The 1,024,335-nt window shown below is 37.2% G+C and overlaps 1 protein-coding gene and 1 pseudogene across 4 annotated transcripts in view; both read right to left on the bottom strand.

Moving 5' to 3' along the window:
- LOC307110181 (large ribosomal subunit protein uL11-like) overlaps nt 1-26,230 on the bottom strand; it is an 85,417-nt pseudogene extending 59,187 nt beyond the window's left edge. The window contains exon 1 of the transcript in view: nt 26,118-26,230. The product of the transcript in view is annotated as a large ribosomal subunit protein uL11-like (transcript). The remainder of the gene's footprint in view (nt 1-26,117) is intronic.
- A 26,371-nt stretch (nt 26,231-52,601) lies between these two features.
- Nucleotides 52,602-699,941, bottom strand: CNTN5 (contactin 5; the record flags this gene model as incomplete). Of its 3 annotated transcripts, XM_079788975.1 has the most annotated exons (23): nt 52,602-52,705; nt 57,288-57,456; nt 63,907-64,019; nt 64,451-64,637; nt 95,050-95,159; nt 105,412-105,646; nt 107,948-108,018; nt 119,476-119,625; nt 128,520-128,678; nt 157,971-158,091; nt 180,931-181,106; nt 183,109-183,236; nt 294,880-295,030; nt 297,070-297,199; nt 299,708-299,844; nt 310,910-311,091; nt 343,324-343,426; nt 376,213-376,416; nt 414,397-414,492; nt 486,281-486,456; nt 486,584-486,707; nt 514,108-514,329; nt 699,887-699,941. In XM_079788975.1, 23 exons carry the CDS (start codon nt 699,939-699,941, stop codon nt 52,602-52,604), a joined length of 3,303 nt encoding a protein of 1,100 aa, XP_079645101.1. The 3 variants fall into 3 exon arrangements, with proteins under 3 accessions (XP_079645101.1, XP_079645102.1, XP_079645103.1); XM_079788976.1 differs by lacking the exon at nt 514,108-514,329; XM_079788977.1 differs by lacking the exons at nt 414,397-414,492; nt 486,281-486,456; nt 486,584-486,707; nt 514,108-514,329.
- Nucleotides 699,942-1,024,335: the final 324,394 nt, after the last annotated feature.

Here is a 1,024,335-nt window from a genome sequence, read left to right as displayed (position 1 = left end):
AATAATAATAATAATAATAATAACATAGAGATCAGAAAAATAATAGAGAAGATCAACAGAACTAATAGCTAGTTTTTTAAAATAATAAAAAAATGACAAATATTTAGCTAGACTAAATAAGAAAAGGGAGACATCTCAAATAAATAAAATTAAAAAATGAAAGCTGAAACATTACAACTGATACCACAGAAATACGAAGGATCACGAGGATTATACTATGAATTATACACCAACAAATTGTTTAAACTAGAAGATAGATACATTTCTAGAAACATCTAACCTAATAAGACTAAATAAGGAAAAAATAAAAAATATAAACACCCAATAAATAATGTGCAAGAAGAATGAATCAGTAATCAAAAACCACCCAACAAAATAAAGCCCAAGACCAGATGGTTTCATTGGTGAGTTCTACCAAACATTTAAGAAAAAGAAAAGTCAATCTTTCTCAAACTTTTCCAAAAATTGAAGAGGAAGGAACACTCTGAAACTCATTTTGGGAGGCCAGCATTACCCTGACACCAAAGCCAAATAAGGACACTAAAGAAAACTATAGGTAATATTCCTGATGAACATAGACTTAAAAATTCTCAACAAAAGACTAGCAAACTGAATTCAAAAGCACATTCAAAGGATGAAACACCATGATCAAGTGGGATTTATCCCGGGAATGCAAGAAAGTTACAACATACACAAATTATTTTTAAAAAAATATATTTTTATTGATTTCAGAGAGGAAGGGAGAGAGATATATATATAGAAATATCAATGATGATAGAGAATCACTGATCAGCCACCTCCTGCACACCCGCTACTGAGGATCTAGCCTGCAACCCAGGCATGTGCCCTTGACCAGAATCAAACCTGGTACCTTTCAGTCCACAGGCTGATGCTCTATCCACTGAGCCAAAACGGCCAGGGCCACAAACTAATAAATGTGGTATACCATATTAATAGAATAAGAGATTAAAATTATATAATTATTTCAACAAATGCAGAAAAAACTATGACAAAATATATCTTTTCATGATAAAAACTCTCAAAAAATCAGGTGCAGAAGGAACATAAGCCAACATGATAAAACCATATATGATGAAGTGTCCAAAACATTGGTTATAAGAATGCTTAGTGATCTCAGTGAGAATTTTAACAAAAGCATAAGAAACATAAAAATGGAGATAGAAAACAAAAAGAACCAGTTAGAAATGAAGAATAAAATAACTGAAATGAGGAATACATTAGAGGGAATCAATAGTAGATTAGATGAAGCAGAGGATTGATTTAGTGATTCGGAAGATAAGGCAACAGAAAACAACCAATCAGAACAGAAAAAGTAAAAAAAAAGAATCTACCCAAATTAAGATAGTTTAAGGGACTCCTTAGATAACATCATGCATATCAACATTCACATTAAGGGTGTGCTGGAAGGAGAAGAGAGAGAACAAGGAATTGAAAACCTATTTGAAAAAATAACGAGAAAAAACTTCCCTAACTTTGTGAAGGAAATAGATGGATAGCACAGAGCATCCCAAATAAGATGAATCCAAATAGGCACACACCAAAACACATCATTGTGAAATGGCAAAGGTTAAAGACAAAGAGAGAATCTTAAAAGCATCAAGAGTAAAACAGTTAGTTATCTACAAGAGAGGTCCCATAAAACTATCAGTTGATTTCTCAACAGAAACTTTGCAGGCCAGAAGGGATTGGCACAAAATATTCAGAATGATGAAAAGCAAGGACCTAAAGCCGAGATTACTCTACCAAACAAAGATATTGTTTAGAACTGAAGGACAGATCAAGAGCTTCCCAGACAAGAAAAAACTGAAGGAGTTCATCACCACTGAACCAATATTACAAGCAATGTTAGAGGATCTTCGTTAAGAAGAAAAAGAAAAAGAAATAAAACTATAAATAATAAAATGGCAATAAATACATGTCTATTATCTTTAAATGAAAATGGATTAAATGCTCTAATCAAAAGACATAGGGTGGCTGAGTGAATAAGAAAACAGGAGCCTTATATATGCTATCTACAAGAGAATCAATTCAGATCTAAAGACACACACAAACTGAAAGTAAAGGGGTGGAAAAAGGTATTTTGTAAAAATGAAAATGAAAACAAAGCAGGAGTAGCAATATTTATACCAGACAGAATGGCCTTAAAACAAAAGCTGTAACAAGAGACAAAGAAGGACCTAGCAATTTTACTTCTGGGGATTTATTTGAAGAAATCCATTTTTACAAAAGGCAAGATATGGAAGCAACCTAGGTGCTCATTGAGAGATGAATGGTTAAATAAGTGGTGTATATATACAATAAAATATGACTTATCCATAAAAAAGTAAAATCTTGCCATTTGCAACATGAATGGTCTAGAGGGTATTGTGTGTAAAATAAGTCAGCCAAAGAAAGAGAATTCTGAGTGAAATAAGTCAGACAGAGAAAGACAAATGCCATATGATTTCACTTATATGTAGAATCTAAAAAATAAAATAAATGAACAAGCATAATAAAAACAGACTCATAGATACTGAGAGCATTTTAATGGTTGCCAGATGGTAGGGGACTTGGGGAGATGGGTGAAAAAGGTGAAGGGATTAAGAAGTATAAGTTGGTAGGTACAGAAGAGTAAATGTAGTATAGGGAATATAGTCAATAATATTGTAAAAACTATGTATGGTATCAGATGGATACTAGATCTATCAGGGTGATCACTTTGTAAGTTGTATAAATGTTAATCACTGAGTTGTACATCTGAAACAAATATAATATTGTACACCAACTGTAACTGAAAAATCAAAGTTAATTTAAAAGGACCATATAGCTAACATCATTTGAAAGAGTAAAAGGTTGAAAACTTCCTTTATGATTAGAAGAAGACAAGGGTATCCACTCTCACAAGCTCTATCTAGCATAGTACTGAAAGTCCTAGCCAGAGCAATCAAGCAAGCAAAAGAAATAAAAAGCATCCAAATTGGAAATAAATAAAAGTGTCTGTATTGGCAGGTGATATGAACTTATAAACAGAAAATTTTCACAACTCCACTAAAAATGGTTAGGACTAACTAATAAGTTTAGTAAAGTGTCAGGATACAACATCAATATGCAGAGTTATAGCACTCTGCAATAGCAATGAATTGTCTGAAAAAGAAAACAATCTATTCACAGTTTATAGAGTTTATAGTCTTATTGGAGTGGCAAAACCCCAACACACATGAAAGTTGACCAGTATCACTATCTTAGCAGCCATCCTTATAATCAAAGCAATGCAGTGGGCTTCAACCCCCTCTAGGAGAAGCCACTTAAATAATATACAAAGTCACTCTAGCTGGTTTGGCTCAGTGGAAAGAACATTGGCTCTAGAACTGAAGGGTCCTGGGTTCAATTCCAGTTGCAGGCTTGATCCCTGGCTCTGGTGGAGGTGTGTGCAGGAGGTAACCAATTGATGTGTCTCTCTCACATTGATGTTTCTCTCTCTCTGTATCTCCCTCCCCACACTTCTACTCTCTCTAAAAATCAATGAAAAAATATCCTCTGGTGAGGATTAACAACAACAAAAATAAAAAATACAAATTAAGCTCTGGCCTGTGTTGCTCAGTGGTTAGAGCATTGGCCTGCACACTGGAGGGTCAGGGGTTCAATTCCTGGTCAGGGGCATGTGCCTGGATTCCAGGTTCAATCCCTGGCCCTCATCAGGGCCCATGTGGGAGGAAACCAATAAATGTGTCTCTCTCATTTTGATGTTTCTCTCTCTTTTACTGTCTCTCTCTCCCCTTCTCCCTTCCCTTCCACTCATTCTAAAAATCAATGGACAAAAAATACCCTCACTCTTTGGGTGAGGAATAAAAAATAAAAAAAGTAAAAGTCTGTGATCACGAGTGAATGGGATTCCTTCCTCCAATTTTCTTCTCCCTCATTTCTGGTTTCATTCGGCCACCACTGTTTCTAATGTCTTTCCCTAGACTATCACCTTTCAGTAGCTTCCACTTACTACAGGACAAAATTTAGGTTTCACAGGGTGGCCATAAAGGCTTCGGCATTTATTCCAGCTCGGCTACCAGCTGAATGTCACCTCACTCAACACCATATGAAGCAAAGCAGGAGAATCAACCAGCTGAGTCTGGCCCAGTTGGTGACTCGCAGATTGTGAGCATTATGAAATGACTTTGGATTGGAGCCATCAAGTTTGGAGTGGTTGGTTATACAGAAATAGATGGTCATAAAATAGCTTATAAATTTCTTATATATTACCACCGTTCTCTTTCTTCATCATATTTTCCTCTACTTTTGACAAATCAATAGGCTTTATTAATGTTGAGCCGTTTTCAGTTAACAGGAAAAAAACACAAAACTGAGCTAAAAATACAGAGAACTCCGATATAACTCTTATTCTTCCAACAATTTCTCCTATTTTAACACCTTGTATTAGGGTAGTACATTTCTTAGAGTTGATGAGCCAACATTGATACAGGGTTATTAACTAAATTTCATAGTTTACATTAGGGTTCACTCTGTTTGTTGTATATTGTATAGGTTTTGACAAATGTATAATGACATGCATCCACCTTTACGGTGTTATACAGAATAGTTTCATTGCCCTAAAAAATCCCCTGTGATTTTCCTCCCCACAACCTTCACACAACACCTTGCTGCAAAAATATTAATGTGTTTAATTATGGGGCTCCCAGACTCTGTGGGGATGTTACATAATTACAGTAAAAGCATCACATTATTTATGCCTCTGATAAATGAAAAAAACAACGAGTTCTGAAAAACATCTAGTCTTAAGTTTTTGGACACGGGGTTATAAACCTCTGTTGGCTTCTATGGGATATCATCTCAGCTTAAAGTGCAAGGCGGAGATCTAGAATCGCAAGAAGACAGGAAGATCCAACTTTAAGGAATAGAAAAGGCTTATTTGCTCTCCCACTCTAATTTGTCACTGTCATTCTCAAAATATAGCCATTCTGAGTTGCCCATGATGGTGATAGGACTTTTAGGACATACGTTGTGGGTGGTATTAGCTCTCTCTGAACTAAGCGGTGCTTGACATCAGGTGGAGCTGGGGAAAGTGAGGTTAGGTGTAGGGCATCAGTCAGAAATAATTCTGTTACTGAAGCAAAATACTGCATCCCTGAAGTCTGGCCAAGACTGCTTTTATATTGTCTTTTCCTTCTCTGACTAATTCCAGAAGCAGGGGTGTGCTGCTTGCTAGTTCATCACCCCAAGGTTAATTCATTATAACTCAAGGAAAATTCCTTGCTTTTATTTACTTCTGTGGCACAGGCATGAGAAATGTAGACTCACTCCTGATTGGCTGAACTACTAACCCAGCTCTTGAAACATTAAATCTGAAATTAATATCTGGACAATCTTGAATCAGAGGCTCAAAATCATGCATGAGAAGCACTATCAGCTTAATACCTGGCTTTTCAGAGGGATCAGAGCAAACTTCCTTAGAAAGTTATTTTAGCTTTTGAACCTCAGTTTCCCCATCTGTAAAATGGTAGAAATAATAATAATTGTCCAGTTGTTGAAGAGATTAAATGAATTAACATACATAAGAGAATTTGAGTAATGCCTGGCACATATCACTGATGATGAATTGCCTTTCTTATACCTTTCAAACTTGTCAGATTTGTCCTTAGCCTAAATTTACTTCCTTATACCACGGGATGGCCCTTCATCATTGCTATTTCAGTTCTGTTATTAGTTCAGTGCTTCTTGTCTTTTCCAGGGGTCTGGAATTCAACTTTATTACCCCAAACATTTCCATTTTGAATCTTACCTCTAATTCTAAAATAAAGGCTTTTTATTCCTATTTTAAAACAAAGGACTTCATATGATTAGTAAGCAGCTATTTATTGATAATATTTTGGTGGTAAAAAAACGTTTTTGATGTCCCCGAAGTTATATCTTACTGTGCCAATGGGTAAGGTTAGCTGTGACTAGGCCCGCAGTGATGGCGAACCTATGACACGCGTGTCAGCACTGACACGCGTAGCCATTTCTGATGACACGCGGCCGCATGCCGAGGATGAAACATTTGCTGCTCCTGAGGATGAAACATTTGCGACTAGAGTCTTGGAGTTAGTTTTTTCCTCAAAGTGACACACTACCCGAGTTATGCTTAGTTATTTGGCGAAGTTTGACACACCAAGCTCAAAAGGTTGCCCATCACTGGACTAGGGAATTACACTGGGCTTGACAATTTAATTTATATGGTTGCTCCTCATACATGTGTACTGATATTCTGTTCATAGGGTTTCACATGTGGTCCTTACAACATGTAAGACAGATATCACCATCATCTCTACTCCTCAGATGAAGGAACCGAAGACTGGACAGTGGACAAATAAGCCACTAAGACATAGAATCAGGAGCCCCTGCCCCACCCCTAGCCTTCTGACTCCAAGCCCTGAGTTGTACATCTCTTTGTCAAATCTCTCTTTCCAAAAAAGGATGAATGTTGATAAATGCCAATTACCTAAAGCATAAGGAGATAGTGGTATACTGTATACTTTGAAATAAAGTTCTAAATACTTTCCCAATAATCATTTAGTAAATTCCTATATTAAAAAGTTATAGTAATTCCCATCCCATGAAAACCATCATGGGAGGGAAAGGATTTTTTGGTTATAAAACAATGACACCCACCCCCCTCCCACCAGACAATGTAAAACAAGTCAGAAAGCAGAGATCTGATAGCTCCACTCATCATTCTGTCTTTTGGTAAACATTTTTTCAACCTGAGGGATTGAAGAGTTTTATTTTCCTTAAAGAACCATATTTTGGAATTTATAGACCTTTTTTTAGTTACAAAACGAGTCTAAGAAACATCTCATAAAACGGAATTTGTGTATGCATATAAACTGTGGGATTTTGCCTCCTGAACCTCTGCCCAGAAGCAGAAGTATCTTAACCTTGTTAACAGGAATTTACAGACCTCCTGCTCTGAGCAGCTCCATCAAATGGCCTAGCCCAGCAGTGCATGGCCTGGTGAAATAAGGTAGCTGGCTAGTGGAGGGCTTTGCTTTATATTCAGCTAGTGTTTTCCTGAGGATGGCTCAAATACTAGTAGACTGTTTTTATCTGTCCCTCTGTATAAAATCTTTACTGAAGGACACTCAAAATTCTAGTTGGGTTGTAGCTTTGGAAACAGAGAATGAAAGTTTTACCAATGTCCAGAGACTTAATACTGTGGATGTCACATCAAAATTAACTAGTAGAAATGCTCAAAACTCACATATTATTTGGGGTCGCTCTGCTGTAATTTTTGATAACCAAGCTATTTCCCCAGCTCAATGATTAATTCTTTGAGGATGGATACTGTGTCTTAGGATCTCCCTAATCACAGATCCCAGCACAGAATGTGGCACAGAGCCAATACCTAGGAACCATTTGTTGAATGGATCTAGTCCAAAGGAACTACAGGATTTGATAAAGCTTCATATTTTTATTTTATTACTAGAAATAATAAAATAAATTACTTCTTTATACAGCAAAGAAAGCAAAGTAAGGGTCTGAGGAGGGCCAGGTGTGAGAGAGAAATGCTGATCCAAGGTATATACAGGATTCTGTTGGGTGACACCTAAGTATTTAACCCAGCTTGGGCAGAAAAGGGTGTGTGTGTGTGTGTGTGTGTGTGTGTGTGTGTGTGTGTGTGTGTATGTTGCCTCCTGAAGGAAGTGATATTTGAGGTGGGTCATTAATCAGGTAGGGAAGGTAGAAAGGTACTTCTCATGGTAGGGACAGCAAAACAAAGAGGCATGAGACAGCTGAGTGAATGGAGAGCCCTCTGTTTCTGTGCATGCTTCCTTGTGGTTTCTCGCCCTCCCAATACCTTTATATTATGTTCTAATATACTCATCTTTTGAAGCATTTTGAGTGTACTTTATCTCAAACATTTTTCCAATCTTCCTTATCCTTATAGTTTTATTTTTATTATAATTCATATTTTTAATCTTTAATTTCCTCTATCACATTTTACTTTTTAGTTTTTGGGTTTCAGTTTTTAACAATAACCTTTTGTGTCCTTTACTTTTATGGCTTTTGATCCACTAATCCTGTTAACCTTTATCTCTAATTTCACCTATTTTATCTCATTATTTTAAAAATCTTAATCTCTTTATTTTCTTTCAGGTGCTCATTCTTACTTTCTACCTTCTGTTTTTCTCTTAGCCCACTCTCAGTCTTTCCTAAGTTTTGAATCACTTTTTATTATTATTTTAATATTAATTTTAATATTGTTTTTTCTCTTTATCTCCTACTGTCCTCCTTTTGTTCTGTTTGCATTCATAATGGCAGCAGGAAGCGTGGCCACAAGGCTGGCAGTGAGGACGTACTGGGAGGCTGGCCGCTTTCTCTCCAGCTGTGGTGACACCATCCCAGACTCCTGCGCTTTCTCTCACTCCCACTTCCCTTCATCCTAAGCATCTTCTTCATATATCCACACAGCTCACCTTTCAACAAACACCAGACTGAAGTTGAAAACCCACTCATGTTCATTCATTGATTACTTCACTTGCAGTGATCATTTTTCAATGAACGAAAATGTCTATGAACATTGCTCAGTTTAACATCTTTAAGTGCAAAATTATCTTTCAGCTGGCCCGCAGTAAAACTCCCACCTCCTGAGGGTTGAAGTATCACCCCAGGGCTGGTGTGAGAATTGAAGCCCTGTGTTTAGTTGGTGCTCTAGGGGTGTGCTCTTTGGGCTTCAAAGCGCAAATGGAGGTCACCCATAGCAAAACACAGCTGTGTTATCCCAGCAGTTGCAGAATGAAGTCTTCCACCCCGCTCCTCCAGGGCCCTGCATTCGCTCACACTCTAATGTGTTGTCCCTTGGTGTGTTGGGGGCTGGAGAAGAGAGAAAAATGGAATAAGAGAAGAAACAAATGGGCTCCTGGCTATGTGAGTCTAACGTCCTATGCCTCTCTTGGCTTTGCCATTTTTGCGTTATATAAGGCTTTCTCTTTGTAAATTCAATTTTCTTTGGATTCCTTGAGTTTTAAGAGGTTCCAGATTGATAAACAAAGTTCAGATTGTGACCAATACTTTGCACCAGAAATCATCTAAAAATGTGGTCTAAGCCTGGTTACTTGTACAAATTCATATCATAATTACATGATGCTTTTATATTTGTCTAAAAATTCATAATATAATACTGTTTATACTAATTTCTGATATAAATATTATAAAATGAATAAAGAACAGATATGTCAAATTACTAATCACTATTGAAAATACTATTTGTCCAATTAAAAAATGGGCAAAGGACCTAAATGGACACTTTTGAAAGAGGACATACAGAAGGCCAGGAGACATGAAAACATGCTCAAAGTCACTCATCATCAGAGAGATGCAAATCAAAACAACAATGAGGTACCATCTCACACCTGTCAGAATGACTATCATTAACAAATCAACAAATGACAAGTGCTGGCGAGGATGTGGAGAAAAAGGAACCCTCCTGCACTGCTGGAACCCTGGTGCAGCCACTGTGGAGAACAGTATAGAGATTCATCAAAAAATTAAAAATGGAACTCCCATTCAACCCAGTCATGCCACTTCTGGGAATACTATATCCCAAGAAACCAGAAACACCAATCAGAAAGGACATATGCACCCCTATGTTCATAGCAGCACAATTTACAATAGCTAAGATTTGGAAACAGCCTAAGTGCCCATCAGCAGATGAGTGGATTAAAAAACTGTGGTACATCTACACAATGGAATACTACGCTGCTATAAAAAAGAAGGGACTTTTACCATTTGCAGCAGCATGGATTGACCTGGAGAGCATTATGCTGAGCAAAATAAGCCAGTTGGAGAAAGATAAATATCATATAATCTCACTCATATGTGGTATATAATGAACAACATAAACTGATGAACACAAATAGATCCAGAGACAAAGAAACACTGAACAGACCATCCAACCTCAGAGAGAAGGCAGGGGAGGGGCGGCGGGTAAGAGATCAACCAAAGGACTTGTATGCATGTATATTAACATAACCAATGGACACAGACACTGGGGCAGTGGGGGCTTGTTCTGGGGGGTTGGAGGGGGGTTCAATGGGGGGAAAAAGGAGACATATGTGATACTTCAAACAATAAAAAAAGAAAATACTATTTGTATTTGTTTCCCAGGTCTGTTGTAACAAATTGTCACAAACTGGGTGGTTTAATTTATTTGTTCTCTCACAGCTCAGGGGGCCAGAAGTGTGAAATCAAGTGGTGGCAGGTCTGGTTCCTTGTGGGGGCTCTGAGAAAGAATCCTTTCCATGCCTCTCTCCAAGCTTCTGGTGACTTCCAATGTTCCTTGGTTTGTTCAGCACAACTCTCAGCTCTGCTCTGTCTTCACATGGCCTTACTGTCTGTGTGTCTCTGTGTCCCAAATCTCCATCTTCTCTCTATTATAAGGACACTACCCATTGGGGTTAGGGCTCACCAGGATGATTTCATTTCAAGATCCTTAATTATAGCTACAAAGACCTTTTCCCAAATAATGTCACCTTCACAGGTCCCGGGGCTTAGGTCTTGGGGATATCTTCTAGGGAAGCAGTAGTCAACTCACTACACTGTCAGTCATGATGTTCTTAATTTTTTTCTCTTTGCTGGTGTTGCTAAGCAGGGGTGAATAAATGATGCACTGGGTATGCTGTCAAATAATATTTCTTATTAATGGTCTAAACAAGGTTTTTTTATTTTAAGGAAGTAAAACCCAAACAAGCAGGACTAAAAAAAAAAGATTTATCGTAATAAATGGAGAGGCTTTTTGATAACTAATGAAGGGAAGGAAAGAACATTGGCCTCAAAAGTCCTAGAACAGAGAATAGAAAGGAAGCAACTGAGGTGCTGCCTTCTTTTCCCTGTGGCTGAATGGCCATTCTTGTTCTATTCCTCCCTGCTCCTCCCTGGATGTGCCATGGTCAACGTGGGCTGACATACCAAAATGCCACATTCACGGTGGCTTAAACAACAGACATTTGTTTCTCTCTGTCCTGAAGGCTGGAAGTCCAAGATCAAGGTGACGGCAGATTTGGCTCTTTCGGAAAGGGGCCCTCTTTCTGGCCACCTTCTCATTGTATCCTTACACTAGGGGAGAGGGAGGGCTCTGGGCCTTCTTTCTCTTCTTGTAAGGTCACTAATTGCATTATGGGGACCCCACTTTCAGGACCTCATCTAAACCTAATTACTTGCTAATGGCCCTACCTCCAAATACCATCACGTTGGAGTTAGGGCTTCAACACACACTGAGTGGCCAGATTATTATGATCTCTGAACGCATAATAATCTGGCCACTCAGTGTATCACTCAGTGTATATCCTATATAATAAAAGGCTAATATGCAAATTGTCCCCTCAACCAGGAGTTCGACCAGCAGGCAGGCCGGCCATCCGCCCATGTCCCCTCCCCCTGGCCAGGCTGGCCAGACCCCTCCTATGCATGAATTCATGCACCGGGCCTCTAATACACACACACACACACACACACACACACACACACACACACACTGAGTGTCCCGATTATTATGCGTTCCGAGATCATAATAATCTGGCCACTCAGTGTATGTATCTGGAGCAACACAAACATTCAGTCCATAACAATGTGGCGATTGCATTCCCTTGTCTCTTCTCCTTGGCCTTTTCTGATTGCTCACAGTTTCTCGACCATGGTAACTTCTTGCATTTGGCTTTGGCCTTCCTTAGTGAGGAAGCACGACCTAGTTCTTCTTAGCCTCATTAACTACAACTATGCCTTCTGTGTATCAATATTTTTAAACAAGAATTTGAGTGCCTTTATGCATTTTTTTTCAAAATTATATAAACTAAGGATGTTGCCCTAACTATAGTTGGGCCGTGTTCATATGAAATGTTCAATCATGCACCATCAGCAATGGCTGGGGGCATAGGGCGAGGGCAGCATCATGTATCATGTGGTCGACTGGACACTCGCAGGGAATTTGGGTAGGATTAGGTTCCCTGAGAAGGTGACCTTGGCGTGGACATCCAATATAGTCAGTTAATGGTTTGAAATCATATCAAGCTCAGAGCAGAAAACTTGGAAAATATAAACAAATGCAAAGAAGAAATTCAAATTGCCAGAGCTTCACTTTTAGTGGTAACTGCTATTACCTGTTTAATCATGTACTTTTCATGTTTTTCTAGTCATGCACATCTATATGTATTTTAAATATTTTATTTTGAAATATACTACATACAGAAGAGTATCCTATATAATAAAAGGGTAATATGCAAATCTACTGAACGGCAGAACGACTGGTCACTATTATGCGCACTGACCATCAGGGGGCAGACGCTCAAATCAGGAGCTGCCCCCTGGTGGTCAGTGCGCTCCCACAGGGGGAGCACTACTCAGCCAGAAGCCAGGCTCATGGCTTGTGAGCACAGCGGCAGTGGCAGGAGCCTCTCCCACCTCTGCTTTAGGCAGGCAGTAAGGAGTGAGGGGTCCCAGACTGCGAGAGCCCTGGACTGTGAAAGGGATGTCTGACTGCTGGCTTAGGCCCGATCCCCCAGGGGATCGGGACTAAGTCGGCAGGCGGACGTCCCCTGAGGGGTCACGGACTGTGATAGGGCACAGGCCAGGCTGGGGGACCCCCTGCCCCCACCCCACCTGCCCCCGTCTCAGTGCATGATTTTCGTGCACTGGGCCTCTAGTATAACATACATGTATTAAAGAAAAACAATTTAAAGAAATACCTGTACACCTACTAACTTGCATAAGAAAATAGAATGTTAGCAATATCTTTGAAATTTTTAATTCACTTTTATTAAATTATATTCCTTCTTCAACTTTGTGTCAATCACTTCCTTATTTTTTCAGCTTTTTTGAGATTATTGACATATAACATGTGATGATTTGATACATGTATATATTCCCTTATTTTCTTTATAGTCTCAGCACATTTTTGTGATTACTCAAAGAAAATATTATTATGCCTGTTTTTTAACTTTATATAATGGAATGTACTCTATGTAATTTTCTGAAAATTTTCTCACTCAGTACAATTTAAGTTTTTTTTTTTATTTTGAGATTCAATAAGACATTTAAAATATTATTCATTTGATAAGTATAGCTATAGTTTATTTCTGTTCACTGCTATATAGTATTCCATTTTCTTAATAAATCACAATTTATTTTTCCAGTCTCTTGCACATGGTCACTTAAGTATTCCCACTATTTTGCTATTATAAGCAATACTGCTAGAATCATCTTAGTGCATAGTCAACCATTGGTGACTATGATCCACAGTAGAAAAAACATGTTGCATATTGACTCAGTACATACACTCACACTTCAAATGCTCCTCCAAAGTCCTCAGCAGCTCCTCAGGGGGGCCCAAGGATTAAGCTCCCATCCAGGTGATGTCAATAAAGGCTCTGCTTAATCCAAAGAAATAAAAAAGGGATGAATGGTCAATCATGACTCCTTGACCAATTTCCAGGCACGAGCCAGTTTTCACACTCAGAACCATAAAGTAAGAGAGTGACCATATCCCATGAAGAAGATCCCTGCAAAGTCTACATAGTTGTGATTCTCCCAGCCTTTCCCAAATGGATCTAGTCATCTACTCAGTAACATCATCGAAGAAAAAGAAGTAGTTTTTTAAAAATATATTTTATTGATTTTTTACAGAGAGGAAGGTAGAGGGATAGAGAGTTAGAAACATCGATGAGAGTGAAACATTGATCAGCTGCCTCCTGCACACTCCCTACTGGGTATGTGCCTGCAACCAAGGTACATGCCCTTGACCGGAATAGAACCTGGGACCCTTGAGTCCGCAGGCCGACGCTCTATCTACTGAGCCAAACCGGTTAGGGCAAAAGAAGTAGTTCTGAGAGCTGTTCGACATGGGGTCTTAGTTGATGCTGAGACCTGGGACTCAAATCACCCTCATGCATTCTTGTAAGCATATGACACCATGTTTTGTTTCTTATATGTGGGTTTTAGCTAGAGTTTAAGCATATTCAGTCTCACAGTTTTGTCTTTTAACTACTACATTTATATTTATTACAGTTATTATGTATTTGTATTCATTTTTATCATTTTATTTTGTACTTTCTATTTAGTTCTACTGTTTTCTGATTTTCTATATTTTTTCTTTTCTTGCTTTTTTTCTCAATCGAGTAGTTGTTTCTATCCCATTGTATTTTTTTCTGAACGACTTCAGAAGCAATAAACTCTATATATGATTCCATCAGTTAGCCTAGGCATTTTGCACGTATTAAAACCTTTAAATAATTTTACCTTCTTCTCAAAGGGACTTAGGACATTTTAACTTGTCTTTCCCTCCAAAACTGTACATTTTCCCCTCTAGAATTTTAGTTTTATTTTAAAGCCCATTATTAATATTTATTTAGACTTATCCACATATGTATAATTTTTCTTTCTTCACCATGGCTTTTCTATCTTAGACTCCCTTTCTAGAATTATTTTCTCTCTTTTGGAAGTACACATATAAAAAGTTGGTTTATGCCCTAACCGGTTTGGCTCAGTGGATAGAGCGTCGGCCTGCGGACTGAAGGGTCCCAGGTTCTATTCCGGTCAAGGGCATGTACCTTGGTTGCGGGCACATCCCCAGTAGGGGGTGTGCAGGAGGCAGCTGATCGATGTTTCTAACTTGCTCTCCCTCTCTGTAAAAAATCAATAAAATATATTTTTTTAAAAAGTTAGTTTAGGGAGGACCTTTTGATAGTAAATGATCAGTGTTGTACAGTAATAATGGTTTTTGAAGCATATATTTGCTAGATAGCCAATCCTGCACATGTGTGTGCACACATGCATGTGACACACTTTTTTCATCCTGTATTTTTGTTTAGGATAATCATGTGATATGAATATTATATCAGCTCCCAAATAATCTCAAATATGAGTTAGTGGCTGTTTAATATTCTATTGTATAGATAAACTATAATTTATTTAAACAATCCCCAAATATTTATTATGTAGGCCATTTCCAACCTTTTACTGTTATAATTAATACTGTAGCAAACATTCATATATATAAATCTTTGTCCTCATTTCTGAATGTTTCTTTAGGGAGTATAACCAGAAGTAGAATTTCTGGGTCAGAATATCTTAGTCTTATAAATTTAATTTAATTTTATTCCTCTCCCCCTCCCCATCACACATCTGCAACTAAAGCTTGGGAATCGCTTTTTAAATTAAAATTTTTACTTACATCAAAGTAAAACCTGCACATGATTAAAAAAGTCAAACAGTGAGGGAGGATTTAAAATGAGAAGAAACAGATTCCTGTTCTATACATGCCCCTTCTGTGTGCATGGGAAAAGCTATTAATTTTGTCAGTTACAGTTTTGTTAATTACATCAACACTTCAAAATAGTTTGTGTTACTTTTTGGCACCATTTCATTTCTTTCCACTTTGTAAATGAGATTTTAGCACCCTCACACTTTCTCCCTTTCTTCTTTTCCTGGCTGTGGGGACCATGCCAGGTCCCCGGATAGTCAAGGCCGGTGGGAGCACAGAGGCCTCGTTGTCAATACACCAGAATGGCCAAAGGCCGCTCTGGGCATGTGCCTACACGGGATGTTCAAGGACTCAGAGCCTGGGAATCCCAATCAGGCCAAGAGACCAGGAGCGGGTGCAAGGACACATGACACACTGTGCTCTTCAGTAGCCAATATGATTGATGTAACTATTGGCAAGAAGCCTTCCTTTCTAAATAGTGTTAAAGTAGGTTACTGACCAGCTAGTAGGCTGGAGTATGGAGAGAGAGAGCAGCTAGGATGGAGTGTGTGAAGAAGTCTGCTAGAGAGAGCAGCTGGGCAGGAGAGACAGGAGAGGCTGCTGAGCCGGAGAGCTCAGGTACCCCTATGATGTGAGGCAGTGAGTCTAGGAGGCAGCGTGTGGCTACTCAGATAATAGCTGTGGGTACAGAGCCTGATGCTGCTCTATGGGAAGATATGTATTCACCAGCCAGTGTCCGGCTGCCTGCCTGTATGGACTTTGCTGTGAGGACTGTTCTTGTCTGATGGCTATGTGACCACTGGCTTCAGGAATAAAGACTCATTCTAATACACCTACAACCTCTCATGGCTTCTCTGTCTAAGAGCCGGTGTCCTGGTCCAGCCCCAGGAAGAAGGGCTCAGACCCAATACCTGTTACTACTGAGCAGAGGATAAAGGAGGAACTTGGACTAAATTCCCAACAGTTAGTACAGTGGGCAGGGTCCAAGCAGGAACGAGCCCTGGTGTAGTCGAATGGAGAATTTAGAAGAATACATGGACTCAGAGCCAGCCAGTCAGACCAGCAGAGCTGTGCGGTGCTCTTGCTGCTGGCTCGGACACTGGCCATCTCCCACTTTTGCTTTCTACTGCATAAACCTACTTTCAAGATGAATAAGCTATGCATTCTGTTTAACAACCATAGCCAAAATATTCTAGAAGCTGATTGTAAATATTGAAAACAGTAAGATTTACATGGTTACCGCTATGTACATGTGGCTCAAGGTAGAGCTTAGCAGTGTGCTGATCACACTGCTTCCTCTTGGTTCCCCCCTCTTCCACTGCCCTTTCCTTCTCAGGTTTTTCACTCTCTCTAAATACCGGGGGAACCCAGAGTTTGTTCCTGAGTCTTCCATCCATATTCCTCTTCACCTGACTTTCACCTTAGGCAACTCCATCCAGTGCTATAGATTTAATCCTGTCCAAGTGCGAATGAATCCCAAGTGTATTCATTAGCCTTTACTTCTTTCTGAGCTCTCGGCTTGAGATATTGACCTATTGGATTTCTACTAGGATTTTTCTACTTAATGTGTCTAAATGCAGTTTTTATTTTATTCTCTAACTATTCCTCACCTGCTCATTCCCTCTTTATTAAATGGTATCACCCTCTACTTAGCTGATCAATATGAAACTGATAGTTATCTTGGACGTCTCCTTTTTCCTCACCTCCATATTTACTGCACCAACAGAAGACACACTGTCTGTCAATATCTCTCACCTTCTATTGCTACCACCATCATTTATTGCCTGGACTATTTATTGCATTAGCCTTTTTGCTGATAGAGACTTTTAAAATCCAATTTCCATACAGCAGTTTTCTCCTTACAATGTAAATTAGATCATGTAACATTTATGAATTAGAACCTCCACTGGCTTCTTAGACTAGTACCCAAACTCCTTATGATGGTATACAGAATCTTCCCCCTGCTCTCCCTGCCTGCCTATCTCTCTGGCCTCATCTCTTACTACTTTCCCTAAACTATATTCCTATTTGAATCTTTTTCTGAACAAATGTCAATTGAAAATCTAAGAAAGGCTACTTGAGATATTTTTTTTCTAAAAAGGCAAATGGATGATAGGAAATTGTTAATAGTCAACTAGTCAACTCAACCATTTACTTGAAAATATTTACTCTTTACTTGCTATGTTAGGTAAATTGGGCAGAACCTCAGGGAGTTCATCCTTTGGTATGGAAAAACTGACATTTAACAAGTTTATAGAATATTGTGAAAATTGCTAGAACTAGGTGTGAACCTCTAAAAAGGTGAAAAAATTATTTTTTCCTGCATATTAGTTTCAAAGAAAACTTAAAAAAAGAAAAAAGAAAAAAAAGGGGGAAATTAACATGCATATTTTAAGGAATGAAGGAATGTTGACGTTATCTATGAGATGTTCTGTTAGAGCAAAGGAAAATTTGAGGTGGGCCCTGAAGCATACGTTCACTGGCAGGACAAAGAAGAAAATCCCATTTCATAGAGGAGACATAGCAGGTGTCAGTGGTATCAAAGCAAAGAAATTTGAATATTTATAGAGTACTGAAAGTTGGTGGTAATGCAGAGTTAGTTTAGAAAGACTCAAAGTTTTGTTCCTTAAATAACTGGCTAGGGAGCAAAGTCATGAAATGGGATAAGGAAGGCAAGATATAAGTTAGGTTTGCTGGGAAAGATAGTTTTTGATATATAGAGTTTGATACATAGAGTTTTGATATATAGAGTTTGAGTTTTGATATATAGAGTTTGAGGTTCCATGCACATATCCCAATGTGTCCAGAGCTTAAGAGAGAGTTCTCAATGGGAGAAACAGATTTGTAAAATTTTAGCATATTTTAATGCTTTGCTGTTATTCAGAATTGGAATATAATCACCTTGCATAAAAAGATTTTCTAATGTGTAAGTATTTTTTAAAAGTTATATTTTCATTTTTCACATTTCATTATATTTTGATTTATGGAGAGAGAGAGAGAGAGAGAGAGAGAGAGAGAGAGAGAGAGAGAGAAGACGATAGATTTTTCTTGGTTAGGCAATCATGCCTTTGGCTAAGGGGATTTCTGCAATAATTGAAAAATACCTTCAAATTTCTGCTGAGAAGTTACTTTTCCCTTCAGAATTTTATTCTAAAATAAGATAATCACAGGAGGAACACTTTTTAGTCTAACTATAAAGGTTAATCACTATGTAAATGATTAGAAAATATAGTGGAGCACTTGTACTTTCCTTGGACCTTCATTCCTTAAAAAACATTACAGAAATCATGACACTACAAAACTCTAGATCAGTGGTTGGCAAACTCATTAGTCAACAGAGCCAAATATCAACAGTACAACGATTAAAATTTCTTTTGAGAGCCAAATTTTTTAAACTTAAACTTCTTCTAACACCACTTCTTCAAAATAAACTCACCCAGGCTGGGGTATTTTGTGGAAGAGCCACACTCAAGGGGACAAAGAGCCGCATGTGGCTTGCGAGCCACAGTTTGCCGACCAGGGTTCTAGACCATCCAAGTATCTTAGAAATAAATCCTTCCAAAGGTTTCTAATTACACCTAGAATTAAATTCAAAATTTCTTACTACATCTTCATAATCATACATGATCTAAATCCCACTTAACTTTTTGATCTCATCTCCTGCCATGGTTATCATACTTCAGGATGCTATCCCCCTGCTCGAAAATATACGAAGCTTGTTCCTGCACAGAACCTTTGTATTTGCTGTTCCCCTTTTTTTGCAAAGCCATCCCTTCACTCTTTACCTATATCCTTACTATCTCAGCTCAGATGTCACATCCTCAGAGCTGCTTTCCTTCACCCCGTATCTAAAGCATATCTCCCCCATTTTGCTCTCTCACAACACTGTAGTTCATTACACTCATTACTCTCCAAAAATTATCTTATTTATTTAATTATATACTTGTTTACTTTAGTGTTGTCCAAGCACCAAGATGTTTCCCTAGTTAATGCTCAATAAATATATGTGGATTTACTGAATGGATGAAAAAAAATGAATAAATCAAAGGGATGCTATCTTACCTGAAAAAAAATATTGGTTGACCTAAACCTGTCTCATGATCTGGAGTATGAGGCCAACTAGACAGGGTTCAAAGGATCTATTGTAATGACAGAGAACTTAGAACACAAGCCTCTCTCTTTATCCATGCAAATTGGGACCACAGAGTTGCTCAAGGAAATAAATGAAAACTGAAACAACTAAAGGAAATACCAGTACAATTTATAGGCAACCTTTGCTGAGCACCCACCATGCACCTGGCTCTGTGCTGAGAGCTTCACCTGTAATGCATTATTTCATTTCAACCTCACATCACCAGGTGAGACAAGGACTGTTAAATCTACTTTACTGTAACAAAACATCAACAAACCAACAGGCTTAAGGAGGTTCAGTAATTTGCCAAATGCTACACATTGCTAACTGAGGTAGAACTGGGGATTCAACCCAGGTGAGTTTCACTCCAGAGCTTAAATTTATATCACTAGAGTATTCTGCATTTAACTTACTGAGAAAACCTAAGACAGAAATTGCATTAATTAGGCTTATAGAAATAAAATTCCATTTAATTCCATCTTTTAGAAAATAAATGAATCAATAAAAACTGCTGCCTATATAGTTGGTTAGTCAAAAATTACCCCCATCCTCATATTAGGGTGCCAACAAACTTATCCTGCTTAAATCTGAACATTTCTACAAAATAGTTTCAGGTACTGCAATAGAAGAAGCCTGTGTTATTGTCTCTGCTCCCCTAGTAATTCCTAATATGACGCCTTCCTCCGGCACTGGTTACAACTGGCCCTTTGCTGCAGGCTTGGAAGACTCTTCAGATAGTTTTTAGTAGGTTTCTACAGCTCCTTTCCCCCAATAGATGTAGAAACTTCAAGACTAGATGAATCTTTGACATTTCAGATATAGAAAAGACCACAAAAGGTGATAGACAACATTTTTAACTGTCATGACAGGCCCAAGTTTTCTCTATTGCAAAGTGAGAAAATTAGAATAGATCTTTGGATTAGACCCAGAGTTTTTTTAAATTAATATCCTAGCTAATAAAGACAGAATATGCAAATTGACCACCACTCCACGACAAAGGTGGAGGCACCCACAGCCAATAAGGAGGGAATATGCAAATTGATGCAACAAAGGTGGCGGTGGCCTAGCTGGGACGCTTGTGTCATCGCCATGGCAATGACGCAGGCATTCCGCCCCACCCTGGCCGCTCCGGGCCTCTGGGCAGCACGCATACAGGCACCAAGTGGCCGGGGTGGGACAGGATGCCTGCTTTAAGGGGGGGTACAGGGGATGGAGGGAGCTACAGGAGGGCAGCAGGGCCAGAGTGAAAGGTGGAAGGCGGTGGTCAGAGCAAAGGCCCGGGTACCAGGTGCCGGAGGGAAGCCGGTGCCAGCAGCCAGGGGAAGGAAGGCCTATTCTTGCATGAATCTTCATGCATCAGGCCTCTAGTTTTTATAAAATGTTGGTGGGTAAGAAAATATGGATTTGAAAAATTATGGGAGTTGAAGTTTTGTGATATTTGATTTGAGTGTCATTACTTTCCCTCATTTTACATTTGACTTGTGAGCCTACCCATGACACATGCAATGTGGAAGTTATACCATCGTAATTAACCTAGTTATTAATAACAGGAAAGGAGCAAAGGGAAGGCCAGATAGTATAGGAATGTCATTTGGGCAACTTCACCAGGAAGCTACAACTTTACACTCCTCAGGGGTCCAACAAAGGGAAGATGGATGCATGCCCAGTAAAGTTGAGGTGGCATAGGGAAGGTGCTTTCTGTCAGTCACACCTGAGAACAAAGGTCATTGGCCAGAATGGGTGTGGCCACGGCAAGGGCGAGAGTTTTGGGATAACCACCTGAACAAAGGAGTTCACTCTCTTGGTTCCTCTTGTGCTCTTTCTGTTCTTGGGACTCTTGGGACTTGTGTGACTCTGGGCTTGTGGGGCTCCTTTGCATTCACCCACGTGGTCCACAGCCATGTGGACCTCACACACAATGGACTAGTGAACTGCAACTAGCCTGATGCTGTACTGAACATGGTTCCAACATGGAGGGGAAACGCTGGACATTGGCTTTGTTTCTAGCTTTACTGAAACCCCAGCTACACTTCTTCTATGATGGGACTTTAGGGATGTAATTTCATAGAAATAAAGCTTTCTACCATATCTCATCCTCCTGTGGGGACCTCTAGAAATGCTTATTCCAGTGGTACCCCAAGAACCCCACTCCCACTGGGAATGGAGAATGACCATCCATGCTTTTCTCCAATAACAGAAGTACTGCTACTATGCATTGTGGGTTAATGAAGAATATCATTTTTGACAAAGCTGGATTTAAAACCAGGCTGTACTATTTAGAACTTTAAGTCTTTGGGCAAGATATTTAATGTCTTTGACCCTTAGTTTCCTTATCTACAAAGTGTAAATACTAATTTTTATGGTATAAAACACCTAGCACATAAGTATAATCTTAATATATTTTATTTTCCTTTTCTTCTTCTTCTGAGTTCTAAATTGACACCCCGCCCCCCCCTGCAATTGCTGTTTAGTTAGTACTAGGGAATAACAGAAGCTATTAATTGTCCTCAGATACCAATTTTCTCTTCTTTCTACTAATAGAACCATCTGAGTTTTTCCTGGCACGTATCCACCCAGATAGAACTTAACCATTTCCAGCATTGCTTACAACTAGGTGTTGCATGTGACTAAATTTTGGGTCAGTAGATCATGAGAGAGGAACTGAACAACTTCCTGGTCCTGTCCTGAAAATAAAGCTGCTAACCCTCCACTTCCTCTTTCCCCTCCCCGCAGGCTGGAATTCAGACATGGTGATGGTGAGTCAGCTTTGACCTGCAGTGTTGGGGATAGCAGAGAACAAGATAGAAGGAACCAGAGTTGTTGGATGACCATGTGAAGACTGTCTATTCCCTGAACTGCCCATCATCTTAGAGTTTGATGTGAGAAAATTATAACTTCTTACTTATTACAGTCCTAGTGCAGCCTGGCAATCTCTCCCAACATGGACACCCTATGCGCCAAGCCTCCTGCCCATAGTGCACCTTGACCCCCTTGTTCATATGCATGCCAGCCCCCTGACTAGAGCTCTTCTGTGCCCCAGAAGGTTACTTCCTATTTTGCCAGTTACTGTGGACCAGATCTGGTTTAGCAGCACAGAAAACTTTCCTGCCACCCTGTGAGTTGCAACCACACTTTCTCCAACAAAGTCTGAATTCTTGGGGAGAGTACATTCTATCCACATTTGTCTTTCTTTGGGTATTTTCTATCACTCCTAGGGTAGCCTATTGTATTACATTTTATGGTGTCTCTTTTATCATTGCTAAATAATTCTTTATAATAAAATTCTCTATATCTTGTTATGATCTCTATATCCTGTTTGGACTCACATTGAAACAGTTGGAAAACAAAATTTGCAGGGTGCTACAGAGAGTATACACTCATTAGATTCTTTTGGGAATGAGTTGATTTGAATAATCATTTCTTAAACTAAGACTATGTGGTTGTTGTATTTTATTTTATTTTATTTTATTTTATTTTATTTTATTATTTTATTTTATTTTATTTTATTTTATTTTATTTTATTTTATTTTATTTTATTTTATTTTATTTTTGTCTTCCTTTAAAAATAATGGAACCAAATCTTGCTTTGAGAGAAGCATGGCTGGGAGTTGATAATAGCTTTATTTACTGTGGCCACAGCAATCATCTGCACTAATGATAATTAATTTGAGAGAATTAGAAGATTTATTTATTTAATGAAACTACAAGTAATTGTGCATTTCTTTACTAATGACATAAGGGAAATGAGACCTGTTAACATTTAAAATAGTTTGTAATGGACATGAACAATATTTAAAGAGTAAAACCTTATATTATCATTGATTCCCTTACAGTTGCAATAAATGTTTTAGTTTATCACTTTCTTCTAATTACTAGAGCTTTGTCTACACATATGATGGGAGTAAATTGGCATATAATTTATTTCTTCCCTTCAGCCTCCTTTAAAGCATAAACAATTTCATTAATTTAAATTAATTGAGCTGCTACTATATTCCAGGTGACTGTATATTTTAGCAAGTACTTATTGCTATAATAACGCTGTATAATGTGCTCCCCTCAAAACAATGGTTTAAAACAATAATCAATATTTCCGTCACAGGTCTACTAGTTGGTGGTTTTGACTGGACTCAGTAGGGTGTGATATTGACTGATCTTACTCATATATCTGGAAGTTGACTAGTTGTTGGATGACCTACAATAGACTCAGCTATGGTTACACAGCTGTGTTCCATTTGTTTTGTTTTCAACATCTAGACTTATTATTTTTTAAAATCTTTATTGTTGAGAGTATTACAGATGTCCCCCTTATTTTTACTACATTGCCCCGTTCTGCCCAGCTCCTGGGCCACCCCTGCCTTCACCACATTATTGTCTGTGTCCAGGGGCAATGCATATAGGTTCTTTGGTTAATCTTTTCCCGCTCCCCTCCTCCCTCCCTCTGAGATGCGTCAGTCTGTTGCATGTGTCCATGCCTCTGGATCTGTTTTGTTCATCAGTTTATGTTGTTCATTAGATTCCACATATAAGTGAGATCATGTGATATTTGTCTTTCTCTGTCTGGCTTATTTTGCTTAGCATAATAATATCCAGGTCTCTCCATGCTGGCTCAAAGTGTAAGAGATCCTAGCTGCATAGTATTCCATTCCATTTGGTTTTCCTTCTTTTAGGAGGTACTGAGTGGTGTTTTTTTTTAAGGTGATGATAGAGAACAAAAGTGAGAGGAAGTGGAAAGATGTAAGTGTTTTTATTGGCTCTGTTTGTGTTACATATACTAACACCTTGTTGGTCAAAGTAAGTTACATGGTGCTGTATTAGTTTGCTAGGGCTGCCATAACAAGATACCACCAGTGGATGCCTTAAAAACCAGAAAATAATTTTTTCACACTTCTGGAGAAAAGAAGTCCAAGATCAAGGTACTGGCAGGTCTGGTTTCTTCTTGGGCCTCCCTCATTGATTTGGAGATGGCTGGCTGCCTTCTTGCTGCATCCTCACATGATCTTACCTCTATGCACTTGTGAATCTAGTGTCTTTGAAATCCCAGATTTCCTCTTCTTATAAGGACACCAGACAGGATGGATGAGGCCCACTCTAATGGCCTCATTGAACCTACTCACCACTTTTAAGGCACTATCTGCAAGTACAGTCACATTCTGAGATACTGGGGGTTAAGGTTTCAATATATGAAATTTTGGTGGTGGAGGAAGGATACAATTCATCCCTTAATACACGAACAAGCCCAGAGTCAGAGTGGGAAGTCATGTATACAAAGAGATGCAAAGCATTGGGACTAATATCTCCCTCAGTCTCCACAATACTAAATAAAAATCCCCTCAATGATATGGTTATTTTTGTCCCTTTACAGAGGAGGCCAAATGAGGCTCGGTTGGATGTGAGTCCCCACATGTTTATGTTTTTTTTCTTATATGAAAACATTGATTAACTGAAATAAGAGGTCAAGAGAAATCTTTTTACTTTTAATTTTTTCTATTTTGTATTAGAGGCAACCTAGTGCAGTGGCTATGAGTGTGAGCTCTTGGCAATAGCCTACCTGAACCCAAATCTCACCTACAACATTTACTGGCTATTATACCTTGGGCGAAGTATTTCATTCTTGTCTATCTTATTTTCCTGTAACATGAGAATAAGTGTACTACCTACCACACTGCATTATTAAGGGATTACATCCTTTATTATATGTAAAGCTTAGAACATACCCTGGTGTATAGAAAGTACTATACACTATTTGCTATAACAATAACAAAAACAATTATTATAACTCTCATTTAATGTGTGATACCTATTAAACATCACATAATTCTTTTTTGATCAGGGTGACATTTCCTAATGATCGGAGGGATGAGCAAGCTAAATAGTTTGGCTAACAGCATATCACTTATTAACTGGTACTCTGTTGCAGAATACCAAATACTTTATTAAGAAATTCTTGAGTTGATTAATTTATATTTTTAAATAAAGTTGTAGTATTTCAAGTTTCAGTTCTCTATAACTATAAATTCATTAGGGAACAGGCCTCTAGTGCCAATCAATTACTTAGATTATTTTCATAGCTTCAAATGGATTTATCAACTTTTAGTTCCTCTTCTTTCCAAACTATTTAATATACTGAGGTCAGACTCAGATTCTGAGAAACATGGTTTCATCATGTTACTGCTCTACTCACGCCTTTAGTGGCTCTCAAGGGCCGAAAAGATAATGTTCCAACTCCTTATGCTAGTATGCAAAACAGTCCATAGAATGGATGCCTAATTTCCCACAGTTCCCCATCATGACTTGCATATTCCTGCAACTGTTATTTTACTCACACCCATTTCCCAACTTGCATTTCTCCTTTCATGTTCTCCACTTAAGGAGTCTTTCCCCTAGGTTGGGATTTGATGTCTGGGGGGTATGTGTCTAACTTTATCAGTTTTTATATTGTCTATTGTTATTTATTAAGGAGGATAAAAATTTGTTTTCCAATGTAGTTTTTCCTTCATTATTGCTTAAATTAATAATCAGTTATCGATACTATGCGTATACAGATGCTACTCACATTTGAGTGTTACAGTGTACGATGGTTATGCTTTCTTTCCCTGAAGGTAATACTAACAAAGACTCATATATACATATACACACACACAGCCTGGCTACACATATATAGGAATATATACAACCACCCTCATCTAAAACCTGGTTACTCATTTACATTGTTTTCTTTGTAACCGTCACTAAATTTTCTCATACCTTTCAAGAGCTTCTTGGTATAATTTTTCACAGTCAATCACTTCCAATCCTTGATCACTTTCAATGTGTTTTGCACTCTGAGACAAGTCCTCAGTTCTCTGGTCTGGGAGCATTGTTTCCCATGCCTGCTGCACAGTTTTCAACTCAGGACCTCTGTTCTCATTCTTGACATTCCTTTTGTTAGTCTCACAGAGATTCTAATTTGTTTGTTTTTCTATGCTTCTTTAGCATGAAGGCTGAGGGTGAACAAAATTTCCTGTAACATTGATGATGCTTGGTTGCTAAATTATAGTAAAGGAAGGTATTACTGCATCAAATTTTAATGCTTTAAAAATTATGACCACAACCTTCATTTAACAAAGGGACATTAGCTGACACTGAGTTTTAAACATTTCATTAAAAAAGGAATTTGGAACTTGTAATTCTTCAGAGTTTTTAGATGAAGGATAACTTCTATTTCCTATAACCCTTTGTCCTCATATTATATAACTTTCCTCATGGTAGAAGACGAGATAGATTCTGTATTTACTTTAATGACTGGTGTCTAAAAGAAGCAATCATAAAATCTAACGAGCAAGGGAAAGATTATTGTGAGACAATTTCCTCTCCAGATCATTTAAACAGATTAATAAAAAGAATATTTACTACCTATAGTTATATCACCTTAGTCACGGATGGGCTGACTTTAACTTTTTGTGATAGTATAAAATTCATTTTTTACCTTTAAGTCCCCTTAAGTTGTCCCCATTGTACGATGAAATAGCTGAGGGATGAAATGTGTTCAGAATCAGTACTTGTGTGTGTGTATGCTATGTGAGGAAAGAGGAAATAAGTGTGATGCTTCTAAATGGTTTAAGTGCCTGGCCATTATTTCTCACCTTTTGTCATTTTCAACAGTACACCTCTGAGGGTAATATGTGTTTGGGGAAAAAGTATGGAAAACAAATGAGTTTCTGTTTCTGAGTTGGTCAGTGTTGTTTTATCTTTTGTGTGATGTTGCCAGAGATACTTTTATCCTATTAAGAGATCTTTAAAGCAAATCTTGGAAGAAGCAATTCTTATTTTTTCTATCTCATGTTCTGTTGCAAATCAGTAGCATTTTGGAAAATTTACCCCTTCCTCTGTGTACAACTCCTTCTTGCCAAAGATAAATAAATGTGGGAATTGGGAATTTGTTTAAAATAAAGAAAATTGCAATCAAATTGTTAGGGAACATCTCAGGCCTACACACATTTGGTTAAGTATTTTGCATTCTCTACATCCATACCCAGGATAAACCATGTTTCGAATATAATGCTAAGCTCCGAAAGAGCTATATCATCAGAGAGGATGCATTTTCAATTATCACAGGCTTTACTCTTAAGAATATTGTTTAAATCCTTAGAACATTGGTGACCCATAAATGACTAATTTTAATTAAGTATATATCCTAACTTAATTCCTAAGATATAGGGGAAAGAGCACTAAATCTGAAATCAGAAGATGAAGGGCTGATGCTAATTTTATCGCTTTCTAGTCATGTGGCTTTAAGTAAATCATTTAACATCTTCATTTGTGAAGTAAAATGAATAAATACCTTATAGGATTGATGAGGGATATTATATTCAAACACTTTTATTAAAGTTGCTGCAACATAATAAATGTTAACCATATTTTAGATGAGGGTTGTTGTATATTCTAGAATTCCTATGTATGTGTAGCCAGCTGTGTGTATATATGTATATAGGAGCCTTTGTTATCTTTAGCTGACTGCACAGGGGATTTGAGAGTACTGTTTTCTTTGATATGTCACAAACCTTTCTACACAATTTTCTGGATGTTATCTATCAGTGGGCGCTCTGTTTATCTTATTCTTCACGACTTAAGTTACAGAGAAAACCATACTCACATGTATTCAGTGACTACACTATAAATTCATAAAGGGCATGAATTCTGGGGTACAGTGAGGTGTCCGGCATCTGGGAAGTTCCAGGGGTTTCTAAATAACTCATCTAGCTAGATATTAATATCCTCCAGCTTCTTGGAGGTCAGTCATCTATTGCAACAATGACCATGGGGTATTCCTTCATCTCTATGTTATGCAAGCTTACTTAATACCCTGGCAACAGCAAATTGTCATGTGACATGCTCTAAAAGAGGCTGGATATCAATTTGTCAAGCATGATTTAGGAATAATAAATCCATTTGCCCAAGATGAGGTGGTGGGGATGGTGAGCGACAGATGAGGTGTTACGCTAGGGGTTCCTTCCAGCTGCACTGATTCTTTGACTTACTAAACAAGGACATAACCTCTGTGAATTATATTGAAGGCTGGCTCTTCCCTTAGCGGCTGTAAGACTCCCATCAAAATAATTTAATGATGAAAATGAAGCTGGTCTAATTGAATTCAGTATGAACTAAGAGTCATCACCTTAGGGTGGGCTTAGCCCTTGGCACTTAATATTCTGCTCAGCAGTTCAGCTTTGTGGCAAAGCCAGAGCTGTTGTCATTGTGAACTTTAAGCTGAGGAAGATTTTTCTTTTCTCTTAATACAGAGAATGGGAAGCCGGGCATGTGCCTGGAATGGAGATAAATGTAGGCACCAGCCTTGACCACTTAGGAGCTTTGAAAGCCTGACACATCAGCAAGGAAAAATCAACTTAGAAAGTCTCAATAAAGCTGATTTCAAAAGATAAAAGTCAATTTTGGGCTTTTCTTTCAAAGGTTCATGTGCTTTATTTAAGGAACGAAATCAAATTCTCAGTCTATTCTCCTTAGGAAGTAGCTTTAATGAGTACCAGTTGGTTTCCCAAGTCTCTGACATGGAATTTACTTCACATTGATTTTAAAAATTGGGTTGGATGCTCTAAAGACAGGATTCCCTAACTCAACCTGCTGTGAGATACTTTGTACACCTCCCCTTTGCCTGCTCCTGCTTCATTTAACCAATGATGTTTTAAGGGCTAAGATTCAGCCTTCCATTTCACTTCACTGGGTCCCTGAAAGACAATCTAATGTTAAAATTGGCCCATTATCTTGACTGGTTTAATTTGTGCCTTAAGATGACTTTGGAAATAAGTTTTGATTAAAAAGTTACACCAGTGATGCATTTTCAGTATCACGAAGCTAAGTCTATTTGAAGAAGTTATTCCTGCATGCCAGATTGAGCAGAAGCCTTAATTCCCTTCAGTAACTGTGTAGGCAAAAAGAAATTAGGAGCTTTGGCGAATAAACAGGAAGCCATAAAAATCACAGACATCCTTGCTTTCTGTCTTGTTTTTCCAGTGAATGGATCGTGCAGTCAAAAATTACAACCACAATCAAATGTACTTTAAGAATGAATACACACATCTATCGTTTTCTGAAATAACTATTAACAACTAAGAAACATATGCTTCAGTGAGTATTTTTAGTTGAGTCATAAACTACATTTCCAACTGTCTTTTCGAAGTCAGTTGAGACAGCTACACAAGAGGATGTGAAAGCAAATCAAGCTCTCACAGAGCCCATCTGTGCCCTCCAGTGAGTCTTCTTTTCTCCAAAGATATTGCCGGCTGTACAGGTGCTGCCTTGTTAAGGGATGCCCTGTTCTTGTCTTCCAAATGTGTGACTTAGTCCTCTACAAATGAGGGAGAAAATTACAACCCTTTATTCTTTTGAAACTGGATGTAAGGAATGTGGCTCATCACGGAGGAGTCCCTGAGGATACTGAATTTTGCAAAAGCCTAACTTCTCATATCATTGGATGTTTGCTATTTGCAGATCTGTCCTATGTTAGGAGGTGACGGGGGTGTGTGTGAAGCTCCTCCAGCTGCCAATGACAAGAGGGAAATAATAAAACTGAAAAAGGGGGTGGAGCTGGTGTTGGATGCTGGGGTGAACAGAGAGGAAATAAGGGGCTTCTGCCGCGTGCCAACACCTAGTGGCCAAAGTTAAAGCAGAGGCAGCTGTGACAAGGTATCAATTCAGGACAGCCTGAGCAAAGGGCCAGGCCCCAAAGAAAGTCAAGGTTAAAATCTGTCAGGATGGGAAATACTCATTCACTTTAAATTCATTCACTTATGCTGTTATGATGAGGCATCTTCTGAAGATCCAGCCCTGCCTTTGAGAGTCTTCTTGCCATATTGGACGCCTAAGATTCTTTTTTTTTTTTAAATATATTTTATTGATTTTTTACAGAGAGGAAGAGAGAGGGATAGAGAGTTAGAAACATCGATGAGAGAGAAACATCGGATCAGCTGCCTCTTGCACCCCCCGCACTGGGGATGTGCCCACAACCAAGGTACATGCCCTTGACCGGAATCGAACCTGGGACCCTTGAGTCCGCAGGCCGATGCTCTATCCACTGAGCCAAACTGGTTTCGGCCCTAAGATTCTTACTTATAAAATTTTAAAGACAGAAGGACCACTTTCTTAAAAGTGCACAGGAGGTCATTAATTTAATTCAGCATGAAAAACAATTTAAAAAATAACCAGATTTTAATTTTAGTGCAAATAGCTATGCTAATTCATACATGGGAGTCAAATAGTCCTTACAGTTAAAAAAACACACATGTCAAACGTTAAAAGTTGAGACCTCCTTACAAGCTTGCCCCTGACATTTGCATAGATGGGTAAAGGTACAAATAGAGGCCATGCCTGTGACCTGAAACTCCCTTAAACTCTTCCTGCTTCAAATCCCAGCTCTGCTCCAAACATGGATGTGTGCGCTTTATCCACAACCTTCCCCTTGGCCAAAAGCAGCCCTCTGGCATTCCCCTCATGCCTAGAGGTGCACATGCCAGCACTGTGGTTAGTGCTTTGGAGAATGGAGCTGGGGAAGGAACTGTGTAGATCCCAGAAGTGTATTTGAGGGCATTTGAGCAAGCAGTCCCTGGTTAGGAGTACCTGGAGTACAGTTTAGAATGGAAGAATAGGAGAGGGTTATAGGGGTTGGAAGTATGAGGAAGTGGGGGCAAGTCTGGGAGTAGGGTTCCAGGTAGGCATGTTCACTTGGCCCTACAGACTTCTTGTTCCACAGGGAGGGAGACAGCCTGACCAGGGCTGGAATGAGACTTTCTGAAGCCTGGAGCCTAGAACAGGGGTTGTGATCGCCTTGGTCTATGGGTGGAACTGCCTCCTAATGAATTTATCATTGTTAACAGATAACTTGGCAAAGGAAATCTTTCACCATCTGGCTGCCTCTCCAGTGTCATCTTTTTAATTTTCATTTCATCTCAATCTCCAGTGATTTTTAAAATTATTGTTTTTCCACAAAAACATATGGCCTTTTATTCTTTATATTATTTCCTGTGCTGTTCCTTCTCAGGGGAAAACCTTTTTATGCCAAAAAAAAAAAAAAAAAAAAAAAAAAAAAAAAAGCTTCTAACAACTCTTGAAAACCCAGCTCACATGTCACAAAATCTGTGAAAGCTTACCCGGCTTCCTCAGAAGGATTAATTACAGCCTCCCTTTGGTGCCATAGGCCTTTGTTTGTGTCCTTATTATAGCACATACACATTTTATTTTAATTATTTGTTTGTTTTTTGCCCCTCTTTTCTGACTTCTTGAGTCCTCTGTATCCAGCAAATACCTGGCATGTAGTAAGTTCTCAATAATATTGTTTGATTAGTTCATAGGATTGACCCTTCTTCTACCCCAACAGAAAGCATACTTAAGATTTCCTGCCTAAATTTCTTGCCTTAATTTAGACCTCCCCCCACAATGACATTTTGTGTCCTAACTTCCATACCTCTTCTAGACTTTTTCTAATATCTATTTTCTGCACTCATTTTTATGTTCCCAGACAAGTTTTTACTTGTTGACTCCTATGACTTTTATATTTGTGTTTTCATAAAAACTGAGAGAGAGAATTGAATTGATAAAGTTAAGCCAGCTAATGAAAGAAATTTGAATGGCCTTGATAATCAACACATTATAATAGGCACTTAACATGGTGAAGAGATGTTTTAGAAAGGAAGTCTTGACTGGTGGTCTTGACATTAATTGAGACGCAAAAGGATCCACAGGTAGACACCTTTTAAGTTGTCTTTGGTGACTGAGAGGAACAGTACCCTTTCATAGCCTAAAAATTTCAGAGGTGATGATGCTCTAATATCCAGCCATTCCTGTCCCCTTATTTAATTGCTGAGAGAATTAAAGTACCACCCTGACAATAGTAGGTAGTGATTGAGTCACAAGTAGGACCCAGACCAATTGATTCCCAATTATTTATCTTTCAGTTCTTCAGGGCTGTCTAGTATCTTTCAACTATATTTCTATGCTATCTCATTTAATACAATGATTTGAGTATTTTTGACCAAGCTTGAAACTACATGGATAGTTCATTTATTTATTTATTTATCATTTTATTAACATTAACTAGAGGCCTGGTGCATGAAATTTGTGCATGGGGGTGTGTGTGTCCCTAAGCCCAGCCTGCACCCTCTCCAATCTGGGACCCTTCGAGGGATGTCCAACTGCCCGTTTAGGCTCCCAACTGCTTGCCTGCCTGCCTTCCTGATTGCCCCTAACTGCTTCTGCCTGCCAGCCTGATTACCCCCTAACCACTCCCCTGCCAGCCTGATTGATGCCTAACTGCTCTGCTGCCAGCCTTATTGCCCCTAACTGCCCTCCTTGCAGGCCTGGTCCCCCCAACTGCCCTTTCCTGCAGGCCCGGTCGCCCCCAACTTCCCTCCTCTGCCAGCCTGGTCACCCCTAACTGCCCTCCCCTGCAGGCTTGATCGCCCTCAACTGCCCTTCCTTGTAGGCCTGGTCCCTCCCAATTGCCTTCCCCTGCTGGTCATCTTGTGGTGGCCATCTTGTGTCCACATGGGGACAGCCATCTTGACCACATGAGGGCAGTGATCTTGTGTGTTGGTGTGATGGTCAATTTGCATATTACTCTTTTATTAGATAGGATAGAGGCCTAGTGCATGGGTGGGGACCAGCTGGTTTGCCCTGAAGGGTGTCCCGGATCAGAGTGGGGGTTCCCTTGGGGCATGGGGCAGCCTGGGCGAGGGGCCTGTGGTCGTTTGCAGGCTGACCACACCCCCTGGCAACCCAAGCGGAGGCCCTGGGATCTGGGATTTATTTATCTTCTATAATTGAAACTTTGTAGCCTTGAGTGGAGGCCAGGGCCAGCCAGGGCGGGTGGAAAGCTTGGCTTCCTCCATCACCAGGGGCAACACAAGCCTCGGGCTGGCTCCAGCTCCATGACTGCCACCATCTTTTTTGGGATTTATTTATCTTCTATAATTGAAACTTCATAGCCTTGAGCGGAGGCCAGGGCCTGCCAGGGTGGGCAGGAAGCTTTGCTTCCTCCATTGCTGGGGGCAACCCAAGCCTCCTTCTTGCTCCAGCTCCATGGCCGCCGCCATATTTGTTGGGTTAATTTGCATACTTGCTCCTGATTGGCTGGTGGGTGTGGCTTGTGGGCATAGCGGAGGTACGGTCAATTTGCATGTTTCTCTTTTATTAGATAGGATATTAATTTGGAGACCAATAACATGCATTGTGCTAGGCCCGGGGGATACAAAGATAAATAAGAACTCTCTTGACCTGAAGAAGCTCGTAGTCTGGTAGGGAGATAATCAATCACATAAAGGTGGGAGGGATGGTGCTTAACTCAGCTTGGAAGCTCGACAATGAGGTGGGTGTCTGTGAGAATATGACATCAACTCTGGGTCTTAAAGGATGCTTATACTTTTGGCACTAAAGCAAACAGACAGGTAGGTAGCTGACAGGGCATAGGTTTAAATCCCTGCTCTGACTTAGGTTATCTGAGTTTCAGTTTTATCACCTGTTAAATGACAATAATAATACTTACTCGACACGCTTCTCGAAGGATTAAATGGGATAAAATGTGTGAAATCCTCTTCTTGCAAACACCTTTCCTTTCCAGTGAAAGTCATTCTCTGATCAGAAGGCACTGTGAACGGAACTGTCATGTAGACATTGGGCCTCTGGCTATCCTCAGTCACCCTCCTCTCTCTCCCAAGTTTTGGTCCATATAAGAAACAGGAAGTAGACATGGAAGTTAGGAACAAATTAAAGTAGTAGCTTTATTACTGGTAAACTAGATTGGAAAACTGTGTTGAAGAACATCTGGAAAACTGAAATTTCTCTTCAGATTCAGAGCCTGAAAAGTGATATATTTTAATTTTAATAAAAATCAGCTAAATATAATAAAATGGAAACAATTGGGCAGGGCAGAAAAATGTATATGCACTTTTCGGAATTAATTTGCTACTTGGTAGTGTGGTAACTTGGAGTGCTGTAAGCAAATTCTTTGTTTTATCTCCCTTTTGTATCCCTTTGAGGGGATTTATATACCTCTGTCCTACTAACCATAAGACTGAGGACATGAATAGTATTGACAAAGAAATGTGGTGGAAGTGGCACGCATTACTTACTGGGGGAAGCTTTAAAAGCCTGTGTGTGGTTTTCTATGTCTCTCTTTCCTCTGCCACTGGATAAAGGCTTGGGTCTTAGAGTCAAGATCATCTGGAGCAGAGTAGTGGCTGCCCCGGATACATATGCACCTTGACTAGAAATAAGACTGTGTGTTATAAACGACTGAGATTACTGTGCATGGGATTCATGCACTGGCGGGGGGCGTGGCCTGCGGGGATTGGCTTGCTGTGGGAGCGCTGCTCATCCCAGTCAGCCAAGTGGCTGTGGACCTGCCCTCAGAGTGGCGCTCCCACTGTAGGAGCGCACTGACCACCAGGGGGCAGTTCCTGCATTGAGTGTCTGCCCCCTGGTGGTCAGTGTGCGTCACAGCGACTGGTTGACTGGTTTGTTCTGGTTATTCTGCTGTTCAGTCATTGGGCTTTTATTATATAGGATTTGTTACTGCAGTAAAACTTAGTCTGGTCTGACTGATCTATAGTTATTAAATCATATCATATAAAATTATTATTTAACCCAATTGGTAAAGTATCTTTGTTAAATCCTTACTTGTCTAGATTTTTTGGTTTTAAAAATAGTTTCATATAGAGAAGTTCAGTTCCTTTTTGACTTGTTTAGAAATTTTGCCTATCAGGAATTTCACATGGCCACTTCCTATCCTTCAAAACAAGTCATGATGAAAATGTATGTCTATTTTGTCCACTTCATCTATTTTTTTGCAATATATTTTTATACATTTCTATATTTGACTTTTCTACTCTAATATGCAACATGTAAATCTGTGATATTTATCTTACAGGTTAGTCTTTTCCTGTGGTCTATCACTGACCAAAGGCAAGGATCACATCTACTATATATTGTGTTTCTGCCTATGTTACACAAAAATAACTGCTAAGAAGTCAAATGACAAATTCTGTATCCCGTGAGTTTTTTAAATCCTCACCCAAGGATATGCTTATTAATTTTAGAGAGATAGTAAGAGGGAGAGAGAGACACACACATCTATCTGCTGCCTTCCTACGCTTGCCTAGACTGATGATTGAACCTGCCCTGACCAGGAATTGAACCTATGACCTTTCAGTGTATTGGAGGATGCTTCGACCAACTGAGCTACACTGGTCAGGGCAGCATCTAGTAAGTTTTATAAAAAGTTCTGACTTTACAATTTTGGATAGTATAGCTGTTTAATATAAATTGATATAATTAATAAATAATGATCATACAGAATAGATCTTATAACCCAATTGGATTAGGAAAAAGAATAGAGACAGGATCAGCCTTATCATCCTCAAACACAAAAGAAACAAGATTTTTGCATCACTTCTGTACTTAATAATATTGCCAACCACAGAGCCTGACTCTTGGTAAATAAGTCCATCCTCCAACCAATAACAGCAGTTGAGCATCAAGTGTTCCAGAGGTCGTGAATAAATGAGAGAGAAACAGGAAAGGCATATTTTATTCTTGATAAAATTAAATCTGAGATAAGGTCTCTTATATGGAAGGATTGTGATTATTTGATTAGGGTAAGTACTGCAAACTATACATCAGAAATTGCTGACAGGGTTTAGAATTAATGGTAGGAAGTATTCAATGGGAAAAGGATTAATACAATATTATAAAATAAATTAAAAAATGATCTAAGCTGGCCTCTGCATTGTCACTACATTCAGATTATAGCTGAAGGACAGCATTACTATAATTAGGGAAAATCCCAATGGAAATTAGCAGACTAAGTATAATGTAAATGTTCTTTAATGACTATAGATATTCTGTAAGTGATATTCTCATTAATGATGCTAACTGTAGACTGACAATTCTTGTCACATTCAACAAGATCAGAGTTCTGCAAGGATTGTTTCAGTTAAATTTCAATCTATGAGGAATAAGAAAGCAATACAATTAAGGACCACACACCCAGATGTAGGCATAAGCGCCATTAGCTACTATACTTATAAATCATGCTTGAAAAAGAACATTCTATTACTTTGCAGTTTATATGATTTGGTATAGTGTTGTCTGATGGACTTTCTGTAATGATGGAGAAATGCCCTTTATCACAGTAGCCACTAGCCTTATGTGGCTGTTGAGCAACTGAAATGTAGCTAGTGCAATTGAGAAACTGATTTTATTTCATTTTAATGAATTAAAATCTCATTTTAAATAGCCACATGTAGTTCCAATCTACTGTATTGGGCATTGTGGTCTAGAAATACCTCATGTAAAAGTTTTAGATTAATATAATTGCCCACACATCCTATGTCATCTTTCCAAATTAGTTCTACCCAAAGCAGGTCGATTTAAAAGGAAACCAGACCCTATTTGTCTAAGTAAAAAATACTATCAGCCATGTTTTCAGGTGCAACCCATGTCCCAAAAGTGGTTAAATAATTTCCTTTAAATCTGACATTAATCCCTAAAGTAACCCTATTCTCTTGCAATTAGCTAGGTAGCATGATTTTCATTTATCCAAACATCTCCATTGCAGGCCTTAGGATCCTATCAAGGTTCTTGCTTTGGCATAGGAGACTTGCCTGGGCTGAAAAATCCAGCTTTTTCTGAAGCTTCTGCTTCTCTTTCAATTAAGTCCTGTGACTGACTTTTTATGTCTGTCCTCTGGCTGCAGAAGATGAGTGTCTCTTTAAATGCTGCCCTCTGACTCACACTTTTCTCTACATTGTTGATTAACAGATTTGAGCCTGTCCTGTTTTCTCTTCAGTGAATTAGTGGCACTTAAGTAAAGCCATCACATTCCATAGTCCTTACAATTGCTGTTTATTTGACTTGTCAAACCCAAAACATTGTACCAGCTAGCACTTCCCTTTTGCCTGTATTTCTTTCTAGCCCCAAAAGATGAAGTTATTTGCATTTGCACCTTCAGAGCAAGCCCTGAACTACAAATACAACACCTCCCACTGCTGAGAGGCCCTGGTTGCCATCCAGCCAGCGAGGGAGCCACTCCAGAACCCCAGCCACGGGGTCTGCTTCTTAGAACCACTTCCAGGACCAGCAGTGTTGGGCCTTGAAGTAGAAGCTGAGATGGAGACCCTTGTTCAAGTGACTCATTGGAGGAGGAGGGAAGTGAGCAAAACAGACTGTGCAGTCCCAGCTGGAGACTGGCTTTCCCAGGAAAGCTCTGGCAGTCAGATCGTCCCACCGAGTTTGTCCCCCCGTGAGGTAAGAGGGCTGGCCTTTTGTACAGGCGGGGCAAAAGTGGGTTTACAGTTGTTCATGTGAAAAAATCATACAATAATCAATAAGTAATAATACAAGAATAAACTCTGTGTTTCCTGTACTCACAACTGTAAACCTGCCTTGCCCCACCCTGTGTGTGTTCCCTTTGTTCCTGGCAGTGAGTCAGGTCTGCACTGTGGGGTAGGTGATTCTTCTCTCCTGAAGACATCAGCTGTGAGTTGTTTTCCGCCAACACTCACAGAAGCTGGGGTTGGGGTTGAGGTGTGTGCGTGCGTGTGTGTGTGTGTGTGTGTGTGTGTGTGTGCGCGCGCGCGTGTGCATGTGCATTTACACCAAATAGTAAAGTGTTCTGGGAAGGACGCCAGCAGCATCCACTACAGTAGAAATGGCACGAGTTCATATGCTTCCTCCATAGGATCCCCAGAAAAGTAAGTTGGAGGCTTAACCAGAGGCTGAGGAACAAGCGCTCCTTGCACACCTCACCACAAGGCAATGTTCATTCAGCCATTCATTCCAGAGATCATTCCAGAGGCCCATTATGTTGTAGAACTAACCGCTACTCTGGGAACAGAGTAATGATTAAGTTTACAGGTTGTGAGCAATAGACTTGTAAGTGGATGATTACAGGAAAATGAGAAGAGGTGCTATCAAAGTGATGTGCATCTGTGCAAACAGAGGAGGGAGAAACTAGGAGTCAGGAGTTAAAAAAAACGTTAACGGAGAAGTAATGAGAACTAGGATTGAGAGGTGATAAGGAGTTTGTCAAGAGACTTTCTCTGTTTACATAGCCATCGGGTACCTCAGTACTAATATACAAACAATTGGTTTTGATTCTTGTGAGATTTAGGGGAATGCTTGGATTAAGATCTTGCAAAGCCGAAAGGATGTGGTGCAATGTCTCATTCCGGTGATCTGTGTTTGACCTTCTGATCCTGCAATGCAGTGTGTGCCTTCATTGACGTGAACAGAGACGATGCAGCTTCTATTCACTCAGCATTAGTATTCAAAGGCACCTCAAATGAACCAAAAACCATTTCACACAAGAAATTCATCCTTATACCTCATCGAGGAGGGTGATGCCCCAGCTTTCCCATTACACAGAGGTAATTTGAACAACGGACATTTATTTTGTCATGAATCTGCTTCCATGGGCATAGCTGAGAGGTAATAAGATTCCAATGGGATGGATTTTCTCCTGAGTTTGAGCTGGAAGTTTGTTATAGGACAAAGAAAAACCATTACCAATCCATTAAAAAATATCCAGTGGTGAGATTGACTATAAAACAGCTTCTATGGTCGTACGCTTTTCAAGTTCCTTCTGCAATTAGTTAACATTCTCAAAGACGTCTGTTTTCCATTTTCTCTTAACAGGGTGGCTGATTGGATTTGCTCATTAAATGGGCAATGTCAAAGTCCATCTTCTGGAAGCACTGTTAGAGTTAATTGGGGAGTACGTCAAGGCCTGAATCTGGTAACTTTGAAAATTAACAACTTTGTGCATCAGATGTTCTGTGTAGAGAAAACAGATGAATGCAGATGGTAAGACAAATTTACATATTTTTCTTTCTATTTTGGTAGTACCTGAAAGTCTTTACCTCCTTTTCTTTTAATTATTATGTCATTTTTTAATTGAGACCCGTCTCCCAGTACTCACTCAGGGACAGATAGAAAAAGACATTTTAAACTTTATTATGATCTCAATGCTAACTGTTTCTTTCAACGATAGGATAATACGCTAACTGGCATAGTGAGGAATTTTTTCTAGCTTTATAAAATGCTAGATTGGTCCTTTCTAGTCTCAGCTAATGCATCACAGATGAGAAATCACTTTGCGAGAATAAGCTGCTGTTTTGCAAGGCAGGAAACTGTACTTTGAACCAAAAACTATGTGTGCTGCCTCCTTCTAATTGACATTCTTAGGTTTTTAAGATCTGAAAATGGGAGAGTACGTCTTTCACCATTTCACCTAATGACCCTCCCACAACATTTTGCTTTCCCCTTCAGAGCCCTTGGGATCTACCTACGTGGCCGTTCTTTCTAAGTCTTATTTGCTGGTTCCTCCTCATATTCCTAACATCGGAATTTCGTAGTGCCCGAAGGCTACTAAATCCTTTGCTCTTTTTTCTCCTTTTTTCTCTTAGATATACTTACTCCCAAGGTAATCTCATTTAGTCTCACAGTTTTTAATTATCTCTTAAATATTTTTCATCTACAAATACATATTTATGGCTCTGAGGTCTACATCTCTCTTGACTACTCGACTTTTATACCTAGCTTCTTCTTTGACATTCTTACTTGGCTATTTAATAGTCACTTCAGACTTAGCATGTCTAAAATGGAATTTTTTATGTTTTTATCCTTCTGGTTGCTCAGTGAAGCAGGAATTTTGGGGGAACATAGGCAGGCTTAGGGACTTTTTAGAATTGGGGTCCATGGAAAAGTGTGGGGCTGCAGACTGGGAGAAGGTACATTTCCATAACACAAGGAAGCCAGGTGCAGGTACATAAGACAAGGGAGCAGCAACAGGTATATTTCCATAAGACAAAGGAACTGGAAGTAGCCAAGAAAGGTCTATATTTACAAAATAAAGAGAAGGAAGCCCTTCATTCAGGAGGAGAAGAAGAAAGCCCAAAGGGAATAGGAAAACAATAAGGAAGCTGGGGGGAGAACCTCACACTTCCCTTGTGAGGTTCAACCTTTGAGTCCAGGAGTTACTATGGTAACCAATCTAAGGGAATAGTGACCAATCAGAGGGGATATCAAGGCACCAGGATCTGCAGCCTTTATAAGCCACAGGGAAAGGGAACTCAGTGGGATTCTTCCCCCTTCCTAGATGGGAGTCAGTTCTGTGAGACTCTTCCCCCTTCCTATGTGGAAGTCTGTACTTGTTCTTCAATAAATCTCCATCTTTGCTCTACCACTTTCTGTCCGTGGATTCATTCTTCGATTCCGGCGGACAAAGAATCCGGGTTCCAGCCCAAAAATTTGGTATCAGGATAAAAATCTAGGAGTTATACTTCATTCTTTTTCTCTCACACTTTTCATGTAATTCATGAGCATTCCTAGTTCTGGTGTACAATGCATATCAGGCATGTAACTTCTCTTCACAACTCAGTCTATGTCCCCATTCTATGCCTCCGCCATCTACAACCTATTTTTTACAGAACAACTAGAGTAATTCCTTGGAAGCATAACTCTGACTATTTTCACTCCTTTTCTCAAACCCTTTATAACAGATTGTTAAAAAGGATGTTTGGCTGCATTGGGCTTGCAGAGTTCAACAGAACTGTGATAAAGTTCTTGGATCAAAGATTTCTCATTTATGCAAGGCCACAACTGAGAATGAAGAATTTTAATTTTATTAGTCTAGCTTTATTGAGATATTATTGACATATAATATTGTATAAGTTTCAGGTGTACAATGTGAGGATTTGATACACTTAACCCCTCTATCCACTCACATAATTATCTTTTGCAAAGCTAATTTCAAGGAACTTTTTCCATATTTTTTTTTCTAGGAATTTTTTGGTTTTATGTTTTATGTTTAAGTCTTTGATAAATTTCAAATTAATTTTGTAGGTGGTATAATATAGGGATCCAGTTTTACACTTCTACATGTGATTATCTGGTTTTCCCCAGCATCCTTTTTTGAAGACACTGTATATTCCCCATTAAGCATTCTTTTCTCCTTTGTCAAATATTAATTGACCATATATGTTAGAGCTTATTTCTAGGCTGTTAATTTTGTTCCATTTGTCTGTGTTGTTTGTATGCCTCTACCATACTGTTTTGCTACTATAGCTTTGTAGTATAGAAAATGTGACACCTCTGAATTTAATCTTCTTTCTAAAAATTGCTTTAGCTATTTGGGGTCTTGTTTGGTTCCATATGAATTTTAGGATGGTCTTTTTCTATTCTTGTGAAAAAGTGCCATTGGAATTTTTATAGGGATTGCATTAAATCTGTAGACGGCTTTGGGTAATATAGATATTTTAATAGTATTAATTCTTCCAACCTAGGAACATGGAATATCTTTTGAGTGTGTGTGTGTGTGTGTGTGTGTGTGTGTGTGTGTGTGTGTATGTGTGTGTGTCTTCTTCAATTTCTTTTGTCAAAGCCTTTTAGTTAGTTTTCAGTGTACAGATCTTTCATGTTGGTGGTTAAATTTTTTCCAAACTATTTTATTGTTTTTCATGATACTAGAAATAAAATTGTTTTCTCTATTTTTGATTTGCATGTGTTTAAATTTTTTTTCTTGACTAGGACTTCCAGTACCATGTTGAATAAGAGTGGTGAGAGTGAGCCCTTGTTTAATTCCTGTTTTAGTTGAAAAGCTTTCACCTTTTGACTGGTACATATGATGTTAGCTGTGAGCTTTACATATTTGATCTTTTTCTTTTATATAGAGGTATGTCTTTCTATACCCAGTTTGTTTAGAGTTTTATCCTGAAAGGAGGCTATGTTTTGTCAAAAAGTTTGTATTTTCTCCATCTATTGAGATGATAATTGATCTCTATCTTTTATTTTATTAATGTGGTATATCACATTTACTTATTTGCCTATGTTAAATCATTTTTTTATTTCAAGGATAAATACCACTTGATCATAGGGTATGATCCTTTTAATGTACTCTTTTTATTTGGTTTGATAGTATTTTGTTGAGAATTTTTGCATCTATATTCATCAGGGATATTTTCCTGTAATTTTCTTTTCTTTAGTGTTCTCATTTGACTTTGGTATCAGAATAATACTGGCTTTGTAAGATGAGTTTGGAAGTGTTTCATTCCCTTAAGTTTTTCAAAGAATTGGTGTTAATTCTTCTTGAAATGTTTGGCTTGGTAAAATTTATCAGTGATAAATTTGGTCCTGGCATTTCTTTGTTGGGAGTTCTCTAAGTACTGATTTAATCTCCTTACTCAACATTGGTCTGATCAGATTTCCTATATTTTCATGATTCAGTTTGGCAAGTTGTTTATTTCTAGGAATTTATCTATTTCTTTTTGGTCATGCAATTTGTTGGTGTATAATTGTCAAAGTAGCCTTTTATATAATCTTTTGGATTTCAGTTTATTATTTTTGTCTTTTTTCATTTTTGATTTTATTTATTTGAGTCTTCTCCCTTTTTGTTTTTTACTTAGTCTACCTAAGTATTTGTCAATTTTGTTGCTTTTTTTTATTTAAAAGAAATACAAACCCAGCTCTTAGTTTTATTAATCTTTTCTATTGTTTTTCTGGTCTCTATTTTATTTCAACTCTGATTTTACTTATTTTTCTTCTGCTAACTTTGAGCTTAGTTTGTTCATTTATTTTTCTAGTTCCTTGAAGTGTAAAGTTAGGTTATTTATTTGAATCTTTCTTTTTTCCTTAATGTAGGCATTTGTTGCCATAAACTTCTTATTTAGAAATGCTTTGCAGCATCCTATATGTTTGGTATGCTGTGTTTCCATTTTTGTTTGTTTCAAGGTATTTTTAATTTCCCTTTTAATTTCTTCTTTGATACATTGATTATATGAAACATGTTATTTAATCTTCACACATTTGTGATTTTTTTCAGCTTTACTCCTGTTATTGTTTCTAGTTATACCATTGTGGCCAGAAAAGATACTTGAATTTGCTAATACTTTCTTTTTTCCTGACCAAACATGATATCCTGGCAAATGTTTCATGTGTGCTTGAGATAAATGTGTATTCTGCTATTGTTGGAATATTCTATATATGTCAGTTGGGTTCATTTGGACTAATTATTGTTCAAGTCCAATGTTTCCTTATTGATGGCAAGTCATTGTTGAAAATAGAGTATTGAAGTCTCCTTTTATTTTTGTATTTATTGTCTCTTTCTCTCTTCAGATCTATTAGTACTGGCTTAATATACTTAAGTGCTCCAATATTGGGTGAATATATGATGGTTATGTCATCTTAATGAATTGACCTCTTTACCATTATATAAGACCTTGTCTCTTGTTATAGTTTTTGAATTAGTCTATTTTGTGTGATATAATACAATTACCCCTGCTCCTTTGGTTTTCAACTTGCATGGAATATGTTTTTCTATACATTCAATTTGAACCTATGTTTGCCCTTAAAGCTTAAGTGAGCCTCTTGGAGGAAGCATGTAGTGGGGTCTTGTTATTTTATCTATCCAGCCATTCTATGCTTCTTGATTGGAGAATTTAATTCACTTATGTTCAGAGCAATTATAGATATAGATGTCCAGTTGTTTCAGCAGTATTTCTTGAAAAAACTCTCATTGCTCTATATTGTCTGTGTTCCTTTGTCAAAGAATATATTTATATGCATTTATTTCTGAGCTTTCTATTCTGTTTCATTTATCTATTTGTCTATTCTTACCTCAATACCATATTGTCTTGCTTAGTGTAGCTTTATGGTAATTCTTGAAGTCAGGTAGGGTCAGTCTTATAACTTTGTTCATTTTATTCAATACTAGAGGCCTGATGCCCAAAATTCGTGCAAGAGCCTTGGCTCCCGTCGCTGTGGCGGCTGCCTCTGCCTCAGCCCCTGCCCACTGCTGCTTTGTCCAGAAGGAAGGACGTCTGGAAGGATATCTGGTCTAATTAGCATATTATCCTTTATTATTATAGACTAGAGGCCCAATGCACAAAATCCGTGCAAGAGTAGGCCTTCCTTCCCCTGGCTGCTGGCACTAGCTTCCCTCTGGCACCCAGGACCCGGGCTTCCCTCGCAGCCCTGGCTTCATCTGGAAGGTCGTCTGGTCTAATTAGCATATTTTGCTTTTATTATTATAGATTGTATTGCCTAATATTGTTTTTTTGTTTCTTCATATAAACTTTAGAATCTGTTTGTCCGTATGTATAAAATAATTTGTTGCAATTTAGATTAAAATTGAATTGAATATATAAGTCAAGTTGGGATGAATGGACATCTTGATAATATTGAGTCTTCATGTCCATAAACATGGACTAGGTCTCCATTTATTGTTCATCAGAATTTTGTAGATTTTCTCATTTGGATACACATTTCATTTTATGATGTGCTAATGTAAATGGTACTGTGCTTTTAATATCAAATTCCTCATGTTTTTTTGCTGGTATATAAAAAAAACAATTGGTTTTGCATATTGACCCTTTATCCTGCAACCTTGCAATAATCCCTTATTAGTTTCTTTAATGATTATTTAAAATTTCTACATAGATGATCATGTCCTGTGTGAACAAGGACAATTTTATGTCTTCCTTCTCAATCTGTATGCCTTTCTTTTCTTGTCATATTGTATTAGTTAGGACTTCCAGTGTGATGGTAGAAAGGCGTAATGATAGGAGACATAGTTGCCTTGATCCCTAACTTAGGGGAAAGCTTCTCAGCATTAAGTATGATGACCACTATTGATTTTTTGTTGATATTCTTTATCAAGTTGAGAAAGTTACTCTCTAATTCTAAATTGCTGAGAGTTTTTAAAATTAATGGGTGCTGGATTTTGTCAAATGCTATTTCTGTATCTATTGATATAGTCATATAATTTTTTTTCTTTTTTAGCCTGTTGATGTAATAAATCTCAGTAATCTATATATATATAAAAGCCTAAGTGACTGAATGACTGAACGACCAGTCAACAGGTCGCTATGATGCAGCCTGACCACTAGAGGACAGATGCTCAACGCACAGGATTGGGCTTCCTCCTGTCTGGATTGGGCCTGTGGGGATCGGGCTGAAACTGGCTCTCTGACATCCCCCAAGGGGTCCCGGATTGCAAGAGGGTGCAGGCCAGGCCGAGGGACCCCACCAGTGCACAAACCCATGCACCAGGCCTCTTGTTGGGTTATAAGTGTTGAACCAGTCTTGCATATTTGTAATAATTCCCATTTGGTTGTGGTGTATAATTCTTTTTATAAATTGCTGTATTCTACTTAGTTTTCTTTTCTTGTCATATCTTTGTCTGGTTTTGGTATTAGGGTAATACTGGCCTCATAGAATAAATTCAGATATATCCCCTTGACTTTTATACTTTGAAAGATTGTAGAGAATTGAGAAGATATTTTCCTTAAATGTTTGATAAATTTCACCAATGGACCCATCTGGCCCTACTGCTCTCTGTTTTGGAATGTTATCAATTATTGATTCAATATCTTTTTAGATGTAGGCCTATTCAGATTGTCTTATTTTTTTCTTGTATGTACTAGTATTTTGGAAAATTGCGTTTTCATTTCATTTAGGTTGTCAAATTTGTGGGTATATATTACTTTAATATCTTTTTGATGTTCGTGTAATCTAAAATGATATCCCATATTTCATTTCTGATATTAATAATTGGTACTTTCTCTTTTTCCATTATTATCCTGACTAGGCTTATTTTATTGATCTTTACAAAGAACCAGCTTTTGGTTTTATTGATATTCTGTAATGATTTCCTGTTTTCAGTTTTATTGATTTCTTATTTATTTTCTTCAGCTTATTTTGAATTTACTTTGCTTTTTTTTTCTAGTTTCTTATGGCGAAAACTTAGATATTGATTTTAGATCTTCTTTTCTAGTATATGCATTCAATGCTATAAAATTTTAAGCATTACTTTTGCTGTATCCCACAATTTTTAACAGGTTGTGTCTCCATTTTCATTTAGCTAAAAATATTTTTAAATTTTTCTTGAGATATTTTCTTTGATGCATATGTTATTTAGAAGTGTATTATTTAATATCCATGTATTTTGGGATTTTTCTATTTTTTTCTAGTTTAATTTTATTATAGTCTGAGAAAAGATATTGTAGAACATCTATTCTTTTAAATTTGTTCGGGTGTATGGCCCAGAGTGTGGTCTATCTAAATGTTCCTTGTGAGCTTGAGAAGAATGTGCATTCCTCTGTTGCTGGATGAAGTAGTCTATAGTGTCAATTATGTCCAATTGATTGATGGTGTTGTTGGATTCAACTGTGTTCTTACTGGTTTACTACTTGCTGGATTTGTCTATTTCAGATAGAGGGGTGTTGAAGTCTCCAATTATGATAGTGGATTCATCTCTTTCTCCTTACAGTTCTATTAATTTTGCCTCATGTAGTTTGATATTGTATTCTTAGGTGCATATCTATCCCTTAAAATTTTCTTTCTTTCTCTTCATTTCTTCATTCTTTTCTCCCATTCTTCCTCTGTTACTTCCTTCCTTGCTCTTTTTGGTGATATTTTAAAGTAAATCTCTGCCATCATGTCATTGCACATCTTTTTCTTAAAAAAAAAATCTAAATAACTACATTATTTTAGCATATGATATTCTATGTAGCCCATTTCCATTTTTCTTGAACAATTTATTTTAATCAGAATTTGAACAAAGTGTTTGATTTTCATACATTTATTAAGTTTCATTTAAAGAGAAATTCTACTCCTTCCTTATCTCCTGACCCCATGCTATTGACTTATGAAAAAAACTGGATCATCATCCTGAGGAGTGTTCTACATTACTATTATTTTATTTTTATTATTCCTTTTGCATTTATTAGCTGTGATTCTTTTATAAAGTCAAGTTATCTTTAATCAGCTGTTTGATTATCCTAATACTTGGCCTTTACAAGAAAGTCAGGACACATACTTATTTCTTTCCCTTTTACATTTTTATAATAATTCTCAGAATGATGAATCTTGCATCCAACAAAGATAACCAAAGTTTTGTGTGAATATTAGTATGAAATCATGGATTTTTAGATGTTACTTTTGTTTCAGTCTACTGCTATCATTATTCTTTTTGAGCTCAATTTATCTCACGCAGATGGTAGTCTTTAAAGGCACAAAAAGAAAACCTGGATTCATCTTGTTCACTTCCTATCCAAGACCTTAAATCAACAATTTCTGCAGTAAATTTCCTTTTAAAGGTAAATGAAATTTGGAGGCAAAAATTTGTGCATTATTTAATCAGTACTTGTATTATTTATCTATTAAGAGTGTTCAATGTTCTTCTAGACCTTTGCAGTTCACAAAGCTAAATAATAGGTCATTTTTAAGAAAAATGTCAAACTACAAATTCATACTGATATTTCATACTGATAAATCAAAGATTACAAATTTTATTTAACTAAAAAAAATTTGTATATGTTATCTCTTTTCTCTTATCCCTAAAATGTACTTTTTAAATACTTTTAACATTCATATTTATATATTAGCTAGTTTAAAAATAATTCAACTAGTTGTGCTACTCACAAGAAGACCAATGAATGTAGTTTAAGATTTTATACTTTTTAAAAAATATATATTTTATTGACCTTTCACAGAAAGGAAGAGAGAGGGATAGAGAGCCAGAAACATCGATGAGAGAGAAACACCGATCAGCTGCCTCCTGCACACCCCCCACTGGAGACATGCCCACAACCAAGGCACATGCCCCTGACTGGAATCGAACCTGGGACCCTTCAGTCCACAGGCCAGCGCTCCATCCACTGAGCCAAACCGGCTACGGCAAGATTTTATACTTTTGATGTGTGTGTTGTTCTTGAAATGTATGCCTCATTAGGATGTACTGTCACCATATTGACAGGAAAGATGTATCCATGAAGTTAAATTCTATAAAAAAGCTTTAGCTTATTAACCAACAGTTGATATGGTTAGTTTCCTTTTTTTCCACTTATTTTTTGGAGGTTGCTTTTTTTCTTTTTGTTCGATTTTTAAATTAATATAAACATTTATGTACTTCCAAGGTCAAAACTAAGAAATAAATACATTGAGAAAGAGCTTGCTTGCATATTTGTTCCCATGTCCCATTCTTTCCTATCTTGGTAGGTAACAATTTTTATCAGTCTTTAGTTTATTCTTCCATTATATCTTTTAGCAAATATTAGCAAATATCTGTGTATTTTTCCCACTTACACAAAAGTGAGCATTATGTTTACCTTGTATATTCTATACTTTGTATATTCACATAAAATTGCATATTTTTGCTAGTATTTCTTAGAAATAGATTCCTAGACCTAGGATTGCCAAGTCAAATGGTAAATTTATAAAAATTTTACTACTTAGTGCTAAATTCTCTTCATTAGAAGATTTTGAAAATACAGATTCCCTAGTCTCTGATCTACTGAGTCAGAGCTCCAAGATTTCTAAAGGAAATGTTTAAGGCCAGCCTTAACTTAAATCCAATTAATTGCTAACTTGATATGTGCTGGACACTGGTGAGAGAAATCCTAAAATGAATATAATGTTGTCACCCTTGAAGGATCTCATAGACTAGTGAAGGGGAAACACTCATAAACAAATCATTGTAATGTCTTGTGATTGCTGGTATAATAGAGATGTACACACAGTGTTAAGGGAGCACAAAGGAGTGAATGACTGCCTGGAAGAATTGTACTTGGGATATACTGTTCCTAATAGAAGCAGAAGTACACATTTACCAAACTCTTTACAAAACTCATTTAATAAAGTCTCCATCCTGAGAAGAAATAAATCGTGAGTCTAACTATGAACTTATCCCATTTATACTGCTTTTTAAAAAATATATATATATTTTATTAATTTTTTTTTTTTTTTTTACAGAGAGGAAGGGAGAGGGATAGAGTTAGAAACATTGATGAGAAAGAAACATTGATCAGCTGCCTTTTGCACACCCCCTACTGGGGATGTGCCTGCAACCAAGGTACATGCCCATGACTGGAATCAAACCTGGACCTTTCAGTTCGCAGGCCAACGCTCTATCCACTGAGCCACACCAGTTAGGGCTATACTGCTTTTTTGCTTAGTTTATTCTTTGAGGTAGCTTCCAACTGTCAAGTTGAAACTACCATGGACATCTGTGGATAATGATATTTTCAGTGTGAAAACATTACCATAATTGTGAGTATACTGTGTTTTGCGTGACATAAATAATGGCATTCATATAGTTGACAGGAGAGAAGATAAAAGTCAATAAAAAGAGAATTATTTATTAAAAAGATCTAATGTTACAAGAACAGTACACAGAATTATTATCTGACTGTGCCTTCCACACGGTATATAACCTTATATATAGTACATATATACAGACTGTATACAATATATTTGACGGTTTGGCAGGGGGTCCACAATACCTTCATATAGGTATGGAAAACATTCACTTTCATGGAATTTTTAATTATGAGGAGTGTTTTTTTTTTCTTCATAGTTCAATTGACATTATACAAAAATACAGTCTCTTTAGTGATTTAAGACTGTGCGGTTATTATCCCATCCAAGAAAAAGCTCACTCAGTATTGCAGCTGGAAAATAATGTACCTTGATAAGGAATGTTGTTTTGTTTTCTTCAAAGTAAAAAGTATGCAATATATAAGTACATAAACATTTCAAACCTATTTTTAAATAGGTTTATGATGCAAAATACATATTCTGCGCATGTCGAGTGAAAACATCCCATATCTTTGATTTCTCTTAGAATACAACATCAGAATTCTATATTTAAATATTCTGTCAGATATGTACCATCCATCAGCTAGGTGAAAATATTGGTTAATTTAAATTTGCCATATGCTGACATTATATTTTTGTGGTGGGGGTTGTTTTATAAGAGTTCTAGTAATAACTTGATTTTTAAAGTCTGTCACTAAGTGAAAAATGAAGAAAATGGTTTAATTAATCAAAATGGTTTAATTAATCAAATATAAAGTAAAAATTATTGCCCATTTTTAAATATTCTTGTTGCATTCTTTTCAGATGCACATTTTGCTCCTGCAAGCTATACTATACTCAGGAAAGCTAATATTTTGCCTGCCTAATAGCATCCCTCTCTGCAAAGTCCAGCCTCTCCCAATACAAAGGAGGTGCTCAAGGAAGGCCATTTGGTCATTATTATTCACTGACTTCAATATTCACCATCTGTAGTAATTTATTAGAATAATCTGTTAACTAAAATAGTCTTTTAAGTCACTACTTGTTTGTTTAGGGTTTTTTTTGGACATAATTCCCTCAAAAACAGGAGTAACCAATATAAATAGTTGTACTGTGGCTCTGAAACTAATCTTTTAGGGTATTCAGAACAGAAATTCCAATCTTTCCTCTGATTCTAAAGGAATTAATCTCTAGAGCCACCAGTTTGAGCTCAATGTTGCTTCATTCGGCTTCCTGTTAAAGATGCAAATAGAATGAAAGTTATAAAATAAATTGCTTTTTATTCTCATACTAGAGGCCTGGTGCATGAAATTTGTGCATGGGAGGGGGGGGGCCTCAGCCCAACCCGCACCCTCTTGCACTCTGGGACCCCTCGGGGGATGTCCAACTGCCAGTTTAGGCCCGATCCCAACGGGCAGTCAGACAATCCGGGACTGCTGGCTCCTAACCACTCGCCTGCCTGCCTGCCTGAATGCCCCTAACCACTCGCCTGCCTGCCTTATTGCCCCTAACTGCCTCTGCCTGCCTGCCTGATCGCCCCTAACTGCCTCTGCCTTGGCCCCTGCATCCGGGACCCTGGCTTCCCTCCCTCTGGCTGGCTGCAGGCACCCGGGACTGGGACTGCGGGCAGCTTCCCTGCCTCTGGGTGGCTTCCCTCAGGCCGGGTCCCAGCTTTACCCGGAAAGATGTCAGACGTCCGGAAGACGTCTGGTTCATCTGGTCTAATTACCATATTACCCTTTCATTAGTATAGATTAACATCACCTGTTAACATGCAGGCTGTTTTTTTTTTTTTTTTTTGTGTGTATGACTTTGCAATAACTTTCCCTTCAGGCATCTTCTTGGGTGTGATGCAAACTCTGGCAAGTTCTCATGTTGGTTAGAACTTCTGTAAAAATATCACCAAGCAGAAAACTTTCACCTCACTTTCTAACAACTATCTAGGATCAAATAGGTCTTGGTTGACTCCTCCAAACAGCAAATGGGGCTCACTTTGTAGTGAGGCCATGTTTCCACAGTTTAATTTAAAAAATCAGTTTATCCTAGAGATCCTCTTAACAGTTGGTAACACTTTATAAGTGGTACGTGATGCACAGACCTGTTTAAAAATCAAAATTTATTTGTTATGCTTGAACTGTTTTAATTTACAGACTATATGTATGCATAATTATTTGCACAACAATTTTTCATTGTCCTTAAACTGATTTGCAATTAGAAGTAAACCTTGGACCTCACTCCACCTCTGTTTTGGCAGTAGGTGTGGAAACAGGAAGCTGTGTTTGTAGTCATTTCATTTACAAGTTAGCACCCTTCGCAACAAGTCAGTGTCTGCAGTTCTTAGTAACCACGTTTTTTGTGACTTTAAACTATCTTTTGTTATTGAAAATAAACATTTAATATATTTGCAGCTAGATAACATAGAACTGGATGAGAAACAACATCATTTAAATTCATTTGGACTCACTTTCTATTTATCTTGCACTAATATAAATGGCTTATTCCCTACCCTAATAACTTGCTCTAGGGATGCATATAGAATAGCATATTGACAAATTTTGCTATTTCACTATGCAGTCATACAATATTTTTCCAGAAAATTTTTGTATACTTATCCTATCATGGCCCACACAACTGAAGTATTTTTCATATCTCCTGTCATGTTGTCAATTGAAATATCAGCCAAAGGGAAAATGAAAAACAGTGGATTCAGAGTCTTAACCAAAGTTTTCATTCTCGGTTTTGTATTTGTGTTTGAAACAGATCTGCTAGAAACCACTTACTTAATAAATGGATGGCACACACTTAGAGTTATCAGATATAAAATCAAATTCCAACATACTAAAAAAGTAAAGAATGCATTAGACAGAAATTACCATTGCTTTAAAAAATCATTACATACAACCTGCATATTTTTATTGGACCAAGAACTGTCCTCTCCATTGACAAAAAACAAAGAAAAACCTGATGGTTAAGTAATATTTCCCCCAACCTCCTATAAGTGCATCATGTATAATCCCAAGTTTTTAAAGCTCATTCCAGTGTCCTGGGTCTCCACTTACAGTACACTCTTCACCACTATTATCAGAGTAAAGCAAGTTAAGTCTGCAGTTTTCACCAAGAGGTTGAAGGAATCATCAATGCCAAGAGCAACGTTACTGATGATGAAGATGTGGAGAGAGTATGGAGGGTTGACTGAGCACTAGTGATTTTTCCACCTGTGAGAAGAAAGAAGCAGTAATGGGGCAAATTATTTTGATTTTACTTGAGTTAGGAAAGCATTGTTTTTAGGTGTGTAAGACAAATGAATGCAACATCGGTCCTGTTTCTGATGAGAGTGTTCCTAGTATTTATGAAATGAGACATTGTCTGGGGTTCCCATAAGTTTTATGGAGGGCAGAAGTATATATGGAATACTGTATTTGTTAGTCAATGCCATGTCTAACAAACACATCTAATTAGAAGATTCAGGGTAAGTTTTACCAATGATGTAATAATGGAAAACATCCCACATTACAAGTATATAAAACAAAAGAATTTCTATAATATACAGTTGAGGGCATGGAGTAAAAGCAATTTGTAAAAGTTTGTGGCAATAAAAATGTATAATTTAATTACTTTAGCCTATTTTTCAATTTAATAATAGCATATTATTTCCTTTATTTAAAGGTTCTTGATTTGAGTTTCAGTTGAGTAGATTCTCATACCAAAGTTGCCAATGGAGAGTTCTATTTCATCACTCTTACTTTCAACCAGAAGTTCTTCCTTCTTGAGACCCAAAACACACGTATGCAGTTAATGTATAAGGTGGTTGTTTGATTGAACTGACTGATCTGAATTGATTAGTTTGAAGTAGTTCTTATAGCTCTACATAATCACAAACTAAGTGCTACTCTTAGATCTAACTTCAGAAATGGTTCTTCAAACCAAATGTCTTCTGAAGGATCATCATCATAATTTATATTTAATGAATGCATACTGCATGCCATGCACTGTACTATACATATTATCTTTTTTTTTAAAAAAATCCTCACTTGAGGATATTTTTTCCATTGATTTTTTTAAAGAGAGGGGAAGGGAGGGTGAGGGAGGAGAAGAGAGAAACATCATACTGAGAGAGATACATTGATTGGTTACCTCTCCCATGTGCCCCGACTGGGGTTGTACTTGGCCTTGGCCAGGAATGGAACCAGCGACCTTTCAGTGGGCATTCTAACCACTGAGCTAAACAGGCAAGGGCTATATATATTATCTTATTTGATCCTCACAACATTCTTAGGTAGCAAGTAATATTATTTACCCTTCTGTTGCCAATGAGGGAACCGGACTTAGAAATATTATAGAACTTGCTTAAAGTTACTGAGCTAGGGATTAGTGAAATCAGGTGCTCTTATTTGTATTGTCTTTCTTAAAACAATGAGTGGCCTGGGTTAAAACCTTAATGATAATGATGGATTAATAGTAAAATCTACCACTCAGTTTTGGAATCATTCTTCTGTCACATTATCTTCTCTGGCCAGATTAAACATTACAGCATTCTGGGTGTGATTTTCATTACAGAAATAGAGTCAAAGTTATTCTCACATGTTTACTTAAGCGCCGAAGAATCACTTGTTTGGTAAGCCACACACATACAAAAACAACTCACCTTTGAAAATTTTTACAGGTAAGGTACTACTAAAACCTATTAATCAACATATTGGAGAATATTACATATGTTTTGGCTTGTACAAAATGGGGTTATTGTGAAGTGCATGGCCACATTTGAGCTACAAACAGGCATGATGAAAAAGCCTCGCTAGAGTGGTGTGTGTATGCTTAATAAAAAGAAACTGAACACGTCCTTTCTATTTATTTTTAAATCAACCTGCACGACATTTCACAAAAACATCTCACTGGCAAATGCTAACTAAAGTCTATATCTCAAATTCCAAATAGAATCCACAAAGCAAAAACATATTTTGGCATAATAAAACAAAACAAAACACAAAACATCAACAACACTGCACTAAGTTCTAGTCCCAGCTGTAAAACTAGCTATTTCAACTTCTTAGGCTTTTAGTTTTTGGAAAATAAGGATGAAATCAATCATTGCTCATGTTTTATGTTGTAGGATAGTCAATAGTATGAGATTTCACTTTATAGAAACTGGGGAAAGGGTTGCACTGGACAAAATATTTTAACTTAAACATAAAAGTTGATGGTTTTTTTCCCCATGGGATAGAAGTTCCCAGTTAATTAATTGATTTATTTTTTTAAATATAGTTTTATTGATTTCAGAGAGAAAAGGAGAGGGAGAGAGAAAGATAGAAGCATCAATGATGAGAGAATCATTGATTGGCTGCCTCCTGCACACCCCCCACTGGGGATCCAGCCCTCAACCTGGGCATGTGCCCTTGACTGGAATCGAATCTGGGACCTTTCAGTCCGCAGGCCGACACTCTATCCACTGAGCCAAACCAGCTAGGGCTGTTCCCAGTTAATTTAAAATATAAATGGGAGAATCAAAATCTTTATAAGTTCCTCTGAGCTTGGGGTTGATCTTATTCAAATGATACTTCAGAATTTGATTGTGTTAGAGTATGAAAGGAATCTTGGAGAGTCAGAGAATAATAAAATACTTAACTCATGAGGTTGCTATAAGGAGAAAATAACATAATATATGAAAAACAACTAGCATAATGCCAAGAACATAAGTAGGGCACTGTATAGACTCTTTGTAGTATTGTTATTAGAAATCTGAGATTATGAAGCAAAGAGACTGTCATCTTTTTCACTTTTCAAAATAATTTTTAGTCTTTCAAGGTACTCTTCAAGATCTCACATTCACATTTAAACAGTTCTATTGTAAACTAATCAATGTCTCTACATTAATACTTTTCTTGAAATTATACTTTTATAAATGAATTATAAAGTATAATAACTTTTTGTGTGGCCACAACATATTTATATTCTTAAGTATTTTCATCTGAATTTCTGAAAAAGTCAGACTTCCTGCATCTTGTTTTTTACTTTTAATTTTTACTTTTAAAATAGTTTAAGATGTACCAAAAAGTTATAAGACTAGAACAAACAATTCATTTTGATTCCTTAAATGTTATGTTTTGTCATTCTTGCTTTATTATTCTCTCTATAAATATATATAAGATTTTCCCTGAATCACCTGAGAGTTTCAAATATGATGTGCCTTTACCCCTAAATATTTAGTGCATAGTTTCTAAAAATAATTTTCTCATATAACAAAGTGTAATTAAAAAAACACAGGAAGTTAATGTTGCCATAATATTACACTATAGACATTATTCACGTTTTATCAATTGTCCCAATAATATCCTTTATCTCATCTTGTATTTTTATGCAAGACTTTACTTATCAAAGATTATGTCAATAGCTTTTCCTCAAAGTTTCAGACTATCTTATTATTTTCTTTCCTACATTTTCTTCCTATCTCACTTTGTGGCATCAGAAATTCATATGCAATACTTTTCGTCTTAATCCAAATAAATAAATATTTGGGATATAATAGAGCCACATGCAGAGTCCTACAGGATATCAGTTGATTCTTCTCTTTAGGTTGACAGTTCTGCTTGGGAATAATTGCTCAATAAATAATGCTTATAATTATACATTAATTAAATGTTCATTAAACATTTTTTATATATTTTTATTGATTTCAGAGCGAGGAAGGGAGAGGGAGAGATAGAAACATCAATGATGAGAGAGAATCATTGATTGGCTGCCTCTTGCATGCCCCCCACTGGGGATCGAGCCCACACCTGGGCATGTGCCCTTGACCGGAATTGAACCTGGGACCCTTCAGTCCGCAGGCTGACACTCTATCTACGGAGCCAAACCGGCTAGGGCCATTAAACATTTTTTTATATAAGGCTTTACTGAAAATTGTTTAATACTTTCTTATTTGGACATTTACATATGTAATTAAATATTTTCTTTCTATTTTCACTACATCAATGAAAGGGTTACTTTTGTCCAAATTTGTGCAATCCAAAGGACTCAGTAAAAGCTAGAAATTATTAATATTGCTAACAACTACAATGCCTAAATAATTTCTGGAGCTCTAATGTACAGCATGGTGATTTTAGTTAATAATACTATGATATATACTTAAAAGTTTCTAAGAGAGCAGATTTTAAATGTTCTCACCACAAAAAAAGAAATGGCAGTTATATGATTTGATGGAGGTGTTAACTAACGCTATGGTGGTAATCATTTTGAAAAATGTAAGTATCAAATCAATACATTGTACACCTTAAATTTACACAATGTTACTTGTCAAAGCTAGAAAAAAACAGAACAAAATACTTATGCTCAATAACATTTATAATTTATGTTGAAATCAATAAACATGACCAAAATTTAATTAAAAAAAATATTCCTTTTGAACTTTCCTGTCCCTCCTGCTCCATTATGTAATGATAAAGGAAGTCAAGACAATAGAGAAATAGGTATGTCAAACTAGAGCTGTACCAGTTTAAAAGCAATATTTCAAAACCCAAATGACAAGGTATTGCTTGAAATCAGGAAAGGCAAGGGAGTTTCACAAATGAGGACATTTAAATGAAACTGTCATCTCCTTTTTTTGAATTTTCAGAAATTCTGCAATTTGGGGCAGACTACAATGATTTGCATTAATCAGAGTATGACATGGCAATCAGCGTGAGAAAAGAAACCCTTCAAAATCTCTGGACCATGCAATCCATCATATTAATTTTCATGAGGTTTACACCACCCTGATGTTTTGAGTGGTCATCAAATTAAGCCTAGTATGTCAAAACTTACCTGAATATGATGGTACCCTGATTTGGGAACTAGCCGTTCCATCCCCTCCTTCACTAGATGCTCGAACTTCAATGATATAGACTCCAGCACCGGGGAGTGGTACTACTGCTTGAGGTTTCTGTGTTTCAATAACTTGACTGTTGCTGTGGCCCTCTTGCCTATAAAAAACCTAGGAATGATAACAGGGTTTTAAACATAATGATACTCAAGTGAGGATTTCAAATGTTAACGGTCTACTGTATGTCACACTCTGAGCTAAGTACAAGGAGCTCATAGCTTAGGTACATACATGAACAATGTCATACATGTGCTATGTGACTCAGCTCGATGTATATACCATGTGCTGTTGAAAGCACAAAGGAATTTAATTCTGTCTGGAGGTTAGGGAAGGATTTTCAGAGGAGGTGATGCCCGAGCTAAACATTTAAAGATGAGTCAAGTTCACCAGTTGTTCCAGGGGAGGAGAAGAATTCTAGAAAAAGGTAAGAGAAGATGAAAACATACATCTAAGCACCGAGAAACCATATTATTGGGGTATGGAAGAGAGACAAATGTATGGGAAGACTCATGAGAAACGAGGCCAGAGAAGTCTGTAGTGAGGGGGCGGATCACTGGGCGTCTTTTATTCTTGGTCATTGAAAGAAACAGTATCCTGGAAGTAGTCAAAGCTGTCAACCTTTAATCATTTGGAAGAAGTAAAAATAAAATTTGATAAATATATCAATAGTAAACCCTTAATGTAGGAAATGGCTGAGAAGTTTAACATTTTATTAATTTTACTTTGGTGGTTTGCTTGTGTTTTTTTGGTGAACTGACATTTGGATACATTGGGTAGTGAAGTTAAGCCTTTTTCAGATATCTATCTATGGCACTAGAATTGAATATGTATTCATGGCAGAGTTTCAGAACAACAAATTAGGATACAGAATTATACTGTTTACAAATCAAAATATTAAGGTCATAGAGATTATGCGATTTATGCAAGCTGATGTGACTAGTTATGGTAGAAATTATATTAGTTTAGCATTCTCATGATCAGCTCAGAGCAATTTCACTGTATCGTATTGTTCCTACTCATTTACCCCCAATAAACATTTTTGTATGTGTGTGTCTAATAATCAAGTAGCAGCAGTGAAGATATGTTAAAATGCCCTCACCCCCCTGTTGTCTGTGTCCATTGGTTAGGCTTACACATATGCATGCATACAAGTCCTCTGGCATGAGTGGGGGAGAGAGTTGGGGGTAATGAGGGGATAAGGATACATGTAATATCTTAATCAATAAAGAAATTTTTAAAAAGATATGTTAAAATGCATTTTTATCCAATTTCATTATTTCTGTGCTTTTTCATAATTGTTGGTATTATAATATGATTGCTTTGCATAATGGAAAGATCAATAGCTTTGCAAATCATACAGATCTGGAATCAAAACAAATCTCCTTCAAAATAAAAATAATCTCCTGTGCATTCCTGTGCGGGCAAATGTGGGCAAGTTGCCAACCTTTCTAAACCTCAGGTACCTCTACTGTAGAGAATTAACATTTATTTTATAGTTCGGAGAATAAAATGAGAGGATGCATATGAAATATCTAGCACACGACCTGGTGCATGGGAAATGTAATAAGATCAAGCTACTTTTGCTTCATCATTGTTCATTGTCAACGGCCAGAATTCACATTTGCATAAAAAAATATGGACTGGCCTGGGAACCTAGACAAAAATCTATAATACTGTTTTCTTAAAAAATGTGATTTTAACTCGAACTAACCTACATACAAGAAAGAAAAAATACTTCTGTATAAATGTATATGACATGTGCAATAATTGTATCTACTGAAATTCTTATAAGGAAGGAAGCCATAGCCTCGATGTAGTTACAAAGTGGTAAGAGTGTTAGTGAATGTTTCTCATGTGGGCCAGGCATAGTGCTATATACTGGAGATTTGCCCGAGAACAAGACCATATGTTTTCAGCCCTTATGGCACTTATAGTCTAATGCATGGTGGATATAGGTAACGATGCAATGAAGTGTATTATGTACTGCAATAGGAAACATTTGATGGTAAAGCAATTCATGGAGTGGGTACTTAGTCAAGATATGAGGAATCAGCCCTGGCCAGTTTGGCTCAGTGGATAGAGTGTCAGCCTGCGGACTGAGGAGTCCCAGGTTCGATTCCGGTCAAGGGCATGTACCTTGGTTGCGGGCACATCCCCAGTGGGGAGTGTGCAGGAGGCAGCTGATCGATGTTTCTCTCTCATCGATGTTTCTAACTCTCTGACCCTCTCCCTTCCTCTCTGTAAAAAATCAATAAAATAAAATAAAAAAGATATGAGGAATCAGAAACACTTCTTAAATGATGCCTACAGCAGTTTCTTTTGGCTTAAAAATGACAATTGTATCAGAATATATGCTTCTCATTTTGAATGTACCAGAGTAATGAATCAGAATTCTGATCATCCACATGAGGTAATTAGAAAGCAAATACATGGCAATGGGAATGTATGTAAATTGGTGAGGATTGGCAGGGGGAGTGACTATATTAGAGGACACTGTTATTATGGTAGATAAATTACAATTCTTATGACAAAGAAAAATGCAACCAGTAATGCATATCTAATGTTGCTGTAAAATCCAGAGTTGAAGACAAATTTGTGGATCCGTTGAGATTTAGAAACAAAAGGTGAGAGCAGAAAAAATATCAATTGATGGTAACAAAGGGAGTTTGAGATTTAATGTGGTTTTTATCAATACATCCAGGGAGCTGTACTGCTGTGAGTCTGTAAGTAGGTATACTAAGTGAAAAGAGACATTGAATTCATTGTCAGTCTTAGGTGCTTTAGAGAATCTTGGCTCATTTTAAAATCCTAATTTAGAAAAGATGAATAAGAATGAGAAATATGAGCAGGTTAAGGAGTTATCAAGACATGTCTGAAATAGTTATTGACAGTAAAGAGTTCAGAGAGTGCTTTAAAAATCTGGAAGTGTATAGATCGGCAGTTGCGATGACAGCTATCTTTAGGCACAAAGGAAATTGTCTAATGTATTGTCAAGACTATTCTCAAATGTTATCTAAAAAACTGAGAGCCAGTGTATCATCCATAGAGAGTTTTTTAAGCAAAAAAAAATTAATACAGAACTGCTATTCTCCAAGGCACAGTTTGGAAATAGCTAGTGTGCATGCCTGATGGTAACAGAATAATAGGGTGTGTATGCTTAAAAATATAACTGAATACATTTTTTCTGGTTCTACCCACAAGTGTCCCTGAAAAGGATGGACCCTATTAAAGGCCTATTCACCAGCTGGGCATTTTGGGAATAGTTAATGGAGACAATTGCTCTTCATTATAGAGGGTGAGGATTCACAATCCCCAGTGGCAATGGGTGGATGATAAGGAATCAGTAAGATGAATAGAATCTGGATAAAAAGAAGTTGGAACCACAAGTACCAGTGAGAAGCCACTGGCTGTAGGGTGGCTGAAAAGCACTTTAAAGAACAGGATCTTGTTTGTCCATTCATAGATTGAAGGACACCAAGGTTGCATCTACATCTTGGCTATTGTAAATTTTCCTGCAATGGACATAGGGGTGCATTTATCTTTTCAAATTAAAATGTTTTAATATTCTTTAGATAAATACCCAAAAGTGGAATTGCTGGGTCATGGTAGATGTATTTTTTAGGTTTTTGAGACATTTCCATATTGTTTTCCATAGTGGCTGCATCGAATCTTGTCATTTGGAACAACATGGATGGACCTAGAGGGTATGATATTAAGTGAGACAAGTCAGACAGAGAAAGACAAATACCATATAGTTTCACTTATATGGGTAGTGTAATAAAATAAAACAAATCAATAAGCAAAACAAAATGGGACTCATAGACACAGAGGTCAAACTGATGGTGGCCAGAGAGGAAGGGAGTGGGGGATTGATGAAAAAGGTGAAAGTGAATATAGTCAATAATATTGTGATAAACTTGCATGGTAACAGGTGATTACTAGACTTGGTGTGGTGATAAAGTATATAAATGTCAAATCATTGTATTATACACCTGAAACTAATATTATATTGTATACCAATTACACTTAAGAAAAAAAGCACAGGATCTTGAATAAGTCCTGGAGAAATAATGTACAGCATAGTGATGGTAGTTAATAAAATAAAAAATAAAAAAGAACAAAACTTTCTGAAGTGCAATTTTCAGACGTGTGTCTGTGTTGTGTGTCTTTCACTCTACAATATCCCCCTACCAAATTTCCATGAAGCTGATGTATATGTAACATTATGTAAGCTACTTCTGTCTTAATTATTTTATGACAAAAAGTTTCAAGCATACTCAGATGTAGAGAGGAGAGTATAAGCCATTATACCTGAGTCATTCTAATTTATGGGAATCACAGGAAAGAGGCTGCGTCTGTATTTGGAATGAGTATAACCTGAAGGAAAGCGCTAAGATACAGGAAACCAATGAGACTAGAATAGCCATAGACTTTACACTCCCTGAGAAGCTGGATAAATATAAGAGTGGGCTTCAAAATTCCACAGGGTGTGGCATACAGCATCAATCCAAGTGGACAGGTATCTCAGGCGTCTAGAAGGCCCTAACTGATGTCTGAGTTGAATAAACAAACAAAAACATCTGTCTATATTGATGGATACCTCTTCCAGGATCAAAGTTAATTAGATTATTCATCCATTCTAGAAGCCCTGGGGATAAAGAGATGAGTAAGACAGAGTCCTTCTCTTCAATCATATATAGCCTGGTGGGGAGACAGTCACATATAAAAAGAGCAGTTCTAGCTGGTTTGGCTCAGTAGATAGTCAGCCTGCAGACCAGAGGGTCCCGGGTTTCATTCTTGGTTGCAGGCTCCTCCCCAGCCCACACTGTGGTCAGGACTCGTGTAGGAGGAAACCAATAGATGTGTTTCTCTCACATCAATGTTCCTCTTTGCCTTTCCCTCTCTATTCCACTCTCCCTAAAAAAAATCAATGGAAAAATATCCTTGGGTAAGGATTGACAAAAAATAAAATAAAAATAAAATAAAAAGGAAGAGCAATGACAGAGACAGAAATGGCAATTGTGAACAATGTGTAGGGTCCCCTCACCTGGGACACCCATGTTCAACCTCATGTATTCTCCAGGTTAAAGGGTGTTTCTCCTCTCACCTGAGAGGTGCCTGAAGCCATTTGCTTTCACCTAGCTTTTCCTTGTGTTCTATTTGCCACTCCTGTTTGGGAGATTGCTTGCCATAATGCTAATGAGGTTTTATATTGGCTCTTAGTCTATCACTTTCATTGTACTCCTACTCCTAATCATTGAAGGGTATATTTGCATTAGAGGACAAGTAGTGAGGACAGAGGGAAGGGAATGTAAAAAAGGGGACTGAGAAAAGGGTTCAGAAAATGGCTCCCCTGCCCACCCCCAAAAGGTCAAATTCAATATCCTTGGGGATTATGACAGATTGGAGAGTATTCATTTGAATGTGAGGGTGTCTGTGATCCATACCAATTACAGTCTGTAAGAAATGCTGCAGTTTGCATCTTAAAATATTCTTAATGGATATTATTTACCTTAAACTTATATTCAATTTATAACTTCTTGTTTTTAGCTTTAGAATTTTATCACTTTGTATACAAAATGTTACCATCTCTGATAGCTGAAAAGCCACCTAAATGAAGCTGTTCAGTCTAAATATTACCATTGAAATATTTTAAAATTCTGCTATAAATAATATTCAACAAATGATTCTGTCTAGAGTTTAAGATAATAAATCAAATCTGACGTATGGACTAAAATTTGAAGTTCAGCCAATTCAATACATAGGCCACATATATTTTAAAATCAGAGACAAAGTTGTTTTTCAAGAACAAACGATCTAAATGTTTTCTTATTTCCAGATCTCTTGCTGACATGAAGCAGGATGACCGTATGTGAAATGTTACATCTACTTTGGAGCGTTCGGTCTCTCTCCATGAACTCCTTCCAACGCTGTGTGCTGGCCTAGCATTTTTCTTCCTCTGTTTCTTTGCTAATAGAAAGTCTTTCTATCAGATAATCATCTAGTATTTTCCATCCGCCAGCACAGTTTGTCTGTGGAAAGAGAACGCCAAGATACTCTGCCTACATTCTGCAGATTCTGACACTGTGTTTCGTGGGACCCTCTACTCAAATTGCTGTTGCTTTCCCTACCCATTCCTTTCCTGTGCCTTGTGCAGTGGGAATGAATTCTGACTGCCTTGGCTTCCTTACTGCAGGAAATTCTTTCTAGGAATACAGGTGGAAAAATTCTGAGAAAAAACTGGTATGTGATGGTCTTTTAAAAAAATATTTTTATTGATTTCAGAGAGGGAGAGAGAGATAGAAACATCAATGATGAGAGAGAATCATTGATTGGCTGCCTCCTGCACCCTCCCCCTTACTGGAGATTGAGCCTGCAACCAGGGCATATGCTTTTAACCAGAATCGAACCCGGGACCTTCAGTCCGCAGTCCGACACTCTATCCACTGAGCCAAACCGGCTAGGGCTGTGATGGATCTTTTTATGGCTTATTAATTCTACATCCTCACAATAACAGTGTTCGAGACCAGCATCTACCCAAGGGAGTGAAGAAACACTGACCTTGTAGCCCATGACTTCAGATTCGTTGGCTAACGGTCTGACAGGTTCCCAGCCTAGAGAAAGCTCAGAGCCTTGCTGCTCCCACCTGAGGTTGCCAGGTGCTTGACTAGGGGCTGCAAAATAAAAAGTGAGAGAACTGGCAAGGGGGCTTACATACATTCACTTAAATCCCTGCACTTCAGTCTTTGCGCGTGCTTCATAGTTGGCTGGCACCATCGGTTCCTTCCAGCTAGAGTCAGAAAGGAGGGTTTTGCTCCAGAATTGTCATTTTTAATAGTTACTCTACTGAGCTTTTGAACCTGAATTCTTTTATCTCCCTTTCGTGTCAAAATCGCTTAGCCTTGTTTCACAGGAAAATAACCTTTATCCACTGTGACTGCAGACATTGCTGAGCTATTTTTGGAAGTCAGATCTAAGCAATGAACAAGACTATGGATCTAAACTCTCCTTCAACTCTGCTTATGATGTACTTCATGTGGCTTTCAGAAATGTTATCAGATGTTTCCTTTTAGTCTGAAACAAACAAAGAGCGCCGGTCACTTACGGGATTTCTTGGTGGTTGCGCTCACTTCGCCGCTCGGTGGCCCATATCCAGCTCCGTTATAGGCCCTCACGGTGAAGTGATATAATGTATTTCCTTCCAGTCCTGTCAGGGTGACGGATGACTCGTTGCCCTTCGTTTTGACTGTTTCTGCTGCATCTTCTTGTTCCAGGTCTTTCCGATAACTAACCTGTCAACACATTATCACATGACAGATTAATTTCAAGATTTCCCCTCTGCTTGCGAGTATCTGAACTTTAAAAAGTGGTTCTCACACGCATCTGTAGGAAATGACTCCTGTACCATTCTATTAACAGGTGCTATCAGTAAGGCTAAAATCACAGTCTTCGTCGCGGCCCAATCTGCATCTGTGTGCATTGCCCCATTTGCCCCTGTGCTGAGCAGCACTCAGCCAGGCAACGGGAGGTGCTACCTTGTAGCCGGGGAGCATGAAGAACATTAAGGAAGAATCACTGAAAGACTCGGAAGTGCTCTTCTCTCCTAGGTCATCAGAACCATTTATCCTTCAAAGCCCTGGCGCTTTGAATGAATTATCTGAGAAAGAAGAATGAAGGATATTTCCTCCTGGGCCTGGAATAAAGGTGAATCACACCAGCTGTATGGGTTTAATAGAAAAGAGGTGACAGAAACTCATGATAACGTGGAGTGGTCTAAATGTCGAGAATGCATATTGTTAGATTATGGGAAGGAGGGAGAGGGGAAGAGCTGTTTGTCAAAGCACATTTTGTGCATTGAGATGATCTGTTCTGGTTATGAACTCATGGGGCTCATCTCTGACCTAACTTGGTCCCTTCGTCAGATTCAGTAATTGCCTCTGTGTACCTAAAGCTTAACTTTTTCTGGCACTAAACCTTAACTGTGCATAAGTGCACAGGAGAACAGTTCCCTCCCCCCACAAGTATTTATTGTGGTGAAGGTAATGGAAAAGTAATCACCTTTCCCCAATTTAGTTACTGTGGTAAAAGAAGTGGACACGGCACCCATGTCCTCCTTCAAGTGCTTGGTCTACTGTACAGGCTAGAACGCCACACACCACATTTTTCAGATTCTCTTCCAGCGAAGGTTGCTGCTGTACACTGTGGGCAGTGAGTAGTTTGGTTGAAACTTGAACTATTCTGGAACATACCTAGGACTGCTATTTCCAGTTGTGGCTATAGGAAGTCATTATAAGATCTTACCTCTCAGAAAAAATAATATTGCATCAACACAGTATATTAAAGGCCTCTACTAGCCTTGATGCTGACTGAAGGAAATGGGAGTAGAAATGGGTAGAGAAGGAAGGACGTTATAAATGGTAACTGCAGTTTTAGAAAATGAAGACTGTAATAGCCATACTTTCTTCCTGGTACTGTTTTAGTATATAAGGATTAAATAACTCAGGCCCCTTCCTTTCTTCTAATATTTTTATATAGAGAGCTATTCCTCCTCTAATGAAGTAATAACGTACTTCATTAGAGGAGGAATAAACCTCCACCCTGAGATGGACAGATTGACTGGTGGAACTTTCTCTGGCTTTCCTTTCCAGGGAGATGGTGAGTACATTTTCACTTGTAGGAGATATTTGCACTATGTCGGTATGGAACGTCATCACTGCTAATTGTTGCTCTGGGGGAGTTGTTGAATTGGGAAAAGCACGTGCATGGATATTGAATAACCAAAGGGATATGGTACATTAGTGTTCAACATCCATTTTACCTTGATGCTAGTGTGTCTTCTTGGACTAAAGAAGATGAAGAAGCAAACAACATTTTTCTAAGAGTCCCTTGCAGTTAGGAATCTCATCATGTTTTAGGTTCAGCCAGTCAGATGCACATGCCTGAGATTTGAATGTAGAAGAGACATGGAGGCTAAACGTCCACGGCTTCTGCTTTTCTGCAGGCAAGCCTAGTAATGGGGTCATTAGTTTCCCTCTTTCCCCCGCTGGGGCAGCACTAATGAATGACTCGTTGTCTAACCATTAGCTTTATGGGAGCCAAGACGCAGGGCACAAGACATCCATTTTGTTGATGCAAATCGCAGCGAGCCTGGTGAGATTCTGGAGCTGACAAACACAGCGGAGGCCTCCAGGTGGCAGTAGCTTCCTGAGTGTGGTGCCATCCTGACCATGGTGGCTTCCAAACCGTGGCCGTGGCCTGAGTTTCTGGGGCTGGTGGCTTCCTGCTTTCAGAAGATGTCAGTGTCTTCCTCTATGGCCTGAACCCATAGCTTGACTTTAATAGTCATTCTTGAAATATCACCCTAGAGTGTGTTAATTGAACTCAGTAATGTAAACCATTCAATACCTATAATACAACATTTCTTACTTAAACTAGTTGAAGCAATTCAGTTCTTTGTAACTGAACCCTGATATATCTACACAGATCTCTAATACACACACACACACACACACACACACACACAGTTGATATGATAGCCCTGGCCGGTGTTGCTCAGTGGTTAGAGGAGTGTTGGCCCATGCACTGAGGAGTCTCAGGCACTTAACCCTGCCTGTTGACTCACTTAGAACCTGCCTCACACAACTTATGTACTGCCAGAGGCTCTCTTAGTGCCTAAGCCTAACAGAAAGCTGGTCACTGGAGGCAAATCTTAAGGTACATTGGGCCTTTTACTGACCTGCCCCAGGCTCAGTACTGATGGGAGCTGGCCTTAGTATGCAGTTAGGACCAACCCTCCCATGAGTTCCTGAGCCCAGCAGAGGCAGCCACCAACCATGGATTGCTTTGTAGCTCCTAACAGGTAGCCCAGGGCAAGTCACAGGAAGCATCTGGCATTAACCTACACCAGAATTCCTCCCAAGAGGCCCAGAAACAACACATACCCAGAACTTCAGATCACATCATAGTACAACCCAGTTAGCTTCCACAAATGACACACCAAAAAGGAGACCTTGGCAGGCACCAAACACCGCTCAGGCAAATTCTGCTTTGTAGGGTCAGCCCCTGTACAGCAGCTTGTACACTGTAGTTGGGGTCAATCTGACAGTCAGCCTGAGAATCAATCACACCCATAGATGGGCCAACAGCAATCAAGACTCAACTACAAGAAGGGGGCTTACAAAACCCACACAAGGGACAGTCACGGAGCACCTAATTCAGGTGATCAGAAAGAGTACCACTGAGCCCCACACAATACCTACTACATAAAGACCACGCTACCAGGACTGGGAGACTTAGCAGATCAACCTAATATACTGAAACAAATACAGAGAGGCATATACAATTGAAAGACAAAGAAAGAAACATGTCCCAAAGAAAGAACAGAGGAAAGCCCAAGCAAAAGAACTAAATAAAATGGAGGAAAGCAATCTACCAAATATGGAGCTCCAAGCAATGCTTGTAAGGATTCTCATGGAACTTAAGGGAAGAATGGATAAATTCAGTGAGAACTTCAACAAAGAGACAGTAAGTATAAAAAAAGAACATAGAGCCCTGGCTGGTGTGGCTTAGTTGGTTGGAGTGTTGTCCTATACACCTAAAAGTCATGGGTTTGATTCCTGGTCAGGGCACATACCCAAGTTACAGCTTTGATCCCAGGTTGGGGTGCATATGGGAGGCAACTGATAAATGTATCTCTCTTATATTGATGTTTCTCTCTCTCTCTCTGCCTCTCTCATTCTCTATCTCAAAAACAAACAAACAAACAAACAAACAAACCCCCAAAATCCACAGCAATAAACACATATCCTCTGTTTAGGATTTAAAAGAAAAGGACATAGAAACAAACAACAACAACAAAAAGAATGAGTCAGAAATGAAGAATACAGTATCTAAATGAAGAAAACTCTAGAAGAAATCCATAGCAGCTTAGATGAAGCAAAGAATCAATCAGATCACCAATTTGCAAGACACGGTAGCTGAAAACAGCCACTCAGATTAGCAAAAGGGAAAAAAGAATTAAAAAACGAGGATAGTTTAAGGAACCTCTGGGACAACATGAAGTGTAATAACATGCGCATTATAGAGATACCAGAAAGAAATTGAGAATCTATTTGAAGAAATAATCACTGGAAATATTCTAATCTGGTGAAGAAAAAAGACAAATAAGTCCAGGAAATGTAGAGAGCTCCAAACAAGATGAACCCCAAAAGACTCACACTTAGATAAGTCATAATTAAACTGACAAAAGTAAAAGATATAGTGAGACTCTTAAGTTAGTTAGTGACAAGAGAGCTCCCATAATACCATCAACTGATTTCTCAACAGAAACATTTCAGGCCAGTGGAATTTGTCAGGAGCCAAGAGTCAATCACAAATTAATTCTAACATTATTTCAGTAAGCTAATGAAACAGAACCTCATGGAAACTTGGTCCCCACCACAGACTTACTTCCTCATGCCTAAGGACAAAACATTCTTTGCATAGCTGCCCTTCAACCGCCACATCCTTTATCTATAGTCAGCACCCTTTACGACTTTAGCCAAATTATCTAAGCCCACATGACCCGCTCAGCCCCCACCCCTCCTAGGCATCTCCCCTTCTAGAAACCACATATAAGGAACACTGTAAGAATAAAATTTCGAGGCTTGAGCAGAAACCCGTTTGTCTTGCCTCCATTCTTTGCGTCCCTTGTCTGTCTCTCATTCCCTTAGGTGGGCCGCCTTGGTAGCCCCATTAGAAGACCCCGCTGGCCGGGGCAGGAATTGGCACAACATATTCAAAATCATGAAAAAGAAGGACCTACAGCTAAGACTATTCTACTCTCCAAAGTTATCATTTAAAATTGAAGGAGAAATAAAAATTTTCTAGACAAATAATGCTGAAGACATTCATCACCACCAAACCAGTATTACGAGAAATGTTAAGGGGGCTTCTTTAAAAGAGAAAGAAAAAAAGGAACATAAATATGAATAATAAAATAATAATAAATATGTATATATTAGTAATCACGTTAAAAGTAAATGAATTAAATGCTTCAGTCATAAAGACATAAGGTAGTTGAGTGGATAAGAAAACATGACCCATATATATGCTGTCTACAAGACTCATTTCAGTTTGAAAGGCACACATACATACTAAAAGTAAAGGGATAGAAATAGATATTTTATTCAAATGGATTAAAAAAAAGTTGTGGTAGCAATATTATATCAAACAATATAGACTTTTAAACAAAGGCCATAAAAGAGACAAAGAAGGTCACTATAAATTGATAAATGGATCACTCCAATAAGAGGATATAACCCTGGTAAATATTTATGCTCCCAACACAGGTGCACCTAAATATATAGAGCAAATATTGATGGAAATAAAGGGAGAGATCAGCAGTAATCCTATGTAATAAAAGCCTAATATGCTAAGTGTCTGGTTGTCCGGTCATCTGTTCAACCAATCAAAGTATAATATGCTAATGATATGTTAAGGTTGCTCAACTGCTCACTATGACATGCACTGACCACCAAGAAGCAGACAGTCGACCAGTCAATCAGCTGCTATGACATGCACTGACCACCAGGAGGCAGATGCTCTGACCGGTAGGTTAGCTTGCTGCTGGGGTCCAGCCAATGGGGACTGAGTGAGATGGGCCAGACATGCCCTCGAGCCCTCCCATGGTCCTACCCTGGCTGGCCAACCTCCTGCATCCCTCCCTGGCCCCAATAGTGTACCAGTGGGGTCCCTCAGCCTGGTCTGCACCCTCTTGCAATCTGGGTCCTTTGGGGGATGACAGAGCCAGTTTCGGCCCGATCCCTCAGGCCAGGCTGAGGGACCCCACTGGTGCACAAATTTGTGCACTGGGCCTCTAGTATAGATATCAATGAATAGAGCTTCTAGACAGAAAATCAACAAGGAAAGAGTGGCCTTAAATGACACATTAGACTAGACAGAAAATCAACAAGGAAACAGTGGCCTTAAATGACACATTAGACCAGATGGATTTAATTGATGTTTTCAGAGCATTTTATCCATAAAGCAGAATATATATTCTTTTCAAGTAAACAAGGAACATATTACAGAATAGACCACATGTTAGGCCACTAAACAAATCTGATTAAATTTAAGAAGATTGAAATCATATCAAGTGTCTTCTGCAACCACAATGGTATGAAATTCAAAATTAATTATAAGATAAAAACAGAAAAAAACATACACACACATGGAGGCTAAGCAACATGTAACTAAACAATAAATGGCTTAACAATGAGATCAAGGAAGAAATAAAAGAATACCTTGAGACAAATGAAAATGAAAACAAAACCATCCAAAATCTATGGGACACAGTGAAAGTATTCTCAAGAGGGGAATTCAGAGTGAATACAGGCCTACATCAAGAAAAAAACCTCAGTAAGCAATTTAACCTTACACCTAGATAAACTATTTTTTTTTAAAAAAAGCCAATAGTTAGTAGAAGGAAGGAAATAATAAAGATCAGAGTGGAAATAAATGAATAGAGTCTGAAAAAAATCAATACAAAAGATCAATAAAACCAAAGCTGGTTCTTTGAAAAGATAAAGAGGATTGATAAACCTTTAACCACCCATTAATAAAAAGAGAGAGGACCCAAATAAATAAAATCAGACATGAAAGCAAAGTGGCAACTGACACCACAGAAATACAATGGATTATAAGAAAATACTGTGAAAAATTATATGCCAACAAATTGGACTACCTAGAAGAAATAGATAGACTCCTAGAAATATAATCTTTCAAGACTGAATAAAAAAACCCCCACAAAACAGGAAATCTGATTACACCAATTATAAAGAACAAAATCAAGTAGTAATAAAAAATACTCCCAACAAATGAAAGTCCTGACTGGCTGGCTTCACAGGTCAATTTTATGGCACAAAGAACAACTCACATCCATCCTTCTCAAACTCCAAAAATTTAAATAGGAGAGAAGTCTCTTAAGCCCATTTAATGACACCAGCATTATCCTGATTCCAAAACCAGATAAAGACACTACAAAAAAAGAAAAATTTTTTAAAAATATATTTTATTGACTTTTTACAGAGAGGAAAGGAGAGGGACAGAGAGCCAGAAACATCGATGAGAGAGAAACATCGACCAGCTGCCTCTTGTACACCCCCTACCAGGGATGTGCCCGCAACCAACGTACATGCCCTTGACCGGAATCGAACCTGGGACCCTTCAGTCCGCAGACCGATGCTCTATCCACTGAGTCAAACCGGTTTCGGCCAAAAAGAGAAATTTAAATTCAATATCCCCGATGAACATAGATGCAAAAATACTCATAAGTAACACTCCTTCTAAAGTTGAAATCTGTCGAAACCGGTTTGCCTCAGTGGATAGAGCGTCGGCCTGCGGACTCAAGGGTCCCAGGTTCGATTCCGGACAAGGGCATGTACCTTGGTTGCGGGCACATCCCCAGTAGGGGGTGTGCAAGAGGCAGCTGATCGATGTTTCTCTCATCGATGTTTCTGGCTCTCTATCTCTCTCTCTTCCTTTCTGTAAAAAATCAATAAAATATATTTAAAAAAAATAAAAAATAAAGTTGAAATCTTTCATCCAAATTCCCCCCTAGTCAATTTCTATCCTAATGATAGATTTCATCAACCATATAAATTTTGAACTTTATCTGAGATCACTTGAATTGAGGTTAAAAACATTAAAAAAGATGTAAGTATCTAAAGCTAGAAGTATAGATAACCTACAGAATTGTGTGATTTTTGTTGTGTGTATCCCCTATTATATTTTTATTACATATGTTTAGTACTAGAGGCCTGGTGCATGGATTTGTGTACCAGTGGGGTCCTTCAGCCTGGCCTGTGCCCTCTCGCAATCCGGGACCCCTCAGAGGATGTTCGACTGCTGGTTTGGGCCAAAACCGGCAGTCCGACATCCCCCTAGGGATGTAGTAGTGCGTGAAGTGGCAGGCAGCAGGGGAGGAGCCTGAGCCCAGGCTGGGTGCTGTGCCGCTCCCACTCATGCCAACCCCGCTGCACCTGCTGCCACTGCTGCTCAGTAGGCGCGCTGCTGGTCCGCTGCGGTCTCTGCGCCCAACCTAGGGCGATGCCAGCGCACCCACGACTGAGAAGCGGCTGCATCGTCAGTCCCGATGCAGGTCCCGATCCTGGTCCCCGTCTGGATAGGGGAGGGGCGTGTCCGTGGGAGAGGCTCAAGGCGCCGCAGCTGCACTTGCCAGCCATGAGCCCAGCATCTGGTGCCCTCTGGTCAGCTGAGCGGCGCTCCTGCTGTGGGAGCACACTGACCACCAAGGGGCAGCTGCTGCGTTGAGCGTCTGTCCCCTGGTGGTCAGTGCGTGTCAGATGACCAGTTGAACAGTGGAACAGTTGAACGGTCAAATGGTTGCTTAGGCTTTGATATATATAAAATAAATATACACACACACACACACACATACATATACATGTATATATATAGATAGATAGATATAGATAGATAGATATAGATAGATATATAGATATATAGATATATAGATATATAGATATATAGATATAGATATGTACCTATAATTTTATGACCTCATTTTCCCTAACATTACAGATAAATATAAATATTTTCTCACTTTAAAACCATATTCTATCATATGTCTAGTGTACCATATATTATTTAACCATTGTTCTATTGTGCAACATTTGGGTAGCTTCCAACTTTTGCTCTTTTAATTAAAATGTTGGCATGAATATCTTTATGTATATAATTTTCCACATATTGGATTAATTCCCCTATGTAGAAACTCAGACAGGAGAATGTGGAATCCAAAGTTATGAAAAATTTTAAGCTTTTTTAATACAAAAATGCTGCACTGGTTTTCAAATAGTTTGTACTATTTGCAATTTTAATTTACTACAAAAGCATATGAGTCTGAGTTATCCTATACTATTTCAAACTCTAAGCATATCATGGGTTTAGAGCCAAAAGGCCTATATCTTAATCTTACTTTTGATATCTATAAGCCATATACACATACACACAGACACACACACACACACACACACACACACACACATATGTACTGTATATACATATATATAATAAAAGCATAATATGCTAATTAGACTGGAAGTCCTTCCAGATGAAGCCAGGGCTGTGAGGGAAGCCCAGGTCTCGGGTGCCAGAAGGAAGCTGGTGCTGGCAGCCAGGGGAAGGAAGGCCAACTCTTGCATGAATTTCGTGCATTGGGCCTCTGGTATATATAATGGGACAAGTTACTTAACCACTGAATCGCTCTATCCTTGTTTATAGAACAGATAAAATACTACTTTCCTACATTTTATGAAATACTTTTAGACAACTCCTCTATTATCCTTCAACTACTTGTACTATTCTATTTCTTGATGTTTTAATATTTCTGATTTTTATATTTTGTAAGTCTATTAGTTTCCCCTTTTTTGCTACCTTTCATAGTGTTATTTCTGATTTTGACTTTCAAAATTATTTTTTTTAATTATAAGATGCAATATTATTAGTGGCAAGCAAGAAGTATGAATTCTGAGTCAGTTAACACAGCCAAAAATGGAGATTTTAACCTAAATTTGCAGAATGGTCCTTCTTAGTACCGTATTTTCTGGCGTATAAGACGACTGGGCGTATAAGATTTTCCTGGGTTAAAAAGTTGTCTTATACGCCAGAAAATACGGTAGATTAAAATTCCAGCTTCTATACTTACTACTGGTTAAATCTGGACAAATTACCATATTTTCCAGCGTATAAGATGACTTTTTAACCCAGGAAAATCTTATATGCCCAGTCGTCTTATACGCTGGAAAGTACAGTAGTTATCAATTTTTTTCCCAAGTTGATTCTTCATAATAATAGTAATTTTAACTGTGCAGATAATGCATTTGATTGTCTGGTATGATGATTCTAAGACATTCATGCCACATACAATCCAATTCCCTTAAATAAGTTACAGAATCTAAAACCCATGACTGCTACAGTATGCCATTGATAGTTACTGGATGAGCTGTGAACTTTCCCCTACTTTTCAGTCTGCATTTATTCATATATACAACTACTAGGGGCTCAGTGCATGAATTTGTGCACCTTGAAAGAAACTGTTGGCCATGAGGCTGAGGTGGGCACAGGCTCGGGTCTCTACCCATCCTCCATGCCCCTGCCTGGCCCCTCCTGCCATGGCCCCTGGCCCCCTGTCTGCCGGCAGCCCCCCTCCAATGTGCTGATGGTGCTGGTCCCACTTGCACCCGCTGATGGCATGGAGTGATTGGGGCCGGCACCAGCAGCAGGTGTGAGCAAGGCCAGCGCCGTAAGTGTGTGTGAGCAGTAGCTGCTGCCCCGATTGCCCCTCAGGAGCAGGGGGAGGTGGAGAAGCCCTAAGGGTTGATCAGGGCCGGTGCTAGGTGAAGGCAGTGGGTGGGAGCAGAGCTGGCACCGACAGCAGGTGTGAGCGCAGGGCAGGACCGCCGCGCGTGGGAGCAAAGAATTTTCAGTAACCATCAGAGTCTCTCCCCTATGACAGCGACCAGCATCCCGCCTTGGTCTGGTGCCCCCACTCACCTGCTCCACCATCTGCTGAGGCCAACACCTGCCATGTTTCGCACATGCTCCCTGTTGGTCAGCGCATGTCACAGCGAACGGTTGTTTGGTTGTTCTGCCATTTGGTCTACTTGCATAGGGTTTTATATATAGATAACTATAACTATAACATATATAACTAAATATGTATATGACTAAATATATATGTACATGATTATATATATGACTATATATCACTATATACACAGTAGATCCTTGGGTTACGTCGGAGATCCTTTCCTACCACACGATGTAACGCGATTTTCGCCATAAGTCGGAACCACCTACATAAGCACCTACGTCACTCACATGGAACATATACACAGCAGTAATTAAGTGAAATAGTAAAAAAAAAATCTAAAAGAAAGAGAACAATTCCTGACCTTTACATGTAGTAAATAAATAATAAAAAACATAAAGCACATATGTACATACGTCGAAATGACAGAACTTTTTTTTTATGCATAAATGGGAGATGGCGATGTAATCACGAAATGATGTATGTCGAGTCTGATGTAACCCGAGGACTGTCTGTATATATATATATAAAGAATTATTTATATAACTATATAACTATCACTATATATATGTGTGTGTGTGTGTGTATATAAAATGACTATCACTATATATATATATGTATATATGTATATATATATATATATATATATATATATATATATATATAAAGAATTCTTTCTGATATTTCATCTTACATCCAATTTTTGTTACCAGTTAGATTTAAAGAATACAATAGCTCCTGTACTCACTTATTTCTATATCTTTAATTGCACTCAATGATCACTGCTCATTCAATATTGTACTCCTTGAGTTTAATAAGTACAGCTCTATTTTCTGCTGTTATTTATGTTGCAAAAGAGAAATCAATTTTTGCACCATTGAAAGTAACTTGTTTTTTTCTGCTAGGGAGCTTGGGATTTTTTTTTTAATAAATGGAAATGCATATTAAAATGTAAACATTTTACCAGGACTTGAGTTCTTAAAAAGTATTAATTGACTTATTCATTCCAAAAGATTTTTTTGAATATGTATTATTTATCCAGCCTGGTGCCTGTAGGCAATGGGGGATTAATGCTGAATAAAAGAAGACATAGTGCAGGCAGTAAACAGAGGAGTTCAGGGGCAGTGAACTATTCTGTACAAGACTACAATGGTCCTTACATTTCATTATACTAGTATGTTGGTCAAAACTCTTAAAATGTGCAACACTACAAGTGAACCCTTATTTAAACTTTGGACTTGAAGTGGTCAATGTAGGTCATCGAGTGCACCACTCTGGTGGGCTATGTTGATAGTGGGCCAGATGGTAATTATATGGGGATGGGGGAATGAGGGAACTCTAGCGATTGCTCAGTTTTTCTGTGTACCTAAAACTGCTCTTAAAATAGTTCATTAATTGAAAAATTCATAGCCAAAATAGCCACTGAATGAGTAACCTCACAAATGTGACAGTGTGGTTCTGACAAGCTACCTATTGCTAGATATCTACAAGGTAGGATAGGACCAGTGAGAGAGGCAGGCCAGGGATAGCTTCACTAAGACAGAGAAGTTGAACTTGGATGGAGAGAGGAGTAGGGGCTAAGCAGGCAGAGAGCGAGAGAGTGAATGATGGCCAAGGAGCAGCTTGTGTGGTCTGAAGAGGAGAATGGTGGATATGTGCACCTGAAGAAAGTCTATTTAGGCTAATGTGGAGGCTAAGGGTGAATGTGGCTCAATTTGATGCCAGAGACAAAGGATGGAACCAGATCTTTTGGTAGGAACATACATGGGGCATGATCAAATCTGAGTTTGAAAAGAATCATGCAACAGTCAAAAGTTGTGTGTTTGTTTTTTTTTTTGTCTTTTAAAGTATGTAGATCAGATAATTCCTTTGCACTTAGAATTAATTCCAAATTTTTCACCAGAGCTTACAAGGCCCGATCTGAGATGATCTCTATGCACTTTTCCGACCCCATATCTCACCTCACTTTGTTCACCATCTGCCAGCAAAGTGTCCTCAAACATTCAATCAGATTCCCAGTTTAGAGCCTTTGAATTCCTGATGCCTTCTGCCTGGAAGCTCTTTTTTCCAAATGGCTATTTCCCTTTCAGCCAAGTTTTAGCGACAGGAAGCTTCACTTGGCCACTTCCCTAAAGAAACGAACCCTCCCTTAGTCACCCTCTTTTACGTTATTCTGAGTTTTATGGTTATTATTACTTGTAATTATCGCTATATGCAACTATCCTAATTTATCTGTTTAATTGTTTATGTTGGCACCTAGAGGCACTTTACAATTTGTTTTCATGAATAAATGGTTACAATATGGAGAAGAGATTGGAAAGGGACTAGGGGAGATATGCAGAGCAATTGGGAGGCATTGCCACAGTGTAGGTAAGACAAAGGATGCCTGAGCGAGGGGTATAGTGGGGACATGGAGACAAGTATGGAGTCAAGTCTTCAGAAGATAAAACCCACAGACTTTGGTGATAGATTAGTCAAGGGCATGACAAAGAGGGAATTGTTAGAACTTTATTATTTCCTGAAATTCTGTGGATTCTTCTATTTTAAATGTAGGGATCTTTGTTGTTGTTACTTTTGTTTTTTACTTTGAATTTTTTTCGTTGTTGTTATTGCTTTTGCTCTAACCTTGGCAGATACCTATTGTGTATGGATCAAATTCTTTTTGTCCTTTTTGTCTGCCATCTTCTTTCTCACCTTAAAGTAAAATTTCCTTATTCATTTACTTTGCATATCAGATTTCTTCTCAAGTTTGTACACTGAAGCACTGGTTTAAATATTTAGTAGTAAAAAAATTTGCATTTTATTGCTTCTAATGAATATTTTATTTTAGTTACTTGGGTTTTGATGTTATTGCATTCTCTTCACATCCTAGATCGCTCTTTAAATGCAAAAGGAATATTCTATTTTCCTCATTGATATCTAGAACCATATGTTGAAAATTTTTCTTCTGATTTACAAGAAAATCTCTCATACTAGGGGAAGAGATGCACAGTGAGCTTTATTATTTGTTTCCTTCTTTTAAAGAGTTTTCTTCTGTTTAATCATTCTTGGATCTAACCCAACTGATTTTTAACAGTGTTCTAAAAAAGAATAGAAGGTTTACTGGAATGGTGAGACATCCACCCCTTAGACTATATTTCCTAGACCAGTGGCCTTTGCTGTGTAGGTAGAGGCCAGGTCGTCAGTAGAAGCCTCTGCTCTGTTCTCCAATCAACACAAAGAAATCAGCCCAGGCCTGAGCTGGGAGGCAAAGCTCCATATTGACTGCAGTTGGCTGGGGACTTGGAGCTGGCAAAAGAACAAAAGGTGCCACAGCCTAAAGGGAAAGGAAGACAACCATTCCCAGGAGATAAGGGGAGAGCCACAGGGAGTAGAAAAACAACAGGGAGAAAGAAAAAACAAACAGATTTTCACAGGGAATAGGGAATTCTACCACAGGAGTGTGAGGGGGGGGGGGGGGGGGCGGGTGGAGAGAGAGGAACCCCATGTGGGGTTTGAGCTTTGAAGCTGCTATAGTGACCAATCAGAGGAGAATACCAGGACACAAAGAGCTGCAGCCTATATAAACCTTGGGAAAGAGGGACTTAGTGGGTTATACCCCTTTGGGACCCCCCCCCCCCACGTGGGAGTCTGTGCTTGTTTCCCAATAAATCGCCACCTTTTCCTATACCACCTTTTGTCCGTGGCTTCATTCTTTGAATCCACGTGAACAAGAACCCAGGAAGGAAGTCACCTCTGCCAGAGGAAAACCAGGCATTTCAGTTTGATTTCCGTGTTTCAATGAGATGAAAGAAAAACGCAGAAAATACTACTAGTAAATTCATTTTCTACCCCTCATTGTGATTGCAAGAAGGATCCTTCTCCCCTTTCTCATGGTTTCATTGCCTCTTTAAGGGAAATTAAGAAAAGCTGTTTTTATGTGCTTCCATTCAACCCACTGGCATTCCTAAATTTGAAAGTTGTGACTAATGTAAACCGAGAGTTTGAAGGCAGACATTTCATTACTAGCCTGCTTTCTCTAGTAATTCCTCATCTTCATATAAAGTTGCAAACACTATGACCTTTTCCCTAATGATGCTTAAATTGCCTTTTACATTACTCTTTTCTTATGTACACCTGAATTTAGCCATGCCCTTCTGCTGAGAGTTTCAAAATCCTATGTATGGGGGGCACATTTCCCATGGAAGATAAATTTGTTTTGGTCAGGAAAGTCTCTGCTAGCCTCAATTAAGTTAATCTCCAGCTTCCCAATCTCCTGAGTTTAGCACTAGGTACAGTTATTAAATTGGCTATTCACAATCAATATTCTGAGATATACTGGCAGTCAGTATTATTAGGTTGCATGCATATTAGTTGTCTTGTGCCCAGAGGTAATTTTACTATAAAGAATGCAATTTAATGAATCAAATAAGATAAATAAACAATGCTTAGTTAAACTCTTGAATATTTATGAGGCAGTTCAATAGTGATTAGAGGATAGGAGGTGAGGAAGTTAAAATGCAGCAGGAACACAATAATGAGTATAACTTACTGAATGAATTTGTACCTATTTTTCTTAGAAGCTGTCATTACTATCTAAATAAAATATTCTAAAGAAGATTGAATATAGTTGAATTTGTTCTTAATCCATGTAGTTTAGTGTAGGTCTTTTTACAAATGTTAGTTCTTTTCCCTTCTTCACCCTTTTTACTTAAATCATCTAAAAAACAGCATACTGAATAGGGAACATTCTTGGAGTATTTTATCATAACTAATACTAAAGGCCTGATGCACGAAGATTTGTGCAATAATGGGCCTTCCTTCCCCTGGCTGCTGGCACCGTCTTTGCTCTGGCCAGAGCCGCCTTTCCGCCTTCCCACACTGCCCAGAGGCCCAGAGCAGCTGGGGCAGTTCAGACCGCCTGCATCATCGCCATGGTGTCCCGCCCCTGGCTGCTTGGCACCTGCTTATGCAAATTAATTCGCCATCTTTGTTGAGTTAATTTGCATACTCACTCCTGATTGGCTGGTGGGTGTCACGAAGGTATGGTCAATTTTCATCTTTCTCTTTTATTAGTGTAGATATTTAATGTTTTGTAAGATGAGCTATAAACATAGTAGTCTCTTAATACATACTAATTAAAGAATAAAAGGTTTTATAAGAAAGTTAACCTTAGGTAAGAGAATACTAATTTAAAAAAATAATTTTTAAAGTATATGTTTTAACTCTATCTAAGGTGTTTGGAATGCAGAGTTTTGAAGGTATATAGTTTTCATATACACATTAAAAAAAGATAAAAATTAGTGATATATTCATCTTAAAGAATTTGAAAAACAAAAACAACAGTACATTTTTAACCCAAATAAACTAGAAAGAAGCACACAATAAAGGTAGGAGTAATACATAAGTTTAAAAAAATGGACTAAAAAAAAGGAATAAAGCCAAAGTTAATTCTTTGAAAGACCAAAAACAAAATGTAAATCTCTTTTGATCAAGAGTGATAAAAAAGAGAGAGAATGGAGAGGAAGAAGAAGAGAATATACAAATTGTTGACAGAAACAAAATAATACCACAGATCTTAGAGACAGTACAAGGACAAGGATAGAAATGGTGGCTGGATGAAGTGGTCATGCAAATCCTGCCCAGGTGAGAATTAAAAAATCCTGGCAAGCCATCCAAAAGCAGATGCTGAGGGAGCATTGAGTATTGAAAAGCTGAAACAGCAACAGGTAAGTCTGCGGCTCTTTTGTTTGAGAATACGTCTCTGGTGCCAGAATCCTGCAGCTGCGCCAGCAGAAACAGCGAAGGATGGAGCGGAGTGCAAGAAAGAGCAGTTGGGAACCTCAGAGGGAAATTCAAGAAGAGAACTGTAAAAATGTTAAGACCCAGAACCCAAGTATAGACTCTGTTCAGATTTCTGGGTGAATGACCAAATACTATGCTTGCCCAGGGAGAACACTAGGACCCGGTAAAAGAAATCTCCCCTTAAAAGAGCTGCATTAAGTGGGGTTGCTGAGTTTGCTGCTTTAAAAACCAAGTGCATTCTTCAACATGTATCTTTTAAGAAAGCAGAAAAGTGGCAGTTTTTAAGAGCACATCTTTTAGAGATTTATTATGAAACATGTTGGGTGAAATGATATAATAGTGAGATTTGTTTCAAAAGAATACAGGAGAATCAATGCTTCTCTCTCATCATTGATGTTTCTATCTCTCTCTCCCTCTCCCTTCCTCTCTTAAATTTATATATATATATATTAAAAAACAAAAATTGCCCTAGATGATTTGGCTCAGATAGAGCATTGGCCTGTGGACTGAAGGGTTGAAGGATCCCGGGGTCGATTCCAGTCAAGGGCACATGCCTGAGTTGTGGGCTCAATCCCCAGGCTGAAGCAGCCAATCAATGATTCTCTCTCATCATTGATGTTTCTCTCTCCCTCTCCCTCCTCTCTGAAATTAATAAAAACATATTAAAAAAACACAAAAAAAGAATACAGGAGGATTAAGTAGAGTTGTATATAAAACAGATTATTTTTTATTGATTTCAGAGAGAAAGGGAGAGGGAGAGAGAGATAGAAATATCAATGATGAGAGAGAATCACTGATCGGCTGCCTCCTGTATGCCCCCTACTGAGGGTCAAGCTGCCGCAGCCCAGGTATGTGCCCTCACCAGGAATCGAATTGTGACCTCCTGGTTCATAGGTCAACACTCAACCACTGAGCCATGCTGGTGGGCTATTTGTTAGTTTTTAATTGTTGAAGGTGAGTGCTGAGTACATAGAAATTCAGTATACTTTTCTGTATATTTACCTGTTTAACTCTTTCATAATACGAAGTTAAAGAAACAATATGAATTAAAAACAAAGATTACATTTACAAAAGAATAAAACATAAAGTAAGGGTAAATAAAAGAAAAGATATGCAGCATCTGTATTGACAAAGTTCAAAGAAGACTGGAAAAAACAGAGGGCTGTACGATGATCATAGACTAAGAGATTTAATATTGTAAGTGTGTAATTCTCCCCAAATTGTTCTATAGAGTCAGGTCTATTCATACCATTCAAACTTGAAACAATCCTAATGTCCCTCATTGATAAAATGCCAAATAAACTGTGGGAAATGCATACAATACAGTATAGGAGAAAGCATGTAACAAAATGAATGAATATAATGTTTCGTGAAAAATGCAAGGCATAAAAAGCTCCACATGATTCCATAAGTAGCAAACCCAATCAGAAGTCAGGATACTTTCTTGCAGAGAGGTAAGAATAAGGATAGTGACTGTAGGAGACCCAAGTTGGGTCTCTAGTTTTTAGTAATGTTTTGTTTCATGACCTGGATTGTGGTTGCATGGGTATGTTTACTTTGTAGTAATTCATTGAGTTGTACATTTAGATTTGTGTATATGGAGATTTAAAAATGCCTTGCCCTGCCCTGGCCTGCACCACCAAAGGGTCTCCAGTTTGATTCCTGGTCAAGGGCATATACTTGGGTTTCAGGTTTGATTCCCTGCCAGGATCAGAACTTGTGCAGGAGGCAACCAATCAATGTGTCTCTCTCACATCAATTTCTCTCTCTCTCTCTCTCTCTCTCTCTCTCTCTCTCTCTCTCTCTCTTTCTCTCTCTCTCTCTTCCCCTCCCTCACTTCCACTCTCTCTGAAAACCAGTGGAAAAAATATTCTTGGGTGGATTATTAAAATAATAATAAAAAGAAGTCTTGCCTTTTGGAAATAAGGTCTCAGTCATTTAGTAATGAGCAATTAGTCAATTACAAGTAATAATTGGCATTTTTATAAAGTATGTCTTTTATAAAGCTTCCTTTTTCTTTTGGTCTTCAAGCACTTTTAGTATAGTAAGCAAGACCATATCTAAATCTGTCTGTTCAACACTCATTGAATTAGTATCTCTCTGCCCCAAGTACATTGTCAGTTGCTTAAGATATAAACCCAGCCCTCAAAAAAGGGAAAATATTTTGTTATAATTTGATAATTCTCAAATGGGTCAGTCTAACAGAATGCCAAAAAAATATTTCAAGTATTTGTAAAATTAAATGAGTTGAGGTCTACATTTGTGGTTTCACTTTTTGCATGGATGCTCTGAGTGTGCAAGTGTGTATTATGTGATAGAGAGTGAGACTGTGGATGGACATATGATATGAGCTCAGGATGACTGAGTTTAGAAGTGAGACAAGCCCTGTTTAGAGCTGGTCCAGTAAATTCACTTGTGTCAAAGTGTGAGGAAATAGAAAATGCTTCTGAATATGATAAAATATATCAATACTTCTTTGGTTCTTTATGTGAATGAAACAATGTATTCAGGCAAATATTCTAATATTCTTGAAGATAAAATGGTCCCTTTAAAATTTTAATAAGAAAATATTTGAGAAGTGGTTTGGGTTAGAAAATTTCCTCCATGAAGCAATGTGTCCAGAAGCAAATGAAACAAACACAATTAACTGAATAATTAATTGCTTTCTAAAAGAACTCTACAGAGTTGCCTTTCAATGGAACAGGGGAAGGAAGAAGTTAAGAAACTGAAATGTCACTTCTTGCTAATTTCCTGCTAATTTTTTTAAAAATATATTTTATTGATTTTTTACAGAGAGGAAGAGAGAGAGATAGAGAGTCAGAAACATGGATGAGAGAGAAACATCCATCAGTTGCCTCCTGCACAACCCCCCACTGGGGATGTGCCTGCAACCAAGGTACATGCCCTTGACCGGAATCGAACCCGGGACCCTTCCGTCCGCAGGCCAACGCTCTATCCACTGAGCCACACCGGTTAGGGCTCCTGCTAATTTTTGAAAAAACAGGTTTAGTTAGTCTCCCAGTCTAAGAAAATACTCCAAGAAGAAAATAAAATAATAGTGACATGAAAGCTATTTGATTTAGATCAGAGTCCACAGAATTTCAGAAAAGGAAGAGTAGAATCGGTGTCTTATTTTATTCTTATGGTTTATTTTTTATAGTCATACTAGAGGCCCGGTGCACGAAATTCATGCATGGAGGGGGGGTTGTCCCTCAGCCCAGCCTGGACCCTCTCAAATCTGGGATCCCTCTTACAATCCAGGTCTGCTAGCTCCCAACTGCTTGCCTGACTGCCTTCCTGATTGCCCCTAACCGCTTCTGCCTGCCAGCCTGATCACCCCCTAACCACTCCGCTGCCAACCTATTTGCCCCCAACTTCCCTCCTCTGCCAGCCTGGTCACCCCTAACTGCCCTCTCCTGCAGGGTTGATCACCTCCAACTGCCCTCCCTTGCAGGCCTGGTCCTTCTCAACTGCCCTCCCTTGCAGGCCGGGAGCCTCCCAACTGCCCTCCCCTGCTGGCCATCTTGTGTCCACATGGGGGCAGGATCTTTGACCACATGGGGCAGCTATATTGTGTGTTGCAGTGATTTTCAATCTGCATTTTACTCTTTTATTAGATAGGATAGAGGCCTGGTACAGGGGTGGAGGCCAGCTGGTTTGCCCTGAAGGGTGTCCCTGGTCAGGGTGGGGTTCCCTTGGGACATGGGGCGGCCTGAGCGAGGGGCCTGTGGTGGTTTGCAGGCCAGCCACACTCCCTGGCAACCCAAGTGGAGACCCTGGTATCTGGAATTTATTTTCCTTCTACAATTGAAACTTTGTAGCCTGGAGCGGCGCCAAGCCTGGGGCTCCCTCAGCAGCTGGCAGCCATTTCTGTTGGGGTTATAATTGAAACTTTGTAGCTTAAGCAGGTGGGCCTGGCCAGGGTGTGCGGAAAGCTTTGCTTCCCCTGTTGCCGGGGGCATCCCTGGCCTGCTCTCTCAAGCTCCATTCTGCCGCCATTTCTGTTTGAATTTGTTTACCTTCTATAATTGAAACTTTGTAGCTTGAGTGGAGGCTTAGGCCTGGCAAGGGCAGGCAGAAAGCTTGGCTTCCTCTATTACCTAGGAAACCTTGCTCTCTGTGGCTGTAGCCATCTTGGTTGGGTTAATTTGCATACTCGCTCTGATTGGATGGTGGGCATGGCTTGTGGGTGTGTCAGAGGTATGGCCAATTTGCATTTTTGTCTATTATTAGGTAGGATTTTTATATAGTCATAATAAAAAGCCCAAGAGAATCTGTAAAACAGCTGCTACCCACACACCATATGGAAAATAAAATAGCCTTTGCTTTAGCCTTTTGGATTTTTAAAAATATATTTTATTGAATTTTTACAGAGAGGAAGGGAGAGGGATAGAGAGTTAGAAACATCGATGAGAGAGAAACATTGATCAGCTGCCTCCTCCATACCCCCTACTGGGGATGTGCCCGCAACCAAGGTACATGCCCTTGACTGGAATTGAACCTGGGAGACCCTTCAGTCCGCAGGCCAACACTCTATCCACTGAGCCAAACCAGTCAGGGCTGCTTTAGCCTTTTGGTGACTGGCTTCATTTCAGCTTCTTTTCCTCCTTTAATGTGTATCTGAAATTCCATTTTTCACACACACACACACACACACACACACACACACACACACGCTCCCACCCCCGATATACAAATTAAGTGCAATCTGCCCAGTATGAGTTAGTTGTCAGACATCAGTGAGATCCATTTGTTTGTGTGTCTCCTGCTCTGATGATTAGAGTCAAATCATAAAAAAATTATAAGAAACAATCTTATCTCTTCTCCCCTTCAAAAATCCCACTGCAACTTATTTTGCAGAGCAAAACACAATTGGTGTATTTTCAGTGCAATCAACAAGTGGAAATAGCTCTAGGGACATGTCTGAGAAGAACTTCTGAGTTTCATTTCCTCTGGAAGGTCTAAAATAAACACGTGCAAGTTTTGAACATGGCCCAGGAAAAGGAGACGCTAGGGCTGCCTTTATTGAGGATTATAAAGTGGGATAAGTTATTTTGTCTTTTGTTCCTCTTAATAATAAGCACAAAAGTTTTGGAACTGAAACTAGGACACTGCATTTCTCCCCACTATAAAAACACATTGTTGCTTATTGTTGAAATTATTTCAGTCATTAAAAAATAATGTTAATAATACTCTTACACAAGGCCACAAAAAGTACAAGCACCATAAACATGGTAATCATGGGGAGGGGGTATTTTACAGGTAGAATAGACAACAATATTAAAAATAAATTAGTCTAGAAAAATTTTCTTTTTAATAACTAAATATTTTATTGATTTATTATTTTATTGAGAAAAATGGAGGGCATTTTAGGAACAGAAGCATATGCTCATGCAAACAGAAACTTATACCCATTTAGGGCATCGTTTATTCCCACTGGTGTTTCTTCAGAGGATCTGGATGGTAAGAAATCCTGGGGTAATTATGGTATGAGAATTGTATTGTCCCAATGCCTTTCTCTCTCTCTTTTATTAAAATTCCCCATAAATATCCTTTCTTATTAGATTGAAGGCAGGGTTAGATCTTATTAATATTTGTATTTCTACTGCCTAGCACAGTGCTTGATACTTAATAATTCTGCTAAGGGGGGGAGGAATGAAATCACGAATCATCTTACATCCCATTGTCACATAGTTACCTTCAGTATTCTTCCTGATCTGGGAAAATCATAAAGATGATGAAATTTGGCCTTATCTTTCTTTATTCCCCCTTCCTGCCAGACCAGCAAACCCACTGATTTTATATGCACATAAAACCACGGCATCATCAAAACACCTTGAGCGGCTCTGCTGTAGGATTCAGGAATTACCATTCACAGGACCCTTAATGCTGGTGGCTTCATAAATCCAAAACTGAACCTAATACTTTATGTACAGTGGCCAATGACATGAATGGCAATCCAGAAGGGACAGTCATGGTTATTCATGAGTCAGACATGCAATAAATACAGCTCATTTTCAATTTTCAATCATGCTGCTTGTCATAAGTTAGAAATTTCACATGTCTCAATGCCAGAGCTTTCTATATTTAGTCTCTGCAGCCATGAAATCTCAAGCTCCTCACATGTAATTCAAATTCTCAAATGGTGGTTCTAAGAGAATGTCAACAAAATTGTTCAAATGTTTGTAAAATACAATTAGATGGATTGGTGTCTCAATTTGTGATTTCATATTCTTTTTTATTTTCTCAGATGGCCATTTTTGTGAGGTAGTGCTGGACTTGTAGAAAGCAGCCTTAAAAGCTTACTGAAAAGACCATATTGTTTTCCTTTCATACCAAAGTCCTAATCTAGCCTAATTGTGACATTTAAAAATGCCCATGGGTGGAATCACTTAGCAATTAAAAGGGACGAGATTACTAAAATGTCCTGAAGCCCTTGCCATTAAAGTCCTGTTCTGGTGGGCTCGGCCTGTCATTCTTCCGACTCTATCTTTATGCACAGCATTCCTACCATCTGTACGAGGTAGAGCAATTAGCCATTTTAAGAACAAAAATTACCCAATTTGATTTGAATTAATTGGTTAATGTATTTGAAAGTGTTGTTAGTTGCAGATGAACATAGTTTAAATCAAAATGCTTGGTTCACTATTTCTTACATCAATTAAGACTTCCTTGTCAAAGATAAAAATGCCATTGTAGGTAGATTATTAACAAATGGCATCTGGAAGCCTCCTACTGAAAGCCTTACTGCTGCCCTACAGAGTAGTTCAAGGAAAAAAAAAGTCAAAACCAAGCAAAAGGAGCTACCAGGACTTAGATCAAGACCTCAAGTTAGGAATAAAAACTAAAAAAACAACAACAAAAATTGAAATAGAGTTTCCCTTGTTGGACTGTGAACTTCATAACGGCAGGGACTGTGTCATTTTTCCTGATTGTTTAACCCACACACTGCACCAAAACATAGCAGCCATTTCATAAATATTCTCTGATTAAGTAAATGAATGAATAATAAAGATAAATGAGATTCAGACAAAACACACAGAAAGTCAGATCAGGGACGTACGAGATCTGAATTTGACTGCAGATCCAGGTCACAGAGTCAGGCTGCGAGTCAATTGAGGAGCAGAGTGAGGACAGGTGAGAGATCAGTGACAGAGATTTGGGTGTGAGAGATCAGGTGAGCATATGAGAGTTTTAAGGACTTTCTGCCCTTGACAATGTTCATTTTCTCTGCAAATGGCACTTGTTGAAGGGCAACCTTCCATGACTAGCAGAACAGAAAACACAAAGATTTCAGAACCACGTGAACCACACGTAGCTTCAACTTTGATTATTTATTAAGGAGAATGCATTGAGGTGTTATCATTTGTTAATGCAACATGTTCCAGAGATACAGTTTACCAATATCAAAATGGCAGTTGAGTATGTACTTAACGGAAACCATATCCTAGAAGAAAATAAATCTGTGCACACAACTACAGAAATTTGTTCTTATTTTCCATTACCTCTCTTACTATTCTGGGTACATCAAGGGAAATTTCTCATATAGAAATCTCATTGTGATTTCTTTTAACGGCTTCTTTTAACTCTTGTCTGAGGCTAAAATAATTTCCTGCAGTTGGTCAATTAGACTCACTTATTGTAATCATTGACAGGTGCAAAAACATATTCAGATGTTAGGTCTGATTGTTCACCATCTCTGATACCAACATCGAAGAGTTGTGATTCTCGCAGATGTCTTTCAAAACACCTTGGGACCTGACAAAAGACTTAGAGGATTCTACAACAAATAAAACTGTTGCTGGCATGAGAGCTCTGATTTGAGGTTCTCTCTTCCTAAATTGTTGTCACTAATCACAATTTAGATAGCAGTAGTATTCTTTGGGGTATTAGATGCTTATTGCCTGAAGTAACTAAATAGATAACATAAAATATATTTATTTCTTATTTGATTATGGAAGCTATCCGAAAATCAATAGTAGCCTCTAAATCCAATAGACATCTATACTAATAAAAGGGTAATATGCTAATTAGACCAGATAGACCTGATGTCTTCCGGACATCATTCCAGACATCCTTCCTGACAAAGCCGGGGGTGTGGCTGGCCTGCAAACTGCCCATAGGCCCTCGCCCAAGCCAGCCCTGCCCCCCAGCAGGGACCCCTCACCCCGATCCGGGGCCCCCTTCAGGGCAGGCTAACTGGCCCCCACCCATGCACCAGGCTTCTATCCTATATAATCCTATATAATAAAAGGGTAATATGCAAATTGACCCTAACAGCAGAACAACCACTGGACCAGTCACTATGAGGCACACTGACCATCTCTTGGTTCCTTTCCCTGGCTGTCAGGCACTGATCACCCGATGGTGAATGGGGAACCGAGGGTGGATGGCAGTGGGGGGCGGGGCCGGCTACGGGCAGCTGGGGAAGATGGCCCTGATTGCAGGCCAGGCCTAGGGAATGTACCTGCACATGAATTTTATGCACTGGGCCTCTAGTCCATATATATAAAATGCCAGTGACCAGAACGCCAGAACAACCAGAATGACCAGTTTCTATGACACCCACTGAAGCCAGCCAACCAGCCCCATCAGGGGCAGGGCTGGCAGGCCAACCTCCTGTGTCCTCCACCCTCCCACCGGCCCAGCCTCAATCAGCCCCCATCGGGGCGGGCTGGCCAGACCCCACCTGTGCAAGCATTCGTGCACCAGGCCTCTAGTTTAAAATAAAATACAAACTCTTTCCCTAATCTCCCTATTAGTATATAATCTTATCTCTGCCCACCTAGCTGTCTGACTACTTTTATTTGTCTAGATCAGTGGTTGGCAAACTTCGGCTCGCGAGCCACATGCAGCTCACGAGCCACGATTTGCCGCTCTGTTGACTAATGAGTTTGCCGACCACTGTGTAAGGCATTACCCTTACCCAGAAGTTTTGACTGAAGGTTAAAAACATTAATACATTATTAAAATGTTTTTTAAGTGTTTTTCCCTAAGGCAGTGGTCGGCAAACTCATTAGTCAGCAGAGCGGCAAACCTCGGCTTTCGAGCCGCATGTGGCTCGTGAGCCGCAGTTTGCCGACCACTGGTCTAGATCTTGCTTAATCACTTAGCAGCTTTAAATATAGTAGGCCATTTCCTTTTTTATGATCAGCAATTTGAGTTTCTTTGATATCTCTCATACCTGGGCTCTCTATCTCCACGCCAATCTCATGCTGATTGCTCTTCTCTAGCTAAACATTGAAATGCTGAGTGCATTGAGACATAGCTTAGCACCACCCCTCCCCATTCCTCCTCCCATATTCTCCTTTCCTCTCCTCTCCTCTGGAAATTTGTCCTTAGGTGCTTTCAGCTAGTACAAAGGCCTTAAATACCACCTCTATGACTGCCACCTTTATGTCTTCAGCCCTGATCTCTTATTAGACTACAAGCTCACATATTTTATTGCTTACCTGACTTATTCTCATAGATTTCTAATAGGCAATTCAAATTGATTTTAGCCAAAATAGAATTATTTTTTACCTCGAAATCTGTTCAAGTCAGTAATGTAGGAACCATTTCCTTTCCGTCCACATTTGATCAGTCAGCAAATCCTGCTGATGTGCCTCTAAAATATGTCTATTTTTGTCCTGCTCCACTGTTAGGACCCAGTATAAATAACCATCATTTCTTGCTTGGGTTATTGTGATAACCTCCTCACTTCCACTCCTGAACTTTCTCCCCTTCTTGTATTCTTCACTAAGAACAACCACAGCGATGTTTTGAAAAAACAAAAAAACGAATCAGCTTTCCATTGCATTTGAAATAAAACACAAATTATTTCTATAACATATATATTCCTACATAATTTGTCTCTGTCCACTTAACTCTCCTACTACTTTTACTTCCATTCACACCAGTGCTTACCAAGGTGCAGTAGCTCCACTTCCTTCTGTTCCTTAAAGGAACCTGATGTGTCCTACCTTTGAACTTCTATATGTATTCTTATCTAAGTTTGTTTTACTCACTTGTTTGCTTGTTTATATTTTGTTTGTCTTTCCCATTAGAACACAATATTTATAAGAGTAGAACCTTTTCTAACTAATTCACGCATTTCAATTCAGGGAAATTAAAGAGAGATGGCCCTGAACACCACCTCCACTCCTTTCAAAAATGGCACCCAGTGCCTTTATAGTAACTAGCTCTTTCAGACATTATAGGTAAAGCTGCAATAACAACGAAACAAATGACTCATAGAAATATATATAATTTGTTTTTTTTTGTCACCATGCTTAGAATTCTACCATTGGTAAATACAGCTAGGAGCTAGGAAAGTGGCTGGGATAGAATAGAGGAGAAAGATAATGGTGAGATGAAATATTAAGCTTTAGGGCGTTACTACCTTTTAGTAATATTTAGTTGGGGAGATCATTTACTAAGAGAAAAGAAAACTGATAAGAGAAAAAAATAATAAAATGATGAAAGCCCTAAGTTCCAGGGTAGGCCAGGTGAAGAGCAGAGGTAGAGTTCTCCTTAAAGGGATGAAGAATGCAGAACATAGAGGACAGGGATGATGCTGATAAGCTTTACTCACCTCACTTATTTTTAAATCTACATGCAACTATACAGTTATGTGATAGTCGCAATAAAAAATCATCCCTGCTGGTTATATTCTACTTAAAATAATAGTTAATATCATAGTTGGCCACTGCAGTATATAAAATTTTAATTATTTTCTGATTATAAAAAGTATACATTTAATTCCCCCATTAACAAGATATTGATTTCTTTGGTAACAATATGCCATATTTTTAAAACTATAATTTATGATGCACTATAAAATTGCATAAATGTTCCTGTGCCTTTGGATTTTATGTTGTTTCCATATGTAAAAATAATTGTCAGAATTTGAGTTGATTTATTTTAACTTAAAAAAATGTGGTCATTGTGATGATGGTTCTAGAATTTGATTCATTTCCTATTAATGTTTGATCCTTAGAAATATTCCATTTTTCCCTTGATAATTTGTCATTTTGAATGAAATAGGCTTAGCACAAACATTGTGCTCTGACACTTCTGAGTGCTCCTTTTGAATGATCTTGATCCTGACCTCCAGTCAAGCCTTGATCATCAGCATTCCATGAAACCTCACAGAAAGCTGTTATTACAGGTAAGTCATGGTGAGACCACCAAGGTCAGCAGGGTCTCTGCGTTCCATACCCGCTGGGAATCTTAGAGGCATCATCTTTCTGAGTTTCCCAGCAGCATTTGACTCAGATCACTGCATCTTAAAATTCCTCTTTTGGCTTCTGAATTTCTTCAGTGTCTCCCTTAATTTCTTTGGCCAGATCCTTTTCTTTCCTGAGTTCCAAATGGTGAGGCACCAGAGGGTCAATTCTCAGACATTCCTATCAGCACCCGGCAATCTCAGCCAGCACATGCATAAAAACCATCTGTACACTGATGATTCCTCAGAGCTACAGCTCTAACTCTAACCTTTTTCTTAACACAAAACCCACTTGACAACTATTTTTGGAAATAAAAAGGCTTATAAAGTTTAACACATCTAAACAGAATCCTTGCTTTTTTTTTTTCCTCTGAAAAATGTGCTCTACTCTATTTCTCATATATGTAATTGATATGTCATTCACTCACTTTCTTGGGTTGAAAATCTCTGGAATTATCTTTGGTAATGCTCCCCCTCCAATTTATTATCAGATCCTGTTATACCTCCAATTCAAAATAGATTTCTCATTAACTCCACTGCTACGGTTCTAGTCAAAAGCAACCTCATTGTTACTTAGGTTCTACCAACTGTCTTCGCTGTTCCCCTGAGGTCCTCTCTGAAGTCTATTCTTTACCCTCTAGACCAAAAAAGGCTTTTAAATGTCATATCCTGACTTGACTCTTTAACATCCTTTAATGGCCTGTCCTCATAATTAGGATAAAATCTGAACTCCTTTTTTTGCAGTTCACAAGATCCTGTATAACCTGGTTTTGTCCTGGAGATTTCTCCATCACTATGCTACCAACCTCCCTATTGTTCACTGCTATCTCACTGGAATCTCTTCTTTCCTGTTCTTTGAACAAGGCCAGCATGCTCTGACTTCAGAGCCTTTGAGTTTGCTGCCCTCTCTGCTTCTTTCTCTCATTTGGTCATGTTTCTACTCAAATGTCAAAACCTCAGAAAGGGTGACTTCTCAAACCTCTAAAAATAGCTGACTCTTTCACTCTCTACCTTCGTGTCCAGTTTTATTTTCTATACAGAATTTATCATCACTTGATATTATGTCACAAACTTATTTGTTAGCTTGTTTATTGCTTGTCCTTCCTACTACAATATAAGCTCCACAAGAACAGAGACTTTATTTTTTTTGTTCATTGTTTTATTCCTAGCGTTTAGGTCATATTTGTTGAATTAATAAATGAATGGCTTATGTTTCAGGAAGAGAAGAATTGTGCACAAATCTAAATCATATGTGATCTTTGCAGGACCTCACAGAACGCTGTTATTGCAGGTAAATCATGGTGGGAATGTGAATGCCATGCTCTGAGGGCAGGCAGCAAAAAGGTTGAGGGGGACTGGCTGTGTGAGGGGACCACCCCTTTGACATAATGGAGACTGGATCCTCATTCTTCTGCACACCAGAATACACTCGGTGGCTTTCTAAAAGTGTGCACACCAGATGCTCCGACTGAGGGATCTCGGTGGATCTATATTTACAGAGTTGTTTTAGGTTGGTTTCCTTAGAAGCAGAGCTTGAGACAGAGATTTGAGTGCATTTGATTGATTGTGAGAGTGCCTACAGGTAGACTGTAAGGAAGGGAGTAAAGGAGAATGTGAAAGAAGAGGGAGCTGAGCAAGAGTGTGGTCCCAGGTAATCTAGCCCTGGTCGGATGCACACAACACTCTGAATTATTATAAACTGCATCATAAATTTGTTTCCTCCTTGAGGAAGGGACCAGCGTCAGTCAGAGTCAGCCATTGGCCTTGGGTTGGGTTGCCTTTTGTAGGGAAGGTGACTTTCCAGGTAAGACAGTGCCCCTCGGTAGAGGGCAATTCTCCAGAGAGAAGCTGAGAACCATTAGCCGGCACTCACAGCAGCTGGGGGATGGTGCAGTGGCCCAGTGAAGGGGAGCTGGGAAGAGCACCCCAATATCTTCTCTATTGGTATTAAAAGAGGATGATTGTGAAGCGCAGATATTCATTCACTCAACAAATATATATTGTAGGGGCCATGAACCAAGTACTACCGGTCCTGGTGATCAGACGTGGTCCCTGAAGCATGGATAGGGAAAAGGGTGATTTTAATAAAATAAATGTGCAATCATGATAAGATAAATGCTAAATTATCTATCACCAAATAATGAATTGAAGCAAGACCGAAGAGAAAAATCCATGATTTTTGTATAGGTAATGTGCCCTTATCCATGGTCCTTGCTGTAACCTAGAAATATTGTAAAAAAATTCTTTATCACAGTAATCATTTTCTAATGCTAGCTGTATATTAATCAAATAGTTCTCAGACATTATTTAAAAACTCAAATAGAATAAGGAAAAGGTTGTGTTGGTGTACAAGTTCTATACTTGATCATTTTTGAAAAATCAAGATGATTTTCTCTTAGTGGCATTAAAACAGCGAGAAAAATAAAAACTGTAAAGGCGACTGAGATCTTGGGTTGGATGCTAATTCTTTTTTTGTCTTTTCCTACCAATGACTGGTGAAGGCAAGAACAAGAGCTACGTGAGGAATAGGTATCTTGTTTTTGTGGAATATTCAAGTTCACAGACTGCCCACACTCCTGGAGGCTAACATTTCATTAAGTTGATGAATTGTTATAAAATGTTCACCATTATAAGGCTGACATAACTGTGTTTTAAAATAGAAAAATTTAAGGAATGAAAAGTCATTTCAGTAAAAAAGTACAGATCACAAAGCTCCAAGCAAATATGAGAAGTTAGCAGTAGGGGGTAAGATTTGCCAAGGACGATATAGTAGAAAGACTTGTTTTATACATTTAATTATTAGAGAAAAATACACAAAAAATTTTAACAACCAATAAATTGAATAACAGTAAGTAGCCACCTGTAGCTATTGAAATAGGTCTATTTTCATCTGTCTTTTTTTTTAAATCTTTGCATGGTGCTATGGAAACGTACTAAAAAATAAGCCAGCTAATGAGCAACATAATACATGTCCATAAAGTAGTATATTTCTTACTTTCTTTGCCACAAAGAAAAATTTCAAAGGAATATAATTCTGTTAAAATGTCACCAAACCACCTCTTTAGGAGAATACAATGCCAGCAGAAATAACAAGGCTTATTTTCAATAATTCTGTTCATACCTCAAATCCCTGTGGTCTTCCTAGACTCTCTTTCATATGTTTCCATGCAATAAGAATCTCTGACATGGACACACTTGTAGCTTTGACATCTGTGGGAGCGGCACTGGGTTCTGTATGAAGGAAAGTGGAAATAATAAACCACAATGGAAGCAAGTTATGTCTATCAAAGGTGTTACTTTTTCCACCATCTTTTTGCAATGAAGTACTGTGGTAGTTCCGAAAAACACAAGATAAAAAGACGATCTTTTTGGATTTCTATACTTTTGTCCGTTCTCATCAAACCTTACCAACAAAAAATGACAAATCTAGGAAGACGAGCAGAGAAGATCTTTATCCTTGGATTAACTAGGACATTTCTAGAGAAGTTAAATTGTTTGACTTAAATTGCCTGCCATCTACCATAATGATCAAAAGAAAGAACTAGGAGTCACGATTGGTTTTTTTTTCCTCTGTGCTGCTTGCATTCAAAAACATTATATATTTATTTCCCTTTAGGCAAGTAGCTTCACCTCTTCCTAAGCCCAGTTCCTTGGCAATGTGGGCATAATAAGCGTACTTAGCTGAGAGATTTTTTAGATTAGTTTTAATTGGAATAACACATACAAAATATTGAGCACAGTCCTTGGTACTTAAAATATTCATTCACAAAATACCACTTACTATTATTTTAGCTTTTTAGCCTTTGCAGGCACAAAGAGTCTAAATTACATGAGTTGTTTTTGTTGTTCCAACCACAAAACCACATTTCCATGATTGGATAAGGAATATGTTATGAATCATGGTATTTAAAAGGCATGCGTTGACTTTTAAGACAACTGAAGAACGAAAAGGAAAAGTCCCTGAACGTCTCCAGGCTGTGGCTATGCTCAGCGACCTTTCTCACTATTTTTTTTCAAATGCACCATGTCTGATTGGCATCCATCAAGAGCAGCACTTTGAGGTTGCACTTGATGTGAGGAAAAAAATATTTTCAGCTTTGACACTGCAGAATCATAAATACTATGTCACAAACACATATTCAACGAAATGACAGAGTAAAGGCTATACATTAGTTCAAACAGTTCTGTACAAATTTGATTTTTAAAAAAACTATCCCTTAAAATTGTAGAGACTTTAATATTAACTCCATATCACTGGGAAGAGCTCAGATTACTCTGTTGAAATGTTTTTGTTGTTGTTGTTTGTTTGTTGGTTTTAGATTTAGGTAACCATATGCCAAAGACAGAATTCTAAGTAAAAATTTTAAAAGTCATTATGAGAAATATAGAAAGAATTCCAACCATTTTTTTTTGAGATTTTCCCTTTGTTAATGGAAGGTGGTCACACATCTATTTGGAGAGCCCATGTATAGCATTCATTGAGAAACATCAATCAAACATCTGCCTTTGTTATTGTAAAAGGAGTCCACAGAAGATTTTCAAAGGTACATGTTTGCCCAGAAAATGATTTTCTTTTGGTAAAGCATTCATTAAGATGACATGCTATGGTTGTGTTAATTCAAAGCGCTGTGGTGAAGTCACATTCACCTTTACATGGAAGCTGAATTAAATTCCTGTCATGGTATACACTTTAATTTCTCATTCTGTCCCTCTTTGAATATATTTTATTATTTACTTTTGCTAGTGGTTTCCCTCATCTCACTTTGCAGCTGCCTGTTATTAGTGCATTTACCTGATTTTTAAAAAATTCTGGGGAAAGCTTCTACTATTTTATTCTAAAATTCAGGTAGGCAGGCTTGCAAACATCTTTTTCATTGCTATTTAACAGAAGTAAGATTCTTGATTTTGCAAGGAAAGGAAAGGAAAGGAAATGCTCATGTTCTTAAGATGTGTACACCCTGATCTCCAGGAGTTAGGATATGATCTACGGATTTCAAAGACAGCCACTCAGGGTAAATTGGCTATTTGGAAGCAGTTTTGCTTATCTTTTAAATGAATGCATTGCAGAGATTTGTATGCCAAATGCCTCATTTCAGCTTTTATATTATTGAAGCAATTACATCTTTGTCAAAGGAGATTGCAGGGGGATAAATAATTTCAGAAGTACAAAATATGTGGTTAGGTGGCAGCTTTTATATCTCTTTCCAAGTCTAGAAAAAGAAAGTATTTCTCTGTCAGCTTTCTGTATCACAATACAAATTTAAGTATTTCTCAGACATAGAAAGTTTTAAAAGAGTAAAAAATAAGAAAAGTTAAAAAAAGATAAATATTCAGAAACCTATTTCTCATACAAGCATCCTGATTTCTATTTATAAGCTCTGAGGATATTAAATCAGGGTCAAACCCAAGCTGACATTTCACATTTGCATTCTTGCAGGCTAAACATTATAGTTGCATCTAATTAAATAAGAGCAAATAAATCAAGAACTGAAGTCATTTTTTTCATTTGTTTCACCTTCTAGTTGTAAATAATATCAGAAGTAGATATGCATATTACACCAAAATAATACTAAACTTGAAATTTCAGCAAGTAAAATCATAATCTCAGTCAGTTTACTTCCAAGGGTTTCAGTATGTGTCATTTATAGCCAAGTGAATATTCTTGTCTGAATCAAAAAGTTTGTCTGTAATACTGCAGTGAAGGCCTGGGAGGGGCTGGAGCGGGCTGGAGGGAGTCAATGGGAAGAAAAAGGAGACATCTGTCATACCTTCAACAATAAAGATAAATTATAAATCAATCAATCAATCATTTCAAGCTCTAACAATAAAGTTTGTCTGTAGGCAGGAGTAAATGACTGGGTCACAGTATATCTGGGTTGGATTGGAACTAGCTATTTGGGTATCCCATTGTCCCTGAGTGATGGAAGGTAACAACTAGAAAGAATTTTCCGGAGACACTTGGATCAAAGCTCACAATGGATGGGCAGTTGGTCTCCAGTCATCTTTTGTTTGCCTAAATAATGTATTAAATTAATTTATTCTAACATTTCATATAAAAATAAAAACTGGCTTCTTTGGGGGAAAAAAAGGGTAATATCAATCCTGAATACTTGGGTGTTGGTAGATGAGAATTAGCAGCTGACCCCATTAGTCAGGGCACATTCTTTCCGTAGAGTCCCTACTAGTCCCTATTTTATCACACTGAGAATACTTCGTGTATTTCTATTTCTTACCTGGCCTCTATAGGCTTTGGGATTATAAACCTACGTTTTAAACCCATGTCCTCATTTTGCAGAGGGAAAATGTGACATGCCTAAATGCTGCTTCCAGCTCTGCACGCGTCCCAACTAGAACTCGTGTCTCAAGAGTTCTTTCCTCTGTTATAAAATGGGCACCAAGGAAGTGGCTGGCTCATTCTCCATCTCTAGTCAGTTTGGGGCATAGAGAGAGAGCGTATAGGAAACATATATAGTTCACTATCTTGTTGCCCAATTACCTCTAAATAACTGACAGAGTAATGAATGGAATAAAATTAAAAATAAAGCGTGGCTCAGTGGTTGAGTGGTTTGATTTCCAGTCGGGGCACATGCCCAGGTTGTGGGCTCGATCCCCAGTGTGGGGCATGCAGGAGGCAACAGGTCAATGATTTTCTCTCATCATTGATGTTTCTATCTCCCTCTCCCTCTCCCTCTCCCTCTCCCTCTCCCTCTCCTTCTCCCTCTCCCTCTCCCTCTCCCTCTCCCTCTCCCTCTCCCTCTCCCTCTCCCTCTCCCTCTCCCTCTCCCTCTCCCTCTCCCTCTCCCTCTCCCTCTCCCTCTCCCTCTCCTTCTCCCTCTCCCTCTCCCTCTCCCTCTCCCTCTCCCTTCCTCTCTGAAATCAATAAAAATATATTAAAAAAAGAACAAACAAAATAGATAAGGAGTAAAAACAAAGGTAATAATTGCCAATTTTTGAGCATTTGACATGTGTCAAGTCCTATTCATATTTCTCATATGTATTAATTGATCCTCTAACAACCCTACTGTCACTCTTTTCAGATGAGGAAATTGAGGGGCAGAGAGGATAAGCAACTTGCCCAAGGTCACACAGCTGCAAGAGTGGGGAGAGAGGTTTTGAACAAGGCAGTTAGGGCTAAGCACTATGCTATTCTGCTTCTGTGTATGTGTCTGTGTGATACACACCCTTTGTTATTGCTCTCTCTTCTCCTTGTCCTTCCACTGCTAACTTCCCTCAGGACTATTGATGTTGGGATCCCCACCTGGGCTCTATAAGTCTTGCCAGAAACTACCTAGACCCCCACATTTCCTATTTAACCTGCCACGAGCTTACTATAAATTTTTAAAATCTTTTATGGAATTTTTGATAAATTAGAATCATAGCTGCACTGCTCCTCATAGATCCTGTCACTTTCACACATCTCCAAAACTCTCCTGATCTGTAAACCACAGGATGTTTCCTGCCACTCTCACTTCTATTATACTCAGGTAATTTGATGAAAATTCAAGAATCTATTTCTGAGATCTTACTTGTGTTATATTTAATAGACTCAAAGACTTGAAAATCGCTCTCTCTCTCTCTCTCTCTCTCTCTCTCTCTCTCTCTCTCTCTCTCTCTCTGATATTATAATGAGGGGATGCTTAACTTCACTCCAATCTTGGCATAGGAAATGGACAGACTGATTGATAGATTTCAGTTTCTGTTAGATTGAAAATTTGCGACAGCATTACCATGTTCATGAATTTAGATGATACATTTGTATTAAGTGACCTAGCAGCAGGACTTCTCCAAGTAATATGAGGGGCTGTGCTTGTAATATCGATTATACATCTGACTTCCCAGGAGCAGTGGGTAACAGCATTAATCAAAGGAGGGTTTAATAAACTCCTTGGGAGAAGGGTTATGGTTTCATTATTTAAAAATTCAGTGAAGACAGCTGTAGTTGAACTTTTACAGGCACTAATCCAAATGGATCATCTGGCAAAGACAGGAAATTATTTCTTGTATTTTACAATGAATATGCCAATTTATTAATTTTCAAGTTCACATAAATCCCACTGAGCTCAGTTTCAGCTAAAAACTGATTGGGGGAATAACACCTCATGAATGTTGGGTTTTAATTTGAGCTGTGGTAGCTCCATTTGCAAGGAGATAATTGCATATGATTTTATGAAGACGAGGAGAGGGTTTTTGATTTTAATAAAAATAAAAGCAGCACATATTTTACAAACAAGACAAAAAGCAAAAAAACAAAAATACATCACAACAACAACCCCCCCCCCACACACACACAATACAACACAACAGTAGAAAAGGCTAAAGTTCATCACAAATAAACAAATATTTCAATCTATAATTAATCTATATTGATTTTTCCCCATATTTTTCTGTTAGATATAATTGAATGTTCAGGTTATCTCCATTTTCCAAAGCTATGATAATAAGAATTAAATGGAAAATGGGTGTAAGTTTGACAAATAAGTATGTCTAGAAATATAGAAATAAAAGTTAATCTGATTTTTTATCTAGGAAAAAAAATCACTTTTATCACTTCCACCATACTTTTTTAATATCACTTCTGTTGAAACTTTGCTCGTCTTTAAAAACATTTGAATTGTTTCCAAAATGAAGGTATTGTATAGGATTATGCCATACCCTTGTATCGGAAGTCAAGTCAGGATTAGCGTGCATGTAAGTCTTGCTTGATTTAAAGAGTATAGGTAATCGATAGATGTGCAGGGTGCATGGAAGTGATGTCAGATGCTGCTTGGCACTGATGGAGCAATTCAGGGTTACTTCTATTGCGGAAACCATGGAGCTTTCTGACAACTCTAGGGCAACAACTAACCTCAGTGTCATGAGTCAAGGCATTTCCCAAGGGATTTACCAAATATCAATATGTATAAATGATTAGTTCTTTTAATAACAGATCACATTCAAGGTTTTCACTGCAATAATTAATTCTTACTTGCATTTCAATAGGCTTTCTTGAGAGGAAAAGGAAAGGATGGGGGTATAGGGAATGCACATCAGCACCTGGGGAAGTGTGTTCTGCAGTGAGATGTCATCCTTGTGCCAGTGGGAAATGGGTAGATAACTAGTACTGTCTTGTAGTCCTTGTGTTCTGTGGTTCCCTCCCATAAACACTAATTCTGTTAGCTGCATCTGATTCAGCATCTAGGACATGTTTTCCTCCTGATTTGCTGTCAGCTCTAGGCAGGTGTCGGGTATTTCTGATATGAATAGGGAGAACTATGCCCACAAACAGAACTAGAGAGCCATCTCACTCCTCTTATCCTATATAATAAAGAGGCAATATGCAAATTGACCATCACTCCAACACACAAGATGGCCACCTTCATGTGGTCAAAGATGGCCGCCCCCATGTGGACATAAGGTGGCCACCACAAGATGGCCCACAGGGAGGGTAGTTGTGGGAGATCAGGTCAGCAGGAGAGGGCAGTTGGGAAGGACCAGGCGTGCAAGGGAGGGCAGTTGGGGGTGACCAGGCCTGCAGGGGAGGGCAGTTGGGGGGGACCAGGACAGCAGGAGAGGGCAGTTGGGGGTGACCAGGCCTGCAGGGGAGGACAGTTAGGGGCAATCGGGCCAGCAGGGGAGCAGTTAGGCGTCAATCAGGCTGGCAGGGGAGTGGTTAGGGGGTGATCAGGCTGGCAGGCAGAAGCAATTAGGGGCAGTCAGGCAGGCAGGCAGGCAGGTGAGCAGTTGGGAGCCAGGAGTCCTGGATTGTGAGAGGGATGTCCAACTGACCGTTTAGGCCCGAGCCCACTGGGATTGGGCCTAACGAGCAGTCAGATATCCTTTGAGGGGTCCCAGATTGGAGAGGTTGCAGGCTGGGCTCAGGGACATCCCCCCCACCTTGTGTGAATTTCATGCACCGGGCCTCTAGTTCTGTATATAAATACAGAGGGATTTTAGGGTGATAAACAGGTGAACTAGGTTAATGAAAGAACAAACATGCAGAATTTGTCTTATGGGGAAATACAGTCTCCATCAGATCAGTTGGGCTTTGGGCAAGACTATGAAGGTACGCTGTGAATCTGTATGAACGTCCATAGGTAGAGGGAGGCATCTGCACTGGCATAAGTCCAATATTATTTTATACGTTTATTACAGGCCTTGACTCTTTAAAAACGACTCAATCTGGAAACCCTTTTCGCCTCTTCAAGTAAAGCAATTTGCCAAGTGTTTTAAAAAGGGTGTTGATTTCCTTCTTTTTAGTATACAACAAAAGTGGGTCTATTGTTATCTGGGGAAAATTAAAATTGAAACGAGTATTTTAGGATGTAGAATAAGTTGACAAAATTTCAGTTTTAGATTTCTAATGGCTTCCAGAGATGTTCCAGTTCAAAACTTAGATTTTTAAAAAATATATTTTATTGATTTTTTTTACAGAGAAGAAGGGAGAGGGATAGAGAGTTAGAAACATTGATGACAGAGAAACATTGATCAGCTGCCTCCTGCATGCCCCCTACTGGGGATGTGCCCGCAACCAAGGTACATGCCCTTGATGGGAATCGAACCTGGGACCCTTCAGTCAGCAGGCTGATGCTCTATCCACTGAGCCAAACAGGTTAGGGCAAAACTTTGATATTTTACCTGGAGGAAGGTAAGGGTCAGAGAGATGGGTAAACTGCCCGGGACGCACAGTTAGTGTGAGCAGACTGAACCCAGGCTTTGCTGACTCTAGGCACCTGCTCTACCTTTCCATTGTACTGCCTTTCTTAGTTGACATGATTTAATGATGCTAAAAACTTTACTCATATTTACACACAAAGTTCCAAATTAGTAAATTTAATTAGTGAACAAGTGCCAAATACATGTTTGAATTTTGTTGTCAGAACAAAGGCAGACTCTATCCAGATTTAATTTGCTGATATTTTTCATATTTCAGTCTACCAAAATAAATGAAGTGTTACTATGAAATGTTACAGTAACAACCTCAGTGTCTTTGAAAGAAAGTATGCATATTTCCTATCTAGCTTGAAAGAGAAATCCCCAAAGGCAAACCATTCCAAGTGTAAGGAAACACAGTATTAACAACCCATGGTAGCTGCTATAATTTCATTTCAAAGCGAAAGTTGACCAGGAAAGTACAAATCTGGATTTCTTAAAGGCACCACTGGTGTTAACATACAAAACATGCGCACTAACGCCTCAAATTCATCTCATGTAACCTTTGGGGCTATGTGCTCGGTGATTAGGTTGAAGAAATTTTAAGGCAACAAGAGTAAGCGCTTCCTGAATAAAACATGTAGTTCAAAATAGATTTTTGGTGTAACATAATACAAAATGTTATTATATATAATAACATAATACATTAATAAAATATTATATACATTTCTGATGATATAGTATAGGGTAGTGGTTAAAAGTATGAGCTTTGGAGTTATACACACTTAGGTTCAAATCCCGGGTCTGCCACTTAACTACAGTCACTTACAACTCTGTCACTTCCTGGTATCAATTTGAGCATGTTACTTAACCTCTCTGAGCCTCAGTTTCCTGAACAGTAGATTGAGGCTTGAGATTTCTACCTCATATTTGGTTGTAAGAGTTAGTATAACTAATATGGTCCAACAGCTCTAGCTGAAACACATCAGACATTTGAGATGTTAAGTGCATGGGTACGTCATTGGAACATCTATAATTCCTTGTTATTACTTGGTTCTTCACTTTCCTGGTCATTCTTTTTTTTTAATATATTCTTTATTGATTAAGGTATTACATATGTGTCCTTATCCCCCCCATTGCCACACCCTCTCATGCCCTTACCCCTCTGGTGTCTGTGTCCATTGGTTATGCTTATATCCATGCATACAAGTCCTTACGTTGATCTCTTCCCCTTACTCCCACCCTCTCCTACCTTCCCTCTGAGGTTTGACGGTCTGATCGATGCTTCTCTGTCTCTGGATCTGTTTTTGTTCATCAGTTTATTTTGTTCATTATATTCCACAAATGAGTGATATCATGTGATATTTATCTTTCTCTAACTGACTTATTTTGCTTAGCATAATGCTCTCCAGGTCCATCCATGCTGTTGCAAATGGTAGGAGTTCCGTCCTTTCTACAGCAGCGTAGTATTCCATTGTGTAGATGTACCACAGTTTTTAAATCCACTCATCTGCTTATGGGCATTTAGGCTGTTTCCAAATCTCAGATATGGTAAATTGTGCTGCTATGAACATAGGGGTGCATATATCCTTTCTGATTGGTGTTTCTGGTTTCTTGGGATACATTCTTATGCTAGGATAAACTTTCTGCCTCTGCTTCAAAATCTGGCTGTATGTTAGACAAATATAAGGCAGCTTGTTTTGAAAAACTACATTTTACATAAATCAGAACTGACTTTTGTGCTTCAATATTTAAAGGGCCTTATTTATATCCTCCTATGAACTTCAGTACAAAAAGGTGAATAATTCTCTTCAGCTTTTTAAGTCACAAATGTGGGCACAAAGGAAGTAAAAAGGTCAGTTTAGAAAGACAATCATTATTTGGAAGGTCAAGTAAGTGTTGCCTTTGGTGGAACATTTTCTCAGCCATTTGTCACATTTAGGAAATGGAAGGCATTATTTTTACTCTCAGGGCCAATGGAAAATTTCCACCTTAATAGAAGGACTAAGAAGAAAAGATAATTTTAGGGTAAGATTTATCATGCTTTCTCTCACTCAGAAAATTGGATATTTGTTTTAAAACTTAACAAAGCCCAGGATTTTGATGAAGAAAGCTGAGTAATGGGTTTACTGCCTGCTAAGTCCTGCCTACCTCATAATTTTATATTAAGAATTACATGAGATTAAGCATAAGAAGGCAGTGTGCTACAGAAAAATCAAGAATTTAATGATCACACATACCTGAGCTTATTCTCAATTACAAGCTGTGTGACCTTTATCTTTTCTGAACTTGAATTTTCTTTTATCTCCAAAGGGGATAATAATGCCTATTAGGCAACATTGTCAAGGGGATTGAAAGATGTCACATGTGAAAACCTTCCAGCAGGAAACCCTGTCTGAAACTTCTTAGCACAATGTGGTGTGTATGACGTTAGTCATAAATACACGTATTTATTGTTCATATACATGGTTTATTCATTTAAATTTAGTTTATATAAATTTAATGGGTTAAAATATAAAATTATCTACATTTCAAACCATAGACGGTTGGTTAAATGTCCATCCAGAGAATAGAATACACTACAGCTATTAGTAATATTGTTATTATCATGGAAAGATATTTGCCATATATCATTAAAAGTGAAGAACATGAAGCAACAGATATGGAATGGTCAATTTTTAAAAATGAAATTATTTGGAAAAATATATCTAAAAAGTATAGTGAGACTATAGGTGAGTTTTATTTTCATTTTGGTGTATCTGTATTTTATAACATTTGTACAATAATATCTCACCCATATAGCAAAATAAAATATTAAAATATATTGAATAAAAATAAGGATAAAGAAACTGACCTCCTTCAGCGGAGCAGATGACCACAATTTGACTGAAAGGTCCATCCCCTTTATTGTTATAGACGCCAACTTTCACTTCAAAGGGAGTAAGAGGAGGGACACTTTCATCTCGATAAATGAACTTTGAAGCGTCAGAGGATGTCACCATTTTCTCTTTCCACCCGCGTGTTCCATTGGGCCTGAAAGCCACAATATAGCCAAAGCCTTCCCCATTCTGAAACTCTTCAGATACTGGCTGAAGAAAAGAAAAAAAAGCGATTAATTATAAGCAAAATAATGAATTAAAAAATCCACTTCTTCCAAAAGTTTAAATTTTTAAAAATTATGGATAACTAAAGAAAAGAAGACTCAAATCTTTATAGTACACTAGAGGCCCTGTGCACAAATATGTGTAGGGGGCGGTCCAGCTATCGGGATGAGGGGGCCGATCGGGGTGGGCTGGCTGGGGGAGGGGCCACGGGTGGTTGGTCAGCCCTGCCCCCTGGTCCAACTCGAGGTTGAACTCCCAGTCAAACTCCCAGTCGAGGGGACAATTGGCATATTAGCCTTTTATTATATAGGATTAAAAGCCAACATAGCATAATCACTTGGCAGTTGCTGGAAATTTGAAAGGCTTTTAAGGGTAAAGGATGAAAAATTAAATAACATTAGTTGGTATTTAAGGAAAGTACTAAGAGTACTGAAACCTCCTGAAGTGAAACAAATTTGCTCCAATTAGTCCTGTGTATGAAATGAAGGCCCTTGGATTGCACACTAGAATTTAACAAGTTGGGGAAAAGTGTCATATAATCTGAAGGTCAGGAAATCTTGTCACTGGTGATGCTTTGTCGAGCTGCTAGCTCAGAAAATCTAGGAGACATTAATGTAAAACCTTTCTTCTACTGTTTTTTTAATTGCTTTTGTGCTTTACTAACATATGAAAAAATTGGAATATAGTATTTGTTCAAGAAACTTTCTGTACTAAAAGGCTTATATTTAAATTTGTTCAGTGGGCATCAGTTATGCATCAAAAAAAGGAGTACTTGTGATTGACTAGTTAGTGAATGGAACAGTTACCAACCACTGCCTAGCACAATACTCAACACATTGCAGATACTCAATAAATAATAGCTAAATTTTTTTCTTTTGAATTTTGATTTGAGAAAAAAGCATATTGAGTCAAATAAAAGAGACAAAGATTATTAAATTAAAGTACTACAGATTGAATTTTATATCCCTCCCAAATTTATGTGATGAAATCCTAACCCCCAATGGGATACTATAAGAAGGAGGGCCTTTGGTGGGTGATTTGATTATAAGGGAAGAGCCTGCATGAGTGGGATTAGTACTAATACAAAAGAGACTGGAGAGCTCTCTTGCCTCTCTGCCATTGAGGACAGTGAGAAAATGACTGTCTATCAACCAGGAATCAGGCTTCACCAGGCCTCAACCTGCTGGTGCCTTAACTGTAGACTTCCAGCTTCCAGAACTGTGAGAAATAAATTCCTGTCATTTATAAGCCACCTGGTCTATACAACATTTGTTTTAGCAGCCTGAGCTGACTTTGACACAAAATGGGTACAGGGAAGGCAAATCCATTTAGAGAAATTTGATCTGGGTGAAGTTCAGGTATTGGGAAGTTAATCCCTCTGCAGAAATCAAAACAAGACAAAACATTTTATTAAAGAAGAGGGGAATGGACATAAGAGCAGGACAGAGAGCCTGCTCATGGAAAATTTCTTATTGGAAAAAGACATTTTTCTGTACATTTGATCATTGTCCCTAGAGTGTTAGGAATTTGTTTAGTTTTCTCCAGTAGACATTTTCATTTAAATTCCATTTTCATATTCTAAGGCATAGTTTTGTGAGCTACACAGCTATATTGAATAATAAGGTAATTTATCATCAAAAAAGGAATGTGGCTTCATGAAAAATAAATGCACCTCTCACACTTCTTTTTTTTTTATAAGAAACTGAGATCATATGGTGGGGGAGACAAAAGAACGTATGTTTTGTTATCCAAGTCCCCAATTCTACTACTTCTCAGAGAAAGTATCTAAACTCTGCCTCAGTTTCATGATTTTTAACACAAGGAAAATGAGCCCCACTAATAGGATTGTTGTATGGGATAAATGAGATAAGCAAGGCATTATGCCACAAAGTCAGTGGGGATCAGTTCCTTCCTCCCCAATAGTTTTAGACTCCAAATAAGTCAAGGGTGCTACTTAATCTTGAAATAATTAAATATTGAGCTAAGCCAAGCAGACATCTGCAGTAATATATGAGAGGATGTGTTTTAATCAAACTTTATAATGAGATAGCCTGTTCACAGGAAGGCATTCCACAGACGTGGGGAAAAGTCAACTGGGGCCTGGTATGAAAATGAGAAAGGATGATGTTGGCAATATCTATCTGAGCAATGCATGCGCAAAGTGTCCCTTCACCTAATTTAAACAGAAATTACTCATTCTCTCTGTACTAAGTACAGATCTTAGATATGTAGCCGTATTTCCTAAGGACTCAACTAGTTCTGACATCTGAGTACAGGCTCTCTTACCTCCCAGGCAATGACTAACTCGTGCCTTCTTCCGCTTCTTCCACTTACGTTGGTGGGTGCTGTCTTTGGAACTGTGGATAAAATGGGCAGAGAGCAAGTGATAAATACATGTGTAATTTAAGTGTCTTTATAATTAGAACACATCATTACTCAGGTTGGGTAAAATCCTGATATAAGTTACTGGTAACATTCAGTATTAAGACAAGATGTTTGTGACAGATACCCTACTTTCAAATCTATGAGTGATATGTATTTTTCTTGGTCACATACTGCATCCCCAAACTAGTCTTCTTGCACATGCGATGAGAGAGTAAGGTCTAAATTATAAATAACTTTATAGATAAGGATATCTACTAATGGTTAGTTAGTTTTTGTCCTACACATTTTCCCCTCCTTTCCAGGGATGTGACTCTTTTCTGTGGTTTCAGGGCTTGCAGACTCCCTGGAAAACCCACAGGTTGACATTAGCATTATCGCTTTACGAGAAGCCCCCAAAGAGCTCTAAAGAAATCTTAGCCACACTTCCAAGGATTGAAAACTTATTTAAAAAAATAAACATTAAAAAAAATAAAACTGAAAATGAATCTCTCTGCAAACTGCAAAATATATAAGCATCCGGTGAAACTTTTTCAAATAAATATTAAAAGAATAAATGTGTCAAAGGAATAAATTTCCCCTTCACCACACCAAACCACAAAATCTGCAGCTGAAAGGAAACATTTTCAAATGAAAAACTGTTAAATGAAGAGAACTATTAAAAGAAATCATTTTCCAGGCTATGAGCCTGCAGGAGCAATTTTACACTTCAACGTTGGATTTATATCTCAGAATATAGTTTTTAAACACCATTGATATACTCATAAACAATAAATTCACTCCCATATATTACCTGCCTCTATGAAAGGCAATTAATTACTGGTAGATACTCACACAGCATTTTATATACCAGAAAAACTTATGTAGAATTTATATTCTACTAGAAAAAAAATAAAAAATAAACATTCTCCTTGGCTAAGAGAGGTAGAAGAGAAAAGTCTGTGAATATATAATTGGCTCCACTGAAACAAATAAACTACATTTGCTAGGGTCCAAACTTCAGTGTCCTTGGACACTCTGCTCCATGAACTAGTTCTTCTCTTGCTCGTGCACATGCAGAAGTCTATACTCAACAGCAGCCACCTATCATTCTTTTCTCACAGTTACATGTATGCTAAAGATTATTCACCCTGGCCGGGTTGCTCAGTTGGTTGGAGTGTTGTCACATAAACCAAAAGGGCACATACCCAAATTGCTTGTTCGATCCCTAGGTGGGGTGCATATTGGAGGCAAATGATTGATGTTTCTTTCTCACATCGATGTTTCTGTCTCTATTCCTCTCTCTCTCTCAAATCAATTTAAAAAAGATATCCTCAGGTGAGAATTAAAAAAAAAATTACTCATATGTGGAGTTCACTCTCATAAATTTCCTCAGAATTACATGAAATTGGATACCTCTTTATATTTCATCAAGAAAGCACAAGGAATTCAACTGAGAAAAAAAGGATGGTGTTATAGCAATAACTGAATATGTCCTTTTTATAATAACAATGAGCAAATCATTTTATGTGAGTTTTTGGTAGTAGTCATGGTTATTGTTACATATAACAGCTATGACCTTAATACCATGTTCCAAAACCAGTGTTTTATAGGACTAATTCTAAATTTCCTTCCTAGTGTATAGTATGAGTAAGGCACACAGGAAGGGTGCTGGTTTAACTGTATGTGTAAAAGGTTACAGATATAAGGTTCCAAATATTTCCTCAGTGGCTAAAATCTCAGAGTTCTGAATATTGTGACTACCAATACATGGTCAAATAAATAGTGGAAGCAAGATAATTTGTTAATATTATGCCATTATGGCTTGTCTTAGTAGCATTTGATTTTTTTTTAATGTACTCTGCACCCCCATCATATGGTTCACATTAATCTTTGACAACTAACAGCCAAATAACATTACAGGTCATATCTACCAGAGCCACATACATTGTCTATTACATTGAAATAGTTAAGTTTATACCTCAAAGTTAGGACTTTATCCTCTTTGAGGACACCATCCTGAATTTTGGATCATAGATTTTGTGGAAAGACTAGGCATTGAAGATCCTTTCTTATTTTATTCTGACCTTAAACATCATATAAAAAGAGGATGCATGGAACCTCTAGATCAGAGTTGTAAAGTACCACAGTCAATTAATGCATTTATTTTAAAAAATTAGATTTCTCAAAAGTGTTAAAACTTTTTGAGTAAAAAAAAAAAATTGAAAAGAAACTGGTAAATTTGGTGAAAATTTTCACTTTGAGTAACCAAGAAAGGGAAGGAATACTTTCTATGATTTAATTCTTTGGTAATTTCTATGTTGATTATACATAAATAACCCAGATTGCATAAAATTTCTCTCATTATTTGAAATCAGTCTTTGAGGTTTTCTTACAGATGCTAATTTCTTTTCAAGAGAAGATAGCCCATATTTAACTTAATGTAAAAAAAAATAATAAGATCCTCTCTCACACTACCTCCAATTTTAATATCTAACACAAATAACACAAAAAGGCATAATAGGCCATTTGTGTTTTAGTGGTCTAGATGTATAAAAACCAACTATTTTTAAATAAAAAAAGTTTACTGGATATAATAGAAACTACTAATAGAAAACTTAAAGCTTTAAAGAAATGAAAATACCTTAAGTGTCCATCGATTGATGATTGGATAAACGCAATGTGGTATGTGTGTGCATATATACAGAGGTGGGCAAAGTAGGTTTAGCATTTACCATATGAAAAAATATACAATAATTAATAAATAATAATATAAGAATAAACTCTGTTTCGCATACTCACAACTGTAAAACTACTTTTGCCAAACCCTGTATAGTATGAAATATTACTCAGCCATAAAAAAGAAAATCCTGCCACTGGTGACAACATGGATGCACCTTGAGAGAATTATAATAAGTAAAATAAGTTAAACAGAGAAAGACAGACACTTATATGTGGAATATGAAGAAACCAAGAATGGTTTGATGGTGGCCAGAGGAGAGATATGGGAGGTACAAAATGGATGAAGATGGTCAGAAGGTACAAACTCCCAGCTGTAAGATAATTAAGTCATGGAGATGTAATGTACAACACGGTGACTGTAGTTAACAATATTTTATTGTATATTTAAAAGTTACTAAGAGAGTAGATCTTAAAATTTCTCATCTCAAGAAAAAACTTTTTTTACTATGTGAGGTGATGGACATTAACTAAACTTATTGTGGTAATAATGTCACAATATATACATATATCAAACCATGGTGTACACCTTAAATATGTTATAGGTCAATTACATATCAGTAAAACTGTAAAAACAAACAGAAAATGAAAACAAGGCTTTAATAGCTGCATCTCAGGAATTATATTTTCTTGTCAGGATCACATTGTGTGAAGTGGGTATTCTAGTTTTAATTGGCTTAAATTTCCTAATTACATGCACATGAACAGTGGAAACCAGGCTCATTCATTTTCAAGTCACTGGCACACAGCTATTTCTGCCGTCAATGTTTTGGAGTCCACTAATTTTAATTATATCCTTTTATTTATAAAACAACATATTCATGATATATACAAATTTGACTTAATCTTTTAGAGCCCTTCTGGTATAAAAGTTCTATAATTCTTGTTAGAAATAGAAAATGAATATAATCAAACATCGAATAAATGCTTTGATTGAGTTCAGAGAAATACATATATACTTGAAAACCAAATATATTTTAATGTACTTACTGAGAACCAGATTTAAAATTGAGCAGCTAAATGTGTTTGCCCCTCAGTTATCTATTGATAAATGTCCTGAGTTTATTGTCTTAGAGAATCAAGTTTATATGCTTGGATAACAGATTAAATTCTGATTCTCCTTAATTTTGTTCTGGGCAATTGATACTTTTCCCCCAAGCTGGAAATGCTTAGCTGTCTTAGTGCCTTCTCTGGCAAGCTGAAAATCATACTCTTGTTTCTTTTCACCATACACATTGGAAACATTGCAAATACTCAGAGTGATCAACATATAGTGTATTACCTTAGTTTAAGCATGCATGAATTTAAGCATGAGTCTCAAAGAACTTTAAGTATAATAATATTTTAGCAAAGTCAGTCACACTTAACAACATGCTTTAATTAACCTTCAATTTAATTAATTAATTAACTAAACAAAAGAAGGCAGGATGAAATAATTTGCCAATCTCTCTACTTTCCTTAAATAACTTGCAATATCTACTACAGTAGATGTTTACATGGCTTATTATACAAGGGTGGGCAATAGTAAGGACTATAGTTGTGAGTGACATTCTTTTGAGTTAATAAAGCTATTGTAATAATCCTAACCTGCATGTCTTTTGCCATATAAACAACTATAAACCTACTTTTGTCCATATAGCTTTATTGGAGACCTGAGGAGGCGACGAAATTTAGGAGCTTAATGCCAATCCAGCGAGTGACTTGGAAAGAAAGTTACAGACGAAAGAAAGGAGGTTGTTTATACAGTAAAGATGGGAGTCAAGAGGGAAACTTAAAAGCATTTTCCCTACATGAATTGAAATACATGGCACATCAATATTTCAGTTAACTGATTATCATTTAAGCTCACTTTATAGGAAGAGTTAAATTTAAAGTTTCCAAGATAAAAAATACCAGCATTGTTTCCTAAGGAGTTCAAATAAAGCTTTCATTCCTATCAATAGGCTAGATAAGGCGGTATGCACAAATCGTAAAGATGTTCTTGTGGAAATGAGAAAGCTCTGGGCCTGAATCCCACTTCCATTCTGGCAGGTTGGATGGAAATATTTCTTAGCCTCTGTTCTTTGGTTCCCTCATGGAGATAATGTTACCTACATTTCAAGTACTTTTTCATCATTATCACAATGTCTGGAACTATAATTGATACTGGTTACCTAATGCTATTATCCATTTAGATTTGAAAAAGAAAGTAGTGAAGTCTTCTATGGAAAGCACTAAAAGTTCAACATGAGTCTATTTACATGGGACCTTGAAATATTGTATCCTTTTGGTAATCTGCATAATATTGTTCTGATAGTTCCATGGAAATTTGCTTTCAATTTTGGCTAAGGTTGATTTAATTTGGAAATATAGGCAATATCCATTTTTGGTTTGCAAAAGAGATTGTTAGGATATTTTAAGAAATGTATGATTTCTCTCATTTCTGAACCTTATCATACCTGGCAGTAGTCAAGAGCCAAGAAGGCGAGAACATGCAATAAATGCTGTTTACCTCAACTCCTATTCTCAACTTTGTTTATATGGGTCCACAAGGAAGTAGAAGCAGAGGATGGGTAAAATAATCTTTGAATGAGATTTGTTGACCCATGTGGTCAGAAGAGGATGCTGAGAAGGAGGAGACAGAAGGGAGTGGAGAGGGAGGCAACTTGGAAGACACCATCTGGGTTAGAATTCCAGCTCTGTCACTTACTCAGTTTTTAAAACTCTAGAAATCTCTTTTCTGATCTGTAAAATACAGACAAACACTCATTGCTTTAGAGAGTTAATATGAGAATTAAATGACATAATGAAGGGCAAGTGCTTAGCACTGGGCCTGGAACATGGTTTGTGATTTAGAACTGGTGCATGGCATTATGGGGACTAGACCGTTAGAAAAAGTCTAACTTGGGTGTCTCACATTTACTCCTGGGTTGATAACCTCTCATTGTCCACTTATCTTTGTACTTTTATTCCATCATAGTGTTATTTGTCAGTAAGATACATGTCTGACAATTAGGTTTCTTTTAGAAAAGCGTCTGTTGAAGTGCCCATCTTTGCTTACAAAGTGCCTATGAAACTGAAGTTCTTTCTATTTCTTGTAAACATTTTGAAAAAAAGACTTGCCTGGACAAAAGTGGTTTCATGATTTAAACTATTCTCTGTTATATGAGCCATGCTGTTTTCTTCTTTTTTCCTAATTACTGAGATTTGGTCTTAGAGTTCTGTCGCTTGACATGATTTTTGCCTTCTCTTAATGTTACTAAGAACCATTTCTTTTATTTAATATAATTAAATTGCTCATCAGGTTGAAGAAAGTTGTAATGCTCATTAATAGTATTTTATTTTAGGATTTCCCAATTACTTCAGCTGCATGCTTGGTATTTTCTATATAATTTTTTCTTAGAAACATAGCTTGGAGAGACCTTTAAAAACCCCAAAGCCTTAGCCTCTTCTCTGTACACATCAGTGCCTGACAACTATAGTTTTAATTTCCCCCTATAAATAATTCTGCCTGAGTCCTATTTGGTCTGCCCTTCAAAGTCCAATTAAATGCCATTTACAAGGCAAATATACATACCCCCAGAGAAAAAGAATCTAACCCTATCTCATATTACAATAGTATTTTACTGTGTTTCTTCTATAATATTTGAGCTCAAATAAATTTCCTAAGTAATGATCATGGACAAGAATGGTAAATATACAAATATGAACAAAGCGAGGTCCTTGCAGAAGTAAGGAGATAATGTATAACACTGAAGAAATTATAGTAGGAAGTTAAATGAGTCTTTTCTGGACTTCGGATGAGTCACAGGTAAAGTGAAGTGGGCTGGATGAAACCATCGAATTCCTAAGAAATAGGGAAACAAAATTTCATGACCCTTTCCCATTACCCCCTCCAGATTTTAGCACAAGGAATGTTTTGGAAGAAGGTTGTCAGTACAGCAGATGGATGTGCTGTGGCATCTCCCTGCAGCCCCAGCTGTCAATAGAAGAGAAGTGGGAGTACCATTTCCCCCTCAAGCTAAGTAAGAAGAGGAGCAAAATAACTGCTGCAGGGTACAGATGCTCACTCCTCACACTGGCTGATGCCATGAGGTTCAGAATTTTGTAATGATGGCCCAGCCCCACACAATGTTACCAGAGCAGCGAGCAAATTAGTTCTCGAGAATACTGTGTGTTTCTAGAATTTGGCAGCGCAGGAATGGGAAATCCTTACTGTGGGCCAAGTGGACAACATGGACAGGGATTGAGTAGGCTTGTTGGGCTCACACACAATAGAAGTGCCTGGTAGGGGATGGGAGAGTCTCAAGAGGACCCAATGCACCTTCCAAGAGGGAAAAGCATCATGTGGACAAGTTCCATCACCTGGAGCACTCAACACCCATGTGAGAACCACAAATTTTACCACCTAAGTAGCTTTTCCTAGTCTTTTTTGTCTGATTTGAGAAGTGTGCAGAGCAGCGATTGGAAGGGGGGAGAAGGAAGTGGAAAGAAGGAAAGACAGACAAATAAATACCTTTGGGTCTAGCCTGTGCTGGGATGGAAGGAAGAAAACATGGAATTGGAAGTTAGTTTTTATTTCAATAAAAGTTAAAAATTTATAACCTGAGAATGAGACCACACTAGTACCCCAAAACACCTTAGATATAGTTGGGGCTGAAGCCAGAAATCAGAAGGAGCATACTGGAGAGCCGTGGGAGAGAAAAAAAGGAAACTATCTTATGTTTAAACTCTACAAAGTTCAGTCTGTTTAGTAAACCAGTTACTTAACAGTGATATAGTGCAGGAAGTGCTAAGGCTAGGAAAGATTTTCATCTGTCTGCCTACTTGATATTTCTTTTCATATGGTTGAGAAATTATCTCTTCAATAGAGAAAAATATTTTTTCCTTTTGTGCCCAGAAGTATGTGTGTGACATTTTCCATTTCAGTTTGAAAAGAGAATTTGCAGGGGAGAAAACAGTGTACTAAGCAACTTGGCAAACTATTTTAATGTGGAACAAACTTTTTAAGCATGGTGTTTCCATTTGACACTTCTTTTTCTCTGCTCCTTTCTTTTTTAAAAAATTATTTATTGCTGACAGTATTGCAGATGCCCCCTCCTGTCCCCCTATTGCCCCCCTCCTCTACCCGGTTCCCATCTTATCTTATCTCTGCTATCAGAACCAAAGAAAATGTCTTCATGTTGGGACAATATCACTCCTCCTTATGGACTGAGACCTGCCTAGATACTAGTAAGAGTCAGAGTATGCACCATACCCTGAAAGGTTCTGACTCTCAGCCATTCAGGTGGGTTGAGGAGCAGGGCCTGAGGGCACAAAGTCTGCAGCAGAGACTGCTCAAAGGGAGAACATTTTGGAGGAGCCATCTGCAAGCCAAGAGACTGGATGGCTCTAACCATATTGACCAACATATGTTTAACCTGAAAATGCTTCTTCAATATGAAAAAAAGCAGCTTATGCATGATTACTATAGTTTACATTTCCACATCATAAAGTAATAACACAATAAAAATCAATGATAATAGTAATAAGTGGCTAATAGTAAGCATTGTACCAGGTATTATGCTAAGCTCTTGACATGCATTATCTTATTCAATACAATGATCCAAAGAGGTAAGTAGTGCTATTATCCCTATTTTACAACTGAGAAAATTGAGCCTCAAAACAATTTGTGTATCTTACCAAGTTCACTGCTAGCAAGTGGATGAGAAAAACATTAATTTAGATGTGCCTAACTCAAAAACTCAAACTCTTAATTTCAGATATATAAAATTAGTCATAATTTGAAGTAAAGAAACTGCAAATATTGAGATATATACCAAGAGCATTGATAATAACAAGTTTACACTACTTTGTAAAATTACAGGTCACCTTGTTCCCTCTATCCTTTCACCTTTTCATTTATCGGTCAACAATTACGTTATAAATATATAACTTATAGAGTATTAGTTTAATTAAATGAGAGAATTGCTGTACTGTATTCACTTTTGCATATATTTTTTCATTTCTACCATAGCATATATTTCAAATTCATATCCTAAAATGTGTTTCCCTCCTGAGTGTCATCTTTTTAAATAATAGAAAAAGCATTTCCATTATGCAACCCAAATATATATACTGTTTTGATGATGTAACACATTTCCAAAATAAAATACAGGGGTATCTCTTTTTATCTAAAACTTGTAACAAAATTGTACTACAAATAAATATAAATGTACATTAAAGTAAAAAACATATTTTTATTACCATTTTGACATCTTAATAATAAAAAGTCAAACTAAATCATTTTACTTTACATTTAATGACTACTAACAGTATTTTGAGGACTAGAAAATTCAAAACATATCTTAGAGGAAACTGTAAAAAAAATAACTTTTTGGTGTGTGGGAAAGGAGCAATTCTAAGGCAAAAATGCTTTACTAAAGCTGCTTTGGTATTTAGAATATTCTAGTAAATAAGAGAATTTTAAAAGGACACAAAACTTTCAATTCCATATCCCTAATGCGAAACCTTTTCTCTTCCTAGCAGCTCCGCTGATTTTCAAAGTTTACTTGGTCTATTAGAACAGGATCATCTTTTGAAATATAGGACAATACAGGACATATACTGAATAGAGGCAGAGAGAGCGACTGGAGAGAACATCTCAGGATATTGGTGTCTCTTTTAATCTGTGCTGCCTGACGAAACAGGCATAAAACTCCACACTTGGTTCAACACCATTAGTAGCTCTAACCCTGTGTTGTACCAAAACACAGGAAACATAAAGTAGGCAGTACAAGCTTTCTTCAACTCTTTTTCAAAGGAGAGCATTTCATGCATTTTTCATGCTATTTCTCTTCTCTTCCATAAGATTTTAATGGACTAAAGTATGTCATGTATATAGAACTCAATAAAATGGAGAGACAGGAGCTGTATAATTGAGGTAGAGGCAGAAACAGTCGAGGGAGAAATCTTTTAAAATGCATCACCTGAATACATTTGAGCTGGAAAAGTAAGTGTTTTTTACTAAAATGCTTTTTAATAGCACAAGGAGATTTATGCTATAAAAAAATCTAAAAGGATTATTCATCCCAAACAGATTATTTATTTTCAAAATGAATATTTATAGAGAGCCTCTGAATTAGGCAGTAATCTTTGCCTTTGTTTAAACACAATTAACTATATGCAAAATAAGGCAAAGCTTTTTAGAAAATATGTATGCATAAGTACTAATATTGGCAGTTATTTCAATATCTGCACAGTGAGTACATAAAATGAGGAACGGCTAAACTGTTATACTCTTAATTAATGAGCACCTGTACACAATGAAAGCATGACTGATTTTATGAATGCATGAAAATCCAACCAGGCAATTAATGTTCAGTTAAACTCACACTATTGAAAAAGTAGCAAATAAAACAACTTGTAATAGGCAAATACAAAAGCAGAAACGTTGGATTTTCTGTGAATGAATCTTTTCCAACACATTTAGGCTATTTTATCTTTCACTTTCTTGGTTGTTTAAATTTTACATGGGAAGAATTGGAATATCTTTTGTATGGTTATTCACACTTAATGCAGTAAGTTGAAGATTTGGGATTTTTTCCTTAAAAACAACAACAAAAACAAGTGTGTTTTAGAGAAACACTTTTTTTAAAGGACCAGACCTAGTGTGTTTTAGAGAAAGAATCAACTCTTTTGATAGATTATATTAATTATTATAAACTTTATTAAATTTGTAAAAAGTCACAAATCACATTTTTTGGTTCAATTCTGTAACTATAATACAAAATAAACACAGTTAAATTCTTAGTTTTCTATGTAAATGTGTCTGACCCAGGTACTGGTGTAGTTAGGGACATATAAAAGAATAAAAAATACATTCCCTTTTAATCTTTCAGCAAAGACACAAAGACACATGAGCACTAGTGTCTGACACTACCTGGTGCTAGAGATAGAACAGTGAATAAATAAAACAAAAGCCCCATTCTCAGTGCACTTATATTCTTTCTTTTTTAAAAAAAGTGTTTTATTGATTTTAGAGAGAGAAGAAGGGAGAGGAAGAGGGAGATAGAAACATCAATGATGAGAGAGAATCATGGATCGGCTGCCTCCTGCATGCCCACGATTGGGGATTGAGCTGCAACCTGGGCATGTGTCCTGACTTGGAATTGAACTGTGAGCTGCTGATTCATGGGTTAACACTCAACCACTGAGCCATACCAACCAGATGACTTATATTCTAATGATTTTTGAGATTCATATGTTATCATTGAGTTCAAAGTCATTAAATTTTGTTTTTTCCCCTCTGTATATCTGCAATCTACCTCCTTCATTTATCTATTGTTTTCAGATTGTTCTCATCAATATTATTGACATTTGTGCTTACCTAAGCTAGTGCCTTACTAGATATTTTCATATCCAATTTTATAGGGACATAAGAGATAATCTTTTTATTAATGTAGTTTTATTGATTTCAGAAAAGAAGGGAGAGGGAGGGAGAGATAAAAACATCAATGATAAGAGAGACTCATTGATCAACTGCCTTCTGCACAGCCCCTACTGGGGGTCTAGCCTGCAAGCCGGGCATGTGCCCTAACCTGGAATCAAACTGTGACCTCCTATGTTAACCAAAATGGTTTTATGATGTCTAGGTAAATGAATCAGGAAAGATTATACTAAAGCAAGCAATTATGGTTAATTCAGCTTGCTGTCAAAGTGATTAGAGGCATACCAAATGGAATTCTCACTCTTACCTGCTTCATTGGTGCGGATCATTCGAGATGGGGTGCTTGGATCTCCAGTCCCAATTGGATTGGTGGCAACCACTCTAAATTCATATTCCACCCAGGGGTTCAAGTCCACTGCCATGGCTGACTCCATATCCCCTGTTATGATTTCTGGGACTATGGAGAGACAGAGATTTCATGTCATTAGGAGATTTCATGTCATTAGGAGGACTGGAAAATGGTCACAAGTAGCAATCAAGGGTACCACAGGCACTGACAGGATCTGCAGGCTGATGTCTACTTCCTCATCACACATGGCCACGGTGTCACCTCTGGTCTCATTAGTCAAATCAAAATCAATCTTCAGGAAGTAAGCACTTGTTGTAGTTATTTAGAATTCTTTCACCTCATCTTTATACATGAATTGCCATACTATAACTTGCCATTATCTGTACTAAAAATCATTGTGTCAACCCCTCAGCCCCAGAGAAGACACCCAGTGGTATAATTTAAGCAAACAGCTCTTCAATCTCTAGGGAAACTTCTTGAGCAGTTTGTCTCTTCCAGTTCTGGCAAACATGCTTAGCCACTTGGCAGTTCCAAGCAGCAGATTAACAACACACCTTTCCAATTTAAAAACTCCAGTTTGCAGGAGCTAAGCAGAATCTCTGAACTCTCCTTGGAGTGACTTTTGTACTAAATTTCAATTTTATTAAAGTACTAGAGGCCCACTGCACGATATTCATGCAAGAATAGGCCTTTCTTCCCCTGGCTTTGCTCCCGGCCACCCGGGAGCCACCAAGTCCCTGCTCTCGGGCTGCCTGGGAGCTGGCAAGTCCTCGATCCCGGCCGGAGCACCATTCCTGATGCTCCCTCTGCACCCCCCTCCCCCTCATAGCAGGTGTCCCACCCCGCCTGGCCGCTCCACGCCTGCATATGCAAATTAACCCACAATCTTTGTCAGGTTGATTTGCATACTCACTCCTGATTGGCTGTGGGCATAGCAGAGGTATGGTCAATTTACATGTTTGTCTATTATTAGGTAAGATAAGATTGTTTGTCAATAGTTACCACATAGTAAAAAAAGTCTTACATCATATGTATGCTCTATTTGAGACTGCCTTTCTTGTTCACACATCTCTGCTGTCTAGAAAATATTTCTGGAAGAACATTTGTTACAGGAGTGAAAATGGGGAAAGGAGAGGATCACCCTTAGGATTTGCAAAGATCCCCTGGATTTGTATCCCGTCCTGGGTTTCTGTTTAATCATGGATGGGAGGGGCTGGGGAGCTCTTGATTTGATGACTCAGTGCAGTTTTTGTTATGACAAGCTGGAATTAAATGCATTTGGATTTCTCATGAAAATCTCTTTTGAAATGTATCAAGAGCATTTTACCAAATAATCAGCTCTGTGAAAGGTGAAGGCTGGAGTATAGACAGTGGTTTGCCTGACAGATTTCACAGCCCTTGCACAGCTGATATTTTAAAGCAGTGAAATGAAGACCTGGAAAAAAGTCTGTCACCTCTGCACTGGCAACTGAACAATAAATATCCCTGGAGTCAAAGAGATGGGGGAGGTGGGGAAGGGAGCCACTGTTCAGTCCATAACTTGCTGAACTGCTGAGCTGGGCCTGCCAAACATACAGGTGGGAAGGAGAGATCCCCAGACACTCAGCCTTCCCCAACCCCTAACCTACACTGTATTGCCAATACTTGCCTTGGGTCCACAAGCACTCACCTCACTGTTTCATATATTTCAGTTTATGTCAGTCTCATCAAGCAACTCTAGACCTCTAGGTCATCTTTCATCTTTTTTACTCGAAACCCCATAGAATTCTGTCCATTTGCTTTTCTGTCCCAGTTCCCATCTTTCTGTACTCTTTGAAAATCCTTTTGGTTTGACCATTGGAATTCATAATCCATCATTAGCAAAATTCCTTGTATACTCATTCTTTTCTCTGAATATTCTTCCAACTGTTTAATAGTATCCCAAATCCCCTCTGAGGACACTTAATGCTTCTCAAGGGGTGGCCATCTTAAGTTACCATAAAGAAGTATAACCAGTTCATCCCAGTTGTGTCTCTCTCTCCTCCCTACCACCAACCAAATGTCTCTAATAGATTTTTTTCCCATCAACATAACAAGCATGCAGGTGTCTTTCTCACCAAACCAAACCAAACCAAACCAAACCAAACCCAAACAAACAAAATTCTCTCAAAATTTCTTATCCTTCCAGCCTTCACTCAGTTTCTATGTTTCTTTATAGCAAAACTTCTTGAGGGTTGTTTGTGCTATTACTTGCTGTCACTGATTATTTTTTTTCTATTCTCTCTTGAGCCCACTCAAATAAGTCTCTTATTCTTTGCATTCCATCTTAACTGATCCTGTCCAAATTACCAATGGTTTCTGTTACTAAAACCCTACTGTAAGATCTCTCTTCCTCATTTTCCTTGACCTAGCATCATCCTTGACACAGTTGATAATTCTGTTTGAAATATTTTTCAAAATTTAACTTGTTTTTCTTCTACGTGACATCTTTATCTGTCTCAGTTGCTGGCTTCTTTTCCTCTTCCAGATGCATTCCAGTTCTAGGAGCTCTTTCCCATTTCCTTACTCCATGGTGATCTAATCCAGTCTCAGGGTTTTAAATACCCTTTGTATGATGATGCCTCTAAAATTTTCAGCAATGAACCTCCTCCCTAAACTCCAGGCTGATATGTCCAATGGCTTATTAGATATTTCTATTTGGATAAGGCTTTCAACTAGGTAGTTCCCCTACCTCCGTGGTCGGCAAACTGCCGCATGAGAGCCACATGCGGCTCTTTGGCTCCTTGAGTGTGGCTCTTCCACAAAATACCACGGCCTGGGCGAGTCTATTTTGAAGAAGTGGCGTTAGAAGAAGTTTAAGTTTAAAAAATTTGGCTCTCAAAAGAAATTTCAATCGTTGTACTGTTGATATTTGGGTCTGTTGACTAATGAGTTTGCCGACCACTGCCCTACCTAGTTCTGGAGTATTTCTTATTTAGTGTATGCTGATTGCATTCTTATAGATTTGTAGCCAAAATATTGGGGTTGTACTGAATTCCTTTCTTTTTCTCCTGTTTCACTCTACCCATAAGCAAATTATGACTGTGAAATATATTGATTTTTCCTCTTCCTTTTGCAGAAAACTCCTTAAAAGAGTTGTCTATATTAACTTCTCTTCCATTATCTCTTGCATCCATTTTCGTGAGACTTGAGTCTTTACTATTGTACTAAAACTGCTATTGTTAAAGTCACCAATGATCTCCATGGTCAATCCTCAGTCCTCATCATATTGATATGTCATCAGCATTTGACATAGTTGATTACATTCCCCTACTTCATCCTTTTGTCTTCCAGTATATCACATGGTCTTGGTTTTCCTTTGAACTAAAATCGTTGCTTTCCCTCTGTATTCTTTGGTTGGTTGCTCTTCTCCACAACTTCTTACTATTGAAATGCTCTAGTCCTCCATTTTTATATTCTATTTTAAACTTATATCCTTGGAGATAACATGCATCCTCATGATTTTAAATATAATTTATATGCCAATAATTTCCCAATTTTTATCTTTATTTTAAGTCTCTCCCTTAAAATCCAGGCTCATATGTACAGGGTGGGGCAAAAATAGCTTTACAGTTGTTCGTATGGAAAACATAATTAACAAATAATAATAACACAAGAATAAACTCTGTGTTTCATCTACTCATAACTGTAAACCTACTTTTGCCCCATCCTGTACAATTACCTATTGATATTCTTAGGGCCCCCGTCTCCAAATATAGTCACAATGGGAAGTTAGGGCTTCAACATTTGAATTTTTGCGGGGAGGGGGACTCAATACAGTCCATAGCAGGCAGGTTGGAATTTATTTACTCATTTATTTTTAAATAATTTAAAAACTTTTCAATTATAGTTGACATTCAATATTATATTAGTTTCAGGTGTACAACATAGTAGTTAGACATTTATATAACTTACGAAGTGATCACTCTGATAAGTGTAGTACCGATCTGACACCATACATATTTATTACAATATTATTGACTATATATCCTATGCTGTACTTTACATCCTTGTGATTGTTTTTATAACTGACAATTTATACCTCTTAATCCCTTCCCCTTTTCACCTATTCCTCTAACCCCCCCATTCCACCTGGCAACCATCAAAATGTTCTCTGTATTTATGAGTTTATATCTGTTTTGTTTGTTCTTTTATTTTAATATTCTGCATATAGTTGAAATCATATGATATTTGTCTTTCTCTGTCTGACTTACTTCACTTAGCATAATGACCTCTAGGTCCATCCATGTAGTAACAAATGGCAAGAGTTAATTCTTTTTTGTGGTTGAGTAATATTCGATTACATATATGTACCACATCTTCTTTATCCACTCATCTATTGATAGACAGGTTGTTTTCATATCTTGGCTATTGTAAATAGTGATGCAATAAACATAGGAGTGCATATTTTTTTAAATTAGTATTTTAAGGTTTCAGAAGTGGAATTACTGAGTGATATGGTAGTTCTATTTTTTATTTTTTGAGGATCCCCATACCATATTGTTTTCCACAGTGGCTGCACTAATTTGAAATCCCACCAACAATGCATGAGGGCTCCCTCTTCTCCACAGCCAGGTTGAAATTTAAAATAGAGTGGTTGGGATAAGCCTCACCGAGAAGGTACATTTGAATAAACTTTTGAAGGAAGTATAGGTTTAGCTATGCCAATATCTGGGGGGAAACATCCCAGGTTGATGAAGTAAATAGTGCAAAGGCATTAGAAGCAGTAAATGCAGGAACATGAGAAGATCAATGAGTCAGAGTTTTAGGGCTACCATGGTACTTTTGATCCTCTTTACAATACTGTCTTTATTTTTTCTATTCATTAAGTTCTAAAATACTATATAATTTCCTTGTTTATTGGTTCTCTCTTTATTGTTTGTCTTCACCCATGAGAAGACAATCTTCACAAGGATAGGTATTTTTTGTTTTGTTTTGTTCACTCATATATCATAAGTGCCTTGAATACTAGCTGAAAACTGCTTGATAAATTTTTATCCAATGAATAAAAAGGGAGTTCAAATAGTTGTGATGAAAATTGGAACAGTTTCTGTTTTAATTTTGATGTCATTATTCAGGCTGTATGTTTAAAAGGAACTTTAATTTAAAATATAAAAATATCCTTCCTCCCAAAGCTACATATATTTATATTTTCTTACCATATCAATTTTAAAGTTTCCTTCCCTTATCCCACATCTTTTCCACCATCCTCAATTCTAATCTCTCTTTAAAATGGAAAACAAAAATTCAAAATTCATTGCTACTTGTAAGGGCTACAAAAAAGCATGAATTGAAGTTATTAATTTTTTTTGATGAAATAATGTGCAATATAAAATAAATTAAAAACAAACTTTTAAATAAAAATTAGGATTTTTGGTTTCAAAAGCAATATTGTGGAGATTAAAGCAAATGGAGAATGTATACCAAAGTAGGTATTTTTAAAGCCTGGCAGATATCTATAATAATAAAAGGGTAATATGCTAATTAGAATGAAAGTCCTTCCAGACAAAGCCAGGCTAGAGGGAAGGCAGCCTGGGTCCCGGATGCCAGAGGGAAGACGGTGCCGGCAGCCGGGAGAAGGAAGGCCTACTCTTGCACGAATTTTGTGCATCAGGCCTCTAGTTATATTATAGAGATGTTCTTTCTGGAACAATGGGGATAAGACTGTTTCAAAGAAAACATTCTGCTTCAGAGACAACACTAAAGACAGTGGAGGATCCCATATTGACTCAGGGAGAAATTTGTCAAAATGCCTTATAGTGAAATAATTTCATCCAAGGCTTTAATTAAATAATTATATGAAAACTAAATAAGCCTGTCTGGTTGACAAATGCAATCAACCAATCAATCAGTGGAAAACATCCAGCGACAGAAGATGTATCCACTGATAGAAGAACAGTAAATGACATATTTGAATGAACAATGACAAATCAATTCTATGATTATAAGTGATTTGTTATTTCTAAACAGTCATAGTAAAAAGTAAGTCAGCTGATACTGCTCAGTAATATGAAGAGAGTTAGGTTTCCAAATCAAAAGCAATTTGTTTGACCAGTATAGGGGTCTGCCAGTGAAATTATTTTCTATCATTGTTTTCATACTCTCTTCAAAATGAGTAAATTAGTCCCATTCCCAGTCACCTGATGGGAGTCTGATTTGGAGGTAGGCAGTATTAATAAGTTAATTCCAGATGTGCTCAGCTAGAAGGTCCAGGTGCAACTCATTACTTCATTTGTCAAAAATGAAGAACTCACTATTCTTTGTATTCATGTTGATGTATGAAGGAATCTTAAGTGCTTTTTAAATACTAGCTTATGAATTACATTAACTTTATCGGAGAGTTCAAACCCATTTTTTTTCTAATAGATATTTATGCCTTAGAGCTTATCTCTACTGAAATTGTTTTAGATAAGGGACCGACTATTAAAACAAAAGGCCTACTGCTGATGTGGCTCTAGCGGGATTTCTTTCCCTGTCAGGAGCATGGAAGAAGTGTGTCAGACTGTGCTAGGAGCTGGTAAAAGCAGAATACATTTAAAACAGCTACTTTAGAGCATACAAGCATTGAGGACTGATTCCTGGCAGTTTTGCCTGGAGGATGTCATGCCTCTACCAGTAGCTCTAAGAGATCCTGAGTTTTGATAAAAAGAGTGGCCTCATTAGGTTAAGAGACATCCTGCTAGAGCCCTATTACTATCAAGGGCAAATAAAATCGATCATTTATAGAAATATATTTCAAAAATGTCTCTTTTCTTATACATTGCAATCATCGATTTTTTAATAAGTACTTGCTGATCAGAATTTTAAAAACTCCCAACTTAAAGTGTTTCCAGCATTCAAATTATATTTGAAAGATAAAAATGTAACTTTATAGTAAAGACTTCTAAAACAAATAACCCCAAAACTAACATTTAGTTCAAATGCCTGAGCTCCCCACAACATACATCTCATTTGTCCATAGTTTATGCCAAAATATTCAAAGTTTATATAAGTAGACATGCATATATACATATACAAATATGTATATAAATACACACACATATTATCTATCTTTCATTCATCTATCAAACAACAAGAAGTAGAAACAGGTGAACCAAGATGTTAGAAATCAAGGAATAAGAATATCTAAGAAACTATGGGTGTAGTAGGAGGAAGAATTGATGTCCTGGATTGGCATACCATGAGTTAAGGTCAGAGGGACTAGAACATGGGCATATGATGAGCAAGTAAATGTGTATTGCAATGTACCCACAAGGAAACGTCCTCAAGTAGTAAGTTTTATGAGCAGTGAGGCAAGAGTGGGCAGGGAGCATAGCAGCAGACAGGGGAATGGATTTGTTGAGTGCATACATAACACCAGATCTGAAGGGGAATCCATTTCCTGGCTGCAGAACAAAAGACTTGGGCTGTCACACTGAGGATACTTTGGGAGCACTGGGGCAGAGGTTGTAAGTATTCTTGTGTAAACCTGTTCATGTGGCTCGAATTTGTGTCCTTTTCAGAGTTATCTACCAAACTGAGAGATTCCCCCAATTTCTTGGATCTGCCGAGGCATTATAGGGTTAAAATGGAGCCAGAAATGAGGCCAATACCCACAATTATGTATATTACAAAATAAATATGTATACATGTATTGAACACAATAATGACGATCAAACTGAATTCTATAAATTAATATAGACACCTAATATCAAGAAAAACTTGAATTATATTTTGCAGGTAAATATATTTCCTCCCCCTGCAAATTGTAAATTTTTACACAAACGTAAGTTTTTCTCAAATTTAATTTATTTAAGCAACAAAACGGACCACGTCACTCCTGTAACATTCCAGTTTGTTGAGTTTTATGGTTACTGCACTCAAATACTTTATTAATTTTATATTTTACTTCTAAACAGGCAAATTGATTTTATATTTAGGCAGTAAAACAAAATCACAAATCCCTACTCAGTAGGGACTACTGCATCTGAAGATTAGATTGTATAGACACTGCATACTTTTCAAACACCGATTTGTTAAATAAGTCCCTAATAACTATCTGGAGAGTATGATGCTACATATCTTTATAAAGAGACATATTTGGAGAGATAGTGGAAGTTTAGTTGTAACATGGAATGGAAACCATCTGGGAAGAAATGATTTTTGAAATAAGATATAATGCAAATATCTTAGAAGCAGGCATTAAAATTCTGCATTATTTTAAATAATGTAATTTGATGTTAGATTTTCTTTTTCTGTGTGATTATAAAGAGGTAGCACAAGGAACTGGAGTAATGATCAGTGCTGGTGACTTGAGTCTTTACAATAAAATTTCATGGAATTTTATAGAACTTACATTAAAAGTAGCACACAAAAAACTGGTGAAATAGGAATATAGTCTGTACTTTAGTTAATAGCTTTGCACCAATGCCATCTTTCCGATTTGATAATAGTGCTATCGTTATGTTATCCTGGGGGACTCTGAGGGCTGAGTCCACAGGAAATCTGTGTTATTTTGCAATTTTTATGTGAGTCTAAAGTTATTTCAATAAGTAAACAAACAAACAAATATAAATGATGTGGTTCCTCCCTGGGAATTGAGGAGAGAAAAAAATCAAGGGAGCTTTATTAAAAGAAGAAAACAATGGTTAATCTATAATAATGAAAGGGTAATATGCAAATCAACCAAACGGCAGAACAGCAGAAGGACTGTCAGGGGCTGCGAGGCCCTATCCTTGCACAAATTTTGTGCATTGGGCCTCTAGTATTCTAGTATTGTAATAAATATATATTTATAAATAAATATATACTGACAATTTCAGAGGAATCTTTTTGTATTCTTGAAACATTATCATTTATTACAATACTAGAATACTAGAGGCCCAATGCACAACATTTGTGCAAGGTTAGGCCCTCGCAGCCCCGGACAGTCGTTATATATGGCAAAATAGCTCATGATGGGAAGCTGCTCTGATTACATCTGATATTGCCTTCGAACCTCTTACCTGTTTTCACTGTTTGCCAGCCCAGGGAGAATGGGCTGCGAGCCTGCAGGTTGTAGGAGGAGATCGGGCTGTGGTTGTCAGCTGCTGGACTCCAGGAGAGTGTGGCTGTGTTTTCGGTGATCTCTTCAACGATCACTATCCCTGGTGGGCCTGGGGGACCTGCAGACAAAAGAGAATGGATAAAGTTGAGTACAGGTTGTGATAAAGAGCCATGAGAAATTGTATTTCCATGAAGACTTAATAAAACTATGTAATTGTCTTTAATGAAATACGTATTTAGCAATAAAAATTGGAAGTAAAAAGTGATGGGATGCAAGCTGGTTTTTATGATTTCTGGGGGTAAAATAATTATAGATTAGATTTTTTTCCAGCACTGTGTGCTTAGAGGCAACTACCAATTACCATTATATTTTATAGGAAAAGAAAAAAAAAAAAAACAGAAACAAGCCCAAGAATGTCGATATCAACTCTGGCTGTTGAAATCAATCACAGCTTATAGAGGCAGCAACAGGAAGTGATAGGCAATGCTATCAGGCACAAAAACTATCCCGTTATTACTAACAAAGTATAAGTGTACAGGCCTACTTTTCATGCTCAGGAAACCTAAAATGTACAAATATTCTAATGTGACTATCAAGTAGCCTAAGCTTTTACAGGGGAGATCTGAAAGTTCAGAGCAAGGAAGAGCAAATACTAAAAATGAGGTATAAAGAAATTGTGGGAAGTTAAAAGGATGGTGTGGTTATATTATTATTATTATTATTAATTTTTATATTATTCATTGTATGAGTCAGAGAAGGTTATTTCACTTTTTATTATGAAAAACTGATATAGAATAGTGATGATTAATCTATATACATGTATGTAGACTCTAGCTTGAAGAAACAACCATGATCTGATATGAGGAGAAATATACCTTTGTATTATAACGTCTGAAATAGTGATTTCTAAAATAGCATTTAAAAATATGTACTTACATTTTATAGGTTAAAAAGTAATTGGTTTTCTTATTGACATTTTTCTATTTCCTAACATGGTCAATTCAAGCTGCAAGGACACTTTTATTTTCAATTAAGTAAAACCTCACACTTAAGTACTTTATTTTCTGAATTAGTCCTTACGTAGGAGGTTGATGTTTGGATTTGGTGATTATGAAGCCTGAACAGTAAGGGCTGAATTGGACCGTAAGAAGCTGAGAAATGGGATGCTAAAGAGATGGGGGTGGTTAGAAAAGACCTCTTGGTAGAGAATTTTAAATTTAAAAGCCTCATTGGGCAAATGACATTTTTAGGAAATGAGGAGTTAACTTTTTTAAATCCTCACCTGAGGATATTTTTCCATTGATTTTTAAAGAGAGTGGAAGAGAGGAATATCGATGTGAGAGAAACTGATTGGTTGCCTCCTGCATATGCCCTGACCAGGGCACAGGCCAGGGAGAAACCTGTAACTGAGGTACTCATGTCTTCGACTGGAATCAAACCAGGGACCCTTCGGTCCACAGGCTGGCGCTCTCTGCACTGAGCTAAACCGGCTAGGGCAAAATTAACATTTTTTTATCAAGTCTGAGAAGAACCAGCAGCAGATAGCAGAGACCAAAGATTTAGAAGACAGGGACTATTCTATCAGGAAGGTGACAAAATATTAGGATTGTGCACAAAAGTACTGAAAATAATCATGAGAAGTAACAGTTTTTTCCTCTAGGAGAAAGGAAGAAAGAAACAAAAATATAGAGAGAAAGCTTTTGGGCAGCTGAGAGAGCTCATTTGGGAAGGTTCTCTTAATTTTTTCATTAAAGAATAAGTATAGGTAATTGGGTGATAATGGAACTGGGAGCTAGAGGAGAATGGGAAATGTCTGGAATAAGTACATGATAAGAGAGGAAAGATATGACTATAAATATTTTGGAAAAGTATTGGAGTTCAAATTTGGTTCAATAGCACCATTTTGAAGTAGAACTGACTGAATAAGCAAGGTTAGGCTGGAAAGCCAGGACTAGGGACAGAGAAAATAGTTAATTGGGTCCATTCAAGTTTAGGAGTTTGTAAATTTGGTATGACTTATTATCAAAGATGCCAATGTGTGAATGACCATGGCTTCAAGGTGGACTAGGGAGTCATGTAAAGACAGAATGGTGCTGATAGGCTAGAATAAAAAAAAAGGAGTAAAGGAAACCAGGTTATTATGAGGGGGGGTTATAAGAATCAAAACTTGTGTTGTGAGAAGAAAAATTGCACAATTTGTAGGATACTTTTAAATGAGAACCATGTTTATCTAGAATGAAGTGGAGAATATGATTACTAGGGCTGAAAAGGTCAAGGACTTATGAAAGAGTATGTTTGACATGTCACTCGTATGAATGTTCAAAGTATTAAAATAATGGCTACAGATAAAATGAGGAAAATAAATTAGATCCAGGTGCTGAAGAAGAAGTCTAACAAGTTATTAGACTGTGGTGACAGGGATATGGAGGAGAGACTATAATGATGATAATATAATGATAAGACTATTAACTGTAATAACGAACTAACAGCTACCATATCAAGGCACTGCTTTAAGTATTTTGCAAACATTAATTGGTTCACGTATTTCTATGTTCCTGGAGTGGGCTTTAGTATCCCTATTTCATAGAGAATGTAATAGAATCTAAAAGAGATTGTTTAGGCAATAAATGATAAATACATCACTTAGTCCATAACCTTATTGTATGTGAGGTCTTATGCCAGGCAGTGGGTGTTGGAGAGTCCATCCTAATGAGAAGTTATTTGTCCAAGTCCCTGTGCTAGTGGACAGCACAGTTGAGATTTAGCCCTTTGGTTCTGAGCTCCCTTTATTTTGTTAACGTAAGAGTTGCTTCAGTTGAAGGAAGAAAAGAACAAGTAAAGGCTCATGTTAAGGGAAAGGCACGTTTAAATCATGTGGGAGAGATAGAGATGGCTTTTAAAAATCCATTTCGGGCTCTGTGGCAGCTTGTGGCCACCATCTCTCCCTTCCCTGCCTGTACATGCAGGTCATTACCATATTGAAAAGTGAAGCCTTCTACACTTTCACTGTCTTCCATCTGGGCTGGCCTGGGACTATTTGACCCAAAAGATAATAGTAGCAGTGACACTGCTTGACTTTTGAGGAGAGGTTATAAGCAGTTGTGCAAGCTTCACCACAGGTCTCGTGGAATGTTCATGGGAAAATCCAGCTGCCTTAGTTAGAAGTCTGATTAAACAGAGGCTACCATTCTGTAAGCAAGTCTAAACTAACCAATTGGAAAGGCTCATAGACAGAGGGAGAGCCAACTGGCCCCCAGCTATTCCAGACATCCCAGCCCAGGCACCCGACATGTGAGTAATGAAGTCATTTACTCGAGCTTCAGCCACCACGAGACTCCTGTGCATGAGCAATCCCAGTAAGAACCTGGCTGTGCCCGTCAGCTGCCAACAGTATAAGAACAAATAATAGATTGATGTTTTAAACCACTGAGTTTTGGGGCAGCAATGGATAATTGGAACAGATTTCAAAATAGTTTAATTTGAGAATTTGTTCATAGATAGGAAATTTGTCAGGTGGATCTTTAAGATATGAAAACAGACTTGAAATTTAGTTAATGTGTTCAAACAGGGTTAATTATCAGCATAATTCAATTCTTGAGGTCTTCTGTATTGTTCCATTTATTCTGTTCCATTTCATACATTATATTTATTTACCTCTACAAAAAACATTTATTAACAACCACCTCTGTGTGATAGAAAATATTGTGGAAAATAGCTTTGTTATCTTAAATAAAATTATTTGTCTTCTGAGTGTTATAACTCTATGAAAATGTTTAAATTAGTTCTCTTAAAAGGTATATTTATTAATAGATAATAGGTAATTGCTCTAAATAATGTTTTAAAGACTTCAACTGGAACACAAAATAAAATTTACAATATAATTGATAAATCACCAAGTATTTTTCTCTATATGTGTCTGTTTTACAATATAGTCCATCACAAAATAATCAGTGACAGTGAACAAGGTTTATGCATCTTGGATATGATTGCGGCTGTGCAATTATTAATAATTACAAAGCATTATAAAGAACAAACTGTCCAATCATGTAATGCTCAAATCATAAAATCTTATGATAGAATATTAGGCATATTAGGCAGCTATTAAACTGCCTAATACAGCAAACTATTTAATGATATGGGAAATGTTCACAATATAAGTGAAAATAGTGGAATGCAACTTTATATGTAAACATAAATGTATAAATAGTAATTTGCCAAATACATAAATGAAAAGACTGGAAAAAGGGGCATTTAAGTATACATAATAGTTATTGCTTGGAGGTGAGGATATAGATGATTTAAATTGTATTCTTTATACTTGTTTGGATTTTCAAATTCTGTGCAATAAGCATGTATTCATTCTAAAGTTATTTTTAAAGTCATTATTTTAAAGAAAGCCTCCATATCGTGATACATATGTGCTAGCCTAAGTGTATCCTATTTAACTAAACATTTACTGAATTCCAAGTATGTGTAAAACCCTGTGCTGATGGTGGGAGATGGGGTCAGGTGGAGATGAATGGTTTACAGGAGGACAAAATAGGATTCCGGCCCCAGTTGTGTTAAAATCCAGTGGCTGACAGATTTTTTTTTTTTTTTTTACAAAGAAACAAATGTCAGGCATTGATAATGTTATGTTTAAGTGCTTTGGGAGTATATTTTATATCTCATTATAACACTTGTTACATTGAATATAATTATTTTCTATAATTTCTACTTGTCTGAATAGTCAACATGGTATTTGGCATCTATTAGACAATCAATAAATATTTGTAGAAGAAGAGATGAAAGGAAAAAGGGAGAAAAAAAATCCAGAGGAGTCATGTTTTGAGTTTGAAACATTGTGTAACAACAAGTAAAATATATTTTAAAATAATTATTGTTAAGACAAATATCCAATATGATAGCCTTTTTTTGTTAAATCAAAATATATTTGAATTAACATTTTTTTGGTCAAGCTGAGTGGGATAGTAATAAAAATGACAGAACAGCTCCATGATTTAAAAAGGTTCATTATTATTAGAAACTTACTATGGACAGATCATTTTTCTAAATTCTTTTTTTTTAAATCCTCACCTGAGGATATTTTTCCATAGATTTTCAAAGAGAGTGGAAGAGAGAGGAAAAGACAGAGAGAAATATTGATGTGATAGAAATACATCGATTGATTGCACATGTCCCAACCAGGACCCAGGCTGGGGAGGAGCCTGCAACTGAGGTACATGCCCATGACTGGAATCAAACCCACGACCCTTCAGTCCATAGGCCAATGCTCTATCCACTCAGCCAAACCGGCTAGGGCAATTTTTCTAAATTTTTATAAACCTGATAGATTTTTATTAATATGTTATTGTAAAAATATTCTGAAAAAGGGATGTGATTTACCTTTTAAGATAAATTAAGTACAATTTTCAACCAAAATGAAATTTATAGTTATCATATTAGTATTGGTTTATCGATGTCCTATTTACAGAGAAAAGTACTATATTTTTAAATATTTCATACTGAATGGCTGCAATTAGTTTCCTATATATATTTAGGAGTGAATTACATCAATAACATATTAATACAATCATTACCTTTGTCTGTTAATAATGGTCATATTTTTACCATCTTTTGCCATTTTTAAAAAAAATCATGAAGTAAATTTTTTCTTCAAAGGATTTTACTGCTAATTTACAGACGAAATCTTTGAAAATAGATTAATAGGTATATATCTCAGAGATGACAAATGTGTGACAGTAGCTATTGTCTGAATGTTATACAGATGCCACTAATTTAGCAGAAATCTCATTAATTTTATGCTTAGCTGTAATGAGTCAGTGTCAGGTGGGCAAGAATCTGGAAAGACCCCCTCCCTTTATCCCCTGACAGTGCTGCTATGTAGGACCACTAACATAAATGTATAATTTGAAAATACACAATTTATAAAAATGGATACAGTCCCTTTATTTCTTCCCGAAGATGTTTGAACAGATGCTGAGGCACAAAGGTCCAGAGCAGGAGCGGGTTCTCAACCCAGGGCTCCTCTGGTTTGCTGTTAGATTGCTATCACATTGACTCATTCCTTTGACCTAATGTTCAGCTACGAAATTTTTTTCTTTTGAGGAGCCATTGACTTTTGAAACTGAAAAAAACAAAAAAATAGCCCAGCCGGTGTGGCTTAATGGTTGAGCATTGACCTATGAACCAGGAGGTCACAGATTCTATTCCTGGTCAGGGCATATGCCTGGGTTGCGGGCTCCATCCCCAGTGTGGGGAGTGTAGGAGGCAGCCATATGATGATTCTCTCTCATCATTGATATTTCTATCTCTCTCTCCCTCTCCCTTCCTCTCTGAAATCAACAAAAATATATTTAAAAAAACCCACAAATATGATATAAAGATCTTGTTTTTTTCATGTCATTAGCATAACAAAGACAACGTTACATAATCATAACACTTGAAATTAACTGGAGTCATCTAGTTCAACCCTATTATTTTTCAGATGAGGAAGGAGTACTTGAGATAGAAAAATGCCTCCTCAAAAACAAAGAAACAAACAAAAAAAACAAACAAACAAAACAGTCCTCCTGCTTGGGAGGGAAAATTTGTTGAAGCAGGAGTCAGTTTTAGTCTTGACAACCAGTGGAATGATATTTCTTATTCAAAGCAAATTATGACGAGTCAATGTGATAACAAACAGGAAGTTGAATGCTGACTTCTTGTAAAATTACTTTTAGATAACACCTTGTGGTGGTGGGCTTTAGAGTTCTCGTGGTGTAACTGTCCACCTTCCTGAGGAATAGTTCTTACAAACCTTCCCAATGCTGAGACTGAACCCCTAGGGCAACCACTTTTCTGGCTCTTTCTCACCTAAATAAGATCACATTCACTTCCTGAGCTGATACTCACTGATTCAACAAGTATACCGATTGTTATATGCTATTTTTTTTCCCACTGAAAATCTATTCAGTTTGTTTTCATTTTTATTTGATTTTGGGAACTTTCATGTTATTTTTCTCACATGGAAGTTTTACATGGAAAATTACATGTGTTGGGATTCAAAACATTAAGTGGGCTTTTTCATTTAAACTGTTGAAAATGAAAATGAAAATTTTGATATCAAATATGCGATGGTATCTTAAATTCTATTTTCAAGCCCTTAAATATTGTTTGGGGGCAGACATCTCTTACTTCTAAACACACATAGGGATGGCAGGCATTCCTGGAAGCAAAGTCCTAAACATTTCTTCTAACACCAAGTGAAGAGGAGATTTAGCTCCTGTCTAGAGCATTAGATTGTAGATTATACATTGTAGAATAATAAGCTCAATAACTCAGGCCACAAAGAAATTTTTTATTTTTATCATGTACTTAAATTATATGCCATGAACCATCCAGTGCAAGAACCATTTTGCATAGACACAAATTAAAAAAAAGTATAAATAACACTAATGCATTTCATTAAAAAGTAATAATCAATGTTGTGAATAGATTTTCTATAGTTCATCATGCATTAATACCTATGAATAAGTTGTTGTTGAGCTTTTCACCTTTATAATAGAATTATGAGGAATTATGATAAAATCTTATTTAGGGTGTATTGATAATATTTTTATGCAAAAAATGTTTCCTGATGTACTCTTGACATACTAGGCTGGCAAAGTGCAACTTCATAAAGTATTGCATCTTTCCTTCTTTAAGTTATTAGATGCTTCCTTACCATCCTAAGTTCCTCATGAAGTCTAGAGGGTGTTCTTAGATTTCTTATTGTTTACTAACCTAATTTGTTATTATTTACTAACTTTTCTTACTGTTTCAATCCCATGAAAATAACCAACTCTTTTTTTTTTTTTGCCAGAAGCAGTTAAGGATTGGAATGAGAGATGAACATTTCAAATTATATTTTTTCAAAAGCAAGTTATTTTTAAATTAATTTGCTAATGCTTCCCATTTATCATATCAATCATAATCATATTTATTATTATTATTATTATTGCCTATATACCTATATACATGTCATCAATGTAACCTGGTTTCTCAGCATACAATTCTTGTCCCTCCTCACTTGTTTATTTAACATCTCTGCTTTAGTTTCACTTCCTTGCAGGAGACTTTCTCTGAATGCACTGCCTAGATACTGTCACTCCACTATTTATTCATAGCCATTACCTCTCATTCATAGTTGAAATCACAGCTGAAGCTTTCTAGTATTTATGTGATTATTTTATTAATGGTGGCTTTTCTCTTTGGATTTTAGGTACAGGAGAACTGGAATTGTGCTTATAATTTGCTCACTACTGTATTTCCAATGCCTAGTACAGTGCTCAGCATGTAGTCTGTTATAAATATAGATTTATAATATATGACTGAATGAATACTTTTAAAATTAACAACAGCCTAGCATAGCTGTTGAGTTATTTTTGAACACATTTTCACTTTGACCCATCAAAATATGAGAAAGAGTAATATACCTTTGCAAAATCATAGCACTGTTCTGAAAAAAATAGACTTTTAACATATATTAAAAGTAGGATTCTAATTATGTTAAATTATCTTCTTTGTTAAATGCTATTAATTAGCTACTCATCTGGACTTGGTGTGTTTCTAAACAACAAGAACAACAACAAAAAAACAGGCTATTAGTGTCTTTTCGACTTTGATGAGCAACAAAAATCTCTGGCATGTTTGTAAAAAATATGTAGATTCCCTAGCTGTTCTCAGTAGTAACTAAATTACAATTTCTGTGACTAGAGTTTCAGAGTTATATTTTGTACAAGATGCCTAGGAAGTTTTTATGCATCTTCTATTTCAAGAAAAACTGATCTAAAGAAAAGATTCTTTGGTAGAGTCAAAATAATCTTATTCCAGTTTTGACTTTTTATATAAGAGCTTTGTGCATGTTTCTGCACCTTATTAGTTTCAGTTTCTTGACATTTTATAATTGGAATTATATCATTATTGTGAGAATTACTTAGGTAACTGTACATAAAAAGTACTTTGTAAATAACTATACTAGCACTGATTATAGCTCTCACTGGATCAGTAATGTTAACAACATTACAGATCTCAAAATGCTTCATTTTTAAAATCAATATAAACAAGAACCTATGTACCACATTTGATTTTATCAAAACAAGTAAGAATAGATGTGAAAATGTTTTTAAAAGAAAAAATGTACTATTGTTAGCAGAGTCAACAATCTCTATTTTCTGAGGAGCTTATAATGTGAAAAAAAAAAGCTGAAATGATCATGACTTAATGCCCACCTATCACGTAGAAGGCACTATGCTAAATGATATGTACTTTCTCTCTAATCTTTACAGTAAATATGGTATTGATGTTTCCTTTCCACAAGTGATAAGACTGAATCTCAGAAAATTCAAATGACTCACCCAAGGCTATATAACATTCCAATAGTAAGTAGACCTGGGGTTAAATTCTTATTCTTAACAGCATATGTAACTCTATATTATTCATTCCTACTTCACATAGTTCAGCATAAGCAGGAAATGTAGATTTCAGAGGATTGAAAATCATTTATGAGGGGGACAAATAATTTTTTATCGATTGAAAATGGATTTAGAGGTAGAAAATGTATGATAGAGATTAAATAAAACTTGTGATTGACTCCCTAATATTCACTCCACTTGTTCCAAGGCAGTGTATGGAACTAAACCCTCATTATATGGATGGCCCTGATTAGTCTATGTCCATCTTGGCCATCTTTTTTTTAAAAAATATATTTTACTAGAGGCCTGGTGCACGAAAACTCGTGCACTGGGGGAGGGGGGGGTGTCCCTCAGCCTGGCCTGTGCCCTCCTGCAGTCCAGGACCCCTCAGGGGATGTCCGCCTGCCAGATATCCTTAGCACAGCCATCAGCCCAGCTTGTGGCTGAGCAGCACTCCCCCTGTGGAAGCACCATGACTACCAGGGGGCAGCTCCTGCATTGTGTCTGCCCCCTGGTGGTCAGTGCACATCATAGCAACCAGTCATTCCCGGTCGTTCTGCCATTAGGGTCATTTTACATATTATCCTTTTATTATATAGGATTGATTTTCCACAGAGAGGAAGGGAGAGGGATAGAGAGCTAGAAACATCGATGAGAGAGAAACATCGAGCAGCTGCCTTCTGCACACCCCCCACCGGGGATGTGCCCACAACCAAGGTACATGCCCTTGACCGGAATCGAACCTGGGACCTTTCAGTCCGCAGACCGACGTTCTATCCACTGAGCCAAACCGGTTTCAGCCATCTTGGCCATCTTGCCAGCCCCTGGCTAGTAATTGGTTCAGGAAGTTTGATCTAAGCCTATTAGATCATGGCAATCTTTTTATAATAATTTCTAGTTAAGGAATAACCATACGGTCTAAACTGGCAAAACCAGATGAAGGGATGGACATTTGTAGAGATGTGTTAGTTTTTTCTCCTGTTGTATGTGAACAAGAAAGCATTTAGCCTCTATTATTTGGGCAGATAGACAATGACTACTATGAGTTCTGTAGACAACAGAGTGAAGAGATGGAATCAACTTTGGTTCTTGAAAAATATTTGAGACACTGGATGAACCAATTTAAAAATCTACTTTCTGTCATGAGAGCCAATACATTTCCTATTGTTTAAACCCAGCTGAGTTGGGCTTTCTATTGCTTGCAACTGGAAGCATCCTAAAGATACAAAGGATAACTGAGAACTCCCTTGGTTTATGAAAGATTAAAACTGAAATAATTCCTTACCTGTTACATATTAGCATAAATAAACAGAAAAGAGCATATCCAATAATAAATTACTCCATATAAACCCCTTGGAATTGAAAAATGACAAGTTAATTCAGAAAATGGACAGAATAGCTGGCTGACTAGAAGCAAACAGCCAAATAGGTAAATACATAATGCAATAAAATTATTAAAATGATTTAATCATTTACCTATAGGATACTGGAATTATCATTTTGGATAGAAATTTTGGACTTATTAAATATGTACTATGATAATCAATATTTTTATGACAATAATGTTCAACAAAATATTGAAAATCAGAGAAAAAATTTTAGACCAAAATTAACAAAAGCTCATAATTAAATATTCTGTGTGTTTCACATTGCTACATTAATTAAAAAAAAGAGGCCTGAAAGGGTTGGAGAAATTACCATGTGACAGCATTGAATGATGAAAGCTCACTAGAGACCAGGAGAACTCAGTCTCATGCAGGCCTTGCCATTTTCCAGTAAAATAACTTAGAAGTTCACTTTGTATCTCTGGGACACAGAAAGTTTTTAGATACTGTGGTTGGAAAGATGGGTTTTTCAGTTAAGGTTCCAATAAAACAGTTTCTCTAGGCTGGTATTTAAATATGGAACAGGTGACACGTGTGTGTGTGTGTGTGTGTGTGTGTGTATGTGTGGCAAAAGGGGATAAATAAATATCCAAAAGACTGGAAATATCAAGGCAATTTTGAAGAGAGGGAAGGCAGGTAGATTATGTTTGGTCAGACTAGCAGCAATCTATAAAGGTTGGGAAAAGGAGGTTGAGGGAAGACCTTGAACAGCAGAACAATAAGTTTGAACTTTGTTATGAAAGAAGTGGAGAGCCTATAATGTTATTAAATGGGAGATGGATCAATACATTTGATATTTTATAGGAAGAGTTAAGAGTCGAAAAAAACCATTATTCCAGAATTTCGTGCTTGGATAAATTGGAAGAATAGTAGAATAAAGGAGTAATCTGGAGGAGAATCTCACAAAATAAATTATGGTGATAACACTGAAGTGCAGAGATGGGAAGATTCTATTTTGAAGAGAGTTGAAAGTGTCAGGAATAGTTATTGAGAGCAATGTTATAGGGAATCAATAATCATAGAACAGTAATATTGCTGAACAACATTGAGAGCTTATATGAAATGAAAAACATAATTTTATAGGGGCTGAGTCCACACAGTTCCATTAGATTCTTTATGCCCTATGCTTGCAACAGAGTTGATTGAGTTCACTAGATGGCGATAGGTATCAAGGAAGTCATGGATTTCAGGTAGGGATTAAATTAGGTATAGCTGTTGAGTGTATAAGTTAAGTGAAGTCCATGTTAAACTCAGGAGAAGACTCAATATGTGTGAGAAGGCACCTGTCGTAGGAGATTAAAGCTGTTGTCAAAGATTTAATCTCTCCAATTATAGGTTAAAATATACATGGCAGAGCTTCTAGGACATAAGTTAGGACCTCTACAGTTGTAAATAGGGCAATTGATAGTTCAAAAACTCCTCTTTTCAACACAAAATCTTTGGCCCAGCAAGCACACCCAAAATCTTATTGGGTACATAAGCCTTTTCTTTAGTTTCTTATATTCCATGTAGCCATAATCCAGCATATATGAATCATCTTTGCTATTTGCATTTACTTTTTTTTTTCTTTCCAATTTTTTTATTAGGGTATTATATGTGTACATATCTTACCATTGCCCCCCCCACCCCACTCCCGTATATGCCCTCACCCCCCAGAGTTTTGCGTCCATTGGTTATGCTTATATGCATGCATACAAGTCCTTTGATTGATCTCTTATCTCCCCCATCTCTCCCTAACCTTCCCCCTGTAATTTGACAGTCTGTTTGATGCTTTACTGTCTCTGTATCTATCTTTTTTTTTGTTTTGTTCAATTTTATAATGTTCTTTATTATCCATAAATGAGTGAGATCATGTGGTATTTTTCTTTCATTGACTGACTTATTTCACTTAACATAATGTTCTCCAATTCCATCCAGGTTGCTGCATGCATTTACTTTTTAATATTAGGTCAACACGTCTTATGAGAACAACTGTGTGTGTGTGTGTGTGTGTGTGTGTGTGTGTGTGTGTGTGTGCTGCAAACTATAGAGTGGAGTGGAAGGTGAGATGGAGTCATGAAAACATGCTGAGACTTGTAGAACATTATCTTGTTCAAGTTCTGTATTTCTTCTGTAGTCACAATTTTTGTTTTAATGTTCAAATGCAGTCATGCTTAAGTACTTCCCATTTCAAATCATTGCTACTTTCTGCCAGTAAGATTATTCTGTCTGCATTATCTTAAGTTATTGATATTTCTTCACTGATTTCACTCCTCCTTCCTCTGAGTCTATCTCAGTTTTTAGTATATGTTCTGCATAGAGATTAAACAAATAGGGAGACAAAATGTACCCTTGTCTGACACCTTTGCCTATAGGAAACCATTCTGTTTCCATATTATGTCCTAACAGTAGCTTCTTGTCCACAATATGCTAGCCATCAAGACAAACAAGTGCTGAGACAAGCCTGTTTTTTTTCCATAACAACCCATAGCTTTTCATGATTGATGCAGTTAAAGGCTTTATTTTAGTGTATAAAACATAGCTAACCTTCTTCTGAAATTCTTTGGAGCTCTCCAATATCCAAAGAATGCTCACAATTCGATTTCAAGTGCTTCTTCTTTTTCTGAATACAGCTTGGATACTTGGTATTTCTGCACCACTTTATTTGAGTGTGGAATTACAGATATGGTCCTACAATTACTGCACTCCTTGGCATTTCCTTTAATGAAGATTGGGATGTTTATTGAACATTTATAGTCTGTAGGCCATTGATTTGTTTTCCATATTTGTTGACATATTCTTGTTAAAATTTTGACAGATTCAGCCCCTGTAGCTTAAACTATCTTGCCCACTTACCCTTTCTACTACAGAAGAAATGAACAACTTTAGCATAGAAAAAGAAAACATTGAAATTGTTAAAGATTTTGCTTACCTTGGTTCAGTCATCAATTCAAATTGAGACTGCAGCCAAGAAATCAAGAGAATGCTGGGAATTGGAAGGGAAGCAATAGAATAATTGAAAAGATCACCAAGAACAAAGATACGTAATTAAAGACCAAGGCTAAGATCATCCATACCCTTGCATTCCCAATTACTATATACAAATGAAAAAGAAAGTGAAGAATGCTGATAGGAAAAAAAAGGTTCATTTGAAATATGGTATTGAAGGAGAGCCCTACAGTTACCCTGAACTGACAGAAGATGAACAAGTGAGTCCTAGAGCAAATTAAACTTGAATCATTGACAGAGCTAAAAATTACAAAACTAAAGATGCCCCACTCAGGGCACATTCTGGGAAGACAGGGTTCTTTGGAAAAGACAGTAATGCTGGGAAAATAGAAGGCAGCAAAAAAAAGAAGAGGACCACATATGAGATGGATTGACTCCATAAAAGCCATAGGGATGAGTCTTTAGGAGCTGAGTAGGGCTGTTGAGGACAGGACATTGTGGACATCACTCATTCATAGAGTTGCCAGGAGCTGGAACCCGCTCAATGGCATGTAACGTGGACACTTATAGAGACAGAAATGCCCATGCTACAAAGAATTGTTTTGTGATTGCAGCTGTAGGAAACTTCTGAAATCCCTTTCCCACCACACCATACCCAAATAGTTTCCCCTCATACTTCACTGTGCCTGCTCTCTGTCTTATTTACATGTTATATCACATGGCAATATATTTAATATTAAATGTCTATGATTATTATTTATTCAATTGCTACCCAATCTTCCCATTTACTTGATTTATAAAAATATAATTACTCTATTTGGGGGAAAGAATTATATATTCATTCATTCATACATTTAAATTTCTTCAACAATATTGAGGAAATAGCTACTGTGTGCAAGACTCTGGGATAGGCAGTAAACAAGATAAGGAAGGTACCTGTCCTTATGAGTTTTACGTTCTAGAAAGAAGACAGTCAATGAATGAGATAATTTCAGATAGTAATAAATGCAATAAAGAAAATAAAGTGGGGTGAAAATTGGTGGAGGAGAGGCAGGAAACATTAGAGAACTGAGAAATAAATAAGGAGGAGCCATCCAGCCAAATAAGTGTGATGCCTAAAACATCAATAAAAAAATTCCTAAGTGTTTGGCATATTTGTGGATTCTGGTGTGGTTGACAAAGTGAAGGAAGACCATAGAGGGTGATACTATTGGAAAGGCCAATAGGTGCCAGATAATAGAGGGATTTGACAGCAATGGTAATACATTGTGATTTTATTGTGGGTGTGATGGGAAGCCATTGGATGACTATGAGAAAGTCAAAAGAAAGAAGCCATTTAAAAACCATAAACCAAAAGTGTGATGGAAACCCTCAGGGGCTGTAGGAAGATTGTGGGGAAAAGCTATTTAAATTTAAAAATTTATGAGTATTTTTCATTGCAATAAGGTTTTGGTAGCAAAGGTAAATTGTAGTGATTTAGTGAATCACTATTCCAATGTAGTTTTATTGTCCTGTTGTTGGTTGATAGGTGTTGTCAGTGTAGTGTTAATGACAGCGATCATTTCAGAGGATGCTTGCATACCAGTCTTTTGCAATCTTATTGGAAGTATCATGATCTTCTACTTCTGTTGTAAGTGAAACCAAAAACTCTACCACCTCTAACCCACATGAGTGGTAGGTATAGTCTGTGAATATGTAGTTGTCATTGGAACTCTGACTCCTTTGGGTTAGATGGTGCAATGTGACCAGACCAGTGAGTTGTGAACTAAAATGACTGTGCTACTTTTGGCTGAAGTATTTAATTGCCAATTACATCACTGTGTTTAAGATGTTTATTTAAAAAATTCTTGTGTTCTTTGTTTAGGAAAATATAAACACTTCTAATCAATTATCACAAACTTCAGGTGAAAGATAAATTAACCAAAGATTCAAAGTAGTTTAATAGGCATAAATGTTTAATGTAATATTACAAAATGAGTTGAAGTTGTACATTCTGTATGTATTCCAATATGAAAGTAATACTTTCCATCCATCGAAGGTGATCTTTCTGAAATGGAAAACAGATATTTGAGGGTATATATTGTACAAACTGGCAAGAATAATTTAAAATAATCAGCTTGTTTATTTAAAAACTCAAGCAACACAGATGCTATCCTGAAATTAATTTATTAAGCTAGTATTACAAAAATTCTAAAAACAGATGAGTTAAAGAAATCCTGTAGGAAAATACCATATGGCGTCCTAAAATATGAAAGGTACCATGTTTCTACAAAGCTTTCTATAAATCCAATATTGGATTTATTGTGTATGACTAATTACAATTCTGCAATGCAAATTAAGATCAAGAAAATAATGACTACATGGACTTTTAAATTTGTTCAGTCTCACTATTCACTTATGAATAATTTATAGATATCTGTGACTTCTTTTCCCAAATACACCATGAAGTGAATTGTTAATTAGTATTTCCAATGACACATTAGGGCAACATATTTATAAAGCTATTCTCTTTAAGATAGGTACACTCTAGACAATACTATGGACTACACTGTAAGTAGAAAGTTTCTTTAATATGTCTTTTCTGAGGTATAAATTTGCACTTATTTTCATTTATTTAGATTTTCTTTTATGATTTTCCTTGTTACCAACAACATGTTCTACAAGATATCTATTTGAGACTAGGGACATATTTCATAGTTATAGAAATGAACAGAAATTGACAAACATGTATCTGGGGTCATTAATTTCATGTATTAAGTAACAGAGCAAGTCAATAGTCCCCTAAGGACTTAAAAATGAGTATTACTATGTGCTTAACTTTTTGGCCAGTGGCTGAGATATAATAGAAAAATAACTGTCTTAGTGTTTTCTTAATGGCTGCTGGCTTATACTCTGAGGATTTTGGCTTTAAAACTGTAAGACATTTACCATTATGCAATGTACCATTAGAGCTTAGCACAGACTGATAGATGACTGCTGTCACATGGTGACAGTGAACTTGGTACAATCCCGATGCCACCATCTAACTCATTTGGAGAAATGAAGACAGTAGGCTCTTGAAAAAGCACTTAAATGAGCAGTCCTGGAGGTTGGATAATTTGTAGCAGATGCTCCATATAATGGATGGATTACAGGGAGAGCGTCCGTAACGCAGACTATCTCGTTCATTGGGGTATGATCGATGCTGCTTATTAGCTTGACTTAACATTCAGTGAGCTGAGATTGTGAGACAAATATGTGAGCTTTGATGTACTGATACATATAGATCAGGTGATAAAAAAGTCTTTGAAACAGTGATTAAGTATTTCAAGTGAAGTTTACTAATAACAGTTGTATTTCTTGACTTAGCACAAAAGAAGTAATTATATGAACCAATAACCTCCTGAACAAAACATGTAATTCACACAGACTTGTCATGCCACAGTTTTCTGTGATTAATAAACACTTAAATTAACCAAATCAGAAGGCTGACAAATGAGAAAGCTGGCATTTTGATATAATTAATTTATGTGATTTATCAAAAATTCCCTTTGCTTGAAATTTTATACTTTTTGACCTAGAACGTTTTAAAATCTAAGACATAATTCTAGAGGAACTTGAAAACCATTCATCCTATTTAGTTTCAATTAAAAAATCAAAATATTTGTTTCATAAGTACTTCCCAATCCTTTAGAGTCTTTCGTGAGTTCTTAAAGCCTTTCTACTCTTTAATTTTTGCCTGACTTATTACCAGGTATGGCAAAGTCCTCTGTAAGCATTCATTGTAAGCATAAATAGTGCATATTTATGTGTTAAAAATAGTGAACACTATGATGTAAATCAACTAAGTATATATTTGGTGCTCATTTTATGTGATATTAAGCTGGTGACTATTAGATATGCAGTTAGTGATGATTATCATGGATATGAAAGCAGTACTCTCAGGACTCTGACCTCTCTATTATAGACTCATCTACACATCTTTTCTAGAATAAAATATAAATTGTGTAATTAACCTTTTTTACTCAGTCTTATCCTTTTGGTGAATTTGAAGCTCTTGAGTGTTATGTCAAATATGGGAAATTCCCTTGCACACTAAGTTAGTTCTTGCTCAAGGACAGATGCCTTTACAATGGAATGTTCAGTGCATATAAATACATGCTATTATAAGCAATCTGCTTCAGGAAAGTGATGCAAGATTTCATTGGCTCAGTTAACAGACTATACTGAGATGGCCGTGAGAGTGGTTTCATAGTTTATTGATCCTGATGACAGTACACTAGCAGAGAACCCAACGATGCCTACCAACAGGCCAATTTGACCCTGGGAAAGGAGAGGCAGTCATAACACTCCCAGTAATTTTAGGATGTATTGTCAAATTGTAATTGAATAAGATGAGCAAAATAATCAGAAAATTATTGACTATTTTAGCCAATGAATAATAAGATACAATCACCTTCTGGATAAATGTAGACCATTTTCCTGCCCTTACGTATCATGAAGAACACTGATTCATCTCCTTAATCTGAAAGACTAGGGAATCAAAAAGCCTTCCTCTACTTAAGAGTATCAACAACAATATCTACCACTTACTGAGAACCCTTCTTCCATTTGAAATCTCTTTTCATTCTCCTATTCAACCTGCAAATGACATATTTTTATCCCCATTTAAAAAAACGAAGAATCCAGAAGAGGTAATATGACTTGCCTATGGTTATTCAGCTGGTTTCAGAGTGAGATTCAAGTTCCGGCCTCGGTTATCTTTATAATGCCACGCTGTATGGACTGGGTGAAACGGTTACTATCGCAGCCGTTTTAACAACGTGGGTCATTTTTAAATTGGGCTTGAGATTCAACTAGCATTTACAGAGCACCAGCCATAAACTAGTTCCGATGCTGAGAGCTCTGGTTCCCTAAGACCTTCCTTTTCCATGTGCAGCACTAACACAGCCGGCCTTCCACAATGCTTTTCATGTTGTTTGAATTCTCTCAGTGTAATAAATAACCTTGCAGCTGTCACTTTTATAGCTCAGCTTTTCAATGCCCACCTACTTTGAATCTTGTACAGGATATTTTCTATTTTAAATAAACTGTTTTTATAAAGCTAAGAACTATTTTTTCCCATTTACCCTCACTTTTTAGGGACCTCAGCAATGATTCACAAAGTTTCCAAATGTAAAAATCTACTGGTATATTCAATCAATAACATAGGGTAGAGACCCATGTGCTCATGATTGCCCATCTTTACATTTAATGGGTCAAATTATATTTTTTCCATATATACCACACAATAAGTTCTACATACTTTACTTTTTTTTGGAAAAAAAAAGATTTAAATCATCAATCTGAGAGATTATTTTTCGCAAAGAATAAGTCACTTTTTTTCTTTTCTTGACATTAACAGACATCATCTGGTATTCAGTATTTTCCCTACTCTTTCACCCCAGATGCTCCAACTCATTAGAGAGCTAATTGCCTTTGTAATTCTAAATTAAGGAGTACTTAGTGAAACGGAGACATTACCTTTTGCCAGGTGTTTGGGAGGACAAAATTCAATCTGCCATAAAAGTCAGTAAAAGTTTCTTCCAATCAACGCTAGTTCTCTCTATGTTCAATCTGCATGGATTTTGTGTTGTTTGATGAAGAATCAGTCAGACACCAGGATACAGGTTGTTTGGTGTTACACAAAAGCAAGAAAATAATTAAGAATTGAGTATTTTGGAATATGGGTTGAAATGAAACAAGATTTTGGGATAGAGACTAAAGTGAACTTACCAATTTTCCACCATCTTTCTTGAAGATGTGATCAATCATTGGGTTGAGTTTCAGCAAATCTTTTGCTTAGAACTTGGGTTCTTTGTTACTTCATTTGGGTTATCAAAAAAAGGGCCATGTAGTACAAATGAGTCTACAAGGCTGTATTCTAGGCTCAACATGAAAACAAATTACTAAAAGACATGCTAAAACAATCTAGGTAGCAGTCATAGAAAACAGAATGTATTCAGGATTTTTTAAAAAGATCAGGTTTTAGAACGGATTGGTGGTTGGTTTCAGCTGTGTCAATATAAAACATAAGAAAAGTGAACACGGAAGGTGATTTTCCAAACAACTCAAACAAACAAATGAGCAGACAAAGTGCATTTTTAATATTCTGCCTAGGCAATATTGGTGAGTTTAAGGACATCCTTCTGAACATCAAAAACCTTTTTTTTTTTTTTTTTGGTTTGTTTTTGTTATTTTTTTGCTTTCATGACTCTTGGCATAATTCACCCATAAGCAGATAAGAAACAACAAATTATTAAAGATTTGAAAGAACAGCAAGAGCAAATGGAAAGAAGGTGGTTCACTTTTTAAAGCAATTAGGAGTTTTGTCCTTGTCTCATAATTGTGGCAACTGGAAGAAAAGTTTAAAATGAGAGAATGAGAAAAGATCATGGAGGAAGAGGTCTATTATTTGTTGATGCTTGATATTCCTGGGGGCCTTTTGTTCAGAGTGATTCCTTTTGATCAAAACTTATTGTCTGGATAAAAAGTGCCACAAGGTGTCCTGAGAAAATAGACATTAGACTTTGATATTTTATATAATTGGCAAAACATAGGGGTCAGCCGAAGTTCAGAGTTGTCAGTCAGGTTAGTGGTCATTTAGGACAAGGTATAAGATAAAAAGTGGTGATCAATAATGTTGAGTCTCTTGGTCATGGGGTCAAAGATTAGGTACTTTGAAGGATTCGAGAACATGAAGCCTATCCTTAGAGGCTGATGGGAGTGAAAGAGTGCTGTGTTTGCAAGCTGATGGAGAGTATCTTTTGTTCTCTTACGTGGCTTAGCAAATGAGTACATGTTCTTCCATCCCGCCCGTATATCATCTCCTTGATAACATTCTCTAACTCCTAGGCTGCCCTTACCACTCCATTCCCTTGTTTCTACTTTAAAATATATGTTTAATGATTTCAGAGAGGAAGGAAAAGGGAGAGATAGATAGAAACATTAATTATGAGAAATAATCATAAATTGGCTGCCTCTTGCATGCCCTCCACTGGGAATCGAGACCGCAATCCGAGCCTGTGCCCTGACCAGGAATCGAACTGTGACCTCCTGGTTCATAGGTTGATGCTCAACCACTGAGCCACACTGGCTTGACTCCCTTGTTTCTTATAAGATTCCTTCTTCTGTCACTCCCTCCTTCCCTCCACCCCTTCCTTTCTTTCTCTTTCTCTTCCCTTACCTTTCCTTTGTTTCTCTTTCTTCCCTCCTTCCTATCACAAATATTTATTAGTAGTTGTAAGGAACTATATTAGGTCAGGAGCTAAGTAGGTTCTGGAGATACAATGATGAATAAAATGGAAACAGTCTGGCAACTGGTGGAAGGCAGTATATTAATTTAAAATGCTCATTTTGAAATCAGTTTGCCTGGACTCTATTCACTTCTTACACTTACTAGGGTGACATTTGACAATTCCTAAACCTCCTGAGCCTTGGTTTACTTATCTTCATGTTGGAACTAAAAATAGTACTCCTCTCATATTGTTTTCATGTGATATGCTAAATGGACAAAGTGAAATAATTCATATGAAGCCTTTACCACAGAGCTTGGCATACAGAAAGAAATTAAATGTTTTTATTATTGTTAATGGAGCTTACAACCAGAAAGCAAAATGTGCTGCTCATATATCTGTAACAGCACTCCTGGTATTATATTTTAAAAAAAGGTATGCCCATGTCAAGGACATAAGTTTTTCATGGTTAGCTGGTTCTTAGCACAGTTCCTGTCATATATTATGTGCTCTATAAATCTTTGGTGAATAAATATTGAATGGAATGAATGAAAGTGAGAAAGGTTCAAGTTAAACAACCTGCCCAAAGTCACATAACTAGTAAGGGCTTGTGGAGATGTGAAATAGTTTATCTACCTTCAAAGCCCATGCTTTCCTTAAGCTGCTGCACCACCTGTCACACGTTATTGCTTGCCTTCCTCCACCTACAAGTAATTTGTTATTATATCCATCATTCCACTGAGTTTGCCCTTGTCAAGGTCATCAATTGCTTTCAAAGTACTAAATCCAATAGTATATATTGATTCTTATTTTACTTGTATTTGACACTGTTACCTATTCGCTTCTTTCTGAAATTCTCTTTTTTATTTGTCCTTATTACTTGATTTCCTTGGCTTTCTTCCTAATTTCTCTCCTCTCTCTCTCTCTCTCTCTCTCTCTCTCTCTCTCTTTATCACTCTCTCTCTTTCCGGCAGGTACTTCCTAATCTCCTTTGTAGGTTCATCCTCCTTTCCAACTTTAGTGTTTCTGGAAGTTCCATCTTGAGCCCTTTCCCCTTCTCATTTTCACATACTATCTCTGTCCTTTCATTTCCACCTGATCATGCTCAAATCCACATCTCAATTTCAATGTTTCTCTCCTGAGCTCCATAGCCATAATTCTATTTGTTTATTGGATATTTCTCTCTGGAGAGCTTTATCTTAAATAAATGCTGTTCCTTTAGTCCCAATCTATTTTTCTCCTTAGGGTGGCCACATCATTCATCATCTAAACCAGGACTATTTGGAAAGTAAAGGGCCTCATTAATAATTACTCTGGCATTCCAAGGTCTAACCAAAATGCATGGTCTCATTGCCATTGAACACACAATTAAACATTACAACTGGCATTCATCTTTACCCCCTATTTCTCATTTTTTGTAGTCAAGTTCTATAGATTCTCCTTCCTCCTATTTTTTTTTATGTACACTCATTTCAATCTTCATTACCATTGCTTTTTTTCAAAACCTTCTTATTACTTGCTAGGATTACTGCAAAAGCCTGCAAATTGGTCTACTAGCAGGCCACTGGGTTTCACTCTCCACTGAAACACCCTCTACAGTTTTAAGAATGATATTCTTAAAGTGCATATCTAATTATGTCCCTTTCCTGCTTTGGCCCTTTGATGGATATCCATAACTTCTAGCACAAAAGTTAAGCGCTTTTCCATGGCATTAGAAGGCACTTATTCCCAATCCTATCTCACCACTCCTTCCTCTTGCATATGAGACCTGTCCTCACCTACTGACAGTAGGCAATTACTGAACAATGAATAGATCAGCATTTAAAACATAACCACGCACACAAAAACCTTATTTCAACAAATTTACATAAATGTGAGGTATAGTAAATGTCATTATTATATGAGGATGGATACATAAGAAAACTAGGGTAAGTCTGTGTGACAAAGTACATAGTTAAAGGTGATCACCTTATAATTTGTGACTAAAAAATATGTATCATATATAAAACCCAGTTGACTAGAATTTTTCTCATAATGTAAGAGTGAGGTCAGAGTCTTTGGTTCAAAATAGCAAAACGCTCACATCAAGGAACCCAAAATGCCTAGGTTCAGTTAACTGAAATATTTGTGTCTAAAAGAGAACAGGCTTCTAGCCGTTGTTGAGCAAAGGAAACACAAGAAACTTCATCTCCATCAATTGGTTGTCTGTACCCAACAACATCATTTGTTTGTTTTTTACTTGCAGGTCTACCTGCCATCTATCTGTCCTCTCCAATCATTCCAGCCAGTCTGGTGGCTTCAGTCAACTGTCACTCAAGGATCCAAACTAAATGTGTTGCAGAGAATTCACACATAAACTCATGACTAAAAACCAGTACTTTTTAGTCAGTTATAAAAAAGTTCCATAGGTTAGCAAGCAGCTACATGAGAAGCATAAGGAAAAGAAACTGCTATTTAGTGTCTAAAATAAATTGTATAAGTGCCAGTTGAATTAACCTAGATGAATTATAAGCTAGAAAAGCAAGTGATTGGTATAAATTAATTCAAATAATTTTATCTAATACTAGTGACACCAGTTACCTAAAATTTCTATAATGATGCAAGGGAGTCCAGTAAGATATTGTTTAAATAAGATTTGATTTTCTTTAAGAGGGAGGATATTTTGGATCTGCATTTTAGTGGTTTTTTTAAAAAATACCATAAAAACAGATGTATTAACTAAAAAACTTTTATTCTGCTCTAAAGCATCGATTGTTTTGCAAATTCACTTACTATTAATACTAACTAAGATTAAAATTATCCTGAAAACATTTGTTATTGTCCACTGATCCCTAAATAACAGCATATTGGCAAACCCAGCTTTACGTTTTGTGACTACTGATCCTTTTTCACTAGAGACTGAGTTCAGGACATTACTTCATCATATGAAGGTTGTGCAAACTCCCAAGTATAAAGTGAATGCATATTAGATCAAAGGTGGGAAAGAAAAATTAAGCAAAAATCTATCTTCCAAAAGATACTTGTCTTATATATTTGTGCATTTTAAAGGTTGGAAACTTTCTGAAGTGGTGAGATGCTAAAGATATGTATTTATGTTAATTTGGAATCTACATGAGTCACAAGACTAGTGCTGTGAGAGATGTAAATATGGAGCACATTCATACCGCTTTCACTCTCAACTCAACGCATGTTAGAAATATGTTCAAGGTTTTTAATGAGCTTGAGTTTTCCTTTCTCTTTGTTTGGGAAAGTGACTGTACTTGCGTCCTTCAAGGGCAAAAGGCAGAGAGTTCTCAAAATTTTCTCTTTCCTTGCTTGCTAGTGAAAATTACTAAAAATTACAGCTTACAATCTGGAGTGTATTTAATCAAAGGTTCTAAAGTGGTTTCCATCAGGTGGTAATTGGTATCTTTAGGTTGTTTTCAGCTATTTGCAAACAAAACAAAACATAACATTTCACAACCAGCTAAAATGTAAAGTCTCTTTGCTGTTGGCTGGAATTAAATTATCTAGTTTGGTAACACCAGCTACCTCATGATGATGAGAGCTTTTGGTGAGAATTAAAATAGAATTGTTCAACACAATAAAAATTAAAAAAAAAAACCTTTCAAAACACACAGTTCATGGGGTAGAATAATAAAAAAAGATCCTTTCTGTAAAAAGTTGGCCAAACCTCTGAGGAGGCTCCAATATGCTAATTGTATAGATGAGTAAACTGAGATTTAGACAACTTTGCTATTATTGATCCCTTCTCTTTCCTAACATCCTTTCATTCTTGTATATTAATACACAATTTAATAGTGATGCAGGGCTGGTAGAAGGCACGACCATAGAAAGTCCCCATACTGGGATTGATGCTCTGGTGTCACGGTCTTGAAATTCTTATCAAGTTTTGAAGGAGGGCTCTGCATTTTCATTTTGCATCAGGCCTCACAAACTAGGTAGCTGCCCCTGTAGCTATGGTTATGTTTTCCTTAGTATTTCACTATTTCTGCTGCAAGACAAAGTTATCTAGGAGCTTTCCTTTTGGGGTTTCTCATCCCTTTTCCTAAGGTGTCTCTCACACCAGTGACTAGGGGATATAGAGCCCCAAGGAGGGCTGAGACCTTGGTCTGTTCCTCTTTTCAGGACAAGTGCAAAGCTCGGTGCTTGGTACAGCGTACGTGCCTAATGAACAGTTAACAAATACCTTTGACTTCTTTCATTGACAAAACATTCAAACTTTAATAGTTTTAGTTCTGCCGTGAAGAGCAACTCAGTGAATTGGGGGAGATTAAAGGTAAAATATTCAAGGGAAAAATCTTTCTTGGCAAGAATGAAATTGGATTGAGGGAAAGTTTAAAATAAGTAAGTTGGAAAGACAGGTTGAACTCCAGGTTGAATAGGAAGTAATGGGTGGGAGGAGGGATGAATGGTTAAAAGTAGTTAGATGTCTCTCAACAAAGTTACATCCTGAGATGGAGTCTTTCTTCTCAAATTCTATTTAATACATGTCTGATTTATCTTGGAAATTGTAATTCAAGAAATGATAATTGTTCAAGTTTGGGGGGAACAGGATATATAGGCTGTGCATTCAGAAGGAACCAAGAGATTACTGATTCTTCTTCAGCTATTCTAAGAGTTCCTTGATCTACTGTTTTGCATTAAGAAGCAGAGTAATTTGAATTAAAAAAATACTTGTAAGTAGAAGTAAAATTTTTAATGTTTTCTCTGCCTCTGGGCACAATTGACAGAGCTCATGTTCTGGTTCCCAGTTATCGTAGGTTGGCTAACCACATTTATTATTTAAACCATGATAGTTTCCTACACTATATTCATTTTGGGAAATATATTTCTAACATTAATTTTTGTAAAATAAAATAAACAAACACTCCTTTCTCTGGAGTCTTTTGTGTTTGATCACTTCTCATATTGTTTGGTAGTTCAGTTCTTTACTAATTGTATATCTCCCTCAGTAAGGTTATCTCTTAATGGTCTATTGCCTTTATCCTGGATAACATAGTACAGTTCTACCCATCTTTAAAGAGCTTCCCTATAGCATAGTCTTGTCTTATTTTCTCTATTGTTGCTACATCACACTCGAATAAGTGACTTAAATTGTGCACAGATGTTCAGGTGTGGCTTTAATTTCTTTTTATATTCCAGGATAATAAGTTCTTTTAACATATTCATTACTTCTATTATGGTTCTCCAAATTATGCATGGTGCTGTTATAATGCCGGTTCACTGAATATTAAAGATATGAGAGCAAGCAATTTTACGCTTCAGGTGGTTATTTATGGGAAAATTCAATTTCTGGAGTATGATGGTGGACCAGAGGGGGTGAATAATAGCACTGACATTCACAAGCAAAGTGAAGCAACAGTGGAAACAAGCATCTGGAGGAAAGATAGCAGTGAAGGAGTGAATGGGAGAAGGAGCGGAAGCATATCAGTTAGGAACACTCAGATTGTAGATAGGCAGTGGTGAGGTGTGAGGGGCACACATCTGAGCTCCAATCTGGTGTGCTTGCTGGGCCAGGGAAAGAATTACAGGATTTGGCGAGATGCACAACAGAATTTCATAGCCTATCTCTAATGGAAAAGGAGATGAAAAAAGGTAGCTTCAACAATGGAGAGGAATGTAGATTTTTAGCTCCCTAAATCTCTACTGGACTAGAATTACAGGGCTACAAAACATATTCTGTGTTAGGCAAGAATGTTCCTCACTCTCAACCTTGAGGAAAGTGATACGCAGACAATCCAATGATGGTATTGTACAAGAATGTGGATGGCAGAATCATCTTTATTGTTCCCATTTTTATGTGACTCACACTTGAATAAGAGTGCTTTAGGAATTTGGCTTCTGGAATTGTAGCTGGCATTAAAAAAACTCCACCTAGAATACTCGGCTTTGGTCCTGCGGGGCCTGTACTCTCAGAATGCCTCAACTTTACAAACAAATGAATGAAGGAATGGGAGAGAAGAAATGGCAGGGTAAAAAGTACTTTGAGTTTTATTTCACAAGCCAACATTAAAAACAGCAATATTCAAGCACCCAAGTTCCTTCGATTACCAGGAAGTCTTAACTTAAAAACAAGAGTAAAAATAAAAAGAACCAGAACCCTTAGTTCCGTTGTTATTGTCTAAGGCCAACCAAGCAGAGAGGCAAGCTATTTTTACTAATTTTAGAAAAGTAATGAAAATACAGAATAGGAAATTGGCAACTTGATCAAACTCACTTCAAATGAAAGTTTGAGCTGAACGTTACATGAATATTCAGACAATAGCCACGTGTTTGAAATTGCTCTTGAGTATAATTCCAAAATTTATGCATTTTTATCATCTCCCAGGCAAAAAGCCAAAGGCTAAAAGAGCAGAACACGAAAAAGCTGAACCTGAATTATGTTCTAAACCCCATTGAGTTTAATTTTACTCACAAAGCAGAATGTTAGTTTGCTGCTTAAATGTGCCCCTCACAGCCCTGTAAAAAGACCTAATTTCTCGTTATCAGCATCTAAACTGTGTGACTCATTTGGAAAGCTCCAATTTCAGGAACATCATTCTAAATTACTGAGCAAGTGCTACATAATAAACACAAATAATCTCAAACAGACTGTAGCATGAGAAGAAAGCAATTTTCTAGAAATTTGACTGCAGGGTGAGGTGAGCAGTTCCATGAGCCTTGTAACTTCGAAAGGCATAGAGGAAAAATTTTAGCTAAATGGAATATCATGAGAGGATGAGCCCTTAAAAAGTTGTTGCTTTATAATAGGCAATACAGATACACAGTCTTGATATAAACTTGTAAAAAAGTTCAAACAACCTTCTGAACAGAAACAAACACACACAAAAATGAACAAGCTGCTACACACCCAGATACACACTTGCTTCAAATCAACATTTTACTCGGACCAATGATGGATGCACTACCAACAATCAATAAGCCGTGGATGAAACATACAACTAAAACAAAGAGATGATGAATCTTACTATATACCTTACATTTTTTGCTCAAGATTTTTATAATATTGATAAATTCTTAAAAATTATAATTGGAAAACACTCCAAGTGAATAAGAAATAAGATAATCTAAGATATACGTTTCTGTCATGGATTGTGAAATTTTGATTTGCAGAGATCGTGCAAGGGGTCTTAGCATGCAATACGCATAGCACATAAAGTGTAATTAAGACCAAAAGGGAGAGGCACAAGGTGAGATTCTGGTATGTTCTAGTTTGTGTCTTGAATGGTAGTTTCATGGTGTGTTCACTTTGTAATTTCTCTCTGAGCTGTACATCTGTACACTTACAATTTGTAAAATTTTCTGTACTTTGTGTCTCAATAAAAAGTTAAAAGGTGGAAAGGAAGAAGAAGAAAGAGGAAGAAAAAGAGAGGAAGAAAGAAAAAAAGGAAACAAGGAAGGAAAGTTGGGAGAAAGAAGAAAGAAGAGAGAGAGAGAGAGAGAGAGAGAGAGAGAGAGAGAGAGACAGAGAGACAGAGAGAGAGAGAGAGAGAGAGAGAGAGAGAGAGAGAGAGAGAGAGAGAACGAGAGGGAGGGAGGAAGTGAAGAAAGGAAGAAAGAAAGAAAGAAAGAAAGAAAGAAAGAAAGAAAGGAAGGAAGGAAGGAAGGAAGGAAGGAAGGAAGGAAGGAAGGAAGGAAGGAAGGAAGGAAGGAAGGAAGGAAGGAAGAAAGAAAGAAAGAAAGAAAGAAAGAAAGAAAGAAAGAAAGAAAGAAAGAAAGAAAAGAGAGAGAGAGAATGCATGCTAGCAGCTACATTTCCCACACTGAGAAATAATGTGGTGAAAGAAATTGGTACTGTTATTTACTTAATTCAAATAATATGTAGCTTTATAGGGTCATAATAGTTGGCAGCCTGGTTCATAGTTAAAAACCACTTAACTGTCATTTCTGCACAGAAAATTGTATTGACATTTTCAGACTTTAAAAAAATCCCTATCACTTAACAGTTGTAAATGCCATTGTATTAGGCACGCTGTTAGTTTTCCTGTTTGGGGAAGCAGAATTTAGAAGTTAGTGGAGGAAACACATGCCTGGAGACTCCACTGACTTTGCATTTGAAAAAAACACATATAGACACAAACACATTTTATCTCTGTATTCCCAGGGTCTTTGCGGCTCAACTGTTTTACAATTTCTGCTTGGCATTAAATTGATTAAACACTTAGTGACCACTTATTAGTAAAGGTGTTTTGGACCCTGAAGCTGGATCTGTAGGTCTTGTCAGTTGCTAAGGAGCAGTTTTCCATGTAATATTTTCAAAGGCAAAAGGTTAAGCAAAAATGACATATATTGTAAAATTGAAAGTAAAATGCACAGCACTGATGTGCTCAAAGTCCATGCATTTAAATTCCTTTGTATGATAATTTATGGTGATCATGTCTTCAGACTGCACTATTAGCATACTCACCCCTAACAAGAAGTTCTGCCTCATCTGACACACTGTCTGCTGTGGTCTGTACCCTGCAGCCATATCTCCCAGCATGCATCAGAAGGATGTTCCTGATCATTAAATCTGCAGAGGATGCTTGCTGAAAGAGGGATGAAGTGCCAGTTTAAAATGTTGCAAATCTGCCTAGTTCAAGGTGGTTTAAGGGGAACTTTGCATATTTAGTCTAAGGGCCCGTTTTTGGCCTTACAATTTATCAGACAACAATTCAGAAATCAAACATGCCCTCGCTTAAGGAACACATGGAAGTTATGTTTTCAACAATTGCTGATACAGGGTTTGAACATTTAATATTGCATATAATAATTTAGCAGCTACAATCTCTAAGAAATATTTAAGTATGCACACAAATTCATATCTTTAAAAGTATAAGAAAAATAATCACTGAGCAAAAATTATTGCTTTGCTATTCAGAGACAGGCCTATTTTTGTGGCAAGGAAATAGTATTGAAAGAAATAGCAGCTTGTGAAAATTACTTATGAGAAGACAGCAGTGAAAAGATTATCTTGTATGGCTTTATTGAATGATTGTTTTTGTAAATACACCATGGGAACGAGATAGTGCTTAGGTAAAGACTGCTGATCCCAAAACCATGTATTCCTCCCAAGACCATGATTTCAACCTCCTACAACTGAATCCTGGGCTGCCATAACACGAATCCCCCATAACCATCGCGATGGGAGCAGGGTCAACCTAAGTCTTTGTTAATCTATGCAGATACAAAACCCCAAAGGGGCTCAAAACACCTGATTCTTGAGTTGAGCAAGATGTTTAGAACATGGCTGAAGAACAAATGCAGGTGGGAAGATCCACAGATCCAGGAAGAGTATCTTTTAGATGTATCAGTTCATGGGATCAGTGATGATCCTCCCTACACTCTAGAATGACTGGTTCAACTCTTCATTACCTAATCTTGTCTTTCCTTTCCATGAATATGTAAAGATCTGGCATTTACAATCACTCACTCATGAGGTAGTTTTGTTTTGTTGTGTTTTTTTTTTCCCCCCAGATAATGACACAGCAAAACTCCAATACACTTTTCATTTTCCACGTTGCAATAAAAAAAACAATTGACTGGAATGAGAGCAGATGCATGCAGCTTGAAATGACATATTCAGAGAACTCAACACTCTCCAGCAGCAGTTGAGCACATGAAAGAATGTTTAAAGCACATTATAGAGAAGCACCCCAGATAAGAGATCTTTCAATTTTTGATGGGATGGTGAATTACCTTTAAAAAGTAATGCATTTGTCCTTAGAGGGGAGTATTCTGATGATTATTTAAGAGATTAATTGTTTGCATTTATTTTGAAATAGACCAATGAGTTATATGAAAATGAGAGGGATTTCTAGAAATACGTTGTATGTTTTCTTCCTTGGCATTCATTCCTTAGCATCTAAATTAATTACTTAATTGTATACTATGTTTCCATTTCTTTCTGGTATTTCATTGCTGATGGTATATATATAATCTTTTTAACAGTCTTTTAAGAACTTCTAATGGTATTGAACTTTTCTCTCATGAAATAATTGTTAAGACATGATCTGGTTTAGTCATTTACAAGGAAATGCTTCATAGTGAGAATGCATTAAAACATCATAACAATTATTTCAAGGAATGTGATATTTTTTCAATAAATGTCCTATCCTGCTAATTTCTTTAGGATAAATTGTTACTCTTAAATTTCATTTTCTCATCTCTACTAGACTAAGAAAGTACTCACTTCTTTCAAGTCAGAACAGGAAATTTACACTTTAATGCCTCTTGCTTATTATGGGGTGACACAGCAAACTATAAACATTATAAGCCATAATTCAGTTTCAAATCAGCATCATTTAATAAGGTATAAATAGGCTTCAACATATTTACCACTATTGTAGTATGGGCCCATCTTAGATGTGAAAATCTCCTTTCCCTCCTGGATTCCTAAGAAGCTCTCCTTATGGGGTTCTCAATTAAATTAATCAGGAATCAAATTCAAAATCATGGGCACAGAATGGGGCTTATGTCTAATGGAAAAGCTTAGGAGAGGCCCAGAAAATCAGAAAGGACTTTATTGTTTCCTAAAAAGAGCTTCTGAAAGGCCGAGGTTGGTGTTTTTGGTTTGTTTTATTGTTATTTTTAACTTGTGTCTTTGTTTTTCACTATCACATGCTGGTGGTGATTTAATAGCTGAAAAAGTAATTATTATAAGTCATTATTGAGGCTCACATTTTTGAAAAATCATTTTGTAAAATCACATTCCTGTGATTAAAGAATTGTCTTATTTTTCAGACCCTTTTCTTCCAAATTTTCTTTTTGTCCTGGACAAAAGTCCCTAAACCTTTGTCCTTTATGTTGAAATATATTGAAATAAAAACTTAATGGGTTGAGAAGAGCCTTCATTAAAAATCTCCAAGGAGATCAGGAGGGAGAGGTGCATATTATCATTCCTATGTTGTCCTTCGCTCGGTTCCTGCAATTAATAGTGTGCAATGCCTTATAAACTGGCTGAAGCTCTATCACCATCTATCAGGAATAAAAAGTCTACCATCTATTGTATATCTATCAATACCAACACTATTTGAGGAGTTGAAATCTCACTCTGGGTCCATCCCTTCTCTTTTGGATTATATCTGTATTATAGTTTTAAATAGGGAAAATTAAAAATAAAATGAATGGATTGTGAACACTAAACCTACATTACCCTTTTAGTAGATTTACTGATCTTTCAAAAGAAGTAATGAGAAGAATTCATGTGGGAACCCATTACACTTAATCTCAGCCCACAGTATGCAGTTCCTGAGAGAGAACCTTCGCAATTTAGTGCACTGTTAATAAAATGGTTACTTAGAGCCGATGCTTGCTTCCTTAAGCTTAAACCTCATTTTCACTTTTTCTCTCTCAGGAGCTACTCTCTCTTGTTTTCTTTGACATTTGCTTTATATCCTCTATTTCCTTTGCTGCTTTCTTTGGCTTTATGAACAAATCATGTTGCTTTAAATAAATGTCCCCCACCAGTAATTAACGCAATGCTTTAAGCTTTGTGCATCTAACACAATGCACGCCACATAGTGAGAGCTCAGTATATATTTGTTGAATGAATGAATGTGCGAGGCTCTGTATGAAAGAGGTTGCATGTTCACTCTGTGAGACCAGCAACACGGCTACGTCATTTACTGTTCTTGGCCACAGAGTGTAACTTTTAGAGCAGTTGCTAAATTATCTAGGGAATGTCATCATTTCACAAGTCCAGTTCTTTATAGGCTTTTACTTTGACTAAGCGTCCTGCTCAGAGACTTCCTAAAAATGGAAAGCTCATTGAACTTTGCTATTCAAAGTGTCTGCTGGCTCTCATTGCCCTGAGGATAAAGTCCAATTTCCTTATTTCAATACAGAAGAACCCTCCAACCATGATTTCACCTCCCACGACTGAACCCTGGGCTGCCTCAACAGGAATCTCCAGTTTCCCTGTGCCTGGGGATCCTTCTGTAACTCCACCTACTCTGCTACTGCAGATGCTCTTTCTCCTTTGCCCGGAAAGACACTTTTAGCTGCAGCTCAAAAGACTTCTCCCTGGTTAAGCTTTTCCAGACATTCCCCAGGCTTCCTTAGTGCTGACACTGCTTAGTTATTTGTGCTTCAATAGCACTTCACTCCTGTCTCTGAACTAGCACTTGGCCTTCTTGAAAGTCTCCCCGAGTCCACCTGGAAGTCCTCCATGGGCATTCCCAGAGCTGGGCTAGGTAGCAATGCAGCCGATGGTTACTGGCTGAGCTAATGGATGCATGAGGGTTTCCTTCCTTCCTTCCTTCTTTGTGCCTGATATTACCTCCCCTCCCTCCCTTTCTCTCTCTCAAAGAAATTAGGGCAGGCAAGGGAAAAGACTATGGAGAAAGACAGTGGGAAAGAATACTTAAAACATACATAAAGGTTTTTGGAATGACAAAGAATTGTGTGAACCGCTCTACCACTTATTAAATTTTGAACTTGGGAAAATTACTCCACGCTTAGAGTTTGTCTCACAGATTCAATGTGATAATGCAAGTAAAGCCCATAGTAGGGTGTCTGGCACATAGGCGTGTTTGATAAATGTTATCTGTTAAAGGGCACTACACTTGCATTCTTAGCCAGGAGAAATGTTTCTTTAAGTGGTATTCACTCCTTCAACAAACTAGATATCAATGTTTTCCATAGCTGTAGTAAGTTTCCTAACTACCTGGCTTTATTTTAGACACATACATCCTCCTTTTCTCTCTTATAGAAAACCTGTGCACTCAGAACAAGCAGACACGAGGTCTAGCTTTAGCGTCAGCACTTTTGAAGCACTGAAACTACAGGAAAGTTCTTTTCTTTTTGGATAATAACAGCTGCTCTGTTTTTCTCAGGAATTGAGGAAAATCAAGTGAAGCAATGTATATATGTGAACTACTGGGAAGTGTAAATTACTCTTAAAGTCTCTTTCTTTTTGCCCCACCAAGATTGAGTAAGCACTCTGAGAATGTTTGGGGAATGTATCTCCAAACAAAAAGGTAAATGGAATGTTCTCAAAAATGGTGGACTCATTCTGAATGAGTCAGCCAAAAACCTGCTGGATATGGCAATTTACATGCCCTCATGTAGGGTTTACTTCACTTTCTCAAGGGGCTCACCAGCCCCCCAGCCATCCCCAGCCCCCAACAAACAGACATTTGAACCATTCCTCTATATAAATTCTATGAGAAACAATATAAAAAATATTTTCTAACATGAAACACTGGGTGTTAGCATGAGACGCTTATTATTAAACTTGTGTAGTTAAAAGATTTTCCTGGTCACAGTATTTTTCCAAGAGGATAATTTATTTAAAGTATCCTACAATATGGAAGTAATAAACATATATTTTCTTTTTACAACCTTTCTTAAACTTATGTAGAATGAGATTTACATTAGTGATGATGTGTGCTTTAATATATGTTTTTAAGAAAGTAGCTGATATTAATGGTGCTTAAGTAAGTGGACATATTATCAGAAATAGAAATACTAACTGCTACTATTGAAGAAAATACTAGATAAATTACTGGAAGACTTGTCTTGGCTAGCAGTGAAGAAAATAATAGACAAGATATTATTTGACAAAACAGTTATGTCTACTTTGGTGAAATATTAAATGCATCCAACAATGCACTGAAGACTAAAAATGGGTAAAAATGATTCTAACATACCATTACTGGGACCTTGGTATTTACTTTCCAATAAATATTCTAATAATGTATTTTTAAGTACTAAGAAAAGTGTAGAAACAGTGTTGTTTGGTGATATAGGTTAAAGAAGAAAAATGAGTTGATGACTCATTGATGAATTCAAGATGACTATATATCTAAACTGGATCATTTAGTTTTATAAGCACAAGTCATGAATAGAAATCAATCATGATATCACTCCACTATCTTGGTTAAAATGAAGATTAGGCATTGTAAAGCAGTTCAAAGCATGAATATAGAGGACCAATTACAATTATGTTTTCATACAACAAATTTATTTATTTATTTAAAAATTTTTAAATATGCTTTTATTGATTTCAGAGAGGGAGTGAGAAAGAGATAGAAACATCAATGATGAGAGACAATCATTGATTGGCTGCCTCCTGAATGAATGCCCCTACTGGGCCTTGAGCCCATAATGCATCGACACTCAACCACTGAGCCATACCAGCTGGGCTCATACAATAAATTTAAAAATACAAATGTTAAGTTATACTACTTCCTAGATGACAAAATTGGATATATGAAGAACACTGAATGAATGACAACATGCCATGTGTATCACCTTAGTGTCCTCCTTTCCCAAGTAGGACTAGAGGGTGTGGTATTTTACAGGTCAGTGGATGCCAGACCTGTAAAATACAGCATGTTTGTGGCATGTTTGTGCCCTGATTCTTGAAATAATGTATCTTATTTAATCTTATGCACATTGACTCTCTTTTCCCTAGTGGAGAGGTAAACGGGCATTCCTTTATCTAAGATTTAACTTAAGTGACCAAGGCAAAAGGACGCTGCTATAGACTGAAACCCTCCCTTCCTCTTATTCCCCTCCCCACCCCCAACCAGCCATGGTCCCTTGGCTGGAGCCCAAGGTGAGTGCCTGTGAGTGTCTCTCCCAAAACTCATATATTGATGGCACAATATTTGGAGGGGTGTGTTAGGAGGTAATCAGAGCCTTAGGGACTTTGCTGAGGGCCTGAGGCCATTCAGTAAAAGTCTCAGGGGATACAGAGGCCAGCCACCACCTGGCTGGGATCTGCAGACCTTTGTGGTGGGGCAGGTTCTCAAGGAGTCGATTTTGGAGTTAATTAGGTTCATGAAAATTCAGATTTGGCCATGTGGGGGGACAATGACAGTTGTCCCTTGGCTGGAGCCCAAGGTGAGTGCCTGTGAGTGAGTTTGTGTACTGGCCCTGTAAGAACATCTGTGTTTCCAGCAGCCTCTGTTTCACCCTAAAAGATGGAATTTCCACTGACTTTCATACCCAGGTGTTATTTTGGGCTCTTCTTCCCAACACTAGTGTTTTAGGCTCAGGAGCCTGGGTTGGGGCTGGGACTCCTGGCTTCTGAGGGGCACCTCTGTGGCTGAGATATCTCACCAGATTCCCAACAGCCACTGGTGGGTGTGGGGCCAGCCCATTTCAACATTTCTTCCAGTCTCCACATGGCTTCTTCTTTATTTCCTTAGATACAGGACTTCTGTTCTGCTAGTCTGTAGATGCTTATCTGGTTTGACTGTTCTATAATTTGGTTGCGATTTTGATGTCATGGGGGGAGGAGAGCACAGCACCTACTCTGCCATCCTGACTGGAACTCCAAGAAGACTATGGACAAGGGCTGGAGGAACAGTGAGAAAACTGCCATGGGAGACTTGAGGAAAGACGACCTGTTAGGCAGCGTAGGGAAGTTTGACAGTCCTGCCACCGAGGTGATGTGAACAACACATTATACACAGGGAATAAATTAAATTTGCCTCAGGATATTTTCAGCAAGAAAATTGAAAGTGCCAATAGGTTTCTTTTAGCGGTGTATACTAAGTATAAATACAGAGAGATGAGCTGTAAAGAGAGAATCACTCATTTCCCCAGCAGAGTGTAAAGGAAATGCAAAGAAGCCAGAACTCTAGATTTATAAACAAAAATCCTTCTCATCTCCAGTCTTGCCAAGCAGTCAAAGACTAGTTACCTAAGAAATGGCCGTGGCAAACGTTAAATCTAGGGTTCTACCAAATAAAGTATGTCCCCAGGATAAAGATCTCAAGTGTGTAGCCACTGACAACAACGTGGAAGAACCTCTGTTTACAACAGAGTTTTAAGGGCATTTTCTTGTAGCAACCAGGCCCTCAGTCCTAGGTAAGGAAGAAAGAACCCCAAGAAACTGTTACGAACGGCTGAAACAACATTGAGGAGATGATAATTGAAAGCTGGTGAACGGGGTAGCTGCTTTATGAAACAACAAAAATAAAATTAGGAAAACCCTTGTCTGTGGTAAGATGGAAGGTAGAAACGGATCCTAATGAATTTGTGTATCTGATGAAAAAGATTTATAGGGAGAATAAAAGTGTTGACTACTGACTTTTAGATTAAGGTGACCAGATTTTAACATTGGTAAAGCGGGACACCATTGACGGGGGGTTAAGGGGAGGGTTCTTGATTAAAAATTTGGTCTATATGGAGCAACAAAAATTTTCATAGAATACAAAAATAGTATTGTAATATATTTTTTAAAATTTCAACATAAGTACAATTTACAAATATAATAAATAAAAAATTATGTATAGTATTATTTTATTCTTTGGCATATTTCTCATTTGAGTGAAATCTTTTTAGTAGATTGCTGTTGTTGTTTAAAAGGTCATGAAATTTTTCACAAGAATTTGTTAAATTATATTTCACACATAAAATGGCTTTCAAAGTCTCAACACTTAATTGTGATTTTTCTGATGTCCACACTTTATTTACCGTAGAAAAAACGCGTTCAGTTGCAGCATTAGTTCCTGGTAAGGACAGCGCGTATTCCACAATTTTTAGTGCATTATTTATCCTGGCTAAATAGCCACATGGCCGAAAACCGTATATTCCCTTCCCATTCTCCCGCCGTTCCCTAGCTTGTTGTGTATTCTTTCCAAAAATCGGGACTTTTTTAAAACGCCGCGGGATGCAGGACAAATTGTTAAAAATCGTGACTGTCCCGCCAAAAGCGGGACTTCTGGTTACCTTATTTTAGATGTCTGTGACAGTATATGAGAGGAGTGACTTAGGCTAAAAAAAAAAGGCCTTCATTTTCAGGAAAAATTTAGAGAAAATACTTCCAACCCAAAACTTGCTGGTTGAAACAGAAAGAGTTTCTTATTTCATATTCTTGAGCTATAACAGAACTAAAAAAAAAACAAAAAAAACAAAAAAAACAAAACAAAAAAACACAAAGAAAGAAAGCAAGCTTTTGTATCTCCTGTATAAATATAACCTGTAGGCATTTTAACTATATCTTGATCTTGTGAATGTCGACCACATTTGCACTTTATTCTTATAAAGATGATATTCCCTTCACTGTTGTTAAAAAAGAGGCAAAGGCCCCAAACAAAGTCACTCGTGCTAAGTCCACATCATCAAAGTTAGACTTACTAGCTATCCCAGTTGCAGATTCAGCTTCTCCCAAGAATGTAATCTTCCAGGGAGCAGTAGTGAGCTAATTTGCCTCACAGCTCACTTGCCTCCCCATAGGCATGTGATGGAACACGGAAACAATGCACTCTTTCCCCACCTTTGCCTATGAAAGGCTTCCATTTTGTACAGCTCTTCAGATCTACTTTCTATCCGCTGCAGAAGATGCTGCCCAATTCAAAAATCATTCAGTAAGCCAATAAGATCTTTACATTTCACCCACTTGAAATTTTGTTATTTAACTCTCGCATACCCAGTCCCTAGCACAGTGCCTACCTAGCACATGAAAGCCTAGTCACATATATGGAAGAATATGGTTTGCCATGAAATAAGTGTTAAGAGACATTTTAAGAGAAAAATGTAACCAAGAAGGTAGAGATGTTTTTATGTCTAATCTTTTTGCAAAAACATACTATTTTAAATGAAATAATTAATTTTGTAAAGAATTTCTAAATGTTAATTTGCCACAAATATCTGGCTGTTTCAAGCTTTTTTCCTCAAAATTCAAAATCTATGTATTTACATTTCATGTGCAATATTAGTAAACTTTTAAACAAGTGCAATCTTCAACAAGTAGCTGCATTATTTCAACCAGGTGCTTCAAGACCAAATACTGAATATTCTTTTGTCAAGCCTAATTGGATAGTTACTAATGCTTAGGAACAAGTTTCTGGATGATAAAGAACCTTATTACAATAAAGAAGGAAATTTGGGTCACAGCATCCATTTAAGCACTGTCACTCAGTCATGAAGATTCTCATCAACATCAAAAACACTAAGAATTTAGGAAATTCAAACACATCAATGTCAAAAAAGACTACTCAAATTACTGCTTAGATTGTAGGCTACAACAGTAATCTTCCAATGAAGATTTAAACAGAAGAATAGTTCAGTTAAAACAAAAGGTCAAATTGAATAAATGTGTCAATCAAAAGCTGACTATGAAAAGTTCAAGGTCAAAGACGCTTAGTCAAATTCAAATGACATTTTGAAAGCCAGTCAAGACACTTTGCCAGAGTGAACTCATTAATAACAGGCTTTATAATTTCATAAAAGAATTTACCATGCTTAATTTATAAAAAATCAGTTTACTCAGACCGAGATTGAAAATCATCTATGATGCCATATACTACTACTGCTCCTCTCTCTTCTGTAACTATATAATACAGCTCTGATATTTCAAAATCATATTTACAAGACTCTCCAAAGCAGTGCATCTTTGAATTGAGACGAATATCAATAACTATATATGCACATATATTTTTTTCCTAAGGTTTCATATTGGTAGGTTTTAAACTATTCATTATTGTGAATCTTTTTGTGTGTGTGTTTGTTGGTTACATAAAATAAGGAATGCTGATCTCTCACCCATTTATAAGATTATTATTGCTTTTAAAGAGGAAATCTTTATTTAGCTGTAGAGGAACCTTTTATCATATATATCAAGATATTATATATACAACTATATTTTTAGTCATAGGGAAGAATTCTGATTTGAGACCATTTTTTTTTTTTTTTAGTTTGGAATTCCTTCTGCATTAAAATTTTTCCAATTCTAAGGCCATCATGAGACTTTGAATTATATTCCATGAATCAAGCAGGTATGCAATATTTAATAGAGAATAATATGATTTTGGAGCTATGAAAGATCCCTCCTGAAAAAAGGGTTAATGTTCATTAAAACATTAACCCTTTGCACTTGCTTGCTTTTTTCTCGATTCCTTTATTCTAATGCTAACGGTGTCGAGTCACACTCGACATCCGAGTGCAAATTAAAATGATTTCACTTAAGTTATCGAGTGCCACATTAGGAGAGTTTCTTGGCATTTAGTCTTTGAACATAACATTTAAAATCACAGAACTTTGAAATTAGATAGGGACATTAGGAATCATCTCCTCTATCCTCTTCAGTTTGTGGATAAGGGCTCAGGTGAAATGAATCATTGAAAGTCAAACAGCTAAGTAAGGACAAAGCTGAGCCCACACCAAAAACCCTTCATATCTCCTCCCCACCCAATCTATTAATCTTTTACTATATAATGAGGTCACCCAGTAAAATACTTTGATGTTGTATCATCTTCTGGAAGAAAATCTGGCAGTATCTATTTAAATTGCAAATAGTTTTTTTTTCTTTTACCCAGCAATCTATTCCCGGGAATTTATCCCATAGAAATAAAATCGTTGATACACAAGGGTGCAGATATTTAGAAATGTTTTCTGTAGCATTTTTTCATAAATCCCCCCCCGAAAAGGAAATCAAGTTAATCTTCTCAATGGGTACATGGCTAAATAGAGGTATAGTCATACCATGGACTAATTATGTACCCATTGAAAATACTGAATTAGAGATATAAAACAATTTCAAGGTTATTAAATGAGAGAAATGAGATGCAAAATATGTTCCAGTTTTTAAAAAATAATGACAGAAATTTCCCTGTACATATATAAATCTGCCTAGGCTTACAGCAGAACTGAGAAAATATAGAAGGACATACATTTGGATATTAACAAGCTTAAGAAGTTGTGGTAAATGTTGTTATAGGAGGGTAGAAGTAGGGGAAAGTCATTTCAGAAAGTGCGGCCTGCATGATATTGTAACTTGTATAATGTGTATCTATTGTGCTTAAAGAGATGCATGAAAATATGATTACAAAGCTTACTGGTGATTATTTTTAGGTAGTGTGACTCCAAGGGATTTTCATTCTTTTTCCAGTTTTAGTATGTTCAAATGATCTACAATAAGCTTGTATTATTTATATAAATAGAACAAAAATCTACCTACATAATGGTGAACAAATGAAAAGCTGACTTTGGTTTAGAACTCAAAAACATGGTTGCCATGGAGAAAAACCAAGGTAAGTTTTTATCATCAACTGCATATATTATAAACTAATCAGCTTGCATGGCTAAAAGAACCTATGAATTCATTTCAGTATGGAATATTCAGTATATTTCATGCTTGTTTTTAATATATCCAGAATCTCTTTTCATCAATTTATTAATAAGTATATCATATCTGCTCTTGTTTCTATAAAAATATAACTAAAGCACAGAAATCACTAGAACCAATTTTTGGAAGAGACATTTAACATGGATTATGTTAGATCAATAGATAAGCTAGAAAATATCATAATATGTCTTCAGAATGTGTTATTTTTCGGAAACCAATTAATTTATTCATTTTTAAGTAAATAATTTAATCTTTCTTTGTTAATATCTTTTTTCTAACTGTTCCCAATTATCTATTAACAAGTGATTAAAATATCTTAAGACTTTGGAAAAAAAGAACATAAACTTTATGAATGAAAAAAAAATATGACTATAATCAGATCAAGGGCTTTGACTATCTTCACCTAATTCAATTAAAAGGGGTCAATTCAGATAGTGACTAGTTAATTCAGTCCATGCAGTTCATATAATTTGTGTTGCTATTGACAGCCCATGTTGAATTTTAGTGTTATGCAAATGATTATTTTTCTCAATGCTCATTTTATCCCATACATATCACTACATGCATAATCTAGCTTTAGTTTGTCTTAAAAATAATACCATAACTGAAGTTAAGGATCATTTGACACTGATAATTGTTTAAATTGTGTGGTAGGGGTGTTTAAGTAAGTAATGGTCCCAAAGTTTTTTATGCCTTCCTGGATTCGCCTTTGGGTAAGCCCTTCCCACACTCACTGTGCCATAATAAGTGATTACATTGATCATTTAGACATTAGCAAACATAGAACAAATATATATTTTCAAAATTGGGTATGTACTGGAGATTGCTATTTTGGAACCCTGTGAAAACCACGTGGCACATAGCCTAGAGGAGCCTGCTGTTGGGTGAGAGACCACTTAGGGCAGAGACAGCATCCTAGCTGCCACCTCCCAAACAGTTCCTATTAACCTCAGATGCATTAATGAGTCCAACATAAGCCAGTAGAAAAAACAACCGAGTCCAGCTATAATTATTGGCTCATAGAATTGGGTCATACATTTTGTGGAGTTTGCTTTGCATTATAAGCTAACTCAAACAGCAATTAGAACCACGACTGATTGAGAAATTTGTGGATTCTGAAATGAAGGTTGCAAGTTAGAAAAATATAAAAAAAAATTGGACAGGAAATAGATAGTGGTAGATTACAACACTGGCCATAATACTTTGCAGTTCCTCCTAGGAGGAAGGTTCTCTACCCTTTGCATCTAGTATGGCCTTATGACTTGCTTTAACCAATAGAATCTGACAGAAGTGACATAAAGCAAGTTCGAGTCTTGGCCAAGGGATCATGATGCTTCTGCTCTTGGATCTTGGACTCCTGAGACATCCATGTGAACAAGTCTGACTAGCCTGATGGATGATGAGAAACACGTGGCCCATTTGCCCCTGTCGCCCCAGCCACTAGCCAGCCATTAGTGCCTCAAAGTTGGTTGGCAGCTGACTAAAGATGCATGAGTGAGTCTTGCTGAGACCAGCAGATAAACTCCAGAGGAGTTCAGCCTAAGTTGCCAACCCATGGAATTATAAACTAAACAAACGATAGTTTGAGGCAATAAGTTTTGGGGTGGTTTGTTTTATAGCAAAAACTGATACAGACTATGTTTAACAGTCAGCACTACATAGTAGTTAGAAAAACTGCTCCTCAGTTCCTTTCTTTTGGTTATTCATAGGAAAAAAGAGATGTGCAAAGGAAAGGGTATTCATTGGTTCTAAAATGTGAAACATCCTCCTCTCTCAAGATATTTATATCTCAACATCTTAAATATAAAAATAAAACAACAATGGATTATTCCAGTCAGAACTTTGTTATGAGACTAAATGTGGTTGGAAAGGGCAATGTAAAGTCCCCAAAACGTTAGCTAAAAAATGATGCTTTATATTCTGCCTGATTATTCTTAAAGGTAAATGGAAACATTCTTACTGAAAAGCCTGCATCTCTAACACTAGCTAAAGTTACTTTAAGTACCAGAGAACCGTTACTGTTCAGAATCCTCACTGATGTGATGGGCAAACAAAGCAAGTGTAGGTCCCTACGTCAGGAAAAGCCGATGGCCTCTCAGCATTTCTTACTACTTAAATGACAGGCAATGGCCATGAAGTGCAAGTTTCAGAAATGCTTTTAGGAAACACTGTTACTATATTTCATAAGTACTTTAAAACAAATTTTGTCAATATGCTATCTTTATTTGTGGGGCTATCAGTGTTAAACGGGATAAAATATAGTATTTTGTAGTTTCAGTTAAGCTTATTGATATGAAAGCCTCAAACTGTTTAGTACAACGTTGTATCTTCACAATTAATGCATTCTAAGTTATTTTAGCTAATTGGCTTCAAAATAGTTAATTATTTTGATTTTACAGATATCTAGGTGTATAATAAGAAATAGTTTTGATTTTTAGGGTATTTAAACAACTATCATAATTATCTTACCTTATACTAGTTGACTAATAACCTTTAGTAATTAACTTAGTTGAATTCAATTGAACATTAATTCCAAGAACATTAAGTCTAAGAACATTATTTCTGCCAAAGGCATACTTGGTTAATAATTGAAATTTTTCCTGCAGAGTTATTTTCTCTCAACAGTATAATGTCTCAATACTATAACACTTATCACATTAAACAGTTATTTAAAGGTCTGTCTAGATTAAGAGTTCTAGAAAGGAGAGATCATGCTTTACTCAACCATATATTTTTTGCCCTGATAAAGTACTATACACATTACAGGTGACCATTAACTTTTTGGAAAGTGATGTGTTAAAAAATTATCTGATATCAATATATTACATTTTTTTGTGTATGTGGTAGTTTAGCACCTGGGCAAGGAAATGAGAAAGTGTCAATATGTAATAGTATAGATTCCTACTTCTTTATATAATAATTAATTTAACAAATACTTTATTTAGCAAAAAATCTTCCAGGCATGGTGCTGGGTTCTAGCAATAGCTAGCAAAATAGGTGTGATTCTTATTCTTAAAAATATATAATGTAATAAAGGAATAAATATGGAAGAAGACAGAAATTTTTATTTTAGCCCATTTTCCTTAAATGGGTTGTATTCTTAGAACTGCTTCTAGAATAATAAGCAGTGTTCTGAAAAAAAATCACACACTGCTTCTCAGGGAATTATCTTAATGACCCTGGATATTGAATCTTAACATTGTAATATAAATTTCTCTTTTATGTACCCAATAGAAAGCTTTAAGCAACATGTAAATTTATGTAAAACACATATACTTATGCTTAGCAACATGTAATTTATCCCTGGATTTCGTTTTGAAAAATCTGTCAGGTTTACTTTTGCTAGAAATATGTAACTTGCTATAATTGGAGCCAAGCATAATCATGGTCATTTACTTAACTTTAATAGGTGATATGAGAAGATTTCTTTAAAATAGAATTACTATAACAAATAGATGAGTTTGCTTTCACTATAAGATCATCACTTGTTATTGGAATCAAATAGACAAAACCTCAGTATCTTTCATATTTTCCTCATGCCCAGTCTCTACTTAGAATGTCTTTCTCCCTTCTGCATCCTCTCTTTTTATTTATTTTTCTTTAAGAATAGGCTCAGGCATTATTTGGTTTAAGAAGTATTATTTGGTTTAGAAGCATACTGCTCCCACAGGTTGGATGATGCATAACTTGGACTGAGTTCCCTAAACATACTTCTTCCACTGATCTTGCCACATATCCGTTTCTAAGTCTGTTCCTCTGTGAGACGAGGCTTCTCAAAGGCAGCACTCTACCTCAGTTGTATTCATACACCCTTCACAGAGGGTGGCGTTGATTACTACAGAACCCTCAGGCCTGGGCAGCTGCCTCATGGGTAGGTGCTCAATGTGACATATTCAGAATTCCTCTATCTTAGATTGATAAATACTCTATGGAGACATTAATTATTCATTAAAGAAAACAGCGTCTTGTTTTCCAAATTCTCTAAATTGAGCTTTTCTACTTCTCTTCTATAACATGTATCAGATGAAGAAAGAAAGTGAATAATAATAGCCCAATAGTTATTTATGAAATTCCCTCTGCCTCCTTTTCTAAGAGAGAAAATATATCTGAGAGGCTACCTACTGAGTTATTAATTCCAGGCTCCTAGAGTCACTTTTCTATTAAAATGTGATAAAAATAGTACAGGAAAGAAACTAGAGGATTTTGAAAAGCAAAAGCGAAAGACATCATAACACTTAGGCACTCTTTAGAATTTAATATAAAACAGATGCAGAAGAGAAATTGCAAAATAAAGGTAGAATTTCAAAGGTTTCTTGAAAATAACAGCCTATCAAAAACCTTGCTCTTTGAAAATCACTTTCTGAAATAACATAGGAGTCAGTCTAAAACACAATGCTTACATATCAATAGTACTTCAAAATGTAAAACTGAAGCATGTTTGCTTATAAAAATCCTAACCTTATGTGGTATTAGAGAATAAGGACAGCCTTTTATACACCAAGGTTTTCTTTCAAACACTAAAAAAAAAAAATCTCCTTTTATATATTATTCCTACAAGGTAAAAAAATTCTAGTATTAAGGGCCTTATTATACTATGCATTTCATCACTCTGCAGGTTAAATTATATCCCCTGGATACATAGATATATGTATAGGGCATTCTTTTTAAATAAAAGGAAACCAATAAAACATATCAGCATTGCTTCAACATGATAACTAGAATCCATTTTACATTTTTTATTAAAGCTCCTATTAATATTTCCAGAGAAAATAATTATTTTAAGCACAACATCAAAAATATTTAAATTTATGTAAAGCAAAATGAATAAAACTCCTGGTCACTGGCATTCTATATTATTCAAATAGGTGTTGGAATCATTTCTGGATTTAAAAAGCTATTTAGTTATAATAGTCAACATTTTTTTCTAAGTGGCCTACTCTATATGGCTAGTTTTTAGTTCATATACTCTTACCTTCACTTATTCCTTTAGCAACTGTACAAATATTTATTTGATATTTAATGTGGACCAAATACTGTGTTGAGTTTAGAAAAATAAGCATATTCCTAATTTCTAAAAATGTAAAGGCTAGAAGGGAAAGCAATACTTTTGGTAGAATTTGATACTTGCTCTGGGAGAGGGAGGGAAAGGAATAAAGGAAGCACTGGGTGGGGAAAAGGACAGAATCTGAAACCCTACCTACCAGCTATTTAATTTGAAAACTGAATTTCATGGCCAAAAACTCAAATGGAACCAACAATGCTGTAAGTAACATACTCGGTAAGAAAAGATACAATTTTAAATGTCTCAAATGTGGAAACAGAATGTTTGCTTCAGAAGAAAGGTTGAGCCCTCTGTACTCTACATTCTTTGCTTTGTCTTCAGCAGTAAAAGCAATGTAACATTGCACCTCATGTCCACTTAGAGAAATTTTCCCCAAAGACTAAAATGGGAAGATGATAACAAGAGAATCAAACACTATAAAATGAAACCATTATAGCTGCCAGAAGAGTGAGCTTTAAATAATGGAAAACACACCCACAGAACATCTGAAGAGGCAAGTGTAGTAGATATTTTGAGATGTTTTTCAATTCATTCTCAGTAACTTTTATGGGAGCATTTTTAAAGACAATGTGTTGCCCTAGCTGGTTTGGCTCAGTGGATAGAGCATTGGCTTGCGGACTGAGGGGTCCCAGGTTTGAGTCCGGTCAAGGGCACATGCCCGGGTTGTGGGCTGGATCCCCACTGGGGGGCATGCAGGAGGCAGCCAATCAATGATTCTCTCTCATCATTAATGTTTCTATCTCTCTCTCCCTCCCTCTCTGAAATCAATAAAAATATATATTAGAAACAACAACAATTTGTAGACTTGAAGTTACAGAATATATAATTTTAGTGTTTTAATAATGATCAATGAAGTAAGGTAAAAATAAGTTGCACTTTCCAGCTAAGAGGTGAGGCTGCAGAGAAGAAGCAATCTCTTTATGTCTCCAATTTTCAAAATGGCATAGTGAAGAGTTACAGCTAGTTTTAATCTGTCTTTGCTTTGAAACATCAAACCAGATTTGGAATATCATTCATGGCTGTGAAATTTTAAGCTCAATGAAGCTTCAATAATGGCTGTGTGGTCATTGTGTCTGTGCTGCTCGGAACCCCAACAGTGGGACCCTTCACCCATCTTCCTTCCTGGGACTCAGTTTCTTCATTTATATATAATTTGCCTGGCTTACAATGTTATTGTGGAAATCAAATGAAACAATAGATATGAGAGACAAAGGGCAAAAGTTCTCTTCATGATGTAAAATTCTATTAATATTATTTTAGCCTAGGTCTTAATTGAATAATGAAACTTTCAAATTCATTCTGAATTGATTAACTAAATGTTGAAGAGTCTGATTTGTAGGGTTGATTTTAAAAATACATATAACAGAAACATATTTTTGGCAAAGGAGATTGTTCGTAATAGTCTCTTATAAATATTAGCAGAAAAGAAGTTATATAATGTAAATGCAACCACATAATCATAGTATAAACTTTATAGGTGCAAGTGATTTTGATGAATATATGAAAATATTTCCAGCAATGAAAATAATAACCTACAAATTCTACAATGGAGAAAAGATATTTACCTAAGGTGTTCACAAGATGATATAATTTAATGTTAAACTTATTGAGAAAGTAGGAAATTTAAAATGTCACCTTCCTAAATAGTTCTATATATGCTCTATGTTTGATAAAAGATATTGAGAGACAACTCTCACTGGCTGAGAACCTAGAGAGGGACTCTGCTGAGACCTGTCTTAGTGGTTTGGATGGGGGAAGGGGTGCCTTAGTTTTAAAAGGGGATTATGGGTAACACACGGTGGAATCTGCTACAATGGCCTATGGTGTCCCCAGTTAAAACTGACATAACCATTATTCTTCCTAATTTAATTCATTTGAATGGATCCACAAATCAATATGAATAATAAAATGGAGAAGAGTACAAGAATATAAGAGGGAGATAGAAGTATTTTAAGAAAAATATCAAGATTTGAATAGAGGCTTCTTAAGAAATAAAGCAAACACTGTGGATAAAATTGCAATATTGAGAAAAGATGAGTAATTTTAAAAAGCTATGAAAATAATTTAGATACTCATTTTAGTAACTTGACTTGAACATTTGATAAAAGTGGAATGCTACAATGTTATAATTTAAAGAGTGGACTTGACATTATGCATTTATTTACTTATTCATGTATTTATTCTAAATGGTGTGGTGCATACGTAATTTATAAAAATGTGTGGTCTTAAATAAGTCTGTCATATTGGGACAAGGAAGTAGTTCTGGAGTCAAGATCCACTGCTTATTCTTCAATGTACACTTGCAAGATAGCTGGTAGAAAGTCAGAATAATACTGAATAAGCTTAATGGAAATTCTGAACTGAAACTCAAGATACTTGGAGTGTTATTTTGCTTGAAAATATTTATTAGAAGTTTGCTATACATATTAGAAGGACTAACAAGTACAAAAAGTAATTCACTATTGAAAATGACTGAGTTAGGGGAGAATTTGGTTTAATAAATATCACTGAAGTAAATCTGATTGACTTCATGATCAAGCTTAAAAACATTTCATAGACACTAGTAACTTTCATATCACCCATAATGCTATGTAAGTATATTATAAAGATAAAATATCTATCAAAAATGGAGCTTCTAAATAAATAAAACAGCTTGGTATCCCTACCATAGTAAGTACCATAACCAGAAGGTTTGTTTTAGTGGATGATATTTAAATAAACAAAGTAAGGCCTGTGTGACTTAGATGGCTAAGCCTGTCTTTTTATATGTGACTAGAGGACTGGTGCACCAATTCGTGCACGGGTGGGGTCTGCCCAGCCCACCCTGATTGGTCCTGATCGGGCTAGGCTGGCTGGGGTGTGAGGGGACGTGGGAGGTTGGCCAACCCCATCCCCGATCTGGGTGGAGGGTGCCGATCAGGGGCGGAGCTGGCCAGGGTGAGTTGGCCGGCTACCCTGTCCCATGGTCAAATTCCCAGTCAAACTCCTGGTCAAACTCCCGGTCGAACTCTCGGTCGAGGGGACAATTTGCATATTAGTCTTTTATTATATAGGATAACTTCAGAGGCATTACTGGATTTTGCTGCATTGACAAAAAGTGAAGAGGAGTTTTCAAATTTTGCTTTTTGAGACCATCTGCCAATTAGAGTACAAATGGAGGTGTCTAATCAGCATGGTGTTTCTATCCAGCTGTGATCCTGAAGTCACTGTAGTCCACAGATCACTCAGATGACACCCCCAGAAACTAAGGAAGGGTCTGCCAATAACAGTCTCAGATGTCAGCTAAGGCAGTTTCAAACTGTGCTCAACTGAACATCCAATTTTGAGTAAACAGCAAAGACATAAAGTATTTTATAGTAAAAAGTTTTAACAGAATTTTATGCAGCATTTAATTATATGAAAACCTCTGAAATAATGCAGTAGTTAACTAAACAGAAAATGAACAGCATTGGTATCTTTTTTGGGGGAAGGTAGATATTTGGTTGATTCATTTGCCACTCTGTAGTGTTAATGTGCTTAAAAGTTATACCCTCCTTTCTCTTCTGAATAACCCACATGCAATCACCCACTGGTAGATCAGGTCTCAAGGCAGTTAATCTAGAGAGGGCTCAAAGGCACACTACTCTTCCTGCTTAAGTCCCTGAATTCTGTTTGGCTTTCTTACTCTGCTGGGCCAGCCTGGAGCCCCACTAAGGTCTCATCAATGGTTCTCCTTTGAAACTCACACATCACCCTATTTGCTTCTCTTCTGAGCCCTGTCCTGCCCCTCTTATTCCTAGAGTCTTCAATTGGCCTTTCAAACAGAAGGTATCCACAAGTCCAGAGGCCTTCCCAAATCCCCCTTCTATATAACATTTTCATTTCTTCTCCTAAAACACATGGAGACATCCAGAATCCAATCAGTGTTAGAGGAAACTGGGGAAAAAAGTGATAGGCAATTTCTTTTACACCTTGCAGTTTTGAAGCTTCCAATTTTTATAGCACATACATATTTCTACTAATTAGTCTAAATACACTGAAAATGGTAAGTCCTACATTACCTAAACCTAAATATTTTTCTCACATCTCAATATGATAATTTGCTTTAATTTTTTATTCTGTAGTTTACTATCAATGTCCATAATCCAGAGCCTAATTTTAACATGGCTTGTAACAGTATGGGTTAACAGGGAGTAAAAAGTAAATTTTGTACTTCTCAAGGGCAAGAACAGCATATACGTAAAGAGGAATACAACAGGTACTATTAACTGCCAACTTTATGGAAGGGATTACAAGGTATTTATCTATACAAATGAATGACATTAAACCAAAGTGGTAATGTCTAATAGACAAAAACAAGAATTCATATAATTTGATCAGGACCATTGATTTCTTTATTGGTATTTTAAAATAAAGTGGGGACCCACTTATATAAAGAAAAATCAACATTCATTTTAGATATATTTTTACATTATGTATCTGATCACTTAAAATGAAGGTTTACTGATAATCCTGAGAAGCTATATCTTTGATGGTAAATGTTTTGCTTTCAAATGTAATATTTTTGAATCACATTTTTTTTTCTGGTTCTCTTTGTGACAATGGTGGCATAACATTTGTTCACAATCTAGAAGGACTTATCAACTCAAGGTAAAAGAAAAAAGGAAACACGAATTAGAAGAAAATGAGTTTAATTTAATATGATCTAAATATTTTGTATTTAACATAACCATTAACAATTAAAACTAATTTATTTAATGAGATATGAATAATGATGTTGGTAATTGTTTCTGATTTATATAGTCTTACCCATTTATTGCAAAGTAAACCAGGATAAAAGGGATAATTTGGAAGAAAATGTTTAATTTTGTTTACACTGGCAAATGTAATAAAGAGAACTCATATTTCATTCTTATAATATAAATTTATCAAATTCTAGAGTGAGAAAGGATCTTAGAAATTATCTGGTCCAGCCCTAGCCAGTTTGGCTCAGTAGATGGAGCATAGGCCTGCAGACTGAAGGGTCCCAGGTTCGATTCTGGTCAAGGGCACATGCCTGGGTTGCAGGCTCATTCCCCAGTAGGGGGCATGCAGGAGGCAGCCACCATTGATTCTCTCCCATCATTGATGTTTCTATCTCTCTCTACTTCTCCCTTCCTCTCTAAAATCAATAAAATATATTAAAGAAATTATCTGGTCCAACTGTTTCACTTTATGAGATTAATGCCCAAATAGGTCAAGTTATTGACTGGCTTTTGGTTACACAGCTGATTAGAGATTGAACTGGAAATTGATCCAGAAAATTCCTGACTTTGGGTCCAGGACTTTTCACTGTATTACATTACATTTATAATAAAATGCAATCCAAACTGAGTTTTATCTGTTTGGGCTCATTATAGCTATGGTTTTCCAGTGCTTCCCAAAGTAAACTGATGTTAATAAGCATGTGACAACATTTCAAATTGGATTTGTAGGCATAAATTGCATTTGGATCCATCCCTTTAGCAAATATAGATGGTATATAGCAGCCACAATATTTCTCTGCCTCCCTAATTCCATTCATCTTTCTCTCTCTCTCTGTCATATTACTCTTATCTCTTAAATAGGAGTAGGAGAAGGAGGTGTGTTTTTACTTCTCTATTGGCTAAAGACACTATGATGGTTCTATAGTATTTGGTTAAAAAGATTTCCCATTCCATTTAGTGGATTGCCATGTAGATACATAAAGTAAAAGAAGACATTACAAATAAAATATTTGGTGAGGAAGAAATGAGTATGCTTACGAATGTTTATCTAAGGCCAATGTGCCTTTCTGACTATGGGTTGCATGTTGAGCTCTATAGCCTGTGAGAAATTTAAAAATCTCCCAAAATTACCATATTTTGAGGAGTAGGACAGCCAGGTTATTTCATTAATTTAGTGTATCATAAATAGTCATAAGAATGCTTTAAATAGCACTAGTCACTTTATGTAGCAACATAATTTTTGAGAAGTAATGTGGAAATGTTGACAATATTAATCGAGTAAATAAAATTGGCAAATAAACCAGACTTGCATAATACAGTATTACCAATTTGTTACTGGGACTTTTTAAATTATTATTCTTTTCAGTTTGGCCTAATATAAAATAATGAAAAATGTGTTTAAATCAAATTGATTTTATCCCTCTGTTTTCTTAGCATTACATGGATAAGAAAGTTTTTACATTTGAACTTAAATTTCTAACATTGTTATTACTCAAAAAATAGAAGTGTATTAACTTACGGCCCTGATGCTTTCAAAATGTCCACCTTCTTTCTCGAAATCGATAGGCTGTCCTTTCAGTGTCCAGTAGAAAATGACATCCAAACTAGCATCATGAATTGCTTTACAGTTAAGAACAATGCTTTCTCCCACCGTTAACTCTGTTCTTTTAGGAGTAAGTTCTATTTTTGTAGGTTCTATAGAAATAAAAATATAGTAATTAATATAACACATAGTATTTCCCTGCATTCTATATTTTAAATAATAGAGAAAAACTTAACAAGGAATCTGTGCAATAAAGTTGTTCCAGATACAGATCCTTCTGAATCTTTATTTTTTCTTTGCTTAATCCCTTCACCCTTCTCACCCAACCCTTAACCCCCTCCCCTCTGACACCTGTCAGGCTGTTTTCTGTGTCCATGAGTCTGTCTCCACTCTGCTTGCTAGTTTACTTTGTTCATTAGATTCCACATATAAGTGAAATAATATGGTACTTGTCTTTCTCTGACTGTCTTATTAATGGGCATGGAGAGTATTATGCTAAGTGAGATACAGTTAAATTTTAAGAAATAGGTACATTTTTATAGGGTTTAGGGCAATTTTGAACCAATAAAGGCTAATATGAGCTGTACATCTAAGGATTACTTAAGATAGTGATCAACTTTGTAAGATATAAATGTTTAATGACTCTGTTGTACACCTAAAACTAATATAATATTGTATGTTGACTGCTATTGAAAAAGAAGAAATTATTCCAAAAAGACAGTGATCAAATAACTGCAATATAACTTGCTATTTTGTATAAAGTAGGGGAGTGACGGAGATAGGATTTTGAAGTTGTCTTTATTTCCTGGAATCCTGATTGTAGATACCTAAAGAAGACTGAAACAAATGATTAACATTTAGCCCAATTTTCCTATTCCAGCTCTATTGTTGACAATAGCACAATCTGATGAAGCACCGTGTTTAATCAGGGGTGGTTAAGATCCTTTAATGTGCAACATCTTTCTGAATAGTCACCTAGAGGAAAGTGGGTGCGATACCAGGAAAGGGATGCCACTATGAATGCTGACATTTTAGAAGTCAGATATTCCATGTGGCAATCTAATCTCTGGCTTCATCAGAGAGGACAATCACATCATACTGTGGTTTAAACTTTGTAAGAATTAGAATATTCCCAGAAAGTAAATAGTCCATTTAACAACTTTTTTTTTTTGGAAAGTGCAAGAACATTTTTGTTGCTATAAAAGAAAGTCCTTGGATCCAGTACTGCCTCATTGTTTAGCACAGAGAAGGAATGAGACACAGACTGGAAGTAGAAGCAGAGTTTGATTCCTGTAGTGTCTGCAATAAATGAAGACATTGTTTAAATCATGTTCCTTCTAGTGATGCTTGCCCGTTCCCTAAAATATCGGAGTGCTGTCTACTTCACTTTTCTATTTCTAAAGAAAGAAACAAATTAACAACTTTACCTTTTTATGGCCCAAACATGACTCAGTATAAAATACATGTGCAAACGGAAAAATCAATTAAGTATAGCGTTCAACTGTGAAAAATATTCCTCTGCTAACAAAGACACTACCTAAGATATTAAGATTTTCTTAGTATGGATCAGTGACATGTGGTTGCGAAGGTTCTAGGCTTGACATCCAGTTCACTTTACAAGTAAACATTTAAGCGGCAATATTTGCAATGTTAACAAATGACATTATGTAAAAAATTCCATTGATGAAAAGGTCAAAGGGCAGCTCTGGTATGTCAGTTTCTCCGAACTCACTCCCACATGCCACACCCATGTCCTCCTTCTGCCTTTCTACCCCAAATCCTCTGTCGAAGTGGTAATAAGGGAATATTACTGATTATTGCTAAAATTAATCTTGGTAGAGAAAAAGTATTTTTTATACTGTTAGCATACTTTTAAATTTTGAGACACCGACTAAAACTTCCCAAAGCTGTCTTCAACCTCTTACATATTGTGTTCAAAGAAACATATTTAAATTTCTACCAACAAGAATTCCATTTCTTTATGGTGCCCTAAACCATGGAAAGGGACCCTGTGGCTGTGTTAGTTCTATTTTTACGATGTAGTTTATAAACAGGAGCATGCACACATACATATATACATGCATATTATATCTATTCACTTTCTGATAAGGCCATGAAATTAGGCTTATGAAATATTTAGCTACATTTTCTTACCTTTTACAGATACTGAAGCTATGATTTCAGCAGAACCAAATACATTTTCCCCTCGGCAAACGTACTTTCCCTCATCTGACTTAGAAGCATTTAGGATCCGCAGATTCCCGTCTGGAAGAATAGCTATTCTGAAAATCATTAAAAAAGGGGTTTTTTCCCTTGTTTTATTGAAAATAAGCTAAGAAACTCTCATGAAGTCTGATATCATTTTCAAGGTAACAATAAACAAGATAAAAGATCGCTGGGAAAATACACCGTGATGGTAGAAATGTTTTTCCCTTCAAGAAATTATGCAGGAAACCCACTTAATTTCCTCTCATATATAAAAGGGTTAGGAAGTTACAGGTTATTTTTCTTTGGATACTTTTTTGACAGTTAATCTTAAAACTTGTGGGAAAAGGTGACCTTGAATTGGGTTATTAAAACTTATACTATAATATTATCCAGCAATATTTTAATATTAAGCTTGGGTATTTCACCTCAAACCATGAGCAACCTCAACAATTAAATATAAAAAGAAACAGCATAAAAACATAGAGGCGGGCAGGTATAGAAAGTAAAATTAATTGTGTACAGCCAGGAGATGATTTATGGGAGTTTCTCTGCAGTGCCACTCCTGCAGCAAGGGTATGTAAATGAGACCTGGGACCCATACCTGGCTGCTCACATTGCACTTTTTAAACATAAAAACATGATACCTGAGTTTGCATGTGGGCTCTTTTGAGACCTTTGTTAAAAATGGACCTTGAGCCCTATATGAAGGTGAAAAATTACAGCATTATTAAAAAAATTTTAAAGTTCAGTGAAAATGAGGTTGACATTTAGAATTACCGTATTCTCCTGTGTAGTCATCATTCCAGAAATATACGGATTTAAATTTAATTAGTACTTTTGTCCTTTTCTCTCTTCTAAGCTCCTGAAATATATATTTCACTGGTGCATCAACCTACTCAAGCAACCTGAAACATAATAGAAGTGGCTGTTGTAGTTTTATTTGATATGCCACTAGAGTTTGGACTGACTTCTTTTAGGAAAGAGGAAATAGACTATATTCCTTTTGGTAAGAATCAGTGACTCCACTGAACTTAAAATCCTAAAATTGAATCCTCCTAGTCCTGAAAATGATAGTTTATGCCATAGCAATGTGATAATATTAAACTATTTAGGATACAAAAATGGATGAGTCTGTTCAGTCAACATCTTTTATGTTATTTTAAAATGTGGGTTCAATCTTGCCAATTGCTCAGACCTGACAGTTATTGAGATGATTGAGCTTTTTGTAACAATTGTATGAGATTATAGGTTGCTGAATATTACAATTTTGCGCTTAGATATTGTCATCAATAAAAATATCAGTTTTAAAACATCAAATTGTTTTTAATATAGATCAAACTTGATTTACAACATGTAGAATGGAGACACATTCAGGAGCAAAGCAAACTAGGAATAGCTGATTTTATTTTGTAATTTATGTCTAGGAGGAATATTAACTTCAGACATTTGAAAAACAGTGATCTCAAAAGTTATATAATCTATTCAAGATGGTCCATCAAAAATTCTGTTCATTTATTTAGACAGCACTCAGTTTCTATAAAAATGGAATTAATGTATTCATACCACTTTAATCCCCCAAATACAATGCTACAAAAAAAGATATATTTGAAAGCAAAAATTCTATTTTTTTTTGTAAATAAATAGGCATACTCTTGTGAGAATAACAATCTATTTAAATTTAGCCAAATGACTATAATCTCCACAGATTTTCAATATCTTGATTTAACTGTCCTGTGTAAATTTCAACCTAGTAGGTGAGAAGTTTGGCTTAAAAGTTCACCTCCTTTAAAGAAAGAAATGTATCTTAGATAAGGCACTATTTCAGCTCTTGATTTAAGATAAGTCCTTTCTCACTGACAGCAGACAACATATTATATTCTCCTTTTAAAGATAGTTTATGAACACTCCTGTACTTTAGGCCACTGATACACTGGGGAATGAAGAATTTTAAATATTATGATGTTTTTTATCTGCCAAGAGGCAATATCATTTATCCAAAAGCCTGTCTACTGATGCATATACCACATGCTTATCAGATGAGCTCATTTTTTAACTTAAGAAATAAAAAATAGATTAGACAATGACTGAGATTTACATTATCATGTCTTGCTTTTGCATACCTAATTACTAGAATAATTGAATATTGAATAAATATTTCCTTGCAGTTTTCTGCTTCTATCGTCTCCCCTCTGCCATTATTACCATGTGACTACTACATCTGGGATTTTCAGATCAGGGGATTAATCCTGAAGAGGCATCCCTGAATTTGGACTAAAGTAGTAAGGGAGTGGTGAGGTGAAGGTCTGTTGGGGGTAAAGAGAGCTCTTAGAAATGCAAACCAGCATTCTACATCCAGTATCAAGTCATGCTTAGTATATTCTGGTTTCTTAACTTCTCCATGTGGCTCTCTTCTTGTACTTGATCAGTAGATCTCTGTCTTGTTAATCTGTGCAGTACCATAGTCTACCTAGGATGGCATTGTGTTTAGCCCTGTTTGCAAGGGTTCATTGCTTATTTCATTTTTTCTCTTTTTAATCCTTACCCCAGGACATATCTATTGATTTTAGAGAGAGAACAAGAGAAGGAAGGAGGGAGGGAGGGAGAGAGGGAGGGAGGGAGAAAGAGAGAGAGAGGGAGGGAGAAAGAGAGAGAGAGACATTCATGTGAGACAGAAACATTGATCAGTTGCCTTCAGTATGTGCCCTGACTGGGACTAAGCTTGCATGCCCCCTACTGGAAATCCAATCATGACCTTCTGGTTCATAGGTCGATGCTCAACCACTGAGCCATGCTGGCTGGCTGCATAGACTGTCTTTACCCCATTGTATATTCTTGCCTCCTTTGTCATATATTAATTGACCATATAGGTGTGGGTTTATTTCTAGGCTCTTCATTCTGCTTCAGTGATCTGTCTGTGTTTATGCCAGTACAATGCTGTTTTGATTACTATTGCTTTGTAGTATAGCTAGATATTAAATAGTATGACCCCTCCAACCTTGTTCTTTTTTTCTCCAGATTGCATTGGGTATTCAGTCTTTTGTCATTCCATATAAATTTTGTGATTTTTTTTTTTGCTTTAGTTCAGTGAAAAATCTTACTGGTATTTTGATAGGAATTACATTGAATCTATAGATTGCTTTTGGGTAATATGAACATTTTGATTATGCCAATTTTTTATATTCCTGAGCATGGTATATGCTTCCAGTTATTTACATTTTATTCAATTTCTTCAATGTCTTATATTCTGAGTATAGGTCTTTTACCTACTTAGTTATATTTAGTCTTATATATTTTATTCTTTTTTATTCAATTGTAAATGGGATTGTTTTCTAAATTTCCTAGAAGTTCATTATTGGTGTATAAAATGTAACTGATTTTTGAATATTGATTTTGTATCCTACTACTTTATTGCATTCATTTATAAGTTTAGTATTTTTTGTGTTGAATCTTTTCTTTTTTTAACTTAAATTCTTTATTATTTAAAGTATTACTTAAGTCTCCTTTTCCCCCACTGACTTCTCCCCACCTGCCCCCAACTCCCAGCACATGCCCTTACCTTCGCCCCCAACCCCTGTTTATGCCCATATGCATGCATACAAGTCCTTTGGTTGATTTCTTACCCCCTCACCCATCACCTTCCCTCATTCTTTAGGGTTCTGTAAATATAATATCATGTTAAATGCAAATAATTATATGATTTCCTTTCCAATGTGGGTGCCTTTTATTTATTTTTCTTGTCTGATTGCTGTGGCTAGGACTTCCAATATTATGTTGAATAAAAGTGATGAAAGTGGACATCTTTATCCTTTCTTGTTCCTGATTTTAAAGAAAAAGCTTTTAGCTTTTTCCCAATGACTGAAATGTTTGTTGTGATTTTGTCACATATAGACTTTATTATGTTTAGGTATATACCCCGAATCCTACTTTACTTAGAACTTTTATCATAAACAGATGTTGAATTTTGTGAAAAGCTTTTTCTGCATCTATTGATAAGATCATATAATTTTTATCCATCATTTTGTTTATGTGGCATATCATGTTAATTGATATATAGATATTAAACCAATTTTGCATTCCAGGAATAAATCCCACTTCATCATGGGGTAGTTTTTTAAGGTATTGTTGAATTGGGTTTGTTAATATTTTGTTGATAATTTTTGCATCTATTTTCTTCAGAGATATTGGTTCATTTTCTTTTCTTCTCTCTCTCTCTCTTTTTTTTTTTTGTAGTGTCTTATCTTCTTTATCTGGCTTTGATATCAGGATATTGCTGGCCTTGAAAAGTGAGTCTAGGAGCTTTTCAGTTTTTTGAAGTAGTTTGAGAAGAATAGGTGTTAATTATTTGAATGTTTGAGAAATTGCCCTGTGAATCCATCTAGTATAGGACCTTTGTTTGTTGGGAGTTTTTAACTACTGATTTAGTACTGTTAGTAGTTACCAGTGTGTTCAGATTTTGGTTCTTGCTGATTCAGTCTTGGAAGATTGAATATTTCTATAAATTTATCCATTTATTCCAGGTTGTCCAATTTGTTGGCATATAATACAATTTTTTCATCCTATTTTCTTATCATTTTTTGTATTTCTGTGGGGTCTGTTGTCACTTCTTTTTTATTCCTGATTTTATTTATTTGGGCCCTCTCCTCTTTGAGTCTGGCTAAAGAGTTAACAGTATTTGCTTTCTATATATAGGGGCTTCTATACATAGGGGCTTCTAAATCAGGTGCATAGATGTTCACAAGAGTTATATCCTCTTGTTAGATTGATCCCTTTATATGATAAAATGCTCTTTTTGTCTATTGTTATAGTACTTATTTTAAAGTCTATTTTGTCTGGTATGTATATACATATATATATGTATATGTATATGTATATACATATATATATATGTATATCTATAATAATAAAAGCATAATATGCTAATTAGACTGGACAGCCCAACGACCTCTCAGACGAAGCCTGGGCTGCGAGGGCCAAGGCAAGCTGCCACGGCTGCGAGGGCTGAGCCCCTTGCACGAACTTCATGCATAGGGCCTCTAATATATATATATATATATATATATATATATATATATATATATATATATTGATTTTGTATCCATTTAGCCACCCTATGTCTTTTAATTGGAGCATTTAGCCTATTTGCACTTAAATAAATTATTGATAGGTATTTAGTTATTGCTATTTTATTATTTTCTGAAATTTTTTATAGTTCTCTGTTTCTTTTTTATTTTCTTGCTCTCTTCTCTTGTATGTTGATGACTCTCTATAGAGAACTACAAGTCACTTTGAAAAAATAAAATGGCATATAGTTTGTTTTGATAATATTTGTTATGCTTCTATAATTTGCCAGGCTGTATACAAAGCTCATTTAATACGTTATTTCATTTCTTACGAAGACCCCAGGATATATTATTATACTCATTTGATAAAGGAAGAGGAAGAAAATAAGGTACAAAGGACTGAAATAACTACCAGGATTTTAGGCCAGGCCTGCTGGTTTCTAAAATTTGTTCTGCACTTTCAGCTACTCTACATCGATCCAAAGGAAACATCAAAAGAAAACTTTGCATAAGATCACACGCTTGGTGGCAGCTCTGACCTACAATAGAAGCTGACAGAAGTGGAAACTCAAGGGTAACAAGAGAAGACACATGTTTCCTGTAGATGATGGAAATGAGAGGAATTCAAACTCTTCAACTTGATCAGTGAATTATTTTGAAAGTGAAGGGCCATACGCGCTCAAGGAGGCTGGGCCGTCACCGTGCTCTTCCTGTTAGATGCAGTTTAGCTGGAAGGAAGAAGTGAGGTGACCCAGAAAGACATGCATGACAGCCTTTAGGAAGCAAGAGGAAGAATAAGTGCAGAAGTGACTTTAATTAATGGGCCTCATCCCTGGCTCTGAGCATCACTGCAAGCAACCTGAAGAAATTGCAGGCCCTTTTGTGCTAAGCCACTGAAAGTTTCACAGCCTCCAGGCTCTGAAAAAGGGCAAGAAAGGAGGCTGCCTCTTTGTCAGGGTTGGATATTAAGTGCTTGTAATTAACCAAACAAAACAACTCTCCCACTCCAAATACACACACACACACACACACACACACACACACACACACACTTACATTGTTCTTGTTCTGAAGAATATTTCTACAAGAATTTATTTGTCACGGGCACATCAAACTTAACATATGCAGACCTACTCTCCATCATTTCCGTGAAATCATCCTCTCACTTCAGTGAAACCTATTTTTTGTGAATTTGTATGAAAAATTCTGGGTGTGCATGTAGCTATTTTGTGGAGAAATCCATACAATCTTCAACTTGATCAGTAAGGTTCCTCAGATGTAACTTTCCTCAGATTCTCAAGGGATTCTGGGATGAAAACAAGGTTAGGAACCACCAGAAAGTCCTTTGTTTTATACATGAGGTGACTGTGCCCAGAGAAGGAAAGCTTAGAGTATTTCTTTTTTTAAAGCTCAGGACATAATTCAGACTATGACCTCAGAAGTCATCATCTACTTTCCCCTCAATACAAGTTGGTCAAGTCAAATTTATTCCCTTTTTTCTTGGCTTACTGGAGAGTCTAAATGCAGTGAGGAACACACGTGAGGTGGTTTTACTTTATCTAATCACTGCCTTTAACCATGTTCTGTTAAAACCACTTTTCCATTTCCTTCAGACATCCCATAGCTTTTAAATAACTTTCAGTTGTTACAAAGGTAAAAGTTCTCTCTGATTTCCTGCCCTCCTCCTCCTCACCCCTAGCTTAGCTCTGACAAATGACCTGGACCCAGGACCCTGCGGCTACAAGGAGCGTGGAGAGTGGTCTCTCTTCACACCTTTCCTCCTCCTTTTCCCAGTTCTTCTCCTCTGTGCGTCAGAGTAAGGAGGAGAGAGATGGAAAGGAACCAGTGTCCCTTACTCAGTTTCCGTTGTGGTCCTTACTGGGGTGCAGCTGTCACTCTGGGAAAAGCTACTGTCCCCCAGGCCACGGTGGAAGCAGATCCTCTAGCACTGGCTCTGTGAGCACATCTATGAGTCTTTGGGCCTCCTCACTGCAGAGCCCCCTCATGCAGTCTCCTTTTCCAGCTTCGACAGCTCATGGAGCCCAGCAAGCTTGTGCTTGCCAACCTTCTCCAAGTCTGTCCAACTCATGGGAGCTGCACATCCTCTTGCCTTCTAAACGGTGGGAGTGTCGGCTTCTCTCCTGCCGCTCCCTTTCTGCTGTCTGTCACCTCTCTCCAGTTACTCGCTCCCCTATTTAAGCAGGGCCAGGAGCCCATCAGCAAGTCTGTTGCCTAAGCAAAGTTCAATCAAGGAATAGAAGAACTAGTTTTATCATTTCTTTGAGTGAGTCCTTGTAACCTTCCCCTCACTTGAGTTTGGAGGTGAGAAGGGAAAGAAAAAGCCTAGCAGCTCCCACTAAAGCAAAGCCTGCAAAGAATGTCTTTCTCTCTCTAATAAGCTCTTACGGGTACATACACAGAGGCGAGGTGGGTGTGGATGGGGACGGTGACGCTGTGCTGGTAAGATACTTCCACAAGCAAGACTGGCTCAGCTACCTGGCTCCGGAGGAGCTATCCCGTTTCTGAGTTTTTAGGAGTCTTTTCCGAATGCCAGGTGCCTCACAGCTTTGCTCGGAGCTTTGGGTTCGGGCTTAACCAGTTCCTCTCACTACCACACCTTATTTGAGCTTCTCACTAGAATCCATCTATATTATTGTCATTCTGCTTCCTCTGCCTCCAGTAGCAGGCCACTTCCTATTTAAACATGTTGCCTGGCTGGTGCTGTTCAGTGGTTGAGCATTGATCTATGAACCTGGAAGTCATGGTTCAATTCCCGGTCAGGGCACATGCCCGGGTTGGGGGCTTGAACTTCGGTAGGGGATGTGCAGGAAGCAGCTGATAGATGATTCTCTTTCATCATTGATATTTCTATCTCTCTATCCCTCTCCCGTCCTCTCTCTGCAACCAATTAAAAAACAACAACAAAAATCAAACGTGTTGGTGCCACTGCCTTCACAATGTGTCATCTAATAATGTCAGCAACTGACTTACTGCCCATCCATGTCTCCACACTCCATTCAGGATAAAATCCAAACTCCTTAGCATGACATATGACATCCTTCATAACCTCTCTCTGCCTTCCCATTCTCATATCAGATTCCTTGCTGCTTTCTCACATCTACACCAATCTTACCTTTCATTCGTAATAAACTGCTTGTCATTCTCTGGAGATCCTGTGTCTTGGATCTTTGCAAAGAGTTTTCTCCCATCTGGACAAGACTTTTCCTGCTTCCCAGTCTCATAGCTGTCCGGAAGATTACTTATTACTCTCTAATCTTTTTGTTGTTGCTCCAATTATGTCTGGGTGATGTTCCCTGACCCTCGATTACTGTCTTCCTACTCATACCTCATTATTCCTCTGTCCTCTTATGCTTCTAGTACATTCCTCAGTATGCCAGACCTCAGCATATTATGTTTTCCCTAGACTGAAACTTGCTTGAAGAAGGATATAAGCTTTATACTAGCTAGCACAATAAGTAGTCAACAAGTGGTGGTTAAACAGGGCTCAGATTCCTCATGAGTATCTGGTTAATCACCACATTTTAGTGTGAATTCATTTATCACACCATCTTTTTTTCCATGAGGACCCATGATGAGAGCTTTGGCTCTTTAACCACTGTAGGGAAGCAAGAGGCAAGAGTAAAAGTGTAGAAGGGGGAAGTAAGGCATTTTGTGTTCACTTGATGTGATAGGATTGACATTCCTGTCTGTATTTTCACTGTTAATTTTTTTTCTCATTATTTTCCCTGGTTTAGTTACATAGTGCTATGATGTGTCTATTAGCATGAATGTTTCACTTTTTCCTTAATAGCAATACAAATCTACTAAAAAACTTTATGGATGTTCTTCTTTCAAACCATACTTCGAATACCCCTATTTATTAGCTAGATATAAACCTGTGAGTATTTATAACATTTTCTTTCTATTTTATTAAAGTTATTTCTTCTTTATAGGCACTTGAATAGTTTGGTAAAAACCTGTCTCAACTAAACACATTTCTTCATTTTCCCCTGGAAGCATTTGGCTTAGCACTAATGAGAAATTGATCTTAGAAATTGAGGTTATATTAAAACCACGCACAACAGAACTGGGTGAAATGCTTTTGGAGTGACTGTGGACTGGATTCTAAATTTTTCCACGGAGCTGTTGCCAAAATTGAAAGAAGCTGTGAAATTGAATATATCCCCAAACTGAGAACTTTTAAAGTCAAAAACCATAGTTGAGGTTGCATTGAATCATTTATCCCGTGGCTTTTCGCAGTGTCATGAAATGAATAATCTGTCATTTCACATTAACAGGGACATAAAATCTGTCAGTATTTCTTAAAGAAGGCTTAAGAAGAAAAGGACAGGTATTTATAAAAAGTTGAAATCTTGATACTCCTTGAGTTTTGTTTTTGCATTTTCTTTTCTGTACAGTCTGCTGTCGGTATAAATATCTAGATCTCATAGGAAGTGAGGCTAAATTATTGCTCTTCTGAAACCTCTAAGGTCACAGGGATAGCATCTAGGGCAAAATTATGAATTTTTATATCACCCCCTGGGATGGTTTTTAGTCCATTTTAAAATATCCTGACCTAATTAGGAAGCTTGACCATGGCTCAGCTCTTTATTATTAAAAAATGCACTTTATTATTTTTTTTTTGTATTAGTTCTCTCCTGAAGAGCAGCTCTTCCACTATTTAGCTCAAGTGACTTTTTGAACAGAGTCAAATCAACATCCGTTAATTGATTTTTATGTGTGGCAGAGTAGGGTAAAGTAAAACGCATTAGGCAGTCAGCACAAAACCCCACTCCTGATTTCACTTGTCAATTGACCTTTATTTTAATTCGATGCCTCCTCTCCCTCATCTGTAAAATGAAGGGCTGAATTTCTAAGGCACTTTTCACCTATTTACCTAAACTCCAACGCTTTTCCTTAGTCTCAGGCTACATTTACTTTATCTCACTGTGGGCCCTGAGAATCAGCTTGCATTCTTTTCTTTTTTCATTTTTTTCTGAGAGCTACCTTGAAGTTTCTATCTCATTAAAATCCATCTCAGAATAAGACAGATTCCCAACGCCCAACTTCTAATTTGCACCCAACCACAGACATGCAGGACACTCTCCTCTTCTGGGTATGACATATAAGAATATAAAACATAGCTCAGTGCCTTTCAGATATTCACTGATTCCTTTTCTCCTACATGAAACAACGTGGCTACTAACAAGACTCAATAGCTAATTTGTATAGTATATAACAACTCTAAGTATTTAAGGAATTTTAACTCGCTATTGACTAGAAAATATTAAAAAAAGAAGCATAATTTAAATTTTCAGTTGTTCAGGCACTGGTGCCACAAATAGAAAGGTTTGTGAGGCTAATTCAATCAGAAAACTCTACTAGCCTAACCATCTTAATTTCTTTATGTGTAAGTCCAATAAAATGACATCATTTACGCATTTTATTTATTTTAATCAAAACGTATGTGGTGCAAAAGAAATCCCACACATGGGTGTTTTGTGGTTTTTTTTTTTTAGACAAACAGACTCTGCAGGTTATGGGCCATGACCTTGGGCAAACAATTTAATCTCTCTGAATAATCCAATTGTAAAATGAGGGATAATAATATTTATCCGGTGGTTGTAAAAAACTACAAATGTATCAAGTGGTTTCCATTGCGCTGTGGCTAATCAAAAGCATTCAAGTGGCATTTCTTGTTTAACATTACAAATAATCATGGCTACTATTTGTGGAGTGCCTGTCATGGGCCAGGCGCTGTGCCAGGTTCTTTCTCTGGGAAAGCTGGAGAGGTCATTTTATACAGTAGCATTAAGCTAAGATCTAAATGATAAGTAGACAGCCACTCAGATTGGGAGAAGAATATTCTTGTCGGGAATAGCAGGTACACAGGCCCTGACACTAGAGCCTTTGGGCCTAGGGACAGAGAAAAGGCCAGAGTGAGAGGGGTGTCCTGGGTGAACATAAGTGTGGTAGATATTTTATATTAATGGAAACATCAAGAAGATGAGCTAGACAATTTAAATGTAACCTACTATGGAAGAAGAGAGAAAAATTAATTTTTTGGTGAGAATGATCTGACTGTGAATACAAATCTAACTACTTAAATAGTATTCACTTTGGCTGAGAGACAAAATGGGGATCACTCATATCTTTAAATATAATAATATTTATATAGAATCATAAACCTGGCTGAAATAATATGAATTTTGTTTTAAATTTCATATTCCTGGTTAGGTGTTTTAGTTGAAAGATGACCATTTAAAATGACAAGTGCTGGTGAGGTTGTGGAGAAAAAGGAGCCCTCTTGCTGGTGGGAATGCAGACTGGTGCAGCCACTGTGGAAAACAGTATGGCATTTCCTCAAAAAACTAAAAATGGAACTTCCACTTGACCCAGTAATCCCACTTCTAGGAATATATCCCAAGAAAATAAAAACACCAATCAGAAAGAATATATGCACCCTTATGTTCATAGCAGCGCAATTTACAATAGCTAAAATCTGGAAACAGCCTAAGTACCCATCAGCAGATGAGTTGGATTAGAAAACTGTGGTATATCTACACAATAAAATACTACACTGCTATAAAAAAGAAGGAATTCTTACCATTTGCAACAGCATGGATGGAACTGGAGAGCATTATGCTAAACGAAATAAGCCAGTCAGAAAAAGATAAATATCAAATGATCTCACTCATTTGTGGAATATAATGAACAACATAAACTAATGAACAAAAATAGAACCAGAGACAGAGAATCATTGAACAGGCTGTCCAACCTATGAGGGAAGGCATGGGTGAGGGGATAAAAGATCAACCAAAGGACTTGTATGCATGCATATAAGCATAACCAATGGGTACAGAGAGTAGAGGGGTGAGGGCATGTGCTAGGTGACAGGAGCATCCGGAGAGAGGTCAATGGGGGAAAAAGGAGACTCATGTAATATTTTAAACAATAAATAATTTAAATTAAAATAAATAAATAAATAAAAGCATATCATTATCTTTGACATCTTTAAACAGGGCATTTCAATTTTTCTTGCTATTTTTAGTAAAATCTTGGCACCTCTGCATTCAGAGAAAGGTCAGTTACCAATTAAATGTCATGGTCTTTTACTAACAAGCACTGTTCCTTTTTTTTTCATTCACTTAAATATTTGTTGAGCACGTACCAAGTGTCAGCCATTGTTTCATGCTTTGTTCTCTACAGAGGAGGGAAAATAATTTTTTCAGATACAAAGCTCTCAATAGGTGTCTTTCTGTTTCTGAAATGCAGCACACTAATGCTAGCCACAAGGCCTTGGGTCTGGAATGTTCTCTCACTCCACTATTGCTATCTTCTTCCCTTTGGTTAGTGACCTGATAACCATACTTCAGTTCTCAGTTTGAGTCACCTCCCCTGAGAAGCCCTCCCTGATTTCCCCAGCCCTTGGTTATGTCTGTTTCTTTTATTATACACATGCATAGGATCAGATTTATTTCCTTCAGAAAGAAAAGGAAATTCTTTAATCCAATTATTTATTATTTATTAATCAGTGTGATATTTATTTGAGGCCTGCTTCCCCATTATCATATAAGCTCCATGAGGGCAGTTCTGGCTCTATACATTTTCATTATTATATCCCCATGTCTAACATGAGAACTGGCTCAAATTAAGTGCCAACAAATTATCGAGTGGATAAATAAATGCATGAATGGGTGAATTTTCTTAAGAAAATATCTCTTATTTTGCCTTGCTTTAAATGCACTGTCTCAGTTATTACAAGGTTTCTGTCAGCTGCTATTAAAAATGAAGCTTAAGAAGTAACATCTGTCTCTTACACTTAGACTATATCTTAATCACACTCTGAGAGCACAATAAAACTTAAGTACATGGTTAATTTAATATTATTTTCTCCGATTCATTTTTAATTGTGTCCTCTTTTTATTGTGATTTAGATGGGTTGGAAGTTGGGACAGGCAATGGCACTTTATTAAAATTATTTTTAAGTACAGTGGTACAAATTATCATATTGGTTACATTGGTTTCAGGTGTACAATATAGTGATTCGACATTTCTATACCTTACAATGTGACACTTCTACTAATCTAGTAATCATCTATCAATGTGCAAACCTATCACAATATTACTGATTTTATTCCCCTTCACTTTTTTCACCCATCCCCCTACCCTCTCCACTCTGGCAATGGTCTTTGTTTCTATGAGTGTGTTTTTGTTTTGTTTTGTTTGTTTGTTTGTTTTGTTTTGTTTTACATTCCGCATATACGGTGAATGAAACCATATGGTGTTTGTTTTTCTCTGTCTGACTTATTTACCCTCTAGATCTACCCATGTTGTTGCAAATTGCAAGGTTCTCTTAGTGCTGCATAATGTGGAAGACACCTAGGTGGCTTCCATAACGTGCCTATTGTAAGTGATGCTGCAATGAACATAGGCTCTGCAGATATCTCTTCAAATTAGTGTTTTCATTTTATTTTGGATAAATACTCAGAAATGGAATTGCTGGGTCATATGGTAGATCTATTTTTAGTTTTTTGAGGAATCTCTATACTGTTTTCCATAAAGGCGGCACCAGTTTGACACTTTAAAAATGTTGGAAATGATGTGAATTTACACTGCAGTTCAATTAGGAACTGATTTATGAAACATGGAACAGGAAGAAAAGCTAGGGATTAAGAGACTTGGGGTTTAAGTCTTCTGCCTTAGTGGTTTTGTGACAATAAGCAAGTCATTTCACTCAGACTGAAGGAATGCGTCTAGGTGGTTTCTAATGTCACTTTCGGTTTTGAACAACATAGTATTCTACAACTAAGAAAACCCATTCAGGAAACGCAGAAATAAAGATCTTTGTTGTTATTTTTTATTTTTGTTTTATTTTTTAAATTATTTTTTTATTGTTTTTAATTTGTTTATTGATTAAGGTGTTACATATGTGTTCTTATTCCCCCATTGCTCCCCACCCCCCATTCATGCATGCATATAAGACCTTTGGTTGATCTCTTCCCCCTTACCCCCACTGTCCCCTATCTTCCCTGAGGTTTGGAGTTCTGATTGATGGCAGAGAAAGATAAATATCACATGATCTCACTCATTTGTGGAATATAATGAACAACATAAACTGATGAACAAAAAACAGATGCAGAGACAGAGAAACATCAATAAGATCTTTGTTTTTAATTTAGATATCTGACCAAACCTGGAAGCCATCAGATAGGCCAGTGGTCGGCAAACTCATTAGTCAACAGAGCCAAATATCAACAGTACAACGATTGAAATTTCTTTTGAGAGCCGAAAACCGACTTCTGCGCATGGGCCATGAAGTTTCAATCGCACTGTACGTGCGCGCCCGCATGTGGTATTTTGTGGAAGAGCCACACTCAAGGGGCCAAAGAGCCGCATGTGGCTCGCAAGCCACAGTTTGCTGACCACTGAGGTAGGCTAATCTTTTCAGATACTAACAGAGTCACAGAGTCAGTCACTGCCCCCTTCACTGCCTGTTCTGCGGTAGATGTGGAGACAGACTCAACTCAAAGGAAGAAAGACAGCAACGTTTTTTACTAATTCCAAATTATTCTTACATGTTTGCTTGCATGAATCTTTGGGAGAGCATAGGTTAATTTAAAAAAAGTGTTCTTGGCATAATTGCTAAGGCCCAATGAGTAACAGCCTTAGTTAAAATCAATTCCTTATATGAGGCCAAATCCAATTAGGATGGACAACACTTAGCTTGAGCAATAAGAAATGAACAGCAGAATTATTTCCACATTATCCTGAAACACAAAGACACTTTCAGTGGAATATGCTTTTTTTAAATTTGGGATTGACAACTTGATATGTACTACATGGAACGTTTTCATGTGCCTGGGCATCAATCATCTACTAAAATATCACTGTAAGGTTTTTAATAATGCCTGGTCAGATGAAGCCTGATTCCTTAATTGGTTTCATAGTGCTGCTGAAATATTGTCTTGGTGATACCTATTTTCTAAGAAGCTTTCTTTTCTTTTTTACTCCAAAAATTGTTACAATTTTTTGCTTCTTTTCAAAAAAAAAAAAAAATATATATATATATATATATATATGTATATATATATATATATATATATATATATTTAGAAATGCTACTTTTGATTTGGTAGAACCGATGAAATAGACTTGAATCACCAAGCAGCTACTAACAGTCAGTTAGTAGGTAAATTAAAACAAAGTTAAGGGTCGGTGATTGCCATAGTAACAAATCAGAGAGACATTGATACTATTATGAGGCAATATAATGTAAAAATATACTTTTTTTGTTTGTTGTTGTTGTTGTTAATCCTCACCTGAGGATATTTTTTTCATTGATTTTTAGAGTGGAAGGGACGGGGAGAGACAGAGAGAGAGAAACATCATGTGTCAGAGCGCATGTGGGAAGCAACCAATCGATGTGAGAAAGACACAGATTGGTTGCCTCCCACATGGGCTCCGACCAGACCCAGGGCCGGGGATCGAGCCTGCAACAGAGGTATGTGCCCTTCACAGGAACTGAGCCCTCCACTCTTCAGTCTGCGGGCCAACACTAACCACGGAGCCAAACCGGCTTAGGCTGTAATGATATACTTTCAAGTGAAGACTCAGGCCTTAGAGAAACTTGGGTTAAAATCCTTTCCTAGTTACTCCCTAGCCTGTGATGCAGACAAGTTCCTTAACTTCTAGCCTCTGTTTTGTGGCTATGATAGTATCATCTATCTCAAAGGATTGCTGTAAGGATCAAGAGGGAATGCAAAGTGATTAGCACCATGTCTAATCTTACCTTATAATAGAGAAACATGCAAATTGACCGCACCTCCGCTATGCCCACGATTGGCCGGCAGGAGGCTGGGGGCGGGACTCCGGGTGGCATATCCGCCGTTGAGAAGATCAAGATGGCGGTGCCCAGTGGCCGGGCCCATGCCGCCGCTCCCGGGGGTGCCTGGGGCCATCGGCACCCCAGGGGGGCGTGGACGGGCCCATGCCGCCGCTCCCCGGGGTGCCTGGGGCGATCGGCACCCTGGGGGGGCGTGGCCGGGCCCATCGGCACCCCGGGGGGGCGTGGCCAGACCCATGCCGCCGCTCCCGGGGGTGCCTGAAGCGATCGGCACCCTGGGGGGGGCGTGGCCGGGCCCATGCCGCCACTCCCGGGGGTGCCTGGGGCGATCGGCCACCTAGGGTGGCTGTCAGGGCCCCTCCCGCCCCTCCCTGGGGTCCCGGGGTTGATCGGCCACCTGGGGGGCGTGGCCCTGCCCCTTCCGCCCCTCCCGGGGGTCCCGGGGGGCTATCGGCCAACCGGGGGGCGTGGCTGGGCCCCTCCCGCCCCTCCCGGGGTTCCGGGGGTCGATCGGCCACCTGGGGGGGCGTGGCCCGGCCTCTCCCTCCGCTCCTGGGGGTCCCAGGGGCCGAGGCTTTCTGGGCCTTGGGCACCAGCGGGGAGCCTGCACCGATCGCAGGAAACCACTGGGGGTCGGCTCCTGTGATCGGTAGCAGAGACGCTGGGTGCGGGGAGCCCAAGGCCGGGAAAGCCTGGGGCGGAGGCTTTCCCGGCCTTGGGCACCAGTGGGCAGCCTGCACGGATCGCAGGAAACCACTGGGGGTCGGCTCCTGTGATCCTTAGCAAGGATGTTGGGTGCCGCCGAGCCCAATGCCACTGCCTGGGGCCAAGCCCCGACCCTGAAAAAGGCAGAAAGCGGTGGCCACAGCCAAGGCCTGGGTCCCCGGTGCCGGCAGAAAACTGGTGCAGGCAGCCAGGTGAATGAAGGTCTATTGCACGAATCTTCGTGCAAACGGGCTACTAGTATCCAATAAACATTTAATTACATGTTGACTATCATTCATAAAAAATGTAGAATCTTAAATTTGCATGGAACTTTATACATTCACCCTCATGCTCACAGTAGGAGCTGTTTTTATTGCTTATCTGATGGAGGATCATTCAATTTCAATGTTAAAACACTAAGGAACAGGAACTCACTACTTTGAAACTAACCAATTTAATTGTTGAAGAGCTTTATTGGTACTTTCTTAATAATAAGTCTTAAGATGGACTTCCTGTTAGCTAAAGGTATTTTCATATACCTATTTCTTTGAAGCTTACAAAGCACTTTTGACACATTATCTCATTTCATGCACCAACCCTATGAGGAAGATCTGGTCCACTCATTCATTTGTTCACTCAATATTTATCAATGTGTCAGGCACTGATCTGGGTGCTGGGAAGTTATGGCTTCATAACAGATGAAAGAGACAACTTATAGGAGGCTTATACTTAACTTTAATACAGCAGGGGCAGAATTAGCACCAATTACCTTTAGACTCATATTTTAGTTTATTTCCACCATTATTTCTATAACATAAGTAATTCTTTCTGATAAATGAGAATCTGCCACAATGTCTTTCTCTCTTTTTTAAATTAATAAACTTTATTTTTAAGTTCACAGAACTCCCTTTCTCCACACATACACCACCACCCCCTCTATCAACATCCTCTACCAGAGTGATGCCTTTGTTAAAATTGATGAACCTCCTCGACCCATCATGATCACCCAAAGGCCATACCTTAGAATTCATGCTGGGTATTGTATATTATACTAGAGGCCCGGTGCACGAAATTCGTGCACGGAGGGGGGTTGTCCCTCAGCCCAGCCTGTACCCTTTCTAATCTGGGACATCCCTCTCACAATCCAGGACTGCTGGCTCCCAACTGCTTGCCTGCCTGCCTTCCTGATTGCCCCTAACCGCTTCTGCCTGCCAGCCTGATCACCCCCTAACCACTCCCATGCCAGCCTGTTTGCCCCCAACTTCCCTCCTCTGCCAGCCTGGTCACCCCTAACTGCCCTCTCCTGCAGGGTTGATCACCTCCAACTTCCCTCCCTTGCAGGCCTCGTCCTTCTCAACTGCCCTCCTTTGCAGGCCGGGTGCCTCCCAACTGCCCTCTCCTGCTGCCCATCTTGTGGTGGCCATCTTGTGTCCACATGGGGGCAGGATCTTTGACCACATGGGGGCAGCTATATTGTGTGTTGGAGTGATGGTCAATCTGCATATTACTCTTTTATTAGATAGGATAGAGGTCTGGAGCACGGGTGGGGGCCAGCTGGTTTGCCCTGAAGGGTATCCCAGATCAGGATGGGGGTTCCCTTGGGGTGTGGGGCGGCCTGAGCAAGGGGCCTGTGGTGGTTTGCAGGCCGGCCACGCCTCCTGGCAACCCAAGAGGAGGCCCTGGTACCTGGAATTTATTTTCCTTCTACAATTACAATTTTCCTTGTACAATCATATATATCCACCATTGTAGTATTGGACACATCGGTCAGACTTAGCCATCCCTCCCTCTTCTTTAACTTCTAGCAACCATTAATTTTTTAACCATCTCTATAGTTTTGCCTTTTCCATATGTCATGTCATTGGAATCATACAGTGTGTAGCCTTTTCATTTCACTTTCATTGCCTATTTAAATGTCTCCTATTCTTGCTGGCACCAACACAGTCCTGGCCCTATATCCTCATCTTTTACCCCACATCACATTCATCTTCCAATAGTTCTGATTTTATTAGGCTACTCCTTGGCCGAAACCCAGCAGCCAGAAACAGAGATGGTTTATGAATTCCTTTGAAGTTATAAAAGTGTACATTTATACAATATTCTGCGGTTTCATTACTCAATTTCATGTCTGATGTTTCACTTGATTCTTAAAAAATGTGGTAGATTAGAGATGTTCATATCCCTTTACAAAATAGTTGGAGAAATTAAGCAACCTGTGCAAGTAAGTAACTAGAGAATTCAAAACTGGCCAGAATCTTGGGGCTAAAGTCTGTGCTCTTGCCACTATTATCTGTTAATTTTATAATACATTTCTACAAAAATCACATTATTTATTGATTACTATGTTATCTAGTTATTTTTATCAATAGTATTATAATTTTCTTCCTTGTCTTTTATTTTTTAATATATATATACTAGAGGCCCAGTGCATGATTCAATCATGCACGTGTAGGGTCCCCTACACGCTCTTGCTTTCGATCACGGGGGAGCTGGGTGCCTGAGCGGACAGGCACCCAGCTCCCCCACTTTTGATGGTCCGTGGCGGGACGTGAGCTCGCTGCCCCAGAGGCCCCTTCTGTGCCACAGCACAGCCATGGCGCAGATGCTGAGCTCAGCGTCTGCTGGCCCAATCGGCCACCCCGGCCACCCTGAGTCCCGCCCCCTGCGCCTCCTGCCCAATCGCGGGCATAGCGAAGGTACGGTCAATTTGCATATTTGTCTATTATTAGATAGGATTTTTTTTTTTTTTACAGAGAGGAAGGGAGAGGGATAGAGAGTTAGAAACATCGATGAGAGAGAAACATCGATCAGCTGCCTCCTGCACACCTCCCACTGGGGATGTGCCCGCAACCAAGGTACATGCCCTCAACTGGAATCAAACCTGGGACCCTTCAGTCCGCAGGCTAATGCTCTATTGATGAGCCAAACCGACCAGGGCCTTCCTTGTCTTTTATATCAGCAGTGCTGGTGTTATAATTATATCATAAACTATAGAAAATAAGAATAGAGTTACTGATACTTTTGACATTTGTTTTAGGAGCTCTCTCTGATTTCTCATTTATACTATGCTCTTCATCTTTTCTCGGCTTCATTTAGTTATAAGTAAAATATGGATTTTTTTTTCATTTAATTTGACATTTATTCATGAGCCCAGATGGGTATGCAGAATAAAGAAGATATAGCTACCACTTTTAATAAGATTGCATTTTAGGTTAGTTCAAATAAAATCTAAATGATACAAAAAGAGTCAAAGAGCTGAGAAATACAGAATCATATTAAAATATATATTATTGATTACATACTTTGTCTTATCCTAATTAATTCATCCTGTTATCAGAAATGTCACATATTTCTGATTGTATGTGTCCTCAATGCCAAGTGTTGGACAGAGAGAACCATAGAAACTTAATCTCTCAAACTCATGATTTAAAATTGAATAAGAATATATAAATATTCACAGCAATGAGCACAGCAACCTACAAAGGTAGATTTAAAGAAGTAGGCTACGTCTAGCCCTAGTGGATCTTTCAAACTTTGCCTTGTGGTTAGGAGTGTGGACTTGAGTTAGGCACCATTTTGACTTTGGGTGACTTATGCAACTTTTTCTAAGCCTCAGTGGTTTCATCTGTAAAATAAAGGTAAAAATAATAACTCTAATTTTACTTGGGAGAATAAATGACATAAAGCATATGATTAATAACATAAATGAGTGTTTTTTGCAGGGTATGGTACATAATAATAAATATTATGACTGTTTTCACTTGGAAAAATCCTTTGGAATAGTGGAAGTCCCTAGGAAAATAAAGTTTTTCAAGCAGAGAAGACTAAAAAGTAAAATAATCTGTGAGCGGGAAGGGGATTTTTTGGTTAGAAGGTAAATAAATTAATTTGGGTAAAGAAACAATGTCTGGAGAAATAAAACATGTGAATAAGCAATAGGCTAGAAGATTGATTTCAGGATTTGTGGTATTTAAAGTAAATTCTAAATAAATAATGCAGAAAATTATTTATTGTATTTGTTGATTTCAGGGAAAAGATTGTTTAATAAATTCAAGTAGTAATAATGTCCAGGGAAATTTTTTACCTCAGAAATATTTTCATATATTTCTATGTCTTTATCCATCCTGATCATCTATGTCTACACATATATTGCTTTGTTATATAAAACATTCATTTAAATTATTAAAATTGCAATGACTGCAATGAGAGTATTCTGTACTGAGTGCACAAGAGAATAAAAATAATTTAAAACATATAAACAATATGAATAATTATAAATGTAATAAAACATAATCTTTATAATGAGATTTGGTTTGTATCTCAATTCATTATTTCTATCAGATATAAAGGATGGGGCAAAAGTAGGTTTATAGTTGTTCACATGGAAAATACAATGATTAATAAGTAATAATACAAGAATAAACTTTCATGTACTCACAATGTAAACTCACTTTTGCCCCATCTTATTTATGGTGCAATATTAATTTAAGATTTTTCAAAGTGATACTGTTATAAGTAGCTAGTTATTAATAATAGGAAAGGAGAAAAGGGGAAAGCTAGACATTATAGGCAAGTCATTTGGGTAGCTTCACCAGGAAGCTGCAACTTTTCACTCCCCTGGGAACCACCGGCCTATTCCCTGAAAAACACTGGGGTAGGGACCCAACAAAGAGAAGATAAATGCATACCCAGTAAAGTTGGGGTGACCGGGGAAGGTGCCTGTCAGTCAAACCTGGGAGAAATCATTGGCCAGAAAGGAGTTCTCTCTCTTGGCTCTTGTTGCTCCTGGGATGTTTGGCTCATGACTCCTGTGACTCTTGGCTCCCTTGCATCTGCCCCTAGGGCCCAATGCCATGTGGACCCCACCCACAGTGGACTAATGGACTGCCGTGGGACACATAAGCTAAGCTAGCCTGATGTTGGGCTGTACCCAGCTCCAACGTGGAAAAGAAACTCTGGACAATGGCTCTGATTTTAGCTCTACTGAAGCCCCAGATACTCGTCTTCTATGACTGGACTAAGGGAAATATGAGTTTGGAAAACCAGGGATGTAATTCCAGAGAAATTAAACTTTCTACTATTTGCATCCTCCCATGCAAGTGGCAGAAAATTCCTTTTCTTGGGATATCACAAGAATTCCACTCCCACTAGCAACTGGGGGAGAAGAGGCCCTCTCCCCTCCCTTAACAAAAGTACCTTTAACAAAGGATGTGTCTAATTAAACTCTAAGATAGAAATCTATTTTTGGTTTTGTTTTCAACTTGTCAAAGAAATAAAATTCAGTACGGAAATTTGGAAGGTAAGGTTTGCGAAATGCTCTACAAACAATGTTGTTTTTATACTTAATACAATCCAACACAAAGGAGGCATGGAGGCAGTAATGAACGAGTGTCTTATTGAAACTCCCTCGGCCACTCTGAGTGGGAATAAAGCCTCATTTAGCATTCTAGAAAGGAACAAAATTATCAGGGACTATGACTTGCAAAACAGAGTAAGCACTATCTCTCTTGCTCTTCCGGTAAAAGGTGAAATGTTACTTAGCAACTGGAGAAAAAAAGGCAGTTACCAAGAAACATGCATTCTATTCAAAGATCACATTACTATTATAACAAGGGTGGACAAGTATTTGTTCCATTAGCAAACAATAAATGGAATAGCATGTTTGAACCCTTCAGTTCCTTTGTTTGTTTTTGTTACATTTAGAATGTTCACGGTGGTGGCTGTGAATGCCTTTGTGGGGTGATGGGGTGATGATAAGCCCAAGTCAGTCAGCCTCTCTCCCTTTCTTTCCATAAAACTGCATTTCTACAGGAAATACAATCATCTTTCTTCATCTCTTAAGAATATGCATGTTGAGATAAAGTCAGTGCATTGCAGAGTATTTAAAAAAAAACCACTGCCTAAAGTAACAATGCCCCATGGGAACCACCTATCACTCCAGATTATGTCTATCTGAGAGGTCTTTTAAGCCCCCAAAATGCTGCGAATATCCAGCAAGTTCACAGGAATAAGTAATAACTGGTATGTGCTATACTGTCCATCCCATTATCTTTAGAAAGTAAACCTAATGACCTTTGCCACTCAGGTTTCTTCTGCAACAACAACATTGAAAAAAACATAGTCATCATGGACAGTCTACAACAAGCACGTCAAACTCGCGGCCCGCGGGCCACTTGCCTTGTTTATTTGGCCCGTGTTAGCCTTTGAGTTTGACATGCTTGGTCTCCAAACTAGGTAATTTGGCAGTAGCATAGAGCTTCCCATGGAAGGCAATATTTTAAATAAAAAAATAAACATTTAGTTATGTCAGACAGAAGGGTACATGAAGCACATGTGTACACTTAGCATTATGAAGTGAATGCCCATGTAACCATTATGCAGGACAGGAACCAGAGTTTTGTCAGTGCTTCTAAAACTCTAATGCATTGCTCTAGCCTGTTTGGCTCAGTGGATAGAGCGTCGGCCTGTGGACTGGAGGGTCCCAAGTTCAATTCCAGTCAAGGGCATGTACCTTGGTTGCGGGCACATCCCCAGTGGGAGGTGTGCTGGAGGCAGCTGATCGATGTTTCTCTCTCATCGATGTTTCTAACTCTCTATCCCTCTCCCTTCCTCTCTGTAAAAAATCAATAAAATATATTTTTCAAAAAACTCTACTGTATGGCCTGCCATGGTCACAATCCTACACACTAGTCTCACTTTGGAAATGATCATTCCATGGCTTTTCTTTTTGTTTTAACCTCTACAGATGTATTCCTCAACAATATGGTTTAGTTTTGCCCATTTTAAAAACGTTATAGAATAACACTATGTACTCTTTCTGTGTCTTAAATCTTCATTCAATACTATATTTATGTGATTCATCTACTGTATATTGCAGGATGTAGCTACAGTTCATTAATCTACATTGCTGAGTAGCGTTCTATTATCTGAATATACTATAATTGATGCTTTCATTACAGATGGACATTTTGGGTTATTTTCAGCTTTTGCTATTAAAGACAGTGTTGCTATGAACACTGCTGTATATATCTCCTCATGCATATGTAAGAGATTTACCAGGTATTTACATAGGAGCAGGATAACAAAATTGGTAGTTATTTACCTCCTTGCTACACAATGTCAAATTGTCCCCAGAATGGTTGTGGAAACAGACACTCTCTCCAGCAGGTATAAGAATTCCCTTTGCTCCATTATTACTTGGTATTATCAGATTATTAAAATACGTTTCCCAGTTTGGAGGGTGTATAGGATATTATACTATCGTTACCATTATTTCTTAAATTTGCATTTTCCTGATACTAATTGAGTAGAGCACTTTTTTCCATTGGGATTTCTCTTTTGTGGAAAGTCTGTTCAAGACTTTTGCTAGTTTTTCTACTCAGTTTTTGTTAGACAGACATGAGCAGAAACTCACCAGGGCAGAAAGCCCCAGATGCCTAGCAAGGTACAAAACTGGGAAAACAAGAACCGCGCCCCCAGGGTAACCTATCCCCCCCTAGCACATCACTGGTCATGAGGTTTGGACTCCTGATCTTTCCTCCCTAAAGATAACATCTAGGTCTCGGTTGTATTTCAGCTCCAGGCCCAGAAAAGCAGCAAAACCAGGCAAGTGACACCCTGGCTGCCTCAGGACCAGCTGCATTGCCTAATGACCCCTTGCCCTGGCGCTGACCAATCAATGGAGACCAGGGCCCTGAAAGAGCACACCTGGAAAGCTGATGAATAGTCTATTGAGACCCTCCACTGAGACCTCCCCTAAGATTTCCACCTGAAAGAAAGAGATAAATGTGCTCAGGACAATGGACCTACAGAGAGTTCTCCCTCCAAGGAGCAGCCAGCACCATTCCCTCCCCCCCCCTTTTTTTTTTCTAAGGGACCCCATAAGACTTGCAACCAAGGGAGCAGCGGGCAGTGGCAGCTCCTCTGGGCTAATCCTCTGAACCAGTCTCATTGAGCCAAAGCAGCCCAGCCTGGGCTTTCTTGTTGCTTCTTCTATGCCCTTCCCTGTGTCACTGTCCTAAGTATATTTTGCTGCCATCATGGACCCAATAATACCCTTTGGCTCGGTGCTTATGTAGCACTTCCCTTTGGATATCCCCATCCACCAACTCCTTTTCCTTAAATAAATTCCATTTTTCTTTATTCACCCTCTGAGATGGCTATTCAACTTGTCCTTGCATCACTGACTTTCACCTTTCAGTTTTTATACTGTGTTGTTTTGGTTTTGGTTTGTTTATTTGATTGTAAATCTGGATACTAGATATTTCGTAGTTATGTGATTGAAATATCTTGTCCCACTTCAAGGTTTGTCTTAGCACTCTCTTTAAAGTGCATTTGCAGGAATAAAATTTCATAATTTTAATACAGGTTAAAAAAATACACTGTTCTTCAATGGTTTCTTTTTTTCTAACTTCTTGCTTTTTTATTTTTTATTTTAAAGAAATCCTTCCCTAGTTTAAGATATTCTCCTATATTGTTTTCAAAATTGTATAGTTTTGACTTTCAGATTCAGGGCTTTAATAGATTTGAATATATATTTTTAGTATGATTTAAAGTAGGGACCATATTTCTTTTTCTTTTTCCCACATGGCTTTTCAATTTTTCACCGATATGCAATGGCACTTCTGTGTTAGTATCCATAAACATATGGGTCTGGTTTTGGTCTGCCTATTCTATTCACTTTGTCTGTATGCCAATTTGTGTCAGGATTTCATTATTTAAATTCTTTAACTTGCGAAAAGCCAATACAAGTGGAGCCATTTTAAAATAGATCCAGAGCAGCTATTCCTGAGGAACTGCTCCACGCCTTGCTCCTTGAAACTTTGGAATATTTCAACTGGGCAAAATCACCTTTCAAATGGGCCAACCCAACACTGCGTCCAAACAACAGTTTATAAAACTAACAGGAAAGCAGACCGCCTGACCACAGGGACTGTTTGTTATGGACATTTCTTCTGAGGGTAGAATTAGTAACCGGCCATCTATAGCTAAAGAGTAACTCAATTGATTAACAGCAATAGAAATTCCTTTCCTCTACTCACATGTTCATTCCCTCCCCCCCTTTTTTTTCATTAACCGCCCCCCCCTGCCTTCACTCCTTTATCAGGGCACAATTTGGGTATCTGCCTGAGTCTGTGACCCCAATTGCCATTCTGTGATGTGAAATAGTGCTTGTCCCCTCTCACTTTGTTTTCTTTTCTTTTCTTTTTTTTTAATTTAATAAATCTTTGTTGTTCAGATTATTACAATTGTTTCTCCTTTCCCCCCCCCCATATCTCCCCTCCACCTGGTTCTCACCCCCTCTCTGCCCTTACCTCCCCCGCACTGTCCTCATCCATAGGTGTATTATTTTGTCCAGTCTCTTCCCGTACCCCCCACACAGACACCCCTTTCCCCCTGAGAATTATAAATCCATTCCCATTCTATGCCTCTGATTCTATTATGTTCACCAGTTTATTCTGTTCTTCAGATTTTTAATTCACTTGACTTTTAGATTTACTTGTTGATAGGTATGTATTTGTTGTTCATAATTTTTATCTTTATTTTTTTCTTCTTTTTCCTCTTTTTAAATAATACCTTTCAGCTTTTCATATAATACTGGTTTGGTGGTGATGAACTCCTTTAGCTTTTTCTTATCTTTGAAGCTCTTTATCTGTCCTTCAATTCTGAATGATAACTTTGCTGGGTAGAGTAGTCTTGGTTGTAGGTTCTTGCTATTCATCACTTTGAATATTTCTTGCCACTCCCATCTGGCCTGCATAGTTTCTGTTGAGAAATCAGCTGATAATTGTATGGGTGCTCCCTTGTAAGTAACTAACTGTTTTTCTCTTGCTGCTTGTAAGATTCTCTCTTTGTCTTTTGCCCTTGGCATTTTAATTATGATGTGTCTTGGTGTGGTCCTCTTTGGATTCCTTTTATTTGGGGTTCTGTGTGCTTCCTGGACTTGTAAGTCTATTTCTTTCACCAGGTGGGGGAAGTTTTCGGTCATTATTTCTTCAAATAGGTTTTCAGTGTCTTGCTCTCTCTCTTATTCTGGCACCCCCATAATTCTGATGTTGGTACGCTTGAAGTTGTCCCAGAGGCTTCTTACACTATCTTCTAATTTTTGAATTCTCTTCTTTTTTTTCTGGAGGCGTGTCCTTTTCCTCTTTGTATTCCAAATCTTTGACTTGACTCTTGCATTCCTCTAGTTTGCTGTTGGGTCTCTGTATAATATTTTTTATTTCAGTCAGTGTATGTTTCATTTCTAGTTGGTCCTTTTTCATATCCTCGAGGGTCTCATTAAATTTATCAGCCTTTTCCATGAAATTCTTGAAAAACCGTCATTTTGAACTCTATGTCCATTCATTTGTTCTCCTCCATTTCTTTCGTTTGGGATCTGTTTCTTTGCCTCCTCATTTTCGCTGCTTCCTTTAGTTGGTAGGGTAGCTTTGTGTACTAGGTGTCCTATTGGTTCAATGGGTCAGCCTCCCAGTTACCTGAGGTGGACACTCTTGGTGCACCACTTTTTAGACTGTGTGTACAGCCTTGTTGTAGTTAAGTCTTGATTGTTGTTGGTGTCACTGGGAGGAATTGACCTCCAGGCCAATTGGCTGTGAGGACCCACTGTGTCTATAAAGGAGGAATTGCTGTGCTGGAGACACGTTTATGGGGTGGGACTTGTTCCAGTAGGGCTTTGGCGCTCACTGAATCTGCCTCTTGAATGTGTCCCTTATGAGAGTGGTTGAAATTTGGTGTCGTTTCACACCGACCACTAGATGCCCTAGTTTCTGGATCTCCAATGGGGTGCAGGTCAGCTACTGTCTGAGGCCCCCCAGCCAGAGCTACAGCAAGAACTAGTTTTCTCCTCTTTGCTTGAGTGGTTTTGGAGCAGTCTGACTGGAGCTTCACTTGATTTGGTTAAGCTGCCACAAGGCAGGCCATATATATGCAAAAGCTGCTGTGTGGAGCCTGGTCGGGTTTGTAGAATGTGCGGGGTGGGGTATCAGGGTGGGTCAGGACAGGGTCTCAGGGAGTCACTAGGCTAGGGCGTGGCAAACAGCGATGGCTGCCGTCAGCCATCTCTGCCTTTCCGTGTTTCCCAGTCCCCGTGTCCCACACTCAAGTGCAGTAAACACTGATTGCTGGGCACACCTCTGCAAGAAAGTCATTCTCACTTTCCGACCTGATGGCCAAGGGTCCAGCTTCTCCCCGTAGGTGTCTGGGTCCCCCGCGTGTCCCCAGAAACTGGGTTTCAGAGTGATTGGGAGCTTGTCTCCCTTTGGGTTGAGAAAAAGCCGCGTGCCCTGTTGCCCGCCACCAGCCCGCTACGTGCGCCTCCATACCTCAGCTTTTCCACGTTTGTTCTCTTTTCTTTTTCCTTCTTAGTTGTAAATCTACCATTCAGCTAGCTTTCCCGTGGTTCTGGGTTGTAGACGTTTTGTCTTTTAGTTGTATTTTTGAAATTGTTGTGCGCGGCGGCAGTTTAGTTGTTTAACTTTGCCGCCATCTTGCTCTCTCACCCCTCTCACTTTGGCTTTTAATTTTAGGTTAACAAAAGATTTAAGATTGTATTATACTAGTCTTCATATTCTACAAGGCAAGTTCTCCATCCTGTTCTTTTTCTACATGGGACTCATTACAAATTTTCAGCTTTTGTACTTCCATATAATTTTTGAATTTGCTTGTCAAGTTCCACAAAAACTAAAGCAAAAAATCCATGACCAATGTTAACACGCTGTTAGGATATTAATTGAAATTGTTATCCTTACAAAATTGAATCTTTCAATTCATGAACATGGTATAGCTTACATTTATTTGAAAATTCTTGCCTGGCCAGCATGGCTCAGTGGTTGAGCACTGACCTATGAACCAAGAGGTCATGGTTCAATTCCCTGTCAGGGCATATGCCCAGGTTATGGGCTCAATCACCAGGTTGTGGGCTAGATCCCTAGTAGGGGGTGTGCAGGAGGCAGCTGATCAATGATTCTCTCATCATTGATGTTTCTATGTCTCTCCCTCCTTCTTCCTCTCTGAAATCAACAAAAATACATTAAAGAAGAAGAAAAAAAAAAACTTCTTTAGTACTTCTAATTTTTTTAAATAAATTATTTTTCTTCAATGAAGTCTTGCCCATTTTAATTAGATTTTTCCCTGGGTCATGGATTTTTTAATTCTATATTAAATGGTATCTCTTTAAAACATTTTTATTTTGAAACTATTTACTTTCATTATTATATTGAATTACAACAGTGCTAACCTCTTTAATTTCCAGTAATTTATCTATATATTCTTGATTCTTGGTATATGCAATTATATAATACATGAATAATGAGGTTTTTTTTTCATTCTTTATGCTTTATTATGTACTAGCAACATGTCATTATGAGGAATTTGTTTTTTTAAGAAAATATCAATTAATATGCATATTAAGAAATGTGGTCATATTCATTGAACAAATATAATAAAATTGTTATGTTTAAAATATAGTCAATAACTAGGTAGTGCTTAGTTCAGTAGCAGATAAACATTTCATGTAGACATGTATCTGGCATATTTGAAATCTACATGCACTAGAAGTAATATCTCTTTGCTTGCTACTCTTTTCCATATTTAACTAAAAGTTCATATAAAATAATTTACATGCTATCAACTTATTGGTTAGCTTTTTTACAAGTATTTTTGCACTAGAAAATATAGGGACCACTGATACTAGATATAATTATTTGGCATAGTTTTCACTTCAGCAAAGACATTTTATACTCAACAAAATTGTGTGCTCATTTTTCAGGTGGAAAACTGATGTACTCATTGTTCAAGGAAGAAAGGCTAGTATTCATCCCATTTGATTGATAATTAGTAAAGTCACTTTACTTTTATAATTGTCTAGGGAGTTTGGAACTCTTTATCATTTCTTTTAGCTAATAAATATAAGGTGGAACAAAACAAATTTATTTACTTTTTATCATAAATTTTTAGCAATTTGGGGTAAGAATAGATACAGAATTTTCTTACATTTGATTAAATAAATATAATTTTGAAATATTAATATGAATACATTATTATCAAAGATGTTACATAATCTTTTGTTTAAAATGAACTTTTTAAAGTACTTGTAATCCAGGAAAATAACAGTATTAATGAGGAAATCCTAAATTATATTTAATTTAGTCTGCAATTCTGGAAAAATGAGAGATTTTAACCAATTGTGCAGATTTACTACCTAATAATGTTAATGCTGCAATCCTATAGCAACAAAAAGAGGCCACATTATCACTATCATGTAAAGAATTTTGCTGATTGGAATTTGACCATTTGAAATTCTAGTTGGACTTTAATTTTAGAATGTTTGCTTAGTTGCTCTGGCCCCTATTGTATCTCATAAATCAAATGGATTGGAAAATTAGGTTTTTTGTTACTTCTTTCTATGCTCATTTTTATGAGATGTTTCTGTGTTTATGCCATTAAAATTAATACTTTATGTTTAAAAACAATCTATGGTGTCGTCACGATTGCAATCTTGTTTTTTGGGAAGGGCGTGCACATGCCCAGGATGTAGTCTCTCTGAGATCTTTAACAAAGTACTTAACTTTCTGAACCTTCGTTTCCTCGTCTGTAAAACACCAATGTCCTCATCTACTGTGAAGAGTTTTTTGTTACAGATAATGTTACTCGTGCAGAGAAGTCATGTAACAATGGTCATTCATTACTGGTTATAGTAACAATTAGTGAACATTAATTAAACACTGTGCATAAATTTCTGACAGCCGCTTATAAATAGTGAAGATACTCAGATGCATTTAGTAGAGGGGTCCAAAAAATGTCATTTTTTTATTGGGGGAAAGTCACAAGAAATGATGAAGCTGTTCATATAAAAAATACAATAATTAATAAATAATAACACAAAAATAAACTTTCACGTGCCGACAAATGTAATCCAACTTTTGCCCCGATAGCATGCTACCTACCTTCATCAAGGCTCCATTAGCCTAATTAGAAGGCCCTCCTTCCGAAGCATATTGATATTAGGTTCACTTCTTCTGTTTCCATGAATAAGTGCTTTTCATTACGTGGTTTTGTGTGTGTGTCTGTGTGTGTGTGTTCTGGGTTTGTTGTTGTTTTCCAGCAGTAAGTGAAATGGATTAGAAAACGCTTGGAACAAGGAATCAGGAGACCTGAATTCCAGGTCTGGCTCTGCCAGAAATTAGTCTTAAAGTTTTAAACAGATCACTTTAAGGCATCTGTATCTCGGCTTCTAACAATGCTACCTCATTAACTTTACAGAATACAGGAGCCTTGTTGCATGAGGTGATGCCTAAAACACCAGCAACAGCTGAAAAAAAAGCCTTTGGGGCTAAGAGGGCGAGTAGCTGCAGAAATCTCAACAATTCAGGCAGGCAGCCATGGCACAGCCAGAGCAGGGGGCAACGTGGGCCTCATTGGTGATTTCACTTAAAGGGTCAAGGCTAAAGATCCCTTCTTTCCTCCAGGAATAAAATCGTGGCTAAAAGAGATGTGGTTAAAATCATATTGTGAAGGGATAAGAGTTTCAGAAGAAATAGCAGATAGGATCAGGAGAGAATTCTGACTGGAAGATATTACTAAACAGAGCTAAGGGTAGTGGACTGACTTTAACCACCTGCCAAGAGCTTTTCATATGTAGGAATACAAATATACTCAGGAGACGAAGAGACAATCAAACCTATTATAATGTGGCTGCAGATAATTCAAAATACTTTGACATACAAAAATATATAAATAGCAGTCAATCTTTTCTGGAAAAAAAGTCCTGTAGCTTTCTTTGATTTGAGGAAAAGCATTTCTATCTAAATTGCCCAAGACTATAATAACATGTGGGAAATAGACATAGCTGGAATATATTTAAGGACTTGGTGTGGAATAAAAGTTCAAAGAAATTAATTTGGTAACATTCATTTAAATTAATGTAAGGGAACCACTTAGAAGTGTACACATATTTGTACTAGGTGGCTTGCCCAGTCAGAAATACATCTAATTTTTTTAAAATTAATTAAATTAAAAAGTTTACTTTAGGTATTATTTTGTATTGGTTTCAGGTGTACATTATAGTGGTTAGACAATCATAAACTTTACTAAGAAGCATTCATTATGAAAGGATTTTGGAGACAGGAGAGGCAGTTAGGGAAAAGGGGTGTCCATGGGAGAGGAATGCATACATGAAGGGCAGAAACAGCTCCAAGCCGCCAGATTGTTTATGAAAATGTTACGAGGAGAGGAAGAAGAGGGGGGGAACCGCGTGAACTTTGAAACTGATACTATGCTGGAATAAGGGGGAAAGTAGCCAATTAGGAAAGCACGGGGGACATAAAATGAGGAATGGTCCAATTAGAAAGTGTCATGAACAGGCAAAGAAGCTTCCAGCATTTATAAACCTGTAGACAAAGAGACTCATTGGACTAGTTTTTTTTTTTTTTTTTTTTTTTCCATTAGAGAGAGAGAGAGAGAGAGAGAGAGAGAGAGAGAGAGAGAAGCAGGTTTTCCCAAAGGGGACCCCCTTGGGGACCTCTCTCCAGGGGGAGTTTGTATGTGCTTGCAATAAACTTCCACACTTTGTTAAAAAATATTTTAGTCCATGAATTTTATTCTTCAAACTTCATAGGATAAGAACCCATAAGGAGAGTCCAAGCTTGCCATTCTACATATCAATTACTAGCATATGGCGTTCACTCTGGGCTCAAAAGTCTTAACTACAATAAGCAACTAGAGACTATTGGTCCCCAAATTTCAATTTGAAGCAAACAACTTTCTGACCACCATTTCTTATTCTTTTAGCTCAATCACTCTAAAATTCCTACACTCTTGACCACTAGAGATCTGTGATATACTGATTTAACCACCTCTTCATGGTCCCTGCCATTCTTATTTCCTCATATCCCTCCTCTCCAAACTTAAATTTTATGTTCAATCAGTGTAACCACTTTTTATAAACATACCTTTTTCACTCTCATTTTAGTATATCTCATACAAATCCCATTTCAGGTTAAATTCAATTAACCACCATTCCTTGCCTTTCCTCACCAAACTGAACACAATTGGAGTAAAACAGACAAAACTGCCAACTGATTTCAGCGAAAACCCATAATGCCTGATCTTAAGTGGGCCTGGCTCTTAATTTTCTAACTGATTTTTTCAAAACTTTTCTCCCCCAAATTCCAAAATGTCATTCTATAGCCTAACTGTAACCTAATGAACTTGTCTCTTATTTCTATTACTTCCTTCCTTGTGGGTCCTGGTCTGCCTTCCGTTCTGTTACTGTGTCTGCACTGTCCTTGCTCTTAGTCAAAAGCACAGATCGCATTCCCTTCACTTCCCCCCTCTCCCCAATTCAAGGACATCACTCTTGCATTATCCATTTTCTCCTCTCTACTGGTTCGTTCTTATCAGTCTGTAAACATATTACTTATCCTATTTTTAAAAATGAAAAAAAAAATCCCTCTCAATTCTACTTATTCCTTTTGCAACTGCCCATTTTTTCCCTGCCACTCTTTGCAGCAGAATTCCTCGAATTAGTGTTCTGTACTTCCTATCTCCTACTTACTTCCTCCCCCCTTTAAAAACTCATTAAATGTGACCTTTCCTTCAACTATACCAATGAAACAGCTACTGGCAAGGTCACTAGTTAATTTCACGCCATTAAATCCAATGTGTACTTCTCCTTCCTCATCCTACTTCTGGTGCCATCACTAGACACAGTGATTATTCCCTTCTTTTTTATGTACTTCCTTCACTTTGCTTCCAGGGCGTGGCATAGTCTATTTTCTTCCTACCTCTTTGGCAACCTATTCTCTGTCCTTTCATGATTTTTCCACATCTCCCTGAATTCAAAATGTTTAAATTCCCTAGCACTTAGTTCTTGGAGATCTCTTTTTTATCTACATTTTCCTTGCATGATTTTATCTAGTATCATTGCTCTAAAGATAATCTATTTTCAGATAAATCCCAAATTTGCATATCCAGACCGGACCTCTCCTCTGAAGTCTAATCTCATATGGCCATCTGCCTAACAGACCTTTATACTCAGATGTCTAATGGACATCCCAAATTTAACATATGCAAAACTGAGCTCTTGGTTCTTTCCAGAGCATGTTCTTTCTTCTGTCTTGCTCATTTCAGTGAAATGTCATTCTTCTACTTGCCCAACTAAAGTGAATGTAAATAAACTCCATTCTTCCTTTCAGTCACACATAAAAATCCATGAGGAAATCCTATAGGTTAAAATAAATAAGGTATAGAATTTGATTACTTCTCTTTACCTCTCATATTTCCACCCTGGCCCACATCTCCATAATCTTTGGATTACTACAATAGTGTCCTGCTTGGGCTTCCTGCTTCTGCCCTTCTCAGAACCTTCTCAGTAACACCTTCCTTGACCAATGTATCTAAATAGCTGATCCCTATACTCAGGCTTCTCTACCTCATCCATGTTTAATATTCTAGCACTTAATATAATATGATATATTCTATGCTTAATTTTGTTTTGATGATTATCTGCTTCCCTTAAAACCTTCATCCACAAAGTAGAACTCAGTGAAGATGAGAATTTTTGTCCATCATTTGTTGCTATTTCCCAGTGCCAGGGACACAGAATGTACAATACATTTATCATGAACTCCATTCACACTGTTGAATGAAAATAATGTACATTTACATATATAAATACAATTGCATATAATAGCTATATTCATTATGAAATGCTTGTCTTAACTCAGACTGTTATAACAAATCACTACAGTTTAGGTGCCTTAAACAATAGATAGATAGATAGATATTTTTCACAGTTCTGGAGGCTGGGGAATCCAAGATCAAGGTGCCTATAGATTTGGTTTTTGGTAAGGGCACCTTTTCTGGTTTCCAAATAGCTGTCTTCTCATTGTGTCCTCCCATGGTGGAGAGAGTTCTGGTTTTTCTTTCTTTTTTATAGAGGCATTATTGATTCATTATTCAAACAAACGTGATTGACATGAAAGTTTGACCACATTGTTATAAAAGTGACATCATTTAACTTTTTACAAGATTCTGCTGTTAATGGAGACAATGGATGAACAGCTTATTGCTTAACTTTTTATACTTGCATAAGAAAACTTGAAATAGAAAATGAGTGAAATTAATTTAGGAGAATAGACATGTATCTAAATGAAAAGTGATGCTTCACAGAATAATATTCAAATGCACAGTTGGGAGCTTCACGTGTTTAATTGTCATCTTTGGACACAATCTTCCTTAAAATTGACTAACTTTTGAAGTGACGCTTGAGTTCCATCAACATATTTTTGTCTCCTGGTTTTGGGGTGCTCAGCAGTCCTCTTAGTAAATGTCAACAAATGTTTTGTGCAACTTATATGTTTATCATTAATTTTCTTAAGAAAAAAAGATTTAGTACTTAATTTTCATTAAACATTCACTTTGGGTTTTCTTTTATTACCTTATTGCTTTTTTATTTAGTAATAAATAAAAGCATCACCAATCAAGAAATAGATGTATTTACACTATGAAATAAGTGACGAAACTACGCTAGCAAGAGCATTCACTGCTCTCTGTAGAATACCACAGGAAGGCCTGGCCTTTGTTTCCCACACGTGTTTCAGGCACAAAGCTCCCTAGCAGAGCAGGATTGGAGCATAGGGTGGCCTGCAAGCACAAAGCAAGGCTTGCAAGCAGAGTTGACCCAGAAACAGACTGAGTTGCTGATCCAGGTGATCCAGGTTTATCTTAAAAGGGCGAGGACGTAGATCACGAACTCAGTAACCCAAAGGGTACAGAACTGAGGCAAGTTACCATGAGAAATCACCTGTGAACAGTGACCTTTAATGTGTTAACCCGGTGCATGCCTGGCTCTCAGTCTCAACACTCAGATAAGCCACCACTCATCTCCTGAAGAGGGGAGAGAAAAAGGCCAGAAGTGCCCACCTCCTTCCCTCATGAGTGTGAATGGCATTAAAGGCAGAGGGAACAGTTTAAGCCTGATGCATAGAGATGTGGCATTGCCTGGAACATGAGGAAGCAGCAGCAGGTCTGCCTTACTCCAGAGTTACTATGAGATGGGCTGGCAAAAGATGAAGATGGATAAGCCAGATCAGAGATGATCTTCTTTGTCATGCTAAAGAGTTTGGACTTTCTCCTTAAGGGAGGGAGGAGTGAGAAGACATTAAAGATGATCACAATTACATTTCAGACATAATATAATAGCAGAGAGGTCATTTAAGAGGCAACTGAAATAGCCTAGCAAGAGATGAGAAGGCCTATGTTATAGGCAGTGGTAAGGATGGTGACTATATCTTATATTTTATTTTGCACAGTGTTTATTATAGTAGCTTGTACAGAGCAGACATTTGATAAATATCTACTAATATATCTTGATATAGTGCCCATAACATTTAAAACTCCACTTGCCTAATCAATGATATCCCTTGATATTAGCCTAAAGCTAAAAATATTTTAGAGAATAAATGAATTTATTTTGCATATAAAATGGCCAAACAGGGTCTTTTCATTACAAGTTTTTCAATATTGAATAAGATCTTACTGAGGATAGTAATTACACATTCTGTGACATGTTTATTTTGAACTGCAAAATTTGTTATAGACTGACATAAATCTTACTTCATTCTTCACTAAAAAGCTGAGATCCAAGAATAAAACTTCAAATAATGAAATGATGCTTCCTAAAAGAAGTTAGCAAATTGTTTCTATAATTACAGTTTCAGGCATCTTTAAAATAAAAACACAGATAAAATATAAAGGATATTTTAAAATGGTTTTGCTTGTATATATTCATGCTTACAATTTTTACATTTAATGGATATTCATTATAATACAAAGGGTATCCCCCAAAATGTCTACACACTTTGATTAATTATTAATTCAAATGTGTTAAATCTGCAAAGAAAGAAACACCAATTGAGCTATCAAAGTATGTATATTTATACTAATAATAGCCTAGGTGGTCATCACGCCCTAATGGCGTGATGCCCTCAGGCCATCACAAGATGGCTGCCCACACAGAGGAGGCAGGGCCCAGCGGCTGCTCTGTGCGGCAAGGCCTGGGGGTTCCCGTGGCCCTGTGTCTGCCACAGAAGCAGGACCCCTGGCTCTGGCCTACCTCTTTGGGCCAATCAATCACGGGGCTCCCGCATTGTGAGAGGGCACAGGCCAGGCTGGGGGACCCCCCTCCAGTGCACGAATTTTGTGCACCTGACCACTAGTGTGTGTGTGTGTGTGTGTGTGTGTGTATCGGAGGGGACACCTTATATATAGAAATTAAAATGTGTATAAAAGAATATAGAGATCTTATAATAATTCCCCATCCAGATATAATTACTATACATCTTGGGCTATTTTCTTTCAGTATTTAATAAAAGGTACTTACATGAGAAAAACTGTAATACAGTCACTCTTAACCAAGCCCTGAATTTACAACTTTTAAAGATTATTGTTGGCTATTTCCTACGCAAGGAACCAAGAATCCCTTTGTGGGCTACAAAGTATTCATGATTCTATCTAAACTGCTGTATTTACTGTGTTTACAGAGAAACACAGTAAAGAACATTGCTTTCTTTTTACTTAAGGATTAAGTCTCATGATACTTGTGCTAGAATATCTTATGCATTACAATAAAACTCTTCTATTCCATGGTGTCTGATTCTGATACTACTAATAATTTAATGAGCAAATAATGACTCTAACAGTCATTACAAGACTGTTAGAGAAAGGCTATTAGTGGAGTGATTTGGGGACAATCACAAAAGTGCTTTACAGACCAAAAGCCCTTAAGGCCTCTCAGAGTTTGTGATCAGGCTATGTTTCATTTCCTTCTCTTTTGAGTTTAGACACTAACCCTGTTTGCTTAGAATGGCAGGAATCTTGAGACCCAAATCCCAAGAGTGCCTGTAATTTCAGACCATGTAGCCAAAAGCAAGTCAATAAGCTTTCCTATATCTCTGTTTCATCAGTAAAATGATAGCAATGGCTGAGAGAACTGAAGGAAAAACAGTTGATGGCAAAGCTCTTTGCAAATACAAGTTCTTAATTGACTGGTCATTAAGGAAACCTATTAGGCAATGATGACTCCCTAGAGGCTCCTGTCAAGTCACACTTTCCACCTAAATACAAACCATGTGTTCACACATGCTGCCTATGTGTCACACAAACACCTCCCAGGATAAGAGTTACTCTTCAGAAACTTAAACCCATCAGCATTCCCTGAGCCAATGAGCAAATGGGACAGAGATCTGAAAGTGCCATCCCAGAGGACACCAACAAAAACCCCACCACTTTCTCTAATACGGATATATGTGATTGGTGGTGGGGGACAAGCGTAGCCTTGTTCTGAATGGTGACAATGACACTAACTAATGTTTATTTGGTGTTATGTGCCAATTTATTTGCTAAGTGCTTTGCAGGCGTAATTTCATTTATTTGTCACAAGAACTCTATGAAGTAGGTATCATTCTCCTCATATATATATATATATATATATATATATATATATATATATATACACACAATGAGCCATCAGGAAATTGTTACTGGCCCATAATCACACAGGGTGAGTCAATAGACTGACTGAATGTTGTTAACAAAACAGAATTTAAAAATATCTCTAATGGAAAGGTGTCCAATCCCTTATGTGAAGTTGACAACATAACTCTGACACCTACATTTCTGCTCACTAAAACACCCAGCTTTGACCTTTATGTGACCTGACCATATATCTCCATTGATTCTTTATTTTGAAGTTACATAGCAGAGCCTCCCTCTGCTTTTTTTAAAAAAAAAATTATCTTTATTGTTGAAAGTATTACAGATGTCGCCCTTCCCCCCAGCCCCATAACCTCCTTCACTCTGCCCCCAACCCCCAGGCCTTCAAGGCACTGTGTCCCTGGGTTATGCATATATGCATAAAATTTCTTACACATTCCCTCTGCTTCTCTACTTTCATTTCTTGTAAATTTTAGCTCCTAGCTCATCTCATTTTCTAACACTACTCCTATCTTAATTCTTGATGATTTTAATACCCATGAGGATAATTATTTTACTTCTCTGGCCTCTTATTTTCTTTCCTCTTCTGTACCAATGATCTTGTCCTCTAACCCACCTTAGCCCTTCATGCCCTAGTCATACCTTAGTCATTAGTAATAACTGAAAGCCTTCCATAATCTCAGCTACAAATACCCTACTCCTGACTTCAACTCGATCCATCCAGCTTACTACTCTCTTTGTGCCCTACCTCCATCAAGACTTCAGTCTCACCAGGAATAACAATTCATTAATCTCACTGTCTGTCTTGGTCTGTTCAGGGATCTATAACAAAATACCAAAGACTGGGTAGTTTATAAACAACAGAAATGTATTTCTCACAGTTTTGGAGGCTAGAAACCTGAGATCAGGCTGCCAGCATGATAGGGCGAGGGCCCTTTTCTGGCTCTCGGACTTCTCGTTGTCCCCTTACGTGGTGGAAGGGGCATGGATCTTCTTCATGAGGGCTCTTCCCTCAATACCTGATCGCTTCCCAAAGCCCCCACCTCCTACATACCTTCACATTGGGCAGTAGGACTTTAATATATGAACGAGTGGGGGCAGATGAACCATTCAGGCCACAGCAATGCCCTTTGCTATCTGTTTATCTGACTTAAAAATCCAATGTCAGTTATTATAATCACTTCTTTCCCTGTACCCTCTTCTCTCACATCCTCCTCTTCAGATTCATCATACTCATCTGGTAAAACCAAAACCTTTACTGATTCCACCTTTCCACCTCCTTTATACCTGCACCCATGCAGCTAAAAACACAGTCGGGGGAAAAAGCACACAAAATCATGGTGACATATTCCTCTTAAATTCATTATCACTAACTGAGCTCCTAATGCTGCCTGGAAATCCCTGGTATTTATTCTCCTGTACTCTTAGATAAGTGTTTCATATCAACTTCTCTCTGCTCAGACCTCCTCTTCCACTACCCCTTCCTCACTTAGAGTATTAGGTTGATGACCAGAGGAACTAGGCCGAGAGAAATTAAAAGCAAATTTTATTGTTACATCTGTGAATAAAAGGGCTAACACCAAAATGGCATCAGCAAGCCTAGAGTAAGGAGAGCAAGATATTTATGTCTCCTGTGAAGGTCAGGGCTACAGCAAGCAGTTTACTGGAGACTGGAAGCCTTTAGGCATGTCTTATGAAACTGGTAATGATAATAATGGGAAAACCACCAGGAAGGTGAGAGCCCCAAGTGGGGCGCAATGGAAAAGGGGAGGGTGGGGGTAAGAAGAAGAGATCAACCAAAAGACTTGAATGCGTGCATATAAGCCTAACCAATGGACACAGACACCAGGGACGTGAGGGCATGAGTGGGGGTTTGAGGGGGCAATGGGGGAATAAGGACACATATGTAATACCTTAATCAATAAAGAAAAAAAAAGAAAAAGAAAAGTACTGAGCACAGCGGAAAAGTAGAGAATATGTCTAACAATAGGCAATAACTGTGCTTGCTACATAACTCAAAGAATAGAAGCAGTAAGTAGAGAACTTACTTAAGTTCCCACCACCACAATTACCCTCTTACATCTGTGCTCATATACCCACTTCTCTTCTTTCTCTGGATAAATTGTCATAGCTTCTAGCTGCGGACACTCTATTATACACCAGATTAGTGGGCCATCAGGCTCCCAGGAGGATCGCTCCGACAATTCTCTTCTCTCTGGTAACCATTAGTTTCTTCCTCTTTCTATGCAATACTCCTTGGAAAAAAAATTCTATTACATGCTTTCTCTAAAAATTATTCTTTCTCTCTCTTTCTCTTTCTCTCAAAACTATCCCAATTATACTTCTGCTGCTGATACTTAATATAGCTACTCCTTTCAAGGTTACCATTGAATTACATATTACTAGAATTCTATGGTCAAGTCTTTGTTCCCATGGTACTTGATATACCAGCATCATTGACGCAAAGGATGCCTTTTTTTCCTTTGCAATGTGTTTTTTCTTGACTTCCGTTGTGCTTTGTTTTTAATCCTACCTAAATGGCTGTGCCTTATCAATTTCTTTTTCTGGTTCTTTATTTTCAGAACTTCCAGATTTTTAAGTGCTTTACTCCTACAAACTCTTTTTCACCAACCCCTAACTCCATGATGAACTAATCAATTCTCATGGCTTTAATTATGACTTACATGTTGAGGACTCCAGATCTATAGCCCTGCATCATCCTTGTTCCTATCTCATATGTCCAACTGCCTTTAGATATTCTCATATGTACAGGGCTCTCACTTAGATTCCCCAAGTTCCCAAACCTGCCTCTTTTTTTTCTTCTGCAGTCTTCCCTATTCATTAAGGGCCAGTTCCATTCATCTGGTTCTCCAAATTTTTCACTTCAACATCCTAGAGTTATCCTGTATTCCTTTTGTTCTCTCACATTCCAATTCCAATAAAAAGGCCTATCATTTATCTTTAAAACATGTGCAAAATTATACCACTTCTTATTACTTCTACTACCAAACACTCTGGTTCATGCCACGCTTTTTTGCTTGCATAAATGTATACAATAGCATCATAACCTGTCTCCCTGCTTCTACCATTATACCCACTATAGCTGCTCATTCTTTATAACACAACTACAGGCCCGGTGCACAAAATTCGTTCACTTGGCGGGGGGAGGGGGTGTGTGCTTCCTCAGCCCGGCCTGCGCCCTCTCGTCGTCCGGGAGCCCTCAGGGGATATCTGTCTCCCTCAAACCTGTAGGCAAGTGCAGGCCCCTCAGCCTGACACAGCTGCCCACACTCTCCCTCTGCTGCCTGATGTACCTCTGCATCCTTCAAACCTGTAGGCAAGTCTGAAGGAGACATCCTTAGCGCTGCTGTGGAAGCAGGAGAGGCTCCCACCACTGCCGCTGGGTTCGCCAGCCATGAGCCCCGCTTCTGGCTGAGCAGTGCTCCCCTGTGGGAGTGCACTGATCACCAGGGGCCAGCTCCTGCTTTGAGGGTCTGCCCCCTGGTAGTCAGTGAGCATCATAGGGACCAGTCATTCTGCCGTTCGGTCAATTTGCATATTAGCCTTTTATTATTTAACACACTAGTCAAAGCATTCCTGTAGAAAATAAGTCAGATCATGCTTCTCTCCTCAACCTCTCCAAAGATTTCTAATCTGACTCACACTGACAACCAAAGTACTGTACTTCTATGACTTGTAAGACTTGACATTTTCTGGCTTCTTATTATCTTTGTACCCACATCCCCTATTCCTATTTCCCCATACTCAGGCAACATGAGTCACACTAATCTCTTTGCTATTTCTCAAATGAATAGACCTTTTCTGATTATATTATACTAGAGGCCCAGTGCATGATTGAATCATGCACGTGTAGGGTCCCCTACAAGCTTTTGCTTTTCGCGGTGGAGCTGGGTGCCTGTCCGCCTTTCAGAAGCCTCCGACTCAGCAGAGGCTTCTGAAAGGCCTGGTGCCGGAGCAGACAGGCACCCAGCTCCCACGCTTTTGATGGTCCTCGGCCGCTGAGGGGGGCTACCCTGCTGTTGAGAGGCGCAGGGGGCGGGTCTCCCGCCCCCTGCGCCTCTCAACGGCTGCTGACGGGGGCTGCCACGGACACCTGGCTACCCTGCCATTGAGAGGCGCAGCTGGGTGTCTACTGCAGGCCCCCTCAGCGGCCACAGATCCGTGCCTCTCAATGGCTGGATAGGCCACCCCGAGTCCCGCCCCCCAGCCTCCCGCCGCCCAATCGTGGGCGTAGCGGAGTGATGGTAATTTACATGTTACTCTATTATTAGATAGGATGAATTAGAAATCCTCACCACCCCTATTTTGGTACTCTTTATCCCATTCTCCCTGCTTTATTTTTTCTTGTTTGTATTTAACAGAATCTGACAAATTACGTACGTGTTAATATTTTTCTTCCAGATTCCTCCAATAAAATATAAAGTATTTGATCCAGAAGCTTTGCTTTGTTCACTGCTGAGCTCCCAGCACTGAGAAAACTGTATATCTGATAGTGGTTACTCCATAAATATGTAGTGAATGAATAAATAATAACTAAAAAATGTTTATCATCAGCACCATTCTTTTTTCTTAGTGCCAGACCTATATATCCATTGCCTACAGGATTTTTACAGGTGGATATTCCAAAGGCACTCATAATTCAAGTCTCTTCCTAGCCTGCTCATTTTCTTATCTCTCTTATTTCATTCTCTTTGCTATTTCTATCTTAGTTAATGTCACCTCAATCCAATCTGAACCTGCATGACTCTCTCTCCTTCAATTTTACTTTACATTATCCAGTTTATCAACCAAGTTCTGTTAATTCTACCTCTTCAATATCCCGCAAGTCAATCTTTTATTCTTGAAATTCACTGCCAGTGTCAATGTTTAGGGACCCATTATTTCTCACAAAGATATTTATAATACCCTTTTAACTGATATCTCTGGCTCTATTCCCAACTCTCTCAAATCCATCCTTTTTACTGTTGGCAAAATGACTATTGCAAATTCAGGTACTGCCTTGCTCTCTGTACTCCCATGCCATCCTTTGCATTCTTTTGTTAAAGTGCTTTTCACAGTGTATTTGTATTGCTTCCTAATTGCATTTTCCCATCAATCTGACAATGCACTTCAATTCACCAGTGCAACCAAAGCTCATACGATAAAGTGACCTGCCTAAGTTCCCAGTAAGTGACTGGATTCCAGGTTTGTGATGTCTGCTCTAGAATGCTTCATTTATACATATAACTTTTTTTATGACTAAGATTTTATTTAAGTAACATTCAATGGATAAATTGAGCTAGTTATTAAACAGAAAAAGTCCTCATCTTTTGATTTAATCATCTGTATATTGCAGACTTAAATTTACCTATTATGTAATTATTTGCTTCCTTCCCCGTGAGAATTCCATTATTTAGAATTATTTGACACATAGTTGGAAATATATTTTTTAAATGAACAAATGAGTGAATAGTTTTTTTGTGTGTGTTTCCAATTGAAATAAAATTTGCATTTGAAACTCTGAATTTATTGGTTTACACTAGCAATTTCACATTATAAGCTTCCCATACACATATAGCAACCAAAATATTCAAATGGAGATTTAATTTTTATCTTCCCTGTTATACATATGTGTTGAGCTAGTGCTTTATATATAAAAGCAAAATAGGAAATATGGGAAATCTTTAGTAAAATATAAAGTTCTGCTACTGTAAATCTTTTATGTGTCATATATTTTTATTGCACCTGAAATATATATATTAGCTATAATATTATGTATTTACATTTATTTAAGTAATTGTGTATATTTTACTAAAAATATTAATTTGATCAAAATATTTGGATTTACTCATAATTTCTTCACATTTCCTTGCAGGTATAGAAATGAAGTCACATCACCATAAGTCATTTTTAGTATACAACCTATAAGAATAGAAAATTGAAAAAATACATTATTTTTTTCTTTTTTTTTCAAATTGTTTGGTTTCTCATGTGTTGCTCTTTTCTTTTAAGTTTAGGAAACCAGGCACATGTTTATTTTCATGCCTTTTGTAACTGAGAGGTATTGACATAAATCCCACCTGGTTTTAGAAATGCATGTTTAGTTTGTTTAGACAAGTGATCAGACTCTTATCTTTGTCTAGCTGAAGCTTTAAAAGAACTGAAAGTATACCTGTGACTGTCCAGGTATTAAAAAACATTAAGTTATGTTATTTTGATGTAATTAATAATTAGATTGATTAATTATAATCATAAAAATAACTGAGGAAGGTTAAAAGGAATACTGCAAACTTAATTTACTTATTTTTCCTTCAGAATTAAAGATATAAACCTTGATAGAAGGAAAAGTTCATTTTATTTTTCCAAGTAAATTAGGAGAAAAGCATATATCAGATTTTTGGCAGGCTCTAAATCCAAATCCAAATGAATGTGTGATCTTTAAAAAAGATGGGGAAATACCACTTTCATAAGGAGTGATATATGAAGGAATTTTATTTCCATTTATATTGAATAGAAGAACTGAAATGGCATGTCCTGAATACCATATTCAAGGACAAGGTATTTCAAGTTCTCAGAGCCAGTATTATCCTGATGGATGTTATTTTGTGCCTTTACTATGACAATCCTGGATCTAATCTGATTTTTATTGAACTATGGATGATTTAACCACATCTGTTTTCCTAATTCAACAAAACACTATCCTAAAGTTAAGACAATACCGAATGATCTATAGATGGAGAGTATCATTTTTACATGTCCTGAACATAGTACTGAAGTTCTAGATAATGATGACAAATAATGTCATGTACCTGTATTCAATAAATTATAAGCAGGGTTGAGGCCAGACTCAACTCAGAGAAGAGCAAAGATATTTCTAGCAAAGTGAAAGATGGACTATTATTTAGAACCAGTTTATAAGTTATGATTGAAACAAATGGAAAAAAGGGATCATAAACTCAAATAAGAGATGAAAAAATATTAAATAATACCAGCAACTGCAAGTGACAACAGTTATATTTATCAGTCAGAAAGAGCTCAGTAAAATTGTAACCAATGTTAGAAAGCAGTAGAAAGGGTTTTATTCATTTGCAATTTTACTCTTTCTTTAAGATAATGAGCCATATTTATTGGTGCCAGGCAAATAGTAGATATTTACTAGATATGCTACTTTTAAAATAAAGATTAACAATGAAAGGACATTAGAAAAATGATCAAGCCTAGTCCTCACAACTTTTTGGTAAGAAGCATATTTGTTTTATCTCAGATATTTAAATATAATTCATTTTTTATCTCTTATGTCCAACATATTATGAGAACTTATATCTAACATGGAAATATAAATACTCCTAATACAGTTTGAACCATGTTATCTCTTTATGTCTTCAGTATACCATGAGAAAATAAAGCAATTCATTTTTACAGTAAGTGTAAAAAACAATCAGTCAAACAGCAATTAATTAAACTGATACACATTGGGAATTCCCTATGTGCCAGACACTGTATATATATCAACTATGAGGAGGTAAGGAGGTTGGAGGAGAAATGTAAACAAGTAATTGTGATATCTTCATATCTGATGTAGTATAGAAGACAATAATATACGATTGAAATCCAGCAGAAGGAATGACTCTGCTGCTTGTGTTGAGTAGGTGGACTGGAGGCCATGGGAGAGCTTTTCTGGGCAATGACCATTTAAGTTGGTTCTTGAAGTTGAAGGCAAAGTTTGACAAATCGGCAGGTGTTGGCAAGGACATTTTAAGCTGATGGATATTCAGAATGTGCAGTTTTGTTGCACAGTTTCTGGGCAGCTTCAATATATAGGCATGACTTACTTTATTATGCTTTGCTTTACTGCACTTCACAGAAATTGTGTTCTTTACAAAATGGAGGTTTGTGGTATCACTGTCGAGCAAGCCTATCAGTGCCATCTTTCAACAGCATTTGCTCACTTTGTGTCTGTTACATTTTGGTAATTCTCACAATATTTCAAACTTTACTATTATTATATTTTATGGTGATTGGTGATTTTTTTTTACTAATAAATCTTTATTGTTTGTATTATGTTCCTCTTTTTTTCCCCCATCGCTCCCCTCCACCCGTTCCCACCCCCTCCCCTGCCCTTACACCCCACCACTGTCCTCATCCATAGGCGTACGATTTTTGTCCAGTCTTTTCCCACACCCCTTTCCCCCTGAGAATTGTCAGTCCACTCCCTTTCTATATCCCTGATCCTATTATATTTACCAGTTTATTCTGTTCATCAGACTTTGTATTCACTTGATTTTTAAATTCACTTGTTGATAGATATGTATTTGTTGTCACTTTGTTGTTCATAATTTTTGTCTTTACCTTTTTCTTCTTCTTCCTCTTCTTAAAGAATACCCTTCAACATTTCATATAATACTGGTTTGGCGGTGATGAATTCCTTTAGCTTTTTCTTGTCTGTGAAGCTCTTTATCTGACCTTCAATTCTGAATGATAACTTTGCAGGGTAGACTAATCTTGGTTGTAGGTTCTTGCTATTCATCACTTTGAATATTTCTTGCCACTCCCATCTGGCCTGCATAGTTTCTGTTGAGAAATCAGCTGACAGTCTTATGAGTACTCCCTTGTAGGTAACTAATTGTTTTTCTCTTGCTGCTTTTAATATTCTCTCTTTGTCTTTTGCCCTTGGCATTTTAATTATGATGTGTCTTGGTGTGGTCCTCTTTGGATTCCTTTTGTTTGGGGTTCTCTGTGCTTCCTGGACTTGTAAGTCTATTTCTTTCACCAGGTGGGGGAAGTTTTCTGTCATTATTTCTTCAAATAGGTTTTCAATATCTCACTCTCTCTCTTCTTCTGGCACCCCCATAATTCGGATGTTGGTACTCTTGAAGTTGTCCCAGAGGCTCCTTACACTATTTTCATATATTTGGATTCTTCTTTCTTTTCTGGTTGGGTGTTTTTTGCTTCTTAGTATTTCAAATCTTTGACTTGATTCTTGGGATCCCCTAGTCTCCTGTTGGATCTCTGTATATTATTCTTTATTTCAGAAAGTGTATGCTTAATTTCTAGTTGGTCCTTTTTCATATCCTTGAGGGTCTCACTAAATTTATCAGTGGTTTGTAGAAGATTCTTGAGTAATCTTATAATGGTTGTTTTGAATTCTATATCCAGTAGTTTGCTTTCCTCCATTTCTTTCATTTGTGACCTATTTTTTTGTCTACGCATTTTGGCTGCTTCCCTGAGTTGATAGAGTGGCTTTGTGTGCTAGGTGTCCTATAGGGCCCAGTGGCTCAGCCTCCCTGATTATCTGAGGTGGACACTCTTGGTGCACTCCTTGTAGGCTGTGTGCACAGTCTTGTTGTAGTTAAGCCTTGATTGTTGGTATCACTGGGAGGAATTGACCTCCAGGCCAAATGGTTGTGAGGATCAGTTGTGTCTATGATGGGAGAACTTCTGTGCTGGAGATACCCTTATGGGGCAAGACTTGCTTTAGTGGGGCTTTGGTGCTCATTGAGTCTGGCCCCTGAGTGTGTCTCTTATGGATCTGGAGAGTTGTAGTCTGAATGGTCTCCCTCTCTGACCACTGGGTACACTGGCTCTTGGATCTCCAAGAAGAGAGGCCACCCAGCAGGAGATACAGAGAGATCTGCAGATGAGGCCCAGCTGTGAATCAATGCAAGCTGCTGAGGAGCCTTGGACCTTCTTTTGCAAGCTCTGGGGCTCTCTGACCCAGCAGCAGTATGTTAGGTTTCAGATTTCAAAGGGCCAGGCCATTCATATGCCAAAGCCTCTGCGCACAGCTTGGGTGGGGTTGTAAATTAAGTGGGGTGGGGTCTCAGGCAATCACCAGGGTGGAGCAAACAGCAATGGCTGACCATCAGCCCTGCCTGGAAGAGGTCCCGTGTCTCTGTGTCCCGTGGCACTGTGCAGGAACAATGATCGCTTTAAGCACCTCTGAGAGAAAGCTGCACTCGAGTACCACCCGATGCCTGACAGTCCAGTTTCTCCCGGTATGAGTCTGGGTCCCCAGAGACTCACCCGGAACTGGAGTTCAGAGCAGTTGGGAGCTTGTATCTCCCTCCTGATTGAAATAGACAACAGCTTACTCAGTTGCCAGCCCTTTCTTTTCTTTTTTTTTATTTTTATATTTTATTGATTTTTTACAGAGAGGAAGAGAGAGGGATAGAGAGTTAGAAACATCGATGAGAGAGAGACATCGATCAGCTGCCTCCTGCACAACCCCCACTGGGGATGTGCCCGCAACTAAGGTACATGCCCTTGACCAGAATCAAACCTAGGACCTTTCAGTCCGAAGGCCAACGCTCTATCCACTGAGCCAAACCGGTCTCGGCCAGTTGCCAGCCCTTTCTACACTCGTCTCCGCACCTCCTCTGAGTCTCAGTGTGCTTTTCTCTTTCCTTCTAGTTGTATAATTTCCACTCAGCCAGCCTTCCCGTGGTTCCAAATGATACTGGTTTTGTCTTTTAGTTGTAGTTTTGAAGTGGTTGTGCGAGGCAGCAAGTGTTTACCTATGCCACCATCTTGGTTTTCTCCATGATTAGTGATCTTTGATGTTACTGTTGTAATTGTTTTCGGGCACCAAGAACCACACCTTGTGTGGTTATGACTGCTCTAGACTGATTGGCTGATCCCTCATGCTTCTCCCTCACCTTGAGCATCTCTATTCCCTGATACACAGAAATATTGAATTTAGGCTAATAACCCTACAATGGCCTCTCAGTGTTCAAGTAAAAGGAAGATGAGCACGTCTCTCACTTTAAATCAAAATCTCAAAATGATTAGGCTTGGCGAGGAAGGCATGTCAAAAGCTGAGCTAGCCTGAAAGCTAGACCTCTTGTGCCAAGATTTAGCCATGTTGTGAATGCAAAGGCAAAGTTCTTGAAGGAAATGAAAAGTGCTACTCCAGTGAACACACAAACAAAGTAGCCTTATTTCTGATATGGAGAAAGTTTCATTGGTCTGGATAGAATCTCAAACCAACCACCATATTCTGTGAAGCCAAAGCCTAATCCAGAGCAAAACCCTCACTCTTTTCAATTCTGTGAAGGCTGAGAGAGGTGAGGAAGGAATCTGCAGAAGAAGGTGTGAAGCCAGCAGAAGTTGGCTCATGAGGTTTAAGAGAAGAAGCTGTCTGTACAACCTGAAAGCGTGAGGTGAAGCAGCAAGTGCTGATGTAGAGCCTGCAGCATGTTGTCCAGAAGACCTAGCTGAGACAATTAATGACGGAATGTAGATGAAGCAGCCTTATATTGAAAGAAGATGCCATCTAGTGTTTTCATAGTTAGAGAGGAGAAGTCTATGCCTGACTTCAAAGCTTTAAAGGACAGGCTGACTCCCCTGCTAGGGGCTAAAGAGGCTGGTGACTTTAACTTGAAGCCAATGCTCATTTACCATTCTGAAGGCCCTTAAGAATTATGTTAAATCTATTCTTTCTGTGTTCTATAAATGCAACAACAAAGTCTGGATGACAGCAGATCTGTTTAAAACATGGTTTCCTGAATGAACTGTTGAGAACTACTGCTCAGAAAAAAAAAATCCCTTTACTATATTACTGCTCATTGATAACACACCTGATAGAGCGCTGATGGAGACATACAATGATATTCATGCTGCTAACACCAACATTCATTCTGTAGTCCCTGGATCAAGGAGTGATTTTGATTTTCAAGTCTTATAATTTAAGAAATGCATTCTGCAAGACTATCACTGCCTTAGACAGTGATTCCTCTGATGCAGCTGGGCAAAGTAAATTGAAAACCTTCTGGAAAGGATTTACCATTCTAGATTCCATTAAGAACATTTGTGGCCCTAACTGGTTTGGTTCAGTGGGTAAAGCATCAGCCTGTGGACTGAAGAGTCCCAGGTTCGATTCCAGTCAAGGGCACATGCCTTGGTTGCTGGCTTGATCCCCAGTAGGGGGTGTGCAGCCAATCAGTGATTCTCTATCATCATTGATGTTTCTATCTCTCTTTTCCTCTTTCTTCCTCCCTGAAATCAATCCTACCTAATAAAATAGTAATATGCAAATTGACCGCACCTTTGCTATGCCCAAGCCACGCCCACCAGCCAAAGCCACACCCACCAGCCAATTAGGGCGAGTATGCAAATTACCCAACAAACATGGTGGTTAATTTGCATACGCTGAGAGAGGGAGGAGTGAAGACTGAAGACAACTTAGAAGGAAGAGGGAGGAAAAGCGGAAAACAAGGTGGCTGCCAGAGGGAAAGCCCAGGCGGGGCAGAGCGGGGTGGAATAGGGTGGAGCGGGGCGGAGCGGGGCGGGCGGCAGTGGCAAGTGGGTGCAGGCGTGGTGGCAGCAAAGGCGGTGGCAGCTGCAGCGCACGCAGCCGCAACAGCCGCTAGCAGGATTTTCCTGCAAATGGGCTACTAGTAAAAATATATTAAAAAACAAATAAACAGTTTTTGTGTTTTTTTTTTTTTTTTAAAAAGAACATTTGTGATTCATGGGACAAAGTTAAATAGCACTATTAATAGGAATTTGGAAGAAGTTGATTTCAACCCTTATGGATGACTTCGATAGGTGGAAGACTTCAGTGGAGGAAGTAACCTCAGATGTGGTGGAAATAGCAAGAGAACTAGCATTAGAAGTGGAGCCTGAAAGTGTCACCAAACTGCTGTAATCTCTGATAAAACTTTAACAAATAAGGAATTGCTTCTTACGGATGTGCAGAAAACATGTTTCTTGAGATGGAATCAATTCCTGGTGAAGATTGTGTAAATGACAAAAAGGATTTAGAATATTGCATAAATTTAGTTGATAAAGTGGTGGTAAAGCTTGAGAGGATGGACTCTAGTGTTGAAAGAAGTTCTACTGCAGGTAAAGTACTATCAAATAGCATTGCATGCTACAGAGAAAATCATTCATGAAAGGAAGAGTCAATAGATGCAGCAAACTTCATTGTTGTTTTAAGAAATTGCCACGGCCTTCAGCAATCACCACCCTGATCAGGCAGCAGGCATCAACACTGAGGTAAGACCCTCTACCAGCAAAAAGCTTATGTTTTGCTGAAGGCTCAGAGGATGGTTAGAATGATTAGCAACAAGGATTTTGAAAGGTATGTACATTGTTTTTAAAACATAGTATTGTTGTATACCTAATGAATTACAGTATAGTGTAAACATAACTTTGGTATGCACCAGGAAAGCAAGACATTCATATACTTCACTTTGTTATAATTTGCTTTACCAAAGTAGTGTGGACCCAAACCCACAACTTCTCCAAGTTATGCCTATACTAGGCATCAGCTACATGTTAAGAATACAGGATGAATAACAGATGGCCCCTGACTTCTAGGAATTCCTAGTTTAGTGAAGTCAATTGGCTAAAGGCCATATACTTTTAACAAAATGATAAAGCTACAATATATTATTTATTTGACATTAGCCATACATCATACACTTTATGCTCATTGCTCATTGAAATCCATACCACCCACTTCATAATTTGTGAAACTGAGGCTTAGAAAAGTGAGTTTGCTCAAGGACAAATAGAAATTAAGATATCAAGGCTGAATTTTATCAGGGAATACTTCCTTTTAAAGGGAACATAGAAGAAAAAGAGATTCTCTAAACAGACTATGCAAGGTTTACAGCCTGCCCTTCCAAGTTCATATTTCATTTATTTTGGCGAAAACAAAGTTTAAAGGGAAAAGTCATGGTCAGTAAGTTCATTTTGTATGTAATAGAATTGCTGGAAGCAGCTATAAGCCCTTCTTCTCTATCAACTGTGAAAAGACACATTTCCTTTCTCTTTTTTGTTCATATATTTAGGGAGTTTTAAAATATTATTTTTTTATTTTTAGCAGCTTTCTACTTAGGTTTTGTTTTTTAATTTCTATCCTGGAAACCCTTTGTTATTTTCTAACATTTTACCCTTTGGACCAACTTTTGCTTTTAGTGGTTCTCACATCTATGAATCCATCTTTCCTATCATTAAAAAACAATAAAAATCAAATCACATTATAAACTGAATTTGAGGGGAAAATCATCTTTGAAATTAGATACAAAATTGTACTGTTCAATTTCAAACTCCAGTTACCAGCCAATAGCTGATTACATGCCCTTGGTAACCTTCTAATGGAACCACTACCAGTAACAAAGGGCCAAATCATCTCTCTCCTCCCAAATTACATGTAAAGGGCATCAAGCTCATTGCTGCTGAGAACAATAAGTCGGTTAATAAATATATACTGAAGGAATGAATGAAGGAGAGATATTGTGACTACATTTATAACGTTCCATGGTTCTTGGTGAATAGCATCAGGGTCAAATTATCCATCCTCGGTCCAATACGTCCTTATAAGTACATCCCTTATGCAAAAGTATGATTATGTTTTCTTTGAGCTGTCTGTGTTGCTAGTGATAAACAAGGAGTCTGGAGTTTTCAACTCTCACTGTACCATTTCATTGGCATTATGTGAGCAGAATCTCTATGAAAAAAACTGTATTTTCAAGGGAAGAAAAATTAAATACGCTAGGCTGAATCTGACAACAAACCAAAGTGAATCCCATTAGCCAGCTGGACATCCTAAATGGAACAGTTAATCCTCTGATGTTGGCAATTCTTTCCATATCTGCTGGTGACAGTTCATTTTGTGCAGGGAATATCTAAAAGCAGACAGCCTGTGTGAAGGGTGACAGGGGTTGAACTGGCCATTAACTGCATATGTAAGTTGCTATTCATTACTAAATTCATTGCCGATCACTGCACATAAACCTCAGTGCATATGATTTTTTAAATCTATATGGCCATCTTTGAGAAAATCAGTGAGGGATTTCTAAATACCTTTCATTTATGTTGTCTATTTTGTAATGTAATTTAAATTAATAAATAAAATACACTGTTCTATTGCTTTGTAAAAGTAATTACATGACTTTCAGTAGATTATTAGTTTATAATAACCCTATAGAAAAATTAATATTAAAAATAAGAAAATATGAGTTGCTTCTGTATTTGCAAAGCATAAATAAAAACATTAGTTTTGCTCCATATTAAAAGGAAAAATCAGGGTATTCATAAATATTAGATTTTTCAAGGTTAAAAAATACTTTTTTAAAAAAATGGCCCTCTTACTTCAGTATTAGAAACTTTTAGTGCATCAACAATAGTGCATCACTTGGTTTCAGGTTTTAAATAGTGCATCACTTGGTTTCATATAAAACATTTGGGGGCTTCATTGCTTAGTTACTCAAAATTTAAGCATAATGTTGCATGGTAATCTCGAAAGATACATATGATTCATCCAAATTGCTGAAATGTCTTCACCAGCAAGTTTATTTTAAGAATGTGCATAACAGACCAATCCATGAAATCTCTATGTAAAAATAAACTATGAATGTCAAAAACCATTAAAAAACACAACCCTCTAAATTTCAGAGAAAATATAACATAGGCAAGAGCAGCTGATTCTATTTTCTTAACTATTAGCGCAATTACTACTCCTACTGCCCCTACTGTTAACACCTCCCCAGCACCTTCCACCTGGGGTGCTTTTCATATGCACCAGGCAGGCTCAATATGTGTTGCATCTATTATAATTTTTTATTTAATTCCCACAATAATTCTATTAGGTGGGTGTTTTGGTCCATTTACGCTGCTGTAACAAAATTTCATAGACTGAGTGAGTGGCTTATTAACAGCAGAAATATATTGCTCACCAATCTGGAGGTTGGAATTCCAAGGTCAAGGTGTCAGTATAGTCAGGTCCTGGTGAGTGTGGTCTTCCAGGTTGCAGACTGCTGACTTAGTGTATCCTCAATGGCAGAAGGGGTGAGCTAGCCTGTTATAAGGGTCCCCATCCCATTCATGAGGAATCTGCCTTCCATGACCCAATCAACTCCCAAAGGCTCCACCTCCTAGTACCATTATCTTGGGCATTAGGTTTTAAAAGTATAAATTTTGGGGAGACAAACCCTTAAACCCATTGCAGTGAGTGCTATTTTAAAACTGGAAACAGGTTCAGGAGGTCGGTAAATAACTCAGGGTTACAGAGTTATTAGAAAGCTGAGCAAGCATTGATCTTGACTTTCCACATCTCTCTGTCTGATGTGTGAAGCTGTGTAGTGATGTCAACCAGGGTTCACCCAGGAACATTGACTGAGGCCAATCTACTGTGTATGACCCGTGGCTTTTCCTTTCTTCCATACCCTCGGATGTTCAGTGTCCTTCCTGTCTCAAGGCCCCCTCTCAGAAATGAATCTGTTATGGCTTACTGCCATCTCTCTAAACTCATTGCTTTGTTGTACATGCTCGTACCTCTGGTTGGAACACTTACCATTCCCTTTTCTCTGCCTAACCATCTTTCCAGGCTGAATTAACTGCTCCTTCTAAGGCAAACCAGAAATACCTGTACATTCTTTCCTTGTGACACTTGTTGCTGCTGTGTTGAAACAATCTCTGTCTGTCCTCACCCACATGGGTCATAAGGCAGGAGTGTGAATTTTAGATGTTTAGATCCTCATTGATGTGCATATTATTATGGTGTGTTTGTTTCTTGAGACGTCCTCTTCTTTGGCTTTCTTGTGAAACATGCTTTTTGTTTTCCCTCAGATCTCTCTGGTCACTCTTTCTCTGTTTCCATTTTTAGGCTTCTGGTTTTGTTTCCTTTTCACCTCCATTCTCTCTTGAGGCACCTCTTCCACATGCTTTGCTTCAGTCACTGTCTACATGCCAAAGTCCAGCCCAGTCTTTTTGTTGTGATTGCTCACTAACATGGACATTAGGATAACTCACAGATATCTCAGCCTTCACATGCCCAATACTTAACTACTGACCTTCTTCCTCTCCCCATTCCAGAGCCATTCTTCCTCCCCTCCCAAGCAGTAAAGGGCACACCTCTCCAACCCATTGCTCAACCCCTCACACTTCATGGTGAGTCTGTATCAAGCCATGTTGTCTTTATCTCCATCACCTAACTCAAATCCTTCTTTCTCCATCACTAGCACTCTAGCTCATACAACCATCTTTAGCTTCCTGAGGTACATGGCCTTTTACTAGTGGTTCTTTGTATATTCTTGCTTCTTTCCCACTCATTGTACACAAAAGTCTTGGTAAAACTCAAACTGTAACTAAGACCAACTGACTCATAAATCAATGTTACCTAATTCATATTAAATATGAATTTTAGTGTGGTTTCTTAGATCCTCCTGTTCTCAGATCTCATTGGTACCAACATCACATAAAAAAATAATCAACAGAATACAACTCGAACTCTGAAGGCCTTGCTTTTACATATTTTCCTGAAATATTTATGGGACATAAAATATATATTCATCTCCAAATCAGTGAACAGTAAGTTATAAAAAGTCCTATTTGAATTGTCCAATTTTCCTCCACCAAAATTGTACTCCGTGTAAGCATGCATGAGATTATGAGGAAAGGGTATCTGAACTGAACTTTCTTCAATTATATGAAATCCTCTGTGACTTGCAACTTTGTGGTCTTTAACCATTTATTTTTGGTGCCATCTCTTTGTCTTCCCATCCCATACACAATAAACTTTCCTCAGGCTCTCCAGGAAAGTTTCTTCTGCTCTCCTGCACACACTTCCACTTCAAAATGTTATCTAGTAACATGAAAAAGCAAGCGCAAACAAGGATCTCCCAATGTATCCTCCAACACAGTTCTAGAAGCACCTTCATCTTTTGCCACCAGACACGCTGACCCTTGCTCACAGTGCCTCTTTCTCATCTCACTGTTTTTCACATACTGTTCCCTTTGCCTAGAAAGTCTTTCCCCCTACTCTTTCCACTACTTGCATATTAAATTTTATTCAGTTTTATTCTGTTATAGTTTTATTATTAGGTAGGAAAGGACAGAGTCTCTGCTGTGTTTGCAGCTATATCTCCAAAACCTTACAGTGTCTAACATATGGCGGCTATTCAAAAAAGTGTATTAAATAGATACACAAATACATGAGAAAATAAATGATGGAATGAAGTGGATGAAACATACAGTACAGTCTTTTGAATTACTATGACTCAGAGGTGTTTGCATTCTAAGTTTTATTTTTATTTGTCTTCGCTGAGGAAAAAGCAAATGTCAGTGAGGAAATGTGGGTTTGGTTTGGATGTGTGCTATGTGTTGTGTGTGTAATACTTCAACTTCTGTTCAGCAGAAAGGTGTCATCTTTATTTCACTTATGTGTATCCTTTATCCTTGGCCCTGATCTAAACCAATGGGACAACATCGGTGAAAGTTTGAATATATTTTCAATTCATGATTTCCATTCTATACTCTTTTATAAAAGTGTACTAATCCAGTAATATATATTCATATTAAATATGGATTTGAATGTAGCCTCTTAGATCCTCCAGTTCTCAGGTCTCATTGATACCAACATTACATCAAAAATTATCAACAGAATACATCTCGAAATATATATATATATATATATATATATATATATATATATTTATATATATATATATATACACATTTCAGAGGTCAAATACGAGATTCTCTGTGCTACATCCTAATTGTAAGTATCACGAGATTATGAGAAAAGGGTATCTGAACTGAACTTTCTTCAATTATATGAAATCCTCTGTGACTTGCAACTTCATGGTCTTTAACCGTTTATTTTGGGGGAAAGTCTTTTCACTGGTAAATTTTAATGCCCGGAGAGGGGCCAAGAAAACTTCTGTAGCCCCCTCTCGCCCCACAAATCAGAAAATATTCATGCTCAGAGAACTATATATTTATGCCACTCTTTGTAAGGCCTGATGAAAATGGGCTTAGGAACACTTCTAAGCAACTGCAGTTTTACCTCTGATTGCAATCTCTTTACTCAGTCTCCAAAGCAATGTTGATGAGTGCTTGTAAAAAATGGAAGCAAAGGAAAACTGTCATAGAATGGCAAATGACTCATGGATTGGGACTTTTACTGGTCCATTGGTCAGGATTAAGACAAATACACATCAAAAATACATCTTTCAAGTTTTTGTCAAATTTCTAGCTGTGAATAGAAAAGAGGCCAACCACCAGGAGTATAGCCAGTTTATAATGGCACAACTGTCCATCAACACATTTTATAACTCCCTCCCTCCCTCCCTTCCTCCCTCCTCCATCCACCCATTAGTTATTTGCTCATTTGCATATATTTTCTGAGAATCCATGCTATTCCAGGTACTGTACAAGTTACTAAGACATAATAACAAACAAGGAAGACATATTCCCTGGCTTTAGATTCCTTGGTGCTTACAGTCTACTGAGGGAAACATAAGTCTTAGGCAAATTACTACACCAATATTAAATAATTAATTCAAATTGTAGCAAGTGTTATGACTCATAATTATAGAATCCTCCTAGAGTGCACATTGGGAAGGGGGGATCCAACCTGATCTGATGAAAATTTGGACATTTTTTTCCCTGTGCAAGTAATAGTTTGTGTGAGACTTGGTAGCCAAGTAGAAGTTAGCGAGGTAAAAGGGGATGGGTAGGGTGGGAGTAGAGATAAAGTATTCCAGAAAGATAGGACAGTACATAATGCACCTGTCTGGGGCAGAAAGGAAAATGAAAGCATGCCATCATAGTTTTCTTTTCCTTTCAAGCTTCTAGAGGCTATGCTTATTTATTGGCTCCAGGCTCCCTTTCTCTGTTTGCAATCAGAAAAGTCGTATCTCTCTGTGCCTTCCTTCTGTAGTCACATTGTCCTCTACTTCTTATTCTGTTTCTCCCTTCTACTTCTAAGCATACTTGTGATCATAATGGGCCCACAGGGATAACCCAAGGACATCTTTCCTAGTTTAAGACCAGTGAGTAGCAACCTCATTTCCATCTGCAACCTTTTGCCATGTAAGGAAACGTACCCCAGGGATTAGGACCTGGTTATCTTTGGAGGCCTATTTTCTTGCCTAGTACAATATACAAGATCTATAGGAAAGAGAATCAATTGAAGTTACGATTGATTAGATGTGGTCAAAAATATAGATAGAAGAATAAAGGATGACTTTTAGGTTTCTGGTTTAAACAGGGAACTATAGTGCTTTTTGTTTACTAAAGTAGCAAGAATGGAAGAAGAGTCCATTTAGGAATAAAGTTGAGATTATGAGTCCAGGCTTAGGCTTGATGTGAGGCAGCCAGCCAAGTGGAGATGCTGAACAGGCAACTGGATGTATGGGGCTGGAGCTCAGAGAAGATGCTTAGATTGCAGGTACAAATTTTGATGTACGGATGATAATTGATGCAATAGAGATCACCTGCACAGAGTGTATATGAGAAGAAAGCCTAGGCCAGAGAGTGGCCATCATTTCTATCCTACTAAAGTCTATTTATGAATCAGTAACATTCATCTAGCTTTGTATTTCCATGACTTCAGGATTTCAGGTAAAATATTTCAGAAAGATTGTTATTCATTTTGATCTTAATAACTTTCAGGGAGTGAACCTTCAACCACTACTAAATCAAGTCTATCCTGCCATGCAATTATATCACTAACCTTTCATGTAAGGTGGGCTACTTGATCTTCCAAGCAAAATAACTTAGCAAGCCATGATGAAAACCAGAAGAATGCCATGCAGAAAGTTATGACGGCTTTCAAGGACGGACTGTTATCACTAATTCAAAAAACATGAAAGGTAAGTCTGCATTAATGAGGTGGCCGGAGCATAACATTGCCCACTTGATTCTCTACCATGTCTTGTCTTCAATTCTCAGCAGCAGGAGCAGCAGCTGCAGCAGCACTTAACTAGCTGTTTAGAGCAGGGGTGTCCCAGGCTCGGAGCATTAGCAATAATCTAGGAACCTGCTGAAATACAAATTCTCGGGAGTGGCCCAACCTATAAAATAAAAACCTCTTGGTGGAGTCAAGATATCTGTATTTTAACAAGCCCTCCAAGTGATTCCTGTGCCCACTAACATTTGAGAACCACTGGTTTACAGTGTAAGAGTGCCTGTATTAGCACAGGGAAAACCTTGGGCTATAAACTTTATCCAAGTGAGCAGCTTATTAGTATACCGCATCATTTATTAATCCTGACACAGCTCTTGCCTGGGTCTTGCAAGGTTTTTTTTGTTTTGTTTGTTTGTTTGTTTTTACATGATCCCGCCCTGCTTCAACCACTTTCTCAACTTTATTACTATTTCTTTAAGGACTCTTGAAGAGTGAGAATCACATATCCTTTCTGGGTAGTATTACAAGTTCTACTGTTGCGTTCAGACTAACTTACAATGTAATGTGCCGTACCCATGAGCCAAAATTAGTTGCTTTTTCTCCCAGGGCTTGGAGCCAGGAGTCTTTCTGAACTGGCTCCTGTCAGATATCTCTTTAAAAATTTCCCCAGTGGCCTCCCTTGCCTCTCATCCTTATTTCTTTTAGACCTTTTCATTTCAGATTGTTTACCTTTCTCTGTTCTCTGACTTCTCTGCTAGGTGCTATAATAATTTCCTTGACACATATTTACCAGTCTTTGCCATTGTATTTAGCTTATGGAAGCTGTCTCTTATCTATAGAAAAAAGAAATACTTTGAATATAACAGGGAAGGGGAATATTAATTATACCATTTACCAAGTTTTAAGTGTCTAACACTCCATAGTCTGGTTTTTATTGTCAAAATACCTGGGCAATTAAATGGTGATTGTAGCCTTTTTATCATATGTAGATTCCATCCACTCACTATATTTTTCTGAGTTGTCTTACATGCAAGTACATGTTTTTAATGTTGTCTGTCTTCTGTGCTGATGCTGTAAGTTTGCTATTAAAATATATTAAACTATATTTAAAAAAAAAGAATATCTGTGCTCAAATCCGATCCCTATTACTTATTTCCTGTGTGACCTTAAGCTATTTTAGCAATTCTGAGCCTCAGTTTCTGCATCTTAAATATGGAGACAGGTGTCAGAGGGTTCCTGAGGATATTAAATGAGATACTGTACATAGAGTGCTTAGCACAGTACCTGGTGCATGGAAAACACTCAGTAAATGTTGGCTATTATTATAAGGATTTTTAGATTATGGCTTAGTCCATTTGGGCTGCTAAAACAAAACACCGCAGGCTGGGGGGCTTGTAAACAACAGACACTTTTTTCTCACAGTTCTGGAGGCTGGAAGTCCAAGATGAGGGTGCCGGCGCAGTCCGGGGAGGGCCCTCTTCTGGGTAGCAGGATTCTCACGGGGTCTTCACAGAGCAGGAAGCCGGCTCAGGTGTTCTCTGGGGCCTCTTTTATATTCCCTTCATGAGAGCTCTGCCCGCCCCCATGACCTAATCACCTCTCAGAAGCCCCACCTCCTAATAAACCCTGGGCATTAGGTTTCCAACAAGTGAATTTTAGGGGAACACAAACATTCATTCAGACCATTGTAGTTTACAAGCCAACTTTGATACGTCCTAAAGAGAGTTTCCTTTATTACTCAGTAGCTTGTCACGACTAATTCAAACTAAGCTGGTGATGTCATATGGCATCAGAACAAATTTTAAAATTATCATAACCCTAGTAGGTGCTAATAAATATTAATTCAATTTTATTTAGAAACATATTTTTCTGATCTAATCAGTTTAAAATCCACTGAGCCTCTTCAATTGCATTTCAAGCATTCATTGTCATTAACTTTGAGTTTTAATACTCTTTAAGACAGACGCCTTTCTCTGACCCTCACCATCATCTTTCTGTCCCTCAAAGCATTTTGAGTCACGTAATTTGTTTCAATTACACATTTTAGATTAGAGTACCCAAATCATCTCCATTTGTCTTAGGGATTTGACAAACCGTAAAATAAAAAATGATTAAGAAGCATTTCTAAGTTAGCAATATTGAAATGACCTTTTGGCCCTTTAATCAGTTGAATGGCATCAAAGAGTGTTTGACACTAAAGTGCTTTCCATTCCATCCCATTTGCCATTAGCATGACAAGTCACTATATTCATATTTATTCCACCTAGGAGGTTAAGATGTATTATTTATGAATCTTATTCCTCTCTTTGCATGAAATATTAAGACTCGATATATACAGATGTAAAAGGAAGTGCTGACTTTCATTTAATAGTAACAGGAAAACCTAGTGGCAAAAACATTTCATGTTTAACGGGTAGAAGCTGTGATGGACTGATTTGTTTATTCTATTTTATGAACTTTAAAGCCAAAGAGTCTGTCAAACTTCTGAAATATGAGACAAAGATGAGTACATTCTCAGGAAAAACAACCCAGGGCGAGAGTTGGCGATTCTACTTTTAGTCTTCAACTATGCTAGAAGCTAGATGAAGGAACTGGTCTAGTTAAAATTATTCACAAGTGTCACAGTGAGCCCGTTGGCTATCCTAGACTGTATTAACTGCTTGTGGATTAAGTAGAGTAACAAACAAAGAACACATTACTTTAAAAAGTTGACCGAGTAGAGAAAAAATATATACTTTTAAGGAAGTGTTTATTGAAGCTATTGATATAAAAATCCATGGATACCACCTAGGATGTACTAACCTGGAGCCCCTCCTTTCTTTGGACCACGAGAATCACTCTGTGCAATAATAGCACCCTGCTTCCATGTAAAAATCTTTGGACGTAGACCACTCAGCACTAGGTAGGTGGGCAAGTGGGTAAAGAAGGGAAGAGAAAGCAAAATACCACAAGCTGTGACTCACTCCATTGCTGCGTAATTCATTTCTCACCTAACGCTGGGGTTGGTGAGGAGGAGGCTTATTAAAGGAACAGTAGTCTGTTTTAAGCAAATATCATAACTTTTCACAGGAGGTAAAGGGTAGGACGAGTGGGAGAAGATATTCCATTTCCAAAATGTTAAAATGCAAAATAAATAAATAAATAAATAAATAAATAAATAAATAAATAAATAGTGAGTACAAGAATAAAAAAAACATGTAGGAATATACTTTAGTAAACAGTTTATATTATGTTTTGGTCCTTAAACTGTTATCTTGGAATCAAGTTTATATTTTTGAATAAGGTACTTTACTATGTCTTCATATTCAAACCAATTGCAAATCAGTCAATATTATGTTCAAAATATATCCAATGACTTTTCCTTAGATATTATAAAAGTCTCTGAACTAATCACCTATTTCCATCGTCATTTCCTAGAATCTATTCTCCACACAGTGGGGTGCTTTAATGTGAGTATGATAATGTCAAACCATCAAACACACGGAAGAAAAAAATCTGAAATTCTTTTGTAATTTAATCTACAAGGCCCTCCATGTTTTCCTGCCACTGGCTCTCAGCTCTGACACACCCCATAGCTCCCACATCACTTACTGCACTCTCAGCGTGGCCTGCTTACTGGTCTTCAAATACCTGAACACACTTTAGTCTTAGAGCTTCACAGAGCTTAGTATATCGATCTTAATACTAAGTAGTGAAAAAAAATAATGCACAGTTTACAACAAAGGACTTGTTAAATAAATGATTCTATAAGCATGAAAGGAGATATAAAGTCATTACAATTTTGCTGTGGTGACATAAATTAATAATGGAAAATGAGCTTTGATGTAATGTTAAGTGAAAAAGATACAAAACTGAATATAGATTATAACCCAGTTGTAAATTTATCAGTAGTCATATCTTTAAAGTACTTTCATTTTGAAAAAAAAAATCAGTGTTAATTAACACTAATATGCAGACCTCTTTTTTTAATTTAATTGCTTAATTTGAGGTCGTTTAATGATCACTAGTGCCATGATAATCTTCAGGCATAAACAAATTAAAGATTCCTGACCCAGAGATAAAATTTGGAAATAAATCAACTTTATCTTTGATCTCTACTCCTTTGTCTTTAAGTGTATTCTCTAGCTTCATGGTTTTCTTTTCCATTCTGCAGAATCAATCCTCAAAGCAAGAAATCTATCCTTACATATTTTTCTAAAATGGTTCATTATTTGGCTCCGAATCAGGGGATGGTTATCTCTTATATTTTATTCATTCCAAAATTACTTTTGAAAGCAAATGCAGAAGTGAAAAATACTCTAAACAATGACTTCTGTGTGAAGTATTTTTGAGTGATCAATCTTGGACAGCTTAGACTTTTGTTGTCTTGTTACTGGTAAAGAGAAGAGGTTGTCCTTTCCAAGTAGTAATTTACATGTAAATAGCAATCACCAAACAGCAACAAGAGCATAACAATAATCTTGCAGCTGTTTGCATATCATTTGCTTCTTAGGGATCCCCAAGGAGAAATGTAAATGAATAACTATGGACAAATCGATCTATTTTCTTTAGCTGTAATAATATGTTTCTAACTTAACCTGTTTCCAGCTGAGAATAGAGCGATACTGTGTTTACACAACTGGACAGTTCCAAACTAAGTCCAATAAGAGTTTAGAACAATCTCTTCAGAGGGTGTTCTTGTGTGTGTGTGTGTGTGTGTGTGTGTGTGTGTGTGTGTGTGTGTGCCTCTTATTTTTCACAGAAGATCACTCTGTAGGCATATGTGTTACTTGGTGAGTGAAATCAGAGAATATCTGGAATCTTTTTTTTTTTATTCAGTCTTTTTTGAAGGAGACTAAAAGTGCACACTCTGATGTCATTAATGTAGAAAATTTCTCTGGTTTATGAAATATAAATTTGAAAGGCCAGCCACAGGATTTCAACTGTTTTCTAGTTAACAATGTAATTTGACAAATATAAGTAACATATGTGAATAAATGCTTTGTGGTTAATGAAAGCTACTTCCATTTTATGATTTCAAAATAGAAGTCTTAATAATTATACATAAGATACATTTAAAAACAAGATGGGTATTCATGAAGAGAGAAAACACAACCTACTCATTAAAATGGCTTATTATATCCCAAAGCCTTTGATTATGGTCAATGCTGTCAACCTTTGTATGATCAGGTAATTTTGCAAACCATAAAATATGACAGTAATATAAAATCAGTTTCCAAAATGAAAAGATGTATTAAAATTCACAGCAATTACAAATCCTCATTAACTCAGCACAGCTGAAGACAATAGATAAGTCTAAAATGCTGCCTGGTTTCAAATCAATTCCCTGTTATTGAATAGTTTGTACTCAGTAATTTATTATTGACTTAAAGAGTCATTTGGATTTTATATAAATGGCATTTCCTCACGACTATGACCAAATAATAATAGAAGGGCATGGTTAAAAGATACTATAGTCTCATGAGCCCTACTATCTTTACACCAGCTTTTATAGTTTTTCCCATCTTTGTTTTATATTGATCTTAAGAAATTCGGCATCACTGGAGGTCAGCAACTTTCATTCTGCTTTAGTGAGTGGCAGTTTAGTCTGATGGTAGAGAGGGAATCTGCTGCAATCCCCCAAAAGGATGTATCAGAAATAAAACGTAAGTAAATTTAAACTAGTTACTTTCAAAAACACATGATACCCTTAACAGTAATACATTTTCTGTTGTTTTTTTATTTTATGTATTTTATTATTGACTAGAGGCCCAGTGCATGAGATTTGTGCACTCGGAGTGGGGGGGTGGGGGGAGGGTGGTGGGGGCGCTGCACCCTCTCACAGTCCGGAACCCCCCAAGGGGACAGTCAGACATCCCTCTTGAAGTCCCGGACCCCTTGCTCCCACCACTGCAGTGCATTCGCCAGCTATCAGCCAGACTTCTGGCTGAACAGCACTCCCCCTATGGGAATGCAATGACCACCAGGGGGTAGTTCCTGCATTGAGCGTCTGCCCCCTGGTGGTCAGTGCACATCATAGTGACCGGTCATTCCGCTGTTCAGTTGATTTGCATATTATGCTTTTATTATATGGGATTTTTTTTGAGAGAGAGAGAGAGAGACATTGATCTGTTGTTCTATTTATTTATGCATTTATTGGTTAACTCTTGTATGTGCCTTGACTGGAAATCAAATCCAAAACTGTGGTGTATCCAGATGATATGCTTACCAACTGAGCTACCTGGCCAGGACCTTTAAAAAAAAAATTACAGTTCACATTCAATATTATTTTGCACTAGTTTCAGGCATACAGCACAGTGGCCAGACAATACAGCACAAAGTGGTCACCTGATACTTCAAGTATCTACGCTGCCCATATACAGTTATTACAAAAATAGAGGCCTGTTGCACGAATTTGTGCATGGGTGGGGCCCCTTGGCCTGGCTGGTGATTAAGGCCCATTGGGGGGACTGGCTGGCAGCGGGGAGGGACCATGGGAGGTTGGATATGGGAGCACACTGACCACCAGGGAGCAGCTCCTGTGTTGAGTGTCTGCCCCCTGGTGGTCAGTGCGTGTCATAGTGACTGGTCAACTGGTCATTCTGGTCATTTGGTGGTAACGATCGCTTAGGCTTTTATCTATATAGAAGATTACTAAGCACGTTCCCTCTGTGACTATTCTGTAACTACCAAAGATAGCTATAATACTAACTCATATCGTTTTGACATATTAGATATTATCTTCAATTTTGGCAAACCTCTGTAAATCAGGTATTAGTATGCCCATTTCATGGATGGGGAAAGAAAAACCCTAAAGTTCAACAAGTTAGATAAATTTTCCCAGTTCATATTGAATCCATGGATTCTGTTACACAGCCCAAAGCAATTGTAAAGAGTCAGGTTCTCATATCCTATATAATAAAAGGCTAATATGCAAATTGTCCCCTTGACCAGGAGTTTGACCTGGAGTTCGACCAGGGGGTGGGGCTGGTCCGCCAAACGCCTGCGACCCCTCCCCCAGGCCAGCCTCACCCCCAGCTTCTCGAATTCATGCACAGGCCCTCAAGTGTAGTCTAATGAAATTCATAGCCTAAGATGCTTTACATATTAATGCTTGAGTGGAGAGGCACTGCATTCAAGTGACACATTCATTCACTTATCCAAGTAAATTATATTTATTAATATTCAGATATTCATTATTAAATAACTAATAGATGTTGTGTTAAGTAAAGTATAGATACAATAAAACACATGGTATGTTTAAATAGAATGCTAGTCTTAAAAAATATGGCTTGGCCAGCGTGGCTCAGTGGTTGAGCATTGACCTATGAACCAGGAGGTTATGGTTCAATTCCTGGTCAGAGCACATACCCCTGTTGTGGGCTTGTTCCCCAGTGTGAGGCATGCAGGAGGCAGCTGATCAATGACTCTCTCTCATCATTTATGTTTCTATTTCCCTCTCCCTCTCCCTCTCCCTTCCTTTGTGAAATAAATAAAGATATATTTAAAAATATATGACCTGCAAAAGTTAGTGAAGTGATCTTCCAATAATTTCGGATTCTAGGTACTCATAAGTCTTGTTATCTCAACCCTAGTAATCATAGTGACAGCTACTATACCTGGCTCAAGGAGACTTCAGGTGGTGGAAAAGATTTTACTAGAGTGGGATACTGGAAGTGACCCTGGGGCAAAGAGACTAATATTTATTGAGCACATGCTATATGCTAGACATTTCAGACATACCCTTTCATGTAAACCTCTCAGAAACTGTTTTGCAATAGGTAGTATTGTATCAGGGAACTCCAGAGGCAGGCACACGGGGCTGGCCCGGCCTTGCCGCGCACCTGTCACCCTGGCGGGGCTGAGGGGACTGGGCGCCGCCATATTGTGGCTATGGGCGCCATTATCTTTGAGGGCATAGCAGTCAATTAGCATATTCCCTCCTTATTGGCTGCGGGCACCGCCATCTTTGCAATGGCGTGAGGGTCAATTAGCATATTCCCTCTTTATTAGATAGGATATTATGATATGAGAGGCCCGGTGCATGACATTCGTGCATTGGGGTGGGGTTCCTCAGCCCAGTCTGCGCCTTATCTGTCTGAGACCCCTGGGGGAGTGGGCCTAAGCTGGCAGGTGGACATCCCCTGAGGGGTCCTTAGTGCTGCCACAGAGGCAGGGGAGGCTCCTGCCACCACCGCTGTGCTTGCCAGCCTGTGAGCCGGGCTTCTGGCTGAGCAGCACTCTCCCTGTGGGAGCGCACTGACCAACAAGGGGCAGTTCCTGAGTTGAGTGTCTGCCCCTTGGTGGTCAGTGCATGTCATAGTGACCAGTCGTTCTGCCGTTCAGTTGATTTGCATATTAGGGTTTAATTATATAGGATAAATATAACAGTGGAGTCATCACATGTGACAGTTGGGAAAAGCATTATGTATCGCCTCCATTTTGTAGGACAAGCAATAGATGTTCAGAGTAGTGAACTTACTCAAGGCCACAAAGAAAATCAGTGCTCATGTCTGATCAAGACCTACTAGAACCCAGGTCCAGGACTCTTACATCTGAAATGCTTAAGGCACTGGTGCACAGTGGTTCTAACTGGTACACCAGGTTCTTGCCTAAAATCTTATCAGAAGAAATAAGAGCAGTTCCTTTTGCCAAGAGAAGACAAGGATGTGCTTATTTCAGAATCCTTTACATTTTCTTTCTTTTTTTTTTTCTGAACACATGCCCAGCTGAGCAAGCAGTGCTGAATGTGTGATTTTGACGGACACATTTACTGGAAAAAAGTCAAAGAAGCTGAGAATCTCCTCACCTGCCACCTGTGATGTGCTTTCAAGGCAGTCGATTCAATTTGCTCTATTTTCCCAAAAGAGCTTCCTGGAAGCAGTTATCTAGTATTTCATTTGTATTTGCTGTATGCCAAAGCTTTCTCTTTAAAATTTCCTTAAAACTTATATTTTACTTTCTATCATTCATTCATACGTGCTAGAAGAACTGTGCAAAGACACATCTCAAATAATATAGGACTTGCCTTCCAAAGATAAGATTGGTCAAGATAACAGAATAAGAATAATAAAAGTATAGATATCATTATATTATTATACAAAGAAAAGTAAATTTGTTACAGGTATTTATACTTTCTACTTGGCTCTCAGAAGCTATTTTTATTTACACTCAGAAAAAATTGAGGGTTTACTCTTTTCTTTCTCTTCTCAGGTAACCAAGTTCATGTCAAATCCTATTTTATACTTTAAATAATTTTTTATTTTTAAGTTACAATTGATGTACAATATACTAATAGTTTCTTGTGTACATCCAGTGGTTAGACATTATATAATTTACTAAGTGATCACCCTGATAAATCTAGTACCCATCTGACACCATACATAGTTAACTACAATATTATTGACTACATTCCCTATGCTGCACTTTACATCCCCATGACTATTCTGTAATTACCAATTTATATTTCTATTCCATAACTACCAATTTGTACTTCTTAATCCCTTCACCTTTTTACTCAATCCCCATCCCCCCTCCCATCTGGCAACCATCAAAATGTTCTCCATGTCTATGAATCTGTTTCTGTTCTGTTTTGTTCATTTATTTTGTTTTTCAGATTCCACATGTAAGTGAAATCATATGGCATTTGTTGTCCTCTGTGTGACTTATTTCACTCAGCATTAGATCCTCTAGGTCCACCCATGTTGTTGCAGATGACAGAATTTCATTCTTTTTTTTATGGCTGGGTCATATTCTATTGTATATATGCACCAATTCTGGTACCCACTAAGTGTGTCACTTGTGAAGGTGGTGGGGTGGCACTTTCAGGTGGTTTGAAGCTGTCTACCAGGTGAACTGGCTCTGGGGCCTCCTAGGAGGTACAGGCCAAGTTCAGCTGCCACCTGTGTTCTGCCCAGGGCCACCTGGATGAGCTACAGAGCAATCTGCACATGGCTGCTACTTGTGTTGGGCTTGAAGGAGCCAAGAATGGTCAAGCTGGGAATCAGGGGCAGTTGCATATAGTACCAGACTGGGGGCCATGTGGAGAGCAGCTATAGCGTTCAGACAGGATCAAGTCTTGGACTGACTTGTGGCAATGCCACATACAAAGCCCTCCCAGCACAATTATAGCTAAAAGGCTATGGTTGTAAGCTTGACCTTATAGTCTGACCCTGCAGTCCTAGGTGGCTAAGGGATGTGGGCTGTGGGGAGGTGCAGCAAGTGCTGCCTAAACAAAGCTTGATAGAGTTCAGAGAATGGCAACAACAGGAAAGAAGCAGATTTGAAATTCGAAAGAACATTGTAAACATCTTGCCCTTGTTTTGCTTTGTGTGATCTGACTATAAAATAAAGCTTCAGTTTACAGGCTGTGTCACTGTTTCCTCATCCAGTCACAGTGAGCCACCTGGTCCCAACTGTATTTTCTTGTCTGTCTGTTTTCTTTAATCCTTCACCGCCCCTCCTCAAGTTCACCCCTGGCTGTGCTGGATGCGGTTCAGGGCCACTTAGCCAGAGGTACGCAGCACTTCGAGGCTAGATGCTGCTTGTTTGAGAGATGTTAGGGAAGTTTGAAACTTGAGCCAACACAGGCCTTTGTGTAGAAAAGCCACTTTTGATCTGATACAGTCTAGTCATTTTGCAACGAACTGCTTTGCATTTTGTTTTTGATCTGATACAGTCTAGTCATTTTGCATCGAACTGCTAAAATAAATGGCTTGGGTGGACCAAAAAGTTGGGTGAGGCAGGGTCTCAGGGAATCACCAGGGTGGGGACAACAGCATTAGTCAGGTTGACAGAGACTCAGATATGGCTCCTGCCTGCAGCTCTGTTGGGGAGGGCTCAGAAAGGAACAATGGGTTCTGCCAGCACTCCTTTCTGGGAGACAGCTGACCCCACAGCACTCACCCTAATGCTGGACAATTCAGTTCTTCTCTGTATGTCCCTGGTGCCGTTTGAGCTGTTGCCCCAGCACTGGAGCTTAGAGGGAGTGAGTCTGAGTAAGTCTGGTGTGGCCCTTTTAAGAGGACTATCTGGGACTCCAGCAGCCCTCTGCCTCGTTCAGCCTCAATCCGAACTGTTTTTACAGACAGAAGTTATGGGGACTACTTTTCCTGGCAGTGGAACCCTGGATTGGGGCGCCTGGTATGGGGCTGGAACCCCTTGCTCCTCAGAGGGGATCTCAGCAGCTGAGATATTCCTCCTGATTTTTATCCACAACATGTGGGTACGGGACCAGCCTGTCCTGGGTCTCCACCCCTCCTGCCAGTCTGGATGTGGCTTATTCTTTATATCCTTAGTTGTGGGACTTCTTTTCAGCTAGATTTCAGGTGGTTCTGACTGATGGTTGTTCTGTAATTTAGTTGAAGTTTTGATGTCGTTGTGGGAGGATGCGAGTACTGTGTTTACCTACCCCCCCTCCTTTTTAAAAAAAATTTCCTCTGGTACTCTAGCTAGTCACCAGTGATACCTGAATATATTATGTTTTCACCCTTCCACGTCCAATTTATAACCACAGGATTTATTTTTGTAGGAAATCTCTCATGATTCACAGCGTATTTTACAAGTTGGAAATATATAAGTATAGGGCTGGCTTCTCTTCGTTTAAATAGTTCATTAATAATCTTTTTTCCCCTCACAGCAAGGTAAAATGTAAAATGTTTTTTTTTTTCTTTCACATGAAACTGCTGTTGGTTGAATGAGTTATGGGTGAATTCTGCTGACCCAGTAGCCAGGAGGGCTAATGCGCTTACACTGTTCCCTCCACTTGCTGGTCCTGATGGACCCATATGTGACTGACTGTTTGATATGAGAACAATCCATGCCTGGAGTCCAAGGGAGGGCTGCATGCCAGGAGGGTTTGTTGTTACATATGGAGACAGAGGGACTATCTTAGGGCGTTAGGAGATGGGAGGTCAGGCAGAGGCTGTTCTTTAAAAGTGGTAACGGCTTCAGACAACACATTCTCTCTCTCATTTCTCTTGTGGCCGCTGGCTTGAATGTTTAATATGAATGGCTTGACTTGATATGTGAATGCAGTGCCAGATTTTCCTCCATGCAAACCTCACTGGCCCCTGTATGAGTAGATTTCTTGGCTTCTGAGTTTCAAAAAAATACTTTATAATTTTTAAATGATATCCATTTTTTTAATCAAGTATAATTTTAAGTTATGTACACCCCTCAAGTTCCACTAAAATTATATGATCTAAAATCATATTATGATTTAAAAATATTGGTCTTTTACCAAACCATCATTGGTATAAAAGATGTCCTTTTACGGGTTCTTAGCATTTTGGGAGTAACATATTTCAAAACATACATTTCCACTGCCCCTCCCCCTCCAACCTTTCTCCCTTGAGACTTCTGTTTTCTTTTTGTTATCCTATTGTTTTACATATTTGCAGATGACTCTGCACATATAGTAGTCACTCAACAAATGTTTTCTGCCACTGACTGTGATGTGAGCAGAATGTGAATAATTTCTTACTCTTTATTAGCCCTAATAGTTGACTATGATTAAAAAAAAGACAGCTTACAAAATGCATGGGAGTAACCAAAGCCACTTTGCTAATACACTGACCTGAAACTTGACTGGGATTTTTAGGGTGAAAACAGGTTTTTGACACATTAATCTTTCTTACTTACTCTAAAACTACAGCAGTCCATGGCGGCCACTTGATCCTACTTTGAGATTTGACCACGGAAGAAGAGGGAGTCCCAGAGAGACTGGAGGCTGATGATGTCAGTGCTGTCCAGTAATGGAGACAAAATGTCCACAGAGGCTCCCTAGTCAGTAAGAACGGTGGGTGCCATGGTGGTGGTGGGGGGTGTCCTTGGTAGGAGGAACAGAAGGGTGAGCAGTCTTCGTTTGTCTTTGTTTATGAAATAATGAGAACATATCTACTTTACAGAGCAGTTGTGAGGATCAAGTAAGTTAATATATAGAGCACTGAGCAGCACATATTTATTATGTATTTGTTGAGTGAATGAATGAGATGAGATGACATGTAAACTTAGTCTTGAAAAACGAGAGAATTTTTTTTTTTCTAAATAGAGAGAGAAGAATAGTCTTCTAAAGAGTTAGAGCAGAGGAATTGCAGGGACTGATAACCAAATTTTGAGCAGAAAACTGCTGTAAGAGGTGGGTAAAAAGCAAGGTTGATTCCAGGTTTGGAAACTTTTATACAAGCTACACTAAGCAGTTTACACAAAGGATCTGAGGGAGCCACTGGTGGTTTCTAGTTATTGTGATAATCTATCCCATCAACAGTCTATAAAAATTGAACATGTGATAGGATTTTAATAAAACATCAAATTATTTTAGGTGAAGATGAAGAAAAATATTTTAAAATCTTCATGCCAAAACTGTTTTGACTAGCTCATAAAACTGAGATTTTGGAATATAATCTAAATACAGATAAATAAAGTTAGGCTGGGATCAGCATTAGTGCCAGATCAATTACAGCTTGCAGACCTAAAATTAATTAGTATGAATTGCCAAAATCTTTCCTTGAGTTTACCCACAAAAATACTCTTAATAAAAATATTGTATCTGAATGTTGGCTTTTCAATTAAATTTTGGTGATGTCACACAAGTACAAGAATGTCTGTTTTTGATCTGATACAGTCTAGTCATTTTGCATTGAACTGCTAAAATAGAAAACATTGGCTGCAGACCCAAAAGTCGAGCATTCTTACCTGTCCTTCAACATTTTAGTGGAAGAATCGGGTACATTCGCACCTCGATGGTAGTTCCAAATAGATCAAGAACATAGAACATAGAGAGCCAGGCAGACTGAAGGGGAAATGTGCCTTCACTGGCTGTGCTTGGAAATGTGGGATGTATGGAAGTGGTAAGGTTTAGAAATCTACTGAGGGAATCCCACTTGGGGAAGACACAGTGTTGTTACTGATAAGCTAAAGGTAAAAAGACTTCGATTTTATATAAATGGAGACTTTTTAACTTTCACAGAAGCAAAACCTGGGGAACTTGTAATTTTTATTTGAAAAAAAAAAGTTAAAGTAACTTTAAATATTTAATGATGCCCTGGCCGGTGTGGCTCAGTTGGGTTGGAGATTCTTCCCGTGCGTGCCCCGGTAGTTCGAGGTTCCATCCCCCGTCAGGGCGTGTACTGGTGGCAACCAGTTGATGTTTTTCTCTCACATTGATGTTTCTCTTTCTCTCTCTCTCTTTCCCTTTCTACCTCTCTAAAATCAATAAAACATTATTTATGACTTAAGGTTTTCAAAAAATGATGTTAAAGACTCAGAATTTTTTTTCTGATAGAAACATGGGCTATTTGGATTAAAAATAAGTAGGAAAAATTATGCTCACAGGTTAAATTCTATACCCGAAACAGTTTCAGGAAACAGAAGACATTTAGTATTGTTATTTGCAATATAATCCTTCTCTGGTGGCAAGAACCTCCTATAACTGTGCTCCCTTCTTCCCTGTTAGTAACTGCCAGGCAGTGCTGAGACTTCAGGTGCTAAAAGGTTGGGGTTGGTCCCTTCCAGAATGTGTTACCTTGAAGACTCCGCCCTATTCTCCAGTTACAGGGAAGTACAGGCTGCACTCTTGATATGGCAGTTATTAGCTACACTGGGCTACTTAACTCTAAATTAACTAAATAAGACTAAATATTCAGGGTCTTGGTGGCACTTAGCCACATTCCAATTGCTGAATGGTGGCTTTTGTGCCCGGCTAGTGTGGCTCAGTGGACTGAGCAACGTCCCATCCGACCAGGAGGTTGCTGGTTCCATTCCCCATCAGGGCATATGCCCAGGTTGTGGGCTCGATTCCCAGTAGGGGGCATGCAGGAGGCAGCCAGTCGTTATTTCTCTATCATCAATGTTTCTATCACTTTCCTCTCCCTCTTTCTCTCTCTCTCTCAAAAAAAAAAAAAATCAATAAAAATGTATTAAAAAATAGTGGCTATATATCGGGCAGCACAGATACAGAGCATTTGCTCTGATCACAGGGAGACATTGAATAATACTGGAGAGAGGATGAGATTTGCTTTCAATAATAAATGATTCAAATCACATTAAAGAAAGAATATAGTTCTCTATGGTTTTCTCTAATGATAACATGAGGTAACAAAAAGTTCTGGTACAATGATGTTTTGATTTTGCTTTCTTTTTGAGATAGATTTATCACTTGAGCATTTTAATTTTTCAGCCAGAGGATTATTAAATGAAGGTGTTAGTGAATTTCCGGTGTCATAAAGGCCTGTTTTGTTTCTTAATTATGTTATTTTGCATTCATCTTAAAATTATGTCATAACCATAAATTTGAAACTTTCACTTCTTTATCTTTAGATTTATTTGTGCCATTTGATCAATCTCAAAATGAGTTGTGTGGTTTCAATTAAAGAAAGACGTGCCTTGCCTGCTTTCCATCCTCTCATGTTTTTATCACCCTAGCTACGAGGAATGAAACGTAATTGTCAAACTTCCATAACACTATACAAAGGAGTTAACTGTAAAAAGTATCCTGTCATCTCTAAGCAGATATCAGACTTTGTCTAGCACTGGACTAATTTGGAAGAAATTAAGGCAATAAAGGATGCTTGTTGCTTTTGTGGTATTGGGTAATATGTATCATCAATTCATGTTTTAAAATAGAAAATAGAATTATCTACTTTTCGTACATGCTTATCTTTCCTATTTATTATCATCAGTGATATGCACCAGGCTGAAATAACAAATAAACTCTAAATTTCAGTGTCTATAAACCACAAAGGGCCATTTCTCCTTTACTCCTGACCATGTTCACTGAAGGTCAGTTGAGGTACTGATCTATATTTTCTTCAACTTCATGACCTAGGCTGTTGGAGTGGTTCCTGTTTATATATAGTTCATATTATTATATATTTTTATTGATTTCAGAGAGGAAGGGATAGGGAGAGATAGAACAAATCAATGATGAAGGGAATCATTCATTGGCTGCCTCCTGCACGCCCCCTACGGACAACCAAGCCAGAAAATGAGCATGGGCATGTGTCCTGACCTGGAATCTAACCAGGACCTCCTGGTTTATAGATCAACACTCAACGACTGGGCCACAGCGGCAGAGCTGGGCTATTTGGGAGTGGAGGGGAGAAGAAAATGGCAGAGCAGTCCCTGACTATTAAAGCTTCCTCCCCGCCTCCCACTCACATTTCATTGGCCAAAACAAGTCCCATGGCCATACCGTACCTAATTTCATGTCAGCAGGCAGGTGCATTCCTGACATGTGCTGAGGACAGAGAGAATATTTATGAACATTCAGAATGACAACCACAGGGGGGAAATGCAGCATTTTATTTCTCTATACAATTTTCTATTAAAAATGAAAGCTGACCCCGTGGCTTCTATCAATCTCTGGTTCAGAAACAAAAGACATTTCAAGGAAGAAAAAGTTAATAAAATAACATTGCAGGAAGTAAAAAGAAATATGATTATCTCCTCTGTTAGGGAAATAATGAATAATGGAAGGAGGTTGGGATGTTAATCTCTCTTTAACTATGAATGAAACTTTTCATTCTGAGGGCTGCTTCAGGGACAAATAAATCTCTCTGCCTTGTCTCTGGATCCCAAAGATAACTCGGTTGGCTCATACATGCCTTTCATCCTTTGTGTCCTGTCTTTTTGAGATGTTGCCTCATCTGTCTGTTTCATTCAGTTTCCCTGTCCTTGTATTGTTGTCACTTTCTAAAGGGAATTGCTAACTGAATAATTTAACTAAAACTATATTTACACAGTCCAACAAAAGTCAGTTGAATGAAAACTTTCTCCTTTCCATCCCCCCAAACATCTGACCTGGGGTGCCATTTATAACCAGTCTTGATATTGACAAGTCTCACATTTAAATCGAATGCATTTCTCCCTCTCTCCCCCGGTACACCTAGATAGCTATGGTCTGCTACAAGTTTACTTTGGCTTCACATTTTTCACGTTGACACTTGAGGAAGAGCTATATTCTCGTGAAGGATATGGCTTGAAATCCTCTCTTTAATTCAATCCTCAGTGGGCTGCAGCAGTTTCAGGAGCGTATGCACAAATGCTAAGAGCTAATAAAAATGGCATCGTGGATGCTACCAGAGACTAAGCATTTTCAAATAAAACATCCCAGACTGAAGCCACATCAATCCCACATTTCACCATCACTCTGGTAAATGGCTCCCCTGACCCTGTGGCTTCTATCAATCTCTGATTTGGAAGATGCAATCAGGGCAAACAGATTTGTCTTTGGACATTTAATTAAATACAGAGCCCTTCAAGGTACTATTTATAAACAAATGTGAGTCATTTTTTCTCATACTATAAAAAATTAGTCTCTATTATGGATTGCAAATTAGATTGAGTACTGTTGGGTATTATATAGCTTGTAGATAGATTGTTCTCTAATGCATTTTATAATATCTAGTGAGAAAACTTATCTAAGTTCACATTCTCATTATGAACTGGAATACATTTTGCTTTTTAAAAATTTAGAAAATAAAGCATATACAGGAAAAATAGCAACCCTATGTTATTGAAAAATATCTATTTGGATAGAAGTCCTTATAATTGCATTTAAAATGCTACACTTATTTTCAGAGGTATTTTTGGTCAAGTAATGCTTCTTTGTAAACTGTTTATCTTAATATAATCTACTTAAGTGCTAAAAATTCAGCGTTATTTTTTAGATTTCTGAAATGTATAGAGAAAATTCCGTTCTGCTTATGTTCTATTGTTTCTATTTAGACATCTAACAGGTAGAAATTAATATCCTGATTCCAAATCTGAAGGCAAATAAAAAGTAAACTTCTTAGATCCTATAATAAAGATGAATAAGTCAGATATTTATGTTTTTCCATACACTCTGCACTGGTAAATTGTGTCCTCGCCTCTTTTGCCTTTCATTCTGAATGCTCATTCTAGCAATAAAATATATCTGAAATATAAGTTGAAATATAAATCAGCTTTTCTCTCTTATTTATAAATAATTTTTAAAGAATGCTTAACTAGTGATTTTTTATTTTGTTATTAGAATGAAAAAATGATAAAAGGGAATATGTGTAGGGTCAATTCTATTTCAAAAGTGGAAGAAGTAGCTGCTTGGTAAACCCCAAAAGTGTGTGCCTCAGGAATGGCCCAAATACCATCACCTAGAGATCTAGTCTCTTCCTTGGGGATTTTTAAAGACAAATGATCCCAGTATTATGTGTGATTTAATTTTGTGGGCTTTGCTTTAGTGATGATGGAAGACCATAGTGGCATGAAAGTACTGAATGATGGAGACGACACTTTGGTCAAGGGCGTTGGAATATTACAAAGGGAAAGAAGTCTTTCTCCACACGATTTTTTTATAGCCAGTTATGACTTAAAGGGAATATAAAATTATTTAGTGAAATGGTAATAAATGCTAAAATAAAAATTATGAGTTGTTATGAGAGTATGTGACAGTGGACTCCAGGATCACTTATATGATAGCACAGTGGTTGGCAAACTCATTAGTCAACAGAGCCAAATATCAACAGTACAACGATGGAAATTTCTTTTGAGAGTCAAATTTTTTAAACTTAAACTTCTTCTAATAGACTCTCCCAGGCCATGGTATTTTGTGGAAGAGCCACACTCAAGGGGCCAAAGAGCCATATGTGGCTCGCGAGCCGCAGTTTGCCGACCACTGTGATAGCATATGACAGGGACTCGGAGAAATTGTTTCAAACTTTAACTTTTGTACCCAGGCTCCTTGCTTTTTGACATAAGAGAAACACTGCATATGGAAAGAGTTGAAATAATATGTGGATTTAATTACTCATTGAAGTTTTGTGATAGAAATTTGTGTCTATCCCATTTAATTTCTCCCTCCTTTTTTTTTTCATTCTTCTAACTCACCACACATCTGATGATTGCATGCCTCCTACTTCCAGTCTCTTTCATTTCTGTTTATCCCATACGTGGCTGCCTGCTAATGTCTTCATGAAACCAATTGCATATTGTATTTTATGTATTCCTTTGCTACAGAGCACTATTCGCATTCATTTCTATCCAAGGTCAGTAATATTTGTTAGACAATGCTGAACATCCTATAATCTCCCTATTCTCTCTAAACTCAAGTGCAATCCTCAGCCATGCTTTCAGGGGTTCCCCTAGTGTGGTCTCAACTTCTTTTTCTAATCTCTCCATGACATTATACCTACACAATCTTCCACTGTGTTCAAGCCAACTTGAGTAACTTTTCTTAAACCTTTAAAAACACAAACAAACAAACAAAAAATACACAAGGAAAGTCTCCTCACTATTGTGTTTAGGCAAATTCTACTCAGCTTTCTGGGTTACATCCAAAACAAACTTTGCTTCCTATAAACTATGTAATATTACTTTTTAAAAATAGTTGGATATTAAACACACATGTATATATGTACATATGCTTTTATGTTAAATATATGTTTGTATATATTAGCATATAATCTAGAAGCATATATATGTATACAGTATATGTATTAATATATATGTAATACAGATGTATACATATATATACATATTTATATACATATATATATACATATATATATATAGCACTAGACTATTAAAAGTCTTTCAAAATGAAGACTTTCTTTTATTTTTAAAAATGCTATGGTTTTGCCCAGCTGGTGTGGCTCAGTGGTTGAGCATTGACTTATGAACCAGGAGATCATAGTTCGATTCCCAGTCAGAACATGTACCTGGGTTTTGGGCTCGATCCCCAGAAGGGGGGCATGCAGAAGACAGCGGATCACTGATTCTCTCTCATCATTGATGTTTCTATCTCCCTCTCCCTCTCCCTTCCTCTCTGAAATCAATAAGGATATATTTTAAAGAAAAAAATCCCATGGTTTTATACATAAGTTTTCCATAGTAACTTGTTAATTGGTGAATTCAGGGTAATAGAGAAAAAAAGAAGTGAAATTATTAGCTAACTGATAATAGAATTATACTTCAACCAATCTATACAATGAAGTGTTTTTCTCATTTGTTATAGTTAAACTCCTATTCAGTTCTCAAAATTGATCGTCAATATGGTTCTCAAACATTTGATTCTATTGTACTTTGGCCAGATTTTAGCAACCACCCAAATGTTTAGGAAAAAAGGATAGAACCATAGTTGCAGACTCCGAAAACAAGCCTTTTATTCTATAACCCAGTACACTTTGGGATTTGCTGGAACTGTCATAATTAGTGTATTTTAATATTGCTTATACCATGAAATTTTTTCATTAAGTCTACTGACCTCATGCTAAGAAAGAAATTATTTTTAATAAATAAGAATTTATCTACCAGTTGTCAGAAACTCTTGTATTTTACACAAGGGGCCTTTATTTTCCTCAAAATCTGCAGGGTACCTGGCATGAATGAAATAAAACTCTAATTTACTGACAAGTGTGTAAGCAAGGCAGGAGTGAGGGAAAAGTGGTCTTGGGGATACTTTTATTAGTCTAAGTTTGTTATTAGTATACTTTATTACTGTCAAAGCTATGTTCAGAAAATACTAAATCCAAGTTCACTTTACAAACCTACTAAATATGTGTGAATTTATTTATTTTTTTAAACATTTAGACTTAGTCATAAATAGATAGGATGGTGTTAGTATGTCCTCCAACTGCCAACATATGAAATTACTTTCGGAGTTGATGGTCTCCAGTGGTGGTCATAGAACGAACTCCCTTGAAAGTAAGATGTTCTGCAAAATTTTTCAGGGACCTCTGTCAATAGTAGGCTACCTGATCTGGGTGGGGACAACATTTTATGTAAGCACCATGTCACTTTTTGATATTCTCTATTAGAGAGAGGGAGGCCATTATTATTTATTCTCCATTTCCCAGGAAACAGATAACTTAAGGTGATTTCCTAGGCAAATAGAAAAATACCTATTTTAAAACATGAAGGGTCTTTTATTTTTATACTAGAGGCCCAGTGCATGATTTAATCATGCACCTGGTGCACCAGCGGGCTGGCTGTCCTCCGGTGCACCAGGCCTTCCGAAAGCCTCCTGCGCAGCTGAGGCTTTCGAAAGGTCTTGTGCCGGAGTAGACAGCTGGCCAGCTCCCCCGCTTTGGCTTTTGATCGCGGGGGAGCTGGCCGGCTGTCCGCCGGTGCACGAGGCCTTCCGAAAGCCTCCGGCGCAGCCATGGCACAGACGCTGAGCTCGCGGCGCCAGTGGCACCGCGAGCTCAGCGTCCTGCTGGCCCAATCAGCTACCCCGGCCACCCTAAGTCCCGCCCCCTGCGCCTCCTGCTGGCCCAATCGTGGGCGTAGCGGAATGATGGTAATTTACATATTACCATTTTATTATGTAGGATTAAGGCAATGCTGGTCTCCTTTTTACTGTATTCTCTGATGGTTTTACCCATAGAATGTACAATTTAAACTGCAAGTTTACTTTAATAGTGATTCTATCATGTTTCTAGCATTGTTTTAATATTGAAGAGACCTATTTGTCTCTGCTTTTTCCTTCTCCTCCCTATTCCCTTCCGCACACGCCCTTTCTGCCATTGTAAAAATGCCCCAACCTAAGGAAAAGGGGCCTTTGGTTAATCTTTAGAAAAAGAAAACTTTGCATTTCACAGTCCAGCCATCTCTTTAAAGCAAACATTTCTCCTTTATTCCAGGACATCTACTTAGATTGCGTATTCTGGCTAAGAATACTTTTTATACAATGCTATGCCGCTTGGTGGCCCTTATTCTCTGATATCCTGGCAGTAAAGTGTGGCTAGTGGCCTGTGGAGAGAGGTGACAAATTTTTTTTTTTTTTTTTTTTTTGTAGCTTGATGCAAAGATAGTGGTAGCATATCTTCTAAGGGGCCTGAGAGCTTCCTTCCGACCAGCAACACTGTCTGAACATTATATGAGCTGAAATCATGTTCAATTATGGTGAGCTTGTGGTCTGAGGGCTTAACCTCTGATGTCGCTAGCATTCCACATAATAATACACTTTGCTAGCACACTTGAGCATCATGGTTCTCCTGTAAAAGGTGGGCAATACTGTGAGAGAAAGAATCCTCTGACAGAGAGAAGATTCCACTTAAAGAATTTGCACACCTGGAAGATTTTTCTTTAAGCAGGCGTCAGGATTTGTTCCTGTATGGGTCCTTGGGCATTGCCTGGAATCAGAAGACCTGGCTGTGGGGACTTTGTATTGAACCGGACCCTTTAGGGGCTGAGAGGTATCAAAGAAGGGGCCTGGTAAGTGAGCACAATGGAGAGGATAAAAAAGAAAGTGGCTCCAAAAGTAAAGGTAGCAAACACAAAAGTGAAAGAGTGGGAGTACATCAAATGAAAACACTGCATAGCAGTTTGCCCTAGCTGGTTCGGCTCAACAGATAGAGTGTTGGCCTGCGGACTGAAGGGTCCCAGTTTTTATTCCAGTCAAGGCTACATGCCTGGGTTGTGGGCTCAATCCCCAGTAGGGGGTATGTAAGAGGCAGCTGATCAATGATTCTCTCTCATCATTGATGTTTCTATCTCTCTCTCCTTCTCCCTTCCTCTCTGAAGTCAATAAAAATATATTTAACAAATAAAATTAAAAAAAACCTGCACAGCAAGTAAAATCATCAACAAAATGAAAAGGTAATCTACTAAATAGGAGAAAATATTTGCAAATATTATATCTGCTAAAGGGTTAGTATCCAAAATATATGTTTAAAATGCATACAACTCAATAGCAAAAACAAAACAAAACAAAATAACAAAACAATTTAAAAATTGGGCAAAGGACTGAATAGACTTTTTTTTCCAAAGAGGATGTACAGATAGCGAACAAGTACATGAAAAGGTGCTCAACAACATTAATCATCAGAAAAAAGCAGATCAAAACCACAACAAGATATCATCTCATGCCCATTAGAATGGCTATTATAAAAAAGACAAAAAATAATAAGCATTGACAACGATGTGGAGAAAAGAGAACTTATGTGCACTGTTGGTGGGAATGTAAATTGGTGCAGCCACTAAGAAAACATTATGGAAATTTCTCAAAAAATTCAAAATAGAACTGCAATATGATCTAGTAATTCCACTCCTGGTTATTTATTGGCAGAAGAAGAAAACATTAATTAAAAAAGATTTATGATAAGTGAGATAAGTTAAAAAGAAAATGCCAATCCCTTATTATCTCACTTATATGTCAGATCTTAAAAAACTAACAAACCAAAAATAAGGTAATAGATGCAGAGGACAGATTGATTGCCAGAGGTAGGGAGTGGGGCTGAACTAAACGGGTGAAGGAGGTAACTGGATTACCTAATCTAAAAGCAACTGTATCGTCACCTTTTACATGCATTAAAGAATGCATTTAAAAGACATGAGTTTAATGGGTGAGTAATCACATCACTTTGGCATCTCACTATTCTTGGACATCTAGTTGTTTCATTTTTCCCCTTTGAACATTATTAAATTAAACCCTAGTGTGTATACCCATGGGTAAAACCCTAGAAGTGAAATTGTTGGGAACCATATCTATATAATAAAAGCCTAAGGAACCATTACGACGGAACGACCAGAACGACCAGTCACTATGATGTGTACTGACCACCAGGGGGCAGATGCTCAATGCAGGAGCTGACCCCTGGTGGTCAGTGCGCTCCCACAGGGGGAGCACTGCTCAGCCAGAAGCTGGGCTCACGCCTGGCGAGCACAGCAGCGGTGGCGGGAGCCTCTCCTGCCTCCGCAGCAGCGCTAAGGAGCAGCAAGCCAAGCAGTAAGGAGCAGCAAGCAGGTGAGCAGTAAGGAGTGAGGGCTCCCAGACTGCGAGAGGGATGTCTGACTGTTGGTATAGGCCTGCTTCCATGGGGAGTGGGCCTAAGATGGCAGACAGACATCCCCCAAGGGGTCCTGGACTGCGAGAGGGCACAGGGAGGGCTGAGGGATCCTTCCCCTGCCTCCAGTGCACGAATTTTGTACACCGGGCCTCTAGTAGATACATATTGGCAATCCCATCAATGTTTAACAAAGTAATTTCCCAGTCACAGGGTAAGCAGGTACCTACCTCACCAGCAACTAAGCACTAGCATTTCAGAATCTCTTTGCTAATTTGATAAATGTAAATTGGTAATCTACATTTTTCCTGAATAATGAAGATGAGAATTGTTTTTAGGTTTATTCATGATTTTTTATTTCTTCTCTTTTTAATGACCTGATCATGTGTTCAACTTGTTTTTCTTCCAAAGTGATTCCTTTTTCAATTTGTATAACTTTTTTATGTGTTTAGAGTAGATATTTTTCAGGGTTCTACCTTAGCTACCAAAATAAAGACGAAACTCCCTTGCACGACATTCAAGCACCCTCAAACTAGGTTCCTGCCCATCTCTCAAGTTTCAGACTGCCACGCCCCAAACTTGCCCATCACAACCTGCTCTCCTGCTGCACCAAGCTTCTGTACCTCAGCACTTCTGTTCCCATTTTTGACTGAAATGCATTCTCTCTCTTGTCTGTCTGGTAGATTCCTATTCACACAAAGTTATATGAATCTCAAAGGTGTGCAGGCTTTTCAGACAACCATGTGTAGAATTGGAGTTTTGCCACTAACTAGTCTTTGTTCCAGTTATGCAACCTCATCTTAGTTTTCATACCTGAAAATGGGCACAACCATTCCTAATTTTCCTCAATGAGGTCAAATGTAATGATATATGCAAAGTGTCTGGTACAGTCCTTGGTTTCTGGTGAGTACTCAACAAAAGATATTATATGTGCCTATTTGTTCTAGAACTCCCTCCAGTTAGATCAAACTACACTATGATGCCTGAGGAGCACTCTTCTTAAACATGACATTCTCTCCCTTGTTTCTCAAGAGTTTCGCTTTTGTTTTGTGTGTGCTTGTGTGTGTGTGTGTGTGTGTGTGTGTGTGTGTGTGTGTGTGTGTTGTTTTAATGTGTGGGAAGCAGATAATTTGAGCATTCCCTATTGTAGTTGACATAACAAAATAAATTTTGTGACTTTGTAAAGAGTTCTGTTTACTTCATCATTTCAATCTTTACATTTATCTGCTATAATGCAACAATCTCTAGAACTTCCTCCAGGTATGCTGGAGAAAACCATCATGAGCCTATGCAACTTGCAAGGGTTCCTTGTAGCATAAACAACATTTGAGTAGAAATTTGCCCCCAAATGAAGAGGGAGGTCTAACAACAGCTTCCAGGTGCCTTGCAGCATCTGCAAAGCCCTGCTGGATACAAAACAAGTAATTAAAATAGACTCCACTCTTCAGCCACTCACTGACTGGAGCGAAGTAGAAGTTACAGGATTATGGCTACTCCCTCCAAAGGTGAGTGAGTTTGCAGATGAAACAGGCAGCACCAGGTGTGGAACAGTGTTATTAAAAATGAGATTTCAAAGTAAAAGGAAACAGAAAATCAAACTTCACTTCATGGAGGCAAGGTTAGAGAGCTGTAAACACTTGAAATAGTTTTTTTCCTAGTTTTAACAAGAAAAATGTAATAAGTGTTCAAATTCCCATTACAAGGTTGTCAGAGCAAAATTAGTACACGATGCGCTGCAAGCCATGGGTTGTTCAGAATTTACTGATGCGTAAAATCAGAATTAGGTGAAATGCTAGACTCAGGAGGAAGGCCGGCAAATGTTCATTTGCAACCACTGAAGTGTCAACAAAAATATGAATATATCTTTTGCCTAAATATCCTCTAAGTTTAAGTAAAGGGAATGCACCAATGCCAATTACGCCTTACTTATTGATTTCAAGAGTTTATTAACATTTAAAAATATTTTACTTTAAAAATAATATGTTGATTGAGATATTGTACAGTGTGCATGTTGACTATGAGTTGAAGGGCTCTCACTAAGTGAGTTTATCCTCTAATTGATTTAGTCAGAAATTAGAGATGGAAGTCCCAGTCCATTATTTCAGAGACCAGGGGACTGGCATCTAGAAAGATGAAACAAATTAATTGTCAAGGAGGTTGCAGGGAGAATTCTTATATTGGGTGAGAGTGCAATGACCTTTAAACTTAAAGATTCGATTATTCTGTCTTGTACGAAATCACACAGCCAGTTAGAGATGGAATCCATGTCTCTTAATTAATCTCATTATGTCTGGTACAAATGTTGAGAACACTGGTAATGCAGAAGGGAGAAAAGTCATATACTGTGACCAAGGATTACTAATACCAATAAAAATATCAAGTAAACTATTTGATCCCTTAAGATATGTAATAAAACATACACTTTAGTAATATCTTTTACTAAAACTCCTTTGAAATATTTTCTCTCAATGATCAGATTCTTGATAAATCCCAAATTATTCTTTTCTTCAGTTTTAGACCTTTTACTCCATTTGACACTGTTTTACTTCTTGAAACTCTCATCTTGACCTCTGAAAAACTACATTTTCAGCATTTTCTCCCACCTCTCTTATTCCATAGCTTCTATTTTCATTGTTTCTTTATCCCCCCTCCTTTCTCAATATGGTGGCATTTCTCCAAACTCTGCCCTATGCTTTAAAATCTATGCGCATCTCACAATGTCTAGGTCAACTATGTTCAACTTTCAGCCTTTAACCAGAAGCTCTGTTTTTGAATCCCTAGTTGGTGACCAGATATTTCAAGACAAAGCTTCCTCCTACCTGTCCCCAGAACATCCCAAATAACTCATCGTATTCTCCAGTGAAAGAGCAATTCCTTCCAATTGTGCTCCCTCTACAAAAGGAGAGAATTCATCCATTTGATTCACTTGCTTTTTCATTATGATTCTTTTTATCATTTTAGCAGGCAGTAGACGAGGAGCAGTCATTGCATTTGGTCCTAATTATCTATGACACCTTGACAGCCCTTTTAGAAATGTGGAGAAGGCAAGGGGCATCTGGAAGAGTAAGCAGAAAATTCTCAGAAGAGAGCAAGGATCAAGCAAAGGAAGCCATATAAGCAAAGACAATGGAATCCAAAGGCATGCAATAAATTCAGTAAGCCTCGGAAACTGTGCCATTGAAGCATAAAAGATATATGGCTCAGTGGTGAGAAACAAGGCTAGATAAGTGGACTGTTCCTCACTTCAGAAATTTGAATTCACTTTAATTTCATATGACTTATTGGGCATATGCCTTTGCCCCATCCTCAGAGCCAGAATACCATGTTTGTTTAATGGTGAGAGACCCCAATGTGTTTTTCTGTCACTAGTGTTTTTCATAAATCTTTCATAAATGTTACCTATCATGCACCTCTTTACGCATATATACCAATGTGCCAAGTTTATATATCCCAGCTTAGTTCCAGTCATCATCAGGGCTGTTCACACCTACTTGTTCTTATCCCATACTCTATACATGTGCAAGTCCTTACTGTTGCAGGAACACACTGTATCATTTCTGTTTTCATGCACTAGATTATGTTATTTCTCTTATCTGAAATGTCTTATTTTCATCTGCCAAACCAAGTTCAACCTCTCATTCCGGGAGCAGTTAAAGTCCCATATCTTCCACAGCATCTTTTTGATGACTTGCAGATATCAGATCAGTGTTGACACAAGCAAAGAAGTGAATCCATCTTATTCATAAATTAAACTCTAAATTTAAGTTGCAAGTTTAGGCAAAACAAATTAAAGAGATTAGCCAGCCAGTGGCTGGACTTCTCTTCTCACCTGCCAAGCCTTGTGATGACACAAGCTGTTCTGGGCCTACCCATTACACAAACCCAGAGGAAGTCTAAAATATGATTTTTCTCTATATATTATCTTCCTATGAAACTGTGTTTTTGGCTTCACTAATTAATTTGACTAATTCATGAAATAAACTAAGTTTGGTTGAGTATTTACCATAAGCTGGGTACAGCAATAGTAAATAGTCTACAGATGTTTACCGAGAAGTAGAGGCAAAAGATAAATAATTAAGCACTTAATGATAATATAAAAAGATAGGTGATGAGGTAGAAGTGTGCAGAACACCAACTGAAAAGGGAGGGGTCTGGTCACAGAAAGCACTCCAGAGGGATGACATCTAAGAAGAGTCCTATCATGTGCTCAGTATTTTTCTGGACACTGGAGACTGTAAACCAGAACAAGTATTGAGAAGTGCAAATGCAGAACACAAGACCTCAAACAAAAGCACTTCATATCCCAATGCAGAATTTATATAGTATTGGCTTAGATTGTTTCTAAGCCAATACTATATAAATTCTGTGGGTCTTAGCTTTAGAAACCACAGCCAATCAAAATTAGAAGTGGAAAGTGTGTTGCCTGAGAGGGGAATTATACTGAAATAAAATATAAAAATGTATAAAATACATAGCTGGAGCTAAGGGAGGGGGGTGCTCTTTAGTAATGGAGAAGAAAATCCTCACATTGCAGTAGGCTACAAGGAAAGACTTTGTGCAAAATAAATGAACAAACACAACAGAAACAAACTTATAGATACAGAGATATCGGGTTGCCAGATAGAAGGAGGTTTGGGGGATGGGCAAAAAAAGGTGAAGGGATTAAGAAGTACAAATTGCAGTTATATAAACAGTCACAGGGATGTAAAGTACAGTATAGTAAATAATAGTCTCTCTTATATATAATCTCTCTCTATGTATATAAAAGGCTAATATGCAAGGTGTCCCTTCAGGAGTTTGACTGGGAGACCGGGAGTTCGATCGCTCGCTATGATGTGCACTGACCACCAGGGAGTGACATGGAATGAAGGAAGGCCCCGGCCAGCAGCCAGCAGTTAGCAGCCAGCAGCTGGGGAAGGGAGGCCCTAGCTGGCAGCTGGAAGGCCCCCAGGAGCCCTGATCGCTGGCCAGGCCTAGGGTCCCTACCCATGCACAATTTCATGCACCGGGCTTCTAGTATTGTAATAATTATGTATAGTGTCAGATGGGTACTAGACTTACTGGGGTGATCACTTCATAAGTTATATAAATATTTAATCATTATGTTGTACACCTGAAACTAATTTAATACTGTATGTTATTGTAAGTGAAAGGTAAAAAATAATTTAAAGAGAAAGTAAAATAAAAAAAACCCACAAAAACAATAGTTTGTTCATTAATTTATTCAGCAAAAACAACAAAATAAATCACTGACTGCATACTAGATGTGTTATGTTAAATAAAGGCAAGAAAAAGTAAAAAAAAACATGAAGTCAGGTAATCAGATACCTTGGTGGAACCAATGTGATAAGTGCTGTGAACAAAATATAGGCCAGAATCATGGGAACACAGAGAGGGAGTGATTAATTCTGCAGTTGGGGAGATGTCACAAAGAAAGTAATTGGGGCTGTAAATTAAATGATTTTATCAGAGAAAAAAAAGTAAAGTCCATTCTAGACCAAGATACTTAGAGAGAGAAAGAGAGAGAGAGAGAGAGAGAGAGAGAGAGAGAGAGAGAGAGAGATAACAAACCAAAAAGAAAAAAAACATTCAGAACATAAAAGTACATGGAATATTTGAATAATGGCAATGTAGGCTTATATAGTTTTCACCTTATGATGTACAGTGCTTTATAAGATGCCTTAAACACTTTGAAACAAAGCAGGGTAAAACAACTATTTCAATACTAGTGGCCCAGTGCACAGATTCATGCACATTGAAAGGAAATTGATTAGAAGAAATATTTTAATATAGATATTCGCCCTTTCTCTGTAATAGAAATGTCAACAAAAACAACCAAATTCACAATAGACAATGACAGATGGAAACACGCATGTGCGATTGGCACCAGTGAGAGCTTTATATGTATTGTGCATGTGCAAGTCAAAGTTTATTTTTAAATTGTCAGTGCAAGTCATATGTACCAGCCGGCCAGTCGATCAGCCAGTCAGATGGATGGTCGGTCACTTAGCCTTTTATATCCTACCTAATAATAGACAAATATGCAAATTGACCACACCTTCGCTACACCTAAACCACGCCCACCAGCCAACCCACACCCACCAACCAATCAGGACGAGTATGCAAATCACCCCAACAAAGATGGTGTCTAATCACCCCAACAAAGATGCTATCAAGACAGTGTAGAAAGAAGCCAAGAGCTGCAGAAGGGAGCAAAGCTGCAGAGAAGCAAGTAAGCCGGGGGGAGGGGGGGAGAAGGGAGGAGCGGAGGTGGGGCCGGGGGAGAAGGAAGGAGAGTGGGCGGGCTGGCGGAGAAGGCGGGGTGGAGGAGAAGGGAGGAGCGGAGGCGGGGCCGGGGGAGAAGGGAGAAAAGCAGGCAGCCTGGTGGAGAAGGTGGGGCGGGGGAGAAGGGAGGAGAGTGGGCGGGCTGGCGGAGAAGGGAGAAAAGCAGGGGGCCTGGCAGAGAAGGCGGGGCAGGGGACAAGGGAGAAGAGCTGGCGGGGTGGGGTAGAGTGCAGCAGGAATCCCTATTGCAGGATTTTTCCTGCAATGGGAATGCTAGTATATAGATAAGCAAGTAGGCTAGTGGAGGACGCAGATAGTTGGGTAGGCTGATCTTATGCTACTAGCTATTTAGTCTCTGAGATTAAGTGGCAAGGAGGATCCTAGCGTACTGAAAAGAAAAGCAGATTAGGGGTCAGGAAACCCTAGTTCTCATCCGGGGTGTCCAATCATCCCAGTTTGCTTGCAATGTGGGATTTTCAGTTCTATAGCTGGCAGAGTCCTGGGCAAACCAGGATGGTTGGTTGCCTCAGCTCAACTTAGTCACTTGACTTTCTAGGCGAAACTGTTTTGTGTGTTTTTTTTTAACTATAATTAAAATAAATTTTAAATTTATCAGTCACTTAGTCACTTGACTCTCTAGGCATCACTGGTTTTCCTTTTTTTTTTTAAACTATAATAAAAGTAATTAAAATGAATTTTCTGTAGAAATTCTTCTAGGTCTATGATAAAGAATTTAAAAAACGGGCAGCAAATATTCCCCTCTTTCTATTCATTCCCTTTTGCAAGATGGCTCTGCAGTTCCTACCCTTTCCCTATTCCCCACTCTGAATCTGGGCTGGTTCTGTGACTCGCTTTCACCAGCAGATGCAGCCGAAGTGATGGAGCCCATTCCGAGGCTAGTCTTTAAGAAACCTGGGAAGATTTCCATTCATTCTCTTGAAAACCTTCCCATAACCCAGTGAACAAGCCTGGCTCATCTGCTAGAAAATGACAGAATACGTGGGCCACACTTAAGTCAGCACTGGACAGATGAGACAGATGTGATGAGTGATGTGTAAGAAACCAACTAAGACAGGAAAACTTCTGAGCCCACCTGCACCTGACTGCAGGCAAGTGACACAACTCAGCCGAATAACTACCCCGCTGGTCCAAAAACCTGCTGAGCAATAACAAATGGTTATCATTTGAAATCACTGAGTTTAGGGGTGTTTTGTTGCACAGCAACAGACAGGTCTAAAAGATGATTTCTAAGTTCAAGATAAACGGGGTGCCAAAGGACAATACCCTGATCTGAAATGGATGGTATTCCAGTAAGGAGAACTGTAGGGACAGGGTTGGGACCAGTGTTTCTTACTTAATAAAGTAAATCTGAAACACCAAGAAAAAGACAAGCACAGCAGCACAATACAGCATGCTGTTGGAAACGTGGGAATCCTAGTCAGAAGAGAGCTCCCTTAACTGAAAAGATCTTATCCTTAGGATTCTAATATTATTCATATTTGGTAAGCATTCTGCAAGTCAGGGGTAATGATAGATATTTATACTCATATAATACAAATAATCACTTCTCCTGGTGTCATCTTTGACTAGAATAAAGGATGAATACTGTACTCATTTCATAACCTCTTTGCTTCTAATAGCTATAATTCACACTGGAGTGTCCCTGGGTAATTGGGCACAAGCTTTAAAAACCTGCAGTAGTCTCTCTATGCTTAAACACTAATGTGAACTGACCAGACAGAGAATATGCAGCCCATGTATGGGAGATGGCTTTTAGCTCATGGAGCTAACCTATGAGCTAGCTCATCTTGTAGAATATTGGACATTGTGACAATGGGACAAATGGAAGTGTTTTTTTTTTAATGCTCCCCAATTAAATTTCGCTTACAATATCAAGTCTTTGATCTTCACTCACAATTTCAATGGACCTGCTATTGACGGGAAACACAGGGGAATAACAAAGTGTGATTTTGCCTTCAGTACAGAATGGGCACTCAGTCTCATTGCATGAAAAATGAATAGCTGTTTTTAATAATATCTGGTGACAATGCATGCATCTCTCAATCCCTAAGTTTACGTATCACTATTTTACTATTTCTAGAAAACCGTTTGTTTCTAGATTTCTAAATGATTTCCAAATGAATGTTAAATGTAGACATCATCTTTCATTCCCTATACTCTACTCTCATTTTGATATCAGTGGTACCAAAATTTGATTTATCTCATCGCATTATTCATTTACTTGTCATTCAAGGTTTTTATGATTTCTTTTAGTCAATTGCCAGGAATAGCTTCTTGTATTCTGTTTTATTTTTTTCTATTTTTTTAGCTAACATTCTTCCATACAGGCATAATGACACCCTGCATCCAGAAAACCTCTTCTTTTTCATTTTAACCTTCCTTTATTCTCATGGAAAATAAACTTGATTCTCATTATATAAGGGCAGCATGGCATTCTGGGAAAGAGGCAGCTGAAATTTAGAAGAGACAGGAGACAGAATTTGAACAAGTCATTTCATGTCTCTGATCTTCAGATTTATTATCTGTAAAATGAAGAAGGCTGACTGAATGATATCTAGGATCCTAAAGAACACTTGTTTCCTCAATATATGGAAGGCATTGAGGGGATTACGGATCATTAGAATTATACAGGTATTTCCTGCCCCACAGTAGCTTTGGAAAAAGAGAATTTATATAGCATCTAATGGTTAATAAAAATAATATACTGCGTTTTATTTTTCCCAGTCAAAATGTGTTGACCCCTTTTTCCTTAAAGAATGGAACCTGGCCCTAGCTGATTTGGCTCAGTGGATAGAGCATCGGCCTGTGAACTGAAGGGTCCTGGGTTTGATTCTGGTCAAGGGCACATGTCTGGGTTGTGGGCTCAATCCCCAGTGGGGGGCATGCAAAGGCAGCCAATCAATGATTCTCTCTCATCATTGATGTTTCTATCTCTCTCTCCCTCTCCCTTCCTCTCTGAAACCAATTAAAAATATATTTAAAAAAAGAGTGGAGCCTGGCATTGAAAACTGGGCTTCTGTGCTGGGGAAACAGCCTCCTGGCCACTGTTCTTCTCTGGCCACTGTGCTTACTTCAGGGGCTTGAAGAAGCTTTCCCAATCAACTGTGCAGTTTTTTTTATTTGCCTTCAAGGAAGCATGGAACTTAAACTTACTCCCTCCCTTCTCTCTGTGTGTGGTTACATGGCAAGGAGGGGTTGCATGGGAAGTTATGGGGAATTATTGCTCTGGGATACCAGTAAAAACTTTAGAGCAGACTAATAGACTGATGGAAATGACTTTTGAGGTAGATTAATTTTACATGGTGTGCCATCGAGCTTTCATTTAGGGTAGGGGAACTTGGAGACTGGATTTAAGTCTACAGGCTGAGATAGCCCAAGAATGATGTGGTAGTCAGGACTTACAGGTTTTGCTGACCAACAAGGCTTAGGAGAGCAATCAGTCAAAGTGAGACTATTATTTCAAGCCTGAGGATAATGGAACCCTGGCGGGAATAGTGACAAAGCTCCAGGTAGGAGGAAGATCAGGTTTCAAAGGATGATGTGTGGAACACGTGTGCACATTAGGCAATGTGCAGAGCTCTCGGTAATGGATCCCTGAACAGAGGTGTGTATCAGCCCCTGTGTGAATCACGGGTGCTGAACATGAGCCATGTGCTGTACTAAACATACTTTTAAGAGAAAGCATCATCTCTCAATTCTTGCAAAATTTGTGAAATGGATATGATTACCTTCTCCTTCTTGTGAATGTAGAAAATGAGGCATATACATTTTAAAGATCTCACAGCAAGCAAATAGTCTAGTGACTGGACTGGATACATAATTTGTGGGGCCCAGTGCAAAATAAAATCATGGTGGGTGCATTGTTCAGATTTATTTAAAATTTCCATTTGGTGACAACAAAATGCCAAACCAAAGAGAAAACCCTTTGACTTGTGGTGCTCTGTGCAGCTACACACGCAGAATGCCCAGGAAGCCAGCTCTGTCCACCAAGGATTAATCCCAGGCCTGCTGAGGATTAATGGGGAGCAGAACCATTTTGATGAAATTTTAAAATAATTATTATGATTGGAGATAAAGATATTGACAACAGCTCTTTGCTAAAAAATAATTCAGACATATTATCTGAATAAGTCTTTATATATATCACCAAAGGCACATATGGATAAAAACTGACTGGAGTATTTTCTATAATTATTTTCTTTCACAGGCTTGAGGAGCCATCAGAAATATAGCCTGGCAGTTTAAAATACAGAAGCTTACATGTAAACCTGGTTGAGCCTACATTTAAGACTAAATAAGCCTAGATATAAAGCCACATGTATATGGGCAGATGATTTTCAACAAAGGAGCCAGAAACACACAATGGAGAAGAGGAAGCCGCTTCAATAAATGGTGCTGGGAAAATTTGAAAGCCACATGCAAAAGAATGAAACTAGATTACAGTCTGTCCCCATGTACACAAATTAATTCAAAACAGATCAAGGACCTAAAAAAAGGTCTAAAAGAATAAATTACATAGAAGAAAACATATGGACCTTGGTTATAGAGAATATTTTATGAACTTGACCCCAAAGGCCAGGGAAGTGAGGAAAAAATAAATGAATGGAACTATATCAAGCTAAAAAGCTTTTGCACAGCAAAAGAAACTGGCATCAAAACAAAGAGGTGGTGGATGGAATGGGAGATGATATTTGCAAACATTTGTCAGAGATGGTAGCTCTGAAAAAGGTTTAATATCCAAAATACATCAAGAACTCAGGGCAAAGGGGACCTAATATATGGTGAAGGAAGATGATTTGACTTAGGTGGGCACCCAGTGCAATATGCACATCTTGTACCAAAGAAATGTACATTTGAAAACTATATGATCCTATTTACCACTGTCACCACGATAAGCTTAATAAGAAAGACCAAATTATTAATTGGGGGGCATGTGTGCTGAAAAAGTAGTACCATATTTGTTAATTCACTTCTAACATTCTCTTACCCAATAACATTTAAACAGAACCTCTTACTTAAGATCAGCTATCAAAAAAGAGACAAATTTGAGAGTAACTGTACAGAACAAACCCATGCACCTTACAGATGTATTTGCATATGTAGCATAAACCCTAACTGTGATGTCTGTGAAGTTGCCTTTCATCATGCACATCTAGACACTAGAAAGGTAACTATGGGTGTGCACTAGGTGGTTCCAAACACATTATGATTTCTTAATAAATAAAGAGCAATTAGAGCAAGGTTTTGAGACACTTTCACCCAAAAATATATTCTGGCATTTTGTTGGAGATTCAATGTAAATTAAGACACTTTGCAATTTCAGGAAGAAACATCTCATAGTATATATTCATTCTGCTTAGTTTATTAGCTCTTTATGGAACACCCTCTTCTAATAAGCAAAGTGGAGAAAGTGTTGTACAATATGGATGCTTTGCTAAGATATTTAGATCACTGAAATGAATGTTTTATATTTGTTTGCATTCACTAATTTTTAAAGCTATTTGCCAAAAGTTATGATGAAGAGTCTCTCTCTCTCTCTCTCTCTCTCTCTCTCTCTCTCTCTCTCTCTCTCTCTCCCCCCGCCCCCGTGTGTGTGTGTGTGTGTGTGTGTGTAGAAGAGTGGTGCATCAGCGCAGGGAACACCACATGATCTCTCCTTCTGCCCGACGCACAGGTCTTTACTTCAGTGACTACGAGAATAACTTAATGATTTTAATATTTCATGAAATGTTATAAAACAAAGTTTAAGTCTGAAACTGCTTAAAAGTAGATTTACTCTTTAAAAATCAAGGATAGTGAGAACACCAACAGAGATTTAAAGACGCCGCTGTAAGTTAACTGATTACCCAGGCAGCATATGTGACTCAGAATGGAGGGTGGGCAGTGGCCCAGTTGGGGTCAGGAGAGAAGCAGGAAGACACACAGTGAGATGCAGAGGTGGAGAAAGCGGGGAGGTTCCAGTCATGGCAGCTGCCCTCTAGAGTGGACCACAGCTGATAAAGTTTCTGGATCTGCCTGATTTGGGACAACTGACTAGTTCAGTCTCTTGGAGACCTGGCTTCCCTACCTGTTTTTTATCTTTTTACCTGAGAGATTTCGGAATCTGTCACTGCCAGATGTAACCACGCCATTAATCCCCATTAATGTGGGAAAGCCCAAGTATGTCTGGTTTCCTGTTAACAAAAAGGTCCTGACTCAAGTTACAAATAAACTGCATAATTGGAGTTAATTAGTACAACTGTTCAGTTCACCCTGTTCGAGGGGAAATGCTAATCCTGAGCAGCTGTTTCTTTCTTTTTTTTAATCCTCACCTCAGGATATGGTGGAAGGAAGAGGAAGAAGGGGAGAGAGAGAGGGAGAGGAAAAGGAGGGAGAGAGGGAGGAAGGGAGGGAGGGAGAGAGAACTCCATGTGAGAAAGAAACATTGATCAGTTGCCTTTCATACCCACCCTGACCACTGGGGATTGAGCCTGCAGCCTAGCTAAGTGCCCTGACTAGGAATCGAACCTGCACACTGCACGATGATGGTCCAACTGAATAAGCCACCTGGCTGGGGCTGACAGCTGTTTCTTACACCTGCCTGCTCTTGAGAATCTCCTGAATCTAGAATAAAAATTCTAGATTGTGAGGACCCACCCTAGTTCTGCTGGCTGCATCAGAATTTCTAGGGAAAGTGGTCTGTTTATCTGTATTTCCAATAATTCTGATGACTAAACCAGTTTTTTTGGGGGAAAAATTATTGAACAACTAGAGGCCCAGGGCACAAATTCATGCATGGGTGGAGTCCCTCTGGGTGGCCTGCAGGGATCGGGCCAAAACCTGCAGTCCAACACTGCCTGCAGCTCCTACCTGCCGCTCCTGCTCACCCCAGCCCCACTGTGCCTGCCGAGAACTCTCGCCCAATCAGTCCCAATCAGGAGAGGTGAGTGCTGCAGCCATGAGCCCTGCATCTGGCACCCTCCCAAGGGGAGTGGTCTGAGGGATTGGGCTGAAACTGGCTCTCCAACATCCCCCAAGGGGTCCTGGATTGTGAGAGGGTGCAGGCCAGGCTGAGGGACCCTCCCTGGTGGTCAGTGCACGTCATAGCGAGCAGTTGAGCAGCCTTAGCATATCATTAGCATATTACACTTTGATTGGTTGTTCGATTGTTCTGCCGTTCAGTCTATTTGCATATTACCCTTTTATTATATAGGATGATCAGGAGATAATGATTGTGCCCGAACTCAGGTTTCAGTTGTAGAGACTGAAGGAAGAGTCAGAAAACCCAGACTTGTTCCAGTATATCTACTTCCACAAAGGCCATTGATTAAAAGCCCTCATCTTTCAGAAAAGCTGTGCCCTGTACAGCACCTGTGGGAAGCCAGGCTTGGCGGTAGCAAGGCAGGTTCTGTGAGGACTGAACCGGGGGAGGAAAGAGTCGTTTCCATGTCCTCTAAATCACACGGGCTCTGGGTAAGTCCTACAGTGGCCTTGGCTGATCAGGGACTCAACTCAAAGATGATCCCTGGGGGAGGATGAATTAGGTACTGCCTATCATGGCTGAGGGGGCTCATATGTATCTAAATGGCCTGAAAATGGGGCAGGAGGATGGAACTCAGTCTTTTCCTTCCAACAGGACCACGTCCCCTAAGAACTCTGCATGACAGAAGAAGCCAGGTGCCTGGGGGTCCTGAGGAACCCAAAAATGATGCCGTTGACAGCTTGTATGTCAAGAAGCACGTCTTGTTTACTTCCTTTTAAGCAAAAGGCCCCTAACCAACTTCAAGAGAAAGGAGGCTGGAAATCACTGCCTCAAAGCCTCGTGCACAGGAACATGCGTGCACAGTAGCCTCGCTGTCCCCTCCTCCCCGCCCACACAGACGCACACAGAGAAGGATCGCATAAAATTTTCAGCATTGGTCTCAGTGTGGGGGAAGAACACAGCTCCATCCCACACACATGATTTATACAGCTAGAGCAGCCCTGATGTGGTAGGCCACCCTCTAAATTTTTAAAACACTTTTACAATTGTGTTGAAAACCAGATTGGGGCAGTGTGGAGAGCAAAGCTCTATCCAAGGGCTTAGTTAAAATGATTTACTTGTGGGTTTTAAATAGCATGAAGTGGTTTGTGAAAAGTGTTCTGACTTGTGCTTACAATGGATGGTGCTTAAAAGTCTGGGCGCCGGAAAGGTGCACCTCTTGAGACACATTCACCAGGAAAACGCAGGCCTTAACTACAGCTGGGTGTTTGCTTCCCTGGCTGCCTTTTGAATATTAGCATTTAAACCACCCACAGCGGCTCTGCAGATGCTTTGCCGGGTAAATGAGGTAGAGATGAGAACGCTCACACCTCACGGCCGCTGCTTTTAATTTACTGATAGTCCTGAGAACCGGGTGGACCAGAGAATCAGATTTTAAACCAGCATAAAAGAAGCTATCTTGGAAATCCAATGCCGTTTAGTTAATTTTCTTAAAAACACACACACACACACACACACACAAACAAAGGGGACTGACCCTATGTCTGCTTACAACTTTCTGATTCAATGCCATGCTACTCTAACTTAACCGTATAAGAGAGAAACCTCAGATCTTTATTCCAATAATACGAGACTAGTCGTAATACTCTCACTTCCTTTGTTAGGACATCTTCAAAGAAATTCAGAGTGGTCTCCTCTCACCCTCACGGTATCCTTAGTAATTCAGCTTGAACTGTTGTCATCTTCACTCACATTTGGGAGGCTGACGTGGAGACATAAAAGGTAAGAGTTGCAGAGGGTTTGGGCACATGCATTGTTCCGATAGATTTATCTGAAAGTATTTACTAGTTTCTACAGTATGCAGAGCACTATCTAGACTCTGGGGTTACTGCGTCAGAGACAGCCAAGGCCCCTGCCTCCCAGAGACTCTATTCCAGGGAGAGAAACAGATAACAAGTGAGTAAATGAAAACATAAGCTTTCCAGAGCGTGGTAAGGGGTTGAAATGTGGGTTTTATTATAGATACGGGGTAAAGAGAGCCTCTGAACAGGTAATCCAAGACCTAGAATTCTAGGAGGAGACAGCAGTCCTATGTCGGGGGCAATAGTGTCTCAAGCTGAGGAACTCGGCGGGGCCTTCTTCCTGTTCTCTGCTCTGTGCATATGAGACTGATTCCTGCACAGGGCAGAGAACAGGAGGAAGGATAAGAGTGGGGGGGCTGTGCTGGACCTTTGTGAGGAAGGGGAGTGATGAGAGAAGGAGAAAAAGGAGCAGCAGTCAGTTCATACAGGCTCTCAGGTGTTGTGCATGGTGTGGGGTTTACCTTTGCTCTAAACAGAGGAGGAAGCCACTGGAAAGTTTCAATGATTCCAATAATGTTTTAAATCTCTGGTTGCTGGATAGAGGATGCTATACAGGCACAGGGGTGGATAAAAGAGGCCAGTTCGGAAGCTGTTAGAAAGGATAGGCTAAACTATGTGGATTAGGTGGGTAGCTGGGGAGACAAAACTACGTTGAGCAGCTCAAAAGATTTTATTTCTGAAGGGAAAGAAAAGAGGAGATTGGCTGTGTACATAATAGGTGACTATAAGTAAATGAAGGACAAAATCAATGAATCAGATTTCACCTCTCTTTTTAAGATGAGATTCAAAGATTAAATGTGAGGATTCTCTCCCTCCCAGCAGTTGAGGGTAACGCCTGGCCTGCTTTACCACGGCCACCATCGCTGTCTCTAGTGACTCTGTTAGAAAGGCGGATGGTTGCTCTTTACTGAGCATCCCCCACATGCTAGACCGTGCTCAGGACAATGCATAAACGTTAGCATCTCACCAGAAACCTTTCAGTTGGCGATTATTGGCCTCATCGGACACATGGAAAAACCGAGGCTTAGAAAAATATTAGGTAAGCTCACTACATGAGAGACACTCTTTCTTAAAAGCATGAACTGGGGCTGCATTTACCAGGTGTGAAACTTGCCATACCCTCTTACGAACTGTGTGGTCAAATTATTTCACATTTCTACAGTCGACTTCTTTACCTGTAAAATGGGGGTGATTGGAAAAACCCATTTTGTGGGATTGAATGAGCGAATATGTGTAATGCTTTCAGACATTTCTAACTGGATGTAAACCCATAATAAATGTTATCAATTATTATTATTGTTGCTCAAATCACACAACTAGTAAATGATGGTGTTCACTTCTATGTAGTTTTTTGTTGGTAAATGATTATATCAACAAGTAATAAATATAAAATTTGAGTCCAACCTAACATCTTACAAATAAAGAATCAATGTCTTCAGGTGTATTTATTTACTGATAACTATGAGAAATGGGAGGCCAAATATTTCCTACATATTTTGTTAACTCTTTAGTAGTTTTTATAACAATGAATTTTAAAGTATATATGTCAACCAGTATCTTATAATAGATATTGAAAGCTTCAAAATATTCTATATAATAAAATTGTAGTATGCAAATTGTCCCCTTGACCAGGAGTTCGTCCAGGAGTTCGACCAGGGGTTGGGGCCAGCCGAGGGAATGGAGGGAGGCCCTGGCCGGCAGCCGGCAGCTGTGAGGGACCCTACCTGTACACGCATCTAGTGCATATATAAAAGGATCCATTCCAAGAGAGGGAACAGTAGTACAGAAGACAAAATTATAGCTAAGCCTTAACATTCTACATATTTTTCTGGAAAAGCACAAACAATTCCATAATCAGATCCATTCTCAGATATTCTCATACTGTCTGCCCTTATTTCGTTTTTACTCAGTTGTACACACACACACACACACACACACACACACACACACACACTCACACACCTCACAACACATTAAAACACCTTTAAAACAAATAACGTATTTAAAATATTAAGCAATACAGCTTGGCACACAGTGGGTGTCTGGTAAACACTACCCATCTTTGCTACTAGTTATCTCAGCCCGATGCCTCAGCCAGTGTGCGCAGGAGGGTACCCAGCCACTCCGGCCAGGGTTCACGCTTTAATTTTCAATTTTCCTATTTCCGTATGCTATAAACATCTCTCTTGTTAACAGCTGATTGCTAGGTTTTTATATCAGTTCAATATTTCTAGTGATTTCTAATGTTTGGGTTTACTGTTACTAAGTTATTCCATACTTTCTATTTGTAGCTCATTTGATACATGATATATACATTTTTTTTTCTTTTGATGGGTTAATTTTTTTCATTACTTTTACTTCCTTAACTAGTTTGGAAACAGCACACTTAATTTCAATCCTTTTATTCGTTGTACTAGAAATTTAAACCAACTTAAGTTTAGCAAATTCTAACAATATATTCACCTATTTCTAAATAATTCAAGCATCTCAGAATACCCTCATTATTGTTTCCAAATTTTTAAAGTTTTGTAAAATCAAAAAGTTCTATTGCTTTCTATGGCAAGTTTTATCGCTCCTCAGCCTTTTGGTTAAGATCGAATGTACTAGTATATGGCAAGTTTTATTTACTTTGACTTACGTGTTGATACCTTCATTGCGTTTCATCCTTTGTTGTACCTCAGGTGCCTGGGTTCACCTCCTGCAGGGAACTAGCCTAACTAAATCCTTACATTGAACCATTCAGGACACCCAGGCAGGATCAGTTAAAGATGCTGTCCTCTAGTGAACAAAACCTTACTGAGAGATTTCCCTTTCCATTCAAAACAAAGACGTGTGACAGATAAGTTTCCTCATGGTTTTCTGAGTGGATTGTGTTATATCTGGTTCAATTTTATGTTTCAGGGTTAGCCATTCAGGGGCCAGGTGTTACAAAATGCTCTGCATTTTGCCTTCCTCTTCAGCCCAACAACATGTAAAAGCCACTGCTCGATGTCAGTAAATGCCCTTGAGGGAAAGCCCGCTTCCCTGCATGACTTTACCGACAGGTAAGCTCAGATCTTGGCTCACCCATTTTCTCCTGACTTTCTTGCCAGCTCATTGATAAAATCAAGCTGTGGAATAATATTTATTTATATGTTTTATATTTAAGTCATCAGTTTAGTTTCTTTTTTTATTTTGGGAAGATTGGTGCATTATTTAATATGTTTTTCTATAAAAGAAACATATGGTTTTTAAAATTACATAATAAAAGTAGATGCCCCAAAATAGATGTGAACTGAGTCCTTCAAAGACTACTGTTTGACTACTAAATGAAGCATAAAATCAACCTGTCTTTCCAGGTCCTCCTCAATCTCTCCAGCTTATTTCCATTTCTACACCAAATATATGGTCAACAGATAGTATTTACTTTTCACAAAAGTGTCCTGGATTCATGACTATGCTTTTGCACATTCTGAACTCAGTTTGTAAAATACATTATTTCTCTATGTGTCAAAATCCTATTCAAGAACCATTTAGAATTGCAGTTCATACAAGAAATTTCCCTCATCTCTTATCCAGGGTTTATTATTTCCTCTTCTTAACTCTCAAAGTTTTTTATTATGTAGGATGGACCAAGATAGACCAACCACTGTAGACCAAGTGCTGTATGAGATCCAAAGAGAGCTGTACTCTTTGTCTGGCTCTGTAATTTGCTATGTGTGTGAGCTTAGGCAATCTCTCTGTGACCCAAATTGCTTTATTTAAAACAGGGATAATTATATCTTCCTTGTAATACTGCCTTATTTTGAGGATTAAAATATGCATATATAAAGTAGCCATCCTGGCTGGCATGGCTCAGTGATTGAGGATTGACCTATGAACCAGGAGGTCACGGTTAAATTCCTGGTCAGGGCACATGCCCGGTTGCAGGCTTGATCCCCAGTAGGGGTGTGCAGGAGGCAGTTGATCAGTGATTCTCTTTCATCATTGATGTTTCTATCTCTCTCTCTCTCTCCCTTCCTCGCTGAAATCAATCCTCTCTAATAAAATGGTAATATGCAAATTAACCATCACTCCGCTACATAAGCCACACCCACCAACCAAGCCACGCCCACCAGCCAATCAGGGCGAGTATGCAAATTAACCCCAATCCAAGATGGCTACAGCCACAGAGAGCAAGGTTTCCCAGGTAACAGAGGAAGCCAAGCTTTCCATAGCCATTGCAGGCCTAAGCCTCCACTCAAGCTACAAAGTTTCAATTATAGAAGGTAAACAAATTCAAACAAATGGCGGCAGAATGGAGCTTGAGAGAGCAAGCCAGGGTTGCCGGCGGCAACAGGGGAAGCAAAGCTTTCCGCACACCCTGGCTGGGCTCACCTGCTTAAGGCTACAAAGTTTCAATTGTAGAAGGTGAATTAACTGCCACAGAAATGGCTGCCACCCCGGAGGGAGCAGCAGGCTTGGCTCCGCCCCAAGCTACAAAGTTTCAATTGTAGAAGGAAAATAAATTCCAGATACCAGGGCCTCCCCTTGGGTTGCCAGGGGGTGTGGCCGGCCTGCAAACCACCACAGGCCCCTCGCTCAGGCCGCCCCACACCCCAAGGGAACCCTCACCCTTATCTGTGACACCCTTCAGGGCAAACCAGCTGGCCCCCACCCGTGCACCAGGCCTCTATCCTATCTAATAAAAGAGTAATATACAGATTGATCATCACTGCAACACACAATATAGCTGCCCCCATGTGGTCAAAGATCCTGCCCCCATGTGGACACAAGATGGCCACCACAAGATGGCCAGCAGGAGAGGGCAGTTGGGAGGCACCCGGCCTGCAAGGGAGGGCAGTTGTGAGGGACCAGGCTTGCAAGGGAGGGCAGTTGGAAGTGATCAACCCTGCAGGAGAGGGCAGTTAGGGGTGACCAGGCTGGCAGAGGAGGGAAGTTGGGGGCAAACAGGCTGGCAGGGGAGCAGTTAAGCATCAACCAGGCTGGCAGCGGAGTGGTTAGGGGGTGATCAGGCTGGCAGGCAGAAGTGGTTAGGGGCAATCAGGAAGGCAGGCAGGCAAGCAGTTGGGAGCCAGCAGTCCTGGATTGTGAGAGGGATGTCCGACTGCCCGTTTAGCCCCGATCCCACCAGGATCGGGCCTAAACGGGCAGTCGGACATCCCTCCAGGAGTCCCAGATTGGAGAGGGTACAAGCTGGGCTGAGGGACAACCCCCCGCCGTGCACGAATTTCGTGCACCGGGCTTCTAGTAAAAATATATTTTAAAAAACAGCCAGCATTCCATAAAAGGTAGTTATTACTGTTGTTACATTAATTATTCTGTTAATAATACATATATAATATCTATTAACTATCCTGTGTGAATAATCCTATATTATTAAGACATTAAATATCATGTGTAATAGTTATCTATGTATTAGTTTAATGCCCATTAGACAGTACCTCCTTGGGGGATGGGATTCTCTTTTACTTATTTTGTTATGAACTGACATAATATCTTACATACATTATATGTTGAATAAAGTTCTTATTTCACTGAAATAACTTTAACTGAAAAGAACAGTATCTACACCACCTGGCAGTAGGGAAAGGAGAAGTGGAGCTACTATTTACAATTGGAAAGAGAGAAAAACAAAAGTTAATTGGTACCTGAAACCTCCAGATACAGCTAACATACAGGTCAGCTTAAAATGTATTTATCTCTCATCTGTCGATCAATCTAGTTTCATAAACAACTCTGTTATTCAAGCAAAGAGAAGCAAATATGTTGATGATAAAATCTGTTTCGGTTATCTTTTATGGAAATAACCTGCAGGTTGTTTTCATTGCCATCAAGGTTATCAGTCTATCTATGCCCTCATTTGTAACCAGCCATCTAATTCCCATTGTGAATTAACCGCAGTTAAATTAGATTGTGATTTATGCAAAAACTAAAAAGAAGCGACGGTGTAACTCTCAGAGGAAGCAAAAAATCTCCATCGTAAAATACTTTTTTCCTAAACACCCTCAGAATCTTCTCTTTCCACTATTTTATATTCACTGAAGAGTCACTTGGGGAGGTAGTAGGATCAGTCAGTAGCATGTACTTAGATGCTTGAATTCCCCAGTATTTTAAATGTTGTTTGTATTAAGGACAAATTAAGCTGAAAGTTGTAGTCTGGGGGGCTTTTGGAAAAGAAAAGCCTTTAAGCAATTAATGGCTTGTTCAAGTCCTGCCTATCTGAGGAGCATAACCAGGCAACTTGTGCAGCAATTTATAGTAACTGGGGTAAATGAACCATAGTTAGAAGTAGAATTTATGAACTGTTTGCTAAACTGGTAATTAGCTAGAGATGTAAAGCCCCAAACTGGAGGTGTTCATAGCACAACAGAGCCAGGATTATTTTGTGTCATTTACAGCTTCAAGTAATGGACTTTCTCAGTGTTATCTCCCCTTTGGGAGTTGAGGTCTGTCTTTTTTTAATATTTACCAATTAAGAAAAAAATAGTAAAAACAAAAGACAAACTGGTGATGAGAGCAGGACAAAAAAACTTGGAAGACCTTTGAAGAGGAACCTTTAGATTTTTCTTTGACCGATAATCATTGGGTAGCAGTACACTGGGTTTCTTAAAGCTCAGCTTTATGATGGATGACCTTGGACAAGTCACTTAATCCCTTTGAGTTTAAATTTTAAAACTTTGTATATTGGAGATGACAATATCTAAATCAGAAAGTTGTGACTTGGCACATACTGAGAGATAAATTGAGGCTCCGAAGTCGACTTAAATCATTCATGTAACTTCCAACTAACTACAGCTTCTTGGTAATTGTACCTGCTGGAGCATTTCCAAAGGTGAGAAAGCATGATAAGAGAGTCCTTTTCTTTGAGTTAGCATTTCAAATGTTACTGAGGTTGAAGCGGAGGAGAAATAAGGGGAAAGTTTGAGTAAAGATGAAAAGGTAAGAAAATGAACATATTTTGGGAAATTGTGAGTGCCCAAAAGTGTTTGAAGTTAGCATACTTTGGAGGGTTTTTCAGGGGTGGAGGAAAAGATATTTGTTGATTCCCATCCTCCCATCCTTATAAGTAGGAAAGGGTAAATTGAATCCTGGATAATTTGATGTATGTTATTTTTTTGGTAATCCTCACCCGAGGATATATTTTCCATTGACTTTAGAAAGAGTAGAAAGGAGGGATGGAGGGAACAAAAGAGAGAGAGAGAGAAACATCGATGTGAGATAGACACATTGACTGGTTGCCTCCTGCACGCCCCTGACCAGGGCTGGGGATCACACCTGCAACCCAGGTAAACACCCTTGACTGAGAATTAAGCTTATGACTCTTTGGTGCATGGGACAACACTCCAACCACTGGGAAACACCAGCCATGGCAATTTGAATTAATTTGCATTCCTCCTTTCCTTGAAGCAGTATGTAGAATTATATAATTTCCAGAATTGGTTGGTTTCCCCAGTCTTCCTCTGTATTACTATTTATTGACAGTATTCATTATTATTTCTTTATTAATTACATCAAATCCTATGATTGATGTCTTCTTTCATCCCATTGCTGGGTGACAGAATTGTAATTAACTAGTTATTAATAATGGGAAAGGAGCAAAGGGAAGACCAGACATTATAGGCATGTTCCCTACAAAACACTGAGGGAGAGAATCACATAGAAAATATAGATGCATGTAAAGTCGGCTGACATAGGGAAGATACAATCACACGTGGGGACAGAGATGGTTGGCCAGAATGGGCGTGGCCACTGCAAGAGCATGAAGATTTGGAATTCATAACCCCCTAAACAAAGGAATTAAAAAAAAAAAAAGGAATTCACTCTCTTGTTTTACTCAATTCTTGTGCTCTTGGGACTTGTTGCTCGAGGCTTGCTCTCTTGGGGTTCTTGCATTCAGCTATATGACCCATGGCCATGCAGACCCCACACACAATCGACTAATGGACTGCAGTTAGCCTGATGTTTTACTGGACCGGCTCCAACACGGAAAGGAAACTCTGGACAATGGCTCTGATTTTAGCTCTACTGAACCCCCAGCTATACTTCTTCTATGATTGGATTAAGGAAAATAGGACTTTGGAAACCCAGGGGTGTAATTCCACAAAAATAAAGCTTTCTACTATATCACACCCTCCTGTGCGAGTCTCAGAAAATTCCTTTTCTCAGGATATAGCAAGAAATCCATCCCCAGAAGCAATCGGTGGAGACAAGCCACACTCTTCTCTGGGAACACAGGGAGTGGTATCTTAATGAGTGGCTTCATGTAGTAGAGGAATTAAAGCCAACCTTTGTAGTGAGGCCCAATTTCTGACTCTAATAGTCATGGGCATGCAGTCAAGGTTAGTGGAAGATCCCTCCTACTGGCTTCTTATTTTCAGTTAGATGTATTTTAGGGGAGTAGGCTTAAGCAAGCCATTGATAATTTCTTAATTGAGCCTAGTTTTGCTTAAAGGAATGATTTCTCCTAAAGGCCAAGTATTTGTTTATATTCATTAATTTCCAATGCTGCTATGACTTTGTTTTTTTTTCTATTGTGTATTTAGTAACATTTTAAAGGAAAAGTGGTGACATTAATCAAAGTCTTGCGCAGTTAATTTTTATTGAAACCAGGAAGTCAGCACCCTAACCCACTGTAATACATGTAAGGCTGTTTCCTCCTTATCTCTTTAAGCTGGGTAGACCTATGGAACATCAAGTCACCATCCCTGAGTGATAACACATCGGATATTGTAAGCACTTCATAGGTATTAAATCTTACGTAGTCAGCTATCATAATAACTAATGTCATTTTAATCATTTTATTTCCTTTGAAAGCATAGATTTTAATTTTTAAAGGAGGTTAACAGATATTTGAATGCTCATTCCCCCTCATTATCCAATTTCTCAGATACTGAAAGAAACCAAGATACCTAGGGTCTACATTGTTTTATGTTCTTAATATGTAAGAGACATTGTCACAGAGGAAGCCACAAAACAGCTTGTTCATTAGAAAACACAGCATGCAGGTGGAAACAAAGGGCCAGAAACAAGACCCTAATTATACCCATGCATTCCTCCTCTTCCTTAGAAAAAGAAAGAAGACCCAGTTTTCCCCTCAGTAACAGTGTCCTTCAGGGCTTACATTAAGAATATATATTTCTCCATATGTCTGTGAGTCAGTATGTGAGCCTGATCATTGTTGTCTAATGAACACAACATGAATTCCCACTAGAAGTCAACTAATGGGCACTTCAAGTGCAATTTGCTATGCGTGTTAAATGAGTAAGTAGAACACTTCGCTGTTTGGAAGCTCCTTTGGTGAGCAGGGAAATATTACAAGGGGTTTTGGACCAGTCTTTCCTTAGATTACAGTCCCATAAAGGAAAAATTACGCTATAATACTGCCCCTCCATAGGGTAATTTTTACTTTCTTGGATGCAGGATTTCTTCAGCACCCATTTGAATTACAGTCCATTATCTCTGTAACTGGTACCATCCTCTCTCCTCCGCCTAGAAACAAAAACTGTCATTTAAGACAGTGTGAAATTTCAACAATTGTGAATAATCTTTAAACATATATGGCATATTCTATGGGGTTCTATAAGAGGTAATACATGTGCAGATAGAAAGAAAACAAAATAAACTGTGCTTTCACCAAAAACTACGTACTCTTCATTTTAGTCAAGATTGCCTTTGTCCACTTTGTACAGGAAATTGAACATGAAATAATGAAGGCTTAATATTTGTGCACTGCTGGAGTGCTTCTGGGTGATTATATTTTAACAAAAGTTAATGGCCAAGTAATGGAAATAATGAGCTGAAGTGAAAATCCAATATAAGTTTGATGAGCAGAACATTCTGAATGAAAGTATACTTAGAGGAGAAAAGCCCCATGGAACATTTCACGTCTTAGTATTCTTGGAGCGTATTGGTTTTAGTATTGAAATTGACATGATTGATAAAGAAACCTAAGTGGTTATGTGCTGGTGATCTTTAAAAGCGACTGGGCTAAACCTGAAGATTCCTTAGAGGAAAAAGAAGAGGGGGAAAAAAGAGTAAAAAATGTCTTTTAAAAGGCTTCTTCTCTATTTTTATGAACTCCCTGGGTATATTCACCTATTTGTACGTTGCCTCTAATGCTGATTGTGGAAGTAATAAATATTCAGCCTGCTAGCACTGATACTGAGCTAGGAGTAGGGAAGGTTGGTGAGAATGGCCATGCCAGGAGTAGGTGATGAGAAGTGGAGGTTTGGGGCTCTGGTGAACAAAGAATGTCAATTTAGGGACATAGATTTATGAAGAACGAAGTGATGACACTAAGGACCTAAAAGATTAATCCCAGATAATAACTTAAATCTTAACTATCCTTCTCCTTAATTACTGAAGAAAGAAAGGGGAGTGATAAAATTTTCCAGAGCTATTGATAAAAATTGATGCCAGTATTCAACGAGTCAAATGTTCAAATGATACCATCATCACCACCACCACTATCATCAGCAGCAGTAGTGTCATTATCACACAAGTAACATTCTTTGCACACTTATTAAATGCCATAGACAAGCCAGTGTATTTTACATGCAAAGTTTCATTTAATTCTCACAACCCAGTGAGGTTACTCTTGGCTTCCAACTTCACAAATAAGGAAATAAGGAAAGTAACTTATAGTCTGTAGGAGAAGCCAGGCAACCAAGTCCTGATATACACTGGGTTTACTGTACCCACAATGTTAAAGTGCCTTGTAAATTATAAATGCTATACATTTTAAGCAGTTATCATCATTAATATGATTTACTGTTTGAGCAGCAGTTTATATTGAAAATTCTGTCATATAAACAACTCATTCTATGATATAAATAGCAAGCAACTACAAATAACTCACATAATGTAATCTATTTTCTTATATATTTTTAGATGTATCATTTAGGGCCAAATGAAATATTTTGTAATACATAAGCAGGCAACTTATTTGTTAATCAATTTTTTTCCTAAAAGTCATATTATGTTCTAGTTATTACTTATCAAATTTTAAACTTTAAGATAACAACTTATGTATTTCTTTAGTGAAACAGATAAACACACAAAAATGCTGTGTTTTAAAGATACTCCCCCCAAAACAAATAAAATCTGAAAGACTCAACCAAAATTTGGCAAAAAAAAAAAAAAAAGTAGTCTGTTGATAAAACAAATGGTTTAATATTAACCTTCAGTTGTTACAACATTGTGTTTACAGTTTAGAATTAAACTGCAATTGACTCTAGATTCAAATTCACTTTTTTGAGTTTCTTATATGTTTTCAGTTGTTTAGATGATATTTTCCTGCAATTACAATATTTCATTATATTTTAATGCCCATTGCTCGTAACATAATTTTGTTTTAAAACGCTACATTTCTTACATTTAAATATTTCTTTAACCACTTTTCCCAAATAAAATACTAGCCTTTATTTGCCCATATAGGACACTGACATTTGCTCTTTCAATATTTAATTTAGAAGGAAGCTTCCAAAACTGTGACAATTGTGAAAGATGGACAAGGCTAATTTATTTAACTTTTTATTTCCAATTATTGTAGTTTGGATGAATGAGGAACATACAGGCTGTTCCCAAAAAGATGTATACACACTTTAAAGCTGGTTGCTTAATAGATATTTCTTTCTTTTCAGGTTTAACCCATTAGAATTAATAATTATTCAAAGTGTGTATACATTTTTTAGATACCCCATATTTAATGTATATCATATAAATGGTAAATATACTTATTTTACAATAAACCATAATTTAAATATGTAGTCCAAATATAAAATATATTTGCAGTTTTCAAAGCTTTAATAGATTTCTAACATCTCCATTTATAGTATTTAAATTATGTTTACGACTCTTATCAAATGATTGGTGAGCTTTATAATAAAGAGAAGTGATCTAAAATTTCTGTAAGGATATAAGTTGCATATGTAACTGAAATCCTATCTTAAAGAGTTTATCATATATACATTTGACATTTTAATTTTCAAGTTTCCATTCATATTGTAGAATGTTCAGTTTTTCATACATCTATGTGTGCCTTCTACTCTGTTTTATGAAATTCATTCTAATATTTAAATCTTAACCTCTTATTTTAATACTTGACTCTTTAATATTTTTATATCTAATTGGACTGTATTCTTCCTGAAACCTGGGATTGCTCAAATGAAAACAAATCATATAGCAGTAAAAAATCGTATTTTGCAAGTGGTCTTGTTGATTTTAGTTGTAAAAATGCACTATACCACCAGAGTTGTTAAATTAAACCACTTTACAAACCTAAACACATCTGAGTAGGCAAAATGCTAAGCAAATGTGGCCAAGTCTTGTTTTTACTTGAATAAATAAAAACAAAACTATTTAAGATTCCTCGCTGACTTGCACTTTGACCCAAAATATTGACATCTGGAAAAAAAAAAGAGTGGTTGGAGTTTGAAGCCAGTGTATTTCTCCCCCTAACCCAAGGGATTACCAGTGAGAAGAAAATCAATCAAGAAAACTGGTAAATTCACAACTTTGTTTTCAACTTCCAGAAAATAAAAAGTTTATATTTGCTTATATTAGTTGTAATAGAAAACCATAATCTTGTTCCTCTCTCAATACACTTGCTTTGACAAAAGAGATGCCACCTAATTTTTTAAACTCACAGTGAGATGTCTATGAATAGATGATGAGGAACTTTCTATGATGAACAGAAATAAATAGAACAAGGTGTACAGGCCACCCACAAACAAGCATTTCAAATGGGATGGCTTACACTGATATGGCATATATATTTTGGTGATATAAAATATTTCAATACATTCAGAAAAAAAACGATACCAAGCAATGTAAAGTATTTGTTTTTTACAATAAAAAAATTTTTCTTCTGTTTTAATAAGGTTTGTGCCAGGTTTTAAAATATATTTCGATAAGCAGCAACCCCCAAAATTCAATTCCTTGATATGTAATTCAGCCATATGCAACACAGATCTTGCAGTTTGTGATCCTGCCCACCACCTGGCCCCCTACTCCAAGTTAAAAGATAAATTCCCTTTCAGAATGAGATGCCCGATGATACTACCCCTATCAATCTCTGATGATACCCTTTCCAGGAAGCATAGATCCTTAGGCCCAAACTGAATCTAGTTTTTCCACAAATTAGTTCATCAGACACAGGCAATTTAAATCAGTATTTCTCCAACTTGAATGGCAAACAAAAACATTTTTTAATAATTTCAAATATTCCAACATTACTTTTAAGAATTATTCAAATGGATCCCTAATGTTGACTTAAATTATTTAAGTATATGATTACTTAGACCCAGACGAACATAAAACCAGGTATAAACTCCATCATTACAGATCAAATGAAAAATAAACTCTAAGGCAACATATTCAACCCTATTTTAATATATTGGAGGTTATTATTTTGTCAAAGCTGTCACCATTCACAGCACCAATATGGCAATAACTGGGAGAGCATGGGACTTTTGACCTTGGCATAGACCGTGATGGGATGATTTGATTCTCTCATCTGTTTTATATTTGTACTTCTCTGATGCCCTTTTAGTTTACTTACCAAAGACAAATCTTTACACATTATATATTACTCTGCACATTTCTCAATTGCCTGTGGTTACTGAAACTTCCTGTACTATTTTGTATCAACATTACGGAAAACAAAAAGAAAGGCAAATAGGCACACATTTTAATTGGAAGTGTTCCATCATAAAGTAATTATCCAAAAGATCCAGAATGTGTTTATGTTATTTTTAATGTTAAATTTGAAATGAGAACACATTCTCTAAAAATTATCATAGATAACTTGGGTATCCCCAGTTCTGCAGACCCAAAATGAAAACTCAAAATAACTCACTTAACTAAACAAGTGTTTGCTTTCTTCATAACCTGGTGAAGTTCTCAATTGGTGCTGAAACACCACAGAGGTAAAGTCAGCTCACTATATTGAAGTAAACCTTTGGGTTCTTCTTAATAACTATATAGACAAAACCATATTTCATCTAGTCATGAAAATATGTTTCACAAGTACTGCAAGACTCTTGTATACTTTGCGTGTATCATCAGCAACTTCAAAAAAGTTTGACATTAAGAGTTTAGATTATGAAATAGACTTCTAACCTTTTATTCTCTCTAATTGCTTTGTCTCCCTTCTTCCAAGAGATGGTTGGTTTTGGAGAGCCTTGGGGTTTGCAGTCTATGATGACTTCCCGGCCTTTGGTAACAATTATTGTTTTCTTCAGCTGATTCAGTGCAAAAGTGGGAGCTGAAGCTATTAAAAAAATGTTAGTTCTACCAGAAGCAATGACAATAATCTCAAATGTATGATACATCAATATTTTGCAACTTTTTCTTCTGGGCTACATTTCTAATAAAATCATACAATATTTACACAGACAAAAGGCATTAACTTAAAATTTATTAATTAATAGCTATCTTATTGGTTGTTCTTTTCATTAGTATGTGATGGTTTCATAAAATGTGGAATCCAGAGAGAAAAGGCTATTTTTAAAAAAAATGACATTCTTTAATTATGGTTATCAACTTTAATTGCAAAAGACTAATGAGCACCTTGGGCAAAAGGTGAAGGGGTCAGCAAATAAAGTCTATTTTGGGCTTCCTCTGGAAAAATGGAGGTCCCCCGTGGAGAAGACAATTCTGTCATCCATTTCCTATGTGTGAGTCTTAACTAAAGCATATTTTGCTTCAATGTTATACACAATTAAATGCAGTTTTTAAGAAATGGAAATATATTTTTAAGAAATAAAATAATTTAAATTTCAATCAAAAGTTCTATTTCACTGTTCGCAATTATTCACCTAGGTCTGCTCATTCATTAATATTATTTTTATTGTATTTTTATCAAGATACTCTAGATTACAATTAACTACATTGTGCAGCTGTGGTTGAAGAATACATGATACAGAGATTAGAGCAATTTTTTTTAAAAAGCACTTGAATCTAAAGAAAACCTGAAAAATATACCTACAAGTCTACAGTACCTGAGATATTTATTGTACCAGTATGACAATTTTGTGATTATTTCACAAGCATTTTATGTCCATCACATAGCAATATAATGCATGACACATTAAAAATATGTACCCAACATAAAAAAGATATATATGCAATTGAGAGGGTTAAGGCATTGAAAGAAAAGTGAAGGATATTATGGGGGAATCACAGGCAACGTTTTTGATTGCCTACTGGAAATAGAACTTACAAAAGGTAATTTTGAAAATATGTCTAGTGACTAAGTGTTTCTGAGTAAAAGATTAACTGAGTGAAGGCTGAATCAGCTTCCTAACTCAGAAATGGAGTGTAAGCTGAAAAGAAAGTACATTAATATCTTATTGATTAGTCTTAGGGGACTAAAATGTAAACTCATGTCTATGTTGGTTATAATGTAGAAAAAAATAAGTTTAGGCATTCATAATTTAATAAGTTGTCTTACGGTGTGTTACATTTAGGTAATTTATTAATGGTACGTTCCCATATTCCCTGAGATCTTGGGTGTTTCTGTTGATGTCATGCTTGGGGAATGTAAGTGGAGAATAGAAAGTACACTTGGGCTTCTGATCACTTTTGAGAGGCAGTGAATTGAGATCCCCTAACTACCTCCCTTTGTGTTATAAACATCCCAGAACCAAAGTTTAAAAATCATCAGAGTGGAAAAAATTAAATCCATTCCAGCAGCCCAAATATGCTCAATCTTGGTAGCCTATTCCATGGCATTTTATCTTTCCTGTAGTAAATAGTGAAACAGTATTACTGCCCTGGTTACATTCTTATAAAAGGTGAAACCCTATGAAACAGCTGTGCCTGGCCTCAGGAAGGCTTTCCATAATGTGTAAGGATGGACATGGTGATGCCCCAGGAGGAGAGGTGCTTTACTCTCGAGTCCCTACTCTGGTAGGTAGGAGCCGCTCAGAAAAGTCTTAAGCATTGCTAGGGGGACAGGGAGAGGCTGCTTGAAGTCTACATTCTGGTTCCCTACCCCCAAGACATCCTTAATTGAAAGTTAACATATATTCCTTATGATTTCTTTAATGCCATGGAAAACATGTATTGTGGAACCCTGTTATGATTAAAACGAAAGTTAGAAAAGCCTTATAATAAAAGTTATGGCACACACTGTACCCATGCAAACTTGTCCCCTAAAGCTTAAAAAATATTAGCAAGACATAGTATTTTTTTTCAATCCAAAAAATAGGCTTTTGCAATCACATCATAAAACTTTGGTAGAGCGAGAATTAGAGCATGGAAAGAGGCCATGCTTTGTTCCCATTGACTTACTTAGAAATCGCATACCTAGAATTTTCAGCTCAGCACTGGCATAAATGGCTCCATATTTATTTTCAGCCAAACACTGATACATTCCAGCATCTGACTGATTCACACTGTGGATCATCAGTACTCCATTAACCATCTCAACCTTACTCTGTAATGGAATAAAAATATTAGATATAGAAAGTGAGCAAATCATACAGATTCTGCAGTTACCATCTGCCAGACCAAGAAAAAAAAATAGCCTGCAATTAATGCAATTGAACATTATTTGACAACTTAGCAACACAATTTACTGTTCCTTATTGTATTATAAGGCCTCATGTAAATTATAACTACTTCTTAGGAAAGAAACTATAACTATATTTTTCTGTAGTTATTCTTTCAAGTTTTACCTTTGTTTTTAAGTGGAGCTGCTTTTGTTTGGTATACTAGCTGAGCTTGTGAAGAACAACCTTCAGATGAAGCTTTTATTTGAATTCATTTTATGAAGGAGAAGCAGGGGTTTACATGGCAGAAAGAATTGAGGCTATAAATACATAGAATCAATGTTAAATATAGCTAAGGTCATAACAAAGACCCCTTACTATATTGATCTGGTCAGGAGTTTGCCTTTTCTCTCACTTCCCACTAACATAACACAAATAAAAAACTGCCTTAAAACTAGATTCTGTATAAAATTATTGATAAAAAAATATAAACTTCATAATCAGAAGAAACAATACAGAAGTCAGAAAAATTGAGCATGTGCAAATTGAAGTAAATTGACTCCCTACCCAAGAGGCCAAGAGCACATTTAAAAATGAATTTTAAATGTTGTGAAACAACCAGCTGTCTTGTCTACTTAATACCATGCAGATCATTTTTAAAATATTAGTGACCAGTGCTTTGATTATCAACAGAGATGCCAAGTAGCTTGACATCATTTTCAGAATAAACCTATTCACTTTGCAGATGTATCATCTGCCAGTGGAATTGATGGCGTTTACTTTACTTGGATGCTGACAGTAGAAAACATGACAGCACAGTCCCTTCTCAAAGTGTATCTGGTATCCATGCAAGAATTAGAGAGAAACAGGCAATGAGTCAGTGCCTCAGATTCCCAGGCTCTCACGCTCAGTGTTGTTTCGTTTTTAAACAGCTCTGTAGTTCTTTTTAACGGCTCGACTTTTCTGTCTTTTTATGTAATTGCATTTGCTTTGGCCTAACTGGCTTTAGAGTAAGGGAATGTTGGAGCTGGATGGGACTGTAGGGATGATCTGATCTAATCTCTTCATTTTACAAAGCAGCAAACTGAAGTCCAAAGAGGTAAATGACAGACAAGAGGCCCCTGTGCTCAGGATTTCAACATTATACACATCCCTCCATTTTGGCCATAAATAGTGCACTATCCCCGCTGCCCTCTTTCCTGCAAAGGCCAAAAGTAAGGGAAAGAGTTCACTAAAATTATTACTATTATTCTGAAATTAAATAGTAATTGATTTATTTTCAAATTTTGTACATATTAACTTGTTTTTATAAATATGCAGATTTCCTAAAAGGATATTTTTTAAAAATATATATTTTATTGATTTTTTTACAGAGAGGAAGGGAGAGGGATAGAGAGTTAGAAACATCGATGAGAGAGAAACATCGATCAGTTGCCTCCTGCACACTCCCTACTGGGTATGTGCCCGCAACCAAGGTACATGCCCTTGACCGGAATCGAATCCGGGACCCTTGAGTCCGCAGGCCAATGCTCTATCCATTGAGCCAAACCGGTTAGGGCTAAAAGGATATTTAAATGTATGGGTAGCAGGATGCCACAGTAAGAACCTGCCCAGGACACAGAATACAGGGGGGTTCTATTCCAGTCTCCCTGACTAGATATATGATCTTGGGCAGGTCACTTTACTACCTGGGGTTGTCTCCATCATCTGCAAAGCAATAGCAACAAGCTAGATGGTGTCTAAAAGTCAGCTAGAAATGGTAATGAGTCTATGATAAAGCATTTATATTTTCCTAAGAATTTATAGGATTTAATACAATTTAAAGAAACAATGCATTATTAAAAAAAACTAATTAATTAAAATAAAAATTGTCCCCCTGTTTGGGTAGCTCAGTGGGTTACAGAGGCATCCAGAAATGCCAAGGTTACTGATTTGATCCCTAGTCAGTGCACATATAAGAAGCAACAAATGAATGCATAAATAAGTGAAACAACAAAGTTCTCTCTCTTATTCTCTCTCTCTCTCTTTCACTCACTCACTCACTCACTCAATAAATAAATAAATAAATAAATAGCCCAGACGGTGTGACTCCATGGTTGAGCATGGACTCAGGAACCAAGAGGTCACTGGTTCAATTCCCAGTCAGGGGGTCAGGGCACATGCCCGGGTTGTGGGCTCCATTCCCAATTAACGAGGAGGACAATTAATGATTCTCTCTCATCATTGATGTTTATCTCTCTCTCCCTCTCCCTTCTACTCTGAAATCAATAAAAATATATTTAAAAAAATCAATAAATAAACATTTTTTAAAATTATAAAAATTGTTTATATATTTGTGGTATTTCTCACTCCAAATGTATTATAAAGCATAAGAAAGAAATGGATTTCAATAAGAAGAAAAGAGGATTGTCCTATTTGAAATCCTGCTAAAAGTCAATAGTTACCAAAAGTACCTGAGTTAAGAGGGGCACTCCGTTCTTCAGCCAGCGGTATGTGGGCCTGGGTTTCCCAGTAGCCTTACATTCCCAGCGGAGCGGGCTCCCACTGTCTAACTGAGTATCATTGAGCTTTTCTACCCAGTGTGGGTAAGCTGTAAGAATTTAAGCAATAAGAGATGATTTCATTTTTCAAACACTTAACCAAATTCACAATTCCTATGAATGTATTCATTGCATTACAAAGTTTTATCAGTTCACGTAACTATAAGTATTTGGAAGAAGCACAGCATTCTATTACACACAGAACTCTCATTTCTTGTGTAAATATAAAAATGGAATATATATATATATATATATATATATATATATATACATATATACATACATGTGTATATAGAGCAGTGTTGATATTTTGATCATTGAAAGCTAAGTTTATCTTTTTTGACATTTCTCTTAGAATATATATGTATATAAATGTATATTAATCTATTTTTATTGTTGATAGTATTACAGATGTATCATTGTTTCATTCATGGCAAAACAGTGGCTAAATTCTCCCTAAGGTGCCAGAATCTGACTAGCAGGAAGGCAGGTACTTAAATATTGGGGCAGCGATAGCACAGGTTGAAGTAATGCAACATGTCCATTTACTGAATAAATGGTCTGCTGGGTTATTTTTCTCCCCTAATAGAATCTGGATGGCTTCAGAAAGTTAATTTGCAAATTCAAATTTTAGTTGATATACATATTTTATATACTCATTAGCATTCTTCGTATATATTATGTATATTTTAAAGCTTTCAAATTTACAACAGAGAAAAATTCCTTTATCAAGAAAGAGGGAGACGGCGGTTCAGAGGGGCTATGAACAGAGAATCAGCATGGGGACCTGCAGGGAGAGGCTCTCGCCTGTGGATGGCTTGCGGGCGCCAACCCCAACGCTTGGCTCCCAGCTGGGCTGCTGACTTAAAGACGTCCACAGAGTAGCTGGGCTCTGACTTGGCAGAGAGGATGCCCACGAAGGGTTAAAGGACAGGTCTACACTTGCTTTCAGGGCGGACCCCAGGCGAAGTGGTAGTGGTGGGCAGCTCTGCATGGAGCGATCCTGCATGGGAGTCTGGGCTGTGGAGGGACAGGGCCCAGGGTTTGTAGTGGCGGGTAAGTAAATATGGGGCTTGAAGAGACTACTTTTAGGAGCCAAGGGAAGAAGTGTCCCCAGCTGCAACTTTTGGATTCTGTTGCCAGGTTTCCAGGAGTTGTTTTCATCATAGTTCTCTAAAGAATCGGATGCAGGAAAAGCTAGCTGGATCTCCCCAGGCTGCGGGGAGTCTGTCCTTGATACATGTTGGTAGGTAGCAGGCACTGGAACACTAGGGATGATGTAATCCTGATAATATGCCCAAATGCGATTGTTAAGGAACCTGGAGCACAATCACGTGATGTGCTACTTGGTAGCTATAGAGGATGCTAACTTTTTGATGAAAGCCAGGGACTGACAGAGATGGTTCTTTCTTTAACATAGAAGCAAATTTTTATGAGTAAGTAGTAAAGAAAAAAATAAATAGCCATTTCCTATTTATCACCTCCTCTACCTACTTTTTCCAGTTTTGGCAAATTCAAGAATGTGTCCTGTACAGAGGAAGCATTTTTTTGCGTTGTCTCTCTGACTTCCACCTTTCCATGTTACTTTGTTGAAGATCTTTATAACATGACTAGAGGCCCAGTGCACAAATTCGTGCACATGTGGGGTCCCTCCACCTGGCGGGCAATCTGGCCGATCAGGGCCATCTCGCCCAGTTCTGATCAGGGCCAATCGGGGCCGGTGGCTGGGGAGGGACCGAGGGAGGGACAGAAGGAGGGCTCCAGGGAATGTCCAGTGCCGTCTCACCCAGTCTTGATTGGTCAGACCCCAGCAGCAAGCTAACCTACCGGTTGGAGCATCTGCCCCCTGATGGTCAGTGCTGCTCGTCATAGCGACTGATTGGTCGAGCGCTCAGTCAGACACTTAGCATATTAGGCTTTTATATATATAGATGAGTCAGCACAGGTTGCTTGCTTCCACTGCTCTAAGACTTAATATACGGTCATTATCTAAAAAAAAATCGCTATGCTTAATAATTCCTTAGAAATAAAACAGAAGAATTGTGCCATAGCCATTTACACAGACTTGTTTTTTAGATTGGGATTTAATACGCTTTTCATTATGACTTTGTCATATACAGGAGTGGGGAAAAGCAGGTTTACAGCTGTGAGTACCCCAAACAGAGTTTCTTCTTCTATTATTATTTATTAGTTATTGTATTATTTTCCATGCAAACAACTTTATTTACTTTACTAGAGGCCCGGTGCATGGATTCATAAATGGCCTGGCCAGCCAGGGATTGGGGGTTGGGAGCGAGGGGGGAGGGACCGCAGGAGGTTGGCTGTGGGAGCACATTGACCACCACGGGGCAGCTCCTGCATTGAGCATCTGCCCCCTGGTGGCCAGTGTGCATCATTGCTACTGGTCAGTTGTCAGGTCCTCCATTCATAACAGTCGCTTAGGCTTTTATATATATATAGATAGATTTACTGGAACATGACTATCTGCAAACTAAATGTGGGAGAACATTCAAGATAAAAATGAAGCCTCGGAATGAAAGACTAATTACACCGAATTCAGCTTTGTGAAGCGTGCTTCCTTAGTTTGTTTATCCTTCAGTGTGATTTTTGGAAACCTTGAGTCTGACCCTAATCAAATTAACCTACTTAACTCTCAGTCTACAGATTTGTAGAAACCACATCCTGAAACTGACTTCTGCCTCAACAGAAATGCTTCAACATTATTTTTCTGGAAATAATTTGATACGTAAGAACTGGTGTTATCTGGGTACATCTTGAAATGTCTGCTCTCTTTACATTATTGACTCTTGTACTTCACCTCAGCCTTCAATGCCACTGTACTTCCTTGCTACTTAATATCTTGAATTCTGGTATGAAAGTATTGCTTGACCTCTGTGTCTTTTCCTGTGCATATCATGTAGTGGGTATGTATGTTCAGGTATATTTCATTTGATGAAATCAACATGTAAGTCATATATTGAGTAGTTGTAAAAATACACTTTATAACTTTAAAAAAAGAAATAAGACAATGTTGCAATTGTATGAAAATTTTAAGATATAAGTAAAGTGTCTTTTCTCCATTGCTTGATTTTTTAAATAAAACTACGGGGGGTGTGGGGGCGCAAAGTGACTCTTTGTTCACAAATATTCTCTTTAAAACAATTGAAGAAATAAACATAAAAATATTGATTATTTCTCTCTAGCAACTTTTTTGGCATTAACTTGTAAAATATTTACTTAGTGCTAGTGAGGACTTTGATCATTGATTCACTCACCCCATATTATTCAGTTCTTGCTCAATCTTGGAGGTTATGAGGGATGCAGGACACCTATGTCCTATATTTAAGAAGTTTATGCTGTGGTAGAGGGGGTGTAAAATCAATGACACAGGAAAGGACAGCATAAGAAAGGAAACAAGATGTGCTGAAGGAAACTGCACATGGATATCAGAATAGTGGGTCTAAAAAGGCCAACAGATGTCCAAAACCTAAGCCGGTTGAGAAAGGAGGGGAAAAAGCAAGGACGAACTGTCATTTATTAAATGCTAGGCCTAGACACACTGAGCTCAATGATCAATTAACGCTTGCAATATTGATCCCCCAAATAAATACATTTCTTTTCATTAATCAGGAAATTTTGGCTCAGAGAAGTTAAAGAAATTTACCCCAAGTCCCACAGTAAGAGACAGTAACTACTTTCAAAGTCAGACATTTCTAACTTTAGGGAGTATATTTCTCCCATCCCATTTTTAAATGTTAAAAAATGAGTTGATGGGTTATGCATATAAGTTCCTCCTTTAATAACCCATGGACTCAGGCAATAGAGTGGTGAAGGCCTGGGAGGGGCGGGTATGGGGTGGAGGGGGAAAAATGCAAACAAAGGGGACATCAGTAATACTTTCAACAATAAAGGTAAAAAAATAAAATGAAATAAAAAATGAGTTGAAAGCATATGCTGTATACCTAGTGTGTTTACTTTCAAACTTGTCTCTAAATGGAAATTTTGTTTTTAGTAGCTCATTGGTCTTCCAGCCAATTTAGCCTGGCCTTTAAGGAGACTTACCTTGGCGTAGTCAGGATTTGTAGGCCTTTGAATCCACTCTGTGATTCAACTTCAAGCCTAGAAGCTTTCACTCAACAACCTACCCTAGTGAGCTTCAAATATTGGTTCTGATATTTTGTGCCTGGCTTCCAAAATCAATCTCTTTGTAGTCATGTGCAAAACATAGAAATGGTCAGATGCCAAAGCAACCTTAAACTCTGCTTTCTCATTTGGACTTTATATAAACTTTCCTACTCTGCTTTGCCAGACAACTTCATAACTATACATGACCCCTGTAATCCAAGGAGACAAGTTTGTTGTCTCCCCAAGCACACCCTGCATCTTCTTCAGATTGTTCAATCCACGTGGAATATTTTACTTCTATCTTTTAACTCTACTCATAATTCAAGGTTCTGTATAAGTACTATAAGGACTATAATTGCTAACCTTAAAGGGAAGTGATTGCTTCTTCACTGGACACCTACAGTTCTTACTCACTTGGAAAATAATCACATAGTCACTTATTACCTCTCTTCTGTTGCTTACTTAAACTTATTGAATGTTTTAGTTATGGTTTGACATCCCTGCTAGATAGCATGATCATTAAGAGCAGAGATATTTACTTTAGACACAGCACTGACCCACACATGATGGTTGATTACAGGACATTGATTATAACTGATATGGAACTTAATGTCCTGCAACTAGTACTGGGATGCCCAGTTTGTGGGAGTGAAAAAGAAATTGAAAAAATTCATCCGAAACCGGTTTGGCTCAGTGGATAGAGCATCGGTCTGCAGACGGAAAGGTCCCAGGTTCGATTCCAGTCAAGGGCATATACCTTGGTTGTGGGCACATACCCAGTGGGGAGTGTGCAGGAGGCAGCTGGTCGATGTTTCTCTCTCATCAATGTTTCTAGCTCTCTATCCCTCTCCCTTCCTCTCTGTAAAAAATCAATAAAATATTTTTTTTTAAAAAAAGAAAGAAATTGAAAAATTTCTTTAAAAGTTACTAAAATGAAAATTAGGAAAGGAAAAAAACTAACAAATTTAAAAACTGGTCATCTGGGGAAGAAAAACTAGAAATCAAAATAATGTTTGGCCTAATTTAGAGTCCTGGTTCCAAATGACTTTGTCATAAGAATCAACAAGTGATCAATTAATTGAAAAAAAAAATTTCTGATTTCCTTTCCTCTTCGAATATTTATTGGACATCACAATTGGTGCAATGCCTAGCACCAAGAATGCAAAGATAAATATATTACAATGTCTGTCAGCTCAAACTATAGTGGATGACACAGAAATATAATTAAAATAGTATTCAAATTCACTCTACCAACAATTAATTCTACAAGTAAAAGTTGCTGATTACTTTGCCCCCAGAATTTAAAAAAGAAAAAGCCAGTAACTTTTTCCTCTAGCTTTTGTCAAACTACCTATTTGAGGGTGTGAACAATTTGAGAGGCATATGGCATTGTAAGCCCAGAAGCTGTGACAGTCTCCCAAGATGCACTGTACATTGCCAACTACTTATGTGGTATGTTTGAGCTTCAGATCAGTATCTAGGTTATATTCTTAAAACACAGAGCAGATGTGTGTAAAGGGAATCTTGCTTATTATCTCTTGTCATTAGAAATTCTGAAAATCTGTTGATAAATGCTGATTGTTATTGGCCTCCTTCATTACTCCTGTACTCAAGTGTTGAGGAGCCAACATATTTTATCCTCATAGCTCATTCTCAATATTAGGATTCTCAGCTGTGGGCCAGTGAAAGGTAACTTGGTATATTGGGAAGATTACAAAGTTGGGGTAAATGTAGGTTCAAATCCAAGTGCTACCAGGCCCTTGCTCTAATATGTGATTAGGAATGAGTTAGTTAACTTTAATCAGCCTCATCTGTGAGCTATAGATTATAATTCCTATTTCAATGGCCTAGAGTGATGATTGATATAAAAAAATATTGGTTACTTTCCTCCCTTAATCCATTGCTCATACAATAACTTGAACCTTATTTTCTATCAACTATGAACATATTTGGTATCATTTTCATAACAACAGAACTCAAGGTGAGAAATTTTCTCCAAAGAGGATTGGAAACATTTTCTTTATGGCTGAAATTATTAATTAGATATCTACAATTTTACATTATTTTCTATGGTAAATCTTTAATATGTTTTAATAGCTAAAACATCTTTTAAAATCATGCTTACTATAGAAAACCACAATTTGGAAGAGAAGAAACCTAGGGACTGAGAACTAATGAAAGGACAATGTATGAAACAGTGTTTTCTAGCAATTAGAGGTGACTGAAAGGAATTAACTACTCTTCATCCCCTTCTCACCCCACGCCTTAGCTCAGGTCCTCACTCTGTCACTGAGAGGTAACATCCTACACTTGGGGTTGATTTCTGGTGCCATTGCTAGTTCTAAGTTGGAATCTGGTTCCACTGCCTATTGTGAATGGGATAAGCTCCTTAACCTTGCTAGGCCTTAGGATCCCAATCTGCCAAGCAGGAATACTAATTCCTAAGGGTTATTTGGACTTATATTATGCAAAGTGCCTAGTAGTACAGTAGTGTCTAAAACATAAGCTCTTGGCTACTATTTGCTCCCTTCATTAGTTCTTTTACAGAAATTACTAATTCAATTTTATTTCCATTTTAACAACTAGTACATTATCCTTGGCTTCAGGGAAAGACTCCACCAACTCTATGTGTTCCCGAGATACAAGCCCATGAATACATTTGAGGCCAAGTAATCCAGAGACAGTTTATCCACAGAGTGAATTATGAAGACAGTTTCAAATAAGATCTGATATACTAAGTGTCCATTAGAGGTTCAAAAATATTAGATTGGATGATAGCTGTGAAAGCCAACACTATTTTTTTTAAAAATCAGTAAACAATAATAAAATGCCACTATGTATTTACCTACTTATTAGCAGTTTACAGGTCTGTGAATATGCTATCTTCTGCCAACGTGGAAACTGTTATGCTCACCCACCATGGATTAAGTCTAAAGTCTTCACATGCTTTACCTTAATTACCTTCATTGGTTCTTTAATCTCCTGACTCTTATCTATTTACAGTATACCTTGAAGAATGGTGTGCATATCTAAGCATTAATCTTTATAATGAGCATAGATTTGTAATAAAAATAATCCATTCTGTGCTGAGTGTATGCTTAGTGCTGGAAAATAGGAATAATAGCAAAAGAAAAAATAGTTTTTGTCTTGAAAAAGCTTTTCTGTAATCGAATTGCAGACACTGGAAGCCCTTGCAATTTATAAGGACACTGTCCAGAGATTTTACAGGCATATAAAAGATAACACCTATAATACCACACTGCACTAAAAATAAAACACCTTATTGGATATTTAGTACAATGCAATGTAATTTTCTTTAAGCATCTTGGGTACAGGTATATTTTAATACTGACATATTTCTAGTCAGAATAGTAAGTGTAAACTATTTAGCAATCACAACTACAGTGCCCTTGCTCTTTAAGATGACAAATTACTAGTTGGTGGGTACATGACATATACTTAAACTCATAGATCGCACATCTTTATGTAATAAGATTTTTCTGTACACAAATGCCCGCTATTAGGGATCTCCTTATGTATAAAACTGCTTGAAATTGTTTGAGCTTCCTTCCCACCTTCCTTCTTTCCTTTGTCTTCATCCTCCTTCCCCTTTTGTGTTTCCTCATTCTTTTTTTCTTTCATTTTGATTGAGAACTTTATGAAGCAAGATTCCACTTATATTGGAAATAAGGACTGAAAATTTTGTGTGGCTAGTTAAAACAAGGTGTTTTCCATTAATCATCAGAAACTACAGAAAAAATAAAGAAATCATTTCACCCATTAAACTATTCTATAGTATAAACCAGTGGTCGGCAAACTCATTAGTCAACAGAGCGGCAAACCGCAGCTCGCAAGCCACATGTGGCTCGTGAGCCACAGTTTGCCGACCACTGCTATAAACAAAAGACGTATTCCACTGAATAAGTATGCAGTTTTTCTAAGATTCAAATTCTTACCAAAATTTTGTTTTAATTTTTTTATAATTTATTCTTATAAGTACTATATTAAAATGTTGATATAATATTAGACGTGTAAGTTTACCTTAATTTTTACTCATTAAACTAACATGAACCTCTTTATGTTGTATCATTTGGTGTATGTTTAAAAATACAGATTCTGAGTAATTAACAATAAAATGTGTGTCCTAAATTTATGGCTAGCACTGATATTAGCCCTCATTTTTAATGATTTGACAAAACAATGAGGCCAGAAAGATTGCCTCAGAAGCTGGGTTCATCTTTTGAGTCTAACTACTGAACATTTAAAACACTCCCATAATTCTTCCGAAAAGAAAGTGAACTCGAGGAAAGACTATATTTTCAGTACTGTGTGAATATTGACCACTTAGATTTAAAGGGGTCAGCCTCTACTTCGTCCAACACTCGAATTCAGGTCCCAGAGCTTCCAACAGGATCATTCTGAGAGGAGATGTTAAGTACCAACCATGGATGCAGTGGAACCTTTATGCACCATGCTATCTGTAGCAACTGCCAGTCAGGTGAAAATGTTAGCCAAGATTTTTCCTATATTTCACAGAGTTTGATGGGTGAGGAGCAAAACCCTTCCTGTCAAACACAATAATTTTAAAAGTACACAAGTTGAGTGAACCTATAATAAGCAAGGTATTTCTGGATGTGGAGTAGGGCATTGTTCATAAATGCCCATGCAGTAGACATCCAGGGCAAATCAGGACAGGAAACAGGCCTGACCATGGGCTACAGCAAAAGACCACATTCTTCTAAGATACCTTCCCAAAGTGTCAGAAACATATGCCAAAGTAGCTAGCTAGCTCAGTGTCTCTTCCTAGTCAACAACCTTAATTATTTTCTATCAAAGTGATGCATGCTCTGGGCAGGTTTGACTGCACCCAGCTGGCCTATCGTGCACACCTAATTGTGCGTGACAAGGAGAGCCCACAGTTATTGCTTAGCAGCATATCCTCTCACCAGAAGGTACACAAATAATATTGAGGAAAAGCAATTGTTTCTACTTTTTCTAGCAATATTTGCTACCGCCTAGGAATCAAGTAGCTGGGGTGTGGAGGGGAGCAAGTAGAGCAGTGCCCATAGGAGCTTCGGTCCCAGCCTGTAAATCTAATTCTTATTTAGGTGTGGACCCTTCTTCATAATACAGATTTTGGACTTTTCCAAAATAGCCTTAAAAGGAACAGGCACTCATTGCATGTGTGCGTGCGTGTGTGTGTGTGTGTGTGTGTGTGTGTGTGTGTGTGGTTTTGAGTAGCAAAGTAGTAGGTGAACACTTGTCTTTAGGTATCAGATTTTTATCTGTGAAGATTTCATCCAAATATAATACCCGTGGCCTAAAAAGAACCAAACCAGGGCTAGTGTTTCAATCTTACAAACTTCTAAATTACTTCATGTATCTTTCTGCTAGGTTGCTGTCCTCTGTTTAGCCTTTAAGGTACAAATCCCCTGGAAGCTTTTCTTAAATCGCTGGAGAATGCAGTAGACTGTACTCCCGTAATCTTTTGCACATGCCTTTATCACAGCAGATAGTATGCTCAGCTCCAAGGTGGAGTTTGCTTTTCATCTAACCAATGGACCATGAGTTTCTTCAAAGCTCTGTTGCTAGCAGTAATAGGCACTTAATAAACAATGATTAGATCAGTGAATGAATGAATAAAATGTGCATAGTCAATTTGGTTGGAGCACTGAATTCTTAAAGGTGTGGTAGAGATAAAGAAAAAAAAACAGATTGAATTCAGATATTAATATTTTAAAATACTTTTAAAGAGTCCCTGTGAAGAACACTAAGCTATTTAGGATAACTGATCTTGAGATACAGTGACAGTCATAGTTGCTTGGCAGATTCAGCTGAATATGCAATTTGGACAATAATTTTATATTGGGAGCATATGTATTTGCTTATATCACTACTAGAGGCCTGGTGCACAAATATGTGCACTGAGGGGGTGTCCCTCAGCCCAGCCTGCGCCCTCTCGCAGTCCGGTACCCCTCAGGGGATGTCCGCCTGCCAGCTTAGACCTGCTCCCCACAGGGGAGCCCAGCTTCTGGCTGAGTGGCACTCCCCCTGTGGGAGTGCACTGACCACCATGGGGCAGCTCCTGCATTGAGCATCTGTCCCCTGGTGGTCAGTGCACATCTTAGCGACAAGTCATTCTAGATGATCCGCCGTAACAGTCGCTTAGGCTTTTATTATATAGATTCTGGATTATTCTATTCCTCTCATTTTTAGTGTCCTCACCCGAGACATAGAATTATATCACTTACCTATTATGTATAATGTTTATTATAAAAATATGAAAAATAGATACAATTTGTGATCCTTAGATTTTTAAGAGGAAATTGTAAATATTTTTAAAGTAGGCTTTCCCAATTCTTACACACAACCAGGTTGGTTCATTGGCATTTTTGGACAATATAAACACTTACAGCCTGCAAAGGCTAGTTATGATACAGATGTATGAATTGTCAGCAAAGTTTTTTTTGTAAAGGACAAGAGAGCAGACATTTTGGGGGTTTGCATTATCTCCTCTCTGTCCCAAGTACTCAATTCTGCTCTAGCAGTGCAAAAATGACATATAGTTTGTAAGTAAGCAAATGAACGTGGCTGTGTTCCAATAAATGTTATTTTATAAAAAGACAGCTGAGCGGGATATAGTTTATAGGCAATACATTGTTACTCCTGACAATTGTTACTCAGGCCAAGGATAAGAATAAATTAATAAAGATTCTTAACCTTCCCAGACATTGGCTTTGGTGCCAGGAAAACATCTCATTTTTATAAACTCTCTTTGCTATACAAAGAACCTGATAATTTCCATTTTATTTTAAATCATTTCTCAATGTAGGGTAATCTTACTTGATGCTTTATCATACCAAAGAAGTATTATTATAAATTAAATTTTGTTTTTTTGTGTGTCTAGAAAACAATATTTAGTTCAAAGTAATTTGCATTTTCAGTTAGGGTCTTGAGACTAGAGCATCATGCTTTGCTGAGAACACTTACTGTATACTTGTAATTGTCCACGAAAGGAATTTTTTCCACGTGAGTTTTCAGCTCTGCACTCATATATGCCTGCATCATCCAGCTGCACATTGGGTATTTCCAGCACTGCCTGAGATTTCCGCAGCCGTGCCTTGCTAGGGATATAGCCATTAACCTTCATCCATGTAATTGTTGGAACTGGGCTACGATAAGGAGCAAAAATATCGTTAATATACTTTCCACTATTAGGGACATAGATTCTGTTATCTGGTAATTTAAGCACTTAATAGGCGGAGTGCAATAAAGTGTAATCACAATTAAGGACCATGTGCTGGTTGACATATTTCACTTCCCATGCCGATTGTCTGATAAGTAAATAGTTAGATGCCAAAGAAGATAGTTCCCTTTCTTTCATATTTCAGGAAAGCAATTCATAGATAATACATATACCTGTTAATACATTATACTTTATTTTTAAAACCTTTGTAAAATTATTTAAAAGTGATTTGGTGAAATTACAAAATAATTAATACTTATAGCAAGGGATTGAAAAAGAGTTTGAGCTAAGTGGATTAAGAATCCTTTTGGCCCCCACTCCTGCAAATATCTTCCTTCTGCAGCGACAAATACAGTTTGCATGTAATCTCTCACCTGTTCTGTATGATGAACGTACTTACACATATGATATTTTTGTTTTGTTTAAACATGTAACTCATATGCTTGATGTTCATTATTTTTATTAAAAGATTGAATCCCAGGTCAACTCAGGACTTATTCTGGTTAATAGCTGCATATTATTCCATTGTATTGACATATCAGAATTTAATCAGCCATTCCTTATAGTTAAACATTCAGCATAGTCCCAGTTTTGATTGTTTTCTTTCTTTGCCACTAAGAAACAATATTACTACAAACAACATTGCACGTATATCATGCACTATTGCTTTTATTTTCTGCAGCAGACATTCACAAAAGTGGAATTGATGGATCAAAGGGCATGTACATTTTTCATTTTAATAAGTACTGCCAGATTGTTTTTCAATAATATAGTGGCAGTTTCCACACCTATCCGTTATATATGAGCCTGTTTCCCCATATCCTTGCCACCATTTTATGTGATTAATTGTTTAATTTTTGTCAGTATTGAAAGGTAAAAAATGGCATTTGATACTTTAATTAATATTTCTCTGAACTCTAGGAAGGTTGAACATCTCTTTTTAATTTATTGGCCATTTGCATGTGCTTTTCTGAGATGTTTGCTTATGTTACTTTTCTAATTTTTCTTTCATTTTTCTGTTTCCCTGTTTGTATTGTTTAAATTAATTTCTTAGAGTGTTTTGAGTATTAGAATAATGAAGATTTTGTTTCTCAGAAAAATTCTGTGATATAATTCTATACATATTTTTAGGAGAAACAAACATCTATAGTTTTCTTCATGACTTCTGAATTTTTGTTTTTTTTTTAAATAAAATTACCTACAAAGCCAAGTTTATGTCCATATTTTCTGCAGTATTCCTAGTAATATTTTAAATTATTTTTATACAGTTGGATCTTTGATCCATCTGGACAATATTCATGTTTTGGGTGTGAGGCAGGGAATTCAACTATTTATTTCTGTATTGTTAACACTCTCTTCCCCACAATATTTGGAAGGTTGTGTTTGTCATATAATTGGTTCTCACATACTTGACTCTGTTTCAGGCTTTTCAGTTCTGTTCTGCTGATTTATTTATTACTATCTATATTTAATGACCTTTCTGGTCTGGACCTACTCTACTTTTCCAGTTTGATTTCTCACTACTTCCTTCCATATTTCCTGACCCAGAAACACATCGCTGTGTGTTTCCAATCATATCCGTTAAAATCCTACTGATCCCTTGAGACCCGTCCTAAATGCCTCCTCTTCAGCCGTCTTTCCTTATTTGTGCAGTCTGCTGGATTTTTTTTTTTTTTTTTTTTTTTTTGCTTTGTGTATACTACTTGCATCTCTTGTAACATTCTATCATAAATCATATACTAAGGATAGGGTGTTTTTTCACAAATTTTCTTTATAGGAACAATAGGAATGTTCACTGTTATAAACAATGCTATGATAAAGACCATGTGTGTTTTTGAACATCTTTCTGACTTATTCCTTAGGAATAAAACAGAAGTGAAATTGTTGGATTCGGGTTGATAGTTTTTGCTTGTTTGTTTAGGTACATACAGACAACATCCAGGAAGAGTGAACCTTGCATTTTTTTGGAATAACGCTTAAGTTGGCATGGCATATCATTCTTTTAATATATATGAAAAACTAGAGGCCCGATGCATGAAATTCATGCAAGAGTAGGCCTTCGCAGCCCCAGCAGCTTCATCCAGAAGGTCATCTGGATGGTTGTTCCGCTATTCAGACATTTAGTTGATTTGCATATTACGCTTTTATTATTATAGATGATTTATGATTTTTTTAAATTGATTTTTAGAGATAGAGGGAACGAGAGAGAGAGAAAACAAGGATATGCATGCCCCCCAACTGGGGATGAAGCCCATAACCTGGGCATGTGGGGGACCTGGAATAGAACCAGCAAGCTTTCAGTGTAGGGCAGTGGTCGGCAAACTCATTAGTCAACAGAGCCAAATATCAACAGTACAACGATTGAAATTTCTTTTGAGAGCCAAATTTTTAAAACTTAAACTTCTTCTAATGCCACTTCTTCAAAATAGACTCGCCCAGGCCGTGGTATTTTGTGGAAGAGCCACACTCAAGGGGCCAAAGAGCCGCATGTGGCTCGCGAGCCGCAGTTTGCCAACCACGGGTGTAGAGGACCACATCCAATCACCTGAGCCACACCAGCCAGGGCGTGATTTTTTAATTTAGGATTTTTGTGTCACTATTCAAAGGTGAGATTGTATGCAGTTTATTAGGTTTGTTGGTGTGTGTGTGTGTGAGGGTGTGTGTGTGTGTGTTAGTGAGCTGGTGGTTTGTTCACAGGCTAGCTTTGACAAATTATGTATCACAGTGATGGATGATAGCTTGGGAAACATGCCAGAATACTTCCATTTCCTATTTTGATAGCTTAAGTAGTAGAGAAATTATATGTTCTTTAGAATACTGATATGACTCTTACAAAAAGTCATCTGGGTCTGCTACCATCAATAAAGTTAGGGTGTTTTTGTTTGTTTGTTTGTTTACAAGTATGTTCAATTTCTTCTTTTTACTTTAATTATGTTGTGTTCAAATATCTGCTGCATCAATGTTGGCAATTCATATTTCCCTAGAAAATCAACTATTTCATCTATGATTTCTGTGTTTTATAAATAGTAACTGTTTAAATCTATTTCCTTTGTATTTTCTTTTCTTTTTTTTTTAGCAATACATGTTGCTTAGGAGCACTGGCCTTCAGTAATACAATTAAGGTTTAAGTACAATTTGGACACAAAGGTGCTGTGTAACCTCAGGAAAGTTATCTAAGTTCCATAAATTTTGTTTAATGAATATTTTTTAGAAATTAAAAAGAGCAAATATATTATTTTATATTTACATACATTTGCTTAAAAAAATCCTGCTCTTTATTTCTTTTTGAAAATTGGAATTTTCAAATAGTGTTAGCTTTCTTTCAGCCTACATAAGTTTGTTTTTTTTTTTCACAGAATATGCTTCTTTTCTATTAAAGTACAATTGGTATACAATATTATATTAGTTTTAGGTATACAACAGAGTGATTCAACATTTATATATCTTACGATGTGCTTACCACATTAAGTGTAGTAATCATCTATCACTGTGCAAAGTTATCACATGTAATTGAATATATTCTTCTCCACATTTTCACTCATCCCTCAATGCACCTCCTCTCTGGCAACCATCAGTTTGTTGTTTCAATGAATCTGTTTTTGTTTTGCTTATTTGCATTTATTTTTTAAATTCAACATATAAGTGAAATCACGTGGTATTTGTCTTTCTCTGTCTACTGTATTTCATTTAACATAATACACTCTAGGTTCATCCATATCAAAAATGGCAAGATTTTGTTCTTTTTTTATTGCTGAGAAATAATCCATTATATATACATACAAACTACATCTTCTTTATCCATTCCTCTATCTATGGACACCTAGGTTGCTTCCATATCTTGGCTATTGTAAATATTGCAGCAAAACAGAGGGGTGCAAATATCTTTAACATTACTGTTTTTCTTTTATCCAGATAAATACCCAAAAGTGGAATTGCGGGGTTGTATGGTAGATCTATTCTTAGTTTTTGAAGAATCTCTATACTGTTAACATTTCTTATAGTGCTGTCTACTAAAATAAATTATTCAGGGTTTTTTGTTTGACAATATTTTTATTTTGCTTTCATGTTTGGAGAATATTTTCACTGGATTAAAACCCCTAGGCAGACTACTTTTTAAAGATTTTCTTCTTTTTGTCATTGTTTTTCAGCAATTAGATTATTATGTACCTTGATGCATTTTATTTTTGTTTATCCTGCTTATGTTTCATTAAGCTTGGACATAGATGGAGTTATGTTTTTTAATAATGTGATAATTTGAGGGCTTAATCTTCAGGGCTATTTTTTGTTTTTGTTTTTTCTTGCCTGCTCAGCGGCCCCGCCCCACTGCCTACCATTTGCCATTTGGTCAATTTGTATATTACGATTTTATTATATAGGATTTTAACAATAGGTGAATTTTTTTTTTTCTGGCATGCAGCAAATTTACTTAGAGTTCAGCTTAATCCTTCTGAGGCTTGTTTATAATCTTTGTCAGGGTGGATTCAGAATAGCCTTTATTTTACAACTAGGTTAATCCTAGTCTTAAAGTCTGGTCTTTTTAAGGGTCTCTATTAAATGACCCATTTGTTCAATGAGATCCTATCCCTCTGATTGATTGGAGTTTGAATTTGTTCTGTGTGCAATATCCAGTATTTTTTAAGATCCTGGGTGTTTTTTTCCTTCCCTAGTAGTATTTCATAGGGTGTGAAGTCTTGCTCCATGCACTCACAACTTACTATTTGGTCATAGACTGAATGGAATCCCAGTACAGATTTCAGGAAGTCATTATCTGTATAGCTCCCCTTTCTCTTATTCTGTCCTGTAAGTTTCAGTCCTTCAGCCTCCTGGCTATTCCTACTCTGTCTTTTCAGCTCAGTGATTCTGTCCTGCTCTCCTGGGGTTCCTCCTCCCAGGTCGGTTTGGAGTGAATGCCTCCTGGCAGAAATCTGTACTGATAGCAAACTTTACGTTGTTTGTCTTCATTCTCTGAGGGATGCATTCCTGCACTGTCTATTATCCAGTAAGTAGAATAATTGTTCTTTATGTTTTTTCAAGTTTTTAGTTGTTTAGAGTTGATGCCTAGTGTGATACCAGTTATTTTGCCATGCTTGATAACAGTAGTCAAAAGTTGTTTTAATAAGGAAAAAATAAGTCTGGTAACAATAAAATCCCATTAACAAAAGAATGGATAAATACATTTTATGCATTTACACATTAGATTCATTAGGTAAAATAAATAAATTACAACTACCTTTAACACCATGGAACAATCTTAGAAACAAAAGTTGACTGAGCATAAGTAAGTCGCAAATGACTAAGTGTGTTATAATATGATTTTAGCAATGTTCAAAATCAAGCAAAAAGAATATAATTTTAGAGACATATCTATATATCATAAGATAATTTTATTCACACAAATCAAGAATGGTAACCACATACTTTAGACTGTGTGTTCCTCTTGGGAGAAGACAGGCAGAATGGGTGAAGACCACAAAAATGATTTCAAAATGCTACTCTTGGTACTGTTTTGACTCTTACATTGGTTGCTGTATTAATGGTATATTACGATAAAAATGAATAGACCAAAAATGCTTGATGTTTTCAATCTTCACTCATGTATTATCAGAGATAATTGCCATCTTTTTCAAATGTAAATGTGGATGGATAAATAAACTTTTTTTCACATCTACATTTATTTTATATTTATTTTTTCATCATCACGTTTTATACTCATTACTAGAGGCCTGGTGCACGAATTCGTGCACTGGTGGGGTCCCTCAACCTGGCCAGTGATCGGGGACTATTGGGGCATCTCGCCCAGTCCTGATCAGGGCCGGTCAGTGGGGGGAGGGACCAATGGGAGGTTGGCCGGCCACAGGAGGTTGGCTGTGGGAGCACACTGATCACCAGGGGGCAGCTCCTGTGTTGAGTGTCTGCCACCTGGTGGTCAGTATGCAACATAGCAACTGGTCATTTGGTGGCTCAGTCATTCAGTCGCTTAGGCTTTTATATATATATAGATTTGCTTATGTGATGGCATCTCTAGTGGAGCTCTGCTTTTTAAATAAATATGTATATCTAAAATAATTTATGTTAAATCATCCATATTTTTCACTAACCTATATAGTAATAATGGTTTTCAGTTTTATTCTGGAGGGCAAATGATCGACAATTTACATTAAATTTATTAATCCCTACATTCTCTACTAGTTATTTAATTTACACATAAATAGTTTAATGCAGTGGAGAAGTGCCATTAGCAAGAAATCTTAAGACTTTGGTAGGAAAATAATCACTTCTTGATATTGCTTTCTTACATCTACATTTCTATATTTTCCCCCCAGTAAAATACAGAATTATTGAACTAAATACCTATTTTGCATAGCTTCTTTTTCTTATCTCCCTAATAATTCCATCATTTCTACCTTAGTTTGTGTTTTTGGACTTACTAAATTAAATTACAGCTAATCCTTAATTATTTACTTAAGAATATGTTATCTCAAATAGTCATGACCAAAGTTAAAATTATCCAAAATGTTTAATACCTTAATTTTCAGTAATATATCCATTTATTTTCTGATTCCTGCTTGAAGCATTTTAAACTACTTTATTTATTTCACTATTATAAAATGATAATTCCTATGTATCACCTCATGCAATCGACCAGGATAAGGAACCCAGTATGAATAAGAAAAAAAAAAAAACTGTTCTATCGAAGGCAAGACTGAGGAATAGGATGAGGAGATTCAAAATAGGAGAATGCAAGGAGCATGAAAAAGCACTTCTGGTAGCAGAAGGACAAAATTCCATTTTGATAGCATAAGAAGAAAGGAGATCTAGCAAGGGAAAAATAATCAAGAGAACTTTAGTAGGAAGAGTGATTACGGTCAAGTGTCAGAGTGAGCAGTCTCAAATTATGCTGAACTCTTTCAAAAATTTTTCTGAGTCGTCACTGTATGCTAGAACTGTATTAAAAGTGAGAATCAATAAATGAATATTATAATTTCTTAATGAATTTGTGACCTAAAATTAGAAAGATAAAAAAATGAACCAAATGGTTTAAATACAGAAAGAAGATAGCAGTTAATAGGACATAGTCAAGAAGACTTTTTATATTAGACTGGGAGGTGAAGGAATCCAGCCCCGAAGAGATGAGGAAAATTTATCCTGACAGTGAAAGTATGTTCTTGCATGAACACAGAATAGTATGAGATAGCACAATAGATTGGTAGAACTTTGCATAGTTTGGTATGCTACATGCATGATGTGTGTAGGAAAGTTCATGGAAAGTGCATATTTTCTTTTCTAAAACAAAGAGATCTAACAAATTATAAGAGTTTTAATGCTGTCTATTTCCTTTTTCCTTTCTTCTATCCTAAAATTTTTTACTTTAAGTATCTAGAAGCTTTGGAATGTGAAAATGTTGAAAAGCATTGATGGAGTGGCTGAAAATTTATTAGTAAAGATTTCTGTGTGCAATGATGTACAAAACTCATTATTAAATGAAATAGTGACCTGAGTCTACTGCTAATATTTTACAGGCATTTTGGTATCCCATTTTCATTGATGTTTCTATGACAACTTAGGGAAAATAATAATTTTTGTTGCTTTCAAATGACTTACTTGTAATCAAGGATGATTCATTCATTGTTTTTGTAGTCAGTTGGGACTTTTAAAAAAATCTAAGATTAGGATCAGATTTTAGTTTGCTTAAATTTATTTAAAGCCAATTTCTTTCCAGTAACAACTGGCAAGTGGAATTGTTGCTTAAAAGGGGGACTGATTTTAACTACAGTAAAAGGGTGAATAGAAATGTCAGCTTTGCTAGGAAGGCATAGCAGAGTTCCATTTATCCTTATTTTAGTCTATTGAAATTATATCTGTACAACTACACATTTGATTTTCATGTAGAATAAGCAATGCAACTTACAGGATTTATAAAGAAACTTTTTCCTGGCTAATGCTATACTGAGAATGGTGTTATTCATTTGGTTCAAAAATATCTCTGTTAATGACAGTAAAAGCTTCTGTGAGGCCACATTGAAATTCTGACACAAGCTTTTTGTTATGCACTGTTGAAGTGACAGGATAAAAAGTGCCTCCAAATGTAGTTCAAGAAAGTAAGAAAAGTGTTGGATGAACTTTGGCCATTGTTGAAGTCATTAAAGGTATTTTTTAAAGATCATTTTTATACATATAATAAGGTAATGTGTAGGATCTGTCAAGGCAGACGGACCACTTAGCTGTAAAGATTTAATGATTTCAAAGGAAAGTACTCCCAAACTGCAAATCACCATTCATACACAAATTATAGGTCTGTCTAATGGAGAGTCCTATTTTCCTTGCATAAGTCACTAGTGAGATATGAATTTTACATCTGATGTGAAAATATATACAGTTATGACTCCTTTGTGACTTGCACACACTCAAAAAAAGGAAACACTGTATATGTTTGATAGAAACTAAAAGAACCAAGTTTTATAACTTTTCTCTAAGAAAGCACATAAAAAGCCATCATAAAAAAAGCTATTGAGACAAAGCTTTTGGTTTATGATCCTATATCTCAAAATACATACATAAATAGTTAGATAGATAGATGATGGTAGATGATTAGATAGATGATAGATAGATAAAAATTCAACCATTAATGTGTGTAATCACTGCTGGCTACATAATATACAAAATTTTGAAGGCAAAAGCTTTATTTGTAAAAATTTGGAAACTTTCCGGGGCAGTGAGCATGATGCCTGGGTCTTTCTTGAGAGGGTCCTGCCCTAGAGGCAAGAGACCACTATTTCAGCCACTACCTAACTGGACTAATTGGCACTTAGGGAGAAAAAAATGAACTGCATCTAACTTAAGTATAAGTTTTAGATCGCTCTGCTTTCTGATTATTAACTAATGTATTAACTCATAGCCTTCCCATGGTATTATTTCAACTTATATCTGAAGAATCACAGCCCAGAATATATAATTCCACCCACTTTTAATTATCTTAGGTAAGAATCAAATTTAGGTCAAGAATCCTGGTAGTTTCCATGAGATTATTGTCATTACTGAGTATGATATTAGCTGTGGACTTTTAAGATATGGCCTGTATTATGTTAAGATAATATCCCTCTATTCTTAGTTTGTTCAGAGTTTTTATCATAATAAAAGATATTGAATTTTGTCATATGTTATTTTTCAATGAGATATCATGAGGTTTTAATTCTTCATTTTGTTAATGAAGTGCATCACAGTAATTCATTTTCATATGTTGGACCACCCTTGCATCCCAAAGATGAATCTTATTGCTTAAGGTGTATATCCTTTTAATATACTGTTCAATATAATTTTCTCACATTGTATTGATGATTTTTGCATCTATCTTCATCAGGGAGATTGGCCTGTTGGTTTTCTTTTCTTGTTAAGTCTTTGCCTGGTTTTGGTCTCAGGTAATGCTGGCCTCATAAAATGAGTTTGGATTTTTTTAAAGAATTTGAGGAGGATTTGCATTGATTCTTCTTTAAATAGTTGGTAAAATTAACTACTGAAGCCATCAGGTCCTGAGCTTTTCTTTGGAGGTTATTGATAACTAATTCAATCTCCTTACTAGTTATATATCTGTTCAGATATTCTATTTCTTCATTATGCAGTCTTTATCAGCTGTATGTTTCTAAAAATGCTGTATGTTCCATTTCTCCTGAGTTGTTAATTTTTAACGTATAATTGTTCAGAGTGTCTCTAATGATCCTTTTATTTCTTTATCATCAGTTGTAATGTTTTCTCTTTTAGTTACGATTTTATTCAATCTCTTCTTAGTGTAGCTCTTGGTTTGTCAATTTTATCTTTTCAAAAAGTCAACTCAGTTTTGTTGATATTTTTCTGTTGTTTTTCTTTCTTTTTTTTAAAGAGAGAGGAAGAGAGAGGGAGAGAGTAGCTACCTGCACGTACCCTGACCACACCCTGACAGGGAATGAAACCTGAGATCTGAGAATGTACCCTGACCAGGAATTGATCCCCCTACCTTTCAGTTACTGGACAATGCTCCAAGCAAGTGAGCCACACCACCAGAGCCTGTTGTTTTTCTATTTTCTGTTTCATTTGTACCTACTCTAATGTTAATTTCCTTCTTTCTAAATTTGGATTTAGTTTGTTCTTTTTCTAATTTTTAGGTATAAAATTAAGATATTTATTTAAGAGCTTTCTTCTTTTTTATTTTTTTAAAGTTGCCATTTATCATAACTTTCATCTTATTGCTCCTTTCACTGCATCTCATAAGTTGTCATATTTTGTATTTTTGTTGTCATTTGTTTGAAGATATCTTCAAAGTTCTTTGATTTTTTTCTTAGACTCGGTTGTTTTTGATGTGTTGGTTAATTTTCACATATTTGTGAATTTTCTGGTTTTCCACCTATTATTCTAGTTTCATTCCATTGTGGTTGAAAATTATAATTAGTACTAGAGGCCCAGTGCACAAAATTTGTACACAGGTAGGGTCCCTAGCGGCTGCCAGCTGCTGGACAGGGCCTCCCTTCCCCCAGCGGCTGCCTGCCGCTGGCTGGGACTTCCCTTCCTGCAGTTGACTGGCTGGCCCCACCCCCTGGTCTAACTCCCAGTTGCAATCCTGGTTGAACTCCAGGTTGAGGGGACAATTTGCATATTAGGCTTTTATTATATAGGATTATTTCAGTCTTTTAATATTTGTTAAGAATCATTTTTTGAAATAACATGTAACATCTCCTGGAGAATATTCCATATGTGCTTAATAAGAATGTATATTCTTGTGCTGTTCGGTAGAATGTCCTGTGTATAGGACTGTTATATCAATTTGATCTGAAGTGTTTAAGTCTGCTGTTTCATTGTTGATTTTCTGTCTGAATGTTCTATCAATTGCAAAAGTGGGGTATTGTAATCTATTATTATTGCATTGCTGTCGATTTCTCCCTCAGTCTGTCAATGTTCGCTTTAGATATTTAGATGCCTTGATGTTGGGTGTATTTATAACTGTTATCTTCATGGTAAATTGACCCTTTTATCATTATACTAGAGGCCTGGTGCACGGATTTGTGAACCAGTGGGTTCCCTCGGCTTGGCCTGCAGGGATCAGGCTGAAACCAGATCTCCAACATCCCCTGAGGGGTCCTGGATTGCAAGAGGGTTCAGGCAAGGCCCAGGGACCCCACTGGTGCACGATCGGGCCAGGGAGGAACTGCAGGAGGGCTCCAGGGAATGTCCAGTCTGTCTTGCCCAGTCCCGATCCACCAGACCCTGGCAGCAGGAGAGGGCACTTAGGGGTGATCAGGCTGGCAGGCAGAAGCAGTTAGGGGCAGGTGAGCAGTTAGGAGTCAGTGGTCCCAGATTGTGAGAGGGATGTCTGACTGAAGGTTTAGGCCCGATCCCTGGCTTAAATGGCAGTTGGACATCCCACAAGGGGTCCCCAATTGGAGAGGGTGGAGGCTGAGTTGAGGGAATCCCCTCTCCATGCACGAATTTTGTGCACCGGGCCTCTAGTGTGTATGTGTGTGTGTGTGTGTGTGTATATATATATATATATATATATATATATATATATATATATATATAAAAGCTTAATATGCTAATTGTTCCTCTGACCATTTGACCAGTCGCTATGATGCACACTGACCCCACCAGGGGTCATAAGCTCCTACCTGCAGTTTAGCTTGCTGCCAGGGTCTGGTGGATCAGGATTGGGCGAGACAGACTGGACATGCCCTGGAGCCCTCCCGCAGTTCCTCTTTGGCCCAATCGTGCACCAGTCTTTACAAACTGGCCTCACCCAGGTGAAGACCTTCATGAATTAACCCAGCCAGAGATTTTCGAGTATCTCAAACCTGTGTTATTGTTCAAACTTCTGTCTCTGCTCTCAGTTGCTCATATGCACCTAGAGTATGCTGTGTCCTGGGCAGTGGTCCTAGACATCCTAGACAGAGGCCAGTGCCACAGAGGTCCCCAGAAAAACAAGAATGTGTAGTCCAGGACTTTTCTTCCTTCCCCAGGAAGAAGTTGGGATCTGTGTGTTTTTTCCACCAGAAAACTTTGCACTGAGTCAAGGGGTGTGGCTGTGACATGAGCTAGCTTGCTAGTTCAACTTCAGTCTGTTCTCAGAGGTCCCCAGGTGATTAGCACTGCCATGTTCCATTCACACTCTAAGACAGGTGACACAGAAACCAATGCATCAAACAGCCCCAGAAATATTAGAATATTGGACAAATGTTCTAGTCCTTTCTTTTTCTCCAAGGGAGAAGCTGGGACCTGGGGTTTCCTCCCAAATGGCACTGTGTCAGGAGTATGGCTTGTGAAGAGAGTCCTAAAATTCCTACTGGCTTTGATGTGGTTGGTTTTGCTCTTGACCAGGATGTAAGAGCCTCTCAACTAGTTTCTGATTTCTCACAAAGGGCACTGTTCTAGGTACTGTTGTTGAATCAGTATGCCTGTTGGGGTAAGACAGCTCCAGGACTTTTTATTCCAGCATCTTCCTGGTATCACTGTAATAAATTCATTTCTTATAACAACTCTATGAAGTGCAAATGATCATTTTGTCTGGTTTACACATGAAGAGCAAAGAAATTAAGAAAATGCAGAGTAAATTCTGTTAAGATGGGAGAAATGTGATTAAATGTAAATGCACATGAGAAAAAGCCAGTAGAGAAAAAGATATTGAATCTAGTGGGAAGGTTTAAAGCATAATGAAGGTGGATTTGTATTAGTGATAATGATGCCATTTTGTTGTTGTTCTAAAAAGAGGTAAGGAAAAGGGTATGTAGGGAAGTGGAGAGGATTGGAGGTCTGGAGTTGGGAAGTGAAGCCATTTCTTGTCCAATAGTTTCAATTAATTGTGTAAGGTAGCATCTGACTGAAGAGGGAGATAGAAATTTGAGGACAATGGTATTGGAATTAGCTACTGTAAAGACAGAGCAGGCTACTGGGCAGCACTGAGAGCTTAAGTAAGTCTAGGGCCACTACATTTACAGAGGAACCAGTCTGTAGAGTTCTCTGCTTTCTCTAACAGTACTAAGAAGCTTGAGTAGAAGTATACAGACATTGAATAATTAGATTTAGTATTTGAAGCATAGAGTTGTGAAAAAAACAATGTGGCAAGAGAGTTAAAGATATGAAAAAGTGACTAAAGCAGTGAGTCACATACTCTAGTTTATACAAGTAAGCAATGAGAACAAAAGTCCTTATAAATAGGAAAAAAATTAAAGATCATATATAATGTTATTTTGATCATTACAATACTTGATAATGAGGATAAATGTTGCTAGCTAAGGTATTTATTATATTTCCTTTGTAATTATTCTAGAGTGCACTCTTTCACTTATCAAGCAAATGCAGTTTGATGTAAAACAGTATAGCATGTTATGCCAGCAGCAGGCTCATACATATCATGATCACTGGGTCTCTTGATGGCATCATTTTCTCTTGTGATTAATTTAGTCTCATGTTGTTTTGTAGAGACTTGTACAGGCTGTACAGACTTGTAGCCTAAGAGCAATAGACGATACCTTATGGCCCAGGTGTATAGTAGGCTATATCCTCAATGTCTGTGTAAGCACACTCTATGATGTTCGCACAATGATCAAATTGAGCAATGACACATTTCTCAGAACATATCCCATGTAGTTTATATGTTCATGTTTGACCCGACGAATTCTGTCAGCAAAAAAGAAGAAAAGTGAAATCTCTGCTCTCCTGTATATCTTTTCATAAATAAGTTAAAAACACACTAACACAGGAGCTAGCAGCCATCAGAGTTTTGTGTAAAGCTGCTGTTGATGTTCTATGGAAAGGATGACAGGTGAATAGTACTGAGATGGGGATTTTAGACCCAGCTTGGCGATTTTATGGGAGACTCTTAGCAGTTATTTAATTTCTATCTAGGTGTTAAATTGTGAAAAGATTGTGTTTAGGAAGTGTAATTTTCCTGGCTCTTGATTCATCTATAATTCTTGATCTATAAAACTACATAGCTATTATTAATTGGCTTTTTACTTTGTTATCAGTTTTTTTAATTTGGTATATCATTTAATTTTCACAGAAGCCTGAGAAGTATGTTTTATTTTCTTTGTTTTATTGGTAAGTAAACTGGCAAAGAAACTTAGTAATTCTATAACTAGACAGAAAAGAAAGGTAACTCTGATGCTATTATTTTTATATATGTTAAATATACATATTCATGTATAGTTTCTCTATGGCTGTTTAGGATATTTATCATGAAGAGATGGAGAGAAATGGACAAATAATGAGGCATACAGGATACATGGCCTACTTGTAGTATTTGTATACAGTAGATTATGTAAATCTATGGCATAGCTTAATCTCTCAGGTGGTTAAGATGCCAAGCTAGTGATATACCATGCTAATGAGAAGGCTATGGCTTTTACCTACTTTTAGGATAATAAATTCTGTTCTCTACTATAGCCACATTCTTTACCATTAGGTGGATGGTGCAAAAGTCCATGAAATATGACTATTTTATCATATTGGTACAAATGAATTCTATTTATCTGTAGCTATGCCTCTACTGTGAGTTTAAAGCATAGCACACTGTAGTTTAGGGTAAGCACAGAGCAGTTTGTTAGGGTTTGCAGTGACTCAGTTTGTATTTATGGAATACAATCTCTCTATATATAAAAAGCCACTGTCCCTGACGACCGTGACGACCAAATGACTGGTCACCATGAGCATCTCTCAGTCCCTCCCCCATCTCCCCCCAGGCCCACAGTCTCTGATTGCAGCATGGTGAAAGGGAAACCACCATGAACAGAGCAGGGGGGTGGGACTGGCGAGCGGGCAGGACGGTCGACCTCTTGATCCCTCCCCCAGCCCTCAGGCTCCAATCGCAGCTTGGTGAATGGGGAAACATGGCGAACCCAGGTGAGTAGCAGCAGGGCAGGGAGAGGGTGGAACCGTGACCTCTTGGTCCCTCCCTCTGGCCCACAGGATCCAGGGAACTGGAGCCAGGCTGCGATCGGGGAACCATGGCGAACCAATGGGTGGCGGCGGGGACTGGCGAGTGGGCAGAAGATGGCTTAGGGACCCTAACTGCGCATGATTTCATGCATGCTGGGCCTCTAGTCTATATATATAAAAGGCTAATATGCAAAGTGTCCCCTCGGGAGTTCGACCGGGAGACCGGGAATTTGATGGCTCGCTATGACATGTGCTGACCATCAGGGGGGTGGCACAGAATGAAGGAAGGCCCTGGCCGGCAGCCAGAAGGCCCCAATTGGCCCTGATCGCTGGCCAGGCCTAGGGACCTTACCCATGCACGAATTTCTTGCACTAGGCCTCTAGTGTTTTAAATTGATTTCCATTCAAGTAAAGCACAGAATAAGCCTGAATGCTATATTATTTTGATAGAGGACAAAAGCAGATATTGCACAACTTACTAGCAGACAATATTGGCCATTATTTTGTTATAAAGATGGAGTGAAAGGGCTGTTAAGATTTATTCACAATCTTTACACATTAAACATTTCCATTATTTATTAGAACATTTTTAAGTAAAATAAAATCCCATAAAAAAAACCAAGAGGCACAAAAAGCCCATTAATCATTTTATATAAGGAGTAGATAACAGCATAGTCTATTTCAATTATGGGGAAACAGAGGTTCATATTTGCTTTTCAGAGGTTCGAATTTGCTTTTATTGTCTTGCATTGATATCTGCATTCCACTGGCATTTCTAACCCATACAGTAAATAAAACCAGAATATGGCTCAAGCATTTTGCTTGGCCTTTGTTTTTGTTTTTTACATCCAGATCATATGGACCTTATAGCAATAGTTATTAAACCATTATAACTAATTATGGAGCAGTATTTACCTTCTTCACATATATGGATTTTTCTTAAATAGACTCTTAGAATTTACATTTTGCAAATTTTGTGACCTCTTGGAATTCTCTAATATTGGTATGTCAAATTTGATTGCAAAAACAATCATATCAAATATTTTAAATCTTAACAGCAGCCAGAGTGAAATGTCATTTTGGCTTAATATGTGAAATCAGCTCAAGGGGACAAAAAGGAAGGTTTTGACCTGAAAGAATGTTTGGGAAAGATAAAACTGACAAAAAATTCCTAATATTTAAAATACATTTAAAACTTTTTATGGGTTCAGAGTTTCTTTGCACTACTCAGGCACTTGGCAATATGTATTTTTAGCAAAAGGCCAGAAAGTGAATTTCCTATGATCTATTTTCAGTTGAAACCATGAAAAGCTGAATGGTATCAGAGAGAGTGAAGTTTGTAAAAGGCTAGCATCCCTGCTTTAGGAAAAGCTTGGGAAACAAACTGTGTGTTGGAGGGTATTTCAGAAAAAGCAGAACATTAGAACAAGGGCAAGTGTTTCATAAAATAATTGGTGAGTCACAAATATTCCAGAGAAGGAGGGTGAAAGAGGAAATTAATGTGTAATTGACATCCCTTTACATATTGAACCTTAGTTAAATCTAAGGGTAATTTTATAAAATAGATGTTATTATGTCTACTTAACCAATTTTGAAAATGAGATTCAAAGAGGATAACTCATCTGATGGATACAACTGATAAATGAAACTACCAATCAATAAGATAAAAATATGTAGTTAGCAACCATTTTTCTAATACCTTTCCAATTCTATAGAGGAGATAACTATTTATTAACTCAAATTTTAAAAAATTAAACTGCCAATAAGTGAAGGAAGACCTTGTCATCACTCGGGTTCTGATTGACTTGTTCACTAAATTAGGGTTTAGTACCCATGCTACTTTATCCTTAATTACTCTCAATCATCACATCCAAAATACCTCTGATTGTAAGGCACACATTATTGTAAAGATCAATAAGAAAGAAAACATTGCTGATTTAGCAATGACACACAATCATTGTAATATATACCTGGATTTCATAGATTTTAATGTTTTAAAAAATGTGTGCTTTGGGAGTATTCTATCTATGCTTTTTCTCAAAGGAATGGAATTACATCCAAGTGGGGGCAGGAAGATGTTCTCCTATGCGTCTGTGTGGAAAACTGATGTGTGTCTTGTTTCAGAAATGTCCAGAAGGCTACATTTCTCTGTAGGGATGTATAAAACAAGTGACCTGATTTCATAATGTACCTTCCTTAGAGAAAATGGCCATAAATAAGACATTCTAAAAGTTGTGACCAGATTGATTTGATTCTCAAAAGAAAAGAAAAGTAGAAAATAGAAATGACCAAAAGAACGTATCATTTGCCTTTTGTGATATAAAGCAGCTGCTGACACATGTCCCCATTGAATATTACTTTTGTATCCGTGGGCTATCAGCTAAAATTATTTTTCAAACTAAAAATATTATCATCAAGATCTGACATGGAATCTATTCTGCATCATATAGCTACCAACAAAAACATTGACAGGAACAGTGGATAGGTGCTGTTATATTACATTGCAAATAAAAACAGAATAAAAAAACCCAGGGTAGCAGATGTTTAGTTTATATTTTAACATTTTCTCTCTTAAGATATTCTTTCTGGGGGGGAGGGGGGTTTAACCATTAATCCACACGCATTTCAGTTATATAGGGAATACATTAAATTTAATTGCAGCAAATCTCACCACGTACATGTGACTCTACCATTAAAAATCAAGCACACAGCCAGGGACAATGAATACAAAAAATATCAAATAAAAATGAATGAAACCCTCTAATTCACTGTCATAGGAAATAGAAAATGCTTAGATAAAAGGAATAATTACAAAATGATTTACCTAAGCCTGCACGAGCTATAAGACTATTTAGAACCATTTTTATTTTATACATTGTGCATGCAGATGCATTTTATTTAATTGCATATTTAAAAATACATATATATTTTATTTATTTGCAGATTTGAATCTTCTATACGATTTAAAACATAGAAGTGAAGAATATGATGTTGCAATGTTTTAACGTCACAGCAATTGTTTACAATAAATATTATTATTATTATTATTATTTAATTTCTTTATTGATTAAGGTGTCACATATTTGTCCTCATCCCCCCATTCCCATCCCATACCCCTCCCCACGGATGCCCCAACCCCCTGTTGACCTTAACCATTGGTTAGGCTCGTATGCATGCACACAAGTCCTTTGGTTGATCTCTCCCCCCTCCCCCCACCCTCCCCTACCCTCCCTCTGAGGCCCGATAGTCCAATCGATGCCTCCTTGTTTCTGGTTCTGTTCTTGTTCATCAGTCTATGTTGTTCATCATTTCCCCTAGATGAGCGAGATCATGTGTCACTAGAGATATAGTTATAAGAACTGAATGTGAGACGAGCAATAATAGTTATGCTGACAGGCAAATGAATCAGTCTGTAGTGAGTTTCTTTCTGGACCAACAGTTCTTTTGAGACCCAATATCAATGTCCACCTGTTCCTTATGTGTACATTTCGGCACTGACCCCTCAGCTCTGGATGATGGACAAATGGTGGTAATGCAGGTCCGACTCCCTCTGGTTTGGTCTCGGCCAGACCCAGGGGCACGGCTTCACCCAGACTCAGGGGCGCGTGGCCTCACCCGGACCCAGGGGGCGCGTGGCCTCACCTGGACCCAGGTGTGCGCGGCCTCACCCAGACCCGGGACCCAGCCTCACCCGGATCCAGGGGCACACGACCTCACCCGGACCCGGGATCCAGCTTCACCCGGACCCAGGGGCGTGTGGACTCACCCGGACCCAGGGGTGCGTGGCCTCACCCGGACCCAGTACAATAAATATTATTGCAGGGATAAATAAAAGCTAGCAAATGTTACTAGGAAGAGAGAAGCAAAGGAGGTGGTTCTGAAAAACACAATTTAATTAGCAGCCTTTTCCCTGTGATTTCATCCTTTCTCCACCTCATCTCAATGGCACCCGTTTCCAAAGACCAATATGAAATTATGCCTCTTGGTGCTTATTTGATAAGAACATTGGCGTGAAGAAATAAACTTTGCATGTGGTCCTCTGGGCCCTGGGTATCATAGTCATCAGAGATATAAGGGAAAGTTTGCTCTGTATCAAATATTTTTTGGGAAAAAAAGCTTAAATATGTATAGGTAGAACTCATCCTCTGATTTTCAGGATAAATTCTGAATTGGAAAGAATAGGACTTACAGTATAATTGATGGTATTAATTATTCATAGAATATTTTTGACACCAGACCACAGAGTATGATTTCTAAATATGTGACTCCTGAGGTTAAAATCCCTCCCTAAAACCCCAAAGGAAACCACCAACCTAAACGTGTAATTAATAAAAGAAAAACTGTGATTCATCACAGTGACTTTGGTAGGGCAATTCAATCATGCTAGAGTGCATATATCAATTGTAAAAAATGTGATTCTGAAACCTGGACACATAGAAACAGACACTATCAAGGTGAAGCCATCCTCCGAGGTGCAGCCTAGCAGAGCCACTCAGCTTCTAACTTTGCAATCTAAATGCCTATGCACATGTGGCCTCGGGCTTAGAATTCTTTTTAGTATGTTAGTTTGTACCTGCTTCTCCTTGAGCATATATACAAGCCCGCTATGTTGATGATTTAATCAATCAATAAAAGTTCACTTTGTACCAACTAAGTGGGAATAAATTTCAGAGACATTTATGGTGATTAAACAGATGGAAATAAAAAGGAAGAAAGAGTGAAAGATAATTTAAGAGTTTATACTTTGCGTGAATGCCTCAGTGGTCACCTCCAGTAAAAATGTATTATGTAGATGAGGGTGGGTGTGGGAGTTGTATTTGAGTTGGAGTTCTAGAACTACCAGCCTGGACCTTCATCTGTGGAACAAGGGTTTGAAGAATTTCTAGTAGATAAGATTAAGAGATGAAGCTGGAATCAATGACCAAATTAAAAGTCCAAAGGAAGTATTAGGCTGAATGGGACAGGGAGTAATACGAAAACCAGGAATGACTATGGAAAACAGAACGAATAAAATGCGTGTAGCAGAGTCTGATAGAAAGTGGCATTTGAGAAATTCCCCAAACTGGTGGAATATTAGTGGAGTGATCTTTTAAAACACTCTTTTAAAGTGGTTCTCAACCTTTCTAATGCCGCGACCCTTTAATACAGTTCCTCATGTTGTGGTGACTCCCAACCATAAAATTATTTTCGTTGCTACTTCATAACTGTAATTTTGCTACTGTTATGAATCGTAATGTAAATATCTGTGTTTTCTGATGGTCTTGGGCGACCCTGCTAGAGAACCACTGCTGTAGAGCCTAAGGCCATCGGAAAACACAGATATTTACATTACGGTTCATAACAGTAGCAAAATTACAGTTATGAAGTAGCAACGAAAATAATTTTATGGTTGGGAGTCACCACAACATGAGGAACTGTATTAAAGGGTCGCAGCATTAGAAAGGTTGAGAACCACTGTTTTAAAAGGATATCTCTACCCCTAACCGGTTTGGCACAGTGGATAGAGCGTTGGCCTGTGGACTGAAGGGTCCCAGGTTCGATTCCAGTCAAGGGCATGTACCTTGGCTGCGGGCACATCCCCAGTAGGGGGTATGCAGGAGGCAGCTGATCAATGTTTCTCTCTCATTGATGTTTCTAACTATCCTTTACCCTTCCTCTCTGTAAAAAATCAATAAAATATATATTTTAAAAAATAAAATAAAAGGATATCTCTAGTCTTATTTGCAGAAAAAATGAGAGAGAAACTAGTGAAATAGTAATATGCTTTAACTATTCTTGTGGCAGATAGAATAGAGAGACAGGGACTTGAGGCATTTTTAAACGATGGACAGACTGGGACAGAAGGATAGAGAGAGGTCAATGGCTTGCCCACGGTTTGAGGTGGGATACTTGGCTATTGAAGTTCGGAAGAGTGAAGTGTCAAGGAAGACATATATTAGTAATTCATACATGATCATGGTATTCAAATTCAGTTATTGAAATGAAAAATACAACATTTTAAAATACATTAAACACTAGTGGCATACATATCACAATGCTTGTTACCTAAATTTCCAACTTAGTGTCAACTCATTTTAAGAATTGTATCTGAAAACATCAACATTCTAAACACATTTTTAGTGGACAAGAGTTGATGCTGCCCTAGCTCAAACAATACCACAATAACAAGAATAAACATATGATATTTCATAGTACAATGAATCAGTGAGACGCATACCACTTTCAACAGTCTGTGTACTGTGACAGCTTTAAAAATTAAGTGTTGCCATTAAGCCTATTAGCCAGAATGAGACCTCAAATAAACAGGCTCCAACATGTTCGCTGTTACATAAATAAACTTTAAAAGCTATAAAATTTTTATTCAATCACCTTTACAAGAGACAGTCACTTGCACAAAATTTAAACTTTTAGTAGAAAAAATCTGGGGGAATTTGTGAGTGATTGATTACATAAAACATAGAAACCCAAGACTGGAAGTGCTCAAGATAAGGAAACTAAAGTCAGAAGGATAAATAATTTGCCTAAATTTATTCTTGTTTGTAATCCATTGAGAAACCATGTCAGAGATGTGGCTAGAATTTGAGTGAAACATGGAAATCATCCAGTCCTAGACAGAAGTTCAGCTTTAAGCATACTGAAACATTTGACAATTTTTTGGTTAAAATTTCTTCTACTTTTGCTCCACCAAAGGCTCACTCAAGTAGCAAGGTTATGTATGTGGTGATGTCTTTGTGTATGTGTGTGAGGTATATAAGAAATTCCCGATAGATATACTGCTTCCTTATATCCTCTTTATGAATGTTAGCAGCCAATCAATTTCTGATCCACAAGCAAAACCCAATGGAAGAGGTTATCCTATGAAAACTCCATGGATATTCACCCAAAACAAAGCTTTTGGATGAGTCTAAAGTGATCCAAGTAAAAATCTCAGTCACTTTTATCTTTTGCCCTCAGTGGCTTTCCCTGCATATTAGCATTCTTAATTTTCGATCATTGAAATACTCAAGTGCACCCAAAATTATTTTTGCTTTGGTAAAGTGGCAATTACTCTTAGCAAATGAAAAGTGGTATGGTAAGGTGAGAAGCGTGTTCATTTTAGAATCAGGAGACCTGGTTCTGCTTCTACAGGTTGCTAGCTATGAGGCCTTTTTCATGAATGCGGTTTTCCTGATGAGGCACATTAAATGGTCATAAGACAGCCCTGGAAATGTTAGACATATGATGTTAACTGTGACTTCAAATGTAAGCAATTAATGTGAATTATTGGTTCTGTTTCTCTAGAACTGGACAACACCTCTGAATGCAAAAGCAAATAAGTAAATAAAACACTCCCTTCCATAGTTCGCACTACAGAAGAATGTTGAAAATAGTAAGAACATCAGATGAAGAAGCATCAAATCCTTAGCCCAACCAGCAAGACCACATGTCTGTCTAGCCCTTTGCTGTAGAGTCTCGGCTTCCCATCAGCAAATTGATTTTGGGCTATGTGAACTTTAAGGTTCCTTCAGCACCCATCTCCTCCGGGTACCACCTAAAATGAGGATATATCCTTGGTTTCAAAAATACTGAAGCATCCAATAGCTCACAAGGGTAATTTTCTCAACTCTGTAATATACTGCTTTCCTGTGATAGCTAAACATTTATTGATTCCTAGACCCAGTGACTAACTCCTACCCTCATATCTTCTATCAATCTAACACTTAAGTAATTTGATTTTGGTTTGACTGACAAGTATCACACAACTCTATTTTTAATTCCTACAGCCCTTAGTGACCGGCAGTTTACAGTGGTATTAATAAATCATCAATCTGTAACTAAAGAGCAGGTTCTTTCGGGAACGTTTGCCAGTTGCAGACTGTGGGAAATCTCCGAGGAATATTTGTCATTCTCACAGTTACAGTGGGACACAAGAGCAGCCATTTGAGACAGCTTGGCTGAGGACTGAGGAAAAGAAAACATAAACTACAGCAAAAAATAAAAAATGACTTTATGAATTGATAACTGGTACTTTCTCACTTGCAGTAAATATATAAAAAAAGAAGAAGAAATTGCTTAATGTCTGGGTTCCCAAATAGGCATTTGATGGAGGGCAACAAAAGATGGTTTGTAAATGCTATCTGAAAGAGAGATAAGAAGAAACTGAAAGGGCAGGAAATTGAATGAGTTCTTCCCTCCCACCTCACCACCAGGTTTCAGATGAGTCTGGAAAGGTCATTCACATAATTATTACAGTAACTAGTTCAAGGCCTTTTGAGCACAGCTGATCTGATTGTGTGTTAATGGCTGCAAAAGCAAGATAAGGAACATGTAAAGTAAAAAAAAAAAATAAAAAAAATTCTGCCTGTAACACTATTAGCTTGCAGGATTGTCGTAGTAGATAAACCGATGTTGCTTCAAAGTTTATAGCTTTTTAAAAATTTCAGAATAATCCTAAGTTTGCCCTTGTGCATGGAGTCATTTAAGCATCAGTGACCAAATTTTACTTCTTTGTTGTTGGTGGCTATGTGACATATCTAGTGATCTTTCTGGGGGTCTTCAAAAGGTCACATCATGAAATGAAACCTGTCAGAAATCTGTAGCTAATGTAATGTGATCAGAATTTTCAGGGCCAAGACATCTGAAAGGCATCTAAAGACTTCTGTCTGACAAAACCAAGGCAATAACACACCACCTGTTACAGAAGACTGACCATATTTCTCAGGCTTGAATTCAATTTCATAAATATAGTCAGCACCTGCTGCACATAAAAATAATCTAGTGATCCAAAAATATATCACAACTAGGGATCCGGTGCATAAATTTGTGCATGGGTGGGGTCCAGCCAGCCTGCCCCAATCAGAGCCGATCGAGGGCGGGGCCAGCTGTGGGGAGGGGCTTCTGGCGGTTGGCTGGCCGGCCCCACCCCCTGGTCGAACTCCTGGTTGAACTCCTGGTCGAACTCCCAGTCAAGGGGACAATTTGCATATTAGCCTTTTATTATATAGGATAATGAAGACAGATATACACAATAGCCCAATGGGTCCGGCTAAACAGTAAAATATGGGTGGGTTGTCATCAGTTCTAAAGGTAAGAGATTGAATCTTAAGTAAAGCAGGGACTATTGAACAGAGGGGTGGCATTTGACCTAAGCCTTGAAGACTGAAATAGGATTGTGAGGGCAGGATACAGTAAGTCCTCACTTAACATTGTGGATAGGTTCTTGGAAATGGCAAGTTTAAGCGAAAGGACTACAACGAAACCCATTTTACCGCAGGCTAATTGATATCAGCAAGAGTTAAGTTCCAACCACATACTCTGGTCACAAAAACATCACCACACTTCAAATTAAAGAACACTTCTGCTATCCAACATTGAAGTAAATGCGAGCTATACATACATTTAAGGAAGATTAATAAAAACAAGTAAGATAATTATTTTCCAACCCACTTATTCCAGTTTAGGGCTGCTGGTGGGAGCCCATCCCAGCAGCTCTGGGCACAAGGTGGGAACCCACGCTGGGCAGGACGCCCTTCCATCGCAGGGCGTACTCACACCCACCCACACTCAGACTGGGACAATGGAGATGCCGAAGTCATCTCAGGAGCACATCTTTGGGTGCCGGAGGAAACCTGAGTCCCAGGAGAAACCCACGTAAGCATGGGAAGAACGTCCAGACTTCATACAGACAGTGGCTTAAACTGGAAATTGATTTTTTTTTTTCCTCATGAACATTGTAACAAAACGATGTTGAATGAAACGTTATTTACGGATCTGCCAAGAGGGGGCGCTAGAGGGAGAACTCAAAGCTAGAGGAAAGGACACACTGCTTCCTGTCTGCTGCTTGTTGCTGGAGATTCACGTTCATTGCACTTGAGCAACAAGTCCTTCCTGAAGCAGCAAAGGGATCTAGTTGGTTTTTCCAACATTTGTAGGACCAGCTTCATTTTGTCTCACCTCTGAAACCCAGCTGTCTGGTGCCTGCTCCCCTGATGTCTGGGTCCCAAGAGGGGTACCTCTGAGTTTCTAATTCTTAATAATTACAACTCTTCTACTTTTCATCTCAGCCCTAGAGATGGTAGCTCTTCCTGCAGTTACTAACTCTCCACACGTGAAAGTTATCATTGTACTCTCTCTACCTCGTTATAGAGACTAGGCTTGAAAACAGCCCAACCAGTTGAACATATCACCAACTTTCAATTACCTACAATATAGAGAGAGCCATTAAACTGAAATATTTATTACGGCCCTAAGGGATTCCATACTTGCATTGTCTTTTGGCCTCTTTTCTCTCATTTCCTTTCAAGAGCACTGTATTCATCCAGTGTTTAAAAGTAGACCTGGAAAATAGCAAAGACACCTCCTCTTCCCTAACTGAAGTCCCTGGGCTGAATGTTCCACTCCCTGCATATGCCACCAACCATTTTTAAATGTTATGTAATAATGTAGTTGGCAAAAAGCAGCTAATTAAGCCGGCCTGACTCTAGCCTTCTACTCTTCATTTGCAGCCTGAGTGGGTAGATGAGCGAGCGGACAGCAAAAAAGAATTTTTTAATTTTCATTTCCATCCCTGACTCAGACCATTTCTCTCCTTTCAGGAAACAGTACATCTGAATTATTAGGAGACAAGTTGATATGATTATATTCATATGGCAGTGTGGGGAAGCACTCCTATTGCCTCTGCTGGCAACCCATTTTTCCTGCAATTGCTTTTTTCATCAAGAACTTCTACATTGTACCTAATCTAATCCTGCTAGTTTAATGCCATACTGTTGGAATTTCACCCTTTTGCATCTTGTTGAAACTGGAGAACAGCTTGTGAGCAATCTCTTGGTAATAACCCTCCATATGTCTAAAACAGCCTTTTCTTTCCAAAGTAATTAATCCCCCTCCTTTTCCTTTAATACTTTGCTTTATTTCTCAAGTCTTTGCACACCTTTGTTTCCCTGTGGGCCCTTTTTAAGCACTTCCCAATTTTCTGAGAAAATTATACCTTTGCAGAATTGACTAATACCAAACATAACATGTCACAGGCACGTCATGCATAAGTTCTGTGCTCAATACTTGATAATTCTGTTTGCAGAGCCATATCAAGGAGTGTAATCCTATATAATAAAAGGCTAATATGCAAATCAACCAAATGGTCGAATGACCAGTCACTTTGATGTGCACTGACCACCAGGGGGCAGAAGCTCAATGCAGGAGCTGCCCCCTGGTGGTCAGTACACTCCCACAGCAGGAACACCGCTCAGCCAGAAGCCCTAAGCAGTGCTCATGGCTGGTGAGCGCAGCGGCGGTGGCAGGAACCTCTCCCGCCTCCGAGGCAGTGCTAAGGATGTCTGTCAGTCAGACATCCCCAGAGGGCTCCTGGACTGCGAGAGGGCGCAGGCCAGGCTGAGGAACCCCCCACCCCAAGTGCATGAATTTTGTGCACCAGGCCTCTAGTTATAGTATATTTTTGTTGTATTCTGCTGTAGCAACCTATAGAGAAACCATTTGATTTTTGCTAAATTGAGATTTAAGTAGAGGCTTCTTTAGAAGAAATCTTGTAACATGTAGCTTTCCTGTTGACTTTTTACCTAACTTCTGATTAGGCAGGTTGGTGAACCTGTGTGATATTAAGAGACAGTAAAATTCAATGACCTAAAATCATTTGGCTTCTGCTATTTTCCTTTAAGAATACAGAAAATGTATCAGCGTCATAATTTTAAATTATTGTGTGCAACTATGGCTGCATCCATTTACATTCTCTAAATTATAAGAAATTTTAGAGACAGATCTCCTAGAAGTAAATGTATTTCTCTAGAGGAGTAAAAATGTTTGAGAGCAGTAGAACAGTATTCTAACAGCTTGAAAGTGTGACTCTAGCAATACAAAGACATTTCTGATTGGTCTGAGTCAGAGAAAATTCCAGACGAAGAAAATCTGCCCTTATTGTCATTTAGTCTCCAGTTTATAGTTGGAACAAAAAAGACAGGCAGTAAACCTCTCTAGAAATAAAAGTTGACTATGTAGGACACCTTGATCAGGGTGTGTGCTGCTGCTAATGTGATGACTAAGACCAGCTTTCAATTGCCTCCAATATATATAGAGAGAGCCATTAGACGGAAATACGTACTAGGGCCCTAAGACTGGACTCCAGATGGAGGTGCTACATCCAGAAAATGTATGAAGATAACATGGCATCTCTGAGAACAGGGACTATGGAAATCCAGGGAAGCTAGTACATTGCCTGGCACATAGTTGGTTTTCAAAACCTCCAGATACGTTTCAGTTGTAGGTTCTTTTAAAGATACTTTAGCTCATATGCATTTACAGGATGATCTCTACAAAGTCCACCTCCTGCTTTTTTACTTCTTTGCATAAATGAATGAATGATTTTTCTTTAAGAGCGGAGGTGTACCTAGGAAGGCATTTGATTGGATGAAGGACATGATTAAAAATGGTGATTTCTAGTAGGAAAGCTGAATTGCCCCCATAAGGCTGGTAGGAGGAAAAGGTAGAGACAGCAATAATTTGTGCTTATGACCTCCTCATCTGTCCTTGAAGCCATTATTGCATTATTGCATTAAATACCACTCTCTGTGATATATATTTTTCACTCTGTCCTTCATCCTAGTATTTAAATATGAGGAATTCATTTTTAACCTTATACTACCTCTCAAGTCAAACAAACAAACAAACACTTCCTAAAGGCCAATAGATAGAGAAGTGTGGTTTTTTTTTATTGTTTTATTGGTGTGTTTTGTTGTTGTTGTTGTTGTTAAATATTAAGTATGACTAGAACTTGATAATAAGCTTTGAGAGAAGAGAAGGAGAAAATGTAGGTCTAAAAAAGAGAGATACTGTTAGTGAGGTGAGAGTAGTCAGGAAAAGGCACCGCTAAGAATATAAGTGTAAATCTCTACATATAAAGAGCCAGGATCCGTAATGACCAAGGCTCTACCGAACACTGGAAGTCAGTGCCTGTGCAGCGACCCAGCACTGACTGCCGAAGGGGGCTGTGAATCAGACCAGAGAGAGACCTGCAGAGAGAGTGGCAGGGTCTGATCCCCAGCCTCCGTGGTAGCTGTTGATCTCTTCTGGCTTTGCCAGCAGCTGCACCTCTGTTTCTCTCCCGGCCTCCTCGGGGGCTGCTGATCAGCCCCACCTCTTTGATCAGGCCCAGAGATAGACCCAGAGATGCTGACTGGCATAGAAACTGACCAATCAGAACCAAATCTGGCTGAAGTGCCAGGAGCCAATGGTTGCCTAGGAGGTGGAGCTTTTGACGGTGATTGGCATAGAAACCACCCAATCAGAACCTAATCTGGGTGAAGTGTGAGGAGCCAATGGCTGCCTAGGAGGCAGAGCTTTTGACTCTGACTGGCATAGAAACCGACCTATCAGAACCTAATCTGGTGAACTTCGAAGGCAGAACCTAAGGTGGGGGCTGAGGAGGGGTTTTAAGGGCAACAGCTGTTTTGTATAAGGTGTAAGAAAACGGTTCAATTTTTTCATGACCAATTTGGTAGTATAGTGCATATGGCTGGATATCAGTCCAGATATAGGGATTATGTGTTTTTGTCTGCCAAAAGCACCTCCTCCTGCTGAAAAAGGCTTCCCCCACCCATTTAAGCAATCCTATCCTATATAATCTATCTATACTACTAAAAGGGTAATATGCTAATTAGATTGGGTCAATTGGCCATCCTCCGGATGTCCGACTTCCTTCCAGACAAAGTGATGGTAGTGGAGGCTGAGGCAGAGGCAGTTAGGGGCAATCAGGCTGGCAGGGGAGGGCAGTTAGGGGTGATCAGGCAAGCAGAGGCAGTTGGGGGCGAGATCAGGCTGGCAGGGGAGGCAAGTTAGGGGTGATCAGGCAGGCAGGCAGAGGCAGTTAGGGGTGATCAGGCAGGCAGGCTGGTGAGCAGTTAGAAGCCAGCAGTCCCGTGGTCAGACATCCCCCTAGGAGTCCCCGATTGGAGAGGGTGCAGGCTGGGCTGAGGGAACCCAACCCCCTGCACAAATTTCATGCATCAGGCCCCTAGTTTAAACATAAATAAGAAACAATAAGAGGCCAAGAGATAGAGATGTGCAGAGGAGAGCAGTGTACATTTGTTTGGGAGAATAGGAGTTAGTCAAAATGCTTTATGCATAGAGAATGTATTACTTATTATCTATCATCTGTTAATAACACAGATGGATTCGGTAGCCACAGTATTTCTGAGTTCATTCTTCTCCCACACTCTCTGCCTTGTTGTGTGTACTGCCAACCAACCGCATCCTCTTGGCTTCCAAGCTGGCTCCAGGTGCCTTCAGCCATGAGAGCCATCAGAGGAGATCAGAAGGCATGTAGAAAAGAAGTCAGGATATGAATTTCCCCAACCTTTCCTCAGCTATGATCTCTTCATGACTGCAGTGTCTGCAGCTCCTTCCTGTTGGGGGCCCCTGGCCCCCTCCATATCTTCTGCTGTCCCTGGTTCTGATGGCACTGTCTTCTCCCACTGGCTCATTCTGGGTGAGAATGACTTCCTGCTATCGCTACTCTGCTAATGTCTCAGTTACTTTCCCTGGTCCTCTTAGTCCTGCTCACTGACAGATCTTTAACACATGCCTTCACTAAAATCTTGAACCATCGGAGTTGAGTCCAGTTTCCAGCTGAATACCTGACTGGCACAGATTAAAAAAAAACAAAAAACATGTTTAAAGTGGAGAAACACAAAAGTAAATAATTTAAAACTGTGTTGAGAGCTATGAAGGAAAAATACAACTACTTAGAGAAAAATGGGTGTGAGTTAGACAGTTGTCAATGGTGTCTTTCGAAGGTGATATTTAAGTTGAGGCCAGAGGATAGGGGCCAGCCTGGAAAGAAGAGGGAAGAGTGTTCAAGAGGGAACGGCAAGCGCAGAAGCCGTGGGAGAAGAGCTTGATATGCTCTCCGCCATGATTTGGTTATGAAACTCTACGAGTTGAAACACTCCATGTGTAAAGGCGAGGGGGGAAAATCAGTCTAGGTCCTCATTGATATTTAATGACAAATAATAAAGTTTTTGGACAGACAAAGGCCACCAAAGAATCGTATGCTTGTTCAAGTGGGAAGCAGCTCAGGTGAGCTGTGAGGACTAAGCAGATACTCAGGTATTCATTTGAAATTGCTGTGATCATGTTGGGATGTGGTGATGATCTCCACATGATAATATGCTGTACAGGAGCTAACATATGTAAGGATGTTATTTCTTTGACCTTGTTTACTTTCATCAGAATTGCAGGTTAGTCTTTAGGTAGAGGTATAGTTCCTCATAACATTTTTAAAAGTCATAATTGTGACACTTCACAGAAATGATAGCAAATGAACAACAGTGACCTTGATATGCTGTGTGTCTTCTTTATCCTCGCCCCCTTTTTTTTTAAATCCTCACCTAAGCATATGCTTTTTATTGATTTTTAGAGATAGAGGAAGGAAAGGAGGAAGGAAGGAAGGGAGGGAGAGAGGGAGAAACATTGATCGATTGCCTCCCATATGAGCCCTGACCTAGGGTCAAACCCCAGACCTAAGTATGTGCCCCGACTGGGAATCAAACATGAAACCTTTTGGTGTATGGGATGACATTTCAACCAAGTGAGCCACCTGGCCAGGGCTACCTTCCCTTTTATTTGTTTATTTGGAGTGGTGTGGGGAGAGGGAGTAGCAAAGAAGGAGTGCAGAAGTTGAAGAAAATAAAGTATTAAAATAACATAATTGTTGAATCCTACCTAGAATGAAAGGAACTTTAATGGTCAATTTAAGCATATTTCAATACTTCCAAAAGCAAACACATCTAGCTTATTAAATAAGCCTGCCTGGGGAAATTTCCCATATTGTTTTTTTTTCCCTCTATAAATCCAGTTCTCTAATGTGTTTTACAATATGACCTCCCTTTGTTTGTGGCTTTAGTGGAAATACTAAGCATTTAAGAATTATTTAACTGCAGAATATCCTAAACCTTTGACATCAAACCAAAATATATTATTTTTGTATTTGTGAGAATTAAGCTGCTAACTCTGGACATTTTCAGGCATACTTGACGTGACAACATGGACAAATGGTGAAAAACACACACATGACCTTTAAGGTGATATTTAACCATGTGCATTTAAATGATATCTTTGTGTTTAGAAGACTTCCTCAGATATCTGCCCAAATACCTCTTTGATGAATTTTTAGTTCTTGAAATATATTTCTATTTATAGGTATCATCTTTTACTTAAAAGAATGACCACACAACAATTTATTTTGTTTTCAGTTTATTGTGATGCTGTTTCTACTTAGAATTAAGTAAATTACACAGATGTTATTTTAATTTGCCTTGATATTAGAAAACATAGAGTTTACTATGTTCATGCCCTAAATGTCCTTTTCCTAGCTACATTTCTCATACTTAGTAATATTTTCCTCACTTATTGGCAAAACCTACTTTAAGCACATTTATATAGCATGTTTTATCTCCATGTACTTTGTAGTCACACTGTAAGAGTAGCTCACCACAAGTAAAGTTAAATGATTAGCAACTCTGATAGAGATGCAATTATGCAAATTATAATTATAGAGTTAGAAAGAACCCTGAGGGCTTATCACCCATAAAAAAAGCAAACAACAACACTCTGTTAAAAATAAATCATAATACTCTAATCAAATACAATCAAAATTCCACTCCTGCCTCTATACCCAATACTCATATTGTAAACATCATTGACAAGTAATTATATATCACGGTTAAATCCCTGATATAGAATCCTTAAGTATAGCAGGCATTAAAGTGTGATATGAATCATCTTTCTGATTTGGGGAATCATTACATGTTGTGCATATTGACAGCTGGTGCGATCACATTATCATTATTTCAGGAGATACAGAAGTAAGCAGTTGACTCACTGTAATTATTGTCTTTGTGATTTTTATAGTTGTGGCTTAGTATATCTTATCAAAATCTGGGAGGAGCAGATAGCATCTTATTCTTTTATCTTTTTATTTACATCATTGCTGATAAAATTTCAGAAAAAATACTGAAATTTTAAGACACATTGGCAGAGATGTAAAGCTCCTTTTTTTTATTTATTTAAAGAAGTGTTCTCTATATTAAAATAGCCAAAATGTATACATTGAGGTTCATAGAAACGACTAGAAAGACAATTATAATTGGTTACTTCTTCCCACCAAGGAGCTTCTGGGAAAGTGAAACCTAGCAAAATAAGGGATTCAAAAATAAGATATGTCACGTTCTAATAAACAATTGTGTCTAATTATGGAAGAATATGGACTTACTTGCCGAGGGCGAAGCACTCCAACTTAACAGTTGTTCCCTTAGCAGCCGTAACAGTTAAAGGAAAATGGACCTCAATTTTCGGCTCGTATTCTCCCATCACACCTGGAAAAGAAAGTATAGTCATAAAGCATAAAATGAAAGTCACAATTTCTTTTCGATCCTGGGGATGGTTACGTTGAACAGCACTGTGGTTTGGTTTTTAACGTCTGTTTGATGACTGCTAAATTTTTGAAGCATTAAAAATAAGAAAAATACACTTAAATTCAGTTATTATGACGTCTGGCTTCCCTTAAGGATTGGATTGCATGTATGTTCAGTACTTTTTAAAATAGTAATTATTTAAGTGTAAATTAACACTAATAGGTTAGGTACTAATTACATTCCAAAGGAAATAAATAACTACAAGCATTTCCTATGGTAAATAATTGCTGATTTTTTTAAAAAATGAGTAAAAGTACCAGAACTTTATCATTGCCAAATTAGTGAACACTTACTTATTAGTTAATATATATTTATTGAATATCTATAATATGCAAGCATTTTGCTAGGCATTGTGGGCATTACAGAGATAAATCACCCATGGACTGTGCTCTCAAGTACTAGCAAGTATATTCTTATAGAAAGAAACCACATACAAAGTGCACTCAAGTATGGGAAAAGAGCTATATATCAAAACAAGTGTCATGCAACATAGAAAGTGGAGTGTTGTGAATGAGGTATCCTTACAGTTTTATGTGCATTTGAGGGGATTATAAGAATGGCTGGGATTTGTATAAGTAGGGAAAAGAGAGAAGAGGAAGTAAATGGAACAGTAAGAACAAGAGATATAGAAAACCACCAGAAATAGGAAAATCAGTTTTTTCTAAAATATTGTTACATGGTACAGTCTGGATTTAGCACAGATGCTTCACTGGGGAGCTTATATGTGTGCCTATGGGTGTCTATGTTTATAGGCATCTTTGCATGTATAGGTGTGGGTACATGTAGAACACTGTGTAATTCCTCTGTGTGTGTGTGTGGGGGGGGGGGATGAGAGAGGTGAGGAGAGAAAGAGACCTGGGCAGAGTAAAATAAATGCTATAAGATATACAGGCAAGATGCACTGGACATGTAAAGGGAGAAAAAGTTACCTTCGACAAAGAAAACCTTCATGTGTTAATTACTTCTTTATTATTGATTTGAGATGCATCATGAAGGAAGACTTGGACAACTTTATTTTATTTTTTTATTTTTGCGTGTGTGGACAGCTTTAGATGGAGAAGTGTTTAAGTTCGCTGAGGACAAGAGATTATCTTTGCTAGATTTTTGTAAAGCAATCATAAAGAAAAAAAAATCGGTGATATTTTTATCAAAGAGATTGGGCTTCCGGACTTGGCTATGCTAGATAATCATCTCTGACTGGCCAGTGACCACTGTGTCTCATTTTTCTAAACTCTAAAATGAGGGAACAGAGAGAATTACCATTAATGTAATGTCCTATCCTGTTCTAACGGGCTAACTCCCTCGTGTTCTTCCTAGTCTCATGTTCACTGCGCGCCAAGAGCCTGGTATACAGCAGGTGAACTGAGTGGTTAGCACTGTTACATTACTCAAAACCTCAAAACAGATGGTGAAGCGTCTCCTCTCCCTCTCTCTCTCTCTCTCTCTCTCTCTGTGATGTTTTTCTCTTCTACTTTATTTATACCTGCCCTCACCCACATTTTCTAACTTCCTTTCTTTTATTTCCTCATGCCTTCTTTTTTTCCTATGTCTCCCTGAATATCAGGATTTGGCCTGCTTAGTGATACCTGACTGAGTACACCCAATATTGGGAAGTTTATCTTTAATGCCCTCTTACTTGTGAGCCCTCATATAAAGATTCCCAGGCATCCCATTCAGAGGCTACCTCTGATTGCCCACCTGAAGTAGTCCCTAATGTCAGCTTCTGAGCTCTCCATTCTCTCCCAAAATTGATTCTGTAGTGTTCTTGTTCCTTGTCCACCTGTTAAGCTGATGATTAATAAGACACGATACTTATTAAACTTAAGCTTATTAAATCCAACACCCTTATTTGCATGCGTCCCTATGAGTGCTGGCCGTTGCTGAGAGCTGTAGAGTGCTGTAGAAGGACAGTGAACGTCAGGATGAATTTAGAAGATGATTCTTTATAGTTATTTCTAGTAAGTGTCTAAAGAGGTCTCAGGAGAAAGAGACCTGAATTTCCAAAACTCCAGTAATTTGTTTTTATTTCTTTTTCTATCCTAAGTAAAAATTCCCTTTAGAATTGACTTTTATATCAGTACTTTTTAAAAAACCCTTTTACTAAAGTAGGTCCCAGAATTGCACAACATTTCAGGCCCTTCAAAACCTCCATCCAACTCTGAAAAATCCCAAGATACTACTGATATTTTTTTTGGCTAATAGGAGCCAGACCCAAATATTCTCTCTCTTCTCTTCTAGATAACATTTGTGATTGCAAAGGTGTTCTTTTATTGCTTTAATCCTTAAAAATGATCAAAGGATGGGCACTCCTGGTAGTATCGGGGAAGTGATTTTATCCAAGTTGGGCTTTCTCATGTTCCTTAAGTGATTCCCATATGACCAAAGAGATGGTTAGGCCTCACTTTAGGGCCCAAGAGGTTTGCTACTATCTAAACTAGATATTAAAAATAAAGTTAAAAGGTTTGAATAAAAGGCTTCCGATTATATTACCTGATTTGAGCTGCACTGTAAGAAATAACTGGATCTTTTACATTTTACGCTGATAGTGCTAAAAGGACAGGTGAGAAAGCTCTTTAGGTATGTTTTGCTCTTTAACAATTGATTTAGTGCTCAAGTCCTAAAGATGACAGGTAACATTCCAGAATTAAATTTTGCTTTATGTTTCATGGGATAATTGTGTTATGACTAAAGGTTTTTCTCAGTTTAATTTACCCTCTTTCTTTTAAAGATGAGAGAGGTAAGAGTCAAAGGGGTCAAGTACAAGGAAGGGCACAAGGTTCTAAAGAAAGCTGTTGGTGGAAACAGAGCAAAAATGGGAGTTTTCTGACCTTAAGTCCACAGATGTTTTCTTGGTATCACTCTGTTGGGGAACATCAATCACAGAGTGTAACAGTCCGGGCATATCACATGTACTGCATCAATCACTGATTGCCTGCCTTCACTACTTGTTTCATTTCAGTTTCTATTTTCAATATCTCAAGTCATATGCAGCCAGCTGTAATGTCTTTTGTTGGATAGGGTTTGATGAGGACAGGTAAGAAAATCCTATACAATATATATTAAAAGATCAAATTACTAAGATTATCTCTTCAGTCAATGCATCTCGTTTGCTTTTTGATAGTCCCTTATATTAAGCTAAATATGCTTAAGATACACTAAGTTGTGTTTTCATCTTTTCCTCATACCTGTCCCTTTTGGCTTAGTTGACTGCCCTACTTCGGAATTACATGCCATTGGAAGATGGTCCCAAATTACCCTAATCCCTAATAAACAGAAGCCTTCAAGCTGAGAGTTCATTACTATCCTTCTATGTCTTCATGGTTGTTGATTTTCTTATTTATTCCAATTACTTACAAATAGCTCGGATGCTTTTCCGTAAGTGGGATGCAATTTAGAGCAGTGTTTCTCCAAGTGTGTTGCAGAACAGAGAGCCAATGACATCAGAAAAGTCTGGAAGCCTTACTAAAATTGTAGGCTACAGGGTTTAATTCTGAACCTACTGATAAATAATCTTTGAAGATGGGGCTATGGACTCTATATTTCAATTGTTTCTCTAGGTGACTTTATGTACATTTGAAGAAATTCAGTGTTGGATGAACATTGACTCTTATTATCATGTTACCTGTCATTTTTAGGACTTGAGTACTAAATAAAATGTCTGGGGGGAAAAAAGGGCATGCAGAGAGTCTATAATCATATTGCATCCATTGGTGACTTGTCTTAACAGGCAAATTATATTCAACTTGTATGTCCTGGTACTCATGCCAGAGCTGGGATTTTTTTCTGATTGTTTGAAGATCAGTTCTAATTGGTCAGTGTCCATGTATTAGCACTTAAATATTTCAAATGATATTTCTGTCTGGTACTCATAGTAATATTCATTTCCAGGGCCAAGAATTGATGTCCAGTAGACCTTAAACATTCGATTTAGCTCACGAGTTAAGGGTTGGTTGATCGTATGTCCAAATAATGGATTTTTACATTTTTGTTTTCAACATCTTTGCCAATGGTATTCAACATGTTTCTTGTATTCCAAGAATAGAACTATATTTTCAGTGTTTCTATGGAAAATATTTCTTCTATCTTTTCTAACCATGTGACTTGAATAGGAGCCACTGTCTTCCTATAAATTCTGCCTTCCTGGCTGTAGTTATTCACCTATTATGGGTATCAGACTCACACTTGGCTAGTTAGATTAAATCTTTGCCCTGAACACAATGTTTGATTCATGGATGGACAGCTTAGGCTGGGATTATCATTATTGTTATTATTATTATTATTATTATTATTATTATTTTATTTCACTTTATTTTTCTTAATCTTCATCTGAGGATATTTTTTCCATTGATTTTTAGAGAGAGTTGAAGGAATGGAGGGAGGGGAGGAAGGGGGGGGGAAGAGAGAGAGAGAGGGAGAGAGAGAGAGAGAGAGAGAGAGAGAGAGAGAGAGAGCGTCAATGTAAGAGACACATGGATTGGTTGGCTCCCATACACTCCCCAACTGGGGCAGGGGATCAAACCTGCAACCCAGGTATGTGCCCTTGACCTGGAATCAAACCCACAACCCTTAAGTGCAAAGGCTGATGCTCTAACCACTGAGAAACACCAGTCGGGGCAAGGCTGACATTTTTGAACAGGAGACCAGGGAGTCCAAGTCTCAGTTCCTCCTTGGTGGCAAAAAAAAAAAAAAGATCCTGCATGTCTGAGAGTCACTGAACTTCCACTAGTGTAAGGAGTTAATCTACCATTGAAGAGAATTATGCCAATTTAGATAGAATGAAGCCAATGCAGATACTGGAGAGATAAAAAAGAGAATACTGGTAGCATGTCAGTTCTACCTAGGATTTAACTTCTTGCCCTCCTCTCAGTAAAATAGGTGAATTTCCTTTTTGCTTAAATTATTTCAAGTTGGGTTTCTCAGCTTCAGCTCAAAGAGTTTTCAGTGATACCTCATTGAGCTCAACATAACCAGTGGTGGTCCAATATCAGGTTCTATCTCATAACCTATCTGGATTCTGAGTCTGTTATATTCTAGTTTAGACAAAGGATAAGATTGAGTGGTGGTGGGATAGGGGCCAGAACATATCAATATATATGATTTTTCCTATTTTTAAACATTACACCTTTTAATAGAGAATGCAAATTATAATAGGTAATCCAAGAGGATAAATGAAATTAGAAAAGTACAAATAAAATATTATGGAAGTTGAGAAGAAGAGATTATTGATTAGGAAAATTAAGAAAATGGAGGAACTGATTTAACATGTGGCATAGGACTTGGATTAAGGACATGATGGTGGAGAATCAGTGACTCTCAGGGGGAAGGGACCATGTCAGTAAAGATATGGAAGTGAGATTCCATAGAATTTTATCAGAAATGTTCATTTTATTGCATGGTGCATGAGGTATTCGTAAGAGACATTTTAAATATAACTAGGAGCTAGATGATAAATAATAACTAGGAATATTATATTTTCTTAGTCACTTATCAAGAGACCTCAGCAGTGGATTGATAAATCCTCATGAGCACTCATTTGGAAAAATAATTTCTACAATCAATAGGCATCTGATTTTATTTAATGATAGCACCTGGAGTGATCACTGATAAGTGATAATGATACACTTATCAATGATTAAGTATTGGTAAATTGAACACAATAAATGTAATAAAGATGTACCTAGGATAAGCATCAAAATGAAGGAGGTATGAAGTGAACTATTGTTTGTATATTATACTAGAGGCCCGATGCACGAAGATTCGTGCAAGAACGGGCCTTCCTTCCCCTGGCTGCCGGCACCGCCTTCGCTCCGGCAGGAGCCGCCTTTTCACTCTGGCCTGGAGCCGCCTTTCCACCTTCCCACGCTGCCCAGAGGCCCAGAACAGCTGGGGTGGTGCGGAGCGCCCCTGGCCGCTCGGCGCCTGAATATGCAAATTAATCTGCCATCTTTGTTGTGTTAATTTGCGTATTCACTCCTGATTGGCTGGTGGGCTTCACAAAGACACGGTCAATTTGCATCTTACTCTTTTATTAGTGTAGATGATTTGCACATTAAAATGTATTGAAATTATTTGATAAAATGTTTTGGGAATTTTATTTTATTTCACCAGAAATATATGTGATATCAGAGCTCCTTACATTATTTTTACTTTATAGTACTTGAGTTTCAGTATATGTTTCATTTGTAATTTTTTTATTGTCTTTACAAATCTGAGTATAAAATATATGTATTGTTCTATGTAAGCCCCCTGGTAAGGAAATGAAAGCTCAGATGAGTAATAACAAATATTGATAATAATAATGACTAAATAGTTCACATTATGCCTACAGATATTGTGTTATTTGTGAGACATGTCACTGTACTTATCCTTTTAGGACACATTACATATTAACCTGTGATTCATAGATAAATGATGCAAATCTGAATTCTAGCCCTGGCTTGTTGAAACACTGAGGTACTCACAGAACCTCTCTGGATCTATTTTCTCATGTATAATAAGAAAACGAATGTAATTGAGGGTTTAGAAATCTAATGTTATGTTAGAGCATATATATATATATATGCATTAATATATCCCTCCTTACTGTTTTCAAATAAAAGTTATAGTCTTTGGAAAAGTGTTTAGAAGCCTTCTTTTTAGTTCCCTAATGAGCCGCTAATAGGTAACAATTTAACAAGCCTACCTAAATCAAAGTTTCTTAAGGTGAGTTGTTTTTATGTAAATACAGGGATTGAAGGATCTCCTGACAAGAGGAAATAAATGAATTGTGTTATCTTCAAATAAATGCACCTTTATGAGTATTATTTATCTAGGGAGACTGAGAAAAACTAGAGAGATTTATTATTAGGAAGATGTTTTTCATCACTGTTATATATATTCTGAAAATCAGAGAAACCAATAGATATTTTTCCCCATTCTCGAGCATCAAGTATAAATTGATCAATGGGCTGCCTCCCACTGTACTTGCTCTCCTCTGATTACTGAATTTAAGACATATTTTCTTTTCATATTCTTGCCACTGAGATTTAGGGAAATATACCTCTCTCCCATCATATGAGGGCTCACTCCATGTGTATGAATAACTTGGAAAAAACTTATAAAAATAAATACTAAAGAAAGCAACTATAATTTTTCAAGAACAAACATGCAAGCTCTCTAGCATTAAGACAATAAACTACATAGGGCAAACTTGAAAATTTTGATAATAAATAGTTAAATATTAACTTTGAATATGTACTTTGGAAAGTTTTTTTTGTTTTTTTAAAGTGTTTGCCATTTTTCATAAATATCTATTCACAAATAAAACTATAGAAACTTCTCTATAAGTATATCTACATAACCAAACACAGTTTTACAGTAAGTCCATTCTGGTCATGTGCTGCATAATTATGTTTTGGTCAATGACAGACCCATGTGCATCAGTGATCCCATCTATTCTCCTATATAATAAAGAGGTAATATGCAAGTTGACAATCACTCCAACACACAAGAGGCCACCCCCATGTGGTCAAAGATGGCTGCCCCATGTGGACACAAGATGGCAGCATGGGAGGGCAGTTGGAAGGGACCAGGCCTCCAAGGGAGGGCAGTTGGGGGCGATCAAGCCTGCAGGAGAGGACAGTTGGAGCTGACCAGGCCTGCAGGAGAGGGCAGTTGGAGGGACCAGGTTTGCAGGGGAGGGCAGTTTGGGGTTCCAGGCTGGCAGGGGAGGGCAGTTAGGGGCAATCAGGCTGGCAGGGGAGCAGTTAGGCGTCAATTAGGCTGGGAGGGGAGTGTTTAGGGGGTGATCAGGCTGGCCGGCAGAAGTGGTTAGGGGCAATCAGGCAGGCAGGCAGGTGAGCAGTTGGGAGCCAGCAGTCCTAGATTGTGGGATCGGGCCTAAACGGGCAGTCAGACATCCCTCAAAGGCCCCCCCCCCCCCGCCCCGTGCACGAATTTAGTATATATATATATAAAAGGCTAAGTGACATCCAACCAACCATCTGACCATACGGTGGGTATGACGGGCACTGACCACCAGGGGGCAGATGCTCAACTCAGGAGCTGCTGAGCTGTGGTGACTTGGCATCAGAGGTTCTCGGTTCTTGGGTGACGCACCCTGGAACCAGAGAGGTGAGAACCCAATTCCTCACGGGTCCATGCGATTCCACCTTTGGCCCTGGGTTATGTTGTTGCTGAGGCACTGTTGGCCCCAAATCTGGTTTACTGCTGAGCTGTGGTGACCGCAGATGCCCTTTGAGCTGCAGCATCGCCCCAGGTGTGGCCAGCCGGGGAGGGACCGTGGGAGGTTGGCTTCAGGGCGTGTCTGGCCAGTCCTGCCCTACTGACCACCTTCTGATTAATTTCCTTTCAATATGCATGAATCCGTGCACCAGGCCACTAGTCTATATAATAAAAGCCTAAGCAACCATTATGGTGAAATGGCCAGAATGACTGGTCGCTATGATGCGTACTGATCACCAGGAGACAGACGCTTAATGCAGGAGCTGCACCCTGCTGGTCAGTGCACTCCCACAGGGAGAGCACTGCTCGGCCAGAAGCCAGGCTCATGGCTGGTGGGCACAGTGGTGGTGGTGGGAGCCTCTCCTGCCTCTGTGGCAGTGATAAGGAGCAGCGAGCTGAATGGCAAGAAACAGCAAGCAGGTAGGAGGTGAAGAGTGAGGGGTCCAGGTCTGCGAGATGGATGTCTGACTGCCATCTTAGGCCTGCTTCCCATAAGAGCGGGCCTAAGCAGGCAGTCAGACATTCACTGAGGGGTCCCAGCCTGTGAGAGGGCTCAGGCTGGGCTGAGGGACGCCCCCCCTCACCGTGCATGAATTTCATGCACTGGGCCTCTAGTAAGACTATAATGGAGCTGAAAAATTCGTATCATCTAGTGACATCAGCCATTGTAATGTCATAGCACAACACATTACCCATGTTTGTGATGATGCTGGTGTAACCAAAACTTACTGCTATGCCAGTTGCATAAGTGTATAGCACACACAATTATGTGTAGTGCGTAATACTTGATAATGACAATAAATGACTATGTTAATGCTGCATGTATTTACTATACAACAATTTTATTGTTATCTTAGAGTGTACTCTTTCTACTTAAAAAACAGTTTGCTATAAAACAGTGTGCTATGTTACACTTCCAGTAGCCTCATGCATCTTCATTACCTCCTCTCTTGATTCCATCGTTTTCTCTTGTGCTTGATTTAATCTCATGTTGTTTTGCACAGTAACATGCAAAACGATATATAGCCTAGATGTGTAGTAGGCTATACCATCTCAGTTTGTTTAATTATACTCTATGACCTATAATAATAAAAGCATAATATGCTAATTAGACCAGATGTCCTTCCACACAAAGCTGGGGCTGCGATGGCTGAGGCAAGCCACCTGGGCTGTGAGGACTGAGCCCCTTGCATGAATTGCATGCATTGGGCCTCAAGTCCTATATAATAAAAGCCTAATATGCAAATCTACCAAATGGCAGAATGACCAGCAGAACGAACAGTTGCTATGACTCACACTGACCACTAGGGGGCAGACGCTCAATGCAGGAGCTGCCCCCAGCCCACAGGACACCACTAGCAGAGGTGGCAGGGGGCAGGGCTGGTGAGCAGGCAGTGCCAGGCCAGCCAAGGTATGTGCCATTGCCTGCACCCGCCCCCCGGATCACCCTGCCTGTCAACCCACAGATCAGCCCTGATCACCGGAAAGGCCTACCTGTGCATGAATTTTGTGCACCAGGCCTCTAGTATTCACATAAGGATGAAATCACTTAATGACATATTTCATTCAGGACATATTCTTGTTAAGTGACACATGACTATATTGCAAACTCATTTAAAATGGGTGATTTTTTTAACTTAAATTTTCTTTGACTTTATGAAGTGTGTGTGTGCTTGTCTGTCTGTCCCTCTATATGTCTGCATTTATAATATGAAAAAAAAAGAGAGAGAGGAAAATTTGGTAACTGTTAAATGTTCGGTACTTTGACTTAAGTTGTCTCCAAGACCTATGTAAGTATAAAAACAGATCAGCTATTAAATGAACTAGGGTCCTCATTTCTACAGCCAAGGATCCTTCTTTGAAAGCTAATTTGGGCTTAGCAATAGAAAACAAGTATACTAACTGAAAAGGAAATTAAATAAAATTATAATGGTTCTGAATTATATATTAAAGCTCGATTCAATAATTACATGCTTAGGAGATCTCTAAATCATTCTTTGTTCATTAAAAAGAGAAAGTAAGATGCTTTAGAACTATGGTGAACTTTCCTCACTGCATTGAACACATTAATCATAAATTGCTAGATCCACAGTTCTTTCTACAAGAAACTAAAAGCATGTAGTGAGACACAGAATTCTGATAAAGGTTTGGCAGGGTGAACCTAAGTTATGAGGAAGCAGTTTCTTCACACACACACACACACACACACACACACACACACACCATGTGGAAGATAGGAAGAATATATTAGAATCAGTGCATAAGACTAAGCCTATTGGGGAGAAGAAAAATTGTGTGTGATAGCTGAGTCACGTTACTGGGGAAGAAATGGAATAGCCATATTACTCTTGTTGCTAAGATTCCTAGAACTACCTTCTGGTCTCAGTCCCCACAAAGTCAGGCCTTATTTTAGATCCTACTCTTGGATTTCTCTAATATCTTCTTTCTCTTATCATGTCATGTATTTCCTGAAACAAAAGTCTCTTATTTCAGTTTACTTGAGTAAACTTCTGTTTTTGGAAACTACCTAGACCGCTTACTCACGTTGCCTTTTATTTCTAAATTTTTAACATTCTTTAGAGAGATTGTTCCTTCCAGAAAAGTTTCTCATCCATAGCCATCTCTCTGTTCATACTGTAATCACCAAGAAGACAAGGGAATTAAAATACCCTGGAGAAATTAAATCATCAGCTCAGTTGACCAGCTGCCTGGTTGCATACTCTTGGAGAAAACGTGACAAATGGGCTGCTATAAACCATTGTTAAAAGTTTATTTTTACACTTTAATAGGCACAGATTGTGTTCTCACTCCAGTCTTGTCATTGCTATGCCAGCATTCCCGCTGTTAGCACTTACATTTGAAATACTAAACATATCAGGCTCTGTAAACAATTCACATGTTTTATTTTACAAACTCTTACTGATTTCAAAAGCTCTATGGAGGATATGGTTCAAAAGATACATATTTCCAGAGGGGGAAGGTCAATAATAACAGCCTCATTGCAGGGCTTTGTGCATTAAAGACTCTAGATGTAAAGAGGGAGAATAAACATTGGCTCAACATCTGCTACAAACCTGGTGCTAGGTTAAGTATATGTGACTACATTGGCATTTAAATCCTACAAATATAGCAAGGTAGATGCTATTATCCCTGTCTTAAATAAAAGGAAACTGAGTACTGAAAATGTTGAATAACCTCCTGAACATCACTGTTATTAAATGACAAGTAAGGGGTTCAAATACAGGAATATACTAATTATGAAGTCAACGCCCCATGATAGTTCTATTTGCTCCCCAGGAAAAGTTCCCATAGGCATTTCCAATTTTGTGGAAAACTAAGTACTACTTTAAATATCATTTTCTCAGAAAATCTTGCCTTGTGCCTCTACCCCCTGCTCCACCCCACCCAACCAGGTTAATCTTGGTCTCTGTCTCTCTTTGTCTCTTTTCTGTCCTTATCTCTCTCTTTCTCTCTCTTTTTCTCTCTCTCAAATTTGTTTTCTATTATTTTATATATAATATTTGGTATCTATATATAAAAGCTTAATATGCTAATGGTCCTTCTGACCATTCGACCGTTCAGCCAGTTGCTATGATGCACACTGACCACAGGGATGCTCTGACCGGTAGGTTAGCTTGCTGCTGGGGTCTGGCTGATTGGGACTGGCCGAGATGGACCAGACACTCCCTGGAGCCCTCCTGCGGTCCCTCCCCGGCCCTGATTGTGCACCGATGGGGTCCCTCGGCCTGGTCCTCAACCTCTTGCAATCCAGGACCCCTTGAGTGATGTTGGAGGCCCTGTGCACAGATTCAGCCCAATACCTGCAGGCCAGGCCGAGGGACCCCACCGATGCATGAATCCATGCACCGGGCCTCTAGTATGTGTGTGTGTGTGTGTGTGTGTATGTGTGTGTGTGTGTGTGTGTGTATATATATATATATATATATATATATATATATATATATATGGCACTCTATTTCTATATATTTATTTTCTTTCTTTATATATTATATTACTGTTTCTTTAAAAAAAACTAATTACAATTATAATTGATTCCTCAATCTGATTACACAAGCATTCCTTTGTTAATATCTGTTTTCTCTTCTAATCCATAAGGTAAATTAGAAAAAAGACCACATTGTTTTGTTCCCTTGTATCTTCAAACAGTACCTGGTACAAAGTCAGTGTTCAAGAATATTGGATAACTGAATTCATAATTCTATTTGTCATCAACTATGTAGAAGATGTGTGATAGGTGACATAGCTGAGACTATTTTATTTTTATGCATTTTAATGCTTGTATTATTTATTCATTTTGAAAAAAATTAAAGGTACTTTTCTAATACGGAATTATAAAATTTTGTATTTTGTTTTTAAGTTATTGTGATATGCTCAGATGAGAATAAAACATATTTTAATGAATAAAGTGAAAAAATATCTCCATTTCTGTATAATCAATAGTCAAGCTCTGTTAATTTGTTTTTTATAAAATTTTTCTCATCTATTCTTTTCCTTCTATTCTGATTGTCATTACTTTAATTTGGGTTCCCTTTCATCAGCTCATTAGCTTTAGCAATGTGGAGATCGCTGGTGGCAGGAGTAGTGGTCATTAAAGCCTCCTAGGATTAGATATAAAAAAATAGAAAAGAAATTTGAGATAGAGTTTAGACAACTCTTGGGAGAAGTTTTGCTATAAAGGAGAGCAGAGAAAATTAGATACGAGCTGGAGGTGGATGCTGAAATCAAGAAAGGATTATTTTTAAATGATAAATATTCTAATATACTTACTGATGAAAATCATTCAGTATGAAGACAGCAAGTGATGGGGGAGAGGGAAGAGACAACTGCAGAAGGAAATTCCTTGAATTAGGTAAGAGGGCATGGGATACAGTGCACAGAACGGTCAAGAAGAGTTCATTAGGCAAAAGTATAGGGAACATACATATGTGATAAATTATGAACTGTTATATTTGTTCTTGGAAGAATAAATGAGATAATAAATTTAAGACAAAATCTGTGTTCAAAATTATGTGTGTGTGTGTTTATCCAGTTAGCCTCATAGATACAACCATGAAGTGAATGGGACAATGGCTGAGGTTGGGTTTAGAGATCTGCCAAGTGAGTAGAATATGATAGAGAAATTGGGGAGATTCAGGGTTGAGACTGTACACAGAAAATATTTATATTGAGCTACTAGGAAATCTAAGGTAGAAAAGGAAGGCACTTGAGGACATGAGGGTGTGATGGACAGTGACGTAGTAGATTGATGAAAGGGATCAGGAGTCTGAGAGGTTGAAGAATTGAGTGGAAAGTGCTGGACAACATTATTTAGACAGAAAGGAGCCTGTGGCAGAAAGTTGTTTACTTAAAAGTGAGATTTTGATAAAGGTAGAATAATTGGTGATGGCAAAATTCAGGCTTTTACATATGTAATGAAAGGGTGGTTAAGGTGAGATGGAGTACAATTTCATGGGAAGCAAGAAGGTCAAGAAACTGGGAGGTCAGGACACTGAATAGATCATTGATATAAATATGTATGTCACCAAGACAGAATACCATCTCTACATGAGGAAGACTGAACTAGGGACATGAGAGATTATTCCAAGAGTTGACTGCAACTGCTGAAATGCATGCTGAGGGTCTCTTTATTTACTAATATCTATATTTCTGTTTTCCCCTCAAAGATTTCAGACCTAAAATTATCTTTTTCTAGACCTAAATTATCTTTTCAAATTTACTTCTCACTCTTCCCCTTCATGCATCCAATATTCTATGTAACTGAAATGCTTGCTATTTCCAAAGTATACTTTTTCCTTAACTGGCCATTAGCCTTCACACATGCTGTTGGTTTTTATTTAAAATTACATTACTATGCACACTAAAATTTAGTTTACCAATAAACTTTACTTCAAATTATATTGAAGATGAAGAAGATGAAGCAGGAGAAAAAACAAAAACAAAAATCTCCTGTAATTACCTCAGCAAGAAATCTTGTCACTTACTCCTAAATTACCATGGTGTGTTACTTATAATGAACTTAATTATGTTCTCCCTTATTTTATAGTTATTTATGTAGAGCTATTCTAATTACCTTACTGGTCAAACCATCATTATCAAATCTGAACTCTCCTATCTAGCCCAATCCTACTCCTAATTCTCCTTGAGTATATCTTTCTTTCTGATGTTTCTTAACTTGTCCCACATTGTTATAAGCAAATTCATCTTTTTGTACTGTTTTAACTCATCACTCTATCTGCTTGTTAAAAAGAAACCTGGATTTTCCTATATCATATACATTTGGCTTTCATTAGTTAATTGAAGAATAGAGCTATGAGATATTACCAATCCATTCCTTTTTTAAAAAAAAAAATATTCTAGATCAACATTTTAATCTGTTGGTCTCTCCTTTCTACTAGTATTAGAATTATCGTCCTGAACATAAGCAAGCAAATAAAAACCAACAAAGCTATGTATGGTGCCAAGAGGTACTTGAAATATCTAGGGGATCACATTGTGAAGTATATGATTGTCTAACCACTATGCTGTACACCAGAAACTAATACAAAATAATATTACATATAAACAGTAATTGAAAAATTTAAACTTAAAAAGGACAACAAACATCAATAATAAGACTTTTAATGCTAATTTCCTGCTTACAGGACTGTTTTACTCAATAGTTTTGAAAATAAAATCGGAATTCCTTAGCATTGCATTCAAAGCCTTTCATAACTTGAAACTTACCCAATAGGTAGTCATATTTACTGACTCAACTCCTTATAAATCTCACACTGTAGCCACACAATATTTACACCACATGCTTTTGCCTCTCTCTGTAATTCCTTAAACTTTTTCTTTATTTATAAACTACCATTCAGCTTTCAAAATCATACTCAAATTTTACCTCCCCATTTTAAGTGAACTAATTTTACTCTATTCTTTTATTTATTTATTTATTTGTTAATCCTCACCACAGGTTAATTTTCTATTGATTTTTAGAGAAAGTGGAAGGGAGGGGGAGAGACCGAGAGAGAGAAAAATCGATGTGAGAGACACATAGTTTGGTTGCCTCCTGCATGCACCCCTACTGAGGCTGGAGATTGAGCCTGCAATCAGGTATGTGCCCCTGACTGGAATCAAACCTGAGACCCTTCAGTCTGTGGGCTGACGCTGTTATCCACTGAACCAAACCAGCTAAGGCAATTTTACTCTATTCTTTATTTTCCCAGTTGAAACCATTATTTTAGTTCATATACCATTGAATTATAATTATGTTTATTTCTCTATATTCTTCTTCACATTGTGGCTTCTAGTAATCAAGAAATGAAGTTTATTCATTATACCTGCAGTGCCTGAACCTAAATTAACTGCTATCTAGCTACATGAAAGTGTTTGGGTCAGCCTGGATTCCACCATTGTCCATAAGTTTACCTCATTGAATATTTGATTTCAATTTTCTATTAAAATTTTGATCTACTATCTTTCTATTAAAAATGTTGGATAAACATTTTTCTTTACTTCTCATTTGAAGTTAAAGAGAGTGTTTCAGGAGCAAATCTAGCTAGACAAATCTACCTGTTCCACAAGCTTAAGTAGGTTTAGTAAAATAAGGTTTTAGGAAATAAGCAAGTTAATGACATATGCAAATATAATTTTTAAGGTCTTCTTTCTTTGAGTTTTATCATTTTTTTAATATTGATGATTATTGGATTTGTGAATGATCTTTGTAGGTTACAAACCACTCCCCTCTTATTTTTGTCACCTTTTCATAAGATTTCTAAAGTTGTAGAGATAAATTAAAACCTAAAATTACAACTAGAGGCTTATTTGACATTTCAGGTCATACACTAATCTTGGTTTTATGTATAACTAGAGGCCCGTTGCAGGAAGATTCCTGCAAGAATAGGGCATCCTGTGGCCATCTCCACTGCCCAACCTGCTTCCCTCCCATCTCAGCCGCCCCACTTGCTTCTCCGCAGTTTTGCTCCAATCTGCAGTGCTTGGCTTCCTTCTATGATGTCTTCAGTCTTCGCTCTGCGCCTGGATATGCAAATGAACTGCCATCTTGGCCAGGTTAATTTGCATACTCATTCCTGATTGGCTGGTGGGTGTGGCTTGTGGGCGTAGTGGAGGCACGGCCAATTTGCATGTTTCTCTTTTATTAGTGTAGATGATAATATTATAATAAAAATAATACCTAATGTTTATATAGGGTTTACTATATAACAGGTACCTGTCTAACTCCTATAGATGTGTTGACTATAATCCTCACAACCCTTTGAATTGGTCTAATAATTATCCCCATTTGACCTCTGAGGAAACTGAATACAAAAGGTTGAAAACTTGATTAAAAGTCATAGCTAATAAATGCTACAGACAGGATTTGAATACAGAAAGTCTGGCTCCAGAGTCTATGCTCTTCCTCACATGCTAAATAGGGAATGGATTGTATGCCATGTGTTCTACAGTAAGTCAGTGAAAATGAATCCCCTCCCGTTCCTACACATCCTTTCTTTTTTTTTTTTTAATATATATTTTTATTGATTTGAGAGAGGTAAGGAGAGGGTGAGAGAGATAGAAACATCAATGATGAGAGAGAATCATTGATTAGCCTCCTGCATGCCCCACACTGGGGATCGAACCTGCAACCCAGGCATGTGCCCTGACCTGGAATCAAACCATGATCTCTTGGTTCATAGGTCAATGCTCAGTCATTGAACCACTCTGGCCGGGCTGTACATGCTTTTTTCATAGATGCAGAGTCAGCCTCAGACAAAAACTTGAAAGATAAAGGTTTTCCCCCAAAACCCTACTTCTTTTTATTCACCTTTCTTTCTTAGTTCCTTTGCCTGTTTTCCCTCTGTCTATAATGCCAGCCCAGAATTAGGGCAATTGACAAGCTCCCTTTTTCCCCCAAATTGCACTCAAAGGTCAACTCCACTTTGCAAAAGCCCCTGCTAAACTTGTGGAGCTAGTTCCTGTCCTCTTTGCACCATGACATATGATACCTCCTTATTTTGCTCTTTGCACATTGTGATGTGGCTTCTTTTAACAGAAGTGCCACCTTGTCTATCTTCTCCATGATACCATTAGTTCTTTGAAGGTCAAAGAATGTGTTATTGTTCTTGACTCTCCAGCACAAAACAAACAAACCAAAAACCACAAAACAAGTGTGAACTGTGCTAGATTCTTTACATGCATAATTATTCTAGTCTTTATAACAATCTTAAGGTAAATTTAATCACTGTTGTATGAATAAAATATATGATTTTCAGTACATTTGTTTAAAAAATTCAATAGGCCTCCTATTCATACTGAGGATCATTTAATCACTGTTGCATGAATCAAGAAGCCAAGGTTTAGAATAGGTAGGTCACTTAGTTAAAAATGAGGCACAACTAGAATTTCAAAATACAGACTTTCAAAAAGTCTGGCTTAAAAGCTCTCTGCCTGACCCAATGAATATATATACACACACACACACACACACACACACACAAACACACACACACACACACATATATATATATATATGTGTGTGTGTGTGTGTGTGTATATATATATATATATATATATATATATATATATATATGCCAATTCCTTCCAATTCTATCCAACTCTCTTCTCATATAATTCACATTCTTTTCTCTTTGGGGAGTTGTCTCAGTAAAATGTTCAAAACAAAAAAATATGGTTGAACTGATATACACTAAAGTAAAAATTACTGATTTCTAATTTTCTCAGTGTCATTTCATCTTTTAAAACATAATGCTTCTTTGAGTCAGGATAGTACGAAGCTAGGAAAATTCCTTGGCAAGTAGAATGGGGAAACTGAGACAGAGAGCTGAACAAACTGGCCAAGCAATATACAGCCAGATACAGAAGGTCTCTCCCTGGAGATAATATGTGGGTCTCACCTGTATTTCAGCTCCAGCTGATGAACATTCTATTGAAATCTCCCCTAAGCCCTCCCCTAAACTCCCAACCTTTAAAACCTCTCAAAACAAATGACCCAGCATGTGCTCTCCCTCCTGGGAGCACTCCTGGTTCTTTCCCTGCCCCCTCAGGTTCCCCCACAGGACTGCATCTCCTGATTTCTAAGGGACCCCAGGAGACTTGCAACCACGGAGCAATGCAGCCGCAGCTCGTACAGCCGTAGGCTAAACCCTTTTCTCTGACTTTCCAGTGAGCTAAAGCAGCCCCACCTGCTCATTTCTTTCCTAAAATATTTCTAGAGAGCAAAGCAGTCCCGCCGAGGCTCTCTCCTGTAGATTCTTCTGTCCTAAGCCCTTCCTTGTTGCACATGCCCTCCAAATCACCTGGACTTGTGTTGTGAAATCTTTCCTGCAGGAAGGCCAGAACCCGGAAACTACAGGCCAGCCCTAGGCAGACTTGCTCAGGGCCAGATCCCCTTTCGGGTAGCATCCTCACCTAGCAGACTGTTTCAATGGTGGAATTTTAGTCTGGGTGGCATCAGAATTGTGCCTCAGGGGGTGGAGAGTTTGTAGAAGTGAGTCTGCTGCTTTTGTACAGATCTGCCTGAGAGTCCACTTCTGAGGACAGGACTCCTAAGTTGTTCCCACTGTTGGCTTTTTAATTTGTTTTCTGCTTTCACACACTTCTGAATTTCAAATTGTCTAAAAGCTTCTTGACAATATGTCTTTGTTTAAACAAAGGCAAAGTCAGAAGGGCCTGTGGCACTGAGCAACCTGTGGCAGGGCAGCTGCTCATACAGATGAGTCTTTTGCATGTTGATCATCTATAAGATTTGTAGCCCGTGTATTTGATCACCAGGATGTCATAATGACAGCAAATATTTCTTTATGTTGGCTTTAATTTATTTTTTAAACCAATGAGTTATAGGGATATTCTTTAGTATTCTGGATTGAGCTCATTCCTTATTTTATTTTTCTCTATAATTAATTTATTTAACACTCTGACATTTTAAAAGAAACCCGAATTTAAAGAAAAAGGCATGCTTAATATTAACTAGACCCTACTAATTATTAAGAAAATTAGGCTATGTATTCTCTTGATATATATTTTGACAGATACTTAACACATTATAAAGCGGGCAACCTTATATTCTCTATAGATGAATTCTATCATTCCCAAAGATCAGCATAACTCAATTCTACTTATTTGGGTTACCCTTTACTCTCTATTGTCATAAATTTGATAAATTCTCTCTCCCTCTCTCTCTTTTTTTGGACAAATTAAAAAGAAAAACCCTTACAACATCTAGTCTGATGAAATTGTGAAGTAAATATTGTTTCTATAATAGGCCTCCTATTTATACTGAGGATCATATCTTAACATACCTTTTAAATTTTATATTAAATAATATTGTTAAAGTAATCCAAGACCCCAATTTGGCATTGATATCATAAGGAAAGTATAATGATACAGTGGAAAAAAACCCTCTTCAAGTGAGCTTTAGTTCCATATCTTCCACCAACTATGACTTTGGGAGAGTTCCTTAACCCACTGGGAACTGACCAATCCTATCTAATAGAAGAGAAACATGCAAATTAACCGTACCTCCGCTACACCCATAAGCCATACCCACAGCCAATCAGGAGTGAGCATGCAAATTAACCCAACAAATATGGCAGTGGCCACAGAGCTGGAGCCAGCTGGAGGCTTGAGTTGCCTCCAGCATTGGAGGAAGCCAAGCTTCCCACCTTTCCTGGCTGTCCCTGGCCTCCGCTCAAAGCCCAGATACCAGGGCCTCTACTTGGGTCGCCAGGGGGCATGGCCGGCCTGCAAACCACCACAGGCCCCTTGCCCAGGCGGCCCCATGCCCCAAGGGAACCCCCACCCTGATCCAGGACACCCTTCAGGGCAAACCAGCTGGCCCCCACCTGTTTACCAGGCCTCTAACCTATCTAATAAAAGAGTAATATGCAAATTGACCATCGCTGAAACACATAAGATGGCTGCCCCCATGTGGTCAAAGATGGCTGCCCCCATGGGGACACAAGATGGCTGCCACAAGATGGCCAGCAGGGGAGGGCAGTTGGGAGGGACCAGGCCTGCAAGGGAGGGCAGTTGTGGGCGATCAGGCCAGCAGGGAAGGGCAATTGGGAGGGACCAGGCCTGCAAGGGAGGGCAGCTGGGGGTGATCAAGCCTGCAGGGGAGGGCAGTTAGGGGTGACCAGGCTGGAAGAGGAAGGAAGTTGGGGGTGACTGGGCCTGCAGGGAAAGGCAGTTGGGGGGGCCCCAGGCCTGAAGGAGAGAGCAGTTGGGGGGGACCAGGTCTGCAGGGGAGGGCAGTTAGGGGTGACAAGGCCTGCAGGGGAGGGCAGTTAGGGGCAATCAGACTGGCAGGTGAGCAGTTAGGCATCAATCAGGCTGGCAGGGGAGTGGTTAGGGAGTGATCAGGCTGGCAGGCAGAAGCGGTTATGGGCAATCAAGAAGGCAGGCAGGCAAGCAGTTGGGAGCCAGCAGTTCTGGATTGTGAGAGGGATGCCTGCCTGACTGCCCATTTAGGCCCGATCCTAAACGGGCAGTCGGTCATCCCTCGAGGGGTCCCAGATTGGGGAGGGTGCAGGCTGGGCTGAGGGACACACCCCACTGTGCACAAATTTTGTGCACTGAGCCTCTAGTGAAAGATAACATTTAGGAGTATACTCTTTAGAGTCAAACAAACATAGGTAACAGAACATGTTATTTGTCTTACTGGCAGATTCTTTAACTACAAAAATTATATAAGCTCAAAATGCTGTTTTGTTGTGAAGACTAAATGAGAGAATTATGAAATACTTTCAACACAGTGCCTGGTGCATAGAAAAAACATTAATCCATCATTATCAAGTCTTCAACCTATGCAGCTGCTACCTCCCCTCCACAGACCTGAAAGACAAGGTGTATAAAATAGTAAGATGAATCATTGAGTTTTAAAATATTTTGAATAATGGCAAGATTATATTGATATAAGTAAATTGCCTCCCGGTATGTCTACTTTAAAGAACATAACACTTTTTTAAAATATATGAGTTTCAGTACATTTGTTTAAAAAATATCAGTCTTGTTATTTTTTGATAAATTTGTGAAATATTTCACTGGGGTGAACTGTGGAAAAAACACTACTCTAAATATTACAAATTACTTTCCAGAGAAATTGTTTTAGAACCCTTAATATCCTGGATGTGATTTTAGCACTAGATAATAAAAGTGATCACAAAATAAAAATATAATTCAATAAAGACAGATATAAATAAGGATATAAATTCAATATCCTTGCAAGGTAAGGGAAACTTTAAAATATCTACCATAGATTTACTCAATTTTAGAAAAATTAACTGAGATGAAATGTGAGAATTAGTTCAGGGGAAAAAAGTGGAAGGAAGTCATTTTAAATGATTCATAAAGAGACTTAAGGTTATTTTTAATACCTTATTGGATGCTCAGAGAAAATCAGGTAGATCATACTAAGAACAGAAGTGCAAGAAAAGGAAAGGAAAACTGGTAACCATAAAAAAAAAATGGGCATCTTAATAATAGAAAGATTGTCTAAATACAATGAAAAGATCTATGGCACTAATGGCAACTTGATTATAAGGACATTCCTCCCAAAAGAGCATATGAATCTAGATTTTAATAATTACATTTATGGTGATCTAAGACTATGATCATGAATTAAATACATTTAAAAAATATTCCAGAGGCAATAGACCAATTTAAGAAATACCATGACTGTTTGACAATCACTACAAAGTCAGAGTGGCTTATTGAAATAAAATAAAATGCCAGACCTTCCCTAACCTGACTGAACATAAACATTTATGGATGCACTAAAAAATAAATAACTCTAACTCTACTTCATGTCCACTGAATCCGAACATCTAAGCGAAAGACACAGAAATCTGAATTGTTAGCAAGATTCTCCCCAACATGATTTACCTTTTGTTTGAAAATCCCATCTGTTTTGAAGAAGAGCTTTAAAAATTTGAAGAGGTATGTAACATTAAAACAACAACAACAACAACAACAACAACAACAACAAAACACACACACACACAGAAGAACACCACCCACAACACTTAGCAAGTAATCACTAGTGCAGGGGTTCTGTATTGTACTGAATGCATGAAATATCTGGGAAGTGCTATGGGAAATGCAGATTCCTGGGATTTATAGGGTGAAGTCAACTTGCACACAGATCTTAAACTACCTCTTTCTCCCAATCCTCTCTCTGAAGGAATACCAGGGACAGAGCGGCCCCACCAGTGGAGTCCAGGTGGTGCCCTTGAAGACCCAGTTTCTCCTGAGACCTCCTAGGGAAAGAGTAGGTCTAGGATTTTATTTTTTTAAATTTCCTGAAGGATGCAGCCTTCAGAGGCTGATGGATATTCTGAAAGGCACTACACAGTCTGCTGGCTTTGTACGTACGGTTCAGGGGACCTGGGAGAAGCAGGGCTCTCTTCTTAGGGAGGGCTAATGCAGATTTAATTATGCCTAGTACTTTCAGATGAAAGAGGACTGCAGGTGTCCTTTGGGGAGGGAGGGGAGCAGTGACACGCCTGGGTCTCAAAAAGAAATGTTTATGGAGAATTTGTTCACCTTACAACATTTTTGTAGGTAAAAAATTTCTAGGATTGGTCCAGAGATTCTGATTGGGTAGATCTTGGATATACCTCAATATTTCCATCTTTTACATTATTCTTATGCAAGTGTTTGAGGATCACACTATTAAATGCTGGTCTATTAGATATTATTTTATAGACTTTCAAATGCTTTTGAGAAATTTTAGTATTCAATGTTATTAAAAGAAAACACAAAGAAAAAACAGTGAATTGATGTAATATGGAGGGATGATGTCTCGTCACTAGTGAAATACCTAGGTGTGGGAAGCATGTTGGCAAAACAGAATAGTCCTCATGGGTTGAGTTGGTGGTGGCATTTATTGATTATTTTGGAATGAATCTTAATGTGGGAAGCATTTTAATATGGGAATAAATCTCTAAGCTTTCAGGTGAACTGAGCTCTACTAAGTAATGAAATATCAATCTGGAAAATATAATTTCTATAAAGATATTATATGGTTGTATGGATTAATATCAAAGTGGGAGACAAATTTCAAAACGGACAAACATAAAAATGCTTTTATAATAAAATTCAAACTATACTTATTATATGGTATATTTTATTTCTGTTTATTGTAACTAACCAGCTGTTTGATCTTAGGTATCATTCAAATACTTGCAGGCAGAGCTAGGAGTTCAGAGGGTATCTCAAGAAGAAAGAACAGTGACAAAAGGAACGGACTCAGAAAATTCTGGGCTAAGTTTTGAATGAAAAGTGACTGAAGACAAGTGATGGAATATAAAACTACTTCCAAGGCTATAACCTGCCCCCAACCTCTATTAAATCCTCAATTGTAGACAGAGGAGTTTGAATTTACACAATAAACAATAGCAAAACAAACATTACAATAACAGAAACGATCTTGGAAAGTAGTTCTTAACTGTAATGACCCCACCCACTAGTGAAAAGTGGGAATTGAGTTATAAATACTGTGTTAGTAGCTAACCTTTACTAAAGCTGGCTGTGTAACTGGCCCTGTTCTAGTAGCTTTGTATGTATTAATGCATTGAATCCCCACAATAACCCTATGAGACGAGTATCCATGCTATCCTTATGTCCAGATGAATAAATTGAATCACAGACAAGTTGTCTCTTGTCCATGGATAAAGTAGGTGATAAATCAAACCTAACTTTGTGACCAACTTACTTTAAACTAAATTAATCAAAATAGATTCTAGCTTAAATCTCTGTAGTGATGCCACTCTCATGAACTTTACTGTAAGCCTTCTTGCTTGAAGGTGAAGGAGATGGTCTTACAGCTAGTTCACTGGCACTGCAACTGTAGCCTCTATTTTTTAAAAAATATATTTTATTATTATTATTTTTAATATATATTTTATTGATTTTTTACAGAGAGGAAGAGAGAGGGATAGAGAGTTAGAAACATCGATGAGAGAGAAACATCAATCAGCTGCCTCCTGCACACCTCCTATTGGGGATGTGCCCGCAACCAAGGTACATGCCCTTGACCAGAATCGAACCTGGGACCCTTGAGTCTGCAGGCCTATGCTCTACCCACTGAGCCAAACCGGTTAGACGCAACCTCTACTTTTTTCTACAGCCTAGAATGTGGCAATACTCTTGAAAGTGTGCGTAAAGAGTGAATTGTAGAAAAATGCAGTTAAAAGCCACTGATTTAGGCAAGAGGAAAAGAGTAGAAAGAGGAGGATGGATGAGAATAATATTGGAGATATAGAATTCAAAGGGTTTGCCAACCCTATGGAATATGTAAGTAGTCAGAAGATTAGGAGGATGCTAACTGATCCAGAAATTTTTGTCTGATGTTTAGAAGAAAGGTGATCTTACTAACAATACAGATATCAGCTGGAGAAGTTCTGGGAAGATTCTAAATTTGGAAACAGAAACAGAAGTGCCCCCTAAAGAAAAATATTTAAGAGGAGTCTCAGGAGCAGAATCCTGGAGAAACACCTACATTTAGAAGGATAAGCCTCCTTAAATCCTTCCGGAAGAGTATAAGCAAGACAGAAAAATGGATGAATGGACACATCCAGATGGACAGTGAAATGGAATGACTGACTGACGGGCACACTGAGAAGAGACAGTGAAAGGTACAGATGAAACTGTTCCAGTATGTCAAGAAAAGAAAATATTCTTATGTTTAAACAGATTGCAAAAAGGTAAAACATGATGAAGGCTGAGAAAGCGCTGATAAATTTGATTAACAGATACTTGACTGATTTTGAGGAAACACCCTGAGCAGTGCGGTGAGGCTGAATGCCAGATTGCAGATTATTAAATGAAGAAATGAAATATAGCAATGAAGACAGTTTAGATTAGTCTGACAATAGGACATAAATTTTCTACCCTTACAAAAAAACAACTCAAGATTCATGTTTGTTATATTTAGAATTATATATTCACTGTTACAATGCCAGTTATCAAAAATTGATATCCTTTGGGATTTTCCCCCCTAAATAACAATAACAAGCTTTCACGTTAGAAACCAGGAAAAGGCCTAAAGTAGATACTTTTTTTAGGAACTTTATCTTATTTGTAGGCACTTATTAAATCTACAAAGTTTTAAAGACATACTGAGAGAGTTGATGAAATAATGCACATTGTTTTTCTTGATAATAATTGTTGTCTCTATGGATAGAAGTGCAAATTGCTTTTATAAGTCTGTTTGAGGAGAAATTGAACTGTACAGAATGACAGTCAAGGACAGCTGAGCAAGCAAAGTATTTATCTTATTCAGAAATGAGCCAATGATTTTTTGATGTCTTTTATTTAATTTGTAACCCGTCAACATGATAAGCTTCCGAGAGAGACACAGAGCAAAATAAATAAAAGATTAATAAAAGCCAAATAAGTTTCTATATTCCTGCAAATTTTGACATAAAATCAGCTTCTTTTGAATAGTTATATGTACTTGAGTAGGAGTGTTATTGTCACCAGCTTTCCAAGTCCCCTTGAAACGATGCATAAATTGAAAATTCTGAACAAAGATTAGAAGAAAAAAGTCTCCTGGGTTTAAGGCAGGATATTCAACACACAAGGAGCAAAACTTAGAAGAGAAAATGGAAAAATAAATACCCAAAGCCATTCCAATTGTCATATTTCTTTGTGCTAACCACACTGGTCAAGAAATAAGAGTGACTTTGCTGCATCACACTGCTTGAGTGCCAGAACAAATTTCAGGGATCAGAAACAGATTAACACAGAATTCATTCAGTCTGTGCTTTTATCTGGTGCAAAGCAACCAGAGAGAATTGGGGTGGGACAAAGGTACATTTAAATTGATGCTTATTCCATCAAATATTATTTTTGATTCAGTGACTGTGATGTCAGGGGCTGAATTACTATCAGAATGCGGTTTAACAGCCAGTTCTCCGGGGTTGGAGGTGGATAGGAACCCTGATGTGTGGCCTTTGATGCTTTATGTTGTAAATACTCCCCGTGAGGGCTGATTTGAAGCTACCAAGAAGTGAAGAGATGCACACAATCAACTCTTGGGAGAAGGAACAAGCCAGCTCCAGCACACTGCTAGAATAACCACAAATAGTCCACAAGATGAATAAGAAAAAACTTGCCCCCAATTTTTGTATTATTTTTTGCATGGTTGCTGTAACAAAATACCACAAACTCGGTAGTTTAAAAGGACATGCATTTATTTTCCTAGAATTCTGAAGTCCAGAAGTTCAAAATCAGTTTCATTTGGCCTCCATTAAGGTGGCCTCTCTTGAGGGCAAGGCCACCTTCCCTCTGAGAGGCTCTAGAGAAAATCCATCCCTTGCCTTTCCATCTTCTAGTGTTGCGTTTGTTACCTTCTTTAGCTCAGGGCCCCTTCCTCCATCTTCAAGCACATCACCCTAATCTCTACTTCCATCTTCACATCGCCTTCTTCTCGTCTGTAGTCAAATCTTGCTCCGCATCCCTCTTGTAAGGACACTTGGTTCTATATTTAGGGCTGACTCTAATTAGCCACAGTAATCCAAACTAATCCTGGGTGTCCTTAATCACATCTGCAAGGTCCCTCTACCATGTAAGTTAACGTTCAAAGTTTCTGGGAATTAGGCTATGTACATCTTGGGGACCACTACTCAGCCTACCACATTCCTCAAGGCATGCCATTTTAAAATATTTTCCCATGGCTCCTAGGACCTGCATTATTCATTAGTAAATTAATGGAGCTAATTCACTGATTATGTAAGTAGGTAATTCTGAATACAATTTCCTTGTTAATACACTTCTTGCCTTAAAAAGAAACGTGTTGTTTACATATACGTACATTCTCAGTTGATGACTTTGCTTGTAGTTCATTAAAAAACAACAGCATGCCATTAGACTTTTCACCACCAAATAGCAATTTATCTCCCCACTGTGACAACTGATAAATTCTCTAACAAAGGCAATCTTTCTGCATGCATTCTAAATGTATTCCCACTCACTTTCTCAAGTTGTTTCTTCAATGATTTTTTTCTTCTTTGCTATCCAACTCCAGGGATGGGAAAAGGGAACAGGGGCTGGTTCTGATTTTGTTTTTTCTTTCATTACTTGTTTTTATTATCCCACTATAGCTTTAAAGAAGGGTATTGAGAGAATGTGCTTCAAGAAGGAAAGGGATCTTATAAGAGAAGATCCCATCAGGAAGGAAAGAGGAATGGGGGGTCTGATCCTGTTCATTGTGGGTTGTGGGAAGATGCTCTGTTACATTTTCTTAAAGAATTAAACCTATTATCAGAATGCGGTGGCCCTCCCTATTTTTAGAAATTCATTTAATATCCTGTATAATATTAATAGAACAACTTCAACTGCTTTTTTAAGGTTAATATGTGCTTGTGTATATTTTCCATCCTTTCACTCTAATACTTGTAAAGTTTTTCAGACAATGCCTCACATGTAGTAATAAAACATAATTGTTGATTAAATAAAAATAAAATAAGCAAAATTTTTTTCCCCCAGAATTGGGCGGGGTACTCAAATGAAAGGAGAAATGAAAGTATGAAACTGCTGTATTTAATACAGAAACAGTGAGACCCTAAAGGGAAAATAGAGGCCACAGTGTTGTGGGGGAAAGGCAGAGGTAAGTTGAGGCAGAGATATGAAAGCTTGGTTAAAGAGAGATGTGGTTAGAGTGACGTGTTTAATAAATGCTGCTGTAAGGGAGATAGATCAACCAAAGGACTTGTGTGCTTGCATATGAGCCTAACCAGTGATCACGGACAACAGGGGGAGGGGGGCTTGCATGTGGGGGGGTTTGGGAAGGAAACGGGGGGAGGGGGTTGATGACAAATATGTGATACCTTAATCAATAAAGTAATTTTAAAAAAATAAATAAATAAATGCTGCTGTGTTATGTGTAATGCCAGCACCTCATTCGTTACTCTCCACACTATTCGTGAAAATCTGTATAAAAGTTTTTGGAGCTAGATTTTTAAATTTGTTTCTTATTGCAATGATATATGAGATGGCCTCATGGGGCACTGGATGAGGGCGGGCAGATCCTAGGATGCAGCGTTATATTCAGTATTCAGGGAAATGTCCTCCTTGTATTATATTGTAAATTGCATAAGGATGGTTATAGCATTTGTTCTCCCCTCTGTTGTACCTCCACTACATAAAAATAATTATCTGACACTTGGTAGGTATGCAGTTTACTCGAGAGAGTGTGTGGGGATAATTTTCCACAGTGTCAGCAGAGGAAATTCTGATCATGTCACTCATGCACTTCAGTCTTCTGAAGCTCTCTCATCTACGTTTAGACCTCTCTTGTGGGCCAGTTAAAAAATCTTCACCCACATATCCACCCCTGCAATGCCACTGCCACCGCCATCAGGTCTGTGCAGGTGCCACCCGTTTCACACGATTGCAACTTGAGGGCCACATGCAGGTGCACAGAAATGAACTGCCTTCGGAGCCACCTTCCTGGAATGGGAGCTGAATGCCCATGGATAAGTCCTCCAAGGACCTATTCTGAGTGCATTTTGTAAGGCTCTGGTCCTGTGGGCTCAAGCTCCAGCTGCCTGCAGAAGTGGTCATCTCCATCATGCAGCCCACCTTTCCACTGTTTCACTCCTCACCCCCACTCCATCACACATGCATGCTTTCTGGGATACATTTGAAAAAAAACAAACAAAAAAACTACTTACAAGCAAATTGTGTCCAGCTTTGCTTGAAGAGAATCCAAGACATTTCGTAATAGTTTTAAAGTAAAATTTTATTTGTACTTGAGAGGAAATAATTTGCCTAAGTATATAGCCTCTACTATTTTTAGAAATGACTATTGTTTTTTTTTCAGAGAAGTATAAAAACACAATGTTCTTGAAATGACTTTTATAGCTAACTCTATGGTCACAGCAGATTAAATGTAATTTTTATATTCAAACCCCTGCAGAGGTGTTTGCCAAGTCTGCAGAAATACCTACTCTGATGCCTGTCTCTGCACGGAGAGGTTCGTAAAACCCACCAGGAATTCCAGCCAACCGTGGTGCAATAAATGGATTCATCCACAATCGTATTCAATTTTTATCTTAGACATAATGTTTAATATATGCCATCTACTTGGGAAAACATTCAGGAGTATGTCCTTTTGAACATAGTTTTCAAAAAATTTTTAAGAGAGATGAAATAGTGATATGGAAGGGTTTTTTTTTTATTTAAAAAAAATGATTTCAGTCTAATTGAAGCCTTTTTTTAGCATATTAAAAGTTTCTTTTTTTTCACCCATTATCCTGGTATAAATTCTGTGACCACTCAACAATTCAGTAATTTTTAAACAGAAACTGTTAACTTAGAATTGTATAGAAATGTTAAGTATGAGAAGTTTGGAAGTGGTTGTGGTTCCCCTGTATGTAGAATTGGTTCCCGTTAGAGGTGGGGGGAGGAGAAGGTTAGGTAAAGTGTGTTGAAAGTCCTCTCAGCTTTTTTTTTTTCATCCTCACCCTGATTGGGAATCAAACCCACCACCTTTCTGTGCACCAGAGGATGCTCCAACCAACTGAGCACATGGGCCAGGGCAGTCCTCTGGGCTTTGATACGGGAGCAAGGAACTGGCTGTCAGGCTGCGGACACCCATCTGCCGAAAGAAGCTTTTGCCCGCATGCCATTGTTCATGTCAAGAACTCTAGCTGTCCATAGAAACTTCATCCATGTTGTTGAGAGACAACCCTTTGCTCTTTCTGCATGTAGGAAAAGGAAGAGAAGGATTCCAATGTTCCACTGAAATTGATGTTCAACATGCATACCTTCAATCCCCCTCTGTTCGGTCTCATTTTTATGTCCACTCTTCGCTGATGTTGATTTCAGAACTTCTTCAGGCTTCCACTGGGCACGTGGTCTTCAGCCCTTTAAACTCCTGTAGATCCCTCAAACTTTATTCCAAGTTTTAGTTTCTCTACCTGTTTAACTCACAAGCTTCCTTATTTTTTGCAGAAACTGATTATCAAAATGTCTTATTTGTTAACAAACTGCTTCCTCTCCTTCAGCATCCTTACCCATGACATGGCTTTGTCTTCGAAGGTCTCAGAGGGTGACCGGCACCCAATACAGGCACCCAGTCCATCCTCTTGAGCTCCGCTCCCGCCTTTCCTCATTCAAAGACTCATTTCTGTGGCTTCCTGGACTCTATGACACTGTTTCTTCCTATTAACTCTCTGTCTTCTTATCATTATCTTTATAGGATTTGCATTCATTACCCTTCCTTTAATGCAATTTGTATAAGGTTTGTTCCTAAGCTCATTTCTCTTTATCTTATACTCTTTGTATGAGCTTTCTTAACCACACTGATGATTTCATTTAACTTGATTAAAGAAGAAGTATCGATATTTTCTAGCGTTATATATGAACCTCATAAAGGAAAAAAGGAGAAGTTAAAAAGAGTGGCTTTAAGGAGTGAGATTTGATGGGAGGAAGGTATATGTGTGTTGTTTTTTTTTTTCCTCATCCTCAATTATACTATTCATTCAATATGGATATACAGTATTGCTATGATAAAAAAATACACTTTAGTAGGCAAAGAACAACCCATGGAAACAACAACCTTAGATAATTTACAGAAAGAGGAAATGTAAATTTTCAAACCTCTCTCAGAATCTTAAGCAAGACTATCATTTAAAAAATGTAGTTGAAATTTAGCAGGCGTTTTCCACCTCTTTCTTTTTAATTTAAATGTTAACTTTAAAATAACAGTTTAATTTTACTTATTTGTTATTTCTTTAATGAGCCTTTACATATCATTGCTCAACTTATGATTCTTTGAAAATAATGATGTTCACACAAAAAGGTAAGCAAATTGAACTGCCTCAGTTAATATGATGACTAAAAATAGTTTGTTTAGTGGCTTGGTATTGGTGATGTAAGAAATAATGACTAATAATGTAATATTCTGAAAAGGCCAGAGGGAATGAAAATCAACAAAGATAAAAGGATGTCCTAATAAGAGGAGAAACATTATCTCTATCTTTATTAAGATAGGAGGAGGGAAGAACGATATGAATGGAAATGGAGTTAGGTCTGAATTTTATTAGTAGGAAGATACATTTCATACTTATATAGTTTTTGTGAAGGGGTGTTGTCTCATAGTCCAGTTTAAGGGAAGTAGAGAGGCTTCTAAAAACTTTGGGGAGAGTTACAGGTTAACAATCCACAGAAAGTTAGTAAGATGGAGTAGCAATGTTGAACTCCCATTTGCAGTTTGTGATCATGATCCATGAATCATCACCCATTCAGTGAACTATGCCAAAGCTTCCTCCTACTCCAGAGTCCCATGTTTAATTAACCATCATAACCTGGTAAGTCTACCTCCTTAAAATCCCAGGCGTGTCTCCTGCTTGCCAATGCCATTACCACTGCTTCCATTCTATTCCTCATCACCTCTTGGCTGGCTGGTTTCAACAGACTCAGAATTGGTCTCCAAAATTCTGTTTTTGTTTCTCATCTATCCCTCCATGTCATTACCTAGCTGCATCCTTCATCTCTCTAAGATGAGCTTCCTCGTCTCAAAAAGAGCTATTGCTTTTATACTTTCTAACTATTAGGATTATTACTATTATATGTACTTGTATTATATTTACTCTGAAGTCTAAATATATAAGATAAAAAGCTAATTTTTAAGAGAAATTTTGTGATATAACTCTGGACATACATTCCAGCAGCATATATTCTGAAACCAAGTATATGAAAGGGTAGTGTTAAAATACATTATTTTTTAAACTTCACAATAAATACTTTCAAATTTACTTCATAATATGCATTTATAGAGTTTTTATTGCATGACAGAGCAAGCCACATATCATATATCAACTGTAATATAGCACTTGATTTCTTTAATGCAATGCTTAACTGTAAATGTCTATAACTAGAAATGAGGTGTTTAAATTTGAAGATCCTTTAGATGGCAATACCTATAACTATAGAATTATCATATCTGCCTGAATTACACTTAAAAGTTAAAGATCCAACTATTCCTACTTTTGGAAAAGTAATAATAACAATTATAACTATACCATGGAATATTAAAAGCTGAACATTCAATTTGAAGGTAGCTAATATACAAATGTAATGAAAAGCGAACCTATAAAATGCTCACAATTAATGCACATGTGCTATATAGAGGCACTAAAGAGCAAACAGCTGTGGAAGCTTTGCTACTGTTCATTTTTTTCACATTATCTCTCTCTTTTTTTGGCATTGGGGGCATTATGTTTATTATTTCTCATCCATAGATCATCAATTTCCTATGTCAAAATTTTTATTCTAAGGTATGCATAATCTCAGACCAAAAATATAGAGTTTCTAAGTATGGCAAATGCCTTTGTACTTTTTTGTGCTAGGTTCAAGGGTTTAGAAAACACTACTACATGTTTATTTTTCACATTTGAGGTGTCTGATGTTTCAATCGGGGCCATGCAACTTACCATCATTACGTAGAGTGAGTGGTGTTGGAGGACTAAGTACTCGGGCATTCGTCACTGTGTTTTTCACCAGACAAATATAGCTGCCAACATCTGATGCTTGGACTTTAGAAATATAAAGGTTGCCGGTCTCCTGGGAAATGAACCGCCGACTGTCTTCCGCCACAAAGGAAGGGAACTCGTTAAATACCCAGCTATAGATGATCTCTGAAAATACACAAAAGTTAATTGTTGAAATAGAGGTTATTTTACTAACAGTTAAAGCTCAACTAACAAAGCCTTTACTAAAGTGTTAGGTATATTTCAAGGCCATACATATTTGATCCATTTGATTCAGATATGTTTAAAGGACTGTTGTTTTTATGGTTATGGAAAGATGTGAACTATTTCTTAAGAATGCTCAGCCTTTACATACTCATTCATTCTATTCCGAAGTCTGTTGAGTGTGTGTTAGGTGATTGACACTATGATAACACTAAAATTAAAAAAGATGAGAGAGAGTTTTCCATTCTTAAAGATCAGTCTAATGGAAGATAGTTACCTGGACCTACAAAACAACGTGGAATAAAGTAACAAAAATATATATTCTATTCTAAAGAAAGCATGGGAAAGGGACACTTAAGTAATCATGTCTATCATTGAAAACTTCCTGAATTAAGAGACATCTGAGCTACATTCATTTATTCATTTGTTAACAATATTGGTGAGGGTCATGATAGACCAGCAATGTTCTAAGTGAAAAAATAAAAGGTCTGTGTTCTCATGGAGCTTTCATTATAGTGTGAAGAAATCAAAAATACAAGGAAGTGTATATCAAGTGATGATAAGTGCTATGAAGAAAAACTAAATCATGTTAAGAGAGCTAGAGCATGACAAGGATGAGAAGAACATGTGAATTTGTATTTGAAAAGCTCTCTCTGACTACTGGATAGAGAAGAGCCAGGCCGAGGACAAAGCAGGGCATGGGGGAGGGGAAGCAGGAATAATAATGTCCACTAGTCTAAGAGGCTATTTTCAAAATAGCCATGAAAGCTGTAAATAATTTGCACTAGAATGGTAGCAGTAATGGTGAAGTGGTGAGAAGCGATTGGTTCTGATAAAAAATGTGGTAATAGACTGAAATTACTGATGAAGTTTTATGAAATGAGAGGGGAAAAAAAGAGAGAGTTCGGGAGTAAGACTTTGGAGCTGAGTAACTAAGCAACTGGTAGAAAATATTTCTCTTTATTGAAATAGACTCTTTGGAATGTGGGTGGAGTAAAATCAGTTTAAGTTAGAGGTTAAATTTGTCAAACTATCTAGCATAAAATTGAAAAGGCAATTGCATGTTTGACTAATAAAGACCAAGGGAAAATTTTGTGTTGGTGCTATAAGTTCGGAGTCTTAAAAGATTTGTTGGAGCTGGCCAGGTGAAGAGTTTATGAGTTGCTGAAGTTATTCCAGTAAAAGGAGACAAATGAGGATGGCCATCCGACAAGGAGTTGGATAGTAAGAATAGACCACCACAAACAGTTTTGTATTATTGGAGTAAAAGTTCCGAGGAAGGGAGTGGTCAGAAAAAAAAGTTGGATTGATTGGAGAGAAATAAAATTACTAAACACAGATTAACATGGTGTGCAAGTTACATTAAGGAGCTTGTGTCTATCTTATATGCAGTGTGGCACTACTGAACATTCGTCAGCAAAGGGCTGTCATAGATATGTACGTTAGTAGGTGATTGTGGTGATTCTGGTGATGTTGGTTTCAAGTAAGAGCAAGACTGCAGGAAAAAAAAACAATAGAAAATATTGCATACTGAAGTGAGAGCTAAAAAATTTTGAAATAGAATCATTATTATTACAATGAGAAGAAGGATATTTGTTCAAGAAATATACTGGAGGTAAAACAAACTATGAGACAAATAGTCCAGGAATATACCCTAACTTCTTTGAGGGACTGGGTAGAAGATGACAGAAGTTCATGATGAAAATACACAAAATCAGACTGGTTTAAGGAGAAAGACAATCAGTTCACTTTTGGGCATTTGAGTTTGAAGTGTGTGAGAGAAATCTGGATAAGGAGTTCTAGTTTGAAGTCCGGGAAAGGAAATGCACTGTGAAGGTTAAATTTAGAAGTTGTCAGTATATTGGTATCATCAAAACCATGTAAGTAGATGAGATTAACTAGGGAGAATAGATATGGTAAGAAGATGGCTCTCTGGGAGGCACAAAAAAAGCTAAATAAAGAAAATGTGTAAAGGGTGGGAGTGAAGAAACTATTGCAAAAATTCAAATAGAATAAAGAAAATTCAGTGTCATAGGCAACAATGGCTTACCCATTTCAAGAAGGTTAAATGTTGTCAAATAAGTCAAATAGCCCAGTTACATAAAGAAAACATCACTTAAGATTGGCATTTGGAATATCACTGAATGGCAAGTTTAACAGATGAGTGGAGACTGAAACCAGACTGCAATTGAGTTAACAGAAGATTGGACATTGGAAATATTGTGTGTAGCTTTGAAATCTCAATACATGTTATAATTACCTATGTTATGGTTGAAAGAGAAGATTCCAAGGTCCTGTTTCACCAGAACTATTTATTTAGTAACAATAATTATGGCAGGTTCTCCAATACAGTTGTTTCGTTATAACATTAATGAGATGTGTTGGAATTTAACTCTAATTTATATCAATTAGCTTATGGTAAATTTGGTTTTGGTAAAATTGGTTTTGGTATAGTAGTTTCACTTAAAGTTGTTTCAAATAATCTATCTACAACATTAAGTGAGAACTTTACTTGAGTTTTTACAAAGACCAACATGTGATTCTAATCTACAATAGGTTTTAGGAAGCCCTATTTCATTTTATGCCATCCTTTTGTTTCCCTTCCTTTTCTCTTTCTCTCCCTTCCGTCTTTTCCTCCTTCCTTCCTCTGTTACTGTCCACCAACCTACCTGTCATGAGTGGCTAAAAATACATTTATCACTCTGGCCCTGCCTAGGTTCCAATGGGAAGCCTGGCATTTAATCAGCCCTTTTGAAATACTCAGCAGAGGCATGAAAATTATCCACCCATATTGAAAGTCAATATAACTAATTTCAAAACTTTATATATGGATCAATTAACTTAGAATAGAACACCTCTGGAGCTATTACCATTTAATTTTTTTTTGTCTCAGGCTAACTCCTGAAAAGAATTAGAAACATTATTATGGGCATCATCTGAGGTAGGTGTATCCGATACAATCCAGTGATGAACATTAAAAATGCTATTACTTCAGTCTAATATCCCCTTACTGATGGTTTAAAATGAACAAGTATTTACCTTTCTTTGGAGTGTGGCTTTCTCATTCAAAAAATGAGATTAATATTATCAACTTCATAAATTTTAAAATAAAATAATATAACCAGGAACATAACACGTAATATCTATACTAATACAAGAGGAATATGCAAATTGTCCGGGACGCCATCACTGTAACAGTAACAACCAGCAGGCGCCTGGAGCCACAAGGCTGGCAGGGGGGGTTAGTGAGGGACGACCAAATGACTGGACAGAAGGCTGCATAGGGTGACCAGGCCAGCAGGGGGGGCAGTTGGGGGTGACCAGGCTGGCAGGGGGGGCAGTTGAGGGCAACCAGGCCAGCAGAAAGAGGCGGTTAGGGGTGATCCGGCTGGCAGGAGTGGCAGTTAGGGAACATCAGCCAGACAGGCAGGTGAGCAGTTAGGAGCCAGCAGGCCTGGGTTGTGAGGGGGATGTCCGACTGCCTGTTTAGGCCCGATCCTAGTGATCAGGACTAAACAGGAAGTCAGACATCCCCTGAGGGGTACCAGATTGGAGAGGGTGCAGGCTGGGCTGAGGGGAACCCCCCCCATGCACAAATTTCATGCACTGGGCCTCTAGTATATTTGTAAGATATAAAAATAACATTCTGTTAGCCCCTCCCTCAAAAAATTATTAAGTTAAGAGCTCTTTCTATGTGCTTCATTTAAATATAAGAAAAGTAGTAAACAGGATCAAACATATAGTAAAAAAAATTATTAGTACTTAAATATTATTCGATCTGTTTTCCATAAAAAATTTCAATGATGAGTAGAACACTGATATTAAGCAAGATTAGGTGATATTTATTACTCCTAAGGCTTTCGTTCTAGCAGATGCCTGAGAATTTTGAAATGTTATATATTAGCTTATAATTATAATACACATTTGCAATGTCAAAAGCTTTAAAATATTCAAACAAATATTTTACAAAGCAAACTCTTTTTCATAGCTACAGTGACCCACTGGGCAGTCTTTAGTGCACTTGATAGTTTATTAAGAATGTTTTAATGGTATCCATGTGGCTTTACTCAAAGAAAGCCCATAGACTATAATAAAAATACTTCATTCTGTCCTCATGCTGCTCAAATAGACTCTAGACTAGACTCTTTGTGAGGTACAATGTGCATTCTAGGCTGAGAGTCTCTATCAAGGATGCTTTGGCACCAGCTTCTACTCTAAATTCAAGGACTTCTCACACTGAACGCTATGAATTCTTCTAATTGTTATAATAAGAGTTTCATTTGTCATTTAAACATTGCTCAAAGACATCTTGATATTTTTTTCAGTTTATTTTATACTAGATTTTACTGAGGTTATCTCAATTCTTGGTTTGTATTACTTGAAAATTAAGGCAAAGAACACAGTGAATAATTAAAGTTGTCTACCATTCACTAAAATGCTATTTCTGTTTTACTGACAGTGTCTGTTGAATCAATGTTTTGTAAATATTTTTAGAATAGAAAAAAAAAGTATTTACACAATACTGGCACTTTTTCAAATTTTACAGGTAAATGAGTATTTGGGGGGTTCAAAAATGCTTATTTAGTTTTTTAAAATAAGTTTTCAGTTTTACATAGCAAAGCTTTCTGTAATCCCAAGAAATATTCAAAGTAGAAATTGTACACCATAGAAAAGCTGATAACCTGAACTTGGATTGGGTTATAACTGTGCCAAGAATAAAAATGTTGAACTGAGCTAAATATCTTTTAAGATTGTTATTTAATCCCTACATTCCTGTTCATTTTCTATTAGCATCTATTTAATATCTTATCAAAAGTTGTCTTTACTACAAAAAATGAGCATTAATCATATATCTAGTACTAGAGGCCCGGTGCACAAAAATTCATGCACTCGGGGGGGGGGGGGGGGGCGTTCCTCAGCCCAGCCAGCACCCTCTTACAATCCAGGACCCCTCGGGTAGGGTCCCTAGGCCTGGCCTGAGATCAGGGCCTATCGGGGTTTTCCTTCCCCGGGCTGCAGGCAGCTTGGCCCCAACCCCGCCACTGCCATTGCTTGCCATCTGTGCAGCGCTGCCCCCCCTCCCCTGCCACCGGTGGCCTCCCCTCTGCAGGCGACAGGCTGGGGTGCAATGGCTTGGCTGGCCTGGGCCTCCCTCTTTCTTTGCTGGGGGGCGGGGCCAGCCGTGCGAGGAGCCGTCTGCCTACCTGATCACCCCTAACCCCTCTGCCTGCCTGCCTGATTGCCCCTAACCGCTTGCTTGGGGGCGGGGCCAGCACTGACTTCCGGTTGGTCAGCCTCCGGTCATAACTGGGAGTTACGACCCAGGGTTTTTATATATTAAGATTAAGATCATGTTAGAGTCTGAGGTTTATAGAATAATTCACGAAGGTAGTAACACAGAGTCAGCTTTAGTGTTATTAGTCTTTCATGGATTTTTTTTTATTTGTTTATTGTTGTTGATCCTCATCCAAGGATATTTTTTCATTGATTTTTAGAGAGAGTGGCTGGGAGAGGGAGAGACAGAGAAAGAGAAACATCAATGTGAGAAAGACACACTGATTGGTTGCCTCCCCGCACGTGCCCTGACCTGGGCCAGGAATTGAGCCTGCAACCGAGGTACACGCCCTTGACCGGAATCACACCTGGGAGCCTTCAGTCCATGAGGCCAACATTCTATCCACTGAGCCAAACTGGCCAGGGCAGTCTTTTGTTTTTTTTTTTTTTTATACCACTTTGTCTCATAATAATTTAAGAAAAGCTGATTACTACTAAAATTTTAATATTATTATTCATTTCAGAAGAATATTGAGGTGATTTGATCAATTGTGATTTTTGCCATTTTTCTAAAGTTCTCTTTTAATAGTATGCTCATTTAAGACAATTAATGTTTTCGAAGTCCCTAATAGGATTCTTCAGTGCATGCTCCCTGTTTTAGCAGACACTGACTCCTTTGTGAGGTACCGTGTGCATTCTAGGCTGTGAGAGTCTCTGTCAAGAATGCTTTTGCATCAGCTTCTACCAAGAGCCCCACTTGGGATATATCTACTTGGGATTAATTTTTATATTAAATCTCACTAGTGCACTTTCAATTCTATGTGGTAATATACATTTGATCTATAGTCCCATGTGCCGTGTTGCCTTGAAGTTTTGGTTTCTCCTGGGAGAATTTTTGGCCTTCATCCTGAGTCAGTAAAAATCATTCAGTTCACTCAGGGTATAGCCCAATGTGGGCCTGGCTTGGGACAGACATTGCTAATCAAACTTCCCTTCTCAGGTAGGCCTGAAGATATGTACTTGATCCCAGCATGAGCATCCACTGTCAAGTTCCTAGACTTTAAGATCTATTTCCATGACATATAAACAATCCACCTTGTGCCAAGATTGCCTCAGGATTAACACTATTCCCAGATTTTAGCCTTGGGATTCCTTTCTTTTCTTATGAGCTTAACTGTATAGTGGAATTTTCTTTGCTTTACTCATTATTTCTAAATTTTGGTAGGAGGAAAGTTTCTAGATCGGCCCTGTCCATTCTCCTAATTGAATGTTCTGGTTTTTATGGCTTCATGCATTGCAGAATTTCAACACAATTGCTGTAATTGATTCAGTGTCACAAAACAGAAAATCTCCTCTTTCCACATCTGATATATTTCCGCATCTACAGAATATAAAACCAAGAGTACCCATATGGACAATGATACTCATTTCTCATAATTGAAGTGCCATTAATAATAATAAAAAATATGAGAAACGGGAATGAAACAGCATACTGGACTCTCTGAAGTCCTTGAAAACAATATCAGTGAATAATTATCCACAATTCATTTCAACATTCTTTAATATAACTACAAGTCAGAAAATAACCATTCTTCCTAATAATGTGTGTACACATGAGAAGCTTTGGGTTTTGGAATTAATTATATGATGAAAAGGTTGTAGAGAACTGTCTCATCGATTATCTATTACTACTGAACATAAGGAGACACAACCTGCAATTAGTAGAAAGTATTTTTTTACATTGCTGATTTATACCTTCATTGTGATAGAAAATGTCATTATTAGAAGGCCTGAGGCTCAAACAGTTGAAGGAACCAGTGGAAAACTGCAGCTAATAAGTGTCAGAGGAAAAATTCAAATTTATCTGACTCACTCTAAGCCTATATGTTATCATTATATCATACTGCTTCAATTATTATATTCTAATCTTGCTGAACCTCAGTTTCAGTATCCATATAATGGAACAGTAATGTATCCATTTTATGGTTGTGCTGAGGACTACAAAAGCTACTTCAGTGACAGTGTTCAAAATGAAGGAGGGCGGCTGCTGGGTCAGGATAAGTGACCTAGTATAATGCAGTATTGGGTATCATGCAGAGCCACCTTGAACCCTGTGTAGGTGGATTAAATTTCTACACGTGTTGAGAGTTTCACCTATAAAACGTAGCCTGAGGCAAGGATCCTGAGAATAACAATAGAATAAAGCTGTAAAACAGACACTTGGTTAGTGCCTACAGAATCAAGGTATTTTCAAAGATGTGAAGAATGCAAGAGAGAACATTTGTCATATGTGTTAAAAAATGAAATTACCTTAAAACAAAGACAGACTGTATCGTTGCATTAAATTTTAGTTATTTTGGTTGAACAAAACAAAGTACTAATTCTCCTTTTTATAAGTTTCTGAGGCGTGTGTTTTCATTATTTTTGTTACCTAAAGTCAGAAGCAGCAGAGTTCTGCTTCAAACGTGTGTCACCAAGACAAAGTCAAATTTTATGTGCATATAATTCAAAACATCTTTAGCAAAACAAAATATAAAGTAAAGAATATTTATAATAAAAACAGTAGTACATTGGCATTCACCCAGAATCCACAACTCAAACGACTTTGAGTAAGTGAATTGCAAGTTCCAGAGTTCAGGTGATTACACACACTGGGTGACAGAAGCTATTTTTATTTCCCTGAGGAATGCTTCACACTACAGAGGACTTTTTAATCCCAGGAGCCCTGTGTCTGGATATAAAGGTCATTACTAACTCTTTTCAAATGCAACCTAAATTTCTTGCTTTGCTAAGGGGTTTTAAAACTATATTTTTTGAATTGTAAACTCCATCAAGTCAGGGACCAGCATTTACTCGACAGTGTGACACAGTCAGTGTACAAGTTCAATTTAGGCTTCACATTTTGCATTAAAAAGCATTCACTCTAGACTTCCCACAATTCATTGTTAAAGCTCTCAGACCCCAGCCCTTAATCAACAATAGAATATCTGTGCCCTTAGATTTTGCCAGGGAATATGACCTTGCTGTGCTTATCAAAATTAGGAAAAAGCTTAGCTTAAAGAAGAGATGCATGGGGAATTACTGGAAGACGGTATAATCTACCCATTAGACATGACCGAGGTAATCAGAATATCAGACAGCTTAATAACAACAATAATAGCAATATTAGTGAGCATTTATTGTGTTAGGTCAGTGTCCTAGAAACAGAGAAGCAGTTTCTTTCTAATGTGATTTATTGATAGAGTGTTCCTAGGATTAGAATTCAAAAGAAACAGAATAGGGAAAGGAAATAAATAAATAAACAAACAAACAAATAAATAAAAAAATAAATAAATAAAAAGCTAAGCAAGAATGTGGTCCCCTACCAACAATTAGTTTAGGACTAATTCCACTTGGGTCTCTGGAACACAAATTCCACTGTAGCTTTGGTGAGTGAATCAATAGAAGATAAAGAGAATAAGTCTTGTGTGCCCCCTCCCCTGCATCAGTCAGTTACTGGCCACAGGCCGGGGGAAGTGAGGTGCTTTATGGACAGGGAATTTCCTAGGCAAAGGGAAATTCTCTGGAGAAGGGAGTACTTCCGGATGGGTGCATTCCCCAGCTGAAGGAGATCTGGGTGTAGCGCCAATAGGATCTAGTAAACTGTATAGTACTTAGTACGCTCCAGACAGTGTGGTCTATGTATGTTAATTTAATCCTTACAGGGCTAGGCAACCCCATTTTATGAAGATACAGAGATCAATAACTTGACCAACAATTCTTACTGAGCACAGATCTTTATCTGAAAAAAGAAAAACCTGATAAATAGTGCTTTCAAGTGTTTATGAGATTGTTAAAAATGTTATGGAGTCTCATTTTGCCAATTAAAACTTTGATGCTTCATATAACAACTAAGCAGAGCAGTGTCTAAATCCCATTCAACTCACAAAAGCAGGTTTCTGGAAATGCCTGTTGACCATTGAGTCACAATCTAATCAAACTGTGGTCACAAAGCCATAAAAGTCATAACTATGTAAAATAGGAAGGGTGTGTCCTGTTAACATAGATACCTATTATAAACTAGCAGCACATTGTGTCTGAAATGTGAATGTTCATGGGGGTAAAAACAAAATATTAATGCGTGATTACAAACATGGATACTTATTCCTGATCTTAGGATTTACAGTTTAAAAAAAAATATTTAACCAGAAAAGTCCCATACATAAATAATCCAGTATTTTCTGAAATTAACAGTAATCCACAAGTTGGCAGTGATGGATGAGTAGAAAACATTAATCTCATCTCAGGCAACATTCAAAGGAAAGAAATTGGAAATCTTGATTAGCAAAATAAAGTTTTCTCATTTTTTTCTGTTTTATTTGGTAAAATGTCTCTTATCCAAAAGATTTGTCATTTGCATATAACTAAAATAATTAAATTTTAATTTAGCTCTATGCACTGAAAGCAAAAGAAAATTAAAACCACTCAACAGTTTTCATTCACAGTGAGTTTTAAAAGACACATTTACTTCTTTTAATTTTATGCTATGCAAATTTGATGGTGCAAGTTTAAAGATTTATAGCAGGATAAATATTAACAGAAACAAATATAAGTTTAATAAATTATCCCCCTTCTAGGTAGGTGAGTCACAGAGGATAAAACCCTCTAAACTTGTGATTTTACTAAAGTTTGCATGCTAAATGTGGAACCTTGGTTGCATTTGGGTTACATTTATCATATAGGTATAGCAGAAAATCTTCAGGTAAGATAAATTATTATGATGAGATCCTCTGCCTCTCAACTTCCTACATTCAATGCAATTTTTCATAAATGTTCTTTGTGCTTTTGTGGCTTAACTAATGCTCATTAATCCTTCATGCAAATCTTTAATGAAGGTAATTTATTTGTCACGTTGCCATGCACCATGTAGAAATAGCGGGTATTGTCTATTTATCAACAGGCACCGAGATGGTTTATTTTCTGCTCTGGGGATTTGTCCCTATGGCTCACCTACTTCAGAAAAAAAATCCTCATCATAAAATACATATTTATCTCTGTTGACATGTAATCACTGTAATAAATCTTTAAATTTTTATTTATATGAATTCACATAGTGTGAAACTTTTGGCTACAATTTTTTTTGTTGATTGGAAACAAGTAGAAAAGTTGGTATAAGTTACACTAATAATATAAATGGTACAAGAATTTTTAAAAATTTACTCTAATTCTACAAGAGATTTTTTTCTGCAAAAATCAGATTTGTTTTTATTTTTATAAGTATGTTTTGTTCCTTAGCCTCCAAATGTTAATCTTTTCTAACGACATATTACCAAAATTTGTAAACTAGGCAATATTAAAAAGTTCAGTATTAAATAATAGGGAAGTTTGAGAAATTAAAGACCACATTTTAAAAAGAAGAAATATAACTTTGGAAATAGATATATTTACAATAATTAAGGTTGGCCATTAGTTTGAGCCTAATATTCATGTTAGATATGAATGTTAGATATTCAGAGATATATGGCATGCATTACTATGGAAATAAAGGTTTGAATGGAAAAATATATGTTGATTCTCCCTGGGTCAATTGTTTTTTCATATTTCCCTTTTTCCTTTTTATTTATTTGTCCAAATGATTTTGAGACTTCACTTTCCTGAAATGACTATTTTTAGTCAGTTCCTATGTTGCCTTAATCTTTAACCCTTCCTCGAATTACTGAACACAGAAGCTATTTACTTCCTAAAAACCAAACTTACTCAGACTTCTTTGTTGAGTAGCAATTTACTGAGATATGTTCCTTGTTTTTTCACAAGTGTGGGCTCTGTGATGTATTTTTTCCCCTAAGCAACTATTCCTAGCTTGTTGGTTCATTAATAATTCTGATGATTAACTCAGTGCTATTTTCCCAAGTCACAAGACTACTAGGACCTATAAAAGCTGAAATAAAAATACTACAATTTTATTGGAACCCAGAAAGGTTAAACATTATAGTTTTAGTAATAGGAAAACTAAATGTCCATAGGGATTGCCACAAATTTCAATTACAAACTAGCTGTTAGAGTGATAAATTTACTCAGAAACCACTAATTTAGGAGCTGACAGTTAAAGGTGAAAATGTGAGAGTCTGATTTATAGGGATCACCTGAAGAAATAGGCCACACCAATTGCTTAAATGAAAATCAAGAAATATTAGGATACATCATATCAGAAAATGGGCAGAACAGAAAGATAGATATAGATATAGATATAGATATAGATATAGATATAGATATAGATATAGATATAGATAGAGATAGAGATAGAGATAGAGGTAGAGGTAGAGGTAGAGGTAGAGGTAGATGTAGATGTAGATGTAGATGTAGATATAGATATAGATATAGATATAGATATAGATATAGATATAGATATAGATATAGATATAGATATATAGGTATAGATATATAGGTATAGATATAGGTATAGGCATAGGTATAGGTATAGATATAGATATAGATATAGATATAGATATAGATATAGATAGATGTAGATAGATATTTAAAATATGCTAGGACTTATCCCATATGTGTACTAAAAGAAGGTGATTAAAACCACATTGTTACTAACATGAATCATATTGTCACATTTGAGAGGAATAAGATGCGTATTGAGTACTCAGCTTCCTATTCCAGGTGGGACCTCTGTGTAAGAATTGAGCTCCATGGGGCTCAACTCAGTGAGCACATGTTTAGGTGCAAGGTAACGGGGCACCCTGGTCAAGATCATGGACTTTATACCAATGCAAACATACTTTTGAATACTTGCACTATCACTTAGCAGCTGTGCAGTTTTCAGCTAATTACCTGACTTCTTTCATTCTGTTTATTCATCTGTCAAATAATTGCAGTGACATCTAACTCATAGGATTTGGGGAGAAGTTTTAGAAGAAATGTTAACATAATGTCAGGACTATAGTAAGTGCTCGCAAATAGTCACTTTTACCGAAAATGCTACATTAGCATTTGTTTACCCATATCCGGACATAATTTTTGCTATGTTTATCTTCTTTGCTGCATCAATCATAAAGCATTGCATGATATGTAAAAATACATTTGTGCTTAAAAGAGCGATTTGACTTATTCTGTTTCAACTTACCATGCAGCAGCATATAGATTATGCAGAATTAAAACGTGTATATTTTATACTACATGCTGCTCCACAATATTCCCATGTGACATCAAATTGAAGTTTCACATGCCAACCAATAGACCTTATATGAATCTCTTGTATGAGACTTTTTTTCATGGAATTTAAATTCTATTACAATCTTTCTGCTCTTATACTTCAATTCATCTCTTCCTTAGCCATCCACTATTGTCTCCCATTCTTCACAATCAATGCTTCATCTTGGGGTAATTCTCAAACAAAAATGTCTCTTATAGTGTTATTTTCCTGGCCTAGATGCATTTCCCCCTTCCTTCTGCTGGAGCACATGTCTAGACACAAGACAAGTGCAGGGCCATTTTCTTGAAAGTCTTCAGGAGTCACTCCAATGTACAACGAATTTCTTTTCTGAAAGTCTATGGACTTATCATTATTTGTGTCCTGATTTATACTTAGAAGAGTGATCATTTACCTCGTTTTTTCACAGAAACATTATTAATAATCTCTCCTTTCCCCCTAAAAATATTCCAGTTAGGATATTAAATATATTATATGGTCTCCCTACCCCCTACTCATCATCCACACAACATACTCCTCTTGTCTTGGTCCTGCCAGTGTCATCTCAGTGACTCTGTTCTGTGAGGATATACCATCTTCCTTCCCAAATTATATATTCACCTGGAGCAGGGACTGTGTCATATGCTTACTGTAAAATATGGCAACTATTTAATAAATAGAATTATTTAATTTTTATTTAGAAACTTTAAACACAATGTCATTTTGCCACTAAAGACAATTGGAAATATCTTGAGTTGCACCAAAGTATTATTTCATATCATTTCTCTAGATATCTAAAATAGCTTTTTTTTTTTTTTTCAATTCACTACAGTGTCCAGGGAGCAGTTTATATATCCCTTTCTGATGATAAATACAGTGATTTGTTGTTTCATCATTAGTGAAACAAGATGTTTTCTTAAACTACTTTTCAGACCTTGGCAATAGTTTTATAAATATTATAATGCCCTACATGAGTTTGTGCCTGGCTGGCTTTTCAATCTTAACACTATGAGAGAGAGAGAGAGAGAGAGAGAGAGAGAGATTTCTTAGAGCAGGAACCTTCCCTATTTCATTCACCAACATATCCCTCAGTTGTAAAAAGAGGCTAGCACGTCATAACTAATAGCTGAATGAACAGATAATGAACACAGTAGTGAAAATATTTGCTACTATGTATCATAACGTGAATCTCTTAAGATACTGAACACAGCTTTCCCATTTATAAGGTGATTAATAAAATAATTAAAATGATTTATGAGGAAGTTTTTTACAGAACCCCTGGGAATACATATAGTCTACTATATAAGTAGATATGTTTATATGTGATAAGGACATGGGACTTGAACAAATACCAATATTCTAGACAGTTTGCTCAGTTTTATAAAGCTAATTAGATTGGCCTAAAGTAAAAAGAATTTATAGAAGTAACAATATGTTACTGGTTGTTTTCACAAATGTTGGACGTGAAAGAGAAAATTAGTGAAACAAGAATTTTAGTACAGTTCTTTTGCTTGTGTATTTCACTCAAGACTACTGATTCAAAGTCTGTGGTGAAGACTTGTTAATAAAAACCATGTCATCCTAATTTTTTTGATTAGCTCTTTTCTTATCAGACCATCATTTTGGAATTTTTCCTCTTTATACAGTTTTACTTTTAACTTAACCTGACCTTTTACTTGAATTACAAAGAGATGACATCAAAATGAATGCTTTAATCTATCTGGAGAAGAAAGCACATGCCATGGAGTGCTGGATCTTTGCTGTAGAATGGCAGCAGCACAGCACTGGTTTTATTAACTCAGTAATGAAGTCCTCAGATAGAATTGTCACAATTTTAAAACACAGCATGAGAGCTATGCTTTACAAGTGGACAAGCACTCCCCTACACCAATATTTCCATCACTGATTGTATCAGGGGGAAACATTAAAATGCAGATGTGGAAGTTGACCAAGGAGATCTCATAATGCTGACACTGTATATAATAGTATACCTAAATGAATACTTTATGATTAGCTAATGTAGTAGTATCTTTATGAGAACACTAGGGTGCTGGCCTATAAGGGACCATTCCAATTTTAATAACTTTGAAATACCATACTCTTCTTTGCTCATCTCCTTTGGCTTCCTTTCCCCATTTTACTTGTATCCAATAGTAGTTCGCTAGTTTACTCAGTATCTTTATTTCTGAGAACGAGTACTCTCCAGTGATATTAATATTTTGAGAAACTAAAAAGTAAAGATAAACTTAATTATATAAACTTATTGCTGATATAAAATATCTTAATTCAGTAAGCTTCCTGTTATCTAGATCAAGGTTTCTGAATTTCAGTACTATTGACATTTGGGGTCAGATAATTGCTGTGACAGACAGTCCTCTGCATTGTAGGATATTTTTTAGTGTCCCTGCCTCTACCTTCTGCCCTCTACCCATTAGATGCCAACAGCATCTTATCACAACCGCCACCTTTGCCCACCCCAGTTATGACAATTAAAAATATCTCTAGACATTGCCAAATGTCCCCTGGGGGGATCATTTATGTTTGAGGACTGCTAATCTCGATTAATCTACAAATGAAATATTCTAGTTAAATAACCCTTTGAGTTATTTGGTAATTATTATATTATTATTTCATTTTATAAGTAGGTAGGAGATAGATAGATAGATAGATAGATAGATAGATAGATAGATAGAATTAGATAGATACTAAAATTGAAGCAGTTAACTTTAAGGAACATTATTTACTTTGATTTACTAAGTCAAAAAAATCTTAATATTTTGACAATCTTTCAAGCCTATGAAATCTGAAACAATGCATTTACTTCTTTTTACTCAATCATTTGTGATTCTGCATAAATAATTTACATTGCAAACATACAGAATTTTAAGTTATGTGTAAAACCTGAAATGATGCATTTACTTTACTTTTTTTACTCATTGTGTTTTTTCCCCACATTTAAAAAAATAATGAAATATATTTGATTGTATTAACAATGAAAGTTGTATAAATTAATTTAAGATAATGGAAACAAAATGCAAATTTATGGTCTATATAATATAGAAGGATAATACAAATTGCATGAGTATTTATGTTATTAGGGTCTGAGCTAAATAGAGAAAAAATAATTGGTTTCATATATTGTTAAAAAAACATTCCAGATTATTAAATCCTCATGTTAAGGCATTTTATTGACATACTGTATAAGATTCTATATATTTTTACTTTTTTTTGATTATAGAAATTACTGTAGAAACACTGAATGGTTGATAAATGGGTTAATAAAAGGTAGTCTACTCTGGGCAAAGCTACAGAAATCTCAGTGTTTACCAAGATTAATAAAGTCTATGAACTCTCAATCTAGAGTGAGTCAAATCATATACATACTAATTCAGATATAAGGTAGATAATGCCTTTCAGTTAGATTTTGAGTTTTTAATTTTTTAAACCTTGCCTTCACCACTAATTTTTATATAACCTTGGGCAAGTTGCAGACTGTTCCTGTCTTCGTTGCCCTATTTTTAAAATGGAGAGATTATTTTCTTCCTAGTATTTTGTAAATAATAAATAGAAGTGACTTAAGCAAAGTGCATAGCTTGATGCTTGGTGCATAGAAACATTGACTAAATAAAATTATGGAAAGACTTCTGGTCAAGATGGCACAGTAGGTAAATTGTGTGATTGTTTCCTCCCACAACCACATCTAAATTACAACTCAATTATAAAACAATCATCCTTGATAAACACCTGAACACGAGCTGAGCAGACTCCTATAACAATATAAAGAAGCAGCCCAATTGGGACTGGTAGGAGGGGCAGAGGTGTGGAATGGGCTGGTCCCACACCTTGTGTGGCAGTTAAGAATTGGGAGGGATAGCTCAGCTGTGGAGGTCCCAGACCCACACTCCTCAGCCTGGAGCACCAGTGCCAGGAAGAGGAGTTTCTACAACAGCTGGTTGTGAAAATCAGCAGGAACTCTGTCTAGGTGAGTCAGAGGGCTGCTGGAGACTCAAGTGTCCTCTTAAAGGGACCATACATGGATTTACTAGGTACATGCTCACAAAAACTGGCTCTAAATTCAGCAAAAAGACAGAAACTTAAAAAGTGCCGGGGGCATGTGGGGAGGAACTGAAGGGCTGGAGGGGAAGCTCTCTCAGGAACTAAAAGAAACCGATGTTCCTTTGCTGAGACCCTCCCCACACTGAGCCTGCAGGTGCAGGTGAGTGTGAGTCTGAGTCTTCATTAACCAGACTAACACTGCCCTTGCTCCACCCTGGTGATTTTCTGAGATCCCACCTGGCCCAAACCTCTTTCAGAAGCTAATTCACACAAGCTGCCAGCCTGGACACATGCTGTGGATTTTCCTAAAATCTCTCAAAGATCCACAAACCCCAAATAAGCAGTGCTGGCCTCAGCATGCCCTGTACCTCTTGCAAAGTGGCCCCAAGCAAGGCACTAGTGGCAGTGGCCTCGGTTCACAGCATAACCACTCCCAGGCATCTCCAGGCTCAGTACAGACAGCAACTAACTAAAGGTCACTTTGGAGCTCCTACCAGGTGGCCTGAGGCTGGATCTAGGCAGCAGCTGTCCTCAGCCTGCACCAGAGCACCTCCAAAGAGGCCCCAGAATGAATACACTTGATGGCTGGCTTCAGACTACAACAAAGCATCGCCCAATTATCACCACAAAGGACACACCCAAAGAAAAACATGAGAGGCCTATTAAACTGACTCTCTTTCCATGGGGTCAGACCCCTCAGCTTGTCTGCTGTAGTCATGACTAGTTCTCACAGCCAAGCAGCCTGAAGGTCAGTCCCACCCACTGACATGCCAAAAGCAATCAAGGCTCAACCACAATCAGAGAGCACCTACTACCCACACCAGGGGCACCCCTGGAGCACCCAGCACAGATGAACAGGGACACTGCTCCACTGGATGCCATGGGGCACCTACTACATAAGGCCACTCTGCCAAGTCTGGGACATGTACTAGATCTCTCTAATACATACAGACAAACACAGGGAGAAGGCCAAAAGGAGGGGACAAAGAAACACATCCCAAATGAAAGAACAGCAAAGAAGTCTAGAAAAAAATAAACAAAACGGAGGCAGTGTATCAGATGTAGAGTTCAAAACAGGTTATAAGGATGTTCAATGAACTTAAGTGAAGTATAAATTATTTCAGTGAGAAATACAACAAAGTGATAGGAAACAAAAAAGAGATAGAAACTATAAGAATGAATTTGAAAATGAAGAATACAACAACTGAAATGAAGAATACATTATTATATGGCATCAATAGCATATTAGATGACACAGAAGACTGAATAACAATTGGAAAAACAAAGTAGCAGAAAACACTCAATGGGAGTACCAAAAAAGAAAAAAATAATTTTAAAAAATGAGAATATTTTAAGGAACCTCTGGTACAACATAAAGCATACCAACATTCACATGATAGGAATACCAGAAGAAGAAGATAAAAAGCAAGCGATTGAAAACCTATTTGAAGAAATAATGACTGAAAACTTCCCTAATCTCGTGAAGAAAACAGACATACAAGTCCAGGAAGTGCAAACATTTCAAAAAAAAAAAAAAAAAAAAATCAACCCAAAGTGGCCCACACCAAAACACATCATCATAAAAAAAGCAAAATTTAAATACAAAGAGAGAATCTTAAAAGCAGCAAGAGAAATACAATTAGTTAGTTGTTACCTACCAGGGAGCTTCCGTAAGACTGCCAGCTATTTTCTCAACAGAAGCTTTGCAAACTAGAAGGTATTGGCATGAAATATTTAAAGTGATGGAAAGCAAGGACCTACAATCAAGAATACTCTACCCAGAAAGGCTGTCATTTAAAGTAAAAGAACTGATAAAAGCTTCCCAAACAAGAAAATGCTAAAGGAGTTTACCAGCCCCATACCAGTCTTATAAGAACTGTTAAAAGAACTTATTTAAGAAGAAAATTAAAAATATGAATAATACAATGTCATAAAGAAAAAGACATTCTCACTAACAAAGGTTGTTGGGGAGCACATGAGACTTGGTTGGAAAGCTTGTAAGGAGGACATTCTGAGAAAAGGGAACTGTGTCGAAGACCACTTACCCTGTTTATCAGAATTCCAACTTAGGGGAGACTTAGGGGTGTATTGAAGGTGGTGCCCCTAATTAGTCCTTGACCTTTCCAAACAAGTCTGTGCACGTGCAGACCCCCGGGTGTTTACTGGAATCCTTAGGCTTAATTCCTGGATGCCCTTGCCTTGAGGACAACGTAAACACGTTTCCTCCCAAGATTACTCAGCCTATTGATTGTATCTAAAGATAAAAACTGCAATAAAAGGCCATCAAGGCAAGCAATGAAGGCTGCCTGGCTCCTTCAGCCAGGCCGTCCCTTAGCCTTCTCTTTCACAGAGAAACTGTATCAGAGTAATCTGTTCATCCATCATTCAGAGGTTGCTGGCCAGTAAATCCTATCTAATAAAAGAGTAATATGCAAATCGACCATCACTCCAACACACAAGATGGCCGCCGCCATGTGATCAAAGATGGCTGCCCCCATGTGGACACAAGATGGTCGGCAGGGGAGGACAGTTGCGGGCAATCAGGCCAGCAGGGGAGGGCAGTTGGGAGGGACCAGGCCTGCAGGGGAGGACAGTTGGGGGGGACCTTGATTGCCCAAGGAAATACAATATCTGATTATTCCAAAAGGGGACATTTTCTCTTACATGTCACATAGTAAGTACCTATAAATACATTAAGCACTTATGTAGGCCAGTTGTTTTGCTAAGCATTCTATATTATTTATAAAAATATGATTGATTATCTAAATTTCATCAAATGTAAACTAAGGATTGATTAAATTAGGTAGTTTTTTCTGTACAAGGCAGAGAAAAGGGCATGTATCTTGTTGCAACCAGAATCTTAGGAAGGAATTGGAACTGAGGATTTCCCTGATGTGAGGAGCTACTTGGCCTATGTGATTCCTAATTTGCAAATTCTAAGCATTGTTAGCACAGAAACTATATTAGCACCAATCACATCTCTTGCTCACAAAGTCATTCAAAAATCTAAGTTCTTTGTTTATTTCTTTGTTGGATCTGATTCTTAGAAAAAGAAGACAGTATATGCTTTAAAAGCTTTATAGCCACGTGTATGATACAACCATTGCCCCAAAACAGAAGGCAGAATTCTACATATTTAGCAATAGGTTTTCTTTTTTTTTTTTTAAGTAAACACAGGGAAAGATATAAAATGGAAAAGTGTGTATTCTCAGTGTACGCTAAACCTTCCACAGTGTATTGCTGCTTGCTTCAATTCTAGGTTAAAGGCATTCTATTAGTCAAACTTCAGACTGAAGCACTGTAACAACCAGGAGTATCCGTTTCCATTGGGAAAGTAGTACTGCTGTGATATTCTTTCCCAACTTCCTGGCCTGTTTGTCACATTTCAGGCTTTCAGCTGCACACAAGGCTCAGAAGAAGCTCATATCCCAAAGGAAAAGCAAAGTTCTCACGTACTTTCAAAACAGAGCCCATCGTTTTCCCTTGTCTTTCCCTTCCTGTCTTTCTCTTGTGTCCAATATAGAGCCACTGAAACGGCACCCAGAATGATGCTGGTTGACGTGACCTGGACCTCAGCCCCGAACACACGTCTTGGAAGCTCAGCCCTGCCACTGGGGGCCATTCTGCCAGCATCAGTACAGTGTTCATTGGGAGAGGTCACCCGTTCTCTCCCTCCACGCTCGCACTCTCCCCGAGGGGAAGAGCGATGCCGATGAATGATCCACCATGTCTAAGGACACTCATTTTTTATGCTTGTTATCTTAAGGCCACTTTGTAAGAGAACGCATTTGTATCACTAACCTCCAGACCAGCTTTCCAGAGCAATCTTGAGACTGCCACTCTGAGTAGCCAACTCGTTCTCTCCCCATTACACATGGGCATACTCTAATTAGAGTCACACTGCTTATTATGTTTTTATGGGTCTAAAAAATTCTGCTTAACAAGATGCTAAAAACATTTGAAAAGGCTATCTTAAATACACAAACAAATGTCAAAATATCATAGAACTAACTACAGAATCCTCTTTTCCCCTCCGTGTTTTCATCTGCCAAAAAAAAGAAAAAAATAATAACAATAGTACAAAGACCTATTTGATATGTATTGCATTAACTTGATTAATCCAGAAATGAGCTTATCTTTGTCTTTCATGTGGTAATGACACTATAAATATTGTTTCCTTTTGTTTGTCAGTGAAAGAACAGGTGTCTATCACGTTCCCTGCCTCACGTATGCTTAATATTTAAGGGGAGCCCCACATGTATGACAATGGACTTGCATTTCAGCTAAGGGTATTTGGATTATTTATATGGTGAAACAAAGATGACAGTGGTGCTTGATATTTTACTTTCTAAGTCGCATCTGGCTGCCTGGTCCCTAGAGACTATCATCCTCCCCATGCCCTGACCCTCTCCCTGGGATGCAGGCTGACCAGGAAGTTAGAGAGATAAGGCCATGATATTTGATATTATTTGGACTTTTTAATAAGGGTCACATATAACCCCTTTGCTATTATGGGAGAGTCTGGATTTCTTCTCATCTAGTCCAAAAATGCTATAGCACTTAACAGCAGGCAATGTCCTTTTGAAGAAGGAAAAAGAAAAAGGTGAAGCCATTTCAGGGGATTAATTGGACATGGTCTCCTAGTTCCGGTAACTCTCTGAAGAAATTAAAAAGGAAAAAAAAAAAGCAAACTATGTATTATCTTAGTACTTTACTACACTGAAAAAGCTGAAAGAAAACTAAGGGGATATTTGTTAAGGCAACATGTTAATTGTATTTTAAGTGAATAAGCCAGTGGGCAGGCAGATGGGATGTTTATTCCTGCACCTCCTATTTATCATCGTTGGTAAAGATTTTTTTTTAACCTTTGCAAATGTCTTCAGCAGGAGGTAAAAAATAATGATTTGTGCCCTCTGAACATTGAAGAGGGACCGGAGCTGTGAAGGTGGAGCCCTTCGAGTTTGCAAAGCAACTTCCTAGAAACAGAGTTGATGGAAGAACAGGATCTTTATTCTTCATGGAAGGACCAAATGCAACTAGAGAAGGGCAGTCAGAGTCCACAAGAGGGAAAGGCAATGGATGTCCTTTATTAAACTAACAAAGAAGGTTGTAAGAGGGATCAGAGAATAGACCTGCTCTCCCTGCTCCACACACCTCCTCTACAAAGGACTAACAAAGTCCAACAATGTGAAGTTCAGAGGTTTGGCAAAGGGTACAAAATAGGACACACTGAGAGCCTCCCAGCTATGCACAGCTGACGAGATGAAGCTGTTACCTGGTTCCACTCTTTTCAGAGGGCATTTTGACAACACTTACCAACGGACGTACTGCTGCTACTTTCACGAGGAAATCCCACCTCTAGGAATTCAGTGTACAGATAGCTATTAATGTTTATTACAAGGCTACTTATAATAACAGTAAATCTTTTAAAACCTCTAATATTAAAAATCAGGTTAAATAAATTATATTGTTTTTCTGGAATACTCTGCATTCATTAAAATAAAATTGGAGTTTAAATAAGTTTTGATATGCAATGATGTTTCCAATATATTGCTTATTGAAAAAAATCTAATCCCTAGTGCCCTAAAGCATGTATTGAATATAATAAATTAACTTTTATTCATTTAGAATGGTGCTAACTATGGAACATCCTTGGAAGAACTGAGAAAACAGCCACTTAAATCATCTTCTGTAGGGCTTAATTTCCTTGTGGAACCCTGATTGAAAAAGGCTAATTTCAATTCACTATGCCAAAGTCATATTGTTATAGAATCTGAAGAATATCAGGTTGTTATTGAATTATTAATCTTCTTACATCTTATAAAATAAATGTATATACATATATATGTATGTGCTGCTTAACAACAGGGGTACATTCTGAGAAATTCTTCATTAAGCAATTTCCTCCTTGTGACAACATTATAGAATGCACTTAACTCAAACCTAGATGGTATAGCCTACTACATACACACACCTAGACCATCTGTACAGCCTATTGCTCTGTAGGGGAGGAAAAATAATTTTCCCTCTACCCTTCTGAGTTTTTGGCTGAGACATCCCTGCATTAAAAGACAGGATAACAGGAGAAAAGCAAACAAAAGTTTAATAACTTGTATATCTCCTATATACACAGGAGAGAGCCAGGAAGCTCAAGGAGAAAACGCAAAGTAGCTGAAGCTACCACCATAAATATCATCTTTAGCTGAAGACAGGAGAAGATGTTGGGGAAGGGGAAAATCAGTTTTGGGGAGGTTACCAGGAAAAGCACAGAAAACAGGGCAAGATTGTTATGCAGATTTAAGTCATTGTCTTACTCATAGATAAGAGTTTCTAGAGAAGCAGTCATCTCCCTCTTCTAAGGGTGACACTCTTACAAATGGAGATCTCCCTTACAAATGCAAACATATTTTAGGTAGGGTAACTTCTGTTTGGTTTTAAGAGCTCCCAGGTGGACTGTATCTTAAAATTAGCCAGCCTAGCCCTATCTGGTTTGGCTCAGTGGCCAGAATGTAGGCCTGCAGACTGTAGGGTCCTAGGTTTGATTTCGGCCAAGGGGACATGCCTGGATTTTGGGCTCGATCCTCAGTAGGGGGCGTGAAGGAGGCAGCTGATCAATGATTCTCTCTCATCATTGATGTTTCTATCTCTCTCTCCCTCTCCCTTCCTTCCACTCATAAATCAATTAAATATAATTTTTAAAAATTAGCCAGCCTAAAATCATCCTTATGCCAAATAACCATATTTTGGTTGGCAAATTCTGTTCTGCAGCAGCTCCTAGGCTACAAACCTGTAGGCGTGTTACCTAACTGAACGTTATGGGCAACTGCAACACAAGGGTAAGCATTTGTGTGAGGCGCTGTGCCACCACATTGTGATGACTAGGATGTCACTAGGGACAGGGATATTCAGCTGTTATAATCTTATCTGTTGTGGTCCATAGTTAACCAAAACATTGTTATATGGCTCATGACTTTATACAACATATTTAAAAACATATATTAAAAAAAAGAAAAGAAAAAAGAGTAAGTCTTCAATTACTGTACAAGCCAAAACAATGTACAGGAGGCACTTCCCAAATTCATGAACTGGTAGCTGGAAAGACTCATCACAATTATTACTTGAGAACAACATGTCCCTGAAACAGGTAGTCATTTCTCTGCAAGCTACAAGTAGAACTCATGATATTCTTTGAGCCAACACAGGGACCCAGGTCCATGTCCAAATTAATCATAAAGAGGAAAACTCCTAGTTTATTTTTCAATTTCATCATAGTGAGAGGGGGAACTTGTAATCTGGTAGATAGAGCACTTGAATTAATCTGAAAGATAATCATAGTATTTTGAAATTCTGAAATACATACACGTTTAGAAATAGAAGGTTAAGTTTCTTATATAGGAATAGAGAGTTAAGTTCTTTTCTTTTCTAAGTTTCATTTCTCAGGCCAGTGCACCTGCATACTCCCTTTGATCGCAAACAAAGTGATTGAGGAGGAGATTTAGCTGCGGACAATGTATACTATACCCAGCAAGCAAGCAGAACCCTTAAGCATGATCAGGCTGACCCCACCAGGAGCCAAGATATCGTCTCATCGCCTAACGACCAAGAACAATAGCTGAATTCTGCGAACCTCCACGACTCCCGGCCTCACACTAGCCCATTCTCCTTTATAATCCTGTCCACTGAACCTTGCTGAAAGACAGGTGTTGGATGCTTGTAAGCTCCCTGTCTTCTTGATTGGTTGGCCTTCTCAGTAAGCCTTTTATGATTCTGCCTTCCTAATTGGACATTGCGACAGGCAGCCTGAGCCTACTCAGAGGTTTCCTGTTAACAATAGGTTATTATTAATTCTGTTTAAACCATTATTCATAGTTGTCTGAATTTTAGAGCAGCCCATTATCCTCATATGGTGAATAGATAACCAAACTGGCGACAATATTAGGACAATAGAATACTATTCAGCAATCAAAAGGAACTATCTTCAGTAGCATAAATGATTATAAAAAATATTACTCTAAGTATAAAAAGCCAGTCTTAAAATATCTTTTTTTAAAAAAAAAATACACATATTTTTATTGATTTCAGAGAGGAAGGGAGAGGGAGAGAGAGACAGAAACATCAATGATGAGAGAGAATCATTGATTGGCTGCCTCCTGCACGCCCCCTATTGGGGATCTAGCCTGCAATCTGGGCATGTGCCCTTGATTGGAATTGAACCCGGGACCCTTCAGTCAGCAGGCTGATGCTCTATCCACTGAGCAAAACGGGCTAGGGCTCAAAACAGCTTTTGATTACTGTATGATTTCCTTTAAAAGAATTTATGGTGAAGACAAAATTTAAGAAAAGAAAGCAGATCAGTGGATGCCAAAGGGGAGGAAATTGGTTAAAAAGAAGCACTAGGGAATTTGTTGTGATAAAAATGTTCTATGTCATAATTATGGTTGTAATTATACAACTATATTCTTTATTTTCAAAACTCACTGAATTGTACATAAAATTGCTGATGTTCACTGTTTGTTAATTATACTTTTAATAAAGTTAATTAAAAATAATCCATAATTGCCTGGCTGGCGTGGCTCATTGGTTAAGAATTGAACTATGAACCAGGAGGTCATGGTTCAATTCCCTGTCAGGGCACATGCCTGGGTTTTGGGCTTGATACTCAGTATGGGGCATGCAGGAGGCAGCCAATCAATGACTCTCTCATCATTGATGTTTCTCTCTCTCTCTCCCTTTATCTTCCTCTCTGAAAGCAATAAAAATATATATATATATTTTTTTTAAATCCATATTTAAGTAGCTATACAGAATAGTTAAAAGTATTAATTACTCAAATATTAATTTTCCATTTGAGAGCATTAATTAAAATTCCTAAATGATGGCATTTTTAACTTTTTTTATTTACAGAAGATTTATATTAAGCATTATTAAATTACATTACTACATTTATTTTCTTGAAAGTAAAATAAAAAGAATATTATCTTCTGAAAAGTAAAAATAAAATGAGTTATTTTAGCTCTGTTTGTTGGGCCAGCCTTATAAACTGGTTTAAGAAGATTAATTAGCAGTATCTATTGACTACATACTACATCAACACTGTGTTAATGAGCATATGAAAGGTACAAAGATGCAAAGACTGCCTAAGCAGCCTACATAAAGGAGGAGAGATAAGATGCACAGATGACTGGCACACAGTGATGGAGTATGTGATAGGAATTAGACAAGAGAATGAAACTTGTTTATAGGCACTTAAGAATGCTGATAAGGGATAGAGTAGAGAAGGCTACATTCTTTCTTGCTTAATAATAAAAAGATAAAGGGTGTATCCTCAAAATCACTAAGTTATGAAATATTTTCTACACAGCTGGCTCTATTTAAACATTTTACATATATTATCTCATTGAATCTCTTAAACTATCACATACTTGAAAACTTTTGAAATTAAGGAATTATTGTAAGAACAAGCTATATTATTTCTCCAAGGTCACACTTCTGGAAAGTAACACAGTTGAATCTTTCTAACCCCAGAGCCCAAGAGTTAAATACTTATGCTATTCTTCCTTTAATAAATCAGTCAAGAGCCAATTCATTCCATGTTTGGATTCAGCTTAAGCTATTTTCAGCTAACTTTCTGTCATATGCAACCAAAACATGCTAAATAAGGTATATTTAGTTCCTGCTCCATCCCAACATAAATATAGTATAAAGAGGGAAGGGTTATGAAGAATTAGGAGAAAAATAACCTCAACAAGAAAGCCTCTTAAAGAAAATAGGTCTAGGAAGAGAATTTTGGTTGGCTGCCTGCTTCTTAATAGACTATGAACTAGAAAAGGATTTTACATATTTAAATAGTTTCAATATCCTCATTTATAAAACATCAGATATAATAATAAACTTATAAAGCAGAAATAAAGATGAATGAAAAGAATATGGAATTCAAATGCTTCTGTCCATAAATGCTAGTAATGTTGCGTTATAACAGAGGCACCCTCATTCATTTTTGTATTTTCTGTGTCTACTTTTACGCTACAGAAGCAGAGCTGAGTAACTGTGGTAGAGCGCCTATGGCCCACAAAGTTAAAACATACTTATTATTTGGCAATTTACAGAGAAAATTTGCTGACCCCTGGTTGAGAAGACTTTAGCTTTGATGAGATGGTGCTTGGTTCAGTGAATTAAATACAACATGGACAAAGACTAGTACAATTTCTTAGAGATGAAAGCAAAGAACTAGACTGGGGCATTATTGATTCCATCATTTTCTGTGCTAACCAATTTTCATTTAAAGCCAGCACCTGCTGTTTGCTTTCCTTGGCTTTTCTTTTTTGAATCAATGTGATTGCTGTCTATTTTTCTCAATACCAATTGTACGATTTAATTACCTGGTAAGTTTGGAAAAAAATAGGAATATATCATTTTAAAGTATTGTGTAAATTCCAGGCTCTTACTAGTACTAATCCCACTTTCAAGGGTAGAAACCGAGGCTAGGATAAGTTTTATTCCTTGTCACCTGAGCCAACATTTGAGTAAATGGTATAATTGGGATTCACACTGAACTATCTGCTCCATTATGGGTGTGTTTCTTTTTACTTTCTTCCCTTATTTGGTCATAGTCAACACAAAAATATGATTTCTTTGGCATGCCATAGCATATGAAAAGAGAGGCGCATTCAATTTTTTTAAAAATGTGAGGCCTTTTAATTTATAACTTCATCAATTCAATATAATTTAGCTGCATTTTACTACACTAATTTGACCAGTTGTTCAATCAAATGAAAGTGGGGATTCATATCAACAAAACATAAAAATACTAGTTATTCCAGGTAATGTGAGCCAATAAATAACCCAAGGAGTAAGCAGCTTGCTTCCCTGGCCCACTATTTTCACATTCTTTGGTGTTGAATAAATATCTCATAACAAGGGGAAAATAGATTATTTTAAAATAGTTTAAAATATGTGATCAAATCCACTCAAACAAACAATGATAGTTAAATAAACCTGAGCAGAAATGTTGAAATCTATGCAGAAATCCCAAATAAATGTAAGAAATACAAAGCAGGTTATAGCAATGGTCTCTTTTCTCATCTGCCCTGTCTAAATAGTCTAAAACAACCTCCAGGTTGAAGTGTTTACTTTGTTATATTTGGCTTTCTATGTATAAATTTTACCAGATATAGTTAAAAAATCAAATACTTCAAAACACATTGAGTTTTTCTTTCCAGTGACACCTAGAGAACATATTATGACAAAGTGCAGCTCAAGCAAAGCTTATGATAAGACAGTCATTTTCTGGGTAATTCAAGGGTATAAAAATTGTATTATTATTATTTTTTTTACTTTTGTAGAAAAACATCCATAATAAAAGTAAATAATTTATTTATTTCTCTATTATTTCATTCATTATGCTTGCATTCTCACCTATCCTGTCTGACTTCTAAGCAATTGTTGAGATAGAGACATGAGTACTGTATTATTCTAATTGGTAAAAATAATAAAATTTCTACATAGACATTATTTACTTTCATATATTATTTATATACTTGATTTTGGCAGTGCTAAATGTTCAATTCAGTTAACAATTTGGTCAAGTCAACAAAAATAATTGATGAAATTACTTATTCATTTGAATTAATGGAATAAATATATTGACCAGTGCCTATGTTTCCACAAAATAGGAATTTCCAATAAAATGTTGGAAATGTCAGAATAATGTTGTGGAAAGACCATATGATATTGTCAAAAGAACACTGGAATTGGAATTACACATACCTGACTCTTAGTCAGTTTATTTATTAGATGTGGGACTTTAGACAAGTTTCTCTTCGAGTTTCAATATCCTCATTTATAAAACATCAGATATAATAATAAACTTATAAAGCAGAAATAAAGATGAAAGAAGATGCTCTATGGAAAATTAAAATATTGGTTTTCTTTTCTTCTCTTTAGTCTAGTGAGATGGCTGCACCTAGTCAGAATTGAACAACAGAGTTCTTTGTGTCCTAATCATTTAACCCATGTCCATGTGATTACAACATTTTTTAAGGGAACCAAAATTATGATCAGATGGCTATAATGACAAATTAATTGATCACTTTTAAAATTGCAAAGTAACCTGCAAATATTGCAAAATTATGGATTTCATGAATTTAATAAAGGCAAATGTGGAACATGGTTGAGATCTTTAGATAGTTACCAACAGAGATCAAATCAAGTGACCAGTAACTACAAGCATGCGGATCATACATGATTTGACATGTAAGAATTAGACATCAAATAATTAATAAAGACCTTGGGAAAATTGCTGGACTCAGATATTTTGGGGACAATTAGTTTTTGTTATCTTGGCACAAAGGTTGAAGCAGGGAGTGTCATACTATCTTACTATTTTGTAGGAAAAGGGGTGCAAAACTACTTCTTGAGTTGTTTTTTCTCATAGTTGCAGTTATTAAATAATTTTAAAGTTATGAGGCTTAGATTTTGTGATGTAAAATTTCATTTTTGAAGAAAAAAAAATCAACCGAATGCTTTGTTTTCATCTTTATAAAATCTTGGTTCCCATTTTATAGAGATCTGTTCTATGAGAATAATATCTGGTACCAACTATTCTGGGATGAGGAAACCCCTGAAGAGAGCAATGATACCTGGTGCCCTTTCACTTCACTGTCTGGTTTTATTTTTCTCTTCTCTGATCCCTTTCCCATCGAAAACCCTCAGATTCCCATTTCCAAGTGCCACTCATCTTCTAATTGCCTTGTCAGTTTGATGGCAACTAATACCTGCCAACTGGTAATTAATGTTAGCAGCTAATAATTGAAGGTGTCACCTCTCTCACAAGCATTTTAAAGAGGATTCTTGAAGATAAATCTTCAAGAAAAATTGAATTTAATACTATCCTCTAAGCATCAGGCTAATTGCTTTACATAAATGATCTCTTCATTTTTACAACAGTCCTGTGAGGTAGTTTTTATTGCTCTTTCTTTACAGAAAAGATCAGGCTTAATTTAACCAACAAAGCCAATTAAGTGTCAGAGTCAGGATAGGAATCCCTGGCTCTCTGAGTCAAAATTCCAGGTGAAATATTATGAATAGTTTAGTATACTATTTAGAAGCAGTTACTATGTAGTATCCCTCATCCCATTCACATTGTTTCGGGGACCACCTACTTGTACTCTCTGGTTCTGTTTAGTTATACAGAACCTGGTTCTACAGTGGATTTGAGGCTTGTGAACCTGTCTCCCTGTTTTACATTAGGTTGAGGTAAAAATATTTTCACTCTAAAGTAAACAAAAATTCTATTTTTTTAGTATAAAATGTCTCAGCTGAGTGTTATAGCTTATACATGAAACCTGAATGCCTCCTTAGCTCTATTTTAACCAATACTTCACAGAGGAGGAGTCCCAGGGCTATGGGCAATGAGGGGCTGCTAAGGTTTAGCTTCTGGGACAGGACCAGGGTTATTAGTCCTCCAGTGGCCATTGCTGTTTGAGTATTTTTCTAAATTGAAAAAAAAAAGATATATTAGAGGAACTGTGAAAGACACAACCAAGTTCAATTTACTGTATTTGCAGTGTGTTTAAGCACAGGAGATTTGCTATATAGATCATTACTTTATACATTCTACTATATTCAATGATGGCTCAAAATATATATGCAGAAATAAAATGTTTCATCTGTACATTTTTACATAATGCCCTTAATCTAGTTTTTTTGGTTCTTACTATATAACCAATTATTATGGTTTTATTCTCCTTTACTTTGAGACCAGTATCTATTCAGCACTAACTAGTAATCCCCCTGAGTGACAAGGATGCCACCATGGTTCGGTGATTGAAGGAGTGATGGTAAAGGGACTGGTTGGCTTGCAAAGCATGTTTCTGAGAGCTGATGGACCTGTGTCTATAGTTTTTAATTTGTAGGGAATCAGATGTATCCAAGACTGAAAATTTCTTTTGCTTGGGACTCAATACCACATAACTTCACAAGATCACCAAGGCAAAAAGATACTCGGCTGTTAGAATTGAGAACAGTTTATGTAAATTAGGTGTCTGGTCAGTAGAATTTTAAAAAATGATAAAATATTTTTGAAATATGTTCCTTATATTTTATACTTTTTCTCTGGCAATGAGTTGCATTATGTGTTTCTTCTATTTATTGTCAAGTTTGTTGGGACAGCTTTTGCATCGTTTATGCTCTTTTTGTACCTTGTTCTCTGCAAATAACAGAGATGCAAAGAATAATTCTGGCTATTTCCTCTTGAGGATATAATAAGGTGACCAGACGTCCCGCTTTTGGCAGGACAGTCACGATTTTTAACAATTTATCCCGCGTCCTGCGGCGTTTTAAAAAAGTCCCGATTTTTGGAAAGAATGTACGACAAGCTAGGGAACAGCGGGAGAACGGGAAGGGAATATACGGTTTTCGGCGGCCATGTGGCTATTTAGCCAGGATATGAGTTTTATATTATTTTTGTTAATTTTATAATGTTAAACTTTAATAATAACAAATAATTGTTGAGAACTGATTATCGAGAACTGCTTATCAAAGTTCGCATTCTTGATCAGTTGTTAGAATTCGACCACCATTGTTTGGACTTAATGAACAATGGCATTTTTTGGGATTGGCAACGAAGAAAACATTTTGTAACTGTCTCTCAGACGATACACATCGTACTGCGTGCTAGTAAGCTAGTTAAACAAGTGATGTCATTACAAATCAGCTATTCAGATAATTTAGGTAAGTAATTTATTTATTGATTTCATAAATACATAAATTTTCTTGAATTTAGCAGACAGTACTCGTATTATTTATATTTTATAGTGGTGGCAAAAAGTCTAGCGCCGGCCTTGAAAGTGACACTTACAACTTACGTTATGGCAAATTCATGACCTTTTAAACAACGACAGCAATCTACTAAAAAAAAAAATCACTCAAGTGAGAAATATGCCAAAGAATAAAATAATACTATACATAACTTTTTATTTATTATATTTGTAAATTGTACTTATGTTGAAATTTAAAAAAATATATTACAATACTATTTTTGCGTTCTATGAAAATTTTTGTTGCTCCATATAGACCAAATTTTTAATCAAGAACACCTCCCCCCCTGGTCAATGGTGTCCCGCTTTACCAATGTTAAAATCTGGTCACCTTAGGATATAACCACAACCTTAGAGTGCCTGGTGCTCCTGAGCATCTATGAGATGCATTAACCTTTCAGGCTTCTAGAGCTTGAATGTTTGAGAACTACAGTAATACAATCCTTAGTCCATGAATCATTTGCATCTTAGTAAGTAACTTAAATGTACAACCATTTGGAGGAAAAAATGTAAGCTTGTAGATATTAGTAATTTCAATGTAGATTTGAAATATCCCTAAACTATGCCCATAAATGCACAAATTCTTCTAGTAACTGGAAGTTATTTAAATTGTTTGGTATTATAGAAACTAAACAACTAGTTCTTTTTCCCTCTTCTATTTAGTACAGAAATAAAAGTATATGCTATTCTTACTGTAAACAGTGTCCCTGAGAAATCCTTAACAATCTTATGTTGATTATGCCTAAAGTCATAATATTTTGCTCATATTCCTTTTCTAGACTTCAAATGTATCTATTCAATTTTCTGTTATAACTATAGGTATCCATAATTCAACTAGTCTTTTTTTGTTCTAAATGAACTTTATTTCTTAGTTAATAGGAAATAGTCACAGTGCAATAAACTTGAGTTCCATTTCTTCTTCAAATTCTATTTGACAATGAATAAATAGATCAATTAATTACCAATAAAATTTAAAGTGATCAAATGATGTCATGTAGCCACATTATGATTTTATGTATAATTTCTAAAATAACAGAAATAAAATATATAATTTTGAAATGAGTAGAAAGAAAAAATACAATTAAAAAACCTTCTGTTATTTAAAAAATGATAGTGAATATGAAAAGAGGGCAAATAAATTATAGAAAAAACAGGGTTACTAGTTCAAATTAAGATAGTAGAAATAAATATAAACAGCCTAAACTCATTAGTTAAAAGAGAATAGGCACTCAGTAAAAATTTATTGAATAAAAAGATAAGTAAAACATTTGATATAATAATAAAATAAGCATTATTTTTGAGAAGTCTATAATTCCATTGTTAAAAAAGTCTTCTTTATATTCATGCTATAAAAATTTTAGTAAAGCTTTAACCAAAATGAACCTTATCTACACTAATAAAAGAGAAACATGCAAATTGACCATATCTCCGTGACGCCCACCAGCCAATCAGGAGTGAGTATGCAAATTAACTCAACAAAGATGGTGAGTTAATTTGCATATGCAGGCGCAGAGTGGCCAGGCAGAGTGGGACGCCTACTATGAGGAGGAGGGCAGGGGCGGAGGGAGCTACAGGAGCAGCACTTGGGCCGGGAGCAAAGGCTGCAAGCTCCCAGCTGGCTGGGAGCAAAGACTGCCGGTTCCCCAGCTGGCTGGAGTGAAGGCCTGGGTCCTGGGTGCCTGAGGAAAACCGGTGCCAGCAGCCAGGTGAAGGAAGGCCTATTCGTGCACGAATCTTCATGCAACGGGCCTCTAGTATGGTATAAAATATACCAAAGATTGAAACCCTGGTTCCATATTTGCTAAGTATGAGAGCTTAAGTGTTTTATTTAATCTTTCTAAAGCTTAGATTCTTCATCAATACAACAGGCATCATAATAATCTCTAACTCTCATATATTTTTCAAGAATTACATAGCATACTAATTGTGAAAATATGATTATTATATTGTACAGTGGTATAGTCATATATATTTTTTTAACTAGAACATAGTATTTTGTACATTTTAAGTCCAACTTCAATGTGTCTCTTACCAGTAGATTTATGTTTTTGCACAACATAGGACCAAAACATGTTTAAAGTAAAATGTAGTTATTGACTTCTTTTTTTCAAAGTATCTGTGGTGATAACCTCTAAACCATAAAATAATGCTTTATATTGTTATAAGTTTTATCGGGATTATTTGTACATTTCCACACAGATATTCTTTACAGTATAACCTTGAATTTCAAAGTCATTAAACTGACAGAGGTTTTTTTTAGCAACCAAAATAATCTTGAGCAGATGTGATTAATACTTTAGAAAAATATATTTATTTTCTGGTACATGAATAAGTCCTTCAGTATCCAATCAAGATGCATTCATTCACAGATGTTACTGACAGGAATTAATAAGATCTCTTGGGAAGTAAACAGGAAAATTTAGCAAAAAAGGCTATTCTAGCTTTTGTTTTTATTCACAGAAAATTGTTCACTATACACATCCATTTGAGGTAATGAGAAAATAGATTTTGGGGCGATTTCTGAATATTATTTAATATTCTCTGATGTATAAACTAATTATAATTTCATAGTTACCTCTGAATCATAGTAGTTGTTATACTTTGAAATTGTAATATTTGAATGTAATATTAGGTGACCCAAATATCTGTCATAAATATGGGTTGCAATAAACTGATACCAGGAGGCTGATAGGAACTATCTAAAACCCTATAAAACTTAACTGTTAGAATCAGCACATTCAGTCAGTTCTTTAACATGCAGTAAGTGAATACCTACCAAGTGTCAAGAACTGTGCTAAGCATTGGAAATATAAGAAATTTGTGGCAAGTTTTGTACCCATAAAGAATTTATAATCTGCCCAGCCACTGTTGCTCAGTGGCTGAGTATCAACCTATGAACCAGGAGGTCACACTTCAGTTCCCGGTCAGGGCACATGCCTGAATTGTGGGCTCCATCCCCAGGAAGGGGCATGCAAGAGGCAGCCAATCAATGATTCTCTCTCATTGATGTTTCTATCTCTCACTCCCTCTACCTTCCTCTCTGAAATCATTAATTTATAAATTTTTAATCTACTAAGGGAGATAAAAAAATATTAGTAAACTTTTACTTTCAACACTTCATATAATAAATATCTGATAAAATAAGATAAACTAATTATGACTTTAAAGAAGGAAGCAAAACAAAAGTGGGAAACAAAATAAAATAATGCATCAGTTAAATAGGTATGTGATGATAAGATGATGATCTATATGACTATTTAGATGAGACAGAAATCTGGGTTGTAGATTTCTAGTATGTACATGTTATTTGCTCATGTCACAAAATACAATCTCACCTCACTAAATCAAAGTTGAGGTCATAGCTAATAGGTGCCACAGCAGGTATCAAACCCAATGCTCTTTCACTGAGTAGTCCTGGATTATTCTTTCTACACTTACTCTGCCTCTTCAGCAAGAATTTTTGACTCAACTTCTCCAAAACACTTTAAATTTTTTCCTTTTAATTGATTAAGTAAGGCATTAAAATTAAAGCACTATGTCTCAATATGGTTGTGGTCTCAACTAGTAAATTCAATACTCCAGGTTTCAGTTTGTTCCTTTGGCAAAACTCTAAAATGCCACATTTTATTTTTCCATGTGGATAATGTGAATCACATTTCACCTCAATCTGTTAAAAAGAGAGAAAGAAACAGGGAACAGGAATCAGAGAGATACCAGAAAGAGACAGAAAGACAGAATTAGAGGAGAGGAACTAGATAGCATACGCACAGACTAAGCTTTTGAAGAGTTTTGATATGAAGAGGAGCAGGAAAAAAAATTCGGTAATAGCTGAAAGAGGACATGAGTCAAGAGAGCTTTGCTTTGTTGTGCTTTTAGGTGGAGGAAGGGAAGTAATGCTGCATGATGCTGAGAATGATCCAGAAGGGAATAAACAATCTCTGGTAAAGATGCAGAAGAGAGAATTACTGAAGTGACTTCTTTAGCTAGGTAAAAAGAAGAAGGAGGAGGAGGAGGGGAAGGAGAAGAAAGAAGGAAAAAGAAGAAGAAAGGGAAGGAGGAGGAGGAGAGGAGAAGGAGGAAGAAGAGGAAGAGGAGAAGGAGGAGGAGGAGAGGAGAAGGAGGAAGAAGAGGAAGAGGAGAAGGAGGAGGAGGAGGAGGAGGAGGAGGAGGAGGAGGAGGAGGAGGAGGAGGAGAAGGAGAAAAAGAACTACAGGCCACAAGTTTAGGAATTACCCTTAGAAGCACAATAATGTCTCTATATTAAAAAAGGGAAGCTAGAGCCAGTCAGTACAGAAGCTAATGAGTGTGTGATTTGGTGAAGAAGGTTGTGGGCTGTGGGCATTATCTTCTAATTGCTTTCCTTTCACAATAAAATGGTTATCAACTGAGAGAGGGGATGGAGAAAAATCTCAAGGAATAAAGGGAATGAGCAGGGAGTGTGTTGATGACTGCAACAAGGAAGAGTAGAGTCTGATGGCTTGAAATTCAAAACTGAGGGTTTGCAAAGAGGAATAACAGAGAATGGGCAATGAGGAAAAAGGAGATATATACGTTTCAAACTCACAATGTACATATAATTTGAGAGAATAAACAGCCATAACTATAAAAGGCTGCAGGAAAGCTATAGCTTCAGGGAATATAAAAGTTTCCATTGGAGCCAGAATCTTGAAGACATAGTCAACAAAGATAAAGATGTGTAGGATTTGGCTGATCAGAGTAACAACTCATCTGGTAAGTGTTAGACATTGGCCTGAATGCTGAGCTATACTGGGTCATGCATATCTCCCGTGCAACTTTGTTGTGATAACACTGATGTTTGAGTAGATACTTTGACATAACAATGAGTACTTAGTAGAATACAACCTGTCCTGCAATCTTAAGTTATATAATCAGTCTAATATTTCTTATGACTTATCTACAATAGCAATCATCTGGCTTTTCTCTTATACTCTCAACTTGAGATCACATTTTTATTTAATCAATTACTAATACATATTTTTATCTTATACTTATCATGTATGCAATTCATTACGCTATTTCTTTCCCACTGGAAATCTTTTCTATATAGTTTTCTTTGCAAATTGGATAATCTGTATATGTGTATGTAGGCTTGCAGTTTTATTTCTTATACCATCCTCTGCCATTTAACTTCTTTTTAAAACATGTTCCAACAGCCTTGCAATATAAATTATATCTCAGAAAATCTTGCTTTTTCCCACATGAGTCACTTCATGTGCTTCATTCCTATAAGTCTGCCAATGAATACTTTCATCCTCTAAGGAGCCTATTGGTTTTCCTCTTCCTCAGCCTCCTTTTTATCCATAGTAATTATTCATCTAACGCTGCTTTTAAAACAAAATCTGTCTAATAACCCATTAGACATGACATATATTAATGCTATAGGATTTTCCTAAACTTGTTTAAAATTATTTTGTCTTATCTATAAGGAAAGAGTTAAAACACATTGTCTTAAAAGAATCTAGATCTTAAATCACATGCAGGTGAGACTAGTAAAAATCACAGAAGGAATGAAGTAACTGAAATGACATGTAAGTAGGTGCAACTCAGAAATTATTACTACCAATAATTTCAAAACAAAATTGTTTCAAACATTTTCTTTTTGAAATATAATGTACTTTTCTTTCCATTAAAAACATTAGGAGGAGGATCAGGTAAAGGTGAGAAACTCTTAAGAAAATTGAACAAGGTCCTATTGTAATTTATGATAAAAATTGGACCCCTTTTTTAGACCAATAGTACAACCTAAAAACAAGTGTGGCTTTCAACACTAAAAAAAAAAAAAAAAGAAAAGAAAAAAGAAATTATTGAGATGCCAGGACCCTGAATTCTGTTTTCAATTGTTAACTCTAAGGTCTTCATTATTTCTCAGATAGAAGTAGACATTGACTCTCTTTCTCTCTCAGATGCTGGACACTGCTATACTGAGGCACAAAGAGGTACTCCTTTTAAATTATAGGACTCAAACAAAATGAGTATAATTAGCTTTGAGTTGGCAAAAGGGACTATAATTAACCTGAGCACAATCTACTATCATATTACTCCAAACTCCATAAAGTACTTACCTAGTCATGACTTTTACAAGAGCTCCAGTAGCCAAAAAATGATAAGTATACTATAGTTTTATTTGAAACTCATAAAAATATGTCTTAGCAGTTTTTGTTTCAGTGTGATAAATACCATACACAACGCAGTGTCCAGCTTATCTTCTGAAACAAGATGCACATTGGTATTCAGTTAACTCAACTCTGACACTCCCAATAATTTTGAAAGCTTTTTACTCTCTCAGCTTATCACTTCCCCTGTGCTCCAGGCAATATATTCCTCACTGGTGGCAGGCAGAGACATAACTTCAACAGTCAGGAGTGAGAATGGCAATAAAACAATGTTATCACAGGAGCTCAGTCTCTTGTCCGGTGATATTTCGAGTATATGATCTTTAATTACACGCCTGGAACTCTGACACATTTCAAGAAAACCATGCACATTTCACCTAGAAGGTTCCCCAGTCAATGCACCCTCTAAAGTGTGAGCATGTAGTACAAGGAGAGCAGCAACAATAGAGAATGAATCCTACTGTACCTGGTGAATGAGGCGGAGGCGAGCACAGCAGAACAACCCCCTGGCCTTCCCTCACAGACACTGCACTTCTCGTCCGGCCACTAAAATTCCCCAGATCTGTCAACATAACACAGCATTTAGATACAGGGCTTAAAAGAGTGTAAAGAACTACTACTTTTGTAACTTGTACTTACTTTTCTCTCCTATCCAGACAAGGTTTCTTCTTGTTTGTTAAGCAGTGATAGGAGGGCCTTAAAAAGAAATCTATGCCAGCCCATTTTAAGTACCATCATTTTCAGACTGTATACACACTCTTTATCTATAGGGCATACAAGTTGCCAGTGCAAGAAGAAATTAGACAATACAGTTATAACACATAATATCTTTCTTTTATTTCTTTATCATATTTCCTACGTATTGATTTTTCTACTGCCAATAAAACCCATTCATTCATAGTGAGAAGAGAAATAGAAGTGGTTAGGGGTACCTGCTGTCCAACCACATGCCTCATTTTATGTCATGCTGGAAACCATGTGTAAAACCTAGCATGCTTTTGTCAAATTAGAGACTTGTGCTCTAGCAAAACATAACGAAGCTATAAAATGATCTTTTTCTCTAAATGTGAGTGGATCAGTCATGTTGCTTTCATTTTATAGAAGCCTGGAATGGCCTTATGAATTAATTACACTCATCTATTTTGATTACCCTGGGAGTATTACAGCGATCAAAACTCGTATAGATCTGAAGGGTTATAGCATTAATTGGGGTTCAATTGCTTTCCCTTAAATTATGTGACATTTCCACAATTTTGAATACTTTCCTAAAAATAAAGTCACCTAAAAAAGAATTATGTGTAATATTTGCATTTCTCATATTGTTTATTAATACATTCATAGTTCAGTACATATGTACCTTTCCCATTTCTTGGGCTAGGTTGATCAAAGACATGATTCTTAGAATAGTTTCTTAGAAATGGTAGGAGCTCAGTATTTTCATAAGTAAACATTGTCCCAGAATTCTCAGTCTGTAAAAACATGTTCCCATGGTGAGAAATGCTTGTGGAAAACGTTCTGCCTTTCCTTCCATTATTCATCAATTGTAAAAGAGACTTTCTTAAACTTTTCATATTTCATGATAAAATAGTATATTTTAGAGTAATACAATGTAGACCCTCAAATTTAATCTTTGTTAATCTGACAAATGATTAAAACAAGCAGTCAAGGAAAATATATTAAGTGGATATGAAGGAGATAAATCATTAGCTTCAATATCCTAAGAACCATTCTAGGATATTGTGAGAGATGGTTAACAATTTACTTATATGCTGAATTTATAATAAAATAATCCTAAATACATTCAAAATCATAAAGGGCTAATAAATAGTAATGGCAGAATGACAAATAAGTAGCCAAAGAGGTATTCATTATTTAAAAAAGTGTTTAGCATTTTACACATGATTCTGTGTTTCATTATAAATATTTATGTGTGTCTCCACGTGGCAAGAGAGCATTGTCCTAGTTCTACTTTTTTTGGTGGTTGTTGTTTACATTTGAGAACGTACACACTAACTTCTAGTGAAAATCAAGTTCATCCATTTTCAGATATCTGTGATTCATGGCTTTAAATTCTTAGAGATAGAAGTTTTCTTTTTTTTCAACAAGTGATCTCAATATGAAAACAAAGCATGGCATGGTTTCTAAGTTGACTTGCTTTGCCTCTGCTCAGCACAGTGCAGGAGCTGCCCCGTAAGGCATGCTTGCAGCAGGGATGTCACATCTCTTCAGAGAATACATAGTTTTACTTTCTTCTTTTCATTTTCATTGAATTTATAAACTCTGGAAAGCTATTTGGATATCAATTTATTTTAACTCTATTTCCTAAATGGTTTCTGAAAAGTATAAGTGTAGCTTCCGACACATTTACCACTACAACGTTATATTATGCTTATTACGACATTTCCAATCAACCTATTATAGTTAAAAAGAATATTTTAATAGAAAACAGTACTAAATTAATGCCTATTCCTGAGAACGTCAAGTATAGGTATGAGCTAGAAAATAGACACAAAGCAGAAAAGAAAATTATGAAATTGTTATGACCTGAATTGTGTTTTGAGATCACAATGACCCAAAAGATAACGTTCGTCTATAATTATTTTGTGTCACCTGTTAACACTGGTACAATTCAACATGTCCTTGTGGAATTGTCTCTGTGTCATTATTTCCTAGGACCAGCTGTACAAACACAAGTTGATTTTTTTTCAATTGTGAATAAATCATTTTTATATTTCATAAAGACATATAGAGAAACACTGAAAAGAGGTCTGCATTTTTATGGAGAGTGCGTTTTTCTAATTTAAATCCTTCTGCCTATAAAAAAAAGTGAAATATTTTTGTAATGTAAAAGTGGTCCTTGTGTCACTCAAGATTCTGCTTGATCTGAGGCAGAATGATTTATGAGGAAATTTCTTGGTTGGAGTGGGGATGACAACTAAAGAGAGCAATCTGAGTGACAATAAAGCTGTTGTTTTTATCTCATTGCTAACAGAAAGCAGCTAATCTCTTGGGAGGTACTCATCAAAGAACTTTGGTGCTTATCGCATTATTTAATAGATACACATTCTGATATATCAAGGAGAGAAATGAAACAAAAGATCCAGGTTTAAAATGTGAACTGAAATAAATCCTTTTCTGGACTTACTCTAAAGGGTATGGGCAAATATATAAGCAATAGGCTGGAAGAGAAAGTTTGTGGTCAAGACTCACAGGGCCCTGGGCTGTGTCTTTTCTCATGCTTTTTCCAAGTTCAGAAGCTCATGCAGTTTAATAGTGGAGCTTTAACCAGAACTGAAGCTTACAAAATTATTATACCTATTCATTCTCGATAAACCATGCGAAGAAAAAGAGGTGTGCAAATTAATGATGGAATTGAGAGCTTCACATGACAGAATGTAGATTTAGGATGTGTGATTTGAAGCTTGTTGACAAGATGGGAGACAAATTTCTTCAATTCATTTAGCAAAATTTTATCAGTGCAAACTTCACATCGAACACTAAGATAGGTACTGGTGATCCAGAAGAGCTGCAGAGAAAATATATAGATGTATGAGCTAATCATACATACTTGGGCCAACTGTCCAAAGACCCAGCTCAGAGGAGTCTGTGCCACTGAATAGATGCACGAGCCCAAACCATCATAGCTTCTAACTGTCACCGTCATACTTATGAGTTACCAGTGCATACCATATGCCATGCACATTTCCCATGCGGATGCTTTCATTATTCTGTTAAATGTAAGCTACAAGCACACAAATATACCAACTCTCTCTCTCTCTCTCTCTCTCTCTCTCTCTCTCTCTCTCTCATATATATATACATACACACACACATACAAACACACACACATATACTTTTTAGGTTTCTTCTTTCCTTTTCTTTTCCCTTCCTTCCTCCCTTCCTCCCTTTCTCCTGCCTTCCCTCCTTTCTGAATGCCTTCTTGACTCCTTTCTTTTCTTCCCTGAATTATTCCACAAAGGATTGAGGCAGTTTAAAATATATATGTATATAATACAAAAAGAAAAAGAGGTAGTTGACAAATTCCAAGTGAAGGCAGAGTGTGTGTGGTAAGAATACTATATATAGGGTAAGATAAGCACTTAAGAATATCTATACTAATGAAAGTATAATATGCTAATTAGACCAGATGTAGCCGGGGGTGTGGCCGGCCTGCAAACCACCCCAGGCCCCTCGCCCAGGCCAGCCCTGCCCCCCAACGGGGTCCTCCAACCCCCAATCGGGGGTGGGGCCAGCCTGCAAACCCTGCGGCCCCTGCCCTGGCCAGCCCCATCCCCCAGCAGGCTCCCCCCACCCTGATCCAGGACTCCCTTCAGGGTAGGCCAGCCAGCCCCCACCCGTGCACCAGGCCTCTATCCTATATGATAAAAGGGTAGTATGTAAATTGACCCTAACGGCAAAGGCAAAACAACCAGAACGACTGTTGGACCAGTCACTATGAGTGCACTGACCACCTCTTGGTCCCTTCCTCCCGCCATCAAGCACCGATAACCTGATGGCGAATGGGGAACTGGGTGTGGGTGGCCGCATGGGGAGGAGCCAGCTGCAGGCAGCTGGGGAAGATGGCCCTGATCGCAGGCCAGGCCTAGGGACCATACCCGTGCAAGAATTTCAAGCACCGGGGCTCTAGTGTGTTATATACATTTGTAAATTATTAGAAGTTGACAATAAATTTGATGCTAAACTTACAAGGACCAAAACAAAGATGAATGAGCCCCTAGTTTTAGAGATCATGGTTACTGTAAGGTCAAAACTTTTAGTAACTCAGGAGAAGTACAGTGTTACTGGATATTAAGATCTAAGAGGAATAACAGATCTGAGGGTTGAAAGTGGGGGAAGGGAACAGGAAGAGATAAACCAAAGAACATATATGCATATATGCATTACCTATGGACACAGACAATAGCATGGGGAAGGCCTGGGGTGGGGGTTGGGAGGAGAAAATGGGATGCATTTGTAATACTGTCAACAATAAAATAAAATTTTTAAAAGAAAAGATCTAAGAGAAATTCTCCTGCAAGACTTCATAGAGCTCACGGTGGTTGGTACAGAGGTCTGAGCAACTTCGCAAACTAAGTAGGAAGATTTTTACCCACTGAAATACGTTAAATAGTTATAGTGTGAAACACACGCGCGCACACACACACACACACACACACACACACACACACAATATTTCAAAAGACATTCCCTAGAAAGGTGAAACATTTTAAAGTGTTGGGGAGAAAGAGAGTTACAGGAAACTGGCAAGAAGAAAAGTGCATAAGGGGTCCTGAACACCGATCTTATAGTTGTTTAATACAGTAGATTAGCAAGTTATTGGGAAGGGAGGGAAAAGGGGTCAAGGCGAGAGGACAAATCTTAGACAATTAGAAATGATGTGCTGAGGTTCATTTGTCTCCTGGACACTAATTTCCTAGACTTAAACCTGTTAAAAATAAGTGGCAATGTCTGGCTTGCGGGAGTTGTGAGTCTGGAGGAAGGAGTGGGCATGGAGTGCTCCTTTGTAATTGTGCTGGGCTACACCTCCATCCTGGGGGCGGTGCCAGCAGTTTCAGCCTGTCAGTGCTCCAGGCATTCTCAATTAATTCTCCAGGTTAAAAGTGCTATGAATACTGAGAGGATGCATGAGTTCTAAACTTCGTGAAATTGAGTTTGAATCTTTACAGAAAGTAAAAAAAATTGAAAACGGCAAAACACTTTTGAGTTTAATTAATGCTGAAGTCTCATTATCAAATCCGTATATAAGATTGTAAGCTTGAGAAGCTACGAGGGGTGCTCTTTCTGAGGGGCCTCATGGTTTTCACTTCTATGGTTTCTATAAAAACCTCTGACGGGTTTTCTAGTATTGACTTGGTGTTGCTGCTTCACTTGCAAGGTGATGGCCTATTGAAGTCTTGCCTCCCTTTTGACAGTGTTACTCTTGTTCCTATTATTATCATAGGATTATTCAGATCATTGTCAGATTTTTGTGTCCTATGTAAATATCCTGTAGTGAAAATTGATCAGACCTCATTCAGAAACTATCTTTAACATTCTAAAATGTTTAAAACAAAGAGAAATACAAGGAAATTGAGGATGAATAATCATAGTGCCTACCAACACACTCTATGTCAGGCATTCTGGAAATTAAATATGAAATTCTCTGTTTTAAAAATTATTAAATATATGTGAAAATGAACTAAAAACAGGGCTATTGTCACACAGTGAATAACTAGTGAGTTGGCAAATCAAACTCAATGTGGTTGTTTGAAAAAGGTATGAGAACAAAAGCAATCCAACATTTGGAAGAGAGACCAAGTTGGTTTTAGGAATTTGTAAATAATCTTCATAAGAATCTCTTATTAGAAATAATTTCTGACAGATGAAAGACAGAATTGAGAATTTATTAAAAAATGGAAAAATAACTCTTATATTTATTTTGGGAGATATAAATTGGCATTTTCAATGCATTTTTCTCATGAAGTCATGCTACAATTCTTTAAAACATTTGTTATGTCATCTGTGATGAGATATCACATCACTTTTAAAAAATGTTACTTATAGCCTGGCCAGCATGGCTCAGTGGTTGAACATTGACCTATGAGCCAGGAGGTACCTGTTGGATTCCTGGTCAGGGCACATACCTGGGTTGTGGGTTCAATCCCCTGTTGGGGGCATGCAGGAGGCAGCCAATCAATGATTCTTTTTCATCATTGATGTTTCTATCTCCCTCCCTCCCTCTCTGAAATCAATAAAAAAGGTTAATTGTTAATAAAATTTGTCTTTTAAGAATATCAGTTGAGTTAATTAGAGGTATGTTAAAAAATACTTTCCGCCCTAGCCAGTTTGGCTCAGTGGATAGAGCGTTGGCCTGTGGACCGAAGGGTCCTGGGTTCATTACTGGTCAAGGACACATTGCCCAGGTTGTGGGCTCAATCCCTAGTAGGGGACATGCAGGAGGCAGCCAATCAATGATTCTCTCTCATCATTGATGTTTCTAACTCTCCCTCCCCGTTCCTCTCTGAAATCAGTACTTTCCATCTATTACATGAAGATAAGAATTGAATAAAGATACAGCTGGACATGTGGTGAGGGAAGTCTACAAGATATAATGACATGTTATAATGAAAGTTTGTTCATTCCCATGTTTCCCTTGGTTTTTTATGACAGGTCAGATGAATAATCTCTTGCTATGGCTTGCCATTTTCACTTTACATATTTTTAAATATGAATAATCCAAAGGGTTTTCAATTAAGAGAAAATTAAAGCATGCTAGTGTAAGTTTGCCTTGAAAGAGAAAATTTTATCTACATTATAAGTAAAACAGTAAATTGTAATTGCTCTTGTAAAAAGATAAATTATCCAAAGAGTGTGAAAAAAATGTTTTTGATCTTAGGTCTTTTCTTTGGTATCTTGATATGCAATACAAAAAGCTACTTCAGCTGTGAATAATATATGTCCTGAAGTAATCTCAAATGTGAAAGTTGTATATAAACTTGTTTAACTAATGTGATAATAGTCTATGAACCCAGGCAGGGGTTTTAGACATTTGACTTAACTTTTTATATTTTGGGTAAGCAATTTCATTAAAAACAAATTATTTGCTTACTTCTAATTTTTTTCCAAACTAAGATCAGTGTTAAATTAATTAAAAGTATCAGGAAATTATAAGGCCAAGCATTGAAAAGAAAAATATAACAGAGATAATATAGCACTTATTACGATTTTGAATATTAGACCCATAAAATTGGGGGAAGGGTGTTTTTTAGTTAAACCAATTCATTTAATACATAAATTACTAAAACTCAGAGATCTTATTATTGTCTATCAAGATTTTGGGCCTATCTGTCTTTTTTAGCTATTTTACTTTTTATAATATCTTATGAGATAATTACTTCCTTGCCTATAACCATGATTTCTTTCCCATTTCTCCCTCCATTTTATTCCCCTGGCACAACTTCAAGCTTGTTAAATTGAACTAGCTAGCTATTTTCCTCTGGGAAAGGGAATCGGGATGGAGAAAAACATCAGCAATGATGACAAGTTTTGCTAAATTCATGATCATGAACTTCAGGCAGGCCCTTTGTACAAAAACCTATGAACCCTGGCAGAGTTTCTATACATCCAATTTAACTTTTATGGAGTCCATTCTCTCTCACTCCTTTAGACAATACTTTTACATCAACCCTCTTTCAAAACAAACTCCTACTTCTTCCCCCACTTCTCCCTCTCCCCCCGTCCCCACAATTCCTGGAGAAACTTAAGTAATCTAAAAACCACTTACATATACTCCACCTGTGGGGTACCCTGCAATGTATGCCTATGATTCCCATTCAGTGAAGGACTTGGTCCAGCTCTTGGGAGTTCCAATGACAGACAACTTTCAGCTCTTGGCCTCTTTGGAGACTGCCTTTGCTACAGAGAATCAGGTCACCTACGATTATAGCCTTTCCTTGGGTAGTACACAGCCAACAATTGCTCTATGAGTGAATATAGCGACCTGACCACCTTGCACCTTGGTCCACCTATAGACAATCATTACAAGCGGAGTGGTAAAACTAGACAAGCTACTTCACCCCTCATTTTCAGCTTCTTGATCTGTAAAATGAGGATAAATATATATATATATATATATAAATAATATACATCATAGTTTTTTAAGACTTAAATATAATAATTTATATAAAGCAGTTTGTACAACACATGGCCCAGCATAATAAATGGAAGCAATTATCATCATTATGATTAATCTTATAAAAAACACTGTTGTGAAAAATATGACACATTACTTCTAATCTGAACTCTTCTACTAGTTAGCGATGCAATTTGCAGCAAAGGTTTAACCTTCCTGTAATTGCTTCTTCATCTATAAATCAGAGATGTAGTTTATTCAAAGGAAACAAACCCACCTGCCTGTGGAGTTGCAAGTATCCTATATAATAAAGAGGTAATATGCAAATTAACCCTCACACCCTCACAAGATGGCTGCCTATGACCAGGCCAGCAGGGGTGTTAGTGAGGGATGATCAAACAACTGAACAAGCAGGCTGTGTGGGGCAACCAGACTGGCAGGGGGGTTAGTGAGGAACAACCAAATAACTGAACAGCAGGATGTGTGGGGTGACCAGGTCAGCAGGGGGACAGTTAGGGGTGACCAGGCCAGCAGACGGTGGTAGTTGGGGGTGACCAGGCCAGCGGGGGGCAATTAGGGGTGACCAGGCAGGCAGGCATGTGAGCGATTAGGAGCCAGCGGTCCAGGATTGTGAGAGGGATGTCCAACTGCCGGGCCTAAACCAACAGTCGGACATCCCCTGAGGGGTCCCAGATTGGAGAGGGTGCAGGCTGGGCTGAGGGAAACCCACACACACACACGAATTTCATGCACCGGGCCTCTAGTCCTATATAATAAAAGGGTAATATGCAAATCAACCGAACAGCTGAATGACCAGTCGCTATGATGCACACTGACCACCAGGGGGCAGACACTCAACACAGGATCTGCCCCCTGGTGGTCAGTGTGCTCCCACAGGGCTCATGGCTGGCAAGCGCAGCAGCAGTGGTGGGAGTCATCAGTTGGACATCCCCCGAGGGTTCCCGGATTGCAAGAGGGTATAGGCTGGGCTGAGGGACCACTCCCCCATCCCAAGTGCATGAATCTTGTGCAGCAGGCCTCTAGAAAGATAACAATTATGAGTATATGCCTCATCCTGGGGTCATCAGTTTTAATAAACACTGTGCAGGCCAAAGGAAACACTTGTATAGCCAGATATAGCCTGAAAGAGAGCAATTTTCCAAATGTGGACACGATAATCTCTAAGATACTAAACATTCCATTATTTTAATTTACTGCCTATAGTTCTAACTTCAAGCTATCATTCAGAACTTATTTTAATGTGTAATTATATGTTACCTATGATTCAGAACTTATTTAAATCTGCAAACATAAATATATATAAATATAGTATATAAATATACAAAGTAAATACGTATAATAAAAAGTGAAATAAGGCAGTCGAATGATCTCACTTATGTGTGAAATCTAATGAACAAAATAAACTGACAAACAAAATAGGTCCAGAGGCATGGAAACAGGGAACAGACTGACAGATCTCAGAGGAGAGGGGTGTGGGAGGGACTGTAAGAAATTAACAACCAAAGAACACGTATTCTTATATGCATAGCCCATGGACACAGACAATAATGTGGTAAAGGCCTGGGGCAGGGCAGGGACTAGATAGAGGGAGGAGAAATGGGGAATATCTGTAAAGTGTCAACAATAAAAAGAATATTTGATAGAATATTTCTAATACCTATCATTACAATGAATAGTAAATTAAAGAAATTTTGTATTTCTGCTTTGATAACTGGCTTAAACATTATTATTGGCATAAAATATATACCATTTATTTACAAAACTACATTTTTCTGTAGTTTTATGATGATTGATCTAAGGTAAAGGAACATAGAAAAAAAAGCTAAAATAAATATTATATAACTAGGGGCCCAGTGCACGAATTCATGCACCTTGAAAGGAACTGTGGGTCACAAGGCTGTGGTGGGCACAGGGTTGGGTCTCGGCCCCTAGAGGCCTGATGCATGAAATTTGTGCAAGGGGCTCGGCCCTTACAGCCCTGGCTTCATTTGGAAGGTTGTCCGGAAGGACATCTGGAAGGTCATTTGGTCTAATTAGCATATTATGCTTTTATTATTATAGATAATTGAGAAAATGTGTCTTGCTTACCTTCTAAATTATACATTAGGAGAGTTTACATTCATGTCAAAATGAATTATATTTAAAGTCTTTCACATATTGTCTTTTATATAGTATATTTTATTGCCTATATAAATATATGCAGCTCCAGTCTTTGTTAAGCAGGAGATAAAAGTAAAAGGAGTTAGTCCAAGGATACAGTTTTGGGGAAATGGGACATAAGATCCTTCTGTATTCATAGAATGTAGTGAAGACTAGAATGTAATAACACCTCCAAGCCACCAGATGGATCTATGAAGTTTAAAGTTGACAGGAATGTCTGCTCTTCTACTTTGTGTGAACTTAGGGTGTCCCTGTCTGATTTTAAAAATCTAATTTATTTCTATTAATATCTGAAATTTCTGGGACACTTCATATTTTTATAGGGAAACAACTCTCTGCTGTATATCTTTCCACTCCTCTAAGGAAATTTTTAGCTCTATGTGCTCCTACTCAGAACAGCTCTTCTGGACAAGCTCTTATTTTCCATACTAGAGGCTCAGCCTGGCCTGCGGAAATTGGGCTGAAACTGGTGCTCTGACATCCCCCAATTCCATATATACCCACTTCCATAATGTTATTTGCTTACACACTGAATAGTTCCTTCTTTGCTTTTATCTTAATTGTAAAAATCTTTGTGCAATTATTAATAAACTAGAGGCCCTGTGCACAAAATTCATGCATGGCTGGGTGTGTGCCTCAATTGTGAGGGTGGTTCTCAGGTGACACATCCCAGAATTGGGCTCCTTCTATCTGGTTCTGGGTGTGTCACCTGAGAACTGCAGCTGCCAAGTCACCACAGCTCGCCAGCTCCTGTGTTGAGCATCTGCCCCCTGGTGGTCAGCGTGCATCAGACAGTAAAACAGTTGGCCGGTCAGATGGTCACTTAGGCTTTTATATATATATAGATGTCTAATAAAAAACTACAATTAACTGGTGAGTAGATTTTTAAAAACAGTTTATTTGACCCTGAATACAAAATTATACTTTTGTATCTGAGTACTATATATTTGAGCCAAACAATAAGTTTTTCCCTCCCACATTCAGCTGAGTCCTGAATTGCATGAGAATGTCTGTGTTGGTCTCTTGATTTTTACTTTCTTTTTACCAGAACTTCCTATAATTAATTAATATGTGTGTTTGAGTGTTTTGCTCTGCCAAATTTGTTTTCAACTGCTGTGAGTATTGCAAATCGCTTCCAACACTCCTGGCCCCCTGCTCAAATGCTTTAAAATGTAAATTGTTTGCTTTCTTGATTCCCTTAGCTCATTTGCTGTTGCACAATTAAATCAAGTACCACAGATTTGCATTTTTTTTTCTTTTACAAGCTATAACCTCAACAGTTCTATCTGAATAATTTACACCCTGTTTAATTTAAAAAATCTTAGGGAGCTTATTTATTTAGTAACTCAGCAGAGTAGTGATCAATTTCCAACCTATCTTAGATCTCTGCTAAAAACCTCATGCCTTCCTTGCCTTAGAGTAAATCTCTCCCATTTGCCCTTGTAGCAGTGTTCTTTTCTAGCTTCAACTACCTCAGGAAGTTTTAATTTGTGGTCTTCATTTAGGCTGAATGAATATGTAAAGTGGTCTTTGGATAATACTCAAACTTTAGGGAAGATTTAATGTATTGTGTGTAGCTACTCACATATGTATTATACAGCATATCAGTGCTGAAAAAATAAAAATAATAAGTTATTTCAGGTCAGAAACCAGGTCACTGGCAGTGTATTACATATGCTTAGTTAGTCCAGTGCCTGGTATTCAATAATTACAGGTTGAATAAATGAATGAGTAAATGATGCATACATAAAAAGTCACTTGTTACAAATTGACCTCTGTAAATCTCAATCACTGCTCTCTTCTCATATGATTTATCTCCATGAAAGTAGCAAATAATTTTTAAATGGAAGAATACACATTTAAATCATTTATTGGAAACACATTACTTTTGTGTGGAAATTCCCATTAATTACATGAAGAAATTCTTTGGAGAACAAAACTGGTTTTCATATCAGTTCAATATGCTAGTGGTTATATATATATATATATATATATATATATATATATATATATATATATTTGCTTTAGCATTAAAGCACAAGAAAACAGTTCCCAGAAATTTTATAGGGCTGATATGTCTATTTGGTCATGGTACATTTATCTGTAAATCAGCTATGGCATACGCATTACTCACATTGCTGAAGGGCATCCCACAAAATCTAGTCCAATGCTAGGCAGACATTTCCTCTACAGGGTCAGATATAAATACTTGAGACTTTGCAGGTCAAAAGGAGAAATAGAAAATTATATGAAAATCATGTAATTTCTATGTCACAAAGCATTATCTTTTGAATTTTTCAACCATTTAAAAATGTAAAAATAGATCCTTAGCTTGTGGGCTATACAAAAACACAGATTTGGCTCATGGGCCATAGTTTGCTGACCTCTGGTCTAGTCGACTAAAATTAAGAGTAATAGAAGGCTTAATAGATAATGTTCTACTACTTGAGAGTTAATGGCTTTTTATATAGCCTATAAAGTGACTTTATTTATTTATTTATTTATTCAATTTTTTTAATTAAGGTATTATATGTGTACATAGGATATTTGCAAAGTAGAAAATTTAGAATTAGAAAGGCATGTGTTTGCATTCTGTTTCTTCCACTTACTACCCATGTAACTTTAGGCAAGCTTCTTTAAGCCTGTTTCCTTACTTTCATATAGGGATAATAATACTTAAAAAGCATTATCAGGGGGTAATGCTTACAATTTATCCAGTAATAGGCCTTAGCTTACAGTAAATCCTTAATAAGTATTTGATATGATTATTTTATATGAATATGTAGCATATTCATCCTGTGTCCAGTGTCTAGTACTATCTTCACTAAATAGCAGCTTATATTTTGTCATTAGTTCACTTTCCTTCATTAAACAAATATTCATTGCATGCTTGAATAATGTGTTAGAAACTGTGTTAGGTATTTAATACATTTTGAATGAATAAACCTTGAGTGGTGACCTGAGTATACATTTTATGAAAAGAAAGCCATTCTATGTTCTTGAATTGAAAAGATCTGACCAATACTAGTTGTGATAAATATTATGATTATCTTATCAGCTTATAGCTCAAATGGCATCTCAAACCAAATCTCTAGAAGATATGGAGAATGGAGTCAAGATGATGATGATAGCATTTATTGACAGCCTAATACCTATCAACCACCAAACTAAAAAGTACATACTTATATGTATATTTCATTTAAATTTTTAAAAGATATCCCTTTGGTTAGATACTTTTATAAGTCTAAATTTGTGTTTATTTATTTTGTAATGAGGAATTGAGGTTCAGAGAAGTTATATACCAGTGTTCAACATCACACAGCTGGTAAGCAATATAGATGGGATTCCAAGTGGGACATCTGATTCCAGAGTCCTCATTCTTAATCACTAAGAGACATTTTAATGGGAACCATATTGACATAAAATTGTGGAGGCATGAGTTAGTCTAGAAAGAGAATAATGAAAAAAGAGAGCATTACAATATAAAGAGAAATCCCAGGAGATTAATTGGTTTATTACCAATAATAATTAAATTTTAATTAAATTAATAAAATTTAATTGAATTCTTGCTGTGTTTAAGAAACTGTACTAGTTTGCTGAGACTATAAGACTAATCACATGAGATATTTGCTTCATGAAGCTCATTTATCCAATAACTCAATATTTCTTTCAACAAATATAGATTATATGCTTACTCTGTTCTGGGTACTTAGTGACACTAAGGATACAGCAAAAAATATTGAGTTTGCCTTTCAAATAGCATTGTTTTCATTTTCTTTGTTTCATTTTTTTTAAAGAATACCCCTAGAAATTATACATTTCCTTGTGTAGTGATTGCCACTTCTTTTTCTTTTGCAATTCCTGAATAGCTACCGTATTAAAGCTTAGAAGTTTTTATCTTTATTCTGATCACTTTCTAAAAACCCACTATTTCCAAACACGGCTTAATTTTGTCACTTTTTTAAAAAAAATAAGTCTTGCCCAAAGACATGCTTAGAGAGAAAGGGAGGGAAAGAGAGAAAGAGAGAAACGTCAATATGAGAGAGAAACATTGATAGGTTGCCTTCCAAACCTGCACCCTAGGTTGTGCCCTGACCGGGGTTGAACAGGCAACGTTTTGGTGCATGGATACTGCTCCACCAACTGAGCCACTCCGGCCAGGGCCAGGCTTAATTTTGCCACTTTTCAATAACAACATATTGTGTGTTTTTCTCATTTCATTTGTTTTAATAAATTGGTTAGAATTTCAAGATCAATATTAATTTATATAAAGGAAAATTGAAAAAGCTTATGATTTTGTTATTTATTATATTTTAACATTATTGAGGTATAATTGGCAAATTAAATTGTAATATATTTAAAGTTTACACCATGATAATTGATATATGTATACATTGTGAAAGGATTTCCACTATCAATTTTTTTAATCCTCAACTGAGGATATGTTTTTATTAATTTTAGAGAGAGAGGAAGTAAGACAGACAGAGAGTGAGAAAGGAACATTGATTTAGCAGGACTCAAACCTGCAACCTTGTCTACCATCAATTTAACACATCCATCACCTCACATATTTACCATTTTTGTGTTTGTGAGAACATGTAAGTTTGATTCTCTTGGCAAATTTTAATTATACAATGCAGTATTATTATGGTACTATAATGACCATGTTATACATTAAATCCACACACCTTACTCACTTATAATTGAAAGTTCATACCCTTCTACTAACCTTTCCCTATCAGCTTTCCCTCAGCCCTGGGAAACCAGCATATTACTCTTTGTTTTGATGAGTTTGACTTTTGTTTTTAGATTCCACATGTAAATGGTACTATATAGTATTTGTCTTTGTCTTATGTCACTTAGCATAATGTACTCAAGAGTCATCCATTTTGTTGCAAATGTCAGGATTTCCTTCTTTCTTAAGGCTGAATAACATTGCATTGTCTGTATACACAGCACACTTTCTTTGCCCATTCGCCCATTGGCAGGCACTTAGCTTGTTTCCATACCTTGGCTCTTGTGAATAACGCTGCAGTGAGCATGGGAGTGCAGCTAGGTTTTCAAGGATTTCATTTCCTTCAAATATATATACCCAGAGGTGGGATTGCTGGATCACAAGTCAATTCTATTTTTATTCATTTATTTTTATTTTTTATTATTTATATTAATACAGGCTTCCCCATCTCCCACTGCCCCCCACCCCCTGCTTCACCCACCTCCACCCAGCCCTCGCTCCCCTCTTTTTTTGTTCTTCAATCAGTCTGCCTAAGCTATTTCTCTATTGAGTAATGTTTGCTTTCAATGAGGTATATTTAATGAAACTAAGAGAGTTTCACTAAGAACTTAAGTTTCATTCAACTGTTTTTTAAAATTAAATACAGAAGTTTAATCCATTAACTTTTCAGTATCTGATAAGAAAATGAGATTTTAATGTATCTATTTCTGTGACATATTATACTAAACTAGAGGCCTGGTGCACAAAACTCGTGCATGGGGGGGTGGGAGGTGTGTGTGTCCCTCAGCCCAGCCTGCACTCTCTCCAATCTCTCCAATCTGGGACCCCTCAAGGGATGTCCGACTGCCTGTTTAGGCTAAATGAGCAGTCGGACATCCCTCTCACAATCCAGGACTGCTGACTCCCAACTGCTTGCTTGCCTGCCTGCCTTATTGCCCCTAATAGCTTCTGCCTGCCAGCCTGATCACCCCCTAACCACTCCCGTGCCAGCCTGATTGATGCCTAACTGCTCCCTTGCCAGCCCGATTGTCCCTAACTGCCCTCCCCTGCTGGCCCGGTCATTCCTAACTGCCCCCCCCCTGTAGGCATGGTAGCCCCCAACTGCCCTCCCATGCTGGCCTGGTCACCTCCTGCAGACCTGGTTACTCCCAAATGCCCTCCCCTGAAGGGCTGGTCCCTCCCAACTGCCTTCCCCTGCTGGCCTGATTGCCCACAACTGCCCTCCCCTGCTGGCCATCTTGTAGCAGCCATCTTGTGTCCACATGAGGGCGGCCATCTTTGACCACATGGGGGTAGCCATCTTGTGTGTTGGAATGATGGTCAATTTGCATATTATCTCTTTATTATATAGGATAGATTCTCTAATATTAATTCATTTTTAGATTCCTAGAAATTTAGAAGACTAGGCGATAAATGATAAAGTTGTTTACTTCTGCTATCTTTTGCCAGTTTCTCCTGGATATCCCAATAATGGGTCTAGTTTACTATTAATGCATAAAGGTTCAAATTTTATATATTCCCATTATTGACTATAATTTTATCAATATAAATTTATTAGCTCATTCCTTGATTGTAGTCCTCCCTCTTATTCCCTCTGCCTGCCGTGCTGCTATTTCTCACTAACCCACCCGTCAATACTCACAGCTGTGCACCCAGTAAGCAAGCACACACACTAGTATCTGTGCACTAAATTTTTATTTTTTTATGTGTGAGCTTAAATAGCACTTCTTCAGTCACAATTCCATATATACCTTCTTCCCTAATGTTATATGCTTACACACTGAATAGTTCTTTCTTTGCCTTTATCTTAACTGTAAAAATCTTTGTGCAATTATTATTAAATACCTGGCTCCCTTCAGTAAGCTTCACAAGGGCTATTACTGAGTCTGTATTATTTAATGCTATCCCCAACATCTGAAAGAACATCCAGCACTAATGAGAACCCAATGAATGAGTGTCTTTTGTTTGTACTTTGTCTAACATTCTATAACCATCTCTGCCGAATTTTTTTGCTAGAACATAGTTTGCCTATTCTTTTCTATATAATCTATGTATTTGTTTTGTGTAGCTGAAGACATAAATGTCATATATATAGATATATTTGATAATCTGATATTCTTTTAATTTCAATAGAGTAATTTAATGCACTTACTTTTGTTGTCATAGCTGATATGTCTGATCTTATTTTGTCATTTTATGTGAGGTTTCCTTTTTTAAGCTTTCCTACTGAATCCTTTTCTGTTCTTTTTAAAATAAAGTCCCTTTTCTTTGTCTTGATTTTGTTATAATATATTACATTCATATACATGTATAGTTATATCTATCTGGCTAGCTCTCTTACCTAATTCTAAAGTCTCATTTTAAAAAAAATGTAATTGCATTTTTATTAATAAAGAATGGTGTAACAGCTTTTTAATCTCTTCTCTATTAAAAATGAGAATCTTAGCAGGATTTTCTACTATTCATTTTTACTACTCATTCCTTTTGTCTGACTTTATTAATATAATCTGGTTGAGAGCCCAAAACTGTTTTAATTAAATTATTGTGGTTTATGTTAGCTATCTCTGCTTTCCACATTTTTGACATTATCCTTCTATTAAGTAAGTTTTATGATTAAGTAGCTTTCAAATGAAGTATTTAGCTCTTCACAGTAAAACATCATTTTTAAATTTTAAATTGTAATTCTTTTCAATTTTTAAGTGCACTTATGAGATGTACTTCTCAGAGTTTTTCACAACTGAAGTATGTTTGTGTCACATTCAGATGTGAATATCAACTTCTCTGATTTATATTTTTTAGGTTATAATTCCTTGACCCCTGGGACATTGCTCATTATAATTTAGCTCACAGGAGAGAAGACTGAGGTCAACTGGATTTTTTTTTTCAATTTTAAAAAGAAATATTTACATTTTCTTCATCATTGTTATTAAAAATTGGCTTGCCAAATTATAAATATTTATTCATTATTTTCCACAAAATATTATGAGCCCAATATGATCTACACATTCGGCTCTATTTACAACTTAAAAAGTTTACCCCATTTTGTCTTTGATACTTGCTTAATTTTCTGCATTGATTTCTCTTTGTGTTCTTAAATCACTCTCTCTTCTTCTCCTGATCTTTTATTTTCTCTCTTCATTTTCATTTTCTTGTACTTCCTTTCAATCTGCACCTTTAATTGTGTCAGTTCACTCGTCAATACTTTTTTTTTTCCTGTTTTTATAAATGATATGTTTTGGCATTCTATTATGATTGTTGAACCATTTTATTTTTTTAAAAAATTTTCTTGGTTTTTACAGTAATTATTTTCTTTCCTCTTCAGATTATTCAGATTCATTTTATCTTTCCTTTGATATTCCCTTTCCTGTTAAATCCATATTGTTAATTTTTTCTGTTATCTGTTATTTTTGAAGAGATTATCTCCACACTTGATACTTGCCAGCAGCTAGTGTGCATTCATTTTTCATTTCACTTACTACACAGATCACGTCTCCTTCGTAGTTACTAACTAAAGGGCAGGTTGATGTTTACAAGACTTATTCCAGTTCCCAGGTCTAGCACACATTCATCTAAAGTAGCTCTGTTGAACTAAGATGAGATCTCTTATCGTGCCTGCCTTGTTTTGATACTGAACTGATGGGGACAACAAAAATAATTCTTAATAGTTAATACTATTAGGGTTCTTAATATATGTATGTCCCATCTTAACCACTTTATTAATTGGGATTGTGTTACTCAGATGCAATGTACTTCCTTTAGTCCCGATTTCTACCCATAGATGTATAGAAGATGCTGTCTAAAAATTATTATAAACTCCAGAGGTATATAGAGAAAGATACACTGAGGATTTGGACAAAGGCTTGGACATAGAAATGTTATGCAATGGGAAAGGAACAACATATTTTACTTTTGTTTTTAATAAGCAGGACTACACACTGAAGGAGGTAAAATTCAGGTTTTCCTAAATCTAGTACCAAGTTGTTTATATTTCATATGAATTTCTCCACACTCTGACATTAGATTTTTAGATTACCATGGCATTAGAATTATAGCAAGCTGTTTGTCTGCATAGTCATTGGTATTTTACTAGTAAGATGAGAAATACTTTTCAAGGAATAGCTAGCAAACAGTCATCTTCAATATTTCTGTTCATAAATGTTCAGTCCCTAACAGTTATTGATCCAACTGCTGTAAACTCATGCTTTTTCTTGCTACTGGTACCTGTCATAATGCACTGGGGATTTTTTTTTTTTTACAATTTTAGTTACATTTTTGCAGGTGGTAAACACAGAGAAAACTTGTGAAGAAAACAGCCTATGAAATTGGAAACTCCTTGGTTGTGTCTTTAGGTTTTCAATAGCCAAAATTATTTATAACACTTCCATGAATCTGGAACCTTACCGGCTTTCACATTTAAATTGGAATTACAATCTGATACTTGGATGATTGATGTTGCTGAGTTTGAAAGCTGTTTCTTTGAAAGTGAGGATAAGAAAGATCACCTTCCTTGTAAATACTGAAAGTTCACTGATGAATGGAGCATGTGTTTGAAATATGCAATATGCCACCCTAAGGACTAAATCTGGACTTCAGGTAATCCGTAGCACCTAATAGGTGGTGGGTGAAATGCTAGGTACAGCTGTCACTATAGCAACAGGAAAAGGAAGAGGTAATTTTGTTTTCATCTCTCTTAATAACAGACTGCCACTGATCGGCATTAAAGATGCCAGCAGTTCGCTCCTGGACAAATAGAAACTGGCAAGGTGATGGCAACAGCTGCACAAACACCAGCAAACAAAGAGAAGTGTGATCTCTTCTTATCCCCAGTTCCAAATGTTTAAAATTTGGAAAGCCAGCCATATGGTTTTTTAAATGTAAACCAGAAAGAATGAGGTTTGCTTGTGGATGCCTCACGTGTCCTTACTGCAACACCCTGCCAGAAACATTGGAGCACTAGCTTTTAAGAAACACCTATTTCTCATTTATCATTGTATTCTCTGTGTCTGCAACCCTGTCTGCTACATAGTGAGTACTCAATAAATGTTGAATGATGGGACATTTTAGTGTGATGCTATCAATAAGCAAAGAAAATATGATTGTTGCTAAATTTCTCAACTTAAGGTTCAGTAAGAGCGATAACAAATTCCAGCATCTTTCTTGGTGTAGTACAAATTGTCCTGCTTTTATTTGCATATTCACTTATGTTTTAGGCTGTGATATTATAGTAATCTTACAGTAATGCCATATAAGAGTGATTGCTATTTTTTATAAAACTGTCTTGGTATGGAATTAGGGTAGAAAAGTGGCTCCTTGGTATTCTTTGCTCATATTGGAAATACCACAGTGAAAAAGAAATGGGACTTAAAGGTCTTCTGATGTTCAAGAATTTGCCCATTAAAATGAAATTCCCTATAAAAGTGGTTAATTTTCGCCTTCTAATGATGAGCCCAATTTTCAACACTTTCTGTAACTTTTGCCACCACTGCCAGCTGAAAAGACTGTTCTTCCTCTGGCAGGGGTGGGGAATGTCCGGCCTGCGGGCCATATGAGGCCTGAAAAATCATTCGATCTGGCCCTGCCAAGGCATTAGGGGTGAGTTAATGAAATGTTTAACCAAATATAGCAGGCTAGTTTTCAAGTTGATAATTGTGTATGGCCCGCGAATGATGTTATAAATATCCAAATGGCCCTTGGCAGAAAAAAGGTCCCCCACCCCTGGTACAGCATTGAATATCCATATCATTCATGTAGCACTTTTATTGGTTTTAAAAGTTATTTTAGAGCAATTTGAGATTTATAGAATAGTTGGGAAGCCAGTAAAGAAAACTCCCACATACTCCATGCCCAGTTTAGTGCATGGATTCGTACACGAGGATGTGTGAGTTGGGGGGTGCCCCTCAGCCTAGCCTGTGCCCTCTTGCAATCTGGAACCGCTCGGGTGATGTCCAACTGCCGGTTTAGTAGCAGGCGGCCAGGGAGGAGCCTGAGCCAGGGTGGGCGCTGCACGCTGCTTGTTCTCATCCCAGCATGCTCCGCCTCTGCAGCTGCGCTCACCAGCCGTTAGCCCGGCTTCTAGCTGAGCAGTGCTCCCCCTGTGGGAGCACACTGACCACCAGGGGGCAACTCCTGCATTGAGTGTCTGCCCCTGGTGGTCAGTTCGTGTCATAGCGACTGGTTGACCAGTCATTCTGGTGGTTCAGTCATAATGGTGGCTTAGGCTTTTATATATATAGACTAGTGGCCCAGTGCACAAAATTTGTGCACATTAAAAGGAAATTAATTAAAGGAAATATTTTAATATTGCTATTTGCCCTTTCTCTATAATAGAAGTGTCAGAGATGAAAGAAAATTAGTAAAATGTATATGAAAATCCCACTTCTAGGAATATATCCCAAGAAATTAGAAACACCAATCAGAATTCAAATGCAGGTCCAGCTGACTCCAGAGTGAATATGCTCAACTACACCAAAATTCCCCACCTCTGTACAGTTGGGTTTTTGAGAGTACTAGAGATCATGCCTTTTAGATATTTCTTTCCTTTTACTCTGTTCTCTCCACAGTTTTGCTTTCCTAGGATGCTGGCCATTGCTGACAGCTCACATCTAAGCATGAATAAAAGCCTAACAAAAGTGACTCAGCCTCGGGCTCTTTGATCTTAGAAATGAAAAGAAGCTTGGGATATATTCCTAGAAGTGGGATTACTGGGTCAAGAAATCAGAAACACCAATCAGAAAGGACATATGCACCCCTATGTTCATAGCAGCACAATTTACAATAGCTAAGATTTAGAAACAGCCTAAGTTCCCATCAGCAGATGAGCAGATTAAAAAACTGTGGTACATCTACACAATGGAATACTATGCTGCTGTAAAAAAGAAAGAACTCTTACCATTCGCAACATCATAGATGGACGTGGAGAGCATGATACTAAGTGAAATAAGAACCAATTGGAGGAAAATAAATATCACATGATCTCATTCATTTGTGGAATATAATGAACAACATTAACTGATGAACAAAAATAGATCTAGAGACAGAGAAACATTGAACAGACCATCAAACTTCAGAGGGAAAGCAGGGGAGGTGTGGGGGTAAGAGATCAACCAAAGGACTTGTATGCATGCATATAAGCATAACTGATGGACACAGACACTAGGGGTTTGATGGCATGTGCTGGGAGGTGGGGGTGGCCAGGGAGAGCTCAATGGGGGGAAAGGGAGACATATGTAATACTATATGAAATACTTTAAACAAGAATTTAAAAAAATAAAATATTGGAACAACAACAAACAATAAAATGAAAAGAATCTTATTCTAGTGTTCTTTCGTGATGCCTCAGATGTGGCTTGATGGTGCCCTGCCATGTTGCCACCCATGCCCTGGGCTGACTGTGGATCTTTTTTAGCATCTGAATCTCTGGGCTTTTTTGAGGTACCTACGTTCACACATGGTTACAGAAACATCACTTCATTCTTGTCAACCAGTGTTAATTGAAAAGAAAAAATGTAAACATCACAGCTGTGCATTCCTTGCCCTGAGCAATTCAGGAAAACAGAAGAGTAAACATCCACTTCTTATCATATGACAGAGTAACGCACGAAATGATGAAACATTTAACATCTACTGAGAGGAAATATGTGCCAGGCACTGTGCTTGGTGTTTTAGGTGCCCTATCTCCTTCAGTCACAACAGTAGCTCTATGAAGGAAGAGCTATTGTGAACCTTGTTTTAAAGAGGAAAAAGCAGACCTAGGAAAATAAATGCCATTCCCCAGCATGCACAGGTAAGTTATAGAGCTGGGATTCCAATAACATTTCTTTGACACTTGTCCATGCTTTTAATCATTATTTAACGTGTTCACACTATCAGAATAACAGTTTTAAAGGATTTATATATCTCAGTTCACATGTTGAGAATGTCCATCTCTACCAATCTTCGTAAGTGGTTCTCTCTCTGGTCCCATTAGCAGAAACCACAGCAATGGTCAAAACCCTGGTGGGAGCCGTGGCAGCTGCTTACTGACTGCCCTGGTGAAAACCCATGAAAGATTGTGGGGATGCATGTCGCATGCGTATAAAAGTCAAGAGAAATTAAATATTGTTGTTTTTATCATATGTTAATCTGTAATATTTGGTATAATCAAAATAATATATATAGCAATTTTCAGTTATAAAAACTTGCATGAACACTCATGAACTAAATTTGAGAAACAGAACTTTACTACTATAATTGTTTTTTAAATTTATTTTCCTTTCTATCCCTTTGTCCTTCTTGCCCCAGAAATAATAAATATTTTTAATTTTGTGCTTATCATTTCTTCCTTAATATTTTTTCTCACAATGCTTATCATAAGGTATATTCTTTAATTTTGCATTTTATTGAAATGATATGAAATCAGCTGCAACTTGCTTGCACTTAACACTTTGTAAGGTTCATTCACACTGTTGTGTTCATTATTTGAGTTCATTACTTTTCATTAGTGCAAAATATTCCATTTTTCTTGTGTACTTTTCATATTGATGGACATTTTTACCATTACTACTATTTTTGTTAGTATAACTAGTGCTGCTATGAACATACTTTTACATGTTCCTGATATACAAGATTTAGACATTTTTGGAGTATATCTTGAGGAGTGAAATGCTGGGTTTCAGAGTTTTTAAATGTATAAATTTAAAATACAGTAGGAAATTGCTTTCTCAAATGATGGTACCAATGATTGTATAAGAGTTCTTGATAATATACACTTCTGCAATATATGATACCATGAGAGTTCTACATTTTTGACAAATTATTTGGAATAAAATAATAAATATGGATTTAATTGGAATATCTTTAATTATTAACAAGTTTGAACAACTTTACATATTTTTAACCATATATGTTTCCTGTTAGGTAAATACATATAAATGTTTATTTACTATTTTATCTACTTAATAAAATATGTGTGCATGTACTTATATGTTAATTTATAAAATTATTTTATATATTTGCCGAAACCGGTTTGGCTCAGTGGATAGAGCGTCGGCTTGCGGACTGAAGGGTCCCAGGTTCGATTCCGGTCAAGGGCATGTACCTTGGTTGCGGGCACAACCCCAGTAGGGGGTGTGCAAGAGGCAGCTGATCGATGTTTCTCTCTCATCGATGTTTCTAACTATCCCTCTCTCTTCCTCTCTGTAAAAAAAAATCAATAAAATATATATAAAAAAATAAAATAAATTATTTTATATATTCTTGTTACTAATCATTTATAAGTTATATATGGTCAAATATATTTTCTCTTTTTGGCTTGGATTTATATATTTTTAAAAAAATATGTTTTTATTGATTTCAGAGAGAGGAAGAGAGAGGGAGAGTTAGAAACATCAATGATGAGAGAGAATCATTGATATGCTCCCTGCATGCCCCCCTACTTGCATGTGTCCTGACTGGGAATCGAACCGTGATCTCCTAGTTTATGAGTTGACACTAAACCACTGAACAACTAGCTGGGCAATTTATACTTACTTTATGTTGTATTTTGAATAACAAAAGTTTTTTATTTTAATGTAATTAAATATACCAATATTTTAAAGCCAAAATTTTTTTGTGTAGATTTTAGGTCAAGGTCACGAAGATACTTATCTATATATCTATACATTTTCTAAAAGTTTTATACTTTTAACTTTTACACTTAATTGTTAAATTTATTGGGGATTATTTTTGTAGATAAACATGTTAATTTTTTAATGAATACACTCATTTTTCTAGTTATTCTTTGCAAGTTTGGTAGAACTGGCTTTCAATCATAATGACTTGATACTTTCTTTGTAAGAACATTTTAAATTACTAATTATTTTTTAACATTCATAGTCCCATTTAAGCCTTCATTTCTTTCTGGGAAGTTTTATTTTTCTAGATTTTAACAAAATTTGCAGTAATATATTAACAAAATTGCAAATATACTATTATCAATAAATTTGCTCATATTATATTATCTTAATCCTCTATTAGACTTGGAGTCATGTCCTTTTTTTTTTTTTAGGGGTTTGAGAGGGAGTTAAAGAGATTTCACATGTATCCCTGGCCCACACATGAATAGCTCCATCCTCCCTCATTATCAACCTTACTCACCAGAATACCAGAATAGTAATTTTTTTAAACTCAGAATGAATGTACATTGACACATCATAATCACCCCAAGTCATAGTTCACATTAGGGTTCACTCTTGATGTTCAACTTTCTATGGGCTTGAACAAAGGTATAATGACATATATGCATTGTCATTTCATACAGAATATTTTCATTGCCCTAAAATCCTCTGTGCTCTTCTTGTTCATTCCCTCCCCCAACCTCCACCCCATCCCCCCAAACACTCCATAGTTTTACTTTCAACTCTTTTGGATAAATAACAAGAAGCATGATTACTGAATTACTTGAGAATAGTATGTGTAGTTTACTAAGAAACTGGCCAACTGTTTTCCAAAGTGGCTTATCACTTTGTATTCCTACCAGCAATGTCTGAGACTTCCTGTTGCTGCATATGATGGCCAGCAACTCTACTGTCAGTGTTCCACCTTTCAGTCATTCCAATGGGTGTGCAGTGGTATCTCGTTGGTTTATATGTCCTATTTTATTATTAACATCATGTAGTTTGCCTTATCTCTTTTTTCATAAATCTTATAGTCGTTTATGTATTTTATTAATTCAAAATTTATATGTTGCCTTTAATAATTTATACCATAATGTATATTTAGCTAATAATTGTTTTACCAATATCCTGCTCACCATTTCTTCCTGCATCTTATAGCTTCGTTCTGAGATTATTTTCTTTTTTTCCTATAATATATTCTTAATCCTTTCTTCAGTATAAAACTATTGGTGGTAAATTCAGCTTTTGTTGAGTTGCAAAGTTTATTTTTTTAAACTCCTAATCATGACATAATTTTTCAACTTCTAGGTTGACAGCTGTTTTCTGTTTAGCACTTTGAGGATTTTATCTCTCTGTTTTCTGGTTTCTGATGAAAAGTTTAGTTGTCATTCTTTTGTAAGTGCTTTGTCTTTTCTCTCTGCTTTTAAGATCTTCGTAACACATGTGGTAGAGTTTCACAGCATGTCCAGGTGAGTATTGCTGCTCAATGCATGCTGCTCAGTATGTACTGCACCTCTGGCATTATGGTATTTGTGAAATAATAATTTTCATGAATTTGGAAAATTCGCAGCTATTGTTTCTCAAATATTTGTTCTTTCATTGTTATTTTTCTTCTCTTCTGCTTCAGTACTGGCTTGGCTCTTATACACTTTAACCAGGTGATTTAATACATTTAATTTAAAGTTATATTTGTGTGGTTTTACAAATCTCTTTGGTCAATTTAGATTGTTTACTTTTTATTACACTATCATTTTATTTAAACATTTAATACATTTCATATTCTGTATCTGAAAATTATATTATTTTAATTTTCAGAAGTAAAAATCTGACATCCTTCCTATTTGTCCTTTGGTACTCATTATAACATTTTCCTCTATGATTGGTGATGTGTGGTTGTTAATTCATATATAGTTCATGTTAATTTTGGGAAATCCGGAGGCCTACATCCAGGATGTTTTCCGCCAGAGAGAATACCCATGTACTTCTGTTTGGATCTGGGAGGTGCTTCTGCCTTGGGGCCATTTCAGCTTCTTCCAAGTTATTTTAACACACAGGGTCAAATCAGGGTCACTTAAATAGTAGATCTTACCCAATACCAACCTTTACTAGTGATTAAAAGACACAAGCAATATCTTGCAGAGAATTAGCTTTTTGTTTGTTTGTTTGTTTTTTTAATGGTTAAAACCTGTGTGCATCAGACAGTTTCCTATTAGTATTATCCTTATTTTCTGGAGTATGCCATGTTTGGTTGCTGATTAACAGGTAGTGAGCCCGAAAAGTCAAAACATTGTTTTTAGAAAAATCTGATTTATTTTGGGGCTCTCAGTTTTATATTCAACTAGTGGCCCGATGCATGAATGAAGATTTGTGCAAGAATGGGCCTTCGTTCCCCTGGCTGTCAGCTCCACCTTCGCTCTGGCCAGAGCCGCCTTTCTGCCTTCCTGTCCCACCCCAGCCACTCAGCGCCTGCATATGCAAATTACCCACCATCTTTTTTGGGGGTTAATTTGCATACTCACTCCTGATTGGCTGGTGGGCGTCGTAAAGGTACGGTCAATTAGCATGTTACTCTTTTATTAGGTAGATTGCACAGATAAAAATAGTGACTGTTCTTATTATCCAGTATTTTATAAGTATACAAATTTCAGGTTCATTTTTCATAAGTAGTCTAGAAAGGCCAGGGGTACCCTAATCAATAAGAAACTGTTTTTGCTTTATTTTAATCATGACGCTCCTTAATCTTTCTGCTGGTAAACACCCTGAGCATGTCACAGGGGCGGGGCTTAGGCAATCACTCCCTTAAGGTCCTTCTTGTTTAGGAACTGGTGAATTACTGCTTTGCTCTTTCTCAAAGGTCTTTATTTCAGCTCTGTTTCTGGGCCAAAGTTGAGGTGTAGAATGTATGACTGATGGTAGCCTTTTCCTTCAAGCCAAATCTCCTTAATTGGGTGCTTATTGCTCAAAACTCTTATTTTTAGCAAAGTCTTTCTTTTTTTGCAAAGGGGTGAGTGGTTTTACAATGAGTGTCATAGAGAATGATCACACTTCATGCAAGCCCAGCATTAATTATATTTTAGGAAGAGTGGAAGTGGTATTTATTTATTTGTTTGTTTAGTACAGTGTCTTTTAATGGGAGAGTTCTCAGAAATATTCAGAGCACTTACTGATGAAAACTTGTCTAAAATATAAGCTATGACCATTCAAGGATGTGATTTTTGTATAAAACCACTTTGCAGTTACAGTTGTCCTCAGCAATGGACACTATTAGCATTGTGTTTAGAGATCTCACTGTTTCTCAGTCACCTTCGCTAAAATAAACTAAGTCATCCCTAATGGCCCTGGTGTCAGTTCAAATGCCCGTCTGCAGTTCTAGTACTACAATGTACTCTCTGAGCCTGTCAGGGTTCTGTTGTCCTCATCCAGGCTCAGCAGAGTGGTGATAAACTCAGTGCTATGTTTGATCACCAATAACGGCCAGGACCGTGATCTACTGTGATGAACTAGATGAGATAGGAGGAACTTCCTGGGAAGCTGTGGACTGTTATCAGGCAATGCTGTGCATCCCCCAGAGAGTAGTCTGCTGAGTAAACTGCACACTCTGCAGTCCATGGCTGGAGGGGGAACCTGCCTTGGCTACAAATCAGAGTAATGACAGAAAACCTAGCAGGAGCAGCTTTGAACCAGTAGAGAAACATTGGCTTAGGGCAGATTTAGTTTCTACACAGCACTTACCAGGCAAGCTTTCCCCTTTATTTTCTTTTAAAAATAATGACATTGTAATCAGTACACCCTACCTGCAGAGTCAAGCTTTTTTAAATAGCACTTAAATACCTTTTGACATAATGTACGCTATTGATAGGAGAACAATGATGCTCTAATTCATGATAATGGATTTGAATGAGTTTTTAAATAGCATAACTAATGTAGAATCAAAGTGACTTTCCCAGGGAAATGTACCATGAGCTCCCGTATTAAAAACCGTAAATAACACTTATTAAATCATTTCATAAGAAGCTAAAACATTCTCCTTTTTGGCTATAATGTTTTAAGAGTTTGGGGCAGGAATTTTGTTTTGTGTAATCATTAGAATTCAACTGTTGAAACTTAAAAACGGTTTCATAGGTTGTAATTCCTCTTTTAGAGTGTTCGTAGTGTGCAGATCAAATACATGTCTTCCAGCAGCTTGTGTTTCTAGGATGCCTTCAGCACCGAGATCTCACTCATCTTACCTACAACATCTTCACACTGCTGCACAATCTGTCAGGATTGCAGATAAGTCACAGATGTGTGCTAAATAATTACTGCCGGTTTTAATTAAAACTAGCTTGCAACTCTTAAACTCCATTAATATCTTTGTACTTGGCCTTGTCTCCCTGAATAGCTCCTAATGAAGCATGACAATTTTTAGGTGTACTTCATAAGTTTTGTTTCAAAGAGTGACACTTCCTTCTTCTCTAATTTTTAAAAATTACATTTATTGAGGTAACATCTATAATAATAAAAGCATAATATGCTAATTAGACTGGATGTCTTTCAGGACGACTTTCCGGACAAAGCACGGGCTGTGAGGGAAGCCCTGGTCTCAGAAGCCTGAGTCCTGGGTGCCTGCCGGGGGCCAGAGGGAAGCCTGGATCCCAGGTGCCAGAGGGAAGCTGGTGCCAGCAGCCGGGAGAAGGAAGGCCTACTCTTGCACGAATTTCATGCATCAGGTCTCTAGTTAGTTAATAAAATTATATAGGCTTCAAGTGTACAATTCTATGATACGTCATCTGCACATTGCAATGTGTGTCCACCACCCAAAGACAAATCTTCTTCTGTCACCATATAGTTGACCCCCTATATCCTTTACTACTCCCCATCCTTTTCCCTCTGAAAACCATCATATTGCTTGTTATCTGTGTCTATGAGTTTTTGTTTCTTTGTTTATGTTGTTTGTTCATTTGTTGCCTTCAGTTTATATCCCACATCTGAGTGAAATTATATGGTTCTTGACTTTTTCTGTCTGACTTATTTTGTTTAGCATGATATTCTCAAGATCCATTCATATTGACACTTTGCTCTTTTAATATTAAAAAAAACTCATAAAGTTTCCCTGTGCTCCCTCACAAATAGATGGTTGAAGTAGTAGATTATTTTATATTATCTCTGAAAATAGTAGCCCTGCGCACGAATCCGTGCACTAGTAGCTCGCCAGTAGCTCGCTGCTGCCCTCCAGTAGCTCTCCGCCTGCTGCCCCGCCCTCCTGTAGCTCCCCCAACCCCCCTCTCCCCTGCTCCCCCCTCACAGCTTACTGTCCTGCCCCCTCCTGTAGCTCTCCGCCACCTGCTTGTAGCTCGCTGCCCCATCCTCCTGCTGATCAGTGATCCTGTCATTACGTGGTCAGTTGTTATGCTTCACGGTGTAATGACCATTTGCCTATTACATCTTTATTATATGGGATAACGTTTCCATACTTAAATAAAGATGACAATTCTATTATTCCTAATTGTATAACAATGTCCTTGAAATACTCTACTGAGGTGATTTAAACAAATGATAATTTGTGAGGACCAGAAAACATTTTCAAAGGTCAAAACTAATTTATAACATTATACTAGATGTTGCTATCTATAATTTTCACAAGCCCTCAATTTCAAGTATTTTTGTAAAATTAAGCAAACAGCTCAAATATTCTCTTCAACATATTTCTGGCATGAAGTAAGGATTTCATCAACTCTGGAAAACTGTGACCCTCATTTTAACTGATATTAGATCACATATGATGCCAGTCTTAACAGTGTGGAGTTAACAAGAGCATAGACCTCCGCAAATGTACTGAGCATCAAATCCTAGTTTCTTAATCTATCTCATGTATGCCATTCACCCAATATATAATTTCTACCAGCTCACATAAAGTCATGAGCAGGACATGGAATAATTTATTCATAGTATTTATCATGAATAATAAGCTCAATAAATGGCAGAGAATAGCATTTTAAAAAATAAAAGACATGGAGCTACAAAAAATAAAAATAAAAAGTAAAGGAAAACAGCTCCTGCCAAGTCTCTGTGTGGAAATAACACCGATAGAAGTTTCTTAAATCTGCAGCATTGAAGTGTCGGGATGATGTCAGGTTTCATCTATGTTTATCTGGCCTGTCCAATTTAAAAATTCCCACATCCCCTAAAAGCTACCAATGTGTACTATCTGGTCTGGTGACATATTTCATCAGTACCAAGGAAAATTGAATTTTATAATGACAGGACAGAAGAGATTTCACACAATTTTTTAAAACTTTCTGCTTCTGAAGACTTCTTGCTCTTCCATTTAGCTAAGTCCCTGCTTTTACCCGCGGCATTATCGGAAATCATCATCATCAGCACCTTCTGCAAGTGTTGTCTTAAATAATCAAAACAAAAAATATTAAAATATTGGTTAGGAACAAAAAGGCGTTTCTTTGAGTGTGTGTGTATTTTTTTAATCATTTTTTGTTGTTGTTGTTCTTTAATGGCACCTACTGTCACTTACTGCATATAAGTCATTGTTGTTTAGAATTTGAAAAATTCTAAGTTGTGTAATAATTTCTCCCGGCTTTTGGTTCTTTCCCCGCATGTCATTAGTAGCTTTCTCTTTATCACAGTTAACTCAACTCATCTATCTTTTACAACAAAACACAATCTCAAATTTCCCCCCCCGTCTATGATTCTAAATGTCAACATATTTTGGTGCAGTGTATAATGTGCGCTACTTATTTAACAGAAAATAGCTGATGTGGAACCCGTGCCACTTCTTAATAAGTAATTAATAAGGCAGACTGCATTGAGGTAGACTGCTCAATATGAAGTTCATTACCATGCAGTGTCACAGAATGCTACCCTTCAAGGTAATAAAATGGAAGATGAAAATATTGTGAATATCCTTGAAACTCATGATAGCAAACGGTGAAATAATTCACATTATACTGACAGGGGAAAGGTACACATTATTTATGAAGTCAATAGGTAATATGAACAAACTTCATAATAAATAGGTGGATTGAAAGTCTGAAATGCAAATTCAGATGCCATATTGTATAAAGCTACAAGGGATTGTACACCACTACAGCATGCAGTGTTATGCAATTAGGCAAGATTTTTAAGTGAAAAGGGACCTCTCTATCTACTGGTAAAATAGCACTGTCCCCATGAAGAAAAAAAAGAACTAAGGTTCATTAAAGGTAAATATTCAAATGAATTCATTTTGAATGGTTGATTAGAAATATAAATATACAATTATCTTGTATTTGGATTTTTTAAATGTTGTGGAATCCACAGAAAGAAATTTGTCTTTCATTTAGGAGTAAGACCTTGGTTCAGATAAGTTCAGAAGGCAGAGTAAATGAGCAGAAACTAGTTTCCGCTTGGGCTCATAAATCCAGGGGACCTGAATTCAGAAAATCCCCAATGGCTTTGAAAGACTAGACCTTATTCCCAAGGAGGTCTGAGTGAGTAGTTCAATTAGAGATAGATATGTTGACTGGCAAAAAAAAAAAAAAAAATCTACTTAAACTATTGCTTATCTTGTTGAGTTTTGTAAAATGTGAGCATTTTCTGTTATAAAAAATTTTAGAGTCAAAGAGAATAAAGTTTCTTTTTGCATTATAAAAAAATGCAAGCACTTTTCAGATTAACTTCCAAAGGGTATTTAAAATCCATATTAATGAAAATATGGGAAGAATATTATTCCATGAACCTTTCAACTCCATTTAAAAAGATCTATGATACCATGGCATCTAATTATCACTCCTACAGTTCTTCTTTTTTTTTTTTTCCCCTCCAGGAGTTCAAAGCAATTTACATAGTTAACTTACTTTGACAGAAAAAATCATTTGACAGAATAAAAGAAACTGAGGCACAAAGAAAGTTAAGAAGAAGTTTGGTCACTGTTATACAATCAGTGATGAAGGAATGAAATGTATCACCTAGTGTAGGATTAAGGTGATGAAGTTCAATCATATTCTTCCACTTAAATTCGGTGTGATCTTGGAAAATTACTTAATGTCTCTGAGCCTCATTAATTCTATGTGGAGCTGAATAATCTTCCCTGTTCAGGGTTACTATAAGATATGGGGGCATTGCAATAATATGTATTAGAATGTTTGCTGAGTTATAAAATGCTACATTTACAAAATATTGTATTCTTAACTCTTCTACTGCAGTCTCTCAAGGAAGATCACTTCTTCACCTAATGCCTGAATCAAGAACTTTGAATGCCTCAATCTTATTGTACAGTACAACTTGATGTACATATGTTTAGACTATTTTCCTGTTAGGCTTCTTAATGCAGCTGGTATCCCAGCCTTAAGTGTAGTGTGTTGAATCTTGAGGATGAAGGTTAATAGGGTTCATGTATGTCCTGGAGCAGAGGAAAGAATATGACAGTCCATGGACTAAGTATAGACAATCACTGAGGAGGACCAAGAATCAGGTTTAGAATAAAATCAATTGCCAGATATCAGAGGCAAGTATAAAGCAATAGTTAAGGGAAAGAGCAAGGGGTCAGGATATGAGGGTATCAGTAACAGTCATAAAAGAGTGCAAAACAAGCTGAAACAATGTGGTTCCAGATGTGGGCCCTGCACATCTCAGAGACCAGGGGATTTATGAATGTTGGCTGCATGACACAGAGGTAGTTCAGCCCAGTTCAAGGTATCAGGTAAGCTAGACAATAACTAGACATATTAAAACAAGAGAAGGATGTCCAACTCAGCTCTTTTTCAAAGAAGAATGATAGTCTTTCACTATTTATAATTTTATGAAGTTGTTACATTATCAATGTCTAGGCTGGAAGGGTGGAAGGGAATAGCATTAATTAAAATCAAATAAAGATATGGTGACATTTATGATCTATTTTTCTGAGGTGAAAAAGCACTTTGCAAATATTGTATATTGGTATATAGAACTATACAAAGGTCTTTGTATAATAGTGCTTATTAAATATAGACCTAAGCAAGTATTTTTTTCCCAATTTTTTTATTAAGCTATTATATGTGTACATATCTTACCATTGCCCCCCCCACCCCACTCCCATATAAAGATTTTTAAAATTTATTTAAAACCTGGGGAGCCTGCTTTATTCATTAGGTAATTCATTCAACATGTGTACTGAGGGTCTACTATGTGCCAGGTATGCTCAAAAAAGATAAGCCTCAGTTTACAGCTTTTTAGAGACAATTTGGAATGAGTTATTGCAAATGTGTTGAGGTCTATGTACAGCTTGTTCTGAGAATATATAAAATAATGCAAGATATCAGAGAAAAACATATATCTTGGGAAGCTGAAGCTTGGCAAGATTTATAAGAGTACAGTGTAGTTAAAAATAGGGAAACACATCTTAGCCATATAGTTTTAAAACACTTATTGCTATGGAAACATTTATAACCTTTCTATTACTCAGTAGTAATAAAATAAGCACATAGAAATAATCAAATACAAGAAAGTTAATAGTTTCATTGCTACTATGCTTCACTTCAAATGCAGAAAGTCCTCTAAAAATAAAGTTTCTATATAGGAATTACTCCAAATTCAAACATATTTATGCACTAAATCAAACTAATATCTGAAAAGAAAAATTATTCACAGTAATTATTTTTGAGTGATAATAATAATGCTATTCTGAGGCTCATATGCATAATATGGGATAAAGTAAATGAATAATTAGGAGATATTCTAATTCTATCATGCCTGAGAGCAGTTAAACCAGGATTCACAATATGGGAGAAAAGAGAGAGATGTTGTTCAGAAAATATTACATAAAGAGCATCAAACAGCATCCACCCTTATCTGTGGTTGCAGTTTCAGTTACCTGTTGTCAACTGCAATGCAAAAATATGAAATGCAAAAGTTCAGAAATAAACTATTCAGTTTTTAAATTGTTGACTGTTCAAAGTAGCATGATAAAATAAAAACAAGAGAAGGATGTCCAACTCATGAAATAAATCTTATACCATCCCACCCCTTCCCACCTGGGATGCAAATATTCCCTTCATCAAGTCTATCCACGATATACACGCTACCTGCTCATTAGTCTCTTAGTAGCCATCTTGGTTATCACATCAGTTGTCAGAGAGAGAAAGAGAGGTGAAGAGAAAGAGAGCGGACATATTCACATAACTTTTATTGCAGTAACATTGTTATAATTATTCTGTTACTAGAGGCCCGGTGCACAAAATTCATGCATGTGGGGGGGGGTTCCTTCAGCCTGGTCTGCACCCTCTCCAATCCAGAACCCCTCGGGGTATATCGAACTGCCAGTTTTGGCCCGATCCCTGCAGGCCAGATGGAGGGACTCCACTGGATGCACAAATCTGAGATTCATCAATCTGTCCCATGTTTCCATGCCTGTGTGCTGAGTGTCTTCTCCCTGGTGGTCAGTGAGCATCATTGCTACCAGTCAAACAGTCGAATGGTTGAACAATTGCTTAGGCTTTTATATGTATATATTATTGATATTAATTACTTACTGTGCCCAATTTGTAAATTAAACTTTAGCATGAGTATGTCTGATACCTACGGATTGGGTACTAGTACTATCCAAAGTATCAGGCATCCATGGATGGTTTTGGAATGTATCCTACATAGATTGGGGTGACTGCTATAATCCTGGATTTTAATTGTATCAGAAGGATTTACTCTTGAGATATTTTATTTGTACCAGTCCTATAGCAATGAGCACTTGTGTTCTTGACACAGGCATACCTTGAAGACATTGTGGGTTCAGCTTAGACCACTGCAATAAAACAAATCCTATCTAATAATAGACAAATATGCAAATTGACCATACCTCCGACACACCCACAAGCCACGCCCACAAGCCACGCCCACCATCCAATCAGAGCGAGTATGCAAATTAACCCAAACCAAGATGGCTACAGCCACAGAGAGCAAGGTTTCCTAGGTAACAGAGGAAGCCAAGCTTTCCGCCTGCTCTTGCCAGGCCTAAGCCTCCACTCAAGCTACAAAGTTTCAATTATAGAAGGTAAACAAATTCAAACAAATGGCGGCAGAATGGAGCTTGAGAGAGCAGGCCAGGGTTGCCGCCAGCAACAGGGGAAACAAAGCTTTCCGTACACCCTCGCCGGGCCCACCCACTTAAGGCAACAAAGTTTCAATTAGCCTCGGAGGGAGCCCCAGGCTTGGCTCCGCTCCAGGCTACAAAGTTTCAATTGTAGAAGGAAAATAAATTCCAGATACCAGGGCCTCTGCTTGGGTTGCCAGGGGGCGTGGCCGGCCTGCAAACCACTACAGGCCCCTCGCTCAGGCAACCCCACACCCCATGGGAACCCCCACCTGATCCGGGACGCCCTTCAGGGCAAACCAGCTGGCCCCCACCCCTGTACCAGGCCTCTATCCTATCTAATAAAAGAGTAATATGCAGATTGATCATCACTGCAACACACAATATAGCTGCCCCCATGTGGTCAAAGATCCTGCCCCCATGTGGTCAAAGATCCTGCCCCCATGTGGACACAAGATGGCCACCACAAGATGGCCAGCAGGGGAGGGCAGTTGGGAGGTACCCGGCCTGCAAGGGAGGGCAGTTGGAGGTGATCAACCCTGCAGGAGAGGGCAGTTAGGGGTGACCAGGCCAGCAGAGGAGGGAAGTTGGGGGCAAACAGGCTGGCAGCAGAGTGGTTAGGGGGTGATCAGGCTGGTAGGCAGAAGCGGTTAGGGGCAATCAGGAAGGCAGGCAGGCAAGCAGTTGGGAGCCAGCAGTCCTGGATTGTGAGAGGGATGTCCGACAGTCGGACATACCTCAAGGGGTCTCATATTGGAGAGGGTACAGGCTGGGCTGAGGGACAACCCCCCTCCGTGCATGAATTTCGTGCACCGGGCCTCTAGTAACACAATAAAATGAGTCACAAACTTTTGGTTCCCCGGTGTATATAAAAGTTATGTTTAAACTACTAGTATACTATAATCTATTAAGTGTGCAATAGCATTCATTATGTCTTAGAAATTATACATACCTTAATTAAAATACCTTATTGCTTAAAAATACTATCATCTGAGCCTTTAGTGAGTCCTAATCTTATCACTGGTGGTTGCCACAAACCTATAATTTGTAAAATATGTATTATCTGCAAAGTGCAATTAAACAAAGTTTCATAAAATGAGGGACTTCCATTAGCCAAAACTGGGTAACTTGAGCTTCAGAAAAAGGTAATAATTGCAATTGGTTGAATTTTATCAATATGCTTGAGTTAAAGAATTTCCTTGTTATTATAAAACTGTTCATCTTCAAAAAATACAAGAGAACCAATTTGTTAAGGAAACGGGTAAATAAAGGAAAAGAATCAAGCATTTATCCTGCTTTTTCTATATGAATCCTACCACTAGGTAACCTAGTAGTAGATAAGGAGAAAGTTTCTCTCTTTTAAAGCATTTCAACTAACAAATAAATCATAAATTATAGGTTTTAAATATTATCATTTTGCAAACCCAATGCATTAATGGATATAGACATTGCCCATCAATAACTACTAATATTACAAAAAGAAAGACTACCAAACATTGTGTCCTATCTGAGGAAAGAATGGAAGGTACCACTGTCATCAGAGGGATCAAACCTGAGTCTGATCAAGCCTCTGGATCCAGTTGCCAATTTGTGGGAAATGCAGGAGATCCGGCAATCCGCTGAACTGCACTGTAAGTGTGCAATCAGAAAATCCCAGACCTTAGGAAACTCTACAGCTTAAATGGCATTAATTTTTCAACAGATGAATTATAAGGAAAGGAAAGGGATGAAGGAAGAATTTTAAAAACACATCAATTTTTCTAATGTGCAAAACCAAACTATAGGAACAAACACATGTGATAAAACTAAACGAACTCAAGGAATTGATTGATGATGGTTACCAAGATGGGGATGAAGCACAGCTCTGGAATCACTGACAAAGTTCTAGTTTTTGTCCTGGGTGGTATTTATAAGGATGTTCACTGTATAATAATTCATCTACACTAATAAAAGAGCAAGATGCAAATTGACCGTACCTTCGCAATGCCCAGCAGACAATCAGGAGCGAGTATGCAAATTAACCCAACAAAGATGGCATGTTAATTTGCATGCCAACAAAGATGGCATGTTAATTTGCACAAGCGGCTGGGGGTGGGGCGGGACACTTGCGTCACTGCCATAGTGACGACCCTAGCTGCTCCGGGCCTCTGGGCAGTGTGGGAAGGCGGAAAAGCGGCTCTGGGCCAGAGCGAAAAGGCAGCTCTGGCCAGAGTGAAGGCGGTGCCGGCAGCCAGGGGAAGGAAGGCCCATTCTTGCATGAATCTTCATGCATCGGTCCTCTAGTTAATTTATAAAGGTTTTTTTTTTTTTTTGTCTTTTGTGTCTGTATTTCATTTTATAGGCTTAAAAAATCAAACTGACATAGCCTATTACCAAAATATGCTATTAAACTTGGCTACATCATTCATTAGTATATGGTCTGTTATTTGTAATTACTCTCATGTTTAGGTGTTTAATGAACATTTTTCATCTCAAATATGTGGTAATTTAAAAATGGGCTATGTTAAGGTTGCTAGCAAGAGCCAGATAATAGACTTTAAAAGTAGAGATACTTTCTTTAAGTTGAATGTCTTGAGAAACAGACACATATTACTTTTATAATGCTACCTTGGACTTACACTTTTTCAATACCTAACCTACTTACTAGTGGAAGACTATCTGTGACTGAAACTCATGACTCCCCAGAAAGCCCAGACTATAAATCAGCTCCACTCACTCTCATGCAAAATGCAATCTACTGGTAATAGTTTCCAGATCCCATCTTCAGGGAACTGAGGGGGAAAAGTTTTCACTTTTTCTTTTTTGTTATGTAAAGTGTCTTCGATTGTGATATATTTTATTTATATTTGTTTAGCAAACTCAGCAGTCCTTAGGGCACGAGGCAGAAACCTTCCTTTCAAATAGGTGTTTAATATTTTAATATTACAAGTCGTGGCCCTATTTGTTTTATGTATTTTCATTAAATGTTGTGCCTTTGGAATCAGAATAGAAATTTATAAGTCAAACACACACTATGGTAGTTTTATTGGAAATAACTCAGGTGGGTGAACTCAGTCACCAAACATATTTACATTAAGGTTGAGAAACAAAAGCTCAGTGTAACGTTATTTTTTATTCCCAAGTGTTTTGTGTATCAGCAGAATATATTGATAAGTAATGAAATCACTTGCTACAAAGACAGGTGGTGACTTTGGACTCAGCAAAAATACCTTGTTTGGTGTATTTCAAAAGTATCCCTACATTTGTGACTGTGCAGATGACAAGCTAATGGGAAGTAAAAGAAGACAGTTCTCATAAGTGAATCCTTAAAATTTCTGCTTTATGTTATTTTGTGTCACCACAGTTTCAAGTTACTTTGTCTCTAAGTTCTATGTGTCTTTCATCAGTTAATTAAGTAATCAGTTTAATGGTATTAATCTTCCATCTCTTATAGTAACACTAGAGGCCCCGATGCATGAAAATTCATGCAAGAGTAGGACTTCCTTTCCCCGGCTGCTGGCATGGCTGCTGGCACAGACTTCCCTCTGGCAACCAGGACCTGGGCTGGTTTCCCTTGGGCCGCCTGCAGGCACCGGGGACCCGGGCTGGCTTCCCTCCAGCCTCGGCTTCATCAGGAGGGGTAATATACTAATTAGACCAGATGTCCTTCCTGACATCCTTCCTTCTGGACAAAGCCGCAGCGGGCGGAGACCGAGGCAGAGCAGCAGAGGCCCCCAGGTGCGGCGGCGGGCGGGGGGCCAGGGCCAAGGCCCTTGCACAAATTTTGTGCATTGGGCCTCTAGTCCTATATAATAAAGAGGTAATATGCAAATTGACCATCACTCCAACACAAGATGGCTGCCCCCATGTGGTCAAAGATGGCTGCCCTCCTGTGGACACAAGATAGCCAGCAGGGGACGGCAGTTGTGGGTGATCAGGCCAGCAGGGGAGGGCAGTTGGCAGCGACCAGGCCTGTAGGAGAGGACAGTTAGGGGTGACCAGGCCAGCAGGGGAGGGCAGTTAGGGGTGACATGGCCGACAGTGGAGGGCAGTTAAGGGCAATCAGGCTGGCACGGAAGCAGTTAGGCGTCAATCAGGCTGGCAGGGGAGTGGTTAGGGGGTGATTGGGCTGGCAGGCAGAAGCGGTTAGAGTCAATCAGGCAGGCAGGCAGGCAAGCAGTTGGGAGCCAGCAATCCTGGATTGTGAGAGGGATGTCCGACTGCCCATTTAGGCCGGATCCCACCGGGCAGTCGGACATCCCTTGAGGGGTCCCAGATTGGAGAGGGTACAGGCTGGGCTAAGGGACACACACTCCCCACACACACTCCCATGCATGAATTTTGTGCATCTGGCCTCTAGTAGATTATATTTAAATATGTAGAGAATATTATTTATACATTATGTCAAGTTCAGAAATACACCTATTATGTTACTGCATAAGCCAACTAAATTAATAATTTCAATCATTAGGTTTAGTCAGAAGTAAATAGCTGGTATTTAGATAGATCACTGGGTGAGAATATTTCAATTGAAGTATTTTCCTGCCTTTTTTAAATTTGTGGACAGGTATAAGCTGCACCAGAAAAAAAAAGGCAATGAATCCACAAAATCCTTCATCAAATTTCTCTTCCCTTCCACATTGCCTATGTCCTTTCGCTGTTTTCTGGATCGTGAATGCACGCCTCCCAGTGCCTGACATTAAGCACACGTTGGACGGCTGTAGCCATAAGAGAAACACCTTTGCTTCTGTTATCATCAAGACCCAGAACTCTACTCTTAGCGCCAAGAAAGCTGATGGTAGATTCCAAAAGAAGAAAATGTGTTTTTTTCTGACTTAATAACAATTAAGATCAGCAATTTCTTGTAATTTAAGCAATCCAGGTCCAGGCTGGCTAATGTAAGGTCATCTGAATAATGATTATATTAACCAAGGTTTGTACTTAAATCAATCTACATTGCTCATTAAGGAATTATAGAGCTCTGATTTCCAATATCTCTAATAGTTACAAATTTAGTAGGTTACCAGTATTCTACAAACTAAAAACTATTCTCCTTTGTACTTTTCTTCAGGAACTTGATCCTATTCTCTAGGGTTTAGAGATTGCATTCTCTTTATTTGGGGTCTCAAGGGGTCAATCTTAATGGCATATAATTATTTTTTTTGGTCGTTTCTCAAACTCAATAGTTTTAAGATTGCTTTGATCTTATTAGCAAATTGCTACTTAGAAAGAAATTAGACATTAGACCCTGTTTCTCATGCTTTAAAGTCAGTCCAGATTGGCTCTCACCACAGGTTAGGCCCTATGGAAGGAATGCAGTTGATCATTAGGAACCTAAATATTCATTACAAATATATCTATTTCTAATTAGTATGTATTGCTATGACTCTGAAAGGTTTGAGATGAATCAGATAAAACTTGCCAAATATAATAAAGCCAATGAATTTCTTCTAAAGGTATATGAGGTTAATAGTCAACTCAATCTTGTTTTCATACTTATAGAGAGGGGAAATATGATAAAAGTTTTGGTGGATTTGTTAGTTTTGTTGTTATTATTTGTTTTTTCTTCCTAAGGTAGCTTTCAAATAGTCTAATTTTGAAGAAAAGCTGGGAGAAAAATTCCCACATGAAATGTAATTTCAATTTTCTGACCTAGAGATCTATGTCTAAATACTTGATGGTAGAAGATTTACATCTAAGTGAACCTAGTGATTGAAATGATCAGTTTAGTTATCTTACATAGTAACAATAAATATATATCTGATTTTACCATTATGTATAAATTCTATTCTTTTATAAGTTTAATCACATGTCATCATGTCTAGGTAAAACTTAACCAAACAAATTACATTAATAATATCAAATAATGGCCTCCTCTCACAGAAAAGTTTCCTCTCTTATTCAGATTTCATCATTATTGTCAAACACATATTGAAAGTCTCTGGCTGGTAGGGTATGGGAGAAGTAAGGTGATCTTGGTAGCTTGAAAAATCATTCTGTTTTTTTTTTCTTGGAAAAGTTTACCGCTCAGAGTTAAATTATAAACCCATAGGTTAAATGATTACACTTTTCACCATCAGTTGAAAAACAAATCACACCTCTCTACTTCTTTCTACACTTGTGCAATCAAATTTATGTAGAGAGAAATGAAACATTCCCCTCCTATCAAATATAGGCACAGCATATATCCCTAATCACAAAGCCATCTATTATGTTATTCCCAGTTCCACCAACAAAAGCATGTATTAGTATGTCTACCACTGAGAGTGGTGCCTTCCAATTAGGTGGCATGGCAGGGGGCAAGGGAAAATCAGCATTTCGGCTTCCAGATAGCATCCTTAAGCGAACAGAGCTACTCAATATTTTGCATCAGCCAGGAGGAGACTAAAATTGCTTGAAACTTTCCAGAAACGTTTAATTGTGACATTTTTAAATAGATCCCTAAGGGAGTAGTTACCCTTTCTAATCATCTTTGCCACATAGATCTGCATTTAATACCTTAAATGCAGAAGCAAACTGAACAGGGATAAAGTCTATGAAAATTGGTATGTCATAGTCTACACTCTGCTCTATCCAAATCAATTGATTATATATGATCAACTCCTCACTTTTGCCCCGTCAGGAAGCTGCAGCTGGTGATTCTGTTTTCTGGTGTCTAGTTTTGGGGGAGAAAAGAAAGATTTCACCTGTGTATTTATAATGAATATTGTCATTCTATGGAAGAGGATAAGATCGAAATTTTGGCAGATAGAGAAGAGATTTAGGAAATAGATTGCTGAAGAGGTAATTTTTATGCTCGCTAAAGTATTTATATAAAGAATTAAAGTGTAAGAATATGCCAATTTAATTGGAAAGAAATAAAACTTAGGATCTCTTTCATGTAAGATATACTAAAATTTTATTTATATTTATATACTATCCAACATCTATAGAAGAAGAAGCAAGGTCTGAAATACATTCAGGATTGAAATCATAACTCTGGATTTTGACAGATTACAATTTTTCAGTTTCAATTTCTTCCTTATAACCTGCATGACACACACTACATGCCTCACTGAATTCGCAGGTCCAGATATAAACGTGTATGTGAAAACACTTTATAAACATTTAAAGGCCTAAAACTAGAAAAAGAATTGGAGAAAATTAGACTTTTAATTTTCCCTAAAATTGATGTTTTATTAGGTAAAATATGTTTTCAAAATATTAAGTTTGAGATTTTATGTAGGTAAGTTATAGACTTATAAGTTATGCTCAATAAGAGGATGCTCTAGGGTGATTATTGGTCACAGGACTTTCACTCTGAAAGTTACATGTTTTAGGGACATGATTTCATCCCTAAAACATAATTGCATCATATCTCTCACTTATTTAAAAACTACAGATATCTCCTCTTGTTTAGCTGTTCAAGTGAAGACTCAAGAGATTACAGACCAGCCAATTAATATTATATGAATATTTATCTCCTTAACTTCCTATGACAAACAAACACTCAGGAGCCCCAATGTAGCAGATCTTCCTCTCTATCTCACACTATGCTGCTTCCTGTGATAAACACTTTCTATTCACCCCCTTTGTGCTTCTTTCATTTTATTTATTTTTTTGCAAACTACTTACAGATGAGCTTTTCAGTGCTGTGCAATGGCTTGAAATCATCTTGCTCTATATCCTGTTTTACAATATGAATATTTGACAAACTGGAGCACAGACCCACATTAGAGACTTATGTTTAAATACCAATTCCAAACTTATTAGCTGGGAGAACATGGGCAAGCCCAAAGCCTGTTTATCTTTATCAAAATTTTAAAAAGTACTTCTTTAAAAAATTGTTTTGAAAATTTAAACAGTCATTGTATAGAAATCACTGAGCACAGTGCCTGGTACATAAAAATTTTTCAATAATTGTTGCCTTCAGCTATGATTATGATTGTTACTGTTACACATTTTCTCACATGATGCTTTTTTTCTGTTTCATATACAGTTCTTGCATGTTTCTTGTCTATCATGTCTGGGACTTCTTGGGTGATTTCCTCATTCTCCATGTGGGAGGCAGAATAATATTCCCCCAAAGTTGTCCATATCTAAATCCTGGAATTTGGGAATATGTTGGGTTACATGGAAAAGGGGAATTAAAGTTGTACATGTAATTAGGTTGCTAATCAGTCGACCTTAAAATAAAGAGGTTCTCCTGGAAGGAGTCAGAGAGATGTTGTGCTGCTGGCTCTGAAGATGGAGCAAGCGGGCCGTGAGATAAATATTGTAGGCAGTCTCTGGAAACTGGAAAAACAAGAGGTAATGGATTCTTCTCTCTTAGGGCTTCCAGAAAAGAATGTAACTTTACCAACAACTTGATTTTAGTTCAGCGAGACCTAGGTTGAACTATCCTACAGAATTGTAGGATAATGTTTATTGTTTAAGCCCCTAAGTTTGTGGTAATTTGTAGCAGTAGCAAAAGAAAACGAATGCATCCATTCTTCACAGTAGTACTCAGCATGGTACTGGCACAGCACATAGTAGGTGAACAGTAAGTGCACGTTTATTTAAAACCTCACCCTGATGCTTCTTCTTTGTCATGATAAAAGAAAAAGAGTATTAACGGTGAAAAGGACAAGCTCTTTCTACAGCTCTTGGATTTTTAGAAAGCAGCGATCCTGACTGCCGGTTGTAGCATGTTTATTGAATTTTTAAAAGACAGTATTAGTCAAAAGGACACAAGCTTTGGAGTCACCCAGATCAGGGCTGGAATCCCAGGTTTACTTCTAAATGCCTGTGTGACCCTTTAGGATTGGAGCCTACTTTCGTGTATTCCATGTAGCAGTTGCACTGCCTCGTGCTTCTACCCACCTAAAATTGTAATGTCCCCAAAGCTCTTCACGATTTCCAGTGGCCTATGATCTCTGTCTCCCAAGCGACCATATTCCTTTACACAGATGGCACAGGAAGTTGCGGTGGGAGTTGGTCAATACTGTACTACCGTGTGCCTGTAGGGGAAGAGTCATGTCAACAGGGGAGGGGAGCCCAACCAGCTGAAATATTATCCGGCCTTCCTACCCATGAGTTGAACCCAGCAGGTCCCAGATCCTGGCAAACTTCCTCCACAAATGGCCACAGCAGCCAATTAGTAGTCCCGACTCAGATTCGAAAGACAGTAGAAAACTATGAAACTCATTTTAGCACCAGTTCCTGGACTTCAGCTCTGATGGTGGTATCAGGTGCCTGGGAGGCACAAGATGCAGGTATCAGCACCAAGTATGCAAACATTTAAACTCACCAGGGGTAGCAGGCACCCTGAGTTTGGGGAAGGCTTTAAAGAGACCGTGAAAAATAACTGAGATTTCTTTGAGCCTCAGTTTTCTCAGCAGCAAACTGTAATAAAATGGCTTTCCTGCAGGGTCATACTGAGAATTAAAATGATATCTGTTAAGTACCTAATAATGTGCCAAGCACAAGGTCGGTAAATAATAAAAGCTAAGTTTTTAAGTGAAGCTGATACTAATAATTCAAGAGACAGAATCACTACTTTTGTGCCCTTATAAAATGCCAAAGGAAATTGTTGAGCTGTGTCATCCATTGAGTGCCTAAAAAAAGGAGAGTTTATTGGTCTTCTATACTCACAGGGGCACTTCAGAGCGACACCACTCTGACAAGCCACTTGGAAACCACCCAACCAGTGGGTGAGATCACATTGCTTCTTATTACAAGTTATTATCGTTAGACATGCTAAAAGCGAGAGTACCCATCCTCATATATCCCTGGATTCTGCTAATGTATGAAACTACTGAACTATGACAGTATAATATAAAAACCAGTAGCAAATTCTCAAGGAAAGTGATTATATTTTTAAATATATATATAAATAAGCATAGAAATAGTTCCACTATGGTGTGCATGGTGCAGGGAATAAAACAAAATATTTTAATCCATATGGCTACTGTCTTAAATCATCAAAAAATAATTAAAACAAGTGAAACCAAAGCAGGCTACAACTACAAATAAGCCCAAATTTAATGAGTTGTGGAAAATGCAATAAACTAAATAAATCACATATTACTACTAATTAATGGGCTGTAAAAGACTTCCAGGTGGCTTAGGCAAATAATTTTTACTGTATATTTTAAAGGAAAGTTTTGGTAATTATGAGATAAATGTAATTTATCTTAATGACTTTAAAATTCTGATATTATCTTTCATTATAAATAATAATTCAGATTACTTACATATGTATTTTCTCAATTTCTTCTATAAAATTATATTCACACATCATTTTTCAATTATTTTATATCAGAATGTATTTATTTTGAGATGCAAATATTGTTATATTTATACACTTATAAATAAAAATAATTTCTCCTGGCAAAACAAAATAATTTGATTAGGGGTTATACTATTATAATTTTCATATTATGTATATATCATAAATATATAGAGAATTTATATAAATTCTTGCAGTATCTTACATTCTATTGTTAAACCAATATACATTTATTATGTCCCATTGGCAGTTTTTCATTATTAAGGATTTAAAGATTTTGTCTCAACCTTTCAAGCACTTATATTCTTGTAGTAGAGACATATAATATAGTACAGAAAAATTCCAACAATACATACACTACTGTAGTATAGAGGACAAAAATATACAGAGAGCAGAGAGGGTGTGAAAGTTAAGGTGACATTTGAAACAACCTTGAATAAATAAAAGTTCTCAAGACAGAAAAAGTGATAGAAGATGCCTATTACAATATCTGGCACACAATTGGTGTTTTGCTGGAATCTTTTATGATAGATCAAGGTAGAGGTAACTGATTGCTCTTTCTGGAACAGATATTTTCTTATAAATTTCATGCACATTTACTATATGCTAATGATTGTATTTATTTTTAAGGGTTCACAAATATTATTGCAATATTTGAATCATTTATGTCTCTTAGTCAAGACAAACAATAATTGTGGTACATGAAACTGCCTCAAGAGTGCAGAGGTTCACATGTTCATATTATAAACACAGGAAAGATTCTATTGCCCTTTTTCATCAGTTTGTTAATGTATTGATACAATATTCAATTTCTGAAAGCTTTGAGGTAGTTTCATTATGGCATATATTAGAGGAAAATAAGTAATTTTTAAAATTAATTAGTTGGAGCATTCAGGGCAGGCCTCTTTGAGGAAAATAACATCAGAGCTGAAAAAGAGGGAGACTCCATAAGATCTAGGAAGTGAGCATTCAAGCAGCTGAGATAACAAGACCCTAATGGGGCAAGTGGCTTTGTGACATCAAGAAAAGCCTGTGTAGCCCAGACTGGTGTGGCTCAGTTGGTTGAGCTTTGTCCCATGCACCCAAAGGTCACCAGTTCCATTCTGGTCAGGGCACATGCCTGGGTTGCAGGTTTGATCTCCAGTAGGGGCATGCAGGAGGCAGCAGATCAATGGTCCTCTCTCACTGATATTTCTGTCTTCCTCTCCTTTACTCTGTCTCTCTAAAATCAATAAAAACATTTTTTAAAGAAAAGCCTATTATAATTGGAGTATAATATCAGGTGGGACCCAAGGGTGATAATATAACCCAAGGAGAATGGACAGAATGAGTTCAGAAGAGGGTTTGGGATCGAATATTGAATGCCAAAACTTGCAGGAGGGTAGCAAAGAACAAGAGCCAGAAGAGAAGGCACAAAAGGAGAAACAGTAACAGGGACAGGACAGGATCTATTTCATTGTAAGTGTTCAATAAATATCTAATGGAAAGATTTCTTTATCTAGTAAGGAAACAAGAACATAAATAACTGTAATATATTGAAGATGAATATTAAGGTAAAATATTTAAAGTTTATACTATATTACATATCAAGACATTTAACTATAGGCACCAGTCACTGTTTTGGGCACTGGGGTATATTAGTGAGCAAAAAATGATCCCTGACCTTATGGATATCATGAAACAGATTCACAAACCTTTTCCTGTGTATTTCTTGTGATGTTGGAATTAACATTATCCCTATTTTACAGATGAGAACATTTTTAATTTGCCACAAATTTTCCTGCTAACAGCTTGTATTAGAACCCAGATTTTCAGACTTCACATCACATAAATAGAGTACAAAGAATTTGTCATTACAGAGAGGTCATATTTTTCTAGGAAAAATTAGGAAAAACATTATGGAAAACATAGCATGTGGTTTATAACTTGAAGGAGAGGTGAGATGTCAATAACCATAGAAATAAGAAGGCACTCTAGGTCAGCATATCTGTATGAAGTAGACCAAAAAAGGAGTATTACAGGTTGACTGCAATAAATAATAAATGTGAATCAAAAGTGAGGGAGATGAAGTCTGGAAAGACTGGTTGAGTACAGTGTGGAGGTCCTTAATTTTTATTAGTCTCCAGTGGGACATGATGGTTTTCAGCAGATGGGAGTCTTGATGAGAATTGAGAAATAGGGACACCAGAGGTGGTTTGAGATGATACAGATGACAAAACCATTCAGGAAGCTATCACAATAGTCCAGGTAAGACATTCATTAAAGACTTCAACTTGGAAGGAGGATTGCACTTCAGTAAGGAAAGGATGGCTGTGTGACAATTACTTGCAAATTGGCCGAATATGGAGCAGTAATACAGGATAATGAGGAGGGCAATCAGAGATAATTGATAATCCTAAATTTTCTAGTCTGACATTACTGGTACAGTTTACAAAAGACAAATTTAGGAACCTGGGAGGTGTTTTGTGTGTGTGTGTGTGTGTGTGTGTGTGTGTGTGTGTGTGTGTGTGTTTAGAAAAGAAAATGACATAGAATTGTGGTGCTGAAGGAGATATTCAACAAGCATCATGGCACTGAATATTAGAAATAAAGTCAGATAAAGACATGGATGAACATTGTCTAAGGCAGGGTATGGAAAAAAGAGAGAATGAGGGAAGGAGGAAGAGAAAGAGAAAGAGTGAGAGTGAGAGCAAGTTGCCCCAAATTTGGAAATACCTATATTAAGTGAAAAAGGAATGGGAACAAAAACTGAAGAAGATTGAATTATCAGGGAGGAATGCCCTTAGAGCTTGGTATTCTGATACAGAAAAGTAAATTCTCTCAAACTGATGAGGCACATATAGGGGAAATGCTGACCTAGGGATGCAGTAGTATGAAGATATCTGAGCATCACAGCAAAGGAAATGCCAGGGTGGGGTGATAGGTGACTTTGTTAGATAGTGGATAAATCAAATCAGAGCTAACATTTCTACTGCAGCTCTCTACAAAAAAATATAATTTTAGGCAATCATGGATTTTTAGTAAGCCGAAATGAGATCAAGGTGAATTTTTTGTACATTTGGGCATTGTCATGTGAGTATGATTCCAAGAAGGACCTATCCTATATAATAAAAGGCTAATATGCAAATTGTCCCCTCCACCGGGAGTTCAACCAGGAGTTCAACCAGGTGGCGGGGCCAGCCAGCCAACTGCCTGCAGCCCATTCCCCTGGCCCCATCATGGATCGCCCCCCCCCCACCCTAATCAGGGTGGGGCCAGGCAACCAACTGCCCACAGCCCCTTCCCCAGGCCTGCTCCTCTCCTGATCGGGCCCCCCACCCCAATTGGGGGCAGGGCCGGCTTGCCAACTGCCCGTGGCCCCTCCCCCCGGCTGGCCCAGCCCGATCGGCTGGCCGGACTCTACCCATGCATGAATTCAAGCACTGGGCCTCTAGTCCTTTATATAATGCTGACATTGAAAGCATATTTCAGGAATAACTGCTCAAGTTAGGTATGGTCAGAACATTTTGATGTTGTAAAAATTAATTGGGCATAGGAGGAGAAAGATGAAACTAGAAGAACACCCATGCATTTCACTGTTGAAAGTAAAAGCCATTTCAAATTATTTATTCAGTAGAATATAAGGTTTACTATGTGTGCCTTCCTTAAGTTATTGTAAATTCCATGATTCATTCACTGCCTAAGTTTTAAAGAGCAAATGTTTGTTTCCAATTTCTTATCATATATTCACTTCTTAACATCCCATATACTAACTTCTACTCATTCCTCTAATGGAAGTGCTGTCCTTATATTTAGCAACTAGAGGCCTGGTGCATGAAAATTCATGCACTGGAGGAGGTCTCTCAGCTCAGCCTGCCCCCTCTCACAGTCCAGGAGCCCTCAGGGGTGGGAGGTGACCCGGCGATCAGGGGAAGACGACACCCCATCACACCTCTGCTGCTGCCACTGTCAGCAGCGCAAGCTTCAGCTGGCCCTGGTTACCTGAGCTTCAGGCGGCCCTGGGTGGCTGGGAAGCCGCCATCTGAGGCTTGCCTGCACCTCAGGCTGGCCCTGGGTGACTGGGCAGCTGCCATCCGAGGCTTGCCTGTGCCTCAGGCCAGCCCTGGGCGGCTGGGGACTCCAGAGGCAGGCGCGCAGAGCGGCTGGACCCACTTGGGGAGCGGGTCCAGCCTTGCCATGCGCCTGCCGGGCTGAGGGGACTGGGCGCTGCCATCTTTTGGGGCATGGCAGTCAATTAGCATATTCACTCTTATTGGCTGTGGGCACCACCATCTTTGTGAGGGTGTGATGGTCAATTAGCATATTTCCTCTTTATTAGATAGGATGCTCTCTTAATTGACAAATGCAGCTTCTTTATCCTTACTACCTGCAAATTATTTGACTGAATTTGGTGTTGTTAGCAAGCCTCTACTCCACTGTTTTCCATGACTCTATTGTTCAGTTTCTTTACTTCCCACTTTATAATTGCTCTTATGGACTTAGTTCTTTTAAAGAGAGCAACTGTCTTCTTTATCCTATCTCTCTCATTATATTAGTCTCCACTTTAATAAAAGAAAAAGCAATTAACATATTTTCTATTTTACCCCTTATTAGGAGAGGTCATAAATAGGATAGATATATTGCCTCAAACACAACAAAGGGCCTCTAGATAACATAACCTTCAATTTTGTTTCTCATGCTAATGTTGATTACTAATTTTTTGGATTAATGTTTTATAAGAAAGTACTGCAATTTTATGGCCTAGATGGGTATTCAGTCTTTTTAGTGTAATCAAAATCACTTCTTAACCAAGCACACACATACACACATACATCATACATCAACATTTAGAATTTGTCATCATTAAGGCAAATTAATCACCAGGTTGCATGCATGCCTATATTATGCCATTGAGAAAAAACAGTTTAGGTATTAAATGAGGTATTAGGAGATAAACATTTCTCTCATGAGCTATGATATTGTGCAAGAATGCAATGTTGTGCTGTTTTTCTCTAAGATCCTTTAAAAAATTTTTTATGGAATTCATTGGGGTGACATTGGTTAATAAAATTATACAGGTTTCAGGTGCATAGTTCTATACCACATCATCTGTGTGTGTATAGTGTGTTCACCAACCCGAGTCAAGTCTCCTTCCATCGCCATCTAAGATCCTTTTCAAGCTAATTATTTGAGCCATCTGTCTGGCCTTGTATTCCTCTGGTCTTCTCATTTACTAGTGACTCACCATTTGAAATCTTACTTGTGATTAATAATCAGTAATTATTTTCTAAACTAAATAATATAATATTTAAAATATTATTCTAAAAGAAAAATAATTAAGAAAGTTAAATTATAATATAAGTTTGTTATTTAACATGAAATTTTTTGTTCTTTTTTCCCCTAAGGGTATAAATTTTAAGAATGAACTAGGCCTACAAAATCAGTATAATCTATGAATAAGGAAAAGCAATTCTGTTTTATAGTTTTATAAGGAGATGATAATTTTTCTCCATGGCAGAGGCCAGGGATAAAAATAACATCTGTTGGAAGATATCATTTTGTGGCAGAGCAATTTCAATGTACTCTAGACAAGGACAAGTATTTCTAGTTCAACAAAACCAAGTAAAAATGTATGTATTGAAATATTTTATTTGTCCTTAGCTAGTTATGCTTAATGTATTTGGAAACATCAAATAAAATCTTCATTATTCAAAATGAGGTAGAGGTGCCAGGGTTGTAAAGGCAAACAAGATTAACTTGACAGTTAATTTTTATGTTTTATATTTAAATACTCATTTAGTCTTATCCATATGTATGGTGCCATCCAGATTATGTTAAGAAAAATATATACTATATGTAATTTGATTAATATTTTAAATTTTATATTACTAGTACTTCCAAAATATGGTAACTGAAATCATAAAATTGGAATGACACTTAAGGCCATTAATTTTGAAAGTAGACAAATATTTCTTAATACTACTAGCTATTCAAATAATTTTAGTTTAGTTATAAATAATAACAATAGCTATAAATTGCAGGTGCCAGAAAATAGTTGGAACTAAAGTAGGATCTGGATAGCCCTAATTTCTATGGCTAGGCCGTCTTCTAAGAGGAGTACAATTACAATAGGCTGAATTGAGTTTATTTTGGAAGATCTGCTCTGATAGGCCACATAACAAGGCTGCCATAGTCTCCATGTATCTTCTGAGTCAAGTGTGACCTGATGATATTGATAGCTGAATTGCATGATTTCTCTTCATTTAACATCTCTTATCATTAGAGCTATATTGAGTTATCCTGCATATTATTAAAAATCAATATGAAGTCCTCAACATAATGCAACACTTGATTTATTAGGAAAAATATTAATGCAATACAGTAAAAGCAGTTGGCATGCATGTTCTCTGTGTGGCATTGCTTTGTCATAATCAAGGTGAACATATAAGGTCCAGGGATAAAGCAAACCAAAGAGTAATCTTGTATGAATACACTGAAATTAAAAGCAAAAATTATATAAATACAGCAGATGTAACAGATTAAGTTCAAATCTTTAATCTGAGCTGTGTGGCCATAAGTAAAATATATGATTTCATCATTTCAATTTTTGATCTCAGAATTAGAGGTTGAGACAACTCAGTAGAAGCTCATGATCATTTGGGTAATTTAATGCAAAAAAACCCACAAACACTAGGGGGATATTATTCCTTTATTTTACTGAGATCTGGGTCTACAGTCATATAAAACAAGACATGAAATTCAGTTTTCATCAATAACTATATGTCCTTGGCAAGTGAGGTACCTACTTCAGTTTCCTTGGTTTTAATATGTTTAAATGTGGATAGTACCTAATTTATAGGATTTTGTGACTAAATGTGAGTGCACATGTATAAAGCTTACTCCAGTGTCTGGCACATAATAATAACTTATTAAGTCTTGGCAATTGTTGTTAGCATTGTCATTCAATATTGTTAATTTTAAATATAAATGAATATAAATACTATATAAATGTCTAAAATTTAAAATAAATTGTTCAAGTTGTTAGGGTTATTTTCATTATATTGTTTATGTTATGAGCTAGCCTTAAATTTTTTAGCTCTAAAAATGTGTGAATCAACTAAGATAAAAAATATTTAGCGAACATCTTAAGAAATAACTTTGGAAACTATATTTAAAGTAAAAAATACAACAATATTAAATGAATAAAAAATTTCCACAGAATGTTGCTATAGGAAAGAATATAGTTTTATTTATCTATTAAGAGTATTTTTAAAAAATCAAGACTAGTGAAATATTGGTGAGTTGTCAGTTCTTGAGTTCTTATAATGGTTGTTTAAAAATATATAATAATTGTAAGACTCAGAAATTTTGTTTAATAAACATGCTAGTTCCATCTCAGCAATTATATTATTTGTTTTAAATTTAATAACTGTTCATAAAATTTCATGTCTTATAATTTAAATAAATCTGTTACAGTTGTGATTTCTTAGGTGGATAATGTACTATATTTATGAAAACAGAATTGATATAATGACCTCATTTGATGCTCTTTACTAACAATTTTTTTTGGTTATTTTGTTGGGACAGATGTGATCCTTTTTAAATGTTATTTAATTTCCTGTGAACTACTTAGGGAAGACAATGCTCTAAATTCATCTACCTTTAACGGTTGGAAGGTAAGCACTCTTTTTTTTTTTCCTTACGGTGGGCTGAAAAATGTACTGAAACAGTAAACCATTATTTCTGACTCTTTTGACCTGAATTATAGCAGTGGCACTGAGTAGACACCTTAACTGTTGACACCTGAAATAGAATGATATTTCCACGTACATTCTCAAAGAACTTAAGAGCAAGTTTTGTTCCTTGGTTTGACAACTTCTATCACTATGTCCTAATTCTGTGTTTGCAACCCAATGAAGCTATAGAATGAATTGGAAACTTTCATTTCTACCAAGATCAATAGATGTTGCTAGAATTCTAGAATGATATTAAGAAAGAAAAGTCAGAGCTTTCTTCTGTCTGCTTTAAGGGGCATATCAAAATTTCTTTTAAACAAGGTATCTTTTCCATATTTCTCTGAGATACCTTAGTTTGCCTCAGATATCTATTATATCATTACATATTAATAAAATATGTATTAAGATATATTACCAATAGCATTCAAAATAGCATGTAAATATATTATTAATAAGTTGTAAATGGACATAAATACCTGTTTTGATATTAGTATGAATTCTCTCCATATAGGTATTATTATCCATTTAAAATGTAGTAATAATCTCACCACTCTGTATGCAAAGCTTCATAATTTATGAAATGTCTCCGCATAAATTTTCTTATTTATTTTGATTGTCTTTTGCAATTGTGAGAGACAAATGTGTGTGTACCTCCTAGAAAATCATTCTTCTTATAGGTCTCATGGGGAGACCCATTTTGAAGGCCACGGTGGTGCTGAAGGGCATTCATAAATTCACTTACTCATTCTGCAAACATTTTCTGAATGTTGACTATGGAGTTGCATGTTGGCAGTTGGGCATTCATCTAAAACAATAAATGAGATAAGACATCTGCCCTCAATGAATTCACAGTCTTCCAGAGTCCGTGGTGTGCTCAAACTCAAAATTGGCTCTTGGAAAACAGAGCTGATTGTCATAAATTGTTGCAATGCAATGTAACAAGAAACAAATATATGAGAGACAGAGGGCAGAGAGAGTTGGTTATTGAACAGAAGCCCAGCAGATAAGAACATCACAAGCACATATATGCTATCCCATACAAGAATAAAATGTTTTGAGGACTATATAAAGTTTATTAAAGCTTGAGTATTAGAGACAAAGCTGGAAACTCAGGCAGAGTTTAAGTGATAGATGGCCTTGAGACCATTTGTAGGAGTTTAGACTTTATTCTGGAATGGATTGGAATATCTTATTTTTTTTTTAATTGATTTTTTACAGAGAGGAAGAGAGACGGATAGAGAGCTAGAAACATCGATGAGAGAGAATCCTCGACCAGCTGCCTCCTGCACACCCCCTACCAGGGATGTGCCCGCAGCCAATGTACATGCTCTTGACTGGAATCGAACCCAGGACCCTTCAGTCCGCAGGCCAACGCTCTATCCATTGAGCCAAACCGGTTTCGGCATGAATATCTTATTTTTTTTAAAAAAAGACGATAAGATTGGTGTTCCTTGGATAGGAGGAAAAGTGAAAAAAACAAAGAATAGTAACTCTGTCTAAATACATAAAACAGACATCTAGATCAATGGGACAGAATAGAGAGCCCAAAATTAAACCCACACACATATGACCAATAAATTTAGGTCAAAGGATTCATTGGAAAGGACAGCCTCTTTGATAAATCATATTGGGATAACGACAGATATATGTTAAAAATAAACTAGACCGTTTTCTTACACCATATTCAAATATATACTAAAAACGTATTAAAGACTTAAATGTAAGACCTAAAACCAAAAAACTCCCAGAAGCAACCATAGATGGGAAGCTCCTTGCCATAGGCCTTTCTGATGACTTTTTGAATCTGATGCCAAAGTAAAAGCAACAAAACAAACAAACAAGCAAACAAACAAAAAACCACATTGGGACTACATCAAAATAAGAAGCTTTTGCACAACAAGGGAAACCATAAACAAAATAAAAAGGCAAGCTATTGAATGGTATAAAAATATTTTCAAATCATATACTATTATATGATAAGGGGTTAATACCCAAAACATATAAATGGACACAGACAGAGAGGGGATGAGGGCATGAGGACATGTGCTGGAGGGTGGGGGAGGGCGGGGAGAGGTCAAGAGGGGGGAGGAGACTTATATAATACTTTAAACAATAAAGAATTTAAATTTAAAATAAATAAATAAATAGATTTTTAAAAAGAATTCATACAACTCAATAGCAAATAAACACACAATATGATTAAAAAAACTGGCAGAAAATATGAATAGAATAGACATTTTCCCAAAGAAGACATACTGATGACCAACATGTACACCTGAAAAGATGCTATATTACTAATCATCAGGGAAATGCAAGTAAACACTGCAATGAGATATCACCTGCCAGAATGGCTAAAAAAAAAAAAAAAAAAAAAAAAAGACAAGAAGTAGAAACTGTTAGTGAGGATGTGGAGAAAAAGGAACCCTCTGTTGGTGGTAATGTTAAATGGGGTAGCTACTATGAAAAACAGTATAAAGTTTCCTAAAAAAAAAAAAAAAAAGAAATGAAAAGAAAAGAAACAGAACTACTATATAATCCAGCAATTCCACTTGTGGGTATTAATCCAAAGAAAACAAAACCACTAACTCAAAATGTTTATGTTTACTGCAGCATTATTTATAATAGCTAAGATATGGAAACAACCTGTGTCCATTGATGGATGCATAGATAAAGAAAATGTGGTATATACACACAATATTATTCAGCCATACAAAAAAAATTACCATTTGTGACAATGGATGGACCTCAAGGACATTATGCTAAATGAATTAAGGCAAACAAAGACAAACAAATACCATTTGATATCACTTATAGGTGAAATCTAAAACAGCAATGATATATATAAACAAGCTCATAGATACAGAGAACAAGAGAACAGATTGGCAGTTGCCAGAGTCAGAGGCGGAATGTGAGAGAAATGCGTAAAGGGTATCAAAAGGTACAAACTTTCAGTTGTATTACATGGGGATGTAATGTACAGCATGGTGACTACTGCATTGCACTTTTGGAAGTTGCCAAGAGAGTAACTCTTAAAAATTCTCATCACAAGAAAAAAAATTGTAACTATGTAAAATGATCATTTAGTAATACATACAAATTTTGAATCATTATTTTGTATACCTGAAACTAACAGTGTTATATGATAATTATACCTTAATTTTAAACAAATAAATGTAACTTTAAAAATCATTTTTAAAAAGCAAAAAAAAGTAAGTACCTCCACATCCACAGGGACAGGCTTGATGGTTTATGAAGTAGTTACCATACTTCAAAAGTTCATACTTGTCCCTTACTAGTAAGTCCCACAGAATGGATAGAACATAAGCGTGGCATAGAGAGGTCACCCTGGTCCCATCTTGGTCTAAACTTAAAGACTAAGCACCATAAATATACATCACGAGTACAATCTTATCCAGTCTATAGATTAGGTTAAATGGCCAAAGTCTGAGAACATCCTCAGCAAAGGTGTGCAAGATGATTAGGGTGTGTTCATCTGGGCCTCCTCCACAGGTTCAGACAGAACCATTTACAGTTTGAACAAGGGTCCCACGGCAACGAGTTGAAGAGGCCTTTAATTAAAAAAGCTTCTGCTTAAACACAAGCACACCGGTTAGGATTTATAATGGGAAATTCCAAATAAAATCTCCAAATTTGCCCAAAGTACTAAATTTGAGTCAAAACAAAAACAAAAAGCACTGCAGGAAATTCGCATAGAAACTGGGACCATGAATTCACAGCTTCTGGACCCTACTGAGCAACAACACAGTTACCTTCTAGGTTCTTCCTCTTATTTCCTTTCCTTTTATTTATCTTTTGAATGGGTAAAATATAGGTAAACCTAACCACCATGTGATTCTTCCATTGGGTGTAACAAAGTTACGACAATAGTAATGTAGTTTCTACCTCTCTTGATATAATAGTTGTATTTCATTGAACAAAATCAAAATTCTAGAGAATATGAAATGAGAAGTAGTGCTAAAAGGATTGGGAAAATATTTAGAGAATTTTGTAGCTCTCTGGCTAGTTTTAGTATACTTTACTTAGTTTTAAGTTTGTAGGCCAAGAGGTGAGGGCCTAAACTCTAAATATTTTTCAATCTCAACATTATATTTACAACATTGTGTCTTCTATATGGTAGAATATTTTCCTGGAAGAGGATTAAAGTCTTGAAGATACCTATACCTTACTTGGAAAGAAGAAATTTATTTAACTAAATAGGCTGTCTATATTTTATATTTTCAACATGTTTCTCTAAACTGACTCCCTTCCTTCTTTCTACCCCCAAATACTACCATATTTCACTGTCATGTCATGTCAACAAAACTCTGTTATACATCCTCATTTTGGTATGGTTAAAATCAATATCCACTACATTATCTTATACTTTAATGCTTTGGATCCTGATTTTTGCCTCTATCATTACTAAACTTGGTTTTTAAAGGTATCAAAATCCAAAGACCTTTTATGAGTGTGATAACATTTGATGCAGTGAAAGTTCCCACATTATAACCCCAGATGCCTTGGTATTTCACTCTACTTTATAGTATTGGCCCTACCCTGCATCTCTCGGATCATTCTTTTCTTATTTCCTTCTCTAACCCCTTTCTTTCTACCTTTTACTGCCTTCCTTTCAGAGAAATGTGTATATTCCTAAAAATTAGCAAAATTTCTCTTGATGAAACATCCTTATGATTTCATTTAGTATCTTAATGTGTTTTATGGACAGTCCCTGGCCTGCCTTTCCTGAGCACCAAACAATATTTTGAAGTGTTGGGTATTTCTCCTGAAAGTCAGTATAAAACTACATCAAACTGAAATTATTTTATTCTCCCAGAATCTTGATTTTCTTACCTGTGTGGCTTTATTATGTAACATTATGAATTGTTCAATTTAATTGATCAAAGCTTGCAATCTTGATGTCATTCAAGTTCCATAGTTTTTACACTCACACCTTCATCCATTCAATCGTTAGCAAATGCTCATCTATGTTGGAGGCTTCCACAGATATCTATTCTGTTATATCTTAACTAGAGGCCCAGTGCACAAAATTCGTGCACTGGGGGGGGGGGTCCCCTCAGCCCAGCCTGCACCCTCTCCAATCTGTGACCCCTCTGACATCCTTCTCACAATCTGGGATTACTGGCTCCCAACTGCTCACCTGCCTGCCTGATTGCCCCTAACCGCTTCTGCCTGCCAGCCTGATCACCCCCTAACAACTCCTCTGCAAGCATGATCAACGTCTAACTGCCAGCCCAATTGCCCCCAACTGCTCTCCCCTGCAGGCCCAATTGCCCCCAATTGCCCTCCTTTGGCAGCCCGGTCACCCCCAACTGCCCTCCCCTGTCGGCCTGGTCCCTCACAGCTGCCCTCCCCTGCCAACCTGTTTGACCCTAACTGCCCTCCCCTGAAGGCCCAGTCACCCCCAACTGCCCTCCCCTGAAGGCCCGGTCACCCCCAACTGCCCTCTCCTGTCAGCCCGGTCACCCTTAACTGCCCTCATCTGCCAGCCTGGTTGACCCTAACTGCCCTCCCCTGCAAGCCTTGTCCCCCCAACTGCTCTCCCTCCCCTGCCAGCCCAGTCACCCCTAACTTCCCTCCCTCCCCTGCAGGTCTGGTCACCCCCAACTGCCCTCTCCTGCAGGCCTGGTTGCCCCCAACTGTCCTCCCATGAAGGCCTGGTTGCCCCCAACTGCCCTCCCCTGCTGGCCCAGTCACCCCTAACTTCCCTCCCCTGCAGGCCTGGTCACCCCCAATGGCCCTCCCCTGCCAGCCCGGTCACCCCTAACTGCCGTCCCCTGCTGGCCTGGTCACCCCCAACTGCCCTTCCCTCCTGGCCTGGTCGCCCCTAACTGCCCTCCTCTGCTGGCCTGATTGCCCACAACTGCCCTCCCCTGCTGGCCATCTTGTAGCAGCCATCTTGTGACCACATGGGGGCGGCCATCTTTGTGTGAGGGTGTGGCAGTCAGTTTGCATATTACCTTTTTATTATATAGGATACATCAGGAACTTCAAGACCTTTTTGCCTAGATTATTGAAGTGGCCTCCTAACTTTTTTACCTCCAGAGGATACGTATTCTTAGAGCAACCCTCTAATCATCTATGCCCTCTGTACAGTTATAAAGCAAATTAAAAACCTTTGTACAATTATAGTAAGCCATCAGGAACTTATGCAGGGACAACATGGTCAGAATTGTTTTATATAGATTATTTCAGAAATAATTAGTATAAGGAATTTTGGGGGGGTTAGGGTAGGATGGAGAAAAGAAATGTTAAGGAGTAGAAAAAATGAACAGGAGTTCCAGGTAGGCAATTTTTTTGGTAGTTCAGAAGATAATGAGTATATAAACTAAGGAAATAGATATGGAATATAGGGATTTGTACTTATTTCACTAGCCTCAAGCCTATGTGGATATGCATTGTTCATTTTAAGCTCCCTAACATCTAGAAAAATGCCCAAGAGAGAGCCGATTTCGAGTAAATGTCCTATGAGTAAAATAACTACAGATATGCCAAACAAAAATTCAATGCATGGTTAAGTAAGGAATAGGGTGGAATACGGAAGATCATAAGTATAAAATTTGAAGTTGGATCTGAATCAGATCTATTAGCTGTGTGACTTTGGAAAAATAACTTGACATTCCTGTGCTTCATTTATTTTTTCCATTGATAAATCAAGTCAATAGAAATCCCTCATAAGGTTGATGTGAGAATTAAAAAGGGTGATGATGCATTGAACGTGTTTAATAGTTTGCCTGGCTTTTAAGTGCTCCAAGAATCACTACTTATTCTTGCATTACTGTTATAAAATCTATGTACCTACAAACATACATACATGTATATAAACATTTGTATAGATACACATCTATAAATCTCTATCTATATCTATCATCTATCTATCTATCTATCTATCTATCTATCTATCTATCTATCTAATCTATCATCTATCTATCCCACCCATATACATGAAGAGTAATGATGTGTAGCACCTGGTGTGGAAATTCAATCAAGGCATAAGAACTCCAGGCTGGTTAATGGATATTCTGACTTGTCCCTTAAATAAAGGGTTTTTATGGATTAAAATAATTTTAAAAAGTACTCATATTCCATATCTGCCCCATTGTTGATGTTTTTGTTTTATATTAGTGTCTTTTTATTCACCTGGATTATAAATTGTTCTGATTTGAAGCAACTACTAGTATTTTATCAAGTAAACCTGACACTATTTAAAACTCCATTATACTTTTATGCCTCAGAATTTTTTTAAAAATATATTTTATTGATTTTTTACAGAGAGGAAGGGAGAGGGAGAGAGAGTAAGAAACATCAATGAGAGAGAAACATCGATCAGCTGCCTCCTGCACACCCCCTACTGGGGATGTGCCCACAACCAAGGTACATGCCCTTGACTGGAATCGAACCTGGGACCGTTCAGTCCGCAGGCTGACGCTCTATCCACTGAGCCAAACCGGTTAGGCCTATGCCTCAGAATTTTTGTTCTGGGAAAGGTTTCTGAAGATACTCTGCTAAGGATTAGGAAGCAGCGAATTAAGCAAATGGGTATGAGTGATGAGTCATAGGATTTGTATACTCCCTGATATTGATCTTTCTGGGTTGCTTCACACAGTGTGAGTGTAGAACTGCCTTACTCCATTTCTAGAAACTAGTAGAGGAGCCCAGAATTTCCATAAAATCAGATTTACTCTAATAAGTAAAATACTTATAAATTTATGTTATGTCATAGAATTAAGGATTTGAAAACAATATGCCACAGATTTCAACTTTAATTCACTTACTAGTGGCCCGGTGCATGAAATCTGTGCACTTGAAGCGGTCCCTCAGCCCGGCCTGTGCCCTCTCACAGTCCAGGAGCCCTCAGAGGATGTTCGACTGACGAATTAGGCCTGCTCCCCAGCCATCAGTTAGACATCCTTAGTGCTGCCAACAGAGGCAGGAGAGGCTCCCACCAGCACTGCTGTGCTCACCAGCCATGAGCCCAGCTTCTGGCTGAGTGGCACTCCCCCTGTAGGAATGCACTGATCACCAGGAGGCAGCTCCTGTGTTGAGCGTCTGCCCCCTGGTGGTTAGTGTGTGTCATAGTAACTGGTTGTTCTGCCGAAACAGCTCTCCAACATACCCCGAGGGGTCCCAGATTGCAAGAGGGTGCAGGCCAGGCCAAGGGACCCCACTGGTGGACAATCGGGGCCGGGGAGGGAAGTGGGAGATTGGCCAGCCAGGGAGGGGCTGTGGGAGGGCTCCAGGGCCTGTCTGGCCTGTCTCAGTCAGTCCCAATCATTCCAACCCCAGCAGCAAGCTAACCTACTGGTCAGAGCATCTGCCCCCTGGTGATCAGTGCATGTCATAGCAAGCAATTGAGCAGCCTTAGCATGTCATTAGCATATTATGCTTTGATTGGTTGAAAGGCCAACTGGAAGACCGGACACTTAGCATATTCGGCTTTTATTATATAGGATTATAACTGGTCTCTAAAGCATAAAATTATGTATTTTTAATTTAAAAATGTGCACTCTTAAAGAATCCATACCGATGTTTGTCAAGAGGCCTTACACACACAGTTACTATATCTTTATGATCAGAATAATTATCTTTTTAAAGAAAGACAAACCATATTGAGTAATAACTTTGTAAAAAAAAATAAGTTGTGTTGTTTATAGAAGGGATGCAAACTAATGATAACTTATCTACACTAATAAAAGAGAAACATGCAAATTGACCGTACCTCCACTACGCCCACAAGCCACGCCCACCATCCAATCAGGAGCGAGTATGCAAATTAACCCAACCAAGATGGCTGCGGCCAAGGAAGAGAGCAGGAGGCTTGGGTTGTCCCCGGTGATGGAGGAAGCCAAGCTTCCTGCCCTGCCCTGGCTGGCCCTGGCCTCTGCTCAAGGCTACAAAGTTTTAATTATAGAAGAAAAATAAATCCCAGATACCAGGGCCTCCGCTTGGATCGCTGGGGGCCGTGGCTGGCCTGCAAACCACCACAGGCCCCTTGCCCAGGCCGCCCCACGCCCCAAGGGAACCCCCACCCTGATCCGGGACACCCTTCAGGGCAAACCAGCTGGCCCCCACCCATGCACCAGGCCTCTATCCTATCTAATAAAAGAATAATATGCAAATTGACCATCACGCCAACATACAAGATGGCTGCCCCCATGTGGTCAAATATGGCTGCCCCCATGTGAACACAAGATGGCCACCACAAGATGGCCAGCAGGGGAGGGCAGTTGGGAGGGACCAGGCCTGCAAGGGAGGGCAGTTGGGGATGATCAAGCCTGCAGGGGAGGGCAGTTACGGGCAATCAGGTTGGCAGGGGAGCAGTTAAGCATCAATCAGGCTGGCAGGGGAGTGGTTAGGAGGTGATCAGGCTGGCAGGCAGAAGTGGTTAGGGACAATCAGGAAGGTAGGCAGGCGAGCAGTTGGGAGCCAGCAGTCCTAGATTGTGAGAGGGATGTCCGACTGCCCGTTTAAGTTCTGGCCTAAACTGGCAGTCGGACATCCCTCGAGGGGTCCCAGATTGGAGAGGATGCAGGCTGGGCTGAGGGACACACACCCCTGCCCCGTGCATGAATTTCGTGCACCGGGCCTCTAGTCCTATATAATAAAGAGCTAATATGGTAATTAGACTGAACAGCTGAACAACCTTCCAGACGTCCTTCTGATGACCTTCCAGATGAAGCCAGGGCTGCAAGGGCCAGCCGAGGCAACCTGGGCTGCAAAAGTTGAGCCCCTTGCACGAATTTTGTGCATCGGCCTCTAGTTTTGCAATAAAATTGGATACTTTTACAAATAATAAAACCATCCATGCCAAAGTGACTCACTCAAGTTAATTAATTTTCAAATGCTTCAATGGAGTTATTATGTATAAAGCCTCAGAATAATGAAACCAAGCTTTGGATATTCTGTGGAATTAGCAATTATTCAAATAATTTCCATGGATGTTAAATGCTAGTAAAATGTGCTTTTAAAATCTAAGAACAATATTACTTTAGGAGAAAAAGTTATGAAAAAGCCAGAGAAGTAATTTTTGAGTTTTGTATAAAAATGAAAGGTTAAATAAAAGGGCTTAAATACAAAGTCTATAAAAATCATATAATCTCTCTAAGAGTTAAGGAGGTTATTTTAATCAACTGCTTAAGGAAACTAAGGAAATAGTCTGAATAGAAATAATCTAAATGCCCTGAAAAGCAATATGTTTGAGTTTAGATATGAACTATCAGTTTACCAGGGATGTCATATAAAGTTATTTTTGAAGCAAGAGGCAGCATAAGGAGGAGATTTTATTCTTGATTCATTTTATGTTTGACTTGCTGGTATGAATTATTTCTAAAAATCCAAACTTTGGAGAGACTGCTATGAGCTTTGGATTTCTGAAGGATGTTTAAGAATGTGTAGTGTCACATTATCAATTCAAAATTCTCATCAGCATGGTAATAAGCTAATCTAGTGACAAAGTTTTAAATGATGTATCCTTGCTTGTCACTGAAGAGAAATCATTATACTAGGTGAGGAAATTATCCTTAGGATGAACATAAGCTACAAGAATAAAACATACTTTGTAAAAAAAATCTTATTGATAACCAGTAACAATAATCACTAGCAATAATACATCAACTTTGTGTTTATTTATGTCTTTCTTCCTGAACTTAAAAAACAGTTCACAGGCATGGCTTCTCCACCTCATTAATTTTTATTATACCCCAATGAGGTATGTATTTATTAATGCAAAAGTACATTATTAACATTGACTGAGCTGAGACATGTTTATAAGTATTCGTTTAAGTAAAAGATCCTCATGGATAGACATTTAGACATATGAGGGGTAGGTTAAAAGGGGAAGATGAACCAGTATGCAGCAGCTGCTCAAATCCATTAGCTGCTTAGATCAAAATTTAGAAAAGAATTTATAAATGAATGCAGTGAATAGCTTCATGATTAAATTCTAGTTACATTTAAAGAATTGGTTTGGTTTTATGTCAGGCTAATTAAACTTGCTATTGAAGTGATGTAGGGATGTTGTTATGATCTCTATATAAAGCCTCAAATGAGAAACTTCTATGACAATTAAATGTCAAGAAAAGATTTTCTTCTCTTCAGAAACTTGGGGAAAATTAGAGTCCTTTAAATGTTTGTATTTTTCCTTTTGTTCTGACCACTGGATTCCTAAGTAGTATTTATGTTTTGACCACAATAATTATGAGACATTATGGCCTACACTATCTGGACCTCTTACTAAGAAAAGCATTGTTTTTCTTGGTACTCTGTTTACTTATTTACATACTAGAGGCCCGGTGCATAAAAATTCATGCACTGGAGGGGTTGGGGAGGTCCCTCTGCCCAGCCTGCCCCCTCTCACAGTCCAGGAGCCCTCAGGGGCGGGAGGCGACCAGTGATCAGGGGAAGGCGATGCCCCATCATACCTCTGCTGCTACCACTGCCGGCAGCACAAGCCTCGGCCAGCCCTGGTTACCTGAGCCTCAGGCAGCCCTAGGTGGCTGGGCAACCAACATCCGAAGCTTGCCTGCGCCTTGGGCGTCGGCTGGGCAGCTGCCATCCAAGGCTTGCCTGCGCCTCAGGCTGGCCCTGGGTGGCTGGGGCGCTGAGGGCAGGTCTGGCCGCACCGTGTGCCTGCCGTCCCCCACCCCCCCCCCCCCCAGCTGGGCTGAAAGGACTGGGAGACTCTGGCAGGGCTGAGGGGACTGAGTGCCACCATCTTGTGGCTATGGGGGCCGCCATCTTTGTGATGGCATGCTGGTCAATTTGCATATTCCCTCTTTATTAGATAGGACTAGAGGGTCCCTCGGCCTGGCCTGCAGGATAGATCTGAAACCAGCTCTCTGACATCCCGTGAGGGGTCCTGTATTATGAGAGGGCACAGGCCAGGCCAAGGGACCCCACCGGTGCATGATTGGGGCCAGGGAGAGATGTGGGAAGTTGGCCAGCGGGGGAGGGATCGCGGGAGGGCTCTAGGGCATGTCCAGCCCATCTCGCTCAGTTCCGATTGGCCAGACCCCAGCAGCAAGCTAACCTACCAGTCAGAGCATCTGCCTCTTAGTGGTCAGTGCACATAATAGCGACTGGTCGACTGGTCAACTGTCTGCCCCCTGGTGGTCAGTGCACATCATAGCGACGGGTCAACCAGTCAACTGTCTGCCCCCTGGTAGTCAGTGCCCATCATAGCGAGCAGTTGAATGGCCTTAGAATATCATTAGCATATTACGCTTTGATTGGTTGAACAGCTGGCGGGTTGACAGGACACTTAGAATATTAGGCTTTTATTATATAGGATTTATTTATTGTAGTACATAATTTTATATAGCAAGTCATATAATTCACCTTTGGAATGATGTTAAGATAAACATACTATTAAAATAAATATTATAGCCGAAACCGGTTTGGCTCAGTGGATAGAGCGTCGGTCTGCGGACTGGAAGGTCCCAGGTTCGATTCCGGTCAAGGGCATGTACATTGGTTGCGGGCACATCCCCCGGTTGGGGGGTGTGCAGGAGGCAGCTGGTCGATGTCTCTCTCTCATCGATGTTTCTAGCTCTCTATCCCTCTCCCTTCCTCTCTGTGAAAAATCAATAAAATATATTTAAAAAAAATAAATAAATAAAAATAAATATTATATATGTATATATATATACATATATATATATATATATATATATATATATATATATATATGCTATTTTGCATGTGTTAATATGTTGAGTGAAAAATCAATTGGAAAAAAGCTTTAAAATATACTAAATTTGTCTTATATTTAACTTAATTTTTCCACATACTAGGTATAACTTACTATTGCTAAATCACCAGGAAAAGGTGCCTACACTCACTTTCTTACCACCATTCTCTTCAAAACCCACAATCTATGACAATATTGTCAGTTTTTGATAATAGCCACAGTAATCTTTGTCTTGTCTCAAATTCATTTAGTTAATTTAACTTTCCAGGTCCTAACCATGTATCATCCAATTATTTTTTTAATTATAAGGAGAAATATTTATCAAAATAATTAATATGATATTAAGAAAAAAATAACTATATAGCAAAGTTATTGTAAATCCCCAAATTTCAGATTTATAAAAAGATCTACTTAATTTGAAAAATTAAGAAAGTGGTTTATTTACTAAATTTGAACAATGAGAAGAAAGACATAATGATTACATACTTATTTTTGTTACTACTATTTATTTTTGTTATATCATGCAGGTATTAATAAATTAAATATAAAATGGTGTTTGGTGAAGAAATCTTTTGTAAAGATTGTAATATAATTACAGTTTGAGAGAGGAATTGAAAATTAAATTTAGTATGTCATAAAGTGAATATAATACCTATTTATGTTATAATAGGAAAAGATTGAGTATCACTATAGTTAAATAAGATATATCATCTATAAAATGGATTTACATTTTATAAAATAACAACCTACTTTTGTTATGAGGATGAAATGAGTTAATGTATTTAAAACATTTCTGCCACAAAAGTAAGTATTCAATAAATACTGGGCTGGGCAAAAGTAGGTTTATAGTTGTGATTACATAAAACTCAGTTTATTTTTGTATTATTATTCATTAATTATTGTATTATGCTCCATGTGAACAACTATAAACCTTCTTTTGCCTACTCTTGTATAAGCTACTAATATAAACTCAAGACTTTTGTAAAAAGATTTTTAAAAATCTCTTTTACTAAACTATTTTAGTAATGTCATCCTAACCACCACCAGAACTTATCTGAAACAATTTTATATGCCCTTATAGCACCTAGATTTTTGTTTCTATAACATTATGAAGTAGCTACATCTAGGCTTGACTTGGGGGGTGGGTAATGGATCAATATGTAATTAGAAGAAAGCTAGAATATCTTAAAATATATTTCTGGTTAATAAGAGGACAAAGAAGCCAGAACTAAGAGAGTCACAGTAGACAAATTTGACAATTTGCATATGCATATAAACAAGTTCAATCTGCAAACATTCAAGCAAATCTGTTACTCAGAATCATAGAGTTTAATATTATGTATGTGTGTATCTATAATATATATGTAATTTTCATGCAAAGGAAAGATGACTCTAATAAGATATGTTTATATTTTATTATCTTTAATAAATATATATCTATTTATAATATAGATTAGTACCTTTTGCTAGAAATATAATTAGAAGAGACCCATCTAATGTTTATTTAACATTGTATAATAGGTCTTAGAATCACATCATGTTAAGCAAATGTAATATTCCAAAAGGCAAAAGCCTATGTAAAAGCTATAGATTTAAAATATCACTGATAAACCAAAAATAACGTTCGAATTATAAGAGGCTGAGTCCATTAAAGAGGTCTCATTTCTGAATGAAGCAACCAAATTTCAATTGGCTGATAATTCAGACACTGACTCTAGATTGGGTAATATGATCCTCTTTTCTATTTTATGTTTGAAAGTCACAGTAGAGAAACGTATTTGATGAAGTTGTTGTAAATATATGTGTGTGTGTATATGTGTGTATATATATATATATATATATATATATATATATATATGATAACATTAATGTATAAAAAGTAAAAATATGTACATAATAAAATTGTTGTAAACTCAGTAAAGTATCTATATATTTAAAAGCCTAAGCAACCGGATGACTGAACAACTGAACAACCGGTTGCTGTGACACACACTGACCACCAGAGGGAAGACGCTCAATTCAGGAGCTGTCCCCTGGTGGTCAGTGTGCTCCCACAGCCAACCTCCCGCAGCCAGCCAACCTCTCACAGTCTCTCCCCCAGCCAGCCAACATCCCACAGTCCTGCCGCCCATTAGCTGGCCCCCATCAGCCCCGATCGAGGGGCTGGCCGGCCAATCTCCCGTGGTCCTCCCTCCCCCAGCCAGCAGGCCCGATCGCCCCAATAGGGACCAGACGGGACAGCCCAGATTGCCTCTGATCGCCGGCTATGCCGAGGGACCCCACCCGTGCACAAATTCGTGTACCGGGCCTCTAGTAAAAGTATAACTCAAGAATAAGCAGAGTTTAGTTATAAATATTAATGAAAAGATTAATAATAATTTTGATAATTTACCAGTTTTGTCAAATTTTATGACATTTAAAACAATAGACTCATGTATTAGATTTGAATATGTAATTTGATTAAATAGGCTTTAATAATTATTTAAATTTACTAAGTCTTGAAATATTAGTTGTGTAACGAATATTTAAATTTTTACATATAGTGGTTGATAGAAATAAAGAATTAATAATTTCAGCTTTAAAATGTGTCAAGAGTAATGAGGTCCCTCCCACCCAAAAGCCCTTTGAACTTTAAATATTCTATTAACAATTAACAGTGAGTTAATGTATTATGGATCTATGAGGCTGGACATAGAAAATCATAATGTAAAGGAAAGTTGCCACAAAGTTTTTTTTTTTGTTTGTTTTGTTTTTTAATGTTATTTTACTTTTGTATCTATCCTTTCACTTCCTTTCAGAGGCACTTTTCTTTTGCTCACCAATTTCCTCCCTCATTTTCTGCCCCTAATCACACAACTATCTTGACTCCTAGCATCCGGTAGTATCCATGCTCATACCTAAGTATACTAGAAAGCAAGTTGATTGACTCTTCACTCTCTCTGTACCATCTATATTTGCATTTTTGTTCCCAAATATCATCTGGAAAAAAGATAAAACTAAACCTAAAGAAATTAATTTTTATATCATCAGTATATACATGATATCTAGTGGGGGACTAATTTTGAGACAGGAGTGGCCTTCCCTATGAAAATGACTGACTGCTACAATCAGGCATGTTTCAGATCTTATGCATACCGGTTGCTGTGACACACACACACACACACACACATGGCCTCCAGAATACAATGTTGAGTCAAGGGTAGTGTGTGTGGGGAGGCACAGGGACATAAATGCTACCAACAAATACATATATATGTCTACCCAGATGTTTATGCTAAAAATAAAGCAAATATTGCTCTAAATTCATCTCAAAACAGCTTGATGCTGTACAGGTAAAATAGATAGATGATGGATGATGGATAGATGATAGATGATAGCTTGATAGACAGGCATAGATAGACAGATGATAGATGATAGATAGAAGATAGATAGATGATGATAAATAGATGATAGATAGGTAGATAGATAGGTAGGTAGATAATAGATATAGATAAATAACAGTGAGCTTTCCTTGTCTAGTCATGAACTGTACGTGCTGGTATCAATGTGCTCACTGCAGCTGGGGGTGAGTATTTGATAGCTGTGACTAGTCTTTGCAGGAATCCTAGGAAGGCACAGTCATACAGACATGTAGGATCTTGACTTTGGGTGGTGAACACACAATACAGATGATGTATTATAGAATTGTACACTTGCAACTTATATAATTTTATTAACCAATGTAATCCCAATAAATTCAATGAAAATATTTTTAAAAGGCATGTAGGCTCTTCTAGTAAATATATTTCTCCTCTAAAGCATGTAGAAAACTTCACCTATTTTGCTGCCACTGTTGATTTTGGGAGGAAAATAACCCATTTGATATACAGGCTACTATGAATCAGTGTATATGTCTCAGATTGTATAGTGCAAAGAAAAAGGTATAAGCCAGTAATATTTGCATATCATGTTGTCTGAATTTGCTGAAAAGACTCTATTGAACAGAAAAGAAATTAGGAGGATTATTTTGTATTATTAAGTTACTTTTTAAATCCATATTCTGAAAAGTATTAGGTTCTTTGATGTACCACATAATTATTTTCTAAAATAAAAACAATATATCTAGGCTACTATCATGGCATATTTGGTGTACCGTATTTTCCGGCGTATAAGACGACTGGGCGTATAGAAGATTTTCCTGGGTTAAAAAGTCGTCTTATACGCAGGAAAATACGGTATGTTAAGTACCTTTATAAACTCCTTAGCCAAATCTACTTTGAAAGACAGTATTTTGATTTTTCTCGGGCCTAGATCAATGTTCTCCAAACAGATCCATTATCATTTCTTTCTTTCCTTTTGTCCTTCACACTCGTATAGTAGGGTATTTGCACTCTGATTAATTAGAAATAATATGTGATGAAGATTGTATAGAGAAATCTTAATTATTCCATTCTTTGGGATGTAATTTTAACTTAAAAATCATTTTGTGATGAATTATGTAGCCAATATAGTTACATATAAATTATTAACACAAAGATTCATGACTCTCCTATCTATATTTTATAATTTGTAATCCTCAAGAATTTAAATCAAGTAGGATTACTTACTAAGAAATAAAACTAAGATTTTTTCACCTTGTACTCTATCCTCAATTTGGTGTAAGCCCTCATCACAAGTTAAACAATTGCAAGAGTTTTAAAATCAATACATTTGGTTAATTAGATATATGATCTATTTTAGAAAATGTATATTATAGTATATAATATACATTTTCTAAAATATATAATATATATATATGATCACACATGGTATCTTTTCTCTAATAAAAAAAATTGGAAAAACTGGTTAGGAAGTTCTAGTCAGAATCTAAAATATTAGCATTTCAGAGGCATTTCTTTGGTTAACTACCAGAAGCAGAAGTTTTATACTATGCAATTTTATGTCCAGAAGATTCTATAGCAAATACACTATAATAAACAGTAAAAGAATAGAGGCAGAAAGTAGATATTTTAAAAAGCAGACAGAATTAGAAGTCTATTTTTTGCTAGATTTCAAAAGATATTTGAGTTCTAAAACTATCTGCTTTCATGAATAAGATTTTTTTTTTCCTCCCAGGCTAAAAGGTTGTTTATTTTAAGAGGACAGCCTTGGCTGGGTTGCTCTGTTGGTTAGAGCGTTGTCCGGATACGCCAAGTTTTCAGGTTTGATTCCTGGTTAAGGCACATACAAGAATCAACCAATGAATGCATAAATAAGTGGAACAACAAATCAATCTCTCTCTCGCTCTCTTGCTCTCTCCTGCCTCTCTCCCTAAAATCAATTTAAAAAATTTGAAGAGGGCAAAGATTTCGGGGAACTTCAAAATCTCTCAGGAGGAAAGGCATTGTTTTTCTAGTTTTAATCCTTACCAAGATTTTTCTACTGTTTTAAAATCTGAGGTTTTAGGCTTTTGCATAACTTTGAAATTACATATATTCACAAAGAAAAAACACATAAACTTTACTCACAGGCAAACTGAAGTATGGCCTCTCTACTAAGAATACTTCCCAAAGTGTTGGCTGCTAAACACTGGTAATGGCCAGAATCTCTTGCTTCACTTGGATTGCTTATAATGAAGGTCCCGTCGATCAAACTGTAGCGATAATCACTTTCCAAATCAATTTCTGTTCCATTTCGAAGCCATCTAAGGAAAAATCAGAAGACAAATTGTGAAAATGACTTGAGACATTATAATACTCCCTGGGAGTGTCAGAATTTCATTGAAGGGAATTTTTAAGACTTAAGAAAAAAAAGTAACAGTGAATTTTTACCTGTAATTGGGGACTGGATTGCCACGAACTTCACAATTCAGTGCTACTTTCTTTTCATCAGAATCAGTTGGGAAAATTATATCATCTGGTTCTTGCACAAACACTGGCCCATAGTCCACACTTTCTGTAAGGACCAAGATAGATACAGTTTAAAATTTCTTGAAATATCAAGACATGTGTTGTTGTTTTTTTCTCAATTATGTTTGCATTCAAAATTCTTGCTTTTTCCTTGTATTCAATGCATATTACCAAAAGAAAGGCTTTGCTATGAAATTATATTGTTTTAGTAGATTGTAGAGATTTAAATAGATTTTTTTGTAGTTGACTGAGAATTCTCATAAAAATAGGATATATATAATGGAAAACAAGCATTTCAAGCATTACTTTTGTATATTTTAAAATATATATCTTTATATTCACCTAAAGCAGAGTATTATTATGTGAATAATACTAAACAAAAACATTATTTTAAAAACCTAAAAGTTTGTAAGCTCTTAGAATGTTAAAAATAATATACAATAAAGAAAAAATATATGAATTAATATTGTGTTATTACTTAGATGCTGCGGATATAAAAACATCGGCCCTGATGCGTTCTTTATATATTCCTTTTTTCACTTATTCAATCAAGCACTACTTAGTGCTGATAATGCTAAAGTGTAGAAAGAATTATTTATAATTCAAAGATGAAAACTCTGAGGTTCTGATAGACTTCTGCAAAATTAACCACACCCTAAATAGTTGATTTTAACTAAGATTCTTTGGTGTCAAATCTTATGTTCTGAAAAATGTCAAAACAGACAAGAGGTATAAAAGATTGTCATTCTGGAGAATAGCAGAGGGGAAAGACTTGCTAAATTATGGACTGAAAAACAAGTGACTAGTCTGAACAACATTTATTCTATTATGACTATCCATACTCTGTATCTCTTTGTTGTTCATTGTCAACTCCAAAAGTATCTTAGCGTGCACTCTCTCATCCTTTCTCTCTCATTTTTCTCTTAGAAATAAAGTTCATTGTAAGGGGTGAAAAAGCATGTGTCTAGGTAGAGTGCACCAATTCCCAGCAAAGAGTAATCAATGATGATACTATCTCTGAGAATATTATTGATTTATCTTTAATAATAAAAGGGTAATATGCTAAATAGACCAGACGTCTTCTGGACATCATTCTGGATGTCCTTCCTGACGAAGTCAGGGCCAGAGGGAAGCCAGCCTGGGTCCCGGGTGCCTGCCAGCGGCCATAGGAGGGAAGCAGCCCGGGATACGGGTGCCAGAGGGAAGCCGGTGCCAGCAGCCTGGGGAAGGAAGGCCTACTCTTGCACGAATTTTTGTGCATCGGGCCTCTACTTCTTTTATAATCATGAGTCCATCTATTAATAAAGATAATACATTTATTGCTTAAAGCAATGTCCTTATACTTTGCAATTTTTAGCTTGATGGATTTGTAACTTGAGTAGATAGACTTCAAAACTTACATGACGGTAAATCAACACAAAGATCATGATAATCAATAAATCAAAATCTTTACTTAACATGGTAGAAATCTTTGAGATAGTTGTGTAACAGGCAGATGCCATCACACACAATGTTAATTTTTCATAGGGCTAATGTTTTTGAGTGTGTTTTTTCTTGAACGGACTTTTAATGAACAGACTACAAATATTTGTAGATGGCTGAACTTAAAATGCTAGTGGTTATTATCTGTGAAATATTAGATTGTATTTCAAGTGTATTTTCTTCAGAAGAGGATTGTTTCAGTTTTGAAATGATCTTTGGTTCTCTGCTACAAAGAAAGATGAAATCAGCATCCTTTTTCTCACTTCCCCCCACTTTATTTCCTAAATTTTCTCAGTTTTGTTTGTTAATCACAGTTCACATGGTTTTTTATTCATAGTTATTACCTATTATGATATTAAACATTTATTATGTCTTTTCATTATGGGTTTCCATTTTTGCTTCCTATTTTTCCCCCCTAATTTAAAGATCATATGTGCTATATTCCTTGTTATATGGTTAAGAATATCAATTTGTTGTCTTTATAACTAAAAGAAAACTTGACTGGGTGTCAAATTAGTCATTCACTCTTAATAACTATAGATATCCTTCCACTCTCTCTCTCTGTTCACGTTTAATATTACCATGGTGATGTCTGAATTCTACATTGACTTTCTTCACTTCCCAGGGACTGGAGTTTATGCCTGGATGCCCATAAGCCTTTTTCCTCATCCTTTAATTTCAAGAATTTTGCTAGATATATATTCGTGTCATTTTGTATAGCTTGCAGGTTCAAGAATTTCTTTTTTCAAGAACAAATCTTTTTCCTTTGTTCTGTTCACCTTATATCACCTAGGCCAGTGGTCAGCAAACTCAAGGGTCCCAGGTTCAATTCCGGTCAAGGGCATGTACCTTGGTTGCGGGCACATCCCCAGTAGGGGGTGTGCAAGAGGCAGCTGATCGATGTTTCTCTCTCATCAATGTTTCTAACTCTCTATCCCTCTCTCTTCTTCTCTGTAAAAAATCAATAAAATAAATATATATATATATATAAAAGAACTCCCCCCCCCCGCCCCCGTCAATGGTGTCCTGCTTTACCAATGTTAAAATCTGGTTACCTTACCCTTGGGAGATGTCCGACATAACTTTCACAATCTAGGACTGCTGTCTCCCAATTACTTGCCTGCCTGCCTTCCTGATTGCCCCTAACCGCTCTGCCTGCCAGCCTGATCACCCCCAAACCACTCCCCTGCCAGCCTGATCAATGCCTAACTGCCCTCCCCTGATACCCCGGTCACCCCCAAAAGCCCTCCTTTGCATATTCCCTCTTTATTAGATAGGCTTTTTTATTTAGCATATTGGACAGTCCTAACTGGTTTGACTCAGTGGATAGAGCATTGGCTGATTGATGTTTCTCTCTCATAGATGTTTATAGCGCTCTATCCCTTTCCCTTCCTCTCTGTAAAAAATCAATAAAATATATATTATATATAAAAAAACACATTTAAGATTCCTCCATATCTGCCTGGCTGGTGTGACTCAATGGTTGAGACCCCAGGCTGCCACCACTGGAAGGGGATCGAGCCCTGGCCAGGCTGAGACCCCAGCCCAGGCTGCCGCCTCAGCCTGGCTGGGGATAGCCCGGTGGGGGTGCACGGCTCCAGCCCAGGCTGCCTTTGCTGGCCTGAAGATAGCACGGTGGGGGTGCACAGCCCTCCCGGCCTGAGACCCCAGCCCAGGCTGCTGCCACTGGCTGGGTGATCATGCAGTGGGGGTGCCCGGCCCTGCAGGCATGAGACCCCAGCCCAGGCAGCCAGCCCAGCCAGTGGATCCTGTGGCTTGGGGGCAGCTGAGACCCCTGCTCCCAAGCCACCCCGCTTTGCCAGGGGATCCTGCAGCTTGGGGGCGGGGGTCTCAGACCGGCTTGCCAGGGGATCCTGCAGCTTGGGGGCGGCTGAGACCCCCGCCCCCAAACAGCCGCCACTTGCCAGCGATCCCGCGGCTCACGCTGGGTGCTGGTGCCTCCCAGCCAGACACCCTGGACTGCTGCTACTGGGCGGACTCCGCTGGGGCTAAGAGGACTGGGAGCCGCCATCTTGTGGCTATGGGCGCAGCCATTTTGTAGCGGAGTGATGGTTAATTTGCATATTACTCTTTTATTAGATAGGATTGGTTGCTATGGGCCTATCATTTCAGGGTATGTGAAATCCTGTAGTTACAAAAATCATGCCTGGTCCACCATCCTTTCTCTCTCTTCTCTGAGGGAAACATATTTCTCCCAAAGAATTTGCACTTACGAAAGTAATAGATCTTCAAATAGTTAACTAAAACGTGGAAGGTAGACATGTAAGAAAGGTAATGACTAAACTTTCCTGGATAGCTTTCTCTTAGTTTTATATCAGAAAAATAAGATACACTATAGGATCATTCAGATTATTTGGGAAAGATGATCTCAGTTATGGGGGCAAGCCAGGGGCAAGGTTTAGAGGTAATTATATAGAGTGACATAAAGTGGAGATGTTTAATGAATTATACTTGTAAATCTAAACTGACATTCATATAAATATATATATCTATAATACTAAAAGCGCAATATGAAAATCGACTGAACGACCTAACAGCAGAACAACCTAATAGAATGACCATCCGGATGACCTTCCGGACAACCATGCTATGACACACACTGGTGCCAGGCCAGCTAAGAAGGGTGCGATGCAATTGGTCAGGGGTCGGGGGGCCCTGCATCCCCCGCAATCACCCCACAGAGGGAGGCCCAGGCCACCCTCTGCCCAGCGATCAATCGCAGAGCCTTGGCCAGGTGGGCAGGGCCTCCCTGTGCGCGGCAATCAGTTGTAGAGCCCTGGCCGGGTGGGCAGGGCCTCCTTTTGTGCAGCAATCGATCCCAGAGCCCCAGCATGGTGGGAAGGGCCTCCCTCTGCATGGCAATCAATTGCAGAGCCCTGTGATTGATCACCTCAAAGAGGGAGGCCCAGGCTACCTGACCCGCAGCACTGAGGCGGTAGGCGGGGCCTCCCTCTGTGGGGCAATTGATCTGGCGGCCTTGAGATTGCCCTGCAGAAGGAGGCCCAGGCCAGCCAAGTGATCGCACCCCACACCTGTTGCCCACAGAGGGAGGTGACCAGTGACTGGGGAGGGGGCAGCCGTGCACAGATGGCAAGCAGTGATAGTGGCAGTGGCAGGGGCGGGCCTGCTGCCTGAAGACGGGGGAAGGAAAGTCCCAATAGGCCCTGATTACCAGCCAGGCCTAGGGACCCTACCTGAGGTGTCCCAGATTGCGAGATGGCACAGGCCAGGCTGAGGGACACATTCCCATCCCCCTCCCCATGCATGAATTTTGTGCACCAGACCTCCAGTGTGTATGCACACACACACACAAACACACACATCCTATATAATAAAGAGGTACTATGCAAATTGACCCTCACACCCTTGAACAAGATGGCCACCCACATATGGTCAAATATGGCCAACCCCATGTGGTCAAAGATGGCTGCCACAAGATGGCTAGCAGGGGAGGGTAGTTGTGGGTGACCAGGCCAGCAGGGGAGGGTCCTTGGGGGGGACCAAGCCTTCAGGGGAGAGCAGTTTTGGGGAACCAGGCTTGCAGGGGAGGGCAGTTAGGGGTGACCAGGACTGCAGGGGAGGGCAATTAAGGATGACCAGGCTGGCAGGGGAGGGCAGTTAGGGGCAACCATGCCATCAGGGGAGGGCAGTTAGGGGTGACTGGGCTGGCAGGGAGGGCAGTTGGGGATGACCAGGCTGGCAGGGGAGAGCAGTTAGGGCAACCAGGCTGGCAGGGGAAGGCAGTTGGGGGTGACCAGGGCTGCAGGGGAGGCAGTTGGGGGCAGCCAGGCCTGCAAGGGAGGGCAGTTGGGGGCAATTGGGCCGGGAGTGAGCAGTTAGGCATTGATCAGACTGGCAGGGGAGTGGTTAGGGGGTGATCAGGCTGGCAGGCAGGCAAGCGGTTGGGAGCCAGCAGTCCCGGATTGTGAGAGGGATGTCCGACTGCCAATTTAGGCCTGATTCAGGATCGGGCCTAAACCGGCAGTCAGACATCCCCCAAGAGGTCCTAGATTGGAGAGGGTGCAGGCTGGGCTGAGGGACAATCCCCCCAGTGCACAAATTTCATGTACCGGGCCTCTAGTATATTTATACTATATTTATACTAGAGGCCCGGTGTACAAAATTCGTTCAGTCGAAGGGGTCCCTCAGCCTGGCCTGTGCCCTCTTGCAGTCTAGGAGCCCTCAGGGGATGTCCAACTGATGGCTTAGGCCTGCTCCCTGCAGGTCTAAGCTGTCAGTCGGAGATCCTTAGCATTGCCACAGAGGCAGCAGAGGCTTATACCACCATCACTGAGCTTGCCAGCCATGAGCCCAGCTTCTGGCTGAGCGGCGCTCTCCCTGTTGAAGCGCACTGACCTCCAGGGGGCAGCTCCTGCATTAAGCATCTGCCCCCTGGTGGTCAGTGTGCATCATAGCGACTGGCCATTCTACCTTTTGGTCAATTTGCATATTAGCCTTTTATTATACTAGTGGCCTGGTGCACGAATTCATGCACAGATAGAGTTCCTTGGCCTGGATGGTGATCGGGGCCGATTGTGGGGGCCAGCCGGCCAAGGGGAGGAATTGCAGGATGTTGGCCGACCAGAGGGAGGGACCACAGGAGGCTGTCCAGCCACTGGGAGGAGGCACCATGGGAGGTTGGCTGGGCGGCCCCCCCGATTGGGACTGATGGGGGGCTGGCCAGCCAGTGGGAGGGACCGCAGGAGGTTGGCCAGTTGCGGGAGGTTGGCTGGCCACAGGAGGTTGGCTATGGGAGTGCACTGACCACCAGGGGGCAGCTCCTGCATTGAGTGTCTTCCCTGTGGTGGTCAGTGCATGTCATAGCAACTGCTTGACTGGTCTTACGGTCGTTCAGTCATTTGGTCATTCAGTCGCTTAGGCTTTTATATATGTAAATAGGATTCTTCTTTCTCCTTTTCCTTTTTGTTATCCCTGAGTTTTAGTAATAACCTCATCCATTCTGGTTTCAGCAAGACCAGAAAACAACATAGAATTGCGGAAAAGTGATGCACATTCATATTTAGGCTAGTGGTTCTCAAATCTTTTATTAACAGATATTTTATAATCCATCTTTTATAAAAAGTAGTAAATATTCTAACTTACTTATATGAATTTTTAAATTTAATAAAAGGCAAATAAAAAAATAGAAGTACCGTATTTTCCGGCGTATAAGACGACTTTTTAACCCAGGAAAATCTTCTATACGCCCAGTCGTCTTATACACCAGAAAATACAGTAGCATAAAATAGTATTTAATTTATAGGTAAATTCTCAGTGACAATCTATCTATATAAAACTAATATGCAAATCGACTTAACAGTGGAAAGACTGGTATAACTGGTAGAATGATTGGTTTCTATGACATGGACATGCACTGACCACCAGGGGGCAGACGCTCAATGAAGGAGCTACCCCTAGCCCAAAAGCCTCGACCGACCGCCAGTCACCCAGCAGAGGGAGGCGACCAGTGATGGCGGTGGCGGTGGTACATGATGGGGCTGACAAGTGGGTGGCGCCAGGCCAACTAAGGTATGTGCGAGCAGGGACCCCGATCACCCCGCCAGTTGCCCTACAGATTGGCCCTGATTGCCAGCCATGCCTAGGGACCCTCCCTGGCCAGGGGAAGGGGACATGGGCGGTTGGCCGGCCTGCCTGCTGGTGGAACTCCTGGTCGAGGGGACAATTTGCATATTAGCCTTTTATTATATAGGATATACACTGAGTGGCCAGATTATTATGCGTTCAGTGATCATAATAATCTGGTCACTCAGTATATATATTATTTGTCAATATGACCAAAAAATGGATATAATTTTTGATTCATTCACACCATACAGCTATTGGTGTGTTGGCTGTTGTCATTTTCTACTTGACAATAAAAGGGAAAAGAGGTCAGTGCCTCTGCCTAAATAGTCAAGTATTGCATGTTTTAAAAATTCTTCTGGCACACTGGTTGAAAATCGCTGGACTAGAGCAATAAACAAGAAACAATGACTGTGTGAAGTTAGCAGGTGTTGGCAATAGTCTTCCATGAGAGATGCCTGAACAGCAAGATAAAGCTCTCCCATGCAATGATGAGTCTGGGCTGATCTGCCTTTCTCCCAGTGGAGTTTCGTGGAGCACTGTTATGTATATTATTTATGGAGACAATGATTTCCCTTGTCGAGTCCTGTCTTGGGATCAAGCTGATATCTCACCCTCTCTAATCCCTTTTGAAATTATTGCCACTTATTGATAGGCTACCCAGATACTAACTTTCCTCCTGCCAAGACGTTTTAGGTATCCTCTAATCCGAGACTCCTACAGCTAGGTTCGTAGGGAAGCCTTACTTCTTGACATTGGATCATGTTTTCTGTTGTTCCCTGGATCCTGGCCAGAGATTATTACGCCTCCCTATATTCTAAACTTGCCTTTCAGACTTAAATCCCTTTTAAACAATTACATCTGTGCCTATTTTTTCTCAAAGATTAGGTCTAATGCCAGATCCCAACCCTCTCCACCTGCTGGTTAGCTCTAGCTTATGGTCTTATCTAACTTATTTATATAATGTGACCTATGTGTATCAGTAGTATAATCTAGAGGAAATATTAGCCTATTATGTCCCATACAGTCATATGCAATGCACTTTTAATGATCATTAATATATTTTATGTGAGAATTTCCAGAAATTTTGAAATGTTTAACTAGAAATTGCCCTATAATGACACTCACAGTTACTGTATAATGTGAGAAAAACACTATTCACACTGTGTGAGCACCTAAGATGAATTCTTAAAGAAAATATCTAACCCTTCCTTTAACTTTAAGTTGCCTTTCAAAATAGAAATTAAGATTCTTTCTAAAAGTCAAACAAGTATAAACTGTCATTATGAAACTTTCAAGGAGTCCTAAGAATTAAAGCATTATTTATTAAAAAGCATTATGATAAATGTTTTATGGATACTGGCATTATGTTTCACACACAATATAACTTCAGTGTTTAATAGATTTTTTTGTCATTTTCCTAATGTAGCCATAAAAGAGAGGTCAGATGATTCAGAGATGCTGTCATTTATGAGAATGATAAAAGGATATCATTCAGAAGATGACGAACCACTAGGCACCCTGTCAACAGAGGGAGGGCATTGCATTTCATCTGTAACACAAAGTACACAGTTTAGTTGAGAAATATTTAGGCAAATAATCTATCATAGTGTAGAAATTCAACCTAAATTCAGACTTCAAATTCATCCAATAGATGCCTCTTTATTTATCAATATTTATTAAGCTCCTAGTTAGCTTGCACTGCTTTAGGGCTGAACAAGGAGTATATAGCATGGTCTTTGCTCAAATGGCATACAGTTAAACTGCAAAAAATAGCATACTAATATAAAATAATAACAATAGCTCTAAAAATTAAGAATACAATACAAAATAAAATTACAAAGTTTAAATGAATGGTCATGAATTTGTAAGGTTTTTATTAGAATATGGTCTCGTTTTAAACTGAGAGAAATTGGAGTAATCTGATTTAAGTAGGAATATGTCATCTAAGTGAAATACCTTGTTCCCATCCAGAGAGAATTCTTATGCTCATGAAAGATCATTTAAGTTTTGCATTTGGACATTCAAAACAATTTACCAAGAAAAGATATTTTGAAGAAACACAGAAAACTGTCAACACAGAGTTCACGTTAAGTCTTGATGCCATCGCTCACAAGCTTCGTCCAATCTGGAAATGAGCTACATTAACAACGAAATCCAGCCAGAGGTACCGAGGCTATGAGGTAACAAATTTGGTAGGTTGCAGAAATCTCCCAAATGTCAGAAGCTAGTAATGGAAACTCCTAAGGGTGGGCAGACTCAGTGTGTCATGTAAATTGCAAGTTGTGCTTATCATTGAGGGAATAAAGAGATCCAAAATTATATGCTTATCCTTAGTAAAAAATAATTCACCTCAACTGCTTCTAAAACCACCTTTTTTTTTTCCACCTGAGATAGGATTTGTAGTCTCTGAATCTCCCCTACTAGAAGTCTGAACTTTCCAGTCGGATTCCCTCCTAATTCAGAATGCCTCTATGAAAGGAAGATTAAATATGTAAACCTAACCATCTCATCACAAATAGAAGGAGATGCACCCTACACTTGATTAAGTTTATTCCTACTAAAATCACTACAACATAAAGAGATTAAGTCAAAGACCAATCTATTGGCTTTTCATTTATAAAGGAAAGGACAGGTATGTTAGCAGCAGTGGTTAATCCTTGTCTACATCACAAAATCCTAAAGCAAGACATGCAGGTGTTTGAGGCGCTGACTCCTACAGGCTCTTAATTAACCTATATTATCATGAGAATTTCTAATTAAAACCTTAACAAATTTTAAAAATCAATTAAATTACATTACTTATATTTAAAACAAGTACTTCTGAGTAATTATTAACAATTCAATTTTTTTTTTTACTAGATAAAATACTTCTTGGTCTGTGGAACAGTTTGAAGAGTGATCCCAGTCATTACCCAAATAAACAATATCAGGTTGGAAGCAAAATAATTTTTGAGGACTTCTCTGGTTGCTTGACTTCAATGAGGAGCATTCTCCCTTCCAGGTACTGCTCCATTTCTCTTCTCCCCTTTCAGAGTCTAGCTCAAATATGTTTACTTATTGACTGGCTCCACATTCTCACCTCAATCAAGTGTCAGTGGCTGACTGATATATTCTTCCTGAGGCCAGCTTGTTGGCCTTCCCTTGCTCTGGATTGCTCCTGCCGTTGGAAGTCAGCTACCATGTTGTGGGCTACCCTGTGCAGAGGCCTGCTGAGATGGCCTTGGGCAGTGGAGACACTCAGTGTAGCAATCTTTAGCAGCTGGATCCTGTCAACAATCATGGAGGTGAGTGTGCTTACAGGTGGATCTCTGTAAGTCTCTGGACGAGACTGCAGTCCTACCTTGTCAAAGGCTCAGACCCAGAGGACCCACTTAAGCCACATTTGCTTTCCTGACTCACAGAGGCCATGAGATAGTAAAAATGTAACTTTTGTTCATTTTGTTGATGTCCTCACCATACTTCTAAATTTTCTACAGAGAACTCCTCTTACAATATCATGATTTTGAGGTTTCTTCATAAATCTTATCTATTTTAATTTTCTGTCTTGTGGTTCTCTCAAAAAAATTGGTATTATTTTCTAGGCAGCCCATCCCTATAGTTAATCAACATTTGTTATTCAGGTCTTGATTAAGCATCTTCTTTGGAATGGAAGTCAGATGGAAGCCAGTCTTTTTTAAAACAAGGTGGGGAGTCATATTCCATTACTTTCGCCATAATCTGTTTTCCAGAAGCAGGTTACTAACTTCAGCTCACCAGGGAAGGGAAGAGATTACACTGTAAATACCAGGAGGTAGACCTCACTGTGAGCCATTTTAGATTCTGCCTACAATATGTACCACCACATTGGCCTCATCTTTTGTATTTTAGGAAATGAAATATCACAAATGAGTACATCTATCTTCCCTACCCTGGTACTATTTCCTTGCTCTCATTCTCCCTTTGCCCTCAGAGGTAGGCACTATAGTCAACTTGTTCTTAGGTTCATGTTTTTAAAACTATACCACATATATGTATCCATAAATAGTACACATTATTTTTATTTTTTACATAAGTGATATTATATTACATGTAATATTCTGTTAACTTTTCTTGCTCGCTAACCCATATTTTGAGATATCCATTTTGTCTCATAAAGATATAGTCTATTCACTTTAATGGTTTTATGTTTTGAATGAATGAAAAGTCGAATTTAAGAATCCATTTTTCTTCTGATGGACTTCAAGTTGTTTCTAATTTTTAACAATTAAATATATTGCAGTGAACGTACTTTCATATTTCTTTGCACATGTGTGAGCAAGTTTCTCCAGGTTGTATACACAGAAGTGGAATTGCTTTCCCAAATTGCTCTGCAAACTAGATTTTTACATTTCTTAGGAAAACCTTAGCTCTACCTGGGGTACTTCTGGGTTTAATTCTGAGCAGGAGTGGGATGGCTTTGTATTCAGGCTCTGTTAGTTTTCTCATTTTTCACGAGAGCATGTCAACCCCAGCTTTACTCTCTATTAAGGCTAAAGGGAATTGCCTGACGAAAGCCATATGTCAGGCTCTTGTCAGAGAGAACAAACTCAAAGCCACAGCTAGCCAAGATCTATCAAAGGCTCAGATGAGAAAACAATAGTTATGAAAGATTACTTGAAAACATATTCAGACTGTTTATTCTTCCTGGTACTCTAAATGGGGCTTAATCTAGAGCAGCAGAGGACTTAAAGTATATCAAACTGGTTCCCAGCCTAGAGCCTTGACACTCAAGTATGGTCCCCAGACCAGCAGTGTCACCATCACTGGGAGCATTTTATAAACGCCGATTAGTTGGCCCTACTTCTGATCTGTTGAACGGAGTTCTGTTTTAACAATATTCCCAAGTGATTCTATGTACATTAAAGATTAAGAAGCACATTTTGAGATAATTATTTCTCACTTTGTTGATGTTTGGGTTTCATCTGCCTTTACTGAAGCAGATGAAACTCACTGTTACGGAGCCAATAAGAATAATGTTCAGGTCACTGGCCTTTATATCAATTAATTATTAATAAGGACTCTCCAGAAAAATTTGTCTGATCTTAGTATCAGCAATAGCTGTGCTTCTACTCAATTAGTATTTCATTTTAATCCTTGAAAAAATGGGAAACATGTAACTGTTTCCTTGACTGCTAATTCTCCAAAGCAGGTATGAATAGACACTTTCAATTAGTCTCAAACCTGGCTCCATTTCATGTCCGAATATTTGTTGTTTTCATGATTTTCATGTGTTTTAATTTATATTTTCTAACTGTATTTTATTTATCATTGTGAACTATGTTAACATACATTTGGAACAAGAGAACAAAGGACTAGAACCAAATTATACCGAAAAAACAAAACAAAAGAATCTCATAGTTCACTTAATACAATCCTGTGTCATTTAATTATGGGGATATGTTCTGAGAAATGTATCAGTAGGCAATTTCATCATTGCACAAATTTCATAGAGTACACTTACACAAACCTAGGTAGTATAGTCTACTACACACCCGGGCTATTCTGGATAGCCTATTACTCCTAGCATGTTACTGTACTGAACACTGAGGCAATTGTATAATTGTTCATTTACCATAAATGAACCTTGTGGGGCTGGAAGTCTTACTATGAGTCGGTGAGTGAGTGGTGGGTGAATGTGAAGGCTTACAACATTACTGTACACTACTGTTAACTTTATAAACACAATCCCACAAACCCTCCCCTCTTTCCTTCCAACAAGGTTAGAAGCAGAATATCAAAGCTGTCAACGATGCTCCAGGGACAGGGATGTGGGCTGGATTAATTGGAAATATTGAGGAGAATCAGGCTGGGTAAGGCATAAGTCACCAAGATAATAACTGTTAGGAGGGATGAAAAGCGGCCTGAGGATCGGGAGGAGTAAGAAAACAAGGTACAGAGATAAAGGAACACAGTGGATTGTCATGGTAATGTGTTTTGGCTACTGCATGTTGGAGCAATGGTCACATTAAGAAACTCTGTGGGATTCATTTAAAAAACACAGGGTGTTTAACATTGAGAGAGTGAGTAACTGAGGATTCAATATTTTAAATTTGGAAATTTGTTTTTGTCTCCATTGACCTTATTTGGCATAAAGGGCTCTCCCTGGTATTGAATTAATGGAAGAAATAAAACTTACCTATGTTTCACATCATTACAACCTGAAATGATTTCCAAAGTACAGGGACAGGCTGTCTGCACACTATCACAGAAAGCTTTTACTAAAGCGGCAGTGGCACTTACATTTGTTAAGGCAGCTCCTATGGACCTGCGTCCTTGTACAGGACCTTAGTTCCTCAACAAAGAACTTACATAATGTCCTCTGAAGACCATCAGACTAGAACTCGGAGGGCTCTGATCAGACCCTCTGAATATGTAGCACTTGAGGGACAGACTCCTTTGTGCTAAAACAGGTCAGTGGCTGCCTGGCTGCGATATAACCTATGCACTCATAATTGAGGTGCTGTGAGTGAGAGGGAATAAACTGCCAGACCCCACAGATATGGCTCCTGTCAAAGGGGGAAAAAAATCCCTCCTGAATCACATGTGCTTCCATTTCTTACAGTTAATTTAACACCATTAGAATCTTACAAGACCGCTGTCCTGTACATCATCTGGCATCGACTGAAATGCTATTAGGAGGTGCCTGATCGTACATTCTATCTTGTCATCCGTAAAATAATGATGCCTAAAGAACAACAATCATAACATATCGCTCCTGATGAGTATGACATTAGTTAATGTAATGGGACTTTTAAAAGACTTTTTTTTAAAATCATTTTTAGGTTTACAATAAAATTGAGAGTTAATAATCAAACTAGTTGCTGTTTCAGCCTCTCACAGGAGTAAGATTTCTCATGTATCTCCCACCCCCACACATGCATATGTTGTTTCATACTCACTAGAGTAGTACTTTTTTTAAAAACCTAAGTTAAACATATATTTACATATCATAATCACCCAAAGTCTATAGTTTATGTTAAAGTTCATTCTTGGCTTTTTAGATTCTTTGGTTTGGACAAATGTATAGTGACATATTCCTCATTCTGATATCATTCAGAGTATTTTCACTGCCCTAAGAGTCACCTCTCCTTGGCCTACTCATCTCCGCTCTAACTCCCCATCTCTGGAAACCGCTAATCTTTTCACTGTAGCCTTTGAAGATTTACTTATTTCACTTAGCAATATGAATTTAAGTTTCCTTTATGTCTCTTTATGGTTTAATAGCTCATTTCTTTTTAGCACTGAATAATATTCCATTGTCTGGATGTACCACAGTATTTATTCACCTATTTGAGGACATCTTGGTTGCTTCTAAGATTTGCAATTAGGGATAAAGCTGCTATAAAACATCAATGTGCAGGTTTTTATGTGGACATGTATTTCAAAATCTTTTGGATAAATATCAAAGAGCATAATTGCTGGATTATGTTAAGAGTACGTTTAGTTTTGTAAGATACTGCCCAACTGTTTTCCAGAGCGGCTGTACCGTTTTGTATACCCACCAACTATGTCCCTGTTGATCCACATCCTCACTAGCATTTGGTGTTTTCAGCATTCTGGAGCTTGGTCATCCTAATAGGTATATAGTAGTATCTCACTGTTTTAATTTGTATTTCCCTGATGACATATGATGTGATGTATTGTTGTCCATAATTATTTGTCATTTGTGTATCTTCTTTGGTGAGGCATCTGTTAAAGTTTTTGGCCCATATTTTTAACCAAGTTATTATCCTATATTGAGTTTTAAGAGTTATTTCTATATTTCTAGGTAATAGTCATATATCAGATATATATTTTTAAAAATATTTAAAAAGATAAGTCTGTGGCTTGTCTTCTAATTCTCTTCATATTGTCTTTCACAGAACATGTTATGGGAAGTGAAAAAAGCTTGTATTAAGTGTAAGTATTTTGAAAAATGAAACATTTTAAAGGAGGTAGCACTATGCTTAAATAAATTTTAAATGTCAACACCATGAGATGATGCTCCACGTGGAAACAATTGGCATAATCATGCAGCAGGAGTTGGCTTGTGATTGGCACCACAAACCAATTTAACATTTATGGAGTCTTTCCAGGTAGTTCTTGTAAAATGTTTCTTTGAATGTTCAGTCCTTCATCAATCATAATTAAAAGGTAGCCCAAAGTGTATTGGACATAAAATTAGTAGATAATGTGAACAAAAATTGACTATACTGCTGTTAAAAAAGAAAGAACAGGCCAAAATGGAATCATTCTTGCTAACCAAAAGTTAATAATCAAACTAGTTGCTGTTTCAGCCTCTCACAGGAGTGGGATTTTAAAATGAGTCCAACTAAGAACCATGTCTGGAATCAGACTGCATTCGATTTGAGCTGGACTGGATCCAACAGGAGACTTTCAAGTGAATATTAAGAGATGAAATGCATTATATAAAAAAATTGACTGTGCCACCTTTTAGCACACCTCCTTATTTATTTTTTAATATATTTTATTGATTTTTTACAGAGAGGAAGGGAGAGTGATAGAGAGCTAGAAACATCGATGAGAGAGAGACATCGATCAGCTGCCTCCTGCACACCTCCCACACCTCCCTCCTGCACACCTGCCCGCAACCAAGGTACATGCCCTTGACCGGAATCGAACCTGGAACCTTTCAGTCCGCAGGTAGACACTCTATCCACTGAGCAAAACTGGTTAGGGCACACCTCCTTATTTTATGCTTGTGAATCACAGTCCTAGAAGCAGTAGATATTTGCAAAGGAGAGAGAATCTTGCTGGAGATTTTTAAGTTGCAATAGCCATTGTGAGGAGAATTCTGGTTAGATAAAATTGTTTAAGTGCACTTGAAGATAAGCATCCCCAAATTGAACCAACAGAATGAGCTCTCTAATGTAATTATTACAAAATGTTGGCAAAAGTTTCCAAAATGTTTCAAAATTCTGAAGTAGTGTTATGAAAAGATTCATTGCAAAGTCTAATAGCAAATTAAAGAGATAAAAGGTACCTAACACACACACACACACACACACACACACACACACACACACACACACACACACAAAAAAAAAAATCACCAAAAACTACAAGGCTGACATAACTCCTACTGCTCCCCTCTAGTCTCCTTTATTCCAGTACTCATTCCAGTGATTCTGTCTGAACTGCCTTTTTCACTGTGAAAAGACAGTTACCTATTCAAATAAAACCACCTAAAGCTACATATGATCCCTCTCAGGTATCTTTCACTCCTAGGTAAGAGACCCATCTAAGGACCACGAGTAAAGAATTTATGAAACCCTGGAATAGTCTCAAATATTTCTCCTCAGTCCAGTTCTAGAGAAAAGTAAAATTTCATGTTGATCATTGCATTTGGCCCTGATGTCAGCCATGGAGTGGTTCTGTCCAGTTCCTCAAGGATTTGTTCCGTTTCCCTTTCCTGGGTCCAGAGCCAAAACACAACTGAGGCGAAGGGACTATGCTTAGTTTGATTGAAAACTCTGTCTCAATAGTCAGTAGACCCAGGACCTCGTTTCCAGGACTTTTGAATGCTGACCAGGACCTCATTGTCCTGCGGGCTTAACAATTAATCAAGGGAGAGGGAGATGGGTGAGTCAGGGCCCTAGGTAAGGCCAGTCGAATCAAAGAAAAAAAAAAATCAAAATAAAAGGCCACATTAAAGAAAATAAGGTTTCTGTGTGGTTACAAATTTTCCTTTTATAATCTGTAGTCTATGCACCATCTGGGAGTTCTGGCTTTAGAGCATTAGATTGCCATTCCCCCTGGGTGGCGCCATTCATAAAATAGCCAATCTTTCTCCACTGCAGTTTTTCGTGTCTAGTGTTTGACTCTGCTAATGCTGTTAGACCAACTCTTTCTATTCAATAATACTACTCAAATAAATTCATGTTATTTATAACTTGATATGAAAGTTTTATAAGTAATCTAAACATAATTAAGGGTGATTAAATTAAATACATATAAGTAGGGTTAAAAGTTTTTAGGTAAACTTTTAAAATAAGTTTCCCAAATATTTTCAGTATTATGAAACCTTAGAGTTTTGCTAAGTTAAATTAGGTGATGGAAATTATATTAAACTAGAGGCCTGGTGCACAAATTTGTGCATGGGTGGGGTCTCTCGGCCGATCGGGGCTGTGGGAGGTTGGCCAGCCAGCCCAAGTGGGGCCATCAGGGCCAGACGGTAAGTGGGGGGTTGGTTGGCTACGGGAGGTTGGCTGTGGGAGCACACTGACCACCAGCTCCTGCATTGAGTGTCTGTACCCTGGTGGTCAGTGCTCATCATAGCGACCAGTCCTTCGGTCGTTCAGTTGCTTGTTCACTTAGGCTTTTATATATATAGAAGATATCTAGATCATTTCCAAATAATAAAAAACACTGAAAAATTAATTATTGAATGTAAGTTTATGTACTTTTGGCTTCGGATTGCAGAAAAATTAAAGATAAATTTGAGTTTATTGGTAACATGTCATATGCCACACTGAGAAACTTACTCTGAGAAAGCACACTTCCAAAAATAATAAAAAGTATTTATAAATTTGCCAAGCCATAGACCATTAATATAAAAGGCAATTTATTAATGTTTACTTCTTAGAGTTTACTAAAACTTAAAGTTTTTAAAGGTTAAAAATCCTAATATATGTAATTGACACCATTAGAAATAATAAGAAGGGTGACTGTATATAAGTAAGATGTGGGTTTTTTTTGCTCAGAAATAGACTAAAGAATGAAGAGGCATTTTTATTAAGGGAAATGAGAGTAATTTTATTTAAACTAGAACTTCTGGCTATGAAGGACCAACTAAATATATACAAAAAGTTGAAGAAAGAGAGATAGAGAATTTTGCCTGTGTAATTAAGATGGCTAAGTGAGTGGTAAGAGTTTTAAAAAGTAAACTTTAATATCAATGTTATACTTATGTAAGCCCCAAACTTAATTTTCTTTCATCCGCCAAAAGGTTTCTCTTTTCAAGTAATCTATTGAGAAAGCAAGGACTGTTTTATCCAAATAATTTTCTGTGTTTTATGTTGTCTGAACTAGGTCTTTGATTACTTAAGAAAACTGAATCTTCTCAATAGTTAGAGCTAACCTTCTGTAATTGTCTTTGAAATCTTTTGATGTCACTTTGGTCAAATAATTAAGTATTGCTTCATAATAACTTGTGATCCTATTTAGTCAAGTGCTTTAGAACCTTTTGATATTTTGACAAACTTCATAAGAATCAAATTCTAAATAGTCTTTTTTGACCCCAAACTAACTTTGATATTTTTCAGAGGGTTCAGGGAAAATATCAAAGGATTTGTCTCTCTCCTTATAAAATGGGAGATTTTGAACTAATTGGACTTATTTGATATGTTTAATTACATGGGTAACATTGTCCAATAAGAAGTAATAAGTCTTCATTACATTGTGTGTGTATATGTTCTACGAGTTTCAGACATTCTGTAAAATTCCTGGAAGTCTGGTATGTCCTGGCATAAGCTGTCTGTCCTCCAAACTGAGACTCACACTACAAGGACTGAACCTGAGTATCAGGGAAGTGCTCTGGCTGACTTTCATGCAAAGGCAGCAGCAACAGAATCTATAATGACTGGCACCTGTGGATGTGGTCCATTCAGCTTCTGCAAAAATGACCCCTCCGTGCCAGACTTTGGCCATACTGATGTTTTTGTAACATGCAATAGTATGCTCCTGAATGAGAGACATTAAGATGGATAAAAAATGGTTATCCATTAAATAAATAGTCAAGGCTATGAAAATTCCAAGACAGCCACATGGTGCGTCCATGCTCCCTGGTAAACCCACGTTGGGATTTTTTGTATTATTTTCTCCACTGTAGTGAGTTTAAGAAAAACTATTTGGTCCTGAGAGGCCTCAGACCTCCTTCCTCTGAACCTTTTGAGCTCCTGGGTTAATATGGGTTATCGATATGGGTTATCAATATGTTCTTGGTGTAGCATGTATGTTTTCCTGCCGCACTTAATATGGGTTATCAATATGTTCTTGGTGGAGCATGTATGTTTTCCTGCCGCAAGGCTGATGGCTTATAATGGCTTATAATGGCAAAGAAAACGTGTTTTCATTCCACACAAGATAGTCACTGGTAGACCAATGCCTGGAGAATGGGTATTCTGGAAGCATCCTCAAAGGAGAACAGCCCTTGAGCCCTATTGAACGGAATCTTAGCAAGTACTCCCAAGCATTGCCACTGCTGCAAAACAGGAGGTGTTGAGCCTTGGATACACACCTCACAACTAAAGAAGGCTGCACCTGGCCCTCGCTGGCTTTGTTCAGTGGTCAGAGCATCGGCCTCAGACTGAAGGATCCTGGGTTCAATTCTGATCAAGGGTATGAACCTCAGTTACAGGCTGGATCCCGTGCTCCAGTCAAGGTGCGTGCAAGAGGCAACCAATCGATGATGTGTCTCTCTCACATTGATGTTTCTATCTCTGTGTCTCTCCTCCTCCCTTCCATTCTCTCTAAAAGTCAACAGAAGAAATATTTTCAGGTGAGGATTAAAATCAAACAAACAAAAAAAGAAGGCTGCACTTAGCATTTAATTCTGTATAAACGCGGGAGACCTTCAGAATTGACTAAGAGGAAAAGAGACTGACATCGATATAGACAACTTCCACCCAAGAGATCAGACTTCCTACTTAGCTAAATATGAAACCCTTTCTTCCTCCCTTTCTTCCTTTCTTCCCTCCCTCCCTCCCTCCTTTCTTTTTTTTCCCTCCCTCCCTCCCTCCCTCCCTCCCTCTTTCTTTCTTTCTTTCTTTCTTTCTTTCTTTCTTTCTTTCTTTCTTTCTTTCTTTCTTTCTTTCTTTCTTTCTTTCTTTCTTTCTTTCTTTCTTTCTCTTTCTCTCTTTCTCTCAATGCCTGGAGAATGGGTATTCTGGAAGCATCCTCAAAGGAGAACAGCCCTTGAGCCCTATTGAACGGAATCTTAGCAAGTACTCCCAAGCATTGCCACTGCTGCAAAACAGGAGGTGTTGAGCCTTGGATACACACCTCACAACTAAAGAAGGCTGCACCTGGCCCTCGCTGGCTTTGTTCAGTGGTCAGAGCATCGGCCTCAGACTGAAGGATCCTGGGTTCGATTCTGATCAAGGGTATGAACCTCAGTTACAGGCTGGATCCCTCCCTCCCTCCCTCCCTCCCTCCCTCCCTCCCTCCCTCCCTCCCTCCCTCCCTCTTTCTTTCTTTCTTTCTTTCTTTCTTTCTTTCTTTCTTTCTTTCTTTCTTTCTTTCTTCCTTCCTTCCTTCCTTCCTTCCTTCCTTCCTTCCTTCCTTCCTTCCTTCCTTCCTTCCTTCCTTCCTTCCTTTCTTTCTTTCTTTCTTTCTTTCTTTCTTTCTTTCTTTCTTTCTTTCTTTCTTTCTTTCTTTCTTTCTTTCTTTCTCTTTCTCTCTTTCTCTCTTTTCTTCTTTCCTTCTTTCTCTCATACTGGCATTGACCTGAAAAGATAATGCCATCATCTGTATCTTCCAGGTCATTGCTAAGAGGGTAACCTTTGTAATTCAGAACAACTTTTTACTTCAAGTTATAAGAAAACCTAACTGACCCGTGGCTTGAATGAGCAATCATGCCTGACTGGATTTACACTTGTCATCATGGTTATCTTTCTCCTTGGGTCTATGCATGCCTAGAGTGCTGGTGCACAGCTGGGCAATGCCCCTAACTGCTGAGAAAGAACCTGTTAGGTAGGAAGTTAGACATGAGTGGCTGGGGAGGGGCCTGTCCTGGGGTCCTGACAGAGGTCAGACCAACATGGCCTTCAGACCACCTCTATGGACAGCCAGCAGCCAGCAGACTGCCAGTGGCCAGGTTCGGAACCAGCTGGTTCTAGGCACAAGCTCAGAGGAAAATAACAGGACCTCAATTTGACCTTACTAGGGTCCTGGACTAATTATAATAAATTTTGCATTAAAAGATTTTGACAACCCCTCCCCGCCATGGTTTTTCTGCAGTGCATTATGGGTAAGGGTATGGGCAGAAGAAATTTAGTTATATAACTTTAGTTATAAATTTAGCCAATCATCCCTGACTGCAAATGAAATTCTCCATCCAGAAAATCCCTCTTTTAAACCGTATAACCCAGGAGTTGGGGCCATTGTCTATTTCCACTGGCCCTCTCCTTCCTTGGAGGGTATTTTTAATAAATCCCATTTTGCTTTACTTTCATTTTCATTGACCTTAAAATCTTTTCTGCATCGAGAAGAACCGACGTCCCAGCCAGTAACCCCAGTCAGTAACAAACCTACCAGGGGTCTTTTCATGATTCAGAGTTTGCTAACTTTGGCAGGGCCCTACTTCCCTGGTTAGCAGGAAATGTAAATGGGAATAACCTTAACTTGTGGAGACACTGAATAGCCCTTGATTAATTTTTAGTTGAGCAAGAAGATATCTGTGCTGTGGTCAACATCACCTGCTATACCTACATCAACACTTCTGGAGCAGTTGACACTCAGTTACATAAGATCACTGAGAAAGCCACTTAGCTTAAAAAGGTAATTACTGCACCCCTATGTTCATAGCAGCACAATTTATAATAGCAAAGATTTGGAAACAACCTAAGTGCCCATCAGCCGATGAGTGGCTTAAAAACCTGTGGTACATCTACACAATGGAGTACTATGCTGCTGTAAAAAGAAGGAATTCTTACCATTTGCAACAGCATGGATGGACCTGGAGAGCATTATGCTAAGCGAAATAAGACAGTCAGAGAAAGATAAGTATCACATGATCTCACTCATTTGTGGAATATAATGAACAACATAAACTGATGAACTAAAATAGATCTAGAGACATAGAAGCATTGAACAGACCATCCAACCTCAGAGGGAAAGTGGAGGGGGAGGGAGGAAGAGGACGGGGGGTGAGAGATCAACCAAAGACTTGTATTCATGCATATAAGCATAACCCATGGACACAGATAGTAGGGGGGTGAGTCATGTGTTGTGGGGTGGGAAAGACTAGGGAGAGGTCAATGGGGGGAAAAGGAGACATATGTAACACTTTAAACAATAAAGAATTTTTTTTAAAGGTGATTACTTTAACAAGGGTCTTTCTTTGATTCGTTTGGGTCTTGGAGACTATGGCTCCAAAGTACATTCAAAGCATTGGGAATTATCCTATTTAGAGTTATCCTAATAAACTTCCTCTCACATGCTTGAAATGTATGTTTGCAGGAAAAGGTATCCCTAAGTCTTCAATATCAAAAGGGAATGAAGAAAAGACCAATTTAAGCATTTTCAACCTAAATCCATGATCTGTGAGTAACCCCGGGATTAAAGAGAAACATCATGGCCTGTGAATATCACCCAGGTTAAGAGTTTGATAAAAAAGTGGGAAATGTTAAAACAAAAAACAGCAGTCCAAATGGATTCACTTTTACTAAGCCATGTCACCAAACCAAAATTTCATTAACTAATCTAATTGCAGTTTCAGCCTCTCCCAGGAGTGGAATTTAAAGCAATCATTCTGGAATTTTCTGCTCAATGTTAGTGAGGTAATATCCAAGAGAAAACCTTTGCCATTTCCTTCCTCCCATAAAAATGGGAGGAAATAATTTTCTCTTCTTTTCTTTTTCTAATAAATCCCCTGCCCCATCCTTCTGCTTATATGTATTTAATAAAAACAAAAAAAAAACTTGCATGTTATATAACCCCTGGGATGTTGCTCTACTCATCCTACCTAATAAAAGGGTAATATGCAAATAACCATCACTCCGCTATGCCCACAATTAGGCCGGCGGGAGGCTGGGGGGTGGGACTCAGGGTGGCCTATCCGGCCGTTGAGAGGCACGGGGGGCGGGCCTATCTGGCCGTTGAGAAGCGCCGGAGGCTTTTGGCCTGGTGCACGAGTGGACACCCAGCTCCCCTGCCATGGAAAGCGGGGAGCTGGGTGTCTCTCTGTGCATACGGAGAGACTATAAGATGACAAGAAAGAAACCACTACTAAGGAAAGGACTCAAAAACGAAAACTATGGAACTTACAGGTAAAGAAATAGGAGAAAATCTTTGCTACTTTGGAGGTAGCTAGATAGCTTAGAAGGACATAGGAAACACTAACCATAAAAAAGTATTTGTTAGATTTGTTAAAATTAACATCTTCTCTTGAAAAAAGACACCATTATGAAAATAAAAAGGCAAGTCATAGGGAGAAATTATTCACAATACATATGTCTGAAACAGACTTTTATGGAGAATATCTATGAAGCAGTCTTACAATTCAATGGTAAGAATACAGACAACCCAATGTTCAAAATGTGCAAAAGATTTGAACAGACACATCACAAAAATAAGATCTATACCATCATGTGATGATTAATATCATTAGTCATAAAGGAAATGTGGATTAAGCCTCAGTGATTTGCTACAAAACACACTAGAAAGGCTAAAATTAAAAAGACTGACAATAACAAGTATTGGCAAGTATGAGTAGCCACTACAACTCTCATGTAGGTGGGAGTATAAACTGTTGCACCCACTTTGGAAAATGTATTGACAGTTTCTTAGAAAGGTAAACATTCCCTTACCATAGACCCAGCAATGTTACCTCTTGGTATTTAAAAAAAATCAGTAAATCATAACATTTGTTCACACAAGGATTTGTACACAGATGTCCATTGTAATCCTATATAATAAAGAGCTAATATGCTAATTAGACCAGATGGCTGAACAACCTTCCAGAACGATCAGTGGGCAGGGCTGTGAGGTAGCCGGGGCCACAAGGCAGCAGGGGCTTCGAGGGCTGAGTTCCTTGCACAAATTTTGTGCATCAGGCCTCTAGTCCTATATAATAAAGAGGTAATATGCAAATTAACCCTCACACCCTCACAAGATGGCTGCCTATGACCAGGTCAGGAGGGGGGTTAGTGAGGGACAACCAAACAACTGAACAAGCAGTCTGTGTGGGGTGACCAGGTCGGTGGAGGGGGCCATGAGGGGCGACCAGGCCAGTAAGGGGGGCAGTTGGGGTGACCAGGCTGGCAGGGGGAGCAGTAAGAGGCAACCAGGCCAGCAAGGGGGGCAGTTAGGGGCAACCAGGCTGGTAGGGGAAGGCAGTTAGGGGTGACCAGGCCTGCACGGGAGGGCAGTTGGGGGTGACCAGGCCTGCACGGGAGGGCAGTTAGGAGGACCAGGCCTGCAGGGGCGGGGTAGTTGGGGGCAATTAGGCTGGAATGGTGGCAGTTAGGGGTGACCAGGCAGACAGGCAGGTGAGCAGTTAGGAGCCAGCAGTCCTGGATTGTGAGAGGATGTCCGACTGCCGGTTCAGGGGGTCCTGGATTGGAGAGGGTGCAGGCCGGGCTGAGGAGATTCCTCCCACCGTGCACGAATTTCATGCACCGGGCTTCTAGTAAATTTAATAAAGCCAATTCAGTCTTCAAATATATTCAGTTGAATTTTGTTCTTTAACACTACTTATTCGCAGCATGACCTTTTCAAAGATACTTATTTGCCCTTCAGTTTCCATTCACATTGAAAAAAGTAAGAATGTTCATCTCTAACTATATATATAAAAGCCAAGTGACAGGAATGACAGATCGACCAGAACAGCTGGTCGCTGTGACGCGCACTGCGGTGGCCAACTGGCCCAATTTGGGACCTGATTGGCCTCCCCCATCCTCCCGCAACCCCTTCGCACCACCAGCTCCACCCTCGATCAGCTCCGCCCCTGATAAACCCCCATTGGGGTGGTTGGCCTGACCCCACCCATGCACAAATTTGTGCACTGGGCCTCTAGTCTATATATATATAAAAACATAAGCGACCGTCACAACCAAAACAACCGAATGGATGACCGAACAGGCTGCGTGGGGCAACCAGGTTGGCAGGGGGTTAGTGAGGGCCAACCAAATGACTGAGCAGCAGGCTACGTGGGGTGACCAGGCCGGCAGGGGGTTTAGTGTGGGACGACCAAACAACTGAACAGAGGGCTGTGTGGGATGACTAGTCCAGCAGGGGGGGCAGTTAGGGGCAAACAGGCCAGCAGGCGGGAGCAGTGAGTGGCGACCAGGATGGTGGGAGCGGGGACAGATGGGGGCAACTAGGCAAGCACAGGTTGCAGTAAGGGGCAACCAGGCCAGTGGGCAGGGTAGTTAGGGGCCACCCAACCAGAAGGGGGGGGAGTTGGGGGTGACCAGGCCAACAGGGGGGTCAGTTAGGGGTGATCAGGCAGGCAGGCATGTGAGAAGTTAGGAGCCAGTGATCCTGGATTGGAGAGAGTGCAGGCTGGGTTGAGGGGACCCCCCCCATGCATGAATTTTGTGCACCGGGTCTCTAGTACATAATAAAAGCCTAAGCGACCATTATAGCGGAACAACCAGAATGACCAGTCTCTATGATGCACACTGACCACCAGGGGACAGATGCTCAATGCAGGATCTGCCTCCTAGTGGTCAGTGCGCTCCCACAAGGGGAGCGCCATTCAGAAGCCGGGTTCATGGCTGGCAAGCACAGTGGCAGTGGTGGGAGTCTCTCTCGCCTCCGCAGCAGTGCTAAGGAGCAGCAAGCCAAGTGGTAAGGAGCAGTGAGCACATGGGCAGTAAGGAGTGAGGGCTCCCAGACTGTGAGAGGGTACAGCCTGGGCTGAGGGATGCCCCCCCCCAGTGCACAAATTCTTGCACCAGGCCTCTAGTATATATATAAAAGGCTAATATGCAAAATCTCCCTTCTTGAGGTCGACTGGGAGACTAGGAGTTTGATTGCTCGCTATGACATGTGCTGACCACCAGGAGGCAGCACAGAATAAGGAAGGCCTAGATTGGCCCTGATGTCCGGCCAGCCCTAGGGACCCTACCCATGCATGAATTTCACGCACCGGGCCTCTAGTCTTACATATTTGTTGAGAGTATAATTGATGTAAGCTATCTAAAAAAGCCTGGCACAGAACGTGGTAATAATCACGTACTAGTGCTCTCTGACTATTAATCCACCTTGCATTGTTTTATTGATATAACCAAAAATGGCAAAGTTAGAGAACATTTAGAAATCTTGTTCAACCCATAATGTTAATATCTGCATAGCAGTCCTTTATTTAACTGATATCTTAGTGTTAGACATTCAAATGATTTCTTATTTTCCACTCATAAGTAAAGCTAGTATATACTTATATCTGTGAGTGTATTATTATTTTATGATGCAGAAGACATTTCTAGAAATGAAACATGGATTAAAGGATATGGCTATTTTGAGGCTCTTAATATTTACTGTTAAACTGTCTTTCAGAAGTTTTATATTTTTTCTTTCAGTCTACAAATTTATTATTTAGTCTTAATCCTAAATCAGGTTGGTCTCATATATAATTATATATAAACATTTTTTGAAATATGTGTGGAACAGAAAACATACTTATTACCAACGAGGCCTTAACATTTTTCTCAGTTTGATAAACTTCAGGCAGGTTTCTTACTAACTATAGTCCCCTAACTCCCTTTTCTTAGAGCATTTACTTTAGAAAACTTTCAATTAAAATTTCTTCTCTGCCCCTGTGACATGTAAGTTTTCTTCCAGTTTCTTGCCATTTTTAAAACCCAGGGATGTCTCTCCCAATGATCTCTCAAAGAATGGAGCAATTCTTTGAAATGTAACTGTCTATTGTGCTAAATGAAATAAGCCAATCTGAGAGAGACAAATATCACATTATCTCACTTATTTGTGGAATCTAATGAACAAAATAAATTGACCAACAAAATAAGACCTGAAGCAGGGTGGCATGGAACAGATTGACATACCTCAATGTGGGGTTGGGGGGACAAAAAGAGATCAACCAAAGAACTTATATATATACTAGAGGCCCAGTGCACGAAATTTGTGCACAGCGAAGGGAGTGTGTCCCTCAGCCCAGCCTGCACCCTCTCCAATCTGGGACCCCTCAAGGGATGTCCGACTGCCCATTTAGGGCCGATCCCACTGGGGCAGTCGGACATCCCTTGAGGGGTCCCAGATTGGAGAGGGTGCAGGCTGGACTGAGGGACACCCCCCTCACCGTGTATGAATTTCGTGCACCAGGCATATATATAGTTATTATTATTAAAAAATAAATGTAATTATCAAGAAAGAGAGGGCTCTAAATTTCAGTCTTTATAGTCTATAGGAGGGTAAGAGACTAACTTTGACAAACATCGGTTAGTAATCACAGGTGACCTAATCACATTGACCAACCTCTTCCTCAGTGTCTTCCCTTTTATCCAGGTTTTAAAAAACTCTGCCATTTTCCGTTTTAGGGGAGTTGAGTTCAACCTCTCTCCACTGTTACAATAGCCTTGACCCCTATTGCAATTGTCTTAAATAAAGTCTTCTTGCCTGTTTAACTTGAGACGGTGTAGTTTTCCTCTGACACTTACCATCTTGCTTGAAAGCATCTGATGAATGATAAAGGTTGTTGGGGGAATAATAATGTTGAGCTGTCCCTCGCCAACTTGGTGAAGAAACACTCAGAGCTCCTAATGAAAGACTGCTGTATCGTGGTCTAGTCTTTGAACCAAACACGGATGAAGATGACCTCTTCTTAATTCTTAGCAAAGCAGCATATGAAGTAGGGAGACCAGGAAGAGCTCCAGAATATTCTGTAGAAGAAAAACAATAATAAAAAAATGAATTCTTGTGAAAATTATTTCTTCTGAAGACATTCTTGAAAACTTCCCTTGCAGCTGCAACAAAATGTAAATTAGAGCGAGAGTGTGGAAAAATAAAATGTTACTTTTATATTTTAAAATATTTTCTGAAAATTCTACTAGTTCTAAATTTGTGGTTAAGGAAGGAAGGAAGGAAGGAAGGAAGGAAGGAAGGAAGGAAGGAAGGAAGGGAGGGAAGAAGAGGGAAGAAAGGGAGGGAGGGAGGGAGGGAGGGAGGAAGGAAGGAAAAAGAGAAGACATCCAAAATTTGTCTTTACTTTCTTTGTCAGGACAATTTTGGAATTAACTTTTTGTTTGCCTTAATATTAAAATGTCTATTTACATACAGTAGATCAGTACCTTTTTTATTGTTAAAAAATGGGAAAAGAAAAAAATAGCATTATGGATTATATTCTATAAATACAGGTTATAAAAATAAAAACAATATACATTTATGATCATCATCTAAAATTTATCATAAAGTAGAAAATGCATCTAATGTATCATATATATTTTGAGTAGGCTGTAAGTTATGCTCATATTCTTAAAAAGCAGTCAAATTTACTATGCAATACAAAAATTTTGGATAATGTTGCTTTGTAGATTTTGTTGCATAATCTATGTAATTTAATATTATCAAGTGGGAATACTATCAGGAAATTTCTGCTTTTATTGGTTACTGAGAAATGTCATGTTCATATTTTATTTTAGTGCCCCATACTTTTCATTATAAAAGATGTGCAAAGTAAGTGGTACTAACACTCCTTTATATCTACAGGGGAGAGTCAGTTCAGTGTATAGATCAAATGCTTAAAAATACAAACTAATTGATGACTTCTTAAAAACAATTTAAAATTGGAATTTTTTCCTAAGTCTAATATCAATTGAATTTGATAATATGTTGATCTTGAAAATACTTTTTAAAATAAGTCATTTTTGTTCAGGGTATCTGACATTTGGACTTAATTTTAGATAAAAAATAGTTTATGTTGTTAGTAGGCGTTCTCATAATTAAAATAATTTAGAGTCATTATACTGCCTCTAGAGATATTATGGAATGCAAGAACCATTTCTGTGATTTGAAAATAACACTTTAGGTGTTAAGCATCAAATTAAGTTTAACATTTTCTGCTCTGTGAAATTGTCAACATGATTTCTCTGAAAGTTGAAAAAGTATATTTTCAGATGTTCTCCAATTTAACGTATTATGTGCAGCCCATGCCTATCAGGAGCTGTAATGAGAATCATATCCTTTAGTATTTATGTTCAACCATAAGTCTGGTGAAGGTGGATCAATTTTAACTGAAAATAGCTAACCTCTCCTGGGCAAAGTCTATGAGAATAGATTATGGGTAGACATAAAGTCTTCTTTAAAACCTGGAATTAAATGCAAGTTTTGGCACCTAGAGGTATAAGGTAATGAAAAGAGAATGAGTTTTCCTTTAAAGGTAGTTTGTAGCTTTAGTCTCAGAACCTATTCATTTCTCAGTGCACTCTGTTGCCTTGTGTTTTAACTGCCTACCCTGCTCATACACGAAAATAAAAAGTAAAATTAAAAAAGAATTATACCATGCTAGTGTTAACAATTGGAATGGAGTGTGAGAATGTTGTTTATAGTTCTTAAAGCTAGATAAGATAAATCAGTGGAAAGCTAGAAGGGCCATAATGAGGTTCAAACCAGCCAGGATCAGAATTTAGTGACACATCATATGTATCTATCTATCTATTCATAGTTTGCTAGTTTGCCTGTGTGCTCCACACCAAGACTTCATTTGTTGTGTAATCAGTTGCACCTGTTGCAGTGGATATCCCTCTTTCATCAATTAAAGTGAACTCTAAAGCTGTTACTAGAAATCTGACAATTTATGCATCCATTTATGTATTCCACAAACTTGAAATGAGAACTCAGTCTGGGCTACATTCTAGGGATAGGAGAAGATATTGCATCAACCTTCAAGGAACTCCTGGCCTAGTGGAGAAGAAAGGTAACTATGCTTGTAACTTTAATCCAAGATGATATAGCAGCAAATTCAGGGACCCTTGGGCTCCCTCCCCAGGGCGAGGCATCTTCTTATTCAGCCAATGACTAACAGAAAATACTTCCTAAATGAAAATCTGTCTAAATTCAGTCCTGAAAGCTTGTTCGTGATTAGCTCAGCACAGCTCTGAGGGGAGAAGAAAAAAATATTCTAGATAAAGAATAAAAAGAAAAGACATGAAGACTTGTACAGGAAAGGCAGCATGACATGCTTGGAAGGTTAAGTAGTCAGAAGTTCAGAGCATGAAGGAGAGGAGAGAGAGGAGAGGGAAGGTTGGACAGGTAAGCAAGGGGCCCCTGATGAAATGCCTAATACATCCTGCCAAAATGGTATGGCTTTGAAAAGACAGCAATAGGTTTTAGAAAGATCACTCTGGCTGCAGTGCCATTTGGAACAAAACAAAAAGAAAAATGATTACTCAAGAGCCTAAAGCTGTAATAGAGGCAAAGATTAGCCAGGAATGAGGAGTTGATAATCTATATGGGAATAAAATTAATAAGATGACTCATTGATTAGATTGGAGGTAAGGACAGGCAAGTAAATAACTGAGGATGATCTGTGCTTCTGTAAGATGGATAAGAATGTAGGAGAAGGCACCGGCTTGAGGTGAAATCTCATTAATTCAGTTTTGGGCAGGTGGAAAGTTGGGAGGTGCTTCTAAGGCAGTTATGTTGATTATAAGATTCTGTAAACATAAGGGAAATGCAGGCTCCTGAGATTATTAAATGATAATCAATTAGATGGTTATTAAAACTCTTAGAGCTGAAGAGCTTGCCAAGGAAATGTGTAAATTGAGAACTAGAGTGTTGAAAATGGAACTCTGAGGAGCATCGGCATTTAAGAGGAAAGCGGAGGGAGAGGTAGTAGAACCTGGAAAGGAAGGAGGGAAAGCTGGAAAGTGGGATGTCACTGAAGGGGAGGAAGGAGAGTCCACACAGAGGAGAGAGCAGTGTACAGGGTGGATGATCAGTGCTGAGACTTGCCCTGCAGACTGGGGTGCCCGGCAGTGTCAAGCTGTCTGAGAGCTCTACACACAATGCACAGTGCATGGGAACGTGAGTCAGAGCCAGGAGGTTAAAAGGATTTTCTTTTCTTTTTTTAAAAAAATATATCTTTATTGATTTCAGAGAGGAAGGGAGAGGGAAAGAGAAATAGAAACATCAATAATGAGAGAGAATCATTGATTGGCTGCCTCCTGCATGTCCCCTACAGGGGGATCAAGACTGCAACCTAGGCATATGCCCTTGACCAGAATCGAACCTGGGACCCTTCAGTCCGCAGGCTGACGCTCTATCCACTTAGCAAACTAGCTAGGGCAAAAGGATTTTCCAAGCCGGGAAGACAGTCTGGAACCCTAAACTGCCAACTCCAGTGCATTAGACATACAGACCCGGGCCTTAGCCTGCTGCCTCCCTCAGTCTCCTGGCCTGAGTACAATGGCTATCAACTCAGTGAGGCATCCCTCTCACACGTGTTTTTTAAAGTTATTTTATTTTTTATTGATTTTTAGAGAGGATTGAAGGAAGAGAGAGAAACATCAATGTGAGAGAGATACATTTATCAGCTGCCACCCATTCTCGCCTCAACTGGGATCAAACCTGCAACCTAGGTATGTGCTCTGACCTGGAATTGAACCCACGACCTTCTGGTGCATGCGACAACCTTCCAACCAACTGAGCCACTGGATCAGGGCGGATTCCTCCCAGCTGCCAGCCCCTTTTTCTGACATCTTTAATTTTCCTACTCCTGAATCCCAGTTCTGGGGATCCCCAGGTCTGGAAAATAGATATATTAGCATAAATGAATGGGAAAATAGTGTTTCAATTATAGGACTTTGTTTTAACCCTCAACTTTGAGAGACTGAATTGATGTAACACATACAGGCTCTGCCGAGGGTGAAAAATACAGCATCCTCTTCCTCAGTTTAAATGCCAGCATTTGCATTTTCGTCCTTATTTTATTTCACCTCCTCCTCTCTAGGATCTCAACCCCTTCAAGAACCCATTCACTGTCCTGCACCCTCATCTTTCCTCAATTCCCTGCCTACCCCTACTCCCTTCAATGTACCTTCAACCACGCTGTCCTTGCCTTTTATTTTTTTTCTCAGGCTAAATCTCCTGTCTAGGTTAAATCCAACTATTGACACACTGTTCCTAGAGAAGAACACAAAATCATGCTTAAAGGTCTCAGTCCATGATATTCACCACAAGTGAGATTTCTAAGCTTCCTGGTAATACTGTCACATTTCCCTAGTTCCTTTACTATCCCACCCTACTGGATACATTACATCTTATCCTCTGTCCTCAAGCGCCACACCATCTTGGATTTCCTATTTCATTGAGAAAACAGAAGCAATCTGAAGAGAGGGTTCTTCACTTGCTCCCACCATTTATATGTATACCCATATATTCTGCCTTGCTTTCACTGATATGCTGTGAATAACTGTGCATCTATTAAAGGTCACCTCCTCCACTTGAGTGCATTGAACCCCATTCCATCCCATCTTGACTACACAAGGATATCTTTCTAGAAAATCCCCTATACAGGAGTGGGCAGATGTAGGTTCACAGTTGTTCATATGGAAATAATAGAAACAAATAATACAAGAATTAATATTACAAGAGTGAACTCTGTGTTTTGTGTACTCACAACTATAAACCTACTTTTGCCTACCCCTGCATCTTCTCTTCAACATCCAAATTTTTGTCCCCCTGTAAGATCATTCCTATAACTATACAAAAATTCCTCAAACCTTTAAAAAGAGGCTATCTTCATCTTATCATTCCTTCTACCTCTTTCCTTTACAGCAACACTTCTTGAAAAGCACTATAGATGGTCAGCGTGTTCAATTCTTCTCCTCCCTTTCTCCCTTGAGCCTCTCCAAATAGTCTTGTTTATATAATTCCACAATAAGGAATCTTTTCAAGGTTAACAGTAACTAGGTCGTTGCTAAATCTAAGGATCATTTTTTACTGTATTAGACCTGATAGCAGTATTCAACAGGGTTAACTTTTACTTTAAACATTATCTTCCTGTGATTCCAGGCTCCTACAATTTATGCTTTTATTTCTATTTCACAGGCTATTCTTTATCTCCTTTGATAGTTCTTCTTTGTCTCCTCAACTTCTAAATGTTGATATATTTTAGAAAACAAATATTTTCCATTTAAACTATCCCTTAAATGATTTTACTCATGAACATCAGCTCCCTCCCAGATGATTTCTAGCTTTACTCCAACCTCAGTAACTTGCACTCAGTTCTAAGACTTTGCTATTCCAATATTTCCCTATGCTCATTCTAACACCTACATCTAGTTAACAGCCCTTTACTTACTCTCTTTTGTGGTTCTGCCTCAGCTCTTAAAATATTCCTGATCTCTGCCACTGAAAAGCACCTTCTGAGATATATCATTAAGTAAATCTTATTCAGGACTCAGAACCTGTTTTTAGTCACACTTCAAGAGCTGTCATTTAAGAAAAGGAGGACAGGTTGGGTCTAAATTCTGCACCCAGGATTTCAAAGAGGCTGAGTAAAATAAAAATGCTAAGTGACATCATTGAACTCTTGGCTGAATTCCTCTCAGATAACTCTTTGTTTTCTTTTAGCAAACACAAACATTTCCTCCCTAATCCATCCCATCTTATTCAGCATGCATGTTTTTTTTTTCAACAACTCTTTATGGACTTTCTACTATGTATTAGAAACTTTGAATACAGTTAGTTGTGAGTAAATCACAAATGGTTCCTGCCTTCATGAAATTTACAATCTGGGAATATTGGTAAAGGATTACAAATTGGTAAAGTATTAGTAGTGGAACATTAAATGAGCAAGCTAAATTATTCTAAAATTTATAAAACTAAGAACTATGATACATAAATCAAGTAAAAGCAGAGTACCTAGAGAGGTGGAGAGGAAACTTGCCAATATCATTTTTTTCTTTTCTTACTTGGCTACCATCGTGACTCAGTTCCTGAGAACACAATCCTTGGCTCTGGTGTATACATCCTCCTAAACTCTGGCCACTCATTTAATTGGTTTAGACTTTTGGATGAAAGCAGCTCTGTCAGTAATCCTCGACAATATTCACTCCAAAGTTAGATGCCTGGATTTAAATCTGGACTCTACCTCACAGCAGCTATGTGCTTTTGAGCAATACAGGCATAGCTCAGTGGCTCAGTGTACTTGCCTTTAGAATGGGGATAACAACAGTATTTCTCTCTTAGGCTATCATAGAGATAAAAAAAAAATTAATATACATAAAGCACTTTAAACTTTGGTTCATAGTAAAATGCAATGACTGATAACTATTTTTAGCTACTTTTTATTATTATCTGCACTTTAGTTATTACCCTGTACTATTATATGGTGGACCTAATTGGATACTGGGTTATGGCTTCTACATCTGATTAAGTTACAAAATAAAAACATATAAACACCAAATTTTAATAATCATTTTACGCTGAGGAATTAAAAGATTGGAAAATGGAAGGGGAATAAGTACATTTTTTATTTTTCCGACAGGGGTATTCCTATAAATGAATTAGAAAAAAATGGCTACTGATGGAAATCATTGAGTTATAGACAACTCAATGCTTATATATTCTTGTGTTTCTATTGGCTAAAGCAAGATCACCCCATCTTTTCTCCATACTCCTGTTCAGGGTTGGAAAGAAAAGTGAATCATAATTCCTTTTCAGAGAAATCATCATTAGTTGCTCCAACTTTTAATGAATATCTATGCTAAAGATGTCAGCAGAATCTAGCTATATGTTAATCATTTTTCTCTTCTATTTTCTCACTTTTCATAGATCAGACCTTAGGGAACATGAATTACAACTACTTCTGAAGTGGTCTAGAGATTTTGTGATAGAACTCAATTAACCTGGTGCTCTCACACCATGAAATTCCAGCTGGAGGTTGGGTCAGAGTAAATATTAATGCCTTCATTAAATATTTTCTAATCAAATGACCCTGGGACCACTGGACTTATATTATTTAATAAAATTGTAGTCTATTAAGTCTGAATGACATTGCCACCACTTGCAGTTTGGGAACTAATAGCATTGCTTTTTCATTACTTAAAAGGCCCTTTTATAGATATAACACTGCTATTCAATGTAAATAATATTCATGAAATAATGAATTAGAATTAGCAGAACTAGGATTTCTTTTGTCAATCTTTAAGAATATATCCCTTACTATATTTAAAATGTCCTGAATTTTCTGACACCAAAAAAAACACACTTCAGATTCTTATCTCTGTCCCTAAGTGTGAAAAACATGTTTACAAAGAACTTTAAAATTCTTATAAATATTGATGATAAAACTAGAGCATCACTATTGGATCCTCTATTTAAATTGTTTCATTCACTTCTGCATGCAAAGCTGTCCATTTTTACAGCCAAAGAAAGATAAACAACACAAAAATTCATGAAATGACCAGTTTTTCCATAAATCCATTTATTCCCTATAGTTCTAGTTTGATTTTTTAAATATTTATTTAAGCTCTTATGTAAAAATAAGTATAAATAAACTATATCCACCTAACGATACGTGATGCTCTGAAGAGTATTCGAGTTTAATCACTGACTCATAAGTCGGGGGAACAAACGTGCCACCGTATATTGATGACTCAGGGTGCAAAGAGAGCAGAAGTCATGCGGTAGCCAAGCGCGCAGTGTGACCTAATTTGGCATCAAAGTCAGCATAAAGAAATTTGGTATCTGACCTTTTTCAGGGTAATTGCTAAGGCTGTCCTCGCTTTGATGAGAATTAATGTTAACGGTGCAACTGTAGCCTGCTACTGCTTTATGAAGCTTGCATGGATGGATGTAGCACCTCAGCAAAGCCAGTCGTGTGAAGCATATTTAGAAATGGTAAATAATTGATAAATAATGTGCATCATTTCAATTTGGTTGTCGGCATCTGTGGCAGAGGAGAGTTTGAAATAGCCCGGGTCTATGTCTCAACTCAGCACTTTCTTCCAGAAATGTTTTCCGTGTAAACTTTATAGTCTTTTAGCTGCAGGAGCAAGACAGGGTGTGCAGAGGATGAAACCCGCCATTTTTAAAGCACCAAAGTCAGACATGTAAACTGTAGTACTTCTAGAATATAAGGAAAAATATTTAACAGCACCACACTTACAGTGTTCTTTGCATAAGGTTGAAAAATAGATATACTTACAGGGTAAAAAACAACGACATAGCTCTAAATTTTTCTACAGCTCCTCAGATACATTGTGAACAGTTAAAGTCAAAATGATTTAAGGTTTGGAGAACTTTATATTCTTTTCTAAGTAGTGACTGCTTAGTTGTATGAATAGATATAACATAAAACTTATTATATCTTAATAGGGGTATTATATATGCCTTTATTGCAAAAAAATTTTAGAAAGAGTTTCTTAAAGTTCTTCTGTTTTGCATATTTTTTCACTATTGCTAAAACAATCTACAGTATTTAGATGATATTTCTTTAAATTACTAAAAGTATAAAGTGTGATTGCATTACATTTTTTTATTTTACATTATGAGTATTGTTTTCTAATCACTGAGGAAATTAGTTAGGAAAGAAGCTAGTTGTGAAATATAACCAAATTAATTTAGTGATTAAAGAATTCCCTTTTGTTTTGGATAATTAAAGGTTTCAGTGAAGTTTTAACTTTGCAATGATTATATAAGCTTTTACCTTCCTAGTCCCTGTGCATTTAGGATAGTTCATATAGTATTTGATAATAAATCAAATAAAGCTGATATTGTTTAGCAATAAATGCTGTGGTGAAAAAATAATTAAACAAAATGTTTTCCTCCCCATTTTTGAGAAGATTTTACCAGAAAGTTATGCCTTCTTTATATGTGGTGATGTAAAAAAAAAAAATAAACATCTATTATTTCATTATGTCCCATGTTTTTGGTGCTATTACAGATTTGTTCCTAGGATCTATAAAATGTTAATGCACTTCATCACTAAGTCATTGTGGATTTGGGAGAGAAATTAAAGATGACCGTTGTGTTTGTGGAATTTTAGATAGCTAAGAATAATCTTGAAATGCCATAGACACACATAATGCAATATGAGATTTAGTACTAGTTCAATATACACAAAATTATCAACTACTATATATGCCAAATTGAAAATTAACTATGGAATACAAAAAGCCATAAAAATGTAAAATCTTTGCCTTCACAGAGTTCTTATCAACTAAATATAGAATAGTGTAAACTTCAGGGACACCACAATCATAGAATCTGAACAAAACTCAGTCTGATACTGATAGCCATTCAGATAAATGAATACGTACTGACAGTTTAAGAGAAAAGGTTTATCATAAGGTTTACTTCCTTTGCAAATATGGGACGTGTGAGAAGTGATTTTTATACTTGCATAGACTGAAGCCATATAGCAGTAAGAGGGCAAAATGCCACCCTCCCCAATTAGGAGAATCAAGGCTTCTCCCAGGCCTGGTGGGATCCTCACTACACGTGGGCACTAGCGTGTTCAGATGTGTGTCTCTACAGGGAAATTGGTAGGGTCTCAGGAAGCTGCACTTCCCACTTGGGCTGGTGCCTTAGCTCCTGCTTGGCGCAGCTGCTCTGAGCAAATCATTTTCCTTATATATTTAATCATTAAAGAAACCCCCATGTTCATTTTCCTCAGCTGTTTGTTACTCTTTCCAATAAGAACAGTCTCATTGTGATGGCCTAGCCACAAACCACAATATTAAAAGGGAGAGTGAAATAGATGCATAAATGGATTATGGTTCAATCCAGTAATTGTGTGGGAACATCTAGGAAGAAGCCATTGATACCGAGAAAAAAGGCCTTGGATCCCGAGATGAAATTTGAGTTGAGCTTTGCTCATATCTCAACGTTAAAAATAGTCATTTAAAAAAATGAAATACGTATATGACTTTTCTTTTGCTACTTAGCACATGAAAAATTGCTTAGAAATCCCTGCAAGGGCCCTTACTTATTGAAGTCCCCAAATGACCTCACTACAGTAAGGCAATTTTCCTTCAAAGACAGTCCCACAGCTTTGACCGGCGTAACGACTAGTATATGCTGGTGAGGCAGATACTGAAATAAACTGGAAACTATGCAACTAACTGCAGTTTCTTCAAAGAAGACATCAAAAGACAATTTCTCAATAATGATTTTAGCAAAGTTAGGTGAATTCTCATTTAATAGGAGAAATACCTACAACTCATTTAAATTCACTCATCTGCTGTGGTTGTGATATTCGAGCCTTAACGGACGGCTGATTTGGCCCAGCTATTTAGTTAAATAATGATGAAGACATCGAGCAGGCTAAAATGTAGCCTGATTCATAATGTCACTCTCTGTCAGTGCCTCCATGTCTGCTTCCTCGGTGGCACTTACTCAATATCTAACAAATTCTGTTTCCAGAAAGCAACTCCCAACTGCGGAACTGTCATTTCTTGGCCCTTACAGATCACAACTCCACTACTTTCCAAATAAAAAATTTTACTTACATATAAATTTAATTTCAGAGGAATAAGCATCTGGTATTTTCTCAATCTGTGAGTGTTTAGCTCAGCTGTCATTTAATCTTGGGTTCAGAGTGGTCATTATCTTAATGCGTTCTATTATGCGATAAATTATGGGGTTCAGCATCAAAAGGAATAGCAGTAAGTTAAGTTTCCCATGAATTCTAATGTTAAACCTTCTAATTAAAAAATACATGCTCACTGTAGAATCAAAATCATCTCTGATCTTGGTATTCAGAAGTAGTACCTTTTGTAAAATCAAACTCTATTATTTCTCATTTGATTTATAGACAGATATACAGGATGTTTTGTTTTATTTGAAGGAAACTGGGATTAGTTAAACTTCTAATTTTTATTTAATATTACATTGTAAATAGTAAATCCTTTTACAAATGTTCTTCAAAGGCATTTTATTGATTACATAACATTCCAATGATGTGCATTGTTATAATTTATTTAACCATTATTTATTTAATGATGTGATTATTTCTGTCATATATAATGCTATAGGAATATCTTTGTACATAAATCTTTGTATTACTAATAATTTCCTTAGTAGAGCATCATAGAAGTGATATTTTTTAATCTGAAATAGCTCTTGCTAAAATTTTTTCTAGGAATTTTGCCTTAATTATATCCCTGCTAGCATCATGAGACAGCAATAATTTTAACATTATATCACATTTTGTATACCCTTTTATTAGATGATTGCTAATGTCAATTATCTTTTAAAATATGCTAGTGAAAAGTATATTTCATTATTGTTTGTGTTTGCATTTTGGTTATTATATACTTCATTTTCTCACATGTTCATATTTTTTCCTTGAATTATATATATAAAATAGTTTCCCTTTTTTTCCTATTGATTTGATTTCTTTTTCTTGGTTCTTAAAAGCACTTTGTACACTATGACCATCAATAATTACATTTACCTTGGTGTGAATTTTTATTTGCTGATAGTGTACTATATAAGAAGATTTATATTTTTGTAGGAAAATTTATTGATCATATTCTTTATGATTTAATGTATATATTTGCCATTTAATTTTTTGAAAATTTATTTATGACTTCTTTAAAAATCCATATGTAGAAATATTAGTCAAATTTGCCATAAAAGCTCTACATATATTTACTTTTCTCTGTCTCATTTTCAAATGCTAATTTAAAAGGAAATTCATATAAGGTGATGCAAGTTTTCCTTTTTTTTTCAGGTAAGGGAAAAATGATTTTTGAATAGTATTATAAAGTTCAAAATATTTTTAGAATTTCTAAGAAGTAGTGTCAATGTTTTAAAATTCTTAGGCACAAAATTGCCTAAGGTTGAGGACTGATTTGCCATGCAAGTGAGAAAGTCAGTGAATATTTAATTCAAATGAATAAAGAATAAATTTAAGCCAAAATCACAGGCCAAAAAAATGCTATTCAAACTGCACCCTCTAAGATAAGAAGAGCCTTTCAAAACTAGGGAGGCTCACATGGTTCTACAGTAAAGGTGAACCTGCTTTACAAAACAACATTAAAATCTGTGTTATCACTGCATTTTACATGCTGTCAAAATATCCCTTTTTAAAATTTTATTTGAGATTGTCACTAAGCCTACCTAATACCTTAGTGTTGAACACTTTTTTTGTGTGTGGCTACAAGTTTTAATTTCATGACAATGCAAAAAATTTTGACTTTTTAGGTGACATTTTCCTTCTTTTTTTTTTAAATGACAGTTGGTCAGTGGCTAAGGCTCAATGACATTTATCAGCAACCTAATTAAAATGTAGACACTTTTATAATAATTGCAAATGTGACCTTCATTTGTGTATTTTTGCTAGCTAGCATGTTTAGCCAAATGTCACAGAGGACCCTAATCCATTCTTTCCCATAATGTTTAATTATATCATGTTGAAAACGTTCATTCTTCAGTTACGATGGATCATGAAATCCCACTTTCCCCCTGGAGAGTGGGGAGCTGTGCGTCCAGTGCCCTAATGAGCAGTGACTGCTAGGCTATGTCTATCAGCTGCCAAGACAGCTAGATGAAAAGTCAAAATTCATTCCATTAACAAGTTGGTTTGACTTTAGGATGCCAAACAATAGCTCTAATTTGTTTTCCTCTGCACAAATAAGGAATTGGACATGGGCTTGATTGGTTTGGCTTTCTTTAAAAATAGCCCAGATCTCTCCTCTCACTTTGCCATCTTATATCTAACTAGAGGCCCGATGCACAAAATTCCTCCAACAGGACGCCTTCCTTCCCCTGACTGCCAGCACCGGCTTCCCTCTGCCACCAGGGACCCAGGCTTCCCTCTGGCTGCTGGCAGGCACCCAGGACCCGGGCTTCCTTAGCAGCCCTGGTTTTGTCTGGAAGGTCATCTGGTCTAATTAGCATATTACGATTTTATTATTATAGATTACCTGGGAGAAAATCTCCTCCTGGGTGTTCTACAGATATTTAAAGCTTTAACCCAACCCCCATACTTTCCAAATGCTACCATCCTCATACCCATAAGCACTGCTCTAGTTAACTTCATCTTCTAGATTCTCCCCACATCCTTCCAGGCCATTCTCCACAACTTCATGAAAGTGATATTTCTAGCATGGAACTGACCTTGCCTGCCCCAAATACTGCAATCCTTCCTTTAAACCTTCATGGCTAAGCAAACTTATCTTCTGAGAGATAAAGCCCTTCTTATCTATTTGTCCAAATTCATAATTCTCTTTCCTATCTTCCCCTTCTCAAAAATTTTTAGGATATATATTTTATTGATTTCAGAGAGGAAGGGAGAAGGAGAGAGAGAGAGAACCATCAATGATGAGAGACAATCATTGATCGGCTGCCTCCTGCACACCCCACACTGGGGTTCCAGCTCACACAACCCGGGCATGTGCCCTAACTGGGAATCGAACCATGACCTCCTGGTTCATAGGTCAAGCCACACTGGCCAGGCCCCCTCTCAAATTTTAATCAATCAATATTGAATTACCAGCAGTTTTTCAAGTAAATCAGGCCATATTTCCTATTGTGCCTTTGTAGTTGCTATTTCCTTAATTCTGTTATGTGTTGATTATGAAGCAGTGAATATGTTATAAAAAATGTAATTTAGGGGATGTTCTATTTATGCATAACTAATCACTTATTTATAGAACTAAAGATTCATAAGTCATTTTACTTAATTTATAAAATGTAATTACAGTTTAAAGATAAAATCAAACATCTATTACATAAATTAACTTTTTATTATAGTTTTAAAAGTATTTTAGTCTTCCCATATTAAAAGATTTATTTATATTAAATAAACATATGGGGTTGATGTAAAAGAAATTTATTCTCTTGAAAAAAATCTTTGTATAGTTTTGAGATGATAAGCATAAAATTAAATCTATCACAATACCAAAGTGTATACTCTAGGAAGATATTTTTGGTACCTTAAAAAGCATCTTTCAGCGATGTAATGTACAATTTATGATACAGCTAACACTGCTGTATAATATATAAGGGAGTAAATCTTAAGTGTTCTCATCACAAGGATAATGTTTTCTTTCTTTTTTTCTTTTCTTCTTTTCATTTTATTTATTTGAGAAGATGGGACATTAAGTGAACCTATTGTAGTAATCATTTCACAATAATAAATGTAAATCATTATGCTGTATGTTTTAAACTTATACAGTGATGGATTCCATTAATTTTTATATATAAAAATTATTTATATATATAAAAGGCTAAGTGAGCGGCCGTCCAACCATCCAATTGGCCAGCTGGCCAGCCAGTACATATGACATGCTCTGGTAATTTAAAAATAAACATTGACTCTTGCATGTGTGATACATATAAAGCTCTCGCTGGCGCTAATTGCATGTGTGTGTTTCGATCTGTCATTGTCAATTATGAATTTGGTTGACACTTCTATTGTAAAGGGCAAATAGTGATATTAAAATATTTTTTCTAATTAATTTCCTTTCAATGTGCACAAATCCCTGCACCGGGCCACTAGTTTATCAATAAAACTGGGAAAAATAAGTGTCCTAATCTAATATTAATCTTTAGAATTGGGAGAATTGACATATTACATATAATTTTAGAATTTGAATATATTTTTTGAAGAATAGTAAAATAGCCATCTTAACATTTTTAGATAAGTTTTGCTATTCTCAAATATCACATTATTGCTTAGTAAATCAGCTGATCCAAGTTTAAGATTTTCACTTGAAATATTTTTATATTAAAATTTTAATATTTTGCAAATATGGATATGTATTTGGTCAATTAATTTTCCTTTGGTCAGTTTATTAAATATATTTTCCTAAATAAATGTTTTTACCATATTATAAACAAAATTAAAATCTCAGCCATATTTAGTTTTGCTAATTATTCTTAGATTCAATGAAGCATAACTATACAGAAACTGCCAGCCTTTTGGTGATACTGTAATAGTAGAAGTTTGGGGGCATATTTTACTCAATGTTTTCTAGTGTTTGCTGCTATGAATTTTTCATTGATGTTGGGAAAAATTTTAAACTCTAGCTAAGAGTTTACTCAGTTTCTCATCTTAAGCATGGAAATACAGCCTACTCATTGTGGAACTGTCACGATGGGGCCTAGTGGGTGGCAGACAATAGATTTAATTGGGGATAACATTAACTTATTCATAATGGCCATTCTAAAGATTCAGATAATATGTGTGAATTGTCAAGCACATTGGTACAAAATGAGAAGTCTTCAAGTTGTATCATTATTTTTTTTTGTTATTGTTATTAAACCTAATAGTACTACAACAACTTGAAAAAAAAATCAATGTGATATTCATCTACTAATTCTTTAATAAACATGGAATTATTTCTTATTATTTTTTCTGGTTCTCAGGTCAATTTGTTCTATTTAAGGGAGGTGTTAGATTTTATGTCATGCTGTTAAAAAAGAAGTTAAGAAAAAAATAAACCACTAGATTTGGGGGCTTCTAATTGAAACTTTGGGTCAGAAAGTGATCTAATATATACTACTCAAATATTTCTGTTGATGAAATCTGAAATTGAGCTATTTTAATAAAACTGTTCCCTGCGGCTAAAAGAATAGGTTTTTCTTTTAGCACTAAAAGATGAAAAAAAAATACATGTGACAAAATTGAATAATTTTCTTTCTCTTTTGAGGGGAAATTTAATCTGGCCAAGAGGTGGTTGAATAAAAAATTTTAATGACTATATTTCCTAGTGATAGTTATCATATGCATTTTCTCACAGGAGTTGTTAGCAAAATCTGCATAAAGGATAGAGTTCTCATCTGCTGCAATAATGTAAAAAGTTGAATTAACCCCCCACAGGGCCTACCACTGTGCCTTGTATGTGGTCAGTACTGAATAAGTATTGTTGAATAGAAGAGAGACCTAAAAGCTAAAAGAGTAATTGCTTTTCAATGTTTCTCACTACAAAATGGTTAATATAAAAATGATAATTTGTTCATGAGCTATACAATGAATAAAAAAGATAGTGTTATATCTGTACCAGATTTTATATATTGAAAAAGTTCTGTCTTTTAAATTATTCACTTCTATTAGTGCTACTGGCTTTTACTAATCAAAACAGTTTTTTAACATCTATTTTGAAATGGCTGCTATGGCCTTATGAGTTTATGGCTATATATTATTGAAAAGCAGATCTATTTATGATAATAAAAAACAGTGAAACTTGATGAGTGGACATTACCCATTAAAGGAAAAAATCATAAAGAAAGATAACGAGGGGAGGAGAACTGAAAACAAGTTATAGCAGAGGAAACTGTAAACTTTCCATGTTAGACAGATATATAAAGACAAACTGTTAAGACCTGGGAGATAAAGGAAGGCCTAGTTATGGAAGGTTTTGTATTCTTTTGACAATGGAAGTGAGATGAGCCAAGAGCACAGAGAGGGAGTTAAACTAAGTTAAGATTTAAGTAAAGGCTGTATTATTTAGACACCATTCTTAATTGCCCCGCATTAGAATGGCATTATAATACAATAAGCCACATTAAAATGAAGTAAATAGACATTCTGACAGGTGTAAGGTGGTACTTCATTGTTATTTTGATTTGTATCTCTCAGATGATTATTGACTTTGAGAATGTTTTCATATGTCTCCTGGTCTTCTGTATGTCCTCTTTCAAAAAGTGTCTATTTAGGTCCTTTGCCCATTTTTTTTTTATTGGATTGTTTATCTTCCTTTTGTTAAGTTGTATGAGTTCCCTATAAATTTTGGAGATTACTAGTAAACCCTTATTGGAGATAACACTGGCAAATATGTTCTCCCATGCAGTGGGCTTTCTTGTTGTTTTGTTGATGGTTTCTTTTGCTGTGCAGAAGTTTTTTTTTATTTTGATTTAGTCCCATTTGTTTATTTTCTCATTATTTTTCATTTCCCTATTATCAACAAATCAACAAAAGACAAGTGCTGGAGAGGATGCGGAGAAAAAGGAACCCTCTTGCACTGCTTGTGGGAATGCAGACTGGTGCAGCCACTGTGGAAGACATCATGGAGTTTCCTCAAAAAGTTAAAAATGGAACTCCCATTTGACCCAGTAATTCCACTTCTAGGACTATATCCTAAGAAATGAGAAACACCAATCAGAAAGGATATATGCACCCCTATGTTCATAGCAGCACAATTTACAATAGCTTAATTATAGATTTGATGCCTCTATGATTTGTTTTTCATCTGGTTCTAGTCAAAGTCAGTGGAGAAAAATTGTTTTCCTGTATATATAAATAGCCATGACTCTTATTCTTAGTAAATATATTTTTCTTCCCTAAAAGAAAATGGAACTTCAAATTTTGAAACAAGTCTATTTATTTTTTTCTCCTTCAGCCTCACAATTCCTTAATTAGAGGGTCATCTCTATGGCACAATGTCATGTTGAAACATTCCTTGGTCATTTTTTTCTTGGTAAAAATTAATTTTTGTTTCCAACTATAGGTTAAAGTCACAACTTCGAATATAATCTCATTGCTAAAAATGCAAGTTTAACACTATCCTATATAATAAAAGAGAAACATGTAAATTGACCATACATCCACAATGCCCACCAGCCAATCAGGAGTGAGTATGCAAATTAACCCAAAAAAGATGGCAGGTTAGTTTGCATATACAAGCACTGGGTGGAGAGCATAGCAAGAGAGCCAGTGGCTTGGGGGATCGTGGCTCCCTTGGTTGCTCCCCCAAGCCGCTGGGTGGAGAGACCGAGGGAGCCACACACACCCCCAAGCCATCGGGCGGAGAGCAGAGCAGGAGAGCCGGTGAAGAGTGGAGCAGCTTGGGGAATTTTGCTCCCCAAGCCACCAGATGGAGAGCAGAGAGGGAGAGCTGGCGTTTTGGAGGACTTGGCAGAGCGGGAGGCCATGGGATGGAGACAGAGCTGAAAGGGAAAACCAAGAGTGCGGGGAGCACCAGGAATTCTGGGAATAGTAGTTCTGGTGGCAGATGGATCTCCAAGACACTAGAGCAAAGTGAGCCTGGAGCAAGTTACTGTTGCAGTGGGGGATGGAGGGAAAGCAAAGGTGAGAGACATAAGTAAAATCAGAGTGTCTAGGAAAAATTAAAGGGAAGATATCCTAAAACTTCCAGGAAATCTCCACCAATGAAGCAAAGAAAAAATAAATGCCTCTATTATTCTGTGAGCAACAAACCAAACTGGGTTGGGGTCTCAGACAATTCGCTCACATGAATGCAAAGACAGACAGAAACTCCCGGATTGGAGAGGGCTCCCCTGAGGGCTCCCAGATTGGAGAGGGTGCAGGTCGGGCTGAGGTATCCCCCCCCCCCCCGCCATGCACGAATCTTCGTGCACCGGGCCCCTAGTACATTATAATTGACATTTTTAGAAAAAATTATCTTACGTGGTAAAATAAAATGATTTTTCACATGGGAAATAATATAAATATTATAAAATCTTTAATGGATCCTCATTTCATGATTACTGTCTCTTTGAAAGAACAAACAAGTTCTGGTTTTTATTCAATGTAACACATTTTCTCCTTTTTTTTTTTAAGTGTACTTATTAACATTATTCACTCTATGCCTTATATTCTTTTTTTCTTCCCTAGTTTTGATGATCACCCTTTTAAAATCAGTATCTGTATTGATATGTTAGAATGAATGAAAATCTACTATCATTTCATAATATTTAATATATATGAACATATTTGACAATCACCACCAAATAAGAACCTCATATTCTTATATCTATATGTTTTCTGTGAAATGTTATTTGAATTAAGATTTGTCTATAAATTAATATAAAGATTGTTCCTACATTTTTCCAGCATTGTGAAATAAACTGAATGAATGTTCTTGAACTGGATCTATTGGTGACTTTTAGAGATTCTGTGAACCCCTAAGATCATCTATAAAATATGCATACATGCATTGGAGAAGAGACAAGATTATTAGGGCCCATAGCTTTTACCAGGTTTTAAATAGGAATCAGGGACACAACAACATTTGTGCTTAATATTTCCAAGCACTTGTATATAGAGCTGTTGGATGTTCAAAGTATGTTGATTCCTTGAAACCCATGAAAGTCAGATCTCCTGGGTGCCAGGAGCTCTGTTCAGTGCTCCAATTCAATGTGGTTGCCAGAGCAAGCAAATGGGGAAGGAGCGGGTAAACCAATATGTACATTCACTATAATACACAGCAGTGAAAAAAGATATGATCAAAGACATGCAAAGTGAGAAGGGCTTAAAGAAGATACTCATTAAGTGTGATGCTAACTTCAGCATGTCACTTGGTATGGGAAAACATTTTTCACTTCTCAATCTCAAGAAGCTTTACTAAGGTATATATATTGTCACTAGAGGCCCAGTGCATGAAATGCATGCACTGGGGAGGGGGGGTATCCTTCAGCCCAGCCTGCACCCTCTCCAATCTGGGACCCCACGAGGCAGTCGGACATCCCTCTCACAATCCAGGACGGCTGGCTCCCAACCACTCGCCTGCCTGCCAGCCTGAATGCCCCTAACCACTTCTGCCTGCCAGCCTGATTGACGCCTAACTGCTCCCCTGCCGGACCGATTGCCCCCAACTGCCCTCCCCTGCAGGCCTGGTCCCCCCAAACTGCCCTCCCCTGCTGGCCCGGTCGCTCCCAACTGCCCTCCCCTGAAGGCCTGGTCCCCCCGCAACTGCCTTCCCCTGCTTCCGAGAAACACCATCCGAAGGAGGTAAAGTTCCAGTACAGTGATAAACTTGTCCGTGTATTCTAAAAAGGTATGGCCCATATCCTGATGGTGATGCAATATTTGCACCCATGGAAGCAAAAGCAAAAGAACTATTTATGGAACAAATATTTTCCATGAGATTTTTACTGTCAGAATCTTCATTTGTCATTAATCTTTTCAAATATGCCGGGTATTCTGGAAAATGTATATCATTGGGACAGACTTTACCTTTGCTACAACATCGAGTAAATTTCCCATTGGCTGGTTTTTCATCAGAGAAATTTAGTGATAGGCAAAATTCACATCTAACAGTCCTTCCACCACAACTATGTTCGAGAATTGCATCCTCACGTACTCCATTTTTGCTGAGAAGGCAGTTCCTACCAGTATTGGTAGTACTTGTTGATGACTGTTCTTTAGACATATTCTGTCGTCACAACCGCCTTCTTTCAACTTCAAAGGCACGTTGGTCTTTAGACATTTTCTGTCGATAATGCCAGCTTGTTTTGGCTGCAGAACTATGTTGTATCAATAGTTGCTCTTTAGTCATAGTCCCACCTCCCTGCTGTCACAGTCTGAGATGCAGGTGAATGAGTCCTGGCTGTCAGGCCGTTGCGAGCTGTCTGACCAATGGCTGATTCTGGCTGATTCTGTGGGGGTGGTACTTCCTCCTCCCTGCTGTCAGAGTCTCTGTGGCGGCAATGATGAAGCAAGCATTCCGCCAGGCCGTTCATGCTGCCCGCTCTCAGCAGCTGCCCCCCGGGACTGGAGGACTCTGATGGGACTGAGAAGACTGGGCACCGCCATCTTGTAGCTATGGGTGCCGCCATCTTTTGTGACGGAGTGATGATTAATTTGCATAGTGTCCTTTTATTAGATAGGATTACACATTAAAACAAGAGGTATATTGAGTCAAATATGCCAAGAAACATAGAAACAATAATTTTTTACAATACACGTGCCACTTAATCTTTTCCTCTAGTGTCTAAGTACATCTCTTATAGTAAACTAGAAGCCCGATGCACGAAGATTCGTGCAAGAATGGGCCTTCCTTTCCATTGCTGCCAGCACCGCCTTTCCGCTCCGGCCCCAGAGCTGCCTCTTTCTGTTCCGGCCCCACCTGCCCACGCTGCCCAGAGGCCCTGAGCAACTGGGGCAGTGCGGAACTCAAGCATCCTGCCCCGCCCCCAGCTGCTTGGTGCCCATATATGCAAATTAAGCCACCATCTTTGTTGGGTTAATTTGCATACTCACTCCTGATTGGCTGGTGGGCATCTTTCTCTTTTATTAGTGTAGATATGCATTTAAAAGGTATACCTATTAATCACTAATGTATCTGAGACCTTGTGCTAGGGCATAAAAAGAGATGGCTCATATCCTCAGGCAATTACAGTCTATTTTACTTTTGAATACTATTTGACAGTTAAAAAATGTTATATAAATTAAAATATCCTCTCAAGAAGACACACTTAGGCCTGACTAAGACAAAATTTTTAATTTAAAGTAGAGCAAATGCAAATACGCTTAATGTGGTTGATTAGCATCTAAAAATATTTTTTCATAAAACTTAATGGAGACCTGAAATATTGTGCATTCAAATTTCCTAAAATGCCACATGTGTTTCCATTAGAATCCCTTCCTAAGCCTAACATTTAAGGTCATGTATACATTAAATCCATCTTATTTACTAAAAACTATCTCATGCTTTGCTACCGTGCCCTTAATAACTTCTCCTCAAAGTTGCACTTTTTAAATTCAATTACTGACAACGTGGTACACAATGTGTGTCTGTGTATCACAAAAGCAAAAAGAAAAACAAAACAGAAACCTTACAGCTTCAGAAAGCATCAATTTTACTCCAAGACTTCAGCACAAAAGTTAACTAATTTAAAGTATTGTTTTGATGTTATAGTAAAAGCACATATATTATGAAACAGAAATGCAAACTTGGGAAACTATTTTAAGATTGCCCATTAGATTTCAGAGATAATCCTGTAGAGAGCTTCTTTCTCATTGCCCTTTTGAGGATTTTGCTAAATAAGTTGAGAGTCCCATTCTTAAGATTTGACTCACCCACTTTTGTTCAACCCATTATTTATTCATATTCACACATTTTAATTTAAAATGTCTTTCCTTTCCACCCAGCTAAATGCAACAGTCATTCTGATCATTCTCACTTAAAATCTTTTATTACTAGCCATGTTTTATGTTACCTTGAACTTCTCAGCATTGATGAATAACATATAATCACACATCTGCTCATGTGCTTACTAATATGTGAAGTGCTAATAACATATATTCTGTTAAGAGAAAAGGGGACTGTATGCATAAGGCCAAATTAATCTCCCAACAAAGAAACCAAAGGAGGGGGACTTGAAGACACCAGTAAATGAAAGTATCAGTGGTTTGTCAAGGAGATAAGAAAAGAGACAGTGTTGCCAAAACAACGGTAAGGATTATGGCAGCCCCTGTAATATCCATGTCTTGACTCCATTGTCCTTTTTGTTGTTGTTAATTCTCATCTTTGGATATTTTCCCACTGATTTTTAGAGAGCGTGGAAAGGAGGGAAAGAGACAGAGAGAGAGAGGGAGAAACATCCACGTGAGAGAAACACATCCATTGGTTGCCTCCCACACGTGCCCCTGTGTCATAGACCGGAATCAAACCAGTAACCCTTCAGTTTGGGGGCTGAGGCTCTATCCACTGAGCCAAACCGGCTACGGTCGGACTCCATTGAACAACCAGGGCTCCCTCCCCACACATATACCTCAGGAAACTATGGGTGATTGGAATATGGGGTGGGAAGGAACGATGTGCTATGAAAACATCTCCTAGGGCAGTGGTCGGCAAACTCATTAGTCAACAGAGCCAAATATCAACAGTACAACGATTGAAATTTCTTTTGAGAGCCAAATTTTTTAAACTTAAACTTCTTCTAATGCCACGTCTTCAAAACAGACTTGCCCAGGCCGTGGTATTTTGCGGAAGAGCCACACTCAAGGGGCCAAAGAGCCGCATGTGGCTCGCGAGCCGCAGTTTGCCGACCACGGTCCTAGGGTGTAGTGAGGTTCTGAATATCAAGATGACAGACAGCTGAGCTGCCTGCTACATTATCAATGCAGCAGATAAAGGATTGTGGTGTGCTGCATGGCCTCTGAGAAGTTATAGTTCTTCATGGTATGCTTTTTTGGGCCATGTGCAGGGATTTTGTATTTCTAACCATGTGCAAAAATTTAAATCATGGGCAGTATATAAGTATGCTATCTAAATGATATGTTGCACTTAAAAATATATTCTTGCCTTATTGTAAACCTTACTTTTCTTGAATATAAAATTGCCACAAAGTATAAATAATTCATTAAATGTAACATTCACTGTGATAAAAATTATGCTCAATTTAACACTTTGAAAGTTGTATTACAATTATCAAAATCTTGTTACCTGGGAATGAAATTGGTAGTTGTCCCAATGAAGGAGAATACTCTAAAAGTAAGTTAAAAAAAACTCACCACAATATTTTGGTTAGAAATTAAAGAAACACATTTTTGAAATAATAGAGTTCTTGGAGGAAGCGGGAAGTTTGTTTACACCTCATCTTTCTATTGGAGATATGAAATGAGCTCTACCAGACTTTTCTAGTGGCTGAAGGGAGGTCTAAGTAGTATTGTTGTAAATATTTTAAGTTAAAGTAACATGATACTGTTTTTAGCAGGCACTTTTATATTACTTTTTATTCATCATTGGAATTCCTATAAGATATACATCCTTCCTCATACCCACAAAGAGGCATCTTCCATTTGAATTGATGGGCTTCTGTCCAGTAGAGGGCGATGCTGTATATTTATCTAAGGCCGCTTGAACAGTAAAACTTGAAAATAAAAGTTCGCAGGACAAATGCTTTGTGAATCATTATAACAAAGAAACTGGTGCATAGAGGAAGAGGAGAAATATGAATATTTATAAATATAAAATTGTTATTCTTTTAAATAATAACTTTAATATCAGTGGGAATTGTATAAAAATCATTCCAGCCACTTTTTTTTCCTCTCCAAAAAAAAAAAATTAGCCTGAGATAATTAAATCACATTTTAAAAAATAGAATAAAAAGTTTTTAAAGATAACTTTTTTTATAAATGGCTTGCAAAACTTTGATATTAATTTTGAAACATTTTTTTAAAACTCAAGTTAAATGTCCCCACCTACTGAAGAGCTTTTTCTGACAATCCTATCCTTCATGGGTGAGTTGGCTTCTTTCCTTTCTGTGCTCCCACGATGCTGTACATGTGGCTCCTTTAGCTCAGATAGTTATTAGTATGTCCATACTCCAGGCTCTCCTGAATGATGGCCTTTATGAGCTAAGAGTACTCTTCTCACTATTCTTCCAATTCGTGGTACAGAGTGTTTGCTCAATAAATATGCACTGAACAAATGACAAAATGGCTAACTAATGAAAATAGAAATTATTTCAAAAGAAGAGAAAATATTTCCCTAGAATTATAAATGAGCAATAAAAAATATAAATTCTAAGGAACCATGACTAAGAGAACAATTGAATGTCCAAAGAATTACCCTAAGAATAGAAAGATGTAAAGGATTCACTAGCAATACATATTTTGATGTCGTTATTTATTTCATCTTTATTTGTGATTTCAAAAGAGTTTTCCCTTTCCTCTTCGTTGTTTTTTAATTTAAATGCCAAAGAAAAAATAATTGAGAAAATAAAAATTACCCCTCCAGTAAAAACTTCATTTAAAGTAGATTAATACTTAGCATTATTAATTACCATAAGCAAAAGAACTTTTCAGATTTTACTTGTACAATACACACATATATGATATACATATGTAAAAAGATATAGAGATATGTATCTAGCTCTATCTACATATGTAATACTTAGACATATGTCCCAAGTTCAATGCCCTTAAAAACTGTGAATGCATAAAATATAAGTATGTGTAAAATAATTCCTAAAATTGTTTTTAAAGTAATTGTTTGCATGTCTCCTTTTCCTTCTCGCATATTATGTATCTATGTTTTTAAAATTTTTTTGTTTGTTTGATTAAAAACTCTTGGGTAGATGAAGCAGTAATCACTATGTTCTTTTATATTCTTTCAGCTAGATTAGATACTAACTTTCATTTCCAAAATGACATAGAGTCTTTCTGAATATTCTGATGAAAAGATATTTAAAATCCCATTCAGTTTTCCCCAGAAAATATGCATCTCAGAGGTTTTTTTAAATCATTCTGCATGATTGTGCATTGTTAAAGGACAGTTTATAAAATTCTAAATGAAAATGGCTATACTAAAAAACAGGTTGTTTTACCTGCCAATGTTATTGGAAATGGGAGACTAGGCTAGCAGAAAATAAGAAATGTTATCACTCAAGAGCAAGTCTTTTTAGAGCCAAGCATCATGCCAGTGGTACAGTAAAACCACTCAGTGTGGTCACAATAACAATCAGTTTGGACTGACGTAGCTACAGAGCATCTGCAGAAATGTGAGGCATTGGCCACAATTCCCTGCTAATGGCTCGGCCACAGCATAGTCAATTTATTTCAGGTCTGTCGTCATGATCCACACTAAAGTGATACTTCCAAGTGATTATAAAATGTATCCCCAAATAAAGATATTTTTAAATGCAACCAAATCACCAAGTAACAGATAGATAGGTTATTAGTATTTTTAAAGAGTGTTATTTTCTTTGTTTTAGATTTGGTTATAATAGCTTTAATGTAGTAGAGCAGCCTATATCTGGAAAGCAGACTTATTATGAGTAGCCAGAACAGACTCATGTTCCCGATGGAACTGAAATCCTGCTCCTTTACAGAGAGGGATGCCATTACAAAACATGCAAAGTTACAGGGAAAAGAGGGAAGCAAAGGAGTAAATGCAGGGAACACAAGGAGAGAAAAGATGATCACCAAGGACTGCCTATCCCAGGCTCTTGTGGGGACAGTGAGGGAGACTACTAGGCTTTACAGCTCTTCTAGAAGAATTAAAGGTGTTCTGTTCTTAACGAGTTTCTATAACATAGAACAAAATTCTTTATTATTACTTTGCCCAAGACTTTGACCGGAATCACTAAAATCTTTTGTAGCTCTAAGATTTTATGAAATAGGAGAACCTTCAGAGGCAAAAGGGGAGAAAATCAGATTAATTACATTTTGGGGAAAACCAATTTTAGTATTTTTAAAAATTTATATTTATTGTTGAAAGTATTACAGACCTGCCCCGTTTTGCCCCATTGACCCCCTCCACCTGTTCTAGCCCCATCCCAGGCCTTCACACACTATTGTGTGTGTCCATGGGTTATGCATATATGCATGTAAGTTCTTTACCAGAAAACAGTCTGAAGTTCTTCGAAACTAATCATTTAAAAATCACTATGGTAGTCCCAGCTTATCTGCAGTTTTGCTTTCTGCAGATAATTACCCATGGTCAACTGTGGCCCAAAAATATCAAATGGAAAATGCCAGAAATAAACAATTTATAAGTCTTAAATTGCATGCCTTTTTGAGTAGCGTGATAAAATTTCACACCGTCTCTCTCTGTCCTCCCTGGATGTGAGCTATTTCTCTGTCCAGCATCTGCTCTAGGTAAAGCTCCCTGCCTGTTAGTCACTTAGTAGCCATTTCCATTATCAGATTGACTGTCAGGGTATCATGGTGCTTGTGTTCAGGTAACCTTTATTTTACTTAATAATGCCACATTTATATAACTTTTATTACAAGGTATTGTTATAACTTCTATTTAGTTATATTGTTATAACTTCTATTGTTATATATATATGTGTGTGTGTGTGTGTGTGTGTGTGTGTGTGTGTATAGGAAAAAAACATGTTACTTATAGGGTTAGTATTTTCTGTGATTTCAGGCATCCACTGGGAGTCTTGCAACATATTCCCGGAAGATAAGGAGGGACTGATATACATTTGGATATATGTGTGCAATCAGGTAGATAGGTAGGTAGGCAGATAGACAGAGATAAAGGTATACTCTGTCATCTAGGACAGACAAAATCCTTGTGAAAAATCCCAGAGAGCCCTACCGGTTTGGTTCAGTGGATAGAGCGTCGGCCCAAGGACTGAAGGGTCCTAGGTTCGATTCTGGTCAAGGGCATGTACCTTGGTTGCAGGCACATCCCCAGTATGTGCAGGAGGCAGCTGATTGATGTTTCTCTCTCATCTATGTTTCTAACTCTTTATCCCTCTCCCTTCCTCTCTGTAAAAAGTCAATAAAATATATTTTTTAAAAATCCCAGAGAACACATATATTTGATAATAGTGGGAGAATGTGGGAAACAATTTAGAGAATGGCAAGTGACTGAAATGTATATTCTAAGGCTACAAGAGGACAATAAGCAAGTATCTGAAGAATAAGAATGAGCCAAAACCGGTTTGGCTCAGTGGATAGAGCGTCGGCCTGCGGACTGGAAGGTCCCGGGTTCGATTCTGGCCAGGGGCATGTGCCTTGGTTGTGGGCACGTCCCCTGTGGGGGGTGTGCAGGAGGCAGCTGGTCGATGTTTCTCTCTCATCGATGTTTCTGGCTCTCTGTCCCTCTCCCTTCCTCTCTGTAAAAAATCAATAAAATATAGTAAAAAACATTAAAAAAAAAAAGAATAAGAATGATGCTCCAAACACAATTTCTCTTTTAAAACAGAAATTTCTGGGATCTGAGATAGACCTGAAAAGTTCATAGTGGTTTTGCTTTTTGGTGTTTTATATGTTTTTCAGGAAACTGAAGTGCTCTTAAATACATTGGAGTCATCATTTATATACAAAAAAATTAATTAATGCAGGTTTTAAAAACACTAGCTACCACAGGCATAATTTAAAGCTTGTTAAACCCAACTGAACAGATAAATCTGACAGGTGAACAATGAATGACGAATTTAGATAACAGTAATGGAGACATTAGCAAAAGACTTACGGTGATATGGAGTAATGGTTGGCAGATAGTGTGGTCTAAACTTCTTAAGTTTAGTAACTCAAACTGCATCCTCTTTGGCAAAAGTGTAGTCTTTTAGAACTGTATATTATTTTTCAACATAAAATAATATTATTTCATTGAAGGAAAGTGGAAAATAAAATAGTTATCCATAATCCTTCCAGACTCACCATGCTATTGTTATCATATAATACAATTCTTCTCTGCATTTATTTTACTTAGGAAATTATAAAATTTAGTATCTTGTTTTTTGGGAGCTGTGACATTATAATAATTTTATTCTACAAATAGGAATAATATTATCCATTCATTCAAAAAAATATATTTTTAAGATCTCTGAGCTAGGAACAATGTATGTCTTTCAGATTCAGGAGATAAATACATATTCATTCCAGTAAAGTCAGTTTCTTAAAGTATCATTTTGCACTGCCTCTAGTTTATATAAAATAATTATTTACCATCTCACACAAAGCTATGAAGTTATAAATTCCTGTAAATATATCTATCTAACATGCAAATCACAATGGAATAGTATGTTGTCAGTGGAAATTACTATATTATTTGCAATAGCATTTAATTACCAGGGGAAATATTCATGGTCTCTGATCAGAGATGATACTCAAGATACTAGTAAAATTATTCAGAGTAATAAAGACCTAGGTGTCTAGAGTCTGTTTTTTGACAGAGACAAATGTACTTTCACTATTTTATCTTAATATTATGTGATATTGTACTCTGGGATACTCTCATTTAATCTAACCAGAAAGAGCACAAGTCCATGTTCTTGACATTTGATTACCTACAGATACGTGGAGATCAGACATTTTCAAAATACCATTCCATATCCTTTTTGAGGTTTCTCTATGACTCATATGTATTTTTAAAAGCCTAGTCTCTTCTATAGGTATCACTGACTTAAAAATTTCAGAATTCCTCTCTTTGTCACTGTATCTCAGGTAATCAGTCTGTCAGACCCCAATGAAAAATTATAAAATTCACTAACACAAAGAATTGTAGCAAGATAAGAGAATTAAAAGTGTTTTGAATTTTTTATCATCTGTCTAAAATAAAATTCTAATAAATTATAGATTATCTTGAATAAATTATAAAATAAAGCTTTGTCCAATGGGCCCTACTAAAAAACTAAAGAATGCTCCCAATGGTTAAGTCCCAGTGTGGGGCACATGACACTGAGGGCATCAAGATGATTTCAGGGGTTACAGAGGCTTTGGAGTAAATCCTGTAGTGAGAAGTTTGTGCTTTCTTTCCTTAATCCTGATTATTTTAAAGAAAAACTCATGCACGTTATGATTTACTTCTTTCACTTGATAATATACAATATGTATCCTCCATGTCTTTTTCTGGCTTGATAGCTCACTTCTTTTTATTACTGACCAGAAGCCTGGTGCACAAATTCGTGCACCAGTGGGGTCCTTTGGCCTGGCCTGCAGGATTGGGCCAAAACCAGTTCTCTGACATGCCCCGATTTTCTGGATTGCAAGAGGACGCAAGCCAGGCTGAGGGACCCCACCAGTGCACAATCGGGACCAGGGAGGGACGTGGGATGTTGGCTAGCCGAGGAGGGACCGCGGGAGGGCTCCAGGGCTTGTCCGGCCCATCTTGCTTAGTCCCTATTGGCTGGACCCCAGCAGCAAGCTAATCTACCGGTCCAAGCATCTGTTCCCTGGTGGTCAGTGCATATCATAGCAAGTGGTTGAACGGCCTTAGCATATCATTAGCATATTATGCTTTGATTGGTTGACCGGATGACTGGATGACTGGACACTTAGCATATTAGGCTTTTATTATATAGGATTAATATTCCTTTGTCTGGATGTACCACAATGTATTTATCCACTTACCTAGAGAAGGATATCTTAGTTGCTTCAAAACTGTGACAATTCTGATAAAATTGCTATAAAGGTTTTTGTGTGAACATAAGTTTTCAACACTATGGGGTAAATACCAAGGGTTGCAATTGCTGGGTCATGTGGTAGAAGTATGTTTAGTTTTGTAAGAAGTTGCCAGAATGTCTTCCAACATTTCTGTAAAATTTTCCATTCCCAACAGCAATGAATGAGAGTTTCTGTTGCTTCATATCCTAGCCAGCATTTGTCTATGATTTGATAGCTTATTGTCAGTGTTTTGGGTTTTACCATTCTAAGTAGGCATGTCAAGGTATCTTATTGTGTAGTTTGCAAATTCACTAATGACATATGATGTTCAGCATGGTTTCATATGCTTATTTTTCATCTTTTTATCTTCTGTGGCATGGTGTCTGTTCAGGACTTTTGACCATTTTTATTTGGGCTATTTGTTTTATTATTGACTTTTAAGAGATTTTGTGTGTGTTTGTATTTTGGATAACAATCCTTTATCAGATACATTTTTGCAAATATTTTGTCCTATTTATGGCTTGTTTTCTCATTCTATTGCCAATGTCTTTCATATTTTTTCCTCACTGTTATAGCTTTATTAGAATATCTAATATGGGAATTAGAGATTTTGAAATAATTTTACTAGATTATTTTTCTAAGCTTCCTTCCAACTCTAAATACCTTAAGAAGTACAGGTTTTCAAATGGTATTTGGTCATCACTACATATCACAGAGTGCAATAACATTAATAAAACCTACTCCTTGACATATGAAAGCATTCAATTTCCTACTAAGCTGGTCAAGATTCTGTTCTCTGTTAGGAAAAGAAAATTAAAACAAGCATGCTTCCCCATGTATTGATACATTAGTAGATCCTAGAATGCAATTAATTATAGGGTACAAAAGTTGATGAGTAACAGTCTGGGCTAAAGAAAGTCTATGATTTGATAGCTTGTTAATTTTTCAGATCGCCATATTAAACTCTGAGTAACACGAGGACTATGAATAAAGTCAGGCTATCCTATATAGTTTCTTGAATGTTTTTCTCAGTGAGGAAGCATTGGCTTTACTTAAGAACCACAGAAGAGGCCTTGCAAAGGTAACTTGTGAAATGGAGGTTACTAGAATGGTTATATCCGATTATTGTGTGTGTGTGTTTCTAATTAAGAGTTTTACCTACACTTGTTTTTAATAGGTCCCTTGTAAGCATATGGTGGAAGGCCACACATATAAGCACATCAATTTTGTATTATTTGCATAGGTTAGCATAGCCTTTTTACAGGTGATTTTCCATTATTTTCTTGACAATATTAATACAAAAAAAACGATTAAAGTAAGAAGAAGCTAAAGAAAAGTTGGATTGCATCTTGTCATAAATCGAAGCACAATGAGCGAGCTGAAGATATTTCTCTCTGCTAGGATCAGAGTTGTCCCCTTAAACAAACACACAAAGAATGGTCTGTTCCTCAAATCTGGTGTGGTTAAGACTTTTGAACATTTACACAGTGGCTTAAGTAAATTTCATCATTGTCACCCATTCTCAAGGTATTTAAGCTTTACCATTTTGCAGATCTTAGAGAACTATTTTCATTAACTCCTTCAAGCATAGTCTTTTGATGTAATAAAGAAATAATGCTTGGAATCACCAATTATAAAAATATGATGTTTTTCTGATGGCAGAAACGTTAAGAATTGTTTAAGCTGTGTATGATATAAAAAGCAGAAATAATAACTCTGGTAGTTTTAAAATGTAATGTTAGCCAAAAGTAAACTGGAAAGCAATAGAGTTTTTTTCTGAGATGTATATCCCTGAACAAATATCTGCTAATATCACACTTTCTGGTGTTGACATTTTTATATTGCTTATCACCATGTGTATTAGTTTTGTAGGGCTATGGGCACAATTGCCACAAACTGGATTCCTTAAAAAGCCCCACATTAAGGTGCTGGCAGGGCCATGCTCTCTCTGAAGGCTATAAGGCAAAATCTCTTCCAGGCCTTTCTCTTCGCTCTGGCGCTGTGGGCAATGCTTGATGTTCCTTGGTTTGTAGATGCATCGCTCAATTACTTTCCTCTGTCTTCATATTTAGTTATTTCTGTGTCTCAATGTCTATACCTCTGTTTTCTTCTAAGGACACTAGTCATATTGGATTAGAGCCTACCCTTATTAAATATGATCTCATTTTAAAATGATAACATATGCAGCCCTAGCCAGTTTGGCTCAGTGGATATAGCATTGGCATGAGGACTGAAGGGCCTCAGGTTTGATTCCCATCAAGGGCATGCGCCTCGGTTGCAGGCTTGATCCCCAGCCCCTGTCAAGCGGGGTATGAGTGGGAGGCTCCCAATCTATGTGTCTCTCAAAATTTCTCTCTATGTATCTCTACCCCTCCCTTCCACTCTCTAAAAATCAATGGGAAAATATTCTTAGGTGAGGATTGACAAAAAAACAACATACACACACACACACACAAATGATAATCTATACAAAGATCCTACTTCCAAAAGGGATCACATTCTCAGATTCCAAAAGGACATGAATTTGGGGGTGATATTTTTTTAAATATATTTTATTGATTTTTTACAGAGAGGAAAGGAGAGGGATAGAGAGTTAGAAACATCAATGAGAGAGAAAGATCGACCAGCTGCCTCCTGCACACCCCCTACCAGGGATGTGCCTGCAACCAAGGTACATGCCCTTGACCGGAATCGAACCTGGGACCTTTCAGTCCGCAGACCGACGCTCTATCCACTGAGACAAACCGGTTTTGGCTGGGGGTGATATTATTCAAACCAATGAATATATGAACTCAGGATACAGATCAATCTGAATGTGAGTTCTGATTCTAATCAGTAGCCTTGTAATCTAAGACTAGTTATTTAATTTTTCTGTTTATATATCAGTCTATATATAAAAGGATAATATTATTTTGCCAAGTTATTGTAAATCTCAGTAATATTTGTAAATTGTCAAATATGTATCTGACACATAAAAGGCTCAAAAAGTATCAAGTCATCATTTTTATAATTATGATTTTTATATAGAATCAGAGAATCTACTTCTTTTGTAAAAATTTATCTTATTGTTGAAAGTATTACAGATGCCCCCTTTCCCATTAATCTGCTTCTTACAAATGCTCAATTTTAGAGTAGAATTATAGAAAAAAAATCTTATTAACACATGGAGAATTTTGTAAAAGTGTCACACTATTGCTTTGATGTTAAAACATTATCACCTTTTCTTCAGCCTTGTTAAACTACACACTTCCCAGAGCGCGGCCAAATTTGTAGGAAGTAGATGGAAACATATTGTCCTCAGAGTTGAACTTAATGAAAACACATGATATAGTGCTTTTACCACTTCAAAAGAACTATTCTACCCCTTTTTCTCTTTATAAATACCATTTTTAATATTCATAGTCAACCAATCAATACTTATTTATCATCCACCATATGCAAACTAATATGCTAAGTAATGGGAATAATACAAATATTATATGATCATATGCACAAGGAGCTTGTAGTTTATTTAAGAGAGCAGACTAACATAAATAACAAGCATACTTAGGCAAACCAATTGTAATTTTAACAAGGAGCCTACACAACAAATATATTTCAAACCCTTATATTGGCCAAGCAATATATCGGGCACCAGGTACACAAAGATGACTGAAATGATTTCTTCTTCAAGATGCTCTCAGACCAGTGAGAGACACAAAAGGATGGCTAGATTATGCCTATAGAATGTTGTTAATTTTAATGATAAACCTGTGGAGAATGCTGTATAATGGATGAGCAGGAGTACATCAGGGCTTCTCGGAAAAGGTGACATTGAGTTGATTATTGAATCACTAGCAATAGATACTCCTTTAGAGAAAGAACAGAGGACAGAATTTTTTGAAAAATGAGGAAGGAAAAACAGTTTGTGAAAAAATGCACAGGGGCAAACAAATTCATGAGCATTTTGAAGTTATTTATAGTTCAGCTTGGTAGCATTTCAACGCAATATTGAGAAAGGTCATACAGTGAGTCTTGAGCAAAAAAGCAGGAACAGAGTTTGAAGTGCTTTCTATATATTAGAATTTGACTCCATATTATCTGTGTAAACAAAGAGAATTGCAATAGAGTAGCAAGATAATTTCTTGAGCGTTGGAGAACTAAAGAAATTAACATTTATTGGTTTCATACTTTATGTAGATAGAAGGTAATTTTATATACATTACTTATGCAATCCCCATAGCAAATCCGCAAGGTGGGTATTAACTCCATTCTGCAGAGAAGAAAACTGGCTCAAAAATGTTAACCCATTTAGGCAAGGTCACAGCACAAGTAAATGACAATGTGTGACACATCATGTGTGCGATGACTGAACAGAATCACTACAACAAAAGCCTTGGGAGAAAGTCTTTGAGTAAAACTTGTATAATACAATTGTTGGATAAGTGAAATAACTGACTGAACTACTTAAATAAATCTGGGTCTAGAGAGTGCAGTCAGATTATGAAGCATAAAAGCGTAAACTCAAGCATAGGTTTGAAGGTGGTGAACATTGAGAATGAGGAAGATTTCTTAAGAAGGTAGTAAAATTATTTAAATAAATTTTAGGTCAGTTCTATTTCACTGAGATAAATTAACATGAGAATTTATGAAGGAAGCTATTCAAGTACCAATTCAGGTATGGTGTGATGACCCCAGATCTACAGTTAGATAAGGAGTGGGTATAGGTAGGAAGTTTGTTGGCAATGGGACTAAAACAGATAGCATTGTTTGTTTCGAAAGAAAGAAGTCTTAAAGGTTAAAAAAGTATCTAATTTTAAAATTGGTTGGCCGTTAGAACATAAAGAAAGATTAATATATTTCAAGCCATGTGAAACTAAGAATAGGAATGTAGATGACAGAAAGTTTGCTAAAGGAATCTGAGTTAGTGAGGCTTACAGAGGATACAGTGAGATATTACATTTCGTTTTAGAAACACTGAGTTTGAGATGACAGGGAAACATCCAAACAGCATACCCGGTAGTCTCCAGATATTGCAGATCAATCAACATGCATTATTAATGGGGATGTGCAGTAGTGAGAGAAAAATGCACTTGTGATCATGTCTCCTGTTTTTCCTCAGATCATTTTTCCAAGGTTGGAAATGCTAACATATAAGATCAGTTCTAAATAAATGGGTGGTTTCAAGTGTCAGAAGAGTCTGGTTTATTTTTTCTTAAGGACTGGTTAAAAGAAAAAAAAATGTACTTGAAATAAAGATTTCTTCCTATGCTGCAGAAATGTCACCGTTATGCTAATTCTGAAGCCCTCTTTTGGAGGTCCATAAGAAAGTACTTGGGAGATATGGGCTGTAAGCAGGTTACCTATTTGGTGACCTCAGAGAATGATTTTAAAATAAATAATATACATATGAATACTGACTCAAAGTAATATAATAACAGCGACAGTTACTTTATATTGTACTGTTTTTATTGTTGTCATGTTCCTAATTATGGATTGTTCCTATAAAAATCCAGATAATGGGGGTGGCTTTCTGTGTGAGAGGGGGAGGTGCAGGGAAGCTCTATACCTTTAGGTCAATTTTACTTTGAACATAAAACTGCTCTAAAAATCAAGTCTATTTTAAAAACAACAACACTCAAATTATGATCCTTATAATCTGCACCACAATTAAGGAGGCAATTGTCTCAGTCCAGAAAAAAAAATAAAAATCATAAGCCATTTGGAAGTAGAATTTGTAAACCTGAAACATGGGTTAAGGGAAATCAGTAAATGAAAGAGATAGCTAAGCTTCTCAATATTACAAATGCACAGAATTAAGGGGTGACGGAGAGGAGAGTAAAAAATATGTGAGAAAGAAAGAATTGGGTAGATGAGCTAAATGGTGGAAGAGCTAAAGAACTTTTAAAACTAGACATGTTGGCCCTAGCTGGTTTGGCTCAGTGGATAGAGCATTGGCCTATGAACTGAAGTGTCCCAAGTTCAATTCCGATTAAGGGCACATGTTGGGTTGCGGGATCAATCCCCAGTAAAGGGCATGCAAGAAAGCAGCCAATCAATGATTTCTTCTATCACTGATGTTTCTATCTCTTTCTCCCTCTTCCTTCCTCTCTGAAATCAATAAAAGTAAAAAAATAAAAAAAACCTAGACATGTTGAAATGTGTTATTTGTTGAAATTGTTTGTATTCCTGAAGTTTTCCAAGATCTCCATCTTCCCTCCAATCATTCAAGGATGATATTTAAAAATCTTTGAAATTTGTGTGGAATGGGCACCACAAGGGAGGACGGACTCACTGATCAATCAGAATGGGCAGCAGCTCTTCACCGTAAAACCAGCTTGGCCTTGCTGTTGCAGAGCTCCTGAATAATAGCTCTGAACTCACCCCTGAAAAATGTCCTTTTTTTGTTCTGTTTTGTTTTTTGCTTGTTTGTTTAAGTGAAAAATTGGGCCAAGATACATATCTTCTTGAAACTGCATGCAGCGGAGGTGGCACATGTGGAACCACAGGTGATAAATGAACTGAAGCAGAAACCGAAGGAGATCCTGAGAATGTGAGTTCCCCCAAATCTGCTGACTGTTGAAGAGGGCCCACGATTCTGCAGGGATTGGAAACCAGAGGTGCAAGTCTATCTTTTTGAGACCTTATCAGACAAGAAGTAGCTGACATCTGGACCATTTTCTATGTCTCTATGCAGGATAATTCAGCACTTTCTTTTTCAATGTTTGCAAAATAACATCATGATAAAAAGCAAACACCAAGAGAAATACTGCCTGAAGTGTTATAAATCTATCAGAGGACCTCAAAATCTCTATACCCATTGGCACACTCATTGGTTATTACCCTTGTTGAGTCTCTACAATTGACAATATAGAGCACATTTTGCATAATTCTGTTATCTTCCAGATTACAGTCAAAATAAACAACTTTAAGGATGACTTTCTGTAGGCCAAACAACTACAGACTCCTTTATTTCTGGGAGGTCATCATCTATACATTCTTCTGTTCTTCATGTTGCCCAGTACACCACTTTTTAAATCCTCCTGTGTTGAAGGAAACTGTGTGGCTACAGCATGACTGAAATTTGATTCCTATATTCTTAAGTTAGTTCAAATATAGGAGTTACAGTTTTTGCAGGATGATGCTGTTTTAAAATTCTGAAGGGGCAACTGTTCTGGAATGCTATGGGACTTGGGTTTGTAGTGATAATCCTACCTAATCATAGACAAATATGCAAATTGACCGTGCCTTCGCTATGCCCGTGATTGGCCAGGAGGTGCAGGGGGGCGGGACTCGGGGTGGCCGGGGTGGCCGATTGGGCCGGCGGGACGCTGAGCTCGCGTTGCCAGCGGCGGCTCAAGCTCACCGTCTGTGCCATGGCTGTGCTGCGGCACAGAAGGGGCCTCTGGGGCAGCGAGCTCACGCCCCACCGTGGACCATCAAAAGCGGGGGAGCTGGGTGCCTGTCTGCTCAGGCACCAGGCCTTTCAGAAGCCTTCGCCGCGCCGGAGGCTTCTGAAAGGCCTGGTGCACCAGTGGACAGGCACCTAGCTCCCCCGTGATCGAAAGCGAAAGTGTGGGAGCTGGGTGCCTGTCCACTCAGGCACCAGGCCTTTCAGAAGCCTCTGCCGCGCTGGAGGCTTCTGAAAGGCCTGGTGCACCAGCGGACAGGCACCCAGCTCCCCCGTGATCGAAAGCGAAAGCGTGTAGGGGACCCTACACATGCATGATTCAATCATGCACTGGGCCTCTAGTTAATTATAAGATCAGAACTTCAATGATATTATTTATTCCTTAGGAAAATATAAGTAGAAAAACCAAAACTTAAGTAATCTGCATTTAAACAATAATATTAATAAGAATATTGAATATATTTAGTGTGTTGGGTAAAGTGCAGAAATTTAAAAAAATCAAATTATGATGTTTAACACATTCATGGTTCCTTTGTTAGATAATTTATTTTAATTATAATATTCCTAGAATGTTACATTCTAAGAACCTAACTTCCAAGAATACTGGATGTTATGTGTACAAGGCAAACAAGCAATTTTCAACAATTTCTCAATAACATTGTCGGCAGGATCACCTTTAAATATTCAAAAATGAAAATATTAATTTATTCTGGTGGGCAATTATATATATATATAATATATATGTCAGTAATTGAAATGCAACCTGTATTACTATATAGGGCAGAAAGTGTTTAGATAACAATAACTTAATATGCAGCTGGAAGGATGTGAGGGGACAGAGACTTTAAACAAAGTTGTACAAGAAATGCTTTATTACCTGATTTACAAAAGAGAAGTGAATAAATTCCCCTTAGGGTGAAAAATAGAAATTTTTGAAAAGTTCAATAGAAGTTGTTACGTTAAATTTGATACATCCCATATCTTCCATTTAAATGCACATTTCTCTTTGGGAGAAGTACATTAAGTTGATGAGAAAAACTATTATCTTGTCCCATACAAGCTTTAAATTATAATTGTGAGAGACGAACATCTCACTTCTTTAACACTGTAAGAGGTGAGGTTAACAGTTAAGTTGGTTAATTAACTGAAAGGCCAAAGTAAATTTTGTCTAGACCAGCTTTAATGCAAACTTTGAGAGCCCAAATAGTTCAATTTTGCTTTCTAACCGCATTTCTACAAGCAGAAACAGATGCTGCAGGCTAAATATTGCTCACAAAAGATTCTAATGAGATGAAAAAGTATGAATATAAATTGCACCTTATCTCTGATGCTTTAAGAGGGAATTTTCTCAGAGATTATGTTTAGAAAGATATTATTCCTATGATGAGCATAAATGTTCACACTTAATTTCACTTATTCCAAGTGATACTTCTATTTCTTCTATCTCTTAAGGAATAGCTATATATAGCACATTTAGTTAGATTTTGATAATAAGTAGGGGAAAACATAATTTAATATATTTTGGGGAAAACATAATTTTTTTTTCACTGATAGAAGAGTTAAGAGTGGCTCTTAGCTACCAGGTAGAATAGAACATAGAACTCCTTCTAGTTTTTCAAATTTCAGTCTCATGAATCCTGGAGCCAATATATGATTGTGTAGAGATATATCCGTCTGATAGAGTTATGATATTGCTCTACAACTAGACTGAAATGGTAGTTAAGGTAAAAGTAGATAATATAGAGACTATAACCACTGAAACTTTCTTCTCCCACTTTTTTTTCTCTCACCCAAGGATATTTTTTTCCAATTGGTTTTTAGAGAGAATGCGAGTGGGGAGAAGAGGGGGCGAGAAAGAGAGAAACATCGATGTGAGAGAGACACATCAATTGGTTGCCTCCTATTCCCACCCCAACCTGGGTGGGGGATGGAACCTGTAACACAGGTTCGTGCCCTTGACCAGGAATCAAACCTGAGACCCTTTTGTCCACGGAGCCAAACAGGACAGGGCTCTTCTACCACTTTTAAAGAAACATTTCTTATTTAGAAGGAGGGTAGATGTTAACTATTATGTTAAGTGCTTCCAATAATTTGTAGTGAATAGACTCAGGATATTAGTATAGAAAGGAAATATCAATTCAATGTAGATTTACACTTCTCTACATTAAGTTACTCCTCTTTCATTTCTCTGGGTACAGACTAACTTACTCTAATTGACGCACCAAAATTGAAGTTTGTTTGTTTTCTTGTTCTTGTGTATCCATCCAAAGGTAAGCAAGCTTTTTGAAGCTACTTGTGCATGCTATCTCTGATTTTTAACTTTCACCTGTGCATACATGGCAGGTGGTTCAATTTCCACCATCTCCCAGCGAGCAGGAAGAAGAAAGGGAGCAGGGAATTCAACATCCTATGGTTTTGGGTCAAGAACTAGTAGTGCTGCTCTTCATGTGCCATCGGCCGGAGCACAGTGATATGGTCACACTTAGCTATGAGGGAAGCTTGAAACCTCTAAGCTGGCCCCTAATTATCCCCCACTGGGAGTTGCCGTAACATAATCTATGACTAAAATATACTTGCTTTAGATGAAAAAAGATGCATGTTAGATAAAAAGACAGAAGCATAAGTTGAGTGTCCCTTTTACCCACACTTGAGAAAGATCTGTTGGATTTAGAAAAGAGGTGTCTGGCCCATATAACTTTTTACATTCCTTTAAATATTGACTGAATTTTGAAAGAGCTAGTTTCAAACTGGGAGTATTCCAAGGGGGGTAAACAGGCAATTTATCTGAAAAGGCAAGATTAGGTTCCTGGGCGTGGGGTGCTCTTCTTGAATATTTCAATACTGATAATATTTATTGAGTTTGCACCATGGGCCTTGCATTGTTCTAAGCACTTCTCACATGGTGACTGACTTAATCCTCACAAGGACCCTTTTTAAGTAGGTACTGTTGCTATCATATTAGAGATGAGGAAATTGAAACAGTGAGGTGAAACAGTTTCATATGAAAAGCTTAATAAGCAATGTTGATGAGGCATAGAAGAATAAAATCTGTTAATTCTGATGCAGCCGTAAAGAAAGAAAAAAAATGTGAGAAATGGGCAATAACAAAAGATTCCAGTTTAGTGCAGTGCTATAGCAAACACATAGACAGATTGTAGTAATTAGCAGAGTGGGCTGTCAAACTCAGCGGAGAAAGTGTGAGTCACCAGACATAAACACCCCTAGCGAGGCAAAGAGCAGGGAGGAGGTCAAGAGTTACTCTTCTTCAAGAGAGGAGAGTTTCCAAGATTTGACTACAGTTGTTGTGTGTGTGTGTGTGTGTGTGTGTGTGTGTGTGTGTGTGTGTGTGTTTTCAAATTAAAACTTAAATGTTTTCAGGAAACCTTAACCATCTTTTGTCACTTTTGATCTTAAACAAGGCAAAACCTCATAATCTTTTCAAATTCAACTCAGGCTGTCTTTCTGAGGGTGCCTTCCTGATCACCTTTCTCTCCTCCACCACTGGGAGAGTTCAGCATTGCTCTCCTCTGTTACCTCTGTACCTTCAGCGTAGTCTGGTGTGTTCACTTACCACACCTGGTTGTATTTGTTAACATGACTGTCTTCCTTAACCGTTTATAAGCTCATGTCTTCTTCATGTGTGCTTCCTGTGCCTCACAAAGTACTGAACAGGCTTCATAAATGTTCACTGAATTGAATTAAATGTCTTCACAGCATACAGGAAGGAGGCTTGACTGAAGGTGCAGAGAAGGAAAGCAGATATTTGAACTGTGTGGTCGTTGTCTGTTTTGGTACCCACAGCAGTAGACTTCAAATAGCAATCCTTGCATATATTTTGAGCGAGGCCTAGAGGATCCTTTCTAACACCAGTAGGTGCTGTCTAGCAGTAGAGGCGGACGTAAGATGAAAGCTATTTCACAGGGCAGCCACCTAGGTCAGCCCTGCAAAAACTGCTTAGCCGAGCATCACAGCACTATTTTCCATTCTTAGCCAAAGGCACTCAATTCCAGCTAAGGACGCCAATATGCCTGTGTAAGAAAGTCTGTAGAAAACAGAATATTGAGACTTTAGAAGAAGAGAGGAAAGAAATTAGGCGTAAAAAATATTTTCTGATATTTCTGGGAGGCTTTTAGAAGTTCAGAGCCGGTTTACACTGCCACTGGTCAAGTTTTATTTTTGTTTGCTCCTCCAGCACTTAGAAGGTGGCACTTTTCTTCGATTCTGTTTCACCAGTGCCCTAATTAAAAAATTTATAAGGATGAGCCAGGGGACGACCAGCAATTTATGCTCGTCAGGGAACCATTTCCAAGGCAGGAACATACATTTCAGGTTTGCCAATATAAACACTTAATGAAGGAAATTTGCTGAAATGTCGAGCAAGACTTATGTATGTTTCTTCACCACCCTCTGTGTACAAGATCAATGATGGCAATCAATCAACTAGTTGAAAGGATTGATCTTTGTAATTGTGAAATTGAATAGCACAGGGAATGAAGCAAAAGGAAGTAAAAATAAGGTCTCCTTTAAAGTTTTGGAGTTTAGGTCTGAAAACCACAGCTTTTGCACTGGCGGACAAGGCAGCTGGTCACATTCCCCACACGGAGGGACAGCATTTCCTTACTTTTCTTCTCGTGCTTAAAGAGTCTCTGCCTTTTTTGAGGGCAGCTGTTTTAAGCTTCTCCGGTATTGCTTAAAGGAACCATTATCCTCTATGTGTCCTGCTTCCATAGGGAATTTGTTACAGTCAAGCTGTTGGTTTCTTTTGTCACAGGTTGGCTATAAGCAGCAGGACCGACAGTGGTCACTTTGGTTCCAAATGGTAATTAATGAGGCTGAAGGCTCTGGTCCGCAGGCACCGTCCTGGTAATCAGACATTGTTTTTTAGCAACTCAGACGTGTTTGTAAGTTTTGTGTTTTTTCTCTCCCGAAAGGCAACATATGGATTTTTCTATTTTAGGTGAGAAAGCTTTCATATCCCGTGTTAGGTTTGACCAAGGTGTAAAAGTCAAGATCGATCAAGGTTCTCATGTGTGTGTTTCAGTTTAAGGCCTATTCAGCATTCCCTGTTTCTGGATCACTATGCTGTGTGTGTTGGAGGCATAGAATAAGAAGAATTATAACGTTTTAATTCCTACCTGGATTTAGGCAAGAAACTCTTAAGCTTTCACTGAGTTATTAAAATAACATGCCCTATCATTTGCAAGTCACTTATGATTTGGAAAATAAGTAATAAATGGGTTTGACTCTCTTAGCGCTGCTAAGCCGCCAGCTGTATAAGAAGCTCCCAGGTAGAGGTTATTGAATGACATCCCTCCCACATCATTACTAAGCTATTTGTGGGCTCTCCGCCATATAGAATAGTGTCCTACATGTAGAAAGCATGTGTTGCATAACTAATCTGTGCTGGGCCCTACCAAGACTCTATATTCTTTTCACATAATTCTGTTCTATAGGCAAGGAAACTAAAATTTAGAGAGGTTAGGTTGCTCGGTACACACAGCTAACATGGGGCATATTATTCAGGATAAGCAAGTTGTTTTCACTATTATATTCTCTTTCCCAAGAACTTACAATTTAATGAAGAAGACAAATAGCTAAATTATATGTCCTAATACTTGAACATTAGATTCATCATTTTTAATAGTAGGATAAATCTATCCCACAGGTTTGTTGTGAAGATTAAATAGAAAATGTGTATGATGGGGATGACTTATATTTGTGATGTGTGCATACATAATCAGGCACAGGACTTCAAAATGCCATAGCGAATGTACAAATTCCTGATAGAAATGAGAGTCTTCATTGTTCTTTCAAAATGATGTATCTCTTTCTTCACCATACTGTTAATGAGCAAAGCAATGCATTTTTCCTATCCTTGCTTTTGAGATACCTCATAGCAAATGTTGAAGGAAGCTGTCTAATTGAAGTACCCAAAGCATACTGTACATTATCGACTTTAGCGACACAATCTGGTACAAAAATGGCAATCTGTAAGATCCTCTGCGAGACTGAGTTTCTGGAGGCAGAAGCTATGCCTTATGCTTCTGGTTGTTCCAATCCATTAATTAGCACAGGGTCTGACACAATGAATGAAAGTGTGCCGAGTACATCCATATTTCCCATAATGATTTACAAGAACAGAATCAATTGGATTACAGTAACTGAAAGTATTACCAAGGTAGGGATAAAGTAACTTTCAGTAAAATAACACTAGCCAGTAGTAACAGATTCTGGGCTCTATTCTAAATTTCTTATCTCCACACAGCTGCTGACTTTCTATAATGCTTGCATGAGTCACTAATATTTTCTTGAAATTATAGCTTATTGATCTAATTTAAATAGACAAAATCTCTACATAGCTATCTACACAAATAAAAGAGAAAGATGCAAATGGACCATACCAGCCAATCAGGAGTGAGTATGCAAATTAGCCCAACAAAGATGGCAGGTTAATTTGCATACACAGGCCCCATGGTGATGACGCAGGCATACTGCACTGCCCCAGCCACTCTGGGCTTCTGGGCAGCATGGGAAGGCAGAAAGGCGGCTCCAGGCGGAGAGAAGGCAGAAAGATGGCTCTGGCCGGAGCGAAGGTGGTGCCAGCAGCCAGGGGAAGGAAGGCCCATTCTTGCACGAACCTTCGTGCATCAGGCCTCTAATTTAAAATAAAGCTGCAAATAATATTAGTAGTTTTAGAGCTATAAAAACCCAGGAGATTTTATTTCCACCAAAACCCTACTGAGAAATTACTGTCACCCAAAAATATTGAGTGGACAAAAGAGAGCAAATTATTAGTTTTTGAGCCAGGGTTTCTTGCTTCCCATCCCAGTGCTACCAGAAAAAGAAAACTTAAATGTTAAGTACTATATGGCATACTTCGTATTTGGAATACACTCCAGAATTTACTAAACAATTACATAATTGCCCATCACCCTATAGGATAAGCATTGTGATTCTGACATTTTATGAGAGAACATAGACTCAGTAAAAGTCACAGAGTCCTCTGAGGCCAACCAAGGACTCAGGCTCACCATCCTGTCTTTCACACTTTATTCTACTATGAATAGCTGAACACCATGGCTGTGTTATGTTCTAATTAAATGAACTAATCTTTATACTGCTTCCCATAACATTTAGTAGTTACATTTCCTTTTCTATTCTTTTATAGATCCTAATTTTCATTATTGGAGGTATTGTTTTCCTTACTTGTAAACCATGAAATTAAGCTATTTTTCTCCTTGTTAGTAAAATGCTGCACCCTCAGTGGAGGAGACCATGGGGGATTCATAAACAGATGAAACAGTTCATCCTTACGAGGCATATTTTTACAAAATTCATTCAATGGAATATATAACAGTTTATAATACCAGACAGTCACGTAGCACCAGGATATAATATGTAAGTGTAATAGAGAGAAAATACTTATCCTGTCTTAAGGTAGATAAAATTTTGTTGAATTCTCTTTTAATAAAACTCCAAGTAGGACAAAAAGTAGAAAGCTTCCAAAGGGCTTATTTTTATTGTTTAAAATTGATTTTAGAGAGAGGAAGGGCAGGAGAGAGAGAGAGAGAGAGAGAGAGAGAGAGAGAGAGAGAGAGAGACATCGATCGAACCTGCAACCTGGGGATGTGCCCTGACCTGGAATTGAACCCACCACCAACCAAGCCACACCCGCCAGGGCTAAAGGGCTTATTTTTAAGAGGTGAAATCTCCTGGTATGTTAGATTTAGGAAACAGAGGAAGTTTTCATAATCTACATAATCCCATCCCACTATTTAGGAATATAAAACAATTAGCACTGCCTTAAAGAAAACTATAGTAACCCAGATAAAGAAACAAGTTACTCTGACTACTTCATGCTAACTTCAATGTACTGAAATTGGTGATTTACATGAGTTTTTCTGATAGGTACAAAACTATTGTAATTCTTGTTGGTCTAATTAGAATTTCAATGGTAATTTAAACTGTAATTGCTTGATTATTTTATCTCAGTGAGAGTTTCCCTACATAAGGCCGCATCCAACCAGTGGAAGGTTTTCCAAACAAAGATTGAGGCTTCCTAGAGAAGAAAGAGTTCTCCTGAAAACTGAGACCTGGAAACGCTACCTATATTTTCAGCCTGCTGCCCTGTGGAAGTCACACTCCAGACTGCACCATCAACTTTTGTCCGTATTTCCAGCCTCCTGACCTGATCTATACATTTTGGGCTTGCCAGTCTCTACCACAGGGGTGGGGAACCTTTTTCCTGTCAAGGCGATTTGGATATTTATAACATTATTTGAGGGCCACACAAAATTATCAACTTAAAAATTAGCCTGCTGTATTTGGTCAAACAGTTCATTAACTCACCCCTAATGCCTTGGCAGGGCCAACTCATATGATTTCATGGCCCGTTTACCACACCTGCTCTACAATCATACATTCACATGAGATAATTCCTTAAAATAAATGTAAATGTAAAATTTCTATATTTCAATACTATAGCATATTATATAGCATCTATATAAACACACACACACATGCACACACACTCACACAGACATACAACCACACACACTTATTAGTTCTTTCTTTTCTCTGGAAAACTCTAATATTCTCTGCTACCTTATTTCCTCAAATCTATGAATTTTTAACCTATTAAACTGTAAAGTGCTTCAAAGCCTTATGGAAGAGGGTGGATAACTCTTTAATAACCAAAATAAATAGTAATTGCACACATAAATACTCTAGTCAACAATACTCTACCAGAATTCAAAGACAAAAATAATATCTGGGCTAAAATGTTTTTTTTAGCAAATGTGGATTTCAAGCTGGAAACAAAATAAAAATTGATAGAGTTTGAATAGCTAAAAATAAAATAACGTCAAATAAAGAGAATTGCAAGTGAGGAGAAAATGTAACATCGAATTGGTTTTGACAGCATAGTTACCATAAGCAGTGAGGCAAGAGCAGGCTACTGCATGTGTATTGATGGTTTCTTTGGAGAGGGAGTAAGGAGAGATTAAGTATTATTAATACTAGACATTTGTATTTCTTCAGTTAAGAAATTCACTGCAGTGTTTGGTACATACTCACTGCCCCTTCTGTTGCTGCACTACACATGATGCCTGCTGAGGGCGGGCCAGGGGCTGGAATGCAGCCTGTTCCTGTCAGCTCAGCTGCAGAAGGGAAAAGAGCTCTAATTCACATACAGCCGCTGGGGCAGCCCTGACACAAGTATGCTCGCAAGCTTCTTTCTTCTCTTTTACTTCAAAAATGGATAGCTCTATTCCTATTCTATTCACTTGGCTTTCTCAAAATAATGAGTCAATATTATTTATATGATATACTGGCAATGCTATTATACTGCATAGTCCTTAACAAGCAAGTTCACCTTTTATTGGACATGCACCCATGGCGATTAGTAAGACAGGTGTCTTAGTCCATTCGGGTTGCTATAACAAAATACCACAGAGTGAATGCCTTTTGATAGAGTAGGCAGACAGACAGGCATGGGCAGAACAGAAACATTCTATTGAGATCCTCCCATGAGATCTCTCTTAAACACCCGCCTTTAGAAAACAGATTTAAAAATCCTTAAAGTAAGGGATCCAGTGAGCATGGTCTAGAGTGTATCTGCACCCTCCCCTCCCTGCTCTGTGCTTAGACACGTTTTCTCTGCCCTTCTTACTAAGCTCCAAGGGTCTTTCTCTTGCCTCTGTAACTTGTTTCCTGAGTCCACGCAGCCTAACTGGCTCACTTCTAGAAGCCTCTGAGACTTTCTTTCTAAAATGATAACTAAACTTCTTGAGCTACAGTTCTTGGCTCTGAATTCTTTCTTTGCTGAACTCAGGAACAGAGGTCTAACACCATGGCCAATATTAGGAAGGGCAGACATTTACCTCACAGTTCTGGAGGCTGAAAGTCAAGATCGGGATGCCTGCATGGTCAGGTGACAGCCCTCTTCCCATGTGAACATTTCTCTTTGTATCCTCAAATGGCTGAAGCGGCAAGGGATCTTCCTATTTGCCCCTTTAGAAGTCACTAACCACATTCATGAAGTCTCTGCCTCATGACCTAATCCTCTTACCTACTAACTTCATCACATTGGACACTAGAATTTCAACATAGTTTTGGTGAGACGCAAACCTTCAAATCATGGTAATGGATAAATCCTTTCTGTGTCACCACTCTGGGGTTCAGATTATGGCTCTTCCATGTTCAGTACCCTTTCCACCCATTGCTATACCCCTTTAGAGAAGAAAAACTTCAGTTTCTGTATTTCATATTTATAAGCCTAGTGAAGAAGAGAAAACTAAACAAAACCCTTTCTTTTTTCAGTTCTTCTAAAAATACTTTTGCTTTATGACTGGGCTTAGTCTTTCTCAAAGTCTTTAACTACAACTAAATTACTTTATCTTCAAACTTCTAAAATAATCTTATAGTATTTCATACTATTTTTGGATTGTGGGTGTATTTATCACCAAGTGAGGATAAATTAGTGTGGGAAACAGCATTTGCCAAATGCCTAAAATATAAAGATCAATAATATATTTTAACCTACAGACAACACAACAAGGTTATGACCACATTTAACATACCCAGTCTTTGATGTCAACTAAAGTTTTTAAAAGCTCCCTGCCTAGACTTAATGCTTTAGTTCAGTTTACCTGTGTATTTGAAGTGCTTACTGTGTACCAGACTCTAGAGTGAAACTGATCCTTACAAAAACCTCTTTGAACAGAAGCAACAATGAAGACAAAGTCCTTCAATCCGGACTTGGTACGCAAGCAGATGCAGGTTGAACTTTAGATGCCGCTCTCTCTGTGGGGACACTGGTGAACCAGCCCCACCCCTTTCCATTCTTCCTGGTAATGTGATACATACCCCAGTCAAATGGGAATTCCAGCATCTTTCAGAGAGAGATGTGCTTTATTTGTTTGCTCATTCATTTTGAATGAATGTTTTAATATTTATGTCTTCCAAGCTATATTTTCCTGATCTTTAAGATGATGTAAATGTCAATCCAAAGTGTAAAAGATTCCCCCAAAATGCAGCCTTCTTTGAAGTGAAATTTTATTATCCACAATTTTCCTATTATGTATTTCTTCAAAGTAAAAATGATATTCTATATAATATAAACATACATACATATATATGTATATATAATTGACATGTTATTATTTTCACATATGATATGTAATGTGTTGATAAGAGCACCATTTGTGATTTTTAAGAGAGTTCATCTTTAAGCTTTAGGTTAATTATGTGAACTTCCAAAATTATTTACACATGAACTTTTTACTGGCTGAATTTCATCACCTGCTAGGTTTGTTAGTGTATTTTATTTTTTAAAAAATTTTTATTGTTTAAAGTATTACATATGTCTCCTTTTTCCCCCATTGACCTCTCCTTGGCCCTCCCCACCCCCTAATACATGCCCTAACCCCCCTAGTGTTTGTGCCCATTGGTTTTGCTCATATGAAGATATTTTTTCTCTTTCACAAAAACAAAGAATGTGGGAGTTAAAAATGTGAAGACTTCTGAAACTTGAGTACAGAATGCACTATTAGTAATAATATGAGACTATTGCTGTAAGACCCTTGATTTCACAAAGCTGTATGATTTTTTTTATGTACTTTGGTATCAGTGATGACAAGCTGTAATATCTCACTGATGATGCAGGTTTAATTGAAGATGGTGCTGAAAAATTAGATGATTGGATAATTTTTGGCATTTCTCATAGATGAGGAGTGTTCGATAGCAGCAGTCATATCACCAAAACTGTGTTGTACAAAAAAGTAAACACTAGTCACATGTAGCTACTGAGCACCTAAAATGTGCCTGCATTTTAAGTGTAAAATCCTCACTATATTTTGAATATCTGGTAACATAAAAATAATTAAAATATATCATTAAATATTTTTCCATAAATATATGTTGAAATAATTACATTTTGCATATAAATATATTAAGTTAGTGCCATTTGTTTATTTTTTTAATTGGCCGCTAAAAAATTTGAAATTATATATGTTGTTTATATTTCCGAATCGTACAGCACTGAGCTATAAGACTGAAGGAGATGAGACATCAGTAGAAAAATATATGATCAAATATCTCTCAAAGATCTGTCTTCAATGGCTATCTTGCTTCGAAAGCATCCGCCAGAATGTAAGACCCTTGAGGGCAGACATTTGTCTATCGTATTCACTACTGAATTCAAAATGCCGATGCAGTTTTGGAATTAATGAAGGATATATATTAACGTATAGTAATAAAAACATGGGTGGCAGCATCAGGCAGCCTCGCCTGTGCCACTCACTGAGCAAGTTACAAAGGATTTCAACTGTAATCCTCACCTGCAAAATGGAGATCATATACACTCAAACTGATTATTTTAAGGATTAAATAAGGCTACACACACACACACACACACACACACACACACACACACAGTGTTCATAATGGGAAAAGTGAAATATTTGATAGATATAAATGACAATGTATACCTCTGATATTGTTTTCATACTTCAAGAGTTATGATCATAGTTGCATATGCGTGCTTAACTGGTGCAGTTCCCTGAGCTTGAAAGGGGTAATAAAGTTTCCCACTGGATTGTACATTAAAGAAAATGCAGTTTTTCATAAGCCTGATTGAACACATTAGATAGAGCCATGCAATAGTTTTTTGTTGCTGTTTGTTTGTCTGGATTCAGTTTTCAGGCCCTGGCTAGAGGCAGTCACTTCCCCTTTTTGAGTGTCTGATTAAGTCCCCATTCCAACCCCTTTCTGTATCAGACCTTTATACTCTGGGCCACCATTGACCAGATCTAACAGAAATAGCTTCTATGCTCCAGAACCTGCCGAACTTATTCAAATTGGCCAACCCTCAGGAAGCCTAGCTTATTTTACCCCATTTGTCATACCCAAGCCTTGCTATTACAGATCCAGGGTGCTGCTATACTGCTCCTGGGTGAAACCAGTGTTTCTGCCCAGCAGCCTCTCCTTTTCAAAGCTGTACGAGTTTGCCCAGTGCCAATGTGGATGTCCTACTGTCCGAGTAGAGTATATGGTGTAACTACCATCAAAATATCTCCAGAACTTATGAAAACAAAGCCATCTAGTATTTTCAGTAGTTAAAAAATAATTAAGAAATTAAGGGAAAAAGAGAGAGAGAAATGAAACAAAAGAAAAAATAAAATAGGAAAAGAATGAAAAAAATAAAGAAGCTATCAAAACCTGTTTTTCATTTATACAAGAATTTGGTATATTTCCCTTTAATTATTTAACTACTGGAGACCCAATGCATGAGATTCGTGCAAGAGTAGGCCTTCCTTCACCCGGCTGCTGGCACCGGCTTCTCTCTGGAACCTGGGACCCGGGCTTCCCTCCGGTCCCGTCTTCATCTGGAAGGACATCCAGAATGATGTCCAGAATGATGTGCAGTCTAATTAGCATATTACTCTTTTATTATTATAGATTTAATTATTTTTACTACGTATCAATGATGACCTTGACACAATTCCTAACATAGAGTAGACATCACACTGTTTTGTGAATGAATGAATTTAATCTTCATTGCTCTGTTTTCTTAGGGCCCACAACATACATAGAGAAATTTGGTCAGAATATTGAAATAGTACAGTGTATGAGCAAGTATACACAATAAACATATAGTTCCTCCTTAAATTATAATAAAATATAGGGAAGAATTTACTTGGTATCTCAAATTTCACTATTGAGACAATAAGGTAGTATGCAAATGAAGGAGCAGTGACAATACAGCTGGAGGAACCATGTCATTGTTTACAAGGAGGAGGATTCTGATACAGCCCATTACTGAAAAAGCTTTTTCAGGGGACCATTTGTTAATGTGGCATATTCTAGAACATAAATTCTATAAAATAAGTTTCATAATGACAAGATCTTTGCACAATGTCTCATGCATAGTAAGTGACAGTGAGTATATGGTGAATGAATGAATCCCAAGTGTTGACAGATTCTTTATATCCTATCTAATAAAGAGGTAATATGCTAATTGACCATCACGCCCTCACAAAGATGGCAGAACCCACAGCCAATAAGGAGGGAATATGCTAATTGACAGACACGCCCTCAAAGATGGCAGCACCCATAGCCACATGATGGTGGTGCCCAGTCCCGTCAACCCCACTGGAGCAGCAGGCTTGCAGCATGGCCGGGCCCACGCCCAGGCGGGTCCAGCCACTCAGTATGCCTGCCTCCGGAGTGCCCCAGTCCCCTCAGTCCCCCAGTCACCTAGGGCTGGCCAAAGGTGAAGGCAAGCCTTGGATGTCGGCTGCCCAGCCGCCCAGGGCCACCAGAGGCTCAGGTAACCAGGGCCGGCCGAGGCTTGCGCTGCCAGCAGTGGCAGCAGCAGAGGTGTGATGGGGGTGTCGCCTTCCCCTGATCGCCAGGTCGCCTTTCGGTCCCTGAGGGCTCCTGGACTGTGAGAGGGGGCAGGCTGGGCTGAGGGATTCTGCCCTCCAGTGCATGAATTTTCATGCACTGGGCCTCTAGTCATAATATAATAGACTTGAAGCTTTAAAGAGACTATGGTCTACATGGTTGTTTTTTGTTGTTGTTTAAACTTATTGTATGAATTAGGGATTATTGATTTCTAGTAGAAAGCAAGCAAAAAAAGTCAGTATAATATTAAACACTGTAAATGCAAGCGTATCCTTCTTGGCTGGGAACCACTGGAATCCAGTAGATGGAGAAAACAAAATCAATGCCTTTTAGAAGTCCCTTTCTAAAGCAAATTAAGAATCTGATTAAGTGAATTGTGAAATCAGCATTACTGCAGCGCCTTGCATTTTTGCAAATAGGCATTTTGGAGACAACGCCATGTTTCTCCAATTAGGAGAATGCTGAGATAACTCATGGTTGAAATGGGCCCATTTATTTCTTCAACTACTCTCTTTATTTCATTTCTATAAACTCTTCAAGTTATTTTTTGAGTTTTCCTTAAATGGCTTCCAAACCATATACAAGACAGCCTTCTAGGACTTTGTGGCAAAGTATCAGGATCCATAAGACATAGTCAAACTTGCAAAGGGTCAACTGGATACAGCTTCATTGAGGGATTTCACTGTTCCAGGACCATCTGCAGACCATATGCTTTTCATCATAGGTTCAAAAAATTTGAGGGCTCTCTCTTCCCTTTTTTATTCTTGACTTCCCCAATTCAGTAAATATATAAAGTGCAAAGTTTTTCATTCTACACATCTAATAAAAAACATGTTAAAGAAATAACTTCATCACAATGGATTATTTCACTATCCTCTTAACAATATTGTTAAGAGGATAGTGAAATAATCCATTGTGATGGATTATATATATTCATACAAAAGTCAATTTTACAGTTTTCCTCATGTCAAATAATCTTCCTAAATTATTATTTTCATATCATTTGCTTACTAAATTAGGTTTTCAATGACTCCCACTTTCCAAAGATCAAATTCCAAACTGCTTACCTGAGAGTGGGAAAGCCTGATACACTCTTAATTCTTTAAGCACGCCATGCAAATAGTGCTACCAAGTCTTAGCTGTGCCTTTTCTTTCACCTTTTTTTTTTTTTTACCTGATTCCTACTTATTTCCAAGATTCAACTCAATTCTTGAAACAGGAATTTTAGGGGTAAAATAGGACAGGTTTAGGAAATTTTAGAAATTTTGGAAATTAAGGGGACCATGGAGGAAGCACAGGGCTGCAGAGCAGCAGAAGGTGTATTTCCATAGAATAGGGGAGCTGGAAAGCTGCAACAGGTACATTTCCATAGAATGAGGGAGCTGGGAACAGCAAAAGGTCTATATTTACAAAATAAAGAGAAGGAAGCCCTTCATCCAGAAGGAGAAGAAGAAAGCCCAAAGGGAATAGGAAAACAATAAGAAAGGGGTATGGGGGGATGGGGGAAGAAAGAACCTCACTTGTCCCATATGAGGTTCCACCTTTGAGCTCAGGAGTTACTATAGTAACCAGTCTAAGGGAATATTGACCAATCAGAAGGGCTATCAAGGCACAAGGATCTGCAGCCTTTATAAGCCACAGGGAAAAATAACTCAGTGGAACTCTTTCCCCCTCTCCACGTGGGAGTCTGTACTTGTTCTTTAATAAATTTCCACCTTTGCTGTACCACCTTCTGTCCTTGGATTCATTCTTCAACTCCAGCGGACAAAGAATCCAGGACATCCTGCCCAGGGGAACACCGTGTGTTCCAGTCCAAAAATTCCCCTTCATTCTCACCTTCTGTATGGAATCTTTTCACTTCAGCTTCTAATGCTCACTCTCTATTTTAAAATTAAGGCTAATTTTTAGAACTATACCACATACTTGGTTATTATACTGTTTTGTTACTGGTTTATTTCCGGTTCCATGTTGTGTCTCCTTATCATTGCCAATAACTGTATGATTCTTTATATCTGCCCTCTGATCACCCTCTATATCATTCCAGCTCCAATAACTCCATTACTTCCATCCCAATAGTTCCTTAACCCCAAAAGGTCCTCAATGCAGTTTTTCAACATCCACTCTCTCGCATACTTCTCTTGGTTCCTTGCCTACGATAGCAACTGCCTTGTGTATAACTTTAAATCCTTTCCTGACACATCCTTTTTTTTCTTGCCCAATAAACCCAAACAATTGTTGAATTCAAATATTTGTTCAATACCTATATTCAGCTCTGTAAATCTATTTTAATTATTAAAAATTATAGGACATAAAATTATAAAAAACTATGATGACTTTAAAATTAATATCTTAAATCTCAAATGGGCATGTCTATAGATTATATCTAATGATGGGCACTAACAAGTCCTCCCATCTCTCTACCATGTATTATATTCTTCCCCTCAAGAGTAGAATCTGGGCAGGTCTTGTGTTGGACTTAATTAATAGAGTGTGGTGGAAGTGATTTGTGGTTTAGGCTCTAAGAGGGTCTCAAAGTTGCTAAGGAAGCACACTGGGGTAAAGAGAGTATTCATACTAGCCTGGGAATTAGGGAAGGTTTCTTGGAAAGAAGGACTTCACCTAACGATAGAATTAGCTTGTAAGTTAACATCATTCTTAAATTATTTTATTACTGTTTATATTGTTATGTTTTGAGTTTATAAAGAACAGATTAATATATTGTCTATTATTTTGATGCAAATTATTTTCAAGTTTGTTTCCAATACAAACTTTTATTATTCTTTCCCTTAAAGTTATATTAGAGACAGGGGAAGGAAGGGGGAGAGACAGAGAGAGAGAGATACATCAATGTGAGAGAGACACATTGATTGGTTGCCTCCTGCATGTGCCCTGACTGGGGCCGGGGATCTAGCCTGCAACCCAGGTACATGCTCTTGACCAGAATCGAACCCAGGACCCGTCAGTACAAAGATGCTATATCCAGTGAGACAAACTGGCTAGAGCTATCACACATTTTATGATAAAGTGGAATAACTGTGTACTTAGAATAGTAAGGTGTTGGTATTGCATAATGATTACATGCACAATCCATAATATTTGTTGTTCTCCTAAATGTGTAAAATAAAAACCTGTGTGAAGTTCTTGGCTTCTTCACTTATGAATTGCATAATCTTGAAAAATAACTTTGTCTGTGTCTTAGAACTGCCATCTGTAAAATGGAGGCAGTGTTTCCCATCTTTTAGAAATTGTTTTGAGGTTTAAATAAAATGACATATTAAAGTACTTAGAATATTGTCTGAAGTAAGACAGCAGTATCTGTGATTATTACTACATAATGAGTTTAGCTCTAAGTAAATCTTGCAGAAGAACTCTCAAGGGAATTGCTCTATTTCTTGCTGAAGAAAATTTGCGGTATTTTGTGTTATCAAATTTTTGTTTCAGACAATAAATGTGGACTATAAATAAAAGAAAAAAAATAACTCTGAGGTAAATATTACATAGTCCATAGACTATATGTCTAATACATAAAATATTGTTATTACTTGTCTGTTAACTCTGACACACACACACACACACACACACACACACACACACACACAAAGGATAGATGGCACATCAGAGCTCCCAGATAAGTAAGTTTCCTGTTTTGCTTCTATTTACTTGTTCTTTTTTTTTTTAATTAAATCCTTTATTGTTTAAAGTATTACATGAGTCTCCTTTTTCCCCCATTGACCTCTCCCCGGCCTCCCCTTCCCGCCCCCCCTCCCCAGCACATGCCCTCAACACTCCCTACTGTCTGTGTCCATTGGTTATGCTGATATGCATGCATACAAGTCCTTTAGCTAATCTCCTACACCCTCACTCCCTCTCCCCCTGCCTTCCCTCATAGGTTGGACAGTCCGTTTGATGCTTCTATGTCTCTGGTTCTATTTTTGTTCATCAGTGTATGTTGTTCATTATATTCCACAAATGAGTGAGATCATGTGATACTTATCTTACTGGGTTATTTCTTTCCTTTTAATGTCAGGACTCCTGAGGGAGGAAATGGGGATCCTTTCAGTTTACTCCATTCATAGAATACTCATAAGTGATTAAAAAAGTGGTGGTAGCCGTGGCCCCAGAGATGAAGAGAGAGGCTGGAAGTGCCAATGAAAATATGTCCACAAGGGAATAATGCTTTAAAAAGAGTTTCACATTTCCTTGAAATGCACAGACTCAGCCCTGGATTTATGTATTTGGATGTTGTCAAGTAGCTTGTGTCTTTAAGAAAAAACAAATGGAGAGAAGTGGGAGATTGCTTCCCGATCATCAGGTTTGAAAAAGGCCACATCTTTACCGAAGGCCAGGTCATCATAACCTGCAGTATATGTTTGTGTTTAGTAAAGCTTGTACCAGCTTACTGTTTGACCATTCAAAATTGCAGAAAAGCAGGGCACAACTAATCACTTATGATGAAATTGCTGAGTTTTGGATCATGAAGGACATGCAGCTATATTAGGGGGACTTGCATTATGTAACAGATGTGTTTCAGAAAAAATGGAAAATATGGATCATTTTTTAAAATAAATGAATTGAGATTTATTGATCATAGTTTTTAATAAATGGATCCATCTCCTCCTTATTTTTCCATAAAATTAAGGAAAGAAAAAGTTATAAAGAAAGAGATTAAACCATTTTTATTTTGGATCAAAGGATTGCCCACAGTATATAAATACTATTCAAATATCAAAGTAATGTGAATAAAAAAATAAAAATACCTTTCAGTGACATGCTAGAAATATATCTTTATGGGGATACCTTGAAAATGGCTCTCTAGCATAGTTGCTTAATATTTTTATTACAGTCTAAAATTAATTTTGATTTATACAGTGTTCCTCACACAAATCTCAATGCTTCTGATGCTGAGTGTGAAACTGCAGGACTGTTTCCTGAGGCCTGCCAGAGTTTCAGGAAAAATTGTGAAACACAAGTTTCACATCAGTTTATAGAGGTAATCAGGCAATTAGAAAATTCCCGTTTTCTACCCTTTGCCAGACCACTTTGAAACTCTACCATAGACTTTAAGTTTATTTCTACATGATCAGGTAGTCTACTTAATTTTGAAAGCACACATTCAAACTTTGCATTTGCCTAATGCATGCGATCTTTTATGACTTGATGTACAATGCAAATTCCACCTTAATTCAATACAATTAGCTTTAATGAGCCCTTCGTGATCTCTTCTAATAGGCAACATATATAAAGCTTGTAATTACAATGACTTACTTTTGTCATCAATAGATAAGATACCACTGGATGACATCTACTCCTCTAGTACCCCCTGTGTTACTGTACTATTTTAAAGATACTGTTATTCAGCTTATTGGATTCAACCAATACTTATGGTACATGTACCAATCACTGGCTGAAAGTATTTCTTCCTGGTTAAATACAAGTTCTCTGAAGCCTAGGTGCCTAGGTTGAAATCCCAGCTCAAATAATTAATAGCTATGAAACCTTGTGACAAGATTGCTGTATCCCATCTTCTCATTTAAAAATGATACTGGCAATGAGAGCATGAAAGTAGTGAAGGACAGTGAAAAAGCATTAGGAGCAATGGACTGTAGATTCCAATGGAAGAAAGATAGTTGAAATTGAAACACTAGAATGTATGATTTGGGGGGGGGAGGGAGTGTGGTTAGAAAGTGATTAAGGCTATTGGTAATGACAACATCTAGGATATGACAATGGAAATAGGTATTAGAGAAAAATTGAAGGACAAGATAATTAAAAGCGAGAACAAGGTACTAATAGGGCTGGGTATTAGAAAGAATAGTATGTGGATATTGACATCACTAAGAATTAGGACAAGAGTATATTGAGGAAAAAAATAACAGTGAACCTGATGCTTAAATCTTTACTATATGAGAGGAGTAAATGGCAAGCTGGAAATTGACTGTAATGAAGAGTAATGGATAGTGCCATTTAAACTTTTTTTTTTTTTTTTGAGAGAGAGACTGACAGAGAAATAATCTAAAAGAAACGAGAAATAAAGAGGGCCCTAGCTGGTTTGGCTCAGTGGATAGAGCATCGGCTTGTGGACCAAAGGGTCCCAGGTTCGATTCCGGTCAAGGGCACATGCCCAGGTTGCGGACTCAGTCCCCTGTGTGGGACATGCAGGAGGCAGCCGATCAATGATTCTCTCTCATCATTGATGTTTCTCTCTCTCTCTCTCTCTCCCTTCCTTTCTGAAATCAATAAAAATATATATAAAACAAGAAAAGAAATAAAGAGGACACATCTCCCATCTTCATGACATATTTTTGGTGGCTGCCTCATTTTCTTACAGAATAAGGCAAGAATGTTAATAACGTAATGATGATAATGATAGTAAAAATTAAAATAGTGAGGGTGTCAGGGGAAAATGTGTGCTTAGGAGAGTACCAGATTTCAATTAGAGCATGGTGTTTGAAGGAATACTCAGAGAAGAAATTCAGGGTTCAGGGAATTTGCTGCTGATCTTGATTTTCAGAGGTAAAGGGGTTTCAGGAGTGTGGATAGGGGAGAAATGGGATCAGATAAAAAAGAAAAGATGTAAAAATCCACATGGGGATCAGAAAACAAGAATATTGGCTGACTGGGAATCCTGCTAGTCTCCAGGTACATAATATGTAGGAAGAGGTAGAAGGGAAGGTCTGAGAGTTGTGGGTATAATAAAGGAGAAGTCTTACTAAGAGTACCCAGAATTATCTGGCCAAAACCTGTCCTCTTATCTGTCTCGGTACGTGTATTCTTCCTCATACATTAAGGACACTGGAGCCGATTTGAACTTCCTTCAATTTCTAATCCCTTGCTTCAAAAAACTTGCTTCATCTTTATCCTTTCTCTCCTTTCTACCTTTGCTACATTTTTAAAAGCATCGTTTACACTTGTATGCATTGTACCTCCTCAAATACATTTCTATACACTTTTTCAATAGATTCCCACACAAGATCTTTAGGAAAAAATAACTTTCTTAAATAAGATTCACTATAGTGATCTTAATTATCTCTCATATTTGGAACTTCATTCTATCAATTGTTTCTTTTTCTCTTTAGTAAAAATCTATTCATTTTTATTATGGGTTAAAAACCTTGAGGAGAATGATGTTCAAATAACCAATACAATGACAGTGTAGCAGATAGAGGGTAGAATTCTAGTTTTAATATTGAAGACCTTGGGCAAGTTACTTAATGCATACGAAGCTTAATTGCCAAATAGATGCTGTAGATTTGAACATGTTAGTGGCAGGTCCACAATGTTACCATAGGAAGACCCTGAACTTATTAGTACGTCCTCCTACAGACTCACCAAATATACACCTATATATACAGCAATTCCTTCTTTTTTGAAAATATATTTTTATTTATTTCAGAGAGGAAGGGAGATGGCAAGACAACGATAGAAACATTGATGATGAAAGAGAATCATTAATTGGTGGCCTTTTACTCACCTCACACCAGAGTTGAGCGCACAGCTCAGGCATGTGCCCTGACTGAAAATTGAACCATGACCTCCTGGTTCATAGGTTGACACACAATCACTGAGCCAGGCTGGCTGGGCCAGCATTTTCTTCTGAAGAAAGACTGAAGGCTTTCCATTAACATGGAACCACAAAAGGCCCAAATAGCCAAAGATATCTTGAGAAATAAGTCTTAGATTGAAGTATCATACTACTGATATCAAACTATGTTACAAGGGTATAGTAATCAAAACAACATGATGCTGGCATAGAAACATACACATAGATCAATGCAATAGAGAACACAGAAATAAACTCATACCTACATAGTCAATTAATCTATGACAAAGGGGCAAGAATATACAATGCATTAAAGACAGTCTCTTCAATAAGTGGTGTTAAGAAAACTGAAACTAGACTGTTCTCTTACACCATAAAAAACAAGAATAAACTCAAAATGGATTAAAGACTTAAATGTAAGACCTGAAACCATACAACTCCTAGGAGAAAACATAAGCAGTGAAGTCTTGGGCATAGCTCTTAGCAATATTTTTTGGATATTTCCCTGGGCAAAAGAAACAGAAAAAAATAAACAAATGGGACTATATCAAATCAGAAAGATTTGGCAGAGTGAAGGAAACCATCAACAAAATGAAAAGATAACTTACTGAGTGAGATGATATTTGCCAATGGACATCCAATTAAGAGATAATATCCAAAATATACAAAGACAAATACCATATGGTTTCACCTATATGTAGAATCTACAGAAAGAAATCAAATGAACCATAGCTGGTTTGGCTCAGTGGCTAGAGCATTGGCCTGCAGACTGAAGGGTCCCGGGTTCAATTCCGATCAAGGACACATGCCTGGGTTGCGGGCTTAATCCCCAGTAGGGGGTGTGCAGGAGGCAGCAGATCAATGATTCTCTCTCATCATTGATGCTTCTATCTCTCTCTCCCTCTCCCTTCCTCTCTGAAATCAATAAAAATACATTTTTTTTTAAAAAATAAAACAAACGAACAAACCAAAACAGAAACAGATTCATAGGTGCAGAGAATAAACTGATGATTGCAAGGAGGAAGAAAGGTGAGAAATTGGTGAAAAGTATGAAGGGAAATAAGTGGTACAAATTTCCATTTATAAAATAAGTAAATTATGGGGATGTTACGTATAACAATGGAATATAGTCAATAATCCTATCTAATAAAGAGGGAATATGCTAATTGACCCTCATGCCATCACAAAGGTGGTGGCAACCACAGCCAATATGGAGGGGATATGCTAATTGACTGCCCCACACTCAAAGATGGCAGTGCCCACAGCCAATAAGGAGGGAATACGCTAGTTGACTGCCACGCCTTCAAAGATGGCGGCTCCCACAGCTACAAGATGGCAGCGCCCAGTTCCCTCAGCCCCACCAGGGTGGCAGGTGTGTGGCAAGGCCTGCCTCCGGAGTCCCCCAGGCCCCTCAGCCCCCCAGCCGCCCAGGGCTAGCCCGAGGTGCAGGCAAGCCTTGGATGGCAACTGCCCAGCCACCCAGGGCCGCCCAAGGCTCAGGTAACCAGGGCCAGCCGAGGCTTGCGCTTAGGCAGTGGCAGCAGCAGGGGTGTGATGGGGCGTTGCCTCCTGCCCCTGAGGGCTCCCAGACTGTGAGAGGGGGCAGGCTGGGTTGAGGGACTCCCCCCCCCCCCCCCTCCAGTGCATGAATTTTCATGCACTGGGCCTCTAGTATTGTAATAATTGTTATTATAAGAATAACTTAGTATTATAATAACTAGAATAACAGATCAGATGTATCATGGTGATAACATCATGAGGTATATAAATGTTGAATCTATATTGTTTACACCTGAAACTTAATATCATATTGCATGTCAACTGTACTTTAAGAAAAAGTAAAATCAAAAAAGAACTGAACACATGCATTAAGTATATGTTAATTAATGTTTGTGACACTTAGCACAGTGTTTGATGCATAATACTATCACAGTGAATAGCACTTGAATTATTTTTAATCATGTACTAACTCTTTATAGTATTTGATACCACAGAACATTGTCCTCAAACTTTGTGACTCTCAAGCCTGTACCCAGGTAAGAGATGTGCTGCCAACTGTTCTCTTAGTCTTTTCTCCCTTTGTACTTTCTTATTCTCTCAGCTTTACACATATTCATACAGCTACAAGAAGCAACTCCAAGCCTACAATTCCAAAAATTTTCTTCCAAGTTTCAAACATGTTCCACTCATCTACATTTGGTTCCCAAGACCTGCTGTACACCAGAACAATGAAATAATACTTTTAAATATCCTGGATTCTCTCCCAGACCAGAATTTCTAAGAATAGGATCTGTTGTACATATCCTAAGACAAATTTGGAAATTAACATGTATACTATGAACAAATTAGTTTGTCAAAAAGTGCATTTTTGTATTAGTTTTTTGTGTTATTTCTCACTGTACCTAGACAAATATCTGACACATAATGATTAATAAATATGTATTGATTGAATAAGTAACTTAATGAATACAAATAGAAGTCAACGGAAAAAGCTTAGAAGAACAATGATGAAGGAGGTCATTAGCAGGAAGTAAATAAAATGACTCCTGAAGATAATTTTTGGCATACCAAAGGGAAGTCTTTTAATAGTCATATAATATTCTTTACCAAAGTTTGGCATTTCAGCCCTGGCTTGTGTGGCTCAGTTAGTTGGAACATTGTGACATACAACAAAGGGTTGTGGGTTCCATTTCTACTCAGGGCACATACCTAGGCTTTGGGTTCGATCCGCAGTTGGGACACCTATGGGAGGCAACCATTTGATGTTTTTCTATCACATTGATGTTTCTCTCTTTCTCTCCCTTCCTTCTCTCTAAAATAAATAAACATATCCTCGGGTGAGGATTTAAAAAAAAAAAAGTTGGCATTTCAGAATGAGGGAATTAATAAAATGCAGGAAGGAAGACATAGAGTGGGGATTGACAATAAGGGAAAGCAGAACAGGGTGGTAAAGATTCTAGGGTGGTCCTGAATGTTAATTGGTCATGGATGGCTTGAATCCATGCAACTCAAACCCCTTTTTTCAACTATGATCTTCTTTGAATAATAAGGTATTCAAATTTCAGGATCATTTCGAGCAATTCCCAGAAGCACTCCATTCAGAATAACATTTAAAGTACTTATGCACCATGCAAATTATAACACTTTTCCTGTACATACATTTGAAGAACACCTGGATTTTGGTATTACACATTTTTCTATCATCTTGTTATCATTCATTTTTGGAAACCGTATTGTGGATACACCCATATGTTACCTCTGATTTATTTGCATATTAATGGAACAAATGTTGCTTTAAAAGTGTTGATTTTAAAAGTTTGATTCAGAACACATATTTAATTAAAGAATTTAAAAAAAGAAAACTTAAAAAAAAAAACACCTCTTTTCCTCACCTTAAAGACAAAATGGAAAAAACTGTACTCTTATTTTTTTCTATAACATTTTTAGGTCTAAGAACATGGTATTGGTACTACACACCCATAATCCCTATCAGAAACTTTTTTATACTTTTTATAAGCAGATACAGATCGGAAAATTTATTATGACATTTTAAATACTTTATATTTGAATAATGTATATAAGTATTATCAATCTATACTATATACCTGCCTTTCCTTTGATCTTCTATATTCAAGAGAATAGTAACAACATTGTATTTATTTTTACCCTATAAAGTTCAATAGACATAGAAAGGCTAAAAATAAAACTACAAATAGTAAATATCACAGTTCTTATTACAAAAGGACAAAAATATAATTGGCATACCATCTAAAAACAGAAAATACAGATGTACAATTTGTGTGTTCCAATACTAAGCAAAGGAAAAAACAAGTGGAAGGAGGATGCTCAATTGTAATTTCACCGATGCTACTACATTTTTTAAAAAGTACAAAAATAAAAAGCATAGTTGATTCACTTAGTTGCTCCCATGGTAATCCTTCTAAGTATGCAACTACATACTACTTTTTTTCTGATTTTCTCCAACACACACTGCATTTAGACCAATGCTTGAACATAAAATATAGGGTGTCTCCCCAAAATGTATACACATTTGATAGCTGATAGCTCAACTGACGTTTCTTTCTTTCCAGATTTAACATGTTGGAATTAATTATTCAAAGTGTGCATACATTTTTTTGGGACACCTTGTATTTTCATTTTAAAAAGGTGTTGGATGAATGAACATACAAAACACAATTTTACTCATCTTACCAAAATATTCTGGGATATAGTCTTAATTTTAGAGTTAGTAGACAAAAACTAGTTAAAACTAAGCCCCCCAAAATATTGAGTTCTAGCCTTTCCCCTATACAAGTGTTGGTTGCTATATTAATTCTGTGAACACTGATCATATAAGGTTTATTACAATCTGTAAATGCTGCATGTAGTTTGAGACAGAGAATATGTAAAATAAATAGGAAAGAGGTTGAAGTGGATGAGTCCAGCTGGACATGTTGAAGTTAAGTGCTCTATGCAACTTGAATGAGAGCAGTTTAGAAGGCAGATGATAAATGCCAGCACCCTGGATGGAGACAGAGAGAGGAGGGTTGAGCTCACTCTGTATACTGAGGAGGAATGACAAAGGTTCAGAGATAAGAAGAGTCATCAATTTAAAATACCATAGTAAAGTCTAGTAAGAAGAAGCATAAAATTGGATACTGTCTCGATCAGTTAATGATATTTAAAAATAATTTTACATGGACATTGCTTCACTAGGAATTGTTAGGGGCTCACAAAGAATAAACAAACTAGTTGCTGATCCAAGAGAGTTCACAATTGAAAGGACAAAAGAAAAAATTTTATTGATTGCAATATAATGTTAAATCCTAAGATACAGAGTATAAATGCTAACCTACCTCCTCAGGGCCATTTTGCTAATGAAAATCTTCCAAACAACATGTTATTTGAAATTAGATGACTAAACCACATGTAGAAACCAAAAATGTTATAATTATTGGGAAATGAATACCTATGCTTATTCTAATGATTTACTTTTCTAACAACAAAAATACAATTTGTGGGAGTTAATACTTCTGTCATTTAAATATATATTTGCTTGATAAACTTTACCTTCCCAAGATATTAGACATTAGTTGTATATTAGGGGGTGAGGCTAATTTATGAGTATGTAAAATAAAGAGATCATGATGCAAGTATGTCATCTATACAAATATATGTACGCATGTGATAGAAATATTGAATTCTTTCAGTAGCTTTAGATCTTCCCAATATGAAGATGCCATTTTATAGCATGCTGCAATTTATTGTGACATTTTACAATACCCGAATGAAAATGTCATGTTACAATACCTGAAATTCCGTCTGTTGCCTTCTGTTCATGCACTCTTCCTTGCAAAGTCACCCCAGGAATTTAAGAGAGTGTGCAGTAAGGCTCTTAAAACTTTACAGATATAAACCAGACTTGAGGTCTACCTTGTTCTTCTGTTCTTGCCCTGCCTCCCCTAGACAACATGCATGGCCTGATCCAACGTTGACGCAGCCTCCCACTTCCATTACTACAGAAGGCCATTGACTACTCCACCACTTGGTGTCCTCATGCTGCCCTTGCTTCTGTCAGCTAGATAGAGAAGGACTCTCCTGCTGATTTTATATAAAGCCTCTAAAACAAGCAAGCAAACGAACAAAAATCAGCTTTTCCAACTGCTGCCTTTTGCCATCTAATTGCTAAACCCCTGGAAGCATTTTATTTTATTCAGGCTCCTCTGTCCTCAAAGCTTTTCCTTCTTTCTGTTCTCATTAAATTTCATATGCACATAAATTAGTTTATATGTATTGAGCAACTACTATGCGGCAGGAATCATTCTAAGAACTTTATATTATCTCAATCATTTCTAATAACAAACTAGGTTAGGTATTATGATTATCTCCATTGTAAAGGTGAGCAGAAGGCACAGAAAGATTGATTAATGGTAGGGCCTGGATTTATACATGAGATTTCAGATTCCACAACCCTTGCTCTTCATCGTTCTCGTTAGTGCCTGTCATTCCCCAAAATAACCTCTAGGAGTGGGAGAGCTTGAAGGTGGCTCTCTAAATGAGCTGCAGGCCAACTAGACTAAATAGTTTGAAGCATTTATAGAATGTATAATTATATTTCCATCAAAAATTATAATCTCCTCTCAATTAGGCAGAATATAGTGATCATAACATGAAATTTATGAATGAAATGGTACTTGGCTCTTGGCTTGAATGTCAGTATTTCTTTGGTGTAACTCTGGCCTATTTATTGTAACTCCTTGAGCCCACATTTCTTTGTTTGTAAAAAGGAAAGATGATGACTATCTCTAAAATAAGAATATTCTTTGAGTAGATAAGTAGTGTATGTAAAATAAAACAGCCCACATGATGGATAGAGCTCTTGGAAGGCCAACACTTGGTATTAATTTCTGTTTTCTTTACTTATCTTGAAAAGAAGAAAAGCAAAGGATCAGATACTGTGCTTCACTAGGTAGATTCCTATTGTAATGTAGAGCTCAAGATGGTGAAGATGGTCCTGCTCAGGACTTTAAATATTGTACATAATAAATAATTTTCTGCTATAAGCTACCATTAAAAATTAAAAATTTAAATCCATGCTATGCTAGTTACATAACTGATTACTTTTTCCCACTGGAGTGATCTGTAGATCGTAAAAGAAATCTACAATGAAATGCAATACTTCCCTTTGGTAAAATAAGACAAAACTGCTGCTACCAAAGACTATATAATTTATGTAGTAATTTTTCTATAGCTATATTAAAACATATTTTATTTACTTAGCAATATTAGTACCATTATTACATTTGAAATTCAGAAGTATAATTTTTACATTGATGACATAATGCCGAATTTTTTAACTCTAACACTAAAATGAAATATATCCCCAAACTTATGGATCATCTGTAGTATAAGTTATTCTGTATCCAGGGGAATTTCAATGTCATTCCTGGTCCTAAATCTGCTCATGAAATGTAAGCATTCTATTAAAAGTATTTGACTCATATCAAGCACAGAATAGCTATTTTTTGCTCAGCTATGCAGATAATTCAATTCTCCAGCTTTTGTTTCTTTACAATGTACATAGACAGCAAGAATTCTTTTTTTCAGTAATGTGTTCTCTAAATGAAGGGTGAAAATGGATTGTTTACTTTCTACAATAAAATGCCCTGGGTTTGGCTGCATTCAAACTCAAAGTACAAGTATTTGAATTGTTTTCTTAGTTCTGGAAATGTGTAGTTTATGCCCTTGAGTGAAAAAGATGAGATCTTAATAGTTAAGAGTACATTGGGTTCCATATTTCTATCTGTGGACATATATACACATTTATAATACAGAAAGCAATTTATAGTCCAACAAATTGTTCTGCAGTTCACCCTAGCCCAGTATTTACATGAAGGGTTGGTTCTAAAAGTATCTCTTGAAAGATGAATAAGAGAATATAGACTATTCAATTTGCAAGGAGTATCTTGTATGAAAGTAAAACTGTTTCATTATAATTTTGCTGAATTCTAAGAAAAAGTTAGGAGTTATAACAAGGATTGAAACATGCAATAACAATATAACCACAAAAACCATCTCTACCTCATGAACATGTTACTGTTTTTAAAAGAAGAATATACTATAAGAATTACAAAAGCCCCCCCAAGAAAAATAGATTCATTAATATCACCTATCTCCATAGTTACTTTGATCAATATTACCTTTTATTTCTACAAAATTCTATTAAAAGTTTATTTTTCAAATCAAGATTTATTTATAAGATAAAAGGACAATTAAAAATAGTTTTCTAAGATCTCACTGGGAATTTTAAAAGTGATCACAGAGAATATATCCAACTAGAATTGCCATATTAACAACTAAAGGACTCCTTCATATGTCACATGCAATATATGGAACATATGAATAATAAAAAAATTATCCTTCATCTGTAATTCAAATTTAACTAACAATCTTATATTTTATGCAACAGCTCTAAATTCCAACTTATCTTTTAGTTGTGTGCCAAATATGTCTAATAAATCAATATGGAAACAAAATTTACCTTTAAAGAAGCTTTTACTTATTCAAAATTAATTCCTCCTTCTTCCCCTCTTGGCCTTTGTTGATCATACCTATTAGTCCTTTAAAAACCCAGAATGTTTTGCTAACTTTGAATATGTTCTTAATCCTCTAATAATGAACTTGTCTAAAACAAGTTCATTATTAGAGGATTAAGAACATATTTTACTCCCCAGAATATGAGATGGCTGCTCTAGGAAAAAGTGTCACACTTGGGATGTAGGCAATGGTTATCCATCCTCACACACACACACACACACACACACACACACACACACACACACATTTAACACAGGGGCTGGGGTAGGGGCAATGCCCCCCTTATAGGCACTATTCAGTCTCACCATCCTCCCTTCCTCTCTAACACAGATTCACAAACAATAATTTCTCTCTCTCTCTCCCTCTTTCTTCCTTGCTCCTAAAGCAGTGTGTTGTGGTAGTTTTATGAGAGTAAAGACAGACAAATGTGTAGGTTACTTTTCACCCTTGAGGGTGAGAGGAGGAACCACAGTGAATGAAATCACTGTGGTCCTTACTCCTACCTCAGAGTGCACATAGGATGCTTGCCACTGAGTAGGAATGCTGGCAGAAGTGATGAGACAAACAGCCACAGTGGTGGCCTGGAATGAGGCTGTAGAACGTGCCTTGATTGAATATGGAAAAGTGTCAGCCAAGGAAGTGCTTGTTGCATTTATGAGTTAGCTCAGGAATAAAAATCAGCAAACTCTGCCTACAATGTACATTCCTTGTTTTTAGAACAACAACAAAAAATACTAGTGGTGCAATAAATGTAGAATATGAGAGGAAAGATTTCTGGAAGAAGGAAGAGAGTAACTTGTTTAAAGATACACAAAGGCAGAAATCCCAAATGTATTTTTCTCACTGATATAAAGTAAACATTAAGAAAACTTCTGAGGAATCAACCTTTGTTAGAACTTTTTCTAATATACAACTCTAAACTTAAGGACTCTCCTCTAATTTTTTTTCCTTGACAAACAACAAAACCAAAGGGCATGAATTCACTTTAATATCCAATATCCTTTTCTTAATAAAAATCCAACTTATCCAAACTCAATGATGTGTTAATATACCTTATAAGTCCTTTTTAAATTTCCATTAAGATTTACCACAAACATCAAAGCATTATTTGCTTATTAAATTTTTTAATTTGCAACTATCCTGGTTAATTGAAATATTTTCATATTTCAGAATGTTCAATGTACAAACTACTTCCCAGAAACATATTTATTGTTCTGGTGGTTTATATTTACAATTAAGCACATGTATATCCTATATAATAAAACCCTAATATGCAAATCGACCGCACGGCACAATGACCGGTCGGTATGATGCACACTGAACACCAGGGGGCAGCTCCTGCATTGAGCGTCTGCCCCTGTGGTCAGTGTGCTCCCACAGGGGGAGCACTGCTCCTTCAGAAGCTGGGCTCACAGCTGGCAAGTGCAGCGGCAGTAGTGGGAGCCTCTCCCACCTCCGCTGCAGGCAGGCAATAAGGAGCAAGGTGCCCCAGACTATGAGAGCCCCGGACTGTGAGGGGGATGTCTGTCTGCCTATTTAGGGCCCAACAGGGATTGGGCCCTAAGCAGGCAGGCAGACATCCCTCAAGGGGTCCCCGATTGCGAGAGGGTACAGGCCGAATTGAGGGACTCCCCCTGCAAGTGCATGAATTTCGTGCACCAAGCCTCTAGTATATATATGTTTGTCTGTCTTATTTTTATGAATATATTTACATGAGTGTGTACATACAGAGTGTTTACATAATTCTTGAATAATTTAAATACTTAAAATTTGGGTACATGAAATAAGCACACTAAAACTTTTAATATAAAGTTCTCCTGAAAAGTTTGGGCAAAATCTTGGCATTTTTCAACCTAATTTTAAGGGATATTGTTCACTTTTCTTTGAAAAAAAAAAAAAAACACACAAAAATGTATTACCAATTATTCAGCTGTTGAGTGCCTTTTTAAAGAAGTGTATGATATGGATCTCATGTTCATTCAGAGAAAGATATTTTATTAAGAACATAATTTTCATCAAAGTCCTATGGGTCATTTTTATAAATAATGTAGCCCAATGCATGGTCTTCTTTGGTTAATTCATAGAACAAAAAGTCCATCATTCAAAATTTATTATTCTTTTAAATTATTTGGTGGAGAGACTCCTTTGCTAGAGGAAGGGTTTTATGGGGAAATATTTAATCTTTGCAGGCCCAAGCTGGGAAATTGCTACGATCTAGCAAGGCAAGTCATTTACCCTTATTGCAAGCCTACTGAAACCTCACGGGTTTGAGTCCCAGTTCTTCCACTTGCCAGCTGATTGAGCACGGACAAGTTACTTAACATCTTTATGCTTCAATTTCCTTATCAATAACATGGAGATAAATGTTTACTTTTGTTCATGGAGTGGTTTTAGACTTTAAATGATTTGATATTTGTAAAATACAATCTTAGTGCCAGGCATATGGTAAGTGTATGTGTTTGTAAACTTCTGTTTACTCCCCCCACCAAAAATAAACAAATAAAAGGCAAGGCCTAAGTTGTAAATTCTTAAAAACAGATCATATACTGAATAAAATGAAATAAAGACTGGCAAAACAACTAAAATGCATTGCCATTACAATCATGAAATATGTGTTCATGCTTATAGATTCAGGTTATGTTAAGACTGCTTCTAGGCCTTTTTCACATACATCATCTAATTCAATCCTTATTACAATTTTGTGAAGATATATTATCATTAATTTGCAAATGGGAACAAAATACCTGAAGCTAAGACAGAAAATGAAAAATTTTCCAGGTAATAACACCTGAAAAATTATAGACCTGAATTTAAACCCAATTCTAGAAACTTTAATTCCAGTACTATTTCCATTATATAAGGGGTACTGTGGCATTGTGGAAAAGGCTTAGATTTGCTCCGCCAGAAACTCATGAAAAGTTTTTGGATTTAAATCATTGCAGCTACGAAGAGGACAAGTTGATCTAAATAGTGATAACTCATTTTAAAGAATCTACAACTGTACAAGATGCTTTACATATATTGTCAAATTTTACAACACAAAGTATATATCATTTATATTCACAGATAAAAATATTTGGCTGAAAGCGATTAAGTAATTTGCCCAAGCATATACTGATCTAGCTAGATGGGAATCAAACCCAGGTGCACTGAGCTCATTCCACTAAATTGTATTACCTTTTACTTAAATACCTCTAGGTAAGTGAGCTTGATTTTTTAAATAAAAATCTCAGTTGACATCTTCTCCATGATATCACAAATTATTACTACACTAGTAGCCCATTTGCAAGAAGAATCCTGCAAGCGGCCGCTGCGGCCGCATGCACAGCCGCTGCCGCCACCTTTTCGGCCGCTGCGGCTGCACCCACGCGCCGCCCACCCTGCCCTGCTCCGCCCTGCCCGAGCTTTCCCTCTGGCAGCCTCCTTGCTTTCCGCTTTTCCTCCCTCTTCCTTCTAAGTTGTCTTCAGTCTTCACTCCTCCTTCCCTCAGCGTATGCAAATTAACCGCCATCTTTTTGGCTAATTTGCATACTCGCCCTGATTGGCTGGTGGGTGTGACTTTGGCTGGTGGGCATGGCTTGGGCGTAGCGAAGGTGTGGTCAATTTGCATATTACTATTTTATTAGGTTGGATTTTCTCCCACAAAGTTTTAAAAGCATCAATTCTTATACTGAATTTCTGTATTGTTTCCAAAATTTAAAGATACGGGATTACTAATTTACAAACTAGTAATTATCTTTCCTGAATTTGACTTTGAAAGTAGGGAGGAGTCAAAAGAAAATGAAATAAAACAGTAAGGAGGAGTAAGAAATTTCTAAAAAGCCAATATTTTTAGAGCAAATTTCAAAATTAGGAGGTCAGAGAGAAGATGAAAATTGCAGAACATCTCGGGTGCTCATTATCTCTTGTGCCTAACACTAATTCAGGGTTGAAATTCATTTTCTGTGCATAGGTGAGTAATTTATGTTCACACACACACAAAAAGGTTATGAAATACGAAATCAGACTGACTTGAGTTTCAGTCTCAGATCTTTTACTTCTTAATGATATAAGCAATTTTTTGATCCACCCTGAAACTCTATGGGATTAAAAAGGGCTTCCTGAAGGGAAAAATGCTTGTGCCAGGTTAGGATGAATTGATATCACTTTAAAAAGGCAACATAATCTAGCCTTATATGATTCCTAAATGCCATACCAGCAACATTAGAGTTTCTTCAGAGAATTGTTAATGCCAGATTCCCAGGTATCTTGACATTCTTGAATGTTTAACAAGCATCTTAGAGAATTCTGAGGAACAGCCAATTTAGGCACAAGAGCCTAGACTAATTGGGTATTTTAAATAGAAAAAAAAGTAAAACATGTAAAATAATTTCTTGGAAACAGAATGTTACTGTTAGAACATCAAGCTTATCTCAGAAAAAAAAAAGATGACATGGCTAATAAGATTAGCAAAATAAGAAATACTTATAAACCACAGAAAGGTTTTAAATAAAAAGGGATGGCAAGAATACTAGTAGTATTGTGTTTGAAAACATTACCAGTAGAAGTGTGAGGAGGGTGGATTTGAATAAGGGAGGATGGGAGACAGAAAGAATATTAAGTGGCTCTTGATATAATCAATTTGAGAATAAATTCTAAACTGAGAATAAATTCTAAATTGAACAGGAATAGTAAGAAGAAAAAGTAGTGACAAATTTAGAAGATAATCAGGTTTGACAGAACTTATGACTTTGAATAAAAGAAAAGAGAGGAATCAATCAAAATGATCCCAGAGTTTTTCAGCCCCATTATCACAAGAATGTTGGCTATACTGGTAGAAGGGAAGCTGTGACTCCTTCTCTCTTTTTCTCTCTTTTCTTATTTCTTTCTTTTGTTGACACTATTACAGATGTCCTCCATTTTCTCCTCTTTGCTCCCCTCCAACCAGCCCCCAAACCATTGCAGACCTTCTTTATACATATAAACTCTTTGGTTAATATTGTCTAGTCTCTCATACTCCCCTCTCCTCTGAGATAAATCAGTCTGTTCCATGCCTCTGTCAGTTCCATGTCCCTGATTGTCAGTTTATTTTGTTCATTAGATTCCACATATAAGTGAGATCATGTGATACTTGTCTTTCTCTAACTGGCTTATTTCACTTAGCATAGTACTCTCCAGGTTCCTCCATGCTGCCTCAAAGGGTAAGAATTCCTTCTTTTTCACAACCACACAGTGTACCACAGCTTTTTTATCAACTCATCTACTGATGGCCACTTGGGCTTTTCCAGATCTTAGCTATTGCAAATAATGCTACTATGAACACAGGATATGTGTGTGTGTGTGTATACACTTCTTTCTTTAGCTTCAATTAGAGATGCATTTACCAAGGAGTGAGGGGAAAAAGGCAATTTTAGAAGAAAAATGAAGAAACATGATGTAATATTTAGTTATATTTGATTGTTTGGCAGTGCTTAATCCCTAGAAAATCAGAGATTTGCTTCTTCTGATGTTTAATTAGAACTTTGAAAGCATCTTATTATAAAGAATATATACAAAAGGGAAAGTTAATGCATCTGTCAACTTTTATATTCCCATTTACTTAAACTTTCAATCTTCCAGTTTAATGCTGATTGATTGACTGAAATTACTTATGATATGAAAATATCAAATGCATATATTTAAATATTTAAATTATTAATCAGGGAAAATTATTGAAGATATCTCTATGTACTGGAATGTGTATGTGAAAAATATACTGACTCAATAGCAAGACTTAACATTTATTTTCTTAACAGGTCTGAAAACTAAAGTTGTACTGCAGTATTTTTCATAGCTGTAATATTTTCTCTGTATTTCACATAGTAGGGAAAGATGTGAATTTTATACCAAACCAGGGGAAATCTCTATATTTATTTATCAAGGACAGTGGTCTAGGTCATAATTTTTTTGTGTAGCTTTTAAAGTTAGCCTTCTGAAGGTTGCTCACTTTCATATTTAAACTTCTGTAGAAAGGATACGAAAAGATTTGGTGATAAACCAAGTATGTTAATAACTGCAAACCTGTATAGGGCACACATTTTAAGGATCCTCTTAAAGGGCTTGTGGGAGAGACCTATATCTTTTAAAGTATTTATGTGTGCCATTATTTTATTAATAGTGAACAAAAAATAGGTTTCCTATTTTTGTCAAAATGGGACATTTCTAAACTTTCTTTAATATTTACCAAACAAATACAGAATGTTTTAGGTAAGACTGCTGAGGGATGTTAGGGAATACTATAAGTTTTAACAAGGAGAATACATGCTCCTTGGCATCTCTCACATAGACATATTTCACACTCAAGTTAATAAAGCTTGAGCTTGCTTCTTCATTTTCTTCCAAGTGATTAGCTTTCAAATTGCAGAAAGCAAAGTTAAATGCAAAACTTAACGCGTCTTATGGAAAACAAGAAACTGTGTGACTAGCTATAAATTACTCACTTCATAACAGAGCTAAGGCTAAGAACTGGACATTTTGATTCTTAGTCAATTATTATCTTCACTCTAGTTTATTTAATTTTCATTTAGAATTCATACACAACTAAGTATGTAGATTATTCAGGACTCTTTCCTTTTTAATAATCTTGGAAGGGAAATTGATTTAGATACTCAAATAGCAATGGCTTTTTGAAGTTGTAATCCTTAATTATTATTTTAGTTTAGGTTTGTTTAGTACAGTTAGTTACAGTAAAAATACTTATGCTTTATCAGAAAACCTGACAACTTTGGCCTTTATCTCATTTCACATAAGAGGTTTAAATACCATTCATGTACTATAGTGCATTTAAAATCAGTGAGGGCTGAAGATAAATTTTACTTGACCAATAGAAAAAAAAATTGACTGCAAACTGGCTCTGAATACACATCATGCAGTTTTTTTCATCTTCTGACAGAGCAGTATTTCAGAAGATGACAGAGAGGAGGAATTTATGGCAGGTGCATTACTACTTAGGAACTAATCTCAACCACATGGCGGTTAACGTGAAATATGGATTTTAATAATCCTGGCTCTCTGAGTTGTGTGATCCTGCCTGGTGGGAATGTGATTAGGCACAGCCTGCGAGATTAATTGAGATATATAGCAGATGATTGCATCTAGTGAATTTCAAGCTACTCTGATTATGCTACAGTGTGCATAGTTAATGTTGCATCCTTACTGCTAAAACAAACAAACAAATAAATCAATATTCTATCATGACAAGAATGAGAACTCTTCTTTCCTTAGGTCAGTAAACAGGTCACTTAAATAGTGAGAGAGAGAAAGTTTATAAAAAACATAGATAGAGAGAAAGATGAATAAATGATAGTATATAGAGATAGATAGAGCTCATAAAAAATTTTAAAACTCATTCCATTCTTATGTATATCATTTAAAGTAAAATTTTACTCAGGAAATAAAAATAGTTTGTGACATCAATAGATCAAATTTAGAAAATGAGAATTTTAAATCAATAGGTTAAGTTAATAATGACAAAATTTTTGTTGTTGTTATTTTCCAAAAATGGGTAGGGATAGTGAATTACCTTTAAATAATAGATAATTTTCTATGGTATTTACAAACATTGCTAAATAAAAGAGCAAGAAAATATTCAGTCACCATATATTAGTTTTTAATTCTTATTATATGACAATAATTAAGTATTTATATTGAATGAATTAAAATAAATGCTCAAGTGAAGACTATTACATGTGTAATGTGGTAAGAAAAACATTTTAATAAAATTAATTGCATAGATGCGGAACAAGGTTCCAACAAATGTTTTTCTTAAAGTTCTAAATAGAATATACAAGTGTAAACTCTATTTTTATTATTTTACATATCCTCTAAATCAGTGATGGCGAACCTATGACACGCGTGTCAACACTGACACGTGTAGCCATTTCTGATGACACGCAGCCGCATGCCTAGGATGAAACATTTGCTGCTCCTGAGGATGAAACATTTGCGACTAGAGTCTTAGAGTTAGTTTTTTCCTCAAAGTGACACACTACCCGAGTTATGCTCAGTTTTTTGGCGAAGTTTGACACACCAAGCTCAAAAGGTTGCCCATCACTGCTCTAAATATTGCTATTGTTCTATTCTCTATCTTTTTCTTTTTATATTATACAAAGTTTTGGATAATCACATATGCTTTTATGCTTTTTATGCTTTTAAATAACCAAATCTAAATATCTAAACCTAAAGTTTCAGCTCAAATAACATTTTCCAATGTGTAGGATGAATTTTCCACCTCTCTAACCCATTCCCCACCCACCAAATTTATTCCCCCTTCTATATCTATTTCTTGTGCTAATTTGTGACAGTTCTAACCACCCACTAGCAAAAGAAACCTTGCCATTTTCTTTAACTCTTTAATTTCTATATCCAACAGAGCTCAGTTACTAAATATTTAATGAATGATTACTGTGTTTCTTTCAAAAGTCTTTTCTTTGGAAAAGTGTTGTTGACATCCTTCTCTACTCTCATTAAGGTGGAATTTTGCTGAACTTTCAACGCACTTTATAGTTTAGTGATTCTATTATTATTCTCATTAAAAATATGACTTTTCAAACTCATCACCCTCTGCTCAGGTCTCTGAATTCTGTTTTCCACCCAAATTACACTCTTCCCCATGCTTTAAATAGGCCCTTTCCTTCTCCACCTCAAAACATTAATTTCTGACTCCACGAATAACTGCATTCCTTTTCACCTAGATGTGTACTTATCAAAGAAAATGAGATGCTCAAGAAAAAGCAAACTTTTCTTAAGTCAATAAATGTGACCACATTCTTGTTTAAATGAATTAAGGTTCTTATAACCTACCCAGTATAGAATGACTGTGTCCCAGACTATAGGAATTTAAATACATACATGGAGCACTCATCTCTGTAGTTGTATCACTGAATTGATCAGAATCAATGGAGTCACTTCCAAAGGAAGGAAAAATGAAAATTTCAGTGATCTTCAGTTGATAATGGTGGAAACTAAGACTGGCTATGATTAGAAATTTTAATAATTTCAAAAACTCCTCTTAGGTCACATCTGGACTCACTGACCCATTCTAGGACGCCGGAACGCGAGGGAATCCCTACACTTCTGAAGGACACATAGGGAGTACTATTTTATGTCAGTGATGTTGAAGCGCAGAGTTCTAGGAAGGAGGACAGAATAAGAATATCCATGGCATAGCATGAGCGGCGATCTAGGAACCAGGAGGTCACAGTTCGATTCCCGGTCAGGGCACATCCAGGAAGGGGGGCATGCAGGAGGCAGCCGATCAATGATTCCCTCTCATCCTTGATGCTTCTATCTCTCTCTCCCACTTCCTTCCTCTCTGAAATCCATAAAAATATATTTTAAAAAAGAATATCCATGTGTTCAAGAGAGATTTGTACACATTGCTGAATGTGTACAAATCTAGAGTGAGCAGTTAATGAAACCTGGGATATCTGAGGAAACAGCTTACTTTTTGTGATTAATTCATTGGCTTTTCACAAAATAAACCTTAGGTACTGTCAAAAACAGCATCATTGCCTAAAACTGAACCTTATTAAAATGAACTATGTTATTCCAAAATGGTTACTGGAATGACTAGAAATTCTATATAAGTTCAAGAATTTCTGAGCAATATATACACATTTTAAAAGAAAGAAATACGTTACCTTCTGAGAAAGACTCAGTCACTACTGACAAAGAGAGGTCTCTTGGGGATAATTGTTGCATTTTTAGGGTTTTTTTTTTATTCCTTCTTTTTGCACCTTTGAAACCTGATGTATTTCATTTTCAGAAGTAGCATGGATTCCAGAGAGCAGCACATAGATAGTGTACATAGATAAAATATAGAGGTTGTATTTAATAATTTAAATACAGTAGGTATGTGGTAAGCATCTCTATATTAATAAGAATTTGGGATAAAATTTGATTCCCCTTCTTTTGTTTTATAACCTACTTACCATATTGAGAATCTTTGTTGATCAACATTAAATAGTACAAAAAAAGGGCAAAAAATTTTCTAGTTCTTACTACATATTTTTATCTTGATAACTAACAAAATGCCTCAATTGGTTCCATTTGTCACCTTCATCCAGAAACTGTTATTCTGAGTTCTGAAGTGTAACTTAGTTCTACTCATCAATGCCACTTATTAATATGCTAGGCAGAAATCAAAAGCCACCCTGGCTTCTAATTTTCATGTCCCAACCAATACCAAATTTATAATAATCTTAACATAACACTTCTTAAGTTCTTATGTGGTGCTTTAAGTGCTTTCTCTGTCTTGGACAACACAGAAACTATTATGGAAATGTTGAGCCAAACAGGATAGAACTCAAATTTCTGAGGGGATTTCGTCACTGGGAGCCAAAGTTATGAAGATAAAATATATTTTTTCTTGTTTCACTTATAATGGTGCTCAACAGCTCACTACAGCCCATCACCATTTGTTCAGAATCACTTATTCCCAGTCTCACTCTACTAGTATTTACAATCCTACACATGGATAATATAATGTAGAACCATTTCTAGCAACACAGCATCAAAGGTGCTTTCATCCAATAAATATTTGTTGAGCTAAACTGAACTTTCATGGTATCAAACATCATCCATTCCAAGAGCAAAGTGTGTCACAGTTCTTAAATAAAAAATCTAGTTTGTCAAAATCCTATTAATATTTTGGTTTTACATTTAAGAAATGAAATTCTTTTCTTATCAGCTACTAAATTTGGGCATTGCGTGTGCAGAGACTCGTTTCCCACTATTCTTTGTTGTCTCAACCCACTGGCCTTTACTCCATCCTTAAAGGCACGACATTTCCCCTCCCCTTTGTGCCCTCTGCCCGGTGTGCCTCATTTCATAACCTTCACCTTGTCAACTCTGCTCATCTTTCCACTTCAACTCAAGCATGTCTGCCTTTTAAACACCATCATCATAGGTTGCACCTTTGTATCAAGTATTGTAATTTTAGATTTATAATTATTTAATTAAAAGGTGAACTGAACCCTCAGTGCCATGCATAAGAGAGTTTAGATTTCTCCAGCACCTCAAATGTTACCAGGCATGTAGATTCTCTGTTGAATAAATAAACAAATGATGCAATTTCATTTTGTAATATTTTTGTCATAGTTTTATGAAATTGTAATAGTTTAGTTATCTTTCTTGTAGCAATATTATTTAGAGAGTATTTCCACTGTGATGTCAAAATATTATATTTATTTGTGTTTTTGATGCTTTGTTCACACACATCAATAATTTTTAAGTTGGATGACTACATTACTTTTCAAAAATAGCTAGAAGTACATATTCAGCCCTTATTTCAGAAATGTTTCTTCAGATGTTTACCTACGTGTTTATTAAAGTTGGAAACATTTACTTCCTTCATCTTTTTCTATGCTGTTTTAATTTACAGATTCACCTATTGAAATCTCCTTTTCATTCTTCTGTGCCCCAAACCACTAACTCTGTTATACTGTCATGGTTCCCACAACCAGAGTTTGTTATATTTAATTACTTTCTCTAGGTTTAATAGGGACCAAACTTAGTGTTCCATAAAAGTATAGTTTCCAAGAGACATGAATAGGCGTTTGGGAATGAAAATAAGGCCTGGGAGGGTTCTGGCCAATGGAGTTTGGTGTTAAATAAGGTAAAAACAATGTTTCCTTTCTATAAGAGACCATAATATGCTAATGCATTAAATCGCCAAAAAATCATGCTCCCCAAACCTATTTGCCTCTGGAACCATTTTATTGAACATGTATCTGTTTAGAATTTTTATGCCTGACTGACCTCTTACTTAGGATTAAACTGATTGAAAGTAGGATTACACTGTTATCTCTCTCTCATCTGTTACAGGACTGCGTAAATAATTCATGTTCATTCAATTTCACATTCTCTATTTAATTGAATGGTCCAGGATTTTTCTTTTCAAATGAACTTCTGCTGTATATTTTTTCTGTTATCTTGATTTAGTCTACATTGCAATTATTCTGTTTCCTTATATATGCCCATATAAATTGTGGATTCTTCAAGTTAAGAAGGAATAACAATGTTGAGCATATTACAACTTGAATTCACTGCTGATTTATAAAATACATAAGCAGTTTAACAGCCAATCAAAATAGCACTTATATCCATCTTATAATTCCTAGAAATCCTGAAAATAACCCAAGTAACCAGAGAATTATCAAAACTGTATTTCAGAATGCTGCTCACGAAAGTTATACTTCTGAATAGTAAACACAGACATAGGATTGATGCAAATAAGATTGAAATATAACATGGGCTCCTATTGTGTCACAGGACCAGCACTTGATTCTATTTTTGCTTTTGTTAAATTCAATATCCTACATCAAGACATATTATTAAGATTTTTGCAAGTAACTGAATCTATTTCATGAGAACTCTACATGTACATAAAGGCAGCAGAATCTTATGTTCCCTATAATCTGTGTCTCTGGTGGTATCAATTATCCCTGAGCTACCTAAATGTAGTATTCATTTTCATAAAGCCATAGAAAGAATACCATGAACTATCTTCTATGTAACTTGAGCAATTAGAATGAGGGACATCCCATAAAGTATTGCTAAGTAAGCATTTTGAAAATTCAATGTGTGCCTCTGGTCTTGACCTTTAAGATGCACCATGTGATAAGACATATGACACTTAAACTTGAATAAGTAGCAACTTAACTACTTAGAAAATAACCTCAAAACGTTTTTATTGCTTGTAAGGAGACTCTACAGACAATGAGGTATATTATATGGGGTTACTATTTTATGTTTACAAAGAATGGTGCATTTTCAGGCATCTAATTACTCAGGAAATTATACTTTCAATACATTAAATAGTATTAAATTGACCTTATTAATGTAATATTTAGTGTCTGTACCAGTTGAGGGGTTGTTGGGTACAATTCTCCATCAGGGAAGGACAGTTATAGTACCAAACTATAACAGTATGCAAAAAAAAAGTGCAGAATTTGCATTGTAGATATAAATACACTTGAGGCTCAGTGCACGAAATTCATGCATGAGGGGGAGGTCCCTCAGCTTGGCCTGCTCCCTCTCCAATCCAGAACCCCTCAGGGGATGTTTGACTGTAGGTTTAGGCCCGATCCCTGTGGCAGTCCGACATCCCTCTCACTATCCGGGACCGCTGGCTCCTAACTGCTCACCTGCCTGCCTGCCTGATAGCCCCTAACCACCTCTGCCTGCTGGCCTGATAGTCCCTAACTGCTCCCCTGCCTGCCTGATCACCCCTAACCGCCGCTGCCTGCTGGCCTGATCACCCCTAACTGCCCTCCCCTGCCAGCCTGGTTGCCCCTAACCGCCTCTGACTCAGGGCGATCTGAGATATGCAAATCTGCTGGGGGCAGGGTCAAGCCCTACACTCCGAGAGGTCAGGTCTGGAGGGAGGGCAGGGGTGCGGATTCAGGGATCCCCTTCCTGTGAGGCTCCTCCTCCTCCCCTTAAGCCCCTAACATGTCCATTTGGATGAAGGGGGTGGAAAGCAGGTACACAATGCCTCGGCGGGACGCCCCTCAGTCCCAGATCTCCCCCGGGGCAGGATAGGGGTGTTTGTATTGGTTTATTTTATTCTTCTTACACATTGAAGGGGGTGGCAGGAGAGTGTCTTCCAGACATGGTTTCCTTCTCTTGCTCACCAGAGCTGCCCCACATGATGCCTTTTCCCTTCCCTTCCCCGCTGCCCCAGCTAACGCGTGTGAGATTTCCGGGGACGAAACTGGGGTCCCCATTGTATTGCATGGAGATTGCGCTCCACAGGAACCTGCCTGATCCAGGGAGGGTTGGGTTCATTCACTGAAGAAAAGGCTTGATTTAAATGAAGCTGCTGCTTAGATAGGCGCTGGCTGAGCCGTTTGCAGAGGGTCTATAATTCCTTCTGGCTGTTTCCTTAGAAACCACAAACTCAAGATAGCAGAGCCAGAGGCTGCTCCCAGGCCAGTCGGCCCGGGGGCAGCACAGTGGGCCTGCTCGTGCCTCCACTGGTGGCAGCCTCCGCTGGGGGCCGCCCCCCGGGCCGGGCGGCCTCTGGGCCAGGCAGCGTGGCGAGCCTGCATGGGCCTCAGGTGGTGGCTGCCTCTGCCGGGGCCACCCTGGGCTGGGCCGTGCGGAGGCCCTCCTGGTGATGGCAGTCCCCGCCCACCCGCTCCTGCTGTGCATGCCTCCTGCAGAGCAGCTGTGACATTACGGAGTCCTGGCTAATTTGCATATTCCTCTATTATTATATAGGATTAATCTTCAACTCTTCTTGTGCAAAATAAGAGTAGAGATGTCTTAGAAGATAACCTAAACACAGATCTTCACATAGACTAATAATGCCAGTCTATTGACTCTCCTGAGTAAAATGATTTGTGTGGCCTTGGGTTCCTGGGAGTCTAGACAGAAATAACCGGTAAGAGGACTGCTCACCTCTGGGCTATGTAAAGGCAGGGCAGCTGTGGAGTCAGGATCCTTAGAAGATTTTGGGTGGCTCGGATTAAGAGTTAGGATCCTGAGAAGTTTGGGTGGCTGAGATGAAGGTTAACATCTTCCCCAGGCTATGAAAAAATGTCTGAATCATGAGCTGAGTCCTCCAGTTTTATGAGCTGGGAGAATATAAGATTTCTAATTAAGAAAGCAGCCACCCATTCTCCATTACTAGCCAGAGGAAGAGAGCGCTCACTCATTCCCATCACTTTGGGGTATGCTGACACCGAGAGTTCTCAAGAGGACACACCCGAGCAAAAGAGAACCAACACACTAACAACATCTCTGAGCTGAGAAGGAAATTAAGTATATTATATATTACAATGAAACAGTGCACACAAAAGCTAAAAGATAGCTTGGAGAAAATATTAAAAAACACATTTCCATAGGACTTTTGGGCTAGAAAAACATAATTTTTCTAATTGTAAATTTCTAGAGCTGTTTTAAAATGAGAGCACCATAATAGAAAACAAACAAACAAACAATAGGAAATTCAGATTAATTCTCTCCCAGCAATATATATGCATATATTTCAAACATGAACCAAAATAAAGATATCTTTAGATGAACGGAAACTAAGGTAATTAATTCATCCTCATCAGGCCCACTAAAGAAATTTCTTTAGACAGAATGAAATAAATATTACATAGAAATAAAAGTTGCAGGGATAAATTAAGAGCTCTAGATAAATAGGTGGGCAAATCTATTTAAATAATTACTTTATAAAACAGTAACAATGTAACTTGGAGATTAAAAGATACATACAGAATAAAATAAATTAAAACAGTGGTATGTATATACAAGGGAATTAAATGAAGAGAAAATGTTCTAAAGTTTTCATATTATTTGGTACCAATTCTTAATGGGCATTAACAAGTAAAGAATGCATATTTGATGCTCTATATTACCCTTAAATACAGGTAGTCCTCGTGTTATGTCAGACTCAATGTACCTCGTTTCATGGTTACATCGCCATCTCCCATTTATTTATTTATATATAAAAGAAAAAGTTCCGTCATTTCATCATATGTACATATGTGCTTTACCTTTTTTATTATTTATTTGCCACAAGTAAAGGTAAGGAATTGTTACCTTTCTTTTTACTTTCTTTTAACTGTTTCACTTCATTACTGCTGTGTGTGTGTTCCATGTGAGTAATGTAGGTGCTTATGTAGGTGGGTTCTGACTTACAGCAAAAATCGCATTACATCGCATAGTAGGAACGGATTTCCGACATAACCCAAGGACCTACTGTAATAGTAAATCCCAGCCAGTGTGGCTCAGTGGTTGAGCATCAAACTAAGAACCAGTAGGTCACAGTTCAATTCCCAGTTAGGGCACATGCCCGGGTTATGGGCTTGATCCCCAATATGGGGTGTGCAGGAGGCAGCCAATCAATGCTTTTCTTTCATCATTGATATTTCTATATCTCTTTCAATCTCCCTTCCTTGCAAGGGCTGACCAGCAGACCCTGAGACAGATGAATGATTACTCTGACACACATTTCTGTAAAAGAGAGGGCCGAAGGACTGCCTGGTTAAAGAAACCAGACAGCCTGGTTCACCTGCCTCCTTAGACTTTTATCATAGCAACAGCTTGAACTAAAATTAACTTCTAGATACTATCAGCAGGGTAAGCATCCTTGAGAAGACACATGCATCTGCAGTGTCCTTTAATCAAGGACGTCTAAAGACTAAACATAAAGATTCCAGTAAGACACTGGGGACTCAGACTAGTTTGGAAAAGTCAAGCAGGGTCTGCCACTTTCAGCAAGATCTGACCTTTTGAAGATTTCTCCTTATAAATTTTCCAACCAAGTCCCGTGCTTCCCCCACTTCCTCTCTGAAATCAGTAAAATGTATTTTTAAATAATAATAGTAAAATAATGCATAATAAATTATGAAGTGGGAAAATATCAAATGATAAAAATACTTTGAAAAAACTTAAGTAAAGAGAAGAAAAGGAATAAATAGCAGGAGGGTGAAATAGAAAAACAAAAAAAAATTGATTTCAACCTAAAGATTTTAGAACTTAAGTTGAACAGAAAAAAAATTAACACAAAGATGGTCAACCTAGAAAAACAACTAAATACTGCCTAAAGGAGACACAACTAAGTATAAAAAAAACCCAGGAAACTGGAAATTAAAAGAACAAAATGAAATATACACTCTGTCAACATTAAGCAAAGAAAGCTACTAATATCAAATTTAGACTTTCAGGAAGAAACATTTCCAGAGATAAATAGAATCCATTAAATAATCCTATCTAATAAAAGAGTAATATGCAAATTGACCATACCTCAGCTGCACCCGCAAGCCACACCCACCAGCCAATCAGGAGCAAGTATGCAAGTTAACCCAATCAAGATGGCTGCGGCCACAGAGAGAGAAGGAGGCTTGAGTTTCCCTGGCAATAGATGAAGCCAAGCTTTCAGCACACCCTGGATGGCTTAGGCCTCCACTCAAGGCTACAAACTTTCAATTATAGAAGATACATAAATCCCAACAAAAATGGCTGTGGCCACGGAACAAGCAGGAGGCTTGGCTCTACTCAAGTCTACAAAGTTTCAATTATAGAAGATAAATATATCCCAATTACCAGGACAACCACTTGGGTTGCCTGGGGGAGTGGCCGGCCTGCAAACCACCACAGGCCCCTCACCCAGGCTGCCCCACGCCCCAAGGGAACCCCCACCCTGACCTGGGACAACCTTCAGGGCAAACCACCAGGCCTCTATTCTATCTAATCCTCCTATCTAATAAAAGAATTATATGCAAATTGACTGTCACTCCAACACACAAGATGACTGACCCCATGTGGACACAAGGTGGCTACCACAAGATGGCCATCAGGGGAGGGCAGTTGGGAGGGACCAGGCCTGCAAGGGAGGGCATTTGGGGGCAATCAATCCTGCAGGGGAGGGCAGTTAGGGGTGACCAGGCCAGCAGAGGAGGGAAGTTGGGGGCGACTGGGCCTGCAGGGAAGGGCAGTTTGGGGGGACCCAGGCCTGTAGGGGCAAGCAGTTGGGGGGACCAGGCCTGCAGGGGAGGGCAGTTAGTGGTGACCAGGCCTGCAGGGGAGGGCAGTTAGGGGCAAACAGGCTGTCAGGGGAGCAGTTAGGCATCAATCAGGCTGGCAGGGGAGTGGTTAGGGGGTGATCAGGCTGGCAGGCAGAAGCAGTTAGGGGCAATCAGGAAGGCAGGCAGGCGAGCAGTTGGGAACCAGCAGTCCTGGATTGTGAGAGGGATCCCAGATTGGAGAGGGTGCAGGCTGCGCTGAGGGACACACCCCCACCCATGCACAAATTTCATGTACCGGGCTTCTAGTTATTAAATAAAAATATAAGGACTTTAATTAGTAATTAACTAATAACATATTTTCAAGTACAAAAAGCAAAAGTTTGCCAAAACAGGTTGGGCTCAGTGGATAGAGCGTCAGCCTGCGGACTGAAAGGTCCCAGGTTCGATTCCGGTCAAGGGCATGTACCTTGGTTGCGGGCACATCCCCGGTAGGGGGTGTGCAGGAGGCAGCTGGTCGATGTTTCTCTCTCATCGATGTTTCTAGCTTTCTATCCCTCTCCCTTCCTCTCTGTAAAAAATCAATAAAATATATTTTTTTAAAAAAAGCAAAAGTTTGGTGAAAATAGTTTAACTAAGAACAATAGTGGAGTATTTTTAAATACCTCTCTCTTACCTGATAGAACTAGAAAACAAATAAACAAACAATATCAAAAGAGTTATAGAATATTTGAACAGTTAAAAACTACATGACTGCCCAGCCACGTGCTCAGAGGTTAAGCATCTACCCATCCAGGTCACTGGTTCAATTCCTGGTCCTGGCACATGCCTGGATTGTGGGCTCATCCCAGTAGGGGGTGTGCAGGAGGCATCAGTTCCCTGTGTTCTCACATGCTTACTTTTGTATACCCTCGATCCTTGAAGAAGAAAAGTATGCCTGGCATACAATCTTTAATTCATGTTTTCTTTTCCTTGGCTTTCTTGAAAATGACACTGCATTGTTTCCTTGCTTTTTATATTATAGATCTTCAAGTCTACAGCCAGTCTAAATTGTTTTACTATTATAAATAATTATAAACAATTTTATCTTTTTTCTTATAAATCCTAATGATATTTTCCTTTATCTTTAAAGACTAGTTATTAGTTTACTAATATATGTCTTGGAGTTAATTGTTTTAGCTCAGGTACAAAATGTGGCATTTCAATATATAAATCTAAGGTACAATTTTTCTTTTTTTATTGAAAGTAATTAAATTATAATTTAAATCTGATTAGCTCTGTTTCATTGTTTTATATATATATATATATATATATATATATATATATATTTTTTTTTAATAAGTGTGTCTAGTGATATAATTTGTCCAATAATTATTTATATATTACATTCCTATTCTCTGAGAGGTAGGCAAATGTACCCAAATAGCAATAATTAAAATAAGAAAATATAAGCACTCAAAACACTTAAAGTCAAAGGGCAATGAAAGCATTAAGGAAAAAGCAAGTACTTCAGCAGAAGGATGGTAACTGGAAACCTGGTTATGAGAGAGTGAAAAGGAGAGTCCATGTTGCAATAACGATGAGGGCAAAAACATGAATAGAAAGTGTTTGATATGTTTGGGAAACAATATTACCCAAATCTGAACTTATTATAATTGTAAGTTCATCATGTGGTTGATAATAAATGCCCCCCCCAAAAGCAAACAAACAAGTAAAACTTACTACAAATATGCTTACACACACACACAGAGACACAAACACAGATATAGACAGAGACACACAGACACACAAAAGACATACCTAAAACATCAAACCCAACCAATTTTTGAGAAAAAATAGAGGAACAAATTGACACAGTTTTGAAGAAGCAAAGGAACCTACTCTTAATCTAGATTTCAATGTAGTTCTTGAGGTCTCTTTTCTGTTTAGGAGAATTTATGAATAATAAATTCAGAATCAGAATCAGAATTAAGAGATCTCTATTGCAAAAGTGACTAGAGCAATATGATAGTGCATGTTGACAGATGCCCCCAATATAGCACGATCATTTATTAAACAAACATAAATGCTGAAAGCTTGACTAGTTGCATCAAAAGTCATTGTCCTCCAAATGGCTCACTGGGTGGCAGGTGTCCTACTGTTAGTCATGGACTTGCCCGTTGGATCAGAACATTCATCAGAGGATGCTTGCAGCAGCAAATACGGTCTCAGTTGCCTGTTGTGAAAACTATTCCCATGAACATGGAAATAAACTTGCTACACTACACTCACCATTGTGGCTTTAGGTCTCTGAGCTAAGCCTTCACAGAGGAGATAATTTTTAAAAACAAAGACACTTTTTCTCTCTCCCTCTCTAAGCAATGGCCAATAAAACATAGGTGAGTTTGGAACTCAATAAGCACATCTTTGCCTAATAGTCTAAGTGGCTTGGTATCGATTGATTGTTGTGCAACATTGTAAAACATACTTTTATTTTACAAAAAAAATTGTTCTTCTGGAGGTTTTGTGTTATTTTATTTAAAAACTAGAGGCCCGGTGCACAAAATTCATGCACTTGGGAGGGGGGCAACAGTGTGTGTGTGTGTGTCCCTCAGCCCAGCCTGCACCCTATCCAATCTGGGACCCATTAAGGGATGTCCGACTGCCCATTTAGGCCTGGTGGGATTGAGCCTAAAAGGGCAGTTGGATATCCATCTCACAATCCAGGTCTGCTGCCTCCCAATCACTCGCCTGCCTGCCTGCCTGATTGCCCCTAACCACTTCTGCCTGCCAGCATGATCACCCCCTAACCACTCCCCTGCCAGCCTGATCAACTCCTAACTTCTCACCTGCCAGCCTGATTGCCCCTAACTGCCCTCCTCTGCTGGCCTGGTCACCCCTAATTGCCCTCCCCTGCAGGCCTGATCGCCCCCAACTGCCCTCCTTTGCAGGCCTAATTGCCCCCAACTGCCCTCCCTTTCAGGTCTGGTCCCTCCCAACTGCCCTCCCTTGCTGACCTGATCACCCAAAACTGCCCTCCCCCACCGGCCATCTTGTGGCGGCCATCTTGTGTCCACATGGGGCAGCCATCTTTGACCATATGGGGGTAGCCATCTTGTGTGTTGGAGTGATGGTCAGTTTGCATATTATCTCTTTATTATATAGGATAATTTAAAAAATTGGCCAGGAGATATAAATTTAAATAAATTTTCAGCTCAAAAATGAGTTTGAGTTTCTAGAAGTGTAGTCAAATGTGTCATATATATATAGTAAAGACCTCACACCACTCCTGCATGTTAGTGAAAAGCTTTAAGCACTGTGATTAGCACACAACACAATTCCATGCCATAAGGTTTCATATACTGCAGAATTCCTTAAGTTACAGCACTTTTACCTAGGTAATAAATGCTCCCTTTGTATGGTTTGCGTTTAGGACTTTGGTCTATAGATTCATTTTTCATGGTGGCCAGTTCAAGAACTTACTAATTTTTAAAGTTTTTCCTTAACAACCACCAAATTATTTTTAACAAAACATCACTTCTGCAAAGGAATGCAAATTCAAAGTCTGCAGTACATAAAATTTTATAGGCAGAGCCCTTGTAGTTTTATTGCAGCAGGCTCTTCACACATGCCAGCACAGCATACCAGCTGCAGCGGTCTGGTGAAGGGCCTGTGAGACAGAAATATATATTTTTGGAAAAATCTTGTAATGACAAAAAATATATATAATACACTTATTTCTCCATGAATTTTAGCATCTCAGAGCAAGGAGGATTTTGAATTTTTACTTTATTGTTTCATTGTGATACTTTATATTTGTTATTCTGTTATGACTTTCTTTATATTAATGTAATTACTGTTAATTCAACAACCATCTATTAAGTCTTTATCATATACTAGTGTGCAAAGCTGACTAAAATAGAGTAGGTATTATGTAAGAACTCATGGTTTCGCATGGGAATTAGGTAATTGAAAAGTAATTGTAGGCCGAAACCGGTTTGGCTCAGTGGATAGAGCTGCGGACTGAAAGGTCCCAGGTTCGATTCCCGTCAAGGGCATGTGCCTTGGTTGTGGGCACATCCCCAGTGGGGGGTGTGCAGGAGGCAGCTGATCGATGTTTCTCTCTCATTGATGTTTCTAACTCTCTATCCCTCTCCCTTCCTCTCTGTAAAAAATCAATAAAATATATCAGAGAAAAAAAAAGAAAAGTAATTGTAAATCACAGCAATACTAATGATAAGAAATCTTGTAGAGTTTATTATATGCTGGACAATTTGTTAAGAGTTTTACATATTTATTATTCCATTAAAAAATCACATCCTTAAAAGGCTGAAATGAGATAAGAGTAGCATCTGCCAACATTATCAGAGTTACAAGAAAATGTACTAAAATTATTATTAATAATTTTATCTGTGGAGAATTTCACATTTTCAGAGTATTTTCTCATATGTCATTTAATATTACACAACCCTGTGTGCTAAGAAATCAGATATAGTTACGTCTATTTTGCAAGGAGGTGAGATGATATACTTAAGGCTTCCCAACTGGTATGAAGCAGAGTCGCAACTTAGGACCCAGGGTCTATGTTCTTCAGTTTTCCTTCCATTGCTTTATGCATCATTAATTTTTAAAAATCCCATTTGTATTAATTTGTTTCTATTTTTATTGGCAGTTGCTTCTACCAAGTTGCCCCACTCTCCTACCAAAATCCATTAGGATCTGGAACTAGTTTATTCTCTTCTTACAGATAGCTTCTTTAAGACTAGGATTTAGAAATTCTCAGAAATCTATTTAAAAAGCCATCCACTAATTCAGTACTGTTGGGTGGAAATTCTAATTTGTGTTGAAGGGTTTGCTGACTAGAAAAATGAGTATCCAAAAAGATTGCATCTATTATACACTTTTAGTCAGTAACCTCTCGGATTATTTTAGGCCAGGAAGCCATGTTGACTACAGTGATTATTTAGTAGAATAAACAATGGAGCTAACCCTTAGACAGAGAAAAGGACAACGAAGAAGCAACCCGAGGTCAGTTTGAAGAAGTTGCTTATCTTGGGAGCAGGTCAAAACATGGCGGTGACAAGAAAAATAACAAACAGGAGAAATGCCACATATTAACAGACACTATTCTTGATGCTTTATACAAATGGTTACCACAACTCAATGCAGTCATTAAGACTGTTCCTCATCTTTTGCAAAGTTTAGAATTGGTAGTACATATTGGGGCCATTGGGCTCCCGAATCTTTGCTTCCAATCATGTATACTTCCCAGGAAATAACACTTTAACGTTTTATCCATTTTTGATGGTGCTGTCCCTGTAAAACGTAAGTGTTTATCCTCTCTGAGATGTATAGCCGGAGTTAACAGCTAGAATCATAGGAAGCTATTGAGATCTTTCCTGCTATTCTAGAACTGCAGCTGAAGCTCTAAGCCCAGGATAAAGGGTAGTCAGTGCCTCAGCTTCTATACTCAGGAAGCCACTCCCAGCTGGATCAACCTCCAACTCTGGAAGGCTTCCTAACAGCCTAACCTGAGAGAAGGGCCCCACCACAAACCACCTGCCCTCTCAGCACACTCCTAACAGCATCTGCTCAGTCAATATAAAAGAAGGACTAGAAGAGTGAAACTACGATTTTGTAGATTATAGCATTGATGAAAAGAAGTTATTCCTACCCTTTTGTTTTTTCCCCCACAGCAAAGAGACAGCTCCCCACTCCCCCCACCCCCCCAAAAAAAAGGATTGTAAAGAATGTATAAGCCTGCAAGGAGCTAGCATTTCATTTGCTAAGCAACGTCACTTACTTAGTGGACTTGATGACTCTTCTTTTGATGCCACTGGAAAAGGAAAGCAAGAACTGGGGAGGGATGACAAGGAGGGCCAGTCAGGTTGCGAGGGTCCAGGAATATTCTGCTGGAATTCTCTGTTACTAATGTAAGACAGACATCAAGTATATTCTGCTGCTGATGCAGAGTCGGTGAGATAGTGAGGTATTTAGACTGTTTGTGTGTGTGTGTATGTGGAGGGGATCTATGTCAAAGGAATAAAGCTTACAGCACCCCTCCCACTGGGGAACAGACATTTGAGGGGGTTGTGAAAGCTCGTAAGAGAAGCCTGGGAGAGCCCATTGCACGCAGCACTCATCGGTGATGAGCCCACAGGCAAGACGATGAGCTCGACCACCAAGTCAAGCCTTACAAGGAGAGAATGATAGTGAAGGATGGAAACACTTGTCTTTTCCTTCCCCCTCCCCTCCCTTAACACTGGGCGAGGTAGCACACGTAAAAGGGGCCGAGAGAAAGAAGTGAGTGAAGTACAGACCACAGGCAGGAGTGACCCGTGCTTGAAGGAGACATCGTAGAATTCTGAAACACAGATATGATTAAAGTTGTCAAATAAACGACACTGAATCATCAGAACAAGAAAAGGACTGCTAGAATAAGAACAAGAGACAAGCAATTACAGAATCTGATTACACTGTAACAGCTGATCATCAAGAAAGGGAATTGTGACAGCATATTTGGGTAATGGTTATAAGAAATTAAAACTTTTCACGTTACACCTTCAAAGACAGAGTTAGCAAACCAGGTGTGTGTGGATGACTGTATGAGCTATTGCACACACACAATATTTGTTTGATTTAGAGAGGCAATATTATGCCTCTAAACTTAGTTTCTTTTCCACTCTAAACTATTACAATTATCCATAAGCATCTGAAAATTCTCAGAAGTAATTTTTATTTTTATTCCAAAAATATAATAGATTAATCTTGAAAAGTTTTGTGACATATCTCAGAGATGGGACAAAAACTAAGTAATGTATAAATAAGATTTTCAGCAAGATATTTTCCTGACAGTATTTTTTCTGTTTTCAATAAAGTAAGACAAATAGAACAACGGAACAGAATTGAGAGTCCAGGAATAAACTCAAGTCTATACAGTTAACTAATATTTGACAAGGGAGCCAAGAATAATCAATGGAGAAAAGCAATCTTTTCAATAAATGGTGCTGGGATAACTGGATATTCACAAGCAAAAGAATGAAACTGGGCCCATTTCTTACACCATTCACAAAAACTAACTCAAAATGGATTAAAGACTTAAATGCAAAACCTGAAACCATGAAACTCCTCAAAGGAAGTGCAGGAATAAGGCTCCTAGATGTGGCTCTTGGTCATGATTTTTTGGTATGTGACACCTAAAGAACTCTTGATTCCCAGTGACCAAACAGGGAGAATGATCAGAGAGGAAAGGATTGCATACAATACAATAAAAAAAAAAAAATCCACTCTCTAGGTACTGCTCTGTTATATATAGTCTTGTGTTAAAAGAGACTATGTACTCTGAATGTTAGCTCTGTTAATCCTATCAGAATTTGTCTTTGAGGATTCTGTTATTCCTATACACTTATAATTCACTTCAGCCCCGCCCCTGCCAAAGGTCCTGTCTTACAATCTTGTTACCTATGTCCTCTCTCCCAACATGCTTACTACTCTCTAAATATTCTTAGCTTGTTTGCCTTAGGTTTTCACTTGATATCTCACTTTCTTAACTTCAGGTCACATCAAAATTTTTGTTTTGAATTTCATACATTTCTTTTGTTAGTACATAGCAAGGCAGATTATGCAAATAAGCACCCACTGCTGTATTAGCTTCCCCCGCATACATTATATTTGCTTGACTTGAAAATAACAGTTTCCTTCCTATTATTCACTTTGCCACACTTCTGAATCGGTACACCTTTTAAAACTAAAGTATATATTTAATGATGTATTTTTTTTCTAAAAGTTGGTTTTAAGTTAACTTACATCTTTGAGGACAGACTATAAATCTCCCCTGGGGGGGAAAAAATGACTCTAGTGCGACTAGGAAAGATATTCTGTGGTAGATATGACATTTGACATGTAATAAAATTTAAAATATGCACATGATGTTGTATATTATAGCATAACTTAAAATTAATAAATTGCCTTGTAAGGTCAATCAAATAAAGGCAAATAATATAAATAGAAGAAAAAGTGGCATCTCTCAATTATTTACTTGTTATAATAACTTTGGGCATCAACTAAAGATACATTTTTTTAAATTTGTAATCAGTATGTATAATAGTTACAGTGATCAAACAAAGTGTTTGTTTCTTAAGCCCCCATATTTTCCCCAAATTGATCTAATAGAAAAGAACATTATAATTCTAATGTAATAAAGTGTTTCTCTGAAACAATGGCTGTAACAAAAATACCAGCAATTCCTGAGATTCCTAGTACAAGAATTACTGAAAATGCCCTTACTGAGAATGCTGCCCCAGGCCCTTGTCACACCCTTGTCCCTGAAGCACAGCCTTCTCTGGATGTCGGAGCTGTCTATACTAGTGGAGAAATAAAGAGCCTCAGAACCTACATGTATTAATTCAATCTGGACACCTGGGGTAGTGAATGAAGATGCAGTTTTGGTGACGATGATTGTTAATCATTGAGTGGGAACTGGGGAAGAACAAAACATATCAACAACATCGTAGTTGAAATGTTTACATATCCTTTGAAAACTACTTGAGATAGGCATACAAAACACATTTTCTCACATCCAAATAATATGACGAATATTAGGCTACAAACTGAAAGACCTAATACTTTCATTGTTTACAAATTAAGCCCACAGGTTTTATTATGCTGTCCAATATAGTGGTCACCAGCCATATAACTATTAAGCATTTGAACGTCGTTAGTCTGAACTTAAGATGTACATAGCACATTTTGAACCTTCAAAAAATAATGTAAGATAAACCATTAATAATACTTTTATTGATAATATCTAAAAATGAAAGTATTTTTAGTAAATCACATGTTATTAAATTAACTTCACCTGCAAATAATTATTTCTTTTTAATGTAACTTCTAGAAAAGATAAAAGTGTCAGTTATGGTTTTCTTTTGGACAGCACTAATCTATATGAATAATGTACTTGGCATTGCTAAAAGGTGATTCAAAAATGCAACTCCCCATAAGCAAATAGATAGGTGAACCAAGACATGTCCTACATAATACTATCTAGTTAGTGTTTTGTTTTATATAATACTAGAGGCCCGGTGCACAAAATTCGTGCATGGGGGTGTGTGTCCCTAAGCCCAGCCTGTACTCTCTCCAATCTAGGACCCCTTGAGGGATGTCCGACTGCCCATTTAGGCCAGATCGAGCCTAAACAGGCAGTCGGACATCCCTCTCACAATCCAGGACTGCTGGCTCCCAACTGCTCACCCGTGTGCCTTCCTGATTGCCCCTAACCGTTTCTGCCTGCCAGCCTGATCACCCCCTAACCACTCCCTTGCCAGCCTGATTGATGCCTAACTGCTCCCCTGTAGGCGGTTTGCCCCTAACTACCCTCCCCAGCAGGCCTGGTCACCTCTAGCTGCCCTCCCCTGCAGGCCTGGTCCCTCCCAACTGCACTCCCCTGCAAGCCTGGGTCCCCCTAAACTGCCCTTCCCTGCAGGACCAGTCACCCCCAACTTCCCTCCTCTGTCGGCCTGGTCACCCCTAAATGCCCTCCCGTGCAGGCTTGATTGCCCCCAACTTCCCTCCCTTGCTGGCCTGGTCCCTCCCAACTGCTCTACCCCGCTGGCCATCTTGTGGCAGCCATCTTGTGTCCACATGGGGGCAGTAATCTTTGACCACATGGGGGCAGCCATCTTGTGTGTTGGAGTGATGGTCAATTTGCATATTATTCTTTGATTAGATAGGATTAGATAGGATAGAGGCCTGGTGCATGGGTGAGGGCCAGCTGGTTTTCCCTGTAGGGTGTCCTGGATCAGGGTGGAGGTTCCCTTGGGGTTTGGGGTGGCCTGGGCAAGGGTCCTGTGGTGGTTTGCAGGCTGGCCACACCCCCCAGTGACCCAAGCGGTGGCCCTGGTATCTGGGATTTATTTATCTTCTATAATTGAAACTTTGTAGCCTTAAGTGGAGGCAAAAGCAGGCCAGGGCTGCAGAAACTTGGCTTCCTCCATTGCCAGGGGCAACTCAATCCTCCTGCTCTCTCCAGCTCCGTGGTTGCCGCCATTTTTGTTGGGATTTACTTATCTTCTATAATTGAAACTTTGTAGCCTTAAGCGGAGGCCAAGGCAGGCCAGGGCAGGCGGAAAGCTTGGCTTCCTCCATTGCCAGGGAAACCCAAGCCTCCTGCTCTCTCTGTGACCGCAGCCATCTTGGTTGGGTTAATTTGCATACTCACTCCTGATTGGCTGGTGTACGTGGCTTGTTGGTGTAGCAGAGTTGCGTTCAATTTGCATATTATTATTTTATTAGATAGGATTTTGTTAAGTGCTACAATATATCCTCTGTACTCATTTAGTCGAAATCAGGAACATATTATTTCTAGATAAGGGAGGTTTTGTCCTAGAGAGGAGTGCTTCTCAGACTATCTATATATATAAAAGCCTAAGTAGTCATTATGACCAGTTGACTGCTGACCGGTTGACCGCTCGACCAGTTGACTGGTCACTATAACATGCACTGACCACCCGGGGGCAGACGCTCAACCCAGGAGCTGCCCCCTGGTGGTCAGTGCATTCCCACAGCCAACCTCCCACGGCTTGCCAACCTCCCGTGGTCTCTCCCCCCCCACCCCCCGCCAGCTGGCCCCAATCAGCCCCAATCACTGGCCCAGCTGAGCGACCCCACCCATGTATGAATTCCTGCACCGGGCCTCTAGTAATGTATAAACATTTGGGTAGCTTTTTAAAATGCTTATTCTGAATCAGTGGTTCTGGATGCAGCCTGAGATTCTTCACATATAAAATGTGCTCGTGTGATGTGGATGCTGCTGGTTAAGGGAAGACACTTTGAGTTGTGAATTTCTACATGACTGAGGTGCTCCAATGTACCTGAAAGTAGTAGCGCTAACACACATACAGGTATTCGGGCTTATACTTTAATACTTTATTACCGTTAATAGCACTGTATTTGCTTCAAATATTTAAGTTATTCCAGAAATATTTTCTGAATGTAAGTGCATGTTTACTATAACAATATAGAAAATAAGTAAAAACATAAAGAAAATGAGCATCAGCTATCATTACTACACCAAGTGATAGCTATCATTGCATTTTTATATTTTTGTGTCTAATACTTTTCAATCTAACTTGTTTTAATAAAATTTTGATAATATTGTAAATACTGTTGTGCAACATTTTTCTTTTATTTTCTTATCTTATAAATATTTCTTCATTTCTAGATATTGCTGTCCACACAATGTTTAATGACTGTTTATTATTATGTCATACAGATATACCAAATATTCTTAGTTAATTCCCACTTATTAGTCACTTGTGCCATTTCCAATTTTATGCTGTTATTAACAATGTTGTGATGAACAAGTTGTCTGATATTTCTTAGAAATATTTTAGTACTTAATGAAGCACATATTTTAGTACTTATAAGGGTATAGTTCAGTACAAACCCCATTAATAATAAATTAAAAAAAGACTAGAGGCCCGGTGCATGAAATTCATGCCTGGGGGGTGGGTCCCTCAGACCGGCCTGCACCCTCTCCAATCCGGGACCCCTCAGGGGATGTCTGACTGCTGGTTTAGGCCCCATCCCTGCGGCATGGGACTTAAACCGGCAGTCGGACATCCCTCTCGCAATCCAGGACCACTGGCTCCTAACCACTTGCCTGCCTACTGGCTTGATCGCCACCTAACCGCTTCCCTGCCAGCCTGATGGCCCCCAACTGCCCTCACCAGTCAGCCTCATGGCCCCAACTGCCCTCCCCTGCTGGCCTGATCACCCCTAACCACCTCTGCCTCAGCCCTCACCACCATGGCTTTGTCCAGAAGGAAGTTGGATGGTAGGGAGATGTCTGGTCTCCTGGTCTAACTAGCATATTACCCTTTTATTAGTATAGATGATATTTATTTATATAAAACCAATTCCCTCCATTGAAATTTGGACTACCTAGATAATGTCTGTAAACTTCAAAGTATTACCTGTTCTGAAAATAACAAAAAAATGTAAATAATCAAATTAACCTATTTTTTCATGAGTCTGTCTATATTTATGATATTTTATTAATGAACTTTATGTCTTGCTTCATTATGAATTAAAAAATAGTAGATATGTTCTCATAGTAGACCTCTCATCTTTAAAGTCTTGGATTCTGGAGTATATATAACAAGTTGTGTGAAAAAAAATTAGGTACCTTTGAAACCTACATCTCCCATCCTACACAAATCTATACATATTGAATATGTATAAAATAATTATAATGAAAGTGCATACTCTAATGTAACCTATAATAATGTATCAAACATTTAAAAATCCCAGTTATTAAATTATCATTTACTCTTGACAATGAATTAATTACTAATTAACTATACATGTGCATTCCACTCATTACTGATAACTTTAAGGAAGTTTAAAATTAACCATGATTCCACTGTAAGTGACTTTACTTTCTTATTTTATTCTCCTTATGAAATACTTATTTTAATCCATTACTGATTTTCAGCAAAGGTATAAATTAGAAAGTACAGTTTATGCTTTTTTATTATTAAGTCTTGAGGGATTGTCTGTGCTCTAGAGGAAGGAACATAAACTTTATTATCAGACCTGGTTTAAGTATCATCCCAATTATTTGTGTGCTTTGGGTATTGGGCAAGTTATTTAATGTCTCTGCTCCTATTGCTTTATGTAAAAGTTGGGGTTGATACTGCCAACATAATAGGATTATAAAAATAAAAATGAAATACCAATATCAATATTTTCATGTTATTGTTCTATATTTTTCTAGATGCTAGTGAAGTGATTTTCAGGTCTCCTGGTGAGAAGAGAATTTATCTTGCCAAATAAAACTTTACATGGCACACTAATATAGAAAATATGAGAAAATGAGATATAACAGTTGAAGGTGAAAAGGCAGAGAGCAACGACTGAGTGAGGCTCCATTCACTGACTTTGCATTTCCACTGAAATTAAGAGTGAGGTATTTCTATAGAATCTGGAATTTCAAAAATGTAATAAATATTATAGACATAGAACAACTATTTTCCTAGCTTCTCCTGCCTTAAAACAGTTCTCTTTTATCCCACTATTCACTTGCAAGAAGTCATGTTGGCTCTACCGTAAAAATAAATCCTTAACCTATTATTTTATTTCCATGATTCCTGTCACCACCCTAATTCAGGTAAACCTCACCTATCATTTAGTCTATACGAACAATTTTTTTTTCCTGTTTTAGAACACATTTACTGATGTGTAATAGAAATATAATAAAACTGCACATAATTAAAATGTATACTTGGGTAAGTTTTGACACCTATGAAACCACCATCACAATGAACAATATCCATCATCCCCTACAGTTTCCTTATCCCATTTGTAATTCCCTTTGCCCCACCTTCAACATCTCCAAGCAATCAATTGTTCTGCTTCCTGTCACTATAGGTGAGCTTACACTTTCTCAAGTTCACATAGAATCAAACAGTATATACTCTTTTAGTTTAGATTCTTTCACTTAATAAGATTGTTTTGAGATTCTTCAATATTGTGCCTATTAATAGCTCACTCCTTTTTATTGCAGAGTGCTATTTCTTGGCATAAAGATACCTAATTTGTTTGCCCATTCTCCTGATAATGGATATTTGAGCAGATTCCAGGTTGGAAGTATTACCTACAAATAAAGCTGCTATGAACATTTATATACATGTGTTTAAATGAATATAAGCTTTCATTCCCCTTCAGTAAATACTAGGAGTAGAACTACACTGGATCCTGTGGTAGGTGTATGTTTAACATTTTAAGAAACTGCTAAACTCTTTTCCAAAGCCGTTGTACTATTGTACTTTCCTACCATCGAAGCATGAGAGTTAAACTTCCTCCCACTCACCAGTACTTGCTACAGTCCATCTTTTAAATTCTAATTATTCTACTATGCCTTTATTTTATTTTTTTATTTTTAAAATTATTTTATTATGCTAAAAATGTACAACATAGAATTTACCACCTTAACCATTTTTTTCTTTTTTTTAAATTTCTTTATTGATTAAGGTATTACATATGTGTCCTTACGCTATGGTAAGAAAGAAAGAATTCTTACCATTTGCAACAGCATGGATGGAACTGGAGACCATTATGCTAAGTGAAATAAGCCAATCAGAGAAAGATAAATATCACATGATCTCAATTATTTATGGAATATAATGAACAACATAAACTGCTGAACAAAAACAGATCCAGAGACAGAGAAGCATCGATCAGACCGTCTACTATGCTTTTAGTGAGACCTCGCTGGGGTTTTAATTTTGAATTTCTCTAATGACAATTGATGTTAAGCATCTTTTAATGTATTTATTTGTGATCTGTATAATTTCATTGATGAAGTATGTATTGAAATATTTTGTCCCTCTCCTTTTTTATTTATTTTTTAAATATATTTTCATTGATTTCAGACAGGAAAGGAGAGGGAGAGATAGAAACATCAATGATGAGAAAGAATCATTGATTGGCTGCCTCCTGCACACCCCATACTGGGGATCAACTCCACAAGCTGGGCATTTGCCCTTGAACAGAATCGAACCTGGGACCTTTCAGTCCACAGTCCAACGCTCTATCCACTGAGCAAAACAGGCTGGGGTCCTCCCCTTTTTAAATATTAGGTGTTTGTTCTCTTCTACTTGAGTTTTTGAGAGTTCTTAATATATTACGGATACAAGTATTTTATCAGATATATGTTTTGTAAATGTTTTCTCTCAGTCTACTGCTTGAAATTTCACTTCTTCTCAGCATATGTGAGAGAGTAGACAACTTTTAAAATTAAAATTTATTATTTTTTTTTGAATCATGCCCTTGGCATTGATTTAAGAACCCCTTTTATTCCAGAAGTTGTGTAGTTTTAGTTTTAGATTTTACATATAGGTCTATGATATATCTTCAGTGAATTTTTGTTAGATGGAATGAGTTTTGGATCAAGTTTATAATTTTGCATATGGATATCTATTTCAGCATGATTTGTTGAAAAGACTGTCCTGCTGATAGTCGATGAAATTTAGAATTTTTATTCCCAAGAGTGGCTGATCTAGTATCTTCCACCCCCATCCGTGAATATCCCATAAATGAGTCTCCTTGACAACCTGGGTCAATCAATTATGACTAGGAGTAGAGACAAAATATAAAATGGATTATGCTAGAACTATGTAAATGATGTGCAGGATGAGATACTAAAGGAGGAGGGCTCTGGACAGGTAAATGGCATTCTCCATATCTTCAAAAGCAATAAATAATCTAAACTTTTGAAGTAACGCAAGAGTAAATAATGGATTATAAATTCTTGCTAAAAATGTCAACTCTGTCAGCCTGAGACATTAAGATCAAATCAGAATATAAAATTTCAATTCAATCTGATAGTCCAGAGAGTCTATAAAACATACTCCTCTATCCAAATGAGCGTTTTGGCTCTGACTCCGTTCAGTTGTTCTGTAAGAGATTGGACTTGATTTCACTTATCAATTCCTCAAAGGGTTGCAGGAGCTAATATAGAGCACATTCTCTCACCAGCCTACATAAATAGGCATTCCCTTCCCTCCTGACTTCCTTATCTGGCTTTGCCCTTCTTCACATCACTTGTCATAACTTGGAGTATTTATTTGTTATTTTTGTGTTTTCTAGAGGCTTTGCTGTTTTATTTACAATGATATCCCAGCAATTTAAAAAAATCTAGTAAAAGCAAGTATTTAATTATGACATGTCTTGGTATGGGTGGAGAACAGTATGGAGTTTCCTCAAAAAACTAAAAATGGAACTTTCAACTTTCATTTGACCCAGTGATCCCACTTCTAGGAATATATCCCAAGAAACTAGAAATACCAGTCAGAAAGGATATATGCACCGCTATGTTCATAGCAGCACAATTTACCGTAGCTAAGATTTGGAAACAGCCTAAGTGCCCATCAGCAGATGAGTGGATTAAAAAACTGTGGTACATCTGTACAAAAGAAAGAACTCTTAGCATTCACAACAGCATGGATGGACCTGGAGAGTATTATGCTAAGCAAAATAAGGCAGTCAGAGAAAGATAAATATCACATGATCTCACACATCTGTGGAATATAATGAACAACATAAACTGATGAACAAAAACAGATCCAGAGACAGAGAAGCATCGATCAGACTGTCAAACCTCTGAGGGAAGGTAGCGAAGGGTGGGGGTAAGGAGGAGAGATCAACCAAAGACGTATGCATGCATATAAGCCTAACCAATGGACTCAGACACCAGGGAGGTGAGGGCATGAGTTGGGTGGTGGGGGTGAAAAAGGGGGATAAGGACACATATGTAATACCTTAATCAATAAAGGAAAAAAATGACAAAAATAAATAAAAATAAGTACTTAAAATAAATTTTAATGATGAAATATAAATTAAGATCATTTATATTTCCCCATTTTGAAAAAGCATATATGTGCATTTACAAAGAAAGGTTCCATTATTGAAAGGGTCTGAATGTTGAAACAAGCCCAAATTAAGGGGCTGGTCCTTTTACAACACATTATGAATATATCTAATCATCTTAACTCATCTCACCCTTCAAAATCAGTGATCTAGCACTCACGTTTACAAATTTTTCTTGAATTTTTCATGTACTGCTGCTCAATGTGTCAAGTGTGACAGAACAGATATAGTCAGTGGGTGATCAAACAGATGTTTCATTTGTATCACCATTCATTAAAACATGTCATAATTGACAGCACAGCCATGCAACATGTCAAGTATTTAGAAACTATTCTAGGTCTCTTTAACTTGTGGTTTTAAAAAATCTTATGAAACACATGGGAGAGTTAAAAATATTTTTTTCTAAAAGAAATTATCATTACTGAGTAGTATTCAGCATTGGGGCAAAACTCCTATTTAGGTTACATGCTATGGAAAAAATTCTTGTCACACATTTTAGAGCAATCATGGATACCATGGCAACTGGTTCAATGGGGTTATCATGCAGTCCCTCCCCAGTGCTTACTTACAGTCCCTAGGTCATCAGGAATTACATATAAAAACCTCAGACCTCCAAACCCCACCATATAGATGAAGGTGCACTTTTTTACATGTATGTTAGACTATTTATTATATCCATTATACGCTTTTGGTGATATTCATGATGTTGTTTTTTTCAGCATTTCTGGAAAGATTGTAACTTTATAAGCTCCCTAACCTCCAATAACTAGCATAGCTGATATTACAGAAATTTATTTTTTATAACTGACAATAAAGGTTTGGTGAGGCTTTCCATGTGGATTTTATTTGTGTGTGTGGGGGGTGTTTTTTTCATCATGCTAGCTGTACTTATTGTGTATTTATTTGAGTGTTTCTTTTTTGATCTTTGACTTTTTTGGGAAGCGTATGCCTTTCAGTACACATTGAATGATTAAATGTTCAAAAAACAGTTACTTTGAAAAATTGTCTTGGAACCAAATCAAGTTACATTAGAAGCTAACTCCTATTCTTCTAAGATGGCAGAAAACTATTGCTTGGGTATTTTGGAGGCTCTGTACAGAATCAGACAGGCTTACTAGATACCCCAACATTTCAGGAAGGGATTTTGCTCTTATTTAACTCACTGTGATAATCTCTGAGTTTCCAGAATTGTGGTTTGAAGTCACGTTTCTCCTGGCGTCCAGTCTTCCATGTCCCTGGCGGAGACAGGCATCTTTGCTGGGACCAAGATTATCGGGCAGAGGGTCTACTTTACCTGGGTGTCCTGTACAATTGCACACTCTTAGATTTTACCAGCTCCACTCTGCAGTCCATATACCAAGACATGGGTCCTGGGCAACTGAACAATCTGCTAAACTTTCTGTATTCCCAATACCCAGGGATCTTTCCCTTCTCAAATGCTACTTTAAAGGACAGTCATCCAGTTTTTGCCCTACCTCTGACACTTCACAACATCTTTTCAATGATCTCCAAATTCTAGATAGGATTTTTCAGCATTTTCTACTTGGTGTTCTATAAAATTTCCCAAGGGAAGTTATGAAAGATGTAACTCTTTGGAATTGGGAGGGGATAGGTAGTATAAAAATGCAAATTAATATCCCCAAAGCTTAACCAGACACAGTCATTTTGATCAATCACATTTTTCATATTGCGCATGTCACTTTTAAATGATGAAGAGGTTAGAGCTGATAGAGAGGTAGGATGGGAAACAAGAATTCATTTATTCATGACTTCATACATTTTGTTGTTTATTTCATTTGGCTATGCAGAGGCCCCACAACAAACCTCCTCCATTACACACACACACACACACACACACACACATACACATACACACACACACAGACACACACAGACACACACACATATACACACACATACACACACACACATACACACATATACACACAGACACACACACATACACACACACATACACACACACACACATACACACATACACACACACATACACAGACACACACACATACACACACACATACACACACATACACACATACACACATACACACACATACACAGACACACACATACACACACATACACACACATACACACATACACAGACACACACATACACACACACATACACACATACACACACATACACACACACATACACACACACACAGACACACTCACACACAGACACACACACAGACACACACACACACAGAGACAGACACACACACACACAGACACACACACAGACACACACACACACAGACACACACACACACAGACACACACACACACACACACACATACGCACACATACACACACATACACACACACAGACACACACAGACACACACACATACACACACACAGACACACACACATACACACACAAATGCACACACACATACACACACATACACATACATACACACACATACACACACACAGACACACACACACAGACACACTCACACACAGACACACACAGACACACACACAGACACACACATACGCACACATACACACATACACACACATACACACATACACACACACATACACACACACACATACACACATACACACACAGACACACACACAGACACACAGACACACACACAGACACACACACACAGACACACACACACACAGACACACACACACAGACACACACACACAGACACACACATATATATATATACATATATATATGTATTTAAATTAATGGATAAAGAAAAACTGATAATTCAGTAGACTCCTAGGCCACGTTAATTTTTTAGTGTGCAAGATCAGTTTCAGGGAGTGATTGACTGACATTACAATTGCTTGCTTCCAAAGAGTTCCAGACTTTTATAAGAAGAATGTGAACCTGGGTCAGCTATCCTGGAAAGCATGCAAGAGACTCTTCCCAGGGGGGAAGGACACCCCCTCTTGGGTCTATGTATTTAACATTTAAGCTATAGACTCTCTATTGAAGGCTTATACATAAATTCTTGTCATTTTTTAATGCAATACAACTTCCAAGATTTATTTGATACAAGTAATTTCCTTCTGGTCCAAACAAACTTTGCAGGAAATGTTGTTAATGTTCAGACCTATTAAATACTCAATGAGCATCATTTTAGGCAGAACATTTGTTTTTAGGTCAAGCAGTTTAATAGAAAAGGAGGTACAAAAGTAGGTTTACAGTTGTGAGTATGCAAAATAGTTTATTCTTATATTCTTATTTATTAATTATTGTATTCTTTTCTATGTGAACAACCATAAACCTACTTTGATACACCCTGTATAAAACTAGGGTCTTCATTTGTACTCACACAGCCCAATAACCTTACCAGTAAATCTCTATCAGCAAGTCTGATCTAACTGGAACCTGCAACACGTTGGTACCATTCCTGTAGCACCATTTGGTTGCCCTCATTGTCTCCACCCCTGTCTCTTTTACATTACAAGAACCCCTAAATGATTATCTAAATGAAAGAAACTCCTCCTTTACCATATTCAACCCAATGATGTTCTCTGTAGAATACCAGTAGCTTATATAAGGATCTGCTGAACTCCTTACCAAGCTGCTTTCCTAGAAAGAGGATACTACCAATCCAAAAATTCTATCACTATTCAGATTTGTCTCACATATATTTTAGCTCCATAAATTAAATGCTGCTAACGCATTAATATCTGTGAATGCACGCTATCTTAATGTGAAAAAAACAATAAAAATATATATTTTCCACCAGACTGAATGCATTTTTGAACACCTGTAATGACTCACCATCCCTTCTTTAGATGAGTTGGGATGGTTATTGAAAAGCAAAGTCCCCGCTCTGATAACTTGCCTATTGATCTTTCACCTGATTCATTTAAACAACAGTGAAGTATTCCTATGACTATCAAAGAGTGAAAAAAAATCCATTAATAGCCTTTTGTTTTGTTTTGTACTTAACTTGATGGATTTATTATTATTTTTTAATGGAAATAACAGTAGGTTGATCTAACTAACTTGATTGACTGACTGCTTTGGTACTTTTTAGGCAATGAGGGATAGATCATTTTAACTAGCAGTTTAGAAACTTCACAACAATTCATTGTAGACATGACATTTTTAAAAAAGCTTCTGTAAAATCACTGTGCTCATTATGAGGAATCAAATATCTTGAATTAAATTCTCGAAGTCCAACCTGACTATAGCAAAGATCTAATGAGATCTGTGCTCTCCTAGGAGCTCATTTAATTAACTGGAGCATTGCTTTCAAGTACACATTGGGCGTTGCTTGTAAATCCACATATATTACATATAAATTGTAAGGCATTTCAGAGGAGAGAGAGTTTGGTGACAGTCCAATTTACATTTCTTTCTTGGTTATAAGCACTTCGTTGTTTTTTTCCCCCTTCTCACATTTTACATTTAGCATTAATAGATACAGATTGAAGACTAGCTTTCCTAGCTATTGTTACCAAGATACACATTTGTTCCTTTAAAATATGGTAATTCCTTCAGTAAATATAACTGCTCCCTGATTTAAGGTTGAAAGCTGAGATGAAAAATAAAAGCTATAAGTATATAAAATTTTTACTAGTTGACTCAAAATTTGGATGGATAAGTTGGACTCTTAAATGAAACAGGTTTTACCCTTGAGAGCCAAATATTTCACATAAGGAAGAAAACTAAGATAAAAAATAGTTTATTAAAAAATGCTTGTTTTTAAAAATACCATATATTTTGAGGAAACAAAAAACACAATTCTCCTTTGTTCTAATAGTTAGTAGTACTAATCTAATCTGTCTCTATGTGAAGTCATTCATTGAATAACTTGAACAGATTAATAAGAGGAATCCTTTTCCCTCACATTTTTGCAAAATATGCATTTCTATCTGTTGATATTGTCCTTCTTATTAAAGGTGTCATCAATGAAATTGGAACCAGTAAATTCAGACTTGAAATTTAAGCAAATAATATTGTTTTTTTCTTTGCTTTTTCTCATTCTTATCCTGATTAAGGTCATTTAATGCAGCAACTGTTGAGCTTGCCCCAAGGTTTATAGTCTTGAAATAATCCCTTTCCCAATGAGCTCCTTTTCCGATAAATTTAATGCAATTTGTCCAAATCTAAAGGTTTTTTTTTATCTGAAACCCTTGGAGGCAGATGTATTTCAGTATTCAGAATATTTTTTAGATTTTAGAAAGGTAATACTTAAGATAGTCAGTATATTAATGAACACCCCAGTGAATACATGATACATTTCATACTCGGGCATATTAATATTTTGGCAATGCACATGCATATTTGTACTAAATGGGTTAAATAAATTTTAAAAGTTATTTGTCAGTTCTGTTCATATTTTGTTACCAAATGTGTTAGAAAATTTTAAATTTTTAGAGCTTAGGAATTTTATATTAGGAAATAAATGACAGTAGACTTGTAGCAGTCACTATGGTAAGCAGAATTCTTAAATGAACTCAAGGAATGCCACTTGATGTATATGCCCTTCTCTTTAATGTGGGTAGGATCTGTTACAATGATGAGATGTCACTTTCTGATTAGACTAGGTTAAATTACAAAGGTGGGTAGTCAGTCACTCCTGTAATTATTTTACACTACAGGCCAGGTGCACAAAAATTTGTGCACTCGGAGCGGGCACCCTCAGTCCAGCCTGTGCCCTCTCACAGTCAAGGACCCCTTGGCGGATGTCTGCCTGCCAGCTTAGGCCCGATCCCCAGGAGATCAGGCTTAAGCCGGCAGTAAGACATCCCTCTGGCAGCCTGAAAGCCCTCAGGGGATATCCACCTGCCAACTTAGGCCCACTCCTGCCAACTTAGGGAGTGGGCCTAAGCCACTATCAGACATCTTAGTGCTTCCATGGAGGCGGGAGAGGCTCCCACCACCACTGCTGTGCTCACAGCTGTCAGGCTGGCTTGTGGCTGAGCAGAGCTCCCCCTGTGGGAGTGCACTGACCACCAGGGGGCAGCTCCTGGATTGAGTGTCTGCCCCCTGGTCGTCAGTGTGCATTATAGCAACCCATCATTCCAGGTAGTTTCATTCTTAGGGTCAATTTGCATATTACCCTTTTATTATACAGGATTGTGTCAGTCTTTATCAAAGCCACACAAAAAGAGACTGTCCTGCTGATTTTGGAGAAATAAGCTGTTACTTTGGGTAAGACCTGAGGACCATCTCTAGGAGGTAACAGCCAGCAAGTAAATGGAGACCTCAGTCCCACAGCCACGGTGAACTGAATTCTGCCAGCAGCCTCAATGACCTTGGAAGAGGACTCCAAGCATGATGAGCAATGAGATTTCAGCCTCTGGTGGGACTCTGAGCAAAGGAACCAGCTACATCGTGTCCCAATGTCAGATGGACAGAAACTGTGAGATAATGCATTTGTGTTGTGTAAACTGAAATTAAATTTAGACTGTAATAAACTTATTTGAACAAAAGGAGCTATGTACCCAGGAGACACAGGTTCAGGTAGCTATTTAATTGTGTTTCACTGAGACAAAGGAAGGCCACCTTTTAAAGCAAATGTCCCCGCTCACATGCTCACATGCTCATTGAGCTCTGATTTATGTAAATGAGGTATTTAAACTGTGCAGTGTGAATGGAAAAGGCAGGTCTCAGTCCATTGGTGGAAAGACAAAACCAGTGGCTTACAGTGTAAACAAGCTAGACTTGGTACAGGACGCCGAGGGTTCAATCTGAGGTTCCTCTCATTACACAGAGTACCCAAGGGCCCCTGGCAGCAAGTGGCTGCTAGACTCTTATCATTATTCATAAACTCTGGGCCCCCGTTTGATCATGGGGAGTCCACCTCAGCAGGTAAATTCCTTCTCCCGGTTCACATAGAAATAACTTTTCTTCTCAGTGTCCACAGTCATGTTAAGCTGCAAAGTTTGTAGTAACTGGTGATGTAGCAACAGAAAAATAACACAGTGAATTTTATTCATTTCCAACTCAAATCTTCATTCAGATTCTTATCCACAATCTAACTCATTTACTCTAATTCTTATTAAGTCATTGTCACAGTCATATGAACAAGCAGAGAAAAAGATATTTGGAGATGAGGATTTTCAATTTTACAGTTGATTTTCATGTTAAAGAAAGTATGTATAATACAGAAAGAGTGGGTGGGACTTTTTTTTTTTTTAAAAGAAGCTCTGATAAAATGTGTATTAGAGAAGAGGCTTGGTTTTAATTTGTATAAAATTTATTTTTATTTTTACTAGAAGTTTTTCAACAAGTCAGTTTTCAAAAATGAAACACAAATCTGATCAAAATAAAACACACAATATTTTGCAATTTGGAATATCATTCATGAAAGTCTAATAGCTAAAACACTTTATACCTGTCACTTCAATTCTTACCAGGGGCATGGGAAAAGCTTGTTCTATGGTATTAAATTTAAATGTGCTTTGGATCAAAACGTCTACCTGCCACTTAGAATTTCTATCAGCGTTTCCAGGGTGAACTTGTTTTAAGGGAGATATTGTTCTTTTTAAAATTACCTCACCATCCCCACTCTCCATATTTTAATTCCTCAACCTCTTTCATTTTTCTCAACTATCCAATTACTATGAACAACCCAATATGTAATAGAATTAGTTAAGAAGCTGTCTTATAAAAATTTACTGAATTTGTGGTAACTGTTCATGGCACCTTTGTTTCACTTTCAAATTTCAGACCTCATTAACTGAGATAAATGTGCTCAACTTAGTCACCTATACAATCTTAGTATTTTATGTTAAGCCACTTTTTTTCTTTAAGGGGGGCAGATCCCATGGATTACACATGCTAAATAACTTCTTTAAAGTTTACTTCTTGAGCTGAAACATATTTTGAGGGTGAAATCAAGAAAAAATAAGAAAGTTTCTCTTATTAACACCATTTAGTGTCTTTTCTTAGTTAGAGACCCGATTCCTTCAAAGCCTTAAGTAGGGAGGAATAGGCAAGAATACTACCTGGGCCATGGCTGGTTTGGCTCAGTGGATAGAGTGTCGGCCTGCGGACTGAAGGGTCCCAGGTTTGATTCCGGTGAAAGGCATGTACCTTGGTTGCAGGCACATCCCCAGTAGGAGGTGTGCAGGAGGCAGCTGATTGATGTTTCTCTCTCATCGATGTTTCTAACTATCTATTCCTCTCCCTTCCTCTCTGTAAAAAAAATCAATAAAATATATATATATTTTTAAAAATGAATACTTCCTGGGCCCTACTATAGGCAAGGGCCTTCATCCTAAGCAGCACTGAGCTCTCCTAACCACACTGCATCTTTCCACTTGGTGTTCTCTAAGGGCCCAGCATCAGCCAGGCGTGACATAATGATTTCTACTGAGGCAAAGTCAGAACCAGATCTCTACACAGATTACAGCAGTGTTTCTCTAAAGAGTATCAATAAGTGAATGTGATGAGGCCTCATGTCAAGGATCCTGTGAGGTAAGCAAATTGATGACCATTTTATCTCCTTGCTCCAAACACATCTTGAGGAAAATATTCATTCTCCTTACCCATTAAGAATATTTTATTTGAGAGCTGACCTTTGGAGTGACAGTATTGAGAAAACATTATTTATAAAGATGGATTGTTATTATCAGTGTTTCTAAACAGTGGAAGACAGCCTGAGATGAATTGGCTAAACATATTAAGACAGAGTTTCCAGAAAAGAGAAAAGACAGGATTCTCAGTTTGGGATGAAGGGCCCTGGGACCCATGGGTCAAGTCTGCATGTCACAACTCTCCCAACTGAATATGTTGACATTTCAAGCAGTTACCCTAAGGTGACTAATGCTCCTTGAAGAGGTATTATAAAGATTATCCCTGCTGTCCACATAACAGCTAAAGAATACAAAGCTGTCTCTCTCCTACATCATTATTTTCCCAACTCTGGCTTATAGAGGAGGGAGTAGGAGAAAGGCAAAAATAAATCTGATTCTGTTTTCTTTTATGTCTTAGCGTAAACTATCTGCCAATGAGGGAATTGTGAAATATTTTTCAGATCTCATTTCTTTTGCTCATCATTCTATTCCTCAAATAGTACATGGAAGCTCTCAAATACATATTTGCTGAATATGAAATATCAATATGAAATATCAATTTGATTCCCAAATCCATATTCTCTATTCAAACTGTGGGGAAAAGTACATAACCATTTGAGCGCTTTCTATGTCCTAGATATATCCTCCTTAAATGGAATATTCTATGATCTGTATTTTATCTAGAGCCTGTAGATTTTCCCAAATAATTTTATTTTAGAGCTAGAATTTTTAAACATTACCAGGTGTTATTTCATTTGTAGTAGAAGGATGACATGAGCTTGCTGCCCAAATTCAAGGTGATATTCATTCAGAGAAGAGTAGCTAAATGCTGTTTCTCATAACTAAGAAAGAATTGATCCCAGAAAGTCACCTTGTGGGTCTTCCTTCCTTCCCTCCTTCCTTCCCTCCTTCCTTCCTTCCTTCCTTCCTTCCTTCCTTCCTTCCTTCCTTCCTTCCTTCCTTCCTTCCTTCCTTCCTTCCTTCTCTTTCTTTCTTTCTTTCTTTCTTTCTTTCTTTCTTTCTTTCTTTCTTTCTTTCTTTCTTTCTACTGTGTGTGTGTGTGTTGTTGTTATTGTTGTTGTTTTATTCTAAGGACAAAGAGAATGAATGAAAATGAGTAGTCTACATGAAATATATAACTAGGACAAAAACATTGGTATTGTTCTTATGGTCCTATCTAGGTCTGAATAGCCTGGCCTATAAAAGCCTGTGTCTCATTCATGCAACTCAGATGTAAGTATACTATTAAAAGAGAGGGATGCTTTATGTTACCTCAGTTTACTATAATCAACTGTTCAGAAGAATGAAAAAGGTCCACTTGCTCAGAGTTCATGCGTACCAAATAACCTCTGAATAATATTTGGTTTCCCACTAGATTTGCTAATAAGGAAAGAAAACATTAACCCTAAACATGAGTAGCCTATTTGATATCATATTTCTCACTGTAAATTAATTCATTCATGTCATGGCTTTTATACTTTTTTTGTGCCTCTGTAATATTAGGTTTTAACTTGGGTAAAAATGATCCATACTAAAAACTTTCTTATAGAACCAGGTTTCATTTTTCAGATTGGCATACAAGTTAATGAAAAATACTTTTATAGTCTTGGTAAGTTCCAAAAGCAAAGGAAAATGCATTTCAGATAGATTACAACTTTTCCTGAAACAGAAGTGGATTCTGATATACACATATGCATTCTAGAAATCATTCCTAAAGGAATGAAAAAGAGTAAAGTCTTGGTATAAGGAATACTCATTTGTGAAAAGGTTGAAAATACAATGCTATCATCAAGTAGTGATTACCAGCATAAAGTATCGGTGATATCTCATATATTTTTGAGTAAACAGGACCAAATGAATCAGATTTCCAGAATGTTTCCTGCAAAATCTCTTTACTTGCCTTATAGAAAACAACAACAAAGAAATCTTAATTTTTCATTAAGAATTGCCTTTTTGAGTGATCTCCCTTCTTAGAGATACTAAATTTATTTCATGATGAAAGTTAAATATTTTACCTATGACTTTGCTTTTTTCATGTTTTAATTTGTAATACAATAAATATCTTGTAATATTCTACCTACTTATATGAAACTAAAGTAAATTTATGACATGTATTGCAGTTTGGTAGTCCTATAGACCATAAAGAAATATTTTTTGTTAAGTATCTGTTCATTATTCATATACTTCTGTGCCCATCTCTATGTGTGAAAAACTTGAAGTTTATTCTAGGAAAAATAAAATTGCAATATGATATTTTATATTTATAATACCCAGTCAATATATTCATATATTCTGAATTTTATACCAATAACAATTCTGGCATTGATAAAGACTTCAAGTTTTTGTGTGTATTTTTTTAAGTGCATCCTTATGTTTAGTCTCTGTCAATAAAATGTTAATGCTTTAATTGTTTAATTTATCTATTCAACAAATTATTTTTGAAGATCTAGTAGGTGATAGAAAATATGCCTGATAAAAATTACAGAGATAAATAAGATACAGTATTCTTCTTCAAAGACCTCTCAAAATATTAGAGAATTCTATCTAATAAAAGAGTAATATTCAAATTGACCATACCTCCGCTACATCCACAAGCCACGCCCACCAGCCAATCAGGAACAAATATGCAAATAAACCCAACCAAGATGGCTGCGGCCACAGAGAGCAGAAGGGAGGCTTGGGTTTCCCCAGCAATGGAGGAGGCCAAGCTTTCCACCTGCCCTTGCCGGCCTAGGCCTCCACTCAATGCTACAAAGTTTCAATTATAGAAGGTAAATAAATTCCAACAGAAATGGCAGTAGCCATGGAGCTGGAAGAGCAGGAGGGTAGGGTTGCCACCGGTGATGGAGGAAGCCAAGCTTCTGCAACTCTGGCTGGCCTAGGCCTCTGCTCCAGGCTACAAAGTTTCAATTATAGAAGATAAATAAGTTCCAACAGAAATGGCAGCAACCACAGAATGAGCAGAAGGCTTGGCTCCACCCTAGGCTACAAAGTTTCAATTGTAGAAGATACATAAATCCCAGATACCAGGGCCTCTGCTTGGGTCACCAGGGGTGCGTGGCCAGCCTCTAAACCACCACAGGCCCCTCACCCAGGCCGCCCCACGCCCCATGGGAACCCCCACCCTGATCTGTGACACCCTTCAGGGCAAACCTGCTGGCCTCCACCCATGCACCAGGCCTCTATCCTATCTAATAAAAGAGTAATATGCAAATTGACTGTCACTCCAACACACAAGATGGCTGCCCCCATATAGTCAAAGATCCTGCCCCCATGTGGACACAAGATGGCCACCACAGATGGCCAGCAGGGGAGGGAAGTTGAGAGGGGCCAGGCCTGAAAGGGAGGGCAGTTGTGGGTGATCAGGCCAGCAGAGGAGGGCAGTTAGGGGTGACTAGGCTGGCAGAGGAGAGAAGTTGGGGGTGACCAGGCCTGCAGGGAAGGGCAGTTTGGGGGGACCCAGGCCTGTAGGGGAGAGCAGTTGGGTGGACCAGGCCTGCAGGGGAAGGCAGTTAGGGGCAAACAGGCTGGCAGGGGAGCAGTTAGGCATCAATCAAGCTGGCAGCGGAGTGGTTAGTGGATGATCAGGCTGGCAGGCAGAAGTGCTTAGGTGCAATCAGGAAGGCAGGCAGGCGAGCAGTTGGGAGCCAGCAGTCCTGGATTGTGAGAGGGATGTCCGACTGCCCATTTAGGCCTGATCCCAGTCGGATATCCCTTGAAGGGTCCCAGATTGGAGAGGGTGCAGGCTGGGCTGAGGGACACCCCCCTTGTGCACTTATTTCGTGCACTGGGCCTCTAGTTTACATATATAAGCAAATAAGTACATGACAACATTATGTCCTAAATAACACTTGTATTGAATAGTCTAACTAGACATGTATGTGAGCAGATTTATTGTATATTCTGATACAGATCTGTAAAAATACTGCCTGGTATTTTATTTGTTATCTTTTTGGTTGGTCCTTTCATTCCATATTCTGGTGGAGATAGCATGATCATTACTGTAAAGACATTTGTCTTTCTTTCTGAAGACACATGGAAATTGTCAATATAGATAGAATTTGTCACATTCAACTGATAGTAAAAATGGAATACCAAGGTCATTGCATATGCATATTAAAGTAGATTTAATCTCTCCAGATAGAAAATGGGTATTAATCCACATTTCTATGAAACTCCTTCACTTTTGACATGGTTTTCCTTTTTGTTTGTTTTTTTAGGCAGTGATTGGGCATAGACATGAGATTCCCAATGAAATAAACAAAACAGAGCAAATGCTTTCAACTGCAAATAACTCTAGTTCCTGGCAAAGTATTGCCCAGATCAAAAATCAATATTGAGAAATGGACTCCACAAAACAAATTAACTGCACTAGTGACTTGGACTTGTTCTACAAACTTTTGTTCTGGTTTTGTTTAACCCTTATTGTGATAGCAATTCAATCAAAGAATATATTGCATGTTTAACTAACTCTTTCATTAGCAAACTTCAAAGAATGTTTAACCGCAGTGTAATATGTCTCAGTAAAAGACATATGCTTTTATCTCAGAATCCTTTTGTTGTCATTTTGTTTCTTTATAGTGTCAACATTTCTGGGACAAACTTTCTGGAATGTTTTGAAACTGCAAAGCACAATATTACATTCAAGGATCTGAGGATGCATGACTGTCCATTTATTGTTAGATTAAAGGAAAGTGTTTTAAAAGGAATCCTCTTGGATAATTTCCTTTAGTCTCTATCCTCTATTATAAAAAATGAAAATATTAGAGTAATAGTGTTACTCAACCAGGGAACTTTTCTATAGCAAAGCTATAACTTACAGTGCTTTGCTCAGTTATGTTATTAGTGAATGTTTAATAAAGATTTGCTGAAATAAATTTTCTTGAATTGAACAATAAGTAAAATTGTCCTAAATGGCAAATTTTAACTGCCTTCTTGCTCTAATATTTGAATTATATTTTTGAAGATTCTTCACAATATTAATAAGAATCTGTGGTTAAAAAATTTGTAAAGTTCAAATTTTATTTTAATGTCAACTTTTGTCCATTTGAGATACTATAAATAGAAAGAATCAATTATTTGTAGCACATTATTGAACTTGAGATACTTTTCCAAATTATGAGGTACACCGTGATATAGGGACAGAATCTGGCACTATCCTTTCCTTTCTCAACTTTTCCTACCCTTCCTTCTTCAACTTTTCCAAGATCTCAGTGACAGTGCCTTCTAAATGCAATATAAGAAATCATTACCTTGTTAATTGTGAGGCAGGTTAAGATAGAGATAGAGGGTTAAGAGAGAGATAGAGAGAGAGAGACAGAGACACAAAGAGAGAGAAAGACAGAGAGAGAGAGACAGAGAAGAAAGAGGAAGTTTTCTTCCTCTCAAACATGTTCAGGAATTCTCAACTGAAACTCATGCAAAATGAGCAACGGCTCATGTTTCATCTGTGAGTCATGCAGAAGGACAATATACAATACTAACTTCTACTATTTCGATGCAACTGGAGAAAGTCTTATCTGCAAATGGTGTTCAGAGATCCAGAGGGGAATAGGCACATGTTTGGAGGTAACCACATAGATTTATATGTAGCTCTGTATGTGAAGCTACATATTTTTTATATATGCAAATATACTTTTAATTAAAATAATATTTTTAAGAGCAAAATTGACATGTATACATACAGAATATAGGCTTTTCATGAGACACAGATCTAGGAAATATTGAAAAAATTATTTATATTTTAAAATTAATAAACTGTATTAAGACCACATATATTAACTTTCAAAAGTTAACATTGTTCTTTTAAGTGCTATTTTAATTAAAATTATTTTAAACTATAAATATTTAAATTTAAATAAGTAAAATGTTATTTAAAAATAATGTTATTTCACTGAAGAAACTCAGTTTATTCAAAGGGCCATAGAGCAGGAACCTATGTATGGTTTGTGTGGATCACACTCACAAACTGCACCAATTGTGCTTGGCATACATCTGACACATATTAAGAATTCAGACAGTGGTGTATTTTCATCATAATTATTATTAACATTAACAGGTCTGAATAATCTATATGTATTATGCATTGCAATTATATATATATATATATATATATATATATATATATATATATGTGTGTGTATACATATATATGTGTGTATGTGTGTGTGTATATATATATATATATATATATATATATATATATATATATATTTAGTAATAATAAAAATAATATTTATATTGACTGTTTCTATACTGTCATGCACTGGTGGGTTCCATTGGCCTGGCCTGTGGGCATTGTGCTGAAACCAGCTCTCCGACATCCCCCCAAGGAGTCCTGAATTATGAGAGGGTGGAATTGGGCTTCTTCCTCTGGTTCTGGGTATGTCACCCGAGAACCACAGCTGCCAAGTCACTGCAGCTCAGCAACTCCTGCATTGACTATCTTCCCCCTGGTGGTCAGTGTGTGTCATAGCTACCGGTCAGACAGTCGAACAGTTGGATGATCGAGGCTTATAGATAGATAGATGATAGATAGATAGATAGATAGATAGATAGATAGATAGATAGATAGATAGATGATAGATGCATAGATATAGATAGATAGATATAGATATAGATATAGATATAGATATAGATATAGATATAGATATAGATATAGATATAGATATAGATAGATATAGATATATCACTCATTGTTCTAAATGATATATGTATATTAACTCAGTAATTCTATGAAGTAAATACAGTTATCATCCTTATTTATAGATGTGAAAAATGAACCCAAAGTAACACATAAGTATACATCACTGAAATTATAGTGCCAGAAACAGAATTCTATTCCAGGAATAGAATTACATTCTCTTAATAATCATTAGGTATTGCCTTTTAAATGTCTGCATTTATATCTGTTTAATCTACCTATATATCTCATCTATCTAAAAAATATATATATACAAATACATTGTATATAGACATATAAACACATTCATGTATATATACATACATACATATTCATTCCAGCTCCATATAATTATTTTGCACATTCTTACTTTAGTTTCCTAACATGAATAACTGGGAGAATTGCTACCACTGAGTTTTACATTGAGATAATGCATATAAAAAACTTAATTTAGCATTTGGCTCATATAAGTGCTTATAATAAGACTAGAGGCCCAGTGCAAGAATTCGTGCATGGGTGGAGTCTGGCCAGCCTGCCATGTTTGGGGCCAATCAGGCCAGGCTGGCTGGGGGGAAGGGCCGTGAGCAGTTGGTGGGCTAGCCCCACCCCAGATCATGATGGGGGGGGGGCCAGGGAAGTTTTCCAGCTGCCCCCACCCCCGATCAGGGTGGGGAGGCCAATCAGGGGTAGGGCCAGCCAAGGGGAGGGGCTGCAAGTGGTTGGCCAGCTGGCCCCGCTCCAGGTCGAACTCCCAGTCAAGGGGACAACTTGCATAATAGCCTTTTATTATATAGGATGATTTTTTTTTACTACAAATGTCAGTTCACTTGCACTGGCTTAACAATAAAAGAGAAGTTTCAGGAGGAGAACCAAAATGGTGGCATAGAGAAATGCAGGTACTTGCCATAACCACATCAAAATTACAACTAAAATACAGAACAACCATCATTCAGAACTGCCTGAAATTGGGCTGGATGGAAGTCCTACAACCAGAAAATTAAAGAAGAAAGCACATTAAGACTGGGAATCAACAGTAGAGTAAAGGATGCTGAGAATCAAATCAGGGATTTGGAATATGAGAAAGCAAAAAACACCCAATCAGAAGAGCAAAAAGAAAAAGAATTAAAAAAAAATATGAAGATTGTGTAAGGAGCCTCTGGGACAACATTAAGTGTACCAACATTTGCATCAAGAGGGTGCCAAAAGGAGAAGAGAGAGAGCAAGATACTGAAAACCTATTTGAAGAAATAATGACAGAAAACTTCCCCTATCTGATGGAAGAAATAGACTTATAAGTTTAGGAAGCACAGAGTCCCAAATAAGATGAATCCAAAGAGACACAATACCAAGACACATCATAATTAAAATGCCAAAGCTTAAAGACAAAAAGAGAATCTTAAAAAGCAGCAAGAAAAAAGTAGTTAGTTATCTACAAGGGAACAGTTAGTTACCTCTGTCTGTCAGCTGATTTCTCAACAGAAACTTTGTAGGCCAGAAGGGAGTGGCAAGAAATCTTCAAAGTGATAAACAGTAAGGGCCTACAACCAAGATTACTCTACCCAGCAAAGCTATCATTTAGAATTGAAGGTAAGATAGTTTCATAGACAAGAAAAAGTTAAAGGAGCTCATCACCACCAAACCAGTGTAACATGTAATGTTGAAGGGTATTCTTGTAGAAAGAGGAGGAGGAGGAGGAGGAGGAGGAGGAGGAGGAGGAGGAGGAGGAGGAGGAGGAGGAGGAGGAGAAGAAGAAGAAGAAGAAGAAGAAGAAGAAGAAGAAGAAGAAGAAGAAGAAGAAGAAGAAGAAGAAGAAGAAGAAGGAGGAGGAGGAGAAGGAGAAGAAGAAGAATTAAAAACCTGAACAATAAAATGGCAATGAATACATAGCTATCAACAATTGAATATAAAAATAAATGAACAAAGAATCTAATGAACAAAATTAACTAATGAATAAAATAGAACCAGCAGCATGGAAACATGGAACAGACTGACGAATCTCAGAGGGAAGAGGGTGGTAAGAGATTAACCAAAAATCTTATATGCATATATGCATTACCTATGGACACAAACAATAAAGTGGTGAAGGCCTCTGGTGGTGCAGGAACTGGGTAGAGGGGGGTAATGGGGTAAAAGGGGGACATTTGTAATACTCTTAACAATAAAGATTTTTTTAAAAAGAATAAAACAGAAGAAAAGCAGAGGAATGTATTGGCTTATGTGACAAAATTACAAAATACCAATATAGACTCTGCCACTTAGGGACAAGGGGGAATTTGGATACTCTCTGGACTCTCATTATGTCTCTGAGTCTTGTCTCTCTATGTCAGCACCATCTTTTACAATTACATAAAACACATCAAATGGGATTTTTCCAACACAGCAGGGCACATGACCAGAGGCTACTCAAGAATGGAACTCTTCCATTCTTTTGAAAAGAATAAATAAAATCTTCCTCATTAGCTTCAATTAAAATATTTCAGAGTAGGATTCTGAGTAATTTGACTTGAGTTTCTTGCCCATCATTGGCTCAGCTATTATGTCCAAAAGGATGAGGTCACATGTCCATCCCTCTGAATAGGGAGCTAGTAATTGGCAACCAAAAAGTTGGTATGAGAGAGAGGTAATGAACCAAAAAGTGGGGGTGAGAGTGAAATAATTCTCTCAAAGATGGGAAGTAATGACAGATAAATTAATACGTGTTAGTTATTGATATTGTGAAGTTAATAAAGGCTTTAATGTGGGGCCAGTTTGGGAAGTAAGGGGGGTGAGATCAAATCTGCCCCAGTTTTAGTTTTAGGTTTGGTGCCTCTTAGCAGCTTAAACATTGATGGAAATAACCTGGGTCTTGTGGCTGCCTAGTTATAGGAGGTTAATTATACTGACTCCAGAAATTTCCCTCTTGTCAGGCATTCCTTTCATAGCCCAGATCCCAGGTAATGGTAAAGGAGTTACAGGTTCATTTCTAACTTCCCATTACATCACCATTACATTACCACTGAGTTCCAGGAAATGTCTTCCCCTTTAAATTCTCTCTCACTCCAATTTTCATACAGAGGTAAGAACTTCCACCTCTCTTGAGGACCAGGCCTGGAGGAGTGGAAGCAATTCACAAGTTGGTAACTAGAATTCAGTTGTTACAGGCATTTACAGGTTGCTTATCTTGAGAGTGGTGTAAGTGGTTTTTACAATTTTGTTATTATAAATTGTAACAGAGTTTGGGCAGGATCAGATAGAACACAACAGTTAACTCCAAATGCCTTATTTTTATTTTCAAACTAGAGGCCCAGTGCATGAAATTTGTGCACGGGGGCAGGGGGTGTCCCTCAGCCCAGCCTGCACCCTCTCCAATCTGGGGCTCCTCGAGGGATGTCCGACTGCCTGTTTAGGCCATCTATGCTAGAAGATGTTGCTACAGGAGGAGAGTTGCCTGCTGAGTTGTGGTCTTCAGTAGAAGAATACAGGCAACTACCTGAGGAAACCAGGGAATTATTACTTTTAATCTCCCTTTTCCTTTGCTCTCCAATCTTCAACCTGTGTTTCTGGCAACTTCAACCCAAATAGAAACTGGAGGTAAAGAAAGACCACTGGTGTAATATGAGAACACAGAAACAGGATGGGACAAAGAAGGGTGGGCAGGGGATCCAGGAAAAACAAAACAAAAAAACCTGCTCTAATTAACATTCTCCTTGTGTGCTATGGCAAAAGATGCCTACATGTCTTGGGGAGATAGCAGGGGAAATGCTTTTTCAATTTTAGTAGGTGCTTACTTAGTTAGACCACCCATCTCCCCCAAATAGCTACAGTACTGAAAACATTTTTAAAATATAGTTAAGGTTAAAAATAGAATTCCCATTGGTTTTTGTTCTTAGGTAAATTATGAAGTATTTCATTGGCATATGCATAGGTGTCTGTGTTTTCCTAACTCAGGAATTTATAGGACATAACAAATGCTTTCCTGTTTATATAGCTTTCCAGTTTGGTTCCTATCTAAGGATGAAATGTATTCAAGAGAGTAAAAATAAATTTTAATTGAATTTCATCCATTTTAAAGCATTTCTAATCTTTTTTCCATTCAAAAGCAGTCAAAGAAGCAGACAAAAGCTTTTTCTTGTTTCAAAATACTATTTTAGCACACCACTTGGGACATTCTTTTTTCCTGGGTTTTATGCTTTTATATATAAAGTGACTGTAATAAAATGAAAGCTGTGAAACCCCAAGTGCCAGCCTGGATATAGTAACAAAACTGACAATGAACATACAAATATATAAACATAATTTATTTACCAACCATGGGCTTGTCACTTTCCCTTGGGATGCTGTCATTTAAAAGACATTTTTCCCTCTCCTCTTTGTTTTTGCAGCTATTCACATAACTGAAAAATATATTTGTAAAAATAAAAATGCTACCATATCCCTGGGATCCAGATTCCCTGCAGTGGTCAGATCTCAGAAAACAGAAACCTTCCTAGACTCAGATGATGACAGGGGGGAAGGTAGGGAATATAGTAATAACAAGTATGAGATTGAATTTTTATGTAAAATACATCTACTGCCATGGTTTCTAGTTTTGTCATCTATCATTTACTGAGCTTCTACTCTATGCTGTCCAGGCTGTTAAAAAAATGTAAAATATCTAATCTTAATAGAACTGTGACATTTTTATAGTATTATTTTCACCTTAAAGAAACTGGGCCTAACTATAGAAAATATTATCCATTGTCATCAACAAATAAATTATAAGGGGAAAAAAGATGAAGAGAGAGCCTATAGGTTAAAAGAGTCATAAGAGACATATTAAGCAATTGCAATGATTGGACCTTATTAGAAGAATGTAAGTATTTATGAGGTAATTGAGGAAATTTAAGTACTAGACATTGGATGACATGAAAGATTATTGGTGTGTGTTTTTTTTAATTTTAGGTATGATAAGAGTAGTTTTAAGTATAATGAGTCTTAATATTTTATAAAGACCTATTGAACTATTTATACATGAAAACATATAATGTTAGAATTTGCTTCAAAATAATCTCAGATTGGTGATTGCCCAACAAGAGACTGATCATGAGTTGGAAAGTATTGAAGTTCACTCTTGAGTACATGGGGTTTCATTATAGTATTCTTTTTTTAAATTTTGTTTATATTTAAATTTTTCTATAACATAAAGTAACAGTAAAAGTAAAGACTGGCAAAAAAAGAAACTGGGCCTTAAATAATTTAAGTGACTTGCCAAAGGGTAAAGCTGGTATTTCACGGTAAATCTAGTAGTTAATGAAAATATGCTGATCTCTGTGGTTGTTGAGTTTATTGCTTTCAATTCTCTAAAACTATGGTTTTCACATTATACATTGATATACACAAACCACATTGGAAATATTTACTCATTAGAAAAATATTTAAAATTAAAAAGGGAAAAAGTTCCTTGACATGTCACACTTAAAAATACATTATAACCAGTAAGAAATAAAATTCTCCTTGTCTTTATGGCCAAATCCATGTCCCCTTTTTAGGAGCCATTATTAATATGTGGAGAACATATATTTTATATACTGTATGTATATATGTATATACATATACTGTATGCATGTACATATATATGTGTGTGTATGTGTGTGTGTGTGTATATATATATATATATATATATATATATATATATATATATATATATAAAATTTTTGGACCACTGCAAGCTATCTTCTAAGAGCATTTCCTTGCCTTTTTAAACTCCCCTTAGTCCAACCTCTGACCCAATACATGCAGGGGTTGTCAAAAGTAGGTTTACAGTTGTGAGTAGGCAAACACAGAGTTTATTCTTACGTTATTTATTTATTAATTATTGTATTATTTATTATTATTATTATTAACCTATTGTCCAGAAGGTCACCTGGAAGCATGTCCAGAAGGTCGTTAGGCTGTCTGGTCTAATTAGCATATTATGCTTTTATTATTATAGATAATTGTATCTTAACTACTTAATATAAGTATACACTTAGCTAGTATAGATTATGTGTATTTATTTATATTTTATTTTCCATTATGTTGTGTTAAATCATAGAATTGGGCATTCACATGAAGATCACAAAATGATATCTTAGTCTGTATTTCAGATAGATCAGTTATGTAAAACTGCCTAGCAATGTAATTATCCTATATAATAAAAGGCTAATATGCTAAGTGTCTGGTTGTCTGTTCAACCAATCAAAGTGTAATATGCTAATGATATGTTAAGGCTGCTCAACTGCTTGCTATGATGTGCACTTACCACCAGGGGGCAGACTCTCCAACCAGTAGGTGAGTCAATTGGGACTGAGTGAGAAGGGCTAGACATGCCCTGGATCCCTCCCATGGTCCTTCCCTGGCTGGCCAACCTCCAGTGTCCCTCCCTGGCCCTGATTGTGCACCCTCTCACAATCCAGAACCCCTCAGAGGATGTGGGAGAGCTGGTTTTGGCCCAATCCCACAGGCCAGGAGGAGGGACCCCACTGGTGCACGAATTCATGCACTAGGCCTCTAGTTAGTTATAAAAAGTAAATATAATGGAATTAAAGAAAATGAACATGGACAGAACATCATAGCTTTTCTAATCTGCAGTAAACAAGTTTCACTGTCCTTATACCAGCAGCATTAAAATTATCTAATTATTAAAAATGCTTTTATTGAGAAGTCTATTTAGTTTTGTCCTTCTTTATTAACTGAATGACCTACTCTGAATACTTTTACAAAATCCATTCTATACTAGTGTTATTGCTACACATGCTGATACTACCCAATAAATAAGTAAGTGGCTCATTCTGTGGTTCTAAGACATGTTATTTAAGGTAAGAGGAATATTTTTTTATCCATTTCTGTTTTCTTATAGAAATGTGCCACTTTCTCTCTGGATATTTAGTATTGTATTAAATCTCAAACACTTATCTTCCACATACATAAAATTAAGCTAATTTTTACTTCAATATTCTGAAAAGCACTCAAGTTGGTCCCTCCCCTGCTGCTTTGTATGATTAATTTTATGGGAACAAAAATCAGTGATTCTGCAGGGTAAATTAGTGAAAATATTTTGTGCTTTTAATCATGAGAAATAACCCAAACTCTACCTTTTTATGATGTGAAAAATAAAGGCTTTTAGATTTAATTGGTGCATTGATGCTGAGGGTAGGAAATGGGGTAGGGAAAATAGCAGTCCACAGTGCTTTTCAATGTACATGAACAGGAAGTAATAAAGCTAATTCATCTCTAAAATAGCAAATTGCTTTTTAGTAAATGGTCCACAAGGGTGCAATAAACAGAACAACGTTAAAGAATCTTTGACATGGTAAATAATTAAGAGATTGGTCAAGGACTTGATATAAAGTTTCTGCTGTCCAATCTACAAATTACTAAGACCCAGGAGTATATCCCTGGATATGGGAACTAGTTACTCTACATTATACTGCTGAAATAAAGTGCCACCTCCAACACATAGAATTAGTAGTTAAATATTAACAGCAAATCTGAATTGTGACTAAGAAATAGGAAAATTTTGTCTTGAGAAAATTCATGTTCTTTATAATCTGTGTCCTTAAACATTAATTGTGTGCAACAGGCAGTGTAACATAGTCATGGTGGTGTGTGTGTAAAGACAGCTAATGCAATTATTTGAGTGACATTAAATTATAGCAAAAAAAATTAAAGAAAACCATCTATGTTCACATAGTTAAAATAATCCAAACCATAGAAAAAGGGAAGGTATACCATGGAAAGTCTTTCCCATAACCCTGCCACCCTGATGTCCTATTGCTCCTTCTCCAGGAGTAATCACCAGTAGCAGGGGTTTTTTTTTTTTGTGTGTGTGTGTTTTTAAGGCTGTTCCAAGTAATATTCTAGACATATACAATATTCTGGACATATATGTACATCAACAAAGATAAGCACAATGTTTTGAAACTTTTCTTTAATAAAACCTGATATGTTGGTGATTATTATTATTATTATTTAAATATATTTTTATTGATTTCAGAGAGAAATGGAGAGGGAGAGAGAGATAGAAACATCAATGATGAGAGAGAATCATTGATCATCTGCCTCCTACACACTCGCTACTGAGGATCGAGCCTGCAAGCTGGGCATGTGCCCTGACCAGGAATCAAACTGTGACCTCCTGGTTCATAGGTTACTGCTCAACCACTGGGCAACACTGGCTGGGCTGATTATTATTTTTATCAGTGTATAGCTATCTTTTTTTATTTTTAATGAATTATTTGAATGTAATATAATTTATTTAGTGATTTGCCTAACATGAACATTTAAATTGCTTATGTTTTCAGTTTTGAATGAATAAAAAACATAAATTATAATGACACCTTGTCAATCTCCCACAGTGTGCATGTATGTATTTTGTCAATTCATTTTAATTAAATTAAAGTCCATTTGAAAATGTCTATTAAAATATTTTTATTTAGTAGTAATCTGAATATTAAAGTTAGATATTATCATACTGAAACTTAATCAAAATAAGTCAATTCTTTAACATTTATGTGTCTGAAATTATATATACAAAGTGCTAAGAAACATTTTTGGAAATTCATTCTATATTTTCATAGCACATAACTGAGTAATTGTGTCACCAAAATTATTTACATAAATTTCATGTTGTTATAATGATTACGTTTATTAAAACTGCATATAAATCATAGATTGTTAATGGATTTTTTATAATCTTAGAGAGTAATATTTAAGAATAAAATATATTTTTATTTTTTAATGACTCAACCCAAAGTATGAGACATGGGTGGTGTTATGCAAGACCCTCAAAACTCCTAATTTTATATGTGAAAGCATATAACATACTTAACATAGATAATGGAAGAGTGGGTGCTAGAAATAAGATGTCTTGACTACCTGGTGGTGATTCAATTGTTCTGGCAAAAGTCATATTGATGAACAAAATATTGTAATTGTAAATAAATATTCTCTAATAAGAATAAAGGCCTATCTTATTCTTGTTAATTTTAAGTTAATCCCTTGATAACAACTCATAATAAAATTTTTAAAAATTTTAAATTATGTATGATAGATTTAATATTTAATTCAAAAATAAGTTATTCTTTTAGCAAAGATTAATGTGCAAATCAACCTATTAAAGACAGTTTTAATTTTTTAAAATTTTCATAATACAGTTTTGGAACTGAAAAGGAATTTAGAGTTCTACTTATTGTCTTTATTTTGGGAACAAAAAACTGAGGTTCTGAAAAGTGAAATGTTTGGCTAAAGACAAATATGTTAATGGGGAAGAGAATAAATATTCTGAAATCTTGAACATTCTCAATATAGTCTAGTAGTGAACTTATATTTTTTTTATTTTCCATCTGAAAATGTACTTGCCATTTCATTTTGTTACTTTGTGATATGTATCTGGCTTCAGTTTTAACTTTTAATCTTTAACATAATATATATAAGTGCAACATATATATAATTACATTTATATATGTGTGCATATATATGTAATAAAATATGCATGCATAATTTCAAAGATTGTCTCAACAAACTGGACAAATTATTGTTTGGCTCATCAGAGTTATTTATTTATAACTACTGGAAGATTCTTTTGTTTTGACTGTAATCTGGGCTTGTTTATTTAAAGTTCTGTATGTCTTCTTGAAAATTAATTGATTATAAATACTTCATACCTACTTAATCTATTTTTCAAATATTATCACAATCACTGAAAGTCTCTAATATTAATTAAAAGTAACTATATATTATCAAATCTGCATTTTAAAATCACCATATCTGGTGTAATTTTAGCCAATTTTAAATCATTTTATGTGTGGACAGTGGTTAAAGAAAAAAATCTGAGCCAAAACTGATAGTGGCTGAGTTCAGATAGGTCTCTTAAAAAACAAAATTAGTTCATAGATTTACTAATTGACAAAAGAAATTTCAATTATTTTTATTTCTCTTTTAAATAATTTAAAATTTATGAATTCTACTTTTTGCAATTTATGTCCTTTTAAAAATAAGATATGTCTATTTCTGAACAACATGTGTTCTCAAACAGATTGCCAAGGAAAATCACAAATCTTTGTATTGTTGTTGATTTAATTCAGCAATCAATTAAATCAAAACAGTTTAAGGGACAAGATATTACAGCTCCTACACATGCTAAGTGGGCTCTACCCTTATTTGCAATTGCTGATCTACTTATTGAGTTAAAGACTCCTACTTTGTAGCTTTTTTCCCCTCTTAGACTTTGTTTTAATTTTGTTAAATTCATTAGTGTGATATTGGTTAACAAGTTATACACCAATGGCTCCTAAAAAGGGGACATGGATTTGGCCATAAAGACAAGGAGAATTTTATTTCTTACTGGTTATAATGTATTTTTAAGTGTGACATGTCAAGGAACTTTTTCCCTTTTTAATTTTAAATATTTTTCTAATGAGTAAATATTTCCAATGTGGTTTGTGTATATCAATGTATAATGTGAAAACCATAGTTTTAGAGAATTGAAAGCAATAAACTCAACAACCACAGAGATCAGCATATTCTCATTAAATACTACTACCTTTCTCTGTACCCTTGTGTGTGCAAACTAATTAAAGTAAAATAAAATAAATCCATCCTAGGCTTTCATTTAAAAAAAAATTTTAAACATGAGCCTACGTACTGACAAGAAATAAAAATATTCATTTCAATAATTTACCAAGATCAGACATCCAAATGACCAATTTACTTAATCTGTCAAGCACAGTTTTCAAAAGAAATAAGTATGCTAAGATGGCTGTGCTAGTTGGATAGATTGCAAACCTCTACTTGTCCTGGTCTCTTAAAACTCAATGAGAATCATCTGATATCCACAACTAACCCCTCCACATCCTATATAATAAAGAGGTAATATGCAAATTGACCCGCACACCCTTGCACAAGATGGCCGCCCCCATGTGGTCAAATATGGCCACCACAAGATGGCCGGCAGGGGAGGGCAGTTGGGGGTGACCAGGCCTGCAGGGGAGGGCAGTTAGGGGGACCAGGCCTGCAGGGGAGGGCAGTTAGGGGCAATTGGGCCAGCAGGGGAGCAGTTAAGCATTGATCAGGCTGGCAGGCAGGCGAGTGGTTGGGAGTCAGCAGTTCCGGCAGTCAGACATCCCTTGAGAGGTCCCAGATTAGAGAGGGTTCAGGCTGGGCTGAGGGACACCTCCACCCCAAGTGCACGAATTTCGTGCACCGGGCCTCTAGTGTTACATAATGATAGAGTAAAACCACTATGCAGAGAAGACATTACAGTCTAGTCCAGGGGTCCTCAAACATTTTAAACAGGGGGCCAGTTCACTGTCCCTCAGACCGTTGGAGGGCCGGACTATAGTTTAAAACAATTATGAAAAATTCCTATGCACACTGCACATATCTTATTTTGAAGTAAAAAAACAAAACGGCCAAAACACCTGCATGTGGCCTGCGGGCCGTAGTTTGAGGATGCCTGGTCTAGTCAACCAATGTCAATGTGATAAAAAGTTGAAGGATCTAAACTAAAAAGCAGATATTAACTATGAGTTTAATTTGTATAATATCAGTCCCAAGTAGTCTAATCTCACCACAATAAAATATTCAAGGAAATATCATGCAGGGAACAAAAAGAATTGGAATTTATTTAACTATGGAAGTATTTCAGGAAATCATCTAAGGGTGAATATTTGCATAATGTCCTGCCTATGGATCCTAAAAAAAATTGTTCTTGATCTCTCTCATATCACTGTAAATGACTGCCACACAGCCTATAGCAGCTCCCCAAGAAAATATTTTTTCCTTCTCTAAAGCTTTAAAAATATTTTTGTGCACTTGCAGGCTTGCTTCAGTGGATAGAGCGTTGGCCTGAGGATCAAAGGGTCCTAGGTTTGATTCCAGTCAAGGGCACATGTGGGCACGATCCCCAGTAGGGGGCTTGCAGGAGGCAACTGATCAATGATTCTCATCATTGATGTTTCTATCTCTCTCTCCCTATTCCTTCCTTTCTGAAATCAATCAATCAATAATTAAATAAAAATAAGAATATTTTTGGAAAACTTAGTACAGGAGGCTTTCTACTCTCCACCCACCAAAAAAAGTAAATTGGTCAGGGAGCAATTTGCTTAAATGATAAATACTTGAAAATAAGACTCCACAAATGTCACAAATTATCTTGATTTATGAAAAAGAAAGTGCAAAAAGGAGTGATATATAACACCTATCCTTGGTCTGCAGAGCAATTAGTTGTTTAGAGCAAAGAGTAAATTTGAGTGTAGCATGGTAAGTTAACATATTTTCAAGAAACCAATGGCAGGGACTTTAGTGGAGGTCCACCCAGGTTTAATTCTAGTTCTGCTATTTAGTAGCTGTGTATCCTACTGAAAGCTGGCTATTTTCTCTGTCTTCTTTTTTCTAAATAAAAAGAAATAATGGGGATAATAAATAACTACTGATAAGGGTTGTGAGGATGAAATAACAAATGTGTGTGTTTCCCAGGTGAAGCTAATGTAGATAGTACACTCAGGAGGATAGGGCGTAGCAATATAAGAACCTATTATTAATAGATAAAAAGAGATTTTTTAAATGAATCAAATAAAATGTTTTATCATTAGAGGCATCATGAATACCTAAAAATTGACAGAGCAGTGTTTTGGAGCCCAGAACTTAAGTGAAAGAGAGGAAGAGGAAACATTTTTTATCACTTCAGGACAGTAATTCATGGTATCAGAACAGAAAGAGGACATTTTTGCTGACACAAGAAGCTGCTTGATGATTTCAGAGGAGGCACACACTAAGTTTAGGAAGCAAGGGTAGACAAGGCCATTGAAAATACCTCGGTAGGGCTCTCCTGGTGTTTGGAGAGATTTGAGCTGTTTTCCTTGAGTTAGATGTATCTTTATTTTTTTTGTCCTGAAAATTGTTATAGGTGAGATATTTTTAAGAAGCTGCCTAATATATTGAAGTTTGATTATTGACTATAATCAGCTCATTGGATATTTTAAACTTATTTGGGGTACAATAGAATTTTGGGGTCATTTATTCTAATTACTGTCCTCACGTAAGCTATCTCTCAAATGTGTTCTTTGACATCTTCGGATTCTTGAATATTTTCAAGTATAAAATGTCTGCTCCAGTGTGAACTTTAATTCCATTTCTAATGTAATTGTCATCTTCTAATCTGTGCATGTTTCACAGGTAAAGCTAATGTAGATCATCTTTTCGGCTGAGATCCCAAGGCCTTCTAGAGTCTTTTATTTTAACCCCACCTCTGTTCATCCCTTCAACCGTCACATTTTCTGGAAGGATGCAGGGAAGAGGTAGAAGGAAAAATGGTAACTGTCTTTTAACTGATTTGTGCTGATATAACCTCTAACTATTGATGCATTTGAGGCAAGCACAAAATTCCTGGATATCTGATGGGATCACATGAGCTTTCTTCAGAGGAGTTTATGGGGGCTTTCTCAATGTATGGTTCCCTGGTGTGGGAGGTCAGTTTTGCCTTGACTACCAGTACTTCTCATTTGGAAATGTACTAAAAGGCATCTTGCTGCTGGGTCACTCACCCATGTTTAGTCTTATTGGACAGTAGCTCATTGTGGTTCTTTTCCTCATGCTCACCTGCCTTGCCTACAGGTGGAAGCACAGGCAGCCTCATTATGGACACTTATCTCTGCTCAGTCACTTCTTTCTATTTCTCTGAAAATACTAGTTAAATTTATAGAGATGATAAACAAATCAGTTAAAAATTATAGATACAAGGAAAATGAAATGCCACCTTTTCTTCGTGTAGACATGACTAAAAATTATGAATGATTCTTTTAGAGAGATCACCCTTACATTATTTGAGCATATTTTTCTCCATAAATCATGTTCTTCTAATGACTTCTCTCTCAGCCAATTCCACTGATATATTAATATTTTACTCTATAGGCTGGGTAGGAGAATGTTGAGATGAGGGTGGGGTAATAGGACCATTTGAGTCACTTCTTAGTAGATCTTAGGAAAATGTCTGCCCTTAAAGAGTACATTTCTTAAATAATGGTGCCTCCTTTTTTTGAATTTAGAAAAACATTGTTATTAAACTTTTAAACTTTTGGACTTTAGTCCAAGTAGAGAAAAATAGGAAAAATCTCTCTCATTCAACATGTTAGTAAAGTACCAGTTTTAAATTACGTATTTCTTAAGTTCTCTGACAAAACAACAATCCAAATACTTTCATGAATTCAGGCTCTTGGACTATGTTCTTTAATCACTATTTTCTTTGATTCTGTGGTCAAAAAAGAAAAAAACAAACATAAAAGGTGATTACTATCTGGGACACTTACTCTCCTAATAGAAATACACTATGTTCTTTTCATTACTAGGTCTATGCTTTTCTAACATAGCCTTAACATATTTATTATTCAATCTGTATTTAGTAAGACAAGTTTCAGAAGCAGTTAATAGTTTTAAGAAGTTGACTTTTTGTTTGTTTTAGTATTCAATTTGTACTTGTGATTATGTGCTGAGTCCATCGGATTTTTTCCAATAATGCTGTCACAAGCAAGTGCTGCTATCTCAATTATCTTAACAGTAAATTGTCTACAAATTAACTGGTCACAGCTTTTACTTGTTTGAGATTTTATAAGCAGCTCTACTTCTAAAGTATAAGGGTAGGCCATTATTCAGATGCAATTCCATTTTATTGACAAAGCAGTAAAAAGAAACAAAAATAATTGATCCAGTGTATTTTAACCTTTCTTTATGCCCTTTGTTAGTTCCCTAAATATATTCTTACCCATAAGAATTTTCTGAAGAATTATATATCATTGTTGTAAATGTGATCCTCCTGCCCCATGTGTGTGTGTGTGTGTGTGTGTGTGTGTGTGTATTTGTGCAAAATATTTAGCTCTTTATTTTCTGGGCCCATAGAAATGCGTGTAGATAGATATAATTCATTTTTATGCAGATCTCCTTTTTTAATTTTGGTAAAAATAGTAAGATTTATATTTTGTACATGGTGCATTGTGACCAACCTGGAGGCCAGCTTAATATTATTATGAACCATTGATGCTGATTGAATTATACATTAATATCTTAAAAATAACAGCTATTTAATTTTACAATAGTGGTATAGTTTTCCAAGTACCAGACAGAGTGAGGTTATGTTTTCATTAAAGATGTAGTGTTGCAGTCTAGAGTTACTTTTCATTCCAAGAAATGTTTTGCTTTTAAAATAAAGGAGTAAAATACAATACAGAGATAACGAAACTCCCAGCTGAGTTAAATGTTTACTCTAAAAATATTAATACTAAGTTCCCTAGTTACCTGTAAATGATAATGATGTTGATAAATTGTAAAAGAATAAATCAGGCCCTACTTTGTCTGCAATTCAAGGCTGTAGGAGAAGTGTAAGCAATGTAAGGATTATGACTGATTTTGCCTTATCAAATTCAAGGTTCTACAAAATATCTTTAATTTAACTCAAGTAAGTTCAATGCAAATAAGAATAAGATGTCTGCAATTTGTAGCTGAATGTGCTTCCCTGATGTGGTGGCCAAGGTGACTATCTGACGTAGAACTGTATTTTAGTGTATAGTCGCCAAACCTGGGGGGGGGGGGGGGCGCGAGAAGTCTGTGTCACATAAGGAATCCTGAGATAAAGAAAACATTCCACCTGGCTGCACCACATTGGTCAGCGTTCTGTTTATTTCCTCTCTGGCCTTACAAGATCAGTGGCTGGCTATTCTAGATGTCAAAGACCAACAAGTTCATGGAGACTTTTGCTGGCCTCCAACTGCATTGCTAGGAAAGTGCTGGATAATTAATGTCACCTGAGATGACTTTAATAACTATCAGGAGGTGGTGTATAACTATCTCATTCTTGCCCCACCAAATAACTTTGAGGAACATGTTCTTAACAAAATGCTCAAGGGGAATTATGCTCATGTACACACAGTGACAACTTGCTTAATAACATTTTCTTCCCTAATATTTATTGACTATTCTCCTTTACCGTCCTACATCTACTTTCTCCAAATGGGAACATGGAATCACCTCCCAAATAAACTATGTAGAGCACTTGAACTAAATATTTTCTTCAAAGTCTTTTAGAAGAACACACTAAGATTCCTATTAAATAACTAAAATATAAGAGCAGAAACATATGACACCCTCCCCCCAAAAAATCAGGGGGGAGGGTGTCATAGGTGTCATATGATGTAAAAATATATCACTCACTTAATATATTTAAAATGCAAAAAAAATGTGTAAATGTATTAAAACATTAATAAACAAACATTTATGGAAATATAAATGTTAAACAAATATTGTCATTCTATGAAAATTTAATGAAAATTTAAAAATTATTCAAAAATAAACTAAAATATGAAATTAAAGAAAATGTAGTCATACAAATTAAAAATGAAATATTAGCTAATCTTTAAAAATAATAAAACTTCACTCTAAAAAAATAAAATCTGCCAATGGTGCCATCTTCCAGTTCTGAGTGTATTTTTATACAAAAATCATCAGGTACTCTAATTTTCCACTGTATGTTTCTATGACTCTATTTTCAAATAAAACTCATCTGTTGGTTGATCATTTTGAGATGCTATTTTTAAATAATTTTTATTTTCAGCAGGAACTTCAATATAGTTTTCAAATGCAGTGGTGCCCGCCCCCTCATTTTACTAAAAGAATATTTTTCCATTTTGTAACCTTAAGATTGGTACCATCATGGGTGTATTCTACGTGTTAAGTAAATATTTAACTAGAATGGGAATTACTCTTTCAATAGAAGATGTGTCAGTCAAGTTCTTGTCAAGAAAACCAAAACTCCTCTATCTAGTTAGTGCAACTTGGAACTGTTCAATATAGGGAACTAGGAGCATTAATTAAATGTTGGACGGGCTGCAAAGTAAGGCCAGGGCCATAGTTGATAGATTCTGGCCATTCAAGGGAGCTGTGCCAAATCTCAGCAAATCCAAGGAGAGTGAGTGCCAACAATTTTTGCTGCCTGCAGTGCAGAATAGTCTCAGAGGGGATGATCTTGTACCCAATGACTGACCTCTCCTTCTCTTTTGCCTTCCGAATCTTGCACATGTGTTTTTCCTTGGTAGATTCTGTCCTGGAACTATACAAGACAAAGGTCTTCTAATAAATGTCCTTCAGTACTATTTTTTGCCATGTTAAGGAGGCTGTGAAATACTATATGATAGTATTACACTGCTCACAAATACCATAGGACAGAATGAGTGCTTTATTAATCATCACTTTCTTCATTCTCTTGAGCACTGTGGAATTATTGAAGTCTTCTAAATAAACACATTATTTCAGTTTGAAATTGTAATACAGCATATTACTTTCTACATGTGTTCTAAGATATAAAAGTTTTACTTTATATGTTCTACCCTAACACAAATGTGATATTCTGTACTAGAATATAGCATCACAAACAAACAACAACCACAACAAAAATTAAACCATTGCAGTTGTTAGAAGTGATTATTTATATCTTGGAGGGTGAGAGAAGACTTCTTAAAGGAGGTAACATGTGCATTGGACTTGTAGACACAGAGACATAGAAAAGAGAATTTCAGCTGCATCAAATTGAATGAACAAGGCAAAAGTCTATAAATATTCTTAACTCCCCTGCTAAAATAGTCTTCCTAAAGTGTCATTCTAATTATAGGATGCAGTGATGCTAAAAACATTCAAAAGTTGCTCATGTCCCAGTAAATTCCTTATAAAATGTACACGAGGTCTGAGGAACTGCACAGTGTAGACCCAACCAACCTTTCCATTGCTAGTTCTCGTTAATCTCCTACACCATAAGTATGCTTCTGTCAGGCTGAATTAATCTCTAATAAGGAGCAAGACTCAGCCTCACTCCATGCCTGTGTCTTTTCTTACAGAGCTCTCTGCCTGCAACGTCTACATCCCTTTTTTCCATATCACGTTCCACATAACAAACCCATGTTGTCCACACAAGAAAGCCCATTCATCTACATAACCAATTTCTGTGCTTCCTTCCCGGCCTACCTCAAAATTTCATGAAGTCTGCCTCTCCAGGTCTTCAATCTATATATTTATATCTATTGTATTTTGAGGATGTTAATTCTGAATTTGATTAGATTTATTTGTAACTATCTTACCCTGCCATGAGCTCATGTGATCCTTGATGGAAGATCACATATTATCCATATTTGCACTCCCTACCCGACCATGCGACATCTAAGCAAGTGCTTTGTGTGAATACATGTTATTCTAAAGGGAGTCAGTAAATCGTTACCTTGCCTAAATGAAAACAGGATGTATGCAGGTCTTTATAAGATCTAATGATGTAACTGTAGTAATTTATTATTAATAGCTGTTGATTCTCTGGGACATATGAAAATGATTCTCAATGAATACATAAAAATATGAACATACTTTTAATGCATTTGGGCCATGAATTAAAGAGTTTAGTGCAATCTTTACATTATTGCAAATTAACATTTCTTTTTTCCATATCAAATCTTACAGAATAAATATAAATGAAAGGGTAATTCCAGTATGGTAGAGAAGAGACAGTATTGCTAGAGTCTCTACTGGGGGAGGAGGAATTGTGCTCCTGGTGATGTTTCTGTTCTATTTAGTCTCATAACTTTCCAAAGAATGTTCTTTCCCTGAAATACAATTACTTTCAGCTTTAGTTACTATAAGAGGAATAAAAGTAATATTCCACTTAATTCATTCGTGGCATCCATATGCTCTCTTCCATTAATTTAATCCCAAACATTTGGTAAGGAAGTCAAATAAGAATTGGATTTTAAATGAACATCAGATCACTGTGAAGTTCAATAGCACGTGAGTGTACAAAACGAGGCAACATGAGTCCCTTTTCTTTCCCTCATAATGGCTTTAATAAATACATATCCATTCATTAATTCTGGAACAACTATTTAATCCTACCATGTGTCAGACAGTGTACTAAATGTTAGGGAAATAAACTGGCAATTATTATATGATAGACAAAACAGGACTGTCAGGTAACTGAAAAAGAATGGCAATCTTGTCCAAAAAAATCACACTATAGTCTCTGCACCAGCAGGCATGGGTCTGAACTGTTTTTCAACGTGTGTCCTTCAGTGGTGTTGGGTTTCTAAACCTTCTCCATGGTCTCTCCCTGTAACTGATGGACTGTATTTGCAGAAAAGATGGACTATATTTGCATAAGAATGACATTTTTGTACATTGAACAAAATATTACTATCAGTATGGCATTGGCTCATTAGACTAATAACTATAATAGAATGCATCTCAGAAATGAATTTGACCATCTTATGCTTTTTTATATATAAAGAATGTTAGAGGTATTTGTTGAGAAAAGATAACTAGTTATTAATGATTTATTACTCCATCTAATTACTTAATATCTTTTAGCCTGTATTGACTAAAGCAAAAACCTGTTCTGGCAATGTCTGGTCAAAGGCTATTTGTTTTGTTCCCCCTCAAATGCCTTTCTTCTCACCTTCAAACTCTCGCTACTTCAACTGCCAATTTTACTGGAGGGGATTTTGTAAGTGATGGTACATTCTATTTTTAAAAATTATTTTGCAGAAAGGGTACATAAACATAAAAAATGTAAATAGATGTGAAATGCCAATTAATTCTTACTGAACAGTATGAGGTAAAAACAATAATTTATCATCTGACAAGGAGAATTAATGTTCACCTAGAAACTCATATAGATTATTTGAAGTAAACTCAAAAGGCAAATTATAGGTAGACCTGAAATGACTATTTAGTGAATCAGGAGGAAAGCTTGTAAAAAAAAAAAAAAGGTACTATTCAAGTATTAGTAGTGAGAAAATTTAAAGCCTAAGTAAATTGAATAATTGTTTTAAAGACACAGTACTTTTATTTTTGAAAGTTTTACCTTTATGAGTATCAAAACTATTACTTAAAATAACTACTATACAAGCTGGACTAGACAATGAGTGCACAGAGGGCACAAGGAAACAGTTCTGCCATTAATAAGTTCCCAGTCTTGTCAAGGATACGAGACACAATGTGCTCCTCACACTATTGGTAGGCGAACAAGCCAACTGGAAGACATTGTTAATAAATGCCCTTCATTTATTATAAAATGAGGTTTGAGAAGGTTACCATAAAATTTTGCCTTTAATTTTTCTTCAGTTCTGAATTTAACATATTGAGATACACTTTTATCTTCTGATTATTAGATTTAACAATTGCATACAGACTATCAACTTCTTACCCTTAAGTTGTAAGTTTGATGTTAACACTGTGTCATTAATTTTTTGTTTTATTAATTTTCATTCGACCCTATTTTAAAAAGAGAACTTCAGTTATTTAAATGGATGTGTATTAGGAAATAAGCTTTTGGTGGCTATACAGATTAAGAAAATATGCATCTTAACCTCGTTTTATAAATCAGATACTACATATATGCAAATAAACCAGAAATATAGCTATAGTATATAGCTTGTTTCTTTTCCTTTCAGCTAAACATTCTAACTCTCCATCACTCCTTTTTCGGTAAAAATAGTCCGGATTTCCTTTATGTAAGTATCCCTTCCTTTTCTCATCCATATGATACAGTATTTGTGGGGATGACCTCAGTCCTTGGATCTCTGGGTAAGAAAAAGGCTCTCCATTCTCTTACAGTGATTCATCTGGGGAGAGAGATAGATGACTCAAAATAGGCTAATGTATTCATGAATTTTGCTGGAACCATTGTTGCAATAATTTTTAAAAAATAATGCTATCTTTTTAAAAGTTATTTATTATTTAGAGTATTACATTTTTCTCCCACTTACTTCTCACCAGCCACACCCACCCCCCAGCACATGCCCTCACCCTCTAGTGTTTGTGTCCATTGGTTATGCTTATACGCATGAATATAAGTCCTTTGGTTGATCTCTTACCCTCCTCCCCTGCCTTCCCTCTGAAGTTTGACAGTCTGTTCAATGCTTCTCTGTCTCTGGATCTATTTTTTTTTATCAGTGTATGTTGTTCATTATATTCCACAAATGAGTAAGATGATATAATATTTGTCTTTCTCTGACTGGCTTATTTCACTTAGCATAATGCTCTGCATGTTCATCCATGCGTTGGGAATAGTAAGAGTTCTTTCTTTTTTACAATAGTGTAGTATTCCATTGTGTAGATGTACCACATTCTTTTAATCCATTCATCTGCTAATGGGCACTTAGGCTGTTTCCAAATAGTATCTATTGTGAATTGTGCTGCTATGAATATAGGGGTGCATATGTCCTTTCTGATTGGTGTTTCTGATTTCTTGGGATATATTCCTAGAAGTGGGATTACTGGATCAAATGGGAGTTCCATTTTTAACTTTTTGAGGAAACTCCATACTGTTCACAGTGGCTGCACTAGTCTGCATTCCCACCAGCAGTGCAAGAGGGTTCCTTTTTCTCTACATCATCATCAGCACTTGTCCTTTGTTGATTTGTTGATGATAGCCATTCTGACAGGTGTAAGATGGTATCTCATTGTCATTTTGATTTGCATCTCTCAGATGATTAGTGACTTTGAGCATGTTTTTGTATGTCTCTTGGCCTTCTGTATGTCCACTTTTAAAAAGTGTCTATTTAGACCCTTTGCCCATAGTTATCAGCCTACTTCTGACTTTATTTGGGTCCTCTCTCTTTGCTTCTTGGTGATCCTGGCTAGAGGTTCATCAATCTTGTTTATCCTTTCAAAGAACCAGATCTTGGTTTTATTGATCTTTTGTATTGTTTTTATGGTCTCTATGTCATTTATTTCTTCTCTGGTCTTTATTATTTCCTTCTTTCTGCTCACTCTGGGTTTTTCTTATTGCTCTCTTTCTAATTCTTTAAGTTATAGGGTTAGATAAATTATTACCATTTTTTCTTGTGTGTGTGTGTGTGTGTGTGTGTGTGTGTGTGTGTGTGTGTGTGTTTTAAGTAGGCCTGTAATGCTAAGAACTTCCCTCTCAGGACTGCTTTCACTGTGTTCCATAGATTTTTGGATTGTTGTGTTTTCATTGTCATTTGTTTCCAGGATTTTTTTTTTATTCTTCTTTTATCTCTTTGGTAATCCAATCATTGTTTAATAACATGCTATTTAGCCTCCAAGTGTTTGAATTTTTATTGTATTTATTGTAATTTATTTCTAATATTATGCCACTGTGATCTGAGAAGATGTTTGATATGATTTCAATGTTCTTGAATTTGAAGAGACTTTGCCTGTGTCCCAATATGTGGTCTATCTTTGAAAATGTCCCATGTGCACTTGAGAAGAATGTATATTCTGTAGCTTTGGGGTGAAATGTTCTGAAGGTGTTGATTAAATCCATTTGATATACTGAGTCATTTAGGATTGCTGTTTCTTTGCTGAATTTTTGTCTAGAGGATTTATCCAGTGATGTCAATGGGGTATTAAAATCCCCTACTATAATTTTATTGCTGTCAAACTCTCCCTTGATATCTTCCAGAAGTTTTTTTTATGTATTTGGGTGCTCCTGCATTGGGTACATATATATTTTTCAGAGTTATATCCTCTGGTTGTATTGACCCCTTTAGTATTATGAAGTGGCCTTTCTTATCTCTTGTTATGGCCTTCACTGTGAGGTCTATTTTGTCAGATATTAGTATTGTTACCCCAGGTTATGTTTTCATTTCCATTTGCCTGAGAAATATTTTTCCATTCCTTCACTTTCAGTCTATGTGAGTCTCATGTTCTGAAATGGGTCTCTTGTAGATTGCAGATATATGGGTCATGTTTTCTTATCCATTCAGCCACTCTATGTCTTTTGATTGAAGCATTTAGTCCATTTATGTTTAAGTTTATTATTGATAGGTACTTGTTTGTTGCCATTTTTATTCTTTATGGGTCTCTTCTTCACTTTCTATTTCTTTTCTTTTCTTTTTTTTTTACAACAGTCCCTTTAGCATTTCTTGCATTGCTGACTTGGTAGTGATAAAATCCCTTAGCCTTCTTTTGTTTGAGAAGTTCCTGATTTCCCCTTTAATTTTGAACAATAGTCTTGCTTGATAGAGTATTCTTGGATTCAGACCCTTGTGTTTCATCTTGTATACTTCATTCCATTCCCTTCTGGCCTGATGTGTTTCTGTTGAGAAATCATTGGATAATCTAATGGGAGATCCTTTGTAAGTAACTCACTTTCTCTCTCTTGCAGCCTTTAAGATTCTCTCTTTGTCGTTAACATTTGCCATTATAATTATGACATTTCTTGGTGTGGGTCTTTTTGTGTTCATCTTGGTTTGGACTCTGTGCTTCTGTGACTTTTTTCTTCACCATATCAGGAAGTTTTCTGTCATTATTTCTTCAAATAGGTTCTCTAATCCTTGCTGCTCTTCTTGTCCTTCTGGCACCCCTATTATACGTATGCTACTTGGTTTCATATTGTCCCAAAACTCCCTTAGTTTCTCCTCCTGCTTTCTAATTTTTTTTTTCCAATTGCTATTCAGATTGGGTGTATTTTTCTGTACTAGCTTATAACTCACTAATTCAGTCCTCCACTTCTTCTCGTCTAATGTTGAAACCTTCCAATGTTTTTTATTGTAGCTATATCATTTTTTATTTCCCCTTGATTCTTACATAAGTTGTTGATTTTCTCATCTATTCAATTTATGAACTGTATGCCTTTTACTCTGAATTCTTTTTCTGACATATTGAATGCCCTTATTTCATTTAGTTCCTCTTCTGACACTTCCTCCTTTTCTTTCCTTGGGGGTTGTTTCTTTGCTCCCCATTTTGGCTGTCCTTTTCTGGCCCTGGGCACCCTGCTTGGGGTTTGAGAGGTTGAAGACCCTATTAGGGCAATGGATTGCTCTGGTTCACCCCAGCAGGGCTGTCCATGGGTTGCTCTGGTTCACCCCAGCTGGGTGTGCCTTGAGTCTCACACCTTTAGTGTCTCTGTTCTGAGTTGTATCCTTTTGTCCCATAGATCTGATCCCTCAGTTGTCTGCTTCAGATGCTCAAGGTGGTGGAAGCACATGCACAATTCTTCTGGTGTGCGACTCCCTGTGAGGAGCCAGAGCCCTCTGGCATGCAATTTACTGTGTGGCCCAGGCACCCGTGGCAGAGTGGCACCCTATGTCCCTCTGGCAGTGCACTTGCAGTATGGTCCTGTGGCTCCTGGCTGGGTACACCAACTTGCTCTGGGTCACCCTCACAGTGCTCTCCTATGGCCCGGAATGAGGCGTGCGCTGGGTTTCTCCAGGTAGCCCCTGCAGGACTGTCCCAGGAGCCAGAGAGAAGTGGGTGCAGTTTGCTCTGGACTGCACAGTCAGAGCACCCCTGTGGCCTGAGTGGGCATGTGCTTGGTTACTCCAGATTTCCCTGGCAGTAAGTCCCTGAGGTCAGGATGGAATGGGCGCAGAGTGCTCTGGGTCACAGAGTCCTCACTTTCTTGTAGCCTGGAATGAGACAGGCACTGGGTTACTCCACTTCTTCGCTCCTCATCGTAGAGCAGGGGCAGGTTGACCTGGGTAGCTCAGTCTGTGCTCTCCTGTTGTCTGGAGTGAGGTGTGCGTTAGGTTGCTCTGGATGGCCCCAGCAGGACTGTGTCAGGGGCTGGAGTGGAGCGGGCCTGGGTTTCTCTGGGTTGCACAGTCAGAGCTCCCCTGTGGCCCTGAGCAAGGCATGTGTGGGGTTGCTCTGGATCACACCTCCTGGGTCAGTGTAAAGCGGGCATGGGTTGCTCTGGTTCACCCCAGCAGGGCTGTCCAGGGAGCTGGGGTGGAGCAGGCACCAGTTTCTCTGGGTCGCACAGTCTGCACTCTCCTGTGGCCCAGAGTGGGGTGTGTTCTGGATTGCTCTGGGTCACCCCTGCACCAGGTCCTGGGTCTCAGAGTGGAGCAGATGCTGGGTGGCCCTGAGTCAGGCTAGCAGCATGGTTCTGGGGTCTGGGACAGAGGTGAGGCACATGGTTCCCCCTGGCTTGCACTCACAATGGGGTCTTGGAGCCGCATCCTAGGATTCTGTGTCCCAGTGGGCTGGTGAAGAGGCCTGGTGCAGGAGCTCACTCTGGCAGCGTGCACTCCCTGCAGATGTCTGGGAGCCTGCAGGGAGGTACGGTGCCACTCACTGCTGGGCACTGTGATGGTTTCAGGTGGGTTATGGCTGTCAAGTAATGTTCTCTAGGCATCCTCTGCCCTTCCTTATTGAAACTTTCCTCAACTAAGTCTAATTTGTTAATTCAGGGTGGATATTCTCTGATATAGTTGCTTTTCTGGACTGGCTCTAGGAGGAGGTGCATGACACTGTTGCCTATTCAGTCGCCATTTTCTATTCAACTCTCAAGAATGCTACCTTTTAAACAGAATTTAAGCTTGGAGAGACTGGTGGGTATCAATGCCATCCCATTGGAAGCAGAGTTACTGAGAGTCAAACCCAATCAAATGAAAGGAAGATTAAGTCAAAGATAGAACACCTTGACTACATAATTTGAGGCCTCTGATATAGTTGAGCCTAAAATTATTGCTATTTCTTGAACTTCCCATATTCTGGGAGCAATAATTCTCTCCATTCTTTATTGCATAAACTAGTCTGAGTGGGATTTTTCACACTTGCAGCTGAAAAAGAACACCTAATGAATATAATTTTAGTTGGCAAATAAGTAGGAAGAACACTTGTAAACTCAGAAGAAGAGTGATCATTCTCGTAGAGAAAGATTATCAGGAAGACTTGATCCAATATAGGTAACAACTGATCTGGATCTTGAAGAATGAACAGGTTTTTAATGATATATATGGCAAAGGAGGCTAGTTCAACCTGAAGGAAGAAGTTGGGGAAGCATAGGATGTGTTTAACAGAATGGTCATTCTGATTGAACAAGGCAGAGATAATATAAAGAATAACGAAGTTAAAGCTAGACACTATGATGAACTTCAATAATAGTGGAGATTTATATTTAGAAAGCTGTTAAGATTTTTGAAAAAAAGAGCATTAGGTTGTACACATGTGGGTACATTTGACATTTGGTTTTCTTAGTCTTTTAGTAAAAAGGTGAAATAGAACACCATGGGGGAAAATCAATTAAAAAGTTAGCAAAAGTCATGTGTATAACCTTTCTAGGAAGCTGGCCTTTTCATTGAATAATCAATGCCGTAATACCTGTTCCCAAATCTAAGAACACAATGAAATTTAGATTGCTATCTCTCTGTTCATTAGCATTCTACTATAAACAAAGCTTAGAGAGGTTGGCTCAACATTTACTCTTGAATCATCCTTTCATTGAGAGCGTGATTGATATTATTGCACAGCTCAATGAAATGTACAGGAAGCATTACAAAGTACCTAAGAAACACATTAGTTGAAAATTCAAACTCTAAAGCTTCCTCAGACGTTATAATTAGAATTTTCTACTTTGTTTACTAATACAAAATAATTTTTTTTTTCTGTGTTTTGGAACAGCCATGTTTCTCATGATCTATTTAGACCAGAACAGTGGTTTCCATTACAAATTCAAAAAAGAACCAAAGGCTTTCTTCTGTCTAGTCAAACTGTATGGCTTTAATTTCATTAAACCAAATAGAGTGCAAGCTCATTTACATTTAAGACATTAGGGTGCTGTAAATTTAATTTTAACTGGTTGGAATATATGATCCAAAAAAATAGGAGCAAAAAGTCTCCTGCTGTTACAAATATACAGTTATTAACTTGCTGAATTCCGCATGTCAATGAAAAGTTATGTAAATGAAGTAGGATTTCCACATATCCAAGAACAAAGCAACAGAAATAAGGTGTTCAATGCGTGCCTTGATAGGAGAGAAAAATGTAACACAAAACTCTTAAAAAGATTCATTATGTAAGTGTCTGTACTGAATAAGGTATAAACCACCCAACTGTGTGTAGTTCTGAGGTATTCCGGATAAAATGAGTTAGGTTTTATTACCATGCTAGAGAAATCACTCAGCTATTTAGAAAATAGCCGAAGATAATAATCTTTAAATGCTGAGTGGAAAGCAGTGCTTAGTAAATGCTGTCAATACCACATTTGCATTTATTTAAAGAAAGTCATGCAATGGAACCATACCATACAATTTTATATCCACTGATAAATTTTCTACAATATTTTCTGTTGAACATATGTGGGCAATGATAAGCATATTGGGAAGATGATTTGCATGTCTGACTAATCAACTTTTCTAATTTTCAAAATAACTTGACTATCATAAGAAGGCTAACTAATAAAAAATGATTTGTAATAATAAATAATATTGTTTTCTTCTTCTATATAGCCAATGCAATAAATAAGAAAGGATTAGTATTTACTTGCCTGAACCAAGCCCTCTAAATAAATTATAGAGTGGTATAAAAAGCATTATTCCCCAAATTACAAGCAAATTTTAATCAATATGTACTGACCACCAAATACATTTTTTCATTGTTCTTGATATTTTTAAAAATGTCATTACTCAGAGCCTTTTTTTTTTTTTTTTGGCATTCTTTGCTATACTTATATATATTCAGCATTTTATATTACACTTTTTTCATAGATAGCTTAACATTTATAATCAAATTCTCTTAATCACTCAAAAACACTGCTTTTACTTATTTGTTTATTTGACTTTAACACTTAAGCCATCTTTTGATTCCAGGCTTATTGCACATTGTGTTCCCTCTGACTGGCCTGCTCTTTCTGCTCTGTCTGGTTGGTTGAACTTTAAGATCTCAACTTAAATGAAATTATCTTATGTACTCTTTCAATATTGGTCTTTTAGTACTCCGTAGTACCCTGTGCCTACTTTTATCATAGCCCTTAACTATGATAAACTTCTTTAAAATTGATATATAAGTTGACATATTATGTAAGTGTAAGATTTACAATGTGTTGGTTTATACATTTTTATATTGTAATGAACATCTTTTTAATTTTTGTTCTCTACCTCCAGACTCCATTGCTTGGAGGTAGAGAGTATATATTGTCTGACATTTGTGTCTCTTTGGGCTAACACAGTGCCTTGTAGAAATGAGGCATTAAAGTGCTTATTAAATGAGTTCACAAGAAGAAAATTTAAGAGAAGAATTTTTAAAAATAATTGTAAGTATAGCTAGAGGCTTAAATTTTTCTAATCTTATTCAAGTTTTTACAATTTTCTATATCTGTAGGTGTACATTTAGTATTCTCTTTGACAAATTCACAACTTTTAACTTGATAACTCATAGGCTTAGGGAGGTATGTGCCTTTGTGAGATTGTATGGGCTGAGAGGCTAGCTTTTCATTGCGTGGCTTTTCCAGGCCCATGATTTGATATGCTACATATAGCTTTCCTGGGATTTCTGTTGGTACTAACTACTGGCCCATCAGTCTTTAAAATTAGGCATGTAGTTAACTATTTTAAACATGCCTTTATTTACTCATTCTATGTTTTGTGTGGTAAACAAAGAAAATAAAAGACTTTAAAATCCTGCTAAATCATTAACTATTCACTCACTCAGAAGAAAACATATTTCTGAAATATCAAAAAAAGGGCATATGATTTTTGCAATATTATCATAAAATATTGTATACTGGCAAACAACATATGTTTACTTTTCATTTAAGTAAAGTATTAATATATTGTATTTTTTATTTTATTTTTTTAAATATATATATATATATATATATTTTATTGATTTTTTACAGAGAGGAAGAGAGAGGGATATAGAGTTAGAAACATCGATGAGAGAGAAACATCGATCAGCTGCCTCTTGCACACCCTCTACTGGGGATGTGCCCGCAACCAAGGTACATGCCCTTGACCGAAATCGAACCTGGGACCCTTGAGTCGGCAGGCCGACACTCTATCCACTGAGCCAAACCAGTTTCAGCTGTATTAATATATTTTAAAATACATATTTTGAGATTAAGTTAAAGACAAAAGTATGGGATACTATCAAAGATATTGTAGAGCTAGTTATGGAGAAGATACACGATAAGCACAAAGATTGAGAATTCTTATACTTGCCCTTGAGGACAGACATAATGATTAAGCGCAGTGTGGCTGTAAAGTGAAATAATTCTTCTCAGCTGTTAATCAATATTACTCTGCAGATTTGCTTTTAGCATTTGCAAAAAGAATATGAGCATTTATGTGTAATGCAAAATAATTATAAATTAAAATTCTCAGGGTCCTCAACTGGTCTAATCAAGCTTTATTTCTTAGTATTTTAACTATTACAGGCTTTTAAAAGCTGAATAAATATTTTTGAATCTATTCAACTCATTCTAATAAAAGACCAAGTCATTAATTGGACATTTTAAAACATCGTCTCAGAGTTTAGAAATTAAAATATCTTATTTTTGAGTAATGTATTTAAATTTTATTTTGATGCAAGTAAGTATAATACTAATGAAAGAAATATCCTTCTATTGTTAAAATAGCCAGTGACAGCATTGTGAAGGCAGTGGTATATGAAAAAGTGAAGATGCTGCATACTGACCTCCTGAAAGACACCCCTGGAAAGAGTGCAGAAAGGGATTCATTTAAGGCTAGTAGGGGGTGTTTCAATAAATTTAAGAAAATAAGTGTTTGTTTATAGATTAAACAGTACATTAGACATGTACTGTATATAAGAAAGCTTAAAACGGAATCATTTGTGGGTCTGGAATGAATCAATTCAATTCACATTATTTCTAATGGGGAAAAATGATTCGGTGTTTGAACAGCCTTCTGGAATAAATTAAGTTTGAGAATAGACATTCCACTGTATGAACTATTAAATTAATGCAATGTATATTAATTTTTTAATTGGATAATCTAGGTAACATAGAGCATATGAAAACATGGGATTATATGTTAATATATTTGGATAAATGACCATGAGAGGGAAACTGTTTCGCCTAAATTCTTTAACTCACAAGGAGTTTGTTTAAATCAACACAAAATAAAGTAATATTTTAAACACATTTGGAATTTTATGTGTTTAAAATATTTTAAACACATTTGGAATTTTATGTGCTGGTTTTCTGAAAATATATGCTGTATCTTGATGCTTAGAAAATCTGAGCCAACTTTTATTATATAGTATGTTAGATTTTTATCCTATAGTTATAACAATACAGAAAATAAAATTTAAGCAACCTTTTTAGCCTATTCTAACATACTTAGCAAAAGTCTTAGGATTGTAAGGAAACCTGCAGATCTACAATTAACCAAACATAATGTAAAGAAAAATTTAAAAACTTAGTGTCAGCCCTTTAATTTTGTTATTCTCCTTCAATACTGTGTTTTGAACTGCTGTTGTCTGGCAGAGTGCCTTTCAAATAACAGATACGTAATAACAGCTGCTAAATAATATGAAATAAGGAATTATTGAATGCATGAAATGCATCTTGGCAAAATTATGATTAATTGGATAAATACCTGGCAAAATTATAATCCCTATGTTTTGAGAAAATAAAGTGTACCTTACATTTTGTAAAGCCTGCATTTGACATTCCAGGCTACTATACTGTCAATTTATGAGACTCAGAATTCTCATGATCAAAAGTGTTAAAAAAGACTAAAGAAGACATTATGAGTTTAATGACTACATACAAAAAAGATATTCAGTATACTAAGAAGGAAATCCAACAGAGGGTTTACATGGCACAATTTTTAAGATTTCATAAAATGTTAACTTTTTACCGATCCCATCCAAAGCATCTATATTTTGCAATCTTAGGCATCTTGTATTTATAATCTGTACACATTATAGTAACACTACAAGGGATACATTGATATTTTTACTATACAGATGAGGAGGAAGATATCAGAGGACTTAAGTTACTAGCCTTTAGTCCACAATTGGTAAGTGAAATAGTCCTTCTAGCTAATGTACATTCACCTGACTCCAAACTCCCCAAGCCCATGCTGTTTCTAGAACATCTTGCTTTATGTAGAAAGAACACTAATCTTGAGATTTAAAATCTGAGTTTAAATCTGAGTTGTACAGCTTACTTGCTTTGTGAATTCAAAATTCTATTTGAAAATTATATGCTACAGTATCCTCATATGGGAAGTCTAAATATGATCTACTCACAGGTTTCTATAAGGAATGAGAAAATATTAGTGCAGTGGCCTGCTACATATTATTTGTCGAATTATGTTATTGATCTTTGAAGTTTGTGGCTCTGGTAAGTCTTTTATTTTTATTTTTTAATCCTCACCCAATGATATGTTTATACTTCGAGAGAGAAATATTATGAGAGAGAGAAACATCAATCGGTTGTCTCCCATATGCATCCGGACCTGGAATGGAACCTGAAACCTGGGTATGCGCCCTGACCACAAATCAAACCCATAACCTTTCAGTGTATGGGAGGATGCTCCAACCAACTGAGCTACCCAGCCAGGTGGCTCTGGTAAGCCTTTTAAAAATGCAGTAGTAGGTATGAACAACAACTGGGGTTAACTCCCTTTCACTTTCCCTTATGGAGTAAAGGCACCTCTTATATTGTAGGATTTTAGATGTCTGTTAATCCATATTTGTAAAGACTTTGAGGTCTTTTTCTCAGTGTTTGCTTAAAGTTGGAGCACCATAAGGTGAAAATCTACTTCCCGGACCATCGGCTACAAACACAATATTCTCGTCCATAATTTTGCTTTCTGGTCAAATGGAGTGGCTGAAATAACGCTGGAGCTCAGTTGGTTACTGCCCACCCAGTACCCAAAGGTTGCAGGTTCTATGCCCTGGTCAGGGCACATACAAGAATCAACCAATGAATGCATGACTCAGTGGAACAACAAATCAATGTTTCTCTCTCCCTCAAGTGAAAACTAATAATAAAAAACAACTTTATCTTAAAAATATAGTTTTATTTTAAACAAAATAAGATATAAGTCAATTTTTCACTGTTTATTTACTCTCAACCACAGACCTATTAATAGCATGCTTAAAGAATCTGAACCAACTTTTATATTTAACTTTTCTAAACTCCCAGATAAATTCAAGAAGCACTATGATTAATTCTATGTTTTTGGTAAGATGTACCTCCCTTGAATAAACCTGATAAATTACAGCTGTATACATTTTACTCAGATTAATTACATCTGTTTGGGGATCTCTAAATACCAGTGGGTTTAAACAGCTTTTGGAATGTGTCTTTTCTGAATGAACTACACTATTGAAATGCAATACAGAATAGTTCAGTATTCTTTTGATATAGTTGTTATGGGCGAGAGAACTCCTGCATTAAGAAATATTGTGGATATAATGAAGAAGATGTTTATTTCATAACGTTCACGAGAGGCAAGTATTGGAATAGAATTTCTGATGTCAGAGGCACAGCCACATCTATAGGAAAATGAGCATCTGCATTGTGTTTGCTGAAAGTTTGAAAAATAAAGATTTAAAATAGTTTGTAGCACCTTAAAAGAAGCAGTGAATAGCCTTATTGTTTAAAAATGTTTTTTATTGATTTTTAGAGTGACAGGAAGGGAGAGGGAGGAAGAGAGAGAAATATTAATAATAAGAGAAGAATAATCAATTGGCTGCTTCCTGCACTGGGGATGGAGCCCAAAACCCGGGCATGTTCCCTGGGTTGGCGCACAACCACTAAGCTACACTGGCTGGGCAAGATTTATTTATTTTTTTTATCACTAATCAAAGAACCTTGCTACTATATTACCGGGTCTGATGCCTTCAGCAGCAGGACTGCCTAAACAGCCCGCCCCAGTAATAAGCAATTTCAATCATATGCTTATGTGAGCATTCAGTCCTCTGCACTTACAATTGTGTGCCCACCCCCTGCTTTTCTCTGAGTACAGGGCTCTGCTTCCTCATTGCTCTCTTTCAGGACTCTTTCTGCTGTGTTTCTCAAACCATTGTTGTCCCGTCCCTGCTATACACGTTCCTTGGGAAAACCTCTTATTACCTGGAACATTTAATGAAAACCATCTAAACCAAGCCCACTGCCTTTCGTTATAACTTTTCATCTTCCTTCCATTATTTTCTAACACGTGGCCACTGGAATCCCTGCTTTGTTTAATGTCAGGGGTTATCACACATTTCCTTGTAGCTCTTTTCACCTCCTCCCTGAAACTCTACTTTAGCTGAAACTACACTTTACTTTCACCTAATAATATAACAAGTGTCTCTTCTCACAGAGTTCCACCTCGAAGGGTCACAGTCCCACCTCTTATATGCCGTCACAGTTTTACTTTTAGACATATTGTGCTTAAATTTGTCTTCGGTACTTGAATCTGATTGTAACACTATATGGTAACATAAAATATGTTCTAGGAATAATTTCCTCGTTTCTCCATAAATTAATCATTTAGATCTAATTATTTCTTATCATGGAATCTCTGATATATAATGCCAGCTTCAAAGAATAGGATGTATCAGGGCAAGAATCAGACCATTACATCAGTGAAATTTTCCTATTGGGAGGTTAGGGGAATCATTAATAAGAGACCACAGTCTTAGTATTTTAGAGTTAGTTGAAAGGAAGATATGTAATATCTGTTTAATGGCTCTGAGTGATATATCATGCCAAGTGCTTTGCGCACATTAGAACGCAGGGTTAAATGTTTGGACTTTAAAATAAGTCTGCCTAAGCTTTTCCACTTACTATCTTTGCAGCATTAAAGGAGTAACTAAATCGCAATTTCTTCATTAATATTAAAAAGATAATGGTATGATTCACCCTATAAGTATGTTATAAGGATTAAATAAGTTAACACATTTGAGTCACTACACACAGTGTCTTGCTCATAGTATACGATGTGCAATTTTTAACTATCATTTTACTTAATCTTTTCAATAACCCCAAGAAAATAAAAATAGCACTCAGTAAAATTAAAGACCTTAAAGAAACAATGACAGCTACTAAGCAGTTTTTTTTTTCCTGTTATCAAAGTCCATGTTCTTTCACTACACATAATATTCTACTCAATACAGACATCACTTCTACAATAGCTTTGGGAGATTGCAGTATACACCTTGTCTCAACAATCCAAAGTTTTTAAGTGAATTCTCTCTCATCATTGATGTTTCTGTCTCTTGAAAATATGTTTGTACACTCTAACACCTGCATCAGCTTGAACCAGGATAGAAGTATCAACCAATTCCAATTTCCTTCTCTAACAATCAATTCATAATCTTTAACTTGGGTTCTCCTGAACTTCTGTATGTTTTACTGAATATAATGATGATTACATTAAGTATCAGCTACAGGAGAAAGAATCTAGATGGATGGGGTTGTTTTTGATCTGGAAAGATCTTACCTATATTCACCGGTATATGAGAAGACTTTGTCAGAGGATCAGTCTAATTGAGCTTGCCAGTCATCTCTTTGGGTCTATGTATTCCTGTTTCTCTGTAATGTGTATTTTTTTCTTTTCTCAAATCCAAAGAGAATAGGTTCTTTATCATATACCATTCCAGGTAAATCAGTGGCAGAAGGTCCATCTGGAATGTTCCACAGCTTATCACTGTGCCTACAACCAATGACTGCCTTCCCTGATCCCACTGTACAAGATTCCTGCCCCTGCATCACTTGTCAGATCAGATCTATGGTGAGATGCTTATCTAGACCTGATTAATGCCATTTGGATGACTGCTGATCACTTGATTCTCTTCTGCTTTGTGGCACCTGAGAAACACCAGCTTTGACGTTAGGAAGAACTAGATTTAAACAGCATTCCAAAAGGTTTGAACATGGGTAAGTCACATATGATGTTTCTAAGATTGTGAGGATTACATGATATAAGATATGTAAAGTATCTAATATGTGTCTAGCATGTACCACACCATTAATAATTCCTCACATTATTGAAGATTCACAATGCACAATTGTGTTTTTCTTCATACACCCTCTTTTTTTAGGGTGCTTGACTCAGTGCAGATCTTTTAATAGCAGTATATATTTAATTTTGCCCTAATCTGATCTAGGAGCTTTAGAATCTTGCATGAACTTGTCAGCAGTCATGGATTCCTGCTTTTACCTTTCCTTGGTAGAGTCTTACCCCAGTGATGCCTGAGCCAGTGTTGAATTATGATTCTAGAACCTCCAATCCCAGATTAAGTACTCTGCAATATAATCTGCTGCTAACAATAGACAGGTCATGTGTATTCTTTGAGTACATTCCCACAAATAGATGCATAGTGTCTGAGGGATAAACATGGAGAATCTTGGGATTATAGAGGCATTACAGGCACACATAGAGAGGTGATAGCCCACAAAAAATCAGTATTTCTGGAACATGCACTTTTTTTAAACATCTATTTCTATACAGAGTCATGTGTCAAAGACTCTTCCTTTCACAAAAGTATTCCAAAATTCTTACTAAAACACGTTGATTGCATTTATTAAAATTTCGGTACTAAATTCTTCTGCAGAAAACATATTCTTAACATGTCTAAGTGGACACGTTTTTAAACTTCTAAGTTAAAAGGATATGTTTCTACTGAAACAAAAATAAGCATACTGTATGGCTCAGTGGATTGGGCATTGTCCCATGCAAGAAGAGGTCAACAGTTTGATTCCCAGTAAGGGCACATGCCCTGGTTGTGGGCTCAATCCCCAGTAGGGGGTATGTAGGAGGCAGCCAATCCTTGTTTCTATCTCTTTCTTTCTCTGCCTAAAATAAATAAAAACATATTTTAAAATATAAGTAGTACATATTCCCTTTAAATGTTGCTCTGTGTTTTAATGTTCCTTATTTTTCTACAAATCTTCTACACATCTTCTTTCCGCTTACAAAAATAGCTGAGCATTTTAAGTGGAAGAAAAAGGCAGAGAATTCAAAGTCACAAAGAAGATAGATGTTAGTGTTATAATACAAGGCCAGTTTACATAACTATAAGTATGAATAGGACAAAGAGGACAAAAATTTGAATTCTACCTGGATTTTTATACATGGATTGATCTAAAAGAACCCATTGTAACCTATTTGCATTATCTGTCATTCTAATGTCAATTCCAGAAAGAAAGGTAGACTTCTGGGGATAATCATGTGAAGCTGGCATAGGAAGGTGAAGGACAGGCTCAAGAGATGGACCTGCATATTTATCACTGAGAAAGAAGAGCATTGAAACTAATTTTCACAACTTATGTTAACAATGTCTGTTCCCACTGTAACACTGTAATACTCCACAGTTCTATGATCTCCACTCAATGCATATTTATAGCTATTACCCTGAGACTTGAAACTCACATAGAAGCACTCTGTTCCTGTCATAATAACCTGCATGTAGAAAAGCATAAAAAATGGGAAGCATAGTTGGGTAAACTTATTGCCTGTGCTACTTTGCTACAGCTACCATACAAGGACTATAAAACTATCCTAACTGTTGTATTCGTAGGCCTGATACTTCTTGCTGGGAGCAATTTTCTGGGCAAATAAGCAAGGCAACGGCCTCTAACAATTGCCAATAACCCCAAAAGACTTCTAGCTCCTCAAATGCAACTAACATTTAGGTGTACAACATGGATTCAATAAACATCTTATTTAAGATTAAGACTATGTTCAGCAGATGATAGAATAGGTTTGTCATATAGAGGAAGCTTTGAGTTCAAAATTACTTAGTTATTATTATTATTATTTTTTTAACATTGCACAAACTCTTCCCCAGACCTTCCCATAGCGTGGTGGTACCTGGATCACTTGTTGCTCTATCTTACTTAGCTATGCTAATTTGCATGTTTTGTTTCTTTCAGTCATATCATTAGCTTACGGATAGGACCTTCAACTGGGGTAACCAGAAATGGTGCCCGATCAGCACAGTCTCCACCGAGCATTCTGCTCCTTTTGTTGGAAGTTTTGCTATGTTCTTGGCTCACTTGACTATTGAGGTCAAAGAGCATACATATTGCACTTTCCCTTTAAGTATCTCCCTTGAGTTGTGTAAGTTAGCAAGTTATATTTCTATCAACTAAATCTATTTCTATATTCTAACAAAATCATATTTTTTATTAATATTACTCAATAAAGTAAATAACCATAACAGAGACTAGAGGTGAATATATAAAGTCAGACCCTCAAATTTATTTATATAATATATATATATAAAAGGCTAATATGCTAATGTCCCTCTCCCGTCCTACTGGTCGCTATGATGTGCACTGATCACCAGGAAGCAGACGCTCAATGCAGCAGCTGCTGATCTGCAGTGACTTGGCAGCAGCGGTTCTTGGGTGACACACCCTGAAACCAGAGAGGAGGGAGCCAATTCCTTTCGGGTCCATGCGATTCCACCTTTGGCTGTGGGTTATGTTGTTGCTGGGGTACTGTCGGCCCTGAATCTGGTTTACTGCTCACTTGCATTTGTGTTCTATATCCTGTACGACAGCAACTCCAGGACCCCTCGGGGGATGACGGAGAGCTGGTTTCAGCCCGATCCCCGCAGGCCAGGTCAAGGGACCCCACCTGCTGGAGGGACCCCACTCATGCCACAGATGCTGGGGAGAAACCATGGAAGGTTGGCTCCAGGGCATATCTGGCCTGTCTTGCCCCGTTGGCCACCTTCTAATTAATTTCCTTTCAATGTGCATGAATCCGTGCACCAGGTCACTAGTATAATATATATTCCTATAAGAATTTGTCTGTATCTCATAATAATTCTCTTATCTACATCTCTTCATTCATCTAGATCAGTGGTTCTCAACCTTTTTAATGCTGCGACCCTTTAATACAGTTCCTCATGTTGTGGTGACCCCCAACCATAAAGTTATTTTCGTTGCTACTTCACACCTGTAATTTTGCTACTGTTATGAATCATAATGTCAATATATGTGTTTTCAGATGGTCTTAGATGACCCTGCTAGCAGTTCTCAACCTGTGGGTCGCGATTTATCTTCTACAATTGAAACTTTGTAGCTTGGAGCAGAGCCAAGCCTTCTGCTCACACCGTGGCAGCAGCCATTTCTGTTGGGATTTATTTATCTTCTATAATTGAAACTTTGTAGCCTGGAGTGGAGGCCTAGGCCAGCCAGGGCTGCAGCCAATCAGGAGTGAATATGCAAATAAACCCAATTTATCTTCTATAATTGAACTTTGTAGCCTGGAGTGGAGGCCTAGGCCAACCACGCCCACCAGCCAATCAGGAGTGAATATGCAAATAAACCCAACCAAGATGGTTGCGACCACGGAGAGCAGGAGGGAGGCTTGGGTTTCCCGGCAATGGAGGAAGCCAAGTTTTCTGCCGGCCCTTGCTGGCCTAGGCCTCCACTCAATGCTACAATGTTTCAATGATAGAAGATAAATAAATCCCAACAGATGTAGATAAGAGAATTACCATGAGATACAGACAAATTCTTCTAAGAATATATATTATACTAGTTAGGGGTGACCAGGCCTGCAGGGGAGGGCAGTTAGGGGCAAATAGGCTGGCAGGGGAGCAGTTAGGCATCAATCAGGCTGGCTGGGGAGTGGTTAGGGGGTGATCAAGCTGGCAGGCAGAAGCAGTTAGGGGCAATCAGGAAGGCAGGCAGGTGAGCAATTGGGAGCCACAAGTCCTGGATTGTGAGAGGGATGTCCGACTGCCCTTTTAGGCCTGATCCAAGTAGGATTGGGCCTAACCGGGCAGTCAGACATCCCTCGAGGGGTCCCAGATTGGAGAGGGTGCAGGCTGGGCTGAGGGACACCGCCCCCCCCCTCCGTGCATGAATTTTGTGCACTGGGCCTCTAGTATAGATATATTAATAAAAGTTTGAGATACCATATATGTTTATATCTGTATCTATATATAGTTACATATAGATATAAATACATATAATATCCAAAAATTTATTAATAATATAGATGTTAAATGGCTATGCGTTTTACAGATATAAGCTAGTCTGTAATGTAATAAAATTAAAAAGGGATTGGGCATGCTTCCTATCATTGAGAAAATAAACTGTAAGTGTGGAAGGGAGATGTTTGCATATAAATGTAAACATCACATGCAGCCTTGCCCGATGGCTGGCCCGGAGCCAAAGCAGCACAGCAGTTCAGAGAGCAAGCCAGCACCATCCTGGGGAGATCAAAACAGTTTCAGGGAGAAGATGGGACTGGTTAGTCTCAGAATAGGATGAGATTTAAGGAAATAAGGTTTTAGATTAGGTGTTAAAGGAAGTTTGCTTTGGCAAGGAGTTTATGTATAATAGATTTGGGGAGGTTGTGGTGGAAATTCCTGCGGAGTACTTTAAATATGAGGTGAATTTAGATATATATATATATATTTTTATGAGTAAGGAAAATTTCTGAGCAAAGTTTAGAAGAAGGCATTTCAAAGACCTAGCTTCTCTATTATTAATGTGTAGAAGGTACTTGAGGGACAACAAACTATTGACAGGAGGTAATAACAGCCAGATAAAAAGAAAAGGAGGCATACACAGGAGAGGCAGAAAGAAGGAAGGAAAGAAAACATCATAAAACTTGATAGTTGACTAACTGAGCTTAGTCAACTTAGGGAAGAGGAAAAAGTAAGAAATAAGTATTTTTTGAAGTTTTAAACTAGAAATATAAAAATTGACAAGTTCTACTTTCTTTTTTATAAAAGATATTTTTATTGATTTCAGAGAGGAAGGGAGAGGGAGAGAGAGATAGAAACATCAATAATGAGAGAGAATCATTGACCAGTTGCCTCCTGCATGCCCCACACTAGAAATCAAGCCTGCAACCTGGGCATGTGCCCTGACCAGGAATCGAACCATGACCTCCTGGTTCAGAGGTCGACACTCAGCCACTGAACCACTCTGGCCGGGCAACACGTTCTTCTTTCAACGTGGTGGATAAAGATCAAAACTAAGATATAGAATTGGTAATAAATTGCTGGAAAGTTAGTTCACAAGTAAAGTCAGAAATTTATTTAACAAATATTTACAAAATACCTGTTAAGTGCATTGGAAATAAAATGTGCAATAAGATAGACATGATCTCTGCTGCTCAATTTAGTATGAAACACAGATGCTCACACAAGTAAATAAATAAGTATTTGAGAGAATATATAGTGAGAAGGGCACTAGGACAATTACCTTGGTAGTAAATACAAATGCTGACGATACAGAAGTTCAGTGGATAGTTTCTTGGTGATCAACTGGATAAAAAAACAAAAACAAGCAAACAAACAAACAAAAACACAGAAACAACAACAAACCCACCAAAAAACACACACACACACACACACACACACACACAAACCAACAAAAAAAATCTTTAACCTACTTGAAAACATGTCATCCTCGTTTTGTTTTGTTTTTCATTTCTATGCTAAACAGTGGAATTTTTCTTTAATGAGCAGAGCTGGGAAAAGAAAGTAGTTAAAATTCTTCATTACAGAGCATAACTTATTCCCAAATGCAAGTCTCTCTCACTGAGTTCATTTCAATGGTATCCCTTTTCTCCCACATTTAATGAGGCAGCAAAGTGGAATGAGACAGGGCATAAGAACTCTGTTTTGATTTTCTACAGCTTAAGCGATGCATCATTTTCATCCATTTATTTGATGAAATACAGAACGTTCAAATCAGCTAGATGTTTTGATACTGGTGGTGGAGAACTCTGTCTATGAGAATGTTTGGAAAAATTAGCTTCTGCTTATCTCCCTCTTGAACTGGCCTTATAGTTGCAGAAGTCTGGCTGAGGATTTCATAGTAAGTAAGGTACCCCAGTCCTCCTGGATTAAACACTCATTCTGGGGGTAGAAGGGACAGTTTGCCTGGAAAGTTGGGGTAGATTCAGAGTGACTGGATGCTTAGCCCACCTGTGCTCAGGTAATATTTGAAGGGCTCAGTTAGTTATTCACCTTTCTCTTTTTCTTATCAATACTTAGAAGTCAATCTTAAGTCAGGCCATTATCAGAAAGGTTTATTTTTGCCCTAATTTTAAAGTACTATGGCCTTTATTGAGTCCTTTATTAATTATCTATTTTATTGATTTCTAAATGTTTTGTAAGTTTGCCATTTCTCCCACTGGGATTTCAAGCTTTGCCAAAGTGTCTGCTTAAGAAATCAAATACCACACAATTAAATATGTTGTAAACATTCAATATGTGTATATATATATATTATCTGATTGAGGCATTGAAGATGGCTACCCAAGGACTGTGAAAATTATTTGCACAACGAACTCAGCATATTAACATTAGTATTTGGCAGTGGAACAGGGAGGGAGTTTAATATGAGATTTAAAATTCTTTATATGTAATTAGTATAACCCATCTTTCTGTATTTCAAAATATACAATGCAATATCATCTGTGTCCTTTAGGCCAAAATACTGCATTTGGAAATAATACCAAATAATCTCAAATTGAAACATTACTTAATAGACAGCTGACAACATAAAAGCATGTTCGATTTTGTTATAAGATCTGACAGATATAATATGTAAAATAATAGACAAATCAATAACTAGTTAAAGTAAACTTCTTACATGGGTGAATCAATTGTGAAGAAAACTGTTATATTTTTTTAAAATGTATTTTTATTGATTTCAGAGAGGAATGGAGGGAGGGAAGGACAAAGGAAGGGATGAAGAGAGAGAGAGAGAGAGAGAGAGAGAGAGAGAGAGAGAGAGAGAGAGAGGAACATCAATCATGAGAGAGAACTATAGATTGGCTGCCTCCTGCACACCCTACACTGGGGATCAAGCCTGTAACCCCAGCATATGCCCTGACCAGGAATCAGGCAGAAAACTGTTCCCTTCTAAAGTTACATGTCAATATCTGGCTTATGACACTGGAGGCATTTTAAAAAACTCAGTTCAATAAAATGATTAAAGAGGTTTACTATAGTTATCTAAACAAACAAACAAACAAACAAACAAACAAACCCAAACCTCAAAAAACCCCAACAACAACACAATTCTCTCAATGCCTTCAAAATGTAGGTATCTTATTTACATTAAAAAATCTCAAAATGACAAATTGAGATGTAAAGACACTTATTTTAGACACAGTCTATATTATGAGGATACAAGGTTTTGCTGCTTTGAAACCCTTAACCACCTAAGTGTAGCATTTCCAAAATAGATTTGAAGAAGTGAAACTGACTCATAATTATAACTTCCTTAAATGCTACCTCTCATAACTTAATCATATCCAATTTACCTAATCTTATTTTATTAATAAAGAGCACCATTAAAGGCATATATAAAGGAATAGTTTTTAGTTTTATAGCATTTTAAAAATTGACTAATATTTATCATGAATGAAAATGAAGTATATCATTGGATGTCAGTAAAAATCATGTTTTTCGTGTATATTAAAATATGAATTGTTCCCTCCTGTGAAAGCCATAAAGTTCTATAATAACACTAACAATATTTTATGATCACATATATAACATGATAATGTGAAGTGTCACCTACACATACCCTTTCCTGCTCCTCTAGTTTATTAACTGTCCCTTCCCATCTGAGTGCTAAAAAGAAAGTGCTGGACTTTTAATCCCTCTGTTGTTTGGATTCTAAATTTAAAAGAAACTTCTTTGTAAAGGACACATTTTCCTAATCTTCAACTCTGGCATCAAAGGATCAAAAAAGCTTTCTGAAACACACACACATGGTTATGAAAAGGGCCTGCTGAACAGGAGTTTTAGAGAGCAAAAATTGGAGAGTCTGAAATTATGATTCTTCACATAACTCCCACAATGTGCAGGGAAGTCTGGTAGTAAGAAAGACTGGCATCATGTTCCCTCTATGGACTCTTGCAACCAACAGAATCTCCAGACATATCCTAGTGACTCAGAATTATGGGTGAATACCAGAAAGAGATGGCCTATGGTCACAGCAAGCAGGAAGATATGAAGGGGAGCTCCAGTTCCTGAAGAACCGAGGTATACCATCAAGGAGTCACTGAGCCAGACACCCAGAAGAGTTAAAGACAGAGGCTCCAGTGCTGGCTGGGTGACCTCCCCTGCCCACCCCGCCATAAGGCATCCAAAAGAGAAAAGTTCCCAACAAAGCTGTAGAGCAGATCACTCACTGAAGGCGTAGGGAAGGGGTGGTCATTTCCCCACAGAATGTATGAGAAAGGAGGCTAGAGGGGTCTAGCTGGACACTTGAGAAACACTAGATGTGCCACACCGAAGAGCCAGAATAAGATGTTGTCTGAACAGAGAAAGCCAAGCATCTGAAAACAAGCACTTGGATCCTACCAGTGCCAGGAATCAGACTGGGTGAGGACCCCGGCAGTTTGTAATTTATTACCAGCAGGTAAAGGAGTACCAACTAAGCAAACAACCGCTGGAATTCCTCACAGAGTCCCAAACATAAACAGCGGCTCTACTTAGGCGCTGCCACCATTTTGAGTGAGCTTGACGTCTTTTGGAAGTATATATAGCGTTAGCAACAGGAAGGGGGAAAAAAGAAATAGGTGAATTTTGCAAATTTCTAAAGATCATTCAAATCTGAAGTGACTTAACATATTACTGGGGTGGACTAAATTTAACTGATTTGGTTGGAATCAGTTACTTGCTACAAAGGAAGATGGGGGCTCCAGAGCCAGAACCGTTAGTTCATGGAACTATTTTATATTTATTTATTTATTTATTTTATTATTTAAAAAAATATATTTTTTTTATTGATTTCAGAGAGGAAGAGAGAGGGAGAGAGAGACAGAAACATCAATGATGAGACTCATTGATTGGCTGTCTCCTGCATGCCCCATACTGGGAATCAAGCCCACAACCCAGGCATGTGCCCTTGACAAGAATCGAACCCAAGACCCTTCAGTCCACAGGCTGATGCTCTAGCCAAACCAGCTAGGGCATGGAACTCATTTTATATCTGCCTATACCTGACAGTAGATGTTAAATTAGCTTGTTACTTAAGTGAATCATACTACATGTACTTTAAGAAATATACCCTTTTAAACAATAGGAGAGTCTTTAGATGGAAACCAGTTCTCAACTCTAATTCATTATGCAGTTGAGGCCTGAAAGAGGATACTGTACTGTGAATATCATCTGAAATTTGATATCTATAAAGAAAGCTTATCTAAAAGGCTAAGTGCTATTTATTTCCCCTGCCAATTATTGGTTGAAGAAATCTTCTCATGTATAATAAATAGACTCAATAACAGAGCAGAGCATGTAATCATTTTTCAATTATATTAGTTTTATACACATGACTATTTCCACATAATATACTTGTGATTGCTATGACTTATCCATTTATAAAAGTTAGAATATTTATGTCTAATGGGCATCTTCAGTTTTACAGTTTGACAAACAGAATCCCCTCTACATTGATGAATTGGTGCTTCCCCACCAAAGAACAATTTGTAAATCAATAGGAAAACAAGCAGTCAACTTCTAGCACTCCAGCAGGGAAATTCTACAGAATTGGCTATCCACTAACAACAAAATGCAATGGGAAGGAACCTTTTCTTTCCCCTGCATGTTTATGCAATGCCTATCTCCATGGTTCATAAGTGCACTAATAAGCATGCCATGTTAATTTAAGTTCTGAAACAAAGACATACAAGAATACCTTGCTTGGCTTTAAGATAATTTGCTTCAGACTTCTTTAGAATCACGCCTATCAAAAGCTTATGAATTTTCCCCAAATCCATGATTTTTCTTGAGTTTTATGGGATGTTTAAAAATCTTGCTTGGATGAATGTATATTAAATGAAAGGTTCATACAAGAAATAGATCTTGGTTAGTTTGTTGTGATCCTTTTGTTTACATTGCATCTATGACAAAATAAATCTCTTAATTCTCTCTGAGTTTCCAGGAAAACCTCCTGGATCGTACTGTTCTAACTCCAGGCTAGTCCATGATTGAGTTCAGTTCCTTAGTAGGATTCCAGATTACTTCAACTGATGATGTCCTAATGCTCTTTTGATACAAGGCAACATCTCACATCCAGGAAATGGGCGATCTCAAGAAATTTGAAAGAAGTCCTAAAGTGACTCCAAAATGTTCCACAAAGGACTCTGGCCTGATTCATTAACAGCTTCCTTGACCTGTCCTGCAAAAGCTCTAATTTTGCTTGTGATGCTTGGGCCCTGGAAGAAATTTTCACTAAGGCAAGGCCCCAGATAATTTAGATCATTCAGATCAGTGCTTCTCAAGCTTTAAAATGTGTCTGAGTCTGGGGGGATCTTAAAATGCAGACTCCGAGTCAGCAGACTGGGGGTGAGATTCTGCATTTCTAACAAGCTCCTGTGATACTGATAGGGCTGGTCCAGGTCCACAACATTAGCAGAAGGGTTTTAAAATGCCTAAGACCCTTTTCATGGATGCAATGCACCATAAATTTAAATATTTACTGATGAAACCTACAACATCATCTGCAATTAACAGTATATATACAGTGTAGCATATATTTGAAAGAAAAAAAAAAGAAATTCAGTGACTCTAGAAACTGACATTCACAGCATCATGAGCACAACCCCTGTGTTATTATTTTTATTTAGAAGATTGGTAATTCATGCATTTACCATTTACTCTATAGCTTATCATATGTTCCTGAGTTGTGTTATTTATTCAATTTTGCTCTTCTATAGATTGACTTTCTTTCCTTTTTAAAATAAGTTTTTATTGCCGAAACCGGTTTGGCTCAGTGGATAGAGCATCGGCCTGCGGACTCAAGGGTCCCAGGTTCGATTCCGGTCAAGGGTATGTACCTTGGTTGCGGGCACATCCCCAGTAGGGGGTGTGCAAGAGGCAGCTGATCGATGTTTCTCTCTCATCGATGTTTCTAACTCTCTATCCCTCTCTCTTCCTCTCTGTAAAAAATCAATAAAATATATTTTAAAAAATAACATATGTTTTTTATTGATTTTAGAGAAAGAGGAAAGGAGAGAGAGAAACATCAATGGGAGATACATCCATCAGCTGCCTCCTGTATGTTCCCTACTGGGGATGGAGCCTGCAAGCAACTGGGCATGTGACCCGACTGGGAATTGAACCAGCGACCTCTGGGTGTATGGGAGGACACTCAGCCAACTGAGCCACATGGGCCAGCGCTAGACTGCTTTTCAAAACTGCACTCTACTTACTATTTTCACTAATGTTTTAAATGAACACTTTTTAAAATGAGAGGTTTAAATGATTTTCCTATTGAATTTACTTATTTTATATGTGCGGAAATCATTAATATTAAAGAAACTTCTACAACTTTTTCCAGTTAATATTAACTTAATGTCCTGTGACTTGATGAGGATAGTAATGACAATAATCCACATTATCACCTGTGTCTTATCAAAATCAACTGGAAAGTGAAGATAACCACACCCGAGTCTTTTTGAATGAGATGAAAGTACCACCTTTTACATTGTTGTGCTGAGTTTAAATGTTACCACTTACAGGGTTGTAAGAATCTAAAGTGCTACCATTAACAGCAGTGTGGCAAGCCATTGTTAACCACCTACAGCTTTTTGCCGGGCAAAATTGCTGCTACCTATTGCATTGCAACTAAAGCACTTCTTTTCACAGTTGCGTTCCAAGTTAAGAGTTCATACAGTCAAAAGAGGCCTTGGCAAACCTACTACCCCGCTCTATCCCATTATATGGTGGGTGGAGTGCAAGAGTTAACCTTTACTTGCTCCTAACGTGTAATGCTCTTCTTGGCACTGCACAGATGAGGAACAACCGAACGATAGGAACTCGCATAAGGATCTGAACACAAAGAAACAGACCAAGGTTACCTTCTGAGTATAAGCTTTGTCCAGACATCAGCAACATCCCCTAGACAGGCAGAGTGATAAAGCCTCACTTGTCTGCATTATCTGCAGCTTTTCACGCGGCTGCACTTAATGATAAAAGTCACCAACCAAAGCAGCACTCCACACCAGGAAAGCTGTTCCCAGTCAAAGCCTCACAGCAAATAAAATAAACGCTACCTCCTGCACTGCCACACGAGTGAACAAGGCCAGGTCATGGTAAGACTGAAACGAGAATGTTTCTTCACAGTAAAGTGAAATTGCCCACTGAATCCAACGAAAACTATGCCATTATACTGAATATGTTGTGCATAAAAAAAAAAAAATAGAGACTATTCTAGGTAGATCAACAATCAGGCCTGGGTAGCAATTAAATCATCAGCTTCTTCTGTGAGAAATTCTGTTTAAATGGAACCGACCCTGGAGATAAATATTCTTAGTCATTCCACAATCTTTGTACATAGAAGAGAGAACGCTCTTCGCCCTGTGTACACACTCGTCCTTGACCTCATCTTGTCATTATGCTGGGAATAGAAGAGAGATTCAGGAGGACGCTAAAACGTATGGGTGGACATAATCCAAATCCTGGGGATGTGATAGAAGTTGTATATTCTGGTCCAGATCATTTGTAAACATAGGGAAGGGAGAAGAACATCCGAGGTGAAAAACAGTGATCCATTAACAGCTTTTAGATGGTGGGGTTTTGTTGACAGAACAAAGCAACCTGAAAATATATGAAAACATTAACTTAGTTTTGTGCATATCTATAAAAGTCTCCTCTATTTTTAAAATCTGCTTCAGATCAAATTAATTAGTGCCTGTAAGCACAGTTATACAACTTTTTTTTTTCTTATGGTGAAGATAGTGGTGACAAGAGAAAGATACAAATAGTATTCTGTTATATCATGCTTTTGTGGCCACATGATAATATGTACTTTTAATAAAGGCAGGTAAAGGTTGAAATTGCACTGACAGGGGTCCCCAGTGTGTGACAGATACACTAAAAACTGACAGTGCCTTTCAGACTAGTGACAAGGGTTTACATTCAATGTTTATGTCTTATGTGCCTTGTTGGCCTGTAACATAAAGCTTTTTTTTGATTATGTATCCTTTGTGCATTCTAACAATCAAGGGCATATTACAAGAGAAGATCAAAAATCCTTATGCTCTTAAATCCATAAATATCTCAAGTATGCATTTGGGTTTCAGGGTTTTGATGGAAGAGAAAATATTCCCATTGATACAAGAAAATATAGGGCCAGAAGTCAGAGAGGTATTTAAGTAAGTTGTAAGTAGAAAAAAACAACAACAACAATTTTTAAAATTGATTCTTTCTTTAAACTTATTTATTGAATGCCGGTGTGATATTCTAGGTGTTGTCATCCCTATCAACCTTGATTTCCTTTTTATCACTCACACTGCACATGCAAACCACTGGGACATGTTCTTGGCTGTAATTTAAAAATATATCCTGAAACTATCACCACCTCCTCTGTTACCAAGCTGGTCTAAACCACCATCACTTCTTACCAGGCCTACTGTATTAGTCTCCTTACTCTTCCCTGCTTACCTCCTAGAGTTCCTTTTAAAACATAGTTTAATTGTTTTCTTTCCTTGACAAAATCCTTCATGGCACCATATTTAATTCAGAGTAAAAGCTGAAGACTTTATAGTAATTTAAATTCTCTACACAGCCATGTTTGGACACAGTCCTCCTTACTTTCTCATCTTTGTTTTAGCCGGGCAACCCAGATGGCCAAGGTCCTCTGGAAGATCCCCAGACCCTAAGACACACTGCAAAGCCACTAGCCTAAAGAAACATGGGCCCCTTAATTCCCTCCTCCTTCCCCTTATAAACCACCAACAACAACATTGATGGGATGGTAACCTGAGTGAAAAATAAACTTGATATGGTTAAGTCACTGGGATATCCTGTGGTTTCCCAGTAATTAGCCTGCCCTAAATAAGTACTCTAGGTATCAAGGTAACACAAAAATATTTTAAAAGAGAGTATATTACTTGTGCCAAATGAATTGTGCGTGCTATTCCGTCAATGTGCTTGAAAGAAGGAAATATCACTCTGGGTTGGATGAATTAGGAGAAGCTTTACCTGAATGATAGTCAAAATTCTTGAAAAACGAGTAAGAATTGAATAGACAGAATAAAATAGGAGACGTGCATGTGAGGAAGAAGGGCGGAATGAAATGTTCCACGTGGTGGATGTGGGAATTTGTGTGACCTATTTGGTAGACAGTCAAGAGGCTATTCTGGCTGAAGCTGAAGAAAACTAGAGAAATCAGGGAAGAGTCAGAGATAAGAGCAAAAGCCTACCAAGGATAGTTGCAACCAGAAAAAATGTTCAGGAAATAAGTGTTGTCTAGTTTATATTAAATCCGCAACATGATTTCACAGTCATACCTTAGAGCTTTTTATGAGCATTTTGAAAAATAAGTTTTGAATACCTTTTTCTTAATGCATACCACACATTATGTACATCACAGCACTAGTATTCCTAATGTTATGATATTTTACAAAATAAATACTCTGATATTTTAGAGAATAAATTATCAATAAGATAATTAGCACTTGCCTCCTAAAATCATCTCAAACCACTCTCTTGTGAGCTCACTATACCCTTTCCATTGACTATAGACATGTATCCCTCTGCTCATGATATTTACCTTCACACAGATGATCTTTCCTCCTTAATAACTCAAATTTATCTTTAAATGAATGGCTATAGACCCACTACTCTCTCCCTAATTGCTTTTTTATAAAACACCCTTCCTTGATCATTTATATAGTGTGTGAATTCTCTAAATTATGGCTTATCTTCTATTATTCACATTTATTTTTCTACTCCTTAACTTTATCCCACATACAAGAATATTTTAAGAATACCATCAGGAAGGAAGCTTGTTTTATATTTCTGTAAGCATTGTGTCCCACTGATCCTATCCCAATTCTGGAGACATGGTCTTTTTTTCATATATACTTGACTGGAGAGTAATAATAATTAACCTTTAAGTTGATATTAAAATGAAAGTGTCTATGTTCAAATTATTACTTTTTATTCAAATATATTTTTTCAAATATTTAAAAAATACAATAATTTACTAATACATACTAATTAATATCTGAGAAATTCACTCCAGACAAGATATTGCTACAATTACCTCTGACTTACTTTCCATTACAACAATTATTCAAGGCAATATGAGTGTTTTAATATTCTAAATGTACATGTTCTTCATTTGAGATTCTTTTTCTAATGAGGTATTTTTTCCTGGTTTTGGTGGATTAGAATGTTGAATACATGAATATGAATGATTAGGTTAGAACTTAATAAATTCTCAGTTGAAAATAATCAAAAGATTTAAATATGCTCACTTATCACATTTCCAAATTATTGCAGTTCTGCATCATATTCATGGTGATTTCCTCTGAAACTACAAAATCACAGGTGGTATGACTATGTTTGTCTGGTTTACTCTGATCCTAGTCTTCAAGCAGATGGTGTTTATCAAGCCTTTCCCTCTACCAACAGGTTATTTACTTTAAAACTGCCCCTTCAAAATCATTCCCTTAGGTGAAGACACTGGTTATGTTTATACTAGAGGCCCAGTGCATGAAAATTCATGTACTGGAGGGGGGGGGTCCCTTAGCCCGGCCTGCCCCCGTTACAGTCTGGAAGCCCTAGGGGTGGGAGGCGACTCAGTGATCAGGGGAAGGCAACCTCCCATCATACCTCTGCTGCTGCTTCTGCTGGCAGCGGAAGCCTCAGCCGGCCCTGGTTACCTGAGCCTCAGGTGGCCTGGGTGGCTGGGAAGCCGCCATCTGAGGCTTGCCTGCACCTCAGGCCAGCCTTGGGTGGCTGGGCAGATGCCATCCGAGGCTTGCCTGAGCCTCGGGCCAGCCCTGGGCGGCTAAGGTGCTGAGGGGACTGGGAGACTCCGGAGGCAGGTACGCAGAACGGCCGGGCCCCCCTGGAGGCGGGCCCGGCCTTGCCGCATGCCTGCCACCCCGGCGGGGCTAAGGGGACTAGGCACTATCATCTTGTGGCTGTGGGTGCTGCCATCTTTGAGGGCGGGGCAGTCAATTAGCATAACCCCTCCTTATTGGCTGTGGGCACCGCCATCTTTGTGATGGCGTGAGGGTCAATTAGTGTATCCCCTCTTTATTAGATAGGTGTTTGCTCCACCAATGCTTTAGTTTCACCAACATTTCCCACATTCTGTGAATGGCATGTCTACCCTGCAATACTGGCCCCAAACAACACACTACCTTTCAAGACACAAACAATATTGCTATTTTAATTTCTAAAAAAAATAAGTCAAACCTACATGTCCTTGAGGAAAAACTATAATTACTTCATGTAATTAATTACTTTTCCAAACCAACAACTGTGACAATTACTCATTTTAAGAGAGTCTAATCACATTGCAGAAACTTGTTCCAGTGACACAGCCCCCAACACAGGTAGGCCTGCTGCTACCATGAGGGTTTGTATGGAGACCTGTTTCATTGTGTCATAATGATGTGGTTTTTGCCACCCTAGATTCTCCTAATTTTTGGAGTTAAATAGAGATCAGCCATTAGCCCATAAGACAACTGCTGGGTGTCTATAGGTCCTCCAGGACCCTGCCATATGTGAGACGACCTGGACCAGGGTATAATAGTAAGCAAGGCCAATGTGACTAAAACATGGAAAAGTGGTGCAGTTCTTTATGGGGTAGCAGAATATTAAGACAACATAAGGATCAGACCTAAAGTACCTGGCATATATTTTTCCCCAAAAGAGAGAACGAAGAGAATAATTTAAATATTAATTTTTAAAGCTAATACAGCAGGTCCTCAAATAAAATTGTTTCATTCAATGTTGTTTCATTATAACCTTAATGAGATTCTGTAGAAACTTAGCCTTGTTTATATCAGTTAGCCTATGGTAAAATTGCTTTTGTTACATATTTTTTGCACAGCTACAAGAACATATTGGTGATGTCCAGGGAGGACATACTGTAGTTGTAAATTGAGAAGTTGTTTGAGGAACTCAGGATAGAACACAATGTAGAAATCATATCTTTCTTACAAATGTCTTCAATACTGAAAAATAATCCTCAGACCTATTTCAAAAGATTAATTTTGTGATATGGCTATTATTCATACCCAATAATAAATAAACAAAATGGAAACCTTTGGGAATCAGTTCTTCACTATAAAAATTTTCAAAAAATGCAGAATCATCTTTTAATATTTTAGAAGCAACAACTGAAATATTGTCCAAACATTGTTTTGAATATATGTCTATGGCAGTTATCATGTGATATTCCCATAAGCTATGTTAAACATTCCATTTGTTCTACATTATTTATCACTCTAAGAATATATTTTTCTACATTTTCTCTCCAAGTAAAAAAAAAATCATCTGCTACACATGTTTCATAATTAAATGATAATCATAACATATAATAACAAACTACTATATTACCATAAGTTACAGCAAAATACCTAGTAAAAACCTACATTGCATAACTTCTGCACATTATTCTAGTAAAACATCTATTTGTTCTGGATTCCATGCTTTCTCCAAACATTAAGATTAATCATTTGTAGATCTGCAAGTCATATGCTCTCAATTTATTTCCTAAATGTGCAGTCCACTTAGAGCATATGGTTATGTAATATAAGTGCTTGGGGAAAAGGGAGGGAAATTGAGCAAAAATCTCTGTAATGTGCCAAAAATATAAGCCGGCAGAGCTTGGGCTCTCTGCAAAATACAGTGTACTTCTCTCTGCTATAATGCACCTTTCTTTCCACCTATTCAAATACACTCAATACCTCACCATCCACTCAAACCTTGGCTTTTCCTGTAGCTCTCTGGCATGAATTATTTAATAAATTAGCCAGTAGAGGATGCAAAAAAAAAATCTCTAATGAAAATATGGTTCATATAAGATATTTTCTATACCATATTTTAGTTTAAGAGTTGTTTTCCAGTCTAAATGTCTGCAAACTCTGTGACTGAAGACTATATAGGGTGGCCTTTTCCTCTGCTCCCTCCTCTTCCCTCCCTCCCCCCCCTGTCATATTCAGGACACTGCCTGACTTAGTAATATTCAATACATTTTTATAGAAAAAAAATAATACCAGTGAAAGGCTACTAGGAGGTTATATGTCAATAAGGAGAGAAAATTTAACTTAGTTATGATAGGGACTGAACATTTTTATTTTTCTCTAATTACTGCCTTTAAATATTTCCTGTCAGATTTCCCTTCTCCTGCTCTCGATGGTCCCTAGTTTATTATATTCTTTAAGGTATTGGAACAAGGCATGTTTTGGCTGAAAAACTGTGGCTGATTTTTAGAATACTGATGTATCCAGCATTCAGCCCGCCCCATACCAAAACTTCAGTCCCACAGCCCTCCTCTCCCCAAATCAGGTTTGTCCTGTGGCTAGGGGACCTGTGATAGGACAAACGAATTCTTATTTTTTCCTCCCCTCCCTTCTCCTGATGACTTTATCAGATGCCGTTGGAAATGCAAAGGTTGTGAGGCTTAGTGGACTGTCACTGCTGTGAAATGGCCCTCAAGGCTATCCGCATGGCAAATGCCAGATACTAACTCTCAAGTGGGCTACGCGGGATGGTTCTTTGGAGGCTTTTATAATCTATCATGTGACCCTGATCCTGGATAGAGCAATCTACGCCCTCACTAATATCCTATGCTCCTGCCTCTCTCAGAGATCTAGCCTCTAGGAACTTGCCCTCATTTTCTTCTTCTGAGGTCACTTCCTTCTGTCAGGTGGCATGGGCTCCGGCCTGGCTCCCTCTGCAGGACCAACTTCTATCCCCCAGAAAGTCCACAACCTTTGCCCTCCCAAAGGCTGGAATTTGTCCTATCCTTTGTGACATTTTAATCTCATTCAGCCTTTAAGGATAATTAATCAAATTAGTGACAATAAATAAATAAATTAATTAATTAATACAAATAAGCAGGAATTCGTTTCTACGCCCACCCTCCCAAGATTTTTCTAGCATGCTCTGCTCCATCACTCTCTCTGTTATGGACATCCAAGTTTCTGTAGCCTAGCAAGCATTTAGTGGGGGAGTGAGAGTCAGGATTTTTCTTCCAGAGGACATTGCTATTGACAGATGGAGTTCCTCTGGAGCTTTATGTCTTGGCTTGAGGGAAGTGTCCTTTTTCTTTCCCCTCCATGAAGAGAAAAGAAAACTCAGTCCACTTCCATCAGCTTTATATAGTCTGATGACTTCCCTTTTTACTTCTCTTAACCTTCTTTAAATTTTCAATTCTCTGATTTTTTAAGCTGGGCCGTATTTGATATCTTCTAGTGTCTACCACTGTTCTTTCAAATATTGGGTCACTTAATGTGTATTGTTCTCAACTTTGAGGCTTTATTAAAACTTCTGAGATGATTAGAAAGAAATATTAGCATGTGGGAGAGGATTTTAAATAGCACAATCCATTGGTTAACATAGAAAGAAATGGTAACTTGCCCCAAGTTCCACAGTTTGCGGCAAAGCTAAAATTAGTACATGGCTCTCCTAATTCTAAGCTATTGTTCTTCAAATGTGCTATTTTGCATTCTGAAAGGAATAATTTATTAGGAAACTATATTTAAAACAAGGTTTTGACCAAGCAGAATAGCTTCACAGAATATCACCTGAGTTCATGAAAAGACCACTTTATAATCAGGTCTATTTTATTACTTGAAAAAATAAATCCCCTCAGATGGACTCCAAATAAGATTAGATTCTTGCTAATTTATTCTTCACAAAGAAAAAAAAAAACACACAAATTCTACTGTTTTGTTTTTTCCATCCTCACCCAAGGACATGCTTTAAAAAAAATTGATTTGAGAGAGAGAGAGAGAGAGGGAGAGAGAGAGAGAGAGAGAGACAGAGAGAGAGAGAGAGAGAGGGAGAGAGAGAGAGAGAATGATATCTGTTGCCTCCTGCACAAATCCTGACCAAGGAACTCACAACCTGAGTGTGTGCCCTGACTGGGAATCAAACCAGTGACCTTTTGGTGCACTAGATGACTCTCCAACCAACTTAGCCACACCAGCCAGGGCTCTAGTGTTTTAATTTCCTCCTCAATTCATTGCATTCTATTTGATTATAACTGTTTCTTCAATTCAATATATCATCATCTTTGCCATCTTTAATTTCAAACTAATCTCCTTTTTTGGTATTTATTTCTATTGCTGGCTTCACTCTTCTCCCACATGTCGGCTCAAAACAGCAGACAAAAGCATCTTTTTGCCTCCTCTTTTAGTCCTCATATCCAAGAAATGTCAATACTATTACATAAATCCATATATTGTTTCTAATCTCCAACCCATTGTTTCCATTCTCAGTTCTTCTACCTATAATATTTCACCTTTTTCTTGGTTGGTATATTCTTTATAATTAAACATCCTCTATTATCCTATATAATAAAGAGGTAATATACAAAGTGACCCTCATGCCCTCATGTCACAAGATGGCCACCCCCACATCATCACAAGATGGCAGCCCCCATGTCATCACAAGATGGCCACCCCACATCGTCACAAGATGGCAGGCAGGGGAGGGCAGTTGGGGGGTACCAGGCCGGCAGGGGATCAGTTAGGTGTCAATCATGCCAGCAGGGGAGCGGTTAGGTGTCAATTAGGCCAGCAGGGGAGGGGTTGGGGCTATCAGGCTGGCAGGCAGAGTGGTTAGGGGCAATCAGGCAGCCAGGCAGGTGAGTGGTTAGGTGCCAGCAGTCCTGGATTATGAGAGGGATGTCTGAGGAGCCCCAGATTGGAGAGGGTACAGGCTGGGCTGAGGTACACCCCTCACCCCCAGTGCACGTATTTCGTGCACCGGGCCTTTAGTTAAACATATAATCCATATACAATTAAAAACTTATAAATATTCCTTAAAATCCAACTAACAGAATCATAGATCTAAGAATTAGAGGTGAAAAATCTATTTATATCATCTACCTTCTGACTGAGAAAGCTCTTTGAAGGTACATTTATTTTTACATTATAATCATTACTTCATACTGAAATTTCTTTATAGAGGACTGACATACTCTCTTGAGATAGAGTTAATTCAGACACTGAGCAACTATCACTGATTAGAAAAGTCTTTTTAAGCAAATTAATCCTACCTCCAACTCTTATATACTTTGATTTGTCCCTTTAGATTTTTTAGAATAATTCTAATCTTCTTATATATGAAAATTTTTTTAGCTCTTTAAAGGTAATAATTGTACGATTTAGAGGACAAGATAATAGTAAGCACAAAAGCAAAACAACAAAAATAAAAAAAAGGATTAAAAAAAGAAAGTCTAAGAAACCTATGAGACAATATCAGCATAAGAATATCTATATGATAGGGGTTACCAGGAGGAGAAGAGAGTGAGCAAGGGATTGAGAACTTGGTTGAAGAAATAATAGCAGAAAACTTCCCTAACCTGGTGAAGAAAAAAAATTACACAAATACAAGAAGCTCAGAAAAGGACCACACCAAGACATAGCATAATTAAAATGACAAAGGTTAAAGACAAAGAGAGAATCTTATAAGATGCAAGAGAAAGATGGTTAGTTACCTACAAGGAGCTCCCATTAGCATATCGGCAGATTTCTTAATAGAAATACTTCAGGCCAGACGGGACTGTCCTGAAATATTCAAAGTAATAAAAAGCAAGAACCTGCAACCAAGACTTATTATCCAGCAGGGCTATCATTTAAAATTGAAGGTAAAATAAAGAGCTTTCTAGACCCCTCGCCTCCCCCCAAAAGGCTAAAGGAGTTTATTACCACCAAACCAGTATTGCAAGAAAAGTTAAAGCATCTCCTTTAGGAAGAAGAAATAAAATAATAATAATAATAATAATAATAATAATAAAGAAATAGAGAGGGGGGGAACAGAGGTATAAATAACAAAATGGCAATAAATTGGTACCTATCAATAATAACTTTAAATGTTAAGCGGCTTAAATGCTCCAATCAAAAGACATAGGGTAGCTGAATGGTTAAGAAAGCAAGGCCCATATATATGCTGATTATAAGATAGCCACCTCAGAATGAAAAAGACACACAGAATAAAAGTAAAGAGATAAAAAATATTCCATGCAAATGAAAATAAACAAAATAAAAGATGGAATAGCAATACTTATATCAGACAAAATTGACTTTAAAACAAAGGCTATAGTAAGAGACAAAAAAGACACTACCTAATGGTAAAGGGAGCCATTAAATAAGAGGATATAACCTGTGTAGGCACCCAACATATAAGCACCTAGATATATAAAGCAAATTCTGATGGGCATAAAGGGAGAGATTGACAGTAATACAATCATAGTAGGGGATTTTAACATCCTATTGACATGAGTGGATAGATCTTCCAGACAGAAAATCAACAAGGAAACAGCAGCCTAACATGACACACTAGATCAGAATGATTTAATTGATATCTACAGAGCAGCAACATAGAATGTTCCTTTCAAGTGCACATGGAACATTTTCTAGGATAGACCACATATTAGGACACAAAACAAGTCTTAATACATTTAAGAAGATTGAAATAAAATCACAGCAAGTATCTTCTCTGACCACAGTGGTATGAAACAAGAAAAAAACTGACAAATACTCAAGCAGATGGAAGCTAAATAATATGTTATTAAACAATGAATGGGTTAACAATGAGATCAAAGAAGAAATTAAAAGCTACGTGGAGATAAATGAAAATAAACACAGAGCAACTCAAAATCTATGAAACATAGTGAAAACAGTCCTGAGAGAGAAATTCATGGCATTACAGGCCTACCTCAAGAAGTAAGAAAAATCTCAAATAAACAATCTAACCCTACATCTAAAAGAACTAGAAAAAGAAAACTAAACAAATTGCAGAGTAAGTAGAAAGCAGGAAATAATGAAGGTCAGAGTGGAGATAAATGACATAGATATAAAAAATGATACAAAAGATCAATGAAACCAAAAACTGGTTCTTTGAAAAGATAAACAAAATTGACAAAACCATGAGCCTGACTCATCAAGAAAAAAAGAGAGAACCCATATTAATAAAATCAGAAATCGAAGAGGAGAAGTAACAACTGATAACACAAAATACAAAGGATTGTAAGAAAATACTATGAACAAGTATATGCCAAAAACTGGACAACCTGGGTGACATGGATAACTTCCTAGAAGCATGCAATCCTCCAAAATTGAATCAAGAAGAATAAGAAAATATGAATAGACCAACTGATGCCCTACTGATGCTACATTCAATTGATCTATGTTCTTTTCACTTGGAAAATGAAAAAATATTCTTTAATATATTTTATTGATTTCAGAGAGGAAGGGAGAGGGAGAGAGAGATAGAAACATCAATGATCAGAGAGAATCATTGATCAGCTGCCTCCTGCATGTCCCACACTGAGGATTGAGCCCGCAACCCCAGCATGTGCCCTGACCTGGAATCAAACCCTGACCTCAGAAATTGACACTCAAACACTGAGCCTCACTGGCCTGGCATTCCTGATTATATTCTTTGCCAAGTTTTACAATTTATTTTCATAAAACATCTAACATGATCTTTTAATATGTTTTAATGCTAAAAATGTGATCTTCCTAAAATGTGATCTGGTCATTGCCTATCTATTTATTTCACCCATAATCACTCTTCCTGTCATAAATTTTCTTCATCCCTATAGCTTCTTCTCTCTTCTATATGGGTTCTTCTTCAAATACAATAAGTCTGTTTCCATTTGAAGACTTTGACCCTTGTCTTCCTCTGCTGCGGAATTTCTCCCAGATATTAATGTGGCTTGATTTTAATCAGGTGTTTATTTTTCCTTTTTTTTTTTTTTTTAATCCTCACCTGAGAATATTTTTCCCCCATTCATTTTTAGAGAGAGTGGAATGGAGAGGGAGAGACAGAGAGAAGCACTGATGTGAGAGAGACGCATCAATTCGTTGCCTCCCACATGCCCCTGACCAGGGCAAGGAGCCTGCAACTGAGGTATGTGCCCTTGACCAGAATCAAACCCAAGATCCTTCAGTCTGCAGGCCGATGCGCTATCCGCTGAGCCAAACCAGTAAGGGAGCAGGTGTTTCTTTAGAGATTTATTCAGAGAGATCTTTCTTGATCATCCCATGAAAAGTAATACCTTGGTACCCTTTCACTTTACACATCATTTACTATCTCTTTGTTAAATTCTTTTTGGAAATTATCCCTATCAGACTTTGTATTAACATGTTTCTTGCCAAGTTGTCTATTTTTTCTCCTAAAATGTGAGTTCTTCAAGAAACTAGATTTTGTTGCTCTTATTCATTCCTATATCTTTAGTGACTAGAACAATAGGCAGTGAATTAATACTTGTTAAATTAATAGGTACATTAATTGGGCTAAAAGATACTTAGAATTTATTAGGCCATTGGAACTGGAAATGAAAACTTTATTTTTAAAATGCCCCAATATACAACACCTTTTTCAAATTATATATGCCATTCCCATTTGGAAATTTTTATCCATAGCTATGATTTTTTTAGAAGTCAGACTGAACCATAAATGGGATGAATATTACATTTTTATCTCCACTTAATCTCATTTTCAAAATCAATCAATTCCTTCAGGGATTAAGCTGAAACAATATGGATCCAGAGGACAAGGTGAAATATTCTCTCTCAATTTAGGCTTTAAACAATAATATCTCTAGCAAAAGCATCATTTGCTATTTCATCTCTGAATGACCAGAAGGCGCAAGTAGAGAGCTTTAGGAGCTCTTGAAGCTAAACCTGCCTGACCTATGTTCTGGGGGAAATGGGTCGTATGAGGCCTGAGCAGCCTGATCAAAGCACTGCTGATTCACAGATTTCACATTCTCATTTTCTCTTTCTTTACTTCCTTTTTTCCCCCATTGATTTTCTTCTTTCTTTCTTTCTTTCAAAATTTTACTGGCTACTTTTACAATTCCTTGAACTAACTTAGGATAATTACTGCTTCTTTAATTTAGGACTTCATTATGTCCAAAGAAGCTTCAGCTGAGTTTTTGGCATTGAAAAAACAAAATGGAATGATCAGGTTAGAGAATCTAAAGTTATTCATCCTCTTTAGATGTTTCTGACCAGAAATCATTATAATCAGAAATATAACTTATGCCTCTCTTAACAGAAAACAAGGATCAAACAATTGTTTCCTTTCATTCATTTAAAAAAATAGGCACCCATACTTATAGAAAGTCTTATGTATGAAACAATAGTAGAACAGACATTGTCTCTGTAGAGAATAAATGGTCTTGTATTCTATTTTATTTTATGGATATCCTATATAATAAAAGCCTAATATGCTAAGTGTCTGGTCATCCATTCAACCAATCAAAGCGTAATATGGTAATAATATGCTAAGGCCACTCAACCACTCACTATGATGTGCACTAACCACCAGGGGGCAGACAGTCAACCAGTCAACTAGTCGCTATGATGTGCACCAGTGGGTAGATACTCCAACCGGTAGGTTAGCTTGCTGCTGGGGTCCGGCCGATTGGGACTGAGCGAGATGGGCTGGACACTCCCTGGAGCCCTCCCGCAGTCCCTCCCCAGCTAGCCAACCTCCTGTGTCTCTCCTCGACCCCAATCATGCACCAGTGGCGTCCCTTGGCCTGGCCTGCACCCTCTCACAATCCGGGACCCCTTAGGGGATGTCTGAGAGCCAATTTCCACCTGATCCCACAGGCCAGGCCGAGGGACCCCACTGGTGCACGGATTTGTACACTGGGCCTCTAGTAAGAATCATAATAGCAAAATAGGCAAGGACTGAAAAGGAAAAGATAATCACTTAAAACTATATTTATCTCTGATCTGGACCATTGGATGGTTCCATCATACTCTAAATCTATGCTGAGATTAAGATCATGCCAAAAGCACAGTCACCATCATAAGCACATCATTCGGAATAACTGAGTTCTCTGACAAATTTCAGTGTCAACACTACAGTGAGATTTAGAATGGAAAGCATTTTTTTCAAATACTAGAAAAGTTAAATATTGTTGTTAACACCTACATCAAATAAATATCACCAAATATAAAAGTTGGCAATGTTTCAAGAAATGTGTAGTTAACTTGATTGATGGTTAGCCAAATAAGATTTTCCCAAAGAGCTAAAATATACAAAAGACAATATACAACACAACAACTTTTCATTTTCACAACTAATTATACATGATTTATTTTACACATGATATACTTTCAGTATTTGAGTCCTGACAAATTTATTTAAAGCCAAGGAGAGGAGAAAATTTTCCCTGCATTTCTTCTGTATCTTAATTGTTTTCAGCTTGTTTGGGTGCTCAATGAATGTATCCATCTCTCCATTTTAGATGCAGAATAGACCTGTATTTGAAGCAATGAGATATAGAAAAGTAGCTATTCTTGCTGATAAATGATTCAAATTACTAATGGATCCCCAGAAGATCATGCTAGGTATAAAACAATCTTCACCTTAAGTTGACATATTTCTAAGTTGTATTACTCTGATGGAAATTTATCTCTGCTTAAAAAATAATACAGTGCTCAGCTGGTGTGGCTCAGTGGTTGAGCATCAACCTATGAACCAGGAGGTCACGGTTCAATTCCTAGTTAGGGTACATGCCTGGTTGCTGGCTTGATCCCCAGTAGTAGGGGGTGTGCAGGAGGCGGCTGATCAATGATTCTCTCTCATTCCTGTTTCTATCTCTCCCTGTCTGTCTCCCTCTCTCTGAAATCAATAAAAACATATTATCTACATTAATAAAAGAGGAACATGCAAAGTGACCATCACTTTGCAACGCCCACCAGCCAATCAGGAGTGAGTATGCAAATTAACCCAACAAAGATGGCGGCAGCTCCGCCCCCAGCCACTCTGGGCCTCTGGGCAGCACAATGCAGGGCGGGACGCCTACTATGAGGGGGAGGGAGGGGGGGGGAGGGAGCTACAGAAGCAGGCCTCTGGCAGGAGCGAAGACTGAAGGCGGCTGCAGCCAGAGCAAAGGCCTGGGTCCCGGGTGCCAGAGGAAAACCGGTGCTGGCAGCCAGGGGAAGGAAGGCCTATTGCACAAATCTTAGTGCAATGGGCCTCTAGTAAAAAATTAAATTATAATGTAGTAAACATTCATTCACAAGTTCTCATAGATACTAAATACAATATGAATTTTTGAGCATTATTTTATAATAACAAAGAGAACCAATGTACATGATTAATTTCCCATCAGTAAAGATTTATCACTGTTGAAAATAATAATGGCAACAAGAATCAGTGTACTATAAGAAGCACGAGATATCTTTTATGACACTTTCTGGGTTACAAAACACTATGATACATATCACTTACTCTTCACCTAATACTTTAGTGGAAAATATTTTAAATGACTTTTATGTAAGAGAAATAACATAATAAATTGGTTAATTCTTTTTTTTAACCCCAAGAACATTGAGAACACATATTTGATATCATATTTTTAGGATGCTGAATCTACCTCTTTAATTTATGGTTTTTATCACTCCAGAAATAACAGACAATTATAGATAACTTTTAACACCTTATTTGCCATTAAGATAAAAATAACAAAATAAACCTCACTAAATTCAAGTGACACTCCCCTGCTGACAAGGAAAAATTAAATTGTCTTCTGATTAATTACATGTCTAATACCGCCAGTGCAAAGCTGATAAGAGTCAGCTTGGTTTCCTTCACTGAGGTAAGCTCATTATCATCATGACTTCCTAGGGACCAATACAATGTGCACACACATAATTTTAAAATGATCATGGAGGAGCCATAATCCATTTCTCTTTCTCCCCTGCAGTAGGCAGTCAGACTTACTATTATCGGGTACCTATTTTCTGTAACACTTCTGTTTTCATTTTCCTTTTAGAGTTCTTAGGCAGCACTAGCGGACAGTGACAAAGCTCTGTGCTATTTACCACAACTGCCACCAGGAAGAAGGAGAGTATTTGTGTAAGCTTATCAATGACAGGCATTCTCTGTTCAATATTATATCAGCCTCTTGGCAGAACAAAAAACTGTCACCTCTCCAACAAAATAAATGTAACCCAATGGTGGAAAATAGGGTCAAAGCATAAGAAAAATGGTTTTTGCTGTTATTTGGTGTTTTTAAAGCAATACAGCTTACTTCAGAAACATCTGAAAGTAACTCAGGGGAAAGTAACTAGATATACTTATCTAAGAAAGAGGTCACACAGCTCTGAGCAACTGCATTGCTCTCTTGTCTCACCTTCATGTTGCGTGGTATGTTGGAAGGATTTCTATATGACACAGACATTCTTCTTTTTTCTCTAGTTACCATCTATGTGACATGGAACATGTAATAGAACCTCCCAGAGTGTCATCTCTATTGAGAACAAATGATATTTTACTTGCCCAAGTACAAGAAATTGGGCCACATAAGTTTCAAATTTATTTTTAATTCTAAGATTTCTAAATTTAGTTAGGACTTTTTTAAGTTTAGAAGATATATAAATACTAGAGGCCTGGTGCATGAAATTTGTGCATGGGGGTGTGTCTCCCTCAGACCAGCCTGCACCCTCTCCAATCTGGGACCTCAAGGGATGTCAGACTGCCTGTTTAAGCCCGATCCTATCGGACATCCCTCTCACATTCCAGGACTGCTGGCTCCCAACTGCTCACCTGCCTGCCTTCCTGATTGCCCCTAACCGCTTCTGCCTGCCAGCCTGATCACCCCCTAACCACTCCCCTGACAGCCTGATTGATGCCTAACTGCTCCCCTGCCAGCCTGATTGCCCCTAACTGCCCTCCCCTGCAGGTCTGGTCACCCCTAACTGCCCTCCCCTGCAGGCCTGGTCACCCCTAACTGCCCTCCTCTGCAGGCCTGGTCCCCCCTAACTGCTAACCCCTGCAGGCCTGGGTCCCCCCCAACTGCCCTTCCCTGCAGGCCCAGTTGCCCCCAACTTTCTTCCTCTGCCAGCCTGGTCACCCCTAACTGCCCTCCCCTGCAGGCTTGATCGCCCCCAACTGCCCTCTTCTGCTGGCCTGATCGCCCACAACTGCCCTCCTTTGCAGGCCTGGTCCCTCCCAACTGCCCTCCCCTGCTGGCCATCTTGTGGTGGCCATCTTGTGTCCACATGGGGGCAGCCATCTTGTGTGTTGGAGTGATGGTCAATTTGCATATTACTCTTTTATTAGATAGGATACCTAGTTTTAATAATTAAATATTCTTGAGGAGAACCTACATGGCAGCATAGGTAAATGCCTGTACTCGCCGCCTCCCACAACCACATCAAAATTACAACTAAAATTCAGAACAGCCATCATCCAGAACCACCTGAAAGCTGGCTGAATGGAAGTCCTACAACTAGAGAAGTTAAGAATAAAGCACATTGAGAATGGTAAGAGGGGCAGAGATGCAGAACGGGCTGGTCCAGCACCCCTGAGTGCCACTCTTTTAATCCAGAGGGAGATAGTCTCTGCAGAGGCCCCCAGGGAGGAGCAAGGGGTTCCAGTCCCACACCAGACCCCCCGCCCAGGCTTCCAGAGCTGGGAAAAGCAGTTTCCGTAACTTTAAAACAGTGGGTATTGGGGCTCAGTGACATGGAGGCTGCTGGAGACCCAGCTGTTCCTCTAAAAGGGCCGGCACACTAACTGAACTTGTGAGGTCTCAATTCCTCTGAGCTGCAGCACCAGGGTGACGCTCTGGGAGACCCAGACACATATAAGGAGGAACTGGACTGTCTGGCATCAGGGCAGGAACTCGGGGGCAGCTTTCTCCCAGACGGAGGTGCTCGCAGGGGTCATTGTATCTGTACTGGACCTCCAGGGTCGCAGGGCTCACTGGCAACCATTTCTGTTTGCTTTACACTGATGACTTTCTGAGAATAAATATTAGCCACATTCCAAAAGGAGTGTAATGATTAAGAAACCCTTGGAAGGGCAATTTAAAACCTTTAGTTTTTACAGTTGAAGTTTAAACATGGAGATTGAATAAAAAACAATTTACAAAGAGCTAAGGAATGTGAGTGAAGTTACTTACAAATTTAAAGATAAATTCTGAACCTCACAACCATTACCTCTGTATATATTTGGAGGATAATACATCTCTGAAGGACAATTTGAAAACACAAAAACAATAACATGGATTTGGGTTCAAATATTGAAATGTTGATGCTTCTTGTCACAAACAAATTCAGAACTAGGCTATAGTAACTATGAATCCTCCAAGAAATGTTTTTACACATTCTATTATGAAAAGTTTCAATTTTATTTAATTATTTCATATTGATAAAAATATCTTTCTGATGATAAAGTTTTGGGTTGGTTTTTTAGCTCAGCTAATGTGGGTAGATTACAGTGCTCTTACAGTCATTGTTTTTGAAATAAAGCTAGAGAAATATTCCATCTTCATTTTTAAAATTTATCTTTATTGTTGAAAGTAATACAGATGTCCCCTTTTTCCCCCATTGACCCACCCTCCACCCAGCACCAGCCCCCTCCCCAGGCCTTCACCACACTATTGTCTATGTCCATGGGTTATGTTTATACGCATATAAGTTCTTTGGTTAATCTGTCCCCACCCCCAATGCACCCCTGCCTTCCTTCTGAGATTCCTCAGTCTGTTCCATGTTTTTATGTCTCTGGATGTATTTCATTTGTCAGTTTATTTTGTTCATTAGATTTCACATACAGTATGAGTGAGATTATGTGATACTTGTCTTTCTCTGACTGGCTTATTTAGCTTAGCATAATACTCTCCAGGTCCCTCCATGCTGTCTCAAAGGGCAAGAGATCCTTCTTTTTTACAGCTGCATAGTATTCCATGATGTAAATGTACCACAGCTTTTTTATCCACTTGTCTACTGATGGGCACTTGGGCTGGTTCCAGATCTTAGCTATTGTAAATGGTGCTGCTGTGAACATAGAGGTGCATATATTCTTTCTGACTGGTGTTTCAGGATCCTTAGGATATATTTCTGCAAGTGAGATCAATGGGTCAAATGGCAGTTTCATATTTAATTTTTTAGGAAACTCCATTCTGTTATCCTAATGGCCACACCCGTCTGCATTCCCACCAGCAGTGTACTAGGGTTCCTTTTTCTCCACATTCTTGCCAGCACTTGGCATTTGTTGATTTGTTGATGGTAGCCATTCTGACAGGTGTGAAGTGATACCTCATTGTTATTTTAATTTGCATCCCTCTGATGATTAGTGACTTTGAGCATGTTTTCATATGTCTCTTGGCCATCTGCATGTCCACTTTGGTAAAGTGTCTATTTAGTTCCTTTGCCCACTTTTTAAATCGGATTGTTTGTCTTTCTTTTGTTAAGTTGGTTGAGTTCTCTATATATTTTGGAAATTAACCCCTTATCAGATGTATCATTGATAAATATGTTCTCCCATAGAGTGGGCTCCCTTTTCATTTTGTTGATGGTTTCTTTTGCTGTGCAGAAGCTTTTTATTTCGATGGAGTCCCATTTGTTTATTTTCTCTTTAGTTTTCTTTGCCTTAGAAGATGTATTGGCAAACATATTGCTACAAGAGATGTCTGAGATTTTGTTGCCTATGGTTTATTCTAGAATTTTTATGGTTTCACAACTTACATTTAAGTCTTTATCCATTTTGAATTTATTCTTGTGTATGGTGTAAGTGATGGTCTAGTTTCATTTTTTTTGCATGTACCTGTCCAATTTCAAAAGTTCTGCTACTGGCCACTTCCTTTATGATAATGTTCTGTTACCAGTCTTTCCTAGAGTCTCTCCAAACTTATAACTCACCTTTGATTCTTTTCAACCTATACTTTCTCTTGTCCTTTAGAAGCATTTGCTTCTTAGAATTTCTTCCTTGCCTTATGACTCATTTTCATATACATAATGCTTGGGTAATTATTTCCCTTCTCAGACCTCTAAATTCATCCCTGTAATCATAAACTGCAAATTTATTTTTAGATCAGTTATCTTTCCTAAACTTTAGACATTTTCACCTGAGTCTATAACAGACAGATATGTGAAACATAACATGTGCATTTTTTATCTTTTATTCACTACTAGAGGACTGGTGCATGAAATTCGTGCACAGGGGTGGTGGGTTGTGTCCCTCAGCCCAGCCTGCACCCTCTCCAATCTGGGATCCCTCTCACAATCCAGGATTATTGGCTCCCAACCGCTCGCCTGCCTGATTACCCCTAACCGCTTCTGCCTGCTAGCCTGATTACCCCCTAACCACTCCCCTGCCAGCCTGATCGACACCTAACTGCTCCCCTACCAGCATGATTGCCCCCAACTGCCCTCCCCTGCAGGCCTGGGTCCTTCCAACTGTCCTCCCCTGCAGGCCTGGTCCCCCCCCAACTGCCCTCCCTTGCAGGCCTGGGTCCCTCCAACTGTGCTCCCCTGCTGGCCTGATAGCCCACAACTGTCCTCCTCTGCAGGCCTGGTCCCCCCCCCCCAACTGCCCTCCCCTGCAGGCCTGGGTCCCTCCAACTGTGCTCCCCTGCTGGCCTGATAGCCCACAACTGCCCTCCCCTGCAGGCCTGGGTCCCTCCAACTGTGCTCCCCTGCTGGCCTGATCGCCCACAACTGCCCTCCCCTGCTAGCCATATTGTGGTGGCCATCTTGTGTCCACATGGGGGCATCCATCTTTGAACACATGGGGGCAGCCATCTTGTGTGTTGGAGTGACTGTCAATTTGCATATTACCTCTTTATTAGAGAGGATATCTCTTACATTATTTAGTATCCAAGTAAATGGCAATATTATCTAGACCTATAAGTAAAATAAAAACAACTATTTTCTTATAGATAAAATATTAATCATTTACCAAGTCCTATATATTTTATTGTCAAAATATATTTGAAACTTTTGTCTCTTATTAATTCCCTTAAATATTGTCTTATTTTAGGACCTAATCATATAGTATAATTGATTACTTTTTAAATTTGCATACATTAAGGTTTCTCTGTGCTATAAAGTTCAATTGGTTTTGATAAATGCTTAATGTCACATACACCAGTATAGTATCATACAGAGTAATTTCACCACCCAAAAAATGGCATATGTGTCATTCACCCATTCAATCATCTCCTGACTTCAATCCCTGGCAATCACTGATTTAGACAGTCTCTATAGTATTGCCCTTTTCAAAAGATCATATAAATGGAACCATACAATATGTGGTCTATTCAGACTGGCTTTTTTTCATTGAACAATGTGCATATTAGAATTCACCCATGTTTTTGCATGGTGTAATAGTTCATTATTATTTATCACAACCACAGGGTAATCTCTCCTTTGAGATTTATCTCCCAGATAAATGGTCTGGGAGAATAATGTTGGACCAATACAAGAAAATAAAGCTTTGGAGTGATTTTACAGACCAATACTCTCTCTCCACCAAGTATTGCCAGATTAATAAATAAAAACACTGAACACCCGTTACATTTAAATTTTAAATAAAATAAAATATTGCATGGAACATACTGAAACTAAAAAAAAAAATTACTTGTTGTTTATTGAAATTCAAACCTAATTGGGCATCCTTTATTTTATCTCACAGCCTATCTCCATTCCCTTCAGTTAGTTTAGGAGTACAAAAGGTAAATAACGTTGGAAAGGTACAAGAGAAATAGAATAGATCAGCTGGGAAGATCATAAAACTGCAGAGAAAGAACCTAAATAGGATAAAATGTTTGAAGACTATTTCTTTTTTTTTAAGGTAATTATAATATTAATATACCAGGGTTTTCATTTAACTTTAAATATCTCTGAAGGTATTTACTTATTTTTCACAGATGCTCTATCAACATTTTATAGAGGTCTTACCTTACCTTTCATGTCTCTTCTTAAACCTGTTTTTTCCTGGAAGAAATGGTGCTCATATATAATAACAATATATTAATACTCTTTTGTTATTTTTATAGTTAATTACTAGTATTTCAACATGAAAGAGGTTTTATCTATATTTTAAAAGCCTGAAATACATGTAAATATGTACATTTAAACATATAACATGCATTTATTATGACTGAAATACTATATTTATATCTGTATATAAAGATATTCCTTTGAATTTCAAACAAAGTTTTGAGCCCAACCTAAATTGAGGATGACTTGTTGGCTTTAAAGAGAATTGCCCATCATATGTAGTTGAAGTTACATTGATAGTACTTAATAAAAGATCACAGCCACTGAGTTAAATCTAGTCATTGGAATGTTACATGTATAGCATTTAAATCATCACTACAATATAATTTATAGAAATTCTTAAATTTAAACAAAAAGCCTTATGGCATATTAATTCTTAGCATTATAATAGTATTACTCCCCAAAAACCATAACTACTTTTGCAGAATAAAATTTCTCACTTTAGATCTAAAATATAGAACAATAAAATTTATCAAAACAAAGTTAGAGAAGCCAAGACAATGAAAAAAAACAACCATTGTGTTAGAGATGCCCATAAATGATTGTGTGTGTGTAATAAAGCCAGCATGATTTTGCTTTTATATAGTGAAATTTAGCATGATAATTAGATTTCTTTATAATTACCTGCTACAAATTATAAATATATATATTACCAAATATTCTGAAGGCTAACTATGATTTATATTATAAATGAAAATCAATGACATGAGGTGGCTATTCATCTTATTAACATGTATATAGCATTTTTCTAAGTATCTTATTAAGAGTTCTATATGACTCTTTGCAATCTAACAAAGGTTTAAGGGCTGTTTTTCTTTTGTTGAAAGGATGAATACTAATATATTTAAAAGAACACCTGAAGACATGTAATGAAGGCTTTTATATATGTTCATTATCTGATACAGAAAGCAGGATTTTTACCTGAAAGATACCCAGCAACTGACAGAAACAGGATTAGTTTCCAAAAGGAAGCCATGTTCTTCACTAAAATCTCCGTGTTGCAGCGTGTTAAGCAGCTCTAACGTTTCTTCATTAAAGAATGCCCTGTTGAGATAGATAACAGTTTTCAAAAACGCAGAAAGTAAACAAAAACGTGAATGCAATCCTATTTAAAATTTTCATAATAAAATGGTAAATAGCTCTCAGCGTTAAGGTCAGATTAATATATATATTTGGATATTGACAACAATAATACAATTTCTATTAGAATTAATTTAAAGTGTAACACAAAAAACTTTAGAGAAGTGATAAACTTTCCCTACCACATTTATTTATATTGAATACTTGCTTGCACATAATAAAAACATCAGGCTCTAATGGAGATGATTTTTCCCCCCACAGGGAATGTATAAGAGCTATATTTATTACATTAGACAAATTATTGGACTAGAAAAATATGGTAGAGAAACCAGTTACATTAATATAAATTCCTCTAGTCTAGAACATAACTAATGATCAATTAGCCAAGTGACTTTACACATGTGCCTCTAGCTCATCTCAACCTCCATAGGGAATTTTTCTCACTTAATTATTAATGTCAACTGCCATTGTTTATAACTCCTGTGATGATCTATATGGTATTATCGGTCCCTCCTTTGGTGAGCTATTTCTCTCAGCATCTTTTCCTAACCAAACCTCAGGGAAATAAGGATTTTCATGAATATTTAAATTTTTTGTCTGATGCCATTTTTATAACAATAATTACTATAGCAATTTAATAACCTTTGGTTCCTTTATGTGTTCTGAAAGATACAATACACATTACAAATGTAAAATTCTAGCATGAAACTTCCTGCGAGAACTTGACAGATGTCCGTTAGAGATTTCTAAAATAAACAAGTAACTTCTGAGTTTTCAGGTGTCAGTGCAGGCCTTCTAGGCCGGAAGCGATTAAATTGAGAAACAATTGTATAGTATATTCATGACTTTTAAATAACAATTTTTTCTTGGCAATTGGTTTCTCTTATAGACTCAGAGGTTATGTCTATCTTTTAGAAAACATCTTAAAAATATAGATAAACATCCCCCCTCCCCGCTAAGTTATAATTTAATATAGTTATACCCAAAGAGGGAAATATCTTATTAGTCTTCTACCTTAATAATGTTAATACCATTAATTCCATTTTATTTATACTTTTAAACCTAAGCCTTGGTAAGCTATTTTAATTACATGGCTAGGGATCAGTAACGGAGAAGAAAGGTAATGAGTTACTAATGGTTGATTCCTAGCCACCCCTTCAACAGATATATTTATTATTCATTTTCTTCCAAGTAAATCAGAAATAAATACAATTTGAAGAAAAAAATAATTTATCACTAATATTTTTACAGTTTAAAACATTTTTATTTTTATTCACTGATTTTTTCAGAAAGAAAATCAGCACTTCATACAATTAGAGACTTAAAGTTGCTAGAACTATGAATATGATTCATGAGAACTGCATATTTAAATTGGTGAATTTCAACCCACAATGTGAGTTCTGAGGAGCCACTATAGTTTTGCTTAACTTGTTTTGATGAGTTTCTGCTCAGCCCATGTTCCTCAAACTGGTATTTCCCTCTTTATTTACAATTTCCTCTATTGTCTTAAATATATGCTTACACGCACACACACATACATGTACCCATATTCACAGAAATTAATCATAGGAGAGAGACACATGGATTGGTTGCCTCCCTGACAGAGGCCAGGGATCGAACCTGCAACCCAGGTACCTGCCCTTGACCAGAAATTGAGCACCCAACCCTTCAGTCCATGGGCACTCTAACCACTGAGACAAACGACCCAGGGCAGGATGCATATCTTAACTGAGACTAACAGTTGTACATTAAACTGTTGTTATACATGGAGAAATTGAAAGCTATAAATTCTAATTTGGAAACTAGTAATCAAATACAACAAAAGACCCTCCCATTTTAAAAAGACCTTATTTCAGTGCTTAGACTATTTATCCATTATCATCTGTGATACTCAAAGAAAAATATATGAAATGACATCATATTATTTTGCATTTTTCCCTTGGTTATTACAAATATTTACAAGTAAAGTAAAATAAGCAGAGCATTGCTTTAGTATTAAGCCATACATTATAAATAATACATGCATTGTGCAGTTGATTGCATAGACAAGTATTTAAAAATATCACATCTTTACTAGAGTCTGAAATAAGATTACTAAACATATGCTATATAAATAAATCAAGTGACAGCATGTTGCCACCTAAATATAAATTAGTTACTTTTTTTCTGAAAGATGCATATAGAAAACTGCTTCCTTGTTAATGATGTGTGCATGTGAGTGTGTAAAGATATTAAGAGAGAGAGAGAGAAAAAATTCTATTATTGCCTGCTGATCTCTCTCCATTTCTGTAGAAACAATTTCCTATAGTTGGGCCACTTGTAGGCTATCACATTGCAGTTAGAATTATATTTTAATAACATAAATCAGGCTATATTATTTCCCTGTTTCAGTGGTTTATTTTTTAAATAAAATCCAAATTGCTTATGTGGTCTACAAGACCATTTTTAAACTGGTCCCCTCCTAACTTCCTGATTTCATCTTCTAGCATTCTGTACTCCAGTCCCACCACACTGATTTTCTTGTTGCTCATCAAATATGTCAAGCATTCATCATCTCACTGCTTCCTTTGCCTGGCTCTGTGATCAACAGTTTTAACCCTACTGCATATCTTCAAATCTTTGAAGATGGCTCCTCAATTCTTCTTGAACATTCTCCTTAAAATGGCAAGCCACCCCAACCATTTCTGTCAGCTTTGCCACTGGATTTTACTGCATTGCCCCTGTTCTATTTCTCTTCTTAGCAATTATCAGTATTACTGGGATGTAATATCCATAAAAGCAAGACTGTCTTCTTCACCTTTGTAGACACAGCAACCAGAACACATACTGTGCCTGTTCCCAGTAGGTATTAAATTAATCTTTTTGAGTAATAATTATTAAATAAACTGCAGCCTCTCATAAGCAATTTATTTGGCAAGAGACAATACAAGAAAGACAAATCACTATTCCTTAAATTTTCCATAATAGTAACAGCCACCATCTATGTACTTCTATGTGCCAGGCACTGTGTTATACACTTTACTAACACAACCTCTGTTAAGTAACTTGGCATCTTTTTTTTTTATATGTAGTATATATTTTTTTTATTGATTTCAGAGAGGAAGGAAGAGGGAAAGAGAGATAGAAACATCAGTGATGAGAGAGAATCATTGAATGGCTGCCTCCTGCACACCCCCCACTGGGGATCGAGCCTGCAACCTGGGCATGTGCCCCTGACTGGAATCAAACCCGGGACCCTTCAGTCCACAGGCTGCCGCTCTATCCACTGAGAAAAACCAGCTAGGGCTTAACATCTCTTATTTATGAAGATAACTGGCCGAGATTACATAACTAGGAAAAGCCAGAACAGATGTAAAAGTAATATAGACCTTTCAGCGACATCATCTCTTACAAAAGAACTTGGTGGCAATGTCTACAAAGTCTCCAGAAGCTCTCATCTGCCACAATCAGGGCTGGTACTGAGTTAATAAAAAATCAGTTAAAAATCATGCACTCATAACTTAAATGTTGTGACTGAACTAATATAAAGGTACATTAATGGGCCAATCTTACCTAAGAATGATATTTTTTATGTGATAGTATTCTGGTGGAAAAATTCTTTTTTTTTTATTTTAACATCATGAGTCTTTTAAAAATATATATCCTGCCTGTAATGTATTATATACAATTTTTATTTTCTTTAAAGTGGTGTAGAAACATGTGAAGTGGTCTGATGATAGCATTCTTAAAGGTTTCTGTTATTTTTATACAGTTTCTCGCACACATATAATATAATAATATTTCTTAAGTCATTCACTTTATTGAATTTGTTCAAAACTATTAGCTTTGGGGTTTTTTCATACAGACAATACTCTCATTCTTGGTGCACTCATAAGTCATTTCTTTGCATAATGTTTATTTGAATTACTTAATAACATCAACATGTACACCCTCCATGAACAGATGGAGGAGATAATAAAGAATGTCAATTACTTGGCAAATAAGAACAGTGGATGTGGCCAGTATGGCTCATGGTTGAGCATCGACCTATGAATCAGGAGGTGACAGTTTGATTCCCAGTCAGGGTACACCCCCTGGTTGTGGGTTTAATCCCCAGTAGGGGGAGTGCAGGAGAAAGCCAATCAATGATTTTTTCTCATCATTGATGTTTCAATTTCTTTCTCCCACTCCTTTCCTCTCTGAAATCAATAAAAACATATTAATCCTCTCTAATAAAATGGTAATATGCAAATTAACCATCACTCTTCTACATAAGCCACGCCCACCAGCCAAGCCACGCCCACCAGCCAATCAGGGTGAGTATGCAAATTATCCCCAATCCAAGATGGCTACAGCCACAGAGAGCAAGGTTTCCCAGGTAACAGAGGAAGCCAAGCTTTCCATAGCCGTTGCAGGCCTAAGCCTCCACTCAAGCTACAAAGTTTCAATTATAGAAGGTAAACAAATTCAAACAAATGGCGGCAGAATGGAGCTTGAGAGAGCAGGCCAGGGTTGCCGGCGGCAACAGGGGAAGCAAAGCTTTCCGCACACCCTGGCCGGGCTCATCTGCTTAAGGCTACAAAGTTTCAATTGTAGAAGGTGAATTAACTGCCACAGAAATGGCTGCCACCCCAGAGGGAACAGCAGGCTTGGCTCCACTCCAGGCTACAAAGTTTCAATTGTAGAAGGAAAATAAATTCCAGATACCAGGACCTCTGCTTGGGTCGCCAGGGTGCGTGGCCCGCCTGCAAACCACCACAGGCCCCTCGCTCAGGCCGCCCCATGCCCCAAGGGAACCCCCACCTGATCCGGGACACCCTTCAGGGCAAACCAGCTGGCCCCCACCCCTGTACCAGGCCTCTATCCTATCTAATAAAAGAGTAATATACAGATTGATCATCACTGCAACACACAATATAGCTGCCTCCATGTGGTCAAAGATCCTGCCCCCATGTGGACACAAGATGGCCACTATAAGATGGCCAGCAGGAGAGGGCAGTTGGGAGGCACCCGGCCTGCAAGGGAGGGCAGTTGTGAGGGACCAGGCCTGCAAGGGAGGGCAGTTGAGAGGGACCAGGTTTGCAAGGGAGGGCAGTTGGAGGTGATCAACCCTGCAGGACAGGGCAGTTAGGGGTGACCAGGCTGGCAGAGGAGGGAAGTTGGGGGCAAACAGGCTGGCAGGGGAGCAGTTAAGCATCAACCAGGCTGGCAGCGGAGTGGTTAGGGGGTGATCAGGCTGGCAGGCAGAAGCGGTTAGGGGCAATCAGGAAGGCAGGCAGGCAAGCAGTTGGGAGCCAGCAGTCCTGGATTGTGAGAGGGATGTCCGACTGCCCGTTTAGGCCCAATCCTGGTGGGATCGGGCCTAAACGGGCAGTCGGACATCCCTCCAGGAGTCCCAGATTGGAGAGGGTACAGGCTGGGCTGAGGGACAACCCCCCCGCCGTGCACGAATTTCGTGCACCGGGCTTCTAGTTTTTTTAATAAAGAACAGTGTAAGTTGAGTAAAAGTGTTTCTACTTTGATTAGTAAGTAACAGAGCTATAATAAGAAGGATTTGGAATTAAGTTTGGTTGCAAAGAATAAAATGATCAAACATCTCTTTTTCTCTGTACCTTATTCTCTGTCTCAACTCTTCGCTAAGACTGGGACTAGGGGCACTTTCGCCTGGAATAATAGTCCTTTCCAGGCTGAGCAAGGCCAGGGTGAGGCTCACAGAAAAGTAATATTGAAAAAAAGCCTTTATGAGAAATTGTATTCTACATGTCCTTGAAGTTTTCTACCCCAATGCACCTGGACAAAATATAGATAATAAAACTCAACAGAAGATCTAGAGGAGAAACAAAAGAATGTGTGCTGGTTTTGTCATGCTGGCTATCTTACATCCCTTGAGGACAATGCAGCCATGTCAGGAGGTGGATGAACAGAATTCTCACTTTCAAATATAACCAGAGTGAGTTATGATATTGTGAATCACAACAAAATAAATTATATTTTGTGTCCTTGACAATGTACTATGGGCTATAGACAGAAATCTGAGCTCATAATGTTTAGACATTTTGGAGATACTAGTATTTTTTAATAAGATTTTTGACAGTGTAATTAAGCATACTTCTGGTCTATCTTTCTCATCTTTTTAAAACTAAGAACATTTTTTTTTTTACCTTAACAGAATTTTCCCTGAAGGAAAGTGTACATACCGCAAAGATTTAAGAAAGAGAATCACTAGTCTTTTGAGACCTTAAGTCAACTTTGTACTTTTATTTAAAACACAAGATTATTTAATACTACGTAGTTCATTTAATAAAGTCAGAAATCAAGGGAAAAAAGACACTGACTCTAGGAATATGGTGTCAGAAATATTCCATAATTCCTGTCATCTGGTGATGGACATAGGAGAAGGGTAAAGACAGAACGGCGGCTCATTGAGCCTGATGCCAGCCTCCATGTAAACTCTGACAGGACTTGTGTGGGATGCTGAGCACCATCCATGGCCAGGTGACAGCATATTTTCCCTTCTGGTAATATTGGAAGTAGGTGCCATGACAAAATTGAGTTCTTAAAATATTACAAATTGTATTGTAAAATATTTTTAAATACCTCAATAAACTGATTCAAAAGGAATAAAACTTATTAAAGATCAAAACTAGATAAAAGCAGCAAGCTGAGACATGAAGCTAACTTTCACTGTTAGGCCACTTATTAAATTCCAATCAACTTTAGGTCAATGTTTATAGCTTGTCTGAATGTGTGGGACCAAAAAAAAGCCTAGGGCCACATAAGGTAAAAATAAAAATTAAGAAATTCTATACCGGGGTGCCCAAATGTAAGTCTACCATTGTGAGTCTGCAAAACACAGAGTTTATTCTTGTATTATTATTTTTTAATTATTGTGTTATTCATTTGTATTATAATTGTTGACCTACTTTTGCCCATCTCTGTATATCTAGTATGCCAAAGGGCTTCAAAAATCATAGTTAGAATGAGCTAGAAATATCTCTCCACAGAAATACACTACCCAGAGAATAATAAAATAAAAATTTCAGTCCTAAACCACAAGAATGGATGGAAAGGAAAAAGAAGATCTCATAATTAAAAATTCACAATCAATATTCACAAATATACAGAAAAAAATATCATTATGAGTGAGAGAATCAACCGAAACAGTAAAAGTCAGAATCAGATATTGCAAATATCAGACATTTGACTTTTCAGACACAGATGCTCAAACAAATGTATGTGGTCTCCTTTTAAACAAAAAGGAATTAGCATTATGAAAAATAAGAAACAGAGATGGAGAAATTTATACCCAGTAAGACAAATGGGTATAAAATGAAATAAAGATAAACTGAATAAAAGGTACAGTTAGAATGTCTTATTTATCTAATCAGACTTCCAGAAAAAGAAAGAGAATGGGATAAAATGATATGTGAAGAGATAATTGTTAAATTTTTCCAGAACTGATGAAATTGAACAATTTTAAGATTCAGGGAGGCCTGAAACACACACACACACACACACACACATACACTCACAAGAGTGAACACCTCAGCAAATCATTGAAAATGCTGCATACTAAAGATAAAAAACAGCAGAGAGAAAAAGAGGTATTAATTAGAAAAGTAGGAAAATCAGGATCTCTGTTGACCTAATGATAGCAGTGATGGCATCCAAGAAAGTTTGGAGTAATGTGCTGAGAAGAAATGACTGTCAAACTATAATCCTAAACACAGCCAAAATGAAAGGTTACCAGCTAAATAAAGCTCTTCCCACCCAATCAACAACTGAGAGGTCAATTATGTCTTAATAAAACTGGGGAAAAACTGAGTTTGTTGGTAGTAAATCTTTGAAAAATAATACATGATAGTCATCAGATGGAAGAAAAAATAATTGCAGTGGGAAGTTCTGAAATGAGTAAAAGGAACATAACAGAAGCTAACTCTTATGTTTACTATATGCCTGGAAGTGTTCTAAATGCTTTACTTTAGGGGACTCAATACCGAGAGCTCTATGAGACAAATCTATTTACTCTCATTTTAAAGATGATAAATCTGAGATAGTTAGAGGTTAAGTAAATTTTCTAAGATTGCACAGCTCTTTGGTAATGAAGAGAAATTATATATTTAAAACTCTATTACAAAGAATTTAGCACATACACAGTTTCTCACATCGTGTGAAACAGAAACCTAAATTGCTTAGTATCACATTAGAAGGCCTCCACAGTTTGACACCATCTATGTATCTTGTCACATCTTCCATGAGTGGCTAGTCCATCTCAAACATTTGGGAGACCAGCTAATTAAAATAATTTTTCATTTGCAAACCTAATTAGGGTTGTATATCTTCCAGAAATACTCACACACCCCTTACCATAAAATTTCTTATTTCAAAATATCTAGTTGTGGAAAGGATAAAATGAATTATTAAGTTGCTTAACTAAGGGCAATAAAGATGTCCTTTGCATATCGTGATTTGAATAAGATTTTAGAGTCATGGTCTGTAGCAAGAGAGATGGACCCACATTTAGACTGATATTTAATCCTCTTTTAATTTATTTAAATAGAGGAACAAGGATCTTTCGAAGACAGTTAAATTAACAATAATTGTGCTCACTTAATTTTGGTTGAATTGGGTTTTAAGGATTTACTTAAAATTTAACCCTCTGTCCTCAGAAAACAGGCATTTTGAATCATTATCTTTGTCTGGCAGTAGATACCAGAGGGCTAAATTGTATATAAACAATGTTTTATTATAGGCGCATAGTTAAAGTGGGAATTGTAGATAAATCCAAGGCAATGTTTGAAACAGCTAATAGCAATCCCCTTAAGAATCACACACATCTTTGTTCTTCATTTACATATTAAAACATTTTGCCTGAAAAACTTATATTCTCTAAAGACACAGAAAATAGGGCTGCTAAATGACAAAGAAAACAAAAAAAAATCAAACAAATAAACACAAACTTGGGAACATGCCCCATATAAATATAGTACTATTATAAAATATAAGGCAGCTCCCTAGTGGAATTTTACTAGCTATATGACAAGAATCTGTAAGTATTGTCTTCTATGTTGTTAACAAAGGATTTAAAAAGAAATCTCAAAGAATGAAAATGAGAGGCTACAGGAATATGCACTGCATCTTTGTATACTTCGGACTTTAATACAAATGACAACTATTGCTTTTTCTCACACAGTAACTGCAGAGGAACAATGTGACCAGGTCAATAGGGACTAGTAAGGAAAATGAAGAAGACACTAAATTCCGGGCAAAGCCAACGCCCTGATAAACCGCCTCTCTCTGCACAGGCCTTTCCTGGTGCTCAGCAAAGTTACCCGATTTCATTAACTCCTTGGAGCCTCACAAATAAAAAGTCTAAAGCCCCCAAAGGAGCATATGTTTCCTCACATTGTTTCCCTTAATTCAGTTAAAGAGCTTAGAAAATTCTTAGATTTTTAGTTCACACAGTTGCAAATATAGGTAAATTATGAAAGACAAGATGTACTTCAATCAATTATACTCTTAGCCACCAAATACTTCAGGAGAGAATTTTTTAAGTGCTTAGGACCTTCCAGGACTATGAGAATCAGAGCCCACCTAGGCGAGTACTCTGACAGGGATCCCAAGGGCCCAGGATAATTTCAGTTTCAGGAAAATGAATAAAATCGGCTTATCATAATCAGACAACTCAGAGAATTGGAAAGTGTAAAACCATGTTACTTTAAAGTAACTTTTTTCATAACATTAAGTTGCTAAGACTTGTTAGTATTTAAGACATTTGTAGCTACTCTAGGCTATTCCACAACCTTAAACCGTATTAAATCTAAATATTTTTGACTGCCCAACACAATACTATTGTGTATTAGTTGAAGCAGACATCCTTAAGTTGATTTTTGTATAAGTAAAGTCAAGAAATTGGGGAAGGGAAAATCAAGCAGATTGTTCTGTTTCATAATCTAAAGTAAGTAGCAGATTTATATATTACAAATGATTTTCTAAACTATATTTGAAATAACTATAGATTCACAGGAAGGCAGTAATAGAAAAAAAGTAAAGGAAGGGCTTATATGACTTTTACCTTTCTTCCCCCAATATTAGCATCTTATCCTATATAATAAAGAGGTAATATGCAAATCGACCAAACAGCAGAATCACCTTTTGGCGAGGGGCGGGGCCAGCGAGCAGACAGCGCCAGGCCAGCCAAGGCACATGCCAGCGGGCAGAGGAAGGGGACAGCGATGGCGGGGTGGGTTGCGGGGGAGTGACGGTGATCAGTGGCAGCTGAGAATAAAGTGTTGAAATCCCCAACTAGAACTGTGAATTATTCTATATCTCCTTTTGCTTTTATTAATGTTTATTGCATGTTCTTTGAGCTTCTTTTTGTTGCAACCATATTTAAGATCAGTATGTGTTCTTGGTTAGACTTACATATCTCCCATATACACCCTATATTTTCATTCATTCCTCATTGAGCACCTGAGCATTTATCATGTACTACGTTCTGTGCTAGGCAGTGTTGATTGAACACTGAGCAGGAGGGACACAGCCCCTGTGTGGAGGTTGCGCATAGTCACTAAGCATTACTTGCCCTTTCCAAGCTGATTATGCTTCTTCTTTGCCCATGCTCCTTCCCATGACTGAAATTCCTTTAGCGTTCCTTAGACTGGTTATGGTTTCTTCTGTATTTCAAGTTTTGTATCTTTCAAATATTTTTGTCGACCTCCACATTCATCTAACGCTTTGCTGTGCTTTTGTAATACTTTGTTCATATCACGGTTCTCACCTATAATATTGTAGCACCCATGAGCTTGTCGTCTGGTCTAAACTTATGAGCACTTTGAATGTATAAGCTATACCTTGGCTATACTTGTTTCCAAAACACCCAGAAAAGTGCCTGGCTTAGTTAGACAATAAATGATCTTGTGATGGATTTATCATCAAATTGTCAACAAAGCAAATCCTAATGCATGGCATTGTGATTGTCAAACATGTCATTGTCTTTCTTTATTTTGGATCTTGAAAACTCAACATACGTTTAATCAGCCTTAGTTCTTAGGCATTTTGCCCAATATAGATGCTTCCTACTGTACAGACATCTTCTCTCTAATTTGTTTTCCTTATCATCCAACCAAAGCAAGCCACTTAATTCAAGGGCAAAGCATGAGGAGTAGGAGAATGCTTATGGAACTGGCTCACTTTTTCTCAAATGAATTGAGAGAGAGAGAAAAAAAAAGACCACAAAGTATCTGTAATCAAGGCAAATTCTCCAGCTTTGAATATACTGTGTGTAATTGCTTAGACATTTTTACAAAAGAAAAAACATCTAAACTTTAAAATATATTATAAAAATGAGATTTCTGAATCAATCTTCTAAATTAATAAGCTTAATTAATTATTAGAACAGTGGGGCTATTAGTGAGATAAATGATAGAAATGCATGGTACAAACTCTTTAGTGTTATACACATTTCCTATAAGAATTTAGAATGCTTTTAAATACTTTTCGTAAGTTACTATAGCATGGGAGGCATTTGTGATATTATGGAAAGAACATAAGATTTTGAAAGAACAGACATGAGTTGTAAATCTGTTAGTTATGTGACATTTTTTAAAACTTTTAAACACGCTGACACTTAGCTTCCTCACATATAAATGAAAGATGTCAGAAGCAGTCTTGCAACAATTTACATCTTAACTAGCAACATAAAACTGTTTCCCTTTGCAATGAACTATAGCATTATGATAAAACTTAATTTAAACCTTATCAGTTTAGAATATATGATCATTTCGACTAGACCTGGTATGAAGCTCAAGCTCTGTATGAATAAAACTAGCATATATCCTAATGCTCTTTTACTCTAGGGTACTGGATAAGTTCTAAGACATTTTTCACATCTAACGTGGCATTATAATATTCTACCTCATAAGGTTGCTGACAGAATTAAATAAAAGTATGGATGTGACAATGTGGCTGGAAGTAAAGCACATATATTCCGAAAGTTGGGGTGAAAGGGAACATAAGGAAGTGACTCCTAGCTGAGGTTCAAATGAAAAAGGTGATAGCTGGCTGCACACCACATCCTGACACCCATCAGTGAAGTATGCTGCCTGGCCCCGATGGCCTGGTCTGTGTGGTCTTCCCCGTGGCCTCTAAGACACCCCAAACGTATTCTCTCACGTTCACCTGGGTTTGCCTGCTCTGTGGAGGAGGAGACTTGCCAAACAGTTTATCACTGCAAGTAAGTCACTCCCTTGGCAATAGGAAAATCTGGCCGCATTAATATTCCCTTTGTAAATTATGGTTGCAATTATACATTTCTGAAGTGAAATTAGTTTTATTCTGAAACTGTGTACGTTTAGTACAAGAGTAATTGTTCTTAGAAACCAGGGGTACAAGGAGGTAGGGGAACAGTTCACTTCGGGATGTGGCTGTAAACAAGCGAAGGAGCTGCTGCTGGAGACGGGAAGAGGCACTTGCTGACCCACAGCAGTTACGGTGGTTAAACGCTGCTACGTTTGTTCTTCGCCACTTTCCCCTTGAATTACTCCAATATATTCTTAAAACTGCCACTCTGAGTGATGTTAATAGTGCTACAAATTGGCTAGCATTATAGGAATGTGTCTATTATTTTTATGAGCATATTTAATTGTACGTGCTTGTTTAAAGTTTCTAATTAAAACTGGAAGTAAAGACGATGTTTTCGTATTTAAATCTGCCTCTTTAAGACTTAACCCCCTCATAATTAGCACTAATGAACAGGTAGTTCAGAGAGATATAACACTAACACATTCAAGTGGATTGAAAATCCCATTATTAGGCCTATTGTTAATACAGACCCTTGTCAGCAGGAAAAAAAAAATGAATAAATAAACTTCTACACATGGAATATGTGCTGCTTCGGTTTCTCTCACAAATTTCCTCATGCTATGGACTAAATGTCAGGGAGATCAGGACATCTATGGTGGCATGATCCCAAAGGGAACAGTTTATCACGTCCATTGTATTTAATATTACATTGAACTCCGTACATTTTAAATACTGTCCCAAGAGTTTACTACAGATTCAAAGTGAAGGAGGCATATATTCACACATTACTAGGGCAGACTAGTGTGACAATTCACCAAATAATGATCTCTAACTGTTTTAACTCAGGATTAGGCAGCCACCAATTAGAGAACCGAGCTCTCAGAACCTCCGAGGGCCGTTCCACACTTCACATTTTCAGTGGCAAATTACATTTGACATTTAATTTAAAACCCAAGACACCATAACATGAAATTTTCTAGGCCATTAATGATAAAGCATTGAGGTATCCTCCCACTTCCTTGTTGCCTGAGACTACCTCTGGAATTTCCCTGAAGGCTGTGTCATTCCGGTAGCATCATGCCCATGGGGTAATGTATTCCTAACACACCCATGTATAATCTAAATACTGGGCATGGTTCTTAGCGGCTTACCAGTAGTTACACGCCTCTTATAGCTGCTTGTCAATAGAAAACCTAGGAAAACACCAGCCCTATAGGCAATATGCTATTAACTGAATGTTTTTGGTGTAGTGGTGTTGGTAGTGGTAGGAGTGATGTTTAAAGAGATTGAAAAGGCATAGGCAAACTAAACAAACAATGGAGGAATGCTTGGTCTCCAGAACATCCTGCTTTGTTTATAACTGCAATCTTTTCTATCCAGTGAGAGACTGGTGAGCTTTGAATTCCTTCTTCAGTGAACCGTTATTTCTGGTGGTGATAGAATTGAAATATGAGATTTGAAAGTGGACATTTGTGAGTTCAAAATCTCTGAATCATCTACTAGTTGTGAATCCTTTGGGATTTTACTTAACATCTTTAAGACCATGTATTTTCTTGTGTGAATAAGGATGCATAGAATTTTTTGAATTTTTTTGAAAATCCTGTACTAATAAGACCATCTCAAGTTAGATTTGTCAATCTAAGAGTTTATCTTCTGAAGAAGGAGAGGATCTAAGAGCTTATGATGGGGTTTTAGACCACCCAGGTTTGTATTTCAGCTCTACTCTCGTCTAGTAATGTACAAACCTTAGACAACTTATTTAAAATCTCTATGTCTGAGCTGGAGTAGCCACTAGCCATATATGGCTATTGAGCACTTGAAATGTGGTTAGTATTGTGATTCTATAATTGTAAAATGCACACTGGGCTTCAAAGACCATATAACAAATAAATATAAAATATTGAAGTAATTTGTTTTAATATTAATTAAATATTGGAATAATTATATTTTGGATTACATATATTTAATTTTATTACATGATTTATAATTAATTTCCCTTGCTTCTTTTCACTTTAAAAAATGGGATTACTAGAAAATTTCAAATTACATATATGTCTTGCTTTTGTGGTTCACTTTATACTTCTATTGAACAGTTAGTTTTTCAGTTTTACTTTTATCTTCTGTAAAACAGAAATTTTAATATCTTCTCCAAACAGTTTCTACTAATGATATCAGGTATAAAAACACTTATTCCAAAGCTTAGAACACAGTATTTATTAGCATCATATCCTATAGTTTTTCTTCCCTTCCTCTTCCACGTGTGCTGGTGAGCAAGTTTCCCTAAATTGTGAGGTCCTGCTTGCTGCATTTTTCTGGTTGATGTCCTTAGAACAGAAGCAAAAGATTGTGTTGGTTACCTGCATCTTTCCCCAAGTTACATGCCACTCTAAATTTAATATTTTATTGAGTGCACTTATTTATCAATCTGTCTTCCTTTATTTTGAGATTCCTGAGAGAAGAGAATGTAACTTATACATCTTAACTTCTCCCAGACAGGGAATTGTATACTAAACCAGTATACTAAAACTGCTCTTATTAGAATCCATCTAACTGATTTTTTTCATCTGCATTATAAAGAAAAAAAAATAAATGTCATTAAATAAGGAGCACAATTTCAGTGAATTAAAGACAACTCTAAAATGCATGCTATGCTCAGTGGGGTTAATTTTGTCTACCTTATATGGAAGCGTTTTTATTCCAAAGGAAAAAGAACATAATGTAGAGAAGTAGGGCATGGGGGAGAGGCAGAGCGAGAGAGAATAGTATTTTTTCAAATATTTTGTATTATTTCTCATCGCCTGTAAATTATCTCTAACTTGTTGCCTATTTCACTTCTACCACAACTTTGTAGTTCAGTCAAACTTATTATTCACTATATCAGTGATTATTAATCTAGCTGTACATTAGGATCATCTGGGGAAACTTTGACACAACCCCATCCCCGGGCCATATGCCTGGCCAATGGGATCAAAATCTCTGAGCATGGAGCTCCCATGTGATTCTAATGTGTCCGGAGTAGATTTTGGCAACAATATATTAAGGGACCTTTTTTTTTTTCTTCTTCTTCTGTAGCACCAAAGGAGAAGGGAATAGAATTAACATGTAGCTTAGTATTTGTAGCTCAAATTTAACACAGTAAAGGATGAATTTGAATTTTACTACCTTACTCCCTTTTCTCTCATCCTCCATATCCAATACATTCACAAATCCTATGAAGTTTTTCTCATGTTAACCCATCACTCCATGTGACAATAATAGCCTGCTCTTAGCTATCATCCTCTTTGGCTGGGATCACTAAAAGTTCCCAACATCTGGTCTTCTAATATTGCCACTGTCTCTCCCCAGTTTGTTATCCACACCACAGCTAGAGTAAGACCTACAAATTTCAAAAAAATATTCACATCATTAAGCTCATAAAATCCCTTTAATGGCTTCTTCATTAATATTGACAATATTCACCATCATGGCCTATGACAGTCTACATGGTATGGCCTCCAACTACTTCCCAGACCTCAACACATACCACTCTTTTTTTATTCAATCCATCACTCTAGACTTCTTTCAGGGTCTCTGAACATAATTGGCTCCCTTTCAACATACTATCATTTGCATGGCTTGCTTAAATCTATAATGTTCTTACTTTTACTCATCCTTATATTGTATTTGACTTATCACTAATCAAAAAGCCCTCCCACACTACCCCAATGTGGGATAGATTACTCTATTCCATTGCTCATAGAACTGTACTCCTCACCTCCAGGATGTAATCCCAATCTGGTAGTGTACACATATTAGTTTGTTTACTGGAGTGATATTCCAATTATGTAACAACTTTGACAGTAATATAAAACAATATATAGTTATCATGTAAATAAAATATCCAACTATATTCTTCACTCTCTAAATAAGAGAATATGCACATTTGTGTGTTTGTAAACTACCATTTATTAGCTGATCATTTGTAGCATAAATTGGTCATCAAATTATTCTAGCCATGCCCAAATTATTTTTACAAAGCATACCTGTGATCTTCTGTATAAATCAGCTGTCATGAACTAAGTAACGTTCCTTTCTAAGTCATGATTTGACATAAGAAATCATGTAGAGTTGTTTGAATGACAATTACACTAAAATGATAGTTATTAACTGACAATATCAATAAACATATAATTTCTCTTTATATCAACAAAAGTATGCATGGCATTAAATTCTCTGACCTACTGCAAAGTTAACAGCAAATACATCTGATTTGTTTTTAGTCCACATAATACTACATAAAATTTTGAAGGGGCCCTGATCAGTTTTGGCTCAGTGGATAGAGCGTTGGCCTGTGGACTGAAGGGTCCCAGGTTCAATTCCGTTCAAGGGCCTGTACCTCGGTTGTGGGCACATCCCCAGTAGGGAGTGTGCAGGAGGCAGCTGATCGATGTTTCTCTCTCATCGATGTTTCTAGCTCTCTATCTCTCTCCCTTCCTCTCTGTAAAAAAAATCAATAAAATATATTTTAAAAAAAGAATTTTGAAGGGACTGGGTGGTATTTGCACTGACCTTTTCAAATAGAAGTGGGTAGAATTGGAGCTGGGTACTGGAGACCGATTCCATGCCTGATGGTAATGATGTAGCTACCTGCTGGACAGTGGAGTGGAAGGGAAGGGGGAGGCAGAACCCTTGAGACAACAGCTATTTATCCACGTTACCAATTGGTTTGTAAGTAACGGTTTATCCTGACCAGTGTGTATCCCAGTTAATATGAGACCTTTGATTCCAACCTCCTACCTGAGAATAAGTTCCATGAGGTTCAGGGCCACGGCTAGTTTGGATCCTCTTTTTTGAACATTGACTAGTAGTTTAAAGTTATACCACATAGCAGGCTTTCAGTATTGGCTATAATGTGAATTAATGAGAAAAAAATAACCATTCCCATAAAATTGGGCCTTTCTTTATGGTTTTGGTAAACTGACAAAATCATTTTACCTTGTAAAATTAGACAGTCACTAATCTACAGGTTTTTAAATTACAGTGATTTCAAAAGAATTATTAGACATAATGAAAAATGTGCCTTTAGTATTTATATTCTTCTAATGGATGGGGGAATATAACTACACAAGGGCAGGTCAAGGGGTTAGTGGACTTGATGCTCATACAATTTTGGGTCCATCTTTGGAAAAAGAATATACAATTATGTGTACATAATTAGTACAAGATAAATGTTTATATAGTCAGAGAAAAAAATGCCACAACACATTGCAAATACATAAAGTCTGACAAATACCAAAAACAGAAAAATAACAATGCTTTTATTAAATGTCTGCTATTTTTAATACTTTAAAAATATATTTAAATATTTTGTTTTTGTCTTTATAGAAAACTCCAATTATGTAAATATTGAATCTCTTTGCTTGTTTATGTGATTAACATTTTCTAATCCTTTTTTACTTCTTTTGTTTTCCTTTTCCTTTCTAATTCTATCTCCCATAAAAATTATGGTGTTGTCCACATTGTCCTTCTTCTTTGTCATTGTTTTAAATTTTTTCTCCTTATATTGAGTTCAAAAATTATTTTAATGAACAACTCCATTTTTTCACCATCTTTTTCCTGAGTTCTTGCATTTTTTATTTATTTTTTATTCTTTCATTAAAGCACTTGTTTTGTTACTTTTCTAGGTTGTGGTAAAATGTTTGTTCTGAATTTTCTGTTTCATGGAATCATTATTCTAGCAAAGATTTTCTTTCGTATTTTGGTATTGGTTCTTTTCAACCTCTTCTTATATAACACTCATCAAAGAAAGAGCTGGATTTCCTGGCCTAGGGGCTGGGAGGAGGTTGGGGCGGGGGGGGGGGGGGGGGGGGCGGGGGGGGGGCTCGGAGTGCATGCTTTGTTGCCTTTCCAGCAAGCTGGGCCCCTGGGCTGTTTGGCCCTTCTCTGTGAATCTGTGCTGTCCCTTCTTCCTTTGTGGCTGCTTGCCCGACCAACTCTCCCTAAATCCTGCAGCTCTTGTTTGATGCAAATAGTGGGATTTTCCAGTTCTGAGTTTGCATTCTGCCTTCATGAAATTGTACTTTCACTGGCATTTCCCAGGGAATTTTACTGTCATTCTGTTCACTTTTCCATTCTAGGCTTCTGTTTCACTTTACTTCACATGGCTTTTGTGAGTCATACCTGCTCTTGGCAAGCCAGTCTGTGAATGATAAGTGCCTTTCCATTTCAGTGAAAACAGAAGTGTTTAGTATTTTGTTTTCCTACTTACCTTGTGGCTTTTATATGATACATAAAAAAAGAAGGGAATTACTGTGTCTCGCTGCCCTGTGTAGGCTGGAAGTCCTGGGATTACGTTTTACACTGCATTCTTTGTATTGTGAAGTTCATGGCAACTGATCAAAACCTATTTTTTAAATATATTTTAAAGGCATGATGTAATGGAGCTTAAGACAGCTGTGGCATCAAGGGACTGGAAGGATACTTAACCTAGGGCTACAAGTCATAGCCGGCATATACTCTGGGAGTTTATTGGAAAGAATTCAAGGTCAGTCAGAAGCCACCCCAGGGAACCCTAAAGGTGAGGGGCCTCAGTTCTGCTGAATAAATGTGAGATAGATTATCATTCTTGAAGCAAAGCAGTCGTGAGTATAATCAATAGATAAACCAGCAAGCAGGAGAGGCATTTAGCCCAAAAGCAAACAATCAGCTATTTCAGGCATACACCAGCCTTCCCAGGGGAGACAGGTGGTTTTACTCTTCGTTAAAAGGGCAGTGGAGCTCAGGGGACATTGGAGATGTTAACAGCTCACAATGAGCACACAGGTAATTGGGCACTTTGTGTTTTCATCCTCACGCTTAATCACAAAATGCACTGCCTGTTTGTTTAATCAGATCCAATTGTGCAAATGGTGTAAAGGTATCTCTCTGTGATTAAAACGCCAGAGTAGTTTCATGATCTAGGAGATGAAAATTGCAGCAGCAATGTGTTTCTCTGGATGTGGGGTGAGTTTTACAGGCTGCGGATTCATGCAACATCAAGTTCCCTTTGGACTGGGAAGGAGGCAACCGTGATGTAGAGGTAGGTGTCTGTTGTGAAGAAACAATAGCAAACACAGTTGTACACTTCACCACAAAAGATGTCATGCCTGTGTAGAGTAGGTGGTGAATACATGCTCACTGATTTGCCTACGTAAAGTGTCATTTCTCTATCTCTGAGAATCAACGATCACGACTTGAAAGAAATTTGCTGATTTCTCGGTTGTTGATGAGCTCGAATCTAGGGAGATATCCCCCCAAACTATACACGCATCCCTGTTGCTGAAGGCACAAGCAATCCAGACACCTCCACACTCCTTTTGAGTTATTCTATTCTTGCATAAACCATTTGTCTCTTTGTAAAGCCAGTTCCGCACTTCTCTGCTTTCAGATTTCAGTAAAAAGCATGATTTCTGAAATGAAGTCATCTAATGAATTGAATGAGGTATTTTGGGCAGTTCTGAGTATCAAAGAAGACCACACAGCCGCTGGCACGTCAGGGTCCCCACAGTCTCATATATAAATCAGTGGGAAGAGCTCTATTTTGAAGCATTTGAAAGGAAACCACACAATCATGTATTTTTATTCTTCAACCACACTTCTTTCTTTCTAAATATTTTTGTTCCTTATTATTAAATCAAGTTATTGGCATAGCTGGTCCAGAGAATGTATTAACAAATGATCAGTTCTAATGTTGCCTCACTACTCATTGCTTTAAAAAAAATCTGAAGGTATCTATGTTTTACTTGTAAATCTGATGAGCAGAAATAAATGTTCACCTCAAAGGAAAAATGTTATTTTTATTAAAACACATTATAACATAGAATTATAATGTCTTTTAAGACTATTGCTTTAATATATTAAGGTAAATTAATTTTTTTGTTCTCATCTTTTTTGTTGTTGTTTTTGTATCTTTCACAGTGATCAAATTAGCAATCACACTCTTTCTATTCTTGTTAGGAGATATATCTTGGGGAAAAATACTAAGTGAATCATTGTGTCTCTGATCAGAAATTCATGATTCAGTCTCTATGAACTTCATTGGATCTTTTCTTGGATCTTAAAATCACATCTTTCCTTTGACTCTCTTCCCATTGCTCCATTCTAATATGTCTTGGCATTCTCTCAAACAGTGTATCGTGTAGCTCCTCCCTTAATTCTCCTGATGCCAACTCAGGAATATCTTCTGTCACTTAATTTGTGTCTACTCATGCAAGTTATCCACCCTTTAAATGGCTCCATTTCATTCTAATATAAAGAGAATTCCACTTCCTCATAACTCTGATACTACTTATCTTAACCATGCATTTGTCACAACTGCAGCCTTGTATATTTAGTTGTTTGTTGATTTTTTTCATGTGTGCATTAAAAGCTCCTGCTAATATGACCATTGTATCTCATGGATACTTAAGAGATAACCAACATTTCTAATGATATAGCAGCATTTGGAAGTTTTGTTAAGCAAACTTTGGATTTTTAAAAAATATAAGTTGATGCACAAAGTCACATTTGGCCTTCATTTCCTGATTCATCAACTAGTGTTCTCACTTTTTTTTTTCAACCTGCTCTCCTGTTTATAGCATTTTGCTGATAAACAAGGTCTTTCTGAAGCAAAAAAATCCAAACGTTAGGATAAATTCATAAATACAAATTTTAGAATAAATAATGACAATGACATAATAAAATATGACACATTATACTATCTCTATAGTAATAATTTCTATGACAACTGACCCATATCAATTAAAATTCTTTCATGTTTGTCCTCTACTCTAAATGATTCAAGACTATTTCTTTAGAAGTTTCACTTGTTGCTATGGAGGCCTAATTAATAAGCTCTGAAAACCATCTGATCATAAAAATTTAATGACTAAAATTAGGATAAGAAAATGGAAGCATTTTAGTAGTCTTATGGCTTACTATGATTTTTATGGGAAGTATCTACAGGTATAAATATACCTAATTGATGCAGGTATTATTTCATGATTTATCTGCACAAATACTACAGAAGGCTTTAATGGTCTCTCACTATTCAGGAGTTTTTAACATTTAATTTTAATTTGACAAACTAGATGAAAAATATAAAAATATATATCTATACAAAAAATAAATTCAAATCCCAAATAAGAAATAAGGGTGTTATTATAACTTCCATTTAAATTATTATCTTATGGAACTAGAAAACAAACTTGCTTCTTTGGGGTGAAATGCTCTGAAGATACCAATTAAATCATTATGATCTAATGTGTCCTTTAAGGCCACTGCTTCCTTGTTGATTTTCTGTCTGGAAAATCTAACCATTGATTTCAATGGATGTTAAAAATCCCCTACTATTACTGTATTACTGTTTATCTCTCCCTTTATGCCTATCAAGATTTGCTTTATATTTGTAGGAGCACTTACGTTGGGTGCATAAATGTTCACAAGGGGTTATATCCTATTGTTGGATTACTCCCTTTATCATTATGTAGTGTCCTTCTTTGTCTCTTATTATAGGCTTTGTTTTAAAGTTTATTTTGTCTGATATAAGTATTGCTACCCCAGTTTTGTTTTTGTTTTTCATTTCCATTTGCATGAAATATCTTTTTCCATCCTTTTATTTTAGTCTGTATGTCTTTTGCTCTGAGGTGGGTCTGCTGTAGACAGCATAAATATAGGTCTTGTTTTCTTATCCATTTATCTACCATATGTCTTTTGATTAGAGCATTTAAGCATTCACATTTAAATTGATTATGGATAGTTATGTATTTATTGCCATTTTATTCTTTATTACAATAGTCTCTCTTCCTTCTTCTTCTTCTTCTTCTTCTTCTTCTTCTTCTTCTTCTTCTTCTTCTTCTTCTTCTTCTTCTTCTTCCTCTTCTTCTTCTTCTTCTTCAAGAAGACCCTTAACATTTCTTGTAATACTGGTTTGTTGGTAATAACTCCTTTTTATTGTCTGTGAAGCTCTTTATTCCTCCTTTAATTTTAAATGATAGCCTTGCTAGATAAAGTATTCTTGCTTTTTATCACTTTGAATATTTCTTGCCAATTTCTTCTGGCCTGAAATGTTTCTGTTGATAAATCAACTAATAGTTGTATGGGTGCTCCCTTATAGGTAACTAACTGCTTTTCTCTGGCTGATTTTAAGATTCTCTCTTTCTCTTTCATCTTTGGCATTTTAATTATGATGTGTCTTGGTGTGGGCTTTTTTGGGTTCATTTTGTTTTGGATTCTCTGTGCTTTCTGGACTTGTGTGTCTTTTTCCTTCACTAGGTTAGGGAAATTTTCAGTCATTATTTTTTTCAAATATATTCTCAATCCCTTGCTTTCTCTCTTTTCCTTCTGGTACCAATATGATGTGAATGTTGCCACACTATATGTCATCCTAAAGGTCTATTAAACTATCCTCGCTTTTTAATTTTTTTTCTTTTTGCTGCTCTGATTGTTTTCTGCTATCTTGTTTTTCAAATCACTGATTTGATCCTCTGCTGCATCTAACCTACTATTTATTCCTTCTCATACTTTCTTCATTTTAGATATTATACTCTTCATTTCTGACTAGGTCTTTTTTATGGTTTCCATGTCTCCTTTCATGATTGCTATCTCTATGATTAAGTTCTCACTTAGTGCATCCATTCTTCCCCTAAGTTCCTTGAGCATCTTTATAACCATTGTTATGAACTCTCTATCTGGTAGATTGCTTGCCTCCAATCCATTTAGTTCTCTTTTTTTTTTTTTGGAGATTTCTCCTGTTGTTCTTGTTTGTTTGTTTGTTTCATTAGGTGCATGTTTCATTGTCTCCCCATTTTGTCTGCCTCTCTGTGTTTGTTTATGTGTAGATACGCTATATCTCCCAGTCTTTCTAGGGTAGCATTATATTTATAGGTGTCCTGAGGGACTCAGTGGCACAGTCTCCCCGATCACCTGAGCTGGGTGCTCCAGGATGTCTCTTGTGTGGGTTTTGTGAGCCTTCCTTTTGTAGTTGAGTCTTAATTGCTGTTGGTCTGTTCATAGGTGGAATTGACCCTCAGGCTGGCTGACTGTGAGGACTGCCCTTGACCACTGTGTATATGCTGCTGTGCTGTGCTGACCACACGAAGCAGAATTCGCTTCAACAGGGTCTGGTGCCTGCGGGCATCTTCCTTTGGATGTGCTGCTTGTGGAGTTAATTGGATCCTGCTTTGATGTTTTCTGAAGTTCGCCACTCAGTGTGTTGGTTTAGGGGCCTCTTGGGAGGAACTCCAGTGCAAGTCAATATCAGACTCTGCCTGTGACTGGCCCTGGGCAGCTACAAAGGGATCCACAGTTTGTAGCTGCCTTTGCTGGGCCTTGGTGTGAGTGAGAAGGGCCAAGCTGTGCACCAAAGCTGGTTTCCACTAGCACTGAGCCCAAGTGCAGGTCAGCAAAGGGCCCAAGGCACAGCAAGATCCACCTCCACCTGCTTCCACCTGCCAGCTGCCTGTTAGGCTCAGTCAAAGGGCCTCTGTCAGTAGTCTAGTTGTATGAGGTAGGTTCTCACTAGTTAGAGGTGAGTGGTGCTCACCAGATTGATACAGATTCAAACTCGATGTCAGTGCTGAGTCTGAAGCCACTCAGCAAAAGTCTCATGCTATACCAAGGCTAGCTACCACCCACCGGGTGCCCACAGAGCTTTGTGATGGGGCAGGAGACTTTATCAGGCCCCAAAAGACCAAGATTTAGCGATTTGAAGGGAGGGCACTGTACTGGTTGGTGTGCAAGGGAAAAACAGCCCTGTCCTAGTGTGTCCCAGGTTTTGCCTGGACCTTCTGCAAAGCCCAATCTGGGCTGGGCGGGGCACTGGGAGTTGGCAGGGTAGGGCTGGTGGACCTCCTGTGAGGGGAGGATGCTGGTCAGGCTCGAGGGAAGGTGGTAAAAATGGCCCCAGGTCCAGAGCTACAACTCAATCCAAACTAAGCCCTGGCAGACAGCAGTATGAATTAAAAAAAGAAAAATTAACATGTTTTTAGTCTAACTCTGCAACTCTTCTGTTTTTTGATGAACTATTCTTCCTAGATATATGCGTAAGAAATATGTTAGGTAGGCATTAGGGATGCAAAAATAAATAAGCATTCTGTTTTCAAAGGCTCATAATGTAGACAATAAATTACCAATATGTTCAAATACAGTGTTATAAGAACAAAAGTATGAGTAAGCCCAATGTACAATAGTCGTATGCAGAAAGGAGGAGGGCCATCAGCTGAATATTGTAGGCTTTGAAAGATGAAAAAGACTTTACAATGCAAAGGAGGGAGAGCCATTCAAGTATTTCAAGGGGAAAAAATATGGAAGAATGTAGGAAATTGCATGTGGTTTGATATCACTGGAATATAATGTGAGAAAAGAAAAAAGACAAGATTTTATTACAGCCAGATCATACATGAGTGTTTTGGCCTTTATTAGAACTTATTGTGTAAGCAAGGGAGAGGTCATTGAATATTCTTTAGTGGGGTTGTGACTAAATCAGATTTATGTAGAAGGTTGATTCTTATAGCATATAAATGATGGGCAGAGATTAGCAACAAGGAGAAGAAGGTAAGAGACTATTATGTTGGTACTGCAGATTTTAATGAAGATCAATAAAAAAAAAAAAAAAAAGACCCGCCAGTTTTTAAAATATGAATGTCCCTGAAAAATTAGCTGCTGGAAAGTATGACTTAAATTTATGTTCTTTTCATTATTATTGCATTGATTATATAATCACTTGATTATATAATAAAGGCCAAAAAAAACCAAACAATTTGAAAATATGTGTTGTAGAGTGTTAAATAATTTCACTTACATTTTCAAAACATGTAGCTTTTTAGTGAATTTCTCTAGGAAATTTCCTTTTTTAGATAAAGTGTCATTTTCTTTGTTCTTCAAAGTCCCTTCATTTAAATAGGAATAAAAATGTCTAGAATACCATTACTAGTGTACTATTCCTTAGCATATTTGAAACAATGTTTAACATTTTATTCTCCACTCTTGTTATTAAAATACCTACTTAATTTCTGACATTTCAATTCAGACTGAGTAGCCTCAACTAATGATGAAAATTCAATAACTTGGTAAAAATAATCCATTTTTAATAGCTGCTAACTCCATGATGATTAACAGCTATAATTTAGCAGGAGATGATGTTTTGAGTATAGACTTTATTTAAAAAGTTTCTACCATATATAATTCAAAACTTTTTTAGTATAATTTCATGAAAGCTCATATGAGTTAGGCTGGGCACCCTAACCCGTGACTAAACTCCCATAGCAACAGAGTTGATCTATTTAAAATAAAACAATAAGCGCCAACAATGATGTTTTCTACATGTCTTCTGCATAGTAAACAACCCATTTTATTAGTAATAGGCAGAATTCTTCCTCCTTCTGCTGCCTCCAATTCCCAAAATAAAACAAGAAAGAAATTCCTTCACTGTGTACCTGTTTCCCTAAAGGTGATTTCTCATGATGTGTCCTGGGCCTTTATAGCCCCATGGTTGACAGCCTCATCAAAGACTACTTTTTATTCTTTCTCTTCATGATCCAAGCTCTAAATCTTCATATGTTGATAATTACGAGGCTACTCACAGAAACAAACAAACAAAAAAATGTTACCACAAAGGTGAAGAGCTGAAGTTTCTATCTGTTGAGCATGTTGCTTGGTCTCCTTTCTAGTAACAAAAAAACTCATCCCAAGTTAATATAGTATTTGAATAGATTTTGTTCTAAAGCTACTGTTGGGTACCAGGAAAGAAAAGCAAGCTGCCAGGAGAAAAGAAAGCAACAACATCTTCACACTGTTTTCCTCCATCCTTCTGGTAAGGAGTTCCCTTTCTCCTTTGTGTAAGCTATTTGACTGTGCATAAAGCATGTGAGTTCACCTTCGCATCACAGGCAGGACTTGAGAGGACTAAAAAGGGAAAGGAGGTGAGTATAATAGCTTTCAAAAAGCCGTTATTTAGAAGAGACTAAATACATTTAGTGTTATTAATTTCTCCTGCTGTGGTATTTTCATATCTGTATATAAATCCACATGTAAATATTCAGCAAGAAAATCTAACATAAATGCTTCAATTTTCAATTCACCAAATAACTTTTCTGGGTGTATTGAATTCTCATCTGCTGTAAAAGCCAAGGCAAGCATAAAATAAATGCTATACAGAAACATTTAAATATTCTGGTTCAGTGAACTGGCACAAAAGGTTGCTGCAGAAATGCCAGATAAGTAATCTAAACAGCTACGAGAGTGTGAATGTGGGAAGAAAAATAGAGTAAATTATTTATTGACTACCCATTTAGAGCCTGGAATGCTCTTGGTTCTTTGGAGGTAAAACATTAAATGCATGGTCTCTGACAGAGAAACTTGCAGTCTTGATTAGGGTGAGGATTAGGGCATATCAACTTTATTGATAGAACAAAGTGCTACTTTTTTTTCATGTAAACTATAGGACTGTGTTCCTAGTTTGAATAACAGTTGAATAGAAAATTTATATTTTCCTTTGATAAAAACCAGCCAAAGTTGATCTACTCATGAATGAAGTTCAGATTAAAATTTAGCATTACCAGTCTATAACCATTTTTAATAGATACAAAAAGTAGAAGTATTACTGTGAACATATTACAAATAAGAATATAATTAGAAAAATAGGAAAACTGACATATTCAAGCCACCTTAAATAAATTGCTTTAGCATTGTCTTTATTTTAAAAAATCAAATCATGAAAATATTATATAAAATATATAAAAACCACAAAAAATAAAGTAAAATCCTGCTATCTGAGATCTGTAACATTTCAGTTAATAGTAATAAATTCACACATTCATTCAACAAATAGTTATTGTCATCATATGAAAGACACTTAAAGAACACAAAGTATGGTGTAGAATAGAGGTATGAATCCAATAATGACATCTGCAGAGTAAAAGTGGCTCTGTGACAAATTCTTGGGAGGGCCAGCAAGATGCTAAGAATAAGAGGATTGAGTAAGAACACGTGTATTATCAGAATTTGACCTAGCAGGGAGATCAAGGAGGTCTCCACCAAGGAATTAGCTTGAGCTGAGAATCTGAGGAAGCTTAGAAATTAATTAAGCAAAACAGTACTGAGAGAGAATTCCAGATGCAGACAACAAGACCTGCAATAATGAGAGGGGTCCAACAACACAGGGCAAGCAAGCAGACCAGTTTTTATTGGCAGAGCCGGGTGTTAGGTGAAGTTAGAAAGAGGGAACTGGTGGGCCAAATGATGGGATTCTGTTTTTATTCTAGAGACTATGGAACCCCACTGGAAGCTTACAGAGAGGGTATGGACATGCTTAGATTTGTGTTTTCAAAAGTGCCTTCGAGATGGAATGTGAAAAATAAATTGAACTGGGGAGCTTGGCAACCGCGGATGAATTTAAACTAATAGTTTTTAATTTAGGAGGCTAGTTGACAAGTGTAAATGAAAAGTAATGGTAATTTGAAGTAGAGTATTGCAGTGGAGGTGGGCAAAGCAGTCATTTTCAGATATGTTATATAGAAATAATTGTTAGCATTAGGTGAGAAATTAAATATTAAATCAAGGAGAGAGAAGAGGATATCAAGAATGACTTTAAATGTCCTGGATTAGAAATGATAGAGGGCAATGATATTTACTTCAATAAAAAAAACAATAAGTTGAAGAGATTAGCCAAAGAACATATATGCTTAGCCCATGGACATGGACAACAGTGTGGTAATGGCCAGAGGGAGGAGGACGGGGGCTGGGTGCAGGTAGGCAAAGGTGGGGAAAACGGGGGACATCTGCAACATGGGAAAACGGGGGACATGTGTCAACAACAACAACAACACCAAACAATGGAAGAAGACCATAAGCCTATAATATGTTTGACTGAATACCTATATTCATTGCTGCCATACTGCTCTGGAGAAAGATTTTTTGAGGAGAATCATAATCTTAAGCTTATTGTTGCTACTTTCCTTTGGAATTTTTTTTTTTTTCAAAATTGTAGTCAGTGCATTTATATGCAGACTTTAGGATCAAGGAATTTTCAAAAGAGTTTGAAGATCTTATTGATGGTTTGTCTCTAGTTGTTTTGGCTCTTAAAGTCTCAGAAGCCTCAGTGGTTTTATACTTCTGGATTTATTGTTTTTTCTGCTGATAAATATATTGCACACGTGCTTGCTCCTTTTTCCTGTTAACCACTACCTGGTCAGACAAAAATGTTTAAAATTAACTTTATTGGGGTTACATTAGTTAATAAAATTATGCAGGTTTAAGATGTACAATTCTATTAAATGCTCTAGTAGACACCTCATAAGGTGATGGCCTCACTATCAGCAATCCTCCTTCGCTGTGAATGGCACCAACTTTTCACATTTAACCACATGAACCTAAGTTACTGCTGCAAATTCAGTTGTACATTCCTGACCCAACTTAATCAAATCAGTTTTAGTCTACTGGAAATTTTAAACCTGTAACACACACAGATATGGGACAATTAGAGTTGAGTCACATTATTTACACAACTCCAAAAGAAGGTACATAATTTATAACTTTTCATTGACTCCTAATTCATTCTCTTCTAAGTAATTGCTGATTATTCAACCCTTCCCTTTATCAAATGCACTACTCTTTCTATCCTCTAGCAATATTCTTTTACAACCAAAACAGTATTGTCTGTTATGTCACAAGAACTGTACTGGTCACCAGAGTTGCATACAAAATATGCCATTGTTCGTATAATGGAGGAAATCACAGTTTAATAGTCAGAGAAAATTGTACATTATTATATGAAAGTTAGATGGCCTCGGTAGTAATATGTGCGTGGCAGGATTTGTCAAGTTACACGTAGGAGAGGTTAGAAACTAGGGATAGCAGGTGCGAACGTGCTTCATGTAGAAAGTGACATTATCACTAGCATACAGAAGACAATTAGGTAGAAATCTGGACTCAGAGGTGAAGAGCTCACGTAAGAGGGAGACAGGTAAGAAAAGTACTCAGAGAGAAAGCAGTAGAAAATAGATTCAGAACTGTAATTATCTTGAGAGGGCTGAGAAACCTGGAAGAGAAATAGAATGAGAGTTCTGTGAAAATAAATCTTGAGTGATGAGCAGCAGAGACAGGATTACAGAGAATCTCGTAGAGTTTGCCAAGAATTCCGGACTATATCCTATGAAAAATTCAGACAAACCGAAGGGTATTAATAGATTCACATGTTTAGTTTTATACTGCAGAAAAAGAGAGGCAGTGAGGAGAAGATCTACTGCATCTTATGAGGACAATTTCAGAAGTCAAAGTCAGGAAAGGGGAAATTTATAACAAGAGGTTTGATATAAATGATGCTAAGGATGAAAATTTGATAGAGTTTGATGATATTACATTTGTGGGTAAAGAGAAGAGTGTGGGCTATGGTTCATATTTTTGACGTTATACTTAACCTCTCTGCATATCATCACTTTATCTTCAAAATGGAGATTAAAAACTGTCTATAAAGTGTTGTAAGGATAAATTTAGATAGCATTTACAAAGAAACTATCACTAGATATCCTATATTATAAAAGCCTTATATGCTAAGTGTCCAACTGTTCATTCGACTATTTAACCAGTCGCTATGACATGCACTGACCACCAAGGGGCAGACACACTCCAATGGATAGGTTAGCTTGCTGCTGGGGTCTAGCCAATCGGGACTGGGCGAGATGGGCTGGACACGCCCTGGAGCCCTCCCACATTTCCTTCCCGGCCCCGATTGTGCACCAGTGGGGTCCCTTGGCCTGGCCTGTACCTTCTTGCAATCCAGAGCCCCTCGGGGGATGTCAGAGAGCTGGTTTCAGCCCGATTCCCTCAGGCCAGGCTGAGGGACCCCACTGGTGCACGAATCCATGCACTGGGCCTCTAGTTACATATAAGAAAGCAGATTTAGCTTCCTTCACCATTTTCTACCACATTCAGGTAATTGAAAACATCAGAGAAATACTCTTAAGGTTGGTCACAATTAGTGCCAATTCATTTTTCATTGTATAAACTGCTAATTATATCTCTTGTTGGGATTGACACAAATCCCTTAATAAAGGCCATAAGTATCTCAGACTGATTTTTATGTGCATTCCAAATGAAATGCAAATAAAAAAAGATGCAAGTTCCTACATCGTTTAATATCAATAATCTACACATTTGATTAAATTTCATTAAAAACTAAAATAACTGTCAGAATATTTTTTTAAAGTTAAAATAGAAACTTTTAAAATAATGCTATTTAAAAAAAAAGTACCGCCCAGCCAGTGTGGTTCAGTGATTGTTAACCCAGGAACCAAGAGGTTGCCAATTTGATTCCCAGTCAGGGCACATGCCTAGGTTGCAGCCTCAATCCCCATTGGGGGCTGTGCAGGAGGCCGCCAATCTTTGTTTCTCTCTCTTATCCCTTTCCTTTCCCCTCTCTCTAAAATTTAATAAAAAACATATTAAAAAAAAACAAAAACATACTAAAAAATAAATAAGTTGTACTTTTAAAATTCTCCTATCAACTACTTAAACAGCAAAAAAGGAAATGTGCATTTCTGAGTCATTGACCTGATGTTATCAATTTGGGTGGCAGAGGAGTATAAGTGCGTACGTATGTTTGCTATTCTTACTCTATTTTCCTGACCATTCCACTTCTCAAAAGAGACAAAACTGAAAAGAAACACAGAGACTAGAATATCTGTATAAAGTTGACCTTCTCTTGCCATATAATTTGAATCATTTACTCTTCCAACACAAACACTCTTACTTCATTTTTGATATTTTAAATTTCAATGACTGTTATATAAAATACAAGTGATCTATCTACTAAATCAAATAGTGACATGAAATACTAAGAATACGTAGGAGGCGGTGGTATCTAACAAGTGAATGCACGAGAAAGATGCAAACTAGTCTTCACTTAAAAAAATAAAGGTCTTATGTATGAAATCTGCATAACATATATATTGTAAAGGAGGACAAGATGGTTACAACAAAGAAGAATAACTACCTTGTGCTATATGTCCAGAGAGAGCATTTTTCCTTTTGAAACATAAATACTCAGAAATATTGAAATAACTTATTTTGGGAGGACTTTCATTTTTAGTCCAGCTCCTGATCAAGGCTCCCAGACTATTTTGCTGATCCAAGAAAAATGAGAATGGGGACAAGCCGTGTCACTCAGATTCATGGATCCACAAGTCCAAGATCAACCACCAATAAGAAATGTTGCAGCTGTCAAAAATACTCAGAGCAGCAGGCGGAATGCATTATGCAGTAGCCTGAGGTGAGGGATTACCTCCTGTTTAGTGAAGCAGCTCAGACTTGGAGGCAGAAGTTACTGCACCTGATCTGTTGTGGCTTTGAAAAGTAAAAAGAACGCACAGTAGTAAACACATGCAGAATACAGAATTGGTAATTAGCTAGCCCTTAGCCTGGACAGTGCCATTCATTTATGGACCAATGACCATGAGTCTTGTAAAAGGCAGAAAAGGATGATCCTCTAGCAGTGCAATGAGGCCTGTACTCTTTACTGACTTGGAGAAACATAAAGATTTATACTATATTTTTTTTAAAATCCCAAACTGGGAAGTCTGTATTATTTAGAAGGGCAGCATATAACCATATTATCATCTAGCCTCCAAGCCTTATAAGAATTAAAAACAAACAAACAAACAAACAAACAAAAAAAGATGCAGCTAGTAGGACCACAGATTCTTCCAAAGGCTGAGTTTATCTTATATTGCAAACTCTTTGCCAGCTTCCTAACATCAGTTTTTGAACCTACTGCTGACACAATCAGAGTGAATTATTCAAATGTTGAAAAAAAATCCCTTAAATTCTTAGAATTCTATTCCCCCCCCCCCATTATACTAGCATTTGAAATTAGTCAGGTTTATTCTTTCTCCTTTTTGAACATATTAATTATCAGAACAATGAGAGGTACTGATAATCAATGCACTTATATCCTCAAATTACAGTCAATTCCCACAGTTGGAGATCAGTAAGTCCTAATGACCTAAACAAATCCCCAAAGTCACAACTCCTAATACTATCACGTTAGGGGTTAGGATTTCACAATATGAATGGAGGGTGTGGGCACAAACACCTAGTCCTTCTTGACACTTCCTTGCTTTCTGCATTCTCTCTCTTCTTTTTCACTTAGAATTTTGGTAGCAAGAAACTATGCTTCCTGCACTTACCGAGTTCATGGCTGATTAAAGAAAGCAGCATCAAAGCCACTATCTCAGTGTCCAGGGAACCTCTAGCCACACATGATTAAGTTTATGAAGCCAGCAAAGAAAGAAACTTTTCATTTGGAGCTTGAAGAAAGTCTCCATCCAGAAAATCCCTCCTTTAACCATGTCAACCCAGGAGTTCGGGGCCACGGTCTCTCTCACCTGGCCCGCTCCTCGCTTGGAGTGTATCTTCAATAAAACCCACTTTGCTTTACTTTCTTTTTTGTTGACCTTAAAATATTTCCTGCATCAAGGAGAAGAACTGAGGTCCCAGCAGGTAACCCTAATCAGTAACAGTTCTATTCAAAATATAGACTCCCAGCCCTGTCTGGGTGGCTCAGTTGGTTTAAGTGTCATGCTTATACCACAAGGTTGCAGGTTAGATCCTCAGTTAGGGAGGGTATGGGAGGCAACTGATCAATGTTTCTCTCTCTCATTTTCTCTCTCGCTCTCTCTCTCTCTCTCTCTCTCATTAATAAACATCCTTGGATGAGAATAAAATATATATTCCCATACAAATCAAAAAGACTAGAAATATTGAAGCAGGCTACTAAATTGTTAATCGGTCCCAAATATTATAACTTTTAATAAATATTTTAATTTCTTTTAGGCCAAATGAGAGGAAAAGCACTTGACTGTACTCATGAGTGCTAGGGCTGTCATCAAATATTAGGTTATGGCAAAATTCTTACTTAAAAAAAGCTAGTTGATTGGTCACATTAAAGCTATTTTAAACTTGTTCAGCCCTGTTTACTACTGATTTATAATTCAAAATCATTAACTTGAAAGTGAATGAAGAAAAATTTGTAAGCCAAACAGCCATGACAGCAATTAACAAATAAATGTAAAGCAAAGAATGAATATTGAAAAGAAACGTATAAATCATTCTATTAACTAGGTTTTTGTTACAAATTCATTATAATTCAAACTCATCAAAGTTGGTTGTTAGCAATGCATATATAGAAAATATAGAGGCAAGATTAATTAAAGTGTTTAGAGATCGTAGTTGTTTCAAGGTGGGAAGAGTAGCTACATGTGCAGTTTGTGGATTACACTATGCATGGGAAATTTTAAAATAGCTATTAGTACTGTACCTAAGGATATTTGTAAAACAGGAATCCCTGGCTGATGACCAGACTGTCAGAACAATTGTTCATATGGATGAATTATGGAAAAAAAGAGAACATAATTATTGCTTAGTTTTCATTCATTTTATTCATCAGGCCTAGTACATGTTTTCTTGTTAAATAGTGAAAATACTGCAAAATAGCGATTACTTATCTTCATACTAGGGGCTTGATGCAGGAATTAGTGCATATTGAAAGGAAATTAATTAGAAGAAATATTTTAATATCACTATTCACCCTTTCTCTATAACAGAAGTGTCAACCAAATTCACAATCGACAATGACAGATGGAAACACATGTGTGTTACTGGCGCCAGCGAGAGCTTTATATGTATCGTGCATGAGTGAGTCAACTTAGCCTTTTATAGATAGAGAACAAACTTGCTTAAGTAGACCTGCTTTCTGATGTAGCTAAACTTTTTCCAGCCCAGTGAAGCACCCCAACTTCTCTTTCAGGTAATTGTCAGCAACACAGCAGTAAATATCAACACGAAGTGGATTATTATTGTAGATCACACAGGGAGAACAAAGGGTAAAATATTTAACTGCCGCAGTGTTTGACTATATTCTGCGCAGTGAGAAAACCTGAAGTCATTTTCAAGGTCCACCATTTCTTACTTCTTTTCAGTTGGGTCAAGTTTCTAAGCTTTCTAAATGTCTGTTTTCCAACTAATGAAAAGAAAATAGGATTCCACCAAGTCTCCTATCTACCCACTCCAGGACTTCTGTGAGGATCAAATGAGATGAGGCATGGGAAAACGCTTCACAGACATTTCGTTAAAATGTAAAGTGTTTCCACTTGGCTATGAAGCTAGTGGTGTTCCTGGGCTGCAGAAACTGCAAGGAAGCAAGTCGCTAGGGAGAGGAAGCCGGGCATTGCTACATGACATCATTACCCAGTGCCCACAGCCACTGTTTCTGGGCTGGGCTGGGCTGTGGGCCGCATTTTGCTCCATGGGGTCTTGGCAGCATCGGCTACAATTTGGTGGGGTGTCACTCCCGGGTATTGGCAGGGCCTGTGGCCCACTTGGGGGAAGCCAAGTGTTGCTTTGTGGGCGCCAGGTCCATGGTGCTGGTGATCTGTGCGCATCACATCAGCTCCTGCATTGAGCGTCTGCCCCCTGGTGGTCAGTGCACATAATAGCAACCTGTCAGAAGGTGGGAAGGACACTTAGCATATTAGCCTTTTATATATATACTAGAGGCCCGGTGCACGACATTCGTGCACTCGGAGTGGGGTGGGTCCCTCAGCCCGGCCTGCACCCTCTCGCAGTCCAGGAGCCCTCGGGGGATGTCCGACTGATGGTTTAGGCTGGCTCCCCACTAAGCCAGCAAGAGGACATCCTTAGCACTGCTCCCGCCTCCACAGCTGTGCTTGCCAGCCTGTGAGCCCTGCTTCTGGCTGAGTGGTGCTCCCCCTGTGGGAGCACACTGACAACTAGGGGGCAGCTCCTGCATTAAGCGTCTGCCCCCTGGTGGTCAGTGAGCATCATAGCAACCGGTCATTCTACCGTTCAGTCAAGTTGCATATTACCCTTTTATTATATAGGATAGATATTAGGGTATCACCTCTGAGAATTTGAATAACATACCCAAAATTAAAGGGCCAGAGATAAAATTTCTTTCCAAACCAGGTGTGCCTTATCATTTATCTAAGGGAGAATGATGCCATTATCTTAGAAATAGCACACTGAAAATGTTTGCTGAGTGGGTGACTGAATGAATGACTGAATGACTGATTACCTCACTAGTCAGAATATCTTTTACCTAACTATAAAATTCAGAACATTTTGTTGATCTAGAAATGGGCCCCCTTGTTGTTAAAGATGCGAATCAGGTATTTTGCAGCTGCAGCATTTTGCTGGAGGCAGTTGAGTATTGCTGTGTCAGTGGTTTCTTGGAGGCTGCTTCTACATTCCAGGTTTCCTTCGTTGGAAAAGGACTTATTGAGGAAGTGGGACTTCAAGCATTCTTTAAATTAAATGTTAGTTAAACAAGTCTAGGGTTACTTAAACTTATTCTGAGTGACTTGCATTAACGTCAGTGTTTTCTCCCTTCATAACTGAGTTAACCTAGACCTCATTTATTTCATGAAGAAGCACGACAATCGTTACTTAAAAAACAAATTGCTGAGAAGAAGCATATCACTGAGTGCTCCAATTACAATCCAGAGAATAACAGATTCAAAAGAGAACTTCTACTTTCATTCTATTAAACACATCCAGGTACACACACATAAAATGTGATAGATTGATAGATAGTAGAGAGATATAGATATAGTATTTTAATAGTGCATACAATTTTCTGGGGTGCTTTTCTTCCAAAAGGCACCCGGGTCAAAGAAAAGACACTGTAACCGTCTTTGCTAGAATTATAAGTTCTCATTTTGGTGGGAATTTGTTAATATCAAAGCATTTAAATGAACATTACTTTTCACAATTTCATTTCAGTAACCTACACATAATAGAGTGGCTTAAGTGGAAAATAAACTTGTTAATGGGAATAGATTCATTGCTATATGTTTGTATGAATACAATTCCATAAATAATGCAAATATGCTGAAATAAATATAAAACAATGTGGTACTTGCATACCATGGAAGACTATGTAACCATTAAATAGAACTATACGCACTGATACAGCATAATATCCCAAATATACTCAGGTAAAACAGAAAGCAAGTTTTATACAAAATGTATATTTAAAAGAAGAACAAAAAAAGAGAGGCCATTGAATAAAATGAAAATTGAATAAAAATGAAAAAGAAAATTTAATTATGCAATTTAAAAATAGTTTGATAGTTTAGAGAAAGGGAGAGAGAGACATTGATGTGACAGCAAAACATTGATTGGCTGCCCCCTGCATGCCCCCCACCAGGGATGGAGCTCACAACCTGAGTATGTGCCCATCCTGGGAATTGAAATGGCAACCCCTTAGTGCTCAGGGCCCAGGATGACACCCAACCAACCCAACCACCTGAGCCACACCAGCCAAGGCTATTTATGCACTTTTGACATATATATATATATATATATATATGCACTTTTGACATTATATATATATATATATATATATATATATATATATATATATTCCTGAAAAAATTCAAAGGGACCTGCTACAAAGTAAAACTGAGATTTGTGAAAGAGGGGATTTTCTTTTTCTGGTTTGAACTCTTCAGGTCTCTTTATCTTTAACTACAATGAACATGTGTTAGTTTTACAATATATGTTTAAAGGATACCATCAGTGTTAATTAGAGTAACTTAAAAGGGAGGTTAATCGATATGTCTATTTGCCTTAAGTTACTATCACTGCATAAGCACAAACTTACTCAGACTTTTGATATAAGATCAAACAAGGACCTCTTTGATTTGACAGTTTAGCCCGCAGGAACGTTATTAAACTTAACCAATAAAGTTATTTTTACCTCTTTGAATTTGCCATAAAGACACATACAAAACAAAACAAAACAAAAAGTGTCCTTCTACTCAGTGAGAACAGTAGGTCACAAAGATATTTTTTTAAATAGTCACTAGAAGTTTTCATTTTAGTAACCTTCTACTTTAAAAAAGCAAAATCCAGAGGTTAATGCAATAGCTCTTTTGGAGCTAAATAAAAACAAACCTGGTAAGGCTTAATCCGTTTTGTTTATCTCTAGTTTTCACTTTCCTTTTCCAATGCCTGAGCCTCCGAGATCTTTACATTAGACAGTAATCTAGCTAGCTGAGTCCCTGAAACTAGTAACTTTGACTAACAAATTAAGCCTTTGATTTTTCCCTCTGTTACTTGTTGCCCTATAAGAAAATCTATGTTTCCATTGAAGAGGGCAGTGTTTCTAAAGCAGAGTGAACTTTCATCTCCTTGAAAGTATAATTAGCAAGGAAGCTGATGTTTCACAAGGTGTAGTCATTTCTTACAACAAACCTTTTCTCAAGCTTTATAATTGAACTGCATTAATATTGCCACAAAATCTTGTGGGTTATAAATACACTCACAGATTCTTCCAAAATTTTGCATTCTTATTGGCTTCAAAAAAATTTGCTATAATCACACGTCTATATATATAAATGCCAAGCGACTGGAATGCCAGAACAACCAGAATGACTGGAATGACTGGAAGAACTGGTTGCTATGACATGCACTGCAGCTGGCCAACCTGCTGGATCAGGAGCAGAGCCGGCCAGCCAACCTCCCACATCCCCTCCCCCCACCGGCCCAGCCTGATTGGCCTGCATTGTGGGGGGGACAGACCCCACCCATGCATGAATTCGTGCCCTGCGCCTCTAGTAGATACATAAATGCAGGCCATTGATCGTGGTCAGTACTTTTGGGTACAGGGCACCATTTCTCCAAGGATAAGATGCATACTCTACATCCTAAGACCTTGTTATATTCTGCATCTATCTGGCCAAGAAGTGGCACACACACCTGCACTCATCCTTACCATTGGGGAAACTAATCAAATGGCCACACCTGTGAAGGAAATAAAAAATGTGGTCAATGGCTCAACCACCACCTTCTAGATGAAACTGAATACTAGTAAGATGAGAATAGATTTTCATGTTTAGCTGGCCAGCTGTACCAAGGAGTATGTGTTCTATTACAATGATATTGCATTGAATGAAGTCCAAACACCATAAAGAGGTTTCTTCATACAAGGGGTTTGTTTGAGTGAATATTTTTATATATTGTGTTCTGTGTATTTCATCATACTAGGATAACTCCTATGTTCCTCTGGTTACAAAAAGGAAATATGAATTATTTTTAAAAACTCCAGTAAAATTATGAATTATGAAAATAGAGTATCAGTGTTCAATTTATAAAATAAAATACAATACACTATGTATTGTATGGTACACACTAATACTAAAATATTGTTTGCTGCTTATCTAAAATTCATATTTTACTGGGAGTTCTGTATTTTATTTGCTAAATCTGACAACCTTATCCTTAAGGGAAATATTAACAGCATTCTGAGTAAAGGCATGATGTAATTTTATTCAGGAATAATTTTTTGTTTGTTAATCTTCATCTGAAGATATTTTCCCATTGATTTTTAGAGAGAGTGGAAGGGAAGGGGAGAGACAGAAACATTGATGTGAGAGAGACACATCAACTGGTTGCCTCTTGCATCAACCAGGGTTGGAATCAAGCTTGCAACTGAGGTACATGCCCTTAACTGGACTCAAACCTGGGGCCCTTCAGTCCACACCAGCCGATGCTCTATCCACTGAGCCTAAACAGCCAGGGCCAGGAATAATTGATAACATCTGAATGCATTTTGCTTAGGTTTCTTTCATTATAAAAAACCTACCAGCCAAACAAACAAAAGAACAAATAAAAAACAAAACAAAACAAAAAACCCAAACTCTTATATCTACTGCTCTATTTTCACTTTTCCTCAACTCCCAGAACCCCATCTCATGAGGGCTGAAATTCATAACTAGGTAAAATATTTGTCATCAGCCAGTTTTACCATTCTTATTCAAATTTTAAAAAATAATCATAAGAAAGATGATAACTGGTACTCCTGACATAGCATACATTATTAGATAAGTCTAACTTTTCCTACTGCAACTAAACCATAAAGAAGAAAGCAGCATTTTGGTTATGTTGTACGATGAATCTCATAGAAAAGCCGTCAGAACAGAAAACAATGTGATCTGAAAATATATGACTGCTTGAAGGATTTATAAAAATGATTATAAAACTCTCATTGTCTGCTAGGAGTTTTATAGTTTTAGGTCTTACATTTAAGTCTTTACTTCATTTGAGTTAATTTTTGTGAGTGATGTGTGATATGGGTATAATTTCATTCATTTGCTTGTGAATTTCCATTTTTTCCAGCATTATTTATTAAATAGATTCATTTATCCATTGAGTATTCATGGCTTACTTGTTAACTATTAGTTGACTCTTTATTCATGAACTCACTTCTGGATTCTAGATTCTATGCCATTGGTCTAGGTGTGTTTTTATGTCAGTACCATACTGTTTAGATTGCTACGGACTTGTAATAAAGTTTAAAGTAAGAAAGTGTGATGCCTCCAGTTTTCCTTCTCAGGATTTCATTGAGATCATGGGATAACTTTCCTTTTACTTGCATCTTCCGTTTCCTTCATCAGTGTCATAGTTTTCAGTGTATAGCTCTTCCACCTTCTTGGTTAAATTTATTCCTAAGTATTTTATTGTTTAGATATTATTGTAAACTAGAGGCCCGATGCACGAAATTCGTGCAAGGGGCTAGGCCCTTGCAGTTGAGGTGGCTTGCCTCGGCCCTCGCAGCCCTGGCTTCATTCAGAAGGTCGTCCTGAAGGTTGTTAGGCTGTCCGGTCTAATTAGCAATTTACACTTTTATTATTATAGATGTCAGTGTTTTTTTCAGATAATTTATTGATATTCAGATAATTTATTGTTTGTGTATGGAAATGCTACTGATTTTTAGAACATATAGGAAAAAAGCTTCTTGACAGTGATCTTGTTAATAACTTTTTGGATATGATACCTAAAGCACAAGCACAAATACAAACAAGTGGGATTGCATTAAAGCAAAAAGCTTGCTTTACTTTTTAAACAATTTTTAAATTGCTTTTGTTTGTTTTTTGTTTGTTTTTTGTTTTTTAAATATATATATTTTATTGATTTTTCACAGAGAGGAAGGGAGAGGGATAGAGAGCTAGAAACATCGATGAGAGAGAGACATCGACCAGCTGCCTCCTGCACACCCCCTACTGGGGATGTGCCCGCAACCAAGGTACATGCCCTTGACCGGAATCGAACCCGGGACCCTTGAGTCCGCAGGCCGATGCTCCATCCAGTGAGCCAAACCGGTTTCGGCCTAAATTGCTTTTGTTTTTAAGGAGCAAAATAAATGATTAACAAAGTGAGAAGAAAATCTGTGGAAATGGAGAAGATATTTACAAACCACAGGTCTGACAAGGGGTTAATATCCAAAATATATAACAAAAATACAACTCAATAGCAAAATAAATAAATAGACTTGAGTATATTTCTCCCCAAAGAAGACCTATAAGTGACCAAAAGGTACATAAAAACGTGCTCAACACCACTAAGCATCAGGGAAATGTATAACAAAACCAGAATGAAATATCACCTCAAACCAATTAGAAAGGCTATTATCAAAATACAAGCCAGAATAAGTGCTAGTGAGGGTGTGGAGAAAAGGGAAGCTCTTGTAATGGGTTGCTGGGAATGTAAATTGGTGCAGCCACTATGGAAAATAGCGTGGAGGCTGCTCAAAAAATTAAAAATAAAACAACATGTAATCCAGCAATGCTACTGCTGGGTTTCTACCTGAAGGAAATAAAGTCACTATTTCTAAGAGATATCTGCACCCACTGATGTTCATTGCAGCATGATTTACAATAGCTAAGACACTGAAATAACATGTGTCCATTGATGTGTAAGTGGAACCAGAACTTGTGATATAGATGAACAGGACAGATAGATAGATAGATAATAAATAGATAGATAGATAGACATATCAATAGCAAAAAAATATACATGGAATGGAATATTATTCAGCTATAAAAAAAGAAGGAAATCCTGTCATTTATCATAGCATGCATAAAACTTGAGAAAATTATGCTAAGTGAAATAGAGAAAGATAAATATTGTATGAGGTCATTTACATATGAAATCTTAAAAACTATTAATTTATAGAAACAGAATTGATTGGTTGTTGCTATAGGTGGCAGATAGAGGTGGATGGAAATAGGTAAAGGTGGTCAAAATATACAAACTTCCAATTCTCAGGTAAATAGCCTCTGGGACATAATGTACAGCATAATGACTGACATTAACAATGCTATAATGTATATTTGAAAGTTTCTAAGGGAACAGTTGGCAAAAGTTCTCATCACATGAAAAAATTGTAACTATGTGAGTAATGGATGTTAACTAAACTTGTGATAATAGTCTCACACACTATATATATATATATATATATATATATATATATATATATATATATATATATATATCAAATCATTATGTTTTACATTATAAGCTTATACAGTGTTATATGTCAATTATCTATATACTAGAGGCCCAGTGCATGATTGAATCATGCACGAGTAGGGTCCCCTACACGCTTTCGCTTTCGATCACGGGGGAGCTGGGTGCCTGTCCACTGGTGCACCAGGCCTTTCAGAAGCCTCCAGCGCGGCAGAGACTTCTGAAAGGCCTGGTGCCTGAGTGGACAGGCACCCAGCTCCCACGCTTTTGCTTTCGATCATGGGGGAGCTGGGTGCCTGTCCACTGGTACACCAGGCCTTTCAGAAGCCTCCGGCGTGGCGGAGGCTTCTGAAAGGCCTGGTGCCTGAGCAGACAGGCACCCAGCTCCCCCGCTTTTGATGGTCCGCGGTGGGACGTGAGCTCGCTACCCCAGAGGCCCATTCTGTGCCGCAGCACAGCCATGGTGCAGATGCTGAGCTCGAACCGCTGCTGGCGACGCGAGCTCAGCGTCCCGCCAGCCCAATCGGCCACCCCGGCCACCCCGAGTCCTGCCCCCCGCGCCTCCTGGCCAATCGCGGGCATAGCGAAGGTACAGTCAATTTGCATATTTGTCTATTATTAGGTAGGATAGAAAAGCCTAAGTGACAGGAACGACTGGAACGGCCAGTTGCTGTGACGTGCACTGACCACCAGGGGGCAGACGCTCAATGCAGAAGCTGCCCCCTGATGGTCAGTGCACTCCCACAGCCAACCTCCATCAGCCAGCCAACCTCCCTCAGTCCCTCCCCCAGCTGGCAGGCCCCAATCACCTGATTGGGACCAGCCCCCGGGCTGGGACAGGGAACCGGGGGTGGGTGGTGGCAGATGCAACCCCTTTCCCAGGGGGGCTGAGGGCCAGCTCCCTCCTTGGGGCTGGCAGCCAACCTCCCATACCCTGTCTCTCCCCCTGGCCAGCAGGCCCCAAACGGCCTGCCACCGGCCTGCCATGGTGGTGTAGCAGTGAGAGAAGGAGGAGGAGGGAGGCAGGGAACCACACAGTGGCAGGGAGCCTACAATGGTTGGGTCTGTGTCCAGCGTCTGTTCCTTGTGTGCCGGCCCTGTGACTGTTGCCTCCTCTCCAACCCGGCCTTGATAGTCTTGGCCCCAATCAGCCCTGATCGCTGGCCAGGCCTAGGGACCCCCACCCATGCACGAATTTTGTGCACTGGGGCTCTAGTATCTCAATAAAACTGGTTAAAATCTTTTTTTTAATATATTTTATTGATTTTTTACAGAGAGGAAGGGAAAGGGGTAGAGAGTTAGAGACATGGATAAGAGAGGAACATCGATCAGCTGCCTCCTGCACACTCCCCACTGGATATGTGCCCACAACCAAGGTACATGCCCTTGACTGGAATCGAACCTGGGACCCTTGAATCTGCAGGCGGACGCTCTATCCACTGAGCCAAACTGGTTAGGGTTGGATAAAATCTTAAGGTCACCAAAATAAATATGTGTGTCAAAAAATATCTGGATTGAGTTGACAACTTTTTCAACAAGAATTAATTATCTGTTAGGGGGAAAAAACAAAAACAAACAACAACAACAAAAAAAAACCTTCTACCAATGTTTCTTATATGGATTTGATATGACAATATTGAGCCTAACTAACTTTTGTTAAAAATTCAATTGAAACATGATTACGAGGTAATAGTCCATGTTCCAATTTTAAAACATTGGGTATTAACTAATTTAGTAGAAACAGAATTCAAAGCAGCATTGTAAAATTTTAGATGTGATACTATTGACCAAAAATATATTCTATCTAATAAAATGCTTTTGATAGGGAAAGAAGGCAGAAATTTAATACTGCTTTAAGCCAACAAGGGAATTTATTGGCTTGTATGATTGCAAAGATCAGAGATAGGACTGGCTTTAATCATGGCATCATTGGAAGTTTGCTATACCAATCAATGCTACCTCTCTTAGCTCTACTCACTCTAACATGTCAGTTTCATTATAAAGTTAGTTCTCCTGGCAACAAAAATGGCTGCTGTGGTTTCAGACCTCACATATTCTTACTGTGATGTACACAAGAAGGAAATAAATTAACTTTTACCTCTCTGCAAGGGGAAGAGAAAAATGTTTTCTCAAAAACCAACTACTGATACCTCGTTCTGTTTTACTGTGCTACGTATTCATTCTTAAGACCATCATTGGATTCACAGATGTGAACCCCAATGGCTAATTTCAGGAAATCAGAGCCTACTTTTGTTTCTTTGGCAGGAAGTTGAGCTTATCCTATCCCATGCTTAAATAATGTGAAGGGGGAGGTTTTACAATGGAAAGTTTTGAAAAGCGAAGAATGGTGCTGGAAAATAGAGCAGTAGAGGAAATTAACAAAATGAAAAGTTGCTTAAGAAAGATTACCTGGGAGTAGGATGAATTAAAATCAGAAAAAGTAGGTAAGAAACAATTGCAATAACTCAGACTCAAGATAATAAAAGCTTTGACCAAGAAGTTAGCTGTGGTAATCCTATATAATAAAAGGCTAATATGCAAATCGACTGAACAGTAGAACGACTGGTTGCTATGATGCGCACTGACCACCAGGGGGCACATGCTCAACGCAGGAGCTGCCCCCTGGTGATTAGTGTGCTCCCACAGGGGGAGTGCCGCTCAGCTAGAAGCCAGGCTCACGGCTGGCGAGCGCAGCAACGGTGACAGGAGCCTCTCCTACCTCTGTGGCAGTCGGACATTCCCCGAGGGCTCCCAGACTGTGAGAGGGTGTAGGCTGGGCTAAGGCACCCCCCCTCTGAGTGCACAAATTTTGTGCACCAGGCCTCTAGTGAGAAGAAATAAACGTATATGGGAGGCCTAAAACTATAAGAACAAATGGCACAGTGACTCTTCCCTGAACTGCAATAATGCTATTAAGAGCTATAAAAAGAAAATATAATTTTTATATATTATACTTTATTATAAAAATTGATCCTGTTTAGAGAGCACAATTTTAAGAGTAACTAGAGAAAAACAACAAAAATGACAAAAAGACATTGAAATGTGACCTATAGTCTCAACTCTAAACCCCCTATGGCTGTTTGGGGACCAGTTAGGTAACTATAATCATATTACAAGGGCGGCAAGTATAAAATGGTCAAGACCATGAGCCTGAATCCACAGTAACTTGCAATGTACAAAATGAGATCTCTGGCCAAAATCAACTCTATGAAAACTTGTCAGATGGATAGAGTTTTATGGCCTTTGGAATATAACCCAAATTGAAGTCTATCCAGGGGACATTTCTTTTTCCAATTTTCCTAGGTGAGTTTCTGAAGTTATCACTCAAGAATTAAAAAGGGAGATTTTTTTTTTTCCTACTGCCAGGGACAAAGAAATGTCCCAGTACCCTAGCTTCATCTGGCTGGTCTAGAAATTTGACAGGAGACAGATTAACAGGATAAAACAACCACATTTAATTATGTATTTATGGGGAACCCCGCATCCATGAGAGAGTCAGAGACCTCACATAATTGAGAGGTACAGAGACAGAAAGCTAAACGAGGTGTGTACGACATTCTAAGCTAAGGACTGGGTAAAGAGTGTGTGGCTTCAGAGGGGAGAAGTATAATTCGTAGGATGACAAGATGAGCAGCTGTTTGCCCTACCTTATAGATAGGTCATACACAGTTGTTTATGGTCATAACTCTTATAATGGGAAAGGCCCCAAATTTAAATTCTTTAAGGGAAAAGTAAAAGTTTCTCTTACGCTCTCAGGGTCTCTTTTACCTTCAGCCCAAAATAATTCACATGTCAAAGTGGCCCATGTTTGGGAGACCTCTTCTGGAACCCTTCACAACAAAAGGCTGAATGTTCCTATTATGTCCTCATTTTTCACTTACTCGGAGATATATATATTTGTCACCTTTTCACTACAGCTATCACCTGTCAGATACATTCCACTTTTTATGGCTGTATGAAGAAAACTCTAAGTTCAAATAATAGATATTTAGTGAAGTTTACTTCCAAGCTCACTATCTCATGATTATATAAGTTGGGCTGCATGCATGTCATTTCAACTCTTGCAGAAAATTATTATTTTTTATTTGTTTGCTCCTTCTACATTAGCTAGTTTTATTTTCTCTCCCTGGCCTACGTCATTATCACCTGTTCAGGGGGGAGAAGAGATGATATTAAGCTCTTTCTAGACTTTTCTAGTACTGACTCCCTGGAGAAAAAAGGACTCAGTAGCTTTGTTCTCTCTGTGTTCATTAGCTTTATCCTTGGCTTACACTACTATAATTTTCCCTCTTAATTGCTGGAACTTCTATCAAAGGCAGTGGTCCCTCGTGGCTCTTCACAACTGGCTTCTGGTGAATCTTTCCTGATATCTAACACAATTTTTCTCACTCTGTTTTTACCAAAACATTTTAATTTTCCTCTAGTTTTATCTATTCCATTTTTAGAAAAAATATGTCTACTAAATATGGATGTTAACCTATCCATAAAAATTAATTGGCCAATATTAAATTAGTATTTTCCTATATGGGATTGTTATACTCTTCTCCAGTGAGTCTCTAATGATCTTACTTATTTTGAGTGCAAACATGTGCCTTGCTCTGTGTAAGGCATTTTCCAAATATTTTCTCTTTCATCCCTCAAGTCTGTGATGTACATACATAGCATGAACATCCATGTTTTGCAGATGAGTAAGTTGAGCTCCATGAGGGTAAAAATACCCAAAATTAAACAATTAAGAAGAGTGTCAGTTTAAACTTGAATTTTGGTTGATCAGACTCCGAGCCTGGTATATTTTATCATTGTATTTTGCTTCATCTCTGTTTTCTTTTTTAAAAATTATGATTAGCAGGGTGTATATTTGTTGTTCAAGTTTTGAATTTAGACAGGATGAGAATATACAAAAATCCGTAGTTATTTATAAACAGGGAGTATTTCACCACATCTAGTCTCAGTGACATATGATGTTTTCTAAATAACTTCAGAGACTGCTTCCCATCCATTGTTCAAAAAACCCATCTGAGTATTCTGTGATTGCATAAAGGGAGGCATAATTTGTTTAATGCTTGCATTTCACTTCCTCAGCATCTCACTTGTCAGCCATTGATCTGTTGTGTAGAATTAATTACCTCTGCCTTACAACTGTCTACTTATACTTTATAGAGAACCTCTACTGGCTAAGTTCTAATTGTTGAAGTTGGATTTCTTCTTTCAAGACAATAGGAAGTGTGTTTGTTTTTTTTTTTTCTTTTTTTAAATCTTTATTGTGGAAAGTATTACATATGTCCGCTTTCCCTCCCCACTCATTGACCTCTTCTAGCCCACACCTGCCCCCTGCCCCAGGCCTTCCCCAACCTATTGTCTGTGTCAATGTGTTACGCATTTGTTCATATAAGTTCTTTGTTTGATCTCTTCCCACCCACCCAATCACACCTTCCCTCTGAGATTCCACCTTCCCTCTGAGATTCCAGTTTGTTCCATGCTTCCATGTCTCTGGATCTATTTTGTTCACTAGATTCCACATATGAATGAGATCATGCGATACTTGTCTTTCTCTGACTGGCTTCTTTCACTTAATATAATACTCTCCAGGTCCTTCCATGCTATCTCAAAGGGTAAGGGATCCTTCTTTTTTACTGCTGCATAATATCCCATGGTATAAATGTACCAGGGCTTTTTTATCCACTCATAGATTGATGGGCACTTGGGCTGTTTCCAGATAGGAAGTTTTTAATATATCAAGCAAAGTACTAAACATTAGGAATCAGAAGATGAGCAAAGGTATTTCCCTCCTTTGATTTACTGGACCACTTCTTAAAAATTATTTTCATGGGTTCCTAGTCTGCTACACATTCCTTCACTGACCTCAGAGTGCACTAAAAGTGAACCTTGAAGATGTAAGAACTGTGAATAGAAATGGCACTGGGATTTTCTACTAAATAATTATGTATGGACTTTATGTTCAGTACAATATTCTGCTTATAAATATATTATATTTTATTTCTCTCATTTTTTAATTTATGTATTAACTTAAGGCCCAAATAGTGTCCACCTAAATTATGTGTTTACTGGTTGATCAAAATCTGTGAATGATGGTCAAATTTAGCACCTATTTTTTAAGATTAATTAAAATCACAGGATGATGTATTACTATTTGAAAGTTATGAACATAATAAATATAATTTCCCAATACATTTTAAAAGAAAAACTTAGTAATTATCTTTCTGTGTAATTTATCATATCACCAATATCACCAATCTAAGAAGTTAAAAGTATGTCCAAATTCTGGGAGTGAATAGGTCCAGATATAATAAAAGATTTAAATGGATGTTAAACTGAAATTTAAGAACAAGACACTTATTTCAATCCCCTTATACCATATAAATTCATCCATCTTCCTATTTTTAAACTTTTCTATTTTAAATTTAGATCCTCTCTCAGTCTCTTGCTTGTTCTTGCTCTTGCTCTCTCACCTCTTGAACTCCCACATTCTCTCTGGCAAAGGGTCTGCAGTAGAAATATGGCAACACCAGAATCTTCCTGAAGTCCTTCTGGGATAGGATCATCACTTGGCAGAATCTATGTTACAAAATATGTCTGTTGCCCCATAATTCATATAAATATTATCTTATTTAGTTCATTATGTTAAAATAAGACATCATAAACTATGTAAACTATGTAATAATGTAGGAAATTCGAGTGGGAACAAACTATCTCAGGTGATAAGCCTTCATTCATTATAGGTATGCCAGTATTGATAAATAAAACAACACTGAAGTTCCCTGAAGGCAGGAACTGTTAGAGAGCATAAAAAATTAAAAATATATTTATAAGACAAAATCACATACTCATAAGAGTAAGTCTGGTGCTGAAATATATTAAATTGTGCTCCACGTCTTTACAGGGCTAATATTTCATTGTTTTAACAGCTTCACTTTGTCATGTTTACGTGCTCACACACCAGAATAAATAATGCTGTATTCCATTTGAGGGCTGCTATTTATTTAGTTACACGACTCTCTGGAGTAATGAAAACTCACCTAAATGTCATTTAACCTACTTCTTGGTTGAGTAAAATGTAGTTTAGCAAGTAGCATAAAATGAATACCCATTTGATTGGCACCTACTTGCTCCAATAGGAATGTCTTTAAATTCAGAGAAACTCAAACAAAAAATAGTCAATTGTACCACTAAAGAGAAAGAAAGAGAAAAAGCTAGGGCATTTAATTTTAAAACAAAAATGTAAATTAAATATTTTACCTTTGGCTCGGTATGACTTTTTGCCCTTGTTTTATGAAGGCTATATCATATTGTTTTCTGTGATAAAACAGTTTTAAATTTCTAGACTTCAGAATAATGCTTATTTCCCTCCTGTTTTCCAGTATTTTTCAACCAATTCCCACCTACCCTTTTTTTGGTTAATTACATTACTAATCCTCCAAGAAGAAACCACCTAGGTTGACATGACGTTTAGCAATAATCAGAATGCATGGAGTAGATTCTGATTATTATGCATGAAGTGATATTACTGGATAGAGTCTCAACAATCTTGTTTCTTCTTACAGTATACACAGGGAGACTACATTTTCCAAAATGCTATATAATTAAACTGGTAGCTGTGACTATTCCTGGACAACAGAATGTGGAAGGTAGTAATGTACCCTACTTTTTTTTTTTTTGTCCTTGTCCTTAAAATTTCCTCCCAGATCCTTGGTTAGGGACCAAACCTCCATCCTTATGACTATAATTAAATACTTTTTAGTTGTCAAAGCCATACAGTAGAATGATTCTGAAGTCTAGAACCACCATTAGACAAAAGGTTCCCAGGAGGGATCTCTCACTGGCATCAGACAGTTAAGTAAAATAATAATAATAATAATAATAATAATAATAATAATAATAAAAAATTATATTGTTTAATTTACTGAAATTTGGAAATTGTTCATTGTAGCAAATTGTTTGTTATTTTTTAGGGTCAAACATTGTGATCCTAAAGGTCAACTATAATGATCAGAATGATATTAGGAGGGCAAGTTGATGTGTGTAACTCCTCAACTAATTTTGATCACCACATATACATTCATCTAGTAAAGTATCAGTGAACAAAGATGAGACGTTCAACTCTGATTGATGGTTCTCTAACAATCTGAACACATAAACTATAAAAAATAATAATCTTTACTGTGACCTGAAACAAGGTTTCTTATTCTCAAATTCTGACCACAGATATCTACTTGAGGATATTTTCTCTCCTAGGAGGCAATAGGGTAGCTTTTTCTTGCACTACCACTCTGAGCTGTTATCATCCTAGAGTTTGAATTTCCAGGTATTTGTAAAAGCAGAGATGGTGATTATTGTGGGAAGAGCTGTTTTTAGCAAACATTATAAGGGTGCACTAAAAATATTAGTGGTATGCTGAAAAAATTACATTGTTTTCAATAAAAAAGTAATTAGGCATTCTGGAGGGAATGTGTATAGAGATAGCATATAAGAAAGTTACAGAAAATACATTTTAAGCAAGCCAAAATATATAATTATAATTAATGAAGTTTAGAGAGAAATTGACTGAGAAGCTATGAGCATTATACATAGAATGATAAGGTTAGGGACATTGGACCTATAGTGAAAAAAAATAAACATCCTAGTTGTAGGTGGATATTGGCTAAAAAAAAAATGGGCATAGCTTAAGGTGTTTAAAGCTTCATCTCGCATAGCTAAGACTCAATAGAATGTCTAGAATTAATGCAATAAATGGTGACATACACATTATTGAGTTAATAGAGAAGAGAATATAAACAGTTAACTGTTGACTCCTGGAAAATAGAGCTGCTGCTAAAGGGAGTTTTGACAATAGGCTTTTACTTTTTATTACTGACTTTGGTACATATTTTAACCATATGCATATTTAACTTTCTTCATTTTTTAAATTAAACAATAAAATGTCAAGAAAACAGAGAAAAAAGAGGAATCAAACGAAAGCAGTGCTTATAAGCAGTACTTACTGACCAGAAAGCAGGCTGCATAAAGGGACAAAACATGGTCTATTTAGAAACCACCAACTACTTCTGAATGTACATGGAAACATAGGTGGACAGGTAGTCAGTATGGGTAAACCTTCTCTCCCTCTTGAGTGACATTTGAGTAAGCCTTCTTCGTTATGGGTCATGGGAGAACAGAAATCATTTTCAGTTCATTAAAAGTTGCCTTCACTTATATATTTTGATGTAATGAGCTGGTTTTAGAGAGACATTAGGCAAATTTTCATAGGAGCCAAGGAGTATCCTGATTGGAAAGAGACTGAGACATTTTTGATGTTTCATGTTATTAGATTATATTTTCCTGAAGGATGGAGATGATCCAAGTGTTGTCTTCTGGCAGGGAAGTGTATTAGAGACGGCAAAAGGAAAAGTTTCACGAGGGAAGAAAATAAATTGTTATAAAGATGCTTTTGGCAAAGAACCACATTCTTTTTCAAAAGAATCAGTTTTATTTCAAAAACCCTTCTCTAGGGACACTTGACTACCCGAATTATGACTATTTGCCTCATCCCTATAATTATCTAACATTTATTGACTGAAATGATCTTGGCATCAGATAACAAGCATCTCACCTGCGGTCATTTCTCTGCAAACATCTGCTACATGAAATAACTGTCACAGTGTGAGACCATAAACAGAGATAGCGCCTAGGAATTCTGCAATTTTCCTTTGTTGAATAGTCCCTTTCCCATACCCGATTCCTTTGCCTCTGATGGTCTTCAGGTTCTTACCTACATTCAGTGTGTTTGTTAAAGCTGACTCTTTCTATAATTCCAGATGGAAAGACAGACACAGGTCCTCTGTGTCTTTGGTTTCCCTAAAGTTATGTAGGGATTCTGTAATATACTCCCCCAATCTATAAGCTATAAGCCTTCTACCTCATCATTTTATAGCCAATAAAATTTTTTAAAAATAATCTCTGTATAGTAAAAAAAAAAAAATAGTCCTAAATGTACTATTCCTTTCCCACTCTATAATTTTTGGTTAATCTCTGCACTCTGAGTTTCAAAAATCTCTGTATGTGATCAGAATGCTGTTTTTGAAGTTAACAACAAAAGTCAACTGTCCAATACTTTTGCATTTGATAGTCATAGTTCTTAACAGTTTTTTGAAAATTAAAACTATTCTTTACTTTTTACTTTTACTGAGTTCTTTTGTCCCATTTTTTTACACAAAGTTGACAAAGAAAAATCATCACTTTAATTTATAGTAAATAACAAAGAACAGAAAACCAAATAATGCTCAATGTAATACATCCAATTTGGTCCAGGTATGTCTTAAAGAGATGACAACAGGTATTTATTTAAAATGCTATTAACTGAGTTTGGCTCATACAAGCAGGAAAGAACTAGTAATTTATAGAAATTAACTAAAAGGCACCCTAAAATATTGCAGAGTAAAAATAACTGTTGGGGAAACAGATAGTAGACAGTAGTTTTCATTAGCAGTAGAGTCACTGAACCCAAAAGATTCATATTAATTATAAAGCTAAGATATAGAATCAGAGCCAAAACAATTTGTATAATTATTAGCCCATGATTACAAACCATGAATGATGTTTATAGTTTTTCCAAACTTGATAAGTGAAAAAATGATCATTTTATTACTTATTATGGGTAAATAAATTAAGTTCTCCTACTCATTAGCTGTCCATGATTTTAGAGTGCAAAGAAAGAATATAATTTAGCACAGCCAGAATGGCTCAGTGTTTGAGCATCGACCTATGAATGAGAAGGTCACAATTCTATTCCCTGTCAGGGCATATGCCTGGGTTGCAGGCTTGATTCCCCAGTGTGGGTCATGCAGGGGGCAGCCAATCAATGATTCTCTCTCATCATTAATGTTTCTATCTCTCTCTCCCTCTCCCTTCCTCTCTCTGAAATCAACAAATATATAATATATATATATTTTTTTTTAAAAAAAAGGAGCAAATCTATGGTTGTAAAGATGTCCATAGTGTAATTTTGACATAACAATATTAAAACAGAAAATCAGTTTTTTAAATTTTAAATTTATTTCAAACATTCAATTATTACACAAGAAAAAATAGCATTTATTGCTAATGACTTTTTCAGCCAAGTTTTAAACTAACAGAATTTATTTGTAGAACATTTTTAGATTCATAGAAAAGTTGAGTAGAAAGTACAGAGAGCTCCTGTATGCCCCATCCCCACACATGCAAACTTCCCACTATTGGTACCCAACCACGGAGGTAGATTTGTTACAAATGATGAGCCCATACTGACACTATTCTCATCACACATCCATAGTAGTTTACACAGATTTAAAGTAATTAGTTTATGTGTGCCATGAGATGAAAATGGTTGAAAATTGCTGCCTTAGGCTGTATTTCTCCTTTTAGCCAAATGAAATTTTGTGTCCTATAATAAAGGATTCACCTTGCTTTTTGCATCTGGAAAGGAACTCAGTCTAATAGGTCTTTATCCAGCTCTAATCCTACCTAATAAAACAGTAATATGCAAATTGACTGTACCTTTGCTACACCCATAAGCCACGCCCACCAACCACGCCCACCATTCATGCCCACCAGCCAATCAGGAGCAAATATACACATTAAACCAGCAAAGATGGCGGGGGGAGGGGGCAGCGCCCGCTGCCGGTGGGATCCAAGCCATGATGGTGGACTGGGGTAGGTGGTTAGCGCCGGCAGCCGGCTGACCAGGTCCCGGATAGGGGCTTCGAGTCAGCCCCTATCAGGGATCACGGACCAGGGCAGGCAGCGTGGGTTAGCACCCACAGCCGCCTGCCCAGGTCCACAATCACGGATCACGGACCAGGGCAGGCAGTGTGGGTTAGTGCCGGCAGCCGGCTAACCGGATCTGCCATCACGGATCGCGGACCTGGGCAGGCGGCGTGATCACGGATCGCGGACCTGGGAAGGCGGCGTGATAAGGGATCACGGACCAGGGCAGGCCGCATGAGTTAGCGCCTGCAGCCGCCTGACCAGGTCCCGGATAGGGGCTTGGAGTCTAGCATAACAAAAAGAATATTCAGCAAAAGCAGGAGACAAGGTTTCATAACTTCTCCCCCAGGTCACCACTGTTCTCTTATACATTTTAATTATCCCAGACTTTGCCTGATGGGATTTGATTTGAATTATGCCTGATAGAGATTGAGATTACATGGCATGAATTTTAGGCTCATTCTTTTTGTGGTTGCCTGTCTGAGAAAGGCCTTGGAATGAGAGAAGGCACTTTTATTTTCCTTTTTCATTCTTTAGAGGCTGAGGAATTACAATTATATGAAGAAGTTAGTGAGAGAATGAAAGTCTATTGCTGTATTTTTATATAAGTTTTATCATGTGGACTATCAAAAACATGGTGGGATCCTTTTCAAGAGGTGTTACAAAAATTATGTTGGAATTAACATTCAAGAGTAAAAGGAGAGAAGTGAGTGGTGGGTAAAGGAAAGAACTTTGTCCTAGAAACCAAATAGAAGCCACATAAACCTTCAGATTCTTACTCATTGTGCTTTGGAGGTATTAAAGGATACTATTTTAAAAAGGTAAAATCATGACTCATAATCTGTATAGATAAAAGGCTAAGTGACCGACATTTGTCCATCCGTCTGACCAACCGATACATATGACGCACACTGGAAATTTAAAAATAAACTTTGACTCGCACACGTGCCATACATAAAAAGCTCTCGCTGGCGCTAATTTGAATGTTGCATTTGGTGGGAAAGTTCTTTTCAGAGGGGATTTTTGTGCTGCCATACTATACGATTGGCCATAGTACAAATAAGTTTAAAGTACTGTAGTGTTTGGGGATGTTTCAGACAGTTGTCTCTTAAAACAAATATGAGATCAGAGGATTCTGCTTATAGTGAATGGTTAGTAAAACTTGGAGATGGCAAAATTAATAGCAGTTTTCATTTAGGAATGGGTATTATTGAAATTCCCCATGAAATGATTTTTAATGGATCTATTATTAAAGCCACCTTTGGAAATAGTATATCTATAGATAATATTAAAAATATATCTAAACATGCAATTCTTTGTTCAAAAAATGAGCACGTTCAAAAGTTAAATGAAGAAATTTTGGATATACTTGATGGAGATTTTCACACCTATTTGAGTGATGATTCCATTGACTCAACAGATGATGCTGAAAAGGAAAATTTTCCTATTGAATTTCTTAATAGTATTACTCCTTCTGGAATGCCGTGTCATAAATCAAAATTGAAAGTGGGTGCAATCATCATGCTATTGAGAAATCTTAATAGTAAATGGGGTCTTTGTAATGGTACCAGATTTATTATCAAAAGATTGCTACCTAACATTATCAAAGCTGAAATATTAACAGGATCTGCAGAGGGAGAGATTGTTCTGATTCCAAGAATTGATTTGTTCCCATCTGACACTGGCCACCCATTTAAATTAATTCGAAGATAGTTTCCCGTTATGCCAGCATTTGTGATGACTATTAATAAATCACAAGGACAAACTCTAGACAGAGTAGGAATATTCCTACCTGACCCCGTTTTTGGACATGGTCAGTTATATGTTGCTTTCTCTCTCTCTCTTTTTTTTAAAAGTATTTTTTTAAAAAATACTTTATTGATTTTTTTACAGAGAAGAAGGGAGAGGGATAGAGAGTTAGAAACATCGATGAGAGAGAAACATCGATCAGCTGCCTTCTGCACACCTCCTACGGGGGATGTACCCACAACCAAGGTACATGCTCTTGACCGGAATCAAACCTGGGACCTTTCAGTCCACAGGGCGACGCTCTATCCACTGAGCCAAACCAGTTACGGCTGTTGCTTTCTCTTGAGTTCAAAGAGCATGTTATGTTAAAGTTAAAGTTGTAAATACTTTATCTCAAGGGAAATTAGTCAAGCACTCTGAAAGTGTTTTTACTCTTAATGTGGTATACAGGGAGATATTAGAATAAGTTTAATCACTTTATCAGTCATTATTTGCATCAATGTTGTTTTTATATTACCAGTTTGTTATTGTTGTTATATCATTTTGTTATTGTTTAGTTATTAATAAAATTATGTATTATTTTCATATACATTATACTCATTTCCTTTTATCTCTCACACTTTTATTATAGAGAAAGGGCAAATAGCAATATTAAAATATTTCATCTAATTAATTCCCTTTCAATGCGCATGAATTTCGTGCAATGGGCTACTAGTTTATAATAATAAAAGCATAATATGCTAATTAGACCAACGTCCTTCCAGACAACCTTCCGGCCGGACGAAGCCAGGGCTGCAAGGGAAGCCCTGGTGCCGAGTCCGGGTGCCAGAGGGAAGCTGGTGCCAGCAGCCGGGGAAAGGAAGGCCTACTCTTGCACAAATTTCATGCATCGGACCTCTAGTAAGTAAATAAACTGAACTGGACAAAAAATAAGTGAATGGCTTGAGATTTTGAAGTGACAGATAACTAAAACATTCTATAGAATATTCATGTTTTTTCCCTGATTCTCCAAATATATACATTTGTTAACAAAGATCACAATTAATAAATTTCAGTTTATAGATTTAATCAGGTAGAGTATTATACATATTTTGAGAATATGAAGAACTTGTTCCATCACTTAGATTTTTAAGATTTAGAAAAAAAACATTATTAAAAATGGAATTTTTAATCCTTATGCTATGTAGCTTGTTGAGTATTACATATTTCTTGATTTAAAATTTAAAGACAAGAAAAGTACATTTACTTATTTCTAACTGAATTACTGAAATTGTATTTACCTTCAAAATTGACCCCAAAGAAATACCACCTATCTTCCTATTTTCAACATGTTTACAACATTTTGAAACCCTGCTATATGTTACCCGAAATTAAATAAAATCAAATAAAACCAAATAATTTTTCCTTTTGTAAGTCTAGTACACGATCTTTGTACTTCCTGAGAATAAAAGCTAAAAATGGATGAAAACCACTTCAAAAATTAAATTATGAAGTTTATTGTTATATTTTATAATATATATAATGTTTCATTATAAAATTTTAACAAACATGAAGGACATTCTGAATCTCATGGACTAAATGTACCTTGTTTCCATTTTGATGAATATTCATATTCTTAAACAAATAATTTTTAAACAGAAGGATCAATGGAACTGGAAGGGTAAGACTTTGATCTCTTTATGCTTTACATTTCCCCAAAACAAAAAAGCCATATGAACTTCCACCAATTGTTTTACATTTTAATTAACACTAGTGTTCATTATGATGAATAGGTACTATTTTCTTTTTATATGCATTCAAACAATTTAGTGTTTAGGGGCTAAACAAAATCCCAAACACAATTTAAAACCAATCAAAAGGAATTAAAAAAAAATTAGATAGGAAAATATTTTCAGTTTAGATGTACAATAATGTATCAATTAAGTTGCTGGCTCTCTGAAATAGAAAAGTTTCTATTTAATAGACATATTGAAATATATATCTATTTTTAAAAAGTAGGCAATACCACTCTTGTTGAAGCAAGTCGTGTAACTTTTATAAAACATAACTTATCTTCAAATAAATTAATGTAAATATTTTGAATTTTAAAAAATATTTTAGCACTTTCATTTTAAATGTTGTCATTGGATTAGCAACCATTTTAGGAAAGATGATTCATATCTCCAATGTTGAAAGAGGATATTTTTGAGAAAGGGGAGGAGAGAAGAAAGAAAATTATACCAGGCTGACTCTTAAGATAACCCCCAATGTTCCCTTCCTCCTGATATTCATACCCTTTTGTAACCTCTTCCCTTTGAGTGTGGGCTAAGTCTAGAATTTTGCTTGGGACTGACAGAATACAGCAGATATAATAGGATGCTACTTCTGAGATTAGTAGACTCATTTTGCTGACTTTGATAAATCAAGTTATGTTGGCGAGACCAGTGTGGTGAGAAACTGAGGGTGGCCTCCAGTCAAGGTCCTCAGTCCAACGATCCAGAGGAACTGAACCCCTCCAAGGACCATGCAAAGAAGCTTGGAAGTGGGCTTTTTTTCTATCTGGGTTTTCAGCTGAGGCCGCGATTGCAGCCTGTGAGAGACTGAAGCAGAGGTGATAGCTCAGCCATGCCGACTCTTGCTTGACCCACAGAATCTTTGAGACAATAAATGTTGTTTAAGTCACTATATTTGCACTAACTTGTTATATAGCAACAGGTAATATAAGAGATCTGAATACATGTTAGGTACCATAGACTTAATTTCACAATCTTTTCTGAGGCAAAGAATCATCTCCTATCAAATCTATGGAATATAGCTCTATAACATTCATTTATTTTTAAATTTTATAACAGCAACATTTATTTTAAAATATTAACTAATATATTGTTGTAGCTCAAATATTTAGCAGTTATTTTTAAATTGTTCTTACTTCATGTAAAAGAAAATTAGATCTTTCTTGAAGTCTTGTTATTTTTATTAAATTTATCTTTGGTAAACTTATGGAAATAGTTTTCTAAATTCCTCTGTCTTGTCTGTCTGTCTGTCTGTCTCTATATATATATATACATAGATACGCACACACACATAAACAGGTATATAATTTCTGTCTCTATATGTATAATTTTATTTAATTCAATACTATTTTACTCTTAGAGTGATTAAAATACAATAAAGGTCAAAATAAAATATCAAAATAAAAATGCTCATGTAATAAACTAAAATAAATTGGCAATAGATTTATTATAGATTGAAAAAATACTGAACTCAACATAGAACAAAAGTTCAATATGAATACATTTTTTCATCACAATTAGAAAAGATCTACACAAAATAACCAATAAGACACAAATTATTAGAACAAGCTATTTCTAACATATAAAAATCCCAGTTTAGTTCTACTGCCTTTCTTGTGTGCCAGTCCAATGAGATTCAGTAAAAAGTAAATAAATAAAAAAAGCTCACTAAAAATGAGAAACCAAAAATGTACACTTACCATAGTTTAAATTATAGACATATATTGTTCAAAATGATCATGTTTCAAAAAGTTTGTTGAATTATTTTTCTCAAGAAGAGAAGATCTATAAAAACCTTTAAACAAGAAAGTTATATGGCAAATGCAGGGAACTTTATTCTATGTAGGACCACTAAATTACCCCAAAAAATTAGTGTCTCAATTTTTTTATGTTAATAAACTTTATTTAAAAAAAACTATAAAGTATTCAAAACTTCCTCTTGTCCAGTTTATGTCTTAATTATATTTTAACTTTAGAATGGTTATAGATGTTTTTTCAAAATTACATCAATCAATACATAGTGCACTCAAAGTGAATTAAGTACATGAAAAGGATGCTATGGAAGAAAGCAGTAAAAAGAAGACTTAACAAAGAAGTTTGACTGGAGTGATAGCATAAGAAAATAAAATCTAGCAAAAATATTTCAAGAGAGGCACAACCATGTGGTAGCATACATATATCTCATTTGTTAGGAGGAAAAGAACAAAAATAAGAAAAGCTCAATATCAAACGAAGTAGTTGAGATCGGAGTCATTCGCTTGTTACTGGATCATGCAGACTAAGGATCAGTTTCCTTAACTGTAGATTGTAACTATTTTGTTAATTGCTTATTGTGAAATTTGAAAAACATAATGTATGTAAAATTCCTATCTCACTCCCTATGACACAGTAGGGATTTATTTCATTCAACAAACATGCATTAAGAGTCTACTGAGTCACCCAGTCTGGTGTGGCCCAGTTAGTTGGAGTGTCATCCTGAACACCGAAAGGTCACAGGTTCAATTCCCAGTCAGGGCACATACCCTGGTTGTGGGTTTGATCTTTGGACTGTGAGGTGCATATGGAAGGCAACTGATCAATGTTCCTCTCTCTCTCTCTCTAAAATCAATAAAAAACATATACCTTTTATTAAAGAGTCTGCTTTGTCTTAGGGACAGTGACAGGCACTGGGAATACTGTGGCAAATAAAAGGCAGTATATATATCCTATCTAATAATAGACAAATATGCAAATTGACCGTACCTCCGACACACCCACAAGCCACGCCCACCATCCAATCAGAGCGAGTATGCAAATTAACCCAAACCAAGATGGCTACAGCCACAGAGAGCAAGGTAACAGAGGAAGCCAAGTTTTCCGCCTGCCCTTGCCAGGCTTAAGCCTCCACTCAACCTACAAAGTTTCAGTTACAGAAGGTAAACAAATTCAAACAAATGGCGGCAGAATTGAGCTTGAGAGAGCAGGCCAGGGTTGCCGCCGGCAACAGGGGAAGCAAAGCTTTCCGCACACCCTGGCCAGGCCCACCCGCTTCGGGCAACAAAGTTTCAATTATAACCCCAACACAAATGTCTGCCGGGCCTCAGAGGGAGCCCCAGGCTTGGCTCCACTCCAGGCTACAAAGTTTCAATTGTAGAAGGAAAATAAATTCCAGATACCAGGGCCTCTGCTTGGGTTGCCAGGGGGCGTGGCTGGCCTGCAAACCACCACAGGCCCCTCGCTCAGGCCGCCCCACACCCCAAGGGAACCTCCATCTGATCCGGGACACCCTTCAGGGCAAACCAACTGGCCCCCACCCCTGTACCAGGCCTCTATCCTATCTAATAAAAGAGTAATATGCAGATTGACCATTACTCCAACACACAATATAGCTGCCCCCATGTGGTCAAAGATCCTGCCCCCATGTGGACACAAGATGGCCACCACAAGATGGCCAGCAGGAGAGGGCAGTTGGGAGGCACCCGGCCTGCAAGGGAGGGCAGTTGAGAGGGACCAAGCCTGCAAGGGAGTGCAGTTGGAGGTGATCAGCCCTGCAGGAGAGGGCAGTTAGGGGTGACCAGGCCGACAGAGGAGGGAAGTTGGGGGCAAACAGGCTGGCAGGCAGAAGCGGTTAGGGGCAATCAGGTAGGCAGGCAGGCAAGCAGTTGGGAGCCAGCAGTCCTGGATTGTGAGAGGGATGTCTGACTGCCCGTTTAGGCCCGATCCCAGGGATCGGGCCTAAACGGGCAGTCGGACATCCCTTGAGGGGTCCCATTTTGGAGAGGGTACAGGCTGGGCTGAGGGACAACCCCCCTCCGTGCACGAATTTTGTGCACTGGGCCTCTAGTATATATATAAATTTTTAAACATTTTTAGCAACATTAGTGTAAACATAAAATGCATTTCTTGTTATTGTATTCACACACACACACACACACACACACACACACACACACAAACATATCTGAAAAGTTTATAAAATGAGACTGGAAACTCTGTGGTTTCAGTATGTCTCACCTTAAGTGTATGTATAGTTACTGTTGTTTTGAATCAAGATCTGAATATGTCAATGACAGCTCTTTCTGAGATACTGGCAGTCTTTAACTCATGGAAACTTAGAGAAACAAATTAGATCTAGTCAACCTTTTATTTATTTTAAATTCTGCTATATTTTACACTTGTGAAAGTGTTTTAAAATATAAACTGTAAACTTATTTGGGATATAATTTTAATGATTAAAATCTTTTAAATCCTTGATGTTCCCTATATATTTAAATTTTAAATTAAGAATGTAAGCATGTTTCTAAGACTGAGCTCATATAATGTGTGCTCTTCTTTAAATTTGTATCCATAATTTGAATTCTCTTTTTCATGTTACTTTGAGTGCCTCCAATGGGCAAAGAGCTGAAATGAGCATTAATTGGGGTTAAACATACCCCCCAAATATTATACCCTCAGGTATTTTACAAAGTAGTAAATAGAAAACTTTAATTTTTTTTTCACTTAGAAATTAAACCATTGGAGAGCAAGAGTAAGAAAATAAGTTGAAGACATATTGCCTTTTCATTCTTTCACGGTCAATACTAAAGTAATTTGGCTGAGTAGACTTAAGAGTGCAAATGAACAATCACACTGGAAAGAGGAGGGATATTATTTTGATTGAGGTAGAGAAAAAGAGAAGAATAAATATGAAAATACAGATAAATGTTTGAATGTTGAGACCTCATTGAGGTCACTATCATTATAATTTCCCCAGGGTGAGACCCAGAGGTGTGCAGGGAGAAAGAGAAATACCAAAGAGGGAGAAACATCAGTCACATCCATCAGCTGCCTCCTGCACTGATCAAGCTCACAACCAGGAATGGAATCAGTGACATTGTGGTGCATGGGACAACACTTAACCAACTGAGCTACACCGGCTAGAGCTAAACGTTGTGACTTTTGCCATTACATAAGTTAGTGACCAATCTCCTATTGTAAAAACATTTTTTAATTATTTTAAAACAAATATTATGACATTTCCCATAGATTACTATTTGTTTTATTCACGGCAAAAACATTCCATATTCCAATCCAGCGTTTTCACATGAATCCAAGTTTACAGAGTTTCAATTTCCACATCAATTCTATAGATTAGTAGTAGTAAAAATATATATACATGTTTGTGTGTGAATATATGTATACATATATATATATATGTATATATATATACATACATACATATCCTACCTAATAAAATGGTAATATGCACATTACCATCACTCCGCTACGCCCACGATTGGGCCGTTGGGAGGCTGGGGCCGGGACTCGGGGTGGCCAATTAGGCTGGCAGAGGGCGGGGACTCATGAGTCCCCGCCCCCGTTCCTCCTGCCAGCCCCAACGGCCAGCATTGCGGGAGGACCCATGGGGCCAGCGGAAGGTGCCGGTGGCGGAACTCGAGGTGGCTGATTGCCTGGCTGCTGGCACCAGTTTTCTGCCAGCACCAGTTTTCCTCTGGCCACCCGCCAATCGGAGTGCCTCCCGCCGCCAGTGGAGGCACTCGGCTTGGCCAATCGCACCAGAGGAAATGGTGCTGGAGGAACTCGGGGTGGCCGATCGTGCTGGCGGGAGGCGCTCCGATCAGCGGGTGGCCAGAGGAAAACTGGTGCTGGCAGAAAACTGGTGCCAGCCGCCAGGTGAAGGAAGGTCTTTTGCACAAAACTTCGTGCAACGGGCTTCTAGTGTGTATATATATATATATATATATATATATATATATATAGAGAGAGAGAGAGAGAGAGAGAGAGAGAGAGAGAGAGAGCCATCTTTCCTGTAGTCATAATCACAATACATAGAGAACTTAAACACCTTCTCCTTTTCCTTTAATGCTCATCCTGACCTATAAGTATATTTAAACCTATTTGCCAATTTTAACACGTGTTCCTACCAAATACCTTGAAAATAGACCATAGATGATTTGAAGTGAAAAGCTGGCACCCCTGAGAAAAGATGAATATGTAGGACTGTATCAACTACTTCCAATGCTGAACTGTGCTCATTTATCCCCAATTCACCCTGATGGAACAGCTGTTTAGCTTTATAAAGTGAACAGGCTTTAAAAAAAGTGTACTTATGCTCAAAGGCAGAATATGATACTCCCCAAATGTACATCCTGAATACAGAAATCACTAAATAGAGACTCCAAGGAATGCTTAGTGCACTTCTGCCTGTTAAGCGAAAAAGTTTTCTGCAAGTCTTCTTTCAACAGCTGCATATGTCTGCTATAATGTAGAGGAAAATTCCAAACCTGGTTGGTAACCTTTCTTACATACAGTACATGTCTACTGTACTGCTTAATATATAAACAAACACTTCTCTTCTTAAATTTATCAAACCACCCCCTACTAGCCTTAAATTAGTCAGTTTCATCACTCATTCCAGGGGTATCTTTCAGGAGGTCAGCATGTACATTCATCACTTGCTGTCACCGGCTAACTGCTTTTCATTTATCCAAATCAACAATAGTTTTTCTGTCTGTTCAATTTCCTGTGATCATTTTTTTCCACACCATTAGCAACATTAGCCCTCTTGATAGCCTCTTATGTTTTAAAATTGTGCTAATCATCCATTTTGCTAGCAACACGAGCAAAAAGGAAAACACACAAAAATATTCACAGCAGAATTTCCTGAGATGTTTACAACATGTGGTTGAGCAGTAATTTTACTATTCTCTACTAACCTGATGTTTCAGCATGAAAGGCTGTTAGGTAGAGAACTGAAGTTTGTTCAATAACTGAGCCTTTTTTTTTTTTTTTTTTTGATGTGAACAACTTGGTTGAAAACCGAAATGTTCGAGATGGGAGACATTAGAGAACCAAGGTTTGACTGTACATGAGTTGTGTTAATAACTCATGCGGCAATCAGTGTGTATTGAAACCACTGAATCTTTTCCATCTTGAATTACTAGCCTTCACCACTACTCACTCAGTCAATTTATTGGGCAATTATTTATCGAGGATCTGTTTTGTACTTGACTATATACTAGGTACTGGGAATGCAGTGTAGAACAAGGTAATCAGAGTTCCTAACCCTCAGGGATCTTGCTGCCTAGTAGGAAATACAGATATTAAAAAACAGAGATATTAAACAACAGATCAACTAATTCCTGCCATGCAATGTTGCCTCCCTTTATACTTAAAATTTTAACATTGAGTTTTTAAACATACTTATGGATTTTTTACCTAACATGAAACTATTTCTCTCTATTCAAGTGCTTTCTTTATATTAACATAATATTATTTTACCTTGATTTTTACTGTAATAGTTATTTGTATAATGGATTCATTTTAAATTTAAACAGATTTTTAAAAGTAATTCTATATCTACTCTATCTGATAAATTGTTTTCATAAGTAATTTTACTCAAAAGTAGACACATTAATAAAATTAATTACTAAAAAGCATCACCATGAAGACATGAAGAAAAGTTAAATGCATATTACTAAATGAAAGAAGCCAATCTGAAAAGGCTACTACTATATAATCCCAACTAGGTGACATTCTGGAAAAGACAAAACTATAGGGGCAGCAAAAACATCAGTGGTTGGCAGAGATTGGGAATAGGAGGGAGGGATGTACAGGTGAAGTGCAAAGGACTTTTAGGGCAGTGAAAACACTCTGTATGATATTATGATGATGAATACATGGCATTATACATTTTTCCAAACACATAAAATGCACAAAACCCAGAGTGATATATAATATATCACTTCTAATATAAACATGGACTTTGATTATAATGTGTCAGTGTAGGTTCACTGATTATAACAAATGAATACTCTGTGGGGAAAGCTGTGCTCCTGTCAGGGTAAGGGGCATATGAGAACTCTGGATTCTTCCTTTTAATCTTGCTGGGAACCAAAGCTACTCTAAAACATAGTCTTAAAAAACCAATCTTCATATATATATATATATATATATATATATATATATATATATATATATATATATATATATTAAAGGCATACTATGCTAATTAGACCGGACATCCTTCCGGACGTCCTTCCGGACAAAACTGGGGCTATGAGGGCCGAGCCCCTTGCATGAATTTCATGCATCGGGCCTCTAGTATATACACTGAGTGGCCAAATTATTATGATCTCTGAACGCATAATAATCTGGCCATTCAGTGTACTTCTCTTGAGTACCCATTTATTTGACATCAAAGATACTATAAATCGTGCACCTGATCCGTTTTCCCCTTTGCACTGGCTGCTAGAAAGCTCTGGGCAAATAGGTGATTGATCTCCAGCAAAAGTCTAGAATACTTTTGGTACCCATTTGAGATACAAATACACTGAGTGGCCAGATTATTATGATTTCTGAACACATAATATATATATATTCAGATTTTGAACATTTCTAAAAACAAATCTTCATTTTGTTAACTAAAGCAGCATGATTAACCCCTTTCAGTGGTTACTTTCCCCAGGCAGTGAAGCATAACCCTAAAAGAGTTTTAGAATACTCTTGAAAAACTTCACAAACTGATTTAAAGGTATTATCAGGAGGTCGTATGCTTTTTGAAATACATTACAGTTAATGAGTCTTGGGCTTAGCTTAATATATAGAGAGAGCGAGGGAAAAATGCACTGAATTAGTAGCCCTTATCATTGACCTAATATTAAATCTGTCTCCACATACAATTGGACTTTTAACCTTGGTCAATTATTTTTCTTTCTGCATCAATTTTTTGATCAATAAAGTACTAATGATTCTCACTGTCCCTTCTAGATTTCTTAATTTAAAATCTTTACATTTGGTCAGTAGCATTGTATGGAACAAAAACAATACATCCAGAGCCTTGTGTATGTCTTCCCCACATGTGAGCCTGACCAATGACTTGGTTTGGACACTGGATTATGAGTCAAAGTGCAAAGAAATACCAGTAGAGACTTGGTAAGTTTTTGGGAGGTTGCATTCTGGAATGTTGCTGCAACCATTTACATAGGGGAGGCCAAAAGAAATCAGTAATTACACAAAAACTTAGCAAATCCCTCAGGTATTACTTGATCATATTACAAAGAGAATTTTAAATGTTATCATTAATTTTCAAACCATACAAATATGAATTTTGAGGAAGCAATTAAAGTTCTTTAACATTTTTATTTTTTATTCCAGGGGAACAGATTGCAGAAGGAAATTGAAATTCAATAATTTCTATTTAGCTAATGGCTTCTATTTAAGTCAGCTTTAAAATTAATGTTCAAGATCATTATCCATGAACTTTGAGTATAGTTAGGAAACTTCACAAATGTTTTACAGAATTTTGAAAACTGAAAACTCATTTAAAAAGCTACTGAGCAATTGGAAGCTCCTTGAAGAAACAGGTAAGTTTTTGTTCTTCTTTGTGTCCACTAGTATAATGGCAAGATCATGTTAAGTAGTGAGAGATTGTTATATAAAATAACAGGAGTGAGCCCGGCCAACATGGCTCAGTGGTTGAGCATTGACCTATGAATCAGGAGGTCACGGTTCAATTCCTGGTCAGGGCACATGCCCAGGTAGTGGGCTAGATCCATAGTGTAAGGTGTGCAGGAAGCAGCCAATCAATGATTATCTCTCATCAATGATGTTTCTATCTCTCTCTCCCTCTTCCTCTCCCTTCCTCTCTGAAATAAATAAAAAATAAAATAAAACAACAGGAGTGAGTTTCTACCCTAACAACAGTAATGTAGAATTTCATGAAACCAAGAAATGCAAGTGCCTAAGGTAGAGGCTCACACTCAATAGTCACAAAAAATATATAATTATTGTATATCTGATTTTAATGAGGTATTTGATATAATGTTTATAAAAGTGAAAAGTTTTTATAGGCTCTTACTGGTTTCCTTTTTTTTTAACCTTTTGCACTCAGATGTCGAGTGTGACAGTTATTGAATGTATCGATAATTTGAAATATAAAAAAATCCAAATAAATAAGTTTGTATGAAAAGAAACTCCAGTTTTTTTATTCTACTGCTGCGCTTTATAAAATCTGGGGTATTTAAAAAAATTAAATACCGAGTAGAATAAAGGATTTGAGAAAAAAGCAAGCAAGTGCAAAGGGTTAATTTTACTATCTTTCTATAAGTTTTTTTTTAAAAAATGAGACAATTTGTGCATATACATGATGTACTCATTAGCTATTAATACTAGAACACATTTATAAATTTTAGCTTCCCACAGTTTATGTCAATTAAACTTCTTGTTTATTAATGTAGTCAAATAAATTCCTGCTTTTTTGTAAGTAGTATTCTTAGAAATTGTATTTGTCATTTCATAAGTGTCCTATAGTTATACATTATAGGATTCTACAGGATACTTTCCAGTTATGTATCCAGCAAAAGATGACTTTAGAAAGCCCCTCGTTTGCATTAATGCTTCTATGGCACATTTAACTATAAATTTAACAAATCTCTCTCTAGCATGTAATGTTAGTTTATCATTATAACACTATATTACAATAAATGTAAAGTAATTTATTCAAGCAGCTCAGACTGGTAGTGTGAGCTGACATATTGGAATTCCCACATAACCAGACTTTCATAATGCTTTACTCATATTGACTAATTTCATTTCACAACAACCCTTGAGTTAGAAAATTTACTGTATTCTATTCTACACATGAAGAAACTGTGTCACTGGGAATTTTGTAACCTCCTCAAGGTTATACATCTGGTAAGTAGTAGAGCCAGAAATTGAACCCAGGCAACTTGAGTGTATTGCTTTCTGTTTTCAGCATTGTGCTAAACTTGATTAAATTGCAACATACAGTTTTTAAATTCAAAGGGTCAGGGAAACACCCTGCTTGGAAGTGCTTAATAAATATGAAAAATGGCATACATAAAAGAAAGCATTAAGTTTAATGCTATGTTGTGTGGCAGAGAATAATTATGGCCAATTATTCTTATTACAACTAAGCAACAACTTTTTTTTGTACATATAGAAATGTTGTTTCCTATACTAATCCTATCAGAAGATAAAATGATCACCTTTTAATAAGTGAAAAAAATCAAGTTCAGAGTTTAAGTAATGTTGCCAGTCAGTAAGCGATGATGCTGATGTTTAGGCTTGTATCTGTGTGGGTCAGAGTAGGTGCTCCCTTTATTGCAACACATAAGAAGAAAAGAACATTAGTAACAAAGGACCTGTGGGGAGAGGAGATGGGGATTTTTAGTGTCCTTAAACCACAGGGGTGTGTGTAATAGATTCTAAAGAAAGAAGGGCACACAAGAAAAACAGGTGGAGACTCCCTGGATAAAGTGGTCTTTGAAAGCCAGGCTGAGGAGTAGAGATGGGTATTGATTGTGAAGAAGAGGGTGAGGGTCAATTACATTTTTTTAAAGTAGGCTAGCCTCGATTATATTGAATATATTTGAGCAGGGAAGCCAGCTAAGAGACTGTAGTCTAGTGAATTAATAGGCAAGAGATCTTTGGTGATAGAAATATAAATATAAAGAAAGATACAGACATAATAAATTATATTCATCCTGATAAAGCTCTATTTCAATAAAACACTTTTAAGATGCACATTCGTATAGTATATAGACCAGACTGGCTGACTGATTATAAAAGGCAATGTGAATAATAAAATAAAACATTGTTTAAAGTTTAATTTTAAAGCCTTATTACATACAAGCTGGTGGTTTCACTGACTGAAACAGAAACTGCAAGTAAAAAATAATCTGTGAGTAAAATAATAATGAAATCAGTGGTAAACTTACTGAAATTGAGGTGAAATTGAGACAGCCAAGTGAAAGCATAAAATCATAGGGACATTGGACCCTATGCAGGAGAGAAGACAGGACCTAAACACTGTGACCAATAGCACATTCTCCAAAGTTGAGGTCTTAAGAAAATATGTCACAGAAAAACAACAACAACATGTACTAAGCCTTCAGAAATGCTCACAGGTAAAATGCAGAACGAAGAGAAGGCATCAAAGGAAAGTGAATAAGAGCAACCTGAGAGATGGGAGGAAACCCGGGTAGGGTACGGTAACAGGAATAGAAACACATGACTTCTACAAATCCAAGGCAGTAAGTATTTTAAAATGAAGAAGTATTCCTTAAAGTGCTTAGTAACTAAATAATATTACTTCCTCTGAAAAAGGGGGAGTTTGAATGAATGGTGAACAGATACTGTTCATTTCCTTAGTTAACATCTCTCATTCTTCATCGAGCAACATCCTGATTCTTTGAAGGTAGAAGATGAGGACAAGAGATGTAATAACATGGATCAAAGAAAAATTATACTTCACATTTGATAAATATAGATTAATATGCAAAGATGTATATACATATCCAAAACTAAGTGCTTTAATAAATGTGTGCTTAGTAAGATATGATATAAAATGATGAAACTTGAGTCACTGAACAGACAAAATATGTTCATTAAGAAATTAAAGGAACCTAACCTTTATCAAGCAAGTTCTATCTTCTAGCAACACGAACACTTTGAGAAGTTGTTTGGGAAATATAAAGTAGTATTTATTATAAATGTTATAAACTTATTGCCATTAATGTTATGACTAACCCCTACATCATTAAGTGTAGGAAAACTGAACTCTGAAGTAAAGGGAATATGTGTGTGTGTGTGTGTGTGTGTGTGTGTGTGTGTGTGTGTGTGTATATATATATATATATATATATATATATATATATATATATGATAACTTGAAAAACTAAGTCATGAACTGTAAAAACAAACAAACAAACTAATTAACCATTTTATGACTACGTTATTGGTCATATTAATGTTTAGACACATAGACACATATATAAAATGAAGAAAAACCATGTTAACTATCCAGTATTAACATGGTAATAATTTTCTTTATGAATATCTTAGGAAAAAGGAGGGACTAGCTTTAACCATGTGTAAATCAAAATGATCTTAAAAGATTATATCATAGATCCCACAGATATACCTGTACTTTAAACACACACACACACACACACACACACACACACACACACACACACACTCACATACTCACACACACACACACAGAGTCTTCTGAAGGGAATAAAAATGAATTTTATCCCACTTTATTTCAAAATACTCTGAATTTCTAAACAATCCCTCAAAAGTATTCAAATGACACAAACTTTCTAAAGACTTTTTTCTGTACTCCTTAAATCTTGGTTGTAGCTACATGTTAAATTCTATTTTTTAGGTTAAATGTTCAAAAAATAGAAAATAATATTGAAGGATTGATTAGAAAAGTAAGAACTTTTTAAATGAGCCTAACTTTTCATATAAAAATATAAGTATTAAAACAATATATGTGTACATAGAGAAATATATACATAAACCAAATGAATGTTTATATATATGTACTTATGTATGTATGTATGTATATCTATATCTATACTTAGCCTTTTGAAATGTTTACTTTGGTAGAATAAGGTGAAGGGAATACCTTTAAATAGGCTCCCTTAAATTGTTGCTCCCTTTTAAGAGACAAGTAAACAGTAAATTTCATATCTGCTTGTAAAAGAAATATAAGATAATCATTGACTAAATATGTTAGCTTTTCACATACTTTTTTTCACTAATAAGTGCATGGAAAACAAAACATGGCAAGATTAGCTATTTTAGCTCTATACTTTTCCCCATATAAGTGCCATCCTATAAAACTATGAAAAGTGCTTAAGTAAACCATAATATCATGTAAACATACATAGTTTGTTTCTTTATTCTTTCCTTCATTTTTAGTATTGTTTCCTGACAAATGGATAACTTCTAACTTGACCTAACTTATATGAAATTTTCTATAGTGAATAAGCAGTATTTTCAATGTTATTTATTGTCTAAATAGAAAAAAGTTCTCCTTTTCTATTCTAAATTGGATATATTTTAATATCACTGGCAATCCTATCTGTTTTAGACTAAGAATAATTAATGATCCATAAACAAGTTACTTCTAAGTACAGTGTTTAGGTCACCAGGCAAATACTTCCTAGAAAACGACCTAATATTATCCTATTCCTAATTTTTCAATCCTTATCGCATTGACTCAAGAAATCTCTTCTGTATTTACTACATGTATAAACAGGCATAAACTGTTATAGAAAGAGCAAAGTTCCATTTGACCTATTGCTCATAAATATTTATAAATTCATAATTCTCAAGCCTCTTACAAATGAGAAGTGACATCTATTTGCATTTTTCTTGGAGTTTTGGTTTTGGCTGTTGGCAAAAACTGTGACATTCATTGCAAATTTTTTGTCAAAATGCCAATATATGTGCATAGGAGTTCCACTAATAAAAAAATCATCTTTAAATATTTACATAGTAAAGCATCAATAACAATTTGTTTGAAACTATGCAGTATCTTTCTGAAAAATTCAGCACAATTACCTACTGAGATAAAAACTAAAAATGGCAGCAGCTAATCACTCTTGAATAACTTGCAATTTAGATCCACCTGTGTTAGATCAAAGAAAATATTTTCATTTTTCACTTGTGTGAGCATTTTGATAAGTAGATGCAGACACTCTTTTATCCAACAAGTTTCTAAGAATTTCAATTTTTGCCTTTGTTTCTTCAATCTCTGACTTTTGTTTCTTTTTTTTTATTTTCAATGTATTTTCACATCACACTTCAATTCTCTTAAAATTATTTTATCAGTTTACATGATTTTTTGAACACTTACTATATTAGTAGTGGCACAGTGTCAGACACCATACAGAAATACAAATTTGAGAAAGTTTTAACATCTTATATAGGCAACAAAACGTGTAACATTGAGCATTCACAATGCCCTCATATGGGTCAAAACCTCTACCTGGGAAATTTACACTTCCTGCTACCTCAACCTCTGGTCATTCTCAAGGGGTCATGATTTGTAGTACCTGGTCCACAGACTTGGTCTCAGGCCACAGGTTTATTACCTTTCCTCCATTTTCCTTTACTATAGAGGCTTGAAATGCAGGGATTTTTCTATTATTTTTTTTCTTTTTCTTTCCTTTTCCCCAGGATGGTGACAGGTGAGCAGAAAGAAACTAAAGCTTAGATTCTACAAATTAAAAAAGAAAATATTTTTACATCTTTGATCTAACCTCTATTTTAGATACACACACAAAACACACACACACACACACACACAAATGCACACATTGGCAAACAGAGTCACATCAAATAATAGAGATTAAAATAAAAGAGAATGACAGAAAGTCTCATTGAACTCTATCCTCATAATATCCATGAAAATTCTGACTCTCTGATTGATATGGGTATACTGAAAAAATAACCCCATAGCTATAAGTAGCCTAAATGAGTCCAATACTTGCCATGAAACACGATTAGTAAGGCATGTCCACAAATCACAAATAAATATAAGAAACAAATGTAAAAATGCCATCAATGAAGTAGAAGAGCAATTCTACTTAAGATGATTAGGGAATGACCCTAGAGGACATAGCAGCCGACTTAACTTTAGATGGTGAGATAGGACAGAGAGTCTTCCTGGAAAAACTCCCCACTCCAACCAGAAGGAAAAGGAGGGAGTAGGCTAGTCCAAAGCTCAATGATAGTCTGGTTGGGCTGGGTATTGATGGAAATATATGTGGTGTCAAATCTCAAAAGAAATAAAATATGACTTTAAAGATTTCAGTCTTTTCCTGACTATATACACACACACACACACACACACACACACACACACACATAATAATAAAAGTGTAATATGCTAATTAGACCAGACAGCCGAACAACCTTCCGGACATCCTTCCGGATGACCTTCCGGAACCACCAGTGGGTGGGGGGTGGGGCCAGCGAGCCTGCACTGCCAGGCCAGCCATGGTGGTCCCAGTGCCCCCCCTTCGCAGAGGCAGTGGGAGAGGCTGCGGTGTGAGCCAGGTCATGGTCCCGGTGCTGCCGCTTCCACAGAAGTGGCGGGAGAGACCGTGGAATGGCCTGGTCCCTGCATCTGCCTCTTTCGCAGAGGTGGCTGGAGAGGCCTCGGTTCGGACCTGGTCCTGGTCCTGGCGCCACGCCTTCCACAGAGGGCAGCAAGGTCCCAGAGCCTCTGCAAAGGTGGGACGGGGCACGACCTCAGTGCCTCAACCTCCCACGACCCCTCCCCCGGCCAGCCCGGCCCCAAATAGCCCCTCCCCCCCACCAGTGGGTGGGGGGCGGGGTCAGTGCTAAGGATCAGTGAGCCCTGCTTCTGGTTGAGCGGCACTACTCCCCATTCAGCCAGAAGCCAGGCTCAGGGCTGGCGTGAGCCTCTCCCACCTCGCGACAGGTGGGCAGTAAGAATTGAGGGTTCCTGGACTGCGAGAGCCCCGGACTGAGAAAGGGATGTCTGAGTGCCAGCTTAGGCCTAATCCCCGGGGGAGGGGGAGTCCTGGATTGTGAGAGGGCACAGGCCGGGCTGAGGGCCCCACCCCCAGTGCATGAATTTCGTGCACTAGGCTTCTAGTGTGTGTGTGTGTGTGTGTGTGTGTGTGTGTGTGTGTGTGTATTAAAAATCAAAGAATTTTGAGCCAAGGTTGTAATATTATTAACATGTTTTAGAGTTACTAGCATGGTCAAGTTTCCTTCTGCTGATTCCCAAGTGTTTGATTCACAGCAAATGTTACAATTTAATTTCTGGAGAAGACCATCAGAATAGTTCAACTCACATCTACCTTGTGTCAAGTTCTGATTAGTTACGTTGGCTCACCCGAATCCAGCCATCAGTGACAATGGAAAGATGTAGATGTCAGTCTACAGCTGCTCCTTCACTGACAATTTATTAATTTCACATTGGAGGGATAATGGGCTATATCAAAAAATCACTTACGTGTCCAGTGCAAGGAGCAAGCGACAGCGTTATATGCTACATATTAATGTGAGTTTCGTGGTTGACATATGTAAGAAAGTTCTTAACTCTTTTCTGTCCAACTTATTTTTCTTAGCATGATATTCTCAAGATCCATTCATGTTGCTGCTAATGGCAGAAAAAGTTAAGAACCATGAAATTCAAATCATATGTGGGATGGAAAACAACAAATGAACAAACAAGAAAAACAATAACTCAGAGACACAGACAACAGTATGGTGGCAACTAGAGAGAAGCGGGGTTGGGAGAACGATAAAGGGTAAAGGGGGTCAAATATAAGGTGAAGGAAGATTTAACTCTGGGTGGTGGGCAGACAATGCAGTATACAGATTATGTATCATAGAATCATACACTTAAAACCTATGTAATATTATTAACTACTGTAACCCCAATAATTTTTTTAAAATCTGAATATTTAAAAAAGAAAGTTCCTCCTAACCGGTTTGGCTCAGTGGATAAGGCGTTGGCCTGCGGACTGAAGGGTCCCAGGTTCAATTCTGGTCAAGGACATGTGCCTTGGTTGCGGGCACATCCCCAGTAGGGGGTGTGCAGGAGGCAGATGATCACTGTTTCTCTCTCATCGATGTTTCTAACTCTCTATCCCTCTCTGTAAAAAATCAATAAAATATATTTTTTTTAAAAAAGAAAGTTTTAGGGAACACCTACACAAAAATTAGAGCAAAATATACTTTGCTTGATACTAAAGGTCATTCTATTTATTTTTATTTTTTAAAATTTATCTTTATTGTTGAAAGTATTACAGATGTCCCCTTTTTTCCCCATTGACTCTCTCCACCTCTCCTCCCCAACTCTACTTGTCCCCAGGCCTTCACCACACTATTGTCTGTGCCCAAGGGTTATGCATACCTATCTATCTATCTATCTATCTATCTATCTATCTATCATCTATAACCCTAATATGCAAATAGACCTAAAGGCGGAACAACCAAACTGAACAACCGAAGAACCAGTCACTATGACGTGTGCTGACCACCAGGGGGCGGGCACAGAACATGGCAGGTGACGGTGGTGGCGGGATGGTGGAGTAGGTGAGCGGGGGCACCAGACCAAGGCGGGGCACCAGTCGCTGTCATCGGGGCAAGCCTCTGGTGGTTACTGAAAATTCTTTGCTCCCGCGCACCACGGTCCTGCCTAGCACTCGCATCTGCTGCCGGCACCTGGCGCCGGCCCCAATCATTCAGTGCAGTCAGTAGTTGCAAGCAGTGGCTGCTGGCCCCAATCGCCCCTGAGGGCTTCCCCACCTCCCCCTGCTCCTGAAGGGAAATTGAGGCAGCAGCCGCTGCTCACACCTGCTGATGGCGCTGGCCCCTCTCACACCCACTGTGAGCAGGGCCAGCGCTGTCAATGCATGGGAGCGGCAGTGGTGGGAGTAGGGCTGCCAGCAGACAGGGACTGGGGGCGTGGAGGATGAGCCGAGACCCGCCCCTATGCTCACCACAGCCTCACAGCCCACAGTTCCTTTCAAGGTGCACAAAATACATGCACTAGGCCCCTAGTATGCATATAAATTCTTAGCTTAATCTCTCCCCACACCCCCATAAATACCCAGATTGTCCCATGCTTATGTGTGTCTCAATCTATTTTTGTTCATCAGTTTATGTTGTTCATTATATTCCACAAATGAGTAAGGTCATGTGATATTTATCTTTCTCTGACTGGCTTATTTTGCTTGGCATAATACTCTCCAGGTCCCTGTATGCTACTTCAAAGGCTAAAAGATCCTTTTTTTTTTTTTTTAACAGCTGCATAGTATTCAATTGTGTAAATGTACACAGCTTTTTTTATCCACTCATCTACTGATGGGCACTTGAGCTGTTTCCCAATCTTAGCTATTGTAAATAGTGCTGCTATGAACACAGGGGTGCATACATTCTTTCAGATTAGTATGAGATCATTTTATTTTTTTATATACAATTCTGCTTAAAATGCAGAAAAAGAACCCCATATATAATTTTTCAAAAGAGGTTCAGAAAAGATAACTAGACTGAATTATTTTAACCAGTAATTGGTTTCAATGCTTTGATACCGTTTTCAGGAAGCAGTGAAAATTATCTACAATAATAAAAGCGTAATATGCTAATTAGACTGGACAGCCGAGCGACCTTCCGGACGTCATTCCAGATGACCTTCCAGATGAAGCTGGGCCTTTGAGGGCTGTGGCAGCCGCCATGGCTGCGAGGGCCAAGCCCCTTGCACGAATTTCGTGCATCAGGCCTCTAGTATACATAATAAAAGCCTAAGCAACCATTATGGCGGAACGACCAGAACAACCAGTCTCTATGATGTGCACTGACCACCAGGGGGCAGACGCTCAATACAGGAGCTGCCCCTGGTGATCAGTGCACTCTCACAGGGGGAGCGCCACTCAGCCAGAAGCTGGGCTCACAGCTGGCGAGTGCAGCAGCGGTGACAGGTTCTCCCATCTCCGCAGCAGTGCTAAGGAGCAGCGAGCAGGTGGGAAGTAAGGAGCAAGGGGTCCTGGACTGTAAGAGGGTGCAGGCCAGACTGAGAGACCCCCCCCCAAATGCAGGAATTTCATTCACCGGGGTCTCTAGTCTACATATATAAAAGCCAAGCGTCCAGAACACCGAAGGACCAGAATGACCGGTCGCTATGACACACACTGTAGCCAGCCAACCGGCCTGATCAGGGGCAGCCCCTCTCCACAGTAGGCCCCACCCCCGATTGGCCCCTCCATCGCAATCAGGGGTAGGGCCGGCCATCCAACCTCCCTCGGCCTCTTCCCCTGGCCGGCCCCAACCCTGATCAGCCACCCTCACCCTGATTGGTGGCGGGGCCAGCCAGCCAACTGCCCACAGCTCCTCCCCCCAAATTTCCCCACCCCCATCAGGGGCAGGGCCAGCCAGCCAACTGCCTGTGGTCCTTCCACCCCCACTGGACCAGCCCAATTGGCCCCCATGGGGGGGCAGCAAGACCCCACCCATGCATGACTTCTTGCACCAGGCCTCTAGTCTATATATATAAAAGCCTAAGTGACCATTACAACAGAATGACCGGAATGACCAGTCAACCAGTTGCTATGATGCACACTGACCATCAGGGGGAAGATATTCAAGGCTCCCACACACCTGTAGGTATCAGGCCTAAACCAGCAGTCGGACATCCCCCAAGGGGTCCTGGATTGCGAGAGTGTGCAGGCCGGGCTGAGGGACACCCCTCCCCCAGTGCACAAATTTCATGCACTGGGCCTCTAATCATGTATAAATTGATTGCTAAACAGAAAGCACAGGGGTGACACAACTTCAGCCTTAGAGCAAGTTGTCAAAAACAAAATGTTGTCCTACCTACTCTGCCATGATATTATCTAGCTAGTTGAAGAGGCTGCAAGTAATTCACTAAAATCTGTGATTTGCTCTTCTTCCTGAGTACACAGCTAAGGGAATTTCCCAGCTTTCTTTGTAGTTGGGTGTGGTGATCATGCCATTGCATTCTAGACAGTGAATGGGACATCCAGGCCTGGACATATCTGGCCCTTTACTACTCCCAAACTTGCTTCTCCATGTTCTTTACCCTTTTGCTAATCTTTCTAAGATCCTTACTTCACTTTACCAAGTATGAAACATGCAGAAAGAGTAAGAACATTCTATTTGTAGGTTTAGTCTAGCTAGTGAGTTGTCTGTCGAAATAACTATCCAACAAGCAATTTGAATGTCTATGCAGAAAGCACAGTGATTAGAAAAACTAACTTGCCTATTCATGTGAAATATAATGGTATATACTAGTAAACCTTCCCTTAATACAATTTTTAAATAAAGAAATTGTTCATCTACAGCGGTCGAAACCAAGAAAACATGAAATTTTGTTTTATGTTAAAACTGTTTAGATGTTAAATTTTAGTAATAATTTCAGTTGTCATTTTTAGTTGCACAAGAGATCATTAAATTAGTAAGAACATTTCAACAGAAAAACATATCCCTTTTAACTCAGCAGTGTCCCAATAACTCTAATTCACTAAAGATTAGCTGCCGTAATTTATAAGAGCACTTACCAAGATGAATCATTTCTAGATGTAATTATCTTCATGTATTAAAGTTATGGAAAAATGTGAAGAAAACAGTTTTTTAACTGAAATAAATATGTTAGAATGAATTACATCCTCAGCATAATCAGAAAAAATCTAATACATTCATTGCTGTTTTCAATAATTTCTTTTTCATTCCACCCCCATTTACATTAATCCCTAGATGTGGTATGTACTTTTAATCATATTATAAATGCTAATTATTTACTTAAATACATTGATTTAAGTATCTTAATTATTGGATAGGGTCAAAATGAATGTATTTTTTTACACCTAAATATTTATAAATAAATATCTACATTTAAATACAAATGTACAATGTTACCAATTATTCAGTATTTGCCACATTTGAAGAGGTATATATTTTGAGACCCTAAATTTTATCTCAACATGTCTTTAAATTGAAGGTGCATATTCAGTCCCTAAATCCTATATATGGCAGCCAATACATCTGCATGAACTAGTTCTAACCTCTCACCTGATCCCATTTCCCCTCTCAGGTAACTGTCTGTGCTGTAGACATACTCATCTTCTTTTAGTTCCTTGAGTACATAAAACTTGTTTTGGCCTTTGGATTTTTAATACAAGTTTATTTCTCTCTCTTGGATGTTCTTCAGGCAAATTTTGACATGTCTAATCAATCTCATCATTCAGATTACTCTATTTAAAATACAGATTTTTCACAAAATGTCACCATCTACCCTGTTTTATGCTTATACTAGAGGCCCAGTGCACGAAAATTGGTCACTCTGGAGTGGGGGGGGTCCCTCAGCCCGGCCTGCCCTATCTCACAGTCTGGGAGCCCTCAGGGGATGTCCGACTGACGGTTTAGCCCCACTCCCTCTGGGAGTGGGCCTAAGCTAGCAGGCGGACATCCTTAGCAGTGCCGCAGAGGCAGGAGAGGCACCCGCCACTGTCGCTGCACTCACCAGTGGTGAACCTGACTTCCGGCTGAGCGGCGCTCCCCCTGTGGGAGCACACTGACTACCAAGGGGCAGCTCCTGCATTGAGCATCTACCCCCTGTGGCCAGTGCGCATCATAGCAACCGGGTGTTCTGCTGTTCAGTTGATTTGCATATTAGCCTTTTATTATATAGGATTGTATTCTATAGTGCTTATTTACATTCCCAAATTACCTAACTTATGATATGCATTTGTTCATTATCTAATTTTTCAGTGCTTATCCCAATTCTGTGGAGTTCTAATATAGTCAAAGCTCTCATAGACTATATTTTGACATTGTGCATAAGAGTTAACATATCCCTGAAACATGACACTTAATACTAGTATGTATTGTTGATTTTCTATAAAACAAATGCCAGAGGCATAGGCACATTTTTATTTATACACATAGAAAAATTCTGGATTGATATACAAAAATTAAGGAGTAGTTAACTGTGACAGTGAGTAGACCCAATGAATAAAATAATCAGGGCTTTGGAGGAAAACATATACAAATATTATTTTTAGATACTTTGATATTTTTAAAGCATCTGGTATATAATATATTCAAGAATTAAATAAATAAGATTAAGTTTTTAAAAAGTTATATATTTGTGTGAGGGTGAGAGAGAGGGAGGCGGGGGGGGGGCAGATGAAAAGAAAATAGAAGGAAAAAAGGAGCATAAAGGGAAGTAAAAGTGGTGAGAAGATATCTGAGGATCCTTTAGGGAACACAGAATAGTGTGATTAGGAGCCCACGTTCCGCGGTCAGACTGCCAGGTCCCAATACCTGTCCCAGAATTATTGGCTGAGATAATTAGCATGTGACACATTATTTTGTTATTTTAGTACATTCATTGATAAAGCAGAGATAATATTAATACCTCCTTATGGTAGATTCAACCTACGCTACACATACATTAATGTTCACATTTATGATTCAAAAATATTCCTTTTATAGAAGAATTTAAAAATATAAAATCAATTATTATTCAGTATTTTAATTATGTCCCATTAAATGTTTGGTAAATCAACTAGAATTTGTAAAATTGAGGTGCATTTTAAATGGACCCAGAATAAATCACGTTTATTTGATTGTTAATCTTCTATCATGATTAAAACTTTACTTGTTAATTAAATATGACACTATAATGATGATTTATAAGCACTTAATATATAAACAGTCTTATGGTAAGCAATAAAAACAGGATGGCCTACTGCATATTGAACATGATCTCATCTATAAAAAATAGAAACATTTAAATAGGAAGTACACTAGCATTATAATCGTGATTGCCTCAAAGTAGTGGAAATTGGGAGGTTTTATAATTTTCTGTAGAGCTTTTAGTGTTTCAAATTCATTACTTTGGATATATGATATTATCAGCTACAAAATGAAAAAGTTACATAAAATGTGAAATAATGTTTAAGTGTTTTATATTATTGATGTTACAATTGATTTTATATAATTTAATGATACTATCTTGGATTAGTTTCCACAATTAACTTTATCATAAAACACATATTTATTAAACATAATAGAGGAATGTATGAAATAAAATTTTAGATGGTTATGTATAGTAAGAACCATCTTAGAAATACATAGCAATTCACCCAACCTGTAATTACCATACAAGCAAGCTATGTGTCTTTAAGGAAATTACATACTTTTATCATTGAAGATCATCCATATTCATATGGCATAGTCTGACTGAGTACTCTTTGCCATGTAAATTATTAGATCCTTGGGCCTACATAACCTTTTCAAACGTTTATTTTCAATTATTTACTTAAAGAATTGGTGAAACTTTTAGAGAGAAAACTCAGGCTTCACTTTTGTGCATTGTAAATGTAAGATACCTAACAGGCATCCAAAAGACAGTTGATTAAGCACCTGGAGATAAGAAGATGAAGCTCAGTAAACAGATGGGTAATAGAAGAAATAAATTTGGACGTCTCCAGCATATCAATGGAATTAACAGCCTGGAGACAGAGAAAATCTCTTTGAAGAGGTTATAAAAAAAGAGAGTCAAGGGTGCCCAGGATGAAGCTCTTAGGTACTCAAACATCTAGAAGTTGAGTACGAGAGGGAGAGCTTGCAAAGAATGAAAGAGGATGACTAGTGAACTAGGAGGAAAAAGATTGTGAGGGTCAAGGGAATGTTTATGAGGATTTTTGTGAGGAGATATTATAATGTTAAATGGAGAGTGCTTTGTAGATATCATGTTATATATATATATATAAATTTTATTACTGCCTTCATTGAGTTAGGTAGACATATTGCCAGAAGTGATCTGGAGGTGATAAAGGTTTTTGGATAACAGATCAGATAAACTAAATCTAACAAAACAATATTTGTATTTGTCAATGCGAAAGGCAATCATGTGAAGAACATCAATCATTATAAAAGAATATATACAAAATAGAAAAAGGTTTCCTTGGCATAGCATCCTGAATAAATATTGTGAAGTAACCAAGATTCAAAATTAAAGTAAGCTGTGCAAGATGTCAGGAAACTAGTTTGTGTTCAGAAACATCAAGTGTAGTTACTGCCAAGACCATGATGCCTGACCAATCTCATTGTGAATCTCAGCACAAGTAATGTAGTCTCTCTAGGACTTCATGTATTCATATGTGAAACGGAGAGAATTATAGCACCTATCTCATAGTGTTCTCTGTAGGAGGAAAGTAATATTCACAAATGCTTATCACAATTCCAGCACAGTACTTAATATAGTCAGTTGGGATTCAAACCAGTGCCTCTGACTCTAAATGATCTGTTCTTATTCCTTTAAAAGGAGTTCATGTATTATTAGTTGGATTGTAATTTATTACTTAGTTAACGTGTTTAAACCTGAAATGTCTATGAAAACGATGAAATTATGGATCATTTTAAAGTTGACATATTGTACTGTAATTCTGAATATTTCTGGTACAGGCACAGAATTTCGAGTTGTGCCTTTCCCATACATGTCCTCATATATAATTTCATTGCCCATCCGTAAATACCATAACATGAGAATACATGACCATTAAAGCTTCTTCATGTATATTATTCCCCCACTAAAGGGTGGTATACCATATAAAAGAAGTAGTGTAGGTTTGGCACAGAAAGAACTGGCCCCAACATTAAGTACTGCATTTTATTGGTTGTACACTATAGACAAGCTATTAGACCAAACTGAGACAGCATTCTCCTCATTTGTCAAAGCAGATAATGTTTACCAAATATTTCATATTTTCTCTTAGATTTGTATCTCCATTTCCAGCTAAGCAGATGGGCAAAGTGAAGTGAAATGAAGAGATGTGATATGACATAGAAGGTGTGGGTTTGAGTTTCAGTGTGAACTATCTGGGTGTTCTCTTACGTGTCCTTGCTAGTGTGGATACTCCTTTCTGAGATAACAAATCACAAAAATCCCAGACTTAATTCCTGAATTACCTCCTAAACAATAGCTGATGAGTCACCTAGCAGCAGAATTTTCTTGAGAAAGAGATAAAATTTTATTATTCTAAATCACTGATATTTGGAGATTATTTATTAACATGACAAATCCATGCTATCTTGACAAATATACTTATCTACAAATGATGACAGTTCTGTGGGTTGTTGTAAAATAGAGGCACTGTACATGAATAGCCTAGCAAAATGATCATGTGCTAATAAATAGTGAATATGAATATTATTATTAAGAAGGAAGTAAATCTTTTTTTGCTCATGTCATAGGAGAACTGTCAAATTGCCTTTCATATAATAAAAGGAAGAATATATTTGTTCTTCCAATATCACATTGCAATATTCTTTATATAAGCATCATTTCAAACATTAAAAGATGGCATTGATTCCAAAGGATAAACCAAAATTAATTACATCAATAAATTGATTTAGATTTAGGCTATATCGCATTTTGGTGAAATGATTGAGATTATATTCTTTGTTAGGTAATACAGCAACCACAGCCCAGAAATTGAATGTGAGATTAAATTTTAAGCAATATATACCAAATAATCTCAATTACTGGTTTTGCTGAAAAATTGAGGACAGTGTTTATTTTAATTAAGAAATTTGTCTTAAATTGTCAAAACAACATGCCCACTATAAATAGGGGCTTTCTAAATATGTGCACCACTTGCACAGTAATTTTTGGGCACCTGCTTGTAGGAACATGATTCAGAAAATGAATAATAAAAACAAACACAGCTGTTAAAGACAAACCACTTTATCTCTCCAGTTACAATCAGATTTTAAATTTTCCATTATGTTAAAAATGGTATTAAAACGATTCTGATTAGAGAAGTTGTATCCAATATTGGTATAAATTTGCCTTATGCTATTTCTTTACACAGACTCCAAAATGTGTGAGAAAATTTGAATTATAGTAAAGACTTCTTAGCATAGCAAAGAAAATTAAAAGCTATGCATCTTACTTTCTGTTTCATAGACCCAGAGGAAATGATTTAAATGTTTTAGCTTTACCTGCAATATACAATATAGTATAGGGCATTGTTTCATAAAACAAAAACATCCCAAACCTCAACTCACTAGACTAAAGTAGATTTACTATGCTAACTTAAGCATGGAATAAAGGCACTTTCCATACATAATTTTTGGGGTGTCAAAAATTTCTAAAGGAAGGAATGCTATCTATTGCTTTTACAGAAATATGCTGAATGACAAATAGGACAGTGACATTGCACCAAAATGTATTTTTCAAATTTGCTCCTAACATTGGAGAGAAAATCAAGGCTCTGTGCACCATGTATTCCCAATCCTGCTTCATTCATTGCTTCGCCAATTAAAGGATAAAATAAATTAAACCATCTTGTCTCTTCCCCTAAGATTGTATGTCTGGGTCTGGAACTGTATTCTTTATGAGAGGAATTAGCATTGAATACTCTGTAGTACTGAATATATAAGAACAACAGTAATAATGATAACAGTATCTGCTAACAAGTCCTTTTAGATCTGCTTATTACTTTCTGAAACAAAAAGACTTTTAGGTGTTTTTTTTTTGTTGTTGTTGTTGTTTGTTTGTTTGTTTGTTTGTTTTTTAGCTGTGGGCTTGATATAAATAGCCTCTACTAAATTGAGGTACATTTCCTCTATACAGACTTTATTGAGAGTTTTTATTTTAATCATAAATGCATGTTGATTTTTGTCAACCGCTTTCCTATATCTATTGAGATGATCATATGGTTTGTATATTTCATTGTGTTAATGTGGTATATCACATTGATTGATTTTCAGATAATGAACCATTCCTCCATACCCCTGGAATAAATCCCACTTGGTGGTGGTATATGATCTATTTAATGGACTGTTGAATACAGTTTACTAATATTTTGTCAAGTATTTTTACATCCATGTTCATTAGGGATATTGGCCTTTAATATTGCTTGTTGGCATCTTTGTCTGATTTTGGTACCAGGGTAATAATGGTCTTGTAAAATCAGTTTGGAAGGGTTCCTTCCTCTTCTATTTTTTGAAAGAATTTGAGGATGATTGTCATTAATTCTTCTTTAAAGGTTTGGTAGAATTTACAAGTAAAGCCATTTTGTCTTGATCTCTTTGTTTGCTGGAAGGTTTTGATTACTGATTCAATTTTCTTACTTTTAATTAGTCTGTTTAGATTTTTTATTTCATCATAATTCAGTTTTGGTATGTTGTATGTTTATAGGAATTTATCCATTTATTCCAGTTTGTCCAATTTTGTGGCCTATAATTGTACATACTAGTCTCTTATGACCCTTCTGTGGTATAAATGATATCAAGTAACATATACTCTTTCAATTCTGATTTTATTTATTTGAGTCTTTTCTATTTCTTGTTGAGTCTAGCTAAAGGTTTGTCAATTTTGTTTATTTTTTCAAAGAGCCAGCTCTCAGTTTCATTGATCTTTTCCATTGTCTTTTTAGTCTCTACTTCATGTAGTTCCACTCTGATCTTTGATATCCCCTTCCTTCTAAGTGGGATACTAATTTGTTTTTCAAGTTCCTTGAGGTATAATGTTAGGTTGTTTATTTGAGATTTTTCTTGTTTCTTGATATAGACATTTATCACTACACACTTTCCTCTTATGGGCTTTCACTGCATCCCATAAATTTTGGTATACTGCATTTCCATTTTCATTTGATCTCAAGATATGTTTGATTTCTGTTTGGATTTCTTCTTTGACACATTGGTTTTTCAGGAGCAGGAAGGACAGGCAAGGCACAGAACGTCGTCAACATAGAAAGTCCCTGGTCCCTAGCAATAAGCAAAGCTGAAAAAACAAGTGCTATTGGCTAGGACCTTACCCCCAGGGTGACCTTTCCTCCCCGAACATGTCAATAGTCAGACTGTTTAGACCCCTTTGGAGGAGGAACAAGGGGGTCAGATCACAGCCAAATATGACTTCCACACAAGCCCTTGCATGACCACTTCCTTAAGCCTTAAACTCTCAGGACAACAAGGTTCTGACTCACATCAAATAATCTTAGGGGGGAAAAAACTTGGATCTGTTGAACTCAGAGACAGAGTTTTGTTCAAATTAGAGATGGCATCTAGGCCTCAGTTGTGTTCCAGGTTCAGGTCCGGAAAAGCAGCAAAACCAGAGGAAGTGAAGCCATGGCTGACATCTGGGCCAGATGCACTGACTAAGGACTCCCTGTCCTAATGCCAACCCATCAGTAGAGACCACAACCCTGAGAGGACACACCTGGAAAGCTGATGAATATTCTATAGGACCACCCCTAAAATCCCCTCCTTTGGGAAACAGATAAAAGCCCTTAAGACGAAGGACCCAGTGTGTTCTCCCTCAATCTTAAGGATGCCCATCCTTTCCCCACCCCCTTCTTTCCTCAGGTGCACTCTCTGTAGCACACCTGCTCCTTTCCCCCTCTTTTCCCCTCAGGCACATCCCTTGGCATTCCTTCTCCTAAGCTCCAATGGCCCTTCCTTGCCTCTGTAAAGTATCTCCTGAGTCCATACAGCCTAGATGTCTGCCTTCTATTATATCTGTGACTTTTTAAACAAACGTGTGCTTTTAGTTGAGTTCTTGGCTCTGGATTCTTTCTTAGCAAACTCAAGAACTGAGGTCTAAGTTCGCCATCAACATTATTTACTTAAGAAATTGTCAACTTACCAAAGATTTCTTCTTCACTGTTCTACTTATCAAAATCCTCTCTATCCCCTTCGCTTCTAAATTCTCTTTGCTTTTAATATCTAAAATAATATAAATTTTATTTTTTAAATGTTTCTCAATCATCAGAATGTAAACTCTGAAATATTCTTTATAGTATTCCCATCTCTGTCACTCACAGTTCCTAGTACAGTTCCTTTTATAAGATATTTGTGAAATTAAATTTTAGACTAAATTAGTGAGTTGTCATTCATATGAATGTGTTAATGATCCTAATCAAATGCTTAAAAATATTTCTTTCATCAGTCCAAAATAAAAATAAAAAAGCTATAAAGCCAATTAACCTAGGGTATACTAGATGGCAATTTTAATGACTGCTACTATTTAAATTATTATTGTAAATACAATAGTATAAAGGATTTACACCTCTTGTTTCTTGTTCTCTTTTCAAAATTCTGTTCATATAGTCTTCCCTTTGTCTCCTTTTCTACTTGAGATTTCCACCTCTCACTGTCTTGATTGCTCTGATGACCTCAATCAAAAGGCAATTACCTGGTGAGGGTAGAAGGTAATTATTCCTATCAAGTAGCAATTCAACACACCTGAATAGACAGCTGCAGTTCTTTCCAGGATGACATTATAACCACAAAATCTGGCTCTGGAAATTTGTGATGCGTGTAAAAATCTATGATAAGTTGTTGATTTATTTGCAAGTTTTGTGGGACAGTTATTTTGTTTTCACTACAAGCCATATTTCTAAAAGACAAAGTAAATAAGGGTGATAATTGGATTTGGAGAAATGAAAAGGTTTACTCAAATGTCCACATTAGAATTACAAATCAAAGTGAATTCTAAGCTAATTTTCTAGACTAAAACATCTTACAGAAATTTCACCAAAATATACATTTATAGAGCTCCTAAAATTTGGAAATAGACAATACACTATCACGCAGAAGTAGGAAAAATAAAATAAAAATGGCAAATTATTTTTACACCTCAACATTGTCATAGCAATGTCATGCAGCATAAAGCATGTTATAGTTGACCCTTGAACATTGCAGAGGTTGGGGTGCTGATCCCCACTCTGTCAAAAATATGCATATATGTTTTGGCTCCCCAAAACTTAGCTGTCCCTCAGTATTAGGGGATTGGTTTCAGGAACTCCTGAAGATAACAAAATCCGCAGATGCTCAAGTTCCCTGTATAAAATGGCATAGATCAATAATACATACTGTCATCCATTTGCACCCACAAACTCCCAACTGCAGATAGAAAACAGTACAAATAATTGTCAAAAAAAATCCATCCATATGTAAGTGTACTTGTGCGGTTTAATCACATGTCATTCAAGGATCAACTCTATTTAGAATACTGAACATACTAGAATTTTTTTATGTATGGAAACAGTTCCAGTCACAGGGTTTCTAAGTAGCTACTTGCAACAGGAAAAGAGAGAAGATGCTTTTGCTCATAAATTCTGTTTTCATTTTTACAGCTTCCTTCAACAATGAAGATATATAGAGTACAGTCTTCTACTTCCCAGTTTTCTTGGTAACTTCTTTAAAGTGAAATTAGAGCATTGGTCATTGAATTATTGCCATTTTTTCCCTATTAGAAATGATGCTTTAATTATTTATTTAATTAATTTCTGTTCCTCAATAATCACATAACCTCTATTAAGGGATGTAAAGTCTTTTGTTCCCCCAAGTCTCCCCAGAGCTTGAAAATAGTGCCTAGCACATACTTGGCACTCTATAAATACGTATTAGAATAAAAATGTCAATGGATAATATACAGCTTGGACAACACCCTGAATGTAAAATAAAGCTCCTCCTTTACTGCTGTTGAGTGTTCTTTCTGATGGAAAGAATCTTTCTAGTGAAAGAACTGATTATAATTTTCAGGCAATAAAGTAGGGAGGGAAGAATGAGTAGAAGGTATCTGAAAGAGTCCTGTTGTCTGTCCATGTTTTCCAGAAACTACATTTCTATAACAGTGCGGCTGGTGGGAGTGCTGCCTTTCTATGGAAAACAAATGGCAAGAATACTGAGAATTTCCCATTTTTTTGTCTTCATGACGATAAAATTCAAGTTGGAAATGGAAAGTACAATCAGAATTTTATTCCAAATAGGAAAAAAAAAAAAAGCTTTATCTTGCCTGTATTTTTCTTAAGTAACCACAAGGCCTGCAAGTTCCCAGGTAAGTAGCCATTTCTTTTAAGCTACCTTTGATTGAGTGCTTTCAATATATCAGATATTCAACAAGATACTTTTTCATAATTATCTTGTTTAATCTTCTCCACACCTCAATTACGTAAACATTATTCCACTTCTTTTCAGACAAGGATTCTGAGGCTTAGGAAGATTCTGTATGTTGTTCAGTTTCTGAAAGTGACAGGATTTGAGCTCTAGAAACTTGCTCTTTTTGCTTTAACACTAGTCGTTTTGATGGGTATGGCCTCATGTGTGTGAACTTTTATAATTTACTAGGGGCCTGGTGCATGAAATTCGTACACTGGGGAGGGGTCCCTCAGTCAAGCCTGCCCCCTCTCACATACTGGGAGCCCTCAGGGGATGTCCTACTGATGGCTTAGGCCTGCTCCCCATTGGGAGCGGACCTAGCTGCAGTCTGGCCTCCCTTTTCGGGAGGCCACCGGGCTGATCAGGGGAAGGCGCCAGCCCCATCACCCCGCTGCTGCAGCCGCCAAGGTATTTTCATCAACACAGACTCCAGTCTCTTCACCATGAAAAAATGACACCTTTCTTTAGGCATTTTCAAGATGTGTCTTTCATTGGATATGACATTTCTTTCTTTATTTTTCTTTTTATCCTCACCTGAGTATATGTTTCCATTGATTTTTCCCCCCCTTCCCTCTGATCCAGGCTCGGCCCCTGCCCAAGCCTAAAGCCTCCACCCACTTAGGCTTGGGAAGGGGTCCCCCCTCCCCCGGCACTTCCAATCGCAGGCTCGACCCCTTCCCAAGCCTAAAGCCTCTGCCCGATGGCTGGCTGGGAGTGACCTGAGTGCCAAGGAGGTTCCCGGGACCCAGGTATGTATGAAATTAACCTCCATTTTTGTTGGGTTAATTTGCATAATCACTCTGATTGGCTGTGGGCGTAGCGGAGGTACGGTCAATTTCCATGTTTCTCGATTATTAGGTAAGATTACCAATTAACAGTGAAATACCTTGGTTTGTACTTCAAGCTAAAATGTCTAAAATCTGTGTTGTCATGCACACTGAAAAAAACTGTCTTTATCTAAAAACTGTGACACACAGTTGATATATCCTTCCGGAGACAACTTGTTCCCCATATTTTTTTAACTTGTTTTTTTCCAAATACATTTGTACTGAACTCGTTTTCTTTCTGTGACTGTTTATTCAAGATTCACTGAAGAGGGCTTTTCAGCCAAACCAAGGCAACAGTCAATTGAATCATGGTTTTGCATTTACAATTAGAGAGTTGGATTAAATCACCTCTAACCATCTTTGAGTACCAGACATGTTTCCCTAGCACATTGTATTTACTCTAACTGCAGTCTTATCCCACTTTATTTTAATTATCTGTCTCCTTCATTAGACTGTGAGTGTCTTGTGGGAATAGTCTCCATCTTGCTGACTACCACATATCTGATGAAGAACACTATACTTGGTGCATGGTGTTTATTGAATATTTATTGTAATAGTAAAATTAATTAACAAGCCTCTATGAGTTATACAGAGAAATTATTCATTGGTGTATAAGAATAACAAGAACTTAGGCAATTGTTTCATTGTCAAGGGAAATATCACAGAAGAAAGATCCTAGAACAAGAATTGCCAATCCACTGCCAAGTTAAATTTCCCCAGAAATTTACATCTTTTCCTCCAGCCTCCCCTCATCCCACCCCCACTGCACAACCCAATCTACTGTACATAAAGGATCCAATTTAAAAACTGGCATGATACATACCAGTCATTAGCTACAGTCCATATAATTCTGGTTTAGTATTGTCCCTAATTTCACTGCTGTCAGGATCTGTATTTAACACTTCCAGCCCTAATAAGCTAAAACAACCAATTAGCTGTTCTAGGCACAACATGGTTTCGACATACATCTGGAGTTAGAGGATAAAAGCGGAAGTAACCACTTAACCCCGAAATAAAGAATTGCAGTAATTTGTAAAACATTTTTATAATGATATAAAGTAAACCTTTCAACTTCTGAGAAATTAAGTTTGTTTTATTATCCTTTCAACCAGCCAACAAGCATGCCCTGGGCTCTAGAAAATGAGTGAGGCTACGTAGAGTGACATGAGCCCTTCACACAATTCAGATGGGCTCCGGTTTGAAGCGCATCCCTGGGGCTGTGCAGTAGAGCTGCTCTGGCATGGAAGGTGATGGTGGCGAGATCACTGCTCTCTGCACAGTTGATGAGATTTTCTGAGAAATAGGAGATGGAGAAGTAGAAATAAACTTCCTTGTTCATTTACTTCAGTACCTGAAGAGGGTCAGGCAGTGTACTATGTAGGTACTCTGTATATCTCCTCATGTATATAATCTTCTCTTTTTAGTAGTTGAAAACATCTAGTTTAGCAGAAATCAGGGAATTGTCATAACTAGCTATGTGGCAAAGCATATGCTAACTTATATGATTCGTCTGTCTCCAAAACCTGAACTTTTCCACAATTCACATGAGTAATTTCTGAACAACAGAAGGTCTTGCATATCATGCAATTGGATATAAACTTTGTGTGGAGGCAATAGGGAGGCATACATTTCATTCAGGACCATGACAGGATTATGTAGATATTTTTAAAAAGGAACTGGCAGAGTGAGTAGAACAGCTATTAGGTGGAATTTACTGACGAGGTCAAGAAGCCTCAAAATGGCTATCAGTTCCACTAGCGCCTTGGGAAGGAAGAAACCCAAGAAATTATTTCTAAAGGCAGTTGATGTGGCTTCTAAAACCAAGTGCCATCAAGTCACTCTCAATAATCAAGAATCACTGTCTGTACCAAAAGCCTCCAATAAGAAAATTAATTTTGGCTGAAGATCAAACAATCTAATCAAATGTCATCTGCAAGAAAAATTCGAAGGTGAAGTGCAAACAGAAAAGCAGAGATAGCTGAATGTCTAAACAGCAGAAGGATGTCCCAATCCCCAGAACTATTTGAATATTAATAAACGGATCCTTCCTTAGGACTGCCATTCTGACTCATCCTCCAAACCTAAAAGATAGTTGTGCAAACTTTCTTGTCATGCCTTGCTAGATCCATCTTTTAATTAATTGGTTAATTAATTAATATTGTTGACACTATTACAGATGTCCCTAAGAACTATATTTTAAAAGGCACTGAGGAAAAGAAGGGTGAAATATTTAGAAAATCTTTCATAGTGCTTTAGTTGTTGTTACCTTGTGAGGAATTTGGGACATGCAAATGATCTTTTCCATTCATAACTGGTAAATGTTTACAGTGTGAATCGCCCCTTTCGACTCCACAGTTGAGCTTTTAACACAACTGCTCTTTTCAGATCTTTAATAGCTTGCTGTCAACTTGAGATTTATTATCTTTTCTTGCCTATGGATACAGTTAAAGCCAACAAAAGGCACTCTTCACACAATTTCCTTCTCAGACAAAGTAAGACTAGCTCCATACCTTTTTAAAAGTTGTTGCCAGATTGGTTCTTTAATATATTTTTTTAATTTTCTGTCAGAAACTAGAAACTAGTTTTGAGTAATGTACTCATTCCAATAGGTTTTTTTTTTCCAATAGTCTTTCCTAATATTCTGGTTGAATCATATAGAGATTGCAAGCGTAATCTTGGATTAAACTTTACAAAATTGACTTTTTCAGCAGGTATATAAGTGCAAGGCACCAGATATTTAAAAAACCCTGAACAGTTCAATATTTAAATTACTTATGGGTGATGGGAACATATTAACCATTACACTACACAAACTGCTAGCTAAGAACCATATGTTTTCACTCATATATTGAATGTAAAACTGAAACTCATGAACACAAACAGTAGTGTGGTAGTTGCCAGAAGGAGAGGAGTAAAGGGAGAAGGGGGTCCTAATATAAGGTGACAGGAGATTTGACTTGGGTGGTGGTCATATGGTGCAATATACAGATCTTGTAACATAGAAACCTAAATGATCATGTCAACCAAGGTCACCCCAATAAATTTAATTTAAATAAATAAAATAAATTACTTACACGACCAAGGCTATAGTTTCACAAATCTTAAAAATAATGTTGTCCATATCAGCATAACTTAAATTTTACCTGAATAATTTCTCAGAGATCATGGTTTAAACACAAGGTTTTCTAATATGCTACCAAAATTGAATACATCTCAATCCTTTCATTTGAAAGTTTCATCTCACCAAAATGAAAATAATACAATCTATTAATTAAATCTAACAATATGTATGTTATGTTTTAATAGTAAAAGAAAATTTTTTATAATTTGCATTTGTTGATAATTAAGAGTAATAAATGAAAAGTCTACTTGTGGCATTATGAGTTTATAAAAAAACTAGAGGCCCAGTGCACGAAATTCGTGCACGGGGGAGTGGGGTGTCCCTCAGCCCAGCATGCACCCTCTCCAATCTGGGACCCCTTGAAGGATGTCCGACTGCCCGTTTAGGCCCGATCCTGGTAGAATCAGGCCTAAACGGGCAGTCGGACATCCCTCTCACAATCCAGGACTGCTGGCTCCTAACTGCTCACCTGCCTGCCTTCCAGATTGCCCCTAACCACTTCTGCCTGCCAACCTGCTCACCCCTAACCACTCCCCTGCCAGCCTGATTGCCCCTAACTGCCCGCCTCTGCCAGCCTGGTCACCCCTAACTGCCCTCCCCTGCTGGACATCTTGTGGCAGCCATTTTGTGTCCACATGGGGGCAGCCATCTTGTGTGTTGGAGTGACGGTCAATTTGCATATTACTCTTTTATTAGATAGGATGGACCCATTGGCCCTCATACTACTTATAACTTAATATACATTAGATTATTCAACTCAACATTTTATCTTTCTAGATGATAAAACAGTATAAAATGACAGAAACAGTTGAGCATTTCAACTCAACAACAGGCATAATAAAGATAATTAAGAACCATCCTATATAATAAAAGGCTAATATGCAAATTGTCCCCTCGACCTGGAGTTCGACCGGGGTGGGGGCTGGTCGGCCAACTTCCCGCAGACCCTCCCCCTGGTTGGCTCCATCCCTGATTGCCCTCCAACCCTGATTGGGGGCAGGCTGGCATGACCCCACCCATGCACGAATTTGTGCACCAGGCCTCTAGTTTATAAATAAAATAGACTTTAACCCTTAATAAAGTACCTTTTATGCATTTCTAGGAAAAACAACATTAATGTTAAGTTGACTGTGTTTATAGTATGGATAGTGTTTTGTTGGATAATAAGTGTGGCTTGACATATTCATTCATGTCATTATTTTACACTTGGAATTTTTACCTTGATTATAATCACTAGCCAATAAAAATGTATTTTCATAATTTGTACTTCCAAGAAATCAAGCATTTGCCTACCAAACCTATGAATGTGTTTAATCACATTGAATATTATCACTCTGAAGTTAGAGTAGGTCTACCCAATGTGAAGATGATTTACTGAAAATAATTAAAACATGTAATATATAGTCAAGCTGCTAGTTGACATTGGACTAAAATTGTGTGTGTGTGTGTGTTTTAACTTGAAAGAACTTAATAATTTAAAAGGTAATTCATCAAACATTTTCTCTGTTAAGATGATAGGGTTTAGAGTCAACACACGTGTCATTAGATTCTGGGCTGGATACAGTCTGCCTCTTGGAATTAAAAATATAATTTAACATATCCTTTCAATAAAATGTAGCAAATATATTGCCCTGACTGGTTTGGCTCAGGGGATAGAGCATCAGCCTGCAGACTGAAGGGTCCCAGGTTTGATTCTGGTCAAGGGCGTGTACCGTGGTTGTGGGCACATTCCCAGTAGGGGTGTGCAGGAAGCAGCTGATCAATGTTTCTCTCCCATCGATGTTTCTAATTCTCTATCCCTCTCCCTTCCTCTCTGTAAAAAATAAATAAAATATATTTAAAAAAAATAAAATGAAGCAAACATAATACAGGACTAATATGAAATGTTCATTTCTCATGAAAAGGGATTTATGATATAAAAAATCGGTAATCACAACGAACTAGTAACCAAGATTTTCAATCTTATATAATAAAAGGGTAATGTGCAAATAGACTGAATGGCGGAAGGACTGGTGGCTATGATGCACACTGACTACCAGGGGACAGATGCTCAACACAAGAGCTGCCCCCTGGTGGTCAGTGCACTTCCACAGGGGGAGCACCACTCAGCCAAAAGCTGGATGAGCACAGCTGTGGTGGCGGGAGCCTCTCCCACCTCTGCAGCAGCGCTAAGCATGTCCAGCTGACAGCTTAGGCCTGCTCCCCATGGTTGTCAGTTGTACATTCCCTGAGGGCTCCCAGACTGTGAAAGGGCACAGGCCAGGCTGAGGGGGACCACCCCCTCTCTCCCCCTCCGAGTGCAGGAATGTCTTGCACTGGGCCTCTAGTAAATAAATAAAATATTTATTTGCAGTAATTTCAGTCTTCATAAGAATCCCACCATGGTTGATCTCAAGCTTCCAATGTGATATCATTGAACTTGGAATTAGGAAGATAAACATTACTGAAAAAAATCAAGAGCAGGATTAATTGACTTTTTAAGTTTGGACAAGTCACTTAACTTCTGTGTATCTCAGTTTCTTACTTGGTAATATTCTTTTGATGTCCCTCTACCATTCTAGAGTGTTGAAGAATTATGTAACTGACAATAATGAAAAGGGTTTATTGCACAACTAATTGTCAACTAGTTAACATATCAGTGGTGTTGGATATCACAGAATTTACCTTTTCCCATGATTTGTTGACAATCCATGAGAGCATTTTGAAGTTTACAAGATTAAGTTGTCAATTTCATTCGATTTTTAAAATTAATATAGTTCATACATTTATAACATTGAACCAAAGGCAATCAAAAACCAATGAAAAGTCAGACTGGTGTGACTCAGTGGTTGAGCACAAACCCATGCACCAGGAGGTCACCAGTTCGATTCCCAGGCAAGGTACATGCCCGGGTTTCGGACTCAATCCCTGGTAGCAGGAGGCAGCCCATCAATGTTTCTCTTTCATAGATGTTTCTATCCTTCTATTCCTCTCCCTTCCACTTTCTCTAAAAAAAAAAAAAAATCAATAACAACATATCTAAAAAGAAACAAAACACTGGCAATACCATCTTCTAATAGTTAACCTTTCTTTGTTAAAGTGAAATTAAATATCCTTAACCTGGTTACCCCTTTGATTGCCTACCATCCCTTTTGCTGTGACCCCAAACACAGAGACCTTGAGATCATCAAGTTTCTATAGTCTCAGGGTTTAGGATACTCTGCTATGTGCCTGGAACACTTTCTCTAGAATATCCACACTTATTTCCTCCCAAACTGCAAGTCTCTGTTCAAATATCACCTTAATAAAAAGATCCTCAAAATACAACTCTACAATATCCATCCTCCTTTCCTGCCCTATTTTTCTTCTTAGCACTTATCTACTCCATGGCATACTCTATATGTATTTGTTCATTGCTGGATTTCTTTGGAAAGTTAATAACTGAGTTTTTATTTGTATTGCATAAATTAAAGTGCTTAGCAGTTTCTGATGCTCTATAGGCACTCACCAAGTGAGTGCGCACACGTGCGTGCGCGCGTGCGAACACACACACACACACACACACACACACACACCATTTTAGGAAGGGCAGAGGAAGAGCATCACATGCATGCACGCAAGTGAAACTTTTAGAGGGTATAGACAGTCCATTTAAATTGAACATATTTACAAAGTTACACCAATATTACATTATAAATATGAGTATTTTTAACTTTCCTTTTAGTGTTTGTTCAGCTGGAGCTAATGTTTTATAAGACATAGCTGGACATAAAGATAATATACAACAGCTTTCATGGCCCGTGGTGGGAAGGGGGAGGGCGGCAGAATTTCTCTCCAAAAATCAACTAATTAACACGAACACATTTATAACCACTAAAGCTCCCTTTCGTTTGTGTTGTTTGTTGAGGAGAAGATACAGTTATTTGTATTGACTTGTTCTCTAGCTCAACAGCCTGGCTTTTGGCTGTCCATAAGTAGATTTGTGAGAGATGTGTTGACATTTAATTTATGCACAGCCAAAAATCAATTTATTCAAGACAGAAAAATTGGCTTTGGTAGACTAGTTGAGATTATAAATACAAGTATTTTTCCTTGCAGATGGAGAAGTCTCGTACCGTATTACTTATACCAACTTTATAAACATCTTATAAGAGCGCCATGAATTATGGTATACAGATTTGTCAGTCAATAAAGACTTACGAGAAAATATTAGATTTCAAAATAAGATTACTGGTATTTTATCCTTGCTGAATGCCATAGTAGTAATTTGTTATAGTATCAGTTACCCTTTATCATATCAGAATATTTGTGACTAAGTTGCTTGTTTTGGGGTTGGTTTTCTGCTGTGCATTAATCTTCCTTTCCTTTGCTGCCTTTAAAGTTATACCTTCCTTATTAGGATTTGACTCTAAACACTGTCTCCAGGATGCTTTCATGTACATTAATTTGCCTGTAGAAAAACAGCCGATGCAGATTCTCCTCTGATTACTGAATTCTCACTTTAAAAACAGTGAAATAAAAGGATAACAAGGTGCAAACAGATAAGCTATATCATTGGTCTTGGACTCCATCAGCTACTGCAGTTTATAATAAGTAAGTCATAAGGTCAAACGTCCAATTTGCTGTTGATGTCTGCTTGCTGATTTACTTTAGGCAATAAAAACAATTAAATTAGCTATACCCATCCTGCTCTGAGTACTTGTTGATAATCTTCTAATTCAAAGTTAAACATATTGATTTATCCACAGAAAGGGGCAACAATAATACAGCCTAATTTATGGGTCAAAACAATGACACTATATTGATTGCTCTGCAAGGGAAGAAATTAATAGAAAATGCAGTTTGATGTACTGAAAAACTGGATTGTGTTCATGCTGACTCTGATGCGGTGATCTGGGGAATTTTTTACTTCAAGGCTCAATTTCTTCCTCAGAAAAATAGAATCAAAATAGCATCTATTTCATAGATTCAATGGGAGGATTAGGTAAAATAAAATCTAAATAATCTTTAGCACAGCAGCTGGCATGCAGTACTGTATAAAACATGTTACATGGTGATGGAGGCGGGAGTGATGATGAAATGGTTAAATTGATTGGGGTGCTAAACATTATTTATTTTTTAAAACTCAATCTTCATAATTACCTACTAGAGTGAAGGCTAATTGGAAACTATCTACAAATTTTGAGTAAATTAGAGATAGGATCTTTCTGTATATTCTCTGAATTGTCACAGTAGTTGTGGCTGGTATATAGGACATATTCAATAAATGTTGAATGGCATGTTGAGGTCCATCTATCTTTGTTTTCTCTCTGTCATGCACCAATGTACAGAGCAATGCCTTAATCAGAATCTATATCTATCTATCTATCTATCTATCTATCTATCTATCTATCTATCTATCTATACTAGTGGCCTGGTGCACGAAATTCGTGCATGGGGGGGGTCCCTCAGCCCAGCCTGCACCCTCTCCAATCTGGGGCCCCTCGGGGGATTTAGGCCTGATCCCACAGGCAGTTGGACATCCCTCTAGCAATCCAGGACCACTAGCTCCTAACTACTCACCTTCCTCCCTGCCTGATTGCCCCTAACCACTCTGCCTGCCAGCCTAACCACCCCCAACTGCACCCCTGCCAGCCTGCTTTCCCCCAACTGCCCCCCCACTGGCCTGCTCACCCCCAATGCCCCCCTGCCGTCTTCATCGTCCCCCCTGCCCACCTGCCAGCCTGCTAGCCCCCAACTGCCCCCCCCGCTGGCCTGCTCACACCCAACTTCTCCCCCCCCCCACTAGCCTGCTTGCCCCAAATGCCCCCCTCGCCGGCCGGTTTGCCCCAACTGCCCCCCTTCCGGCCTACTCACTCCCAACTGCTCCCACTGTCGGCCTGTTCGCCCCCAACTGCCCACCCCCCACTGGCCTGCTCGTCCCCAACTGCCCTCCCTTGCCAGCCTGATTGTCCCTAACTGCCTCTGCCTCGGCCCTGCCACCATCGCTTTGTCCAGAGGGATGTCCAAAAGGTCTCCCTGTCTAATTAGCATATTACCCTTTCATTAGTATAGATAGAGGCCTGGTGCACAGGTGGGAGCCGGCTGGTCTGCCCTGAAGAGGGTCCCAGATCAGGGTGGGGGTCCCCTTGGGTGGTGGGGCTGGCCTGAGCGAGGGGCGAGGGGCCATTTTCAGGCTGGCCACACCCTCATTGGGGTGAGGGTCTCTGCTGGGGGGTGTGGTCATCCTGGGTGAGGGCTGAGGGCCATTTTCAGGCTGGCCACACCCCCATTGGTGTGAGTGCCTCCACTGGGGGGCATGGCCAACCTGGGCGAGGGGCTGAGGGCCGTTTGGGGGCAGTTTTCAGGCACGCCAAGCCCCTTGCTTTGTTCAGAAGAACGTCAGGAAGGTCTCCGGAAGGTCTCCCGGTCTAATTAGCATATTACTCTTTTATGTGTGTGTGTGTGTGTGTGTGTGTGTGTGTGTGTGTGTGTGTGTGTATATGAGCCTAAGTAACCGTTATGACCGAATGACCAGAACAACTGGTAACTAGTTGCCATGACATGCACTAACCACCAGATGGCAGATGCTTAATGCAGGAGCTGACCCCTGGTGGTCAGTGCGCTCCCACAGCCAATCTCCCGCAGCTCCCCCTGCACCCAGCTGACTCGGCCCCGATGGGACACAATTGCTGGCCAGGCCAAGGGACCCCACTGTTTCACCAATTCATGCACCAGGCCTCTAGTTCTATTATAATGTTCTAAGGAGGAAGTATGCAAATATTTGGCATTTTACCTTCTTCAAAAGGTCCAGATAATACCTCTCTCCTATATAAAAATCACACAGAAAAAAATCTTACACATTTATGAGGTATTTTAATATAATATAACTTGAAACAATTTCAAAGTAGAATATTTAATATTCTACTAAATGTTCTATTAAACGTCTCCACTAATTTGTTCTTATCGTGGTAAACTTCTTAAAGTATCAAAGTAGTACAAAGTAACCCAGCTAGTCAGGCCCAGAGATCAGAGTTAAGGTCTTATGCATCATTCAAAATGTGATTGTGTGTGTTCTTAATTTCCCTGATATATTTGGAGTCAAAAGACTGTATTATAAATTAATCGCATTTAAGATATGAAACTAGTGTTCCACAGTTTACAATGTGATTGTGGTGCTTAGCATAGTGATTTGTAAAGTGTTCAATGCTTAAAATATTTGTCTGAGGATCTAGAACCTGGCTAGAAACTTCTATTTCCTTGGGCTCTGAACACAGAAATAGGAATAATTTGAATTAGAAACGTTCACATGAAAGGGGTCTCTTTGATGTTGCTTTTCCTTAAGCTCATCTCCAAGGCACACAGAAGTCTGGGATTATGCTGAAAAGGGCGGATAACCCCCCTTTCCTACTTATGTGATCTCTGGCTTCTCCAGCTGAAAACTGAAGCTGTCTTGTGTACATCTCAATATAAAATGTAGAAATAAATTTATATTAACAGTACAGATTAAAAGTTTAACATGTATTGTTATACAAAGCAAACTGTTTGCTTTGAATATAATAGTAGAATTAATTAAGGACAATGAAAGGAAAACTTACTTATTATTAAAGTGAAGATAATCTCTACAAAATGTATAGGTCAATATCCAGAAATAAATTTGGGCAATCTGCTTTCTTTCTTTTATAATATACTGTGGTTCAAAAACTTCTGAGTTTGGATTGTTAAAGAGAAGGCATAAATCTGCTGATTCATTGTTTTTCTAATAATAAACTGTGATGAGTAACTATAAATGATTATCATGGAACAGAGCGAGCAACAGCTATAATGAACACAGAGGGGGTACATTTCCAAAATAGCATGTGCCATATGTATGCACAAAACCAATTATGCAAGTAATGTACACATCATTCATGCCATGTTTTGCAAATCAGCAAACCTTTTAAAATTCCTTCTAATGAGAAGTTTGCTGATTGTTACCCAGGGAAAATTAAGAAGAATCTCAGTAATACTTTCTGGAGGAATTTATAGCTTTCAGTTTCTCTCTCTCTCTCTCTCTCTCTCTCTCTCTCTCCTCCCCCTCTCCACCCCCTCACCCTCCCTTTCTCCATTTCTCTTCTCTCTCTCGCTCTCTGGGTCTCTTTAGGGATCAAAAAAATATTTGTAAATTACATTTAGAAGCCATTTGCTCCATAGTTAGTACTCAAATCAGGCATCTAACATATCAGAGCACTTTTTCATGGCTCCGGCAATATTGATCTAGCTTGCCAGCCTTTTAAGAAGAAAAGGACAGGCATCTTCATTTTGTTACTACATGTTAATTCTTAGCATTGTTTTCATCCATTGCTTTAACTATGCCAGTTCTTCTGCAAACTCTAAAGGAACTTGCTATGTTTTTATAAATTGGGACAAATAAAACAAGGCTACATGGTTTGTAAATTGAATTTAAATTTTAGTCGTCTCACTTTCTAGCTAGGGAACTGTGATACAACCAAAGCAGAGTTTACTATGTCTTCCTATACTTTCCCACTCTATGTATAATTTTATTAAGACATTTATTATCCTTTTTTTATTATCTGTTTATAAATGTGTTTTTGCAAACTAGGCCTTGAGCAAGGATACAACTTTATTAATCATGCTATCCTTAATACATGTTGTAATACCTAGAAATTTAATAAATGTTTAATAAGTGAATAGACCCCTTCATCACCCACACACACATACAATAGTGCCATGAAATTATTTTCTGAGAGTTACATGGTATAATGTGTGATAACACCAAGCACCTGGCTTGGCATACAGTAAGTGCTCAATAAATGATAGTCAACTTTACTTCTTAATGATATTTATTAGTCTTTCCCAATGTCATTTTTTTCTTCTATTAAGTATTATTCTCACAAATTAACTTCCATTTCTGGTTCACTTGTTAGGTCATTTTAGTAGACTATTAAAATATAATCCACACTTATTTTCCCTAATTTAAGTAAAACATGGAAGATGCCTTATCTTTTTAGTGTTGGGCCATTTCCCATTTTTGGACAGCCTTAAATATGTTGAATATATGACAGAAGCAGCTTCCTTGAAAATGCTTTCCTCCAATTAAAATATTTTCACAGTTTTTATTGTTTTTGCTACTTACTATTTGGGGTCATGCATACCATTCTCTTATGATAGTAATAGTAACTTCTATTTAACCTACTTACCTTTGAATGTCTTACACTTCAATTCCAAAGGAAAACATTATATTTCTTAAAAATTTAAAGATACTGACTGATTGAGGTTTATAAATACAAGTTGTGGTTTTACAACCACAAGTATAAATGATACAGTTGTTTGTTTACTGGGTTTTTTAAAATGGCAACAGTCACAATCACCTGGACTATAGATAAAGAGAATTTCCCCATATTGTATGTAGAAATAAAAAATAATTGAAGGATTTCAAGCCCTTTAGGTATTTCACAAAATGTTTATTTCCTCCTTATGCTTACTTTAGAAAAATCTGACCTGTCCAATTGTGCTTATTTTTAAGAATAAGCACAAAATAATCACTGGTTTGAAAATGATCTCATAACAGTCTCATAAACCACAAGAAATCTAGCATCTACTTTGATTCTAGAATAGCAGAAAAATAGTTATTTTATAACTTTACTCTGGTGTTTTATTTTACATTTTGGAAGGTGGCAATTTTCATGTGGATCATAGGTAATCCCTTTGTTTATTGTAATATTACAAAGATACATTAAATCTTTAAAATAAAATAGTTTTTTATACTTTTGCCTTCAAAGTATTTTGCATAGGAATATGAGAAATAAACAACATAAAATATTCCTAACCAAATTTTCCCTTGCTTGCTGTTAACTTTAATTTTGTTTAGCCAAAAATACACACAAGTTGATATTCAACAATACTAAATTGACTACAATTTTGCCTTCTCCTGAGGAATATGTTTCATTATCTACTTACACCCATCGTTTCTGAATAAAGAGGGTATTTTGTATTTTGGCAAAGACATAGAAGGCATGAAACTTCCCTAATGTAATTTCAGCTAATTAAAGACTCGTTAAGAAAGAAATAGAAATGAGAATTTGCCTGAGAACTTGCTTAAGTAATTTTAATTTTTAATCATTTTATTCTCTTACTAATTAAACAGTTTGATGGGTATCTATAGGCTATTTACCTAGGGTTTTCTTTTTTTTGTATTTTATCCTACAATTTAATATGTGCTCACTAATCAACTCATGATAGCTTCTGAAGGTATTCTGACTTTTCCCTCTTATTGTTTTGTTTCTAGTAAAAATGCTTACATTTCCCATATAATTTTACATACTTTCCTTCACTTTTACAAAAATAGAATTCTGGTGAACCGCAATATTCAAGGAACAGATAAGATGGAGTGAGAGAAGCCAGTAAAAGGGACAACAAAAATGGTAAATGACAAAAAAGAACAATCAGAAGAGAAAGGCATGATAACACAGTTAATAAATCATTGCTCGAAAAGTTAGATTTAGGTTTGAATACAAGCTCTACTACCTACAAGAAATGTGTCCTTGACTGGTTTACTTAGCTCTCTTAACCTTAGTTCAACAAACTACAAAGAAGTTATAATAAGATTTAACTTAAATAGTTGTGAGGACTAATAATGCCAATAATATGCATTTATCACAGGTTATTACAAAGCATGGCACATGGTTGCAGCTGTCAACTACCTTTGGATCGCCTTTGGTTAACCATGGCTTTTACTCCAAAGCATTGCTACCTGGTCATTCTGCATACTCCTTCCTTCCTATGCCCTGAAGTATATTTCTGCAATATCAAACCCATATTTCCATGGTCATAAGTTTGTGTAATACTACTAACTGGATTTTCTTTCTATTTGGGGATATTTTTTTTGGGGGGGGGGGAGCAACTTGTGTTCTTCTTTCAATACTTAGCCTGAATATTGCTCCTTTATGTGGCTTTTCTTGAAATAGCCTGGAGAAATTTGTTTTATTTCTGGGTTTGCATAAAATTTTATTTAAGCCACTGAAATTGGATGTAATTTTCTGTTTGCACCTGTGTCTCCCAGCTAGACCATCTTATTGATCTTTGCATTCTTGTTTCTATGAGGTGTTCAAAGCCGATTCTCAATAAGGTTTGTTATTTCATAGTGAATTGAATATAACTATTCTACTTCTATTTTGTATGCTTAGGCATGCCCTGCTGTTTTGTCTATAAAATTAGTTATGAAATGATTACTTCAATTTAAAAATCTGCCTTTTCCCTTTCTTTACTAGTTATCCTTTAAAAACTGAGAATGGGATAGAGGTGTGGCAAACTTTGTATATTGCTTGCCTTGTTCATAGACCTTTTGCCTTTTACCATAAACTGAAAAAGGTGGCCTCTGAATTGGTACATTTTTAGGAGGAAACAGACTGTCATCATTTGAAATGCATTAGTGGAGATTTTATTAGGTGCCTTAGGGACCTGATAATAATATCTAAACTCATTCATTTAGGTCAGCACAACCATTGGCAATGCAGATGGTGTGAAAGTCAATATCATCAGAAGGGCTGCACTAAGGAAGTAGTTTTATCTGTCAACACTGGAGATACCTCAACAACAACAACAAAAGAATTGCCATTGTGTAAGGTTTTGGATTGTTAAATTCCTCTAAATCATATAAAGGAGGGTTAGCATTTTATCCATCTAAATAAAAACAGGGGAGAAGCCATCTTCCTCCCTCATCTTTTTGTTATTCCTCTTCCATTAATAATACTTGTAACAACAACAATTCCTTGAGACATTTGCCCTTACAAGAGTATATAATCATAACAATTGCCATTTGTTGAGCACAAATTATGCCGTAGATCTATGCTAAAAACATTGCATATTATTTCATTTATTCCTCATAATAACCCAAAAATATAATTTAAAGTTTATTTGCCATACGAGAAAATCTGACTTTTAGTGAAGTCCATGTTCCACACAGTTAATAGGTAATTCACTGAATATCTGAATCACAATCTCTCTGTTAAAAAGCACAGCCTGGATGGCGTGGCTCAGTGATTGAGCATTCGACCTATGAACCAGGAGGTCACAGTTCTATTCTCAGTCAGGGCACATGCCCCAGTTGTGAGATCGATCCCCAGAGTGGGGCGTGCATGAGGCAGCCCATCAATGCTTTTTTCTTATCATTGACTAGAGGCCTGGTGCACGAAATTCGTGCAGTGGTGGGGGGTTCCCTCAGCCCAGCCTGCACACTTTCTCAGTCCGGAGCCCTCTGGGGATGTCCAACTGACAGCTTAAGCTGGCAGTCAGACATCCTTAGTGCTGCCACAGAGGTGGGAGAGGCTCCCGCCACTGCTGCTGCGCTCGCCAGCCATGAGCCTGGCTCAGGGCTTCTGGTTGAGCAGTGCTCCCCCTGTGAGAGTGCACTGACCACCAGGGGGAAGCTCCTACATTGAGCGTATGCCCCCTGGTGGTCAGTGTGCATCATAGCAACCATCGTTTCGCTGTTCAGACAATTTGCATATTAGCCTTTTATTATATAGGATGTTTCTATCTCTCTCTCCTCTGAAATCAATAAAAAAAATGTTTTTAAAAAGCACATAATATGAACCATCTCAGCCTTATGAACATTTTAGTTTACATAACATTATCTATGAATCATTTCATTTCATCCTTATAAGAACTGTATTATATTTTTTTTTAGATTTTTCTTCTTGTTTGATGGGAAGTGTACAGGTAAAAAAGTCATGCTGATAATCAGAATATGGTTTGCATAAATATTCAGTTTGATCATATGCCTAATATTAGAAAATGGAATTCTATAGTTACATGGAAACTTATTTAATGAAAAATGCTCCTGTGAGATCAGAAGAAAGCGATTTGGGGTGAGATACTCTTATACTAAATCTTCACTAACTTCTTTCTAGAGTGTAACTTATGTTAATATCATTAAAAATATATTTAACTAAATTTTGGGTACTTCAATACTATATAATTATTTCAAGAAAACTGATAATACAATTATCTCAGGAAAACTGAAATATAATTTCGGATATTTAAATCATTCAAACATGATCCAGGGATATCTGAAAATATAATCAGTGAGTCTTAGAGCTTATTGTCAATAATTTCATTTTGTTTAAAACACACAAACAACACAGGAAAAAGAACCTTAGAAACACTGAATTAATACCATGTAAGACCTGCATTTAAAGTACTTGTATTCAGATAAACTAAATATATAAAGCCCATATTAACAGATAAAAAGGAAAAATGGACAAAAATACAACAACAGTAGGGAATTTCAATACCCTATTTTTGACAATGGATAGATAATCCTGTTGGGAAATCAATAAGAAGTCATTGGACTTAAAATACAAGTTAGATCAGATGTACTTAACAGAAGTATACAGAACATTACATTCAACAGCAGCAGAATACACATTCTTGTCAAGCTCACATGAAAAGTTTTCTAGGATAGATCATATGTTAGACCACAAATACGTCTTCATAAGTTTCAGACTGTTGAAATCATATTAGGCATCTATTCTGACCACAGTTGAATGAAACTCAAAATCAATTTCAAGAAGAAATCTAAAAAATTCACATGTACACAAGAATACTCAGCATGCGCCTAAACAACCAAAGGGTCAAAGAAGAATTCTAAAGAGAAATAAAGTATTATATTCATTATGTTCTGTACTTGAACTATCATATAATTTTATTTGTCAATTATACCTCTATAAAGCTGAAAAATTAAAATATACCTCGTTAGTGTATAGGCAAATAGATTAAAAATTCTGAACTTGACACAATATGGTAAGGATCTGAAATAAGACTATTTGAATCTAATAGGTAAAACTAAAATTTTAAACATATTTTAAGTATGTCATAAATTCATTATAAGTAACAGATATAATTGTTTTAAAATAAATTTCTTTTTTCTTGTAAAGAACAGCTATGTTTTTCTTTTAAAAGCAAAGGTTCTACTTCCTTTTTCAATTTGTTGGCAAGGATTTTATATTATTTAAGTATTCAACTATTCTACAATATTTATCAGACATTTCTTATATGCCAGGTACTGTGCTATGTGTTTTTACTTAAAGGTATAATAAAGGTATGCTTTAGCATCTGATATTTAGGACTGGAAAGTCTAAGAGTTAGGAATTATGATGATAACTCTCTTTAAATTAAGTTTTAACTTAAATCCAAATGTAATCAAACTTTCAGATTCGATTAAAGGAAAGGCCCATTCTGGTTAATGTGATTTTTATTAATTAAGAAATCATTAAGGAATAACTGAATGAAATCCTGCACCATAACTTGCCAAATTAATTTAAACCTCTAATCATATTCAGTTCCTACTGCTTGGGGCAAATTCTAGGTTCTAATGTGCATCTGCCTGTTTTTTTGACATCTCATATCCCATTAGTCATTCTGCTACTTTCTTTCCAAAAGTTATTATGCCAAATCTAAAATAAAATATATCACAATTTCATTTGTGTGTTAGATTCTGTGTAAAGTTTCAGTAAAATGAACAGCACAGATTAAATAAATGAAATCTTCCCTAGAAATAGCACCAAAAATATGAAAAAAATACACACATGAAAATAGAAAAATAAGTCATAAGTCAGATGAATTTTAATAAATGTTATTGTTCAAGTGGCAGTAAGGAGATACTTAAATCTGGGGAGAAATGGCTTGGAATAGTGGACATTTGTTGGTTGCTTACCCAGCATCTGTTTCCCAAGATCTGTCTCCTTTTAAGTACTGAGACTTTTCTTTGATTCTCTTTCATTTTCCCACATTTCCCACTGCCTCAGAGGAAACTGACATTACTCAAGTTCCAGAGGTGGGCTCTGCTTTACTGAAGGCCAATAAGGGCAATGCTGTCCACTTCTCAATAAAGTTTGGTTTAGACAAAAAGGTCTTGAGTCACTAATACATACCATTAGTCCTTGTCATCAGAGATTTGTTCAGGGGCAACCACATGACCTTCAAGGGAATTGTGCTGAAGATTCCAGGTCATGAAGTTCCACAAGTCTCAAAATGACTACACTGGAGATGTTCTTGCTCCTTCCTTGCATGTGGAGCTTAAAATTGCTGTGACCATTTTACAAACACGAGGAAGCCTAGTTAAGGATAAACTGACCTTGTAGAATGTACAACAGAGATCTCTCATGACATCCTTGAGACAAAGTGCTTGTTAACCATTGACCGTCCAGTTATATGAACTGATAGGTCCCCTTTATTGCCCAAGCCATTTTACATTGCTTTGTCTGCCACTTGCAACAACAACAAAAAGAGCCTTAAAATGACACCCAAGCAATCAAAAGATAAAAGTAGAGGGCATTATTAGGACACCTTTTCTTCCAAAAAAATCACTCTACTATTTCATGCACTATAGATCGCTTTTCTGTGCAACCTTGCTATAACAGTTTCTCACCAAGCCATTTATTTTTCTCCTTTGCTAACACATGGCTATAACATTATTAGTTTACTAGAGGCCCGGTGCATGAAAATTCATGCACTGGAGGGGGGTCCCTCAGCCTGGCCTGCCCCCTCTCACAGTCCAGGAGCCCTCAGGGGTGGGAGGCGACCCGGCGATCAGGGGAAGGTGATGCCCCATCAGACCTCTGCTACTGCCACTACCGGCAGCACAAGCCTAGGCCGGCCCTGGTTACCTGCGCCTCAGGCCAGCCCTGTTGGCTGGGGAGCCACCATCCGAGGCTTGCCTGTGTCTCGGGCTGGCCCTGGGCGGCTGGGAGGCTGAGGAGACTGGGGGACTCCAGAGGCAGGCGTGCGGAGTGGCCGGACCCGCCTGGGGGCGGGCCTGGCCGTGCCGCGCGCCTGCCACCCTGGCAGGGCTGAGGGGACTGGGTGCTGCCATCTTGTAGCTGTGGGCACCACCATCTTTGAGGGTGTGGCAGTCAATTAGCATATTCCCTCTTTATTGGCTGTGGGCGCTGCCAACTTTGTGAGGGCATGATGGTCAATTAGCTTATTCCCTCTTTATTAGGTAAGACAAATAAAATGTAACATGTATTATTTCTTCTCAGTCCAAGTCACCGGTGTTAGGCTTATCTGACCCAATATAGATTGTATATACTATTTTAGGAGAGATTTTTATTGCTCAAAAATTTTTATTCTCATTTTCATAGAATTTACCCTAAAAATAACCCATAGATGCTCATCTAATAATCCTTATTTGCCAAATAATAAACATTTTAATTGAGAATTGCAGTATTTTTATTATTTTAACTTATAAACTGACATCTTATTATATGTTTTAAAAACACAAAAATACAGTAGAAGGGAAAGGCTAAAGATGAGAGCATGTTTGAATCAGGTTTCTTTGTTTAATATAATTAAAATAGACCAACAAACACTTGTTGGACTCAGAGATCTATCACAGGAAACTGGAATAAAAATGTTTCCCATGATGCTTCAGTTTATAAAACTTGGATACGGATCTTTACAACACCATGAACCAGTTTTATCAGTGTTCAAAGTTTCTGGAGCACATCCTCACTTTTCTATTGTCTGAAACCCTTGGTTGTGAGATGAAATTGATAGGTTCATTCCCATTTTGGCAATCAAAAATCAATCAGATTTATTAAAGCATATTAGAAATTCCAGAATGTTTGCAAAACTATTATTATGTTAAAGAAAGTACATTTGTATTTTTACAACTTGAACCAGTTTGCCCAAATTGTTTAAAAGTAAAGGATGACACCCAGAGATGCATTATTTACAAGAGTTGTGAAGACATTAGGAAAACAGGCTTGAAGTGCTGCATTTGCATTAAAGCACAGCTTTACTGCCCTACAAACAGTGCCTCTCTTGAAATGGAAATTGTTAATAAATCTAGCACTTTATAGCTTTGCCTTGTAAAAAGCTTTCTGAGGGGAGGAGGGATCATTTCCCCTTGATGGAGCAGCACTATCATTGTTCAGCTACAGCAAATGGAAGGATGACTAGGGAATCAGCAACACACTAGTAATGTTTCAGATTGATGTGTTTTATCACCCACGGAACGTGGATGAAACCCTCCTGGTCTTTTTAATACTCTTTCTTGGAGGCTGAACTTCAAATTTCCTTTTTTATGTGAAAGGAATTTAAAGGGACTTCAGAGTTCGGGTGCATTAACCATGGCTGTGCCATACACAGCAGTCTTGGCATCTGCACAGGCCTCTGTGTCCCTGGTAGATCCCACACCACTGTGGGAAAGATGTCATTATCATCAGATGATCCTCCATGTGGAAAAGCCCAGGGTACAGCAGCTTCTGCTTTGCTAAGGGCAGCATTTCCAAATACTGTATATTAAAAATAACAGCAGCCATGAAAAATAACAAAAACATTTGAAGTAAATCAGAGATAAAATAGAAATATAATATGCAGGCTTATGTGAAAAAAATAAAAATAAAAAGCTTTTCAACCTAAACATATGAGAATTTGAAGAGTACCAACTGAAGGCAGGTGATAATTCCCTTGCATAGCCTCTTTGCTACCTATGATGCCACTGTTCTTATATAATTTTAGTCAGAAACAAAATCCGGAATAACCTCTTCCCTGGCCCCCCAGCAACATAACTAGAAATATATGGCAGCCTGTGTCTCAAAATTTTCTAATTTGTACATAGAAAAAAACAATTTCTAAAACATTTTGATCTTCATTGTTATTCTTTCATTTATTTATTTATTTATTTTACTTTTCTGTTCAGCAAATAACTACAGACATATGGGGCCAGTCTCTCAGGAAAACAATAAAACTAATTACTCATCTTTTTTTTTTCAGGTCATTTGGTTTCTACTGCTTTGAGGGTTTTACATATTTATATACAAAAATAACTAATAAAAATGATGACTTCATCTTCATAAAAAATTTTAAATGAAATAAAAGCTATTTACAGACACTTTGAGATACTTTGCCCGGTTCCTCTGACTTGTTTGAGAATGGAATGTGTATTACTGAATCCTGTTAAAGCTGAAGGCCCTTTCTGAATTAGAAAACATTAAAGAAAAATAATAATAAAAAACCCACAGCAAAACAGTATTGTTTCTAGATCACCTGTCTCTGATTGTCCCAGCGCCTCAGGAGTTAACCAATGTTGTCACTTGGCTGTTCATCCTATCCTACAAGAGAAGGCAAATGGATATGGAGGAAAAGAGCACCTTATCTAAAAGCAAATACAGGTATCTGTTATGTTTTGTCACAAAATAGAGGAAGGGAAATAAGAACTATTATGACTGTATATCATATCTTAAATTGGGGCCTGTCTAATTTATCATAGAGTGGTGGTTTTTAATCTCCTTTTTTTAACAACAAAAAATCTTTGCAGTTATATTTTCTTTCCCTCTGTATCTTCGTTTATCTGTGATTCACATGAGCTTGATTCTAGCAGATTTCTGTCTAGGCAATGTAATGTTTTCGTCCTTCCTTTATTTTTTCTGTCTAAATCACCCCTATTACCTTCTAGAAAAGTTGGCAAACTTTTTTTATTGTTCAAATCTCAGGTTAACTGATTCCCCCACCTGATGATATTGTTGATCCTATTAGTTCCAGGAAATCTTATATTATGATAGTATTTGCTATGCTGATTTGGACTTATTTATATTTTACCAATATACATATGGCACTCTTCAAATTAGCAGTTGCCAATCTGAGTACAGCAATCAAATGGAGATCTTTAAAATATATTCAAATGCCTGAGTCCCACACGTAGAGATTTCAATTCATTTGGTCTGGAGTGGGGTTCTAGTTTTGGAATATTTTAAACACTGAAGATGTTTCTAATATATAACTAGGTTTGAAAACTACTGTACCTGATAGTAATTCAAAATAATAAAGATTCTCATTGTAACCTATGTCTAAAAGCATGTCTGGTGCTCAAGTGGTAGTGAGCAATAGTATTTGAAGAATGTTCTCATTTGAATAATAATAGAAATGGTGTCTATGATCATTGATCATTTTTAAAGGGGTTTATAGATTATAAAACACTTTCATTTGTATAGGCTCATTTCTTTGATAATATTTTGGATAGAGCAGGCACTTGAATTTAAATAAAGCTGTGGATAAATAGCAAATACTGATTTTGTGACGAGATGTATAATATCCCCTGTAAAAAACTAGAAACATCATTAGCGGCTTTGAACAAAGGTCAAACATTTCTTCAAATTATTATCTTGGCCATAATAATTTATTTTCAAGAGCAGCATGTATCATTTTAACTATATACACACATTGTGTGTTTTATATATTTACTAGAGGCCTGGTGCATGAAATTTGTGCACTGGGTGGGGTCACTCAGCCTGGCCTGCACCCTCTTGCAATCTGGGACCATTTTATTATATAGATGTATATGTATATATAAATAATATATGGACATATATATCATAAATACACATATATACTTGTTAATATTTCCATATACTTTTGAGGCAAGGTAATTTTTACAGTTTATGAAAAATGTTTAAGTAAATTTTGCTCAGAGCGAGTAACATGGGCATAGCTGATAGTATTTTCTCTGGGTCAGCTATAGCACTCAATCATTAATATATCTTTTCACGTCATATTGATCACATTCTACTCAGTCTCCACTGGCACTTGAACTGAAACAGGAATTTGATTTGACATCTCAATTGAGAAAGTTATTGAACCAAAAATCAATTATCCACTGATAACTACTTAAATGTCTTCTACTTCTCTACCTTCTACCATCACTACCTAATCCCACCACAGATTCTCTTCATTTTTAAATTCTGAAATAGAGAAAATATGTAAGAAATTAGAGCACTTATAGCACAATCTTAAATTCATTATAGTTATCTATGTAATTCATGAATTTATGAAATAAATATTTAAGTATCCAATAGATGTCACACATCATTCTTGGTTCTGGGGACACAATTTTAAAAATAGAGAACAAAATAAAATCCCTTGCTAATATAAAGGTATCTTCCTAGTCAGGGAAGATGGGCAGAGGCAGAGAGTAAATAATAAACTAGAAAATGTTTTTCAGAAGACAATTATACTAAAATAAAACTAGGTAATAAGAAGAACATAATAGGGTTAATGCTATTTTATTTACTTTTCATATTTGATATCATGGGCAGAGAACTACAGAAATAAGATCTTCAATTAATGTCAAACTATAGTCCTTAATAGTGCCTTGCTCCTGTTTTATTAATTTGTCTATTCACTTTTACACCCTTGCCCCATTGCCATTTTGTTCTCTCATCTAAAAGTGACTATTTTAATATACTCAGTGCATATCATACCATTTGCATGTGTTCTTATACACCCTTTTTGATAGGATGTATTGATTGTAGTGAGTCACTAGATCTCATTTTATTTTTCACTATTTTCAAACTCAAAGCTATGCTTTTCTACATGTACACCTAGACAACTTCTTATAAGTTTGGCACATCATATGAGAGAGTACATTTATCACATTTTACTCATCCATTCTAGGAGTTGTACTTAATATAAGAGTTTTCAAATAAGGTGATCAGTTATATATGCAAAGTATATGCAAAATTATGTTTTTCCTATTACTGTTCTTTGAATCATAGATTCTTAAGATTAGAATTAAATTATAATTTTATATATTATAACACATGTGAATAGAACATTTGAACACGTCTAAATAATACTGACTGGGAGATAGTCCAATGCAAAGTTGGACAATTATGACTATAAATTTTAAAAGTTCTTTTTTTATTATTAGAGGAAACTATCTAGTGAAAAATGAAAATGGAAAAGATGACTGGCAAAGGAGTGTCTATATAGAGATGTTGTCATGAAATAGCTTTAGAAAAACAGAAATGTGTTAACTAGGAAGCTCAATTGGAAACAGACACAAAGTGAGAATAAAATCCATCAGTCCAAGTATTGTAAGAGTAGGGCTCTCACAAATTTAGAGGTAAAGTAACAGAGAAAAGTATTTACTCTCCAAAGACAAATATAAATTAGAAGTAATTATTGTTATTCTTATATTTGTAACCAGAAAACATTACATTATGATTAGGCTGGTGACACAGTCTAAAATCCTCCTTAAACTGTATCAGGAACTCACTGTCTTGCATTACATTCTACCCATGAAAGAAGCGGGGTTCCTTTTGTCATCTTTGCAAAAGAATAAATGGAAATGTAACTTATGGAGGTAAAGCACTCATGATGAGTTGTATTGCAAAAGAGTAAAAATTGTTTCTGTGGAGAAGTTAGCTTCCAGCCTGAAAAAAATAAAAAGTGCAGAGTCAACTCTAAGACTCATCAAGGACTTATGCTATACTCTAGGTTCCCATATTGTCTTTAGTAAGCATCAATGACAACTTCCAGGCACTTTCTGGAGTGAGAAAAATTTGTAACACTTCAGTTGTCTCTGCTAAGTATTCTCATATTTGTAAATGGAGGTTGTGGAGTAGAATTGAGATTATGATATGCTAATGATAAAAATTAATAATTCTATTTTTTGAAGTGGGGCCTTATGATTTTTAGAATAAGCTGAGAACAGAGGAAGCCAATTAGGAGTTGCTAAGAAAGGAATATAAAGCAATACATATAAAATTAAAGAAAAATCTGAACCTTTTACAAAGATGAAAAAAAGAATTAACAGGAAACAGAATATAAAGAATTCTACAGAATATCAATAGTAATAAAATAAGGTATTTTATGACATGGTAAATTTTTTTAAAAAGCAGGACCAATTTTTAAGCTTGTTGGAATGGAAGAATAAGACAAGGATACTAGACTACTACACACAAAAATCCCCACTCACAACTAATATGAGTTTTTGTTGTTATTGTTGTTGTTAACAAAGACAACTCTAGCCCTGCTTTGTTCCTCACATGTACCAGACAAAAGCAAAGAAGAACATGTTAGATATCCAATCATCAAATTGCCCTGCTTCCTGGCAGAATCTAATGCAAAATGATCCTCCTACTTCCTTAAGCTCTTTCTAAATCACCCAGCAAATACCCTGTATCAGGACCATCCTAACTCCTTAGGGAGACACCCCATAGTTCACTGTGGTGGGTGGTCTCCCTTGCTGCAACACATTAGTAAATCTAACTATTCAATACTAGCTAAGCTTTGCAGAATAAGCTGTGTGTGTATCATGAAAATAGGAAGGATTTTTAACTGTTGGCAGCCTCTGATATGATATGGAAATGTAGAAATTAATTACAGGAATTGAAGTGTTATCGTTGGAATGTTCCTTAGGGAAGGGGGTGTCATTAACAGCTCAATATCTACATTTCTTTCTCCTTTTTACTCACATTGGGGTCTCCAGGTAAATGGTAGTGGTTGGAATAACTGGGATAAACCATAATTGCCATTACTATCTACTGTGCTGGAAATTACTTCTTGCCATCTGTCTTATGTAAAGCATTTCCTCAAGGCAAATGTTTTACTCTTCCTATTATAACTTAGTATTTTTCTTTTTCCTCTCACACTTCAGTCACTTGATCTCTCAATTTTCTCCAGGTTTAGTTTCCTTTTGACCCATGCCTTCCTTGTCCAGTCCAGAAACCAAGGTTGAAAATCAGAAGCACTCTTCTGTTAACAGTCTGAATGTCCCATGGCTACTTTTCCAACAACACCTTCAACATGTATTATTAGCACAATCAGCTGGCCTTCAAATTCTTTCAGAGATTTCTATTTTATCTATTATCTATCTATCTATCTATCTATCTATCTATCTATCTATCTACCTATCTATCATTTATCTAGTCAATACTATCCACTCAGTTGAAAATAATTTCTCCCATTAATTTTTTTACCTCAACAATCACACATGCAAACAAATTTTATTTTACATACTCAAAAACTGAAACCAAGAGAGATTAATAGCTTGTTCAGGGCTTCATGGGCAGCAAATGTTAAAGCCAAAATTTGGGTGTATCTGATGCCAAAGGATTTGTGCTTTACACTTAGTCAAAATTAGTTTTTATATTTTGATATTATCTGTGAAAGAAAATGAATGTGGAATTATAAATAGATGTGTTGTAAAGGGCACACATTCTTCCAGCTCTGGGATTGGACCTTTGACTTTTGGTCATTAATCAAAGAGAATTAGAGCTGAGAGTGTGTTAAGTTCAGTATATCATTTACCATTTAGTAAATTGTAAATGACTTTCTTATCTGTTTCTAAAGACTTCTTTTGAAAAATACTGAAATGTTTTGATAACATCTTTGATTATTACTTGCTTATGCTTCTGGGTTATATGAATAATTTTCAAAATTAAATTTAAGAATTAAATTTTATTTGATATATGATATTTGCCATATTTTAGAGGAAGTATCTGACAAACTTCCTGAGACATAAAGAAAAGACTAGACTTGTGAATATTTAAATAATATAATAATGATGAAAATATACATGTTTATGTTTCTTATGTTAAAATTATGGAAATGTTCATGAAATGAGAAAATATGCTTGTATATATGCTTGATTTTCATTCCATGCTAATTTTTTTGTAATTAAAAATAATAAAAGTGTCAGTTAACTTCAATGAAATAAAAATGGAAAATATGAGACACTGAGCATAAAATATATGGTAGCCAGCATCCAAGATGCCTCTTATGGCCCACCTCCTCTTATTCTTCAAGAATCCTTCATTTCTGTTCTTCTCTTTACCTTTCTGTTTTCAGTATTCCATCCAGTTTTACACCTAAGTGACAAGACTTTTCTGGGTCTAGAACCTCTAACTGAAATCTGAACTTTTTGGTTTTTCATCCTTGCTATATTTGGCATTGTCTGACTCCTCACTGACAAATTTTATCTCAACTGGCTTATCTTTCAGACACTATGAAACTTGACAGTGATAATAATCCTTGGCTGATAAAGAAATTTGATATGTAGATTACAGAAAAATCCAAATTATAGCCAGGATTTTAATTTATCAAGGGACTACTTTCTGAATACTAGGAGCCTATTATGAAAATGAGCTTTCTAGAAAAGGTCTTCTTAAGTCCCTCATGCACATTTAACCTCTGTTTTCTGCATCAAATCTTCATCTATATTCCTACTCCATGGTGAGGTGGCAGAGGTATGTCCTTGGGCCTTAGAGCTAGGCAGAGAGCTCCTATCTCCATTTAAGACATATTTCTTGACACCCACACTGTACCAAACATGTAGGTATTTTCTGAAATCACAGAGGATAAGTTGAAATCTTCTACCCACTAAGTCTTTAAATATGAAGATTTTATATATAGATGCATTTTTTAAATTTTAAAACTAGAGTGAAAAATCAATTATATTTCTATTATGCAAGATAAATCAGTTTAGGAAATCTTATGTATAGCATGGTAACTATTGTTAATACTGTATTGTATATTTTCAATTTGCTAAATGGGTAGATATTAAGTATTCTCACCACAAAAGTATAATATGTGGGATGATGGATCTGTTAATTAGCTTGATTTTGGTTGTCATTTCACAATGTATACATATATCACACTTTATACCTAAAGTATATACAATTTCTTTTTGTCAAATATTCCCCTGCAAAGCTGGAAAAATATAAAATGCTATATTATATATTATTTTATATATAATGATATTATATATGTTTATATAAAATAATATATAAAAATATAAAATCACTCACAACTGAGATGCTAGAAGTTAGTAAGAGAAGAAAGAAGACATTATAAATTTCTGATTTTGTAAATATTATAGTCCAGTGGGTGAGAAGTAAATAAATATAGTATAATATAGTGTCATAGGGTTATAATAAAAATATGAACAAACTTCTGAGGGATACTGAAAAACTTTGCAAATAATATTTTATTATTTTATGCACTGTATGCATTGCTAATTATTTAATGCTTATTTTTTCTTCTCACATGCTTCTGAATCCCTGGATAAATGATATTCATCCAAACATAGCTATTTGCAGGTTAGTGTTTTAATTAATATTTTTAAACAACTTAATTATAAATGAAAAATGGCCCATGTTTAAATGTCATTTCAAGTGATTTGGTAAATAAATTCTTTATGCATTAAGGGATATTGGGTTTTATAATCTTAAATGTCAACGTGCTTGATAGAGAATTTTGTAGGTAAATCTAGGCATAACGTGTACAATATGAACTAGACATTTTTAATCAGAGTATCCCAAGTTACATAATGAAAATAATTGCTTGAGCAATGTCCTATTCTATAGCTTCATTAATCCTTGATTTCCAGCCAGTTTCTCCCTTTTTTCAAATGGATCTTAAAATTGCAGGCCTGCTGGCAATCACTGATGAGTCTCCATCCAGGTGTGGAACTGTCCCAGCACTTTCCCTTCCCACGAGGTCCTCCATAGTGCCATGCGCATGGCACATTTACTGCTTTCCTTTAGATTATTTTATGTTTATAATTTTTATATTTTGTTATCTGGTGACATATGTGTCATACAGTAGAATGTTTGTTTCATTTTCTTTGTACTCTTAAATGGTATCACAGTCATTTGTTTCTTTAAATATAAGATGCTTCTGAATATTGCAATGATGATATAAGGGCTATCAAACAGGACAACTAGAGTATTTTAAGTGGCTAATAAATAGTAAGGAGAAAAACATATATACATGTCAGATCAACTGAAATATAACCTTTTGGATGAAATTTTCTCCAAGAGCAAGTATGAATTTGTGAACAATGGGTGAACTATTCTGCTGTAAAAGAATTTATCATAAGCATCTTTCTTTCCCTGTATAGTGTCAATGACTCTTCCTGTGAGGCTTCATGCTTTCTTACTGGGTTTGGTACTTCACAACTAAACGTGTATACATAAACATGTAACCGCAAAGACAAACATGCACCACAGAAAATAGTTAAGATGCGTTTCATATTTAGGTGTTTAACGGAAAGAGGATTGTACCTAAGGCCATAGAAATTATGCTTCATGTTGTTACATATATTTCTCTTGGTAAGGAGTTATTTTTTTTTAAATATTAAATGCATGTAAACTAAAAACAATATTAAGGAAAGCTAAAGCTGAAAACAAAATGTGGGAACAATCTGATACCTAAAGGTAGTCCCTGTATCTAGAACATTCTTGGTTCTCTTTTTATACTTTACTATTGGATATCAAAGTAAAGTCAAAATTCTATAAATTCAAATTAATCTTATTTTAATTTTGCACTAACAAATTAGTCCATCAAATCCTCACCTTGATATCTTTGAAGCCATGTAAAAAACATCAAACACTATCAATGTCTGATTTCTATTTTTCTCCAGCCCCTAGCTCTGACTTATTCTGAGTAATTAATATTCATTTGAGTGAATGATATATATACATATGTGTATATATCTATATATACACATATGTGTATATATATATACATATATATATAAAATCAAAGACAACTATATATATATATATCAATCAAGTTCATTATATTTTTAAATGTTTATGTAATTATATATGATTTTAAAAGTCTATACATTTTAAAAGGGTATATAATTTGAATATAGAGTGAGGCATGCTATATTTTAAAATAGCTCCCACCACTAATCTTTACTGGTTAATTTTTCTTATCTCTATCAACAAATATTTCTTCGCTAAGTAAGGATTTCTATGTAGCATAGAAAACATGCATTTTCTTTCTCAAGAAACAAACAAGTGAGCAAAAATAGAAATCTGGTGAATCAAGCTGCCTCTCCTCAACAGAGAGCTGTGGAGCGAATGACTGAGCAGAGCAAGCACATCCTGGCGTGGAGGCAGGGAGGAGCGCCCGCCTCTGTGACAGCTGCTGGAAAACAAGTGCTAAAGGCGTGTTCTCCCAGACACTGTAGGAGAGGAGGGAGGGAAACAAACACCCACATGCATTCGTTTTTTACTATCCTTTGCCATTTCTTTAATTTCATAATAATCCAGGCCTTTCAAAAGTTCAGCAGCTCATTTTGGTTTTGCCACAAGAGTCTTGTACAAGCTAGCCCTGACCACGTTTAACCAATTATAATGCATACGTTTCAACACAAAACAGTAACACTATCCCTCGTGCTCACCCATGCCTGACTCGAGGGGACCGATCCCATTTCTGCACTTTAGGCCAACTCTCTGATCTGTGGACCTTAAACAAATAGCCAGATATTTCTCCAGCAAAATGGGTTTGTTCAGGAACAACAGAGACTTGCAATTTGGCACATGCAGGCTAATGGTGAACCACGTACAAGAACAAAGGAGAAGATTGTTCCTTTATACATGGAAAGGGGGAGTTCAGAAGGGCTGTTGTAAATAGATACCATTGGAGAAAACTAGAAGTTTAAAGTGTAGTGGCTTTTCAGTAGCTGAGTTTCAGCAGTCTCATTGGCTGCATGGCAGCCTAGCGAGGGGAGGATTCCTCTTCTTCTTGCTGAAGTCATAGAGTAGAGAAGCATCTTCCTGCTGGGGTGGGACGTTTCTCTGTTTGGGGTAACTGACCAAGCGTAGTAGGGCCCCCGACAGATTCCCTCTTCACCTGGCAGATTCAGGTCCCAGTTGCATCCTTGGAGAAATCAGCTTCATCTATGTTTAATGTGAGTGTTATATGTATTCACAGCACTTTTTTTATGTTTCCTTTCAAAGAACATAGCACAGTGATAATTATAAAAGTATCAATTAAATGTCTGCTTCTTCCTAGATTGTAAGTTCCAAAAAGGAGGAATCTTAATTATTTTGCCCATAGATACATCTCCAGCACTTAGCATAGAGCCTGGCAAATACAGGTACTCAGTAATTATTTGTTGAATAAAATGATACATTTTCATATAGTTTTGAATAATGGAAAAAGAAGCATAAACTATGGGATTTTGGAAAATCTGATTTTTAAATCTCTTTTCTACTCTTACCTAGGTGTGTTCTTACAGGCAAATCCCAAAATTCTCAACTGTATTTTGATGTAATTTATCCAAATGTTTACTAAACTATTTTAAAGTCTACTTTTTATTAGAATGTACTTTGGCAAATAAATATTATTTGAAAGTAACTTGTTGTTCCACAGTTTAGGGGGAGATATTATCAGCAAATAAACTACCATTCTAGGGACAAACCGTTAATACTCCTAACTGCTATTGGGAAACCAGTATAAGTGGGATTCCGTGTAAAGTCAGAATTAGGAGCTCCTGCATTGGTGTCTGACAGACATGAACTTTGACTGAGGCTGCCTTAACATTCCTCTCATCTTGACAAAATGTTACACCAGTTTCTTCCTCAACGTAGGTCCTTGACCTCCCTTTTTAATGGACATTTACTTTAGAAAACTTGCCCTTATAAATTACTTCTCTGCCCATTTGAAATGTGTATAAATCTTCAGGTCTCTTGTCAGTTTTATGACCCATAGAATGTCTTTGTCAAGGACTGGGACTCATCTCTTTGAAATGTAATTATTAAGGGAGAGAGCGTCCCTCCTTTCTAGTCTCTGTGGGAGGATGGGATCCCAACTTTGGTGGGTGCCTTTTAGTAAACACAGATAGCCTAATCTCTGAGAAAAAACTTGGGAAAATATTAATGTGCTCAACACATCCCATTGATCGACCTCTTCCCTAAGGACCCCCAGTGCTTTTGCACTCACTCACCCAGTGCTTAAAAACTCTCCCATCTTTTGTGTCAGTAGCGTTCAGTCTGTTTCTCCTATTCCAACAGCCATGAATAAGCTTGCCTTGCCTGTTTAATTCTGTGCATTGCAAGAAATTTGGTAACCATGAGACCTAGAACAAGTTATTTTGCACTCTAAGCATTCACTTTCCAATTGATAATATGGGAATTATAGATTCAATACACCCAGTACTAATATGAGAATTATATGTGTAAAGGCCTCAACACAAACTTTGTATGATACATTGTAAGTACTGATTCATTATTAACTAATTAAACAAAGCACATCAAATAATTATCAGTATAAGATCTTCTATTATTAAATTAGCCGTTTTAGGATGTAAAGATAAATCTAATGTTCTGAAAATAAATTTAAAGTTAAAATAACTGTGGGCATTTAAAACAAATGTGGATATATATACACATTTGTTTTAAATATTAATTTCTCACTGTTATCTGAATTGATTGATAAAAGGGAATGTAGGTAAAATAAAATGGGGAAAAACAAAATTAATTCATTTTCTGGCTACTTGATTTGGGCAAATATTAGCATTGTGATCCCAGTTTTTTCAAATATTGTAGTCACATAAAATCCATAGGCAAATAGGATCTTGAAAGAGAATGTCTATTGTAAACTCCAGTTAGAGGTTATTGTCAGCCTTATTTTCATAAAGGTATTCAGGAAATTGAACTTCAGAAATTAGGATAATATTTTATTTCCAAGACTATTCCTTTTTGTCTCAGTTTATGAAAAAAGACTCTCAGAAGTCTTAATGTTCCCTCTAAGTGCCTAAAATAGGTTACAGCCTATGGTATTCATAGTTGGGTGTTGGTGATCTTAACTCAATATCCTTTGCCTCCCCATGTGAATATAGACATACACTAAACTTTTCATTTGTAACCTGATTTTTTTAAAATATATTTTATGGATTTTTTACAGAGAGGAAGAGAGAGGGATAGAGAGTTAGAAACATCGATGAGAGAGAAACATCAATCAGCTGCCTCCTGCACACCCCCTACTGGGGATGTGCCCGCAACCAAGGTACATGCCCTTGACCGGAATCGAACCTGGGACCCTTGAGTCCGCAGGCCGACGCTCTATCCACTGAGCCAACCCGGTTTCGGCTGTAACCTGATTTTTTTAATCAACAATGTGACATCATAGGCAGTCTTTCATATAAAAAATAGGTCTTTACCATTACTTTAATCTTTACATTATATTCATGCTATATGTTGTACTGGCATTAAAAACAGGCATATAGACCTGGCTGGATGGTTCAGTTGATTGGAGCATGATCCCATGCACCAAGAAGTTGTGGGTTCCCTCCCAGATTGGGGCGAGAATGGGAGGCAGCCAATGAAGTTTTATCCTCGGGCGGGGATTAAAGGGGTTAAAAAACAGGCATCTAGATCATTGCAACAGAACAGAGAGCACAGAAAGAAATCTGTGCTTATATGGCCAACTAGTCTTTGATAAGAGCATCAAGAACTCACAATGGGAGAGGATAATCTCTTCAATAAATGGTGATGGGGAAATTGGATATACATATGCAAAAGAATGAAAAATAAAATAAGATGAAATAAAATAAAATAGTTTATAGCCTATGACATTCATAGTTGGATGTTGGTGTCAATTTCTTTTTTAAATTCCAATGTTAAGTGTCCTTTTCTTTCCTCTGTTTTTCTCTTTTTTTTTGGACAGATATACTCTGATATTTCCTCAGTTGGGTTATCTTAATTTATTCCTTCTTTAGAAATTTCTTATCTTACTACATTTTCCATAACTGTATACCGGTATTACCTAACTAGCAATGTGTATCAGATTTATATTTCCAGATAGTTACTGTCTTTTCACTTCCTAATATATTTGATCACTATATGCTAATTTACATCACAAAAAATGCTCTCTCAATACCCTGTAATGGAAAGAAATAATGGAAGAAAGCACTATGTTTTCTGAACATGATCCTTTTCAAGTTTAAGATCAAATTCTCCCTTTCTAATTCATAGACTCTGATATCAGGCAAAGCTAATATTAGAGTTGTTTTTTTTTTTTAATGTTTCAAACCTTTAAAACGTCATGAATAGTTGTTCTGAAATTTTCCAGTTTAGTACAGTCAAGGCAGACAATTTTCCAGGATAATTATGAATTGTTTGAAAATGGTCTGAACTGACAGCAGCTTGTATTTTGAGTGACACGCAGGTTTTGTACAACAGCAAATGTATTATACTGGTTATTTGTCTACTCATTGTGCTAAAAATTCCAGATGATTAAATCCTTAAAAAGTATTTTAGAATTGAATGATTAAATCTTGTCAGGACATTTTAAACCTTCGGTGGCATAATACCATAAAAAACATGTTACTATCTTTGATTCTATCAAAAACAAATTATTTTTTCATTGTAAGTATCCCCAGCTTACCCTGGGTCCTATCTGTCTATATCACAATATGACAGCATTCAGACTCTTGTTATCTGCAAAGGCAGTGTGTCTGCTATTTGTCACTAAGCAACATTCAGAAACAACTTCACCCTTCTCTATTATCATGCAAAATGCATTCAGGACAAGGAATGCACACAGAGAAAATTACTCCTCTGGCGAGATATTTTGACACAAAAAATCTTTCCTCGTCAAAGATGAAAAGCACCTTGTCACTCACTTCTAATTACTGCCTCATTTCTGTCAATGCACAGAGAAGCCAACTCCCTGGGAGACGTCACAGAGGCATTTACCAACATGCAGAGTGGGATCTGGCCTGTGAGTAGCCTTCACGGGTCTCGGCCTGGTCTGAGTCCATGCACACTGATAGGAATGATCTTTAATTATAACTATTAATTTCCTTTAAAGTTGAAGAAAGGGCATTCTGTCTCTTTGCATAAATATTTGCTATTTCATCTCTGCTGTCAATGGACACCTTCCTTTCCCAGCACTTTCAGATATGCCCAATCATTAAAGTGTAATGATTACCAACATTCACATAGCAAGAATAATTTGGAAGAGTGGTGTACTTATTAAACATTACAATAAAGCATTTCCTGTCCTGTGATTGTGATTAATATCCATAACCAAATGAGTTAGGCAGGAATGGAGGGGTGTGAAGGTTGAGCTGAGAGGATGCAAAAATCATTAACCACATGTGGAAATTACTTCCTTAGAAGTATTATAAATTCTGGCCACTCATTTGCCACAGATTTTCCAGGCAGAGCATTATAAAACAGCGGAAGAGAAATAATCATTAGTGAGCAAACCAGCAATAATATTAAGGCTTTCAGTAATTTCACTTCGTATTGAAGCTAGATGTACGTAGAGGATCAGTTAATAATAAGGGGGGAAGGGATTCTGGGACCTCAGGGTTTTTCTCTGGTATGTTTCAGTTTGTGATGCCATTATTAAACCTTCTGTGATATCCTTTCCCCCAGGCCAACCCTGAAAGAAAATAATTTCTAAGGAAAAGCATCCACAATATACTACCAGAGGAGTGCAAGGCAAGAATGGCTTTAACTCCCTGACCATTCTTTATTGCTATTAATTTGCTATTTTTCATTAATTAATTTTCATTCATTAATTTGCTATTTTTATTCAAATCAATTATGCTACATTTGATTCACTATTTCTCTCAAAGAGAGTAATGTATTCATACAGTAATCCTTTACTGAGGGGCTGTTAAGTGTCAGATCCTATACCATTCTAGGCATGAGGAATACTAAGGCAAAATGGAAACCATCTGTGTTCTTGAGGAGCTCAAGTTATTTCTAACCATATCTCATTTACTTTGTAACATATCAAAGGTACATCTCGTTTTATAACCAACTTTAAAATATATATATATATATATATATATATATATATATATATGTTATTATTGATTTCAGAAAGAGTAAAGGAGAGGGAGAGAGGGAAAGAAATACCAATGATGATAGAGAATCATTGATTGGCTGCCTCCTGCACGCCCCCTACTGGAGATCTAGTACACAACCCAGGCATGTGTCAGGACCTGGGAATCAAACTGGGACTTCCTGGTTCATAGGTCGATGCTCAATCACTGAGCCACACCGGCAGGGCTATAATCAACTTCTGATACAAGGAAGGTACTTATTAGAATATTTGAAATGAAACAAAATGGACTGCCAAAGTAATTCACTATATCCCCAGTTTTAACACTGGACTATGTTTAAATTTGTCTAAAATTGTTTTATCTTCTCTCAACATGTTTTTTGAAGCCATATGGTAGAGAAGAAAGTCCATAAAATTTGAGTCAGAAGGTTTAGATGCAGGTTAGTGCTAAAAGTACAAACTTAGAAAACTATTTTACCTATTACTATAATACTAGTTCTCATTTATTGAATATTGATGATATGTTAGACATGATGCTAAAGGTATATATAGTATGTCTTACTCATTAACTTCCTATACCACTTTATGAGAAATGTACCGGTGTCATACTCATTTACAAATGAGAAGGGGAATTGAGGGTTAGAGTAACTAAGAATATTATACAGTGTCAGAGGAATGAGTAGCAGAGCTGGGAAGCAGGGTAAGCCATGTCAAGTTGACAGCGAGACCCAAACTCCTACCTTTTGGGTCACTTGAACTCTTTCTGCTGGTCTAATTTAGGTCTTCATTTCATTTTAGTTACAGCCTCACAAGTAGTGTCTTTGCCTTCCCAAAGTCTTTTCTCCCCCCACCCCCACCCCCCGCCCCAAGAAAAGTCATCCTTATTCAGTTGCCAGAATGATGACTTTCTGCATATATGCAAAATGTGCATATATGCATAGACCATGGACAGAAAATAGTGCAGGGAAAGCCTGGGGAGAGGGCCGAAGCAGGGTAGAGGACGTCAAGGAGGGAAGGGACATCTGTAATACTTTCAACAATAAAGATAAATTTTAAAAAAATAAAATGTAGATCTGACCTTATACCACTGCTGCCTAAAAGCCCTCGGTAGCACCTTGTGGACATTTCAAGAGGAGATGCTCTCTGAAGTATAAATGTCCACCTCCACCAAGGATTACTTAAGTCCAACACAAGTCATTAATCTCAGCATATCTTCCTTATCCTTTTTTTCTAGGGACTTCACTACCTTTCCATGCCCTATAACTTAATCAAGCTGTGAAATGAATGTCTCTTGTTCTGACAAAACGATTGGGAGAGTTCTGTTCAAATTTGAATCCAATTCTTCACAAAACATTTATACTCTGACATTATTGGCACTATTAATGCTTACAATGTCAACTAGTATTCAATCTTTGCATGTCCTGTGAATTAAAATGGAATCAGAGAAGGCTAAGTCTTATCCTTACTTACTCAATTAACCCATTTTTTTAAAAAAGAAACAATAGGTCCAAAATGGAGTCACCTGTGTTAGACTCATGTCACCAAACCAAGACATAATACCTAACTTAATTGTGGTTTCACCGAGTCAACCTGGAATTATGTGGTCAGCACTAGTAAGGTAATAGCCCACTAGATCAGTAGATAGACTCCTTGCATCGCCCTTAGGAAGGTGATCTTGCCTGAACAATGAACTTTTTACCAGAAACTTCCTTTCCCACCCCCTTCTGCCTATAAAAGCTACATGCGATGCTGCCTAATTCATGAATCATGAATGAAGTCAATTAGGTGTTTAAACTTACTCAGTTGAATTTTGTTTTTTAACACCATGCATTTCTTCTGACCAAATTTTAGATCATAATCTTGAGTTACCTGTAAGCAGGAGGTAGGCTTATATGAAAACATTGGGAAAACACTGTGTGTACTTCAGTGAGCAAAATATGCTAAATATATTTTGGATAAACTAGAAAAATTAGTGTATTATGCTAATCCTATAATCACCTGAGTATTTGAGTGAAAATAAGCATTTATTATTGCTGAAAACTGGATACTTAAGGAATTTATACAGCATATTGATATTTCTGAGCTTTGCAAACAAGCAATTCAATTTAGTTAAAACTATAATTAAAACGTAAACACACTTATTACATTAATGGGAATCTTAATTTATCAAAAATGCTATTTCTTGTCATTCATAAATTTAATAAAAAATATATGTTATTGTCTTGCCCTCTAAGCCCTATGGCATTTTCCCATGGATATTTGCTATTTAAAAATATAAAGAACTAGAAATATGAAGAAATTTGTACACGGGTGGGGTCCCTAGGCCTGGCCTGCGATCAGGACCCGCCAGGGCCTTCCTTCCTTCCATAATAAAGGAAATATTATGTATTCTGTTTGCCCTCTTGGCGTTGCCCCCTAAAGAACATCATGTCTCCACTAGGGTTTTCCTTCGGCATGGGTCCCAGATGAAGAAGAAATATGGAGCAGTTCCTCACCATTATCGAGCATAGATATTCAGCCCTAACCCAGAGCTGACATGATGGGAACAACAAATACTTGGTTATTATAACACTGAGTTCATTATTTTGCAGCATAACCTTGTAAAAGATAGTAATAGTATTTCCTTTCCACTTCTAGTTACAAATTAATGTCAGTTTCTACATTTTATCTGACAAATTATAGTACAACAAATGTTCTTTGTAAAAAGAGTTTGGCAATCAAAATTATGAAGGAGTATGTTTAAAAATACATAAATTTAATAACAAATAAATTTAGGAATAAATCTAAACAATGAGAAAAATGACTTGTACACACTGAAAACATAAAGCATTGCTATAAAAATTAAAGATGGCATAAATGAATGAAAAGATATTCTGTGCTCCTAAATTGGAAGACTTAATATTGTTATGATGACAGTGCTACCCAAAGCAAGCTACAAATTTAATGCAATTCCTATCAAATCCTATTGGTATCAGGCTTTTTGTGTGTGTTTATTTTTCAAAAAGAGGAAAACTCATGCTAAAATTCATATGGAATCTCAAGGGACTCGGAATAGTTAAAACAATCTTGAAAAAAATAAATCAAGTTGGAGGACTCCCACTTCCTGATTGCAAATCTTACAGCTATAGTAATACAAGCAGTGTGGTATTGGCATAAGGACTAATCTATAGACCTAAGGAATAAACTAGAAAACCAGGAATAAATCTTCATATTTTTTATCATTTTATTTTGGACAAGGGAGCCAATGGGGAAAATGCCATCTTTTTAATAAATGCTACTGGAAAAACTAGATGTACATATGCAAAACAATAAAGTTGGACCCTTATGTTACCATATATAAAAAATGATCAAAGACCTAAACATTAGAGTCAAAACTATAAAACTCTTAGAGAAAACCATAGTGGGAAATCTATACAAGTTTTTTAAGTTGTCAACAAGTTCTTGGATATAACTCCGAAAGCAGAAGCAACAAAAGAAAAACTAGATTGATTGGACTTCATCAAAATCAAAAACCTTTTTGCATCAAAGGTTATCATCAAAGGAGTAAAAGGAAAACCTACAGAACGGGAGGAATTTTTGAAAATTATACAACTGATAAAAGATTATTATCCAAAATATATAAAAAGCCTACAATAAAACAAACCATTTAATTTTAAAATGTGTATATGGCCCTCACTGGGTAGCTCAGTTGGTTAGAGCATTGTCCCTAGAGCCAAGGTTGTGGGTTTGATGCCTGGTCAGGGCACATATAAGAATCAACCAATGAATGCATAAATAAGTGGAACAACACATTTCTCTCTCTCTCTCTCTCTCTCTCTCTCTCTCTCTCTCTCTCTCTCTCAAATCAATCCATATTTTTTTTAAATGGGAAAATGATTTGAATAAACATTTCTCCAAAGAAAATATTCAGATGGCCAATAAGCATATGAAAAGATGTTCAATATCATTAGGGAAATGTAAATAAAAACTATAATGTGATACCCTTGTATACCTATTAGGATGGCTATTATAAAAAATGAAAAATAATGTGTAGACAAGGATGTGGAGAAACTGGGACCTATGGACATTTTTAGTGGGAATACAGAATGGTGCAGAGTGGAGTTTTGTGGTTTTTCAAAATGGTAAACGTTTCCCTGGCTGGTGTGGTTCAGTTGGAGCACTGTCCCATGCACCAGAAGGTCTTGGGTTCCATTCCCAGTCAGGGCACATACCTAGGTTATAGGTTCAGTCCCCAGTCCGGATGCATATAGGTGATGTACCTCTCTCACATCGATGTTTCTCTCTCTCTCTCTCCCTTCATCCCTCTCTAAAATCAGTTTTTTTCTTAAAGATAAATTTTGAATTACGATATAATCCAGCAATTGCAATCCTAGGTATATATGCAGAAAAACTGTAAGCAGGGACTCAGGCAGATACTTGAACATTAATGTCCACAACAGCATTATACACAATAACTAAAAGGTGGAAACAACACAAGCAATGAATGACTGGATAATCAAAATATAGTATTTACATACAAGAGAATATTACTCAACCTTGAAAAGGAATGGAATTCTGATGCATGCTACAACATAGATATCTTTGATGACATTATGAAATAAGTCAGTGACAGGAGGACAAATATTACACAATTCCACTTATATGTATGAGTCACCTGGAATAGAAAAATTCATAGACACAGAGAGTAGAACATAAATTACCAAGGGCTGGGGGAAAAGGAGAATGGGAGCTATTGTTTAATAACTATATTACAGTAGTTATAGTATAGTTATATTGTTATGATAAGTATATTGTTAATAGCTATAAATATATTGGCATGAGTACAGAGTTCTGGGATGATGCAAAAGTTCTGAGAATAGTGATGATGAATGATCTTAATGCCACTGAATTGTACAGTTAAAACAATTAAAGTGGTAATTTGTTTTGTATACTTTACTACAATTTTTAAAAAAAGATTAGTAAATCCCTGACATGGCCAAACTACAGGTCAAATTATTAAGTATAATATTATATCCTAGATGCTGTGCTAAGTATGAAACCTATTTTATTTGATGATCATAAAAACTGTATGACAGAGTATTCCACTGACTGACTTTCTAGGTGATGATAAGCAAGTTACTTAACCTATCTGGGTATTGGTCCACTCATGTTCAAAAGATATATCAAAAACTTCACCATATGATTTATATGAAGATAAAATGAATATTAATTTAGTAAAGTGTTGACATCAATGTTTGGCACAGAATAAGCACACAATAATATTAGCTACTGCCTTTAACTTTTTCTCCAAGACCAGATTTCTGACTCACTTTTATAGGGTTAATAATAACTTTTGGTTGAGAGTATGTTTAGGACTGCCAACACCAGTAATTTCACATATTGGACTATATATAGTATGTACCTTATATTATATCAGAGGCCTAGTGCATGGATTTGTGCACCGCTGGGGTCCCTCGGCCTGGCCTGCAGGGATCAGTGGACCTCTGCTCTGTTGCAGCCCAGCCTTACCCACCAAGTCATCCTGCTGTCTGAATTGATCCTGCACAGCAAAAAGTAGTACGGGAAGCAGCAGGCAGCTGGGGAGAAGCCCAAGCCCTAGCTGGGCACTACGCTGCTCCTGCTCATCCGGGGCCTGCTGTACCTGCCGCCACCGCTCAGGAGCACTGACCCCCTGGTGGTCAGTGAGCATCATAGCTACCAGCTGGTCGTCCGGTTGCTTAGGCTTTTATATATATAGATTTGTGCCTCCAGTAGATACAAATATATACTAGAGACCCGGTGCATGAAAATTCGTGCACTGGGTGAGGGTTCCCTCAGACCGGCCTGCCCCTCACACAGTCCAGGAGCCCTCAGGGGATGTCCTACTGATGGCTTAGGCCCATTCCACCCTGGGAGCAGGCCTAAGCTGCAGTCTGGCTTCCCTCTGCGGGAGGCAACTGAGCCGATCAGGGGAAGGTGCCACCCCCATCATCCCGCTGCTGCTGCCACTGCAGGGCGCCATAGCTGCCTGCCCTCCTCGGCCCTCGCAGCCGCTGCAGCTTTGTCTGGAAGAAAGTCTGGTCTATCCGGTCTAATTAGCATATTACCCTCTTATTAGTATAGATTATATATGCATTAAAAGAGAATCTGATGATACAACCAATTAAAGAAATGTCCAAAAAGAAATGTCAACATTCTTTACTCAACTGAAATAAAAAATATATTTTCTACCTAAAATTTTTGTCTCTTTTGTTGTCATTAATCATTGGGCAGTGCTATTGAAACAAAATAAAATTGTTGACCACATGGAGTACTTGTATTGGGCAAACACATAGTAAACAAACTAATAATAAATGTATTCATAACTGCGAATGAAGAAACATAAATCAGGTTAACCCTTTGCACTCGCTTGCTTTTTTCTCGATTCCTTTATTCTAATGCTAACCGTGTCGAATCACACTCGACATCCGAGTGCAAAAGGTTAAGACTGATGAAAAGTGGAAATTGTGCTAGTTAAAATAACATGGTGGTTGGAGCCATTCTAAATAGATTTAATAGCATTTTTAAAGGCCTTGAGTCAGATATTTAAGGAACAGCAAGGAGGCCGGTGTGTCTATTTAAACAAGGGTAAGAGTCTGAAGAAAGGGTGTAATGGAAGCCAGGGACCACCGATTATACTGTGGGCCATGATAAGGATTTTTTATGTTATTTTTTGTTAACTTACAACTATGACAGGGTTTTGATCAGATTTATGTTTTAAAAGAATCACTTTTGCTGCTCTGAGATAAACTAAGAAAGTTTAAGCTGGAAGACCAGTTTGGAGATGATTGCCATAGGTACGGAGAGAGGTAATACTTGGCGGGACTGTAGTAAAAGATGTAAAATGACACCAGACTGTGGAACATGTGAAAGGTATTACTGGCATTGATTATGGGGTGCAGGATAAAGAGGGGAATCACTGATGTTCTCCCTTCCTTTTTATTCTCCTCAGTTAGAGAGCCATGGTAAAGTTGGACTGCAATGAAGCTGCCCCAAGTTGTCTTTCAAAAAAATCCCCAAAATGTTCTAAAATCCTTATAGCAACTGACCTTTAAGAATTTCTTCAAAACCTTTGGGCTGGTCTGAATTCAAACCAGAATGCCTAGAACTCTAATTGGTGAGAATTACATTGAAAAGAGTGTCCAAAGGCTATATACTAAAGTAGAATTCTGAGTAGCACAGTATTATCATATCTCAGAGCTTCACAAATGCATTTTAAATAGTATGTTAGTTATCTTCTCATGCTTTGTGTATTCCTGTACCTGAAAAACTTTAGTAATTGGGAATTTACTATACTGAGGGGATATAATAGTGGCTGTAGGGAAAGCCCAAGTAATTGTTCATAAGAAACCAAAGGTAGGTAATATAATACAAATCCCATTATTGATCGACATCTTAGAATGTGCTATTATTGCTAAAAATAATCTCAATGTTTATTGAATATAAGCTCAAATGATCTTTTGGATGGACAAAATGTTATAATGTCAAATAGGTCAAAATACACATTTCCATCAACCAATCAAACAACTGATGAACAACCTTCACGTGGGTAAGAATTTATCTTTAAAGAAGTTGCTTATAAACAAGTATTGATGGGTGTCAGTAATAGATTCAGATTGATGGTGAGCCCAAACACAAATATGATGTGGGTAATCAAACAGGTTTATTTATCTGAAGGCTGGAGAAAGGAATTAGCAAAATCAGGACATAGCAGACAGATCAACCACATTCTCCAAATGTCCTGTTAATTCCCAGTTGCACTCACTATTGGAAGAGAGTAGCAGATGATAAGGCTGAGTGAATGAGGAACCCCTCCTTTGACAATCTTGAATTCACAAAGCTAAATCTGACCACGATTCAATGTTTTTGGTAAATGGTAGTGCCTTCCCCATCTGCAGAGGATATGTTCCAATACCCACAGTGGGGAATTGCCTGAAACAGTAGATAGTACCAAACAATATGTATACAGACATACCTATGATAAAGTTTAATTTATATATTTGGCACAGTCAGTGCTTAACAACAATAATACTAAAATATAACAATTATCATATATGCTATAATAAAATTATGTGAATGTGTCCTCTCTTTCTCTTAAAATACCTTATTGTATTGTAGTTACCCTTCTTGTGATGATAATAAGATGATACAATGCCTATGTGATAAGTGAAAGTGAGGTCAGTGACATAAGTATTCTGATGTGGCATTAGGTTCCTATTGACCTTCTGATGATATGTCAGAAGGAGGATTATCTTGTTCACTAATTTATTCTGTTCAGACTCTGTTGGATGTCAGGAGAAGGTGATGTCAGTGGTTAGGGAATCCTCAACAGTTGAAGTTTTATTGTTGTTGCTTGCTTGTCTTTCTGAAACGTTTTGTAAGAACATTGTAATTGGAAGTTTTTTATTTCTTAAAGGAAGCAGTTAACAATTTCTTTTTGACATATTATAATTGCCATCATCACTACTCTTGAGCTTTGGGGCCAAATAAGGGTTATTTTAACACAACACTGCAATAGCACGATGGCAATCTGATAACCTAGATGCTCCTAACAGACTGAGAAGTGGGTAGCAAATGCACCAAGGATACTCTGCACAAAGGGATGATTCATATCCTGGTGGAATAGATTGGCATAGCCTAAATGTCATCATGGTACTCAGAAATGGGTACAATTTAAGACTTACAAAATGTTTATTTCTGCGATTTTCCCTCTTATATTTTCAGACCTCAGTTGACCACAGGTACCTAAAACTGCAGAAAGTGAAACTACAGATAAGTGGAGACTATTGTATGCACTGGAGACCACAGCAAGTGAATTGTCTGCACCTCAGTGGTCCCAGAGACATACATTATAATATGACTGCGAGGTACAGGAACACATATGCACAGACCAGAAGGGAATCACCACTCACCACTCAGCCTTTGAGATAAGCACTTTCCCGAACTACCTTTTGTAGAGCTAAAACAAGGGTCAGATACCCAGAATTCCCTGAGTCTATTTTACAAGGGTGACAGATTCTGCTAATAATTTGCAGAACATCCATCTACATGAAATAATTTTTCATCAGTTTCAATGAGAAACCAAGCATTAGTAAAATGAGTGATTGATATGGGGTCAAAGCAGGAATTAATAGTGTGCCTTTTTGCCTCTTCCCATCCTGCCTAACAAGTTAGAAATAGGAGCAAAATTAGTAGTGGAGATAACCAGCTGCAATGGGCCTTAGATAGTGCCTCCTCATTAACATGGTCTGCTGGGTTTGTGAGGGTATGGAAGTGAGTGGAGTGGCTGGTGATGGCACAGAAGGAAGGAACTGCAGGAGATTCACAGCCCAGATTCAGGGGATCTGTGGTATGAGAGAGAGGCGGAAGTGACTTCCAGTCAGGAAGGGAAAATCATCATCTCCAGGCATGGACAGAATCACAAAGCACCTTCTGAATTGTGCCAGGTGCCGACAAGGCGACCACAAGGACAGCACAGAGGCCAGAGCCTTCCTCTCCTCCCCTCATCACCATGAAGGATATTTGAGCTCTCATCTGCTCCCAGAAACATCTTGAAAAAGATTGTTAACGCTCCCTGCCCAGGGAGGTAATGCTCTGTTAGGAGCTTCTGTGAAGCAACTGGATATTTGCTCACACACCGATTGTGGAGAGTAGAGAAAACTGTCTTTTTTTTTTTTTAATATATTTTGATTTTTTGCAGAGAGGAAGGGATAGTGATAGAGAGTTAGAAACATCGATGAGAGAGAAACATCAATCAGCTGCCTGCTACACACCTCCCACTGGGGATGTGCCCGCAACCAAGGTACATGCCCTTGACCGGAATCGAACCTGAGACCTTTCAGTCCACAGGCCAACGCTCTATCCACTGAGCCAAACCGGTTTCGTCAGAGAAAACTGAGTCTTATTTAGCAAGCTTAATTGTTGTTTTCTTTGTTCTGACTTTAGAAACAGGAGCTCCAAAGCAACATTAGATCAGCCTTTGAAAATAAACGAATTTTTGCTAAACCTGTCTTATGTTTAAATTTCCATCTTTCTACATCAGTTAATTATTATTATTGTGTAAATTATAATAACTAAGTCAGAAAAAATATATATATATTATGGAAAAGGAGCAGTAAAAGTCATTTCAACTGCATAAATACTCTCAAAATACCTGTCCATTCATGAGACAATTTAAAGAATGAAGCACTTCAGCTATAATAGGCATCATAAATATATAACATTTACCCCCAGATTGCTTTTTCAAAGCTGTAAGGTTACTCCACAGCTTCTCAGAAAGGCAGGCTGTGTGGCAATAAAACAGGCTCTTTCAAGATTATTCTGATCTATTCATATTCCTGGATATTCATGCAGCTATCATCTACAAATCTGACACACTGAAGAATTCTGAACTTTCTAGTTGTGTTTAATGCTGGGCATTTAATGTCTCAATCTGTGTTGTTACATGGCATACATCCCTTTCTATTAATGGCATTTGTCTTGTCAATGTCATCTGCTTTAGATTTCAGTTTCCTAGACAGAAGAAAAGTCTGTTTGGCAGGCGAGTAAAAAGAAATGTTATAACCCTTTAGTATATTCTAATCAGGTTCTAGCTACAGTGGAAATTTAACTCTATATTTTCAAACTCAATTTATGCTCCATTGGAGATCTGAGCTTCTTTGGCAGCTGTCTAGTCTATTTGGCAAGAGAACAAAATAGATGGTTGTAATCTTTTGGCATTTCTACTCGGATGATAGCATCAGTAACACTGAGCTCCATATTTCAAACCTGATTTATTTAGCGCTTCATTGGAGAACTTGGAATGTTGCATTCGATTTGGAGAGCTAAGCATGGAGAGAAAAATATAGGTAAACTGGGGTCAAATTAAAAATGATAATGATTGTGTGTTTCCTTGTTTATATATCATGCTTTATTTCAGAATATACTAGTGTTTAGATATTTTATTTATAAGTTAAAATAAAAATGATAAATTAAAAGCAGGAATAAGTACACTGAGTGGCCAGATTATTATGATCTCTGAATGCATAATAATCTGGCCACTCAGTGTATATCTTATATAATAAAAGGCTAATATGCAAATTGTCCCCTTGACCAGAAATTTGACCAGCAGGCAGGCCGGCCAACTGCCCATGTCCCCTCCCCCTGGCCAGGCTGGCCGGACCACACCCATGTACAAATTCATGCACCAGGCCTCTAATACACACACACACACACACACACACACACACACACTGAGTGGCCAGATTATTATGCATTCAGAAATGATAATAATCTGGCCACTCAGTGTATTTTAAAATGAAAGAAAAATAAGATATAAGCATAGGAGGAATGGTGTACCACAACAGCTGCATTGCGTTTTAAGTTAGACAAGTGTGAATTTGAATATTAGATCCATCCCTCAGAGATTGGACAAACTTGGAAAGAAAAATTGTCCAAACACTCTAAGCATTTAGTGTGTGTAGTTACAAAATGGATCCAATAATTATTCCTTTAGTTTTGTGACTAGTGAGATGATATATGCAAAACACTAGGGATTGTAATTGGTTTAATGACCAATTACTATCCCTAGTAATTGAACTTTATTGACCAAAGTTCAATAATTACCAGTGTAACAGGGAATTAAAAAGGGACTCTTTCTGTCTTTGTTTCAGAAGAAAACCCTAGACAATAAATATATGGTAGATATTGCCTATTCCAAAGTGTAGTGCTAGTTCACCCGTGCTGGATTTTCAAACCACTTTAGTCAGCATGAGCTGAGTACATACAATCAGCCTTTACAAGGTGTTGGTTAGGCCAAGAAAAATGTTGGAGACCAGAGAGAGGGTTTCATCAGAAAGAAATATAAAGGTGCTTTGAATACTCTCTAACTGGTCTTCCAAGAATGTAGTTGCTGTTTTCCCTTCATATCAAGGCCTTCAAGTGACGCTTTAAGAAACCCCTAGAAGAGCTTACTTACTATGTGGCCACTGGAACCTGTAGGTCAGAATGGATTGTTTCTGAAAAAAATAAAGTTGTGGGTGGCTAGATTAAGGAGTCTATGACAGAGGAGTCCAGGGCTAAAACTGAATAATAACTTCATGCCCACTAATATGGACTGAAGAACATATTTTCCATAGGTCACATCAACTATTTTCATGTAGATCATTATAAAAGCGAGGGCATCTTGGGTTTCTTGAGATTTGTCAGTAGACCTCAGCTAATAGAGACTGGCAATATGGTAGTACAAGCTTAGGAACTTTTAGGAGATCATTTATCTTTGTTAAGAGAACTGCAGGTGAGAGTTGTCAAGAAACTGGGAATTTGGGGGATGTAGAACACTTAAAATTTCTATAGATAAAGAGTTAACATTAAATATATGTCAGGCACTGGAATCAGTTCCAGCTCAGCACATTCCCAATCAAATAATACCTTCCCTAGACTTCACCTTTCTACCACTTTTCTACTTCAAACCTGGAGGAGAATGTGCCTGCTTAATGGGTAGAGAAGATACATGCCCAAAATGTAGAGTTAGAGAAAACATGTAAAAACATATTTTTCTCTATTTATTGGAATAGACTTTTCCTGGAGAAGAAAATAATTTTAGGTGTAATACAATATTAAGTATTTTAGTGGCTGAAATAAGATTGTCTTGCATTCTTTAATCATTTAAAAAAGTCATTGGTCATCATCCCATAAACATATCTTGCATACCTTCTCAGTCATCCCCTACCCCAGTGGTCAGCAAACTCATTAGACAACAGAGCCAAATATCAACAGTACAACGATTGAAATTTCTTTTGAGAGCCAAATTTTTTAAACTTAAACTTCTTCTAACGCCACTTCTTCAAAATAGACTCGCCCAGGCCGTGGTATTTTGTGGAAGAGCCACAATCAAGGGGCCAAAGAGCCACATGTGGCTCGCGAGCTGCAGTTTGCCAACCACTGCCCTAGCCCAATCCTCAGAGATAGCTACTATTCTGAATTTTTTCTCCCACCGTAGATGACATTTGTCTGTTTGAGAACTTGATAAACACAGAATCATACAGTACTTACTCCTTTGAGTAAGGTTTGTTTCATGCATCATAATGTTTTTTGAGATTTATCCATGCTATTACATAATCAGTAGTTTATTCCCTCTTACTGCTTTGTTGTATTCCTTTGTATAAGCATATTTCAATGTGTTTGTCCATTTACCTGTGATGGACACCAGGACTGCTTCTAGCTTTATTATGAATAAACCTGCTATGGCTTTTGTTGTACAGTCATGCCTCAGAGATATTGTGAATTTGACCACTGAAATAAAGCAAATGTCCCAGTAAAATGAGTCACACAAACTTTTTGGTTTCCCAGTTTAGGTGTTATGTTTACACCATGTGTACTATAGTCTATTAAGTGTGCAATAATATTATGTCTAAGAAAAACAATGTGCATACCTTAATTAAAAATACTTTATTGTGAAAATATGTGAACCATCATCTGAGGTTTCAGTGAGTTGCAATCGTTTTTGCTAGTGAAGGGTCATAGTTTCAATTTGTAAAAAAAAAACATGATCTGAGAAACACAATAAAGTGAAGCACAATTAAAGGAGGTATGTCTGTACATATATTTTTGTGGACATATGTTTCATTTATCTTGGTAAATACCTAGGAGTTGAATTGATAAATCATAGGGTAGGTCTATATTTATTTTCATAAGAAATTGCAGGAACATCTTTTTTAAGTGGTTGGACCATTTTACATCCCCACCACCACTGAGTGAGAGCTCTGGCATCTCAAAATATTTGCCAACATTTGGTATTGTCAAATGAGTGTGTGTCTTTATTTTAGACATTCAAGTGGGTGTATATACATATTTTTTTTCTTTCTCTTCTACATAACCATTTTTGAAACGTGAAAAGCAGATGCTAGAAAAATGAGATCACACGGGCTAAATCACCCAGGAAGGATAGCCTCTACCCGCTCTTCTGTCTGCCCCTCCAGCCCTAGTCCTGAAGACAGACAATTCAGTTCCTCCCTGTGTGATGTAGTTCCTTCTCCTGGTACCTTTCCACCTGCTGCCCCAGTGCTGGAGCTCAGAGTGAGTGAGTCCAACTAAGTCTGTATGGATCCTTTAAGAGGAACTCCTGGGACTCCAGAAGCCTTCTGTCTCACTCAGCCACCATCCCTGTTGGTTTTACAGCCAGAACTTATGGGGATTTCTCTTCCTGGCACTGGAATCCTGGGGGGCCTGTTATGGGGCTGAGACCCCTGGCTCCTCAGGGGGGACCACCACAGCTGGGACATTCCTCCTGATTTATAACCACCACACATGGGTGTAGGACACCAGCCTGGTCCACATCTCCATCCCTCCTACTAGTCTCAACGTGGCTAATTTATGTCCTTAGCTGTAGGACTTCTGTTCAGCTAGATTTCAGGAGGTTCTGAATAACAGTTGTTCTGTAGCTTAGTTGTAATTTTGATGTGGTTGTTGGGGGTTCCAAGTATCACGTTACCTACATGGCCATCTTGACTGGAACTCCTACTTAACTAATTCTCTTTTAAAGCTTATCCACAAGGAAGCGAACTTTCCCCTCCTCGGCATTTCCAGATGGCCTCAAGCAGAACTGCTTCCATCTGAGAGTTTAATACCCCCCGGTGATCCATTACACCATGGCATATCTATAATAAATAAAGGTTACACGATCATTAAAAACAAGAACATATGTCCAAACATGGTGTGTGCACTTTTGCAGTAGGAGGGTAAGGACTGAGTCAGATTATATCCAGCTTGCCAAGAAACTGAATCAAAACTATGGGGGGAAAAAAGAGAGAAAGAAAGGAATTGTCAATATGGGGGCTAGGGAGCCAAATAGCATTTCCCTTAAGCGTTGTGGGGACAAGAGTACCTGATCTACCAACACCTTTGCCAGATATTTTCCCTGTCTGCCACAAAAATAAGACATCTATAGTTGGACTATGGAGGAGATTGAAGTTTAGATTTCTCATGGGCATATATGTTAAATTCCATCAGGACAGCACCTTCCCTCTTTTTACATTTTTGCTTTAAAGCTGTATTTTCAGGGGGTCTTCTTGATTACCTCCCCAAATTTAGGCTTCTTTCTTTTAACATCTATTTAATTTATCCCTTTATTTACTTAACTCACCCACTAGAGTATAAGCTTTGTGGTGGCAGGAATTTACATTTTCCATGTACTAGTATATTATTCTTACTATATACCTTATGTGATAGAAAAACACGGGCTTTAACACCCTGTAGACATAACGTTAACATTAGTTGAATGTGACTTTGTACACTTTCTTAGCTTCAAATTTTCTTCTTTTCTTTTCTTTTCTTTTCTTTTTTTCTTTCCTTTTCTTTTTTGTATAATGGGAGTAATTACAGTTTCATCACTCAGTTGTTTTAAGTTTTAATAATTGAGTTTTTTATTGTTTTTATTGTAGTTTATTTCTAATATTATGCCATTGTGGTCTGAGAAGATGCTTGATATGATTTCAATCTTCTTGAATTTGGAGAGACTTTGTCTGTGACCCAATATGTGGTCTATCTTTGAAAATGTCCCATGTGCACTTGAGAAGAACATATATCCCGTGGCTTTGGGGTGATTTCTGAAGATGTCAATTAAGTCCATCTTATCTAGTGAGTCATTTAGGATTGTTGTTTCTTTGCTGATTTTTTGTCTAGAGCATTTATCCAGTGATGTCAGTGGGGTATTAAAGTCCCCTACTATGATTGTGTTGTGGTTAATCTCTCCCTTGATATCTTCCAGGAGTTTTGTTTATGTTTACCAGGGTTATATCCTCTTGTTGTATCAATCCCTTTAGTCTTATGTAGTGGCCATCCTTATCTCTTGTTATGGTCTTCACTCTGAGGTCTATTTTGTCAGATATAAGTATATAATTGAGAACTATAGTTCAATCTACCACAATAAAGAGGGTATGTGTAATCATTAGTTTTGGTTTGGTCGTATTTAAATTGCCTTGAGATCCTCATGTAGAGAGGCAAAGTTACCAATGGAGTAGTACAGCAGAAAACAATAAAGATATATCATTCTAATGAGTATTTAGATTCAGTTTATGTCACCAAAAAGTAATATTCCATTCACAGCAATGGGTAATTAATTAGTAAGAAAATATTAAGGCTAACATATGAGCAATGATATCCCTATGTTTCCTAGCTTTCCACATGATGCCTGGTTAATGCTTTATTTGAAGTACCAAATACATATGTATGTTTGTATGCATGTATGTATGTATGTATGTATGTATAGTAGTGGTTTATTCCCCTGCTTGCACAAGTCCTAAATTTCCCTAGTGAGTAATCCAATACATGGAATCAATACATACTATAGCTTTAGTTCAACTATGGGTCTGAGAGACTCCACATCTAGATGTCCTGGCTACATCCACTGCTATTTTCTGCTACACCATAGGTCCTTCAGGTAAGGAAATCTATGCATTTTTAACTTACTGTTTATCTGTACAGAGTTCCAGAAATGTGTTATCTTACAAGAGCAATGACTTAAAATACCCTACGATGTTAAGAAATAAGCAATTAGCTAAATTTAAAAGAAACATTGAGCCCATTTATGATTTCTCCTTAAAAAGTACTGTATGGCCCAGGTGTCCATTATGTTCATTAGAGTGTGATTATATATATTAATGCATATAAAATACTATTGAAGAAACAAAATAAAGATGAAAAACCTTTATGCACATTCATAACACAGTAACATAATACATTTTTAGCTGTTTCATCACTTGTCCAAGCAGTGTATTTCTCATGTCAGTGTTTTTTGCCGTAGTGATCATAAGGTCTACCGAAGTTGTTTGATTTAATTTTTCTTATTGCTCTATAATTATTTTCTATTTTATACTTTTTGCTCTTATTACTGGCTTCATTTCATTACATATAGTTATCTTCACTTTTATTTTTAAGAATGAAAGATGAGCTGAAAAACTTCAAATTTATTTTTCAAAAGACTTATTTTTCAAAAGGAGATAAACATTAGTATGAAGACTATCTTTTGGTTGAGGTTTTTACAAAAATTTTTAAACAGAATGAAATATAATTTTTATTAAGGAGAGTTTTCTGTATGAACCAATTTTGACATTTTTAATTTAAGACCTGAGTGGAGAACTAAATGCTTATTGTTTTCTTTTCCATTTTTAGTTATCTAAGGATAGAGATGGACAAAGTAAAATAAAATTTTACCAAAATTTAATTTTTAAAAGATTTTACATGTTTTCCCTATATTATTTAATGGAAAGGCATAGAGTTATTATTGGACACAGTTCTTTCTTACAATTCCCTTAGAAAACAAGAGACAGGAAAGCTTCTCCAGGCTAAGGTGCTCGAACACAAACTTACTTGTGCACTGTGAAGGTGAAGATGAGTATCCTGAGTATACTTAATCACAAAAGAATTATCTTTGAGAAATTTGCCAAATACATGTATCAGTTGTTTTTATAAATAGTCATACTTCACATTTTAAGTTTATAGTTTTCTAATGTTTGATTTTCTTGAATCAATACTTTTATCTATGTATATAAAAGCCTAAGTGACCAAATGACTGAATGACCAATCGACGGGTCGCTTTGATGCTCATTGACCACCAGGGGGCAGACACTCAATGCAGGAGCTGCCCCCTGGTGGTCAGTGCGCTCCCTCAGCCAACCTCCCATGGCTCCTCCTCCTCCCCCAGCCAGCCGGCCCGATGGACCTGATTGGGCCAGCTGGCCAACCTCCCGCAGCCCCTCCCCCTGGCCAGACAACCTCCCGCAGTGCCTATTGGTCCCTATTGCTGGCCAGGCTGAGGACCCCACCCATGCTGAGGACCCCACTCGTGCACTGAGCCTCTAGTAAACATAAAAGTGGCTTAACCTCATATCTCTAAATGTTTATCTTGCAACAGCACACTCAACTCTTAATTGCACATTTAGTTGACCTGTTCTATTGCCATCTTCAATACATTATTTGACCTACAGTATATAGTTTAGCTATGTGAAACTGCTGTGGAAATGTGACCATTTCTTTAAATGAATGACTGATCATCATGGCTTTGTTCTCCCCATTTAAAAAATACTAAAACAAGCTATATGAAAGTATTTTTGTATTTATACAGTTTAAAAGTTTAAATTATGCAGAATGTAAAATCATGAGTTAAATATAGAGATAGAATTGAGAGAGAGAGAGAGAGAGAGAGAGAGAGAGAGAGAGAGAGAGAAAGGGGGCTAGAGCTAGAGCTAGAGCTAGAGCTAGAGCTAGAGCTAGAGATAGAGATAGAGATAGAGAAAGGGAGATAGAGACAGAGATAGATAGAGATACGGTTAGGGCATAATATGAACGTTTCACATTATCTTAAAGTCAGGTGCAAGGCTTCTTACTAAAATTTCAAATAGGCATTTCAAATAAATCTATTTTAAATCTCAAAAATCAAAGACTCTTAGTGTTGGAAGTGACCCTGGATATCCAGAACATTTTCAAAGTGCAGGATATTTCTTACAATAAAGCATTCACTGGCATCACATAATTTAAAATGTCAAAATCTCTTTACCATACTGAGCTGAAATACCTTACTTTCTGATTGCTAGCCTTGGTTCAGAGTCCTATTCTTTGGAGCAAGGCATGTCTGTTCTAATTCCTTTTCCACATGACAGTCCTTCTACACAGATGAGAATGTGCATATTTTCCCCAAGTCTCCTTTTCTCCAGACTACACATCTCCAATTTCTTTATTACCCAGATAATAAAAACTCTTCACCCACCCTTGTAGGACATTTTGTCCTATGCAAAACGTTCATGGAAACATTTGTTTCATGCCAAAAGGTCCACACTTCAAAAATGACCCTTGGTTCAGAGAGCTCATAATGTTTATTTGTACTTTTGGCTTATAAGATTAATGCATAAAAATACTATTATGTTTTATTGGTCCAATAAATGTGTTGTGGCTGCATTGTCAATAATAACCATTTTACCTCAGTAGCCAACCTGGTAATGGCACATGGGGTTAGTTTGATGGGCCAGCGTGGACCAAATGTCTCTGCACATTTTGGGTATCTGCCAATCATCAACCCCCGCTCACTTTCCCTAAGACACCTCCAGGTCACTAATGGCTGTCTTTCAGAGAGGGTCCGAGCAAAACAGAGCAGAGTGACATCAAAGCAGAAGCCTTCATTCTGCAGAGTAGTTCCTACTGACAATTTTAGTGACCATGTTTCACTACTATTGAACTATAGTAATCGAAAACTTCTTTTTCATTTTATTTTGTGTTTTGTCATTTGTTTTTCGTTCGTTTTGTGTATCTCTTAAGATTTTCTCTCTGCTAACCAATGGCCTTCATTGGAGCCATATTCTATGTTGCCTGAGTAAAATTATCAATATCAAAGCTGGAATAATAGTTTATGTTTATTTGTTTCTAATTTATTTTATCCAAATATTTATTATATCCTTAAAAGTAGAAATAAATGGTATAATGAATACTTATCATCACTGGTTTATGTCAACATGTGTTAGATAGCCTATTGGTTAAAGCAGGAGGAGGTGTTATTACATCTAATTTAATGGACCACTTTTATTATTTTTATAATTTATAATTGCAATAAGCATTATTGTAGTAATTTCAACATGGGTGCCAATTACACCAGAAATTTCCAATTCCTTTTGCTTTTTTTAATAGTAATTTTCATCACTCCTGGTGTTTCATTTATTATTCTTGAATTTCAATTGTGGGAGACTGGACTCAAGGTGTAGTTTATGAAGGTCTCTATTTCTGGAATCTTGTGTCCTTGATAATTCAACAGAGACTGATTAATGGACTAAGATGTTCTGGTGAAGCTAAATCTAAGCTCTCAGTTTTTCTTTCTCCTCACATTTTTCACTGTTTGTAGAAAAAATACTTCTCCTTTCACAAAGAATACAAAGTATGTGACCTATAGATTATAGTAAATCCCACTGTCTGACAGTGATCCAGTATGGTAAACATTCTGGTTATTATAATTTTACAAGTGAGGAATGTGAGACTACCAGTTTGCTAGCTATCATACCATTTTGAAGTAGCAGAGTTGGGACTCACACTCATGCATTTGAATGACAAATGTCATATCATTTGACACTTCCAGACTGCCTCTAACTTTTAATGAATCAAAAAGTCAAGCTATGAAACTATAGTATAGAAACTATCAAAAGAGATTATAAATTTTAATTATTAGGATTGCATGCATTTTGTCTAAAATCAAATTCTAGCTCTTTTATTTTGAAACGATTGCATTGCGTTTTGTTTTGCAATATATATTTATATCTATTATAAATTAATATTCAGTTTTTTATTTATTATCAGTGTATTTTAATGAAAAACAGAATTAAATTATTTCAGTTAGCTATGGATATTCATTACAGTAAGAACTGTTTCACAGAGAGCCCTCTCTTCCAGTTATATGATGACATTGAATGCTTAGTTCATCTATTGTTAGAATTGATAATTTACAAAAGTTATAGCATTACATAAAATAATAAAGTCTCCTTATAAATGCTTTCTAAGACATCAAGTATTTCAATCACCCAACTAATTAGATATCTTTAATAAATTATTGTCTAACCAGGCAGATGAAGAAGCAGAAGTAATCAAAAAGTTTATTCAAAATACTGAAAATTTGAAGCCTGAAAATAAAAATTTTAAGGAAAAAATGGAATCATATTTTGTAATTGTGTATATGCTCAATGTAGATTTATGCAAACAATTATTTACTTTCATTTGTTTTGATTATTTACTTTCTTATAATTACTACTAAGATTGCTAATATTAACAGTCAGTGCTTTGGAGAAACTTCTCTCTGTACTTGCCCTTTTGCTTTTTCTCTTTCCACTTCCTCTCACATGCAATGAGACCGGGTGTTCCTTTCCACCATAACTATCACTCCACTGCAAAAGATCTTGGCAAAGTAAGAATGAAATCAAAGGAGAAAGTCAATACTGAGCCTTCATCTTTTCAGACCTATAGCAGCAATTGCCACGGATATTTGCCTCCTCTTTCTTAAAAGCTATCTTCACAAGGCATCTGAATCATCCTTTACTGGTTGTACCTTAATTTCTGTTCTGCTCCTATTCAGGCTTTTTTGCTTATTCTTTTATATTGGCAGGAAACACCAGTGCAAATTTCCCAATGTTATATCTCTGGTCACCTCACCTGCCTTAAACTCTAAAGTCATATGCCCAGCTGCCTATTTTATACCTTCACTTATATGACAAATAGGCATTTCACACTGCTCTGAAAATAAACTTCACTACCTCCCCACCAGAACCCTGCCATTAATTAAATCTCAGTAAGTAGAAACTCTCCTTTTCTAGTTGCCAAGGCAACTCCCACCTCCCGATTTGGGGGTGTAGGGTGGGGAGAGGCAAACACTGGTAATATCCTTTTTACTCTTTGTTTCATCCCTGTTTTATATAATCCATCAATAAATGCTTAAAATATAAATTAAATCATGACATTCCTCAGTTCAAAACCTTCCAACAGTTTCCTACCTCATAGAAAGTAAAAGGTAAATCTCTCACAATACTTGACATTGACTTATTTGTTTTATGTCCCTCAAACTCTCTGATTTCATATTTTCTATTCTCTCCCTCACTCATTCTCCAGCATACTAAGTTCCCAGAACATATCAAACACACTCCTGCCTCAAAGCATTGTATTTGCTGTGCCTTCTGTCACCCCACATGGCTAGACACTTTATTTCCTTTATATCTTAGAGAAAATGTCACCTCAGCAGAATATCCTCACATGATCTTCTAGAATACAAATAAAATTTTAAAAATAAATAAAACTAAAGCATATAACACAACATATAATACTCTGAAATGCAAATACTACGCTAAATAATTACACCAATTTTTATATGATAGTTGTCATTTAAATTGTAAAAAAAAAAACAACTAACTTAGTGTAGTTTTCTTTTATTTTTTAATTTAACTTTTTATAGAACAAGGAAATAATTAAGCTATTTCTAAAAATATTTCTCAAATATCATCTTTATTATTTGAAAAGCCTCAAGCAGAAAAAACTAGATATTCCTGAAAAAGTGTGAAAGAATATTTTCACTGTAATGTTATAAAATAATTTAAATTCTATGTGTATAATATGCATTTCAAAAATCTTTTCAAAGATTTTGATTATCCTCATTTCTCATACAGCTATATCTTAAGAAAGACAATGTACTGCCCCTTCTCAAAACAAATTACAAAGAAAAGTTATCAGGAACTTCAACTATGATTTCCCTTCTAACTCCAAAAGGTATTAACAAATGCTCTGTTAAGTATTCCATAGGACTTTGAAATGATCTAAGTTAAAGACGCTTTCCAAGTCAACTTAAATTTAAAGTATAAACATAAAGCATACAAAACATAGTTATATGAATAGTCACAACTTAAGACTTTGTAATTGTTATAGAAATCATACTTCTAAAATAGTTTCCCTCTTATTACATCATTACCATATTGTTTTTTCTATACCTATTTATTTATCTGAATAGTATAGTTCTTACTCCTAATTGTTTAGTTCATAGATATAAATAAAATTGTGAAGTAAATAGGAAAAGTATTCTTTCTTTCACAATAGAAGCAATAGCAATGGAAATATGAGACAAATTATAAAGTAAATATTAGGTAAGGAATTCCTCTATCTTTTTTACCCTGTCTGGTATACCTATGTGAGGCCATGTCATTCAGGGAACTCTGAGTGTTCTTATTATACTCAGATTCTCTATATAAAATATGATATAAGATATTAATATGAGATTCCAGAAGTGAAAAATAATGATAAACAATTTATTTTGACTTGGTTATATCCAATAGCTAATTTGATTGATATTTTTTACTGAACTTACTGGGGTTTTTTTTTGTTTGGTTGATTTTTTAAAAATGTATTTTTATTGATTTCAGAGAGGAAGAGAGAGGGGGGAGAGAGAGAGAGAAACATCAATGATGAGAAAGAACCATTGATCAGCCACTGGGGACTGAGCCCGCAACCTGGGCATGTGCCCTTGACTGAAATATAACCCAGGACCCTTCAGTTCACAGGCCAACGCTCCATCCACTGAGCCAAACCAGCCAGGGCCTGGACTTACTGTTTTATGTACCAAATGTTAGCTCATATTTGTTGACTTTATTAGTGTGAAGAGGCAAACCTCTTAATAAGTGAATTGTAGAATCAGCCTAAACACAAGTTCCTTTTAGCCCAAAACTAAGGTTAGGGTGAACAAGTCTCACATTCACCAGAGAAATTTGTTGTAGGATTTATTGTTTTCAGAGAATCTGACCATATTGTAATTACACACCAATAGGAGATGTTGTTAATGTTCGAATCCCTAATCCCGCCACCCACCACCAGCCACAGAGGACAGTTCCTCACTGACATTTTCTCTCCTTCAGGGTCTGCACTGCGTAGTTGCTTCTCTGTCTCAAGGTTTTCTCTAGCACCATGAAAGTTTTTTTAGGCTCTGCAGGGCAGCCTAAAATGGCCCCAGGATTTAATCTTCCATAAGTTAACTCTCAACCAATGAGACCAACGAGGGACACATTTAACCCAGTTTCTTATCTCTTTGGTACAATAATCTTGACACATGTTCTATGTGAAACCTCAGTGGGAAGTCCATTCAAGATGGCATTATCTTCTCACATTCTATTTTTAATCTGTCATGGATTGTGAGGCCAGATTACCAAATCTGTGAGAATTGCTTACATGGTTGTGAGTAAAATTCTGAGAAGTTCTAAGAGCAAAGGACATACCTATCACTCAAGCCTTGCATATATTGGCCTTTTTTGCTTTTGTTAATTTCCCAGATCTTGATTTCATTCTAGATAGTTTACACTGTACTTTCTAATAAAATGACACAATTCAAGAATTCACATGACTTTGCTTGTGTGTGTGTGTGTGTGTGTGTGTGTGTGTGAGAGAGAGAGAAAGAGAGAGAGAGAGAGAGAGAGAGAGAGAGAGAGAGAGAGAGGACAAAATTGATGAGTTCATCATCACTATATTTCTATATTTTTACTCAAAGCTTTGGGAATATAGCGTTTTTTATTTTCTACCCAAACAGGTCATCGTGAGGACAATAATGTGACAATCTGTTATCATTAACTCTGTTGGAGTGTTCTGAAGACACTAGAGAGGATTAAATGACCTGGAAAACTCAGTCTATGGAAAAGTCTATTGTACTCATCTCTGTTATTTCCGCTGCTATGCATCACTGAAATCTTAGAACAATATGATTTGCTATAGTGACATATAAACACAAGGGTCATTTTTCACCTTCTTCATCCCAAGTAAACCTCAGAGATCCCTTAATACTTTCTATTCCACGTGATACCTTAATATAAAATATTTTTAATGTTAAAAGTTATATTCAGGATGTACTGATGAAATGTTCAATTATTTAAATAATTTATCTATTTGAGAAACACATAGGTGGTATGAAGCCTTTAATATAATATAGATATTGTCTGTAGGTTAAATCTATGAGATGGTGGTTATGCTAACTCTGGCAGATTTACAAGATAAATAAAGCAGATAAAAAGAGACTATTTATAATGTCTTAAGCAATCACAAATCTTCAGCATCTTTATTTTCCTGAAACCTACCATTCCATCATATGTGCAAGGATAGCCCTCAACACACCTCGGCATGAGTGAGCAAAAGCTTTTTACTAAAAGTACCTCCTCCCATTTCCCACTTGTCAGAAGCAAATTAGGTAAGAAAAAAATGTTTGTAAAGTAAATACATTAACTTGCTTAATGTAGTGTTAAATTAAAAGCATAATTCAAAAAAGTAAGATTTTCAACCATGATAATAGACTAGAATTGACTAAGCAAGCACAAAATCTGGTGCCACTGTGTACAATTTATAAGGTTCCAAATAAATTTTTGGACAATTTTTCATACCTTCTATAATGAACTAATTACTAAAAATCATATAGAAATACAAATTTCTAAATTACAATCCAAGAAAATATAAAATATTTTCCAAAGAAAAAATGTTATTGTGCTAAATGAAAAAGAAAGTGACATTAGAATTTTTTAAAAGTTTACTAAGGGGTTATACTGTCACTAGCAAACTATTTATAGTATAATCTTCACTGATAGAATTCTAAACTGTTAACTCACTATATATTAGCTGTAGGGACTTTCTACTTAGCAATGTTGACATTTTAGCCCTGAGGATGGTAGGTGATCATTTAAGGATCACTTAACATCTGTAGAGACATGATCCTCAACTCACCACATTTAGATTTAAATGCTCTCCTTTAATCATAGTGCCCATAGTAAAGTAAGGGAAAACTTAAATCTGGAGGAATAATTTGTGAGCAAAATTAATTTCTCTATAAACTGTAAACATATGTGTTTGTAACAATGAATATCATCTACATCAACCATTATTTATACTTCTTTTAGTTCAGATATAAAGAACACACTAAGTATAAAGCTCTATGGCGGGTACAGATTAGTATAGAGTTAAAGTGCCTAACTTTAAAACGTACCGTATGAGAAATAAAAGACAACAAATATTGATGATCAGTCACTATGTACCATGTTTCTTTCATTTCATACAAAAAGAAACTGAAGTTTATTGTAGAAAGAGTATTTTACCTTGATCGTGAACATAAAAAGAGGGAAAATGAAGGGAATAATACAAGCCAAGTAGGATTAATGATAACAGTGGAATTTGAGAAGGGCAGAGAAATGCATATGTAAGGATAATGACTATCAAGAATAAGTGAAACCCAAATTTCTTTCTGGATAATTGTGACATCAGTTAGCCATTGCTGCATAACAAACCATCCCCAAACTCAATGTTTCAAAACAGCAACCATTTATTATCACTCACTTATATTGGGTGGCTGAAAGTCAGCTGATTAAGGCTGAGCTTAGCTGGAATGGTTTACCTGGAGTGGATTAACTCCACATATCTCTTTTCCTCCTTATTTTCTTAGTGAATGGGAAAAGAGCCACAGGGTTAGTGGAAATATTAAATGCATCTTAAAGCCTAACCACAGGGCTAATGTACCAATGCCTTTGCCTAATTCTAATGACCAAAGCAAGTCATATAGCTAAGCCCAAAGTCAAAGGGCAAGTAATATTATATTTTACTCATATTTAGAAGGACTGTCAAATAATACAGATACAGAGAGAGGTGAAGAACTAAAGACAATATTGCAATCTACTGCACTGGAAGAATGCAAATTTGGAAAGTTATTGTATAGCACATCTGTGAAAGTATTAATTGCCAACATCAGAGTCTGTTGGTTTTTTTTTAATTTTATAAGCAAAGGAGAGCTATTAAAAGTTTGGGTACCAAGATGTTTCACCATAATCTTATTTTCTTTCTTTTTTTAAAAAAAGTGTAGTCACATCTGTCATTTTGTTCATTTATAGACTGCTTTCCATGTCTAAAAATATTTTTCTCTATGTTGAAAAAATGAGGTAATGAAATTATTACCAATGTTTTCTTCACAATATTTAAAGTTTTGCCTTTTTAATTTAGATTTTAAATCCAACTGAAGATTTTGTTTGTTTGTTTGTTTAGCTTGGGATACTAAGAAATCTGATTTTATTTAAATACTAGAGGCCCGATACACAAAATAAACACAAAGGGCTCGTCCCTCACAGCCCCGGCATCATCCGGAAGGTCATCTGGAAGGTCGTTTGGCTGTCTGGTCTAATCAGCATATTACACTTTTATTATTATAGATTTTTCTTATGGATAACATATTTTACTAGAATAACTTATGGGATAGTCCATTTTTTTTCTCCACTGTTCTGCAGTATCTTATCAGTTTGTGACATCAGTTAGCCATTGCTGTGTAACAAACCAAGGTTTTACAGAGACATAGAACATTTTCTGTGTTTTTTTATTTCAGAGGTCTACCTGTCCAATTAACATACTTTGTTATTTGTTAAATTACATAAAAATAAAACTAATTGAGGGAGGATTGAAACTGTTTTGAAATCAAGTCTACCACAATGAACATAATATATCTCTACTAGAGGCCCGATGCACAAAATTTGTGCAAGGGGCTCGGCCCCTGCCACGGCAGCGGCTGCCTCTGCCTCGGCCCCAGGCCGCCATAGCAGCCACCTTCTCTGCCTCGGCCCCACCCGCTGCAGCCGCTGCCTTGGCCCTCGCAGCCCCAGCTTCGTCCGGAGGGTCGTCCTGAAGGACATCTGGTCTAATTAGCATACTACACTTTTATTATTATAGATGCTTTTATGCATTTTGTTAGGCTTTTGTAATATATTTGGGCTGTGTGTATGTTTGTTTTTGGGTTGTTTGTTTAGACATAGTCTTTACCTGTCAAGGGTCGGTCAAGAAAATGAAAAGAAAACTCATAGTCTTTTCACCAGTAATGAATTCATATATTAGGTATTTATAAGGTGAAAGGAATAATTGTAATTGCTAAATGTTCAATTATCTGCTAGCTTTCAAAGAGTTAGAAACTGCAAAAACTATAGATAACTGTCAGCAACGACCATAGCTTCCAGCACTGAGACAGATGATTCTAAGAAAAACATCTGGGGCCACTGCAGTTGGGAGGACAATGATAAGATTTCTTCTTCTCTTATACCTTCAATATATCATAATATTTGTTGACTGGCACCTAATCTTAAAACTTGGGGATAGGTCTTCTGAGAAAGGCAGTGATTAGGCCCCCGGGTGCTCTAATATACTAAAGAGTACAAGAATGAAAAAATAGTGTTATGTGCTAACACAAAAGCCATCAGAGTATTATATAAGCAATGTTGTAGATTATGATTGGGAGGGTTTTTTTTGTATTTTATTTTCTAATAATTTATGACAGATGATTCACTTTTCTGTGTTAATCTTATATCCCACAATAGCCCTAGAATGCAAATACTATGTGACAAGAAAAAGGGACATGTCTATTTTTATTTCCTTTCTGCCCCTTCTCTCTTCCCTTCCTCCATTTATTTTTCCCTCCCTCCCTCCCTCCCTCCCTCCCTTCCTCCCTCCCTCCCTCCCTCCCTCCCTCCCTCCCTTCCTTCCTTTCTTCCTCCCTCCCTCCCTCTCTCCCTCCCTTCCTTCCTTCCTTCCTCCCTCCCTTCTTCCCTCCCTCCCTTCCTTTCTTCCTTCCTTCCTCCCTCCCTTCTTCCCTCCCTCCCTTCCTTTCTTCCTTCCTTCCTCCCTCCCTTCTTCCCTCCCTCCCTTCCTTCCTTCCTCCCTCCCTCCCTCTCTCCCTCCCTCCCTCCCTTCCTTTGTTCCTTCCCTCCTTCCCTTATTTCATTCCTTTTCTTATTCTTTCTTTTTCTGTTTCTTTCCCTCCTTTTGTTTGTACTTCTTTCCTACATCCCTCTCTCCTTTCTTCTTCCTTTCCTTCTCTTTTTAAAAAATCTTATCAGGCACTCAATAAAGTTTGTTCCACTCAGTGGTAAAATATATGGTACTCATTCTATCACCATAGCTATCGTGTTAAATACCTTCCAGAAACCAAACTCCGAGTATGTGTGTGTATGTTAATATACATAGAATAGACAGGGAGACATGTTTAATATCAATTTCTCACATCTTTGCAACATGAAATATTATCCCATTTTTTAAAGCTGAAGAAAACTTGACGTTCATAACAATTAGGCCCAAGTTTCTAAAGCTAGCAAATTTATAGCAGAGCTTCAATTCTGGTTCTACCTTATTTCAAAGCCTGTAATTTTTCCCCTTGTCAAAATCACCCCAATATATGCAGCAAATGTGACAATGTTTAGGAAAAGTCCGTATGTTAATCATCTTTCTGTCTGTATACTAGGCTTAGTACCCACAGACTAACTGAATTTCAAACATCTACTGGTATAGATGGAGCCGCTCCTATAAAGGGGTGGGCAAAAGTAGGTCTACAGTTGTGAGTATGTGACACAGAGTTTATTTTTATATTACTATTTATTATTATGTCACTTATGTGTATTCTAACTGTACACCTACTTTTGCCCACCCCTGTATTTTATTAGGTTTAGCTTTGGGGTGTTCAGGAAACTGAGCATTCAGATTAAGGGCTTAAAACGCAGGTATGTAAGCATGACTGGATAGAAACTTCCTCATTTTCGAAAACTGCACCAGAAAAACCATGTGGCTTTTGTTTCCATGCTCAGTCTTCCTTGGCCTTTAAAGGTATAGGAAAGAATGATGCAGCCTAAATGTCAGTATTTTCTCTGTTTTATAATTTTTTCCACAATAGTGTTCAGTAAAAGTTATTTACTAGGTAGGTATCATGCATGAGGTCTTTTGCATACATTCAAATTACTAGAATTGTTTGAACGTTTACAACTTTTAAATGGGTGAATGTTTTGCATCGTTCTACTAATAGTCTATGCACTATAATCAATGAGCACACTGTTATATCACCACACTAAAACTTATTATGTTTTTTTCCTCTACTTGCTTTGGGCAAACTTAATTTTCTTTCATATCCTTAGCAACAAACTTGAGCAATATTAATTCACCAACATATCTTCTATAAATAAGCTTATATTAAAGATATCCCTTGTTACTCCACAATCCACCACCTCTCACCTCTATTACTGGCAGATAGAGATAAATGCCAACTAAGAAACACATACAACTTCAAATTATACATTATTTTATACCAACTGATAAACTATTTAAGGCATTCTATTTTGATTAACATGCCTAGGTATTTTGGTATACTTTATATAACAAATTTTTCTATAAAATATTTTAAACAATATCTTCCCCTTAAAAACCTACAAATATAGGTAGTCAAAATTAAGTAACTAATTTTACAAATGGCAAAATACAGATGTTTCTAACACTGACCTTAAAATGAATTAAGATTTTACTATCTATAATAATAAATGGGTAATATGCTAATTAGATCAGATGTCTTCTGGACATCCTTCCTGATGAAGCCGGGGCAGGAGGGGGGCGGGGGGGCGGCGGGAAGCCAGCTGGGGTCTAGGGTGCCTGAGGGAAGCCAGTGCCAGCAGCCAGGGGAAGGAAGCCCTACTCTTGCATGAATTTTTGTGCATTGGGACTCTAGTTAAATAGTAATTTTGGAAGGAACTGTTCCATCTCTCTTGCTAACAATTACAAATTATACATTCCCATTTATTTGAACATACTACCCCTAAAGAACTTCTGTGAACACTGCAACTGTAACAAAGTTATTTCTAATATTCAGCAAAACTATCTCCATAAAAGCTCCCAATTATTTTAAGTCAATTAAGGTTACCACACTGTAAACATCATACCAAATAAAAGCGCTGTTAACTCATACAATTTAACAACCTATGTATGCAAAAATATTTTTTTTCTTTCTTTCCAATTTCTATGCAATTTTCAAGACCATCAAGGATCAAAATTAAATTTTCCAGTTTTGAAGTTGGGAGAACACCCCACTATCTTTTTTTCAGATGTAGTACTCTGAGGCTGCATGCACTGATACTAAGGGCTAGAGAGTTTTTGCTGTTGTTTTTTCATCAAGTGGTAAAAATTCTGCCAATTCTGAAAATCTCTAAACCTAGAGTCATTTAGCTTCTTCTCTAATGGAACAAAGTTCTTTCTCTTGGGACTGAGCCATCGCTGACTGTTTAGAGTTGTGTAAGTTATTGAGTGAAACATTTCAGTCTCAGAGGCTGAACTAAGGATGCCTTTTAATATATGCTGCCTTTTATGGCAGGGATTTAGTTGATTGTGTCAAGATGAAACTGTCAGTGTCTATTGTAAATGTTTTGAGTAGTTGTGGTAACAGATTAGGTGCAAGTACGTGAATGAAATGGGGTTTTATTTAAAGTGACACTGTGAGCCCACTCTCATCAGATTCATCAATTCTAATTCACTTAGGTCTTTTTGGAGTGCTTAGTCTGTCTCACTTGTTTCAATTGCTTCCTGTTTTACCAATATGCTTTTCAATTAGTTGGGCAGAACAATAACAAGAGTGACATGACAAGACTGAACTATGCTCTGCCAAACCTACTTCCATAGGTTCCCTGTACTGTTAAATCAGCTCTCCATCCTCAACTTGAAACCTACACTTATTAATAGGTTGGCAAAAAGACTCTTCTCAAAAATTAATTAGAGTTCTGTTGAACTACTTGAGTTTAAAATAATTCAGCTGGTAATTGATAGAATGCCCCAGTTCACAGGTGGCAAAGACATTCACTCCATTCTATTTCCATCTGTTGATACGTCTAACCATAAATTTAAATTGCATATCCATCATCCATCTGGAAGTCAGCATTAAATCCAAAATCCTCTTGCCTACAGCTGCTATGCTATATTCAGTTGTCTTTCTTTGAAAATGTCACAAGAACCATAAATAAACATTTTCTACATTGCAAAATTCAATTAAGGTGTCTCCATATAATTTATCTCTAGTGTTCATGGATATTGAAGAAGTAGCAAGTTAATATAGAGTTTGATTTGTTAATATGCTACAGTGATTAAGAGTTAAGAATAAAATGTTTATATGTAGGAAGTATACATATATATGAAATATTGTACACATATGAAATATTTTCCAAAATGTGTACGCATAATTTCTAGGTAGAACACACATTGTTATTTTAATTTTATTTTGCATATGTAACCTATTTTGATATTCTTCCAACAAACTGAACTATTATGTCAAAATTTGGCTAAAAAATCTGTCTAATATTAGAATAAAGCAATGTACTAATTTATGGGGAACTCACTCTTTTTCCATGGTTTGAGGATTCACTATCAGATACTTTCTACCAACTTCCTTATCTTTTCACTCCACTTGTTTCTAGACTTTGTAAAACATAAAATTTATATATTTTTTTCTTACAAAATTAATATAAGGATACCTGGTGCAGCTAGGACTTTCAATGAAAATGACAAATTGATATGTTTTAATGTAATGCATAAAATATACTTAAACTATAAAAATTTCTGCAATAACCTTCCGGGATCTAGGCATGATTATTACAAAGTAAAATTACATTGGTCAAACTCTTGCCTCTTACACTCTCCTACAGAACTGCTCTCAAAATAAGATTTACTTACATTCCTTCTTTAACTCTAATTTTCAAGCCTGGAAGCCTGACAAAACTGAAAGCACAGAAGAGGCTGAGGGAAATACTTCCCAATATTTTGAATCAATTAACTTGACAAATTAGAGGGCAAATATATGGCAGCCTTGGATTTCAGTGTGATATTGTCAATATTTTACAAGTAATTAGAAAACAAATATAATTAAATACCTCAAAATAATTTACATCCTTGGTTGATTACCTAAAATTTAACATAAATATTCAAGTAAATAGCACACCATGGATTTAAGATAACCCTAATGCCCACTTAATTGTGAATATTAAACATGTCAAATTATGTATTCTAAAATAGTTCATTGAATTCATTTTAAAGGATTATTATTAAGTTATGCAAATGGTCACTTTAACTTCAAAATAGATGCAATTAATATTTAATGATTTGGGTTGTTTTATAAGCATATAAGAACGTTGAGCTGCTGAGCAAAGAACATAAAAGTCACTTCATTTAGGAGATTCCCTATTAAGGTGGGAATGACTCAACCTTTTATTGACTCTGATTTCCTGCTATATAATATAAGCATTGTTTTCAAGCTCAAGCTATCAAAAATCATAAAACCCATTCACTAGCACATTATACATTGGTCGAGGAAGATATTATGAAACAGAAGGCTGTATCAGAGTATTCTTCCTCTTACTGTTTTCAGTAAATTAACAATCTATATGTACTTGCCATTCTCATATCAAACTAAAGATGTAATAAAGAAAATATTTACAATTTTTCACCTTAATATAATTTCCAGAATATTTCTAGTGTGTGTGTGTTTAATGACACAATTAAGGTCTTTTTCAATTTCAAGATAAAACACTTATTTTGAGTATATAAAATCTAAGCTTTAATATACTGAGGTGTTGTTTAGGATTTCTATAAATGAAACACATAGGTTCTAGTTGTTTTCTTTCTTTCAACATTCTTTTCAATTTTAAAGGCAAATGAACAAAAGATGAATTGTACCTGCTTTCTGAAACAGGGTCCAAATTATGAACTTCAAAAAGGAACTGGTTTCTGTAAAGATATCCTTTTACTGTGGTCATGCAAAAATGATACTCAGTAGATTCTGAATGGCAATAAATGACAATCCTTTGAGGTCACCTGTTAAGAAAAAATATATATATTATTGTGATTACAAATAATCTTTCTTTTAACTTTCCATTATTTGAACAAAATTTCTTACTAATATTTTACATCATCCCTATTTAGTTAAACAGAAATTACTATGCTGTTTACCCATATCAACATATACAATTCTAATTAAAAATATTGAGTTGTTGTTTTTCAAATTTAAGTTTTCTTTTGTAATTTTATTAAACTATAACAGTGCAGAATATTACCCTAACTAAATTTTCATGGTTTACTTAAAACATTTAACAAGTCATCCAGACGGAAAATCAAGGTACCTTTAGACTTTAACTACACATTGGACCAAATGAACTTAATATTTACAGAACATTCAATCGAATAGCACAAGCATACACATTTTCTCATGGACACACGGAACATACTCTAGGATAGAAATATGCTAGGGAAAAAAGGCTTAATGAATTTAAAAAGATTGAAATCACATTGAAGTACTTTATTTTTTTACCACACTAGAAGTCAATTACAAGAAAACTGGAAAAGTCACAAATATATGAAGATTAAACAACATTCTATTGAATAACCCAGATGCAGAAAAGCAATCAAAATTTAAAAAAATCTTAGACAAATTAAAATGGAAATGTAGCACACCAAACATTATGGGATGTGACAAAAGGAGTTCTAAGAGGAAAGTGCATAGCAAAAATAAAAAGCCCACTTTAACAAAAAAAAGACAGATCTCAAATAAAAAAAAAACTTTAAATCTCAAAGAACTTGTAAAAGAACAACTAAGCCCATAATTAATAGGAGAAAAAAAAGGAAATAGCAAAGATAAACAAAAATAATTGATGTTGGGGGAAAAATGGAGAGCTACATGCAGAACAATAAAACCTGGCCACTATCTTACACTATACACAAAGTCAATTCAAAATGGATTGGGTGTGAATATGAAGCCTTAAAACTCCTTGAAGAAAACACAGGTGGTAGTAAGCTCCTTGACATTGACAATAATTTATTTTAAATATCTTTTTATTGATTTCAGAGAGGAAGAGAGAGGGAGAGAGAGATAGAAACATCAATGATGAGAGACAATCATTGATCAGCTGCCTCCTGCATACCCCCTGACATGTGCCCTGACTGGGAATCGAACTGTGACCTCCTGACTCATAGGTGAATGCTCAAACACTGAGCCACACCTGCCAGGTGGCAATACTTTTTTTTTACTTGATACCAAAAGCAAAGACCCTTAATGGCATTATGCTAAGTGAAAGAAGACAGACAGAGACCGATAAATAATACATGGTACCATTTACTAGTATATATGGAATCTAAAAAGAAGAGTCAAATTCAGAAACCGAGAATCAAAAAGTGGTCGTCAGAGGCTGGAGAATGAGGAAAACAGGGAGAGGCTAGTAAAAGGGTACATTCTTTGAAATTATAAAGTAAAAAAGTATAAAGCATGGTGACTATAGTTGTATAATTTCCTATGAGAGAACATAAATGCTCTCACCAAAAAAAAAAAAAGGGGGGGGGGAAGAGATAACTTATTGTTGGATGTGGTAATTAACTAGATGAGGGAATCCTTTCACTATATATGTACATCAAATATCATTACATATACTTTAAATATCTTAAAATTTTATGTAAATTGTGTCTCAATAAAACTAAAATTTAAAAAAACATTTAACACAACACCCATATTCAGATTTTTAAGTTTTTATAATTCTGTTATGCCTAGCATTTGCAATATTAAATTATTTATTATTCCTTTGATTTAAGGACTTATAATATGTATTTCTTCTTAAAAGTTTATAAGGGTTTTATATTTTTTAATATGTTTGAAAATTATGTAACTACATCTTGCTTGGAGTCCTGTATGGAATTTGCATGTGTGGTGCCATCTCTATTCTTTTTACTTCTAATGAATTCCCTGTTCCAATGAAATTCTCCATTCAATAAAATTGTATTTTTCTAAAATTCAATATTTGATAGTTGTGATACCACTTTACATTAGTGGAACTATAGAAAATCAAGATATTTTTGTTAGATAAAAATGGTGTAATACCAGTAATTTTATGAGTCAACCAAATATTTTTTCTAATCCTAGTTTGCATTTCTGATGTCAAGTCCAAATGCTAGATGTCGTACAAAGCCATTTTTTTTTTAGTAATACAGAAAGCTAATTTTATTTTTTTAAGTTCACACTATACATACAAACCTATGCAAGAAAACTGATGATATATTCTAAGGCCACTTCAAAAGTAATTTAATTATTCTCTTAACAAGTAAAGCTGTTGTCTGTGTTGGTGAGTAATTGTGAGCAGCAGTGATTAGATAATTCTTTTATTTTATTTTCCTTTCCTTTACCTCTTCCTCCCTCTCTCCTTCTCTTCTCCCTTCCTCCTTCCCTCCCTCATGAATTCAATTATTTACCAAATCATACTTCTTTGATCTCTATGTATGTTTTAGATCTTTGTCTTTTCCATTTCCATGACTACTTTTAAATAAGCAAATTTTCTGCATTTGTCACTGAATTCAGCTCCCTGCATTTCACTATTATCCCTCTTTAAGATGAACTTCATGCTGCAGCCAGAAGGATAGTTCAAAATGCATATCAGATAAATGGCTGGATATAAGTGTTTTTTTCTTATTTATAATTTTCTGTAATATATATATACACACTAGTTGCTCTGCGCACGAATCTGTGCGCCAGTAGCTCTCTGTGGGGCCTGGCCACTCTGTGCCTGCTGCCCAGAGGCTCTCCACAGCCCAGAGGCCCATCTGTGGCTGGGCGTGGAACAATTGCCTCGTAGCCACGGTGACAAGGCAAGCATTTCGCCAGGCTGCTCATGCTGCCCACTCTCAGTGGCTGCCCCCCCCCCCCCGCCGAAACTGGGGGACTCCCGTGGAGTTGAGAGGACTGGGTGCTGCCATCTTGTGGCTATGGGCACCGCCATCTTTGTGATGGTGTGATTGTTAATTTGCATATTATTATTTTATTAGATAGGATATACCATATTTTCCGGCGTATAAGACGACTGGGCGTATAAGATTTTCCTGGGTTAAAATGTCGTCTTATAATACAGCATATACATACATACATATTATATATATGCTATATATACCAGAAAAGCAGAGTAACCGTATTTTCCGGCGTATAAGATGACTTTTTAACCCAGGAAAATCTTATACGCCAAGTCATCTTATACGCCGAAAAATACAGCGTGTACATATATATATACATATATCTATATAAAACCAATTGACCTCAATAACACACACACAGACCACACATGTGTCACTTAACAATGGGACTAAGTTCTGAGAAATGCATCCTTAGATGGCTTTATCATTATGCAAAAATCACAGAGCATACGTACATAAACCTAGATGGTACAGCTACTACACATCTAGGCTGTATGGCTATTGCTTCTAGGTAACAAGCCTGTACAGTATGTTACCATACAAAATGATACAAGATTAAATCAAGCACAAGAGAAAATGATGCAATCAAGAGATTGGGTAGATACGAGATGTATTAGACTTGTTGCCAGAGTAGCATGGCATATTGTTGAACAGCAAACTATTTTTATAAGTATAAAGAGCACACTTTAAAGCAACAATAAAAAGTATAGTATAGAAAACACAAAAACCCATAACATATTTATTATTATATAGTATAATGTACTGTACATAATGGTATGTGCTATACTGTTATCTGACTGACAGTACAGTAAGTTTGCTTACAACATCACATGTTGCATAATGCTTTGTGCTGCAATATTGCAATGGCTATGGTGTCACTAGGCAACAGAAATTTTTCATCTCCATTATAAACTAACTAGTGGCCCAGTGCATGAAATTCGTGCACTGGGGCAGGGGGTCCCCAAGCCTGGCCTGTGCCCTCTCACAGTGCAGGAGCCCCATGATCTATCACCCCAAAGAGGTAGGCTCTGCCCACCCATCTGGGGCTCCTTGATGGATTGCCCCAGAGAGGTAGGCCAGAGCCAGGAGTCCTGCCTCTGCGGCACGCGCGGGGCCACGGGAACCCTGGCAGAAACTGCGCAGAGCAGCTGCCGGGACCCTCACCTGTGCTGCACACACAGAGTCAAGCCCCGCCCACCCTGGTGATGGATTGTGACGGCGTGACGGCATGATGGCGTGATGACCACCTAGGCTTTTATTAGTATAGATGGGACCACTGTGGTATCTGTATGCCATCACTGACCGAAATGTCACTGTACAGTGCATGGCTATAATTATCATTATCTCATTATGTGCTAAGCTAGTTATTAAAAATTCAAATGTGAAGATAAAGACCTGCCCTTAAGCAGATCCATTGAAAGTACAAGACTGGTGAACAGCCAATTTGACCGTTGTGAGATAAGTGCTATAATATAAAGGTCAGCTGGAAACCATGGAATCAGTGAGAGAACCCAGACCATTATTGAGCATCCAGGGAAGGCTTTCAGGTGGAGGTGACTTCCCAGCGGAAATAAACAGAATTTAATCAAGCACAAATGGCCACCGTTGTGATCAGGAAGACGAGTTAAGTCATATGCTTAGAGATCTTATATTGTGCATTAAAGAACTTGGACTTGGTTTCCAGGTTGTTGTGAGAATTAAAAATAGTCCATTGAATAAATACTAGTACCAATGACAAAGTCATTTGAATTCTTATACACATATTAAGTATCACAGTTTAAAAACACTTCCAATTATATTAGGTCATTTAAGCTTCAACCTGCTTTCACTGATGTCAAGACAGATTTTTTTCAGAGAGTCTGTAACACACAGAAGGTTACAGAGAAAGTACATGTGAGAATCCAGAATAGCACAGTCCAATCCACTTTTTCTACAAACAGGATGTAAGATATGACATTTTTAAGTGGGCTTTTCTGATGTAATATTGTATAGAAAACTGTTAAAATACTCAATTAATGCCAAATATTCTTTATTTGAATTTTCAAAAATATTTAAAACCTTAACTTTTAAGTGTTAATTACATTGTAGTGAATCATTTATGATTCGCAGTCAATTTTTAATGATACCAGGTGTATCATCCTAATTCCAGATTAACTATATCCCACTGACATGATTTCTTCCCCACTCTGCTGCCACCTGTCTGGTACCAAACCCACTCAGCTGTGGAAACTGACAGCTGGTTCTTCAGGGGGAAGTGGTGGGAGCAGAAGTCAGGTGAAAATGACTCATTAGCAATGAAATGGAAAAAATGTGCAGACTTCCCTGCGGACATTTTGGATAATGCATAGTTCTTTTTTCCCCTAAAGCTGCTCTCTGATTGCCCAGTTGAGAGTTGATTCCAAAAAAAAAAAAAAATGCCCTTAATATTCAAAAGTTTTGACATTTCCGTGAGGTCATGTCATCATATTTAATTCATTTATTTAGATTTCCTCAACACTCATTGAGATTTCCATTTTGACCTGAATCAGAGCATAAGTACCCCCCTCACCCCCAGTTCTGATGTTTGGCTTTCTGAGCATGTCCAGTATTAGAAAGAATCCTGAAATTGGGAGTTGGCATACTGAACTGTAGTCGCACATTAGCTACACAAAACCACTACATTGGACATCAGACTGCATATGAAGAAAACAGAAATTTATGAGCAAGTGATTGAATCATGCTTAATTATAGGTTTTTCTCTCACTTCCCTGTTTCCTTTTACTTTGCTTACTTAAGAGTTATTTAGAGATTACTTATATATCTCTCAAATGTCTCATATTTCTGGCTTTTTATACTGCTTATTTTTCTTTGTGTATAAGGCATGTTTGAAAGATCAATAAACAGTCTTATACCCAAATTTTAAAGTAACAGTTTTCAGAAAAGTAGTAGAGAGATATCAAACTTATAAAGTTCTAAGTAAAGATGTTTTACAAAAAAAAATTCTCCAATGCTATGAAAGTCTTAGTGACTGAAACATTTAAAGAAAAATTTTCTTATAGTAAATTAAGTGTTGTAGAATGTCTCCTAAATACTCTTCCTACTATGGGGAGCTAATTATGTTTAGCTAATAAATTTTACCTACTTCTAAGACCTAAATGGTAGCAATAGTGAAAGAAGAAAGAAGCTTAATATACAAAAACAGCTATCAATGCATAATGGCTCCTGATAGTAAACAGCACTGCATGCCTTTTAGGAACTTGGTTCTCTAGAGTGTGTTCAAATTATTGACACACTGATGTGCCAAGAATAATGCTGAAAACACCAATACTGACTGGGCAGAACTTCAAAAATAAAGTTTCTTGAAACCACATCTCACCTTTTATCACTTGAACGCTTTCCTCACAGATGTGTGCTTGCCTTCTGACCTTCCTCGTTTCCCCACAGCCTGAAGCTCCGCTATTATTAGCCGCCACTAGAAGCCATACTGATACATCTGTCACTGTTAGTTAAGAATATCATCTAACTTGAAAATAACGAGAATTTTTCTCCTTTAGTCCTTTTTGGCTTCCTCACTGAGGGGTCAAAAGGGCTGCCGGTAGCAAATAACCAAGCACAGAAATGGTTGTTGAAGTATTTCATTTCACAAAACCGTGAACTCCCAGGCCAACCTTGCTACTGCCATTAGTCACACGTTTACCACATGTCTTCTATCCGGAGAAACCCTCTTCCCTCCCCTAGGTCCAATGTCATGGAACAAAACTGCTTTTCAGACACGAGAGCAAAAATCCTCACAGAAGAGATAGCAGGCCCAAGTCCCTTTGTCTAGGCTCTCTTCTCTCAGGGTGCTGAGAACCTGTGAGAGCAACTAACGCTGGAAAAGGTCTCTGCTGCCTCTCCACCCCCGGCACGGCAGCTGTTAGCACTTCTGGTGTCAAGGTACAAATGTGGTGAAGGTGCTGTCAGCAAAGGAACACCCATGAAAAACAGCCCTGCGGTCTGGCCGGCCGCCAGGGCACGTAATCATCTCGTTACACTCTGCTTGGAGCTGGACATCTGTTATCACTGTTCCCGCCAATTGTTTTTAATTGATTTGCTTCACATCAATGGGATGAAAGGGTTTTGTTGTGTTGTGTGTGTGTGTGTGTTGGTTTTTTTTTACCCTGTTTAAAGCTTTAATTTCAAAATTGAAGATGAACTGAGGTGCCGAGAATGTTATGGTTCAGCTTTCTGTGATTCACAAACATGTGTGTCCTGGGAGGAAATGGCTTGAATGAAAATGTGCTCCCCACTCCCCACCCCGTGTGTCTTCCGTGGAGGGGAGAGTACATTCGAAAACATCAAGTACATGAGAGATGTACAACATTTACATGTTTACTTTGAAAACTCTGTGAGTTCTAATTAGAGAAAACTGACCACATATAGGTAAAAGTGATCAATCCATGAAGTGATTTCTTAGTCTTTAAGAAGTCCTAGAATTTACTACAAAAAGGGCATGAAGAACTATATCCGCCTTTCCTAAAACTCTCCATTTGATTTTGGTACAATGCCATCACATCTAAGCGGTGATACAAAGATGCCTCTCTCTAGGGATGGGACTCCAGGGATATGAATATTGACAAGCTGCTTGGCATCATCAATTGCTTTATGATTTGCAGTTATCACCAGCTTAAAACTTGGACATGGTAATTGACTAACCTATTTGTCAGTATCTACAGAAGGATGCCTTTGGCCTTGGAGCAAAGCTTGTGGGACACTTTTTCTGGGGACAAGTGCAACCAGAGCACATAATGAGAAAACAGGAATGGCCCCTCTAGGAAAAAAAAGGCATATGCTCCTTTTATCATCCAATTAAAAGGACAAATATCACGGGCAGTCCTTTCCCAAGTCCAAATTTATATACACGCTACACACATTCCCAGGAGGTACACACATTCACTTCTTCTCCATTATTTGTATCAGTCTATCAAAGCTGCTTTGCTAAGTTTAGAGTAGCATTTTAATTAAAAGAAGTAAGTATGACAAAAAGGCCTGGCTTGCTGTACACATTCAATCAGTACAGTGTCCTTTGCTCTCTAATTATCAACATCAGTGACCTATTTCTAGGCCTAATCTTCCACCTATAAGTGCCTAATCTGTACACACATATGTATACCACATAAGCCCCTCAACCTCAATATTTTCACACCCCTTATAAGTTTCACTTTGTAAATATTATGTAAATATTTTTCTTATGGTTTTTTTTTTCCATTCACGCAGTTCCTTGGCAAAAGCAAAATAAAGTAAAACAAATATAAAGCATCATTTTCCTTGACATTTGTTTATGCCAACTGTTCCCATCTAATAACTTACTATATTCTGTGATGATCATTCAGAAACAGTTACCAAATCTGGACTCTCTTCTCCACCTTCAATGCTAATGTTCACTGAAGCGCTCTCCTCCCTTGAGCAGTGGCAACAGCCTCCCAGCCGTTTTTCTTGTGCCTCTCTCTCTCTCACACTACCTTGATTTATCTCATCTTTAAACTGTACCTTGTTTGCTTCCTTACAAACAAAACCACAGTGCCACATTTATGAACAGAGGCATTTGTAGATTTTGCAAAAGGAAAATAATGCTCAGCATCTTTAGTCTGATGCTATTTACAATCTACTTATTTTTCCAACTTCATTATCCGAACTACTCACCAGAACAAGTGCTTTCATTCTCCCAGGATATGAAGCATATTTGTCACTCTGCCTGGAACAGACATTAAAACAGTCCCCACCCTTTATTACCTCGCTACTCAAAGTGCTGTCTACAGAACAGCAACGTCAGCGTTACCTGGGAGATTGTTAGAAATGCAGAATCTCAGGTTCACTCCAGTCCTACTGAGTCAGACTCCCTAGTTTTACAAAACCTCGCCGTCTATGATCTCTTTTGGAAAGACATTCTCCTTTAATTTTTCCCAGTATATTCTTTTCACATCCTAATTTATTCCCACCCTAAAGCATTTAGATACTTATTTTCATTTACTTGGACACCTCCTCCCCATTCCCTTCTTTGTCCTCTCATCTCTCCTTTCTTCCCTCTTTTCCCTTTTCCTCCTCTCCTCCACATGCTATTGTTAATTGAGGGGAGCAGTAGTAGCAGTTGTTATATTAATATATTCCTTTGGCTATGTGCCAATCAATTACTCTGATTTCTCCTTCCAGCCTAAATTTCCTCCTAAGCTTGCTTCAGTGAAGAATGAACTTTGTATTTCCTTTGCCCAGAAATTAAATAATCTTTCTTGCTATGTGATTATAAAAGTAAAACTAGCCTTCACAAACATAGTCACCACTGAACCAGTGAAAGTAGTTATTTGGAATTGAGATGCTGTAAATCCAACTATATATGGTATGACATATCCATATTTATGAAAGGAATGAATCAGCTACACAAAATTCTTCATGTAGTACACTCCGTCTATATCTGAGCAGTTGTAAAAATTTTTAGAGGAGCAATTGTAGAATGCTAAAGAGTTTCAGTTAATAACAATATTTTATAGCATATACATGTATACACTCCACTTGGATTAGCAATAAATAATGATTTTTGGTAATTAAAGAGATGAATGCTGTTTGGAAAACTTATGCTTCACTTTTCATATGCATTACCCCACTGAGAAGCTCTGCATAGCTACACACTGGCACTACTCAATTTATTAAATATTTGTTGATTTGGATCTTGAAATTTGCTTTTACATGATCAAATGGTTTTCACATATTACATATCTCTGGCCTTTTTGGGCTAATTTGGTTTCAAATCTACTTTCTAACTTATGTTCTCAGATACCTAAGGGTAAGACAATCCTTCCCAATTTCCTTTATTTGGAGCCCAGCATATGTTCATCTTAGAATATATTTTTATGGACAAATACTTTATTGAGTCAATAAAGTCTGGGTTATGACTAAGGTTTAAGTGATATAAAATTATGGCACATTGTTGCAAACACAATATTTACTATTCCAGATATAAATGATCATATCAAATATTTTTCAGTTGTCTTGATTATTATAGACACAGTTTAAATGGGCTTTGTTAAATGGCCTTTATAATTAAGAAATACAAAATTGCTGAGTACAAATTTTAAGTAAATCAACCCTTCTTTGAAAATGTACACTTTCAGGTGCTTTATTTCACACACAGGGTCTGTGTTCTGTAGTAAATTAAATTCACCTAAGCAGGAAGGATACCCATCATATTCTAAATAAATCATTTTGTCCTTTCATTCAATACATGAGAATTTACCTGCCTTTTCAATATTAACACTTTCTTAGCACATTTTTAGCTGTCTATGGAAGTCTTGAATCTAGAATAAATTATATGGATGGAAGACGCCGACGTCGCCTTGCCATACTAGCAGTTAACAGCTGTGCGTCACTACAAGTTGCCCAGGACCAAACCAGAGAGGCTTGGACCTGCATCACCACCATTTGTCCACCATCCAGAACTGAAATGTCATGGCTGACATGTACACATAAGGAACTGTTTGACATTGAAATTGGGTCTCAAAAGAACTGTTGACCCAGAAAGAAACTCACTACACACTGATTCATTTGCCTGTCAGCATAACCATTATTGCTTGTCTCATTTTCGGTTCTTATAAGTGTATTTCTAATAGCACATGATCTCACTCATCTAGGGGAAATGATGAACAACATAGACTGATGAACAAGAACAGACCCAGAAACAAGGAGGCATGGATCAGACTGTCTGGCCTCAGAGGGAGGGTAGGGGAGGGTGGGGGTAAAGGGGAGAGATCAACCAAAGGACTTGTGTACAAGCATATGAGCCTAACCAGCGGTTAAGGACAACAGGGGGGTGGGGGCATGTGTGGGGAGGGGTGTGGGATGGGAATGGGGGGATGAGGACAAATATGTGATACCTTAATCAATAAAGAAATTTAAAAAATAATAATAAATAAATAAATAACAAGTGGAAAAAAAAAGAAGAAGTGAAGATCTGTGTCAGAGCACAAATATCTCAAGCTGAAAATGGGTCAAAATGAACTGCATATTTCAAGATCATTTACTTTTAACTCCTGAATCATGACCTACAATTATTTCAAACAATTAAAAATGTTTTAGTAGTATGAACTTATATGTTGATAGTTAAATCTTATTTGTTTTATATTTGAATTCTATTCATTGAACTTGGTATTCTAGAGAAAACAACAGTTGTAGAAAAACAACAAAAACAGTGGACACAGACAACAGGGGGGTGAGGGCATGAGTGGTGTTGGGGGTTGGGAAGGTAATGGGGGGATGAGGACAAATATGTAATACCTTAATCAATAAAGAAATTAAAAAAGAAAAGAAAAGAAAAACAATAAAAACAACCTTGAAATCTTGGATAATGGGATGATACCTAAGAAAGGCATAGGTCTATAGAAAATTGAGTGAGGTATAAATCCAAATAGTATGGGTGCTCCTGTTCTTTAATCTCTTCCTTTTGCTCTCTTTTGAATAAAACTACTCTCTCTTTTTTTCCAGATAAGACAATGACTATATTTATTAAAATATTGTCTCATTCTCTTTTTAATAGAAGACCTGCAATCACATCTCCATTTTTTTCCGGAATGTTTTTTTTTTCTTTATTGGTTAAGGTATTACATATGTGTCCTTATCCCCCCATTGCTCTCCCACCACCACCCCCCCACTCATGCCCTCACTCCCCTGGTGTCTGTGTCCATTGGTTAGGCTTATATGCATTCATACAAGTCCTTTGGTTGATCTCTCCCCCTTACCCTCACCCTCCCCTACCTTCCCTCTGAGGTTTGACAATCTGATCGATGCTTCTCTGTCTCTGGAATTGTTTTTGTTCATCAGTTTATGTTGTTCATTATATTCCATAAATGAGTGAGATCATGTGATATTTATCTTTCTCTGACTGGCTTATTTTGTTTAGCATAATGCTCTCCAGTTTCATCCATGCTGTTGCAAATGGTCAATTAACAGTTGAAAGATTTAAAATAATTACCTTCATTTTTAAAAATTCTTTTGTTTTGTTTTCTTATTTGCCATATAGGATTTCTTTGAGAAAATAATAATGGCGGCTAATAGCTGTTGTGTGTCTTCTAAATGCTGCAAAGTCTTCTCAGAATTTCACATAAACTATTTGAACTATGCTTCACAACAATCATACACAGAAAGGCTAATTAATTTGTTTAGCACTATACAATTTAATGTAAGCAGACTAAGTGAGACCACTTTCTTAACTGCCTGGCTATATGATAGCACCTGCTGCTGAATGAGAAGGAAGATATTATAATAGAAATGATTAAGAATCGTATGGAGAAAAAAAAATGTATTTCCTGAAACTTATGTACTGTGAATAACAATATATCTATGTTAAAGCAATCCCATCATGAGGTCATCATCATGATCCTTAACATCTAAGGAATCTAAGGCTCATAGAGGTTCTATAATTTACCTCATGTCCAAAAGCACGTATGTGATGGAATCATTTTTCAAAGCAACATATATTGTCTTTAATCCAGGCAATCATATTATATCTTTTGTTCTCTCAAGCATCACCATTGCACTGCAATTTTTGAGGAAGTAAGCAATATATCTGTGACTGATATGTATTATTTGTTTTGTTTTTATTTGTTGGATTAATGTAAAATATGTACTCAAATTTCACTGAAACAAAGTTTGATATTTCACTTCAGATGATAGAGGTCTGATCACAATCAAAGAATGAATTGGTGGCCTCTTCAAATTTCTCTCCTGGTTAAAAGGCAGTGACAGTCAGCAAAGCAGCCATCTGTTGTGATGTCTTAAGAGATAGTGGTTTAAGAAATATAAAAATATGAAGATAATTTTGCAAGTTATATTTATAGATAGTAAATAGGACAAACACATAATTTTCATATAAATAGAAGCTAAAAGAAAATATCGTTTTCAGGTTTATCTACTTTATTTTATTATCCTCACCAAAATATATTTTTTTCCATTGATTTTTAGAGAGAGTAGAAGGGCGTGAGGAGAGAGTGAGTGGGTGACGGGGAGAGAAAGAAACATTGATGTGAGGATGTGAGAGACACATATCATTTGGATGCCTCTTGAATGCACCCTGACAGGACTGGGAGCTACAACCCTAGTTAATGCCCTTGAACAGGAATCAAACTTTTTTTGCAACCCTTCAGTGTGTGGACAGATGCTCTATTCACTGAGCAACACCGGCCAGGGTTATCTCTTTTATTTTAAAGATGAAGTGTCATGACTTCCTCAAGGCTACTTAATAGTCTAACCATAAACTCAGAAAAATAGAGAGAAACCAAGATGGCGCATAGGTAAACACCTGAACTGCTGCCTCACACAACAATTTCAAAACTACAACTAAAAGACAACACGGACATCATCCAGAACCATAGGAAGGCTGGCTGAGTGGAAATTCTACAACTAGAAGGAAAGAGAAAAGCACACTGACACTCACAGGAGCTGCGAAAGTGCAAAGTTACAGAGGCGCGCAAGCGGACAGGGCTGGCAACTGAGTATGCGGCTGTCTTTCTCAATCAAGAGGGAGACAAAAGCTCCCGACTGCACTGAACTCCAGGTCCGGGCAACACTCTGGGACCCAGACTCATTCGGAGAGAAACTGGATTGTCTGGCAGCGGGCAAAACTCAAGGGTGGCTTTCTCTCAGAGGTGCTTGCAGCGATTATCATGGGACACTGAGACCCAGGGGCCTCTTAGGGCAGGGCTGACAGGAAGCCATTGCTGTTTGCTCTGCTCTGAGATCCTGCCCCATCCAAGCTGAGCACAGAGGCTTTTGCATATGAATGGCCTGGTCCTTTGAAATCTAAACTTACCTATCAAACTGCAGCTGAAGCAGAGAGACCCAGAACATCCAAAAGAAGGCCCAAGGCTCTGCAGCAGCTTGCATTGCTTCATAGCTGGGCCTCATCTGGGCACCTCCAAAACCCAAACAAAGAAGAGGAATCTGCAGATCTCTCCATAGCTCCTGCTGGGTGGCCTCAGGCAGAGGCTAAATTAGCACTTCCTTGGAGATCCAAGAGCCAGTGTACCCAGGGGTCAGAGTAGGACCATCCAGATTACAACGCCTCAGAACCATAAGGAACACACTCAGGGGGCAGACTCAGTGAGCACCAAAGCACCACTGATGCAAGTCTTGCCTCATAAGGGTGTCTCCAGCACAGAAGTTCTCCCATCGTAGACACAGCTGATCCTCACAGCCAATTGGCCTGGAGGTCAATTCCTCCCAGTGATACCAACAACAATCGAGGTTTTACTACAACAAGACTGTGCACACAGCCCACAAAGGGGTGCACCAAGAGTGTCCACCTCAGGTAACTGGGGAGGCTGAGCCACTGGGCCCTATAGGACACCTAGCACACAAAGCCACTCTATCAACTCAGGGAAGCAGCTAAAATGCAAAGACAAAGAAAGAGGCCACAAATGAAAGAAATGGAGGACAGCAAATGACTGGATATAGAGTTCAAAACCTCAGTTATAAGGTTTTTCAAGAATTTTCTAGAAAAGGCCGATAAATTTAGCGAGACCCTCAAGGATATGAAAAAGGACCAACTAGAAATTAAGCATACACTGACTGAAATAAAAAATAATATACAGAGATCCAACAGCAGACTAGAGGATCGCAGGAATCAAGTCAAAGATTTGAAATACAAAGAAGCAAAAAACACCCAACCGGAAAAGAAAAAAGAATCCAAAAATATGAAGACAATGTAAGGAGCCTCTGGGACAACTTCAAGCGTACCAACATCAGAATTATGGGGGTGGCAGAAGAAGAGAGAGAGCAAGATACTGAAAACCTATTTGAAGAAATAATGACAGAAAACTTCCCCCACCTAGTGAAGGAAATAGACATACAAGTCCAGGAAGTGCACAGAACCCCAAACAAAAGGAATCCAAAGAGGACCACACCAAGACACATCATAATTAAAATGCCAAGGGCAAAAGACAAAGAGAGAATCTTACAAGCAGCAAGAGAAAAACAGTTAGTTACCTACAAGGGAGCACCCATACGATTGTCAGCTGATTTCTCAACAGAAACTATGCAGGCCAGACGGGAGTGGCAAGAAATATTCAAAGTGATGAGTAGCAAGAACCTACAACCAAGATTACTCTACCCAGCAAAGCTATCATTCAGAATTGAAGGTTAGATAAAGAGCTTCATAGATAAGAAAAAGCTAAAGGAGTTCATCACCACCAAACCAGTATTATAGGAAATGCTAAAAGGTATTCTTTAAGAAGAGGAGGAAGAAGAAAAAGGTGAAGATAAAAATTATGAACAACAAATACATATTTATCAACAAGTGAATCTAAAAATCAAGTGAATAAAATATCTGATGAACAGAATAAACTGGTGAATATAATAGAATCACGGGCATAGAAAGGGAGTGGACAATTCTCGGGGGGAAAGAGGTGTGGGGGGTGCGGGAAGAGACTGGACAAAAATCGTACACCTATGGATGAGGACAGTAGGGGGTGGGTAAGGGCAGAGGATGGGTGGAGGGGAGCTATGGGGGGGAAAAAGAGGAACAATTGTAATAATCTGAACAATAAAGATTTATTTTTAAAAAAAGAAAAATATTCTGTTCAGGAATTAAGTTAAGGATTTTAATTTTTTTTTAAGTAGCCAACATTGTCCATATTTTAAAGCATGGTTAGTGTCAAAATTTGGTAGCTTTGACACAATTAACCACCCTCTCACCCACCTGCTCTCAAAAGGAGACCTATGCTTAACTTCCTTCTCTGCCCCTTTGTTACTTAGCTATAAAATGAGATAATATCAATGCCTAACTTACCAATCAATTTATTTCCAAGAGACTGCAAACCACTGATTCATAAATAAATGTTATTAACACTGTTTTTATGATTTGCTTATCTGCCAAAGGAAGAACCTACACAGATTTTGGAAGGAGTAATATCTTTTATTGTCTCTCATTAAGCCAGTCAAAGTGACTTGGGTAAAATTTCCAGGCTTCTATGATTCACCAGGGCTTAGAATCACATTGTTTCTGTGACAGGTCATGGTCCTCTCCAAGAGCATTTTTCATCTTAAATATTGACAGGAGGGGGTACTGAACAGAGACATATGCAGACCACAAACTATTCAGCTTTTCTTCCTTTTTTCCCCTTTCCCCACCCCATTCTTCTTCTTTAAGGAGATCAACCTCAGCAAAGAGCTTAGCCTTTTAAACTCTTTAATAGAAAATATTTTTATGTCTTTCCTTGGGGATTTGCGGATGGTAAAAAAGCTATAGGTACTGGAATATTATATACACATCTAAGGATATGGACAATTTTACTATTATAACAAACTAGTATGAAGAATACATTATACTTTCTTTAAAATTACAGTGTTTTTGGTTTCAAGAGTCGCACTTTTTGAAAAAGGCCTATATTTCAAGAACCAGTTAAAATAATTTAAAATTAGGTCATTTTTATATCTTTGGAAAATATCAAAATAAGAATTTCTTGTTTTTAATTTTAAAAAGTACCGAATGAACAAATTCAAAAATAGTTGTGTGATAAGCTCTTTGGACCCTCTCCTTAGAGAAACAACTATCATTGGTGAAAATTATTTTAAAAATTTAGTCTCTAGAAATTGTCTCACGAGCATACTGCAAAAAACACACAAAAATATTTACTGAAGGAAACCTACTAATTATGTTTTAGAAATGATAGAGTCTATGTTATTTGAGTCATGACTTGCTCCCTCACTCCATGCCTGGTACCCCTCACTGGGATGAAAAGCTCCACTCTGGAGTGTATGGCCAAGAAGATGGGACTCCCTAGTTGAAGGCTAAGGTATCTCAATGCCCAACTCATTTTATGAAGTCAATACAACTCTGAAACCCAAATGTGACAATGGTATTATAAGAAAAAATATGTAAATGCCTTTCTAAATATAGATACACAATTCTTGACAAAAAAATTACCAAAGCAAATCTGGTAACATATAAAAAATATAGTATATCATGATCTACTGGGAAAGAATGCTAGATGATTTTCTTACTTAAAAACTTCTCAAACTAACTTATTATATTAATATAAAAAAAAGTAAAAAAGACATATGCACACCTTAATACAGACTGAAGAAATGTTGGACAAAATTCAACCAATAGAGAATTAACAAGTTGTGATGCAATTTAACAAAAATAAAACCTTCTGATACACACATTAGAACAAACAAATCTCAAAACAATATAAGAAGATTGCAAGAAGCAAGAATATATATTCCACAATATCAATTATATTAATTTCAAAAACAGACAAAACCCATCTAGGTGATATAAATCAGTAAATGGTTGTCTATTTATGGTGTAAATTTAATGAAAGTATCACAATGGTTCATCTCAGCTTATGGAAATATTCTATATTTTGATTGGGATTGTGGTTACACAGGTCTATATATTTTTCAAAATTCATTAAAATGTACAATGTGATAAATCAATTGTATGTAATGTACCTCAATACAAACACAATGATAAAGGGCAAAAAAACACAACTTTATTATGAAAATATTTTAATTTAATAATTAACACTACAATTAATTCATTATATGCTTGTGCCGTTATTTAATAGTATTCTGCTGTTGAATATTTATTTTTCATCAAGTTTTCTGGGAATTTAAATTATGCTACTATAAGTGACCTTTAGAAAGCTCATCTATTTCCAATGTATAATATTTCCGTGGGAGTTAGTGTGTAAGAAGTTGAAAAAATTCCAGTCTCTTGATACACATTAATAAATTGCATTACAAAATTACTATATTGATTTATGATTTTACTATACATTTTTCATCAGCATCATGTATCTCTCTTTAGATTAATACTTATATATAATTTACAAATGCAATTGTGTGTATTCACAGCTTTTGAGGTATAGCTGATAAACACTAAACTATACATATTAAAAGTGTATAATTTTGAGTTTTATTATATGTATGCACCCATGAAACCATCACCTCAATCTAGATAATGAACATTCCAATGCCTTGAAAAGTTTCTTTATGCCTCTTTGCAATCCGTCCATCCAATGACATTACCAGGTAACTGCACTTTTAGCATTTTATATAATAGAATCATTTGCTATGATTTTTTTGTCTTTTTTCTTTTTATACATTTTTATTGATTTCAGAGAGGAAGGGAGAGGAGATAGAGATAGAAACATCAATGATGAGAGAGAATCATTGATTGGCTGCCTCCTGCATGCCCCCTGCTGGGGATTGAGCCCACAACTGGGGCATGTGCCTTTGATCAGAATTTAACCTGGGACCCTTCAGTCCGCAGACCAATCCTCTATCCACTGTGCCAAACCGGTAGGGCTTTCTTTTGACACAATAATTTTGAGAGCTATCTATGTGTTTACTTCTGAATATAATTATGTAAAATAACTCTCGCAATCGGGGATCCCTCAGGGGATGTCGGAGAGCTGGTTTCGGCCCAATCACCACTGGCCAGGCCGAGGGACCCCACAGGTGAACAAATCTGTGCACTGGGCCTCTAGTATGCACATAAGACCTTTGGTTAATCTCTTCCCATCACCCCTACCTTCCCTCTAAGATTCATCAGTCTGTTCCATGTTTCCATTCCTGTGGTTTCCACTCCTGCATTGAGTATCTGCCCCCTGGTGGTCAGTGTGTGTCATAGCTACTGGCCAGTTGGCCAGTAGGCCTGTTGGCCAGTTGCTTAGCCTTTTATATATATAAACTAGAGGCCTGAAGCATGAAATTCATGCAAGAGTAGGCCTTCCTTCCCCCGGCTGCTGGCACCAGCTTCCCTCTGGCACTCTGGACCCAGGCTTCCCTTGGAGCCCTGGCTTCATTCAGAAGGTTGTCCAGAAGGACATCCAGTCTAATTAGCATATTATGCTTTTATTATTATAGATTGCTTGTTAAATATTATTCTATAAAACAACTGATTGCTAGCATTGGACAACAGCCAATGTAGGATTCTTTAAGGAGGTGAATGCACAAAAATAACTACCACCTTCAACTATGTCTTGAAATATTTTCTGGTCTTCAGTGTAGGAAGGCAGAGCCCAGATACGGAGCAATGGTCTTCATAAGTGGACGAGTACGTCTTACAAGTTGGGGCAGCTACAGAAGAAGCTGTGGTTGATGGAACAGAGCCCTGAGTCAAGGGGAATTATGTAGAAAGTATCCCAGATATTTGTATAAAAAATACTGTTTTATCCTTGGTCCATTTCTGGACTGCAAAAGCACAGAGAAAAACTATGGAATTTTTTAATTTTATTTTTAACAGCAGACTCAACCAGCTGAAATTGAAGACAGTGAAATTGAAAACAGGTTAGTAGAAAATATGCAAACTTAAGCTGAGATGGAACAGAGCATAAATAAAATCATATAGTCAAATGGCCAAAAGTCCTAACATAAGTTCAATAAAAATTCCAGAAGGAAGGGAGAAAGACTGGGACAAAATAAATATGTGAGAAAATAATGGATGGCTCTGTCCAGTGTGACTCAGTTGGTTGGGCACTGTCCCATGCACCGAAAGGTTGTTGGTTCGATTCCCAGTCAGGGCGCATGCCTAGGTTGCAGGCTCCATCCCCCGAAGTGGACATGCAGGAGGTAGCTGATCAATTTTTCACTCTCACATCACTGTTTTACTCTCTTTCTCTCCCTGTCCCTTCCTCTCTCTAAAAATCAATAATAAAATAAAATAAGTAATGGATGGACATTTTTCTAAATGCTTATACTCATGTGTATTTTCTCCTTCAGAAATTGTTTGTATTCCTGCTCCACTTTCTTCTTCTTGGTGTTTTGGTATTTTAGTATTTTCTTTTCCATTTTTTAAATTTCTTATATTATCAATTTTAGAGTATCCCTAACCTCAGAAATCAATTTTAAAACATAAATAAGACCCTACCTTGTCTTTATAAAATTACCACATTCTCATCTTTTTATACAGTAAACTAAAATCCATCTCAATAATAGTTTATAAGTAGTCACTCACTTCTTATCTTTTAAAAGCACTTGTACTATACCTATATTACAACAAATACATTATTTTTGTTAATTGGTCTATTTTTTCTACTCTAATATGAGCTCTTCAAGAGCTCTTTACTTGTAGGTGCTCTGTAAATCTTTCTTAAGTGGCTAGAATAAAGAAAATATGTAATAAGACAGAGAAATAAGTTATGATTTACAGTTAGTACTAAAAGGAAACAGAAAGGAAGCAAAGGCTGTTGAGTACAGTTTGGATATGCTCCATTATTCTGACAGTAAATTAGCTTTTCATTTGGATGTTACTTTCTTTCAGAAGAGTTTGATGCATTTTAAGTTGATGCAGCAGTGCATATTATTAAAGCCAGGAATCATAAATTATTCCTTAAATCATTGAGTCTTGGGAAAATAGAAAGCCAATGAATCACATACCATTTGAACATTGATTTAGTTTTTGCATAAGCTTATGCTGTGCTTGGTGTATGTGTTTGGCTCCAGCAGGTCTGCATACTTTCTAATTTGCTTGAAAGCTGTGTGAAAATATTCCCATGGTCCTCTTATAAAATATGACAGTCTGACATTTTCTTTAATTACAAGACCTGATCTGTTTAATAGCACAACATTGGCCTCCAACTTGACAGACCTCCCCTTTAAAATCAATGGTTAGACTCTAGGGCACCAGCTTGGTCATCAAGATCAATATTAGAAAAAATATATAGCTTGTCAAGACATCTCAGCCTTTTATTGATTCAAATGGGGAACAGCTCACAGATTGAATAATGGTATTAGAGCTCTGATCCAACAACTAGAAACCTCTTACATTAATCCCAGTGTAGGCAGATGAATCTGTGATAAATGCCACAAGCATAAAATAATTACTCCAGTACTAGAGTTAGAAAAAGCTGAATGTCTTCAGAGATTATATATATATATATATATATATATATATATATATATATATTAGGTTCCTCAGTAAATAAACAAAATAACAAAGCATTTACCTTAGTTTTACTAAAAACATGACAAAACAAAAAAACACTGAAAATTCATTTCACCAATACTAAGGAATAAAAGAGAAGTGATCAGAAGAGAAAAAGGGAAAAATTGTCATGAGAAGAAAAATAACATTATTTTCTCTTGAACATGTATTTATTTGAGTAAATATCTGTTAAAATTCTAGAAAGAATATTTAATTAGAAATCAGTGTTCTTCAATTCTAGAGCAAGCTAAGTATATTGTTACACAAGACACTTACTTTATGTAGGCCTTGATTTCTTACTTTGTCATATGTAGTACTAAGACAATATAATCTGAAAATTATTTTAAAATTCAGGGGGAAAATACAAATAAATAACAGTCAATATTATTTACTTTTATATTTTATAATTATAATAAATTTGTATAGTTATTCTTATTTTCACTCCTAAGTTAAATACTCAGAAGGTTTGAATGTATTCACACCAATGAATGGAAAATTAAAACCATACTTAAGAGGATGTTTCATTGTATTACAAACAATATATATTTTTAAAATCAGAAACAAGAGTTTGTTATTCCTAATTCTTTAAAAAGATTATGGATTTTGTACTTACACTACTGACCTGTACACTTGAAAATAGTTAAAATGGTAAATGCTGTTTTTGTTTTATTTTACCACAATTAAAACTTTGTTTTAAATATAGAAAAATAGTTTATATGTTTTAGTTTAGTTTATATCTAAAAGTTAGAGGAGTACTACACATCAATAATTTATGCTCTAGAGTAGTAACTTAGTAATATCTTTATCTTGCTAGCTAATTACTACACTAACAGTGTTGGCTCATTGAATATCTACAACTTAATGGGCACTGTGGTAGGTATTTTGTTTTTTTCATTTTATTTATGTATATACTTTTTTATTCTGCTTATTTGAAAGTATGATGCTACTAAAGAGTGAGAATAACTTAAAAATAAAATATTAAGATGAAGATCAATCAATGTTCTTAATATAAATATAGTCACTCTACTGTCATTTTCAAACTATAAATCAAAGTTTGGAATTCTGAAACAATCATTAAAGAGAGGTGTCCCACCTCAAAATGATAATTACTACTACTGATGAATACTATTCAAGCACTTTGAACATAGATTACTGGAGGGAGTACAGAACTGATGCTTACATGTAGTGACATATAATTGAGCTATAGAGATGGGAGTTTGTGTTGATTTTGTATTTCTTTCCTCTAGTTTTAATCGCATGTGTCATTTCCTACCTTTAGTAGGTCACAAGGTAGATATAATTATGCTGTGATTATATCATTTACTGTAATTTGCATTAAATTGCTTTGAAGACAAATGTGTTTCAGATTTGTAATATTAATTAATATTTGTACAGTGATCTGCTATACAAATCACATGTTCTGATTTTAAGTATTTTATATTCTAACACTATTTATTCAAAATACTTAATAAATAAAAATAAGAAGAGTCCAATTCTTATGAAAATTATGAACATATCAGGCTATTTCAACATGAATATACAGTGTAGCACATTTTAAAATTTAGCATTTAAAATAAACTCTTCTAAAATCAAAAAGCATTGAAGAGCATGTAGGCTGTAATCTGAGGTCAACAGGGTGCTGATAAAAAAAACATAACTTATACTAGATGAAAAAACATATAGTTATTACTGCAAAATTAGCATAATTGATAAATATTTTGAAACTATAGTTATTTATATAATTTTGTTTTATCACTAAAGAGTTATGAAACATCCTGACATCTTCTATTTAAACATTATAAAATATATTACATTTTTATGTATATATGTACATATGCATTTTTTTCTGTTTTTAGTGGATATTCTGTGGGTGTTTGTACAGTCTAGATTTTTAATAATATTATACAAGTCTTCTACTTTTTTGGTAATCTTCTCCCTAAATGTTCTATATATTATTAAAAGTGGGATTTAATGTTTCTAACTATTATTGTTTTGTGTTTTTTTTATTTCTCCCTTCAGTTCTAGTTTTTGCTACATGTGTTTTGGGCTTCTGCTGTTAGATGCAAAAATGTTTCCAATCATCATATCTTCTTGACTGATTGACATATTTTTATTTTTGATGCTCTCTTTTGTCTCTGATAAAATTTTTTGTCTTTTATTCTATTTAGTATGACATGCATAGCCACTCCAACTTTTTTTTATTACATCTACCTGATATATTTGTTTTCCACAACTTTCTTTTCAACCCACTTATGTCTTTAAATCTAAAGAATGTCTCTTGTAAATAGCTTATAGTTAGACTTTTTAAAAAATTCATTCTGTCAATATCTGCTTTTTAATTGGGTTATCCGACCCATTTATATTTAATGTGATTACTCATGAGGTAGTATTTATTCTGCCATTTGCTATTTGTTTTCTAAATGTCTTACGTCTTTTTGTTCCTCTATTCTATGATTCTCAACTTATTCTGCATTAAATATGTATTTCTTTTCAAATCACCCTTAATAGAAAAAGAAGTATCTATGTTAATTCATGCAATCAATATGCACCCAAAAAGGTTGCAAAAATAAATTTCCCTAAGTTGAATCTTATTTTTTATTCAATAAAGAAACTTGCTCTTTAAAGATACTTTTTATTAATTAAAATAGAAATCATTTGTAGTGAAATTTTAACTTCCTTCACATCCAAACTACCACTATTATTTATATATCTGTTTTACAAATTTCAATATTCTTTGGGTTTTCTGAGAGTGGAGCATATTCATTGAAATATGCTGTTTATCAGGAAACTTTTGAAGGTGATGAGTATGTTTATTATATTGATTGTGGTGATGGCATCATGAGTGTATGTATATGTTTAAACTCACCAAATTTCATACTATGTTCCAGTTTTTTTTATGTGCAGTTTCTTTATACATCAATTATACCTCATCAAAAGCTATAAAATAAAATAAAAGGCAGTTTATTATTCAGTTCAGTTCAATAGCCCTTTCTTACGGGCCTGCTGGGAGGAAGCAATCAGGGAGGGCTAAGGGTCAGGGAGGCTGTTTTAAAGTCTCTTGTCCAGTGAATCCAAAACCAATGCCTCCTCAGGTACATATTTGATTGGTCAGACATTATTCCTGTGCACGTGACAAACTTTCCTCCTTTTCTCTGTGTCTTCTATTTTTGTCATCCGTTGTTGTAAACTAGACATTTTAGACAATATAGTGTAACAACTTGGGTATTAGATGCCTCTGCCTCCTCTTCCCAAGGTTTGTTGACTGGGTGTTTGGCCTTTTTTTATTTTTTATTTTTCATTGTTGTTTTTATTTATAGTGTTTATTTGTTTAGCCTTTTCCTTGATTAATTCTGTGGATCTCTTCCCTCTTGTGTATAACCATGGAGTTCTCTGCTACCTTATATTTTTAAGATCTTGTTTTATTTTTAAAACTAACTATAAACGTTCCATGCTTGAGTCAGTACAATTTGATTGTTAACTAATGATTGGTCAGATTTCCTTAAATGCTTGTGTTTACGTCCTCCACTCTGCAAGTAACAGTTTACAAGGCAGCCTTTGTTTAAACCTCTTGCTTGCACGGGAACCACTAACGTCAGCCACATGTTAGTGACTGGTGCCCTCTTTCCCCCATATTTCCTGGGCAAACACATCTCCGATCATGCATGCGTGATCCTTTTGTAAAAGCAGGAAGATGTTTGGAGGTTTTCCAATTTCTGTATGATCGTCTATTTCTCTGGGGTTTCTTTTAAATTCCCAGAGAAGCTATGGTTTGCACCAACTGAAATCAAATTTTTTTTTTACCCCAGCTAAATGTCAACCTTTTATTTATAGCAAAGTAGGAACATTGATGAATGTTTCTCAGTCCCCATGCCAGTGTGTGCATGTGTGTGTGTTTATAAAGGTGAGGGTAGTAATCTATGGAGCTGATGAAGAGTAGGCCAAGCCCTGGAGATGGTGTGAGGGGAGACAACAAGCACTAGGAGGAGCTGGGTGTTAGAGAAGTGTCCTTGGCGGCCATGTAGAGCCCAGCTTCCAGGAACAGCAGGTGTGTTGGGTTTAGGCTGTGGCTGGGGGCTGTTGTACCTGTCACGGTAGACTTTCAGGAGGAGATGCTATAGTCATGGGCGTGTCCTCAGCTGGGTTTAGGTATACCCAGGTGCAGCAGGATGTGACCTAGAAGCCCAGGAAGTGGATAAGAAAGGGATGCCCAGCATCATGACAGCAGGGCCTAGAGACTTCCTGGGCCACCTTGGCATGCCTACTGCTGGCAGCCAGCTAGACCAAAAGGCATATACCCTGAGGCCATCCCATCGGGAACTGACCAGGTTCAGCCCTGTGCTGACCTTCATCCCAGTAATTATGCAATTTGCTGCACCCATCAGAGTGGCTGCTCCTGCAATGAAGAAAGCACTCCTCTGACCTGTGGCTACCGGTTAAGTGGTGGAAAACTCCATGCAATTTGGAGCCGCAGCCAGGATACCTCCACAGCTGACATGCAGCAAGCCGGTAATTATCTGCAGGCTCCCACAGCGGTTGGCTCTCCCTAGAAAAAATAGTTCCTCCCTGTTGGGGTGGTCGTTCTCTAGGGTCTCCAGTTGGAAGAGTGGCTCCTCTGGGTTCTGCATTGGCATAAACTAGGTTTCAGGGGGAGGGACAATCACTGGCTCTGGCTCAAGACTTGTCATCCTGGATGAGCTGGGTTCTGAGGGTAGGCGGCAGAGGAAACCTGGGCTCCAACTCCTTCCAGCAAGCCAGAAGCAGCCTTAGGCCAAGGGAGATGTTGTCAGCAGTTTGCTATTTTTCAATAATGCTGTGGAATACACTTCATTACCACTTCTGAACTCATTCAAATCAAATAGCGACTAGTCTTTGATACTAGAGATTTCCCAGGACAACGTAACTCTGGGAAAATATTGACTATGCTCTGAGGATAGGGCTATATACAGAACTAGAAATGTGGCTAAAGCTCTCCGTTTATCTGCAATGCTGCTAGATTTCGGTCACTGTGCTAATGAGCCAGAAAGGGAGAAGGGATGGGAATTGCCCCAGTTTGAAACATCACAGAGCCTACTATCTTACTGGAATTCCAACATTTCTCTTAGATAAAATTTCACTTAGTTTTGTGACTTTGACTAATTACAGAATTCTGAAATGATTGATCTTCACTCCATATTTTTACTGTTTTGTGGGTTAAAGAGTTGACTGAAGTTCACAGTTCAACATTCCAGAATTCAATATCAACATCTGCCATTTGAATGATCACTCTGAAGACAGTACTTCTTATCCTAATAATAATCATCTTAGATAGCTTTGTTTTCTTTTTAGGCTCCAACCTATTGGCACCTTTACTTTTTGGCACGTCTCTTTTTAAAAAAATACATTTTTATTGATTTCAAAGAGGAAGGAAGAAAGAATCATTGATTGGTTGTCTCGTGCATGCCCTATACTGATGATGGAGCCCACAACCCAAGCATATGCCCTGACGAGGAATCAAACCGTGACCCCCCTGGTTCATAGGTCCACGCTCAACCACTGAGCCATACTTCTTGAAACACTTTTCTATTACGGCTCTTGGCTCTAGATAAGTATCTTATCTATTAATTCATCTCAATTTACACGCGCGCGTGCACACGCACACACACACACACACACCCAAGTCCATTTCTTTAGTCCTTTTCTTTAGTTCTTCACACAGAAGAGCTCTATTTTTCTTTGATTTCACTGGGAAGGCCCTCGTCCTTTTGTCTTCCAGATTTAGTCTTACTTTGACTTACTGCTTACTCCCTTTCAAGAGCTCTGCCCAAGTACCTGTTAATGTGGCAACTCTGTTTTTAACATTGTAAACTTCCATAAGTTTTCTCTTCTATTTATATTACTACTTTGCCTGTTCGCTTATATTAATTGAGATGCTCACGAGCACAAAATTATTATTTTCTTTTTACCAGACTGAAAGTGTCAGCCCATACAAATGTTACATTATATTGGGGCTGTTTCCACCAGCCTTTCACCTTTATGAGTCTGACATTTCTGGAAGCTCCTTCCTGTCCATATCAGCAAATGTACCAACAATGGGAGTTTAACCATCAGCTTCCCTGGTTCAAACATTGTAATGGCTTTAAAAGCAACAGTAGCACTGATCTACTTTGCAAAATCACAGCATGATCCATAATTTAAGGATTGCCACTTATTTTCATTTTTCTTTTCACCTGCCTTTTCCTTTGTATGATTAAATCTTCAGAACAGATGGTAGAAGATTATCAATAAAAGGCGTTGTTAGCCTCAGTGTGAATTCACTATGCTCCGTCAAAATCCATTGCTTAGCCAGCTGCTCATTTATCACATTCAAAACAACTATTTCCTGTTTTAGGCAATTTCAGGTAGAACAGCTAATTTCTCTTTGAATGAATTAAGAAATGGAGATTATATGCACTTTTCTAATAGCCGCTTTTAAAACACAGTATACAGCCATACACTACATACAACTTAGCTATAATTTATACAATTGCACACTTTTAATTTAAGGACATTTATTTTAAAGTACCATTTCATTTATATTTCTCAGTTGTTTGAAGATTCTTGTTTTCAGAAAGTCGGTGTTTGAAACGTGAAATGAGAAAATAATTTCTGGCTAATCCATAACACAATTGGGTCAAAGGTAGTTAGAAGAGATTCAGTTACTACAAGGTAACTATGTTGAAGCCCTAACCTCAAATGTGATGACAGCTAAAGATGGGGCCTTTGGGAGGTAACTAGGACTAACTTCGGTCATGAGGTGGGGCCCTCATAATGGAATGAATGGCCTTATGGAGAGAGGAGGAAAGAGGAAGTTGTCCACACCAAAGAAAGGTAGTGCGACCACACAGACCGAAGGTGAGCCTCTGTGAGCCAGGAAGAGAGTACTCACCAGGAACCAAACCAGCCACACCTGGGTCTTGGACTTCCAGCCTCCAAAAGGGTGAGAGGGTATTTTGTTACAGCAGCACAAGCAATCTGAGACAGTCGGTGTCTTTACAGATGTCATTATTCAAATGTCTTAAAAACATAGTTTGAGTCATTCTCATTATTGCAGAAATATCATCTTTGGTACATATTAAGCAAAATGTGAACTTTGAAAACCTCTATTCTAAATTCTTCGTAAAGTACATGAAGAAAATGACAACCAAAAATGTAGTAGATTTATCCAAATAGGGTTTTTACTGGAAAACATCCTAATTTTAATAATCTCTCACAGTTTTATATGATCATCTCTTGTTAAATAAATCATAAAAAACACATTTCCTGACATATTTTCTGTAATGTTCAATAGTTACGAATTACACATTTGAACAAAGAAGTGTTTGGCTGTATATACAAATCAGCAGTTACGTGTTATAAGATACATTTAATACCATAGAATATATTTGGTAGAATGCCAAGTGAAGAATAGTTATGCTCTAAAAATAGTATTATTTAAAATTATTTCAAATTACCAATGACTGAATGTATAATGAACACTAATGAAACTAAAGTTAGAGAACTTTTACCAAGCTGGCATTTCATCAATGATTACCACAAGTAGTTAAATACTAAAAATATGGTTATATATAGTAGAAGTCTTTGGAAAGCTTTTTGGAGCTCTATCTTTTAGTTCTATTAATTGAGACAATATTTTGTGATATTTTTTGGAAATGGAGTCTCATTATCTTCTACATAAAACAGGCTTCAAGCACCTAGAAAATGAATCCACTTTTTCCCTACCTGATCTCCACCCATATCATATGAATGCTCTAATAAATCATTCTGTAGTAAAAATGGAACTTAAAAAATAAATGCCAATTCTCTACTTTTTTTTATTGTGTTACCTCCAGAACTCTTTGGTGAGAATACCCATGGCATATTTCTGGTAACCTTGAATTGCTTTGGAGATCCCTTGTGTTACCCAAACATGCGGGGCTTCAACTTTCTGGTCATATATAAACATCAACATTAGCAAAAAATAGGGAAAGATGACTACCTACACTAGAGTTACAAGGACAAGCACTTGCATTCCATCTCTGATATTTATAAGACACTAGAGGCCTGATGCATGAAATTCGTGCAAGAGTAGGCCTTCCTTCCCCCAGCTGCTGGCACAGGCTTCCCTCTGGCACCCGGGACCCAGGCGTCCCTCCAGCCGCCAGCAGGCACTTGGGATCCAGGCTTCCCTTGCAGCCCCGGCTTTGTCCAGAAAGGACATCCAGAAGGACGTCTGGTCTAATTAGCATATTACCCTTTTACTATTATAGATGTTTCTGAAAGTATGCAAGCCTCTATCTTCAACTTTAAGACAAGGATACTAATAACTATTTCACCTAGAATTTTTTGACGATTAAATACGTTAAACAATCTATCAAGCCCTAAGTAAGTAATCAGTAAATGGGAGTGTTAGTTTTAAATGTGAAGAACAATTAGCAAGAGAGTATTGAAGTATATACTGTAGCCAACTGTCTTTATACAATTATAAAGAAACAGTGACCTCATCAAAACAGTGACTAGAAATTCATCTATATTTTAAAAGTACTTAGTAGTGTAAACTACAATCTTGCCAAAGAGAAAACATTAGATGCTAAGCCAAGATGACAATAACAAAAAGCTATACCATTCATAACCATAAATCATAGTTTTGTGACAGCTAACTATAAGAAAACATTCATTTCAAATTGTATCTGGACATCAATTCATTCACGATCATGTAAGATTTTAAATTAGATCAATTACAATAATTGACACTTATTGAGAAATAACCTTGAACAATTGGGAAATAAATCTGGAAGAGTAAAAGGAGGTAGAAGAGTTCCTCAACAAATTAAAGAAAGGTATGAGTAGGTACAGGAAGCATTTAAAGGAAAAATCCCCAGATAATCGAAGCAGAGTGGTCATAATTTATAAAATACTGATTATACTAGATGAACCAAGAATATTGAAAAAGCTCCAAAATAAAAAGGGTAGAAAAACCAAATATTTTCAGTTGCATATAAAATAATGATGCTTATCCAAATGAATCAATGTTTGCCAGTGAGAAAGGAAAAGCGATGCTACTACCTGATCTCCCAATAATGTAATCTTCCTTCTGAAATGATATGAGAATATTACAATATGCAATATGTAACAGAGTAAAGAGAAAAGGGGATATTATACCTCCCCTAGCCAAATAATCTACTCTTAGTTCATCCCAAATAGTAGAAATTTTGTGAAAATTAAAGAAGTTTTAATAGAAAATTAAGACAAAAAACCTGACAAATAATAAAGGTTAAAAAAATAGCTTGATACAATTGTAGATTAAAATACTTAAATTGAATCTATTAGGTGATATTATATTAGGTGGCTTCACATATATTATCACTTCAAAGTAACTCTAAGAGCTTGATGTCGTTATTTTCATTATATAGATGAGAACCTGAAAATGAGAAAATGAGTAATTTTTTCAAGAAAAAATGGTAGTAAGTGGTAAACCTAGGACAGTGGTCGGCAAACTCATTAGTCAACAGAGCAAAATATCAACAGTACAATGATTGAAATTTCTTTTGAGAGCCAAATTTTTCAAACTTAAACTTCTTCTAACGCCACTTCTTCAAAATAGACTTGCCCAGGCCATGGTATTTTGTGGAAGAGCCACACTCAAGGGGCCAAAGAGCCGCATGTGGCTCGCAAGCCACAGTTTGCTGACCACAGATCTAGGACTACAGCTAGGTCTCACTTTATGAATGTCACTCTTTCAAAGGCCTCCATGAAGATCTGGAAGCCAAATACAGAACTAACAGCAGTGAAGATGTTTCCGTGGTCTGGAGGTTATACTAGTAGATGAGGATAAGTGGTAAACAATTTGTTTTTCCTGACTTTGGATTTGACAACTAGTAAAATTCTGACCTAGATCTGTTAGTACTTTAAACTCCCCAACAAAGGATTATTATTATCATATATGTAATTTTCCAAAATAACAGCTCATTTTATTTAAGCAAGGGTGATTTAATGGAAGTTGTTTTAATAGACTCTTTGAAGTGAATTCCGTGTTCATGTAAAGTGAGACACTTGACAGGCAGAGAGACACAGTTCTATCCTTTGTAGATAATGAAACTTGGAAATGACATTACACTAATCAAAAAATAGAACTACATTAAAACTGTAGTTATCACCCTTGGTGATTATGAAGAGTGATAAATGAAGCAAATTATGTATCTTGAAATTGGCACACAATAACAATGAGATCCATTACCTCATTATAGAGTTCAAAATGATACCAAATACTGTGATAAGAGCCTAATCTAAAGGTTATCATTTAAAAGAGATCAAATTACTACATGCTTTTAATATCAGTAGATGAAGATTATGACAAAATTACATTTTCAGAACCACAAAACTATTTGAACATTTTAGAAAACTTCTTGCATAAATGCTCAGAGTCTACTTATAATTGGCTAAATTTCAAGGAGAGTTCTAGTTGTCTGGCTCCAGATAATTTTGGGGGGAAGAAAAACACACCAATAAAACCCCTCTGCTTATATAAAACAAATAATTTGCTATCATATATTCCACCCACAATCATTTGGCTCATTTGCTTATGTACATTTTTGCTCATGCTTAGATGTCAAAAAGGAAAAATACAAAGAACACATATATTTCCTGTTCATTTTACCATGCAAGCATGGATATCTGTAGCATAGTGCTAGCAAAAACACATCTATATATGTAAAACCCCAATACACAAATAGACTGGCAAAAAAACTGAACAACCGAACAACCGGTCGCTATGATGTGCACTGACCACCAGGGGGTGTGTGCAGAATAAGGCAGATGTCAGCAGCAGGCGGCAGAGCACGGAACATGGCGGGCGTTGGCTGTAGAGGAATGGTGGAGCAGGTGAGCGGGGGTGACAGACAAAGGCGGGGCACCAGTCGCTGTCATCGGGGCCAGCCTCTGGCGGTTACTGAAAATTCTTTGTTCCCGCGCACTGCAGTCCCGTCTGGCGCTCCCACCTGCTGCCGGCACCTGGTGCCAGCCCCGATCACTCGGCACTGTCAGGAGGTATGAGCCATAGCTAGCGACCCCGATTGCCCCTCAAGGCTTATCCACTTCCCCCTGCTCCTGAGGGGCGATCAGGCAGGTCCAAATTGATCTGCAACATCAGCGGGTGTGAGCGGGGCCTGTGCCATCACTGTGCAGGAGCGGTAATGTCGGGAGCGGGGCTGCCGGCAGACAGGGGACCAGGAGCCGTGGCAGGAGGGGCTGGGCAGGGGCACGGAGGATAGGCCGAGACCCGCCCCTGTGCCCACTGCAGCCTCGCGGCCCACCGTTCCTTTCAAGGTGCACAAATTTGTGCATTGGGCCCCTAGTGTTAAAATAAAGAGGAAGACAAAGGTAGAGAACATAGAACTAAATGAGAAGAGTATCAGAAAGACAATTCTTCTCTTCCTCTAGTTCCTCTTCCTCCTCCCTCTCTTCCTCTTTCTTTCCTCCTCTCCCCTTCCTCCTCCTTCTCTTCACATTTGTAATTAATATTATTATCACCTCGAAATAACTTGAGCTGTTAAAATATGAGTTAATAGTACTAAAATATTTCTTAAAGCAATATCATTTTCTGATGTATTTTATAGAGCTTTCCTTTTTTAGTTTGCAGTGAGTAAATATTTTCAAAACACAGAGAAATACATGATGGTGTTCTCTTAATAAAACTCTTAAATTTTTCAAAGTCATTCTTGGATATTGAATCATATAAGTGTAGCTATATTTTTAATGGGTTGGTCCTCCATAGTCACATATAATCCACTTATACTGGCAAGAAATTAATTGAACAGTGGAATTTGAATAAGCAATCGCTTTAAGGACAGCGGTTTCTCAGCTTGACTAGGTTGGCCTTTGTGAATAGTGAGAATAAAGGTAATTTGAGTAATGGAAGACAGTATTAAAAATAGAACTTAACCTAGAAGGCACCATATTTCCTGAATAAGTTACACTATTTTTTTTTTACACTTCTTTTTTATTTGCCTCACCTGAGGATATTTTGTCCCCATTGATTTTTAGAGAGAGTTGAAGGGAGGGGGAGAAACAGAGAGAGAAACATTCATATGAGAGAGACACATGGACTGGTTGCCTCCTGCACAGGGCCTTGGGTGGGGATTGAGACTGTAACCAAGACACTTGCCCTTGTCCGGAATTGAACCTGTTGCCCTTCAGTCCGTAAGCCAACACTCTAACTGAGCCAAACCGGCTAGGGCTTTTTCATACTTCTTAAAACATTCTTTAAAAAACGCACTGAGCCATATATATCCAGAAACACACACGTAGAGCATTTTACCTTTAAAAATTACAATGTGTTCCCTAATTGAGTGCATAACAATGGAATGAAATATACATGTAAATGAGTTCAATCACCTAAGTGTGCTACTTACAGTATCCTGAGTTTTTACATAGCTTCTACTTTAAGTATTTTCAAAGAAAAAGAGATGATCACCCACTGTTTCAAACAACAGTCTTTTATTTATTTATTTATTTATTTTTATTTATTTATTTATTTATTTGCATCACCATTTATTCTCTCTATGCCCTCTTCCACCTCCACCCACTCCCTCACTCCTCTGCAATCACCACACCATTGTCCATGTCCATGAGTTCTCTCTTTTTTCTCTTTGCTCAATCTCTCCACACTCCCCAACACCCGCACCCCCTCTACCAGAGCTATCTGCCTGCTCTCTATGTCTGAGTCTGTCTCTATTTTGCTTGGTAGTCCAGTTTGTTCATTAACGGTTCTCTTTCCAGAAAATACATACAGTCCTCAAAATTATACCATTATTTTTAAAGAGATGTATTTTACATATTCTGAATATAGGAAACAGCACAACCAAACTTAACAGAGGTACTAGAGATTATGAAACTATTATAGCTTTTTAAGATTTGAGAGTTTTTATAGTGTGGTTTATTTTTATAGAATTCAAGAGAAATATATCTTTATTTTAGGGAGTTTAGTTTAAATCTTTTGGTATAATATAAAGTATTTTTTATATTTTATCTTAAAAGGGCTTATTTTATTTGCTATGACAAACGAATCAAGAATTACTATGACATAACTTTTGTTTTAATTAGTTTCAGGAACCACCAAAGTGCTCTTGTAGCAAAGATTTGTAGTTGGGCTTATTTTGTTATTATGTATGATAATATCTATTCACCTAAAATTTCAGGGACTTTGGAGAGCATTGATAGCATATCAAGATAGCCTATCAAGTTTAAAGTATTTCCCAGAGGACTGGATCCATTTAAATAACACTTTTAACTTTCTTGTAGCACCCATGAGGTAGACTAATATGTCATTTGAATTCTCTTCATCTGTCTTGGAAATATAAACAGTTGCACTACAGTTAGGTCAAGTTCAAAATAGTGCTGAAGCAGGCCTTACCTCACTCCCAACATTTCTATTTCTGTAGATTTACTCCCTTAGGAATTCAGCATATTAGGTGACTTAGAAATGACAGAACAAGGATCTTGAGTCGTAGGGCCACATAGTAGTGTAGGAAAAAGTTGTGCATGCAACACAACTTTAGGTGAGCAGAACTAAAACAGAAAAGTTTTGCCCTTTTTATAGCAACAGGAGATATAGCTAAATTGGCTCCATTCAGTAATAATAGATAGTGGGAAGGAATAATAATAAGTTCAAGGTAAGTGAAAAATATGAATATTCTGGTACCTTATTTTCTCTGCTTTTCATATGTATCTTAGATCACCATGAACCCCCACTGTCTGTCCATAGCTTCCTCCTACAGTATGTCATTCAGGCTGACCACTGTCATTCCCAACTTCTAGTTCTCTGCTAGACCACAATACAAGTCTTCCTCCACTATTTGTATGTTTTTCTTTGCCTTGAATGCACATCTCTACCATTCTCTGTTCATTTAAGTGTTCCGGAATGCCTTTCTTTACTGAATCTCACAATTAAAATTATGGTTTCCTACCTTGCTAGACATCAAAACAAGAACACACATGCAAATATGAGATGCTTCCGGGCATCCCCAAAGCTTTCTGCTATACATAGACACCTCTTGACTGAAGGAAAGAGTGAAATGAGAAGGAAAACTCTAAGGGAATCATGATTTACCCAATAATGATTATTTTTAAACAGAGATTTTAAAACCTGAAGGAAATGAAATTAATTAGCAGATTTTAATCCCATAAATTAATATTGTTAAGATGTCCATGGTGGCCGAAACCGGTTTGGCTCAGTGGATAGAGCATCGGCCTGCGGACTCAAGGGTCCCAGGTTCGATTCCGGTCAAGGGCATGTACCTTGGTTGCGGGCACATCCTCAGTAGGGGGTGTGCAGGAGGCAGCTGATAGATGTTTCTCTCCCATTGATGTTTCTAACTCTCTATCCCTCTTCCTTCCTCTCTGTAAAAAATCAATAAAATATATTAAAAAAAAAAAAAAAGATGTCCATGGTGCCCAAAGTAATGTACAGATTCAATGCAATCCCTGGCAAAATTACGAAAATATTTTTATAGAAAGGAAATAAAATCTTAAAATTTATATGAAACAACAAAAAAGCCCATAGCCAAAGCAATCTTAAGAAAGAAGAATAAATATGGAGGCCTCACACTTTATGATTTCAAACTATATTACAAAGCAACAGTAATTAAAAATGTTATGGCATTGGCATCAAAACAGACACATAGAGCAATGGAAAATAGAGAGCCCAGATATAAAAACCACACATATATTTTCAACTAATATTTGACAAGGGGTCTAAGAACACACAAAGGGGAATGAATGTATTGTCTCTTCATTAAAACTAGATACCCACATGCTAAAGAATAACATTGGACCACTCACAATTAACTCAAAATGTATTAAAGACTTAACTATAACCCTGTAACCTCAAACCTCCTAGAAAATAGAGAAAAGGCTCCTTGACATTAATCTTGGCAAAAAAAAATGTATTATCAAAAGCACAGGCCTAAAAGGAAAATAATCAAGTAGGACATTAAACTGAAAAGCCTCAGCATAGCAAAAAATAAAAATAATAATAAATAAATGAAAAGGCAATCTAAAAAAAATAAAGGCAATCTACAGCACAGAAAAGAAAACATCAAAGAAATAAAAAGGCAATCCATAGAAGGGGAGAAAATATTTATAAATCATATATCTAATAAGAGGTTATTATAAAAATAAATAAGGAACTTATAATCTAGAGCAAAATATCAAATAATCCAATTTAAAAACAGGCAAATGTTCTGAATAGAGATTTTTTCCAAGGAAAAAATGAGCAAAAGGTATATGAAAAGGTGCTCTACACCACTTATAATCAGGAAATGTAAATCAAACCACAAGGAGATATCACCTCACAAATGTTAGAATGACCAAAAATGACAACAACAAATACTAGTAAAGATGTGGCGATAAGGAACCTGTTAATGGAAGTGTAAATTTTAAAGACACTATGGGATATAAAGGTTCCTTACAAAAATTAAAATTAAAATTAAAAACAGAATTACCATTCAGCAATGCCACCACTATGTATCTAATGTAAATGAGATCAGAATAGTGAAGAGATATCTGCACTTCCACCTTCACTGCATTTCATTTCATTCTTATTCACAATAACGAAGGTATAGAAACAGCCTAAGTATCTGTCAACAGGTGCATGGCTAAAGAAGAATAATACTTTACACACACACACACACACACACACACACACACACACACACATATATATATATATGTATATATATGAATATTATTCAGACATGAAAAAGAAGAAAATCCTACCATTTTCAATAAAATGGAGGAACCTAGAGGGCATTCTGCCAAGTGAAATTAGAGAAAGACAAATACTATATAATCTTACTAGTATATGGAATCTAAAAGAGAAAAAGTCAAACTCATAGAGAGAGTTAAATAGTGGTTACCAGGGAGATGCTATCAAAATGTACAAGACTTCATTATAAGATGAATAATCTCTGAGGATTTAATGTACGTCAGTGACTATAATTAATAATAGTCTTGTGTACTTGTAATTTGCTAAGAGAGTAGATCTTAAGCATTCTCACCACTAAACAACCGAGGCAACTATGTGAAGTGATAGTTTTGTTAATTAACCCGATTGTGGTAATCATTTTACAAAGTATGGCAAAATCATCACACTGTACTCTTTAAATATCTACAAATTTATTTGTCAATTGTATGACATTAAAGCTGAAAAAAATAAAAAGGAAAACAAAGAGCTGAAATTTTTTGTCTCTTTCTTGCTACACCAATCCATATCATTTTCTTACATCTTCTAAAAAGAAGTAGATAGGAAAATGGGAAAAACAAAAGCAGTGCATGGAAGAGTGGGAGAGAAAAAGGTGAACAAGAGAGCACATTAGCCTTTTAGTACCTTCCAAGGCGTATTTTAGCCAACAGTTTTTAATGTGTTAACTTTATTTTTCCCTTATTAAAGGTAACATATCGATAGGATAATTTTTGAAACTGTAACGTAAGTACTTTAATAAAGAAGTGAGAGAGTAGAACCATTCTGTCCAATAGCAGTGGTCAGTTCATGAAAACTTGGAGGAGGTTGTTATGGCAGACACTGCAGTGTGAGTATCCCAATGACTCCTGCCAGCATGCTTTTCTTGACTTCTTCCCAAGGGCACCTTGAACTGAAACTAGCCAAGTGATATATTTCTGGCCAACATGTCTGTTGAAGGAGTCAGAAGTCTGTATTTTCATTGTTTTGTTAAACTAAAATAGAAAACAATGCTTGATTGGACAGGTGATGCCGAAGACTAAAGCCGCCTTGCAGCCATTAGAGAAAGCTCCCATGGATTTCAGATATGTTTTCCCAATGGCCTGGTACCACTGAGCTGGGAGAGCAGGAATAATCATCTGTATTGTTTCCCTCATGGAAGGAAAAATGATACCTGCCCATTTAAGTTGCTCCTGGTTGGATTACACTTTATTTGCAGCTGAAATCATTCCTACCTGACGCAGTTATCAGAGTAGTAACTGTCTGTGAATTTGCTTTTTTTTTTTTTTTTACAATCACTCCAGATTTAACTTTCTCTTTCTTTAAGTGCATATTAATTATGACTGAATTTCTACAGTTGAAGATATAAAAAAACGGTTGTCTTCCCAGCACCATTTATTAAAAAGACTTTTATTTTTCCTCCTTTGTTGTAAAGAAGTTGTATGGGTTTATATCTGGGCTCTCAATTCTGTTCCACTGCTCTGCGTGTCTGTTTATGTTTGTTTGTGGGTTTTATTTTTGCCAGGACCATGCTGTTTTGATTACTGTAGCTTGGTAGAATAGTTTGAAATCAATAAATATGATATTTCCAGCTTTGTTCTTTTTCTCAGAAACTAGACTTTTGGTGGTGAGGATGCTATAGTGTACACACATATCAAATTATAAGGTTGTGCACCTAAAAATTATAAACTGTTATATACCAATGTTACCTCAAATTTTTTAAAGTTGTCACTGAAGCCAAACAAATTATAGGGAATTTGTATCAAAATAATTAACTGAAACTTAGTTTTCAAAAATTAATTCTATTCAAAATAAAATGGAATGTCACAAATTTATAAAATCTGTAAAATATCATGAATAACTTTTCTCAAACTGAGTTTATAACTTTTTCTGCAATAGAAAAAAAAATTCCCATGTGTTACAACACATTCCACTTATTGAATAGCCCACTGAAAAATACACTTACTTAGGAAAATTTCACTGTGAAAAAAGATGTGTGATGTAATTATAAGCACATGCACTATCATTACTAAAATAATATTCTATGAAAAATAATGTATTTTAATGAAAATTTTATTCACCTTATGTATCCAAGAGTTAACTGCAATCTGAGAAAAAATGCCACCCTTAATGAAACCACAAAATAACAGAGAAGCAAGCAAACAATTAATTGCAATGCCTTGTGAATGAGCAAAATTCATAAATGGTTATGTTAGATCTGGAGATGAGACTAGGAGGAAACATCAAGGAATGCACACTCAAGGGAAATAGTAAGTAAAAGTTCACCAGAAGTATCTTCTGAAGAAACAATATTTACAAGAGGATTAATGATAGCACAACAAGCATGCTATAAATATTCTTATTACTTTTAAAAATCATTTCCAAAGTATAAAGTGCCTAAAAGGAATGCTGGGTAGTGAGAGAATAAAATAAGCTGATAGATGAAATGATGAGACATGACAAAATATAGGACTTAAAAGGACTTTGGGTTTATTTATATGCCAAATGATGCAGAACATGAATATTTCCCAGGATTTGTAGATGTCTGCAGGTGCTTAGAATATTAATGTACCAAATGAATACTAGCAAGGATGTTAATTTTTCCACTATTATAATATACTAGTGGCCCGGTGCACGAAATTCGTGCACAGCCTGCACCCTCTCCAATCTGGGACCTCTCAGGGGATGTCCAACTGCCAGTTTGGGCCTAAACCAGCAGTCGGACATCCCTCTTGCAATCCGTGACCACTGGCTCCTAACCGCTTACCTGCCTGCCTGCCTGATTGCCCCTAACCACTCTGCCTGCCAGCCTGCTCACCCCCAACTGCCCCCCCCTGCCAGCCTTCTCACCCCCAACTGTCCCCCTTGCTGGCCTGATTACCCCCAACTGGCCCCCCCACCGGCCTGCTCACACCCAACTGACCCCCCCCCGCCAGCCTGCTCACCCCCAACTGCCCCCCCACTGGCCTGCTTGCCCCCAACTGCCCCCCTGCCGGCCTGATTGCCCCCAACTGCCCCCCACTGCCAGCCTGCTTGCCCCAAACTGCCCTCCCTGCTGGCCTGCTCACCCCCAACTGACCCACCCTGCCAGCCTGCTTGCCTCCAACTGCCTCCCACTGCCAGCCTGATCACCCTCAACTGCCCTCTGCTCCTGGCCTGATCACCCCTAACCACCTCTGTCTTGGTCCCGCCACCATGGCTTTGTCCAGAAGGATGTCCAGAAGGTCTCCCAGTCTAATTAGCATATTACCCTTTTATTAGTATAGATGGTTGAAACTGCACAACATGTAGTGGTATAATCTGTTAATATTCAATTACAGACATAGTTAATTTCATTGTATCTAATGCTTACTAACTTGACAAAATAAAAATAATTATATGTAGGTATATACATTAAATAAATATATTCTCATCATAATTTTGCATAGTTTTTTTTAAACCTGAGTTCTGTGTGCATTATTTATTTTAAAAGCTTGACATCTAGCAAATTTAAGATCTTTGAACACAAATGCAGATGATATTCACAAAGAATATTGACAATTTGGATTTTATAGAAAAGCCTATTATCTTTATCATGTGAAAGGGCAAAGTTGACATTAAATATTACTTATAGTCTTATAAAGTTCAAGTATTTTTGTATATTTAGGAACTCTGCTTGAGCTGTGGTTCACTTGGCAATCTCTTTTTAATCTTATTAGAAATTAAGTCTAAGTGTAATGATCCTGAACTAAGGATGGACAGTAAATAATTACATTTATTACTAGTATTTATTTTTCATATCAAGGAATAAAGCAGAAAAGATCAGCATGCCTCTTAACTATGTAATGAATACATCAAAATTCACTGCAAAAACAGATATTAAGCAAGTATTTGAGTTTGAAAGAAAGCCCAAGAGAAGCATGCGGGAAACATTTATCTTTTTTAAAAAAATATGATAGTCAAGGCTGCATTGTACTTTTTCTCATATTATATATTTAATTTTCATTTCCAAATATTTCTCATTTAACTTTCCCTGTGATGTCCAAACACATTCCAACATTAATTTCCTACAGGATTCTCATAGTAGCAAAAATAAATACATTAAAGAGTAAACATAACAACTTGGCTTTGTCTCAAGGAATACCTCCCTAGACAAGACTACAATTTACCTTACCTGCTGCAGAAGCGCCCTTCTTGATCTCCTTTCTTTGTACAATTGTCATCCTGCAATCTCTTCTCCACCAAGTAGCTGTAATAATTTATATGTGTGTATGCATATATGCACATGTAAGTACTCATGTATCAGATCATGTTACCTATAAATGCCTGGGATTGCATACAATTTAGAATACATTTTCACATGGTTTACAAGGCTCCATATAATTTGACACCTATGTCTCTGGGGATTCCTTTTTATTCTTCTTGCTTGGGATTTCTGCTTCCCAAATCTGAAAATCTCTTTGATTCTTTCTAAATCATTTCTAGCTACCATCACTTTAAATAATGACTTTCATAACTCTCTCTCTCTCAATTGCTCTTTTTTTTTTTATACTAACTACATCTTTAAATCTATTCATTGTCTCCTAACCTATCATTGAGATTTTTTTGTATGTGTTTATTTTGATTATAGGTTTAAATTTTGTTTCAATATTATTCATTAAATTGGTAGACTGTTGATATACTTTTAGATCCATAAATTGACATTTAAATTTTACTGAATAACTAGAAAATTTACCTGCTTTTTTCGTTAATCTGCCTCTTTTCTTTTGTTCATTGCTTGACTAAATATTCTTCTTTTAAACATTTTTTTTGTGTATAAAGTGAGTATAAAGTGACTAATTATGAATTAATAATTATTTATTACTTGGAAACCTAATTCGCTCAATGTTAGTTATGCTGATTTCTTAGTAGTCAGGTGTTTCATGTTTCTTAATCATTAATTTTACATTATGGACTCATTGCTGGCTTATTACTGGTTCATGTTCGGAAAATCTATAGGGCCTGGTGCTGAGGGTACCAAGGAGGATCTTTAATCCAAAATGACTTTAAATGAACAGTTTGGAACTTCCTGGACTATAAGACAGTGTAAAAATCAGAGAAAGTCAAACCCACAAGAGAGTTAGAAGTATGATTACCAAATCTCATGTTAGAGGTTTTAGTTTGCTCATTTTATTTCTACCTAGATTCCATGTTGAGACATGTTTCCACATTGTCTTCCATGTTGGAAACTTTTTCTAGTTGACCCTTAAACTGAATGCATATCTTTTATTTATTTTCTTACCTTTATGTGGGGTTCAGTTTCAACTCTCCACCTTAGGCAAATAGAGAACTGTCTCCTATAATTCCTCGGTTCGATGCTTTTGACACTATTAAACAGCATTTTAATTTAGATAGAATAAGCCCTCCCTTATCTCTCATTAATTTTCTCAATCACTAATGGTTTATTTCATATGTGGACATTTGTAAAATTCTATTTATTTGTTTGTTTTTTGGGTTGTCCATCTTCTCCATCCTAATTTAAAACTGGGAGGAAAGATATATTCTTTTTCTTCTATATTTAGATCCTCAGTGCATATGTTTTGTAAATAAATTAATTTGATAAATGCTCTTTATTTTTTAATTAATATATTTATTTTGTAATTAAACAAAACTATGTCACCTTTAAAAAATAACACACAATGATTTTGCTTTCCCCCCCCCCTCTATTCTGAGTAGATTTTAAAGAACAGACATTATGTTCTGTTATATGAAAACATAGAATGTCTCTCCCCCCCACCTTTCTTTTTTCCTATGAAGCAGATATTTATGCCATAAAACCCATCTGTACATTCTGGTGAAAGCATTTAACAACCTGTAATTACTGATAATGCACAGTTTTGTGCAAAATGTGTATACTTTCAATTGGGAATGGGGATCATCATAAAATTGCACAACATTATAGTGGAGGATAAAAGGAATAATTTTTTTTAATTCTAAAGTCATTATCATGAATAATAAAGAAACTTTTAAAATACATTAAAAATGATAACATAAACCTATTCAGTTAAGATGTCTTTTAAACTTTACTGAAGTATAAAAATCTCACATAAAGGCACCATTTAATGACAACCACATCAGTTCCATACAATACAAAGCTGCCTCAACAAGCAAGGAAAACTAATTTGCAAATGTCAAGCATGTCCCTTTAAATTGGTTCATTAACTCACTTTTGGAGATCAGTGTCAAGAACTAGGAGTTACTGGCATTCCTCATTAGCAGATCTCTTGGACAGGGTAAATAGGTTTAGACGGAATTAGATTGATTAGTCTGTCGTAGAATTCAGTGCAGCATAGCAAGCTCCAACTGTTTCTCCTCTGGTGAATTAGGGTGAGACATTTCCAGCAACCTAGTTTCTAAACCAGAATGTGTCTTGGCTAACAGACTGAGGTCCACTAGCTGAGGCATGCTTGTATTTTGGTGTGGCTTCCACTCTGGATTGTTGTGACAATAAAAAGACTGTGTTGGACAATAAAAAGGTAGTTAGTGTAACAGGTTCAACAGAAAGATTAAATATAACTAAAATAGAAAAGCATTAAGAAGAAATATTGAAGTAACAAATAATCAAACTGCTGAATGTAAGAGTGCAAGAATACACTATTTTGAGAAGTGGGTGTTTTTAGAGTGATATTTAATCCCATGCATTCTACACTATCTTAATATTTTCATTTACATTGCACTTAAGGCCCTGATTTTTCTTTAAAAGAGCTGAGACAAGTTTGGGATGGATTCCAATCCAAGTTATAAGGGAATATTCAATTATATTGACAGGAACTCACTAATTCCATTAATATAGTGAAACTGGTGAAAGTGACATGTTTGAGATGCATTTTTGGTATGTGTTATGTCTTTGGGATACAATTGAGTAATATGTATTTAAGACATATTACTCTTTATAATTTTATTAGTTAATGGTCATAAGTGAATAAGTCATACTTAACTTTGGCTTTGATATTTATTGCTAGGATGACCATGGATAAGGTATGTAACTCTCGTCTCTTTACCTTGACAAGTGGGTATAACAATGTTTTTTTTATATGACTCTTAAAAATGTTGAGGGAAAGGTAAATAAAACATGTATTCAAGTACCTATGATATAAAAGTTGTAGCTGCTCATCATCATCATCATCATCATCATCATCATCATCATAATTGCACCATCATCTCTAGTATTCTATACCAAACTTGCTCTCAAGAACACAAGATTTTGGAATTGTTTACTATAAAAATCTCATAAACATATATAAAGAATCTTACTTTCTAGGAAATGTGCTACAGTGATAAAAAATGAATATTGGAATAGGACAAACTGATTTTCATATTCATTGTTTTTAGACTATTTAGTCCCCTACATTATAGTCATCACTATCTCTGTTAAACATATGTATAACTGAAAGGGTTGTTGTCAATTAATTATATTGTGCCAGTGTTAGCACATAGGCACATAGTGAGCACATCCTATCTAATCTATCAAATAAAAGAGTAATATGCAAATTAATCATCACTCTGCTACACCCACAAGCCCCACCCACTAGCCAATCAGGAGCGAGGATGCAAATTAGCCCAACCAAGATGGCTGTGGCCACGAAGCGAGCAGGAGGCTTGGGTTTCCCCGGCAATGGAGGAAGCCAAGCTTCCTGCACACCCTGGCTGACCCAGGCCTTCGCTCAAGGCTACAAAGTTTCAATTATAGAAGATAAATAAATCCCAACAAAAATGGCTGCGGCCACAGAGTGAACAGTGTAGGCTCTGCTCAAGGCTACAAAGTTTCAATTATAGAAGATAAATAAATCCCAGATACCAGGGCCTCCGCTTGGGTTGCTGGGGGGCATGGCTGGCCTGCAAACCACCACAGGCCCCTAGCCCAGGCTGTCCCACGCCCCAAGGGAACCCCCACCCTGACTGGGACACCCTTCAGGGCAAACCATCTGGCTCCCACCCGTGCAGCAGGCCTCTATCCTATCTAGTAAAAGAGTAATATGCAAATTGACTGCCACTCCAACACACAAGATGGCTGCCCCCATGTGGTCAAAGATGGCTCTCCCCATGTGGACACAAGATGGCCGCCACAAAATGGCCAGCAGGGGAGGACAGTTGGGAGGGACCAGGACTGCAAGGGAGGGCAGTTAGGGGTGACCATGCCTGCAGGGGAGGGCAGTTAAGGGTGACCAGGCTGGCAGAAGAGGGAAGTTGAGGGCGACCGGGCCTTCAGGGGAGGGCAGTTAGGGGCAAACAGGCTGGCACGGGAGCAGTTAGGCATCAATCAGGCTGGCAGGGAAGTGATTAGGGGGTGATCAGGCTGGCAGGCAGAAGTGGTTAGGAGCAATCAGGAAGGCAGGCAGGCGAGCAGTTCGGAGCCAGAAGTCCTGGATTGTGAGAGGGATGTCTGACTGCCTGTTTAGGAGCTATCCTACTGGGATCCTACCGGGTTTGGGCCTAAACGGGCAGTCGGACATCCCTCGAGGGGTCCCAGATTGGAGAGGGTGCAGGCTGGGCTGAGGGACACCTACCCCCCCCCCCCCCCGTGCACGAATTTTGTGCACCGGGCCTCTAGTAATATTATATTTTATTATACCCTTAATCCTTCCAAGTATATTTATCTTATAACATTTGATTCTCACTCTGCTAAAGGAAACACTGATGCTTTCCTATCTAACAAAGACAAAATATGCTAATTGACTGTCACACCCTCACAAAGATGTTGATGCCCATGGCCAATAAGGAGGGAATATGCTAATTGACTGTCACGCCCTCAAAGATGGCGGCACCCACAGCCACAAGATGGCATCGCCCAGTCCCCTCAGCCCGCCAGCCACCCAGGGCCAGTCCAAGGCACAGGCAAGCCTCGGATGGCAGCTGCCCAGCTGCCCAGGGCCACCTGAGGCTCAGGTAACCAGGGCCGGCTCAGGCTTGCACTGCCTGCAGTGGCAGCAGTAGAGGTGTGATGGGGCATCACCTTCCCCTGATTGCATGGTTGCCTCCCACCCCTGAGGGCTCCCCCACTATGAGAGGGGGCAGGCCAGCTGAGGGACCCCTTGTCCAATGCATGAATTTTCATGCACCGGGCCTCTAGTATTAGTATAAAGGGACAATTTGTGAGTGAATACTGGAGCCAACCAGATTCCTGATTCTGAATGCAAAGCTTTGGCTTCTGTCTTTGTATATGAACAACTTATACTAAATATCACTTATTTAAAGCCATGCTTAGGTTCATACCTGTCTCTATTGAAAAACTGACCTCAACAATCTTAATTTTCTTTCTTTCTATATCTTGTGAGGATTTACTTGACGCTGCATTCTGACATAGTAACCCCGAGGCTTTTTGTAAACTCTTTCTTGGTGTTATTAATACTTCTGTCGTGGAAATTAGTCAATATTTGGCTTTGTATCCATCCCATTTCCTAAATTGTTTTTTTTAACATACCAAGTCACTGTGATACATGTTGGTTTTGAAGGACCTATATTTAAAATAGAAATCAAAGAAGCCAAACTCCCTTTTTAGCTATACATCAGTCCTTCCTCAGACTGGAGGAGTTATAAATACAGTTTTGTACTGCAAATAGCAAAAAGCTATATATTTAAAATGAGAGGCTAAAAAGAGAAACACGTTTTCTCTGGTCCTGAACTACAAACACGATGTCTCAGAAAGAAAACAACAGTGTCAGCACCCTTCAAGAAATAAAACAACAGGCTGTCACCGGCCTTACATAGCAGTGTGAGCAAGGCTTCTGCAAGAACCACTCCAGGCACAGCGAACCTCACTGGCATGAGTGCATGTATTGCAGAGGACAGAGCTAGTGTCAAAGCCAGGGAAATGAAAACATAGAATACAGATATCAAGGTGAGAAAAAATATGAAGCTAGAATATTAGTATTCAAATGCCATGTATACAGTACATAAAAAAGGCAGATGATGCAAGTGATTATTTCAGAGTAGAGAAAATATAACTGGTTAAAAATTACATGGAAAAACATCATGCCTAACATTTAAAAAGATGAAACTTCTCCTAGGGTACAGGAATTGCATCTAATACAAGCCATCTTCCTATAGCACCTAGGAAACATGGTATGTGTATGTTGTTAAAGATTAGCAAAATAATAACATATATGATGCTGTAGTAAGTGATGTCCTTCATATTTTACTCATAAAGGTTTAAACAGATAAATAATACTGGAAAGCAATGGAAATACATGTTAGAATTTTTTAAAATATTGTGTTTTTTTTCTAACAATTCTAGTTCTTTGGCTCTCTTTATTTGCAACAATCCTAATTATAGGACAATTGTATGCAAATGTCTTTTTAAAATCGATTTATAATTGACATACAATATCCTATTAGTTTTAGGTGTACATCATAGTGATTTTATATTTACAGACATTGCAAAATGATCCCCCAAATAAGTTTAGTTAACACCTGTCACCATATAAGGTTATTAAAATAATATTGACTGAATTCCCTATTCTGTACCTCTTAATCCCTATTTCTCCCACCACCTAGCACCTCCCCTCTTTGGTAACCACTAGTTTACTTAATTTCCTATTGGAAAGATGGGCCTTGGAAAATTTTTTTGGTTCCATGGAGTGTAGGAAAAGTGATTGTGCCAGTTCTGAGCCTGCACCCCAAGACATTTTTAACACTGGTTCCTTTAACACCCCACTTAGTCAGAACTTGTGCCAGCAAACGCTTACCTCCTGGATGATGAGACACCATTTATCCAAAGAAGAATAAGCTTAGTTGGCCCAGTCGAGGCCCAGGTTTGGCCAGTACAGCCCAAAGTAGCAAATCTACCCACCCAACTCACAATTGCCCATGCAAATTAATGACCAAAAAACAATAAATGGTTGTTGTTTTAAGTTAATTAGTTTTGAGGTAGTTTGTAATAGAGCAGTGATTAATTAATACAATATCCTCATTAATGTTTACATATTCAAAAGTATTTATTAGCCATATGTTATAAATAAGCACTAATTGCTGCATAATTAGAATGACTAAATATGAGTACATATAATTTAATTATAGTGCAAAATGTAAGAAAAATGTGTAGTGTTTTTACCATACAGAAGAGGAAAGACTAATTTAGGGAGTAGAGATATATTTAATGAAAGATATAAGAGCAAATGGTAAAAAGCCTGAAAATGAAAGATGTTTGTTGGTTGAGTGTTTGGTTAACAACTAACCTGTTTTTTCTCGAGTCCATGAGAGTGAATAGTATTTCATCAGGCTAGTAGCCTTAATAATATTTATTTACATTAATGATAAATTAGTAAATGTTTTATTACTATCCTTGATATATAAATAAACCTATGGGTGTACATTTATGTCCAAGTTTATGTATAAGAAAAATGTATAAAACCAGGATACTTGCATAATTTGTACTTCCATATTTTAAAATATTCATAAGATCATGGTATACTATTATTTATTTATAAGCAATTGTGATAATTAATACATCTACTATCAATAATAATAATACAAAGAATTTATTAAACTGCTTATACTGTGCTGAGTGTTTTAAAGGTATAATATCATAATTCTTGGGAAGTGGCATTTTGTCCATTTACTGGTATAAAAAATGAGGTTAAGAGAGATAAATAAATTTTACCAGGTCTCACAGAATAAGAATAAACTGGTAAGCTGGCATTAGAAAACACACACATAGACACACACAATAAATATTTAAAAATATCATGTTGTAGCTTTTTATTTATCCAGTAATCTCTAGATAAAGATTGCTATCTCACTATTATAAAATCAAAATTTGTAAATCAGTTGTTTTATAGCCATAATTATTTGTCTTAATTAATTTAACAGATAGTAATTGTTTATTGAACACTTTCCATGAACTGAATTGTATAAACCTGAATGTTGTTGCACTTTAGTAGGTCTTCTCAAAAATTTTGTAAAAACATGTCTCCTACTGGGGATCAAGCCTGCAACCCAGGCATATGCCCTTGACCGGAATTGAACCTGGGACCCTTCAGTTCACAGGCTGACGCTCTATCCACTGAGCCAAACCAGTTAGCGCTACATCTACTAAATTTAAGAGTATCTGCTCCAGTTAAAAAATATGTAAGTAAATCAATATTTAAAAAAATTAACAAACATTTCAGACAACTCAGGAAAAACATGACTTTTTGAGATTAACTTTTGTCATCAGGAGATCCCAAATTCATACTAGGCATGTGCTTTAACCAAAGAGGAAAGTGACAACAAATAAATAAAATACTTTTTAAAAAAATCAAGAATTATTGTTTCTAGATTATTAAGAAATTAAAAGTAAATAAATAAAATGGATAAAATAGCACTGTCTATGATGATGGAAATGTTTGATATCTACACTGTCCAATATTGTAGCCACAAGTCACATGAACTACTGAACAGTTGGAAGTGTGGTTGGTGTTACTAAGAAATTATAATTTTATTTTATTTCATTTAGTTTAAATGTACGTGTAAATAACTCTATGTGACTAGTGGTTAACACAGTCATAGAGGATAGATTCTGAAAGGTAGTGTCTTTCTTTTCTCCAAAGTTTACAAGAAGCAAAGTATTTTTTATACCAGTCAATGTCTAAGCCAATAAAAAGTAATAAATATTTATATACCTTATAAGATTTAAAAGTTATTTGACTATTCAGAAAATTATCAAACATAATTAGAATTCTATTTCAATAAAATGTGGTTATTTTTCAAATTCAATCGTGCTTATAAATTCCAAAAAATAAAATAGAACAAAATAAAAATTTTGAATTATCTCATAAAAGTATCAAAATAGAATTTCCAAACTAGAAGTTTGGAAACAATTTATTTTTATAGTACTAATATATGACATCTTAACCAAAAGGACAAAATTTCTCTTCTCATTCAGATCTAATTTCACTTCATATTGAAGCAGGAGAGAGACAAACACCAAAAAGAAGTATAGATCAATACTTTTCATTTCCAAAAAAATGTGGTTCTATACAAATAAAACTGACTCCTTCATGCTGGTACACTAGAGAAGAAGGTCTAGTATTCACTGACATTTAACATTTTGTTTGTGAACTTGCATTTGCTGGTGACAATCATCTACAAGATGGGAAAGAAAATTAATTTTGTTTTGTCTTTTCTATTGAGGTTAAATGTACTTGAATAAGTTTGGAGAATAAAATCACAAAGGTGATAGCCTTTGTAAGAATCAGTGCAGAAGAAGTTCCTTGTGTTTTATTTCTAACTAGAGGCCTGGTGCACGAATTCATGCATGGGTGGGGTCCAGCCGGCCCGCCCCAATCAGGGAGGATCATGCTGCACTGGCTGAGGGCAGGGGCCGCCAACTGGTTGAATTTCCGGTTGAACTCCCAAACTGCCGGTCTAGGGAACAATTTGCTAAATATTAGCCTTTTGTTATATAGGATTTGTTTATTTGTTTGCTTGTTTTTATTCATCTGCCCTAGGATTGAACCTGCAACCCAGGTATGTACCCTGACTGGGAATCAAAGCAGCAAAGTTTTGATGCACAGAACACTCAACCAACTGAGCCACTCCACTTTGCCCAGGTGCTCCTTATGTTTCAGACTTTCTCCTCAGTATAACTAGGGCTAGGCCTCTCAAAACTCCAAGACTCACAGATCTGACTCCTGGTTCCCCTTACCTCTGGAGCCAGTTTTCTTCCCACACTACAGTTCCTTTAGCTATAAAGGTGAGAACATCCTCTTGTCATAATAACTTCCATTGTGTAAATTAAAATCATTTAGATACGCTTTTCATGCTTTTGGGAATCTAATATATACTTTTCTCTCTCAATGTAAATGTTTTAATTTGGTCCCAACAGGACATTTTATAAGGAATACCATCTTCAAGTATTGTTTTAAGTTTCTTCCTCTTGGTCTATAAATGAACATAATCACTGATAAGTATACACTAAGATATAGTTCTGCTGATATTAATTTAAATTTAAATTGGTTTATGCTGAAAAATATATTATTGAACATATGCATATACACACATATATAAATATCAAATATCACAATTTAGGAATTAAAGGAACTATTACTGGTTTCTGCATTCACTCTGAAATGATGTAAGTGTTCTTTATCTTTGAACGAGGTCAATATTTTCTTTAATGTATCACGTGGTACAAGTTAATTTCTAAAATTATGTGCATCTCACCATAATTTCCATATTATGTAAAATAATATATGTGAATGAGAGGAAATAAATTATTGAAATTATATTTAATTTTAGGTAAAATATAATTAAGTTAAAGTAGTGTTTATATTAGCCCTAAAGGGAAGTTTATATTCTTTTACAAGCCCTTAATGGCAAAATCTTAAAGTAGACAAATCAGTAAACTGTGATTTTCAGTTTAAAAATTAAAATCACTCTTTGTGTAAAACAGTTCCCATTAATTATGCCAAACACAGTTATAGAGACAGCACAGGCAGCATTTTAACGTATTTATGCCATAACCAACTTACTCATGCTTGAAATGTGACATGTCCACATTGTTTTGTACCATTGAGAAATACACTTAGATTCTCTGTGACCCAGATATTATGGATAAATGGACTAACAAATAATACCTACATCATAAAGTTGGAGTGAGAATAAAATAACTTTTCATGTATGAACCTTGAATGATAGACTGAAATTTGATAAGTAATATACACTGAGTGGCCAGATTATTATGATCTCTGAACGCATAATAATCTGGCCACTCAGTATATATATGCCTGTTTACACCCAACTTCCCTCCTCTGCCGGCCTGGTCACCCCTAACTGCCCTCACCCACAGGGTTGATCGCCTCCAACTGCCCTCCCTTGCAGGCCTGGTCCCTCTCAACTGCCCTCCCTTGCAGGCCTGGTGCCTCCCAACTGCGCTCCCCTGCTGGCCATCTTGTGGTGGCCATCTTGTGTCCACATGGGGGAAGGATCTTTGACCACATGGGGGCAGCCATCTTGTGTGTTGGAGTGATGGTCAATCTGCATATTACTCTTTTATTAGATAGGATAGAGGCCTGGTGCACGGGTGGGGGCCAGCTGGTTTGCCCTGAAGGGTGTCCCAGATCAGGGTGGGGGTTCCCTTGGGGCGTGGGGTGGCCTGGGCGAGGGGCCTGTGGTGGTTTGCAGGCCGGCCATGCCCCCCAGCGACCCAAGTGGAGGTCCTGGTATCTGGGATATATTTATCTTCTACAATTGAAACTTTGTAGCTTGGAGTGGAGCCAAGCCTTCTGCTCGCTCCGTGGCAGCAGCCATTTCTATTGGGGTTTATTCACCTTCTATAATTGAAACTTTGTAGCCTGGAGTGGAGGCCTAGGCCGGCCAGGGCGGGTGGAAAACTTGGCTTCCTCCGTCGCCGGGGGCAACCCTAGCCTGCTCTCTCCAGCTCTGTGGCTGCCACCATTTTTCTTGGGATTTATTTAACTTCTATAATTGAAACATTGTAGCCTTAAGCGGAGGCCTGGGCTGGCCACGGTGTGCGGAAAGCTTGACTTTCTCCATTGCCAGGGAAACCCAAGCCTCCTTCCTGCTCTCTCCATGGCAGCAGCCATCTTGGTTGGGGTAATTTGCATAATCACTCCTGATTGGCTGGTGGGCATGGCTGGTGGGCGTGGCTGGTGGGTGTAGCAGAGTGATGGTTAATTTGCATATTACTCTTTTATTAGATAGGATCAATTTGCTTATTTTAAATTCTAATTCTTATGGGATTGTTGCCTCCAAAAGACATAATAGTCATAAAAAATAAAATTTTATATTTCAAATAGTATACTTTCCAAGATAAATCAATAGGTTCCAATATCAAAATAAATTATGACCAATGGAAATTCAGTCAACTTTTTTTAATATGAGGATATATATAGACATCTATCTAGAACCCTACTCTTACTATGAGAAAAGTAAAATGGGTTTAAGAAACACCTTCCCTTTTATATACAAAGTGCAGGATCTTCTCATTTGAAATATGTCTGGTTAGAAGACAAACTGTGTTGTATAAGTAGCTCATGTTACATAAATGGCAAGCAAAAACAGATCAACTCTCCTAAGTATGCCATTTTTCAAGTAATATTTGTATTAATAGTTTGCTTTTCTTCTTTCTTATAATTAAAAACAAATCAGAACAGAAATAAAATTGCTGGTTTGTATCATTAAGAATATTATTTAAAGTGATAAAACACAGTGTAAATATAACACAAGAGATGGTTATTAAAGATTCTATTTGTAAAACAAAGAAAATGAAAGAGACAAGCAGGTTTAACAAAGGACACTTAGCAAGTCTCTCACAGAGATGGAAATAGAGCTACAGCACCAGGGGCTCTTTGGTGCTCAACATAGTGGTGCTTTGGCACATGGACAGGATGATTAACTTTGACAGGTTAAATTAACACAAACATAAAACAGAGGAAATCTATCCTTGCTTGTCTCACTGCCAGGAAATACAAGCCTGTAATTGCTGTGATCCAGCTCTTCAGCATAAAACCAGCCAAATGCTTATATCAAGAGATTGATTTTGTAGAGCAAGACTCTACTCTGATTTTAAGGTCATTGGAGATTAGCATCCTTTTCACAACAGAGGTTTCTCTTAAATTCTATCCAGGTTAAATGTAGGCACAAAAGTAAATTCCAAGGCTTGTCTACATATATACTATGAAAGGAATTAAACAAGCAGTAGACCAATGCTGCAAAAGGAATATCAGCAGATTACATTAAAAGCCTTTATTTTATTTTCCATATACTTAAAAAACAAACAGTTGGGTAGATCTAACCACATGGTTGTTGTTGTTTTTTACCATATATTTGTTCAGAAATATATTAGATGTGTGATGACCTAATCATTTACCATTGATTATACCTGGTACACACTACAAAACATTTTGGTTTCCATATTAAAAATACAATGACCCTCTTCTTTATGTAAAACACACACACCAAAAAAAAACATAAATACTTTGCAAAAGACCTTGTTTTCTAGGCAAATTATGTAGAGATGTTTTTTGTTTGTTTCTTTAGTATTATTTCCAATGGCTTGCTTAAATAATTTTCAATTTTCTTTAAAATACTAATTTAAACTGATTATAATTATTGAAAACAATCTTGATTTGCTTGTTCTCAGCTTTGGTTTTCTGCATTCTGCAACTCCTCAGTTCTGCTCTCCAGCCACAGATATTGGCTTCCAGACACCTTTCTTTTACTCTGATGTCTTTATGCTGGGTTTACTGCGATGTCCTAAACACATTATATGCATTATGTCTTTTAATCCTCTCATAACTTTTAGTTGAGTAAATTGAAGGTCACAGAGATTAAACACTTGCATAAAACAGAATACCTAGAAAACAGCAGAGTGCAGTTTTGAATTTGGGATTAGAAAGACACTTAAGTGAGAAATATTGCTGCTGTGTGTATACTCATGCTTTTGATTAAACTTGCTTCCATACAGAACTGGGCCCCTTGCATGTGGCTCCATGTTCTAGATCAGAGAGACATCAACTGGGGCAGCCACACCTAACCTCTTTCTGGGAGACCTGTTTCACGTATTTGAAAATGGTAGAATTTAGAATAGGAAAGAAAAAAACTACATATGAATCCTTGCTCTGAGTAGGAGCAGAGTAGTAGCATGTACACTTTTAGTTGTACAGAATTACACTTAAAGAGTTCTTGATGAGAATGTAAGTGTAAGTTTCAGAATGTAAGTCTTACATAAATATAATAACAACAATGGGTGGTGCATATGAGAGAGAGAGAGAGAGAGAGAGAGAATATGAATTCTATCTGGTGCTCACAGATGAATCCATACACTTTAATGTTTTAGTACATTAGAATGCTTAAAATAGGGATCCAATGATATGAATGCTAATTCATTTATTAATGTTTTCCATTGATTTTATGGGCAGCTGATAGTGGTTTTATGTCCTTTCATTATGAAGAAGATGGAGCCTATTTAAATGTTTTAATTGTTGGGGTTAGAAATAGATTTGCTTTTATCAGATCAATATTGCTTTGACCAAGTATCAATTAAACCAACAAGGTTTCTGCTTTTGAATGAAAGAATAGTTTTAATTAAATTTCATTCTCTAGCTTACATAATGAGGAAGGTTTTGGAATTCATTATATTTTTGAAGTGCACATGAATTGTAATTTAGAAACTAAAAATATAAATCTTTAGAATGACCGAATTTCCCATTAAAGGCACAAAATAGGGGGAAAAATACATTTTCTGTTTCCTATCCTACATATTTCTAAGAATATTTCCATCATTTACTTTTGTTTCATCTTTAAAAAAAACTAATGAACACGTAGTTATTCATTGTATTGCTACAACTAGTAGGAAATCTGATTTATCTATGAGTAACCTTATCACTGAGAATTCTATTCTCAATAGCTAATGTTGCTCCAGGTCTCGATCATCCTGAGAACTATTTAATTTCTCATTAGTTGGCTTCTTGTTATCAGTGTCATATCTTCTCAATTCTTCTCCATGGTGCTACCAAATGAGGTTTTAGGTTTTAAGTCTTATCCATTACTCCCACTCCTTTTTGAAGCCTTCTATTATTCTCCAGTACTTACAGAATATGGTTCAGCTTTTTCTTAGTAATAAATACTAGACCTTTCTTACTAGGTATACCAGTTAATAATGCGGATTTTGTAATCAAAGAAAACACGATAATTTCAAGAGAAACATCAAAAGTGCTTTATTCAAAGTAATGTTTATCGCTAGCTACACATTTCCTCCATCTTTCAGGTAATTTGTGGATACCGTCTCAATAGAACTTTTCTTGTTTTGAGGAAAACCATTCAGAGACCCAATTTTCCACTTCTTCATACGTTTTGAAGTGCTGCTCAGAAAGTGCGTGTGTCATCGATCAGAACAAGTGGTAATCTGAAGGAGCAAGGTCTGGTGAATATAGTGGGTGGGTTAATACTTCCCAGGCAAGATCTTTTAAGGTGTCTTTAATTGGTTTTGAAGTGTGTGATAGTGTGTCATCATGAAGCAAAATTACTTTGCTGTGTCTTCTGGCCCATTCTGGTCGTTTCATGATCAAACCGTGGTTCAAATTGATTATTTGTTGTCAGTAGCGATCAGTATTAATGGTTTCACCTGGTTTTAGAAGCTCATAATACACCACACCTTCCTGATCCCACCAAACACAGAGCATTGTCTTCTTGCCAAAGTGATTTTGCCTTTCAGTCTATGTTGATGGTTGACCTGGATCAACCCATGATTTTGTGCATTTGGGATTCTCAAAATAAATCCACTTTTCATCGCCAGTCACAATTCGATGCAAAAAAGACCTTCTTTCATGCTCTTGAAGCAACATTTTACTGATGACTTTTCGGTTTTCCATTTGTCATTCGTTCAGTTAATGTGGCACCCATTTTCCTTCCTTTAAAATGTTTTCCATTTCTTGTAAATGATTGAAAATAGTTTGCTGAGCAACGTTTAATCTTTCTGCAAGTTGTTTTTGAGTTTGACATGCATCTTCATCCAATAATGCTTGTAATTGTTGGTCTTCAAACTTTTTTGGTTGACCTGGACATTCTTTGTCTTTCACTTCGAAATCATCACTTTTAAAGCGTTTAAACCAGCGTTCAGAAGTATCTTGAGATGGGGCATGTTCACCATAAGCTTCCCGAAGTATATGATAGCTTTTTCTTCAAAATAAAGTAATGAGTTAAAACTTGCCACAAATGCTCTTTTTTTTGGCATGAAATTTGACATTTTTAAGCGTAAAAATATCTGTGATGTTAACACCTTCAGAAAATTTGACATGTGAAGTTTTGAAGCTTGCTGTCAATACAACAAAATAGCATACATATCAAATCGCATATATAGCAACATATGTGTAACTCCATCTATTGAAAACAATCCGCATTATTAACTGGTACATCTAGTAATCTGCCTTTTGTCCCTCATCCTAGATGTTCCACACTTAACTAACTGCAATCCTGTGAAAATACCATGTGATATTCTTATTTTCATTGCTGTTTGCACTTGCTCATTTTCCTCTATCTCTCTGCTGAAATGTCAGTTTCCATTACAACTGTCAGGCAACATACTATTTATTTATCACGAAACAGCTCGAATATTGTCTCTCCTGAACTTATTTTCATACTTCCTCTACTTCCACCTCCTCTGCACAAATTTAGTCACTAATCTTCTATTCTACTTGTATTGCATAGTTATATCATATGATACATAATTCCATTTTATCATGATCTTTTCATGCACGTTTCTATGACTGAAATTCAAATTCAGTAATGTGCAGTACTCAAGAGTAGCCTTGTTAGCTCAGTATTCATCTTTTGATCACTGATGTCAAACTTAGAACTTAGTATAGAATAGACATGCAATAGCTGCTTCCTGAACAAATGTTACCTTACTATTATTGTAAAGCCTTCTTCATTCAATGGGCAGTAAACTATATCACAAAGGGAAAAAGCAGGAAACACCTATGCCCCAATTATAGATGATTTGTTCTGCAAGATATAAATATTTGAATTCAACTGTGCATGGGGTGGGAGTGGAGCAAGACAGCAATGTTCCTCCTAAATTGCTAAAAATGAAAACACCAAGTCAAGCAGCAGTTTATTTTCAACACTAGGGAGGGAGAGCCCTTTAAAGAAGATACAAATATTTCAACCTTCTTTTTGCAAACTGCAATACCTCTAATCATTTTGCCTAGAGCTTTAATCATTCCAATATCCTGATGCTTTGTCTTTCCCAGTTTTATTGCCCTTAGGCTACATTATGCACTAAGCCAAGTAATTAGAGTGCCAACATTAGGGTCATGGTCCCAAATTAACTTTCACTATTATATCCTGTTGCCAGTGGCAAAAGCAATGATAACCATAGCAAATTTATACTCCCACTTGCTAAACACCTATTAAAGTAAATGATTCAGTAAAAATCATATTTAGACTCAGTTCTACAGTCCAAATATGAACAATTTCCCATTTTTAAATATTTTTATTAAATAAATATATTTTCCCTATAATATTACTCTCCAAATTTTTTTAAAATATATTTTTATTCATTTTGGAGAGGAAGGGAAGAGGGAAAGAGAGATAAAAACATCAATGATGAGAGAGAATCATTGATCAGCTGCCTCCCGCATGCCCCCTACTGGGGATCGAGCCTGCAACGTAGGCATATGCCCTTGGTTGGAATCAAACCTGGGACCCTTCAGTCCGCAGGCCAACGCTCTATCCACTGAGCCAAACCAGCTATGGCCAAATTTTTGAATAGTTTTGTCTATTCTCATTTTTGCAAGTACCCCTTACATTAATATATTGTTTTTTGAATTTTTATTGACTTTACTGGGGTGACATTAATAAAATTGCATAGTTTTCAGGTGTATAATTCTATAATATATCATCTGTATATTGCATTGTGTGTTTACTACCCTAAGTCAAGTCTCTTTTCATCAGCATTTATTCCCATCTTTACCCTCTTCTACCTTCCCCATCCTGCTTTCCCTCTGGTAATCACCATACTGTTGTCTGAGTATATGAGGTGATTGTTTTTCCCCCTTAATCCCTTTACCCATTTGACCCTGTCCCCACCTTCTCCCCTCTATTAGCTATGGCTAAATAATCATATTATTTTAATTCACTGACAATATTCGGTTTTAAGTGTTTACCTTAATTCATTTAAGCTCATTAAATGCATTCATTTAGGGGATTTGCTTCCTTTGTCTATTTTAGTAGTTAGCATTAATAATTTTTGCAATAAAAGTTTCCTAAGAATTTTCAGCACACTTAAGGTTTTATAGAAACATAAATTTAACCGATAATAATTTTTTTCAGCTACTATCACTACCTACCCTGTCATGTTAATATTTAACACTCCCAAAATAAAGAGAACTTAATACCCATTTTCCAGGAAAAAAAAATAGCAAATTCCATTTTATGTAGATTGTCCTTAGACAATATATTTATCCACACAAAAAATAAATTCTTGGTTCATAAAGCAGTTTGAAATTTTAAAAATATGATGGTAAGAGTGGGTTTCTAATGCTTTAGTTTTAGATATACATTTTCCTTAAAAACATTGAAACTAGATGGGTTTCTACAAACTTTGTGGTATCATTAAATAAAATCCATCCTCTTCAGGTTGTATCTCTGTGAAGTAGGCTAAGTATGTCCTCCTTTACCTCTGTTTTTGCTTTTTTACTTTTAGAATTTACACTGCTCCAGTGTTCAGTGAGCTCTCATCACCCCAAAATAGGGTGGAGGGTGGTAGTAAAAGGTAAATGGGGTCAAATATAGGATTACAGAAGAAGATTTGACTTTAGATAGTGGGCACCCAATGCAATATACAGATGATATATCATAGAATTGTTCACTTGAAACTTATATAAATCTTATGAACCAACATCACCCCAATAAATGTAGTTAAATATACAGCACCTCGCAAAATTATCCAATTTTGGCCAAACTTTTCAAACCTTGTGTTTCTCTTAATACCTATATACTATAGATTCATACACTATAGGATTTTTTCTTAAAAGTATATTTAAGTAATTTCAATAAAATGAGAAGAAATTTAAATATATAAAACAAAATATTTGAAAGGTTGAACAATGTCCAAATAAAATTTGCCTGTTAATTATTAACCTATAAATTATAACTTAACCTGCTTTGGAAGACAGCAGGAATAATTAATGGCTTCTTATGTAAAATTCAGAATAAGCGTTTTCCTTTATAACCCACAGTTAGAGAAATACATATCAATTGAACAAGCTACATTATTTTAAAATTGGAGACTGTATTAGGATGTATTTTGATTTATATCTATAACTGATTTTTTGTGTTATAATTCTTACATTCTCAATGAGAAAGCTCAATATAATTCTACCAGCAAAATATAATCAGAACTATAAGCAGAATATTGAATAAGGGATAAATAAATATACATTGATTAGGTGACTTAGTTTATTATTTTGGATAACAATGAAAGTAGCATTTGGCTACATTTCATGAGTAAAATAAAATTATTTTCCTTTTCTCCTTTTTCCCCTAAAGCAATATCATTAAATTATCCTTAGCTTTATATAATTTTCCTAGATGTTCAGAGTATAATGTGTATGTGTTATCAGAATTAATTTCCTGGAAAAATTAATTAGATACAACTAATTTTTCAGAACATACTCAGGTGTACCACATGCATCACATTTGTATAAAATGAGATATATTAATATAACATTTCTAAACTTTGTTTTTCATTATAAATAAGATTTGAAAACAGCAAAGTTCAACTGGCATATACAATCATTGATCATTAGACATTATACAGCTGTTTGGGAACATACAACACTGCTCTACACAAGAAAGGTAAGGAATTGAAAAGAAAGACAGTTTCAGCAATTATATTCACCAGTGCATAATTGTTGAGCATATGTAGTGATGGCATTTCATACAAAAATCTTAGATGGGAAAGAGAATAGAAAATACATAAAAGCCACCTCATATATCCACTGGTCCCCAAAATCACTTAATTTGCAGAAATCTGAATTATTAACATCAGTTTCCAAAGGGCTTCTTATGATGATAGGACTTCTCACTAATTAAAATTAGCTGAGGATCAATGGGCTGGTGCATTTTATGTAATCAAAACCACAACATCCATTAATACCCATTCTGAGTTAGAGAGAAAAAAATAGTTATAATACATAATCCATTTATCCTTCCTTTCACCTTAAGGAGTGTTTATTAAGAACCTACAGTAAGGTTGCTGTGCTAGGTGTTACAGGAACAAGAAAAGAAATATGGGTCACTACTGTGTGAAAAATAATATAAATGGAGCTTCTTCAAAATGGAGTTGGAACCCTAGATGGTTTTGTTATTGGTTAGAGCAGTGGTCAGCAAACCGTGGCTCGCGAGCCACATGTGGCTCTTTGGCCCCTTGAGTGTGGCTCTTCCACAAAATACCACATGCGAGTGTGCACTTACAGTGCGATTGAAACTTCGTGGCCCATGCGTAGAAGTCGGTTTTCGGCCTGGGCAAGTCTATTTTGAAGAAGTGGCGTTAGAACACTCAAGGGGCCAAAGAGCCACATGTGGCTCGTGAGCCATGGTTTGGCGACCACTGAGTTAGAGTGTTGGCCCAAGGACTGAAGAGTCACAGGTTCGATTCCTGTCAGGGGTACATCACCAATAGAAACTCCTTCCTTTTATTCAGGTAATTATTTCCCTTCCCTTTCTCATAAATACCCCTTGCCTTCATCTCTTCATCAAAAGATGATTTGTGTTTCTGCCCAAATCAGAACTTTCCAGAATTACAACTCTATTTTATTTCAAAACAATGCTTATTGCTTCTTACTTTGGCCTTTTATTTTTAGGTTAATACTGTTTATGCTCAACTACCTCAAATCTGTATAAAGAAATGCATAAATAATTTTTGGCAATAGAATTCATTTTAATATTTTTAATTAAAGATGGCTCAAAAAAAAAAACACAGCAAAGTAAAACATAGCTGTCTCTTTATACAATTTCAAATAATTGGTGTTAACTTTATTTGGTATGCATTTATGGTGCTGTCATTCATACATATGTACAAGATGTACTACAAAAGAGAAAAGAAGAAAAGAAACCGAGAAGACAATTGTTGTTTGAGAATCTACAAAGTTTTAGAGTCCTACCTCAGACAGATTGTACTGAGAGATTTCTGCCACAAAAAATGTGTCATGATAAAATTATGTACTTCAGAGAGCCCAATCTATACAGAGCTAGCACAGAACCTGTCAAATTCAAACAGACCTGCCACCTTACCCATGAAGGGAAGCAGAATATCACCCTAAAATATGTCTCTCTGGCATTAGGATTATCTAGAATAGGGGAAGGGGTTAGGTGGAGCGGGGCAAAGGGAGGGGGATGGGGACATCTGTAATAGTGTTAACAATAAAGATAAAGTCAAATCAATCAATCAATCTATCTTTTTATGAGGAGGGAGGAAAAAGAAGGAACAAACCAAGTAGAAGTTACCTCTCCAAAAGAGACACATATTTATTTATAAGATAGATCTCCATTTGTAAGGAGAGGGGGATGACTAAATCTCTCAAAACTCTTAAGAGAGAAGGCAACTAATTTGCATCTGAATCACAACCATACCCTAGTTTACTTTGCTCTGCCTGATAACATCCCATAATTGGCTCCCCTCCCTTCCTTCAATACCATCTTTAGTCTTTAACAGAAGATGGTATATATCAGTGGTCAGCAAATTCAGTAGTTAACAGAGCCAAATATCAACAGTACAACGATTGAAATTTCTTTTGAGAGCCAAATTTTTTAAACTTAAACTTCTTCTAATGCCACTTCTTCAAAATAGACTCGCCCAGGCTGTGGTATTTTGTGGAAGAGCCACATTCAAGGGGCCAAAGAGCCGCATGTGGCTCGAGAGCCGCAGTTTGCCGACCATGGGTATATATGATGATGAATTAGGCCATTTGGGGGATGTTACTCAGTTTTCCTGGGTAGCTCCCATGTACAATGGAGGTATACATGTTATTAAACTGCTGTTAGTTTTCTTCTATTAATCTGTCTTTTTTTTGTGATGCATAATGTTCTATAAGTTCCTTTCTTCGCATTATTAGTTCACTTCTAAATATTGCAACATTTTTAATTGGCACTTTTTGGCTGATTGTATGTTTTACTAGTTGAATATAATGGCACAGTAGATTTTAAGATATATTGAAGCTTCAATAATTGAACAAGGTATTTTTTTCTTTCTCTAATCATAATTTCTTTAAGTTTTGCCTTTCGAGACAAATGTAGCAAGAGTGATTCCAAATGTCCACATACTATAATTCAATTAAGAGTAAAATAAATATTTCCTACTTTTGAAGAGTTTGAAATTTCTAGCCAGTGATTTTACACTTACATAGCATTTGTAGTTTCCCAAGTGCCATCATAGGTCTCATTGATACTCAGAAAATATCATATGGTAAGATTTATTCTTATTTTATAGACAGTTAAACTGGTTTAGATTGCTCTAGGATATGTAGTTAATTGTGAGTATGTAAACAGAACACACATGATCACAAACAGTACCACTGATTCCCACCAAAAATTATAAACAGGGAATAAGACTATTAACGTTATGCAAATTTTAGCTGTGTTTGTATTTTATTAATCACGTGGGTTAAGTTTTGAGACAAAGCATAGTTATATTTGGTAATACCTAAAAAGAGATAAAATACTTTACTTTTGACTATGTGATTATTTTCAATAAAGTCCTCCTTTCCTTGCAAGATGGCGAGGCGCCCGGTGAGCCCGCAGCTCCGGTAGAAGACCCAGCCCCTGTGGGTGCTGCACGGTCAGGGGAGCCCTGGCCAGCACTCCCCCGCCTTCTCCTGTAGTTTAGCTGTCCCTTGGCTTGCCAACATACACACCCCCTGTGAACCTCTGCTGTTCCTACTCTCCGCCCCAGGACCAGACTCCAAACAGGACTCTATTCCGTCGCCAATTTTTTTTCCTCTCCTGACTATGTGATTATAAACTAAGAAAATCCAAGATGTGTTTTACATTCAAAAATTATTATTATAATGTTGATTTTATCTTTCTTATATGTTAGCAATAACCATTTAGGCATAGACATATACAAATAATCTATTCTGCATAGATGCAAAGCTCTATGCTTTAACAAGAAAGGTACTGAACATATGTGAAGATTATTATATATATTTATTTGAGGGTCAAAAAACATGGCATGAGTAAGTGGAAATCTATTTCATATTTTCATGTTCTTGGTTAAAAATATCTGAAATTTAAAAAACATTGATATTTCCAAAATTAATATATACATGGGAGCCAATTACTACACACATTCACACACACACACACACACACACACACACACACACAAACATGCATGTACAAGATAATTAAATGCTAACACGTGATAAATTAATAAAAGTGTCAAGAATCTAGACTCTAAGAAAAGAATCTAGACTCTATATTTACAATAATGGGAATCCTAGATGCTATAAAAAGAGTCATGTTTGATTTTATGTTATATTAAAGCATTTCATAATGAAAAATGCCAACAACAAATTCAGTAAGATAACACTTCATCTAGAAAATATTATCATTTCAGTTATCAGATAAAGGATTAATATTATACAAAAAGAACTTAAAAGGTGACAAGAAAAAGAAAAAATATAGGGAAAATGATCAAAGATTATAAATGGACAGTTTTTACAGCAACAAATCCAAGGTGCCAAAAATTATGAAAGGATGCTTAAGTTCACTAGTAGCCTACCAAATGGAAATTATATTAATAATGAGATATTTTATGCACCAGTAGTCTGAAAGAAGCAAACAAATCTATAACTTGTTTTCACAAATGGTGAGAGAATGGTACTGTCATTCAATGTTACTAGAAATGTGAAATATTACAGTAATTTCAAAAGCAATTTTAGAAATATCTATTAAAATTTAGAATGTGCATAACATACACAACACAGAGACATATATATTCTTTTCAATCAAGACTCAACAATTTGGTCCTTGCAATGTATACCACAGAAATAAAATGGAACTAGTTCAGAGAGAAAATACGTAGAAAACAAAAAGAATGCCCATCAATAGAGCAACATGTGACTTGCCTGTGTCATGTACTAGTATGAAGTGAATTAGAGCTATTTCAGCTCACCACCAATGCCGGTATGTATCACAGGGTAATCAAGACACAAAGAAAGCATATCCTAATACTAGTGTCTATATATAAATGCACAAAACATATATGTGTATAGGAGTTTAGGAGTACAAGCACAGAGCAAAAATACTAAATTGCTAACATGAAAATAAAAGTGGCATGCACACAAAAAAGCCTGGCTATGTGGTTATACTTACTATATTCATAAAAATGTATGTATATATGTTATAAAAATATTTGTTGTTGAAAGTATTACATGTGTTCCCTTTTTTCTTCCATTGACCCCTTATACCTGTCCCTGACTCTCGCCCCAGGCCTCCACCACCCTATTGTCTATGTCCATGGGTTATGCATATGGGCATACAAGTTCTCTGGCTGATCTCTTCCCACCTACCCACTCACCCCTGTCTTCCCTCTTTGATTAGACAGTCTGTTCCATGCTTCTATGTCTCTGTATCTATTTTGTTTGTCGGTTTATTTTGTTCATTAGATTCCACATAAGAGTGAGATAATATGATACTATGACTGGCTTATTTTGCTTAGCTTAATACTCTACATTTTGTGTTTGCATAACAAATTCAATAACAAACAGTATATTTAATGTATACATATGCATACACACCCTAATATGTGCATGGACTATACATGATAATAGATTATACTAACTTCATATTATTTATTGAAAACCACTGTTATATCTTAAGTTGAAAATAATACTATGGTTTTCCTTAAATTTTTCTTCCACTACTTAGCCATCAATATTTAATTCCTGAAGATATAAACATTATTTTGGGGGTAAATAAAGAGTGTAATTCTGGATATGGTTCATTTTAAAATATGAAACCTATCGAAGAGCATATTTTAGAAACATTTTATATTTGAGTGTCTGTTCTATTTTCCATATCATTACTTCATCTATTGTCTACATAGACAGTAAAATTTACATTCACTTCCCAATTATTTCTCCTTTTTTCTTTGCAATTCGAACTAGCAAAAAAACACACCACAAAAACAAAACCTGTTTACATGTTTTGATACCCTATATGACACTGCATTATCATTACAGTAAATGAGTTTATAATGTCTAGTTAAACTCTCCCAAGCTGAATTTTAGATACTGATTTCTGGATGTCTGGAAATGAAGCAATTTTTCACTAATTCAAAAGTTTCTTACTTGTGTAATTAAATGAACTGTACATAAAATACTCATACATAAAAATAAATGACATGCAATATGATATAGGCATAAAAGTAATACTAAGTTCAATTATAAACAGTTAAGAATATACTATGCTGTCTGAACATAAAATAAATATAAGAAGTTTAGGATCGCACTCACATGAATTTGGTTTCCACATTTAGTGATAATTTCAGTTTTAGATGTTCAGAAGGAGAAGGATATTATGGTGAATAAAACGAATGTGGGCTTGAATCTTGGTAAGCTTCCGTTCCATCACTGCAGGACCTTCAGTGAGTCAACTGTTCACATCTCTCAGGTGTAAAACAGAAATGATACATCTTTCCCGTTTTGATTTAAAAAACTAAGTGATGTCCCTGATGATTGCTTTGTGTATATCATGGCACTACACAGAATTAGGATTGTGATGTTTGCATACTTTTGTTTACAGTTTTTCAAAATAATTGAGTTCTCCATATTTTTACAACACGTCTCTGAAGCTCAGTTTCTTAGTTCACTTACCCATATGTAAATTATTCCTATGAAGGCATACACTTTTAAGATGATAATTAGAAGACAGTCTTCATGTTTTTCCCCTTAGGTTCCAAAATGACTATATTTATCAATTACCTGAGATTTAAAATGTTAGGACTGAATATGGAAATTATAACCAGTCTTCTATTAGAAATAAGTGTAAAAATAATTAGAACTCTGGCTCAGTTAAAAATAAGTGAAAAGCCACAATGTCTTAAATTGTCTGAATCAATGCCTGCAAAGTACTCTCTCTCATCCTGAAATTATAGCTCCTTTAACATATGTATTTAGGATTTGGTAGTTTGATAAATTACTAAAAAGAGCATTATTTTTAATGCAGTTTGTGGACACATCTTTATTGTCTACAATTAAGTACTAAAACTTTGAACAATGCTCCTCACCTATGATAGGTCACTTTTTCATGTGTAAAAGGAAACGCTGTTGTTTTTTTTCTATCTCCCATTATACATGTGATATAGTTTTTCGAGTAATTTCTTGTGAAAATATTCTGAAAATAATAATTATTATTTCAAAATCTAATAAATGTGTCCAGTTCTCCCAGATCTTGTTCCTATTGCTTGTCTCTAATCCTCTGCACCTTCTTTAACTTGTGTATCAGTCCCTGAGAATAAAGCAGACCAAGATGTGAACTTTCTCTGCCATTTACTATCTGAAAGATATGGGGAAAATAAATTGATTTTTTTGTTTTAATTTCTTCACAAATATAAAAATAATCCTCTCTAATAAAATGGTAATATGCAAATTAACCATCACTCCGCTACATAAGCCACGCCCACCAGCCAATCAGGGCGAGTATGCAAATTAACCCCAATCCACGATGGCTACAGCCACAGAGAGCAAGGTTTCCCAGGTAACAGAGTAAGCCAAGATTTCCATAGCCATTGCAGGCCTAAGCCTCCACTCAAGCTACAAAGTTTCAATTATAGAAGGTAAACAAATTCAAACAAATGGCGGCAGAATGGAGCTTGAGAGAGCAGGCCAAGGTTGCCGGCGGCAACAGGGGAAGCAAAGCTTTCCGCACACCCTGGCGGGGCTCACCCGCTTAAGGCAACAAAGTTTCAATTATAACCCCAACACAAATGGCTGCCAGCCTCAGAGGGAGCCCCAGGCTTGGCTCCGCTCCAGGCTACAAAGTTTCAATTGTAGAAGGAAAATAAATTCCAGATACCAGGGCCTCCGCTTGGGTTGCCAGGGGGCGTGGCCGGCCTGCAAACCACCACAGGCCCCTTGCTCAGGCCGCCCCACACCCCAAGGGAACCCCCACCTGATCCGAGACGCCCTTCAGGGCAAACCAGCTGGCCCCCACCCGTGCACCAGGCCTCTATCTTATCTAATAAAAGAGTAATATGCAGATTGATCATCACTGCAACACACAATATAGCTGCCCCCATGTGGTCAAAAATCCTGCCCCCATGTGGACACAAGATGGCCACCACAAGATGGCCAGCAGGAGAGGGCAGTTGGGAGGCACCAGGCCTGCAAGGGAGGGCAGTTGAGAGGGACCAGGCTTGCAAGGGAGGGCAGTTGGAGGTGATCAACCCTGCAGGAGAGGGCAGTTAGGGGTGACCAGGCTGGCAGAGGAGGGAAGTTGGGGGCAAACAGGTTGGCAGGGGAGCAGTTAAGCATCAACCAGGCTGGCAGCGGAGTGGTTAGGGGGTGATCAGGCTGGCAGGCAGAAGCGGTTAGGAGCAATCAGGAAGGCAGGCAGGCGAGCAGTTGGGAGCCAGCAGTCCTGAATTGTGAGAGGGATCCCAGATTGGAGAGGGTACAGGCTGGGCTGAGGGACAACCCCCTGCCGTGCACGAATTTCGTGCACCGGGCTTCTAGTAATAATAATAATACTCTGCCTCATAGGATTGCTGTGGGCAATCTAAATTAGATAATATGCACAAAGCATCAGATTGCCTGGTAAGTAAGTAAGTACTCAGTAAGTGTTTACCCTTTATTTTTATCAGTATCCTCCTCATTGCTGTCATAATGTCATTATCCTTTTCCCTTAAGACACTGAAAACATATACTTCCTGGAAGTCTTTAATTAAACATGGAATAAATACTATTTTTTTCTGTGCAAGCATTGGATTTTCCTTGTATTATTTCCTAAAATATTTTGGAGGAAAGTTCATATGTGATTGTAGGTTAAATGTTATAAAATCACAGAAACACATAGAAGGTAACTCTAAAATAATACATATACTTTTAAAAATCAGTCTCATTAATTTATGTTCTATATGTATATTACTTATATGAGATGAGATATGTTGTAATTTTAATTGCTCTACTCTAAGTTTAACAGAAGCCATTGAAATAAATTACTTGCTGATAGAAAGAGTTGGTATAAGTATTTTTTGATCTATTATATACTTCCTTTCCATTGGTTATTCACATATTATACCTTTTAAAATATAATTTTATCCAGCATTTTACTGTAATAACATTCTGTGTTAATATCTTCTGAACCTTATGAAATATCTTCAATTAAAAAAAAACAAAGATTTTTCAGTCCAATTTCAATTGCCATCTGTGGTCAAATGAAATATAACCATATAGTATATAAAATTTTCTCTCCAAAACAATGCTGAACTCAAGTATAATAGTTCTTCACTCTCAATAGTTTCATAGATGGCTTTTGGCAGTTCTATCAAACATAGCTGCGGGGACCTTTCAATTTCAAAAGAACACCCATTTCTCTAAGAAATTGTGCAGTGAGACCACATAAAGTCTTTATTTATAAAAATCTAAATGTGTGACATTTGTATATACAGTATAAAGAGTTTATATGCCCATATGTAGAAAAAATATCTAAGCCATAGGTAATTTGTTCTCTAACATACAAATTAGTTAAAATTGCAGTGAACTTAGCTCTTCATTGCTTTTTTTTCTGGTTCTTGATTTTCAGCAAAACTAAGGAAATACAGAACATTTTTATTGATTGTATATGCTCTACTACAAAAGTGTAGAATACTGTCACTCATGAATAAGTATTTCAAGCCTACTGACAATTATTTTTCATATCAATAATTCTGTATAGATTTTTGCAATAAACATTTCTGAGTGTCAACTATGAGATTCCTTATCTTCAGAAACAACTGTTCAGAAGTATACCAGCGATTTATGTAATCACAACTGGAAAAATAAAGAAATCACACACAATGAAAGATATCACAAGAAATAAAAATTGAAGTGACCATATTTTCATTTTGTAAAAATATACAACTCTTTGAATGTACATTTATTAAACAGACTTCAGTTTGGTAACTAGGTCTTCATTACCAGAGACTTACGAAAGGATGTATCTTTTTGCTGAGGCCTGTTAATTTCCTGAATACACATTTTCAGTTGTTAATTTCATATGAAAAAAAGCTATTTATTTTAAATTAAAAAAAAATTATTTCATGTATGTGCCTCTACTGCATTTACTTAATTTATTTGTTCAGAAAATCAGTTCAAATATTACTAGGCACTCTAAAATCTTTAAACAGAATTTATATTGAGTAAAAATGTCCTTCAATTTGTGCACTGTAAACATTAATTTTAATACCCCAATAACTTTTACTTTTATTTTACTTTATTTGTTCACTCAAAATGCTATCATATATGCTCAATTACTTTCATTAACTTTTATTTTCTGGCTCCATTTTTTTAAATAACTCCCAACAAATCATTAGACTCACTTCTGGCATTAATATTCACTGTACTCTTCACCTAACAAATGTTCTCTGTTCAATTCTACCCAAGTGATAAATGGCTCTCTCTATGAACTTTGCTAAAGATAATATAGATTATTGGAATAATCTCTTAACTCTTATTGTTCTTATTCCCTTCTTATTTTTTGTCTTGTTGAACCAGTATCTTACTTTTTTATACCATAATTTAACACAGCAAAACCTCATTAAAAATATTGGCTAGTTCAAAAGAGTACAGTATTTAAAGTACATATAATTCCTGGACAAATTGAATGCTCTATTTTTCTTTAACAGAAATATTAGAGTTTCTGTGTCCTCTTTATATAATTATTTTCTAGGATCACATTTTATTATCTGTTCATGTTGGGATAGATAATATGACAAAGCTTTATCATGTCAATATTTGCAGAGCAAATTTATAGTCAATTAACCTAAAGCATAAACTATCCATATATATAAAAGCCTAAGCAACCGAACGACTGGTCGACTGGTCACTATGATACACACTGACCACCAGGGGGCAGACGCTCAATGCAGGAGCTGCCCCCTGGTGGTCAGTGTGCTCCCACAGCCAACCTCCCTGCACCCCTCCGCCCCCCATGGATAACCTCCTGTGGCCCTTATCACCGGCCAGGCCAAGGGACCCCACCCATGCACGAATTCAGGCACTGGGCCTCTAGTTATAAAATACGTTGCTTTAAACTCTACCTTATACATATCAAAATAAGATACCCTGAAACAACTTTTTGTTCTTATGGAAAAAAAGTTACTAAAATAGGAAAAGAAAATGTTTCTATTCAAGATATCAACTTAACAATTTGACTCAGTAATAAGGAATCTAGAACAAATAGAGTTCATATAATTACTTTACTACTGCCTTTAGAAACATCAGAAAATCAAATCTAATGAACCAAATAAACTGATGATCCAAAACAGACCCAGAGTCACAGAAGCATGAACAGAATGTCAAACCTCAGAGAGAAGGCAAAGGAGGGTGAATGGGAAGAGATCAACCAATGAACTTGTACGCATATATGCATAACCGATGGACACAGACAATGGGGTGGTGAGGGAGAACAAGAGCAGGCTAGAAGATATTAATGGGGAAAAAGGAGGACCTATGTAATACTTTCAACAATAAAGATTTCTTTTTTTAAATTCAGGCAATCCAACCCCATTAAAATTTTGCCTAGAAAAAAAGTATCCTATCTAATAAAGAGAAAATATGCTAATTGACCCTCACACTGTTGCAAAGCTGGCAGTGCTCAGAGCCAATAAGGAGGGAATATGCTAATTGACTGCCCCATCCTCAAAGATGGCAGTTCCCACAGCCACAAGATGGCGGCACCCAGTCCCCTCAGCCCCGCCGGGGCGGCAGGCACGTGGTGCAGGCAAGACTCAGATGGCGGTTGCCCAGCTGCCCAGGGCCGCTCGAGGCTCAGGTAACCAGGGTCGGCCAAGGCTTGTGCTGCCGGCAGTGGCAGCAGCAGAGGTGTGATGGGGGCATCGCCTTCCCCTGACCGCCGGGTCGCCTCCCACCCCTGAGGGCTCCCAGACTGTGAGAGGAGGCAGGCTGGGCTGAGGGACCCCCCCTCCAGTGCATGAATTTTCATGCACTGGGCCTCTAGTTGTAAATAAATCCTGAACTCTAGTTAATGTTAAGTGTGATGAAAAGTTTAGGAGTGTAGCATAGTCATGTCTGTGACTTATTTTGAAATGCACCAAAAAGTAAGATGGATTGATGAATAAATAGAAGGGTAGATGAATGGATAGCAAATAGAGCAAGCTTTCATTGTAGAGTCTAGATGGTGGATATATGGAAGGTATGCTTCAGATTTTCTCTGTTTGAAAGTGTTCATTATAAAATATAGAAAATAAAGGAATCACCAAAGGAAAAAGAAAAAGAAAATCAAATTAGCAGAGTCTGCCAAATGAATAGCTTCATTGCATGTAAAGATAGATTTTACCATTGCAAAACTACTTTCTCACTATTTATTTTCCAAATTGGATAAAAACAAAAGGAAGAGACTATACTTATTATAATAAACTAGGGGCCCAGTGCACAAATTCATGCACCTTGAAAGGAACTGTGGGCTGTGAGGCTGCAGTAGGCACAGGGGCGGGTCTTGGCCCACCCTCCACGCCCCTGCCCAGCCCCTCCCGCCATGGCCCCTGGTCCTCTGTCTGCTGGCAGCCATGCTCCCACCACCGCTGCTCCCACGTGCTGATGGCACCGGCCCTGCTCACATCTGTTGACAGCACAGAGCGATTGGGGCAGGCGCCAGCAGCGGGTGTGAGCAGGGCCAGCACCATCAGCGGGTGTGATTGGTGGCTGCTGCCCTGATCACTCCTCAGGAGCAGGGGGAGGTGGAGAAGCCCTCAGGGGTGATCAGGACCAGCAGCCACCACTCGCACCTACTGATGGCACCGAGTGATCGGGATCAGTGCTGGGCACCGGCAGAGGGTGCAAGCGCGGGCCAGGACTACGGCGTGCAGGAGCTAAGAATTTTCAGTAACCACCAGAGGTTCGCCCTGATGACAGCGACCAGTGCCCGGCCTTGGTCTGGGGCCCCTGCTCACCTGCTCCACCATCCCACCATGGCCAACGCCCACCATGTCCCACACATGCCCCCTGGTGGTCAGAGTACGTCATAGTGACTGGCTGTTTGGTTGTTCCGCTGTTCAGTCTATTTGCATATTAGCGTTTTGTTATATAGGATAATTGCAAATTGATTACCCATTATATACAGTGTGGGTCAAAAGTAGATTCACAGTTGTGAGTATGCAAAACAGAGTTTATTCTTGTATTATTATTTATTATTTAATTATTTTCCATACAAACAACTGTAAATCTACTTTTACCCCACTCTGTATTTGGGTAGGACTTTATAAAGGTTAACAGAATTCATCCCATTCCACCAAAGTGATAGGTCATTGAGTATTCATGCTATTAATGTGTTTGGGTATGTATATGTGTGTGTGTGTGTGTGTGTGTGTGTGTGTGTGTGTGTGTGTTGTGTGTGTGGGGATGTCAATATATATTTCCAAAAAATATGCTTATATGCTTTTCCTTCTTTAAAATATTGTATCCATTCCTCTTTTCCTCAACACTGCAGTATATATTGCTCCATAAAATCATCTTCAACTAACCCACCCCACCCAAATACTTTCCTCATAAAATCTAACACAGCATTATTTGAATATTAATATTTTTCACCATTCTTTGAAACTAAGAATATGCCACCATGTTTTATTGTAATATGTTAAGAGTTTAAGGAAAAGTTAATAAAAATCATATGTTATTTTAAATTAATGATATAACAAGTTACTTTAAAAATTAATAATAATAGATGTATGTAACCATATGTAAGTACCTAAGAGTCTATGCATGTTATTTCATATATGTACTTTTGTATATGTTTTTGTTTATGAATTTTCACATAAAATAAAATAACTTGGCTTGAATTAATTGACCTTGTTTCCCTCAAACACAGACCCTCTCCACACAGTTGTATACAAGGAAACATTATCTCATGTTGATCTGACAGATTAAAAATCACATCTTTTCTCCTATATTGAATAATTTATAAGCATTTATACAGATGAGAAGAATATTGAGATAACAAAATAAGAATAAGAATAACCCATTTTTTTCAAATTCCTAGATGACTTTCATTCATTTAAAATATGGAGAATTTAAAAAGGCAACACATAATTCAATAGCAATCTAATATTTATTTCCCCTGGAGAGGAATATCTGATTTCTACATTATTGTGGTAGCAGAAAATTATCATTTCTAATTTTAGTAAAATTTTAATTTTAGGAAGTGGCTTTCAACAGTTATTTTCCCCAATTAAAACTTTTACCCTGAGAAAATGTATAATACTCAAAATTATACCTTGTGAAACAAATTTTAATATCTTGTATGTTGTCTCCAGATGATAGTGTTCACATTAGAATCTTAGGCTTTTGAAATATATTTTAAAAATATATTTCTAGAGAAGAAACTCGTACCCCAGAAAGAATACATGACTTGTCCAATTACATTAACTAGTATCTGAGCTATGATTAGAACTCAAGATAACTGACTCTATTACATTACTTGCTACCCTAACACATTATCATCCATAAATGACTATTTAAATTAAAAGCCAAATGAGAATCTTTGTGAAACAACTATGCAAATTCACCAGAATTTAATTTTTAAAAAATGTCATGAAATTTAAAAAAACAGCAAACATCCTACTCTCTTTAGATTTTTAATATAGTTACGTGTTATGGCTTTGGAATGAACATTGATCTCAAACTTATATCAAGAGACTTTCCCCCAGTGGTCGGCAAACTCATTAGTCAATAGAGCCAAATATCAACAGTACAACGATTAAAATTTCTTTTGAGAGCCAAATTTTTTAAACTTAAACTTCTAACGCCACTTCTTCAAAATAGACTCGCCCAGGCCGTGGTATTTTGTGGAAGAGCCAAACTCAAGGGGCCAAAGAGCCGCATTGGCTCTCAAGTCGCAGTTTGCAGACCCATGGTCCTAGGCTATTTTAAATTTATCAATGAATAAAGAATTTATTACTCCAAAGCATTTTCAAGATTTAATGTCCTTTATGGATTTCATAATATGGCATTGGGTATTAGACATTAATCAACATCCAATGGATTTATAATGTGAAATAAATGACTACAGGATCTCAACAGAAATAACCTTGTTCTAAAATGATCTGTGCTAGGTTTACCATATAGGCAGTACAGAAGAAAGTAACACAGCTGCTTAGAGCTTCATCACCTAATCGCTTTATTTATGCCAATACAATATATATATGTTCGAATTAGGTTATCACAAAGGTGCTTTTGGAACCTTTACTAAGAATCAGATAACAATCCCAATAGGATTCATCCCCAAATATTTCAACAGAAGAGAGTAGAAATTAATGCACTGCCTTATTATACTACATAAATAACTCCTTTAAGAATGCCTTATTTACTATAATCTGTCTAAATGTAGTCACAATGAATGAATAAAAGGCCCTATTTTGGCCTTAGTATTTATAGACATATAATTGCTACTGAATATGATTTCTTTTATTTAAATATTTAGTAGTGGTGGTGGTGGTGGTGGTGGTGGTAGTAGTAGTAGTAGTAGTATTTTTAATCCTCACCCAAGGATCTTTTTCCATTAATTTTTAGAGAGAGTGGAAGAGAGAGGAAAAGACAGAGAGAAGAAACATTGATGTGAGTGAAACACATTGATTGGTTGTCTCCTGCACGCACCCTGACCAGGGCCTGGGCTAGGGAGGAGCCTGCAACCGAGGTACGTGCCCTTGACTGGACTTGAACCTGGTACCCTTTGGTCCTTAGGCCAATGCTCTATCCACCAGACAAACAGGCTAGGGCCTGAATATTTTTTCAATGTTCTTTTACCTATCCTATCTAATAATAGAGTAATATGCAAATAAGCATCACTCCGCTACGCCCACGATTGGGCCGGCGGGAGGCTGGGGGGCGGGACTCGGGGTGGCCTCTCAACGGCCGGATTGGCCCAGACCCACCCCCATCAGCAATCGCAGGGCGGCGGAGCCCAGACCCGCCCCCATCAGCGATCGCGGGGCGGCGGAGCCCAGACCCACCCCCATCAGCGTTCGCGGGGCGGCGGCGGTGGCGCCCAGACCCACCCCCATCAGTGTTCGAGGGTCGGGGCGACGCCCGTGCCTGGACCTGCCTCCATGCTCCTGCACTGGGGGAGGGCCTGGTCAGCAGCCGCCGAGGCTGCTTCAAGGGCCAAAGAGGGAGGCAGGGCCAGACCCCAGTGGCCGCAGCTGCTGTGGGGCCCAGGGAGCCAGGCAGGGCTGGACAGGCAACCTCAGGGTGGGCCTGGGGGTGGGTGCAGCGGTGCAGCTTGACAGCAGACAGCAGGGCCTGCTTGGCCGTAGCTGCCAGGCACCCACAACAGGCAAGTGGGCCTGCAGGCGGCACCCTGCAGGGCCTGCTTGGCTGTTGCCGCGGCGACCCGGGAGCAGACAAGCGCAGCTGCAGGCAACACCCAGCAGGGCTTGCTTGCCTATCGCTATAGTGTGGAGCAGGCAAGCCCCGCAGAGAGCAGAGAACCACAGGGAGCGGGCCTAAGGTCAGCAGGACATGCCCTGAGGGCTCTCGGATTGGAGAGGGTACAGGTCGGGCTGAGAGACGCCCCCCCCCCCCCCCGTGCATGAATTTCATGCACCGGGCCTCTAGTACTAGATATAATTATATCAGAATAAAAATTTGAATAGAAAAGCATGTACCATAATAGATAAGAGTATGTATTCTCCTATCTGGGTTTAAAGACCAGGTTCCCATATGTTAGGTATTAGATAATCTTTTGCCTCCATTTCCTCATCTATAAAAAGAGAATAATATAAATCTCTATACTAGAGAATATTTTGAATAATTTTGAATAACACAACCCTTTGAAGGGACTTAGAATACTTCTGGCATGCCCTAACTTGTTTGGCTCAGTGGATAGAGCATTGACCTGTGGAATCAAGGGTCCCAGGTTAAATTCTGGTCAAGGGCACATGCCCAGGTTGCGGGCATGCAGGAGGCAGCCAATCAATGATTCTCTCTCATCACTGATGTTTCTATCTCCCTCTCTCTCTCTCCCTTTCTCTCTGAAATCAATAAAAGTATATTTTAAAAAAAGAATACTTCTGGAATATATTTTTATGCAATTATTATATGTATTAAATCTGTGAGCATTACTTTTGGTTATTAAATTTCATATTTTTTTCAACAATACATTTGTTAACTGCACAAGACAGTTCCCCACACCCCTTCCATGAACAGCAACATGTCACACAGAGTACTAGATACCTATGACTCTCTGTAAGGTCTTGTCCTGCCTGCCTGATCTCCCCTAACCACTTGCCTGCCTGCCTGATTGCCCCTAACCGCCTCTGCCTAAGCCCATGCCACTGTGGCTTTGTCCAGAAGGATGTCTGGAAGGTCATTTGGCTGTCCGGTCTAATTAGCATACTATGCTTTTATTATTATAGATAGAAGAGGACCAGGCACATAGAAAATTCTATATATTTGATACAGTGTTTCATTTTGATTTTCTTCACTCTTTTTTAGTAAAGATATAAACTTTTTTAAAGATTCATCCTCAATGAAGTTATCTTAAAAGTTTTTAATCCAAAAATTAAGAGGTAAATCAACAGCATATGTATTAATAGGGTGTTGTTCATAATTTGGCTTTAATTATAAGCTATTGCTTTACTTTTTTTGTATCATATTTCTAAAGATATTAGTCTATGATTAGTAATTATGTTAGCTTTTGTTAAATACTTTTTGTTGCTGTGATATTTAACTCTATAGTCTGAATATTGTTTATACTCAGAGAAGAACCAGTCAGTTTATAAAATACCATATTTTATAACATTTCCATGCTAAGCCTCATTTCATAAAGATATTTTTAAAATACAGTGATTTCACACTTGAGTTTACTCTCTGGCAGCTGTTGGAATATACTACCATAATCATCCTGTACATAGCCTTTGGAAGCATTTATAGGGACAATCATAGCTTCAATTTTGATATCATGGCTGCTTCTCATGAACTTGGGACTATTACTACTCGCACTGCAATTCTCTTTAATGATTGCTCTTGCTCCCTGACAATATAAAAAATGTCCTTCCACCATTAATCTATAAACCTCTAGTATTGAGGCCAACTTGATCACATAGTCAGTATGCCAATTCTCTAAGGACCTGTTGGCTAACAGCCACTGCCTCACTGCCATTGCCAGTTATTATATAATTAGATGAAATAATGTGAGAGTAGAGTAATTCAGATCACTTTAATACGTATAATGATGTTGAACAACTCTAGTTCTTATAGCATTACATGCATTGGTGAACAGTACATAATGAGTTCATTGGATAACAACAACCTCTCCAGTTAAATTTGTGATATGAAGATATAATCTTAGATCTCATCTTTATTAAGAAGTAAAATCAAGCAGGTTAATATTTAACCCAACTGTTCAAACTTCATGCAAATAATTGGGTTTAAGTAATCAGGTTTTAGTGTAAGGTGGCATAAGCTCCCATAACTTTGTTTAATGTCAATCAAGATAATATCCTGGGAATACATAGTCCCATTCAAATCCCTTTAAACAGTAGGTTTCAACAGAGGTGATTTTGCACTCTGGAGGACATTGAACAATGTCTGAAGACATTTATGGTTTTCACATTTTGCGGGGGGGTGGTACTGGAATCTACCAATAGACATTGGAAATGCTGATAAACATTTTGCAGTGCACAAGACAGTCCCCCATACCTCTTCCAACTAAGAATCATCTGCCCCAAATGTTAATAGTATTAAAGATAATAATCTTAGCTTTAGATGACAAAAACTTGAACTTCAACTAGTGCCCTTCAGTGGGATATAGTCAGGATAGTGTAAAGCTATTCTCTGGTTTCTATTGTCCTTAATACATATAATGTTTTTGCAATAAAAATGAAAATAACAGGATCATAAGTATCCTATATAATAAAAGGGTAATATGCAAATTAAACCTACTGGCCAAACGACCGGGAATGACCAATCGCTATGATGCGCACTGACCACCAGGGGGCACTCAATGCAAGAGGTGCCCCTGGTGGTCAGTGCGCTCACACAGGGGAGCTCTGCTCAGCCTTAAGCTGGGCTGACAGCTGTGAGCACAGCAGTGGTGGCAGGAGCCTCTCCCACCTCCTCGGCAGCACTAAGGATGTCAAACTGATGGCTTAGGACCATTTGGTCCTAAGCCATCAGTTTGACATCCCCCGAGGGCTCCCAGGCTGCCAGAGGGATATCTGACTGCTCCCTGGGGGAGCAGGCCTAAGCCGGCAAGTGGACATCCCCCGAGGGGTTCCGGCCTGCGAGAGGGCCCAGGCCGGGCTGAGGGACTCCCCTCGAGTGCACGAATTTTCATGCACCAAGCCTCTAGTAAAGTATAAGTATACATCTTAGGAAATGAGTCTCAACCACTTTTCTATTGGAGTTAATTGCAGGCAGAAACATTCAAAGATACACCAACAGTAAAAATCTACCTAAACGCTTTTAATTTCAGCATATATGTGAAGCAACAAGAACTTGAGTGTAATGCAGTCTGACAGTGATGTCAATAATCATTGCATATGCCTCTATGTATTGAAATTGTAACAAAATGATATTTTTGATAATTAATTTTGTACATATAATTTTGTTAAAAGATTTTAATAAAAGTGATCTAGGGGTCAGGTTTCAGATCCACAATTAATTACTCAACCCAAATTTTATGGGTGTGACCTAAGTGCCCAACACTGTCATTTCATTCCTCTAAAAGTCTGTGTTAAATATAAGGGAACCCAGTTCACTTGAATGGATAGGAGAGGCACGTGAAAAACCCTCTAAGTCCTGCTGGTTTGCCAGAGGCTGTAGTTTTTAAGATTTTATGTGCTTCAGAATCATCTGGGGGTACTTTTTTTATTCCTAGGCCTGAGCAACAAATAGTGACTTAGTAGGTATGGAGTAGGATCCAGAGTAGGCATTTTTAAACAAAGCGTTCTATTGATTTTGTGCCAATGATTTCAGACCCTAGTTTTAGAAATAATGCCTTAAATCTGTAGTTTACTCGGTACACCTCTAAGCCCACATGGATGTGATTTGGGGAAAAGAGCAGGAAGGGTTAAACAGAAAGGTCAAAAATGCTTAAAGACTGTGAATAAATATTTTTAACTTACCATAATAATTCATTGATTCAACAAATATTTATTGCAAACCAGTTATCCGCCAGGAATGATCTAGGCCAGTGATGGTGAACCTATGACACGCGTGTCAGCACTGACATGCGTAGCCATTTCTGATGACACGCGGCCGCTGAGGCGGCCACATGCCGAGGATGAAACATTTGCTGCTCCTGAGGATGAAACATTTGCAAAATAATGTTTTTTCCTCAAAGTGACACACTACCCGAGTTATGCTCAGTTTTTTGGCGAAGTTTGACACACCGAGCTCAAAAGGTTGCCCATCACTGGTCTAGGCAGTAGGGTTGCAGTTGTGAATAAAACAGAAAAATAATCTGTCCTGATGAAGCTTACATTCCAGTGGGAGGAGACAGACAATGAATTACTAGCGTAAGGCAGAAACAATGAATAACTGTCTTCAACTGCATTCTTTAGGGTTATTTATTAGTAAGTTCTGTATGAAATAATAATTAAAAATTTTCTTTCCTTTGAAAATGTCCTTTCTCCATACCCTCTCCATTTTTGAAGTTAATTGACACTAAATTAATAGGCCAATATTTTACTTCAAAGCAACATCATATCTCACTCTCTAAATGATGTGGTTGCCACCTGTAACACAGTAACTAGAATTAATAATCTTGACAAATACATCTGCCTGTTTTGTTTTCCTTTGTGAAGAAATGTTGCATACATTTAATTTTGGCTGCCTTTATACCTCAGTGTTAAAATTGCATACATTGTCAGAATTCTACTTCTTTGTGTAGCGTAGCTTAATCAAATTTTTAAAGTCCTCTGATTGAATAATAAAGATTAATTATGTTTGTATTTTTAATGATTCCTCATCCAGGACACTAAATTTGGAGGATTTAAAATGTATTCCAGTCAATGAAATAAAAATAATGATAAGTGTTTGAAAAACTCTAGACTCTATTTACTGCAGACTATATGATAGCTTTTATTATGTAACTATGAATTATGATCCTTCAAGACATGATAAAATATGCATTGTTACCTAAAGTTATCCAATCATGGAATTTTTTTTCATAGAGTTTATAAAAGGAACATATTATCTAAAAAAAAAGTGATAAAAACTTTAGAAAAAAATTTTAAAGCCATATAAGCCAAGCCAAATTTAAAAATAAAAAAAATTCTCTCTCTACACACACACACACACACACACACACACACACTATATATTCATTTCATTGAATATAAATGTTAATCAGAACAACTCCCTTTCAACCTTGCATTGAAATTTAGTGATTTTAGTGCTTGCATTTCAACCTAAAGAAGTAGTTGTTTTCAGATTAGTCTCTAATCATTAAGTGGCTCTTCTATTCCAAGAGAGTAGACTATAGTTTTTCTATCAAAGCACTAGAAAAAAATAGTATCAAAGGAAAGAATACCATCAAAGGAAGGAGTAGTCAGGATAGAGAATGCCAAGCCTTTTCTCGGCATATATGTAATTATTGGTTAGAATTTTGTAGAATATATGGAGGGAGAACACATCCAAGGAAAAAAAATGCTAAAGGAACACGGACAAAGATACTCTTGAGCATTCCCATTATTAAAGATGGAGAACAATCTTAAAAGGAAAAAGTTTTGAAACAAAAGAAATAGTTCTACTACTTACATACATGATTTGAAAAATATAATTCATAACAAAATACCCATTGAATCTAGAATTGTGTGTATGTACAAAGTGACTTGTTGCAGGAAAGATTTAGAGTACTTACTAATTTAAGACCATTTTAATTTGTAAATTTCACATTTATTATATGTATGCTGCACAGTTTGTTTTCAGCCTATTAATTTAAACTAGAGGCCCGGTACATGAAATTCGTGCACGGGTGTATGTGTCCTTCAGCCCGACCTGCACCCTCTCCAATCTGGGACCCCTTGGGGGATGTTCCACTGCCGGGCCTAAACAGGCAGTCGGACATCCCTCTCACAATTCTGGACTGCTGGCTCCCAACTGCTCGCCTGCCTGCCTGATTGCCCCTAACTGCTTCTGCCTGCCAGCATGATCACCCCTTAACCACTCCCCTGCCAGCCTGATCAATGCCTAACTGCTCTCCTGCTGGCCTTATCATCCCCAACTGCCCTCCCCTGACAGCCCGGTCACCTCCAAATGCCCTCCCCTGCATATTCCCTCTTTATTAGATAGGGTTTTTTCTTTAACATCTTGGACAGCCCTAACTGGTTTGGCTCAGTGGATGGAGCAACGGCCTGCAGACTCAAGGGTCCCAGGTTCGATTCCAATCAAGGCCATGTACCTTGGTTAGGAGTACATACCCAGTGGTGACTGTGCAGAAGGCAGCTGATAGATATTTCTCTCTCATAGATGTTCCTAGCTCTTTATCCATTTCCCTTCCTCTCTGTAAAACATCAATAAAATATATATAAAAAAAGAAACATTTAAGATTCCTCCACATCTGCCTGGCTGGTGTGACTCAGTGGCGGAGAACCCAGGCTGGGCCGGGAGGGGATCACTGCATGGGTCTGTGCGCTTCTGCCGGCCTGAGACCCCAGGCTGGGGGCGTGGACCCAAACCTCCGCTTGGTGCTAGCATTCCCAAGTGGCTGCAGGCGGGATGGGAACGTCCCCACGTCACTATGGTGACGCGGGGGCCCCGCCCCCAGCTGCTTGGCCCTGCATTCATAGGCTCCGAGTGGCCAGGGGGCATTCTGGGATCCCTACCGCTCAGGGCCTACTGGCCTACAGGCTAGGAGCAGCCTGGGTCCTGAGGATGTTCCGGGACCCAGGCCAATCAGCACATGCGTATGCAAATTACCCGCCATCTTGTTGGGTTAATCTGCATACTCGCTCTGATTGGCTGGTGGGCGTGGTGTGGCTTGGGCGTAGCGAAGGTGCGGTCAATTTGCATATTACCCTTTTATTAGGTAGGATAGTAAAATTCTTATACAATATATACTGTATGTTTGATTCTAAGGGATGGATGCTTTCATGAAAGAATGCTAGACTCAAACAGAAACTATCCCCTTAGTCAGACTAGTAACGGATTTGGTTTTTTGTTTCTATTTGCCTAGTGATGCAGAACTGAGAATCGGTGTCATAACTGAACGATTATTATTCTTAATCATATGTGTCTTGTACTTAAATATAATAAACTTCAGGTAGCTCTCAATTCATGGGTTCGGTTCTACCAGTTTACACAGCATCTTGTCTTCATAAATTTTAATTTATTCATTTAACAAACATTAAATGTTTTTGTGCTCCTATCATATGCCTCTCTAAGGATAACAACACATGTCTTGAATTTGGCACTATCTGGTTCTTGCCATTAAGACACCCATGTTTCCCTTGCCGGTTGCTCAGTGGTTAGAGCATCAGTCCACAAACTGAAGGATTGCAGGTTTGATTCCTGGTCAAGGGCACACACCTCAGTTGCAGGTTCCACAGCCCTTGTAGAGGTATGTGCAGGAAGCAACCACGGCGTGATGTGTCTCTCTCATGTTGATGTTTCTCTCTCTCTCTCCCTCCTCCCTCTCTTCCACTCTCTCTAGAAATTAATGGAAAAATATCTTCAGGTGAAGATTTTTTCAAAAAAAGACACCAATGTCCAGAGTTGACAACATTAACCACACCTTTACTGATTGCAGGGAGGAGGGGAGTGGGTGGATTTGGAAGAGGGAATCGGGGGTATAAATGGTGATGGAAAAAATAAAATAAAATAAATTTTAAAAAGAAAATAAATAACTACATCTTTTAATAACACTGCCCCAGTGAAACTGTGCTCTAGTTAAGAATCTGACAGAGTGGGCATGCATTAAACATCAGACAATTTCTTATGGCTCAATCACTCTAAACCTCATTGAAAGTTTATTATTACTGCATAAAATCATAACAGAGTTATTTGGTTATCTTATTCTCAGTTATTTAGAAATACTAAATGTCTATGTACAGGTGTGTCACACATTCATATACACATGGAAGTAATTACTACAGAAGGATAATTAATGAGAGAAAACAGCAAATAAAAAAGGCCAGACATTCTATTATCACTAGAGGCCCGATGCATGAAATTCATGCAAGAGTAGGCCTTCCTTCCCATGGCTGCTGGCACCAGCTTCCCTCTGGCACCCAGGACTGGGCTTCCCTCTGGCATCTGGAACCCAGGACCGCAGCTTCCCTCGCAGCCCCAGCTTCATCCAGAAGGTCATCCGGAAGGATATCTGCTCTAATTAGCATATTATGCTTTTATTAGTATAGATACTAGAGGCCCAGTGCACGGATTTGTGCAAGGGAGGGAGGGTCCCTCAGCCTGGCCTGCACCTTCTCCAATCCAGGACCCCTTGGGGGATGTCCTCTCGCATTCCAGGACCGCTAGCTCCTAACCACTCACCTGCCTGCCTGCCTGATCGCCCCTAACCACCTCTGCCTGCCGGCCTGATGCCCCTAACTGCTCCCCTGCCAGCCTGATCACCCCTAACTGCTCGCTTGCGGGCCTGATCATCCCTAACTGCCCTCCACTGCCAACCTGATCGCCCCCTAACTGCTCCCCCCTGCCAGCCTGATCACTCCCTCACTGTTCCCCCCTGCTGGCCTGATCGCCCCCTAACTGCTCCCCTCTGATGGCCTGATCGCCTCCTAACTGCTTCCCCCTGATGGCCTGATCACCCATAACCACCTCTGCCTCAGCCCCTGTGACCATGGCTTTGTCCAGAAGGACCTCTGGAAGATATCATCTAATTAGCATATTACCCTTTTATTAGTATAGAATACTAGAGGCCCAGTGCATGGATTCGTGAACCAGTGGGGTCCCTCAGTGTGGCTTGCAGGGATCAGGCCACAGCAGGTGGCTGGGGAGGAGCCCAGGCTGGGTGCTGTGCTGCTCCCACTCATCCTGGTCCCGTTGCACCTGCCCTGCCACTCAGTAGGCTCACCAGCTATGAGCCAATATCTGGCACCTGTTGGTCAGCTGAGCAGCGCTCCCACTGTGGGAGCACACTGACCACCCAGGGGCAGCTCCTGCGTTGAGTATCTGCTCCCTGGTGGTCAGTGCGCATCATAGCTACTGGTCAACCAGTCAACGACCAGTCGCTTAGGCTTGTATATATATATAAATTAGTGTTGCATTTGAAAATAAATATTATAGATTCAATAATAACTAATACTTACGATCGATATATTTAGATATCAAGAAAATGTGAGCTGTTCATTGTTGTAACTGTCGAAACATATATTTCCTGGTGAGAATTTCATGGAACAAGGTCACTAAGTTAGAGTCCCACAGTCTGGTTAAATGACAAGTAAACCTCTCTCTTTCTATAGGCCAGGACTGATGTCGAAATTTAGGGATTATTCAGAACAGAGTTTTAAAGAAAGGGATATGATCATAAGCCAGAGAAAGAAGTAAAAGACATAAGGAAAAAGATGAAAAAATGTGATAGAAAATGAAGTCATGGAGATGTAGAAGCACCTATTTTATGCTATGGTATAAAATAAATTAGAATTCTATCTTTGTGAATTTACTGATGTTAAATACCTCTTCCCGTAATAAGGATGTATAAATACATATATTTCTACCATTTCTTTTGTATGCCCAGACAGAAGAGGAAAAGAAAGAAAGTAAAATATGGTGATTTTCAAACTTTAGCTGTATCAGAATCACCTGGTGGAATTGTTAAACATGAGGTTTCTTTGCCCTGCCACCAGAGATTCTGATTTAATAGGTCAGGGGTAGTGACTAATAATTTTAATTTCTAATTTAAAACCATTTCTCATTTTTAACTTGTAACTAGTCCCTAGTTCATGCTTCTGGACACTTAGAGAATCTCTTAAAAAATGTAGAGCATCCTTTCAGAAATTCCTAGGTATGCTAATGGAAACCTATTGGAAAAATTCCTTCTTTCTCTACTCCTTCTACTTGACATTGTAAAAGTCAAACTAATAACTTTAAGAGATAAAGAAGAAGTTATGTTACCTCATTAAATAAAGTATAGTTTTCAGCATGTTTTGAATCAATTACTATAATATTAGTATTGGGAAAATTCAGCTGGCCACAGGAATTTAAGTGGCAATATATATTTTTGTATTTGCATAGAGCCCACACACAGGAAACTGGTTATTTATATTATCATTAACAATGTGTTACATCAATGACAAAAGTACATATATTATGAGATGTCTTCTGAAGTTTTGAATTTAAATCCAAAAGAATGATAAAAACTCCTAGATAAGTTTTCGAATCCAAAAGTTGCAATAATACATACTTTTTTTTCCATGATGAGCATGGTAAAGGAGGAGGAGGAGTAGGAGGAGAAGAGACAGGAGAAGAAGTAAGGGGATGAAGAGGAGAAAGATAGAGGAAGAAACTTGTTTTCATTGCCTACTATGTAGGCTGTCAGGTATGAGATAGTTCTAAAAGGTTCCCATATGTAATGGGTAGCAGGAAAATGTTTTCTTATGTGTCCAAATGTCCAAGTGGATGTGGCACAGCCAGCTGAAGAACCTTATTATGTCACTAGAGGCCCGGTGCATGGCATTCGTGCACTGGAGGGGGGGGGGGTCCCTCAGCGCGGCCTGTGCCCTCTCACATTCCGGGACCCCTCAAGGGATGTCTGCCAGTCAGCTTAGGACCAATTGGGGGGATTGGGCCTAAGCTAGCAGTCAGACATCCCTCTCAAGTCCAGGGCTCTCACAGTGCAGGACCCCTTGCTCCTTTCCATCCATCTGCAGCGGAGGCAGGAGAGGCTCCCACTTCCGCTGCTACGCTCGCCAGCCATGAGCCCGGCTACTAGCTGAGCAGCGCTCCCCAAGTGGGAGCACCTGACCACCAGGGGGCAGCTCCTGAGTTGAGCATCTGCCCCCTGGTGGTCAGTGCGCATCATAGCGACCGCTCATTCCACCGTTTGGTCGATTTGCATATTAACTTTTTATTATATAGGATTTGGATAGAACAAGGATAATACCCAATAGCAGTATCCTGAAAGTTCAGAAAATGCCTACTTTCCTATTCCTTCCTATTGTTCATTCTCCCTTGCAAGTAATGAATTTTTCTCATTCTTTTTTCTAATTTTGTTCCCAAAATCTTGGTTTCAAGTATTCTGTGGAATTTAAAGGCAATCCTAGGCGAAAACTGAGAGGAACCCCCCCAAATGTTTGATATGAAGTTTTCAACATGTAAAATAATGGGTGTTTGAAATAATAATAAAAATCTGATAGAGAGTGGATCAGTTGGATAGAGTGTCATCCTGTGCATTGAAGGGTCTTGAGGGTTTGATTCTGGTCAGAGTGGGGGCCTCTGCTGGGTTGTGGATTCAATCCCTGGTTTCATAGCCTCCAGGAGGAAACCAACTGATGTATCTCTCTCGTATCCATGCCCCTCTCTCTCCCCCTCCCCCTTCCTCTGTGTCTAGAGCCAATGAAAAACATATCCTTGGGTGAGCGTTAAAAAATTGATAAAGAAAATTACGTTATATCTCAACTTTAATTGTGAGCAAAGATTCATACTTACCACAGTAATCTGTGTGTGCATCTGGAACAGGTGCATTAAATAATGTTATTTAAACATTATTCTGACTAGGAATAAAATGCCTTACCTAATAAAAAATGTTAAAATAGGAGTATTCAGTCTTTAGCATTTTTTTTCTAAAGTCTTTTATGTGACTCTTCATGGCTTCCAGTTCCATACTAGTTGTCATAATTTGATAAATCTTTTCATGAGTCAATGAAGAAACAGACTGGTTATTAGATGTGAACAGGTATCCTACTGTATATGGAAAGCCACAGTTGGTTTACAGATCACCCTCCCATAGTAATTTTCCATCCCTCGACAACTTTGAAAGCAATTCATATGGAAAAAATGGAGGTCACCTAATATATAGGAGACATTACGGCTACATCAAAAAATGTTCTATTAACTTGGACTAGGAACTAAACCTTCTTAAACCATTGATCCATAATGAAATCATTCCTGCACAAACATATTATCACTCAAAACTCAGTATATGAAACTAGAAAATAATTTAAAGCTTTTTCAGTTGATAATTAAACCTGACTAAATCTCAATTTAATTTAACCTCTTAGAATATTATCAGAAACTAATCTTCACCCTGTTGCAGTTCCATTAGTTTAAAATATGTGTGTGTGTGTGTGTGTGTGTGTGTGTGTGTGTGTATGAATCTAATGAACTAATGAACTAACAAGCAAAACAGAGATGGGCCAGTCGCTATGACATGCACTGACCACCTGGGGGCAGACACTCAACACACAGGATCCTGCTCCCAAAATCAGCTATCCGACAATCCCCGAGGGGTCCCAGATTGCAGGAGGGCGCAGGCTAGATCAAGGGACCCCACCAGTGCACGAATCCGTGTACCAGGCCTCTAGTTATTTTATAAATTGTATAACAAAGAATGTACAGCCTTTGATATGATTATTCTAGTGCATTAGGAATAATATGACAATTTACAGTTTTATTGACGTTTTCCTTTTTTAATATATTTTTATTGATTTCAGAGGGGAGAGGGGAAGAGAGAGAGAGAGAGAGAGAAACATATCGATGAGAGAGAATCATTGATCCACTGCCTCCTGCACGCCCCACACTGGGGATCAAGCCCACAACCCAGGCATGTTCCCTGACCAGGAATTGAACCATGAGCTCCTGGTTCATATGTTGACGCTCAATCATTGAGCCACACCAGCTGTGCTAGACTTTTTCTTTATCTTCATTTTGTGGATTATAACCTCTACTGAAATATACTGAAGGAAGTAAAATAAGATCAACAGTTATTTTTTCTTATAAAGACTGTCCCCAGGATTTTTACATAAAATAATTTAGAAATTAAATGTTTATATATGTACATTCCTTTTTAAGTTTTGATAAAAATATAAGGCACATACTTGAAACTCTGCAATATTCATTAAGGAATGAACTGCATAAATCATATCTTCTAATAAATTAGAAACAGAAGCCTTAATTTTGAATAGAATCAATGTTGTAAAGTGTTAAAACACTGTAAACTACCCCTCAGTTACAAAGCAATTCCACTTGTATCAATAAGACATTAAAAATGTACATGAAGAAAAATAAAAAAAAACAGAGTAGATACATATTGTATTCAATATTGTGGGATGGTATTATGGCCTAATAAAAAGAGTATATTGAAAAAAATGTTTAAAATTACAATTAATTACATGGAACCACTTTACAAAATGAAATATACAGATAAATAAAACCACTTTTCTATATGATGATTAGACAGTTGAAAAATATTATGATAAAAAAGGCACTATAAGGAAATTATAAATTACAGGAAGAGCTAAAAAAAACCATAAAATTTATACAGAAAATAAAACATGTTTTAGAAACATAAAAGAATATTAGAACAAGAGCTAATATATTTATATAGAGAAATAATAAATATACGACTGATGGCAATTACCTACAAACATAATGGTACTCTCTGGAGAATTCCAAATGGATTGGGCAGGATAAGTGACAAGTTTGACTTGAATGAGGGAAGGAAAATTTGATGGTGAATCTACATTACAGTTGGAAAAACAGATTAAAATGTTATGAAAATACTTTAAAAATTGTGAGCAGTTTCTTTTTTTAATTTTAAAAATTTTCAATTTTAATTTTAAAATTTTAATTTTAAAAATTTTGTATTAGTTCCAGGTGTATAGCACAGTGGACAGACAATCATAAACTTTACAGTGTTCCCTCTGATATTTCCAGCACACAATTGGCCCCATAAGTGGTTATTAAACTAGCATTGACCATATTTCCATGAATAGTTTGTAATTCCAATGTGTACTTCTCAATCCTTTCATCTTTTTCACCAGTCCCCCAACACCTTTCACCTCTTTCTGTTCTCTATATCTATGAATCTGTTTCTGTTTTGTTTGCTCACTTATATTGTTCTTTAGGTTCTACATGTAAGTAAAATCATGTAGAGCCATTTCTTAGATTGCATGGTAGGTTGTTTGAAGATGGTTGCAATAATTTCTTCCATTCTTATATGCAAAACATTTTGCCTTCTGTCTGTTAAAATCATGAAACTAATAAAGGAAATACTATAAATTATCAACACATATATGAAATATTAAACCAAATTACCAAGCAAATGCATGTCAAAACAATAATGAAATATTTTAAAACTATTACATTAATAGAGTCTAAATAAAATAAAACTTCTGTGTGTTAACAAGATTTTGGAATACATATTCCAGCACAATGTTGACAAGAGTATATGTTTTAAAAATCTTTCTGAAAACCAGGGATTCTATATGCTTAGAATTTTTTAAATGCACTTAACTTTTTATTTCTTTTTAAAAATATGTTTTTATTGATTTCAAAGAGGAAGATAGAGGGAGAGAAAGATAGAAACATCAATAATGATATACAATCATTGATCGGCTGCCTCCTCCCAGGCATGTGCCCTGACCAGGAATCAAACCATGACCTTCTGGTTCATAGGTTGATGCTCAACCACTGTTCCACTCTGGACAGGCAACTTTTTATTTCCAGTGATGGATTTTAAGAAAAAAAAAAATAGAGGTGTTAATAAAAAGATGTATGTATAAGTTTGTCCATAGCAGCATTATGCTTATGATAGATAATTTGGAAATAATTAGAATGTCATTAAGGATCATTATAATAGAAAGTTATTATGCCACTAAATGCCATAATAACATAGCATATTACTGATCTGGGTCAATATTCACAATAATTGCCAAATAAAAATATTCACAATAATAGCCGAGTAAAAAGAGTATATTTAGCCTGTGTTGTTAATGTGTTTTGTATTGATAGGAAAAAACTAGAAGGGCATAAACCACATTACAACAGCAGTGCAATTATGCACAGTTTTAATTTTAGCAGTAATAACATTATTATTAATAACTGACATTTCTAAAGGACATGCAAATGCAAGGCAGTAAACTAAGCATTTTATATGGATCATATCACTTGATAATTCTCACACATATTCTATGAGAAAGATACTATTTTATCTCTATTTTACCAAAAGGAGACTAAGGCTTAGAGAAAATAAATGATTTGCCTAAAATTGTAGATTTAGTAAGTTGTTGAAACAGAATCTGGCCTGATATAATTCAGATTTCTTTTCTGCTATTTGTTTGTGTGTGTGCATGTGTGTATATGTTTGTGTTTTTTTTTTGGGGGGAGACTGGTTCTAAGATTTGAAAATTTTATTGAATATAAGGATAAAATGTTATTTAAAATAGCACAAAGCAAGGGGCCTTTCAGTTTCAATATGTTGGCTTTATTAATTGTCTGATAAAACTTTTGTACACATTGATACATATCCTCTTCAGATAGAAAACCATAAAACATATCTTTTGATATTTGAAAATGATATGGTTTTATTATCTCAAACAAGATGGCCTAAACAGAAAAGTATCAAGGTTTACTAACTGAGTGACTTGGCATCTAGTACCAAACATCTAAAAAGCATCCAAATGATATTTCCAAAAGAAAGAAAAAAATAGGAAAGGAAAATAAGGGGGGAAAGAAGAGAACACCCAAGGGTGATAAAAAAGAAAAAGAAAATGAAGGACAAGAGAATGAAAAGGAACAATGTTCTCCAGTAATAAAATTAATAAACCAAGTTGACTCATTTATTTTGGGGTATTTTCAGAATTATTGTCAATAGTATACCAGGAAATATTACTGCACAAATCTGGTTGTTCCATTATAGAGAATTTTGGCTATGGTGAACATCATTTACTGTCTAGATTTTTCTTTTTCTTTTTCCAGATTAAAACCATATTGAACACTCCATAACGGTGGACTTTTTACTGCTCATTTAACCCTGCACTGGAATTGTTTCAAATCAATTTCTTTTTCTAAGAGTGTCAAGTCCCCTTTTTCTCATCCCAGAGACCAGATTCCAGTCACTTTCTGGCACTAGGATTAATAAAATCGAATCTCAGTTCAATTGTCTACTAAAGCATCAGAATCCAAACATTATCCAAGAAAATTTTACTGGCATTCCACACATTTACCTTCTTTAGGTAACCATCCTGCATATGATATATCAGGGGTCCTCAAACTTTTTAAACAGGGGGCCAGTTCACTGTCCCTCAGACCGTTGGAGGGCCGGACTACAGTTTAAAAAAAACAAAAACTATGAATAAATTCCTATGCACACTGCTAAGTCGGCTGCCAAGCAGGACAGACAGTGGCGGCAAAAACACCCGGCGGGCCAGATAAATGTCCTCGGCGGGCCACATGTGGCCCGCGGGCCGTAGTTTGAGGACCCCTGTGATATATTCTAAATTCAATACAGATAAAACCCATTACATGAATGTCATTCAAAGATAAATAAGTCCAACCAACTTTTCAAATATTTTTAAAATGTGCTTAGATCTAACCAGATCTACATAAAGTAATGGACTCATCTCTACTATTGTATTGATGACATCTATAAAAAAATAGAATAGCTCTTTTTAACTATTAGTTATGCCTATTGTAAGTATATCTTCAAGAACACTTTTCTCTATTATTAGAGAGCCATCTGTGACATATTTAAGAATAGTTAAATAAATATAATTTATCTGGGAACTTTGTTTTTTTATGCTTTCAATCTTGGGGGTATAAAATTATGTAACTGATAATATATTTTTCTTTCTTTTCAGCAATTAGATAACTGCTGAATTTGTGGCTCATGAGTAGGTCACAAATGTGCACATGTGAGAATAAAACGTATCTTTACCCTTATGGTTTATTACTTTTATCTGAAAATTTTATTTTATTCTTTCTCTTTTTATTTTTAAATATATTTTTATTTATTTTTAGAGAGAGAGAAAGGGATAGAGAGATCGATGACAGATAAATACTATTGATTGGCTGTCTCCTGCATGTCTCCTAGTGGGCATCGAGCCCACAAGCCAAGCATGTGCCTGAACAGGATTTGAACTATGACCTCCTGGTTCATAGGTCAATGCTCTACCACTCAGCCACGCTAGTCGGGCTCTTTTGCTTATAATTCATTTTTTTAATCTCTCTTTTAATATATACTGACATTTCATTTGTTATGAACAGATTCTGCTTTCTAATTTTCGGATTTTTTCTGGGAGAACATTCAAGATGATTTAATAAATAAATGAATGAATGAATTACTTTTCTAAAGCATTAAAAGTGAGTGTTAATGTCTGTTTATAAATATACTAGAGGCCAGGTGCAAAAATTCATGCATGGGGGACGGGGACCCCTCAGCCGGGCCTGCGCCCTCTCACAATTCGGACCCCTCGGGGGATGTCCGACTGCCAATTGCGGCAGTTGGACATTCATCTCGCAATCAGACACCGCTCGTCTGCCTGCTCGCCCCTAACAGCTCGCCTGCCTGCCTGCCTGCTCGCCCCTAACTGCTCACCTGCCTACCTGCTCAGTGTACGTCATAGCAACTGGTCATTCTGGTCATTCCACCATAAAGGTCACTTAGGTTTTTATATATATAGATATAGGATCAATTTAAGTGTAATTACTTAAAATGCACTCCTCCCCCACCCCCCATGGCAAGCTGAGTATTTTCCCAGACTGTTGTTGACAATGCTGGTGCTTAGGGACACAATAGATCTGCGTCAGCTCAGTCCAATTAACATGTGATTATCTGTTAGACACAGGACTCTACATGTAACGGAGATAAAATATAATTATGACCTAGGTCAGCGGTCACCAACCTTTTGGACCAGTTGGCAACCACTGCTTCAAAGATTTCCTTAAACTAACAGTTGCCAACCTTTTAGACCTCACAGACCACCAGAGGTCTGCAGACCACCAGTTGGCAACTGCTGACCTAGATCATGCACTCTAGGATAATTTAAAAGTAATGGAAGACACATAATATACAAAACAAATCATTCCAATTATGCAGTAGGCACAGTGATAAATATATACACAAGAAGTTATGGGAGAAATTGCATAATTAAACTTAAAAGTAAAAATAAACCTCTGTAATGTCTATAAAATTATTTAGTGAGCATCTTTTATATGAGGATATAATGCAAAATTCTAGGAATAAATCACTTAGGAACACAGAATTTTCTAGTTGACCCCCCCCAACTTCTGTTTTTACATGTTTTAGGGTTTTTTCCTTCCATTTCTTAGGTAATTCCTTGCCTCCTTTCTTTTCATCCTTTATATATCTATCTATATCTATATCTATCTATATCTATATATCTATCTATATAAATATTTATCACATATGATTAAAATTTAAATGTGTATTCCATCTCAATACCATTTTATCACCTCATTATGATTTAACTCTTTTTTTGTTGTTGTTTATTAGCTCTATACAGAATACAAAGGGTCAAGAAATGCTACTACTCATAAACAAAGAATATTAGTATTTCAGGAGATTTGAAACATCATTCTAAAATTCATACCAGCATGCTCTTCATACCTGTGTGCCAATCAGCACATACCCAAAATTCAGATTTCCAGAGAGAATAATCTTTTGGAAAAGTTTTCATTTCTTCCCTTTGTTTCATTTTTGTGTGTGTTTCAAATAGGATGCTAGGGGAGTTTTTGTTTTGGGATTTTAATTGATTATAAGAGAATCATCAAAAAGCAACTTAAGAGAAAAATGTAAATACTTCTTCCCTTGCTGGGTTTAAAAAAGTCTTATCTAGAATAATTCAATTCAGCTGTGAGAAAGCACTATAAAGAACTCTTTGTGCTATCTGAAATTAAATGTAGTCATGTGGGCATGTGAGGGAAAAAAGCCTTGAATGCCTACTTTAAGAAAAAAATTACTTAAAAATGACTTTCTGCAGAAAGCCTTTTCTCACCACTCCTTCCCTAGCTGGACAAAGCATCCTACATTTTTGCTTCCATAAAGACCTGTAAAGGTCTAACAGGGTTTTTTTCTATCTAAAAATGGATAATATGTTTTGTGGTAATTTGGCATTGTTCCTAAAATTAAGCAAATTCATCCCCAAAATTGAAAGGTCACATTTCATGATTAACTGCTTAGAAGATTTTGTTTGTTTTGTTTTGTTTTCCGAAAAGGCTGTCATCACTTTTGCTATCACATTCTGCAATCTTTAGGGCCAGCATAATGGTGGTCTTGCCAAGAAAAAAAAAGTATCATCATTTAAATTCTATAAAGTGAAAATATTATTCTATAAGGATCATTCCCAATGGAGAAAAAATGTTTTCTCGGCTCTTTTAAGTATGAAAATTTAATAATAGAAGAGCTATCAAATGCAAATTTGATTACTTTATAAAGTAATCACAAAAAATTAGTGCTGGGAAATTTTAAAGAAAGCATGCTATTTTATAGTTTGCAATTTACCTATTATTCTAAAACATCCATAGTTTTGTAGCAAGTTGACATATTTTCTTTTCCATTAATCTGTAAGATATACATATATTTTTTTTAAAGAAAAGCAAACCGTGTTGACAGAAGTAGTGAAGTGACCACTGAGACCAGAAAGTTCATTTGCTCTACTTATGCTGACATTGGAGCATTAAAATGCTTCTGTCCTCAAAGTCTTGATAAATGTTTCCTATTTTAGAAACATGAATTCCTCCACGGTGCCCCTGGAGGAAAGCTCTTCAAGCTTTCATGATTTTCTCTAAATGTTTAAAATCATGCTCTCCTTCTGTGTTCTGAGTAACAATCACTAGCTTCTTTCCTGGAAATAAAATGTGCTTTACCCTTTTTCTCCCACTTATTGGCTTTATGCTGTGTCCTGCTTTTTTTCTAAAATCATAATTTAGTTTTGTCATTTAAGGGATAAAAGGATAATTATTGTGGTTGTTTACGTAAACATTATCACTGAGGTAAAAAAAAAAAAAAAAACCCTAAAATTTAAATAATACAGAAAATACCTACACAGTAATTACTAACAACTATTCATATTACTGGATATTAGTATGGCCTACAAAAGTCCTTATTTCATTAATTTAGGATATATTCAAGAAAGAGATGTTTCTTATATTTAATACACATTAGTAATACGACATGTTTTATCTAAAATCCAAAATCAAGTAAACATTTTGAATAAAGTATACAGTATTAAATTATAAAATAATTTTGTGAATTAATATACTCAATGTAATACATTAACATGTGCACACTGCTAACTTGGATATTTAATGGCATGACAAACTACTTGCTATGTAAATGAAAAAAAAACTACAAAAAAACACATAGAGTATGATCCTAATTATGTTAACAATACATATAATTCATAGAAATGTGTGTAGAAAAATATTAGAAAATTAGGTTTCTAAGTGGCATAATTTTATACTTAAAATTATATATATAATATATATATAAGCAAGAAGTAAATATAAAGGCAAAAATAAATAACCACAAAGAAATAGTCAATGTATTTGACTATATACAATTTTTAAATAACATACAGCACAAAATGACATAATTTAAAAGGGAGAAACTCTATACTACAAATATGACAAAGGATTAATACATATAATTAACACAATGTTGTAGTTACATGTAGGCATATCGTATTTTTTTAATGTGGTTTTATTGATTTTTTTGAGAGAGACAGGAAGGGAGAGGGATAGAAAGATAGAAACATTGATCAGCTGCCTCTTGCATGCCCCCTCCTTGGAATCAAGTCTGAAACCTGGGCATGTGCCCTGACTGGGAATCGAACCAGTGACCTCGTGGTGCATGGGTCCATGCTCAACCACTGCGCTGCATTGGCTGGGCAGCATATCATAATTTTTAGTAGCTTTTGTGAATTAAGAAAACTAACATTTCTTGAATAAATCTCCACTATCACATGCAAGGTACTGTGATAACAATTTTTATACTTATACTGGAAAATTCCTACAGAATTTATAACTACCAGTAGGCATTAATAAATTTATTTGAAAGATAAAAAAGTAATGCTCAAAAAGGTAACTGATTTACCTTATGCCCAACAGCACATAAAGGCGCATTGGAACAAAGCTCTGTTTTGCACCAATATAACTGAATTCCACAAAAAATCTACTGGACAGCATTAGCATTTATAAAATTACTAGTGGCCCAGCGCACGATATCACACCTAGTAGGCTTCCCGCTGCTTCCAGGGGAGGTGGGAGGCAGGAGGCAGCCGTGCCGCTCCCATGGGAGGTGGGAGTGAGCCACTGGCGCCCTTGGGAGCCAGGAGCGAGCCGCGCCACTTCCGTGGGAGCCGGGAGGGGCCCGCGCTGATTCTGAAATTCTGCGGGTGGCGGAAGCAAGCCGCCTGCGCCTGCAGGAGCCTGCAGGGAGCCGCACCGCTTCCACGGGAGCCAGGGAGGACCTGCGCCCATTCCGTGGGAGGCGGGAGGGAGCCGGGCTGCTTATGCGGGAGGCCGGAGGGAGCTGCGTTGCTTTTGTGGGAGGCAGGAAGGACCGGCACAGATTCTGTGGGAGGCGGGAGCGAGCCGCTGCCACCCGTGGGAGCCGAGAGGGAGCCACGCAGCTTGTGGAGGCGGGAGGGAGCTGCCACCGCTGCCACGGGGGTGGGGGTAGAGGGTGGAGGGGGACCGAGAGGTGCTCCATGCACGTGCAGCCTCGGTCATTACTGTGACACCGTAACAAACAATTTGCATATTACCTCTTTATATATATAGATATGAGACACAGAAAAGTGAATAGATGTGGACACAACATAAATGGGTTATCTGTGCACCTTAGGAAGTTAGTATTGAGAGGAAGAGAAAGACATACTCATTTTGGTTGCAAGGTAGATTTTCCATAACAAAAATATCACGTATGTGCTAATAAAATATTTTTGTTTCAAAATAAGATATTATGTTGGAGATGGCCTTTTATCTGGGTACATTTGGCAGGCTAACTTTTTGTGGAGAGATATAAGGGAGAAAGGTAAAAAATGAGATAAACTACAGGGCTAAAACATATGAAGTGCAAGATGACTGGACAGCTGTTTGGTGAGAATGTGAACAGAGTCAAATATTATTCAGTCAACTCTTTGTGCAGGGAAGTAGATGTGACCTATATATTTTGAACTATGTTGAGTTAATATTTTGTGCCACACCTATAGCATGTGTGTATATACATCAGTATGTGAAAGGGCATTCTAGGTGCTCACATATTACTGCTCCTTTAGTTTCATATCATACTTTTAAAATTCATTTAAGACTGAAATTCTTTGATAGATTAGCTAGAATTTGTTTCTAGTTATTTTGTTAGAGCCTAAATCACTTTTAATAGATTATGGCCATCCTATCTAATAATAGACAAATATGCAAATTGACCATACCTCCGACACACCCACAACCCATGCCCACCATCGAATCAGAGCAAGTATGCAAATTAACCCAAACCAAGATGGCTACAGCCACAGAGAGCAAGGTTTCCTAGGTAACAGAGGAAGCCAAGCTTTCCACCTGCACTTTCCAGGCCTAAGCCTCCACTCAAGCTACAAAGTTTCAATTATAGAAGGTAAACAAATTCAAACAAATGGCGGCAGAATGGAGCTTGAGAGAGCAGGCCAGGGTTGCCGCCAGCAACAGGGGAAGCAAAGCTTTCCCTCCCGCACACCATGGCCGGGCCCACCCGCTTAAGGCAACAAAGTTTCAATTATAACCCCAACACAAATGGCTGCCAGCCTCGGAGGATAGCCCCAGGCTTGGCTCCGCTCCAGGCTACAAAGTTTCAATTGTAGAAGGAAAATAAATTCCAGATACCAGGGCCTCCGCTTGGGTTGCCAGGGGGCGTGGCCGGCCTGCAAACCACCACAGGCCCCTTGCTCAGGCCGCCCCACACCCCAAGGGAACCCCCACCTGATCCGAGACGCCCTTCAGGGCAAACCAGCTGGCCCCCACCCCTGTACCAGGCCTCTATCCTATCTAATAAAAGAGTAATATGCAGATTGATCATCACTGCAACACACAATATAGCTGCCCCCATGTGGTCAAAGATCCTGCCCCATGTGGACACAAGATGGCCACCACAAGATGGCCAGCAGGAGAGGGCAATTGGGAGGCACCCAGCCTGCAAGGGAGGGCAATTGAGAGGGACCAAGCCTACAAGGGAGGGCAGTTGGAGGTGATCAACCCTGCAGGAGAGGGCAGTTAGGGGTGACCAGGCCGGCAGAGGAGGGAAGTTGGGGGCAAACAGGCTGGCAGCAGAGTGGTTAGGGGGTGATCAGGCTGGCAGGCAGAAGTGGTTAGGGGCAATCAGGAAGGCAGGCAGGCAAGCAGTTGGGAGCCAGCAGTCCTGGATTGTGAGAGGGATGTCGACTGCCCGTTTAGGCCCGACCCGTGGGATCGGGCCTAAACGGGCAGTCGGACATCCCTCCAGGGGTCCCATATTGGAGAGGCTACAGGCTGGGCTGAGGAACAACCCCCTTCCATGCACGAATTTTGTGCACCGGGCCTCTAGTATATATATAAAAGCAGTTAAAAAATCATACCCATGGTTTTTCAAATAAAATATCATCTGTTGAATAGTTTATAATACATTCTGAAATATTATGATTTCCATAATGACTTAAAATGATTTTATGTACTTTAGTAAAATGATTATTAATTCTAGGACTAAATGATCTTTAGTATGTTCCCTCAATTATAACTCTAATATGAATTTATCATATACATGCTTAATTATAGAGATATCAACCTCTCACTCCAACCCATGTTGGATATTTTAATAACATGTTATGAAATGAATGTTTTTATAAAGGCAATATGCCAAAATATCTATGGCAGTAGTACTTACTCTTTTTATCAACATTTTCTAGCACATATAAAAAAGAAAACAATAAAGTGTATTTAAAAATCACTAATTAATGAAAAAGAATCTGTAATTTTTCATCAGAGCTTTTCGTGACCATCAAATAATTGTTGCCACACAGATTTGGTAGTGAGAATTTAAGGAAAGCCTAAAATATTTTAATTTTTGGTAGGTCAAAAGAAACTTCAATTGGAATGTTTGGGGCCTTTCCAACAGAATTAAGATTCTTAATGCTAATAGGTAGAGATTACCCAAGGAAATCTAAACAAAGTCTATCTCTTGAATGCTTCTGAAGTGAAACTCTAAACTTGTCAGAGTCATAACGGAACTCACACCTAAGATCATTTCAAGCTCTACTTCCTTCTAACTTCTGAACATCTCCACACGGATGCCTTAGAGGAGTCTCAAACTTAACATGCTCCCAAAGGAGCTCCCAACAGTCTTTCAAAACAAACACTCCAAAATCCCAAAACGTATACTTCCAACTGTCATCCCCATTTCTGAAATGGGTGACCCCCCTGTACAGTTTTTAAGAATAACGACATAGGAGTCCTTGCCCTGAGTGCTAAGCGTCTATTTTCTGCATTCACCAATCACTGGACACGGGTTGCCCTGAAAAGAGGGTATGACCTAAGGTGATGCTACTCTCCAGTGTGGAAGGGACCCATCTGTGAGCTATCAGTCATCATCATTCTCACCAGATGGCACCATGCGTTATTCCATCTAAGAAGAGATGACGTTTATGTTACACATCACTGCATCCATTACAAATACCATCTAGAGCAACTGAAAATGTTGTGTCATTTTACACACGTTAATTTTATTATTTCCATGTGTCATATTTAGCGAGGAGTTGCCAAAGTCCTAAGCATTGTTTAGTCATAGGTAACTACGTTGAAATTTAACTCTGATGCTATACAACAAATGAAAGTGTATTCAGTATTAGGAAAGGTCAAAACCACAGAAAGTTATTAATTACTTACATTGCATACACTGAGGATTGGTGTTATGTTGGGATAACAATGAAATACATAAAAAGCAGTAAAAATGAGAAACATGGGTTTGGTTTTAGTAGATCTGTCAGCCAAATTGTGGCATGCAGAGTAAAATATTTAATATTTTTATTACCCTGTCTGCAGTCCTTTTCTTAACATTATTACATTATTTTAAAAATAATGTCCCAATTAAATGGGTACACTGCATGGCATCCCCTGTAGTCTAGCTTTTTGTTAGGAATTCTGATGCTCCATTCTTTTATCTTTTAGGGATTCATGATGTATGGGGAGAAGAAACAGTTACACAGACCATAATAAATGAATGTACATTAAAAACTATATTCTATCATGAATGGTTGAGGGAATTGGGAAGATTTAGCTGGAGAATTGAGTAATTAGGGGAAACATAAAAAGCCCCACTAAATATTTGGGGAGTTTGCATGTGGCAGCAGAATTTAGAATTGATATAATTGGTTGCAAGTGCAAACTATTAATGAGAGGAAGTTTCAGAAAGCATATTTCTACTTAATATGAGAAAAAATGTAAATATTATTTCTAACAAATAATGTAATTAGTTTCAGAAAGAGGGGGGAACTCCTTATTATGGGAGCTTTTCAAGTAATTGTATGTAATTGTAAAGACTTTGGTAACAAAATGTCTTCTGGTGACAGAAATCCAGTGTGAGCCAGTTTGCATTTAGAGAAGAATTTATTGAGAGAATGTTCTATTATCATACATAATTTTAACAATGGCCAAATAAACAAAACTGAGGAGGACAGGGTACAACTGAGCCTCAGGAACAAGTACATAAAGATCAATAGCCACAAGTTTCTCTGAGCTTTCATCTCTGAATGATTCCAAAGGAACCCAAAGTTATTGGCCTAAGTACTTACAAGAAAGAAGTTTCTATTTGCTGAGATACAGAAGCCTGCAGAATGAACTCTTTGGATAGGAGGCAGTGGTGAGAAATTAAGCATTATATTTAGGCTACATTGAGTTTACCATCATCGTTCCTCATTTTGATTAATTCAGTAGTCTACAAACTGGTCACCTTGCTTCTACCCTTTCTTTACATGCCTTACCCTCACAGTGTATTTTCACATTACAGACAGTGAGATCTTCTTAAAACTAAACTCAGATCATGTCACTTTTCTGCTCAAAATTTTCCAATAGTCTTTATCTTACAGTAAAAGCCGAAGTCTTTACCATGGTCTATAGGTCCTTTATGATCTGTCTCTCCACTGCCTCTCAGATCTCATAGCTGATATTAAACAGCCGATTCCTGTTTCACTAGTTTTCTTTCTTTCCCTTGAACAAGCATACTTCTACTCTAGGGTCTCTGTATGACTATCCTCTCTGCCTGGAAAGACCTTCCTCCAGACACATTCATGGGTAAACTGATCACCTGTTCAAGTCCTTAGCTCACTGTCACCTGCATTTAGACTATCACCCCACCCCCTATAACCAGACTTTCTAAACCCTCTCATGATTCTCCCAAATACACAGGAAGTACTAGTCATTTAATAAATATTTGTCAAATAAATAGTTAATAACTTTTAGATACCTCTCTTAGTGAGCATTACATTCAATTGAAATAAATACTAAATTTAAAAAGGCTGTAACAATATAAGAGTTTATGTATCTTTCACATAAAAGCAGTCCAGGGGGATAGAGTAATGGCTCATGATTTATCAATATCTAAGATCCTTCCATCTTTTCTACTACTGCCCTCACGATGTGGCTTCTACTCAGAGCTTCTAAATGGCTCTTGCATTCATAATCTAGGCAGAATAACAGGAACATGATAATAGAAGGACACATCCCCTACAGTAAGCTATTTCCTAGAAGTTTCACATACCAATTTATTTTATATTTTAATGCCCAGAACTTAGCCACCTTGTCATATCAAACTGCAAGAGATTTTGAAACATTGAGTTCTTAAATGATGAGCTTAGTTGAAGATTCAGCTTTCTATCACTAAAGAAAAAGTAAAAAATGAGTATTTGTTGACTATTAACCATCTTTGTCACAAAATCAAAACGCATATGGTGAGTGAGCATACGATATAGATGTGGTGATCCTATAAACCGTTTATAGCCAATATCAGTCCTGGTTTACACATGTTGTCACAGAGTAAATTATATTCACATTCAAAAGTGTACTAACCTGAACAACAAATTACACAGTCATCTTAGATATTAGGACTGCAGGTCAGTGGAAATATATATTTCTTGGAATCAGTAACACATAAGAAACATGTAATAGTGTGAGTTTTCCTAGAGAACTAGTATATAGATGCAGGAGAGAAGAGCTCCAAGGTACTAAAAAATGTAGAGGTTAAAAAAGAATGAGAAGCCAACAAAAAGGAAGAAAAGGCAAACTAGTTAAATAGTTCCTAGTAAATCAGAGAAAAATCAAAGGGAAGTTGGTGTCACAAAGGCCAAGGGAACACAGTGCTTCAAAAAGAATTATGTAAATGATCTTTACAGAGGAGAGAAAATGAGAACTGAGAGTTTACTATTAGATTTGACAATGTAAAAACAATTTTTGGTCTTAGCAATAGATATTTACTAGAATTTATCACACAAAATGGAAAAAAATACAGAATTGGAGAAAAAAAGTATATGCTTTTTTTGTAATGTTTTACTTTAGCAAAAAAAAAAATAGGCTAGTAAAAGACTATCGAGATACTTGTTTTAAAAAAATTCTTACCCAAGGATCTGTTTTAATTGATGAGAGAGAGAGAGAGAGAGAGAGAGAGAGAGAGAGAGAGAGAGAGAGAGAGAGGAACACTGATGTGAGAGAGAAGCATCAATCAGCAATCTCCTGTATGCACCCCAACTGAGGACTTAACCCAAAACCTAGGTAAATGCCCTGACCAGGAATTGAACCCTCAATGTTCTGGAGTATGAGAAGACACTACAACCAACTGAGCCACCTGGCCAGGGCTTTCTTCTTAAGGTTAAAGCTAGGGTATGTCTCAACCTGTAAGTATGTTGAAGAGAATGATTCAGTAAAATGTAAAAATATAATGATGCTTGGAAAGGAGAAAAAAATGTGAGATTGAAACCTTTGAGAAATTATACGGAGTCTATTAAAAAGGCAGAGGGACTGGCCTTATATATAGAAGCCCACCTTTGAAAGAGGGAAGACCTATCAAATGAGGTTGATAGATTTAATAGTGATAGCATGTGAAAATTCTCTTCTGCTTTCTTCTGTTTTCTCCTTAATAAGGCACAAGAGTGAGCATCAAGAAACGTTAAGATTAAAAAGAGCTGAGAAAGAGTTGTCTACAGACCTTGCTCTTCAAAGGTAAATCAGAATCAGTAACATTAGTGTCACCTAGAGCTTATTAGAAATGCACAATCTTAGGTGTCTCACAAAATTTTCAGAATCTGCATGTTAACAAGATCTCTAAGTGATTTGTTTGCATATTCACGTTGAGAAGAACCCATCTAACAAGAGTAGGAGAGCTAATTGATCAGGGAAATGCAGTAGGATGGGCCAAGTGACTAGGTGCCCTTTTGAGGTTAGTGGTCATGATTTTAAAACAAGTTTCCAGTTATTTATCTTCAACCAACATCCTAATTAAGATCTCCTTTTAGGCATATTTTAGTCATTTCAAAGGTTAAGTTAAAAAAAAATCTGTTCCCTGTAAATCTTCCCCAACTCAGTATATAGCACTACATTTTCCTCTGCTGTTCAAACCAAATATCAAGAAATCATCCTTGATTCCTTTCATCCTCTTTCAAATTACATCTGATGCATTAGGAAGTCCTATGGACCTTACCACCAAAACCTACCAAAATAGATTTCTTTTGATCTTTTCATCTGCTATCCTCTATCATCTCTTCCTGGATGATTTTAACAGCCTCCTCATGGCTGTCTTTGTTTCCACTTTTGAAATGTGATAGTGACTTCACATCTGAAGAATGATGAAAAAAAAACAAAAAACAGCTATAGCAACCTAACATTTTAGTGGACTTAAAAACACTATCAGCTGAGGCGTAATTACAGGAATCTGGCTTGCTTCGCACTGAGAAGATAAACCTGAATTTGGGAGGAAAATTATTTGATTTCTAGCTTAAAGTATTTGAAGGGCAAATAATCACTAACATTTTCTGAGTGCCAAAGAACCATGCACTGGGCTAGGCAGTGGAAATACATTATCTCCATTTCTTAAAATAACACTTCATGATAGATTCCACTTCATTACAACATCAAGGCCATTAAAACCAGAACTATGTCCCCAGGAATGATATAATAAGTAGCTTACAGTCAGAGCAGTCTAAAGCATGGATTTATATGAGAGTATTTGGCTGAATGTCCCTTGAAATATTCAAGCAGAGTCAAGGTAGCCACTGGCAGGGCTGTGGAGAGGATTCAAGCATCAGCTGGGTAGTTTGGCTGCATAAGAACTAGAGTTTTCAGCATCATTGGATCCTATATCTTCACGGTTCTCTAACGCATTGAAACCTAGGATTCTTTGCCAGAATGAAATTGAATGAATCTACATTTGGAGCAATATGTAAAACATTTTATGGTGTGGGCAAGAAAAAAATTTTCCACCAGTTTAGTTGGGGAGTCATCAAATTAATAGGGAAATGAAGAAGTGTCTGAAATTTCAAAAGGATCTACCAAGTAGGCAACATCTCATCAATAAAACCAGGGTTGTAAGGAAAATAAAAGTGGTCCCAAACCAGTAAATGATTACACTAATTAAGGAATTTGTCAACAAAAACTATATTGCATATACTGCAATATCACTAAATATGACATAGATACTAGAATATCACAATACATCATACATTATTGGAAATCTGAACTGTCAGAAAAATTAGGAAAATATTTTCTAACCTAGAATTTAATATCTACTCAATTCTATAACATTCTTCTATCTATACATCCTTTCACAGGAACTTACTTAAGAATATACTTGTGCTAAAACAAATGAGAAAACAAACAAAAAAAAGAATATCATATAATCCAAGATATAAAATCTTATACAAGAAGAAAGATAATTCTCAGGATGATAAAGGAATCCTAGAATCACAGCTATGTAGTAAGCCAATAAAAAACCCATCCAGATAGGGCTTTAGGGATGTGTTTCAAAGAATTAATTTGGAAGCAAAGAATTAGCTGATGTGATTGATCATAGAGAGAATAATTTTATAGTACTATTAGAGTTCAAAAGTAAGTATTTGTAATTTGACAAAAATGTTGAGCTTGTAATATGCTTCAGGTGTTGTACTAGATACTTTAGGATATATCAGTGAACAACACAATGATATCTGCACTACTAGAACCTGTGATCAAGAAAAAAAAATTGAGTAGAAAATTAGAAACTCCAGTAAAACAATGCTGCCCAAGAAAGGAAATGTAATCATATTCCAGTACGTGGAACAGCTAAGAGCAATCTTTACATAGTCATAATTATACAATAAATTTAAACAAAAATTATTGTAAAGGTCTTTTATATTGATTGATTTAGAGAATGATGTTGGGATCTTGGGATGGGAAATCAACTTTATTTTTTATTTTTAAAATATATTTGATTGTTGATAGTATTACAGATATCTCCCATTCTCCTTTTTTACTCCCCTCCTCCCATCTCCTACCCACTCCCCCAGGTCTTCACTACCCTATTTCCTGTGTCCATGGGCTATGCATATAAGTATATAAGTTCTTTGGTATATCTTTTCTCATTACCCCAATGCCACATCCGGATATGTCAGTCTGTTCTATGCCTCCATGCTTCCAGTCTTATTTTGTTGGTCAATTCATTTTGTTCATTAGATTCTACAAATAAGTCAGATCATGTGATTTTTGTTTCTCTCAGATTGACTTATTGGGAAACCAATTTTAAAAAAGATCTGTAAAAGCTACATAAGCATACAAGCCCATCTTTAACATATATCAGCACCATTTCCTGTGGAGTTTGACCTAATTCTCACTCTGAATCCCTCTCCACTCAGACCCATGAAGTAATATGTATTTGCCATCCTTCAACTAAATGATCTCCAAAATCAGTTTCTAGATCATACATTATAGAAAAGTTTTAAATATTAGAATATAATATTGAGAGAAATATTGCAAAAATTGAGAAGGAGGGTAGTTGTGGTACAAATGAGAATTATGGGAGATAGAGATGGGAATTTGGTATGAACTTTATATTTTTATCTAAAAGTTATTACAAGAATTTTACTTGTTTGCAACCTTTAAAATAGGTAGTGATTCCCAGATCAATAATCCAGAGTTGAAAATAGTAATTCTAAAATCTTTAAGAAGGACATTACTATTTTCTCCTAACCACCTTTAAGGAACCCAGTTATCATTGGAGTTTCAACTTTGGAGCTATATCCTTACTACAGACTAATCACAGATGGCACTCTGATAGGTAATTTTTATACAATTGTTTTAAAATATAACAAATGTATCTTTCTACATGTTAAATGTTTAAATTCTGGAGCTTAGTGTAATATTATATTTCTAAATTATTAAAATATATCAACTGCCTCTACTTTACATTGTAACTCATAGAAAAAGTTCTTAATGGTAATAATTTGATTTATGTAATATAAACATATTTGTTTCTTTTAATCCATGATAAATAAAATATTTATCCAATATCTTTCAAATAATTTTTTGAAGAAAGAAATTACATTTTCTCATTATTTTGCAAGTCAAACAATTTTTAAAGTCAACTATTTAGATTGTATAATTGTTTTTGACTGATATTATCATAATGTTCCTATGTTTGAATCTCATATTTCCCCACAACTACTAACTGATAATTTGAAAATATTGAGGGTTACCTAAATTAAAGAAAATCATGTTGGCACACTACTTCCTTACCATTAAAAAAAAAAGATAAATTTAGAATTAAGTATGTTTTTACAAAAGAATGCAATAAAACCACCTTACTTTCTCATGTTCCAAGAAGTGAACTTTAATTGAAAAGTTGTTTTTAAAACTATTGTGGATTTGTTCAAGAAAGTGTATACTGTTCTAATAGCTCAGTAATACTAGTAATTATGACTCTCTGCAGAAGATATATCCTTAGGGTATTAATTTAACTTTGCCATAAGCAGGATTAAAGTCCAATTCACCTTATGGCACTTTTTATATTCCAAAGATTAAGGTCTACTATCTAGGCAAAATCATATTTCAAAATAATCATAGTAAGAGTATTGTAAATGTATTTTCTGCCTTCATTGAAAAGTTTTAGTACATAATACATATGCCATTAAACTCATCTTGTATAATTCATTTCCAATATAGAAAGGAAACCATTTCAATTGCATGCACTAACCTCTTCAGCTACAAAGTCTGTTTATAAATTCTATAATTTTGATACATTTCACTTTTCCACACACCCAATGATCATTCAGGGATCAAATATGGCAGGTAACAATTTGCCATTAAACATTCTGTCAATAGATCATTCTTTTTATAGCCTGTTACATTTCAAAAAGTGATTGAGCTAATTAAACACAACTGTGAAACTAAGCAGAGATTTAATTAACATCATTCAATGGTTTTCTAAAGGACATTATTATTAACAAAGACATATTTGAAATAAGTCAAACTAGAGTTAAATTCATTAACCCTTTTTGTATTATATATTTTAGTACAAATTTTAGTTTCCTATTTAGTTTATATATGCTTTCAGTAAGATGCTAAATGTGACATGGCCATATGGTAGAATGCTTAAAAATGTAGACACTTTTTAAAGTTAAAAGAATAGTGTAAATATCATAAGTAAATCTCTTTATCAAAATTATTATATTTTATTATAAATAGTTCTTGTGGTTTTAATTCTTCAGGCACTTAAATTATTTTATCATGGTAAATAAAAATATATTATTAGCAAAATACATCTGATAAAAAATAAGTAAAGCTGAAACAATAAAGAAAAAGCTTGTAACAGTAATGTTACCTGTGATCTGGATCTCTTGGATCTCCATTGATCATGGGCCTGAATTTCCGTCAGAGCTTAATAAATTTCAGTTGTAGTTATTTCAGTGGGTAGGAAAAACTATACCTCTTGGTGTGTGCTTCAGCAATATGACACAATTATTACTGAATATTTGAGACTGTGGTACATGTCTCCTCTGAGGATTAATTTACCTGGTTGCAGATTGGTGCAATACAGGTTCTTGTGCTTTATTCCTTTGGGGGCTGCTACTATAATTATTGCATGTGGTGTGTCCTACAGATTCTTCCTTTACAACGTTGCAAAAAGTTTTATTTGTGTCGAAATTATTTCATTTATATCAATCTTATTATAAAAATTTTGTGTAGCCTCATTTCAGATTTTGATGAGTCATGATATTTCACATGAATTTTCAAAGACAGGCAATTAAAATATTAAACTAGTAAAGGCTCATATGATTCTACTTGTGAACAAGACTAGCAGCCATAAAGATCACATTTTATCCATTTTATAAGGTATTTATTATGTAATGAAAAGTATAATTTGCAAGAAAACAGTAATTTGATACCATCAGGAAGTGATGTCAGGCTAGACTAGAGTATTGGTTTGTGTGTTTGTTTATTTTTTAAATAACTTTATTTGTTACAGGTGGAAATAATTTTCAGTAAAAAATATGTTGAGTAAAATTTTTTGCATTTTCTATTGCCATCTAAATTCGGTGCTTGACTTTGTTAAAGGTACTGACAAGAAAGAGACTCAACAAGCCATGGAAAACATGCAAACCAGGCAGAATGCAAGGTCGAAGCTCTGAAAATTGCAACAGACTCTTGGTTGAAAATGTATTTAGCTAAAGCTAAGGTAATAAGGGAATAAAATTATATCAAAATCCTTTAAAAATTACATACACACATATACTCAAACACAACTGGGAGCAGAAGAAAACAGGGCAGAATCAGGGAACATTTATTGATTAATTGGATTTCCTACTTTGGTTTGCAGAGCACACACTGCCTAGTATTTAACCCTAGGCTGAAGAACAAAACGAAAACAAAGATCAAAGCTAGTGATTTTATTATTTAAAAAAAAACACAACAAAACAAAGATAAACCTTCTGGGGAGAGGGGAAAATTCTCTGCAGGGAAAACCTTTCTAATTCTCAAGTTTGGGGTGCACCACACACTGCCTGCCTCCTTTGGGGTCTATTATTACATACACATCAAGTGAAGTCTGATAGTACATATACCACCCACCTATACAAAGCTACTATTCAGAAAGACTTTCCACTTAAAAGGAGATCTTTGTAAATTAATCTACCAACACAATGTCAAAAGAAACCCAAACTTGGCATATCAGTATTAATGGACAAACAACAAATGGTCAGCAGGCAAGAGAGGAAAGCAGACACATCACAGATATATACTAAGATAATTTTGCAAATAAACTGACTCCAGAGGAAAAAATAATTCAGAAAACAGAAAAAACAAGTAAAAAGAAAAATCATCCCAAATTTTATATGCTGATTCAAATAGGTATTGCACCCATTTTAAACAAGCTCTTAAAAATATAAGTAAATCAGTAACTAAACAGAGCTATTAGAAATTCTGTAAATTATTGCTAAAATAAAAAATATTAATTCATAAAATGTCTCAATATGAAAAATAAAATATATAACTTAGAAAAATAAATGGATTATATTTTAATAAACTCTTAAGACCCCACAAAATAGGAAAAAATTAGGTAAATAATTAAAAGATGAGTAAAATTAACTTTACCAGAGCCAAAGCACTCTTTATAGTGAGTAAAAAGAATAAAAATACAAAAAGTCTTAGGTTTAATCCTTGACATTTCAGACTATCATTCTAAAATTTGTTAGAAAAAGACAAACACTAAGCTCCATTAAGAAAACAAAACGGATGAACAAAAACAGATCTGGAAACAGAGAAGCATCAATGAGACCATCAAACCTTAGAGGGAAAGTATGGAAGGTCAGGGGTGAGGGGGAGAGATCAACCAAAGGACTTGTATGCATGCATATAAGCCTAACCAATGGACACGGACAGCAGGGGGGTGAGGGCATGAGTGGGGGAGGGTAATGGGGGGATAAGGACACATATGTGATACCTTAATCAATAAAGACGAAAAAGAAAATACAAAGTAAAGTTCAACTGCTTTCTTATCATAGACACACACACACACACACCAAAAAAAAAAAAAATGATGAAAAAAGATATATTTAACTATTTCCTTTCAAGATTCTAATGTCTTGAATGAAATTATATAACAATGAAAATTTTAAATAAATTTAAATTAAAAACAGAAATAACTCAATAATGCTAGCTCTGAATACTGTGACTAAAGCTAAGGAGGAATTTTATGGGTAACTATTGCTTTTCTGTACAATTTAAATTGTGACTGTTTGTAAATATGGATTTGGTTAAATAATTGTAAAACTTTGAAATAAATGCAATAGCTACTTTCCAGTACTTACTGAAAGATATTTAAAAAGAGTTGTAACAAGAGTTACAGTAATTATCCCCAGATGGAATGTCTTAGCTCCCTCTGCCATAACAAAATACTACAGACTGGGTGGCTCAATCAAGAGAATTTATTTTCACAGTTCTGGAGGCTGGAAGTCCAACATCAAGGTGGCAATGGATGTGGTTCCAAGTGAGAGCTCTCAGGCTTGCAGATGTCTGCCTTCTTGCTGTGTCATCACCTGGTAGAGAAAGAGAGCTCTCCTGTCTCTTCCTCTTTTTATTAAGGCATTAATCTCGTCATTAGGGCCTCATTCTCATTATCTAATACAACCCTAATTAATTCCCAAAGGCTCCACCTGAAAAACCGTAATTTGGGGATTAGAACGTCAACATATTAATGAATGAATATGAATTTTATTGAAACATAAACATTCAGTCTGTAGCAGGAGATAATCCTTCACAGTCTACAATAGTTCACTTTAAAACCTTTTTTGGGGGGAGCTAGAGAAGACCCTACAGAATACTCTCCTTCCCTCAGTGTACCACAACTCTTGGTTTTGGTGCCTCCTTTTGAATCTGGATGGTCATTTGCCTCAGGCAATACTGAGTGACTTCTCAGGCTAGGTCATAAGAAGCTTTGTAGCTTCTTTTTTCTTGAGATCATTCTTCAAAATTTCCCCCCTGAGGACCCAGTTACTATGCTGCAGTAAGCCACAAGTTCATATTAGATAGGTCACATGTAGGTACTCCAGTCAACTGCCTTAGCTAACCTCATAGCAAATAGCCAGCATCAAGAGCTATTCAGATGAATGAACCACCTTGGAGTCTGCCTCAGTTGAGCTTTCAGATGTCTCTATCCTCAGTTACTATCTGACCACATCTGCATTGGGAGACCCCAAGCAAGAACTGACAAACTGAGTCTAATTAACCCATGGAAATTTACCAAATAATAATATTTTGTTTTGATTCACTAAGTTTTAGGGTAATTTGTTTTATAGCAATAAATAATAGAAGCACTGCATGGTAGAAATCTAGTTTATGAATGTAGATATATCTGTCACCAAATCTTTCCATCCAATATGTAATCCTATTTTAAAAGTTCAGTTATCTTATATAATAAAACCCTAATATGCAAATCAACTTTCCTGCGGAACAACGGTGGAACAACTGGTCGCTATGACATGCACTGACCACCAGGGCGCAGACGCTCAATGCAGGAGCTGCCCCCTGGTGGTCAGTGCCCTCCAACAGGGGGAGCGCCACTCAGCCAGAAGCCTGGCTCACAGCTGGTGAGTGCAGCAGCGGTGGTGGGAGCCTCTCCCTCCTCCGCAGCAGGCAGGCGGTAAGGAGCGAGGGTTCCCAGACTGTGAGAGCCCCAGACTGCAAGAGGGATGTCTAATTGCCGGCAGGTGGACATCCCCCAAGGGGTCCCAGATTGCAAGAGGGCACAGGCCGAGGGACCTCCCCCAACCTGTGCATGAATTTCATGCACTGGGCCTCTAGTTATAACAGAATTGTATATTAATAAGATATAGGCAACTACTCTTTATAAATACTTGAAATTTATGAGTGTAGCTTACCCTCAAGAATCAGTCAGTTCTTAAGATGGTTGAGATCTTGGCACTCATCTTAAATTTCCTGCACATGAGTAACATCTCTGGCTAGCAGACATAATGCTCCCATGTCTGTGTTAGGGTGATGGTGTATAAAGGAAATATCATCCGGAATATGACAAGGGAAGTGTCATCTTCCACAAAGCAATGTATGAGCATAAGCCGTGACATTCACTTCAGTGGGAGTCTATCACATATCACGACTCTACTCCAAAGTTTACAGATGTTATATGCAGAAAAGGAAGATTTGGTGGAGAAAAGGAGAACTTAAAAGATTGAACATAGAGGAGTAAGTCGGGACTATTTCAAGACTCCAGAAGTGGAAGAGAGGAATTGAAATATTCTGGGCAAGACTAATTGAGAGGAGCCCTCATGACGGTAACACTGCAACCAAGGTTTCTTTATTTCCTTTTTAAAATTTCCCCGGTTTTGGGTCCAGGTTTCTAAAACTGGTAGACACATGTGGAATGATGTAACATCCTACTTGTTGACAGTATTCTAAAATTCAAATTCTGTTTTATTTAAGGGATGTCTATATTTATTTGAAATGGGGTATATGCAAATAGAACATCTTGAGGATTTGAGATTTCACTTCATTATACAATCTACAATATAAACATATAAGACATTGATTATTAATCTGATTTTTTTTTTTTTGCCCAAAAGAAATGATTTTTAAACCTTTATCTAAGAATGGTTTTTCTAAAAACATCTTTGGAAAGTCACAGTACAAAATTCAGTCTAAAGATGACGAATTGAACACAGGCAATGAGCTCATGTATCTCTATACCAAGACTACAGAAAATAAAAAGAAAAAATAAATAAATTATGGGAGACTCAGAGTGGAACGCCGGGGCACAAGACATTTCTTTAAAAAAAAATCAGAAAGAAAAAAAACTCTGAAAGTCAAAAGGGAATGTAATATCTCCTGATTGGTATGTAACCAATATGGTGGCTTTGAGAGCTCACGGAAAAGGAGGAAGTAGACAATAAAGAACCTACTTTAAAAGGAGACATATGTAAAACTTCCGACAATAAAAAAAAAAAAAACCCACTTTGCTCTCACAGAGCACTGAGCAACTCAGAGACTAGACTCAAAGATGATTCAAGCCATAATTCTACAACCATAGAAACAATCAGCTAATAATATGGTAGAATAAAGATATTTCTAGAAAGTCAAAGATTCAAAAATCCATTAATTCTTCAAAAAACCTTTCATTAAAAGTAATTTGACAGTGAGAACCAGCCAAACAGAAGAGAAATGAAGAGGAAGTCAGATATGGATTACGGCAACAGCAAATCCCATCCCTGGAGCTAAAGGAAGGCTGCAGCATACATAGCTTTGTGCCTTGAAAGCAAACAGCTTCTAGTGCAACAGAGACGGACCTGGGGATGATGCTCATGGGACTTGTAGCTTTATGTGATCTCTTACTCACCGAGGAAAATATGATCCATCAGGAAAAACTCTCTCTTTTGAAAATTAGAATAATTGTTCAGTAATTAGAAAAACATGTATTTGAATGGTTTCTTGCTTGTTTGTTTGTTGTTGTTGCTATTTGAGTTTGTCAGCTATGTATCCTTCATTAATTCTAAACAATAAAAATTTGCAGGCTACACGAGGAACTCATCATTTAAATTATTAGATAAGTTTCATTTTAAGATAAATAGGAGGTTTTTGCAATAAAAACTTAATTCTTTGAAATTTGGACTGAGTGAGCCTAATGCTATGTGGTGAACACTTATTTAATAGAATGTAAGTTCACTGAACTGTCGGATCAATATTTTCCAGAATATCAATCAAGCTAAGAAAGTACAACTGTTCGGCACAATGAGCTAAAAATTCCTTGGAAATCAGAGCTGCAAGCATCTGTAGACTTAATATTTTGAAGCAAAGCAGGTTCAGAACTGAATAGCTCTGTGCCAGCTTTCATGCAGCTACATTCAAGGTTGCAGAGCTTTCTTCAGACTTCGCTGCAGGCCATTTACTTTACTTTAGGGGATTGAGCAGTGCATTTAACACTGTAGAAACTTTTCAGTTATAGACTCAGTTCTAGCTCTTAAACCTCTTCCATTCTGCACCGATCACAGATGTTATATAATGATGCTGACATAACTTTTGTCATGGCCAGAAGCTAGTCATGATTTTCTGACAAAAACGGCAACAGGAAACAAAGAAAATTACCTTTTTCCCTATAACATTAAATTTCCTTTGAGAGTTAGTTTAATCGTTCTGCTATAAGGAGGAGGTACGCTAATATTAGGTTCAATAACTTGGACACTTAACTATTACAGGGAAAAAGAACAATGTGATCTCAAAATTCTAACATTTCACACTCATGTAAAATACCTCAGACTGAGAATGATATATTATAGCAATTTAGAGTATTTCTCTGATCTGGAGATGATTTTGTATCTCCGTGCTGTCAGAAATTTAAATACTGTCTTGGAAAATTATTGCAAACACTAATTCATGAGATCTTTGAATTTTGATGTTCTATGTTTCAAAGAATCTGATAATTAACAATCAGCTTTGCATAAACAACTACACAGGCAGTTTTCCCAAAGCATATAAAAATCTATTATATACTTAATATTTACTATTGATTTAATAGACTATTATGAAATATTTTTAACTAACCAAGATCATTGTAATTAGACTCTTAAATTAAAAGTATTCATTTAGAAGATAATGAAACACTTATTTGTGTTAATATAGCATCTTTACAAGTCAAGTTTTCAAATGTGAAGTTTTATTTTAAAGTTACAAAAACAATGCTAAGGGGAGGGGACAAAGATGGCAGCACAGGTAAACATCTGTACTTGCTGCCTCTCACAACCACATCAAAATTACAACTAAAAGACAGAACAACTATCATCCAGAACCGCTGGAAAGCTGGCTGAGTGGAAGTTCTACAACTAGAGGTAAAGAAGAAAGCGCATTGAGACTGGAAGGAGGTGCGGAGGTGCGGAACAAGCTATTTTTTTTTAATCAGGAGAGAGATGAAAGCTCCCGCTTGCTCTGAACTCCAGTTCCGGGCGACACTCTGGGGAACCCAGACACATAGAGGGAGAAACTTGACTGTCTGGCATCGGGACAGGAATGGAAGGATGGCTTTCTTTTAGACAAAGGTGCTCACAGTGGTCATTTTTCCTGCACTGGGATCCCAGTGCAGGGCTGACTGGCAACCATTGCTGTTTGCTCTGCCCAGGAGATTCCCTGAGACCCCACCCCACCCAATTTATAGCCCCACCCAAGCGGCTTTTGCATATGAATGGCCTGTCCTTTCTCAGCCTAAAACATCTCAAACAGGCAGCAGCACCAGCAGCAGCCTGCCTTGCTACACAGCTGGGCCTCGTCTGGGCACTCCAAACCCAATACAAAAAGGAGGAATCTGCAGATCTCTCTGTAGCTCCTGCTGGGTGGCCCCAGGCAGTAGCTGACTTTGCACCTCCTTGGAGATCCAAGAGCCAGTGTACCCAGTGGTCAGTGTGAGTCCATACCAGATTACAACTCTTCACATCCGTAAGTGACACACTCAAGGGGGAGACTCAGTGAGCACCAAAGCCCCACTGAAGCAAGCCCTGCCCCATAAGGGCAAGAGCTGCACAGCAGCTCTTCCATTGTAGACCCAGCTAGTCCTGACAGCCAATTGGCCTGGAGGTCAATTCCTCCCAGGGATACCAACTGTAATCAAGGCTTAATTACAACAAGACTGTGCACACAGCCCACAGAGTGGTGCACCAAGAGTGTCCACCTCAGGTGATTGGGGAGGCTGAGCCACTGGGCCCTATAGTACACCTACCACACAAGGCCACTCTATGAACTCAAGGAGACTTAGCAGCTACCCAATACATAGAAACGAACACAGGGAAGCAGCCAAAATGCGGAGACAAAGAAACATGACACAAATGAAAGAAATGGAAGAAAGCAAAATACTGGATATAGAGTTCAAAACCAGTTGAAGGTTACTCAAGAATCTTCTAGAAACCTCCGAGGAACTTAGTGAGACCTTCAAGGACCTTAGTTTGATAATATAAGTGTTTATATATTTTATAAGGTAAATTATCCAGCAACAAAGTCAAATAAAAAATAGATTGTGTATTATATGCACAATAAATGGGACAAAATGGTAATATATATTTCTTCGTTCAGAACTGATACTTAACAGTTCTTTAAAGATTGTCTTAGCCTTAAACATACATAGATTTTTTTTATCGTAAATCACCCATGCCTTCTAAAACTAGAAAAATATAATCAAATAAATTTGTATAGATATTCTTAGAACTTCTTCACATCCAAAATTTGTCTCTTGTGACTCACTTTTTGAATTGAACTTATGGTACTCATAGTTTTCTGTGTTATACCATCCTCTGTGACAACACAAATGTTGGTGCTGCAGAATTTCTTAAAACAACTCATAAAAGAAATAAAGCCATTAGTGCTGGCATTTAAATAGCCTTTAAAATAGTATAGACTGACAACCCATTTCTGTGGAATTTTAAATATTAGGATACAATATACATAAATTGTAAAACAAAATCACTTTTTTATTATTAGTTAATTTATTTTCTTTTAAAAAATGTTATCTTTATTGTTGAAAGTATTACAGATGTCTCCCGCACACATTGATTCCCTCCTCCCCATTCCTACCTCCACACCAGGCCTTCACTGCACTATTTTCTGTGTCCATGGGTTATGCATAGCTACACTAATAAAAGAGAAACATGCAAACTGACCATCACTCCACTACACCCACCAGCCAATCAGGAGCAAGTATGCAAATTAACCCAACAAAGATGGTGGCGGCCATGGAGCTGGAGTGAGCAGTAGGCTTGGGTTGCCCCTGGTGATGGAGGAAGCCAAGCTTCCTGCCCACCCTGGCCGGCCCTGGCCTCTGCTCAAGGCTACAAAGTTTCAATTATAGAAGATAAATAAATCCCAAATACCTGTTTCCAGCTGGCCCTGGCCTCTGCTCAAGGAAGTGCTGAAAAAAAGAAAAAAAAAAAAGAAAAGAAAAAAAGGAGGGGCTGGGAGCTTGGGTTGCCGGGGTGTGTGACCAGCCTGCAAACAGCCATCAGCCCCTCACTCAGGCTGGCCAGGTACCCCAGTGGGGACCCCCACCCTGAAGGGGGTGTGGCCAGCCTGAAAACAGCCCTCAGCCCCTCACCTAGGCTGGCCACACCCCCATGGCCTGATCCCTGTAAACGGGAAGTCGAACATCCCTCGAGGGGTCCCAGATTGGAGAAGGTGCAGACTGGGCTGAGGGACACCTCCCCCATGCACAATTTCATGCACTGGGCCTCTAATATACATATAAGTTCTTTAGTTAATCTCTTCCTGTCCCCCCTTTCCTCTAAGAATCGTCAGACTATTATGCTAAGAGAAATAAGCCAGTCAGAGAAACACAAACATCAGTCTCCCTTATATGTGGAATCTAATGAACAAAAACTGACAAACAATATAGATCCAGAGAAATGGAAGCATGCAACAAACTGATGAAATCATTTTTAAAATATGCTTATTAAATTAAAATCTAAATCCAGGTACAACATATTATAAACACCCCTTAATTCTAGTATGCTTTTAAACCAGTGCATATTATAAATACTCCAGATTTTAGTCTATTTCTAAACCAGAATCTTACAGATGAACAAGTATATGACCAGAATAAAAAAAGTAACAAGCAAATATTTGCCAATAAACAGAAAATGAAATTCTAGTGGCAAAGATGGAACAAATATTTCAGACTTTCCTAGATAATTGGGAAATGTAATTCATAATAAAATATAATTTCTAAAAGTCAATTTGTTAAAAATAAAAAGGAGCATCTACTTTTTAAAAAAATTTTAAAATATATTTTATTGATTTTTTACAGAGAGGAAGGGAGAGGGATAGTTAACCTCGATGAGAGAGAAACATCGATCAGCTGTCTCCTGCACACCTCCTACTGGGGATGTGCCCACAACCAAGGTATGTGCCCTTGACCAGAATTGAACCTGGGACCTTTCAGTCCGCAGGCTGACGCTCTATCCACTGAGCCAAACCAGTTAGGGCAGAAGCAGCTACTTTTATCAAGAATTTAGTTTTAAAAAGTCCTTTTATATATTGCTATTTAGAATTGTGAATATTTAAGATTTTGAGAAAACAAACATAATATAATTAAAACTATGAATAGCCTTTCACCCAGAAATCACAGTTTTTAGAATTTATCCTATAAAATAGGGTACTGTTGTATTGTGTTCCGGTTTCTCTTATTACTGAAAAGTGGTTGCTATATATCTTAAAGCAATTATTTGCAGGTAATCTGCATTTTCTCTTTCCTAATTTGAATATTTTTTATTTATCTTTACAGTTTAATGTCTCTCTATGCTCCTAAAATTTAACTACCATTATCTCATTGAATTCACCTCTAGGAGTCTTACTGAACACTGTTTGGAGATTTTCATTTTACTGTCTTTGTTTCTTAACTTTAATATTATATTCCTAAAAAATTTTATCTATGCTTTGGGTGATTTGCTCAAAACTATACCTAATTTATAAATATCTCTCCAGCTCAGAATAAACTAGTATTAAATATGTCTAATATATGTTTAATTTAAGAAAATACTTATTTCTAAATTATCATTTTTCACATGTTATTTATTGTCCCTTTACCAAAATGTTTTAATCTTACTTTATTGCTTTTATTCCTACCATTTTCTCGATTAATTCTAAAACATATACATTATAAATCATTTTTAAAAATAGATTATTTTCTTAAGGATACTATATTTTATCTGTAAAATCATCAAATGCAGGAAATTGTTTTCAATTAATAGTTTGATGCTATATATTCCAATGTAATTCCTCTGCAATAGCTTTCTTTACATTTAAATTTTTACTTGTATTGCCTATGTATGATGGCCTTATAGGTTGCAACATATCCATGTCATTTATTTTATCTAAAAATTTCAGCACCATTAGTGCAGTGTGAATAGTCCCAACATGTGTGCAACAGTATAAGCCTGGGTTTCCACTTTTCAATTATGGCTCTTTTGTCATTTACTGCTCACATGAAAGGCATGTTTCATGTGCTTTTCTAAGCTAGGAAGCAGAATGCTTCTAGTTCTATGTTTAGAGATGAGTCAACACTTCCTACGTCTTTGACTTATCCAAGAGACCAGTGTAGCTCCCTTCTGCACATAGTGCTGGTATCCTGATTACCATCTAGGAATACCTTCAGATCCTGAGTCCTAGAGAATATGCAATGCACAATTCTCATGCTTATCTAAGCCATTCAGTATGAAATTCTGCTTTCTGTTGTTACTCTGTGTTCACTTTCACTTTTGATTCTTAGGGCTTTCTCTTTTTTATTTTCAACTTTGCTATATATATATATATATATATATATATATATATATATATATATATATATTAAAAATCACATTTTATTCTAATGTTCATGTTTATAGTGGGATAGGGCTTTGTATATTAATCCTTAACAAATTGATGACAAAATGGATGAAAAATAGTAATTTATTAATACAACTATGGTTATGCTTATACAGTAGCCACACTCCCCCACTTATCTGTCAGAGCTGCATTCCAACCCCAAATGAATGAATGATACTGCAAATATATATATACATAACTAAGATATATACATAACTAAGATAAAGTTTAATTTTTAAATTAGGCAGAGTAAGAGATCAACACCTAATAAAATTAAACAATTATAACAATATACTATAATAAAAGTTATGTGAATGCACTGTCTCTTTCTCTCAAAATACCTTATTGTACTGTACTCACCCCCTATTTTTCTTATGATGATATAAGCTGATACCACTACATAATGGTATGAAGTGAGGTGAATGACATAGGCATTGTGACCTATTGTTAAGCTACTAGAAGGGTTACTTGAAATTGCCAGCATCACTGTTCTTGTACTTTGGGGACATTATTAAGTAAAATACAGGTTACCTGTCCCAAATAGAGTGATACCTGCCACAGTCAACCTGATAACCAAGATGGTGGCTATTACAAGGCAAACAGGCAGGACGTGCATTCACACCTCCCATGAGACAGAGCTGGTGGCATGAGAACGCTACTCAGAATGGCACCAATTTAACTCTTATGAAGTATTTACTCTGGAATTTCCCAATTAATATATTTGGATTGAAGCCGACCTCTGGTAACTGAAACTGTGGAAAGCAAAGGGCAGATAAAGGAGTGCTGCTGCATCCTAATAAGGTACATAGAACAAACAAGCAAACAGGAAACAGTAAGTTTACTTAAACTTGAACCGGTCTTTGAGTCTCATGACCAGAATATGAATGTTTTTCTCAAGTGTTACCACATAGTTTATAATTATGTACAATATATAGTAACAAAATAAGTAACTGCCACAAACATATGGATATGGTCATTTATATTGGAGTTAGCATTTTGATTCCATGTGCGTCTGTTTATAGCAGATGTAACTTAATATTACTTTTAACTAGAGTCCCCAGAAAATAAATATAACAGTAAGTAAAGATCTGCCATTCTGTCCTCAGTATTTATACCAACTAGTGAATGTTCTTTTTAAATGTAATATTTCCATATGGTAGATTTAAATAAGCATGTTTTAGCTAAGCTTTATAAATTTGGGTTTTATTTGTAGCGTGGATGGTATAAGAAATGCATGATGTATATACTGATATTTCAACTCTGAATGACAGATACTCCATTTTTTTAGTAATTTTCCTAAAGTAATATTAGGTAATTACAATTTATAACTCTAGTATCTAATACAATTTAAATATATTTTATTAAACATTTAAGTATGCTAGCATATCTAGCTATACTATTTACATACTGTTTTTCTAATTTTAAAAGTGACTTTTTCTTTAACTTAAATTAAAAAGAAAACCTCAAGAAAATGGAAAAATTTAAAGCAAACATAGCTTAATATTTACGTATTTACCTCATAGTTAAACAATAGAACTACTAAATTGTGGTGTTTTCATATAATTGAGTTTAAGAAAAACATGAAAAATCAAGTATTAAATAATTGAAAATGGCCTATAAGTAGTTAAGTATAGACATAATATAATGTGCAAAGTATATCTGGAGAAGATACATAGATGAAAATGGACAAAACAAATAAGGATACATCCTAGATCTAAGGAGAATAATTTAAAATTTACCTTACAGTTTTACCTTTTAGAATCTTCACTATAATAATAAAAGGGAGAAGGAAATTGTAAGTTTAAAACAATGAATATTAAAAACAAATAGTAGGTACTTTAATGAGCCCAGAAAGCATAATGAAGGTATGAATGGAGGCAATGACAATCAGTATAAAGATGAGTGGACAGATTCAAGAGATATTAAATAAGTAAAATTAGTAAGTCTTTGTTATTTATTAGACATGTGAATAACAAAGAGGACATTTTGACTGACTAGGGCAACAGATGGAGTGGTTAAGCTATCAAAATAAGAAAAGTGAATTTTAAGGTGAAGATATTAGGCTTAATTATAGACAAAGAATTTCATATAAAATAAAAAACATCCAGTAAATAATTAGCTATCTGTGTTTAGTATTTATGCAATTGGATTAGAAGAGCCAGTCTCAGAACTATTCATATAATAGTGGTAGCTGAGACCAATAGAAGAAATAGGACTACACAGGGCAAATGGTATATCATAGGGGGGGAAAAGAGAATGGAGAAGAACAACTTTGGAGAACAACAATACTTTATATCAATTAAGAGAAGCACATTTAGCAAAGAAGATAGAAAGAAATACTTAGACATAAGAGGAAGACCAAGAAAGTAATACCATGGAAGACAGAAGATAATTTTAAGGAGACAGGAGCAGATGATTAACAGTGACAAATATACCATGGGTTTGACTAAGATAATGGTTAAAAATCATTGTACTGAGAGCAATGAGCACAGTTACTATGATCTTAGTGAGAATCACTTCAGTGGATTACCACTCAGAGAAGCAAGTTCTATTGGTTTGTGAAATGGTTTTCATAGAATTATTTGAAGGTTTTTCCATTTCTGAATTAAACTTCAGGTATTCTTTTCAAACTTCTCTTTAATAAAAAATATCAGAGTGGATTTCATCACTGCCACAGGCATACATTATAGACAGATTATAATGCACTGACTATCGTAACCAACCAACATAATATCCCCAACTGCATAAGGACAATGGTTAATTAGGATACTAAGTAGCCACTGATTCCACAAAACATTTGAGTATTTTCTGTGTCAGGCCCTGTGACAGACACTTTCATACACATATACTTAACTACTATAGATTGACTGAATATAATATTTCCTGCTACCATTTTATATATGTTTTTCTGATTGCATAAACAGTGTACTTTAAATGCTAATTTTAATTTTTAACTGCTCAGTCTAAGTCGAGATTATATTTTAGAACATGTTACCACTCTGTTGTAATAGGTTACTAATAATGAGGTGAAAACTGTGGCACCTTTATTGGCAAACACGGATTGATGACTAAATAAAGGAGCAGCCAATTTTAAAAATTGAAACCTATGAAAGGGCAAACATATGTCTTAGATTTCTAATTTCCCCTGTTCCAGGGTCCAACTTTCTTGGATTACATTTAGGTCATGGAAGGGATCTAGCCACCATACAATATAAAAACAGAGAATGCTCCAAACATATGACTCAACATGTCACAGCATTGCTATCTTCCTGTGAAGATGTTATTTGGTTTGAGTAGCTATATTTTTATCTATAGCCTATCGTGAATTTTTGTTGAAAACAAAGTGCCTGTGAGTGAAGCCACTTTGCTAGGTAATCTCCCAAGGAAATATCTACTGGGAACTATTATTTTTATGAACAAAGGGTTCCTGTAGAGCATAACAGTGAGCTACAGAATTCAACAGTGCTTCAGTCCTCTTCATTATCAAGTGGCTTTGTGACACAATAATAAACATGTCATTTACTTGAATTTAACATTGTACATATTCTTTTCCATATAAGACACTCATTCAAAATAATAGTACTAAAATATTAAAAAATTAATATAACAAGAAACCATGTGCCAACACTTCAAAAAGTATTGTATGTATTCACTAATAAAAAATGTTTTACTTAAAGGTAAGGGCACCTTTAGTGAAAGGTAAGGTTCAAGGACCTATTACAGAGAGATTATAATCTTTTGAATATAGTAACCAAATACAACAACCATAATTGAATAAAGATAGTGGTTACCTTTCCAATATTTTAAGGATTTGAGTGCTATCTAAACTGACTCACACCTCAACACTGAAGGACATACATACATACATATGTACACTTTCACAGAGACTACCAACATCACCAAGTCTCATTTGGCTATGTTACTATGGAAAATGTCAACTGCACTTGTGTCTCAAAGGGAATGTAGTAACATGAGATTAAAACCCAATTTAAACACCCCTCAACTTGGGACAATGTGGCAATGATTGTGATGTGGCTGTCTAAACGAAAAATAAACTAGTCAGAGAAAGACAAGTATCGCATGATCTCACACATATGTGGAATCAAATGAACAAAACAAACTGATGAACAAATTAGATCCAGAGACATAGAAGCATGGAACTGACTGACGAATCTCAGAGGGAAGGAGGGGGTGGGTGGGTGGGTGGGTGGGTGGGAAGAGATCAACCAAAGAACTTGTATGCATAAATGCATAACCCATGGACACAGACAATAGTGTAGTGAAGGCCTGGGGGTGGAAAAAGTGGGTGGAGGGGAACAATGGGGGACAAAAAGGGGACATATCTCATATTTTAAACAAGAAAGATAAATTAAAATAAGTAAAAATAAACTGTATATTTTCCTTTGAGCACAATCTTTTGGTATATGGATTATATGCCAAAGTTATATATATTATTTAAAATATCTATAATAATAAAAGTGTAATATTCTAATTAGACCGGATGTCCTTCTGGACAAAGCTGGGGCTGGGAGGGAAGCCCGGGTCCTGGGTGCCAGAGGGAAGCCAGTGCCAGCAGCCGGGGAAAGGAAGGCCTACTCTTGCACAAATTTCATGCATTGGGCCTCTAGTATCTATATAAATTAGGTAATTAAAATTACATTTTAATTGTATTTGAAGTACAATATAATTAATGTTTTTTATATCAAAATGAACATGCTTTTTAATATATTTCTAAGAAGGTAAGTAATTTAAAATGCATAATGTGTTTATTTTTTGCATATAAATAACTTTTGCCTCCCCAAAACTTAGCCTAATGTTCACTGGAAGCCTTACCAATAATATAAATGGTCAATTAACATATATTTTATATGTTATATATACAGCGTTCTTATAATAAAGTAAGCTAGAGGAAAGAAAATATTAAGAAAATCATAAGGGCCCTGGCCAGGTGGTTCAGTTGATTGAGCATCACCCAGTACACCAAAAGGCTGTGGATTCAATTCCCTGCACACACACAGGATGCAGGCTTGATCCCTGGTCAGTGTGAGTATGGGAGGCAACCGATAGATGTTTCTCTCTCTACCTCTCTCTCTACTTTCTCTCTCTAAAGATCAGTTTTAAAAAATCATATCTTCTGGTGAAGATTAAAAATAAAACAAAATGAAAACTCATAAGGAAAATACATTTACAGTATTTATTGAAAAATTCTGCAAACCTGTGTTATTCACGGGTCAATTATAACCATATAGCTAATTTCACAGCTTGCTTCAGTGTCTGACATATTTTTGGCATTAAATGCATATTTACTGAGTGGATTATTTTTCTACTCCAAAATACATGTTTTAAATGATTAAACTTTTTATTTACATTAAGAAACATACAATATTACAACCAAAAGACTGAGTATTAAGGCCCATTCATTGTACAGATGAATAAAATTTGCTCGATGTCACACTGTATTTATGTTTAATACATTTAAAATTATGACAGTTACAAAGACATTATTGAGACAAACTAAAATGTACTCTAAAATCAATGTACATACAATTTTTCAGAAAATAAATCCTTCCAAAGAATTCGAGGTGTAAGTACAGTTTGGGTAATTGCCACGCATTTCTCCTGTCTCTAGAGTTGCTAGCTTTTTTAAGTTGCTGAGTGAGTCTATTCAATATCTTAGCCATAGAATTTGTCTCTCTCATCTGATAATTTTCTTCTCTCCCATTAACTTCATAAGTGGTTACATGATAGTGCTTTAAGCATCACAGGGGCTTAAATATTTTCTCTGGTTTTTCACGCTGATCAGTCATTCCAATTTAAGGGCTTGTTCTTTTCCCATAAAGTTCTCTAAAGGGTCGACTACTACCTGCTGATGCTGCGTTTCATGCCCATCTATACAGTTATCCCTGAGCAATAGAGTTTTAATTTTTTTATGTCTTTATCCTTTTGTTCTATGTACTTTTTATGTGTTACATTACTTTGCTGAATTCAGCTCCTTTACTTGCATAGCATTCTGTACTTTCTTTTGGTCTTTTCATGAAGAATAGGCCTTAGAATTCCTGGTTCTACCCTAATAACGTAGCCACTAAGGTAACTTTCCATGTATAGGATGGGAGCAATAGTAGTGTTACAATTGTTCATATGGAAAACAATATAATAATGAATAAAATAATAAAATTGCCCTAGCTGGTTTGGCTCCCTGGATACAGCATCGGCCTGCAGATTAAAGGGTCCCAGGTTCGATTCTATCAAGGGCACATGCCCCGGGGTTGCGGGCTCAGTCCCCAGTAGGGGGTGTGCAGGTGGCAGCCGATCAATGATTCTCCCTCATCATTGATGTTTCTATCTCTCTCCCTCTCCCTTCCTCTCTGAAATCAATAAAAATATATTTTTAAAAGATAATAATACAAGAATAAACTCTGTTTCACATCTCACAACTGTAAACCTACTTTAGCCCCACTCCGTATATGTATTTTCCCCTTCTCTCTGGTTTGGTTTCATGCTCTGGACATGCAGCCCCTCACTTGCCAGCCCACCGCTTCAGTCTGATCACCAGACTGATACTAGGCACTCTGTTCTAAATCTTTTGACAGACCATATACATACTACACATTGAGTTTTTGTGTGAGAAAACACAGCCCCTACTTGAAGAGAAGCACATAAAGGTGATTTCCTTGAAAATGAACAGAACTTGCATTTTGGCTCTTCTTGCTTCTCAACTTTAGATGGAATAATAATAATACTTTAAAAAATTAATTTGTTGATTCCTTCATTTACTCACTCCTTCAACACATACTTATTGAGTGTTTATCATGTGCCAGGCACTGTTCTATTTCCTGACACTCATAGCCTTTATGGAGTGGGAAGACACAGAAAACAGACAGACAACAGCATGTGAAAAGAGTCAGATGATGGTCACACATTAAAGGGCATTCATCAGGAAAGGTACAGGAAGCACTGGGTGGTAAACATGCTGCCTTAAATTAGGTCCTTGGCTCTCACTGATAAGGGGGTACTGGGAAGAGCTGGAAATAAGTGAAGAAGGCAGCCACCAAGCAGCATTCATGGTAGATGTTCCAGGCAGTAGGACTGTAAGCTTCAATGCTATGAGATTGGAATTGGGCCTGGTCCTTGGCTTATTACAGGTTTGATTTATAGCAGGAAGTCCATTATTGATGAAAAAGGGCTACACAGTAGAAGTAGAAGATTGGGTCAAAGTAAACTCAGAACCAAGATCATGTGTAGCTGTGTAAACTATTATGACAGCTTTCACCCTGAGAAAGATTTGAAGCCATTAAAGAGTTTAAGTAGCTCCAGTTCTGCTAGGGTCCACTCTCTTACCCTGAAATATTTGGGATTGTTGAGAAAGAGCCTTATATAATCTATGCTCATACGGCATCTGACCCCTCTGGAATACTTGCATTTCATGCAACAATAGATTGCTAAATCCATCTATGTGAAGAGGTCTTTTGAGTTGCTAAATTCTCTGGTAAAAAGGAGAAAGTATTTTTTATTCTATGTTCCTAATGAATCAGGGCCTGAACTCTTATATTATCCTGACCCTATATCTAGGGTCTGCCTCTCATCCAGTAAAATTTCCTAGGTAGGACTCTGTTTTTAATTAGACACAACTACCTCTTTAACACTTCCAAAACAACCTCCTGCCTCCTTCCCCTCCAGTGAATTCTAAAGCCGATTAGAACTGGTTCACATTTTTCCTGCTCCTATTGGGGCTTAAATTATGAACATCCCTATGCCTGCCTCTTCTCTTTGTGTTTTCGCAGAGGTATATTCTCCTTCCTCCCACTAAACTGTATTTATTAAATATATATTGGGACACCCTTTAAGGACAGTTTGCTACAAGACTATGAGTAACTCCTAAGATTTTAATACATTAGAACTAACACCTATATCTACATTTAAGGCAGAAATTTTAATTTCCAAATATAACATAACTAGAGGCCCGGTGCACGAAATTCGTGCACGGGGGGAGGGGTGTCCCTCAGCCCAGCCTGCACCTTCTCCAATCTGGGACCCCTCAATGGATGTCCAACTGCCTGTTTAGGCCCGATCCTACCAGACATCCCTCTCACAATCCAGGACTGCTGGCTCCCAACTGCTCGCCTGCTTGCCTTCCTGATTGCCCCTAACCGCTTCTGCCTGCCAGCCTGATCACCCCCTAACCACTCCCCTGACAGCCTGATTGATGCCTATCTGCTCCCCTGCCAGCCTGATTGCCCCTAACTGCCCTCCTCTGCTGGCCTGATCACCCACAATTGCTCTCCCTTGCAGACCTGGTCCCTCCCAACTGCCCTTCCCTGCTGGCCATCTTGTGGCAGACATCTTGTGTCCACATGGGGGCATCCATCTTTGACCACATGGGGGCAGCCATCTTGTGTGTTGGAGTGATGGTCAATTTGCATATCACTCTTTTATTAGATAGGATGGTATGCACACAACTAATACATCAGAGGAAAAATGTTGTAATGCCTGGTAAATACTATAATTAGTTAATATATGTTCTAATATACAGCATATAATTAAAATTAACATTCTAATAACCAGAATTGAAAATATTTTCATAACAAATTATTTACACAACTAGAGGCCCGGTGCACAAAATTCGTGCATGGGGGGAAGGGGCAGTCCCCTCAGCCCAGCCTGCACCCTCTCCAATCCGGGATCTCTCACAATCCTGGACCACTGGCTCCTAATCGCTCACCTGTCTGCCTGCCTGGTCATCCCTAATTGCCACCCCCTGCCAGCCTGATCGCCCCTCACTGCCTCTGCGTGACAGCCTGATCGCCCCTAACTGCCCCTTCCCTACCAACCTTGTTGCTCCTAACTGCCCCCTTCGCCGGCCTGGTCACCCCTAACTGCCCCCCCCCGCTGGCCTGGTTGCCCCCAAATACCCCCTCTGCCAGCCTGGTTGCCCCTAACTGCCCCCCTGCCAGCCTGGTTGCCCCCAACTGCCCCTCCCTGCCGGCCTGGTCACCTCTTACTGCTACCCTGCTGGCCTGGTCACCCCCAACTGCCCCCCCTGCCAGCCTGAAGGCCCCATGCAGCCTGCTGTTCAGTCATTTGGTTGTCCCTCACTAATCCCCCTGCCAGCCTGGTCGCCCCATGCAGCCTACTTTTTCAGTCATTTGGTCGTCCCTCAGGCCAGTCCTGGGTGGCTGGGCAGCCGGCATCCAAGGCTTGCCTGCACCTTGGGCTGGCCCTGGGCAGCTGGGGGGCTGAGGGGACTGGGTGCCGCCATCTTGTGGCTGTGGGCGCCGCCATCTTTGAGGGCATGGCAGTCAATTAGCATATTCCCTCTTTATTAGATAGGATAATACCTACATTTGTATAGTATGTAAGCTATTACATACACAGTGCTTTCACTACAAGTTGGTCTTTCAATTTTAGAGCCTTGTTTTGGACTTCTGGTTTGGTGCTAACATGAGGAAAGATGGACCTTAGGTTGTTCTGTGTAGTCAAGGTGATTGATGAAGAATGTTCAAAAGGTAGATAGTCTGCTCAACTAATGAATCTATCTGAAGGGTTAGGAAGAGATGAAGATGAAGAACCCCACATTTAGAAATCAAGAACATTACACAAAGCTTGTTAAATTCAATAATACATGATCTTATGACATTCTGTATCTCAGCAGTAATATAACTAATATATAATTTAAAAAGTGAAAAATGTCCTCCTTTGCACTTACACTCAATATTGTAAGCCCTATAGGTTTAACCTTGTAAATAGCATCTTTTTAAAAAATATATTTTATTGATTTTAGAGAGGAAGAGAAAGGGAAAGAGATAGAAACATCAATGATGATAGAGAACCATTGATTGGCTGCCTCCTGCACACTCCTTAATGGGGATGGAGCCTGCAACCCAGTATGTGCCCTTGACCAGAATCAAACCTGGGACCCTTCAGTCCACAAGCCAATGCTCTATCCACTGAGCCAAACCAGCTAAGGCAAAAAATAGCATCTTAAAGAAAAATTCAATTGGCATCATCCTGGTTTGAGCTATCAGCATCTCTTGCCTGGATTGCCTTAATAGCTTAAGAACACATTCATATGCTAATGATGCGTAAAATATTTTTTTCCAAATAGCAACCACTGTGTCTTTCCAAAATAGGAATTTGACTATGTTCCGTCTCTGATTTCCAGTTTTCTTAACATGGCCAAAAAGTTCCTTCACAATGTGCTTTTATTAGCCGTATTTCAACTCCTCTTTTCACCTTTTGTACAAGACGTTTCCTTTTTCAGAAAACTATCTTGTAATTGTTTTGACAAAAAGCACAAATGTTAGTGCCCTCTATGTATTCCTTCCCACCTTTCCCAATGAACCAAACTCAACTTTGTAACTGTCACATTTCACAGCCTAAGTTTGACATTTAACAAACAGCCTTCCTTGCAGCAATAAAATCTGACCAATACAATCTACTATGAATATTGTAGTAACTTCTAGGGAAGTCTCCTTAAAGCAAGGAAAATGTCTTCTTTTTCCCCTTTTCCATTGTTGACTGCATGTAATTGTGATGACTTGGTTCTAGCTACCAATTTGGATCATGTGGAAGAGAATCTCAATGTGCGGATATTAGAGGTTGTAGAAAACCTAAGCACTACCATTGGATTAGCTACTTTCAGAGTTATTTTACTTGAGGGAAAATATACTGAAATCTCACTTAAGTTACAATGGGACTCTTCATTGCTCATAATTAAACCAAGATCTCACTGGTACATGATTTCTCAGATCTTGTCTCAAGTAGGCCCCCAATTAGGCCAAATTTCTGTTCAATGTTTAATCTATTTTCTTTAGAACTCTTACTTATTTGCAATTATAGATTCATTTGTGTGACTATTCAATTAATAATTTCCTTCTCCACTCAATTACTTCACAAAATTTACTTGTTTTAATTTGCACAATTAACTTGTGCGAATTGGGAAGATATTATAATTGTTTTATGGATACATAAAAAATGGCTCAAAGATGTTAATATCTCAAAGGAAGGCTTTCTGACTCAAGTTCAATGTTGGTTTCATTATTCTACAGACTGAATACAAAATATCAAGCTCAATTTTCTTATCAGAAGGTGAGATGCATTTTTTTCTGAATGAAGAGGAAAATACTCATTCAGTTAAACAAATTTAGTAAACAAAAAGGAAAACCATATGTTTACAAACCTTTACATTAAAGAAACGAAATCTTAGTGATTTAACTAATATCCCTTAGCCACAGTGGCAGAACAGGAACTTTTTAAAAAAATGTATTTTTATTGATTTCAGGGAGGAAGGGAGAGGGAGAGAGAGATAGAAACATCAATGATGAGAGAGAATCATTGATAGGCTGCCTCCTGCACGCCCCCTACTGGGGACTGAGCCCGCAACCCCAGGGCATGTGCCCTTGATAGAATCAAACCTGGGGCCCTTCAGCCTGCAGGCCAACGCTCTATCCACTGAGCCAATCTAGCCAGGGCAGAATTGGAACTTTTCTCTGCAGTTTCTGATACAGTGTTTCCCACCATATCTGCCTCCTGTATATGAATGATGTACAGACACACGTCTAAATGTCTTTTTGTATTTGCTGGCATGAATTTATATAATAGTTATGGTTCAGGCTTTTAAAATGAAATTGCTTGCTTTGATTGAGGAATTCCATTAGTACTTGGCCACATAAACATCAATCTAGCCTTTGATGTAATTCTGAAGTAACTTTACATTGGTTCTAAATGAAATTCTCATATTATTTCTTCTCTGGGATTAAAAATCCTGAAAATATTTTTTAAAAAACAATGTAATTGAAAAGGGGCAATATATTGTTACTAGTAATCATTAGTACTTTAATGATAATAACACTAATAGTAAAAATAAAACTTTTACTTGGAAACATCAAGCAAAATATTTCTTAGCAAAAGAAATCCATTGGAATCATGCAAATAGCTTTTTTTAAAAAAAAATGGGTAGTTAAGAAAACCATCTCTAAAACTTCTGATTCAGTTGGACTGAGTATAGTTAACTTAATTATTTTTAAGCCTATCAGGTGACTTTATGTCCCATCTCTACTTTAACAAATTGAGGAATTCATTATCTAAAAAATCAAAAGAAATAGGGGCACAGAACAGGTTAGTTTTGATGGGGATAGGCGGTTAAGACAAAACTGGAATATGGGCCACATGACATTGAGAATTGACTAGGTAACCAGTGATGGAGGAGGTGCTAACTGATTAGACTAGACAGTGCTAAAGTCAGACAAGATTTAAGAAAGGAATATAGGCAATCTACAAGGGTAAATTAGGCAACTAAATCTTTTTAAGTAAATTAAAATTTATCCTTGTATACATACAAATTCTGACAACACTTTATGTGAATGTTACATATGATCTAGTACATTATGTTTCTTGTTTATTTTAGTAAATTAAGCATAAATGGCATATCCTATATAATAAAAAGCTAATATGCAAATTGACCAAATGGTGGAAGGACCGGTCACTATGTGTACACTGACCACCAGGGGGCAGACACTTAACACAGGAGCTTCCCCCTGGGGGTCAGGGCGCTCCCACAGGGGGAGCGCCGCTCAGCCAGAAGCCCTGAGCCGGGTTCACAGCTGGAGAGCACAGCGGCGGTGGTGGGAGCCTCTCCCGCCTCCGTGGCAGCGCTAAGGGTCTCTGATTGCCCGCTTAGGCCCACTCCCCGTGGGCCTGGCCTGCGGGTATCAGGCTGAAACCAGCAGTCCAACATCCCCCGAGGGGTCCCAGATTGCAAGAGGATGCAGGCCAAGATGAGGGACCCCACTGGTGCACAAATCCATGCACCAGGCTTCTAGTGTATCTATGAAATGATTTCTCAATAAAGTTAACCTTTTACACTCGGATGTCTAGTGTGACTCGACACGGTTAGCATTAGAATAAAGGAATCGAGAAAAAAGCAAGCGAGTGCAAAGGGTTAAGAATGTAAATAAAAAGTGCAAAACTTATGAAATACATTCTAAAATTTGGCTAATGAAGCTAAATTAAGTTGGATGTATATGATACACTGGATTACAAGTTAGGTGAAAAAAAACAAAACTAATATATACAGTGTATGTGATAGAGTCATGTTAATAATGATAATGAAAACCGTAACTTCCGTAGGTCTTGACTTTTCTAATTTTAAAGTTACAACCTTAATATTGCATTAGCATATTTTCCCATTAATTTAGAAATGCCTTGCTAAAGGTTGTAAATTGACATGACATTATTATTTTTATTATTTTTTTTGCTTGGTGGTGCCACCATGACTTCATGATCACTGCCTGTTTAGCACTGAGAAAACAGAATTTTAAAAGAGGGTTTATATGTGCCTGGAAAATGCTAATGCAGCAGCTGCCGGGAGCTTGCAGCCTCCTTTGGATTAAGAAAAAACATAAAATTGAATGTGCATCTCCTCAACCTTACTTAATGGCTTATAAATCACATGTAATAGAAAACAAAAATGTGCTTTTCTTTTCTGCAACCTAGAATTATATATATGTATACAAACATGCACAATGTTTACTTTTTAAACATTATTTTCTCCTCTCTGTCTCACCTTCTCGCAAAAAAAGGATATTTATTATATCCTTTTTAGTATGCAGTTCTTTAAAACCATCATGGTCTAGAGCATGCTTTTTAATTCCAAGACATTGTAATAAAACAGAACTAGAAGCAACCTTACAGATCGGTTAATACACTTTATGTATTAGACATCAAGAAACCAAAACCCTAGGAAGTAAAGTGATTTTTCCAAAGTCTCACCTTATGGATTAGGAAACTAGGAGACCAACCTGTCATAACAGCCTGCTGCTGGTTTTGGCTGAATCTCCAAACTTCAGACATGACCTGAAGACCAGTGTAAAGAGAAATGCACTGTCAATGAGAAAACTTAAAATGAGTAAGAATTGCTATAGCCATGCTTAATTAGCTTTTGATTTATTGTTGTCCATTATTTAACACTAGAGGCCTGGTGCATGAAATTAATGCACGGGGGAAGGGGATCACTCAGCCCGGCCTGCGCCCTCTCGCAGTCCAGGAGGGAGCCGTCAGTCAGACATCCTTAGCAATGCCGTGGAGGCAGGAGAGGCTCCCACCACCACCTCTGTACTTGCCAGCCGTGAGCCCAGCTTCTGGCTGAGTGGCGCTCCCCCTGTGTGAGAGCACTGACCACCAGGGGGCAGCTCCTGCATTGAGCATCTGCCCCCTGGTGGTCAGTGCTCATCATAGCAACCGGTCATTCCACCATTTGGTCGATTGGCATAATAGCCTTTTATTATACAGGATATTTGGTTTCCCCCCCACCCCCCATATACCATGGCTTCTGTTTAATGTTTGGGTTTATTTTTTCCTTAGAATTTTTTCTCTAAATGTCATCAGCCTAATTTAGGTATTAAATATTGCACATGTATTGATTATCTTTCAACTCTTTCACTTGATTTTCCTTTTAAACAGTTCTGCAGTTCTCTGTGTTATACCCCAAGTGATCTTCTCTAATTTTTATTTTATAATTCCTCCCAATAAAAAAAGTCTTCTATGCACAATAGTTTCAACATAAACTTTTAGCCTTGAAGTTGTGTATTAAGTTTCTTGCTGTTTCCAAAACTTGTTTTGTTCAGCCTCTCCAAACTGCCCTCCTTCAGTAACCACGTACGGAGCTCCTGCTGTATGCTATGTGTAATGTTAAGCCTTGGGGATACCAAGAAGAATAAAACATGCTGCCTACTCTCCACAATTTCATATCACAGTAGTTGATCAGCTTGCCCTGTCATTCAATTATTCAGATCCACTTTTGGAAAGTTTTGCCAGGATACAAAACAAAGCAGGAATGTATGCTCATTCCCATCATAATAACACTCCCATCCTCAGTCCATCAGCCCTTGTACTTCTTTTTCTCTTTATTAATCTTTTCTATCTTAGGAAAACAGTGTATCTTCATAGTGTTTAATAGCAAAACTCCTGAACCAAAATGCCTGGGTACTCATCTAACTCTGCCTTTTACATATATATGCATGACCTTGGGAAATAAAAAGCTCCCTTATTTGTGTCATCTATAAGATAAGAATTATACTAGAATCTACTTAATATAATTGTTGAGAGAATTAATTTAGTTAATATTCTAAAATATATAGGACAATGTTTGGCATATAATAAATGTTATAAAATGTTAGTAATATTACTTGGAAAATAAAAATAATTTATTATTTACTCCAAATACAAAATATTCCCTTTATGAGTAATTTTCAGTATCTTTTATTAAGCTTACCTTTTTTGAAAACTTATGCAATTACTTAACCTAAATGTTTAGATGATGTATATTTAATTATTTGTGTACCTGGGCAAATTAGATTCATGTCTTTGCATATTATATTATCTTAGTTTTGTATATTATCTTTGAGGTGAGGATTGTATATAACAATTCAGACATATGGAGATGATTTTTTACACTGTTAAAGCAACAAAAAAAATCAATCTTTATATAAAACCATGAATATACTTATCGGTCTGCAAAAATCTCTTCTCTCCCTCTCTCTCTCCGCTCCTTATCAATGTCTTATCTTGGGCCATCAATGCAATTAGGGTGCCAGGGCCAGAGACAGTGGTACCCAAACTTTTTTTTTCTTCCTTAGGTGGGTCAAATATTTGAAAAGGTCCTTATTTTCCTTATTAATGGCACATAGATTTTTACCCACATATTATATTCTTTGTTCTTGTTTTTCTTTAGTTCATTCCTTATATTTCTTAAAGCGTTACCTAAAAAATTACATATAAGAGTATATGTGGAAAGATATAATACTAAACATACACTCTGGAGGCCAGCCACAAGTATTACCACATACAATGTTTTCAAAATATAAAAAGTTTTCTAAAACAAGGACAAAGAACAAATAGTCTGTGGTCTGCTATCAACAGACAAGCTTTGTCTGTGAAACCTGAGATACAACTCCGAGTCTTTAATCCTTAGCCTCTACTAGTAAAGAACAAAACTCAGAGGTATAAATTTTTAGTTCACAAAGCTCTTTAATATTTGATCTTTATATCAGCTGTGCAAGGAGGCACAGAAACGAACATGATATTACAGGTGAGGGTGTGAGGTTCAAGGAGCTTCAGCTCTATCCACAAAGGCACAAAGCTCATAAGAGCAAATGCTCAAATTGAAGCCAGGTCAACTTATTTAGAATCCTGCTGTGTTCACATGAATGCAGTGCTTCTAATATTCCACATAGTGTCCAGAAAATCTTCAGGTACTCTACCCAAGCTTTCATCTTTTTCTTCATCTTTCACTAATCTCTTGCTTTTTCTTAAGTAATAATAGTTGAACTAGTTTAATGTATTTTATTCAACTTTGCCTTTATATTTTTTGTTTACTCATACCATTCTATCTTTGCTGTCTGTGACATTTCATTAACGCCATACATCATTTCTCTTTCATTTTCTTATCAAAATTGGTTATGATTTAGTCAGAATCTCTAGCCATGACTTACAGATTAAGTTCTGTAAAAAATATATTCTAGATAAGAAGAGATTTATAAAAATAAGCCTTTTGATCAGATATCTTTTTAATATCCATGCGGTGGATATTATATATGGTTGCTAATATTCAAGCATCACATCATCATATTAAAATAGAATATGAGAGATTATGGAGACACTTATGAAAGAATTATAGTGAAGCTATACTGGATCTAGATATATAGAGAGGTATTTATTTACCTTGTATAAATTATAAAGTGAATTAATGCACACATTCTCACACACCCCAGTGTCATTCACAAAACCCCATCCATCACTGTGCTTACTAGACAATGAATCACTTGTCTGAGAGCAATAAAAATTCTTATCTTAGTTTTACCACATATGGGGTTATGAGTTCCTGATTATAGAAGCAGGTGACTCCCAATTATCACAGCAACTAAAATTTAATTTTAATAAAATGATAAGTTCTGTAGATATAGCCACAGGCTAGATTACTATAAGTACTGGCCTAATTAGCCACTAATAACAATAGCACAGGTTTGTGTAACTGCTACTTTTTTACAACTGCCTTGGGAATCACCATTATCTACATAATTTATATAGTGTAACATATGTTTTCTTATATATGTCTGTTGAACTATCTCTTTCCTTTTAATATTACATGAGTGTAGAAACTATCAAATCTAACAAAATACTTTTAGAAATACCTGGACCACGGAGACTAAACCATGGCTCAGTAGAATGTTCACACTGAGATAAAAATAGCATCAAGTATATTTCATAAACTTTAATGTTTTTTGAAATAATTGTGATTCCTGCTTAAATCTGGAAGTGTACTTCTAACAACAAAAACAAAAACACCTATATACCCATCACATGTTTCTCAGTTATACAAAAAAAAAAAAAAAACACAACCAAAAACACATATTGCTCCTTCAGTATAGAAAAGCCTTTTAAGCAATTAAGTTTAAAAGAAAGACTTCACTGGGGTTTTAGAAAACTGTGGTAGATGTTGTTTTCAATGGTTCTATGCAACATTTCAAAACAAGTTTTCTAACACTGCTTCTTTTAGAATACTGCAATAACATTATGAAACTAAATGAAGATGTAGCTCAATGAAATACATTCTTCAAATAGACCTAGGGCTTGCATATTGCCCTTACGACAATATAAGGTGCACAAATCCAAAGGAAAAAACTAAATTGTGACTCCTGTAAATATGGCAGGCATATCAAAATTGTATGTCCGCTTTCTGAGCTTAGGCAACTTTTCATTGTGCCATGACAGTATAACTGTATGATCTTTTAAAATCAATGTCTGATATAAAACAAAAGGAAGTCTAGAAAAGTCTCATATGCACTACCATGTCATTCAGGTCATCCACAACTCCCTCTGGTGTACATTCATCATCATTTTGGCTCTGTACCTGAACTCCATTTTTAGGTTTGGAGCCTTGAGGGGAAAAAAAAACAACAACTCCAATTTTTAAACCATACCTATATTAAGGGACCAAAAACTATAGTTTAGCAATCATTGTTTTTTTTATTTCCAAAGTTGATTTAAGAAATAAACTCTAAAATATTAAAATAAATGGATTGACTGTCCATATATTAAACATTCAACATATTATTCATACGGTAAAAAGTTTAAGGATAAATTATGCTGAATATTAATGTTTACTCCTCAACCACCATCTCACCCAAGATGATGGTCAAAAACATGGAAAGTCTATTTCCATTTTCAATTATATCTTCAGGTAGGGACAAACCCAAATCTGGCCAATGTGATAGAAAGGATGGTATATTATTTCCTGAGGAAAGTTGCCTCACTGTGAAGAGATATTATCATTTCTAAATGTGACCTCTTTTACTGTCCTGAGAATGAAGCTAACACTGAAGATGGGAAAGACTGAGTCAAAGAGGAAAAATGCGAAGTCCTGGGTTCTGTAACATCACTGAGCCATGGAATCTAACAACTGTGACGTCTCTTCCCTTCAATTTCTTGTTATGAGAGAGAATTAACCTCTACATTGAGTTTGATTTTTCAATTTACCTCAGAATATCCTAACTGGGACCAAAATAAATGTTCATTTGAATGGTATTTTCCTCCCTTTCTTCTCCCCTTTGGGAAATGCAATAGTATACTTGAGGGTCTCTAAAGTAAAACCAACTAATTAATAGCCAAGTGTTAACTACAACAATTAATATGCTACCAAAATGCATGAAATAATAAATGTAACCTTCTTGAACTGTAATATTACTCAGTTATACCTAATAATTATAAACTAATTTGTCTCTGAAATATTGCTTACTTAGTGAATTTATTGAATGAATCCTTTATTGTTTTCAGAATGGCAGGCTCTATAAACAAACAAAGAAAGCTTAATTTTCAACTATGTTTTATGAATCCTTATTAATGGCTTAATAAGATGTGAAACAGTCACAACTATTGGATTTAAAATCCCATTAACTACTGTTAAGTTGCATGCTGCAGTAAATTTCATTCTAGTACCAAAAACATATTCATTAAATCAATTATATGAACAAAATCATTTTAAGAATTGTTTTTATGTGTTCCAACTTATCTTTTTAATCTTTACGTGTTTTGACTTATAAAAAAACTAGAAACCCGTTGCACGAAGTTTCGTGCAATAGACTTTCACCTGGCTGCCGGCAGCAGTTTTCCGCCAGCACCAGTTTTCCTCTGGCCACCCGCCGATCAGAGCGCCTCCCGCCAGCGCGATCGGCCACCCCGAGAGGAACTCCAATCCAGGAGGCGCTCCGATCTGCGGGTGGCCAGAGGAAAACTGGTGCTGGCGGAAAACTGCTGCCAGCAGCCACGCAATCGGCCACCACCAGCGTCTTCCACCGGCCCCATGGGTCCTTCCGCAGCGTTGGCCTAAAGGCCGGTGGGAGGAGCGGGAGTCAGGGACTCGCGAGTCCCCGCCCCCCGCTCCTACCGCCAATCGGCCACCCTGAGTCCCGCCCCCCGCGCCTCCAGCCGGCCCAATCGTGGGCGTAGCAGAGTGATGCAATTTGCATATTGCCTTTTTATTATGTAGGATTATTTTAAATCAATTAACTAGGACAGATTTTGTTCCCTATATGACTTTTTGCAAAGGAATAGAAACTGTTTACAATCTCTCTAGGTATTTACACAAATATACATATTCACACATGTGCACACACACTTCTATCTAGAGAGATCTTTCTAATCTCTCTGTTAATATACAAATTAATATGCATATGTGCCAGCCATATAATATACTAATTTTCACATATACACACAAACCCACACACAAATACAATGTCAGTCATATCCAACTTGCGCTGCATAATAAATGTCTGAAATAAAATGATGATTATTTCATATTTATTATTTTACTTTTTAACTTATAATTAAAATTATAAATATTTACTTGCAGTTTATAGTTTAATCAATTTTAATAATTATATGAGATATTTTGTTTCTCAAATTAATTTTCCAATTAATTTAAGTACATTACAAATGTTACTCTGCAGTCCAGTATTACACTATATAGTCATATGATAAATAGAATTCTAATAATGAAGCTCTAATTAACTAAATGTTCACAAATATTACAGTTTATTCTTCATGTATTGTACTAATTTGACTCAGATATTTTATATATTAAAATTTTTCTCTTTCAGTAAGTTTATAGATACTTCTGAACTTATTATTTTCAGTTGCAAGTATATTATCTAAATGTAATTTTATATTATGCATATGAATCTGAGAAGTAAATTGAATTTTTTAAAAAATCAGGTTACTGTATTACATGAAAATACAATAAACTTGCAACAAGCTAAGGTCCAATTTTTAATTAGTTTCACATATTTGCTGTTGTTTTTTTTACTTCCAACCAAGAGATACTAACAATGAATTACTACTTGTTTACACAAAAATAAGTGTACACTCAAGACAATCTCTGTAGGGAACCAAATACAGGTGGAGGTTAGATATTCTATTCAAATCAGAAAGTAAATAAATCCCACAAGTTTTTAGTGTATATCATGTCTAGTAATTCCAAAGCAGGCTATTAAAACCTTATGACAATCTTAAATGTCACTGAGAAGATAAGTTTTAGTTTTTAACCAAATAAGAAATACATAAGGAATCTATGTATAAGTAATGGAAATACATAAATAAGCCATGATATTGGTCAAAAATCTATTAAATGGAGATTTTAAAGAAATTGCCAATTCACTTTACTGAATTTTACTTGAGAAATAGATAATTTTTAAAAAATTAAAAGGTTAATTCTTACAATAATTGGAGAAAACAGCCACATGTGCTCAAAGGATGTTATTCTAGTAAATAACAAAGCCTATCATCTCCTTAGGAAAACTCAATTCATTAAACATCAGCAGATTTGTTAATACTCCAGATATCTTTCTTTTTTTACTATGTTTTAAATGAATTAAATAAAGTGTATTCTAGAAAACAATCTAAATCAATGTTGTTTATGCAAAGTCATATTCCAGTAAAATTATAACAATGGAAACTAATCAATAATCAGGAAACAATTCAATAAGAATATTTCTCTGTTAATTATTTATGAATTTGTATCTTTTGCAAATTACATAAGTGCTATTGTGATAGATTGCTAAAAAGTCTGTAGTTCAATAAAATAGTCTGTGTGAAAAGCAACAAGTCCAATTTTCACTCTCCTATTCACATAATTTCTTCATAAAAACAAACAAACAATGTTTGGTGTGAAGAGAGAAGCGAAAAGCAGTGTGTCACCTATCAAATTAAGAATGCTTAAAGAAGTCTACCACCTGACCAAGTTAACTCTGTTTCTAAAAACAAAAGGTAAAATTAGCAATTTAAACAGACAAATGATCAGCTTGGATCATTCTTTTAGAATTACCACTAAATGAAATATCTATTTCCACTAATGAGTCACTGATAATTTATTTCTAAAGTCACAAGTTAAAGGAAAAATGTCAACTATTCTTTTTATGAGTTAGATACTATGCATGGGTATCTTCTGAAAGAAACTCGTGCCACTTAGTATATATCTTTTTCTGAGCTGTGCAACTTCAGACATATTACTTTGATGTTCTTAGCCTCTATTTCTTTGTATGTAGTAATACAGCATTTGTGAATATTAGGTAATGTATTATAGAACGCAACTGATGCACAGTAAAAAAAAAAAAATGTTTGCTTTCTGTGTTGGTCAGAAATTTTAGAAAATCAGAGGCATAATTTGACATAAGACAAGAAACCCTCATTCACTGCTGGTGGAAATATAAACTGGTACAACCACTATGGAAAACAGCATGGAAGTTTCTCAAAAAATTAAGAATAGATTTACATACCCAGCAATCCCTCTACTGGGTATCTACTCTCCAAATTTGAAAAAAAAAAATGTATTCAAGAAGATATATGCACCCCTATGTACATTGCAGCATTACTTATGGTGGCCAAAACATGGAAACAACCAAAGTGTCCTTTCATAGATGATTGGGTAAAGAAGATGTGGAACATATACACAAAGGAATACTACTCAGCCATAAGAAAAGATGAAACACGGTCATTTGCGACAACATGGATGGGCCTTGAGAATATTATGCTAAGAGAAATCAGTCAGAAAAAGCTAAGAAACATATGATTTCACTCATATGTGAGATATAAAACTCATAGATATTGACAACAGAATAGTGGTTACCTGTGGGAAATGAGGGAGGGTAGTAAAGGAAAAATAAAAGTACAAGCATGAGGCTGAAAAGGCAAAGTTTATGTTCTACAAAGGCTTTCTTCTACTATAAATGAAAGAAAACACTTCTAGGAAGCATGTGCCTCTCTGATGTTTTCTTTTATTGTTTTTGTGGGTTTTTTCCTTGTTTTTATTTTTTTTTAATTTTTTCAAGAACTGGGTGGTATGAATATCCCTAGCTGCACAGAAACCAGTGAAAATAAATATCATTCAAATCAGAAAACCATAACAGGATAGCTATTATTGGTTTTGATCAACCTGGGCACACTGCCAGGCAAAATAATTTTGCTTTCTAGGGGAAAAAAAAACACCACCAAAAAAATATATGAGGTTCTGTTTACTGATGAGGGAGCTTGGGGTTGGAAAAGCAATAGTAACATTGGCACAGTGAGGACAGGAAAAAGGGATTGATTCTGAACGGAGGTTGGACAAAGGCCTCATAGTGACATTTCACTTGGGCTATGAGTGTGCTCTGCTTATTGGGAGAGTGATGGGGAAACAGTTTCAACTGTGGCAAAGTGTTAATAAACTTCGGTGACAATATAATATTAGCTAGGTTCTTGTTCCAAACATCTCCAGAGGTCAACCCATTCTTTGTCACCTACAATGGTGTTGACGGAGTTAGGTAATTTTCCTCAGTGTCTGTATAATTTTAGAATTGTTTGGCTCCAAATAATAGAAATCTGGGAACAAATGGGTTAAGCAATTACAGTTCTATTTTTCTCATGTAAATATGGGTTTTAGAGTGAATCAGTCCAGGGCTGCGAGGATAGCTGCCTGACATAATCAGGAATCTGGTTTCATTTCAGTGTTCTGCTCTATCACTTACAGAGAGTAATAGGACTCTCCATGTTTACAACCGGGCTTCCGGAGTCCCGACCATAATCAGGAAGGCCAAGGGACAGTGTCCCTGTAGGCTTTCTTTAAAGGTCCTCCTGAAAGCACCATCCAGAGATCTCTGCATTTATCTCATCGACAGAAATGGGTCATCTGACTCTCCTCAGATGGAAAGGAGGTACAGAAATGTCACTCCATAAATGTGCTGCTCAGGAAAAAAATTTCGAGATGATATTATTAAGGAGGAAATAGTAATTGAGCATTGAGTATTCAAATTGTAGTGAACATCATAGGGTCTCCAAAATATTCAATAATATACTCAGTTCCTTATAGATTTAATAAAGACTTTTAAATATCCCTATGTATAGTTTCCAAGATTTTCTATAATCATATTCCCTAATTACCCTTCATTAATTACTAGTAATTAATATTTAAACAAATACTAACTGAATTCCTGATAGATGTCCATTAGTAGACTAACCTAGACCCCAATGAAAAAAGGGTCGTGATGGGGTTCCTCCCCTAAGGATCCCCTTGCCTATATCCAATATATCAGCCATAGAATTTCCCCAAAACTTATGTCTTTCATTCCAATGTATAATTCTGGTTAACAAATAAACCTGCTCCCCAGTAACCTGACCATTAAAACCTTACTAGTCTTCTAAGAAACCCGTTCAAATTCTACCTTTTATAGTCAATCCTTCCATGATCTGTCAGAATTCATTCTTTAAACTGTGCTCTCTCAGCAGATAGAATAAGTAATTCTTTCTTCCTTTAAAAAATGTTTTGCCTTAAAATTCGTTGGTTTTGTGTCTTGTCTCTCTCAAGGAGCTCAAAAGGAGCTAAGGAGCTCAAAATATCTTACAAATCTTTGTGTCAGAGTAAGTGCTTCATAACTATTTGTAGTGTTTTTTGAAATCCATAGTTACCTTCTGTCATCACTAGATGGCAAGTCTGCACTGCTGGTGTGTGAGACTAATTGAATTTACTCCCCTTTGGGTCTTGAGAAATTAATTGCTATAAATAATGATTAGTACTTCAGTATAGCAAAAAAAGAGAAATGTATGTCACATTAGGCTGCTAGTGATGTTTTAGAGAGATATAATGCAAAAATTGGAGACTGAAACAGACATGGCAGAAGTAGAATATAATCCATAGACTTGTCTGGATGTTGGGACTGAGGTACTATTATGCTTCCACTTAAGACATAGCTCGTGCCCTTTACACAATATTTATGGTCACTGCATGTGCATCAAAAGGCAAAACAAAGCACCCCATGTGCTTACAATGTTTCCCCTCATCTTTTCATAAAGATATAAGCCATGAGCAAAGTTGAGGTATATAGTTCCCAAATCATCAACTATCTATGACCAACAAATGAAAATAAAATCACAGGCCCATATCACTTTTATTTCTTACACTAGTCAAATTACTTCAACATCCTTTACAACAGACTGACAGGGAATATGATGTTCTAATACACATCAGAAAATCAAGAGAGGTTCCTATATCATATTTTTAATACTGTATTTGATTGTGTGCACCCGCTCCACAAAGTTTAAATCTCATGCAGGCAAGACTAATCTTGCTTTGTTCACCTGTGCTCCCTGGGTCCAAGACAGAACCTGGCATACAATGAGAGGTTCGTGAGCACTGCTAAATAAATGTCGAGTAAATTTAAAAAAGAAACTTTCTGACATTCATGAAATTTCTTTCTTGATTCAATTACTTTTTAGACCGTATCTCATTAAACTATTAAAAAACTTCAAAAACAACAAAAATGTTTATTGAAGTAAAATTGTTACTTTTTCTGTTTTCCTTTACTTATTAATATGTAAGTTCCCCAGTTAAAATGAATTTATGCCTTATGCCATAAAATTTAGAAAATCAATGAAATTTTTAGAAGTTACCTTGCAGATAACTGCTTCCCTTGAGTTGTCTTAGATCACAATTCTATAAACACCATATTAGCTCTTTGAAACATATGTGTCATTTGTAACTTTTGAGTCTGATGGAATGTATAACAAACAATAATATGAATCTTGCAAAAAACTATATATGTATATTTTTTTCTGATAGTTCAATTGATTTCTTTGTTTTGAGATTTAACACATTGAAATTAATAGTGATTCCAAGTGTGTATAAATGAGGGGGATATATATATATATATGTATCCCCCTATATATCCCCATATATATACATATATATATATACAGAAAAAATGTCTAACTTTAATCTTAGCCATCCAGTAAATATGCATTTGATAAAACTCAATATAGCACTAAAGTAAAATAGAATGTCACAAGCATCATCTAACGTCATCTTGAAAAAACTGTTATTACTTTTATGCTATATGTGAGATAACTGAGGCCTGAAAAGTCACATCACTTTTCCATTTGAGTGAGCATATGGGCAGTAACATTTCATGAAAGAGTTCATAAATTCCACGAATATCACCTCTACAATTACCCAAGTGAAATTACAGTAATGAGACCAAATTTTGCAAAGTGATATTCCCTTTTTACAGTTGAAATAATCAATATGTCTATAATTCATTGAGAGTTAAATAACCCAAAAGCAGTTTCATTAATGTAAGGTGATTGTCCAAATGCATTGATTCATTAACATAATTCTTCACGAAAAATAGAATTGCACATGATATACGGTTGCAAAAGATTTATTTAATAACATTCTGAATAGTTCTACAGAGGAGAGTTTTATTACTTGTTCAGGTTTTAAAATTTCATTTGGCTTATTTTTGTATTTTATAAAACCGTAGTCTTATGCAAATCAATGGAGCTGGCATATTATGGCTATTTTCCAAAGTAGAAATAATAGGAAATGAAACAAATGACAATTTAAAAATAGAAAACAGAGGTAAGAAAAACAAAAACAACCCTATGAGAAAGGGAGCTAGGGAAGTCTTCAGTTGAAGACCATGAGTGAAAGAGCTGTGGGTATCCAGGGTAAGAACATTTGTGGGAGGTAACACACGTTCAAAGATATTGAGGTTCTTGGCCTGACCTACACAAATTCATTTACCAAGTTTAGAAGGTTATATAGGAACAGATTTGGGAGTGGGCTATCAGGAGTAAGGAACTGTCATTTGACCCAGCGATCCCACTTCTGAGAGTTTATCCTAAGAAACCTGAAACACCAATCAGAAAGAATATATGCAACCCTATGTTCATAGCAGCACCATTTACAATAGCTAAGCTCTGGAAACAGCCCAAGTGCCCATCAGTAGATGAGTGGATAAAAAAGATGTGGTACATTTACACCATGCAATACTATGCAGCTGTAAAAAAAGAAGGATCTCTTACCCTTTGAGACAACATGGAGGGACCTAGAGAGTAATATGCTAAGTGAAAGAAGCCAGTCAGAGAAAGACAAATATCACATGATCTCACTCATATGTGGAATCTAATGAACAAAATGAACGGTTAAACAAAATAGATAAAGAGACATAGACTGTTAAATCTCAGAGGGAAGGCAGGGTGGGTAGGTGGGAGGGAAGAGATTAACCAAAGAACTTGTATTCATATATGCATAACCCATGGATATGGACAATATGGTGGTGAAGGTCTGGGAGGGGTTGGTGGAAGGTGGAGGGCGACAATGGAAACAAAAAAAGAGGACATCTGTAATACTTTCAACAATAAATATAAACTTTTTTTAAAAAAAAAGGAGTTTGAACATACTGTATTTGAGATGCCAAAGAAGATAGCTAAGTGGAGAGTTCAGAGAAGCAGGTAGATATATGACACTGAATTTTATTTCCACATTTTGGTCTAAAGTTAAATATTTGCCTAATTACTGTCTAGATATATCTCTATTTGATCCAACAGAGTGTAATAATTAATTAGGATAACAGTTATGTAGGAAATTAAATACATAGAAAGCTTTCTCTAACATCTCTATATGTATCTGATTACTACTCTCTTATGTATCTACTATATCTGTAGAAAACTGTTTTGACATATATCACTCAATTTATTAATTATTAATCTGTTACTATAGGATTTTTGAACCCAGGTTTTTGTTTATTTTATTTTGCTTCCTTCATGTTTGAAACAAAACCTAGCAGATAGCAGTTCAGTGTATTGAGGTGAACTGGAATATTTCTCAAGCCACTCTCATTGATGAACATAATTTGAGTAATGTAAAGTTAAAATGATGCAGATACATAAAAGTTGTTTTAATTCTTTTAAGAAGTGTAAAATTTTATTGCATAAATGAATGTACACCAAATATGTAAAACTATTTATGTAGATACTAGAGGCCCGGTGCACGAAATTCGTGCACGGGGGGGGGGTCCCTCAGCCCAGCCTGCACCCTCTCCAATCTGGGACCCCTCGAGGGATGTCCGACTGCCCGTTTAGGCCCGATCCTGGATCAGGCCTAAACGGGCAGTCGGACATCCCTCTCACAATCCAGGACTGCTGGATCCCAACTGCTCACCTGCCTGCCTTCCTGATTGCCCCTAACCGCTTCTGCCTGCCAGCCTGATCACCCCTAACCATTTCCCTGCCAGCCTGATTGATGCTAACTGCTCCCCTGCCAGCCTGTTTGCCCCTAACTGCCCTCCCCTGTAGGCCTGGTCACCCCTAACTGCCCTCCCCTGCAGGCCTGGTCACCCCTAACTGCCCTCCCCTGCAGGCCTGGTCCCCCCCAACTGCCCTTTCCTGCAGGCCCGGTCGCCCCCAACTTTCCTCCTCTGCCGGCCTGGTTACCCCTAACTGCCCTCCCCTGCAGGCTTGATCGCCCCCAACTGCCCTCCCTTGCAGGCCTGGTCCCTCCCAACTGCCTTCCCCAGCTGGCCATCTTGTGGTGGCCATCTTGTGTCCACAGGGGGGTAGCCATCTTTGACCACATGGGGGCAGCCATCTTGTGTGTTGGAGTGATGGTCAATTTGCATATTACTCTTTTATTAGATAGGATAGCTGGCTTATCATATCCTTGACTTAACTGACATCCTAATATAACTAAAGATACCACAATCCTTCCCAAATGTTATTTAACCTCTCTAAAAAGTAGTTAAATTTTAGTAATAATACTAGAAGCCCATTGCAGAAAGATTCCTGCAAGAATAGGGCTTCCTGCAGCCTTCTCCACCACCCCGCCTACTTCCCTCCCTTCTCCACAGCCCCGCCTGCTTCCCTCCCATCTCCACCGCCCCGCCTGTTTCCCTCCCTTCTCTGCAGCCCTGCCTGCTTCCCCGCCACCCCACTTGCTTCTTCGCAGCTTCGCTCCCTTCTGCAGCGCTTGGCTTCCTTCTACCGTAGTCTTCAGTCTTCACTCTGTGCCTGGATATGCAAATTAACCGCCATATTGGTTGGGTTAAATTGCATACTCGCTCCTGATTAGATGGTGGGCATGGCTTGTGGGCATGATGGAGGTATGGTCAATTTGCATGTTTCTCTTTTATTAGATAGGATAACATGAGATAACCAAGCATCCAAATATGTCAGAGAAGATACCAATCTAGATTAGGGGAGCAATTCTGGTAATCTGAAATGCTTATTTTTAATTTTTATATTCTAAGGTGTCCTCATCTTAATTTTCAGGGTAGGTATATTTAAAGCAAGACATTATTTTGAAAAATATACAGGGATGCACATTTGCATTCACTCTAATAAATAGTATTACTAGGTGTACCGGTTAATAATGCAGATGTTTAATCAAAGAAGACATGATAATTTCAAGAGAAACATCAAAAGTGCTTTATTCAAAGTAATGTTCATTGCTAGCTACACATTTCCCCCATCTTTCAGGTAATTTGTGGATGCTGTCACAATAGAACTTTTTTGTTTTGAGGCAAACCATTCAGAGACCCAATTTTCCACTTCTTCATACGTTTTGAAGTGCTGCTCAGAAAGTGAGTGTGCCATCAATCGGAACAAGTGGTAATCTGAAGGAGCAAGGTCTGGTGAATATAGCGGGTGGGTTAATACTTCCCAGGCAAGATCTTTTAACGTGTCTTTAACTGGTTTTGAAGTGTGTGATGGTGTGTCATCATGAAGCAAAATTATTTTGTCATGTCTTCTGGCACATTCTGATTGTTTCAAGATCAAAGCATGGTTCAAATTGATTATTTGTTGTTAGTAGTTATCAGTATTAACGGTTTCACCTGGTTTTAGATGCTCATAATACACCACACCTTCCGGATCCCACCAAACGCAGAGCATTGTCTTCTTTCCGAAGCGATTTGGCCTGCAGTCGATTTTGATGGTTGACCTGGATCAACCCATAATTTTGTGCATTTGGGATTCTCAAAATAAATCCACTTTTCATCGTCAGTCACAATTCGATGCAAACAAGACTTTCTTTCATGTCCTTGAAGCAACATTTTACTGATGACTTTTCTGTTTTCCATTTGTCTTTCGTTCAGTTGGTGTGGCACCCATTTTCCTTCTTTAAAATCTTTCCCATTGCTTGTAAATGATCGGAAATGGTTTGCTGAGCAACGTTTAATCTTTCTGCAAGTTGTTTTTGAGTTTGACATGCATCTTCATCCAATAATGCTTGTAATTGTTGGTCTTTAAATTTTTTGGTTGACCTGGACGTTCTTTGTCTTTCATATCAAAATCATCACTTTCAAAATGTGTAAACCAGCGTTCACAAGTATCTTGAGATGAAGCATGTTCACCATAAGCTTCCTGACGTATACGATAACTTTCAGCAACACTTTTCTTCAAAATAAAGGAATGAATTAAAACTTCCTGCAAATGCTTTTTTTTGGCACAAAATCCAACATTTTTAAGCATAAAAATATCTATAATGTTAACACCTTCAGAAATTTTGACATATGAAGTTTTGAAGCTTGTTGTCAATACAACAAAATAGTATACATATCAAATCGCATATATATCAACATATGTGTAACTCCATCTATTGAAAAAAAATCATTAACCACTATACCTAGTATTATACAACTAGAGGCCTGGTGCACAAATTCGTACACAGGTGGGGTCTGGCCAGCGCGGCCCGCCCTTATAGGGGCCGATCAGCCAGGCCCGGCAAGGGGGAGGGAATGCAGGAGGTTGGCCGGCCAGCCCCACCCACTATCAGGGCCCAATCAGGGCAGTGCCTGCTGGGAGGAGGTTGGCCAGCCGGACCCTCCCCCGATTGGAGGTGGGGGGACTGATCAGGGGTGGGGCCATCCATGGGGAGGGGCCTGGTGGTTCACTGGCCAGCCCTACCCCCAATTGGGGTTGGGAGGCAGATCGAGGGCCAGGCTGGCTGAGGGGAGGGGCCACAGGAGGTTGGCTGGCTGGCCCCACCAGCCGGGGAATGGAGACACAGGAGGTTGGCTGGCTGGAGCAGGCCCAGGGGAGGTGCTGCCCTCCCAATCGGGCCTGTTGGCTGGCCACAGTGTGCGTTATAGCAACCGGTGGTTCTGATCGTTCTGGTGTTCTGGTCACTTGGCTTTTATATATATAGATTTCATATCATTATTTTTCTATGCTGCATGTGTGTGAACTAAAAATGTACTCAGATATATAAAGATAGTTAAATGCAGCAATCTACCCTAATAAAATGTCTTGTGTGGATTTTAAAAGCAACTCAATTGCTCAAAAATAAATAAGGAAATAGATATACTGATTTTTCAAAAAAGTCTTCATAAAGGAACAGTTTCAGAGAAGGATACATTACCAAATTTAAAAGGACTCATGTAGGGATTGTGACAAAGCCATTAAAAATAATATATATGTATAAATTTTCTTAAAAATAAAAATATAACTATATCTTCTAATTGAAAATAGACAAATATTTACTAGGCAAAGTCTGCTTATGTAAAGTATAACACAATGGCTTTTGAGATAAAAGTTATAATTGCTACCTTAAAAAATTCAGTGCATAGCACTAAGCACTGTCAGTGACACTTAGTACATAGTTCAATTATATTATGTTACTATTCAAACTCAGATTTTACACATGAACTTTGTTTAGAAATCCTTGTATTATATTTTAGCACACTTTATATTTGTGCACACTGTAATGCCATCCATATGTTTATTGATGGTTATCCTAAATAAGCTATATATATTTATATGTAGACTTCAGTTTTACATAAAAGAACAATATTGACAAAGTAAATATTATCCTTAAAAAGGTCAGGATAATGATGAACCTAGTTTGAGGAAAAGGTTAATAAGTAAAGAGGAAGAGAGAGAGATAAAATGTTAATTTTAATATTGATAGCCTACCATGTACTTCCATTTTAGGACACAACTGGAATTTAATTTCACTTTTAAAAAGTTATAGAGGTTGAATTTCTAGGTAAAATGTGTGCATGCTTAAAATTCTAATAGTGTTGTAGAATACTCTAAAAATGCTTTATTAACTCAAACTATCACTAGCAGAAAATAAGGATTCCAGTACATGTGCATATTCCCCAAAATGAGATATTATTAATCTTTTAGGGAAAAATCTCATTGTTTTAATTAGTATTTTTTTAACTTACTCATGAGTTTACAAATATAACAGATTGATTAAACACATGTATTTCTTTTTCTATAGTTTTCTTTTTAATTTATGTATCTTGGCTATTTCAATTGATTTACAAGATTTTTCTTACTGTGTATTTAGATGACCTTTATATTGCTAATAGCATTTCCTTTCTTGCAATTAATATTTTCAATCTGTCACTTGTCTTTAATAATACCCAAGTGTTTCATTTTAATGTAGTCAAAACTATCTTCCTTCATGATCTTATCTAGGATTTTTAAAAATTATTCAGATCTTTTCCTTACTAAGATACTATATAGTTATTTACATTTTCTTCTAGAAAATCCCAGATTTTTTGCTTGCATTTTATTAATTATTGTGCAAATTATTTTACAGTGGGGTATAATACAGTGATTATCCCTTAACCTCACTTTTTTGTCTACATGAATTACCAGTTCCTCCAATATTATTAGGTAACTAGGCCATATTTTCCCCACTGATTTGAAATGCCACTTTATCTGTAGACTAAATTTTCATTTAAGTACATATGTATCAATGTCTTGGTTCTGTTCATTTGATATAGCTCTCTATTCCTGAACATTATTTTCAACATTATGACTTCATAGGACAAGTGATCCTCACATTGCCTGCTACTAATGTGAATATGTTTCCCTCAAATTATATTTTCAGAAAAATAATATCAACCCCACCATCACACTATCAAATTTTAGTTACCATGGTATATCAACTATAAGGTATTGTATAAAGTACAAACTTTGCTGCTAGCATTTCAGTTCACAACTATCTATGTAAGTAACAGATGGACCTCATAATCAGTGACCAATCACATCAGTTCTTTCAAATTATGCCAATGGCCACTGCACACTTGTTATTCAGTTCATATACAAACAGTGGGGTTGTACTGGCTTCCTATCTCCCAATAATGAACTGACATGACGTTTTACAGAAATGGTTAATCAAAGGAGGGAATTGGCCATCCTATCTAATGAAGAGGGATTATGCAAATTGAACATCATGCCGTCACAAATATGGTGGTGCCCATAGCCACAAGATGGCAGCGCTCAGCCCCCTCAGCCCCACCAGAGTCCCCCAGTCCTTTCAGCCCTGCCAGGGGGCGGGGGGTGGCAGGCACACGGTGCAGCCGGACCTGCCCTCAGCCAACCAGCCGCCTAGGGCCGGCCCGAAACGCAGGCAAGCCTTGAATGGCGACTGCCCAGCCGATGCCCAAGGCGCAAACAAGCCTCAAATGGCGGCTGCCCAGCCAATGCCCAAGGTGCAGGCAAGCCTCGGATGTCAGCTGCCCAGCCACCCAGGGCCGCCCGAGGCTCAGATAACCAGGGCCAGCCAAGGCTTGCGCTCTCAACAATGGCAGCAGCAGAGGTGTGATGGGGTCATCGCCTTCCCCTGATCGCCGGGTCACCTCCTGCCCCTGAGGGCTCCCGGACTGTGAGAGGGGGCAGGGCAGGCTGAGGGACCCCCCCCCCCTCCAGTGCATGAATTTTCATGCACCGGGCCTCTAGTCAAAAATAAAAGCAGAGCGAAGAAATTACAAGTGGTAATGCTGGAATGAAATTGGCATTATCAGAAAATTTGAAAATGGTTCCAGTAAAGCAAAGATATGATGAGATAGGCCAGCATGAAGCGCTGGTACAAATCACATAGAAAATTTCTGACTAATATAAAAAACAGACAGTTCATAATCACAAGGTTTTCCTCATAAATGTCTTCTCTCTTTTCCCCAATCATTAAACATTTAACTAGAAAATATTTTGAACATATATTTTGTATCAGCCATCATTGTTGAAATGCAAAAGTAAATAGCACAAAGTTCCTGATTTATACAATGCATTAGTTAGTAAATTTTTAAATATTTAGGGGAAAATCTAGAATACTAGTATATTCCTATCTCACATTATATGTCAGAATAGATTACAAATGGAATATATAGTTAAAATATAAACACAGGAACTAAACAGGTGTGAGGTGGATGGGGTCAGTGGCAAAAAATAAACCAAGGGGACATCTATAATTCTTTCAACAATAAAGATATATTTTTTTAGAAAGTAAATGGCTGCCCTAGTCAGTTTGGCTCAGTGGATTGAGCCTTCAGACTGAAGGGTCCCAGGTTCGATTCTGGCCAAGGGAATATGCCCAAGTTGCGGGCTCAATCCCTAGTGAGGGGCGTGAAGGAGGCAGCCAATCAATGATTCTCTCTCATCATTGATGTTTCTATCTCTCTCTCCCTCTTCCTTCCTCTCTGAAATCAATAAAAGAAATATATATATATTTTTAAAAGGTAAATGGCTGCAAAACAAATGTCTTCAGAAAGACCTCTTTTCTAAAGTTTCTATGATATAAACAAAGAAACTATAACAAATACTGTTAAAATATTAATCATAGAGAAAGTAAAAAGTTGATATGGGTACAGGTTTATTATTATATCTGTCTGCAATTAAATAGAAAAAGAAAGTATGTTTATTTACAAAAGCAAAGCTAGAATCTATTGAATGTTAAAATGTAGCTGCTTTTATTTACCTGATATTAATATTCTCACTTTATAATCATTACTATTTCTTTAGATAGAAGAAACTTAACCCCACGTTTTATCTTGTAGATACTGCATTGAAACTGAAATTCAGTTCATCCATAAAATTATATTATACAATTTGGTCTCAGTTATTGTGGCAATGATTATCAAATACTCCATATTATAATTCAAAATGATGTTTTTTGTCATTTCACCCTGGAAATGTATTTTTTCTTCCTCTTATGAATAATCATTTCTGCACAGACACAATGTACTCTTTTAAAATATTAAAAACATATTAATGGTGAAAATAGCACAGTATTATTCATTTTGCTCAAAATATAAAAGGACTTTTATTATTAAGAGTAACTGAAGATGAAAGGAATGCTGATATAGATTAAACTAATTTCCATAAACATACTTGTAAGAGTATAAATTGGTCTGATAAAAAATTATTTTCTTAATTCTTTCATCTCATACAGAGTCACACAAACAGACAGACAAACATACATGCACACACACATGGCATATATAACTTATCTTCCTGGAGTATTGAAAAGAGGAGATCTTGAAAGGATAATTCTTAAAACAAGGGTTTAAATTATTTTTTTAAAACATCAATCCAGAGACACCATCCGGAATTGCCATTATTGATAAAATCAACTGATTTGATAAAATTTGAAAAGCAATGTCTTCTGCTTCCGTAAAAAGATTTTTGTCTTATTATCTGTGTTTATAAAGGGAAAAAATTCTTTTAATATCTGTTACATACACATTTTATTTTTTTCTACTATTTATCTCTCACCAGAGATTGTTTTATTCACACATCAGTAATGAAACTTCAGTGCCTTACAAAGTACTTTTCAAAGTCAAGTTTTTGATTATTTTTCAGTGTACATTTGAGATGAGCTGAAATTTTTAAAATATATATATTTTTTATTGATTTCAGAGTGGAAGGGAGGAGAGAGAAACAGAAACATCATAGAGAGAGAATCATTGATTGGCTGCCTCCTGCATGTCCCCACACTGGGGATCAAGCCTGCAACCCAGGCATTTCCCTTGACAGGAAATCAAACCATGACCTACTGGTTCATAGGTCAACGCTCAACCACTGAGCCATGCCAGTTGGGCAATGGGCTGAATTTAATGTTTCTTCTATGTGCCCAGAATTGGCCTAGGAATATGGTACAAAGAACAACTTTACCCACAAAGAAATTGGTCTCTAATATTTTAAATGTAAGAAATAAAGCAATTTTTATCTTTAACCATTATTGAATGACTGTTACTTTATTTTTACAACAACATTTTTCAAGTTAATCAAACATCACAATTTATTACTACTTCCTGGCATTTCCATTACATAATGTGATTAGTTTTTCCATAATAAAGATATGGGGAAAAATATGTCTTCAAGAATCCAATTCATTTATATATTCCAAACAGAGTCTTGGTTTTAAGCAACAGTTAACTTACATTAATTGATAAATTTTGAATTGCTATTTTTTCTCTATTGGGGAAAAATACAGTTGTCAGCATTGGTGGTGTATTTTATTTCTATGGAAATTTTCAACAATGATTGAAAAGTCATTTTGAAAAAGTTTGAGTTGGCCCTCTACAAGACTGACATACCAAATAAGGCAATATATAATTTCAGATGAGCCATGAACCTAGTTCAACCAGTTACAAACAGATAAAATAAAAGTTAAAGTCATCTATAATTTAGAATAATTCTTTGTATACAGTCCTTGTTGTACCTTCCTAGAGACTAATCTCCAAAATATTACCAAAGGAAGTTAAATAAACTATTTTATATCAAGGTTACATTTAAAATATGGCTGTTCATAATTATTCCACTTATATGTGAATCATTATTATAATCTATTCTACCTGGTACTGGTAACAATTTACCATTCAGTATGGAAAATGCAAACTTTCTTTTCTCAAACATTTTTTTAATCAAAAATTTACTTTAAAAATAAGTTTAAATTTTGTGGCCGATTCTAGAAATCTGTGACTATTTAGAGAAGATTTAACTATAGATATGACCAGTTTGGGATTTAGAAAATTTTAAGAATACCCTTGCCGGCCTGGTCACCCCCAAATGCCCTCCGCTGCAGGCCTGCTCTCCCACAACTGCCCTCCCCTGCCAACCCAGTTGTCCCCAACTGCCCTCCCCTGCTGGCCTGGTCCCCCCACTGCCATTCCCTGCAGGCCTGGTCCCCCCCAACTGCCCTCCCCTGAAGGCATGATCACCCACAACTGCCCTCCCCTTCTGGCCATCTTGTGGTGGCCATCTTGTGACCACATGGTGGCGGCCATCTTGGGTGAGGGTGTGATGGTCAATTTGCATATTACCTCTTTATTATATAGGACTAGAGGCCCATTGCACGAAGATTCGTGCAATAGGCCTTCCTTCCCCTGGCTGCAGGCACCGGTTTTCCTCCGGCACCCGAGACCCAGGCCTTTGCTCTGGCCACCACCTTCTGTCTTTGCTCCAGCCTCAGCACTGCTCCTGAGCTCCCTCCACCCCCATCCTCCCCCTCATAGCAGGCATCCTGCCTCGCCCAGCCCGGGACCCAGGCCTTCACTCCGGCTGCAGTGGAGAAGCCAAGCCTCTTCAGTCTTCAGTCGTCTTCAGTCTTCCGTCTTCAGTCTTCACTCGGGTCGGAGCCTTCAGTCTTCACCCCTTGCCTGCATATGCAAATTAACCCTCCATCTTTGTTGGGTTAATTTGCATACTCACTTCTGATTGGATGGTGGGTGCTGTGGAGCTACGGTCAACTTGCATCTTTCTCTTTTATTAGTGTAGATTAACAAGCCCAAAGGTAAACTGAGATTAGCTCTAATACTCTTGAGAAAATAACTGTCCAGAGCCAGTCTCTCTGTCATTATCCTTTTTAGCTAAAGTGTGAAAAGAAACTGAAAGTCAAGTATAACCTACTGGTTCTAAAAAATTATAATTACTATTAATTTTTATTAAACTTGAGGGTAAAAGGGGCTGAGGGGAAAAAAGTTCAGAATATTAAAAATGATATTATATACTAGCATAGTTGCTTCTGCTAGATGTGGTTTGCCCTTTAGATATAAAGCCATGACATTGTGAATATTTTTTAATTTATTTTTAAATATGTTTTAATTTCTTTTTGAGAGAGAAAGGGGGAGAGAGGGAGGGAAGGAGAGAGAGAGAGAGAGAGAGAGAGACAGAGAGAGAGAGAGAGAGAGAGAGAAACATCCATGTGAGAGCTTAACATCTATTGGTTGCCTCCTGCCCTCCCCTTTCCCCCCCTCCCCCCCACACACACTGGGGATCAAGCCTGCAACCTGGGCATGTTCCCTGACTGGAATCAAACCAGGGATTTCTCTGTACATGGGAGGACATTCAACCAACTGAGCCAAACAAGTTGGGACAAAATTTGTGTATTTTAGAAAAGCAACTACACCTAGCATATAATTTCAGCAATAAAATTATAAAAATAAAATGTATGGATTTTTGCATCTGAATACCTTTTCAGATTTTAATTTTCTGAACTTTGTTTTTCTTAATAACATCAACACATAGACTTCACTTACACTGTGATTACTCCAGTATAATTAACATATCAGAATTGTAAATATATCAGAAAAGGTTATTTCAGCTTCCTCTGAGTTTAAAACCAATTTTCCTTTCATTAGTTAACAGGCCACTACTCATGTTGCCTTAATAATCATTATTACATGAGAGAAAACGACTTCCTGCTGCAACTTGAGTTGGCTCCTGCTGTATTTCAAACTACTGAAAGATACATCAATAATAAAATAGTCTGTCTTAGAAAGCAAACACGATGTCACACTGTATGTAAAAAGATGTGCATTTATACAGCCTTTCACATGTGACAAAATATCATTCTCCTTTTCATTTTATCTCTCTACAGTCATTAACACATTTCTTTACATAAAAGAAAAATACACCATTTCCCATTAATGCTCTCTCATTGTAAATATATATGAACATTTTGTGAGAACAACTAATACCAGAAAACATTCAAGTATTGTTTTATTTCTAATTTTCTGCCTGAAAATGTTCATTGCCATGGAATTGATATTGGTTTAATAGTGTTGGTGTTTAGCACCCTACTTTCTAAATTGCTATAAATAATCATTGTAATTATAAGCTCTATTTCCTCCTTAGCTAATGAGTCTATTATTTGACTAGTATCATAGTATAGTAGGCAAACAGTCACGCATGAGCAGAGCAAGGGGAATAGGCTAGGTACAGAAGGTCACCAGGGCAGAAAGGCCCTGTTGCCTAGCAATGGACAAACCTGGGGAAACAAGGACCTCACCCCCAGGGTGACCTTTCCTCCCGTAGCATATCACTGGTCAGGAGTTTAAACCTCCTGGCCTTCCATATCGTTGGTCCTGCAATAGGACCCTCCTCTGACCTTTCCTCTCCTGGAACATCTCTAGTCATGTGTTTTTTAGACCCTCTTAGAGGAGGAACAAGGGGCAGGAGAATAGCCTCATATGACCCCCATTCCAGCCCTTGCAAGGTCACTCCCTTAAGCATTAACTCCAATGGATCACATCCAGGCCTCAGTTGTGTTTCAGTTCCAGGCCCAGAACAGCAACAAAACCAAACTGGAGATACCATGGCTGACAACAGGACCAGTTGCATTGACTAATGATCCCCTGCCCTGACACCGTCCAATCAGTATAGACCACAATCCTAGAAGGACAGACCTGGCACGCTGATGAATATTCTACTGGGATCCTCCCCTGCGACATCCAGATACATCCCTTTAAGACCAAGAACCCAGTGTGGCTCAGCCTCAGCCTTGCCCCACCCCTGCCCCTCCCAAGTTCCAATTATTTACTTTCTAAATAGATTTTCTCTTAAAGTTTGAGCTTTGGCTCTGAATTCTTTCTTAGCCAGGAGGTTGCTGAACTGGGGTCTGGTCTGACCTCACTGGTCTAACACCTGGTGCCATTTGGTCAACAACAATATGGCACTTTTCTTAAGGTACACATGGTGTCTTCAATTTGCAAATACAACTTTTTAGAATTATGTATAATTTTTGTATTTAGTATAATTTTAATAAAAATGTGAACAAAAGCCATATATTTATGACACACTCAATGTATCTTCAAAGCATTCGCAAGTGGATAACAATTATATTATTATATAGTCCCAGTTTCAATACATCATTTCAATACAACTCAATTTTGCTTTTCCTTAATTCCTTAGGATAATTTCCCAATCTTCCTTTCATGCAGGAAATACTGGCTAAATAAAATACAAGTGTTGCACAACGTATATAAATCAAAGTACCATTCTGACATTAACCACTGGGGTTAATTATCTTGACTGATTAATTCAGGGTGCTGATGTGTTAAGATATTTACAAGCACATATATCTATTAAGCTTACATATAAAATAAACTAGTTCTATATAGATATACTTCTTAGATATTATGTACAATAATAAAATTAAAGATGGTTGCTTAAACCTATCATTACCACTAAGAAATTTAAGTATTGTACCTTTTTTTGAAAGTTTTCAGATACTATATATTATTCTATTTTTTAATCTATCGATATTTATAACACATCTTATGCTAGGCAATTCATTATTGTTCTGGGTTGAAGAAACTGAGACAGACGTTGAAGAAACTTGTTGAAGGTTATATAATATTTGAGGAGCAAACAGTTGCTCCATGGTCTATAAAGTTCCCATCTTTCATGATTATCATCATTATCATCACCATCATTTTGGAAGAGGTGGTCATGGTTGTTGCTTGAGCTGTAAGTCTTTTATCTGACAAAAAGGAGTTCAAGGCCTAATGTTGGAAGATAAATAGAGTAAAATAAAATAGTCTAAATATTTATAAATACTGTTGATGCATTTCAGAGTAATAAGAAAATTGCCTTGAGGAAATTAACATTAAATTTTAATTTTTATAAAGATAAACAAATTGTGAAAAAAATTAATTACTTTCACACATAAATAATAAACAAATCCAACAGATTTCTTTAATCTACCTATTTCACAAATGAGTAATGAAAAAGAAATATTTAGTTAAATGCAATAATCTAGTCTTATAATTCATTGTATTGGAAAATTTCTCATTAACAAATATAATCAAGATACACATCCACTGATATCAGTGACATGTTTCAAAGCTCACATTATAGTTTACAGCTTTCCTGACATTTATCTTCATTGAGATATAATGTATTATCAAAATACCCTGTCTGTGATGTAATAATAGATGACACTCCCAATTTAAAATGTTCTCTTTTTATTAATTTGTCACCTGATTTCATGGGTTTCCCAGCCAAGATGGTAAATTTAGCCAGAATATAACTCTAATAATGTAATCTTAATATCTCAGCCATTATATACACAGTTTTTGTTATGATTATTTAACTTGTTCTAACCCATTTTTTACTATGTTCTGGACAATGTATGATAATGAAGTGAATTTCTGTCCAGAAATACACAATGGAAAACTTGCAAAACAAACACCACTTATCTTGCAGCTGTGTCATTAAGGTACATTTTGTGCTGCTATGCCTACATATCACTTCATTTCCAAATGCCCTTTCTTGCTTTCTGCCCTTTAGGCAGTTTAATGTTTTGGCAAACACAAGAAGCTTTGGCAGATTTCTCCTGTTTGCTGCGTATTGTTTTAGAAACCAGTCCGTGAAATGGAAGTGACAAATGCATTAGAAGTATCTATTGCAGGGTAAGAATGTAAGAGGATTATTCTGTGAAAGTTAGACAGATATATTCATATATCAGTTTAACTTGACTTTTCCTCATACTCCTGCTTCCTCAATGTTTATTTCCTATTTTACTTCTGTACCTAGAATCTAAATGATCATCTGTTGGCTTCTATCAATAAAATTAAAATAGTGGCATTTGCAAGTCAAGATCTGTTGTTAAAAACACAGGAAAAAATCAATCACTATACTTCAACTCTAGGTTTCGTCAAATATAATAACCATGTAACATATATCATGTTATTACAAAATTGTTTAATTGATCTATGACCCTATGAAATTCATGCTGCATTTTCTTCAAATTTTAATAGTTAACAGAAAGAATTAGCTAAGATACTATCACCACTATCCCAAGTTTCCCTTTGAGTCAAATATCAAGTTTGTGGTTAAAAACTAAACTATTAAATTACTCTCATATCCTATCTAATAAAAGAGTAATATACAAATTAACCATCACTCTGCTATACCCACCAGCCACGCCCACCAGCCACGCCCACCAACCAATCAGGAGTGAATATGCAAATAAACCCAACCAAGATGGCTACGGCCACAGAGAGCAGGAGGGAGGCTTGGGTTTCCCGGGCAATGGAGGAAGCCAAGCTTTCCACCTGCCCTTGCCGGCCTAGGCCTTCACTCAAGGCTACAAAGTTTCAATGATAGAAGATAAATAAAGCCAAACAGAAATGGCAGCAGCCATGGAGCTGGAAAGAGCAGGAGGCTAGGGTTGCCCCCGGCGAAGGCGGAAGCCAAGCTTTCCACACACCCTGGCCAGCCCAGGCCTCCGCTTAAGGCTACAAAGTTTCAATTATAGCAGATACATAAATCCCAACAGAAATGGCTGCCTTCAAGGAGCAAGCAGAAGGCTTGGCTCCGCTCCAGGCTACAAAGTTTCAATTGTAGAAGATAAATAAATACCAGATACCAGGGCTTCCACTTGGGTCACTGGGGGACGTGGCCAGCCTGCAAACCACCATAGGCCCCTCGCCCAGGCCACCCCACGCCCCAAGGGAACCCCCATCTTGATCCAGGACACCCTTCAGGGCAAACCAGCTGGCCCCGACCCATGCACCAGGCCTCTATCCTATCTAATAAAAGAGTAATATGCAGATTGACCATCACTCCAAAACACAAGATGGCTGCCACAAGATGACTAGCAGGGGAGGGCAGTTTGGAGGGACCAGGCCTGTAAGAGAGGGCAGTTGTGGGCGATCAGGCCAGCAGGGGAGGGCAGTTGGGAGGGACCAGGCCTGCAAGAGAGGGCAGTTGGGAGGGACCCAGGCCTGCAGGGGAGAGCAGTTAGGGGTGACCAGGCCTGCAGGGGAGGGCAGTTAGGGGCAATAAGGAAGGCAGGCAGGCAAACAGTTGGGAGCCAGCAGTCCTGGATTGTGAGAGGGATGTCCAACTGCCCATTTAGGCCTGTGGGATTGGGCCTAAACGGGCAGAGGGACATCCCTCGAGGGGTCCCTGATTGGAGAGGGTGCAGGCTGTTCTGAGGTACACACCCCGCCCCCCCCTCCCCCCCCCCCCCCGTGCACGGGGCCTCTAGTTTATTTATAATCATTAACAGTCACATGCAGTAAAACATAATATTCAGTTGTTGTGTTCTGCAAACTATTATTTTATATACAAAAGAAATCATTCTATTTTCAATGAAAATTTTCTTTATTAAATAATTTTCTATATCTTCCAAGACTCCAGTTTCCTAAGATGGATACTTCCACAGATTTCTTGCTACTAAGCAGATTGCTTATAAATTCCCCCCCCCCCTCTCTCTCTCTCTCTCTCTCTTCCTCCCTCCCTTTCTTCCTCCCTCCCTCCCTCCCCCTCTCTCCCTCCCCTCCTCCCATCCCCATTGCTTAGCCTTTACATTTTGGCATCTTTTAAAATCTGTTCTGGAATTCACTCTCTTCTCTAATTGAATAGTTTCTCTGTATGTTGATGATCCCCAAATCTCTACCTCAAGCCTTTAATTTATTTAAACTCTAGATACACATATTTAACTGCTAGACATAATCATTTCTATGTCTAATAAACATTACAAAAAAAGATATTTTTGGACTCTTTCTCTAACTCTTTCTACTTCCAATATTGTCCTTATAAGCAACCAGTATTTTAACCCACAAAGTTGCTCCAAATAAAAACTTAATTTCTACTTAACCTAATTCCAAGTACTTATATATCAAAATTTCCAAATAGGAATTTTTATTGTTTTAACTCAAACATCAATTTCTTCAAATTACTCATACTTAAATAAAGGAAGATTCAATAAGATAAATTAACATGCATACAAGACATTAAACAGATTTATTTGCAAAAATAAAGTACTAAATAATTGAAGGAGTCTCAACATATTGCCATTTACAACAATAAATGATTTTCAAATTCTCCTCAATTGATGTAAAATTAGTTGTCTGGCTCTTTAATAATATATGATTAATTATATTTTGTTAAATTCTACATATAAAAAGTATTACATTTTTTTAATCAGAGCATTCCACATTCCAAACAACCTTTCTATAGTAAACTCTCATGGTTCTTGACTTTTCTGTAGAACTATCCCTCTATTCACAACCAGTTGTATCTGTCTCTGCAAAAGCTATAACTATGAGGAAATGATTTCTTTAATATGATCTTTTCTCCTTTCTTTCCTTTTGATTTAAATTGCCTCATCTCACCTGCCTCCCTCTCCCTTACACATCCACTCACTTAATCATTAAGCCCTTGGGACAATGAGGTTCTGGTCAGAATCAACTGATCTTCAAAACAAAGCCTTGGGTATGTTAAATAGAAATAACATCACATTTTACCTCCAGAATGACCCCATGAGCCACATCCTTGCAAAACCATAGCTGACATCAGGACCAAATGCAATTATCAAGTACACCTACCCTAGTGCTGACCAACCCAACACGACCTAACCCAAACTCTTTTAGTCCCCTATATAACCCATCCCCTAGAAGCTATCTAAGAGATTAGTTCATCTGAGACTCAAGAGTCTGGTACCACTTCTCAGCTAATAAACCCTTACTTTCTTTACTGCAAGCTCCTATTCATGTCTTATGTGCTTTTATGTACGCAAACAGATTCCTTTAAACCAGGAACAAGCCATTCCTATTCTTTAGCAAAGTAGCTGCAATTTTATTTGCTTCCTCCTGTGCTTCCACATCTATTGTTGTTCAGAAGAGAGAAAATGAAGGATCTTGTAGAGGTAAAATACTGAACTAAAGGTTAGCTTCATGTATGTTTTGTGAGGTCCAATTTTTAATTTCAATATATTCAAACTAATCACATCTATATCTACTCATCAGATGGATGCTTTGTTTTATGTTTTAATGCTAAATTTCTAATGTTATTTGTGGGTTTGGAGAATTAATTATTTTAATTAAAATAAAGAGGTAGTAAAAGAGAAACTCCCTTTTAACAAGGTTGCAAGTCTCATTGCACAAAAGTCTTACTTTAAATGCTTAATCAATGAATTACAGGTAGTAGCTGAAGCAATCATTGTTTTCAATGTCAGAAACATCCTATAGTGCTTCTCAACTTGGTTTGAAAATGAACAATAAGATTACTTTGGTTTAAGAGCTATAAGTGATTGAAGGAAATTTTTAAAATGTACCTGTAGCTTTGTATTTAGCATTTTTAAAAACCCCACTCATTCTTGTTTAATATAACAGCCAAGTGCTCGTATATCAAGGCTGACAAACAGGAATTTTTAGTGTTTTACCTCTGCTTAGCATTTCATCCATCTTCCTGATGGGCTTAGAGAGATTTGTACCTGGAATAGAGTATGATGAGAAAAGGGAAAAAAACTAGTGCTGTTAAAGGGGGAAAAATTGCTAATAATATATACAAACATCTAAAATCTATCATGTTGAATTGTGGTATGTGTATATGTATTGATTAAAATATTCCTGTGCTATATATTGAGATAATAGAAAAGAGAAAGGTTGTACTTATATGATATACAATATAAAGTTAAACTACCTTACATAAATAAGTTACATTTCAAAAGAGGGCTGTTCAAAACTTTTGCTAGCACCAGTGTGCAATAATTTTAACTGTAATAAATTGTATAAAAATTTTCTTTAAAATTAAGGCAAGACCCAAAATCAGGTTTTATATTACAGACAATAAACTGGCACACAGACTATTCCCATTTCTTTTTCAACACCAAGAGAATGTCTATAACCTGAGAGTCTCAGAGTTAAAAGAAGAGTGGAAAAGAGAAAACATTATTTTCCTCTGCTCTCATAGTCTCCATAGCTGGCATTTCTATGTATAAGCATGAATTTTCTGGGGGGGAAAATAAGAAAGAACACAGACAAAAGTAGTGTTCTAGACCTGGCAGACTCTGGGTGCTTCCAGCTTTTAAATGTCAGGTGAGGGTGTCTTAGGTGAAACTACTTCTAGAAGTAATGGTTGGTAACTAAGCAGTGGTGTAACATATTTCCTTACAGCTAAAAATACCTATGTCTTTAAATAAGGAATAGATTAGGAAAAAAATATTGAAGTCAACTGAATGAAATAAATGACGCTCTTCATAGCTTTATTATTTTACTCTGGCTTAATTAAAAATACTCTCTATATAATTTTTACCTAAGTGATATGGAAACTACCTAATATAATAAGTGTTAATCAGAGAAAGACACACACACACACACACACACACACACACACACACACACACACACAGAGATAGAGGGGGGGGGGAATGAACACATGCAATTGAAGAAAAAATCACTAAGTAAGTGGGCCCATGCATACGGGATAGCTTAGAACAGTTCTAATAGATGTGAAAATTTTTTGTATTTCTAAAAATATAGATTGCCCCTGCTTCAGAAGATGGTGTGTTTAAAATCAGCCTACTTTTAATTGCTTAAATTTAAATGTTAGAACCCCAACTGAAATGTTTTATGACTAGTGTATCTGCAAGTATTCAGTATGTATATATTTAAACACATAATATATAAATAGCCTTGCTAAGGATCATTTCCACATAGATTAATATATAAAGTGATATGTCGAGTCAATTTATGGCAACCAAAAGCTTTTGTATAATTATATTACATAATCATGCTTATTCTTAACATTATCATGAGTGTAAGTCAGATATGTGCTTCATCACTAGATACATTGCTTGCTTAATAGATGAACAAATTTTGAAAATATTTTTTCAATATCTCAACATGTTTCATTAAAAATTAAAAATAAGTTATGTTTCCACATTGGAGTCTAATTTACTCATGATAAAACACTAAATTAATGTTACATTCTAGATGTTGCATAACTTTGGTGCTGCTCACAAGCCATTAATAACGAGATTAAATACAGATATCTACAGCCCAAAAAAACCCAATTTCCTTTTATGCCTTCCTTATACCTGTGTTGCTTATGACAATTACAACTATATTATATATTGCCATTTCTTCTCCCTACATCTCAATTATTTGATAGCTGATGCATCTCAATTATGTGGTAGATGATAACCTTCATCCCCAGAAAATAAAGATAAGGTGTATATAGAAGAGATATGTAACAGACATATTTCAGACCTAAAAATATGTTGCTCTTGGTAAAAGAATGAATGCCTGTGCATGTTAGGTAGGGTTCATGAATGAGTAATGAGTAGGTGGCATGGCACAGTGAAAGAAATAAGATCATAGAGAAAAAGATAAAACAACATATTAAAGGTGCATTCGTGGTTTTGAACTTGAGTGATTTGATTAATAGAATTGATTCCATTGATGTAAATGCCAATTCAAGGACAAAATAAATACTAGTAGGTTTCAGATGTAAAGTTCAAGGCACTTGAGAGAGCATCCATGTAGAAATATCTGAGGCAAAGATATTCACTGACTGTGTTTCTGTTGATTGGATTATACTTGAAATACAATTTGGAATGCATGCCTCTACATGCAAGGAGAGAGGAGGATGGAGACCTTGGAAGTACATGAGATTTTCCAGTGAGAGAGCCTAGAGAGGGACAGTGCATGGCAGAATATAGATGAGTAAAAATAATGGGCAGATTAAAAATGTAACCACAATAATGCAGGGTGTTAAAATACATAGAAGGGGCAATGTGAAGAAGTTAATGGAGGTTTAGAGTATGAAACTAAAAGTGCTTAAATAAAACTGTCAGCATTATTATAGTTTCTACGATCTATTAAAATTATGGCTATATTCATGGATTACACAAATATTTATTATGTGTTTATTGTGTGAAATATATAGTGATATAATTGGGAATACCGGGGTGCAAAACAGAAATGAAATATCTTCTCTTAGAACTAAGGTTTCAGTAAAAATATGGGCAAAAAATACATACATAATCTCAAACACTGACACTTATTTAATTT

The sequence above is a fragment of the Cnephaeus nilssonii genome, assembly GCF_951640355.1.
Source record: "Cnephaeus nilssonii genome assembly, chromosome: 13".
NCBI lineage: Eukaryota > Metazoa > Chordata > Mammalia > Chiroptera > Vespertilionidae > Cnephaeus > Cnephaeus nilssonii.
The sequence above is the reverse complement of the archived record's forward strand: the minus strand, read 5'-3'. Positions and strand labels throughout refer to the sequence as shown.